The sequence below is a fragment of the Rhinoderma darwinii genome, chromosome 1 (genome assembly GCF_050947455.1).
Source record: "Rhinoderma darwinii isolate aRhiDar2 chromosome 1, aRhiDar2.hap1, whole genome shotgun sequence".
NCBI lineage: Eukaryota > Metazoa > Chordata > Amphibia > Anura > Rhinodermatidae > Rhinoderma > Rhinoderma darwinii.
In genome coordinates, this window is record NC_134687.1 from 464,828,077 (window position 1) to 465,981,509 (window position 1,153,433).

The 1,153,433-nt window shown below is 42.5% G+C and overlaps 3 protein-coding genes and 1 long non-coding RNA gene across 6 annotated transcripts; 2 read left to right on the plus strand and 2 right to left on the minus strand.

Moving 5' to 3' along the window:
* Nucleotides 1-56,197: 56,197 nt before the first annotated feature.
* Nucleotides 56,198-773,811, minus strand: ADGRD1 (adhesion G protein-coupled receptor D1). Its single transcript, XM_075854444.1, has 26 exons — nt 773,746-773,811; nt 765,354-765,390; nt 710,042-710,158; nt 680,398-680,520; nt 676,938-677,180; nt 673,730-673,984; nt 670,193-670,251; nt 665,730-665,885; nt 663,931-663,990; nt 660,022-660,142; nt 652,727-652,834; nt 648,097-648,172; nt 625,627-625,772; nt 581,215-581,232; nt 449,913-449,964; nt 436,474-436,597; nt 257,033-257,136; nt 231,054-231,165; nt 184,150-184,303; nt 164,340-164,406; nt 156,156-156,222; nt 141,161-141,252; nt 63,187-63,313; nt 61,427-61,468; nt 58,101-58,193; nt 56,198-57,000 (listed from the first exon to the last, which is right to left on the minus strand). The coding sequence occupies exons 1-26, from the start codon at nt 773,809-773,811 to the stop codon at nt 56,905-56,907; spliced, it is 2,715 nt and encodes a 904-aa protein (XP_075710559.1). The 3' UTR covers nt 56,198-56,904.
* On the plus strand, nt 382,253-414,535 carry LOC142743552 (uncharacterized). Its single transcript, XR_012881582.1, has 3 exons — nt 382,253-382,346; nt 412,363-412,510; nt 414,399-414,535. It is a non-coding gene; the product is annotated as an uncharacterized LOC142743552 (long non-coding RNA).
* A 143,386-nt stretch (nt 773,812-917,197) lies between the features above and the next one.
* Nucleotides 917,198-927,914, minus strand: RAN (RAN, member RAS oncogene family). 2 transcript variants are annotated; one of them, XM_075833168.1, is made up of 7 exons: nt 927,824-927,914; nt 926,477-926,521; nt 926,315-926,399; nt 923,500-923,625; nt 919,587-919,774; nt 917,772-917,942; nt 917,198-917,603 (listed from the first exon to the last, which is right to left on the minus strand). In XM_075833168.1, exons 2-7 carry the CDS (start codon nt 926,510-926,512, stop codon nt 917,559-917,561), a joined length of 651 nt encoding a protein of 216 aa, XP_075689283.1. In that variant the 5' UTR covers nt 926,513-926,521; nt 927,824-927,914; the 3' UTR covers nt 917,198-917,558. The 2 variants fall into 2 exon arrangements, with proteins under 2 accessions (XP_075689283.1, XP_075689290.1); XM_075833175.1 differs by lacking the exon at nt 927,824-927,914 and adding an exon at nt 927,670-927,817.
* A 61,531-nt stretch (nt 927,915-989,445) lies between these two features.
* Nucleotides 989,446-1,102,644, plus strand: STX2 (syntaxin 2). Of its 2 annotated transcripts, none has more exons than XM_075854455.1 (10): nt 989,446-989,562; nt 1,038,170-1,038,247; nt 1,046,948-1,047,047; nt 1,054,627-1,054,701; nt 1,057,279-1,057,352; nt 1,069,256-1,069,364; nt 1,080,125-1,080,198; nt 1,080,280-1,080,417; nt 1,096,946-1,097,056; nt 1,101,617-1,101,791. In XM_075854455.1, the coding sequence occupies exons 1-10, from the start codon at nt 989,455-989,457 to the stop codon at nt 1,101,692-1,101,694; spliced, it is 945 nt and encodes a 314-aa protein (XP_075710570.1). In that variant the 5' UTR covers nt 989,446-989,454; the 3' UTR covers nt 1,101,695-1,101,791. The 2 variants fall into 2 exon arrangements, with proteins under 2 accessions (XP_075710570.1, XP_075710579.1); XM_075854464.1 differs by lacking the exons at nt 1,096,946-1,097,056; nt 1,101,617-1,101,791 and adding exons at nt 1,081,112-1,081,124; nt 1,101,828-1,102,644 and having other exon boundaries at nt 989,482-989,636.
* The last annotated feature ends 50,789 nt before the right edge of the window (nt 1,102,645-1,153,433 follow it).

Genomic DNA, 1,153,433 nt, shown 5'->3' on the forward strand with positions numbered 1-1,153,433 from the left:
ACCGCCAATGTAGACAGGGTTAAAGTGCAAGATGACGTAATCACTGTGAACAGTTCAAATAAGACAGGTACACAAAGTAATCCAATAGTATATAATGCTAATTTAAACTAAAATCGGCAGAGTGGAAATAAAAATACGGTATGGGATCTTACAATAAGAAAAAAAGGGGGGGGGGAAATTGCAAACAATCTATAAAACATTAATATCCATATCAATGAATTTAAACAGTTGCTAAAACACAATAAAATATACAGAAGTTTAGCGATGTATCGTACTTGCAATATTTCGCGGTAATTCACCATTTAATTAGGATGAAAACGAATTAAAAGAAAATAAACTGAATAAGTGAAAATCATAAAAACTGCTATTGAACCCATATAGCTGGGAACTCAACTGGACATAGAAACCATAAAAATAGTGTATATTTCAGTGAAAAAACAACAATCAACCATTATGTTGATCTGAATGTCATTTATATTTTTGTTTCTATTAATTAACCTATGGAATAAAATAAGAACATTCCATCATATAAAGATGTAGGGGTCGAGTAATTAATTTGGATGAAAGGGAGGGCTATTTTGGACAATCTAAAATATGATTAAAGATAAAAGTTTAAAAGCTCAAGAAAAATACAGAAGTATATGCTGTATCAAAACAGCGATATTTTGCGGTAATTCAACAATTACTTGCAATCAAAACGAATTTGTAAAAAAATGGATTCAGGAGGAGAAAAAGATTGAATTTACTATAAACCCGTGGCAGCCAGACCCCAGAACAATCAGGGAAATCACTATTAATGAGCAATGGTTCTATTAATAGTGATTTCCCTGATTGTTCTGGGGTCTGGCTGCCACGGGTTTATAGTAAATTCAATCTTTTTCTCCTCCTGAATCCATTTTTTTACAAATTCGTTTTGATTGCAAGTAATTGTTGAATTACCGCAAAATATCGCTGTTTTGATACAGCATATACTTCTGTATTTTTCTTGAGCTTTTAAACTTTTATCTTTAATCATATTTTAGATTGTCCAAAATAGCCCTCCCTTTCATCCAAATTAATTACTCGACCCCTACATCTTTATATGATGGAATGTTCTTATTTTATTCCATAGGTTAATTAATAGAAACAAAAATATAAATGACATTCAGATCAACATAATGGTTGATTGTTGTTTTTTCACTGAAATATACACTATTTTTATGGTTTCTATGTCCAGTTGAGTTCCCAGCTATATGGGTTCAATAGCAGTTTTTATGATTTTCACTTATTCAGTTTATTTTCTTTTAATTCGTTTTCATCCTAATTAAATGGTGAATTACCGCGAAATATTGCAAGTACGATACATCGCTAAACTTCTGTATATTTTATTGTGTTTTAGCAACTGTTTAAATTCATTGATATGGATATTAATGTTTTATAGATTGTTTGCAATTTCCCCCCCCCCCCTTTTTTTCTTATTGTAAGATCCCATACCGTATTTTTATTTCCACTCTGCCGATTTTAGTTTAAATTAGCATTATATACTATTGGATTACTTTGTGTACCTGTCTTATTTGAACTGTTCACAGTGATTACGTCATCTTGCACTTTAACCCTGTCTACATTGGCGGTTTTTTTCTCCCGCGTGGTGTATTTAAGGGCTGTTGTTCAGACTACAATGTTCGTGGCCTGAGGAAGATGCCGGTGCGGCATTGAAACGCGTAGCCTACAATAAAGTATCAATTCTAAACTACTACTGTATTCGTTCCTGAGTAGCAGCGCCGTATGGGGTCCCGTTTTTTCAAACAAATTACTCATTCACATGATAAGATTAGATACAGTGGCTCAGCAGTAGAGTATCACACATGTTTGGATTAGATACAGTGGCTCAGCAGACAGTATCACACATGATTGGATTAGATACAGTAGCTCAGAAGACAGTATCACACATGATAGGATTAGATACAGTAGCTCAGCAGACAGTATCACACATGATAGGATTAGATACAGTGGCTCAGCAGGCAGTATCACACATGACTGGATTAGATATCGGGCCCAGCTCGCTGACATTGCGGCTCCAGTGCTGGACCCAGGAAAGGTAAGAATAATAATAATTCTGCTTCTTTATGTGTTACTAATTATTTTTCTGTGTTTGTGTTTTTTTACAAGTTCGGTTGTTGGACTATGTCGGATTCGAGGACCTCAATGACAGCGTTTTTTTATTCTCAATAAAATGGTTAATGGGGGTTGTGTTTTTTATTTCAATAAAATATTTTTTCTATGTGTTTGTATTTTTTTAAACTTTATTATTACTGCCTTAGTAATGGCCGCTGGCTGATTGACAACCTCCATTACTAAGGCGGGGCTTAATGTTAGCAGGTGCAGAGGCTGACACTAACCCCCTTTATTACCCCAGTACCCACCACCACCAGGGGTACTGGGAAGAGCCGGGTACAAACCAGTACCCGATCATCTGTAGTGACGGTCAGGGACCGGAGCGGCCGCAGGCTGGTATTATTAGGCTGGGATAGGCCAAAAACAGTGGCCCTTCCCACCCTGGTAATGCTGCCTGCTGCTGCTGTGTTGTATCTGGCTGGTTATGAAAATTGGGGGGGACCCCACATCGTTCTTTCCAATTATTTTATTTTATTTTTTTTTTAAATGACGTGGGCAGCAGGCAGCATTACCAGGATGGGAAGGGCCGCTGTTTCTGGCCTTTCCCAGCCTAATACTACCAGCCGCGGCTGCCCCATTGCCCGACCATCGCTACAGATGGTCAAGTACTGGATAGTACCCGGCTCTTCCCAGCAACCCTGGTGGCGGTGGGTACCGGGGTAATAATGGGGGTTAGTGTTAGCCTCTGCACCGGCTAACACTAAGCACCGCCTTAGCAATGGACGCTGTCAATCCGCCGGCGGCCATTACTAAGGCGGTAGTAATATAGTTTAAAAAAAACATAAAGACACAGAAAAAATATTTTATTGAAATAAAAAAAAACACACACAACCTTCATTAACCATTTTATTGATAATAAAAAAAAGGCGTCATTGAAGTAGTCCTGGAATCCGACGTAGTCCAACGACCGAACCTGTAACAAAACACACAAAAAACGATTAGTAGTAACACATGTGTTAGGCTTAGATACAGGGCCCATGTGTGATACTGTCTGTGGGACCCTGTATCTAAGCCTACCACAAGGTAGGCTTAGATACAGGGTCCAGCAGACAGTAATCTTATACAGTATAAGATTACTGTGTGCTGCGGCCCTGTATCTAAACCTACCATGTGATTGGCTTAGATACAGGGCCCAGCAGACAGCATCACACAATCTGTGATCCCTCTAAGCCTGCTACATCGTGGGCTTCAAGGAGTTGTCCAGTCCCTAAACATTGTTGGCCTATCCTCGGGATAGGCCATCAATAGCTGATGTGTCGAGGTCCGTCTCCCGGGAGCCCCGCCAACCAGCTGTTTTGAAGGGGCCGCAGCACTCATACGACAGCTGCTTCCCCTTCATTTCACTTACTCGCTCACACTGTGAATCGCCGACACCGATTCACAGTGTGACCGGAATGAAGTGACCGGAATGAAGGGGAAGCAGCTCTCGTACGAGTGCTTGCAGCCCCTTCAAAACAGCTGATTGGCCGGAGTCGGACCCCGCCAATCAGCTTCAGAAGACAGGGATATTAATCTTACCTCCTCTTCAGCCGCAGCAGACGTCCTGACTCTATCCGGGATCACAATGTTGTGCGCGGCGCATAGCGTTGTGACATCATGCGCTGCGCACAGCGTTGAGACGTCAGGACCTCTGCTGCGCTCCGGAACCAGGAAGGTAAGTACTGTCAGTTACTATAGTAACAGGGGCCCGTGACCCGAGTTACTATACTAACTTTTTATTGATGTGGTGCGGGGGGCCACGGGCAATTGCGACTGCTGTGACCCTTATAGCTACGCCACTGACACTCACCCAACCATGCCTTTATGGAATTTGCTTTATTCATTGGGGCACAGTCATGCACCCTAAACTGTTCCCATAAAGTTGGAAGCATACAATTGTCAATCTGACTGCCAAATAGAGAAGCGTGATTCGTCAAATTGTGGCGCAGATATTCGGGCAAAATCTCAACTGCGGAAAGCAGTGGTTTAAAAAATAACCCCCTGGCCATTGTCATATCAATGCGTCCCTTTTCTCTCCGTGCAGCCCAGCTGCCTTGAATGACACTGCAGCCCATGTAACCGCTGCAGCCTGTGATTGGCTACAGCAGTCACATCGGATGAAACGTCATCCGACGGGGCCGGCCTGGACGGAGAACAGAGGAATGCATTTCTATGGCAACGCCTATGAATAAGTATTAACTTTTTTTTGTAATTTTCAACAAAAAAATATGTTTTTTTCTGATTTGCGATTTTTGCTGTGGAATCGCATTGTTTCCACTGTAAAAGTTGCAACATATGCTATTTGTTGTGAGTTTTACCTCCCATTGAATTCAATGGGAAAAATCTGCAACAAAAGAGCAACAAATCCGCAGCATAAATTGACATGCTGCGGATTTAAAATCCATACCACAGGTCAATTTATAACCAGTTTCACTGCGGGTATTATCTGCAGTGTGTGCATGAAATTTGTTTAAATCTCATCCACTTTGCTGCTACTGTAAATGCTGCTGAATTTTAATCTCAGAAAAAACAAGTCTCATATAAAGCATATAGTCATTTCTTACCTCTTTAAAATATTCTGGTAGGCAGACAACTCACCATTATCTGTAGCTATATGTACACCCAGGGGTGTGTTATCTGCAATTATTGGTGCCAATCCCCTAGAGCTTAATTTGACTTCTACCTGTTGTTCAATTGACAATACACGGCACAGAGACTTGATGTGCATTAATTCCCCTTTGATTCTTGCATTTGTGATATGCTGACATAAAACTCTTGTTCGCCACAAATGGCATAGGCATTACAAAGATAAAGGAAAAAACTCCTTCCTCTTCTGTATGAAAAATGAACTTTGAACGGTGTTCATACCACATTGGGCATGAATAATAAAATAACACAGTACTCAGGAAGAAACTGTTCAAAGTTCCAGCTTTTTATCCACAAGAACCCATTTCCCTTCATTTGCACTTCAAACAAAGGCTCATGGGACATCATTAATTCTACATTTTAAATTCTAGATATTTTTGCCAGCGTACACCATGCTGAACATAAGTGAATTTTCAACAGGTATCTATTAGCATACAATTACAGGGTTAGATGTTTCTAATGGGATGACTTCAGCAATAGCATCTTTTGGGAAAAATGTCTGTTTAAAAACTAGAATATTTAGATATCAGTGCATTAACCTTTCAGCCATGCATGAAGAAGAACTGAGTAAAGAACTAGTATAGTGCCGGAACATAGACAATTTTAATATGATTCAATGTCCTATATATAAATGGTATATTTAATCAAGACGGAAAGTTCTCAATCACAGTAGATATACTGGTAGACAAAAATACCATATTTCAAAACAGCACTATTCATAACTGCCAAAATAGAGTGGGCTACTCTAAAACAATGTCTCTTTTTCCTAGCATTCAGTTGATAAATTGTACTCCAAAAGAGCAGCAATGAAGAGTATTGAGTTTTATTCATGCTGTTTCCTGTGAAAGGAAAAAGGAAAACTGGACAAATGGATACACTGTGTTATGTCTAGCCCAGGGCCTGAGGGGTAGAGGTGTAGCCAGGGCCAATTCTAGCTTTTCTGCTGCCTGAGGTGAAAATTGAAATGGCGTCCCCGCATCCGCAAAAAAATCATAAGAAATCCAAGTAGCCAACCTCTTTTGGATTATTCACACTTGTAAATTGAAACAAAAAAATTAAAACTATGTACAAAATTATTACCCCGGTACCCATCACCGTCAGGTGTACCTGGAAGAGCCGGGTACGATCCAGTACCATCTGAAGTCATGGTCGGGCACCAGGCTGGTATTATCAGGCTGACAAAAACCGTGGCCCTTCCCACCCCGGTAATGCTAGGCTACTTTATTGTTTCTGACTGGTTATGTAAAATGGGGGGACCCCACGTCGTTTTTTTGCATTTTTATTTTTTTTATTTTTTTAAATGATGTGGAGTCTCCACCCATTTTTATAACCAGTGAAATACAATAAAGCAGTCACAGCCTAACATTACCAGGGTGGGAAGGCCCACGGTTTTCATCCCTTCCCAGCCTGATAGTACCAGCCTGCGGCCGCCCCAGAGAGCAGCCATCAGTTCAGATGGTCAGGTACTGGATTGTACCCAGCTCTTGCCGATATCCCTGGTGGCGGTGGGTACTGGGGTAATAATAGAGGGTTAGTGCTAGCCTTTTTACTGGCTAACACTAAGCCCTGCCTTAGTAATGGACATAGTCAAACAGACAACTGCCGTTACTAAGGTGGTAATAAAGTATTAAAAAAAACAGAGGCATAGGAATTTTTTATTTATTGGAATAAAAATTCCTCCACACTATTTTATTACACTATTAAAAAAAAAAAAAAAAAATTGTAAATCATCGAAGTAGTCAAACAAATCTTCAACGTAATCCAAACCGTCCACCGGAACCTGCAAAACAAACATTTGCAATATGAAAAATAAAAAAAAACTTATACTCACATACAGCAGTCTTCTGTCTTCTTTCTTCTCCCCTGTGCTGCAATAGAAACTAGAGTTCAATGAACTCTAATTTCTATTGTGGAGCACAGGACCTAGAGATGAGCCTGAAATATTAATAGTTAAATAATCCGCCTGATAAAGAATGCTTAAAATATAATTTATTAATGTTATATTAACACTGGGCTAACCTAACCAAAGATTCTCTGCACAGAAAAGTAACAGGTTAGCCAGGCAAGCAACAACCAGGATAGAGTATTAACAGGAAGCACTAGCACATTACTAGGTAGCTACCTGTCCTAATGTAACAACTTCCCTATCATTAATCAACAGAGCAAATAAACCTCAGAGATGTACAGTGGAGGAAATAAGTATTTGATCCCTTGCTGATTTTGTAAGTTTGCCCACTGTCAAAGTCATGAACAGTCTAGAATTTTTAGGCTAGGTTAATTTTACCAGTGAGAGATAGATTATATAAAAAAAAAAAAAGAAAATCACATTGTCAAAATTATATATATTTATTTACATTGTGCACAGAGAAATAAGTATTTGATCCCCTACCAACCATTAAGAGTTCAGCCTCCTCCAGACCAGTTACACGCTCCAAATCCACTTGGTGCCTGCATTAAAGACAGCTGTCTTACATGGTCACCTGTATAAAAGACTCCTGTCCACAGACTCAATTAATCAGTCTGACTCTAACCTCTACAACATGGGCAAGACCAAAGAGCTTTCTAAGGATGTCAGGGACAAGATCATAGACCTGCACAAGGCTGGAATGGGCTACAAAACCAAGTAAGATGCTGGGTGAGAAGGAGACAACTGTTGGTGCAATAGTAAGAAAATGGAAGACATACAAAATGACTGTCAATCGACATCGATCTGGGGCTCCATGCAAAATCTCACCTCGTGGGGTATCCTTGATCCTGAGGAAGGTGAGAGCTCAGCCGAAAACTACACGGGGGGAACTTGTTAATGATCTCAAGGCAGCTGGGACCACAGTCACCAAGAAAACCATTGGTAACACATTACGCCGTAATGGATTAAAATCCTGCAGTGCCCGCAAGGTCCCCCTGCTCAAGAAGGCACATGTACAGGCCCGTCTGAAGTTTGCAAATGAACATCTGGATGATTCTGAGAGTGATTGGGAGAAGGTGCTTTGGTCAGATGAGACTAAAATTGAGCTCTTTGGCATTAACTCAACTAGCCGTTTTTGGAGGAAGAGAAATGCTGCCTATGACCCAAACAACACCGTCCCCACTGTCAAGCATGGAGGTGGAAACATTATGTTTTGGGGGTGTTTCTCTGCTAAGGGCACAGGACTACTTCACCGCATCAATGGGAGAATGGATAGAGCCATGTATCGTCAAATCCTGAGTGACAACCTCCTTCCCTCCACCATGACATTAAAAATGGCTCGTGGCTGGGTTTTCCAGCACGACAATTACCCGAAACATACAACCAAGGCAACAAAGGAGTGGCTCAAAAAGAAGCACATTAAGGTCATGGAGTGGCCTAGCCAGTCTCCAGACCTTAATCCCATCGAAAACTTATGGAGGGAGCTGAAGATCCGAGTTGCCAAGCGACAGCCTCGAAATCTTAATGATTTACAGATGATCTGCAAAGAGGAGTTGGCCAAAATTCCATCTAACATGTGTGCAAACCTCATCATCAACTACTAAAAATGTCTGACTGCTGTGCTTGCCAACAAGGGTTTTGCCACCAAGTATTAAGTCTTGTTTGCCAAAGGGATCAAATACTTATTTCTCTGTGCACAATGCAAATAAATATATATAATTTTGACAATGTGATATTTTTTATTTTTTTTTATATAATCTATCTCTCACTGGTAAAATTAACCTAGCCTAAAAATTCTAGACTGTTCATGTCTTTGACAGTGGGCAAACTTACAAAATCAGCAAGGGATCAAATACTTATTTCCTTCACTGTATATATACTAAAATTCAGTGACAGCACTGATATCTGACCATCCCTGAGATCTGCACAACAGTAAATTACATTTTAAGCCTTCTTTATCAGGCAGATTATTTAACATTCACTCAAGTAGGCGCAATATTGATTTATCTTGGATATTTACTCGGTTTAGAAATATTAGTAGATATTACTAATTCTGGCACATCTGGGAGTTCCTGTGCGCCAGAAAAAGCTAACACAGGGACTCCTAATAAAATGTATAACTCCTTTCCTTTAAAGAGTAACTAAGCTTTTAAAAAAACTTCTGAGATGTCATAGTGATATGTCAGAAGTTTTGGTCGGTGGGGTTCTGAGCACTGAGACCACCACCGAACGCTAAAACAAAGCTGCAGAAGTGCTCGGATGAGGGCAGTGCCGCTTTATTTCTGATCATCTTCTCTCGGATCAGTGTATTGGCCCAATAGAAAGTCTATGAGCCCGTACACCAACTGCTCGGCTTTCCGAGGAAAGCCAATCAGAAATAAAGCTGCACATCGCTCACCCAAGCACTTCTGCCGCTTCATTTTAGCGATCAATGAGGGTCTCAGTGCTTGGAACCCCACCGATGAAAACTTGTGACATGTCCCTATGACATCTCAGAAGTTTTTTAAAAGTTTTGTTACAGTTGAAGCAGTCAGACGCCCCCGCGTGCAGTATAACTACTAAGGACGCTATGGGGGAAATTATACTGCAAGGGGGTCTGAGCATTTGACTGTTGAGGGCTCTATTGGGAAGTATTATACTGTGCTCAGCCTCCTGCCACCACCAATTTAAAAGTTATTGGCTGACGCTGGGGGGAATTATACTACAAGGGAGTGGGTCTGAGCATCTTGCTGACAGCAGAGGGCTCTGTGGGGGAGAATAATCCCCCTCCCATAGAGACGTCAGTAGTTACTCTACTGCATGGGTGGGGTGTCTGAGCATCCAACTGACCTGACTGCTGAGGGCTCTATGGTGGGAAATTACCCCCCCCCCCATATAGCTCTCTGCAGTCAGTCAGATGGCCCCCCTTGCAGTATCGTAACTACTGAGGGCTCTATGGGGGGAGTTATTCTCCCCCACAGAGCGCTCTGATGTCAGCAAGATGCTCAGAACCCCCTGGCAGTATAAACCCCTTCCCCCTACCGTCGGCTGATCACTTTTAAATTGGTGGGGCCAGGAGTCTGAGTCCAGTAAGTGGTGCGGCTCAGCCACATCTTTCAAATCACAGGCCGCTCTGCTCCTTCTGCTGACCTGCTCCTGCTCCTCTCTGGCAGTGCATGCAGCATCAGAGAGAAGTGTTCTAACAGACGTGCACCTATTGTGCTGCATTTTTGTTAAATAAGTGCTACATTGCCCTGATCCCCTGTGCCTCGGGATAGGCCATCAATATCTGATTGGTTAGGGTCTGACTTTTGGCACTCCCGCCGATCAGCTATTTTTAAGGGGACGCAGCGCTCGTACGAGCACTGCTTCCCCTTCATTCCTAATCTGCTCGTTCTGTAAATCGCTGACACACTTGCAGTGGCGGTTTACAGTACTACAGCCTTCTCCCATTGAAGTGAATGGGAGAAGGCTGTAATATTGTTAACCGCCGCTACAAGCGTGTCGGAGATTTACAGTATGAGCAGATAAGGAATAAAGAGGAAGAAGCGCTCTTAAGAGCATGACGGCTCCTTCAAAACAGCTAAACGGCGTGAGTGGCAAAAGTCAGACCCGGACCGATCACACCTGAGGATAGGCCATCAATTTTTAGGGACTGGACAACCCCTTTAACCCCTTCCCGACATCCGCCGTATATATACGGCACATGCCGGGTGGAGGAATATGGAGCGGGCTCACGGGCTGAGACCGCTCCATAGAGCGAGTGTGTTGGCTGTGTGTTACAGATGACACATCCGGGTAACGAGCGGGATCCCGTTCGAGCGCAATCCCGCTTCTTTAACCCGTTTAATGCCGCTTTCAATAGCGATCGCACCATTTAAATGACTAAAAACAGGGGGGAGACCCCCTGTAACGTCCCAACGGCCCCCCGCAGCGAGATCGGGGGGAGCCGTTGGTTGGCACGGCTGCCTGGGGGCCTGACGAAGTCCCCCAGGTCCGCCATCTTTGTACTCCTATGAAGCTTCATAGGAGACTGTCAGAAACGCGATATACTGCAATACATTAGTATTGCAGTATATTGTGCAAGCAATCTAACGATCGCTGGTTAAAGTCTGCAGCAATTCCGCCATGTTTAACCATGTCCTAAGGCGGAGAAAGGCCTATGAAGAGTACAGTGTAAAGCATTTAAAATCTATAATCCATTGTAAAGTGTAATCGGTGTGAAAATGAATGCTGAAATTAGTATTAAGCAAGAACTGACTTGTTTTTCAATGCTCACCCTTGAACTCATTCCACTTGTACCAATGCTTTCCAATAAAACAGTTAACTAACTCTGTGTATACATGTCATAGGAACAATATCTGTGGTCACCAGTTGTGGTAGAGAGAATATTTTCAATACAAATTCCTGGGTGGCTCCGTTATATTGTCATTCTGCAATTCATTTGAAATATTTTCTGTGTTGACCCCCAAGTGGCTCATGAGAGCATTGCTCCATTGTCAGTGCCAGCTCTGGCTGGTGCCTAGTAAAGGACCGCAGGGAACTCCAGTTCAGGTAAATTACATTTTTGGGGCAGACAGCTCCATAAGACCATCTAATAGCTGCATTTTTTTGTTTTGCCTGGCGTAAAACGATAACATTACAATTGTTTTATTAAAAAGAGTAAAGTGTAAAGGATACATATTTTCTATTATAAAAGTTATTTGTATTCCAGCTAAAGTTGGGAAGTCTCAGGATATATTTATGCTATGTATAATTTTCAAGGAGCCATTAACTCAGAAGAGTGGGAATAATAGTCCTGATTTAAATACAATTAACTTCTAGTCATACACAATGCACAATAATATTTCATGGCAGAGTGACAAGATGTTATCAGGGGCTAATTCCATGATAGCACCAACATGTGTGTTGTTAAGTGCACGTCCTAATTACCATAAATTAACAGTTACTAATTTGTGAAGATTTTGATAAATAGGTCCTATACTCTGTGAACGGCTTTTGACAAGATGAAAGATGGATTCTCTCTGCAAGGAGCAGAAGGGATTACTGAGAGGGAAAATTCTGAGAGCAAGGGCAATTATAGTAATAAGTATCCATGAAGTAAACAGCAAGCAGATCACCCAAGCAGAGCCTGCAAATTAATGAAAATATTTAAAAGCTAAACATGCTGTAAATCACAAACCAAATAATATTGTTCATTATTGTAAGAGTCCCGATGCACGTAGAAAATAATGGACTGGGTGGCTGTGATAAGTGGGACTAGACATGTTTGTACAAATACTGCTATGTTTTGACTCACAGGCAATTTAATTTTAAGTCTTCCACATGATAGCCAGTAGATGAAAATTGTCCTCAATTGTAGATACCTTTTAAAGGATAACTGAAAAGATTATGAAAAATAGCACCCACGAGATCTGAAGAGCGCATTCATTAAAAGGGTTTTCCTATCTTGGACAAAAATTCAAGTTCTTCCCCATCATTCTGCACTCAATACCCCATAATGACAAAGTGAAAACTGAATTTTAGAGATATTTGCAAATTTATTAAAAATGAAAAACTCATATTTTGCATGGACATAAGTATTCAGACCCTTTGCTATGACACTTGAAATTTAGCTCTGGGGCCCTCCCATTTCTCTAGATAATCTTTGAAATGTTTCTACACCTTGATTGGAGTCCACCTGTGGTAAATTCATTTGATTGGACATGATTTGGAAAGACACACCAATGTCTATATGAGGTCTCAAAGCTGACAATGCATATCAGAGAAAAAACCAAGCCATAGGGAGGATAGAACTGCCTGTAGAGCTCAGAGACAGGATTGTGTGGAGGCACAAATCTGAAGAAGGGTACAAAAAAGTTTCTGCTGCACTGAAAGTTCCCAAGAGCACAGTGGCCTCCATAATTCTTAAATGGAAGAAGTTTGGAACAACCTGGACTCTTCCTAGAGCTGGTAGCCCCACAAAACTGCAGTCAATAATCAGGGGAGAAGGGCCTTAATAAGTGAGGTGACCAAGAACATAATGGTCACTGGCTGAGCTCCAAAGTTCCTATTTTCAGATGGGAGAAACTTACAGAAAGTCAACCATCACTGCAGCACTCCACCAATCTGGGTTTTATGACAGAGTGGCCAGAAATAAGCCTCTTCACACTAAAAGACACATGAAAGCCCGCCTGGAGTTTACAAAAAAAAACACCTAAAGGACTTTCAGCCTGTGAGAAACAAGAGACTGTGGTCTGATGAAACCGAGATTGAACTTTTTGTCCTCAATTCTAAGCGTCATGTCTGGAGGAAACCAGGAAGCATGGTGGTGGCAGCATCATGCCGTGGGGGTGTTTTTCAGTGGCTGGGACAGGGAGACTGGTCAGGGTTGAGGGAAAGATGAATGGAGCAAAGCACAGAGATATTCTTAATGAAAACCTGATCCAGAGTGCTCTGCACTTCAGACTGGGCCAAAGGTTCAAGACAATGACACAGCCAAGAGAACACAGGTGTGGCTTAAAGGGGTTTTCCCATGAGAGACATTTATGACATATCCACAGGCTATTTCATAAATGTCAGATAGATGCGGGTCCCACCTCTGGGTCCCGCACCTATCTCTAGAATGGGGCCCCCTAAACCCCGTTCTAGCTTTGTCTGATCTCGCTGACTCCCGGCCACTTCCTGGTTATATGGTCTGGCTGAGCTACGCTGTTTCCGTAGCTCCCATAGTAGTGAATGGCAGTTATGGAAACAGCGTAGCATGCGAACTACGCAGTTTCCGTAACTACCATTCAGTTCTATTGGACTTATGGAAACAGCGTAGCTCATTGACCATATAACCTTTTTCATAGTCGGAATTCACCTCATTCAGCCGCAACACAGTCTTGTTCTGGAGATAGGTGCGATTCCCAGACGTGGGACCCACATCTATCTGACATTTATGACATATCCAGTGGATATGTAATAAATGTCTCTCATGGGAAAACCCCTTTAAGGACAACTCCGTAAATGTCCTTCAGTGGCCCTTCCAGTGCCCTGACTTAAACCCAATCGAACATCTCTGGGAAGACCTGAAAATTGCTTTCCACCGATGGTCCTCATCCAACCTGACAGAGCTTGAGAGGATCTGCAGAGAAGAATGGCAGAAAATCCACAAATCCAGGTATGCAAACTGTGTGGCATTATACCCAAGAAGACTGAAGGCTGTTATCTCCGACAAAGGTGCTTCAACTAAGTACTGAGAAAAGGGTCTGAATACTTATGTCAATGCAATATTTTAGCTTTTCATTTTCAATGAATTAGCAAAGATTACTAACATTCTGTTTTCACTTTGTCATTATGAGATATCGAGTGCAGAATGATGGGGAAAATCTTGATTATTTTTTTCAATTTTAGAACAAGGCTTCAACATAACAAAATGTGAAAAAAAATTGAAAGGGTCTGAAGGCTTTCCGAATGCATTGTACAGAAGGAGCGTAGCACGGCAAGCAATGCTGTTTCTGGAACTCCGAAGCTACAGAAACAGCGCAGCTCAACATGCTACGCTGTTTCCGGAACTCTCATTCACTTCTGTAGGAGTTACGTAAACTGTGTAGCTCAGCAAACTATGCCAGAGAGGGGCCGGGAAGCAATGGGAGACGGACAAGGTAGGACTGGGGATTAGAGATAGGTGCAGGTCCCTGAGGTGGGACCCGCATTGATCGGACATTTATAGTATATCCTATTGACAGGGGCATAGCTAAAGGCTCATGAGCTCTGGAGCAAGAATTCAGCTTGGGCCCCCCTACCCCTCCCCAACACCACCAGACCCCTGAGCACGCCTATGCCCAGCAGTCTTACCCGACAGGCCCCATGGATGCCCATTGCTGCCCCCACACAGTATAATGCCCCATAGCTGCCCACACACAGTATAATACCCCCCATAGCTTCCCCCACACCGTATAATGCCCCATGTAGATTAATGGGAAGGTATCAACAACAAAAAAAACATAAGGCGTATATACTTAAAAATGCAAAAATGCTTTATTACAAAAGTCAGGTTGGAAAAATGCCCACAATTTAAAAGACACATATACACAAAACATAGGTAAAAATAGTAGCCCAATGAGGTTGATTTAAATGTCACACACACGACAGTATATACATATGGAAATAAGTACAATGTAAAGTATCTAGCACAAATGAAGAATGTGGAAAATGTGCAAATATAGAAAATATCCTGCAAAATCTACATAGGATCTATATTGCATTAATAAATAGTCACAAATTAAAATGAAAGGCATGAATAGAATACCAAAAAACAGGATACTGACCCATAGGTATGTGTGTGTGATGTCAAATAATCTCAAGGCTCCAGCAATGAACTGAACTGTATCTGTGTCCTGAGGAGGCAAATACAGTTGGAAGCGTGACTAGAGCTGTGTGCCAACGGGGGCCCTGCTTAGGGGCTCGGTCGCAACTGTGACTGTTGTGACCTCTATAGCTAGGTCATTGCCTGTGTATATGCCATAAATGTCCAAGATTGGAAAACCTCTTTAACCCCTTCATGACCAGCCCACGTAGATTAACAGGCTGCAGTGCTGGTCCTTTGTCCTGCAGCCCGTTAATCTACGTGGTGTCAGAACAGAGTGCACAGCGCTCTCCCTATGCCCTAAATCTCCCAGCACACTCTGCTACTAGCAGCCTTAGTGCTGAGAGAAGACATCAGGACCGGATTGGTGCCGGTCCCGATGACGTGATCACCATGATAAACTAATCATGGTATTCACAGCAAAGTTTGTTGCAGCAACAAACTTTCACGCTGTTTGTTACAATATTTCTCCTCCCTTCCTGTCAGATCGTTCTGAAACAGTGAGAGAGAAGAAGCACTGTATCGAGCAGCTGCTGTGTGTCTCGTATAAAGACACACCAACTATAAAAACACATTAAAAAAAACACCTCCACATAGATAATTTAGTGTAGGCAGCTAGTTATAGTTTAGGTAGTGTGTTAGGTAGATAGTTTAGATAGTACTCAGACGAGGGCAATTAATTAGTTAATTAATAATAAATTAGGGCTTATAATAAATGTGTATATATATATATATATATATATATATAAAATCATATAGATATATATATTTATATACTGTGTGTGTATATGTGTGTATATATATATATGTATATATATATATACACACATACATATACACACACACACACACGTCTATATATATATATATATATATATATATATATATATATATAAATAAATTACCCAACAATATTTGTAAAAATAGACAGAATACAATAAAAAATTTAATTAAAGGGGATACATATAGAAATACGGAGTCAAAATTAGACTCCAAAGAATTTTTTTTCTATAATATGCATAGAACACCAACTACACCAAAGAGGACGCAGACCGTTCAAAAAAAACCCCAGGTTCACGGGAAAGTTACCCCTCACTGTATTAGATATGTGGGCCACAGGGATACTCTATGTTCAACCCCTTGGGAGACATGGTATCTAACCTATAGATCCACTCCAGCTCTTTTCTTTTAAGAGCCAGACCTCTATCACCACCACGTCTCAACTGAGGCACAGAATCAATGATTCTGAATCTCAATTGCGAGAGACTATGACCCTTCTCTTAATTTTGTATGATTTTATAAATTGTTCACCATATCAGCATCAAACATGCAATCAATATATGTGGATCCTATGGCTTTCTTTGTCGTGACAGTTTCCTGTCCGATACACTTTACATCCCTGGGTGGGATGATGTTTATTCAACCAATTGGGGTCCCTTTAGACGTTTCCATGGTGACCATTGTCACATTAGATGAGGGGGGGTGCGAGATGTCCCCAAACTCGATTGATTGCAGTTGCATTGAGAACACTATAGATGGTCCGCTGTTTGTCATGAGTGCTGCTCTGCAAATGCCACCAATTTTGGTGGTGGATGCATTGCAGCACTCATTTAACTGTGTGAACGATACTTATTTATAGATACTATATACTGTCTTCATTTTTTTATCTATCTAGTATTCCCGTTGATACTGGCACCTGCGCATTGACACTGGAACGCAAGTTCCGTGTTCGTGCATGCGCAGTAGCAACTGCTCTGTCCGATGCGTTCCACCGGATTCAACATCCGGTTTGGACGCCATCTTGGAGCATGCACACTTGATGCGCGCGGAATCTACACGCCGGCTATGTGGACATTGCATACAGATTGCTAACTGTAAGTTTATTAACTTTCACCTGGATTTAATTGGCCACTGCCTCCTTCCATATCACTTTAATTATCCTCATTATCACTGTTTATGATATTTATACATGAACTCCTATATATATATACCACTATGTATTATTGGCTTTTTTTAAAACTTAAAGATATTCACTTGTATACCAAAGTTTATAATATTTTTGTATATTATTGCACATTTATAATGGGTATTGTACATTTAATAACTTGATTGCTAATTGATGTATGTTCCCTCTACTTATACTTGACACCATTGTTAGTTTGTGATGGCTTGAGAAAGGTTCCTGTTGAACCGAAACGTTGCTGTGTTTGAGGTGAATAAATCCACACTGTTTTTCATCTGCCTTGAAGTCCTGGTGCCGTTACTATATTCTATGCTGGTTTCTATCTAAAAAGAAGGGAAATTGATTCATCCCCTGGTGACGAGCACATGTCCTGATTGTCTGGATTCGTGGAGTGCTGTGTTTATTTGCTTTTGTTTCGTGTATATATATATATGTATATATATATATATATATATATATATATATATATGTATATACATATATATATATATGTATATATATATATATATATATATATATATATATATATAACAGGAGCAGAGAGCAAGTAACAGCACCAGGACTTCAGTGTTAGGGAGATGTTGGTTTATTCACCACCAGGTGGAAAAAATGAGCAACGTTTCGGTTCACACCTGAACCTTTCTCAAGCTGATTTCAAAAGTGCATAGTGCCACATATATATAGAGGGATACACAGGATAAACAATCAATAGTGCAATTAATAATACATATGTAAAAAATCTGTTAATACAAGAACATAATCATACAAAGGTAAACATATGTCGATCAATGTGACCATTCAATGTGTTAAGAAACAACATCTCTTAAAGAGGCTCTGTCACCAGATTTTGCAACCCCTATCTGCTATTGCAGCAGATAGGCGCTGCAATGTAGATTACAGTAACGTTTTTATTTTTAAAAAACGAGCATTTTTGGCCAAGTTATGACCATTTTTGTATTTATGCAAATGAGGCTTGCAAAAGTACAACTGGGCGTGTTGAAAAGTAAAAGTACAACTGGGCGTGTATTATGTGCGTACATCGGGGCGTGTTTACTACTTTTACTAGCTGGGCGTTCTGATGAGAAGTATCATCCACTTCTCTTCAGAACGTCCAGCTTCTGGCAGTGCAGATCTGTGACGTCACTCACAGGTCCTGCATCGTGTCAGCCACATCGGCACCAGAGGCTACAGATGATTCTGCAGCAGCATCAGCGTTTGCAGGTAAATCGATGTAGCTACTTACCTGCAAACGCTGATGCTGCTGCAGAATCAACTGTAGCCTCTGGTGCCGATGTGGCCGACACGATGCAGGACCTGTGAGTGACGTCACAGATCTGCACTGCCAGAAGCTGGGCGTTCTGAAGAGAAGTGGATGATACTTCTCATCAGAACGCCCAGCTAGTAAAAGTAGTAAACACGCCCCGATGTACGCACATAATACACGCCCAGTTGTACTTTTACTTTTCAACACGCCCAGTTGTACTTTTGCAAGCCTCATTTGCATAAATAAAAAAATGGCCATAACTTGCCAAAAATGCTCGTTTTTTAAAAATAAAAACGTTACTGTAATCTACATTGCAGCGCCTATCTGCTGCAATAGCAGATAGGGGTTGCAAAATCTGGTGACAGAGCCTCTTTAATATTAAATAAATGATACAAAGATAAATAAGGTAATATAATAATTGCCCTAATCAATGACATCAACTCATAATGAAGGGGAGGAGCAGAGGGAGTGTTCCAACACAATTGTAGTGGAAAAAAACAGGAATTATATCATAAAACTTACAGTGTCAGCTCTCTGTGATGCATGGAGCAAACCATGGCGTCCCGCGATCGATAGTGCGCATGAGCAAAATGGCGGACTGCCGGAAGTGCGTCATGTGAAACGCATCCCTGGAACGCAGTATGGCCGCGCATGCGCAGACAGTACATTCTGTCTCGACGTATGTTTTGACAATATGAAATAACACTCAAAAGAGTGTGTAGCCAGCAGTCTATATTTCTTTATGTAAATAGCCCACACTGAATATATATATGGGATATAATTATATGTCTATATCAAAAGACTCGTTCTGGAGTCTGAAAATATAATGGCCACTGACTGCAATATGAATGGGAAGAACGGCTGCACCTGGATAAATAGGTAGCCATATCCCCCATAAACAAAATAGTCTCAACCACCCACTCATATGTCTTTTTGTGTTAAGGACCATAATGTAGACATGAATTAAAAGACAATAAACTGATTCAAATGCTGATTACAATTTATTCCATACAGTTCCCACAGAGAGCATATAATAGACATAAAGAAATCTCTGATTTACATGAGAAAAAAAGAGGGTCTATATATATAATCCTAGGAACAAAATTAATTGAGAAACGTAACCTCTGCTCCCATGATGTACATCCCTTCTTATAAGTTGGTATCTGTAGATAGAAAGAAAATGTGTATAAAGTGAAAAAATATACATATATAAAAACTAAATAGAGATTATGATACAAATCTGTATTTATGTGAATTTAAAAACAATAATATAGACAAAATCCCACCTACACTCAAGAGAATGAATCGGATCTGGATGTTTCAGACTCTTGACAGATTATGTCAAATGTGCATGAATTTTCAAATATGTGGAAAATATGTATAGTCCACATTAAGTCCCTTTGGGGACATGGTTTCAAGAGTAAAGATCCACTCAAGTTCTTTACGTTTGAGGGCCAGCTCTCTATCACCTCCTCGTCTGTTTAGGGGTACAGAATCAATCATTTTAAAACGCATTTGGGATACATTATGTCTACAGTCTACAAAGTGTCTAGAAACTGGTAGATCTCGCCTCTTGGTGTTAATACTGGATTTGTGGTTCCTCATTCTAAGCGTTACTTCAGTAGTGGTCTCACCCACATAGTATAGGCTACACGGACAATTCTATAAGTAGATTGCAAAGGTGGTTTTACAGGTATAGAAGCCCTGGATTTTAAAAGTTTTACCTGTTTGTGGATGACAGAAACTATCTCCCTTAATCATGTGATTACACATATTGCATCCCAGGCACGGAAAGCATCCATGTTTTGGAGGGGCTAAAACACTTTGTGACATCTTGGTTTTAGATCCAATATCTGCCCTTACTAGCCTATTTCTAATAGTTCTACCTTTACGATATGCTAATAATGGTGGCTCTTGGAATTCCTTGATCAAGGGAAAAGCCCTAGTCAATAGGCGCCATTCTCTTCTTAAAATATTTCCAATTTCTGAACTAGATGTGGAGAAAGTTGAGACAAAAGGTATACGAACATTTCTCTCATGTCCCACTGTCTGTTTTTCTAGAAGTTGTTGTCTATCCATTGTTATTGTCTGTCTTTTATATATATATTGAGCATATCGATTGGATATCCCCTAATTCTAAATTTATTACACATCTCATCCACTATTTTGGACAACTGATCTTCATTACTGACAATTCTTCTAACTCTGAGAAGTTGGCTAAAAGGCAGTGATCTCACCATAGCCCTAGGATGTCCACTATTATAGTGCAACAGGCTATTCCTATCAGTTTTCTTAGAAAATATGTCTGTAGTCAGAGTGCCATCTTGTAAATAAATTTTAGTATCCAAAAATTCAACGGAAGAGTCAGAATGGATCATGGTGCATTTGATCCCCTGACACATATCATTTAGAAAGACATGAAATTGATTCAATTCATCCTCTGAGCCGGTCCAGATGAGGAAGACATTGTCTATGTATCGCCACCACCGCAATACATTTCTGAAGTGGTGGGACACATAGACAAGGTCCTCCTCAATCCGCAGCATGAAAATATTGGCATATGTCGGGGCCATATTAGACCCCATGGCCGTACCCCTTTTTTGAAGGTAAAATTTATCACCAACCATGGTTTGCTCAGAGAGCAGACACTGTAAGTTTTATGATATAATTCCTGTTTTTTTTCCACTACAATTGTGTTGGAACACTCCCTCTGCTCCTCCCCTTCATTATGAGTTGATGTAATTGATTAGGGCAATTATTATATTACCTTATTTATCTTTGTATCATTTATTTAATATTAAGAGATGTTGTTTCTTAACACATTGAATGGTCACATTGATCGACATATGTTTACCTTTGTATGATTATGTTTCTTGTATTAACAGATTTTTTACATATGTATTATTAATTGCACTATTGATTGTATATCCTGTGTATCCCTCTATATATATGTGGCACTATGCACTTTTGAAATCAGCTTGAGAAAGGTTCAGGTGTGAACCGAAAAGTTGATCATTTTTTCCACCTGGTGGTGAATAAACCAACATCTCCCTAACACTGAAGTCCTGGTGCTGTTACTTGCTCTCTGTTCCTGTTATCTCATTCCAAGGAGTTGATTCATCCTTCTATTGGTAACGTGCACATGGCCTGATTTTCAGTTTACCTTGAGTGCTGTGTTTCTTGCATCTATATATATATATACACACACACGTAATATATATTATAAATAGACTTATATTTGAAATTTGTTAATACTAAAAATTAATAATTAGGGATGTTATACATCTATAACATCATATGGATATATACGTACACTAATGTTCAAAAGTTTAGGGTCACTTAGAAATGTCCTTATTTTTGAAAGAAAAGCACAGTTTTTTTCAATGAAGATAACATTAAATTAATCAGAAATACACTTTATACATTGTTAATGTGCTAAATGACTATTCTAGCTGCAAACGTCTGGTTTTTAATGCAATATCAACTTAGGTGTATAGATGCCCATTTCCAGCAACGATCACTCCAGTGTTCTAATGGTACATTGTGTTTGCTAACTGTGTTAGAAGGCTAAAGGATGATTAGAAAACACTTGAAAACTCTTGTGCAATTATGTGAGCACCGCTGTAAATAGTTTTGCTGTTTAGAGGAGCTATAAAACTGACCTTCCTTTGAGCTAGTTGAGAATCTGGAGCATTACATTTGTGGGCTCGATTAAACTCTCAAAATGGCTAGAAAAAGAGAGCTTTCATGTGAAACTCGACAGTCTATTCTTGTTCTTAGAAATGAAGGCTATTCCATGCGAGAAATTGCCAAGAAACTGAAGATTTCCTACAACGTTGTGTACTACTCCCTTCAGAGGACAGCACACACAGGCTCTAACCAGAGTAGAAAGAGAAGTGGGAGGCCCCACTGCACAACTGAGCAACAAGACAAGTACATTAGTATCTCTAGTTTGAGAAATAGACACCTCACAGGTCCTCAACTGGCAGCTTCATTAAATAGTACCCGCAAAACGCCAGTGTCAAGGTCTACAGTGAAGAGGCGACTCCGGGATGCTGGCCTTCAGGGCAGAGTGGCAAAGAAAAAGCCATATCTGAGACTGGCTAATAAAAGGAAAAGATTAATATGGGCAAAAGCACACAGATATTGGACAGAGGAAGATTGGAAAAAAGTGTTATGGACAGACGAATCGAAGTTTGAGGTGTTTGGATCACAGAAGAACATTTGTGAGACACAGAACAACTGAAAAGATGCTGGAAGAGTGCCTGACGCCATCTGTCAAGCATGGTGGAGGTAATGTGATGGTCTGGGGTTGCTTTGGTGCTGGTAAAGTGGGAGATTTGTACAAGGTAAAAGGGATTTTGAATAAGGAAGGCTATCACTCCATTTTGCAACACCATGCCATACCCTGTGGACAGCGCTTGATTGGAGCCAATTTCATCCTACAACAGGACAATGACCCAAAGCAAAACTCCAAATTATGCAAGAACTATTTAGGGAAGAAGCAGGCAGCTGGTATTCTATCTGTAATGGAGTGGCCAGCGCAGTCACCAGATCTCAACCCCATAGAGCTGTTGTGGGAGCAGCTTGACCGTATGGTACGCAAGAAGTGCCCATCAAGCAAATCCAACTTGTTGGAGGGCCTTCTGGAAGCATGGGGGTGAAATTTCTCCCAATTACCTCAGCAAATTAACAGCTAGAATGCCAAAGGTCAAAAAAAATTACATTTGTAAATTACACCTCTACTTTGCTTTAATTCCTGCGAAACGCCTAAAGGGTTAAGAAACTTTCTGAATGCTGTTTTGAATACTTTGAGGGGGTGACGTTTTTAAAATGGGTTTATGGGGAGTTTCTAATATATAAGGCCCTCAAAGCCACTTCAGAAATGAACTGGTCCATGAAAAAATAGGTTTTGGAAATTTCTTGAAAATGTGAGAAATTGTTGCTAAAGTCCTCCTAAGCCTTGTAACGTCCTAGAAAAATAAAAGGACGTTCAAAAAACTATGCAAACATAAAGTAGACATATGGGAAATGTTAACTAGTAACTATTGTGTGTGGTATTAATATCTGTTTTGCAAGCAGATACATTAAAATTTAGAAAAATGAAATGTTTTGCAAATTTTCTCAAAATTTTGGTGTTTTTCACAAATAAATACTGAATTTATCGACCAAATTTTTTCACAGACGTAAAGTACAATATGTCATGAGAAAACAATCTCAGAATCGCTTGGATAGGTAAAAGAATTCCAAAGCTATTACCACATAAACTAACACATGTCAGATTTAAAAAAATCGCCTGCGTCCACAAGGCCAAAACAGGCTGTGTCCTGAAGAGGTTAAGTGATGTAGAATGACATACATGCATGAGACACATTTATTACTGTTCTGAGGGTGTCAAAGGTTGTTATGAGTTTGAACCCCAAAACTCTACTGCCTCTCTGAGATTTGAAATTTACTTTTCATATTAATATTTTCATATCTGGCACGATGTGGTCAGGGCCACTAAAATGTTTTTTTTCTTTTATTGTATGAAAACGAGAGCTCTTTTTTGTTCTTAGCTTCTGGCCTTTTCACTGTTACGGAGACATTTTATCCATATAATTAAATAGACCATATTTGGTGTAGTGCATTTGAAGATACCTAGAATCTTGTATATCAGCCACTGTGGAAAGAACTTATCAACCTTTCTATGCCTGTTTTCAAGGATAAAAAAAAGTTGTAAAAAAGCTGAAAAAAGTCGCAGTTTGCATTAGAAGTTGCGACTTTTGGCCACTTTTGTGAAAAGGTAGGGTGGCTTCCTAAAATGGGACGGTGCCACAGTGGCCTGACAAATTTATTATAATTTACACTGGAAAAATAGAGTGACAATCTACGCCAGCTCCAAACTGACAGGCCTCGTACCTTGACCCTCCGCTTTAGACTAGCCCCCGAACCTCCCCCATTCCATTGGAAAATTAAATAAAAAAATAAATAAATGAATGCTCACTTTACTGCTCCTCTTCTCCCCTTTGGGGTGACCTCGGGCTCCCTCAGCATGCTGCGGCTCATACAAGGTCCTGATACTGGGCAGTGTCAGGATGTTGTATGTAACCCAGCACAGATGACGTTGAGTGCTACGTCGCATAGAAGGCCCTGAAGCTGCTTAGCGTCAGAACCTTGTATGAGCCGCAGCATGCTAAGGTGACCCGCAGGTGAGAAGAGGATCGTGAGGGGAGTACAGTTGTTTTTTTATTTTATGTCCAATGGAAAGAGGAAAAAAGATAGTGCAAGGTCATGGTCGTTGTGCGCAGTCGGCCAAAATATGTTACACATTTATTAATAAATGTGTCGCATTTTACGCCAATTTTCTTTATATTAAGACTGGCATATGAAACGCCAGTCCTATTCAATTTCCACCATTATCTGTTGTTTGTCTCTTTGGCTGAGCAGTATTGCTAAGAAAAATAGCAAGTAGGTATTAATTACTATAATTCAAATTGTATAACATTATTCTAATGATGATTCTCATCGCTCGGTTTGCTGTCATCTTCACTTCTTTAAAACGTTAAAATTATAGTAATATACAACTTAAAAGTAAGTAAAGCAGGAATTGTATAAGAAAATAACAAAGCAGCCACACAGAACATGTAAATTTGTAAATAAATGATATGTAGAGATATAACCACATCAGGGTCTAAACAAATATCTATAATTTGGCTCCACAAACATTGTAGCACAGTAGGTTCTTCGTTTATATCCTGCGGCACTTTGAGGTTTTACCTATAAATTTATCATCTGCAAATGGCCACTTTTGTGATTTGGTTGTGGTGTTTTTATAAAGCCAAAGTTGACATTTGATTTAATAGGCAAAAATGATTTACTGTTTGTCAAAAAGGACAAACATATACTATAAAATGTCATGTTGACATGGTGGTCAAGGTTCATAGATAATGTACTTTAGTTTAAAAGAAAAACATGTCAGAACTATGTGATGTATAGAAAAGTTTTACATCTGTGAAGGGCTGAAGTAGGGCCATGAAGACAAAGCTAAAACATGATTTCTCAAACAACAAGAAAAGTGCTAGAGGGGTGTATATCTCACTTTGTTGAGATGAGTGAGCTAAAGGAATCCAGGAGAGCTGGATTTCCTCAGAAAACCTGGTTTGCTGAGGGTTTCGTTAAATGTGTGTTCTGGGGCTGGTTTTATAAGGAATGGTAGGTAGGATTGGTAGTGGTACCTGTCATTCCTTACCCCACTAAGGGCGTTTCCCTTTGCCCAGTCAGCTCAGGTGAAGATATTGGACTCACTACTAAGCTCTAATAGCTCTGCAGTTAGTGCAGAGAGGGCCAGAGCCCAGGAATCCACACAGGGATAGTGTGCAAAGCCTGATCCAAAGAATATTGTATTTATGGTATATAATAGGTGAGGAAACCTGCTGTTTAGTTAGTGCCCAGACTGGCCAGGTGTTAGTTTTTTATATGCTGCAAGTCCCTTATGTTGGGTAAGCACTTGTTTATTTTTGGACTGTAGTAAAGCCAAGCATGAACTTTAAACTTGAATGACCCTCAAGCTGCCTTGCGCTGATTGGTCAGCATCAGAGGCTAGCAAGCTAGCTCCACCCTGTTGGCTATCTACAGCAAATTATCATAAATGGATCCAACAGTGGGCCATATCTCTGGAATGGTGGGTCCAGGAAAAAAAATAGTGCTGGAATCAGGGAGACAGCAGTATTCAGGTCAGTTGACCAGTTCAACTTATATTGTCCTAAAGGTAAATTTTTATGGCATAAGGCTGTCTCCACAATACATCCATGGTACGCACCAAACCTGAACATGCGCTATGATAGATCAGTGCAAACTAATAATGAAATGTAGAGCTCCAGGTATATGAACAGTCAAATTCCGGTGCAATTAATTCCAAGATCACAACCCATTTAGCCAACAAAGCAATACAGATACTAAATTTAGCACCTGGGTTCACAGGTTGCGGTCAAAATGCAATTTTTTTAAAACCGTAGCAAGTTCGCATCATTTTGCCTTGATGTTGCAAAAATCACAGCAAAATGACAAGCATTGACCACAGTTTTACGAAGATTGTGGCAAATAACTGATTTTGACTGAGACGTGTGAACCCAGTCTAAAGGTGCTAGTATTTGTAAGGCCTCATTCACACACACTCCTTTTCCAGTTTTTTTTTCTGCTTCCTGTAAAATATTCAAGCATTTTTCATTGCGTTTTTGGAGGCGTTTTTCTCCTTCATTACATTTGTATTTTTTATGATAAAACATTAAAAATAAAATGCTATGGGCGTGGCTAGGCGCGCTGGAGAACGGACGTGTGTGAGGTGTGCTCCGCATAGGCCTCGGCTTCTAGGGGACAAACCGGCTAACTGATGGGGAAAACTCGTCCCAATAAGGCACCTAAGGATTCGCAGACGACAGCGGAGTCTGATATACCCATTTCAAACTTTTTCCTGCCGCTATACGACCAGCCATCTACGGGTGAGAGCAACTCGGGCTCGGACAGGCCCGCTTCGCCGCCATTACCAGACACTCCTGCACGGCCTCATACATTGAGTGCAGAGAAGACGCCTGCTCCCGGAGGTCAAGTCGAACAGAGTCACTCCGATCAGGCGACCGCTAATATGAGTGAGAGGTCTGGAAGCCGTACATTCCACTGTGCTAGAGAGTGCACGAGGCCATTGCAAATGGCGGATGACCAGAGTGGCGGTGTGAGGGAGAGGAGAGAAGCAAACCCTCATCTCCTGGCAGGACAATGTGAGGGCTCGGACGAACATTGTTATACCCCTGTGCCCGGGAGGCTGTTCTTGCATGATTCCTCCCAGATCCCAAGAGCCTCACACTGCACCATCGCGGAGGTGGAGGCTTCCTCATCAGATGAGGGTGGGGACCCCCCGCTGACATGTTTGCCTAATAGACTTAGGGATATCACCTCAGAGGTTTCTCCACAGAAACACCCTTTCCATGGGAGCCCTATTACTGCAGATCTCCCACCGCCGGAAATTGAGGCCCAAACACTTAGAGGCCATCTGGAGTTGCAAGCTCTGTTAGCTCTTCTCCCCTCAAAGCAAGACATGGACGTCTTGGCCACTGACTTGAAACTGGCATGGAGACATTGGAGTGTTGGATATACCGCCTTTCAGTTTTCATTGCCTTATATACCTGCTGTGGACTCTGGACTTCTCTTGGGATATCTTCGAGCAACATCATTATTCACAACGTGGTCTGGACAAACATATGGATTAACGCAGTGGAAACGCAGTGAGCGAACCCTTGTATATTTTTTCAGTTTTCTATAGTATCCATCTGGAATACCAATCCTGAACGGAGGGCCGGATACAAATCTCTGCTGCCACAGCGACAACGTTGGAGACAAAGACCATCACCTCCAGGACATCATGAACTTTGAAATATGCATTTTTCTTAACACTTCCATTATGCAGGTACCCATCAGTAATGTGACTATATTTGTTTTATTAGCCTAATGAGTCTAGGAGAGTCACCTATTGATACCTATTGGTTTGGGGAGAAAACCCTACCCATTCCAATTGTTGGTGTTCTAGCTTGTAGTATGCAGACGATTGCTTAATGTTGGTCTCTCCCATGTTCGACTTAGTCCCCAATGCATATAGTCTTGCTATTACAACGGTTTGTCCCCTATGACTGTAATTATATATTTTTTTCAGCTTTATGTGAATTGATAGGCCAAGGAGTGTTGTCTTGCATCCCTGAACGTGAAGGAATTTAATGTTCCAGAGAAGAGGTCACAGATCTTGTATTCCTCTCATAAACGTAAAATCCAGGTTCTCTGTTTACAGGAAACCCATTTTCATACGGATCATATGCCGATAATTAAAAATAAGTATTATCCAATAGGATAGCATTGCAGTAATCCGAATGGTAAAGCTCGAAGTGTTTCTATTTCTTTACACAAACCATTCCAAGGTGGGGTTGTGGATACATTTCTGGATCCGGAGGCGAGATATATTTTTCTTAAATGTGAGCTGGGTGATCGCATAATTACGTTAGCTAACATATACGCCCCTAATGTTAATCAAGTAACTTTTTTCCTCAAAGTACTTGATGAGTTGGGTACCTTCTCATCGGGATCTCCTATCTTATGTGGCGATTTTAATCTAGCCATTAATCCATTGATAGATACATCTTCGGGACGCACATCTTTAGCATATAATAAGCTTAACAAACTGAGGAAGAGGTTCCGAGACATGCAACTCTGTGATGTGTGGCGATTATCTCATCCAGACGTCAGGAATTCTTCTTTCTTTTCGTTTGCTCATAACTCTTATAGTAGGACAGATTATATTTTGTTACATCATAGCCTACTCTCCTAAGTAGTTGACACCTCCATAGGTAATGTGTTTCTCTCGGATCATGTACCGTTATATTGTACACTCCGATTTTCACTACAGCAACGTAGAGAATTTACATGGCGACTTAATGAGTCTTTACTGAATGATTCCTTGTGTATGTCAGAACTGATGAACTGAACGGTGTTTCTCTCGGATCACGCACCGGTATATTGTACGCTCCGATTTTCCCGACAGCAACGTGGACAATTTACATGGCAACTTAATGAGTCTTTACTGAATGATTCCTTGTGTATGTCAGAACTGAAGCAAACAATTGAGAATTTTAATACGGATCGTGCACATGATTCCTCTGCTCCAGCAATTAAGTGGGAAGCTCTTAAGTGTGTCCCTAGAGGTATTCTTATTAAACATGGTTCTCATATCAAGGAGGAAGAGGGTGCGAAGCTCAGTGCTCTTCTAACATCTTTACAGACCCTAGAAACCCAACACAAACAGACACTACAGGAGAACACACTTAGGGAGCTCCCTAGAACCCGTCATGACATCCAGCTTTTATTAGATAAAAAAAAGCACTCGTCTTCGCCAGGTCTGCTCTCGTTTTTATTACGAATGGGGCAATAAGGCTGGCAAGGCCCTGGCCAGAGCATTGCGGGATCGCGCTGCTCTTTCATATATCCCCTCCATAAGAAATGTGTTAGGCGACTTGGACTACATGACGGAAGATATAGCGTCCTCCTTTTGTGCTTATTATACCTCACTATATCATTTGCCCCAACCTAATACAGGTAATACCCCTCCCAACCCCTTGATAACCCTGTCGGAGTATATGCAAGACACTGCACTGCCAACACTTTCCCGAGAAGACGCTACATACTTAGATTCCCCGTTTACCACGGAGGAGATGGTACAGGTTATTAAAGCTTTGCCAGCAGGGAAGAGTCCTGGGCCCGATGGTTATACGGTGGGTTTTTTACAAATCATTGCTGGAGGAGTTGGTGCCCCCATTGTTGGAGTCATTTAACTCTATATCTGAACACACTCGATTCCCTGATTCGTTTTTGCAGGCTCATATTACGGTCATACCAAAGGACGGTACGGATCCACAACATTGTGCTAACTTTCGACCGAGCTCGCTCATCAATACCGATGCTAAGATGTATGCTAAAGTAATAGCAAATAGACTCGGCGGTTTCCTGGGCTTGTTAGTCCACCCAGATCAAGTGGGTTTTGTACCAAAACGAGAAGCGAGAGATACTTTAAAGACATAATCCCTGCTACATCACGTGAAGCAGACACACATTCCTTGTATGCTTCTGTACTTGGATGCTGAGAAGGCCTTTGATCGGGTGGACTGGGGGTTCCTGGAGGTGGCTCTGAGTCAGATTTGCGTGGGTCACTTGATGAAGATGTGTATAATCAGCCTGAAGCGCAAATTAGAATTAATGGCTCATTGTCTGCTCCGTTTATAAATTAGAATGGTACAAGGCAGGGATGTCTGCTCTCCCCCTTATTGATTGCCTTGGTTATGGAGCATCTCTTAGTGGCGGTTAGAAACAACAGTGACATAAGGGGAATTCGGGTGGGCGAAACCCAGTTTAAAGCTTTAGCTTTTGCTGATGATTTATTGTTTTATATCACACAACCGCACATATCTCTACCATCCCTGCTGAAATACATACAAACATATAGTTATTTTAGTAATTATACGATGAATCTCTCCAACAGCTAGGCCCTGAAAGTCACTTTGGAAGCTTCTGAAGTAAGACAATTACATAGTAATTACCCCTTTTTATGGAAGGTTGATTCTCTTAAATACCTCGGAGTTAAAATACCAGTAGACCTTGCGGATTCCTACTCTCTCAACTTCATACCTAGTCTTCAGTTACTTAGAACTGATTTGTCCAAATGGGAAAACAAGGACTTCTACTGGTTAGGCAGAATAAATGTAGTAAAAATTAATGTTCTTCCCCGACTGATGTATTTCTTCCAGACAATACCATGTACACTGCCTAGACAATTCTTCCGTTTGTTAAACAAAGCTCTAAATAGGTTTATCTGGCTTGCTAGACCTCCCAGAATTGCGAAGGCTACTCTTGGTAAGAGAAAGCGACAAGGTGGCTTGGGCTTACCTGATTGTCAATTCTACTATTTTGCGGTGGTGAGTGCTAGAATACTGGACTGGTTCAATCATAAGACATCCAAGTTGTGGATAAGTCTTTGAAGACTCTTTGGCGCCTTTTCCGCTAACCACCATCCCATGGCTTAGAACACAATATTACGCACCGGGTAAAAATGCCCAACTTCCATTTATTGCAGGTCAAGTAGTTAACACATATAAAAGATTTGGGGATCAGTCGATACTGATACCACCAGATGGTCCGCTAGTTCCGATCTCAAACAACAATGATTTCCCTCTGGGTCTACGCCCCAATTTTTTAGCTTACTCATCTAGACCATCTCCTTTGACATTCCATCGCCTATTAACGACTCGGGGTCTTAAACCCTTTGATATAATCATCCCAGAAACTGAACGACCGTTTATACGACATTGGTACTTTCTACGGTTGCAACACTTTTATAATGACAATAAAACAAAGCTGCATTTACATGGAGACTTGACACCATTAGAACAATTGTGTTTTGCACCCATACCTCCCACCAAAATGATCTCACTGATTTACAATTTAATACAAGACTTGAGCAATGATACACCTCCCTCCTTTGTAAAGGGGTGGGATAGGGAACTCATGACTCCCCCTTCGGTGGAAGACTGGTCTAAAGCGTTCACCTTGTGTAATAAGTTCTCCATTTCCTGTAAAGCACAGGAAACGAACTATAAAATATTGTTTCGGTGGTACTGAGTACCAACTATCACATAGGGTTCGTGGACCCACTGGGCTGTACCGCCTTGGCAGTATGGCAGCTTTCCAACAGGGCTCAGGTCAGAGTCTATAGTTCATATAGTCAGAAAAGGAATGCCTGCAGGCAAACAAAACCCTATTTCCTGACCACCCAATAGATAATAAGGATAAAGTTAGAATTTACAACTTTTATTAAGCTACGTGTAGCAAGAACAAACTATACACATAAATTTTAAAAATTTCACTGCCACAGACCGAAGTCAGTATAACAGCTGGAGAAACCCAGCAGAGTATCTGAGAGTTGCGTTGTATGCCGAGTGTCGGCAAACAGTCAGTGCAAGGGCACCAGTGCCTCTATTAGTGTGTAGACAAAGATCCGGCTGAGGCAGGGATTAAAAACTCAATACAGCCCCCCCGACATGTTTCGCTAACTAGTAGTGTCCTAATTAGCCCCGTGTACCCCTGAGGACGCTACTAGTTAGCGAAACATGTCGGGGGGCTGTATTGAGTTTTTAATCCCTGCCTCAGCCGGATCTTTGTCTACACACTAATAGAGGCACTGGTGCCCTTGCACTGACTGTTTGCCGACACTCGGCATACAACGCAACTCTCAGATACTCTGCTGGGTTTCTCCAGCTGTTATACTGACTTCGGTCTGTGGCAGTGAAATTTTTAAAATTTATGTGTATAGTTTGTTCTTGCTACACGTAGCTTAATAAAAGTTGTAAATTCTAACTTTATCCTTATTATCTATTGGGTGGTCAGGAAATAGGGTTTTGTTTGCCTGCAGGCATTCCTTTTCTGACTATATATTGCACCCGCTGACTACCCAGGGTCAAACTTGTGTTTTTTGTTATAGTTCATATAGGGTACCTGTGGCAGCTCGGACAGTAGTAAGGCAGGCTTGGCAGGAACTAGGCAGCAGGTAGACTTCAGGCGTGGAGAAGCAGGACAGGCGTGGTATACAGCACAGCACGGCTACAGCTCAGCACGGCACAAGAACAGGATACAGGTTACAGGATACAGGAACAGGGAACACTGGGAGAAGGAAACACTACGGGACCATTTGCAAGACAGACTTGGAATACGAAAACAACGCTCAGGCGTGGGAGGATGGGGCTCGGACCGTCTTATAGCCCAGGGTGCTCTGGGAGCAATTAGCTCAATCTCCAACATGCGTGCGCTCTGGCTTCTTAAATCTGGACTGAGCTAGTGAGCGCACCCTGGTGGTCACTGTGGAGCAGAACGGCCGTATGTGCAGAAATCTCTTGAAAGAAGGGCGTCGACTGGATGGAAGGAGTTCGTGGTCAGCGACCACGAACATTACACCAACGTTGTTACACTCATTTTACCCATCAATGCCAGACAAGTGTTGACGTTGTAACGACAAAGGTGGTACTATGTTACATATTTGATGGGGTTGCTCCTTAATACACACATTTTGGACTAAAGTAGTAGATCTTATTCAAAAGATCACAGGACATGTACTTCCCAATGCTCCAGATGTGTTACTTCTCTCAATGCTCCCTGGTCATATTAAGAAATATATACGAAAACAATAGTTAGTTTTCTTTTAATTGCACCTAGAACAGTTATTTCATGACTTTGGAAAACAGTTAGCGTTCCTACGATTACAGAGTGGGTTCTGGAGATACTTCACCTGCAGAGGATGAAAGAAGCGACAAAGCCTCATAATATTGCACCCAGGACTGCGAGTTTAGTCTGGCAGGATTGAAGGTTTTCTGCACTTCCGAGGAATACATGCCTTACGCACGAGTGACACTCCTGGGAGTAAGGGTTTAGCATACATTTGACTCAGGGAGGAGATTCCACCTAGTAGGAGCAAATGGGGAGGCTGCATTACCCCGCCATGGGTAGGGGTCTGTATTGTTACAAAGTATAAATCTTCAGGGAACACTGGGTTACTTTAGTCTTCTCTCTCTAATAAATGATATGTGTTTTATATGATTACAATTCTGAATGGGATTGGTCTTGGTCACCGTGGCACCTACATCTGTATTTTTGATCATCATACAGAGATATTTGTACGTCCTATGTTCTGCATGTACTTTCTGTTCACATTATGCTCTTGTACACAGCTGTGTCAGAGGTTTATTGTACACTGTGTATTGGAACATTGCACGCATAATACTTTATATTTCTTTACTGTTTGTTCTTTTGCGACTGCTTTATATATGGCTGTATAATTAATCTGATGAAAAATAAAAAGAATGTTAAAAAAAACGCTATACCTCTAGAGCATGCTGCATTTTTAAAAAACACCACTGACCCAAAAGATGCACCAAAAGGTCCAAAACACACCACAAACAGAAAAGCACTTTGTCTTATTTTTCACTATAGACTTTCAGCTAACATCTGCTTACAGCATTTTAATAAAAAAGAAATGCAGCAAAAAACGCAGCATTTTTCCCAAAAACTCTATTTGTGAAACCACCCTGTAAGCACAATGGTGGTAGTAGTAGTAGTAGTAGTAGTAGTAGTAGTAGTAGTTGTATTTTTGCAGATTTTAGCTTTTTGTAATAAAAATTAGTTTTTTTTAAATTAAATCACCATGACTCAAATAAGTCGAGTCGTGTACCCCCCTTTATTCCCCTTTTATAAAGCAGATACTGAAACAGAGTTGGAATTTAATGGCCACAGCAGCCGTTTATTATTATCATAAATAACCATAACTTTTTAATTAACCATATTACATAACTTTTTTGAATTCCCCTCCGAGGAATTCAACATAACATACTTAACCATATGGCCCTCTCCGGGTCAACAAAAGAATGACAGGGGCAAGTCCTTGAAGCCACCAATAATTTTGTATTTACAGGCCATCTGCCCACCAATACCTTACCCCCAGCCGTAACCCGGCACGGGGGCACCGATTACCTTTTTGCAGATGACCTCCACCATATATGTCACAGCCTTCAAAATGGGTAACACCCTAAGAAGCCGATTTCCAACAAAATTGTGGGGTGCATCCCGTGATGCATTCCTCCCCCACCACATTTTTCAACCTACTTCAAGGACTCCCCCCCGCCAAAGCGACATAGGCCTTGACCACCTCAAGCCTATGAGCTCCTCCACACGCCCACTGCTCTTTCAATCCCTTCAGATAGGTCCAGACTCCACATATCAATTCCCACATCATTCAAGTGCACTCCATCTTCCCTCCAGTAATTGCCTGTCCCAGCCTCCAAATCCCAATGCCGCACAGCAACCCCCCGACTCCGTGCCACCAAACCAGATATGGCCCTGTTGGCCTTAATACGAGCCTTATTGACCTTATCCACGGAGCGGGCCCACCGCCAGGTTTTTCTCGGGACGATCTCCGACTATACAGTCACCAGTTGGGGATGTGATGACCACAAGCACAACAGGTCATGTTTGACGTCCCGCACTAGTTCCAGAAAAGGGCGTAAGCCCAAATCATTCCCTCCCACATGCAAAACCAACACCCCCGGTACCCTGTCCAACAGTACAAAGGTGTTAAACTCCTGTAACACCCTGCCCCAGGTCATACCACGAAAACCCATCCATCGTAAAATCGCTGTGTCCCGCTGAATCCTGAGCTGTCTGCCGTCGGCCCGTACATCCGCCCGTATGGCACCCCAGTACACATACGAATGCCCCATGATCCACACCAAACAAGGAGGAAGGCCTGCAAAACAAAGGAAAACATACGCGCACACCATTCACCCTTGCACACAACACCACATCACAGGCGGGAACGCACACACCCAGATCAGTAATGCAGAAATACACAAATTACAGCATATGAGGACGAACATACGAGCGAAAGTGCGCTGACTCCCAGCGCCCGATACGCTGCACCCCGGCGTCGTCCAAACCCCACCTTACAGCTTCCGTCGCCGCTCCTAAAGGAATGAGACGAGTACTGTTCCGCCCGCACCTGACACACCACCAAACACTTTCTAAACACTGCCACAAACTGAAAACGTGACAGGAAAGTACCGTCCGAATGCCGAAGTAACGGGGAATCCGAAATAACTGCGCCCGCCAAGAACTCCCTGAGGCAGGAAACCGAACATACCGCCTTCCCTGGCAAAGCGAACAACACCAACCTCCTTCCCCTACCCATTTGATCAGTTTTGGAATAACGAAGCACTATCTCCACTCTATCCTCATACACATCCACATCATCCTGCCTCACACCTCCCGGCGTAGACGCACTAGGGGACACCAGCTCCCCCACCCGGAAAGCCCCGAAAAAGGCAAAGGAAAAGGCCAAACGAAACAGCTTACTCTGAGAAGGTGATTTACACACTTGCCACACCACCTCGCCCAACTCACAAAGCAACTGAAATGACACTGGACGCCTCCTGTCCCTTACCACCACACCCTTTCTCAAACCCCGCAATGCTTGGCTCACCAAGAAATGCTTTGTGACGTCCACCAATCCCCGGAGCTTCAAACCAAAAGCAATGGCCGCCATAAAGCGATTGACCTTGGCAACCGTGCAACCCGCAGAAAATGCTCCCCCAGCCAAAACAGCAACGCAAGAATCCTGTCCTTGTCAGACACCACATCCCCCAGTGACCTAATCCACTCTTCCCACTGACACCATCCAGCGGAATATGCTGCCCACGTCGATCTGGCTAGGGATCGTTCAATCAAGGCACCGGCTGCCCGTACACCAGCTCCCAAAGATGACTGGGACAGTCCATCCCAGTCAAGTCCGCGTCCGGCACCAGCTGACGAAAACGACCCCACTGTGAGCGGGAAAGTGCGTCAGCGATACAATTTTCCACCCCCGGTACATGCACCGCCACTATCCACGCATTCAACTGCAGACAAGTAAGAACCAACTTTCTTAACAAGCGAATAACCGGAGGAGACAATGCCGACACATTGTTTATTGCCATAACAACCCCCATATTGTCGCGAAAATGAAAATGAAAGCAAACTTTTTTGTCCCGGAACCTATCCCCCCAAATGGTGACTGCCACCATGATGGGAAATAGTTTGAGCAGGGCCAAGTTGCGCGTCAAACCCCCTCCACCCACGAGGCCGGCCACGTGCCCGCGCACCACTGACCTCTAAAGAACGCTCCGAAACCCACCGCCCCCGACGCATCAGTGAACAATTCCATATCGAAACTATCCAACGCCTGAGACATCCATAAGGAGCGCCCATTCTAGGTAGCCAGGAAATGAAGCCATACTTGCAAATCCTCTCGGTGATCAGCAACCAACCTAATAAAATAATGTGGCTCCTTAACCCCCGCCGTTGCAGCTGACAGCCGACGGCCAAACACCCTACCCATCGGCATGATGCGGCAGGCAAAATTTAACTTCCCCAACAGCGACTGCAACTCCCGTAACGTGATCTTTTTAAGACGACACACTCTGTCCACCTCCAACCGCAAAGCCACCAGCTTATCCTCCGGCAATCTACACTCCATTTCCACCGAATCTATAGCAATCCCCAAAAAACAAATGGATGACGTCGGACCTTCCGTCTTATCAGCCGCCAAAGGGACCCCGAATTCCCGGGACACCCACGTAACCGTCTCCAGCAAGTTCGCGCACATTCCCGAACCCGCCGGACCGACACACAAAAAGTCGTCAAGATAATGTATAACCGAATTCACTCCCGCAACACTCCTAACAACCCACTCTAAAAAGGAGCTAAAAACCTCGAAATACGCACACGACACAGAACAGCCCATTGGCAGGCAACAATCAACAAAATATCCCCCTTTCCAGTAACACCCCAAAAGCCGCTGGCTGTCAGGGTGCACCGGCAGCAAACGAAAAGCTGCCTCGATGTCAGTCTTTGCCATTAAAGCCCACCGTCCGTACCCGCGCACCAGCTCTACCGCCGCATCAAATGACGTATAGACGACCGAACACAAGTCAGGATCTATCCCATCGTTAACCGACAACCCTTTCGGAAATGACAAGTGGTGTATCAGACAGAAACTTGTTCGGTTCCCGTTTTGGCACCACGCCCAAGGGTGACACTACCAAATCCGGCACCGGAACCGACGTGAAAGGGCCCGCCATTCTGCCCAGCTCCACCTCTTTCTTAAGCTTTTCTGATACTACCCCTGCATGCTGATAAGCCGACCGCAAGTTGCGCTGCGTAAAAGGGACCGCGTGAGGCGGCGGAATAATAAAAACCCGAACTAAAACCTGAACTAAGCAGCAACGCACCTTCCTTGTCGGGGTATCTACTTAGATAGGGGGCCATCTTTCTGACCATCACTGGTGTCACCCCCATGACCAGAGGACCCACTTGCTCCCCCTTGTCGGCGCCCTTTTTTAAAGCATTTTGCCGCCCCATGGGACTGACCGCTACAATGGGAACAGACATGCTTAAACTTACATGTGGCTCCGAATTTACATTGGCCTTCATTGAATTGCCAACATGTTCCAAGCTTGGAGCCCGACGCCTGCCCTGCCTGAGCAGAGGTTCCCGCCCCGCTCCCGGGAAAGGACTGACCCTGCTTGTACAATGCAGTTACCTTCAACCACAAGGCTATGTCCTTGTGGTCCCACCGGATATTTGACCGCACTGCCTTTCACTGACAAAATTGTTCGTCGTACCGGAGCCACGCCTGACCCCCATAAACCCTGTGAGCCTCCCCTACCGCGTCTAAGTAGCAAAACAGCGCCGAGCAATTGTCCGGCGCCTTCTCCCCAATAACACTCGCCAATATCGCGAAAGCCTGCAACCAATTGACGAATGTTTTCAGGATTAACCGATACCATCTCTTCTCCTCCTCATCCTTCTTAGTTTCGTTGCGCTTAACCTTATCCAAATTAAACTTTTCCAAAGGCAGAAGGGAAAAAATGTCAACGTACTCGTCTTTCCAAATACGCTCTCAAACCTCCTGTTTCAAATGGGCTCCCAACGGGCCCTCGTAACACACATAAACCTCACCCAGTGCACGATCATCTAAACGCACCCTATCCACCTCCTTTGGCGACTCCGTCTGCACCGAGACCGCTACCGCATCCCCCACCTCCCCAGGTGATATAACTCCCGTACCCAGGATTGGGGCGCTAGTATGTTGACCCGTCCAAACCGCAACCGGGGATGCAACCGCCTGCCCGGGGGACGTGGCCCCCCTATCTGCCCCACTAACTCTTTTAAGCAACCCACTAAGTCCGCCAGATTATCCCTATCCCCACGCGCTTGCGACGCAGGAACCCCAGAACACCCTGCCCCAACTACGTCCGCCCCGACACCCGACATTAATAACGCAGGAAAAGGTAACGTAGGAGTCAACTCACCAGGCTGCCCAGGGGCTGTGTACCCGTCAGCCGGACCCGCATGTCCACGAGCAGAGGCCCGCCGCTCACCATCATCTAATGCTCCGGTCCCGCTGTGGCGTTGTCCGCATTGACAATGTGTGCACGGGGAATTCCAGCTCCTGGAAGGGACTTGACGAAGGGACATCGCATCATCCTGGCGGCACTCGACTCCTCTCTGCTGTGCTGAAGCACCGGCCCCCTGGTGCCCGTTGTCTGGCACGCACACCACTGACCGCAGACGTCGATCACCGACACCCTCGCCGACTGCCATCTCCTCGTCTGATCCAGCCGGCCCTCTGGCTGGAACCTCGCTATGCAGGGCCGCCGATAAACTTCTGCCCCGTCTGGACGAACGAGGAGGGGTGGCCGGAAGTGAAGGCCTCCATCTTGTGGATGTCGCCGCCGGGCGCAGCCGCGTTCTGGGATTCCTCCCAGGACCGGCCCGCGGAGCAGCAGGCGTCTGCACCGCAGCCCGGCCTGAAGGGTCCACAGAGGGGCTCCTCCTGCAGCTGCGTGCCGAAGGGTTCACCTCCGGACTCAGCCGAGCCGGAGGTCGCGAACGCCTCGTGGTGCGCTTCGCACCGGAAGTGCCGGCTGCATCCGGCGTCGTCGGGGAGACAGGCTCTCTTCGCCCGCTCCCTGTCCCCCGCGAGCGACGCGTTCTCACCTCCGGCAGCTCCTGCATCAAAGGAGCTGATGCTGCGGGGGAGCGCTCCCGGCCTGCGCCCTGAGCCTCTGATGAGTCCCAGACATCAGCTGACGCCGGGCCCGCGACCAGCGCCGCAATCTCCCGCTGCAGCCAACCCGGCTCCCTGGAAGCAGCAGCAGCCAGCAGCTGCTGCAGCACCTCAGCGTCAGACGCCATAGAAGCAAAGGAGGGGAAGGTCATGTTCCTGCTTCAGCATCCTGGCGAAGAGAGGGAGAGAAAGCACAGGAAAAGGTACATCCCCTTACTTCCCCCCACCCCTTTTCTTACTAGCCCTCCTACTAGCTTATCCCCAACCCCCATAGGCCAAACCAACTCGTTACCCCTCCCATCTATTTCAGTCATGGAGGCCTCCCCTTATTCTGTTTTTGTCTGCAGTACGGCCTCTTCTGTCTGAGTAGTTTTCTTAAATTCTCAATAACATATTCTGTGTTTTTCTAGATGTGCTTTATAGGAAATGTTTCATGTGTTTCATGTTAGTTTCTTTCTGTTTATTCTGTTTTTCTTAGGGTAGCCATATTATAGATACAAATTTACATCCTGTATTGTCTGTATTGACGGTGCAGCTGGGTGTATGTGTTTTAGGGCAGCTCAAATGAATGGAAGTCAATATGACATAGAAATGTCATAGACTGTTTTTTTGCAGGCACAAAAAATCTGCCTCAAAAATCCTTTAGGAATTTTGAGGCAGATTTTGACCTGCCTGCAATTTCTTGCCCCTAATTTTTGCGGCGTTTTTCACACACGGTCATTGAGAGCCATGGGCAAAAAATGCTGCGTAAAACGCTTTCTCTACCACCCATTGATTTCAATGGGAGGTCAGAGGCGTAACCGCATCAAGAAAGAACATGTCGCTTTTTTTTTTACCCCGAGCATCTAAAATCCCCTGCGAAAAAAAACGCCTCTGCCTCCCATTAAATAAATGGGGTGCGGTTTCGGAAGTTTTTCTCGCTGATTCCGACGCACTTTCCGCGTCAAATTCAGCTTAAAAAAAAACTCTGTATGAACCGCGCCTTACAGTATCCAGGAAGTGATGGGGTGCAGCCCCCTCCTTCAGAGGCCGTAGAGTGTCAGGAGAGATGCATCCAGAGCCTAGTCTAGTCTAGTCTAGTGTATAGATTATTACATTCATGCATTATTTAGGTCTTCAACCGGTTTCCGACCGCTGGCTGTGTATTTACGGCCGGCGGTCAGGGTCCTTAAAATCTGCGCCATAGACTATTTACGGCGTGGGTTTTAGCTTGCTGCCCGAGCTTTCGCTGCTTCTGTTGTCTCTGTTCTCTTGCACACAATGAGCGCTGCTGCCTCTATTGGTCTCGGTGATCATGTGACTGGTCACATGATCACCGGGATGCCATTAGTGACAGGCTGCTGCTGGGACCAACTAGACCCAGCACAGTCCTATTAGTGACAGTGCAGCCCCAGTTACATGGTGTAAAAGAAGAAAGACCTTTGAGGGACAGGCCATAGTAATAAAAAAAATAAAAGTAAAGTAAAGCGCAAAAAAAATTAACAATAAATACACTTAAAATATCCACCCCAAAAAAAATGTTTCCACACCCCCCCCCCCGCCAATCATTGTTGTAACGCTAGTCCTGACCCAATTACCCTAAAATAGACATGCAATATATTAACATTTACGGCAGACAAGGATAAAAGGTCTATTTTAGGGTAAACTATGTCATTACCAGAAAAAAATAGTTAAAAAGTTAAAAAGATTATTTTTTTTACTATTATTTTCAAAATTTAAGCAAAAAACTCTAAAATAGCATAAAAGGAAGTGTACAAAAATGATAAAGAAAGAAACCTGCATTGTCTACGGAAAAAAACATGGCAAAAATCACGTTGCTAGCCCAACAAATAAAAAAGTTATAGCCATTTAACTAACGCGTGCTAAAAAAGGGCTAAACGGTGCCTGGTCCTGAAGGCTCAAAATAGCCCTGTCCTGAACTGGTTAAGCTTTCATTTAAATGTCGAAAATTTCTTGCAATTGTGCCAATATCAATCTAAATTAGGGGTGTAAACGGTCTACTGATTTGATTGGTATCTGTCGCAACTGTAAGATTTTTTTTAACTGGTCTGGCAATTAGAGATAAGTCAATCAATTCTGAACAAATTGAATTTGGTCCAAATCTCCCAAAAGTATTGGATTTGGCGTAATCCAAAACGAATCGGCTGCCATTTTACAGATTAGAAATAGGAAGAGTGGAGCAGAGGTGATAAAAAAAAAAAGAATACCTGAGCTGACATCGTTTTAACCCATGTGACCACTGCTGCTAATCACAGGCAGCAGCGGTGACATGGGACAAAACAATGTAATCTCAGGAGGCCGACAGGGATGCATTGCTATGGGAGACCAGGGGAGGTAAGTTTGGTATTTTATTATTTTAAAGATAAAATCACATGTGCCCTGATTGCCCTGTTTGACTCTCTAATGTCTTCTAGGACGGGATCCAACTTGGAAACTGTCCTAGAAGACATTGGAGAGTCATAGTTACATAGTTACATAGTTACATAGTTAGTACGGCTGAAAAAAGACACATGTCCATCAAGTTCAACCAAGGGAAGGGAAAAGGGAAGGAAAAGTTTCTACACATAGGAGCTAATATTTTTTTGTTCTAGGAAATTATCTAACCCTTTTTTAAAGCCATCTACTGTCCCTGCTGTGACCAGCTCCTGCGGTAGGCTATTCCATAGATTCACAGTTCTCACTGTAAAGAAGCCTTGTCGCCTCTGCAGCTAGAACCTTTTTTTCTCCAGACGGAGGGAGTGCCCCCTTGTTTTTTGAGGGTGTTTTACAAGGAACAGGATTTCACCATATTTTTTGTATGTGCCATTAATATATTTATATAAGTTAATCATGTCCCCCCTTAGTCGTCTTTTTTCAAGGCTAAATAGGTTTAATTCTTTCAATCTTTCCTCATAACTTAAATTCTCCATGCCCCTAATTAGCTTCGTTGCTCTTCTTTGTATTTTTTCCAACTCCAGGGCATCCTTTCTATGAACTGGAGCCCAGAACTGAACTGCATATTCTAGATGAGGCCTCACTAATGCTTTGTAAAGTGGTAATATTACATCCCTGTCCCGCGAGTCCATGCCTCTTTTAATACACGACAATATCCTGCTGGCCTTTGAAGCAGCTGATTGACACTGCATGCTGTTATTGAGTTTATGATTTACAAGTACACCCAGATCCTTCTCAACAAGTGAATCCGCCAGTGTAGCTCCCCCTAGGACATATGATGCATGCAGGTTGTTGGTACCCAGATGCATAACTTTACATTTATCTACATTAAACTTCATCTGCCAAGTGGACGCCCAAACACTTAGTTTGTTTAAATCTGCCTGCAATTCAGGAACATCTTCCATAGACTGAACTATATTACATAGCTTGGTGTCATCTGCAAAAATAGAAATAGTGCTATTACTCCCATCCTCTATATCATTAATAAATAAGTTGAATAATAGTGGTCCCAGCACTGAACCCTGGGGTACACCACTTATAACCGGTGACCATTCAGAGAAGGAATCATTGACCACAACTCTCTGGATACGGTCCTTGAGCCAATTCTCAATCCAATTACAAACTATATTTTCTAAACCTATAGTCCTTAATTTACCCATTAGGCGTCTATGGGGGACAGTGTCAAATGCCTTTGCAAAGTCCAAAAACACTAAATCCACAGCGGCCCCTCTGTCTAGACTTCTGCTCACCTCTTCATAAAAACAGATTAGGTTAGTTTGACAACTTCTGCTCTTTGTAAAACCGTGCTGGCTGTCACTTATAATGCTATTTATTGTCACATAATCCTGTATATAGTCCCTCAATAGCCCCTCAAACATTTTCCCCACGATGGATGTTAAGCTTACTGGTCTATAATTACCTGGGGAAGACCTAGAGCCATTTTTGAAAATAGGCACCACATTTGCGCTGCGCCAATCCCTTGGCACTATACCAGTCACTAGAGATTCTCTGAATATTATGAAAAGGGGGACAGAAATGACTGAACTAAGCTCTTTAAGAATTCTAGGGTGTAACCCATCTGGTCCCGGGGCCTTGTGCACATTTATTTTATTTAATTTAGCTTGGACCATCTCTACATTCATCCAATTCAGTATATCAACTGATATATTAACAGCACTGGCACCGGCTACATCAGCTGCTCTTTCTTCAGTTGTATATACAGAACTATAGAACCCATTTAGTAACTCTGCCTTCTCTTGATCCCTTGTGATCAACTCCCCATTATCTAGGGGTCCTACATGTTCAGACCTTGGCTTTTTAGCATTTATATACTTGAAGAATTTTTTGGGATTTGTTTTACTATCCTTGGCCACCTGCCTTTCATTTTGTATTTTTGCTAATTTTATTACATTTTTACAGATTTTATTAAGCTCTTTATATTTTACAAAGGCTACAGCTGTACCCTCAGATTTGTATTTTTTAAATGCCCTTTTTTTGTCATGTATTGCCCCTTTCACAGAAGGTGTAAGCCATGTGGGGTTTAATTTGAGTCGTTTATACTTGTTACCTATAGGAATAAATTTTGCACTATAATAACTCAAAGTAGATTTGAAAATCTCCCATTTATCATTTGTTCCATTATTTGACATTAGTTCTTCCCAGTCCATATCCTGAATTGCAGCCCTCATCCTGGGGAAATTGGCTTTCTTAAAATTAAATGTTTTTGCCCTCCCAGCCTGCGTTTGTTTTTTACAGTATAGGTAAAATGTAACTATATTATGATCACTGTTACCGAGGTTTTCACGAACATTGACATTCCCAACAAGATCTGTATTATTAGAAATGACCAGATCCAACAGAGCTTCACCTCTAGTCGGGTCTTCCACAAACTGGCCCATAAAATTTTCCTGCAACAGGTTGAGGAAATGTCTCCCCTTTGCAGTTGAAGCCGAATCATGACACCAATTAATATCCCGGAAATTAAAATCTCCCATTATCACTACAGTACCCGCCTGTGCAGCCCGCTCCATCTGTTTATATAGCTGAACATCCATCTCCTCAGTTATATTGGGGGGTCTATAGATTACACCAAAAGTAATTTTTTCAGTGTTTACCTCCCTTTCTAGTTCCACCCACAAGGTTTCAACCTCCTCACAGTCTTCACCCACAATTGTCTCTTTCACACTCGCCTTCATATCATTTCTCACATACAGACATACACCACCACCTTTCCTATTTGTCCTGTCTTTCCGAAAAAGTGTAAAACCCTGTAGATTTACAGCCCAGTCATGTGAAGAGTCCAGCCATGTTTCAGCAACACCAACTATATCTATAATTTCTTCCAGTATCAAGGCCTCCAGCTCCCCCATTTTGCTTGCTAGACTTCTGGCATTTGTGAACATACACTTTAACTTGCCTGTCAGCTTTTCACTTTTATTATCAGAAATGTGATTTGACATTAATCGGGCCTTTTTATTTACACTGATGTTTTGTAACGAAAGGATCTCCTTATCTTGTTGTCTAGTCCTCTTCCCACATTCTGTTTCTCCCCCCACCAATATAGTCTGACCCCTCTCTAACCTGGCTACCCCTTTTTTTTCTACATTGACCTCCCTCCTCAGCCCTAGTTTAAATACTCCGCCACCCCAGCTAGAATTCTCTCCCCCAGCACAGCGGACCCCCTTCCATTTAGGTGCAAATCATCTGCAGAATACAGTTTGTACTCCACTGAAAAGTCAGCCCAGTGCTCTAGGAACCCAAATCCTTCTCCTCTACACCAAGACTTCAGCCATGCATTTAACTCCCTGAGCTCCCGCTGTCTTTCCTGTGATGCGCATGGCACAGGCAGTATTCCTGAGAATACTACTTTGGAGGTCCTTCCCTTCAGCTTGTAGCCTAGTTCTTTAAAATTATTCTTAAGGCTCCTCCACCTACCATTTATTCTGTCGTTGGTACCGACATGGACCACGACAGCTGGATCATCACCAGCCCCTCCCAGCAATTTGTCCACCCGTTCCACCACATGCCGAACCCTGGCACCAGGGAGACAGCAAACTATTCGGTTGAGGTGGTCTTGGCGACAAATTATTATATCCGTCTTCCTGATTATAGAATCCCCTACGACTATAAATTGTCTTGGCTTACCTGCATTACCATCAGTCAGGGAAATAAGAGCAATTGAATTTTGTGGCAAATTTATTCAAATCGAATTGGATAGCCAAGTCATCAGAATCGGCTCTGAAACAAATTTTGGGAAATGTGCTGATCTCTACTGGCAATCTATACTATCGCATCATGGAACACATAAGAATTTTATTTTGCTATGATAAGAAAAGATGGGAATCAACTTTTCCTGTAGAAATTTGTTCTAGCCTAAGAAAATATCTCTGCATGTAAACAGCCAATGGGGCTGATATTGATCCAATTTATCTTAAATCTGGAGGTAAAAAGCTGGCCACAGACGTAAACATTTGGGCATTTTTTTTACATTTGTATTTCCCACAATACAAACAATTTTCCCCAATCAAAATTAATTGTATCATGTGAAATATTGTGCAATTGCATTAACCCACATGTATTTTTCTCAAATGATAGCAAAATAAATTAGAATATTGTAGCGTTTAGCACTAATAAAAAAAGCAAAATTTGAAACAATAAGGGGTTGCAGACATTGGTGGCATACAGTAACATTGGGATATGCCACCAATGTCTGATTGGTGAGGCACCGAACGCTGTGACCCCCTACTACAAAGAAGTGGCAGCAGCCAACGGCGGATTAAGTAGACCATGGGCCCTGGGCTGTTACCCAAACTTGGGCCCCCCTTCTGCACCACCGCGCCGTAACTATTTTTAACACTACCTTTTTGGGCATTAACAAATGGGTGTAACGATTCCCCTTGTCACAGGGCTGTGTCCCTACATACTGACAGTATCACACTGTGCTGGGACACATCCTCCTGACAAGGGGCATTGTCTATCAGTCCTGGACTGCGGAAAGACTTTTTGTGAAATACAAGGATTTCCTATAATAAACATGTCATGATAGGTGACAGATTCTCTATAAATCTAGTGACTCACAGGTGACGACGTCTCAGATTCTAGTAGTTTTTTTCCTCTTTTCTTCTCCATCCGGTCCAGAGCTCATGACGACTTCTCCCGGCCATGACTCATTTCTGCAGAATTTGCCACTCAGATATCTTCAGCTCCTCACTTTTCCAACATTTCCACACCTATAAACGAAAATAAAATTATCATGGTGCCACATACTGTTCCCCTAAATATAATAGCACCAAACACTGCACGCCTGAATATAATAATACCACACACTGTAAAACACCGCATACACACAGCCCCCTGTACATAGTGCCACACACAGCCCCCTGTACATAGTGCCACACACAGCCCCTGTAGATATTAAACACCCCCATAGATAGTGCCACACACAGCTCCCTGTAGATATCACACAGCCCCCTATAGATAGTGCCATACAGCCCCCCTGTAGAGATCGCCACACAGCCTTCTCCCTCTTGTAAATAGCGCCAAAAAGCCCCCCCTATAAAGAGCGCCACACACATACCGCTGTGGATAGCGCTACACAGCCCCCCCTTGTATATAGTGCTACACAGCCCTCACACTTTGTATAGTGTCACACAGCGCTACCCCCTTTGTATATAATGTCACATAGCGCTCCCCTTTGTATATAGGGCCACACAGCGCTCTCCCCTTGCATATAGGGCCACATAGTGCTCCCCCTTTGTATATAGTGCCACACAGCACTCCCTTCCCTTGTATATAGTGTCACAGAGCACTCCCCCCCCCTTTGTATACAGGCCCACACAGCGCTGCCCTCCCCCTTGTATATAGGACCACCCAGCACTCCTCCTTGTATATAGTGTAACGGAGCAATCCCCCCCTCCTTGAATATATACACAGCGATAGTCCCCACCTAAAAAAATATATACAGTTTACTTACCTTACCCCGTGGTGGTCGCTCCAGCTGGACGTGTGTGAATCCTCCGGACTAGACGCATGTGCAGACCGGCGTGATGCAGTACCTCATCACGCCGGCCTGCGCAGGGAGTCTTCCCAGCTCCTTATAGGTGGCAAGCCGGACGTGACCGGCTGCAGCCTATAGTATTCATTTGTATCTAAGTCCTGAGATACAAATGAATGTGGCTGCCACTAGCACCGGGGGCCCCTCCGGTGCTAGCGACGCCACCGGGCATGAGGGGGCCCGTGCGATCATGTGCGGTTTGGCCGGCCATGGGCCCCCGGAGCCTTGGGCCCGAACCGCCCTAATGATAATCCGCCACTGACATCAGCACTAGGAAAGTGTCATGGTCAGGCCTCGGGACAAGAATGTGAACCCACTGTGTCACTATTAGATTTGACTAGGGCAAAACCAGGCATAGTCTAAGAGAATTTGCGATCTGCACCTTAAAACGTTTCACAGGTTGTGTCCCCAGAGATGTCTCCAATAGAAAATTGCAAATGGTACTTACATGCGAGTTGCTAGAATCCATAAACAGAAATGTGGTTGTAATGGCAGGAAGGAGGTGAAGGGAACAAGTGAGCCCTAATCTACCCACCGCCCTGTCCCTGCCTACTTGCAACGACCCGCCCTAGGCGATGGGGTACAACTTGGCGGCGGTCCCTACGCTGTCTAAGTGCAAGGGAGTACAAACAGGGAACACGCAAGGGAATACAGTAGCCCACGGAACGCCGCGAGGAAAGGGAGCGGTGAATGAGCCAGTCAGGATCAGGAAGTAGTGGAGTATACAAACGGGAGCACGGAGCAGAAGCAAGCCAGGGGCAGAGCAACGCAGGATAAACGGAACTGAAGCAAGGCAGAAGCACGGCAGAAGAAGGCTGGAGCAAGGCAGCAGTGGGGCCAGGAATCCAAGAAGAATAACAAGCAAGGAGGAAGAGAAAACGGCAGGTATAAATGGACAGGGGGCGGAGCTAACTCTGACTGACCAGGCCGCGATAGGCTCTCCCACTCCTGAGCCTGCCACCCTGATTGGTGGGAGCAGGTGTCAGTCTCAGAGGTCTGGCCTCAGGTGTCGACTGATTAATCCTGGGAGTATACACAGACATAGTGCCTAGCAGATCCTTTACAGTGGTCGTACAAATCTGATGTCAGAGCTGGAAGAGTTCATGTAACATGATAAAAAAAACAGATACAGGTCAGTGCAGGCAGATTCGGGAAACAGTCCAGGTCAAATCCAAAGTAGCAAACAATATTCACCTTCCCAAATGGACAGGATCCAAAGAACTCTGTTGCTCCGCAAAGCGTGGCAGGTTTAAATAATCAGAGGCGATCAGCCACAGATTAAGCACCGACAAGCTGACATAGGCTTGTCCCTTTAAAATGTAGCAGAGATCTCGCGCGCCGCTATGGAGTGGCATATCGTGCTGTTCCTGGCCGTATACCTAGTTAAATGACGCGGTCAATAGCGACTGCAGTATTTCAAACATTAGAAGGAGGGAGTGGCCCCTCTGACAGACCAACAACCCCCCCCCCCGCAACGCGATTGAGGGGCGCCGATGGTTGTCATGACAGCCCAGGGGCCTAATGAAGTCCCCCAAGTCTGCCTTCTATCTGCATCTGCTAAGCCCTGCCTCTGGCAAGTCTGTAAAAAAGACAGTATACTGCAATACATTAGTATTGCAGTGTATTGTACCAGAGATCTAATGATTGCTGGTTCAAGGCCCCTAGGGGGGGCTAATAAAATGTGCAAAAAAAGTTAAATACATTTTTCAGGTTAAAAAGGCACAATGGAAAAAAAAGTTAAATAAATAAAATTGGTATCCCCGCGTTCGTAAAAGTTCGAGCTATTACAATATACTGTTATTTTACTCGCACGGTGAAGGGCGTAAAAAAAAATATTTTAAAACACCAGTATCGTTGTTTTCTGGTCAACTTAGTGCTAATTTTTTTTTAATAAGAAGTGATTCAAAAATCGTATGTACAAAAAAATGGTACCAAGAAAAACTACAGCTCAAAATGAATAAAAAGTTTTTGTAAAAGTTGTAAAATATAAAAAAAAAACAACTGTATAAATTTGGTATCATCGTAATCGTATTAAAGTTAAGTTGTCATTTTTACCGCATGGTGAAAGCTGTAAAAATTAAACCCAAAAAACAATGGCGGAATTTAGATTTTTTCCAATAGCACCCCACAAAGAATTTTTTTTTCCATTTTCCAGTACATTATATGGTGGTTTAAATGCTGCCAATAGAAACTACAACTCCGCCCGCAAAAAAAATAAGCCCCCACACCACTCTATTGATGGAAAAATAAAAATGTTTTGGCTCTTGGAAGGCGAGGAGTGCAAAACGAAAACGTAAAAACGAAAAAATGTCTGGGTCTTTAAACAGTTAATTATTGAGGTTTTTTTTTTAACAGCTGAACAGAACAGAAGGCCATAACAACATAACTTTTACAATCATGAATGTCTTACTCCCTAGCAATCAAAGCGGGTGATTGAAAGGAACAGAAGGGTCATGGCACACACACACTTGGGTTTTGGACAGATAAACAGATGATAGATAGATAGATAGATAGATAGATAGATAGATAGATAGATAGATAGATAGATAGATGATAGATAGATAGATAAATAGATAGATAGATAGATAGATAGATAGATAGATAGATAGATAGATAGATAGATAGATAGATAGATACAGGGGCGTAACTAGGAAACACCGGGCCCCATAGCAAACTTTTGACTTGGCTAACCCACCCCTGGGTGCCACACACAGCCCGCCCTTGTAGATAGTGCCCCCTGTAAATAGTGACATACAGCCCCCTCCTGTAGACAGTGCTATACAGCCCACCCCCCATAGACAGTGCTATACAGCCCCCTGTAGACAGTGCTATACTTTCAAGTATCACAAAGAGGGACAATCAGCAATTTTTTTTCTTTTAAGCCACGCCTATAATCCCACCCAATCCTCTCCCATACACACCCGGTTTAGCCCACACAGTATCAAGCTCCCATATTGCCCCACACACAGTATGATGCCCCCATAGCTGCCACCATACAGTATAATGCCCCCATACAGTATACTGACCCATAGATGCCCCATACAGTATAATACCCACACAGATGACCCATATAGTATAATGCCCTCATAGCTACCCCATACAGTATAATGCCCCCCATACCTGCCCCCACAGTATAATCCCACCCATAGCTGTCCCCACAGTATAATGCCCCCCATAGCTGCCCCCACAATATAATACCCCCCATAGCTTCCCCAACAATACAATGCCCCCATCGTTGCCCCCACAGTATAATGCCCCCCATAGCTTCCCCCACAATATAATGCCCCCCATAATTGCCCCCACAGTATAATGTCCCCACAATATAATGTCCCCACAGTATAATGCCACCCATACAGTATGATGCCCCCCATATAGTAAAATGCTCCTATAACAGCCACCATATCAGCCCCCCTTCCCTACCCAGTATAATGCCCCATAGTGCCTAATAGAAAAATAATAACATAATTACTTACCTATCCCCATTCCCATTACGGGTGGAGGATCCTTCTCCTCCGGTCTGTGATGTGAGTGACTTGACGCAGACAAGCAATGACGTCACTACATTGCGCCTGCCTGCACCGAGCCGCTCATGGCAGAGTAAATGCTGGAGCAAGGAGCTCCTTGCTCCAGCATTTAGGAAGCGGGACCAGCGCGGTCAGCGCTGTGTGGCTATGGGGGCCCTGTAGGCCCCACAGGCTGAGGGGCCATGTCGCATTTGCGACCGTTGCGACCCCTAGTGCTATGCCACTAAGTACAGTAGCCGATGGCTGATCAGGGAAATACCTCACTGCTCTGTCATAGTGTTCAATAGCATTTGCGTCATTGACAAGCCATGAGGAAGGACGTGGTATACGTCTGAAATGCGTAGGCAATATCTTCGACATATCTTCAACACATTCCCTTGTATCTGGAAGCTATTTCTTGTTTTTAGATTTGGAATAAAATTTAAACTTACGTTTCATTTTAAACTCTAAAGTGCTGGATCATCGTTTCCGCTTCTTTCTTCTACTTTGAATGTTTTGTCGCAACTGCTGTAGCAGCCATAGCGGCTGCTAGCGGAGCCTCCGGGCATGCCGCGGGCCCCGTAGCAGCCGCAATGGCTGCTACAGCGGTAGTTACGTAGATAGATAGATAGATAGATAGATAGATAGATAGATAGATAGATAGATAGATAGATAGATAGATAGATAGATAGATAGATAGATAGATAGATAGATAGATAGATAGATGAGATATTACTGTGAAAACTGGCTGAAAACCAATATAGACTCCACTACAACTACATCCATCTTTTCCAGCCTCCTGAATGGCAAATCTGCATAGTTGTAGAGTAATACACCAAAATGTTCTACCTTTGCTGCCTAACTAAGCAGATTTTTTATTCAGGAGATCTGGGAACCTTGGTTACAAACCCCGTGGGAGTTATAATGGTGAAGAAAAAGACATAACTAAGAAACAGCTAAATGGAATTTTAACAATACAACTTACATTTACTCGTCATTCATTGTAAGGCAGGCAACAAAATGGAATGACAAAATGGGACAGCAATGCCACTTTTCTTTACACAAAATATAGGGCATACATTAAATAAATGTTGCCTCGTGTATTGCTATTACCAAGGCCGGCCTTAGGTTGGATGGCGCCCAGTGCGGGACTCTCTATTGCTGCCCTTCACAAATAAAAAATTAACCACAAGTATACTGTACATGAAGACATATTTAGACATGCAGGCAAATAAAAAACACATATTATATATATATATTGTCATGTCCGTGGCTGCGGGCTGTCCGCTCCAATCTCCCCCTGACAGCCGGAGCCACGAGTCGGCAAGCGCTGACCCCAGCCTCCTCCTCAGGAGACGCCAGCACTTGCTTCCACTCACCACAGCCGGATCCCGTAGGGTGCGCGCGCACGCTCGTGCCCGCTCTTAAAGGGGCAGCACGCTCAGCGGACTTTGATGAACATCAGGCCGTGAGTAACCTGTACTATAAGAGGGGTCCAGCCCCCTGCTTTGATGCCTGAGAATTGTTGTTGTTTCCTAAGTTTGTCTATGTGATGGCCTCCTAGTGTGTTCCTGTTCCCTGCATTCCGTACTACCCTGGTCAAGTACTGTGCTGAGCCAAAGTCGTGCCGTGCTATATACCACGCCTATCCTGCTTCACCACGCCTGACGTCTGCCTGCTGCCTAGTTCCAGCCGAGCCTGCCGGGGGTTAAATTATTTTTATGCATTTACACCTCAGCAATGTTCATTAACTTACTGATCTTAATAACACAGTCTACATGGACAAAAAGCCCCAAAATATAATTTGTAAAAGACAATTATTTATCTATGGTCTACAGAATCCCTGTGTGTTGCACTGGAACCAGTTAACAGGATCCATCATGTTGCTTAGAGGAGTTTTCCCTCTATTCACATTTATCACCTACCCAAAGAATAGGTCATAAATGTATGATTGATTAGGGCCTTACCACTGGGACCCTCACCAATCACAGCACGCATGCCACTATATTTAATCGTGCAGTGAGGAAGAACAGGGGTTGGCACTCCTGTTCTTGTGTTTGGTGGGAGTCCCAGTGGTGGGCTAACGAGCCATCATACATTTATCACCTATCGACAGGATAGGTGATAAATGTGATTAGTGGCAAAAACCCTTTGAAATGGGTTTTAAGGATTACTAAGACATGGTTGCTTTCTTCCAAAAACACTCATGTATGGGGGCTCTTCACTCTCCGTTGATGGCGAATGTCAGGAGAAATGAGGATTGGACTTCAACATGCTCGATCATTTTGTTCAGCTGGGAGATAAGATTCTGCCAGAGGGGTTTTCCTCTCCCCATTGAGAACATACTTGCTCAGCTGATCCAAGCGTATGTTTGGAGAAAACAGACAAACCAGTGAAGCTATAACACTATACAGTAAAAGGGCAATGACAGGAGGAAAAAAAAAGGATAATGAAAAAGGAATCATGGGAATGGAGGGAAGAAAGACAAGTACGGTAGAGGAAAGAAAAAAGGGCCATCATATTCTATATACCATTGAAACATCATTAAAATAGAAAAGCATAGTAGCTTGCACATCAGTAACCTGGATGAACTTCTGGATCAAACCTTTGTGTGCGTGTGGGTATATTTAACTGTTTTGGTATTTTATTTTGTTTCATTTTAAAATTTTAACTTATCATGTGTTATGATTAGCAATAAAAAAAAATAGATATACACACACATTAAGATTTTCTTTGTTACATATAGAATATATTGCATGCAAAATTGTACAGGTCGAAGTAAATACAAGGCAGCAGGTCATTTAAATCTCACTTAGTGCATCAATAATTTAATAATCCTTTGAATATGGCATCAAGTAAGTGACATAATTCAGATTAAGGAGGGCCTTGAAATGATTCATATTAGAAATAATTAAATCATACACTGATCTAATGCAAGGCTCTATAAAACACACACATATGCAATATCAAATGGTTTTGGCTTGGTTGTTATCACAATGTGCTAAATAAAATGTACAAACATTCTTGTTTTTTTAGACAATGAACTAGACACATGAGTGTCATACAGTAACATTAACTAAAAATTCACCTTTAGTAAACCTTCACTTGTGAATTAGGAAATTGTATTATCAGCAATTCCTTAGTATCCTATTACCTGCCTTAATCGCTACATTTACAACCATGAGAGATTTGGATAATAGGGGAGATAAGCGGCAAGGAAATTAACTAACAACCAAGTGTTTGTCTTGTGCCTCTACATGGTTCCCATTGAAATCCGGCATTATTTTTCTGCCTATATTCTATGAATGGAGACAGCGAGGGACTGCCATGTTGGCCTTCTGTCCTCTCTGCTGACAGAATGCAGGAGCCATCTATAGCAACTGTATTCTGCTGACATGCCTGGAAGCGCAGGTTCTGAGAATCTGGTTTTCCAAAGGTTGCTCTTCCCTATTACCGGAGATGCTTCCATTCCTATATCGATGACAATGTACAGTTGTTACTTGATATACAAGAAAAAGGTGAACTTTTGTTTTTATTTATTTTCCCCTTACTGTACTTTTTGCGTAATAGTTGTAGCATGGCAGCAAAATATGATACATGATTTATGAACATACATTTTCAGGTACATATATACTGTACACACTTATCACACTTCAGAGTTCATGATTTACAGATATTATAAGAATGGTTGGTGATATCAAAGCTACAATCTCCATTACTGAAGGTACGATGCATTTAGTTCCACTACAAGCAAGCCTGAATTTTGATGTAATTTGTCATATAAATATTCCAGGCCTTGGATCAGCAGTATGTGGCTGTCAGAAAAATTGCTTCTCTTAAATTATTATAGATGGATCCTCAGTCCAAAATGCTAATGTGTCTTGGGTTGTACAATAAATTACAATACAGTCATATGTAGGTTTAACTTTTTTTCCCCTATTAAAAGAGATAGCGGCTTCAGGGTTTTTATTTTCTTAGCTATTGAAATGTTAAAAGCAACAATACAGGGTTCTCAGATAAAATAGGAATTGATTATTGTTCCACAGTAATGTTTAATAGGTCTTTTCAGGATCTTTTCCCATTTTTCAGCAAAATGTAAAAAATCCATACTCCAAAGTTTTCTAAATAATATAACCGGCAGATAATTCTAATATATTTCACTGCTAGAAATTACGATATAGTTTTATAATGTGGCAAATCATTTGTTATCTAGAATTAGATTGAATTATGTTACTATAAAACTGCTCTATAAGTCCCACAGAGACAAATTTGTTTTTAATGAGATATTTAAAACTTAGGATGAAAATATTTTACTAGGAAATTTTGGTCATAACCAGGACTCTGTAAATAAGGAATGCTATTTTCAGCATTAGTCATTCAGCTCCAATGAAAATCTGTGTTACCAAACAAAATCTAATTCCACGGATTTGTCTATGGTCCTCAATGCTGCCCAAAATTAGGAAGCAGAACAGTAAAAATATAAGATGGAGCAATAGCTTTAAATAAATGAAGTACTGTATATAAATCCTATGACCCATGATTACATATGACACGGGAAGTCATTGACTAGATGGTGTGCCAAGTATGGCTTTTTAACGGGGTTCAGGAGTTTAAAGCTACTTCTCTGAGTACCAATCTATGTTAAATGGGTTGTCCATTTTGGACAATCCCTTATTGTTAGAAATAAAAAATATTGTTAGAAATTTTCGCAAAAATAAGATAATCACAGGGTGTCCTGCTGCTGGGAACCCCATTAATTAGTTGTAATCTGTGGGGGAATCAGCAGTAAATGTTCAATTTCCCTGTAGCACCTTAACAGAGAAAATTAAGCATTATATATTGCTCATCTAAATCAATGGGCTATCTAGGAAATGTACAGGCATGCCAGGTCCTCCACAGGGAGAGATGGTCTTTGTTGCCGCTTTTCACTCCGGCTAATTGATGGAGGTCCCAAATGATGGGCACTATTAACTTATAAATATATCATATATGTATATATTAACTTATATAATCTAATAGGGTATTTCACAACCCTTTTAAAGTATCTATGGTGCCCCACAGTACAGTCGTTCGGATGTGCGGTAACAGCGATTATCATGCTGTTCTGTTGTTGAAATCTCTAGTGCATTATGGCAACTTTATTACTACAATTAAAATGAACAAATTGCCAATAAATGAAATTATTACAAATCATCACAATTTACAACAAATGATATACATTTTTGGTCAGTTTAAATGCATTTCAGAATATAATTTTCCTCCAATACAAAGCAAGGCAGCAGTAATCGTCCATTCTTAGATGTATCTGACATATAATTGTTTTGAATCGGAAAACAGCAGATAAGAGGTCTAGTTTTTCAGTAAGATATCCTCTGTCGAGGTGTAAATGTTGGCCGTCCAGGTGCCATCTTAGTCACAGCAATCAAGTACAGAATGAATATATCTATTCAAGTTGCAATATAGCTCAATGTGTTACCTGTCCACCAATACGTGTTCCATAAATAAGACTGATGAAGACGAAAGTCAGCGGTGTGCAGATAAACAATACAACGCTTTCATTATAAAGTCTATAAAAACTGCTTTGTGTGTGAAGAATTTGTCAGGGAGGGCTCTAAATTGTCCTTCACTGTCACACAATAATCCTGCGGTAATTGGTTTAGTAATGCAGTCTCGTGTACAATATAACATTTACTTATTTCTTGATGTTTTGTAGATACTTAGCGGAAGATGGTCTCTAAGGCACTTACTGCCAACAGTGAACAGCATTTTATTTGGAGTTATGTCTTTGTAGTTGTGTGCTTGAAGACAAATTGGTTCCTTTAGGCTAAAACAAGACCATCCCTGTAGTAAAACATGGTGGAAACATCTTAGTATTGTTAAAGAGAAGGCACCTTCAGTTGAATTAGGGGAGACAAACTTATGTACACGAAGGCCTCCAGTAATTTCTTTGATGGCGGTAATACCCTAATAATTAGACGGCAGACAAGTCAATTCTGTTGGCTGAATTGCTGCTTTTGTCCCACGTATTCATCTTGGTTGGAGACGTATTGGCTCGATTCCCATTCAACTGGAAGGCAAAAGCAAAAGTTTGTAGGATTAAAATTTAGCTTTTTAACATTCACTTTCTATCAAGTGTAATAAATAAACAAACAATAAATGATGCGCTATTGATGATAAAAATATAAGGCTGGGTTCACCTCTGCGTTGTGCAGTTCCGTTGTTCTGTTCCATCAGAGGAGCAGAACAAGGGAATAACGGAACCAACGGTTCCGTTGCACAACTTACACTGCCGGTTGCCGATGGAACCCATTGACTTTAACGGGTTCCGTCTGCTTTCCGTCGGGGTGTCTGTGATTTTACCGGACACAATAGCGCAGCATATTGTGCTATTGTCTATGGTAAACCTTGCCGGATCTGCATCGGAGGCCCCAAACAGAGCCTTCGACGCAGATGTAAACAGAGCCTTATCTGTACTGTTTGTAACCTAGTAGATTTCAATTTTAAATGATTTACTAAGCAAAAAAGTAAAATTTAGAAAAAAAAGTTTAAAAAAAATGAAATAAAAAAATCTGCTGATTATAGCATATCACTTGCACTGAGTATTTCTACAATTCTGGACTAATGTAAAGGGCAAGCAGCATAATCCTGCTCCACATTAGTTTTGCTTTTGTTCTCATATTATTAAATATTGTGCTTGTTTTCCAGCTCACAGAAAGTTTTTCTTTGTTCACTCACTTTTCAAAGTCATCGTTGCTGTAAGCATACAAAATATTACAGCTCTCCAATGCTTGAAAAGTCACTTCACTGTGATTTGAATGCTTATGGGTATGTAGAGTACATTCTCTTCTCATCGGATTGCTAGTCCAGATAATAAGTCCAAAAGTATTGTAATATATCTTGTTTCTATTAGGTTTCAATCAAAACGGAAAAAATAGTTTTTCCCAGAATTTCTAATATTTTTTTTTTTTATTGAGTTTATTCTGTAATTATTAAAAAAGGAATTCTATACAATAGGAATTTAAAAGAAACATAATAATATTTTGTATTATTTGAGCCTAATAATTATTTAGAAAATGTGTGTGTTTTTGGAAACATCGAACCCACAAAACAAGACATATCGATTCTGGATAAAAAGTAGGTTTAATGAGATCTAATATTTGTACTTACTACATCAGAGTTGAAAGGCTTTACATTGATGTTGCGAATGGAGCTACTTGTCAGGGACCACACCTTTGTTTTATGCTTGAAAGCTGCTCGCACCTTAAGAAAAATATAAATCAAATCTATATTTCCTGGTGCAATACTACGGCATGTGAATACTATGCAAAGATTTGTTTCCTTTTGGACCATCATATGACTCTTAGGCTAAGTGCATATTATATCTGTGGAATATGTTTGGCACGACGGCTTGCAATGGTGGGCTAAACGTTATTCCCCAGACATATCTACCTGAATGCCTATTTAGATGCACATTTCCTCCATTGACTGCAATTAAAAACAAAAATCAACTTTTTTTTGCATACAGTTGCATTAAAAAGCGATTTCAATAAAGTTGAGACAGCTATTTTAGAAATTTTACTCTTGGCATACATTTGCCTATTATTGTCTAGGGGGCCTTAGACATATACATTAAGAGATTTTTCACGTAGTGTAAACTTATCTTTATTTTGTCAAAAGAACTAAGCACTTGAAACAAATAATTTTAGTTTTTCAATGTAACAATGATAGGATACCAAACAAATCAGGGGGCATAAGTAGCAAAGTGAGTATTTTGTGGTAGTTACTAAGCTGCTTTTGGCACGGTTTTGAAAATCACATAAAAATACAAAAACATATATTCAAAATTTTGTAAAAATTTGCATTGTAATTCCAGCAAAAGCATATAGTCCAACACAGCTATAAGCACATTAGTGAACTTAACCAACTGTATGCAGCATTTTCACTTAACCAACCATATGCCAGCTTAGTTTTTGGGTTGCCGTATTATAGTTTAAATATATGTATCAGATAAAAAATGGAGGAACCCTTCAAATCTTGCTTATTTTATGCCATAATCACAGAGGCAACTCTGCAGAGTATTGCTACAATGTCAGGCTGTTAGGAATATAGCCTTCATAGTCACCAAGAAAGCCAAAGTAATGTATTATCTATAAACCAGCTCACCAAAAAGCAATCAAATAGTTAAAATGACACAAAGCTGAAATAAAAATCCTATCTAATCCTATACAATCCTTAATCACTTGACAAAAACATCTTGGATAGTACTGTAGCGAGTACATACATATATTATATATATATACAGTGAAGGAAATAAGTATTTGATCCCTTGCTGATTTTGTAAGTTTGACCACTGTCAAAGACATGAACAGTCTAGAATTTTTAGGCTAGGTTAATTTTACCAGTGAGAGATAGATTATATAAAAAGAAAAAAAAAGAAAATCACATTGTCAAAATTATATATATTTATTTGCATTGTGCACAGAGAAATAAGTATTTGATCCCCTACCAACCATTAAGAGTTCAGCCTCCTCCAGACCAGTTACACGCTCCAAATCAACTTGGTGCCTGCATTAAAGACAGCTGTCTTACATGGTCACCTGTATAAAAGACTCCTGTCCACAGACTCAATTAATCAGTCTGACTCTAACCTCTACAACATGGGCAAGACCAAAGAGCTTTCTAAGGATGTCAGGGACAAGATCATAGACCTGCACAAGGCTGGAATGGGCTACAAAACCATAAGTAAGACGCTGGGTGAGAAGGAGACAACTGTTGGTGCAATAGTAAGAAAATGGAAGACATACAAAATGACTGTCAATCGACATCGATCTGGGGCTCCATGCAAAATCTCACCTCGTGGGTATCCTTGATCCTGAGGAAGGTGAGAGCTCAGCCGAAAACTACACAGGGGGAAGTTGTTAATGATCTCAAGGCAGTTGGGACCACAGTCACCAAGAAAACCATTGGTAACACATTACGCCGTAATGGATTAAAATCCTGCAGTGCCCGCAAGGTCCCCCTGCTCAAGAAGGCACATGTACAGGCTTGTCTGAAGTTTGCAAATGAACATCTGGATGATTCTGAGAGTGATTGGGAGAAGGTGCTGTGGTCAGATGAGACTAAAATTGAGCTATTTGCCATTAACTCAACTCGCCGTGTTTGGAGGAAGAGAAATGCTGCCTATGACCCAAAGAACACCGTCCCCACTGTCAAGCATGGAGGTGGAAACATTATGTTTTGGGGGTGTTTCTCTGCTAAGGGCACAGGACTACTTCACCGCATCAATGGGAGAATGGATGGAGCCATGTATTGTCAAATCCTGAGTGACAACCTCCTTCCCTCCACCAGGACATTAAAAATGGCTCGTGGCTGGGTCTTCCAGCACGACAATGACCCAAAACATACAGCCAAGGCAACAAAGGAGTGGCTCAAAAAGAAGCACATTAAGGTCATGGAGTGGCCTAGCCAGTCTCCAGACCTTAATCCCATCAAAAACTTATGGAGGGAGCTGAAGATCCGAGTTGCCAAGCGACAGCCTCGAAATCTTAATGATTTACAGATGATCTGCAAAGAGGAGTGGGCCAAAATTCCATCTAACATGTGTGCAAACCTCATCATCAACTACAAAAAACGTCTGACTGCTGTGCTTGCCAACAAGGGTTTTGCCGCCAAGTATTAAGTCTTGTTTGCCAAAGGGATCAAATACTTATTTCTCTGTGCACAATGCAAATAAATATATATAATTTTGACAATGTGATTTTCTGTTTTTTTTTAAATATAATCTATCGCTTACTGGTTAAATTAACCTAGCCTAAAAATTCTAGACTGTTCATGTCTTTGACAGTGGGCAAACTTACAAAATCAGCAAGGGATCAAATACTTATTTCCTTCACTGTATATATATACATATACATATATATATACATATATATATATATATATATATATATATATATATATATATATATATAAAAATCTCATATCTGCATTAATCCAGCAGTGAACTCTTATCTCCCTAGAGAACTCTTCTGATCTATTATCCTGGCATTATAACAAATTGAATATTTATGTAAGTGCTATAAATTTTCTGTAAAGGGAGGAAAGTACTATAAGAAAAGCTTTAGAGAACTATATGTTAAAGAAAGGACAATGTCACATTTTTGGCTAATACTTTCAGACGTTAATGATATGCAAACACATTAAGGCAGCTAGGGGTTAATTTCTAGTGATTTTAGTCTCGGCAAAATGACTGAGGTGTGGAAATGTATGGGCGCCATAAAATGAAGATATAAATCTCACTGCTACTTATGACAGCTGATTTCCTAAGAGTGATGAGGATTTTATAAATTAATGTGACATTGAAAATATTAAAGGCTTTGAATGTCTATTCATTTCCTCACGCAGATGTGACAAGGGCAACATGTGTTTCTTTTTATGATCTATGCATCTAGTACTTAGCTTGCTGTGCATATATATATATATATAAAACTTACCTCTGAATTGAGAAGGCAATGGAATAGAAAGATGAAGAATCCCTAAAACAATGAGATAATTGACACTCATTAAAACAGTTTTGTATACAATATCTGATTGAAAGTTTTTGTTAATACAGACCTTAGGGTAAAACTCCTGACAGTAGGGGTTCTTTATAAATTAAAAAAAATTAAAGCAAAGGAACATATCAGGTGTTGCCCATAGTAACAGTTGCTTCAGTTTTTCGAAGTGCACTACAAAAATGGGAACTGAAGTCTAGTTGGCCACTACGATTTATATTTGGTTGTTATCTATCTCCCCCATTATGTTGTTATCATTCTCTCTATTTTTTTTTAAACAAATGTGTCACTATGATAAACTTATTAAAACAAGGACATCAGAGTGATATGTGTATTAGGGGGTATGATTGCACCCATTAAATCAACCCCCAAAGTGCCTAGAGGGTGGCTGAAAAGAAAGCACTTCTTGGTTCTATGAAGTTGCATGGTTTAAAAAAATCCTTCTCAGCCAATTAGCAGCTCTAAAAAGAATCACGTGATATGCCATGTTACAGCACACAACCAAGTAATACTTTGTTTTCAGCGCCACTGTTTGGCACTTAGGGGGCTATTTTGCAGATGCACGTACACTCACTAGTATATAGTAGCTCTGTTAGGGCATCACACTGATGCCCTAAGAGGTTGTCATACTGCCAGGTTCTCTTTAAAGAAAATGTACCACCTGCACAATACCACAGAATAGAGTGGAATATGGGAAACCGATGTTCTTATTAAAGTGAGTAATGACGGTTTCCAGCAATTTAAAGTTAGCTTAAACACTTTTAACAACTTTATAGTTGTCAAAATCAAATTTAACACCTATCCCAAAAATATTCACCAGAATTGGCAGAACTCTTGTTTTAATCACCAAGACTAAGTTTTTATTAAATGCATATCAAAAAGTTTAAGGATGGCCATACATTCTAGATTGCTGCTCATTCGGCCGGAAGCTATTCCTTCTGACTCCCCCATACACATGCACACTTGAATCGGCCTATCTAATCTCGAACAAAAGGATCGGGCATTTTGAAATTCAACATACCCGACCCTTCTCTTCACCGACGTCTGCTGTCGGGGGAGAGTTGGGACACTGCCTTACCAATTAGATGATTTTTTCGGTCCCGCCGAAATTGGCAGGGTCAGCCGACATACATCTAATGTGCATGACCAGCCTAAATTTTCTTTTATATATTTACATAGTACAGTTAAAAAAAGACACATGTCCATCAAGTTCAACCAAGGGATTCTTTTAATCTTTCCTCATAACTTAGATTTTCCATGCCCCTTATTAGCTTCGTTGCTCTTCATATTGTATGGTTATAAGTGTATGAACACATGATCACATCTATGTGTGCTGGTTGTACATATCATTCCAAAAGTATGTGCATTAAATGATTTAATGAAATTGGAATTCGGTGGACTAGCCTAAATAGTGAAAAACAACAATAAAAAAAGAGGACACCCAAATTAAAGTCTTAGCAGCAATGGATACTTCCATCAAAAACTCTAGAGTTCCTGCTGATATTAGTAATACAGAGAAGAGAGGCAATACTTTGCTAACTGTTCTTTTCTCCCTATCTTGCTCTTGCCCAGAATACTGGGCGGAGAAGAGCAGGAAGGGTCATGTAGCGCACATCAGGAAAGTTGAATCACAGCTCTTGCTACATGCATCATTTTAGCTGACCACCTCCTCAGTTTGATAGTAAACCTACAAACCTTACCTGCAAAGAGTTGAAGATGGCAAACATATATTGAAACACAATTGACTGTTCATTGACAGCGAGGACTCCAAAGATCCAGGAGCTTCCCAGGATCGGCAAGAGCACTGCAACAGCTTTAGCTGTTAATCTGAAAGAAAATACCATAGATAAAAAAAATTGAATATTGATTTCACGATCTTACCCATCAAAAAATTACATCATGTTAAATAAGTTTATTTATTTTTACGTAAAAATATTTTGAAAATTTCAGAAAGGCTCCCAAGACTGCAATGAACTAGATTTTATGGCACTCACAAGAGTGTTTGTCCGCATTATTTATTATGCCAAACACCAGACACAGTCTAAAGAGCCATATCAAATGAGACTGGGGGAAAATAAAACCATAAAACACATCTAGACATTACTAAGAAGATGACAGTGGCACCAAATCAAAACTGTTGTGCAGTCCAAAACATGCCACTGGCGGTATCTGCTTGAATGACTGTGTTCATTCACTTTTGACATTTATGGCCAGAAGGCACCACCAATGTGGGACCAGTATTACATTCTCTTTTAAGATGGCTTATAAAAGAATTCAGAAGTTTTATTATAATTTGCTTTAAACTTTATTTCCACTGCTGAAACCATCAGCAATAGAGGAACCCTCATTTTTGTACATTATATGGTGCCATCTAGTGAACTGATCAGTATCATCAACAGTACATGATTAAACAAACTTTGTTACATAACACCCATGAGTAAAAGTTTAAAAAACAAACTTGTAAGCAACTGCAGTTTTACTAAAACACAAATTACATTTCCGTTGTCAGAACTGTTTTTGGTATCCTGAAGGAATTTGAACATTTATTCGGGCAACCATAAAAAATAAACTCTGTGAACAAGATGGCATAAAACTGCTTAGTGATTTCTACTTCTGCCTTAATGCACAGGAGCCATCATCCTACCCAAACAATATATTTGGTATGAGAATACCCGCTGGCACGACCTCCTAATAAGCTTGTATGCTTGGCCTGGCCCAACAAATATGTTTATTTTCATGAGTGAGACTAGCAGTTGCCAGGCATTTAAAAGGATATAACAGTTTCAGCATATAAAAGTGAATCATTGTATGATGATAACATTTTCTAATATACAACCCACTGAATGGCAGCAAGCAGAGTTCTTAAAATCTGGGAGGAATTAAAATAAACATTTTTATTGGAAAATTACACGTATTATTATAACTTATATAATTGTGGGTTTCCTCACAAACAAATTTTTGGGCAATGTAAAGTTACCTATTTTGTCAATTGAAAATAATTGAATAAAGTGTCGAGTTTCAGAGTTAGAAACATGCCATCTTTCTATCAGTAGTCCTATTGTGTCTCTCTGTTGCCCATGGATATGACCATGAGGCGCTCTTCTATCTAAGGTTGCGCATGTATAAATGGCAACCATGGATTGTCAGTGGCCCGATTCACCCTCTTGAGTGTGCTTTATCAGCGTATGCGCCGTTTCCCTGCCGCAACCCGTCGAAATGCTGCGCATGCACATTACAAAAAATGTGTGGGCACTCGTCAAACTCCTCCTGCCTAATTAGCACTACAAATGTGAGGGACCAATAAAAATTGTGCTTTATACAATATGCAGTAATGCAGAATTGACTAGGAATAATTCACTCCGCTTTATTATGAGAAGCAGGAGCAGTAACATAAAAGTAGAAGTTTGGGTGGTATACATTGGTATAACTTTTTTCACAGTATTGAAAGGCATCCGCAAACAAACATGTGCTGTGCAGTAGCCTTTTTTTTTACAATGGGACTCAGTGAGCATGTTATGAAATTGTATGGCATACAGTGGGCTATAACTTCAGTCCATACATCATGAGATTTTTACAGTGAATATGCACCACAAACTTATCATGAACAGAGTCGGGTCCTGTGAGTGGGAGTTGTAGTGAGAGGCTGAGCTCCAACTGTCAGAATTGTATATGCCCGACAGTCCTAGTTCTCTCATTTCAGAATTTTGCTATCAATACCTACCTGTTCCATGATGTACATATACAAACAGTTCTCATTAAATTACGTTAATGTACGGTATAGTGATGGCTGTCACTTGCGGGTGCTGGCTGTATTATACAGTCATCACACTGCTCTAACTCCAATCCCAGTCGTTTAACCCTTTTGATGTCGCGATCAATGCTGACTGTGGCATCCAAGTAGTAACACAGAGAGACGGTGCTCCGACTGTCATCCCAGCGCCCGACCACAATGATATCACAGGGTGCTGATGGGTTGTCACGGCAGCGGGCAGCCAATGAAGACCTTCAGGCCTGCCATCCTAGTAGACCTATTAGGCCTTGTTACAAAAAAAAAACCTTTTCAATAAAAAAATCTTTACTATGTCAAAAAATCTAAAGAAAAAATAAACGTCGGTACCAGCCTGAACTATAAAATGATCATGTTTTTTAAATATATAAAACAAAAGAAAGTCAATAGGTCGGCACTACTCAGTCCTCACTTTATCCTCGCTGGACTTTTTCGTTTTGTCTGTATGTCTCCGGGGGGATATCCACATACATACATATATATACATATATATATATATATATATATATATATATATATATATATATATATATATATATGTATATATTTACACAATAGAACAAGGGATAGGAGCAGCACTGTGTCAATGATCAAGAAACGGTTGGTGCTAGCTTCAAAAATCAAGGAGTGACGTGCTCCTCATACATGTATCCAAGAAAAGAGTCTGGAAGCAGCACTCAGCAAAAAAATGTGAATTTATTCACCCAACACAGCAACGTTTCACTTCCTCCATGGAAGCATTTTCAAGCGGCTTGAATGCTTCCATGGAGGAAGTGAAACGTTGCTGTGTTGGGTGAGTAAATTCACATTTTTTGCTGAGTGCTGCTTCCAGACTCTTTTCTTGGATATATATATATATATATATATATATATATATATATATATATATATATAACAGGTCACAGTGGTGCTCAGCTGAAGAGAAAGTATCTGGCCAACCATCAATCCAAAGCAAGGCGTAAAAGAAAAAGCGGCAACTCACCAGCCTGCGTAAAAATCTTTTTAATTACTGCTCATAAAATGTCCATAGACAAGGGGTGAGGGAGGATGATCTCGGCGGGCAACAGCCTGTTTAGTGTAACAACACTTCCTCTGGCCCGATCACATGACAACTACATTAACCTGCCCATAAATCACATTTTATAAAATGACAACTGTAAACATGAATCTTCTTTGAACTCTTATGATTAAGGACTAGGATCAACTCAACCTTTAAGCCATTAATGGACTTTTAACCAAGCTGCTAACATTTCAAAAGCATGGTATAATTTAAAAGTTGAAAGATGACCCCAAATTCACCAATATTACGTCTTATAAAGTCCAGATTACCTAACTGAAAACCTAAAGAACATACAAAACTATTGAAAATTATTAACAAGAATCGCAGCTACTCAATGTTGACATTTAATAAATACTTGAAGGCTGGTACCTTGTCATTCTAAGGGAGGTTCTAACAAAGGTTGAAGCAATCCTGTCAACAAGTCTTACAATATTATTTTAGTTTACCCCAAAATTCTTGAAAGAAAACTAAATTAACGACTTTCCCAATCCAGACTGACTTTGTTATACACAGTCGAGTCACATTATTATGACCACTAGTTAATATCCACAGTAACCGCCGTGTGCAGCACGGACAGCAGCTAGACGGGCTGGGAGTGACTCAATAAGGTGCTGGTAGGCTGTCTCAGGTATCTGGAGCCATGCTGACTGCAGTGCATCCCGCATTTGCTGAAGGTTGCGTGGGGGAGGATTCATAGAGTGAACAAGACGATCGAGATGGTCCCACAGATGCTCAATCGGGTTCAAGTCTGGTGAATTAGGGGGCGAAGGAAGTACTTGGAAGTCTTGGTCGTGCTCTTCCATCCACTGTTGGACTTTTCTAGTCGTGTGACATGTCGCATTGTCTTGCTGGAAGATTCCATCTGGACCCAGGGAAGACAAACAGCATGTACGGGTAGATGTGATCTGCAACGATGGATTCATACCCAAATCGGTTTAGAGTGTCTTCCACATGGATAAGTGGGCCCAGAGAGTGCCATGAAAAAATTCCCCAGACCATAATGCTGCTGTCACCAGCTTGTGTTCTTCCAGCAATGGTTGCAGGGTGTTTGTTTCTCTGATGTTTCTCGCCTGACTTGCCAACGTCCATCCATTCGATGAAACAGAAAACGTGACTCATCGGAGAAGGCAACCCTTTGACAATCATCAGTGGTCCAATTCTTATACTGCCGTGCAAATTGAAGCCTTTTTTTCCGATGCAACTTTGTTAGCAGAGGAGCAGTAGGGTTCACTGAACTGTTTTAGACACGTCTGGTAGCCCCCTGGTTGATTTTCACGGTGAGCTGCTCCACTGTAGCGTGTCGTTCGGCCCTCACGCACCTTCGTAGTCGACATTCACCTCTCACATCAATGGCAGGAGGTGCTCCACAGTTTCCATGTCATCTATTCCCAATGGTGCCCTTTGTCCACACTCACGATACACTTTCACCACAGCAGCACGCAAACAGTTCACAAACTGTGTTGTTTGAGAAATACTGCCAACCTTGGCCTGTAAGCCAATAATCATCCCTTTTTGCAACTCTGATAAATTGCCTCTTTTACTAATTGCAACAACGGGTGATATGTGTTCAGACAGCCTATCGCACACCTTATATACCCACCAAGCCAACCCACGACACATCACTTCCTCTATGGGCTACGCCCTGCCGACTTCAAAAGTATGAGGTGGTCATAATAATGTGACTCGACTGTGTATACAGCTGGCCTACAAAAGCGCAGTATAGTCTGCAGCCTTCAATTGGAGGAAAGTCATGGTTCCAGACTATAATTTTACTTTCAGGCAAGCTTCTTGTATACCACACGGCCATGTAGCATGGAAAATCCTGTGCTGAGAACACCTAGTATTCATTAAAAAAAATATCTCATATTCTGACAAAGGTGAAGGTCTGAGAAATCTGAATTTTTATTATAATATAAAATCCATTGTATTCTGCAGTACACTAAAAAATACACACGATTCCCATGATATTTTCCCCAGAGGATGATGACTCCATTCGAACGCTGAGATTAACTCTGTGTCTCGTGATCTTTCTCTAGGAAGCACAACTTCATACTACAGAAATAAACACAATTCCATTGACAGGCATAGAAAAACTTAAGAAAGAAGTTCTTGTAATATGCTTATCTCCCTTTAAGGCTTTAAAGAAAGCAACCAATTGCAGCAGAGACTTCCAGCATCCTCATGCCTGTTGCTATATTTCTCTCAGGAAGAGTCAGCATATTAGCACAAGAGAAAAATGGCCTGAGCTATTTATTAAGACATTCATTTTTTCCTTGCATCAGCTTCCATTATTCACTCTATGATCAAAGCAGAGGGAAAGTAAATAAAACAAGAAAAGAAACATCACCGTATTACTAAAGGAGAAAGTTTATAATGCCATAAAGCAAGCAGCACTGCTAAGTCAATACTTCCCGTTTTTTCTATTTTCCAATTTCTGTCTCCCCAGACAATCTGTCAGTCCCATGAAGCTAGAAAAGATTGAACGCACTCGAGGAAATTAGCCCTGGCTGCCATTACTCTATGAAAGTAAATTGTATTACTACTCAAAACAATGGCATAATTCACATTGGAGATTTGATGATGATATTGGTAAGTTAGATGCACACGATACGTCTGACCTCAAATGAACAACATCTGGGAGTTTTTCACCAGACACACAAAAAGATGTTCAGTGAGGATTCTTCCATGGATCTACCACGTGCCCTAATATCAAGGAGAACATACAACTTACACCAGTCATAAAATGCCCCTCTCCTGAACCTGGGTCCTTTGCCTGCTTTTTTCCAAAACATCTTACTGAATCTGCAGTCAGTCACACTGTAATGGTTGCATCTGGTGTGGCAGTCTTTCTACATGACCCTTTATGAACTGTGGGGAAGTAATATAAGTACTGATCATTGTATTCCAATACAAGTGTGGACTATACTGTCTTATAGGGTAAATTCTCTCTATAGTTCTTAAAACAGTTCATTATCTCAACCATACATATAATATACTCTATGATATAGCCAATTACGACTCTAACACCGATCTATGACCTGATGGAGATATTCATTTACAGTTTTTGATAATATGAAATCTACTGTGTAATCTTATTGGATGAACATTTTTAGTGATTAACTACATTGAGGCTCATTGCGTTAGGAAGGAACGTTATTTATGAGTTATTACCAAATCAGTGATAGTAAAGTTGTATTATTTCTTTATTTATTGCTTTTATTTATCAGTTAACTATTTAATGTTTCAATATTAAAATGTGGATGATTATTGATTATATACATTTTTATTTATGGGTCATCAGAGCAGCTTAAGCACCAGGGTATATTCTTAAACAAAAGGATATAAAATTAAAGAAGTTTGCTGTAACGGCAGCGGTCACGGACCGCCGACTCTCCTTACATCCCGATGGCCGCGACCGCAGACCTCTATCATCTTGCCATCATCTCCCTCCCAGGAAACACCAGCTCTGTTGTTTCCTCTAGGGTGCGCGCGCTTTCGTCCCCGTACTTAAAGCTCCAGTGTCCGCACATGCATCTAATTACCCAATTATCCCCAGATCCCCCTGGACTATAAAAAGGGCTCTGCCCTTCCAATCCTTGCCTGAGCGTTGTTGTTGTATTCCTATGTTAGTCTTAGCAAATGGTCCCTTAGTTGTATCCTGTTCCCAGTGTTCCCGTATCCTGTATCGCGTGCTGTGTTTGTTCCTGTGCCTTATCTAGTGTTGGGGTAGTGTTGTGTCATCTACCATGCCTGCTGTCATATACCACATCTGGTATCATCCGCCACGTCTGCTGTTGTCTGCCACGCCTGCTGTCATATACCACGTCTGGTATCATCCGCCACATCTGGCGTCATTTTCCACATCAAGTTCCATCCGTGCCAAAGCCTCTGCTACTGTCTGGACTCTTACAGTTAACTCTTGTGCTAAGGACTTCATAGACTTTATAGACTGTTGTTTGGCCAGCTGCTACTCCGCTAAGGCTGTGAGGGCCTAGTGGGTCCACAAACCCCAAGATCGTGACATTTGCCAATGATTCCCGCCAAACTGTGTACTAACAATTGGTTGGGGGATCAGTTAGTTTTTTCACAAGGGTAATATGTATATTGGGTAACTTTGTTCTTTAAAATTCAGTAATAATTCTAAACTATAATATGGGTTTAACCAGTTTCCAATGGTCTCCTTTTGTTTAAAGTTTGACAACTATACAATAAGGGGCATCTTTTTCAGTATTGTATTCTAATGATGTGAGAGTCACTGTGCCACTGTACTATATGATCAAGTGGATATTTGGCATTTCCTTAAAGCAAAAAAGAGGTGGTTCAGATCACCATGCATCATGGTAAAGAGACCCTTAAAAGTTTCTAAAACCCCACTTATAATTCTAAACTGCAGGTTGTACATTTTGAATTCATATAATTGTAATGGGACCACTGGTCTTATCAGGTATCAAAACAATCAGTACAAATCAAATCCCAGTCTTGTGAAAAATATACTATATTGGATATTGACATAAATGGGGAATTAAATAATTACAACCTATTTCAATGCATTTTTAAAGCTATCACAGCACTTTTTCCTCGGGAACATAGAGTAGCTTGGAAGGCTGGTGAGTGCATCGAGATTACACTTTTGTCCTGTGGCCAAATATAATGACTCGTCTTCCTGAAGCATCCTGACTTGTCACATTCTTGGCTCTTCATTGTTAATGGACAGATATAAAGATGGCTGACTCAGCCTCTGCCAGGACACAAATAAGTCTGACTTACCATTCCTTTCCAAATGTCACCGTGTTACTGTACATAGTCTATAAATCTAGCGTGCTCACAAAGCAGCCTTCTATCCTCCCCCACACACACTGCCAGCACTGTCTGATTATTTGGGATTATTACTGACATTTCATGAGCAAGAATGAAACGAACGTGAAAAAATCAACACAGCTCAAAATCCTCATTATGCCATGTATTGTAACTCACAGGAGCTGTATAAAGTTACAGCTCCAAAAGGTGTTTCTATTCAGTGATTATATCATTTACAGTACTCCGTATTCAGCCTAAGGTTATACATAAATTCAAGAACAGATGAAGGCCTGTATATTAAAATACAACCTTTGTGAAAGGTTCGATGATTAATGTAGTGTAGAATAAAACCCCACACATTCATCACATTGCAAAAGCCAACTAACCCCACAAAGCTTACCCTGCTCATGTAATTCCAAAACTAATGTTTGAAAATAATTCATTATTGAATTGTGTATGTTCTGTCAAGTTACCATAACACTTGTCAGAATTGAACAAATACATCTTGGACAGGTAAGTTATTATTAGAAAAACAGGAAGGTAATGTACACAATTATGAACACAATAGTCCACCAAAGATATTATAAACCACAAGTGGATATTATTTGTTAATCTGCTGGACCACCTGGGATATTATTAAACCACTAGACCAACAGGGATATTATTTATTTAGCCACTGGATTTTTAGGGATGATAAACATAATAATAATAATAATAATACTACTAATAATAATAATAATAATAATAATAGTACCATTTCTTAATATAATGGTAACATATTTTGAAACACTATACACTCAGAGAGCAATAAAAAAAAGTTTTAAGGACCCCTGTTGTTTAAGGAACACCCATAGCAAACGTTTTGCACTGTATTATGCCTAGTGCCGAGCCTGTTTCTCTCCTTTCAATCTCTGTGTCATGCACCTGCCCCTTCAGGCCCTGCACTAGGCATAACACTATGTAGTCGTTTGGACTAGAGTGTCACTTTAATCCAGTAAATATTAAACCTCTGAGATTTATACAAAACCTCCAGAGTAGCAGAAGAGGATGCAAAGCACTGCAGAAGAGTTCTCCAGCTACTGCACCCAAGGATTGGACCTTGCTGTAGCTAGTAGGGGCGTCGCTAGCAGCGGGCCTTCAGGGCCCAAGCCCCAGATCTTTGGCCCAGTGCCCCGGATCCCCGGCGACTGGCACATTCGGATCTCAATTGCAACCAGGTCGCAGCAATTGCGACCAGGCCGCGGCCGCCCACACCGCATATATAAAATTTACTATAATAACTGGGGCCTATGTAATAATATACGGAGTCGAAGAGGAAGGTAAGTGTAACATTACGGTTTGCTGGGGTCCCGTATCTAAGCCTGCCTTGTGGTAGGCTTTGATACAGGGTCTAACAGACAGTATCACACATGGACCCTGTATATAAGTCTACCACACGTTAAGCTTAGATACAGGGCCCCAGCAGACAGTAATCTTATACAGTATAGGAATACTGTCTGCTGAGGTCCTGTATCAAAGCCTACCTTGTGGTAGGCTTAGATTCAGGGTATAACAGACCATGTCACACATGAACCCTGTATCTAAGCCTACCACATGTGTTACTAATGGGGTTCTTTTGTGTTTGTGTTGGTGTTTTTTTACAGGTTCGGTCGTTGGAATACGTTGGATTTGAGGACTACTTTGATGAAGGCTTTTTTTATTTTCAAGAAAATGGTTAATGAGGGTGGTGTGGGGGTTTTTTATGTCAATAAAATATTTTTTTATCTATGTCTTTTTTATTTTCTTGTAAGCTTTATTACTACCGTTTTAGTAATGACCGCTGGCTGATTGACACTGTCCATTACTAAGGCGGGGCTTAGTGTTAGCTGGTGCAGAGGCTAACACTAAGCCCTATTATTACCCCGGTACCCACCACCACCACCAGGGGTACTGGGAAGAGCCGGGTACGATCCAGTAGCCGACCATCTGTAGTGATGGTTAGGCACTGGGGCGGCCGCAGGCTGGGAAAGGCCAAAAACAGTGGCCCTTCCCACCCCAGTAATGTTAGGCTGCTGCTGCTGTGCTGTCTCTGGCTGGTTATGAAAATTGGGGGGGAACCCACATAGGTTTTTTTATTAATTAATTTTTTTAATAAATAATTGGAAAAAACAACATGGCCCCCCACCCCATTTTTCAGAACCAGCTAGATACAAAACAGCAGCAGGCTAGCATTACCAGGGTGGGATGGGCCACTGTTTTAGGCCTTTCCCAGCCTAATAATACCCCACGGCCACCGCATTGCCCGTCCATACCTACAGATGATCGGGTACTGGATCGTACCCAGCTCTTCCCGGCACCTTTGGTGGCGTTGGGTACCGGGGTAATAATGGTGGTTAGTGTTAGCCTCTGCACCAGCTAACACTTAGCCTCGCCTTAGTAATGGACGCTGTCAATCAGCCAGCAGCTATTAATAAGGCAGTAGTAATAAAGGACATAAAAAAAATATTTTATTAAAATAACAAAAAAACACACAGCCCTCATTAACCATTTTTTTTTAGAATAAAAAAAGGCGTCATTGAAGTAGTCCCCAAAAACACAAACACCCAAAAAAATTAGTAACACATAAAAAAGCAAAACAATTATTATACTTACCTTTCCTGTGTCCAGTGTTGGAGCCACAATGTCAGCGAGCTGGGCCCTATAACTAATCCTATCATGTGTGATACTGTCTGCTGAGCCACTGTATTTAATCCCATCATGTGTGATACTGTCTGCTGAGCCACTGTATCTAATCCTATCCATAGATACAAAAATAGAATCCAGCAGCACAGGCTTAAATGAAAAGGGGGTGCAAACCTTAGGAAACTGACCACTGTCCCTCTAGACAAAAAGCAGTAAATATGCAGCACTCACAAAGGCTTATGGTGAAAATCGCTTGAGAAAGGCTCAGGTTGTGTGAGCCGAAACATCGCACTTTTGGGGTCAATAAAGCACCCACTTTTTTCACCATAAGCCTTTGTGAGTTCTGGCTATTTACTGCTTTTAATCCTATCCATAGCCATAGGGTCAGAGTGCTACAGATATGCTGTCTCATATATATATATATATATATATATATATATATATATATATATATATATACATATACATATACATATACATATATACACACATATACATACACACACACAAAAATTTTAGGGAAGTTGGACATATGTTGGTACAAGGATACTTACTGCTGGGGCCCTGTATCTAAGTCGATCATGTGTGATACTGTCTGCTGGGGCCATATATCTAAGCCTATCATGTATGATACTGTCTGCTGAGACAAGGTGGAAATGTGGAACTACCTACAGGGGACTGCATGGCACGGTCGAAAAGGGGGATGTATGGCAGGGGCATTGTGTGGGAAACTCTCTACAGGTGTCTTTGATTAGAGCCCCAAGACATAATTTTGCTTGGGGACCCAAAAATGCCAAATTTGCCACTGAGGTTTAGTACAAGGATACTTACTGCTGGGGCCCTGTATCTAAGGCTACATTCACACGAGCGTGACAGATTTATGCGCGCAAAAAATGCACGTAAATCTGTCAGTGTGCGTTGTGTTTTGAATCAGTGTGCTTTGTGTGTGGCATGTGTTTTTCACGCACTTGATGTCGTCTGGGTGCTGTCCGTGGTTTTCAAGCACCCATTGACTTCAATAGGCAAATAGGTGCGTGAAATACATTAATATAGGACATGCAGTGAGCTTCACCGAACGGACACTCGCTGGGTGAAAACTCACACATGTGTGAATAGCCCCATTGAAATCAACGGGTCCGTGAGCTGTGCGTTATTTAAACGCACAGCCCACGGACGAGATTCACGCTCGTCTGAATGAGCCCTAAGTCTATCATGTGTGATACTGTCTGCTGGGGCCATGTATCTAAGCCTATCATGTATGATATTGTATGCTAAGACAATGCATCCAATTCTATCCAGCGGTGTAGCTATAGGAGCCTTAGACTTAATATGCTATCTCCGATATATATGTAAAAAAAAAAATATATATATATATATATATATACACTACCGTTCAAAAGTTTAGGGTCACTTAGAAATTTCCTTATTTTTGAAAGAAAAGCACAGTTTTTTTCAATGAAGATAACATTAAATTAATCAGAAATACACTCTATACATTGTTAATGTGCTAAATGAGTATTCTAGCTGCAAACGTCTGGTTTTTAATGCAATATCTACATAGGTGTATAGAGGCCCATTTCCAGCAACCATCACTCCAGTGTTCTAATGGTACATTGTGTTTGCTAACTGTGTTAGAAGGCTAATGGATGATTAGAAAACACTTGAAAACCCTTGTGCAATTATGGTAGCACCGCTGTAAACAGTTTTGCTGTTTAGAGGAGCTCTAAAACTGACCTTCCTTTGAGCTAGTTGAGAATCTGGAGCATTACATTTGTGGGTTCGATTAAACTCTCCAAATGGCTAGAAAACGAGAGCTTTCATGTGAAACTCGACAGTCTATTCTTGTTCTTAGAAATGAAGGCTATTCCATGCGAGAAATTGCCAAGAAACTGAAGATTTCCTACAACGGTGTGTACTACTCCCTTCAGAGTACAGCACAAACAGGCTCTAACCAAAGTAGAAAGAGAAGTGGGAGGCCCCGCTGCAAACCTGAGCAACAAGACAAGTACATTAGAGTCTCTAGTTTGAGAAATAGACGCCTCACAGGTCCTCAACTGGCTGCTTCATTAAATAGTACTCGCTAAACGCCAGTGTCAACTTCTACAGTGAAGAGGCGACTCCGGGACGCTGGCTTTCAGGGCAGATTGGCAAAGAAAAAGCCATATCTGAGACTGGCTAATAAAAGGAAAAGATTAATATGGGCAAAAGCACACAGACATTGGACAGAGGAAGATTGGAAAACAATGTTATGGACAGACGAATCGAAGTTTGAGGTGTTTGAATCACACAGAAGAACATTTGTGAGATGCAGAACAACTGAAAAGATGCTGGAAGAGTGCCTGACGCCATCTGTCAAGCATGGTGGAGGTAATGTGATGGTCTGGGGTTGCTTTGGTGCTGGTAAAGTGGGAGATTTGTACAAGGTAAAAGGGATTTTGAATAAGGAAGGCTATCACTCCATTTTGCAACGCCATGCCATACCCTATGGACAGCGCTTGATTGGAGCCAATTTCATCCTACAACAGGACAATGACCCAAAGCACACCTCCAAATTATGCAAGAACTATTTAGGGAAGAAGCAGGCAGCTGGTATTCTATCTGTAATGGAGTGGCCAGCACAGTCACCAGATCTCAACCCCATAGAGCTGTTGTGGGAGCGGCTTGACCGTATGGTACGCAAGAAGTGCCCATCAAGCCAATCCAACTTGTGGGAGGGCCTTCTGGAAGCATGGGGTGAAATTTCTCCCGATTTCCTCAGCAAATTAACAGCTAGAATGCCAAAGGTCTGCAATGCTGTAATTGCTGCAAATGGAGCATTCTTTGACGAAAGCAAAGTTTGAAGGAGAAAATTATTATTTCAAATAAAAATCATTATTTCTAACCTTGTCAATGTCTTGACTATTTTCTAGTCATTTTGCAACTCATTTGATAAATATAAGTGTGAGTTTTCATGGAAAACACAAAATTGTCTGGGTGACCCCAAACTTTTGAACGGTAGTGTATATATATATTTTGGGGGAGGGGGTAAATATATGTCTCGGGGATTGTGCCCCTGATCTTTTAAGACCTTAGATAGCCCGGCATACATGACAGCATAGCACACAATATTACCACATCTGTAATATTAAATGGGAAGTTAAATTATTAAATGAACATTACAGTATATAAGTGAGGTGGCATTAGAAGATAATAATTTGACAACTGGTAATTGTGGGCAATGTTTACAGGAAGCAAGAAGTCACTTTAAAATAGTTATGAATTTTTTAGGAGCCTAAAATGCCCTGTTAAAAGTGTCAAGTTAGCCATAAACACAGATAATTCATTAAAAAAACCAACATCAAATAATCTGCTTCAGGAAATTAACGGATCATGCCTGAAATGATTAAATATTAAGTAATAACAATGTATTTATTATATGTTTATCTCCGAACATCATTACTATTTAGCCAGACTGTAATATTTTCAATTTCAAGTTCTTTCAATGTAATCCAATGTGCCAAGCAACATTATATCTACAGCTCATTATGCAAGTTGCACACACAGGCAGGGAACAGTGCTTGACACAACTTGACACAGCTGTGGCATCACGGAATGTAAGGGTCTGTTTACACTAGCATCAAGGCTCCTGCTATTAGGGCCGGCCTTAGTGGTGTGCGACCTGTGCCATTGCACAGGGCGCATCATTCCAGCAGGTGGAAGGGGGCGCTGAACTGGCTCCCTTCCCCTGCCTGTTTCAGAAGCCCGGCGACTCAGCAGCCACATTTTTGCCCGGCACTACCTAAAAAAGGGCTCTGTGGCACTACCTACAAGGGGGCTGTCTGGTACTACCTACAAGGGGGTTGTGTGGCACTACCTACCAGGGGGCTGTGTGGCACTACCTACAAGGGTGCTGTGTGGCACTACCTACAGGGTGCTGTGTGGCACTACCTACAGGGTGCTGTGTGCCACTACCTACAAGAGGACTGTGTGACACTATCTACAAGGGGCAGTGTGGCACTACCTACAAGAAAGCTGTGTGCCACTACCTACAAGGGGGCTGTGTGGCACTACCTACAATGGGACTGTATGGCACTACCTACAGGGGGCTGTGTGGCACTACTAAGTACAAGGGGGCTGTGTGGCACTTCTTACAAGGGGGCTGTGTGGCACTAACTACAAGGGGGCTTGTGTGGCACTACCTACAAGGGGCTGTGTGGCACTACCTACAAGGGGGCTGTGTGGCACTAACTACAGGGTACTGTAATGATGGGGGTAGGGAAACAGACAAGTGAGCCCTAATCTACCCGCCACTCAGTCCCTGCCTACTTGCAATGACCCGCCCTAGGCGACGGGGTACAACTGGGCGACGGTCCCTACGCTCAGTAAGTGCACGACAGACAAACAGACAAGGGTACACAAAGCTAAGGGAAATGGGGCAGTTGCCCACGGCAACACCGTGAGCAACAAGAGTGGTGAACGAGCCGAGTCAAACCAGGAGTGTACGAGGTACCAAACGCTGAGCAGGAGAGTAGTGAACAAGCCGAGTCAAACCAGGAGTGTACGAGGTACCAAACCCAGAGCAGGAGAGTAGTCAGTAAGCCAGGGTCAGTATGAAGCAGGGTCAAATAGTTCAGAAGCTGCAGCAGGGCCAGGAAACCACACGAGTAGAATCACAAGCAAGGAGGAACAGGAAAGGCAGGTATAAATAGACAGAGGGCGGGAGTTAGCTCCGTCTGGCCAGGCTGTGATAGGCTCTCCCACTCCTAAGCCTGCCATCCTGAGTGGTGGAAGATGGAGTCAGTCTCACAGACATAGAAGCAGGTGCAGACTGATTACCTATGGGCGTATACACAGAAGCTGTGCCTGGAAGATCCTTTACAGGTACTGTGTAGCACTACCTACAAGGGGGCTGTGTGGTACTACTTACAAGGGGCCTGTGTGGCACTACCTACAAGGAGGCTGTGTGGCACTACCTACAAGGGGGCTTTGTGGCACTACCTACAAGGGGGCTGTGTGGTACTACATACCGGGGGCTGTGTGACACTACCTACAAGGGGCTGTGTGGCACTACCTACAGGGGGCTGTGTGGTACTACCTACAAGGGTGCTGTGTGGCAGATACCTACGAGGGGGCTTGTGGCACTACCTACAAAGGGGCTTGTGTGGCACTACCTACAAGGGGCTGTGTGGCACTACCTACAAGGGGCTGTGTGGCACTATCTACAGGGGGCTGTGTGGCACTACCTACAAGGGGGCTGTGTGGCACTACCTACAAGGGGGCTTGTGTGGCACTACCTACAAGGGGCTGTGTGGCATTATCTACCGGGGCCTGTGTAGCACTACCTATAATGGGACTGTGTGGCACTACCTACAGGGGGCTGTGTGGCACTACCTACAAGGGGGCTGTGTGGCACTTCTTACAAGGGGGCTGTGTGGCACTAACTACAAGGGGGCTTGTGTGGCACTACCTACAAGGGGCTGTGTGGCACTACCTAAAAGGGGGCTGTGTGGCACTAACTACAGGGTGCTGTGTAGCACTACCTACAAGGGGGCTGTGTGGTACTACTTACAAGGGGCCTGTGTGGCACTACCTACAAGGCGGCTGTGTGGCACTACCTACAAGGTGGCTTTGTGGCACTACCTACAAGGGGGCGGTGTGGTACTACCTACCGGGGGCTGTGTGACCCTACCTACAAGGGGCTGTGTGGCACTACCTACAGGGGGCTGTGTGGTACTACCTACAAGGGTGCTGTGTTGCACTACCTACAATGGGGCTGTGTGGCACTACCTAGAAGGGGCTGTGTGGCACTATCTACAAAGGGGCTTGTGTGGCACTACCTACAAGGGGCTGTGTGGCACTACCTAACAGGGGGCTGTGTGGCACTAACTACAGGGTGCTGTGTAGCACTACCTACAAGGGGGCTGTGTGGTACTACTTACAAGGGGCCTGTGTGGCACTACCTACAAGGCGGCTGTGTGGCACTACCTACAAGGTGGCTTTGTGGCACTACCTACAAGGGGGCGGTGTGGTACTACCTACCGGGGGCTGTGTGACCCTACCTACAAGGGGCTGTGTGGCACTACCTACAGGGGGCTGTGTGGTACTACCTACAAGGGTGCTGTGTTGCACTACCTACAATGGGGCTGTGTGGCACTACCTAGAAGGGGCTGTGTGGCACTATCTACAAAGGGGCTTGTGTGGCACTACCTACAAGGGGCTGTGTGGCACTACCTACAGGGGGCTGTGTGGCACTACCTACAAGGGGGCTGTGTGGCACTACCTACAAGGGGGCTTGTGTGGCACTACCTACAAGGGGCTGTGTGGCATTATCTACCGGGTCTGTGTAGCACTACCTACAAGGGGGCTGTGTGGCACTATCTACAGGGGGAATCCGTAAGTAGCTGGCTGATGGTCATTTTACTGTGAGTGGGGGTTTGATGGTCATTTTACTGTGAGTGCTGGGCTGATGGTCATTTTACTGTGAGTGCTGGGCTGATGGTCATTTTACTATGAGTGGGGGGCTGATGGTCATTTTACTGTGAGTGAGGGTTAATGGTCATTTTACTGTGAGTGGCGGGCTGCTGGTTATTTTACTGTGAGTGGGGGGCTGATAGTCTTTAAGTGGTTTCCACCTCTGAGCTCCAATTGGAATTATTAGGAGGCAGATAATACCTGCGGCTATCGTTTGGTGCTTTTTTGACTGCGTAAAAAAAAAGGTCAAACAACGCTGTCAATTGAAAATCTGCTTCAAAATTCCTGAAGGAATTTTGAGGCAGATTTTTTTTGTCCTACAAAAAACGCTGTGTGAACATACCCTATGAGTGTAGTGTTTGTTTTTAGCCGTATTTTTCCAGTGGTGTCTCGAGTCCGAAAAGGTTGGGAAACTCTGTACTAGGCTTCAGGATTACACCGGCCTACGCAAGGATGCCGTCGAGGAGCAGCTCAGTTCATCGTGGGTACGGGGCCTAGGTGAGTAAAATATTTTTTTTTGTTTGGGGACACTGTCTACAAGGGGGAGGTGGGGGGCTGTATTGCACGATCTACAAGGAGGAGGTGGGGGATTATGGCACTGTCTACAGGGATGCTGTATGGCACAATCTACAGGGGGTATTATCTACAAGGGGGGACTGTGTGTGGCAGCGAGGGGAGGGGGGCATTATACTGTGTGGGGGCCACTAATTGGACATTATACTTTGTAGGGGTACAACAGGGGCAATATAATGTGTGTGGCACTTAAGGGGCATAATACTGTGTTGGCACAATTAGAGGACAAAATACTGTGTCCTTGAAGGGGTTATAATATATTATATTATTAACTATTATTATTAAACTGTAGAGGGGCAGTAAAGGGGCATTATACTGTGTTGGGTCACTACAAAGGGGTATTATACTGTGGGGGGCATTATACTTTTTTTATGGGGCATTTTTTTTTATGATGGGGGTGGGCGCCGAAAGATAATTTTGCACGGGGCGCCATCTATCCTAAGGCCGGCCCTGCCTGCTATTAACAGAGTCATGACAATTATGACTAATCCATTTTGAAACACATCCTGATTCACTTATAATGGGTCTGGGTCACAATTCATGCCGTCTAAAAAGCAACGGGTGGAACAAAGCATAATGGTAGAGGGAACAGAGTCTACAATCATACCATTATGCAACAAGCTAAATACAGAATTTTGAATTATATAGCAGTGAAAAGACCGTTGATAGGTTAAAAAAATGTTTGCTTTCTGATCATGTCAAGGGCACTCTGTGCTATCACTGACAGGTAGCTTGCATCTACAGTAGCATATATATATATATATATATATATATATATATAGGGTTAGAAGTTAGAACTCTTGTCTCACTTGTTTTATTATCATTGTAACAATATCCTTTTTACTATATGCAGAGAATCTTGTTTGTTATAGTTTTTCACAGAAATAAATTGCTGCTTGAAAAACAAGTATAATCAATGAAGCCCTACAACAAAACAGTGTCGGAGTTTGTGTTTATTATTTTGCAGTCGATTCGATCCAGATTTAGTCATGTGCAAAGAAGGAATATTGAATTGTAATTTTTAAAGTTGATAAAAAAAAAGTACATAATACCCCTGGGGCAGCATTGATGAGCATCGGCTCCGGCTCATGTAAGCAACAACACCTCTATTACTTGGAGCCGTAAATTTGTTTCTAACAGCAAGAAATAGAGAAAGGATAGATAGCACCTTGTATAACACATACTGTGTTCTGTGTAACCCCAAACTGTAGGCTGAGCATTGAGACGGATTCATGCTAACAGAATTACATCACTTTGGAAATCTGTGACTCTGGTAACACAGATACCCACTGACGCAGGAAACATTACAAGGTGAAATGCTTTTACCTTATTGCCATTTCACATTAAAACAGTGTCATTGCTGTCTGGCAGGGCTCATTGATAACTGCTGTTCTAATGCTCCATGGTGCGAGTTACATTTTGCATTGCCACATAGAGAACGGCTTTTAAAGTCGAGATGACTAGACTGCAGAAAATCAAAGGAAAGATCTGACTGTGACCATGAACTCAGAAATGTAAATTTAAAAAGGGAAACTTGGTGTTCCCCAGAGATCATGATTAAAGATTTGTCTGAGTGCATGAGCCTACACGGAGATGGCAAACACAGTACTATAGAAAGAGAGAAGAAACCACAGCACTCGTCCAATTTGCACAAAAGATGTATAGCTTTATTCATCGAATTGTGCGATGTTTCAACCCAACATGGGTTTTATTAAGCATGTTCTATGTTATGATTGCCCAAAATTCATACCCTACAGCGTTAGGGCATGACCACACATGGCGGAATTCCTCCGCAACTGTCCGCATCAATGCCGCACAGAATCTGCGTTGCAGATTCTGCAGCGGATCTGCACAAAATGTGCAGAAAATTGATGCGGACTGGCCGCTGCGGACTGCAGGAAAAGTGCTTCTCTTCTCCCTATTCAGTGCAGGATAGAGAGAAGGGACAGCACTTTCCCTAGTGAAAGTCAAAGAAATTCATACTTACCGGCCGTTGTCTTGGTGACGCGTCCCTCTTTCGGCATCCGGCCCGACCTCCCTGGATGACGCTCCAGTCCATGTGACCGCTGCAGCCTGTGCTTGGCCTGTGATTGGCTGCAGCCGTCACTTACACTGAAACGTCATCCTGGGAGGCCGGACTGGAGACAGACGCAGGGAGTTCTCGGTAAGTATGAACTTATATTTTTTTTTACAGATACATGTATATTGAGATCGGTAGTCACTGTCCCGGGTGCAGAAACAGTTACTGCCGATCGCGTAACTCTTTCAGCACCCTGGACAGTGACTATTTACAGACGTCTCCTAGCAACGCTCCCGTCATTACGGGAGCCCCATTGACTTCCTCAGTCTGGCTGTAGACCTAGAAATACATAGGTCCAGCCAGAATGAAGAAATGTCATGGTAGTAAAAACAATACGCTCCGCAGCACACATAAGATCTGCGGACTTCATTGCGGAATTTTGACTCTCCATTGAAGTCAATGGAGAAATTCCGCCATGAGTCCGCAACCAGTCCGCCACTGCTCCGCAACAGACAGAGCATGCAGCGGACACCAAATTCCGCTCCGCAGCCTATGCTCCGCAGCGGAATTGTACGCATCGTGTAAACGAACACTGCTAAATTAAAGTGAAAGTCAATGGAGAAACGGCTCCGCTGCGGATTAACGCTGCGGAGTGTCCGCAGCGGAATTTAAGTGAAATTCCGCCATGTGTGAACCCGCCCTAACAGTGCTGGGAATGTGGGTCCAATCTAAGGCCACTTTGACACGTCAGTATTCTGTCAGTATTTTGCTTCAGTATTTGGACGCTAAAACCAGGAGTGGGTCCAAAACACAGAAGAGGTGCAAATTTTTCCATTATAGGTATTCTCTGTTTATGTTCCACTACTGGATTTGGCTTAAAAATACTAATGCTAAATACTGACCAGAATACTGACGTGTGCAGGAGGCCTAAATTGTTAACACCTTGACAAAGGTTGGATGAGGTGAGCAGTTGTAGTTTTGTTTCATATAGTGTTACATGAGAAGGAATGAAGAATATGTCTCGTTCAAAACAAAGCGCACAGAGGTTCAGTTCCCCTCTAGTGTTACTTTGTGCCATATGTTCATATAACCAGTTTGGCCACAGTTGTGGTCAGCTTTTAGAGGTGGTTGTTAGATTTGGGTGCCACAAACAAAATAGGGTTATTTCCCACAATAAAGTGGATGAATAAGTTTTGTATGACTTCTGAAGATAAAGCTGCCCATACACGTGAGATTAAAGTCATCCGAACGATTGAGACTGAGGGTAGTGTGAAGGGTGTAATTTCATTCTTATACGGTCAAGTATTGACTTATGTGTTGAAATCACCTTTGGATCAGGTGAGAGAAAAATGGTCTCCTGATGTGGGTAATATATCTGAGGAGACTTGGAAAAGCATTCTGGCGGATGTCCCGTTGATTTCACTTAATGTGGCACACCGCAGATCTCAGTTATTTTTGCTTCATAGAGTTTATCGTACTCCGATGCGCTTAAAGAAAATGGGATTTCGGACTGATGCCGGGTGTCCAAGATGTCCAGAGGGACAGGCAGACCTTATTCATATGATGTGGGGGGTGTCCCATTTTGCAGAGGTATTGGGAAGAGATTTTTGAAATGATAGAGTATTTGGTCTTCGGGTGCCACGTAATCCGTTAGTAGGTATTCTGGGTTATGTGGAGGATCTTGAAGTCACTAATTTCCAAAAATTGGCAATCCAAAAAGTACTGTATCAGGCTCGTAAGTTGATAGCTATGAGGTGGTTGGACTGAACTGCACCTGCATATAGTGAATTGGCTAATCATATGAATGGTATTATACAGTTGGAGAGGGCAGTTTACCTCAAACGTGGTGCGTTTAAAAAGTTTGAAGGTCAATGGACAGAGTGGTTGATGTCACCAGGGTTGCCGTCAGCCTCTTTTCTGAACAGTGTATCTGTCAGGCTATTGGATTAGACTCACAACTATCTGGTGGGGGATGGCACGCAGGTAGGGAAGTGTTGTGAGGCTCGATGTAATTCAGTAGAGTAAGGGTATGTGCACACACACTAATTACGTCCGTAATTGACGGACGTATTTCGGCCGCAAGTAGTGGACCGAACACAGTGCAGGGAGCCGGGCTCCTAGCATCATACTTATGTACGATGCTAGGAGTCCCTGCCTCTCCGTGGAACTACAGTCCCGTACTGAAAACATGATTACAGTACGGGACAGTTGTCCGGCAGAGAGGCAGGGACTCCTAGCATTGTATATAACTATGATGCTAGGAGCCCGGCTCCCTGCACTGTGTTCGGTCCGGTACTTGCAGCCGAAATACGTCCTTCAATTACGGACGTAATTAGTGTGTGTGCACATACCCTAATACAGTGCATAGTACTCTTTGCAAGTGGGTGGGATCGGGTGGATGGGATGTTATTGTCTCATGTGTTATTTGTTTGTATATTATGAAAACATGTGTCGATAAAACAATTTGATTTAAAAGAAAAAAGTCATCGGAATGATAATTTGAAAAAAAAATGTACGCAAAAAATGTATGCAAAACATTCACGTACACTTCCATGTGACGCGCGTGATTCGCGCAACAGCAGTAAAAAGTATGAAACAGAGTGTCATAATGATGCCGGCTGCACGAAAATTACGCAGCCACGCATCATAAGCTGCTGACACACGGAGCTGTTATGGACCTTTTTCGTGCGCAAAACGCCACATTTTTTGCTCACGCAAATCGCACACGCTCATGTGAATCCGGCCTCACAGTGAGTTCCATACATCTGAATGGGGTTAATTGTGCAGTATGTACATGGATGGAAGTTCCATTCATGTGAAAATACCTTAAGGCTAAATGCAAACGTAGCAGAATTTGGTGCAGAAAATCTGCATCAAAACCGCAGGTATACGCAGGTAATTCCGCAGGTAAAATCTGCACCTATTAGTGCAGATTTTTACATTTTAATGTGAAAATATGCTGCAGATTTTGGTGCCTTTTTCTAAAACTAGTCAGATACAATGTGCAAGAGGAAACGCAAGATAAATTTACATTCTGCAGATTTTTAAATACGCACCGCAGGTTAATTTCCGTGCAGCAAAAAAAAACGCAACATGTAGATGAGATTTCTTGAAACCTCATTTACTGTGCTGGTACTGTATTACGCTGCAGAATTGCCACACGAAAATATGCGTGGCAAATCCGCATGTAATATGCATTGTGTGCATTTGGCCTAAAGGGTCAAATACTGGCTTACAGGGTTGCCTATTATAGGGGGCACTAGGGTGGAAGTTTTCTTCCTTTAGGTGGAGAACTTTAAGGCTGGGTTCACATGGAGTTTTTTGACGCGGAAACCGCGCCGCAAAACTCGCCAAAAACCGGCCGAAAATGCCTCCCATTGATTTCAATGGGAGGTGGAGGCGGTTTTCTCCCGCGAGCGGTAAAAACAGCTCGCGGGAGAAAGAAGGGACATGCCCTATCTTCGCACGGTTACACCTCTGACCTCCCATTGACATCAATGGGAGGCAGAGTAAGCGTATTTTGCGGCGTTTCATGCCTGCGGCGCTCAATGGCCGTGGGCGAAAAACGTCGGCGTGCAGACAGAGCAAAATCTGCCTCAAACTTCCAAATGGAAGTTTGAGGCAGATTTTCCACTTGCAAAAAAACTCAGTGTGAACCCAGCCTAATGCTGACAAATGTACATTGTGGTAATAGCATGCGGTGGCGTTTGTACTCCATTAGGATAATCCGCTATGTGTCCCTAGTGTGCAGCTTGGTATTAACAAAGGAAATGCCCACATTACTAGAATGCCCATTTCTGGGTGCTAATAAATACTGCCCAGAGAAGATGTTACTTTTATACCCCCACATCAGAATATTATTCCAGTGCAAGTAACATTCCCAGTGCACAATCTTTACTAACTTATTGTGAAGAATTTTAATCTATTCGCATTTGGAATTGCTTTTCCACTAAGTTGAAATTACCCGTATATTATAAGGAAAAAAGTAGCAATTGATTTTCCTTACATTCTTCTCTCCTAATAACCCGCCATTGGCTCATATATACTTAGATATAGCTTATGGGAATCGGTATGTCTAGAATAGATTTAAAGTACTTTAAAATTGTCCAACAGGAAAACCCATTTAAAGGTAGTAAAAGAAAACTTGCAAACTGCGTGCTGATGGAATAAAAAAAATCCATCCCCACATATAAAACTCAATTGCACATAATTTTAGTTCTTTACAATCAAGAAATATAGAAATACAGTACTTTATTACCTATATCTATGAATGAGAACAGTAAAGTCTCTGTGCAGTGTACGTACATCATACTTTTACTGTAACAGATTAGTTTAACACATATTTAGGCTTTAAGTCTATCCCACGAGTTCTTCATACTGTAATGCACATTTCCGTGAATATAATAAGTACAAATATAAGGTGTGTACTAGTTTGAAAATTACGTTTTTTAATAATGATATTAATAGTGTTAGGAAATGGTTAAAGATTGCACAATAATATACGATGCTTCGTAGATGCTTCACAGGTTTAATAGAATCTATTGATTTTTCTCCATTTGATCACATTATGCCCAGAGTTATCCACACTCTCATTACATTCAGTAGTGGGGATAATGTAGTTGAAGCGAAATTGATTCAATTAAGGATCAGTGGCAAGATGTAATGAAGAAATTGAACAGAATAAAAGCAAAACAAGGTGATAACACAACAGTAACATGGTAATAGGTCGACAATAGCTAATCGTTATGGTCCATTTCCAGTTCATCTTAGATGCAACTTTGGAGTTTCTTTATCCTTTAGGATTTCCATAGGAAATAAGAAAAGACCCATAAGACAAATTGTAAAAAGATGCAGCTTCATTATATGTTCAGTTGCTCTAAATTGTTTTGACAGCCAAAGATCCATCAAACATCCTTCAATGACAGCGGTCACACTACAACTTATCCATATATCTCACTCCTACAGAAATAAAATAATACTCATGTCCTAGCGTTAGTGTGGCACAATTATGAACATCAACTATGTGGAATGACAGTCTAAAGAATTAGTGCACCATATTCCCCACATATGTCTGTTCCCTGGGGAATACAGTGCTGTTATAAACAAACATGGAAGATCTAAACGCATGAGAAGCCTACGGCTGAGTATGTCTTATAGAAAGGAGAAAATCGGGGCATAAAAGATTTGAGACAACTCTAATAAGACAGAATTTTAACAATCAAGTTATGGGCACAAGACCGGGATTACCCAGTGGTTCTCCGGAACTCTTTGGAATTCCATGGAGATCTAAGTTTGGTTCAATAGAGCCACGTGGATGGGGGATGGGGAGTGTCTGTGAGTTGTGTTCGTATTGCAGCTGTCTGAAATCAGCCTCTCTCAGGTAAAAATACGAGAATAGACAAAACTCAGTATGGATGGCACAGTGGCACAACCAAATAAGAAATAACAACAACATTGATACATCTGGGTTATTTTTAAAAATCCAGTGACAACAATCCTCTTAACCGGAGTGGTAAACGCTGCAAATAATCCTTGCATTGAAATGTTATCATATGACCTAAACTAACATAAGACTAGAACTTCTGTCAAGGCCGTCGATTCTGATATTGTCATCCCTTCCCCATACCCTAATGTAAAAAAAAAAACCCTATAGAATGAATAAAAGTTATCCAGGTCAAACCACAGATGGTGAAGCACTTAGAATGTGACTCTAGGATGTTAAAAATAATGTTATGTAATATCATTCCCGTAAATAACTTTTTGTGCCCTGTGCTAAGAGAAAAAGAAAACTGCAGTTACAGGAACATTGTGACATTATGATTGATATCTAGAACAGCTACATCTTTTTATAACATCTATTGATTCACTTTCATTCTAATTTTGACAGAATGGACAGTGCAGATGAAAATGATATCTGCCTGGAAATCATAGGAAGTAGTTAGTACTGGGCATAGTACAAATACGTGTAGACACCTAGTAAGGATTGTTCAAAGTCAGAAAAAGAAAAAAAAGTCCTACCATTGTGCAACTCTACAATGTAGGCTATGTTCACACCTGCGTCGGTGTGTTCCGGTGTTCTTCTCCACCAGAGGAGCAGAACAAGGGAATAATGGAGGCAACTGTTCCGTTGCATGATGGATACCACTGGCGGCCGACAGAATACATTGGCTTTAATGGGTTTCGTTGGTTTTCTAACGGAATGTCTGAAGTTTTACCGGAGACAATAGCACAGAATTCTGCACGATTTTCTCCTGTAATCTGTACCGGAACTGCGATGGAAGCTGCTAATGTAGACTCCAAACCAGATGTGAACGAAGCCTGAGAAACTATGCAGACTGGCTTAATAGTGTAGGGGAAGTTGTGAGGACCTCTACTGTATATTTCCATAATTTGCGGTTTGTCACACATACAATCTGTGCTTGCTTACAGTATTGGAGACCCAAAGGAAAGCGTGTGTTACAAAAGTGTGTCATTAGCCCCAGTACCCCTGAGGATGCCACATATGTAGCGAAACATGTTGTGGGGGCTCTTTTGAATTTTAAAAACTTGCTTTGTTGCTAGATTCACCTTCACTCAGTGCGTAGAGTAGCTCAGCGTTCTGCAGCCGCTGGCTTCTCATTTACTCGTTATCCAGTGCTCTGCACTACTTACAATACAAGCCTAGCCTTATAGTGATACTATTCTAGCAGCACGCATGGTCATTTTAATCATTTATGTGGTTCGTTTAGTTGCTTTCATAGCCTAATAAAGATAGTAATCATTGTTATGGTAGTTGGGAAATAGGGTTATTCTGCCGGTTGGAATCCAGTCAGTATATGTAACAAACACCTAACACTTGTTTACAATACTGGCCTGGCGATCTACCCTCCTCTTCTGTCAATCTGCACGCCTCATCTGGGTTTGTTTAGCCAGATGGCTCTACCTTCTTCTGTTGCCATCTGATGGCCCAGGCACAACGGCAAGTTAAGGAATTCTTAACAATGTGGTATAAATTATATTTTGGTAAAAAAAACATCACACCACACGTTTTTATTAAAGCAGTCTTCAAAACTAATGCACGTGACCGTAAACCCACAGATCTGTTGTTGTGTGCATGGGGCCATATAAGTGAATGTGTCCGTGTGCTCTCCGCAATCATGGACATAAAACCACGGTCGTGTGCAATAGGCCTTAAAGTCCTATGTCATAAAACGGCTATATATAGTATAATTGGCTTAACATATTAGGACAGTAACGATGGGTAGGTGTATTAGATATACTATGACTTTGAGTTTATAGTTAGAATTTTTGTTTCAATTCAAGGACTAACATGTGGTCTGTCATATTCTCATAAGTGAAAGAACTACAGTAGAATTACCATTATAATTATTAAGTACAGTTTAGGTTCTTAAAAAGATTGGTTTGAACAATCTCTTTTCTGTTAAAAGGGTCCCCTGACAACAAGAATATTTCTCAGGGTGTCCTGTTGCATGGAGCCCCAATGATCTGCTGCAATCTCTGCGGGAATCTGGCAATAAGCGTTCAATTTGCCAGGCAGCACTACCACAGGAGAAATGAAGCATTACCCAGCTCCCATTAAAATCAATGATGGGCTGTCTGTGTAACGCATGGGTATACTTGACTGGATACTCTTAGCAGCCATTCTTCGCTGTGGATAATAAATGGGGGTTTCCCTCTATTAACATATACTATTTATTAGCAGGGTATTTAAAAAAAAATATTTTTTAAACCAAACAATCTCTTTAGGACACCCTAGTGAATAGATTTAGATGACAAGCCAGGTCAACAGTGTTAGCCATGCCGGGTCTCCGCACTCTTGTGGAGAGTAATGTGGTCTTCTTTAATACAACAGAAGAACACTACAAAGTATTGCTGACATGCCAGGAGCATTTCTGTTCCATGCATTTCGGAAAAAAAGGTAGCTGTCACCTTCTAGTGCTGAAGAAGGTAAACATCATTTTTTTTAATATTTTTTTTAAGGTGCGGTCATGGCAGTTTCCCGGGAGAAGGTATTCCATTCCATGCTTAGAACTTCACATCTCATACTGAAGCAGTTGAAAAGAGAAAGACATAAAGTATTAAACAACATTTTCCTCCAGCAATGTTCTAATAGCCTTGAATGAATAGACTGATACTAAGGATATGTGTAGCGTCCATGGCCGCGGACCGTCAGGTTTACTCACCTCCCGACACCCGCAGCCATGGATCCATGAGAGTTGGCCCCTATCTCCTTCTTAAGAGACGCCAGCGCTCACTTCCGCTCCAGTCTGCTGGTTCCCGTAGGGTGCACAAGGGAAGTCGTTATAATTATCAACTGCCACGATTTCCTGGTCTATAAGAAGGCCCCAGGCCTTCTGATCCTTGCCTGAGCGTTGTTAGTTTTCCAAGTCTGTCTTGCAAATGGTCCCTTAGTGTTTCCCATTCCAGTTGTTACCCGTTCCTGTTTCCCGTGCTGTGCCTTTAGTATGGAGTCTGCCACGTCCGGAGGAATCTGTCACGTCCTGTGTCATCTGCCACGTCCGGAGGAATCCGCTACGTCCTGTGTCATCTGCCACGCCTGGAGGCATCTGCCACGTCCTGTGTCATCTGCCACGTCCGGAGGAATCCACCACGTCCTGTGTCATCTGCCATGTCCGGTGGAATCCGCCACGTCTGGTGCAACCTGCGGCTCCTGTGTCATCCGCCGTTATCTGCTGCACCCATCTCCATCAGTGCCAGAGCTGCGGCCACCTTCTGGACTATCCATGTACCCTTGTGCGGGACATTGTATTACTGGGGTTTCCTGTTGTTTGGCCAGCTGCCTCCCCACTACGGTGGTACGGCCTAGTGGGTCCACTAACCCGCTCCGTGACAGTATGACTGTATATCTGACATTTAGCATAAGATATTCTATTTGCTTTTAGGTCCCATCTCTTATCACCATGTTGAGCACAAACAGCACTCATAGCCTATCACATTAATCCACTTGTTCTGAGTGACCTCCATACTTTCCTGCGCTTATCAATATTATAGTGACTTCAATTGGTTAGAAATTGGTCTAGTATTGATGACTTTATTGTGGTGACTGTAATCTTTTTTCTTAAATATTTTCTTGCATCCTGGAGGTTGCTGAAAAAAGGTGAATGTCAGTAAGGCCGGATTCACACACATCATTTTTTTTTTTTTTTGCAGTGATCTTTTCTGGCATTTTTTGCTGAGCATAAACAGGAAATGATTCATTTATATTCACATATTTGTTGGCCTGATTTATTAAAACTGTAAAACACATAAAACAAAATTTAACCACTGTGCTTTTTGCCTTTCCAGTGCATTTTTAGGAGCTGGTGGATTCATAAGCCAGTCTTAGATTAAAGCACACAGAAGTAAGATGCAACAAATTTATAAAGTGACGCCCACCTGCACCATAGACAGAAATCTATGTCAGCTATGACCTGACGTAGATTTCCATTATCGTTTATGCCAGTTTCTGGCAAAAAAAAATTGTACATCTGCAGGTCGCCATGCCTATCCCATTAAGTTCCATCCACTTTTTTTAAAAGTGGCTTGCGCCATAATTTGAAACTTTTTGACCCCCAGAGAACTGTCATAAAGCCATATTTTAATTCAGTATCTCTGCAACATAGTTGATTTATAGTGTTGCCCTAACTGAACCTAAGTGTATTGGAAGTACAACAAGCAATGTAACCTATTCATTACAATGGAGAGAAACTGTGCAAACTGCCTTGTTTGGGATAAACACTATCAGCGTTGGTGCTGGGAAGTTAGTTCACTGGATCAGCGTGGGTCCCAGCTGCTGGCTGTAGTGTTTTCTTTAAAACCCCCTTCAATCTATGGCTGTTGAGCCTCTTCAATGGTTACATTGTTCTGTTTGCTATTTGCTGCTATTATTATTTTTTATGATTATTAATAAAGTGACCTATTATCTAAAGCTCAGCTGGATTTACATTATGAAAAAGACAGAATTCTGTTTTTATAAACGTACTACCTTGTCCTAGCAATAGTTCCGCTCACGTCAGGACTAGTAACATATTCCCTAGAGAAAAGCGCTGACTACGAAAACTTATATACAAGGAAACGATTTACCGGGACAGGGAACAAACTCCACATTCTGTGCAGTGGGAAGATAGTAAATTGTAACTGAAAAGCTAGGAATGATTGAAGGTTTGTGAACCCTTATGTGTTGTTAGGTACAATGAAATGTGCTGCGCTAGGGAAAGATAACTCAATGCAGTTTTCTGTAAATACACAATGTGGGATAGAAATCAATGTGGTGTTATCTTGTGATGAGCGAAACTTTAAAAAGTGGCTTAATCTTTCTTTTGCTGGCTGGTGAATTTCCTATTATGAAGGTGGTGTTAATCCCTCATATTAGACAAAGGAGGTTAGCATGCTTTCATTCATATCCGTTTTCCACCTCCAATGTCTTCTATTAGGGAAGTACAATATGGCTTCTATCATATTGACACAGATTGGCTTATTTCTATTACTATGTAAAAGTATTATCTAGGACATGATAAATGAGTCTAGTCACGACGTAACTAGGAAAGACTGGGCCCCTCCTCTCCTGTGGGATAGTGCCACACAGCCATCTGTAGATAGTGCCACACAGCCCGCCTTGGACATAGTGCCACACACAACCCCTCTTGTAGATAGTGCCACACACAACCCCTCTTGTAGATAGTGCCACACACAACCCCACTTGTAGAAAGTGCCACATACCGCCCCCTTGTACAGAGTACCACATAGTGCCACATAGCCCACCCATGTACATAGTGCCACACAGTGCTGGGACCCCCCCCCCCCCCCATTGTAGATAGTGCCACCCCAAACAAATAAAAAAAATGTATACTCACCTAGTCCCGTTCCAGCGACGAATAGTGCTGCTCCACAGCCTCCTCTACAGCCTGAGACAGGAGCCATGCATAGTCCGGCGTGACGATCAGGGATCCTGTCCCTTATCTGCTACAGTAGCCAGTAGCCTAGTAAATGGCAGAGCAGGGAGCTAGCTCCCTGCTCTGCAATAGTGTTCAAGGACACAGATACAATTAAACGTGGCGGTCGCCCGGGCTGCGGGTGCCGTGTGCCAGCAACGCCACCAGAAATAAGGGTGCCCGTGACGCCCGGCCCAGCACATGTTATGTGCCAGCCCAGTTGGCACAGGCCCCCTCATGCCGCAGGCCCTGTAGCAGCCGCTATGGCTGCTACAGTGGTAGTTACACCACTGAGTCTAATGCAAACGACTGTTGTACACCAAACTCTGACCTGATGTAAGGTACTTGTGCTCCACTATGATATGATAAAATAATGTCTCTGTACATTGATAAATATGTCTCACGGCTGAGAATAACATGCTTAACCACATCCACATCCTTACTATGCCCATTTTGAAACAAAAAACCTAAAGGTGTTATGGGCAGCTTCACAAAATGGTCTCAGCTGTTAGACAAATATGGAGCAAGTCATTTGCAATAGGTTAAATAATCTTTTTACTTCAGTTTAAAGCAGTGTTCACACGATTTTGCCTCTTTTTTTTTTTGTAAAAATTACAATGTACAATATTTTCACACGTGAACATAAGCTAACAGCCGTGACACAATGCTAAATATGCCCCTCTGTCTTTATTAATATAAGATGGAAGGATTTATATAATGACCAAATTATTTTAAGGCCACGTCTATATTAGTCTTGTGTTTGCAGTGATCTTGCAGTAGTTTGTCTCATCGAATTATTTTTGGGCAAATTTAAAAAACAAACAAAAAAAAACAACACGCTTTTATTCCATCACATGTTGAGTTCGGAATCCTGAAGCTTTGACTCCTGCATTCATACATAGAAAAGTGCACAAATTACTACATAGAGTTATAAAGTATTATATAAGTTATTAAAAACCTGGTGTTTTCTTCACACTTAATTTTTTTATTTTTCTACTTTCTATTAATAAGTTGACCTCAGTGCTCACTGTGTATATTATACATGAACATTAGAAATGCCGTACGTTTCCTAAGTCAAACGTTTGAAACCTTTTCTAATCTTTAAAATCCTTTTTTGCGCCACGTTTCTGCAAGATAACTTCAGCAGCACTGCAACACCAGCCTTGTTTTCTGCCATTTTGAATTGACTTAATGGTGTAATCTGAATACTTAGCATATATTATGGTTAATTTGCACAGCATGAGAAAGAGAATGAGCCTGTACAGTAATATGACCTACACATATTTCAGCTACTTTTTCCTAGTTAGAGTAGCTATTCTTAGCAGCTAAGAAAAAGTTCTTATAATAAAAGCCTCATTAGCAGGTCTTGTACTTGTGCATCGGAATTAAATTGGAAGTTATAAGCATAATATAGCTGCCTTGAATTTAACCAAGAATGTTCTTACTTAAAGGGAAATTATCAATACAATTCATTAAAACATTAACTTAAATATTTCTGGTTTGTCTTAATTTATAAATGGTAATTGTTCAGAAATCATTTGCAGAGACAAAAGCTAGAAGAAAAAGCTAAAGCAAACGTTGATAGAACTAATACAATTTGTAGGTAGAAGTACTACTAAGGATATTAAAGGCTATGTACACATTAGACAAAGAAAAATGTTTTTTTTTAACACTAGTGGTTAATAAAAAGTTCCACTAATCTTCAGGCTGCAATATTTATTCAACCCATGAATGTACAGTTTACAACGTGCTCCTGGTTTCAGACTTTTGTCATGTGGGCATATTCCTTTCAGTAATATTTTCTGTATGTTACAAGGTTACATAGTTAGTATAGTCAAAAAAGACATGTCCATCAAGTTCAACTAAGAGATGGGAGAAAGGGAAGGGGTGGGAGAAATTATAGAACTTTGTTTTACCCCTATTGATCCAGAGAAACGTTTCAAATAAATGAATAAATATAAAAATGACCCATAGGCATTAACTAATCTTTACTAAAAAAGGAAAAAATCCCTCCTGCTCTCAAGTGGCAATCCGACTGGATCAACATTGAAACAAGAATTCTACACATTCACATAGGGGCTGATATGTTTTCGTTCTAGGAAATTCTCGAAGCCTTTTTTAAAGCCATCTACTGTTTATGCTGTGACCAGCTATGGGGCGATTGGCCATGTACTGCACCAGGAATTTTCCCGGTGGGCCGGCCGCTCCACTAAGCAAGGGTTGCTCTCCTGTACAGTACTTCATACATCTATGTATGTAGGTACTGAACCAGGAGAGGGCTGGGCCGGGGGGCAGTGAGGTCGCCCATAGCTGTAAAATGTGATAAAAAGCTGGGGCAGCGCAGGGGAGTGTTGGGGACAGGAGCGAGAGCTGTGTAATGTAATGCACGATGTTCTCCTGCACAGGTATAGCGTGTGTGATCCGGGCAACTGCATTATACATGACATTTGACATCATATAATGCAGCCGGCCATACACTCCACCTGTACAGGAGAGAAGCTTTGAAGTGTTCGGCCCCAGCTATTTACATAGCAGACAGGCAGGGGGGATGGAGGAAGAAAGAGCTGGAGAGGAGCAGTCTTTCACACAGCTCTCCTCCTGCCTGCAACATTCAACCCTCCACGGAGCTGAGGACTGGTAAGCATAGCTGTGTGTTCTGAGCAAGTAGGGGGAACTGTAAGTGTTGTGTGTGGGAGGGGGGACTTCACTGTAAATATGTGTGGGGGAGGGGATTTTTTAATAAATCGTTTTTGTGGGGGGCTTGACTATATATATTATGTGTGGGGTTAGGGTATTCTGTATTATTGTGGGGAGGGAGGATTTTACTGTAAATGCTATGTGTTGGGAGAGGGGGACTTCTTAATACATTGTTTTTTGGGGGGATGGGGGTGAACGCAATGACATAGTTATAAAGCAATTGCCGAAAAACTGCTGTTTGTGGCGTAAGAAGAAACCCTTATCGTTCATTTGTTTGGGGGTAAGGGGGCTTTGATGCAAATATTATGTGTAGAAGATTTTTCTTTCTAGTTTTCGTGTGGAGAGGGAGACTTGACTATTTTGTTCCCTTAGGGTATATTTACACGTAGCAGTTGAGGTGCAGTTAAGAAAACACAGTTTTTTACGATTTGTTGTGGTTTCGTGATGCAGTAATTGGCCACAGTTTTCATAGGTAAAACATATCAAATAAATGTTTCACCCAAAAAAAAAAACTTTCTGACAATTTAACGCATCGTAAAAGCGTATGTGTTTTTTCAAAAGTGGTTTTCAATCACACCTCAACCTCTATGTGTGAATTTACCCTAATGCTTTATGTGATAGTTTACGGTCAGAGACACCCAGGACTCGTGTCACTGAACCCATCAGGTCCGTGGGATATGACATATGACATATCCTGTGGATATGTCATAAATGTTCCTGATGGGAAAAGCCTTTAAGGCTCTATTCACACAACCTTCACGTGACATAATTGCGGTTGGGATAGTGCTGCAACACAGAGCCCAGTAAGAGGATGGACTGCCCTACCTTTTACCAGGTATACTGTACAAACGGAGGCCACAATAAAAAAAATTGCTGGCAGGTCTCTTTAATCATGTTCCTCCTTAGTCGTCTCTTTTCAAGGGTAAATAGGTTTAATTATTTTAATCTTTCCTCATAGAGATAAAGATTATCCTTGCCTCTTATTAGTTTAGTTGCTCTTTTTTTGTATTTTTTCCAACTCCAGGGCATCCTTTCTATAAATTTGAGACCAGAACTGAACTGCATATTCTAGATGAGGCCGCACTAATGCTTTGTAAAGTGGTAATATTATATCCCTGTCCCGTGAGTCAATGCCTCTTTTAATACACGACAATATCTTGCTGGGCTTAGAAGCATCTGATTGACATTGCATGCTGTTATTTAGTCTATGAGTTACAAATACACCCAGATTAGTTTATCTCTCTCTAAGACATATGATGCATGCAGATTGTTGGTACCCAGATGCATAACTTTACATGTATCTACATTAAACCTCATTTGCCAAGTGGATGCCCAAACACTCAGTGTGTCCAATTCGGCTTGTAATTTATGAATATCTTCCATAGACTGAACTATAATACATAGCTTGGTGTCATCTGTAAAAATAGAAATAGTGCTATTAATACCATCCCCTATATCAATAAATAAGTTGAATAATAGTGGTCCCAGCATGGAACCCTGGGGTACACCACTTATAACCGGGGACCATTCAGAGTAGGAATCATTGACCACAACTCTCTGGGTACGGTCCTTGTTCCAATTTTCAATCCAATTACAAACTATACTTTCTAATCCTATAGACCTTAATTTACCCATTAGGCATCTATGAGGGACAATGTCAAATGCCTTTGAATAGTCCAAAAACACTATATCCACAGCGGCCCCTCTGTCTAGGCTTCTACTCATCTCTTCATAAAAGCAAATCAGATTGGTTTGACAACTTCTGTCCTTAGTTCTGTGAATTCAGAAAGCTGCTGTAATGTCAGGGTAGGGAGACAGACAGGTGAGCCCTAATCTACCCGCCACTCAGTCCCTGCCTACTTGAACGGCCCGTCCTAGGCGACGGCGTACAACTGGGCGATGGTCCCTACGCTCAATAAGTGCACGACAGACAAACAGACAAGGGTACACAGAAGCTAAGGGAAATGGGGCAGTTGCCCACGGCAACACCGTGAGCAACAAGAGTAGTGAACGAGCCAAGTCAAACCAGGAGTGTATGAGGTACCAAATGCAGAGCAGGAGAGTAGTCAGTAAAGCCAGGGTCAATTTGACGCAGAGGTCAATAGTACTAGCAAGAACAGCAGAGCCAGGAAACCAGACAGAATCACAGGCAAAGGAAGAGCAGGAAATGAAGGTATAAATAGACCGAGGGCGGGAGCTAGCTCTATCTGGCCAGGCTGTGATAGGTTCTCCCACTCAGCCTACCAGCCTGAGTGGTAGCAGAGCGAGTCACTCTATCAGACCTAGGAGCAGATGCAGACTGATTAACCACGGGCGTCGACACAGAAGCTGTGTCTGGCAGATCCTTTACAGCTGCTGCCTTCACTAGCTTTCATGAATCAACACAGCTTTATTTCTGTCCTGCTTTCCATTTTTCAGACACTGATACAGCTCCGATATAATCGCCTCCCAACTGTGCAGACACGGATGCTGAGAAATATTTGATTCCCCTGTCCCCTGCAGACTCTGCTGTGCATGCTCTCCTCCCTCTTTACACTGATACAACCTGCTCTGCTGCTTACAACCTTCTCCCCTATCAGCTGGTATCTCCCACTGACCTTACACTGTGGGTAGAGCAGAGAGAGCAGGTTGTCATGCCCATGGCCGCGGGCCATCAGGTTCACTCACCTCCTGACGCCCGCAGCCATGGAACTGTGAGCGCTGGTCCCAATCTCCTCCTCAGGAGACGCCAGCGCTCACTTCCGCTTCTCCCGGCCGGGTCCCGTAGGGTGCGCACGCACGTGTCCGCTCTTATAGGGCCAGCGCCTGAAGTTAATGTCAAAATTATCCCATGAGTACACTGGACTATAAGAAGGGCTCAGCCCCTGCTTCCCATGCCTGAATGTTGTTGTTGTACCCAAAGTTTGTCTAAGCAAATGGTCTCCTAGTGTTTCCCAGTTCACAGTGTTCCCCATTACTATACTTGTTCCTGTATCCCATGCTATCCTGATTTAGTGCCATGCTGAGCTGAAGTCGTGCTGTGCTGTATACCACGCCTGTCCTGCTACACCACGACTGACGTCTGCTTGTTGCCTAGTGCCAGCTGCACCTGTCTCACTACTGTCCGAGCTGCCACTGGTACACTATACGAACTATAGACTGTGACCTGTGTTCTGTTGGCCAGCTGCCATACCGTCAAGGCAGTACGGCCCAGTGGGTCCACGTACCCAACGTGACACAGGTTCTCATTAAAGCAGGTAGATGACATCAATGCTGAGCAGACAGCAGTCAGTAGCTGTGTGGTGTAGGCAACTATGTTAGAAGCAGCACCACAGCCAGCTACCTAAAGGAGTTGTACAGACTATATTCTAAGGAAGTTCTTAAGAGGATCACGCTTTAGCGTGTTCAACATTTGTTTTATTACCATTTACAAACAAATTATTGCCACAAATGCTTATTAATATTTTAAAGGGGTTGTCCAGGTTTAAAAAATCACAACTACTTTCTTCCAGAAACACCGCCACACAAAGTCCTGTTTTTACTTCAGTATTGGTATTGATTAAAGCAGTCTCTCTCTCTCTCTCTCTCTCTATGCAGTGTGAGAAGAGTTAGGGGAGGCATTTCAAGTGTAATGTGAGAAAGCATGCGTGTTTCAACAGGGACCGTGACTGGGATTGCGGCTCCACTGCATCTGTAATATGGCAGACAAAATTATAACAACTTTCTGTTAGTGAATTAGTAAAAGGGAGAGATCTGTGGCACCAACAGCTGAGCTTTGAATGGAAAGGCTCCACAAATTTACTGTATGTGAGGATCTAAGTGCACTGTGAAGTATGCTTTAACATTTTTCCTACAGGTGATCGTTGAAGGGTACCTCCAATGCAAGACTACATTTGGCTGAAATATGGAAATATTACAGATTTGTATAAAAAATAATTCTTCATGAGATGGCTTAAAGCAGACCGAATTTTCCCCTAGCAGCACTGTCTTCATGATACGGCACCTCACACGGAACAAGATGGGCCGCAATATGTAATGGGTCAAAATGCACATGGTCACCTGCATGATTCCTAATTATCCACAACAGAATAAAAAAGCTGAATTAAAATGTATTATTTCCAATTGCAATTGATGTATAATCTATCAACTGCCTGGTGAAAGCTGACATTATATATAAGCAAAAGAAGAGTTGTGGGCAGGTCACCAAAGGAAACTTGTAACAATTAAAGGCTCTCTAGACACCTAAAATTCTGGGAAACGATAGATTAAAAAAATATTTATATACAGACTCGATGTTGACATCAGGCTTTGAGGGGGGCATATCATTGGCTGTATATTTGTGGTCGTTGCTGAAGAATAAATTTGGAGCCAATCTGTCTGTATTTCTTAGCATTGAGGGCACCATTAATCCTGACCAAATACCCAACTCCATTTGCTGCAATGCATCCCCAAACTTGCAAGAAACCTCCACCGTGCTTCACTGCTGCCTGCAGACACTCATTATTGTACCGCTTTCCAGACCTTCGGCAAACAAATTGCCTTCTTTTACAGCCAAGTATTTAAAATTTTGACTCCTCAGTCCAGAGCACCTGCTACCATTTTTATGAACATCAGTTCCTATGTTTTCATGCAGAGTTGAGTCGCTTGCTGTGCCTTGCCATGGTGGACCTGTCACCTGAAACTGTCTTCCAAAACCGCACCTTTGTAGCACAGTTTGTCTGTTCCTCACTCAGTTTTAAGCCTCCTACACAGATGTTTCTGTTACAGTTAATGACTATGTTCGAAACTACATATGAAAATTATATTCATTATTACCTGTTTGGTATAATTGTTTAATCATACACCTGACTATAATCCTATAAAATCCATGACTTTGTGCAAGTGTACCTAGAAGAATTGATGCTGTTTTGAAGGAAAAGGGTGGTTACACCAAATATTGATTTGTTTTAGATTTCTCTTCTGTTTATTCACTTTGCATTGTTAATAGATTAAAAAAAAGCTATTAACAATTCTATTTTTTAAAGCATTTTTACTTTGCAGCATTTTTCCACAACTGCCTAAAATGTTTGCACAGTACCGTATATATATTTAATTGCAGCGTAGCTACCTAAGAAAGTGTTCACAAAATTATGGTAGCAAGACCATAATACGCATTTTAATAAACATTTTTTTAAAACGTTGATATTAAATATGTAATATATGTACTATGTTTTTGGGTACTAATTTTGCCACCATCATATACAAACATTAGACATTATCTCCAAGTAGTTTCTAGGAAGAGGTGAAAAGTATTTAATAGATGTTGGCAGCTTATTGCAATGTCCTTATATGATTATATGAGTACTGTAAAAGCAGTATTTATTGGACAACTCTTAACTTGAACTTGGTCAAGTGAATTCTTTCATCTGTAGCACGAGATACTGTAGCAAGTGTCTCCTATGACTTTTATAGAATTGCCAACAGGAATGTTTATATACAATGCTTCATGGTGGTATCCAAATCCTTCTCATAAAGCTGGTTAGAAAAAGAAGCTAACGGGCCAATTTATATAAACTGTTTACATTATATACTTTCCTAATTTCCTTTATATTGAGCCTGCTTGTAATAGACTGTAGAAATACTGTAACAAAAGAAGCTGCACATAAGTAAAGTGATATATACAGCGGAAACAGAGATGGTTATTAAATGAACCTTGCAATAATAAAGCAAAGTTATATGTTAGCTTTTTGGCTTTAATATTTCCTATGACAGTGATGACATTGACATTTGTGTGCCTTTCTCAGAGCCAGCCTCAGGTAATATTCACCTTCCCTTTGATCCCTATACTCGATTAGCCAAGAACACTGGCACTTCCTACTGTACGAATAAAACACAGGAGGGAGACATTGAAGCTATTATGTGAACCTTTAATGTCAGGGAAGGCTGGCTGTGTCTCCCAGCTGTTTCCACAATAAATGGTTTGTTAAATAAAGGTGTTTCATCAGCAAGTCTGCAGCCTTTGGGAACAATGCTGAAATGAAAGAACAGGTTAGAGAAAAACTAAACAAGTTAGTGAAATAAAGTTATACTTGACAAGTAGCTCTGTAATATTCAGAAGGGAGGGAAGGAGCTGATCATGATAATTGACTTAAAGAACATATTTACCCAGATAATCCGGTAAAACAACATTTCAATATCAATATCAATTACCAAATTAGATTTTCTATTCAGTTTTTATTCTTTATATTTACATACCTCCCAACTGTCAAGTATCACAAAGAGGACAATCGATGCGGTGCGTGTAGCGCGTCTTTTTTTTCTTTTAAGTCACGCCTCTAACCCCGCCCAATCCCCAACCATCCACATTGGTTTAGCCCACACAGTATCATGCTCCCATAGTGCCTACCCACAGTACAATGCCCCCCTAGAACTCCCCACACAGTATAATGCCCCTATAGCTGCACCCCACAGTATAATGCCCCATAGTGCCTATCACACAGTATAATGCCAAATAGCTAACCCCTACACAGTAGATGCACCTGTAAAGGATCTGCCAGACACTGCTTCTGTGTCAACACCCGTGGTTAATCAGTCTGCACCTGCTCTTAGGTCTGATAGAGTGACTCGATCTGTTACCACTCAGGCTGGTAGGCTCAGGAGTGGGAGAACCTATCACAGCCTGGCCAGACGGTTCTAGCTCCCGCCCTCGGTCTATTTATACCTTCATTTCCTCTTGTCTTTGCCTGTGATTCTTTCCTGTTTCCTGGATCTGCTGCTCCTGCTATTATTATTGACCTTGCTTCATTTTGACCCTGGCTTTACGGACTACGCTCCTGCTCTGCGTTTGGTACCTCGTACACTCCTGGTTTGACTCGGCTCGTTCACTACTCCTGTTGCTCACGGTGTTGCCGTGGGCAACTGCCCCATTTCCCTCGCCGAATTTTCCCTTAATAACCGAGTCAGTAACTCGTCAGGGGCCTCCCCCTTTTTCTGTAATTCTGGGTTTAATCCACGGTTCTCTTCCGTTTCACCTGGTGGTTCCAACAATCCCGAGGTAGATGTCGTTCATCGGGAACTGTGCACAGTCTGGGCCCAGGTTCAGAAGAACCTAGAGGCGTCCCAGAGCATACAAAAGACAGGCAGATAGAAGACATTCTGCTAACTCCTTGTTTGTGGTCGGGGATCTGGTGTGGCTGTCTTCAAAAAAAATTTCGCCTTAAAGTTCCGTCCAAAAAATTAGCTCCCCGGTATATAGGGCCGTACAAGGTCATTGAGGTCCTTAACCCTGTCTCCTTCCGACTGGAGTTACCCCCGTCTTTTTGAATACTCGACGTGTTTTATGCCTCCCTCCTGAAACGCTGCTCCCCGTCCTTGGCTACCTCAAGGAAACCTCCGGTCCCTGTTCTCACCCCTGAAGGGGTAGAATTCGAGGTGGCCAAGATTGTGGACAGCATGATGGTCCAAGGCTTCCTCCAGTACCTGGTCCATTGGAGAGGATACGGGCCTGAGGAGAGGACTTGGGTACCCACCTGGGATGTTCACGCTGGGGTATTGCTCAGAAGGTTCCATCTTCGGTTCCCCAATAAGCCATGTCCACCTAGAAAGGGTCCAGTGGCCCCTCATAAAAGGGGGGTACTGTAAAGGATCTGACAGACACTGCTTCTGTGTCAACGCCCGTGGTTAATCAGTCTGCACCTGCTCCTAGGTCTGATAGAGTGACTCGATCTGCTACCACTCAGGCTGGTAGGCTCAGGAGTGGGAGAACCTATCACAGCCTGGCCAGACGGTTCTAGCTCCCACCCTCGGTCTATTTATACCTTAATTTCCTCTTGTCTTTGCCTGTGATTCTTTCCTGTTTCCTGGCTCTGCTGCTCCTGCTATTATTATTGACCTTGCTTCATTTTGACCATGGCTTTACTGACTACGCTCCTGCTCTGCGTTTGGTACCTCGTACACTCATGGTTTGACTCGGCTCATTCACTATTCCTGTTGCTCACGGTGTTGCCGTGGGCAACTGCCCCATTTCCCTTAGCTTCTGTGTACCCTTGTCTGTTTGTCTGTCGTACACATATTGAGCGTAGGGACCGTCGCCCAGTTGTACGCCGTCGCCTAGGACGGGCCGTGCAAGTAGGCAGGGACTGAGTGGTGGGTAGATTAGGGCTCACCTGTCTGTCTCCCTACCCCGTCATTACAGCACCCATACAGTTTAATGATAACACAGATGCCCCCATTAAGTATAATGCCCACACAGATTCCCCCATACAGTATAATGCCCCATATCTGCCCCATAAAGCACAATGGCCCCATAGCTGCCCCCATACAGTATAATGCCCCTATAGCTCCCCCAATACAGTATACTGACCCTATAGCTGGCCCCACACAGTATAATGCCAACACAAATGCCCACATACAGTATAATGCCCCCATACATTACTTTGCACCCACAGCTGCCTCCATACAGTATAATGCCCACACAGATGCCCCCATACAGTATGATACCCATACAGATGCCCCATACAGTATAATACCAAATAGCTAACCCCACACAGTATAATGCCACCGTAGATGCACCATACAGTTTAAAACTAACACAGATGACCCATACAGTATAATGCCAACACAGATTCCCCCAATGCTCATAATGCCCCATAGCTGCCCCTATACAGCATAATGTCCCCATAGCTGCCCTGATACAGTACAATGACCCCATAGCTGCCCCAATACAGTATAATGACCCTATAGCTGCCCCCACACAGTATAATACCCACACAAATGCCCACATACAGTATAATGCCCCCATACATTATTATGCCCCCATAGCTGCCCCCATACAGTATAATGCCACTATAGCTGCCTCCATACAGTATAAAGCCCCCATAGCTGCCCCATACAGTATAATTCCCACATAGCCGCCCCATACAGTATAATGCCCACAGAGATGCCCCCATACAGTATAATACCCATACAGATGTCCCATATATAATAATGCCCCATAGCTTCCCTCATATAGTATAATGCCCCCATACAGTATAACATCCCCTTAGCTGCACCCAATACAGTATAATGCCCCATTGCTGCCCCATACATTATAATGCCCCCATAGCTGTCCCTTACAGTATAATGCCCCACAGCTTCCGCATAGAGTACAATGCCCCCATAGTGGCCCCCATACAGTATAATACCCCCTTAACTGCCCACATACAGTATAAAGCCCCATAGCTGTCCCATACAGTATAATGCCCATAGCTGCCCCCATACAGTATAATACTACCTTAGCTGCTCCATACAGTATATTACTGCCGTAGCTGCCCCTGGTGCCAGTGCCCACGTAGATAGTGCTACAGTGCCCATGTAGATAGTGCCACGCACATTGCCCATGTAGATAGCGCCACAGTGTCCCCTGCAGATAGTGCCCATATAGTGCTACAGTGCAAAGTAGATATAGTGCAATATTCCCCCTTGAAGATAGCGCCACCCCCCGGCCACAGCACCATTAGGGCTCCTTCTCAGAGCAGAAGCCCCAGCCGAAGCATCCATCACGCTGTGGCCGGGGATTCCACTCCAGGTGGAGCTCCCGACGTCACTATGGACGGTGACATAAGGGGTTTCCTCTAGGAGGGGAATCTTCTGCCAGAGCGCAAGTAGGGGATTCCGCTCTAGGAGTAACCTGGAGCGGAATCCCTTTAGGGGCGGAATCCCTAAGGTAGCGGAATCCCTAAGGTAGGAGCCTCCACTTCCGGGGGTAGCTCCTGATGTCCCAGTTTATATGTGGATAGTGATGCCAGGGGCTTCTCCAGGAGCAGAAACCCCGGACAGTGCGTCGGCAATGCTCTTGCCGGGAATTCCGCTCCTGGAGGAGCCACTGTCTATATATTGTCAACGATATCAAGGGCTTTCCGAATACAGGAGTCCCCGACCAGCAAGCTTGCTTTGCTCTGGCCGGAGACTCCATAGTTGAAAGCCCAACATCACTGTCCATGTATGGACAGTGACTGCAAGGGCTTCCTCGGGCTCAAGGCTTAAAGTAGCGCTGTGCAAAGAATGGGGGAGCTCCCTCTGTTCCTCCACTCTGTACTAATGCTGAAGCAGGGAGATGATGGTTCCTTGCTTCAGAATTGGATTCAACTGTATCTCCGTCCTGAGGAGGCAGATATGTTGACACCGCGACATACCACTGGCCGCGCATGACACCGCCCGGAATCCAGGACTGTCCCGCTGAATCCGGGACAAATGGGAGGTATGCATTTATTTAGCGATAATTATACCCCAAAGAAAAAGGTTAATCTTACAATTACAAGACCAACTTCTACATGGGTAAAATGAACTATCACACCAACTTCAGAGAACTGATCTAAAAGCAGTGGTCAGCTTCAACTACTAGGGGGAAGAGCTGTGCTCTACAGGGTGGGTCATGAAAAATAAAACAGCTTCTCTTATGTGGTTTGTACAAGATAATGGATAATGACGGTCTGTTTCCAGAGGTTTATGGCAGCGACTATGCAAAGTTGTTGCAAGAAGGTAGAAAAAACTGCAGCACCCTCGTTATCCAGGTATCAAAAAATAGGTGTTTTTATTTTACCTTAAAAAGCGATGTTTCGACCCTAGTAAGGGAAAAAGACCCTCACTGGGGTCGAAACGTTGCTTTTAAAGGTGAAATTAAGACACCTCTTTTTTGATACCTGGATAACGAGTGTGCTGCAGATTTTTCTACCTTCTTGTGTCTACTTTGGAGTTGGAGAGGCTACAACTAGAAACTGCCTGCACCGATGGGGAAAATTTTCCCCTATTTGAAAGCTCCCTGTGAATGCTCTCTGGGACTGTGATGTGCTGCTGACCTTTTTCTATTGGATATGCAAAGTTGTGCCCATCTTATGTTCAGGGACACCTTCTGCAACACCACACATTCTATAATCCGAACATGAATTTCAATTTGCTGCTTTAGTCTAGAGATTAATTTCATTAATCCTACCTTTCAGGTAACCCAAAAGGTAGAAAGAAGCACACCATTAGTTCTGGTGACCAGGGAGATGTGAAAGTGATTAGAATATGTTTAAGAGATAACATTTTGCATGGACTCCATCTTGTATGGTAGGCGTCCATTTTGGATCGTTGGAATCCATCTTTTGGCCTGAAGGAGCCATCTTGAGATTAATAAGTAAAAAGTAAATGTCAGCAGTGTCCTGAAGCAATTTTGTTATGTGTTCTTGAATTGAATGTTTTATTACTCTTGTAAGGAGCAGATCAAATAGCCTTGGCCGAATGAACAATGACATTGTTTACCATGAGGGAAGGGGATTCAGCCCTCTGTTTAAATGATTTAAACTTATCTGCAGTCTCCATTCTCTGGTGAGATAAGAAGGAGACAAATTAACTTGTGTCTCTGAAATGTGTGTCTTCCCATGGGACAAGGTTCAGGCCACCTGGGGCTTGGAGGGTGAAGAATTATTATAATGCATTGAAATATTCTCATTGGCTGAATCAGAGTCATTATCATATTGTAGATGATTGGCTGAAACCAAAGCCTACACCTTTCCTGTCATTATACTTATATACTTGTTTGGATCAATAAACCGCAGAGAAGGATTTTGAGCATACAAGCATGGTCTCTTGTGTCGTCTTTTCTCTCAGATATATATATCTATCACCTATGATTTGGAAGCTGGATAAATCACTGGAGGGCGGGTATCGGTTGAGATACCCATTACAAATTTCAGTCTAATATATTTTGGCCCATGATTGCGTTAACAGTTTTTGGTGCCGAAAACGCGGGAGATTGCTCGTCTGATACGCTGTCGCTGGAGGCCTGACAGCATTTGCATCAGTGAATATAAAAAACCGGCCGGTACGTAAGAAGCTTATTCTTACAAACATGGTTCACTCATTCATTGCCGAGGCTGGAATTAGCGGTCATGACGTCACATCTCCTGATACGCAGTGTTTATCCAGCAGGTATGTTTAAAGCTTTTAGTGTGATGAATGATTGCAGATACGTACGTTATCTTGAGTTGTTGTACAGATGTGTGAATCTTGGAGGTTCATGGTATGGGAGAATTTTTGCTGGCATTGAACAATGAAATTGTTAAGATTGAGAACAGAAGCTGTGAGGAGTGAGTGCGTGACCCCCTCCTGTGAAATGTGATGACATGGAAGAAAAATAAAAAAAAGAGAGAAACTGGTGTAGAAGTAGTGTGAATTCATGGCGTACATCTGTCTGTGTAAGAGGAGGAAGCTGAATGCTGTGTAGTGAACCTGCAATGAACTGTGAATTGTTATAGGTCTGTTCAAAATTTTATTTTTTTATTATTTGGCTGTTGTGTAGAAACTGTTAAGGATCAAAGGGGAATGTTATCCTGTTGCCTGCTTGCTCTACGAAAGTCGAGTGACGGGGACGCCTGGCTCGGCGTGGTACTATGTGTCCGTAGGTGACACAATCTGTCCGTAGGTGGCAGAATTTGTCCGTAGGTGACAAAGGTTGGTTGGATATTCGTAGGTAATATCCTGTAGTACTTTTAGTACCACAAGGACTTCTGTGGTTAAGTCCTGATAATGGAGAACTTGGAGAGCAGAGCAACAGGGGAAGCTCCGTAGTGTGATGTACAGCCAAAGATTATTGTGACAAACATGGGAAGAAAACGCTATAACAACTAAAAGGGGTTCTGTAATAATAGGTTCTTTGTCAGGATTGTAGTAGTCAAATTAATATATATGAAAGTGCATGTGAGATGTGTGATAAGGGTGTATGTACCATTACCCAGTGCACTAGGGGAAACTTTTTGAATGTTGTTTTGAATAATCATTGATACACTTTTAGCACACACTGCCAGCTTGTAATATTATGTGTAAGGGTCCTTAACAACCAGTTGTATGCATTGTCAGACTGGCATAAGGTGGGGATCAGTACAGACTGATTTCTAGCACGCATTTGATAATCTGGTATGGACTTTTGATGTAGTATAACATCCAAGTCAGTCAGTCTGTATTAATATGAGACCGCTGGAAATGAATACCGTTGTAACATAACAATCTGTGTTCAAAGCAAAGAATGACCCACATGTGTCGTAGTAGTATAACTACCTACACAATTAAAGTGAAGGACATTGGTATTTGCGCACACCCGAGGCCCTTAAAGAAATAATCACCAACATACGTAGCAAATCCCCGGACTACAGCCCACAGAGTGAATGGCTGAGTGGGGAGGATGAGAAATGTGATCAAATGAGTTGATTTTTCAAAAATATAGGTGGATGTTAATAAATGGCTGTTTGTAAATAGACAGAGACAGAAAATGAATCCGGAGTGCTGCATATAAGGATGATGATGATGATGATGATGATGATGATGACAAATATTGATTGTGACGCAGAGGGGCTGTGTGATGTAACATGTGTGTGATATAACGTGTGCAGTGTGAAGTCTGAAAAGCAGACTGATATAATCTTATATATAGAGCATGGACTGATGAGACAAGTGATTACAATATTGCACTGATTTTAGATCTATATTGTATGTTCACATTTTTAATAGCAGTACTTCGTATTTTGTATATAGGGTTAAATTGGAGTCATTTTAGAAAAGCATTGGTCTGAAGGAAAGGGGGGTTATGTGTGTGAGACAGGAGAAGGCCGCTCGCTGGTTGCAGTGGTTAGGAATGTTTCTTATCTTTGCGCATGCGCTGTTGTCCGTAAGTGTCGAGTGTGTAAAATATTATGTCAGAATTTGTCTGCATAAAAGATAAAAGTTACGCTGCATATTTATGTGTTATGATGTGATAAGATTTAATGTCGTAATGTTTTGAACTTAATTCAAATGAATTAAAATACAGATATTGTGAGACACGTGGTCTTGAAAATATATGTATCCCTACTGTTCCCTACTCCCACATATAGTTTATTGGTTTGCAGTAATTAATATTAGCAGATATATTATTTTCTGTTTTATTGGATAAAGAATTATAGTTGTTATTTTTGTTTTTACATATGCATAGGAAGTGCTATAGTGCTGACTAAATGTCATTTTTGAAAATGTATGAGGTTTTAAAAGTAAATGTTTGCAAGGTATCTAAAAGAACATGCTGTTTTGTCAGGAGGAAGTCGTTTTTGTTTCAGGCTATTGTGTATTATAGGGGGCCAAACGAGTGCCGCACAGATAGAGTGTCGGACCTTATTATGTTGAGATGTAGTTTTGAACCCTGCTACATTACTTTCGCAGAGTCCAAAAAGGAGGGAGTAGTGAGGGGACTGATCAGGTACAATTTTATTTTGTTTGGAATTAATGAATTTGGTTTGAGGAGGTCTACAAAATGTATATGAGACCCCAATGAGTAATCCAGATTAAATGTGTATGAGAGTAACCTAAATTTTGAGTTTTTTTGTGTGTAGATTTTTCCAGAATGGTAAATATGGAACTGGGTATGCTGTGCTGTAGTCTCCACCCAATATGAGGTATTGTGTAAGAGACTATGAGTCTTTACAGATTTAGTTGGGAAGGAGGTGAAAATTATCTGAATATTGTTAATTTTATGCAAGATTTGAATAATTTTTATTTGTTTTTGTATTAATCAAGTATTTACAGAACCTGATAAAAGTGAGATTTACAAATATTCTGGATTATCAGATGAGTGTGGAGAAGTGTATAATATTTGGTTTTATTTTTGAGAATGAAGACGCCACCCCTTTGAGATGTTCTATCTATATGTGACATGGGTTTTTTTTTAATGTAAATTTGTAATGTAGAAATATTTGATCATATACAGTATGTACAAGACAGGATACGAGGCACCAGGTAAATTATCCAGAAACCACTCTCAACTTCTTGTTCATCTCAAGGAGCGGAGCTGGAGGTGCTCGCTGAGGCTTGTAACCTGGCAGAAGGTAAGACGGCCGACATTTACACTGACTCTAGGTACGCTTTTGGCATCGCCCACAATTATGGGCCCATTGGTAGTAGGAACTTTATTGGATCATCGGGTAAGCCCATTGAGAGAGCAAGAGATGACAGAACTGACAACAAGGGTATGTGCAGCCAGGTATCAGTAAATTGGCTTGTCCCTGGATACAATAATGCCACCAATAGGTTTGTAGCAGCCGGCATGATGTGCACACGGCGTGACATAGGTAAAACAGCAAAGGTACCTGTGAAAAATGCAGCCCGGCCAGATTACCCGTCCCAGCGACTGCAGAACATACAACTACCCGAGGTAGAAGTGTATGACAATGTGCTCGTATGTGTAGACCTGTTCTCAGTGGGGCTTGAAGCCCGGCCTGTATCTTCCCCACTGCAGACGTAGTGACAGGGGAACAGTGCTTATTCCAAGTATTGAACTGGTGTTTGTACAGTGATAAGATGTTAGCAGTTCTCCAGATGTTATTCCAAACTTTGTTTAATAACTGTATTCAAGAAGTGTTGTGGGAATATTAAATACTGAGGTTAAGTCTTATGTAAAGTTCTGGACCAGCCTTAGCATTGGACTATTGGAGGCATGTGTCAGTATTATGTTTGTGTAAATGATAACTTCTCAGTGCAAGTAGATTCCATTTGAAAATATTTTTGTTGTGCAAGGAAAATTTTAGAGCAGAGAATTCTGTGCAGTATATAGATATATAAATAAAAAGAAGAAGAATCAGTTTGTAGGTATCAGTTTTAGTTACTGCCCAGTGTGAACGTTTAACATAAATCTGCCATTGTTAATGATTTTCTTCAACTGAATTATCTGATTAAGATCAATTAATGATTATGTGATGAAAAAGATTGTTCTCCACAGGAAGAGTCCAACTGAGAGCGGAAGGAGTGAAAACCAGATTCTAACAGAATGTGGACGGATAAAGGAAGGTAAACTGGTACCACCCAAGGCATTCTTGATGGCACTTGTATTGATGGGGTATGACCTCACATATGCCCCAAGACTGCAAGGATCGATTTGGTGAGATCTAATTGGTATGTTTCAGGTTTTACAGCTGTTGCTGCTAAATTCTGTTAGAGCTGTTTGATTTGCCTACAGAACAGTCCTGGCAGACCGGTGCCAACCTTATCATACCCGCCTCCCACAAAGAGAACAGATCTTGAGAGGCCTTCCAAGGCAATACAAACCAGAGTAGGAAAAAATTGGTTTGAGACACTCGTCAGATAAAACGTATGGTATCTGTGAATATTTATGTGAGTAGGAGCTGTTAAAAGTAATCAGCTCAGAATATGGTACAATTCCTGCTGAAAAGTGTAAACACCAAGTGCAAATGAAATGTACCCAGTAATTACACATCTTCTAGGTAACTGTCCAGTGGAAGAGAGAAGTTTTTCTTATATAAAGGTGTTTGTTTGATGTAGTTTAAGGGCCTGACATTATTATTGTATGTACTTAGAACAACGTTTATAGTGTATGCGGATGATGTTATCACCAGATTAGCATTTATTTTAACAATTGACGAGGGTTGTGGGTCCCCGGCAAGTGCCAGTAAACATGAACTAGAAGACTTTTAATATGATGAACTCCATCACTGAGATGCGGCAGGTGCAGCCTGAGCCAATACAACGTGTTTGTCATGAACTGACGGCAGTGTCACAATTCTAAGCAGCCGCCCAGACAAGTAACTTGCCAGAGGAAGAGGACTGATATGGAGGGTTTGTGGTAGTCACAATAAAACTCCACTAATCCGTCTACGTGGGATCTCACCCCAGGCTCACAGCATGAGGTGCTATGTACAGCCCGGTGACTTATACTAAAAGAGACGGTGTCTGACAGATGAGAAGGACCAAACCAAGTCCTGATGACATCAGCAAAGATCAAAGTAAAGACCAAAGACCTGAGTGAATCCGTCAGCAGTAGCAGAAGACAGAAGAAGAAGAGGACGATGATGTACAAGACTGGCAATAAACTGATCGGACCCAAACCTAGAAGGGTGATAGTATGAGATTGGTGATAGCATTATTTTATAAGTTGAGGCCCTATTGTTTATATTGTCTGAGGTTTATAATTATAATGTATGTAAACATGCCACGGTACTGTGAATAACAACTTGAGGTGTTTTATGTGGAGGTGTGAGGTGAAGGTCACTGGTTGTTGTCACTCATATGTAAGAAGTACATGGCAGCAATGAGAGCCCGGAGGTTATGTTACTCGGGTGTCTTTAGGTTTGAGGAAGATGCTGCCCATGACTTGTTATATCTGCAGGGGTAAAAGTCCCATTAGGACAGTAAGTGACAGTGCGACAATTATTACCAATACAAGTACCGTAGAGGAGAAGTTTGGATTATTGCCAATATTAGTAGGTTTAACAGTAAAAAATGCTCATAATATAGAGAAAGTGGCCGACAGATGGGACACTTCACAGATTATGTGTTTGATGTTTTTAATGCTGCCCAAAGGGGGATGTGCATGTGCCAAGTAGTTGTCCCAGCCTGTTGCCATTATATAGACCCTACTGGCATTATGCAGGACAAGTATGACTGTAGATAAAGCTGAGAAAATAAAGGAAGAGTTCAGGAAAGACAATTCTAAAGATGATTGAACCTGGAGTGGCCGGATTGGTTGTCATGGCTTAATCCCTCTAACTGGTTTAAGGGTGTTAGGGGATGGGTAATGGGTCTGCTCTAGAGTGTCCTGCAGGTTTATTATGTATTGCATTATATTTGCTTCTGAGGCTCATATTTTGAGGCCTGACAAAACTTTGGCAATGCTTCGCAGCAAAGGTTAAAATGATTACCCGGCATACTGGATCAGATGTATCAAGTGTACCCTATGAGTGAAACAATTAGGGGAAGGAATTTTGTTGAAATGCCAGGGGTTGAGGTGAAATGGTTAGGTAAGTCCTCAAGGGGGGATTAGCCCCCCTTTAAGTACCTGGCGTGGATGCAAAATGTCCTCATATAAACAAAAGGTGGGAAATGTGAAAGTGATTAGAATATGTTTAAAAGATAACATTTTGCATGGACTCCATCTTGTATGGTAGGCGTCCATTTTGGATCGTTGGAATCCATCTTTTGGCCTGAAGGAGCCATCTTGAGATTAATAAGTAAAAAGTAAATGTCAGCAGCGTCCTGAAGCAATTTTGTTATGTGTTCTTGAATTGAATGTTTTATTACTCTTGTAAGGAGCAGATCAAATAGCCTTGGCCGAATGAACAATGACATTGTTTACCATGAGGGAAGGGGATTCAGCCCTCTGTTTAAATGATTTAAACTTATCTGCAGTCTCCATTCTCTGGTGAGATAAGAAGGAGACAAATTAACTTGTGTCTCTGAAATGTGTGTCTTCCCATGGGACAAGGTTCAGGCCACCTGGGGCTTGGAGGGTGAAGAATTATTATAATGCATTGAAATATTCTCATTGGCTGAATCAGAGTCATTATCATATTGTAGATGATTGGCTGAAACCAAAGCCTACACCTTTCCTGTCATTATACTTATATACTTGTTTGGATCAATAAACCGCAGAGAAGGATTTTGAGCATACAAGCATGGTCTCTTGTGTCGTCTTTTCTCTCAGATATATATATCTATCACCTATGATTTGGAAGCTGGATAAATCACTGGAGGGCGGGTATCGGTTGACATACCCATTACAAATTTCAGTCTAATATATTTTGGCCCATGATTGCGTTAACAGGAGATTACAATGAATACTGAGTATCTATGAATACTGCATGAACTCAGCACAGGGACGAGTGCGACGTATGACAAGTTGCCCCGTCTTGTTGAAAGAAACAACACTCACACTTGTGATGAGTTAAGTGCGCATAGAATTGCTCCAAGATGTTCATGTACATGGCTGTGTTAACATTTTCATCAAAGTATATTGGACCCACAATTCGCATTCCCATAATTGTGCGCCAAACGCCGATTTTTGGATCATGAAGTGGCTGTTGGTGCAGCTTGTGTCAATTTTCTTTATGCCAGTACCTATTTTTTGGTGAAATAGCAGACCTGGTTAGAAGTAATCCATACTTAATTGGACATAATGTATGGCAACGAGTCCAAATGGCAGTTTACAATCATATCCAGCAACCAATTGAAATACGCCACACGCTTTTGTTTATCTCCTTCCTTTATTTCTTGCACAACTAACACTAGTTATGGCTTTAGATGAAGCAATTTCAGTACACTTTGACATGTTGTTCTGCTGACGTGCTCCTGCTGGGATAATTTTTGCAGCAATTTCCTCGGGCTTCTCATAATGCTCTCTTGAATGTCTGCAACAATCACGGGTCTCTGAACCCATGGATATCTATTTTGCTGGCTTCTGCTATGGATGCCACTTCTTCACCAAACCATATATACTGCTTTTTGATGGAAAAAGAAGTTCTGAAAATTGACCAGCAAAATAGTCATGTGTTTCTTTGAATGCGCCCGTGCGAACATAAGACTACAGTGCTGCAATTCTTCATTGAATCAGATACTGCATGTTGGACACACTCATGCACAACACTACTGCCCTCCGGAAGAGTACCATATGGGCTTAATTTCTTAAACTGCTCTGGTAAAATGAAAGCTGAGCTTTGATTGGTTGCTATGGGCAACAAATACAGTTTTACTGTACGACAGTTTGATAAATGAAGACCTATAAGCATTATCTTGTACATACCACACAAGGGAAACAGGGTTTTCATGTGTCTATTATGGAGGAAAAGCTTTTTTCTGGCCATAAGGCCCAGATTGGTGGAGTGCTGCAGTGATGGTTGACCTTCGCGAAGTTGATGCCATCTGCACACGGGATCTGTGGAGCTCAGCTAGAGTGACCATTGGGTTCCTGATCACCTCTCTTACCAAGGCCCTTCTCCCCTGATTATGGGGCTAACAGCTCTAGGAAGAGTCCCGGTTGTTCCAAACTTATTCCATTTAAGAACTATGGAGGCCACTGTACTCTTGTGAACTTTTAGTGCAGCAGAATTTTTTTTTATAACCTTCTCTAGATCTGTCCACACAATCCTGTTTCTAAGCTCTACAGGCAGTTCTTTCCTCCTCATGGCTTGGTTTTTGCTCTGATATGCATTGTCAGCTGTGAGACCTTGTATAGACAGGGGTCTGTCTTTCCAAATCATGTCCAATCAAATGAATTTACCACAGGTGGACTCCAACCAAGGTGTAGAAACATTTCAAAGATGATCTAGAGAAATACGAGGCCCCAAAAGCTAAATTTCAAGTGGCATAGAAAAGGGTCTGAATATTTATATCCATGCAAAATTTTCATTTTGAATTTTTCCTAAATTTGCAAAAATGTCTAAAATTCTGCTTTGACTTTGTCATTATGGGGGATTGAGTGCAGAATCATGGAGAAAATTAGAATTGTTTTATTTTAGCAGAAGGCCCCAACATAACAAAATGTGAAATAAGTGAAAGAGTCTGAAGACTTTCCGAATGCATTGTATTAGCTGTACAGAAAAATCCTGTTCTGATGTTAAATCAAATCCAACCTGTTTTGCAGGTAATTCACATTTACGAGAAACATCAGGCTTTGTTATTTTTGTATTCTAGACAGTGTTCCGATGTGATTAAAAATCTTATTTAAATATTCAATAAAAACTTTTCCTTCCTATAGATAAATTTCTATAATTCGGCAACCAGTCCTGACTCCCTAATGGTCAAGTACCTGCCGAAATTAATCCAATACTCACTTTCATATACACAACCATATTATAGCTCCTTACAACCTTCAAGAATAGCACCCTATGGGCCCATACTGTACAAGTTTATGCTTACAATTTCATATGGAAACATAAAGAGGGGAATGTTTTCTGTTGGATTCCGTATGCATTAGAAAGAAAAAAAAATGGTGTCATGCCCAATCGGATGCCATATTAGAGATTGCTAGGAAAGAATATGGAATTGCAGGCCTATTTATATTTTACCTTTCAGTTATATTTTATATTTCTAAACAAATCATGTTGAGATACATTGTAGTTCAGCCCATCCAGCACTTACCTTTCATTACCATGTATCACGGTTTGTGTATATGTGGATCCACTAGGCTGCACCGCCGTAACGGGAAGGCAGCTGGCCAAACAACAGAGCACCCCAGTAATACAAAGTCCCACACTAGGGTATCTGGGTAGTCCAGACAGTGGCCGCAGCTCTGGAACGGATGGAGGTGGGTGCAGCAGGTAACGCCAGACGTGGCAGATGACAGCAAGTGCCGCAGGTTGCGCCAGACGTGGCGAATCACACCGGATGTGGAAGATGACACTGGACGTGGCAGATGACACAGGACGTAGTGGATGACACATGACGTGGAAAACGACAGCAGGTGCAGTAGACACGACTCCAACACTAGTAGGCACAGGAACAAGAACACAGCACAGGATACAGGAACAGGTAAAAGGGCACGGGTAACAACTGGAACGGGAAACACTAAGGGACCATTTGCAAGACAGACTTGGGATACACTAACAACACTCAGGCAAGGATCAGAAGGGCAGGGACCTTCTTATAGTCCAGGAAATCATGTGAGTTGATGACGATGATTGTCTTCATGTGCGCGCGCTGGCCCTTTAAGAGCGAGAACGAGTGTGCGCGCGCACCCTACGGGACACAGCGGGCCAGAGCGGAAGTGAGCGCTGGCGTCTCCTAGGAAGAAGATGGGGACCAGCGCTCACAGATCCATGGCTGCGGGCATCGGGAGGTGAGTAAACCCGGCGGGCTGCGGCCATGGACGCTACAGTATCCCCCCGCTTACGCCCCCTCTTCTTGGGGACAGAGCGAGAGAGGAATTTCTAAATGAGAACAGGAGCACTGAGGTTCTCCTCCGGCTCCCAGGACCTCTCCTCAGGACCAGACCCCCTCCAGTCCACCAAATAGAAAGTCCTTCCTCCTACCCTTTTGCAGTCCAGGATCTCCCTCACCTCAAACACATCAGAAAAACCGCTGGGAGCAACTGTGGAACTGGAAGTCTTGCTGTAAAGAGTTTGCCTGACACAGGATCTGTGTCGACGCCCGGGGGTTAATCAGCCCTCATCAGCTCCAAGGTCTGCTAGAGTGACGCGATCTGTTACCACTCAGGATTGCAGGCTGAGGAGAGGGAGAACCTATTTTAGCCTGGCCTGACGTGTCTAGCTCCCGCCCTTGGTCTATTTATACCCTCACTTTCAGCTTGTTCCTTGCCTGTGATTGTCCGGTTTCCTGGCTCTGCTATTCCTGCTATTTGCCTGATTGACCGCTGTACCTTTTGACCCTGGCTTGCCTGACTATTCTCCTGCTCTGTTTTGCTACTACGTACTCTCCTGGTTTGATTTGGCTCGTTCACCACTGCCTGTTGCTTACAGTTTTCCCTGGGCAACTGCCCTTACTCCCCTTTGCTTCTGGGTGCCCTTGTCTTGTGTTGTCTTGTGTTTGCACTTACTGAGCGTAGGGACCGTCGCCCAGTTGTACGCCGTCATTTAGGATGGGCCGTGCAAATAGGCAGGGACTGAGTTGCGGGTAGATTAGGGCTCACCTGTCATCTCCCCACCCCGTACCATTGAATAATCACAGGCCCCCCCACTGGACCCTTCCTAGGTGGGCCTGGCTTGTTGGGGAACCGAAGATGGAACTTCCTGAGCAATATACCGGAGTGAACATCCCGGGCGGGTACCCAAGTCCTCTCCTCAGGCCCGTATCCTCTCCAATGGACCAGGTACTGGAGGGAGCCTTGGACCATCCTGCTGTCCACAATCTTGGCTACCTCGAATTCTACTCCATCAGGAGTGAGAACAGGGACCGGAGGTTTCCTCGATGTAGCCAAGGATGGGGAGCAGCTTTTCAAGAGGGAGGCATGGAACACGTTGTGTATCTGAAAAGATGGGGGTAACTCCAGCCGGAAGGAGACAGGGTTGAGGACCTCAAGGATCTTGTACGGCCCTATATACCGGGGAGCAAATTTCTTGGACGGAACTTTAAGGCGCAAATTTTTAGAAGACAGCCACACCAGATTCCCGACCACAAATAGGGGGTTAGTTGAACGTCTTTTATCTGCCTGAGTCTTTTGGGTGCTCTGGGACGCCTCAAGGTTCTTCTGAACCTGGGCCCAGACTGTGCACAATTCCCGATGAACGACATCTACCTCGGGATTGTTGGAACCACCAGGTGTAACGGAAGAGAACCGTGGATTAAACCCAAAATTTAAGAAGAAGTGGGAGACCCCCGACGAGCTACTGACCCGGTTATTAAGTGAAAATTCAGCGAGGGGAATGAAGGAGACCCAATCATTTTGACAGTCTGAGATAAAACACCTTAAGTATTGTTCTAGAGACTGATTAGTCCTCTCCGTTTGGCCATTAGTTTCAGGATGGAAGGCCGAGGAAAAGGACAGATCAATCTCCAGCTTCTTACAGAGGGGAGAAGGACTTGGGTACCCGCCCGGAATGTTCACGCCGGTATATTGCTCAGGAAGTTCCATCTTCGGTTCCCCAACAAGCCAGGCCCACCTAGGAAGGGACCAGTGGCCCCTCATAAAAGGGGGGTACTGTAAAGGGTTTGCCTGACACAGGTTCTGTGTCGACGCCCGGGGTTAATCAGCCCTCATCAGCGCCAAGGTCTGCTAGAGTGACTCGATCTGTTACCACTCAGGCTTGCAGGCTGAGGAGAGGGAGAACCTATCACAGCCTTGGCTGACGTTTCTAGCTCCCGCCCTTGGTCTATTTATACCCTCACTTTCAGCTTGTTCCTGGCCTGTGATTGTCTGGTTTCCTGGCCCTGCTATTCCTGCTATTTACCTGATTGACCGCTGTACCTTTTGACCCTGGCTTGCCTGACTATTCTCCTGCTCTGTTTTGCTACTACGTACTCTCCTGGTTTGATTTGGCTCGTTCACCACTTCCTGTTGCTCACGGTTTTCCGTGGGCAACTGCCCTTACTCCCCTTTGCTTCTATGTGCCCTTGTCTTGTCTGTCTTTACACTTACTGAGTGTAGGGACCGTCGCCCAGTTGTACGCCGTCATTTAGGATGGGATGTGCAAGTAGGCAGGGACTGAGTTGCGGGTAGATTAGGGCTCACCTGTCGTGTCCCCACCCCGTACCATTATACTTGCTGTAGTGGTTCAGGACCACTGGTTTCAGGAGGGACACATGAAAGGAGTTGGGGATGCTGAGGGTAGGAGGCAGCCGCAGCTTATAGGAGACAGGGTTAATCTGTTGTAGAATCTCAAAAGGACCGAGGAACCTGGGAGCATATTTGTATGAAGGCACCTTCAAACGAATGTTCCGTGAGGACAGCCACACTTTGGTACCTGGAAGATACTGGGGCGGCTGTCTTCTTTTTGTATCCGCTTTTCACTTCACACGATCGACTGCCAGCAAAATAGAGGACCGGGTCAGTTGTCAGATTTGCAGAAAGTCCCCAAATGCAGAGTCAGCAGCGGGTACCTGAGATGTAGTCGACACTGGAAGAGGGACTCTAGAATGTTGACTGTAAAGAATGTAAAACGGAGTGGAAGTGGTGGACTCGCTTGTGTGGTTGTTTACGAGAACTCGGCCCATGGAAGAAGCTGTACCCAGTTATCATGCTGGGGGTGATAGGCTGAGGAAAAGTCCAATCTCACATCCAGGAGTTTACAGAGGGCTCTCCAGAACTTTGAGGTAAACTGAACCTGTCGATCGGATACAATGTGAAGGGGCAAGCCATGCAAGCGGAAGATGTGCTGAATAAAGAGACTTGCCAGTCGGGGAGCAGAAGGTAGGCCAGTCAGCGGGATAAAATGTGCCATCTTCGAGAATCGGTCCACCACCACCCAGACAGTGTTGCATCCTGCTGAGGAAGGAACATCTGTGACAATGTCCATCGCAATGTGCTGCCAGGGGGAATTGGGTACAGGCAGAGGTTGAAGCAGGCCGGCAGGCTTGGAGTAACCTTGTTAGAAGCACACACCATGCAAAAAGAGACAAAGTCCACAACATCATTGGTTAGCGTGGGCCACCAGAAGTGACGAGCAATCAGGTCTTGGGTTTTACGAACACCGGCGTGCCCAGCCAGTTTAGAACTGTGTCCCCAGCGGATAATTCTTCTCCTGTCTGCCAACCGAACAAAGGTCCTCCCCAGACGGATGTTTCTAACCTGCAAAGGATTGGCAGTGACAATACAGGTCTGGTCTATGATACTTTGAAGGGACTCCACCGTGTCATCCGTCTCAAACGCCCTGGATAGGACATCGGCCCTCACATTCTTGTCAGCGGAACGGTAGTGGAGGACAAGTTTGAAACGGGTGAAGAACAAAGTCCACCTGGCTTCACAGGGATTTAGTCATTGGGTGGACTGAAAGTAGGTGAGGTTCTTGTGTTCGGTGTAGATTAGGATGGTGTGAGCTGCGCCCTCTAGCAGATGTCTCCACTCCTCCAGAGCCAATTTGATGGCCAGTAGCTCCCGATCCCCAATAGAGTAATTGCACTCTGCAGAAGAAAAAAGTCTCGAGTAGTAGCCACATACTACTACTGCCTTTCCTTTGGAGCTCCTCTGGTACAGAAGTGCACCTGCACCAACAAAAGAAGCCTCCACCTCCAATGAAAACTTCCGAGATACGTCACGATGATGGAGGATCGAGGCTGAAGTGAAGGCTTTTTTGAGACTAATAAATGCGGACTCTGCCTCTGGAGTCCACACCTTGGCGTTCACACCCTTCTTGGTAAGGGTAGAGATGGGAGCTGTCAGTTATGAGAAGTTTGGGATAAACTGCCGGTAGAAATTGGTGAATCCCAGGAAACACTGTATAGACCTCAGGCATAGGCCTTAATCGTAATAGAACTTGACGGACATGCATCCGATGAGTCGTCGGATCTGGGGAGAAAATCAAAATATCATCGAGATAAACTACAACACAGATATAGAGGAGATCTCGGAAGATATCATTAATTAATTCTTGGAAGACCGCAGGAGCGTTACACAGTCAACGACCGAGGCACTTGGAGTCCCATTGGAGAACCTCTCCAGAACTCTAGTCCAGGACTGGGGCATGCAGTCGAAGCCAAGGCAGGCCCAGCAGAACAGGATTGATAGCCTTGGGCAAAACAAGGAAAGAAATTATTTCAGAATGAAGGACTCCAACCTGAAGCCTTTACGGCTTGGTTTTAGAAACGATCGGGTCAGGCAGAGGCAGTCCATTCACTGAGGCAATAGCCAAAGATGTCTCCAGGGGAACTGTGGGCAACTGGAGATGATCCACTAGCTCCTTTTGGATGAAGTTTGCCACGGACACGGAGTCTAGATAGGCAGAAACCTGGTGCGTCCTCTCGCCGGATACTAGGGTCACAGGAATAGTCAACTTGGAACAGAATGCTTTATTTGGTACCGTTCCACCTAGGCGTATCTCTCCAACCAATACTAGGCACTAGGGTCTCCCTGGCCTCTGGGGACACAGACGAACAATATGGCCTCCGAGGCCGCAATACAGACAAAGTCCAGAAGTGTGTCTGCCTTGTCTCTCCTGGGTAGACAATTTGACAAAGTTTATCTGCATGGGACAACTGAGGAGGATAGTAAAGATTGCTGGAAAGTACAATCCAGCCTAGGAAGTACTCTCTCCCGGAGGACCTCTTGGGAATGCTCCCTCATGTCAACCCGGGTGGCAAGTAGGATGAGATTGTCCAGGTTAGATGGCAGATCGCGAGTGGCCAGCTCGTCCTTAATCCCCGAAGACAGTCCCTGCCAGAATGTGGCCACCAAAGCCTCTTTGTTCCAGGTTAATTCAGCAGCCAGGGTACGGAACTGAATGGCATACTCGCCCATGGAGAGTCTCCCTGGTGTAAGGTCATCAGGGATGCAGCAGCCGAAGAAACTCTCCCAGGTTCCTCAAAGATCGAGCGGAAAGTCCGTAAGAAGCACTGCAAGTAACGAGTTTCTGGCCTCTGATGTTCCCACAGAGGATTTGCCCATGCCAGGGCTTTGCCAGAAAGGGGAGAGATGATAAAGGCGATCCTAACGTCATCAGAAGAGAAGGCCCTGGCATGTAGTCTGAAGTGGATCTGGCACGGATTCAAAAATCCCCTGCAGGTCCTCGGGTCTCTGTCAGAGCGTGAAGGTAGCGGCGAGAAGCACAGGGGATCGGCACTGGTACAGACAGGAACTGTAGCCGGAGGAGCAGCAGGAATGGGTGTGGTGACGACTGTGTTTGGAGAAACCAGCCGATGGACAATGGCGTTCACAGACAGGAGGAGTTGGTCATGCCGTGACTGGAGATCCTCCATCTCGGCCAGCATGGCTTGTGTCGTCAAGGTGTCAGGTTGACAAGCAGGGTCCATGGCCTGAGCGTACGGTCACGGTTTGTGGGTATGTGGACCCACTAGGCCGCAATGCCGTAGCGGGAAGGCAGCTGGCCAAACAACAGAGCAAACCAGTAATACAAAGTCCCGCATTAGGGTACCTGGGAAGTCCTGACAGTGGCCGCAGCTCTGGCACGGTTGGAGGTGGGTGCAGCAGGTAATGCCAGAGGTGGCGGATGACAGCAGGTGGCGCAGGTTGCGCCAGATGTGGCGAATCACACCGGACGTGGAAGATGATACTGGACGTGGCAGATGACACAGGACATGGCGGATGACACAGGATGTGGCAAATGACAACAGGTGCACTAGACACTACTCCAACACTAGTAGGCCAGGAACAAGCACACAGCACGGGATACAGGAACAGGTAACAAGGCATGGGTAACAACTGCAATGGGAAACAATAAGGGACCATTTGCAAGACGGACTTGGGATACACTAACAACGCTCAGGCAAGGATCAGAAGGGCAGGGGCCTTCTTATAGTCTAGGAAATCATGTGAGTTGATGATGATGATTGTCTTCATGTGCGCACGCTGGCCCTTTAAGAGCGGGCACGAGCGTGCGCGCGCACCCTATGAGACACAGCGGTCATGCATCTCCGTCTGTATCTTCTGGACTGCGGTCTTGGGCTGGCCAGCGGGTTCCATGGCCTGAGCGTACTGTCATGGTCACAGGGTATGTGGACCCACTAGGCCGTAACGGAGAGGCAGCTGACCAGGTCTCAGTCTATACAAAAGTCTATAGCAGTTCGTAACACTCAGGTACCTGAACTAGTCCAGACAGTGGCTGTGGCTTCAGCACGGATGAAGGTCGTTGCTGCAGGTTGCGCCAGACGTGGCGGACAGTACAAGATGTGGCAGAAGACACTGGACGTGGCAGAAGACACGACATGGCAAACGACAGCAGGTGCAGTAGGACATGACTCCAACACTAGTAGGCACAGGAACAAGAACACAGCACAGGATACAGGAACAGGTAACAGGGCACGGGTAACAACTGGAACGGTAAACACTGAGGGACCATTTGCAAGACAGACTTTGGATATACTAACATCTCTCAGGCAAGGGTCAGAAGGGCTGGGGCCTTCTTATAGTCCAGGAAATCTTGTGAGTTGATGATGATGATTGTTTACATGTGCGTGCGCTGGCCCTTTAACAGCGGCACGAGCGTGTGTGTGTGTGTGTGTGTGTGTGTGTGTGTGTGCACCCTACGGGACACAGCGGACCGGAGCGGAAGTGAGCACTGGCGTCTCCTAGGAAGGAGATGGGCACCAGCGCTCACAGATTCCTTGGCTGTGGGCGTCAGGCGGTGAGTAAACCCGACGGCCCGTGGCCATGGACGCTACACCATGCATGGTCTATTCTAAACCCCTAATTTACACAAAACATTTGTGTTTATCAAGTTTGTGAAACTGATTTTTTTTTTGGTCCATCATTCCCAATAATTGTTAATAGTAAATAAATATATTTTAGATTTTGGTTGAGTAACATGTAGCATGCTGGGACATTCATTTAAAAAAAGATTTTGTGGCTCCAGTTTATGATATTTGACATAATGGGTTTACTTGCTTTTTAAATAAAAGTTCAGCATTATAGATCAAGAAGCCTGCATTGTTTAAAAATATTAAATTGCAACAGACCAAAGTACCAGCTCTTGTGCTTCATAATGGACTACACTGAGATGTCGTAGAATGCTGAATTCACGCATCAATACAATACATCAGGTCCCTTTCACATCGGTATTTTTCTCTGAGTAAGTCAGAAACTGATGTCAAATAGATCACACCCCACAAATACTAGGCACTAGGTGTGCACATGGTTATATAATTGCAAACCTGTTCCAAATGTAGATCTTCATATGAAGTAATGAAATATAGGAATTTTCACAAATTTTGGATCATCACTGAATACTAAATTGTTACTTTAAATGCATTGTCCAATTTAGGAAACCCATTTTTATACACCCTATTTGGGAATACTGAATTAATAGAGAGGGTTCCTCTTTTCAGGATCCAGATCTCTTGGCCAGAGTGCAGAGTAGTTACAAAAAGTGTCTCTCACTCTGGAGGATTTCCCCTGTGGTGGCGCTGCAGGGAAATTGAACACTAATTGCCAATATTGCCTACAGATTACAGCTGATCACTGGGGTCCCAGCAGGGGGACATTTTGTAATCTTCCTTTTGCCAGGGGACCCTTTCTAACAAGTAGGTATTGTCCAGAGTGGAGAACTCTTTAAGTGCTAACAAGTACTGTATTACATACATCAAAGAAAGACAACCAGTGTGTAAAAATATTCCTGTGATTTCTATATGGCCAGTGAATCATTTCATAATTGCTTAGAATGAAAAAAGTATTCCGATCAGCCCACTATATTTACTCATGCTGTTCATCCCGACGCACGCAATAATTTTAGTTGCCAATTCACCTTACTAGTAGACAGGCTTATAACATTCCCTAATTTAACTCCTTTCCCTGGCCCCCCTTTTACATTAGTCATGAGGACTTCACCCCTTCATTCAGCAGTATCCCCCACTCCTTGCACCCTAATTCACTTCTTGTCTGTCATACACAGATACTTGCTGGTGACCGGCTCATGCAGCTTTATATGTACTACTCCATGTGTATAAAAGATGGCTGGACCATTGTACTTAACAAGCACTTATTACATTGTGTCCTCCCCTTTTTCCTCATAGATTGTAAGCTCTTGCGAGCAGGGTCCTCACTCCTCTTGTTTGAATTGTATAGTTTTGTCAATATGTGATGTCTGATATTGTCTGTTCATGAAACCTCTAAATTGTAAAGTGCTGTGGAATATGTTGGCGCTATGTAAATAAAGATTATTATTATTATTATTATTAATAAGATTACTACTGGTAAGGGGAGCATTGCTTATTGACGTATTATATGGAAATCTGATTAAATCTCAGGATCATATGTCCATATAATGAAATCTAATACTAGTAACTATTGAATTTGTTACAAGAAAGGTATCTGAAATCCTTTTAATTTAACCCCTTAACGACCGCCCACCGTCTTTTGACGTCAGGCGGTGCAGGTACTCAGTCTACAGCGACGCCTTTTGGCGTCGCTGTAGTAGAGGGGGTTTAACGGCACCCTGGTGAAATCTGCACTAAAAACCGGCTGTAAGTAACAGGTCCGGTTCTTAGTGCAGCCATCAGGACCTGCCGATTTCGTCGTAACAGCATGTGACCGCTGTGACAGCCAATCACAGCGGTCACATGCTGTTACTGCGTACAGAGCCGCCGGGAGTGTCTAAATGACAGCTCCTGCTCTAAGAACGAGCTGTTGCTAGCAGCTCTGTTCTTAGAGCAGTGATCAGGAGCCAATAGTATTGGTTCCTGATCTTTTGTGATCACTATGAGATCCAATCATAGTGATCACTACTGTAAAATAAAAGTAAAAACATGTATCTGTTTCTCCTCACTGTTCTAGCTGTGGAGAGAAACAGATACAAGTGTGTGAGTGTCCCCACACAAAATCACTTGTTCCTCACACACAGTTTATTAAAAAAAGAAACATTTTTTTCAGTATTTTATAGTATATAGTATATACATATATATATAAATATAAATATATTTACTGTATATACTAAGAATTGCGGCCGCAAAAACACGTTCGTGTGCATGGGGCCTTAGACGGCGTAGGGTGCTGTTCTGGGCTTGGGTTTATGGTTTGTGTTAGGCGTAGGGTTTAGGTTTAGGTTTGAAAAAAAAATAAATAAAAAAAAAACAATAAAAAAAAAAAAAAAGTTTCATTCTTTTAGTGTTCTTAGTTGATTAGTTGATAAAAAAAAAATGTAAACCGCTAGTTCCATTTATTATTTGCGGTTTAGACTGTATTATCATTATGGCTGCCAGAAGATACAGCGTTGAGGAAGCCTATCAGATGCTATGCTCAGATACGGATTCTGCATCTGAAGTTGAGCTTTTAGGGTATGTGCACACGTAGTGACCAAAAACGTCTGAAAATACGGAGCTGTTTTCAAGGGAAAACAGACCCTGATTTTCAGACGTTTTTTGAGCAACTCACGGTTTTCGCTGCGTTTTCGCTGCGTTTTTTACGTCCGTTTTTGGAGCTGTTTTCATTGGAGTCTATGAGAAAACAGCTCCCAAAACGTCCAAAGAAGTGTCCTGCACTTGTTTTGACGAGGCTGTATTTTTACGCGTCGTCGTTTGACAGCTGTCAAACGACGACGCGTAAATGACAGGTTGTCTGCACAGTACGTCGGCAAACCCATTCAAATGAATGGGCAGATGTTTGCCGACGTATTGTAGCCCTATTTTCAGGCGTAAATCGAGGCATAATACGCCTCGGTTACGTCTGAAAATAGGTCGTGTGAACCCAGCCTTACTTGAAAGCGACAGCGAAAGTGTCGCTTCAAGGGATTCTATGGATATGAGACCCTTCACCAGTGATATGGGAGACGGCGCAGTTGCCACAACGTCCGTTCAAAGTGCAGTCCCTGAAATTGCACAACCCCACCAAACCGATTTAGTTTGGGATTTAGTTTATTTTCTCCCACCATAAATGACTGTATTGCTACTCCTGGCATAAGTCCCATTGTCAGTAATTTTTCACCACTAAATTATTTTAATATTTTTATTACGGACCAAGTTTTGGAACATTTTGTGCAGGAAACAAATTTGTATGCCAGGCAGTACATTGCCAATAAGCCTTCGTCACCTAATGCCAGGTTGTGGAATCCCACAAATTTCAAAGGGCGTCTCTCATTCCGTCAATTCATACCCTCAAAAAGTGCAAAATACGGGGTAAAGATCTACAAGTTATGTGAAAGCACTACTGGCTACACATGTGCATTTAAAATCTATGAGGGTAAAGACAGTGATTTTTTATCCACCCGGGTGCCCTCCAAATATTGGTACCACTGGGAAGATTGTGTGGGATTTATTGGCCCTTTCCTACACAAGGGGTATCATGTATACACGGACAGTTTTTATACCAGTGTGCCATTGTTTAGCGCCCTTCATTGTGCCAACACCGGAGCCTGTGGCACAATACGCAGGAATCGCAAAGGTTTCCCACGTCAACTTGTGGATAAAAAACTACGAAAGGGGGAGTCATGCACTTTTCAAATTGAGAAGATGCTGGCTTTAAAATTTCGTGACCGCAAGGACGTCTACATGATCAGCACTGTCCATTCAAGTGCAACAGCAACTATTAGAGAACGTGGGGCCTCTGCAGATAGACAAAAGCCTGTGTGTGTCATCGGCTATAACAAATTCAGGTTGCGATGCAGAACGCATTTGTCATGTACAAAAAATACGCGGGCAGGGCGACATTCTTTGAATTTCAGGAGAAAGTGATTGAAGATCTCCTATTTCAATCTGCAGACCAGAGAGTAGTCCATGAGTCAGAGGATGTACACCGACTTGTTGAAAAACATTTTTTACACCCCATCCCTTCAACATCTAACCAAAAATACCACAAAAAACGGTGTCGGGTCTGCAGCAAACGAGGACAGCGAAGTCACGATATTATTGTTCCGCTTGTCCTTCCAACCCTGGTCTATGCATAAGTCCCTGTTTTGTCCTTATCAATACACTATGGGCTTTATTACAGTTTTGTTCAGGTTTTTGGTGGACCTCTTACACCCGACAATACTTCTAGAAATAGCGACATTAATTTGGGGAGTAGTGGTCCTTTACTGTATCTATACATACGGTGTGGGACACTGCCCCTTTATATATTCTACAGGTGATTGGTTGTTTTGTGCACATGGCGGTTCCTACCTTGCCGGGCAGGGGCTTGTTATGGTGTACCGCGTCACTTGGCACATTCGTCCCTTATATAGGGATTGATTGAGCTAAAGAGACGTTGTATGACCAGTCACTTTGAATAATAAAGTCATTACGGACCTACAAATTTTCTTTCATCCTGTGAACATGCTCTAGTTTTCCACATAGCTGGATACATTCTTCCTCCTTTTTTTTTGATATATTGCCTTTTTCCGCCAACAGTTTAATAAATTTTCCCACTCTAACTTACTATATATCAGAGCGGGTTGATATACATAATGTCTATGGACTGACATGATTTCAGGACAGCTGCTTTCTTAGCACGACATAGTCATAGGGTGTAGAAACTGTTAGGGACATCTATTTCTCAATCTAGAAAAGTAGAATCCTCCCATTTTCTAAGCAAAATGTGTGTCCTGAAAGCCTCCGGGTGCTCCCTTCCTTTTGGGTCCTGCCGTGTGTCCAGGAAATACATTAGGGCCACAATGGGGATATTTTTGAACACAGGAGAAACAGGGTGATACATTTTCTGGTGCATTTCCTTATTCTCATGTCCTCTGTACAAGAAATCTGACCTTAAAATGACACATTTGTGAAAAAAAGTGAAATCAAATTTTCTTTCCACCTGCTTTGCATTAATTCCTGCGAAAACTGTGGGGTCAAAATACTTAGTACACACCTAGATGAATACCTTAAGCGGTCTAGTTTTCAAAATGGGGTCATTCATGGGGAGTTTCTATCTTTTTGGCAGCTCAGTGCCTCTATAAATGTGTAATGGGACCTGAAACATTTTCAAGCAAAATGTGTGTCCTGAAAGTCTTCGGGTGTTACCTCCCTTTCGGGCCCTGCCGTGTGTCCAGGCAACGCATTAGGGTCACAATGGGGGCATTTTTGAAAACAGGAGAAACAGGGTGATAGATTTTGGGGTGTGTTTCTTCTTTCTCATGGTCGCTTTACAAAGAAATCGGTCTTCAAAGTGATACTTTTATATAAAAAGTTTTTTTTTTTTAAATTTCACCTGCTATGCATTCAATTTAGCAAGAAACTGTGGGGTCAAAATACTCACTACATCCCTAGATAAATACCTTAAGGGGTCTAGTTTTCTAAATGGGGTCGTTTATGGGGAGTTTCTATCGTTCTGGTAGTTCAAAACCTCTCCATATGTACAGTGGGGCCTAAAACATTTTCAAGCAAAATATGAGACCTGAATGCCTCCGGTTGCTCCCTTCCTTTCGGGCCCTGCCGTGTGTTCAGGCAACGCATTAGGGTCACAATGTGGGCATTTTTGAACACAGGAGAAACAGGGTGATAGATTTTGGGGTGTGTTTCTTCATTCTGATGGTCGCTTTACAAAGAAATCGGTCTTCAAAGTGATACTTTTATATAAAAAGTGTTTTTTTATTTTATTTCACCTGCTATACATTAAATTTAGCAAAAAACTGTGGGGTCAAAATACTCACTACACCCCTAGATAAATACCTTAAGGTGTCTAGTTTTCTAAATGGGGTCGTTTATGGGGAGTTTTTATCGTTCTGGTAGTTCAAATCTCTCCAAATGTACAGTGGGGCCTAAAACATTTTCAAGCAAAAATGAGACCTGAATGCCTCCGGTTGCTCCCTTCCTTTCGGGCCCTGCCGTGTGTCCAGGCAACGCATTAGGGTCACAATGTGGGCATTTTTGAAAACAGGAGAAACAGGGTGATAGATTTTGGGGTGTGTTTCTTCATTCTAATGGTCGCTTTACAAAGAAATCGGTCTTCAAAGTGATACTTTTATATAAAAAGTGTTTTTGTTTTTTTATTTCACCTGCTATGCATTAAATTTAGCAAAAAACTGTGGGGTCAAAATACTCACTACACCCCTATATAAATACCTTAAGGTGTCTAGTTTTCTAAATGGGGTCGTTTATGGGGAGTTTCTATCGTTCTGGCAGTTCAAAACCTCTCCAAATGTACAGTGGGGCCTAAAACATTTTCAAGCAAAAATGAGACCTGAATGCCTCCGGTTGCTCCCTTCCTTTCGGGCCCTGCCGTGTGTCCAGGCAACGCATTAGGGTCACAATGTGGGCATTTTTGAAAACAGGAGAAACAGGGTGATAGATTTTGGGGTGCATTTCTTCATTCTCATGGTCGCTTTACAAAGAAATCGGTCTTCAAAGTGATACTTTTATGAAAAAAGTTAAATTATATTTTTTTACGCCTGCTTTGCATGAATTCTTACAAAAAAACTGTGGGGTCAAAATACTTATAACACCCCTTAATAAATACCTTAAGGGGTGTAGTTTTCAAAATGGGGTCACTTGTGGGGGTTCCACCATTCTGACACCTATGAGCCTCTGAAAACCTGGCTTGGTGCAGGAAAACAAAACGTACTTCAAAATTTATAAAATCATTACTAAACTTGTAAGTCTTCTAAATTGCTCCCCAAAAATTTTTTTTTTTCAAAAGTGCTGCCAAAATAGAGTAAAGCGATGGAAATATATATTTAATAAAAAATATTGTACAGTATGTATGTACATATGTGACATATTGCAGTTAAAAATAGGGAAAAATGATAATTTTTACAAAATTTCTTCAATTTTTCTATTTTTTCATTAATTTCCGCAAATCGTATCAGTCTACTTTTACCACTAAAATAAAGTACAACATGTGACGAAAAAACAAGGTAAGAATTACTTGGATATTCAAAACTTTCGCAGAGTTATTCTCTGATAAATTCAGACATACCAGATTTAACAAATCTGGCTTGGTCATTAAGGTCTTTTCAGGCCCGGTCATTAAGGGGTTAAGTTAAATTTATGTTTTGGTTACTTAATTTTATTCATTATTCTAACTATAACTAAATTTACATATTTTTTGTATTGACTTTTACAGTTTTAAAAAAAAAAGATTTTCCCACATATACATGCAGACATTGTTTCCACAGTAGCGCTCTGGTTTAAGGTGCTGTACAGTGGGTGCTCTTCATGCCCACTGGTTTCCCTTTTATGAGCAACATTGTTGCTTTTATTTAAAGTGCCAGTGTGTCAAGACAGTGACACCCATTCAATAACTTCCATTAATTCCAATTGTACGTCTGTGGGATGCCCTGGATTGGTAGCCAAGAACAAAGCTAGTCCTTTTGACATGTTGTAGATCAATTCTACTGGGAAAAAAAGATACAGGAACAAATATTGTACTACAAAATACTTTAATCTTTGCAAAAAAGACATTCTCTACTGCTTCTTATTATACGCACAGTAATTATTATAATCTACACAGGAAAAAGGGGTGTAAGTATGTCCGCCTGTCTTAAGGGATTGTGCACACAATTTAATAGAATATTGTAGAGTCCTGACTAATAGAATTAATGACCATGACTTTCATTAATTACCATTCAATCTTTAACTGTTTAGCATAATTTACTGCTTGTCTGAGCCCTGTTATATAAAGGATATACGTACTGTAATTATTTATTCTGATACATATCTAAATTGATAGGTTTTATTACAATGTTATTTATATATATACAAACGTGAAGTCTGTCTGGGTAGAGACAAATTTGTCCCATTAACATAGACTGACGTCCAATTTATTACACTTATAGATATCTCTGACTTACAATTGTGTGTGCCAATCTAATAGGTTAAGTTCTCGCTAGTGCTAGAAAGAAATGTGCCTTAGGCCAGATTCACACGAACGAGTGCAAACTCGGACGTGAAAAACTAAAGACTTGAGTCTATCGAGGGATCTGTGAAAACTGAAGAAAATACGACATGTTCTATTCCCCCAATGGACCCTTCACACGTTCCATTGAAACAACAGCCGTGTGAATGGCCCGATTGAAATACAAGTGTAAGTGTCGTTGTTTTAACGGCCGTCACACGGACGTATACTAAGGCCGTCTGAATTCGGCCTTACACATATAACATAGAAGTTGGTGGCAGAGAAGAACCAGTAGGTCTATATCGTTTTCCCATAATTACAGACAAGCAATCCCTTTTTTAAATGTCATCACTTACCATCACAAGCCATTGCTATTACATTGTCTTTAAAATCACTGAACTCACACTACTGGGTCCTATCAGCTTTGATTGTATGGCATAAAGTGGTAGCAGCATTACAAAATTCAGTGCTGATTAATTCCATAATATATCTCTACAAGGGTTTCAGATCTCTTTTTTTTTTCTCTCTTCCCTTTACACAGCCATGGAGTAAAAGCTCATGTACATGATTGCATTTGGAAGCCTCATTGCATGGATCTTGAATATAGTGGTAATCCACCTGAATGGATGCATAGATACCCCTGTATAAAAAACACAGCATGCTCCATCAGATGCCATACATGGGATAAAGTCTCCTCTATACTGATATTATTCCTTCTAGAAGAAATCTTAGCCTGAGATATGGTACTCCACGTGGAACAATATGGTCTGAAATATGATATGTTAAATAGTACTATATTGCGCACCATATTATCAGGCATAAATAACAAAATTCTGTCTGCCTGTGGCCGCCATTACAGAATAGAGATTTATATATTCAGTTTCCACTGAACTAAATTATAAACTGGTATTCAGTAAACTGCTAAGCCTCCTCTAGCGGTGGCTGCAGAGATTAACTCAATGGCTGTTTCAAGGACAGTAGGGGATTTGCATCTCTCACCCCTATAAAAATATATTATGGAATAAATTAACGCAGAAATTGAGTTTACAGCCCCTTTAAACCACATTGGTAACAATTCTATATACAACAGATTTCATCGTTTGAAGAATTCATAATTTCACCAAGGGGAAAACACAAATCTAAACCCTACTGGTTACGTGTCCTAATAAAAAGAAAAAGTAAAGGAATTGTTGAATGAAATTATCTTGAACACTTCTATTTTTTAATAATCTTTCCATTTTACTGTTTCAGGAGACGTGAGGTTTAAAGTTGACAAATCACTGTTTTTAATGTTGTTTTTAGTATATAAATAAGACAACTCTTGAGAGTTAAAGTGTAGCTGAACGTTCGACAAACTTCTGACATGTCATAGAGATATGTCAGAAGTTTGGAATGGTGGGGGTCCGAGCACTGAGACCCCCACCAATCGCTAGAACGAAGCAGTTGAAGTGCTCGTGTGAGTGCTCAGCTGCTTCGTTTCTGTTCGGCTTTTTCCGGAAAGCCGATGTATCGGAGTACGGGCTCATAGACTTTGTATTGAGTCCGTACACAGATACATTTATTTCCAGAAAAAGCCGAACAGACACGAAGCAGCTGAGCGCTCACACGAACACTTCAGCTGCTTCATTCTAGAGCTTGGTGAGGGTCTCAGTGCTCGGACCCCCACCAATCCAAACTTCTGACATGTCACTATGACATGTCAGAAGTTTGTCAAACGTTTAGCTACACTTTAAAGGTCATCTCATTTACCTTTACAATGAATATTGTGAACACTATTATTGGTCCCACAATCCTGTAGGAGACTAGAAAATTCTGACGTGCCTTTTTATTCATGATATATTCCCACTACCAGAATTGGCCAATCGATTACTTTGAAACAAAATAAATAAAGTCAAACAGGTTAATTCGCTGAGGACATGCACATTTGGGATGCTCAATAGGTTTGGACGCAGTATAGATGGCGTTCACACTTCAAGTGTTAGAATGCAAAAAAAAAAAAAAATGTGACTTTCAACAAAAATATGCATCTGTGGATAGTATTACAGAATGAATGACAGACGTTCACTGATTTACATGATCATAGGAGCATAAGCTTCATTATACAGCATTCCACACAATGCAGTACACACTTTGCTACTCTTGTCATCAATTATAATGTCATCTATTAAGAAAGGAAATCATATTTCCCAGCATTATTCAAAAATATAGAGTACTATAGAAGGTATATGGTATCCTCCCCGCTTTTTCCGTTTTTTTTATTGTGCGCTGTGCCATTGTTCAGCTGTCACAGCAGATGCACGCTTTTATTCAACAGTTTGCTTTTCATCAACAAACCAAATAAAGCTACGACTGAATGAGACATTTCTTGATAGAGATTGAAGGCAAAGGTCAAGTGATAGCGTTCAGAGGCTGCCTACAAGGATTCAATTTTAGAAGAATCCATTTTCACAAATCTATTCCAGATCGCAAATCCAAGGTAAAATAAAAGACACCGCGTAACTATCTTCTTTAGAAAATAAAAGGCATCATAAGAACATTTTACGTTTTTTATGAGGATAATGAACCATCTAAACATAGGATGATATTCTTCTAATTTACATATCTAGGAAGCTGATATTCACTTCAGTAAAGGATAATGTCTGATACGAAAGACACAAAAATGAAGCATCTTTTGCAGTGATTACATCATAAAAGACTGTACACCCTACTGTACATGATCTGTTGTATATCTTTATGTTTAATGTCAGAGTTGTTGTTTTTTGCATTATATATTTATAGTATTTGAATGCAATAATTTATCGGTATATTCTTATTAAGTTAGTGATTCAATACAACGTATCTTTATACCATAAACAGTTTTCCTATATTTATGGGTCAATTTAAAGAGGCTCTGTCACCACATTATAAGTGCTTTATGCTAATGACTTTCTTAATGGACAACTGGGCGTGTTTTACTTTTTGACCAAGTGGGCGTTGTAAAGAAGTGTATGACGCTGACCAATCAATGACCAATCAGCGTCATACACTTCTCTCCATTCATTTACACAGCACATAGTGTTCTTACTAGATCACTATGTGCAGCCACATACACAAACATTAACGTTACTCAAGTGTCCTGACTGTGAATAGACATCACTACCAACCAGGACGTGATGTCTATTCAGAATCTGACACTGTCAGGACAATTCAGTAACGTTAATATGTGAGTAAGTGACTGCACATAGTGATCTAGCTAGATCACTATGTGCTGTGTAAATTAATGGAGAGAAGTGTATGACGCTGATTGGTCACTGATTGGTCAGCGTCATACACTTCTCTCCACAACGCCCACTTGGTTAAAAAGTAATAACACGCCCAGTTGGGCATTAAGAAACGAATTAGCATAAAGCTAATATAGGTCATAACTCCGTCAAAAATGATCATTTTTCTAAATAAAAAACACTGCTGTAATCTACATTACAGCGCAGATCACATTATGTACAAGATAGGGCACTTATAATTTGGTGACAGAGCCTCTTTAACGCAGACAATATTGAAAAAGTCTATTAATTATTACTCAATTATCTCTAAAATTACAGAAGTTTCTTTAAAAAAAAACAAACAACAAACTACATTTATTAGACTTCAATATGCTTCCTGTCAATACATATTCCTTGAGGTTTGATTCCATGGACCAAAGCTGCAATATCATTTATTTTTCTGTACTCTACCATAATCAAAGGTCAATGTTTGGAGATTAATGTACACGGCCCATCCATGTACACTGCTATTAGGACATAATGTCATTACTTATCTATTGGATACTGCTAGCAATTCATGGGTAGACATACTGGCTTGGTTTTAGTCAACCCTTTGTTTTGACTATGGTTTGTCTCTCTGCAATAACTTCCCAAGTAACAGAGTCTTTGATGGAAAAAGTTTGAGTTCCATCTGAGATGGGCACTTCCCTTAACCCCTTCCCCCCAATCACGTACAGTTACATAGTCAGCGCTAGTGTAATAGCGCCTTTTCACATAACTTTACGTGATGTGATGGAGCGGGCTCAGAATCTGTGCCAGCGCCATCACCAGCAGGTTTCAGCCCACAATTGTACCTATAAAAACTACAGCCCGTCCCGCAAAAAACATGCCCTCACAGCTTTTTTGATTGAAAAATAAAAAACGTATGGCTCTCAGAATATGGTGACGCAAAAAATAAATGATTTTAAAATAAAAGTAATTTTATTGTGCAAACGCTGTAAAATATAAAAAAAACTATATATCGTATCGACCCACAGAATAAAGTAAAACTGTCATGTATAGCGCACGGTGAACGCCGCAAAAAAAAACAAAACTAAAAAACATTGTCAGAATTGCTTGTTTTTGGTCATCTTGCTTGCCAAGAAATGGAATAAAAAGTGATAAAAAAAAATCACATGTACTCCAAAATAGTACCAATGAAAACTACAGATTGTTCCGCAACAAATAAGCCCTCACACAGCTCCGTTGGAGAAAAAATAAAAAAGTTCTGGCTTTATATATCTCAGAATATAGTGACGCAAAATGTACAGGGGTGTAGTTTCCAAAATGGGGTCTCTTTTGGGGGTTTCCACTCTTTTGGACCCTGTTGCAAACGCGACATGGCACCAAAAATCAGTACAGCAAAATCTGTGATCCAAAATCCAAATGGCGCTCCTTCTATTCTGAGCCCTGTTATGGGTTTAAACAGCTGTTTATTACCACATATGGGGTATTGCCGTAATCAGAAGAAATTGCTTTAAAAATGTTGGGGTGCCTTTTCTCCTTTATTCCTTGTAAAAATTAGAAATGTCTAGGTTTTTTCAGAAAATAAATTATTTTTCATTTTTACAAACCAATTCAAATAAATTTAGCAAAAAAACTGTGAGGTCAAAATGCTAACTATAGTCCTCGATTCATTCCTTGAGGGGTGTAGTATTCAAAATAGGGTCACTTTTTGGGGTTTCCACTGTTTTGGCAATATAAGACCTCTTCAAATCTGACATGGTGCCTAAAATATATTCTAAGAAAAAGATAGCCCCAAAATCCACTAGGTGCTCCTTTGCTTCGGGAGCCTGTGTTTTCGGTCCAGTAGAAAACTAGAGCCACATGTGGGATATAAAAACTGCAGCATCTTGGCAATAAATATTGAATTGCATTTCTTGCGTAAAACCTTCTGTGTTACAGATTTCTTTTTATTACCAATGAATTTTTGAAAAAAAAAATGAAACTTGTACATTTCAGCTCTACTTTGCTTTAATTCCTGACACCAGAATGGTTAAAACACTTTCTGAATGCCGTTTTGAATACTTTGAGGGGTGCAGTGTTTTATGGGGGTTTCAAATATATATGCCCCTCAAAGTCACTTCAGAACTGAACTTGTTGCTGAAAAAATAGCCTTTTGAAATTTTCTTGAATATGTAAGAAATTGCTGCTAAAGTTCTAAGCCTTGCAACGTCCTATAAAAATAAAAGGTGGTTCAAAAAAACTATGCAAACATAAAGTAGACATATGGGAAATGTTAATTAGCAACTATTTTGTGTGGTACTACTATCTGTTTTACAAGCAGATACATTTAAATTTAGAAAAATCATAATTTTTGCAAATTTTCTCTAAATTTTGGTGTTTTTCACAAATAAGCAATGAATTTATCGATCACCTTTTTCCACTAACAATCTCAGAATTGCTTGGATAGGTAACAGCATTCTAGAGTTATTACCACATAAAGTGACACGTCAGATTTAAAAAAATGGAGCTGGTCGTGAAAGCCAAAATGAGCTTGGTCCTGAAGGGGTTAAACACGAAATGGTTTTCTGTTTTGAGTATTCGACATGAATAACATCTACCACATGCTTTAAAGCCTGATCCTGTTACAAAGAAATTTTGTGCGGCAGCTGTCTAGTTAGTAAAACAATTCTTGAATTGTTGGTGCCACTTTGGGGTCAACGGTAAATATTGACCTATTTCCTTGACCTGTTTTAAAAATGGCCAATATTTTGTATCCAGTCTTTACCTGCTTGATTATGTTATTAAGTGATAATTGGGATTTTTGAAATTCCCTCCTCTATGGTTGGTGTATGTTTCTCCAGCGCTTCTTTATATATCAGTGTATGACGTGGATAGTTTTTCACTTCCCCCTTAGTGACTGTAAAGTAGTCTGTTCATATCACATATTAATAAATTGACTTTCAAAACTATCCTTTTAGGTATATTTGTTAGCCGGAAAAGGGATGCAAAAGCTACTCATAATGATGAAGCTGTTTGATTCAACCTGCTTGTGGAAGCTTTTAGTGGCAATTTTGTGTTCTGCTATATACTGTATAGTGAGATGTAGAAAAATGTTTTATCTACTTTAAGTTGGAATAAACTCCTTCATGTCCTTCCAGAAGAACTCTACGTCATCTATGAGGCATTTACATAGAACCAGGTGCCCCCGAAGCTCCCCGCCTGGAAATATGGTGGTACATTCCCAGCTCCCCATATAAAGTTTAGCATTGCTGTGTAGTATTCAACATTTTGATCATAGTTTATTATGAGGAGGTTATTTGCATTATGTGCAGGCAACTTTAATATCTCTACAGATTAAATAATCTTTATGTGCATAAGCCGGAGGGGAGTTGATAACATGTAAGAGCTTTTAAATAAATAAAATATAAAAAATGAGAGGCTGAAATGCTTGTCACTGAACGTATGTTGACGAAGGATCTATCATTTCGTTTTACTACTTCTATAGGTCTCTATATTTCTATTTTTATGTATTTTTGGCTATTTTTGTCAACATTGCCTTTATTTATTGCACACGTACGTGTAAGTGTGTTAGACATATTGTAAATAAAGTTGGTATTACTTTATCTTTTAGTATTTACACTTCTAAAAAGACTGTGGGAATCAGGTAGTTTTTTCTTATGAGTTATAAATTGGATATCTCCATATGTTTTGCTCTGTAATAGACATCTAAAGACAGCTACACCACGTAAGTTATTAAACAAGGCTATGTGCCAAAAATAAAAAGTCCCTGACAAAGAAAACAGAGATTTCAGACATGGTGAGTGATCACAGTCAAGTGGACACTTATCTGATTGTGCCTGTGTTTTTACTTACGTCTTCCTGAGATTCATATTAAAGATTTCTGCATTTCCTATCAATATCTATTACCACAGAAGAAGCACAATTAACCCCATGTGGACCACCGAGTTGCTACATCATAGGCAAGTAGTTACACTCCATACATTTGTTTAATAACACAGGTGTAGGGCTTTTTTGTGTGTGTTTCTATGTAGCTCTAGAGGTCCTGTATATTGGGATGTGCTATATAGTGTCCTGCATGGAGATTGCCATTTGTGCACGTATTGACGCTATTTCTTTTTAGTGTCTTAATGGTGTTACATACTTGGCTATGGTCTAGCAGTCCCTGTGTCCTAGTAGTGACCCGCAACTAGAAACTCTTCAGAGGAAGACCACCTAGAAATTCTAGTGCAGCAAAGGCCTTACCTCCTTTTTGGGGTTGAGTGAACATTATGTAATCCCTACCTCATTATAGCCTGTATTAATGCTACAGATAATTTATTATACAGGTCCTTACCATTGCTCTTCCGCATTTTAATAAGATAGTCTGACACTTCCCAAAATCCTGCCGTCTCATTGAGGACCCGGACAGATATCAGCTCAATGTAAAATGGCATGAATGTTTTGGAGCAGACCAGCATATGAACAGCATAAAAAAACGGTCTATTGGATACTGCTAATTGACTTGAATTTGGTTGTATCTCTATCCATTCAGAACTAGTCAATAAACTCTGTACAAATACTGTTCAAGGTCAGTTGCAAATTATTTTCTATGAAAAAAATGGGTATCAAGCTATTACAGTAGTAAAATACATAAGACTTGAATGGGCACATAATCAACATTTTAACATGGTAAACCAAGGAAAAATAAGCGATAGGGAAATAATATATTTCGGGTTCAGATACTTGAAGATGGTAAAGTAAAGGTGTTATTAATTTAAGAAGTTTACTTCAGGATCCAAACATCATGATCTATATTGTACTTCAGATATTTAGATATTCCAGAACAGGACTTATATTTTTTTTATCATTAATATCAAACACTTACTTGAAAGCATTGGCATCTCTGTGAACTTTGTAGTTATCAGCACTAATTCTAGAGATGATTCTGGTTACAGCAATGAGGATACCAATATTGACCTAATTGTAAAGTTAAGAGATATCGGTTACGCGATGCAACATTTTTGTGTAACATAATAAATAATAATTGAAAATAAAAATAATAATAACAAAATGTTAATAAAAAAGAAAAATTCAGAAAGCATACAAACCATTTTTTTTAACCAAACATTTAACTTTATTCACTTTCCGTTACACTTATTCTTACAAATATGCCTAAACAGTTGTGTTGCTCTTCATAGGTAAAACAGAAAAGGAAAAAAAAAACATGGACAATTAAAATTAGAAAGGAAGCATTGGGGGACATTCATAAACACTGGCACACTCTGCCAGTAGTGTGCCTGTATCTTGCGTCTATGCAGCATGCGCCCTGTTACTGTAGTGCAGGCAAAAAAAAAACTGTTATTATTTTCCACCACTTATTAGGAAAGTGTGAAAAAATATTCATAAATGAGAGGACAATCCTGTTCGACTTTTTCCAAAACTTTCGGATGTGTAAAGAAAAGGGGTGCAAGGGCTTTGTAAATATAACAATACGGCAAGGCGCCATATTTTTCTATGTATTTATGCCAGAAAATAGTTGTAATATAGGTTAAAAATTCCATCCTATTGAATGAAAATTCCACTTAAAGTTTAAAATTATAAAGGAACTGCACCCTGTTACAATGGTTTTCTAGGAATTTGACACATGAATATTCATGAATAAACAGTCATAAATCCAATTTTCTAAAAGTTTAATTAACCTATTTGATCCAAAACAGAATATTTAGCATAATGAGGATGATGGACATTCTATGTTCTTTTAATCCTAAAGAAACACAAGCATGCAGCCTTTTTCTACATCATTCTCCATTGAATATATAACCTAACTATATTTGAAGAAATGGTGCAGCTGAGAAGTCTCCGCAGACATATTTAGTGAAAGTTTCAGCTAAGTTTGTAGAAACAAATTATAACTCATTGAGATACACTCCTTAGAGGTACAACATTCAAAAGTATGTTCAAAATACACTTGTTCAACCAAGCATTTGGCACTAAATGTTTTTTCATCATATTGGATGAATCTTTATCACATCATTGCAGAATGCTGCTTCCAGAATACTAAGTAACCAGGCTCTTCATAGGCTTCTAACACATTTTTTTTTTAATGTCCGATACTGACTGTCTATACAGTAGAAAAGACTGGTCTGATACTTTAAAAGGGTTTGAATAAGAAACCATTGGCATCCAGCCAGCGTCTCCTTCCTAGGAGATGCCAGTACTCGCGGCCGCCAGCCCTGCTCTAAGTCTTAAAGTGGTCCCGGCCTTAAAGGGCCAGCGCGCACACATGTTAAAATTCCCTAATTAACCCCTGTTCAACCTGGACTATAAGAAGGGCTCCGCCCTTCCACTCCTTGCCTGAGCGTGTTTGTACTTTTCCCATGTCTGTATTGCAAATGGTCCCTTAGTGTTTCCCTGCTCACAGTGTTCCCGTTCCCTGCATCCTATCACCTTTATCCTGTGCTGTGTTTCATTCCTGAGCCTGCCTTGTATCGGAGTAGTGTTGTGCCTGCTGGATACACTACATCTAGTGACATCTGCCATCCCTGGAGCCATCCGCCACATCTGGCGCAACAGGCCACACCTAGACCCATCTGTGCCGGAGCCCTGCTGTTGTCTGGATTATCTCAGGTACCCTTGTGCTACGCATCTCTTCCACAAGATTGTGCATAGACTGTGAGTTGGCCAGCTGCCTCTTCGCTATGGCGGAGCCGCCTAGTGGGTCCACTTTCCCTAGATTGTGACAAAACTATGAAATAAATAGTGAGACTTATATATACTAACAGGCAATAATGCTTCTAAAATATGTGCTCTGGAAAGGAAAGAGTTAAATCAACCTTCCAATGCCAAATACAATTCTACTTTAACTGTATCATTTCCAGAATGGACAGGTTATAGATAAGAGTGCTAACAGGTATCCTTAATTAGCAGACAGAAAGAAACAGACTATTCCGGTCCTGAGGATAACCCTTAACTTCTATCTTCTGTTCTCTGTAAAATAATGGAGTTCTAAACGTAGATAAAGAAAGGCCTAAAAATAACAGCCTCTTAAAAGTGAGAAACCTGCACCAGATAACTAAGAACACTAACAATCATATTACTTTGTGAGTATGCTGTCAAGGAATTATGGAATTACTATAAAAGCGATTCCCTAAGTAGCAGGAAACTGTCTGGATCACAAGTAAATAGGAAACCTCAAATCTGTCACTACTCTGGTTAACAGAGTCTAAGGCACCCCAAGGTTTTCACCATAGCCCGTTGCAAGGCAGGTTGGATTTGGCCGATTGGGACCCAGGTTGCGGCTGCAGAGTAAGATTTGCACTAGCAGGCTATACCAAAACAGAAAATCTGACCAGACCAAGGGAGATATCAAACAAACAGAGTCGAGTAACCAGGAGATACAATATAAGACCATATACAAAAACAGAAGAGTACCAGGAAGAGTAGCAGAGGTTAATAACCAGCCGAGAGTAGAAAAACTAAATCAGTAAGTAATAAGATTTGCACAACATTGAGGAGGAATTTTGGCCCATTTCAGTTCATCAATATTTCTGGGATGCCTTGCATGCACAGCCGTCTTCAGGTCATGGCACAACATCTAGATCTAGGGGTTATATGGGTTCCTAAAAATGCTTCCTAATGGCCGTACTTCCAGTGCTCAGCGGTGACAAAACGTCTTTCTGCCAGAAATACAACACATGACTACTAAGCCTTATGATTGACTGCAGCAAACACATGCTGTCTGCATCTAAACAATCACAGGTTCACAGGTGGAAAGGAAAGGTGACTGATTGTTTTGGTAATTCATGTCATTTTAAGCCATTAGGGAAAAAAAGTAGGAATCCGGATAACTTCTTTAACCCCTTAATGACCGGGTCTGAAAGGGCTTTAATGAACTGCTAAATTTTTCTGTTTTTGCCTCTCTGCCTTTCAGCAGCCATAACTTTTTTATTTTTTCATTGACGTGGCTCTATGAGGCCTTGTTTTATGAGGGAGAAATAGACAAAATGTATTTTTATGACGTGAATATAGGAAAAGCGATTCTCTGCATTGTTTTTCTTGTTTATTTTTTATCCCGTTCACGTTTGGGGTGCCCACACATTCTCCTGTCAAACGTTTTGATACACCTTCAAATTATTTGATCCCTCAATCATCGCAAGGCGTACAGACACTGAGGCAACAAAGTCACCCCAAACTATGATGCTCCCTCCACCGTGCTTCACAATTAGGATGAGATTTTTGTGTTGGTGTGCATTGTTCTTTTTTCCTCCTAACATGGTTGTGCATTTGTGAGGAAAAAGTTTCGTTTTTGTCTCATTTGTCCATAGAACATTCAGGTGGTCTCAGGCAAACTTTATGTTCCAGCCCAGCTTCTTTCACTGCACAATCACACTGTAACAATGGGCTGTAACAATGAGAAGTGTATGACGCTGATTGGTCACTGATTGGTCAGCGTCATACACTTCTCTTAACAACACTCAGTTGGTAAAAAGTAAAAAAAACTCCCAGCTGTACATATACAAGCCTCCCTCAACATTATTGCCGATCAAATGAGTCGAAGTCTAACAGTCCCGGGAGCAATGTCTCTGAATCCAGAGATCTTCCAGCAGATCACCAGGATGTGGGGAGTGCCAGAGATCGATCTCATGGCGAACAGGTTCAGCACCAAGGTGGAAACATTTCTATAACTTTATCAGGGGGACAATCCTTTGGCACTGGATGCCCTATCCATCCCTAGGAGGTTCAGGCTGGGCTACGTTTTCCCTCCGGTTTCCTTGATACCCAGGGTATTGATGAAAATCAGGCAAGATCAGGCCATGATAAAAGCCATCATACCATTCTGGGCACAGAGGTCATGGTATTCCCAACTCATTCAGATGTACTAATGCAGTACTTGGTGTCTCAGAGCACTCAACTCGGCCAGGACCTGAAGAGTTTCAACCTGACAGCCTGAAGGTTGACCAGCCCCTTTTATAATTCAAAGGGCTCTCCAATGAATTTAGAAAGACCTGCTCACAGTCCAGGTTTGTATCTACCAAGAAGGCTTTTTGGGTAAGTTCCTTGTTCCCGAAACGGTCTGCTAGAATGAGACCTACTATCCTCAGACCTATGGCAAAATTAGATTTTGCTTTAGTTCTAAGAGGTTTATGCTCACCTACCTGTGAACTTCTGTAAGAGGTCCCACATAATTACCTATCCTATTCCTCCTGGTCATAATCAAGGGTGGACACAGGCGGTGGAGAGCCCCCATGTAGGTGGGCCCGACCCCATGCGCTTCAATAGCGCCCCCATGCGCTTCAATAGCGCCCCCATGCGCTTCAATAGTTTACCATGGCACGCTACGTTGTGTCTCTCCAACGGTGCACCAGTAACTGTGAGCCACGGTCTCAGTACCTTACATGCAATGTTCTGCGCTCCTGTACAGCTGCACGGTTTGCACATGGGTGTGTCCTCCCCTAACCATAACATCTGTGAAGAGAATAGGTGAAGCTACTGACAAACGTCACTCTAAAACTCCCCCATTTGTAAACTGAAATCAGGTCAGCTCCCTTCCAGTGTTCTGGCACGTATCTTCCTCTCATGATGAACCTAATCTCCATTCCTAGATCTATGCGGTTGTCTTGAGATCTATTTGGTTTAGAGTAAAAGATTAGGAAGATTGAGAATTTATTGATTCCTGAAAGAAACAGGGATTTAAAATCCACCAATCCTACCCTGGGTAGATGCAGTGTAGAAGCCAGTAGACTGGTTTACAGTGTTAGATCTCTGATCCACCTCATTTTTCTAGAACCTACTCTACTAGAGCAGTGTCCACCTCTTAGGCTGAATAAAGTCTGATCCCGCTGGATCAGATTTTCTCTGCAGCTTGGAGCTCGAACTTAATATTTATCAACCATTATAGCCTGAATTTTTGGTTCTCTGAGGAGATGGCCCTTGAGCGGTCAATTTTGAGTTCCAACAGTTAGGAGGGCCCTCCCTATAGAGTTACTTCCTGCTAAATCCCCATTATTGTGCTGCTGTAGGACATAAGGGAAGTCCTAACTGCAGCACAAGCTTCCCGTCCTAATTAAGGCTACTACTTTATAATAAACACATGGTATGAGGGGCTAGATGTCCTTATGTAGGGAGGAGACTCTAGTTAATTAATTTGATTGAATTAAAAATTCCATCTGTGCTACTAATACACAGGGACAGACATACCACCATTATTGAGCTGCTGTTAGGACTAAGGGAAAACAGATTAAGGTTAGAAATCTACACTTGTGCTCTTGCAATGATTGTAACAGAACACCTCCTCCTAGGGAGAGGGGCAACAGTCCATGGATTTATGTACACCCAAGTTTTTAACAGTGCTTTTGTAGCCTTTCCCAGCTTCATGTGTCTCTATAACACGTCTTCTGAATTTGTTTGCCTCGAGCCATGGTTCACACTAACCAATGTTTCTTGAGAAGAATAGATTTGTCAGTAACTATGCTTTGTGCACCTTTTTATGGGCAAAGCACCCGTGAAACCCACACTTCCAATCTCATCTGCTGAATTGAAACACCTTTTTGCCAATTAGCTCTTGGAAAAGTAATTAACACAGAGGTTTACTTACTTATTCTTCCTGCACTGTGGATATTTACTCAATGTACCTAAAAAAGGAGATGCACAGCACAACTTTTTGTGTGTTTTTAGTTTAGTTAGATTGTGTTTGTCTACAATTGTCTGATAACATAAACAACATTTTCTTAGTAATCAATGCAGAAATCCAGGTGATTCTTGCAACTGTAAGTATTACTTTTACTAGTAAAAGAGTTTCACATAAATGAAAGCCAGTGGTGTATATAAAAGAGTGACCCACAGCAAAGTCTCGTATGGTCCCACATTATGGTGCTGGGTTTTGAGTGCTAAAAATGTAGTTCTTACAGAGACGGTAGTCTTGCACAGGTTATTAACAACTAGTAGAAAAGGGGATGAGACCAACCAGTATCATATAGCAGTTGCATGGTCTGCCTATTTGATATGTACGCCCTTGAAGGGTCACCATGGAAGTCATCATATACATTCAAATGTCGTTGGAATGTAAGATTAGTTGTGGTTACATTTTGGGACATCTGTTGGCTCACATATTTAAAAGGAAGGCCAAATAAATTTTAGGATAATCATAGCTGTCGCAAGAGAATATATTCAGAAGCATTTTAAATAAATAGATTTTTTCAGAATACTGAATGAAGAGATAAGTGAAAAGAAATAATTACACAACTCTTGGTGGGGTAAAGAAAAGCTTATACATTGTTATTTTATGTCACTTGCAGTCAGGATAACCTTGAAAAGGAATTCCCATCAGAGACAGAGATATCTTCAAAACATCTCCATTCTTGGAGATACAAAGCAGCTTTCACGGTCTTCACTAGCTTTGAATCAGAGGTGAAATAGAAGTATGTTGGATTTCAATGAATACCAAGAAGTGATGCTGCCAGAAATATAAAGAAAACAAGTACAAAAGTCTAATCCTTCTACTATTTCTAGAAGAAAATATTCTTAATATGTGATTTTTATCTCTACTACAATGAATCCCTTCAAACCTGAAGGAGAGAAATTAGAAAGTACACTTCTTGGGGGTCACAATGTGTTTGTGATGTCTTATCACTTATATGACAAGCATGACCATCAAGCATTAAATATGACAGAAGACGCTTCAAAATTACATTTTTTCTTGTAGGGAGCTTATTTTATTAACCCCTTAAGCACACTGCCAATCTTTATTTTTTCATTTACCTTTTTTCCTCCCCGCTTTCCAAAAGCCATAACTTTTATATTTTTTTCATTGACATAGCCGTATGAGGGCTTGTTTTTTGCATGACAAGTTGTCATTATTCATAACACCATTTATTGTACAGCATAATGAACTGGGAAACTGAAAAAAAAATATTTGTGGGGTGAAATGGGCAAAAAACAGAGATTATGCAATTTTTTGTTGGACTTCGTTTTTATGGGGGTGTCCATCAGGCGGTAAAAACTACATGTGCACCTTTTTCTACGGCTTAAAATGATTATGGCGATACCAAATTTTTTTATTTTTTTTATGTTTTACCCCGTTCATTAAAAAAATTGTCTTGTGTCGCCATATTCTAAGAGCCATAACTTTTTTATTTTTCCATCGATTGAGCAATCTGAGCGCTTAATTTTTGCGGGGTGAGCTATAGTTTTTATCGATACCACTTTGGAGTGCATGCAACTTTTTAATCACTTTTAATTCCATCTTTTTTGAGAACTAAGATGACAAAAAAAGAGCAATTTGCATGTTTTGTACATAATTTTTTTCACTCTCCTTCATCAGCGTTTCTGACCTGTCTGTGTCCATTTGTAAGTATGGCCTTTTTCTGTGTTTTTGTGTGATATGTCCCCTTGTTTTTATCTGTTCGGTTTGTATCAGGAACATTTAGTTCCAGTTAAGGCGTTAGGGACTCGCAAGTCTGGGGATCCTTGTCGTGGATTGCGAGCTTGCGTCCTTTTGGCCAAAATGATTACTAATACCCCGGGTATTTTTCATGCATACTTTATTTGCTTCTTTTGGACACAGCCGGGTCTTTGATGCTGGGAGAGTATGATGTGTTGTCATTTGGCTTAGCAAGCAGGGTAGCCCACTCTATGCATTATCAAGGCATCACAAATAGGCTTTTACCTGGCTATACACATTGCGCCTCATGACCTACACACTATCCCTCCATGTTTCACACACTTGCACCCCATTATTAATTTATTTTTATTTAGGCACTTTACTCACTACTGCCCCCTATATTTCACTTATATTATTATCACTTGCACATACACTATTCATTTATTATTTTTCACTACACATCCCATGCACCACATGCCACTCCCCTCAACACTAGTGGGAGTGGCTATTATTATTTAAATGCACCTGTTCACTCTCCTTTATCAGAGTTTCTGACCTGTCTGTGTCCATTTGTAAGTATGGCCTTTTTCTGTGTTTTCGTGTTATATGTCCCATTGTTTTTATCTGTTCGGTTTGTATCAGTAACATTTAGTTCCAGTTAAGGAGTTAGGGACTCGCAGGTCTGGGGATCCTTGTCGTGGATTGCGAGCTTGCGTCCTTTTGGCCAAAATTATTACTAATACCCCGGGTATTTTTCATTATTACTTATATTTGCTTCTTTTGGACACAGCCGGGTCTTTGATGCTGGGAGAGCATGGTGTGTTGTTGTTTGGCTTAGCAAGCAGGGTAGCCCGCTCTATGAATTATCAAGGCATCACAAATAGGCTTCTACCTGGCTATACACGTTGCGCCTCATGACTTACACACTATCCCTCCATGTTTCACACACATGCACCCCATTATTCATTTATTTTCATTTAGGCACTTTACTCACTTCTGCGCCCTATATTTCACTTGTATTATTATCACTTGCACATACACTATTCATTTATTATTTTTTACTACTCATCCCATGCACCACACACCACTCCCCTCAAGACTAGTGGGAGTGGCTATTATTATTTAAATGCACCTGTTCACTCTCCTTCATCAGCGTGTCTGACCTGTCTGTGTCCATTTGTAAGTATGGCCTTTTTCGGTGTTTTTACATAATTTTTTTTGCGGCATTCACCGAGCGGGTTAAATAACACTATATTGTGATAGTTCAGACTTTTATGGATGTGGCGATACCAGTTATGTTAACTTTTATATTTTTTTAACATTGCTTTAGGCCCCATGCACACGACTGTAAAATCGTCCGTAATTGCGGACCGGAATTACGGTCCGCAATTACGGGCCCATTCACTACTATTGTCCACGGACACCTTCCTGTTTATTTACGGGAAAGTGTCCGGGCCTTAGAAAGCCGCTGCAAAAGATAGGACATGTCCTATCGTTTGCTTTTTACTGGCCATGCTCCCATACTTTGTATGGGAATACGGGCCGAAAATGCGGGTGGCTGTCTGTGGCCGTCGGTGGCCGGCCATGCCCGTAATTATGGGCATAGCCGTGTGCTTGGGGCCTTAGGGGAAAAATGGGAAAAGTGTTTTATTTCAAACTTTTAATATTTATTTTTTTGGAACATTGAAAAAAAACTTTATTTAACTGTATTTTACTTTTTTTTTTTTTAGTCCTCCTAGGGGACTTGAACCAGCGATTGCTTGCAGGATGTACTGCAATATTAATGTATTGCAGTTTATTGCTATACTAACAGTCTACTTTGAAGCCCTGGCAGAGCTTCAAAGGAGTGCAAAGTTGGCAGACATTGGGGCCTTCATTGCATGTATGGTATTAAAGATGTCACGGTTGGGTAGGTAAGGTTCAAGTATAGTGTAGATATAATATCTGGAGAATGTGTGTTACTCCTGCATATTTGTTCAAAGGAAGGTAAAGTGGGTGGAGTAGGGGTATTTTGGAGTAGAGACTTGAGAAAACTTTTGACCTGTAGGTAACGGAAAAGCTTGCTAGTAGAGAGGTTAAGTTATTTACATAGGTCAGAAAAGGCCTTAACTCACTTACTGAGAGCATCTGGAAGATCTTACGGAGATCTGTCAGTCTACAAGCCCTAAATTACTCAGGAGAGTCGTGGGCTGGGGAGGAAGAGTGAGTTTTCCAGCAGCAACGCTAAGGGTAGGCAGGGGAGATGAGACCCAATGAATACTTCACGCTATCGCATATAGCTAGGGAATGTTTAATTATTGGGTTTGGGAAAAAAAAAATTTACATTTTTGTTTTACACCTTCCGTTTTATATCTCAGAAAGCGTCAGAGATCCATTAAGGAAGGACACATCTGACTCCATACGTGTGCTGTGTATGTACTGTTTTTTGTCCCTAATCTACAGATTCATCAATGGGAGAAAATGTTGCTCTGATTACATATGGTACCCATATGGAACAAATACGATACATAGAAACATACAGAAAAAGATAAGTTACCACACAGAAATTCAGAGGTGCTGATTGGCTATCTGTAAAGATACCCATATGGTACCATTTATTGCCCTTACATAAAAAAAAAGGATAGGAAGTTCTCTTTGTGTATAGAGATTTTTCCAAAATAAATACATTATATCACATTTTCTGAGCTCTTGTGAGCTCTTTTAAGCCTGTACATGCATATCTGCAAATGTTATTGGTGCTGCAGTTCTTTTATATGTCAACTTGTATTTTAGACTTACTAGTCAATTAAAAATAACAAAGAACCTCTCTGGAGATAGATCTTCAAGAGGGATGCAGAGGAAGAACACACTTTCTTCAGTCATCCTCCACCAACAAAATAAAGAGATAAAAAACACCCGTATAATAAAGCTATAATGCATAAAACTAACATCACTAACATGTCTCTTCCTAAACTGTTTTCATTAGCTTTCTCCTGCAGATCTGCTCTGACAGTGCTGTGTTTTAGCTACAGGGTATATCATTGACTGATATATTTACGAGGGCGAACTCAAGATGAGGACTGAGTAGCACGCCAGTGACAGGGATAGAAATACGCTGGCAACTTTTATTAATTGGTTGGATACTGAGCTCAATAAAATGAAGCTAATTAATGAGGTTACAGCAGTCATAAACATGTCAGGCCGAGTATCAAAAACATGTCCCCGGGGACATCAAAACTATGTTGTGCTTTACTGAAACATGTATATAACTGGTTATTATAAAATCCATTGTTTATGCTGTGTAGTTAATTTCACTCTATCTGCTTACAGACTTCATGCATATCTGGGGCACTGAACAGATGACTGGCAGGAGTTCAATGCTACCATTCTAACACATTACAATAATTGAAAATAAAAATCTATTGGGGGTAATTTACTGGGATGATGGCGGTTATATACAGGCATGTTGGGTTAATACATACAGGGATGATGGGGGTTATATACGGAAATGATGGAGTTACATCATCCCTGTGTATTACCCCATCATCAATGCATATACCCTGTTATCCCTGTGTATTACCCCCAACATCCCTGTGTATTAGATTCATGTGTATAACCCCCCTCCCCCTGTGTGATTATTACTGGGTGTGTGTGACACAGGGAGCTGGGTGACTGGGTGACTGTAATTAGAGCAGGGAATGACCCTGTGAACATAGAGGGGCGTGGCAGTATGAAAATAGATGAGATGCTGTGGGGGGAGGAAGGGGGATGTAATCTGTCTGCTCAGATGCAGCAAGGGATCATGGGTATGGTGGGTTCTAAGACAGGAAACCGCCAAGACCAGTAGCAATGGATGTAAACAAACAGAAAGAGCAGCAGTGAAGATGGAGATCAAACAGAAACTGGTTAGAAAGTTTGTAGGGGGTTTTAGGGAAGGCAAACCAAGGCTGGGGGACACTTTTAGAAAATGTTTTTTTCCTGGCCAACCCCTTTAAGTATTTGTGAAGGTGTTTTGCTATTTTTGATTTGACCTGGACTGTTTGTATGTTCTTTCTGTGTTTCTGTAGGTTTTCCTACACATTCAGTAAGTCAATAATAGCTATACTCTTCATCCATTTATGATGTATCTTTCTCTTTTACGTGGGTAACTAATGCTCGGTGACAACCACTAAAGTTTAATTATACTAAGAGGATAATTAGCTTCCTATGAAATTTGCCCTAACAGGTGTCTGAAATAGGGAATTTAGATTGTGATCCTAATTGAGGACAGGGAGTGATGTAAATAATCATCATCTATATACAGCGCTGCAAAATATGTTGGTGCTATATAAGCAACAAGAAAGGAATAAATAAAAGCACATTTACACATTTATTTATTTTTCAATATTAAGATCTAAATATACTGTATCTTACAGCGTAAAGAAATTGGTTTTAACCTGTAGTGGTTACTCAAGATACAAAGGGATGTCGTTAAGTTGCTACCAATAGCATATTATTCCCAATGTCAATTGCAGATTCATGTCACTATAAACCCTGTTTTCGTTGAGAATGGCAGCAGACACCAGTCTTTCTTTCTATTTAACTGCTGTGTTTTTCACCAGGAATATTCTTTCATGAGCATCTCATAAAGTGAATCTACTTTGACGTCCTACTCCCAGAACACTTATATCTCTTCTTCAGGGTGCTATGATCCGGCAAGATTTCTTTCTAGAGCTGCAATCTTGTTTTCCTTATGAATAAAAAGCATCTGCCTGAGATTGTGTCTTCTGCTTCATGTTCCTCTTTATTTTCCACATAATTCAACTTGCTGATTTGTTGCATTAAAAATTATAAAAGAAATTCACATTCACTTTTCTGTACCGTAAACTGTTAAAGTATGAATCATACATTTAATTTCCACATCGGCGCTGCTTTCTGTGGGGGCTGATCAGTTAAAGCTTATTATATCAGCATATGGTGCCGAATCAAACCTATGGGGCAGAGTAGGTCATATTACATTTAATATCAAAGTAAAGGACAAGTGTGTCATTACTCTGTAATAATAGAAACCAGTGTGATAGGAGAGCAGTATCTGGGTATCCGTGTGTTACCATGGAATATCCAATTACTTGTCACTAGAGACTATCTGACGAGCGTTTCCATAGTAATCTGTGCACCGCTATTTCAATTAGTAAACAGCACAGCAAAATGACTTTTATAAACTAAAAAGATAATTCTACTCTTATATACATATGTACCAAAATTACTTTATATAGCTCCAACATAGGGGAAGCAACAGACATAAAAAATGACAAGTAATGAGAACAAGTGACTATGAACAAGACAGAAAACAATGAGGGATGGATGGATAGATGGATAGGTAGATAGATAGATTAGATGATAGATTAGATGATAGATAGATAGATAGATAGACAGACAGACAGACAGACAGACAGACAGACAGACAGACAGATAGATAGATAGATAGATAGATAGATAGATAGATAGATAGATAGATAGATAGATAGATAGATAGATAGATAGATAGATAGATAGATAGATAGATAGATAGATAGATAGATAGATAGATAAGATAGATAGATAAGATAGATAGATAGATAGATAGATAGATAGATAGATAGATAGATAGATAGATAGATAGATAGATAGATAGATAGATAGATAGATAGATACTGCTCTACCCACTTAAGCACCTGCCATTTTGGCTGTGTTTTCATATCACTGTCAATTTGTGGGTTTTTTTGCATTGATTTTCACAAAATCACAGCAAAAAATGCTAATTCACTGCAGTGCCTCCCTGTTCAAAAGCTGACGTTTGCCATCACCCCCACTAGCTGAGCGCTTTACTTTTTCTAACATACTCTCAATATGCTATATGGGTTTTATACTTGAAGCATGGAATATTTTTTTTTTATGATTTGTGTACATTGTGATCTTATTGGAGTAGGAATAAAGCATTGAAGTTTTAAAGTTTACGGCCGTGCTGGACCTTATCCCCAGCATTTCCTCTTCATGCTCCTAGAAGTTTCCACTTCACAATCTTATTGCAGACCAAAATCTTGTGTTGCAGACAGGGATGGATTTTCTATGAGGGACAGTAGACCCATGCATATGGGTAGCCATGAGAAAAAGGGCACCCCTCAGGATAATTGCTGGATTATAGTCCATGCATTGGAAGTTGGGGCAAAAGTCTCCATTTAAAACTTATATACATGTTATGTAGCTATATACTGCCCTGCACTTGGACATGTCTGTTAATATTTCAGGTATTTCTGAACTACTTTTACTGTAACAATCACTATGGCTGATCAGAGTATTGACAGATAGTAAGTAAAAAGTTACACCAGCACCACAGTATGCCATACTATAGCTGCATATTACAACGTGGCTGACATGCAAGTATTGACCAAGTCATATTTTTATTTTAATCGAAATCATGTTTATTTTTTATCTTAATTAGTCACCCTTTTGTTTTGTTTTTTTGTTTGTATTTTTATCTAAATACATTGGGTAAAAAAAAACTAAATTCCATAATATATCCTCATAAGGGTCAAATCTCTGTTTTTCTGCTACAGAGCTCCTCATCCCCTTTATAGCCTTATAAGTAAAAAAAAGAACTCGGTCACCCCCAAAAAAAAACATAAACTACAGTAATCAGTAAATAGCGTGAAAGATACTGATTCCGAATATATACGTTTTATTTTTATACTCACTTGCATTCCCCCATTGTAAGCCCACAAACAGGCCGTGCGCTGCATGCTGATGCATAGAGATGACTGCTAAGCTCGGCGATATAATAGAGGGGACTTCTTAGGCTCGTCATCAGCTGGCAGCACATAAGCTTTTTGCGGGCTGACAATGGGGGGAATGCCAAAGAGTGTAAATATAGAAAATGACAGATTCGGAATAAGCATCTATTAAGCTGTTTATAGATAACTGTAGTTTAGGGGGGTTTCAAAGGTGACAGGTTACCTTTAAATGATAAAATTCTGGCTGCCTGCAGCAACCACTGGAGGGAGCTCAGAATATGAGGTATGCCTTGAACTGAAAAATAAAGCAACATGCAGTAGGCACCTGATAGTGGTGGCTGCAGGCAGACAGAATTTTATCACTTAAAGAGTACCTGTCACCAGTTCTGGAAAGCTCAATCGCTGTCATGCTGATGATGATGAAGTGAAACTTGTATCCAAATCCGTGTTTTAATTTCCGAGTTATGAGCCATTTTCTTATTACGCTAATTAGGCTATAGTAGCCAAAGGGGCGGTAACGCTGATATTTCACTGGAGCGCTGTCTGTGTTGGCTTATCCCCTTCCCTACACAGCGTGATCTCGCGATAGAAGCTGAGAGCACCCATTGACAAGACTAGTGTTGTTTCTGCAAGAATACAGCCATGGTTTTCTAAACTTATGCAACCCCTTTGAGCAGAAATGGGTACCACCATTGCAATCTTGTTACTGTACATACACATCACTTAATTTAGTATATGTAGCATATAAATACAGGAACATTTATAATACATACCACTATGACAAACAATGCAGGCGCCACAAATGCCCATATAGCCCCTTTCTGAAGAGATAGCCAGCAACTGAAAAATAATATATGTATTTGTTAGATTAAAATGAAACTGTTTTCCCTATTAAAACATAATCTATGTTCTGTTCACACCTGTTACCATCTTGTAGACTTTTCTATCAGTGCCTTGTAAAGTATTTAAGTATCCTGGACTTGTTCAATATTTTAAGCATAATTATTCGGTGATTTATCATTTGCCCAATTGCTATAATGAGATTGTCATTTGTATGCAAACAGGAAGAATGAGAAGATTCATCAGCACTGTGCGATTGCTCCTACCATTGTTCTGTAGGAAAAGAAGACAATGGTGGCGGTAACCCTAAGTATCGGCACTGAGTTATTGGCATAGTGAAAAAATAATAATTAGCAAGTGCAGGAGGATAGTTTACAAGTGGCAATAAAAAGTATTCACCCCTTGGACGTTTTCATGTTTTGTTGTGTCACAACACTGAATCACAGTGGATTTCATTAGGATTCCTTGACAATGATGAACAGGAAAGACTTTAATCTCAAAGTAAAAAACAAATCTCTAAAAAATGCTTTGCATTCACTTCTTTTATTAAATCTAAAACAATTCACACAAGAATACATTCACATGTGGTGGTAATGGAGTGTCAGAAAGTGGTACCATTACATAGTGTTTTTTGTTTAGGTTTTGCCGCAAATGGGGTTATGGTAAAAAGTTCCTATTTTATTCAAAACCATAACAAAAAATTGCTGCAAAACCTCGAAAAACTAAAAACAAAAGCATGTATACATATGGCTTTCTGCCACACCGTTATAACCTTGTAAATGTACTCTTACTATTTATCCTCATTAAAGGGGTTGTCCGGGAATTTTTTATCTAGCCATTTTATTATTTAAAACAAGAATGCTTTGCAACAAATTAAAAAAATAAATAAATAATACTTTCTCAAGAGTTTAGGTCTGTGCACTGTCCTCCTCTCTCTCCATGCAATGTATGGGACACCAGTTTATTGCACAGAGAGTGTGTCCCTGCAAAGCCTTCTTATTCTATCTGAATAAAAGGGCAAGATTTAAAAAAAAAAAAAAATCCCAGACAACCTCTTAAAATTTCTTCAGGCCTTGTTTTTTCTTCACTTTTTTTCTAAATAGATGAGCCAAGTAGAGAAAAGTTCTCACCTGCCGTCACATCCCCAAGATTAATGAATAAGGGTCACATTTTAATACAGATGTGCTTTGTGAGATTAGATTAATTTACTACAAACTAAATTAAAAAAAAAATCATTTAAACAGCCGCTATTGGTATTTCTAGAAAAATAAATACAGAAAAGTGCTGACTTCATCATGAGCCCAAGGCATCAAACCAGAGTGCAGCCTGAGGCAATATTTTTAGAAATACAATAATAGTTGAAATAAACTTAGTTTCCTCTTTGCAAGGTTCTCAGTTTGCAGTTACGTATCTGTGGTGCCAACAAGATAAAATCCTTTTGCAATAAAGAAGGAAATTATTTAGTATATGAGTGAGAAAACAGCACTGAAAAGAAAACATGACACATATGGAGAATGCTTCATGTTTGTTCGTTGTTGATGCTCAAATATTTTACATACAAATATATATTTGTATCACTTTTAGGAAAAGCGCCTCTTGTGGCCATTTGATAAATGACCATGTTAATTTCGTGTTCATATTAACTTGAATCCAATAGATTGCAAGAGATGTATTCTTTGTGCAGTGATGGAGTCTAATCTTATGTTCCCTGGGTGCATATTCTGAGAATATGGATACGTGCTAGTCTGGCATGAAAAATGAATGCTTGGTACCAGTCAGCATCTCTAAATTACTTACTTTACGTTAGAGATGAGGGTCGTAACTAGGAAATACTGGGCACCATAGCAAACTTTTGACTGGGCCCCCCTCCCCTCCCCTGGGTGCTACATACAGCCCACCTTGGTAGATAGTACCACCCTGTAGATTGTGCCATACATCCCCCTGTAGAGTGTGCCATACAGCCCACCTGTAGACTGTGCCATACAGCGGCCCCTGTAGACAGCGCTATACAGCCCCGCTGTAGACAGTGCTATGCAGCCCCTGTAGACAGCGCTATACAGCCCCTGTAGACAGTGCTACGCAGCCCCCTGTAGACAGTGCTATGCAGCCCCTGTAGACAGCGCTACACAGCCCCCTGTAGACAGCGCTACTAAGCCCCCCTGTAGACAGCGCTACTCAGCCCCCCCTGTAGACAGCGCTACTCAGCCCCCCTGTAGACAGCGCTACTCAGACCCTCCTGTAGACTGTACTATAAAGCCCCCCTTGTAGACAGTGCTATACACCCCCCCTTGTAGATTGTGCCATACAGCCCCCCGTAAATAGTGCCATATATCGCCCCCCAAACAAATAAAACAAAAAAACTTTCTACTTACCTAGGCCCCGTTCCTGCGACAAATGGAGCTGCTCCTCAATTCCGACAGGATCCTTGCTTAGGCCGGGTTATCTAGTGACATCATCACGCCGACCTGCACAGGAATTCCTGTGCCTCATTGGCTGTAGGCCAAACGTGGCCTGTAGCCTATGAGTGAGCAGGGAGATACCTCCCTGAATGTGGCAATGCTACCGCTGTAGCAGCCGTAGCGGCCGCTAGCGGAGCCACCGGAACGGGTTGGCCGTGCCGGCAGGCGGCCGCGGGTTCCCTCATGCTGCTATGGCTGCTACAGCGGTAGTGACGCCACTGATTATCATACTTTACTATCTATTGAAGTTATCCGGTAAATAGATTTTGTTCAGCATTCATGCATTAATTAATTAATTTATTAAATTAATTTATAAGTACCAGGATATGCCTCTTTCTTGAAGCAGGTTCATTGATGCCTGAAGCACCTTCTCTCTGGTGTGAGGCTATATAAACGCTACATAATATGGTTGTGCCTATTATTTAGCAAAACTCATAAAGGTGAGCCTGCCCTTTTTCTAACTTTTGCTGACATTTCCTACTAGAACATACTCCCTCTATGTTGCGCTCTCTTCTTTTCTTTGAACCCTATCTAGATCCACATGTATTGTACAATACATTTCTGGCGATTTTCAGTGTTCAGTGAGTTTTAATATATTTTTTTATTGGTATTATTTATTTATTTATTTATGTATTTACTTTAATTTAGAGGTGACAGAATAAAATTTGGGGTTACACTATATGCAAGTTGCTTTTTATGGCAAGACTGGTATCGGTAAGAATCTGGTGGTTCATGAAAATACCATCAATTACCCCCACCGACCAATTGTTTTGAAGCGGCCGCAGCGCTCGTACGAGTGCTGCTTCCCCTTCATTTCTTCTTGCTTGCTGTGAGCCGTCAACACGCATTTATCGGCGATTCACAGGTATTGCAGCCTTTTCTCCCATTCACTTAAATGAGAAACCCCCTTTAATATGCCTATAGGTTTTGTCACCCAACACAGGGACAACCCATGTGAACACAGTAACACCTCTTGCACACAACCAGGTTCTGGCCATGAAAAACGGCCCATGTGTCGGACGTATTTCCAGGCCTGAACGCGGTACAGGGGAACAGGACTCCTGCTATCATACACATTTATGATGCTAGCAGTCTCAGCCTCCTCCGCGAACTGCTGTTTTGTACTAAACAAAATTATACAGGATGGAACAGCATTTTCGTGGGAATGCAGGGACTCCTAGAATTATAAAATGTCTATGATGCCAGAAGTCCCGTTCACCTGTACCGTGGTCAGGCCAGGAAATCCAGCCTTCATTCGGACCGTTTTCACGGCCCGATCTCGGTCGTGTGCAACTGCACTAAGGGTATGTTCAGACACAGCGTAAACACTGTAGATTTTCTGCAAAGAATCTTGTTGTGGAAAATCTGCAGCGTATTACAGCTGCAGCAGAGTAGCAGCACAGCGGATGTGGAAAACAAATCAGTCCAGAAACAATTCATAAATTGACCTGCAGTAAAAAATGTTAATCCGCAGCATGTCAATTTATACTGTGGAATTGTAGCTCCTTTGTTTCGGGTTTTCCTCATGGAATTCAACGGAGAAGCAAAATCTGCAACAAATACAAATGTTACTATTTTTGCAACGGAAAATCTGCGATCACACTGCAAAAATCGCAAACAAAAAAATCTTTTTCCGGTTTAAAAATAATAAAAAGATTAATACTTACTCCCCCGGGCATTGTCATAATGACGCCTTCCTCTGTTTTTCATCCAGGCCAGCCTCCTGGAATGACATTTCATCCCATGTGACTGCGGCAGCCAATCACAGTCTGCAGTGGCCACATGGGCTGCAGCGCGACCCCAGGCAGCTGGGCTGCACGGATATCAGAGGGACACATCGCTATGACAATGGTCGGGGGGTATTACCTTTATTTTCTATTTTTTAAAACACTGCTTTCCACAGCGGAGATTCTGCCCAAATATTTGCATCACAATGTGGTGCGGTTTTTCAGACCAAATTCCCTGCGGGTTCCACGACGGATACGCTATGTACTTTTCTGCAGCGTATCCGCCCTGTGTTAACATACCCTAATGGATAAAATTTGTGTTTGACACTCAGAATCTCTGTAAAAGACCATGGTGACCCAGAAGAGCCTTAATAGAATATTTCGATTTCATACAAGATCAAGAGCACAAGCCAATTCCAAAATCTATATATTTTTTGTCAGTTGGAATGGGGATTATAGAATGTTGTTAAAGAAAACATTCTCAACTATAAGGAACTGATTTGCATATTAAAAATGCTTTGACACGTAAGCAAGGTTTTCAATGAAAATAACTCACAGATGGCAGAAGTGATTTCACTGCTCAGACTTTATATTATAATAATAATTAGAAAGATGTCTTGTGTTTTGCATACGGTTTCTTTTAGTGTATGCTCACCTGCATGTGGAGAGGAACATCCAAATGTGTCTCCTGGGCTGGTGTGCTATTAAATCTGTGCTGATATTAAATAATAGAGCTAGAGTTCTTACATACTGCAGTCACATGACTAGTGTCACGTGACCGAGAAACATGACATTCCTATGGAGGGCACATCACACATGGTCACATTGTTTACATGCAACCAAGGGGTAAGGGGTATTCCATTGGGCCATAACAGAATATAATTTGCATTAAAAATCTTCTGTACTGAACAAGAAAGGAATCCTAGGAGATTTCAGCACTGAAGCCTCTGGAATTGTTACTGTAGTTCTATAGTTTAATACAGGCTGTAACTTACTGTAGCAATGTATTTACAAAGTTGATTTTTCCTGTATAATAATTCTATGTGTAAACTGTAAATTGGTGTTCAAAGGTGGACATTTATATTAAGTTAACCCCTTAATGACCAGCCTATTTTAGGATTTAATGACCAAGCCATTTTTTACGTTTTGCATCGTCTTATTCAAAGAGCTATAACTTTTTTATTTTTGCGTCAAAATAGCTGTATAAGGTCTTGTTTTTTACGGGACAAGTTGTATTTTTTAATAGCACCATTTTGGGGTACATATAATTTATTGATTAACTTTTATGAACTTTTTTTTGGGGGGGGAATAGAAAAAAACCTGAAATTTCACCACAATTTTTTTGCGTCCTAAATTTACGCCGTTTACCGTGTGGTAGAAATAACAATAACTTTATTCAGCGGGTTGTTACGATTGCAATAATACAAAATGTATATAGATTTTGTATGTTTTACTACTTTTACACAGTAAAAACACTTTTTTTCAAAATTATTTGTTTTTGTGCCTCAATATTTCAAGAGGCAAATGCAGCTATATGAGAGCTTTTTTTTTTTTTTTGCAGGACGACTCGTAGTTTTTATTGGTATCATTTTGGAGTAGATGCAGCTTTTTCATCACTTTTTATCACATTTATTATAACGCAGGATTTGCAGAAAACGGCAATTTTGGAAATTGTTTTTTATTTTATTTTTTACAGCGTTCACCGTGCAAGTTAAAAAATTTAACAACTTTATAGTTGGGGTTGTTACGGACGTGGCGATACTAAATATGTGTAACTTTTTTTATTTTCTTTTAATAATATAGCATTTTGTAAGGGGAAAAAGTGGGCTTTTCATTTTTTTTTCACATATTTTTTTTATTAATTTTATTAAACATTTTTTTTTACTTTTTTACGTGTCCCACTAGGGGACTTCACTATACGATCGTCCGATCGCTTTTATAATACACTGCAATATTTTTGTATTGCAGTGTATTAGTGCCTGTCCATGTAAAACGGACAGGAATCTGCTAGGCCATGCTTCTGGCATGGCCTAGCAGGCATAACTAGTGGCAGACCTGGGGGCCTTTATTAGGCCCCCCCCCTGCCTGCCATAGAAACCATCAACACCCTGCGATCTTACGTAGGATGCCGGTGGGGTGAGAGAGGTGTAGGTGGGTGCTGCGGTGGTGGGCAATAGATACGACACTGCGGTTGGTTTAACGGTTGTTTACTGTGTAAATTCAGAAACGGATCTCCTCCTGGTTAAAACATTTATCTTCGGGTGACAATTGTCCTCTGCAATGAACGCCAGAACACGGCCAGGAGGTAACCACGGGCAAAAGGTTGGGGGCGTTGAAGGGCGTGGCTCAATGGCTGTTCCGCCTCCTCCATGTGGGAAAGTCTCTGGTGCACTGTCGCGACTACAGGAGTCACGCTTACTCGTCCTCGCTTAGGGGGAAACAAGTCCAGTACCTGTGCTCCTCTGCGTCTTGTTTCTCGGCTTTGGGGTGGCGTCCCAGGGTCTGGCTACAGGACCTCTGCACGACGGGACCTCTGCGCGGCTGGACCTCTGCGCGGCTGGACCACTGCGCGGCTGGACCACTGCGCGGCTGGACCACTGCGCGGCTGGACCTCTGCGCGGCTGGACCTCTGCGCGGCTGGACCACTGCGCGGCTGGACCACTGCGCGGCTGGACCACTGCGCGGCTGGACCTCTGCGCGGCTGGGCCTCTGCGCGGCTGGACCACTGCGCGGCTGGATCACTGCACGGCTGGTGCTGCTGGGCGGCTAGGGCTGCTGGCTGTTGGGCGGCTAGTGCTGCTGGGCGGCTAGTGCTGCTGGCTGCTGGGCGGCTAGTACTGCTGGCTGCTGGGCGGCTAGTGCTGCTGGCTGCTGGGCGGCTAGTGCTGCTGGCTGCTGAGCGGCTAGTACTGCTGGGGGCTGGGTGGCTAGTGCTGCTGGGGGGGGTGCTTTGGTACTCACTGCTCCCCTTCCTTTACACTCGTCCGGCCTGTCTCTTCCTAGTCTGGCTCTTCTTCTCCTTTCCCCCTCACTCTACGGCTGCCTGCCTTGGTTCCTTGCTCCACCCAGTCTCCCTGCCACTTCTCTCTCTCTCCACCGCTTCTCTCTCTCTCTCCACCGCTTCTCTCTCTCTCTCCGCCGCTTCTCTCCCTTCTGCCACACTCCAAGGCTGCCTGCCTTGGTTCTCTGCTCCACCAGTCTCCCGGCCGCTTCTCTCTCTCTCCACCGCTTCTCTCTCTGCCACACTCCGCCGCTTTTCCTCACCTCCTTCTTCCCTTCTTACCGCCCTACTTCCTCTCCTCTTCGCGCCCGTTCCTCTCCTTCCGGTCTCTCGTCACCTTCCTTCTCCTCCGTTCTCTTCGCGCCCTTCTGCCCACTTCCGGTCGCGCGTCCCCTCACATCCGGCGCATGCGCGCGCCTCACTTCCGGCGCATCCGCGCGCCTCACAGCCGCCGACGCCATCTTGCTCCGGACAGGTAAGTCCTCGGGGGTATTGACCACCCTTACAGAGGGAGCTCCCTCACTCTCTCCAAAACCACTCAGATGCGGCGCTCCTTATTGATACGGATATCGATCTCGCCCGTTAGAGCAGGGCTGCTCCCTGTTCTCAGCTACCTCTGGTAGCTGAGAACAGGGAGATTTAATGGCTCCCTGCTCTATTTATTTATTCCGTAGAAAGGCTATTGTATCGGAATAAAGCCCGTTAGTGGCCGCCGTAAAAATACTAATAGATAGTCTGAATTAAAGCAAAACCAGAAAACCCATTTAATAAATATATTATATTGAACGTACCCAGTAAAAACATGTAGAAAATATAAACAGGTTTTTGATTAAGTAATCATATATATGGTAAAAACAAAAGTAGGAAAATTGCACGATTACTTTTGTCCCAAAGTATATCAGAAATTACTTGTTAGTACTATAAACTTACTTTTCCCCAACTCCATAGCTGTCCAGGGCAGATGTTGCAGACACGATGCAGATAACCAAGGGAGAACCTGAAATAAAAGGAATTGTCCTTTTATTTAAACTATAGCAATAAATAAATTTTGTTATACTATATTTTTCACTCTCAATAATTTAACAAGTGATTGAGAACATGCTGCTGAGGTCGAGAAGATTTACTAAAACTATCTAAGTTTTAGACAGTGTAAACTTAGACAAGATAGTAAGAAAATGTGCTAAAGGTATCACAGTATGGTGAATGTATGATACATTTGATGCATCTAGCTAGATATTCTAGACACTTTTATTTTCCTTATACCATCTCTTGGCTAGCTTAGTATTTTGCCGCCAACATTTTGGCTCAATTTTGGCGCATGCTGCCACATTTGAAACCACAGACATCATTCTGACATTGGAGCGTCTGGTAGACGCCGTTGCAGCTCTAAACCACATTACCATTATATTCAGCGATTGTGATAAAGGCCTAGGTTAGGCCGAAACGTCCAATAAAATCGCCACAAACCAGATGACGAATTCACGTATTGAACACAATAAAAAAAAAATTCTTTGAAATCGAGGAATACTAGAGTGCTTTCAGGTTATTTCTTGGATCTTCATTGTGGGTTTTCCAGCCCGAACCTCTATAGCACCAATATAGCGCAAATTTCAGGAGTGCATTCTTACATATTGATAAATATTAACATTTGAAATCACGGCCTGCTCTGATAGCCCACGACCTTTCCCACTAAGTCACACTCCTTGTAGTGCATTCAAAAAAAGTGTCTAAAACAGTTTAGAAAGGTGGCGTAAAAAATGTAGCATGTACGCCAGAATTCTGGCTTAATTTGCCCCAATATTTATTGGAAATTGTAAGAAAGACAGCTCTGTAGAAACAACTGCATTTAAAGCATTAACTTAATGCTTAAATATTATTTTTAGGCATAAAATATACATTGTTTCTTTTGTAAGGTGATGGCCCTTGTAGAATAAGCAAACAAAGGTAGTTTTATCAAGAGGCATGCAATGTCTGACGTGGCCGGCTTCACACACAACACGATTCTAGAATAGAGCTTTCTCCCTATAAAAAAAACATTTCTTGCTCACCTGGCATGGAAATAGGAAAAAGGTGAAAAATTTATAAAACCTGAACAGCCATGTTATAACCTTTACATCAATAATCACAATCAGTGACATATCTGTCTTTAAAGGGGTTGTCCACTACCGGACAACTGATGACCTATTCACCGGATGTTATTGCACAGTATGCAGTGTACGAAGCCAGAAGCAGTTGGCTCCGTACACTGCATATTGGCCGTGCTGCCAAACTGCTGTTCACTTGAAGAGGAGCAGAGCTGCAATACTACAGCTCGGCCACTATTCCGTGACCGGAGCCATTTGCTTCCGGCATGGACATCCGTGGCCCGGAGGCAGCCGAAGCATCTGATTGGTGCGGGGTATGGTAGTAGACAACCCCTTTAAGTCATTATACTTATAATATTGGAGAATTGCATTTTCAGGTGTCAAGCAGTTTAACCTTCTTTATCGTCATGGTACTAATGAACGATGAGGTTAATTTTATTCTTCACCCCAGAAACCTGGTTTAACCCAAAGTTCTCGCTGTAGAATATGGTGAAGAAAACTCAGACATTACTTTTTGATTTGCAATTGTTACTATTCAATACAGAAATTAACCTTGAGAGTATACAAATGGCGGTAGTGTTCTACTTGATGAAAACTCTTCTTGAGAGCTGTAATTTTTCATTTCCTGAGGTTATTAATGTTATTAATGCACTTTTACAAGGATATTCTCTAATCTATAAATTTTCTAGTTCTGTGCACCATTCATCTGGACCTAGAAATTTATATAAGCACTAAAGATTATGCCTTAAATTTTATCATAATTTTTTAATTCTATTTTATCAGCTGTCATAATTAAACGTATCTGCTAATAAATCATGTTTCTGTAATGGACTTCAGTAGCTTTTCTGATAAGGGCATACTTTTGAGTATCATGTTAATGTTAAATATTGAAAAATGCTTGTTATCTAGCGTAATAACATGCATACATGTTATATCCAAAACACAGGAGAATTTCAGTTGGCACCAGTGTTCCCTATAAGGTGCACGGCTGTGTGGCTGCGCGGCTGCGCACCTTCCACGGTCCGCCCGCTCACTAAAGTTTAAAGCCCGCGCACTGTCACGGGCATGGCGGGCGGATGCAGTGGTATCGCTAGCACCGGAAGGGGCTCCGGTGCTAGCGACAGCCACATTCACTTGTATGCCCGTCCTCAGGACACACATACAAATGAATATTATAGGCTGCAGGCCACGTTAGGCCTGCAGCCTATAAGGCGCTGGGAGTCGCGCAGGCCGGACGAAGAGGCAGTGTAGCGCTCCGTCTGTTGCGGGAACGGGGCAAGGTAAGTACAATTTTTTTTTAAGAAGCTGTGGGGGAGGGGGGCTGTGTAGCGCTGTATACAAGGGGAGGAGTGGGGCTGTGTAGCGCTATATACAAGGGGAGGAGGGGGGCTGTGTAGCACTATATACAAGGGGAGGAGGGGGGCTGTGTAGCCCTATATACAGGGGGGGAATTGCAGTGTAACACTATATACAGAAGGGGAGGAGGGGGGTGTGTAGCACTATATACAAGGGGAGAGGGCCGCTGTGTTGCATGATATACAAAGGGAGGAGGGGGGCTGTGTAGCCCTAAATACAGCGGGGGAATTGCTATGTAACACTATATACACAAGGGGAGGAGGGGGGCTGAGTAGCACTATATACAAGGGGAGAGGGCCGCTGTGTTGCACGACATACAAGTGGAGAGGGGGCTGTGTAGCACGATATACAAGGGGGGAGGGGGCTGTGTAGCACTATATACAAGGGGAGAGGGGGGCTGTGTAGCACTAAATACAAGGGGAGAGGGAGGCTGTGTAGCAGTGGCGTAATGATGGATTATTTCATTGATGCCTATAATTGATGTTTATAATGGTCTATTTTATTGGTGTTCTGTATTTTTCGGACTATAAGACGCACCTGACCATAAGACGCACCCAGGTTTTAGAAAACATAAAATAGGAAAGAAATGATTTGTTAAAAAATAATTTATTCTGTTTCACCACATTTTTTTTTTTTTTACACATTTTATTAGTCCCCCTAGGGGACTTGAACCAGCAGCCACTTGAGCTGAGCTACACTGTTTGTCTAACTCTCATAGTAGTGAATGGCAGTTACGGAAGCAGCGTAGCATGCGAGCTACGCTGTTCCCGTAACTACTACACCGCGTTCCAAATTATTATGCAAATGTTATTTTTCGCTGATTTTCCTAAATAGTCGATGCAAATTACAGTCAGTATAATCTTCAAGCCATCAACCATTGGAGTATATTGCGAATTTTATTGAACAAATCTCCTAATGATAACAGATTTTTTTTTAGAAGTAAAAAACTCAAAATGCACTGTTTCAAATTATTATGCACAACAGAGATGAAAACATTTTAAAGGTTGTAAAGAGAACTAAAATGGTCATTTGTTGAATTTGCAGCATCAGGAAGTCATATTTACAGAAATCAAAAGCACTTTCAATAAAAAAAAACTTAACAGGCAAAGTTACATGTTAACATAGGACCCCTTCTTTGATATCACCTTCACAATTCTTGCATCCATTGAATTTGTGAGTATTTGGACAGTTTCTGCTTGAATATCTTTTCAGGATGTCAGAATAACCTCCCAGAGCTTCTGTTTTGATGTGAACTGCCTCCCACCCTCATAGATATTTTGCTTGAGGATGCTCCAAAGGTTCTCAATAGGGTTGAGGTCAGGGGAACATGGGGGCCACACCATGAGTTTCTCTCCTTTTATGCCCATAGCAGCCAATGACACAGAGGTATTCTTTTCAGAATAAGATGGTGCATTGTCATGCATGAGGATAATTTTGCTACGGAAGGCACGGTTCTTCTTTTTGTACCACGGAAGAAAGTGGTTAGTCATAAACCCTACTTACTTTGCAGAGGTCATTTTCACACCGTCAGGGACCCCAAAGGGGCCTACCAGCTCTCTCCTCATGATTCCAGACCAAAACCTGACTCCTCCACCTCCTTGCTGACGTTGCAGCCTTGTTGGGACATGGCGACCATTCACCAACCATCCACTACTCCATCCATCTGGACCATCCAGGGTTGCACGGCACTTATCAGTAAACAAGACGGTTTGAAAATTAGTCTTCATGTATTTCTGAGCCCACTGCAACCGTTTCTGCTTGTGAGCATTATTTAGGGGTGGCCGAATAATAGCTTTATGCACACTTGCAAACCTCTGGAGGATCCTACACCTTGAAGTTCGCGGGACTCCAGAGGCACCAGCGGTTTCAAATACCTGTTTGCTGCTTTGCAATGGAATTTTAGCAGCTGCTCTCCTAATCCTATTAATTTGTCTGGCAGAAACCTTCCTCATTATGCCTTTATCTGAACGAACCCGTCTGTGCTCTGAATCAGCCACAAATTTTTTCACAGTACGATGATCACGCTTACGTTTTCTTGAAATATCCAATGTTTTCTTGTCCAAGGTATTGCACTATTTCACGCTTTTCGGCAGCAGAGAGATCCTTTTTCTTTCCCATATTGCTTAAAACCTGTGGCCTGCTTAATAATGTGGAACGTCCTTCTTAAGTCGTTTTCCTTTGATTGGGCACACCTGGCAAATTAATTATCACAGGTGTCTGAGATTGATTACAATGATCCAAAGAGCCCTAAGACACAATGCCATCCATGAGTTTAATTGAAAAACTAATAATTAAATGTTTATGACACTTAAATCCAATGTGCATAATAATTTGGAACACGGTGTATGGGAGAGTACAGAAAGCTAGAACGGGGTTTAGGGGCCCCGTTCTAGAGATAGGTGCGGGTCCCAGAGGTGGGACCTGCATCTATCTGACATTTATGACATATCCTGTGGCTATGTCAAATATCCTTCATAGAAAAACCCCTATAAATGCTGCGGTCGCTATTGACCGCAGCATTTAACTAGTTAAAGGGGTTTGCCATAAAACACATGTTTCCCCTATCCACAGGATAGAAGCTACATGTGGGATCACTGGGGGTCCGAGCACTGGGACCCCCAGCGATTAGGAGAACAGGGGACCGAAAGTCACCCAGAGCGCTACATGAGAAGCCTGGACTTCCGGGTTCTGTGTCCGGCTTATCTGTTCCGCAGCTCCATAGAGATCAATGGAGAGCCGCTCACGCATTCGCAGAAGAATCCCATTGATCTCTATGGAGCTGCCGGACAGAGAACGCGGAAGTCACATGTTCTCATGCAGCGCTCTTGGTAACTTTCGGTCCCCGTTCTCCTTATCGATCACACATGTATCCCGCTCCATACATCATCCCCCTCCAGCTCCATGATGTGCCGGCACGTCATGGGTCGGGAAGGGGTTAAGTAATGAAGCGGTCATATAGCCCGGCAATGCCGGGTACCTTGACTACGGACTAGAAGAGACAGGGACTTTTTAGCAAGATTTATTCTTGCTAAAAACTGTGTCTTATAGTCTGAAAAATACGGCAATTAAAACTAATTTAACATACGTTTTCTATTTTCTTATGTAGTATGATATATTAGCGTTTACTGGAGGTATTACTTTTGGTTATCAGATCGCCCACCATTGACAGGGACTCGCCCTGCTCCCTAACGGCTCTGCTAAGGAGCTGCCAAGACTTAGAGGGATCATTGGTTGGCACTCCTCCACGCCATGGCAATGATCTAGGATCTACGCGCTGTTGGGATCTATGCATACATGTTGCATACAGAAAAAAGCTACTGTGCCGAATAAGTAGGACTCTAGATTTAATGTAGAATCCGACATGCACACTAAGGGGAACAGGGAAGAATAGAGAATACCAAGAAATAGCTTTGGTGGTATTTAGCAGTCTCTGAGTTTTGCTATAGCACAACAAAACATGGAGAGGTGTGAGGACTAGAAGGCAAATGACATATACTCAGCACATCCATAGCCGTCCATAATTACGGAAGCGCCCATAGAGTACTATGGGAAGTCCGTGCCATAATTACGGAGAAGAATAAGACATGTTCTATATTTTACGGGTAATTTCTACGTAACGGACACCCATCCGTAAAAATGCGGAAAGGTATCTGTAGCCCACAAAAATGAATCGGTGCCATAATTACGGATGAAAAAAACGGTCGTGTGCATGGGGTCTAAGACAGTATACCCCGACCAGGGACTCGTGAGTGTCAGGTGAGCCCTTCCATGAGGCTTCCATGGTTGCCAACTGCAGACACTATTGTGAACATACAAAATGTCAACACAATATCATGTGCTTATATTACCTAAATATTATTATTACACTTTTATTAGTTTTAAATGGTCAATAAATTAAAAATCTACTTAACTTTGGTCACATCTCTTAGATACATTTTTCTTTTATGTCTAATGTGATTGACATGTTTGAATAAGACTCTTAAATAAAAAAAAAGGATGGAGAAATCTGCTGTAAGAGGTCCATCAACACTTCACATACACATGAGCTGAATCACATAACAAAGTGTGGAGCTGTGGAATGGACAATGCCTTCTATTCCACCTGCTTCACAGCAATCAGCAGCTTTCTCGTGATGTGCTATGGCTGCACCACAATACCCACATAGACTGCTACACCACTTCATAAGTTCATGTAGCACGTAGGGCGCTAACAAGAAGACTGGGCAATAGTGTGTGTGGCCTACGGGAAAACCCTGGGAAGCTGACATATTTTGTCCCTTATATTTAGCAAGGGTGAGTCAATAAACAATAGCAATGTTTTAGACATTACAAGCTATATGTATATATATATATACATACACACACACATATATATATATATATATATATATATATATATACATATATGTGTGTGTGTGTGTGTGTGTGTGTGTGTGTGTGTGTGTGTGTGTGTGTTTTTACATGAGTTTACAATATCTTCACCACAAATGAATGTACATTGTAGACTGTATGCATATAGCAACATTTAACCCATAAATCTCCCCTCCCCATACTAAAATTAACATCACACCGACACATAACTCTCTTTTAAAGTGGGGTTGACCCGGGGGTCGGCCACAGCTTTTTTAAAACAATAAATGTAAATAACAAATTTACCAAATAAAAAACGCAATGACCTTAACATAGGTCAATAACAACCTGTATGCCTGCCTAACCAAGGACATGTAGGTAAATCCCCTTCTACTACCGCCTGCTGTGACATAACACTGTAATACCACATATCTCACCCATACATCATTGTCCAAAACAAACCAATAACCACCGCATTGAGAACCATGTGAAACACATTGTTTCCTCCTTCTCCTTTTTCTTTTTTTTTTTAATTTTCAGAGAGAGGGGAGGGGAGCCAACTCCTCAGCCTCACTTAATCCCTTCCCTGCAACAGTCCCTGGCTCAGCGGCTAAATGCCTGTGAGCCCCCATAACAAATTTTCCCTAGGTTTGGCTCTGAACATGATATTTTGATATTTCTGATCTATCTATCTATCTATCTATCTATCCCATTCATCTTTTAAAATAATAATACTAATTAAGAAAAAAATAATAATTTATGAATAATAAAACAATACTAGAGGAACAGTATTTACCTTACTGATATTAAAGGGGGTTTTCCCATGAGGGACATTTATGACATATCCACAGGATAATAAGGAAGTGTCTGAGAGTCAGCGTGAGCACAAAAAGCTAGAACGGGGATTAGGGGGATCTAGAGATAGGTGCAGGTCCCAGAGGTGGGACCCGCATCTATCTGACATTTATGACATATCCTGTGGATATAAATGTCCCTCATGGGAAAACCCCTTTAATTCCATTTTATGGATTAAATGGGTAATCCATATTCTCTTTGCTCCACTGTTTTCTCCTATTATACAAATAGGACCTAAAGGCTAAGTATTTGATGGTCAGTCAATTATTTGGGACCAAGCTCACACAGTCTATGAATAAGGGATGTATACATTAATCATAGGGAACCATAGCCAAGCTCAGAAAGGGCCCAAAATTCATTGGAAGGACCATGAACTATACCACATATTTTTTGTAATAATTATTATTATTAATGTTGATGTCCGCCTTAAAATCATCATATATCTTTTTAAGGTTTGGAGCTGCATTTTCATACATAGATCAATGTGGAGCTAAGTGATGATTTATACAACTAGTATTGAACGCAATGGGCACTGCAAGAACATGTATACAGTAAACAGGGGCGTAGCTAGGGGGGCAGGCGGGGCATGTGCCCCGGGCGCAACTTAGAGGGGGGCGCCACCTCCTCCTGCACTATAATTGTACCTGTGTCTATAGGACACAGGTACAATTAGAAGCAATGAATGACCGGGTATGTTCCATGCCCGGCCATTCAGCTGTATCGCGCTTCCGTCGCTGAAAGGCGCTGACTGACAGGGAAAGTCATTCTGCCCAGCCAATCAGCGCCTTTCATAGACTCTTCGTTCAACCCCCAGGAGACCTGTGCAGAAGTGAGCAGGTCTCCATGGCTGCTGGACGGCGTGGGAGCGGGATTAAGGTGAGTTTGAATAGTTTGTTATTTTATTGTAATAAAAAAGTGTGTGGCTTTATCTACAAGAGGGGCTTTATCTACAAGGGGGGCTTTATCTGCGGGGGGGGCTTTATCTACGGGGGTCTTTATCTACAGGGGGGATTTATCTACAGGGGGTCTTTATCTACAAGGCGGGCTTTATCTACAGGGGGGCTTTATCTACAGGTGGGCTATATACAGTGGTGGGCTACCTGTGGAGCACTATAGGGGGAGCTATTTGTGGGACACTATATACAGGGGTGGGCTCTATGGGGGCACTATCTATGGGGGGCACTATCTACAGGGGGCTCTATGGCAGGCACTATCTACAGGGGGCACAGTGTGTGTGGGGGACACAGTGGTGCTATTATATTTAGGGGCATAGTGTGAGGTATAATGAGAACTTTATCTTTATTTATAGGTGTAGAAATGTTGGAAAAGTGATAAGCTGAGCGGCCAACTGCAGAAATGGGCTGTGACCGGGAGAAGTCATCATAGAGGTCTGGATCGGATGGAGAGAAAGAACTAGAATCTGAGACGTCACCGGTGAGTCAACTAATGTAAATGTTTATTCTGCCTCTAATCAGTAATGTAGTCACTGTGTGATCTGCAGCGAGATGATGGGTGGTATGATTATGATAGGATTTATTTTTTTGTGAAACAGCATCTCCCAGCATATCCTCACCATTGTTCGGGCCATGCTGAAAGCTGTAGTTTTACGCCGTACATACCTATATGGCAGGGGTTGCACTAAATTGAGCTGTATTTGTGCAGATCAAGCTTCAAGAAACAAAACAAAAAAAAGACACAAAGTGGCTACACAATGCTGGAACGAGTCAATTAGCAGTATGTGCAAGCAGATTATACTTGGAGCAGCTGGTGTGAAACAGTAGGCACTAAACATTCTAGAAAGTAGAAAGATTTACACAATAACAATAATGAGGAAAACTGCAAATAAGAATGTTTTGCTTTGCAATGAATATCTTCCTATAGCCAGGATTCCTCCGACTCCCTACACTTCCATTAAAGCTGTTGAATGTAGCAGACTGTTAGCTTTATACAACAGATGCCCCTCATTCACCAGCTACACAGTCATGTAATGCAGTGAGTACTTATGAGATGATATTACTATTCAACCTCCTTTTTCAAAAGCCCCCTTGAGTCTCCTTCATTGGTGGAGAGAAGAGCCAGATGAAAATTGCTTTAAAATAAACATGAAACAGCCGTGACTTAGCTGGTGCTCTGGAAACCAACAACTTACATCCTCTGTTACGCTGACATGCAGTGGTCAGAAACTGAAGCTAATATCAAAGTTGTACTGATGAACCTCTTTTCTGTGTTTAAAAAATTATTGACAGATGTTAATATGTTGAAAACCACAGTTTTTCCCTGGAACAGCAATGTCCTCCGAACCAGAGGGATATCACTTCTATGAGAAATCGCTGCGAGGCCCTTCCTTAGTGACAATACACAGGCAGTATTGCAGAGTTTCCTGGAGTGTGGAGTGATGAGGATGGAAAAGAAAGAGGTTAAATGATCCAAGCTACAAAGTGTGCTATAGGTCTTTCCGTCCACAGTGTATACTGTATAATGTCTGGCAAAATGGTTGGAAGTTTGTGAACTGTTGTTATTTTCCTGTTTGCACAATGTTATGGCTTTGTTCATTCAATCTCCTTACTCAAAAATCGAAATAATATAGATGTCATGTAATTTTACAATACGGTTACATCCTGTACGAAAGCAGTGTTCTTCTTTGTTTAGTAAGTTAAGGGGAGGAAAGTGGCTAGGATAAAATAAGACATTAGGTGTGTATGTGTGGGGGGGGGGGATTAGATGCAGAAGGATACTCTAGGCGCTCTTTATAAAAAATCTTGTTGCTTTTTGCGTCTAGGGATATCCAACCACCTAAAGGGGTTGTCTTAAGACAGACATTAATGGCATATTGCTAGGACATGACATCAACATCCGCTCAGTGGGGGTTCAACTGCTGTCACCCACAACAACTGCTAGAACAAAGTGGCAGGATTGCTAGGAAAGCACCAAGCCACTTCTGCTGTGTTCTCGGCTTTTTACAGAGGCCCATTATAATCCTATAATGAAGCACAAATTGAGTCGTGGGACCTAATACGCAAGATTATGATATTAAAGAAAGGAAAAAAGGGAAAAGGGAGCCTCATTTTCACAGTACATTAAATATGGTGCCTCCCAAGATAAGGTAATTCTCATATAGTAAGCCAAAAGGGTGAAACCAACTAAGTAATCAAGGCAAGGAATCCAGAGAAGCAGGACTCAAGAGAACCTAGACCATAGATTCAGAGGAGCTGAACTGGAGCTGTCCAGCATGTCAGCTGGCTCGATTAGAAGAGTAACTGTTGGGGACACAGGAAGTTCTGGGTTCACGTCCTGACCGGTGGCTTCCCAGTTTAATCTACCATGGACTTATAACACATAACGGGAGTTTAACAGCTGGAAAGCCACCAGTTGAAAAAAAAAAACACTGCAGTACAGAATAGTGTTGTACAGCATTTTTCTCAGTCTTCAGTATGACTCCCCTCTCCTCAGTCTTTAGGATAACTCTTTTCTTCTTGCCAGTCTGCAGAACGACTCAAAAATATTTTCAGGTCCGATTCTATCAAACCAAAAATCAGATTAAATTTGGACCGAATAAATTAATCACAAATTTAAAGTGCCCCCATTGCCCTAAAAAGTAGTGTAACACTGAGGACTTCTAGGACTGTATCCAACTCCTTTCAAGCTCTTTAACGCCTATCAGCACCAGGATTAATATTATTGTAGAAGATTTGTGAATGATGTGATGAAGATTGGTGATTCACAAATTAATGCAAGAATTGTATAGTTGCAGCAGCACTCACTCACAGCAATGGCTGCCTGTCCCTACCTAACTAACATAAACCTAAAAACGAACCAAAATGGGACATAGCCCTTAGAAAAGTAATGTACTCCAAAAATAAAAGTACAAAAAATCTTTATTGAATATAATAACAAATGACAAATGATGAAAAAGAGATATGATACAATAAATACGGAGACATATGCAACAGGGTCAGATGGAAATAGACCAAGACCAACAGAATCAACCGTCCACTGATGACCTATAACACGCTTGAGTATAAATAAGTCATCAGTAAGTCCAGGGGTATGGGGTGGTAGGTCCCATACATAGTGCCATGCTATCAGCTAAAATATCAACGTATGGAGAAATGTAGCCTGCACAGAATATGGTGCATACATATATGGTGGTAGTACGTACAAAACCTGCAAAGTATATATGGTAGTACGTAACGAATGCAGCTGTAAACGTATGCAAATGGTATAACGGCTCAAATGGCCAAGAAAAATATAGCTGACATAGCTGAATGACAAAGCACAATACTGTGGAGGCTACACAAAGCTGAAAAAACCTATGCACATACCCTGAGACATGATGAAAGGCGTGAAGGCTCAAAGGAGTGGATGGGTGAACAAGCGCCTCGACGCGCGTTTCGCCCTGTGACCGGCTACAAAATGGCCGACTTCAATATGGCCGCCATGGTCAACACCCAGCTTGAAAAGTTTCCCCCCTCCCATATACTAATGTGCCACAAACAGGAAGTTAATATCACCAACCATTCCCATTTTATTTAGGTGTATCCATATAAATGGCCCACCCTGTATTTCTGCAAGATGCCATTTTGCTCCTTCAGAGAGATCAGGAATTATCTTCTATTTTGGGTGTGCCCTCCCGGCAGTACTTGCTCACAGTCAGGAAGCTGCACTGAGCTAGAGAAAGATGAGGCTTTTGGGAGCCCCGAAAAGTATTTGGATGATAATGAATTCACACGCTACACTTTCAGTTCATTTGTAGATTGGCCTTCATTTCTTCAGTTCAGTTTGACAAGCAAATGGTAAAAAATAAAAAATGTAATTCTTTCCTATAAGGCTTTATTCTAAATCTTAACCAATATAAACCCAAGTATACACAAGTTTATATATTATTTAATATAGGCCAAACACAATCCTAAAATAACATACAATGTATTTAAAAAGGCTAAAAAAAAGAGTGGAAACAACATCCAAGCTGCAGAGACAATGTTGAAAGATATACATCAAGTATTGAATAAAGCATACATAGTCAAAAATAGAGCCAGTTATCCACAACCTATGTAAAAGGACTCAATGCATTAGTTAAGAGAATATCAAGGTCTCTATACCAAAGTGAGAGACAAATAAACCCCCCCCCCCGCATATCATGTACTGACGCAGGTTAAACATGTTCATACTGAGGTGAGCTGGTGGATGTACGAGCAAGTATTACATGATGTGTACCTTTCAACATTGTCTCTGGAGCTTGGATGTCATCCCTATTCTCTTTTTAGCCTTTTTAAATGTATTGTACATTGTATGTGATTTTAGGAATAATTGAATATATATACTTGTGTATACGTGGGGTTTATATTGGTTATGGTCTATGAAGTAAACCTGGAAGTTGAGTTATAGGATATTATTGTGAGAGGAATCCTTCTTTTTTAGGTTTAATACTTTATTCTAAGCCTTAGTCTAAACCAGTTCTGGTCCCAGATCCTCTCCATGGCTATGTGAAGGGAAGCAGAAGATTTGAAGCTCTAGAACAGAAAAATGATGTGCTGACCCCCTATAAAGATATGTTGAGAAATTATTAATCAACACAGAGTTTTTGATCTATTAGGATTTAACTTGAAAGGTCTTTATACTCACTTTTCTATAAATATGTTTATAACACGAGTGTATTAGTCATATATCTGAAAACGAGTTAATCTCTCTTGATTAGCAAATGAGCCAGCAAGCAGCGAGATGTAACTTCTCTTAACCTTTCTAGGAATAACATCACACTACTAGATGAAACTGAAGCGCAGATGTAGGAAACAAGATGATACCGGCTTAACCCTCCTTAAATCGCAAGTGTGACCTTTCTAGCTAAATATTTTATTACCATCTCATCAATTATCCTAGGCCACCAAAAAAGCATGCTGATCAATGTGAAACCCTAGAATCCAGCAGAACACTAGAAGAAATGTGTAGCATTTTGAACAGGAGCGTGATATGAGATGTTTTATAAGAAGCGTTGCCGGGGAAACTCTTGTCAAAGGAGCAACGATACAGACTTTTTTAGAAACTCTATAGGCATCCTTTTCTCTGTTACTGCAATGCCCTGATTTGGCTTGGTGGATTTTTCCATATAGTATATCTCGTGCTTGTATGTCGCTCTCGGCAGATACACATGTTCCATAAATCTGAAATCATACATTATGCCGCTCAAATATTCATCACCATCTTTAAGGATCTGAGGTTGAGTTAACAGTTAGAAAGCTTGAAGAATCACGGTATATAAGCTGAAATGAATATGGTAAAAATGTCGTATACGTAAATAGGAAATATCTTTATACTCAGAAAGAGAAGCTGAATTAAGTCCGTGAGACTGAATAGACAAGTAATTATATTTTATTTGCGGTTAAGAAATATCTGGTATGGGAATTGTTGGGTTATGATTTTCTTTCATTAAATACTAATCGTATTAGAGAAAAGTAAACAACAGACTGAGCATTAGAAGCAAATAACGAGATCCAAAGAAGTAATTAGATAATCCTTGTAAACTTTTTGAACAGACAGGTGACAATGGGGACATATTGATGCCAAAGATGGCTGTAATTTAAAAATTGTTTGCAGCCATGAAAAGCTTTTGTATAATATAACAAAGATTTGTTAGAAATTGAGAATGGAAAAACTGTACTTTATTTTTGTCTTTCTTATTATGTGGAATATGCTCTATATTTTTACTCTGAAAGTAAGGGGTTAACATCTTATTCCTATGAAAAATATGTTGTTTCATGGCTTTACCAATATATCAGTGCCAAAGTGATTTATGGGACTCATAACTGCCCACAAGACCTCTATGAGAGGCATAAAATACAATGCTATTTATCGCTAAACAAATAGAGGCTCCAATAAAAAAAACATAAAATTGCAATATTCTCTCCATAAAAACTTGTTATCTCTGCATACTTCATTAAAACGGCATTGTTTGCTATGGACGTGCAAATTTGGAAACCTGCACAACCCTCCTTGTGTCCTGCTGAAAAGGTGTCTTTTGTTACCTTCATTTTCCAATCACTAAAAGGCATTATACAATAGACATTGTAAAATGATATACAGCAATATGAGCTCTGAAGGACTCTATGCAATCATCTTACGCTGGAAATAAAAGTAAAGTGTTAAAGGGTTTGTCAGGTGAATACAACATCTTTTTTACTTGAAGCTGGTCCGGCTCCTCTATCCCCAGCAATCAGCCATTACTGTCGGGAGTGGCCGCTTCTGGCCAAACATATCCCATGCAGCAGCTCCTGCAGGGAAAATGCAGCATTGCATGGGGGCAATTCAAATGAATGGCTGTCCATGTAATGCATAGATGAGGCTGGTGGCTCCATAACATCTCTGGGCAATACATAGACAGCCCATTGATTTAAAAGGGTACCATGTAATGTTTTATTAGAGGCGTAGCTAGGTTCTCCAGCACCCAGGGCAAAGATTCAGTTTGGCACCCCAGATCTCTTTCCCGACATCTCCTTCCCCCTCGCCATGTCTGTTTTCTCTACTAGTCAATAAGGTGTCATTTTTTTTCCACATTTATTTTATTTAACTCAAGCATAAAGCCATTTGTACATTTTACAAGCAATATAGTTCTATATACAACACCAGAACCAAGCTCATTACATATATACAACACCAGAACCAAGGTCAGTACATATATACATATATACAGCCCCAGAACGAAGCTCAGTACATATATACATATATACAGCACCAGAACCAAGCTCAATACATATATACAGCACTAGAACCAGGCTCAGTACATAAATATAACACCAGCACAAATACATCTCAATTTAGTACAATCCCTGCCGTATAGGTTTGCACAAAATTGTATACAGCACCCAGCATGGCCCAAACAATGGTAAGAATATGCTGGGAGATGCGGTTTCACAAAAAAACCTATTCATACCACCATCATCTCGCTGTGGATTATACAGTGACTACACTGCTGATTAGAGGGAGAAACATTTTTTTACATAAAGTGACTCAAAGGTGACGATCTCAGATTCTAGTTGTTCTTTTTCTCTTTTCTTCTCCATCTGGTCAAGACCTCTATGATGATTTTTCCCGGCCACAGCTCATTTCTGCAGTTTACAATTTAAATGTCTTCAGCTTCTCACTTTTCAAACATTTCTACACCTATAAACAAAGATAAAGTTCTCATGGTGCCAGACAATGTACCCCTAAATTATAATAGCACCATACACTGTACCTCTAATTATAATAGCACCATACACTGTGTCCCTGATTACAATAGTGCCATACACTGCACCTCTAATTATAATAGCACCATACACTGTGTCCCACACACACCGTGCCCCCTGTAGATAGTGCCCCCCATAGAGCCCCCTGTAGATAGTGCCCTACATAGATCCCCCTGTAGATATAGCCTACCCCTGTTTATAGTGTCCAACATACAGTATAGCTCCCCCTATAGTGCTCCACATATAGCCCACCCCTGTATATAGTGCCTCACATATAGCTTCCTCTATAGTGCTCCACATATAGCCCACCCCTGTATATAGTCCACCCCTGTATATAGTGCCTCACATATAACTCCCCCTATAGTGCTTCACATATAGCCCACCCCTGTATATAGCCCCCCCGTGCAGATGGAACCGACCCCTGTAGATAGAGCCCCCTTGTAGATAATGTCACTCAAATTTTTATTAGGTTAAAAAAACAAAAAACTTTACATACTCACTTTAATCCCGTTCCCGCACCGTCCGGTGGCAATGCAGACCTGCTCTCTCAAATTCATCCTCCTGTTGCTACGGCTATTGTGTCTTCAGCTCCAGGGACGCTGAGGACAAAATGGAGCTGTGTGTGGGTGGTGTCTTTAGTTAGAGAATGTCCAGGAGTCTTCAGCCCCATGCACACGAACGTGACACTCCGTGGCCGTCCGAGCCGCAAATCACAGCTGTGCACACCACTACAGTCATGTGCATGAGGCCTTAGAACTCGTACATTGCACCAAGGGCACAGTGCAAGTGAAATTACATCCTGTCTTTACACAAGTACTGTGCACTCGTTATCTCACAGTAGATAGTCACACTACAGTTACTATAATTATACTTGCACTGTACACTCAATGCAATGCATTGAGTTCTAAGACTCCTCGTCATGATCTAACTAAAGCCATGATAGCCTTTGAGAGCGGTGGCGTGTGGTCAATGGAACATCTGTAGCTGGACCTCTGGATCATAGCCCAATGTCGTGCAAACGTCTTCTGTACGCAACATTCTTCCAATCAGACGATCCGTCCATGCAGAGGTTCACCTCCACTCACCTCTTGTTGTTCCCACTTGTTCCCACTCGTCATTGTTGTTTTCCCAACCTCCGGGACACGCAACGTTGAACAGTGCTGACATCTCGGCTTAGGCGTGTAGTGATCTGCCGGAGCGATAAACCAAGGTCTCAGTTCAAGGGTTTTGTCCCTCTCAGTTTGCGAAGAGTGGCGATAACTGCCATGTCGATAAACAGGAGGCATCGCACAATCATCCCACACCACGTCATCCGATTTTTGAGGTTTCATATGGCTAAAAAACTTTGCTTTCAATCTGGTTTTTATGTCCCTCCCACATGCCACAGATTGGAGCTAGGTGCTTGACAATGTGAGTGGAAATAGATGAATATTTTACAATAAAAGTGTGTACGTGAAACCAATTTTGCTAGTTACTGTATATCTTTTATACCATTTTGCAAAATGAGAAGAGGATTTGCTACTTTGGAATTTGTTTCTTAGCAACTCTCCCTTTATTATTTACATGGTGAGAATGTAGCACTTGTTGGTTTCACACAAAGCGTTTTTGGGGAAAATGCTGTGTATTTTTTCCCTTTTTTACTGTGTTATTTTTGGCCTGAAACGCTGTGGCCAGATGTTAGCGGAAAGTCTATAGTGAAATATAGAGATACTTTTTCTTGTCTCTTGTTGAGCTCGGGTTAGGTCAGTGGCATTTTTATAAAAAAATTTATCATGCTATAGGTATGGTGTTTTTTCTGTTGATCTTGAAGTTGTCTGATGAAGTCTATGAGCATGCTTCATTATAAATGTAATGAACAGAAGAAATGCATCAACAACAACAACAACAAAAAAAAGATTTTAAAAAATGCCACAAAAAACTATATGGGAGGGAAGTCTCAACTTCTGGGTGGAAATGCTTATTCAATTGAGCAGTGTATGGCCAAATGTGCACTATATTACATGGTATAAGACGTAGTGGAGAGTCAAATATAACAGCTAAAAAGCAAAAAACTGAAAATGGAATGCTATCCACAATGATTGTTAAATTGAGGAGGGAATTGATGCAGATGAGATGAAAAATACCAGTTCTTTTTTACTTTCAAGATGTTAGTAGACATGAAAAGAGACAGCTGCAAAAGCATGATCAAAGTAGGGAAATGAAGAAAGGGTGCTAATATTAAAAAATAAAATAACTGGGCGATTGCCTTTCATTCTGTTTCCAACCTCTAATATAAGCCGACATTGCATAATTCTGGATTTAGATAACTTTGTAGTGCCTTGCATGGTTTGTCATTTAATGGCTTGCCAGGATCCTTCAGTAAATGAAGAGCTGAATCAAACAATTTCCCCCAAAGAGCTCCCATTGCATAAGTGTGAATTTTGTAATTTTCATTTCCTGTAAGCACACAGCAGCTGAAAATATCAGCCGCCTCATGAGGTTGACCAGCTCGCGAATAACACTGTCTTAGTGATATACTGAAGGAAAGGTTACAGCTGAGATTAAAGCACACCGAGGATAAGGAAATAAAAGGTCAGCCAGGAATATCTAAATTGGATAGCAGTAGAAATGCATAGAAATTAGAGGCATTACCAAAATGACTTGCAGTATAATAGTGACTTTAAAGTATTCCAATTATGATTGTACAAAGTCTGTGTTATTTTTATAATTAGGTTTGATATAGCTTTCAGAAATGGGTCAGCTATAGTACAATGCTCATTGTAAGCCATTTGTTCAATTATTCACAATTACATACACATGCCCATTTTATTCACTCACTATTCCACTCTTGAAACTTCCGAAAAATCTTTAAAACTCATTTGTACAAAAAAGTCTTTGTAGAGTTCATGATCAGATTTTAAATTGGTGTCACATCTTGGCATAGCAGATATTGAGTAAGAGATACAGATCTGCAAGTAGGCACATTATTATTCTTGACTGAATTAATAAAGGAATAAATGAGAAAAGAGACTTGTATGAAAAGGTTAATGATAGGAAGGATAGGCAGGTGAGCTTGGTCAAGTTATCTTTTTTTTGGCTGGATGTCCTCTCCATTACCATCTTGGTGCCTACCTGTAGAAACCTCTACTAATGACCCCTTCCCAGCCCTCCAGCAATTATAAGGATTTTTTTTATACTCTACTCTTAAAGCTATATTGGTTCCCAATATAAATGTACTATGGAAAAGTTTCAACCAACCAGTGGCTCTGGCCTCTAGCATGTTACTCCCCAGCTATTGGCAGCAGCAACCAAAGATGTCATAGCATCATTTGACACTATTGTAAAATCTAAAGCAGTTTAGCGTAAGAAACAAAACACTCATATCTTTAATTTTAACTTTTAGTATTTCAAATATGACTTGACACCACCTGTTGGATTCGAAAGTGGCCTGCAAGCAATAAAAAATTGAGGACCCCTGTTATAGACCAGTAATACTATGGCGGAGGTACCGTATGCAAAATAAATTAATAATTATCATGCATCTTCACCAGCAAAAATTTCATGAATTGTACATGTGGCAAATGCACAAAAATGTTGCACAAGTATATGTTTAATTGGCACAAGTAGGGCCCCTTAGAAAACCCCCTTCCAATGTATGACTAATTGTTACAGGCAAGTGGTAAGTATAGAAGATTCTAGACCTTAATCTTACCCTTGATTGACTCATATCTATCCGAACGTACTGTGTATATATCTTTATATCTTTATGTAATGTAATTATACTTATTTTCCCGAATTAAACAATATATGGAATCATATGTAAATACAGATAAACAAATCACATATTTTGTTATCTTTCACTGTAATTTGTAGCTATTTGGCATAAGTGTGCACATACCCCATCCAATTCCATAATAGTAGAGGTGCTTGCTCTCTTCTGACCCAAACACTTTGATAACCATACTGTAGAGGTGCAGACCTTCTACAAGCATCCACGCAAATGCACTTAGGAAGAAGAAATGCAGCAGGATCGCTATGACTTTGCATGGTAGCTGCAAGATAATTCACAGGAGAGAAAACAAACATTAGACCAGACATTTTTATTATTAACCAAAAGCAACTATTCCATTACCCCATTAAATTGGTAACATTCACAGATGTAGTGTACAATATCCATAGACAACTTATTTTAGATGGCACATTACATGGCACATTGCCAATGAACACGTCTTTGTAGTACTCCTGTTTTCTTCTTCTTCAAAAAAAGGCTTTTGGGGGTATCTAAGCCCAGGCGTTCTCTGTTTTCTCTTCTCTTCAAAAAAGTTTATATACATGAATAAACAAACAAACAAAAAAACAAGCCCCATAAACATAAGCTTACGAACTGATACAGAAGGAGAGAGGGCTTGGCCAACAAGGGCTTAAAGAGGACCGGTCAGCTCTCCTGACATGTCTAAGTAAATAATTGTATTCCTCATTAAATAACATTTCTGGAGTATATTTTCTTAGAACTCTATATTCCTCTGTTATTCCTCCTAGAAATTTATGAATAAATTAATTACAAATTGTTACCAGTTGGGTGTGTATTTCTACACAGACTGACAATATCCAATCAGTCCTGACAGAGTGAGACTGTGTAGGGAAACACTCCTTTCACTAGGAGAATGGTAATACCCAGATGTCAATTTATGCATACAATCTAGGAGGAATAATGGACGAATGGCACAACTCAGAGTTCTAATAAAATATGTTCCAGATTTGTTATTTCATGGGGAATACAGGTATTAGCTAAAAAAAAAAAAAAAACAATGTAAGGAGAGTTAACAGATCCTTTTTCATTTCTATAAGGAAAGGGGGAAGGAGACAGTAGGAAAGGGTAAAAAATGTTTATACAGTTGCAATTATGTCTATACCTAGCAGGATTGGGTGTTACGACATTGATTAGAAATACTGTTAAAGAGTGAGATAAATTATTAACTAGACAGCCTATTTATTGCCATATATCCAACTGGTGACTTTGTTAGGTAGCCAGCTCAATGAATAGCTTGATAGCCCTATTGATACATTGTAGCCACCCATCCACTTGTTATCATAGATTTATATTTATGGGAAGGACAGTGTTACAGAGTTACATAAATATACACAACATATTAGAAGTCTTTAAATCCCAATAATACTAATGGTTTTCGAACTTGATTGAGTCAAAACCTAGCAGTTTAGCAAGGCACCAACATTTGACCCTCTTTATAACCCATATTGTTTGTTACCGACATTAAATAACGTGTGGATATATCAATAAGTATTTTATTGAATGTTGTTGCTGACTTCCTCACTTGTATTAAATGAAATATTCAAGGTTACGTTTTAGTTTATGATAACCTTAGTAAAATAGTTTTTTCAGTGAAGTTTATTCAACTGTGGGAAAATACACGTTACAATACTAGTTAGTAAAAGTGTGTAGTGAAGACAGGGTTATTGTACACTACCGTTCAAAAGTTTGGGGTCACCGAGACAATTTTGTGTTTTCCATGAAAACTCACACTTATATTAATCAAATGAGTTGCAAAATGACTAGAAAATATAGTCAAGACATTGACAAGGTTAGAAATAATGATTTTTATTTCAAATAATAATTTTCTCCTTCAAACTTTGCTTTCATCAAAGAATGCTCCATTTGCAGAAATTACAGCATTGCAGACCTTTGGCATTCTAGCTGTTAATTTGCTGAGGTAATCGGGAGAAATTTCACCCCATGCTTCCAGAAGGCCCTCCCACAATTTGGATTGGCTTGATGGGCACTTCTTGCGTACCATACGGTCAAGCTGCTCCCACAACAGCTCTATGGGTTGAGATCTGGTGACTGCACTGGCCACTCCATTACAGATAGAATACCAGCTGCCTGCTTCTACCCTAAATAGTTCTTGCATAATTTGGAGGTGTGCTTTGGGTCATTGTCCTGCTGTAGGATGAAATTGGCTCCAATCAAGCGCTGTCCACAGGGTATGGCATGGCGTTGCAAAATGGAGTGATAGACTTCCTTATTCAAAATCCCTTTTACCTTATACAAATCTTCCACTTTACCAGCACCAAAGCAACCCCAGACCACCACATTACCTCCACCATGCTTGACAGATGGTGTCAGGCACTCTTCCAGCATCTTTTCAGTTGTTCTGCGTCTCACAAATGCTCTTCTGTGTGATCCAAACACCACGATTCGTCTGTCCATAACACTTTTTTCCAATCTTCCTCTGTCCAATGTCTGTGTGCTTTTGCCCATATTAATCTTTTCCTTTTATTAGCCAGTCTCAGATATGGCTTTTTCTTTACCACTCTGCCCTGAAGGCCAGCATCCCGGAGTCGCCTCTTCACTGTAGACATTGAAACTGGCGTTCTGCGGGTACTATTTAATGAAGCTGCCAGTTGAGGACCTGTGAGGCGTCTATTTCTCAAACTAGAGACTCTAATGTACTTGTCTTGTTGCTCAGTTGTGCAGCGGGGCCTCCCACTTCTCTTTCTACTCTGGTTAGAGCCTGTTTGTGCTGTCCTCTGAAGAGAGTAGTACACACCGTTGTAGGAAATCTTCAGTTTCTTGGCAATTTCTCGCATGGAATAGACTTCATTTCTAAGAACAAGAATAGACTGTCGAGTTTCACATGAAAGCTCTCTTTTCTAGCCATTTTGAGAGTTTAATCGAACCCACAAATGTAATGCTCCAGATTCTCAACTAGCTCAAAGGAAGGTCAGTTTTATAGCTCCTCTAAACAGCAAAACTGTTTACAGCGGTGCTAACATAATTGCACAAGGGTTTTCAAGTGTTTTCTAATCATCCATTAGCCTTCTAACACAGTTAGCAAACACAATGTACCATTAGAACACTGGAGTGATGGTTGCTGGAAATGGGCCTCTATACACCTATGTAGATATTGCATTAAAAACCAGACGTTTGCAGCTAGAATAGTCATTTAGCACATTCACAATGTATAGAGTGTATTTCGGATTAATTTAATGTTATCTTCATTGAAAAAAACTGTGCTATTCTTTCAAAAATAAGGAAATTTCTAAGTGACCCTAAACTTTTGAACGGTAGTGTAGGTTTTCTGAAGAGGTGGGTTTTCAGGTTGCTTTTAAAAGTTTGGATGGTGGGATGGAATCTGATATGTTGGGGAAGGACGTGTGATGCACAGGAGAAATCTTAGAGACAATTATGGAAGGAACAGACAAGAGGAGAGCAGATAAGAAGATCTTGCAGGAAGATAATTTGGACTATAATTTGGGCAACATTTAGCGGGAGGGGTGCTCTTAAATTGGCACATTGCGGCTGAGGTTGGAGAGGAGGTGCTGAAATTGAAAGTAATATGGAGAATCTTCAAAGACCCCTTCCTATTGTTAATCTGTTACGCATATATTCAGGGGCGTAGCTAAAGGCTCATGGGCCCCGATGAAAAAATTCTTATTGCCCCCCCCCCGCAAACTTCTCATGGCCGACGGTCCGCAGCTTTCAGCTGCATCGCTGGGTCTCCTAAGTGACCCAACAATGCAGCACTAGCAGCCGCGACGTCACTAAGGCTGGGTTCACACACCCTATTTACGGACGTAATTCGGGCGTTTTAGCATTGAATTACGTCCGAAAATGCGGCTCAAAAGCGTTGGCAAACATCTGCCCATTCATTTGAATGGGTCTTACGATGTTCTGTGCCGACAGTCATTTTTTTTTACGCGCCGCTGTCAAAAGGCGGCGCGTAAAAAAGACGCCCGCGTCAAAGAAGTGCCTGTCACTTCTTCAGACGTAAATGGAGCCGTTTTCCATGGACTTCATAGAAAAAAAGCTCCAATTACGTTTGTAATGGACGCAGCGAAAGACGACTGCACATGCCATTACGGCTGAAATTACGGTGCTGTTTTCTCCTGAAAACAGCACCGTAATTTCAGCCGTAACAGACGCTGCCGTGTGAACATACCCTCAGGGCTTAAAATGTCAGGGGAAATAGCCCCAATGCATATGTGTCCGCCCAGGAGACAGCATTGCATATCTATAGCACTACGACCATATAAACTATGGATAGGATTAGATACAGTGGCTCAGCAGACAGTATCACACATGATAGAATTAGATACAATGACTCAGCAGACAGTATCACACATGATAGGATTATATACAGTGGCTCAGCAGACAGTATCACACATGATAGGATTAGATACAGTGGCTCAGCAGACAGTATCACACATGATAGGATTAGATACAGTGGCTCAGAATGCAGTATCACACATGATAGGATTAGATACAGTGGCCCAGCAGACAGTATCACACATGATAGAATTAGATACAATGACTCAGCAGACAGTATCACACATGATAGGATTATATACAGTGGCTCAGCAGACAGTATCACACATGATAGGATTAGATACAGTGGCTCAGCAGACAGTATCACACATGATAGGATTAGATACAGTGGCTCAGAATGCAGTATCACACATGATAGGATTAGATACAGTGGCCCAGCAGACAGTATCACACATGATAGGATTAGATACAGTGGCTCAGCAGACAGTACCACACATGATAGGATTAGATACAGTGGCTCAGCAGACAGTATCACACATGATAGGATTAGATACAGTGGCTCAGAAGGCAGTATCACACATGATAGGATTAGATACAGTGGCCCAGCAGACAGTATCACACATGATAGGATTAGATACAGTGGCCCAGCAGACAGTATCACACATGATAGGATTAGATACAGTGGCTCAGCAGACAGTACCACACATGATAGGATTAGATACAGTGGCTCAGCAGACAGTACCACACATGATCGGATTAGATATAGGGCCCAGCAGACAGTATCACACAAGATACGATTAGATACAGGGCCCAGCAGACAGTATCACACATGATTGGATTAGATACACAGCTCAGCAGACAGTATCACACATGATTGGATTAGATACAGGGCCCAGCTCGCTGACATTGCGTCTCCAGCGCTGGACCCAGGATAGGTAAGAATAATAATTTTGCTTCTTTATGTGTTACGGATTATTTTTGTGTGTTTGTGTTTTTTTTACAGGTTCGGTTGTTGGACTTCGGATTCGAGGACTTCAATGACGGCGTTTTTTTTATTCTCAATAAAATGGTTAATGAGGGTTGTGTTTTTTTATTTCAATAAAATATTTTTTCTATGTGCTTGTATCTTTTTAAACTTTATTATCACCGCCTTAGTAATAGCTGCTGGCTGATTGACAACCTCCATTACTAAGGCGAGGCTTAATGTTAGCCGGTGCAGAGGCCAACACTAACCCCCATTATTACCCCGGTACCCACCGCCACCAGGAGTACTGGGAAGAGCCGGGTACGAACCAGTACCCGTCCATCTGTAGTGACGGGCAGGCACCGGGGCGGCCGCAGGCTGGCAGTATTAGGCTGGGGAAGGCCAAAAACAGTGGCCCTTCCCACCCTTGTAATGCTGCCTGCTGCTGCTGTGTTGTATCTGGCTGGTTATGAAAATTGGGGGGGACCCCACATCGTTCTTTCCAATTATTTTTTTTAAAATGACGTGGGGTCCCCCCCATTTTTCATAACCAGCCAGATACAATAAAGCAGCAGCAGCCTAGCATCACCAGGGTAGGAAGGGCCACTGTATCTGGCCTTTCCCCTCCTGATAATACCAGCCTGCGGCCACCCCAGTGGCCGACCATCACTACAGATGGTCAGGTACTGGATCGTACCCGGCTCTTCCCAGCACCCCTGGTGGCGGTGGGTACCGGGGTAATAAAGGGGGTTAGTGTTAGCCTCTGCATCGGCTAACACTAAGCCCCGCCTTAGCAATGGATGCTGTCAATCAGCCGGCGGCCATTACTAAGGCGGTAGTAATATAGTTTTAAAAAAACCACAAAGACATAGAAAAAATATTTTATTGAAATAAAAAAAAAAAACACACAGCCCTCATTAACCATTTTATTGATAATAAAAAAAAAGCGGTCACCGAAGTAGTCCTGGAATCCGACGTAGTCCAACGACCGAACCTGTAAGAAAACACACAAAAAATTATTAGTAACACGTGTGTTAGGCTTAGATACAGGGCCCATGTGTGATACTGTCTGTGGGACCCTGTATCTAAGCCTACCACAACGTAGGCTTAGATACAGGGTCCAGCAGACAGTAATCTTATACAGTATAAGATTACTGTGTGCTGGGGCCCTGTATCTAAACCTACAGTGTGGTAGGCTTAGATACAGGGCCCAGCAGACAGGATCACGCATGGGCCATGTATCTAAGCCTACCATGTGATTGGCTTAGATACAGGGCCCAGCAGACAGGATCACGCATGGGCCATGTATCTAAGCCTACCATGTGATTGGCTTAGATACAGGGCCCAAGAGACAGGATCACGCATGGGCCATGTATCTAAGCCTACCATGTGATTGGCTTAGATACAGGGCCCAGCAGACAGGATCACGCATGGGCCATGTATCTAAGCCTACCATGTGATTGGCTTAGATACATGGCCCAGCAGACAGGATCACACATTCTGTGATCCTGTCTCATGGGCCCCCTAAGCCTGCTACATCGTAGGCTTAGGGGTTGTACAGTCCCTAAACATTGATGGCCTATCCACAGGATAGGCCATCAATAGCTGATGTGTCTCTCGGGACCCGCCAATCAGCTGTTTTGAAGGGGCCGCAGCACTCGTACGAGAGCTGCTTCCCCTTCATTTCACTACTCGCCCCCACTGTGAATCGCCGACACGGATTCACAGTGTGACCGGAATGAAGTGACAGGAATGAAGGGGAGCAGCTCTCGTACGAGTGCTGCGGCCCCTTCAAAACAGCTGATTGGCGGGTCCCGGGAGTCGGACCCCGCCAGTCAGGGTAACCTTACCTTCCTCTTCGGCCGCGGCGGTAGTTCTGTCGTCTCGATGCTGTGCGCGGCGTATAGCGCTGTGACGTCATGCGCTGCGCACAGCGCTTGACGTCAGGACCTCCGCTGCCATCCGGAACCAGGAAGGTAAGTAAAGTATGTATAGTAACAGGGGCCCGTGGCCCGAGTTACTATAGTAACTTTTTATTGATGTGGTGCGGGGGCCCGCGGGCCCCCCTGGCTTCGGGGCCCGGTCGCAATTGCGACCGCTGCGACCCCTATAGCTACGCCAGTGCATATATTGTATTATTTACATGGTGTTAAGTGAAACATGCACAGCTTAGGGTAGGGTCCACATTACTTCGGAGGGATGTTGATGTCCGGAATAGGTCTTGCTGTTTTATACAATTTTAGCAATAGTCGCTCACTGTCTCCTCGTTACTTTGTGACATTACAGAGGAATGTGACCAGCTGGAAAATTGCAGCGACAGAGAACAAATCCTTTTAGGCCGGTTTCACACGAGCATGTGCGTTTTGCGCGCGCAAAAGGTACTTAACAGCTCCGTGTGTCAGCTGCGTATGATGCGTGGCTGCGTGATTTTCGCGCAGCCGCCATCATTATGACACTCTGTTTGTATGTTTGTAAATTCATACTTTTTACTGCTGTTTCGCGAATCACACTTGTCACATGGAAGTGCTTCAGTGTGCTGCGCGTGATTTTCACGCACCCGTTGACTTCAATTGGTGCGTGATGCGCAAACAACGCACAAATATAGGACATGTCGTGAGTTTTACGCAGCGGACACACGCTGCGTGAAACTGACGGACAGTCTGCACAACCCCATAGACTAACATAGGTCCGTGCGAGGCGCGTGAAAATCATGCGCGTTGCACAGACGTATATCAAGTTTGTCTGAATAAGCCCTAAGGGGCACTGTATGGAATGATTAAGGGCACCAGCATCACATATTATCACAGCTCACAACAAATATTTTTTAGGTCATGTTTCCCTTTAATATTTGCTCAGCCTAATAAATATATTAACTCAGTTTCATTTTCATCTCTATGTGTTTTTTTCATATTTCATGTTTATTGAAGTTTTCCAGATTAAAGGCAGTCCTGATATCTTCAGAAGCAAATTGCTGGGGTGTAGAAAGTAAGAAATTGATGCTGGAAAGGTTTTTATACATCAGTGGTGACAAAAGAAACTCATTTATATAAGCCGACTACAGGATTAGATTACTGTTTACACTTGTTTGGGGTTCAGTTACTACAAATATTTTCCTCACTTTAATGGTTTTCTAGCTTTGGTTTATGTGTTAATCTTTTTGTAGAATGACATACAGTATATACAATACGTGATTTATATTTTGTAGCGTCTACTAATGTATCATGCTTATTTGTGCTGGTTTTGCTTTTGTATTTGAAGTAGATAAAAAAAGACATTTGAAAGTGTCAACAGAATATGCGTGACTAGCGCTAAGGGCACGATTAGTAAGTCTGCTCTTCTTTGATCAGGTTTTACATTAAGGGAGCTGAAGAAATATGATTAAAAGGCCGGCTCAATAGGACATGTTCTTGCTGGAATCCTATGACCGAGCACTCACGATTTTAAGATTATGCTTTTCAAGAATAGCACCATAAGTGTTTGCTTTTTAGAAATATTTGCATTAATTTATAAACTCTTAGCATATCTGACAAAATAAAGGTTTCAATATAGTGAGAAATTGAGTTTTCTTCTAAGTAAAGATATTGTTGGTGGCCAACACAGGGTCTTACTGCACACTACCCATAAACTGAGAGAATCTCCATACAGCTATTTGTTCTTCTATGGTATGGATAAGGTGAGACTTGCTAACAATTTATGAAAAACATGCAGGCCAATATAAAAAACAATTTGATTAGCTATATAAAAGAAACTTAGAAGGTATCCAGGAGTGTGCATAGAGGTGAGGGGGCCCCATAGCACGGATTAAAATGGGGATCATTTTGGTTCTTGTAAACAGTACCACTCCTTAAACCACCTTGGACAGAGAAACTCGGTGCTTGTTTGCCCCCATCTTCCTTCCATGATTTTTGTTAATCTGTACACCCTTCTTTGTAGGACCTGTGGAGGGGATCCCTGCACAGTTCTTCCCATCCACTACAATAAGGGATGCAGCCAACCTGGTTGGACCCCACTATACAGGCACCCATAGCAGCTTTATGGTTTGCCTCTATGGTAGGTTTCTTTTTTTTCTTGGTCCTACCTGTTTTAGATTTTCATTGAAACAGGAGGTAAGGGTTATTTCTCGCAAGCTGACTGTTCCCACTTATAGTAGAGAAACTCTAAAGGACAAAATGCTGCTCTAGTAAAATGCTGTAAAGACTAAATGACAAGTACAATTCATGAGAATATGTAACATTTTTTATATCTGGTCATAGATTCATTTATGTTTTCTATACAAAGAAAAAAGAGAGCAATGTGACAAATAGACCTCTTGAGTCAACTGGAATAGCTATGTGGTCGCATGGGATCAAGTCTAACTGGAATAGGAGTGTGATTTCCCCCAAAAGATATAACTTTATGGTCAAGAGTCTTGACCATAAAGTTATATCTTTTTGGGGAAATCACACTCCTATTCCAGTTAGACTTGATCCCATGCGACCACATAGCTACATTTTGCTGCAGTGATGGTAGTTATTTGTCCAGGAAAGATCAAGGTTTGCCATAGATGCTCTGTATGTAAAATTAATAAACTATAGCAAGGGATCTCCACAGAAGTTTCCTTTAAGACAGTTATATTATTTGTCAATCAAACTTTTGGTTGATAACGTTTCAAAGTATTTCTGTAGCTAATGTATTATTTATTTTGTGTTTCATATATTGCATTGAGTAAAGGACCGTTGACATGGAATACCTTTTCAAACTTACAACAAACAATGTGATAATTATCAGTCAAAGTGGACGATATTAACTGATTCCTCCGATCATCACCCGTGAATTGGTCACATTCCGTTGTCTAATAGACCAATTATTAAGAGCCCTTGAAGATATTTTTCAACTGGTTGGATGTTTTAGCCAATAATCTTATGTTTATGATATGGTGATTGCCAGCCAATCAGAAATTAAAATGTAGCATGGTTTTCACAATTGGGAATTCAAGAGCATGGATATCTGCTGTTGTCATCCATGGGCCACATCCTTTGTTGCTAAGCAACAGATAAAACACATTAAGGTCAGTGCTTTGCAAACTTGGAGTAAAAAATATTCATTAGGGAGTTTAAAAGATTCCCTATTGAAATCATATAATGGGAAATGTTAGAAGCTGAGTTTCCCTTTATTCACTTCAGAGGATTAATCATAAAGTAATACAGTTATAATGAAGAGGTTGGGAATTTAGTGAATCCAGCTCATTCTATACTTTCACTAGAAATAGCAATAGTGTAAGGGAAGAAATCATTAACATGAACCGTCAGTCCATTATAAGTGTGAAACAGGGTTTTCTATAAAATATTTAAACCTCCATCAGCCTAGAAAAGAATGACAGCATAGGAATAACAATATACAGTAGAATGACTGAATAGCATTAAGCAATTACCATACTTGCTACAAGGCTAGCAATAAATAGAATATATTCTAAAGAGGGTCACATCTTGGAGATTTGTGTTCCATGTTCTCCTGGCTGTACTGGTTATTGATGCTCATATATATATATATATATATATATATATATATATATATATATATATATATGCTGGATATTGGCTTATATATTGTGCTATATATTTTTCGGAATATTTGTTCTTTGTAAAATTGTTATAACGGCTGTTGTCTTTTAGGATTATTCACTTTATAGATTAAGGTTAGTTATAATACTACCTAAAAAACAGGTTACAAATTTATTTCAGGTAAAATAGCATACACTGCCTTTCCACAGGTGAATGAGGCCTTACTTTTACTATTGCTACAAACTACTACTTTGCTATTTTTCTATATAGCTTGTTTTTGTGCTTTTCAACATAGATTTCAAAGATCATTGTGAGCGAAACAAATACATATTAACCCCTTCAGGACAAAGCCATTTTTGATTTTAAATTTTTGTTTTTCACTAATTTCACGCATTCCAAGAGCCACAACTCTTTTCTTTTTCTGTCGATAGAGTGGTGTGAGGGATTATTTTTTGCAGTTGTAGTTCCTATTGGTAGCATTTAAAGTACCATATAATGTACTCGGTAACTGAAAAAAAAATCTTTGCGGGCTGAAATTGGGAAAAACTGAAATTCCTCAATAGTTTTTTGGGACAACTTAACTTTATTCTGTGGCTCAATACGATTACAGTGATACCAAATTTATATAGTTTTTTTTTTATATTTTACTACTTTTAAAGAAAAAAAATTGTGAATACAGGACTTTAATAAGCCCCTTTTCCCTAGGTGAGCCGCGACAAGTAACCTCATAAAATGTTAGATTGGAGTTTTGTGGTATAAATGTTAAGGAAGTGGTGTATTTGGAGGTAGCGATAATATTCCCTTAGTAGAATCTGAAGTTCTTGTTTTAGGGTCTCAAAGGGGAGGGGTCTACCTTCCCTGCATAACTTAAGTAAGGGGTTGAGTCCTGTTGCGGCCCACCAATGGAAATCTGCCAGTTGCAATCCAGGCGGGAAATCAGGGTTACGTAAAAGAGGTTGTAAAGTTGACGTGTTTGAGATAAGCTTAAACTTTTCGCGACACATAAGCCAAAGAATTTACAGAGTGCTTGACAATTTTATTGCCAATACTGGACATGTGAGAATTAAATTCTGGACACCACATCAGTGCCCGAAGGGAAGAGGGAGATGTAGTAAGAAATTCGAACAAAAGCCATTTTACCATAGTAGGTGTACAGTTCCAAGCGGCGATTTGTGAGGCATAGTAATACCGTATCATTTCAGATCTGGAAGAATAAGCAATGTAAAGTAGTTTTACCTACTCTCGGCCCACGGTTCGCCCAAATAAATTTATATCCACGATATATATGGTATCTAGACCATTCTTCAGGAAGTCTTCTGATGGATGCCTATTTTTTGGGGTAGTTGCTGAGATACAGATTATTGGGGTCTCTAGTGAGGGTTATTCCAAAGTATGTCATGCAGAAATGTTTCCATTTAAACCAAAGTTGAGTTTTATTAAATTAATTTGTTGAAGTGTCATGTTAATATGCATAGCAGTTGATTTAAGAGGGTTTACTACTAGTCCCGAATACGATCCAAAGCGAGTGAGAGATTCCATAAGATTTGGCAAAAAAACAAGCGGTGTTGTAATGAATAAAAGCATACAGTGAAGGAAATAAGTATTTGATCCATTACTGATTTTGTAAGTTTGCCCACTGTCAAAGTCATGAACAGTCTAGAATTTTTAGGCTAGGTTAATTTTACCAGTGAGAGATAGATTATATAAAAAAAAAAAAAAAAGAAAATCAAATAGTCAAAATGATATATATTTATTTGAATTGTGCACAGAGAAATAAGTATTTGATCCCCTACCAACCATTAAGAGTTCTGCCTCCTCCAGACCAGTTACACGCTCCAAATCAACTTGGTGCCTGTATTAAAGACAGCTGTCTTAAATGGTCCCCTGTATAAAAGACTCCGGTCCACAGACTCAATTAATCAGTCTGACTCTAACCTCTACAACATGGGCAAGACCAAAGAGCTTTCTAAGGATGTCAGGGACAAGAGCATAGACCTGCACAAGGCTGGAATGGGCTACAAAACCATAAGTAAGACGCTGGGTGAGAAGGAGACAACTGTTGGTGCAATAGTAAGAAAATGGAAGACATACAAAATGACTGTCAATCCACATCGATCTGGGGCTCCATGCAAAATCTCACATCGTGGGGTATCCTTGATCCTGAGGAAGGTGAGAGCTCAGCCGAAAACTACACGGGGGGAACTTGTTAATGATCTCAAGGCAGCTGGGACCACAGTCACCAAGAAAACCCGTAATGGATTAAAATCCTGCAGTGCCCGCAAGGTCCCCCTGCTCAAGAAGGCACATGTACAGGCCCGTCTGAAGTTTGCAAATGAACATCTGGATGATTCTGAGAGTGATTGGGAGAAGGTGCTGTGGTCAGATGAGACTAAAATTGACCTCTTTGGCATTAACTCAACTCGCCGTGTTTGGAGGAAGAGAATTGCTGCCTATGACCCAAAGAACACCGTCCCCACTGTCAAGCATGGAGGTGGAAACATTATGTTTTGGGGGTGTTTCTCTGCTAAGGGCACAGGACTACTTCACCGCATCAATGGGAGAATGGATGGAGCCATGTACCGTCAAATCCTGAGTGACAACCTCCTTCCCTCCACCAGGACATTAAAAATGGCTCGTGGCTGGGTCTTCCAGCACGACAATGACCCAAAACATACAGCCAAGGCAACAAAGGAGTGGCTCAAAAAGAAGCACATTAAGGTTATGGAGTGGCCTAGCCAGTCTCCAGACCTTAATCCCATCGAAAACTTATGGAGGGAGCTGAAGATCCGAGTTGCCAAGCTACAGCCTCGAAATCTTAATGATTTACAGATGATCTGCAAAGAGGAGTGGGCCAAAATTCCATCTAACATGTGTGCAAACCTCATCATCAACTACAAAAAAACATCTGACTGCTGTGCTTGCCAACAAGGGTTTTGCCACCAAGTATTAAGTCTTGTTTGCCAAAGGGATCAAATACTTATTTCTCTGTGCACAATGCAAATAAATATATATAATTTTGACAATGTGATTTTCTGTATTTTTTTTATATAATCTATCTCTCACTGGTAAAATTAACCTAGCCTAAAAATTCTAGACTGTTTATGTCTTTGACAGTGGGCAAACTTACAAAATCAGCAAGGGATCAAATACTTATTTCCTTCACTGTATCATCCGCATGTATGCTAAATTTGAAGTCATGTGTATCCAAACAGTATCCCTTAATGTTCTGATTAAGGCGAATGCTCTGTGTAAGAGGCTCAATGGCGAGTGCGAACAGGAGAGGAGATAGTGGACAACCCTGTTGTGTTCCATTATGTATCTTAAAGTAGGGAGAATATTGACCTAAAAACTGTACTCTGGCTTGAGGCAAATGATACAAAGCCCTGACAGCCGACAGGTAGGGACCCGCAATACCAAACTGGAGTAGTACGCTACATAAATAGTCCCAGCTAATGGAGTCAAATGCTTTCTGAATGTTGAGGCTCAATTTTAACCCCTTATTGACCAGCCCATTTTAGGCCCTAATGACCAAGCTGTTTTATTCGTTTTTCTATAGTCGCATTCAAAGAGCTATAACTTTTTTATTTTTTCGTCTACATAGCTGTATGAGGACTTGTTTTTTGTGGGATTAGTTGTACTTTTTAATAGCACCATTTTTGGGTACATATAATTTTTTTATTAACTTTTATTAACTTTTTTGGGGGGGATTATAAAAAAAACTGAAATTCCGCCATTGTTCTATGCGTTTTTAAATTGACGCCGTTCACTGTGCGACGTAAAAAACATGTTACCTTTATTCTATGGGTCGGTACGATTATGGCGATACCACATATGTAGAGTTTTTTTATGTTTTACGACTTTTGCACAATAAAAGCACTTTTGAACTAAAATTATTTGTTTTTGCATCGTTGCTTTCCAAGAGCCGTACCTTTTTTGTTTTTCCATCAATGTAGTGATTTTTTAAGCTTGTTTTCTGCTGGACGAGACATAGCTTTGATTGGTACTGTTTGGGGTGCATGACACTTATTGATTCATTTTTATTATGACTTTTTTGGGGGGCAATGGAAAAAAATTGCAATTTCGCCATTGTTTTGGGCGTTTTTTTTTTACTGTGTTCACCTTGCGGTTTAAATTACATATTAACTTTATTAATGGAGTCATTACGGTTGCGGCGATACCATATATGTGTACTTTTATTTATTTTTTACTAAATAAAACCACTTTTTATGGAAAAAAATGGTTTTAGTTATTTTTTTACTGTCATTTTTATTATTAATCTTTATTTCACATTTATTATTTATTTCACTAGTCCCACTAGGGGACTTTACTGTGTGATCTTCAGATCGCTGCTATAATGCTTTGGTATACTTCGTATACCAGAGCATTATTGCCTGTCAGTATAAATCTGACAGGCAATCTGTTAGGACGTGCCTCCGGCGCGTCCTAATTGGCATATGTCCAGGGCAGACCTGGGGGCTTTTATCAAGCCCCCGGCTGCCATGACAACCCGTCGGAGACCCGCGATTGCATTTGCGGGCCGCCGATGGGTGACAGAGGGAGCTCACTCCCTCTGTAAACAAAGTTAAATGCTGTGGTCTCTATTGACGGCGGCATTTAACGGGTTAAACGGCCGCGATCGAAGTAAACTTCGATCGCGAGCGTTGGAGCAGGAGCCCAGCTGTCATCAGACAGCAGAGCCCCGTCTCAAGCCTGCACGGGAGACCCGTGCAGGACTTAGACTAGGCTCACGTGAAAAGGCGTCAGCATAGCCCATGGCCCCTTAGTGACTCACGTGAAAAGGCGTATTGGTGGTCACTAAGGGGTTAATAACTGTTGTTTGTGTGGCATGAAGAATAACATTATTAGCTAATCTAATGTTGTCAGTCGTTTGGCGTGTTGGTATGAAACCCGTTTGATCTGGGGAAACCAATAATGTCATATATGGTGGAAGTCTAGTTGAGAGTTAGGGCACGGCCAGGCGTGGCAGAATTGCTGTGGAATTCCGCTGCGGGCAGTCCGCAGTGGAATTCTCCAGCGGCCGTTTTTTAAAGTTGTTTCAATACATTTTTAGGCAAGTTAGTTCAGACATTGCGGAAAACTCCACTGCGGACCATAGGCTGCAGTGCGGAATTATCCCTTCTCAGCATGCACTGTCTGTTGCGGAGAAGAAGCGGAATTTCACTGCGGATTTCAGCCTTTACAATGCAAAAACTGAAATCTGTGGCAAGTCTGCTGTGTTTTCTGCAACATCTGAATTACCTGTCAAATATGCAAATGTTGGTGAAGATTCGTTGCATAATTGCCCCAAATCTGCACCAACATTTGCAGCGGAAAAACTCGTCTGGCCGTGCCCTTATTAGCATGAGGAAATTCATGGGGTGGAATGTTGCCTTCTATAAGTGTTTCTAAAATATGTGGTTAAGTGAGGAGTCAGTATTTGGCAGAGTAGCCATCAGGGCCTGGTCTTTTAGAAGAGGCAAGAGTTTTTATGCATTCATTTACCTCTTCCGTCGTAATTGGAGTATTAAATTTCGACCGTGCCTCTTCTGTCACAGAGGGAAGTGATTGAGTGTAAAGCCATTCATGCCGGTTGTGGGTGTGCAAAGAGGGGGTCGCGCCATATAGCGTTTTACAGAATTTGCTCATGGTATGTAGAATATGGAGTGGATTTGTAGTGAGAGTTCCCTGGGTGTTATGAAGTTAGTATATATGTTTGCCTCTAATGTGAGAGTTCAGTTTTCGTGCGTACATGGAGGTAGCTTTATTAGAATATGCATATAACTTTGCTTTACCCCACCTGAGCGCTTTTTCAGCTTTACCTTCTTCCAATGCTCTGAGTGAGGAACGAGTTTCAATTATCTGAGCTTTTAATAGGGCAGTAGGAGTACTAATATATTTGCGTTCCAATCTTGTGAAGGTTAGCAACAATGTATTAAGGAGACACAGTTTTCCTTTTTTAAGCTTAGATACCTGATCTATTAAGAATCCTCGCATTACAGCTTTATGTGCCAAACATATATGAAAAATAATGCTATATTTTAATAGTTCAGACTTTTACGGATGCAGTGATACCAATTTTGTTAATTTTTATTTTTTACATGACTTGAAGAAAAATGGTAATTTTTTAAAATTCTTTTTTTTAAAACTTTATTTCACTTTTTTTTACACATTCATTAGTCCTGCTAGGGGACTTGAACCAGCAATTGTTCGATCGCTAGTACAATACACTGCAATACTAAAGTATTGCAGTATATTGTCATTTCTACAGGCTTCTGTTAAGCCCTATGCAGAGGCAGAGAGAAGGCAGTCCTGAGGGCCTTCATTAGGCCCCTGGGCTGCCATGACAACCATCGTCACCCCCCACAATGAGATCTCATTGTGGGGGGAGGGCGAGATGAGATGTCGTCCCCCTCTTTTCAACGCCTCAGATGCTGTGGTCGCGATTGACTGCAACATTTGAGGGGTTAAACAGCCAGGAACAACGCGATTGCTGTTCCTGGCCGTTAGTCCCAGGTGTCAGCTGTAAAACACAGTCGCTCAGCACGCTCCATACATTCCCCCCGCACTATGACGTACCACATAAAAACAGTTATTTCTCCTGACTCCCCCATAAACATGCACGCTCGTCTCATCCAAGCGTGCATGTGTATTTTAATGGGAATAGCAGAATAAACCACTGCCAGGCCCCTCAGGCAGCAGCCAATCACCCATAGGAGCAAAGAATCGGGTATGTTGAAATCTATCATGCCGATTCTTCTCTGCCCCAACATCTCTTTATTCAGGAGGACCCCATACACATTAGATCTTCGGAATATCCTGTTTTTCGTCTAATGTGTATGGGCATTTGTAATGCGTTATGTCTATAGAAGGAAGAAGGGGGAGTGGCAGCAGACAATGCCGGCTCCAACCATAGCCAGGGAAAGCAAAGCAGAGAATCAGCCAGAGGAATGAAACATGCAGTGCATTCAGAAAGTCTCTAGGCACTTTCACTTTTTTCACATGTTGTTATGTTGAGGCCTCGTACTAAGATAAAACAAAATTCAAGTTTTCCCCCATCATTCTGGACTCAATACCCCATAATGACAAGGTGAAAACAGAATTGTAGATTTTTTTGCAAATTTATTCATAATAAAAAATTCTAATTTCGCATGGACATAAGTATTCAGACCCTTTTTTATGACACTTAGCTTCGGGGCCTCCCATTTCTTTAGATCATCTTTAACAATTTTCTACACCTTGATTGGAGTCCACCTGTGGTAAATTCATTTGATTGGACATGATTGGAAAGACACACCCCTGTCTATATAAGGTCTCGCAGCTGACAATGCATATCAGAAAAAAAAACAAGCCATGAGGAGAAAAGAACTGCCTGTAGAGCTCAGCTTGTGTGGAGGCACAGACCTGGAGAAGGGTACAAAAAAATTCTGCTCCACTGAAAGTACCCAAGAGCACAGTGGCCTTTATAATATAATTCTTAAATGGAAGAAGTTTGGAACAACAAGGACTCTTCCTAGTGCTGGTAGCCCCACCAAACTAAGTAAACAGGGAAGAAGGGCCTTGGTGAGAGAGGTAACCAAGAACCCAATGATCTTTCTGGCTGAGATTCAAAGATCCTGTGTGCAGATGGGAGAAACTTCCAAAAGGTCAACCATCACTGCAGCACTCCACCAATCTGGGCTTTATGGCAGAGTGGCCAGAAAGAAGCCTCTCCTCAGTAAAAGACACATAAAAAGCCCACCTGTAGCTTGCAAAAAAGCACATAAAGGACTCTCAGACTGTGAGAAACAAGATTCTGTGGTCTGATGAACTCAAGATTGAACTTTTTGGCCTCAATTCTAAGCGTCCATTGTGGAGGAAACCAGGCACTGCTCATCACCTACCCAATCCCATCCCTACAATGAAGCATGGTGGTGGCAGCATCATGCCATGAGGGTATTTTTTAGTGGCTGGTACAGGGAGACTGGTCAGGGTTGAGGGAAAATAAATGGAGCAAAGTACAGAGATATTATGAATGAAAACCTGATCCAGAGTGCTCTGGACCTCAGACTGGGCCGAAGGTTCACATTCCAACAAGACAATGACCCTAAGCACACAGCCAAGACAACACAGGAGTGGCTTAGGGACAACTCTGTGAATGTCCTGGAGTGGCCCAGCCAGAGCCCTGACTTGAACCCAATCGAACATCTCTAGAGAGACCTGAATATGGCTGTCCACCGACGGTGCCCATCTAACCTGACAGAGCTTGAGAGGATCTGCAGAGAAGAATGGTAGAAAATCTCCAAATTCAGGTGTGCAAAACTTGTGGCTAGAGATGAGCGAACTTATGAAAAGTTTGGTTCGGCTAGTTCGCCGAATTTCACGAAAATGTTCGATTCGGACCGAACTAGTTCTGACCGAACGTGTAATTTCCGTGCGCCGAGCATGGTACTGTCCAGGGTGCTGAAAGAGTTAATGGGCTGCACTAACTCTTTCAGCAACCTTGACAGTACCATGCTCGACGCACGGAAAATATTATTTTAAATTTTAATGTAATAAAAAAAAATAAAAAATACGTTCATACTTACATTCCTCCTGTCCGGCCTCCAGCGATGACGTTTCATCCATGTCGCCGCTCGCTGCAGCCAATCACAGGCTGTAGTGGCACGTCATGTGACCATCTCTGCAGCCAATCACAGGCTGCCGCGGCCTCTGCAGCCAATCACAGGCTGCAGCGGCCTCTGCAGCCAATCACACGCTCCTTTCCTGAAATATGCTGTGCTGCTGTGAACTCTGCTCTTACCATTACGTAGCTCACAGTCTGTTACCTCTCCTCCACTCCTGTCCTCAATAACACCTTCACATGATTGGCAAGTCACCACCCCGCACAAGATCCGCACGCTCATCTCCTGAAATACTCTGTGCTGCCTTAAACTCTGTGGACAGGTCAGGATCCTTTTTCTTTTAAATGCTGCTGGGGAACCCGCTCGATCCACTATATAAGGCTGCGCCTCCATCCTTTTCTGCCCCAGTCACTTATTCCCAAGCACTGTAGCGCAGCCTTATATAGTGGATCGAGCGGGTTCCCCAGCAGCATTTAAAAGAAACAGGATCCTGACCTGTCCACAGAGTTTAAGGCAGCACAGAGTATTTCAGGAGATGAGCATGGCCGGGCACGGCCGGCCACGGGCAGCCGGTCGTTTTTCCGAGCCGTGCTCCCATTATAAAGTATAGGAGCACGGCCCGTAAAATAAAAAAATAGAACATGTTCTATCTTTTTAACGGCACGGCCACCTTCCCGTGAGAAAACGGGAAGTTACCCGTGGCTAACAGAAGTCTATGGGCCCGCTATTTCGGGTCGTAATTACGACCCGTAATAACGGGTGTTTTTACGGTCGTGTGCATGAGGCCCCGTAATGACGGGTGGCTACATGTGTGCACCCGTCATTACAGCAGCGTTGCTAGGCGACGTCAGTAAATAGTCACTGTCCAGTGTGCTGAAAGAGTTAACTGATCGGTAGTAACTGTTTCAGCACCCTGGACAGTGAATTCCGATCAGGATATAGAGTAACCTGTAAAAAAAAAAAGACGTTCATACTTACCGAGAACTTTCTGCTTCCTCCAGTCCGGTCTCCCGGCCGTTGCCTTGGTGACGCGTCCCTCTCGACATCCGGCCCGACATTCCTGGATGACGTTACAGCCCATGTGACCGCTGCAGCCAATCACAGACTGCCGCGGCCTCTGCAGCCAATCACTGGCGGCAGCGGCCTCTGCAGCCAATCACAGGCTGCCGCGTCAGGAAAGAAGGTCGGTCTGGAGGAAGAAGAGGGAATCGTCACCAAGACAACGACCGGGTACGTATGAAATGCTTTTTATTTTATTTTTAATCAGCAGCCTCTTTTCTCTATCAGTGATTGATAGAGACAAGTGGCTGCCGATTTGTATAATATTTTTGACCGGGTTCGGTCAAAACGTGTTCTCCCTGCAGTGTCTTCGGTCCGGTACTTGCGGCCGAAATACGTCCGTCAATTACAGACGTAATGCCCTTGTGTGAACATACCCTTAAGGCGTTTCATAGGAATTAAAGCAAAGTGGAGGTCAAATTTACAAATTTCATTTTTTTTTTGCCAAAATTCATTTGTAATACATTTTATTCTGTACCACAGAAGGTTTTACCCGAGAAATGCAACTCAATATTTATTGCCCAGATTCTGCAGTTTTTAGAAATATCCCACATGTGGCCCTAGTGGGCTAATAGACTGAAACACAGGCCTCAGAAGCAAAGGGTCACCTATATGATTTTGCGGCCTCCTTTTTTTAGAATATATTTTAGGCACCCTGTCATGTTTGAAGAGGTCTTGTAGGGCCAAAACAGTAAAGTGACCCTTATTTTGGAAACTACACCCCTCAAGGAATTTATCTAGGGGTATAGTTAGCATTTTGAACTCAGTTTTTTTGCTAAATTTATTTGAATTAGTATGTGAAGATGAAAATCTACTTTTTTTCTGAAAAAATTTAGACATTTTTACAAGGAATAAAGGAGAAAAAACACCCCAACATATGTAAAGCAATTTCTCCCGATTATAGCAATACCCCATATGTGGTAATAAACTGCTGTTTGGACCCACAGCAGGGCTCAGAAGGGAAGGAAGCACCATTTGGATTTTGGATTTCTGATTATGCTGGAATAGTTTTCAGTGCTGTGTCACGTTTGCAATGCACTGGAGGGCCAAAAATAGTGGAAACCCCCCAAAATGACCACATTTTGGAAACTACACCCCTCAAGGAATTTTCCTAGGGGTGAAGTTAGCATTTTGACCCCACAGTTGTTTTGCTGAATTCATTGGAATTAGTCTGTAAAGGTAAAAATCTACTTTTTTCCTGAAAAAACGTAGCCATTTTTAATTTTTACAAAGAATAAAGGAGAAAAAGCACCCCAACATTTGTAAAACAATTTCTCCCGATTACGTAAATACGCCATATGTGGTAAAAAAAATAAATGGCTGTTTGGACCCACAGAAGGGAAGGAGCGCTAATTTTGCTTTTGGAGCTCAAATTTAGCTGAAATAGTTTTCGGGTGCCATGTCGCATTTGCAAAGCCCCTGAGGGATCAAAGCAGTGGAAACCCCCAAAAGTGACCCCATTTGGGAAACTACACCACTTAAGGAATCTCTCTAGGGGTATAGTGAGCATTTAGACTCCACAGGTCTTTTACAGAATTTATTAGAATTAGGCAAATGAATATCAACATTATTTCCACTAAAATGTTGAATTTTTTCAATTTCACAAAGGATAAAGCAGGAAAAAGCCACCCAACATTTGTAAAGCAATTTTTCCACACATGTGGTCATAAATGTTTTTTTATTAGAAAGTAATAAACCCTTTCCGGACTGAACCATTTTTTGCTTTTTCTTTTTCGTTTTTCCCTCCCCGCTTTCCAAGAGCCATAACTTGTTTATTTTCCCATCAATAGAGTGGTGTGAGGGCTTATTCTTTGCGGGACGAGCTGTAATTTTTATTGGTACAATTTTTTGGTACTTACAACTTTTTGAGCACCTTTTATGAAATTTTTTGGTAGAGCCAAGGTGACCAAAAAAATAGCGATTTTGCCATTTTACATTCTTTATTTTTCGCGGTGTTCACCGTGCGAGTTAAATAATGCTATATTGTAATAGTTCTGACTTTTACGGATGCAGTGATACCAATTTTGTGTATTTTTGTAATTTTTTTTACATTACTTTAGAGAAAAAAAATGTAAAAGGTTTTTTTTGGGACTTTAAATATATATATTTTTTTTCCACTAATAATAACTATTTACTTTTGTTTTTACACATATTATTAGTCCCCCTAGGGGACTTGAACCAGCAATCAGTAGATTGCTGGTACAATACACTGCAATACTAATGTATTGCAGTATATTGTAATTTTTACAGGCTCCTGTAAAAGCGCGACCGCTGTTCCTGTCCGTTAGTCCTGGATGTCAGCTCTAATACACAGCTGACACCCGCAGCGTATGGCGCAGGCTCAGCACGAGAGCCCGCTCCATACATCACCCCCCACACCACGCTATGTCGTGGTGCGTGAAGGGATTAATGCGCAGCAGATGGTGCAGAGTGAAAATTTTAATTTTACACTGATATGCCATTTTAGTGCACTATATGTTATGCCCAGTTTGTGCCACTGAAGAAAAATATTAACCGGGTTCTCCCGGGTATGGCGATGCCATATCTGTGGACGTAAACTGCTGTTTAGGCACACTGTAGGGCTCAGAAGGGAGGGAGTGGCATTTGGCTTTTGGAGCGCAGATTTTGCTTGGTAGTAGTTCTGTCTGGCGTTTTACTGGTATTTCAGTTTATAATGTGGGGGAAAACGTAAGCTGTGTGGGGTACATCAGGGCATAATAAGAGGGAATAATGGGGTAAATAAATAATAATCCGCAGATATGTGGCCAGTGTCGCACTGATAAATGGCGCCCGATCTTTTCCGCTTTTAGAACACTCTGCATATTTTGCGTCGCCTTATTCTCAGAGCCAGAACTTCTTTATTTTTTCTTCATCGGAACTGTGTGAGGGCTTATTTGTTGCGGGACAATCTGTAGTTTTCAATGGTACCATTTTGGGGTACGTGCGATTTTTTTGATCACTTTTTATTTCATTTTTTGGCAAGCAAGGTGACCAAAACCCATCAATTCTGACAATGTTTTTTATTCTTTTTTTTATGCCATTCACCCTGGGCTATAAATGAACATTTGACTTTATTCTGCGGGTCGATATGATTACGGTGATACCATTTGTATGTCTTTTTTTTTTATGTTTTGCTGCGTTTGCACAATAAAATCACTTATTTATCAAATAATGTATTTTTTGTGTCACCATATTCTGAGAGCCATATTCTTCAGTCAAAAAAGCTGTGTAAGGGCTTGTTTTTTGTGGGATAGGTTGTAGTTTTTATTGGTACCATTTTGGGGTACATGCGACTTTTTGATCAGTTTTTATTGTATATTTTGGGAGGACTGGTGACCAAAAAATAGTGATTCTAGCGTTGTATTTTTTACTTATTTTTTTTTTGCAGCGTGTGGGAAAAATAATATTATAGTTTTATAATTGAGGTTGTTACGAATGCGGTGATACCAAATACGTGTACTTTTTTGACGTGTTCATTTTTATCCTATAATAAAAGTCTTATTATAGGATAAAAAGCAGTGTTTCTTATGTAACTTCTCAAACATTTTTATTATCTTTTTTTGACTTGTCCCACTAGGGGACATTTAGGGCACATTCACACGTGACGGAATTGCTGTGGAATTCCGCTGCGGACAGTCCGCAGTGGAATTCTCTAGCGGCCGTTTTTTACATTTGTTTCTATAAATTTTTAGGCAAGTTAGTTCCGACGTTGCGGAAAACTCCGCTGCGGACCATATGCTGCGGTGCAGAATTTTCAGTCCGCAGCATGCACTGTCTGTTGCAGAGAAAAAGCGGAATTTCACTGCGTATTTCAGCATTTGCAATGCAAACACTGAAATCTGTGGCAAGTCCGCTGTCTTTTCTGCAACGTCTGAATTACCTGTCAAATATGCAAATGTTGGTGCAGATTCGTTGCGTAATTGCCCCAAATCTGCACCAACATTTGCAGCGGAAAAACTCTGCCACGTCTGAACGTGCCCTAAGACGTGCAGCTCTGATTGCTGCTAGAGTACATTACACTACCTACGTAGTGTAATGTGTTCTAACTGTCATTGTGACTTGACAGTCACTCTGACAGGAAGCCTATGAGAACCAGCCTCCAGCTGGTCCTCATAGGTTTCCGTACATGGCAGCCATTGTCTGGCCTCCGGTTGCCGTGACAAGGATCGCCTGCGCCCGCAAATGCATGTGGGGGCTGCCGATCTGCTCTAAACCTCTTCAATGCGGCGATCACAATCGACCGCTGCATCGAAGGGGTTAATTACCGATTTCAGCGGTGATGGGCCGCTAATCGGCAATGGGGAGAACAGGGCAAACACCCTGCACAGTTAACCACCGCTGCCGTGTAGCGCCGCGCGGCGGTTAACTGTTAAAGCACGGACGTAACTGCACTCCCAGGTGCGCAAAGTTACTGCTCACCTGGACGTGCATGTACGCCAAGGTGTGGGAAGGGGTTAAACTATCAGCCACCGAACAGAGCTAAATTACATAGCACCTTCACAGCCTTTACTACTCATTATAACTAATTAATGGCATTTAGTATGATAATCTGTATTTAGAAACTATATGTAGCAAATCAGTAGAAAGAAAAAGTTGGCAGCGCCGACTCACACGTATTGTTTTTCTATAGTAAATAAACGTGTGCAAGAGCAATTTCTCCCATCTCCTGGATGTAAAGATTGGAAAAATTCCACTGCTCTTGATTTAGATCTCCTGCTGCTATCAATACAAAACTACTTTCTTTTTTTCGAATGGCTCACACATTATCACACTGATATCATTAAAACATGGGAACAGTTTGTATGCATTACATGTACAGGAGGCTGTTATGGCTGGACACTAAATTCGTATTGTAAACCTACGTTACAAGTTTGAGCAGTACGTTCTGACTATTTTATTGTATTCTAAGCCTTTGGCTGGTGAAGTTCAAAATAATAAACCTTTTTACAATAGTAATGAAGAACAGATGATAGAATAATATATTAAACTAGCTGTGCCCGCGACGTCGTACGTGCAGACCACAGAAAAACGTACCGATTACGTTTTTTATAAGTTTAACTCCTAGCCTTGAACCATACTCAAAACACACCCCTTGAGGAAGCAGACCGCGAAACGCGCGTTGGGGTACAACAAGCACACTCGACCGACACTCCCGGGCCATTCATTATGGGTAAGATGACCTCCTGAATAGAGGGGTAATATCTGAATTTTTCAGTCTGTGGACCTGACTTCAGGTGATTTATCTCCACTCTTTCACCCTGTCCTTAGTATGTGAAGGCTGCACTTTTTTCATTAGGATTCAACTATGCATCCGTACCACTAGATCTTGTGTCTTTGCCTTACACTTTGTACTGAGATTGGTTGTTTATCTTGCCCTGGACTACTTCTGGGAGTCTCTCCTGTTGTGTTGTTATTGAAACTACAGAGTCCTTTTGTATTTTTTAACTTTTTATGTGTATTTATGTGTTAATAAAGGTACTTATTTTTACTATATTTGGCTATCTAGCTCCTTGATCTCCTCTTGTTTATACATACTCAAAACAAAGTGAAAAAAACAAAGACAATAAACAAAACTGAATTGTATGAATGTAGATATGGTGCAAGCTAAATTAAATAAAATAAATGTACACAAGGCCCCGGGACCAGATGGTTTATACCCTAGAGTTCTTAAAGAGCTTAGTTCAGTTATTTCTGTCCCCCTCTTCATAATATTTAGAGATTCTCTAGTGACTGGTATAGTACCAAGGGACTGTGTGTCTCTCTTCATGTTTTTGTGGCCAAAAATAAGCGGTTAGCCGCCATACAGATGACAGCGCCAAGCAACAGGATAAGCAAACTACCAGTGGGAATAAGTGCCTAATGAAGGTCTCCTGACCGAAACGTTGCACGCACTAAACCTCTGGCATCGAATACAATAAATCTAAAGAATTTAAAACCTACATTTTGTGTGCCGAATACTTCTTCCAACAGAGGAAGGGTCCGCCTCTAAAGAAAACTGTAGGGACACAGAGTGGTGAAGTATAGAGGCTGACATGAAAGCTTTTTTCAGGGTCTCAAATGCGGCTTCAGCCTCCGAAGTCCACATTTTGGCATTCATACCCTTCTTTGTGAGGTAAGAGATGGGGGCTGTCAATGACGAGAAGTTGGGGATGAACAGCCGGTAGAAGTTGGCGAATACCAGGAAGCGTTGTATGACCCTTAAGCCTTGAGGTGTGGCCACTCCAGGACAGCATTACCTTCTCAGGGTCCATTTTGAGGCCCTGATCGGAGATGATGTAGACCAGGAAGGGAAGAGATCTTTTTTCAAACATGCACTTCACCAGCTTGGTGCAAAGATGATCCTCCCTTAAACTAAGCAACACCTGGCGGACATGACTCTGATGAGTTACTAGATCTGGGGAAAAAATCAAAATGTCATCGAGATACACCACAACACAGATATAGAGGAGATCACGAAAAATGTCATTGACAAAATCTTGAAACACCGCGGGGGCATTACACAGGCCGAAGGGCATCACTAGGTATTCATAGTGCCCGTCACGAGTATTAAATGCGGTCTTCCACTTATCACCCTGATGAATCCAAATCAGGTTGTAGGACCCCCGCAAGTCCAGTTTAGAAAAAAATAATTGCCCCCACGTATGCGATCGAACAGTTCCGAAATTAAAGGCAAAGGGTACCTGTTCTTCACCGTGATCCAACTGAGGCCTCGGTAGTCAATGCAGGGACGGAGGGATCCATCCTTCTTCTTGACAAAGAAGAATCCGGCTCCGGCCGGGCTTGAGGATTTACGAATGAAGACCCTCTCCAGATGCTCCTTAATATAGGTCTACATAGACTGAGTCTCTGGTAGGGAGAGAGTGGATGAATCAGGAACCAAGTCGATCGGACAATCATAGGTACGATGAGGCGGCAAGGTCTCTGCTTCCTTCTTGTCGATGACATCAGCAAACTGAGAGAAACATGTATGCAACTGTTAGGGATCTGCCAGGTACTTCATCTAGCTATACTCCTGGGATTAATCAATCCACACCTGAGGCCAGACCTGCTCGACTGACACCATCTCCCACCAACCAGGGTGGCAGGCTCAGGAGTGGGAGAGCCTATCGCGGCCTGGTCTCTCGGAGTTAGCTCCGCCCCCTGCCCTTTATTACCTGCCCTGTGCTCTCCCTCAGTGCTTGTAATTCTTTTGGATTCCTGGCCCCACTGCTGCTTGCTCCAGCCTGCTTCTGCCGTGCTTCTGCCTTGCTGCAGTTCTGCTTGACCTGCTTGCTTGCCCTGGCTTGCTTCTGTCTCCGTGCCTGCTCGGGTGTACTCACTTCGTCCTGGTCCTGACTGTTCGTTCGCCGCCCCGTTTCCTCGTGGCGTTCCGTGGCTACTGCCCCTTCCCTTGCGTGTTCCCTGTTTGTCTTCCTGTGCACTTAGCCAGCGTAGGGACCGCCGCCCAGTTGTACCTCGTCGCCTAGGGCGGGTCGTTGCAAGTAGGCAGGGACAGGGCGGTGGGTAGATTAGGGCTCACTTTCCCTTCACCTCCTTCCTGCCATTACATAATTACAAGCCCTTACCTAGTCTACCATTTCTCCTACGCTGACGCTATCATGGACCCCCTTGAGACCCTGACCCAGCAGATGCAGGGCCTCTCCCTACAGGTCCAGGCCCTGGCCCAAAGGGTCAATCAGGGTGACGCTGCTTTAGTAGTACCCCTCACCTCACCTCTAGAACCCGACCTCAAGTTACCTGACCGGTTTTCAGGGGACCGTAAGACGTTTCTCTCCTTCCGGGAGAGTTGCAGACTGTATTTCCGCCTAAAGCCCCACTCCTCAGGTTCCGAGAACCAGCGGGTGGGTATCATCATATCCCGACTCCAGGAAGGGCCCCAAGAGTGGGCCTTCTCCTTGGCTCCTGACGCCCCTGAACTTTCCTCTGTTGATCGTTTTTTCTCTGCCCTCGGACTCATTTACGACGAGACTGACAGGACTGCTTTAGCCGAGAGTCAGCTGGTGACCTTACGTCAGGGTAGGAGACCGGTTGAGGAATACTGTTCTGATTTTAGGAAGTGGTGCGTAGCTTCTCAGTGGAACGATCCGGCCCTAAGGTGCCAGTTTAGGTTAGGATTATCTGACGCCCTGAAGGATCTGCTGGTTAGCTACCCCTCGCCTGACTCCCTTGACCAGGTTATGGCCCTAGCAGTACGACTTGACCGACGTCTCAGGGAACGTCAGCTAGAACGCTTCAGTGTGCTCCCCTCTGACTTTTCTGCGATTCCCCCCGAGGTCCCGTCTCCTCGCCCCTCCACGGAGGACTCGGAGGTACCTATGCAACTCGGGGCCTCCATGTCCCCTCGACAACGTAGAGAGTTTCGCAGAATGAATGGTCTCTGCTTCTACTGTGGGGACGACAAGCATCTACTGAACACCTGCCCCAGGCGCAAGAATAAGAAGCCGGAAAACTTCCGCGCCTAAGTGATCATCGGGGAGGTCACTTGGGCGCACAGGTATTTCCCGTTAATGTGAAACGCAATAAAATTTTGCTTCCCTTTCAGGTCTCGTTTGCTGGCCGGTCTGCCACGGGCAGTGCTTTCGTGGATTCTGGCTCATCTGCTAATATCATGTCTGTGGATTTTGCTATGTCTCTAAAGATGCCTTGTATTGATTTACCTTATCCCATCCCTGTAGTAGGAATCGACTCAACCCCCCTTGCTAATGGTTATTTTACTCAGCATACTCCTGTTTTTGAACTCCTGGTTGGCTCCATGCATTTGGAGCAGTGCTCTGTACTGGTGATGCAGGGATTATCGTCTGATCTGGTATTAGGTCTTCCCTGGTTGCAGTTGCATAATCCCACATTTGATTGGAATACTGGGGATCTCACCAAATGGGGTAATGAATGTCTTATGTCATGTCTTTCTGTTAACTCTATTTCTCCCCGGGAGGAGGTAAACACGCTTCCTGAGTTTGTTCAGGACTTCGCCGATGTGTTTTCTAAGGAGGCCTCCGAGGTGTTGCCCCCCCATAGAGATTACGATTGCGCTATCGATTTGGTGCCTGGTGCCAAGCTTCCTAAGGGTAGGATATTTAATCTTTCATGTCCTGAACGTGAAGCGATGAGGGTGTATATCCAAGAATGCCTGGCCAAGGGTTTCATTCGCCCCTCGACTTCTCCTGTAGGTGCTGGCTTCTTCTTCGTGGGGAAGAAGGATGGTGGTCTTAGGCCGTGCATTGATTATCGTAACCTGAATAAGGTCACCGTAAGGAACCAGTTCCCACTTCCTTTGATTCCGGATCTTTTTAATCAGGTTCAGGGAGCCCAATGGTTTTCTAAGTTCGATCTACGGGGGGCATATAACCTTATCCGCATCAAAGAGGGGGATGAGTGGAAAACTGCGTTCAACACACCCGAGGGTCATTTCGAATACCTGGTCATGCCCTTTGGGTTGTGTAATGCCCCTGCTGTCTTCCAGAATTTTATTAATGAAATCCTGAGAGAGTACCTGGGTAATTTTCTTGTTGTGTACCTTGATGACATACTGGTGTTTTCCAAGGACTGGTCCTCCCACGTGGAGCATGTCAGGAAGGTGCTCCAGGTCCTTCGGGAGAATAATCTGTTTGCTAAGACTGAAAAATGTGTCTTTGGGGTACAGGAGATACCATTTTTAGGGCAAATCCTCACTCCTCATGAAGTCCGCATGGACCCTGCCAAGGTTCAAGCTGTGGCGGAATGGGTCCAACCTGCCTCCCTTAAGGCGTTACAGTGTTTTTTAGGGTTCGCCAACTATTACAGGAGATTTATTGCCAACTTCTCGGTCGTCGCTAAGCCTCTTACGGACCTTACCCGCAAGGGTGCCGATGTCCTCCATTGGCCCCCTGAGGCCGTCCAGGCCTTTGAGACTCTCAAGAAGTGCTTTATCTCGGCCCCCGTGCTGATTCAGCCCAACCAAGAGGAGCCATTTATTGTGGAGGTTGACGCTTCCGAGGTGGGAGTGGGGGCCGTCTTGTCCCAGGGTACCAGCTCCCTCACCCATCTCCGCCCCTGTGCTTACTTCTCTAGGAAGTTTTCGCCCACGGAGAGTAACTATGATATTGGTAACCGCGAACTTCTAGCCATTAAATGGGCTTTTGAGGAGTGGCGGCACTTCCTGGAGGGGGCCAGACACCAGGTAACGGTCCTTACGGATCACAAGAATCTGGTTTTCCTAGAATCGGCCTGGAGGCTTAATCCTAGACAAGCTCGGTGGGCACTATTCTTTACCAGATTTAATTTCTTGGTTACCTATAGGGCTGGGTCCAAGAATATTAAGGCTGACGCTCTGTCACGTAGTTTCATGGCCAATCCTCCTTCCGAGAAGGATCCCGCTTGTATTTTACCCCCTGGTATAATCGTCTCTGCCACGGATTCTGATTTAGCTTCTGATATCGCGGCTGATCAGGGTGCAGCTCCCGGGAACGTCCCTGGGGACAAACTGTTTGTTCCCCTGCAATACCGGCTGAGGGTACTCAGGGAAAACCATGACTCCGCTCTATCTGGTCATCCTGGCATCTTGGGCACCAAACACCTCATTACCAGAAACTATTGGTGGCCTGGGTTGCCTAAAGATGTTAGGGCTTACGTCGCCGCTTGTGAGGTTTGCGCTAGGTCCAAAACCCCTAGGTCCCGACCTGCGGGCCTACTACGTTCCTTGCCCATTCCCCAGAGACCTTGGACCCATATCTCCATGGATTTTATCACCGATTTGCCTCCATCTCAGGGCAAGTCGGTGGTGTGGGTGGTAGTCGACCGCTTCAGCAAGATGTGCCACTTTGTGCCCCTTAAGAAGCTACCTAACGCCAAGACGTTAGCTTCTTTGTTTGTGAAACACATCCTGCGTCTCCATGGGGCCCCAGTCAATATCGTTTCTGACAGAGGGGTACAATTTGTTTCCTTATTTTGGAGAGCTTTTTGTAAAAAGTTGGAGATTGATCTGTCCTTCTCCTCCGCCTTCCATCCCGAAACTAATGGCCAAACGGAAAGGACCAACCAATCCCTGGAACAATATTTAAGGTGTTTCATCTCTGACTGTCAATTCGATTGGGTCTCATTCCTTCCCCTTGCTGAATTTTCCCTGAATAACCGGGTCAGTAACTCGTCAGGGGTCTCCCCGTTTTTCTGTAATTTCGGGTTTAACCCAAGGTTCTCCTCAGTCTCCCCTGGTTGTTCCAATAATCCTGAGGTAGAGGAGGTTCATCGGGAACTGTGCACTGTCTGGGCCCAGGTTCAGAAGAACCTAGAGGCGTCCCAGAGTGCACAAAAGATTCAGGCGGATAGTAGACGTTCTGCTAACCCCCGGTTTGTCATCGGGGATTTGGTCTGGTTGTCGTCCAGGAACTTGCGCCTTAAGGTCCCGTCCAGGAAGTTTGCTCCCCGATTTATTGGACCTTATAAGATCATTGAAGTCCTCAACCCTGTATCCTTCCGTCTGGAGCTCCCCCCATCCTTTCGCATACATGACGTCTTCCATGCCTCCCTCCTTAAACGCTGCTCCCCGTCCTGGTCCCCCTCGAGGATACCTCCTGTTCCCGTTCTCACCCCTGAGGGGGTGGAATTCGAGGTGGCCAAGATTATGGACAGTAGGATGGTCCAGGGCTCCCTCCAGTACCTGGTCCATTGGAGAGGATACGGGCCGGAGGAGAGGACTTGGGTACCTGCCCGTGATGTTCACGCTGGGGTATTGATCAGGAGGTTCCACCTCCTCTTCCCCACTAAACCGGGTCCCCTTAGTAAGGGTCCGGTGGCCCCTCATAAAAGGGGGAGTACTGTTAGGGATCTGCCAGGTACTTCATCTAGCTATACTCCTGGGATTAATCAATCCACACCTGAGGCCAGACCTGCTCGACTGACACCATCTCCCACCAACCAGGGTGGCAGGCTCAGGAGTGGGAGAGCCTATCGCGGCCTGGTCTCTCGGAGTTAGCTCCGCCCCCTGCCCTTTATTACCTGCCCTGTGCTCTCCCTCAGTGCTTGTAATTCTTTTGGATTCCTGGCCCCACTGCTGCTTGCTCCAGCCTGCTTCTGCCGTGCTTCTGCCTTGCTGCAGTTCTGCTTGACCTGCTTGCTTGCCCTGGCTTGCTTCTGTCTCCGTGCCTGCTCGGGTGTACTCACTTCGTCCTGGTCCTGACTGTTCGTTCGCCGCCCCGTTTCCTCGTGGCGTTCCGTGGCTACTGCCCCTTCCTTTGCGTGTTCCCTGTTTGTCTTCCTGTGCACTTAGCCAGCGTAGGGACCGCCGCCCAGTTGTACCTCGTCGCCTAGGGCGGGTCGTTGCAAGTAGGCAGGGACAGGGCGGTGGGTAGATTAGGGCTCACTTTCCCTTCACCTCCTTCCTGCCATTACAGCAACCCTGCCAATGACTGATGAGGAGAAGGCTGCGGTGGATGGATATGACCCAGAGAGCGGTCGAGACACTTGGAACCCCACTGGAGAACCTCTCTGGAGTTCCAATCCAGGACTGAGGCGTGTAAACGGAGCCAAGGCAAACCCAGCAGTACGGGATTGACGGCCTTGGGCAGAACAAACAGGGAGATGAGCTCAGTGTGAAGAGCTCCCACTTGAATTCTTAATTGCTTGGTAACGGAAAAAACTGGATCAGGCAAAGGCAGTCCATCTACCGAGGCAACTATCAACGGCCTTTCCAGGCGGACAGTGAGCAACTGGAGAAGATCCACAAGGTTTTGATGGATGAAATTAGCTGCAGAGCCAAAGTCCAGGTAGGCAGAAACCAGATGGAGCCTCTCGCCAGCGACGATGGTAATGGTAATAAACAGTTTGGAAGAGAGTTCACGATTAAATGCAGTAGCGCCCAGGGTTGTCTCTCCAACCAAACGTAGGCGGTGGGGTTTTTTGGTTTCTGTGGACACAGACGCACGACATGGCCAGCGAGGCCGCAATACAGACAGAGACCAGATCTGCGCTTGCGCTTTTTCTCTTGTATAGACAATTTTAGGCGATCCACCTGTATCGGCAGCTCGGGCGTAGCAGTAGATGAAGGCAAGAGGGGTTGTTGAAAGTTGGGCGCCAATCTAGGAAGCCATCTCTCCTGTTGCAGCTCATGAGACCTCTCCCTGAGCCTTATATCTACCCGAGTAGCCAGCAGAATCAGGTCGTCCAAGGCAGGTGGTAGGTCTCGGGCAGCAAGTTCGTCCTTGATCCTGGGCGACAGGCCATGCCAGAAGGATGCCACCAAGGATTCATTGTTCCAGGACAGCTCTCCCACCAGGGTCTGGAACTGGATGGTGTATTCGCCCACGGAGGAGTCCTCTTGGTTAAGGTTGAAGACAGCCGTGGCTGCTGACGAAACACGTCCAGGCTCCTCAAAACCAGTACGGAACAACCGCACGAACCCCTGGAAGTCTCGAGCCTTGGGTCCCTGTCATTCCCAGATTGGGTTGGCCCATGCCAGGTCCTTGCCAGCAAGTAGGGACACGCTGAAGGCGATCTTGGTTCCGTCCGACGGAAATGCTTGGGCGTGCAGGGAAAAATGGATATAATATTGGTTCAGAAATCCCCTCAACGTACTTGCATCTCCATGGAACGAGAAGGTAATGGCAGCAAGAACCGGAAATCCAAACCGGAGCCGCCAGGTGAAGTAGCAGGAGGGTCGGTCGGAGGAGCTTGCATAGAGGAAATGGAAGCAGTTAGCAAAAAATCAATGTTGACAAATGTTGGAGCTGTTGTCCATAACAACCAATCAGATTACAGTTCTTTTTTTCTGAGGCAGCTTGGACAATGAAAGCAGAAACCTGATTGGTAGTTATATGTGCCTCCGATGCATTAAAAAAACACTATAGACGAAAGTTGCAGTTGTTGTCCTTAGCAACCAATCAGATCACAGCTGTAATTTGTCTGAGGCAGTTTGAAAAATTTGCAGCAATATGATTGATTGCAACCTCTCCCTTATAAAACAATCAGTATAGATTCAGTTTGGAGCAGTTGCCCATAGCAACCTACTGGTGTCTATTTTTACAAGACAATACAAAATGAAAGTAAAAATGTGATTGGTTGCCATGGTTTCCATGTGTTTGTTGTTGTTGCTGTACTAATGCAATTTAACCCCTTCAGGACTGAGCCTATTTTGGCCTTCAGGACGAAGCCGATTTTTCAAATCTGACGTGTCACTTTATGTAGTAATAACTCCGGAATGCTTTTACCTATCCAAGCGATTCTGAGACTGTTTTCTCGTGACATATTGTACTTTATGTTAGTGAAAAAATTTGGTTGATAAATTCAATATTTATTTGTAAAAAACACCAAGATTTGGAGAAAATTTGCAAAAATTAGCATTTTTCTAAATTTAAATGTATCTGCTTGTAAAACAGATAGTAATACCACACAAAATAGTTGCTAGTTAACATTTCCCATATGTTTACTTTAGTTTGGCATCGTTTTTTGAACATTCTTGTATTTTTCTAGGACGTTACAAGACTTAGAACTTTAGCAGCGATTTCTCATATTTTCAAGAAAATTTCAAAAGGCGATTTTTACAAGGACCAGTTCAGTTCTGAAGTGGCTTTGAGGGCCTTATATATTAGAAAGTCCCCATAAATCACCCCATTTTTAAAACTGCACCCCTCAAAGTATTCAAAACAGCATTCAGAAAGTGTAGGCTTTTCACAGGAATTAAAGCAAAGTAGAGGTGAAAGTTACAAATTTCATTTTTTTTTTACAAAATTCATTTGTAATAAATTTTTTTCTATACCACAGAAGGTTTTACCCGAGAAATGTAACTTAGTATTTATTGCCCAGATTCTGCAGTTTTTAGAAATACCCCACATGTGGCCCTAGTGTCCTAATTTACTGAAATACAGGCCTCAGAAGCAAAGGAGCACCTAGTGGATTTTGGGGCCTCCTTTTTTTTTAGCATATATTTTAGGTACCATGTCAGGTTTGAAGAGGTCTTGTGGAGCCAAAGCAATAAAGACCCCCAAAAGTGACCTCATTTTGGAAACTACACCCCTCAGGGAATTTATCTAGGGGTATAGTTAGCATTTTGAAACCACAGTTTTTTTGCTAAATTTATTTGAATTAGTTTGTGAAGATGAAAATCTACTTTTTTTCTGAAAAAACGTAGAAATTTTTAATTTTTTTCAAGGAATAAGAGAGAAAAAACACCCCAACATATGTAAAGCAATTTCTCCTGATTATAGCAATACCCCATATGTGGCAATAAACTGCTGTTTGGACCCACAGCAGGACTCAGAAGGGAAGGAGCACCATTTGGATTTTGAAATTCTGATTTTGCTGGAATAGTTTTCAGTGCCATGTCGCGTTTGAAATGCACTGGAGGGAACAAAATAGTGGAAACCCCCGGAAAGTGACCCCATTTTGGAAACTACACTCATCAAGGAATTTTTCTAGGGGTAAAGTTAGCATTTTGACCCCACGGTTGTTTTGCTGAATTCATTGGAATTATTCTGTAAAGGTAAAAATCAACTTTTTTTCTGAAAAAAGGTAGCCATTTTTAATTTTTACAAGGAAAAAAGGAGAAAAAGCACCCCAACATTTGTAAAACAATTTCTCCCGATTACGGAAATATGCCATATGTGGTAATAAACTGCTGTTTGGACCCACAGCAGGGCTTAGAAGGGAAGGAGCGCTATTAGGCTTTTGGGGCTCAAATTTAGCTGAAATGGTTTTTGGGTGCCATGTCGCATTTGCAAAGCCCCTGAGAGGCCAAAACAGTGGAAACCACCCAAAAGTGGAAATTACACCACTTAAAGAATCTATCTAGGGATATAGTGGGCATTTAGACCCCACAAGTCTTTTGCAGGATTTATTAGAATTAGGCCGTGAATATGAATATCAACATTTCTTCCACTAAAATGTTAAATTTTTTTCAATTTCACAAAGGATAAAGGGGGAAAAAGCTGCCCAACATTTGTAAAGCAATTTCTCCCGAGTACGGCAATACCCCACGTGTGGTCATAAATGGTTTTTCATTAGAAAGTAATTAAGCCTTTCTGGACTGATCCATTTTTTTCTTTTCCTTTTTAGTTTTTTCCTCCCCGCGTTCCAAGAGCCACAACTTTTTTATTTTTCAGTCAATAGAGCGGAGTGAGGGCTTATTTATTGAGGGACGAGCGGTCGTTTTTATTGGTACCATTTTTTGGTACATACAACTTTTTGAGCACTTTTTATTACATTTTTAGGTAGAGCCAAGGTGACCAAAAAAACAGCGATTTTGCCATTTTAAATTCTTTATTTTTCACGTGAGACGCTCCATACATCACTCCCCACACTACGACATGCTATGTCGTGGTGCGCGAAGGGGTTAATGCGCAGCGCATGGTGCGGAGTGAAAATTAAAATTTTCCACTCATATGCCATTTTAGTGCACTATATGTTATGCCCAGTTTGTGCCACTGAAGACAAATATCTCATAAAATATTAACCGGGTTCTCCCGGGTATGGCGATGCCATATCTGTGGACGTAAATTGGTGTTTAGGCACGCTGCAGGGCTCAGAAGGGAGGGACGTGGCTTTTGGGGCGCAGATGTAGCTTGGTGGTTGTTCTGTTTGGGGTTTTACCGGTGTTTCAGTTTATAATGTGGGGGCATATGTTATCTGTGCGGGGTACATCAGGGTACATGTTATCTGTGCGGAGTACATCAGGGTATAATAAGAGGGTATAATAATGCAGTAAATAAATAATAATCCGCAGATATGTGGCCGGTATCGCACTTATAAATGGCGCCCGATCTTATCTGCTTTTGGGCACTCTACACATTTTGCATCGCCATATTCTGGGAGCCAGAACTTTTTTATTTTTTCACCACCGAAGCTGAGTGAGGGCTTATGCGGGACAATCTGTAGGTTTTCATTGGTACCATTTTGGGGTACCAGAAATTTTTTTGATCACGTTTTATTCCATTTTTTGGCAAGCAAGGTGACCAAAAACCATAAATTCTGACAATGTTTTTTATTCTTTTTTTTTATGGCCTTCACCCTAGGCTATAAATGACCATTTTACGTTATTCTGCGGGTCGATACGATTACGGCGATACCAGATGTATATAATTTTTTTATGTTTTGCAGCGTTTGTGCAATAAAATCACTTATTTATAAAATAAATAATGTTTTGTGTCACCATATTCTGAGAGTCATAACTTTTTTAGTCAAAAAAGCGGTGTAAGGGCTTGTTTTTTGCAGGACGGGATGTAGTTTTTATTGGTACCATTTTGGCATACATGCGACTTTTTGATCACTTTTTATTGTATATTTTGGGAGGGTTGGTAACCAAAAAATTGTGATTCTGGCACTGTTTTTTGTTTATTTTTTTCGCTGTGTTCACCGTGCGGGAAAAATAATATTACAGTTTTATAGTTGGGGTCGTTACGAACGCGGTGATACCAAATATGTGTACTTTTTTTAACGTGTTAATTTTTTTCCTATAATAAAAGACTTATTATAGGAAAAAAAGCATTCTTTGTTTATGTCACTTCTAACTTTTATTTTTACACTTTTTAAAAACATTTTTATTATCTTTTTTTTACTTTTTTTACTTGTCCCACTAGGGGACACTTAGGCTGGGTTCACACGTGGCGGAATTTCACTTAAATTCCGCTGCGGACACTCCGCAGCGTTAATCCGCAGCGGAGCCGTTTGTCCATTGACTTACACTTTAATTTAGCAGTGTTCGTTTAGACGAGGCGTAAAATTCCGCTGCGGAGCATAGGCTGCGGAGCGGAATTTGGTGTCCGCAGCATGCTCTGTCTGTTGCGGAGCAGTGGCGGACTCATGGCGGAATTTCTCCATTGACTTCAATGGAGATTCAAAGTTCCGCAATGAAGTCCGCAGCTGTCATGCACATGTCATGTGTGCTGCGGATGCGTCTTGCTTTTTTAACTTGACATTTCTTCATTCTGGCTGGACCTATGTATTTCTAGGTCTACAGCCAGACTGAGGAAGTCAATGGGGCTCCCGTAATGACGGGAGCGTTGCTAGGAGACGTCAGTAAATAGTCACTGTCCAGGGTGCTGAAAGAGTTAAGCGATCGGCAGTAACTGTTTCTGCACCCGGGACAGTGACTACCGATCCCAATATACATGTATCTGTAAAAAAAAATGAAGTTCGTACTTACCGAGAACTCCCTGCTTCTGTCTCCAGTCCGGCCTCCCAGGATGACGTTTGAGTCTAAGTGACGGCTGCAGCCAATCACAGGCCAAGCACAGGCTGCAGCGGTCACATGGACTGGCGCGTCATCCAGGGAGGTCGGGCTGGATGCCGAAAGAGGGACGCGTCACCAAGACAACGGCCGGTAAGTATGAAATTTGTTTACTTTCACTAGGGAAAGTGCTGTCCCTTCTCTCTATCCTGCACTGATAGGGAGAAGGGAAGCACTTTTCCCGCAGTCCGCAGCAGCTAGTCCGCATCAATTTTCGGCACATTTTGTGCAGATCCGCAGCCGTAATCCGCAACCCGGATTAGGTGTGGCATTGATGCGGACAGTTGCGGAGGAAATCCGCCACGTGTGGTCATGCCCTTAGACTTGCAGCTCTGATCGCTGCTGGAACACATTACACTACACACGTAGTGTAATGTGTTCTAACTGTCATTGTGACGTAACTGTCACACTGACAGGAAGCATCGGAGGACCGGCCGGAGGCTGCTTCTCCGAGGCTACCGTACATGGCAACCCGGAGGTCATTGTCTGGCCTCTGGTTGCCATGATAAGGATTGCCAGCCCCCGCAAATGCATGTGGGGGGCTGCCGATACGCTGTAAACCTCTTCGATGTGGTGATCGCAATCGACCACCGCATCAAAGGGGTTAATTGCCGATTTCAGCGGCGAGAGGCCGCTGATCGGCAACGGGGAGAGCAGGGCTGACACCCTGCACAGTTAACCGCCGCTGCGGTGTAGCGCCACGTGGCGGTTAACTGTCAAAGCACGGACGTAACTGCACGCCCAGGTGCGAAGTTACTGCTCACCTGGACGTGCATTTACGCCAAGGTGCGGGAAGGGGGTTAAATGAATTTTTGAAACCATGAAATTTGCATATCTTTTGATTGAGTGAACCGATTGCGATGAAATAAAAACGAAATGTTACTTCAGGTTGACCCCTATGTTTTTCCATTCGAATTGGGTCAGTAGTTTTTACGTGATGCGTGCACAAACAAACAGACAAAAATTCCAAAAATTATCTTAATGCATTCTATCACTTATTCTTCATCCTCCCAATTATTTTTTTAAAAAATATTTTCAATGTACGGACAAGCAAAGTTTAGTTTTATTATATGTAGAGATAAAGAGAAACCTTTCCATAATTTTCAGAATTCATTTCTTCAAGGCAGCTTAACCCACTCTCGTCCAGTTTCTTTATAAATGCCTTGAAGAGTCTTTGCTTAGGCACTGTGTCCAAATATGTAATAGATAAAGCAATTTGCCCAGCACTTTAGTTGCAGCCTTTACGTCATTACAGGTAGCGCATTTTATACTCCTATAATCCTATACCTCAGAAAATCTTAGCATTTCAGATTTTCTCACCAGTTACAGGATTAAACAATCCTGCTAAATTGCGGGAAAGGCGATTACTTCATTTAAGATCTGTAAATGTTTTACTGGTTTGAGTAAAAATGCTCGTTCCTCATAATGGCTATTTACTAAAAATGTGTAAGGATCAGGCAATGCAAATTACTGCTGCTGACACACTGAGACGACTTAGTCCATAGAAATGCATTGATCTTGCTGCTACTTAAAGATCGGCAATATAAAACAATACATGGCTTGTCCTGGTCACATTACAGCATTGAAAAAGAAAAAAGAAAAAATGATCCAGGAATATAGCTAGGCACTCTTGGGTTGGATAAAATTCAACATAATATTTTATTTTTGAATCCAGATAATACCGGCAATATTAATTTATACAACAACAATTTAAAACAAAGAAAAATAATATTTTTCTCCTGGCCAGGAAAAGAGACATATAATAGCACCTCTATGCATCTATAATATCACCTCATGAGTATGCAACATATCATATATGCATAGAACAAATTTGAGAAGATAACAATTTTCAAAGCAAAATCGCTGGGTTGTGTTCACACTTGCGGTTTTCAACCATGTAGCCCTCGTAATCTTGAGCTTTAAAGCAGGGCACTTTTGTAACTCGTATAGGTTTTTACCTTGAACAGCATGACTGCCTCCATACAAGGATTCCTGGCACTCGCTGGCTGTTCAAGGTAAAAACCTATACGAGTTACAAAAGTGCCCTGCTTTAAAGCTCAAGATTACGAGGGCTACATATTGACCCCAAAGGTCTGTGAAAAGACTACCTATCACCACAAGGTTTATATCTTACATATTGACCTTAAAGGTCTGTGAAAGGACTATCTATCACCATAAGATTTATATAAAAATCAAGGATCCGCTTATGAGAGGGGAAAAAAATACGCTGCAAATTATATCCCCTTAACACACGGGGCTATCTTCCTATTTTGAGATTTACATTTTTTATAAAAAGAATTTCTTCAAAACACCATTACCAACCACTCTATATAGGAACTCTGGCCACTCTGTGATAAAAACAACATATATGGTTGAAAACCGCAAGTGTGAACACAACCCAGCGATTTTGCTTTGAAAATTGTTATCTTCTCAAATTTGTTCTATGCATATATGATATGTTGCATACTCATGAGGTGATATTATAGATGCATAGAGGTGCTATTATATGTCTCTTTTCCTGGCCAGGAGAAAAATATTATTTTTCTTTGTTTTAAATTGTTGTTGTATAAATTAATATTGCCGGTATTATCTGGATTCAAAAATAAAATATTATGTTGAATTTTATCCAACCCAAGAGTGCCTAGCTATATTCCTGGATCATTTTTTCTTTTTTCTTTTTCAATAATCTTTATCAGGAATGGCACCGTGCTATATTATATTGCAATTTTGGGTATGTTAGGTATGGTTTTGTATAACCACATCTTTTTTCCACATTACAGCATTACCTGTTGCCATTGGGCTATATGTGACTCAAGTTGGCATGTAGCCCTAGCCTAAATTTGAAGTAAACCCTACAAACAAAATGTAGTATAGTTAATTTGCTAAGGGAGCTGTTCTTAATTGGAGTCAATGAAAAACGGCTCCAATTACGTCCCAAGAAGTGTCCTGCACTTCTTTTGACGGGGCTGAAATTTTACGCGCCGTCTTTTGACAGCGGCGCGTAAAATGACAGGTCGTCGGCAAAGTACATCGTAAAGCCCATTGAAAGTAATGGGCAGATGTTTGTCGACGTATTGGAGCCGTTTTTTCAGACGTAATTCGAGGCATAAAACGTCTCCATTACGTCTGAAAATAGGTTGTGTGAACCCAGTCTTAGCATCATTGCATATCCCTACTTTTACTCTATGTACGGTTAATGGTGATATTGGTAAAAATTAGTGCATACACAAATCTGTGGTTGTGTAGATGGAACTGATGGTTTCCTTTATGTTAAAAGTTGACACCTACTAATTCGGCCCATATTGAGCATTTCCTGCAGCACATCAGATGGCAATGAGTTAATTTACTTTGCTGTGAACAAGTTGCATTAAGTTATGATAAGTTGTGTTTCAATACAAATGAGTTGCAATGAAATAAAAACAAATTTATTAGACAGGTGTCAGCTGTTGAGCTGGTGCTCAAAACAAATGTTGAAAAAATATCTTCACCCAAAATGAATTGGAGCAATATAAAATTGGTTGTAAAAGTGCAGTATGACAGTACTGGTGTGGCTTTAGTTTCCAGTAACTTACAGTATGTTTCCACTGTGGGCAGATGTTACACTGTAGTCAATACGGTATTATGAAATCCCATTGATACAGGGCAAATGAAAATTGTCTGGTTCTCAGAGAGGTTTTTAAAAACTGAAGTCTGTCCTATTGGTCATGGTTATTACTCATAGTTTTATCATCGTTTTTTTTTTTCAGGTTTCCCAATTGCCATTATTGTAGAAAATAGAAGTATTAAAACCGCATGTAAAAAGTACAGATTTTTTTGTGCTGTATCGCAATTCAGTTTCCGATAAATACAGTTCTAGTAACATTTCAAAAAGTCACAACTTTAAAGGAAACCGGCCATCAGTTTTGGGGTCTCAAAACTACTGACAGAGCAATAAAGTGGAGGAGGATGGCATGTCAAACTTTCCTTTTCCTCGGTCATGCAACTTCTAAACCGACGCTTGATGCACAAGTGACTCTCTCTGCTCTAGGTAACAGGGCGGGGCTTGCAGCATGCAATGCAAGAGTGCTTGCATATCAAGTCCCGCCTTAGTGGCACTTGGGAGCAGTGCGCCAGAGAATTAAACATTGTTTAATCAGTATTGCAACTTGCATGACCAAGAGAAAAGATATGTTTAAAATGCCCTCCCCTATTTCGCTCTGTCAGCAGTTATGAGACCTCAAAAATGCTGACAGGGTCACATTAATAATAGCTTATAATTGCGTATTTGCGTTCTGCTTTTTTACCTTAAAAAGCTCCATATGTAAGTATATTAGATCATGTGAATAAGTGAGCTGATGCTATCTGACATACTGTATAGTCATGTACATAATTGCTAAAATGTTAGATGTCCTTGTGTGGATGACTAAGCTGTCAGTTATATAAATGATTCTGAAAATATCTCGTTTTTGGACCAACTGAATCACATATCTTTTACACAGAACAACACCCACCAGTATCAACAAATAAAGCTTTGTGGGAGTAAGTAAGGCTTTGGGGACAACTACATAATCTACTTGGTAAATGGAGCTTATTGCCTCCCAGGTTTGGCAGATAAAGAAGATTACGACATACAAAACGTTGGCTACGGCTCTCAGAAGGTTTATTAAATCTCTTGGATCCTTGACACTTAGTTATGCTACATTTGGCCAGCTGACTACAAATACAATTGCTATGTGCAACAAACATTTATTTTGGCTTGTTTAGCCAGACAACTTCCAAGCTTGTATTTTCTTCACTTATTTGCCAGAGCATGCTTTGAAGAAAGAAGGAAAAGAAAACTTCAAGTTGTACAACCAAAAACTACATTTTGTAGAATTCAGCTTTCTGCTTCTGTTGTTTTAAATGTCAAATCTTAGAGTATTTCAGCTCCATGCTACTTTGACATTATGGGTAGGATTAAATAAACTTTAATTGCAAACTTCAAGACAATATAAGATTTGATCTAAAATCTGTCAAGCTGAGCTTATAAAATGAATATCCCTAAAACAAAATATACTCCTTTAAGACAATTTTATGTTTCTATTTTGCCATGATTCTGCTAATGCTTATATATAAGAAACCTTAGACTTTGTATCGCAGAACAAAAGCCATACTGAGGCTTTATTCAGACGAACGGGAAAAACGTCCGTGCAACGCGCGTGATTTGCACGCGTGTTGCACGGACCTATATGTGTCTATGGGGCCGTGCAGACATGTCCGTGATTTTTCCTCAGCGTGAGTCCGCTGAAAAAAAGTCACGACATGTCCGTTCTTTCTGCGTTTTGCACGCATCACGCACCCATTGAAGTCAATGGGTGCGTGAAAACCACGCATGCCGCACGGAAGAACTTCCGTGCGAACTGCGTAATTCGCGCAAGAGCTGTCAAAAGGATGAATGTAAACAGAAAAGCACCACGTGCTTTTCTATTTACAAACATCCAAACGGAGTGTCTTTGAGATGAGCGAACCCGGTCAACCGAACCGAACTTCACCGGGTTCGGCCGTACTCGTTTTGGCCGAACCCGGCAAAAAATTTCCGGTACGCGACGTCAGGAGATAGTCACTGTCCAGGGTGCTGAAAGAGTTAAACTCTTTCAGCCCCCTGAACAGTGACTTCCGATCCCAATATACATGAACATGTAAAAAAAAAAGAAGTTTTGACTTACCGATAACTCCCGGCTTCTTCCTCCAGTCTGACCTCCCGGGATGACAATTCAGTCCAAGTGACAGCTCCAGCCAATCACAGGCCAAGCACAGGCTGCAGCGGTCACATGGACTGCCATGTCATCCAGGGAGGTGGGGCCAGATGTCAAGAGAGGCGCGTCACCAAGGACGCGTCACCAAGGCAACGGCCGGGAGGGAAGTTCTCGGTAAGTACGAACGTCTTTTTTTTTTTTTAACAGGTTGCTCGATATGGTGATCGGAATTCACTGTCGAGGGTGCTGAAAGAGTTACTGCCGATCAGTTAACTCTTTCAGCACCCTGGACAGTGACTGACATCGACTAGCCTCATCTCTATGATGGCGGCTGCGCGAAAATCACGCAGCCGCGCATCAAACACGGATGACACACGGAGCTGTCAAGTGGTTTTTGCGCGCGCAAAACGCCACGTTCGTGTGAATCCAGCCTTACTGAGATACAAAGGCAGGTTAAAATACCGCTTCCCGGCAGGATGCAGATAAGCCACAATGTTATATGAGGAAGGTCGCACAGGTGTGGTTGGCACCTTACAGAAGCCTTATAGATGTGCATTTAGGCTGTGTTCACATGCCTTGGTCAATTTGCATTTGACAGCAATGTCTGTCACAGCCTTAGAATACTAAGCAGCCCCCCCCCCCCCCAAAGATGATAGGTGTGTGTGAGTGGCTGTTCATCAGTGTCTTGCACCTGTGCTACTTTCCTTAAATAACATTGTGGCTTGTCTGCATCCTATTTGGCTCTGGTATTTAGCCTGCCCTTGTACCAGTAAGTAGGGATTTTTTTCTGCTAAAAGTAATTTTAATACCATTTTCTGTGGAAACCTAGATTTTGCCATCAAAATATTATTGTTTCTTCATTTCCTTACGAATGATGGACCATGTCAGCTAAGTGTCTGACTATTCTCAAAGATGGAAAGGCAGTATAAGTTAGGAACATTTTTCTTTTGGAAGGCAACAAAAAAGTGTGTTTTTTTCTGTGAGGAGAGCAAGAGAGGAATTATAAACTTTCTTCTATACCATAAATAAAGACATCCACAGAGAAAATGAAGTTCGCATCAGACGCTTCCTACCAGCTATTTCAGGTAGTTATAGTATTGATCTCCTTTCTGGTTGGCCTGCCTTGCTTGTTTTTCCAAAGGATTGGCTTATTACTTAAATATTTAAAGGGGTTATCCAACCCCAGAGTAAGTTTAGCAAATGTAGAAAGTAGAACTAACTAATATACTTTAACTTTTAAAACTGCAGAAATGGCTAGATCTCAATTCACATTTCCTAGAACAGGAGCTTCCCCTTGTAGCTGTGAAGTAGCGTCACAGCCTTGGGTGACAGGGAGCTTCCTTTCTCTCCCAGACATGAGGGAGCTGCTCAACGGGTTGTGAGACAGTAACCTGCACATGCAACTGCAGCGGTGCTGGAGGGGATGGAGCGCTGGAGCTGTGCTATAGGTAAGACGTACGGCTCACATTGGAAAGAAATAGTACAAGGCTGAAACTCAACAGGGAAAGGGAGATAGCCCTGTGTAGTGCTAGTATCACTGCAAATCTAAGGAAAGCAAGAAGAGGAGCGACTCCTGCAGGCTAGACAAGGGGCTGCTGTCATCCAATCATAACAGAGAAGTAAACCGGGCAGCCAGCCCTTTCATCCCTTTACCGACACACAAGTAGAGGGGAGAAAACTCCCTCCCACTTGAGACTGTGACGACGCTTCACAGCTGACAGGAGAAGCTCCACTTCCGGGTCCGCACAAAATCTAGCCATCAGTGCAGTTTTGAAAATTAAAGTTTATTAGGGTTTTCTTTTTATTTTACATTTTCAAAATAATTAAAGAGGCTCTGTCATCAGTTTAAAACTGCCCTATCTTCTACCTAATCTATTAGGCGCTATAATGTACATAAGTAATGTATTGTTTTTGTAAAAAAACTTTTTTATGAGCATTTTAAGTGTTATGCAAAGTTGTTCTTAATGCCCAAGTGGACGTTTTTTTACTTTTCACCAAGTGGGCGTTGTACAGGAGTGTATGACGCTGTACAACGCATTACTTATCTACATTTATCTACATTAAAGCGCCTATTAGATTAGGTAGAAGATAGGGCAGTTATAAACTCGTGACAGAGCCACTTTAAGCTAATTTTTGGGCATTGAACAACCCCTTTAATTTCCATTTTACCAGTTTAAGGTGGTATGCCTCTTAATCTGTCCTTACACGTAATGGCCAAGAACAGCTTTGCAAAACTGCAAGCACTCTTACAGCAGTTTTGTAATGGTTTTTGGACCTGCAGATTGTAGTGGTGAAGCTTATGGTACACTCAGATGTACTGTTTGCAGGGTGGTTCATTTTGGGCCAGTTACAAATAAGACGTGTACATTGACAGTGGAATTATTAGTATGAGTTAGCAATTCTAACTTCAAGATGTGTTTTTGTTAGAATTAACTCTTTGTACTACCACTGGTTTACAGGTGCCCCAACTTTGGTGTTATTGCTATGAACAACACATCTCACTGATAATAGAATCAAGTGACTAAAGACAATGTGGCTCAATGCTCTCCAGATATGTAAAGTATATAAAATAGTAAACTTAGGATCCCTGTAATGTCTACGTCATCTTGAATAGAATAGAACAGAACAATCCATTTGCCATATTTACGTTTGAGTTAAATATTCACTCACCGTCCCAGGGACAAAGCGAAAGCTGATAAGGAGCAAAATCTGTGCAACCAGTATTGCAAATGAGAGGTTAGCGTGGATATGATATCGTTGGTTTCGGATTGTGCTTACTGAGCTATGAAATAAAACAGAGAGAAGGAATACCTTGGTCAGTACTAAAAGCACAACGTCCTATATATTTACATGAATTAAAAGCTTCTGGCCTTACAAAAAAATAAAACAAAATTATCTGAATGCAATTGTGAGATGTGATTACACTCTTCTTCCTAACTCCCTGTCGACAGCCAAAATAAAATGACTGTACAAGTAAGAGGGACATTCAGTATCTAGATGAAAAGTGCTTTCAGATCACATCTTTATCTATAAAATTAATTGCGCAATAAATATATTCGTCTTTATCTGTTAACTGCCTTCACTGAAAGCTCTGTACAGTTTTCTAAAAACAGTAAAACGATTTTGCTTTTTAGTAAGTCCATCCCCAAAAAAATAGTCAAAACAGAAAACAAAAATATTGTAGATTTAAATAATTGTGTTTGCTGAGTAGATGTATAATGCCATTGAGTCTCCTTGTGGAGATCCAGTTAATTGGCCTCTCACACAGCTAACAAGAATCCTACTCGATGAGGAGCAACAGCTCTGAAACAGGGCTGTCTACAGATGGATGCCTCAGGTTAGGCTCATAATCCAAATCATATTTGGAAGGCTATGGACACCATTGCACTGATTTTTTTTTTATTGTTCATTAATACATTTCCTAAATGCAAAATGTATCAACTTTCTTAATAGTTTATATAAAAAATATCCTACTATTTTACTGCTGTGGGGCTTGTGCAGCTCTTGTACATTGCTGGATGTGGTGCTACTTCTGACATAGATGACTACACTGCTCTTGGCTCAGGGCTGATGTCATCTACACTCTTTGCTCTCCCCCTCCCTTCTCTCAGTACTTGAGATATTAGTAAGGAGAGAAGGTTGTACACACCAGAGTAAACTGTATTAGAGACAGAGAGAGGAAATCACCCAGAGCCTGCAGGAGGGAAGGCATCAGTGTAGAGAGAGAGGAGCAATCACAAACAGGTAGCATCAGTGTAGAGGGAGAGGAGAGAACTCACAGCAGAATCTGCAGAGGGAGGACAGGCAGCATCCATGTAGTGAGAGGAGAGAACCCACAGCAGAATCTGCATTGGAAGGGGAGAAAGATCCCACACACAGGCAGCATTAGTGTAGAAAGGATAGAACCCATGGCAGAATATGCAGGGGAAAAGGAAAGAGATCACACAGGCAGAATCAGGGTCCGTTTCAGCACAGTTGAGAAAATATTATACAGGGTCTGTAGCAGTGCCCCTAGTAGGGGAAATGAGTACAGGAATTAAGCTGTGCTGATACATGAGATCTAGTTAACGCAGCATTATTCTGGACAGACAGACCTCACATGCAGGGACATGTCCACATTGAAACCAGCAGCAGGTTACAAATTGCATATCAGGGGGGTCTGAAAATGTATAATGGAATAGAGATTGCAGCCTGAAACTTTGTGCACATTTTTTAACACCAAGCAACTAGAGATGAGCGAACCGGGACAACCGAACTCGGTTTCGGTCCGAACATCGCGAAAAGTTCGGTTCGCGGCGAATCCGAACTTCACTGAGTTCGGCCGAACACGTTTTGACCGAACCCGGGCGGGCAGAAAAAAACATTACAAAAATATTATACTAATCGGCAGCCACATGTCTCTATCAATCACTGATAGAGAAAAGAGGCTGCTGATTAAAAATAAAATAAAAAGCATTTCATACGTACCCGGTCGTTGTCTTGGTGACGAGTCCCTCTTCTTCCTCCAGTCCGACCTTCTTTCCTGACGCGGCAGCCTGTGATTGGCTGCAGAGGCCGCGGCAGCCTGTGATTGGCTGCAGCGGCCGCGGCAGCCTGTGATTGGCTGCAGCGGCCGCGGCAGCCTGTGATTGGCTGCATCGGCCGCGGCAGCCTGTGATTGGCTGCAGCGGCCGCGGTAGCCTGTGATTGGCTGCAGAGGCGGTCATGTGACGTTCGTGACCGCCACTACAGCCTGTGATTGGCTGCAGCGGCGACATGGATGAAACGTCATCGCTGGAGGCCGGACAGGAGGAATGTAAGTATGAACGTATTATTTTTTTTTATTACGTTAAAATTGTTGTTTTCCGCGCACCGAGCATGGTACTGTCAAGGTTGCTGAAAGAGTTAGTGCAGCCCATTAACTCTTTCAGCACCCTGGACAGTACCATGCTCGGCGCATGGAAATTACAGGTTCGGTCAGAACTAGTTCGGTCCGAATCGAACTTTTTCGTGAAATTCGGCGAACCAGTCGAACCGAACTTTTCATTAGTTCGCTCATCTCTACAAGCAACCACTAACATATGTAAATAATATTTTTTTTCCAAATCAGTGCTGTACCTAGTCTGTAAGGCTCTTTAAAGGGGTTATCCCGGGACCAAAAATTGCATTGCAATAATATATTTATGTGCAACTAAGTAACTTACTAATATACTTTAATTAAAAATTCTGTACTAAATGGTGCAGTTCAAACCTCATGAAATATTCAGGAAGTGCTGGAGCTTTTCTTATAATGATGACGCTCTGACACGGCCCTACGTGACTGAGCACTTGCTTCATGTGCTGTTTATGAACATGACCGCAAGGGGTTGTCACATTGCCTATTGCTTTAGTCCCGAGCAGAGCATCAGCTAGCGCTTTCCTCGGGACTCCAGCACTGCTCCCGACGTCAATATTTGGTCAATTCAGGGGTCTCCTATCGCTGATGCTCTGCCTGGGGACTCCACAACTTCTGCCGACGTCACTGTCACTGTCCATCAGGGCCAGACTGGCCATCTGTCAGTTCTGGCAAATGCCAGATGGGCCGCTGAACAGTGGGCTGCCTGCTTGCCGACCAAACGATCAGTGTCGGATCAGGCGGCAGGGTACAGCATTTGTAACCGGCACAGCAGCTAAGAACTGCCGTCCGACTGTAAGAGCAGCCGTGGTCTGTGCTGCTATTACTAAAACACCCTGTGCTACGCTAAAATCTCCCCCTCCAGCCCCCCTTCCCTGTTCTGCACACAACCTCTACTCCTCCTCCTCCAGCTATTACCAGTCGGGACGTGAGGGAGGGGGAGGGGAGACTGTCGGCAGGCTCTGTATCAGGCTGTGAGCAGAAGTGCTGGAGTGAAGAATCTCACCCCATCAACCTGCCTTCACAAATATCCTACATAAAAGTAAGTGCATGTGTGTTTACAATGTATACTTTATATGTGTATAACACAGCAATTTACATACCATTTTCTGCCGCAAAGACCACAGGAAATGGTGCGTTTTTGCCACAGCGGAAAGCCTTTGACTTTCAAATGGAATTGCTGTAGAAATTTTCTGCAGCAATTCCGTTGTGTGTGAACAAGCCCTAAATCCGCAGCATAAGGGCTTCTCCACACGTATTGGAAGTGCTGCAGAAAATGGTGCGTATTTTGCTGCGTTTTTCTCAATATTGGGGGATGGTGACATCTCCTCTGAAAAACACAGGAATTCATTCCACTTTCAACAGCAGGAATTGAAAGGCTGCAGTACGAAAAATACGCACCGCAGGTCAATTTCTTGTCAGAATTTTTTTACGCAGTGTGTGGATAGGATTTGATAAATCTCACCCACGTTGCTGCTACTGTATTCTGCGTACTTTCCATCCGCAATTCCGGATAGAGAATACGCAGCAATTCCGTTACATTTGGACAAGCCCTAATGCAGTGGCAGCAGAGTGTGTGAGATTTGAACAAATCTCACCCACACGATGAGCGGGGAAAAAGGCTCAGGAATTGACCTGCGGTCCGTTTTTTTTTTTTTAATCCGCAGCATGTCAATCGTATTTGCATAAATGCTGCTTATTTGTTTCTGGTTTTCCCCATTTAATTCAATGGGGAGGTAAAACCCGCAACAAATAGCAGATGATGTGTTTTTTTGCGGCGGAAATGCTTTGATTTCGATGCAAAAAAAATCGCAACTCAGGAAAAATGTAAATCTTATACTTACCCAGAAGGACGTTCCACATTATTAAGCAGGTCACAGGTTTCAAGCAATATGGGAAAGGAAAAGGATCTCTCTGCTGCCGAAAAGCGTGAAATAGTGTAATACCTTGGACAAGGTATGAAAACATTGGATATTTCAAGAAAACTTAAGCGTGATCATCGTACTGTGAAAAGATTTGTGGCTGATTCAGAGCACAGACGGGTTTGTTCAGATAAAGGCATAATGAGGAAGGTTTCTGCCAGACAAATTAATAGGATTAGGAGAGCAGCTGCTAAAATGCATTGCAAAGCAGCAAACATGTATTTGAAGCCGCTGGTGCCTCTGGAGTTCCGCGAACCTCAAGGCGTAGGATCCTCCAGAGGTTTGCAAGTGTGCATAGAGCTATTATTTGGCCACCCCTAAACAATACTCACAAGCAGAAACGGTTGCAGTGGGCTCAGAAATACATGAAGACTAATATTCAAACCGTGTTGTTAACTGATGAGTGCCGTGCAACCCTGGATGGTCCAGATGGATGGAGTAGTGGATGGTTGGTGAATGGCCACCATGTCCCAACAAGGCTGTGACGTCAGCAAGGAGGTGGCGGAGTCATGTTTTGGGCTGGAATCATGGGGAGAGAGCAGGTAGGCCCCTTTAGGGTCCCTGATGGTGTGAAAATGACCTCTGAAATGTACCGAGAGTATATGACTAACCACTTTCTTCCGTGGTACAAAAAGAAGAACCGTGCCTTCCTTAGCAAAATTATCTTCATGCATGACAATGCACCATCTCATGCTGCAAAGAATACCTCTGTGTCATTGGCTGCTATGGGCATAAACAGAGAGAAACTCATGGTGTGGACCCCATGTTCCCCTGACCTCAACCCTATTGAGAACCTTTGGAGCATCCTCAAGCAAAATATCTATGTGGGTGGGAGGCAGTTCACATCAAAACAGAAGCTCTGGGAGGCTATTCTGACATCCTGCAAAGATATTCAAGCATAAACTGTCCAAATACTCACAAATTCAATGGATGCAAGAATTGTGAAGGTGATATCAAAGAAGGGGTCCTATGTTAACATGTAACTTGGCCTGTTAAGTTTTTTTTTGATTGAAAGAGCTTTTGATTTCTGTAAATATGACCTCCTGATGCTGCAAATTCAACAAATTACCATTTTAGTTCTCTTTACAGCCTTTAAAATGTTTTGATCTCTGTTGTGCATAATAATTTGAAACAGTGCATTTTTAGTTTTTTACTTCTAAAAAGAAATCTGTTATCATTAGGAGATTTGTTCAATAAAATTTGCATTATACTTCAACGGTTGATGGCTTGAAGATTATACTGACTGTCATTTGCATCGACTATTTAGGAAAATCAGCGAAAAATAACATTTGCATAATTATTTGGAACGCGGTGTAGTAGCTGCTGTCTTACAACGATACAGCTGCAAACCACGTCAACATGCTGCATTCCCACGAGTCAGGGCAGTTTTAAAATGATTATTAATGTCCCTGCAGTTTTTTACAGACATTAACAATTATTTCAAAACCGCACCGACTTTTGGTAAAACTGCATGTGCTACGTGTCGTACTGGACAACTTTTGTTGTTACGATCTAATTGTTTGCATTAAAGGCTATGTAACCCTTTGAAGGGGATTTATTTAATTTTTTTTAATAAAATGGCAGTCAGTGTGTTTTGTGCAACTTTCTAATTAGTTTTTATTAAAAAAATCTTTTTACTTTTTGAGATACAGCTGCTCTGTATCCTGTATACAGAGCAGCTGTATCTTACGCTGAATCCCGAACATGTCAGGTGCGTGGGACTGAGGGGTTTAGTGTCAGCGTGTCCTGTGTGTCTCTGACACACAGGTTCCACCTGTAATAGATCACATCTAAGTTACTTAAATGTGATAGATTACAGATGGATACAGTCGACTACTCTATTGATTCCGCCAAAAAAACTGAAACCTTGCGAAACGGAGACAAACGGAAACCATTAGCAACGGAAGTGTTACCATTGAAATCAATGATAATGGTAACGGAAAGCTATGGTTTCTGTTTGGTTTCCGTTCGTGGGTTCCCCTGACGGAAAGGTCTTACGGAACCCATGAACGGAACCCTGACGCAGGTGAGAATAAAGCTTAAAGGAACAGTGTCATCACAAATAATTTTTTTATATGTTAAAGATGTTAGTGCTTTAATAAAAACGTTTATATTCATTTGTGTGTTTGTGTTTTACTGTTTCTTATTTTTACACTTTTTCTTCCCTATGGGGGCTGCCATTTTTTGTTCCATTTCTGTGTGTGTCGATTAACGACACACACAGACATGGAATACGGCAGCCACAGTCCCATAGGGACTGCGAACGGCTCCCGTCCCATTGACTGCCGTGTACGGCGTCTGTGTGGGAACTGCGCATGCGCCGCTCCCACACAGTCCTATTCGAAATTGGCGCCGTCCGGCGCCATTTTCCTGTGGACCGGAAGTCGCGGCCGGACAGTAATATTACTACTTCCGGTCGCGGCTTCCGGACTTGTGCACATGGAACAGCGGCAGCAAACGGAGCGGACGGGCCGGAGGGAGCCGCGGCGGCAGGAGCAGGTAAGAGATTTCAATGTATGTTAGTGTTTGTGTGTGTTTACTACTGTATGTAAACCTACTACACTGTGGGTTACCTCAAAAAATGGCGACACACAGTGTAGGAGGTTAAACCTTTCAAACCCCTCGTTTATCCCGGCACTAGCCAGGATAAAGGAGGGGGGGATGCTGAGAGCTCACTAGAGCGAGGGCTTTTAACCCAATGTTGCAATGCTGCAATTTTGGGAACTAGCTCCATCTAGTGACCAAAAATGGGTAGTATTATAAATTAGAAAAAATTAATAATATTTCCTGACTCGCGAAAAAAATAAAAAAAATTTGAACAATGTTTAATCACCCACACACTAAATGTTTAATTTTTAAAAAAAAAACATGTTTTTCTGGCAACACATTCCCTTTAACTATTACTGTATGATCTTTACAGATGGTGGAGGGTACTATTTTTTTGGGTGTAAGCAACTCCCAGTATATCATTACCATTGTTCAGGTCATACTGGAAGCCTGACTTTGCAAATGATCTCTGTACTGAAATGTATTTGTACTGAGCTTGGATTTTGTGCTGTATATATGTACAGATCTTGGTTTTGGTGCTGTATAGATGTACTGAGCTTTGTTCTGGTGTTGTATATATGTATTGAGCTGTGTTCTGGAGCTGTATATATGTACTGAGCTTGGATTTTGTGCTGTATATATGTACTGAGCTTGGTTTTGGTGCTGTATAGATATACTGAGCTTGGTTCTGGTGTAGAGCAGATAGCATTGTTACAATGCTTATTTTCTCCTGGCCGCCCGGCTCCCATAGAAGTCTATGGGGCCGGGTAATACACGGCCATCACTGGAATGTGTTCCGAGTGACGGCCGTGTCTTCCATCGCTCGCTCTCTCCTCCTCCTCCTCGCAGTGCGAAGTGCATGGGAGGAGGAGGAAGAGGGTATTGTTTTGCTCCCTATAGGGACTTCTGTAGCAGAATCCCCGGCGCTGTGGCTTGTGTTTCCGCTCAAGGAGAAGTCCCTGACTTCACTGTCCACATATGGACACAGTGACGTTAGGAACTTCTGAAGTGGAATCCCCGGCTCTGTGGCCGGTGTTTCCGCTCAAGGAGAAGTTCCTGACTTCACTGTCCACATATGGACACAGTGACGTCAGGGACTTCTGAAGTGGAATCCCTGGCGCTGTGGCCAGTGTTTCCGCTCCAGGAGAAGTCCCTTACTTCACTGTCCATATATGGACACAGTGACGTCAGGGACTTCTGAAGCGGGATCCCCAGCGCTGTGTCCGGTGTTTCCGCTCCAGGAGAAGTCCCTGACTTCACTGTCCATATATGGACATTGAAGTCAGGGTCCTCTCCTGGAACGGTGGCGCTATCTACAGAAAGGTAGGGGGTTCCGTCTATAAGGGGGTGCTGTGTAGAACTACCTACAGGGGGCTGTGTGGCACTACTTACAGGGGGCTGTGTGGCACTACCCACAGGGTGCTGTGTGGCATTACCTACAGGGGGGCTGTGTGGCACTACCTACAGGGGGCTGTGTGGCACTACCTACAGGCGGCTGTGTGGCATTACCTACGGGGTGGCTGAGTGGCATTACCTACAGGGGGCTGTGTGGCATTACCTAAGGGGGGCTGTGTGGCATTACCTACGGGGGGCTGTGTGGCATTACCTAGAACAGGCTGTATAGCACTACCTAGAGGGGGCTGTGTGGCACTACCTACAAGGGGGGCTGTGTGGCACTACCTACAGGGTGCTGTGGCAGTATCTACAGAGGGAAGTGTGTGGCAAAAAATTTACAAATGAAATTAATTCGTTTTTAAAATGGACAGGGAAAAAAATGGATGCAAAACGGGTCAAAATCGGCCGTTAGAAACGGAAACACGGTCCGGAACAGAAATGGATGCAAAACGTCAGAGAAAAACGGACCAAAACGGACGTTTTTATCGGCCGACACTCGGACCCTGTAGTGTAAATAGAGTTGCACATAAATATATTATTGCAATGAAATTTTTAGTCCCCGGATAACCCCTTAAGGCCTCGTGAACACTTCCGACACATTTTTCACGGCCGTTTGTGACGGATCCGTGTGGCCGTTTCCGTGCGCCGAGCATGGTACTGTCCAGGGTGCTAAAAGAGTTAATGGGCTGCACTGATCAGCGGTAACTCTTTCAGCACCCTGGACAGTACCATGCTCGGCGCTCGGAAAATACAATTTTAATGTAATAAAAAAAAAAATATTTCATACTTACTTTCCTCCTGTCCAGCCTCCAGCGATGACGTTTCATCCATGTCGCCGCTGCAGCCAATCACAGGCTGTAGTGGCGGTCACGCACGTTAGGATGACGTCAGAAGGCCGGCCTCCAGGGATGACGCTTCATCCCACGTGACTGCCTCTGCAGCTAATCACAGGCTGCAGCGGCCTCTGCAGCCAATCACAGGCTGCCGCATCATTCTGGAAGGTCGGACTGGAGGAAGAAGAGGGACTCGTCACCAAGACAACGACCGGGTAAGTATGAACTGATTTTTATTTTTAATCAGCAGCCTCTTTTCTCTATCAGTGATTGATAGAGACAAGTGGCTGCCGATTAGTGTAATATTTCTGTTATGTTTTTCTGCCCGCCTGGCCGTTGCTGGGCAACGGCTCCGTCACACACGGACGGCACACGGATGGCACACGGATGCCTTCCGTGTGCCTTCAGTTTTTTTGACGGCCCCATTGACTTGCATGGGCCTCACGGTCACGGAATCCCGGACCAAAGTAGGACATGCTCCACTTTGGATCGGAACGGAGCAACTGAAGTGTGCATGGCCCCATTGAAATGAATGGGTCAGTGTGCTAGCCGTCAGAAAAACGGCTAGCACCCTGATGGAAAAAACTGAAGTGGGAATGGGGCCTTAAAGTGTTGGTCATTGGCTAATATGGTATCCCCCTATAGGTGGTATTAGAAAGACAGTTTTCTTCCCTTTGGAGGAGAGCTATTGTTCATAGTACAATTGATGAAATGCATACTGTAAGTGAATGAGTAACTACATTAACAATACTGTATGTAGATGAACAATCAAGTATATGGGCTGTTTCTATTCTAGCAAAATATCCCAGAGCTCAGATGGATGTTCTGATTATTTAAGGAGTTTTCTACTTTTTATAGACAAAGTTGTTTAAACAAAATAAAATTTTTAAAATTCACCGTAATTCGGGCGTTTTTGCCCCGAATTACGTCCGAAAATAGCGCCGAAAATAGCGTTGACAAACATCTGCCCATTGAAAGCAATGGGCAGACGTTTGTCTGTTCACACGAGGCGTAATTTACGCGCCGCTGTCAAATGACGGCGCGTAAATAGACGTCCGCGTCAAAGAAGTGACTCCAATGAATAGCAGCGCCAATTACGTCCGTAATGGACGCGGCGTTCAAGCGCCTGCACATGCCGTTACAGCTGAAATTACGGGGATGTTTTCAGGCTGAAACATCCCCGTAATTTCAGCCGTTACGGACGCCCTCGTGTGAACATACCCTAAACCTTATTTAGTGCTGAGTTTTCCAGTTCTCCCAATCCAGCCAGCGATATAAATAATGGGTGTTTTCATACTGGTTGTCTTGGTTATGAACATATAATTGTAAATAAGTACAGTATATGTGTTATGGCCCCTATGCACAGAACGATTTTAAACTATCCTAGCTGCAGATCTGATGGACATTTTCATTAGTATCATCCTCCAAGCCTGGTAGAGAGAGTTCTTATTGCCTAGTAAGTCTAGTCTTAATAAGATATTCTGATATACTAATTTATATTTGTGACATTTAGCAAGTTAGCATGTACAAAATTTGTTCCTAATAAAAATGTAACCCCTTCGGGAAGAAAGCCATTTTTTGATTTTCGTTCTTCACTCCCCGCATTCCAAGAACCATAACTTTTTATTTATCAGTCAATAGAGTGGTGTGAGGGCTTATTTTTTGCGGGAGGAGTTGCAGTTTCCTTTGGTGCCATTTATAGTTCCATATAATGTACTGGGAAACTGAAAAAAAATTATTTGCGGGCTGAAGTTGGAAAAAATGGAGATTCAGCGAAAGTTGTTTGAGTTACGTTTTTATGGCTTTCACCGTGCAGTAAAACTGACAACTTATCTTTATTCTGTGGCTCAACACGATTACGGTGATACCAAATTGATATAGGGTTTTTTTATATTTTACTACTTTTATTGATAATAAACTTTTCGTTAAAAAAAAAATGTTTTGTCGCCACATTCTGAGAGCCATAACTTTTATATTTCTTCACCGATTGAGCAGTGTGAGGGCTTATTTTTTGCGAGACTAGCTGTAGTTTTTATCGGTACCATTTTTGGTACGTACAACTTTTTGATCACTTTTTATTACATTTTGTTTTAGAGCTAAGTTGACCAAAAAACTGCAATTTGGGCGTTTTAAATTATTTTTTTGGGTGTTCACCGTGCGCATTAAATAACGCTATATTGTAATAGTTCAGACTTCTATGGACGCAGCCATACCAATTGTGTTGACTTTTGTTTTTTAGATTACTTTAGGGGGAAAATGGGAAAAGGTTTGTTTTTTTTTTACTTTTAATATTTTATTTTTTTTCACTACTAAAACTTTTTTTCCCTTTTATTTTACATACTTTATAAGCCATCCTAGGGGACTTGAACCAGCGATCGTTATGTATTGGACTATATTGTCATTTTTACAGGCTTCTATTAAGCAATGCCACAGGCAAATGGTATTGTTAAAAACGACACCTTATCCTGCAAAAAATAAGCCCTCATACCACTTAATCGACGGAAAAATAAAAAACTTATGGCTCTCGGAATTCGGCGACGCAAAATTAATTTTCTTTTTTACACTTAGGTTTTTACATGTAAAAGTAGTAAAATACATAAAAAAACTATATATATTTGGTATTGCCATAATCGTATTGACCCACAGAATAAAGTTAACATGTTGTTTTACTTGCACAGTGAATTCCGTAAAAACGGCGCGCAAAAAACCATGGGGGAATCGCTGTTTTTTTCATTTTCTACCCCACAAATAATTTTTTTCCCGTTTCCTAGTACAGTATACGGCAAAATAAATGGTGCTACGAAAAACTACAACTCGTCCTGCAAAAATCAAGCCCTCAGTACTATATCGACAGAAAAATAAAGATGTTATGGCTTCTGGAATGTGGGGAGGAAAAAACGAAAATGAAAATCTGAAAAAGGGCTGCGCCGGGAAGGGGATAAGCATCAGAAATTTTTGCTTGAATAGGAACGGCTAAAATGCATGGGGATTCTGTAATCACGCCACAAACGGTCAAATATCCTTTGTAAGAACAGATGGTTTATGTGCTGTCATCAATTCACACGCTGCTTATGTATAAGAACGCCAAAGTGAAACTTATACAAATCCATGCTCCATGGGAGTGCCAAAACTACAATGCCTAGCCCATGAATTTATCACCATCCTGCGGCACAATAGTGCCAGGGCTATTAACTTTCCACAGAAACAGACTGTCCCTTGTCCGTAAGGCAACACAAAATGGGTACGTATGGCAAAAGTCACAAGCCTCAGGAAAATTGTTTCAATGTCATGTATGGACAAGTTACCTTTAACCTCAATGCAGATCTGCAAGCTTTTAATTTCAAGGATGCTGCCGTCTCGTGATGTGTTAACATTTCTAATCTCCAGTGACAATGTAATGAAACTATTTAACCCTGGCAACGGAATGCTACGATGCAGATGGTATTCATAAACAATTCATCTACACTTCCAAAAGTCCGGTGGGTCAAAACCTTGTGCTAAATGTGTTAAATGTCCATGAATTAATCTAAAATGCTGTGGGCTTTTTTGCCTGAACGGTTTTCATTTTTTCCAGTTTGCACAATGTATGGATTCACTATGGTCTGTCTGCATAGGGAATATTAAATCTGATATCTTCCTTCAGCTGTCTCTAAAGAACAATTCTCCTTCTGTCTCATTCTAGCAAGTTAAAATCACTGTAAATAAATTGTAGGTTTAATGGCAATATGTGGCTGGTTGTAAACTTTTTTTAAACGTATTGTCTACTTTCTTCACTGGTATTCAAAATATCATGAAAAATTAACGGTGATTTAGAGAGATGTATGTTTTAATGACTAGACTAACTATTACCTATGGAAGGCAGGCTGATTAACTCTTAAAGGTGTTTATTCATTTTAAACGTGACTTAAAAAAAGCAAGTAAACATAAAAATAAACACATTTCTCATACATATTAAATAGCGCATGAGCCTTGTTCACTCCAGTGATTGGGTTGCTGCACAATAGCTTGTCTGTGTGTGCTGGGCCTACCCTTTTAACCGTAGTCTGGCGGTGTCATTTTAAACTTTCCTTATAACAGCAGTCTGGCTGTGTAATCTGGATCACCTCCATATAACAGCAGTCTGTCTGTGTAGTCTGTTCCACCCACTATAACATTAGTCTGTGTAGTCTGTTCTACTCACTATAACATTAGTCTGTGTTAGTCTGTTCAGCCCACTATAACACTAAGGGAAATGGGGCAGTTGACCACGGCAACACCGTGAGCAACAAGAGTAGTGAACGAGCCGAGTCAAACCAGGAGTGTACGAGGTACCAATCGCAGAGCAGGAGCGTAGTCAGTAAAGCCAGGGTCAAAATGAAGCAAGGTCAATAATAATAGCAGGAGCAGCAGAGCCAGGAAACAGGAAAGAATCACAGGCAAAGGAGGAGCAGGAAATGCAGGTATAAATAGACAGAGGGCGGGAGCTAGCTCCGTCTGGCCAGGCTGTGATAGGCTCTCCCACTCCTCAGCCTCCCAGCCTGACTGGTAGAAGATCGTGTCACTCTCTCAGACTTAGTAGCAGGTGCAGACTGATTACCCATGGGCGTCGACACAGAAGCTGTGTCAGGCAGATTCTTTACAACTATAACATTAGTCTGTCTGTGTAGTCTGTTCCACCCACTATAACATTAGTCTGTGTAGTCTGTTCCACCCACTATAACATTAGTCTGTTCTACCCACTATAACATTAGTCTGTCTGTCTAGTCTGTTCCACCCACTATAACATTAGTCTGTGTAGTCTGTTCCACCCACTATAACATTAGTCTGTTCTACCCACTATAACATTAATCTGTCTGTGTAGTCTGTTCCCCCACTATAACATTATTCTGCCTGTCTAGTCTGTCCCACCCACTATAACATTAGTCTGTCTGTGTAGTCTGTTCCATCCACTATAACATTAGTCTGTGTAGGCTGTTCTGTAATACCCATCGCCGCGGGCCGTCAGGTTTACTCACCTCCTGATGGCCGCAGCCATGGATCAGTGAGCGCTGGCCCGCATCTCCTCCTTAGGAGATGCCAGAACTCTCTTCCGCTTCACTCTGCTGTGTTCCTTAGGGTGCTCGCGCACGCTCGTGCCCGCTCTTAAAGGGCCAGCATGCGCACCTGAATTAAAGAACCAAATTAGCCCATGAGCACCCTGGACTATAAGAAGGGCCCTGCCCCTTCCTGCATTGCCTGAGCGTTGTTGTCGTTTACCTTTGTTCGTCTCTGCAAATGGTCCCCTAGTGTCTCCTAGTTCCCAGTGTTCCAGCTACCTGTATCCTGTGTCCTGTGCTATCCAGAATCAAGTGTCGTTTAGAGTTGGAGTCGATTCGTGCTGTGTACTACGCCTTACTGTTTACACAATGCCTCGTGTCCGCCTGCTGCCAAGGTCCCATCCGAGCCTGTCTTCGCTACTGTCACAGGTACCACAGGTACACCTATCTGAACTATTGACTTTGACTTGTTCCCTGTTGGCCAGCTGCTATACCGTCAAGGCGGTACAGCCCAGTGGGTCCACGCACCCAACGTGACATGTTCCACCCACTATAACATTAGTCTGTCTGTACAGTCTGTTCCACCCACTATAACATTAGTCTGTGTAGTCTGTTCCACCCACTATAACATTAGTCTGTGTAGTCTGTTCTACCCACTATAACATTAGTCTGTCTGTGTAGCCTGTTCTACCCACTATAACATTAGTCCAGCTGTCTAGTCTGTTCCACCCACTATAACATTAGTTTGTCTGTGTAGTCTGTTCCACCCACTATAACATTAGTCTGGCTGAGTAGTCTGTTTCTGTTTCACCCACTATAACATTAGTCTAGCTGTGTAGTCTGTTCCACCTACTGTAACATTAATCCATCGGTGTAGTCTGTTCTACCCACTATAACATTAGTCTGTCTGTGTAGTCTGTTCCACCCACTATAACATTAGTCTGTCTGTGTAGTCTGTTCCACTCACTATAACATTAGTCTGTCTGTCTAGTCTGTTCCACCCACTATAACATTAGTCTGGCTCTTTAGTCTGTTCCACCCATTATAACACCAATCTGGCTGTCTAGTCTTGGTCTCCCTGTATAAAACCAGTCTGTCTGTGCAGTGAAAAGGCTGCCATATAATATCAGTTTGATTATGTAGTTTGAAAAGCTCCCTTCAACATCAATCTAAATGTGAAGTCTTCACCTCCCCATATAAAAGCAGTCTTTCTATGTAGTCTGGACTGTCCCATATAGCAAACAGTCTGGCAAAGTTTAATAAGTACACTACCAATCTGTATAGAGTCAGTTTGCTATGTGTTAAAAGTTCTGTCTAAAGTAAACCAACTGCCAAAAAATACAACTAATTAGAGACAGCAAATTCACATTTTAATGGGCAAGTCTGTAAAAAACTTCAGAATGAGTCAGATTTTCTAAACAAAAAGATAATTCTATATGGACACATTTTGCCCAAGAATATTAATAAAGAACAATTCCATGTTTAGAGAACCGAAAACAAGAGTTGAGTGTTTCATGTTGCGCCTAATGATCTAGGTTGTAAAATTATTTTCTAAAGAATATCAGGATTTTCACAATTCTGGCCATTAGGGATTTTGCTAATATGTAATGTTTTTATTACAGTGGTTCACAGTAGATTCTTTGAGTACTAAAATAGTATAAACAGTAATGAAAGCATTTCTACCACTGCGATATTCACACATCCGAGTGTCAAATCGAAAAACGGACGTTTTTCGCAGCTCATTTGCACCCAATGCGGGACCCGTTTACATGGATCCCTCAGGCTACATTCACATGACAGTGAAAAAAAATGGCCATTAAAAACGGATCAACTGTCAGTTTTTCATGGCCATTTTGCATCAGTGTGTCTCCAAAATTTCATCCATTTCCAGTCCGTCTGTCCGTTTCTAATGGCCGTTTTAAAATCCGGTTTGCATCCGTTTTTCATGACCGTTAAAAAAACTGATGAATTTCACCAAAACCAGATGTAATGTCCATGGCTGCGGGCTGTCAGCTCCAACCTCCCCCTGACAGCTGCAGCCACAAGTCGGCAAGCGCTGGCCCCAGCCTCCTCCTCAGGAGACGCCAGCGCTCGCGTCCACTCACCTCAGCCGGACAGGGGCAGCGCGCACCGGACCTCGTGGATGAACTTTGACCCTTGAGTACCCTGGACTATAAGAGGGGTCCAGCCCCCTAGTTCTATGCCTGAGCGTTGTTGTGTTTCCTATAGTTTGTCTATGTGATGGCCTCCTAGTGTCTTTCCTGTTCCAGTTCCTGTCCCTGTACCTATACCAGTTTCCAGTTCCTGTTCCTAGCTATCCATACATTCCTGTCTAGCACTGAGCTGTGCCTAAGTCGTGCTGCGCTACATCCACTTCTGACCTGCTTCACCTCGCCTGACAGTACGCTCAGGCCATGGACCCCGCTGGTCGATTCAAGACTATGACGACGACACAGGAGATGCGAGCGGATATGCTGCACCTCCGGTCTCGACAGGACCAACTCCTCCAGGCGTTCAACATTCTTGCATGTCGGCAGGAGGCACAAGCTGCCATTCCTCCTACTACACCTCCTGGCAATGTGGATCCTCAGTCTACACCTCTTGGCAGTATTGACCCACGTGTTTCTTTGCCACTTCCTGACCTCTATGATGGAGAAGCAAGTACCTGTCGTGGCTTTCTTAATCAGTGTCAGATCCATTTCAGCCTGTACGCTAGGACTTTTTCTATCTTGGGGAGACAATGACCAGACAATGACCAGAGACCCGTGACTTCCCTGCCTTCCTCCGGAATTTTCGCATGGTATTTGTGGAGCCTGGACGGGTTTCATCTGCAGCGGCCTCTTTGATTAACCTGTGCCAAGGAGACACCTCCGTGAGTGAGTACACCATCCACTTCCGCACCCTGGCGGGAGACCTGTTGTGGAACAATGAGGCTCTGGTGGCCGCATTCTGGCATGGTCTATCTTTCAGAGTTAACGACGAACTTGCCGCCCGGGATCTGCCGTCTACCCTGGATGACCTCATCCTTCTGTCTGCCCGGATTAATATAAGGATCCGTGAACGTCTCCAAGAGGTTCAACGGGAGGGAGACCTTCATAGTCTGGTCCCTACTTTGCAGTAACCCCTGCTGTCCTCAGATGTCGATCCTCCTAAGAAGTCGGTAACAACGGACCAGTATAAATTATCTACCCAAGAGAGACAACGCAGACGCCAATCTGGACTCTGTCTTTATTGCGGTCTCGATGGTCATCTTGTGCGCCTGTGTCCCCAAAGATCCCAAAACCTAGGGTTGCTTGGAGTGACAACCTTGGGTAAAGATGGACTTCCGTCTAAATTGTCCATACCTGTGACCATAGTGTCCGGCGAGAAAACGCATCAGGTCTCTGCGTATCTGGACTCTGGATCCGCTGCTAATTTCATCCGCAGAGATCTGGTGGACCTTCTGCAATTACCCACCACCCCTCTGGAGAGCCCGTTGACCGTTGCCTCAGTGAATGGACTACCTCTGCCAGACCCAGTTATAGCTGTGACCATGCCGCTGAGGCTCCAAGTAGGAGCCCTTCACTCCGAACATCTGTCATTCTATGTCCTGCCCAAAGCTGTTAACCCTGTGTTGCTGGGTTTACCTTGGCTCCGACTGCATGCCCCAGTCCTGGACTGGAATTCTGGAGAGGTTCTCCAGTGGGGCCCTGAGTGTCAAGGTCGTTGCCTGGTGCGGATTTGTTCGGCTCAGCCTTCGCTGCCTCGGTCATTGGCAGGATTGCCAGGTCATTATGCTGCCTTTTCGGACGTCTTCAGCAAGAGGGAGGCGGAGACATTGCTCCCACATCGAGCGTATGACTGCCCTATTGAACTGATTCATGGTGCATCCCTTCCCCGAGGTAGGGTATATCCTCTCTCCTTGCCAGAGTCTCTGTCCATGTACTCCTATGTGAAAGAGAACTTAGAAAGGGCTTCATACGGATGTCTTCCTCCCCGGCAGGAGCCGGGTTCTTCTTTGTCCAAAAGAAAGATGTCTCTCTTTGTCCTTGCCACGACTACCGTGGTCTCAACCAGATCACGGTGAAGAATAAATATCCGTTGCCACTGATCTCCGAACTGTTTGATCGTATACGTGGTGCAATTTTTTTTTCTAAACTAGACCTGCATGGGGCTTACAACCTAGTCCGGATTCGCCAGGGTGATGAATGGAAGACTGCATTTAACACCCATGATGGACACTAGGAGTATCTAGTAATGCCCTTCGGCCTGTGTAATGCTCCCGCGGTCTTCCAGGAGTTTGTGAATGACATTTTCCGTGACCTCCTCTATGTTTGTGTTGTAGTCTACCTTGATGACATCTTGATTTTCTCCCCAGATCCTATTACGCACCAGAGACATGTCCGCCAGGTTCTGCTACGGTTATGGGAGAATCGTCTGTACGCCAAGTTGGAGAAGTGCGTATTTGACAAGGATGCTCTACCCTTCTTGGGCTGCATCGTCTCGAATCATGGTCTGGAGATGGATCCTGAAAAGGTAAAGTCTGTCCTGGAGTGGCCACGCTCTCACGGTTTGAGGGCCATACAGCGCTTTTTGGGATTTGCTAATTTTTACAGGCAGTGTATTCCAAACTTCTCTTCACTGACTTCTCCCATGTCTTACTAAGAAGGGTATGAATGCCAAGGTGTGGACTCCCGAGGCAGAGTCCGCATTCAATAGCCTGAAGAGTGCATTCAAGTCAGCCTCTATTCTCCATCATCCGGATGTCTCTCTGCAGTTCTTGTTGGAGGTGGACGCATCCTCTGTCGGTGCTGGTGCACTCCTGTTCCAGAGAGGTCCCAAGGGCAAGTCAAGGGTATGTGGATACTTTTCCAAGCTCTTCTCTTCCGAAGACCGTAACTACTCGATTGGGGAGCGGGAGTTACTGGCCATCAAATTGGCTCTGGAGGAGTGGAGACATCTACTAGAGGGTGCAGCTCATCCGATCTTGATTTTTACGGACGATAAGAACCTGACCTATCTCCAGATGGCCCAACGGCTGAACCCTCGTTAGGCCAGGTGGTCACTGTTGTTTGCAAGGTTTCAGTTTGAGCTTCATTATCGCCCAGCCGACAAGAATGTGAGGGCCGATGCCTTGTCCAGGTCTTTCGAGACAGAAGACACCATAGAGAGTCCACAGAACATTATCGATCCTTCTTGCATTGTCTCTGTCAATTTCCTGCAAATTGGGGACATTTCTCTAGGGAGGATTTTTGTGCGCCTGGCTGATTGTGGAAGAATCCTCCGCTGGGGACACTCCTCTAGACCGTCAGGTCACGCGCGGTTGCGTAGGACCCGGGATTTGATTGCTCGTCATTTCTGGTGGCCCACACTGCCCAAGGATATTGTGGACTTCGTTTCTTCCTGTGCTGTATGTGCAGCCAACAAGGCCACCCACTCCAAACCTGCTGGTCTGCTCCAGCCATTGCCTGTGCCCAATGCTCCCTGGCAGCATATAGCGATGGACTTTATCACGGACCTGCCTCTCTCTGCTGGTTGCAGTGCTGTCTGGGTGGTGGTGGACCGATTTTCTAAGATGGCCCACTTCGTTCCTCTGACCGGTCTTCCTTCTGCTCCTCAGTTGGCCAAGTTATTTATCCAACACATCTTCCGCCAGCATTGCTTGCCGCAGCATATTGTGTCTGATCAGTTTACCTCGAGGTTCTGGAGAGCCCTCTGTGGACTTCTTGGCGTGAAGTTGGACTTTTCCTCTGCCTACCATCCTCAGTCTAATGGTCAGGTTGAGAGGATCAACCAGATTTTGGAGAACTACCTACGCCACTTCATCTCCATGCAGCATGATGACTGGGTGCAGCTGCTCTCATGGGCGGAGTTCTCCTACAATAATCACACCAGCGAATACACCGTTCTGCATTGTCTACGGCCAGCACCCACGAATTCCTCTCCTGGTGCCTGATACTTCCGAGGTACCTGCAGCTGACTTCACGTTTAGAGACTTTTTGCAGATTTGGCAGCAGACTTGATCCTCCATCCTAATGGCAGTGGACCGCATGAAACGGAAGGCTGACACAAGGAGAAGAGAGCCTCCTCGGTTTCTTCCTGGCACTAAGGTCTGGCTGTCGTCCAGGAATATCCGACTGAGGGTGCCGTCATGTAAATTTTCCCCCAGGTTCCACGGACCATTCGAGGTCCTGCAGCAGATCAACCCTGTCGCCTACAAGCTTTGGCTGCCTCCTACCCTCAGGATTCCCAACTCCTTCCATGTCTCCCTCCTGAAACCAGTGATCCTGAACCGCTATTCCAAGACTCCCAGCCCTGCGGTTACCTCCAGCGGCCCTTCAGACATCTTTGGGGTCAAGGAGATCTTGGACACCAAGAGAGTGAGAGGAAAGACTTTTTATTTGGTGGATTGGAGGGGGTTTGGACCTGAAGAGAGGTCTTGGGAGCCAGAGGAGAACCTCAATGCCCCTACTCTTCTGAAGAAGTTTCTCTCTCGCTCTGGTCCCAAGAAGAGTGGGCGTAAGAGGGGGTATACTGTAATGTCCGTGGCTGCGGGCTGTCATATCCAACCTCCCCCTGACAGCCGCAGCAACGAGTCGGCAAGCGCTGGCCCCAGCCTCCTCCTCAGGAAATGCCAGCGCTCGCGTCCACTTACCTCTGCCGGATCCATCGTTTGTCTATGTGATGGCCTCCTAGTGTCTTTCCTGTTCCAGTCCCTGTCCCTGTACCTATACCTGTTTCCAGTTCCTGTTCCGAGCTACCCATACATTCCTGTCTAGCACTGAGCTGTGCCAAAGTCGGGCTGCGCTACATCCACGTGTGACCTGCTTCACCTTGCCTGACGTCCGCCTGCTGCCTAGTCCCAGCCGAGCCTGCCCCGCTGCTGTCTGAGCTGCCACAGGTACCTATAGAACTATAGACATTCACCTGCTCCCTGTTGGCCAGCTGCCTTACTGCCAAGGCGGTATGGCCCAGTGGGTCCACAGGCCCTTCGTGACACCTGAAGGCAAATTACCAATAATGAGACTCCTGACACAGACCCCCTGTATATGATGGCACACAGACCCCCTGTAGATGATGGCACACAGACCCACTGTAGATGATGGCACACAGCCCCCCTTTAGATGATGGCACACAGCCCCCCTGTAGATGATGGCACACAGCCCCCCTGTAGATGATGGCACACAGCCCCCTGTAGATGATGGCACACACCTCTCCGGAGAAAGCACCACACCTCACCCTCCCTGTAGTAATCTTCCGGGACTGTCTCTGTATATTCAGGGCAGTCCCGAAAAATTCTCTACAGTTGACAACAATGCACCCTCTACTAGCGCCACACTACCCTTGTAGTGAGCGCAACAATACCTGACATTTAATTCCGCCTGAATGCCCAACACACTCACCGATGCAGCACGTCTACTTCACGTGTGGCCTCTTGTCTTCACGGGTTCTGCGAAGGCGTCACGATGATGTCATCTCGCCACCTTTGCAGAACCCGTGAGACTAGAGACCACAACTGAAGAGGACGGCGCTGCATCGGTGAGTATGTGTCATCGCTCTGCCGACAGCCAGCAAGGGAACCAATAGTTCCTTTGCCTCTCGAACCTCCATGTCAATACATATAACAACCATTAAAAACGGATCCATTGACTTCCGTGGCGGCTGTCTGGCCGTGAAAACGGCCAAAAATAGGACACTGGCCGTTAAAAAAACGGCAGTGTGAATACACCCATAGAACATCATTGTTCTGAAAATGGGAGTATGACGGCAGTTCAAAAATCGTCCGTCACATGGCCGTTTTTTCACTGTCGTGTGAATGTAGCCTCATAGACTTGAGTCTATTGGGAGATCCGGGAAAACGGGCAAAAATAAGACATGTCCTAGTTTTTTTCCGGGCCGTTCACATGGTACGTTAAAAAAACGGCCGTGTGAATAGCTCCATAGACATTAATTTTAATGCAGCCGTGTGACGACAGTTAAAAAAAACGTTCGTCACACAGCCGACTTTTCCCATCATCTGAATAAGCCCTAAGAGGAAGCACACACATCTCCAACATGTAGTGACAGTGACTATTCCATAAATACTGTATGTGATATAAATTACAATATAAGTCTCTTCTGGACAGTACTCATTCAGAAATACTGAACTCCATATGTTTCCCACAGAATTCTATTAGTACATATAAGCCTATGCGAATACTCAAGCAAATACACTCCGTAGTGCATGCTGGGGTCAAGGATGACTCTTCCAGGTTAAACAATTACAGAATATTAGTTATATAAACATTACTTTTGTGGCATTGATTAATATCTTCCAGAAAATACATAACCAACTATTGCTGATTTCTATAGCAATCCAAACATAAAATATTAAATAACAGCAGCATTTTATCTTCCTCCTATATACACACCACAATATTAGGCTATTGCTTAAACAGCAACTCAGGGGGCATGACTATAGGGCATACAGAGATAGCAGTCGGGCGTGGTGCCTGATGGGCCCAAAGGCCCATTTGCCACATAATTAGAGACCAGAATTATAAATGTTGGTGTGTGCCCTGTTACCCTGTTTTGCATGGGGGCCCAGAAACATCAAGTTATGCTTCTGAACTCCTTAATATAGTACACAGTCGAGTCACATTATTATTACCACCAGCTAATATACAAAGTAAACGCCGTGTGCAACACGGACAGCAGCAAGACGGGCTGGGAGTGACTCAATAAGGTTCTGGTAGGTTGTCTCAGGTATCTGAAGCCATGCTGACTGGAGTACATCCCACATTTGCTGGAGGGTGAATGGGGGAGGATCCATAGAGCAAACAAGACTAATTACCTCCAGCCAGGACGTGATGTCTATTCAGAATCCTGACACTTCGCTAACGTCTCTGTGAGATTTACAGCAAGGCAAGTGTAATCTCACGAAATTACACTGTAACCTGTCATTTAAACGAGATTACGCTTGCCTTGCTGTAAATCTCACAGAAACGTTAGCGAAGTGTCAGGATTCTGAATAGACATCACGTCCTGACTGGAGGTAATGTATATTCATTGTCAGGACACTGCAGTAACGTTAGTGTTTGTGTATGTGGCTGCACATAGCGATATAGTTATTGTTGAGGATCTGCCAGGCACAGCTTCTGTATCTACGCCCATAGGTAATCAATCTGCACCTGCTTCTATGTTTGTGAGACTGACTCCATCTTCGACCACTCAGGATGGCAGGCTTAGGAGTGGGAGAGCCTATCACAGCCTGGCCAGACGGAGCTAGCTCCCGCCCTCTGTCTATTTATACCTGCCTTTCCTGTTCCTCCTTGCTTGTGATTCTTCTCGTTTGGTTTCCTGGCCCTGCTGCAGCTTCTTGAACTATTTGACCCTGCTTCATATTGACCCTGGCTTACTGACTACTCTCCTGCTCTGCGTTTGGTACCTCGTAAACTCCTGGTTTGACTCGGCTTGTTCACTAGGGACTGAGTGGCGGGTAGATTAGGGCTCACTTGTCTGTTTCCTTACCCCCATCATTACAGTTATATCGCTATGTGCTGTGTAAATGAATGGGGAGAAGTGTATGACGCTGATTGGTCGCTGATTGGTCAGACTCATACACTTCTTTACAATGCCCACTTGGCCAAAAAGTAAAACACGCCTAGTTGTCCATTAAGAAACTCATTAGCATAAAGCTAATATAGGTCATAACTCCATCAAAAATGATTGTTTTTCTAAATAAAAAACTCTCCTGTAATCTACATTACATTGCCGCTCACATTATGTACAATATAGGACACTTATAATGTGGTGACAGAGCCTCTTTAAGAAGCTATAGGGTAGATATAGCTTCTTAATCCTTGAAATGCAGCAGGAACTGAATGGGTTAAGAAGCTGCCCGGAGAACGGGACTCCATATAAAACAATCTCTGGTCTCACAGTATAACACAAACCCCAGTCCCCTCACTGCTGCTCCTGTTCATTGTCGGCGCACCTTGCAGCGTTTCTGCTTGTTAATAAAGCTTTTTTTTTCTCTCCTGCTATGGGGGCGGGGCATGTAACGATTTCACGATTCTGGGCAAATCCAGAATTGTGCCAACTTGAAATGGCAAATTAATTGAATTAATTTGATTAATCGCCCAGCCCTAGGTGGAAGTAATCTGCAACGATGGATTCATACCCAAATCTGTTCAGAGTGCCTTCTACATGGATGAGTGGGCTCAGAGAATGCCATGAGAAAATTCCCCAGACCATAATGCTGTCGCCACCAGCTTGTGTTCTTTCAGCAATGGTTGCAGGGTATTTGTTCTCGGATACTTCCTGCCTGACATACCAACGTCCATCCGTTCGATGAAGCAGAAAACGTGACTCATCAGAGAAGGCAACCCTTTGCCAATCTTGGTGGTCCAATTTGCGGTGCAAATTTAAGCCTTTTTTTCCGATGCACCTTTGTTACCATAGGAGCAGTGACCATCCGTCTGCTTCAGACCCCCATACGCAGTAGGGTTCGCTGAACTGTTGTTTTAGACACACCTCTGGTAGCCCCCTGGTTGATTTTCACGGTGAGCTTAAACACTGTAGTGTGCCATTCGGCCCTCGCGCACCTTTGTTGCCGAGGTTCACCTCTCACATCAATGGCACGTAGTGCCCCGCAGTTTCCACGTTGGTTATTACCAATGGTGCCATTTGTCCACTCACGATACACTTTCACCACAGCCGCATGTGAACAGTTCACAAACTGCGCTGTTTGAGAAATACTGCCTCCCTTGGCCTGAAAGCCAATAATTATCCCTTTTTGCAGCTCTGATAAATCGCCCCTTTTACTAATTGCAACAATGGGTGATATGTGTTCAGACAGCCTATCGCACACCTTATATACCCACCAAGCCACGACACATCCCACGACACATCACTTCCTTCATGGGCTACGCGCTGCCGATGTCGAAAGTAGGAGGTGGTCATAATAATGTGACTCGAAGTCTATATTATGGAGTTGCTTTGATGTTAATTGTCTAATATATTAACATTGGTTCCCACTGCTTTCTACTAGTTAAATATGAAAAAGTTCGAGCATGAAACTGGAAAATCTTTGTCACAATACCCTATGATGAAAAATCCACAGGGGCCTTGTGACTATTAAGTTTTAAACCAAATGATGTGATAGTTATATAGTCACTTTTCCCATAGGGTTGCATTGCAACTGCTATTTTCCAGTGATTCAAATGTGTAGCCCTTAAATTTGCACCCACCCCAAATATTCACAGGTGTCTTCTAGCAGGTTGATCTTGCACCCTGTCTGTACTCGGAGATCTCGAACAGTAGTCATCACTACCGGCCCCGGGAACCTGTATAAGGAATTACTTACTCTTATCTCCGAACATGCATGCTGAGTTATTCCTTATTCGAGTTCCCAGGAGGAGCATGAAAAACATTGCTCCGGACTGGTACTGTACATGCAGGCAGCATATAGGAGCTGCCTGCTAGAAGACACCCATGGTTCCCCCAATCGACTGGGACCCCATATGTGAGAATTCATATTATAACATTAGTCTGGAGTGATTGTCATTAGTCCAGGATTCTATGTCTATCTAGAATATTTTAGAATTGGGCACCTGTCGGGTCACATTGATTCAGATTGGGGTCATACAATTTTACTGTAGAGATTTATTTTTTCTAATTTGCCGAGTGCAGTATATGAGTAGATCTTGGTTTTTCACCTACAATGATTTGAAGGCCTTTTAGCCACTAGAATAGATTTAAAATGTCCTCTGTACAGCAAATGTTCTATCTTTTTAAAGCGGCTGAGCTGAGATAATAAACTGCATCTCTAGAACATGCAATGAAAGCAAATGGAAAACTTCTCTGATCAGGAAATTAAAGCAATTTGAGGAAAATCACCCAGCTGTTACAAATATATAGGCAAAATCCAATTAAAGGGTTGGTGAGAATTAATGGCATTTATGATTGAGAGAATCCGAACGTTATTGTGCACTGCTAGTCTGATATGTGATCACAAATAAATCTTAGATGGTCTTTAAACAGTAATATTTGCCCAGTAGAAAACGAAGGAAAAAATAATAATAAAATATAAGAAATTACTCACGACAGTATAGCAAATGTGACCAGTGTAATTGCCAGGCAGAAAATGGATAGAGAACAGCCAATGTAACTGATGGAAGACAGCGCCACCTTGTGGGAATTAGAGAGCTGTGCAATAGAAAAAGAAGAGAAAATACTCATTAATTTTTGTTTCGTTTAATTTGGAATTCTGACAAGTTTATCAATTTAACCTTAACACTCCAATCAACGCTAATTGTCTTCCTATGCATACATTATTACAGAGATGCTATGAAACAAATTCTTACTATGCACAAGGCTCCTAGTCATTTTCATGCTTTAGAAGATTGTAGAAAGCAGCCAAAACACATGCTGTATTTTTCTTTCAATTTCTCACCATAAAAAAAAAAGGAACCTTGACCATCAAGCGAAGACATGACTTGCATTAATATTCTGGATTATTGGTTTCAAACATCACAACTGCAACATTTTCCAAATTGATCTATTTTTATTCTCAAAATTCACAAAAATTCATTGTAGGAACGAGTGTCTGTGCTCAGTTGGAGGCTGCTTAGGTGCAGCAAGACCAATAGAACCAATACGGCAGAAAAGTCCTGAGGAGGGGCTCTATCTCATTGCTTTATTACGGCTCTGTACAAGCTCACAATTGTATGGAGCCGTAATAAGGCACCCATAGAAGTCTATGAAGCCATACCATATGCCTCCAATATCATATGGAACATACACAGGATATTTTCTGTTTACAAAACAAATCTTTTAGAGGAGAATATCTCTTCAATATGGCGCCATACAGGGGCCTCATATAGCGGTCACGGACTGCCTACGGCCCCATAAACACAGCTCTGCCATGCGTTCAAGCCCTAAGCAATGAATGAGAAAATTTGCTTTTTTACCTTTTGGAATCAAAATTGTTACCAGTTGGTAACCTGATATTAGGACCAGTCATTAACTATGATCATAAGATAGTAAATCGTAAATAAATCTCTTCCTCATTAATTCTCCAATATGGGAATCACTATTAACTGCAAATATGCTGAATTGATTCTATAGCTGCAAACAGGGCATCATGTGCAAAAAAATTTGGAAGGCCGGCCCCAGGCTACGCTTGTGCCTTCTGCGGATAAGCAACAGGAGACCAATAGATATCAAGGCTTTCTACATTGGAGATAAATATTGCCTTTGAGAACACAGCGATAAAACTGCAGACTCTTAACGTCTACAAATCTTCTGAGTGAAGGCAACAATTTGGTATTATTTAATGATTTATGTATTATTCAATATAGTGCTTACAGCCATCCAGTGAGCCATATTGATCTGGTAGAGCTCGTACATTGCAGAGAGAGAACATTTTATAGGCAGTTTAGCGTCTATTTCCGGTAGGGAACGCATTGTGCCTCAGCAAATGACTTTTAATATTTGATAGTTCCTTTAGCCTATAATAAGAGATTTTGTAGAAGCCCTTACATTATATTTCTATCTCCCCTAGACTGATACATTAAGTTCCCACAAGATTTTCCAGTTATTCTTTCATAACAATAAAATCCAAACATAGTGCAGCTTTTCAGTAAAATCAATGCATCGTACAATATTGAGCATTCTGATGACCGGCAGCATTATTGTTTCTCCATGTTTCCCTATATAACACTCACATATTGGGCAGCAATGTGCCTCACATTAATTCTTTTACACCGAGGGGCTCGCAGCTGAATTTCGCTATGCCTGGCATACACACACCATGCGTTATTTTATCGGAAGCCTAATAAGCCAACAGTATGTTTTTGGCATGTGGGAGCATACCAGAAGCAGAACATACAAACTCCATTACAGCAAAGCAACAATGTCAACCACCAAGATGCAATAGTATATTCAAAAAGATAGTCCAGCATGTAGTACAATCTTTTTGCATTTAAAGATGTTAAGTCAGAACAATCTCAATTTAGCTTGAGCCCCCCCCAGAGATGAAACTTGTAGCTCCTGGACCCCAATGCAAAATCTGTACCAAGGCCCTCATCCCCCACGTACCATTAATAATACTGGTGTCTTTGACCTTAGGGCCCCCTCTGCACCCCCTATAGATATACCTCTGGTGCCCTCAGAGTAAAACTTATCTCAAAAGGACTCACTGGTGAACCACCCCTTGATAAACCTGGGGAAAAGCCTTTTCCGGTGAACCCTAAAAAAAACTGAGCATTGCAGGACATCCACTGTAATCATTAAAGGGGTTTTTCAGCCGATAAAAATTGATGGCCTATCCTCAGGATAGGCCATCAATAGCTGATCGGTCGGGGTGTGACCCCTGGGACTCCCGCCGATCAGCTGTTTGGAAGGGGCCACAGCGCTCATACGAGTGCTGCTCCCCTAAATTTCTTTTTGCTCACTGTGAATCTTCCATACGCATTTAGCGACGATTCACAGGTATCCTGAGGATATGCCATCAATTTTTATTGGCTGGAAAACCCCTTTTAAATAGATGCCAGAGGTCCTCTGGGGTAGTTGTCAGACTAGACCCCTCCTCTAATAGCTCAGCATGCCCTAATAGGGTGTATATGGAAAAGTGATGTCTAAACCAGAGAATACCTTTAAGCAATTCTTCTCTTACCTCTTAGAATATCCCAGATTCTAGGATGAGAACATGCCTTATCTCGTGCATGAAACACAATAGAAAACCATAACATTTAAGGGCATTCACAATTGTATTTTGAGGCTGATACCTAATTCTTGTTTGCTCACATATTGTGAATATTAACCCCTTATTTTTGCAAATCTGACATGTCACTTTATGTGGTAATAACTCCAGAATGCTTTTGCCTATCCAAGCGATTCTGAGATTGTTTTCTTGTGACATGTTGTACTTTATGATACTGAAAAAATCTCGTCGTTAAATTCAATATTTATTTGTAAAAAACACCAACATTTTGAGAAAATGTGAAAAAATCAGAATTTTTCTAAATTGTAATGTATCTGCTTGTAAAACAGATCGTAATATCACACAAAATATTTACTAGTTAACATTTCCCATATGTCTACTTTATGTTTGCATAGTTTTTTTTGAACGTGCTTTTATTTTTCTATGACCTCACAAGGCTTAGAACATTAGCTGCAATTTCTCTCATTTTCAAGAAAATTTCAAAAGGCTATTTTTTCAGGGACCAGTTCAGTTCTGAAGTGGCTTTGAGGGCATTATATATTAGAAACCCCCTATAAAACACCTCATTTTAAAAACTGCACCCCTCAAAGTATTCAAAACCACATTCAGGAATTATTTTAACCCTTTAGGCGTTTCACAGGAAATAAAGCAAAGTAGAGGTGAAATTTACAAATTTCAATTTTATTTTTTTAACGAAATTCATTTGTAATACAGTTTTTTCTGTAACACAGAAGGTTTTACCAGAGAAATGCAACTCAATATTTATTGCCCAGATTCTGCAATTTTTAGTAATATCCCACATGTGGCCCTAGTGTGGTAATGGACCGAAATACCGGCCTCAGAAGCAAAGGAGCACCTGGTGGATTTTAGGGCCTCTATTTTATTAGAATATATTTTAGGCACCATGTCAGGTTTGAAGAGGTCTTGTGTTGCCAAAACAGTGGAAACCCCCAAAAGTGACCCCATTTTGGAAACTACACCCCTCAAGGAATTTTTCAAGAGGTATAGTTAGCATTTTTAGCCAACAGGTTTTTTGCTAAATTTATTGGAACTGGTCTGTGAAAATGAAAATCTACTTTTTTTTCTGAAAAAACATACGATGTTTTAGTTTTTACAAGGAATTAAGGAGAAAAAGCACCCCAACATTTGTAAAGCAAGGTCTCCCGATTACGGCAATACCCCATATGTGGTAATAAACTGCTGTTTGGACCCACGGCAGGGCTCAGAAGGGAACGAGGGCCATTTGGATTTTGGAGCGCAGATTTTGCTGGAATGGTTTTCGGTGCCATGTCGTGTTTGCAAAGCCCTGGAGGGACCAAAACAGTGGAAACTCCCCAAAAGTGACCCCATTTTGGAAACTACGCCCCTCAAGGAATTTTTCAAGAGGTATAGTTAGCATTTTTAGCCCACAGGTTTTTGGCTAAATTTATTGAAACTGGTCTGTGAAAATGAAAATCTACTTTTTTTCTGAAAAAACATACGATGTTTTAGATTTTACAGGGAATAAAGGAGAAAAAGCACCCCAACATTTGTAAAGCAATGTCCCCCGATTTCAGCAATACCCCATATGTGCTAATAAACTGCTGTTTGGACCCATGGCAGGGCTCAGAAGGGAACGAGGGCCATTTGGATTTTGCTGGATTGGTTTTCGGTGCCATGTCGTGTTTGCAAAGCCCTGGAGGGACCATAACAGTGGAAACTCCCCAAAAGTGACCCCATTTTGGAAACTACACCCCTCAAGGAATTTTTCTAGGGGTATAGTGTACATTTTGACGCTACACGGTTTTTGCTGAATTTATGGGAATTATGCCGTGAAATTGAAAATCTAAATTTTTTCTAATAAAATGTAGTTTTAGCTCAGATTTTTTAATTTTTACAACAGGAGAAAAAACACCCCAATATTTGTAAAGCAAACTCTTCTGAGCATAGCAATACCCCATATGTGGTAATAAACTGCTGTTTGGACACATGGCGGAAGTTAGAAAGGACGGAGCGCCATTTGACTTTTGGAGTTCGAGTTTTGCTGGAATGGTTTGCGGCCCCATGTCACATTTGCAAAGCCACTGAGGGGCCAAAATAGTGCAAACCCGGCAAAAGTGACCCTATTTGGGAAACTATACCCCTCGTGGAATTTATCTAGAGGTATAGTGAGCATTTTGACCCTACAGTTTTTTTGCTGAATTATTGGGATTATGCAGTGAAAATGAAAAATCTACATTCTTTCCACTAAAATGTTGAATTGTTTTCATTTTCACAAGGAATAAAGGAGAAAAAGCACCCCAACAATTGTAAAGCAATTTCTCCCGAGTACGGCAATACCCCATATGTGGTTATAAACTGCTGCTTGGATACACCGCAGGGCTCAGAATGGCAGGAGTGCTACTTGGCATGTAGATTTTGGTTGATTGTTTTTTGGGTGCCATGTCACATTTGCAGAGCCCCTGAGGTACCCGTACAGTAGAAACCCCTGAGAAGTGACTCCATTTTGGAAACTTTACCCCTCAGGGTAATCATCTAGGGGTGTACTGAGCATTTTGATCCCACAGGTGTTTCATAGATTGTATTAGAATGAGGCAGTAAAAATGAAAAATAATTTTTTTTTCCCAAAAATATGTAGTTTTGCACCCAATTTTTTTTTCCCACAAGGGGTAATAGGAGAAAAAACAACACATAATTTGTTACCCAATTTCTCTCGAGTACGGCAATACCCCATGTGTGGCCCTAAACTGCTGTTTGGGCACATGGCAGAGCTCAAAATGGAAGGAGTGCCATGTGGCTTTTAGAGCACAGATTTTGCTGGACTGGTGTATGGGCGCCATGTCGCATTTGCAGAGCGTTCTTAGGTACCAGAGTAGAGTGTAAAACCCTGAGAAGTGACCCCATTTTGTAAACTACACCCCTTAAGGCATTTATCATTTGCCTGGACATATGACAAGGCTTAGGAGTGAAAGGCGCATGCGAGACCTATTTTGGTGATTTTTGCAGCATTAGCCCACAACGGCAGGGCTCTGAGGTCAAATAGTAAAACAAACCCCCAAGTAGTGACCCCCATTTTGGAAACTGCACCCCTCAAGGCATTTTGACCACACAGGTTTTTTTTTTTCTATTAGAAATGAATGCTCAGTGAATGGTGCAAAGTGAAAATTGCAAATTTCCACAGGTATGTGCCATTTTAGTGCACAATATTTTGTGCCCAGTTCGTGTCACTGAAGACAAATACCTCAAACTGTTAAGCGGGTTCTCCCGGGTATGGCGATGCCATATATGTGGACCTACACATGCGCACCCTTTGGCTTTTGGAGCGTGGATTTTGCTCGCTAGTTGTTTTGTTTGGGGTTTTGCTGGTATTTCAGTTATGATGTGCGGGCATATGTAAGCTGTGCAGAGAACATCAGGGGTATAATAAGAGTATAATAATGGGGTAAATAAATAATTATCCACAGATGTGTGGCTAGTATCGCACTGATAAATGGCGCCCGATCTTATCCGCTTTTGGACACTTTGCACATTTTGCATTGCCATATTCTGAGATCCAAAACGTCTTTATTTTTTCTCCACCGGAGCTGTGTGAGGGCTTATTTGTTGCGGGACAATCTGTAGATTTCATTGGTACCATTTTGGGGTACATGCGATTTTTTGATCACTTTGTATTTCATTTTTTTGGCAAGCAATGTGACCAAAAACCTGCAATTCTGATGTTTTTTATTATTTATTTTTTTACGGCGTTCGCCATGCGCTATGAATGACAATTTTACGTTATTCTGCGGGTCGGTACAATTACGGTGATACCAGATGTATATAGTTTTTCTTATGTTTTGCAGCGTCTGCACGATAAAATCACTTTTGTTTCAAATAATTTATTTTTTGTGTCACCATATTCTGAGAGCCATAACTTTTTTATTTTTCCATCAAAAAAGCGGCGGGAGAGCTTGTTTTTTGCGGGACGGGCTGCGTTTTTTAATGGTATAATTTTGGGGTACATGCAACTTTTAGATCCCTTTTTTTATTCTGTTTTGCGAGGGGTAGTGACTAACAAACAGCGATTATGGAATAGTTTTTTATTAAAACATTTTACGGTGTTCACCGTACGGGTAAAATAGAGTGATATTTTTATAGTTTGGGTCGTTACGGACGCGGGGATACCACATATGTGTAATTTTTTTATGTTTTTTGGTTTTTCCTATAATAAAAGACTTATTATAGGAAAAAAGGCTGTTATAGTGTTTTTTAACATGAAACTTATTTTTTTTAACTTTTTTACAACATTTTTATTAACTTGTTTTAATTATTATTTTTTTGTCCCACTAGGGAACTTGAAGGCATTAAGCCCTGATCGCTATTCTAATACACTGCACTACCTACATAGTGCAGTGTATTAGAGCTGTCAGCTATTCACTGACAGCAAGCCTATTAGGCTTCGCCTCCCGGCGGGGCCTAATAGGCTTCCGTACTAGGAAGCGATTGTTAGGCTATGGTTGCCATAGCAACCATCGTAACACCCGCGGGTGCCGATGGTTGTCATTAGTAACCATAGGGTACGATCTAATCACTTAGATGCAGCGATAGCTGCATCTAAGGGGTTAATCGGCCGGATCGGAGCCTTGCTCTGGTCCTGGCCGTTAGGGCACGATGTCAGCTGTGACAAACAGCTGACACCCGCGCCCGTGGCAACCATCGTGGTTGCCGACAGGCTACAAGACACTTTGATGCATCGATCACGTTGATCAATGTATCGAAGGGGTTAATCGGCCGGATCGGAGCCTAGCTCCGGTCCTGGCCGTTGCAGAGGGGCGTCGGACAGCCGATTCCCAGCGGTGATAGCGCTGGCTCAGCTTCTGAGCCAGCGCCATCACATACACTACGTCATGGAGCTGTGATTGGTCAGTCTGCTTTGACTGACCAATCACAGCGATCGCCAGCAGGAGACCGCTGTGAATGGTCCCCTGCCGTCTTACTGTGTCGGTCAACTGTCATAAACAGTTGACGGCACAGTTCTGTCACCTTGTCCTTTGACAGGGTGACAGTTTTTAGCCAGGACGTCCCTGTGCCTTAGGGTATGTTCACACGGCCAAATTTCAGACGTATACGAGGCGTATTATGCCTCGTTTTACGTCTGAAAATAGGGCTGCAATACGTCGGCAAACATCTGCCCATTCATTTGAATGGGTTTGCCGACGTACTGTGCAGACGACCTGTTATTTACGAGTCGTCGTTTGACAGCTGTCAAACGACGACCCGTAAATTTACTGCCTCGGCAAAGAAGTGCAGGGCACTTCTTTGCCACGTAATTTGAGCCGTTCTTCATTGAAATCAATGAAGCACGGCTCAAGGTTTACGAGCGTCTCAGACGCCTCGTAAATTACGAGGAGGAGCTTTTACGTGTGAAACGAGGCAGCTGTTAACAGTCTGTCTTTTCACACGTAACTGCCTCTCAGCGTGTGAACATACCCTAAAAGCACTTCAATGCAGGACGTACCGGTGCGTCCTGGTGCGCTAAGGGGTTAATGTTGCCTCCAATATATCTCTCTGTTTACATACATTTGTTGACATGGAATACTTTCTCAAAAATCATTCTATTCTGCAAATAAATTCCATATTAATTATTAACAGTAAAACTAAAAAACAAGACATTTACTTCTTATCCTGCTCTCACGGACAAATGTGATTCTTTCCAAGGCTGGTAACGTATTCCATTGAGCAACAGATCTCTTTGAGCTATTTTATTATTCATGTAAATTGTCTCAAAGGGCTTTGTAAGCATTGTTCTTATTTGCATGAGAAATGGCACTGCACATGTGGAGAGATACCAGAGGAAAGCTTGACAGCGCAGCTGCCACACTTACATCTTTCACAAGGAAACAATGGCAAGAAATGAAGCCTATAAACTCAAGGTCCACATGCAAATTGTACACCTACTTTTATCTAAAGCCTCTTTCACACACTATTTTTTTAGCGTTTTTAAATGCTTTTCAAAAAATGCCATAAGTTTCAAAAAAAATTCATGGTGTATTTTTCAAGCATTTTTGGTGGCATTTTGATGTTTATTTATGGTGTTTTTCAAGTTTTATAGAAAAGCCTATGGGAAAAATGACAACAAACTGCCATACACAGAACATGCTGCGTTTTCAAAAAACTCAAAATCACTGCAAATCAAAACACTATGTATGTAGACTTTTTAATATTTCACTATAGACTTTAAAGTAACATCTAGCTACAGTGTTTTTGACCAAGAAAACAGCATGAAAACACCACAGCAAAACACTAAAAAAGCTTTGATTGACAGCTGTTCCTTTCCTATAAGTAATATACACCAATCAGCCATAATATTAAAACCACCTGCCTAATACGGTGTAGGTCCCTTTGTGCTGACAAAAGGCATGAACTCCACAAGAAAAGTACTCTGAAGGTGTCCTGTGGTATCTGGCACCCAGATGTTAGCAGCAGATCCTTTAAGTCCTGTAAGTTGTCAGGTGCGGCCTCCAAGGATCAGACTTGTTTTTCCAGCACATCCCACAGATGCTCGATGGGATTGAGATCTGGGGAATTTGGGAGACAAGTCAACACCTTGAACTCTTTCTCATGTTCCTGAACCGATTCCAGTCCTCTACACATCACAATTTGACCTTTGTGATAATTGCTCAGATTCTTACCCAAGACCATTTTTCCTGCTTCCAACACATCAACTTCAAGAACGGACTGTTCACTTGCTGCCTAATACATCTCAGCCCATGTTGGGTGACATGATAATGAGATAATCCATTTTTTTCAATTCACGTCAGTGGATTTATTGTTATGACTGATTGGTGTATGATCCATGTACCGGATACTCTATACCAAGAAGTGTCAAACACTGATTGACTGCAGGCAATGAAACATTGTAAAACTCTTTCTATTCTACTTGATGTCTTGTATAATATAATGCAATCAGTTCATTCTTTGTATGAGTTTGCTGGTTTAAAAAGTGTAGGCGTAATTTACACTTGTTATGTTTAATGCTGTTGGTAGTAGGTTTATTGGTGCAATGTATTTTATGTTTTGCTAAGCACTGGTTTAAAGAAGCCCTTAACAAGTGATGGAAGAATATGTATGTTTGTTGTGTCCTGTCCATTGAGCTGTCTGTATAAGCAAGTATGTAGGAGTAGTTTCCCCTAGATCTGTAAAGTTGAAGTGACGAAAAGCCAATCATTGGAAGTCCTGTGAGCTTCAGGTTTACAGAGGTGATGCCTGGCGTGCAGATGTCTGAAGCTGTCTGACCAATAAATGTCAGCATGTCTATGCACCTGAAGCTCCAGGTACTCTTCCAGCCAATCAGCTTTCAGCAAGAAAGAGGGGAATTACAAGTCTGGCACTTGTAATGGCCAGGATGGCTGTCAGTTATAGGGGTGTTGTGGCTGTCACTTATAGGGGTGTTGTAGCTGTCACTTATAGGGGTGGTGTGACTGGCATTTATAGGGCAAGGTAGAGCGCAATGATGGGGGCATTATGACAAGCATTTATGGCGCAGTTTGACTAGTGCTTATAGGGAAAAAGAGGCTGGCACTGTTCTGGGGCATAGAAATAAAATGTGAAAAAGTAAAAAAGGAGGACAATACTATAGAAGCATTTACTATTAGTAATAATAATTTACCCCTACATTAAAAAAAAAGTCCATGAGATGTCCTTATATGTCAAGTTTTTGCAAATTCTGGATGCTGGATGTCAACCAATACGGCTGCCATTACAGGTGCCACGAAAAAGCTCAGCTTTTCTACACTATTACATGGCTCATCTGTCGAACTTTACAGTTATATAGGAGTGTGGCATCTATTACTTCATTGCTGGTTATCAAGTCACCTGGGAACGCTGGGTGACAAGTACAACATCTGCGGGAGCTGTAATGGTGGCCATGAAATTGTTAATGGAAATCTAACAACATGAGAGAAGAGTATTTACCGGGATATTTTTTTATGGGTTAATACCCTTTACTATATCAAACATAAAATGTAATAAGGAATCAATGTTATTTTTATCAGAACATATTACATCACGGTTATATCCTTTTTCGAATCACTTCCTTACGTCTCCTTATTAAGTAAAAAGGACCATAGTATAAATGTTACAATATCATTGCAATGTTTCTCATAACAACAACATAGAGCAATAAGAACAAGGTATGTTCTTTTCACCCGCTAACATTGGTTGTATCCATGCCCGCATACTGCATAGAAAATAAGTTTCGACTTTCAAACCCATTCGCAGTCTCTAGATGTAAGCCTGGAGGTCATATGAACAATCAAATAAAACAAATTCAAAGTCAGCACCCGCAGCCAACAATACACATAACTGGGGCTGAAAAGGTTTTGCTTAACAACATAATATATTATATTCATTCTATTACATTCCTCTAAACCTTTTTTTTATAGTGGTTTTGTCAAGCGGCCTTGAAATCTAACATATGTTGTAGATATGCAGGAGATTAATATGTTTTGTGTAGTTATCCTTAGATTATATGTTTGTTACATTTTACAATGTTACAGCAGAGTTTAGGCGGTGCTAGGCTGTAATGGGGCAGGACTGTGACAATTGTTTATTCAATTTTGTGAACATGAGACCGTTATATACCATGAATACATGAAATAATATAATTAATACATGATTATTAACCGCTTCCTGTCACAGAACTGACTATTCACACGCCCTAATAGACGTGCCACTTTCCACAAGGACTTGAATCACTTCTTACATCGCTCCAGTGCTCCCGTCTCCCTGTCATTTTGTTGCTGATATCGGCCTGCGACCCTCCGGTCTAGGGACAACATTTTAAATATTATGACGTATATGGAGTAATATTACCTGGTGCCCCTCTACTGTGCATTCGCGATATTAGGGTCCCCTCTGTGCTATTCCAAAATGGCTGCAGTGCTTCATAGACTACGAGTCTGAGACACTCCCACTGTTCTCAGATTAGCCAAAGCTGCTCACGTGACCAGTTCTGTCCAATCCGTGAACAGAGGGAGTGTGTTAGACTCAGTCTGAGAAGTGTTGTGGCCATTTTGAGACCACAGAGAGGAGATGTTAAAACGGTGGATACAAGGCAGAGGGGGGCAACTGGAGAGCACCAGGTAATATTATTCCATATACCCCATCACATTTATATTTTTGTCCTGAGACCAGACGATCGCTTTAAGACTTGCTCAGTGATAGCCAAGCCAATAGATTCGGTTACTTGCATGTGTTCACCAAATTCAGCAAATGTATCATGTCAATCATGGTGAATGGTAATTCATAATAAAATGTAAAAAAAAACAATGCCGGAAGTGCTTTTTTCATGCATTTTGGCTCTTTAAAAAAAATAAATAATCTAAATATTTGAACGTGTGCAGTGACATTTTGTCACAAAAGGGAAGAGGAGTACTGCTCACAGTGCAGGAAGACTGAGATGATATATCAATACAAGCTGAATGTCCAGCAATGGGGAGGGAGATATGATCTCACAAAAGCGCTGCACTGGGAAGCAAGAAGTATCTTTATAAGTTATTTGCGTTTGGATGATAAATTGATTAAAGTAAAATTTTCAGTGCCCGGAAAACATAAAGGGGTTAAGGAGTTTCATGCGCAACTGTAAAAAATGTAACACTGGCAAAAAAAAAAAAGGGTTACATTTAAGGGCAATTATATGTTTTGGGTTGGCAGCACTTAAACCATTTGGAAACATACAATGTGGTAATCCTACACTATATGGCCAGTATGTAGACACCTGATGATCACATCTATATGAGCTTGTTAGACATCCCATTCTAAAACCATGGGTGTAATTATGGAGTTGGACCACTTTTGTGGCTACAACAACCTCCACTCTTCTGGGAATGCTTTCTACAAGATTTTGGAGTGTGTCTGTGGGACTTTCTGCCTATTCAGCCAAAAGAGCATTTGTGAGGTCAGACACTGATGTTGGACGAGAGGGCCTGGCTCGCAATTTATATTCCAATATATCCCAAAGGTTTTACATGGGGTTAAGGTCAGGGGTCTGTACAGGCCACTCACGTTCCTCCACTCCAAACTCATCGACTATGCCTTTATAGACCTCGCTTTGTGCACACGGGTACAGTCATACTGAAATAGGAAACGTACTTCCCCAAACTGTTGCGACAAAGTTGGAAACATACAATTGTCTAAAATGAATTTGTATACTGTAGCATTAAAATTACTCTTCAGTGAAAATAAGGGGCATAGCCCAAACCCTAAAAGACACCCAAGACCATTATTCCTCCTCCACCAAATTTTACAGTAGGCACTACACATTACGGTGGGTAACGTTCTCCTGGCATCCCCCAAACCCAGATTCATCTATCAGACTGCCAAATAGTGAAACAGAGTCCAGTGACGGTTTACATCACTACAGTTGGCACTTGGCATTGCGCATGGTGATCTTAGGCCTCATGCACACGACCGTAGCCATGTGCACAGCCGTGTTTTCGGGTCGAACGGCCGTGGAGTGTCACCCGCAGGCCACCCGCAAATCGCAGGCCGTGCACATGGTCGCGTGCATTAATTTCTAAGAGCCTGGACTGCAGAACACGGCCCTAATAAGACATGTCCGTTCTTTCTGCGGTCCAGGTTCCTGGGCCATGCATGGACCGTGGAAACCACGGTCGTGTGCATGGGCCCATAGAAATGAATGGCGCCGCAATTGTCCCGTGGATTTTCAGCCAACGCTGATGTGAACAGGTTTTTATCCACCCAATCTCTGTTCCTAAAGGGGTTGTCTCATAAAGACCATCCTTTTCCATATGCATTTTTAGGGCATATAGATGTCATAAAGGGGGCTATGAGCTACAGAAAAATTGGTTACCGCTTTGGCGGACCCAGCCCGTCCATGTATGAGATGGCCAGACATTCATTTGAATGACTGGTATGTAATACTAAATTTTCCCTCCAGCCACCCCTGCAGAGGAAATGTATGGGCAAATAAAACGCCCCCCTTCCAGGAGCAGGACCCGCAGTGATCAGTTGATTATCGGAGCGGCTGTCTTTAGAGAAGAGACATTCCTTTTAACCTACAGGGATGCTTTTGCAGTACTCTAAAATCAAGCATCTAGACAATTTGTTTTGAATACCTAAATAATTATTAGCAACCTCAGTGTAAAAGGTGTCATTTTAGGACACAGATAGAATATGCACATGACACTTTTCTCATTGCTTCTTTCATGTTTGGACCTTAGTGGTCTAACTGCATTCTGCATCTATTTACATGTACTGCATTACCATAGCAACATTTAACAAGTATGTTTTTCCTGTAAAACTCATTTTTTTTTTATATCAAGAAAAAATTCATAATTCTGCACAATTTAAAAAAAAAAAGGAATAAAGAAAAGGAATACATTTCTTGCAAGTGGGATGTGTGGGTCTCGGCATCTACATAAAAGTTATTAAATGCTGTATGCCCTTCATTCCACCTCTGCTCTTTACGTCAGGGCTCATAATGTGTATGTAAGTAGTAATAATTGGTGCTGACATGCTATAGAGAAGATGGGGCAGCAGTGGAGAGTGCCCAGTTCACAAAGCTTATTACATTGGAAAGCGTTCAACCGCAGTACACAAAGTGTGCTTTATAGGTGCAAGACTTCAAATCCCCCCCTGTACTGGCAGCCTGGCCTAGACCTGTACGTATAGGCCAGCTGGATACCATGCCCATTATTTATTCACATTAATAGGCAGCCTCCTTTTGTAACTCCTTCCCCCTCCCCTCTGACCTCTATTTCCATGCTGCAGCTTCCGCTCTCCATCAGCAAGGCTGCACGGTCCCCTCCCACTCCCCTCCGACCTCCGTCCCCAGCGATGTGCGCTGCCAAGCTGAAGAATCCTGGAAAATGCCCTATTTCAAAGCCTGCCCCTGAAACCAGCCTTCACATCAGCCCCAGGATAGGTGAGTCCTACTTCCACTGTGCATTTATCACAGGTTATGCTGGGACTTGTAGTACCTCAGTGTTGCATTGTGCATTTATTCACTTTTATGCTATGCTGGGACTGCACTGTGGTATTTGATTGGCGCTTTTAGGAAGGTATTTTGCGCTGCACTGTGGTATTTGTTTGGCGCTTTTAGGAAGGTATTTTGCGCTGCACTGTGGTATTTAGTGCTGCTAGGGGGTATTATGTACGCTGCACTGTGGTATTTATTTTGCACTTCAGGAGAGGTATTTTGTGTTGCATTGTGGAATTGGGTTCTGCTACGGGGTATAAGGTGTGCTGCATGTGATATTTGTTTGGTGCTGCTAGGAGAAATATGGGCGCTGCAAGGTGGTATTTATTTGGCGCTGCTATGGAGGTAATATGGGCACTTCACAATAGTATTTGTTCGCTGGTGAGTCAATTAAAAAAACTGTTACCTCTGCCTCTTTTATCTGGCAGGCAAAGCTGAACAGGTTAAAGAAGGGCCTCTACTCATGGGCCAGTGTTGTGTGCCTGACCCTCAGGCTAAAATTTGCCAGCCAGCATAGTCTGAATAGTACACCTTTGTGACAGCCAAATGACCATCATCTCTGTTCTTGGTCTCAGTTTAATTTGGTGGTCACTTTGCTAAGACGAGCCATGCTATGCCTATAAAATGATGTTGGTACAGATAGTTCTGCCTTCCTGTATCTCCCTGTGTGGGTAGTCATGCTGCAACATCTCATTTATTCATACAACACTAAGCAATGAAGGCAGGAACATCCTGAGAGAGAAAACTATGAGAAAAAGCTATGGCTGCTGGGCTCAGAAACTGGGATATTAATATTTCAGAAAGATATATTTTCTATAAATAGGAACTGGGGAATGTATATTAACCTGAAATTGTTAACTGGTAGAATTATGGGAGAAATTAAGGTTTTCATTCCTAAGTTATGAAGAAATGTGTATGGTAGTAGTGCTATATTCATAGATAACATGATCTTTGCTGTGGGTCAAAGGCTGAACATTCGGGCAATTGGTCACTGGCCAGACTTCCACCTAGGAATTGCATCATATATTTTTGTGAGAGGTTAGTGCACTGTTTATCGTGTACAGAGCCCAAATCCCCTGCTTGCCTTCCCACATGTGAAAAGAAAAGGACCAAGCTCATTTTGGCCTTCAGGACCATCCCCATTTTTTCCAATCTGACATGTGTCAATTTATGTGTTAATTACTTTGGAATGCTTTTACCTATCCAAGCGATTCTGAGATTGTTTTCTTGTGACATATTGGACTTTATGTTAGTGGAAAAATGTGGTCGTTAAATTCATTGCTTATTGGTGAAACACCAACGTTTTGAGAAAATTTGCAAACATTATGATTTTTCTAAATTTAAATGTAACTGCTTGTAAAGCAGATAGTAATACCACACAAAATAGTTACTAATTAACATTTCCCATATGTCTATTTTATGAATGCATAGTTTTTTTTTAACATCCTTTTATTCTTCTAGGACGTTACAAGACATAGAACTTTTCAAATTTTCAAGGAAATTTCAAAAGGCTATTTTTTCAGGGACCAGTTCAGTTCTGAAGTGGCTTTGAGGGGCCCATAAATTTTGAACCCCCATAAACACCCCATTTTTAAAACTGCACCCCTCAAAGTATTCAAAACAGCATTCGGAAAGGGGTTTTAACCCTTCAGGCATTTCACAGGAATTAAAGGAAAGAAGAGGTGAAATTTACAAATGTAATTTTTTGTTGCCGATATTCATTTGTAATAAAAAAAATTCTGTAACACAGAAAGTTTTACCAGACAAAACACACTCAATATTTATTGCCCAGATACTGCCGTTTTTAGAAATATCCCACATGTGGCCCTAGTGTGGTAATGGACTGAAGCACAGGCCTCAGAATCAAAGGAGCACCTAGTGGATTTTGGGGCCTCCTTTTTTTTAGAATATATTTTATGCACCATGTCAGGTTTGAAGAGGTCTTGTGGTGCCAACACAGTGGAAACCCCCCAAAAGTAACCCCATTTTGGAAACTACACCTCTCAATAAATTTTTCTAGGGGTATAGTTAGCATTTTGACCCAACTGTAATTTTTTGCTGAATTTATTGGAATTAGTCTGTGAAGATGAAAATCTACTTTTTACAAGGAATAAAGGCGAAAAAGCACCCTAACCTTTGTAAAGCAATTTCTCCGGAGTACGGCAATACCCCATATGTGGTAATAAGCTTCCGTTTGGACACACAGGAGGGCTTAGAATAGGCAGGGCGCTACTTGGCATGCAGACTTTGCTTGATTGTTTTTTAGGCACCATGTCGCATTTGCAGAGCCCCTGAGGTATCGGTACAGTAGTAACCCCTAAAAAGTGACTCCATTTGGGAAACGATACCACCCAGGGCATTTATCTAGGGGTGTAGTGAGCATTTTCACCCCACAGGTGTTTCATAGATTTTATTAGAATTAGGCAGTGAAAATGAAAAAATATATATTTTTTCCAAAAATATGTTGTTTTAGCTCCCAATTTTTTATTTTGCAAGGAGTAATAGGAGAAAAAACGACACAATTTTTTACTCAATTTCTCCTGAGTACAGCAATACCCCATGTGTGGCCCTAAACTGCTGTTTGGGCACATGGCAGAGCTCAAAATAGAATGAGCGCCATTTGGCTTTTAGAGCGCAGATCTTGCTGGTTTGGTGTACGGGCGCTATGTCGCGTTTGCAGAGCCCTGAGGTACTAGAGTACTTTAGAAACCCCTAAGAAGTAACCCTATTTCGGAAACTGCACCCCTAATGGCATTGATCATTTCCATGGACATATGACAGGGCTTAGGAGTGAAAGAGAACAGTGCGCATTTGAGGCCTATTTTGGTGATTTTCGCAGCATTGGCCGACAATGGCAGGGCTCTGAGGTCAATTAGTAAAACAAACCCCCAAGTAGTGAGCTCTATTTTGGAAACTGCACCCCTCAAGGCATTTAAGGGGTGTAGGGAGCATTTTGACCCCACAGGTTTTTTTTATATATTTATTAGAAATGAAGGCTCAGCGGATGGTGCAAAGTGAAAATTGCAATTTTCCACTGATATGCCATCTTAGTGCACAATATGTGGTGCCCAGTTTGTGCCACTGCAGACAAATACCTCATACACTGTTAAGCGGATCCTCCCGGGCATGGCGATGCCATATATGTGGACGTAAACTTCTGTTTGGGCACAATGTAGGGTTCAGAAAGGAGGGAGTTACATTTGGCTTTTGGAGCGCAGATTTAGCTTGGCAGTTGATCTGTTTGGGATATTACTGGTATTTCATTTTTTTATGTGGGGGGCATATGTAAGCGTGCGGAGTGTATCAGGGCATAATAAGAGGGTATAATAATGCAGTAAATAAATAATAATTCATAGGTGTGTGGCCAGTGTCGCACTGATAAATGGTGAGAAAAAAATGTGCCGAGGCACAGAGGTCCCAATTTCCCAGCCACCATAGAAATGGTGTCAATGGTAGCAGTTAAAATATAACTTTTATTAGTGGATCAAACAGACAGACAGCAACACAAAGTTAAAATTGTATCAAAAGACGGCTCATGTGTATCGTAAAGATCAATGTGCACGCACCCAGCACATCGCTGGATGCAATGAGAGAGACTGATTCGGCAGCTGCAGACTGCCGTTCGTGGGATCAGTCCCACACAATTAGAGCAAGTGACTGAGCCGTCAGTGATTATTAAGATGGCGATAGCCCCCCGACATGTTTCGTTACAGAAGTAACGTCCTCAGGGGATAACACGGGGCTAATGAGCATGTAGAATCCTGCTCCTTATATAAGCTCGTATGCCTGACGTATGTGTGACGTGTGTGGCAACGGCTCTACTATCTGCCAATCAGGCAGTCATAAATGACGAGCCCCCATGCCGAGGAGAGTGACACGGCTGGGAGCCAATAGAGCACCGTGACAATGTGTCAAATCATAACGGGAGCTGCGCGCATGCGCACAGCAGCCGAAACGGGTAATTGTTATCCGAGAATCTCTATATGCAGGAAGAGTGACAGAACGGGCAGCCAATAAAGAGTTCAGAACGGCACTCAAATGAGGCAAACGAATCAAACGAGTAGATAACGCCGGGATACCCAATAAGTGGTGGCAATAAATGTCACACAAAAATTAGCGTATAAATTACGCATCAATTACAATACGAACGTCACAATATCCGCATAGAGAGCTCAGATACAATCACGAGTGTCACACATAGGATAAATGTACACAGGTACATAATAAGAAATATTCCCAAAAGGGTCTAATAGGTATAACCAAATAGTAGGGAAGAGCAAGGAGCAAATGGAGTTGTCTGTTATGACAATGACAACAATCAATAGTAATATCTACTGAACATTAATGTAGTGAAACTAGATATGCATCAGGACTATATGAGTAGTAATCAGTGTGTCTCATAAACTGTCAGATCGACAGAGGTATCACACAAAAGAAAGAGTGATATTCAGCAAGAGTGGTATATACAGCAAAAAAAGGTTTACTACGAGGGAAAAAGATAGTTTAATATTCTCTACAGGAAGGCCATAAAGGTAAAACCCTCATTAAGGCCATTGGGGCTCAGAGAACCGAGCCTATGTATCCATCGAGCCTCCTCCTGTAATAGTCTCTTGTCTAGGTTGCCAGCCCTAGGGCCAAGTTTTAATTGCGTAATGCCCCAAAATTGAAGGATCTTAGAGTCGCCCCCATGAACAGATCTCACATGTCTCGAAATAGAGGTATCCTCTTTCATATTAACACTGCTGACATGTCTGGAGATCCTTCTCCTGAGTTGCTGAGTGGTTTTGCCAACATACAATTTGGGGCACGGGCATCTGGCAACATATACAACGTCGGTGGTTTGGCAATTGATAAAGTGTCTGATGGTAAATTGACAACCGTTTAGATGGTTAGTAAAACACTTGGTTTTGGGCATGTATATACAGAAGGAACATCTGCCACAGGGGAAGGATCCCACTGCGGGAGATGAAAGCCATGTATCACGAGGGATGAGTGGTCTGGAGTAATGACTCCGCGTTAAGAATTCTCGAAGATTTCTTCCACGTCTGAAGGTCACATTCGGAATGTCGGAAATAGCGTCCGCTAAATCTGGATCAGACCGTAAAATGGCCCAATGCTTCTTCAAAATCTCAGAGACCTGAGTTGAACAGGTGTCAAAATTACCAATACACCTGATGTTGGAGGTTTCAGATCTTTCCTCTGTTTTAGTTCTGCCATAAAGCAGTTCCTCTCTAGGGGTGGCCTTAGCTCTCGCATAAGCTCGATGTAGAGTTTTTTTGGGGTAACCTCTTGCCAAAAATTTATGGAAGAGGGTGTCACATTCTAATTTAAAAGTGTGTTCCTCGGAACAGTTCCTTCTGGCCCTGAGGTACTGACCAATGGGTATTCCCCTCTTAAGTGCTTGTGGATGAAAGCTGCCATATTGTAAAAAGCTATTGGTAGCGGTCTTTTTTCTAAAGACATTGGTGTGGACACCGCCACCAGAATCCAGAGAGATCTGAAGATCAAGGAAATCAATGGTGTTTTTATTTATGTGGTGAGTGAATTTCATGCCAATGTCATTGTGATTAAGTATATCCATAAAATCAAGAAAAAGTGTAGTGTCACCATCCCAGAAGATCAGTATATCATCAATATACCTCCCCCAGAATAGTATGTTACATGTGAAAAAAAGTAAATCTTCGTTAAAAATTAAAGTGTCTTCCCACCACCCTAGAAATAAATTTGCGTATGTGGGTGCGCAAACTGTGCCCATAGCTGTGCCTTTTACCTGATGGTAGAATTTGCCATCAAATAAAAAATAATTGTGGGTGAGTAAGAATTTGAGAAGAGAAAGTATCAAAGTGTTGTGTGCCTGAAATTGTATACCCTTGGTGTTCAAAAAATACTGTACCGCCTGTAGACCCAAATCATGCTTAATATTAGTATAAACATGAAAAGAACAGAGTCTATAGCCAATATATTCCAAAAGTATCAATACAAAACTTTATTAAATATACACAATGAACAAACATTTAAAAAACGGTATAAGAGTAGGAGAACTCAATCACAGAATGACATAGAGACAAGTCAGGAAAGCCAAGGTAAGTATAATAAACATATAAAGTATGGGTTTAGGGTAGAACTAACACCAGTATAACATAAGACTAGTTAGATATGTTTGCATACTTAGATGCTGTTTACAGGACATTAATGGTCCCAAAAGCAGACATCAGGAAATAAAGGTAGTGGGTCTGAACACGACCCTATGTGAAAGATTACTGGGGTAGTCTTACCCATAAAGAGTCCTTAGGCTGAGTCCTGGTGGTCACTGTGTGCGCCCCGACGCGCGTTTCGCGGAATGTCCGCTTCCTCAAGGGGATGTAGTGTGTTAGATCAGAGGGCACCCTATATACCCTACCTATCAGGTGTAAACTATCAGTATTCTGTCCCGGCCAGGCGCACTTGGCGCGCATCCGACGGCGAAACCGGAAGTGTGGCATGCCCCACTTCCGTCCTCCAGTGCTGCGGCGCACATCCGGTCTCTGGTCGCGTACCAGACGATCCGGACATGCGCACTGCACTCTAGGAGAGACGGGCGTGGCCTCACCCAGTCCCGGTCGCACACGTCAGAGGCGCGCACCCGATTGGACAGAACAGAACACTATATGCAGGTAAGTCAATTAGAGCATTTCATAACCCTTTTAATGTTGCATGATCTCTGTATCCTCACAATTTAATGGGAATACCCAGGAATTACAGATGAATACATCTGATTCATTTTAAACCAACAAGTGTTATTTGTACCATTAGGGGCCGATTTCAACAGAAACACTGCTCATATTGCATAATATTGAACAAAAGGGATACATTTATTTCTTGAAACGATGATGCCTAAAAATAACCTTATTAGATTGGATAAATAAATGATCAATGGTATATATTGGACTACAGGAGTACTATGGAGAGAGTGTATATGTATAAATTAATATGTGGATATGATATGTCAGTTAAAGACACAACTGTGCCACACATTCAGTAACATAGAAACCCTCCATATCAGAAATACATTAATTTTCAAACAACATATACCAAATAAACATCATAAACAGAAAAAAAAAAAAAATAAAAATAAAAAATTTGAAAAAGATATAATTTTTTATAGTAGAAAAGAATTATAAGATAAATAAGTGACTTAAAAGTGCAAAAAATAAATTAGAGACTGTTGCCTAGAGCAACAGTCATGTAGGGTTGTCTGTAAATAAGACAGGCAACTAAAGTGCTGATACAACTATAAAAATAAAAATGAAAAATATAAAAATAAAAAATGTGTAAGCAGATTACAAGTGAATTGCTTTCATATAAGAGACTGTTCCATAATAGACAGTCATATAGGGTTGTCTGTAAACAAACAGGCAGCAAAAGAGTGCTTATGCAAAAGTGAGAACAGGATCATACACAAGTTATACAGATCAGGTCCTGGGTGTTCGTTATCCTCTTCGGGATTCGCAACATAGTGGGTCGTCCAATTATACAGGGCTTTAGTCAAGGTACAGGGATGCCTTTGCTGGATACTGGTCAATATATCTCATACCTACTAAAAGAGTATATGCATTAAAAACTAAACACACAAACAATTCACATTTTAAAAGTCATAAAACAATGATCTGCTGGTAGTGTAGCGGTTACAGTTTCGTCATAAGAAAGGTGCAAAACTCAGCTGTTCGTTAAGTCCAGCCGGTGCCATAGATCCTAGTTGCACAATCCACCTACATTCTTTCTGTGCCAGGACCTTCTTCACATTACCCCCCCTGATGCCACAACGGATACGTTCGATTCCCCGGATTTTAAGGGACCTTGGGTTACACCCATGATACATTTTAAAATGTCTAGGAAGGGTCTTAAGTTCGATTGGGTCATCGGTCACTCCTGCTGCGATAATATCTCGCACATGTTCTCTTGTGCGTATGCGTAATTCCCTCGATGTCAGGCCTATGTAGACCTTGGGACACCCACACACAGCGTAATACACTATGTGTGTGGTACTGCACGATATATAGTCTCTGATCTCAAAAGACTTAGTACCGTCCACTGATTCAAACTTATCGGTTCTGCTGATGTTGGGACATGCAACACAATTGCCACATGGATAGCAGCCCTTTCTTTGTCCCTGGGTTCCGAAAAAGTTAATTTGTTTGGGGATATAGTGACTTTGGACCAGGATATCTCGAAGATTCCTACTCCGCCTAGCCGTCATTGTCGGTTTGTCACTCAGACATAGGGCCAGAGTGGGTTCAGACCTTAAAATTGGCCAATGTCGCCCTAAAATGGTCCTCACTTCATCCCATCTGCTGTTATAAGTGGAGATGAACCTAACGGCTGTTTTTCCCACTATAGGTGTCTTATTCCTCAACAGATTGGCACGAGGGGTCTTTTTTGCTCTCCGGTACCCTGCTTTAATTGACCTGTTACTGTACCCCCTGTCTTCAAATCTATATCTCAGATCTTGAGACTGATGTTCGAACAGATGGTCAGTAGAGCAGATCCGCCTCATCCTGAGGAATTGGCCAACTGGGATGGCTTTAATAGTGGAAGGAGTGTGAGAAGAGGATGCATGCAGCAATGAGTTAACGGATGTTGACTTGCGGTAGACATCCGTCTGTAGGAAGCCACTTGCATCCGTAAATATTGAGAGGTCCAAGAACTCAATCTTGGATGGATCAAATGAGTAAGTCAATTTAATATTCATCTGGTTAATATTAAGTTGCTGCATGAAATTCCTCAACTCACACTCCGAACCCTGCCACACAAACAGTATGTCGTCAATGTAGCGGAGCCAGCACTGCACATGGTCCGCGGCGTGAGCGCCATCCCCATGAAAAACCTGCCTCTCCCAAAAACCGAGAAACAGGTTTGCATAGGATGGCGCACACGCCGCGCCCATGGCAGTGCCTTGAATCTGTAAATAAAAGTTGTCCTTGAATACAAAGATGTTATGGCTCAGAACATACTGGAGTAGCTCCACAATGAGTTCGCATAATTCATCATCCCAGTTGCTAGTCCCCAGGAAGAAGCGGACCGCCTCCAGACCATCCCTGTGTCTAATACATGTATATAGACTCTCGACATCTGCCGTTACAAGGTACATGTCAGGTTCAATCTGAATCCCATCAATTCTTCCCAGGACATCAGTTGTGTCCTTTACATGTGACGGCAGTTCTGTTACCAACGGCTTTAAGTAATGATCTATAAATTTACATGTGGCTTCACACAAGCCTCCCATACCTGACACAATAGGACGTCCTGGGGGTTCCATCAGGTTTTTATGAATTTTGGGTAAAAAATAGATTGTAGGTATTTTGGGGTCCTCGGTCAGTAGTCCCTCACAGATCTTCTTAGTGATAATTCCCTTTTCCAGGGCCCTATTCAGGATCTCCCTCAATTCCAAGGAGAATCTAGATATGGGGTTAAACATGAGTTTGGCATAAGTCTGCTTATCTCTTAATTGCCTGAATGCCTCTTTTTCATATTTATCTGTCGGCCATACCACAATGTTACCCCCCTTGTCAGCGGCTTTGATAACTACGTCCTCATAGGATTGTAGTTCTCTAATAGCTTGTCTCTGAGGGGTTGAAAGATTGTCCCTGTGACCAAACTTGGGTATCTGTTTAAGATCATCTACTACCAATTTGGTAAATATTTCTACCTGAGGGCACAATGACAAGGGGGGAAACTTGGTCGATTTGGGCAGGGCCGACATGGGAAACTTACTTCTCACAGTGTTCTGTTCGCACAGTAGTTCTTCCAGTGCTGACAGGGCCTCCCTTTCCATCTCACTATCAATTGTGAGTGCACCATAACCCCTATTGTGCAGCTTTTGTAGAACAAGTTTTCTAGCGAACAAATGCAAATCTTTTAAAACTGTGAAGAAATCAAAAGGGGCAGTAGGGGAAAACGTTAACCCTTTGCTCAGAACCTCCCGTTGGGCATCAGAGAGGGAATGCGGAGATAGGTTAATTACCTCCAAGTTGTTACCGGATCTCTTCTCCTGTTGTGGAATCGTTGTTTTTTTGCGCTTGGCGTTCCTATCGTATTGTCTTCTTGGCATAAAGGTACCCGGATTACTGCCGGAACCACCAGCAGTCATCGCATCCCTTGTTCTAACCGATTCATCACCAGAGGTGCGTGAGGACATTGAGGAAGATCTTGAGCGTGATATAGGTCTTAATCTCTCATGGTTAGATCGCCATTTGTAGACTCTGTTTGATTTATAATCTTGCACATCTCTCTGAAATTTACCTGCTTTTACTGTGCATATCTCTTTTTCCCATTTTGCGTAATCATTATCCAAATCTTCCTGCCATTTGGCCAGAGTCTCAGTAGAGAACTCTTTTTTGAGATCCAGTTGCATCCCATCTATAGCTTTTTCCATTTCTAGTAGAGTATTACAATTTGATTGAATCAAAAGATTCATGAACCCTCTAGAGCAGGTATCTGCCAGCTCCTCCCATTTCTTTTTGAACGTGTCGTTCTCTATTTCAAAGGAGGGAAAAACCTGGACCCTTAAGCCCCTCGGTATCAGCCCTCTGGATATGTACTTTTCCAAGAAAGCCTTATTCCACCACAGCCTCGTTCTTTTATTGAGGAGTGATTTGAGTTTAGCACTGCGTTCTCTGATATTAACACTACCAGCATCTAAAAACAAGTTAGAGTCCTCCTTAAAAATCATGTCTAATTGTGCGAGCCATGACTGATCACGTGCTCGAAAATCCATATTGGGCTGGATGCCAGTCGCTGTGAAAAACACACAGAAAATTAATTATAACTAATGGTCTCCAAAAGCAAACAATATTATTGGGCTAGGTATTGTTCCAGGGAACATCCGCCCATATCCATTAACGAGGCAACTCTATAATACATATATAAACATGAAAAGAACAGAGTCTATAGCCAATATATTCCAAAAGTATCAATACAAAACTTTATTAAATATACACAATGAACAAACATTTAAAAAACGGTATAAGAGTAGGAGAACTCAATCACAGAATGACATAGAGACAAGTCAGGAAAGCCAAGGTAAGTATAATAAACATATAAAGTATGGGTTTAGGGTAGAACTAACACCAGTATAACATAAGACTAGTTAGATATGTTTGCATACTTAGATGCTGTTTACAGGACATTAATGGTCCCAAAAGCAGACATCAGGAAATAAAGGTAGTGGGTCTGAACACGACCCTATGTGAAAGATTACTGGGGTAGTCTTACCCATAAAGAGTCCTTAGGCTGAGTCCTGGTGGTCACTGTGTGCGCCCCGACGCGCGTTTCGCGGAATGTCCGCTTCCTCAAGGGGATGTAGTGTGTTAGATCAGAGGGCACCCTATATACCCTACCTATCAGGTGTAAACTATCAGTATTCTGTCCCGGCCAGGCGCACTTGGCGCGCATCCGACGGCGAAACCGGAAGTGTGGCATGCCCCACTTCCGTCCTCCAGTGCTGCGGCGCACATCCGGTCTCTGGTCGCGTACCAGACGATCCGGACATGCGCACTGCACTCTAGGAGAGACGGGCGTGGCCTCACCCAGTCCCGGTCGCACACGTCAGAGGCGCGCACCCGATTGGACAGAACAGAACACTATATGCAGGTAAGTCAATTAGAGCATTTCATAACCCTTTTAATGTTGCATGATCTCTGTATCCTCACAATTTAATGGGAATACCCAGGAATTACAGATGAATACATCTGATTCATTTTAAACCAACAAGTGTTATTTGTACCATTAGGGGCCGATTTCAACAGAAACACTGCTCATATTGCATAATATTGAACAAAAGGGATACATTTATTTCTTGAAACGATGATGCCTAAAAATAACCTTATTAGATTGGATAAATAAATGATCAATGGTATATATTGGACTACAGGAGTACTATGGAGAGAGTGTATATGTATAAATTAATATGTGGATATGATATGTCAGTTAAAGACACAACTGTGCCACACATTCAGTAACATAGAAACCCTCCATATCAGAAATACATTAATTTTCAAACAACATATACCAAATAAACATCATAAACAGAAAAAAAAAAAAAAAACATTTGAAAAAGATATAATTTTTTATAGTAGAAAAGAATTATAAGATAAATAAGTGACTTAAAAGTGCAAAAAATAAATTAGAGACTGTTGCCTAGAGCAACAGTCATGTAGGGTTGTCTGTAAATAAGACAGGCAACTAAAGTGCTGATACAACTATAAAAATAAAAATGAAAAATATAAAAATAAAAAATGTGTAAGCAGATTACAAGTGAATTGCTTTCATATAAGAGACTGTTCCATAATAGACAGTCATATAGGGTTGTCTGTAAACAAACAGGCAGCAAAAGAGTGCTTATGCAAAAGTGAGAACAGGATCATACACAAGTTATACAGATCAGGTCCTGGGTGTTCGTTATCCTCTTCGGGATTCGCAACATAGTGGGTCGTCCAATTATACAGGGCTTTAGTCAAGGTACAGGGATGCCTTTGCTGGATACTGGTCAATATATCTCATACCTACTAAAAGAGTATATGCATTAAAAACTAAACACACAAACAATTCACATTTTAAAAGTCATAAAACAATGATCTGCTGGTAGTGTAGCGGTTACAGTTTCGTCATAAGAAAGGTGCAAAACTCAGCTGTTCGTTAAGTCCAGCCGGTGCCATAGATCCTAGTTGCACAATCCACCTACATTCTTTCTGTGCCAGGACCTTCTTCACATTACCCCCCCTGATGCCACAACGGATACGTTCGATTCCCCGGATTTTAAGGGACCTTGGGTTACACCCATGATACATTTTAAAATGTCTAGGAAGGGTCTTAAGTTCGATTGGGTCATCGGTCACTCCTGCTGCGATAATATCTCGCACATGTTCTCTTGTGCGTATGCGTAATTCCCTCGATGTCAGGCCTATGTAGACCTTGGGACACCCACACACAGCGTAATACACTATGTGTGTGGTACTGCACGATATATAGTCTCTGATCTCAAAAGACTTAGTACCGTCCACTGATTCAAACTTATCGGTTCTGCTGATGTTGGGACATGCAACACAATTGCCACATGGATAGCAGCCCTTTCTTTGTCCCTGGGTTCCGAAAAAGTTAATTTGTTTGGGGATATAGTGACTTTGGACCAGGATATCTCGAAGATTCCTACTCCGCCTAGCCGTCATTGTCGGTTTGTCACTCAGACATAGGGCCAGAGTGGGTTCAGACCTTAAAATTGGCCAATGTCGCCCTAAAATGGTCCTCACTTCATCCCATCTGCTGTTATAAGTGGAGATGAACCTAACGGCTGTTTTTCCCACTATAGGTGTCTTATTCCTCAACAGATTGGCACGAGGGGTCTTTTTTGCTCTCCGGTACCCTGCTTTAATTGACCTGTTACTGTACCCCCTGTCTTCAAATCTATATCTCAGATCTTGAGACTGATGTTCGAACAGATGGTCAGTAGAGCAGATCCGCCTCATCCTGAGGAATTGGCCAACTGGGATGGCTTTAATAGTGGAAGGAGTGTGAGAAGAGGATGCATGCAGCAATGAGTTAACGGATGTTGACTTGCGGTAGACATCCGTCTGTAGGAAGCCACTTGCATCCGTAAATATTGAGAGGTCCAAGAACTCAATCTTGGATGGATCAAATGAGTAAGTCAATTTAATATTCATCTGGTTAATATTAAGTTGCTGCATGAAATTCCTCAACTCACACTCCGAACCCTGCCACACAAACAGTATGTCGTCAATGTAGCGGAGCCAGCACTGCACATGGTCCGCGGCGTGAGCGCCATCCCCATGAAAAACCTGCCTCTCCCAAAAACCGAGAAACAGGTTTGCATAGGATGGCGCACACGCCGCGCCCATGGCAGTGCCTTGAATCTGTAAATAAAAGTTGTCCTTGAATACAAAGATGTTATGGCTCAGAACATACTGGAGTAGCTCCACAATGAGTTCGCATAATTCATCATCCCAGTTGCTAGTCCCCAGGAAGAAGCGGACCGCCTCCAGACCATCCCTGTGTCTAATACATGTATATAGACTCTCGACATCTGCCGTTACAAGGTACATGTCAGGTTCAATCTGAATCCCATCAATTCTTCCCAGGACATCAGTTGTGTCCTTTACATGTGACGGCAGTTCTGTTACCAACGGCTTTAAGTAATGATCTATAAATTTACATGTGGCTTCACACAAGCCTCCCATACCTGACACAATAGGACGTCCTGGGGGTTCCATCAGGTTTTTATGAATTTTGGGTAAAAAATAGATTGTAGGTATTTTGGGGTCCTCGGTCAGTAGTCCCTCACAGATCTTCTTAGTGATAATTCCCTTTTCCAGGGCCCTATTCAGGATCTCCCTCAATTCCAAGGAGAATCTAGATATGGGGTTAAACATGAGTTTGGCATAAGTCTGCTTATCTCTTAATTGCCTGAATGCCTCTTTTTCATATTTATCTGTCGGCCATACCACAATGTTACCCCCCTTGTCAGCGGCTTTGATAACTACGTCCTCATAGGATTGTAGTTCTCTAATAGCTTGTCTCTGAGGGGTTGAAAGATTGTCCCTGTGACCAAACTTGGGTATCTGTTTAAGATCATCTACTACCAATTTGGTAAATATTTCTACCTGAGGGCACAATGACAAGGGGGGAAACTTGGTCGATTTGGGCAGGGCCGACATGGGAAACTTACTTCTCACAGTGTTCTGTTCGCACAGTAGTTCTTCCAGTGCTGACAGGGCCTCCCTTTCCATCTCACTATCAATTGTGAGTGCACCATAACCCCTATTGTGCAGCTTTTGTAGAACAAGTTTTCTAGCGAACAAATGCAAATCTTTTAAAACTGTGAAGAAATCAAAAGGGGCAGTAGGGGAAAACGTTAACCCTTTGCTCAGAACCTCCCGTTGGGCATCAGAGAGGGAATGCGGAGATAGGTTAATTACCTCCAAGTTGTTACCGGATCTCTTCTCCTGTTGTGGAATCGTTGTTTTTTTGCGCTTGGCGTTCCTATCGTATTGTCTTCTTGGCATAAAGGTACCCGGATTACTGCCGGAACCACCAGCAGTCATCGCATCCCTTGTTCTAACCGATTCATCACCAGAGGTGCGTGAGGACATTGAGGAAGATCTTGAGCGTGATATAGGTCTTAATCTCTCATGGTTAGATCGCCATTTGTAGACTCTGTTTGATTTATAATCTTGCACATCTCTCTGAAATTTACCTGCTTTTACTGTGCATATCTCTTTTTCCCATTTTGCGTAATCATTATCCAAATCTTCCTGCCATTTGGCCAGAGTCTCAGTAGAGAACTCTTTTTTGAGATCCAGTTGCATCCCATCTATAGCTTTTTCCATTTCTAGTAGAGTATTACAATTTGATTGAATCAAAAGATTCATGAACCCTCTAGAGCAGGTATCTGCCAGCTCCTCCCATTTCTTTTTGAACGTGTCGTTCTCTATTTCAAAGGAGGGAAAAACCTGGACCCTTAAGCCCCTCGGTATCAGCCCTCTGGATATGTACTTTTCCAAGAAAGCCTTATTCCACCACAGCCTCGTTCTTTTATTGAGGAGTGATTTGAGTTTAGCACTGCGTTCTCTGATATTAACACTACCAGCATCTAAAAACAAGTTAGAGTCCTCCTTAAAAATCATGTCTAATTGTGCGAGCCATGACTGATCACGTGCTCGAAAATCCATATTGGGCTGGATGCCAGTCGCTGTGAAAAACACACAGAAAATTAATTATAACTAATGGTCTCCAAAAGCAAACAATATTATTGGGCTAGGTATTGTTCCAGGGAACATCCCCCCATATCCATTAACGAGGCAACTCTATAATACATATATAAACATGAAAAGAACAGAGTCTATAGCCAATATATTCCAAAAGTATCAATACAAAACTTTATTAAATATACACAATGAACAAACATTTAAAAAACGGTATAAGAGTAGGAGAACTCAATCACAGAATGACATAGAGACAAGTCAGGAAAGCCAAGGTAAGTATAATAAACATATAAAGTATGGGTTTAGGGTAGAACTAACACCAGTATAACATAAGACTAGTTAGATATGTTTGCATACTTAGATGCTGTTTACAGGACATTAATGGTCCCAAAAGCAGACATCAGGAAATAAAGGTAGTGGGTCTGAACACGACCCTATGTGAAAGATTACTGGGGTAGTCTTACCCATAAAGAGTCCTTAGGCTGAGTCCTGGTGGTCACTGTGTGCGCCCCGACGCGCGTTTCGCGGAATGTCCGCTTCCTCAAGGGGATGTAGTGTGTTAGATCAGAGGGCACCCTATATACCCTACCTATCAGGTGTAAACTATCAGTATTCTGTCCCGGCCAGGCGCACTTGGCGCGCATCCGACGGCGAAACCGGAAGTGTGGCATGCCCCACTTCCGTCCTCCAGTGCTGCGGCGCACATCCGGTCTCTGGTCGCGTACCAGACGATCCGGACATGCGCACTGCACTCTAGGAGAGACGGGCGTGGCCTCACCCAGTCCCGGTCGCACACGTCAGAGGCGCGCACCCGATTGGACAGAACAGAACACTATATGCAGGTAAGTCAATTAGAGCATTTCATAACCCTTTTAATGTTGCATGATCTCTGTATCCTCACAATTTAATGGGAATACCCAGGAATTACAGATGAATACATCTGATTCATTTTAAACCAACAAGTGTTATTTGTACCATTAGGGGCCGATTTCAACAGAAACACTGCTCATATTGCATAATATTGAACAAAAGGGATACATTTATTTCTTGAAACGATGATGCCTAAAAATAACCTTATTAGATTGGATAAATAAATGATCAATGGTATATATTGGACTACAGGAGTACTATGGAGAGAGTGTATATGTATAAATTAATATGTGGATATGATATGTCAGTTAAAGACACAACTGTGCCACACATTCAGTAACATAGAAACCCTCCATATCAGAAATACATTAATTTTCAAACAACATATACCAAATAAACATCATAAACAGAAAAAAAAAAAAAAAAAAAAATAAAAAAAAAATTTGAAAAAGATATAATTTTTTATAGTAGAAAAGAATTATAAGATAAATAAGTGACTTAAAAGTGCAAAAAATAAATTAGAGACTGTTGCCTAGAGCAACAGTCATGTAGGGTTGTCTGTAAATAAGACAGGCAACTAAAGTGCTGATACAACTATAAAAATAAAAATGAAAAATATAAAAATAAAAAATGTGTAAGCAGATTACAAGTGAATTGCTTTCATATAAGAGACTGTTCCATAATAGACAGTCATATAGGGTTGTCTGTAAACAAACAGGCAGCAAAAGAGTGCTTATGCAAAAGTGAGAACAGGATCATACACAAGTTATACAGATCAGGTCCTGGGTGTTCGTTATCCTCTTCGGGATTCGCAACATAGTGGGTCGTCCAATTATACAGGGCTTTAGTCAAGGTACAGGGATGCCTTTGCTGGATACTGGTCAATATATCTCATACCTACTAAAAGAGTATATGCATTAAAAACTAAACACACAAACAATTCACATTTTAAAAGTCATAAAACAATGATCTGCTGGTAGTGTAGCGGTTACAGTTTCGTCATAAGAAAGGTGCAAAACTCAGCTGTTCGTTAAGTCCAGCCGGTGCCATAGATCCTAGTTGCACAATCCACCTACATTCTTTCTGTGCCAGGACCTTCTTCACATTACCCCCCCTGATGCCACAACGGATACGTTCGATTCCCCGGATTTTAAGGGACCTTGGGTTACACCCATGATACATTTTAAAATGTCTAGGAAGGGTCTTAAGTTCGATTGGGTCATCGGTCACTCCTGCTGCGATAATATCTCGCACATGTTCTCTTGTGCGTATGCGTAATTCCCTCGATGTCAGGCCTATGTAGACCTTGGGACACCCACACACAGCGTAATACACTGTGTGTGTGGTACTGCACGATATATAGTCTCTGATCTCAAAAGACTTAGTACCGTCCACTGATTCAAACTTATCGGTTCTGCTGATGTTGGGACATGCAACACAATTGCCACATGGATAGCAGCCCTTTCTTTGTCCCTGGGTTCCGAAAAAGTTAATTTGTTTGGGGATATAGTGACTTTGGACCAGGATATCTCGAAGATTCCTACTCCGCCTAGCCGTCATTGTCGGTTTGTCACTCAGACATAGGGCCAGAGTGGGTTCAGACCTTAAAATTGGCCAATGTCGCCCTAAAATGGTCCTCACTTCATCCCATCTGCTGTTATAAGTGGAGATGAACCTAACGGCTGTTTTTCCCACTATAGGTGTCTTATTCCTCAACAGATTGGCACGAGGGGTCTTTTTTGCTCTCCGGTACCCTGCTTTAATTGACCTGTTACTGTACCCCCTGTCTTCAAATCTATATCTCAGATCTTGAGACTGATGTTCGAACAGATGGTCAGTAGAGCAGATCCGCCTCATCCTGAGGAATTGGCCAACTGGGATGGCTTTAATAGTGGAAGGAGTGTGAGAAGAGGATGCATGCAGCAATGAGTTAACGGATGTTGACTTGCGGTAGACATCCGTCTGTAGGAAGCCACTTGCATCCGTAAATATTGAGAGGTCCAAGAACTCAATCTTGGATGGATCAAATGAGTAAGTCAATTTAATATTCATCTGGTTAATATTAAGTTGCTGCATGAAATTCCTCAACTCACACTCCGAACCCTGCCACACAAACAGTATGTCGTCAATGTAGCGGAGCCAGCACTGCACGTGGTCCGCGGCGTGAGCGCCATCCCCATGAAAAACCTGCCTCTCCCAAAAACCGTGAAACAGGTTTGCATAGGATGGCGCACACGCCGCGCCCATGGCAGTGCCTTGAATCTGTAAATAAAAGTTGTCCTTGAATACAAAGATGTTATGGCTCAGAACATACTGGAGTAGCTCCACAATGAGTTCGCATAATTCATCATCCCAGTTGCTAGTCCCCAGGAAGAAGCGGACCGCCTCCAGGCCATCCCTGTGTCTAATACATGTATATAGACTCTCGACATCTGCCGTTACAAGGTACATGTCAGGTTCAATCTGAATCCCATCAATTCTTCCCAGGACATCAGTTGTGTCCTTTACATGTGACGGCAGTTCTGTTACCAACGGCTTTAAGTAATGATCTATAAATTTACATGTGGCTTCACACAAGCCTCCCATACCTGACACAATAGGACGTCCTGGGGGTTCCATCAGGTTTTTATGAATTTTGGGTAAAAAATAGATTGTAGGTATTTTGGGGTCCTCGGTCAGTAGTCCCTCACAGATCTTCTTAGTGATAATTCCCTTTTCCAGGGCCCTATTCAGGATCTCCCTCAATTCCAAGGAGAATCTAGATATGGGGTTAAACATGAGTTTGGCATAAGTCTGCTTATCTCTTAATTGCCTGAATGCCTCTTTTTCATATTTATCTGTCGGCCATACCACAATGTTACCCCCCTTGTCAGCGGCTTTGATAACTACGTCCTCATAGGATTGTAGTTCTCTAATAGCTTGTCTCTGAGGGGTTGAAAGATTGTCCCTGTGACCAAACTTGGGTATCTGTTTAAGATCATCTACTACCAATTTGGTAAATATGTGCGCCATCCTATGCAAACCTGTTTCTCGGTTTTTGGGAGAGGCAGGTTTTTCATGGGGATGGCGCTCACGCCGCGGACCATGTGCAGTGCTGGCTCCGCTACATTGACGACATACTGTTTGTGTGGCAGGGTTCGGAGTGTGAGTTGAGGAATTTCATGCAGCAACTTAATATTAACCAGATGAATATTAAATTGACTTACTCATTTGATCCATCCAAGATTGAGTTCTTGGACCTCTCAATATTTACGGATGCAAGTGGCTTCCTACAGACGGATGTCTACCGCAAGTCAACATCCGTTAACTCATTGCTGCATGCATCCTCTTCTCACACTCCTTCCACTATTAAAGCCATCCCAGTTGGCCAATTCCTCAGGATGAGGCGGATCTGCTCTACTGACCATCTGTTCGAACATCAGTCTCAAGATCTGAGATATAGATTTGAAGACAGGGGGTACAGTAACAGGTCAATTAAAGCAGGGTACCGGAGAGCAAAAAAGACCCCTCGTGCCAATCTGTTGAGGAATAAGACACCTATAGTGGGAAAAACAGCCGTTAGGTTCATCTCCACTTATAACAGCAGATGGGATGAAGTGAGGACCATTTTAGGGCGACATTGGCCAATTTTAAGGTCTGAACCCACTCTGGCCCTATGTCTGAGTGACAAACCGACAATGACGGCTAGGCGGAGTAGGAATCTTCGAGATATCCTGGTCCAAAGTCACTATATCCCCAAACAAATTAACTTTTTCGGAACCCAGGGACAAAGAAAGGGCTGCTATCCATGTGGCAATTGTGTTGCATGTCCCAACATCAGCAGAACCGATAAGTTTGAATCAGTGGACGGTACTAAGTCTTTTGAGATCAGAGACTATATATCGTGCAGTACCACACACATAGTGTATTACGCTGTGTGTGGGTGTCCCAAGGTCTACATAGGCCTGACATCGAGGGAATTACGCATACGCACAAGAGAACATGTGCGAGATATTATCGCAGCAGGAGTGACCGATGACCCAATCGAACTTAAGACCCTTCCTAGACATTTTAAAATGTATCATGGGTGTAACCCAAGGTCCCTTAAAATCCGGGGAATCGAACGTATCCGTTGTGGCATCAGGGGGGGTAATGTGAAGAAGGTCCTGGCACAGAAAGAATGTAGGTGGATTGTGCAACTAGGATCTATGGCACCGGCTGGACTTAACGAACAGCTGAGTTTTGCACCTTTCTTATGACGAAACTGTAACCGCTACACTACCAGCAGATCATTGTTTTATGACTTTTAAAATGTGAATTGTTTGTGTGTTTAGTTTTTAATGCATATACTCTTTTAGTAGGTATGAGATATATTGACCAGTATCCAGCAAAGGCATCCCTGTACCTTGACTAAAGCCCTGTATAATTGGACGACCCACTATGTTGCGAATCCCGAAGAGGATAACGAACACCCAGGACCTGATCTGTATAACTTGTGTATGATCCTGTTCTCACTTTTGCATAAGCACTCTTTTGCTGCCTGTTTGTTTACAGACAACCCTATATGACTGTCTATTATGGAACAGTCTCTTATATGAAAGCAATTCACTTGTAATCTGCTTACACATTTTTTATTTTTATATTTTTCATTTTTATTTTTATAGTTGTATCAGCACTTTAGTTGCCTGTCTTATTTACAGACAACCCTACATGACTGTTGCTCTAGGCAACAGTCTCTAATTTATTTTTTGCACTTTTAAGTCACTTATTTATCTTATAATTCTTTTCTACTATAAAAAATTATATCTTTTTCAAATTTTTTTTTTTTTTTTTTTTTTTTTTTCTGTTTATGATGTTTATTTGGTATATGTTGTTTGAAAATTAATGTATTTCTGATATGGAGGGTTTCTATGTTACTGAATGTGTGGCACAGTTGTGTCTTTAACTGACATATCATATCCACATATTAATTTATACATATACACTCTCTCCATAGTACTCCTGTAGTCCAATATATACCATTGATCATTTATTTATCCAATCTAATAAGGTTATTTTTAGGCATCATCGTTTCAAGAAATAAATGTATCCCTTTTGTTCAATATTATGCAATATGAGCAGTGTTTCTGTTGAAATCGGCCCCTAATGGTACAAATAACACTTGTTGGTTTAAAATGAATCAGATGTATTCATCTGTAATTCCTGGGTATTCCCATTAAATTGTGAGGATACAGAGATCATGCAACATTAAAAGGGTTATGAAATGCTCTAATTGACTTACCTGCATATAGTGTTCTGTTCTGTCCAATCGGGTGCGCGCCTCTGACGTGTGCGACCGGGACTGGGTGAGGCCACGCCCGTCTCTCCTAGAGTGCAGTGCGCATGTCCGGATCGTCTGGTACGCGACCAGAGACCGGATGTGCGCCGCAGCACTGGAGGACGGAAGTGGGGCATGCCACACTTCCGGTTTCGCCGTCGGATGCGCGCCAAGTGCGCCTGGCCGGGACAGAATACTGATAGTTTACACCTGATAGGTAGGGTATATAGGGTGCCCTCTGATCTAACACACTACATCCCCTTGAGGAAGCGGACATTCCGCGAAACGCGCGTCGGGGCGCACACAGTGACCACCAGGACTCAGCCTAAGGACTCTTTATGGGTAAGACTACCCCAGTAATCTTTCACATAGGGTCGTGTTCAGACCCACTACCTTTATTTCCTGATGTCTGCTTTTGGGACCATTAATGTCCTGTAAACAGCATCTAAGTATGCAAACATATCTAACTAGTCTTATGTTATACTGGTGTTAGTTCTACCCTAAACCCATACTTTATATGTTTATTATACTTACCTTGGCTTTCCTGACTTGTCTCTATGTCATTCTGTGATTGAGTTCTCCTACTCTTATACCGTTTTTTAAATGTTTGTTCATTGTGTATATTTAATAAAGTTTTGTATTGATACTTTTGGAATATATTGGCTATAGACTCTGTTCTTTTCATGTTTATATATGTATTATAGAGTTGCCTCGTTAATGGATATGGGGGGATGTTCCCTGGAACAATACCTAGCCCAATAATATTGTTTGCTTTTGGAGACCATTAGTTATAATTAATTTTCTGTGTGTTTTTCACAGCGACTGGCATCCAGCCCAATATGGATTTTCGAGCACGTGATCAGTCATGGCTCGCACAATTAGACATGATTTTTAAGGAGGACTCTAACTTGTTTTTAGATGCTGGTAGTGTTAATATCAGAGAACGCAGTGCTAAACTCAAATCACTCCTCAATAAAAGAACGAGGCTGTGGTGGAATAAGGCTTTCTTGGAAAAGTACATATCCAGAGGGCTGATACCGAGGGGCTTAAGGGTCCAGGTTTTTCCCTCCTTTGAAATAGAGAACGACACGTTCAAAAAGAAATGGGAGGAGCTGGCAGATACCTGCTCTAGAGGGTTCATGAATCTTTTGATTCAATCAAATTGTAATACTCTACTAGAAATGGAAAAAGCTATAGATGGGATGCAACTGGATCTCAAAAAAGAGTTCTCTACTGAGACTCTGGCCAAATGGCAGGAAGATTTGGATAATGATTACGCAAAATGGGAAAAAGAGATATGCACAGTAAAAGCAGGTAAATTTCAGAGAGATGTGCAAGATTATAAATCAAACAGAGTCTACAAATGGCGATCTAACCATGAGAGATTAAGACCTATATCACGCTCAAGATCTTCCTCAATGTCCTCACGCACCTCTGGTGATGAATCGGTTAGAACAAGGGATGCGATGACTGCTGGTGGTTCCGGCAGTAATCCGGGTACCTTTATGCCAAGAAGACAATACGATAGGAACGCCAAGCGCAAAAAAACAACGATTCCACAACAGGAGAAGAGATCCGGTAACAACTTGGAGGTAATTAACCTATCTCCGCATTCCCTCTCTGATGCCCAACGGGAGGTTCTGAGCAAAGGGTTAACGTTTTCCCCTACTGCCCCTTTTGATTTCTTCACAGTTTTAAAAGATTTGCATTTGTTCGCTAGAAAACTTGTTCTACAAAAGCTGCACAATAGGGGTTATGGTGCACTCACAATTGATAGTGAGATGGAAAGGGAGGCCCTGTCAGCACTGGAAGAACTACTGTGCGAACAGAACACTGTGAGAAGTAAGTTTCCCATGTCGGCCCTGCCCAAATCGACCAAGTTTCCCCCCTTGTCATTGTGCCCTCAGGTAGAAATATTTACCAAATTGGTAGTAGATGATCTTAAACAGATACCCAAGTTTGGTCACAGGGACAATCTTTCAACCCCTCAGAGACAAGCTATTAGAGAACTACAATCCTATGAGGACGTAGTTATCAAAGCCGCTGACAAGGGGGGTAACATTGTGGTATGGCCGACAGATAAATATGAAAAAGAGGCATTCAGGCAATTAAGAGATAAGCAGACTTATGCCAAACTCATGTTTAACCCCATATCTAGATTCTCCTTGGAATTGAGGGAGATCCTGAATAGGGCCCTGGAAAAGGGAATTATCACTAAGAAGATCTGTGAGGGACTACTGACCGAGGACCCCAAAATACCTACAATCTATTTTTTACCCAAAATTCATAAAAACCTGATGGAACCCCCAGGACGTCCTATTGTGTCAGGTATGGGAGGCTTGTGTGAAGCCACATGTAAATTTATAGATCATTACTTAAAGCCGTTGGTAACAGAACTGCCGTCACATGTAAAGGACACAACTGATGTCCTGGGAAGAATTGATGGGATTCAGATTGAACCTGACATGTACCTTGTAACGGCAGATGTCGAGAGTCTATATACATGTATTAGACACAGGGATGGTCTGGAGGCGGTCCGCTTCTTCCTGGGGACTAGCAACTGGGATGATGAATTATGCGAACTCATTGTGGAGCTACTCCAGTATGTTCTGAGCCATAACATCTTTGTATTCAAGGACAACTTTTATTTACAGATTCAAGGCACTGCCATGGGCGCGGCGTGTGCGCCATCCTATGCAAACCTGTTTCTCGGTTTTTGGGAGAGGCAGGTTTTTCATGGGGATGGCGCTCACGCCGCGGACCATGTGCAGTGCTGGCTCCGCTACATTGACGACATACTGTTTGTGTGGCAGGGTTCGGAGTGTGAGTTGAGGAATTTCATGCAGCAACTTAATATTAACCAGATGAATATTAAATTGACTTACTCATTTGATCCATCCAAGATTGAGTTCTTGGACCTCTCAATATTTACGGATGCAAGTGGCTTCCTACAGACGGATGTCTACCGCAAGTCAACATCCGTTAACTCATTGCTGCATGCATCCTCTTCTCACACTCCTTCCACTATTAAAGCCATCCCAGTTGGCCAATTCCTCAGGATGAGGCGGATCTGCTCTACTGACCATCTGTTCGAACATCAGTCTCAAGATCTGAGATATAGATTTGAAGACAGGGGGTACAGTAACAGGTCAATTAAAGCAGGGTACCGGAGAGCAAAAAAGACCCCTCGTGCCAATCTGTTGAGGAATAAGACACCTATAGTGGGAAAAACAGCCGTTAGGTTCATCTCCACTTATAACAGCAGATGGGATGAAGTGAGGACCATTTTAGGGCGACATTGGCCAATTTTAAGGTCTGAACCCACTCTGGCCCTATGTCTGAGTGACAAACCGACAATGACGGCTAGGCGGAGTAGGAATCTTCGAGATATCCTGGTCCAAAGTCACTATATCCCCAAACAAATTAACTTTTTCGGAACCCAGGGACAAAGAAAGGGCTGCTATCCATGTGGCAATTGTGTTGCATGTCCCAACATCAGCAGAACCGATAAGTTTGAATCAGTGGACGGTACTAAGTCTTTTGAGATCAGAGACTATATATCGTGCAGTACCACACACATAGTGTATTACGCTGTGTGTGGGTGTCCCAAGGTCTACATAGGCCTGACATCGAGGGAATTACGCATACGCACAAGAGAACATGTGCGAGATATTATCGCAGCAGGAGTGACCGATGACCCAATCGAACTTAAGACCCTTCCTAGACATTTTAAAATGTATCATGGGTGTAACCCAAGGTCCCTTAAAATCCGGGGAATCGAACGTATCCGTTGTGGCATCAGGGGGGGTAATGTGAAGAAGGTCCTGGCACAGAAAGAATGTAGGTGGATTGTGCAACTAGGATCTATGGCACCGGCTGGACTTAACGAACAGCTGAGTTTTGCACCTTTCTTATGACGAAACTGTAACCGCTACACTACCAGCAGATCATTGTTTTATGACTTTTAAAATGTGAATTGTTTGTGTGTTTAGTTTTTAATGCATATACTCTTTTAGTAGGTATGAGATATATTGACCAGTATCCAGCAAAGGCATCCCTGTACCTTGACTAAAGCCCTGTATAATTGGACGACCCACTATGTTGCGAATCCCGAAGAGGATAACGAACACCCAGGACCTGATCTGTATAACTTGTGTATGATCCTGTTCTCACTTTTGCATAAGCACTCTTTTGCTGCCTGTTTGTTTACAGACAACCCTATATGACTGTCTATTATGGAACAGTCTCTTATATGAAAGCAATTCACTTGTAATCTGCTTACACATTTTTTATTTTTATATTTTTCATTTTTATTTTTATAGTTGTATCAGCACTTTAGTTGCCTGTCTTATTTACAGACAACCCTACATGACTGTTGCTCTAGGCAACAGTCTCTAATTTATTTTTTGCACTTTTAAGTCACTTATTTATCTTATAATTCTTTTCTACTATAAAAAATTATATCTTTTTCAAATTTTTTTTTTTTTTTTTTTTCTGTTTATGATGTTTATTTGGTATATGTTGTTTGAAAATTAATGTATTTCTGATATGGAGGGTTTCTATGTTACTGAATGTGTGGCACAGTTGTGTCTTTAACTGACATATCATATCCACATATTAATTTATACATATACACTCTCTCCATAGTACTCCTGTAGTCCAATATATACCATTGATCATTTATTTATCCAATCTAATAAGGTTATTTTTAGGCATCATCGTTTCAAGAAATAAATGTATCCCTTTTGTTCAATATTATGCAATATGAGCAGTGTTTCTGTTGAAATCGGCCCCTAATGGTACAAATAACACTTGTTGGTTTAAAATGAATCAGATGTATTCATCTGTAATTCCTGGGTATTCCCATTAAATTGTGAGGATACAGAGATCATGCAACATTAAAAGGGTTATGAAATGCTCTAATTGACTTACCTGCATATAGTGTTCTGTTCTGTCCAATCGGGTGCGCGCCTCTGACGTGTGCGACCGGGACTGGGTGAGGCCACGCCCGTCTCTCCTAGAGTGCAGTGCGCATGTCCGGATCGTCTGGTACGCGACCAGAGACCGGATGTGCGCCGCAGCACTGGAGGACGGAAGTGGGGCATGCCACACTTCCGGTTTCGCCGTCGGATGCGCGCCAAGTGCGCCTGGCCGGGACAGAATACTGATAGTTTACACCTGATAGGTAGGGTATATAGGGTGCCCTCTGATCTAACACACTACATCCCCTTGAGGAAGCGGACATTCCGCGAAACGCGCGTCGGGGCGCACACAGTGACCACCAGGACTCAGCCTAAGGACTCTTTATGGGTAAGACTACCCCAGTAATCTTTCACATAGGGTCGTGTTCAGACCCACTACCTTTATTTCCTGATGTCTGCTTTTGGGACCATTAATGTCCTGTAAACAGCATCTAAGTATGCAAACATATCTAACTAGTCTTATGTTATACTGGTGTTAGTTCTACCCTAAACCCATACTTTATATGTTTATTATACTTACCTTGGCTTTCCTGACTTGTCTCTATGTCATTCTGTGATTGAGTTCTCCTACTCTTATACCGTTTTTTAAATGTTTGTTCATTGTGTATATTTAATAAAGTTTTGTATTGATACTTTTGGAATATATTGGCTATAGACTCTGTTCTTTTCATGTTTATATATGTATTATAGAGTTGCCTCGTTAATGGATATGGGGGGATGTTCCCTGGAACAATACCTAGCCCAATAATATTGTTTGCTTTTGGAGACCATTAGTTATAATTAATTTTCTGTGTGTTTTTCACAGCGACTGGCATCCAGCCCAATATGGATTTTCGAGCACGTGATCAGTCATGGCTCGCACAATTAGACATGATTTTTAAGGAGGACTCTAACTTGTTTTTAGATGCTGGTAGTGTTAATATCAGAGAACGCAGTGCTAAACTCAAATCACTCCTCAATAAAAGAACGAGGCTGTGGTGGAATAAGGCTTTCTTGGAAAAGTACATATCCAGAGGGCTGATACCGAGGGGCTTAAGGGTCCAGGTTTTTCCCTCCTTTGAAATAGAGAACGACACGTTCAAAAAGAAATGGGAGGAGCTGGCAGATACCTGCTCTAGAGGGTTCATGAATCTTTTGATTCAATCAAATTGTAATACTCTACTAGAAATGGAAAAAGCTATAGATGGGATGCAACTGGATCTCAAAAAAGAGTTCTCTACTGAGACTCTGGCCAAATGGCAGGAAGATTTGGATAATGATTACGCAAAATGGGAAAAAGAGATATGCACAGTAAAAGCAGGTAAATTTCAGAGAGATGTGCAAGATTATAAATCAAACAGAGTCTACAAATGGCGATCTAACCATGAGAGATTAAGACCTATATCACGCTCAAGATCTTCCTCAATGTCCTCACGCACCTCTGGTGATGAATCGGTTAGAACAAGGGATGCGATGACTGCTGGTGGTTCCGGCAGTAATCCGGGTACCTTTATGCCAAGAAGACAATACGATAGGAACGCCAAGCGCAAAAAAACAACGATTCCACAACAGGAGAAGAGATCCGGTAACAACTTGGAGGTAATTAACCTATCTCCGCATTCCCTCTCTGATGCCCAACGGGAGGTTCTGAGCAAAGGGTTAACGTTTTCCCCTACTGCCCCTTTTGATTTCTTCACAGTTTTAAAAGATTTGCATTTGTTCGCTAGAAAACTTGTTCTACAAAAGCTGCACAATAGGGGTTATGGTGCACTCACAATTGATAGTGAGATGGAAAGGGAGGCCCTGTCAGCACTGGAAGAACTACTGTGCGAACAGAACACTGTGAGAAGTAAGTTTCCCATGTCGGCCCTGCCCAAATCGACCAAGTTTCCCCCCTTGTCATTGTGCCCTCAGGTAGAAATATTTACCAAATTGGTAGTAGATGATCTTAAACAGATACCCAAGTTTGGTCACAGGGACAATCTTTCAACCCCTCAGAGACAAGCTATTAGAGAACTACAATCCTATGAGGACGTAGTTATCAAAGCCGCTGACAAGGGGGGTAACATTGTGGTATGGCCGACAGATAAATATGAAAAAGAGGCATTCAGGCAATTAAGAGATAAGCAGACTTATGCCAAACTCATGTTTAACCCCATATCTAGATTCTCCTTGGAATTGAGGGAGATCCTGAATAGGGCCCTGGAAAAGGGAATTATCACTAAGAAGATCTGTGAGGGACTACTGACCGAGGACCCCAAAATACCTACAATCTATTTTTTACCCAAAATTCATAAAAACCTGATGGAACCCCCAGGACGTCCTATTGTGTCAGGTATGGGAGGCTTGTGTGAAGCCACATGTAAATTTATAGATCATTACTTAAAGCCGTTGGTAACAGAACTGCCGTCACATGTAAAGGACACAACTGATGTCCTGGGAAGAATTGATGGGATTCAGATTGAACCTGACATGTACCTTGTAACGGCAGATGTCGAGAGTCTATATACATGTATTAGACACAGGGATGGTCTGGAGGCGGTCCGCTTCTTCCTGGGGACTAGCAACTGGGATGATGAATTATGCGAACTCATTGTGGAGCTACTCCAGTATGTTCTGAGCCATAACATCTTTGTATTCAAGGACAACTTTTATTTACAGATTCAAGGCACTGCCATGGGCGCGGCGTGTGCGCCATCCTATGCAAACCTGTTTCTCGGTTTTTGGGAGAGGCAGGTTTTTCATGGGGATGGCGCTCACGCCGCGGACCATGTGCAGTGCTGGCTCCGCTACATTGACGACATACTGTTTGTGTGGCAGGGTTCGGAGTGTGAGTTGAGGAATTTCATGCAGCAACTTAATATTAACCAGATGAATATTAAATTGACTTACTCATTTGATCCATCCAAGATTGAGTTCTTGGACCTCTCAATATTTACGGATGCAAGTGGCTTCCTACAGACGGATGTCTACCGCAAGTCAACATCCGTTAACTCATTGCTGCATGCATCCTCTTCTCACACTCCTTCCACTATTAAAGCCATCCCAGTTGGCCAATTCCTCAGGATGAGGCGGATCTGCTCTACTGACCATCTGTTCGAACATCAGTCTCAAGATCTGAGATATAGATTTGAAGACAGGGGGTACAGTAACAGGTCAATTAAAGCAGGGTACCGGAGAGCAAAAAAGACCCCTCGTGCCAATCTGTTGAGGAATAAGACACCTATAGTGGGAAAAACAGCCGTTAGGTTCATCTCCACTTATAACAGCAGATGGGATGAAGTGAGGACCATTTTAGGGCGACATTGGCCAATTTTAAGGTCTGAACCCACTCTGGCCCTATGTCTGAGTGACAAACCGACAATGACGGCTAGGCGGAGTAGGAATCTTCGAGATATCCTGGTCCAAAGTCACTATATCCCCAAACAAATTAACTTTTTCGGAACCCAGGGACAAAGAAAGGGCTGCTATCCATGTGGCAATTGTGTTGCATGTCCCAACATCAGCAGAACCGATAAGTTTGAATCAGTGGACGGTACTAAGTCTTTTGAGATCAGAGACTATATATCGTGCAGTACCACACACATAGTGTATTACGCTGTGTGTGGGTGTCCCAAGGTCTACATAGGCCTGACATCGAGGGAATTACGCATACGCACAAGAGAACATGTGCGAGATATTATCGCAGCAGGAGTGACCGATGACCCAATCGAACTTAAGACCCTTCCTAGACATTTTAAAATGTATCATGGGTGTAACCCAAGGTCCCTTAAAATCCGGGGAATCGAACGTATCCGTTGTGGCATCAGGGGGGGTAATGTGAAGAAGGTCCTGGCACAGAAAGAATGTAGGTGGATTGTGCAACTAGGATCTATGGCACCGGCTGGACTTAACGAACAGCTGAGTTTTGCACCTTTCTTATGACGAAACTGTAACCGCTACACTACCAGCAGATCATTGTTTTATGACTTTTAAAATGTGAATTGTTTGTGTGTTTAGTTTTTAATGCATATACTCTTTTAGTAGGTATGAGATATATTGACCAGTATCCAGCAAAGGCATCCCTGTACCTTGACTAAAGCCCTGTATAATTGGACGACCCACTATGTTGCGAATCCCGAAGAGGATAACGAACACCCAGGACCTGATCTGTATAACTTGTGTATGATCCTGTTCTCACTTTTGCATAAGCACTCTTTTGCTGCCTGTTTGTTTACAGACAACCCTATATGACTGTCTATTATGGAACAGTCTCTTATATGAAAGCAATTCACTTGTAATCTGCTTACACATTTTTTATTTTTATATTTTTCATTTTTATTTTTATAGTTGTATCAGCACTTTAGTTGCCTGTCTTATTTACAGACAACCCTACATGACTGTTGCTCTAGGCAACAGTCTCTAATTTATTTTTTGCACTTTTAAGTCACTTATTTATCTTATAATTCTTTTCTACTATAAAAAATTATATCTTTTTCAAATTTTTTTTTTTTTTTTTCTGTTTATGATGTTTATTTGGTATATGTTGTTTGAAAATTAATGTATTTCTGATATGGAGGGTTTCTATGTTACTGAATGTGTGGCACAGTTGTGTCTTTAACTGACATATCATATCCACATATTAATTTATACATATACACTCTCTCCATAGTACTCCTGTAGTCCAATATATACCATTGATCATTTATTTATCCAATCTAATAAGGTTATTTTTAGGCATCATCGTTTCAAGAAATAAATGTATCCCTTTTGTTCAATATTATGCAATATGAGCAGTGTTTCTGTTGAAATCGGCCCCTAATGGTACAAATAACACTTGTTGGTTTAAAATGAATCAGATGTATTCATCTGTAATTCCTGGGTATTCCCATTAAATTGTGAGGATACAGAGATCATGCAACATTAAAAGGGTTATGAAATGCTCTAATTGACTTACCTGCATATAGTGTTCTGTTCTGTCCAATCGGGTGCGCGCCTCTGACGTGTGCGACCGGGACTGGGTGAGGCCACGCCCGTCTCTCCTAGAGTGCAGTGCGCATGTCCGGATCGTCTGGTACGCGACCAGAGACCGGATGTGCGCCGCAGCACTGGAGGACGGAAGTGGGGCATGCCACACTTCCGGTTTCGCCGTCGGATGCGCGCCAAGTGCGCCTGGCCGGGACAGAATACTGATAGTTTACACCTGATAGGTAGGGTATATAGGGTGCCCTCTGATCTAACACACTACATCCCCTTGAGGAAGCGGACATTCCGCGAAACGCGCGTCGGGGCGCACACAGTGACCACCAGGACTCAGCCTAAGGACTCTTTATGGGTAAGACTACCCCAGTAATCTTTCACATAGGGTCGTGTTCAGACCCACTACCTTTATTTCCTGATGTCTGCTTTTGGGACCATTAATGTCCTGTAAACAGCATCTAAGTATGCAAACATATCTAACTAGTCTTATGTTATACTGGTGTTAGTTCTACCCTAAACCCATACTTTATATGTTTATTATACTTACCTTGGCTTTCCTGACTTGTCTCTATGTCATTCTGTGATTGAGTTCTCCTACTCTTATACCGTTTTTTAAATGTTTGTTCATTGTGTATATTTAATAAAGTTTTGTATTGATACTTTTGGAATATATTGGCTATAGACTCTGTTCTTTTCATGTTTATATATGTATTATAGAGTTGCCTCGTTAATGGATATGGGGGGATGTTCCCTGGAACAATACCTAGCCCAATAATATTGTTTGCTTTTGGAGACCATTAGTTATAATTAATTTTCTGTGTGTTTTTCACAGCGACTGGCATCCAGCCCAATATGGATTTTCGAGCACGTGATCAGTCATGGCTCGCACAATTAGACATGATTTTTAAGGAGGACTCTAACTTGTTTTTAGATGCTGGTAGTGTTAATATCAGAGAACGCAGTGCTAAACTCAAATCACTCCTCAATAAAAGAACGAGGCTGTGGTGGAATAAGGCTTTCTTGGAAAAGTACATATCCAGAGGGCTGATACCGAGGGGCTTAAGGGTCCAGGTTTTTCCCTCCTTTGAAATAGAGAACGACACGTTCAAAAAGAAATGGGAGGAGCTGGCAGATACCTGCTCTAGAGGGTTCATGAATCTTTTGATTCAATCAAATTGTAATACTCTACTAGAAATGGAAAAAGCTATAGATGGGATGCAACTGTATCTCAAAAAAGAGTTCTCTACTGAGACTCTGGCCAAATGGCAGGAAGATTTGGATAATGATTACGCAAAATGGGAAAAAGAGATATGCACAGTAAAAGCAGGTAAATTTCAGAGAGATGTGCAAGATTATAAATCAAACAGAGTCTACAAATGGCGATCTAACCATGAGAGATTAAGACCTATATCACGCTCAAGATCTTCCTCAATGTCCTCACGCACCTCTGGTGATGAATCGGTTAGAACAAGGGATGCGATGACTGCTGGTGGTTCCGGCAGTAATCCGGGTACCTTTATGCCAAGAAGACAATACGATAGGAACGCCAAGCGCAAAAAAACAACGATTCCACAACAGGAGAAGAGATCCGGTAACAACTTGGAGGTAATTAACCTATCTCCGCATTCCCTCTCTGATGCCCAACGGGAGGTTCTGAGCAAAGGGTTAACGTTTTCCCCTACTGCCCCTTTTGATTTCTTCACAGTTTTAAAAGATTTGCATTTGTTCGCTAGAAAACTTGTTCTACAAAAGCTGCACAATAGGGGTTATGGTGCACTCACAATTGATAGTGAGATGGAAAGGGAGGCCCTGTCAGCACTGGAAGAACTACTGTGCGAACAGAACACTGTGAGAAGTAAGTTTCCCATGTCGGCCCTGCCCAAATCGACCAAGTTTCCCCCCTTGTCATTGTGCCCTCAGGTAGAAATATTTACCAAATTGGTAGTAGATGATCTTAAACAGATACCCAAGTTTGGTCACAGGGACAATCTTTCAACCCCTCAGAGACAAGCTATTAGAGAACTACAATCCTATGAGGACGTAGTTATCAAAGCCGCTGACAAGGGGGGTAACATTGTGGTATGGCCGACAGATAAATATGAAAAAGAGGCATTCAGGCAATTAAGAGATAAGCAGACTTATGCCAAACTCATGTTTAACCCCATATCTAGATTCTCCTTGGAATTGAGGGAGATCCTGAATAGGGCCCTGGAAAAGGGAATTATCACTAAGAAGATCTGTGAGGGACTACTGACCGAGGACCCCAAAATACCTACAATCTATTTTTTACCCAAAATTCATAAAAACCTGATGGAACCCCCAGGACGTCCTATTGTGTCAGGTATGGGAGGCTTGTGTGAAGCCACATGTAAATTTATAGATCATTACTTAAAGCCGTTGGTAACAGAACTGCCGTCACATGTAAAGGACACAACTGATGTCCTGGGAAGAATTGATGGGATTCAGATTGAACCTGACATGTACCTTGTAACGGCAGATGTCGAGAGTCTATATACATGTATTAGACACAGGGATGGTCTGGAGGCGGTCCGCTTCTTCCTGGGGACTAGCAACTGGGATGATGAATTATGCGAACTCATTGTGGAGCTACTCCAGTATGTTCTGAGCCATAACATCTTTGTATTCAAGGACAACTTTTATTTACAGATTCAAGGCACTGCCATGGGCGCGGCGTGTGCGCCATCCTATGCAAACCTGTTTCTCGGTTTTTGGGAGAGGCAGGTTTTTCATGGGGATGGCGCTCACGCCGCGGACCATGTGCAGTGCTGGCTCCGCTACATTGACGACATACTGTTTGTGTGGCAGGGTTCGGAGTGTGAGTTGAGGAATTTCATGCAGCAACTTAATATTAACCAGATGAATATTAAATTGACTTACTCATTTGATCCATCCAAGATTGAGTTCTTGGACCTCTCAATATTTACGGATGCAAGTGGCTTCCTACAGACGGATGTCTACCGCAAGTCAACATCCGTTAACTCATTGCTGCATGCATCCTCTTCTCACACTCCTTCCACTATTAAAGCCATCCCAGTTGGCCAATTCCTCAGGATGAGGCGGATCTGCTCTACTGACCATCTGTTCGAACATCAGTCTCAAGATCTGAGATATAGATTTGAAGACAGGGGGTACAGTAACAGGTCAATTAAAGCAGGGTACCGGAGAGCAAAAAAGACCCCTCGTGCCAATCTGTTGAGGAATAAGACACCTATAGTGGGAAAAACAGCCGTTAGGTTCATCTCCACTTATAACAGCAGATGGGATGAAGTGAGGACCATTTTAGGGCGACATTGGCCAATTTTAAGGTCTGAACCCACTCTGGCCCTATGTCTGAGTGACAAACCGACAATGACGGCTAGGCGGAGTAGGAATCTTCGAGATATCCTGGTCCAAAGTCACTATATCCCCAAACAAATTAACTTTTTCGGAACCCAGGGACAAAGAAAGGGCTGCTATCCATGTGGCAATTGTGTTGCATGTCCCAACATCAGCAGAACCGATAAGTTTGAATCAGTGGACGGTACTAAGTCTTTTGAGATCAGAGACTATATATCGTGCAGTACCACACACATAGTGTATTACGCTGTGTGTGGGTGTCCCAAGGTCTACATAGGCCTGACATCGAGGGAATTACGCATACGCACAAGAGAACATGTGCGAGATATTATCGCAGCAGGAGTGACCGATGACCCAATCGAACTTAAGACCCTTCCTAGACATTTTAAAATGTATCATGGGTGTAACCCAAGGTCCCTTAAAATCCGGGGAATCGAACGTATCCGTTGTGGCATCAGGGGGGGTAATGTGAAGAAGGTCCTGGCACAGAAAGAATGTAGGTGGATTGTGCAACTAGGATCTATGGCACCGGCTGGACTTAACGAACAGCTGAGTTTTGCACCTTTCTTATGACGAAACTGTAACCGCTACACTACCAGCAGATCATTGTTTTATGACTTTTAAAATGTGAATTGTTTGTGTGTTTAGTTTTTAATGCATATACTCTTTTAGTAGGTATGAGATATATTGACCAGTATCCAGCAAAGGCATCCCTGTACCTTGACTAAAGCCCTGTATAATTGGACGACCCACTATGTTGCGAATCCCGAAGAGGATAACGAACACCCAGGACCTGATCTGTATAACTTGTGTATGATCCTGTTCTCACTTTTGCATAAGCACTCTTTTGCTGCCTGTTTGTTTACAGACAACCCTATATGACTGTCTATTATGGAACAGTCTCTTATATGAAAGCAATTCACTTGTAATCTGCTTACACATTTTTTATTTTTATATTTTTCATTTTTATTTTTATAGTTGTATCAGCACTTTAGTTGCCTGTCTTATTTACAGACAACCCTACATGACTGTTGCTCTAGGCAACAGTCTCTAATTTATTTTTTGCACTTTTAAGTCACTTATTTATCTTATAATTCTTTTCTACTATAAAAAATTATATCTTTTTCAAATTTTTTTTTTTTTTTTTTTTTTTTTTTCTGTTTATGATGTTTATTTGGTATATGTTGTTTGAAAATTAATGTATTTCTGATATGGAGGGTTTCTATGTTACTGAATGTGTGGCACAGTTGTGTCTTTAACTGACATATCATATCCACATATTAATTTATACATATACACTCTCTCCATAGTACTCCTGTAGTCCAATATATACCATTGATCATTTATTTATCCAATCTAATAAGGTTATTTTTAGGCATCATCGTTTCAAGAAATAAATGTATCCCTTTTGTTCAATATTATGCAATATGAGCAGTGTTTCTGTTGAAATCGGCCCCTAATGGTACAAATAACACTTGTTGGTTTAAAATGAATCAGATGTATTCATCTGTAATTCCTGGGTATTCCCATTAAATTGTGAGGATACAGAGATCATGCAACATTAAAAGGGTTATGAAATGCTCTAATTGACTTACCTGCATATAGTGTTCTGTTCTGTCCAATCGGGTGCGCGCCTCTGACGTGTGCGACCGGGACTGGGTGAGGCCACGCCCGTCTCTCCTAGAGTGCAGTGCGCATGTCCGGATCGTCTGGTACGCGACCAGAGACCGGATGTGCGCCGCAGCACTGGAGGACGGAAGTGGGGCATGCCACACTTCCGGTTTCGCCGTCGGATGCGCGCCAAGTGCGCCTGGCCGGGACAGAATACTGATAGTTTACACCTGATAGGTAGGGTATATAGGGTGCCCTCTGATCTAACACACTACATCCCCTTGAGGAAGCGGACATTCCGCGAAACGCGCGTCGGGGCGCACACAGTGACCACCAGGACTCAGCCTAAGGACTCTTTATGGGTAAGACTACCCCAGTAATCTTTCACATAGGGTCGTGTTCAGACCCACTACCTTTATTTCCTGATGTCTGCTTTTGGGACCATTAATGTCCTGTAAACAGCATCTAAGTATGCAAACATATCTAACTAGTCTTATGTTATACTGGTGTTAGTTCTACCCTAAACCCATACTTTATATGTTTATTATACTTACCTTGGCTTTCCTGACTTGTCTCTATGTCATTCTGTGATTGAGTTCTCCTACTCTTATACCGTTTTTTAAATGTTTGTTCATTGTGTATATTTAATAAAGTTTTGTATTGATACTTTTGGAATATATTGGCTATAGACTCTGTTCTTTTCATGTTTATATATGTATTATAGAGTTGCCTCGTTAATGGATATGGGGGGATGTTCCCTGGAACAATACCTAGCCCAATAATATTGTTTGCTTTTGGAGACCATTAGTTATAATGCTTAATATTAGTGTAGAGTGATTCTACATCCACAGTGGCAATAAAAGTGGTGTCAGTGACATTGATCCCCTGGATTCTGGTGAGGGTGTCCTTAGTATCCCTCAAAAAAGAGGGTAAAGCTTTAACAAAAGGTGCCAACATTTCATCAACATATGTGCTAATGCCCTGTGTCAGGTTGTCATTTCCAGAGACAATAGGTCTCCCAGGAACTGGTCTAGTCTCCTTATGAATCTTTGGGAGTGCATAGAAAGTTGAAATAGTCGGAGTGGAATTGTACAAGAATTTGAATTCGTCCGGAGTGATAAGTTGCCTAGATTTAGCATCGTCCAATAAGGAGCGTAACTCAGATGTAAAAAGATTCGTAGGGTTCCTTTCCAAGATGACATATGTGGATCTGTCATCAAGTAATCTGTGTACCATGGATGCATAAAGATTGCGATCCATGATAACAATATTACCACCCTTATCTGAGGATTTTATAATAATTTCATTGTTATTACACAGAGTATCTAAAGCATCTTGTTCCATTTTATTCAAATTATTGGTGCCATGTTTGTTGGCTTTTAGTTTCCCCAATTCAGAGCTCACTAGTTTGACAAAAACGTCGATGTGTGCATATTGTGCAAAAGGAGGAGTCATCCTTGATCGAGGTTTTAACGAAGAAAAAGGGCCGGTGGCTGAACTAATGCGATGTTCGTTTTCATCAGACAGGTCCTCAAGGACCTGTAATGTCCTACGTTCATCAAGGTCCATGGGATGTTCATCACTGGTCTTGGTCTTAAAATATTTATGCAATGCCAATTTTCTGGCAAAAAGATGAACATCCTTAACCCAGGAGAACTCATCAAAAGCAAAGGTGGGAGTATAGGAAAGATCCCTCCGTAAAAGTGTCTCTTGGTGGGGACTTAACTGTACAGAGGAAAGATTACAGATCTGTAAATCGTCTGAGGTGTCATTAGCTGGAGTTATTTTGGTTGATTCCATGGAGTATGATGTGTCCCTAAAAAAGGGAAAGCATTCGGGGGACCACTCATCAGGGAACTGGTGGCAGATGTAGATATAGGGTTTCTCCCTAGGACGTCTACACTCGAAATTGTCCCCATAATATTTGGGGTCAATGGAATATTTGTAGTCGTGGTCGTAAAGGAGGGACGAGCCAGAGACTATTACAGGAGGAGGCTCGATGGATACATAGGCTCGGTTCTCTGAGCCCCAATGGCCTTAATGAGGGTTTTACCTTTATGGCCTTCCTGTAGAGAATATTAAACTATCTTTTTCCCTCGTAGTAAACCTTTTTTTGCTGTATATACCACTCTTGCTGAATATCACTCTTTCTTTTGTGTGATACCTCTGTCGATCTGACAGTTTATGAGACACACTGATTACTACTCATATAGTCCTGATGCATATCTAGTTTCACTACATTAATGTTCAGTAGATATTACTATTGATTGTTGTCATTGTCATAACAGACAACTCCATTTGCTCCTTGCTCTTCCCTACTATTTGGTTATACCTATTAGACCCTTTTGGGAATATTTCTTATTATGTACCTGTGTACATTTATCCTATGTGTGACACTCGTGATTGTATCTGAGCTCTCTATGCGGATATTGTGACGTTCGTATTGTAATTGATGCGTAATTTATACGCTAATTTTTGTGTGACATTTATTGCCACCACTTATTGGGTATCCCGGCGTTATCTACTCGTTTGATTCGTTTGCCTCATTTGAGTGCCGTTCTGAACTCTTTATTGGCTGCCCGTTCTGTCACTCTTCCTGCATATAGAGATTCTCGGATAACAATTACCCGTTTCGGCTGCTGTGCGCATGCGCGCAGCTCCCGTTATGATTTGACACATTGTCACGGTGCTCTATTGGCTCCCAGCCGTGTCACTCTCCTCGGCATGGGGGCTCGTCATTTATGACTGCCTGATTGGCAGATAGTAGAGCCGTTGCCACACACGTCACACATACGTCAGGCATACGAGCTTATATAAGGAGCAGGATTCTACATGCTCATTAGCCCCGTGTTATCCCCTGAGGACGTTACTTCTGTAACGAAACATGTCGGGGGGCTATCGCCATCTTAATAATCACTGACGGCTCAGTCACTTGCTCTAATTGTGTGGGACTGATCCCACGAACGGCAGTCTGCAGCTGCCGAATCAGTCTCTCTCATTGCATCCAGCGATGTGCTGGGTGCGTGCACATTGATCTTTACGATACACATGAGCCGTCTTTTGATACAATTTTAACTTTGTGTTGCTGTCTGTCTGTTTGATCCACTAATAAAAGTTATATTTTAACTGCTACCATTGACACCATTTCTATGGTGGCTGGGAAATTGGGACCTCTGTGCCTCGGCACATTTTTTTCTCATTGTTTATTTATCCCTGCCAGCCACTAGGGGTCTTCCTTTTGCTTTTCGCACTGATAAATGGTGCCCAATCTTATCCCCCTTTTGGAACGCTCTGCACATTTTGTGTCGCCATATTCTGAGAGCCAGAACTTTATTAATTTTTCTCCACCAGAGCGGTGTGAGGGCTTATTTGTTGCGGGACAATCTGTCGTTTTCATTGGTACCATTTTGGGGTATATGCGATTGTATTTTTTTTTTAACTTTTTATTCAATTTTTTGGCAAGTAAGATGACCAAAAACAAGCAATTCTGACAATGTTTTTTATCCTTTTTTTTTACGGCGCTCACCGTGCGCTATAAATGAAATTTTATTTTATTCTGCGGGTCAATACGATTACGGTGATACCATATGTATATATTTTTGTTATATTTTACAGTGTTTGCACAATAAAATTACTTTTTTAAAAAATTTTAAATCATTTATTTTTTGATCACCATATTCAGAAAGCCATACGTTTTTTATTTTTCCGTCAAAAAAATCTGTGGAAGGGCTTGTTTTTTGCGGGTCGGAGCTGTAGTTTTTACTGGTATAATTTTGGGGTGTATGCAACATTATGATCACTTTTTATTCTGTTTTGGGAGGGGTGGTGACCAAAAAACAGCAATTCTTGAATTGTTTTTTATTTTATTTTTTTACGGTGTTCACCGTGCGGGAAAAATAATGTGATATCTTTATAGTTTGGGTCGTTACGGATGCGGTGAAACCAAATATGTGTACTTTTTTTCTGTAATAAAAGACTTTTATTATAGTTAAAAAGGCAGTTATTGTTGTTTTAACTTGAAACTTTTTTACATTTTTATCAACTTTCTTTTAACTTTCTATTAACTTTTTTTTTCCCACAAGGGGACTTGAAGGCATGAAGCCCTGATCGCTATTCTAATACATTGCACTACCTACATAGTGAAGTGTATTAGAGCTGTCAGTAATTCACTGACAGCAAGCCTAATAGACTTCCGTACTAGGCAGGCCAGGAGGCCATTGTTAGGCCTTCAGTTGCCATATCAACCATCGGCACCTCCACGGGTGCCGAACGTTGCCATAGCAACCATCGGGTGCGATCTAACCACCTAGATGCAGCGATCGCTTTTGATCGCTGCATCTAAGGGGGTTAATTGGCCGGATCGGAGGCTAGCTCCCATCCTGGCCATTACATCAGGGTGTCAGATGTAACGAACAGCTGACACTCGTGGATGATGGTGCATGCTCAGCTTTTGAGCCTGCGCCATCTTCTTGGACATGATAGTAAGCCTTTTAGGCCCCGCCTCTGGGCAGGTCCTAAAAGGCTTCCGTGCTTGGCAGACAAGGAGGCCATTGTTAGTCCTCCGTTTGCCATAGCAACCACCGGCGACCGCAGCGCAGGGGTGCCGATAGGCTACAAAACACCCAAATGCGCCTAGCTCCGGTTCTGGCCATTACAGAGGGATGTCAGCTGTAATATACAACTGACACCTGCTTGTGATGGCGCTGGCTCCGCCTCTGAGCCTGCACCGTCACCATCACATACAGTTACGTGAGAAGACACTAACACATTAGCGCTGATGATGTAACTGTACATGATTGGGCGGGAAGGGGTTAAAGATGATTGATTAGGGGCATATAACTCCTACTGGCTGTGGACCCTGACAACTCTTAGCCTTTCCCAGTACAGACCTGAAAGCAAAAGGGGCTTCTAAAAAGGGCTATGGTTCCAGAGAAAGATAAGGGTGAAACATGCCAGATTGGTGTCTAGTGTAAATAGTTCAAGGCTCTATTTAAAAACCCCTGCATGACCTGAAATTTTTTGTCACTTGTTGCATATTTTCAGTTTCCGCACCCAAAATCCATTACAAATCCACCACGTTTGAATGTGGCCTTATGGTTTTCATAAATATAATAGGATGATTTATTGAAATCTTCATGTAAAAATCATTAATATTCACAAACTACGTGTACACTTATCAGTAACCTTTTATAAAATTAAGGCATAGTAGTAAACAAAAAAATATATACCGTATTTTTCGGACTATAAGATGCAGTTTTTAGCATGAATAAATCTTGGTAAAAAGTCCCTGAATCTTATAGTCGGCAGGACCGGGCCCCCTGACCGCTCCTTACTTAACCCCTTCCCCACCCGTGATGTGCCGGCACATCATGGAGCGGGGAGGGGATGATGTTTGAAGCAGGCTCACGCGCTGAGCCTGCTCCATACACTGCAGGTGTCAGCTTCTGACACGCTGCTCTAACGGCGAGGAACAGCAATAGCGCTGTCCCTGGCCGTTTAACTAGTTAATAGAGACCGCGGCATTTATAGTGGTTTTCCCATGAAGGACATTTATGTCATATCCACAGAATATGAAGCAAAGTAAAAAGATTTTGAAGCAACACAAGTCCCGAGTCTGGTGCGGTGCACGCTGTCAAGCCAGGCAAACCCACTCCGGCATAATGCTTGACAAAGACCCCACACTCACTATGGGTTGAAACGTTGCCTGTTTGCTGTGGATGTTTTGACAATAAAACCACATTGAAGATCTGGAGACGTATGCTGTTGTCCTACTACTTTTCTTGGAATATCCACAGGATATGTCACAAATGTCAGATAGATGCGGGTCCCACCCGTTCTATCTTACCCGGCTCCGCTGTCTTCCAGCCATTTCCTGGTCACATGGTTGAGTTACGGAAACAGCGTAACACGACACACGACAGTGAAAAACGGCCGTGTGATGGCTGTCCTTTTAACGGCCTTCACACAGCCGTTTTCAGAGCAATGATATTCTATGGGTGCATTCACACAGCCGTTTTTTTAACGGCCCGTGAATAATGGCCGTCAAAAAATAGGACGTGTCGTATTTTTGGGCCGTTTTAACGGCCTGACGGCCCCCATAGAAGTCAATGGATCAGTTTTTAACGGCTGTCAATACATGTAACAACCGTTAAAAACAGATCTGTTACATGGGGATTGGCAAGGGAACTACTAGTTCCCTTGCTGGCTATCGTTGTCATACTCACTGCTGCAGCGCTTCTTCAGGTGTGGTCACTCGTCTTCACGGGTTTGAAGGCGCCTCAATGGCATCATCGCCCCGTCGCGCTGCCTTGCCAGATCCCGTGCAGACGAGTGACCACTCCTGAAGAAGACAAGAGACGGCGCTGCACTCGTGAGTATGTGGCATCATCTACAGGGAGGCTGGTGTGGCATCTACAGGGAGGCTGGTGTAGCATCTACAGGGAGGCTGGTGTGGCACGGTCTACAGGGATGCTGGTGTGGCATCTACAGGGAGGCTGGTGTGGCATCTACAGGGAGGCTGGTGTGGCATCTACAGGGAGGCTGGTGTGGCACGATCTACAGGGAGGCTGGTGTGGCACGATCTACAGGGAGGCTGGTGTGGCATCATCTACAGGGAGGCTGGTGTGGCACAATCTACAGGGAGGCTGGTGTGGCATCTACAGGGAGGCTGGTGTGGCATCTACAGGGAGGCTGGTGAGGCACGATCTACAGGGAGGCTGGTGTGGCATCTACAGGGAGGCTGGTGTGGCATCTACAGGGAGGCTGGTGTGGCATCATCTACAGGGAGGCTGGTGTGGCATCATCTACAGGGAGGCTGGTGTGGCATCATCTACAGGGAGGCTGGTGTGGCACGATATACAGGGAGGCTGGTGTGGCATCTACAGGGAGGCTGGTGTGGCATCTACAGGGAGGCTGGTGTGGCATCTACAGGGAGGCTGGTGTGGCATCTACAGGGAGGCTGGTGTGGCATCATCTACAGGGAGGCTGGTGTGGCACAATCTACAGGGAGGCTGGTGTGGCACAATCTACAGGGAGGCTGGTGTGGCACGATCTACAGGGAGGCTGGTGTGGCACGATCTACAGGGAGGCTGGTGTGGCATCTACAGGGAGTGTAAAGGATCTGCCAGGCACAACTTCTGTGTAAACTCCCATAGGTAATCAGTCTGCACCTGAGTCTATGTCTCTGAGACTGACTCCATCTTCCACCACTCAGGATGGCAGGCTTAGGAGTGGGAGAGCCTATCGCAGCCTGGCCAGACGGAGGTAGCTCCCGCCCTCTGTCTATTTATACCTGCCTTTCCTGTTCCTCCTTTGCTTGTGATTCTTCTCGTGTGGTTTCCTGGCCCAGCTACAGCTTCTAACTATTTGATCCTTCTCCATACTGACCCTGGCTTACTGACTACTCTCCTGCTCTGCGTTTGATACCTCGTGCACTCCTGGTTTGACTCGGCTCGTTCACCACTCTTGTTGCTCTCGGTGTTGCCGTGGGCAACTGCCCCTTTCCCTTTGCTTTGTGTTCCCCTGTCTGTTTGTCTCGTGCACTTACTGAGCGTAGGGACCGCCGCCCAGTTGTACCCCGTCGCCTAGGGCGGGTTGTTGCAAGTAGGCAGGGACAGAGTGGCGGGTAGATTAGGGCTCACTTGTCCGTTTCCCTACCCCCGTCATTACAGGGAGGCTGGTGTGGTACGATCTACAGGGAGGCTGGTGTGGCATCTACAGGGAGGCTGGTGTGGTACGATCTACAGGGAGGCTGGTGTGGCATCTACAGGGAGGCTGGTGTGGCACGATCTTCAAGGAGGCTGGTGTGGCATCTACAGGGAGGCTGGTGTGGTACCATCTACAGGGAGGCTGGTGTGGCATCTACAGGGAGGCTGGTGTGGCATCTACAGGGAGGCTGCTGTGGCATCATCTACAGGGAGGCTGGTGTGGCATCATCTACAGGGAGGCTGGTGTGGCACGGTCTACAGGGAGGCAGGTGTGGCATCATCTACAGGGAGGCAGGTGTGGCATCATCTACAGGGAGGCTGGTGTGGCATCTACAGGGAGGCTGGTGTGGCACGATCTACAAGGAGGCTGGTGTGGCATCTACAGGGAGGCTGGTGTGGTACCATCTACAGGGAGGCTGGTGTGGCATCTACAGGGAGGCTGGTGTGGCATCTACAGGGAGGCTGCTGTGGCATCATCTACAGGGAGGCTGGTGTGGCATCATCTACAGGGAGGCTGGTGTGGCACGGTCTACAGGGAGGCAGGTGTGGCATCATCTACAAGGAGGCAGGTGTGGCATCATCTACAGGGAGGCAGGTGTGGCATGATCTATAGGGAGGCAGGTGTGGCATGATCTGCAGGGAGGCAGGTGTGGCATGATCTGCAGGGAGGCAGGTGTGGCATCATATACAGGGAGGCGTGTGGCATCATATACAGGGAGGCGTGTGGCATCATATACAGGGAGGCGTGTGGCATCATATACAGGGAGGTGTTGCATCATATACAGGGAGGCTGGTGTAGCATCATATACAGGGAGGCATGTGGCATCATATACAGGGAGGCATGTGGCATCATATACAGGGAGGCATGTGGCATCATATACAGGGAGGCTGGTGTGGCATCATCTACAGGGAGGCTGTAAATAGTGTCTAGGTGAACATGTGACCTTCCTTTGGGTGTTTTCAGGGGGCTGGGACATAAAAAGCCTGACCAATAAAATTCATCAGTTTTTTTAACGGCCATGAAAAACTGATGCAAAATGGATGTCAAACGGCCATTAAAAACGGACAGATGGACTGGAAATGGATGGAAATTTGGAGACAAACTGATGCAAAATGGTCATGAAAAACTGACAGTTGATCAGTTTTTAATGGACATTTTTTTTCACTGTCGTGTGAATAAGGCCTAACTCTCATAGAACTGAATAGTAATTCCGGAAACAGCGTAGCATGCTACGCTGCTTCTGTAACTGCCATTCACTACTATGGGAGTTACGGAAACCACGTAGCTCAGCGAGTTACATTGTTTCCGTAACTGATCCATGTATTGCAGTGTATTGTGCCAGCGATCTAATAAAACAGCAAGATATTTCAAAACAAACACGTTATGTGCAGTCAGAGATGTCACACACTTTATATTCCAAATATTCCCTACCATACTTGAAGGTTAGAAAATACCCAGGTTACTACACACTGGCTTAGAAATGCCGTACAGTGCTGAGTGTAAATCACAGCTATTTATGGATTCCTAAACAAATATGCTGGTTGATGGTAGCGCTGCACGGGGATGTATCTGGCAGACACACAGGGTCTGCTTGTTCAGCCAAATCAAACTGTGGCTCAAGGGAAATAAACAAAGAAAAAGGCAGATTGCTTGGTTATTGCAACTCATATGTCATCCTGATCAGCAGTCCAAATGTAAAGGAAATAACTCTTCCACTACCAAAGACTTCCCTGTCTAAGTTATTTACGGATGCAACACTCCCTAGTAGGACCACTTAAAGCATATTTATGTTTTTTCTGTTTAATGCTATCAATCCATACAACAAAAAAATGACTTCCCATATAGCCAGTCAACATCATAATATTAAACTACTAATACTAAATTACATTGGGCCTCATTTGTCAATATTATCCTTGTTGCTCATAGCAATCTATACGATCTAAGCTTTCATTACTTAAATGAACACTAACCTTTCAAACAACTTATGCTTATCTAATAGTATACCTGATTTTATATATATATATATATATATATAATCAACTGTGTAATTTACTTACTGTTAAAATTTAATTCTTTTATCCATGCAAATTCTTTGTGAAGTTACTGCCACTAGGTGTCTCCCTTCCTGTAATATGCTGTCCACCTCCTGTTTTCAAGCATTGTCCGTCCCTGGTTAGAGAGCAGAAGGGACAGCTGCAGAAGGTGGGTGTGTGTTACTGTACTGCCTCACTATACCTTTCTATGGAGAGGGGAGGGGGAGCAGGAGGAGAAAGCACTGGCCATTACTGCTCTATAATCTCTTATAATAATGTTGCTGCAGCTTTTATATATATATATATATATATATATATATATATATATATATATATATAGTATTTGCAGCAACCCGGGAGAAGGGGTACAGACAAGTGCAAAAATGTTAGGAGTAGTCACGGTGGCTAGTCCCCTATGCCAAGGCTCCCTGGTTTAAAGCAGTGGTAAATAAGATATATATGGCTGGATATTCACTTCTCTTTATGGTGTAGGATAACTTTTATGCCTTCTTGGCGTGGACTGGATAGAGGTATAATTCCTGGATGTTGAGGAAGATAGGAACTGGGCTTGAGGTCTATCTTAGTTATTCTCTGAGGAGATACTCAGGTGAAACAGCCTTCCTCTGGCTATGCCAAGTTGGATCTCACAAGTTCAACACGAGGAGATGGCAGTTTAAGCCAAGAGACTCCTTCCCCCGAAAGTTCCAGAAAATTCACCCAGAAGCCTCTCTGAGAGAATGTCATGTGACCAACTCCCTATTCATTTATACTTTACATACACATAAATCAACCAGTAGATGGCAGCAAAGGACAACCATCAAACCCCTAAACACTCACACCCTTCAGTATGCAAATGGAAGCAGTGTGAATTATAAAACACATGAAATTAACATAGATTCTCAGCCACCCGACAACCACAGCGGATGGGACATGGGCACTACAAACTCCCCTTCTTAAAATAAGCCGTCTTTGGCGATAATTTGGAGGGTGGCACCTGAATAGGTGGAAACAAAAATTTGCATACACAAGTGTAGGGTAAACATACATCAGGGACAATTATATACAAGGTAATACGGTAAAGGATATAGTCTTTGTAATACCCATGGCCGGTGGCCGTCAGGTTTACTCACATCCTGACGGCCGCAGCCATGAATCAATGAGCGCTGGCCCGCATCTCCTCCTCAGGAGACGCCAGCGCTCACTTCCGGTTCATTCGGCTGTGTCCCGTAGGGTGCGCGTGCCCGCTCTTAAAGGGCCAGCACGCACACCTGATTTAAAGAACCAAATTAGCCCATGAGCACCCTGGACTATAAGAAGGGCCCTGCCTCTTACTGCATTGCCTGAACGTTGTTGTCGTTTACCTATGTTCGTCTCTGGAAACTAGGAAACACTGAGGGACCATTTGCAGTGTTCCCGTTCCTGCTACCTGTCCCATGCTATTCAGAATCAAGTGTCGTTTAGAGTTGGAGTCGAGTCATGCTGTGTACTACGCCTTCCTGGTTACACCACGCCTGGTGTCCGCCTGTTGCCAAGGTCCTATCCAAGCCTGTCTTTGCTACTGTCAGAGGTACCACAGGTACACCTATCCGAACTATTGACTTTGACTTGTACCCTGTTGGCCAGCTGTTATAACGTCAAGGCGCTACAGCTCAGTGGGTCCACGCACCCAAAGTGACAGTCTTTAGTCTTGGTAGCGAACTGGAGGAACACCTATTGTGCTTCTCTCTGAACGCCTTAGCACTGTTCTTCTGCTGGTGCAGGTACTATGCAGACTCTAACTTCTGCTGGTGCTAGGGTTGGTGCAGCTGGAACAAGCTGGTAGTAACGAGGAACAATGAATTGGGAAGTGAACATGGATTCACCATGAGTAGGAAAATTCTCTGTTGGTTCAGCCACAGGTATTGGTAGAGGTGAAGATGTAATCCGAGGTGGAAGTGTTGACAATTCCTCAGTGGTGCATAACTTCATGCGGTTACGGTGAACAGTCTGTGGAGCCATTCCTGGTTTTTGAACTTCATAGACATCTGATTAAGGATATGGAATCGCTGTGATGGTATACAGGCCTGGTTCCCACAATGGATTCAATTTCATAGTTCTGTGAAACTTTTTCATACATACTTTATCTCCTTTTTTGCAATGGCTGTGCATGGGCTCTTCGGTTGTACTCTTCTTGTTGTCTGCGATGAGATTCTTCCATGCGATTATCTACAATTTCTTGTGCTTCCAGCTTTTTCCGCTGGTGTTCTGTTTTCGGCCAAGAGTTCATGACATCCGGCATTTTGATTCCCAATGCACGATCTTTTGGTAGCTGGCCTTGTCTTCCAAACTTGAGATAGAAGGGCGAGTAGTCTGTAGAACAGTTGGTGGTGTTGTTATAGATCTCCACTAACTCATCAAACAATTGAGGCCATTCAGCTTGTTTGGTGACTGATGTTGTTCTCAACATGTTTATGAACGTTTTATTCACCTTTTCACAAAGGCCATTCCCTTGGGGATGATATGCTGTCGTACGCAATTTTTACATTCATGAAACTAACAAAGTTCCTAGAACAACTGAGATTCAAAGGCTGGTCCACGATCTGTAAGGACAGCCTTTGAACATCAGTAATGTCTAACGTATTCTTGGTAGAACATGATAGTAGTGGTACGTGCGGTAAGATCTTTGACAGGCACGACTGTAACCCACTTGGAATAGTGGTCCACCATGGTAAGAGCATAAGTATAGTCCGAACGAGATGGTGCGAGTTTCACATGGTCCAGAACTACAAGTTCATTTGGCTTCTGAGTACGGATAGGATGAAGTGGTGCTTTTGCAACTTGCTTTCCGGCTTTGGCCAGATTACATGCTGGAGACTCATTACACCAATTTTCAATATCTCCTCGCATTCCGACACAATAGAAGCGTCAGCGAATAGTAGCCTCTGTCTTGTGCATACCTAAATGACCGGATGGATCATGGCAGGCATCAAGGATCTGATGTAATCTGTCACCAGATACAGGATCCAGGGTATTGCAAAGGATTAATCCCTTTTGGAAGATGAAACGTTTGCGCTGTCTCCATAGGCTGTTAAGTTCTCTATCAGGATGTTGGTTGGAATTCTTCCGGCAGTCAGGAAGTCACAAATTTCTCCTAAGACACGACTCTCAATCTGGATTGTCTTCCACATGGAATGGTCTTGGAGGGGTTCAGGCTTCTGTTGAGGAGCTTCCTCAGCCTCTGTGGTAGTAGTGATGGTATGCTGCTGTGCGAATTTCTGGTAAAAGGGAGGTATCTCAATGTCTTCACAAATATCATCCTGGGGTGATTCTTCTCCAATGGGCAGACGAGACAACTCGTCAGCGTTAACGTTGGTTTTCCCACTTCGGTACTTGATTGTGAAGCAGTAATTCGCCAGTCTGGAAGCCCATCGTTGCTCTAAGGCGCATAGCTGGGCAGTATCAAGATATGACAATGGATTATTGTCCGTGTACGCGGTGAATGGCATAGCTGCGAGGTAATCTTTGAATTTTTTAGTCACAGCCCACACAAGAGCCAGGAGCTCCAATTTGAATGAGCTATAGTTCCTGTCGTTCTTTTCGGCAGCTCGTAAGTTTCGGCTGGCATAGGCAATGGCTCGTTCCTTGTTATCCTGGACTGCACCTAGGCCTTGATAGCTGGAATCCGTATAGAGACAGAAGGGTTGACTGTAGTTGGGATATGCTAGGATTGGAGGTGAAGTCAGTAGAGCTTTCAATCGTTGGAACACTGCTTCTTGTTTTTCAGACCAATCAAGTTCTGTAAGCGGTTCAGCCTCTTGTGCAAAGTGGAGTATAAAGCGACGAGAATAGCCTGCAAAACCCAAGAAGCTTCGGACTTCCTTGATGGATCTTGGAGTCTGCCAGCTCAGTACGGCAGCAATCTTTTCTGGGTCAGGCTGGATGTCTTCTGTACTGACGACATGGCCCAGATAATTGACTCTTGGCTTCAGCAGGTGACATTTAGATGGTTTTATCTTCAGGCCATGCTGGGTGAGTACCTTAAACACTTTGGAAATTAACATGACCAAGACCTCTTTCCATGAGTTGCTAGAATGTGGCCGGGGCGTTGCACAACCCGAATGGCATACCATTGAATTCAAAGAGCCCCATTGGGGTGGTAAATGCAGTCTTCCCTCTATCCTCAGGAGCCATGGGGACTTGCCAGTAATATATATATATATATATATATATATATATATATATACCAGCAAAAAAGAAAGCAGCAGTCCAACACAGTCAAATTGATAGGTAAACGGGTGCCAGCAAGTAGTCCAGATCCAGAGACTATATCAATATCCCAAAGAAATAAATCTTGCTGCCTAATGTTGGACTGAAACGTCGCACTTTTTTTATGTTGGCTTGAATAAAAAAAACAGTTTTTCATCTATTCTATCAGAGTGCTGCAAGATTTATTTCTTTATATATATATATATATATATATATATATATATATATATACATGTGTGTGTGTGTGTGTGTGTGTGTGTGTGTGTGTGTGTGTGTGTGTGTGTGTGTGTGTGTGTGTGTAAATATATATGATAGAGATAGGAGAGCAGGATTCTCCTCTTCTGGGTGTGCTGTGTATTAAAGACATGACAGCCATTAGGCTCTGCCCACTAGCTTTGAAACAACAGAGAATTCTGAAGAGAGCCTCAGAGGGGAAAACTGCTAAATAATACAGAATACAAGTCATATGATGGTGAGAAATAGTGATATTCCTTATCTACACACATATGACAGCTTATTCTGAAAAGTTAGGTATGCTTTAACAGAGTGCCTTTACGTTGTATCCACTGTGCCCGGCTGTGATTGGTCACTGTGGTAATGTAACTTGACATCTCCATAGATACTAACACTTCTTGTACATAGTATACAACATTTATTCACTCGCCTTCAGTGCACAGATCTATTTACACGTTTTATAGACAATTCGTATCGCAATTCTCTTTTTTTCATTAGTTTCCATCCACTGTTCGAAAAATGCTAATTAATTATTTTCTCATAAAAATGGTCTGACACATTTTAGTGTGAATCTATCAAAGGCAGTGCGGTCTGATACCAAACATATACACTACCGTTCAAAAGTTTGGGGTCACCCAGACAATTTTGAGTTTTCCATGAAAACTCACACTTATATTTATCAAATGAGTTGCAAAATGACTAGAAAATATAGTCAAGACATTGACAAGGTTAGAAATAATGATTTTTATTTGAAATAATAATTTTCTCCTTCAAACTTTGCTTTCGTCAAAGAATGCTCCATTTGCAGCAATTACAGCATTGCAGACCTTTGGCATTCTAGCTGTTAATTTGCTGAGGTAATCATGAGAAATTTCACCCCATGCTTCCAGAAGGCCCTCCCACAAGTTGGATTGGCTTGATGGGCACTTCTTGCGTACCATACGGTCAAGCTGCTCCCACAACAGCTCTATGGGGTTGAGATCTGGTGACTGCGCTGGCCACTCCATTACAGATAGAATACCAGCTGCCTGCTTCTTCCCTAAATAGTTCTTGCATAATTTGGAGGTGTGCTTTGGGTCATTGTCCTGTTGTTGGATGAAATTGGCTCCAATCAAGCGCTGTCCACAGGGTATGGCATGGCGTTGCAAAATGGAGTGATAGCCTTCCTTATTCAAAATCCCTTTTACCTTGTACAAATCTCCCACTTTACCAGCACCAAAGCAACCCCAGACCATCACATTACCTCTACCATGCTTGACAGATGGTGTCAGGCACTCTTCCAGCATCTTTTCAGTTGTTCTGCGTCTCACAAATGTTCTTCTGTGTGATCCAAACACCTCAAACTTCGATTCGTCTGTCCATAACACTTTTTCCCAATCTTCCTCTGTCCAATGTGTGTGCTTTTGCCCATATTAATATTTTCCTTTTATTAGCCAGTCTCAGATATGGCATTTTCTTTGCCACTCTGCCCTGAAGGCCAGCATCCCGTAGTCGCCTCTTCACTGTAGACGTTGACACTGGCGTTTTGCGGGTACTATTTAATGAAGCTGCCAGTTGAGGACCTGTGAGGCGTCTATTTCTCAAACTAGAGACTCTAATGTACTTGCCTTGTTGCTCAGTTGTGCAGCGGGGCCTCCCACATCTCTTTCTACTCTGGTTAGAGCCTGTTTGTGCTGTACTCTGAAGGGAGTAGTACACACCGTTGTAGGAAATCTTCAGTTTCTTGGCAATTTCTCGAATGGAATAGCCTTCATTTCTAAGAAAAAGAATAAACTGTCGAGTTTCACATGAAAGCTCTCTTTTTCTAGCCATTTTGAGTGTTTAATCGAACCCACAAATGTAATGCTCCAGATTCTCAACTAGCTCAAAGGAAGGTCAGTTTTATAGCTCCTCTAAACAGCAAAACTGTTTACAGCGGTGCTAACATAATTGCACAAGGGTTTTAAAGTGTTTTCTAATCATCCATTAGCCTTCTAACACAGTTGGCAAACACAATGTACCATTAGAACACTGGAGTGATGGTTGCTGGAAATGGGCCTCTATACACCTATGTAGATATTGCATTAAAAACCAGACGTTTGCAGCTAGAATAGTAATTTAGCACATTAACAATGTATAGTGTGTATTTCTGATTAATTTAATGTTATCTTCATTGAAAAAAAACTGTGCTTTTCTTTAAAAAATAAGGACATTTCTAAGTGACCCTAAACTTTTGAACGGTAGTGTATTTCAGGTTCACAGTGACAGTCATAGACACTGGCTATTGTCTTTCTGTCCCAGACTGGGACTAATTAATTGGGCTACCAGGGACTATATATTTCTCTGGTTAAAAAAGGGCTGTCAACTAGGTAGAAAGGAAGTAAGCACTTGTCCAGTGGGTCACTATGGACTGAAAGTTATTGTACTTGTAGGAGACAAAAACTATGATATTCTTCCACTAAGTACTGGATGTTATCATACTGGGTTACCAAGATTACCCTGTTAGGAACCAGAAACTGGTTGCTTTGTCAATGCTCGGTTGGAAAGAATGCAATTTAGTAACCAGGGAAACACACTACACTAATGGCTTTCCAGGAATAGAACACCATGGCTTGCCAGGTATAGGACACCATGGCTTGCAAGTGATAGAACACCATGGCTTGCCAGGGATAGGACACCATGGCATACCAGGGATAGGACACCATGGCTTACCAGGGATAGGACACCATGGCTTGCCAGGGATAGGACACCATGGCTTGCCAGGGATAGGACACCATGGCTTGCCAGGGATAGGACACCATGACTTACCAAAGATAAGACACCATGGCTTGCCAGGGATAGGACACAGTGGGTAACCAAAATCTAAAGGCTTGATTGTTATAGCACCATGGACTAAATTATATGACACTGAACACAAATTCTATGTTATTCCAGTGGGTCAATGGGATCTGAAATATCTACTGGGTTATCAAATATAGGGTATTATCCTATTAGGTCACTATTATCTGAATTATATGCCACTAGAATGCCAGGGACATATAAAATCCAGAGGCTGGATACTCCCCTATATCAATTTATAAGACGCAACTGCTATATTTAAATATCCTTATTTAAATAGGGCAACATGTTCAAAATATCCTATGTGAAGGCAGCATGATGAATAGCAGGAGGAGATGAGCATAATAACATAGTTTTCTGGACTTATGAGTCGAGAGGGTGTTCACAATTTTTGATTGACAGCCTTCCCTGCATACATGCTCACGCAAGTAAGGCTGTCAATCATTGAATTAGACCGCCCTTTGGGCTCCTAAGCCCAGAATGAGAAGGGATTTAAAGCAATAAAATGACAAGTTATACTAGTAGTATTCCCATGAGACTTTATATCAGTATGCTCAGCTCCTCCTGCGCTATACTATTTTAGCTCCAACAGAGTAGCACGTTCAATTTTACAGACCCACTTTTATATTATTATGTTTTGTGATGTTAAAGAACCTTCTGAAATTTAAAATTTAAATAACTGAAATGCCTTCAAAATTCACTTATGTCTGGAGGCTAAATGCAGGAAAGCAACTAAAATATCCTTGTTCTATCATTCCTATCTATTTTATATTATGATATTGTTATGTAATGCATTCAATTTGTTCTAAATTACAAAGCATATTATGGTTGTATGTACTGATCTATTATTTTGTAGTTCTGGATTAACAGCCTGTGGCTTCTGGAGCCACAGGTTGCATATCACAGGCCTATTGCATATATCAGGGAAGCTTTAGCTATATGCCATAAAAACTAATGTAGAAGGACATTTCATAAACTTAAAATCAAAATCCCACTCAAAATTTGAAAATTCAGGAGTGACTAAGTTAAATCCAATTTGCTACTTCCCCATGTCATATCAGGAGCAGAGATATAGGGAACAGTTTAATGCTCTACTGGGGGTGGGGGGGCAACGACACTGTGGCCACTGGAAATTCTTTCATTTTAAGCGGCCCTGCACATTCAAAAATAATCTATTGACCCTTCATAGCTATTTGGTTGGTCATAAAAAGAAAATCACCAGTCACCATAGTGTTTCCACTATGTCATAGACAGGCACTGGTATATAATACCAATCAAACAACACACTATACCTCAGCATTTTGGGCCATTGTGAGTGTGACGGAAGGGGGTAATTTTAGTTTAATAAAACAGAGGAAGAAGAAACAATGAAGTCAGCATTCCAAAAAAGCAAATTTTTTTATATTTTTATTGTCCCATAGTACAGACACAAGCAATGTTTCGGCTGAAAGTGAGGCTTTTTCAAGCTTGAGTTTAATAAGGTCACATGTGAATTGTCAGGTTTTGAGTGGAGTTAGGTGTTTAAGCGGATATCCCAAGAGTCAGTGTCATACCAAAAGTCCAAAAATTTTGTTAATTCTTACAATTATTTGTTTATATCATAAAAATAATTTTTTCATCTTTTTTTTTTTTCTTTTGCTTCCCTGTGTCCCCCTTGGTGCTGCCTCTAATCTCTGCTGCTGGGGGCAGGCTCTAAGCAGAATCAGTCCCTTTTTCCCTCTGGCAGCTGACAATATTGTCCCTTCTTACTTTCCCTCCAAATAGGTAACATGGGATCCAGAGTAGTTAAGATATACTAGTATACACTGTGACATCCCCAATATGCTAAGTAGGGATGCAAGGAAAAAAAGACAGTGCACAGCAAAAAAGGTGGTCAATTATGCTGACCTGATTCGGTTATGCTGGGAGCACAACATCCAAAGCCGCGTATTCCAATGTACCCAGAAGGGTAATGGATAGATGATGGTCGCAGCCTGGGCTCCAGACTGGACCTGATCAGTTTAGATTGGTAGTGGATATAAAGGAAAAAAACGGAATGCTTGCCTTGGCGCAGCCTGATAGTAGTCCCTGATGTGTGTCCGGATCGGATAGACAAGAATAGATGATGTTAAGGTCCAAAATAATTTATTGTACAGATAAAACAACTGCCGAGTTATCTGATTGTGACCTTTAACCCTAACAGTCCTGATTATTCCTAATTCAGGCCCAATATATAAAACATGTTATTCCTGACCAATGCATCACTTGTACTTTAGCTGATGAAGAAGCTGGTGCGGCCTGGAAACACGTTGTTGTTTTAGCCGTACAATAAATTATTTTGGATCTTAACATCATCTATCCTTGTCTATCCGATCCGGAGACAGAGGGAGTACTATCAGGCTGTGCCAGGGCAAGCATTCCGTTTTCTTCCTTTATTTCCACATCCTCAATATGCACTCTTTTAGCAGCCAATGAAAATATGATGAAATAAAACAATAAAGACTGAGTGCGAATGTGCAGGGTTCATATCAGCTGTCAGGATGCAGAGCTTTAGGGTATGTTCACACAGAGTTTTTTGCAGACAGAACGGAATTTTGAGGCAGATTTTGATCTGCCTTCACGCCGTTTGCCGCGTTTTTAACGGCTTTTTTTGCTCACGCCCATTGAGCGTCACGGGCAAAAATGAAGTGATATATGCTTCTCTGCCTCCCATTGATGTCAATGGGAGGTCAGAGACGTAAACGCCCGAAGATAGGGCATGTTGCTTCTTTTTCCCGAAATCAATGGGAGGCATTTTTGGACGTTTTTTGGCGCGTTTTGCGATGCAGTTTCTGCGTCAAAAAACGTGTAAAGAAAACTCAGTATGAACTGGGCTTTACAGTCCTAACAGGCTGGGGAGGAGTCTCCTAAGCTATACTGCCGTGCTACTGCAGAGAAGCTGAACCTTCCCCGATAAACAGGGAAAAAAGATACCGCTATTGGCTGCTCTGAAGTGCAGGGTTGAACATGGGGCCCTGAAGGGAGGGGCCCAGACAGACAGCAGAAGCTGGACGTTTAGGGAGAGGAGGATCAGGTATAATTATATTTTCTGTTGTAGTACCAGCAGTGATGGGTGGAGCTTTGCGTGGTGAGGAGTGGAGCTTTGCATGACAAGGAGACGGGTCTAAAAAGGTAGGCGGCTGATGGTGGCAGAATTAGCTTTCTATATATGATCTGTTAGCTTAGGAAAATTTTAAATGATTCTTAGACTCACTTAAAAACTGCACATTAACCCCTACCTGCATGAACACGCAACTGTACGTCCTCGCGGGATGTTTCTTCCCGCACTAGGGCTTACAGTTACTGAGTCGTTCCCACTGCACACTGTCGGTGACAGTGTGCACCAGGAACCGGAAGGTCAGCTGTTGCCGGCCAGTGGTCCATAGCCGCTGATTTAGGCAATTAACCCCTTAAATGCAGCGATCAATTGTGATCGCCGTAATTAAGGCGTTTGTAGCACACCGGCACCCCCCATGACTTGGCATGGCAACCGGCGGACCAGCCTCAGGCTTTTCCTGATAGGCTTCCTGTCAGCATGACTGTCAGCGTCACACTGACAGTTATACATTACACAACGTAGGTAGTGTAATGTATTATAGCAACTATCAGTGCTGCAGGTCTTCAAGCCCCCTAGTGGGACACGTTTATTTTTTTTTAAAGTTAATAAAAAAAATTTTTTAAATAGTGTAAATATAAAAATAATACGTTAAAAAAACAAAAAATGCTTTTTTTCCTATAATAAGGCCTCATCGCATGACCGTGTTCGGTCCGTGATATACAGACTGCATGTCGGCTGCGTTTCCTGGACCGAACACAGTTCAGGGAGCCAGGCTCATAGCATCATAGTTATTATGTATGATGCTAGGTGTCCCTGCCTCCCTGTGGGAGTACTTTCCCATACTGAAAACATGTTTCAATATGGGACAGTATTCCCGCGGGGAGGCAGGGACACATAGCGTCATTCATAACTATGTTGCTAGGAGCCCAACTCCCTGAAATGTGTTCGGTCTGGGAAATGCGGCCGAAAAGCTGTCCGTATATCATGGACTGAACATGGTCGTGTGCATGAGGCATTAGTCTTTTATTATAAGAAAAAAATGAAAACGTTAAAAAAGTACACATATTTTTCCCGCAGGGTTAACACCGCAAAAAATAAAAAACATTTTTTGGTCACCTCCCCAAAATATAAAATAAAAAGTGTCTAAAATGGTACTAATAAAAACTACAACCCATCCTGCAAAAAACAAGCCCTTACACAGCTTTTTTTTTTACTAAAAAATAAAAAAGATATGGCTCTCAGAATATGGTGACACAAAAAAATAAGTTATTTAAAAAAAACAATTATTTTATTGTGCAAACGCTGCAAAACATAAAAAAGTATATACATATGGTATCGCCATAATTGTATCGACCCACAGAATAAAGTAAAATGTAATTTATAGCGCATGGTGAACGCCGTAAAAAATAAAGCAATTAAGATGCCAAAATCGCTGTTTTTGGGTCACCTTAGCTCTAAAAAATAATTAATAAATAGTGATCAAAACGTTGTATGTACCAAAAAGTAGTACCAATAAAAACTATAACTTGTCGCGCCAAAAATAAGCCCTCACACCTCTTAATCGACTAAAAAAAAAAAGTTATGGCTCTCGGAATGTGGTTGTAAGGATGGAGTGGGGAGACGGACAGGTGAGCCCTAATCTACCCGCCACTCAGTCCCTGCCTACTTGCACGGCCCGTCCTAGACGACGGCGTACAGCTGGGCGACAGTACCTATGCTAAATAAGTGCACAAAAGACAACACAAGACGAGGGTACACAGAAGCAAGGGAAGAGGGGCAGTTGCCCACGGCAACACCGTGAGCAACAGGAGTAGAGAACGAGCCGAGTCAAACCAGGAGAGTACGTGGTAGCAAAAGCAGAGCAGGAGAATAGTAGTCAAACAAGCCAGGGTCGATATGAAGCAGCGGTCGATGGAAAATATCAGGAACAGCAGAGCCAGGAAAACAAGACAATAACAGGCAAAGGACAAGCAGCAAATTAAGGTATAAATAGATCAAGGGCGGGAGCTAGAACCGTCTGGCCAGGCTGTGATAAGTTCTCCCACTCCTAAGCCTACCAGCCTGAGTGGTAGCAGATCGAGTCACTCTAAAAGACCTAGGCACAGATGCAGGCTGATTAACCACGGGCGTCGATACAGAAGCTGTGTCAGGCAAATCCTTTAGGGTATGTGCACACACACTAATTACGTCCGTAATTTACGGACGTATTTCGGCCGCAAGTTCCGGACCGAACTCAGTGCAGGGAGCCGGGCTCCTAGCATCATAGTTATGTACGACGCTAGGAGTCCCTGCCTCGCTGCCAGACAACTGTCCCGTACTGTAATCATGTTTTCAGTACAGGACAGTAGTTCCACGGAGAGGCAGGGACTCCTAGCATCGTACATAAGTATGATGCTAGGAGCCCGGCTCCCTGCACTGTGTTCGGTCCACTACTTGCAGCCGAAATACGTCCGTATATTACGGACGTAATTAGCGTGTGTGCACATACCCTTACAGTGGTTAAACGAAACAATTTGTTTTTTTAACAAATAGTTTTTTCTTTGTAAAAGTAGTAAAATATAAAAAAAAACTATATAAATTTAGTATCACCGTAATCGTATTGAGCTGTAAAATAAAGTTAAGTTGTTGCTTTTACTGCACGGTGAAAGACGTAAAAACGAAACCCATTAAACATTGGAGGAATCACAGTTTTTTCAGCCCGCAAATAATTTTATTTTCAGTTTCCCAGTACATTAAATGGTACTTTAAATGTTGTCAATAGAAACTAAAACTCCTCCTGCAAAAAATAAGCCCTCACACCACTCTATTGACGGAAAAATAAAAAAGTTAAAAACGAAAATGAAAAAAGCAAAAAAATCGATTAGTCCTGAAAGGGTTAATTAATTTTTACTCAAAAAAACAAAAAACATTTATGAGCACATGTGGGATATTGCCGTACTCGGGAGAAACTGCTTTACAAATGTTGGGGTGCCTTTTCTCCTAGTGGAAAAAATGTTGATATTCATTTTCATGGCCTAATTCTAATAAATTCTGCAAAAGACCTGTTGGGTTTTAATGCTCACTATACCCCTAGATAGATTCCTTAAAGGTTGTGGTTTCCCATATGGGCTCACTTTTGGGGGGGTTCCTACTGTTTTGGTCTCACAGGGGCTTTGCAAATGCGACATGACACCCGAAAACCATTCCAGCTAAATTTGAGCTCCAAAAGCCAAATAGCGCTCCTTCCATTCTAAGCCCTGCCGTGGGTCCAAACAGCAGTTGTTTACCACATATGGGGTATTGCCGTAATCGGGAGAAATTTCTTTACAAATGTTGGGGTTCTTTTTCTCCTTTATTCCTTTTAAAAATTAAAAATGTCTAAAAAAAAATTCTGAAAAAAATGTTGATTTTCATTTTCACGGCCTAATTCTACTAAACTCTGCAAAAAACCTGTGGGGTCAAAAAGCTAACTATACCCTTAAAAAAAATTCCTTGAGTTGTGTAGTTTCCAAAATGGGGTCACTTTTGGGGGTTTCCACTGTTTCGGCCCCACAAGACCTCTTCAAACCTGACATGGAACCTTAAATATATATTTTTAAAAAAAAAGGAGGCCCCAAAATCCCCTAGGTGCTCCTTTGCTTCTGAGGCCTGTGCTTCAGTCCATTACCACACTAGAGCCACATGTGGGATATTTAAAAAAACTGCAGAATCTGGGCAATAAATATTGAGTTGCGTTTTTCTGGTAAAACTTTCTGTGGTACAGAAACAAATGTATTAAAAAATTAATTTCGGCAAAAAAAAGTTTGTAAATTTCACCTCTACTTTGCTTTAATTCCTGTGAAATGCCTAAAGACTTTCTGAATGTGGTTTTGAATACTTTGAGGGTGCAGTTTTAAAATGGGGTGATTTATGGGGACTTTCTAATATATAAGGCCCTCAAAGCCACTTCAGAACTGAACTGGTCCCTAAAAAAATAGCCTTTTGGAGTTTTCTTGAAAATGTTAGAAATTGCTAAAGTTCTAAGCCTTTTAACTTCCTAGAAAAATAAGAAGATGTTCAAAGAACAATGCAAACATAGAGTAGACATATGGGAAATGTTAACTAGTAACTATTTTGTGTGGTATTACTATCTGTTTTACAAGCAGATACATTTACATTTTTAAAATAATGCAGATTTTTGCAAAGTTTCTCTAAATTTTGGTGTTTTTCGACCACATTTTTTTAAAAACTATCTCAGAATCGCTTGGATATGTAAAAGCATTCCAAAGTTATTACCACATAAATTAACCAATGTCAGATTTGAAAAATCGTCTGTGTCCACAAGGCAAAAATAGGCTGGGTCCCAAAGGGGTTAAAAGTCGTTTTAAACACTGATGACTCTACAAGCTGTCCTTAATTAATTACAACAGCCATGGTGACACCTGCTGTTACAACAGATTACCACCATTTGATCCTGACCACACACTCCGGGGGTAATTTATCAAGTTTTCTATGCCAGTGTTCTGGCATAAAAAAGTTGCAAAAGGACCCAAAAGTCGCAAATTGCGGTGTAAATATCGACTTTTAGCCTATTTGCACCACTTATGTCTTCAAAAAGGGGGGCATGGCCACAGTGGCCTGATAAATTAATTAGAATTTACGCCTGAAAGCTGGCGTATATTGTAGTAGAAATCTACACCATCTCCTAGTTGCCATGGGTTTCACTGTATGGGCATAATTGATTGGGGGGGGGGGGGAGGTGGCGCATGACATACAGACTTTTTAAATGTTCTAAATGTAACATTACCATGTACAAATGGCTATACTTACATTTTTGCCTAAAATTCTAAGAAACGTTACTATAGACAGGATATCTATTAATTGACAACTGAGTTTAACCATTCCCCTTGTTAATAGGGTGTGTCCCTACACAGTCGTACATTGTCAACACTGATTGGACAGTGTTAGAAAGTGTAGGGGCACACCTCAATGACAGTGGGTATGGCAACACTCAGATGTCAATTTGTTTATACATTTCCAGGAGGAATAAGCACAACACCAAGTTCCACGAAAAGTTGTTCCAGAATTTCTATTTTATGAAGAATTAAAGTATTTACTAAAATAGACATGTTAGACTAGCTGACATGTCCTCTATAATCGTAGGCTCTTTAGTGGCATAGTACATTGAAGTGAGCAGAGGTGACCCCTTAGATGTGTAGGTGGTTATAACAATAATCCGTATTATTATATTTTGCAGCTCTTCACAATACAGAGAAACAAGCTAACAATCCAAAGGACAGGAATAGGGGCCAGAAATTAAGTTTTGTTGTCACCATTTTGTGCTAAGTGCAAATGTACCTACAATCACCCTTCCTGTCAGCACAGTCACAGTTTTTAAGAGTAGTAATACCGCACTGTTAGGGTCAGTTCACACAGAGTTTTTTGGTGCTGATTTTGATGTGGAAACCGCGTCAGAATCAGCTCCAAAAAACTGCCTAAATGGCTCCCCATTGATTTCAATAGGACGCAATAGAATCGAGCTGTTACCGATCACATCTAAGTTCATAACTTAGATGTGATCGGTTACGGGTGGATCCTACGTCAGTGACACGCAGGACCCGCTGTCAGTGAACCCGTCAGTCCCGTGGAGCTGACGGATTCAGGTCTTAGCACAGGATACAGCTTCTCTGTATACATATTACATTGCAGCTGTATCTGAAAAATTAGAAATAATTTTTAATAAAAAGTATTTTAAAAGTTGCACCAATCACACTGATAGACATTTTTATAAAAAAACAAACAAACAAGAAAATTATTTCAAAAGGTTTACAAACTTCTATCAAGGCACCTTATTCTATGATTCATTTTCTATCCCCCTACTTTATTTCCTACATATTGGTTTACTAAAAGTGCTTTAAAGGGGTTTTCCCATCAGAGACATTTATGAAATTTCCACAGGATATGCCATAAATGTCAAATAGACATGGGTTCCATCTCTGGGACCCGCACCTATCTCTAGAATGGGGCCCCCTAAACCCTGTTCTACCTCTCTGTGCTCCGGCTGACTCATGTGATTCCCGACCATGAAGAAGAAAACAGCGTAGCTCGCTTAGCTATGTATCAATGGTATAGAGAAAATACCACAGGCAGGATAAACACTTACACCGGGGAGTTATGTGTTGGGCTGAATAGAACAACAATAGTGGCACTAATGCCAAGGTGCAGAACAGGATACCAGAGTCACATATTCCAGAGCAAATACAGAAGGATCTAATCAAGTTGTATATGGGAAAGTAACATGGGAATTATTACTTTACAAGACTTAAATGTAAGAAGCAATATAACAAAACAGTGGGGAAAGCTAGCAGAGCGTAGGCTAATCTAGAGGAAAGCATTAACTGCAAAGTGGATAGGGTTTTAAAGTGAAGCTCCACCAATATCATGTTATTTTCATTACTAATGAACATAACTCCATTTATTCTCAGGAGAATTCTGAAAATAGCATGCTGGGGAAATCTCAAATGTTCCTTTATTGTCCTATAGACCTGTCAGCAGTCTGTCAATGGTCTGTTGATGGACTCTGTAGTTTGTCATCAGACCTTAGGTTTTCCAGGAGATATCTCATCTTATCTAAGCTCTTCCATAGGCTTCTTAGTCTTCCATTCACTTCAATGGATAGTGACTGGCAGAGGTGGACTTAAATATGTGCAACGTGTGCAATTGTACAGAGGTCCAGTAGGTAAGGACTGCCACTGTCACCTTTAAAAATACAACGTAAATTAAAGTACTGTAAAACATATTTTCCTGGAGAACGTCTCCTAGGGAAGAAAAAGCGTTAAAGGCAGCACACTTAGGCCGGGTTTACACGAGCGTGTGCGTTTTGCGCATGCAAAAAACGCAGCGTTTTGCGTGCGCAAAAGGCACTTAACACCTCTGTGTGTCATCAGCGTATGATGCGCGGCTGCGTGATTTTCGTGCACCCGCCATCATTATAACACTCCGTTTGGATTTTTGTAAACAGAAAAGCACGTGGTGCTTTTCTGTTTGCAATCATAGTTTGCCTGCTGTTGCGCGAATCATGCTGTTCGCATGGAAGTGCTTCTGTGTGATATGTGTGGTTTTCACGCACCCATTGACTTCAATGGGTGCGTGATGCGCGAAATATAGAACGTTGTGAGTTTTACGCGGCGGACTCACGCTGCGCAAAACTCACGGACTTTCTGCACTGCCCCATAGACTTGTATAGGTCCGTGCGACCCGCGTGAAAAGCACGCGCGTCGCACGGATGAAAATTACACTCGTGTAAATGAGGCCTTAAAGACACAGTGCACAAATTAAACTGATCATTTGCTAGCATAAAGACAAATATACATTATGGACACTAAAGTCCCCATTAAAAATGGGGACTCGTTTTTCTACACTCTTACAACAGCAGAAGGATCTTAATAAATGAAAACCTATGACACATCATAAGATTTACAAAAACCGGAGATACAGATTGTTGTGTTTTCTACCTTTCTATTCAATTTTTTGGACAGTGACATCTTCTGTATTCGTATACCATTGCTACATTTTATAAATGTGCCTCTTGATACGTCTTGCCTGGTGATATGTTGCTATCTATTGTTTCATTAAGATCATGACTGTTTCTTTTAAGCTTTTTGTTGAATGATCATGCGGGTGCAGCAAGTGTATTTCGTGCCAATTTGTCTTGTGTTGCATGATTAAGAAGCTGTGTAAGGCTGGGTTCACACGACCATGTTACGTCCGTAATGTACGGAACGTATTTTGGCCGGAAGACCCGGACCGAACACAGTGCACAGTGCAGGGAGCCGGGCTCCTAGCATCATAGTGATGTACGATGCTAGGAGTCCCTGCCTCTGCGTGGAACTACTGTCCGATTACAGTACGGGACAGTTGTCCTGCAGCGAGGCAGGGACTCCTAGCGTCGTACATAACTATGATGCTAGGAGCCCGGCTCCCTGCACTGTGTTCGGTCCGGGTCTTCCGGCCAAAATACGTTCCGTACATTACGGACGTAACATGGTCGTGTGAACCCAGCCTTATCAGCATGTTCACACCATGCTGTAAAGACTAAACAGTCAACCTGTGCATCAATAAGAAGGGACGTCTGTAATGTAACAGCATTTGCATTAATATGCTGGTTTATGCAGCAGTTATGTAAATGTAATCAACATGGTCATCTTCAGGGGGAACAGAAATAAAGATGAAATCGATTTATTTGATCCCCAAAGTGTTTTCCCATGCAATGTTTTGAACACCTTTTTTTTATTTTCACAGGGATGAAACACCCACAGTAAAACGAAAAGAACATACATAGAGTAATGTTTGCATAACTGAAGTAATACTGCAATCTGACAACTAGAGGTTCACACACGTGATCTATCTCCTTTATTAATGATATATGTAAAGTGATCATTCTTATATAAGCATATGTCAGAGATTTGTCCATTTGTAGATATGGTCAATAAAATAATTTTTCATGTTCATGCTTATCATAAACACAAACGTATCTATTTTAGATACATTTATTTGTTGCTGCTTTTTCTTGACTAGACATGTGCATTATGATACTCCATGTTATTATTGACAGCTGGAAGCAGCTGTTAGAAGTCAGTCGGTCTTTTTTGCCATGCCTATACAGTGAAGGAAATAAGTATTTGATCCCTTGCTGATTTTGTAAGTTTGCCCACTGTCAAAGACATGAATAGTCTAGAATTTTTAGGCTAGGTTAATTTTACCAGTGAGAGATAGATTATATTTAAAAAAAAAAACAGAAAATCACATTGTCAAAATTATATATATTTATTTGCATTGTGCACAGAGAAATAAGTATTTGATCCCTTTGGCAAACAAGACTTAATACTTGGTGGCAAAACCCTTGTTGGCAAGCACAGCAGTCAGACGTTTTTTGTAGTTGATGATGAGGTTTGCACACATGTTAGATGGAATTTTGGCCCACTCCTCTTTGCAGATCATCTGTAAATCATTAAGATTTCGAGGCTGTCGCTTGGCAACTCGGATCTTCAGCTCCCTCCATAAGTTTTCGATGGGATTAAGGTCTGGAGACTGGCTAGGCCACTCCATGACCTTAATGTGCTTCTTTTTGAGCCACTCCTTTGTTGCCTTGGCTGTATGTTTCGGGTCATTGTCGTGCTGGAAGACCCAGCCACGAGCCATTTTTAATGTCCTTGTGGAGGGAAGGAGGTTGTCACTCAGGATTTGACGGTACATGGCTCCATCCATTCTCCCATTGATGCGGTGAAGTAGTTCTGTGCCCTTAGCAGAGAAACACCCCCAAAACATAATGTTTCCACCTCCATGCTTGACAGTGGGGACGGTGTTCTTTGGGTCATAGGCAGCATTTCTCTTCCTCCAAACACGGCGAGTTGAGCTAATGCCAAAGAGCTCAATTTTAGTCTCATCTGACCACAGCACCTTCTCCCAATCACTGTCAGAATCATCCAGATCTTCATTTGCAAACTTCAGACGGGCCTGTACATGTGCCTTCTTGAGCAGGGGGACCTTGCGGGCACTGCAGGATTTTAATCCATTACGGCGTAATGTGTTACCAATGGTTTTCTTGGTGACTGTGGTCCCAGCTGCCTTGAGATCATTAACAAGTTCCCCCCGTGTAGTTTTAGGCTGAGCTCTCACCTTCCTCAGGATCAAGGATACCCCACGAGGTGAGATTTTGCATGGAGCCCCAGATCGATGTCGATTGACAGTCATTTTGTATGTCTTCCATTTTCTTACTATTGCACCAACAGTTGTCTCCTTCTCACCCAGCGTCTTACTTATGGTTTTGTAGCCCATTCCAGCCTTGTGCAGGTCTATGATCTTGTCCCTGACATCCTTAGAAAGCTCTTTGGTCTTGCCCATGTTGTAGAGGTTAGAGTCAGACTGATTCATTGAGTCTGTGGACAGGAGTCTTTTATACAGGTGACCATGTAAGTCAGCTGTCTTTAATGCAGGCACCAAGTTGATTTGGAGCGTGTAACTGGTCTGGAGGAGGTTGAACTCTTAATGGTTGGTAGGGGATCAAATACTTATTTCTCTGTGCACAATGCAAATAAATATATATAATTTTGACAATGTGATTTTCTGTTTTTTTTTAAATATAATCTATCTTTCACAGGTAAAATTAACCTAGCCTAAAAATTCTAGACTGTTCATGTTTTTGACAGTGGGCAAACTTACAAAATCAGCAAGGGATCAAATACTTATTTCCTTCACTGTATAAGTTTTATGTTCTCTGTTTTACCTTTCCTTGAAAGACCTAAAAGAGAAATTGCTGCAGAAACTTTCATGTTATTAGTTTATAATAGAATGCTAACCTGTGGGCATTAATGAAGAAAGTTGGTTGCATCGATGCGTTCAATAAATAGGTTCATAAAAACTCTGTCACATGTTTCAAAGCCCTATAAAGGGTTAGACATTGACTTGGTAGTCACTTATAGGAGGCACTAGATAGACAGTTTTCTTTCTTCTGGAGGAGAGCAATTTTGCATACTTTACTCAGTTAACATTGCCCTTAAGCGTCCTTACAAACTGGTTCTCTGCAAGGAAAATCAGTACCTTCCTGGGGCATTACTAGGGTCTTAAAAGATCAGGGGCATAAGCAGGGACGGGGTCAGCACCTGATGAACCCGGGAAAGTGCCGGGGCCCACTACACTTGGGGGGGGGCACTCGGCCACCGGGTATTGACGCTGCCGTCATGGCTCCTCCAGGAGTGGTATCCCCGGCCAGAGCATTGCCGATGCTCTTGCCGGGGATTCTGCTTCTAGAGGAAGCTCCTGTCTAGAAGGCGGCGTAACTACCGCTGTAGCAGTAACGTTCCCCCCCCATGCACGGTGGCGCCACTATGGCTGCTACAGTGGTAGCGACGCCACATTTAAAAGTATCTGTCTCCTTAGGACACAGATACTATTGAACACTATGGCAGAGCAGGAAGGTATCTCCCTACTCTGCCATTTAATAACTGCAGGCCACGTTCGACCTGCAGACTATCATGCACAGGGATGGGAACCCTGCGCAGGCCGGCATGATGATGTCACTGGATCACGCTGGCCTATGCAAAGATCCCGTCTGCGTTGATTTGCTCCATTCGTCGCGGGAACTGGGCCGATGTGAGTATGATGTTTTATTTGTTTGGGGTCGCTATATGGGGCTATCTGCAGGAGAGGGGGGTTGCTATATGGCGCTATCTACAGGAGGGAGGTTCGCTATATGGCGCTATCTACAGGGGGGCTGTATGGTGCCATCTACAGGATTGTATGTCGTTATCTACAGGGGGCTGTATGGTGCTATCTAGCACTACCTGAGACAATGCATCACTAAAACAGTGAAGTCCATATACAAGGTTATGCTGGCACGCATCTGGACAGAACTGGACTACCACCTAGACATCTGCCGTGTCACCGTTGGAAATCACTTTGAACATTTGTAGTGTATATATAAAACTTGGATAGATAGTGTGTCTTTTCATGTTAATAAATTTGTGTAATGTTCACTCGGTTATGAATGCCAAGGCTATAATTTTGCACCATACTTTTTGAATCACACTGTATTGCCTTAAACACCAAAATAACTTCTCCTGCTGTTATGCCGCACTTATAGTAACATTTAGATAAAGGATGACAACATTTAATGTGAGATAATGACATATTAACCACAAACAGAAACGGACATCGAATATAAAATTCCTAATTTCATGTTATTATTGAGCAGTAAACTGAAAGTTAACAATATACACATTGTCTTCTACTCACCACACCATTAAAAATTTGCAGTAGCATTTTATATCTAAAACGAAAGAGTCTCATGCCTCCAGTGCAAACTGACTGTAATGTCCGTGGCTGCAGACTGCCAGCTCCAGCCTCCCGCTGACAACCGCAGCCACGAGTCGGCAAGCGCTGGCCCCAGCCTCCTCCTCAGGAGATGCCAGCGCTTGCATCCACTCACCTCCGCCGGAGCCCGCAGGGTGCGCGCGCACGCTCGTCCCCGCTCTTAAAGGGGCAGTGCGCGCACCGGACATCTTGAACGACCTTTGACCCGTGAGTACCCTGGGCTATAAGAGGGGTCCAGCCCCCTAGTTCGATGCCTGAGCGTTGTTAGGCTTTCCCAGTCTCGCAAATGGTTCCTTATTGTCTCCCGTTCCAGCTGTTACCCGTGCCCTGTTACCGTTACTGTATTCCGTATTGTTCCTGTGCCTACCAGCGTCAAGAGCCATGTGCCACGTCAAGTGCCATCTGCCACGTCAAGTGCCATCTGCCACGTCAAGTGTCTTCTGCCACGCCAAGTGCCATCTGCCACGTCTAGTGTCATCTGCCACGCCAAGTGTCTTCTGCCACGCCAAGTGTCTTCTGCCACGCCAAGTGTCATCTGCCACGTCAAGTGTCTACCACTTCATCGGATACTGCCCGCCACGTCTGGCACCACTTGCCGCACCTGCCTCCATCCGTGCTGAAGCAACAGCCACCGCCCGGACTATTTCAGGTACCCTAGCATTACTGTCTGCCATTTACTTCCGCATAGACTGTGACCTGGTCAGCTGCCTCCCCGCTACGGCGGAGCGGCCTAGTGGGTCCACATACCCTGTGCCCGTGACACTGACCAAAAGCTAGACACGTGTGGGGTTCCTCAGAGGCGTAGCTAGGTTCTCTAGAACCTGGGGCAAAGATTCAGTTTGGCGCCCCCCAACTTCTTTCCTGACATCTCCTTCCCCCTTGCCATGTTTTTTTTGTCTACCAATCAATAAGGTGTAATTTAATAAAATAAAAAAAATTCTGTAACTTTAGCATAAAACCATTTGTAAATTTCCAAGCAATATAGTTATATAAAGGTAGTTAACATAACAATCAATTAAACGAAAATAAATGAAAGAGGTCAGTGTGCCTAACTATAATCGATTGTATAACTGAGGCTAATGAGACCATATAGTGACATAATGAACAGCCTCCTCTTGTAGATCGTACCACACAGGCCCCCCTGTAGATAGTGCCACACACCCCCTGTAGATAGTGCCCCCCTAGTAGATAGTTCCACCCCCCAACTTGCAGATAGTTCCAAATACACCCCCTGTATATAGTGCCACACCCCCCTTGTAGATACTGCCATACTCCCCCAGTAGGAGATAGTACCACACTCCACCCTTGTAGGTAGCGCCAAACACACTCCCTTGTAGATACTGTCACACAGCCCGCCTTGTAGATAGTGCCACACAGCGACCACTGTAGATATTGCCACACTCCTGCTCTAGTAGATAGCGCCACACACACCCCCTTGTAGATACTGCCACACAGCCCCCCTTGTAGATAGTGCCACACAGCCACCCCTGTAGATATTGCCACACTCCTCCTCTAGGAGATAGCGCCACATACACCCCCTTGTAGATACTGTTACAACTAGAAGAAAAAGGGGATTAAAAACCGGCGCAACCATAGGGCATTACCTACATAAGGAGTAAAATAGATGATGTGGTGATAAATATGCTCACCTGGTGATGTCGTGCTAGGAGCACGACACCCCTGAAGATGTAGACTTTGAGTTTGTAGTTCGATCTCAGGGAACTGCAAGCCACGGGTTAACCGGAAACCAAATGATTGGACCGGTTCTAGGTAGGATAGTAGGATTGTAAGAATGACACCTGGGTAAGTGAAAAAACTCAAAAAAAAAAACCTTAAAGAGGCGCTGGTCCCTTGGAATGTAATCCACTATTGGTTGTTAGTGTCGCATGAAGAGGAAGCAGACACTGTGTAGGTCAATAAGTCTTTAATGGATACAGGCGACGCATTTCGAAGCCGAACCGGCTCCTTCATCAGGCAGTATCAGAATATAATGAGAGTAAAAGGCAGTTGTTTTTTTAGTTGTTTCACCTACCCAGGTGTCATTCTCACAATCCTACTATCCCCCCTTGTAGATACTGCTACACTCCCCCCTAAGAGATAGTGCCACCCCTCCCCTTTGTAGATAAACTCACAGCCCCCCTTTGTATAGTGCCACACACCCCCCTGTAGATAGTGCTACACCCTCCCCTCCCTGTACATAGCACCATTGGGGCTCCCTGGAGTAGCCCCTGACGTCACTGTCCATATATGGATAGTGACGTCAGGGGCTTCTCCAGGAGTGAAATCTCGGGCCAGAGCATCAGCAACGCTTTGGCCAGGGATTCTGCTCCAGGAGGAGCAGCTGACGTCAGTGTATCTGTAAATTTGGGACAGTCTCAGCAAATTCAGGATTGCAGGCAACTATACACGTGCCCCCCACTACCTTCCCTCTTAGTTGCGCCCGGGGCACATGCCCGGCCTGCCTCCCCCCAGCAACGTCCCCGGGGTACCTGATCTAGAGAATCATTCTCAGACTGCACAGCACAGCATTTTAAGGCTCCTGGGCCCCGATGCAAAATCTCTAACAGGGCCTCAAAACTATCATGTGCCATTTATAATACTGGTCTACACATATGGGGCAGAACCCATTTGAGCCCACTCAGGCTCCAGGGACTGGGTGCGACAACAACCTGTGCACTCACAAACCACCCCCACTTCCTGAGCACAGTGTCTAAAGACTGGTTTGCCAAAAAATGTTTTACAATGCTATACACTTGTCTTCCAGGTGGGAACAGTGGACCACTGTCTATTCTAAAATAAAAAAATTAATACAGATTAAACACATTAAAAATCTATTCAGAATTAAGCACTGGAAAAATAAAAAAAATCCCCAAAACCTATTACACTTTTTATTTCATGTGGTGTAGCCCAAGGACAAAAGAGGAATGAAATTATAGTCCCAATTTTTTAACTATGAATAATAATAATTTTTTTTTGCAGGTGGGGGGCTAAATTTTATAAATGTCACTAATGTTATATTTATATGTGGGTACTGATGGACTTTATATAAAATGCAAATTAGGTGGTAATAACACTACAGCAATACATGCTATATCTGTATATTTGCACTACTGTCATATTTTTTTATAAACTATTTTCATAACAGTGCTTTTGGTATTCAATAAGGCTATGAAGATAGAAAGATATAGATAGATGAAAGATAAAGTGAAAATATCAGATATCAGGAATATTCTATGTTGTGTATTTTATATTTGCGCTCACGGCATTGTATAAAGTGTTATTATTTTACAATAAATAAATGAAAAGCAAATAAACCATCTAATAAATATTAAATAGTGTTCTGGAATAAAGTGTTTGTTGACAACTTCCGTCTTAGCCAAGGGAAGATTCTTTATCCTACATCACTCTGTGGGCAATTCAGATTCTAACCTCAAACTGACTGCTTGCATGGCCCCTGGTTACAAAAATGACAAGATTGGTGGTTTTATTTTCACATGCTATTTCAGCACAGCCATAACTGACTTATTATAATTTGTCTTTACAGTTTATAGTCTTATATATACAGATGTGGCTTCAGTGCAGAAACAATAAATACAATACTTTTTGTTTTTATTAATACAAGGTATTTATAAGGATTTGCTGGCCCTTCATACAAGAGCTTATAATCTAAAATGAAGAAACATAAGGTGAGATACAAGTTAACATCACAGCTGTGCCTCCAATGATGAACTCATTTATGAATTGGCACTAGGTTTTCCTACTCCTGGGAACATAATTAGGGTACTAAGCATGGGAGCTGCTATAGGACCCAACAGCTAGGGGGGGCATCTATATTCAAAGGTGAGGTACAGTTAAAGGGGTCAACTCAAGATGACAACCCCTTACAGATGGTCACCAAGTCTACCACACTCTGGCTCATAGAGGGAGGTTCAGCGCGGGGAACCCCACTCTATGATGTCAAGCCCTAAAAAGACATATGGACTAGGGTTGTCATTGTAAGTCAACCTCTTTAATGATCGCTGTTCCTAGGATGGGAGAATGAACGGGCCAGTGGCAAAGACAAAAGGGATGTGGAGACCAAAATAATCTTAAAGTCCTGTACTCACCTGACCACTTTTAAAAAAAATGTAGGGGTCCGGTGGTTACCTGTTAGAACACTGCATATGAATAGCCCTATGTATATGTTGAAGAATAGGTTTGATTTAAAAAAAGGTAGGATGTGTTTGTTTTTATTGCTATACATGGTTTCTTATCAGCACAAAAATTTTAAGGACTCAAAACTTATCTTGTCCTGTTTCATTAAAGAGCAGCGATCATATCTACATAGAGCAGTGTAAAATACCACAGCCTGGACAATTCTTTGTTTTTACTAATACGTAATAACATTTGACAATCATAACTGCCAGATCATTTTCTCTTATTTGAAGAAGGAAGAAGGTGTAGCTACTGCTAAGGTTGGGTAATAGAGGTAATGGCAATGGTTGAAACTTGTTTAAAGGGAAGGTGTCACAAATTTTTTTTTTTTATATGTTTTGGATTTTAGTATGTTATTAAAATACATTTTATTTATTTGTGTTTTTGTGTTTTACTTTTTTCTTTTTTCTGACTTTTACTTCTCTATGGGGCTGCCATTTTTTTTTCATCTCTGTATATGTCGATTAATGACACATACAGAGATGGAATACGGCACATACATCCCCATAGTGAATGCGAACGGGAGCCGTTCCATTCACTATAGTGTACGCCGTCTGTGTGGGAACGGCGCATGTGCCGATCCCACACAGTCCAAATGGAAGGTCTTCGGCAGTGCAACATCCGGCGCCATTTTCATGTTGACCGGAAGCCGCGGCCGGACAGTAAGATGACCACTTCCGGTCGCGACTTCCGTCCATATGTTCAGAAGCAAGGACTAGGAGCGGAGGCAGAGTCAGGAGCAGGTAAGTCATGTTTGTGTATGTTCGTGTTATAACCACTGTATCTAATCCTCCTACACTGTGCATTCGCTCAAAAAATGGCGGCACACAGTGTAGGAGGTTTGAACATTCGACCCCCTCCTTTCTCCTGGCACTAGCCAGGATAAAGGAGGGGGCATTGTTTGAGCACACTAGAGCGAGTGTGTCTTCTCCAATTTTGCAGCATAAAGCAATGAGGTTGCTTTACCACATGCCAATGTTGCAATTTTGAGAATTGCTCCCTCTAGTGACCAGCACATGGAAATGTTATAAATTAGAATCGAATTTATAATATTTCCTGAAAAAATTTAAAAAATTATAACAATGTGTAATCATTTATATACAACCTGTTTAATTAAAAAATATATATATATTTCTAGCGACACATTCCCTTTAAGGGTTGCATAGAACATGATCACTTCTTTTTACTTAGCTCAAAAAAATGTTTTCATTGTGAAGTCTTCACATGCTAATTTCCAGCAAGGAACATTACGGAACATAAATACAGGCTGTATCATGGATTAATTCCATGTTAATTCGGTTTGACCTCCAGTGATTACATACTTTCTTTGGATGCTAAACACCTTCCATCGTCACTGCCTTGGAATTGAAAGCTGATCAGACCAGAGAATGATGTGAGTGAGATATGGAATATATGAATGTACAATTAGTTATAATAGTAATTCAGAGGTGCTTCTTGGGGCTTTAGATTACAAATAGTTTTCTCATGTGTACTATGCCGTTGTTACTTAAAATGAAAGCAATTTGAGATCCTACTTACACATGTAGCCATTTTTATCTTGACTTCTAAAGCATTAAATACATGAAATAAACTTTAATGTGACTTTTTCAATGGCTTTTGTTGTGTGACATCATGCTGCAGCAGGTTATCATAGTCAAGATAAAAGATGGCTACATCCATAGAATCAATTGTGCAGTTGACCAGTTAACTCTCTGTAATATATTTCTTAACCCATAAGCTTATTGCATTTGTTCATCTTTGATCATTTATATGTATTAAAATATTACTTTAAAGTAGTACAATAAATATTTGCGTAAGGTGTTAATTCATTGCTTTACATACAGTGGGGTAGATTTACTATTCAAATTGAGCCAGAATTCTGGCATACCTGCTGTGCCACACATTTATTGACTGTTTTAAACACTTTTTTGTGCCGTGTTTGACAACTGGGCAAGGCCTAGTAGAAAAGGGACATGACTAAAACTGTGGCACTGTGCAACAAAATTTCATTGAAATTTCAGCACAAAAAATGGCGTGAAATAAGCCAACCAAGAGGTGGCATAAAGAAGAGAAAAGTGTCTAGCCTATCAAGCTAGCTGCGCTAAAATTATCATACAGCATTCACCACTTTTATCAATTTGGCTCATCTTCTGACAGCCTGTATAGGTTTACACTGTCTAAAACGTAGACATTTTTAGTAACTTTGTCCCAGTATCTTTTGTACCTTCTTGAGTTACATTTTGTATTATAGTCTAGAGCTGCATTCACAATTCTGTGTTGTTTTTGCGATTCTCAAAAACAACACAGCTTTAAGACAATTTTCTATGTATGATAAAATATCTCTAAATTATACAGTCATAAATTTACCAAATATTACCACTATTCACGATACAAGGGATCAATATCACCATACTGTTACTGAACAAAACCTAGTATACCAAGGCCAATATTTCCAATGATACCACAATTCAAGGGACAAACAACACCGCCACATCGTGACCATATAATAATACCACATAAGTACTAAATAATACCAACATATTGTTACTGTATAACACCTCAAGACCATGACCACATATTACCACCATATAGTGACTGAATGTTACCATACTGTTATTGAATAACACCTCCACAACATGGCCACATATTACCACCACATAGTGATTAACCCCTTCCCGACATTTGACGTACATGTACGTCATGGAAAGCATTGACTTCCCGCAAAATGCCGTACATGTACGTCAAATGTTTGGCACCGGCTCAGAAACTGAGTCGGTGCCATCATCACCGGATCTCAGCTGTATCTTACAGCTGACATCCGACTGTAACGGCGGGGACCGAAATTAGCTTCGATCCCCGCCATTAACCCCTTAAGTGCAGCGCTCAAACGCGATCGCTGCACTTAAGGTGTTTGCAGCTCATCGGAGCCCCAGCAATGAAATTGCCGGGGTTCCGGTGGCTGCAATGGCAACCGGAGGCCTAATACTTGCCTCCCGGTCTGCCTAGCACCGAAGCCGGTCAAGATCCGCCCGGCGGCGGAGCCTGATCGGCTTCCGTAGCTGCCGGCAAGATGGCGCCGGGTCAGGAGCTGATCCGGCGTCATCAGCGGTGGATGTCAGCTGTACTGTACAGCTGACATCCACCTGTAACGGCAGGAACCGGAGCTAGCTCCGATCCCTGCCATTAACCCCTTCGATGCAGCAATCGAAAGCGATTGCTGCATCGTAGCGGTTACTAGCAGATCGCCAGCCCTGACAGGCAATCGGGACTGGCGACTGCTGTTAAGGCAACAGGAGACACAATGGTCTCCTGCTCTGCCATTACGGAAGCCTATTAGGCCCCGCCGGGAGGCGAAGCCTAATCGGCTTGCTGTCAGTGAATGACTGACAGATCTAATACATTGCATTACATAGGTAGTGCAATGTATTAGAAAAAAAAAAAATCTGACCGTTGGACCTTCAAGTCCCCTAGTGGGACTTGAAGAAAAGTGTAAAAAAAGTATAAAAAAGTGTAAAAAGAAGTGCAAAAAATAAAAGTTTGAAAACAATAAAAGTTTCAAGTAATCAAATAAAACACAATCCCCCTTTTACTCTTATCAAGTCCTTTATTATTGAGAAATAATAATAAACCATATGTATTTGGTATCGCCACGACCGTAACGACCTGAGGTATCAAAATATTGTATTATTTATTGCACGCGGTGAACAGCGTAAAAAAAACCGTAAAAAACGTTACCAGAGTTTCTGTTTTTCAGTCACTTTGCCCTACAAATATTAGAATAAAAAGTGATCAAAAAGTCGCACGTATCCAAAAATGGTACCTATAAAAACTATAGCTCGTCCCGCAAAAAACAAGCCCTCATACACCTCCGTCGACAAAAAAATTAAAACGTTATGGTTCTCACAACTTTGCGACAGAAAAAAAATACATTCTTTTTACAAAAGTAATTTTATTGTGAAAAAAGTTGTAAAACATAAAAAAATGCTATAAATTAGGTATCGCCAGAATCGTACTGACCCACAGAATAAAGTTAACATGTAGTTTATAACGCATGGTGAACGCTGTATAAAAAAAACGAAAAAAGCTGTGCCAGAATTGCATTTTTTTGTTTACCTGGCATCCCAAAAAATAGGATAAAAGGTGATCAAAAAGTCACATGTACCCCAAAATGGTACCAATAATAACTACAGCTCATCCCGCAACAAACCAGCCCTCATACCGCTACGTCTATGAAAAATAAAATTAGTTATGGCTCCAATAAGTCAGGAAATAAAAAAATATGCAGTTGTGCCCGAGGGGAACATTTCTTCTGTTTGAAGAGGCGATTTATCAAGGACCTAAAATTAGGGAACCAGGAAAGGGAGGGCCCAAACATATCCGCTGGAAGCGACGGTGCCCGTATTATACCAGGACAACACTTCCTAGCAAAATTCCCCAAACTACAAAGGTGCCGAGTGTGGACCAAAAGGGGGATAAGAAATTACACCATTTATCAGTGCGACACTGGCCTGTGCGGAAAGGATTGCTTCACAGCGTAACACACATCTATGGATTATTATTTTTTTTTCATACCACCTGACTATGCCCCTTATATACTCCGCCCCGCTTACATGTACCCTCACATTATAAAACACCAGCAATACTCAAAAAATTTAGTACCAAGCAAAATCCGCTCTCCAAAAGCCAAATGGTGCTCCCTCGGCTCTGAACCCTACAGCGTGCCCAAACAGCAGTTTCCTTCAACATATATGGCATCGTCATACCCGGGAGAACCCTTTTAACAATTTTTGGGGTGTGTGTCTCCAGTGTCATAAGCTTGGCATGACATATTTGCCACTGAATGGCATATCTAGGGAAAAATATAAATTTTTAATTTGCACCATCCGCAGTGCATTCATTTATGGAAAAGACCTGTTGGGTGAAAATCCTCACTACACCTCTTAATAAATGCCTTGAGGGGTGCAGTTTCCATAATGGGGTCACTTCTCAGGGGTTTCTTTTTATTATTTCACATCTGAGCCTCTGCAGTTGTGAACCAATACTTTGTAAATCGCCAAATTAGGCCTCCACTCCGCATGGTACTCTTCACTCCTGAGCCCTGTCATATGTCCAGGCAAAAGATTAGGGCCACATGTAGGGTGTTTCTAAAACCGGGAAACACTGCATAATAATTAGAGGGCTGTCTTGTTATGGTGGCACAAGCCGGGCACCACATATTGGCATATCTATGGAAGAAAATCCCATTTTCACTCTGCAACATCGAGTGAACACTAATTTCTACAAAACACCTGCAGGGTTAAAATGCTTACTACACCCCTTGGTAAATGCATTGAGGGGTGTCGTTTCCAAAATGGGGTCACTTCTGGGGGGTTTCCACTGTTTTGGGCCCACAGGCGCCCAGAAACCAATCCAGCAACATCTGCACTCCAAATGGCGGTCCTTTCCTTCTGAGCCCTGCCGTTTGCCCAAACAGCAGTTTATGATCACATATGGGGTATTGCCGTACTCGGGAGAAATTGCTTTACAAATTTTGGGTTCTTTTTTTCCTTTATTTGTTGAGAAAATGAAAAAATTTGCGCTAAAGCTACGTCTTATTGAAGAAAAAGGACTGTTTTTATTTTCACTGCCTAATTCTAATAAATTCTATGAAACGTCTGTGGGGTCAAAATGCTCACTACGCCCCTAGATGAATTCCTCAAGAGGTGTAGTTTCCTAAATGGAGTCCCTTTTTGGGCGTTTTCATTGTTTTGTCCCCTCAGGGGCTTTGCAAATGTGACATGGCCTCCGCAAACCATTCCTGCTAAATGTGATCTCAAAAAGCCAAATAGTGCTGTTTCCCTTCTAAGCCCTGCCGTGTGTCCAAACAGCCGTTTATTACCACATGTGGGGTATTGTTTTACTCGGGAGAAATTGCTTTACAAATTTTGTGGTGCTTTTTCTCCTTCAGTCCTTCTGGAAATGAGAAAAAATTAGCTAAACCTAGATTTTTTTTGAAAAAATGTAGATTATTATTTTCAGGGCCTACTTCCAATATTTTCTGCAAAAAAACTGTGGGGTCAAATCGCTCACTATACCCCTAGATAATTTCCTCAATGGGTGTAGTCTCCAAAATGGGGTCACTTGTGGGGGGTTTCCACTGTTTTGTCCCCTCAGGGGCTTCGTAAATGTGACATGGCCTCCGCAAACCATTCCTGCTAAATGTGAACTCCAAAAGCCAAATGGCGCTCTTTCCCTTCTAAGCCCTGCCGTGTGTCCAAACAACCGTTTATTACCACATGTGGGGTATTGTTTTACTCGGGAGAAATTGCTTTACAAATTTTACGGTGCTTTTTCTCCTTCAGTCCTTGTGGAAATGAGAATAAATTAGCTAAACCTACATTTTCTTTGAAAAAATTTAGATTATCATTTTCACAGCCTACTTCTAATAATTTATGCAAAAAACCTGTGGGGTCAAAACGCTCACTATACCCCTAGATAATTTCCTCAATGGGTGTAGTTTCCGAAATGGGGTCACTTGTGGGGGGTTTCCACTGTTTTGTCCCCTCAGGGGCTTTGTAAATGTGACATCGCCTCTCAAACCATTCCTGCTAAATTTGAGCTCCAAAAGCCAAACGGCGCTCTTTCCCTTCTAAGCCCTGCCGTGTGTCCAAATATCCATTTATTACCACATGTGGGGTAGTGTTTTACTCGGGAGAAATTGCTTTACAAATTTTGCGATGCTTTTTCTCCTTTAGTCCTTGTGGAAATGAGAAAAAAAATCGCTAAACCTACATTTTCTTTGAAGAAATGTTGATTTTAATTTTCACGGCCTACTTCCAATAATTTCTGTAAAAAACCTGTGTGGTCAAAATGCTCACTACACCCCTAGATAATTTCCTTGAGGTGTCTAGTTTCCCAGTTGGGGTCACTTTTGGTGGATTTTCACTGTTTTGGCACCGCAAGAGCCCTTCAAACCTGACATGGTGCCTAAAATATATTCTAACAAAAATAAGGCCCCAAAATCCACTAGGTGCTCCTTTGCTTCTGAGGCCGGTGCTTCAGTCCAGTAGCACGCTACGGCCACATGTGGGATATTTCCTAAAACTGCAGAAACTGGGCAACAAATATTGAGTTGAATTTCTCTGGTAAAACCTTCTGTGTTATAAAAAAAATTGTATTAAAAATTTATTTCTGCAAAAAAATATGAAATTTGTAAATTTCACCTCTACTTTGCTTTAATTCCTGTGAAATGTGTAAAGGGTTAAGACATTTTCTAAATGCTGTTTTGAATACTTTGAGGGGTGAAGTTTTTAAAATGGGGTGACTTTTTGGGGGTTTCTAACATATAAGGCCCTCAAAACCACTTCACAACTGAACTGGCCACTGTAAAAATAGCCTTTTGAAATTTTCTTGAAAATGTGAGAAATTGCTGCTAAAGTTCTAAGCCTTGTGAGGTCATAGAAAAATAAAAGGATGTTCAAAAAACGATCCCAATCTAAAGTAGACATATGGGGGATGTTAATTAGCAACAATTTTGTGTGGTATTACTGCCTGTCTTACAAGCAGATACATTTAAATTGAGAAAAATGCTAATTTTTGCAATTTTTCACTATATTTTCGTGTTTTTCACAATTAAATACTGAATGTATCGACCAAATTTTACCACTATCTTAAAGTCCAATGTGTCACGAGAAAACAATCTCAGAATCGCCCGGATAGGTGAAAGCATTTCAACGTTATTACCACATAAAGTGAAACATGTCAGATTTGAAAAATGAGGCTCTGTCAGGAAGGTCAAAAGTGGCTAAAGAGGGAAGGGGTTAAATAATACCACCATATTGTTACTGAATAATGCCACTACATCATGACCACATGTTACTGCCACATGGTCACTAAATAATATAACCGTACTGTTATTTAATAATACCTCCACACAATGACCACGTATTATCACCACATAAAGACTAAATAATACCACTATACTGTTTGTAAAGGATCTGCCAGGCACAGCTTCGGGGTTAACTCCCTTAATTAATCAGTCAGCACCTGAATCTACATCCTTGAGACTGACTCCAGCTTCCACCACTCAGGCTGGCAGGCTTAGGAGTGGGAGAGCCTATCGCAGCCTGGCCAGACTCAGCTAGCTCCCGCCCTCTGTCTATTTATACCTGCATTTCCTGTTCCTCCTTGCTTGTTATTCTTTTTCGTGTGGTTTCCTGGCCCAGCTACAGCTCCTTCTATTTTGTTCCTGCTCCATACAGACCCTGGCTTACTGACTACTCTTCTGCTCTTCGTTTGGTACCTCGCACACTCCTGGCTTGACTCGGCTCGTTCACCACTCTGGTTGCTCACGGTGTTGCTGTGGGCAACTGCCCCTTTCCCTTGCTTGTATTCCCTTGTATGTTTGTCGTGTTTGTCGTGCACTTACTGAGTGCAGGGACCGCCGCCCAGTTGTACCCCGTCGCCTAGGGCGGGTCGTTGCAAGTAGGCAGGGACAGAGTGGCGGGTAGATTAGGGCTCACTTGTCCGTTTCCCTACCCCCCGGTCATTACATAATAACAAGCCCTGGTCCCTGACACCACTATGGACCCCCGTGAGACCCTGGCTCAGCAAATGCAGGGTCTCTCCCTACAGGTCCAGGCCCTGGCTCAGAGGGTCAACCAGCCTGATGCTACCTTGGTAGTTCCCCTCACCGCACCTCTTGAACCCCACCTCAAGTTGCCCGACCGGTTCTCAGGGGACCGGAGGGCTTTTCTCTCCTTTCGGGAGAGTTGTAGGCTTTACTTTCGTTTAAAGCCTCATTTCTCAGGTTCTGAGAGCCAGCGGGTGGGTATAATTATGTCCCGGCTCCAGGAAGGGCCCCAAGAGTGGGCCTTCTCCTTGGCTCCTGACGCCCCTGAACTTTCCTCCGTTGATTGTTTATTTTCTGCTCTCGGACTTATTTATGACGAGACTGACAGGACTGCCTTTGCCGAGAGTCAGCTGGTGACCTTACGTCAGGGTAAGAGACCTGTTGAGGAGTATTGCTCTGACTTTAGGAAGTGGTGCATAGCTTCTCGGTGGAATGACCCTGCCTTAAGGTGCCAGTTTAGGTTGGGTCTGTCGAATGCCCTGAAAGACCTGCTAGTTAGCTATCCCTCTTCTGACTCCCTAGACCAGGCTATGGCTTTAGCGGTACGACTTGACCGACGTCTCAGGGAACGACAACATGAACGTTTATGTGTTTTCTCCTCCGACTCCCCCATGATGCCTCCCGAAGTTCCGTTGCTTCGTTCCTCCAGGAAAGACTCAGAGATACCTATGCAACTCGGGGCCTCAGTGTCCCCCCAACAACGTAGAGAATTCCGCAGGAAGAATGGTCTCTGCTTCTACTGTGGGGATGACAAGCATCAAGTGAACAACTGTCCTAAGCGTGAGACTGCAGTCAGAGAACTTCCGCGCCTAAGTGATCATCGGGGAGGTCACTTGGGCGCACAGGTATTTCCAGTAAATAGGAAACGTACTAAGATCTTGCTTCCCTTTCAGGTCTCTTTTGGTGGTAGGTCTGCTACCGGCAGTGCCTTCGTGGATTCAGGGTCCTCTACTAATATTATGTCTGTGGAATTTGCTATGTCTCTTGCTATGCCTCTGATTGATTTGCCTAAACTTGTCCCGGTAGTGGGTATCGACTCCACTCCTCTTGCTAATGGTTATTTTACACAGCATACCCCTGTTTTTGAACTCCTTGTTGGCTCCATGCATTTGGAGCACTGTTCTGTACTGTTGATGCAGGGATTATCGTACGATTTGGTTCTAGGCCTTCCCTGGTTGCAGTTGCATAATCCCACGTTTGACTGGAATACTGGGGAGCTAACCAAATGGGGTAATGAATGTTGTACGTCATGTTTTTCTGTTAATTCTATTTCTCCCCCTGAGGAGGCGAATACGCTACCCGAGTTTGTTCAGGACTTCGCTGATGTTTTCTCTAGGGAGGCCTCCGAAGTGTTACCTCCTCATAGAGAATACGATTGCGCTATCGAATTGGTACCAGGAGCTAAGCTTCCTAAGGGTAGGATATTTAATCTTTCTTGTCCCGAACGTGAAGCCATGAGAGAGTATATCCAGGAATCCCTGGCCAAGGGTTACATTCGTCCCTCTTCTTCTCCGGTAGGTGCAGGCTTCTTCTTCGTGGGGAAGAAGGATGGTGGTCTTAGGCCATGCATTGACTACCGTAGCCTGAATAAGGTCACGGTAAGGAACCAGTATCCCCTTCCTTTGATTCCTGATCTCTTTAATCAGGTTCAGGGGGCCCAATGGTTCTCTAAATTGGATCTACGAGGGGCGTATAACCTTATTCGCATCAAAGAGGGGGATGAGTGGAAGACTGCATTTAACACGCCCGAAGGCCATTTCGAATACCTCGTCATGCCCTTTGGGTTGTGTAATGCCCCTGCGGTCTTCCAGAATTTCATAAATGAGATTTTGAGAAATTACCTGGGGATATTTCTTGTAGTGTACCTTGATGATATACTGGTGTTTTCCAAGGACTGGTCCTCCCACATTGAGCATGTCAGGAAGGTGCTCCAGGTCCTTGGTTAATTCCACTGTCTGCGGTAGTTATTCCATTTTTTTACTAACATTTCTTCTATTTTGTATCACACTGATTTATTCAGCAGATATCATGCATCTATTACTGTAAATAATGATCGAGACAAAACGGAGGTGCGTTAATTTTGCTTCTTTGCTTTTGAAAAACTATGAGGTTCATTCATTTAGAACAACATTTTTTTATATATAAAGTTAACTCCATACCAATAATGATTGTTAATTGTTCTTGATGTTTGATGTTTTTTCATTCTTAACAGTATAATAGTATGGTAACAGTTTGTCATTTACGAACATATATCTACATTCTTGTAACCGCTTATAAGTAAAACACCCTACAATCATGTTTGACGTCAATGCACACCTGATATCTAATTAATTAGTCCACTAATATACCAGGCCTTTGTCAAGGAAATGTAACTAAGAGATGTATATACACTCGTTTGATATATGTATTTTTTCCTTCTTTTGTGACAGTCATTTATTCATGCGCTATCTGTGAGAATTTACACTACTCCTATAGTATAATTCTGTGATTTCAAACACCAAGAGAAAATTACGACACAAGTTTTGGTACTGACTGGACAGGGTTAAAATGTTTAAACCCAGCCCAAACTAACCACATGATAGATTTTCTTGACTATATATTTGTGAATTTTATCTGCTTAGAGCAAGCTATGATGAAGGACCCTAGTGGTCTGAAACGCGTAAGCGTGGTCCCGGGATTGAGTTTTATCCCCTTTTTTAACATGACCTAATAAAATTGAACTTTTTATCAATTGAGTGCTGGATCTGCCTTTCCTTCACACTATTTTTGTTACTACAACCTGCTGTCGACACAGGATTAAGCTCAGGAGGATCTACGAGCACCCACAGCTTCTTGGATTTTTATGCCTATTTAGGTATCAATCAAGCTTTACACAAAACGCATTGAAAAAAACGCATTGGAAAAACGCAACTTGGTTATGAGGTGAGCAAAACTTTAGGTACAATCTTTTTCAAAACAAACTGTTTGCCAAAACCGAAAAATGTGTGTTTGGGGTACAGGAGATACCATTTTTGGGTCAAATCCTCACTCCTCATGAATTCCGCATGGACCCCGCCAAGGTTCAGGCTGTGGCGGAATGGGTCCAACCTGCCTCCCTGAAGGCGTTACAGTGTTTTTTGGGGTTCGCTAATTATTACAGGAGATTTAGTGCTAACTTCTCGGTCATCGCTAAGCCTCTTACGGACCTCACTCGCAAAGGTGCTGATCTCCTCCACTGGCCTCCTGAGGCTGTCCAGGCTTTTGAGGTCCTTAAGAAGTGCTTTATCTCGGCCCCGGTGCTGGTTCAGCCCAACCAAATGGAGCCATTTATCGTGGAAGTTGACGCATCTGAGGTGGGAGTGGGGGCTGTCTTGTCCCAGGGTACCAGGTCCCTCACCCATCTCCGCCCCTGTGCCTACTTCTCCAGGAAGTTTTCGCCAACTGAGAGTAACTATGATATTGGCAACCGCGAACTCTTAGCCATTAAATGGGCATTTGAAGAGTGGCGCCACTTCCTGGAGGGGGCTAGACACCAGGTAATGGTCCTTACCGACCACAAGAATCTGGTTTTCCTAGAATCTGCCCGGAGGCTAAACCCGAGACAAGCTCGATGGGCATTATTTTTTACCAGATTCAATTTTTTGGTTACCTATAGGGCTGGGTCTAAAAATATTAAGGCTGATGCACTGTCGCGTAGCTTCATGGCCAGCCCTCCTTCGGAGGAGGATCCTGCTTGTATTTTGCCTCCAGGTATAATCATTTCCTCGATCGATTCTGATTTAGTCTCTGAAATTGCTGCTGCTCAAGGTTCAGCTCCCGGGAACCTTCCTGAGAACAAGCTGTTTGTTCCCCTGCAATTCCGGCTAAGGGTACTTAGGGAAAATCATGACTCCACACTATCTGGTAATCCAGGCATCCTGGGTACCAAACACCTCATTACCAGAAATTATCGGTGGCCTGGGTTGCCTAAAGACGTTAAGGCCTACGTCGCCGCTTGTGAGGTTTGTGCTAGGTCCAAGACTCCCAGGTCCCGACCAGCGGGCTTACTGCGTTCGTTGCCCATTCCCCAGAGACCTTGGACTCATATCTCCATGGATTTTATCACCGATTTGCCTCCATCCCAAGGCAAGTCGGTGGTGTGGGTGGTGGTAGACCGCTTCAGTAAGATGTGCCACTTTGTGCCGCTCAAGAAACTACCCAACGCCAAGACGTTGGCTACCTTGTTTGTCAAACACATCCTGCGTCTCCATGGGGTCCCTGTCAATATTGTTTCGGACAGAGGGGTACAATTTGTTTCATTGTTTTGGAGAGCCTTCTGTATGAAGTTGGGGATTGATCTGTCCTTCTCCTCTGCCTTCCATCCTGAAACCAATGGTCAAACGGAGAGGACTAATCAATCTCTAGAACAATACTTAAGGTGTTTTGTCTCTGACTGTCAATATGATTGGGTCTCATTCATTCCCCTCGCCGAATTTTCCCTTAATAACCGGGTCAGTAACTCGTCAGGGGTCTCTCCCTTTTTCTGTAATTTTGGGTTTAATCCACGGTTCTCCTCCGTTTCACCTGGTAGTTCCAACAATCCCGAGGTAGAGGTCGTTCATCGGGAACTGTGCACTGTCTGGGCCCAGGTTCAGAAGAACCTAGAGGCGTCCCAGAGCGTACAAAAAACTCAGGCTAATAGAAAACGTTCTGCTAACCCCCTGTTTATGGTCGGGGATCTGGTGTGGTTGTCGTCTAGGAACTTGCGTCTCAAGGTTCCGTCCAAGAAGTTTGCTCCCCGGTTTATTGGGCCGTATAAGGTCATTGAGGTCCTCAATCCTGTCTCCTTCCGGCTGGAGTTACCCCCGTCTTTTCGTATACTCGATGTGTTTCATGCCTCCCTCCTTAAACGCTGCTCCCCGTCCTTGGCTCCCTCGAGGAGACCTCCTGTTCCCGTCCTCACCCCTGAGGGGGTGGAATTCGAGGTGGCCAGGATTGTGGACAGCAAGATGGTCCAAGGCTCCCTCCAGTACCTGGTCCATTGGAGAGGTTACAGGCCCGAGGAGAGGACTTGGGTACCCGCCCGGGATGTTCACGCTGGGGTATTGGTCAGGAGGTTCCACCTGCGTTTCCCCAGTAAGCCAGGTCCACTTAGAAAGGGTCCGGTGGCCCCTCATAAAAGGGGGGGTACTGTAAAGGATCTGCCAGGCACAGCTTCGGGGTTAACTCCCTTAATTAATCAGTCAGCACCTGAATCTACATCCCTGAGACTGACTCCAGCTTCCACCACTCAGGCTGGCAGGCTTAGGAGTGGGAGAGCCTATCGCAGCCTGGCCAGACTCAGCTAGCTCCCGCCCTCTGTCTATTTATACCTGCATTTCCTGTTCCTCCTTGCTTGTTATTCTTTTTCGTGTGGTTTCCTGGCCCAGCTACAGCTCCTTCTATTTTGTTCCTGCTCCATACAGACCCAGGGCTTACTGACTACTCTTCTGCTCTTCGTTTGGTACCTCGCACACTCCTGGCTTGACTCGGCTCGTTCACCACTCTGGTTGCTCACGGTGTTGCTGTGGGCAACTGCCCCTTTCCCTTGCTTGTATTCCCTTGTATGTTTGTCGTGTTTGTCGTGCACTTACTGAGTGCAGGGACCGCCGCCCAGTTGTACCCCGTCGCCTAGGGCGGGTCGTTGCAAGTAGGCAGGGACAGAGTAGCGGGTAGATTAGGGCTCACTTGTCCGTTTCCCTACCCCCCGGTCATTACACTGTTACTGAATAACACCTCATCACCATGACCACATATTACTACTACATGTTGACTGAATAATACCAAAATACAGTTACTGAATACACCAGGACCACATATTACAACCACATATTACAACCACATATTGTCTGAATAATACCACCATACTGTTACTGAATCTTACCGCTACACCATGACCACTTATTAATACCACATAGTGACTGAATAATACTACCATATTGTTACAAAATAATACCACTACACCATGACCACAGCTTACTACCACATAATGACTGAATAATATTACTATACTTACTGAATAATACCACCACAACAACACCACATATTACCACCACATAGTGACTGAATATTACAACCAAACTGTTACTGAATAATACCTCCACATCATGACCCCATATTACCACCACACAGTAACTGAGTAATATCAACAAACTGTTACTGAATAATACCTCCAAATAATGACCACATATTACCACCACATAGTGACTGAATAATACCACCAAATTGTTATGGAACAAAATTCACTACACGAAGACCAATATTACGCCCATACAGTGACCAAATAGTCATAGATACCAGTCCTACACAGGGGTTCTGCAGACCACATAAGAGAATACAGTGCAGTTACATCCTGTGACTTAAAGGTGACGTCTTCTCAGATTGAGTCGTTCACTTTCTTTTTTCTTCTTCACCCGGGCCAGACCGCCGTGATATCTTCGTCCAGCATTGTATCTCCAGAATTTACAGCACAGACATCTTTGGCTCCTTGATTTTCCAGCATCCTCTCTACCTATTCTCAAACATTAATAGTTCCTTCATTAAGCCGCGCACTGTAAGGCTGGGTTCACATGATCTATTTTCAGGCGTAAACGAGGCATATTATGCCTCGATTTACGCCTGAAAATACCGCCCCAATACGTCGGCAAACATCTGCCCATTCATTTGAATGGGTTTGCCGACGTACTGTGCCGACAACCTGTAATTTACGCGTCGTCGTTTGACAGCTGTCAAACGACGACGCGTAAAATGACTGCCTCGTCAAAGAAGTGCAGGACACTTCTTTGGACGTAATTTGAGCCGTTTTCCAATGAATTCAATGAAGAACAGCTCAAATGTACGGCCGTCAAAGACGCCTCGCATAATGCGAGGAGGAGCAATTACGTCTGAAAGGAAGGAGCTATTTTCTCCTGAAAACAGTCTGTAATTTCAGACGTAAAAGGCAGCTATCGTGTGCACATACCCTAATAGTGCTCTTCTTAGTGCCCCGCAAAGTCATAGTGCCTCCCAAAAAGTAATAGTGCCACCACACAGTAGTAATGTCCCCCTTTGTGTCCCCTACACAGTAGTAGACTTCTTTTCTGCCCCATATAGTATTTATGTGTCGCATACAGTAAGTAGGCCCCATATAGTAGATAGGTGTCACCATATAGTAGAAAGGCACCCATACAGTAGATAGGTGTCCCCATATATTACATAGGTGCCCCCGTATAGTAGTTACATTACCCATATACTAGTTAGGGCCCCATATAGTAGATAGGTGCCCCCATATAGTAGATAGGCCTTCCTATAGAAGTAAGGTGCCCCCTTATAATAGTTAGGCCTCCCATACAGTAGATCGGTGCCCCATATAGTAGATAGGTACCCCCATATAGTAGATTGGCGTCCCCCCATATAGTAGATACATGTTCCCATATAGTAGATAGGTCCCTCTTATAGTAATATATGGGGGACTAAGTACTATATAGGGAATGTATCCAATATATGGGGGCCTAATTAGATAGATGTCCCCATGTAGTCAGTAGGGGAACCAATTAGAAGTTAGATAACCCCCATATAGGAGATAGGCCCCCTGCTCCATTTATAGTGCCCCCTTTTGCACCAATGAATTTTAAAAAAAAGTTAACTAATTTAACCCCATTTCCATGTCAAGGCACTGCATCTTCGGCCTGCAGCCCAGCACAGGTGATGCCATGCAGTGATGTCTACACACTGCCTGCACCGGGGCGTCAGGCTGATGTCAGTTAATGGCGAAGCAGGGAGCCTATGGCTCTCTGCTTTGCCATGGTAAATTAAGCGTCACTTGCACTGGGGCTGGGGCTGGGGCTGGTAAGCTTCCATCCCCTCTGTGACGAGTTGCACTGCGCCCCTAAGTAGGGAACCTGTTATTGAAAATTTGAATCCCACCCCGGATTGTTAGCCCCCGTTTATTGTACTTTCTTGTTTTTCTTGTTTATTAATGTATTTAAAATCCTCTGCATGCACAGCACCCTGGAGGTTAATGGCGCTATAAATAATAATTCTTACATTTGACTAAAAATTGTTTTTCATTATTTTAGATCAAAAAGACCAATCAGTATTATTTTAATTTGCTGTTACTTCACATTCAGCATTTGCTAGTAAATTTCTGGTAGAGACAAAGAATGTACTGTAAAATATCTATAAAGGGGTTAACTTGATTGTATAGTTTTCTAATGTTTTTGCTTCCAGTGTTTTTTATTTGGAGGCATTTCTAAACACTGAAGACTGGTCATTATTCTGAAAAGACAAAATAGGTAGATTTTCAATGTTTCTCTGCTTCTTACAAGGAACGCTCATTACCTTACACCATGCCTGAGTGATGCTCTTTCCCCAGCCAAACATGAGCATACCAAACAGCTACCAAAATATCATTAGAGTATCAGCAACTGCAAGAGCAACCAAATCAAAATCAATATTAAGCAGGCCATATATTATTAAATCAGTAAGTAAGACAATGATCAGAAGTGACATTTTTACCAAGTTTATTAAAAAATGACAACCACTTTGGCTACTTTTTCTGTTGTTTCTATTGCAAACAATGGCTGCTCCAATGGAAAAGAAAAATGCCAATATCTCTGTTCGTAAATAAAACACAATAAACAAACTTTGGGGGGCAATAAATGATAAAAAGAAAGCGTTCAAACTACTAAAGCAAGACGGTAGTGATGAGGCATTAAACAATTATAAAGAAAAAGATAAGTTGTGTAAAAGACAAATAAAGGCATCAAAGATTAAAACAGATAGACTCTTTGCCAAAGTAGAAATAACCCAAAAATATTTTTCAAATACATAAATAATAAGAAACTGAAAATTGGAAGTGTTGGCCCTCTCAAAAATAATGTGGGTATATGGTGGAGGAGGATGAGGAAAAGTCCAATCTATTAAATACCTTTTTCTCTACTGTATTTACACATGAAAATTACATGATTAGGAATAAAGTCAATTCTTCATTAAATATCACCAGCTTAAATCAAGAAGTTAAAAAAAACACGAAAAAAATACAAATTACCGGGTCCGGATGGTATACACCCCCCGCGTTCTGCAGGAATTAAGTACCGTGATAGACAGAACCTTATTTCTGATGTTTAAGAATTCTATCATGACTGGGTCTGTTCCACATGACCGGCGCATAGCAAATGTGGTGCTAATATTCAAAAAGGGGTCAAAAAGTGAGGCCGGAAACTATAGACCTGTAAGTTTAACCTCCATTGTGGGTAAAATATTTGAGGGTTTTCTCGAGTATCTCAATACAAATAAAGTGATAACGCAGCAACAGCATGGGTTTATGAGGGATCGGTCCTGTCAACCCAATCTGATTAGCTTCTTTGAGAAGGCAAGTTCTAGACTGGACCTGGGTAAGGCTGTGGATGTGGTGTATCTAGACTTTTCAAAGGCGTTTGATACTGTGCTGCATAAAAGGTTGGTATGTAGAATAAAAATACTGGGACTGAGGGAAAATATGTGTAATTTGGTCAACAACTGGCTCAGTGATAGAAAACAGAGGGTGGTTATTAATGGTACATCTTCACTGTATTAATTTGGATAGATATAATTGTGCTCCCACAATATAGGAATTTCAGTAAATTCACTGAAGTGACAATAGAGTAAAAAATACCTTTTATTTGTAACTCACTAAAAACAGGGGTAAATCACCACTGTGAAAAGCCCCACCGTGTGTATTAAAAACGTATTAAACATAAAACGCTGTTAAGTTTCATGAACATAGCACAGTGATATGCATTCGAGATCAGCATTAATATTGGGCACAACAATAGTTTGAATCCCAGGTACACACCAGAGTCCGAGATTGACACACCGGAAGCTCCCAGTGCTGGGTATAACACAATGCAATCGTTCCCTATGCAAAAAATCCCTTAATCAAAAAGACCCTACGCGTTTCAAATACTTATCCTCAGGGGTCTGTGTCTTGGTCACTCTGGCCCGATTGCCAGCGATATATATTTTCAGCAGCAGATATTCTGCTGTACATCACGGAAGGATGCTCGCATTGATGTCCGCGGCATACTTCGTAACGGGGCTATGAGTTGCTTTAAACACCTAGCTCCACCCCCTGTTCTCGGCAGCGCTAACCGAACCAGCCAATCACATGCGTCCCCCGAATTCGTGACGCCTGTCCATGTGACTCCCAGCCGTCAGCTGACAACCCGGAACCATCATCGACCGCATCAAGAAGAACACGCAGGCGCAGTGGAAGCCACGGACGTATCGCCCATGCTGCCAGAACCAGCGATAAAGGAAGGAGTATAACGATATGGGATATAGGATATTGGTTTTACGGATCAGTTCCAAACCGCAAAAAGACTGCCTTTAAAAACAACTCTTCCACTGTAAGTACATATTGAAAGGATAAGTGCGATGTCCCTCACATTGTAAAGTATTGATTACACACAAGATGACCCACTGGCCATATCAATTCGCTTGAAAGCCACCTTTCGAAGAAAAACAGCCATATGGACTTGGCTGCCCGATAATGGATGATATAACTGTATGTTCATATAAAGCACGTATAGTTTGTCTGTTCATTTAAACCCGCTGGTTGTGTACATGCCAATCTGTAAATCCATTGAGCTTCTTTGCGTAGAATGAGATTGTCCCAATCGCCTCCCCGTTTGGGAGGTCTTATAAGTTCAATTGCTTGAAACTTGAAACATTCTGCATGACCCTGGTGTTTGGCATGTACATGTTTAGATATCGGAGTATCCCTTGTATGGACAATATCTCCGACATGCTCCCTTATCCGGCGCCGAAATTGTCGCATCGTTTTGCCCACATAGTTTAAGGGGCATGGGCATGTGATCAGATAAACCACCCCTGCTGTTTTGCAGTTGACAAAATCACGAATGTCGTACTCCTCTTTTGTGACGACACTCCTGAACTTGTTTCCCCTTAAGATGAAGTCACAAGCCTTACAGCTACCGCATCTATATGTGCCTGGTATTTGTCTATCCAGCCATGTGCCCTTAGATGTGATAGGCTCAAAACAGCTGTGCATAACTCTATCCCTAATGTTTTTTCCTCTCCTAAACGTGACTGAAGGCCATGGTGTGATCTGATCTGCTAAGTCTGTGTCAGTGCTAAGGATACGCCAGTACCTTTTGAGGATTTGCATAATTTCGCCCTGTTTAGAGTCGTAAGTGCCTATGAGTCTCGTAACTTTTTCTTCTTTACGTTTTTTAGGGACAAGAAGACTCTGCCTATCCGCATCTCTCGCTCCCTCGTAGGCCTTCCTCACTACTCCCATGGGAAAACCCCTATCCTTCAATCTATTTTTGAGCTCCTTTGCTTGTCTCTCGAAATCATCCATGGAGCTACAATTACGGCGTATTCTCATGAACTGGCCTTTGGGAATACCACGTTTAAGGGGATAGGGATGGCAGCTGTTCCATTGTAGGAAACTGTTGGTTGCTGTTTCCTTTCGGTGTACTTTTGTACTAATTGTGCCCTCCATTGTTTTTGTGATTTTCAGATCTAGAAACGATAGTTCTTGGTCACTAATTTCGCTGGTGAACCTCAGCCCTAGATCATTTATGTTAAGGGCTGCTACAAAACTATTGAACTCCTCAACTGTTGAGTTCCAGAACAACAGCACGTCATCAATATATCTTATCCATATTCCTATTGATGAGGTCCATTTGGCAAACTTGTCCCCAAAGACAATTGTCTCTTCCCACCAGCCAAGATATAACTTTGCATAGGTGGGAGCAGTGGGACTCCCCATAGCTGTACCGCATTGCTGGTGAAAGATCGTGTCTTCGAAGATAAATATATTTTTTTCCAACACAAAATGTAATAACTGTAATACCAATTGGTTATGGGCCACAAACTGAGTACCTCTGGATCTAAGGAAGTACTCTACCACTTCACAACCAAGTTTATGTGGAATAGACGAGTACAATGCCTCTACGTCCAAACTAGCCAATAGTGTGTTATGCTCCAAAGTAATACCTTCAATTTGTTTCAGAACATCCATGGTGTCACGTACATATGATGTGAGACCCAGTACAAACGGACGCAGCACCTGATCTATATATGTACTCACATTCTGTGTTAAATTGTTGATGCCTGAAACAATCGGTCTGCCACGTAAGGGGGGATACCCTTTGTGGATTTTGGGCAGGCTATAGAAACATGCCATGATGGGAAACTGTGCATACAAAAAACCAAACTCACTAGCACTGATCAGGGATCTGCTCTTGGCATCACTCAGAATGCCCAAAAGCTCCTTTTTGAACCGTGCTGTGGGATTGTCTTTTAAAATGGTGTAACAGTCAGGATTGAGTAAAATGTCCTCACACATTTTCTTGTAGTCTTCCCTGCTCATAACTACGATGTTACCACCTTTGTCAGATGCTTTTAAAACAATATTTTGTTTTTTCTCCAAGGTGGTCAGAGCTAACCGTTCAGACCACGACAAATTGTTGTCAATACCCCTCATATCCTGACTCAAACCTTGTATCTCTATGATCGCTGGTTCTGGCAGCATGGGCGATACGTCTGTGGCTTCCACTGCGCCTGCGTGTTCTTCTTGATGCGGTCGATGATGGTTCCGGGTTGTCAGCTGACGGCCGGGAGTCACATGGACAGGCGTCACGAATTCGGGGGACGCATGTGATTGGCTGGTTCGGTTAGCGCTGCCGAGAACAGGGGGTGGAGCTAGGTGTTTAAAGCAGCTCATAGCCCCGGAACGAAGTATGCCGCGGACATCAATGCGAGCATCCTTCCGCGATGTACAGCAGAATATCTGCTGCTGAAAATATATATCGCTGGCAATCGGGCCAGAGTGACCAAGACACAGACCCCTGAGGATAAGTATTTGAAACGCGTAGGGTCTTTTTGATTAAGGGATTTTTTGCATAGGGAACGATAGCATTGTGTTATACCCAGCACTGGGAGCTTCCGGTGTGTCAATCTCGGACTCTGGTGTGTACCTGGGATTCAAACTATTGTTGTGCCCAATATTAATGCTGATCCCGAATGCATATCTGCAAAATCACTGTGCTATGGTCATGAAACTTAACAGTGTTTTATGTTTAATACGTTTTTAATACACACGGTGGGGCTTTTCACAGTGGTGATTTACCCCTGTTTTTAGTGAGTTACAAATAAAAGGTATTTTTTACTCTATTGTCACTTCAGTGAATTTATTAATGGTACATCCTAAGAATGGGTCACAGTTATCAATGGGGTTCCACAGGGGTCAGTATTAGGCCCTCTTCTTTTAAATATGTTTATTAATGACCTTGTAGAGGGTTATTATTATTAGTATAATTTATTATTATTAGTATAATTATTATTATTATTATTATTAGTAGTAGTAGTAGTAGTAGTAGTAGTATAATTTCAGTAATTGCAGATGATACTAAACTCTGTAAAGTAATCAACAAAGAGGAGGATAATGTAATACTACAGAGAGATTTGGTGAGGCTGGAGGTTTGGGCAGAGAAATGGCAAATTAAGTTTAATGTGGATAAATGTAAAGTTATGCACTTAGGCCGAGGAATTTTTTTTTACAATTACATATTCAATGGTAAAACACTGGGTAAAACTACTACTGCAAAAGATTTGGGGATAATGGTGGACAGTACATTTACCTTTAGCAACCAGTGTCAGGCAGCTGCTGCCAAGCTAAATAAAATCATGGGATGCATCAAAAGACACATAGCTGCTCATGACAAGAACATAGTTTTGCCTCTATACAAATCCCTATGGGCATCTGTGTATAAGAAGGACATGGCTGAACTAGAACCGCTGCAATGAAGGGCGACCAAGGTAATTAAGGTAGTGGGCAGATTGCAGTACCAAGAAGCAAACTTGGAACTATTCAGTTTATAAAAAAGACATCTTAGGGGTAATCTAATTACAATATACAAATATATGAATGGACAGTACAGAGATCTTTCTAATGATCCTTTTACACCCAGGTCTGTAACAAGGAGAAGGGGGCATCCTCTACACCTAAAGGAGAAAAGGTTTTACCACCATCGTGTAAAACGGACAGGCATCTGCTAGGCCATGCCTCTGGCAAGACCTAGCAGGCATACACTACAGGCCTACCTGGGGGCCTTTATTAGGCCGCACGGCTGCCATAGAAGACACAGACACTCGGTGATCTTATCGCCAGGTGTCGGTGGGAGAGAGAGGGAGCTCCCTCCCTCTCTACATAACCACTCAGATGCGGCGCTCGCTATTGAGCGCCGTATCTGAGGGGTTAAACGGGTGAAATCGATACTGATATCGATCTCACCCGTTAGAGCAGGGATGCCCTCAGCTACCTCTGGTAGCTAAGAGCAGGGAGATTTAACGGCTCCCTGCTCTGTTTATTTATTCCGATAAAGCGCCGTAAAAAGGCTATTGCATCGGAATAAAGCCTGTTAGTGGCCGCCGTACAAACACTATGGGGCGGTCACTAACGGGTTAATAGTAGTGGTAACAGTTTTACTAGTAGCAGTCGTGGTAACTGTAGAATTGTGACTGTTCAAAGGTGAAGAGCCAAGAGGTGGGCGCAATGGAAGAAAGATAAGTGGTTGGTTTGATAAAATTTTATCTGAACTAGTTTCTGAAACTTTTATTTACTTTGTTTGCATTTTAGGCAAAATAAAAATAACCAGTATGATAATTCCGAAAGTCTGATCATTTGGACCTTTCTCAGTCTTGGAATGAGAAAGATGGAATCTTTACTAACTTAAACCTCCTCTACACGATTAAATATGAGACATACATAGATTTATTTACAGAGCAATGAATAGGTAACCCAAAGGCCTTTACCTAATATTTTCAATGTTATTAAAAGAAAAGAAAGTAAGGTTGGGCCCTATGCAGCCAATTCCTTTATCTTAAAGGGGTTTTCCAGCCACTAAAAATTGATGGCCTATCCTCAGGATAGACCATCAATAGCTAATCGGTCGGAAGTCCGACTCCTGGAACCCCCGCCGATTAGCTGTTTTGAAGGGTCCACAGTGCTCGTACGAGCGCTGCTTCCCCTTCATTTTCTCTTGCTCACTGTGAGTCGTCGACACGTATTTAGCAGCGATTCACATGTATTGCAGCCTTTTCTCCCATACACTTCAATGGTAAAAAAGGTTGCAATACCTGTGAATCGCCACTAAATGCGTGTCGACGATTCACAGTGAGCAAGAAGAAATGAAGGGAAAGCAGCACTGATACGAGCACTCCTTCAAAACAGCTGATCGGCGGGGGTCCCGAAAGTCGGATCCCGACCCATCAGCTATTGATGGCCTATCCTGAGGATAGGCCATCAATTTTTAGTGCCTGGAAAACCCTGTTTACTTCTTCAAGATGTGTATATTCAACCCTGGGTTATATCAAAGTATTTATTCTCTTTCTCTGATACCATAACAAAGGTTGCATGTTAAATGAAAGTCCATTTAATGTTTATTTTTATTTATTGGTTAGTTAGAGCGTGAATTATTGCTGTCTTATACACAATGACATGTTATTATTGCCCATTATAAAATCCAATGCCAAGTTAATCACCAACATAAAAGAGAGAAAATTTATAGTATGTTTCATTATGACAGATAAAGTAGAGAAGAGGCAGTACTGACAATGCTACTAAATAGACAACAATTGCCCATTAGCAATTTGTACTGGCAGGCTGAAATACTAACTAAATTAATTAAAATATCACACTGTGAATTCATGTAAATATGATAGAAAATGCAGCCAATGTTATTGAACAATGATGGTCCTAAGTGAGCAATGCTGGGACTGAATTGGCTTGTACAGTACAATGCAAGTGTGAAGTGATACAAGGATAACATAAGGCTTCTTGCTAGTATACAATATTTGTCTTGGATTTTAGTGTAGAAAGAAACCCAGTGCATATTACTAGATATATAGATATCTTCAACTTATTGCATGAGATTTAAAGCATACCTAATTTTTCAGATGACTGTTCAGAAGAAGCTGTCATATGTATGTAAATGAGGAATAAACACTATTTCTGATCATTATGTGACTTGTATATGGCATTTTGTTCTTCAGTTTTCCCCTTTGCAGGCTCTATTTATAATTCTCAGTTGTCTTCTATACACTGCAGACATAGAAGAGGGGAGAATCCTGCTCTCTTAACTCTATCACACACATATATGTATATATATATATATATATATATATATATATATATATATATATATATATAAAAGCTACAGCAGCATGGAGGACATTATACATTAGTAATGAGTAGTGTAGCTGAATATTCAGCACTTGGGTGAAAAATAACACTTAAGGGTATATTCACATGCTGAGTCAAAAACGTCTAAATATACAGAGCTGTTTTCAAGGGAAAACAGCTTCTGATTTTCAGACGTTTTTTAAGCTACTCGCGATTTTTGTGACTTTTATGGCCGTTTTTGGAGCCGTTTTCAATAGAGTCTATGAAAAACAGCTCCAAAAAGTCCCAAAAAGTGACCTGCACTTCTTTTTCGCGGCCATTTTTTTACGTCGCGTAAAAAAACGGCCTATCGGAACAAAACACCATTTTTTCTATTGCAATCAATGGGCAGATGTTTGGAGGCGTTCTGCTTCCGATTTTTCGGACGTTTTTCGGGCGTTTACGGCCCGAAAAACGGGCGAAAATAGGCCGTGTGAACATACCCTAACAGGAAGCTGCAGCATATCTGTTTGTGTCTTTCTCACTCTGCTCCTTCTCTCTCTCCCCTCTCTATAGACTTGTATTTACAGCGTGTCTGTGTCTCTTTCTTTCTCTGCTCCCTCCTCCTGCTTCCCCTCTCCTCTCTATAGACTTGTATTGGCAGGCAGTAAAAAGACACCCCCCCCCCACACACCTTCTGCTGTCTGTCTGGCTGTAAGTAGAGACAGATTACAGGAATGGAGACACCTAGTGGCAGCAACTTCACACAAAATCAGTAAAACAGCTAAATTTTAAGAAAAAGTCAATTACAAAGTTGATCTAGACCAGGCATTCTATAAGATAAGCATAAGTTATTTGAAAAGTTAGTGTCCATTTAAGGAAGCATAGAAATTGACCTTCACATTTTATACAACAACATGTCGAGCTGATTGCAAGCATAAAAAAAAAACATAATAGTTAATATAATTAAAACCTATAATACCTTTAGGCAACAGTCTGTATGTTAGACATAATTCCAATAAAAACCAACCAATATACGTCTAAACTTGAAATAAACAGTCATATAGACCCATATAGTCCAAATAGTATATGTTATTATTACATAAATATAGACACCACACACACACATAAATATATCCAAAAGTCCATAAAAAATAATTAAAATGAAAAAAATATATAATCTATTACAATCTATAGTATGGCATACATGTACCCAGGCTAGCTTATCTGGAACACAGTCTTAACCCACATGTAGTATTACAGAAGCTATGAATAAAAGTAAGTAATCACTAGTACATAACCCCTATTGTGCAATAACTATTACACAAATTAATTGGTTGGGTTACATGTCGTTGGCATGATGGAAGCTGGATTGCTCATGGAAGAGACACCTTAACGCATGTTTTGCACCCTTCGTTACCCTGTCGTCGCATCATCGGCGTTCAGTGGCGTAACTACCGCTGTAGCAGCCGTGGTGGCTGCTACAGGGCACGCGGGATGAGGGGGCTCATGCCGCCTGCCGACACGCCCTCCTCGATGCCCGGTGGAGCTGCTAGCAGCCGCTATGGCTGCTACAGCGGTAGCGATGCCACTACGGCCTCTAACATTTATGGGCCGGGGGCACGGGCTCTCTTATGCCCTGGTGCTAGCGACAGCCACCCCCTCTTGCAGTAATTGTACCTGCGTTTATAGAACGCAGGTTCAAATACATGCATTAGCGCTGAACGACACCCGACCATTCAGCGCCTTACAATGACGCTGATTGGCGGGGCAAAATGACTTGCCCCGCCAAGCAGCGCCTTTCAACGACGCCAGCGGCGCGATGACGTCATTGCGCCATTTCCATTGTTGAAAGGAGCTGATTAACGAGGGCAAGTCATTCTGCCCTGCTAATCAGCGCCTTTCAATGACGCTAGTGGCGCGATAATGTCATCGCACAGCTTGCGTCGCTCAGCCCCAGCAGACCCGCTCAGAAGAGAGCAGGTCTGCATTGCCACCAGACGGCGTGGGAACGGGATCATGTGAGTATGTAAAGTTTTTTTTTATAATAAATCTGTGAGTGCCATTATCTACAGGGGGGGCTCTATCTACAAGGGGTCTATATGTGGGGATGTGGAACAGTATATACAGGGGGTAGCTATAATAGGGACACTATAAACAGGGGTGGGCTATATGTGGAGCACTATCTATAGGGGGAGCTATTTGTAGGGCACGGTAAATATTCTCTCCTGATTCTTCTGGATCTCTCTGCAGCCTTTGACACTGTAGACCACAAACTCCTACTTAACATGCTCCACTCTATTGGCCTCAATGACGATGCTCTCTCTTGCTTTTCCTCCTATCTGTCTGACCGCTCGTTCAGTGTGTCATTTGCTGGTTCTACTTCTTCTCCTCTTCCCCTTGCTATCAGGGATCAGTCCTAGGTCCGCTCCTCTTTTCTCTCTACACAGCCCCTATTGGACAAACCATCAGCAGATTTGGCTTCCAGTATCATCTCTACGCTGATGATACCCAATTATATGCCTCTTCCCATGACATCACCCCTGCTTTAATACAAAACACCAGTGATTGTCTGTCTGCTGTCTCTAACATCATGTCCTCTCTCTATCTGAAACTGAATCTTTCTAAAACTGAGCTCCTTGTGTTCCCACCATCTACTAACCTCCCTAAACCTGATGTTTCCATCTCTGTGTGTGGCACTATCATAACTCCTAAGCAGCACACCCGCTGTCTCGGGGTTATTTTTTACTCAGATCTTTCCTTTCACTTTCAATCACTTTCACACTCCTGTCATTTTCACCTCAATAACATCTCCAGAATCCGCCCTTTTCTTAAGGAGGAAACAGCCAAAACTCTCATTGTGGCTCTGATTCACTCTCGTCTTGACTACTGTAACTCATTACTAGTCGTCTTACCCTCACTAAAGTCTCCCCTCTCCAATCTATCCTTAATACAGCAGCCAGCCTTATATTTATGACAAACCGCTACACCACTGCCTCTAATCTTTGCCAGTTACTGCACTGGTTGCCCATCCCCTTCAGAATAAAATTCAAACTTATTACTCTTACCCACAAAGCTCTCCACAGTGCTGCACCTCCTTACATCTCTTCCCTCATCTCTGTCTACCACCCTACTAGTGCTCTACGTTCTGATAATGACCTTAGATTAAAATTCTCCATAATCCGAACCTCCCACTCCCGCCTCCAAGATTTTTCTCGTGCTGCACAAGTCCTCTGGAATGTGCTACCCCAGACAATCAGATTGATTCCCAATATCCACAGTTTTAAACGTGCCCTGAAAACACATCTATTTAGACAGGCCTGTAACATTCCCTAATCTGACACCTTTCCATGGCCCCCTTTTAGATTAGTCATCAGAATAAGATTCCCTCACACTCCTTCTCTTCATGTCCGTCATACACGGATACTGGCTGGTGACTGGCTCATGCAGCTTTATGTGTACGACCCATGTGTATAAAAAAAATGGCCGGACCATTGTACAGAACAAACACTGTTACACTTTGTGTCTCCCTTATTTCCTCATAGATTGTAGGCTCTTGCGAGCAGGGTCCTCACTCCTCTGGTTTGAATTGTAAAGAAACGTTGTCACTATGTAATGTCTGATATTGTTTGTTTCATATTCCCTCTAAATTGTAAAGTGCTGGGTAATATGTTGGCGCTATATAAATAAAGATTATTATTATTATTATCTATAGGGATGGCTATATGTGGGACACTATATACAGGGGGGGTTACCTGTGGGGCACTATATACAGGGTGAGCTATATGAGAGGCACCATCTACAGAGGTGGGCTGTATGTGGAGCACTATCTATAGAGGATGCTATATGTAGGGCAGCACGGTAGTTAGCACTATTGCCTGGCAGCTCTGAAGTCCATATGTGGGCACTATCTACCGGAGGGTGTTTGTGGGCCACTATCTACAGGGGCTTCTATGTAGGGCACTATCTACAGAGGCTCTATGGGGGTCACTATCTACAGGGGGCTATGGGGGCACTATCTAAGAGGGGCACGGTGTGTGTGTAGGACACAGTGTATGTTACTATTATAATCAGGGACACAGTGTATGGCGATATTATAATTAGAGGTGCAGTGTATGGCGCTAATAAATTTAGAGATGTTGAGAATTTTATGTTCGTTTATAGGTGCAGAAATGTTTTAAAAGTGAGCAGCTGAAGACATCTGAGCGGATAACTGCAGAAATGGAGAAAAATAACAACTAGAATCTGAGATGTTACCGGTGAGTCACTTAATGTTAATGTTTATTCTGCCTCTAATCAGTAATGTAGTCACTTTATGATCTGCAGCGAGTTGATGGGTAGTTTGATTTTATATGATTTCTTGGCACTATGTACAAGGGGAGGAGCAGTGTGGCACTATACACAAGGGGGAGCTGTGTGGCACTATATACAAGGGGCTGTGTGGCACTACTAAGGGGGGGGCTGTGTGACACTACTAAGGGGGGCTGTGTGGCACTACTAAGTGGGGGCTGTGTGGCACTACTAAGTGGGGGCTGTGTGGCACTATCTACTAAGGGGGCTGTATGGCACTATTTATAAGGGGGAGGGTAGTGGCGCTATCCACAGGGGGCTGTGTGTGGCGCAATCTACAGGGGTCTGTGTGTGGCACTATCTACTAAGGGGGGCTGTGTGCCACTATCTACGTAGGGGGGGTCTGTGTGGTACTATATACAAGGGAGAGGGGCTGTGTGGCGTTATATATAGGGGGGCTTTATGTCGACATCTACAGGGGAGCTGTATGTATGGCACTATCTACAAGGGGGTGGGGGGCGTTATCTACAAGTGGGTTGTGACACTGTCTACAGAGGGGCCGTATGGCACAATCTACAGGGGGCACTATCTATAAAGGGGGGCTGTGTGTGGCACTTGGAGGGGGTAGTCAAAAGTTTGCTATGGGGCCCAGTCTTTTCTAGTTACACCCCTGTCGGCGTTGTAACGTCGTCGCATCACTAGCGCCGTGACATCATCGCGTCACCGGAGCCAGGATGCTGACGTTCTCTAGAAGGCCACAGGCCTTAACCTGTTGCTTACCTGCACCGCAATAGTACGGCACACGCCGCTTATTGAAGCGGACCTGCGCCGTACTATTGCGGAGCAGGAATAAACTGCCACTATGTGAAATCACATAGTGATAATGAAGAGACGGCAGCTGTCGATAGCTGACCGCCTCTGTAGCCGGGCTCGGGACCAATCAGCATGCCCCCATGCTGGCAATTGCTGTGATAGGTCAGTCTTCAGAGACTTTAGTGCTCACCGTCAGCCCATTATAGTGCCCATCAGCCCTCAGTACATAGTTACATAGTTACATAGTTAGTACGGCTGAAAAAAGACACATGTCCATCAAGTTCAACCAAGGGAAGGGAAAAGGGAAGGAAACATTTCTACACATAGGAGCTAATATTTTTTTGTTCTAGGAAATTATCTAACCCTTTTTTAAAGCCATCTACTGTCCCTGCTGTGACCAGCTCCTGTGGTAGGCTATTCCATAGATTCACAGTTCTCACTGTAAAGAAGGCTTGTCGCCTCTGCAGCTTGAACCTTTTTTTCTCCAGACGGAGGGAGTGCCCCCTTGTTTTTTGAGGGGGTTTTACAAGGAACAGGATTTCACCATATTTTTTGTATGTGCCATTAATATATTTATATAAGTTAATCATGTCCCCCCTTAGTCGTCTTTTTTCAAGGCTAAATAGGTTTAATTCTTTCAATCTTTCCTCATAACTTAAATTCTCCATGCCCCTAATTAGCTTCGTTGCTCTTCTTTGTATTTTTTCCAACTCCAGGGCATCCTTTCTATGAACTGGAGCCCAGAACTGAACTGCATATTCTAGATGAGGCCTCACTAATGCTTTGTAAAGTGGTAATATTACATCCCTGTCCCGCGAGTCCATGCCTCTTTTAATACACGACAATATCCTGCTGGCCTATGAAGCAGCTGATTGACACTGCATGCTGTTATTGAGTTTATGATTTACAAGTACACCCAGATCCTTCTCAACAAGTGAATCCGCAAGTGTAGCTCCCCCTAGGACATATGATGCATGCAGGTTGTTGGTACCCAGATGCATAACTTTACATTTATCTACATTAAACTTCATCTGCCAAGTGGACGCCCAAACACTTAGTTTGTTTAAATCTGCCTGCAATTCATGAACATGTTCCATAGACTGAACTATATTACATAGCTTGGTGTCATCTGCAAAAATAGAAATAGTGCTATTAATCCCATCCTCTATATCATTAATAAATAAGTTGAATAATAGTGGTCCCAGCACTGAACCCTGGGGTACACCACTTATAACCGGTGACCATTCAGAGAAGGAATCATTGACCACAACTCTCTGGATACGGTCCTTGAGCCAATTCTCAATCCAATTACAAACTATATTTTCTAAACCTATAGTCCTTAATTTACCCATTAGGCGTCTATGGGGGACAGTGTCAAATGCCTTTGCAAAGTCCAAAAACACTAAATCCACAGCGGCCCCTCTGTCTAGACTTCTGCTCACCTCTTCATAAAAACAGATTAGGTTAGTTTGACAACTTCTGTCCTTAGTAAAACCATGCTGGCTGTCACTTATAATGCTATTTATTGTCACATAATCCTGTATATAGTCCCTCAATAGCCCCTCAAACATTTTCCCCACGATGGATGTTAAGCTTACTGGTCTATATTTACCTGGGGAAGACCTAGAGCCCTTTTTGAAAATAGGCACCACATTTGCGCTGCGCCAGTCCCTTGGCACTATACCAGTCACTAGAGATTCTCTGAATATTATGAAAAGGGGGACAGAAATAACTGAACTAAGCTCTTTAACCCCTTAAGAACGCAGCCTAGTTTTGGCCTTAAGGCTCAGAGCCCATTTTTCAAATCTGACATATTTCACTTTATGTGGTAATAACGTCGGAATGCTTAAACCTACCCAAGCGATTCTGAGATTGTTTTCTCGTGACACATTGGGCTTCATGTTCGTGGTAAAATTTGGTCGATATATTCAGTGTTTATAGGTGAAAAATTGCAAAATGTAGAGAAAATTTTGAAAAAATAGCATTTTTCAGAATTGAAATGCATCTGCTTGTAAAACAGACGGTTATACCACCCAAAATAGTTACTAGTTCACATTTCCCATATGTCTACTTTAGATTGGCATCGTTTTTTGAACATTCTTTTATTTTTCTTGGATGTTACAAGGCTTAGAACATAAACAGCAATTTCTCATATTTTTAAGAAAATTTTAAAAGCCTTTTTTTTAAGGTACCTCTTGAGTTCTGAAGTGGCTTTGTGGGGCCTATGTATTAGAAACCCTGATAAAACACCCCATTTTAAAAACTAGACCCCTCAAATTATTCAAAACAGCAGTTATAAAGTTTTTTAACCCTTCAGGCATTTCACAGGAATTAAAGCAAAGTGGAGATGAAATTTGCAAATTTCATTTTTCTTGCTGAATTTCAATTTTATTCATTTTTTTTTCTGTAACACAGAAGGTTTTACCAGAGAAACACTACTAAATATGTATTGTCCAGATTCTGCAGTTTTTAGAAATGTCCCACATGTGGCCCTACTGCGCTCGTGGACTAAAACACAAGCCCCAGAAGCAAAGAAGGACCTAGTGCATTTTGAGTCCTCTTTTTTTATTAGAATATATTTTAGGCAGCATGCCAGGTTTGAAGAGGTGTTGAGGTGTCAAAACAGTAGGAATCCCCCAATAGTGATCCCATTTTGGAAACTACACCCCTCAAGGAATTCATTTAGGGTTGTTGTTACCATTTTGACCGCACAGTTTTTTCACAGCACGTATTTGAATTGGGCTCTGAAATGAAAAAAATGTCATTTTTTCCAATAAAATGTCATTTGTGATCAAAATTTCTTATTTTCACAGGGAACAAAATACCCCATTTTGTTGCCCAATTTGTCCTTAGTGTGGCAATACCCCATTTGTGGTGATAAACTGCCGTTTGGGCCCATGGGAGGGCTCAGAAGGAAAGGAGCGCTATGTGTTTGTTGGAGTCCAGATTTTGTTGGATTGGTTTTCGGGTGCCATGTCGCATTTGCAGAGCCTCAGAGGTATCAAAGCAATGGAAACCCACCAAAAGTGACCCCATTTTGGAAACTACACCCCTCAAGGAATTCATTTATGGTTGTTGTTAGCATTTTGACCACACAGTTTTTTCACAGCACCTATTTCAATTGGGCTGTGACATTAAAAAAATGACATTTTTTCCAATAAGATGTAATTTTTTACCAAAATTTCTTATTTTCACAGGGAACAAAATACTCAATTTTGTTGCCCAATTTCTCCTGAGTGCATCAATATCCCATTTGTGGCAATAAACTGCCGTTTGGGCCCATGGGAGGCCTCAGAAGGGAAGGAGCGCTGTGTGTTCTTTGGAGTACAGATTTTGCTGGTTTGGTTTTCGGGTGCCATGTCGCATTTGCAGAGCCCCAGAGGTATCAAAGCAATGGAAACCCACCAGAAGTGACCCCATTTTGGAAACTACACCCCTCAAGGAATTCACTTATGGGTAATGTGACCATTTAGACTCCATAGTTTCTTCACAGAACTTATTTGAATTGGGCTGGGAATTAAAAAAATATATATTTTTTCCAATAATATGTCATTTTAGCTCAAAAATTCTTATTTTCACAAGAAATAAAATACTCCATTTTGTTGCCCAATTTGTCCTGAGTGCGGCAATACCCCATTTGTGGTGATAAACTGCCGTTTGGGCCCATGGGAAGGCTCAGAAGGAAAGGAGCGCTGTGTGTTCTTTGGAGTACAGATTTTGCTGGATTGGTTTTCGGGTGCCATGTCGCATTTGCAGAGCCCCAGAGGTATCAAAGCAATAGAAACCAACCACAAATGACCCCATTTTGGAAACTACACCCCTCAAGGAATTCATTTATGGGTGTTGTGACCATTTTGACCCCATAGTTTTTTCACAGAACTTATTTGAATTGGGCTGGGAATGAAAACAAAATTATTTTTTTCAAATAATATGTAGTTTTGGCTGAAAATTTCTTATTTTCACAAGAAACAAAATACCCCATTCTGTTGCGCAATTTGTTTTGAGTGCCGCAATACCCCATTTGTTGTGATAAACTGCCGTTTGGGCCCATGGGAGGGCTCAGAAGGAAAGGACCACCATTTGGCCTACTGGGGATTTTCTAGTGCGAAGTCATGTATGCAGAAGCCCATGAGGTACCAGTACAGTTGAAACCCGCAAGAAGTGACCCCGTTTTAAAAACTACACCCTTAAGGCATTCATCTAGAGGTGTAGTGAGCATTTTGACCGGAGACCTACACCCCATAAACTGTAATGTGGGTTCTCCCGGGTATGGCAATACCCTACATGTGGCTGTTATCAGCTGCCTGGACACACAGCAGGGCCCAGAGGGGAAAGACGAGGGGGGATAAGCTGTGTGGAGTGCATCAGGGTAAGTAAAATTGGGGTAAATTATAAACCAAGGGATGTATGATAAATTTCAAAACACTTTCATACAGAGCTCTGGTTATTCGGGACACGTGTCACATTGATATATTGTGTCATCCATTATCGCCCTCTTATAGCAGACTTTGCACCTCTTTTGACTTTTTCCCTTCTTGCCAGTTTGGGGAACTTCTCCTGGAAAGTGTTGCCCTGGTACGATGCGTGTGGGCTCGCTTCCAGAAGTACTGGGTGCCCCCCCTTCTTGGTCCCTAAAGATTAGGTTCTTGATAATCACCTCTTGAAATTCCAGGAAAGTTCCCGTCTGGCCTGCACATCGACGTAGCATGTACGCATTGTACAATGTCATCTGTATGATGTGCCCGGCCAGCTTCTTATACCACACTGCATGGCGCTGTAGGGCTTCAGGGCTTGATCTTACAAGTCCATCCCTCCCATGTACTTATTGTAGTCCAGGATGCAGTCTGGTTTGGGGGTGGCCTTTCCTTCATATATCCTAAACCTGTAGTTATACCCTGATGCACTCTCACAGCTTATACATCTTCACGCCATACCTTGCCCTCTTACCCGGCAGGTACTCGCGGAATTGAACCCTCCCTTTAAAATGTACCAGGGACTCATCAATAGAAATACACTTTTTGGGGGTGTATGCTTGGGAAAACCGGGCACTGGAACGGTCTAATAGGGGTCTCCGTTTATACAAACGGTCAAAACTGGGGTCATCTCGGGGTGGGCACGGCTCATTATCAGTATAATGTGAGAAGCGAAGTATTGCCTCATTTATTTATTTTTTTAGGTTCCAGTTCAGTTCTGAAGTTGCTTTGAGGGGCCCATATATTAGAAACCCCTATCAAATACCCCATTTTAGAAACTAGACCCCTCAAAGTATTCACAACAGCATTTAGAAAGGTTATGAACCCTTTAGGTCAGGGGTCGGGAACCTATGGCTCGCGAGCCAGATATGGCTCTTTTGATGGCCGTATCTGGCTCGCAGACAGGGCTCCTACCTGTCTATGGGAAGGATGCATGCACCGCGCTCCATCAGGCCGCGGTGCACGCTGATATAGGGATGCACGGTGCATCGAAACTTCGATACTGTTTCGATACTGTGCATCCCTAAACGGTTCGATACCGCTATTTCCTGTATTTCGATACTGAGCTGCGCAGCCGTACAGCTCAGTATAGTAATACATGAATGTATGGGAGCGCGGCTGCGGCTGTGTAATTCAGCCACTGCCCCGCTCCTGAGTCATGACATGTGCGCGGGGTCAGGATGATGCGATGCGGCCAGCGCTGCACTAATGAGCGGCGGCACTGAAGACAGAACATGGCGGTCGCACTGCAAAACACCCCCATGTTCTGTCCTCAGTGCCTGAACTGCCGCTCATTAGTGCAGCGCCGGCCGCACCTCCTCATGCTGACCGCGCGCGCACTTCCTGTCAGGAGCGGGGCAATGGCTGTATTACACAGCCGCAGCCCCGCTCTATAACGGCGGAGATCAGAGAAACCTCTCATCTCCGCCGCTATTCCCCTGAATGCTGCCATCACAGCTGACTGCAGCATTCAGGGGAAAGTGAGCAGGGGGGATGCCCCTGGATCGCGTCACAGGGAATTCCTGTGACGCGATCGAGGGCCATACCATATATGGGCAGACAGCCCAGGGTCTATTGACGGACCCCAGGGCTGTCTTACCATATTTCATGTTGTTAGGACATACCCAAGTATGTCCTAACAACTGCCTGTGTATTATCTGTCCACAGGCTAATGTACTGGCATATATCTGATATATGTCAGTACATTAAAGTTTAAAAATAAAGTAAAAACAAAGTATTGTTAAAATTTAAAAAAAAATACACATTCACCTTTTTTACAATAAACATTAAAATAAGTCTCAATACATAAAATCGACACATTCAGTAATGGCGCGCACAACAATTTTTTTTGCATCATTTATGATGTGTACGCTGTAAAAAAATGAAATAAACACGGCTTTCATTCACTTATTAATGTGAGGCACGAGGTGCGATGAATTTACCCTCCATGTTCCTCACATTAATAGTAATTAACCCCATCATGTACCTCGCACATTAACCCATTATGACTGAGAAACATGATGGGATTAATTACTATTAATGTGAGGCGCGTTCAAAATTCATCACACGTCGCGCCTCACATCAGAAAACTGAAGATTTTTCTTTTTTATTACTGTTGGCAAAAGTATCGAAATTGGTATCGAAATCGCAATACTAAACGAAGTATCGGTATCGAAGTCCAAATTCTGGTATCGTGACATCCCTACGCTGATATTGGTAGTTCTTTGATGGCCTGATAAGCATTGGCGGCAGTGGTGAGCGGCAGGGAGCATGACTACATTTCCCATAACTCCCTGCATAGCCGCGCCGTCTGCAAGCACGCACCTGCGTCCCCTAGTAATCATTCAAAGCGCGCTTTGGAGAATTTCGTGAGCACACTCGTCTTTTTAAGTTCATCACTCATCCACATGAGTGTGCACTGGACAGCACTGACCTGAGTTATATCCCTGGTGTCTCCATCAGAGATTTTGAGCTACAAGCTGCTGACCTGAAGGCTTCAGACATGTGGGTGAATAAGTTTAAATCACTTAATGAAGATTTGGAAAAACTTACACGACAGCAAGCAGAGTTGGCAAGCAAACACAAGTGGAGAGAAATGAAACAACTCCAACATGCAGACCAGCTGATTGTCAAAACTTGGAATGCACTTCCTGTCACATACCAAACACTGCAGCGTGTGGGTATTGCTGTACTGACAATGTTTGGCTCTACCTATGCATGCGAGCAGTCTTTCTCACATCTAAAGCACATCAAGACTAACATACGTTCACGTTTAACGGATGGAAGTCTCAACGCCTGCATGAAGCTAAACCTCACCACGTATGAACCAGATTACAAAGCCATCAGCAAATCCATGCAGCACCAGAAGTCACATTAATGGTAGGAAGTATTCTATTCATCGTTGGTTAGCAACAGCATTAAAACGTTATTATGTTATAAAAAAAAGAGTTTGGAGATTTGTTGTTCTTTAAAATTAAATACAAGTCAATGTGTGCACTTTATGTACAGTGAGACTATTTAATAAAGTTCAATTATTTATTACGCTGGGTGTGCCTGCTTGTATGTACCACTTTAAGTAGTAAATGCTTTAGTTCCCTATGGGTCTGAGCCTCTCTTTTTTGTTCATTTTCTGTAAGACCAACACTTTTAAAAGGGCCACTGACAGATACAATTGCTCCAGCGGTCACTTAGTACACAAAGGAGTGTTCCTCTCTGCTGCACTAAGCCACCGCTGGAACTAAACAATAATTCGCTGTAAAATAATAAAATAGATAATTGACATAACTGACAATGCGTTGTGTGACATGTCCAACATTCCAGCTTCTTTCTTCTGCGAATGCCTCAAAGCTGGTATTCTCTCAACATCAGGTGGGAAGAATGCCAGCTTCCAGTCATGCGCAGGAAAAAGAAGAAGCCAGACTGCTGGACTGATGTCATGCATCGCAAGCTCACAATGTAAGTTATTTATTTAATTTTTTACTGCTAATTACCATTGTTTCAGTCCAGTTGTGGCTTTATACAGCAGGGAGGAGCATTCCTTGCTGTACTAAGTGAACATTGGAGCGATTGATCTGTCAATGGCCCTTTAAACATATTGTACGGCTCTCGCGGAATTATATTTCAAAATATGTGGCGTTTACGGCTCTCTTAGCCAAAAAGGTTCCTGACCCCTGCTTTAGGTGTTTCACAAAAAATTAGAGCAAAGTAGAGGTGACATTTACATTTTTTTTTTTGTCAGAAAATCCTCTTTATACCATTTTTTTTATAACACAAAAGGATTTATCAGAGAAACGCAACTTAATACGTATTGCCGAGATTCTGCAGTTTTGAGAAATATCCCACATGTGGCCCTAGTGCGGTAATGGACTGAAGCGCCGGCCTCCGAAGCAAAGGAGCACTTAGTGGATTTTGAAGCCTCTTTTTTATTAGGCACCATGTCCGGTTTGAAGAGGTCTTGTGGTGCCAAAACAGTGGAAACCCCCCAAAAGTGACCCCAATTTGGAAACTAGACCCCTTGAGGAATCCATTGTAGTTTTCATGGGGTGCATGCTGCTTTTTGATCAGTTTTTATTCTATTTTTAGGTGGCGTGGTGACTAAAAAACAGCAATTGTACGATTGTTTTTTTTTTCGTTTTTTTTTACAGCGTTCACCGTGCGCTATAATTGACATGTTCACTTTATTCTGCGGGGCGATACGATTACGGCGATACCAGATGTTTATAGTTTTTTTTTATGTCTTATGGCGTTTGCACAATAAAATACGTTTTGTAAACAATCATTCACTTTTTGTGTTACCTTATTCTAAGAGCCAGAACTTTTTTATTTTTCAATCAATAAAGCCGTGCGAGGACTTATTTTTTGCGTAACGAACTGTAGTTTCGATCAGGACCATTTTTAGGTACATGCGACTTTTTGATCTCTTTTTATTCCATTTTTTGGGAGGTGAAGTGACCAAAGAATTGTGATTGTGGTTCGGTTTATTATTATTTTATTTTACGGCGTTCACCGTGCAGGATAAATAATGAAATAATTTTGTAGCTCAGGCCGTTACGGACGCGGCGATACCAATTATGTATAGTTTATTTGTTTGTTTATATATTTTTATTAATAATAAATGACTGATAAGGTAAAAAGGGGGATTTTTACTTTTAATACTTTTAAATCTTTTATTTTCTTATTTTTACACATCTTTTTTTAACTTTTTTTTTACTTTATTACTTTGTCCCACTAGGGGACATGAGGGCAGGAGGCCCTGATCGCTATTCTAATACACTGCACTACATGCGTAGTGCAGTGTATTAGAACTGTCAGCTACTCACTGACAGCAAGCATAGTGGGTCCTGACGTTGTCAGGACCCACTAGGCTTCCGTCTATGGCATAGCCGGACACCATTGTTTGGTGTCCGGTTGCCATAGTCACCATCGCCGGCCGCTGTCGCGTAGCAGGCCGGCGATGGCAGCTTAACCCCTAAAAAGCCGCGATCTCTATAGAACGCGGCTTTTAAGGGGTTAATCAGCAGGGACACAGCGATCGGTCCCCGCTGTAGGAGCTGTGACAGCTGCTGAACAAGACAGCAGCGTCACAGCTCCTGTATGTGTCGGGAGGACGGCCGAAACGGCCGTTACTCCCGAGACGTACTATTACGGCATGGAGCGCGAACGATACAGCTGCCATGACGTAATAGTACGTCAAGGAGCGGGAAGGGGTTAAGAATTCTAGGGTGTAACCCATCTGGTCCCGGGGCCTTGTGCACATTTATTTTATTTTATTTAGCTTGGACCATCTCTACATTCATCCAATTCAGTATATCAACTGATATATTAACAGCACTGGCATCGGCTACATCAGCTGCTCTTTCTTCAGTTGTATATACAGAGCTAAAGAACCCATTTAGTAACTCTGCCTTCTCTTGATCCCCTGTGATCAACTCCCCATTACCATTATCTAGGGGTCCTACATGTTCAGACCTTGGCTTTTTAGCATTTATATACTTGAAGAATTTTTTGGGATTTGTTTTACTATCCTTGGCCACCTGCCTTTCATTTTGTATTTTTGCTAATTTTATTACATTTTTACAGATTTTATTAAGCTCTTTATATTTTACAAAGGCTACAGCTGTACCCTCAGATTTGTATTTTTTAAATGCCCTTTTTTTGTCATGTATTGCCCCTTTCACAGAAGGTGTAAGCCATGTGGGTTTTAATTTGAGTCGTTTATACTTGTTACCTATAGGAATACATTTTGCACTATAATAACTCAAAGTAGATTTCAAAATCTCCCATTTATCATTTGTCCCATTATTTGACATTAGTTCTTCCCAGTCCATATCCTGAATTGCAGTCCTCATCCTGGGGAAATTGGCCTTCTTAAAATTAAATGTTTTTGCCCTCCCAGCCTGCGTTTGTTTTTTACAGTATAGGTAAAATGTAACTATATTATGATCACTGTTACCGATCAAATAGTAACAATCAAATATATCAAATCATTTTCTTTAGTGCCCATCAGTATATAAGCCCCCTTTAGGGCCCATTGGCCCTCTTTACTGCCCATCCTTTAGTGCTGCTACTGCAACTACCAGCACTTTTTATTGTCCACCAGCACCTTCTACTGCCCACCCTTTAGTGACGCTACAGTATCTGCCAGCATGCCTTAGCGTCCACCAGCACCCATTACTGCCCACCCTTTAGTGACGCTATAGTGTCTGCCAGCACCCTTTAGTGCCCACCAGCACTGTTTACTGCCCACCCTTTAGTGCCCAACAGCACTAGTTCAACCTTACCCACTACTACCATATATTTGAGTAGTAGTTTGTGGGGTTCTTTTTTTTTTTTTTTTCGTTTTATCTTCATAAAAAAAAAACAACAACGTTTTAGTAATAGAACAGCTTAGTAATTTAGTAGTAAATTTGTGTGCTACTTTTGCATGTCACAGTTTCCTTGCCAGGGTTCTAACTTTGTCTTAATAAAAAAAGACAATTTTTTTTTAATAGTAATTCAGGAATTTCGTTTTGCACGTCAGGGTTAGTTATTACACACCCAGAATGTCTCATCTATTTAGCATGGAGGAAGTATATTCCATTTTATGTTCGGATATCGAAAGCGCCAGTGAGGATGAATCTGAGTTTTTGTTATCCTCCTCTACTGATGACGAGGAACCCCCGCAGAAACAAAGCAAGGCTAGTGATCTGAATGAGCCCACCACAAGTGACCCCAGCACAAGTGACCCCATATGGCTACCACCTACCTCCTACACACCTAAAATACCTGAGTTTACCTCTGCCCCTGGCATAAAAATAAATGTAACTGGCTTTCAAGAAATTGATCATTTTAAATGTTTTTTTTCTGATACTTTAGTTAACCTCATGGTTGTGCAAACAATTTTATATGCGCAACAATTCTTAGCCAAAAATCCGACATCCCATTATGCCAGAACCCAAGCTGGGCATCCAACCAATCCAAACAAAATTGCCACCTTCTGGGGGGCTTTTGCTCAACATGGGCCTTTTAAAAAAAAAACAACCATAAAATCATATTGGTCCACAGATATGTTGTATGATACACCTACATTCCATGCTGTGATGCCTCAAAAACGTTTTGAGGCCCTTTTAAGGTTTTTACATTTTGCTTACAATGAGCAGTTCCCACTCCCGGATCATTCAAATTTTGATAGGCTGATCAAAATTAGGCCCCTCATCACATATTTTAATTTGTTTTTTGCAAAATTTTATGTTCCTGAAAAAAACATAGCCATTGACGAATCATTAGTCCATTTCAAGGGAAGGCTTCATTTCCGCCAATATTTGCCAAACAAGAGAGCCAGATATGGCATAGAAATATATAAACTGGCCGAGAGTCAGTCTCGATACACACACTCCTTTTGTGTTCGAGGGGAAAGACACACAAAATCATTATACCCCTAGATGAATACCACCATGGTGGCCCAAAATCACCCAAGCAAAAACTAAGCTTTGAAGAGACTCATGGTACACCTTCACTTCTGGGCCCCACCGTGTGCCTGTACAATAAAAAAAGGTCACATATAGGGTGTCCATGAACACAGGAAAAAAAACTGAATGAATTGTGAGTTCTTTTTTTCCCCATTGGTGCTTGATACATCCCCAAAATGTTTCATCAAACTCACAAGTCTGTAAAATAAATAAAAAATTAAATTCTACCAATTTTGTTTTAATTCCTAATCTGAAAAGTCAAATTTCTCACTATACCCCTAGAGGAATAACTTGAGGTCTTGTGGGGGTCACGTCTTGTGAGTTTCCACTGTATTGGTACCTCATGGACTCTGAAAACACAATATGGCACCTAAAAAAATATGCCAGCAGAATCTGTGATCAAAAACCAAATGGTGCTCCCTCCTTTCTGACCATTGCCATGTGCCCATATAGCAGTTTACAACCACATATGAGGTATTGCTGTAATCAGGAGAAATTGCGTAACAAGTTGAGCAGTGCTCTTTCTTCTATTACCCCTTGTATAAATGAAAAATGTTGGGCTAAATCGAAGTTTTATTGGAAAAAATTCAATTTTTCACTTTCACGGCCCAGTGTTTACGACTTCTATGATACACCCGTGGAGTCCAAATGCTCACTACACCACTAAATAAAAGCCTAAAGGGGTGTAGTTTCCAAACTAGGGTCACTTCTTGGGTGTTTCCACTGTACTAATACCTCAGGGGCTGTTCAAATGCAACATGGCGCCTGAAAACTATTCCAGCAAAATCTGTGCTCCAAAAGCCAAATGACGCTCCTTCCCCTCTGAGCTTTGCCATGTGCTCAAACAGCAGTTTATTACCACACATAAGGGTACTGCCATAATAAGGAGAAATTGCTTTACAAATGTAGGGGTGCTTTTTCTCCTTTATTCCTTGTAAAAATGAGGAGAATTCTATGTTTTTTCTGGGAAAAAAAGTAGATTTTCATCTTCACAGACTAATTCCAATAAATTCAGAAAAAAACCTGTGGGGTCAAAATGCTAACTATACCCCTAGAAAAAATCCTTAAGGGGTGTAATTTTCTAAATCGGGTCACTTTTGGGGGGTTTCCACTGTTTTGGTCCCTCTAGTACGTTGCAAACGTAAAATGCCACCGAAAAACATTTCTGCAAACTCTGCGCTCCAAAATCCAAATGGTGCTCCTTGACTTCTTTGCCGTGCGGTGGGTCTAAACAGAAGTTTATGACCACATATGGGGTACTGCTGTAATCTGGAGAAATTTCTTTACAAATGTTGGGGTGCTTTTTTTGCATTTTTAAAGACTAATTAAAATAAATTTTCCAAAACAACTGTGGGGTCAAAATGCTAAATACACCTCTAGAAAAATTCCTTGAGGGGTGTAGTTTCTAAAATGGGGTAATTTTTTGGGGGTTTCCACTGTTTTGGCACCACAAGACCTCTTCAAACCTGACATGGTGCCTAAAATATATTCTAAAAAAAGGAGGCCACAAAATACACTAGGTACACCTTGGCTTCTGATGCCTGTGTTTCAGTCCATAAGCAAGCTAGGGCCACATGTGTGATATTTTTAAAAACTGCAGAATCTGGGCAATAAATATTAAGTTGCATTTCTTGGGTAAAACATTCTGTGTTACAGAAGTTTTTTTATTACAAATGAATTTTGGCAAAAAAAAATTACATTTGTAAATTTCACCTCTATTTGGCTTTAATTCCTGTGAAACGCATAAAGGGTTAAAACACTTTCTGAATGCTGTTTTGAATACTATGAGGGGTGCAGTTTTTAAAATATAGCCTTTTGAAATTTTCTTGAAAATGTGACAAATTTCGGCATCTCAGAATCACTTGGATAGGTAAAAGCATTCCCAAGTTATTACCACATAAAGTGACACAAGTCAGATTTGAAAAAATGGGTCTGGTCCTGATGGCCAAAATGAGCTTGATCCTCAAGGGGTTAAACAGCCTGTGGCCTACAAGAAAAAGCGCAGGGTAGTGAGCCAATGGCTCTCTGCGCTGCAGCTTGAGAGAGGTCCAGCTCGGCGCCTGGGCCCACCGGAGGATTCTCCGGTCCTCCAGTGGGCCAGTCCGGCGTTGTATATATCCAACAACTACTCATTTATAAGTGGTATAATACCGGCTGCTTGGGTTTAGGGTGGAAAATAGGAAAACTGATGTCACAGAAATCTGTTTAATTCATTGACTAAAAATATATGATATATTGAATATAAATATATGATATATAAATATCTGACAGTTTTGTCTCCATGGTTACAGACTACATACAAACACTGTGTGTATTGTGACTCACAGTCATCTGTTAGTTTCTTATATTTAGTAGGCGCTGTATACACAAGATGGTAGGCTATTTTGAATGAATACTGCTTGTAAACACTAGCCTCACTAAATAGAATACCTAAATAATGAAATGCTTTCCTATCCTGTATGTCTTTATTATTAAACTCTATTTGGAAAAATGAAGGCTGTCCTAGAAAAGCAACTGACTAATAGTTATTAAGTACTAAAATAAACTGAAAATGCAGAAAGGTAAAGCTCTTATAAAAAAAAACAAACACCCTGGGAGAAACTTATTTCAATGGTTCACAATATGATGATTCCCTGGCTGTGATATACAACAACAAGCCAATAAATGTTTGGTAACTGTATGGGACAGAAATAGGTTTCAGAATAAGGTTTTTGAAAAGAGAATAAAATATAGCACCCCATGCTTCACAATGCACAAAAGCATCTGGACTCTTCCCGTATTGAAATACATACTCTCCCACACACCATCGTGAATTATGTCCTTGATTCAATACAATACAATATCCACTGTGCAATTCTGGACCCACCTTAACCCTTTAGTGACCGCCAATACGCCTTTTCACAGCGGCCACTAATGGGCTTTATTCTGATGCATACGCCTTTTCACGGCGCTGCATCAGAATAAATAAACAGATCAGGGAGCCGTTAAATCTCCCTGCTCTCAGCTACCAAAAGGTAGCTGAGGGCTGGGGGCATCCCTGCTCGAATTGGTGAGATCGATATCAGTATCGATCTCACCCATTTAAACCCTCAGATGTCGGCGCTCAATAGTGAGCACCGCATCTGAGTTGTTTTGGAGAGAGGGAGGGAGCTCCCTCTCATCCCACCGACACCCGGCGATAAGATCGCCGAGTGTCTGTGTCTCCAATGGCAGCCGGGGGCCTAATAAAGGCCCCAAAGTCTGCCTTTAGTAAATGCCTGCTAGGCCATGCCAGATTCATGGCCTAGCAGATGCCTGTCCGTTCTAAACAAACAGGCAGTAATACACTGCAATACAAAATTATTGCAGTGTATTATAAAAGAGATCGGAGGATCACATATTAAAGTCCCCTAGTGGGACTAGTAAAAAAAGTTACAAAAAAGTTTAATTAAAAAAAAATGTGGAAAAAAAGGAAAAACCCAGTTTTTCACCTTACAAAATGCTTTACTATTAAAAAACCAAAATAAAGTAAAAAAGTAACGCATATTTGGTATTGCTGCTCCGTAAGGACCCCGACTATAAAGCTATTACATTATTTAACCTGCACTGTGAATGCTGTAAAAAATAAAATAAAAATCAATGGAAAAATTGCTAGTTTTCTGTGAATCCGGCCTTAAATAAAATGTGATAAAAAGTGATCAAAAAGTTGCATCTACTCCAAAATGGTACCAACAAAACCTACAAGTCGTCCTGCAAAAAAAAGCCCTCCTACAGCTGCATCGGCGGAAAAATAAAAAAGTTATGGCTCTTCAAATATGGAGACACAAAAACAAATAATTTTGAAAAAAAAGTGGTTTTTACTGTGTAAAAGTAGTAAAACATACAAAATCTATACAAATTTGGTATCGTTGCAATCATAACAACCCGCTGAATAAAGTTATTATGTCATTTATACCACACGGTAAACGGCGTAGATTTAGGACGCAAAAAAGTGTGGTGAAATTTCTGGGTTTTTCTATTCCCCCCCCCAAAAAAAGTTCATAAAAGTTAATCAATAAATTATATGTACCCCAAAATGGTGCTATTAAAAAATACAACTTATACCACAAAAAAACAAGACCTTATACAGCTATGTCAACGCAAAAATAAAAAAGTTATAGCTCTTGGAATGCGACGATGAAAAAACGTAAAAAATAGCCTGGTCATTAAGGTTTAAAATTAGATGGTCTTTAAAGGGTCAATAATCAAATCTAACTGTATGCAACCCTTTGTCCCTTTGACTGATAGCAGTGGCAGCCAATGACAAATCAAATTGATCTAAGCTAATGTATAGAAATAAAATATATATAATCAAACTTTAAAGGGTTGTCCAGAATTAGAAAAAAGGGTTTGCTTAGCCCAATTCACTACAATTGGGCTAAGATGCAATCTCAGACACAACCCATCGACAAGAGGGGCGCTGTTTCCGCAAAAAAAGCCAATCACTCAAATTCTGTCCTGCCTAGATCTCACACAAATCTCATCTTAGTAGTTACCTAAGCAACTATAAGTTTTGTTTTAGCTATTAAAACTTTCAAGTAGTCATAGCTTCCTTAAAAGCAGAGTTCCTAAGCAGGAATACTTCATACTTCAGTTCCCACCAAAATGGAATAGTGTCACCGTGAGATTCCGTTATATACAGTTTAAAAGGTAAAAGCATTGAAAACATTTTGAAGCAATGTTTTCTAAGAAGAGAAGATCACTTCAACAATCCATACGCTCTCATAATAGAGTAGCTAATCTGAATAAAACCTACACTGGCAACAATAAGAAAATGCAATTTGGTCTCTAGTAGACAAACAGAAAGGTAATTTAGTTTTCAACTTTAAAAGAAAGCCTTCATGAAAATACCTATTTATCCATGTAAATAGAATGCATATATTCCTAAATGTCTTCAGCTTGTTTTTCTTTTTCTTTACATCTTTTATTTGCTTGTGTTTTTCTGTGGCATGATAATCTTTGTATCATAAGGCTTACAGCAAGCTCTGAATAATTTATGGTTACCAACATCTGAATATCATATTAGCGACTATTTCATATTTGCTGCTAAATAAAGAAGCATATCATAGTGCAGTAGATATTCATAAAACCTAATGGGAATACAATCAGCATGAGCCATGACATATCTAAAGGGTTATTCTCAAGTTGAGTAATTTTTTTTTTATAATGCATCCTTATCAGAAATTGAATTATAAATCTATTCTAGTTAAAAACGTTAAAAAAAATCCTTCCCTAACTAACTTTTTTTCTAACTTGGTAACTGAGCTAGTGCTGGTTATCTTTTATAAAAAGGGGAGTGAGCAACTCGATGTCAATTATCTAGCGCGCTCCCGACGTTGCAAGATAATGTAGTTCTAGCAGTATAGGGAGAACGATCATCTCAACCAGGCATGGTAAGCGTGGTTGAGACAAACCCCCCCCCTAAATTCCCTAGATAGTTTTATACTATACCTGGAGCCGACCACTGATATATCCAGATGAGCGGTGGCCGGGCCGGCATCTAATGCGCGGCCACCGTTATCTGAAAACAGCGGTGGCCGGATTCCTAGACAACGAGCAATAAACAAAGAGGGACTGACAGCGATATGGAGCACGGATAGCACGAAAACGACTTTGTTTTCATAAAGAAAGGTATTTGCAAAAATGGTTAAATTTAATGTGTTGATCTTAATAGCTACATTTATAAAGATAGGAATAACACTTTAAATATTTAGTGTGGATCTCCTGCCGAATAAAAGTGAGGGGAGTAAAACATGTATATTATATGATCAGTTTGCTGAACACGACTAAAGCCAAATACAACCGGGTTATGCTAGCGTGCAGCTCAGTAGAGTTTATGGCTGTTATCTCCAATCTACCACTCTCCAGCTGCTGAGAAACTAAAACTTTGGGGGCTTGCTGGGAGTTGTAAATATGCAACAGCTGGAGAGCCAAGGGTTGGAGACCACTGGCTTGGGGTTTAGTATATAGGTGGATCACTATCCTTTGTGAATCCATTTGTTGGTTAAAAGACTGTTGTTTCAGCCACACTAATTGCAAACAGGTGCAAAAAGTCAAGCAGGCGGCCCGCGGGAGACAGTCCCTTTTTTGATGCATTTTTTACGGCCGTTTTCTGAGCTGTTTTTCGATTGAAATGATGAAAAACGGCTCCAAAAACGGCTCAAGAAGTGACATGCACTTCTTTTTTACGGGGCATTTTTTTTTATGCGCCGTTTTTACACATGCCCGTGTGAAAAAACGTCCCATGGGAACGAAACTCAGTTTTTGACATTGAAATCAACGGCCAGAGGTTTGGAGGCGTTCAGCCTCCGTATTTTTAGAAGTTTTTTGGGGCGTTAATGCTCCGAAAAACGCCTGAAAATAGGCCGTGTGAACATACCCTAAGATCTCATACACTTGTCACCATATGTATGGAGCCTGTACAGATGAAATTGGAGGCATTTGAAGGAAAATTCAGGCTCCATATAAGTCTATCAGCGCTGTATTACGGCTCCATATAACTCAGACGTTGTACAGAGCCATAATATGGTAGTGTGCATTTTTTTTTAAATTTATAATCAATATGCGGGCCTCAAATAATTTCTGCTGTAAACACTTTATAAAGTTATGTGTTTGATGTTAATATTAGGATTGATTTTATGTAATAACTTATCTTATGTTTTAACCCCAAGTGGTGTAATAAAGAATAAGCAATATAACTTTTTACTCTAGCATTCCGTAATCTGTCAATCTAAACAGTCCAGTACATTTTCTGGCCCTCGGTGGTCTGATGATGTGGCTCTCAAAATTGGAAATATAAAGCAAAATATCCAATGTGAATACTGAAAAGATTAAAAGTCAATCTGACAGCAGCATATTTTATGTATCGTGCTACATACTATTCATATTCATTGAGCTGTATATATTTCATTGGAAGATCTTAAACATACTCAAACATATTCTTATCTAAACCCATCTAGTAATGGGTTCAAGAGATGCCATATTAATGAGATTTTACAGTCCATGTCAACACACAGAGAATTTATTTTTCTGACTCCAAAACTCAATAAAAGCTAATAAACATGTATTTAACAAGCAGACCACCCACACAAATGCAATCAATGCCCCCTTGTGATAACACAACAATGATATTTCTAAAAACGCATTGAACCTGAATATATCAGTCTAAAAAGATTTTACACTCATTTCAGGAATTGAAATGGGCCTATAAATCTCAGGAAGCCTTTGTCAGATGTCACCAACCAGTAGAAACGCTTCTTAAAAGTTCCTTTGCAGAATAGATTTTTCTCCTAAATAAAGTGGTTCAAAGGTTGATATAACATACTGCCAGAGACATCAATCTGCCATGGGTGACATGTATACGAAAATTCAGTGACTTACTATCCACAGCACTATAAAAGCTCGCATAGCAATGCAGTTGGATCTCAGAGACAACGAGGGACTAAACCTGTCCATTTAACAATTTGAAAGAGCCCTAGCATACATTAGTTATGGGGACAGTCACTTTCCCCTTCTAGCCCCTCTGACATAGCAACTGAATTAGCATATCATTGTAACAAGTCTTTAACCATACTGCTTTTGGTGCTATGTTAAAATTAACCTTCTGTAGGCCGTGTGGACAACTTTCATATATGATTTCGAGCTAAAAGTAAGTGAGGACAGCTTAGCTTCAAAGTCAGAGATGTGCTGTCATTCCTGGTACTCAATGAATATTGTTAGCAAATATTCCTTATTCCAGTATTCTCAAATCTAAATGTATATAAAACTATAATATTATTACTGCAATTTTTTGCAATCATTGTCTCTTTTCAATTATTCTCAGTTACACAATTGATTACTGAGAAACACATCACAACTTCACACAATCTCTGAGGTGCTGTAGAGCTTTGCCCTATATTGACCGTCCCAAGTTCACATCACTGTTCTTTGACGGTTCTACTTATCGTTCTAAAGCATGTAGTGTTGTACAGATCTAAACTTACATATATGTGTAAATGTATACTTTACATACTATGTGCAGCGTTGGTTTTTCAAAAACACTAGAGGCATCAATCTATGGTGGCCTTGTAGGCAGGGCACCTGCTGCTCTGCATCAGTGGTGGATTATACTGTATAGTGCTGTGAAAAAGTATTTGCCGATTTCTTCTGCCCATAGAAGTCTTTAAATAGGGGAATGGTAAACAGAGAGCAAGAGCAGAGTGAGAGAGCCAACGAGACACAGGCGATGCAGCAGCTCCCTAGTAAGTGTTATATCTCCCCCAGTGCTGCATTCACAGTTACACTGTTATCATGTCCCCCATGCTGCTGCTGCTTCTACATGTGATAGATGGAGATCAGGGTTCTCCTCTTCTCTGTGTGCAGTGTATAGAAGACATCACAGCAGTTAAGCTCCACCCACCAGCTCAGAGATAACGGAGAATTAGAGATGGAGGCTGCTAAAATATTCAGAATACAAGATACAAGTCATGTAATGTCCAAAAATAGTGTTTTTCCTCAAGTACACACATATGACAGCTTATTCTGAAAACTCACCAGGTTAAGTACACTTTAAATGTTTCAAATCACTCAAATAATTTTAATACAAGATAAAGACAACACTGGTAAACACAAAATACAGCTTTTAAATGATCATTCCATTTATTGAGGATAAAGATTTATTCAAAACCTATATCACCCATGTGAAAAGTAATTTTAAACCTAATAACTGTTTGTGCCACCCTTGCCAATAACTGCAATCCAACGTTTGCAATTACTTTTGATGAGTCATTTACTTTGCTGTGGAAGAATTTTGGCCCACTCTTCTTTGCAGAATTGTTTTCATTTGGCGACATTGGAGGGTTTTCGAGCATAAACTGCCCTTTTAGGATCTTGTCACAGCCTCTAAATGGGATTCAAGTCACAACTTTGAATCAGCCACTCCAAAACCTAAATTTTTCGGTTTTTGAGCCATTCAGAGGTGGACTTGCTTGGGTGCCTTTGGCTCATTGTCCTGTTGCATAACCCAACTGCGATTGAGCTTTAGGTCACGAACTGACGGGCACACATTCTCCTTCAGGATTTTCTGATAGAGAGAAGAATTCATGGTTCTATCAATTATGACAAGTCGTCCAAGTCGTCCAGGTCCTGCAGAAGCAAAGCAGCCCCAGACCATCACACTACCACCACCATGTTTGACTGTTGGTATGATTTTCTTATAGTGGAATGCAGTATTAGCTTTACTCCAGATGTACTGAGACCTATGCCTTCCAAGAAGTTACAATTTGATTCATTAGTCTAATAAATATTTTTCCAAAAGTCTTGGGGGTCATCTAGATGTTTTTTGGCAAATGCAAGACGAGTCTTTGTGTTTGTTTTTTTGGGTCAGCAGTGGTTTGCGCCTTGCAGCTCTCCCATGGATGCCATTTTTGACAACAGATCTGGCAGTAATCCTGCCTGGTTGTGGCTAGTGAAACTTAACCCAATTGTCGATTTAATTTGTTTTACTGGTTGTTTTGTAGATAAGGGGGCAATTACTTTTCACATAGGGCCAGGTAGGGCTGAACAGCATTTTTCCTTCAATAAATGAAATTATCATTTAAAAACAGCATTTTATGTTTCATTGGTTTATCTTTTTCTAATATTCAAAGTAGTTTAATTATCTAAAACATTGAAGAGTAACAAATATGCAAAAATAGAAGAAATTGGGAAGGGGCAAATACTTTTTCACAGCGCTGCAGTTGATACACTAAAAGTGGGTGCAACAGTCTCTATTCAATACATATATACAAGTGACGTCGCTATGTTTGTAGATACTATACAGGTTGAAATACTATAATATAAAGAAGAAGGGACCCCAAGGCATCTGAAATGTCAATCTGGTACGGGGGCATTGTGTATTAGTGTTATGTCAGCAATCTTTGGAATTATTTGAGCAACATTGTGTGAGTGTCCATTTAAATACTTCCATGAACAGTTGGTTAATCTGGAACAGGCTTCCATACAGTCCGGAGATTCAGGATCTCCAATGCTCTTATTAAACTGGAATTTAGTAAAACTGCTATGTACATACATTTTGTTATGTTTGGATATAACACATTTGAACTGATATTATATGTGGCTATTCTCTTTTTCATGTGAACTTGTGTATAAAATAATAAGAGATATGTTAAATAAAAACAAGATCTGCACATCAAGTACCAACTGTAAGTAAGGAAACACAGATGTGAAACTTCAGAGTCTTATCATGTACAGCAGAACAGTTTTGTAATTGTAAATACTTTTCTCAAGACTTGTTCCTTATCAAAGTAATTTGAATTTTCTGAAGCAGTGGAGGACACCATCCACAGATGTTTTATGTTTCAACTTATCAGAAAGTCCCAGCGGTGTCTGGATATAGTCACTCACTTATACAATGAAATTAAAGCACTCAATCATTCAATACATTATCTGCTAATATGATTTTTTTCGTTTCATGTCATATCAATTGTAAATCTATTTCATTTTTAGACAAGAAGAAATACAAATATTTAAGCCAAACCCTTATCTTAAGTGCTGTGCACACCATAAGTACTGTAGCCTGCCTCAGGTAGCATTTTAGGAAAAGTTCACAAGCTATCAAATTTCACTACCAAGCACTATATAGACAAAAGTATTACACCTACAGGAGATTTTATGACATTTCATTCTAAATTGATAGGTATTTATATAGAGTTAGTCCCCTCATTGCAGCTACAACAGCTTCCACTCTTCTGGGAAGGCTTTCGACAACATTTTGGAGTGTGTCTGTTGGAATTTTTGCCCATTCATCTAGAAAAGAGCATTTTTGAGGTCAGACACCGAAGTTGGATGAGAGGGCCTGGCTCGCAATCTCCGTTTTAGTCCCTCCTAAAGGTGTTCGTAGAGTTGACGTCATGGCTCTATGCGGGCCAGTCAAGTTCTTCTACACCAAACTCACCCAACTATGTCTTTATGGGCCTTACTTTGTGCACTGGGGCACAGTCATGTGGGAACAGAAAAGGGCATTCCCAAATCTTCCACAAAGTTGGAATAATACAATTGTTAAAAATGTCTTGGTATGCTGAAGCATTAGGCTGGGTTCACACGAGCACAATAACGTCCGTAATGGACGGACGTATTTCGGCCGGAAGTCCCGGACCGAACTCAGTGCAGGGAGCCGGGCTCCTAGCATCGAAGTTATGTACGACGCTAGGAGTCCCTGCCTCTCCGTGGAACTACTGTCCCGTACTGAAAACATGATTACAGTACGGGACAGTTGTCCTGCAGAGAGGCAGGGACTCCTAGCATCGTACATAACTATGATGCTAGGAGCCCGGCTCCCTGCACTGAGTTCGGTCCGGGACTTCCGGCCGAAATACGTCCGTCCATTACGGACGTTAATGTGCTCGTGTGAACCCAGCCTAAAGATTTCCCTTCATAGGAACTAAGGATCCCATGACAACTCCTGAAAAAAAAAAACATAGCATTATCCCTCCTCTACTAAACTTTACAGTTGGCACAATGCAGTCAGACAGGTAACGTTCTCAAGGCATTCGCCAAACCCAGACTTGTCCATCAGACTGCCAGATAGAGAAGCATGATTCATCACTCCACAGAACTTCAGAGCTACAATGGTGACGTACTTTACACCACTCCATCCCACGTTTGGCATTGTGCTTGGTGATGTAATTCTTGCATGGTAACCCATGCCATTAAAGAGGCTCTGTCACCAGATTTTGCAACCCCTATCTGCTATTGCAGCAGATAGGCGCTGCAATGTAGATTACAGTAACGTTTTTATTATTAAAAAACGAGCATTTTTGGCCAAGTTATGGCCATTTTTGTATTTATGCAAATGAGGCTTGCAAAAGTACAACTGGGCGTGTTGAAAAGTAAAAGTACAACTGGGCGTGTATTATGTGCGTACATCGGGGCGTGTTTACTACTTTTACTAGCTGGGCGTTCTGATGAGAAGTATCATCCACTTCTCTTCAGAACGCCCATCTTCTGGCAGATCACGCTGTGACGTCACTCACAGGTCCTGCATCGTGTCGGCCACATCGGCACCAGAGGCTACAGTTGATTCTGCAGCAGCATCAGCATTTGCAGGTAAGTAGCTACATCGATTTACCTGCAAACGCCGATGCTGCTGCAGAATCATCTGTAGCCTCTGGTGCCGATGTGTCCTCGCTCGTCTGACACGATGCAGGACCTGTGAGTGACGTCACAGCGTGATCTCTCGAGAACACGGCTGTGTCTGCACTGCCAGAAGCTGGGCGTTCTGAAGAGAAGTGGATGATACTTCTCATCAGAACGGCCAGCTAGTAAAAGTAGTAAACATGCCCCGATGTACGCACATAATACACGCCCAGTTGTACTTTTAGTTTAAACACGCCCAGTTGTACTTTTGCAAGCCTCATTTGCATAAATACAAAAATGGTCATAACTTGGCCAAAAATGCTCGTTTTTTAAAAATAAAAACTTTACTGTAATCTACATTGCAGCGCCTATCTGCTGCAATAGCAGATAGGGGTTGCAAAATCTGGTGACAGAGCCTCTTTAAGCTCCCGGGACACAGCTTTTGTGCGGATGTTAATGCCAGAGGAGGTTTGGAACTCTGCAGTTATTGAGTCAGCAAAGTGTTGGTGACTTTTATGCACTATGTGTCTCTGCATTCGGCAACCCCGCTCTAATTTAATGTGGTCTCCCACTTTGTGGCTGAGTACTGTGGTTCCTAAACAATTTCACTTTGCAACAATATCACACAGTTAATCGTGGAATATCTAGAAGGGAAGAAACTTCAGACTGTAGCAATGGGACTGATTGAAACACCTGAATTCAATGATTAACCCCTTTCCTCTTTAGCTACTTTTGACCTTCCTGACCGAGCCTCATTTTTCAAATCTGACATGTTACACTTTATGTGGTAATATCGTCGGAATGCTTGTACCTATCCAAGCGATTCTGAGATTGTTTTTTCGTGACACATTGGACTTTAAGATCGTGGTAAAATTTAGTCGATACATTCAGTATTTAATTGTGAAAAACACCAAAATATAGTGAAAAATTGCAAAAAATAACATTTTTATCAATTTAAATGTATCTGCTTGTAAGACAGGCAGTTATAACACACAAAATTGTTGCTAATTAACATCCCCCAAATGTCTACTTTAGTTTGGCTTCATTTTTTGAACTTCCTTTTATTTTTCTAGGACGTTACAAGGCTTAGAACTTTAGCAGCAACTTCTGACATTTTCAAGAAAATTTCAAAAGGCTATTTTTACAGGGGACAGTTCAGTTCTGAAGTGGCTTTGAGGGCCTTATATATTAGAAACCACCAAAAAGTCACCCCATTTTAAAAACTGCACCCCTCAATGTATTCAAAACAGCATTCAGAAAGTGTTTTAACCCTTTAGACGTTTCACAGGAATTAAAGCAATATAGAGGTGAAATTTACAAATTTCGTTTTTTTTTGCAGAAATTCATTTTGAATCCATTTTTTGTGTAACACAAAAAGTTTCACCAGAAAAACGCAACTCAATATTTATTGCCCAGATTCTGAAGTTTTTAGAAATATCCCACATGTAGCCCTAGCGTACTTATGGACTGAAGCACCGGCCTCAGAAGCAAAGGAGACCTAGAGGATTTTGGGGCCTTGTTTTTATTACAATATATTTTAGGCACCATATCAGGTTTGAAGGACTCTTGCGGTGCCAAAACAGTAGAAACCCCCCACAACTGACCCCATTTTGGAAACTATACCCCTTGAGGAAATTATCTAGGGGTATAGTGAGCATTTTGACCCCACAGATTTTTTGCAGAAATTATTGGAAGTAGGATGTGAAAATGAAAATCTACATTTTTCCCAATAAAACGTAGGTTTAGCTAATTTATTTTCATTCCCACAAGGACTAAAAGAGAAAAAGCACCACAAAATTTTTAGAGCAGTTTGTCCCGAGTAAAACAGTACCCCACATGTGGTCATAGGCTGCTGTTTGGACACACGGCAGGGCTTAGAAGGGAAGGAACACCATTTGGCTTTTGGAGCTCAAATTTAGCAGGAATGGTTTGCGGAGGCCATGTCGCATTTGCAAAGCCCCTGAGGGGTCAAAACAGTGGAAACCCCCCACAAGTGACCCAATTTTGGAAACTACACCCCTTGAGGAAATTATCTAGGGATATAGTGAGCATTTTGACCCCACAGGTTTTTTGCAGAAATTATTGGAAGTAGGATGTGAAAATGAAAATCTACATTTTTCCCAATAAAACATAGGTTTAGCTAAAAAAAAATTATTCCCACAAGGACTAAAAGAGAAATAGCACCACAACATTTTTAGAGCAGTTTGTCCCGAGTAAAACAGTACCCCACATGTGGTCATATACTTGTTTGGGCACACGGTAGGGCTTAGAAGGGAAGGAACGCCATTTGGCTTTTGGAGCTCAAATTTAGCAGGAATGGTTTGCGGAGGCCATGTCGCATTTGCAAAGCCCCTGAGTGGAAACCCCCCAAGAGTGACTCCATGTGGGAAACTACACCCCTCAAGGAATTTATCTAGGGGTATAGTGAGCATTTTGACCCCACAGGCTTTTTGCAGAATTTATTGGAAGTAGGCCGTGAAAATGAAAATTTTAATTTTAACCAATAAAACGTAGGTTTAGCTAATTTTTTTTTCATTCCCACAAGGACTAAAGGAGAAAAAGCACCACAACATTTGTAGAGCAGTTTCTCCCGAGTAAAACAGTACCCCGCATGTGGTCATAAACGGCTGTTTGGACACACGGCAGGGCTCAGAAGGGAAAGAACACCATTTGGAGTTCAAATGTAACTGGAATGGTTTGCGGTGGCCATGTCACATTTGCAAAGCCCCTGAGTGGTCAAAACAGTGGAAACCCCCCAAGAGTGACTCCATGTGGGAAACTACACCCCTCAAGGAATTTATCTAGGGGTATAGTGAGCATTTAAAAAAATGTTTCAATTCTAATCTATGGATGTGTGATAAACTTTGAAGCACTCTTTTATGCACAGGCCAGGTTTGTTGGGACAGGTTTCACAATGATAAGTTGTGTCTCGTCTTCTCCCTCTTTTGTAACACACTTTACACCTTTTTTGGCTCCTTCCCTTTTTACCAGTGGAGGGGATTTCGCCAGGAAAGTGTTGCCCTGGTACAATACGTGGACCATCGCATCTAGAAGTACTGGGGCCCTCCCCTTCCTGGTTCCCAAATACAAGGGCCTTGATAACCGCTTCTTGAAACTGAAGGAATGTCCCTGTCCGGCCTGCACATCGGTATAGCACGTAAGCGTTATACAATGCCATCTGTACCACGTGCACGGCCAGCTTTTTGTACCACGCCTTTGTTTTACGCATGGCACTGTACGGCTTCAGTACTTGATCAGAGAGATCAACATCTCCCATGTACTTATTGTAGCCAAGGATGCAGTCTGGCTTGGGGGTCATTGTGGTGCTACCTCGGACAGGGACAGGGGTGATGCCACTACCGTGTATTGTGGTCAACATAAGGACGTCCCTCTTGTCCTTATACTTGACCAGCAACAAGTTATCGCTGTGTAGTGCCCTGCTTTCTCCTTTTCTTGGTTGCCCAATCAGATTTTTAGAGAGGCCTCTCTGATTTTTGTGCACGGTGCCGCATGCTACAGTACTTCTGGTGGAGAGGCATTTAAATAGTGGGATGCTGTTATAGAAGTTATCCACGTAATGGTGGTAACCCTTATCCAGCAGTGGGTGCATCAAGTCCCACACTATTTTTCCACTAACTCCCAGGACAGGGGGGCATTCTGTTGGTTCTATCCTGGTGTCCTTCCCTTCATAAACCCGAAAACCTGTAGGTGTACCCTGAGCTGCTCTCGCACAGCTTGTACATTTTAATTCCATACCTCGCCCTCTTGCTTGGCAGGTATTGGCGGAATTTTAGTCTCCCCTTAAAATGTACAAGGGACTCGTCTATTGCTATGTTCTTTTCGAGGGTGTACACTTCCTGAAATTTGGTGCAGAAATAATCAATCATTGGCCTGATTTTGAATAGGCGGTCGTATGTGGGGTCATCACGGGGCGGGCGCTGTGCATTATCATTATAATGCAAAAATTTCTGAATAATTTCAAATCGTGCCCGGGTCATTGCCATGCGGTATAATGGGGTGCTGTATAAAATGTCCGCACTCCAGTATTGCCTAATCTGTTTTTTTTACTAGGCCCATATGTAGGACAAGGCCCCAAAATTTCATAATCTCCGCTGCCTCTATGGGGGTCCACCTAGCAAATGATGACGTGGGGTTTTGGGCTAAAAATTGTTGGGCATATAAATTTGTTTGGGCCGCCATTACATTAACAAAATCCTCAGTGAAAAAGAGCTTGAAATAGTGAATTTCTGCGAGGCCTACAGTCTCAAATCGAATTCCTGAGCTCCCTGTGAAATCTGGAATGTGAGGCTTATAATTATCAGGGGGTGGGTTCCACAGGGTATCACTCATTTGGGGGGTTGCCTCAGCTGATGTCCTGGGGCGTCTTTGCGGGGGTTCCTCATCACTGGATGAGGATGATGAGGTCAAGATGAATGGGGCAATTTCTTCTTCTCCCTCGCTGGCCGATTCAGTGTCAGAGGCCAGGATAGCGTATGCCTCCTCAACGGAGTAGAGCCTTTGAGATGATTGGGCCATTTTTATTAGGGGGGTATGTAGTGCTTCAACATGTGTAATACTCTTTATAGAGGTGGTTGTGTATGTTGTGCTTTTACAAGTGTAATATGAAATTTATAGGAAAAAAAAAGAAGAAAAAGAAGAGAAGAATAAGAAAAATGTAGGAGAAAGAAATTTATTGAACGTTCAATATAGAACTGTAAAAAAAATTGAGCTACAACTGTGTCGCTACGCTATCAAAAATTTAGTGAACAAATTTCAGTTAAAAAAACCTGAATGTATGTCACTAAACGGACGCTGACTATAACGCTATAAATTTATACTAACTGTCGCTACGCTATCAAAAATTTAGTGAATGAACTTCAGTTAAAAAAAAACCTGAATGTCCGTCACTAAACGGACGCTGACTATAACGCTATAAATTGATACTAAAACTGTCGCTACGCTATAAAAAATTTAGTGAACGAACTAAATGTCCGTCACTAAATGGACGCTAACTATAAGTAAATTGATTCAAACTGTATAAAAAAATATATAGCTAGAACTTCTGCTATATATCTTTTTTACAAAACGGACGTCAGTAAACGTTCGCTACTCTAATGCTACTCTTTTTTTTTTACAGTTTTATAAAATGAAGAAAAAAAGGCCAAAAAAAGGTGCAGTAATAAAAAAGGCCAAAAAATAAAAAAAACTTGCGGCAAAAAAAATTACCACGGATGCTGATCAGTGATGGCGGTCACTGATCAGCACTCAGTGGCCGCAGGGCGCACACAGGGAGGTGCAAAAATACAAAAAAAAGAAAGTCCTGTGCCAAAAATTGGCGGTCAGTGATGGCGGCACTCAGCGGCCGCAGGACGTAAAAAAGGAAAGAGGGGGAGGGTACAGGGATAAGTAGAAAGAACAAGTGCTGCTGCAAAAAAAAAAAAATCAGCAGCAGCACAGATGATGATGATGTCGGTTCACTCTTCTGCAGGAAGCAGTCGGATGAAGACGTTACAGCAGGATCGCAGCACAGAAGGCCTCAGATTCGGTAAGTTGGCTTTACAGACGGTCACACCAGCTCTGCTCACCGTTCCTAACCCGCCATGGCTGCGATTGGTCGGTCGGTGCTGACCGACCAACCATAGCGATCGGGGGGCTGGCATCACCGCCATTTTTTACATGGAACATGGTAGTCATTGGTGCTGTCCTAGACAGCACCAATCACCACCATATCACTGTGCCCTGTGGCACAGTGATTGGCAAAAGCCGCAAACAGCCGCAATTTGGCCGGTCTGAATTGACCTGCCAATGGCCATCGTGTACAGATGGCCTGCTGTTATGAACAGCAGCCATCTTTACTTTAAAACTTTTATTTTTGACACGGTAACCCCTTCTGCATTTGGCGTATGGGTACGGAAAAATGCGGGAAGTCAATGCTTTCCATGGTGTACCCATACGGCAAATGTCGGGAAGGGGTTAAATGGTGTGTCCAAATACTTTTATCCATATAGTGTAGATCCATTAGAGCTTTGTGTGACTATGCTATTAGAGGTATGTAAGCAAAATACATAGCATGTATGGTCATTGGCCAGTGTGATATACCTGATAGGCTAACAAAAATTTATTAAAATGCGTGACTCATATTATTATAAAAGATAATGGGATGAATTGAATAAGACTGGTGTTACGCCAGTCTTAATTTAAAGAGCACTGGAGTAAAATGTGCCCAATTTTTTAAGAGGCGCATGTCTTTTTATAATTTAGGCACATCATTGGCTGTTTGTGCTATTAGGCGCATTTCTGGAGTAATCGTAGTACGTTTCTCACGGGTGAATTTCAGAATTGGATTGTAAAGTTAGATAAGTATTGTTAATAGTATTCATATATACCATAGTGCTTTCAGTGTGCCTCTGCAATATAGTGTTGGTGGACATTATAAGTATGTATGTTACTAGGGCCCTACTCTGCTGAGCATATTCCCCCTACAATCCACTATTTAATGCTGCAATGAAGGCCGTCAAATACCTCATGTCAGTGATTTCACACCCTTTTTCTTGTACCACTTGTGCCCTCTTTGGGCTTCTGGCACTCTATAAGGTTAACGGACAGGTAGTTATGTTCAGGGGCGTAGCTAAAGGCTCATGGGCCCGGGTTCAAGAATTCAGCTTGGGCCCCCCTACCCCTCCCCAGCACCACCATCATCATCAGACCCCTGCGCGCTCCTATGCCCAGACGCCTTGCCCAACAGCCCCCATAGTATAATGCCCCCACACAGTTAATGCTCCCATAGCTGCCCCCACACAGTATAATGCCCCATAACGTATACTGCCCCCCCATAATAGCCCCATACCGTATAATGCTCCCCATATCAGCCCCCCATACAGTATAATGCCCCCCCCCGCAATATCAGCCCCCCCATACAGTATAATGCCCCCATATGTGCATAATTACTTACCTATCCCCGTTCCCACGTCGAGTGGAGAATCCTTCGCCTCCTCCGGTGTGTACTATGAGTGACTTGGCGCAGGAAGGCGCGATGATGTCGCTACATCCTGCGTCGAGCCGCTCACGGCACAGGGAATGCTGGATCAAGGAGATGTCAGCTCCTTGCTCCAGCATTGATTGGAACCGGGACCTCAGTGAGTGACTCACGAACCCCCAGGGGGACGCAACCCACAGTGTAGGGATGTCACGATACCAAAATTTGGACTTCGATACCGATACTTCGTTTACTTTGCCAACAGTAATAAAAATTTTAAAAAAAGTTCTTCCATTTTATGATGTGAGGCACGAGGTGTGATGATGAATTTTGAATGTGCCTCACATTAATAGTAATTAACCTCATCATGTTTCTCAGTCATAATGGGTTAATGTGTAAGGTACATGATGGGGTTAATTACCATTAATGTGAGGCACATGGAGGTTAAATTCATCATCGCACCTTGTGCCTCACAATTAGGCCCCATGCACACGACCGTAAATAACCTCCATTCACTTTCATTGAGCGCGGACACATTTCCGTAGCGCTACGGATGGGTGTCCGTGCCGTAGAAATGTTCCGAAAATTATGGAACATGTCCGTCCTTTTGCATTTTGCGGGCCGTTCTCCCATACTTTGTATGGGAGCACAGCCCGAAAATGCGGGTGGCAGTCGGCGGCCAGCCGTGCCCGCAATCGCGGGCCGTGATTGCGGGCACGGTCGTGTGAATGGGGCCTAAGTGATAGAAAGCAATTTTATTTTTTTTACAGAGTACACATCATAAATGATGCAAAAAAATTGTTGTGCAGGTTATTACGGCCGCGCCAATACCGATTATGTGTATGTTTTATGTATTGAGACTTATTTTAATGTTTATTATAAAAAAGGTGAATGTGTAATTTTTTTATTTAACATTACTTTGTTTTTATTTTATTTTTAAACTTCAATGTACTGGCCTATAGCTATATGCCAGTACATTAGCCTGTGTACGGATAGTACACAGGCAGTTGTTAAGACATACCTCAGTATGCCCTAACAGGAAATATGGTAGGACAGCCCTGGGGTCCTTCAACAGACCCTGGGCTGTCTGCCCATATATGGTATGTCCCTTAATCGCGTCACAGGAATTCCCCGTGACGCGATCCAGGGGCATCCCCCCTTCTCATTTTCCCCTGAATGCTGCAGTCAGCTTTGATCACAGCATTCAGGAGAATAACGGCGTAGATGAGAGGTTTCTCTGATCTCCGCCGTTATAGAGCGGGGCTGCAGCTGTGTAATACAGCCATTGCCCCGCTCCTGATATAAGTGCGCGCGCGGTCAGCATGAGGTGATGCGGCCGGCGCTGCACTAATGAGCGGCGGTTCAGGCCCTGGGGACAGAACATGGGGGTGTTTTGTAGCGCGCCCACCATGTTCTGTCTTCAGTGCCGACGCTCATTAGTGCAGCGCCAGCCGCATCACATCATCCTGACGGCGCGCACATGTCAGGACTCAGGAGCGGGGCAGTGACTGTATTACACAGCCGCAGCCCCGCTCTCATACACTCGTGTACTATACTGTATTGTGCAGTTTGCGGTGGAGGAGGGGGGGGGCTGTGATTTAACGCTCCCCCCCTCTCCACCGCATACAACACAATACATTTACAAGGCATCACACACATTACATTACAATACATAACGTTACAACGCAATACATTACACTGCAGCTTACCTGGAGTCCTCCGCACCGACTCTTCTGCTCTGTCTGGAAGCCGTGTCACGTGACAACACGGTCACATGGTACACTAAGTGTACCATGTGACCGTAACCCGGAAGTGCCGGCTTCACGGCACAGAAGATTTAGTTAGAAAACATGCTGTATGGCAACGGGGGCCCGTGGGCCCCCCAGGCTTATGGGCCCGGTCGCAACTGCGACCGCTGCGACCCCTATAGCTACGCCACTGGTTATGTTCATATAGCATGTGCTACAAATCCTGTCCCTTAGACAGGGTTGTGCAAATGTACCCACTAGTTATAAGTTTAAAGCAGAAGCCTGCCCTTTAAGTATATTGTTATAGTCAAAGAACCATAAAACCCAAAATATAGATCGACTTACAAAATGACTCCACATTATAAGCATTGATTTAATTAATAAAATATATTCAGTATTTCTAATCATTCCCTTAACAGATCATGTTTTATTTGTGCTCTATTTAGCATTATTACACATTTTCATTTTGTCTTCTCCCATTATGAGTTTTGCCTGTAAGCTAGAAATGGAATTTCTTTTTGCCTCGTTCTAATTCAAAGCAGGATACTAATCTTCAACAATAGCAATGCATGTTCCATCTCTGTTGCTTTATTAGAATTGTTAAAAATGCAAATTTCCAGCACGCCTGTAACAAATAGCTGACAAAAACATATTCAATATATCAATACATGTCTATGAGAACCATGTACAATCAAATACAGGAGTAATGTAATTACTTCTCACAGCTGAGAGTTTGCTACAGTAGTATTCAGTCAAAGCAATACACTGTGAGGTAAACAGCATGGACTCTCATCTAATACATTTTAGGCCACTTTCAAACTGCGTTTCCCCTGTGCGTTTGAAGTATGCATCAAGAACGCTCCTGGCATATACGTCAAACTTTCCCATAGGTTCCCATTATATTGACAGAGGCTAAAAGACAGTCCTTTTGACCTCTATTGAGTGGTATACATTGTGTGTACCGTTTTCTTTATGGTTAGCACTATTCTATCCAAAGGCATCCCGCCAAAAAACATATATCGTGTGTTATCATTTTTTTTTGTATGATAGCCTATGGGTGAAGGATACCTCTGTATGGCATCCGTTTAACATATATATCATGAGTTTTTCAATAGCTTTTCTTAATGTATCTGTTAAATTGATACCATATTAGCCTATGGGTGACGGATAAGCTAAACAGATACGTAATAGTGACATCCTCTACTTATACACTTTAATAGTATTGGTTTAAATGATACGTCATGAAAAGATCATCAGAGTTCATGACCTATCCATTAAATGTATCTCATAATAGTCTGTGGGTGACGCATGTTAGGCATCCATTACAGCCTCAAGCTGTGACGTCGATGTAGCGTTCTTTAACTTGACTTTTAACGTGTTACATACACAGAGGCAAGATAAATTATCACGCTGCAGTAAGTTATCAGAGTCAAGATAAGGATTGCTACATTCGTATTTGTCTGAGCTTTTCCGGGTGTATACATATGTGTATAATAACATGGTTTCGCGATACTGTACTCTGTCATGAGCTGTTTATGCTATATGTGTCTGTGTGGCCACTCAGTGGTTGTGATGGGGTTTGCAGCCGGTTACCTAGCATGTGGATGGCTAGCATGTTGCGATATTGAACTGACATGGTTTCATGAGAAATCTGAGTCCTTGACAAAGTCAAGAGAAGTAACGGTGGACACATCTGTATGTCAAATTGAGACCATAAACGCAGTGTGAAAGGGGCCTTACGTATACAGATATAATGTTACAAACTATTATGACAATATAGATTCGTGCTGCTGACATATTCAGCGCACTGGTGATTCGATTTTTACAGATTTGTAACCTCTGGATGTAAAAAAAGTTTGTTTACATTCACCAACAGCAAGCAGAAAAGTTGAAAATGGTAAGAGCTAATATAAAAACATATTATTTAAAAACTAGGACGCCCATTTAAATGTTTTCATCATTTTGGTAGTTTTTACTGGAAGGTTAAATTAATCTAATACTATATGCTAAGGCTGTGTTCACACTTGTGTCATGGTTTACACCCATAACGGAAACCACGTTGCATAGCTGGATTTGTTACACGACGGATTCCACCGATGCCCGACGGACCCCATTGACTTACAATGGGGTCCTTCAGGGTCTGTCGTGGTTTACATAGTGTTGCCGGGAATAGCAATGCACGTAGCTAATGTTTCCTGGCAAATTTGCTGGAACTGTGACGGAGGTTCTGAGCCTCTGACAGCAGTATAAAAATAGCTTTAGTAGTGATACTACTTCTGCTGCTATTTATGATGATAGTAATAAAAATGACAATATTAATATTACCAGGGCCGGCCTTACGATAGATGTCGCCCAGTGCATAATTTTCTTTCGGCGCCCCACCCCTTTATAAAAAAAATGCCCAAAAAAAACGTATAACGCCCTCCCACAGTATAATGGCTTTTTTAGTGCTCCCACACAGTATAATGCCCTTTATAGTTCCCTCCATACAGTATAATGCCCCCTTTAGTGCCCTCCATACAGTATAATGTCCCTAAGTGTCACACACAGTATATTGCCCCCTGTAGTGCCCCTACAAAGTATAATGTCCTGTTAGTACCCCCCACAAAGTATAATGCCCCCTTAGTGCCCCCCTTACAGTATAATGTCCCCCTCCCCTCCCCTGGGTGCCACACACAGCCCCCTTGTAGATAGTGCCCCCCTGTAGACTCTGCCATGCAGCCCCCTGTAGATTCTTCTATACAGCCCCCCCTGTAGATTTTGCCATACAGCCCCTACCTCTCCCTTGTAGACAGTGCCCCCACCTCCCCTTTGTAGATAGTGCGATACAGCTCCCCACTTCCCCCTTGTAAATAAGGCCATACCGCCCCTACCTCCCCTTGTAAACAGTGCCATACAGCCCCCACATGTAGATCGTGCCATACAGCCCCCCATCCCCCCTTTGTAGATAGTGCCACACAGCCCCCACCTCCCCCTTGTTAACAGTGTCATACAGCCCCCTACCTCACTCTTGTATACAGTGCTCCCCACCTTCCCTTTGTAGATTGAGCCATAAGGCCCCCCACTTCCCCCTTGTAAACAGTGCCCCCAAAACATAAATTTTACTCACCTAGGCCCTGTTCCTGCGACAAACTGACCTGCTCCACAACGCCAACGGGATCCTTGCGTAGGCCGGCATGATCCAGTGAGGTCATCACGCTGGCCTGTGCATGGATCCTGTCCTAGGCCTGTGGCCTGTAGCCTAGTAAATATCAGAGCAGGGAGATACCTTCCTGATCTGTCATAGGATTCAATAGTATCTGCGTCCTAAGGACACAGATACTATTGAATGTAGCGTAACTACCACTGCAGCAGACATAGTGGATGCTAGCGGCGCCACCGGGCATGGGGGGGCCCATCCCAACGGGCAGCACGGGCGCCCTCACGCCCGGTGGTACAGCTGGCAGCCTCTATGTTTGCTGCAGTGGTAGTTATGCCACTGAGCAGAGAAGGAGTACCAGGTCGGAGAGGCAGCTTCAGAGTCGCCGGGCCTATGGGTGTTAACAAACACAAGCAGGGGAAGGGAGCCAGCACAGCGCCCCCTTCCATCTGCTAGAGTTATGCGCCCTGTGCGATGGCACAAGTCGCACGCCCCAAAAGCCCTGAATATTACAAATAATGACATCATTATTGATTTATGGATGAAGACTGCATCTGAGTGCTCGTCTAGTCTGCTGATTTATTCCTTACTGTGAATTTGAAACTGGTTCACAGGGGCATTACCCAGCATTCCTAGCTTTTACTCTAAGGTAGAAAGAAAGGGGATGTAACCACGGCGCTGCTACTCAATAAGGATCCATAAATTGATAATAGTATTTATTGGTAAGGAGGCTACGCGTTTCAATGCCGCACCGGCATCTTCCTCAGGCCATAGGCCTGAGGAAGATGCCGGTGCGACATTGAAACGCGTAGCCTTCTTACCAATAAATACTATTATCAATTTCTGGATCCTTATTGAGTAGCAGCGCCGTGGTTACATCCCCTTTCTTTCTACCTTATAATTACCAATATTGCACGGTTACCCATTGGTGTTACCGTTTGGGATTTCGGCAGCAGCACTCTCCACGATCTACTTCTATTTCAAAGTGTTTTGACCTATCCAGCTGTGGTAAGCATCCATCTGTCATACTCTGACTGTCTGATTGGGCTTACTCACACTATGTGGCGCCGTGTTTGTTTCTTTATATCTAGCTTTTACTCTATGCCAAGATGCCTTTAAAAAGTTACAATAGGGGAGAGCCTCATCTGTTTCACTACATTTGCCTCCCTCCCAATATATAGAGAAATAGGAATAATATACAAAAGCTTTAAACGGGTATCCCCATATTAAACATTTATAGCATATCCACCAGCCACTCTCCTGATAAGCGTCAATGGGGAGGAGTCTGCGCTTGTGAATGGCCCTATCCATTGAAGTATATGGGACTTACAGAGAGAGCCCCTTCAAGTGGCCCTGTCACTTGGTCATATATGTAGGTTGAACTGGTAAATTGACTTGAATAGTGCTGTCTCCCTGATTCCAGCGCTGTTTTTCCTTTTTTCTTGGACCCTTCCATTTCAGAGCTATGACCCTCTCTATATACATGTTTTTTTTCCAAAGATGTTCATCTTGTGCCACTCATCACGGTATATGTTGAGCCAAGAGTAAAGTTAAGTAAGGAAACATATTTACAGATGTCCACCCATAACTTTTGCTTGAATTTGGTTAAGGATCAAGCAAATTCAAAACAATATTACGACATGCTAGCAAAACCCTTGACGAGCAGCAGTTCACATCACATCGACTGGGTGGCCACACATAGCATAGACATCTCGTGACAGAGTATCACAAAATCACGTTTGTTTGTTTGTTTGTTTGTTTGTTTTTTTCAAAGATGGTCTTCTCGCGCCGCACATCTTAGGATATATTCAGATATCCGGAAAGGCAATGAAGGACACATTTGTATGTGTCATACAGCTCAAGAAGAGCTGCAGGTCTCGAAGAGAAGGTACATGTGATTGTTGGGAATGTAGTCAGCTAAGGAGAGGGACATATTTTGATTTTCCGATGACACTTCCTCATTAGTGTGTGTTCCTACTTGAGCTGCATTTTTGTTAGCAGTAACTTTTTAATTTCTACAAATAAATAGATGTGTGGATACAGTACATATGATTCAGTCAGTGAGGAAGACCAGTAAAAACGTCTTGCAAAATGTAGCAGAGAATAACAGATAAATTAGAGAAGTTTATGTAGAAGTAGATTTCATATGTGAGATCATCCAGAGCATGAAAGGACAGGTGAGATCTGCACAGCACATTAGTTTTACTATTTATAATTCAATTTACAGTTTATAATTGGTTTACAATGCTCCATAGACCGATTCATGAATGAAAATGCTGCTCTTCCATGACAAAGATTATTGGAAATGCAATAAAGAATAAATACACTGAAATTTTTACCGCATCCACTGTTGTTTCCTAACATCTGCCTTCTAGTTTAAGACGTGTTTATTAGTTCAATAAATTAACACCATGAATACAAAGTAACATTGATTATATGTTACTGGATCTTCTGAACTGTGAGCTGCAAACGACTGCAGTGTTGTATCATCGCCAACTATAGGTCACACACACTGCAGTTTCATGCACTTTTATATACACAAAACCAGGAACATCTTAACCCTCTTAATGACCAGCCTATTTTAGACCTTAATGACCAAGCCATTTTTTACGTTTTTCCATCGTCTCATTCAAAGAGCTATAACTTTTTTATTTTTGCGTCAACATAGCTGTATAAGGTCTTGTTTTTTGTGGGACAAGTTGTAATTTTTAATAGCACCATTTTGGGGTACATAGAATTTATTGATTACATTTTATGAACTTTTTTGGGGGGGGAATAGAAAAAAAAAACGGTTTCTTGTATGTTTTACTACTTTTACACAGTGAAAACACTTTTTTTCCAAAATTATTTGTTTTTATGTCTCTATATTTAAAGAGCCATAACTTTATTTTTTCGCCGATGCAGTTGTATGAGGGTTTTTTTTTTGCGGGACGACTTGTAGTTTTTATCGGTACCATTTTGGAATAAATGCGACTTTTGATCACTTTTTATCAAATTTTTTTTTAAGGCAGGATTAAAAGAAAAAAGCAATTTTTGCATTGCTTTTTATTTTATTTTTTACGATGTTCAACATGCGGATTAAACGATGTAATAGCTTTATAGTTTGGGTCGTTATGGACGCGGCAATGCCAAATATGTGTACGTTTTTAACTTTATTTTGTTTTTTAATAATAAAGCAGTTTGTAAGGGGAAAAAGTGGGTTTTTCTTTATTTTTTTTCACTTTTTAGTAAACTTTTTTTTTTATAACTTTTTTACTAGCTCCACTAGGGGACTTCACTATGCGATCCTACGATCGCATTTGTAATACACTGCAATACTTCTGTATTATGCCTGTCTGTGTAAAACGGACAGGCATCTGCTAGGCCATGCCTCTGGCATGACCTAGCAGGCATTCACTACAGGCAGACATGGGGGCCTTTATTAGGCCCCATGCTGCCATCGAAGACACAGACACTAGGCGATCTTTTCACCGGGTGTTGGTGGGAGATTAGGGAGCTGCCTCCCTTTCTCCAAAACCACTCAGATGTGTCGCTCGCTATTGAGCGCCACATCTGAAGGGTTAAACGGGTGAGATCGATACTGATATCGATCTCACCCGTTCGAGCAGGGATGCCTTCAGCTACCTTGAGGGGTTTCTTACATCGGCCTCTCAAAGCCACCAAGAAAATACGTCTTGTAAACTTTGTTGAGGAATTAAAAAAATATGTTTTATAATGTTCTAAAACAATAAAATGAAAAAATAAAATAAGAAATAATGGCTACATAAAGAAAACATATGGTAAACCTTATTTATTTACTATTTTGTGTGATGAAGAAAATGAAGGAAAATGCAAATTTTTCCAAATATTTTCTACATTTTAGATTTTTTTTTATAAACAAAGAGTAAACATAACGACCAAAATTTACAACTAAGATAAAATATGTCACGAAAAAAACAAGTAAAAGTATTCCACATTCATTACCACATAAACTGACACATATCAGATTTGGGACTGCGTCCTGAAGGTCAAAATAGGCTTTGTCCTGAAGAGGTCAAATATCACTTGTATCACTTTTATCAACAGGAGTTAATGCAGTCATTCAAACGGGAGTCATGTACCTGGGAATCGGCCTACGACCATTTCATGTCCTCCAGATGCATTCTCAAGGCTTCAAGTAAAATTTTGCTACATCGGTACAGTATCAGAAAATCTAGAGCAAAAATGTTGCACATCTGGGTGAATAAATAGATGTTTTTTGTACTGAAAATTTGGAGTACTGTACCTCTTTGCATTTGGACCATATTTCAGATAGTGGATCAGATCCAGGAGACGTGCACCCATCACTAAAACACAGTGCTGGTTTATAATATACTAGCAATAAAGTCCATTGTGTGAAAAATACGACATGCTCTAGAAAATTCTGCCCACTCTTATGCCATTACTCTGCCACCTGTATGCCACCATTCGGTCTTCGGTATGCCTTCACTGTCCCCTGAGTATGCCAATACTCTGTCCCCTATATGCCCTCACTGTCCCCTGGGTATGCCAGTACTCTGTCCCCTGGGTATGCCCTCACTGTCCCCTGGGTATGCCACCACTCTGTTGCCTGTATGCTATTACTATCTCTTGTGTGCCACCACCCTACCCCCTGTATACCCATTGGGCAAAAAATACAATGGGCTCTAGAAAACTCTTGTTGGTCCTTTCTTTATTTTTTTCATGAAACCTTAAAATATAAAATGCGGAAGCATTGGTAGGATGATAATTCTCCCAAGGCAGAAGACGTGGATCCCTTCCGCGTGTTTCTTAATTTTTTTTATGGTTTTATATTTGTTTGCTCCCCCATATCTATTATACTGACTGTATCCACGCACTGACCTCCAGATAGTGATAGACCACCCTAGTCAACACCCTTCTCCTGACACATTGTAACCCGCTCCACACTTATGCCGGGAGAGTCCACTACTTATTACGCCTCTTCCTGTAGTGGAGGAGTGAAGTGGGAAGAGGGCTATTGAGTAGTGGATTCTCCCAGCGTGGTTGAAGAGTGGGATGCCTTGTGCCTCCTTCTTTAAAAAGTGAGTTGTTGGCAACACGGCCTTTTATATTATATTAGTATGTAATCATGATTCTTAACTGAATAGGAATAATGGTGGATTTATTCTTAGTATTACAACAGCTCATTCACTGTGGGTTTATGTATTTGTATTACATTGCTGTCTATCTTTAAGTGATGTTGTGATGCCCATAGCAACCAATCAGAGCTCAGCTTTTCTTTGATTAAAATACGCTGGAAAAATGAAAGCTGTGCTGTGATTGGTTGTTATGGGCAACAAACAGTTTCTCTTTTAGATAGTTTGGATAAATCTGCTCACTAAAACACAATTGTTAAGGCAACCTTTCGCCAGTATTTTCACCAGTAAACCCACCGCACCCTCAGGTAGAGTGCTGTTGGTTTAGTGGTGAAAATGCTGGTGACAGGTTCCCTTTAGAATAGTCCATGCAGGGATGTGAGAGACAGACTGAGAAGCCGAGCACCGGCAATTACAGTTAGCACTATATGTCTGCTTCAACCTGCCACTGATTGGCTGAAGTGGTTACACCATGTGACCGCTGCAGCGAATCAGAAAAGAAGTGAGTTGTTGGCAACATGGCTTGCCTTTTATATATTAGTATGATATTTGTTCTCTTCGATGAACCAGATATCAGAGGCTCAGATACAGTTCAATTGGTTATACAAATAAAATTAAAGGCAGAATATTGTTTTATGTTTTTCCTTTTAATCCATAAATTCTGCCCCCTTCCAATTGCGCCCTAAGCGATGACCTACTCTGGTCACCCAACGTCCTAGTTCTGATCATCTCATGGCATCACATAACGCATCTGCAATGTATGGGAAGTACTATGGGTAGTAAAATGTCACCACAATATGCTAACCTATTCATGGCCAAACTAGAGGAAGAGTTTTTATCAACCTGCACAACTAAACCTCTAGGCTATTTCCGGTACATTGATGACCTGTTGATAATCTGGACAGGCTCTGAACATGAACTGCTTTCTTTCCATAAAAACTTCAACAAGTTCCATCCTACTATCAAACTCACTCTCAACTACTCTACATCTCAAATACATTTCCTGGACATGAGCATATACATGAGAAACAATACCATACAAACAACAATCTACCATAAACCTACAGGCCGTCCAGCATATCTGAGATGGAACAGCTTCCATCCGATACACATAAAGAAATCCATCATCTACAGCCAGGCTCTGCGGTACATACGGACCGGTTCAGACAGTGAAGACAGAAAACAACACCTGTTATCACTGAGGAATACATTCTTACAACAGGGATACCATCCAAGGATTATAGATGATCAGATCTACAGAGCAACAAGAACTCCAAGGAGCAATCTTCTGGAGTACAAAAAGAAGGAAGACAACAGCAGGGTTCCCCTAGTGGTCATATACAACCCCCAAATGAACATCTTGAGGAAAATTGCTGCTGATCTCCAACCTATATTTAACAAAGACAATAAACTGAAGGAAATATTCCCGGATTTACCTCTCCTTGCATGAAAACAACCACCCAAACCTAAGGAATCTCCTGGTCAGAAGTGCCCTCTCATCACCATAAGACACTGGCACCTTTCCTTGCAACAGTAGAAAATGCAAGACCTGTACCAACATCTGGTCATCAAACACCATCTAGATACCAAACACGCAGCAGGACTATAAAATCACTGGCACGTTCTCCTGTACATCCTCCAATGTAGTGTACATGATCCTGCGGACAAGGTGCATCAATAAAGGAATCTACATTGGAGAAACCATACAAAAACTACAAACCAGGATGAATCTTCACAGACATACAATAAAACAGGAGGTGGATACACCCGTGGGAAAACACTTCTCTGGACCAGACCACAGTTTGGCAGATCTAAAGGTACTCATTCTGAAGGGTAATTTTAAAAACAACAGAGAGAGAAAAAATTGGCAATTCAAGCTGATGATAAAATTCCAGTCATTGACACAAGGCCTCAATCTAACACCTGGATTTCTGAGCCACTACATGGACACGTCACATCCCCCATCAGACTGACTCCCAGATGCCTTAACTCCTAAGTCATCACCCCTATAACCTCAGTTTTATTGCCCCGGCTTATCTTAATGATGTAGCACCTCATGTACTAATTTTCTTTGTGTAACATCTTAAATGTTGTGCTTTTTTCGAATACATTCATTTGTAAACTGCCTGAAGAAGAAGCCTGTGTTCTCTGAAAGCCGCATATAGAACTTTTATGGTTAGCCAATAAAGGTATCATACCTACTATACTTTTGTCTTTTTTTGACACAAAAGTATTTAACATTGCATAATTTCATGGGAAAAAATACAAGCTATTAATTCTTTATATGCATACTGCAATTGTTGAATAGGAGTAGCAGATGGAGACATGACCTTCTGTCCCAAAACAAAAATTATTTTGCTACAATAATATGAACTTTCGGCTACTCATTTAACTCTTTTATTACAGAATATGCTTAAGGGTATGCGCACACGTAGTGTTTTCAGCCGTTTCAATGGGAAATACGGCGTTCTGTTCTTTACGCTTCCTTTTTTCAAAACGGATGCGTAAAAAAAACGCCTGTGAAAAAGAAGTGCATGTCACTTCTTGAGACGTTTTGGAGCCATTTTTCAATGACTCTATAGACAAACAGCTCCAAAAACGGCCGTAAAAAACGCTGCGAAAAACGTGAGTTGCTAAAAAAAAACGGCTGAAAATCAGGAGCGGTTTTCCCTGGAAAACAGCTCCGTTTTTTATTTTGTGTGTGCACATACCCTAAGAATTATCCTTACAGAATATGCTTAAGAAGTATCCTTTCTTGATTTATCTTTTAAATATTGACATTTAATCATTTTTTGCCAGAAACGGTCTTCCGTTTTTAGATGCATTTCTACCTTCACCACTGGATATATGCTCCATAAATACGGAGTTGACTTTCCCAGGTATGACAGCCTTGTCTGATGTTCTGTACATACTATGACTTGGACAATATGTCAACAGCTGTCTGAAAGACCTTCCAAACGGACACAACTCTCACTGTCCAGGGACTGAGCTGTTGGCTGAGCCTGGATGTATATTATTTTTATTGGAAGCTTCTTTGGAAGGATGTTCATGATAAAGAACTGGCAGCCATGGCAGTAAAATGTACTGTAGTGTAATTTTTAGTTGTTTAATATTGCATATTCTCCCTTAGTGTGGACACTTTAATTATTTGTAGGCCTTTCACAGTCGCACCTGCATCAATGAACCTTGTTACTATCATCACCACTGGATATGCACGTAAGAAACATTCAAATAGTAAACAAAACAAATCAATTATTTTCTGCTCCCAGCAAGAACACTTCAAAAAACAGTAGCTCAGCTGTCAAACTTCCATCATGGTACCATATATCAGTACTGGGCACCAGGCATAGTACATTATTTCAGACAGTCTAGGCTTTTACAGCTCACTACTGGAAAATACATCTTTTTTTTGTACTATTTTGAACTTCATTCTAGGATCTTTTGAATAAAAAGCCATTTGTAAAATGTTGACATGCTGCAACAAAACACTGCTACATTTCTGATGGACACAATATGACAGGACCATGAAGCATTCCAATTTTTTTTTAGAGACGCATACATTATCACATAGCAGGAATTCTCACAATATTAAATTATTGTGCATTAATAATAATTTGGTACACAAAACATGAAACATTTTATTTTGCTGAGCAGTTTAATGTAATCTATTGCGCACTGTTTTAATTTTGGGATAGGGAGAAGCTGACCGTAGTGTTCAATTGGATAACAGAAAATGTCTGTGTGATAGCAAAGTCCGCATCACCTGCCATTACTAAAGAAGTCGCTGATGATCTCCAATATCTCCAGTTCTGTGACCTCCAGAAACATTTACATACAGATGTGTGCATTATAGAATGTAAGCTATGAAGTGTAGGTTTACTGTTACTTTAAATAGTCATTGGTATGTCCTAATGTGATACTTAAAGGGGGACTTCACTTTTAACAACATTTGCAGTATGAACATCTTGTATAAAGACCGATTTCTTAGCAACTCACGGTACTGAAGACTTTTTAATATCAGTAGGAAATGTTATTTCATGGGACCCAAGTAAAATAAATAATGAGGTATTGCATTTCAATTCTACAATTGCCAAACCCTATTATCACTAGTTTCCTACAGGGTACTATTCAATATAACATTATGCCATGACTGGAGTTTTCTTTTACGCATATTATTAACACATATTTGACAATGAACACAGATATTGTAGGACCGATTTGTAAGTGCAGCGAAAGTTTTTAGAACTGAAGATTAAAGACAATTTCTATTTCTATTATACTCCCTCCAAAGCCATGAAGAATCTCAGAATAGTTTTCCCACCACGGCACCATGAATTTCTTTTGTTATAAACAGTGACCTTTCTGACAGTTATTATCTTGATATTTTTCATGACTTTGTGAATAAACACCACCCACTGCTCTAATCTTAAAAACACGTACATGTATATTGTTGTAGCAATAGACGTAATATGGTCCTTTTTATCCCATTGCTCTGATTGTATCCAACAATAATTTAGAATAATTATAATAATTTTCATAGGCTATTTTTATATAATAAAGGAGGCAAAATGCACTGCAGATGTGACAAAATTCTCTAAAGATACATCATATATCTATTTCCTTTAATCCATCATCTATCAGAAATTCTGATAGTCTTGCACAGAAGACACAAATGGAATTTCACAACATCAGAATCAGAATAAGAAAACCACAATACACAAAAACATGATTAGAAAACAAAGTATGGGCATGACCAGACGTGGCGGAATTGCTCTGGAATTCCGCTGCGGACAGTCCGCTGCGGAAATCCGCAGCGTACAAGTTTCTCCATAGCTTTCCACACCTTTTTCGTTAGGTTCGTTTACACGTTGCGGACAATTCTGCTGCGGAGCATAGGCTGCGGTGCGGAATTTGGTGTCCGCAGCATACACTGGTTGTTGCGGACGTGTAGCGGACTTGTTGCGGACTCATTGCGGAATTTCTCCATTGACTTCAATGGAGAGTCAAAATTCCGCAATGAAGTCCGCATATGTTATGTTTGCTGCGTAGCGTATTTGTTTTACGTACAGGATATTTCTTCATTCTGGCTGGCTATGTATTTCTAGGTCTACAGCCAGACTGAAGCCCCATGCACACTAACGTAAAAACGCCCAAAATCACGGTCCGTTATTACGGCACGGGCAGGCCCATAGAAGTCTATGGGGCTCCCGTAATTACGGATGACTACGTGTGTGCACCCATAATTACGGGAGCGTTGCTAGGCGACGTCAGTAAATAGTCACTGTCCAGGGTGCTGAAAGAGTTAAACAATCGGCAGTAACTGTTTCAGCACCCTGGACAGTGACTTCCGATCACAATATAGATCAACGTGTAAAAAAAATAGAAGTTCATACTTACCGAGAACTCCCTGCTTCTTCCTCCAGTCCGGCCTCCCGGGATGATGTTTCATTCCAAGTGACGGCTGCAGCCAATCACAGGCTGCAGTGGTCACATGGACTGCCGGGTCATCCAGGGAGGTCGGGCTGGATGTCAAGAGAGGGACGCGTCACCAAGACAACGGCCGGGTAAGTATGAATTTCTTTTACTTTTACTAGGGAAAGGGCTGTCCCTTCTCTATATCCTGCACTGATAGAGAGAAGGGAAGTACTTTCACCTCAATACGCAACGGCTAGTCCGCATCAATTTACTGCACATTTTAGGCAGAGCCGCAACACAATCTGCAACGCAGATTATGTGCGGCATTGATGCGGACAGTGGCGGAAAAAATACGCATCAATGGGTGCGTGATGCGCGAACAACGCACAAATATCGGACATGTCGTGAGTTTTACACGGCGGACACACGCTGCGTGAAACTCACGGACAGTCTGCACGGCCCCATTGAGTTACATAGGTCCGTGCGAGGCGCGTGAAAATCACGCTCGTTGCACGGACGTATAGCACGTTCGTCTGAATAAGCCCTAACAGGGATTTTTTTTTCTCGATATTTTACTTTATTTGATGATGATAATAATAATAATATATTTATTATAGTAAGAAAACTATTAACAATAATATTAATACATTTGTTATTAGATTATAACAGAATCATAATCAGCAGTGTTCAGTATACATTTTATATATAGCAAAGCCCAGAACCATAGTCATGCAAGGTGCAATACCATTTTTAGGTCCCTACTACACAAACATTTTTTAAATCCGATCATTCGCTGTGGCACTATTCTTTTATCAGCGCTCCACATTACTATTAATATTTCTATACAAAGTGAAATACGTAGATTTGACAGATAATCTTTCTCCATGAGCTCACCTTAAAAGTTGTAACTATACTATCAAGACTAAATAAGGGAGTACTGGGCCCCGGTTTCTATGACATTCTACCACTAACTGCAATACGTGGACTTTAGATCCTGCTCACTTTGTGACCATTACTACCTTTGTAACATCACAGGACAATGTGTAAATTGGAAGTAGCATGCAAGGATGTCATCTGTGAGATCCAGACATTCTCAATATGACCTATAACTAACAATGATAAAGAAGTGTGTATAGAAAATGAACCTTGAATGATCTTTATAAAATATACCAATATAAATACTGAAGTACTGTATACAAGAAATACTGTTTATACAGTAAAATTCCATTAAGGCTGTTATGCGGATCCATGTTATATAACTCCATAATATGGCACCCATTATCTGCTATGGGGTCATGCCTTACCTTCATTTGTCTCCGATGCATGATGTAGTACAGAGACATTATTACAGGGTGCCTACAGCATAGAATGCCTAAAGATCTGTAATGGATCCATAGTGACTCCATGTGCTGACATATAAGGTCCATGCATTTTAATCAGAGACGTCTGGTAATCTCTGTTCAGTCTTAGGGCGCATCAACATGTATGCATTAAGTTTCCATACAACCTATGAGTAGTACAGAGCCGTAATACATCACTCATAGAAATCTATGTAGCCACATTGTACTCCTGTATGCCTCTCATTTCATACACATAAATAAGATAGGGAAATAAAATTGCTCCATTGGACACCATATTAACGTAGGTGTTCTACCCCAGAAGCAATGCCGTACAGAGACACAATATGGCAGTTATGGAGTGTCTACATCTCTCTTTTAACAATCCACATGCATACAGGTCTGGCATGTACATGAGGCCGGATATGTCTGGTCCTGTAAGAGACCATCCTGTAGATCTGTGCTAGAAACAAGTGAAGTATCAGAATTTCTGGACTATTGGATGGTCGAGTAAACAAACTTTACTGTACAATATGAACGGTAGGGATGGTGATATTTTTGCTGACCATTAATATACATGTAAACATAAAAATATAGAGAAAATATATAAAACCAAATCTGCAATATAGAGAATGGACAGTACTGTATAATTTACATTTCACATTTTCAGGTGGGAGACATTTATAAAGGTACGTAAAACTAGACTAATGATTGTTACTTGGTAACCTGAAATGAGACAGTAGAGCGCTTTAGAAAAATGACAGAAGCCAATGTCACTAAAGGTGATGTTTCTAATGACAAGTAGGAATCATCAGCGATAGCTGTTAATCTGCAATACAACATGGTCGAAGAGCCATACAAGTTAAAATGTCATCTACCATAGTTAAAAAATTAGAGGTGTTGACTTTAAATTGCTTTCTATTCTTCTTTTAATGACTTCCATAAAATCTCGATCTAGTTGATGGAAATACCATATTCTTATTTACGAATTCGCTCATACCTACAGGTTTTCTTTACTCCACATCTAGCGCACATTTAAAAATGATAATGTCAGAGAAATGAAATTCCAAATGAGCTGCAAGTTCACTGCCACATGGGAAAGGATAATTTTACAAGACAAATGTATGAGAAGGAGCAAAGTGAATTCCAGCTTAGAAATGGACTCTCATGGGTGATCACATAATTAGTTAATGGAAGTTGCCTTGGTACCATTGCAATATTTCTGATATATATATATATATATATATATATATATATATATATATATATATATTTATTTTGTTTCTGCAAAATAAAAGTGGCAGATCTGAGATGTTCACTGGGGAAATCTTTGCACATCTGTAATAGACATTACACAGTAAATATCCAAATATCCTCCATGGGATATAAGGACCAAAATGGAAGGATCTCTATGTTTACATAAAAGAATATGTAAATGCCAGGGTAATGGTCAACATGCTTATTTATGGTTGTTTTAACAGTGTTACTAATATTAACCCCTTCGCAAACACATAAGTATATCTACATCCATATTGCCCATGTACCAGGCTGTGCCCAGCTACAACATAAACGTATATTCACAACTTTACTGCCAGACCATGCTGTATAGGGCTCTACCAATAAAAAGATTTGCCAACACTGTCAGTCCGATCCTACTGAAGCGTCACAAAAAATGCTAAATACAGGGCTCTTTAGTCTATATTCCTGCTAATGGCAGTACACAGACCAGAATCAAAATGTGACCTTTGTTATTGGGTATTACAGCAACGATGACAGTTAAGCAAAGAACACATATTTAGCATTGTTATACACTGGTTGGTCAGATGATTATTTTTTAGTAAAAATTGGTTTGATTAAAGAAAGAAAAAATTCTGCCTATTTTTCACTAATAACACTTAAAGGGGTATCCCCAATTCACACATTTATAACATATTTATGCCATAAATGTGTGATTGATATGGGTCCCACCTCTTGTTCCTGCACCAATGTGAAGAATCGTGGTCTAACCCCTATCCTGCCTGGTAAGAAGGCCATCACATCCAGGCAGGCATAGAATGAATAGAAAGGAGAACGGCTCTCTATTAGGTTTTACATAAACAGCAGAACAAGCGAGTCGGGGTTGTGGGACCCCTGTTCTCTACATAGGTGCGGATCCCAAAAGCAGGACCCGCACCTATCACAGATTTATAAAAATGCAAATCAGCTAATCGGAGACTTCTGCTTTTAGCTATGCTGTGCTAGTTCTTAAGAAAGACAATGCTGATGACTTTGGCAGTAGTATTTGAATTTTAATGGAGAACTTAAAGTAAACAGCTCTGAACAAAGTCCCCCAAATAACTCATCATTAAACATGAAGGTGAATATATAGTGTAATAACTTCATAATTCCCAAGATTAAATACAAGTCTGCCAACTATGGGAAGGGCAGCCAGAATCTCTCGAAGTGTATTCCCAGTGCTAAACAATCTGCCATGGAGTAAAGACTGGCGTGAAATTGGCAATGCTACCACATTATCTCATCAATAAAAGAAAAGCAACAGAAAAGATGATTTTGGATTAGTTAAATATGTGTAATTGTTTTCTTTTAGTTTTCATTTTATCAAAGGGAACAAAAACAAAATATGTTTAATCCAAAAATATTCTACAGTGATGTCGTCACATATTTCTATGATTATTGTTTCCAGTTTTATATAACTGTACAAATGATTAGGCATGCATGGGACATGCGTAATGAAATGGAACAAATCAGGGGAATCGAGGTTCAGTGATATTAAAAAAAAAAAGGAAATATAATCATTTTGGAACAAAAAACTATTTTAGGTCTGGATATTTTAGACTCTTATGTGTGTAATTTTTTTTTGTGCAGCTCATATAACAAGTCACCCTGTCTATGAAATATATTAGTTATAATAGTTGGCAAGGTAACGCTAATGAGAAAACTTTACTAATGGCTTCTTGGAATTGTGCACTGTATATTGGATTTATATGGGGGTATTTGTCAATTTAATTGTTCCTAGTTTTATAAGAGCAATATAAAACCTACATAAAAAAACAGATCAGTTATGCTAGATATTAGAAAATAAGTCAAGAGCATGGGCAAATATTCATCATGTGGAAATTACATTTTCTAACTCTATTGTTTTTACAGGTCTACTATCAGCTTATTTTTCCCATCAGGATCAGTCTTTATAGCTACCTTATATTTAGATTGTAAGTTGGGCTGTGAGAATGAAATGATTATATGCCAGTTCTCACAGTGTGGTGATATTTTAAAATATCTATTTTTATTCCTGTTGTTCAACCTCCTGCCCAAGAAATAGAGCTGTATCTTGACACAAATGAGACCTCCAGTAACATATGTCTACTGAAGCCAATCACTGTGACCTTTCTGGGAAAAAGATCTTACCTATCAAAAATCAGTCATCATGGATGCACAACATACATATTACAAGATGATCAAAAGGCCTCTACAACATTCTGCATTTCCCTAGACCCGAACAACCCTGCCAGCCTAGAATTATGGGGGAGTTCTGTTTGATGACAAGACATCCGTATTTCACAGTGAACATTCAAACATTATGCCTTTAACATATCTCAACTGAACATATTTCTAATACTAGAGAAAACGTTAAGGTAAATGACTGGCATCTCCATGGAAACCTGTCAATCTTATTGTGTAGGTTCAGGAACATATATTTAAGACAGTGACCTTCTTCCCAAAAAAAAAAAAAAAAGACAGTAGGGGGATGTGAGGGCCCAGCTACTTGAAATTTTACCCAAAAGAAAGAAAAGTTAATCTCTCATTAGACTACTTGAAAATAAAAGGCAGAAAAGCTTTACAAAAGATCATATGTCAAGACAACGGGAAGAAAAGGAAAAGGGATTCTAGACAAGAAACTTAAATCAAGGTTGATTTTGTTCTCTACTGTTCTGTTTTCCTCAAATTTTAGGCTAAAAAAGCTCTTAAGGCATTAGATAAACCTTAATAAAAGAACTCCAGTCGCATCTTCTACTATACAATGAATGCAAAAATCCCTAAAGAAAACACACACACTATATATACATATATATATATATATATATATATATATATATATATATATATATATAGCAAACAAGAAAGCAGCAGCACTCACACGGAATCAATCGATCAGGTGCCCAGCAAAATGTCCCGATCCTCGGACGTGTATTCATATATAAAGAAAGAAGATTTGCAGCACTCCAATGTGAAAAAAGTGGTGGTTTATTCAATCCAATAGGATTTATTCAATCCAATCAAGCCTGATTAAGATCCTATTGTAGGATTGAAACGTTGCTGTTGTTCTTGGATTGAATAAACCACCACTTTTTTCACATTGGAGTGCTGCAAATCTTCTTTCTTTTTATATATATATATATATATATATATATATATATATATATATATATATATATATATATAAAGCTCTCAAAAGAATCAACAGAACTCCATGCAAGTTACAGTGAAGCACTTATGTGGGTGAATAAACTGTGACTTGTTCACTGGAACTTGCATTAGGTGCTGCCTATTCTTCTGAGAGCTGTATATCTAAGAGGGCTGGAGGTCAAGGTCCTGAGGCGTGCACCCGTTTATCTACAGCTGTGTACACACAGATTTTGAAGGAACTCGGCAGGGAGGTTTTTCCAAACATCTTGGAGAACTATCTACAGATTTTCTGTAGATGTAGACTTCCTCAAATCCTTCTGTCTCTTCATTTAATCCCAGACAAACTCGATGATGTTGAGATCAGGGCCATATCATCACTTCTAGGGCTTCTTGTTCTTCTTTACGCTGAAGATAGTTTTTAATAATATTGACTGTATGTTTTGGGTTGTTGTCCCGCTGCAGAATACATTTGGAGCCAATCAAACGCCTCCCTGATAGTATTACATGATGTATAAGTATCTGCCTGTATTTCTCAGCATTGATGACACCATTAATCCTGGCCAAATACCCAACTCCATTTGCTGAAATGAATCCCCTTGCAAGGAACCTCCCCAATGCATCACTGTTGCCTGCAGACTCTAATTAATGTACCACTCTCCAGTCCAGAGCACCTTCTGCCATTTTTCTACACCCCAGTTTATGTTTTCGTGCATAATGGAGTTGCTTGGCCTTGTTTCCACGTTGACGTTTTGGGGTTTTTGCCGCAATTCCTTCATGAAGACCACTTCTGGTCAGCCTTCTCTGAACAGTAGAAGGGTGTGCCTGGGTTCCACTTATTTCGGCCAGTTCTGAGCTGATGGAACTGCTGGACATCTTCCAATTTTGAAGGGAAGTAAGCATGCTGTGTCTTTGAACTGCTGTGCCAAACATCCTTGTCCGACCACTGCGTCTACGGTTCTCAATGTGGCCCGTTTTTTTGTGTTTCTTCAAAAGAGCTTGAACAGCACATCATGAAACCCTAGTCTGTTTTGAAATCTTTGCCTGGGAGAGACTTTCCTGAGGCAGTATAACTACCTTGTGTCTTGTTGCTGTGCTCAGTCTTACCATAGTGGACCTGTGACATAAACTGTCCTGCACAACCTCACCTTTGTAGCAGAGTTTGGCTGTTCCTCATCTAGCTTCATACACTTTGTATTTTGTTAATTGATTTAAAAAAACTATTAACACTTCAAGTTTTGAAAGCATTCTTAATTTGCAGCCTTTTTCTAAACTGCCTAAAACTTTTGCACAGTATAATATAGTTTGCCCACTGTCAAAGACATGAACAGTCTAGAATTTTTAGGCTAGGCTAATTTTACCAGTGAGAGATAGCTTATATAAAAATAAAAAAAAATAAAAACACATAGTCACAAATATATATATATTTATTTGCATTGTGCACAGAGAAATAAGTATTTGATCCCCTACCAACCATTAAGAGTTCAGCCTCCTCCAGACCAGTTACACGCTCCAAATCAACTTGGTGCCTGCATTAAAGACAGCTGTCTTAAATGGTCACCTGTATAAAAGACTCCTGTCCACAGACTCAATTAATCAGTCTGACTCTAACCTCTACAACATGGGCAAGACCAAAGAGCTTTCTAAGGATGTCCGGGACAAGATCATAGACCTGCACAAGGCTGGAATGGGCTACAAAACCATAAGTAAGACGCTGGGTGAGAAGGAGACAACTGTTGGTGCAATAGTATGAAAATGGAAGACATACAAAATGACTGTCAATCGACATCGATCTGGGGCTCCATGCAAAATCTCACCTCGTGGGGTATCCTTGATCCTGAGGAAGGTGAGAGCTCAGCCGAAAACTACACGGGGGGGACTTGTTAATGATCTCAAAGCAGCTGGGACCACAGTCATAAAAAAAAACATTGGTAACACATTACGCCGTAATGGATTAATATCCTGCAGTGCCCGCAAGGTCCCCCTGCTCAAGAAGGCACATGTACAGGCCGTCTGAAGTTTGCAAATGAACATCTGGATGATTCTGAGAGTGATTGGGAGAAGGTGCTGTGGTCAGATGAGACTAAAATTGAGCTCTTTGGCATTAACTCAACTCGCCGTGTTTGGGTGAAGAGAAATGCTGCCTATGACCCAAAGAACACCATCCCCACTGTCAAGCATGGAGGTGGAAACATTATGTTTTGGGGGTGTTTCTCTGCTAAGGGCACAGGACTACTTCACCGTATCAATGGGAGAATGGATGGAGCCGTGTACCGTCAAATCCTGAGTGACAACCTCCTTCCCTCCACCAGGACATTAAAAATGGCTCGTGGCTGGGTCTTCCAGCACGACAATGACCCGAAACATACAGCCAAGGCAACAAAGGAGTGGCTCAAAAAGAAGCACATTAAGGTCATGGAGTGTCTTAGCCAGTCTCCAGACCTTAATCCCATTGAAAACTTATGGAGGGAGCTGAAGATCCGAGTTGCCAAGCGACAGCCTCGAAATCTTAATGATTTACAGATGATCTGCAAAGAGGAGTGGGCCAAAATTCCATCTAACATGTGTGCAGACCTCATCATCAACTACAAAAAACATCTGACTGCTGTGCTTGCCAACAAGGGTTTTGCCACCAAGTATTAAGTCTTGTTTGCCAAAGGGATCAAATACTTATTTCTCTGTGCACAATGCAAATAAATATATATAATTTTGACAATGTGATTTTCTTTTTTTTTTTTTATATAATCTATCTCTCACTGGTAAAATTAACCTAGCCTAAAAAATCGAGACTGTTCATGTCTTTGACAGTGGGCAAACTTACAAAATCAGCAAGGGATCAAATACTTATTTCCTTCACTGTATATGGGAGGGTTCAGAAGAAAAGGAGTGGTATTTGACTTTTGGAGCGTGGATTTTGCTGGAATGGTTTGCGGACGCAATGTTGCATTTGCAAAACCCCTGATATACAAAAAAAAGTGACCCCATTTTAGAAACTACATCCTAAAGGCATTTATCAAGGGGTGTAGTGAGAATTTAGACCCAACAGGTGTTTTTCAGAAATTAATACGCAGTGGATGATGCAAAGTGAAAATTGCAATTTTTCCACTGATCTGCCTATTCACAGCACAATATGTTGTGCCCAGCTTCTGCCACTGGAGAATCTTACCCCATAAATTGTGAAGTGGGTTCTCCCGGGTATGTTAATGCCTTACTTGTGGACGTAAACTGCTGTTTGGGCACACTGCAGGGCTAAGAAGGGAAAGACCGCCATTTGGAGCATGGATTTTGCTTGGTAGTAGTAGTGTGTTTGGAGTTTTACTGGTACTTCAGTTTATAATGTGAGGCATATGTAATCTGTGCGGAGTACATCAGGGCATAAAAAGAGAGCATAATAATGAGGTAAATAATACAATTATCCATAGATGTGTGGTACGCCGTGAAGCAATCCGTTGTGCGCAGGCCTGTGTCGCACTAATAAACGGTTTTATTTCTTATCCCCCTTTTGTAACACTCTGCACCTTTTGGGGACTTTTTCTCCTTTGTAGTTTGGGAAATTTTGCTGGGAAAGTGTTGCGCTGTTATAATATGGGCGCCCTCACTTCCAGCAGATGTGCTATGTCCCTTCCCTTCCTAAATACTATAGCCCTGAAACTGGAGGAATGTTCCCCTCCGGCCTGAGCATCGGGATGTTTTTTCATCACTGCATTAATAGTGCTAAAACTTTTTTATTTTTCGGTTGATGTTGCTGTGTGTGGGCTCGTTTTTTGCATAACAAGCTGTGGATTTTATTGGTATAATTTTGGGAGACATACAAATATTTGATCACTCTTTTTTCTTTCATTTTTTGGAATAGGAAATTACAAAAAACAAGCCATTCTGGGATCATTTTTTTTTCCTGCATTCACTGTGAGCAATAAATTACATGTTAACTTTATTCTGTGGGTCGATATGATTACGGCGATACCAAATTTATATACTGTTTTGTGTATGGCAGCTTTTGCACAATAAAATCACTTTTTTTTTAAATAATTAGTTTTTTGTGTCGCCATATTTTAAGACCCATAACTTTTTTATTTTTGCGTGGACAAAGCTGTGTCAGGGATTATTTTTTGTGGGACGGGTTGTCGTTTTTATTGGTACTATTTTGGAGTAAATGTGACTTTTTGATCACTATTTATACCATTTTTTGGGAGATGTGCCCTAAAAACAAAGATTCTGGCATTGTTTTTCATTTTATTTTTTTACGGCGTTCATCATGCCGGATAAGTTACATAATAGTTTTATAGTTTGGGTTGTTACGGACGCGGCGATACCAATTATGTATAGTTTTTTCTCTTTTTTAAGTTTTTCCAGTAATAGAAGACTTATGAGAAAAAAGGCAGTTTGGCTTTTTTTTACTTGAAACTTGTGTGTGTTTATATTATTTACAACATTTTTATTAACTATTTTAAACTTTTTTTGAAGGCCTGATGCTCCGATCGCTATTCTAATACACTGCACTACATACGTAGTGCAGTGTATTAGAGCGGTCAGTTATTCACTGACAGCAAGCCTATGAGGACCCGCCATAGCAACCCAGAGATTGCGTCGCTGGGTTGCCGGTCAGGTAAAAACCTCTCAGATGCTGCGCTCTCTATTGAGCGTAGCATCTGAGGGGTTAATCGGTCGGATCAGAGAATAGCTCCGGTTCTGGCTGTTACAGGAGGGTGCCAGTTGTATAATTCAGCTGTCACCCCGCGGTGATGGTGCGGGCTCCGCTTCTGATCCTGCACCATCACCGCGACGTAACTGTACTGCGGTTTGCGGGAACACCTTTTCCAACAGCGCGGTATATATACGGCGGATGTCGGGAAGGGGTTAGAAAAGGAGTCCTGCACAGAGCCCCAAAATGGGCAACAATTAAGGTGCATCTCCGGGGCTCTGTGCGAAAAAAAACCCACAGGGATTACAAGAGTTCATTGGCCTACGTTTGAAAGTAGGCCAATGAACTCTAGTAACCTGGGTCATATGATGTAAACCAGCCAATAAGAAGTCATTTTGCTGGTTTACTCTGCCAGGGAAGCAACTCTGGAGAGGTAAGTATAATGACTGTATTGTTTTTTTTTTGTTGTTTGTGATTTGTTTAAAGGTTCCCTAGGGACGCTTTGGACTACGTCGGGGCCAGTGTATCAGAGCCGTGCATGCGTCTGGAGGCTATTAATCAGCACACGAACAGTGCTATCCAGTGCTCTAACATTGCAACTATATAATCACTTTAAAATGTAACAAAAATTTAACAACAATTAAACAATTCATATCTATGAATCCCTGAGGAAGCATCACCTGGAGTGTGATGATGAAACGCGTAGGATATAGATAGATAGTAATTTAATGGCAAGAAGATAGCTGAATTTATACCATAAGCAGGAGAGTTGGTATGTGGGTGTGAGAGAGACTTGATTCACTCTATACCACTTTTCTTTCTCGCAAATCACTTGCTTATGCCTGGTCTGGTATCAGTGGCTAGTTGAGCCACAATTTTATTTATATAAACAATAAACTACTTTTAATCGTTCTTTCAGGCGGTGAATCATATATTAGAATAATAATATTGGAACGACATTTATCATCATATTTCAGTGAATTTACGTCGGATTTGGTGGACTATTTCGATGCCCAGCATTTTAAAAAAAAAATAGTTAAATAAGATGGTCAACAAGGGTTGTGAGTGGGCTTTTTATTTCTATAATTTTTTTAAAAATATCTGTGTCTTTTTTTTAAAATGTAAATACTGCTGCCTTATAATGGTCGCTGTCTGATTGATAGCGTTCATTACTAAGGCAGGGCTTATTGTTAGCCTCTGAAAAGCCTAACACTAACCACTAATTATTACCCTAGTACCCATCACCCCCAGGGGTACCGGGACTAGCCAGTACCATCCCATCTAGTATTGGACGGGCACTGGGGCGGCCACAGGCCAGTATTATTAGGCTGGGAAATGCCCAAAAAAGTGGCTCCTTCCACCCTGGTAATGCTAGCCTGCTGCTGCAATGTTGCATCTGGCTGGTTATGAATAATAGAGGGGACCCCAAATAATTTTTTAAAAATTATTACAAATTTTTATTTTTTTTAAAGGACATAGGGTCCCCACTTTTTTGAAAACCAGACAAATACAACATAGCAGTAGCAGGCTAGCATTACCAGGATGGGAAGGGGCACAGGTTTTGAGCAATCCCAGCCTAATAGTAGCCTGTGGCCGCCCCAGTGCCCGCCTACAGACGGTTGGGTACTAAATTGTACCCGGCTCTTCCCAGTACCCCTGGCGGTGGTGGGTACCAGGGTAATAAAGGGGTGTTAGCCATTTTTGCCCTGCCTTAGTAATGGACGCTGTCAGACAGCGGCCATTACTAAGGCAGTAGAATTTAAAGGGGTTTTCCCATCAGAGACATTTATGACATATCCATAGGATATGTCATAAATGTAATATAAATGCAGGTCCCACCTCTGGGACCCGCACCTATCCCTAGAACGGGGTCCTCTAAACCCTGTTGTAGCTTTTTGTGCTTACGCTGCCTTCTGGCCACTTACCGATTACATGGTCGGGAGTTACGGAAACAGTCTAACTTGCTGAGAAGTCCAGAATTCAGAGATAAAGGGTGTAGGTAAGTAGCTTGATGAAAACACATGCAGACAGGAAAATCACAAGCAAAGAAAAGGTGGAGGAAGTCAGGTATAAATACTAACCCTACACCTGATAGGCAGAAGGACAGAGAAAAGAGATAGTCTCAAAGTAAAACCAGAACCGTCCAGAAGCTAGAACAGTAGTCATGGTGATCTTAAGTGAACAGGCATTTTCCTAACACATTATTTGGTAGGGGTGCCCTGAGAAAGTTTTTCTTTCCAGGGGTATCTCAAGCCTATAAAGATTGGGAAACTCTGGTCTATACTATCTGTATGTGCTGTGTGCAGAACCTGCAGTATATTTCAATGAGATGCTGCTCCTCACTGCCTCCTGCTTTAAGGGTTGACATGATAAAACCTATCACAAACAGGAGGCAGGGGAGACAGGCTGAAGCTTCATAGGGACACACTGAGACTCTGCAGTGTGAGGACAGAAGTTTTATGTCAGTGATCTATCACTTGTTGAACTTAGAGCAAGGGCAATGTGATGAGACTCACCGCCTCTGCAAACCCAGTAGCATCATGAAAAATATAGGCTGCATTATGGGAACCATATCAGAGCTGAAGAAGGAACCAAGATGGCTGAAACCCCATAAATGACACATTAACTAAAACACATATACACAAGGCATACACAAAAGCCTCTACATTATTCTTTGACAGCCTATGATGCACTACATAGGCGGAAAATAAATAGCTGGAGTACTTCTTTAAAGTCTACTCAGAAGTGTTGGACCTATTGGAAAAGGTGCCACTGTCATCTAAAGTTCATATTCATGTGACTAATGATACTAATACCTAAGATAAAACACAAGAGTTGTTTCCCGTTTTTTATAGAGGTTGCTGAGTAGCGATATAAAAGATATAACAGCCATAAAATCTTTGTTATATGGGTGATTAATAAATCAAAATCATCATAATTAAGGAAGCAGGAATTTTGTTGCTTCACATTAAATCACCTTTCAAAAAAACAAAAAACATACAATGAGAACTATCCAAGGTAAACACATTGTACTTTGATATTTTTTTTCTTCCCTTTTGAGTGAGTTATTCCATCACATTTAGATCATATTTAGAGGGGTTATCCAGGGTCAGAAAAAAGTTCTGCTTCTTTTTTTTAGAAACAGCATCATGGCTGTCCATGGTCTGTGTCTGGTATGGCAGCTTAGTCTCATTCACCTGAATGGGTGTAATGATTAGCTCTCCTGCCAAGAGCACAAACTGCAGTCAGCCTAGCGCTGGGTAAACTGGGAGACTGAAGTCTAAGGGATCCCTGTTCTTCACCTTTTAACCTCTATACAGGTATCTGGACTTCGCTACAGGGTCGCAGTACCGAGACTAGTCGCTGACTGGCAGTTCAAGCAGGTAAAGCAATGAGGCATCACAGGAAAGACCGGTAAGAGTCCTAGGACGCGATAAATAATGGGGACAGCAACAGGGTCAGAGCAAACAGGAGAAGAGTCAGACAGTCCGGGGTCAGTAACCAGTAGCAATGGCAAAAAAAGCAGAGAAATCCAAGGGGTGTAGTCAAAGCAGTCCGGTATCAGTAAACAGTAGCAATGGCAAATGCAAAGGGGAAATCCATTTAGAATAGTCAAAGAGTCCGGGTTCTGTAAACAGTAGCAACGGCAATAGTAGAGGGGAAATCCAATTAGAATAGTCAAACAGCCTGAGGTCGCTAACCAGTAGCCACAGCAATAGCAGAGGGAAAATCCAAGCGGTTAGTCAAGTCAAGACAGGTTCAGTAACTAGTAGTATAAATAGCAGGTTCAATAATAACTGTTTAACAACCTGAGTAGAAAACTATTAACTGGCACAAAAAACAGAAAGAGGGAGATTCAACTAGAACGCCAAGCGCTGATTGGCCGCAAAAGAGGCTCTCTAATTTACTTGTCGGCCAAGCCCCCTGATTTACTAAACAGCCCTAACTCTGTCAATGATCAGGCCCAACGACGCAAACAGTCCTGCCACTAGTCACCCGGCAGAAGAGGACGACACATGAGCGGGGCAAGGTGAATACTTAAGAATGGGGATGAGCTGCAATACCTGGCACAGCCCATAGACCGACATGATGCGGTTTATGGAAAAAAGAATAGATAGACTAAGTGGAAGTGGACAATGAATAACCTTAATAGTTTTGGTTCAGTTTATATGGCAGTTTAATTTAGGAAGCCACATCATTAAAGGGAACTTGTCAGTAGGTTTGTGTTCCAAATCTGCCTACCTCAAAAACATTGAGGGATTTGTTAGTAAAGTAAGGGTATGTTCACACGGCAGCGTCCATTACGGCTGAAATCACTGAGCTGTTTTCCGGAGAAAACAGCTCCTGAATTTCAGACGTAATGGCATGTTGCCGGCGTTTTTCGCTGCGTCCATTACGGACGTAATTGGAGCTGTTTTTCTATGGTGCCAATGGAAAACGGCTCGAATTATCGTCTTTTTTACGCGCCATCTTTTGACAGCAGCGCGTAAAAAAAATGACCGTCGGCACAGAAGATCTTAAAGCCCATTCAAATGAATGGGCAGATCTTTGCCGGCGCATTGGAGCCGTATTTTCGGACGTAATTGGAGGTTAAAACGCCCGAATTACGTCCGTAAATAGGGTGTGTAAACCCAGCCTTAGGAGTCCGGCAGAATCAGGCGTGTGTGCATTGCACACATGGAGCAAAGGACAGTACACCTCACTTCACTTCGCATGGCCAGCGTACTGTCCTCTACTTCATGTGCGCAATGGACATGCATCCATGACACTGCGGTTCTAAACACGGTAAGTTGTAATTTACTTTACCTATTTCTTAAACATCTGTTTTTGAGGCAAGTTTGGAACACTAAACCCCAGCTGCATAACAGCCTACTGACAGGTTCCCTTTAATCCTTTTTTTTTTTCTTTTACTAATCTTTCACCAGCACATTTGACAGGGCTTTCTTTTGAGATGTAATTCTTATATTAATTTATCCAAATAAGTAAATAAAAATGCTTTTTCTGATAGTTGACCTGGTAACTTTCACATCATGTACTCAGAGTATAACATATACCCCTGTAATTGCTGCCAATCTCGAGGAAACTGAATAGGAGTATTTAACAGGAAGCCTGGATCATAGGAAAACTGCAACTTCAAAGGAGAAAGATACTCAGCCTCCATTAACGTCCAAAGCATTGTTATTTTTGTGGGAAATAATATACCATTTTGAAATAATCTCATGTGTTCTTACCGTGACTGGAACAACCTGCATTAGAATGGCAAAGTTAGTGAGATGATTGCAGCGACAAACACTGTAATTCAAGTTTCCTTCTACACGAATACATCCTTCATTGGACCAAATACCTGAGCCAGAGCTACAATAAAAAAAAGAAAGTGTTTATTGGAATCTAATATATCTGTTTTCAAGAAAAGAACTTGAAAGTAAAGGGGTTTTCTGAGAAATTTAAAAAATTGGCCACGGTTGGAGGGATAAAAAAAAAAAAAAAAGCCATTGCTCACTTTACAGATGCCTGTCATTCCAGCGGTGCTGCTTCCGTTCCTCCCCGCCGCTGTGTGTTGACATAGCTGCAGCGGTGATGTGCTTGTATAGCAACATGATCGCTGCAGCCAATCACTGGTCTGAGTGGGTATATGGCACATATAATGTCTCTTTTTTTTTTTGCATCGCTCCTACCGTGGCCAGTTTTTTAAATGACTTGAAAAAACCCTTTAAGCGATATTTGATATGGATTAATGTTTTACAGTCATGTGACATATGTATTATAGCTACAGTCTGGGAGACAACAAAGATAAAAATAGACAATAAAAATGGAAAACACTAAAACAATGTACACACGGTGCAGATTTTTCTCATCTGCAGCTGACACTTGCAGTTCTGTTACAGATTGGTCAGTGGTTCCGCATGTGGGTAATCCTAAGGGTATGTTCACACGGCCGTAAAATCTCAAAGAACGGCCGAAAAATTGGAAGCGGAACGCCTTCAAACATCTGCCCATTGATTTCAATGGGAAAAACATTTTCGGAAACGGCCGCGCAAAAAACGGCAGCGAAAAAAAAGTGCAGGTCACTTCTTGGGACGTTTTTGGAGCCGTTTTTCATTGACTCTATAGAAAACAGCTTAAAAAACGGCTGTAAAAAACACTGTTAAAAACGCCGCGAAAATCGCGAGTGGCTTAAAAAACGGCTGAAAATCAGCTCCGTATTTTCAGACGTTTTTGACTCAGCATGTGAACATACCCAAAGGGCATGACCAGACGTGGTGGAATTGCTCTGGAATTCCGTTGCGGACAGTCCGCAGCGGAAATCCGCAGTGTAAACGTTTCTCCATTGCTTTCCACAGCTTTTTAGTTGGGTTCGTTTACACGTTGCAGACGAGCATAGGCTGCGGTGCGGAATTTGCTGTCCACAGCATACACTGACTGTTGCGGACTTGTTGCGGACTCATTGCAAAATTTCTCCATTGACTTCAATGGAGAGTCAAAATTCCGCAATGAAGTCCGCAGATGTTATGTGTGCTGCGGAGCGTATTGGTTTTACTAACATGACATTTCTTCATTCTGGCTGAACCTATGTATTTCTAGGTGTACAGCCAGACTGAGGAAGTCAATGGGGCTCCCGTAATTACGGGTGACTACGTGTGTGCACCCGTAATTACGGGAGCGTTGCTAGGCGACGTCAGTAAATAGTCACTGTCAAGGGTGCTGAAAGAGTTAAACGATCGGCAGTAACTGTTTCAGCACCCTGGACAGTGACTTCCGATCACAATATACATCAACCTGTAAAAAAAAATAGAAGTTCATACTTACCGAGAACTCCCTGCTTCTTCCTCCAGTCCGGCCTCCCGTGATGACGTTTCAGTCCAAGTGACGGCTGCAGCCAATCACAGGCCAATCACAGGCTGCAGCGGTCACTTGGACTGCCGCGTCATTCAGGGAGGTCGGGCTGGATGTCGTAAGAGGGACGCGTCACCAAGACAACGGCCGGGTAAGTATGAATTTCTTTTTCTTTTACTAGGGAAAGGGCTGTCCCTTCTCTCTATCCTGCACTGATAGAGAGAAGGGAAGTACTTTCACCTCAATACGCAACAGCTAGTCCGCATCAATTTACTGCACATTTTAGGCAAAGCCGCAACAGAATCTGAAATGCAGATTCTGTGCGGCATTGATGCGGACAGTGTATGCAGAACTCTGCCACGTCTGGGAATACCCTAATTGTAATTTAATGGAGCTAATCTGTGGCTTTTCAGCATGGAACCCGCTGCAATAATGAACATGTTGAAGATTTTAAAATCTATGGCGCTTTTTTATTCCGTGCAGATTTTTTTGGGTGTGTTGAATGAGGTAAAAATACCACATTCAAATGCATTGCCGTCAAAGATTGTCAGGATTCAAATCCTTTTTTAGAAGATATACTCAAGGACTTCTTTGTTGAATATGCAAAAAAATTATTTATTCGGATAAGGCAATATTAAGAGATAAGTAAAGTTTCGGCCACAATCTGGCCTTTGCCAAACTCTGCAAACAAATGCAGAATATACATATTAAATCAAACAGAAATTACTTGTAAATTACAAGACAATCGTATATACGAACAAAAATGTATATCGCATAAATATTGTAATATATGACAAACATGAAATCATACAGGAAAATAGAAGGGCCAAGTATGTTCCTATAGTTAAAGATTTATATGGTCCGAATATAGGCCAACATAGGACCGTGTAATAGAAAAGCCGAATAGCTTGCTGGAGTGGAACCGGCAGCTTCAGCGAAGTGTTGCAAAACCAAGAATGTTTCTACATGTTGTGTAACTTAGATTGTGGGGTCTCCCTTCTAGCGTTAAAGACAAAAATGTATTCTATATCTATATATGCAGGTTAAGCAAATATAATCTAATATAATCAAGCATAATGTAAGGAACAGTCAAAAAACAGCAGAGTGCAATCTACATAGCAATCTAGAAATTATCCAGAAATAACATAGGTGAAAAGTAAATGTAAACCATGTCCTAGATGTACTAGATCAGTATCTAGATTCCCCCACAGTTGGGGCATTATGTGTACTCACCTATCGCCGCTGTTTAATAGAAAAAGGTCCTCAGAGAGATAGCGCTGTAGGATAGGGTAACTAGTACCATGGGTATGCATATCCTGAGGTGAGGTAAGCTATCTACCTAAATAGGGTGTTAAATTATGTGCCAAGGGGAGATTCCTAATGTTGCGGGCATCACAAGTGCGCGAGCGCGCCAACACCGTGTACAGCAATAGGTTGCAACTATGGTTGGCCCGAGGTTCGCGCATGCGCATATGTGGCTCATACGCCGTGTACTGCAATTGGTTGCAACTCTCTGGTCGATTTGTATCCTATTGCTGTAGACGACGCTGGCACACTCGCTCACTTGTGACGCCCACAATCCGCAGCAGCCTTTTTTTCCTATGTTTTCTATATCTTTTTAGGTAACTTAGTTTAGACTTTGCGGAAAATAACAGTGTGGAATTTAGGCTGTGTTGCGGAATTTTCTCTCTGCAGCATGGCCAGTCTGTTGCGGAGAAGCAGCGGATTTTCACTGCGGATTTCAGCCTTTGCAATGCAAAGGCTGAAATCCGCGGCACCTCTGCTGTGATATCCGCCACATCTAAATTAACAGTCATATATACAGGTGAAATTTTCCGTTAAGTCTGAACGTGGCCTTATAGGGGTTGCCTAGTTTAGAGAACTCTGCGTTAAAGGGAACCTGTGACCAGCATTTCACCTATTGAACTTTACTTATCCCTCACTGGCCGCTGCTATCAAAAGTTCATTGCCGTTATCCCCTCTCCTAAACTCCTCATCCAACTGTAAATAACGGTCTGCAAACATTTAGTGCTTTTTATCGTAATAATCCGGTGTCCCTTTGTGTGCACACACCAGAAAAGGACATCAATGCACAAGCGCGGGATTTTGTGTGCTGGGGAAGGTGAGGAGCTGTCAATCAAAAGTAAGGAGGCCGGAAAAACTCGGCAAGTCTCGAGGAATGAAGATTTGACTCTTTTCAAACGAAGATTTGGCTCTTTTCTGCTCATTAGCATACGGTGTGGGAACACTAAAAAACTGAATACTAAAGCTACAGAGCCGACTAAGAAGACAATTATAGGTTATATGGAAATGATTTTTCACCCACTACCACCAGGTATTGCTGGTTTAATAGGTGAAATGCAGATGACAGGTTCCCTTAGTGACCACTAATACGCCTTTTTACATTGGTCACTAATGGGCTTTAGGCTAGGCTGACGCCTTTTCACGTCAGCCTAGTCTAAGTCCTACACGGGTCTCCCGTGCAGGCAGGAGCCGGGGCTCTGCTGTCTGATGACAGCTGAGCTCCTGCTCCAGCGCCCGCGATCGAAGTTTACTTCGATCGCGGCCGTTTAACCCGTTAAATGCCGCCGTCAATAGCGACCGCGGCATTTAACTTTGTTTACAGAGGGAGTGCGCTCCCTCTGTCACCCATCGGCGGCCCGCGAATGCAATCGCGGGTCTCCGATGGGGTGTCATGGCAGCCGAGGGCCTGATAAAAGCCCCCAGGTCTGCCTTGGACATATGCCTGTTAGGACGCACCGGAGGCACGTCCTAACAGATTGCCTGTCAGATTTACACTGACAGGCAATAATGCTCTGGTATACGAAGTATACCAGAGCATTATAGCAGCGATCGGAATATCGCACAGTAAAGTCCCCTAGTGGGACTAATAAAATAAGTCATCAAAGTGAAATAAAGATTATTAATAAAAAGTACAGTAAAAAAATAAATAAAACCATTTTTTTCCATAAAAAGTGGTTTTATTTAGAAAAAGTGTAAAAAAAAAAAAAAAAGTACACATATGTGGTATCGCCGCGACCGTAATGACTCCATTAATAAAGTTAATATGTAATTTAAACCGAAAAGTGAACACCGTAAAAAAAAAACGCAAAAAACCATGGCGAAATTGCAATTTTTTTCCATTGCCCCCCAAAAAAGTCATAATAAAAATGAATCAATAAGTCCCATGCACCCCAAAACAGTACCATTCAAAACTACGTCTTGTCCCGCAGAAAACAAGCCCAAAAAATCACTACATTGATGGAAAAATAAAAAAATTACGGCTCTTGGAAAGCAACGATGCAAAAGCAAATAATTTTAGTTCAAAAGTGTTTTTATTGTGCAAAAGTCGTAAAACATAAAAAAACCTCTACATATGTGGTATCACCGTAATCGTACCGACCCATAGAATAAAGGAAACATGTTATTTACGTCGCATAGTGAACGGCGTCAATTTAAAAACGCATAGAACAATGGCGGAATTTAATTTTTTTTTTATAATCCCCCCCTAAAAGGTTAATAAAAGTTAATATAAAAATTATATGTACCCAAAAATGGTGCTATTAAAAAGCACAACTAATCCCGCAAAAAACAAGTCCTCATACAGCTATGTAGACGAAAAAATAAAAAAATTATAGCTCTATGAATGCGACTATAGAAAAACGAATAAAATATCTTGGTCATTAGGGCCTAAAATGGGCTGGTCACTAAGGGGTTAATAGAGAGAAGTCCTTTGGGATCTCCTCCATTTAGTTGGAGAGAAAAACAGCTACAGTACAATGATGTTCACACAGAGTTTTTTGACGAGTTTTTTGACAAGTTTTTTGACGCGTAAACCGCTCCCCAAAACGCGTCAAAAACTGCCCGAAAATACCTCCCATTGGTTTCAATGGGAGGCGGAAGAGTTTTTTTTACCGCGAGCAAAAAAAACGCGTCGCGGTAAAAAGAAGCGACATGACCTATCTTGAGGCGGTTTCGCCTCCAAAACCACCATTTCAATCAGTCAGAAACAGGGAAAAAACGCCTCGACGAGTGTTTTGATGAGTTTTTGTCAAACCACTGTGCAAAAAACGTCTGGAGCAGTTTTTGCAGGAGGAGTTTTCCTCCTGCAAAAAACTCTGTCTGCAAAGCCTGAGTGTTTGCTCTATTTTTAAACACAGTTCCTGTTATTTTAAAATATTTACAAACTTAAAGGGGTTGTCCTGGATTAGAAAAACATGGCTGCTTTTTTACAGAAACAGGATTACACGTTGTGTGTGACATTGCAGTTTAGCTCCATTGAATAAAATATTATTCAGTGTTTTCAGTACGGGACAGTAGTTCCACGGAGAGGAAGGGACTCCTAGCGTCATACATAACTATGATGCTAGGAGCCCGACTTCCTGCAGTGTGTTCGATCCGGGACTCGTGGCCGAAATACGTTTCCGTCCTTTACGGACCAAACATGCTCGTGTGAATCCAGCCTTATAGGGCATTTTGGTGGCCTTATTTTTATGAAAAAAAGCATGTGTTGCAAAAGAGGAATCGGCATTACATGATCTTTGAATTATATGATTTGCAATATAAAAAACGACACCTATAAAAACACACTATTAGCAAAAAAAACACCAAAACGTGAGTTTTTTATATGCGTTTTTTTTTGCCAAAAACATATACACAAAAAGTGTGTGTGAAGGAGGCCTAAAGGTTTGTTTTCACTCAAAATGAAGGCTGGGTTCCCATGTAGCGTAAGCACTGCGGAATTTCCGCAACGGAATTGTGTGCGGACATTCCGCAGCATTTACAGTAGCAGCAAAGTGGATGAAATTTTGTAAATCTCATGCCCATGCTGCGGAAAAAAACCACAGCGTAAGCGTTAATAAATTGACCTGCGGTGCAGAATTTAATTTCGCAGCATGTAAATTTATACTGTTTTTGTTGATTTTCTGTTGCCAGTTTTCCCCATTGAATTCAATGGGGATGCAAAACCCGCAACAGAAGGCCAAGTGTTGCGAATTTTACGGCGTATTCGCAGTGATTACACCGCAAAAATCAAAACTCCGGAAGAAAAAAAAAAATCATACTTACCCAGAACGCCCTCGTTCTTCCTGCAGTCCGGCCTACTGGGATGACGTTTCATCCCATGTGGCCGCTGCAGGCAATCACAGGCTGCCGCGTCACATGGCCTGCAACATTATTGTAGGAGGCCAGAGCGGACGTCAAAGGAGGGAGTGGTAAGTATGAGCGCTTTTTTACGCAGCAGAAATTCCGTCCAAAAAAAAGCAACACAATGTGGTGCAATTTTTCGGATGGAATGCAAGAATTGTGAAGGTGATATCAAAGAAGGGGTCCTATGCAGTGGTGTAACTACCGCCGTAACAGCCGTAGCAGCTGTTACGGGGCCCGCGACATGAGGGGGCACGTGTCGCCCGCTGGCACGGGCCCCCACCATGGCCGGAGGTACCGCTAGCAGCCGCTACGGCTGCTACAGCGGGACGCCACTGAACACTACGGCAGAGCAGGGAGGTATCTCCCCGCTCTGCCATTAAACAAAAGACATGTATCCGCTATCCACAGGACAGGGGATACATGTGTGATCGCTGGCATTGATAGGGAGAACGGGGGACCGAACGTCCCCTGAAGTTCTCCATCACAAACCTCGGACTTCCGGGGTCTGTGTCGGCACCTCCGTAGAAATGAATGGAGCGCCGGTCGCGCTTGTGCGCATGCGTGACCAAGGCTCCTTTCATTTTTATTGAGCTGCGCAGACGCCGGAAGTCAGAGGTTAGTCATGGAGAACTTCAGGGGACTTTCAGTCCTCTGTTCTCCGTATCGCTGCCAGCGATCACACATGTATCCCCTATCCTGTGGATAGGGGATACATGTCTTTTGTAGGACACACTGTAGGTCGCATTTTTTTGGGTCGTTGGGGACGCTGTATGGCGTTCCCTACAAGGGGGGGGCTGTATGGCGTTCCCTACAGGGGGGGGCTGTATGGCGTTCCCTACAGGGGGGGGGCTGTATGGCGTTCCCTACAGGGGGGGCTGTATGGCGTTCCCTACAGGGGGGGCTGTATGGCGTTCCCTACAGGGGGGGCTGTATGGCGTTCCCTACAGGGGGGGGCTGTATGGCGTTCCCTACAGGGGGGGCTGTATGGCGTTCACTACAGGGGGGCTGTATGGTGTTCCCTACAGGGGGGGGCTGTAGGGTGTTCCCTACAGGGGGGGCTATATGGCGTTCCCTACAGGGGGGGGCTGTATGGTGTTCCCTACAGGGGGGCTGTATGGCGTTCCCTACAGGAGGGGGCTGTATGGCGTTCCCTACAGGAGGGGGCTGTATGGCGTTCCCTACAGGGGGGCTGTATGGCGTTCTCTACAGTGGGGGCTGTATGGCGTTCTCTACAGTGGGGGCTGTATGGCGTTCTCTACAGTGGGGGCTGTATGGCGTTCTCTACAGTGGGGGCTGTATGGCGTTCTCTACAGTGGGGACTGTATGGCGTTCTCTACAGTGGGGGCTGTATGGCGTTAGCGCCATACAGCCCCCTCTGTAGATAACGCCATACAGTCCCCCCTGTAGATAACGCCATAAAGTCCCCCCTGTAGATAACGCCATACAGCCCCCTCTGTAGATATCTACATACAGCCCCCTCTGTAGATATCTACATACAGCCCCCTCTGTAGATATCTACAAAGGGGGCTGTATGGAGTTATCTACAGGGGGGCTTATGGCGTTATCTACAGAGGGGGCTGTATGGCGCTATCTACAGAGGGGGCTGTATGGCGCTATCTACAGAGGGGGCTGTATAGCGTTATCTACAGGGGGCTATATGGCGTTATCTACAGAGGGGGCTGTATGGCGTTATCTACAGGGGGGCTGTATGGTGTTATCTACAGAGGGGGCTGTATGGCGCTATCTACAGGGGGGCTGTATGGCGCTAGCTACAGGGGTGCTGTATGGCGCTATCTACATGGGAGGCTGTATGGCGCTATCTACAGGGGGGCTGTATGGCGCTATCTACAGGGGGGCTGTATGGCACTATCTACAGGGGGCTGTATGGCGTTATCTACAGGGGGGCTGTATGGCGTTATCTACAGGGGGGCTGTATGGCGTTATCTACAGGGGGGCTGTAAAAAAGGCACTATCTACAAGGGGCGGGGTTGTGTGACACCCAGGGGAGGGGGGCCCCAGTCAAAAGTTTGCTATGGGGCCCAGTCTTTCCTAGTTACGCCCCTGGTTCTATGTTAACATGTAACTTGGCCTGCTAAGTTTTTTTTTATTGAAAGAGCTTTTGATTTCTGTAAATATGATCTCCTGATGCTGCAAATTCAACAAATTACCATTTTAGTTCTCTTTACAACCTTTAAAATGTTTTGATCTCTGTTATGCATAATAATTTGAAACAGTGCATTTTGAGTTTTTTACTTCTAAAAAAACAAACTGTTATCATTAGGAGATTTGTTCAATTAAATTTGCATTATACTCCAACGGTTGATGGCTTGAAGATTATACTGACTTTCATTTCCATCGACTATTTAGGAAAATCAGCGAAAAATAACATTTGCATAATAATTTGGAACGCGGTGTAGAGTGACAATGGGACTGAATGAAACACGTGATTTCAATGATTTGTGTCACAATATTTTTTATAGTGTAGATATTCAGCCCTGACATCATATCCAAGCTAAATGACTAGACAGTCACTTTAATTTTTCATTGAGGTTTAACCCCTTCCCGCAAATGGGCATTACTGTACGTCCCTTTTTAGTGGTACGTAACGCCCTGAGGATGAAGCAAGCACAGGAGCTGTGCGCGGTTCAGCTTCAGCGGGTGTTAGCCAGCCAGCCAGCCAACATTCCACTGCAATGGCGGCGATCACTGTTATCTCCGATCGCCGCCGTTTAACCCCTTAAATGCCGCTGTCAACAGCGACAGCGACATTTCAGAGATTGACACATAGGGAGGTGGCTACCTCTGTAACCTGTTGGCCCCCCCCCCGTGAAAAATCAGAACCCGCTTAACAATTTATGGGGTGTGTCTCAAGTGGCACAATCTGAGCACCACACATTGGGCATTGAAATAGCATATCTGTGGAAAATGGCAATTTTCAAATTGGCAACATCCACTGTGCACTAATTTCTACATAACCTTTGGGGTCAAAATGCTCACTACACTTCTAGATGAATTCCTTGATAGGTGTAGTTTACTAAATGGGGTCACTTCTCGGGGGTTTTCACTGTACTAGTATCTCAGCGCAATGCAACATGGCACCAAAAAACGATTTTGTAAAATCTCCACTCCAAAAACTAAATTGGGCCTTTTCCCTTTAGACCCTTGTCGTGTGTCCAAATAGCAGTTTACAACCACATATGGGGTATTTCCCTACTCAGGAGAAATTGTGTAACAAATTCTGGGGTGTCTTTTCTCCTGTATTCCTTGTGGAAATGAAAAATGATGTTGTAATTTTCACGGCCGAATTCTAATAAAATCTGTAAAACACCTGAGGGATCAAAATGCTCAATACACCTACAATTTAATTATTTGAGGGGTATAGTCTCCAAATTGGGATCACACCTGGGGAATTTCTACTGTACTGATACTTCAGGGTCTCTGCAAATGTGACATGGCCCCCAGAAAAAATTCAGCAAAATCTGAGCTGCAAAATCCAAATGTTGCGATTCTCCTATATTCCTTACAAAAATTCTGTTTTTCCAGAAAAAAAGGAAATTTTCATTTTCACAGACTAATTCAAATAAATTTAGTAAAAAAACCTGTGGGGTCAAAATGCTAACTATACCCCTAGATAAATTCCCTGATGGTGAAGTTTCAAAAATGGGGTATCTTTTGAGGGTTTTCCCTATGTTTTGGCACCACAAGACCTCTTCAAACCTGACAGGGTGCCTAAAATATACTCTAATAAAAGGAGGCCCAAAAATCCACTAGGTGCTCCATTGCTTCTGAGGCCGGCGTTTCAGTCCATTATCATACTAGGACCACATGTGGGATATAGCTAAAAACTTCAGAATCTGGGCAATAAATATGGAGTTGCATTTCTCGTGAAAAACCTTCTGCGTTACAGAATTTTTTTTATTACAAATGAACTTTGACAAAAAAAAATTAATTTGTAAATTTCACCTCTACTTTGCTTCAATTCCTGTGAAACGCCTAAAGGGTTAAAACACTTTCTGAATGCTGTTTTTAATACTTTGAGGGGTGCAGCTTTCAAAATGGGGTGTTTATGGGGGTTTCTACTATATGGGCCGCTCAAAGCCACTTCAGATCTGAACTCGTCCCTGAAAATATAGCCTTTTGAATTTTTCTTAAAAATGTGAGAAATTGCTGCTAAAGTTCTAAGCCTTGTAACATCCTAGAAAATTTAAAGGACGTTCAAAAAACAATGCAAACATAAAGTAGACACATGGTAAATGTTAAATAGTAACTATTTTGTGTGGTATTACTATCTGTTTTACAAGCAGATACATTAAAAATGAGAAAAATCATAATTTCTTCAAATTTTCGCAAAAAATGTTGGTGTTTTTCACAAATAATCAATGAATTTATCGACCACATTTTTCCACTAACATAAAGTACAATATATCACGAGAAAACAATTTCCAAATTGCTTGGATAGGTAAAAGCATTCCAAGCATCACCACATAAAGTGACACATGTCAGACTTGAAAAAAATAGGGCTGTTCCTGAAGGGGTAAGGCTGGATTCACACGAGCATGTTCGGTCCGTAAAGGACGGAACGTATTTCGGCCGCAAGTCCCGGACCGAACACACTGCAGTGAGCCGGGCTCCTAGCATCATAGTTATGTATGACACTAGGAGTCCCTGCCTCGCTGCGGAATAACTGTTCCGTACTGTAATCATGTTTTCAGTATGGGACAGTAGTTTCACGGAGAGGCAGGGACTCCTAGCATCGTACATAAGTATGATGCTAGGATCCCGGCTCCCTGCACTGTGTTCGGTCCGGTACTTGTGGCCGAAATACGTCCGTCAATTACGGACGTAATTAGTGTGTGTGCACATACCCTAAATGTCGCTTGATTTTTCTGAACCAGAGCATTTTCAGTAATATCTGGTGGTTTGATGTCTTCAAATCACTAAACGGTTCTTATGAGAAACCATATTATTAACTGAATACTCATGAGGTCCATCATGTCATATATTTGTTAGGGTATGTTCACACGCCCTATTTATGGACGTAATTCAGGCGTTTTACACCTCGAATTACGGCCGAAAAAACGGCTCCAAACATCTGCCCATTGAATTCAATGGGTCTTACGGTGTTCTGTGCAGACGGGCTTTTTGTTTTACACGCCGCTGTCAAAAGACGGTGCGTAAAAAGACGCCCGCCTCAAAGAAGTGCATGTCACTTCTTGGGACGTAATTGGAGACGTTTTTCATTGACTCCAATGAAAACCAGCTCCAATTACGTCCGTAAACGACGCAGCGAAAAAAGCGTGCACTTGTCAAAATGTCTGAAATTCAGGAGCTGTTTTTGCCTGAAAACAGCGCCGCAATTTCAGACGTAATTGGCGTTGCCGTGTGAACATACCTTTAACACTGATTTATCTAGACACATTTTTAGCATCTTCTCACTTCTATGATATGAATGTAAGGGTACGTTCACACGGCCTATTTTCGGCCGTTTTTCGGGCCGTAAACGGCCGAAAAACAGCCCAAAAATCGGAAGGAGAACGCCTCCAAACATCTGCCCATTGATTTCAATGGGAAAACGGCGTTCTGTTCCGATGGAGCATTTTTCGCTGCGTTTTTTTACGCGTAAAAAAACGGCCACGAAAAAGAAGTGCAAGAACTTCTTGGGACGTTTTTGGAGCAGTTTTCAATAGACTATTGAAAAAAGCTCCAAAAACGGCCGTAAAAAACGCAGCGAAAGATGCAGCGAAAATCGCGAGTGGCTTAAAAAACGTCTGTAAATCAGGAGCTGTTTTCCCTTGAAAACAGCTTCGTATTTTGAGACGTTTTCAAGTTTGTGTGTAAACATACCCTAATCTGTATTTTAATATTTGGGAATAGAGATCTTTATGAGATCACTCTCCACTATGACAGGAGGAAATGTCAGTGACATCATTACTTGCATTTCCTAGGTAAGGTAAAGGACCAGTGTCTGGTAAGGCTTAGGTGGTGATGGTGATACACAGAGTCCCTACTGGTCTGTATTATGGACCGGTAAGCACTTTATGTACCGCCATATTTTGCCTTCGTAAAGCATAGTACTATCCCCTAGAATTATTGCTTCTAGGAGAGAATACTTCCATAAAATGGCATACAATGCTGCATGGCACAATCTTTTCTCGAATCAATTCTTACGTAATTTGTAAGAAAATAAACTCTGTGTGTGCTGGTATAAAATCAGAGGCACAAGAAGGTACAATATGGGCCAATAACAGGCTAATGGTGGTGTATTACAGGAATGTACAACAAGCATCCGTAATACTGCCGTGTATATATATCTTAAGTGTTTTCCCCAGTACAGATATCACAATACGTAAGTAGAATTTATGTACATGGAATGTGTCCATAGACAATGAGTGTACAGTATAGTAGAAGTAGATGTTCTTTTTACAAGGTTTCATTTGGAAATTAATAGTAAAATCAAGTAAGGCTGGATTCACACACACACAGTTTTTGATTCAGTTTTTAATGCAGTTTTTTTTAGCCAATGCCAGTTGAGTATCCAACAAGAAGTAAGTCTATTAGTCCTTCCTTTTTTTTTTTTGCTTTCCTTTCCTTTTGGATTCACTTCCAGTCTTGGTCGAAAAACTTCACCAAAAACTGCATGTGTGATTCCAGTCTGATGTAGAATAAGAATGACTGACTTATGACTAACCTGAAGTCCAGAAATGCACAATACAGGTGTACATGGTTACTATTGTTGACAGCTTGAACCTGCAAAATAAAGACCAACATGTTTAAGAAACAAAGCAGGCAAATAAGTCTATATATGGTCAGGATTTTACATTATTATTATTATTATGATATATTTTTTCACCACGTGTTTGTGTTATACATACAGTAACCCATACCGTCCGATTGAAGCTTTTTTTACTTGTATTTTTGGTGGCGTTTTTTAATTTGGGTCATTTTGTGCATGCAGCTTTTTTTGCTGAATTTTAAGTTCTATAGAGAAGCCAATGGGGAAAATGGCAGAGAAAAACACAATACCAAGAGCATGCTGATTTAATAACCAACGCCACTGACCCCAAAAATGGTATTCAGATGCCACAAACAAAAAGGCTGTATATGTAACCATTTCATATTTAATTATAGACTTATTACTAATATCTGGCTGCAACGTTTTAGCCCAAAAAGTATAAAAAAGTGCTGCGAAAAACGCCACCAAAAGCTGCTAAACTGTGTGTAAAATCGAACTATAGTATATATAAATATTTCTCTTAACTCAGCAATTTCAATTAAAAGTATGTAATTTAGGGAGCTGTATCAAAACTGGTGAAAAAGAAAAAGTGGGGTACAGTAGTTACCCATAGCTGATTGGGCAACTACTCCATGGACAACTACTCCACTTTCCATTTTTAATACATCTCCCCCATTTGTATAGTGACGGAGAAGAGACTATTTCAGTTCATAATATCATCCCCCACAAAGTCATCTAGCACAGTTAGGCTGGGTTCACACGTGGCGGAATTTCACTAGAATTCCGCTGCGGACACTCCGCAGCGTTAATCCGCAGCGGAGCCGTTTCTGCATTGACTTACACTTCTATTTAGAAGTGTTCGTTTAGACGATGCGTAAAATTCCGCTGCGGAGCATAGGCTGCGGAGCGGAATTTGGTGTCCGCAGCATGCTCTGTCTGTTGCGGAGCAGTGGCGGACTCATGGCGGAATTTCTCCATTGACTTCAATGGAGATTCTAATTTCCGCAATGAAGTCCGCAGCTGTCATGCACATGTTATGTGTGCTGCGGATGCGTCTTGCTTTTTTAACTTGACATTTCTTCATTCTGGCTGGACCTATGTATTTCTAGGTCTACAGCCAGACTGAGGAAGTTAATGGGGCTCCCGTAATGACGGGAGCGTTGCTAGGAGACGTCTGTAAATAGTCACTGTCCAGGGTGCTGAAAGAGTTAAGCGATCGGCAGTAACTGTTTCTGCACCCGGGACAGTGACTACCGATCCCAATATACAGCAACCTGTAAAAAAATATAAGTTCATACTTACCGAGAACTCCCTGCTTCTGTCTCCAGTCCGGCCTCCCAGGATGACGTTTCAGTCTAAGTGACGGCTGCAGCCAATCACAGGCCAAGCACAGGCTGCAGCGGTCACATGGACTGGCGCGTCATCCAGGGAGGTCGGGCTGGATGCCGAAAGAGGGACGCGTCACCAAGACAACGGCCGGTAAGTATGAAATTCTTTTACTTTCACTAGGGAAAGTGCTGTCCCTTCTCTCTATCCTGCACTGATAGGGAGAAGGGAAGCACTTTTCCCGCAGTCAACAGCAGCTAGTCCGCATCAATTTTCTGCACATTTTGTGCAGATCCGCAGCAGAATCTGCAACGCAGATTCTGTGCGGCATTGATGCGGACAGTTGCGGAGGAAATCCGCCACGTGTGGTCATGCCCTTAGAATGAGACAAGTTGGCAGAGTAGTTGGCATGGCTCCCTCGAAAAACTGAGCTCACAAATTCAGTTCTGACCAGGGTGCTTTGTTACATTACTTGCACAGTCTTGTTTTGTCATTTAGTGTCACTGCAGTGTTAGTCGGGACCACTGATTACAAAACAATAAAAACTCTTTACGTTTTCCAAACAATTAATTAAGAAGCCATTCAGACAAAACCTTTTTTATTCCACAAACAAATTTGTCAGCGAGTTGCCATTATACAGAGAGGAATTGTAGGAAGTGTGGCAGAAGAATAAATCTAGAGATGGATAAAGCAAGGGAGAACTTTTTCATTTAAAAACATTGATCTGCGATCGTTTTCTATTAAGAGCATCTACGAGCGGCCTCTCCATGGAGAGCAAATTGGCTTTTGTTTAAAATAATATGTTTCTCTGGTTTAACTGAGCATGAAAGTTCATCTGCGAGCTACTTCTGATTATGTTCCTTTTCATTGATTTAATGAAAACTACACCGGTAAGCTTTATATAATGCCTTGCACTTGCTGTCATGCTAAGAAAAACTTGTTTTAGTACATTGAAACTATTCAGATGTATGGGAAGGAGTACAACTTCAAGTCTCATACATTGGTCATGGTCATCATATGCAATGAATTTCGTGCCCGCTTTATTTATAGTTGGCTTTCACATACTGTACATTTCAGGAAATGTTTACGCATCGGCGGGTTGAGAAGATTTCCAAGTTTCTTTATTTACAGACCCATGGCTGCAGAATACTATAATAAGTATTTTCTCATATTACTGTCACGAGTAACCTGAAGATAGTCTCTGCTTTACTTTAGGTAATAGTTGAATTATTTTGTTAAAGGCTATATCCACCTTTGCCACAATTTTTTTTATTGTTGAAATGCATCTAAATGAAGCAACTTTTAAGATGGATCTGCTTAGGAGCTGTAGACAAAACAATGGCAGGATATTTGTAATCAAGACTATGTGTATCCATGGTAACAGACTACTAAGAAACCATGTGTAGTCTGATCCTGCAGTTATGCTTCCATCTGTCCCCAACTTCTTCTTAACATACTTTCAGGAAGTTAGAGACAAGAAATAAGAAGGAAGATCCAACAGTATGACAAGCCTCATCTACCTATTCAGTCAAGAAAAATATATCACTGACCATCGGAAGCCACAAGGTAGTAGTATGTAAATTTTGTATTGACATATGGCTAAATGGTCATATAGGTTATATGGAGATATGGTGGACATATGTTATTATGTGATTGGTATTATTGAAAGCCTAAATTAGGGGTGCGCAACTACTAGCCTGTGTGCCCCATGAGCCCCCCTATGACATTCTGTACAGCCCGCAACGATAGAAATTTTTGCTTGTGTCTCAATGGTACAGAACGATGCGGTGGTTGTTAAACAGCCATATCTATTTGATCATTTGACAGCAGTCTTCATTCTTTCTTCCCTACACTGCAGGACCTTAAAGATGTATATGCACTTTTGTTCATCTTCCAGGTCCTGCAATTCCTTAGTTAAAAGAGTAGTGCAGAAGCAAGGAAAGATAATTATTATAGGAGGGCATTGTGCCTGGTAGTGTTAATGAGGGGAATGTGGCTTATGGCACTGCTGACACTGTAGCGGGTGTCACTCATTGAGGGCACTGTGGTTGGCATTAATGGAGGCACTGTGACTTATCACTGATATGGGGCATTGTAGTTGTCATTGCTATTGCAGCACAATGGCTGTCACTAATATGGGGACACATAGCTGTCACTGCTATATGGGGCACTGTGACTGTCAGTGTTCTATTCTATACATGTAGTACATGATAGATCATAATAGAGACCATACATTTGTAAATTCTGAAATTGTGGTACTGTAGTGTTATACAGTGATGACATTGGCGGTCTCATGAGTCTGTTGTAAGGTGCAGATGCAGAAAAATTAAACATGGTGTTACACTTTGGGGAATATATTCCCCAAATCCAGTCCATGATGGGATGTTGATGTTTTCTCTCACTGGATAACTGAATAATTTCCCTTTCCTTCTCTCCTTTAGGATATACTCTAGCTTATTTCAAGGAGGGCAAGGTTTTATTAGTGTGGAAAAAATAGCTCTTCGGGGACTGCTTACAAATGTTATATTTTCTTTGCTTTACTATATAATGTTCTAGTACCAAATTACTAGTGTATTACGTGAAACATAGAAACTACATATGATAAAGGGCAAAGCAAAAAAAGTAGATTCTTACTAGCATAACATGCAGGCAAACAGGATATAAATATTAACTAGAAACAATATACTGAAAAAAATATTGCTGAGTAAGGTTTTGCCGTTTGGGAATGTGACAATTGTAAAGCATAAAACACATTGGAAAAAGAGAGGCAGTATCAGAAGATCTTGTAACAAAATTGGAGATAAGGTTGATTTCCTAAAATCCCTTGCCTAGGGATAGTGAAAAGTCAACACATTACAAAGACACAGAAAAAGCTCTCATAAAATATTAGACAAGCATCCTTTCCTCTTAGTCCTTTGCTTTGGGCATCTGCTGTATTAAGACAAGATGTGAGAAGCTGATAAAAGTATGAGGAACATTACTTCACACGGGGTCACACTAGGCTGTATTTCTGTGCTAAACTAACTGTCTGCTGTGAGGCATAATTTTAGGAAAATACCAAACAAATATTTACTAGGGTTATTGCCTTTATCTTGAGAGATGGCTATAGCCTTTGCAAGCAGTCTGCTAGAGGTTCACTGCACTACTGGTAAATAATGCATTTTAATCACTAGATCTTATTGTAAAGTCAAACTCTTCAAGTTAACATCAATTTTTCTTCCCCTTAGATGCTTCTCATTTTATCATACTGGTGTAGTAAATAAATGTATGTAAATATTAATATATAACAATTTAACATTATTTATCGCAATACCTTAAAAGTCATATACCAATTATCAGACACATATACTGTAACTAATATTCCTACTTAGCTATAATGGTGCTATTAAGTGCCCCAACACTGTTGCTCTCCCAGTTCCCTGGCTCGTCTGTGGTGTATACAAACCGGTGTAATAATGTCATGTGACTATGGCAGCCAATCATCTCCCATCATAGTGACATCATCTGTCATCATATTACAGATTTATAAACAATGATGCGACGTGGGACCTAGATAGTGGTAAAGCAAAGGAAAATTGTAAGGCTGCATTCATGCGCAGCAGATTTTGTTGCTGAATATTCTGAATTTGGTTGTTTCCGCAGCAGGTGTTTGGATTTCTGCAAGTTGCATTAAGGAAGAAATGGAACTGATTTTCAGTCGCAGAAATTTCTGATACAAAATCTGCCGTGTAGGAATCCACCTTATGGTAAGCATTGGGAAAAGTTATTGGGGCAGATTTACTAAGCCGTCTAAGATTTAGACCATGCAGTCTGAAAATGCGCTACTGTTATTAATCACAGTGGTGCAAGCTGTATAATATATTTAACATGCTAGACAGGTATTTCTTTACTATACCAAGGCATATGGCATCGTTTTTGTTTGGTGCATTTTGGCGCATTGTAAGCCTCGCACCTTCCCTCTTAGCCATGCCCCCTTTTCTAGACACTTTTTTTTTTAAAGTGTCTAGTAAGGTGTAAACATCTGTTCTTAAATTAGTCTAAAATAAAATGTTCCAAAATGTACCAATTTTTTTTTACACATTCTGATGCAGACGTAGTAAATCTGCCCCATTGGTTTTCTACTTTAGGCCATTTGCCATACTAGCAATACTTCTTTTTAGTTTAATCTTTTTTTTAAATCTTTATTTTCTTTCATGTCACTCTGACATCTAAATTTTAGGAGGGCTTCATAGAAAAATTCGAAATTAGAGCCAAGTGGGGATTCCTGTTCTGTGATATGTGCCGCAGACACCCCCTTCACTCCCGCTGTCTGATAACTGTCACAGTACAGTACACTGTATAGCGGCACAGACCAAACACTCTTCACCTCCCCTTGCTCTGTGTTAGATTCTTCTCTCCTACACTGGGGCAGCCCACTTTTTGATACCCTCTCTAACTACTCTAGGGTATAATTTCTCCTCAGTTCTCTATTTCTCCTTGTCTGAGATGGTTCTTCTCAGTTACTGCAGCCTGCTGTGACATCTGAGAGAGGAAGCAGGTGCAGGATCAATCGCTTGATAGAAGAATCTGTGTGTTGGGTCTCCTAAAGATAGCTTCTACTGATAGAACCAGACAACAGGGGAGACTGTTTGTAGTCTGAATCCACTAGTCAGCCAAAAAATTCTGTACACTAGTAGTAAGTACACCCAGCAGTGAAATAAGACTAAGAAGGAAAAATAAGTAATTAACAAATCTTACAAAGTGGTATATTTTTATATTTGGCCCCAACTTTTCTATAGGTGGGCTTGCTCCTTAAAGAGGTTCTTTCACCACATTATAAGTGCCCTATCTCCTACAGTAATGAGCAATTTGAGATTTATGCTAATTACTTTCCTAACGCCAAAATGTGTGTTTTTTAACTTTTGACCAAGTGGGCATTGTAAAGAGGAGTTTATGACGCTGACCAATCAGTGTCATACACTTCTCTCCATTCATGTCCATTTGTACTCAGCATATCGTGATCTCGCGAGATAATGCTGTGCTGTCACATACACCCACATTAACTTTACTGAAGTTTTGGGTTATGATACTATAAAGGCCCATTCAGACTTGGTCAATAAGAGTGGTGTGCAGTAATGCATGTAAAAATAACATGGATATTGGTTTGTTTTTTTACTGAAGTCAATAAACATGTGCATATAAACAATCTCATATTGCATTCTGGAAAATGGATCTGTTTATCTGATTATGCGTCTCCATTTAGTATTTTCAGTATTTCAAATGGTGGCCTATTGATCTATTGGTTTGATTACTTCATTAAAGGGGTATTCCTTTATGACATATTGACATGATATGCCATAACAATATGATTGGTGGGGTTCTGATCTCGGGGCCCATATATATTTTAATAAAAGAGGTCCTGTTGGCTTTTCTCAAGTGAATGGGACTGTGTTCCAGTTCCTGTGTTTCCCTGCACAGCGGCGCTCCCGGCAACTCGCTACGCAGGAAAGCACTGTGAAAAAGCCCTGGTTTAGCTAGTACAGCGGCCCCTTCATTCTTAGGAAGTCCCGGCAGAAGGACTCCCGCGATCAGTAAGGAATGGCATATTCTAGCGATATGTCATTATTAACTATGGAGGGAAAACTCCATTAATGAATAATAGCAATCTAAGCTCTGTTGAAGAATTAGATATTCATATGTTAACATGTGGGACATTTTCAGTTAGCAACAGATTTGTTTTATACACTGCACAACGTTAAAAGGAATAGAATAATGAATCAAAAAAACACCAAAAATAACATGTGAACTAGACATGCCAGAGCAGCGTGATATGTGGATCTTCAGGTGTACAGCCTCCAACTATCTGGAGACTATATTCTGAACAGGACAATAATACAGATAAATTATGTTTCTCAGCAGTTTTCCTTTGAAGCCAGAATGTTACCGTCAAAAGTGCTACAATGAAAAAGTCTAATTTTCAATGAAAGTATTTAATACACTGCAAGTCAATGCAAGACTCTTATGTATTCTACGCTTGTAATCAAAGCTGTCACCCCCTTAGATGTACATCAAAGATAATTTATTCATAACTTTTTAAATTTTTATGTGTTGATTCTCCCTTTAAGGGCGGGTTCACACATGGCGGAATTTCACTTAAATTCCGCTGCGGACACTCCGCAGCGTTAATCCGCAGCGGAGCCGTTTCTCCATTGACTTTCACTTTAATTTAGCAGTGTTCGTTTACACGATGCGTACAATTCCGCTGCGGAGCATAGGCTGCGGAGCGGAATTTGGTGTCCGCAGCATGCTCTGTCTGTTGCGGAGCAGTGGCGGACTCATGGCGGAATTTCTCCATTGACTTCAATGGAGATTCAAAGTTCCGCAATGAAGTCCGCAGCTGTCATGCACATGTCATGTGTGCTGCGGATGCGTCTTGCTTTTTTAACTTGACATTTCTTCATTCTGGCTGGACCTATGTATTTCTAGGTCTACAGCCAGACTGAGGAAGTCAATGGGGCTCCCGTAATGACGGGAGCGTTGCTAGGAGACGTCAGTAAATAGTCACTGTCCAGGGTGCTGAAAGAGTTAAGCGATCGGCAGTAACTGTTTCTGCACCCGGGACAGTGACTACCGATCTCAATATACATGTATCTGTAAAAAAATATATAAGTTCATACTTACCGAGAACTCCCTGGGTCTGTCTCCAGTCCGGCCTCCCAGGATGACGATTCAGTGTAAGTGACGGCTGCAGCCAATCACAGGCCAAGCACAGGCTGCAGCGGTCACATGGACTGGCGCGTCATCCAGGGAGGTCGGGCTGGATGCCGAAAGAGGGACGCGTCACCAAGACAACGGCCGGTAAGTATGAAAGTCGTTTACTTTCACTAGGGAAAGTGCTGTCCCTTCTCTCTATCCTGCACTGATAGGGAGAAGGGAAGCACTTTTCCCGCAGTCCGCAGCAGCTAGTCCGCATCAATGTACTGCACATTTTGTGCAGATCCGCAGCAGAATCTGCAACGCAGATTCTGTGCGGCATGGATGCGGACAGTTGCGGAGGAATTCCGCCATGTGTGGTCATGCCCTAATAAGTTGGTCTCTTATGTGTTTCAAACAGTGTTTATAAAGTACCTCTCACAACTGACGTTTCATTACCAATGCATGGTTCATGTGGTTCATGTCTTTCATGCGTTGTTAATGGTAATATTGTTACATTCGATTTCAAACCTCTCACTAAGTGACCAAAGGCCACCCAAGGAGTAATGACATATTCCCGTGACACATTCCAATGTGGCTGCTGGAGGTAAGCTTCTAGAAGCATTTTTAAATGCCTGTCTTATGAAAACTTTATTGTCATTTAGCCTTGCAGTAAGTCTTAATGTCTCTGGAGATTGGGTGGACAATCCACACAAGCCAAGGGTAAGAACATTCTTCAGAATCATGCATAACATTTTAATAAATTATGCTAAATCTGAATTGCCACATTATAAGCGACATTTCAGTTTAACCAACAACTCAATACTAAAACTCAAGTCCAAGACAAATGTTAAGGAATTAAATTGAATAATAAACAGGCAGATAGATCTAAAACGTTTAGAATTATCTAAAGCAATTTTTTATTTTTATCTAAATCTAAATTGGTTCAAAATACTGTACTGTAAATTTTTCACCTTATCTTGATACAGAAGTCCAGATCCTTTGCCTAGAGATGTATTTAAAACATAAAATGTTTACCGCATGCAGCCACCACTAGAGGGAGCTTAGGAGCTAACTGCATACATTGAACTCAATGATAACACAGTATGCTGTAAGCTGCTATACTCCCTTTAATGGCAGCTACAAGACAGCTCGTTTTAAAGTGGATCTGTCACATACGGCATTCATGCTGCCCTGTTTGAGGGCGCATAAAGAAGTGACATATATTTTGAGCGTCCTATCACCTAGTAATGTTCTGTAGTTTATAAATATTAGATCTTATACTTATGGCGCACGGCCAGCGATACAGAGCTTAAATCCAAGTATATTCATATATCCACGCCTCCAACGCCCCCCCCCCCACCCGCCCTCCAGTTGCTGATTGACACTTTTCCCCCTATTACTATGCATAGTGAGAAAAGTGTCAATAAGCGTCTGTGGGGCATGGGGAGCGTGGATATATGAATATACTTGGACTAAAGCCCTGCATCACTGGCCGCGCGAGATAAGTATAAAATGTAAATGCTCAAACTACAGTACATTATTAAATAACTGATAGCACGCTGAAATCAGTTAGTATGTCACTTCTTTATGCTGCCTCAGACAGGGCAGCATAAATATGAGACAGGTCCGCTTTAAATCTAATGCCTATGCAAGAGAATTGGAGGCCTTTATCAGAAAAAAATGGAGCTCTGATCGCTATCCAGATATATTAAGATTAACCAGCACAGAATTATGAACAATATGGTGGAAAAAGGTGGCCATTCCTTAAACTGGCCATACACATTAGATAAATCAATGGGAAGAAGGAAAGAGGCTGGCACTGCCAAAACCGCCTAATCGGAATGGGAGTTGAAATATGGCTTGCTTACTGTTGGATAATTGCAGGTAAATTGCCACGGAGTTGCTCATCGAAAGAGTAGCACAATCGGCTGAATATATTTGTAGGGCCTTGAGAAAGCGTGTACGCACGTGAAACGGCCGTAGGCAATTCCACATCCTGACCAAGATCTTTTTGTAATAAAGAAATTGTTTGCCAGCTTCGGTGAGTGCCTCGATCATTCCTCTACAAATACATTAGATAAATGTCATCATGATCAAATGTGCATGGGGCAGTCTGCTTGCCCACAAAAAGAAAGGTTGGATTTCAGTCCAATCATTTGTCCCCCCAGGAGAGGTGTTTGGCAGTAGTTTATCCCCCTCTCCCTGAGGAAATAAACATGCGAACTCCAAGTTCAAATGTGTTTTTTGCTTTAAAGTGGGTCTGTAAAATGCACCTCCAATATACTCACGTTGTAAAAATGTGTAATTTAGTATTTGTAGAAAGTTGACAAAGAATGGACTGGTTAGTAATAATATTCATAGAAATATCACTAATAGTATTCCTGGTGTTTAGGGTGGTAAAGGGGTTTATATCCAAAATCCCATGGTGATTCATTTCAAAATACAGTATACAGCAGAATTTCCCAACGTTTTCAGGCTCGAGGTACCCCAGGAAAAAAAAAAAATTTCTCAGGGCACCCCTACTAAAAATTGTTTACAAAATGACAAAAAATGGCTAAAAACAAGCACTACACTCTTAGGGTATGTTCACACAGCGTTTTTTTATAAGGCAGAAAAAAAAAATCTACCTTCAAATTCATTTAGGAATTTTGAGGCCGATTTTGAATTAACAGCGTTGTTTGACTTTTTTTCTTGCTGTGTTTTTTTGCCCACAGTTTTTTTAAGCCGTTGAAGCAAATGCAAAAACCGCAGACAAAAAAGCACCAAACGAGCGCCACAGGTTTTTTCTGCCTCCTATTAATTTCAATGGGAGGTCAGAGGCGGAAACCACTGGGAGACCATCAGCCCCCCACTCAAAGTAAAATGACCATCAGCCCCCCACTCACAGTAATGACCATCAGCCCTCAACTCACAGTAAAATGACTATCAGCCACCCACTCACAGTAAAATGACCATCAGCCCCCCACTCACAGTAATGACCATCATATATATAATAAGGAGGTATAAGAACAACAACTCCCAGCATGTCCAAGCTGTTATTAACGGATATAAGAGGACATTACAGTGAGGGGGTATAAGAGGAGAGAACTACAACTTCCAGCATGTCCAGGATGTTATGTGATATCAGAGAAAGTTTACAGGAGGAGGAGGAGGAGGTAGAAGAGGAGAGAACTACAACTCCCAGCATGTCCAAGCTGTTATTAAGGGATATAAGAGGACATTACAGGGAGGGGCTATAAGAGGAGAGAACTACAACTCCCAGCATGTCCAGGATGTTATGTGATATCAGAGAAAGTTTACAGGAGGAGGAGGTAGAAGAGGAGAGAACTACAACTCCCAGCATGTCCAGGATGTTATGTGATATCAGAGAAAGTTTACAGGAGGAGGAGGTATAAGAACAACAACTCCCAGCATGTCCAGGTTGTTATTAAGGGATATAAGAGAACATTACAGGGAGGGGGTATAAGAGGAGAGAACTACAACTCCCAGCATGTCCAGGCTGTTAATATGGGATATCAGAGAACATTACAGGGAGGATGTATAAGAGTAGAGAACTACAACTCCCAGCTTGTCCAGGCTGTTAATATGGGATATCAAAGGACATTACAGGGAGAAGGTATAAGAGGAGAGGACTACAACTTCCGGCATTCCCCTGGCTCCATTTCTCACACAAATGGTAACAAACTAAAGAAAAAAAAAAGACTTACCCTGCACAGCATGGCTCCTCTCCCTCAGTCAGGCTTCTAGTGGGAAGCGGTGGGCGGTACTCGTAACACGTGCACGCGTCACGTCTGCTACAACGTCAGGGGCGGAGCTTGTAGCAAAAAAAATATATATTTTTTTGCAGTGTCGCAGCACCCCTGGACGGTTCTCCCGGCACCCCGGATGGGAACCACTGGTATACGCTATCTTTAAAATGGTTGGAGCTGTTTTTCTGTTAGGCTGGGTTCACACGAGCACATTAACTTCCGTAATGGACGGACGTATTTCGGCCGGAAGTCCTGGACCGAACTCAGTGCAGGGAGCCGGGCTCCTAGCATCATAGTTATGTACGATGCTAGGAGTCCCTGCCTCTCCGTGGTACTACTGTCCCGTACTGAAAACATGATTACAGTACGGGACAGTAGTCCTGCAGAGAGGCAGGGACTCCTAGCATCGTACATAACTATGATGCTAGGAGCCCGGCTCCCTGCACTGTGTTCGGTCCGGAACTTCCGGCCGAAATACGTCCGTCCATTACGGACGTTAATGTGCTCGTGTGAACCCAGCCTTACAGAGCCCCAAACCTCCTGTTTCCCGTAGCCACCACTAGGTGGGGCTCACTACATACAGATTTACACATTGAACACAATACCAACTGTATAAATCTAAATCTGTAAGGAGCGCCCAATAGTGGTGGCTGCAGAAAGGAAAAGTTTCATTACATGGCTGCGGTGCTTCCTTTTACGAGCTGCAGGGTTTCTGGGTACTGGAACCCTCTCCCCCAGGTACACCCCTGCGCTTGGCACAAGTGTGCATGATACAGGAGAAAGTGGGAGACTTTGGCCAACCGCTATCTGTTGTATATGGCCAGCATTCCTCTTAAAACCCCTGAGACACTACACCCAAACTTGAGAAATCTGGACTGCTAAATCACTCATATCATTATAAATAAAGCTTACTTGTAGATATCAGGATAAATAATGCTTACTTGTAGATATCAGGATAAATAATGCTTACTAGTAGATATCAGGATAAATAATGCTCACTAGTAGCTATCAGGATAAATAAAGCTTACTTGTAGATATCAGGATAAATAAAGCTTACTTGTAATATTAGGATAAATAAAGCTTACTAGTAGCTATCAGCATAAATAAAGCTTACTAGTAGATATCAGGATAAATAAAGCTTACTTGTAATATCAGGATAAATAAAGCTTACTAGTAGCTATCAGCATAAATAAAGCTTACTAGTGGATATCAGGATAAATAAAGCTTACTTGTAGATATCAGGATAAATAATGCTTACTTGTAGATATCAGGATAAATAAAGCTTACTTGTAGATATCAGGATAAATAAAGCTTACTATTAGATATCAGGATAAATAAAGCTTACTTGTAGATATCAGGATAAATAATGCTTATTTGTAGATATCAGGATAAATAAAGCTTACTTGTAGATATCAGGATAAATAAAGCTTACTTGTAGATATCAGGATAAATAATGCTTATTTGTAGATATCAGGATAAATAAAGCTTACTTGTAGATATCAGGATAAATAAAGCTTACTAGTAGATATCAGGATAAATAAAGCTTACTTGTAGATATCAGGATAAATAAAGCTTACTTGTAGATATCATGATAAATAAAGCTTACTTGTAGATATCAGGATAAATAATGCTTATTTGTAGATATCAGGATAAATAAAGCTTACTTGTAGATATCAGGATAAATAAAGCTTACTTGTAGATATCAGGATAAATAAAGCTTACTTGTAGATATCAGGATAAATAATGCTTACTTGTAGATATCAGGATAAATAAAGCTTACTTGTAGATATCAGGATAAATAATGCTTACTTGTAGATATCAGGATAAATAAAGCTTACTTGTAGATATCAGGATAAATAAAGCTTACTTTTAGATATCAGGATAAATAATGCTTACTTGTAGATATCAGGATAAATAAAGCTTACTTATAGATAACAGGATAAATAAAGCTTACTTGTAGATATCAGGATAAATAATGCTTACTTGTAGATATCAGGATAAATAAAGCTTACTTGTAGATATCAGGATAAATAAAGCTTACTTGTAGATATAAGGATAAATAAAGCTTACTAGTAGATATCAGGATAAATAATGCTTACTTATGTTTATAATGATTTATAACGTTTATTTGTGATACGTAAAACTTGGGCTTTGTTCACTTCTGGATTGGGACACCATTCATGGGCTCCGTCAGAGCTTTCTATCAGGGAAATCCATGAACGGAATCCAAACGAAAACAATAGGGTTCTGTTTGCATCACCATTGCATCAAAACGACGGAACCCTTACCCAACCGTGACAAACGGAAAACGTGTGCACTGGATCCGTCACCATTGAAATCAATGGTGATGCAAACTGAACCCTATGGTTTCAGTTTGGATTCCGTTCATGGGTTCCCGTGACGGAAGCTCAGACTGAACCCATGAACGGAGTGCAGATGTGAACGAAGCCTTACTTGTGATTATGATAAATAATGCTTACTTGTGAATATCATGAAATAAAGTCTACTTGTGAATATCATGATAAATAATGCTTACTTGAGAATATCATGATAAATAATGAATACATGTGAATATCATGATAAATAATGCTTACTTGTGCTTATCATGATACATAAAGCTTACTTACATGATACACAATGCTTAGGTCCTGTTCACATCAGCATTGTTCTTCCGTTCATGGGTTCCGTTCAACCTTTCCGTTGGAGGAACCAATGAACGGAAAGCCAAACGGAAACCATAGCTTCCGTTTGCATTACCATTGATTTCAATGGTAATGCTTCTGTTGCAGATGGTTTCCGTTATGTAAGGTTTCTGTTTTTAGCTGAAACAATAGCGTAGTCTACGCTGATGTGAAGAGGCCCTTACTTGTGATTATCATGATAAATAAAGCTTACTTGTGATTATTATGATAAATAATGCTTACTTGAGAATATCATGATAAATAATGAAGACATGTGAATATCATGATAAATAATGCTTACATGTGATTATCATGATGAATAATGCTTACTTGTGATCATGATAAATAATGCATGTGATTATCATGATAAATAATGCTTACTTGTGATTATCATGATAAATAATGCATGTGATTATCATGCTAAATAATGCATGTGATTATCATGATAAATAATGCTTACTTGTGATTATCATGATAAATAATGCATGTGATTATCATGATAAATAATGCATGTGATTATCATGATAAATAATTCTTACTTGTGACTATCATGATAAATAATGCTTACTTGTGATTATCATGATAAATAATGCATGTGATTATCATGATAACTAATGCATGTGATTATCATGATAAATAATTCTTACTTGTGACTATCATGATAAATAATGCTTACTTGTGATTATCATGATAAATAATTCATGTGATTATCATGATACATAATGCATGTGATTATCATGATAAATAATGCTTACTTGTGACTATCATGATAAATAATGCTTACTTGTGATTATCATGATAAATAATGCATGTGATTATCATGATAAATAATGCATGTGATTATCATGATAAATAATGCTTACTTGTGACAATCATGATAAATAATGCTTACTTGTGATTTTCATGATAAATAATGCTTGCTTGTGATTATCATAATAAATAATGCATGTGATTATCATGATAAATAATGCTTACTTGTGATTATCATGATAAATAATTCATGTGATTATCATGATAAATAATGCATGTGATTATCATGATAAATAATGCTTACTTGTGACTATCATGATAAATAATGCTTACTTGTGATTATCATGATAAATAATGCATGTGATTATCATGATAAATAATGCATGTGATTATCATGATAAATAATGCTTACTTGTGACTATCATGATAAATAATGCTTACTTGTGATTTTCATGATAAATAATGCTTGCATGTGATTATCATAATAAATAATGCATGTGATTATCATGATAAATAATGCTTACTTGTGATTATCATGATAAATAATGCATGTGATTATCATGATAAATAATGCATGTGATTATCATGATAAATAATTCTTACTTGTGACTATCATGATAAATAATGCTTGCATGTGATTATCATAATAAATAATGCATGTGATTATCATGATAAATAATGCTTACTTTTGATAATGATTCCTAAGTTCAAAAGTAAATAGCGAGGTGTTCTCTGGGGGCAACAGTGACTGACTCCTAAAGATGATGACTGAAGGTAGAGATGTTTTCCTGGATACTACCCCCTGTAATAGGTTTAGTAAAAAAAAAGTGACAGGGGACACTTTTTAACCTGGCAGAGCCGGACAGTCTTTTTAATAAAATCAATCAGAGGAAACATGTTCAGGATGATAGAGAGAAAAAACAGTGACATGTGCTGTTGCGCTTCACACCTTTTTGTTTGTCTTCTCTCATCCATCAGTTAAAGAGGGTCTGTCACCAGATTATCAAATCCCTATCTCATATTGCATGTGATGGGCGCTGCAATGTAGATAACAGTAACGTGTTTTTTTTAAATGTTCATTTTTGGCCAAGTTATGAGCTATTTTATATATATGCAAATGAGCTTTGAAATGGACAACTGGGCGTTTTTTTTTTTTTTTTTTTGTATTTCCAACTGGGCGTGTATTGTGTTTTTAACTGGGCGTGTTTACTTGTTTTACTAACTGGGCGTTGTGAATAGAAGTGTATGATGCTGACGAATCAGCATCATCCACTTCTCATCGTTCCCACCCAGCTTCTGGCAGTGCACAGACACACAGCGTGTTCTCGCGAGAACACGCTGTTGATAGGTCATCAGTTGTCCGGTCGTAGACAACCCCTTAAATAATGCACTCTATGAGAGAAGCATGAAGTAGTGACAGAAATGCTGATTTCAGCAGTTTGTCATTTGTGTGTAAATATGCAGTCGTTTTGGTGAACTAATATCCTACCAGCTGCAGTACGCTGCAAGCCCTGTGAACTTGTATTCAGACGTAACCGTGAGCTTCAGGCTCCCCCGCTGCTGATTGACAGCTTTCTCTCTGCACAGTAAAAGCTATGAATCAGTGGTGGTTGTGCAGCTATCCCTCAGCTCATGAATACGCCAGGCTCACAGCGCGCTGCAACTAATAAACCATAAGTTTAACAAAACTACTGCATAGTTCATAGAAATGACACATAGCTGAAATAATGGCTGTCAGCACTGCATGACGCCGTTCTTAGGAAAATGTTCACAAATGGTAAAATAGACGTCTGTGCACTGTCAGAAGCTGGGTGGGAACGATGAGAAGTGGATGATGCTGATTTGTCTGCGTCATACACTGCTATTCACAACGCCCAGTTAGTAAAACAAGTAAAAACGCCCAGATGTACATACACAATACACGCCCAGTTGGAAATACAAAAAAAAAACACGCCCAGTTGTCCATTTCAAAGCTCATTTGCATATATATATATAAAATAGCTCATAACTTGGCCAAAAATGAACGTTTTAAAAAAAACAAAAAAAAACGTTACTGTTATCTACATTGCAGCGCCGATCACATGCAATAGGAGATAGGGATTTGAGAATCTGGTGACAGTACTTAGCCTTTAAAACTATGATGAAAAGTTCCTGTTGTAATATGCTGCAAGTTTACCATGTATACTTTTCATTAAAGGCAAAATCTTCTATAACATACTGCTCACGGTAAAGTTCTTTCTTAATGAAAGAATGTACATTATATTTTTTCCCCTATTTTAAAACTATGCAACCATATGCAAACTAAAATGGTACATACATCATCAACAAATAAACAAAATCTCCTCACGAAATAAGAAAAATTGTAAAAAAAAAAAGCCTTCTGTGCTTACTCTTCCATTACGAAACCAAACAACCTAAATATTAACTTCATACCCACTGAAAATTGAAGATTCACTAGTCCAGTTTGCCCACCTTGTAGCTGCATTGTAAGGGCAAAGCCACACGTGGCGGAATTGCTCTTGAATTCTGCTGCGGACAGTCCGCAGCGTTAATCCGCAGCGGAGCCGTTTCTCCATTGACTTCCACTTCTATTTAGTAGGCTTCGTTTAGACGAAGCGGAAAATTCCGCTGCGGAGCATAGGCTGCGGAGCGGTATTTGGTGTCCGCAGCATGCACTGGATGTTGCGGAGTTGTGGCGGACTGGTTGCGGACTCATGGCGGAATTTCTCCATTGACTTCAATGGAGATTCTAATTTCCGCAATGAAGTCTGCAGCTGTCATGCACATGTTATATGTGCTGCGGATGCGTCTTGCTTTTTTGACATGACATTTCTTCATTCTGGCTGGACCTATGTATTTCTAGGTCTACAGCCAGACTGAGGAAGTCAATGGGGCTCCCGTAATTACGGGAGCGTTGCTAGGAGACGTCAGTAAATAGTCACTGTCCAGGGTGCTGAAAGAGTTAAGCGATCGGCAGTAACTGTTTCTGCACCCTGGACAGTGACTACCGATCCCAATATACAGCAACCTGTCAAAAAAATAGAAGTTCATACTTACCGAGAACTCCCTGCTTCTGTCTCCAGTCCGGCTTCCCAGGATGACGTTTCAGTCTAAGTGACGGCTGCAGCCAATCACAGGCTGCAGCGGTCACATGGACTGCCGCGTCATCCAGAAAGGTCGGGCTGGATGCCGAAAGAGGGACGCGTCACCAAGACAACGGCCGGTAAGTATGAAATTTGTTTGCTTTCACTAGGGAAAGTGCTGGCCCTTCTCTCTATCCTGCACTGATAGGGAGAAGGGAAGTACTTTTACCGCAGTCCGCAGCAGCTAGTCCGCATCAATTTACTGCACATTTTGGGCAGATCCGCCGCAGAATCTGCAACGCAGATTCTGTGCGGCATTGATGCGGACAGTTGCGGAGGAAATCCGCCACGTGTGGGCATGCCCTAAGGGGGTCTAGTATTACCTTCAAACCAAAATCAATATAAATAAAAAATATTTACTATATTTATCTCCTCTATGGACCTCATACCTCTACTCTCTTAACAAATTCATGGAAATTAATAGTCTTGTAGCAGTTAAGATTCGACACCACCCATCTTGCTTTTAAGGGCATTTATTTTTTGGGATTCATTATGAATGGCGTTCATCACTCGCTATAAGTGACATGTTACGTTCACCCTATGGGTCGTTACAATTATGGCAATACCAAATATGTATAGTTTTTTTATGTTTTACTACTTTTGTACAATAAAAGCACTTTTTATTGAAAATAATTTGTATTTAATTCGCCACATTCTGAAAGCCATAACTTCAATTTTTTTCGTCAATGTAACTGTATGAATGCTTTTGCACAAATTTTCTATTAACCATTTATTTAGGGGGGCACAGCAAAAAGCAATTCTGACATTGAAAATCAACCTAAATACTATGTCTTTAAATTACCTGTTTATTTTATTGGGTCATAAAGATTGTAGCGATACCATACATTATTTTCAAGTGTTTTTATAATACATTGCAATATTCCTGTAGGTCCCCAGCTGCCATGGCCAATATCAGCTATTGCAGCGAAACATCAGCTGTATGTTAAATCTCGCCAGTGTTCACGCCATCCCCATGCAGTACAAACTGAATATACAGAGCGGTGCAGGAAGCTTAAAAGGTTGTCTAAACTAGGCGACCCCATGTAAAATGCCATATCTGATTATCTGAACAAGACCCCCCTCACTCTAGAGGACTAGATTATTACTGTATCGGCCATGCTCACCAACAGAGCGGTGGAGATGTTTGTCTACATAAACCTACTCTATGGATGCGATGTGTACAATGCTACCTATGGATGTATACCATGGTCAGAGCAGCCTTAAAAGTAATGTTGGAGATTAGATTTATGTTACAGACACTGCGCCAAATTTGTCCATGTCTACGTAATGTCTGGCCTTGCAGCTTAGCCGCATTCACGCGAGGTAAGACATACTATCTCCTCCTTTCCCCTGCCCTATTCAGGTACAATTCCCAAGGTCATTTCTCAGGTTAGAGAAATGAATAGAGTCAGAAGTGTGATCATATCAAGTGCATTATTTTATCCACATTTATATATTTTTAGAGAAACTCATTTAATAATAAAAAGTCAGTTGAGCTTTTACAATTTGTGCCGTTACTTTTAAGTTTATTGCCTTAAGAATTTTTATAAATATCCCCTATTATGTGTAATGGACAGGCCTATTAGAGGGACACATGGAGAGACACAGATTTTCACATTAGTGATAAAAAACAATGGCACTAATGGTATACTAGTCCATGTCAGCTGAGGCCTAGTAGAATATAAGCTCATGGTGTTATCTGAGGTACTGCAATGAAATAAGCCCTTTGAACAAATTTGGAGCATATTACCATTACTTTTATTAATATTTTATGTATAAGTATTTATAAGCAACATTGTTATAAATGTTCCTTTTCTTTTATAATTGCTTCAAGCCTTCCCATGATTAAACAAGAGATTGAAAGCTTTCGAGTCAAGCTGAATTGTGTAGGTTAAAATAACACAGAAATGAACATATGGTATAGAGCAATGGGTTTCATCTGATGAAATTATCTTGTGAACTTTTGTCATTACTGCAGTGATAAGAAAGGAGAAGCAGAAAATGGGGAAAACTGCACATAAAATTAGAACAGACCTGGTCAATATTTCATGGCTGACAGGATGACAAAATGCTATTTATTTGATTAATGTTTTTAATGTGCTACCTCACTTCAAAGGAGTCATGTTCTAAACAGTATCAATCAGGTCAGCAATGTAATTATATTTAGGTATAAAATAATTATATATATATATATATATATATATATATATATATACACATACATATGTATATATATATATATATATATATATATATACACACACACACACACACACACATACACGTATATATCAGATGGCTTTAGAACTAATCTATTAGCAAACTTATGCACCAAGTATTGCAGATGTAGCAAAGCCGAATTTGTCATCTGGCATCTGATGTGTTATCTGTGGTTTCACATAGGATTGTGGGTAAACCTGCTCTATTACCTTTAGCTTGAATGTGATCATGATGCTCAAATAATGTAGTCTCAAAAAGGCTCAGTGGTTAACTCTGTTGACTTGCATCACTTTAGTCTTGGGCTTAAATCTAACCAGGTACAACATCTGCCGAAAGGAGGTTTTCTCTTTTCAAAAAGAAGCTGGCAGAAAGGTAGCATTACATACCAGTTATTGTAAAAAAAAAAAAAATGGCCATCCATGTAATGCAAGTGTGAACTGGATCTACCAGAGCGGGAGCGGCTCTTACGTTCTGGCGCATAGACCCTAGAAGGTCATATGGACAGGGGTTGTCCTGATGGGAACACCCATCTTACTTTGTATGTTCTCCTTGTGTTTGTGTGGACTTTCTCCAGGTACCTTGACTTACTGGTTTCCTATGAAATTGGCCAAAGTGTTTATGTGTGTGCTTGAGGTAAACTCATGTAAATTGTAACAATGTCTGTACATCACTGTGGTTGGTGTTCTACAGTATAAGAACAAGGAAAAAATAAAATCATAAACATGACTTCACTACTTCTCCATCTGTACTTGGCCTGTACCATATCACACAATTCAATTGAATGTATTTATTGCTATATGGATACATTTCTGTTTGAGAAATATCTTAAGAAAAAAAAATGATGATTAAATGAAATGTTGGCAATGTAGTTTGTTGTTTTGGCAGCCAGTAGCATGTTCCAAGAAGGTAGTAAGGCAAACCCACATGCTGCATTGATCTGTACCATATAAGAAAGAATAGAATGTACCAAAGGACTGGCTAGTTTTTCTCTTATGACTGATTTCTAAATTAGCCAATAAGAATAAAGTGTTCCAGATAAATGCAACTTGAGAATGAGGAACTTAGTACTGTGATGGAAAGAACATGAATGTAAATTCAAACTGTAATGGCATTCTCATTGAATATATTAACCCCTTAATGACTGGGCCTGAAAAGGACTTGATGACCAGCTACATTTTTTTAGTTTTTACTTCTCTGCATTTCAGCAGCCATAAGTTTTTTCATTTTTCATTGACATGGCCGTATGAGGCCTTGTTTTATGCGGGAGAAATTGTATATTTATTTCCATAGTCTGGAGGTAGAAAAAAAAATATTTTTACGGTGTGAATATAAGAAAAAGCGGTTCTCGGCATCGTTTTTCTTGTTTATTTTTTATCCCGTTCAAGTTTTATGCTAACTAACCCATTAGGTTAATTATTCAGGTTATTACGGTCGTTTAGATACCTAATATGTGTAGGTTGTTTGTTTTTATTTAGTGTAGGGCAAATAAAATATATTTTATGCAAAATGATGACTTTTTTTGTCTTTTTTTATTAATCCCATTAAGGGATAACTTTATTTATAACTTTATTTTTTACTTGTAATGTATTAGCATACTCCTGTATATACATCATACTGTGTCACTATGACACAGGCTGCTGTTAGGGCAGCACATAGTGTACCCGAACAGCAGGCTTACTTTACAGACAGCCCTGGGGTCCTTTGTAGGTCCCCAGGGCTGACAGCAGAGGGATTCTCCGGTGTTTGATCACGTCACCGGGTTTCCGATGTCGAGATCAAAGCAGGGATTTCCCTTTGATCTTGCCGCGGCCACAGACTCATCTACAGCGACGCCAAAAGACGTCGCTGTAGACGGTGGGCGGTTGTTAAGGTTTTAAATTCCGTAATTTATGTGAGGATATATTAGATAGTACCTACAAATACAAAAAATAAGGTGGAAACATACTAAAACTATAAAGGGTCTGTGGTGGGAGCGCAACTCCTATGTTCCCATGTAATATGGGAATGCCAGCGCCACCAGTCGGTGTAGGATAAGCGAGAAAAGATTAATTTTGCTAGTCCTCTAACTATTTGGGTTCAGTCAAACTGTGTATGTTTGCACATGGTGCCAAAAGACTGACATTTTACAGCTCAGAATAGCAGTAAGCAAGGGCATACGTACCATAAAGGAACACACATGCGGCTGGGGCCCTAGGAGAGAGGGAGACTAGCCCTAGTTGGCTGCGTCCCTTATTTTAATGGACGATGAGAACCTGGGCAGGGGTTCCCTCTTCACAGGTCCTAACATTTTGTAATATGTTACAGTATGGCAAATTAACCAAGGATTATGGAAAGATGAGAAGGAGCAAGCAGACATCATGTCCTCCTGCCCAGGTTTTTAGGGGTGTCATAGTGTAAACCAGCAGCAATTGTTATGGGTCCCTCACACCTCTATGTTTGCTATTGGTAGTAGCACTGTTGCTTATCCAGTGCCAACAGATACTTGGATTATTTTGTCACTCAGAGTGACACTGGTACCAGTGGTGTGATCTAAGATTACAGCATGACAGGTGAAGATTGTCCAGCAAAAATTGGTAATCTGGTATTTTGCTGATTCTAAAAGTAATGGATTATCAAATATAATACAAAGGTCCATCTGTAGAGTGATATAAAATATGTACCATACATTGTGGGTCTTCTGATAAAGTAAACTTTCTGGGCTGTTTGCAACTTGCAGAGGGCAGTCTAGTATTAGGATGAATACACAGTGATGGTATTGTATTAGGGCATTTCTATTTTATATCGCATAGCAGACTTATCATCCTCCCTCACAAATCTGTCTTTTCTGTTTTTTAGGTTGTAGTCCCTTTGGGGACTGGGTGGGTAAGTGAATGCTTAATACCCAGAATTAATAGAACACATTATCTTCCAGACAGAAAATGTCACCAGAAATGTTACTTGTCTTACAAATAATTGCACACGATTATTGCTGAAAGCGTCTTGTTTATGTGGCATTCTATTTACCATGTAGATTGGTTCCAGAAATTAAATAACCCACACAGCAGCAAATGTAAAAGTGTACACCACACCACAAATCTCTAGGAAAAGAAAACTACACAAAATTAAGGAAAAAGACAATAGTGTGGTATGTTTAGTTACAGAATGTTTGAGAAGACTGTTTCTTAAAGATACAGTATGTCAGAAGCGTAAAAGCAAACAATTCTATATATAAAGTAATTGTACTTTAGACACACAGATTTAAAAATGTAATTCTTTACAAAAACTGAAAATTCAGCTTTTGCCCAAATTTATCATTGTCCTTTGTTCAAAGTCTTTCTTATCTAGAGTCCTACACTGAGGAGATCGATGGTATTCTCCTAGCAGGCTACTTCCAACATATGAATGTTTGACAACATTGTCATCAACCTCCGGGAGTCTGCATAGGAAACACTCCACATGGGATTACTTATGACAGTGGCTCATGTCCCAGAAAAACAAAGCATCGATCCTTCTTCACCCTGACTTTTGCCCTCATACACATTAGACTAATCCCACCAAAATAGTCAGGTTTGGTAAAAATATATATAATGTGTATGGCCGGATTGACCTTGGTGGTTGTTAAATTCATATCACCAATTCTTGTATGATAATTGTCCTACATGTGGAATGACGTGCCCCCCCCCCCACAAGTTATTTGCAGTGCTCACGGGTCATTACATCCTTTATTCTTAGGACACGTTCAGACGTGGTGGAATTGCTGTGGAATTCCGCTGTGGACAGTCCGCAGTGTAATTCTGCAGTGTCGTTTTTTTCATTTGTTTCTATACATTTTTAGGAAAGTTAGTTCAGAAAATTACTTTGCGGAAATTAGGCTGTGGTGCAGATTTTTCCCTCCGCAGCATGCTCATTACATTGCGGAGAAGAAGCAGAATTTCACTGCGTATTTCAGCCTTTGCAATGCAAAAACTGAAATCCGTGGGAAGTCCGCTGTGATATCTGCAACGTCTGAATTACCTGTCAAATATGCAAATGCTGGTGCAGATTCATTGCGTAATTGCCCCAAATCTGCACCAACATTTGCAGCGGAAAAATTCTGCCACGTCTGAACGTGCCCTTATATATGTGCACTTTATTAGAAGGTGGGGTTAAGTTGTAGTTGGGGCTCTGTGCCGGGGGGAGCAACAAGCCACTCTGCCTTGGGCAGAATATTTAGATTAGCGGCAATGAACTGAATACTTGCCCCAAGTGAAGACTAAGTTGAAGAGTTGCTCAGTCAATGAGTCAAAAAGTATTATTGGGCTCAATCTTATGGCCGAGCCATCAGTTATCGCTGTAACTGCCTTTAGTAGCTACTTATTAGGGCTCATTCAGATGAGCGTAAAACTCGTCCGTGTGTTGTGTGTGAAAATCACGCACTGCACACGGCCCCATTGATTTCAATAGGGCCATTCACACATGCAGGAGGAGTTTTTACGCAGCGTGTGTCCTATATTGGTGCGTTATTCACGCACCTATCACCTATTGAAGTCATCCGTGTGCAGTGCGTGATTTACGCATCAATTCAATTGAAGTAAATTTACTTTAAAAAAATGTGCTTTGCGAGTGCGTGAGAAACGCATGCCCCTCGCAAAGCACACTGATACATAACGGACCAGATTCACGCAGATTTTTCACGCATGTGAATCTGATACGCTTGTGTGAATGTAGCCTTATTGTTTTTAAATTCTCCTTAAATAGAATAAGCCATAGCCCATTATTTTTTCACGTATTTTCTGAGCCATGTCATTATTTATAAGCTTTAATTGGAGTTATTTGCTAAGAGGGTATTTTGTATAATAATCTCATGTGCCATCTCAAAGATTTCCTATGGAGATTCAGTCATATGCTGGAGGCTATATCTTAGAAGTTCTCAGCCTAAATTCATTTTTTTACATTTGATTAATTCTGAGCCTAAGGGGAATGGAACATCTTTATTGTGGTCATATTGCGTTCCCTTTCTCTAGTATCATCATAGAGCTAATCCTGTTTTTATTTAAACAGTCATATCTGGTTGCCAGGATTATTATTACTAATTAATTAATTAATTAATTAATTAATTACTTTATTTATTTATTTATTTATTTTAAAGGGCTATTTATATCAGGCCACTCTACATATGAAAAAGGTTTAAATACATAACATAAAAAAATAAAAACAAGTACAATACACATGAACTTAATGAATGCCAGACTGGTACAGAAGGGGAGAGGACCTTAGTTGTAATGTATGTGCTATTTAATACTGTATTGTGTCTATAAATGAAACTTTTTAACTTTAGCTCTATGAAAATATTACAGCTCCACTGTGGATGGGCAATATTGCATTTATTATTCAAATTCTGCCTGATATCCCAGCACACATAAGTTCCATCTAAGCATGCATAGATCAGTCTTCCAGCAAATATAGAGTTACAGTTTTTGATGTTTGACTTTGTATTTATCTGTAGTCATAATCCAAATTTACCAAGAAAGTTTAAACTTTTCAGAACATTGATTAAAGTACCTCACACAGAGCCGTTGCAAGATATATAGATAGACCTGTCAAACAGAATTATGAGACAACTCTTTCATTTATCTGACTTGCCCTGATGCTGGATTTAAATATCCCAGTGTAGTCTGCCTGGCGAGCCCTGCTCCCTGAGGATTGTGAGCTAACACTTTGAGAAATGTATACGTGTTGCCATGGCAATTAAGTCTTGGCTACAGCACTTCAGATTTTCCAAACCAGAAACAGCAATTTAGTACAGACAAAGCCTGAAAAGCTTTCTGCTCTCTCACAATTGGAAAAGTGTGTGACCTCTGATATCATGGGACTAAAATGAATACCATTCTTTTATAATTAATAATGTCTGAATAGTGTCTAGTTGATTACTTTGGATAATTCATTCTTTCAGTGCTTGTTGCTTTGGTATCTATAAACAGTCACAAAACACTCTTGTCCAAATATAATAACTTTCACCTTAAAGGAGTCCTCTACATTTAACAAACATTTTCTATTACATTTTACTATTGCGGTTACAGCCAGTCTATCACACGTACCATTCACCCAAGCAAGATAGTTGTAAGCACTCACTGAAGTATCGAAATTGCCTGGTAGGAAAGATGCATGCTATCGTACCAAACACTGGGTTGGGGGTTGTGACACATGAAAAATGCAGGGTCCAGTAGAAGAGGGACATCATCCAAACAACAAATCAAGACAAAGAAAATGTACATCTACAATATATGAATTTACAATATTAGATTAATGTATTATATTTCTTAGAAAATTCTACTATAAAACAGCGGGGTGGGTAAGTAATCAGGTGAGTGACTAAATGAGCAGATGAGTGAGCAAGTGCCTCAGCTACATGAGGAAGTACCTGAATGAATGAATGAATGACAGTCCCTTGGTTGGCGATTATGATTGTGCCGAAAACAGGTGAGTAAAATAATATTTATAGTTTGAAAACTGGGCTAGGGGTGCTCTTAGTTTTTTTGCCACCTGACACAAAAAGTTAAATGGTGCCATTCCATCTTCAAATGAGTTGGCAATAGTGTATGGGTTGATAGCCAAAATGCTGCCCCTTGCAGTCAAATGAAAGGACCAACTGAGATGATGTTCTGACTGTTTATGAATGAGGCAAAAAAAAAAAAACTAGTGTAGGCCATGATTATTCACAAGAACATTAGTCCCTTTGATCTGTCAGATTCTTACTTTCATTATGAGACATCTTTGTGGCCCTACATGAGTTATGAGCCAGTATTGTATAATGCTTTGGTCTGGGCTATTCAGCTGGTCTATGTAAAGGACCTGAGAAAAGTGTACTCCACAAAATAAGTCGTTCCCTATAGAAATCGGAAATGAGGATGTGCAGACCTAAAGACCTGGTACAGGCAGTCACACGGTCCATAAGCAGCAGGCAGGATCATAGATGGAGAGCAGGCAACTAGTCATCAACAACCAAATCCAACAAAAAGTCACACAAGAAAGCAGGAATGGGGCAGAGAAGTAGACAGGCTGCTCAGAATAAAACAAGGTCAATAAAAAGGCTGTACAAGCCGGGGTTGTATCGACCTTCCTTAACTAGCACCATAGTGGTGCCAGACAAGGACCTACAGTATATAACGGACACCGCGTTTTGAATGGTTGGGCTGGTTGGTACCCAGCCTGCCGTGTCCTCTAAGCATAAAGGCCAGTCTTTCCTATATAGTACTGCTGGTATGAAACCAGGAAGTTTATCACAGGTTAACGACACTTCAGCATCTTTAGTCGAAGATGTATAGGATTTAGTTAATCATTTCTCAATATTTAAAATAATGCCTTATTAACTACTATTATTTTGTATTAAACATAGTTTATTATATCAAAATGCAGGCTGTTGAAATGGAAACACTCATTTTCAGCTGCACTGTGATTTATAGTACATATTAATATATACTATATATTTGCACTTTTTTTTTATGTGCTGTGATTGTGAGTACAAACTAAATGCCTTTCACCGATATTAAATCTTTGTCAGCTGCTAAATATATATCTAGAAAAAACCTCTGTATTGTATTTATTAATTCATACATGTAGTGGATTAAAAACCAAATGTACTATGTCTGGTTCTATGCCATTGTATGTATCATAAAATTACATATTATTTGAATACGTTTTTTATTGTTAACATATATATTTAACTTTCAGGGTTTTTTGTAATTGTATATTATGTCCATATATATATATATATATATATATATATATATATAAATAAATCAAACAAAAATCACACTGGCCACTAGAGCAGACAAAGCAGGCTGACTCTTCCTATTTTCTGCAACTTACTTGTCAGTTTTAGGGTCGATGCACACGATGCGTATTATGTGCGGTTTTTCAGCGCGTTTTTTCACGTATCGAAAAACCGCAGCGTAATACAGTACCAGTATAGGCAATGAGATTTTGTAATGTCCTTGGCTGCGGGCTGTCAGCTCCGTTCCCCCCCTGACAGCTGCAGCCACGAGGCGGCAAGCGCTGGCCCCAGCCGCCTCTTCAGGAGATGCCAGCGGTCGCGTCCACTCAGCCGGATCCCGTAGGGTGCGCGCGCATGCTCGTGCCCGCTCTTAAAGGGGCAACGCGCGCAGCAGACCTTGTTGATGAACTTTGACCCGTGAGTACCCTGGAATATAAGAGGGGTCCAGCCCCCTAGTTCTCTGCCTGAGCGTTGTTGTGTTCCCTAGTTTGTCTATTTGATGGCCTCCTAGTGTGTTTCCTGCTCCTGCACCCGTCCCAGTTCCTGTTCCTGTTCTTTGCATTTCCATACCATCCTGATCTAGTGCCGTGCGTCATCTTGTGACGTGCTGTGCTGTATACCATGTCTGTCCTGCTTCTCCATGTCTGACGTCTACCTACTGCCTAGTCCCAGCCAAGCCTACCTTGCTACTGTCCGAGCTGCCACAGGTACCCTATATGAACTATAGACTTTCACCTGTTCCCTGTTGGCCAGCTGCCCTACCGCCAAGGCGGTATGGCCCAGTGGGTCCACAGTCCCTTCGTGACAGATTTCAGGGAATCTCATGTCCACGTTGCGCTATTTTCCCACACGTAAATTTACCCTATTGCCTATTTTCAAAACCGCAGCATGTAAATTTATCCTGCGATTCCGCTTGTAAATTCTATCTCCCTAGTTCTACAGAAATACACAGCAAAACCAACAGCATGAAAACGCAGCGATTTATGCAGCAAAACGTAAAAACCGCACTGAAAAGCGCATTAAAAAAAAGTACATTCAGAAGCGTTTTTTTCCTGCGAATTTCTTTCGGTTTCCTGCGGTTTTGCTGTGTAAATTTCTGCAGCAATTCCGCAGAAACTAGCAGAAATTCCACTGCGGAAAAACTGCACCATTTCCTGTGTTTTTTACTGTGGAAAATGGTGCGGATTTTGCTGCGTTTTTTTCAATGCTGGGAGATGTCCAATTTAGTCCACTTTCTGCAGCAGGAATTTCTGCTCGGAAATTTTACGTAGCGTGTGGATGAGAATTGTTAAATCTCACCCATTTTGCTGCTACAGTATTCTGCTTCGTATTTTCCAGCCGCAATTCCGGACAGAAAACACGCAGCAATTACGTTACGTGAGGACAAGCCCTTAGGCCAGATTCACACGAGCACGTCCATTTTGCCAGTGTAAAAAACACAGCATTTTTCATGCGTTGCAGTTCTGTCTGCCATCAGTGTGTGTTCCATGTGGCATCAGTTTTTGACGTCAGTGTTGGTGCACATTTTCTTATTTATTAATTTTTTCTCTGCATTTCTTCAGCAACTGGTGCGTGAATAACAGACAGCACACGGAAGACGTCCCTGTGCTTTCTGTGATTTTCATGCACCCATTGACTTCAATGGGTGCGTGGTGTGCAAAAACGCACGAAAGTAGGACATGCAGTGAGTTTCACGCAACGGACACTTGCTGCGTGAAAAACAACGCATGTCTGAAAAGCCCCATTAAATTTCATAAGTCCGTGGGGTGTCCGTGAAAAAAAACGGACAGCACATGGATGTGAAATACGCTCGTGTATATAAGGCCTTAGGCCTCGTGCACACTTCCGACACATTTTTCACGGCCGTTTGTGACGGATCCGTGTGGCCGTTTTAGCGGCCGTGTGCACTCCCGTGTGCACTCCATGTTTCCGTTTCTGTGCGCCAAGCATGGTACTGTCCAGGGTGCTGAAAGAGTTAATGGGCTGCACTGATCGTCGGTAACTCTTTCAGCACCCTGGACAGTACCATGCTCGGCGCTCAGAAAATAAAATTTTAATGTAATAAAAGTAAAAAATAAATAAAATTTCATACTTACTTTCCTCCTGTTCGGCCTCCAGCGATCACGTTTCATCCATGTCGACGCTGCAGCCAATCACAGGCTGTAGTGGCCGTCACGCATGTCATGATGACGTCAGAAGGCCAGCCTCCAGGGATGACGCTTCATCCCACGTGACCGCCCCTGCAGCCAATCACAGGCTGCAGCGGCCTCTGCAGCCAATCACAGGCTGCAGCGGCCTCTGCAGCCAATCACAGGCTGCCGCGTCATTCTGGAAGGTCGGACTGGAGGAAGAAGAGGGACTCATCACCAAGACAACAAGTAAGTATGAACTGATTTTTATTTTATTTTTAATCAGCAGCCTCTTTTTTCTATCAGTGATTGATAGAGGCAAGTGGCTGCCGATTAGTGTAATATTTCTGTTATGTTTTTCTGCCCGCCCGGCCATTGCTAGGCAATGGCTCCGTCACACACTGACGGCACACGGATGCCTTCCGTGTGCCTTCAGTTTTTTTTGACGGCCCCATTGACTTGCATGGGCCTCACGGTCACGGAATCTCAGATCAAAGTAGGACATGCTCTACTTTGGATCGGAACGGAGCAACGGGACCGTCAAAAAAACTGAAGTGTGCATGGCCCCATTTAAATGAATGGGTCAGTGTGCTAGCTGTCAGAAAAACGGCTAGCACCCTGAAGGAAAAAACTGAAGTGGGCATGGGGCCTTACTGTGTAGACTGGGACAAATTGAGCCTTCCTCGCATTATTATTAATTAGAGGGTAGTAGCTTTGGGGACTATAGTTCTACTGGATGCCTAGATAAGGCAAGATAGCATCAATATACACAAAGATAAGACTATAAAGGCACCTTAACAGGGAGAAATAATTGGCTGAACAAGCGTTCATATAAACACTCATTCCCGATTACTGACCTCTGTAAACAGGGCAGAAATCAGCCAACAAACAAGCGATCGTTGGACGGATGATCACACCATTTATGTAGTCTAGTGGCGTCACTAGCTCTGGGTTTTCTGGGTCCAAGCCCCGGATCTTTGGCTCGGTGCCCCAGATCCCCGGCCGACTGCCACATAATGGCAGAGCTATAGGCCTCGCAGCGGTCCCAATTGTGACCAAGCCCCGAAGCCAGGGGGACCCGCGGCCGCCCGCACCGCGTTTATAAACAGTTACTATAGTAACTGGGGCCTATTTAATAAACAACAAAGGCATATTTTACTATAGTAACTGACATTATTCTTCTCCTCCTTGTTCCGTAGCGCAGTGGTGGTCCTGATGTCTTCCCATGTCATGACGCTGGTAGGCGTATATACATGACTCATAAGGCAGGATCACACATAGTGTGATCCTCTCTGCTGGGCCCTGTATCTATGCCTACCACATGGTAAGTGTAGATACAGGGCCCATGTGTGATCCTGTCTGATGGGCCCTGTATCTAAGCCTACCACATAGTAGGCTTAGATACAGGGCCTCAGCAGACATTAATCTTATACTGTATAAGATTACTGTCTTCTGGGGCCCCATATCTAAGCCTACTTTGTGGTAGGCTTACATAGGGGTCTAAGTTATGATGTGATGAGCGGTGGAGAAGCTGATACAACTGCACGGTTTGTCCTATGCATAAAGCAGTTCTAGGTTTGTGGTAGTTTAGGGAATAGCCAAGTGGAACGACCAATACACTTTTCAATATGAACAACATCTTTATAGGGCTAAAAATAACATTTTAATTTAAAAATGAGATATGAGCTCCAAATTGTAGAAACAATGTCGTCCAGAGAAATACAATAAGCAACAGGAATGCAAAAATAAGCTCTAAATGTCAGACTTAAAACATCAATGTTGGCATTATTCACAAATGGGACATACTGTACTTTAACTACCCAGTAAATGTTTGCATTTTGAAGCTACATTGCCTTATAAAAAAAGACCTTTATAATCACTCACTGCAGAATAAACCCTGAAAATCCCCATTATCAATTCATATTGAAATATATTGTTTAATTTAGTTCATCACAGTTTAACGCAAAACATTTTCCCTGTCATTTGATTATTGTTCCAAAGAATGAATCAGAAAATCTGAATGCCTTCTGTTAACTATAAGAATCGATCAAAAGAATGAGCAAGCTAAATAGTTTGAAAATATTCATGTGCTTGTGTTTGTTTGTGAAACATACATATTTTTGCCATTACGACTGGAATGCCTGCGAAGCTTTTCCTCCCAACAGATTGTCAGATGCAATAAGTGCAAATCTTCTGCTATTAACTATTTATCATCACATGAGATTAAAAACTTGGCATGATGCAAAAGAAAGGAAGTGTAGTGGAAGATAAAAGGAAAAGGAATATTGAGGAAAGAAAATATAATATGCAAAGAAAAGAGAGAAAAAGTGAATATTATAAGGAACATAAAAAATCTCCATGTATATTATTACCTCCATCTCTGCTGTGGGATAGTCCTAGGCTACTCTTATACGGTATTTTTTGGACTATAAGACGCACCTGACTATAGGACGCACCCAGGTTTTAGACAACAGAAAATAGGGGAAAAAAAAAATATTTTACTTCTTTTACAAAGAAAAAGCTATTGGGTTAAAAAAAATAATTTGTTCAGTTTCACCATATTCTGAGAGCCATAACTTATATTTTTCCATCGTTTCAGCGGTGTGAGGGCTTATTTTTTGCGGGACGAGCTGTAGTTTTTATTAGGACCATTTTTTGGTACATACGATTTCTTTATCACTTTTTATTTCATTCTTTTAAGCGCTATGGTGACCAAAAGACAACGATTCTGGGGTTTTATATTGTTTTTTTTACACCGTTCACTGTGTGAGTCAAATAATGCTATAATGTAATAGTTTCGGACTTTTACGGATGCAGCGATACCAATTTTTTTATTTTTACATTGTGCTTGGGGAAAAATGGGAAATGTTTTAAACTTTAATTTTATTATTTACACACCTGAAAAATAATGTAACTTTTTTTTTTACACACATTTTATTGCAATACATGGATGAGTTATGGAAACAGCGTAAAATAGCTACGCTATTTCCGTAACTCCCATAGTAGTGAATGGCAGTTACAGAAGCAGCGTATCATGCTACTGTTTCTGTAACTACTATTCAGTTCTATGGGAGTTGCGGAATTAGCGTAGTTCAGCGAGTTACGCTGTTTGGGTAACTCGACCATGTAACCAGGAAGTGAAGTGGCCGGAAGACAGCGGAGCCGGGTAAGATAGAACGGGGTTTAGGGGGCCCCATTCTAGAGATAGGTGCGGGTCCCAGAGGTGAGACCCGCATCTATCTGACATTTATGACATATTCTATGGACGAGAAATACTTCTATGTAACTAGAGCCTAAGAACTAAGTAAGCTTGAAACACGGAAGCAGCTGTCTTTTAGTGTACTAATGACTCAATAAAGCTGTGTATGATGAAATAAAGCTGTTCTGTTAAATAGGAAAAAAAAAACGAAAACTCTGCACGTGTTACGTGCGTATTTTGCGCGGATTTCACCCCGTCTACATTAGAAAGGGTGAAACCCGCAGTAATCATCCAGAACAAAATTAGCATACTGTGTATTTCAAAATCCCCAGCATGCTCTGAATTCTGCATGAAAAATGTTCAGCGGCATGTGGATGAGATTTTTAAAAATTTTATCCACATGGGTGGGACTGTAATCCGCTGCAAATTTTTCACATGGAAAATCTGCAGCGTTTTCATCCCGTGTGAATCCAGATTTAAAGTAGTTTAGGGGCGTCAAAAGTAATGTCAGGTTCCATTTAACTTTATGTCCATGCACGTGATTTAGAGCTTTGCATTAGGAAAAAAAGAACTTTGACTGGCATAAGGATGTATTAGGTAAATGTATCAGCCCAGAATTTTAGACATTTAATAACGAAATTGGGACAGAATTACTAATGTGATTGCGCCTAGACCTTGTCATTAAACGTGGTGCATTTTTGGCGCATTATGTCGCATCAAGTTTTAGTCCTATTTATGAAGCCAAAAAGAACAGATGTGTGTGCCTTAGCAGACACTTTGCAAAGTGCCTCAAAAAAGGAGAGCTTGTGTTTACACTGTCTAAACTGAAGATAGTATTAGTAAATCTGCCCAATTGTGTTACAAAATAGACCAACACTGTAAGGTTTTGGAATGGCCTCAGACAAAAATATGTGTTGTGGTTATATCTCCAACATGCTTCCTGAACTAATAGAGTTCTTCAAGGGAAAGATGGGAGAAACTCTTAAAAAAAAATACGAAGGTGTACATTTACCATTGGCAGTATCCCATTATTATGTATCCAGTACTCACTATAGTTTACAATAGAAACTGGCATAAACTATAGCGGAAATCTATGCCAATTTGTAGCTGGCATAGATTTCCCTTTCTAGCGCATGGAGAGCCAGAGGTGCACCTAATTAATTAAGAGACGTGCGTTTCATATTAAATAAAACACATTTTACTCCAGCGCTCTTCATATTAACCGCTTCACACACCTGCGCGTAAATGCACGTCCAGGAGAGCAGTAACTTCACGCACATGGGCGTGCAGTTACGTCGGCGCTTTAACAGTTTACCGCACAGCGGCGATACACCGCACCGGCGGTTAACTGTGCTGGGTGTCTGCCCTGCTCTCCGTGGTGCCGATCAGCGGCCCATTGCCGCTGATTTAGCCAATTAACACCTTAGATGCAGCGATCGATTGCAATCGCCGCATTTAAGAGGTTTAGAGCAGATCGGTAGACCCCACATGCATTTGCGGGGCCGCCGACAAATGTCACGAAAACCGGAGGCCAGACAATGGCCTCCGGGCTGCCATGTGCGGAAGCCTATGAGAACCAGCCAGAGGTTGGTCCTCCGAGGCTTCCTGTCAGAGTGACTGTCATGTCACAAAGACAGAATACATTACACTACGTAGGTAGTGTAATGTATTCCAGCAGCGATCAGAGCTGCGAGTCTAAGTGTCCCCTAGTGGGACAAGTAAAAAAAAACACAATAAAAATGTTTTAAAAAAGTGTAAAAATAAAACTTACATAAACAAAAAATTATTTTTTCCTATAATAAGTCTTTTATTATAGGGAAAAAAATAACACATTAAAAAAGTACACATATCTGGTATCACCGCGTTCGTAACGACCCAATCTATAAAACTATAATATTTTTTTTCCCCACAGTGAACACTGCAAAAAAATAAGTAAAAAAACAATGCTAGAATCACTATTTTTTGGTCACCACCCCTCCAAAAATATAGAATAAAAAGTGATCAAAAAGTCGCATGTACACCAAAATAGTACCAATAAAATCTACAACCCGTCCTGCAAATAATAAGCCCTCACACAGCATTTTGGACTGAAAAATAAAAAGTTATGGCTCTCAGACACAAAAAATATATATTTTTTATAAATAAATGATTTTATTGTGCAGACGCTGCAAAACATAAAAAAAACGATATGCATTTGGTATCGCTGTAATCATATCGACCAACAGAATAAAGTAAAATTGTCATTTATAGCTCAGGGTGAACACCGTAAAAAATATTAATAAAAAACATTGTCGGAAGTGATGGTTTTTGGTCGCCCTGCTTGCCAAAAAATGTAATAAAAAGTGATCAAAAAAATCGCATGTACCACAAAATGGTACCAATGAAAACTACAGATTTGCCTGCAACAAATAAGCCCTCACGCAGCTCCGGTGGAGAAAAAATAAAGAAGTTCTAACTCTCAGAATATGGTGATGCAAAATGTGCAGAGTGTCCCAAAAACAGATAAGATCGGGCACCTTTTATCAGTGCGACACTGGCCACATATCTGCGGATTATTATTTATTTACCCCATACTCTATTATTATGCCCTGATGTTCTCCGCACAGCTTACATATGCCCCCACATTATAAACTGAAATACCAGTAAAACGCCAAACAGAACTACTACCAAGCAAAATCTGTGCTCCAAAAGCCAAATGTCGCTCCCTCCCTTCTGAGCCCTACAGCGTGCCCAAACAGACGTTTACGTCCACATATATGGTATCACCATACCCGGGAGAACCCGTTTAACATTTTATAAGGTATTAGTCTTCAGTGGCACAAACTGGGCACAATATATAGTGCACTAAAATGGCATATCAGTGGAAAATTGTCATTTACACTCTGCCCCATCCGCTGTTCAATAACCCCTTCGCACACCACGACTTAATAGCATGTCATGGTGTGGGGGGTGATGTATGGAGCGGGCTCACGTGCTGAGCCTGCGCCATACGCTGCGGGTGTCAGCTGTGTATTATAGCTGATACCCGGGACTAACAGACAGGAACAGCGATCGCGCTGTTACAGGAGCCTGTAAAAATGACATTATACTGCAATACATTAGTAGCGATCTAATGAGTAATAAAATGTGTAAAAACAATAGTAAATAGTTATTATTAGTGAAAAAAATGTAATAAATATTTAAAGTAAAAAAAACAAAACCTTTTCCCATTTTTTTATGTAAAAAAATTCCAAAATACACTAAATTTGTATCGTTGTGTCTGTAAAAGTCCGAAATATTACAATATTCCATTATTTAACTTGCACGGTGAACGCCATGAAAAATAAAGAATTTAAAACGGCAAAATCGCTGTTTTTCGGTCACCTTGGCTCTACAAAAAAATGTAATAAAAAGTGCTCAAAGATTGTTACCAATAAAAACTACAAGTGGTCCCGCAAAAAAAAAAGCCCTCACACCGCTCAATTGACCAAAAAAAAAAAAAAAAGTTATGCCACTCAGAATATGGTGAAACAAAACAATTTATTTTAACAAATAGACTTTGCTTTGTAAAAGTAGTAAAATATTTTAAAAAAAACTATATACATTTGGTATTAACATAATAGTATTGAGTCGCAGAAACAATTTAAGTTGCTGTTTTTACTGCACGGTAAAAGCAGTAAAAACAAAACGGTGTCAATTGAAACTACAACTTCTCCCACAATAAACAAGCCCTAACACGACTCTATTGACGGGAAAATAAACAAGTTATGGCTCTTGGATAGTGGGGAGGGAAGAACGAAAAAATGGATCAGTCCGGAAAGGGTTAATTCATTTCTAATGAAAAAAACATTTATGACCACATATGGGGTATTGCTGTACTGGGGGATAATTGCTTTACAAATGTTGGGCGGCTTTTTCCTCCCTTATCCTTTGTGAGAATGAAAAAATTCAACATTTTTGTGGAAATAACGTCAATATTTATTTTCACTAATTCTAATAAATTCTGCAAAAGACCTGTGTGGTCTAAATGCTCACTATACCCCTAGATAGATTTCTTAAGAGGTGTAGTTTCCCAAATGGGGTCACTTTTTGGGGGTTTCCACTGTTTTGGCCTCTCAGGGGCTTTGCAAATGCAACATGGCACCCGAAAACCATTTCAGCTAAATTTGAGCTCCAAAAGCCAAATAGCGCTCCTTCCCTTCTAAGCCCTGCTGTGTGTCCAATCAGCAGTTTATTACCACATTTGGCGTATTTCCGTAATCGGGCAAAATTGTTTTACAAATATTGGGGTGCTTTTTCTCCTTTATTTCTTGTAAAAATTAAAAATGTCTGAGTTTTTTCAGAAAAAAAGTAGATTTTCACCTTTACAGACTACTTCCAATGAATTCAGCAGACAACTGTGGGGTCAAAATGCTAACTATACCATTAGAACAATTCCTTGAGGGGTGCAGTTTCCAAAATGGGGTCACTTTTGGGGGGTTTCCATTGTTTTGGTCCCTCCAGTGATTGCAAACGCGACATGGCACTGAAAACTATTCCAGCAAAATCAGAAATCCAAAATCCAAATGGTGCTCCTTCTTCTTTGAGCCCTGCTGTGGGTCCAAACAGCAGGTTATTACCACATATGGGGGTTTGCTGTCATCGGGAGAAATAGTTTTTCAAATGTTGGGGTGTTTTTTGTGCTTTATTTCTTGTAAAAATTCAAAATTTCACATACTAATTTCACATACTAATTCAAATAAATGTAACAAAAAAACTGGGTTCAAAATGCTAACTATACCCCTAGATAAATTCCTTGAGGGGTGTAGTTTCCAAAATGGGGTCACTTTTGGGGGGTCTTTACTGTTTTGGCCCCACAAGACCTCTTCAAATCTGACATGGTGCCTAAAATATATTCTTAAAAAAGGAGGCCCCAAAAGCCACCAGGTGCTCCTTTGCTTCTGAGGCACCTGTATTTTGCTTTACTTCCTGTGAAACTCCTAAAGGGTTAAAACAATTTCTGTATGCTGTTTTGAATACCTTGAGGGGCTGAGTTTTCAAAATGGGATTATTTATGGGGACTTTCTAATATATAAGACCCTCAAAGCCACTTCAGAACTGAACTGGTCCCAAATGGCCTTTTGAAATTTTCTTGAAAATATGAAAAATTGCTGCTAAAGTTCTAAGCCTTGTAACGTCCCAGAAAAATAAAAGAATGTTCAAAAAACGAAGCAGACATAAAGTAGACATTTGGGAAATGTAAACTAGTAACTATTTTGCTTAGTATTATTATCTGTTTTACAAGCAGATACATTTAAATTTACAAAAATGCTAATTTTTTCAAATTTTTTCTAAATCTTGGTGTTTTTCACAAATAAATATTGAATTTATCGACCATATTTTTTCACTAACATAAAGTACAATATGTCACGAGAAAACAATCTCAGAATCACTTGGATAAATAAAAGCATTCCAAGGTTATTTCCACATAAAGTAACACATGTCAGATTTGAAAAAATCGGCTTTGTCCTGAAGGCCAAAACAGGCTCAGTCCTGAAGGGGTTAAGGCTGGTGTATGAAACTCTAGCCTTAATAAATTCCCCCTAATGATTGTAAATTGGCTACAAGAAATATTCGTAATCTGTGATTTCTACTAAAGGACTAACTGACAGGGTGCCTAACCATATGCATATCCCATGCCCCATGGTGCCCCATGGTGCATTAAAATTTCAGAATCATGTAATATCTAACTTTGTCCCCTGTAGAGTCTAAGGTAAATTAGTGGACATTTCCATTTTCAATTTGCAATAACTATCAGCAGCAGGGACCTACAGCATCTAAAGTCTCATTTATAACAGTGTATTTTCTACTGTAACAGACATCAGGGAAAATCATAAAGCTTTGTCCAAACATTTAAAAACCACAGAAGAGACATTTATAGAACATCAATCGCCTACACACTCTGAAGGCAGAAGTTTTGTGGCTGTTTTTATAGTTTACACAATTTCAATTGAAAACCCAGAAGTTACATTTGATTTGAACCTTGAATGGTTCATACAAATCCACATTATACTTTGACTCTAATAGAAACTAGATTTCTCCATCTTTCCAACTTCTTTTAAATGTCTGAAAGGGTAGTTAAGGATAGATAGATAGATAGATAGATAGATAGATAGATAGATAGATAGATAGATAGATAGATAGATAGATAGATAGATAGATAGATAGATAGATAGATAGATAGATAGATAGATAGATAGATAGATAGATAGATAGATAGATAGATAGATATTAGATACATAGGTGCTAGATAGATAGATAGATAGATAGATAGATAGATAGATAGATAGATAGATAGATAGATAGATAGATAGATAGATAGATAGATAGATAGATAGATAGATAGATAGATAGATAGACTTACTATCACATCTCTGCTTAACATAAGTAAAATGTTAACTTTATCCATATAAAAATCTGCCTTGGTCATGCAGTGATCACTCAGTTTCATGGCTTGTTACAAGATACCTGTAATGGTACTGACAAAAAATAACCAGTCCAGCAAAAGCGCACCCACTACCAGACTGGGCTCTAGCTGCTAGATTCAGCAAAACGTGGTGAATTCGCCCTTCGACGCCCCTGAACTAAGGCCCTGTCTGAAGTAGATAGACCACCCTGATAAGGGCAAACCAACTATCATGAACCTAGATAACAGCCCCTTAGTGAATCCTGTTGGTTGAAAATATATCTTGCTTTCACCCCGCAGCTGCCGGCATGTGAAGTGGACAGAAGTCAGACTAGCCAAGGTCAGCAACAGAGCAATAATGCAGTAAAAGTCAGCATGTAAAAGAGAAATCAAGCACAGTTACCAAACACAGCTACCAAATCAGCAAGCAAAGAAATGTCAATCTGGGTAATACCTAGTAGCAATAAGGGAGAATGCAAAGCAGGGTAACGTGGAATACTCACAAGCACTGAGCTAAAGAACCAGGAAGAAACTCAATAACTGGCAAGGAGCCCAGAGTCAAGAGGATTTATATAGAACCGATCCGATTGATTGATTGATTGATTGATTAGGAGAAGAGAGGAGCTAAGTAAAAACAGCTCAGAGATTTAGGCTATGTTCACACGGAGTATTTTGCCGAGTTTTTTGACGCGGAAACCGCGTCGCAAAACTCGGCAAAAACGGCCCGAGAACGCCTCCCATTGATTTCAATGGGAGGCGTCGGCGTCTTTTTCCCGCGAGCAGTAAAACTGGCTCGCGGGAAAAAGAAGCGACATGCCCTATCTTCGGGCGCTTCCGCCTCTGACCTCCCATTGACTTCAATGGGAGGCAGAGAAAGCGTATTTCGCGCTGTTTTATGCCCGCGGGCGAAAAACGGCGCGAAAATCGCCGCGAAAATCGGCGTGCAGGGAGAGGAATATCTGCCTCAAACTTCCAAATGGAATTTTGAGGCAGATATTCCTCCTGCAAAATACCCCGTGTGAACATAGCCTTAACCCTTGCCTACATTTCTGTCTAGCTTCAGGAGCTGAAAATGTGAAAATACCTCTCTGATAACTGTACTGTAAGAGCAGTGCACCTGTATGATCATCACATAACCAGGAGGAAAAAAATGTTATCCCCTGAAACGAAAAAATAAAGGTTCCAATTTAATGACTGCAAGCAGAGTTTTGAAAGTTGTAAGCACTAAGGATAAATTCACATGTTGGTAGTGGTGCGCTAGGACAGCTTCAATAGCAATTGCCTTGTGACTTATTACCACTGATGACGATGATAATAAAAATAAAAATGTAAGGAATGGATAATTATACACTGTAATAATTTTCTCCCTTATTCGCAAATAAGATAATACAAGTCATATAGAAATTAGGCACTTTTCACTTTTTTTGCAATTGACCAACCACAAAATAGACCAGGGGTCTCAAGCACGCGGCCCCTGGGGCTGTCATCTGCGGCCCGCGGGACACAGAGCCGCTATTATCGGCTCTGCTCCGAGACTCTGGAATTCCCTGACATCGCTGTCCACATATGAATAGCGATGTCTGGGGCTTCCCCAGAGCCGGAGTCCCGGGCAGAGCGCTAGTATAGGCTCTGCTCCGGGACTCTGTGGAATTCCCTGACATCGCTGCCCATATATGGACAGTGTGTTAGGGTCTTCCCCAGAGCGGAGTCCCAAGCAGAGCGCTAGTATCGGCTCTGCTCCGGGACTCTGTGGAATTCCCTGACATCGGTGCCCATATATGGACAGTGTGTCAGGGTCTTCCCCAGAGAGGAGTCCCGGGCAGAGCGCTAGTATCGGCTCTGCTCCGGGACTCTGTGGAATTCCCTGACATCGCTGCCCATATATGGACAGTGTGTTAGGGTCTTCCCCAGAGCGGAGTCCCGGGCAGAGCGCTAGTATCGGCTCTGCTCCGGGACTCTGTGGAATTCCCTGACATCGGTGCCCATATATGGACAGTGTGTCAGGGTCTTCCCCAGAGAGGAGTCCCGGGCAGAGCGCTAGTATCGGCTCTGCTCTGGGGAAGCCTCTGACATCGCTGTCCATATATCGACAATGATGTCAGGGGCTTCCCCAGAGCAGCAGTCCCAGTGATGTCAGGAGCACAGCTGGAGTCCCAGGACGAGCCTACTAGCGCTCATATATGGACAGTGATGTCAGGAGCAGAGCTGGAATCCCAGGCTGCACTCACAACTCTACTATTATATCATGTACTTTACTCCAGTCACATCCAGAGCTGCAGTCACCACTCGATTGTAACATGTTATACTCCAGTCACATCCAGAGCTGCACTCACAACTCTACTGTAACATCATGTACTATACTCCAGAGACATCCACAGCTACACTCACAACTCTACTGCAAGATCAGTAGATGCAGATGCAAACATCTTGTCTTATACTCCAAACAAATCTGGAGCTCCAGTCACAACTCTACTATTATATAATGTGCTATACTCCAGTCACATCCAGAGCTGCAGTCAAAACTCTACTGTAACATCATGTCTTATACTCCATCCACATCCAGAGCTGCAGTCATAACTCTACTGTAACATCATGTCCTGTACTCCAGTCACATCCAGTGCTGCAGTCACAACTGTACTGTAACATCAGGTCCCATACTCCAAACAAATCCAGAGCTGCAGTCACAAATCTACTGTAGTTCGAGTGCTAGAAGCGGCTCTGCTCCGGGACTCCAGCTATGGGCAAGACTCTGACATCACTGTGGTAGCATCTGCGGAGGGCACTGTGGCCTTATCTAGGAGTGTGTTGCATTATCTACAGAGGGCACTGCAGCAGCATCTACAGAGGGCACTGCGACAGCATCCACCGAGCGCACTGCGGCAGCATCCACCGAGGGCACTGCGGCAGCATCCACCGAGGGAACTGCGGCAGCATCCACCGAGGGCACTGCGGCAGCATCCACCGAGGGCACTGCGGCAGCATCCACCGAGGGCACTGCGGCAGCATCCACCGAGGGCACTGCGGCAGCATCTACAGAGGGCACTGTGGCAGCATCTACAGAGGGCACTGCGGCAGCATCTACAGAGGACACTGCGGCAGCATCTACAGAGGGCACTGTGGCAGCATCTACAGAGGGCACTGTGGCAGCATCTACCGAGGGCACTGCGGCAGCATCCACCGAGGACACTGCGGCAGCATCCACCGAGGGCACTGTGGCACTATCTAAAAAGGGGCTGCCCAATCTTGACATGTGTGTCTGCCAAACGCTGCTAACTGAGCCTCTGGACTGCATTTAGCTACACTTAAACTGGAAAACTGGATTGTTGAAATAAGCACGTGGAGAAATATCTCAAATTTTAAACCTAGCGGTATTATTATAGTAATGTAGTATTATTATTATAGTAATATAGTGTAATAGTAGTTCAAATAACTAATTGATTAATAATAATTTTGTATTGTATCAAATTTGAAAGTAATGCGGCCCGTCAACTTCCCATTTTTTCTATATGCGGCCCACTTACCCGGCCGAGTTTGAGACCCCTGAAATAGACTATACAGACACATAAAACACATGAAAAACACTTTAGTGCCATTACTATGAAGCTACATTTCCCAAGTGTTCATTTTATAATCATCAGATGAAAGAATTATTATTAATGGAAATTGGAATTAAAACAAACACAAAGTACATCCTTGCCAACTCATCACTGGCATACACACATAACACAATCTGTGTGGATTATGAGCCAAACGTTTCCCAGCAAATGAGCCGCAAAAGGCAGACAACACTGTGGGGAATAGACTCAATCCTTTTACAGCCCCTTTTATCACAGCAGACTTGATTTGCTATGTCTAGTTTTGAAATATTCTATTTCTCCTAAATACACAAAATACTGGATAATACCAAATAATAGCTGAAACAGAAGCCATTAAAACGCTGATCCTATACATTTTCATGTTTGGTTTCAATACTTTTTCCTCTTCCTCTTCCCATTAAATTGCACTTTAAGGCCCTGTTCACACAGAGTTTCTTGGTGCTGATTTTAACGCGGAAACTGCGTCGGAATCAGCACCAAAATATGGCTGAAACTGCCCCACATTGATTTCAATGGGAGGCAGAGGCGTTTTTTTCCCTGGGCGGCTTTTAGCTGCTCGCGGAAAAGAAAGCGACATGTCCTTTCTTGCCATGGTTCCGCCTCTAACCTCCCATTGAAATCAATAGGCAGCACAAAATACCTGCAGCGCTCGTTTCCAAGCATTTGTTCGCTGCGTTTTTTGCCCGCGGTCCTTGCATTCACGCCGTGAAAACCGCGGTAAAAAAGCGCAGGCAGTTCAAAATCTGCCTCAAAATTCCTGAAGGAATTCTGAGGCAAATTTCTTCTGCCTACAAAAAAAACTCTGTGTGAATAGTTCCTTATACTGGTAGGCTTGTTTGTGTTTTTTACTTTTTTCTCAGGATAAGGAATAGATGTATAGAAGAATAATGTTGATATTTCTATTACTCAGTGTATTGTATTATTATCGTTCGTTACACAACAGGATTTCAAAAAAGCATTTAGATGTATCATTCTTTTTAATTAGAGTCTGTATACCCCTGGGCAGATCTATACAAAATTTGCAGCAATTTAATATAAATAATTCAGTCCAATTAATAGCTTACCATTTTGGACATTAGCATCTGTGACTGTCTTGTACTGTGTTCAAAAGTACACTTTAAAAATCATGGTGCTCGTATCTATATAAGCCTGTCAATCTACTCCAATATGAGAAGCAGGTATTCTCAAAATGGTGAAGATTTGGTTTTCCTTATCAAGATTCAAGAGAGGGGTGAAATATAAATACAAAACCCTCTCCTCTGCTTGGATACATCCTTAATTTCACAAGCGAAAAAGAATAATCACCCTCATTGCAGCCATTAAAAACAAACATTTTATTGAAAAAGTTTGCTATGATTTGAATGAAATGTTGCAACATGGAGCAGTGTGAGCAAATATCAGCATAAATATATTCAAAAAAGTATAAAAATTAAGTTCACATGACTATTTCCTAAGCTCCTATTCACTATACTACAGTGATTGGGTATGTGCCGAAACCTCTTTTCTGAGAACATAGGATCGAGCACCCTCTGTTTTTGGAATTGGTTGGGATCCCATTGGTAGGACCCCTACCGATCATCCATTTATGGCATATCCAATCGCTATGTTATAAATGTCATGAGAAACCCTTATATATTTATTGCACTAAGTATTACACATTATGTCTTAGTGATCCAGTAAGTCAGTCCTACAACATTGCAATGTCCTAGGAACAAGTAATAGCTGACCTAAGTGAAGAAACCTTTTGGCATGATAAAGTAAAGGTGGCAGCCGATCTTACCATTTTCCAGTGTTTTTGAGAGTGTTGCTGAACTAAAATCTATGCACCTTTGCCCACTAACCTTAATATGATCTGGGTATGACTTGATGCGTGGCGTACATAGGGGCAGATTTTCTACTGTGTCTGGGTCTAGAAAGTGTGGAAAAATGCGCCAGATTTTGTCCCAAATTGTTTCAGCTTGGTGCAATTTTGATGTTTGCACCCTACTAGACACTTTTCTAAAGTGTTCTGATGTCTAACTACTAAACAGAATTAGTAAATGTGAGCCATAATGTGCTCCCCAAATCAAAGATCATAATGACTCTCCATTATGGTGCCAGGTTTTACCACCTAGTACAGGAGAGTGTGCAGTTTGTTTCTACCTCCATGGCCATTGGAACAATTGCATACCCCCTTGTTTGCTAACAATGCAGTTCTTCTTTATAGGGGAGTCCTGCACAGGTTTCCATCAAACAAGGCTGTATCAATTCTCTCCTAAGGCCTAACAGCAACTGAACGGTCTGCCTCAATGGTATATATGACCATGGCTCTGATCATCCAATTCTAATAGTGTAGAGATTACATTAATTTCCATATAGATAGTCTGGCTTTGTCAGTATACATAATCGACTTTATTCCTCTGAAACCGCAGGTTACTGTGAATGGAACATCATGTGACCGAACAATAACGCTAAGATCTGTAAATCAGCCATATTTTAGTAAACTATTTATTATCAAAATAAAATGAGTTTTCTCATAAGTTGCAACTTTCTGCTTATCATCCTTAGATACAATTTATCTTTCTTTTTCTGTTGCTGTATTAAATGATTTTATCTCTCTTCGTCATTTTGTTTCAAACTGTTTTCACTTATCTCATTTTGTTAGTTAACATCCACTTTTTCAGTGTTATCACAGAGTTTCCATGTTGCTATAATCACCTACTGTATGTAGATACAGAATGTCTTATCTCTGTCTTATCTCTGCTGCCATGTGCGTAGAATGCAAGCATATTTCATAACCCTCCCTTTATAGACTATGGAATTATGATGCCCCTGCTTGCATGTCTTCCATAATTTACTATCCCTAGTTATTTTTTCCACCACCAGCCCAAAACATTGTGTTCTGCCCTGCATCATCATACATAGAAAATTTACAGCCTGTAGCAGATGAAATATGAAGAGATTAAGGCAGCATAGAATTATTTCTCCATTCTGAACTGGCCCTGTTGACTTCTGATTTAATCTGTTCTCATTTACCCTTGGCTAATTTACAATGCTGGTAAGGAGACCTTGATGGTCATAAAATCAATGAAGAATAACTTGCATTTGTCTTCTATAAAGTTTGAACATTCTAATCCTTTGCAGGTTATCGTACAATGTGGTTCACTGTTGCTCTTTCTAATGAAGTTAATGGATGCATGGATGGATGGATGGATGGATGGATGGACAGATGAATGGAAGTACGGACGGACGCATGGAAGGATGGAGGGATGGACAGACAGACAGGCAGGCAGACAAATAATTAGATAGATAGATGTCACGATCACGGGGTATGTGTACCCACTAGGCCGCTCCGCCGTAGCGGAGAGGCAGCTGGCAAGTCACAGTCTATGCAAGAGTCTATACAAGGTCATAGCACAAGGGTACCTGAAATAGTCAAGATGGTGGCTGGGGCTCTGACACGGATGGTAGTAGTTGCAGCAGGTTGCGCCAGACGTGGCGGTAGACAGCCGTTGCAGTAGGTTGCGCCAGACGTGGCTGGTAACAATGGGTGCAGTAGGTTGCGCCAGACGTGGCTGGTAACAATGGGTGCAGTAGGTTGCGCCAGACGTGGCGGATGACAACTGGTGTAGCCGGACACGACTGCAGTCACTAGACAGGCTCAGGAACAATAACACAGCACGGGATACAGGATACAGGTAGCAGGGCACGAGAAACAACGGGAACAGGATAACACTAAGGGACCATTTGTAAAGATTAACATGGGATAAACTAACAACACTCAGGCAAGGATCAGAAGGGCAGGGCCCTTTTTATAGTTCAGGGTGATCAGGGAATAACTAATTAATTATTTACAGCGGCCGTAACAATAGATAGATAGATAGATAGATAGATAGATAGATAGATAGATAGATAGATAGATAGATAGATAGATAGATAGATAGATAGATAGATAGATAGATAGATAGATAGATAGATAGATAGATAATCCAAGAGTCCAGCAGCACAGCCAGCTTGTGGGTGCAGGCATTGGGGAACAGACCCTCGTCCCGTATATGTACACAGCAAAAAGTAGATATCACTCCGTAGATCAAGTGAAAGAGATGGGGTACTTTATTACCCTCTGTGCAACGTTTCAGCTCCTTACAATGGAGCCTTTCTCAAGCAACAACATAGTGAATACACAGGGTATTTATCACCGTGTAAAAATCACATCATTAAGTGTATTAAAGTAAAAAGCAGTCAATGTGCAATGGCTCTGTATTATTCAAAGACATGTGGTCAAATATATGCATTATGTGTCTGTGTACAATTATATCACACAATCCATATATAATAGACTATGCAAACAGTGTATGAAAAACGTTAAATACATTAACAACATGGGTTAGATACAATGGTGGTGTGAATGCATAGCAGGTGTGCCAAAACGTGATATTTAAAAGCATAATCAAGGACATCACCATCAGGGATCCAGTGAACCATTCTGGCGTCTCCGCCAATGTATTGCGCACGCGCACAGTGTCAGCAGAATAGATAGCCAGGTACCTATGGTGCTTGTCCGCGCATTCGCCGTAACAAATTTAGAGTGACAGTGGCTGAACGGGAACTACAGAAAATGAGCGTCTAGGGAGAAATATCATATTAAATACTGGAAAATGGGCTGTAAAAACAGGGAAACTTTAGTGGTAGAAGTATAGAAGGGGAATGGACCGCACATAGCTCTTCAGTATATCAGGGTTCACTGCAAACGGAGCATAGTGGAAGGAGACAAATGACAAATGGCCCTCAGATCGAAAGCCAGCGTCAAAATCCCAGACGTAAGGAGAAGCACCGTTGATCTGTGGTACAGAACAATGTGCCATAACTCCTCAAGGCAGCCACCGACCAATTACAAAGTTGAGATCCCTATTACACATGTGTATGTCACACCGTGCAAAATGTACAGATAAATTGAATGAACATAATTAGAGCAACTAGAAGATCACTGCCATGATTATTGGGGTATGCACAAACATTATGACTCTTCAATAGTGGTACCCACAGTATGAGATGATATTACGATAATCAATTGTTATACATAAATTATGTGAGTAAGTAATCATCCTGGACCCCTTGTGGTGATATGCGTTTGAGAAATGGCAATCTAAAAAAGATGAAAAAAAGAGGTTATTTGAGTAAACAGTAAATTAATATTTAACTTTATTAAAACATCTATGACATGATGCCGACAGTGAGCAGAACATACTCCACAGGGACCTAGAGGTAAGCTAGTCCTATATCAGGCCACTCACCACAAACTCGACATTGAGGCCATTGGGTCTCAGTGTATTGAGCTTATCAATCCACTGAAGTTCTTTTAACTTAAGTATCATAGTTCTGTTGCCACCCCTGCGCTGCAAGGGGATATGATCAAGGATCCAGAATCATGTGCTTCATGTCTCATATCGGTGAAGAGTTTTGACAGTAAAGGTCCAAACGCTTTTTCCAAATGGTGTATCTATGTTGGTTAATTCTGCTTTTTAGATCTAATGTAGTCTCACCTACATAGAGTAGCCCACATGGGCACTGTAAGACGTAAATCACATGGTCATCATTACACGTCAGGTAGTGTCTAATTTGGTTGACTTTCCAGTACTAGGGTGTTTAAGGGTGGGTTCCTTGTGCATCAGTTTATAGTTAATGCAGCTAAGGCAGGGATAACAACCCAATTTAGGTTGTTTCAGATATGTCTGTTTGGAAGTTTTTTGAGGGCTTTAACGAATCTGTTCTTCAAATTAGTCGATCTACGATAGGAGAACAGGAGTGGTTTGTTGAAGTTCAGAGATATGGCTAAGGCAGTGGCCCAGCATTGACCAATGTCTACGGATGATGGTAGCTATTGAATTACTATTCTCGGTATATTGTGAGACAAAGGGTATACGGTCAGATCTGGGTCTAAACTCTCTAGGCGTAAGGAGTGTTTCCCTTTTGGTATTTGTAATGTCAGTTTGTTTTCTCAAAAGTGCTTTAGGGTAGCCACGGGCAGAGAATTTTTTGACCATATTATCAACGGTCACATCTAGTGGGTTAGTATCACTCACTATTCTCTTTGTGCATAAAAGCTGACTGATTGGTGGACTCCTGACCATTTTTCTAGGCTGATTACTATCGAAAAGCAATAGATTGTTACGATCGGTTGGTTTTGTATATCGTTCAGTACTGAACTGTCCATCACTAATTTTGACCAGCACATCCTGAAATTGTATCTCAGAAGAGGAATATACAACTATGAATTTCACAAACCAATGGAGTTTACAAAATTATGGAAATCAAGCAACGATGGTAGGTCACATGTCCAAATGAGGAACACGTCATCTATGTACCTCCACCATCTCAACACATGGGCAAAGTGGTGGGATACATAGACGAATGTCTCCTCAAGCATACGCATATATATGTTAGCGTAAGTCGGTGGGATGTAAGAACCCATCGCGGTACCCTGTAACTGAAAATAAAAATCATCACCAAAAAGAAAATAGTTTTGTCTTAGAATGACATTGAGCAGCTGTAGGAGAAAAGAGCAACAATTGTTAGTATAGTCAGTCAGAACTAAAGATTTTTCAACAACCTGGGTACCCCTATTGTGATCAATCACTGTATAAAGGCTAGTGACATCAAAAAATGCCATAATGACGTCTTTTGAAGAAGTTACTGTGACATCATTGAGTTTATTGAGAAAATCAGTGGTATCCCTAATATAAGAGTTGACTTGTGTCGCATGTATCCTTAGTACCTTACCCAAAAAGATGGTCATATGGCAGAAGATAAAGTCTGTCCTAGATACAATGGTTCAGCCTGGTGGGTTGGATAACGATTTGTGTATCTTAGGTAACACATATATTATAGGAGTTTTAGATTGTTCCACCGTTAGATAAGTGCATAAATCATCATCAATAATTCCTCCACCTTTAGCCTCAGTTAGAATACTTTTAATCTCTCTTCCTATTTCAATCTTGGGGTCATAGTTAATCAATCTATAGACCTGGGTATTGCTTAGTTGTTTCCTGATTTCACCAAGATATAGGGGGTATCCGTCACTACAATCACCCCTCCCTTATCAGCGGGTTTAATTGTTAAGCTGGTGTCACAGGACAAACTTCTGAGGGCCTCTATATCAGCTTTAGTCATATTGGGATGAGAGAATTTGTTGTGGGTGGAATCATTTCTAAGTTGTTCCATATCTCCCTTAACTGCTAAAATAAATGCATCTATGACTAGTATGCTAGAGGCGGGTACCCTGAGGCATAGCTTAGCGGATCTCAGGTTTTCATTGGTGGAGCGTTGTGAGAACCGCCATTTTAGTTTAATCAACCTAAAGAAATGGAATAAGTCGGTTTCTAGTTGAAACCAGTCAGTATAAGCTGATGGGCAAAAAGATAAGCCCTTACTGAGTAAAGAGACTTGTGTAGTAGTCAAAGTTTTAGAGGAGATATTTACCACTAGCAACTCTTCATGTGGCGTGTCATCGGTGGGTGGGACCTGTCATGCAACCGAGGAACGGTACCAGCGGTGTATCTTTCCCCCTCTTCTGGTGCGCTTCGTGCCGGAGTTGAAGTGCCTGGGGTCTTGGCCAAAAAAGAAAAAGAGGAGGCAGCATGATTTCCTGTAGTTGTCCAAGAGTGTGGAATGGATGTCTTCCGTCTACTGTTGTCTCGGTTTGTGCCTCCATCCCTGGGGTCATCATTCTGCCAGTTGTAGATCTGGCCTCTGGAATAGTCATCTGCATCTCTGTTCTATTTCCTCCATTTAATTTCCTCCTGTTCGCCTTTGAGTCTCTGCGTCTGTACTGTTAGGTATTCAGAGAATCTATCGAAGTCCTGCGTGTCGACTGTGGATTTCAGAGAGGTTTCAATGATTTGTATTTCGTCTTGAATCTATAGTATTTCTTGTTGAAAAAACTCTTGGTTCAGAAGGATAATATCGAATGCGTCATAAGACTAAACTATTTTCTATTGGTGATGATTTTTATTTTCAGTTACAGGGTACCGCGATGGGTTCTAACATCGCACTGAATTACACTAACATATATATGCATATGCTTGAGGAGACATTCATCTATGTATCCCACTACTTTGCACGTGTTGAGATGGTGGAGGTACAGAGATGACGTGCTCCTCATTTGGACAAGTGACCTACCATCATTGCTTGATTTACATAATTTTGTAAACTCCATTGATGAAACTGTGAAATTCAGAGTTGTACATTCCTCTTCTGAGATACAATTTCTGCATGTGCTGGTCAAAATTAGTGAGAGACAGTTCAGTACTGAACAATATACAAAACCAACTGATTGTAACAATCTTTTGCTTTTTGATTGTAATCACCCTAGAAAAATGGTCAGGAGTCTACCAATCAGTGAGCTATTACGCACAAAGAGAATAGTGAGTGATACTAACACACTAGATGTGACCGTTGATAATATGGTCAAAAAATTCTCTGCCCTAAAGCACTTTTGAGAAAACAACAAACTAATATTACGAATTCAAAAAGGGAAAACTTCTTATGCCTAGGGAGTTTAGACTCAGATCTGACCGTATACCCTTTATCTCACAATATACTGAGAATAGTAATTCAATTGCCAGCGTCATCCGTAGACATTGGTCGATGCTGGGTCACTGCCTTAGCCATTCCACTCCTGTTCTCCTATAGTAGATCGACTAATTTGAAGAACAGATTAGTTAAAGCCGATATTGGCCCTCAAAAAACGTCCAGACATATCTGAAACAACCTAAATTGGGTTGTTATCCCTGCCATAGCTGCATTAACTGTAAATTGATGCACAAGGGACCCACCCTTAAACACCCTACTACCGGAAGTGATATAAAATTAGACACTACCTGACGTGTAATACTGACCATGTGATTTGCGCCTTACAATGCCCAATACCATAGTATATGTAGGTGAGACTACATTAGATCTAAAAATGTGAATTAACCAACATAGATACATGATTTGTAAAAAGCGTTTGGACCTACCGGGGTCCAAACACTTCACCGATATGGGACATGAAGCACATGAATTGAGATTCTGGATCCTTGATCATATCCCCTTGCAGCGCAGGAGTGGCAACAGGACTAAGATACTTAAGTTAAAAGAACTTCAGTGGATTGATAAGCTCAATACACTGAGACCCAATGGCCTCAATGTCGAGTTTGTGGTGAGTGGCCTGATATAGGACTAGCTTACTTCTAGGTCCCTGTAGAGTATGTTCTGTTCTGCTCACTGTCTGTATCATGTCATAGATGTTTTAACAAAGTTAAATATTAATTTACTGTTTACTCTAATAACCTCTTTTTTTCATCTTTTTTAGATTGCCATTTCTCAAACGCATATCACCACAAGGGGTCCAGGATGATTACTTACTCACGTAATTTATGTATAACAATTGATTATCGTAATATCATCTCATACTGTGGGTACCACTATTGTAGAGTCATAATGTTTGTGCATATCCCAATAATCATGACTGGTTGGCAGGGATCATCTAGTTGCTCTAATTCTGTTCATTCAATTTATCTGTACATTTTGCACGGTGTGACATACACATGTGTAATAGGGATCTCAACTTTGTAATTGGTTGGTGGCTGCCTATGAGGAGTTATGGCACATAGATCTGTACCACAGATATACGGTGCTTCTCCTTACGTCTGGGATTTTGACGCTGACTTTCGATCTGAGGGTCAGTTGTCATTTGTCTCCTTCCACTATGCTCCGTTTACAGTGAACACTGATATACTGAAGAGCTATGTACGGTTCATTCTCCTTCTATACTTCTACAACTAAAGTTTCCCTGTTTTTACAACCCATTTTCCAGTATTTAATATGATATTTCTCCCATGTTGGAAGACAAATACGGCCGTGTATGTACTAGGTGTGCACGCGCGAACATGCGCACTAGACGCTCATTATCTGTAGTACCCGTTCAGCCACTGTCACTCTAAATTTGTCACGGCGCATGCGTGGACATGTGCCATAGGTACCTGGCTATTTATTTATCTGACACTGTGCGCACGCACAATACAATGGCGGAGATGCCAGAATGGTTCACTGGATCTGTAAAGGATCTGCCAGGCACAACTTCTGTGTATACTCCCATAGGTAATCAGTCTGCACCTGAGTCTATGTCTCTGAGACTGACTCCATCTTCCACCACTCAGGATGGCAGGCTTAGGAGTGGGAGAGCCTATCGCAGCCTGGCCAGACGGAGCTAGCTCCCGCCCTCTGTCTATTTATACCTGCCTTTCCTGTTCCTCCTTTGTTTCTGATTCTTCTCGTGTGGTTTCCTGGCCCAGCTACAGCTTCTGACTATTTGATCCTGCTCCATTCTGACCCTGGCTTACTGACTACTCTCCTGCTCTGCGTTTGGTACCTCGTGGACTCCTGGTTTGACTCGGCTCGTTCACCACTCTTGTTGCTCACAGTGTTGCCGTGGGCAACCGCCCCTTTCCCTTTGCTTTGTGTTCCCTTGTCTGTTTGTCTCGTGCACTTACTGAGCGTAGGGACCGCCGCCCAGTTGTACCCCGTCGCCTAGGGCGGGTCGTTGCAAGTAGGCAGGGACAGAGTGGCGGGTAGATTAGGGCTCACTTGTCCGTATCCCTACCCCCGTCATTACAGGATCCTTATAGATGATGTCCTTGATTATGTTTTTAAATATCACGTTTTGGCACACCTGCTATGCATTCACACCACCATTGTATCTAACCCATGTTGTTAATATATTTAACGTTTTTCATACACTGTTTGCATAGTCTATTATACATGGATTGTGTGATATAATTGTACACAGTCACGTGATGCATATATTTGACCACATGTCTTTGAATAATACAGATCCATTGCACATTGACTGCTTTTTACTTTAATACACTTAATGATGTGATTTTTACACTGTGATAAATACCCTGTGTATTCACTATGTTGTTGCTTGAGAAAGGCTCCATTGTAAGGAGTAGAAACGTTGCACGGAGGGTAATTACATACCCCATCTCTTTCACTTGATCTACAGAGTGCTGCCTATTTTTTACAGTGTAAGATAGATAGATAGATCTAAATTAATTAGTATACCTTTGATAAAGAAGGAAACTAGATTTATTTAGGACAAAGCAAAAGGAAACAAAATGATCTTGCTGTTTTACTGCAGGTATTGCTTGTATTAGACATATTTGGAATAATATATTTTCAATAGTTTATTGTATGGAACGATTACTTAAGATCAATATTAATTCCGGGGATTAATAATTTTTTATACAAATTAGGGTAGTATACATTAAGCTGCATGAGCCAGTCACCCAGCCAGTATCTGTGTATGCATGGATATGAAGTGAAAAAGGGTGCAAGGAGAGTGGGGATACTGTTGAATGAAGGGGGAATACTGTTGACTGGAGGGTTCAAGTATTGAGGAATAATATAGAAGGTGATGCTAAAAGGAAAATAGTAATAAGAGTCAAACTAGAGAATATGACAGACCGCTCTGATAAGTGTTTTTAGGGCACACTTAATAATGTGGATACTGGAAACTAATCGAATTGTCTGGATTAGGGCGTTTCAGAGAACTGGTGCAGAACAAAAAAAATTCTGGGGACGTGAGTGGGAACTTCAGATTCTCAAAGATGTTAATCGTAGATAGTTGCCAGAATATAAAGCATGTGTAAGGCAAAAGACAGAAATGAGGAAAGAGACATATAAATTTGAATTAAAGAGGACCTGTCATTATGTCTTATAAGTTGAACTGGTTAACTGAACTGAATAGTGCAGCTTGCCCTGCAAAAAATAAGCCCTCATACTGCTAAATCAACGGAAAAATAAAAAAGTTAAGGCTCACAGAATATGGTGACAAAACACAAATTTATGTAGATTTAGTATGGCTGTAATCCTATTGATCCGTAGAATAAAGTTAACATGCCGTTTTTACCGCACGGTGAACGCTGTAAAAATAAAACCATCCAAAATATTGAGGAATCGCTTTTGGAAGGTGGGGAGGAAAAAACGAATGTGAAAATCCGAAAAATGGCTGTGGCGGGAAGGGGTTAAATATAGGCTAGGATCTACTTTTGACCGGGAATTTTGTTTGGTACCCCCCACTACCGTACTTAGCCCAGTTTTGTCTGACGTATGTCAACATCATTTGTAGCTAGATGCCGGTGCCAGCTCCATTCTAAAACTAAGTACCTGCAACATCGGAAACAACAATAATTGTTTGGAATGGGGAGGGGGCGGACTCAAGGTATCCTCCTGCTGTGTGTCGCTGAGGCCAGACTATGGGACCCCGACCGGTCCATCAGTGGCCATCAGAGGCGTAGCTGGGGTTTAGCTTAGGGGGTGTGAAAGACATATGAGTGGACCCCAACCCAGTATGCCCCACACACATTATAATGACCCCTTAGTGGTCCCCACACAGTATAATGCCCCTATAGCTGCATCCACACAGGATAATGCGCCTATAGCTGCCCCCACACAGGAAAATGACCCTAAAGCTGCCACACACACACAGGATAATGCCACTATAGCTGCCCCCACATAGAATAATGCCCCTATAGCTGCCCACACACAGAATAATGTCCCTATAGCAGCCCCACACAGTATAATTCCCCCATAGTGCCTCCCCACACAGTATAATGCCCATAAAGCTGCCCCACACACAGAATAATTGTTAGGGATCTGCCAGGTACTTCATCTAGGTATACTCCTGGGATTAATCAATCCACACCTGAGGCCAGACCTGTTCGACTGACACCATCTCCCACCAACCAGGGTGGCAGGCTCAGGAGTGGGAGAGCCTATCGCGGCCTGGTCTGTCGGAGTTAGCTCCGCCCCCTGTCCTTTATTACCTGCCCTGTTCTCTCCCTCAGTGCTTGTAATTCTTTTGGATTCCTGGCCCCACTGCTGCTTGCTCCAGCCTGCTTCTGCCGTGCTTCTGCCTTGCTGCAGTTCTGCTTGACCTGCTTTGCTTGCCCCTGGCTTGCTTCTGTCTCCTTGCCCGCTTGTGTGTACTCACTTCGTCCTGGTCCTGACTGTCCGTTCGCCGCTCCGTTTCCTCGTGGCGTTCCGTGGCTACTGCCCCTTCCCTTGCATGTTCCCTGTTTGTTTTCCTGTGCACTTAGACAGCGTAGGGACCGCCGCCCAGTAGTACCTCGTCGCCTAGGGCGGGTCGTTGCAAGTAGGCAGGGACAGGGCGGTGGGTAGATTAGGGCGCACTTTCCCTTCACCTCCTTCCGGCCATTACATAATTACAAGCCCTTACCTAGTCTACCATTTCTCCTACGCTGACGCTATCATGGACCCCCTTGAGACCCTGGCCCAGCAGATGCAGGGCCTCTCCCTACAGGTCCAGGCCCTGGCCCAAAGGGTCAATCAGGGTGACGCTGCTTTAGTAGTACCCCTCACCTCACCTCTAGAACCCGACCTCAAGTTACCTGACCGGTTCTCAGGGGACCGTAAGACGTTTCTCTCCTTCCGGGAGAGTTGCAGACTGTATTTCCGCCTAAAGCCCCACTCCTCAGGTTCCGAGAACCAGCGGGTGGGTATCATCATATCCCGACTCCAGGAAGGGCCCCAAGAGTGGGCCTTCTCCTTGGCTCCTGACGCCCCTGAACTTTCCTCTGTTGATCGTTTTTTCTCTGCCCTCGGACTCATTTACGACGAGACTGACAGGACTGCCTTAGCCGAGAGTCAGCTGGTGACCTTACGTCAGGGTAGGAGACCGGTTGAGGAATACTGTTCTGATTTTAGGAAGTGGTGCGTAGCTTCTCAGTGGAACGATCCGGCCCTAAAGTGCCAGTTTAGGTTAGGATTATCTGACGCCCTGAAGGATCTGCTGGTTAGCTACCCCTCGTCTGACTCCCTTGACCAGGTTATGGCCCTAGCAGTACGACTTGACCGACGTCTCAGGGAACGTCAGCTAGAACGCTTCAGTGTGCTCCCCTCTGACTTTTCTGCGAGCCCCCCCGAGGTCCCGTCTCCTCGCCCCTCCACGGAGGACTCGGAGGTACCTATGCAACTCGGGGCCTCCATGTCCCCTCGACATCGTAGGGAGTTTCGCAGAATGAATGGTCTCTGCTTCTACTGTGGGGACGACAAGCATCTACTGAACACCTGTCCCAGGCGCAAGAATAAGAAGCCGGAAAACTTCCGCGCCTAAGTGATCATCGGGGAGGTCACTTGGGCGCACAGGTATTTCCCGTTAATGTGAAACGCAATAAAATTTTGCTTCCCTTTCAGGTCTCGTTTGCTGGCCGGGCTGCCACGGGCAGTGCTTTCGTGGATTCAGGGTCATCTGCTAATATCATGTCTGCGGAATTTGCTATGTCTCTAAAGATGCCTTGTATTGATTTACCTTATCCTATCCCTGTAGTAGGAATCGACTCAACTCCTCTTGCTAATGGTTATTTTACTCAGCATACTCCTGTTTTTGAACTCCTTGTTGGCTCCATGCATTTGGAGCAGTGCTCTGTACTGGTGATGCAGGGATTATCGTCTGATCTGGTATTAGGTCTTCCCTGGTTGCAGTTGCATAATCCCACGTTTGATTGGAATACTGGGGATCTCACCAAATGGGGTAATGAATGTCTTATGTCATGTCTTTCTGTTAACTCTATTTCTCCCCGGGAGGAGGTAAACACGCTTCCGGAGTTTGTTCAGGACTTCGCCGATGTGTTTTCTAAGGAGGCCTCCGAGGTGTTGCCCCCCCATAGAGATTACGATTGCGCTATCGATTTGGTGCCTGGTGCCAAGCTTCCTAAGGGTAGGATATTTAATCTTTCATGTCCTGAACGTGAAGCCATGAGGGTGTATATCCAAGAATGCCTGGCCAAGGGTTTCATTCGCCCCTCGACTTCTCCTGTAGGTGCTGGCTTCTTCTTCGTGGGGAAGAAGGATGGTGGTCTTAGGCCGTGCATTGATTATCGTAACCTGAATAAGGTCACCGTAAGGAACCAGTACCCACTTCCTTTGATTCCGGATCTTTTTAATCAGGTTCAGGGAGCCCAATGGTTTTCTAAGTTCGATCTACGGGGGGCATATAACCTTATCCGCATCAAAGAGGGGGATGAGTGGAAAACTGCGTTCAACACACCCGAGGGTCATTTCGAATACCTGGTCATGCCCTTTGGGTTGTGTAATGCCCCTGCTGTCTTCCAGAATTTTATTAATGAAATCCTGAGAGAGTACCTGGGTAATTTTCTTGTTGTGTACCTTGATGACATACTGGTGTTTTCCAAGGACTGGTCCTCCCACGTGGAGCATGTCAGGAAGGTGCTCCAGGTCCTTCGGGACAATAATCTGTTTGCTAAGACTGAAAAATGTGTCTTTGGGGTACAGGAGATACCATTTTTAGGGCAAATCCTCACTCCTCATGAATTCCGCATGGACCCTGCCAAGGTTCAGGCTGTGGCGGAATGGGTCCAACCTGCCTCCCTTAAGGCGTTACAGTGTTTTTTAGGGTTCGCCAACTATTACAGGAGATTTATTGCCAACTTCTCGGTCGTCGCTAAGCCTCTTACGGACCTTACCCGCAAGGGTGCTGATGTCCTCCATTGGCCCCCTGAGGCCGTCCAGGCATTTGAGACCCTCAAGAAGTGCTTTATCTCGGCCCCCGTGCTGATTCAGCCCAACCAAGAGGAGCCATTTATTGTGGAGGTTGACGCTTCCGAGGTGGGAGTGGGGGCCGTCTTGTCCCAGGGTACCAGCTCCCTCACCCATCTCCGCCCCTGTGCTTACTTCTCTAGGAAGTTTTCGCCCACGGAGAGTAACTATGATATTGGCAACCGCGAACTTCTAGCCATTAAATGGGCTTTTGAGGAGTGGCGGCACTTCCTGGAGGGGGCCAGACACCAGGTAACGGTCCTTACGGATCACAAGAATCTGGTTTTCCTAGAATCGGCCCGGAGGCTTAATCCTAGACAAGCTCGGTGGGCACTATTCTTTACCAGATTTAATTTCTTGGTTACCTATAGGGCTGGGTCCAAGAATATTAAGGCTGATGCTCTGTCACGTAGTTTCATGGCCAATCCTCCTTCTGAGAAGGATCCTGCTTGTATTTTACCCCCTGGTATAATCGTCTCTGCCACGGATTCTGATTTAGCTTCTGATATCGCGGCTGATCAGGGTGCAGCTCCCGGGAACGTCCCTGGGGACAAACTGTTTGTTCCCCTGCAATACCGGCTGAGGGTACTCAGGGAAAACCATGACTCCGCTCTATCTGGTCATCCTGGCATCTTGGGCACCAAACACCTCATTACCAGAAACTATTGGTGGCCTGGGTTGCCTAAAGACGTTAGGGCTTACGTCGCCGCTTGTGAGGTTTGCGCTAGGTCCAAAACCCCTAGGTCCCGACCTGCGGGCCTACTACGTTCCTTGCCCATTCCCCAGAGACCTTGGACCCATATCTCCATGGATTTTATCACCGATTTGCCTCCATCTCAGGGCAAGTCGGTGGTGTGGGTGGTAGTCGACCGCTTCAGCAAGATGTGCCACTTTGTGCCCCTTAAGAAGCTACCTAACGCCAAGACGTTAGCTTCTTTGTTTGTGAAACACATCCTGCGTCTCCATGGGGCCCCAGTCAATATCGTTTCTGACAGAGGGGTACAATTTGTTTCCTTATTTTGGAGAGCTTTTTGTAAAAAGTTGGAGATTGATCTGTCCTTCTCCTCCGCCTTCCATCCCGAAACTAATGGCCAAACGGAAAGGACCAACCAATCCCTGGAACAATATTTAAGGTGTTTCATCTCTGACTGTCAATTCGATTGGGTCTCATTCCTTCCCCTTGCTGAATTTTCCTTGAATAACCGGGTCAGTAACTCGTCAGGGGTCTCCCCGTTTTTCTGTAATTTCGGGTTTAACCCAAGATTCTCCTCCGTCTCCCCTGGTTGTTCCAATAATCCTGAGGTAGAGGATGTTCATCGGGAACTGTGCACTGTCTGGGCCCAGGTTCAGAAGAACCTAGAGGCGTCCCAGAGCGCACAAAAGATTCAGGCGGATAGTAGACGTTCTGCTAACCCCCGGTTTGTCGTCGGGGATTTGGTCTGGTTGTCGTCCAGGAACTTGCGCCTTAAGGTCCCGTCCAGGAAGTTTGCTCCCCGATTTATTGGACCTTATAAGATTATTGAAGTCCTCAACCCTGTATCCTTCCGTCTGGAGCTCCCCCCATCATTTCGCATACATGACGTCTTCCATGCCTCCCTCCTTAAACGCTGCTCCCCGTCCTGGTCCCCCTCGAGGATACCTCCTGTTCCCGTTCTCACCCCTGAGGGGGTGGAATTCGAGGTGGCCAAGATTATGGACAGTAGGATGGTCCAGGGCTCCCTCCAGTACCTGGTCCATTGGAGAGGATACGGGCCGGAGGAGAGGACTTGGGTACCTGCCCGTGATGTTCACGCTGGGGTATTGATCAGGAGGTTCCACCTTCTCTTCCCCACTAAACCGGGTCCCCTTAGTAAGGGTCCGGTGGCCCCTCATAAAAGGGGGAGTACTGTTAGGGATCTGCCAGGTACTTCATCTAGGTATACTCCTGGGATTAATCAATCCACACCTGAGGCCAGACCTGTTCGACTGACACCATCTCCCACCAACCAGGGTGGCAGGCTCAGGAGTGGGAGAGCCTATCGCGGCCTGGTCTGTCGGAGTTAGCTCCGCCCCCTGTCCTTTATTACCTGCCCTGTTCTCTCCCTCAGTGCTTGTAATTCTTTTGGATTCCTGGCCCCACTGCTGCTTGCTCCAGCCTGCTTCTGCCGTGCTTCTGCCTTGCTGCAGTTCTGCTTGACCTGCTTTGCTTGCCCCTGGCTTGCTTCTGTCTCCTTGCCCGCTTGGGTGTACTCACTTCGTCCTGGTCCTGACTGTCCGTTCGCCGCTCCGTTTCCTCGTGGCGTTCCGTGGCTACTGCCCCTTCCCTTGCATGTTCCCTGTTTGTTTTCCTGTGCACTTAGACAGCGTAGGGACCGCCGCCCAGTTGTACCTCGTCGCCTAGGGCGGGTCGTTGCAAGTAGGCAGGGACAGGGCGGTGGGTAGATTAGGGCGCACTTTCCCTTCACCTCCTTCCGGCCATTACAATAATGCCCCCAAAGCTGCTCCCACACAGTATAATGCCCCCATAGCTGCCCCATACAGTATATTGCCCTATAATTGCCTTCCATACGCAGTATAATGCCCCCATAGTGCCTAATAAAAAATAATAAAATAAATGCTCACCTATCCCCGTTTCCATGGCGAGTGCAGGAGATCCTTCTGCTCCTCCAGTCTGTGCAGTGTGCAGTTCGCCACAGACAAGCGCGATGATGTCAATACATCGCACCTGTCTGTGCCAAGCAGCTCATGGCCAGCATTACATAGTAAATGACCGAAAAAGGAGCCATCAGCTCCCTGCTCTAGAATTGGATTCAACAGTATCTGCGTCCTGAAGATACAGGTACAGTTGAAACCGGGACATTGGTGAGTGGCTCACGAACCCCCGGAGGTCTTCCCATGACACCATTAAGGGGGTCGCGACCCACAGTTTGGGAAACACTGCTATTGGCCAATAGAGTAAAGTATACTTATAAGTAGTCTTTGGTCCACAGAGTTAAACACAGCAGATAAATCCAGGAGAACCAATAGAAAATAGTTGCCGTTTGGTCCTTGACACCCCAGGCAATAACAAAAACTGCTGCATGCTACTGGGCAATACAGGAGAAGTTGCCAAAGCAGACCCCTTCTCTGACATTACTCAGTGCTCTTCTGCAATTGGCTGAAGCTGCACCACACAGACTACCTGTTCTGCCCCTTGCATGTATTTTGCACGTAATACTGTTAATACTAAGAACTGTTTGCTCCCTTTTAGCTACTTCTTAAAGCATTCTGATCCAGAATTCAGAAAGACGCAGCTAAAATGGAAAAGAGATTTATGATAAATTCCTCTAATTGCTCTATTTTACTAATTATTTACATTTTACTTTGGAAATGTTACAATGCCTTATGTAACTAGTTTTTCCATACAGATGTTCAGTATACCTTATAAACTAAAAGAATAATGATCACAATTTTTGCCAAAAATGCTTAGCATAGTTTAAAGGGTAACTAAACTTTCAGAAAACTTCTGATATGTCATAGTGACATGTCAGAAGTTTTGAACGGCGGGGGTCCAAGCACTGAGAACCCCACTGATCGCTAGAATGAAGCGGCAGAAGGGCTCGGGTGAGCGCTGAGCCACTTGGTTTCTGATCAGCTTTTCTCGGACAGCAGATGTAACGGTCTACAGACTCAATAGAAAATCTATGGGCCCGTACACCAACTGCTCGCCTTTCAGAGAAAAGCTGATCAGAAATGAAGCGGCTCACCCGAGCGCTTCTGCCGCTTCGTACTAGCCATCGGAGGGGGTCTCAGCGCTCGGACCCCCACTAATCAAAACTTCTGTCACTATGATATGTCAGATGTTTTCTGAAAGTTTAGTGACCCTTTAATGCGTGAGGTTAAATACATTCTATATAAAATGTTAAAGAGTTTTGTTAATGTCTGGAGCAAATGAAGAAAAGTTTACATCCCAGTTCATATAAATCTGCAAGTGGAAAATCTTGATAAGGCCTAACATATTTCATCATCATGCTTTATATGTGACTGGGTTGGGACATTGTCAAACAACCCTTCTTATATAAAAAAAAAAATGTAACAGACCAAAATCATGCTCACACCCTACTTAGGAATTAGGTCATTACACAACATCTATTAAGTCCATTATATTGGAAGGATATTGCAACTTGTCACCTCAGTTGCTATTCTACTTCAATCACAAAATCAATAGAATAACTTTTAGCAGTAAGTGTTATTTTCTCTATAGACAATCAATGAGATTGCTTTAAAGTCGAATCTTTTGCAGGAACCATTTAAAATAAATCACCGTTTGAAAGGAAAATAATTCAATCTGAACACGCCTGGTGTAGCAGTGATACCACTGGGGGCCTGTAAACTTTAACTTGTAGTGCCGGCTCCAAGTCACAATTGGAAGGAAATAATTCCTCAACTTTATTGAATCCACAAATTCCATGAACAATCACAAAAAGTGAGAAACAAACCCAGCAGAATTCTTGGATGAACTCCAGTACCTCATGCTTCGCTAGGTATCATTTCTCACTTTACGGAGTATTAATGACAGGGAATCAATGGTCCTCTTAAGCCATTTAGTACCACAGACAAATAAATACTTACATCTGGTTTAGGTCAAATCTGTAAGTAAGCTGCAATAACACACTATGTTTTGGAGTTTACATCGGGAAAGCTCCCAACGTACAGGCTAAACGTGTCCATAGGGCTCCACAAGCCCGGCATAGGCCAAAACAGTGTTCTTTTGGCCTTTTTCATACTGGTATATGTCAATATACCTTTTTTCAGGTATGGAATAGCGTAGTAGACTATATTTTTCCATTATGAGGGATCCCGCATAAAATCTTATAATGAGCGGTATACACTTTTTTAACATGGGAGTCTATGGTGCGTGGCATATGTCACAGGTATACCTTGAACGTACACGTCATGTCCTTTCAATAGCCGTCATGACGTAAACATTAAAAGGATACCACTATAGTCTATGCATATGTGTAAAAGGGATGCCTATAGTGCCATCCGTCTCCCATATAAAGGTATTCGTTTTATGTATACGTGATGTACAGGGTTATGAGAGCTTATGAAATATACTTTTAATGTATACCATTAAACTCTATGGTGACAGATGCCACTTTTAAGGCATCCATCACAGCTTATGTTTAATGTATACGTTAGAAGGTTTTCCCTGCGTATACATTAACCCCTTGCAGTCACAGCCATTTTTTTGTTTGATTGTTTTAGTTTTTCACTCCTCGTCTTCCAAGAGCCATAACTTTTATACTTTTCTGTCAATGGAGTGGTGTGAAGGCTTATTGTTTGCAGGAGGAGTTGTCATTTCTATTGACTCTATTTAAAGTACCATATAATGTACTGGGAAACTGCAAAAAAATTCTTTGTGGGATAGAATTGCAAAAAAAACATGATTCCTACATTTCTTTTTGGGTTTTAAAGAGGCTCTGTCACCAGATTTTGCAACCCATATCTGCTATTGCAGCAGATAGGCACTGCAATGTAGATTGCAGTAACGTTTTTATTTTTAAAAAACGAGCATTTTTGGCCAAGTTATGACCATTTTTGTATTTATGCAAATGAGGCTTGCAAAAGTCCAAGTGGGTGTGTTTAAAAGTAAAAGTCCAAGTGGGCGTGTATTATGTGCGTACATCGGGGCGTTTTTAATACTTTTACTAGCTGGGCGTTCTGATGAGAAGTATCATCCACTACTCTTCAGAACGCCCAGCTTCTGGCAGTGCAGACACAGCCGTGTTCTCGAGAGATCACGCTGTGTCATCACTCACAGGTCCTGCATCGTGTCAGACGAGCGAGGACACCGGCACCAGAGGCTACAGTTGATTCTGCAGCAGCATCAGCGTTTGCAGGTAAGTAGCTACATCGACTTACCTGCTAACGCCGATGCTGCTGCAGAATCAACTGAAGCCTCTGGTGCCGGTGTCCTCGCTCGTCTGACACGATGCAGGACCTGTGAGTGACGACACAGCGTGATCTCTCGAGAACACGCTGTGTCTGCACTGCCAGAAGCTGGGCGTTCTGAAGAGAAGTGGATGATACTTCTCATCAGAACGCCCAGCTAGTAAAAGTATTAAAAACGCCCCGATGTACGCACATAATACACGCCCAGTTGGACTTTTACTTTTAAACACACCCACTTGGACTTTTGCAAGCCTCATTTGCATAACTACAAAAATGGTCATAACTTGGCCAAAAATGCTCGTTTTTTTAAAATAAAAACGTTACTGTAATCTACATTGCAGCGCCTATCTGCTGCTAAAGCAGATAGGGGTTGCAAAATCTGGTGACAGAGCCTCTTTAACGTCTATCACTGTGTGGTAAAAATGATAACTTAACTTTATTCTGCTGGTTAATACGATTACGGTGATACAAAATGTATATAGTCTTTTAATGTTTTACTACTTTTACAAAGAAAAAACTATTTGTTAAAAAAAAAAATTGTTTTGTGTCGCCACATTCTGAAAGCCATAACTTTTTTATGTATTACAGTGTATTTGAATTTTTACAGGATCCTGTTAAGCCCTGCCTAACAGGAGCAAAAATAAGGCAGACCTGGGAGTTCTTCATTAGGCCCCAGGTCTGCTAAGGCAACCATTGGCAGCCCGGCGATCGCGTCGTGGGGGGGGGGGTGCGATGGTCGGTCAGAGGGGGTTGTTACCCACTTTCTAACAGCTTTGATGCCACGGTCGATATTGACCGCACCCTCTAAGTGGTTAAACGGCCAGGATCAGAGTGATCTCGGTTTCTGGCTGTTAGTGCGAGGTGTCAGCTGTAATCAGGGCCGGCCTTAGGGTAGATGGCGCCCCGTGCGAAATTATCTTTCGGTGCCCCACGCCATTATAAAAAATGCCCCATAAAAAAGCATAATTCCTCCCCACAGTATAATGCCCTATATAGTGCCCCCACACAGTGTAATGCCCCTTTAGTGCCCCACACACAGTATAATAATAATATTTAATAATGTAATATATTATTACGCCTTCAAGGACACAGTATTTTGTCCTCTAATTGTGCCCACACAGTGTTATGCCCCCTAAGCGCCACACACATTATATTGCCCCCTGTAGTGCCCCTACACAGTATGATGTCCTCCACAGAGTATAATGCCCCCACAGCCCCCCTAGTAGAAAGTTCCCCCTGTAGATTGTGCCGTACAGCCTCCCTGTAGACAGTGCCATAATCCCCCACCTCCTCCTTGTAGACAGTAACATACAGCCCCCATCTGCCTCTTGTAGTGTCATACAGCCCCCATCTGCCCCTTGTAGTGTCATACAGCCCCCATCTGCCCCTTGTAGTGCCATACAGCCCCCCATCTGCCCCTTGTAGTGTCATACAGCCCCACCTCCCTCTTGTACACAGTGCCCCCCACCGCCCCCTTGTAGAAAGTGACATACAGCCCCCACCTCCCCCTTGTAGACAGTGCCATACTGCCCCCCACCTCCACCTGACAGGATCCTTGCGTAGGCCGGCTTGATCCAGAGATGTCATCACGCCGACTGCGCAGGGATCCTGTCCCTGCGCCTCACAGGCTGCAGGCGCCTCTGTAGCCTGTTACAGAGTTTCCCAACCTTTTCGGACTTGAGCCACCCCTGGAAAAAAAAAATCCTCAGGGTCCCCCTACCAAAAATTGTTTAGAGAAAGACAGAAAATAGCTAAAAATAAGCACTATATTCTTAGGGTATGTTCACACAGCATTTTTTGGAAGGCAGAAAAAATCTGCTTTTGAATTGACAGCGTTATTTGATGGGGTTTTTTTAGCGTTTTTTTTAAAGCCGTTGAAGCGAATGCAAAAGACGCAGCAAAAAAAGCTACAAAAGAGCGCCAAAGCTATTTTCTTCCTACTATTAATTTCAATTGGAGGTCAGAGGTGGAAACCACTTGAAGACCATCAGCCCCCCCCCCCACCACTCACAGTAAAATGACCATCAGCCCCCCACTCACGGTAAGGCTGGGTTCACACACACTATTTACGGACGTAATTCGGGCGTTTTAGCCCCGAATTACGTCCGAAAATGCGGCTCAAAAGCGTCGGCAAACATCTGCCCATTCATTTGAATGGGTCTTACGATATTCTGTGCCGACGGTCATTTTTGCGCCCCCGCGTCAAAGAAAAGCCTGTCACTTCTTGAGACGTAATTGGAGCCGTTTTCCCTTGACTCCATAGAAAAACAGCTCCAATTACGTCCGTAATGGACGCAGCGAAAAGCGGCTGCACATGCCATTACGTCTGAAATTCCGGAGCCGTTTTCTCCTGAAAACAGCTCCGTAATTTCAGCCGTAATGGACGCTGCCGTGTGAACATACCCTAAAATGACCATCAGCACGTCCACTCACAGTAAAACGACCATTAGCCCCCCACTCACAGTAAAACGACCATCAGCCCGTCCACTCACAGTAAAATGACCATCAGCCCGCCACTCACAGTAAAACTACCATCAGCCCCCACTCACAGTAAAACTACCATCAGCCCCCACTCACAGTAAAACGACCATCAGCCCCCCACTCACAGTAAAATGACCATCAGCCCCCCACTCACAGTAAAACTACCATCAGCCCCCCACTCACAGTAAAATGACCATCAGCCCCCCACTCACAGATGCCCCCTGTAGGTCATGCCACACAGCCCCTTTGTAGGTAGTAGGGATGTCACGATACCTGAATTTGGACTTCGATACCGATACTTCGTGTATTATTGCAATTTCGATACCAAAACGATACTTTGCCAACAGTAATAAAAAAAAGTTCTTCCATTTTCTGATGTGAGGCGCGAGGTGTGATGCTGAATTTAACCTCCATTTGCCTCACATTAATAGTAATTAACCCCATCATGTTTCTCAGTCATAATGGGTTAATGTGTGAGGTACATGATGGGGTTAATTACTATTAATGTGAGGCACGTGAAGGTTAAATTCATCATCGCACCTCGTGCCTCACATTAATAAGTGAAAGCAGTTTTTTATTTTATTTTTACAGCGTACACATCATAAATGACGCAAAAAAATTGTTGTGCAGGTTATTACGGCCGCGCCAATACCGAATGTGTATATTTTATATATTGAGACTTATTTTAAGGTTTATTGTAAAAAAAAGGTGAATGTGAATTTTTTTAAATTTAACATTACTTTATGTTTTTACTTTATTTTTAAACTTTAATGTACTGGCATATATCTATATCACAGTACATTAGCCTGTGCACTGATAGTACACAGGCAGTTGTTAGGACATACCTAAGTATGCCCTAACAACAGGAAATATGGTAAGACAGCCCTGGGGTCCTTCAATAGACCCTGGGCTGTCTGCCCATATATGGTATGGCCCTCAATCGCGTCACAGGAATTCCCTGTGACGCGATCCAAGGGGCATCCCCCTCCTCACTTTCCCCTGAATGCTGCAGTCAGTTTTGATCGCAGCATTGAGGAGAATAGCGGCGGAGATGAGCGGTTTCTCTGATCTCCGCCGTTATAGAGCGGGGCTGCGGCTGTGTAATAGTCATTGCCCCGCTCCTGACAGAAGTGCGTGCGCGGTCAGCATGAGGTAATGCGGCCGGCGCTGCACTAATGAGCGGCGGCGCAGACACCGAAGACAGAACATGGGGGTGTTTTGCAGTGCGGCCGCCATGTTCTGTTTTCAGTGCCGCCGCTCATTAGTGCAGCGCTGGCCGCATCGCATCATCCTCGCGGCGCGCTCTTGTCAGGACTCAGGAGCGGGGCAATGGCTGTATTACACAGCCGCAGCCCCGCTCTCATTCATCATGTATTACTATACTTTCCGGTGTGGCTCGAACCATATGGGGATGCACAGTATCGAAGTTTCGATGCAGTGTGCATCCCTAGTAAGTAGTGCCACAAATCCCCCCCTTGCCGCACAGCCCCCTTGTAGGTAGTGCCACACACACCCTTGTAGGTAGCACTCCCTTCCTGTAGATAACGCCACTGTAGCTCCCTGTGGCTGGGGATTCCGCTCCTTGACGGAGTGCTTGATGTTCATATATGAACAGTGACATCGGGCAACTAACTCCTGAAGCGGAATCCCTGTCCACAGCGTTGCCGACGCTGTGACCGGGGATTCCACTCCAGGAGAAGCCCCTGACGTCTCTGTCCATTTAGTCGGGGGTGCCATCTACAGGGTTCTGCAAAAAAATCTCCTCCTCCTCACATCCACTTCGCGCTATGAGGAGGAGGAGAGAAAGCACGTCCGTGGCAGATGTCCAGAAGAGTGTCGCGGCCCCCCTGGAGGGTTCTCATGGGAACCTCATGCTGGGAACCACCAGCCTAGTAGATCGCAGAGCAGGGAGATACCTCCCTGCTCTGCTATAGTGTTGAATAGTATCTGTGTCTTTAGCAGGGCCGTATTTACAACCCACGCTGCCCTAGGCACTAAGCCTGAATATACCCCCATTAAAGGCCTATTTAGTTTAGCCAATTATCATCATGATTCGCCAGTTTCTGACCAATTATAATGATATTTGGTCAGTGTTAACAAAGGGGAAGATCAATGATAAAAACTTTGCTTATCGTTAATCTCTAATGAGAAAAAAAAAGATAATACACCCGGCCGTAGTCATAGCGATGCGTATTCTGTTCTGAGCGTAGCCCGGCCTCCAGGGATGACGATGCGTCCCATGTGACAGCTGCAGCCAATCAAAGGCTGCAGCGGTCACATGGACTACAGCGTCATCGCAGGAGGCCGGGCTACGCTCAGAGAGAGAGAGGGACTACGGCTGGGAGTATTAGCTTTTTTTAAAATTTATTTCTGCAGTTTTTCCGCCCAAAAAACTGCACCAAAATTTGGTGCCGTTTTTCAGGTGAAATTCCCTGCGGTTCTCAGGACGTATACACTGTGTGGTTTTACGTATCCACCCTGTGTGTTCCTACCCTTATAATCAAGTTGCTCTCCCCCACAAATATTATCTCTAAGGGCTTATTTAGACAAACGGGATATACGTCCGTGCAACGCGCGTGATTTTCATGCGCGTTGTACGGACCTATATTAGTCTATGGGGCCGTGCAGACATGTGTGTGATTTTTATGCTGCGTGAGTCCGCTGCGTAAAAGTCATGACATGTCCGTTCTTTGAGCGTTTTTTGCGCATCACGCACCCATTGAAGTCAATGGGTGCGTGAAAACCACGCATGCCGCACGGAAGCACTTCCATGCGAACAGCGTGATTCACGCACCAGCTGTCAAAAGGATGAATGAAAACAGAAAAGCACCACGTGCTTTTCTGTTTACAAACATCCAAATGGAGTGTCATAATGATGGCGGCTGCGCGAAAAGCACACAGCCGCGCATCATATGCTGCTGCCGCACGGAGCTGTCAGATGCATTTTGCGCAGGCAAAACGCCGTGTTTTTTGCGTGCGCAAAAGGCACGCGCTCGTGTGAATCCAGCCTAAGGGTAAGGCCACACAGAGCGGCCCTGACACGGTTGCAACGCAGCTAACAACCACGCCGGCACCATGTTCAGTGCGGCTGTCAAACAGCCTGTTAGTGGCCGCACGTATTCCGGTTACATTCACACGCGCACTGCCGCTCCATTCATTCTCTATGGGAGCGCCGGAGATAGCCGAGTGCAGTGTTCTGCTTTTTCCGGCGCTCCCATAGAGAATGAATAGGGGGTAAGTTGTTGTAATTTGCAAAATCGTGCGTCCATAAAGGGTATATTAATTCATGGCCGCACAATTTTGCAGATAAAGGCACGGTTTACCAGCATTTACGTGCGGCCATGAATTAATACACCCTTTATGGCCGCACGATTTTGCAAATGACAACAACTTACCTCCTATTCATTCTCTATGGGAGCGCCGGAAAAAGCTGAACACCGCACTCGGCTATCTCCGGCGCTCCCATAGAGAATGAATGGAGCGGCAGTGCGCATGCGAATGTAACCGGAATACCCCTTAACGAGTTATTTGACAGCCGCTCCTACACAGTGCCAGCGCGGTTGTTGGCCGCGTTGCGACAGTGTGAGGGCCGCTCCGTGTGGCCGTACCCTAAAGAATCCTTTCTCTCCATACATAACGCTAAGTTCCCCTCCCCCATGATTCATAATAAGCTCCTACACCACAAAATAAACTACACAGAAGTCCCCCTCCTCACAAAATACATTTATCAAGAATCCCCCCACTCCTATAGCATTTAGGGCAATGTCCCCTCACCCTCAAAATCGATCTGTAAAAAATACACTCAAAGTACCTCTAACCTAGTTTCCCCTCCCCCACAAAATCGATCTGTAAAAAATACACTCAAAGTACCTATAACCTAGTCTCCCCTCCCCCACAAAATCGATCTTTAAAAAAAAACAAAAAAAAAAAAAACATCCTGTTACACATCACATAAAGCCCCCTCTCTTCCCCTCCCTCACACTGCACATAAATAGAAATAGATTAAGCTAAAGCTGCTGCTCTTCTTACCTGACTCTGGAGCTCCGTGGAGGAGTCTTCACTGGGGCAGCAGCACAGCAGGAAGGAGCTGCGTGAGGTGCTGAGTGTCTGTGACACTGCAGTACAGGCTGTGCTGATTGTTGGAGCAGACAGAAGCACCTGCTGCTCCTCCAATCAGCGCTCACTTCACGCAGCAGTGCAGAGGGAGGAACATTTCTCCTCTATTCTGCTCGTACCCACTGGCGCCCCCCTTGCAGCATGGCGGCCGGCGCCCTGTGCGACCGCACATGTCGCACATAGCTAAGGCCGGCCATGGCTGTAATACATAGCTGAAACCCGCAGCGTATGTGGCGTGCTCAAAGTGTGAACCCGCTCCATACTTCAACCCCCTACACCAGGGCGTACAAGCACGTCCTGTTGCGTCAAGGGGTTAAACATTGGCAAAACATGTTATGTGCGCAGAGAATAAGAGAATAAATACAGCATAATGGGGAAATGTTAAAGTCTGTGTCCGCATATAAATACTATTTTAAATAATTTTTATACACTGTAAATAGAATCTACAAAGAAAATCGAGTTACTTTGTAAATACATTGTATTACTTATCTTGTTCTGATCCTGAACTACAGCTTGTGTTATAGTCCAAAGCTACATTCATAATTCTGATGGTTCCTATTGGAAACAGTCAACAAGCTTGTCATCAGAAACATCCCTAAAGGGTCATTTCCATCTTAGACATTTATGGTATGTCCGCAGGATCCTAGTGGGTCCTAGCTCTGGTGAGACTCTATGTGGAGAGGAAACCATGCATGCTCGCTGCTCTCTCCATTCTGCATAATGGGAGTTATGGAAACAGCTAAGCAGCACTTGCTCGTATGTTTCCGTAACTCCCATAGGATATAATGGATAGAGCTGCATTTATGCCTGGCCCCCTCCCCATATAGTCCCCTCCTAGAATCGGCAGCCACCTCACCAGGTGACCAAATTCTTAAAATAAGTGCAGGTCCCAAGGTTGCCATAAATGTCTGAGATGGGAATAACTCGTTAAACAAAGGTTTGTTAAATACATACATTACTGAAGCACAAGGATACCACTAGGGGAGGAAAATTGAAGACAGCTTTATTTAGGCTCTTTGAACTTAATACTAACAGAATTCTATGTATGTATTTATAGTGGCAGCATGTTATAGATATAGATTTGCTCTGATAGGGGCAAAACTTTTTACCCAAATATTTGTGATCAAATAAGTGTAAAAGAAAAAAAAACACTGTAAAAGCTCAGGTGTGCGTCCTTCCTTGGGTGCATGATCTGAAATAAGTGTGGCATATTCATGGGCCCGCTCGTTATCCCCAACGTCTTGTACCTGACTGGCAGAAGTCTCTGTACTAGTATATTTTTTGTTACTTCGACTAGGGCTCATGCACATGACCGTTATTCTCTTTAGTGTCCTATCCAGGGTTTTTTTTCCGGATAGTACACTGAACCATTAATTTCTAAGGGGCCATGCACACAATTGTTAGTTTCTTGGCGGGTCCTTGTGTCCGTTCTGTAAATTATAAACCATGTCATATTCTAGTCCGTATTTGCAGTCCGTCTCACACATTCTAGTGTATGTGTTTGCAACAAAAACAGACATCACATGGTAGCCACTAGGATCTGTAAACTGAAACGGTCATGTGCATGATGCATAACAAAGCAAGGCAAAACCACAAATAATGCATTGTGACATCACAGTGATCAATGACAAAGTCAGCTACGTAAGATCTGACATCAGCTCTGCTCAATCTGCATATCTATGTAAAATTTGTATATAAAATATTTTTACCATTTATTTCTATTATTGTTACAACATTTTACTGTTCTCAAATGCTGTTTGAATACCAATAATTTTGAGACATATAAGACTGCTTTGCAAAAACAGACCCCAACCAGTCACTATCACTTTAGTTAGTCTATATTATAGAGGGTTTGTTAATGAATAAATGCAACATGCTGATAGGAATGTCTATTTCTGTTGTTACATCCCTGCTAAATATAGACCTGAGCTAAAAGTTCCATATTCTCATTAATATCCCCCATGAGTCATTTCATATACTGGCAGTCACGAGCTTTACATTTATAGCAACACTGCTTATTAGATGTCTTACAGGGAATAATGATAAGTTCAATTTACCAATTTGCTGTGGACACATTTGGGGTGCTCCTATAGATACAGCATAAGCTCATTAACATTTAAGGTTCTGTTCACGTCTGCATCGTGGTTTCCATTTATAACAGAAGCCACAACGCGGTGCCAGATTCGGTGTATAAAGTGTAACAGCTGCGCCTGATGGACCCCATTGACTTACAATGGGGTCCATCGTGTTCCACCGAGGTGTCCATCGTTTATAAAAAAAATGCTGCATGCAGCGCAATTGTTACTGTTAAACTTGATGGAATCTGCGTCAGAGCATTCGACGCAGATGTGAACATAGTCAAACTGAAATGTGTTAATTTTCCTTTTATTTATATTTATATGTTTAATTTATTCTTCATTGTAGTAAGCACGGTGCAGCGTGCACGTAACTCATGATGTAAGGGCTCCTAAAGAGGTTGTAATAGAAGTCTGCTATAATTTTTTTTTTTTTAAGCAGCACCACTCTTGTCTATGAGTTGTGTCTGGTATTGTGGCTCATGCCCATTCACTCTATGCAAAGATCATGTAGCATGCCTGCAGTCCAGTTTAAAAGCAACGATATCCCAATGAGTTGACACATGATGCAGAAAATACATGAGTACCCAGGGGCAAACTCAATTCTGCTGTACCTGTATATAAAATACACTATATGGACAAAAGTACCTAGCATGCAGTCTGCCATTATAAACATTTGTGAAAGAATGGGTCGTTATTTAGTTCTCACTGAATTCCAGCATGGTACTGTAATAGGATGTCACCGTTGCAACAAATCAGTTTGTGAAAAATATATTCCCTCCTAGATCTTCAATGATCAACTCTGAGTTGTGTTATTAAAAAGTGGAAGCGTTTAGGAACCACAGAAACTCAGCCACGAAGTGGCAGACCACGTAAGGATACAGAGCGGGGTTACAGAGTGCTGAGGCACATAATACATAAAAGTCGCCAACATTTTACTGACCTCAGATTTCCAAACCTCCTTCGACATTAACATCCGTACAAAAACTGTGCCCCGGGAGCCTTGGCACAGGTTTCTATGGCCGAGAAGCTGCATGCAAGCCCTACATCGCCAATCAGAATGCCAAGCGTCAGATGAAGTGGTGTAAAGCAGGTCATCACTGGACTCTGGAGCAGTGGAAAGGTGTTCTGTGGAGTGATGACTCACTTTTCTCTATCTGGCAGTCTGATGGATGAGTCTGGATTTGGCGAATGCCAGGAGAACGTTACCAGTCTGACTGCATTGTGCCAACTGTAAAGTTTGGTGGAGGAGGGATAATGCTATGGGGTTGTTTTTCAGGAGTTTGCCCAGGCACCTTAGTTCCAGTGAAGGGAAATCTTAATGCTTCAGCATACCAAGACATATTGGACAATTGTATGCTTCCAACTTGGTGGGAAGAGTTTGGGGGTCCTTTTCTGTTCCCATGTGACTGTGCCCCAGTGCACAAAGCAAGGTACATAAAGGCATGGTTGGGTGAGTTTGGTGTAGAAGAACTTGACTGGCCTGCACAGAGCCCTGACCTCAACCCCATCGAACACCTTTGAGATGAACTAGAACAGAGAGTGCGAGCAGGCCCTCTTGTCGAATATCAGTGTCTGACTTTTTCTGGATGAATGGTCAAAAATTCCCACAGAAAGACTCCAACATCTTGGAGAAAGCCTTCCCAGAATAGTGGAAGCTGTTTTAGCTGCAAAGGGGACCAACTCCATATTAAAGCCTGTATTCAGAATGTGATGTCATAAAAGCTCCTGTAGGTATAATGTGTAGGTGTTCCAATACTTTATCCATATAGTGTATTTTAATAATAACAAATTGTGCACCAGATAATGTGTGTCAGCCTTAAAAGATAGGATTCTCTGAGTATTCAGTGTTTCACAATCTTCACTGTTTCTTCAGTTCAGAACGTATTGCCAATTTATTGAATTAGTCAGATGTTATACCATAGAATTATATGATTACGTCATAACTCACATGTACTGCCTCCAGGCTCAAGCAGAATAGTTGTTTGAATCAAAATGTCCTCATTTAAAGGCATATCCAACTTAAATGTCACTGCTAACTTAAGCTCTTTCTACATAGCACATTTCTGGTAAGAATTTCCCTACAATAACTTGTAGCATAATTTTCTGTAGAGACAAGAACTTATCTCATTTCTGTGTTCCTGCCCTACTATAACAGCAGAAGAATTCTCCAGATAAACACCAGAGTATAGATAACATTCCATATTTATTGTGCTTTTTCCTCTTATTTAATATACAGTATATGATCTGTAGCAACAGTCATAAAAGCCAAGCATAATTCTGTCACTAACCACTAATAAAGCACAGCTGTTACTATAAATTAAGATTTTTCTTTTATATAACAGTATATTTAAGAAAAAAATAAAAGCTGTAGCCATGACTGCGGCCTTCTTGTTCTGCACATAATCTCACAAAACCAAGAACAGAGGGATAAATGGGAAGTAAAGGATTGTATATGTAGTGTAGGAAGAATTCAACTAGCCCTGACGTGTTTGTCTTGATTTTGTACTTTATGTGTATCTAAGCCTAGCTATGCAAAAAAAATTATTAATAGTGTTTTAAAGAAATGTTATTTTATAAAGACTATCCCTTTCCATATACCCTAACAGGGCATGTCGATGTAAAAAAAAGGAGGGTCACGCACTTGGGTCCCTCCCCCCCTCTATTAGCCAAAGCAGGGAGCCACTGCAAACATCGTCTCTGACTCTGGCCTATCCACATCTTACATGAATGCTGTAGCGTCCATGGCCGCGGGCCATCGAGTTTACTCACCCCTCGACGGCCGCAGCCATGGATCTGTGAGCGCACCCTCCTGGGAGACGCCAGCGCTCACTTCCGCTCCGGTCCGCTGTGTCCCGAGCTCGTGCACGGTCTTAAAGTACCAGCGCGCGCACATTTGGAAATCCTCATTATGAACTACACATGATTTCCTGGACTGTAAGAAGGCCCCTGCCCTTCTGATCCTTGCCTGAGCGTTGTTAGTGTATCCCATGTCAGTCTTGCTAACGGTCCCTCAGTGTTTTTCCGTTCCAGTTGTTATCCGTGCCATGTTACCTGTATCCTGTATCCAGTGCTGTGTTCTTGTTCCTGAGCCTATTAGTGTTGGAGTTGTGTCCTATTGCACCTGCAGTTGTTTGCCCTGTCCAGTATCGTTTGCTACATCCAGTGTCTACTGCCATGTCCGGTGTCGTCTGCTACGTCCAGTGTTGTCTGCCATGTCTAGTATTATCCGCCACATCTGGCGCAACCTGCTGCACCCACCTCCATCCGTGCTGAAGCCTCGACCACTGTCTGGACTAGTTGAGGTACCTGTGTGTTACGAACCACTATAGACTCTTGTATAGACTGTGACTAGGCCAACTGCCTCTCCGCTACGGCGGAGCAGCCTAGTGGGTCCACATACCCTGTAATCATGACAAATGCCCATTTATTTGAATGGCTGGCATGTAATAGATCAGAGTGGTGTTGCTTCCAGAAAAAATATATATATACTTTTTTGTACTCTCAGACAACTCCTTTAATGTATTCTGGACTGATAGTCTCCAAAGAAGTCCTGTCTACTGGATCTGTAGCTGGTCTAGTGGTGCTGGGAAGCTCAAAGTGGAATATTACTGCTGTGGCCACCAATGGCTTTAATATACATTACCCACGGTGCCTGACTTCTTTGTAAGCTATCCAGCAGTTAACAAACTATTTGCCCCATAAACTCAACATATAAATTCTGTGTGAGTTTCTCACGTTGTAAGTCACATTCCTTGGTCCCTGTTCCCTAGATGTTGTTGTTACATTGTATAGCAAGATATGTCCTTTCTATAACAATATGCTTAATACTTATTTATTTCTGATACTTGTATAGCGCCAACATATTCCGCTGCACTGTACAGAGGTCCTTACTTACTGTCCCCATTGGTGCTCACAATCTAAATTCCCTATCGTTATGTTTTTGGGGTGTGGGAGGAAACCGGAGTACTCAGAGGAAACCCACGCAAACACAGGGAGAATATACAAACTCCATGCAGATGTTGTCCTTGGTGGGATTTGAACCCAGGACTGCTGCAAGGCACTAGTGCTAACCACTGAGCCACAGCTCTGCTTTACTTTAATTTACATGCACAAAACAATTTACAATTCAATCAGAATAAAGTTACTATTTAACTTTACTTATGTAGCATAAAGCAAGACAAAACATCTCCCATAAGATCCAGTAAAACAGTGCCCCTGGTGGCCAAATGGCTTAATAAGAAAGCGCAAAGCATTGGGATCTTGGAAAGCTGATACAGGGTTGACTGTTATAAAAGTTAGAAAAGTATATATTTTGTCAATTACTAATATTATTTACTGCACTGATTTTCATGTTCTCTACCTTTCTTTTTACACTTGGTCTTACAAATAAATCATTTATCTATAGAAGGAGCTGTAAACTAGAAAGGTCAAAGTGTCAGCCCCCTACAAAGATTTGCTAGACATGTCAATGATCTTAATTTATTGCATGTCTCTAAAACCAAAGAAACAAAAGGCAAAAGTAGAATGGGGCATTAAATTAATAAATTGGTACTGCCAGATAAATTGTTTAGATGAATAACAAAATATTTCTTCTAGCAATACAATAAAAATTGAAAGCAAAATTAATAGCTATAAGTTTGGTGAAAAGGAATATTTTTTTACAATATAAACAACAGGTTGATAGAAAAAATATCACATACTGTTAAGTAAGTCTATATCCAATACTTACATATTCACAAACTTCCAGCAAATGTCAACCAGCACATCTTGGAAAACAAAAGCAATGCTCTAACTTAAAATAGGCACAAGACTAAAGTTTACAGCAAGTGTCACTCAAATACCACATTCCGTCCTGCTTAGGTTTTATTAGGAGTCAATGATATGTTCCAATGTATGGAGAAATGTTGTTACTGATTGTCCTTTCATTAAGTATGTGATTTTGTCCTTTTGTTGATGACATTGTATAGAGACCATTATTTGTTTAGTACCTAGGGTGCACTGGAACATACACAAAAATCTTAAAATACTTCCCTTATTAGCATGGTTGCTTAGAGCTAGAATAAACAGAACCATGAAAGCACCGATCTATAGCGTGCTTCACACTCCGCATCCCCTGCCTTCTTACATTATGAGCTGCTGCTTACTTTGAGATTTCAAAAAATTCCATCCTCAAGTTGTCTTTTAACTCTTTGGGATCTCGATTTACATTAGTCCGGAATTTTGTTAGCTCCTTAAAGAGGCTCTGTCACCACATTATAAGTGGCCTATCTTGTACATGATGTGATCGGCGCTGTAATGTAGATAACAGCAGTGTTTTTTATTTAGAAAAACGATCATTTTTGACGGAGTTATGACCTATATTAGCTTTATGCTAATGAGTTTCTTAATGACCAACTGGGCGTGTTTTACTATATGACCAAGTGGGGTTGTACAGAGGAGTGTATGACGCTGACCAATCAGCGTCATGCACTTCTCTCCATTCATTTATACAGCACATAGCGATATAGCTATATCGCTATGTGCAGCCACATACACAAACACTAATATTACTGCAGTGTCCTGATAATGAATATACATCACTGCCAGCCAGGACGTGATATGTATTCAGAATCCTGTCACTTCTCTATATCGCTATATCGCTATGTGCAGTGTAAATGAATGGAGAGAAGTGTATGATGCTGATTGGTCACTGATTGGTCAGCATCATACATTTCTCTGTACAACGCCCACTTGGCCATATAGTAAAACACGCCCAGTTGTCCATTGAGAAACTCATTAGCATAAAGCTAATATAGGTCATAACTCCATCAAAAATGATCATTTATCAAAATAAAAAACACTGCTGTAATCTACATTACAGCGCCGATCACATCAGATCCCTATATATAAGCCTACCACCTGTGTTACTAATAGGTTTTTTTGTGTTTGTGTTTTTTTACAGGTTCGTTTGTTGGACTACGGCAGATTCGAGGACTACTTCGATGACAGCTTTTTTTATTTTCAATAATATGGTTAATGAGGGTTGTATGTTTTTTTTTAAATTCAATAAAATATTTCTTCTATGTCTTTGTATTTTCTTTTAAACTTCATTTCTACCACCATAGTAATGACCGCTGGATGATTGACAGCGTCCATTACTAAGACGGGGCTTAATGTTAGCCAGCGAAAAGGCTAACACTAACCCCCATTATTACCACGCTACCCACCGCCACCAGGGGTACCAGGAAGAGCCGGCTACGATCCAGTACCCGACCACCTGTAGTGATGTACGAGTACTGGGGTGGCCGCAGGCTGGTATTATTAACCCCTTAGTGACCACCAATACGTCTATTCACGGCGGTCACTAAGGGGCCTTAGTCTAGGCCGCTGCCTTTTCATGGTGGCCCAGTCTAAGTCCTGCACGGGTGTCCAGTGCAGGCTGGAGCCGGGGCTCTGCTGTCTGATGACAGCTGGGCTCCTGCTCCAACGCCCGTGATCGAAGTTTACTTTGATCGCGGCAGTTTAACCCATTAAATGCCACCGTCAATAGCGACCGTGGCATTTAACTTGTTTACAGTAGGAGTGAGATCCCTCTTTCACCCATCGGCGGCCCGCAAATGCAATCGCGGGTCTCCGATAGGGTGTCATGGCAGCCGGTGGCCTGATAAAGACCCCCAGGCCTGCCCTGGGCATATGCCTATTAAGATGTGCCGGAGGCATGTCCTAATAGATTGCCTGTCAGGCAATAATGCTCTGGTATACAAAGTATACCAAAGCATTATAGCAGCGATCTGAAGATCGCATAGTAAAGTCCCCTAGTGGGACTAAAAAAAATAAGTAATTAATGTGAAATAAAGATTATTAATAAAAATTAAAGTAAAAAAATAAATCAAATCATTTTTTTCCATAAAAAGTGGTTTTATGGGAGCGGCAGACGGGGTAAGCAAACCCAGGCTCAGAGGTCCGTGTCAGACATGCTGATGGCGGCGCCGAACATGGCGGAGCAAGGCCTGCTGCAGCAGCAGCAGGAGACACAGATACAGCCCAGCACATCGGTGTTATCACAGGACTATCCTGTGCTCCTGCGGGAGCATGGCAGTGCATCACCATCGCAGGCACAGGTGGATTTACAGGCAGAGGGCCCGATCCCAGACCTGGGACTGCCTCAGCCAGCGCCCGTTCACGTGCCACAGCACTCGCCCATGCCGCCGGCCATTACTTCCGGATTGACAGAGGACGCCATCTTTTCCTGCATATCAAGAGCTATGCAAGCTCAGATGGGGGAAATAAGCTTTCAAGATCGCCGCTGTACACCATAAACTACATAAAGTGGGGGCTCATATGCAGGCTATTGAAACCAAAATGACCTCCATCACTGCAAGAGTTAATCAGAATACCAGATTTATGGAGGACCTGCAGGAGCAATTGGAGGAGGCGAACACCAGAATTGAGGACCTGGAAAACAGATCCCGACGCTATAATTTCAGGATCAGAGGGGTCCCGGAATCTCAGACGGAGGTACCGGCGGTGGTTCGTATGCTACTCACTACCTTGATACCTGATATATCGGAATCACATATGGAAATTGACCGGGCCCATAGAGCATTGACGGCCATGCGACGGGATGGACTTCCCAGAGATATTATAGTGAAACTCCACTATTACTCGATTAAGGAGAAAGTGATGGAAAGAGCTAGGAAGCTTCCGGTGATCACCATTTGTAATACAGTGGTGCAGATATTTGCTGATCTGGCTCCCCAAACCATTCAAAAAAGGCGGATGCTTCGTCCTATCTTGCAGACCCTCAAACACCATGCTATCCCATACCGGTGGGCATTCCCATTTCGTCTCCTTTTCATGCGCAATAACAGGCAATATGGCTTCTCTACGCTACAGGACGGGGAGGATCTGCTGAGGGACTTGCATATTCTACCATCCCAGGATAAGTCCAGCTCCCCCCGACTCCCTATACAGGATCCCCCGTTGTCACCACTATGGCGCACCCAAGGAGGCCGTCCAGAGGTGCCTCGGGAACAGAGGGTGGACTCTCGTCCGCAACAATTGAATCCTCAATGACGGATAGAGGGTCGAAGATAGAAGCAGTTATTTTCTTTTTCTTTATTCTTCATATCGGCCGGAGATGTCTTCAAACAACACTGATGTTGAGTTTCAGCCTGATACCGCCAGTTGCAGTTCTCAGCGGACTGGGAGCCGTGGCTCCATACGCTGGGGTAGTTATGGGGATTTTTTGATTCCCACTTATAGTAATGAAAGTTTGTTTATAAGCTGGCCTGAACAAGGCGAGGAAGGTTCTTGATGTGTCAAGGTCGCAGTGAGTTGGTATCCCGGTTACAGATATGTTCGTTTAAAAATGTGAAGTTTGCTTTACCTTATTATTAACATGTGAATGCCTATTACACTCAGGGATGATATGGGTTAAGGGGTTGAATGTCTGGGTATATATTTACGGAAATGCTGTGCCTTCATGACGGTCTGCTGCCCCCTTTTTGCAGGCTTTCCTTGACTGCCTAGTCGGTAGACTATGTTCGGTACTATTGATATTTTGTGTCTGTCCTATTTTCGTTCTGTCTCTTACTCCCTTCCCTTTCCCTTCTTTCCTATTTTTGACCTTTGTCTCTATGGCTGGATCCCAATCAGCACATGGTTCTACCCCCTGCTCTATGATGGCGGTCCTGGAATCTGCTAAGATCTATAGTTTACTCACACATAATGTGCAGGGCCTTAATTCCCCGATCAAGCGTCGAAAAGCTTTCTTGTACTATAAATCCTCTCATGTTGATATACTATTTCTACAGGAAACGCATTTCTCTACCTCCTCTGCTCCATCATACTTTCATAGACACTACAAATTTTTTTGTCTAGTGCCTCTACTAAGCACAGGGGAGTGGGCATATGGCTGTCTCGGTCGGTCCCGTTTACATCTCACAAAACGATCTCTGATCCGGATGGCAGGTACATCTTGGTCACGGGTCTGTTACACGAATCTCCAATAACCTTTATTAACTACTATGCCCCGAACTCCAATCAACCGGCATTCTTCCAAGGCATGTGGCGCAAGCTCCACTCATCGATAGAGGGCCCGATAATTATGGGTGGGGATTCTAATATCGCCTTGGACGCGTCCATGGATAAATCCCACGCATCCAGGGTGCGACTTATTCCTCCTACGTCAACCAGCATACAAGTAGCACGTTTCTTCCATTCGGTGGATGTCATAGATGTCTGGCGGGATTTTAATCCCACAGCAAGGGATTATACTTATTTCTCCTCAGCCCATAATATTCACACCCGCATTGATCATGTTATGTTGTCAACTAGCTTACTCCCTAAGGTCACGGACGCTAGGATTTTGGCTACACCCTGGTCTGACCATGACCCGATTGTGGTTCGGCTGTCAGATTTATGTGGGAGACCGCCTATCTTCTCTTGGAGATTGAATGAGTCACTACTATCGGATCAGGAGATAGTTAAAGAAATCCAAAGGGAATTGGACACATATTTCCTACTTAATAAGGCACCAGACACTTCAATTATGTCCAATTGGGCGGCTCAAAAAGCAGTGATTAGGGGAAAATTCATTCAGATAGCCTCGCGTAATAAGAAACGGTCGAAAGAGGTACTGGCGTTAAAGGAAAGGAAGTTTGCGGATCTTTCCAAGCAATTTAAAACAGACCCATCGGCAGATATTAAAGCAAAATTAGCGGAAGCTAGAACAGAATTAAATTTATTATGAATAAATGTCCCACAGGAGAAAGTGAGTGGTTAGGTACGACCAGCACATATGTACAAAGTACCCCCAAATTATCTAATCAGAGAATAGCAGGACTCTACTATATCAGATAACAGAATTGAGAACCAAGAGTCACAAGGCTATACATATTGTAAAAAATCCATTTTATTGCATATAAATATAACATACATAATAAAAAACAAACAAAGCGAGGTTTCTAAAAAGAGAAAAAAGTTATGTATGAACCACTCCAAACTAATGTTGAATCGCAGGGATGGTATAAAGACAACACCAAACCACAGGGGTATGGTATACAAAAACACCTTAACACAGGGACATAACTGCGGTAGACAAAAGTATTATATGAAAGATCATGAGGTCAGCATGTAAATTGCAATAGTGCATAATTCATATCATCTGCTGTCCATTACACAAACACAATATCGTGTCACCGCATAAGCTAAATATGTCAAATAGCAATCTGCAAACAGGTGCTCCGAGGGGAAAACCTTGTTGCCATGTATCCAGAGGGAATATACCCTAAATGCGCCCAAAGGTGAAGAAGACTTCCAATCTGGCTAACAACCAGAAGGAGCCAATCTATCAAGTCTTACCCATAGATGTGGTGGTGAACCTGCGATCCCCGTGGTCCATGTGACAGAGAATATCACCCCAACGCGCGTTTCGCTGCTCTAGCTTCCTCAGGGGGTAATATATAAGGTAAATATTTGACATATTTAGCTTATGCGGTGACACGATATTGTGTTTGTGTAATGGACAGCAGATGATATGAATTATGCACTATTGCAATTTACATGCTGACCTCATGATCTTTCATATAATACTTTTGTCTACCGCAGTTATGTCCCTGTGTTAAGGTGTTTTTGTATACCATACCCCTGTGGTTTGGTGTTGTCTTTATACCATCCCTGCGATTCAACATTAGTTTGGAGTGGTTCATACATAACTTTTTTCTCTTTTTAGAAACCTCGCTTTGTTTGTTTTTTATTATGTATGTTATATTTATATGCAATAAAATTGATTTTTTACAATATGTATAGCCTTGTGACTCTTGGTTCTCAATTCTGTTATCAGAATTAAATTTATGTCTGACAAGCTGGGCGGAAAAAAGCCTGCGATGGTCACAACATACGTTTTTTTCACAAGGGGACAAACCGGGAACATTACTCTCCAGACGCCTCACGCCCCGATTTAACACCTCAACACCACCGAAATTGCGCTTGACGGATGGATCTTTATCACAGAACCCCACAAAAGTTTTAAAGGCCTTTCATGATTTTCATTCAGCTTTGTACTCGGCACCACATCAGTTTGATAAAAATAAGGCTAAGTTCTTGCTGGAAACAACATTCCCTACTAAACTTTCCCAAGGGGATAGAGAAACACTGGATGCTGAATTTAGCTTGGAAGAGGTAATGGATGTTATTAAAAATCTGAAGGCTCACAAAGCCCCGGGGCCAGATGGGTTTTCCTCAGGTTATTACAAACACTTTAGGGAGATCTTGGCCCCGCACATAGTTGAACTGTTCAATGCCTATCGGGAGGGTAATAACTTGCCTCCTTTTTAGAATTTAGCTTACATACATCTCATTCTCAAGCCTCATAAGGATCATACACCATACATCAATTACCGCCCGATATCCCTTCTCGATGTGGATCTTAAGATTATGACAAAAATTCTGGCGGTTAGATTGAATTCGTTCCTCGCCACATATATACATAAGGACCAGGCGGGATTTATACCCTTCTGCCAGGCGGAGGACCAGACGAGACGGGCTGTGGACATTATTTCAGCAGTCCGGTCGGGGTGGGATGGTACTTTCGGACGTCAAAGTATGTTATTAAGCCTTGACCTTCAGAAAGCCTTTGACTCGCTATCCTGGGAATATTTGTTTTATGTCCTTGAAAGGATGGGCTTTGGTTCCAGCTTTTTGTCTATTCTTAAGATCTTATACTGTCTCCCTACAGCAAAAATAAACTCTAGGGGATTTATGTCGGGAGCCTTTCCAATATGCAGAGGAACGCGACAGGGGTGCCCGCTATCGCCTTCCCTGTTTGCGCTGGCTATTGAGCCGCTGGCCAATCTCATACGAAATTCTCCCGACATTAGGGGAGTGAAGGTGGGAGGAGTAGAACATAAATGTGCATTGTTTGCGGATGACATTCTGCTTTTCATATCGACACCTCTCACATCCTTGCCGAATCTCTTTCATATTCTTGATCAGTTTGGCAAGCTGTCTGGGCTTAAGGTCAACCACTCCAAGTCGGTGGCAATGAATCTTACATTGCCAATTGGGGTAGTAAAGCTCCTAAAACTTAACTTTGATTTTCATTGGGATGCACGTAGATTGACGTATTTAGGTATCAAATTGACATCCACCATAGAGTCCCTCTACAAGGACAACTTCCCTCCACTTTTTCAACAAATAGCTACAGATCTCACTAGATGGTCCCCTCTTAACCTCTCATGGTTTGGTCGCATTGCCTCCATCAAAATGACGATTTTGCCCAGATTGCTCTACTATTTTCGCACGCTCCCTATTGTGGTCCCTCAGAAGGCGCTTAGACAAATCCAAGGGCTCATTATGTCGTTTATTTGGGGTTCTAAAAGACCGAGAATACAGAGACAAACATTATTTACCCCTAAAACTGCGGGGGGTCTGGGGGTTCCCAATATCCAACATTACTACCATGCAGCACGTCTGGCGCAGCTTACAGATATGTATGTGAGACCATACTGCCCCCAGTGGACACAAATTGAAACGGCCGCATGTACCCGTTTCCCGCTGGAAACGCTACTGTGGATGGTGTCCTCGGACAGACCTCCGGTTCTCTCCCCTGTGCTTTCTCAGATGTTACAGCTATGGGACTCGCTTAGAAAGAGATTCCATATAAAATCACCCCATAATCCACTTATGACTATCACGGGTAATTCTGCCTTTCCTCCGGGTCTGCGTAGAATGGAATTTCGGTGGTGGCTCAATAAGGGGTTTTACAGGATTAAGGACTTCTTTATAGGGGGGGACATTAGAACTTTGGATTACTTTAAGGACTCACACTCGATGTCCCCATCGGAGCATTTTAGATACATCCAGATACACCATTTCTTGTTGGACTGGAAATCCAGGCAGTGGGACGTCAGTAAATTGACCACTTTTGAAAGGCTGTGCTGGCTCTCTGGCCTACGACGTAAAATATCCACGATATACTCCGATCTGGTTACTCCGGAAGGTAAACTCCCTTACATGACTCGATGGGAACACGATTTAGGTACGGGGGTGGAATTGGAGCAGTGGCGGGAGATGGCATGTATGACCTCGAAACTATCTATCAATACATTCTTGGTGGAAGCGGGTTATAAGGTATTAATGAGATGGTATATGGTCCCCACTCGTATAGCTCAATTTAATCCATCTGTGGATATTCACTGCTTTAGGCAATGTGGCGCGGAGGGCACGCTAATGCATATTCTATGGGAGTGCCCAGTGGTTGCTGCCTTTTGGAACCAGGTATACCAGCTTATTAACACAGTGATCCAAGTCAAACCCCCCAATGATGTGATTACGGCACTGCTATGCGGTCCTATTCCGGAGGTTCGGGCCCCCGCACGTAAATTTCTCTGATATGTGTTCCTGGCAGCTAAAATAACTATTGCTAGGGCCTGGCGAGCACCTACGTTGTCTATGGATATGTTGATCGCTAAGATCTCATGGATAATGGTCAATGACCGCCTAACACATCTGATGGCTGGTACATTAGACAAATTTGATGCCATTTGGGACCCATGGAGGAATCGCACACTTTCGTGAATACATAGAGATGGTTACGAAACCCTTCTACCCTACACCTTTCCTTCCCCCCCTCCCTATCCTTCTTTTGGTTATTGTGTGTTTGTTTTTTTCTTTCTCTTTTCTCTCTCCCATAGAGGCCACGTTATGGTACTCTATAAAGCAATGTGATGTCAAGGATAGTTACCTATGTTAGCAATGAATACATTTATATACTATATATTTTGCAGGAGTTTTGACATCATGACAGATATGTAATGTGAGATTTATTGGAGGCCATGTTGGTCTAATACTTTGTTTAATTGTATTACTGAAATGCAAGAAAAAAAAAAAAAAAAAAAAAGTGGTTTTATTTAGTAAAAGTGTAAAAAATAAATAAAAGTACACATATATGGTATCGCTGCAATCGTAATGACTCAATTAATAAAGTTAATATGTAATTTAAACCGCAAGGTGAACACCGTAAAAAAAAAAAACCGCAAAAAACAATGGCGAAATTGCTATTTTTTTCCTTGCCCCCCAAAAAAGTCATAATAAAAATCGATCAATAAGTCCCATGTACCCCAAAACAGTACTAATCCAAACTACGTCGCGTCCCGCAAAAAACAATCCCAAAACATCACTACATTGCGGGAAAAATAAAAAAATTACAAAAGTTGTGCAAAAATTTTAAAACATAAAAAACCTCTACATATGTGGTATCGTCGTAATTGTACCGACCCATAGAATAAAGGTAATGTGTTATTTACGCCGCACAGTGAACGACATCAATTTAAACGGTATAGAACAATGGTGGAATTTCAGGTTTTTTTTCGAATACCCCCAAAAAAATGTTAATAAAAGTTAATCAAAAAATTATATATACCCTAAAATGGTGCTATAAAAAGTACAACTAATCCCGCAAAAAACAAGTCCTCATACAGCTGTGTCGACGGAAAAATAAAAAAGTTATAGCTCTTTGAATGCGACTATAGAAAAACAAATAAAATAGCATAGTCATTAGAACCTAAAATAGGCTGGTCACTCAGGGGTTAAGCTAGGGAAACCCCAAAACAGTGGCCCTTCCCACCCTGGTAATGCTAGACTGCTCCTGCTATGTTATATCTGGCTGGTTATGAAAAATGGGAGGGACCCCATGTCGTTTTAAAAAAATAGTTGGAAAAAACTATGTGGGGTCCCTTTATTTTTCATAATAAGCCAGATACAACATAGCAGCAGCAGTGATATTCTTGATATTAATAGTACTTGTGATTTGTGTATATTCACATCCATATGAAGGTCCATGGTGTTGAGAGTTCTCTTCTAGTGACACTCGGCTTTTTGTTTAGAGGCTCTATCCCCAGATTATAAGTGCCCTATCTCCTACATAATGTGATCGGCACTGTAATGTAGATAACAACAGTGGTTTTTATTTTGAAAAACTATCAATTTTGAGCAAGTTATGAACAATTTTAGATTTATGCTAATTCGTTTCTTAATAGACAACTGGGCGTTTTTGACCTATTTACCAAGTGGATTTCACTGTATTTATTTAGATAAATATAATTGTGCTCCCACAATATAGGAATTTCAGTAAATTCACTGAAGTGACAATCGAGTAAAAAATACCTTTTATTGTAACTCACTAAAAACAGGGGTAAATCACCACTGTGAAAAGCCCCACCGTGTGTATTAAAAACGTATTAAACATTAAACACTGTTAAATTTCATGAACATAACACAGTGTTTGTACAGATATACATTCGGGATCAGCATTAGTATTGGGCACAACAATAGTTTGAATCCCAAGTACACACCAGAGTCCGAAATTGACACACCGGAAACTCCCAGTGCTGGGTATAATACAATGCTATCGTTCCCTATGCAAAAAATCCCTAAATCAAAAAGACCCTACGCGTTTCAAATACTTATCCTCAGGGGTCTGTGTCTTGGTCACTCTGGCCAGATTGCCAGCGATATATATTTTCAGCAGCAGGTATTCTGCTGTACATCACGGAAGGATGCTCACATTGATGTCCGCGGCATGCTTCGTAACGGGGCTATGAGTTGCTTTAAACACCTAGCTCCACCCCCTGTTTTCGGCAGCGCTACCCGAACCAGCCAATCACATGCGTCCCCCGAATTCGTGACGCCTGTCCATGTGACTCCCGGCCGTCAGCTGACAACCTGGAACCATCATCGACCACATCAAGAAGAACACGCAGGCGCAGTGGAAGCCACGGACGTATTGCCCATGCTGCCAAAACCAGCGATAATGGAAGGAGTGTAACGATATGGGATATAGGATATAAGTTTTACGGATCAGTTCAAAACCGCAAAAAGACTGCCTTTAAAACAACTCTTCCACTGTAAGTACATATTGAAAAGATAAGTACGATGTCCCTCACATTATAAAGTATTGATTACACACAAGCTGACCCACTGGCCATATCAATTTGCTTGAAAGCCACCTTTCGAAGAAAAACAAACAGCCATATGGACTTGGCTGCCCGATAATGGATGATATAAATGTATGTTCATATAAAACACGTATGGTTTGTCTGTTCATTTAAACCCGCTGGTTGTGTACATGCCAATCTGTAAATCCACTGGGCTTCTTTGCGTAAAATGAGATTGTCCCAATCGCCTCCCCGTTTGGGAGGTCTTATCAGTTCAATTGCTTGAAACTTTAAACATTCTGCATGACCCTGGTGTTTGGCATGTACATGTTTAGATATCGGAGTATCCCTAGTATGGACAATATCTCCAACATGCTCCCTTATCCGTCGCCGAAATTGTCGCATCGTTTTGCCCACATAGTTTAAGGGGCATGGGCATGTGATCAGATAAACCACCCCTGCTGTTTTACAATTAACATAATTACGAATGTCGTACTCCTCTTTTGTAACGACACTCCTGAACTTGTTTCCCCTTAGGATGAAGTCACAAGCCTTACAACTACCACATCTATATGTGCCTGGTATTTGTCTATCCAACCATGTGCCCTTTGGTGTGATAGGGTCAAAACAGCTATGCATAACTCTATCCCTAATGTTTTTTCCTCTCCGAAACGTGACTGAAGGCCATGATGTGATCTGATCTGCTAAGTCTGTGTCAGTGCTAAGGATACGCCAGTACCTTTTGAGGATTTGCATAATTTCACCCTGTTTAGAGTCATAAGTGCCTATGAGTCTCGTAACTTTTTCTTCTTTACGTTTTTTAGGGACAAGAAGACTCTGCCTATCTGCATCTCTCGCTCCCTCGTAGGCCTTTCTAACTACTCCCATGGGAAAACCTCTATCCTTCAATCTATTTTTGAGCTCCTGTGCTTGTCTCTCAAAATCATCCATGGAGCTGCAATTACGGCGTATTCTCATGAACTGGCCTTCGATAAAGATTCTTTGGGACTTATTCACAGCACAGCGTGATCTTGCGAGATCACGCTGTGAATGACAGCACAGCGTGATCTCGCGAGATCACGCTGTGCTGTGTGATTAATTCCCACAGAAACTTTACCGACGTGTCGGGAGTGTGAATAGACATCGCATCCTGGCTGGAGGCAATGTCTATTCACTCTCAAGACACTTCAGTAAAGTTAATGTGGAAGTAAGTGACAGCACAGCATGATCTCGCGAGATCACGCTGTGCTGCGAGTACTGCTAAAAATGAATGGAGAGAAGTGTATGACACTGATTGGTTAGCGTCATACACTTCTCTTTACAACGCCCAGTTGTCTATTTAGAAACTAACTAGCATAAATCTAAAATTGTTCATAACTTGCTCAAAATTGATATTTTTTCTAAATAAAAAACACTGTTGTTATCTACATTACAGCGCCAATCAGATTATGTAGGAGATAGGGCACTTATAATCTGGTGACAGAGCCTCTTTAGTATCCATCTATGTTATTTATCTTGTATTTTAACCCTTTCATGACCACGTGTCCAGGTCAAATTTTCCATTTCTGATGTGCACTTCTTTAAACGATAATATTTTTGCAACCGCTTTGAATATCCAAACTATTTTTACTTTGTTTTTTTAAAAGACTAATGAGGCTTTCATTTTCAGTTTTAGTTTAATTAATTCCATGTATTAAAATTTTTATTATGAGCAGACAAATCACAAAAAATTTGGAAAAAAACACTTTTGTAATTTTTTTAAATATATTTATGTTATTTATGTGTGTGTGTGTGTGTGTGTGTGTGTGTGTGTGTGTATACATACATACATATATATATATATATATATATATATATATATATATATATACATACACTAGTCCTTCTCAATGAATTAGAATATCATCAAAGTTAATTAATTTCAGTAATTCAATTCAAAAAGGGAAACTCCTATATTATATATAATCATTACACACAGAGTGATCTATTTCCAGCATTTTTTTATTTTATTGTTGATGATTATTGCTAAGGCTCTATTCACACGACAGGGTCCAAGTGTCGGCCAATAAAAACGGCCGTTTTGGTCAGTTTTTCTCGGCTATTTTGCATCCGTCCCTTTTACGTTCCGGTCCGTGTTTCTGTTTTTAACGACCGATTTTATCCCATTTTGCATCCGTTTTTTTCCCTGTCCGTTTTAAAAACGGATGAATTTCATTTGTGAATTTTTTGCCCCACACTTCCTTCTGTAGATAACGCCACACACTGCCCTCTATAGATACTGCCACAGCCCCCCTGTAGGTAGTGCCACACAGCCCCCCTTGTAGGTAGTGCCACCCAGCCCCCCTGTAAGTAGTGCCACACAGCCCCCTGTAGGTAATGCCCCACAGCCCCCCTGTAGGTAATGCCACACAGCCCCGCTGTAGGTAATGCCACACAGCCCCCTGTAGGTAGTGCCACACAGCCCCCCTTAGGTAATGCCACACAGCCCCCCGTAGGTAATGCCACACAGCCCCTTGTAGGTAGTGCCACACAGTCCCCCTTAGGTAATGCCACACAATATGGACAGTGACGCCTTCTGTGCATCCCAATAAGCTGAATAGTTTTAGTCACAATCAAATTTTCTTGGGCATAAATTTGCAGCTGGTTTGGGATACGATTCTGTTGAGTGAATTGCGTCAACCAAAATTAGTGTATTTTTCTACTCGGGAAATGGTCCCTTCTCTGTTCCAATGTTATGCAAGCTAATATAGTTGAGTGAAAACGTGCGAGGCAGGTGTTCAATAGAAAGCAGCATGGAGCATGCTTTCACATTGCCACAGATATAGTTAATGCGGGATAATGAGTTTCTACCCGGCGTATAACAAGTGTACTCCAAGACATCAGGCCAGAGGTGTCTCCAAAGATCATGGCAGCCAACTTCATCCAAAAATAAGGTTAGGGAGGAAGGTCTGGATGGTGTAGGGGTTACGTCCGCCCCTACCGGTCTAAATTTATCTAGAGTAGGAATAGCTATCGTATTATAATCTCCCTTACATAGCATCGTGGCATGAGAGTATGCTGATGCAAAATTGGCTGCTTCACATAGAACAGCTAGAGATTGCGTAGGAGGTACATATAAGCCCAGCAGGACATGGGGTTGACAGTCAATCCAGGCCTGTACAAAAATATAACTATGTTCCATGTCTTTTTTCAACATACCCGGTTCCCACCATAGGGATCTGTGAATTAGAAGGGAAACACCTCTGGAGTAAGATGTATGGGTAGCAAGTGCTGACCCTTGTAGCAATAGTTTTTGTATAAATCTGTTCTCTTCTTTGTTTACAAGTGTGTTTCTTGGAGACATATCACCTGTGGGCTATGTTTATGAATGTGGTAAAAGACCTGATTACGTTTGTGGAAATCTTTCATGCCCTCACATTCCTCGACAATACACTATTGCGCACCGTTAAACAGTATTTGGTAAATAAGACAGTAAAACAAATTAAATTCAATAAAAAGAGAACCTAAAAGTAACTTCAGAGACAAGACATTGTATCTATCTGAAGTAGATTTGTGGCTAGTTGTAAACACAGGGGTAGTCTGTGATAAAACTGAGAAACTGTCCAAAGACTATTCCTCCAGTCTAGCCATTATCCAGCTTCCCAAAACCTGTATAGTACAGCACTGGCGTAGCTATAGGGGTCGCAGCGGTCGCAATTGCGACCGGGCCCCGAAGCCAGGGGGGCACACGGCCCCCCGCACCACATCAATAAAAAGTTACTATAGTAACTCGGGCCGCGGGCCCCTGTTACTATAGTAACATACTTTACTTACCTTCCTGGTTCCGGATCGCAGCGGAGGTCCTGACGTCAAGCGCTGTGCGCAGCGCATGACGTCACAGCGCTATGCGCCGCGCACAGCATCGAGACTACAGAACTCCCGCCGCGGCCGAAGAGGAAGGTAAGGTTAGCCCTGACTGGCGGGGTCCGACTCCCGGGACCCGCCAATCAGCTGTTTTGAAGGGACCGCAGCACTCGTACGAGAGCTGCTTCCCTTCATTCCTGTCACTTCATTCCGGTCACACTGTGAATCCGTGTCGGCGATTCACAGTGTGGGCAAGTAGTGAAATGAAGGGGAAGCAGCTCTCGTACGAGTGCTGCGGCCCCTTCAAAAAAGCTGATTTGTGGGTCCCGAGAGACACATCAGCTATTGATGGCCTATCCTGTGGATAGGCCATCAATGTTTAGGGACTGCACAACCCCTAAGCCTACGATGTAGCAGGCTTAGGGGGCCCATGAGACAGGATCACAGATTGTGTGATCCTGTCTGCTGGGCCCTGTGTCTAAGCCAATCACATGGTAGGCTTAGATACATGGCCCATGCGTGATCCTGTCTGCTGGGCCCTGTATCTAAGCCAATCACATGGTAGGCTTAGATACATGGCCCATGCGTGATCCTGTCTGCTGGGCCCTGTATCTAAGCCAATCACATGGTAGGCTTAGATACATGGCCCATGCGTGATCCTGTCTGCTGGGCCCTGTATCTAAGCCAATCACATGGTAGGCTTAGATACATGGCCCATGTGTGATCCTGTCTGATGGGCCCTGTATATAAGCCTACCACACTGTAGGTTTAGATACAGGGCCCCAGCACACAGTAATCTTATACTGTATAAGATTACTGTCTGCTGGACCCTGTATCTAAGCCTACGTTGTGATAGGCTCAGATACAGGGTCCCACAGACAGTATCACACATGGGCCCTGTATCTAAGCGTAACACATGTGTTAGTAATCGTTTTTTTTGTGTGTTTTCTTACAGGTTCGGTCGTTGGACTACGTCGGATTCCAGGACTACTTCGATGACAGCTTTTTTTAAATTATCAATAAAATGGTTAATGAGGGCTGTGGGTTTTTTTTTTATTTCAATAAAATATTTTTTCTATGTCTTTGTGTTTTTTTTTTTAATATATTATTACCGCCTTAGTAATGGCCGCCGGCTGATTGACAGCATCCATTGCTAAGGCGGGGCTTAGTGTTAGCCGATGCAGAGGCTAACACTAACCCCCTTTATTACCCCGGTGCCCACCGCCACCAGGGGTGCTTGCTGGGAAGAGCCGGGTACGATCCAGTACCTGACCATCTGTAGTGATGGTCAGCCACTGGGGTGGCCGCAGGCTGGTATTATCAGGAGGAGAAAGGCCAAAAACAGTGGCCCTTCCTACCCTGGTGATGCTAGGCTGCTGCTGCTTTATTGTATCTGGCTGGTTATGAACAGCAGCAGCAGGCAGCATTACCAGGGTGGGAAGGGCCACTGTTTTTGGCCTTCCCCAGCCTAATACTACCAGCCTGCGGCCACCCCGGTGCCTGCCCGTCACTACAGATGGTCGGGTACTGGTTCGTACCCGGCTCTTCCCAGTACCCCTGGTGGAGGTGGGTACCGGGGTAATAATGGGGGGTTAGTGTTGGCCTCTGCACCGGCTAACATTAAGCCCCGCCTTAGTAATGGAGGTTGTCAATCAGCCAGCGGCCATTACTAAGGCGGTGATAATAAAGTTTCAAAAGATACAAGCACATAGAAAAAATATTTTATTGAAATAAAAAAACACAACCCTCATTAACCATTTTTGAGAATAAAAAAAACGCCGTCATTGAAGTCCTCGAATCCGAAGTCCAACAACTGAACCTGTAAAAAAACAAACACACAAAAATAATCAGTAACACATAAAGAAGCAAAATTATTATTCTTACCTATCCTGGGTCCAACGCTGGAGCTGCAATGTCAGCGAGCTGAGCCCTGTATCTAATCCAATCATGTGTGATACTGTCTGCTGGGCCCTGTATCTAATCGTATCATGTGTGATACTGTCTGCTGGGCCCTATATCTAATCCTATCATGTGTGATACTGTCTGCTGACCCACTGTATCTAATCCTATCATGTGTGATACTGTCTGCTGAGACACTGTATCTAATCCTATCATGTGTGATACTGTCTGCTCAGCCACTGTATCTAATCCTATCATGTGTGATACTGCCTTCTGAGCCACTGTATCTAATCCTATCATGTGTGGTACTGTCTGCTGAGCCACTGTATCTAATCCTATCATGTGTGATACTGTCTGCTGGGCCACTGTATCTAATCCTATCATGTGTGATACTGTCTGCTCAGCCACTGTATCTAATCCTATCCATAGTTTATAGGGTCGTAGTGCTATAGATATGCTGTCTCATATACACACATTTTTTTGGGCGGACACATATGTATTGGGGCTATTTCCCCTGAAATTTTAAGCCCTGAGGGTATGTTCACACGGCAGCGTCTGTTACGGCTGAAATTACGGTGCTGTTTTCAGGAGAAAACAGCACCGTAATTTCAGCCGTAATGGCATGTGCAGGCGTCTTTCGCTGCGTCCATTACGGACGTAATTGGAGCTGTTTTTCTATGGAGTCCATGGAAAACGGCTCCATTTACGTCTGAAGTAGTGAAAGGGACTTCTTTGACGCGGGCGTCTTTTTTACGCACTGCCTTTTGACAGCGGCGTGTAAAAAAAAATGATCGTCGGCACAAAAACATCGTAAGACCCATTCAAGTGAATGGGCAGATGTTTGCCAACGCTTTTGAGCCGCATTTTCGGACGTAATTCAATGCTAAAACGCCCGAATTACGTCCGTAAATAGGGTGTGCGAACCCAGCCTTAGTGACGCCCCCGGCTGCTAGTGCTGCATTGTTGGGTCACTTAGGAGACCCAGCGATGCAGCTGAAAGCTGCGGACCGTCGGCCATGAGAAGTTTGCGGGGGGGGGCCAGTAAGAATTTTTGCATCGGGGCCCATGAGCCTTTAGCTACGCCCCTGTAGTACAGGTATACAATATAGAATAATGGAAAACCGCAAGTAAGAAGGAGTACAATTGTTAGCGATAGTGGGGTAGATTTTTAGTATTACAGGACCAATCTCAAACTAGAATAGCAGGACGTGGCAGCGACATGCTTTCCCAGGTTGGTTCCTCCCTCACCGACCGGAGACGACACATAGCCCCACACCAAATGCAATAAAGACATAATGTATACACATCCCTTATATATCAGTAGTAAGAACCTCTAGAAGTACTTATGCTCAGAGAATAACATGGGTCAGGAAGTTCATCCTCCACAGTAGTAATGTAACAGGTACTACTCATGCTATTGAAGAGCCGTTATACGGCAAACCTGAGATCAGTATGTCCAGAGAGACATGGAACTCTATAGTGTGGTCATAATTGGGGCTTGCTCATCTGTCATCCGGTAGTCATGCGAAGACATATGATGTGAGAAGTGTAGAGATGGAATGTGAAAGCATGTAGTTAGCATAGATTGCTATAGCTGTTTTCGAAAAGCAATTTACACCGGACACATAATAAGGTCACTAAATCGACCCAGTTAACTGGTATACTCAGCTCTGGAAGTCTCTTTGCAAGTCCAAGTAGAAGATCCTCAGTCAACGGTAGGAGAGATGCTGTAAATGCAAGGTATAGCGTTATGGCGCTCTATCATTCCGGTCATTCAGCCACTCCTCAGCTCCTGCCGGGGTGTTAAACAAAATGGATTTCTCGTTATGAACAATTCGTAGCCTCGCTGGAAAAACCATAGAGTACTGGATATGGCCTTTTTGGCGTGCAGCTCTCAAAATGGTGTCTCTGTCTTTACTGCTGAGCAGCCTAACCAACATGGGGCGCGGTGTTGCGCCTGTTGGATGTGGTCGAGCTGGAACTCGATGCACTCGTTCGACAACGTAAGCTGGGGATAGTTTGGCAAAGTGTCTTTGAGTTATTGCTCCATAAAAGTTGCGGAGTCCGTCCCCTCAGTACGTTCCGATAGACCAAGTATACGTAGATTGTTCTGGCGTAGCCGGTTATCAAGGTAATCAGACTATTGTGTCCGCAAATCTGCAGCCTTTTCAAACGTCACTATATGTCTCGTGACCGGCGCAGAATAATCCTCTATCTGAGAGATGTGGGCTTCAGTGTTTCTTACCCGATCTTGTAGCTTACGGAGGTTTTGGCGTAATAGGCTAAGGTCCACCTTAACTTCAACAATTTTGAAAGTGAGGGATGTAGTAGACTCACGGATAGCAGTTAGAAGATAAGAAGTAACTTGCTTCAGTGTGAACTCCGTCCACTCCACTGTAACGTCACCTTGCTCAGGCGGGGATGGCGGCGAAGCAGCGTCATGTTGGTTCGCAGGCCACGCAAATTCTTTAAGCCGGTCCGCTGCGGCCGAATGGTGTGTTTCGCTCATCTTATGGCCACCATGGCTTTTCCTTCGAGATGACCTGGTCCAAGATCCAGTGTATAGATGGATAGAATGGATCTTGGACGGAGCACTTACAATGTGCGACCGCTCATGCCGTAAGTCAGCACAACCCCCAGAAAAAATTGTAATATTAATCGTGGGTCAACCCCTTTAATGAGCCATGACATGGCAAATACACAACAGTAATCCATAATTTGTCTAAACCTTTAGGCCAGGTTCATACATTGCTGTTAAATTGACTTACAAATCCATACCAAAACCTGTCAAGAAAAATGCAGATTTCGTGGATTTTTGATTTGGATATAGCAGAAAATCTATAGAATGTCTAAAATCAGTTCCAGAATTTTGTAAATACTCCATTCACTTACATTGTATTGTAGTTTGTTGCGGAAATGCGGAAATATCTACATCTCATTTACCTGGTTTCCCACTTTCCCACTCTGTGCAGCACATTTCATTGTGCAGTATATCTCACCTTCCCCATTATTATTATCCTCAGTATCCTGCTGCAAGCCAATGTCATGCAAGCACCCAGCAAATGCTTTACTCTAAATCAGTGGTTCACAAATCTTAGGAGGCCGGGACACACTTTTGGCAAGACTTTTGTTTGGACCCCCCACCCCCCCACTACCGTACTTAGCCCCATTTCGTCTTATGTATGTCAACATCATTCGTAGTTAGATGCCGGTACTTACGGTAGCTCCATTAAAAAAAAAAGTCCCAACATCGAAAATAATGGCAATTGTGCAGGCAGGGGATGGGGCGGGCTCAAGGTATCCTGCTGCTCTGCGTCGCTGAGGCCCGACTATGGCTGCTCATGGTTGGTCATTTGAGCCCACCCTTCCATTAGTGGTCATCAGAGGCATAGGTAGGGGTTTAGCACAGGGGGTGAAACAAATCTGAGTGGGCCCCCAACACACTATAATGACCCCTTAGTGGCCCCACACAGTCTTATGCCCCTATAGCTGCCCCATACACAGTATAATGCCCCAATAGCTGCCCTCACACAGTATTATAACTTAGTGGCCCCCACACAGTATAATGCCCTTATAGCTGCCCCCAGACAGTATAATGCCCCTGTAGCTGCCCCCACACAGTCTAATGCCCCTATAGCTGCCCACACACAGTAAAATACCCCCATAGCGGTCCCCACACAGTAATATGCCCCCATAACTGCCCCCATAGCTGCCCTCCACACAGTATAAAGCTCCCCATAGCTGCCACCTCGCAGTATAATGCCCCACAGCTGCCCCACACAGTATAATGCCCCCATAGGTGCCTCCACACATCCCCAATAGTGCCTAATAAAAATAATAAAATTTATACTCATCTACGCCCGTTCCCACAATGGGTGGAGGAGATCCTTTTGCTCCTCCGGTCTGTGGGGTGTGTGGCTCTGCGCAGACAGGCGCGATTACGTCACTACATTGTGCCTGTTTGCTCCGAGACGCTCACGGATCAGCGCTCATGGCAAAGTGAATGCTGGAGCAAGAAGCCGTCAGCTTCTTGCTCCATCATTGATTTCAACTGTATATGCATCCTAGGGACGCAGATACAGTTGAAACCGGGACATCAGTAAGTTGCTCGTGACCCCCCGGAGGTCTTCACACGACGCGCCAGGGGGTCGCAACTCACAGTTTGGGAAACTATGCTCTAAATCAAAGTCAATCAAATTTCTCTCCATCAGTTAGAGTGGTCAGGCTTCTGGTGTATTAAAATGAGGAAACTTCTCTTTTAGTGTCTATCCACTCTATCGATTCTGATCAGAACATAACCTAAGACACGAAGCAAGGATGGCAGTTTTCTACCCAGACCTCTAAGATACTGGGCAGGAGACCTGGGCCTATTGTTGCCATTGCTCCTCGCACCATAACCTTGTCACATGTAGCTCTTTCTTTCCAAATCCAACCATTTGACTGTCATTGTCTTGCATGCGCATCACACATCATGTATGTAATGACGGGGGTAGGGAAACGGACAAGTGAGCCCTAATCTACCCGCCACTCTGTCCCTGCCTACTTGCAACGACCCGCCCTAGGCGATGGGGTACAACTGGGCGGCGGTCCCTACGCTCAGTAAGTGCACGAGACAAACAGACAAGGGAACACAAAGCAAAGGGAAAGGGGCAGTGGCCCACGGCAACACCGAGAGCAACAAGAGTGGTGAACGAGCCGAGTCAAACCAGGAGTGCACGAGGTACCAAACGCAGAGCAGGAGAGTAGTCAGTAAGCCAGGGTCAGTATGGAGCAGGATCAAATAGTTAGGAGCTGTAGCTGGGCCAGGAAACCACACGAGAAGAATCACAAGCAAAGGAGGAACAGGAAAGGCAGGTATAAATAGACAGAGGGCGGGAGCTAGCTCCGTCTGGCCAGGCTGCGATAGGCTCTCCCACTCCTAAGCTTGCCATCCTGAGTGGTGGAATATGGAGTCAGTCTCAGAGACATAGACTCAGGTGCAGACTGATTACCTATGGGAGTATACACAGAAGTTGTGCCTCGCAGATCCTTTACAATGTACAGGACCAGAGGTAAACAATGAATACTAAACATGTAGCAAAGAAATTCAAGTCCTAGACCGCAAAACCGCCGCGTAATACAGTACCAGCATAGTCAATGAGATTACAGAAAAATCTCATGTACACGCTGCTGTATTTTTCCGCACGTAAATTGACCTACGGTGCAGATTTTAAAATCTGCATCATTTCAATTTATCTTGCGTTTCCACTTGCAAATTGTATCTGCCTAGTGCTGAGGAAAATTGCACCAAAACCCGCAGCATGAAAAGGCGCCGAAAAATGCATCAAAACGTAAAATCTGCACCAAAAAACACATCAAATCACCTGCAAATTTCCTGCGCATTTCTGATGTTTTGGTGCGTGTACATGTAGCCTTATACTTCATACGTGAAAAGTATTTTACAAGGTAATTCCTCCAATGTCTTGGAGGAATTGTTGGAAGAACAAGATCTTGATCCGTCAGGTAAAGTCCCTATATCCCTAAGAGTTGAATCCAAGCGTTTTCCAGCACTAACCATGTGTCCAGCGTTTGATTTGTTCGTGAAATCTGTTAGCCAAGAATTTAAGAAAATACCTAACAATATTAAATGTGATGATTTGACACAATCACAACGACATAGTCTTCACATATTAACTAAGATGGATGATGTTGTTTTCAAAGCGGCTGATAAGGGCTGAAACGTCATCATTTGGCCATGTACTATGTATGAAGCAGAAGCATACAGACAATTGCATGATAAAAACTGTTATAAAAAATTTCCGTACAATCCTTTATCTGCTTAGAGATCTGATCTACAAAAGATATTAACTAAAGCTCTATTTGACAATATAATTGCAAAATAATTGTATGAAGCACTCATCTCTCTAGAACCTACGATATCAACACTTTATCTACTCCCTAAGGTCCACAAAAATCCTGAAATTCCCCCGGAAGACCCATCATATCAGGTAGGGGCAACATGACCGAGAAAGTTTGCAAATTCATTGATTTCAATCTGAAAGGGTTCGTTGAGTGTTTGCCATCGTATATACGCGACACGGCGGATGTTCTACAGAAGGTAGATGGGATTAGCATGGAGGTAGATATGCTGCTAGTCACTTGTGACTTTGAGTCACTGTACACTTGTATTCGTCATGTGGATGGACTTAAGGCGGCTGCCTTTTTTCTAGCCACAGGGAATATGGAAACATCATTCTCTAATTCGTTCTCTAGTTCGTTCTCACAAATAATTTTTTTGTTTTAACGGATCCTTCTACCTGCAGCTCCAAGGAACAGTAATGGGGGCTGCATGTGCACCCTCATATGCAAATTTTTTTCTGGGGCTGTGGGAGAAAGATGTGTTCCAGGGTGGTCAGGATGTCTTGATGGACCAGGTCATTTTTTGGGCTAGGTACATCGATACATCCTGATCATATCGAAAGGTACGGCAATGTCACTAGAGACATTTATGAACAATTTGAATAGGAACAACCTTAACCCCTTCCCGCTCCTGGACGTACTATTAGGTCATGGTAGCTGTATCGCTCGCGCTCCATGACCTAATAGTACGTCTCGGGAGTAACGGCCATTTCGGCCGTCCTCCTGACACATACAGGAGCTGTGACAGCTGCTGTCTCGTACAGCAGCTGTCACAGCTCCTACAGCGGGGACCGATCGCTGGGTCCCCGCTGATTAAATCCTTAAAAGCCGCGTTCTATAGAGATCGCAGCTTTTTAGGGGTTAAACTGCCATCGCCGGCCTGCTACACGATAGCGGCCGGCGATGGTGACTATGGCAACCGGACACCAAACAATGGCGTCCGGCTATGCCATAGACGAAGCCTAGTGGGTCCTGACAACGTCAGGACCCACTATGCTTGCTGTCAGTGAGTAGCTGACAGTTCTAATACACTGCACTACGCATGTAGTGCAGTGTATTAGAATAGCGATCAGGGCCTCCTGCCCTCAAGTCCCCTAGTGGGGCAAAGTAATAAAGTAAAAAAAAAGTAAAAAAAAGATGTGTACAAATAAGAAAATAAACGTTTTAAAAGTATTCAAAGTAAAAATCCCCCTTTTAACCTTATCAGTCATTTATTATTAATAAAAATATATAAACAAACAAATAAACTATACATAATTGGTATCCCCGCGTCCGTAACGGCCTGAACTACAAAATTATTTCGTTATTTATCCCGCACGGTGAACGCCGTAAAAGAAATTAATAATAAACCGTACCACAATCACAATTGTTTGGTCACTTCACCTCCCAAAAAATGGAATAAAAAGAGATCAAAAAGTCGCATGTACCTAAAAATGGTACTGATCGAAACTACAGTTCGTTACGCAAAAAATAAGTCCTCGCACAGCTTTATTGATTGAAAAATAAAAAGTTTTGGCGCTTAGGATAAGGTAACACAAAAAGTGAATGATTTTTTACAAAACGTATTTTATTGTGCAAACGCCATAAGACATAAAAAAAAACTATAAACATAGGGTATCGCCGTAATCGTATCGCTCCGCAGAATAAAGTGAATAAGTCATTTATAGCGCACGGTGAACGCTGTAAAAAAAATAGAATAAAAAAACAATAGTAGAATTGCTGTTTTTTAGTCACCACGCCACCTAAAAATAGAATAAAAACTGATCAAAAAGCCGCATGCACCCCAAGAAAACTACAATGAATTCCTCAAGGGGTCTAGTTTCCAAATTGGGGGGTTACAATGTTTTGGCACCACAAGACCTCTTCAAACCGGACATGGTGCCTAATAAAAAAGAGGCCTCAAAATCCACTAGGTGCTCCTTTGCTTCGGAGGCCGGTGCTTCAGTCCATTACCGCACTAGGGCCACATGTGGGATATTTCTCAAAACTGCAGAATCTGGGCAATACGTATTAAGTTGCGTTTCTCTGATAAATCCTTTTGTGTTATAAAAAAAATGGTATAAAGAGGATTTTCTGACAAAAAATTTTTTTTTAATTTCACCTCTACTTTGCTCTAAATTTCTGTGAAACACCTAAAGGGTTCATAAACTTTCTAAATGCTGTTGTGAATACTTTGAGGGGTCTAGTTTCTAAAATGGGGTGTTTGATAGGGGTTTCTAATATATGGGCCCCTCAAAGCAACTTCAGAACTGAACTGTAACCTAAAAAAATAAATAAATTAGGCAATACTTCGCTTCTTACATTATAATGATAATGAGCCGTGCCCACCCCGAGATGACCCCAGTTTTGACCGTTTGTATAAACGGAGACCCCTATTAGACAGTTTCAGTGCCCGGTTTTCCCAAGCATACACCCCCGAGAAGTGTATTTCTATTGATGAGTCCCTGGTACATTTTAAAGGGAGGGTTCAATTCCGCAAGTACCTGCCGGGTAAGAGGGCAAGGTATGGCGTGAAGCTGTATAAGCTGTGCGAGAGTGTATCAGGGTATACCTACAGGTTTAGGATATATGAAGGAAAGGCCACCCCCAAACCAGACTGCATCCTGGACTACAATAGGTACATGGGAGGGATGGACTTGTCAGATCAAATCCTGAAGCCCTACAGCGCCATGCGGTGTGGTATAAGAAGCTGGCCGTGCACATCATACAGATGGCATTGTACAATGCGTACGTGCTACATCGATGTGCAGGCCAGAGGGGAACTTTCCTGTAATTTCAAGAGGTGATTATCAAGAACCTAATCTTTAGGGACAAAGAAAGGGGGGCACTCAGTACTTCTGGAAGCGGGCCACACGCATCGTACCAGGGCAACACTTTCCAGGAGAAGTTCCCCAAACTGGCAAGAAGGGAAAAATTAAAAAGAGGTGCAAAGTCTGCTATAAGAGGGGGATAAGGGAGGACACAATATATCAATGTGACACGTGTCCCGAAAAACCAGAGCTCTGTATGAAAGAGTGTTTTAAAATTTATCATACATCCCTTGGTTTATAATTTACCCCAATTTTACTTACCCTGATGTACTCCGCACAGCTTATCCCCCCTCGTCTTTCCCCTCTGGGCCCTGCTGTGTGCCTAGGCAGCGGATAACAGCCACATGTAGGGTATTGCCGTACCCAGGAGAACCCACATTACAGTTTATGGGGTGCATGTCTCCGGTCAAAATGCTCACTACACCTCTAGATGAATGCCTTAAGGGTGTCGTTTTTAAAACGGGGTCACTTCTTGCGGGTTTCAACTGTACTGGTACCTCAGGGGCTTCTGCATACATGACTTCGCACTAGAAAATCCCCAGTAGGCCAAATGGTGGTCCTTTCCTTCTGAGCCCTCCCATGGGCCCAAACGGCAGTTTATCACCACAAATGGGGTATTGCGGCACTCAGAACAAATTGCGCAACAGAATGGGGTATTTTGTTTCTTGTGAAAATAAGAAATTTTCAGCCAAAACTACATATTTGAAAAAAAATTTTTTTTTTTAAATTCCCAGCCCAATTCAAATAAGTTCTGTGAAAAAACTATGGGGTCAAAATGGTCACAACACCCATAAATGAATTTCTTGAGGGGTGTAGTTTCCAAAATGGGGTCATTTGTGGTTGGTTTCTATTGCTTTGATACCTCTGGGGCTCTGCAAATGCGACATGGCACCCGAAAACCAATCCAGCAAAATCTGGACTCCAAAGAACAAATAGCGCTCCTTTCCTTCTGAGCCCTCCCATGGGCCCAAACAGCAGTTTATCACCACAAATGGGGTATTGCCGCATTAAGGACAAATTGGGCAACAAAATGGGGTATTTTGTTCCCTGTGAAAAAAAGAAATTTTGATCACAAATGACATTTTATTGGAAAAAATGACATTTTTTTCATTTCACAGCCCAATTCAAATACGTGCTGTGAAAAAACTGTGCGGTCAAAATGGTAACAACAACCATAAATGAATTCCTTGAGGGATGTAGTTTCCAAAATGGGGTCACTATTGGGGGATTCCTACTGTTTTGGCACCTCAACACCTTTTCAAACCTGGCATGCTGCCTAAAATATATTCTAATAAAAAAGAGGCCTCAAAATGCACTAGGTGCTTCTTTGCTTCTCGGGCTTGTGTTTTATTCCACGAGCGCAGTAGAGCCACATGTGGGACATTTCTAAAAACTGCAGAATCTGGACAATACATATTTAGTAGTGTTTCTCTGGTAAAACCTTCTGTGTTACAAATTTTTTTTAAATAAAATTGAAATTCAGCAAGAAAAATTTCACCTCCACTTTGCTTTAATTCCTGTGAAATGCCTGAAGGGTTAAAAAACTTTCTAAATGCTGTTTTAAATACTTTGAGGGGTCTAGTTTTTAAAATGGGGTGTTTTATCAGGGTTTCTAATACATAGGCCCCTCAAAGCCACTTTAGAACTCAAGAGGTACCTTCAAAAAAAGGCTTTTGAAATTAAACACTGAATATATCGACCAAATTTTACCACGAACATGAAGCCCAATGTGTCACGAGAAAACAATCTCAGAATCGCTTGGATAGGTTTAAACATTCTGACGTTATTACCACATAAAGTGAAATATGTCAGATTTGAAAAATGGGCTCTGAGCCTTAAGGCCAAAACTAGGCTGTGTCCTTAAGGGGATAATATCAAATTGACGTATCACTACGATAAATGTCAGGCTTCTTGGATGTTAAACTTTCCAACCGACGGTTTTCGGAAAACCACTGCAGTAAATTTGTTTCTCCACGCTTCTTCCTCTCACCCTATACAGACCATACGAGCAGTACCGACGGGTCAATTTCTGAGTATTAGAAGGATCTATTCATCAACTGAAGTGTTTGATAAGCAAGCATACGTCCTTACAAATAGTTTTTTAGCTCTATAAAAAAAAAGCATATCATCGTGGCAAAAATAGAGAAAATCTTCTTTTTGTAAAATCAAAAAATAAGATCGAAACGCAGGTAAGATTTACAACTAACTATCATTCTCACTGGTTTTAGATGAGACAATTTTGGCTGATTTTACTTCCATTAAAAAATACATTACAAAATATCCAAGTATTTCTGCTCGACGGTCGCGAAACCACACAGATCATCTTGTTTGGAGCTATTACCAACGCAACAGTCTGAAATTTCCGTTCAACACCAATGTAACGTCTATGGCCACGGTCTGTCGTTCTGCCTTAATCCCTGACGGCCGTGGCCATGGACATCTTACCTGCTTGCAGCGTCGTCCTCCTGTGAGGCGCCGGCACTCACTTCCGGACATCGACACTATCTCCGGCGAGCGCGCGCGCTCATTCGTGCATGGTCCTAAAGGGCCAGTGTGCACATTTTGCAGGAAGTCTGCAATCTCGCCCAGGATGCCCTGGGCTATAAAAAAAGGCTCTGCGCTCTTGCTCTTTGCCAGCGCGTTGTTTGTTACCCATAGTTTGTCATGCTAATGGTCTCCCAGTGTCTTCCAAGTTTCCCAGTGTAGCTTGTTCCTGTATCCCGTATCCTGTGTCCGTGCCATGCTATTGCCGCGCTATTGCCGTGCTGTGCTACAGTCTCGCTTGATTTGCTACGCCTCTCCTGACGTGTTGAATCACCTGTTCCTGGACGTGCCTGCCTCGCTACTGTCTACGATTGCCTCTGGTATCCTCGCTGAACTATAGAACTCTGTACTTACCAGTTTGGCCAGCTGCCATCCCGCTACCCAGTACGGCCCAGTGGGTCCACACCCCGCATCGTGACAACCAAGCTGTAAACCTTGTGGACGATGTATAGCGTGTCCCAACATTGAAATTGCAACTTCCTTTGCTGATTTGGAGGGGAAGAAAACCTTTGCTATTACTCATTCAATTACTTGTTCCACAGAGGCAGTTGTTTATTATGCTACATGCCCTTGCCCCAAGATATATGTTGGCCTTGCCTCTAGAGTGTTTAAAGTGTGGGTTAGAGAATGCATACGAGACAAAGTGGGAGCAGCAGAGGTAAACATTTTGGAAAATTTAAAACCCATAGCCCAGCATATCAAGAGTCATCATTCATGCGACCCAACGAAATTGAAGGTCGTTTTACGCTATTGACTACGCTATTGCTTCCGGCAAAACAACGGGTCCGGTGCACAAAAGAGACAAACGGAAACCACGGACACCGGCTCTATCACCATTGAAATCAATGGTGATGGAATCGGAAACACCTGGTTTGTGTCTGCTCAGGGTCCCGTTCTGACGGAAACCTCTGACGGAACGTCAGAACGGGACCCCAACTTAGATGTGAACAGAGCCTAACCTGTTTAGGCTCTTATGACACTACAGAAGAATACACATCTTTGAGTACTGTTTTTATAACACACGTTCATTTTTTATCTTGGGTTCACCCTTACCTAGGGTACTCCTTGGCCTTGCAGACATATTGATACTTTTGTTTGCCACCATCTGTTGTCTCTCATGCCTTTGTCATATTATTCTTTGTAAGTGCTTTTTGCATAGACAGACGCCTTTTTCATGCTTTGCATGACTCATCTTTTAAATCTGTTTGTATATGTTCAAATAAAGCATTTTTTGTATTTTTTAAATACCCCATGTGTTAATTGTACCTCCTTTTTTAGGTTATATATATATTATTGCAGGTCAATGAACCAAGTAATACTTGGTTAGAAATATGTTCTTGCCACTAAATGATACATGGTTGATACTACAATTACGTTACTGTGGCAAGATTTATTCCTGAATGTACCAATAGGTCATGCAAGGTCATTTGTATGTAGTTGGTGCACGTAAGATATTAGTACACGGAACTTGATTGCCAAAGCACAAAATGTCCTTTACATATAGGGAGCGTGGGAGGCATATTGGTGATCACTATAGAAACAGGCTGTGTGCAGCACTACAAATAAAATAACAGATCTTCAAAGCTTAACATTTTACAAACAAGTAATTATATCCAAAGGGGCAAGATGTGCCTTTTGATAAATGACGGGATTAGAAATGTATTTTTCCCAGAGCAGATACTTGTGACTATGATTCCCATGTAAACCAAGGAGTTAAGCTGACCAGGGTCATGACCACAGCTGTTACCTTTAAAAATGTGCTTGAAAAATAAAAAACAAAAAACCCAAACTGACTATTAAAAAGTGAACATCTGTTGTTAGTAAGCAAATTACTGTTATTAAAAGAAATGGTGTTAACAGGGAGTGTGCATCAATGGCTATTTCTGCTAGAGCACATTGTCTTGGCAGATTGATTTTGTTGGAAAGATAGATAGATAGATAGATAGATAGATAGATAGATAGATAGATAGATAGATAGATAGATAGATAGATAGATAGATAGATAGATAGATAGATAGATAGATAGATAGATAGATAGATAGATAGATAGATAGATCTGCCTCTCCATAATGCCACAGCTACAAAGCAACTTCAACTGTGCAAGCTAGCACTACAGCAGCTTAGTAAGATTAGTCATTGGTGCAGAAATGCTGGGCAAAATATGTATATGTGTTTTGGATAGACAAAAATACTAAGTAGAACTGCCATAATAGCTCCCAAATAATTGCATCATACTCTGCCTAAATAATACCACCATTCAGTGCCAAATAAAAGTACACAAACAGTTGCCCACATAATATGAACATATAATGCCTACATAATAATGGCATACAATTACCATACAAATAACAGTGCCATATAGTACCAAATTAAAAGGACTCAAATAATACTACAGCCAGCACCTTGGCTTAAATTTGATATGGCATAGGATGGAAGTGCAGAGAAGACTGTTTGAGGTGGCAACAGGGCGTATAAATAGAAAAGGCGTCAGGGCAAATTCTCCTTTTGCCCATACTATAATGCAGCCCTGACTTTTATGCACCCTTAATGTATTACAATATCACAATATTCAGCCGTAATGCAACATTTATTAAGTAGTGTCAGCTAACTGCCCAATGATCGAAGCAAAAGTTGTTTTCAAATTGTTTCAAATTAAAGACAGGGACGTTTTTGATGCAGAGAGGGGCCCTGAGATCCCCTTTATGCATGTGTACTATGTATACTATCCTCACATAGGTTTTGTTTTGAAAGCTTCTATAAATCATGGCCCGAGCATTACATTGGCACTTTTCTCTGTATATGAGTAGATAGTGTTGAATGTGAGATAGATCATACTCCTAATATAATATTAGAAAATGCATTTCCTTTATTGATTGTCAGAAAATGATGTGTTCTTTTATCTTATTAGTTCTGTAATAGAATTTCTGACACTACACAGATATATGAATAACAACTGATAAGCAATACAGTTGAGTATTAGTCTCAGTTTTTATTAGTCTTATAGGAACTTTTGCAGGAATGTGTTTTGATATATTACACCAATGCTTTGGTATGCCACGGCTACTTTGTGTCTGCTCTGTGTAACTTTGGATCAGTACTTGTCGTCACTCTTCTATATGGGCAGCTTTCAAACCAAAGCGTCCTACAGAACAAGAGCGCCCATTTGGCTTCCATCCACTCGAGTCCTGATGAAGTAATGCTGTCCAGAGGCCAGTATAGTGCTACAGATGTGTTCTTTATTACAAACAAATGAATAAGGTGCCCTGGGAACAGTTGCCTTAATGCACTAAACAGATTGCACATTTCTCGGCCATAAGCCGGAGACTGGCTGAAGAAACTGCATCTCTTTCTGTACAGATTTCTCCCTGCTCTTCTCCTAACTTCCCATTGACAGAGACAGTTCCAGTACAGATGGGTCTGAGCTGAGGGACTAATTTCAACTCTTCATTAATAACTTAGTTACAAAACACATTTCCTGTGTGGAGGAGGCAGAGGACAAACATATTTCTCAATTGTAAAACTGAACTATTATTATATTGCTAAGCCCTTCAGCCTCTCAATAAAATAGTGAACACACAATAATATGCGCCTTGTTTCTCTAGATTTTAACCAGCAGACGAAGTAATAATAAAAAACCTTAAAGCGTAGGTTTACCTTTAGTGAACCTTCCAGTATAAATTAGGGAATTGATTAAATAGAAAGTCCCTTATGCAGTGTTATTATCCAGAGCCATAAGTTAAAGCTCCAAGGCCCCTATGTAAAACCTGTAATGGGGCCCAACTATGACATGTCAGTGATAGTGTTGATGTCCTTTTTATGGGGTAGGGGGCAATTATTATTTTCTGAATCACTTGATCTAGCCCTGAAAACACAAGATCAATCTGCTGAAATCCACCAAATCCACCCATTTATTTTCAAACATTGTTTTTTCTAGGTAGCTACCAACTTGCAACATAATTTACAGTTAGCGGATGACTACACTAGATATCGATGCCCCTTTGAAGATCAGAATTCCCAATCCAAAAACTGCAGAAGCCCTGGAGGCATGTATTGATGATGCCCCCTAGTACTTCCACCCCCAGAATTTCTACTGCGACAATTGCCACTAGACACAAGTGCTAGTCAGAAGAAACTCCATTTCTTACTGTCAATATATGTCAACATATATAACATATCAGTTATGTCTTTTTATACATATGCTTTCCAAAATATTTGAACCAATTAAAGTCAGATTCTACAATTCTAAATGTTGAGTCTTATTTTTGATTTCTTGTTTTTTTTTTTTCATTTTGAAGCTTTTTAAAAAACAAAACAAAACAAAAACAAACAACTCTCAATTTTCAAACATGATTAACACTAGCAGAGGGCAACATCACCACTCAATATCTCTTAATGCTTCTATGCCATGCCAAGTGATACCTACCTTTCTTATGAAAATAATTTTCTCTAAAATGAAATTTAAAAAAAATATATAAGTGGCATTCAGTCTTGTTGGATTTTCAAAGGTGACAGCCACTAGTGGCAGCCATTTCAGTGCCAAAAAGAGCTCTTATATTTCCAAAGACCCAAAACTGAATACAAATGCAGGCTTATATGTTTGGTTACATTTCTCCTTGCTCATTCTCACACAGTGAAGTAAATAGTGCATTTATTTTAACCAAAATCAAGGTTGGATACAAGAAAAGACAAGTATAAGGTCAGGTTTACACAGCGTGTTTTTTTTACATCCAAAGTCAGAAGTGGGTCCTAAAACTAGGAGAAACAATTTATTGTTATCTTCTTTATATCCACTCCTTGTATTGGCTAAAAAAAAAAGACATGTTAAAAATGCATCAAACTGCACTAAGTAAATAAGGCCTTACTGCTCTACTTATATGTTATGGTAAGGGCCTGTTTACATCACCGTTGTGGGGTTCCTTTGGAGGTTTCCGTTGAGTTCACCCCTCAACGAAAAGGCAAACGGAAACCTAAGCTTCCGTTTCCCTCACAATTGATATCCATGGTGATGGAAACCTAGCTAATGGTTTCCATCTGTAACCATTGTGACAGGGTTCCGTTGCTCTTGACGGAACCAATAGGGCAGTCAACTGCCATTAGCTAGGTTTCCGTCACCATTGAGTTCAATGGTGAGGGAAACGGAAGCTGAGGTTTCCGTTTGCATTTCCACTGAGGGGTTAACCCGATGGAAACCTCTGACGGAACCCCTCAACGGAACACAGCCAAATTCGGTCAGTTCTGAATAACTCAAGTAAGCAGGGAGGACAACATTTCTAATCTAAAATAAAAAAAATGTGTGATCTATGCTGTTAAGTAGCTTCATTCACTTGTAGGCTGCACACTCCATTCAATTCAACAAGGGGAAGGGAGAAGGTAGCAGTACATTAATAGTTAACCGCTCCCCGACCACCCACAGTAAATTCACGTCGGCGCTTGCTGGGCTCTGTGAATTCACGGTGGCTGTTAAAAGCGCGATCCGGGTGTCTCAGAGTAGCGCTGACACCCGGATCGCGCTGTTATCCCATGCCTCTGGTCCCGGAGACATGATCGGGACCTAATTGGTTCAGGTCCCGGTCATGTGATCGCAGGGAAAGTTTGTTGTAGCAACGAACTGGAAAGTTTGTTACTATAACAAACTGGAAAGTTTGTTGCTACAACAAACTTTCCCGAGGACCGATTGCGGGTGCTGCAGTCTGTTATAAGGCAAAACCGGAGGCCATACAACAGCCCCCGGGTCTGCCATGCACGGCAGCCTATGAGAACCAGCCGGAGGTCGGTCCTCATAAGCTTTCTGTCAGTGTGACTCTCAGGGAATGTTCACACACACTAATTACGGACGTAAATCGGGCGTATTAACCCCAGAATTACGTCCGAAATGACGGCTTGAATGCGTTGACAAACATCTGCCCATTGAAAGCAATGGGCTGACGGTTGTCTGTTCACACGAGGCGTATATTTACGCGCCGCTGTCAAAAGACGGCGCGTAAATAGATGCCCGCGCCAAAGAAGTGTCATGTCACTTCTTCAGACGTAAATGGAGCCGTTTTCCATGGACTCCATGGAAAACCAGCTCCAGCTACGTCCGTAATGGACGCGGCGTTCAAGTGCCTGCACATGCCGCTACGGCTGAAATGACGGGGCTGTTTTCTCCTGAAAACAGCCCCGTAATTTCAGCCGTTACGGACGCTGCCGTGTGAACATACCCTCAGCGTCACACTGACAGTTTATAATACGTTACACTACCTAGGTAGTGTAATGTATTATAGCGGCCATCAGTGCTGCAGATCTTCAAGTAAAACAAGTAAAAAGTAAGAAAAAAAAAGTAATAAAAATGTTTTAGAAAAGTGTAAAAACAAGTAATAAGTTCCAAAAACAAAAAATGCTTTTTTTCCTATAATAAGTCTTTTATTATAGGAAAAAAAGGAAAATGTTAAAATAAGTACACATATTTGGTATCACCGCGTTCGTAACGACCCAAACTATAAAACTATAATATTATTTTTCCCGCACTTTGAACACCGCAAAAAAAATAATTAAAAAACAATGTCCGAATCACTATTTTTTGGTCATCAACCCTCCCAAAATATAGAATAAAAAGTGATCAAAAAGTCGCACGTACCCCAAAATAGTACCAATAAAAACTACAACCCGTCCTGCAAAAAACAAGCCCTTACACAGCTTTTTTGACTTAAAAATAAAAAAGTTATGGCTCTCAGAATATGGTGACACAAAAAATTAATAATTTTATCGAAGAGATTTTATTGCGCAAACGCCACAAAACATAAAAAAAAGATATACATATGTTATCGCCATAATCGTATCGACCCGCAGAATAAAGTAAAATGTCATTTATAGCGCACGGTGAACACTGTTAAAAAAAAATAAAATAAAAATTGTCAGAACTTATGTTTTTTTGTCACTTTGCTTGCCAAAAAAATCGAATAAAAAGTGATAAAAAAATCACATGTACCCTAAAAGGGTACCAATGAAAACTAAATACTGTTCCGCAACAAATAAGCCCTCGCACGGCTCCGGTGGAGAAAAAATAAAAAATGTTCTGGCTCTCAGAATATAGCGACAGAAATTGTGCAGTGTCCAAAAGCGGATAAGATCGGGCGCCATTTATCAGTGCGACATCGGCCACATATCTGCGAATTATTTATTTACCGAATTATTATACCCTCTTATTATGTCCTGATGTACTCCGCACAGATTACATATGCCCGCACATTATAAACCGAAATACCAGCAAAACCCCAAACAGAACTATTACCAAGCAAAATCTGCGCTCCAAAAGCCAAATGGCGTTCCCTCCCTTCTGAGCCCTACAGCGTGCTCAAACACCAGTTTACGTCCATGTATATGATATTTTATATCCGGGAGAACCCGCTCAACATTGTACGAGGTATTTGTCTTCAGTGGCACAAACTGGGCACAACATATTGTGCATTAAAATGGCATATCAGTGGAAAATTTTAATTTTCACTTTGCACCACGACTTAATAGCATGTCGTGCTCGGGGGGTTATATATGGAGCGGGCTCATGCGCTGCATATTCTGCAGGTGTCTGCTGTGTATTACAGCTGACACCCGGGACTAATGGAGAGGAACAGCGATCGCACTGTTACAGGAGCCTGTAAAAATGATATTATACTGCAATACACTAGTATTGCAGTGTATTGTACCAGCAACCTAATGATCACTCGTTCCAGTCCCCTAAATGGACTTTTGGGAGGTTTCTACTGTTTTGGTACCTCAGGGGCTTTGCAAATGTGACATGACACCCGAAAACCATTCCAGCTAAATTTGAGCTCCAAAAGCCAAATATTGTTCCTTCCCTTCTGAGTCCTGCCGTGGGTCCAAACAGCAGTTTATTACCACATATGGCATATTGCTGTAAGCAGGACAAATTGCTTTACAAATTTTGGGGTCATTTTTCTCCTTTATTCATTGTAAAAATCAAACATTTCTATGTTTTTTCAGAAAAAAGTAGATTTTCATTTTCACTGCCTAATTCCACTAAATTCAGCAAAAAAAAACTGTTGTGTCAAAATTCTAACTATACCCCTAGAAAAATTCCTTGAGGGGTGTAGACTTCAAAATGGGGTCACTTTTGGGAGGTTTCTACCGTTTTGGTCCTTCCAGGGCTTTGCAAACGCGACAAGGCACTGAAAACCAATCCAGCAAAATCTGCGCTTCAAAATCCAAATGGCGCTCCTTCCCTTCTGAGCTCTGCCGTGGGTCCAAACAGCAGTTTAGTACCACATATGGGGTATTGCCATAATCGGGAGAAGTATCTTTACAAGGTTTGGGGTGCTTTTTATTCTTTATTTCTTGCAAATATTATTTTTTTTATATTTTTTCAGAAAAAAAGTAGATTTTCACTTTCACAGACAAACTCCAATAAATATAGCAAAAGACCTGTGGGGTCAAGATGCTATCTGTACCCCTAGATAAATTCCTTGAGGTGTGTAGTTTCTAAAACCGTGTCACTTTTGGGCGATTTACACTGTTTTGGCACTACAAGACCTCTTCAAATCTGACATGGTGCCTAAAATATATTCTAAAAAAGGAGGCCCCAAAATCCACTAAGTGCTTCTTAGCTTCTGAGGCCGGTGTTTCAGTCCATTAGGGCACTAGGGCCACATGTGGGATATTTCTAAAAATTACAGAATCTGGGCAATAAATATTGTGTTGCGTTTCTCTGGTAAAACCTTCTGTGTTACAGATTTTTTTTTATTACAAATGAATTTCAGCAAAAAAATTTTTTTCAGTTTCCCCTCTACTTTGCTTTAATTTCTGTGAAGCGCCTAAAGAGTATGTTCACACGCAAACGTAATATACGTCTGAAATTACGGAGCTGTTTTCAGGCGAAAACAGCTCCTGAATTTCAGACGTAATTGCTTGTACTCGCATTTTTCACGGCGTCCATTACGGACGTAATTGGAGCTGTTTTTCAATGGAGTCAATGAAAAACGGCTCCAATTACCTCCCAAGAAGTGACATGCACTTCTTTGAGGCGGCCGTCTTTTTACACGCCGTCTTTTGACAGTGGTGCGTAAAAAAAAGGTCGTCTGCACAGAACACCGTAAGACCCATTGAATTCAATGGGCAGATGTTTGCAGACGGTTTGGAGACGCCTGAATTACGTCCGTAAATAGGGAGTGTGAACATACACAAAGGGTTAAGAAACTTTATGAATGCTGTTTTAAATACTTTGAGGGGTGCAGTTTTTAATATGGGGTGATTTATGGGGTCTATCTAGTACATAAGGTCCTCAAAGCCGCTTTAGAACTGAACTGATCCCTGTAAAAATAGCCTTTTGAAATTTTCTTGAAAATAGGAGAAATTTCTGCTAAAGTTCTAAGCCTTGTAACGTCCCAGAAAAATAAAATAATGTTCAAAAATCGATGCAAATATAAAGTATACATATGGAATATGTGAAATAGTAACTATTTTGTGTGGTATTACTATCTGTTTTACAAGCAGATACATTTAAAATTAGAAAAATCATAATTTTTGCAAATTTTCTCTAAATTTTGGTGTTTTTCACAAATAAGCTATGAATTTATTGACCAAATTTTTCCACTAACATAAAGTACAATATGTCACGAGAAAACAATCTCAGAATCGCTTGGATAGGCAAAAGCATTCCAGAGTTATTACCACATAAATTGACACATGTCAGATTTAAAAATAATGGGGCTGGTCCTGAAGGCCAAAATGAGCTCGGTCCTGAAAGGGTTAATAAAGTCCTATGATTACAGCAGTACTGATTAAAGCAAAGTCTTTCTCTCTGCTGTGAGAGGGATTGGACCACAGAAGTGTATTAACAGAGTAGAGGAAAGGTGGTAGAAGTAATAAGTATAATGTAAACTAAGCTAGCAGACTTGTAGAAACAGTGACCATGACCTGCTGCAGCTCCACTGTATGGCTATGTTCACACGGGGTCTTTTGCCGAGTTTTTTGACGCGGAAACCGCGTCGCAAAACTCGGCAGAAGCGGCCCGAGAACGCCTCCCATTGATTTCAATGGGAGGCGTCGGCGTCTTTTTCCCGCGAGCAGTAAAACTGCCTCGCGGGAAAAAGAAGCGACATGCCCTATCTTCGGGCGCTTCCGCCTCCGACCTCCCATTGACTTCAATGGGAGGCAGGAGAAAGCGTGTTTTCTGCCCGCGGCGCTCAATGGCCGCGGGCGAAAAACGGCGCGATCATTGCTATTCACACGGAGTATTTTGGGGGAGGAATATCTGCCTCAAAATTCCGTTTGGAGCTTTGAGGCAGATATTCCTCCCCCAAAATACTCCGTGTGAACATAGCCATATTTGTAACTTGGAAGTCAATAACAACAACTTCCGGTTAGTGAATTAGGAATGAGAGGTCTTCAGCACAAAGTGCTGAGCTTTGTAAGGGGAAGTCTACACAAAGGTTCTGTATATGAGGATCTTCTAAGAGCACTGTGAAGTTTTGCTTTTATACTGGAGGTACGCTTTAAACCAGGTTTACAAATTTAGTTTATAAATTGTTCTAATCCAGATATCTGATGCTGAATGAGTGCTATATATTTTATGAGTCACTGTAAAGCATTTCATCCCCATAATGATTAGACGTTTTGTTATAGATTTTCATTGCTTTCAGTATCAAGTTTTGTTTCCCTGCACTTTCTCAAATACAGCCTGTTACTTTGTTGGCACCTGAAGTAGTGAGTGTGGTAGTACAATGAGTCAGTTCCTTGAAAGTTTTAAATGGTTAAGTAATACAGAAAATAATTTCAGCAATTATTATCCATTGTCTTCTTTTTTGCAGCTCTGAAATTTACATCATTAGAATGCACTGAAAATTGAGATGCCCTTTAACCCTTTATTATACACAGAATTTTTGGAATAAATTATAATGTATATGTAATTTGTATTAAATCACATTTAGTTATTTATTAACGCTTAAGTGAGATATTTTATATTATGTTCACAGTAGTATGTTTTTTTTCCAATATCTCAGACTTAGACAAGCCTTGGATAAGAATATAATCCATTGCTAGAATCTTGCAATGATTTATCACTGCAAAAATGTTAAAGCTAAGTTCTATTTGTTGTTATTTTATAGTTATAAGCGTTACTTAACGGGGTAAAAGCAACATGCCATCAGTGACTGACAGGTGGGATCCCCACTCTGACACCCACCTATTAAAAGAACCGGAATCCTGTGACCCTATGTAGCTGTAGAAGCTGGTTGGCGATGACCACATGGAGAGGTAGCTTCTACAACTAAACAAGTGGCCCACCGGAAAGGTAGGGATGCCAACAGTAGGATCCCTATCCTATAATTCCAAAGTAAAGGACTCGCACGTGTCCTTTTTTTTTACCCCATGTCCACGTGTTTGTGGCAAAACCTAAGAGCTCTAACTAGTAGCACATAGGGTTATTATGATGATTATTATTATTACTTTATAGCTTCCTGCAGAGTTCTTTAAGTTGATCAACAAATGATTTGATCCTACCCAGTTCTTTTCTGTATACATCATAAAATAGTATTGCCAATGTGTTCATGGTGATGAACCAGATAACAGAGATGCTTTTATTATCCCATGTGTTCATTAAAGAGCATTAGCCTAATTTCTTTATCCTTCTAAACCCCTCAGATAGCCATCACTTTATGGTACCAGTAAGTAGCCAACTAGCAGCAATGTTGCTGAGTACTTCAACACTATTGTCTGCATAGAAACAAAACGACAGAGGTAATATTATATAAGTCGGGATATTTCAATGGAAAGAGGCAATTACTTGCCTTCAGGGATATATTTGGCTTGCAAACAATGTTAAGTGTTGGCTATTATACAGGGTGGGCCATTTATATGGATACACCTAAATAAAATGGGAATGGTTGGTGATATTAACTTCCTGTTTGTGGCACATTAGTATATGGGAGGGGGGAAACTTTTCAAGCTGGGTGTTGAACATGGCAGCCATTTTGAAGTCGGCCATTTTGTATCCAACTTTAGTTTTTTCAATGGGAAGAGGGTCATGTAACACATCCAACTTATTGAGAATTTCACAAGAAAAACAATGGTGTGCTTGGTTTTAACGTTACTTTATTCTTTCATGAGTTATTTACAAGTTTCTGACTACTTATAAAATGTGTTCAAAGTGCTGCCCATTGTGTTGGATTGTCAATGCAACCCTCTTCTCCCACTCTTCACACACTGATAGCAACACTGCAGAAGAAATGCTAGCACAGGCTTCCAGTATCCGTAGTTTCAGTTGCTGCACATCTCGTATCTTCACAGCATAGACAATTGCCTTCAGATGACCCCAAAGATAAAAGTCTAAGGGGGTCAGATCGGGAGGCATTTCTTCTTCGGTGTTGCTATCAGTGTGTGAAGAGTGGGAGAAGAGGGTTGCATTGACAATCCAACACAATGGGCAGCACTTTGAACACATTTTATAAGTGGTCAAAAACGTGTAAATAACTCATCAAAGAATAAAGTAACGTTAAAACCAAGCACACCATTGTTTTTCTTGTGAAATTCTCGATAAGTTTGATGTATCACATGACCCTCTTCCCATTGAAAAAACGAAAGTTGGATACAAAATGGCCGACTTCAAAATGGCCGCCATGGTCAACACCCAGCTTGAAAAGTTTCCCCCTCCCATATACTAATGTGCCACAAACAGGAAGTTAATATCACCAACCATTCCCATTTTATTTAGGTGTATCCATATAAATGGCCCACCCTGTACTTAACATATAAAAGTGTATCACATTATAATTCAGCTGATTTGAAACTATCTTGGTCTCTTGCGTGGGTAACAGATGCTGGGTGACCACTAATGGTAGACATGACATTGTCAATCGAGGTTATCATCAGTTTGTACAGACAGTGAGTGTCATTCTATTTACAAACCAGGAAGCTCAGTAAAAAAAAGCTAAGGGTATATTCACACGGTGCAGTAAAGTCATAGCTTTTGCCCAAAAATGTGATTTAACCGCTGTTTGACTAGACCCTATGGTACAATACAGAAGTCAGAAAAATGCTAGAGTGAATTCACATAACAGCTTTTGTGCATATTGCATTATTTAAATCACTGTGCACAAGTTTGACACAATGGTCCACATTTTCTTCAATATATGCCTGATTTCCATTCAGTTTTTGCCTAATTTTTGACAGATATTGCATAGGTTAAAAAGTTGCATATAAAATTGCACTAAATTTGCACACAAAAATTGGGAAAGTTGTCTTCTCACTCCCAAAAAGCAAACAGGAAAGAAAAGTGAGACTGGTAAAGCCCCATGCACACGGACGTGCCCGTAATCATGGTCTGTGATTGCGGGAACGGATGACCGCAGACAGCCACACGCATTTGCGGGCCATGCTCCCATATAAAGTATAGGAGCACGGTCAGTGAAAAGCAAAAGATAGGATATGTCCTATCTTTTGCGGAGGATTTCTACGACTCGGACACCTTCCCAAAATATACAGAACGGTGTCCGTGTTCAATAGAAATGAATGAGTACGTAATTGCGGACCCTAATTACGGTCTGCAAATAGGGACGAATTCTATGGTCGTGTCCATGGAGCCTAAATCTGTAAATGCACATTTAGACTCACTTATCAAAGGCAAAGGTTAGCAAAAGGTACAAATTATTTGCACAAATGTACATCTGGTCATAGCAGGAGTAAAAAGAAATGTAAAACAGACAATTCCATGCACCAGATTTATTAAGAGGTGAGTGCCTTAAAATAAATTAGGTGGAAAATTTTCGCCAATTACGCTCTCTAATATAATTTGTGCAAAATACACCATTATTAATAAATATGGCTGCTGTATTCTCTAATGTTTGGAACAAATAATGGGTATATGCTACAGCATGTAGTATTAGCTATATTTCCGCATTATTTTAATGGGGAGATATAGAGACAATCCGTTGCCAGGCAGAGACTACCCTTTTACACTGGCCGATTATAGGGCAAACAAGCGATCATTGCGATTATTCCCGATCATTGCCCTGTGCAAACGCTTATTCATTGGCTTATCGTATCGTTTCTGCACCAGAAAATATTATCGTTGTCGGCAGCAAATATCCGAGCGATTGTAGTAACGAGCGCTCATCCACGTACATTACTGCCCATAGCTTCTTGTGAAAGGAACTGTAGCAACTCATTGCTCTTACAATTTAAATTGTGTTAAAACAATGATTTCATATGGATAAAAAATGCCAACTCTGCAAACGGATTCTGAGGAGAAAGCAAAACCAAAGACCTTTTAAGTATTTTCATTCAATGCTAAATTTAGGCATAGGCCTTCTCTATTTATACTTGCCCTCTTTACTCAGACTCTCAGAACTGAACAAGATTGACATTTGAAAGTTATCATTTCTGTGCCCACACTGAGAAAAATGTATTCCTTCAAGATGTTATAGCACTAAGGAAGATATAATAAGATGTTGGCAATGTGGCCTATCATTTTGAATCCACTTTAAATTATTACCTATATTTCTAAACTATGAGCTACATTAAAGAGCAGGGATAGTTTGATCTCGAGTACATATAAAGCACCGGTAAACTTACATGACACGTTACCTAACCATGTTTTATGGTCTTCCGTATTCAAGTTAATCTACAAAACCAGCTGACTTTTCATTTTAAAGTCATCATTTATAATACTGTGTTCCTGCTAAGGAAGTTATAGTCCAAAGAATTTGCAAGTGTATAAACATCATCATTCAGAAAGTAGATGGTCTAACAGTCACCATACTAACATAACTCATTAGTGACTGAGCTAAAACATGGAGATTTTAGGACTAAATATAGATTAGTATTAGATTTCAAAATTCCATTTAAAGGGGAAGTTCAGTCAAATTGTAGTCATAGATCCATGTAAGAAGATCACATATGTAAAGTCATATAATCAAGAAGTACTGATTTCCAGAATTAAAGGGCTGCATTGGGCATTTATACTCCATAGGCGCTGCTCATAGATTTCTCTTATGATTTGAATGTCCATTAGCTTAGAATGTTGATTTTCAGTTACAGAAATCTCTGTGCAGTGCCAAAGGGATTTAAAGGGGTTGTCCATGTTTAATTTGTTTAATTTATTTCTTTATATAATAGAAAATCAGACAGTTTTCTAATATACATTTACTTAAAATTCTACTCACAAAAAATGGTAGAGCCCACACACTAGTCTATAGTAAGGCATCCATTGGTTACCTCTCCATGTATCTAACAGGTGAATAATAGTTTATGGAGGAGCATAACTATTTATACTTACAGCAACATCTCAGTGTCATTTCTGTCAGTGTCTGTGTAGGAACATTCTCTTACATTCTTTTCCCTGTCTCCTCTGTGTGTGTTTTGTGTGCTTTTTTTTAACAGTTAACTTTAGTAACAACATCACCTAGAGACAGGCAGCCATTTTATAAATCACCTAGAGACAGGCAGCCATTTTATAAATCACTTAGAGACAGGCAGCCATTTTATAAATCACCTAGAGACAGACAGACATTTTATACATCACCTAGAGACAGTCAGCCATTGCATGTATTATTTCACCATTAGACCTATTAATTTAGCTTATGGGTGTGTCCTATGTGTTTGCCCAACACATGTATGTCATGTAATGTTGTTTCTATCTGAATGCTAAGTCTGTGTGTGTGTGTGTGTGTGTGTGTGTGTGTGTGTGTGTGTGCGTGTGCGTGTGTGTGTGCGTGTGCGTGTGCGTGTGCGTGTGCGTGTGCGTGTGCGTGTGCCTGTGCGTGTGCGTGTGTGAGGGGGTGACTAAGAACTTATTTAGTCCCATTCAGTTAGCCTATGGACGCATTACACAGGACTAATCTGTGGGTTACACTATGCTACTTTGAAGAGACAGGGGGCTAGTGTATTGATATAAGAAAGGTATGTGAGCAGAATTTCCAATACATGTACAATACACATACATTAGAAAAACTGTTCCTCTAAATAAAAAATAAAATAAAATACAATAAATAAAAAACAGACAAACTGTAACGATGCTGGCACTTGTGTCTAGAATTCATTAGATGAAGTATTGACACAGTTCACAATAAAAGTCAGCTGTACTTAAAAGTTCGCAGCACTTTTAGTCCCCAACAGACGTCAAGACTGCAGTCGAAGAAGTACAATGGAGAGAAGGAACAGCCGGGGTCAGACGTATGCAAAAGTTCAGTACACAGGGATGAGAGATCAGCCATAGTCATACATATGCAGAGCTCAGTACACAGGAGATCAATAGTGGTAAAGCACAAGAAAACTGGATAACTGGCAAGGCAAGCCAGAATGATCGGGCACAGGAAGTACAAAGTGACAATTCGCATATATATATATATATATATATATATATATATATATATATATATAGACAAAAGTATTGGGACACACCTCTCTATCATTGAATTCAAGTGTTTCATTCATACATTCCCATTGCCACAGGTGTATAATATCCAGCACTTAGCCATGCAGTCACGTTTATATAAAATTTGTGAAAGAATGGGTCGATCTAAAGAGCTCACTGAATTCCAGAGTGGTACTGTAATTGGATGCTAACGTCGCAACAAGTCAGTTTGTGAAATTTCTTCCCTCATAGATATTCCACGTTCGACTGTGAGTGGTATTATTACAAAGTGGAAGCGTTTAGGAACCACAGCAACTCCATATAAAGTAACAGAGTGGGGTCGCAGTGTGCAGAGGCGCATAGTGCATAAAAGTCACCAACGCTCTGCTCACTCCATAACTGCAGAGTTCCAGACCTCCTCTGGCATTAACATCCGCATAAAAACTGCACCAGGAGCTTCATGGCATGGGTTTCTATTACCAAGCAGCTGCATGCAAGCCTTACATCACCAAGCAAAATGCCAAGCGTCGGATGGAGTGGTGTAAAGCATGCGGCCACTGGTCTCTGGAGCAGTGGAAACGTGTTCTGTGGAGTGACCAATCACGCTTCTCTATCTGGCAGTGGGTTTGGCGAATGCCAGGAGAACGTTACCTGTCTGACTGAATGGTGCCAAATGTAAAGTTTGGTGGGGAGGGATAATGCTAGTGGGTTATTTTTCAGGGGTTGGCCTAGGCACCTTAGTTCCTGTGAAGGGAAATCTTAATGCTTCAGCAAACCAAGACATTTTGGATAATTGTATGCTGCCAACTTTGTGGACACAGTTTTATATATATATATATATATATATATATATATATATATATATATATATATATATATATACATAAATATATATATATATATATATATAAATATATATATAGATATATATAGATATATATATTTATTTATATATATATATATATATGCTGTATATATAATGATATATACACATACACACACATACATATCTGGAACTAAGATAACTATACACTAATAACATGGTAAAAACAAGGAAGGATAAAGAGCAGCATACAGAAATAAATAGAGTAAAACTTTTTTTATTTTGAAAGATAAAGGATGACATAAACAAGTTATATATATATATATATATATATATATATATATATATATATATATATATATAGGAGCAAACAAGTGGCATGTTACCCACATCCAATTGCCAATTACTTATTCAAGGTGGCTAGCAGGGCACGCTATTCTATACTAACAGAAACCTGCATTAGGAGTGCACATGCTTCCTGTGTGGCTCCCAAGATGCATCTGTTCTCCCTAAAATCCATATCCAGCGTCTGTTAGAGCTGACAACGGATTCCAGTTTTCGAGAATGCAGAACTTAAGTAACAGCGGGCAAACCAGAAAAAAGTAAATCCATAGGATATAGGTAATAAATATTCATTATGAATATCATACCTCCCAACCATCCCGGATCCGGCGGGACAGTCCCGGTTTCTCGCCGGGGGGCCCCCCGTCCCAGGCAGTCTGCGAAATGTCCCACTGGGCGCTGCAGCTGTATCAAAACAGCTGATCGCTGCTGACAGGCGCCCTGCATGCCAGACGACTGCAGCAGCGATCAGAAGAAGGCAGGAGTCTTGCGGCGGTGTTCTCACTGGGATTGATGCCGGCCCGGGAGTGGTCCAGTCATCTGATCTGTCATCTGACCTTACTGGTCAGGTGACAGGTCAGGTGACTGAACTGGTCCACTCCCGGGCCGGCATTGACACCAGTGAGAACGCCGCTGCAAGACTCCTGCCTTCTTCTGACGGTGAGAGACGTCAAAGCAGAGCGGAGAGTGGTAGCAGTAGGCTACCTCTACCGCTCTCCGCTCTGGCGGCATTGTGGCACAAAGTATAAGGGGGTTGTATTGCGCTACCTACAGGGGGGCTGTGTGTGGAGCTATGTACAGGGGGGCTGTGTGTGGAGCTATGTACAGGGGGGCTGTGTGTGGCGCTATCTACAGGGGGGCTGTGTCTGGCGCTATCTATAGGGGGGCTGTGTGTGGTGCTATCTACAGGGGGCTGTGTGTGGAGCTATGTACAGGGGGGCTATATCTGGAGCTATCTACAGGGGGGCTGTGTCTGGCGCTATGTACAGGGGGGCTGTGTGTGTAGCAATCTACAGGGGGGCTCTGGTGGATGATTTTTCCATTGACCGGTAGCAGAGTTACACAACTGGAAAAACAAAATCCCCATCATGTAATTCTGCTACCTGTTAATAGAAAAGTCATCAACCACAGGTTCTCCCTCTTGACTTTCATTGTTCTCAGCCTTTTGGTTTGTCCTGCAGCTGCTGCCGTGATGAGCAAATGTTATACCCAAGATAGGAAAAGTAACATAAAGACGACATAACCGGATCCATAATATCTGTGATATCCAGACAGTCTAGAGATCCGCAGTGAGAACGTGCGCTTGTTATTTGCAGAAGGATCTGGCCGTGATTTGATGTGTTTATGACGGATATTGGGCGTGGTTAGGGGGCGTGGCTTAAAAATGGCCCTGTTTTCCAAACTCAAAAGTTGGGAGGTATGTGAATATGCTTATATTTTCTATTAGAAGACAGAAATGAAAAGTTGGAAAACCTTTTGTAACCACTTATTCTGAAATTATAATATATTTGATCCTGCTCAAATCCTTAAATCACGTTGATTAAAAAAACCTATTTAAAATCCCTGCCATTAGGGGTCTCCCTTCTTTAAAATTTGCTGTCCACTTACTGTTGCTAAGGCAAACCCGTCTTTACCAGCAAGGATGCCGAACTGCAGGCTCATTGAAGCTGGACAGAAGCTGAGGCTGGACTGAGGCTGGACAGAAGAGCTGGATGCTCACTTCAAATAGCCATATCTCGGCCTGAACAGTGGTATATATGAGATGAGATTCTTATCTTTCATATGCCACCAGGATCGCAGATCTAGCTGTGACACAACCGGAGATATCATCAGTTAAAGACGCAGTCGGGAATGGGAACTGTATATGCATATAGTATACAGCTTCCATTCCAGAGTGTGTTTTCAACTGGTGATATCTCAGATTCTGTCAAGATAAGATAAGAATCTCAGCTTTCATATGCCATCAGAATCGCAGTTCTAGGTGGTACACAGCCCGATATATGGCTATTTGAAGTGACCCCCGCACCCGCGATTAGTGAGGCATTAGTCTGTAGCAATGTGTTACTGGAAGATTTGTACGTTTGGTCCACGGCCGCACCCGCAGAGAATAACACAAGTTGGAGTGCAGACAGAACAGAGCGAATTTTACCAGAATAAACAAAGATACAGCGCTCATAAAGGGTTACACATGTACAAAATGACCTCCCAATGAGGTCTCTGCATAATTTTACTGAACTCATCAACACTCAAGTACCCTTTAGGCATCGGCAAACCAAACACTGTTTGCTAAGAACAATACTACAATAAATCACTATTTATAAGTTTATAAAATGCCATGATAGTCAGTACTTTTTTTTTCCATTTCTTATGAATGAGGACTGGAAACATTAGAAAGACCTGGAAACATTAGAAAGACCATTTAACGTCACCTTAACCAGATGGTAGATGAACAATTGACTGGGAAAAGGCACACCTGATACAAATGTCTGTCAATATAAATCTAGAAATGCATAATAATACTAATACTACACAACTGGAACTGGAAATTTAGGTGGAATGGTAGGAAAATATAAGCTATCCTATATGCCAGGGCTAAACTAAAGTGTTACGTCCATGGCCGGGGGTCGTCGTTCTGACTTACCCCTTGACGATCCCGGCCATGGACGCCTCTCTTCTCGGCGTGTGCTCCCTCCAGGGAGACGCCAGCACTCTCTTCCGGGTCCTCGGACTGTGTCCCGCAGGCCTTAAAGGGCTATAATAAGGGGCCCTGCCCACTGGTTACTTGACTGAGCGTTGTTGTATACCCTAGTTTGTCTTGCTAAAGGTCTCCCAGTGTTTTCCAGTTCCCAGTGTTACCCGTTCCTGCTGCCTGTACCCTGTATCCGTGCTATCGTTACCTGCTGTGAAAGTCAAGTTGAGTCTTCCCGCTGCATCCGCGGCGTCACCCGCTGTGAAAGTCAAGTCGTGCCCCTGCCACTGTCTACATTGCCTCAGCTACCCGTTCTGAACTATAGACATTGTTTTGTACCTTGTTGGCCAGCTGCTACCTTGCTACGCGGTACGGCCCAGTGGGTCCACACCCCGCGCCGTGACATTAAGTATACTGTACACCCAGGGCCGATTCTAGCTTTTCTGCAGCCTGAGGTGAAAATTTAAATGGCGCCCCCCAGATTTTGATTGACATCCCCCTGGCTGTTCTACATCACTAGCAGCCTCCTCCAACTCTTGCGGATGCGCCGTTGCATTGTACTGACATGCGCGGTGCAGTGATGAAGCCGGGCAGAGTACACCTCGCTGCACGGTGTGTGCCCAAGTAGTACAAGGCAATGGCGCATTCGAGAAACTTGGAGGAGACTTGTAGTGATGTATATCAAACATGGAAAGGTAGGTTTGGACGCAGGACTATGTGACTCTATAGGATAACGGCGCCATCCCAAGACACTTTAATGAGTAATTAGCATATAGCGTGCACCATTTTAAAAGTTGATTTTATAGATTTTGCTGCTTCTGAAAAAAGCATATGGTGATTATAATAGCACCATATACTGTGTCCCTGATTATAATAGCGCCATACACTGTGCCCCTAATTATAATAGCACCATACACTGTGTCCCTGATTACAGTAGCACCATACACTGTGTCCCACACACACAGTGCTCCCTTTAGATAGTGCCCCCATAGAGCCTGCTGTAGATAGTGCCCTCATAGAGCCCCCTGTAGATAGTGCCCTACAAAGATCCCGCTGTAGATAGCTCCCCACATATAGCAACCCCTGTATATAGTGCCCCACATATAGCCCCCTGTAGATAGTTCCCCACATATAGCCCACCCCTGTAGATAACGCCCCACATATAGCGCCCTGTATATAGTGCCCAAATACATAGCCCCCTCTGTAGATAGTGTCCCACATATAGCCTCCCCTGTACATTGTGGCCCGCATATAGCGCCCCCTGTATATAGACCACACATATAGCCCCCTGTAGATAGTGTCCCACATATAGCTCCCCCTGTATATACACCGTGTTCCAAATTATTATGTACATTGGATTTAAGTGTCATAAACATTTAATTATTAGTTTTTCAATTAAACTCATGGATGGTATTGTGTCTTAGGGCTCTTTGGATCACTGTAATCAATCTCAGACACCTGTGATAATTAATTTGCCAGGTGTGCCCAATCAAAGGAAAACTACTTAAGAAGGACGTTCCACATTATTAAGCAGGCCACAGGTTTCAAGCAATATGGGAAAGAAAAAGGATCTTTCTGCTGCCGAAAAGCGTGAAATAGTGCAATACCTTGGACAAGGTATGAAAACATTGGATATTTCAAGAAAACTTAAGCGTGATCATCGTCCTTGAAAAGATTTGTGGCTGATTCAGAGCACAGACGGGTTCGTTCAGATAAAGGCATAATGAGGAAGGTTTCTGCCAGACAAATTAATAGGATTAGGAGAGCAGCTGCTAAAATGCCATTGCAAAGCAGCAAACAGGTATTTGAAGCCGCTGGTGCCTCTGGAGTCCTGCGAACCTCAAGGTGTAGGATCCTCCAGAGGTTTGCAGGTGTGCATAAAGCTATTATTCGGCCACCCCTAAACAATTCTCACAAGCAGAAACGGTTGCAGTGGGCTCAGAAATACATGAAGACTCATTTTCAAACCGTGTTGTTTACTGATGAGTGCCGTGCAACCCTGGATGGTCCAGATGGATGGAGTAGTGGATGGTTGGTGAATGGCCACCATGTCCCAACAAGGCTGCGACGTCAGCAAGGAGGTGGCGGAGTCATGTTTTGGGCTGGAATCATGGGGAGAGAGCTGGTAGGCCCCTTTAGGGTCCCTGACGGTGTGAAAATGACCTCTGCAAAGTACGTAGAGTTTATGACTGACCACTTTCTTCCGTGGTACAAAAAGAAGAACCGTGCCTTCTATAGCAAAATTATATTCATGCATGACAATGCACGATCTCATGCTGCAAAGAATACCTCTGTGTCATTGGCTGCTATGGGCATAAAAGGAGGGAAACTCATGGTGTGGTCCCCATGTTCCCCTGACCTCAACCCTATTGAGAACATTTGGAGCATCCTCAAGCAAAATATCTATGAGGGTGGGAGACAGTTCACATCAAAACAGAAGCTCTGGGAGGCTATTCTGACATCCTGCAAAGATATTCAAGCAGAAACTGTCCAAATACTCACAAATTCAATGGATGCAAGAAATGTGAAGGTGATATCAAAGAAGGGGTCCTATGTTAACATGTAACTTGGCCTGTTAAGTTTTTTTTGGTTGAAAGAGCTTTTGATTTCTGTAAATATGACCTCCTGATGCTGCAAATTCAACAAATTACCATTTTAGTTCTCTTTACAATCTTTAAAATGTTTTGATCTCTGTTGTGCATAATAATTTGAAACAGTGCATTTTGAGTTTTTTACTTCTAAAAAAAAATCTGTTATCATTAGGAGATTTGTTCAATAAAATTCGCATTATACTCCAACGGTTGATGGCTTGAAGACTTTCTAACTATCATTTGCATCGACTATTTAGGAAAATCAGCGAAAAATAACATTTGCATAATAATTTGGAACGTGGTGTAGTGCCCCACACATAGCCCCTTTGTATATAGCGTCCAACATATAGTAGCCTCCCCTGTAGATTGTGCCTTACATATCTCCCCCCTGTCGATAGTGCTCCACATACAGCTCTCCCTGTAGATAGTGTCCCTCATATAGCCTCCCCTGTATATTGTGCCCCATATATAGCTTTCCTCCCCCCGTAGATAATGCCACTCACAATTTTAAGTGGAAAAAAACTTGACATACGTTGATCACGTTCCCACACCGCCCTGTCTCAATGCAGGCCTGCTCTCTTCTGAGCGGGTCTGCTGGGGCTGAACGACAGCACTGATTGGCAGGGCAGAATGACTTGCCCCGCCAATCAGCGCCTTTCAACAATGGAAGCGGCGCGATGATGTCATCGTGCCGATAGCGTCGTTGAAAGGTGCCGATTGGCGGGGCAAGTCATTCAGCGCTTATGCATGAAATTGTATCTGCGTCCTATAGACGCAGGTACAATTAGTGCAGGCGGGGTGGTGGCGGCTGGTTTTACTGGCGCTTCCGCCGCCCCCTCAGAGAGGCAGCTGGACAGTGCTGCCCTATGTACACCATAGATTTTCTCTGCAATATTTGCACTTAGCAGAAAAAACTGCAAGGAGCCAGCAGTTTCAAAGGAGATGATGGTTTAAAATGAACCTTTATACTTATATGTTCCGGTACTGTTTTAAAGTGAGTAACCTTATTACATGACTGCATATAGTTATATTTTCCTAAAGAAATCTTTTATACTTGAACCAATGTTATTTACATGAATACTTCTTTCACATTGTCTTGACACTAGCATTCAGCTTTTGGCCATGGAAATAAGTTTCACAGACAAGAAATTAATCTTATTTAACTCCCAAAGCATTAGGTAAGCCTCAAGCCAAAACCTCTTAGAAAATAATAATTACCTTTCACTTAACCCGTTAGTGACCGGCCCATCGTGTTTCTACGTCGGTCACTAACGGGCTTTATTCCGATGCCATAGACTTTTTACGTCGCGGCATCGGAATAAAATAGCGCCGCCGGGGGGAGATTTAGCTCCCTGCTCTCAGCTGCCGGAGGTAGCTGAGGCCTTGGAGTAGTGACTGGGGACCGCTGTTTGCGGTCCCCATACCGGCGATCGCCGGTATTCAACGAATACCGGCGACCGCCGTTACAATAAATGTGCCGATGCAAATGATGATTTTATCTCCTCTCACCATGTATGTTTGGTGAGAGGAGATAAAAAAAACTGCTTCTTAGGCCCCCTGCTGCCACCGATCGTGTCCCCCGTCCCTAACTGCCGGGAAAAAAAAGAAAAATGGCGCACGCATGTGCTGTGAGTCTAAGGCAGCTATTCTGCCTGTAAATAGAAACTGATCAGGGACCCTGATAATTGGTCCCTGATCAGATGGTCACTGTGATATACCATAGTCCCATATTTACACAATACAGCACAGGATTTGTGCTCTTTCCCTCCCTCCTCTCACTGTAGTTGATCTGTGAGAGGAGAGAGAGAAATACTATAGAAATCTTGTGCTGTATTATACTGTAAAATACACCACATACTTACTCGCCAGTGTTCCGATATTGTCCGTAATTACCCCAGATTACCCGTAATAACCCCAGATTACCCGTAATCACGCCAGATTACCGGTAATTACTTGTTATCTCCGTAATTCTTTTTTTTTTTCGCTGAATTAGTTTTAGTTGCTGTAATTAACTGCGGTTTACTGTATTTTTTTATTTTTTTTGTTAGTGTTGTGTCTATATTATATATAAAAAAAAAAAATACAAAAAAAATTTAAAATACAAAAAAAAAAAAAATTACTTGTTAGTTTAGTGTTAGAAAATAATGAACCGCAGAAGACGCAGAATGTTCTCTGCAGAGCAGGCATATGCCATGCTATGCTCTAGCGGTTCCGGCAGTGATACGGACACTGCGTCAGAAGCAGAACTTGGCTCAGAAAGCGACACAAGTTCTGCTTCTGCCACTGGACCCCCCAGCCCTATGGTGGTGGACGCAGCGGTCACCGGTGAAGCGTCAGGAGCCGGGCCCAGTACTGCAGTCCCTCCCGCAATGTGGGATCCTGCAGTTTCTTTCTCCCCCCAAATTCCGCCATTTACAGCGACTCCAGGCATCAACTCTGATGTCACAAATTTTACCCCCTATAATTTTTTTAATTTGTTTATAGGCGATCAGGTCCTGGAACTAATCGTCAAGCAGACGAATTTATACGCCAGGCAATTTGTCACCCAAAATCCCAGTTCTTACTATTCCAGAGGATGGATCCCCACAACCGTCTGTGAATTAAAAAATTTTTGGGGAATTACACTAAATATGGGGATAGTAAAAAAACCTTCTATCCGCTCTTACTGGGCTACTAGCGCTATCCATAGCACCCCTGTATTTGCTGCTGTCATGACCCGAACGCGCTATGAGACGCTAATGCGCTTCATGCACTTCTCGGACAACTCCCAAATCCCCCCAAGAAGTAACCCAGGCCATGATCGCCTCAACAAGTTGAGACCCCTCATCTCCCTCCTATCTGAGTCTTTTCTAAATTTGTACACCCCAGGCCAAAAAATAGCGGTAGGAGAGTCCCTTATGTCCTTTAAGGGCCGTCTATCATTTCGCCAATACATCCCCTCCAAAAGAGCCTGATACGGAGTGAAACTCTATAAGGTGTGCGAGAGCACAACGGGCTACACCTGTGCCTTTTTTATATATGAGGGCAGGGACCGCCACCTTAATCCCCCAGGATGCCCAGAGGATATTGGCATTAGTGGGAAAATTGTCTGGGAACTCATGGTGCCATTCCTACAGAAAGGGTACCATGTGTACACCGACAATTAATACACCAGTGTCCCCCTGTATAAGTCCCTCCATGCTGCGAGTACAGGGGCCTGTGGGACGGTACGAAAAAATAAAGTCGGCTTCCCTCAACAACTGGTGTCCAGGCGACTAGTAAGGGGTGCGTCACTCTCATTCACCAGTGACCAGTTGCTCGCAATCAAATGGAGTGACAAAAAGGACGTGTACATGCTCTCCACCGTGCACGAGGACACCACAGTGGCAGTGAGAGAGAGGGGCGCTACCTCTGATAAGAGGAAACCGGTCTGCGTGGTGGACTATAACAAGTTCATGGGGGAAGTCGATCTATCTGACCAGGTCCTACAACCGTACCTGGTCAAACGCAAAACTAGGGCCTGGTATAAAAAGGTAGCGATCTACCTTATCCAGATGGCCACTTACAACAGCTATGTGCTGTACAAGACCCAGGGAACGCTCAGTTTCCTCCAGTATCAGGAGAAAATTATAGAACACCTCCTGTTTGACTCCCCCGCACCTGGAGACTCCTTTGAGTCAGATAATGTCAAAAGGCTCACTGAGCGCCACTTCCTTCACCCCGTCCCTGCCACTGAGAGTAAGGAATACCCCCAAAGGAGATGCCGGGTGTGCAGTAAACACGGAAGGAGGAGGGATACCCGGTTTTACTGCCCCATGTGCCCTTCAAATCCAGGCCTGTGCAACTACCCCTGTTTTGAGACCTACCACACCGTTTCTAATTATTAATTTTATCTATAATTTAGGGAACACCAAAAAGGGTGGGGTGGGGGGGGGATTCTTTTTAGGGAGTCAATTTCATTTATTCATATTTTATTTTTCGTTTCTGAGCTTTCCAAGGGAGGGAGGGATTCTCACGGGGAGGTAGTAAATTATTTATTTCAGACTGTAAAACTAATTTTCCCCTTTTTTGATTTTTTTTATACATTTCTTGGACAATTAAATCCAGGACTTGATCACTCACAAATTAATACTGTTTATTGTGCAGGAGCCAACATCTGTCTATTCAGAACATGGACCCCACAAGTGTTCTTGAAATTAAAAATAAATGTGGGCATTGCATTTATTAGTAGATAAATCCAACACCTGTGGCCCGTGCTGCCCCTGAATTAGTGGAAGTCGTGCATTTTAGCAATGGTTACAAGAATAAATTGGGGATGTATTTCCTTTTTCTTATCACTGTGTCCTGCCACATACAGCTGTTACATTCCTAATTCTGTACCGTGATACGGGCATGATATTTTTTTTTTGGAGGATCTCTAATAATCGAGCTGTTCCTTATCAATACACCATGGGCTTTGTTACGGTTCTTCTGGAAATACTGACATCATTTTGGGGATTAGTGATCCTTTACTGTTCCTATAGATGGTTTTGGACATTGTCCCTTTATATATTCTGTAGGTGATTGGTTGTTTTGTGCACATAGCGGTTTCTACCTTGCCGGGCAGGGGCCTGTTATGGCGTACCGCGTCACTTGGCACATTCGTCCCTCATAAGGATTGATGGAGCTAAAGAGACGTTGTACAACCAGTCACTGAAAAAAAAAAACCTTGTCATGACTCGAGTTTGCAACATAGTTGGATACATTTTCCTCCATTTGTTTGAAGATATTGCCCGTCACTCCAGTACAGTTTCTTTTTTCCTCTCTAACTGATTTTATATTAGGACAGAATTCTGTCCACAATGACATCATAATGGCACCAACTGCTTCTTCAGCAAGACATAGTCATAAGTACAGGCAAATACGTCTATAGCGACATGTATCCGTTATGAATACACGGCTTCACTTCTCTTCTGTATGCCGCACAAATTTATTAATGTGGCATATTTCTAACAAAATAACCTTCTACCACGTCTCCTCTATTTTATCTGGAAACGAAATAAGAATTTGAAGAAAACATTATATACCCATAGTGTCTGAAATGATACCCATTATTTCCTCCTTTAAAAATTTTTTGGTCCGCATGCCCACTACACCACTAGATGAATACCTTTAGGGGTTTCATTTTTAAAATGGGGTCATTTCTGCGTGGTTTTTTTTTTTGCTCAGGCTGCTCAATGCCTCTAAATGCATGATATGGGGCCTAGAATTTATTCAATTGTGCCCTGAAAGCCAAAGGGTGCTCCCTCTCTTTTTGGCCCAGCCACACGTCTAATAAGCAGATTGGGGCAACAATGAGAGTATTTTTGAAAACAGGAGAAACCGGGTGATAGATTTTGGGGTGTGTTTCTTCATTTTCATGTTCGCTTTACAAAGAAATCGGTCTTCAAACTGATACTTTTATGAAAAAAGTGAAGTTTAATTTTTTTTCACCTGCTATGCATTAAATTTAGCAAAAAACTGTGGGGTAAAAATACTTACTATACCCCTAGATAAATACCTTAAGGGGTCTAGTTTTCTAAATGGGGTCATTTATAGGGAGTTTCTATCATTCTGGTAGTTCAAAACCTCTCCAAATATACAGTGGGGCTTAAAACATTTTCAAGCAAAATAGGAGTCCTGAAAGCCTCCGGGTGCTCCCTTTCTTTCGGGGCCCTGCTGTGTGTCCAGGCAACACATTAGGGTCACAATGGGGGCATTTTTGAAAACAGGAGAAACAGGGTGATAGATTTTGGCGTGTGCTTCTTCATTCTTATGGTCGCTTTACACAGAAATCGGTACTCAAAGTGATACTTTTATGGAAGAAGTGATTTTTTATTTTTTTTCACCTGCTATGCATTAAATTTAGCAAAAAACGGTGGGGTAAAAATACTCACTACACCCCTAGATAAATACCTTAAGGGGGTCTAGTTTTCTAAATGGGGTCGTTTATGGGTAGTTTCTATCGTTCTGGTAGTTCAAAACCTCTCCAAATATACAGTGGGGCCTAAAACATTTTCAAGCAAAATATGAGTCCTGAAAGCCTCCGGGTGCTCCCTTCCTTTCAAGCCCTGCTGTGTGTCCAAGCAATGCATTAGAGTCACAATGGGGGCATTTTTGAAAACAGGAGAAACAGGGTGATTGATTTTGGGGTGTGTTTCTTCATTCTTATGGTCGCTTTACACAGAAATCGGTCTTCAAAGTGATACTTTTATGGAAAAAGTGATTTTTTATTTTTTTTCACCTGCTATGCATTAAATTTAGCAAAAAACTGTGGGGTCAAAATACTCAGTACACCCCTAGATAAATACCTTAAGTGGTCTAGTTTTCCAAATGGGGTCGTTTATGGGGAGTTTCTATCGTTCTGGTAGTTCAAAACCTCTCCAAATATACAGTGGGGCCTAAAACATTTTCAAGCAAAATATGAGTCCTGAAAGCCTCCGGGTGCTCCCTTCCTTTCGGGCCCTGCCGTGTGTCCAGGCAATGCAATAGGGTCACAATGTGGGCATTTTTGAAAACAGGAGAAACAGGGTGATAGATTTTGGGGTGTTTTTCTTCATTCTCATGGTCGCTTTACAAAGAAATCGGTCTTCAAAGTGATACTTTTATGAAAAAAGTGAGATTATATTTTTTTACGCCTGCTTTGCATGAATTCTTACAAAAAAACTGTGGGGTCAAAATACTTACAACACCCCTTAATAAATACCTTAAGGGGTGTAGTTTGCAAAATGGGGTCACTTGTGGGGGTTTCCACCATTCTGACACCTATGAGCCTCTGGAAACCTGACTTGGTGCAGGAAAACCAAATGTACTTCAAAATGTATAAAATGAATACTAAACTTGTAAGTCTTCTAAATTGCTCAAAAAAAATATTTTTTTTTCAAAAGTGCTGCCAAAATAGAGTAAAGAGATGGAAATATATATTTAATTAAAAAAATTGTGCTATATGTACGTACATATGTGACATATTGCCGTTAAAAATAGGGAAAAATGATAATTTTTACAAAATTTCTTCATTTTTTCTATTTTTTTTATTGATTTCCGCAAATCGTATCAGTCTACTTTTACCACTAAAATAAAGTACAACATGTGATGAAAAAACAATGCCAGAATTACTTGGATATTCAAAACTTTCGCAGAGTTATTCTCTGATAAAGTCACACATACCAGATTTAACAAATCTGGCTTGGTCATTAAGGCCCAAACAGGCCCGGTCATTAAGGGGTTAAAATTTCAAAAACTTGTATTTTTCTTGAACACTTCGAACAGTCCAGAGACTACACAGCCACAAAGAGTCATACAATGTAGTATTTATTATGCAAAGAGGATAAATGAGTAGACGTGGTAAAGGAGCCATTGAAGGTGAATAATTTCATTGGTAATTTCTACACCTTGTAAATTCCAAATTGTGGGGCTAGTTAATCACAACTGTCTCAGACAGAGACATACTGGCGTTGTTGAAGTCCATGTGTAATTTTCCAGTGCGATTTAGAAAAGAAAGCTCTGAGGAAAGCATGATAACCACAATAGTGGATATTTATTTAACAAAAGTAGTGCAGAAGAAAAATGGAGGGGGTCCAAAGCAACCAACCAGGTCACTGCTTTCATTTTCCAAAGGACCTCTTAACAATGAGAACTGGAATCTGATTGGTTGCTATAGATAACTCCTTCACTTTTCCCTTGCACTAGCTTTGATAAATTTCCCCCAATGCTTTTAAATAATATCACTATTTGATGAAATAGTATTACAATAAAGAGCAAGCTTTTTTTTTTTATATAAATTTGATTATTTCATATGTAATCTTTGTGTATTAGCAACAGCTCAGACAATTGCTTTCTGTTTCACCTTGAAAAACCTAATGTTCTAGTCCTCTAAAATGTGCCGTAGAAAAACTTTCTACTTTATGTTCTAACAGTCGCTAATGTTCATTTCTTCAATTCCTGCTAGAACACTTATACTTTGCATGTCTTTGTAAAACATTTTCAAATAGGAAAACAGTGGTAGGTCATTCAAGCTCATTAAATATTTTTATTTATTGAGCAATTCCATCATGGTCACATCATAGTTTTAAGATACCATGGAAAATGTCCCTCACATCATGGCTAATAAACACTAGTTTTATATTGACCCCACGCATAAACTTTCAAGTAGTAATCGCCGCAAATGCCATCTAACACTCATAATACAATTATTTTGTCATCCTTATCTCCATAATGAACAAGATTAATTGCCCAAGAATTTCATTCAATACAGATACCTGAATTGTATTACTCACAGGTAGGCACACTACTAAATCTTGGTTAAGGATAAGGGACTTTTTTATTATCTCCTTTTGAGAGCTAAAGACAGGGCATGGGCAGACAAAAGTCAGAAAAAAACTGGTATATTTTTAAGTGATAATGTAGAAAGCAGCAAAGCAGCAAAAAATAAATTTCATTTTGATCATGGTTGTAGAGCCTTTTTTCCCCCTCTAATCTTTTGATTTCTAGTAATATAATTTGCCGTACATTAAAAGACTCTTCAAAGCATTTCATATACAATAACTAGAGTTCACAAATAATGGGCTGAAATCTTCATAGGTTTTATGGTATGCTTTTTTAATTCTAATACCTTTAAGGGTATGTTCACACGTAGCATAAGCACTGCAGAATTTCCAAACAAATTTTTGCAAGTCAAATTGACATGCTGTAGATTGAGAATCCACACTTCTTTTCTGCAAATTTTGTACGCATCGTGTGGCTGAGATTTGTTCAAATCTCATCCACTTTGCTGTTTCTGTAATACTCTGGAAATGTTGCAGTGTATACGCTTTGTGCGAACATACCCTGAATGTCTAATATCCACAATGGACAGATGATTGATTTCATTGTTCATCTGTCAACATCTGTTTCAAACAACTTTAAAACTGCATCGTCATCTGCTATTTTTTGTTATTTATACATGATCGTTTACTGTCACTATAGCCAAATATTCAGAATATTCATCCTGGGTAGGCCTTTATTTCAGACATGTTGTAAAACAGGTCACCAGAATTGTCACACTACCAGAAGAAAAGGTTAAGGTGTGTGAAGTAGTGATTTACACACCCGTGCGGCTGGTCAAACGGTGTGTTCCTTCTGGAAAACCCTTTTCATATGCCCTACAACAACTTACGGACGTTAATAAGGGCATTCCAACTGAGTATTAGTGCAGTATTAGTACAAATGGATGGGCACCATGAAATAATACATAGAGCTTAAAGTGAGGGTATACTTTTACAGATCGTTTGACCTCTTATTGGAAGATGACAAGATGTCATCAGTGGAAGCGGAAGTCTAAGAGCTGAGACCCCTGCGATCACTAGAATGAAGGGGTCGTCTGCACTTATTTATGAACATTAAAAAGACCCAATAATTTAATTGGACAATCCATCAATGCTTTTTAGAGACCTGAAGGCAACTGAGCTATAATCCAAAGAGTAATGAAGTGCTGAAGGTCCTTCATTCAAGCAATCAGTGCACTTCCCAGCTCTCAATGACATTTCAGATGTATAAAAGTGAGCTAAAAATTTAAATTGGATAATTCATTCTATTCGTGTGTGTTTTATTCAGAATATATAAAAAAATAAAAAAAATAAAAGATGTCTGTTCAGTCAGTTACACATGTTACGTTTAATAAATCGATATTCTTAGTACAGCAGAGGTTTGCAAACATTTCTCTTTACACTGATTTAAAAAAGGTTTACATGCAGCAACATTGTTCAAGTGCAAATAAATATTCTTCAGAAATTGTAATCAATAATTTTTCCAACTTCAATTGCTCAGTCAAGTTACAACTTCTTGTCTATTTAAAGAAATGCATAATTTATGTCCCTGACTACTAACGATGATGGGATGAAAATGTTAACATGGAGTAAAAGTTACATTATTATATAAATCATGCTATTATTTGGAAGAATTTTGACATTTCTACTACTTTCTCCCCAAAAAAACAAAACCTGGAGTTCTTTCAAACACAGCAAGTATATTTTCTCATGGTTTTATAGGATAATCCTGCAAAGTCAATGTTTTAAATAAACATACTAAACCAATAACCAACATCCTAAATTATTGTCCTTTTATGTTATCTACATAGGAGGAATAAAAAAGACAATAGTTGCACGAGTAGTAAAGGGCATTGTTTAAAGACTATTTAAAGGGACACCTTTGCACTGAAGTTTTTTTTTTAATTGTTCATTTGCTTCCTAAATGCAAAGTTAAGCAACTTTCTAAATAATCTTTCTAAAAAATGTCCTACCATTTTGCTACTGTAGAGTTTGAGCAGCTCCTTTAGATAACTGGCCGTGCTACTCCTTCTAACTCAAATCCGTCAGTCACTTCTCCTGATGGGCTGATGCAATCTGCTCTCCCAGAAAGTGGGAGGAAGTTGTAAGTGGCAGATCAGAGAGTGGATGGGGGTAAGCATCTAAGTCTTTAGGGAGGGCAGATCACACAAGCTGTCAGTATCAGAGTGCAGATAGGGAGGAGAGCAGAGGCTAGTGTAGATAGAAAGCTGTAGGGATACATGAGAGCGAGTGAACGCAGCAGCCAGGGCCGGCTCCAGGTTTATGTGGACCCTTGGGCGACACAGACTTAGAAGGTCCATTTGCGAAGGAACTCACGACAACAGTAAAATGGCCGAAAACGTCACTTTGTGCCCCCATATAGATGTTAGGCACTTTTATGCCCCCATATAGAAGTTAGGCCCCCAGTTTAGTAACCTTTGTAGATAGTGTCACACAGCCCCCCTCCCTTGTAGTGCCACACAGCCCCCTCCAAAGTAGTGGCACACAGTCCCCCCCCCCCCCTTCCAGGTAGTGCCTATACAGCCTCCACTTCCCAGGTAGTGCCACAAAGCCCCCACCTCCCAGGTAGTGCCACACAGCCCCCATCCCAGGTAGTGCCACACAGCCTCCTCCTCCCTGATAGTGCCACACAGGCCCCCCTCCTGTAGGTAGCGATTTGGTGTTCCCTCTAGGAGTGGAATCCCCATCCAGAGCATCGGAAATTCCACTTCAGGAGAAGCCCCAGACGTCACTGTCCATATATGGACAGTGTTGTCAGGGGCAACCCCGAAGCCATAGTCCCATGCAGATCACTACTAGCACTCTGCCTGGGACTCCTGCTCTGCTCCTGACATCACTGTCCATATATGGATAGTGATGTCCGGAGCAGAGCTGAAGTCCTGGGCAGAGTGTTAGTAAAGGCTCTGCCTGGTACTCCAGCTCTGGGAAAGCCCCTGACATCACTGTCCATATACGGCTAGTGATGTCAGGGGTAAGCCCAGAACCAAAGGACAGGGCAGAGTGCTACTACACTGCTCTGCTCCTGACAACACTGTCCATATATTGACAGGAATGTCAGGGGCTTCCCCAGAGACGGAGTCCCAGGGCAGAGCCGCTAGCACTTTGTCTGGGACTCCTCTCCTCCTGACATCACTGTCCATATACGGACAGTGATGTCAGGGGCCTCCCCAGAAACGGAGACCCGGAGCAGAGCCTCTTGTAGCGCCCTGCCTGGGACTCCTTCTCTCCCTCTGACATCACTGTCCATATATGAACCGTGATGTCAGGGGCTTCTGCAGAGACTGAGTCCCGAAGCAGAGCCACTAGCGCTCTGGCTGGGACTCCTTCCCTCCTCCTGACGTCACTGTCCATATATGGACAGTGTTGATGTGACGACGGCAGTGACAGCACCCGGCGGCCGAGTGGGCCCCCCCAAGGGTAGTGGGCCCTGGCACTTGCCCGGGTTTGCGGGTGCTGACGCCGGCCCAGGCAGCAGCATACTTGACACATAGACCTCACATCCAGTGTGTATTACTGGAAGGGACATGCTGACAGAAGAAAAGTATGAAACTAAGAGCAGGTTGTAAACTGAATATCAGGGCATCTGAAAATGAATGAAGGAATAAAGATTGCAGCTGGAAACTTTTTAAACTCCAGACAACCACTAACATATAAGTGTTCCAAAACCTTTAAACGGTAGATCAAAAACTCACATCTACAGGCTAAAAGTAGAAATTACTCTCTACTTTACTACTTTTTATATATATATATACATACTGTACATTTATAATTATATCATTCGATTATATAATTCTCTTCACGTCCAGTAAAATGACAAAGACACATATTCAGATTCGCCTCTAGCTTTCCCAGGTCTAGATAATGGATTATGGACTTTGTGTCCGGAGTTTCATCTGGGAGCAACCAAAAAAGGGCTCTATTAATAACATTTCTATAGCCTTCTACAGGCCCATACCATACCTTTGTGAGCTTCCGATTTTATAGAGGCACACAGAGGTTTTCTCTTATGGGTTCCGTACAAATCATATGAATATAATATTATGAATATTGAAAGCATTCTTCTCTAGGAGAATACAGAGCCTCAGAGAGGCACCATATGGAGGCCCACTCCTCTGTAATATGTACCTGTAGGGATTCTCTGTGAAGCCTACAGGGCTCGTGCACACAGCTTTGCTTATTTATAAGAAAAGGTTTTTACATAGTGCACCATTATCACATATCCCTGGGAAAAAAACAAGGGGGTGAGCCCTTATTTTAGAATAGTGGGCAGAGACTTGCAAGTTGTAACTGTATGCCCCAGTGGCCAACTATGCACATTTAAGTGCTCGTGTATAGCATATATGGCAGCCTATAAGAACAGAGCCACTTATTCCAACTTCATACAGCTATTTCGCACTTTATGGAATAGCATCACAGGTTAAGGGCTTGTTTACACGAACGTGTATTACGTCCGTGCAACGCGCGTGATTTTCACGCGTGTTGTATGGACCTATGTTAGTCTATGGGGCAGTGCAGACAGTCCGTGAGTTTTGCGCAGCGTGAGTCCGCTGCGAAAAACTCACTACATGTCCTATATTTGTCCGTTGTTCACGAATCACGCACCCATTGAAGTCAATGGGTGCGTGAAAACCACGCATGTCACACGGAAGCAGTTCCGTGGGACAAGTGTGATTCGCGCAACAGCACTGAAAAGGATGAATGAAAACAGAGAAGCACCACGTGCTTTTCTGTTTACAAACATCCAAACGGAGTGTCATAATGTTGGCGGCTGCGCGAAAATCACGCAGCCGCGCATCATATGGTGATGACACACGAGCTGTTAAGTGCCTTTTGTGCACGCAAAATGCAGCGTTTTTTGCGTGCGCAAAACGCACACGCTCGTGTAAACCAGGCCTTAGTAATACTTGCTCTGTCCCTGCTTTTATCTAAGTTGCCCCAACTGCCTCCTTTGCACAAACGTACCTGACAAAATAAGTTCATTGCTGTTAAATACTTCCAGTGGTTTTACAGAATTAAACATTAGATTTGTGTTGCACACTAACAGAGCATGATCCTAAGGCGACCCCGCAGTGATTTATCATTAGAACATTCGGATGACTTTTACAAGCTCCTTCTTCTGTAAACAGCTATGTTTAAATTGTCCCTGAATGATTCAAGCCTCTGCTGTCAGTGTGAAATGTGAAGGCTTTGTACCTGGCCCTGACGGCTGATAAATCCAACTAGTGTGCGTTCCCACTCACATGGATTTTACATGTCTCTTTGCTTTAGTGGTGTAAGTATGGAAATAATTCTCAACACAGAAATGTCTAGACTGGTCCGTGCTAACCAGAAAAGTAGCTGCAGTGAAAGTGCTAGTTGGTTCAGCCACTCATCGAAATAATAGCACGTCGGTACACTGGAGGAACACATGTATGCCATTAATGAAGTGCAGAGTCTGTGTTGTTACCATGCGGCTGTGACTCATACCGCTGCTGTTACAACACACCTTCCTATTCAGTAAAGAATGGTCCCACTTGGCTGTCATTGTTGTGGCAGATGGGGTTATAGCTATTAACGTGTCTAGCTTACACTATGTAATGCCTTAAAACAATAATGAAATATGAATTTCCCTTTCTGAGTTAGCTAGCGGTGAAAGCTCTTCTCATGGGCTTACAGTGAGTGTCCACCCTTTTTGCGTCACCCTCGTCACATTTGTGGCCTTGGGAAAGAGGTGAGGCCACAGCGGCCCGACAAATTTATTATAATGTACAACAGAAAACTGGCAAAAATTACAATGGAGATCTATGCCAACTTCTAGCTGGCATAGATTTCATTCTACGGGGCATAGCAAATTAGAGGGCCGCACTGGGCCCCCACCTTACCCCCCCCACCCATTGAATAGTTAATTTGTTTTTTTAATGAAATAAAAAATATATATTCTCCCCTTTTCTCCCCTCAGTCTTCCCCATCACTCTAGCCGGGCTAGAAGAAGTTGTGCCACATTTATTAAGGGACTTTTGGCTTCTAATAAATGTGTCGCAATTTACTCCAACTTTTCTTACTATTAAAACTGCCGTATAAAACAACAGTCTTTATAAATTGCCCCCATAGAGTTAAATGATTCAATTCTGTCCAATGCAGACACTACTATGGAAAAATTATGAGATTTTTCAATTTAATATTTTAATTACAAATCTGCTAGATACATCTATGACCAGGAAGTAACAAGTCTGTGCTGGAGGGAGTGAAGAGCTGTCACAAGATGCAGTGTTGCTGGAGATAATAGCAGTGACATGCTGCTGCTGGTGGCAATAGAGGCAGAAAAGGGAGGCTGTCGTTGCTTCAGTGGACCTAAGGAGAGAGGTGTTGTGACAAAGAGAAAGGGACTGGAAATAATGATCTTTGGAGAGACTGGTTAGAACCAGGCTAGGCTGCTTCCATTGTTGGGCCTGTAGTGGCAGCAGAGCCCTGAAGAGGTAGCTGTGGGTGGGGGCCTCTTTCAATTACATTGACATAAAGGGTATGTACTCATACTGTATATTAATTTTTTTTAAATGAAGCAACTTTGCAAAAAGCCCTAATTAAAATATCCTACTGTTTTGTGACTACACTTCCTATGCAGATATACGTGCCTCCATAGTAACAGACTACAAACAAACCTTGTGTAGTCTGATACTGGAATCATACTGTCCTCTATGTTTCTCGTACTCCTTTGTAGGCACAAAACAGTCTGATATTTTTAGGAAAGACTATTTACAAAGTTGTTTCATTTTTTATTTTAGATGCATTGGAGCAATATAAAAATAATGTGGCCATATAATTTACACTAATCACTGACTGGTAAAAAAAAATGATGGAAAATCTGTGCCAATAGTTAGAACAGTCACCATCTTGTTTTTTCTTTAGCTAGTGTTAAATTTAAAAATCGTATTGGGTAGTTCAAGGGTACAATATTTCTTCCTGTGAAAAATAATTTGTATTGAGGTCAATTTTTGCTCAGTGGAACTTCTATGGATACTCAGTATGTTGTTATTGTCAAACAGTCACTAAATATGTATTAACCCGTTAGTGACCGCCAATACGCCTTTTAACGGCGGCCACTAACGGGCTTTATTCTGATGCATGTGCCTTTTTACGGCACTGCATCAGGATAAAGTAAACAGAGCAGGGAGTGTCAAATCTCCCCGCTCTCAGCTGCTAGAGGCAGCTGAGGGCTGGGAGCGTCCCTGCTCTGCCGGGTGAGATCGATATTAGTATCGATCTCACCCGTTTAACCCTTCAGATGCGGTGCGCAATAGCGTGCACCGCATCTGAGTGGTTTTGGAGAGAGGGAGGGAGCTCCCTCTCTCCCCCACCGACACCCGGCGATACGATCGCCGAGTGTCTGTGTCTCTAATGGCAGCCGGGGGCCTAATAAAGGCCCCCAGGTCTGCCTGGAGTGAATGCCTGCTAGATCATGCCGGAGGCATGACCTAGCAGATGCCTGGCCGTTTTAAACGGACAGGCAGTAATACACTGCAATACAAAAGTATTGCAGTGTATTACAATAGCGATCGGAGAATCGCATATTATAGTCCCCTAGTGGGACAAGTAAAAAAGTAAAAAAAAAGTTTAATAAAGTTAATGAAAAAAAAAATTTGAAAAAAAATGAAAAACCCAGCTTTTCCCCTTACACAATGCTTTACTATTAAAAAAACAAAATAAAGTAAAAAAGTTACACATATTTGGTATCGCCGCGTCCGTAACGACCCCGACTATAAATCTATAACATTATTTAACCCGCACGGTGAACGCCGTAAAAAATTGAATAAAAAACTATGGAAAAATTGCTGTTTTTTGTGAATCCTGACTTTAAAAAAATGTTATAAAAAGTGATCAAAAAGTCGCATCTACTCAAAAATGGTACCAATAAAAACTACAAGTCTTCCCGCAAAAAAAAAGCCCTCATACAACCGCATCGGCGAAAAAATGAAACGTTACGGCTCTTCAAATATGGAGACACAAAAACAAATAATTTTGAAAAAAAAGCGTTTTTACTGTGTAAAAGTAGTAAAACATACAAAAACTATACAAATTTGGTATTGTTGCAATCGTAACAACCCGCTGAATAAAGTTATGGTGTTATTTATATCACAGCCGTTGATTTAAGACGCGAAAAAGAGTGGCGAAATTTCAGGTTTTTTTCTATTCCCCCCCAAAAAAAAGTTCATAAAAGTTAATCAATAAATAATATGTCCCCCAAAATGGTGCTATTAAAAAGTACAACTTGTCCCGCAAAAAACAAGACCTTATACAGCTATGTCGACGCAAAAATAAAAAAGTTATAGCTCTTGGAATGCGACGATGGAAAAACGTAAAAAATGGCTTGGTCATTAAGGTCTAAAATAGGCTGGTCATTAAGGGGTTAATGTACATTGTATGATTCTTAAACACCAGCAAGAATTCGATATGGAGGTTGGGAGCTTTATAAGCCCTCTCTCCCATTTATAAAGGGTTGTATTTGAACAATAAATATTATGTATTAAAATACTGTGCTGTACTATAAGCAAAGCTCAGATTGTACAAATATGTGACATTTGAATGTTAATGTTCAAATGGAAATGTTTTATATACAAAATGAAATGAAATGTAAAAAAAAGATTCATTGACAAAATTGCTATCATTTGAAGCTAAAACAAAAATCATTGAAAGTCTGTTTGGTAACATTTTCTAATCACAACATTAGGTTTCTTGTTGATTTCATAAATAGCAAAATAATTCAATACTCCCACAAAAATAAATCACTATAATAAAAGTGGAATAACTAAACTCCACTTTTAAATGAGAGGTCTCTGGTATTCTCATCTTCTCAAACAGGAATGAGTAAATTTATGCTAATGTTGGCATGTGCACAGTTGCTATTAGTGCTAAATCACTTAAAAGCTTTAACTTATTACATGTCCCTCTCTGAAAGGCTTCCCTTTTAATCCCAGTCGTACTGTTTTACAGGCAGTCAGAGACTTGTTTTGTATTCGCTTTCTCAATTCTTAATTCATTCGTCGCCAATTTCTGGAGCTCTATATAATACCATTTTTACATGGTCTTTAAATCAAGGGAGGAATGATGGTGGACATTACAAACTTGCCCTTGTATTGATACCTGCTACTGCTACAATATATTATTGCATGTAAGAATATTGTAGATTTATTCTACAAATGATTACAGGGGAAAAAAAGACATAAAAATTGTTGAAAAACCGAAAACCTATAGTCAGAGACGTGATAGAGATAAAAGTGCTGAAGGCTGTGTTATACAGTGATACCACCTGCAGTATATAGCAAATCTTGGGGGGAAACTGCAGCCAAGAGCAATTGGCAAGTCACAGCAGAATTAAGCCATACCCGATGGCCAACTAATGTAGTCTTATTGTCTGGGCTTTATGTATCAGCATCACAAAATCACTGCACAGTCCTTAAACAAAAGGAAAACTAAAAACAAAGGATGTGACCAGTAGGTAAGGGTTAGGCCAACAAATGTTGATTAAAATTTTAACAATATGTACGACTTTGTAACCATATATTTACTGCTTTATTGTAAATAATTTTGAAAATAGTCTTGTCTACAAATGTCCTACTATTTTGTGTATACAACGACTGTGCAGAACCATGTGTCTCCATGGTTACAGACAACAAACTAGCCCTTTGTAGTCTGATCTCACAGGCATTTTATATGTTCCCTGCTTCTTGCTATCCTATCGAATATAGATTAGCAAAACGCAGGGAATAAACAGAAGGGAATGTGACTTCAGGAACAGGCAACATAAGATCCAACATTGAATAAAATGTATGCATAGCCATTTACAAATGTAAAAAAAAAAAATAACTAGACCTGTAAATTACAGATGAGGCTGATGAAGATGATGAAAGAATCACATTTTAATCTGCAAAAAATATTAATTGCAAATATCCTTCGTCTTTGGCATCAACCTGCATGTGAGGATGCCAGTGGCAAGTCCATCTCTAGGAAAACAGTGATTGGTATGTGCAACTGGGCATACAGAACTCAGGTACATGAATTCTGCAACTTAGCCCCAAGTTTTTTGTCGGATACAGGCCTTTGAGGCTCTCTCACTTAGAGTATGGCAGAAGTATGCTGGATTTTAAACTGTCTAAGAGCTCTATGAATACTTTTAATAAACTGATTTGGAGTATTTTATGAACATATAATATGAGCAATTTTCACGCTTGGTTACATCTAAATGAGAAAAGCACTTTATGAGAAAATTGCTTCTCATTTCACTATACCTCCATTTAAATCCATGTAGAAATTATGTCAGTCTCACCATTTGCTGATGATGTGCTAAAACTATCTTTCCCCGATGATTACAAGAGAACATTATGTTTTATTTAAGAAACATGCCATGTATATAGGATTATTCAATGCACCAAACTATCACCATGCAGATAGCTTTTCTTACTAACTCCCTTTAGAAGCTTTATTGAAAACTTTACATTGAAGGTTTAAAGGAATCCATAGGGAAGGCTGGGATTCAAAATTAAGTCTTGGGATTGTTTGTACCATTCAGATTTAGGAACAGTACATTATTCATGTTCACAGTGTTGGATTTAGCAAGTACTTGGGCCATTATTATTGTAACTGAAGCCAGGCAGCAAGAAGTTTGTGATATATATTCATCTAACGATTCTGAATAGAATACATGTGGTTTGTGTTAGAGATTTCGGATTACAGTGCAATGAATACAGAATATACAATTCGTCCTTGCTCAGAAGCCCAGTATCAGTGAGGCACAATCCCTGAGGCAACATTAGAACATCACCTCAGGACCATATATGATGATTGGTGTCAGAAGTGGAAATTAGGAAGAGATGCCATCTCATCTGCAGTGAATAAACATTATTTCCCACAGACTATCAAACTATAAGGAGGCCGGGGATAGCAGCATTTACAGCTTTCCTCTTTATATCAATAACAACACTATTACTTCTTGTTGATATCATTGATGGTACTGAGCCTACAACTTTTTACGTTTTAAAGGGGGATTGATTAGGACGCTAACTCTGCCACCAACACAGGCACAAGGAAGGCTGTCAAAGAGGCATACAGAAGGATGTCAAAACCTATCCAACTACTCCAATATGTATGAAACTGACAAACTTCGAACGTCACAGCTCAGCAAAGATCAATCGCAGGATATTTGATCGACTGTGCGCATGCCACCATCCTCCAAAGGCCAGGGGGGAGGGGGTTTACCATCACCCTTAAATAATTAGACCGACACCAATTTCCTTTTAACGTGGGTTGACTCGAGGGTCGGCCACAGCTTTATTTATTATTTCTTTATTATCCAATTTCCACATAACTTATTAACCGTTTCATACCCGTATGCCAGCCTGCCTAGGGCAGGGCATGTAGGTCACTTTCCTTATAACAAAATAACGCCTGCTGTGACATATGAACACCCCAACCTTTATCATGTTCACCACCACTTAGCCAGAACCATATCATCCCCATCACACGCATTACAAAATTCCAAAATAACACCAATCGCCCTAACCGCTCATGAAACTAACCGTTTAACTTGTCCTAAGCCCTTCCTTCCCCCCCCACCCTTTTTTTTTTTTTTTTTTTTTAAATTAAGATGATTTTTTTTTTTTTTTTATTTAATCGATCCCATGAGGCCCTCACAACCCAAACATAGGGAGGGAGGGTGGGACACGCAAACGGCCAGAAGAGAAAGATGGCCGCCCTCCGCTGCCTTAAGAAACCTCTGCCCTGCCGGGAGGGTCCCCCGCCCACAGCCCGCCTCCGGAACGCCCATAGAGGCGGGTACCTATACCATTACGATTCCTTACACACGCTACCTGCTCCCTGCTCTACCCCCCCTGTCCTGCCTGTTAGCCCCCTTTTAACCCCCGCTGTGCCGCACAGTCATGAGCCCAGCGGCTATACGCCTGAGGGCTTCCAGGACTGTGCGCATGCCACCATCCTCCAAAGGCCAGGGGGGAGGGGGTTTACCATCACCCTTAAATAATTAGACCGACACCAATTTCCTTTTAACGTGGGTTGACTCGAGGGTCGGCCACAGCTTTATTTATTATTTCTTTATTATCCAATTTCCACATAACTTATTAACCGTTTCATACCCGTATGCCAGCCTGCCTAGGGCAGGGCATGTAGGTCACTTTCCTTATAACAAAATAACGCCACGAGGAGGATGCGCACTCTCAACTGCGCACCCCTCCTCCCCCACGACCCCCGGTCAACCTGAACAAAGCCTCCTCCATGCCATCCTGAATACCGGACAAAAAGATGTCCAGCCCAATCTCCGTGAGGTGCACCCCATCCGGCAACAGCAAACATCTATTATCCCCTTCCAGCTGCCTATGCCGAATAACCACCCCCCCACCAGCTCTGACATACCTCGAGACCCTGGTGTTCAACAGGCGCCTCCCCCTTTCGATAGCGTTAAGGTCACGTGCTCCCGCCCATTCCGCCCGCGGAATCACCTCAGACCATACCAAAACCAACTGGGAGAAGAATGACGTAAACCTTTCTAAATCAGACTGAATCAACGCTATCAGCTCGCCCAACCGCACCGAACACAGGTCATTCCCTCCCACGTGTATCACCAACACAGTAGGAGCCGCCCGCTGCCTACTAATCGTTACCACTTCCGGTAAGACCTCCAACCATCTTAGTCCCCGAATTCCTCTCCAGTGCACATCAGCTCCCAGGATCCCCAACGAAAGACCTCCTGGCCGTATCGAAGCCCGCCGTTCAGCCCAAAAAACATAGGAATGGCCGATAATCCAAACAACCGGACGAGGACCTGCAATAAACATAGTATTAATGTAAAATCAAATCCGGGCGAATATAACCAGCAAAACACTCAGAACGCCAGCGCCCTATGCGCCGCACCTCCCCATCGGGCAAACCCAACTCGCTGGCCGTAGTAGCAGCACCTATCCGAAATGAGTGAGTACCAAACTCCATAGGGGGAAAACCAGCCCTGGATAAGGCGGACCTGAACACCGCCGTGAACTGGAACCTGGTAAGAGGTTTGCCATCTGCGTGGGCTAGGAACTGGGCCCCGGGCACCCTGGCCCGCGCGTATTGTGAAATGGCTTGAACCGGGCAGGCCGGCCCAGGTACCGGCCGCAGAGAAATCCAACAACCCTTCCCAAACGTATCTGTCTTGGACCTACGTATGCGAACACGGACGCCGGCACTAGCCACCACCACGTCGTCAGCCAACAGGCCCCCCGGGCGGGTGGCCGCCATGGCTACCAATTCGGAAATGCGTAGGGCACCGAAAAAGGCCAATATAAACGCCGCAGTGAGCAACTTAACTTCAAAGGGAGAAGAACAAACGACAGGCAACTCCTGTAACAGTTTTATTAAAATTGGGTAAGAGACCGGGCGCCTCGACTCGCGCCTGACCGCGGACTTCTTCCATCCCTTTAACGCCTGTGTTATGAAAAAGAACTTGGTAACATCCGGCCACTCGCGCAATTTAAAAAAGAAGGCCAAACCCGAGAGTCGCCGCTGCGCTATCGCACCCGAAACCCCTTGCTGAAATAATTTATTCAAGTACGACAACACATAAGACTTAAGATTAGCCGCGTCCGGCCCCAAGGGCCGCTCCCCCACCACCTCCAGCCACTCGTTCCACGCCTTACCATATGCCGCCCAAGTGGATGGTGCGAGCGATGCTCTCACAAGGGGGGTCAACTGAAGTCCATCATCTTCCACAACGAGTCCGGGCAGGTGGCCCCTGCCGAGTCCGCCTGTGGGCAAAGTGAACGGAACGCCTGCCAATTAAAACGCGACAAAGCATCAGCAACCTTATTACAAACACCGGGAATATGCCTGGACCTGAAATTGATGTTGTGTTGGAGGCATCTTAAAACAAGACGCCTGAGCAACACAACCACAGGGGGAGAAGAAGAGGTTAAGTGATTTACAGCATGAACCACACTAGCATTATCTGACCAAAATACCACTGATGAATTAGACAGTCTTCCTCCCCACAGCTCAACCGCAACTATGATAGGAAATAATTCGAGGAGCGTCAAATTCCTGCACCAGCCCCGATCCCGCCACGCTGGAGGCCAGGGAGAAGCACACCAAGATGAACCGAGAATAGCGCCAAAACCAGCACCCCCAGCGGCGTCAGTAAACAACTGAATCTCGTGGCTGGACACCGGAGGGGTACGCCAGCACGTACGCCCGTTATACTCAGCTATGAAATTAACCCACACCTGTAAGTCACTCCTCAGCCCTGCAGTAATGCGCACATGGTGTGTAGGGGACCGAGCCCCAACCGTGGCTAACGACAACCGACGCGAGAAAATACGGCCCATGGGCATGACCCTGCTTGCAAACACCAACAAACCCAATAGTGACTGAACCTGCTTTAGCTGCAACTTTTTGGCCGCTATAGCCGCGGACAGGTGAGACCTCAATTTCGAGACCTTGTCCGCTGGCAAACGAAACACCATCTGCACCGAATCAATCTCGATTCCCAGAAAAGACAAAACCGTAGTAGGTCCCTCAGTTTTTTCTTCCGAAAGGGGAACACCGAATCGCCCCGCTATACTGCGAAACGAATCAAGCAACGATTGGCAACGTGTCGAACTGGCGGGGCCTACGAAAAGAAAATCGTCTAAGTAGTGTGTAGTGTACCTACAACCCGTAACGTCTCTCAGAACCCACTCTAGGAAAGAACTAAAAACCTCGAAATAATAACAGGAAATGGAGCATCCCATAGGTAGGCACATATCATAAAACACTTGCCCTTGCAACTGGCAGCCGAGTAAGTGATAACAATCAGGGTGGACCGGCAGCAATCTGAACGCGGATTCCACATCGGATTTAGCCATGAGAGCACCCTGGCCCGCCTGGCATACTAATTCAACTGCCCTGTCAAAAGATACATAGGATACTGCCGCCAGGTCCTTATCTATACCGTCGTTCACCGAACGCCCCTTGGGGTATGACAAGTGGTGTATTAAACGAAATTTTCCTGGCTCCTTCTTGGGAACTACGCCTAAAGGGGACACCCGTAAGTTAGTGAACGGTAAGACCGAGAAGGGGCCAGCCATCCGGCCCAACTCCACCTCCTTTTCCACCTTGGCCCTGACGACCTCAGGGAACTCAGACGCCGATTTTAAATTTCCCGAAAAAAGGGGCGCCGAGTTGAAAACGAAAGGGATAAAGAAACCGAACGAAAAGCCCGTCCTAAGCAAGGCGGCTTCCCCCATCTTGGGGTACCGGTCTAGCCATGGCAACATCTCTAACACGCGAACTGGGGTCCTCGATCCTACCCGTACTATTGGGACGGGGGCCTTGGGTGCTGCGCCGACTACACCGCACGGCTGGGTGGGCGGCGCCACAGGATGAGCATTCATGCTTGAACTTGCAGGAAGCGTAAAATTTACAGTGTCCCTCATTGAAAAGCCAGCAGGACCCGTTGCGCTTACTATTGAGGGCCCCAGCCCCCGCGGCTGGAAATGTAGGTGGGGAAGGGGCCCCGGGCTGAAAGGGGCGTTGCGACATCATAAGTCTGAGCCACACATCCGTTGCCTTAGTGTCCCAACCCACCTCCGGTTTTTGTGACATGCGCCTGCGAAACTCCTCATCATACCGCCACCAAGCCGTGCCCCCATGAGACTTATAAGCACTAAAAACCGTATCTAAATACACAAAAAGTTGGAATGATTTTTCCGGGTTACTCTGGGAAACTACACATCCTAACACCGCAAACGCTTGCACCCAATTATTAAAAGTTCTCGCTACCTTGGGCTTGGTCGGAACCCCTCTTTCAAAACGACGTTCCCTGTCGACGGTAGCCGAGTCCACAGACACCAAGGACCAAATATCCACATACTCATTACGCGCTATTTTTTCCCGGGTATCATCCGATAAATGAGCCCCAAGAGGGGGGATCCCACAAAAATACGTATCCCTGAAGGCGGGTAAGGAAGGGCCGGTCATAGACGTAGATGCTTCCACTAGCGTTTTTGGTACCTCCATCGGTGCCGGGGTGGGGAGGGCCGTCACCCCACCCGCCAACAGGGATCGTAATACATTCAAAATTTCAACATCAGATGTGCCCCCCGAACCCCAAGCCCGAAGGCAATCATACTCACTGCGTCCAGAAGCTGGCGCTGGAACCAGAGCCGTTGAAGGCGGCGGTGGGGGAGGAGCAGGTGCAGAGGATGCTACAGGCACCTCTCCCATCCTTACGCTCGCGGACCTTCGGCGACCGGACGCCCGTGTGCTATGGCGACGCCCGTCATGGCTGCGGCGCCTGCCGTGATGGGACGACCCAGTGCAAGAGCTCGATGATCCAGAACTTGAGGATGAAGGAGTGCGTCTACGTCGCGATCGCCGCCTGCTGCGCCTGGAGGAGCGGCGTCTGGAAGACCGCCGTGAGCGGGATCGCCGAGTCCTGTTGGTGCCCCTTGAGCTGACTGACGACGCCCGCTCAATACCATCCGTAGCCGCAAGACTAGGACCCCCGGCAGTAGGAACGACCAGTGCCTCCACAGCAGTCGCGGGAAGTGGTAGTGGTGCCGGTTGCGTCACTCCTGGCGGATCCTGTCCGCAGTGAAAGAAATCCTCCTCACTGTCACCCACTGAATCGCTGTCCGCCACATCCAATGGGGGGGGTGACGTTTCATGCCACCCTCCCGTAGCAGCGCTCGGTGGGATGTGCTGTGGGACTGACCCTCTGGTGCTGCTTCTAGTTCCCATCCCACGACCTGTTGGAAGGAGAGTCGCTGCCGGATTAGCCTGTGTACACCCCAGCGGTGGCCGTACTGCTGCCCTAGGCCGAGCCCTTCCTAGTCCAGTGGAAGTAGCCGGGCCTGGAGACGGGGGGATCACGTCCTCCTGCCGGTCTTGCGATATCTGCTGCGCGGGACCTAACTGTGCCTGCGCCACCCGATTAGGGGCCTCTGCCCGAACTCGCTGGGTACCGGAGGGAGACAACCGCACCGGCGGCCTAGATCGACGCCCCGAACGCCTCGCGGGGAGCTGACTGCTTCCAGGAAGTTCGGGTGCCCCAGTCTCGTCTAACAGAGACCGCAGCCATACCGAACCCTCATTATGCAGGCGAAAGCGGATAAGTTCCTCTAACTCTTGCCGGTTCATGTTCCCGAGGTAAGTTTACTCACCACCGTGGACACGCAAACGGCCAGAAGAGAAAGATGGCCGCCCTCCGCTGCCTTAAGAAACCTCTGCCCTGCCGGGAGGGTCCCCCGCCCACAGCCCGCCTCCGGAACGCCCATAGAGGCGGGTACCTATACCATTACGATTCCTTACACACGCTACCTGCTCCCTGCTCTACCCCCCCTGTCCTGCCTGTTAGCCCCCTTTTAACCCCCGCTGTGCCGCACAGTCATGAGCCCAGCGGCTATACGCCTGAGGGCTTCCAGGGATAGGAAATAGCACAGGGGAAGTAAGATGAGCAGGTTGTCACTATGGAGAAGCAGGAAATACTTAATAGTAAATACTGACAGCTGAGTTTTGGAGTCTTTCTATTGCTAATGCAATGCGTGTTACTGCCTTGTGCTGTGTAATGTGCAGTTTATATGTTGATTCATGCAACATAAACCACCATAAAGCAAGGGCAGAATATTAAATATCACATAACTTCCCTGTTATCCCAAACTTTAGCCCCGCTTATCAGATTCTTAATATATTGGATTGTTAATTATAGCATGGAGTTCGCTGTTAGTGATTTCGCACTGTTATCTATCCACTGTGGCATACACCAATTCTCAGTGTACCTATTAGACACAAATTTGCTCAGGCATTAATGTAAATAGGTAGGGGAATAAACACAAGGTCCCAACTTCAGGTAAAATTACAAGGCATATGGAGACGGCAATGTTCTTATTATTGTAATAATCCCTCTAAGCCTCAGCAAATACCGACAGCTGTACATATAGTCACCCGTGTAAAAACATTACTGAAAGGAAGTAGCACGCAGCTTCATAGCATTGATGCCTTTTGATACCTGAAAATATTCACAGGGGGCAAAATTTGGTATAATACCACAAAACATGAGCATGTACTATATATCATCAGTCTTTTTACTTGCACCAACTTTTTACTTGTATATTCTCTTAGTCCCTATTTTATACTTTTATCTGATGTGTGTCACGATCCGTGGGTATGTGAACCCACTAGGCCGCACTGCAGTAGCCAAACATTGGCCAAACAACAGTCCTAGTACAATAGTACCTTAAATAATCCAGACAGTAATGGAGGCTTGGCACAGATGAATTTGTAGACACCAGACGTGGTGTATATCAGCAGGCGTGACCGGAGGCACAACACGACTCCAACAGGTTAAGGCACAAGAACAGATACAGCACGGGATACAGGCTACAGGTAGCAGGGCACGGGAAAAACGGAAACAGGATAACACTAAATCGACCATTTGCCAGGACTAACATGGGTAAATACAACAACGCTCAGGCAATGAGTGGAAGGGCAGAGCCCTTTTTATAGTCCAGGGTGATCATGGGCTAATACAGATCTTACTCACGTGTGCGCACACCCTATGGGAACCAGTGCAGCGATGTGGGTGCCGTAAAAGTGGCTAGGAATACTTGAATCCATTGACTTCTACAGATCCAAGTTGGTATAGATGCCGGAGTTACATGTGATAATATCATCAATTTGGCCCCTGACTACCTAGGTGATACTATCCAAACAGGTAAGGTTGTCAGACAAGACTATGGCCCTATCTAACACTGGTAGACATTCTCTCTGGCTTAAACTCTGAGTCGCAGTTGAGCTGATTAAAATTGGGGACAGCTTCTCTGACAAAAATGGGTAATCATTACCGCAGTCACTTGAGGTAGACATAAACCCTTCAGTCGTGGAAAAATATCTTCTGACGTCACAGAAATCAATACCAAGGCAGACCAAGGTTACCAAGAAGGGTATTAACAAAGTCAATCAGGATGACCTAGCAGTCTAGGGCTCTGCGTTAAGGTTGCAGTTCCCCCTGTAAGCGGTGATTCAGGTTCCATTTCTGACAGCAGAAAGCCCAAACTCTGACACCAGATCCCTTCCTGTAGGGGGCGCCTCCAACTGTCTTCTCAAGCTGGCACAGTATAAACTTTCCTACGGTTGAAGTCCGACTATTCAATAGATTTTCATTCGCTTCCTCTGGGAAGATTTCCCGTACTGCTCCTTTACATAAGGTCATCCTGGATGTCTCCTTTCTACAATTCCTAGAAAGAAAGATCCTAAAAGAGGTCCCTACTCCTAGGAGAGGAATCAGAGTGTATTCTCCTGTAATCATAGCTCTTAAGCCTTTGGACAAATAAACGAAAGGTATCGACCTCCGATTCTTCAGAAAGAAAAAATTCAAATAGGAGACAATCAGATCCATGAAAAGAATTTAATGGCCTCCCTGGACTTGAAGGATGAATACCTTTACATTGCCATTTTCTGCCTCTCAGAAAATATCTAAGAACAGCTGTGCAGATAAGAGACAATGTCAAGCAACCTGCAATTCACAGCTCTTCTATTCAGGATCTCTTTGGCTCCTCACACCTTTTCTAAGGTGGTGACCGCTATAGCTGCCTGTGAGAACACAGGAGATATCTGTGGTTCCATACCTGCATGATTCATCTGATGCTCCATATTCAAACTACTGTCCAGTAATTCCAACGCTGTTGGATAATAAATTGGGAAAGCCAGACATTGTTTCATCAAGAACAAAGATGTTCTTAGGCTTTGTCATAAATTGCCAGGAGATATTCTCTCCCTTCTGCCTACTTGGCATCAGAGGGTCTTATGTTCATGTCAGCATCTGCAGAGGCAGTTCTTTTGGTCTAAGGGATTTTGCGACCATCCAGAGAGAGATCCAGAACCTAAGGTAATACAACCCGGAGTGGTCGAACAATAGATGCACCCTGTCATTTCAAACTCATGAATCCGTCAGATGTGGAATCATCTTAAGGACAGGAGGTCCCTCGTCCAGAGAATCTGGATCTTGTTACTGACAGATGCATCTCAACTAAGTTGGGAGTACACCTGGAGTGGTATATAGTCCTCATAGAGTCCCCTCTAGAGCTCTATGTCCTTGATCCTAAAGGAACTCAAAGCCATATTATATACTCTTCAAGTACAGAGGATAGCAGTCCGTGTAAAGTCAGATATTATAGCATCAGGCAGGGTGGCACCCAATCAGAACCCCTTCTCAAGGAGGTGGGAAAGTTCTAGATATGGACAGAGTTGAACCTACCCATCGTCTGCTGTACATATTCAAGGCTCACTCAACATTATTGCCGACCGACTGAGTCGAAGTCTAACAGCCTGGGAGCAAAGTCTCTGAACCTAGAGAACTTCAAGCAGATCACCAGAATGTGGGAAGTGCCAGAGATCGATCTCATAGCGAACAGGTTCAGTGCCAAGGTGGAAATATTTCTCTCCCTTTATCAGGGAAACAGTCAGTGGTTGCCCTGTCCATCCCTAGGAGGTTCAGGATGGCCTACATTTTCCCTCCGGTTTCCGTGATACCCAGTTTATTGATGAAAATCAGGCAAGACCAGGCCACGGTAAAAGCCATTGTACCATTCTGGCCACAGAGGTTAAGGTATTCCTAACTCATTCAGATGAGTCGAGGATGTTACTGGAGACTTCCCCAGTGCAGAACTTGGTGTCTCAGAGCACTCAACTCTGCCAGAACCTGAGGAGTTTTAACCTGACAGCCTGAAAGTTGACCAGCCCCTTTTATAATCTAAAGGGCTCTTTATTGAATTTATGAAGACCTGCTCACAGTCCAGATTTGGATCTACCAAGAAGGATTACACAAGGGTCGAATGGATTTATTCAGCTTCGTATTCCACTCAAGGAGTGGATAGTTCCAACCTGCAGAATAACAACATCCTACACTTCCAGCAGGAAGGATTCTGAAAAGGACTGAGTCTATCGACCTGAAAGGTCCAAAATTAGTCCAGGTACACATTTTTGGGTGAGATTCTTGTGACAAAAGCCCTTGGTGAAAAAGTTCATGAAATGTTCTGCTAGAATGAGGCCTACTATCCTCAGACCTATGGCAAAATGAGACTTTGCTTTAGTCCTAAGAAGGTTATGCTCACCTAACTCTGAACCTCTGGAAGAGGTCCCACATAAGTACCTATCATAAAAGGCTATTTCCTCCTGGTCATAATCAAGGGTGTACACAGGCGGTGGCGAGTCCCCGTGTAGGGGGTGTGTGGGTCCCCATGCTCTCCAATAGTTTACCATGGCAAACTACGTTGTGTCTCCCCAACGGAGCGGTGCACCAGTAACTGTGAGCCACTGTCTCAGTTCCTTACATGCAATGTACTGCGCTCATGTACAGCTGCACGGTTTGCACATGTGGTGTGTCCGCCCCTAACCATAACATCTGTCAAGAGAATAGGGGAGCTTCAAGCCTTGTCATTAGTGGATCCATTCATCAGATTCCTCCATTACATGGTCTTGCTAAGACTACTGCCATACTTCACTCCAAAGCTCCCTAGTTTGTAACCTGAAATCAGAGAGCATGGTGTGTTGTTGTTTGGCATAGCAAGCAGGGTAGCCCGCTCTATGAATTATCAAGGCGTCACAAATAGGCTTCTACCTGGCTATACACGTTGTGCCTCATGACGTACACACTATCCCTCCATGTTTCACTCACTTGCACCCCATTATCCATTTATTTCTATTGAGGCACTTCATTTATTACTGCCCCCTATATTTCACTTATAGTATTACACTTGCACACACACTATTCATTTATTATTTCTTACTACACATCCCATGCACCACACACCACTCCCCTCAAGACTAGTGGGAGTGGCTATTATTATTTAAAGCACCTGCTCACCCTTTCATCAGCATTTCTGGCCTGGCTGTGTCCATTTGTAAGTATGGCCTTTGTCTGGGTTTTTTAACCTGAAATCAGGTCAACGTCAACTCCCTTCCAGTGTTCTGGCAGGTGTATTCCTCTCATGAGGAACACAATCTCCATTCCTAGATCTGTGCTGTTGTATTCAGATCTATTTGGCTGGAGTAAGGGATTATTAAGATTGCGAATTTATTGTTTCCTGTAAAAAACAAAGACTTAAAATCCACCAAATCTACCCTAGTTAGATGAAGTGTAGAGGCCAGTAGACTGGCTTACATTGTTAGAGCTCTGATTCACCTAATTTTTCTAGAACCTACTCTACTAGAGCAGTGTCCACCTCTTAGGCTGAATAAAGTTTGATCCCGCTGGATCAGATTTGCTGTGCAGATTGGAGCTTGCACTTAATATTTATCAACCACTATAAGCTGAATTTTTGGTTCTCCGGGGAGACGGCTCTTGAGTGGTCGATTTTGAGTTCCACCAGTCAAGGGGCCCTCCCTATGGGGTTACTTCTTGCTAAATCCCCATTATTGGGCTGCTGTAGAACGTAAGGGAAGTGTCGATTTCTAACGTTAATCTGTTTTCCCTTTGTCCTAACTGCAGCACAAGATTCCCGTCCTAATTAACCCGTTAGTGACCGCCAATACGCCTTTTAACGGCGGCCACTAACGGGCTTTATTCTGATGCATATGCCTTTTTACGGCACTGCATCAGGATAAAGTAAACAGAGCAGGGAGCCGTCAAATCTCCCTGCTCTCAGCTACCAGAAATTTCAGGTTTTTTTCTATTCCCCCACAAAAAAAGTTAATAAAAGTTAATCAATAAATAATATGTCCCCCAAAATGGTGCTATTAAAAAATGCAACTTGTCCCGCAAAAAACAAGACCTTATACAGCTATGTCGACGCAAAAATAAAAAGGTTATAGCTCTTGGAATGCAACGATGGAAAACGTAAAAAATGGCTTGGTCATTAAGGTTTAAAATAGGCTGGTCATTAAGGTGTTAAGGCTACTGCTTTATAATAAACACATGGTAGGAGGGGCTAGATGTGCTTATGTAGGGAGGAGTCTCTAGTTAATTAGTTTGATTAAATAAAAAATGCCATCTTTCCTACAAGTTCACAGGGGCAAAAATACCCCCATTATTGTGCTGCTGTTGGGACTAAGGGAAAACAAATTAACGTCAGAAATCTGCACGTACATACAGTTTCAGCTTTTTCATATCTCCATTCCTTTTACTGGAGAGTGACTGCGTATGTAAAATTAAAAAGGCTCTGCCACCAGTTTAATACTTCTCTATCTCCTATCTAATCTAATAATCGATTTGATGCTGATAACTACTGTGTTGTTGTTTTTTTAAAAACTTTTATTATTGACAAAGGTCTGATCATTTTTAGATTTATGCTGATTGTTTTCTAAATGCCCAACTGGGCGTTTTTATTTCATTTAAACAAGTGGCCGTTGTAAAGAAAGTGTATGACGCTGACAAATCAGCATCACACACTTCTCTTCATTCATGCCCAGCTTTATTCACAGCACAGCGTGATCTCGGGAGATCACCCTGTGATGTGACTTCCCCCCGCAGTTCCTTTCCTGGAGCGACAGGAGAATGACCAGACATTGGCTCCAGCCATGCCAGGACTGCTGCTGTGGAGGATAATCGTCCTGGCATGGCTGGAGGCGATATCTGGTCATTCTCCTGTCGCTCCGTTGAAGGAACTGCGGCAGGAAGTCATGTCACAGCGTGATCTCCCGAGGTCACGCTGTGCTGTGAATAAAGCTGGGCATGAATGAAGAGAAGTCTATGACACTTTTCTTTACAACGCCCACTTTGTTAAACGAAAAAAAAAGCCCATAAATCTAGAAATGATCAGAACTTTGTCAATAATAAAGGTTTCTAAAAAAAAAAACAACAACATAGTAGTTATCAGCATCAAAGTGTTTATTAGATTAGGTAGGAGATAGAGAAGTATTAAACTGGTGACAGAGCCTCTTTAACTAGTTATATCTGTATTGGGCAAGGACTGGCAGCTGTGTGAATATTGTAAATCTGTAGATAAAATGTGAATGCTTTGACACAGTTGCATTATTGAAACAGAGCCTTTACATTAATTAAAATAATGAATTTCTTACAAAAAAGTTCAATAACAACATAGAGCTTCACTTATATGCCTCCTACCAGAGCTTGTCTTGTGTTTGGAGGTCTGATGGGAACTGCATTACATCTTAAAAGGATGTGGCTACTTACAGCTAGAAATCTTATAAGAGAAGGTAAAAGGTAGCAGTAACACAATTTTGGTGTAGAATATTTTTTTCTAATTCATTAATGGAGACAGATGTGCACGTGTCAATAGAACAGGTTTCTTTAAGTAAGAGAATCTTAAAGATATTCTCAACTATTTCGACATGCTAATAGTTGGAATTTGAGCTAACTAGGACACTAGTTCTACTCAATAACAGTGACCCGTTAAAACGTCTGCTCAGGGCTGGTACTGAAAACTGGGCAATCCCATATAGCTCCACAGTGCCTCAAGTTGACAGAAGAACAGAATCACTGAACATCTGGTTACGCTATGGCATGTACCTGCAGGTACGTAACTTAAAAAGAATGTACAGAAAAGGAAGGGCATAAGGTCAGGCTTTTTTTTTTTATTATGTCTGTTCCTCTTCATACCCCAAAATGATCCCTTTTGGCAATGCTTAATAAAGGTGACAAGGTGTCTCAAATTGTTATCTCTTATGTTCTACGTTGTCTTATAAAATAACGTTATTGTGTATAAATGTGATCTCTTTCAGCATAACAAAGATTACAAACTTCCGACTACCGGGTCTAGAACGGACCAGTGACTATGACTACCAAGTACCACTGATCTGGGTGTTATACCTACGTGACACTGACTACTCATCAACACCAGGTGTTAAACAGAGTGCTGAATAAACCACTGACCAACAAGTATGCAGCACCATAAGCACTGCCAATCACCAAGCACTGGGCATACCAGTGCACACTAGTTGATGGATGCTACCTCTCACCCACCACTGCCATGTGCTGAATGTACTGATTCAACTATCAGACACCGATATATGGTTTATGTTGAAATATTATTTTGGATTTATTTTATTGATATGTATTTGTTGAAACATAAAGCAATGGATTAGTAGGATGAGCCACATATCAAATTTATTTTAATGGATTTGAATCTAGTGAAGAATGTTCTTTTTTGGCATCAGATTCAATAGTCACTCCTTGAGTGTAGCATTACCAATATTTTTCTTTCATTCTACATAAAGAACCAATGCATATAGAGAGACAATCCTACAGTGCTTTAGGTGTTTACACCACTGACTATTATTAAATCTCTGTAAACATTAATAAATATTAGTTGGTGGAAATATATATATATTTTCTTTCAAGGTTATATTGGTCAGTCCAAATATTTCACTTAAGTAATGGTCGATTCTAAGATTTTTAAATAACCTGCCAACATTTGAAATTTCTGCCATGGGGAAATAACAGTCCTTGCTTCATTGCCCTTGCAGTACAAATCCACTGTCAGTCATTTTGCTTTCTGTTTTCTAATCGCTCCCAGGAAAGGTTTAACTTCCACTGATGCCTTTTAGAGAAGTTGGGCATTGAGCACAACAAAGAGGCTAAACGTCAGAAGGATATTTACAACTGGAGTCATCTAGGAGATCCTGGATGGAATATTTAATGTATTTTTATCTCTCTGTACCACCGGTTGCTGACAGAAAGAGGCTGACCTGATAGTACAGTCTATGAACTAAGCATAAAACAAGGTTAAAAACATGCTGAGGACGTCAACAATAATTTGTGTCTTACACATAAAGGCACATATACATTTTTATGAATCCAACCAATAAATGTTTTTTGCCTTACTTCACCCAAAGCTTCAGATTTTAAGGCAGTTAACCCCTATCTACCAATCACGTCCTAAGCAATTCCCCCTTCCTCTTCCAAATCATACTGATCGGGGTCATGGAAGCTGTTATCTATGATACTCCATACCTCTGTTGGTTTGACAGTCCCATCTTGTAAAACACAGGCCTATGTCCCTCTTTGCTCTTTATATGTCCCTCTCTTTGACCTGATAACTAGATGAATATTATTAAATGGGTTCTCCAGTCATGTTATATTGATGGCCCATCCTTAGGATAGGTCAAAAATATCAGATTGACGAGGGTCCGACTCCCGGCACCCCTGCCAATCAACAGACTGAAGGTGCCACAGCGACAAATACCGAGCTTGAAAAGTTTCCCCCCTCCCATATACTAATGTGCCACAAACAGGAAGTTAATATCACCAACCATTCCCATTTTATTTAGGTGTATCCATATAAATGGCCCACCCTGTATATTAATTCTGTAGGCACGAGGACAATGAATGCTGCCTTTCCAATGTGAGTTTTCAGTTTTTGGAATCCTGCGATCGTGTCTTGGAGGGGATTTTGGCTGTAAGAAAATAAATAAAGAATATTTTTTCTATAACATGCTTTATCTCAATGCGCAGTAATCCGAGATGCTCTTTAAATGAAATTGTAAACTGCGCTCCTTAAACAAACCAATGACAGTTTTGTAGTCATCTTATGATTTGACTGACTAATGTCTTATTTTACCATCTTGTTATCATATTATTATTATTCAGGTCACACTTTCGCATTTCCATTTGGATCACTGTGCATCTGGCATTTCGAAATGGCAACATTTGTATAGTTCCCAATCCTAGGAAACGTCAACAAGGTTTAGAAATACGTCTGACAGCCAGTCACAAGTATGTGTTATTCCTATCTTATACTTTATTGTAATACCATTTTATGCCATTAAGTCCTTAGTTTATAAAGCATCTGTCTCTATTACACATCCCTGAAATGGTTGCATAGTATATTTTATGAGCCAATTAAATTTTTAATAACCGAATAGCAGGAAAGTGATTTTTATGTATATATGCATTCCTTAACATTTCTACTTTCAAAGATTTCTCTTATTCTATTAAACACACTCATGGAGTCTGAGAAGTAATGCTTACAGACATGTCATATATGTAGGTAATTTCCTTAAATCCCTCTCCCTCTCTCATTTTAATCTGTCTAGAGTCCCATGTTGGATTTTGTCTATAGGTCATAGGTAGATCACACATATGCAACGATAGGATGTCCCATCACTGCGGAAAGCTGTTAATACATGAAACCCGACATCATAAAACAGGCACATTCATATTATATGCAGTCTGTGTGCACAACTACATTCAACGAGAGCAATACTCCATTAGGATCAACTCAACAATCATGCAATATTTTCTATTACTCTCTATTCTAACGCCTTTCGAGGGGGGAAGTTGCATAACTTGAACTGTTAAAATGTATCATTACATGAAGCCATACCTTTTAGATAAATTGTGCATTGTAAATGACCAGGTCCAATATATTCTATAATCATCAAGAAATAAATAGTGTTTCAACATAACCTTTAGTAATTGAAACATCTAGGCCCACATTTATCCAATGTGGCGCCATTTTAGCCAATTTCTAAGTTAAAGTTCAGCTACTTTACTGACATGCATTGCGCTAAATGTATGACTGCATCTGCCCACTTTGATAACTCTGTCACAACATACATCACTGCCATTAACTTTCACACTGGATCAACTCACGGGACATTTTCTACGTAAGGGTCTGTGTGGAGAAGAGATGCAAATTTTATTTTTTAATTAATTAGCAACTTTTTTTACGCCCACTTAATTATCCATTTTTACAAACTGATGTGCATGGAGCAAATGGCTTTAAAATATAATGCAAATTGTTACTAAATAGGTCACACAACAGATTAGACACTATTTTGGAGTGAAATGCACCAAATACATTGATAAATGTGGGCCATAGGCTTGATCCTTTCACCTTAGTGCATTATAAAATGTGTGTCACATAAACAACACTGTGCACCCTTACCAGTGCCAGGCACTATGTCCATAGGTGACAGAGGATTAAACCTATTTTGCCTTATTGGCTAAAAGAGAGGAATTGATGTTTGGCTTAAGACATGCTAATATTAATGATATATTCTAGTACAATTTATGTTACCCAATACATCATAGAAAATATTAAAAATGCTGAATATAAAAGGACGTGGCAATAAGAGTCCCATAAACCATGGCTTTTCAACTGTTTCTACTCGGGCCCCAGAACCAAAACATGATAATGCCAGGGCCTCACCACTGGTTGAAATCCATGCCAAAATTATTTTTCAATTTATCCTTTATTTCATCTACTGTGCCCAGTATAACGTTAAAATAAGCACATACAGTGTCAACTATGTTTAGAGAGAAAGGCCTGTGAAGAATACAGTATGATGACTTCAGTTTAAAGCTACCTCTCCAGATATATACGTGTGCATACAGGCTTCACCACTGTTAATACGGTCTTACTCTACATTATCGGTGTATTTGCATGATCATTGCTTAACATTCTGGAAATGGAAGGGGTTAAGAGATAAAAAAGTATAATATAAAATCAGTATAGTGAAAGTGCCACAGCTTTGCTTCTTACAGATCATAGTTCTGGTAATGGAGCAGTCATATAATGAACATGATAATAACAGTATATCTTGTTATAATTAGAGTGATAAATCACTACTGAGACTTGTTTATTAGGTGTCTCGCTAAGCCCATAACTAACATAAATACCTTCAAAAGACTCCATAAGGCTTCTATTATATATATATAATTTATTCTGTTCTTTTGACTTTGCTTAACCGATTTACCTGTCCAGCTACGTCAAACAAGACTTTTATTATAATCTACTTGCCTGGTCACATTTGTGGCTTGACCGGGAGCTGCTGAAAGCATGTTGAGTTTATATTGATTGATATTGTAAAAAAAAATGGAAGGGTAAAATATTTTTTTTTAAATGGTCTCTCAATTCTATTTGCAAAAAAAGGAAGATTTCCTAGCTCGCGTTAAATTGGCATCAGATATAACATGCACCGTAGCAACACTATAAAACACAATATTCAGTAGAGGTGTACTTACTACGGACTCATCTGATTTAATTTTTTTAGTGACTGGCACTTTATCGTGGGCATTGTTAGGGATTGAAATTTTTATCATTTTCATGATTTGGGTGTATCTGTAAAGGATCTGCCAGGCACTGCTTCAGGGTTAACTCCCAGAATTAATCAGTCAACACCTGAGTGTACATCCCTGAGACAGACACCAGCTTCCTCCACTCAGGCTGGCAGGCTTAGGAGTGGGAGAGCCTATCGCAACCTGGCCAGACTCAGCTAGCTCCCGCCCTCGGTCTATTTAAGCCTGCTCTTCCTGTCCATCTGTGCTTGTGAATTCTTTCCCTGAGGTTTCCTGGCCCAGCTACAGCTACTGCTACTTTTTGATCCTGCTCCATACAGACCCCGGCTTACCGACTACTCTTCTGCTTTTCGCTTTGTACCTCGCACTCTCCTGGCTTGACTCGGCTCGTTCACTACTCTGTTGCTCACGGTGTTTCCGCGAGCAACTGCCCATTTCCCTTGCTTGTGTTCCCTTGTTTGTTTGTCGTGTTTGTCATGCACTTACTGAGCGCAGGGACCGCCGCCCAGTTGTACCCCGTCGTCTAGGGCGGGTCGTTGCAAGTAGGCAGGGACAGAGTGGCGGGTAGATTAGGGCTCACTTGTCCGTTTCCCTACCCCCCCCCCCACCATTACAAATTCACAAGCCCTATACCTAGTCTACCCTGGTCCCTGACACCATTATGGAACCCCGTGAAACCCTGGCTCAGCAAATGCAGGGTCTCTCCCTACAGGTCCAGGCCCTGGCTCAGAGGGTCAACCAGCCTGATGCTACCTTGGTAGTTCCCCTCACCGCACCCCTTGAACCCCACCTCAAGTTGCCCGACCGGTTCTCAGGTGACCGGAGGGCTTTTCTCTCCTTTCGGGAGAGTTGTAAGCTTTACTTTCGCTTAAAGCCTCACTCCTCAGGTTCTGAGAGCCAGCGGGTGGGTATAATTATGTCCCGGCTCCAGGAAGGGCCCCAAGAGTGGGCCTTCTCCTTGGCTCCTGGCGCCCCTGAACTTTCCTCCGTTGATTGTTTCTTTTCTGCCCTCGGACTTATTTATGACGAGACTGACAGAACTGCCTTTGCCGAGAGTCAGCTGGTGACCTTACGTCAGGGTAAGAGACCTGTTGAGGAGTATTGCTCTGACTTTCAGAAGTGGTGCGTAGCTTCTCGGTGGAATGACCCTGCCTTAAGGTGCCAGTTTAGGTTGGGTCTGTCGAACGCCCTGAAAGACCTGCTAGTTAGTTATCCCTCTTCTGACTCCTTAGACCAGGTTATGGCTTTAGTGGTACGACTTGACCGACGTCTCAGGGAACGACAACGTGAACGTTTATGTGTTTTTTCCTCCGACTCCCCCATGATGCCTCCCGAAGTCCCGTTGCTTCGTTTCTCCCCTAAAGACTCAGAAATACCTATGCAACTCGGGGCCTCCGTGTCCCCTCAACAACGTAGAGAATTCCGCAGGAAGAATGGTCTCTGCTTCTACTGTGGGGATGTCAAGCATCAAGTAAACAACTGTCCCAAGCGTAAGAATGCTGCCAGAGAGCTCCCGCGTCTAAGTGATCATCGGGGAGGTCACTTGGGCGCACAGGTATTTCCCGTAAATATGAAACGTACTAAGATATTGCTTCCCTTTCAGGTCTCGTTTGGTGGTAGGTCTGCTACCGGCAGTGCCTTCGTGGATTCAGGGTCCTCTACTAATATCATGTCTGTGGAATTTGCTATGTCTCTCGCTATGCCTCTGATTGATTTGCCTAAACCTGTTCCGGTAGTGGGTATCGACTCCACTCCTCTTGCTAATGGTTATTTTACACAGCATACCCCTGTTTTTGAACTCCTTGTTGGCTCCATGCATTTGGAGCAATGCTCTGTACTATTGATGCAGGGATTATCGTACGATTTGGTTCTAGGTCTTCCCTGGTTGCAGTTGCATAATCCTACGTTTGACTGGAATACTGGGGAGCTAACCAAATGGGGTAATGAATGTTGTACGTCATGTTTTTCTGTTAATTCTATTTCTCCCCCTAAGGAGGTGAATACGCTACCCGAGTTTGTTCAGGACTTCGCTGATGTTTTCTCTAAAGAGGCCTCCGAAGTATTACCGCCTCATAGAGAATACGATTGCGCTATCGAATTGGTACCAGGAGCTAAGCTTCCTAAGGGTAGGATATTTAACCTTTCTTGTCCCGAACGTGAAGCCATGAGGGAGTATATCCAGGAATCCCTGGCCAAGGGTTACATTCGTCCCTCTTCTTCTCCGGTAGGTGCTGGCTTCTTCTTCGTAGGGAAGAAGGATGGGGGTCTTAGGCCATGCATTGACTACCGTGGCCTGAATAAGGTCACGGTAAGGAACCAGTATCCCCTTCCTTTGATTCCTGATCTCTTTAATCAGGTTCAGGGGGCCCAATGGTTCTCTAAATTGGATCTACGGGGGGCGTATAACCTTATTCGCATCAAAGAGGGGGATGAGTGGAAGACTGCGTTTAACACGCCCGAAGGCCATTTCGAATACCTCGTCATGCCCTTTGGGTTGTGCAATGCCCCTGCGGTCTTCCAGAACTTCATAAATGAGATTTTGAGAAATTACCTGGGGATATTTCTTGTAGTGTACCTTGATGACATATTGGTGTTTTCCAGGGACTGGTCCTCCCACATAGAGCATGTCAGGAAAGTGCTCCAGGTCCTTCGAGAAAACAAACTGTTTGCCAAAATCGAAAAATGTGTATTTGGGGTACAGGAGATACCATTTTTAGGTCAAATCCTCACTCCTCATGAATTCCGCATGGACCCTGCCAAGGTTCAGGCTGTGGCTGAATGGGTCCAACCTGCCTCCCTGAAAGCGCTACAGTGTTTTTTGGGGTTCGCTAACTATTACAGGAGATTTATTGCTAACTTCTCGGTCGTCGCTAAGCCTCTTACGGACCTCACTCGCAAGGGTGCTGATGTCCTCCATTGGCCCCCTGAGGCCGTCCAGGCTTTTGAGACCCTCAAGAAGTGCTTTATCTCGGCCCCCGTGCTGGTTCAGCCCAACCAAAGGGAGCCATTTATTGTGGAGGTTGACGCGTCCGAGGTGGGAGTGGGGGCCGTCTTGTCCCAGGGTACCAGCTCCCTCACCCATCTCTGCCCCTGTGCTTACTTTTCTAGGAAGTTTTCGCCCACGGAGTGTAACTATGATATTGGCAACCGCGAACTTTTAGCCATTAAATGGGCATTTGAAGAGTGGCGCCACTTCCTGGAGGGGGCTAGGCACCAGGTAACGGTCCTTACCGACCACAAGAATCTGGTTTTCCTAGAATCTGCCCGGAGGCTAAACCCGAGACAAGCTCGATGGGCGTTGTTTTTTACCAGATTCAATTTTTTGGTTACCTATAGGGCCGGGTCTAAAAATATTAAGGCGGATGCACTGTCGCGTAGCTTCATGGCCAGCCCTCCTTCGGAGGAAGATCCTGTTTGTATTTTGCCTCCAGGTATAGTCATTTCCTCTATCGAGTCCGATTTAGTCTCTGAAATTGCTGCTGATCAAGGTTCAGCTCCTGGGAACCTTCCTGAGAACAAGCTGTTTGTTCCCCTGCAATTCCGGCTAAGGGTACTTAGGGAAAATCACGACTCCGCACTATCTGGCCATCCAGGCATCCTGGGTACCAAACACCTCATTACCAGAAATTATTGGTGGCCTGGTTTGCCTAAAGACGTTAAGGCCTACGTCGCCGCCTGTGAGGTTTGTGCCAGGTCCAAGACTCCCAGGTCCCGACCAGCGGGCTTACTGCGTTCGTTGCCCATTCCCCAGAGACCTTGGACACATATCTCCATGGATTTTATCACCGATTTGCCTCCATCCCAAGGCAAGTCGGTGGTGTGGGTGGTGGTAGACCGCTTCAGTAAAATGTGCCACTTTGTGCCCCTCAAGAAACTACCCAACGCCAAGACGTTGGCTACCTTGTTTATCAAACACATCCTGCGTCTCCATGGGGTCCCCGTCAATATTGTTTCTGACAGAGGGGTACAATTTGTTTCATTGTTTTGGAGAGCCTTCTGTAATAAGTTGGGGATTGATCTGTCCTTCTCCTCTGCCTTCCATCCTGAAACCAATGGCCAAACGGAGAGGACTAATCAGTCTCTAGAACAATACTTAAGATGTTTTGTCGCTGACTGTCAATTTGATTGGGTTTCTTTCATTCCCCTCGCCGAATTTTCCCTTAATAACCGGGTCAGTAACTCGTCAGGGGTCTCTCCCTTTTTCTGTAATTTTGGGTTTAATCCACGGTTCTCCTCCGTTTCACCTGGTTGTTCCAACAATCCCGAGGTGGAGGTCGTTCATCGGGATCTGTGCACAGTCTGGGCCCAGGTTCAGAAGAACCTAGAGGCGTCCCAGAGCATACAGAAGGCTCAGGCCGATAGAAGACGTTCTGCTAACCCCCTGTTTGTGGTCGGGGATCTGGTGTGGTTGTCATCCAGGAACTTGCGTCTCAAGGTTCCGTCCAAAAAGTTTGCTCCCCGGTTTATTGGGCCGTATAAGGTCATTGAGGTCCTCAGTCCTGTCTCTTTCCGGCTGGAGTTACCCCCGTCTTTTCGTATACACAACGTGTTTCATGCCTCCCTCCTGAAACGCTGCTCCCCGTCCTTGGCCCCCTCGAGGAAACCTCCTGTTCCCGTCCTCACCCCTGAGGGGGTGGAATTTGAGGTGGCCAGGATCGTGGACAGCAAGATGGTCCAAGGCTCCCTCCAGTACCTGGTCCATTGGAGAGGATACGGGCCCGAGGAGAGGACTTGGGTACCCGCCCGGGATGTTCACGCTGGGGTATTGGTCAGGAGGTTCCACCTGCGTTTCCCCAGTAAGCCAGGTCCACTTAGAAAGGGTCCGGTGGCCCCTCATAAAAGGGGGGGTACTGTAAAGGATCTGCCAGGCACTGCTTCAGGGTTAACTCCCAGAATTAATCAGTCAACACCTGAGTGTACATCCCTGAGACAGACACCAGCTTCCTCCACTCAGGCTGGCAGGCTTAGGAGTGGGAGAGCCTATCGCAACCTGGCCAGACTCAGCTAGCTCCCGCCCTCGGTCTATTTAAGCCTGCTCTTCCTGTCCATCTGTGCTTGTGAATTCTTTCCCTGAGGTTTCCTGGCCCAGCTACAGCTACTGCTACTTTTTGATCCTGCTCCATACAGACCCCGGCTTACCGACTACTCTTCTGCTTTTCGCTTTGTACCTCGCACTCTCCTGGCTTGACTCGGCTCGTTCACTACTCTGTTGCTCACGGTGTTTCCGCGAGCAACTGCCCATTTCCCTTGCTTGTGTTCCCTTGTTTGTTTGTCGTGTTTGTCATGCACTTACTGAGCGCAGGGACCGCCGCCCAGTTGTACCCCGTCGTCTAGGGCGGGTCGTTGCAAGTAGGCAGGGACAGAGTGGCGGGTAGATTAGGGCTCACTTGTCCGTTTCCCTACCCCCCCCCCACCATTACAGTATCCAGTTATTTTACTTTTTTTGTTATAACACTACTCTCGGTTTTGGATTGACATCTTTTGCTTTATTGTTGCATTTATTGTTGTTATTAAGTGTTTAAAAATAATTAATAAATCACTCTTTTCTTCAGATTGTCAGGCTATCAGATACGTGAAATTTCCATTGGTTCTTTGTCAATACAGACTTGCTTTCAACAACCTTGTGGTTAAACAGATATGACTGGGAAAGGGTATCCATTAATAATAAGATATATTTTTATTTAGTATACATTAAAAAAACAAAGTCGTAACTTAATTTTATCAAAAATAATTCATTAGTTTTGTCCCAGACAAATGGAGTTATGCTAAATTTAAAATTTCCCAAAGGTATGGGTTGGTTAGGTGAAGGTGACAGTTTTGTGTGAACTGATACTCTAAGGCTATAATTACACAACAGGTTTCTAATGGCCCGTGAAAACTGGGCGTAAAAAAAATGTTCACATCCCAACGTCCCCCATAGAAGTCAATGGATCAGTTTTGATGGACGTTTTTCAGAAAGCCAACCATGTGGCGGCTGTAAAAACTTATTCTGGCCCTCACAAGGTTTAGGGGGAGCCCCTGATGTCACTGTCCATATAATATGGACAGTGACGTTAGGGACTTTTAAAAGCCGGCCCTGGCCAGAGCATCATAGAGTGGGCACTGGCACTTTATATGTGGGCACTATCTACATTGTGCACTGTGGCACTATCTAAGTGGGCACTATCTACAGTGTGCGCTGTGGCACTATCAACAGGTGCATTGTGGCACTATCTACATGGGCACTGTGGTGTTTTCAGGTGGTTGGGGTAAAAAACGACCCTGCTGAATGAAATTCATCAGTTTTTTAACGGTGAAAAACAGATGGCAAATGGATGACAAACGGCCATTAAAAATGGTCAGACGGCCAGGAAATGGATGAAAATTTGGAGAAACACTGCAAAACGTCAATGAAAAACTGATAATTGATCCATATTTAATGGCCGTTTTTTTTCACTGTTGTGTCAATATAGCCTCAGTGCACCATTGTAGATGAATAATGCATGCTCCTAATTAAATGCATCCAGTCCTACCTCCTGTCTCTTTAATGCAGCCTAAAAAAACAGTCTCACTCTCAAAAGAGTATTCCAGTGCCGCTAGCTAACCCTAGTGAGTCCCTGCACATATTATTTATCTATAAGTCACAGTCTCTCCTACATGTTTCACCCTGCATTCAGGGTTCATCAGGGAGAGTTAGGTTGTGTCCTTATTTTTTGATGCAGGTATACAGTGTAAAGCAGTGGCCCCATGCGCTTAGATACGACGAGCTTATAAATCCTTAGGACCTCCTACAGATGGGATATCTCTTGAGCATGCAGCCAATCAGTAGAGGGGCTCAGAGTAGATTTTTACAATAATGGCTAGGTATCTATATAGAGGATCGCTTAAATCCTCTTTGTACTTGTCATATAGCGTTTACCGAGTGCTAGCTATAGAGGTGATTTCCATTCTCCTCCATTGGATTTCATCATGTTCATTATATGTGGTAATTCTATCTACTCCGTCCTTATTTATATCAAACAGGTCCCTGTATGACAACTAGAAAGACTTGACTATAACCTCATATATGGATGTCATATATAGTACTTCGCTACTGTGATGTCCCTACATATGGGAGTATTCAGATGGCAATATTGCCTAAATATACTCCTAGTTCGATTGTGCCAGGTTTAGACCCCATATTGGTCTGGGGTGTAGAGAATGTGTAGTCTTGCACCATTTCTTTAAGGTATTTGAGTACCCATACTGGTCTAGTATGTATGATATACCATAACTCGATAGCGCCCTGATTTATATTTCAAATAAAGCATGTAAAGCTGTTGTGTTCATTTATGCCTAAAGGGAATAGGGTCCTCAAGTCTTTACATCCACATGCATTCTTTCTGCAGGATGCGTTTGTTGAGATCACCCTACCTCATACTCATGTATTTTCTCGATACCAATGAATGAGATGCTCTTGGGGTCACCATTGTGGCATGAATTTACATGGTGTGCCACTGGAATTTCTCTCTTATGTCTAATATCTCCAAGGTGTTCGCTATAGAAGACATGATGATCACTGATTGTTTACTCCATTTACATGGAGCAATGATGGTGGATGTATGGGGACGAACAAACGTTAATATGAACACTCATCCCCATACAGTTTCCATATTGTCGCCAGCACGTCTCCTTTTTACACCGAGAGATGTGCTGCCAATAAACGATCATTTTTATGGCAGCATAAAAGATCCGATCTGCCGACAAATTAGCGTTTGCTCGCTCTGATCGCTGCCATGTTTATACGAACCGATGATCGAGAACGAACATTCTTATAAGCGCTCGTTCACCCGAATATCAGCCCGTGCTGTAGGGCTTTTAGGCTCAAAAGCCTCAGTTTATGTGTGGGAGATATGTGATAATCTTCCATTTTTAAATAAGGGTTTAGTTACCGGATAATACTTATTACTAAAATATATATCTATGCTATAATAGAAATCAATATTCTATGCAATGGTTAACTGTTTGGTGTGTTTGAGATGTTGGGCAGAGGTGCAACAGTGAAACAGGGTGCTGCACGTGTGAAATACAGAGGGGATTAAATACATGACTTAACAACACGTAATAGAAACAAGCAAATACAATAGATGACATGAGTTTCCAAGAGTAACAGATTGGCTCAGAATCGAGGACCCTGCGCACAAGGGCTTACAATCTATGAGGGAAAGGGGAGAGACAGAAGGCAAGGCAAGAAGTGGATTTATAACTCAAGCAAACTACACTCAGCATTGTGGAGCAGAGCTAAATTGTAGCTAAGAAGCCAACACTGAAGAAAGTAAAAAAACTGGTAAATGTGACTAAGAATGTATCGATGTGACTTGTATACAGTATCATGTTGAGACCACAACAATTTGAGCACCTTCAAGGATAACTGTTCTTCAATTGGAAAATATATTCATGTTTATCTGTTTTTCCCCTTTGTAATGAGTTCTAAATTTAGTTAGTGAAGAGTGAATGAAGAGATTATTGGCTTTTTCTAGAGCGCAGGGATTACATTACGAATGATAATAAATCATAAACAGTTTCTCAAACAAAGAAATCTGGAATTTCTATAACCAGGGTAGAAGTTTAGATGTTGGATTGTGCGAAACTGAAATTTCAAGCCTGAACCTCTCCCAACATAAATAAAATGTTATTTCACAGTCCTTCCCAAAATCGTATTAAATCCTTAATGAGAAATTCCTACAATTTAACCCCTGCTTACATACAGCTATGGTCATTTACTATATGTTACAACAGCGGTCACCAACCCGTGGCTCTCCAGTTGTTGTGAAACTTCAACTCCCAGCATCAAATTTTAGCCATCATATTACAACTTTTTTACATTTTAGAATGAATTCATTACTTACCAGGATGTGTGTTAGCTGAATTGTTATGAGAGGTGACCCAGACAGGTTTGGACAGAGATATGGAGGTGGCTCTACCTTCAGAGAGATGAGGTAACTTGCTGCAGAGATCATATGATCCTTGAACTGATTTGCCCCTGAGATTCTTAAAGAAAAAAACAAAAACGTTATTCTAGGTCCCGGAAAGTGAAAAGAGAGGGGCTGAATTTGTGGTTATATTATTTTCTACACAAACGAACAAAAACAACTGTATACAAGATGAATGCACTTTCTTATTCTTTTGCATTACTGATGTACCAATAACGAATTATCACTTGTTTACACATTGGGCATTTTAACATATTCATATATATTTTTGCCCTGAAAGTCATTTAAGCCCTTAATGACTGGGCCTAAAAAGGCCTTAATGACCAGCTAAATTTTTCCGTTTTTGCCTCTCTGTCTTTCAGCAAGCATAACTGTTTTATTTTTTCATAGAGATGGCTGTATGAGGTCTTGTTTGATATGGAAGATTTCATTTTTTTTACGCAGTTTGGGGTTCGAAAAAAAATCACTGTGTAAGTTATGGAATTTATTTTTATGGCGTAATTATAGGAAAAAGCGATTTGTGCCACTGTTTTTTAACCTGTTAAATTAGTTTGTCAGGTTATAACGGTCGAGTAGATACCTAATATGTGTAGGTTTTTTGTTTTTATGTATTGTATGGGCAATAAAATTTATTTTATGCAAAATAATTACTTTTTTTGGGACTTTTTTTATTCATTTATTTTTTGTTACATTTTTAATTGCATTAAGGGATAACTTTATTTACAACTTTCTTTTTTACTTAAAATGTATTAGCATACTCTTGGGGCTGGGGTCAGAATGGGGTCAGCTCGGGTCAGAATGTTTTTGTTAGGGATCTGCCAGGTACTACGTCTAGGTATACTCCTGGGATTAATCAATCCACACCTGAGGCCAGACCTGTTCGACTGACACCATCTCCCACCAACCAGGGTGGCAGGCTCAGGAGTGGGAGAGCCTATCGCGGCCTGGTCTGTCGGAGTTAGCTCCGCCCTCTGTCCTTTATTACCTGCCCTGTTCTCTTCCACAGTGCTTGTAATTCTTTTGGATTCCTGGCCCCACTGCTGCTTGCTCCAGCCTGCTCCTGCCGTGCTTCTGCCTTGCTGCAGTTCTCTTGACCTGCTTTGCTTTGCCCCTGGCTTGCTTCTGTCTCCGTGCCCGCCTGGGTGTACTCACTTCATCCTGGTCCTGACTGTTCGTTCTCCGCTCCGTTTCCTCGTGGCGTTCCGTGGCTACTGCCCCTTCCCTTGCGTGTTCCCTGTTTGTTTTCCCCGTGCACTTAGACAGCGTAGGGACCGCCGCCCAGTTGTACCTCGTCGCCTAGGGCGGGTCGTTGCAAGTAGGCAGGGACAGGGCGGTGGGTAGATTAGGGCTCACTTTCCCTTCACCTCCTGCCGGCCATTACATAATTACAAGCCCTTACCTAGTCTACCATTTCTCCTACGCTGACGCTATCATGGACCCCCTTGAGACCCTGGCCCAGCAGATGCAGGGCCTCTCCCTACAGGTCCAGGCCCTGGCCCAAAGGGTCAATCAGGGTGACGCTGCTTTAGTAGTACCCCTCACCTCACCTCTAGAACCCGACCTCAAGTTACCTGACCGGTTCTCAGGGGACCGTAAGACGTTTCTCTCCTTCCGGGAGAGTTGCAGACTGTATTTCCGCCTAAAGCCCCACTCCTCAGGTTCCGAGAACCAGCGGGTGGGTATCATCATATCCCGACTCCAGGAAGGGCCCCAAGAGTGGGCCTTCTCCTTGGCTCCTGACGCCCCTGAACTTTCCTCTGTTGATCGTTTTTTCTCTGCCCTCGGACTCATTTACGACGAGACTGACAGGACTGCCTTAGCCGAGAGTCAGCTGGTGACCTTACGTCAGGGTAGGAGACCGGTTGAGGAATACTGTTCTGATTTTAGGAAGTGGTGCGTAGCTTCTCAGTGGAACGATCCGGCCCTAAGGTGCCAGTTTAGGTTAGGATTATCTGACGCCCTGAAGGATCTGCTGGTTAGCTACCCCTCGTCTGACTCCCTTGACCAGGTTATGGCCCTAGCAGTACGACTTGACCGACGTCTCAGGGAACGTCAGCTAGAACGCTTCAGTGTGCTCCCCTCTGACTTTTCTGCGATCCCCCCCGAGGTCCCGTCTCCTCGCCCCTCCACGGAGGACTCGGAGGTACCTATGCAACTCGGGGCCTCCATGTCCCCTCGACAACGTAGGGAGTTTCGCAGAATGAATGGTCTCTGCTTCTACTGTGGGGACGACAAGCATCTACTGAACACCTGTCCCAGGCGCAAGAATAAGAAGCCGGAAAACTTCCGCGCCTAAGTGATCATCGGGGAGGTCACTTGGGCGCACAGGTATTTCCCGTTAATGTGAAACGCAATAAAATTTTGCTTCCCTTTCAGGTCTCGTTTGCTGGCCGGGCTGCCACGGGCAGTGCTTTCGTGGATTCAGGGTCATCTGCTAATATCATGTCTGCGGATTTTGCTATGTCTCTAAAGATGCCTTGTATTGATTTACCTTATCCTATCCCTGTAGTAGGAATCGACTCAATTCCCCTTGCTAATGGTTATTTTACTCAGCATACTCCTGTTTTTGAACTCCTTGTTGGCTCCATGCATTTGGAGCAGTGCTCTGTACTGGTGATGCAGGGATTATCGTCTGGTCTGGTTTTAGGCCTTCCCTGGTTGCAGTTGCATAATCCCACGTTTGATTGGAATACTGGGGATCTCACCAAATGGGGTAATGAATGTCTTATGTCATGTCTTTCTGTTAACTCTATTTCTCCCCGGGAGGAGGTAAACACGCTTCCTGAGTTTGTTCAGGACTTCGCCGATGTGTTTTCTAAGGAGGCCTCCGAGGTGTTGCCCCCCCATAGAGATTACGATTGCGCCATCGATTTGGTGCCTGGTGCCAAGCTTCCTAAGGGTAGGATATTTAATCTTTCATGTCCTGAACGTGAAGCCATGAGGGTGTATATCCAAGAATGCCTGGCCAAGGGTTTCATTCGCCCCTCGACTTCTCCTGTAGGTGCTGGCTTCTTCTTCGTGGGGAAGAAGGATGGTGGTCTTAGGTCGTGCATTGATTATCGTAACCTGAATAAGGTCACCGTAAGGAACCAGTACCCACTTCCTTTGATTCCGGATCTTTTTAATCAGGTTCAGGGAGCCCAATGGTTTTCTAAGTTCGATCTATGGGGGGCATATAACCTTATCCGCATCAAAGAGGGGGATGAGTGGAAAACTGCGTTCAACACACCCGAGGGTCATTTAGAATACCTGGTCATGCCCTTTGGGTTGTGTAATGCCCCTGCTGTCTTCCAGAATTTTATTAATGAAATCCTGAGAGAGTACCTGGGTAATTTTCTTGTTGTGTACCTTGATGACATACTGGTGTTTTCCAAGGACTGGTCCTCCCACGTGGAGCATGTCAGGAAGGTGCTCCAGGTCCTTCGGGAGAATAATCTGTTTCCTAAGACTGAAAAATGTGTCTTTGGGGTACAGGAGATACCATTTTTAGGGCAAATCCTTACTCCTCATGAATTCCGCATGGACCCTGCCAAGGTTCAGGCTGTGGCGGAATGGGTCCAACCTGCCTCCCTTAAGGCGTTACAGTGTTTTTTAGGGTTCGCCAACTATTACAGGAGATTTATTGCCAACTTCTCGGTCGTCGCTAAGCCTCTTACGGACCTTACCCGCAAGGGTGCTGATGTCCTCCATTGGCCCCCTGAGGCCGTCCAGGCCTTTGAGACCCTCAAGAAGTGCTTTATCTCGGCCCCCGTGCTGATTCAGCCCAACCAAGAGGAGCCATTTATTGTGGAGGTTGACGCTTCCGAGGTGGGAGTGGGGGCCGTCTTGTCCCAGGGTACCAGCTCCCTCACCCATCTCCGCCCCTGTGCTTACTTCTCTAGGAAGTTTTCGCCCACGGAGAGTAACTATGATATTGGCAACCGCAAACTTCTAGCCATTAAATGGGCTTTTGAGGAGTGGCGGCACTTCCTGGAGGGGGCCAGACACCAGGTAACGGTCCTTACGGATCACAAGAATCTGGTTTTCCTAGAATCGGCCCGGAGGCTTAATCCTAGACAAGCTCGGTGGGCACTATTCTTTACCAGATTTAATTTCTTGGTTACCTATAGGGCTGGGTCCAAGAATATTAAGGCTGATGCTTTGTCACGTAGTTTCATGGCCAATCCTCCTTCCGAGAAGGATCCTGCTTGTATTTTACCCCCTGGTATAATCGTCTCTGCCACGGATTCTGATTTAGCTTCTGATATCGCGGCGGATCAGGGTGCAGCTCCCGGGAACGTCCCTGTGGACAAACTGTTTGTTCCCCTGCAATACCGGCTGAGGGTACTCAGGGAAAACCATGACTCCGCTCTATCTGGTCATCCTGGCATCTTGGGCACCAAACACCTCATTACCAGAAACTATTGGTGGCCTGGGTTGCCTAAAGACGTTAGGGCTTACGTCGCCGCTTGTGAGGTTTGCGCTAGGTCCAAAACCCCTAGGTCCCGACCTGCGGGCCTACTACGTTCCTTGCCCATTCCCCAGAGACCTTGGACCCATATCTCCATGGATTTTATCACGGATTTGCCTCCATCTCAGGGCAAGTCGGTGGTGTGGGTGGTAGTCGACCGCTTCAGCAAGATGTGCCACTTTGTGCCCCTTAAGAAGCTACCTAACGCCAAGACGTTAGCTTCTTTGTTTGTGAAACACATCCTGCGTCTCCATGGGGCCCCAGTCAATATCATTTCTGACAGAGGGGTGCAATTTGTTTCCTTATTTTGGAGAGCTTTTTGTAAAAAGTTGGAGATTGATCTGTCCTTCTCCTCCGCCTTTCATCCCGAAACTAATGGCCAAACGGAAAGGACTAACCAATCCCTGGAACAATATTTAAGGTGTTTCATCTCCGACTGTCAATTCGATTGGGTCTCATTCCTTCCCCTTGCTGAATTTTCCCTGAATAACCGGGTCAGTAACTCGTCAGGGGTCTCCCCGTTTTTCTGTAATTTCGGGTTTAACCCAAGGTTCTCCTCCGTCTCCCCTGGTTGTTCCAATAATCCTGAGGCAGAGGATGTTCATCGGGAACTGTGCACTGTCTGGGCCCAGGTTCAGAGGAACCTAGAGGCGTCCCAGAGCGCACAAAAGATTCAGGCGGATAGTAGACGTTCTGCTAACCCCCGGTTTGTCGTCGGGGATTTGGTCTGGTTGTCGTCCAGGAACTTGCGCCTTAAGGTCCCGTCCAGGAAGTTTGCTCCCCGATTTATTGGACCTTATAAAATCATTGAAGTCCTCAACCCTGTATCCTTCCGTCTGGAGCTCCCCCCATCCTTTCGCATACATGACGTCTTCCATGCCTCCCTCCTTAAACGCTGCTCCCCGTCCTGGTCCCCCTCGAGGATACCTCCTGTTCCCGTTCTCACCCCTGAGGGGGTGGAATTCGAGGTGGCCAAGATTATGGACAGTAGGATGGTCCAGGGCTCCCTCCAGTACCTGGTCCATTGGAGAGGATACGGGCCGGAGGAGAGGACTTGGGTACCTGCCCGTGATGTTCACGCTGGGGTATTGATCAGGAGGTTCCACCTTCTCTTCCCCACTAAACCGGGTCCTCTTAGTAAGGGTCCGGTGGCCCCTCATAAAAGGGGGAGTACTGTTAGGGATCTGCCAGGTACTACGTCTAGGTATACTCCTGGGATTAATCAATCCACACCTGAGGCCAGACCTGTTCGACTGACACCATCTCCCACCAACCAGGGTGGCAGGCTCAGGAGTGGGAGAGCCTATCGCGGCCTGGTCTGTCGGAGTTAGCTCCGCCCTCTGTCCTTTATTACCTGCCCTGTTCTCTTCCACAGTGCTTGTAATTCTTTTGGATTCCTGGCCCCACTGCTGCTTGCTCCAGCCTGCTCCTGCCGTGCTTCTGCCTTGCTGCAGTTCTCTTGACCTGCTTTGCTTTGCCCCTGGCTTGCTTCTGTCTCCGTGCCCGCCTGGGTGTACTCACTTCATCCTGGTCCTGACTGTTCGTTCTCCGCTCCGTTTCCTCGTGGCGTTCCGTGGCTACTGCCCCTTCCCTTGCGTGTTCCCTGTTTGTTTTCCCCGTGCACTTAGACAGCGTAGGGACCGCCGCCCAGTTGTACCTCGTCGCCTAGGGCGGGTCGTTGCAAGTAGGCAGGGACAGGGCGGTGGGTAGATTAGGGCTCACTTTCCCTTCACCTCCTGCCGGCCATTACAGTTTTCTGTTAGTTCAATCTCCTGCTTAGAGGAAGAGCGCTCACAGGAGTGCGCATCAGCCTCTTCTACAGTGACGCCAAAAGACGTTGCTGTAGACAAAAGACCTGCACCGCCTGCCGTCAAAAGACGGTGGGTGGTCATTAAGGAGTTAAAGATGGTCCTCTATGGGCTAACAAGGTTGATAGTGGTGCAGCAGTCATAGTTATTGGCTTTCCATCAGGTATTAGGGCATGACCACACGTGGCGGATTTCCTCCGCAACTGTCCGGATGCTGCGGATCTGCACAAAATGTGCAGTACATTGATGCGGACTAGCTGCTGCGGACTGCGGGAAAAGTGCTTCCCTTCTCCCTATCAGTGCAGGATAGAGAGAAGGGACAGCCCTTTCCCTAGTGAAAGTAAACGATTTTCATACTTACCGGCCGTTGTCTTGGTGACGCGTCCCTCTTTCGGCATCCAGCCCGACCTCCCTGGATGACGCGCCAGTCCATGTGACCGCTGCAGCCTGTGCTTGGCCTCTGATTGGCTGCAGCCGTCACTTACACTGAAACGTCATCCTGGGAGGCCGGACTGGAGACAGACGCAGGGAGTTCTCGGTAAGTATGAACTTATATGTTTTTTTACAGATACATGTATATTGGGATCGGTAGTCACTGTCCCGGGTGCAGAAACAGTTACTGCCGATCGCTTAACTCTTTCAGCACCCTGGACAGTGACTATTTACAGACGTCTCCTAGCAACGCTCCCGTCATTACGGGAGCCCCATTGACTTCCTCAGTCTGGCTGTAGACCTAGAAATACATAGGTCCAGCCAGAATGAAGAAATGTCATGGTAGTAAAACCAATACGCTCCGCAGCACACATAATATCTGCGGACTTCATTGCGGAATTTTGACTCTCCATTGAAGTCAATGGAGAAATTCCGCCATGAGTCCGCCACTGCTCCGCAACAGACAGAGCATGCTGCAGACACCAAATTCCGCTCCGCAGCCTATGCTCCGCAGCGGAATTTTACGCCTCGTCTAAACGAACACTGCTAAATTAAAGTGTAAGTCAATGGACAAACGGCTCCGCTGCGGATTAACGCTGCGGAGTGTCCGCAGCGGAATTTAAGTGAAATTCCGCCACGTGTGAACCCGCCCTTAAAGTATGCAGGCTATAGTGCTTTTCTTGCCATCAAAAAGACCGCAACCCCACCAGAACTTATTAGAGTCAATGAGGTCCACTAAAGTTTGCCGATATATGATTGAAAATGGATCCGGCATAATTTCACACCACATTTGCCTACGTCTGTCATACACTGGCACTGAAAAAACAAATACAGTTTTTGTTTTTTTTTGTAATAGTTGCACTTAATAATAATAATAATAATAATAATAATAATAATAATAATAGACTACACTTTTAAATTCAGTTATGCGTGCTGGGACCGACATATAACCACCAAACTTAAAAGGATACCCTTTTCACACACAAAAATCTATGGGCACTTCGACATATACAGATTTTCCCCAGCATATAAACCGACAGTAATCCACAAACATGGTATGATTTTAGCCTAAATCAGGTAAGGTAAAGCACCGTAGTTGACAGGAGGGCAAAGGATATCTGGATAAAAAGTGTGAATGTACAGCAAATCAGATCATGTGTTAAAAGCACAACATGAATAAATGCATGGGTCAGGGCCTGTACTAATGTCCTAATGCCCAGTCCTGCTGCTTTTTTGCTGTTTGTTTCACATATCACTTGCCCCTATATGAACCCAGCCTTTGAAAGCTGCTTGCCAGCAGGTGCTTAGCACAGACCAATGTTTCAGCTTGTAACAGTGCACAAATAAAATAGTTTCAAACTAGTGTTGTCCCGTCGCTATTACATTTTGTATGGCACTGTATTTCCTTTGATAAGATGGATGATGAATTGCTTCTTGTAGCTCAGGGCCGGATCATACAATGATTCCATTTTTGGTCTCTGGATCTGTCATATGCCCACTAAAGGCAGTAGAGCATGAACTCTCAGATCTGCAATCTCATCAACAGGGAATAAAATGCAAACAAGCAAAGCCGCTGCTCTGTCATATATATTTGTCACTAAGCATGCATATAAACACACACACACTAGGGAACACGAATGAGAATGTTATGCAGGCCTCGGAAAATGAAATAATGATAAGCAAGTAATTGAAGTGTCTGAAAAACAAATTATGGATTCCCCATGCTGTAAAGTTAGTGTTCCTGCATTGAAGAATGATATGAATAGGTTAGATCTGTTTTGCATGGTGCTGGATTATATATTATAATGGGACTTCAGAAAATGCTTTCTTCATGAACTACAGAGACAAACATCACTTGATAAATAAAAGTATAGGGTTGCAATCTATCAGAAGAAAATACTTAATCAATTCATTGTCACAGTTGAAAAATGGATATACAAATATATATTGGACAACAGCCTGCCTTGTGAATAGGAAACTGTCAAAAAATGATATTCTGCAGAAAGCCAGAACATTGCAGAACGTAGAAATCTTACATTCCAGTATTCCAGAGAGGAGCACAGAACGAGGATTGACAATGTTTCTATTTCCAACTACTGTTAGAAAGTCATTTCATGTTACACTTTGTTTTTTGTAGTTACTTTGTTGTTGCCAGTAACTTATGGTCACTGTGGTCAAGGTTGGAAGAAGGATTTTGTAGTACGCATGTATGGATACCTTTACATCCTTTAATGTTGGCACAAGAAGTGACAGGATGGCAAAAACGGATTATGAGTGTTAAAACTCCAATCCCTCTCCATACATTATCATCATGTCGGCAGCGTGTCTCCCTGTTTACACAGGGAGATGTGCTGCCGACAACGATAATATTTAACTTTTTTTAAATTATACGATCAGCAGATGCATGAGCTCGTTCATCTACTGATTGCTGCCCTGTTACACAGGACAATTATCGCCAACGAGTGTTATATGAACGCTTGTCTGCCCGATAATCGCCTAGTGTAAAAACCCCTTTACTATCCTGCCTTATCTAGGCCTCCAGCACGTAGAGCTGTAATTAAATTCTCCTCCCTTTGCTGACCATCTCCCAGTCTACACAGAAAAGCTGACAAGTGAGCTGCAGAAAACAGGAATGTGTCAGCCTATTGTGACTTCTCTAATGGCTAGTGTGAATAATAATAATAATGTATTAAGATTTCTCTAGGTGGAAAATTATGAAAAACAAAGTTAGCAACAACTATGTTTACATAAAAAAAAGTATTGAAATAATATGTCATTTTCTGTTGATACGTTACCTTTAATATATATATTTAGTAGTTATGGTACATTTACGTTTCAATGTTCATAAACAAACAACAACTATCTATCTCCATATTTGTAAATTTCTCTCTTGAAATCCAGAGTTAAAGAGGCTCTGTCACCAGATTATTAAATCCATTTCACCTATTGCATGTGATCGGCGCTGCAATGTAAATAACAGTAACGGTTGTTGTTTTTTTTTAAAAAAACAATCATTTTTGGCTAAGTTATGAGCAATTTTATATTTATGCAAATGAGGCTTTCTAATGGACAACTGGGCGTGTTTTCTCCTATTTCCAACTGGGCGTGTATTGTGTTTTTAGCAACTGGGCGTGTTTACTTCTTTCACTGCACAATCACACTGTGCTGTGGATCATGCTGGGCTGGAAAAATGAGAAGTGCAGGACACTGATTGGTCACTGATTGGTCAGCCTCATACACTTCTCTGTACAACACCCAGTTGGTAAAAAGTAAAAACACGCCCAGTTGTCCATTGGGAAACTCATTAGCATAAATCTAAACTAGCTCATAACTTGCTCAAAAATGATCGTTTTTCAAAATAAAAACCACTGCGGTTATCTACATTACAGCGCCAATCAGATTATGTAGGAGATAGGGCATTTATAATCTGGTGACAGAGCCTCTTTAAGGTCCTTTCAGGCCATGTTAAGATGTGGCAGAATTTTTCCGCTACAAATGTTGGTGCAGATTCGGGCCAATTACGCTACGAATCTGCCCCAACAGTTGCATATTTGACAGGTAATCCAGACGTTGCAGATATCACAGCGGACTTGCCACAGATTTCAGTTTTTGCTTTGCAAAGGCTGAAATCCGCAGCGAAATTCCGTTTTTTCGACACAACATAATGTGCATGCTGCGGAGGGGAAATTCTGCAGCGCAGCCTAAATTCTGCACAGCTATTTTCCGCATGAACTAAGTTTCCTAAAAATGTATAGAAACAAATGTAAAAAACGGCTGCTGCAGAATTCCACTGCGGACTGTCCGCAACAGAATTCAAGAGCAATTCTGCCACGTCTCAATGTGCTCTTACACCGGTCAATTTTGGCCGGTGCAACGAGCGCTGATCAATGAGACAGCTCGTTGATTGGCGCTTGTTTGCTCCAGTCACAAGGAGCTATGTATGGGGACGAGCGGTCGTTACTCCGATTGCTCTTCCCCATACATTATTATCATGTCGGCAACCTGCACAGGTTTACACAGGTAGATGTGCTGCGGACAACGATAATATTTTAGTTTTTTAAAACTATACGATCAGCAGGTAAACAAGCATTTGCTCATTCATCTGCTGATCGCTGCCCTGTTTTCTGGGCAATTACCGGCAACGAGCATTCTATTAAACAATATGGTAAAAAGATAACCTCCGTTTATCAACAAAAAAGGAAAAATCATTCTTGGAAACCTTCCTCCCCTGAGTTTCCCTGTATCATCAGCATATTTAACCCCTTCCCGACATTTGACGTATCCATACGCCAAAGTCCGGTAGGGGAAGTATGGAGCGGACTCACGGAGTGAACCCGCTCCATACGATGCTGGTGTCGGCTGTTTGTTACAGCCAACACTTCAGAGAAACGAGCGGCATCGTGCTCGAGCGCGATCCCGCTCGTTTAACTCGTTAAATGCTGCAGTTAATACCGACCGCAGCATTTAAATCGTCAGAAAGAGGGGGCGACTCCCTCTAACAGCTCATTGCGCCCCCAGCAACGCAATCGCAGGGGGGCGATGGTTGCTATGGCTGCCTGGGGGCTTAATGAAGGCCCCCAGGTCCGCCATCTTTGTACACCTGTTAAGCCTTGCCTCCGGCAGGGATTAATAGGTGCCTATCAGAATCACGATATACTGCAATACATTAGTATTGCAGTATATCGTGCAAGCGATCTGACGATCGCTGGTTGAAGTCCCCTAGGGGGACTAATAAAAAAAGTAAAAATGAGTTAAATAAAGTTGTTTTTTTGTGTGAAAAAAAAATATATATATATATATTAAAAGTTCAAAAAAATCCCCTTTTTCCATTTTCCCCCTAGAGCATAATAAAAATATAAATAAATAAACATAATTGGTATCACCGTATTCGTAAAAGTCTGAACTATTACAATATATCATTATTTAACCCGCACGGTGAATGCCGTAAAATCCAAAAATTGTAAACCCCAGAATCTCTATTTTTTGGTCACCTAATCTCCCACAAAAAATGAACTAAAAATTGATCAAACTGTCGCATGTACACCAAAATTGTATTATTAAAAACTACAGCTTATCCCACAAAAAATAAGCCCTCATACCACTTAATCGGCGGAAAAATAAAAAAGTTATGGCTCTCGGAATTTGGCGACACAAAATAAATTTTATTTTTTACACTTAGGTTTTTACTTGTAAAAGTAGTAAAATATAAAAAAAACTATAAATATTTGGTATTGCCATAATGGTATTGACCCACAGAATAAAGTTAACATGTTGTTTTAATTGCACAGTGAATTACGTAAAAAGGGTGCGCAAAAAAACATGGATGAATCTCTGTTTTTTTCATTTTCTATCCCACAAATAATTATTTTCCCGTTTCCTAGTACATTATATGGCAAAATAAATGGTGCTACGAAAAACTACAACTCATCTCGCAAAAATCAAGCCCTCAGTACTATATCGACGGAAAAATAAAGATGTTATGGCTTTTGGAAGGTGGGGAGGAAAAAACGAAAATTAAAATCTGAAAAAGGGCTGCGGCGGGAAGGGGTTAATGCAATGAGCAGAATATTCTTTGGTGGAGCTCCATTTATAATCCATTGTGACATAATGAACCTCTTTGCTGCCAAAAATATTACATGAGAAATTAAAGGGTCATAATAAGTAGAATAATGAAATAACAGAAACCACTCATGGATAGGAAATCTTACACCTATATTTTCATTCAAAAGAATTACCACCACTCACGACTATTGCAGGGCATTGACACTAACAGTCAAATAACTGAGAACTTAGTAGTCTACATTTAGGACACTTCCAATTAGATTGAGAAGTATGATTTTGAAGAGGGAGGTTAAATGCACAATATGCTCTGCGTATAATTCAAAAGGGAACTTTCCTCCATCGTTCTGATAACAGCACCTTCATAGTCAGTACTGAACCCTTTAAAATCCTGGCCTGAATTTCTTCAATAGATAGAGTAGTATTAAGGTCCTTTTTCTATCTCACATACTGTGCTGTCATTCAAGGAGTAGAGAAAAGGTTAGAGAAAATAGTTAGGTTCTTATCAAACTACAGGGAATAAAAATGTGACTAATCTCGTTCTGTGGTTTGTTTGTCGGCGTTTTGCCTAGGCCAGGGGGTAAAGCATTTTTGATTAAAACCAATTTGAAATCGTTTTGTTTTGTTTTCTTCATTTGTACATGGATTGCAATAAAAAAAATTGGTTAACATGTATATACATATATATATATAAATATATATATATATATATATATATATATATATATATATATATATATATATATATATATATATGTGACTAACTGAATATAGTGTATGTGAAATTATGAGAGAACAGTAAGGTTAGGTTCACATAATGTTTTGCCTCTGCCTCAATGGCAGACATATGGAGCTGTATACGCATACTGCTGCATACGTCTGTGGCATTTGTCAGATGGAAGTTGCAAATAACCCTTCGTAGGCAATGCCTTAATGTGATGTAAACCTAGCCTAACCGAAGTCTCTGCTCTAAATGATTAAACGAGACTGGAACCCCTGACACTAGGTCAAATAGGTTTATAGCCATGTTATTTATGGGGAAAATTAACAATTATCGCTGGGTTTGCATTGAAAAATAGATACTTAGAGAAATAAACTGGGAGTTCAAAACAGTGTCTGCTAAGTTGCTAAAATCTCTAATAAGTCAGATGGTATATACCTGTAGAGAAGTTTTTCACTCTGGAATGCATAAGAAACAAGTCCCAATATTGTCGTGTTCAGATCCAAATTAGTAAATTTGTCATATTCTCCAAGTTGACAATATACCACATATTGAATGGTCAGATAAGGATGTGATTTTCTGTTTTTTTTTCTCTATATAATCTATCTCTCACTGGTAAAATTAACCTAGCCTAAAATTTCTAGACTGTTCATGTCTTTGGCAGTGGGCAAACTTACAAAATCAGCAAGGGATCAAATTCTTATTTCCTTCACTGTAGATAGAGCCTCCTGTAGAATGTGCCATACAGCCTCTCTGTAGACAGTGCTATACAGCCTCGCCCATAGACAGTGTCACACCCCACTTGTAGCTAGCGCCCTCCACCTCCCCCTTGTTGATAGTGCCATACAGCCCCCCTGTAGATATCGCCATAAAGCCCCCCCTGTATATAACGCTATACAGCTCCCACTGTATATAGTGCTACACAGCCCCCTTCCTTGTATATAGTGCCACACAGCCCCCCTTAGTAGATAGTGCCGCACAGTCCCCATTAGTAGATAGTGCCACACAGACCCCTGTAAATTGTGCCACACACAGTCCCCTGTAGATAGAGCCACAACCCTCCCCCTTGTAAATAGTGCCATACAGCTCCCCTAGTAGGTAGTGCCACACAGCCCCCCCCCTTAGTAGTGCCACACAGCCCCTTGTAAATAAGTGCCACACTGCTCCCCCATATGTATAGTGCCACACACCTCCCCCTTGTGTATAGTGCCACACAGCTCCCCCTTGTGTATAGTGCCACACAGCTCCCCCTTGTGTATAGTGCCACACAGCCCCCCCCCCTTGTGTGTAGGGCCATACAGCCCCCTTGTATATAGTGCCAAAAGAGGCAATGGCAATGTCCCCTCATCCCCTCTCTGATTATCACGGGATTATGCTGCTTCCAGCAAATGGTTTGATGCAATATTTTTTACAGACTCATGCTTATACAATAGAAATGCATGTTTAGGGGAATTGGTGGAAGTGTGGGGATATTTGTTTGTTGGCCACTTGTCAGGGTGGCAACTCACCCCCCCCCCCCCCCCCCCAAGATTTTGTAGAGCATGTCTATGCTTTTTTAACTGTTTTTATCATTTATGAGGTGTATTTACTGTAAATAGCATTTATACTTTTGTGATATACATAGTGATTCTATAGTTTTTTTTCTTTTTTGCCTTATATGCATACCCTATTGTGCTTTGTTGTATATACTGTTGTTTATAGGGTATGTGGCAATATTTATGCAGTGTCTGCCAGAGATAGAAAAAGATTCAACCTTGATTTTACCTATCTAACTTCAATGATCTCTATCAACATTGTGAATATCAGATATCTTTCCAACAGCTCAATAGATATGTTAAAAAGAAGTAGAGAAGGGGAATCTTTAAAGGTTACTCCTTTATAGAGTATTAGGTTCAGATAGATGTCTTGGTGTATGATTGTACAAAGATGTAATTATGTTAGATGAAACCTCAAAATACAAAAAAAATCTCTTTCATATTTATATTGTATATCAAGTTTAATCATTCATTTTGGTTTTGCACATTTGTCCCATTAAAAGCAAAAATTTTATAAAAACTAAATTTGATATGCAGAAAGACAATTTTTAAAGCATAAGGGTAAGGCTAAGTTAACCTCTGAATGTCTCAAAAGAAACTAAATTAAGGCTTTGACGTAGTCCTGACTTAAATGGACTATCATTTTTTAAATAGATTATGCTAATCTAATATTATAGCTGATATAAATAAACTTTGTAATTTACTTAGTTAAAATGTAGTTGCAAATTCTGTGCAAAGTTACTGCCACTAGGTGTCTCCCATCCTGTAATCTGCTGTCAGCCCCTGTTGTCAAGCAAAGTCCAACCCTGATTACAGAGCGGGGGGGGGGTGCCACTACACTGCCTGTCTATACAAGTCTATGGAGAGGGGAGGGGAAGCAGGAGGAGGGGGCAGAGAGAGTGAGTCAGACACACTGCTTATACAAGTCTATGGAGGTGAGAGGGGGAGTAGTAGCAGAGTGAGAAAGACAGATGTGCTGCAGCTGCAGGTAAGATTTCTATGTCTCCCAAGTGCTGGATTATCAGCTACACTGCTCATTACTGCTGTACAATGTCCTCCATGCTGCTGCAGCTTCTATGTATATGTGATACATAGAAGAGGAGAACCTGGCTCGCCTTTCTCTATGTATGCAGTGTATTGAAGACATGATAGCCGTTCGGCTCACCCTCCTAGCTCAGAGACAACTGATCATTAGAGATAGAATCTGCAGAGGGGAAAATTTCAGAATACAAGCCATATAATGGCCAGAAATTTGGTTATTCCTAATGTACACACATATGACAGCTTATTCTGAAAAGTCCCCTGAAAAGTTTGTTATGCTTTAAACCCCACTGAGATGCTGTGGCAGGACCTTAAATATTAAGTGTATGCGCAAAACCCCTTCAATGGGGCTCAATGTAAGTAATCTCTGCTAAGAGAGGGACAGTATGCCTCGCGAGTAATGGAAATGACACATTTTATGTTTTGGAAGTGTTTGGCTTCAGTTATTGCCAATGATAGCATAGCCACATATTAAGTTTGGAGGAGAAACTTACCTTTTCATATGAGTGATATAGAAGGTAAATAACTTTTTCCTTTTACCTTCCCTTTTCCCATCCCTTGGTTGAACTTGATGGACATGTGTCTTTTTTCAACCGTACTAACTATGTAACCCCTTTACCACATCCGCCATATTTATACGGTGGAGGTCAGGTGGAGGAGTATAAAGAGGGGCTCACAGGCTGTGTCCGCTCCATGGAACGAGCATCTTGGCTGTGTGTAACTAATGGAATCCCACTCGTATAAGCCCTTAGATGCCACGATCAAAAGCGACCGTGGCATCTAATCGGTTAGAAACAGGGTGCAGCCCCCTGTGATGTTGCATTGCCCCCCAGAAACGCGATTGCGGGGTGCCGATGGTTGGCATGGCAGCCTGGTGGGCTAATGAAGGCATGTGCCATATGTGTGTACATTAGGAATAACAATATTTCTGCCTTCTTTGTACTTCTATGAAGCCCTGCCTTTGGGAGGGCTTCATAGGAGACTGTCGGTATAAGGACATACTGCAATATATTAGTACTGCAGTCTATCAGGCAAGCGATAAAACGATCGCTGGTTCAAGGTCCCAAGGGAGACTAGTAAAAAAAAAATTAAATACAGTTAAAGTTTTTTTTAAATATATAACAAAGATATTAAAAGTTTAAAAAAAAATCCTTTTCCAATTTACCCCCAAGCGCAATGAAAAAAAAAATTGTTAAAAATTATCATAACTGGTATCGCCACGTTTGTAAAAGTCTGAACTATTGCAATATAACATTATTTAACCCGCAAGGTGAATGCTTATTTTGAGTCACTTCAACTCCCACATAAAATGGAATAAAAAGTGATCAAAAAGTCTCATGTACCCCAAAATGGTACCAATAGAAACTACAGCTCGCCCTGCAAAAACGAAGCCATCATATTACTAAATCGACTAAAAAAAAGTTATGGATCTCAGATTATGGCGACAAAACACAAATTTTATTTTTAACAAATAGTTCTTCCTTGTAAAACCAGTAAATCATAGAAAATGATATCAATTTGGTATCGCTGTAATCGTATTGACCCGCAGAATAAAGTTAACATGCTGTTTTGACCAAACGATTAACGTCGTAAAAACGAAACCCCCCAAAAATATGGAGTAATCCCTGTTTTTTTCCCATTCCACCCCACAAAGAAACTTTTTTTTAGTTTCCCACTACATTATATGGTACAATAAATAGTGCAGGGAAAATCTACAACTCGTCCTACAAAAAATAAGCCCGTGCAGCAATATAAACAAAAATATAAAAAAGTTATGGATTTTGGAAGGTGGGGAAGAAAAAACTGAAGTCCGAGAAATCCGATAAATGGCTGCAGCGGGAAGGGGTTAATAAAATAAATTATAATTTAAACTGTATTTTCGTTTACTTAGGCTTCTGAAGGAATAAAGTGTGACAAATATGGAGAAAAAATAAGAAATTAGGAAGGAGGCAAATAACTTTTCACGGCACTGTAGGTATATAGTGTGATGACATTTTTGGAAGTAATTAGCAATTAGGTGTTGGGCCCAGGTAAAGCTTTTGCATCCAGAAGTCCCAGATGATCCAAGCAACACATCTCTCTTAAAACTTTTCCAGAATAGATGTTAGCAGCATCGGTAACGCTCACACACAGAGCTTAGTGAAATTAATTTACACATTCTATTCACAGCAGAAAATCCAGGAATAGTTGTTTTAAGTTGCAGACAGTGAACACTGAAAGTTGTGATGAGTTTTACATAATAGAGTGGTTGTTATATACTAGATATGGATTTATATAATCTTTATTATATAGCAAAAATCATTTGTAAAGGATACAAATACCTGACCAAACATGCTACAAAATAAAAATCCTTGCAAGAAAAAAATATTCTTGTATGTCTCTTGCAACAACATTTCAGTAAAAGATACATTTTTAGTTTGCCCACTTCCACAGTGGTTTGTAATGCAATGTTTTGGCATAAGATCTAATCTGAGTGATACATAGGCATGCCATGAAAATAACCTTATTTTTTCTAATTATACTGCAGCCTGGTGTAAATTCTTGAAATTAAATGGGCTTCCAGTCCTAAGAAATTGATGACCTATCCTCCGGATAGGCCATTAATATCTCATCGGTCGGGGTCAGAGTCTCAGCACCTTTGCCAATCAGCAATTTTGAAGGGGCCACGTCGATCGTATGAGCACTGCTTCCCCTTCATTTCCTTTACTGCTCACACTGTGAATCGCCGGCAGACTTGTATTGGCGGTTCACATTATTACATCCTTCTCCCAGTGAAGTGAATGATAGAAAACTGTAATACTGTGAACTGCTACTACAAGTGTGTCGGTGACTCACAGTGTGAGCATGAAAAGAAATTAAGGGGAAGCAGTGCTCGTCCGATCTTACGAGCGCTGCGGCCCCATCAAAACAGCTGATCGGCGGGGGAGCTGGAAGTTGGATCCCGAACGAGAGAGATATTGATGGCCTATCCTGAGAATAGGCCATCAATTTCTTAGGACTGGAAAAACCCTTTAAGCTTAGAAACCTTAAAACGCACACAATCTCAAAGATGTATGTTACAATGGCATTCAGGCTTGTCTCCACATTTATCAAGCCCTCTACCACTCTCACTGAAACATTTACCTTTCTGTGTTGGAAACATGTTGGTGAGTTACATCAAGTATAATCGGCTAGAGCTCAACATCTGTGCCGTACTCCTCAATGGTCATGTGCTGAATACAGTACATACTACAATAAAATTCCATATTGGCAGCACATCAGTACTAGTAAATGTGTCCCAATGTGTGGATCTACATCCTAAATGGTACTTTTCAAGTCAGTTAGTATATGAACATTGATATAGCTGGTGTTTTAGATCCACAGAAGGTGCCAATGGCAACACTGAAATACTTGGACACAGGGAAGAAAGTGTTGTCATGGGTATAATGGCAGACAAGCTCTTCTCAAACACAGCCTGTAACTTCAAAGCACTTGGCTTAACCCACTTGGCTTATTGTCTTCAAGTCACATATTTATGCCATACATATTGTATTTTATCTGTTTGTAATTGTATATTGGCACAATGAATGGCTAAATGTGTAGGGTCTGTCAAAAATCTTATCAAATTTAATAAAGTCAGTGTTCCCCAACCAGTGACACATTAATCTTATGTAGTTCTTGGCCCCCCTGCATGAGGCATCCAGCATTCCTGACACCAAGGATGCCATCACTACTAAAACGTGGAACCAGGGTCAGGAGGACTATTTAATTGTAAGTTGACATGAGGATAGAAACAATGTCATAGTCATTTGGCTCCTGGTCAAAAAGACCATATAACAGGCAAAACTGGCCTTAAACTGGCTTAGACTTTGCACCAACACAATAGATCACTGCCACATGGATTATGTTTTGTTTGTTCTTATTAGTAATCGGTTGCAAATTGTTAACCAACCATAACAAACATTTATTTGGTTTTGGTCATAGAATTTTTTTAAACCTAATGTGTTTTTTCTAAACAATGATTTGTATATTGATAGGCTGCATTCACAAAATAATAATACCGTCTATGCTAAAGCATAAGGGCACGTGGCAGAATTTTTCCGCTGCAAATGTTGGTGCAGATTTGGGGCAATTACGCAATGAATCTGCACCAACATTTGCATATTTGACAGGTAATTCAGACGTTGCAGATATCACAGCGGACTTGCCACAGATTTCAGTTTTTGCAATGCAAAGGCTGAAATCCGCAGTGAAATTCTGCTTCTTCTCCGCAATGGAATGAGCATGTGGCGGAGGGAAAATTCTGCACCACAGCCTGATTTCCGCACAGTTATTTTCTGCAACGTCTGAACTAAGTTTCCTAAAAATGTATAGAAACAAATGTAAAAAACAGTCGCTGGAGAATTCCACTGCGGACTGTCCGCGGCGGAATTCAACAGCAATTCTGCCACGTCTGAATGCGCCCTAAACCAGTGTCTATGCACAATAATGTATTCTTCCTTACAGTAGTAATATGCTACATACCTGTTAAACTCAGACAAATGCATAAATGCAAATGTATATAAATTTGAACAATAGAAAAGGATTTCTATGTGTATAGATGTAAACCCAACAAACGTATGAAATGGGAAATAATTTGGACTTTAAAGTAAAAATAATTCTAAATCTAAAAATGATAGCTTGAATGCATTTATCACATCTATATCGTGTAATGGATAGAAAGAGGACCTTACAGCAGACACAGTAATTTCAATCTTTTATAGAACACAAATTACTATGTATATATTTGTCTAATTTAAATATTAGATTAAGAAGACCTACCTTCTGGGGTGGTCATGTTACCTTCTATCTTCAACTTGGACCCAGATACAAGCCCAATAATTCAGCCTTGACCTATATTATGTGGTCACTGCCTTTATGGTTGACTGATCATAGAAAATAATCCGCTACCAAGCAAAAGTGGGTGAATGGATTGTGCAACTAAAATGAACTTTGGTACATGAGTCTGAAGGAACTGGATAGTACTTATATGTTACAAGTGTAATTTCAGCCAAAAGTTGCATGCTGCACTAGGAATTTTGAAATTAGTATATGAGGGAGTTAGTATTGTATCACCTCAGCCAAATGACCCACCGGAGCATGAGCAAGTATAATACAAATATATTTAATAGAGATAAGCCATGTTCAAACAAGTATTTTCCTATACGTAAACACAAACGAATCCATCGACAGATCACATGGATTTCAATGGGAAGTTCCTATATTGCTCAGAACAGCACTACTTAGACATGGCCTTAGATAGCACTGATGGGAATCTCCAAAATGTCCCCATTCTGGTAAGTGAAACTTTGTCGACATGTAGAGCTACAGAGTTCTAGCCAAAGACTGAATTTTCCATTTTGTTTTTGTACAGTGCAGCATACCACTTCTTTTTTAAATTATAATCAATGAATCAACTGATCACAATGGATGTCAGTAATTGTAATCTATCGCCATTGTAAAGGGAAGTGTTTTATATATTTATATCTATGTACATGTAGTGTAGATAAATATATATATGTATTTGTCCCTCCAGAAAGGTGTCATCTACTCAGACACCCTGGGGGGTGTAAAACAATGAACTAATCCAGGTAGAAGGAAGTTCCAACTGCCCTTCCATCCCCCTACTAGATACCATGAGGCCCAGGTCCCTCTCTTTCACGTGCATGAGCCTGTGAGGTCACACAGGTGTGCACGGGGAGGTTTAAAAGGACAAACGTTCCCAAAGCTCTTTCTCTTTTGTTCCTGCTACCTGGCTCCACTAAGGGTCTCCTCTTCCCTCCTGGCCTGCTCTTGGCTCATGGCCCTTCCTGAGAGACCACATGGACTGCTAAGTATCCACGTGTAGCAGCAGCTACACGTTATGATCTCCCCCTCCTTACTTCAACCCTTGTAGCCCTGAGTCCCTGTTTACCCTTGCTGCCCTGAGTAACTTGCTAGTCCTGCTGTACCTGTTTAACCCTTTCCCACCATTTACACAGCAACCCATTCCCCTTGATAACCCATTGCTGAACCCTTAGAGTATAGGGAAAGTGATATTAGGTAGCGTGTATTGGATTGTAACGTAACTGTATTCATATGTATGTTTAGGTATGTGGGTGGAGGCATAACATAGGATACCGTGTTTATACTGTACTACGTATAGTGTGAGTATACTCAGTATATATTAACGTGTTATGTGTATTGGGGTATACTGATACTATTTTGTGATCAGTTACTGTGTTCTGTGTTTTATTTACTATACAATTGTATTTATTGTACGGCCTTATTCCGTAGAAGCAAAGCAAAGCAAAAATAGACGTTAGTATAAGGAAAAGGTAGGGGAACTAGGCATAACCCTAGTGACCCTGATTAGAAAGGGGGTAGTAATAGTGGGCGACCAAATAGGTGAAACCCAGCTATTATACCAGCCCTTGTACACACGTGGGTGAGTGTGTAGTGAGTATTCATTATATATATATATATATATATATATATATATATATATATATATATATATATATATATTATATATTGAGCCCTTTTACAGCCATTCTTTTTTTTATTGTTTTAATTATTATTTTATATCCAATCTGTATGTACTAATTTCTGAAAGGAAACTAAGAAAGATAGTATCCAAAAATGGATTGAAAGTTGGATTGCAACTGAAACCAACTGGTAGTAATATATTTGTTTTATTGTATTCCTTTGTTTCAGTGGGAGACAAATAGGAGAAACCCCGATACAATTTGTACTTAAAAATAATCCCCAAAACCTCCCCTAGGACTTTACAACTCCATAAATGAAGAAAAAAATGTGTGTAAGAATTGTACACATACCTGGTATCACTCGGTTTAATCTGCCTGTAGTGTCGATGCATAGTATGGTACAGCAATCCAACAATGGTCGTTCGAGCTTAAATGACAAAAAGGTATAAAACGCAAATTACACAAGTCTCACCCAGCAAAGAAATATTCTGCTCATTTAGGAACATTCCCTTCACATGCCCTTCATAATTGATGCCACTTCATCGTGAAATGTAGGTTTCCTGCATTCCTGGCATTTTAGTAGCATTACTCGTGTTGCATCTCTGCCAGCATTCCTCAATAAGAAATCCTAAGTCAGACTGAAGGATGTTACTAGCACCTAAACCTTACCAAGAAGAAAAATATCAGGACAAGATGCATTCTTTAAATCTACAAAATGGAATCTGTAAACAAGTGGGAATGGTTTAAAACATGACATGAAATTGCTTTCCACAGAGTCTAATGAGACAGAAAAGCGATGGGGACAGATGTTTATTTTTCGGTAGCGAATGTGAATACTTTGTATGAACTCGGAAGTTGAGGCAAAAAAAGAGAAATGATTTATAAACGACATGGGGCAGCGATAAGTGTTTTTCACCCTGACTAGAACAGATATTGACAGGAGGAAAAGCTCAGAGCAATTTGTTAACCCTTTATTAGCTGCAGGCCTGAATTCTCATTGCTGTAAACAATGTAATACTGCTTTAGAGTAAAGGCGTCTCAAGTCAGCAAATGCTTTAGAAAAGCTACCCATACACATTGGTCCACATGTATCAAGCTCCGGGTCCCACTTTTTTGGCTTTTATGGTGTATACTGTGGACTCGTGATTTATAAAAGTTTGCGGCAAAAATAATTACTATGTGCACGACCCAGTGATTCATGTTGGGCGTTGTTATGGGCGAGTTACTTTTAGCCATATTAGGACTTTCAATAATATGGTTTACAATGAAGATGTAGATATTCAAATGAAAAGGCACTTGGTCAATATAGAACATGTTTTTGTATTCCCTGAACTGTAAGATTACTATAATCGGACATATCTGTACAATACAACATTACTCATGATCACATCATGCTGGAAACAATATGATCCATTTTTTAAATTTAATAAATGTGTTAACTAACAGAACCACAAATGACTCTATGCCTTTCCATGTATTTCAAGAATAATTTTCCTCATTCCCAACAGACACATCCATCAATTTTTTTCTTTCCCTGCTTGCTCTTTCTGGTAGCTTTGAACCCAGTGCACTGCTTAAATGGGCACGGTCATTTCAACAATCTTTGCATAAATTAATAGTACAAGTGATTATAAGAAACTTTGTAATATATCTTAACAAGTAACAAGCCTCTTTCTGCTCTTATCTGGCTGTTTTCCTGCTCCCCCTTCCTCTGTTAAACTGACTTTCACTCAGAAAATTTAGCTCTACCCGTCTCGAGTCGGACTGCAGCTCACATGTATCAGATTACACATGTCTATGGAAGTCTATGGAGAGGGGAGGGGGAAGAGTGAGCTGAAAGTGCAGGAGATAAGAGCAGAAATACAGGAATAGTGACTTGCTATCACAACCAAAACACTTTATTCATCAGCACAGTCAGTACATCTCTATATATGTCCTGCATGATCCTGGGGCTGTTTCTGAGTGAGAGAGAAGGTTATGGAGCAGATTCTCCTCTGTTTACTGTGTGTAGTGTATGGCTGCTCGTCTCTACCCCCCAGCTCAGAGAGAAATGCAAACTACAGATATAGCATGCAAAGGGGAAAATTGCTAAAAATTGTAAAATGAAAGTCATTTCATGGCCAGAAATAGTGCTGCTCCTCACACATGGTAGCTTATCCTGAAAAGTCAAATGAAATGAGAAGTACCCTTTAAAGTTCACTGTTGCTCATTCTGGATAAATATATACACTCTCTCGGTGCCTACTGCTGTATTTAATCGTTCTTCTTGCTCTTCTGGCTAACCAAGCCACCCCTGTTCAGTATGCTAGGTCTGAAGTTCTTGTTGCCTGTTTCCCTAACTTACAGGTCATAACTTGAATTGGTTCAATAATATCTACAGTATCATGTGTATACTGACCCTTGTTGTTTGATATCATGCTTTATGCTGAAATAAAAAGTACCAGCCTCTATATTTAACCATATACAATTCTCATGTCTTTTAATCCTTTTTAAACTGCAAACTCATATGGGCAGCATGCTTATTATCTTCTGTTTATTATACAGTTTTTTATCCTGTTTCCGTCCCTACTTTTACTGCTCTGGTTAACACATTAGCATACTGGAGGATAAAGAACAGTGCATAGATTTGATCGGCCATTAAATATGCTCTCATTCAAATCTACATATGTATCGCTATGTAAGTTCATAGTACAACTGAATAGGGGCTATGCTTCATTTTTCCAATTGCACCACTAACTAATTTATCCACTCGCTTTTGATTTTGGGATGAGAGACATTAAGGTCACATAAAATGTGAGGAAACCATCATGAATGAGGGACAGATAACACAAAATGCAAACATAATGGCAGCTTATTTTAAATACATCACTCACTGCTACAGTGCGAAGCATGGTGATTTAAAGGAAAGTAGAAAAAGAGAGTCAACTTTTCCCTCAACAAATTCATTGTCCTTCTGATGAAGAAAATGTTAGGTTTGAAAGAGATATATCAAGTTCTAAGACACAAGAAGATATAAATTATTTAAATAGCTTTTTCTCTGCTGGGAAGTACCACATCATCACATAATGTACTGTATTGTGACATGGAGTAGTACAATTTTTTAAGCTACTAGATTTATCATTTCTATTTTACTGAAAATATACAGAATACATAGAATAAAATAATAGAATAGAATAAGAAAAATTAAAAACATTACTTAGAGAACTATTTTATTCTTATTGCCACTAAAAATGAGGTTCACATTTAAAGAAGGAATACTGCCTATAAAAAGAAGCAATTTCTTAACACTTGAAAAAAAATATTTTTAAGGTTTAGGTGCAACAATTGGCAGTTGACCGGAATGTGTCACTATCAGAGAAAAGTGGCATCTCATCCATGCCTGCTGTATATAGAGTACTTGGCATTATCTCAGTACTTTTCAAAACTACTTATATGAAGTCCCGACTTAATCTCAAATTTAGCTTTCGATGTGTTCGAAGTTTTTTTCTTGCTACCCTTACAACAACTATATTTTAGGTTTAGGTAATCTGTGGCATAGAGGAGATTTAGAGTATTAGGGACATGTCACAGAGTATATAAAATTACTAGAACCTGTCACTGACTGATAATAACCATATGTTACTGTGTTCCAGATCCACAGAAACAGTAGAGTCAGAGACAGTACAACTTGATTCTTTTTGGCCAGTCAGCAGCACTGACGGAGATGATATAATTCGTCCCGTGACTACAAGAAACCAGACGTTTGTTACTTTGAGTGGCTTACTAGTGGGTGCAACTATATCCAATAGTATAAATATATTAAGTCATCATGCTATTGTCCTTATTAGAAGAGGTCTGTCATGGTGGCAGGTTCTCTTAAAACATACATTGATACATAAATGACTTGACTTTTGTTTCTACATTTCTCGTTTAAATATGTTTAGAAGTGAAAATGGATAGTGTTTATTATGAAGAACACTGGCCACTAGGCAGGGCTAGATAATGAATGCAGCAAATGCTAAAATAATAATGAGACCCCTGTTTAAGGACTCATGCACATGACCGGATAAATTGCGGATCGGTTCATTTCTATGGCCCCATGCACACGACCGTGGTTTTCACGGATCCGTGCTTCGGTTGTGAATCCGGACCTAAAAAACTCACCGCAAGTCATTTTATGGTCCAGATTTGTGGCTTCACAAACTGGCGAAATAATTTTTTTGTTGCGTATCTGTGAATCCTAATGACACATGGATACACAACAAATGTTTTTTGGCGGACAAATGGACCACAGCGGATCTGTGTTTTTTCGTCCCACAAAACCACTACGGTCGAGTGCATTAGGCTTAAGTTTGAGGTCCCTAGTGTGGAGCTACTTGGGCTACCTGTTTAGTTCCACTGCACTGAAATGCTTTACTGTGATGTATTAATTTGAGCTTGACTTTTGCAATCCGATAAACAAAAAAGGTGAAGCCAGTGAAAATATTTACCTGATTGTTTGTCATGGAATGCACCATTGTCTCCCTTACAATCATTTTTATACATGATTCCAACTGTCTACAATTTGATCTCTGAATGACAGACACTGTCTGCTATTCCTCCTATAAACTTGGTCAGCTGAAGTTTATTTTCATACAGTAAACACAGGTTCTCTATGTAGGTTGATTAGATACAAAGCATGTCCATCGCATAGATCTTTATGTTCAATAAGTACACAGGCCTAAACAATGGAGGCCATGACGGCTACCCATGTAATGAGGTAATGGGTACTATAGCATGCTTGGCATTGAAGATGTACTATAAAATTGCCAATACGTTGATTGGAATAAACTCTAAATATAATAAGCAAAATCTTTGACATGTCAAAAGGCTCATGAAGGAAAATCACTCCCCTGAAAGCAGATCATAGTTCCTGCAAACAGATTCCCATTTACTATTTAGATATTTTTTCTAGCAGTTAGAATACATTCTTATAAAAAGGTCCCGGGGGAGCCTGAACTTACATTTGCTCATAAATGCTTCTCCCGGAACAGAGATGTACGACTGCCCTTCAGATGGAAAACGGTAGTGGGGTAAGCTCAACGTCTGAGGTACCTTCACCATGGCATAATCTAAAAGGATCACAAAAAAAGTGACTATAAATCACCATGTTTAAATATAGAGAAAATGTTTTGAAACACGTCTTGACATTACAGACTTAACTTTATTATTTAGAACAATTATTGACATGCAGTAAAGCTTTGCCTATCTATCCTGATGTAAGAACATTTTTTATTATCTTAAACCAGTGTTCTAACCTAGAAAGAATTCTCTCAGCAGAAAAGAATAAAAAAAAAATGTGTGTCTGTCAGCATCACACACATGTACCTAAGAGCAACAAGTAAAATAGGACAATAGCACAATATCCAACAAAGCTTTCTTCAATTCATTTTGTGGGACAAGCATTTTTAAGTTTTGTAGAAAATAAAAAGACATTGTTCTAGTTCTGCAGATATAATACATTAGTACAAACTGTTTTAGTTCTGTGTATTTTTTTTCTGTCTGTCTTCAGGAGGTCAGACTTTGGCCCATTTACTAATGCTGTGAAATAGTTAGACAGCGTGAACTTAGAGCAGGTGTGGTAATTTTGGTGAATCTTTTATGGCCTGTTCGACAATTTTTGCTTCCTTATACCACTTTTGATTTAGTTTACTTTGCGACAGAATTTTGTGCCTTTTTTGCCAAATTTTTGACGCACGTTGATGAATTTAAGCCACACCTCCTTTCCGACACACACCCGGCCACCCACATGATAAAAAATGAAATGTAATTCAGCAGACCAGGCCACGTTCTTCCATTGCTCCATGGTACCGATGTAATGCTCATGTGCCGATTGTAGGCACTTCGGTGGTGGACAAAGGTCAGCATGGGCACTCTAACTGGCCTGCAACTTCACAGATCTAAATACAGCAAGCAGTGATGAGGAGTGTGTTCTGGCACCTTTCTATCAGAGGCAGCATTGTTTTTTTTAGCAATTTGTACTACAGTCGATTTTTTGTGGAATTGGATCAGAAGGGCTATTTTACACTTCCCACACGCATCAATGTGCTATGGGTGCTTATGACCCCACCACCGGTTCACTAGTTGTCCTTCCTTGGGTAACTTTTGATATGTAGTTACTAAGCATTGCAAATCGGGAATACTCCACAAGGTCTGCCATTTTGAAGATGTTTTGACCCAGTCATCTGGTCATCACAATTTGCTCCTTGTCAAAGTCGCTCATATCCTTACGCTTGCTAATTTTTCCTGCTTCTAACACATCAACTTCAAGAACTGACTGTTCACTTGCTGCCTACTATATCTCACCCCATGACAGTTGCTATTGTAATAGGATAATCAAAGTTATCCACTTCACTTGTCAGTGGTTTAAATGTTATGGCTGATCGGTGTAAAAGGCACATGGTAGATGGGCGGCCGTGTAGCATATTTTGCATTGGGCCCTGTCACCAGCATTTCACCTTTAATACCAGCAATACCTGCTGGAAGTGGGTGAATTTTTTTTTTAATGTAGCCTATAATTATTTTCTAAGCAGGCTTTGTACTTTTAGTATATAGTTTTTTTTAGTGTTCCTGCACCATATGCTAATGAGCATATAAGGGTCATATCTTCATTCCTGAAACCTTTTCGAGTTAACTCCGCCTCCTTACTTTTGATTGACAGTTCCTCGTCTCCCCCCAGCACACATGAAATCCCACGCTTGCGCATCGATTTCTTGTTCTGGTGTGTGCGCACAACGGGACACAATGCGCAGCAACTAAATTTAAGTCTCGGACGAAGCAGGGAAGGGTGTCGGAAAATACATGACGGGCGCATGTGTGCTATCTCAGAAGAGATTTCGTCATTCAGCGCGGGACAATTTCGACGGTGGGCAGGCATATGAAGAGGAACGAACGAGACTGCCGGATTATTACCATAAAAGGCACAAAATGTTTGCAGACCTTTATTTACGGCCGGAGGAGGAGTTTAGGAGAGGGGATAACGGCAATGAACTTTTGACAGCAGCGGCCAGCGAGGGGTGAGTAGAGTTTAACAGGTGAAATGCTGGTGACAGGTTCCCTTTAAGTTATGAATCTGCTGTGAGGTAATATTTTCACTTTAAAAATTCAGAATTTTCCTTTAAATTCCTACAGTGTGAAAACAAATGAAAAATGAATGTACCACAAAGCGATTTAAAAAGAAATAAAAATAACAGTTCCATTACTACCATAAATAATTTCACCATGTTATACATAAAAGTGAAAATAGTTCTTCTTCTACTAATGTAACTTTCATATTATTGGACAGTCCATAGCAGCACAGAGCCTATTTTTCATCCATTTTTGTAATCAATGGGAGAAACAGCAACAAAGTCCATTTTATCTCCCAGCTTCTGTATTTTCCCACACAACGGCAGAAATGATACAGACAGGCATGCCTCTTGTCTGTACATCAAACATCACTTTGACTATATATTAGACTTCAAAGAAAATGTTTGTATACTTATAACCAGCGCTGGAATATTTCTATATATAACTTCTTATGAAACATTAATTTCAATTAAATAATGATAATGGAAATTCTTGTGGTAAAACAGGATCAAATGCTAACACTTTAGAAAGTTTATACAGCAGCTTTCTCCGTTTCTTGTTTATAAGTTAGATATTTTTCTTTGGTTTCTGGTATCCGCACTGTAGAATCATATCATCAAAAAGTTAATTTATTTCAGTAATTCAATTCAAAAAGTGAAACTCATATTATATAGATTCATTACCCACAAAGTGATCTATTTCCAGCATATTTTTCTTTTAATGTTGATGATTATGGCTAACAGTTAATGAAAACCCTAAATTTAGTCTCTCAGAAAATTTGAATATTCTATAATACCAATTTTAAAAAATGATTTTTAATACCGAAATGTTGGCCTACTGAGAAGTATGTACAGTATATGCACTCAATACTTGGTTGGGCTCCTTTTGCATGAATTACTGTATCAATGCGGCGTGGCATGGAGGTGATCAGCCTGTGGCACTGCTGAGGTGTTATGGAAGCTCAGGTTGCTTTGATAGCGGCCTTCAGCTCGTCTGTGTTGAGTCTGGTTCTCTCATCTTCCTCTTGACAATACCCCATAGATTCTCTATGAGGTTTAGGTCAGGGGAGCTTGCCGGCCAATGAAGCTCAGTGATACTGTGGTTATTAAACCAGGTATTGGTACTTTTGGCAGTGTGGGCAGGTGCCAAGTCCTGCTGGAAAATGAAATCAGCATCTCCATAAAGCTTGTCAGCAGATGGAAGCCTGAAGTGCTCTAAAATTTCCTGGTAGATGGCTGCGTTGACTCTGGACTTGGTATAACACAGAGCAAAAAATCTTGTTGGTTGATACATCCCTGAGGGTATGTTCACACGCTGAGCCAAAAACGTCTGAAAATACGGAGCTGTTTTCAAGGGAAAACAGCACCTGATTTTCAGACGTTTTTTGAGCAACTCACGTTTTTCACAGCGTTTTTCGCGGCGTTTTCGCGCCGTTTTTTCAGCCGTTTTTGGAGCTGTTTTCAATAGAGTCTATGAGAAAACGGCTCCAAAAACGTCCCAAGAAGTGTCCTGCACTTCTTTTGACGAGGCTGTAATTTTACGCGTCGTCTTTTGACAGCTGTCAAACGACGACGCGTAAATTACAGGTCGTTGGCACAGTACGTCGGCAAACCCATTCAAATGAATGGGCAGATGTTTGCCGATGTATTGGAGCCGTATTTTCAGGCGTAAATCAAGGCATAATACGCCTCGTTTACGCCTGAAAATAGGTCGTGTGAACCCAGCCTAAGAGCTTGGCTGATTGGATTTCCTACATCAGATTACTGTACAATGTCTGAGCAGACATTTTGCCAGCAAGGATTGCTGGTGATTTTAGCTCTGAAGGATGCAGAATTGTGAATGTAGCTCTGGACTATAGTACAGGATGAAAATCAGGATCAGTACAAAAATAAGTAATGCTAATTATTTTGGCTTGCAGCATGTAGAAAATACCACAAACAAAATTGCTTCTAGGGCAGAATACGGTGCCTCACACAGTCCATGAGGCATGATACGGCACAGACCCATAGGAACTCTGTGTGCCACTGTATAGGGCCGTGCAAATGGCATTGACCTTAAAGAGAACCTTTTACCTACCCATACATGTGCAGCTGAGTGCAGCATGTAATGGGCAGGGCTTCACAAACACTGTCTCACTTGAAATTATTTTTTTATTATTTTTCAGAGAGCTCTCTGCAGAACCGCCAGTCCAGTTCTCGCAGAAGGGAACACGGTGCAAGCTGCCCTGACACTGTCCGTAGCTGATTGGACAATGTCAGAGCGTAGACATCACGCCCCCTTGACAGTTCAGGGGCTTATTTACATATTGGGCGCCAAATATAACGGCACCGATATGTAAATAACGGAGGAAGACAGGAAAATTATTTCAAGTGAGACAGTGTTTGTGAAGCCCTGCCCATTACATGCTGCACTTAGCTACACATGTATGGGCAGGTGAAAGGTTCTCTTTAAAAAGCAGTTTATATTTAGTATACCTTTATAATGTAAATAGCATTTATCCAAATAAAAATATCACTTTTCATTTTACCTGAAGGTAACAGAATTAGGGTAAGGCCACATGGTGGGGGTCACGGTGCGTTTATGTTGCGTTTTTAAACTGCTGCATGTCATTTTTCAATAGAAGTCAATGGTGAAATTGTTTTTACGGACAGTCTGCTGCTATTATATTACAATGTGTTTTTTGTGCAGTTAACTTCATCTTCACAATGTCCGACTGCAAGCAGGTAATGACTGCACTGTCAATGTTGTTGCTGATCTGCTTGCGTTTTTGCTAAGGCTATGTTCACACGGGGTATTTTGCCGAGTTTTTTGACGCGGAGACCGCGTCGCAAAACTCGGCAAAAACGGCCCGAAAATGCCTCCCATTGATTTCAATGGGAGACGTCGGCGTCTTTTTCCCGCGAGCAGTAAAACTGCCTCGCGGGAAAAAGAAGCGACATGCCCTATCTTCGGGCACTTCCGCCTCTGACCTCCCATTGACTTCAATGGGAGGCAGAGAAAGCGTATTTCGCGCTGTTTTATGCCCGCGGCGCTCAATGGCCGCGGGTGAAAAACGGCGCGAAAATCGCCGCAAAAATCGGCGTGCAGGGAGAGGAAAATCTGCCTCAAAGTTCCAAACGGAATTTTGAGGCAGATATTCCTCCCCCAAAATACTCCGTGTGAACATAGCCTTACAGTTCTGCAATGCATTGTAATGAACTATATACAGGAAGCACCTAACAAACTTCAACACGGGTGAAAACTATTCCCATCAATTATTTCCATTAAAAACGCAACAGAACTGCAGCATTACAGAGACAAAAAACGCATGCAGTTGACCGCATGCGGTTTTCAAACGCGACAAAACCGCAACAAAACCGCGTCAACGACGCACCGTGTGGCCTTACCCTTAAATTATTTTTATATCATCTTTGTAAATTAGTACCTAATTAAGTTAATTAAATATTTTGTTGCACTTACATTTTTATAGGCAAAAATTTTTTAAACATTTTAAAATAAAATAATACCCTCTAAATAGCTCAATAACTCATTTTTAGAAAAGTGTGTCCTGTATTCCTCTGGCGCCTAAGGCATTGTTCACCCCGCATTCGGTGTGTACTCCAGGAAAATCTCCTGACGTAAAGTACTGTGCAAAAGTTTTAGGCAGTTGTAGAAAAATGCTGTAAAGTAAGAATGCTTTTAAAAATAAAAAGTGTAAATAGTTTTATATTTATCAGTTAACAAAATACAAAATGAATAAACAGAAGATAAATCTAAATCAAATCAATATTTGGTGTGACTACCCTTTACCTTCAAAACAGCATAAATTCTTCTAGGTACACTTCACAAAGTCATGGATTTTCTAGGATTATGGTCAGGTATATGATTAACCAAACAGGTGATAATGATCATCATTTTCATATGTAGGTTGAAACACAGTCATTAACTGTAACAGAAACAGCTGTGTAGGAGGCTTAAAACTGGGTGAAGAACAGCTAAACTCTGCTACAATGGTGAGGTCGTGGAAGACAGTTTCATGTCATAGGTCCACCATCACAAGACTGAGCACAGCAACAAGACACAATATAGTTATACTGCATCAGCAAGGTTTCTCCCAGGCAAAGATTTGAAAGCAGACTGGGATTTTAAGATGTGCTGTTCGAGCACTTTTAAAGAAGCACAAATAAACGGACAATGCTGAGGACCGTAGATGCAGTGGTTGGCCTAGGAAACTTAGTGCAGTACATCAAAGACATCTAACTTCCCTTCGAAATTGCAAGATTTCCTGCAGTGCCATCAGCTCAGAACTGGCAGAAACCAGTGGGACCCTGAGAAATACAGACTGATACTTATCGATCATGCAATACCATCAGGGAGGCATCTGATTGGCTTCAAATTTATTCTGCAGCAGGACAACGACCCCAAACATGCATTTAATGTTATTAAGAACTATCTTCAGCGTAAAGAAGAACAAGGAGCCCTGGAAGTAATAATATGGCCCCCACAGAGCCCTCATCTCAACATCATTGAGTCTACCTGGGATGACGAGACAGAAGGATTTGAGGAAGCCTACATCCACAGAAGATCTGTGGTTAATTCTCCAAGATGTTTGGAACAACCACCCTGACGAGTTTCTTCAAAAACTGTGTGCAAGTGTACCTAGAGAATCTGTGCTGTTTTGAAGGCAAAGGATGGACACACCAAATATTGATTTGATTTAGATTTCTCTTCTGTTCATTCACTTTAATATTGTTAATTAATAATAAAACATTAGTAGTTCTAGTTTTTTTAAATCATGCTTACTTTGCAGCTTTTTCCCACAACTTTTGCACAGTACTGTATATTACAGACCTACAGACCAAACACATGGAGCTGTATACCATACATACCTATTGTAAAAACAAAAACGGTTACCACGTGGCATATGTTCAGGTTTTTTTTTTAGGAGATACTCTTGTATTGCAAAGCATACTCAACTAGGCTTTCCAATACAGTTAAAAAAAATATGATGATGCATACTCCTCAGACATTTACCAAAAAGACACTCTATTAGTATAAATCTGGCCCATTGTAGGCAATGGGTACTTACGGTGTATACATCGGGAGCATTTCTCGACGCATACACTGAATGTACACACCAAACACAGTGTGAACAGAGCTTGAGAGGCCTCATAATATACTGTTATTTAGTTCCATAGAAACAAACAATAACCTGCTACTGAGGATCTGCCTTCCAGTGTAACAATCATAGATGGGTTTTCCAAGAGATTTATTGCCATATGCCCCATAACTTTATCAACAGTATCAATAAGTCCTCCAACATCAGGCTGAACCTGCAAAAATAAAACAATTATACTTAAAAATTTATTTTTCAGCTCTATTTTATTTTTAAATTGACACTTTTAACAATTTCAGAAAGGCATGCTCTGTAAAGCTATAAAGTCCATTTACACACTGTACAGGTCAGAATATCAGTAAAAGTGAAGGGCTGAAATTCATAGAGTAGCGGGCGGAATATGTCAATGAAACAGTAATATGATCTTTTTCTACAGCAACCATCCTGATAACAATATGAAAGATCTAAGATGATTCAACCCTAAACTGACACCCTTGCAAAATTCCTTAAATGTTTTAGACATTTCAAAGCTGGAAGCAATTTTAGCACATCGTAACTTCACATTGCTGCACATTATCATCAGTTCGGGGTAAACCTGACCCGAGCCTTATGTTTTGTTACTATAATGTAGTAGTTATTAGACAGGCCTGATAGACATGTTTTATACATTTAGCCCTTTTGCCTATGCTATCCATACCTTCAACTATGCCTTTGATAAGAGAGGTCATACTATTACAAGTTGCTATACCATTTAATGTAAAATTTTGAGTATGGAACAATTTATATTTTTCATTTGCATTTGGCTGGACTACAAGAATCTCGATAATGTTGATGACAACCATATTTCTGAACTCATCTGTTACAAATGGGCTTCAATATTCTATCTAATGATGGGAAAACCGTACTGTAAAATTTCACTCAATCCTTTGTATTCACAACCTTGAGCCTGGACATTTACCAAAAAAAGTTACTGTTAAAAAGTGTTGTTGTTGTTGTACACAGATGGATCCATTGTTGCATTAGGCCTACCTACCACACCCAAAATATTAAAGAGGGAGATGTTCAACCCATCTGTAATAACACTACCAAAACTTTCTTGTGGGTGGGCTCAAACAGAGTGGGAGAGCAAGTCTGGATACAGTTTAAGCTGCTAAAATGGATAAAATATGATCTATACACAAGTGTAATGGAAGTGAAGATGACATTTGTAATGGCACAGCAGAACAATGCACCACTCGCTTATGTTTTATATATGTATGTATATATATATATATATATATATATATATATAGATAGATAGATAGATAGATAGATAGATAGATAGATAGATAGATAGATAGATAGATAGATAGATAGATATCTCTATATATCTCTATATATATATATATATATATGTATATATATATATACAGTGAAGGAAATAAGTATTTGATCCCTTGCTGATTTTGTAAGTTTGTCCACTGTCAAAGACATGAACAGTCTAGAATTTTTAGGATAGGTTAATTTTACCAGTGAGAGATAGATTATATATAAAAATAAAAAATAAATAGAAAATCACATTGTCAAAATGATATATATTTATTTGCATTGTGCACAGAGAAATAAGTATTTGATCCCCTACCAACCATTAAGAGTTCAGCCTCCTCCAGACCAGTTACACGCTCCAAATCAACTTGGTGCCTGCATTAAAGACAGCTGTCTTACATGGTCACCTGTATAAAAGACTCCTGTCCACAGACTCAATTAATCAGTCTGACTCTAACCTCTACAACATGGGCAAGACCAAAGAGCTTTCTAAGGATGTCAAGGACAAGATCATAGACCTGCACAAGGCTGGAATGGGCTACAAAACCATAAGTAAGACGCTGGGTGAGAAGGAGACAACTGTTGGTGCAATAGTAAGAAAATGGAAGACATACAAAATGACTGTCAATCGACATCGATCTGGGGCTCCATCCAAAATCTCACCTCGTGGGGTATCCTTGATCCTGAGGAAGGTGAGAGCTCAGCCGAAAACTACACGGGGGGAACTTGTTAATGATCTCAAGGCAGCTGGGACGACAGTCACCAAGAAAACCATTGGTAACACATTACGCCGTAATGGATTAAAATCCTGCAGTGCCCGCAAGGTCCCCCTGCTCAAGAAGGCACATGTACAGGCCCGTCTGAAGTCTGCAAATGAACATCTGGATGATTTTGAGAGTGATTTGGAGAAGGTGCTGTGGTCAGTTGAGACTAAAATTTAGCTCTTTGGCATTAACTCAACTCGCCGTGTTTGGAGGAAGAGAAATGCTGCCTATGACCCAAAGAACACCATCCCCACTGTCAAGCATGGAGGTGGAAACATTATGTTTTGGGGGTGTTGCTCTGCTAAGGGCACAGGACTACTTCACCGCATCAATGGGAAAATGGATGGAGCCATGTACCGTCAAATCCTGAGTGACAACCTCCTTCCCTCCACCAGGACATTAAAAATGGCTCATGGCTGGGTCTTCCAGCACGACAATGACCCGAAACATACAGCCAAGGCAACAAAGGAGTGGCTCAAAAAGAAGCACATTAAGGTCATGGAGTGGCCTAGCCAGTCTCCAGACCTTAATCCCATCGAAAACTTATGGAGGGAGCTGAAGATCCGAGTTGCCAAGTGACAGCCTCGAAATCTTAATGATTTACAGATGATCTGCAAAGAGGAGTGGGCCAAAATTCCATCTAACATGTGTGCAAACCTCATCATCAACTACAAAAAATGTCTGATTGCTGTGCTTGCCAACAAGGGTTTTGCCACCAAGTATTAAGTCTGGTTTGCCAAAGGGATCAAATACTTATTTCTCTGTGCACAATGCAAATAAATATATATAATTTTGACAATGTGACTTTTTTTTTTTTTTATATATATATATAATCTATCTCTCACTGGTAAAATTAACCTAGCCTAAAAATTCTAGACTGTTCATGTCTTTGACAGTGGGCAAACTTACAAAATCAGCAAGGGATCAAATACTTATTTCCTTCACTGTATATATATATGTATATATATATATATATATATATATATATATATATATATATATATATATACAAACTGTACAAAACATTTTGTTCAATATGGTTTGTTTTTTTAAGAAGGGTCAATATATTGTTCTTTCATGATCCATTTCTGCTGTTCCATACACTTTTCAGGCACTTGACGGTGCACTGAGCAGGTTTTCAACATCAAGGGTAGTTGTGATGTAGATACACACAGTTGTGAACATTTCTGCTATTTCAGCCATACATTCAGTAAGTACTCTTTTGTTTGGGGGGAATAATTTGTTACTTTACAGGTTTAATACAATGAGGAATACCAATATAAGAGAAAATCTAGTTATAAGAATATTAGGGGTTTTATTGTCATGATTTTGTCATCAAAAGGGATGTATGATTCTCCAGATGATTCAAATGCATATTATACAATGCAAATCTTTATTTTTCTGCATTAGTTTTGTCGTGTGTACATACCTTTCTATCTTCCTTATAATTTCACTCATGCTATTCACCACTTTTTAGATGTTCGCACCATCAAATCCACTCTAAAAATGCATCAGGTCTAAAATCTTCTCTTTGTCTGGAAATCCACTAACAAAGCACCTAACGCTCCTTCTCTAAACCAAGCTTACTTATTCCTTCATTTTGTATTCATTTCTTACTCCATATAGACTGTAAGGCCTTTCTCTCCTAAGTCTAGTTTGGGCCATGGACATAATACCAGGGTAGCAGGCATAGTAGCTGCTATGGGGCTCAGCTTCTAAGGCGTGCCACCTTACCTGTAAAATGGACCCTCTGAGGCAAGGGAAAGTTAGCGATCACTGTGGATTTAAGTAGGGGAAGAGATAACTTGAGTGGGCATTAAAAGTAGAGGAAAGACAATGGATAATGGAGAGTAGTGGACTAAAAAGTACAGCATCATAGTGACTTAACTATAATGTTAAATGATAACTCTAAATGATACGACTCTACTATACTCACTGATGGCACATCACTCCAGGTCGGTAAGGAAAGGAGTTCTTCCACATTTTTGAGGAATGCCTACAAGTGTACAATGCAATTCATATTTATGACAAATGTTTCCCAGCAAACTTATTCTCAAGCAAAACATACGCCTTGCCGGAAATACATGCATCCTCAGCATTAAAGTTCTTATTTTATGCCGACTTAGTTTATAGGTATATATATTACTTAACCGATTAATTATAATGGAAATATACATGGGGATGATACAGTGCTTCAATTAGGCTATAACATAGGCCAATGAATCTGGTATTAGATGTAGCGGCATTTTAGTGCAGTTCTGCAGAATCATCTGTGCTCACAGATAAATCTTTTACAAAAGCAAATGCACAACACTGCAAAATGTAGCAACTCATTTTTTTATGTAGCATTAAAGCTTCTGTAGCTTTTTAATACCAAGAGAAGTGTCTTCGGAATTTGCAATCTCTTGACTGGAAATTGGAAGATTATTCCATTTTGTTAAATGGAGAAGCTGAAAAAATGGTAACAATGAGCCCACATTGTTTATATCAGCTTCTGAGTCATGTTTTTGAGGGGGCTTCACAACTGGCCAATGGACCACAACAGAGCTGCAAGTTACATTTTAATATCATTGTACAAAACTTTTTCTTTAAATACTAGAACTGTACTCTTTTAGACTGTGGTTGCTTTAAAGAGGCTCTGTCACCAGATTTTGCAACCCCTATCTGCTATTGCAGCAGATCGGCGCTGCAATGTAGATTACAGTAACGTTTTTATTTTTAAAAAACGAGCATTTTTGGCCAAGTTATGACCATTTTCGTATTTATGCAAATGAGGCTTGCAAAAGTACAACTGGGCGTGTTGAAAAGTAAAAGTACAACTGGGCGTGTATTATGTGCGTACATCGGGGCGTGTTTACTACTTTTACTAGCTGGGCGCTCTGATGAGAAGTATCATCCACTTCTCTTCAGAACGCCCAGCTTCTGGCAGTGCAGTTCTGTGACGTCACTCACAGGTCCTGCATCGTGTCGGCACCAGAGGCTACAGTTGATTCTGCAGCAGCATCAGCGTTTGCAGGTAAGTAGCTACATCGACTTACCTGCAAACGCCGATGCTGCTGCAGAATCATCTGTAGCCTCTGGTGTCGATGTGTCCTCGCTCGTCTGACACGATGCAGGACCTGTGAGTGACGACACAGCGTGATCTCTGGAGAACACGCTGTGTCTGCACTGCCAGAAGCTGGGCGTTCTGAAGAGAAGTGGATGATACTTCTATGCACAACGCCCAGCTAGTAAAAGTAGTAAACACGCCCCAATGTACGCACATAATACACGCCCAGTTGTACTTTTGCAAGCCTCATTTGCATAAATACGAAAATGGTCATAACTTGGCCAAAAATGCTCGTTTTTTAAAAATAAAAACGTTACTGTAATCTACATTGCAGCGCCGATCTGCTGCAATAGCAGATAGTGGTTGCTAAATCTGGTGACAGAGCCTCTTTAACCAAGAACATACCCATAAAACACTTCACCCAATAATCACCTCCAATTCAATTATACCACAAGTTTCCATTTACAGCTTGTGGTTAAATAATCTATAGTACTCAATTTCCAAACTTGAAACCTATTCCCCAATCCACCCTGACATGCCCACATTTTCACAGGCCCTCATTTCTTTCTAGGTAGGTCTTGCCCCTTGCACACTGCTGAGAATTCAGAGTACTGCAGAAAGTGGCACTGTAGAGGGGAATATATTTAGAGATCTCTTATTCAGCACTATAGAATAAGAAGGGTTACCTGGGTCAAGTTTCCTGCTGTGTCCTTCGACAAGGATTTATTTGGCAGGATCTGCGGGAAAACTTCCAAGTAGCCCAAGACAAGCTGTGAGTGGAAAGATCTCCCTCTGTCTTGGGTCAGATTTGTTATAATGGGAACATAGGCATCTGTGGAGACCTAGTAAAATTAAATAAAGAAAGTTTGTATTAAAATGTCAACGATTCATGATCTGGAACAGGGTGTTACATTTACTGAAATGTGCAGCACAATGTGACTTTCCCCTGGTCATTGTTTTCACATAGAAAAATGCAGTAATTAAGAAATTGAATAAGACGTAATAAACAAAATGTTGGTCAATCTGTCTAGCAATTGCCTTATGGTTGCTATTGCTACAATGGCCCACATTTACTAATGCAGTCTAATAGTTAGAACTTAAACAGGCAGGCACAAAATGCACCAAATTTATCACAGTGGGGCAAACAGCATGATTATTTTGGCGCATCTTGCATGACCTGACACATTTCTCTTCCTTACACATCTGTTGATTTGGCTTATATTGGCTTATTTTGCAACAGAATTTTGTGCCAGTTTTTTGGCACATTTTTGGCGTATATTGACACATTTTAAGACACACTCCTTTCCAGCAAGTCACGCCCCTTTCCCTCTAAACCACGTGCCATTTTTTGAACAATTTTAAAAGTGTCTAGTGAGGTGAAAATATAAAAATTGCGCCAAACTGACCCAATATGTGCCACAATTTTGTGAATTTTTCGACACTTTCTAGACACAGTAGTAAATCTGCTCTTAGCTACCGATGGCCAATTTGGGCAGAATCTGGTACCAGTATACCTGTGTATGGGTTCTATAGAACAACCCTAACCAGGTGATATTGGGGGAACCAGAGATTGCCTGTCTGCATTTTTATCAGATTTCTAGTGTTTCCTCTTTGTTCTGACTTCATTGACATAACCAGACAAGCTCGGACATATGAATCTGCATGTTATGGGAAGATTTTTCTACCAACAGTTGGAATATATGACTTCTATAGCTAGTTTCATGTAAATTATACAAAATAACACAATACAGTAAACACCACTTGTACAGAAACAATTACTGATAATGGTATATGGATGTAGCCATCTTTATCTTGACTCTGATAACTTGCTGCAGCATGATATCACATAACAAACGTCATTGAAAACTCATTGAAAAAGTCAAGATAAAGCATCTCTCCACTATGTATTTAATGCGTTAAAAGTCAAGCTAAAGACGGGTACATCTGTAGTGCATACAATTCCATAACTGTCTAATGCTGAACTGGGTGTTGTAACACATTTCAAAAAACTGCAATTTGACTGCACCATGTGAATAGACCCTAAGGGTATGTGCACACGATAACTGCATTTACGTCTGAAATTACGGTGCTGCTTTCAGGAGAAAACCGCTCCTGAATTTCAGACGTTTTTGCATGAACTCGCGCTTTGCGGGGCGTCCATTACGGACGTAATTTGGAGCTGTTCTTCATTGGATTCAATTAAAAACGGCTCCAATTACGTCCCAAGAAGTGTCCTGCACTTCTTTGACGAGGCTGTTATTTTACGCGCCGTCTTTTGACACCGACACGTAAAATGACAGGTCGTCGGCACAGTACATCGGCAAACCCATTGAAATGAATGGACAGATGTTTGCCGACGTATTGGAGCCATGTTTTCAGGCGTAATGTGAGGCGTAAAACGCCTCCATTACGCCTGAAAATAGGTTGTGTGAACCCAGCCTTAGGGTTAACAAGTAAGCATATGCTGTAACAGAATAGGTCATTTTAAGAAATCTCCAACCCTTACCAACTAGGGATGCACGATGCATCGAAACTTTGATACTGTTTCGATACCGTGCACCATCAAATTGTTCAATACTGTTATTTCATGTATTTCGATACTAACCTGTGCCACCGCACAGCTTAGCATTGTAACACATGAACGTTGTTAGAGCGGGGTTGCGGCTCTGTGATACAGTCATTGCCCCGCTCCTGAGTCCTGACAAGTGTGCGTGCAGTCAGCATAAGGTGATGCGACCAGCGCTGCACTAATGAGCGGCGGCACTGAAGACAGAACATGGCAGGCGCACTGCAAAACACCCCCATGTTCTGTCTTTAGCATCACCTCATGCTGACTGCACGCACACACTTGTTGTCAGGAGCAGGGCAATGGCTGTATTACACAGCATCAGGCCCGCTCTAACGGTGGAAATCTGTGAAACCGCTAATTTCCGCCGCTATTCCCCTGAATGCTGCATTCAAACCTGACCGCAGCATTCAAGGGAAAAATGCAAAGAGAGATGCCCCTTGGATCACGTCACAGGGAATGAGGGACATACCATATATGGGCAGACAGCCCAGGGTCCATTGAAGGAGCCCAGGACTGTCTGACCATATTTCTTGTTGTTAGGGCATACTTAGATACATATGTCCTAACAACTGCCTGTGTATCATCAGTATACAGGCTAATGTACTGGCATTTAGATGTATGACGGTACATTAACCCTTTAATGACCGCCGATAAGCCTTTTCACGGTGGTCATTAATGGGCTTTATTCTACAGCGCCGCCATTCCATGGCGCTGCATTAGAATAAAGTAAACAGAGCAGCGAGCCGTGAAATCTCCCTGCTCTCAGCTGCCAGAGGTAGCTGAGGGCTGGGGGCGTCCCTGCTCGACCGGCTGAGATTGATATTAGTATCGATCTCAGACGTTTAACCCCTCAGATGCGGTGCTCAATAGCGTGCACCACATCTGAGTGGTTTTGGAGAGAGGGAGGGAGCTCCCTCTCATCCCACTGACACCCGGCGATAAAATCGCTGACTGTCTGTGTCTCTGATGGCAGCCGGGGGCCTACTAAAGGCCCCCAAGTCTGCCTGTAGTAAATGCCTGAGGCATGACCTAGCAGATGCCTGTCCGTTTTAAACGGACAGGCAGTAATACACTGCAATACAAAAGTATTGCAGTGTATTATAATAGCGATCAGACGATCGCATAGTGAAGTCCCCTAGTGGGACTAGTATAAAAGTAAAAAAAAGTTGATTAAAGTTAATAAAAAATAAATAAATTAAAAACCCACTTTTTCCCCTTGCAAAATGCTTTACTATTAAAAAAAATCCACAATAAAGCAAAAAATGTACACATATTAGGTATCGCCGCGTCCGTAACGACCCCAACTATAAGGGTATGTTCACACGTAGTCAACCAAAACGTCTGAAAATCCAGAGCTGTTTTCAAGGGAAAACAGACCCTGCTTTTCAGACGTTTTTTTACCAACTCACATTTTTCGCTGCGTTTTTCGCGCCGTTTTCGCGGCGTTTTTTACGTCCGTTTTTGGAGCTGTTTTAATTGGAGTCTATGAGAAAACAGCTCCAAAAACGTCTGAAAGAAGTGTCCTGCACTTCTTTTGACGAGGCTGTATTTTTACGCGTCGTCGTTTGACAGCTGTCAAACGACGATGCGTAAATAACAGGTCGTCTGCACAGTACGTCGGCAAACCCATTCAAATGAATGGGCAGATGTTTGCCGACGTATTGGAGCCGTATTTTCAGACGTAAAACGAGGCATAATACGCCTCGTATACGTCTGAAATTTGGCCGTGTGAACATACCCTAAAGCATTACATTATTTAACACGCACTGTGAACGCCATAAAAAATAAAATAATAAACAATGGAAAAATTGCTGTTTTCTGTTAATCCTGACTTTAAAAAAAATTGATAAAAAGTGATCAAAAAGTCGCATCAAATGGTACCAATAAAAACTACAAGTCGTCCCGCAAAAAACAAGACCTTACACAGCTATGTCGACGCAAAAATATAAAAGTTATAGCTCTTCAAATGTGACAATGGAAAAATGTAAAAAATGGCTTGGCCATTAGGGCCCAGAATGCAAGCAAAGGGAAGGGGTTAAAGATTAAAAATAAAAAAGTAAAAACATAAAGTAATGTTAAATAAAAAAAATATACATACACATTTTTTACAATAAACATTAAAATAAGTCTCAATACATAATATATACACATATTCGGTATTGGCGCGGCCATAATAACCTGCACAACTAATTTTTTGCATCATTTATGATGTGTACGCTATAAAAAAATTAAATAAAAACTTCTTTCACTTATTATTTTAAGGCACGAGGTATTATGAATTTAACCTCCATGTGCCTCACATTAATAGTAATTAACCCCATCATGTACCCCACACATTAACCCAATGTTGTCCATTATGACTGAGGATCATGATGGGGTTAATTACTATTAATGTGAGGCACATACAAAATTCATCATCTCACCACGTGCCTCACATAAGAAAATGGAAGAACTTTTTTTTTTTTTTTTGTTGGCAAAGTATCGTTTTGGTATCGAAAATCACAATACTGCACAAAGTATCGGTATCGAAGTCCAAATTCTGGTATCGTGACAACCCTATTACAAACAGACTACTCTTACCGTCAGGTGTGATTTGCCCGGGGCACTGGATATTGTTGCAGTAGCAAAAGTTTCTTCCCCTGAGAAGAAATGAACAATTAATATGGTTTATTCAGGGCAAAGAGGCTAACTAGACAGGTGTTAAAGGATTTAGCATGAGGGGCATGAGCTTCATAAATGGCACGCATTAACACATTATTATTTGCTATTCTCGCATGCACTTCCATGTCATAATTGTGTTACAACATGGTCATACTTTAAATTATATGTGTTGCTTTAAAACTCAATTTACTCCCATTATGCACTACTGTAACTTCACCATGTCAGAAAGACTAGTGTACATAAGTCCATTATTACCATCCTCCTTTTTTATATTAGAGATCTGCAGAAACAGTCATTCCATAATAAATAAGTATTATTAGTATTGCTCCCTGTACAGGCATGAAGGTTCAGATAGTAAAGCAGGAGAGCTGAAAGTAGGTGCAATACATTGTAGATTTCCTGTCAGCAGACACAAAATGTTTTATGGTAGCCTGCCTCAGACAGAATACAAGCCACAGATGGCAGCCTTTATTCTGGTGCAACAGGAAGGGAATGGGATTCCCAACTGCTGTACATATCTTTTATCAGCCAATTGATTTCAATGACAACTGTGAAATGCTTCATTTGTCATGGGGTGAAATCAAGGAATCTTACCCCACAGATTACTGCTGATCACTGGGGATCCGAGCAGCAGATCACCCTGTTATCATCGTATCACACAGGGATTGTCTAAAGCGGGCAACATTTTTAATATCGTTCAACCTTGTCATACGTGTGCATGAGTGAGAACAATGTAGAAATACATACACATTGGCAAAAATACTACTTGTTTACAGTCAGGTTAACTTTTGTCTAGAATGAATTAAAGGGGTTGTCCCAAGATCAACATTTATCACATATCTACAGGATCGGTGATAAATGTCTAATCTCTGAGACCTCCACTGATCTCTAGATCGGAGGTCTTGAGCCCAGCATTCCTTCTTACTGCACCTGCCGCAGTGAGGAGGAGCTTCAATGGAGCGGCGGACAAGTATGTGCCCTGCCGCTCCATTTAATGTCTACGGGGCTGACAGAAACAGCCGAGTGCTTTACTCCTTTAAATAGGCATGTCATGTAATATTCTCTGCTATTCTGTGTCATAAAATTGCTGGTGCTAGAAAGGTTAATATTAGCACTGAGAACAATCGTTCTTGTGCATGTTTAATAAGTGCCAACAGGAGAGCAGTGCGGAAATTCCTGAATCCTGCGCTGGCTGAACAGTTATCCAGCTGCAAGGAGACATCTGCAGAAGTGCAGCAACTACGACTTCTATACTAAAGGGGAAATTCTAAGACTTTTATAACTATCATATAGTTTCCTTTAAAATATATTTTCCCATTGAGTGCTGACTATTGTATAGACAGAAACATTTTTGAAGTCTATACAAGCCTCCATTACGTCTGAAAAGAGGTCGTGTACACATACCCTTAGGCGTTTTACGCCTCAAATTACGCCTGAAAAGACGGCTCCAATACGTCGGCAAACATCTGCCCATTGCTTGCAATGGGTCTTACGATGTTCTGTGTAGACGAGCTGTCATTTTACGCGTCGCTGTCAAAATACGGCGCGTAAAATGACGGCTTGTCAAAAGAAGTGCAGGACACTTCTTGGGACGTTTTTGGAGCCGTTTTCTCATAGACTCTATTAAAACAGCTCCAAAAACGGCCGTAAAAAAACGCAGCGAAAAACGCTGCGAAAAACGCGAGTTGCCCAAAAAACTTCTGAAAATCAGGAGCTGTTTTCCCTTGAAAACAGCTCCGTAATTTCAGACGTATTTTGTTAATCGTGTGAACATACCCTTAGCCTTTATTGTAACTAGAGTGTAAGCACTACCATCATCCATAATCATTACAGAGAGTGCTTGAAACCATCCCGACAGGTACCCCTTAAATGAGAACATATATACAAAATGTTATCAAAGCTGCAAAAGTGGACATTTAATGGTCTGGAATATGACATTAAAGAGGGAAAAAGAAGCAGGTCCCACTTGCTGACTATATAGTACCAGCACTTTCTATCTCCCAGTTTTGGCAGGAACCTGTCAAGTGACCCCCCAGACTCTGAGATTACTCACAAGGGAAGTGGCATATATGCAAGCTCCCTGATGGGCAGTGTAAGAGATCATTAAGTGGGTGTAATCCTGCCCTCTAGTTTAGCATTATTAGGGCATCAATACAATGTAAAGCATCTAGCCCTGGTGACTGGTTCCCTTTAAGGACAAAAATCTAATTCATTAATAGTATTTACACTTGCAAAATTTCACATGCTATTTTTAGGCAAAATACAAAAAAATATAATAATGTTGAGAGAAATTTTATGCAATTAGAATATAGGCAATATATTGTGTTGACTTTAACTCAGCAGGAGTCCTCTCTATATTAGTGTACCTTGTATTCCAGCTACATTATTTACAAACCACTATCACATGCTAACATTGGATTTGCAATAAATGTGTTTTCCCACCATTGTAAGTGATGGCAAATTGCTAGGATATGCCATCACTTACTGATCAGTAGCGGTGACTGCAAGACCCCAACAGATCCTTAGAATGCTGCAGCTCATCCATAATGTTTTACTGCACAGCGATGTCTATGAAACTGCAACAACCAATGAATGGGGCTGTGTTGCTATTCCCTGTACGTAAAATCCAATGGGACCTCGATTCCTTCGTTCTCAGGTTTGGCAGAGTCTCGGAGTTGGGACCCCTACCAATGAGAATGTTTTGTGATATCCTAGCGATTTGCTATAACATTCTATGATGGGAATACCCCTTTAATACATATTTGGTTATTGTTGAAAGCAACCCTCCAGTGACTATACACTGAAAACGTATAGTCAATTTACCTACTGGCCCGCTCCTGAATGATCTGGCCTTCGTTCCTGGATTCTGGTGCCCCATTTTCCTCTCTCCACAGTTTAAAACTTTGCTATAGAGATCTTCTTTGGAAGTCTGAGACAGGCCCTCACCTCCTCCACTGCCTTCCGATAGGCGAGCGCTGATCACACAATGGCCGACATCATAAACGCTCAATCATCGCAGGGCAAAGGAGGGGGTGGGAGCATGCCTCAGATTTCCAAAGAAGTTTTTCATAGCAAAGTCTAAGATTGGGGTGGCTATCTTGGAGAGCAGAAGTCAGGGGTCCGAAACCCAGGAATGGAGGCTAGAACCATCAGTAGCAGGGCAGCGGGTAATGTATAGTCAATTCTTTTTTTGGACTGGAGGGTCGCTGATAAATCAGTTTTATCTCTCTCAGAATCAGATGAAGGCTACTTAGTTTTCATATTATTATGATGCCCCAAACAGATCAATTATAGATAATGTCATATAAAAAAAAAATCATTTAAAATCAGTGAGTAAATGTTTTTCATAGACATGTCAGTAGTAAGGCCTATGTTAGCATAAGTAATCTTTTATGTATAAATATACATGAAATCAAGAAGCGACATACACTGATGTTGCTTACCAAAATAACATACCAATGGCAGCTGTAAAATAGTGGTGAATCTCAAATGTATTGAGCGCTCTCTCCCAAATGATGAACTCATCGAAAACTCCGTTCACATAATGCTTGGAAGGATCACTGTTTGTTCCCACAACCAAGCTGTCATTGTTATCCCCATAACTTTGGGAAACTTGACCCCTGGAATCACTGGCATTGAATGTGCCATTTACATAAACCTTCAAGCCCTCGCTGGAAGTCCAGGTAAAAAGAACGTGTGTCCAATAGAGACCTTAAAGCCAAGTGAGAAAACATAAATGTACCTTAGGAATGCTGTGAATTATAATATTGGGCAACAAAACGGCATTCGTTACAATGTTTTATTCTGTATTTTGACAAAATTTGACATACTATTTATTATAGATGACACGTGATTTATATAAAAATGAATGTCAATGATTTTTACCTGTGTAAATAGAATTAAGTATGTAAGTTAAATATACCCATTGACATTAACATTGTCTATAAAGCAATATAAATGAAAGGTATATAAAAACTACAAACACCACCACTTATACATGCATTTGTACCTATGGTGCAAGACAGAATTAATATTGGAGAAAATTATTAATTTAGTGCATACGAAGATATAGAGGTGTAGTAAACTAGGGTTTATTAATTACAGCCGACATTGTCATTTGCCACAACTCATTCAGATATCAAAATGTGGTGTTTTTTTTGCATAGGACTCCAGGTAAAGCTATTGCATTATTTATTTAGACCTTGGGCACAGAGTACGTACATCATCGTACATATGCTGCTCGATGGTGCCTCCGTACAGCACTGAAATACAGACATGCTTCTAGCAGTAAATACCTACATACTACAGGGTCCGTTTGAGCATGCCACGATTATCTATCACAGTCAATATGAATAGTATTTTGTACAGAGCCAAAACATGAGCCCTTAATTATAAATGGCCAATGCGGATTTTACCCTGGTCGATAAAAATCAATGTCCCCAATGCTGCAAGGCAGACATCCTATCACACCAAGGTTGACATATTTTACAGTTATTTACCCAGTTATTTGCATGCAATAAGTATTTTACACTAGTTAAGCCCATTGCCACACAACCTATAGTACAGTAGTAAGCCTCCTCCTACTACTAGAAACCACTAGAAGAAAGGACTCTCTTAGGGAACTCCACACTATTTCATACGTTTTTTACTGCGTAAAATAGTGCGGATTTTTGCTCTGATTTTTTGATGCGTTTTTTTCAAGGGCTGTGTGATGGTGATTTATTCTTCCTGTGATTTCATTTACACCCCCTGTAAGAAATTCTGCAGCGTTTCCGCAGCAAATTACGCAGTACATCAGAAAAATACAGGAAAAAAGTCAATTTTCCGCAGCAATAATTGACACGCTGCAGGAATAAAATTACGAACCGCAGGTGAATTTCTGGATGGAATTTTTCCACAACATGTAAATAACATTTGTTAAATCACACCCACTTTGCGGTTACTGTATTCCGCTGCGTATTTTACGTCCGCAATTCCGGATGAAAAATTCGCTGCAATTCCTTTACGTGTAGACAAGCCCTTAATTTCTGTAGCAATAGGCACTGGCCTTCGGTATTTTATGATAATCCCAGCCCTATTCCCACTATTCATGCAATAATGTGCTAAAATAAAATGTAAACTTCTCAGTATTATCTTCTAATTCTAATCATCCAGCTTCATCTTGACTATAAATGACAAGAATTCAGAGCAACTGGGACATGACTGACAACTAGGGAGAAACCACTATAAATATACCCATGCGCTGTGAAATCTGTTATTACCTTTATTATATTGATATATACAGACGTGGTAAATATATAAAGCGTTGAGCGTCGCATTCTGGTTCACTGCACACAAATCTTCTTTTATTAAAATAGAGAGTACATTTCATTTAATTGCCCATTGAACCCTTATATACAATGCCAAATACTAGTCCTTCAGCATTACTTCAGGAATGACAGCTTACGTGATTTTATTTCTTTTTTTAAATGTCAAGTCTTTCAGAGTAATAAAGAAAAGAATATAGTACTATTTCCAGACTTGGAAACTGTTCATGAGCAGTCACAATGACTACTCACGATTCATAAGTTACTGTATTTTTCTGACTATAAGATTCACTTTTTGGCTGGAAAAACTGTGCTGAAAGGTTTGTCTGTCTAATAGATTTAATGGGATGGCAAGAGTAAAAAAGTCATATATTCCTGAAAAACATCTTAGATCTCCATTATGTTAATAAACATATAAATGTATGTAAGTGATAATAAATAATTATGGTAACACTGACAATTTACAGGAGGATCGGGGTGTAGCTATAGGGGGTGCAGATGTAGCAGTGGCACCCGAGCCCTGGTGTCTGAGGGGACTTAAAGATCCCCCTTCCACATAAGAAAACACCAATATTATATATCATCTATACAGTGTTTGCATCATGGCCCTGTAGCTTCACGTTACACCTCTGAGGAGGATTACAGTTAGGTACAATAACCAAAAAAAGCTATAACATTTATTCACACACACATATATATATATATATATATATATATATATATATATATATATATATATAGTGTAAAGAAGAGGTGGCCTACAGCAATAGTTAAAACGGGGCATAATCTGCTACTGGTAAATATCATCACACACCTAACTACCTTCCACAGTAGCAATTGGTGCCTGTTTGCTCCCAATTACCATTCCCCGATCCTTAGGATGATTATACACCTTTTTTTTCCAATGTTGTACACTCTCTGTGGAGTGAGGATCTCTGTACAGGTTCTTACCACACATTGAAATATGTGACAAATATGTGGGACACTTGTTATCCCCTTGGGCTGCCTATAAGGTGCATATGCCAATGCACAGATATTGTATCTGGTATAAACCTGATGACTTTGTATTTACATGTTCAACAGAACTACCGCTAACCATAAGTGGGCCGATTCTTTTATTTTGTCTAAGCACAGGGTCTCTCTCCAGTTTTATCAGATTTGTATGGAAAGTGTAAACTGTGGACAGGCTTTCGTAGTTCATTTAAGGCTAGCAAAATGGAAATAATTAATTGATAAATAAGATCAATTCTTCAACTAGATCATTCACTGGATCACATGTATATTAGTAAATTGCCCTAAATCATTGATAAACCAGCTTCCAACATATAATCTAGCATAAGACTGAATGTGACAGGTACCTGGGGCTTTAATGCTTGCTCTCCACAGTTTTGAGTCACTACGAGTGTAAACTTCCACATAACCATCATGTTCGTCTGAGTAGATTTCAAATCCATGAGAAGTGACTTTTTTCCCAAAAGCCTGTGCTTGTCGGGCCTTATGGCCTCCGTTTTGAGACGGTTCATGCTGGTAAGAGTGGGTATAGGTATTCTGTTTCTTATCTTGTTGGTCCTGGATTTTCCAAAAAAATGAGAACGAGACACCTGGTTTTGGAGGAAAAAGGAACATTTATACAACACATACTAAAAGAAGGTAGAAATTATAGAAGAATAGTAAAATTTTAAAAGATCAATCATATTAAAAAGGTTGTCCGCTTTTTATATTTTTTCATTTATTTATATACTTATTTGTAGAATAGGAGGATATAAAGTTTTCTGATATACATGTATTAGAAATTCTGCTCACCTGCCTTTCTTATAACCTTGCACTAGATCCCTGTATCTGCACAGTAAAGGCAAAGCCCCAGGTGGCGGAATTACTCTGGAATTCCGCTGCGGACACTCCGCAGCGTTAATCCGCAGCGGACCCGTTTCCCCATTGCCTTCCACTTCTTTTTAGTAGGCTTCGTTTAGACGAGGTGGAAAATTCCGCTGCGGAGCATAGGCTGCGGTGCGGAATTTAGTGTCCGCAGCATACAATGGATGTTGCGGACCAGTGGCGGACTGGTTGCGGACTCATTGCGGAAGTTCTCCATTGACTTCAATGGAGATTCTAAATTCCGCAATGAAGTCCGCAGATGTCATGTACATGTTATGTGTGCTGCGGATGCGTATTGCTTTTTTAACATGACATTTCTTCATTCTGGCTGGACCTATGTATTTCTAGGTCTACAGCCAGACTGAGGAAGTCAATGGGGCTCCCGTAATTACGGGTGACTATGTGCGTGCACCCGTAATTACGGGAGCGTTGCTAGGCGACGTCAGTAAATAGTCACTGTCCAGGGTGCTGAAAGAGTTAAGCGATCGGCAGTAACTGTTTCAGCACCCTGGACAGTGACTACCGATCCCAATCTACAGCAACCTGTAAAAAAAATAGAAGTTCATACTTACCGAGAACTCCCTGCTTCTTTCTCCAGTCCGGCTTCCCAGGATGACGTTTCAGTCTAAGTGACGGCTGCAGCCAATCACAGGCTGCAGCGTTCACATGGACTGCCGCGTCATTCAGGGAGGTCGGGCTGGATGCCGAAAGAGGGACGCGTCACCAAGACAATGGCCGGTAAGTATGAAATTCTTTTACTTTCACTAGGGAAAGTGCTGTCCCTTCTCTCTATCCTGCACTGATAGAGAGAAGGGAAGTACTTTCACCTCAATACGCAGCAGCTAGTCCGCATCAATTTACTGCACATTTTGGGCAGATCCGCCACAGAATCTGCAACGCAGATTCTGTGCGGCATTGATGCGGACAGTTGCGGAAGAAAACCGCTACGTGGGGCCATGCCCTAAAGGTATAGCCCACAGATTAGTCCTGTATAATGCATCCATGATCAAACTGAATAGGACTAAACATAGCATGAGTTATGGGACTACTTCACCGGTATAAGAAAGGTATATGAGCAGAATTTTAAATACAATATATTAGAAATCTGTATAACTTAAAATGTTATAAATAATTTTAATAAAACCTGGACAACCTATTCAAAAGGGATGTCCAGTCTTATGTAAACAGGAGCTGTCCTGTTTGGAAACCCCTTCCTGTGTTACAGGTCCCCCGAAAATGAGGGAAAATTAAATCAATGGACCGTCCACGTAATGAAGAGATAAGACAGGTCCTCCACAGGAAATTCCGCTCTTTGTAGGGCACCCCTCTCTCTTACACACATATGCCCTAAAAGGGCATATAAATAGGGATTACCTTAAAAAAACAACACCCCTTTAATTACTATATACCAAAAAGTTATACTACTTCCTAATGTACTTTTTAAGTTTAATTCATCAACTTTGCTCACTTGCTGCCAAGAATAGAAACAATCTTATTTACATTCAGAGGCTGAAAACCCATCCTGACCCTGCTCACAAATCTAAATGCTTGTTACAGCGTATCAATATAGATAGAGAAATCCATCAGTAGTCCAGGACATTGCAGGAGAAAGATTTGTGCTGCTTATGTGTTTTTCTCTAAGACGATTGCCTACATTGACAAATTGTAACAAACCCTCATGGGTGTGAGCAGTACTAGTTTAGGATGAGTTTTCAGCTTGTAAATTAAACAAAAATGTTTCAATTCCCAAACAGCAAGCACAGATCTTGAACATGCCAAAGAATTTAGACAAAAGGAATGTCTAAGGGCACGGCCAGACGTGGAGGAATTGCTGTGGAATTTCGCTGCGGACAGTCCGCAGTGGAATTCTCCTGCGGTCGTTTTTTACATTTGTTTCTATACATTTTTAGGTAAGTTAGTTCAGACGTTGCGGAAAACTCCGCTGCGGACCATAGACTGCGGTGCGGAATTTTCCCTCTGCAGCATGCACTCTGTTGCGGAGAAGAAGCAGAATTTAACTGCGGATTTCAGCCTTTGCAATGCAAAAACTGAAATCTGTGGCAAGTCCGCTGTCTTTTCTGCAACGTCTGAATTACCTGTCAAATATGCAAAGGTTGGTGCAGATTCGTTGCGTAATTGCCTCAAATCTGCACCAACATTTGCAGCGGAAAAACTCTGCCACGTCTGGCCGTGCCCTAAATGTTATATAACTTTTTCATTATATAAAGTTTGAACTTTAGACAATCCCTTTAAGATGGGAATGTGATATGTGGGGTCTGCATTACAAGACCCAGATAAATCTTAAATGTTAAAGAGGCTCTGTCACCAGATTATCAAATCCCTATCTCCTTTTCCATGTGATCGGCGCTGCAATGTAGATAACAGTAAAGTTTTTTGTTTTTTTTTAAACGATCATTTTTGGCTAAGTTATGAGCAATTTTATATTTATGCAAATGAGCCTTTCTAATGGACAACTGGGCGTGTTTTCTCTTATTTCCAGCTGGGCGTGTATTGTGTTTGTAACATCTGGGCATGTTTACTTCTTTCACTGCACAATCACACTGTGCTGTGGATCATGCTGGGCTGGAAGAATGAGAAGTGTATGACGCTGATTGGTCACTGATTGGTCAGCCTCATACACTCCTCTGTACAACACCCAGTTGGTAAAAAGTAAAAACACGCCCAGTTGTCCATTGAGAAACTCATTAGCATAAATCTAAACTAGCTCATAACTTGCTCAAAAATGATCGTTTTTCAAAATAAAAACCACTGCTGTTATCTACATTACAACGCCAATCAGATTATGTAGGAGACAGGGCATTTATAATCTGGTGACAGAGCCTCTTTAATTTCAAATCGTCAGTAAAAAAAAAATTATATATATATATATATATATATATATATATATATATATATATATATATATAATATCCAAGCACTAACCTTCTGGCCCACATGTACTTGGATCACTAATACAAGAGGTTTTGGAACTTCCAAAGTATAGCAGAGTAACTCCTTTCTGCTCATTAAGGACTATGCCATGATTGACAGTTCCTTCTACAATATCTAAGGAGAGAGCAGATACATTTTGACATTAGCCAACCTTATACTATCACAGCAGTCAGATAATATGCACTGCTATGTGTAATACTGAGCAGGCACATTTACACAACACACACACACGCGCACATATGCACACACACACACACACACGCGCGCGCGCGCGCGCGCGCGCGCGCGTGCACACACATAAAATTTGAATTATATCTCTCACTGCACCAATAAATTACAATATTCTAATAAATAATGTGCACATCTTTCACAACTTACATAAAATAAGACACAATACAAGGCTGCAAATCTAGACAGCAACAAGGTCTGGTGTGCTTCACATGTGCAATGCATTAATATTCATCCATATTTATTGACTTTTTTTTTTATCTGTTTGCCAATAAAGTCATCCATCTGTTCTCCCTTCAGGTTGTGCAAATGCAAATACTCCACCTCTGGCATTTCTAATATCCGTTTCCTATTATGCTATTTGTTTGTAGCTGTAGATGCTTAGAAGACAAACTTCAACTCATGCAAATTATTTGTGGAATCAAAAAGAACTGTCTTTCGATCTTAGGAAAAATTATGAATTAAATACAAGTTGCTTTATATGAAAATTATATTTTACATGAATCTTAAAGCTCCTGTCTAGAAAAATATATAATAAAGACATTTTATCACGGAATACTGTATAACAATTCCTTTTAAAAAAAAAAATCATATTTATTACATCTCGTACCTGCTTCAGTATTTTTTCAGATAACATTTTGTCTTTCCTACATTAATGTCTGAAACGTCTTTCTTCCACACGTAATGAATGTCCCATGCTCCTTAGTAGAGTCCTTGGAAAGAACAGATTATGGGCTAGTTCTTTGAATTGATCACACACAGGGGCGTAACTTGGAAGCTCTGGGCCCCATAGCAAACTTTTGGCTGGGCCCCCCTCCCCTCCTCTGGGTGCCACACACAGCCCCCACTTGTAGATAGTGCCCCCCTGTAGATTGTGCCATACAACCCCCCCTGTAGATTCTGCCAAGCAGCCCCTGTAGATAGTGCCATACAGCCCCCTTGTAGATAGTGCCATACAGCCCCCTGTAGATTATGCCAAACAGCGCACCTGTAAATTGTGCTATACAGCCCCCCTGTAGATTCTGCCATATAGCCCCCCTGTAGGCAGTGCTATGCTATACAGTCCCCCTGTAGATAGTGTCACATCCCCCTTGTAGATAGTGCCACACAGCCCCCTGCAGATAGTGCCTCCATTTCCCTTGTAGATAGTGCCCCCCCTTGTAAATAGTGCCACCCACCTCCTTTTAGATATACAGTCCCCACCTCCCACTTGTACACAGTACCCGCACCTTCCGTCTGTAGACAGTGCACGCCACCTCACCCTTGTAGTCAGTGCCATGCTGCCTCCACCTCCCCCTTGTAGATAGTGCTATACAGCCCACACCTCCCAATTGTAGACAATGCCATACATCCCCCCACCTCCCGTTTGTAGACAGTGCCATACAGCCTCCCACCTCCCCCTTGTAGATAGTGCCTTACAGCCCCCCCACTTCCCCCTTGTAGATAGTGCCATACAGCCCCCCACCACCCCCTTATAGACAGTGCCTCCCAAACAAATAAAACAAAAAAAATTATACTCACCTTGGCCCCATTCCGGTGATGAATGCAGCTGCTCCACAATGGCGACGGGATCCCTGCATAGGCCGGCATGATCCTGTCCCTGCGCCTGATAGGCTGCAGAATGAACAGCCTATAGCCTAGTAAATGGCATAGCAGGGAGCAACCACCCTGCTCTGCCATAGTGTACAATAGTATCTGCATCCTAAGGATGCAGATACTATTGAATGTAGCATTGCTAATGCTGTAGCAGCCATTTCGGCTGCTAGTGGCGCCACCGGACATGGGGGGGCCTGTGCCGGTGGGCGGCACGGGTCCCCTCATGCCGCGGGCAACGTAGCAGCCGCTATGGCTGCTACAGTGTTAGGTACGCCACTGACCACACATATACTTATACTTGTTAATAAATCACCTCTAAGGTGTCTTTTTTCCAAGCCCATCATGGCAAGCGACACCTCCCATCCCATTTAATAATCTAGTTGACAAATGAAAAGATCAATTTTACGGGATTGCCATTTAATGCCACAGACTTACTAGGAAAGTAACAACATGGTAACTAGGTCACGAGGATGACATCACTACTACTAATTACTATATCTGCATCACCATAGATTGGGCACACTAACACTGTTCTGCAGAGATAATGCACAATGCTACTGTGACTTCTGCGATTTGATCACCATGGATAGGGGAATTGTTTTATATTTGTTCTAGAATCTGATGCATGCCTGGACTCTGAAAATACAACTACCATTACAGTATAAGCATCAAGCCTAGAAATTCTGTAGACCATGTATCAAAAGTGTGTTGTAGAAAAAGTGGTCCTTTTGCCAACAGCAACCAATTAGAGCTCAGCTTTTAATTGTACTTGAAAAATTATACTTGGACTCTGATTAGTTCCTATGGGCAACAAGGCAGTATGATACACTTATGTCTATATGTGTCTATAAGTCCTGAGCAATCAATTCGGCTCGATTTCTGACAGTAAGCATGGCGGGAACAAGAAGTGAAATAATTTTATGAACATTTAAACTTGCATCCTCCCATCACATTTATTTCCATGAGAATTTCCGTTGTAATATACATAAAACTGTATGGCACACGTTATATGTTTGTGTGGCAGTCGTGACTGAGCCTTATGCCAAATACAAGCAGAAGTTTTCTGTATGAACGGTCATGTAACTCATAAATATGTTACGCTGAACCCAGCATTTCAAACACATAACCCCTTTCGTCTTGATATTTTCATAAAATAACAAATGAAAATCTGTCCTTCGGGTCAGTGTTTATTCTTTCCCCTTTGTTCTCTCTCGCCAGTTCCCTCAGTGATTTAGATCATAGTTACTTTGGCAAACGTTTCCTCTTATTGAGCCACGATTTATCTGAGGAAGGTCTGGGAGGACGGAAATGTAATTGATTGATTGTACTAAATCTACAAGTGATATTTTCAAGTGAATTAAAAGACTGTGGGTTTACAAGTCAGTGTTTGTCATGAATATTTTACCTGAAGGCTTGATATCATTTCATTGTGAATGTTGTCTGTCTACATAACCTATTTCTGTTGTTTTTGTCTTGTAGACACCTTGATGTAGTCATATTACCATCCTCGAAGGAATATTGTTTCAGAGTGGTATATTGTGGCGCTTCAAAATGGGATGACATTAGACATGGGGATCAATACACTGTACACTTCCCCATCGCCAGTAACGCCACTAGTTAAAAATAAATTCTAAAAGTTGTTACGTTAGACATTTCATGACATGTTTAAAAAGTGTATTTTACAATTTTGTACAAATAAAGCTTATTCATTGCACAGTATAATGAAACGTTATACAACTTTCTAATATACTTTGTGTTTCAATTCCACACCATTTTCAATGTCTCTGCTTGCTGTCAGTCAGTGAAGACATTATTATGTCCTGGACAGTTTGCTATAATGTATCAGTGAATAAAATGTAACATCCTGGAGTCCAGACTTTTTCACTCACGCAGAATTGCCTAGACTGGATACAGTTATGGCCGCTATCTCACAGCAGTATTTTGATTAGTATTTGCATCGTATTTATAAGCCAAAACCAGGAGCGGAATCCTCAGAGAAAAATTATAATGGAAAGATTGTAACTTCTTTCATGTTTTGCACCCACTTCTAGTTTTGGCTTATAAATACTGATGGAAAATACTTCCCAAAATACTGCCATGTGGAAGTGGCCTGTAACAAATTCTCAGTACTAGGCCTGTACAAATTTTCAACTTCTGGATGTAAACAAACATATTCCCATTCATGGACAAATGGAAATATTGATAATGATGAGGAATTTATACTCAAAGTATGTTAGAAAGCTGTTTAAGGGCATGGCCAGACGTGGCATGTTTCTGCCGACACTGTCCGCATCAATGCCGCACATAATCTGCGTTACAGATTCTGTTGCGGCTTTGCCTAAAATGTGCAGGAAATTGATGCGGATTAGCCGTTGCGTATTCAGGTGAAGAGGGCTTCCCTTCTCTCTATCAGTGCAGGATAGAGAGAAGGGACAGCCCTTTCCCTAGTAAAAGAAATTCATACTTACCCGGCCGTTGCCTTGGTGACGCGTCCCTCTTTCGACATCCAGCCCGACCTCCCTGGATGCAGTCCATGTGACCGCTGCAGCCTGTCATTGGCCTGTGATTGGCTGCAGCCGTCACTTGGACTGAAACGTCATCCCGCGAGGCCGGACTGAAGGAAGAAGCAGGGAGTTCTCGGTAAGTATAAACTTCTATTTTTTTTACACGTTGATCTATATTGTGATCGATAGTCACTGTCCAGGGTGCTGAAACAGTTACTGCCGATCGTTTAACTCTTTCAGCACCCTGGACAGTGACTATCTCCTGACGTCGCCTAGCAACGCTACCGAAATTACGAGTGCACACACGTAGTCACCCGTAATTACGGGAGCCCCATAGACTTCTATGGGCCTGCCCGTGCCGTAATTACGGGCGTTTTTACGTTTGTGTGGATGGGGCCTCAGTCTGGCTATAGACCTAGAAATACATAGGTCCAGGCAGAATGAAGTAATATCCTGTTTATCGTTTGCCCGATAATTGACCAGTGTAAAAGGGCCTTAACTTTATAATGATTTAAGAGATTGTCTCATAACAGACATTTATAGCATATCCAAGGATATGCCATCAATGTCCGAACTGCTGTGACTACCACAACTATGGCTAGAACACGATGGCAGCGGTACCAGGAAAGCACAGTGCCACTTCATCAGCTGTTGGCACTGCTCAATTTTTTTTCTGTGGCTGCATGGTCAGCCATTGACTAGCAATATACCATCAATGTCTGACATAAAAAAGCTCCTTTTATTCTAAGCTTCTGAGGATCTGTGAAACATAAATCTTAAAAAGACAATGCATTACTTAAAGACAGTCTCCTTTTTGCAGCAGCTTTCCACTCTGGCTCATAGAGGGGGGTTCAAGCAATAGTGCATATGGAAAAGACTTGTCCAGATGGCACAACCCTTTCAAGCTCCAACCCTTATAAAAATTAAAAAAAAGGAACCCAGGGAACAAATTACTAAACTTTTTTGTTACTCCTCCATATTTATAAACTAATTTGTATAAAGTTTAGACAAGCTCAGGGGTCGGTTCTGGCCAGTTCTTACACCACACTGTTCCCCACCCTTCTCATTGTGCAAATATAGGTCTATACATAATGGGTGAGTTTAATATAACAGGTGTGTGTAGGTATGTATGCTTTCGTAATTATATCACACTACGCATGTAATCCAGTTAAACATTCTGGATAGAATGTCCACACAAGCTTGGAAAGTTTCTAGGATATTACTGATACATATAAATTATTTATTGTAATGTATCGTAATGTATTTGGAATATTGTAATTTGATTATTAGAGTCGGAATAATTTTTCTATGGCGCGACATACCGCAACACCCTCCCTTCCCAATCATCCCGGGCAAATTAGAGGACCTCTGGTTAAAAATCACTTGTATCTTGCATTAAAAGTCTGAGAACTTAGTGAACAGTGGATGATGTCATCTCCAATATGCCAGAGGGTTAAGCAAAACTGTCGCCTACAAAGTTTTAAACCGTCTTCTAGTAAAGTCTGATTTGTAAACGTGCGGAACATCAATCCAGATGAGTGAAGTTCATCTGATCCATACATGTCGGCTCGGAATTATGTCCAGGGAAGCTGTAAGCTAGGCCGATGGTTTTCTATTCAGTAAATAAATATTTTACTTTGTTCTCAGTTGTCAGTGTAGGAAAACTGTTTGACAGAGTGGACACATGCTGAAGTGTGCTGTTTAATACCTACACTGCCTGTCTCAAAATGTCACAACAAAGCATTACTTGAATAAAAACAAACTTTTTTTGTTTTTTCAATCACCCTAGATTTCTTTTGACTACAGCTCAAAATGATGTATTTTTTCTTTTCTTTTTTAGGTTCTTAACCACTTCATGATCAGAGGATTCATGTACACATTTTGCCAAAAATGTAGACATGACTGTGATTTCTTAGATTTAGTAATTGTGCCCTGTCCTATAATTGTAAGCCCAGCTGTTAAAGGGACTATCCCTACTTGTTATAAGGGTCACTTGGCAATAAGCTGATCACAAAGTGTTCTCCAGCTGGGACCACCAGAGACCAGATGTAATCTGTGGGGAAACCTGGCACTAAGTGTTCAATTTCCCTATAGCGCCACCACGGGGGAAATTAATAAATTCACAGGATTGTCTGTATAATGCAGGACAGGACAGGTCCTTTAGAGTGACAGATGCTCTTTGCAGCTGCTCTCAACTCTGGCCAAGAGATGAGAATCCTGAACAGAAGATCTCCGTCTATGGGGTTATTAAATTGATTTCCTAAACTAGACAACCCCTTTTAAAGAAGAAGCAACTTCTTATCAACTAAATTATATCAATGAGACTAACATCTCTGTCAGGCCTACATGTACAGGGCCTACAGGTCTCGGTATGAAATCATGGCTTTTCCTTCCGAAACCTTTGTCAGCTCTCCCTAGCAGCCAATTACTATGAAGCAACCTACCCATCTCTCTCATTGTGGAGAGTCAAAGCAGATTGACTCTATGTCTGTAACTTCTGATGTGCTGTCTAACCATTATATAGGTAAGATATTGAACTTTGTCTCTGTGTTACCTCAGTTGTGAACACATGAAGAGCATGAGCCAATGTATACCATATACAAGCATTAATAGGAATATATTATACATATATACCTAGGCTGCAACTGATGAGGAGGAGCATGTGAGCATGTGGCGTCACGCAGCGTGGGTCGCTGCCCCATTTGCCTAACAAGATTATTCCTCGTAAGATATTGAACTTTGTCTGTGTGTTGCCTCAGTTGTGTGCACATCAAGAGCATGAGCCAATGTAAGATACCATATAGAAGCGTGCACAGGAATCCATTATACATTTATATAAAGGCTGCAACTGATGGAGGAGGAGCATGTGAACGTGTGACGCCACGCAGCATGGGTTACCGCCACATCCGCCTAAAGAGATGACTATTCCTCGTGCTTACTGACGTTCTTCCTCCATCCCTTTTTTTACCCTGCCTGCTTGTGGGATCTGGACAGACCTATGAAAGCTGGAGCTCTGAGGCAGCTTTCTGTTGCAAATGGTCTACGTTCCTGCCGTTCTGAAACTTGACGTTTGCACCAGCTTGGATGGAGAGTCTCTCGCCGTGGTTGGCGGGACCACGTGGGTGGAGTAGCATGTACTCGGGTGACCAGTCGTTGTGGTCAAGTGGACTTTGTTTGCCCATGTTTGTCTCCCCTGTTGGCTGCATCCTGTTGGCATGCCTATTAAAGATCTGGGTGGGGTTTTGAAAGTTGCAGCAGTTCCCTTTTTCAAGGGGGCTTCGCAGGGGCAATTCACAGCAAAGAGGTCCCGGAGAATGTCTGGGTAATCCAGATGTGCAGCTACTGTTGGTCCATGAACACCAGGAAGGGATACAGAGTTATACAGAGTTATACAACGACAGCAGCAAAATCTTTAATTCTGGCTGTATGTGTGATGCTGCTGTGGGTCCAAAGAAAGCAGGAGGGCTAAAAGACCAGAAAAGCCATCTCCATTACTGTCAGTTTATGCTAAATCGTGGCGCGGTGAGAATGTTCCTACTACCTTATGTTCCTACTACCCTGGTGTTTATGCTGAGAGACGTGCGGTGGAAGGAAAAGGTAAGGATTGAAAAGTACTCTACTCTATGTCCTTCTGAAGCTTCGGTTTCTCCTATTTTTTTTTCTTAAAGAGGCTCTGTCACCAGATTATAAGTGCCCGATCTCCTACATAATCTGATGGTGCTGTAGTGTAGATAACAGTGGTTTTTATTTTGAAAAACGATCATTTTTGAGCAAGTTATGAACAATTTTAGATTTATGCTAATTAGTTTCTTAATAGACAACTGGGCGTGTTTTTACTTTTGATTACTTGGGTGTTGTACAGAGGAGTGTATGATGCTGACCAATCAGTGACCAATCAGCATCATACACTTCTCATCGTTCCAGCCCATTGTTACATTGTGATTGTGAAGTGAAAGAAGCTGGGCTGGAACGATGAGAAGTGTATGACGCTGACTGGTCACTGATTGGTCAGCGTCATACACTTCTCTCCACAGCGCCCACTTGGTCAAAAGTAAAAACACGCCCAGTTGTCTATTAGGAAACTAACTAGCATAAATCTAAAATTGTTTATAACTTGGTCAAAAATGATCGTTTTTCAAAATAAAAACCACTGTTGTTATCTACATTACAGCGCCGAACAGATTATGTAGGAGATAGGGCATTTATAATCTGGTGACAGAGCCTCTTTAACTAAAACAATGCCATGGCAAGTAATTGTGGTTGGAGGTGGTATACGATATCTTGCAGCAGGAGTCGGTGGGAGGATAACTCTGTACACCCTCAAGTGTATTGAAGCCTAATGGTGGAAGTGGTTAAACTATAACTTTGAAGGATTCTCCCCATGTCAATACGAAGGGTGTAACACAATCCTTATGGGGTGCATGTGCTGACTTGTATCTGTGTTGGGTTTGATTTCCCCTGAAAAGGATACCAGACTGTGGCTGACTATAATCTATATAGGGTCTATAACTTTTCTATTGTAAGCGGGTACAATCTTATATTACCTGTATATCCAGGATGGTTAACTGCTTCTTAAATATCTATCTGTTGGAGCTTCTCTTTTCGGTCCAAAGGAGGTATTTGAGATGGAAGTAGACAACTATACTACACGCTATCTTCAGTCTGGGCTAAAAGTTAACTTTTTCAGAGCCTAAATAATCGGCTAAAAAACACGTGGTTACAATATACCTTGGTATAGACAGGTGTACGTACTTCTATATTCCCTGTATATCTAAGATGGTTAAATGTTACATTAATATGAATGTGTTGGAGCTTTACTTTTTGTACACAGGAGTTATATGAGATGGTGTATACTACACATGTCATTGCCAGGTTGAGTTAAATTCTACCATTATAGAGTTTATAACTAATGTTTTTAAAAAAAATACTATAAGGTATATTTTTATGTAAGGGGAGGAGGAAACTATGACTAACAGAAAGGCAAACAGAACAGGATTGTCAGATGCTATGGCATCTCAGTCAGACAAGCAAAGAATGGAGAAGAAAAGAATGGATAAATACTTGAATAAAGCTGTAGCTGCCTGTAGGGGGGATTTTGAAAGTGGAGACCTTGATGAGGAAAGGCAGGAAATTGTTGTGGGGGAAAACGTGGAAGGAAAAGCACATATAGGAGATCCATCCTTGAAGGATATGTAAGCATAGATTTTGAAGTGTTTTGAAGCAGTAAATGGAATTGTGTCAGAGCTTGGCGGGATTAAGAGTGACTTGGCTCTAATAAGGTGCGATATAAATGAATTTAAGGGAAGGTTAGATGAGGCTGAAAATAGAATAAGCGCAGTAGAGGACACAACAGAGAATCTTTGAAAAGTGTTGAAAGACTCTCAAAAACTAAATAAAGCCTTATCTGACAAGCTGCTTGACCTGGAAAATAGAGCCAGGAGAAGCAATCTTTTTTTTAATAAATTCTTTTATTTGTCATTTTGTTATTTTATATCACAAATCGTACAAATAATATACACAACATAGTGCGAAAATGGCAGTGAAAAACATGCAACAGATCACAGGTCAGTTATCAGCCTCACATCAACACATGGCGTCACCTGAGAGTACCATGTCGCTGAAAACACTTATTTAGGGAATCTCCGATATGCACCCTGAACCCGCAGCCGTGCATGGTATGTCCTAAGTGTGCATAAGAGCATTAAAGAGAGAAACAGACAGAGAGAAGGAGAGGCAAATTAGCAAGGAAAGAAAGAAAAGAAAAATGGGGAAGGAGAAAACAAGAAGGGAGGTGGGGGGGGGAGCTGACATGACATACCGGATCTAGACAGGAATTCACGAGGCCATGAAGATTTTATATTCCTCGGTCATTTGGAAACGAATCCATTCACGCCATGTTTTTAGGAAGGTGGCATGAGTCCCCTTCATTGATGCCGTGAGGTCCTCCATTCTCATGATTTCCTGGATCGTGCCGAACCACATGCCCACCGTCGGAGGACAGGACTGTCTGCACAGTGCAGGAACACATGCCCTAGCCTCGTTTACCAGGTGTCGAACTACCGAACGTCTATACGAGGGCAGTGGGATCTCACACAAATGAAGCAGGAAGAGGCCCGGGGATCTCGGGAGAAGGTAATCCGTAAACTTTGAGGAAATGCGCCACACCTCGGACCAGAACCCAGTCAGGCGTGGGCAGTCCCAGAAAATATGCAGGATTGTACCCACATGGTCCCCACATCTCCAGCATAATGGCGAGGGCGCCGGGATCATAGCATGCAATCTGTAAGGCACCCTGTACCAACGGGACAATATCTTAAACCCTGCCTCTTGGAATCTACTGGCCATGGAGGACTTATGCGTCATGGTGAACAGGCGGTCTTGTTGTTCAGGTGTAAATGTTTCACCCAAATCCCTCTCCCAACTGAGCAAGTACGGAGGTGGCGGCAAATTGGAGGGCGAGATCAAAAACGCATAGATTCTGGATAAAGCATGTCGGATCGTGCCTGTGCCTGTACACAGGAGTTCAAACGCGGAGCAGTCTCGTAGTTGCGCTCCAGGATGTTCTAGGGACGCCAGGAAATGTCGCAACTGGGTAACCTGCCATGTCGAGAAAGGGACAGGGTCCGACAGAGCTTGTATTTGATCGCTCGTCATCCACCTCCCCCCCTGCTGAAATTGTAGGGCCTGCCCCTTACCCGCCCGCAACCATACTTGAAATGGACCACTATCCAGTCCCGGTGGAAAGGCAGGGTTGCCCAAGATCGGAAATAGCGGGGAGAGGGACGGCGAGAACTCTGCCCGAGGGAACACCCGCGCTGTGACTGCCAGAGTGGGGCCGATTGTCGGGTGTAACCGCGCGACCCTGGGAACATGTATGCCCAACCACGGCAGAGCCTGCAATGGGATAGACATAAACGCCTGTTCCATAGACACCCATTCTTTCATCCCGCCGTGCCGGAACAAGTCTAAGAGTCTTGTCAAGTGGGAGGCATGATGATAGGAGACAAAGTCCGGAAGACCAATGCCCCCCTCCCCCTTTACACGAAAGAGCAAAGATCGGGCGATACGTGCTGGTTTCCCTGCCCATATGAATTTGTGTACCAGGGACAGCAGGGACTGAAAAAACGGGCGTGGGATATGGATCGGTAGGGCCTGTAGGAGATACAGAATCCATGGTAAGATGTTCATTTTAAAAATCGCACGCCTACCGAACCAGGTGAAAGTGCCCGACGTCCAAGAGTCCAGGTCCGCCTTTATACGTTGAAGAAGCAAAGGGAAGTTCACCACATAAAGGCGAGAAAGATCAATGGGAAGTCGGACTCCCAGGTATTTAAGCGAGTCCCTTGCCCACTTGAAGGAAAAAGCCCCCGACAGGTCAGCGACCAAAGTCTGTGGTAACGAGATATTAAGGGCCTCTGACTTCTAGTAGTTTATTTTGAAGTTGGATAATCTCGAGTATCTACTCAGCTCCACCATCAGGTTAGGCAAGGAAATTCTAGGGGCTGTGAGGAAGAACAGCAGGTCATCCGCGCAAGCGGCAAGCTTATGGGATCTGCCTCCCAGGTCCACGCCTGTAATGTCCGGGTTGGAGCGGACGTGACACAACAAGGGCTCCAGGCATAAGATAAAGATCAGAGGCGATATGGGGCAGCCTTGGCGTGTTCCGTTAGTAATCGTAAAGGAGGATGAGAGGTGCCCATTGACCTTGACCTGAGCTGACGGGGAGGAGTAGAGACCAGAGATCCAGGACATTATATGAGTCCCTATTCCTATATGTCGTAGGGTGGCCAACATAAAGTCCCAACTGACCCTGTCGAAGGCCTTTTCCACGTCCGTTGACAAAAAACAAGTGGGGAGTGACGTGACTGCCGCCTGGTACATTAAATTAATTGCCCGTGTGATGTTATCTCTTGCTTCCCGTAAGGGCATGAAATCCACTTGGTCAGTATGTATCACGGTTTTAAGGAGCGGAGACAACCGATATGCCAGAATCTTTGCAAAGAGTTTCAAATCTACATCCAGTAGGGAAATAGGACGGTAACTCTGGCATAGGGATGGGTCCTTCCCTTCCTTGGGTATGACCGTAATATGAGCCCTCAGCGTATCCCTGGGAATGGAACCCACTTCGGTGAGTGAATTAAAGGCCTGGATGAAGTGAGGTGCCAGCACTTCTGAATAGGTTTTATAGTACGGCAGAGACAGGCCATCCGGTCCCGGGGCCTTCCCCGTAGGGGAGTCTTTCAGTGCCCATGACCACTCCTCTGGGGAGATGGGGGCCTCTAAGGCCGCAAGATCGTCAAGTGGGATGGATTTCATCCCAGAGGATCGAAGGTACTCCTCGATCCTCTCCAGATGGCTACTGCCGTCCTGTGAGGAGGGTGCCTTTGGGAGATTGTAGAGAGAGTGGTAATAGGCACAGAAGGTCTCAGAGATGTCATGTGGAAGTTGCAGTTGTTTATTATGGGTACCTATGATGTGCGGGACGTATGTACGCGATCTGGTTTTCCGGAGGGCGCGGGCCAAGGTCCTACTGGGTTTATTACTGAATTCATAAAAATGTCTTCTACATTTGACTAGTGTGGCCTTCGCCTTGGCCAGACAGAGTGAACGCACCTGCTCCCTCAATTGTCCCAATTCTGCCCCTAATAACCGGTCCTGTGATACTTTATTGGACTGTTCCAGTCGGTGGATGCGTGACAGTAGGTCTCTGAGATGTGCCGTTTGCTCCTTTTTGAGTTTGGCTCCCAGTCGTATAAGGGAACCGCGCACCACACATTTATGAGCCTCCCATATACAAAACGGGTCCATGCCTGGTGTGTCATTTCTATCAAAGTATTCCACCAGGTCACGACTTACTTCAGAGACCACTGACGTATCCTGTAGGAGCAACTCATTCAGTCGCCACTGCCAGGAGGGAGGATGGGCCAATGGGAGCGCTAGAGTGAGGGTAATAAGGGCATGGTCAGATATCGTTATGTTATCTATTGAGTATGATGTAAGGCTAGGGAGATGTGCGTGGCGCAGGAAAAAATAGTCCAACCTGGAATAGGAGTTGTGAGGCGCCGAGTAGAACGTGTAGTCTTTGACTGAAGGATGCATAACTCGCCACGCGTCAACAAGTTGATGGTCGTGCAGCAATTGCCGTACACGATGATGTGCTGCCCTGGGTAGGGAGGAGTGCCCTCGTGATGTGTCTAAGACGGGGTCTAGGGTGACATTTAAATCCCCCCCCATGACTAAGGTACCTTCCAGAAAGCCATCCAGAGCCCTCAAAACTCTGTCCAGGTAGGCCACCTGACCAGAGTTAGGGAGATAGTATGAGGCCAGTGTGTACAGTGCATTATCTAACTTACCCTTTACGAAAAGGTACCGTCCCGCTACATCTGCGCAGGTGTCCACGTGTTCCCAGTGTAGGGAAGGAGAAGTAATCTAAGGATTTTAGGTCTACCTGAAAATGTGGAAGGAGGAGATACTGTCAAATTAATTTCTGAATGGTAAAAAGCGGTTGTGGGGCAGGAAAACCTGACAGAAGTGTTCCATGTGGAACGTGCCCATCGGGTCCCGGCGAACCCCCGACCATCAGGATCTCCTCCACAAACAGTACTTGTGAAACTTTTATCAGTTAAAGACAAGGAAATTATTATTCAAAGAACTAGAAATAGGGATTATCCAATGTAGATAGATTCTAAGGTTATGTTCTTTCCAGACTATGCTGTGGAAATTCAAAAAAAGGGGTAAAATTTCATAGAGGTGAAAAAAAGGTTAAGAACAAAAGGAATGAAGTATTCGCTTCTCTATCCCGCCAGGCAGCGTATTGTGTTTGAGGGGGTTACTCTATTTTTTGAGGAAGTAAGCTATAAAATGGATGGAAACTAATGTTCAAAATTGAGAGGAGTAAGGGGTTGATTTAAGTAATTATAGGATGGTTGGTGGCACCCAATAAGCTATGCTAGATAAGGATCTGTAGTGTAGCGGATGAATGGGGGGGGTAGGTTTTTTTTTGTTTGGGGGAGTTGGAGGCTGGGGGTCAGGGGTAACCCCCCTTATTTCCCCCCTCCTTTTTTTCTTCTCTCTCTTTTCTCTCTCAGCTCTCGATTGGGATCAGATATGGTTTCTTTCTCTTTTAAATATTTCTAAATAAATTAGGATGACTTTGTATGAGGTGAAAATAATATCCTGGAATGTTAGGGGATTGGCTGATAAATTGAAGAGGTTGCCAGTATTTAATCTAATCCAAAATTAATTGGCAGCTGTGGTTTGTTTAGAGGAAACCCATTTCATTAAAAATATGGTGCAAACTATAGCAAAAGGGTGGGTAGGAAAGATTTTTCCCTCACTTCATTCTACATATTCTAGTGGGGTCTTTATATTCATACATAAAGCAATACCAAAGTAGGGTATCTCAGAAAAAGTAGATGATGAGGGAAGATATTTGTTTTGCTCTATAGAAGAAATGAAATGTGTGATTGTTTCAGTCTATATACTTCCCCCTCTTTAATGCGGAGGTGCTATACAGACTATATGAGTTTCTCACAGATAAAAAAGAGGAAATCTTTCTTATAATTGGCGACTTTCATAACAATAGGGAAGTACGTTTGGATATGAGGAAGGGGATAAATAGGGAGATAAGGAAAGGAAATGTAAAATTTCAAGTTATGATTCATGAATTTTGGTGGTTGGATCTCTGGAAGGAGAGGAATCCAGGGAAGATTGAGTATTCATGTTTTTCAAAATCTATTTTCATGTATAGATTTTGGGATAAGATAAGTTTTTGGAACTTTTCAGCTTTTGAGGCTGTCAGAAAGATAAAGTAAAACAAAAGGAATTTCTGACCATGCACCTTTGGTGGTTTGGTGTAATTTTGGGAGAACCTCTATAAAGAAAGTGTTTAGGATTAATCCATTTAAATTTTTTTACCAATCAGTGACCAATCAGCGTCATACACTTCTCATTGTTCCAGCTCAGCTTCTTTCACTGCACAATCACACTGTGCTGTGGATCATGCTGGGCTGGAACAATGAGAAGTGTATGACACTAAAAGGTGCATGGTCAGAAATTCCTTTTGTTTTACTTTATCTTTCTGACAGCCTCAAAAACTTATCTTATCCCAAAATCTATACATGATTGGTCAGTGTCATACACTCCTCTGTACAACGCCCACTTCGTCAAAAGTAAAAACACGCCAAGTTGGTCATTAAGAAACTATATAGCATAAATCTAAAATTGCTCATAACTTGCTCAAAAATGATAGTTTTTCAAAATAAAAACCACTGCTGTTATCTACATTACAGCGCCGATCAGATTATGTATTAGATAGGGCACTTATAGTGTGGTGACAGAGCCTCTTTAAGTACTTCCAAAATATTCAAAGCTTCAGCTGGTTTCCATATCTGCTCAATGTGATACCTGGTGGCAAACAAAATATGTCCTAACGGACATCTCAAATCCATTGGAATATTACCTAAGTTCATACCCAGAAAAGCTAAATCAGGATCGGGAGCAAGAGTCATGCCCATAAGGTCAGAAATATATTTGAAAATACTCTGCCAGAGCGGATATACTGTGTGGCAGGACCACGAAAGGTGAAACAATGTACCTCTATTCCCACAGTTTCTCCAGCACAGAGGTGACGCACCATATGTCTTTTGAGGAATTTGTACAGTTATTCCGGAGTGCAGATTCACTGGGGTAAGTCTACCATTACGCATATGGATAAAGGGAGAGGTTAAGAAAGGCGAGTGCTTTAAAGGGAATGTGTCGCTAGAAATTTTTTATTTTTTTTAGTTAAACAGTTAGTATATAAATGATTACACATTGTTCTAATTTTTTTAATTTTTTCACAAGTCAGGAAATATTATAAATTAGATTCAAATTTATAACATTTCCATGTGCTGGTCACTAGAGGGAGCAATTCCCAAAATTGCATTGGCATGCGGTAAAGCAACCTCATTGCTTTATGCTGCAAATTTGGAGAAGACACACTCACTCTAGTGTGCTCAAACAATCCCCCCTCCTTTAACCTCGCTAGTGCCAGGAGAAAGGAGGGGGTTGAATGTTCAAACCTCCTACACTGTGTGCCGCCATTTTTTGAGCGACTACACAGTGTAGGAGGATTAGATACAGTGGTAATCAAACAGTATCACACGAACATACACACACATCACATACACAAACATAACTTACCTGCTCCTGCCGCTGCCTCCGCTCCCTGTCCTTGCTTCTGAACATATGGACGGAAGCCGCGACCGGAAGTCGTCATCTTACTGTCCGGCCGCAGCTTCCAGTCCACATGAAAATGGCGCCGGATGTCGCTCTGCCGAAGACCTTCCTTTTGGACTGTGTGGGAGTCACACAGACGGCGTACACTATAGTGAATGGAACGGCTCCCGTTCGCATTCTCTATGGGGATGTATGTGCCGTATTCCATCTCTGTATGTGTCGTTAATCGACACATACAGAGATGAAAAAAAAATGGCAGCCCCCATAGAGAAGTAAAAGAAAGAAAAAAGAAAAAAGTAAAACACAAAAACACAAATAAATAAAACACGCCCAGTTGTCTATTAGGAAACTAACTAGCATAAATAAAATGTATTTTAATAACATACTAAAAGCAATAACCTAAAAAAAATTTTTTTATTTAGGAATGGCAGCAAGGGCTGCCCTGATAAAAATGATTCCGTTACCAAAGATTTTGTATATAGTTAGCAACAGCCCATTTTGGATAGAGGAGAAGGTATATAGGACAATTGATGGTCTATTTATTGATTTCATGTGGAGAGGGAACCATGCTAGATTTAAACTAGAGCAAATGAAGATGTTTATTTGGATGGGTGGCTTTAAATTAAAGAATTGTTTTGGCTGCACAGGTAAAGAAAATATCTGAAATTAAGGATAGATTTATTTTAGAATTAGCTCTGGGGGAAAAAATATCCTATGTGGCAGAATTTTACCATTTATGAAATAATGGAATCTGCATGAAGAGCTGTGAGGGTATGTTCACACGCACTATTTACGGACGTAATTCAGCCGTTTTACACCTCAAATTACGTCCGAAAATACTGCTTGAAAGCGTCGGCAAACATCTGCCCATTCATTTGAATGGGTTTTACTATGTACTGTGCAGACGGTCATTTTTTTTACGCGTCGCTGTCAAAAGACGGTGTGTAAAATAACAGCCGCGTCAAAGAAGTGCATGTCACTTCTTGGGATGTAATTGGAGCCGTTTTCCATTGACTCCATAGAAAAACAGCTCCAATTACGTCCGTAATGGACGCAGCGAAAAGCGCCTGCACTTGCCATTACGTCTGAAATTCAGGAGCTGTTTTCGCCTATAAACAGCTCCGTAATTTCAGCCGTAACGGACGTGCACGTGTGAACATACCCTCAGAGAGAGTTTCCTTTGTTATATATGTCTACATCAGTGTGGCACGCCTTGTTTAACCTGTATGAGGTAGGAGTGTACTATGAGAGCACACCACTATTGGGGAAAGTACAACTAAATGATGTTTTCCTATAGGAGTTTAAGTTTTGACAATTGGTTGGGATTAATGTATTGGGTCAAATAAGTAGGGGGGACCATTGTAAGCAATTCTCAGAGCTTGTGGAAGAATTTGGAATAATACAGGAAGGAGGGGGAGTATTTTTCTGTGTATTGCAATGTGTATTTGTATGTATTTGGATTGTATGTACAATTTAGTAATCACTTTTTGTATTGTATATTTTGAAAACTAATAAAAGAAGATTTGATACCAAGACTGCAACTTTTACAAGCTGTTTTTAAATAATAAGGCCCAGCATGACATAAATGCTGCAGACTATCAAACGTCAACCCATAAACATCAATAGATAGATAGATAGATAGATAGATAGATAGATAGATAGATAGATAGATAGATAGATAGATAGATAGATAGATAGATAGATAGATAGATAGATAGATAGATAGATAGATAGATAGATAGATAGATAGATAGATAGATAGATAGATATTCTAGATAGATAGATAGATAGACAGATATATAGATAGATAGATAGATAGATAGATAGATAGATAGATAGATAGATAGATAGATAGATAGATAGATAGATAGATAGATAGATAGATACAGTGGAGGAAATAAGTATTTGATCCCTTGCTGATTTTGTAAGTTTGCCCACTGTCAAAGTCATGAACAGTCTAGAATTTTTAGGCTAGGTTAATTTTACCAGTGAGAGATAGATTATATAAAAAAATTTAAAAAAAATCACATTGTCAAAATTATATATATTTATTTGCATTGTGCACAGAGAAACAAGTATTTGATCCCCTACCAACCATTAAGAGTTCAGCCTCCTCCAGACCAGTTACACGCTCCAAATCAACTTGGTGCCTGCATTAAAGACAGCTGTCTTACATGGTCACCTGTATAAAAGCCTCCTGTCCACAGACTCCATTAATCAGTCTGACTCTAACCTCTACAACATGGGTAAGACCAAAGAGCTTTCTAAGGATGTCAGGGACAAGATCATAGACCTGCACAAGGCTGGAATTGGCTACAAAACCATAAGTAAGACGCTGGGTGAGAAGGAGACAACTGTTGGTGCAATAGTAAGAAAATGGAAGACATACAAAATGACTGTCAATTGACATCGATCTGGGGCTCCATGCAAAATCTCACCTCGTGGGGTATCCTTGATCCTGAGGAAGGTGAGAGCTCAGCCGAAAACTACACGGGGGGAACTTGTTAATGATCTCAAGGCAGCTGGGACCACAGTCACCAAGAAAACCATTGGTAACACATTACGCCGTAATGGATTAAAATCCTGCAGTGCCCGCAAGGTCCCCCTGCTCAAGAAGGCACATGTACAGGCCCGTCTGAAGTTTGCAAATGAACATCTGGATGATTCTGAGAGTGATTGGGAGAAGGTGCTGTGATCAGATGACACTAAAATTGAGCTCTTTGGCATTAACTCAACTCGCCGTTTTTGGAGGAAGAGAAATGCTGCCTATGACCCAAAGAACACCGTCCCCACTGTCAAGCATGGAGTTGGAAACATTATGTTTTTGGGGTGTTTCTCTGCTAAGGGCACAGGACTACTTCACCTCATCAATGGGAGAATGGATGGAGCCATGTACCGTCAAATCCTGAGTGACAACCTCCTTCCCTCCACCAGGACATTAAAAATGGCTCGTGGCTGGGTCTTCCAGCACGACAATTACCCGAAACATACAGCCAAGGCAACAAAGGAGTGGCTCAAAAAGAAGCACATTAAGGTCATGGAGCGGCCTAGCCAGTCTCCAGACCTTAATCCCATCGAAAACTTATGGAGGGAGCTGAAGATGCCAAGCGACAGCCTCGAAATCTTAATGATTTACAGATGATCTGCAAAGAGGAGTGGGCCAAAATTCCATCTAACATGTGTGCAAACCTCATCATCAACTACTAAAAATGTCTGACTGCTGTGCGTGTCAACAAGGGTTTTGCCACCAAGTATTAAGTCTTGTTTGCCAAAGGGATCAAATACTTATTTCTCTGTGTACAATGCAAATAAATATATATAATTTTGACAATGTGATTTTCTGTTTTTTTTTTTTTATATAATCTATCTCTCACTGGTAAAATTAACCTAGCCTAAAAATTCTAGACTGTTCATGACTTTGACAGTGGGCAAACTTACAAAATCAGCAAGGGATCAAATACTTATTTCCTTCACTGTAGATAGATAGATAGATAGGTAGATTAGATGATAGATTAGATGATAGATAGATAGATAGATAGATAGATAGATAGATAGATAGATAGATAGATAGATAGATAGATAGATAGATAGATAGATAGATAGCCAATATAAGTCACATAAGTCAATTTATTGTGCATGTACATTACAGTACATTAAAACAAGAAATAAAAAAAAAAACAATAGAAATGTTATAGTGGACCATATAACACAGACCAATGTAAGGCTATGTTCACATGGAGGAATTTTTGCGGCGGAATCCAAAATTCCAAACTCCATTCATTACAATGGGAGGCGAACACTTTTTTTCCCCACTAGCTGAATTTTTCAGCTAGCTGACAAAAGAAGCGTCCTGCCCGATCTTCGGGCGGATTCCACCCAAACCTCCCATTGAAGTGAATGTGAGTAGGAATCTTCCTGCTGACGGCAGGAATAATTCTGAGGCAGCTTTTGCGGCGGAACCCGCCAAGCAAAATCCACCATGTGAACATAGCCTAAATGTGCTTTAATTCCACTTCATAACCAAGCATATTAAATGTAAGGGGTCTTTAATTGATAAACACTTTACATTATAAGACAATGTGATATTTTGGACAGTTATGAGCTCTATCTAGAAGGAATTCATCTAGCTAATTCAATTTCATAAATAAATGCATTTCCATCAGCAAAATATTCAGAGGTTTATATAAATAAAGCAGCATTCCTAAATTGTCACTTTGTAAGGCATACATAGGCCCTGTTAACATCTGAGTTGGAGGCTCCCCTGCACTATTGTATCCGGTAAAATCACGGACACCCCAATGAAAAGCTGACGGAACCCATTTAAATCAATGAGTTCCGTCGGCCGCCGGCGGTGTCCATTGTGCAACTGAACCATTTCTCCAATTATTCCCTTGTTCTGCTCCTCTGGTGGAGCAGAACAACAGCACACACCGACACAGATGTGAACATAGCCTTAGCTGGTTTATTTATGTGTATATTCCAGTTTCTGGTTGTACAAGTAGTAAATACTTTCATTCATTTGTTACTTTTAAATGTCAATTTTCCTTTTGTAAACCAATGCTTGTTTATTAGGAAGTTTTTATTTTATCGAAATGGCTCTCTTCACAAGTAGGAGTTATCTAAATACAAAGCTAGGCAGCAGTGGGGAAATTCAATTCTCGGCTGTTAACTTGCAAATAATAATTACTAAGTATATTACAGAGCTACTTGTAGGTAATCACCTAATGCACAAGTGTAGGTTCACTGTGTTTGTTATTATAGCTCATCCCTATTCATGGTATTAATGGTATTAATGAATACTACAAAAATAAGCCCTCATTACGGCTCTGGGAATGTGGCGACACAAAAAGCCCTGATACAGCTCTCAGAATGCAGTGGGAAAAAAAAAAAAAGGCTGTGTCCTTAAAGGGGTTGCTAAGGCAGGGTGTAGTTTTTCATACTGATGACCTATCCACAGGATAGGTCATCAGTATATAATTGGTGGGGGTCTAACACCCGAACCCTCACCGATTAGCCGTTCTGGCTGCCTTTGGCTGCCGGAAGCTAGGCAGTGGTGGTGCCGAAAGCAGAGGGCTCTGCACACTGTATAGTGTCCGTGCGGCAGTACTGCAGCTCTGCTCCTATTCACTGGAATAGGAGCAGAGCTGCAGTACTGCCGCACGGACACTATTCTGTGACCATCTGCTTCCGGCACTCACCACTGCAAAACTTCCGGAGCCGTAATAGCTGATCAGTGTAGGGTCTGGGTGGCGGATCCCCACAGATCATATACTGATGACTTATCCTGTGTGAAAAACTGCCACATGTCTGAACAACCCCTTTCTGGCCCAAAGTAGCTGTGTCCTTAACGGGTAAAGTAAATGCTACAAACACTAAATATCTTACTACAAACACTGCAGACCTCCAATCAATAGCAAACTTTGTACGGTATTTATAGCCTTTGGCATTTGTGATATTAAAAACGTTAAGGCTGACCAGACTGAAGGAGATGAACCTATTAGCTTACATATCACTGTATTAATATGATACTAAGCAGTGTGTAGTGACATCTTGGCTTAGAAATGACAGCCTGGGCTTCATCACCTTTGATCAGGAGGATCTGTACTTGTCAAATGTTAGTATAGTCAGTGCGCTACGATTAATATTAGAAGTTTTGTAAATGCAACTTTTTGTCAGGCTGCGTAAGGTTATGCAGGGATCTAAGTAAGTAATTTTGACTCTTTAGAGACCAGTACCGGATCCTGTATAAAGGAATGCCAGTGTGTCTGGTTATGGGAGAGGGTTTAGGGGAAATTTTTTTTTGCTTCTTGCAATATTTGTAATGTAACACAGCCCCCAGTGCCCCCAAATTCAGAGATCATGCTTAGCGTCCCACAATAAAGTATTTTAGTTTGGAATAAGAGTCATCCATCTGAGTGCACACACTGGGTCAGTAACTGTTGACCCATGCAGTCCAATAAGGGCTTGAATGTGGCAGCCAAATATAGAGAAGGCATTCACATTAGGCCTTATAAAACTATGTCCTACTGATAATCCACCTTGTTACACATAGTTCATCACTTTACAATATTGACCTCTTCCTCTAGTATTTGTAAATTGTTAAAATTTTATTTTTAAAGAGATAACGTTCGAGTTCAAATATGGTAGTGTATAGAAATCTCTTTTACCATGAATTTAATCTGGAATCCTCCCATAGCTACTCTGTTCTCCTGAAAGGACCATATAACTTATATTACTGGCCATACTGCCACCTGTCTTCATATAATGACAATACCCCTGTAAGTGAAAACTTCCCCTCGCCATATTACTGCACCTTTATTGCCATATTACTGCACCGAAATTCTGTATATGCATAATTGTCTACATACCTTTAAAGAGTGTTCATAATATATCTCTACGTATAACTCATTCTAGATGCATTGTATACCAACAAACAGTATTCAGCACTCTCTTTGTAGCTAAAGTCCCCAAAACATACTCACATAGACCAAAAATATTAAGCACCTATTAAAGGGGTTGTCCATTATCAGCATTGCTTTTTGCACAGAAGGGTCACCAATGATAAACTGCTCACAGGATATTCCGCTGCTGTTTAGCTGTAATCCTAATTGGAAATTGGCAACATGTGTTTAATTCCCCAGCAGCACCCTCGCAGGAGAAATTAAGCATTACACAGTCCTCATTTAAATCAATAGGCTGTCTAATGTATGAATGTACTAGATCCTCCAAAGCGTGAGTTGGTCTTTGTAGCCGTTCTTCACGGTCCAAAACATGAGGCCAGACAATTTATGAACTGAAAATTCCTTAGTGGGGCATTTGAAAATAGGTTTTCTAAACCAGGCAACCGTTGTGAAGACTTCATATGCTCATTTCACTAATGTTTATTTTTACAAACTAGACAACCCCCTGAAGATATTTTTTAACATTGTTTATATCACGTCATATTAAGCAACTTGTATTTCAGATGCAGTTTATATAATTAAATCTACTATTATAAAGAATGAACATCGTAGTAAATTCAGAACTGGTGTGAAACACATTGGCAGTGCTGAATACATGAGAATTCCTTTGGGAAAACCTAATGCTTTAAAATAGAGTTGCAGATCTGGACCCATGATTGTAATTCTTACTATGTATAGCGGGCAGGAAAGAAGATTTTACTTATTAGAGGTTTATCATTTACAAAAACAGTAACATTCACACTCAAAACACATAACATATACTGTATATATGCAGTACATGTATATATGCACACATTGATTTACATGCTGCATATACATACTTAATTCTCACCTACAGTTGCAGACAAGTTAGAGTAGGCAGAGTCATTGCTAGTGACTAAGGACGCATTATGGTAAGGAAGCACAATGTAGTTTTGGATGATGACTGCTGGAATGGATAAAACACAAGCAAAATGACATATGATAAACAAACATGACAAACACTTTGTATCTCTCAAAAAATGGCAAGGTTTCATTTTGGTTGGTTTATAAGAAGGTAAAAAAAATGTTTTGAGTGCATTAGTTACTTTCTAATATAACTAAAAAAAAATGTTAAATCACAAAAAGAAATTTTTAAGGAGTTTTTACAGAGAAAAACTATATTAAGAGAATAAGTTGTAAACAGGATCTGAGGACAATCTAATGTGTATGGGGCAGCCCTACTGACTAATGATTGGCACGTTGGATTTTATCATGCCTGATCTTTTCTTCCAACTAAGATGAGCAGAACCAGAGGCATATGGTGGTTGCTTATTCTCTTCTCCCTATGTCAATAAACATGTAAGCTTAACCACTGGACTTTTTCTAATTAACAGAATGTAACTTTGACCCTTGTAACAAATATCCGTAAAAGCAGCATTATCCTCTTTTCTGTCACATAATAAACGTTTTATATTGTTGAAGGTATGTTTTAACTCTTTCCAAACTCCTAGGTCAGAGAAGGACTGAAGAGAACTTATGGGTGGAAGCCATAGATGGTAGAGGACACTGAGCAATTGTCCCTTTTGCCCTCCTAATAATACGGCCATATAGAGTAGTGTCACGGAAATTATGGATAATTCATTTTGCAGCTGTTGTAGTTTCCCTGTTTTCCTGATTTGTAAGCTTATAGAATAAATATTAAATTGCTGAAATTGCCAACCAACTATAAAGGCGGCATTCACAGTAGACCATTCTAAACTGTGCCTTATAACATCTTGAGTGAGTAATGACCATTGTTTTATGGGATAGTTTACATCCTTCAAAGGCCAACTGAGTTCAATTATGCTAGTGCCTCTTCTAAGTTACATTTAAATTGGCCAATTCCCATCACCATTCTGTTCTGGGGAAGACAGACACATATCACTGGGCACATAGTATTACTGCCAACAGGCCATGTCCACTAACAATACTACATTTTCTTGTGTACTAGTTCAAATTTCTTGGAAGCTTACCGAATCCTACAAAAAAAATCACCTAGAGGAAGTATTTAAATGCTATGTAAACATTTGAACACTTTAAAAAATATATATACTTTTTGAAATACAGCTTCTATGTATACTGGATACATAAAAGCTGTATCTTGTGCTCAAACCCTAATCCATCAGGTCTGCAGGACTGACGGTTTTGGTGACGACGGGTTAGGATCCAGCTGTTATCGATCACATTTAAATTCTAAAAAAAAAAATTGGAATAGTAACCAATTAAAAAGTTGTTTAAAATAATATGATACATTGTTTCATTTAAAAAAAAAGTGTTCAAAGGTTTACATAGCCTTTAACTCTTATAAGGAAACTTCTGTTGAGAGATATAAAGTGCAATAGCAGTTGTATACAACAAAGCAATGATAACAGATTTACTGAAACATGATGATTACATATAATAATGGAAGACTTATGGAAGCAGATGTCATGAAGAAAACTGACAATGATACATGAAATTGGGAACATAAACAGCCCAGAATGTCATTATTATTTATTTCTGTTGCTTACATGGCGCCAGCATATTCCGCATAGCTGTACAGAAGTTGCCATTACTCACTATTCCCAGTGAGGCTCACAATCTAAATTCTCTGTCTATATGTTTTTGGAGTTTGGGAGGAAACCTGAGTACCCGAAAGACAGTTACGCAAACACAGGGAGGACATACAGACTCCATGTAGATGTTGCTCTTGGTCGAATTTGAGCCACCGTGCTGCCTATTCTATGGATTAGATTTACATGTTCACTGCGTATTTATATATGAATTAGCACTTATCAATACTTTCTACAATAAATCACAATATCAGTAAGGCTATTAAAGAGAACTTCCCCCTAGAATTGGGAGATCACCAATGTATAAAAGTCCATCTGTCAAGTTGTTATAGTTCTATTTCCTAGGCTAGGTTTACACCACATTTCAGATGAACATTTGGCGTATACATCTCATGTGCCCATAGACTTTCATTCAAACCTTGACAACACTTTCAATGCAACTGTATGCAAAATGAATGGCAGTCAATGGCAGGTGTTAGAAACTGTATAGGCATACAATTGCCAAATCTGGGCCATACTTTCAGTAGACTATTTCTAATGGTGACTAGAGAGGACAATATAAGGACCTATATTTATTGTTTTGTTTCTATTTTAAGGTAAATACTCTTTAATATTCATCGTCCATAAAATGGGGACTGGAAGAAAAAACAAATTTATCTTTGTTATTGTTCTTTTCAAAGGGGTTGTTCAGAATTAGAAAGGCAACCCCTTTAAGTTATGGAAATGCCTTCACATACCTTACCAGTTGTCACTCAATTTTCCTATAGTTCGGCTGAAGAGAAGAACTATAGTTACCCACGTGGGTTTTTATATTTAGGGGAATTGCTCTTTTTTGAATTGGAAAGACAAATACAAAAGTAGTTTCTATACACATATTACTGTAACTCTGTTGCATAAAGCTCTGCATGTAAAATATTATTTCTAGAGACTTTATATCTACTATCAAAAACAGCTGAGCTAATAGTGTTACTTTATGTAACAATTTAGAAGAAATGCAGAGCAGAGAGAGTCTGTACCGAGAACAGAGGAAACAGCTTGACTAATACCAAGAGCATCTTGAGATCAGCTGTGAGTTTTTCTTCTCATGATATTGTCAGGGCATCTGTGTAGTGTTAAGTCAAACACCAGCGCTATAATGGCCCATGTAATGTTTCTTATGCAATGATTTCTCATAAAAAGCGTGCAAAATCTTATGTTTTATTAGCAATGCTCTTTATAATATGTCCATCAGATATCTGTCTTGGAATAAATTTGTGGTTCCATAGGAGCCAAAAAAACAAACAAGATCAAAGGTTTATTAATTTGCATGACTCCAGGCTGCAGGGATAAAGACAGATAAAAGGAATGAAAAGGACTTGGAATCTCAGAAGAAGAATCATCTTTGTAAACTGTTAACAAGATGTTTAGGAGGAGCTGAAAAAAGTTATGAAATGACGCGTCCTACAGAAACGATATACTATGAGCGATAGGGCCAACTGAATTATGTAATATCCTGTAATGTGTTCATACAGAACAAGTTGTCAAAATAAATTATATAGCATCTAGACTGTATAGAATTTCCTATCATTCTGTAGAATAAGCAGGTGATAAGGTCACTGACTCAAATACATTTTACTCTACAAGCTCCGCGTTTATAGCCATATTTTCTACTTTCATTTAAAAATAGAAAACCTTGTATCTACTTTATTCTCTTCCCATTTTCTACAGAAAGTGTTCCATTAGAGGATGGCCAATCTGAGAAACTTTCAAAGAATGAAGTAGCTTCTGAGTTGATCAATATGGGTCTGGCATCTCTAACCCCTGGTGGTCAGTGGGAAGCTCTACGTGGCCTCTCATTTTCTCTGCAGCGACCTCTGCATGGGGAAAGTAGTTTTACATGGCACCCATTCAAATAAATTGGCACCTAATCAAATAAATAGAGCATATGTAAATAGGTTGTCCAGATGAGATAACCTGTTTAATAGCCCCATTGATTTCAATGTGTTTTTTTATGGAGGCTAACATCAGTGAGCCGCCAAATCAATGAAAAAAAAAGTTTGAGAAATAAAGAATTCTTTTTCAACCATTATTATCTGTTATTATCACTTATGCTTTCCATTTCAATCTGTTACAAATGGATCTATTAAAAGTAGAAATAATATTGGTATCCATCAAAATCTCCACTAGATAAGTGAAATATCTCTTGGGGGTTCAACGTATTAGGATGAATTCACACGCGGCAGATTTGTTGCCGAAATTTCTGCGACTGCCCTATTTATTTGTCTATCTATGCACAGGCTGCAGAAACAATCCCATTCAGAGGTATGGAAAAGATTTTTTAGTCATAGAAATCTCTCCAAAAAATCTGTTGCGTGTGATGATTGTTGTGATGCTTAAAGAGTAACTGCACTTTCAAAAAGAACCTTTCAAAAAATGTTTGACATGTCAGAGACATAGAGGTTTTGATCCGTGGGGGTCCAGGTGCTGAGATCTCCGCCGTTGCTGAAACAAATGTGCACAAGCGCTCAACTGGGCGTCCTGCACCTTTGGCTGTGATCGTCGCTCTTTGTCAAGCTGAAGATGGGCTCACGTAGAACGTCTACGAGCCCGTCTCCAGCCTAATGAGGAGCGCCAATCACAGCTGAAGGTGCAAAGTGCTCAGTTAAGCAGTTCTGCACCTTTGTTTCACAAACAAGGGGGGGTCTCAGCACCCAGACCACCACCGTTTAAAACTTCTGACATGTCTCTATGACATATTAAAAGTTTTTTGAAAGTGCAGAAACTCTTTAACAATAAGAATTGCTAATGGTATTAGGGTAATAAAAAGGAATCTTATTTCATTTTAGACTGAAAAAAGCCTTTAAAACAAGTTATAAAATGTATGTTTTGTTGATTTGCAGAGATATCATCATGTGATTCAAGTCCTATATCCATATGGCAATTATGAGTCCTGACATTAAATCCGACCAGAGAAACATTTGCATGGAGTGCTCTCCCCCTTACACTCCAAAAAAACAGTTGTAGGCAAACTGGCTTGTATTCATATGTGTAAACCTAAACTAGAGATAATCGATTGTGGGGCTGCAATCTGTGTACATCACTATGGAATATGTTGGCGCCATGTAAAAACGAGGGGCAATAATGGGACTTTATTACAGTTTAGATACTATAAATAGACAATTTACAGCATGGACATAATTGCCATGTGGTTCTGTAAAATCAATGGTCACTATATAGCAATATAGTATTATAGGGCCTTATAGAGTTGTCTCTAACCCCTTATGCTCATGACCGTTGTGCCACTGGGGCTGTTTTTAACAGCATCCGAGTGGCATCCGATAGTCTTCATTGACTAATTCACTTTATGAATGTTCTATCTTTCCTCGGATCACTGATGGCACTCAGGCGGCGCACACGGTCGCGTGCATTAGGCATTAGACTATCACACATTCAGTTTTCAATGCAGTATTTGGTGCAGTTTTTGATGCACTATTTTGAGTCATACACGGGAGTGTGTATTAAATAGAAATGTATCAGTTTTTTATTTATATTTTGCCTTCTATTTGAATCCACTTCTGGCTTTGGCTAAAAAAAACTGCATAAAAAAACGGCATGTGTGATTCTAGCCTTAAAACAGCTGGCTTAGGTTGGCTTATATTAGATAAAATGTTCTGAAAGTTGGAGTATTGAATAGCTATTGTAGGGGAACAATTGGTCCACAATGACATTTATAAAAACTTCTTCCACATGGGTAGCCTGAAAATAATATCTTAATAGAACTTTATTTCCAGGCTAGGTGAACGCATGCATTATATTCGCCTGTCTGCAAAATCAATCTACATCAGTTGGGATTCTTTGTGGCTTGTAATTCAATAAAAATGCCATCATTTTCACTGTGACTTTCATGACATAGTCCTGTCACTGCAGGAGTACGCATTGCATAAGATTGTATAAGATTGAAAGTATCATTATTGAATTTTGTAATACAAATACCAGCAAATTAAACCACAACGTAAAAAATAGAATACTGCATCTAGCATATATGATGTGATATCTTCAACACAAAAAAATATATCTGCCCTTTGACAATACATACTTTTATCACTTTCATTACCAGAACCGCTCCTGTCATCATACGCCCTAGGTAACTCACGGATCCCATTCACCACTTCTAAGGGCCAGTAGTGTGATGCTGATTTTAGGACCTGAAAGCCTGAGAAAAGAAAGAAAGGTAAAAAAGAATTCAGGAACCTAACATCTTAAAAGAATGGGCATTATATGGCTTATGAGTCAGACATAAACATGTACCAGACCATGTTAAAAGAGTATTCTACTTACACTGCCCCCTTTTTTCATATACTCAAAAGGAATATATATATATATATATATATATATATATATATAATGCAAGGGACTCTTGCTTGGGACCAGGCCATTACCAAATGGGCCCTGGAGAATAGAGAAAACGCCACTGTAAGCAATATACAGTATGGATGTTTATGGATGGGAACCCGCACACATCCTGAAAATTGGTCGCCCTTTCTAAAAGGAGAGGGTTGAGTTAACACACTTAGCTGGTTCCTTAGTTGAAATACACTTTTACGGCTTGTCCACATATAACGGATTTGCTGCAGAAAATTTCTGGCAGCATTTCCGCTTAAACTAGCAGTCAATCCACTGAAAAAGCGCAACATTTCCTGTGCTTTTTACTGCAGAAAATGGTGCCGATTTTGCTGTTTTTTTTTTCAAGTCTGTGAGATGGTGACATCTCCCCTGAAAAATGCAGGAATTTAGTCCACTTTCTGCAGCAGGAACTGACATGCTGCAGTACAAAAAATACGCACTGCAGGTGAATTTCTGGGCAAATTTTCCGTAGCGTGTCGATGACATTTGTTCGTTCACATCCACTTTGCTGCTACTGTATTCCGCTGCGTATTTTCCATCCGCAATTCTGGACGGAAAATACGCAGCAATTCAATTAAGTGTGGACAAGCCCGTACCTGCCTACGTTTTACATGAAAGATGTTTATGTTCATGTTAATTGTTTATTTTAAAATGTCAATAGGAATACTAAACACCTTTAAAGGGTAACTAAACTTCCTTTTTCCGGAAAGCCGATGTATTGGAGTACGGGCTCATAGACTTTCTATTGAGTCTGTACTCCGCTACATTGATTTCTGGAAAAAACCGCACAGACACGAAGCGGCTGAGCGCTCACACGAGCGCTTCAGCTGCTTCGTTCTAGCAATTGGTGGGGGTCTCCGTGCTCAGACCTCCACCAATCAAAACTTCTGACATGTCACTATGATATGTTAGAATTTTTTTGAATGTTTAGTTACCCTTTAAGGACCACATTGTATAATAGTGCCATAGTATACAGGATAATAAATGAACAGACTGTCGCATCAGTTTACAGCAATATAAATCCAAAGCTAACAGTAATGTCCTATTTTATTGTCAATAGGCATGACCACAACTACTGAAATACATTAGTAATCCCTCACTCATAAACATAGGAGGGTTGTATAGTGGGAACTTTGTGCCTGAGGATATTCCCTAATGTTTTATGGTTTAGTCACTGAAAGGCTTTGCTGAAGTCAAGGATCACATGTTGAGCTATTTCTCATATTGACTTGACTTGGTAAACACTTCGATTTTTTTGTGTAGTTGCTTATATAAAGTATATTATTTATGTTGTGTTGCTTTTGTTTATGGAAAGGATCTCAATATTAATATGAGTATGCGTGTTTATGTCAGTAAGAAAAAGGGGAAATTGTGGCTGGCAGCAACCTATAGTGTACAAAAAAAAAAAGAGAAATACGGATCAGGCAGTGCGAAATTCAACCTGTCCTTTACCTTACTGCCATGTGTTGTACCTATATACATTCGATTTTTGGAGTTAATATTAGAAAGATCTGATGTAACCATATACATTAGATTTTTTCTTCCAGAAGATTCTTTGTGATGACTGATATAATAAAAATGTCTTGGCTGTTTATGTCTTCTCTGTACTGGATTTCTGTGTATTGCTTACATCTCTCCTTCTCTGATCCTTGTTTCATCTGCCTTAATTTGCCCATGACTGTCAATATATACTTTCTAGGCTGAGATTTTGTGACCTTGTGGATCTTCTGGAAAACTAGTTTTTCAATTTTTTTCCCATTATCATTATGTTTTGAGATGTAGTAATATTAGTATTTGCACTTCTCAGAGGCTTTCTGGTATTTATGATTCATTTCCTTTAAAACATCTTTATCCTGCTTGATATGATTTTGGCTTCTCTACTTTTTTGCAGTAACTGTCTTTGCTCTTTTGTATATAAGGGGCAGCTCAGGGTACACTATTTTATTAAAACACAACATTGCATTCTACCAAACAAAAAAAGCATTTTATAGTGATTCCATATAAGTAGAATACAAAGTTTCTAAATTATAATTGCTTTGAAAGTATTCCATGTTCTCTAATATGATTGACATTGTACTTGTGAAGAGGAAAAATCACATTACTGCAATAACAATCTGTGAAACTATTACATTTGATAGAAACATTATTATTTGACTGTAACTTCTGATTCTGTTCTCTTTTTAAGGAAAGTAAATGTAATATTACATGATCAAGTCAGAATAGAATACTGACCAGCTAGTTACAATCTGTTTTCTGTTGTGTTCTTCTTTCCTCTTTCGCTAGTGTTAAAATATTGTGGTCAAATAAATATTATAAAATGACAATGCAAAAATTTTTTTTAAAGGGTTCTCCAGTTTTGATTTGTTCAATTTATTTCTTTATACGAAGCCTACAAAATAGGACACTGAGCAAAGTTTAAAAAAAATAATCAATGTATCTTTATTACGGTATATTTCATTGAAATTAAAAGCTTAAAAATTTAGGAGCATCACATACAGGAATGTAGGCCACTAGATCTGCGTGTTATACATTGCAGGAGTAAATAGTACTAGGGAGCACTATGTAGACATAGCATGCATAGCAAAATGTGCTGACCCAGAAAACCAGATACAAAGACAGTTAAATATTCAGGAAACCCTACCAAACTATATTAAGTATATCTAAGAACAACCATGAATAAAAAAAGCAATGTAATACAGACCAGGATGACAAGGATGGGTTACCAGATCTTTATATCTGGTTATCTGGGTCAGCACTTCTTTGATCTCCATGTTTTATTTTTTTAGGGGGAGATGGGGTTCATAGAAAAAAATAGCAATTAAGGCATTGTTTGTGTGTTTGCTTGTCTGTTTATTTTTCACATCGCTTACCAGGCGGTATAAATAAATTGAATTTAACAATGCAGCGATACCAAATATGTGTCTATTTTAAAATGTTACTAGTTTTGCCTTATAAGTGGATTTTAAATGGTAAAATTTTTTGTTGTTTTTTTTAAACATTTTTTAAATAAAATGTATTCAATAACTTATTTTTTTAATCCCACTAAGGAACTTGACTCTGTGATCCTTTGATTGCTTCCAAAATACACTGCAATACCTCTGTATTGCAGTGTATTATTGTCTGTCAGTGTTTTACTAACATGCAACCTATTAGTCCCTGCCTAATGCTGTTAAACTCCAGTGGCTGTTGCAGTGGCTTTTATGCGGCATCTAAGGAGTTAAATGGCTGGGATCAGAAGTTATCTCAAAGTTATTCCAGCCACTACAGCGGGCTGTTGGCTGTAAGTTACAGCCAGGCCCTGCCTGTATTGCCGCCGTCGCAAATCCTGTGCCCCGCCATCACCAAGACATACCAGTATGGAGGTTAAGCAACATTTAGCTGATTTGTAGCCAATCACTTACCACTAGGATAATTTCTTATTACATTTATTCACAAATAACCTATTCAAATGTATTAAAAATATGACCTGTGTGCCCAGCAAAATCTAGGAGGTACTGGTAATTAAAAATAGATGTACACATGAACTGTACACATTGACAGAAGACCGTCAAAACATTTCCTCTGGTGGGCACAAAGCACACCAGCCCAACACTGCATTCAAGCAGCTATAATATTTTTCAGATTTGGTATATGATGCCCAGGGACTGACACATCGACACAAAATGTGTATCTAAAGGCCCTTTTACACTGGCCAATTATCGGGCAAAACAGCGTTCAAAGAATGCTCGTTCCCAATAATTGCCCTGTGTAAACAGTGCAGCGATCAGCAGATGAACGAGCAAATGTTTCTTCATCTGCTGATTGTATCATTTTTAAAGTGTAAAATATTATCACTGTCGGCAGCACATTGTTAGGAAACACCCGTCACTTTTAAGTTATCTTGACTACTAGCCAAGCTTCTAAATGGCCCTAGTTTGAGATGCAGAGCCAATCTTATCTCTCTGTCTGCAACCTATCAGGACCAAGGGTGGAGCATTTGAGTCTGTTCAGTTTTCTCATTGTTGCTTGTGATTTTCTTGTGAATACATGTTACTGATCAAGCTCCTGGTTACACCCTGAATTACCTTGTCTACTTTGACTCTTTGAACTGGACTTCAGCTTTGTATTTTGATTTGGATATTCTGCCCACGCCTGGTTTTGACCTCTGCAACTCCTGGTATTCTTCAGTTTTGCGATTTGTACTTTTAGTCTCTCCTCATTTGAACTCTGCATGTTGATCCCCTCTGGCTCATCTGGTTATCCGTTCTGGTAATGCCTGCAAGTGCACCTCTTGTCCAACACCTTATTCTGTAAAAGCAACATGGGTTCTATATGGCCAAATCCATCCTGCCTTGTGGCAGGCTCTGGTGAAAACCATAAAGTAGCCTTAGACTCTGCTGAGCAACATGTAGATATGAAAAATGGTTGGCACTGCCTTAGCTTGCAATGTCACAGACTCTGTGCTTCAGCTCGCTGGGACCTGTGGTACGACAGCCTTTGTCTGGCGGTGCTCAGTGCGTGTTGAAGTTAGTTTCAGCAAATGATAACATGTAGAAAAGAAGACAGCACGGCACTCACCATTTTCAAAAGGTTTATTTTTATTCCAAGATTGAGGCAGGCAACACAGGATTCAAAAGACAACAGAGCCGACTGTTTCACGTCCTTCAGACGCTTTATCAAGGCATACTGGGATTCAGTGCACACACACTTAAATAACCACACCTTGTCTCATCATAGCACTTCCTCTTCTCACAGTAATACAAATAAAAATATCAAATATTTATAGAAACACATACATGTTACTTGTATCAGATCGATAAACTAAGTACAATGTATCAAGCATACCTATTTCAAGGTTCTATTTTGTTTTAAAAAAGCTGATAGGTCATTCCTATCATTCAAACCCAGGGGTCCTAGTGCCTCTGTTTTAATTATCCAATTTGCTTCACAGCGGAGTAGCTTGACATGTCGGTCCCCACCCTCACATGGGGCGAACACACGTTGTATTCCAGCAAAAGATAAACATTTTGGATTTCCTCCATGTACTTCCCGTATATGGGATATCAATTTTGGGGAACCCTTTCCTGTCCCAATGGAATACATATGTTCACAAACGCGTTTGAATAATGGGCGAATAGTTTTCCCTATATAGAAAAATTGACAAGGACAGAACACGGCATATACCAGGTAATTCGATTTACACGTGATCAGGCTGCTAACATAATGTTTTACTGCACCCATTTAAACATTTGTCCCTATTTTCATCTGTCCACAAAATGAACAATCACCACATTTGTGGTTACCTATTGGGGCTATATCTTTGAGCCAGTTATTTTTTTTACTTTGAGTTGCCGAAAAACGACCTGTAACTAATTAGTCTTTCAGGTTTTTGCATCGTCTGAATGAGACCACAGGGGGATGACATGCTTTCTCGGCTAAATCCACATCTGCCTCTATAATGTGCCAATGTTTCCTAATGGCACTAGTTATGCGATCTGCAACTGGGCTATACTGAAAAGAGAACACAAATCCTATATTTCTATTTTTCTTTTGAAAAGTAATGTATTACGATCGCACCGAAGTGCTCTAGAGAAAGATTCTGACAGTAATATATCATTATATCCTCTAGCTCTCAATCTCTTTGAACTGGACTTCAGCTTTGTCTTTTGATTTGGATATTCTGCCCACGGCTGGTTTTGACCTCTGCAACTCCTGGTATTCTTCAGTTTTGCGATTTGTACTTTTAGTCTCTCCTCGTTTGAACTCTGCATGTTGATCCCCTCTGGCTCATCTGGTTATCTGTTCTGGTATTGCCTGCAAGTGCACCTCCTGTCAAGCATCTTATTCTGTAAAAGCAACCTGGATTCTATATGGCCAAATTCATCCTGCCTTGCGGCAGGCTCTGGTGTAAACCATAGAGTAGCCTTAGACTCTGCTGACCAGAGTGGTGACGGACTTCATGTAGCTGATTTGCTTGTACTCTTGATTCAGACAGTCTCCAGCTGCCTTTGGGGAATTGCTTGTGTAGCAATTACGTAAACTTTCACTCTGGGGAATTGCTCAAGTAGTGATTCCTTGACAAACATCCCCCTGTGTAAACAGGGTGACACGCTGCCGACATGGTAATAATGTATGGGGACGAGCGATCGGAGTAACGAGCACTCGTCCCCATACTAGCTCCTTGGGAAAGGAGCAAACGAGCGCCGATCAACGAGCTGTCTTGTTGACGGGCCGTGTAAGAGGACCATTATACATACAAAGCAAATTGGACAATTGATCCTATAGGCCTCCCCTGCAACTGCATTTCCTCAGCTAAAACCATGTTTTTGCCAAAAATATTACTTTCCAAATAGAATACATGTCTCAGAAAGATAGATTGTGAAGTTACTAGAATGTGTTAAAATTTGTTTTGACTTTACTTCTGGAAATAATGTTGGAAGGTAAATCTGATTCCACCAAGGGAATAAAAATGTACTGCCACAAAAATATAGAAAGATTTATTGTGAAAGAAAGCAAAATTTATCCAATTTTACAGTAAATACATTTAAAAAAGAAATCAAATTGAGAGTGTTGGCCCTCTCAGAAACCATCCAATTGGATTGGCTAAGGGACCTGAGAAGTTAGTTAATCTATTGTATGATATTTACAGTGGAGTATATGGGGTCAGGCGAAATTCTCAGTAATAAAATCGTTCTTAGTAATAAAATCGTTGTAAAATGTCACCTTCCTAATACAAATAGTAGTGCAGACCCATTCTAAAAAGAAGAAAACAGAAACATATGCCATGGGTGTGGCATACACCCATGTGTACTGTGGAAATTAAATACTGTGATAAACAGAATTCTATTTCCTATATTTAAGGACTTATTTATGAAAATGTTATTTTCAACATAACGATCATACCTGAGGCCAATATTTAAAAAGGAGATAAATTATAGACCTGAAAGTTTAGCCTCCAATGTGGTTAAAATGTTTGAAGCGTTTTTTGTAATCTATACTAATTTCAGAACACAATATCAGCATTGGTGTATCGAGGGGGTTGGTCTTTCCAACTAATCTGATGAGATTTTACAATGAGGTAAGATTTTGGCTTCTGATATTGTACATCAGGGCAGCTTACTCTAATGGTAGGCCCATAGGGCTATTATAGCAAACGACACAAAAAAAATAATGTTATACTAAAACAGAATACAGCAGACTTGTAGTTATGAGGATAGTGCTCCCTCTGTCTCCCCCTGTAAGACGGGTTACCCTTATGTTTTTCCCTCCCTTACGGTATTTATGTGTCCCCACTGCTGCCCCTACTTTTATTGTATGCCTGTTTGCCCTTTTGTCTTGTGGTGTCTGGCCAGCCACCAAACTCTGCCGGGAACACTGGCCACCTGAAGACATAGAGGGGAATTTAAAAGCACAGGGTTTTGCTTGACACTACTACACCTCCGTGGCAATACCTCTGGAATGTATTCACTGCTGGGTTCTGTAGTACTTCAGCTGCATGTAGAGGTGGTTCTCTGTGCATGTAAAGTGTCACTTCCAAAACTATATTAAGAGATCATTCGAAGCAATTTATTTTCAAAAGTTAAAATGCAGGTATTTGAACAGGAGACATGCAAAATGTTATGAACGTGGTCACGGACTGCTAACGCTCACCCCCACGCGAACGGCCGTGACCGCAATTTCCCTGCTGTGTGCCGGCGTCTCCCTCCTAAGAGATGCCCGCTGGCATGGCGTCCCCATCCTGATAGGGTGAATGCTCGCTCTCGTCCTCGGTCTTAAAGGGCCAGCGCGCACTTCCTAAAAGTTCCCTACCCTATCCCCAGTGCACTCTGGACCATAAAAAGAGCTCTGCCCTCTCACCCCTTGCCTGAGTGTTGTTAGTAATCCCATGTTAGTCTTTGCAAATGGTCCCTTGGTGTTGTCCTTTTCCCGTTGGTACCCGTGCCCTGCTACCTGTATCCTGTATCCCGTGCTGTGTTATTGTTCCTGAGCCTGTTCAGTGATTGGAGTCGTGTCCTGCTACACCCGTTGTCTAACGCCACGTCTAGCGCAACCTGCTGCACCTACTACCATCCGTGCCAGAGCCCCTGCACCATCTGGACTATTTCAGGTACCCTTGTGCTACGAACCTGTATAGACTCTTGCATAAACTGTGACTTTGCCAGCTGCCTCTCTGCTACGGCGGAGCGGCCTAGTGGGTCCACATACCCCGTGATCGTGACCCAAAATAGTAGTGTTTTTATTTCTACATTTGTATTAAATAGGGGGACTATAACAACCCAAAAGGCCCAATGGTCATTTTACGCTGCCCTTGCCACTTTTTGAAAAAAAGGAGGTGGTTTACAAAGGGGGCAGTGTCAACAGGGCCTGATAAATTTATTACAATTTACACCAGAAAAGTAACGTAAATTATAACGTAAATATACACCAGCTGCTTCCCCTATTGGACAATAAATAAAATAAATATGCTTACTCACCTCACTGCCCTCAGGCTCTCACTGCAGGCCACGACTCATAAAACGCACTGACACCGGGCAGCGTCATGACATTATCTGTAACACAGCACTCGGTAACTATTTTTGCACACAGCACCCCACTGAAACACCAATGTTTAAATGGAGGGTGCAATAAAAAAATAAAGTGGAGTGCTTCTTTAATGTTAACTTTGGGGGCAATGTGATGTACAGCCGTGATTAGACAAGCCAGTAGACGTGGTGAGAGAGACTGAACAGCCTCCATGAGACAAGCTGGTGGGCTGATGGTAGAGACTGAAAGAATTTTGGGAGTCATTGCCTAATCAAGCGTGGGCTGTGGTAGTGCTAGCCCAGTTGGAGAATATAGCATACAGAAAGATTCTGGCTGTGTAATGACCAGTAGGTGTGTGGACCCACTCGAATACTCTGCCGGAATGCAGTAGTGCCACCTCTAAGGGCATTGTCTAAGCAGCCTCCCCGGTCTTCACCCTTTAACCCCTCTACAGGGATCTGGACTTTGCTGCGGGGAGACTGCCAGGTCGCTACACCTTGAAGCTAGGCAGAGACAGGCAGTTGGTACCTTGGCAGTACACAGGAACTCGATTACTGGAAGCAGGCTGGTGCCGGATTACTGGAAGCAGTCTGGTGCCAGATTACTGGAAGCAGGCTAGTGCCAGATTGCTGGAAGCACACTGGTGCCGGATTCCTGGAAGCATGCTGGTGCCGGATTGCTAGAAGCACCCGACAGGTAACAGACTCAGGATACAGGATGCCAATAGGTAACAGACTCAGGATGTAGGATACCAATAGGTAACAGACTCAGAATACATGATATGGAAGCTTCGCAGTATAACACTAGGTTTGTCCAACTTTGCTTAGGCACCGGGGAAAGGGGCAGGGTCACATAAGGACCAGGGTGTGCATCAATAGGCTGGGGACAATTTTACTGGTGCGCACACTGGCCCTTTAAGAACTGACAAGCGAGTGAGCGCGCACCTTACAAAACAGTCAGGGAGAGGAGGCTGAGAGCACAGCGTGCCGGTATCACTGGGAAAGGAAACGCCAGCGTTGATGCACAGTACTGCGGTCGCGGCTGCCGGTAAGAGGGAGTTGCCGGTGGTCAGTGGCCGCAGGCATTACAGGCTGCACTAACGCCTACTGAAGGGCCTATTCCTCCAAGTTTAGTAGAAGGACTGGTCTGGTGGGGCAAAGAGGGACAAGATTAAGTCAAGTCAAGTGAGTTATTGCTCATCCTGTGTACTAGAGTGGATGTTCAAGTGTTCTGCAAATGATAAGTATTCTGTGTTAAAGTTACTGTTAAACTGTTGTTGAAATCCAAATCATTTAAAAAGACATTACTCTTTCAAAAAAAGGACTTAGACAGGGACTGTATTTACCACTCTATGGCCAGGGGACCGTATTCCAGTGTTGCGCAGAGTATTATGCAACATCCATGATGCACACCCGTCACCAAGGGTAGCAGGTGTTCCGCAAAAGGTAGTGGCATAGCGGCTGCGAGGACCAGCAAAAGTGCAGAGTAACTCCCACACAAAGTGACTGATGCAAACCTGCAAATTTCCTATAGAAACTATAGGCTGTGGTAGAGAGTAGTCACTCAGAGATTCATAGTGGCACAGTAGGTCGTGCTAGAACCCGGCTTCATGGAGCCTCAAGCGAAGAGTGGGGTCCCCAAACCAGGTTTAAGGACCACTTATAAAGATCGTGTCACTGTTACGAAAATAAAGTTCTGTTAGACTGCAATTGTACCGACTATCGTTCATATGGATTATTTAATATTTTGATTCTTATCCACTACTGCTTTCAAAAGCATTACAAATGTTGCTGGTTTCCGTCGTTGTTTTGACGGAATCAAGTGCGCAGTCGACTACGGTATTGATTCCATCAAAACAACAGAACCCTTACACAACGATGACAAACGGAAACCATTTTCACTGGATCCATCACCATTGAAATCAATGGTGATGCAAACATATGGTTTCTGTTTGTTTTAGTTTGGATTACGTTCATGGGTTCCCCTGACGGAAAGGTCCGACGGAACCCATGAACGGAGTCGTGATGCAGATGTGAACGAAGCCTTAGCTCCATATGAGACATGTCATGTAACACAGGAACTGTCATCTTGGTTCCCACATTCCATGGTCACAGCTGTCCAGAAAAATTATAAATGCAGATTTGTATGTGAACGGCCCACAAAACATCTTGTAAGTAAAAAGAAGTACAAGATAAGGAAAGAAAATAATGCACAAAGATACTAAACTTTTCATGTATGCAATATTATAAAATAAAAATAAAAAATGTGCCTTCAAGGACAGAAATCAGAAGGAAGTCATTAAATTGTCTGTTAAATTTTCATATTTGCAGATGATATGAAACTGTGGGTAATTGATTCAATAGAGGATTATATTATATTGCAAAGGGATTTGAATAAATTAGAAGGTTGGACTTAGAAAAGGGCAAATTACATTTAATGTGGAAGTTAAAGTTTATGCACTAAGGGCACAAGAAAATATGTCATTAACATTAAGTGAAATTAAATTAGGTAAAACAGACAAAAAAAAAGTGGGGATATTTTTTAAATAATAACTTATGATTATTACAAATTAACATAGGTTAAAATATTTTTATCAGTAGTGGGCTATCACCCCATCCGTCCGTGCCACCTGGAAATTCAAAAACCCTGTAGCCTTCTTTTTCTTTTTTTCTAAAATGCCTAATGCAAATGAATGTTATGTATGGTTTTACTGATGTCCTGTTATAAGCTGGTGTATAATTTAGGACAATTAAAAGTGTACTCAGTCGATATGAAGTAATGACATATCACTATCATTTAAAGAGTATGTACACCTTTGCGACCTATGCAATTCTCCAATGCATCTAAAATATATAATGGAGAACTTTGAAAATAGTCTTGATTAACTATATTAGCCACTGGGAAAGGGGGAATTATACACTGGTATTCTGGACCTGACTCTAGGGGTGGGGGGAGGAGGGCAGTCAGTACTTTTAATGAATCTGTGTTGTGTATATATATATATATATATATATATATATATATATATATATATATACATATATATATATATATACACAAATATATGTGTGTGAATATTAACCTGTATGCATGTGTGTTTATGTTTGCATTCTTGTGTATCTGTGTAAGTGCATCTGCACGTTTGTGTGTACATATAAGTATGTATAATGTTTTTGTGCATAAATACGTGTTTCTCTGTATGTATATTTATGTGTTTTGTGTATATATGTGCCCTTGTGTATAAGTATCCGTGTATGTTCTTTATACTTGAGTATGTGCTCTGCTTCTAAGAAGGGCTCCATTCAAATTTTGCTACGGTGCCCCATGACCACTAGTTACGCCACTGATAGGAGTACTAAGATGGCCAACCGTCATTAGGCTCCTGGCTGCCATGTCAACTAATTGGCACCCTGCAATCATGTTGCAGGGAGGAGATGGGGTGACAGAGGGGGCCCCCCTTTGTCTAACTGCTTAGTGTTATGGAATTGCTAGGAGAGCGACTCCCCAAAGGCTGCTGGAGACTTCTGGGAGAGAGCATGCATATAAATCCGCAACCTCAAATCCACCACAACTTTGATCAACAGGGTCTAAGGCTACTCTATGGTATTCGCCCAAGCCCACCGCAAGATGGATGGATGATTTTTGCTGCATAGAACCCAGGTTGTTTTAGCAGAGTTCAATGTGGGATAAGAGATGCAATGCAGGCATACCTAAACAGGAGGATAACTAGACAGCCAGAGGTTAAAAAGAAAGTCCAAATCAATAAGCAAGTGGATAGCAGGTAAAGCATAGGTCAGAGCCAGCCTGGAGCAGATAATTCAAATTAGCAAACAAGGGGTTAACTAAAGACCAGTCGAGGTCAGTATTGCAAGAAGTCCAAATATCAGAGGTATGGGGTTTCGTCAGAAGTTTGATCAAGACACCTGAAGGTAAGGAAAATCACAAGCAAAGACTGAGTGAGAAGGACAGGTATAAATACTAAACTAAATCTGATAGGCAGAAAGATAGAGAAAAGCGATAGGCTCAAGGAAAAACAAGATCCACCCAGAAGCCAGAACAGTAGTCATGGAGATCATTAAAGGAATAGGCATTTCCTAACAGTACCACCCTTTCAGCCTAGGTTTTAAAGGAAATGTTAAATGAAAGATCTTAACCAACCGATTAGCATGCACTGAATGGGCCAGAACCCACGTTCCATTCTGGCCCATACCCTTCTAGAAACCACAATCCACTGAACCTCAAGCTCCATAATTTTCTTCTACCTGAACTGTCGGAGGAGGTTTCTTGTGTAGATTAGATGGCGGAAAAAAATATTTAAGGAGAGATTTGCGAAAAAAATCATGAATTTTAAAAGACGGACGAAGAGCCAGATGAAAAGATACAGGGGTAATGACATCAACAATTTCATATGGACCAATAAACCTAGGGGCAAAATCACGAGAGGGGACTTTGAGTCGAAGATTTTTAGTAGAAAGCCACACCTTATGACCCACACTAAACAGAGGCCCCACCGTACGTTTTTTGTCAGCATTTTTCATTTGAATAACTTGGGAGTTATTTAGGTTCAATTGAACCTGAGCCCAAACTGTGCACAGTTTATTTGATTCAACATGTACCTCAGGGTTAACACTAGAAGAGGTGGAAAATTAACCAAAACGAGGATGAAAACCATAATTACCGAAAAACGGCGAGGTATCAAGAGAAACATGGTGGCGATTATTTATCACAAATTCCACTAAAGGAAGATATGAGACCCATTCAACCTGGTTATCAGCAATATAAAACCTAAGATACTGTTCTAAGGTTTGATTAAACTGCTCAGTTTGACCATTAATCTCTGTGAAATGCAGAAGAGAACGATAACTGTACACCAAGTTTCTTACAGAAAGCTCTCCAGAAACTAGCCACAAATTGTACACCTCTATCCGAGACAATATTTTCCGGAATACCATGCAGACGAACCACTTGATCAATAAATAATTTAGACACAGTTTTGGAATCAGGGAGTTGAGGCAAAGGGACGAAAGGACACATTTTACTGAAACGGTCCACCACAACCCAAATGACAGTTTTCCCTTCAGAGGGAGGCAAATCGGTGATAAAATCCATGTACAGATGAGACCAAGGTTTCTGTAGGGAACACACAATGGCAGCAGTTCACAGATAGGACGAGTTCGAGGAGCCTTAGCGTGAGCGCAGACATCACAAGCAGAGACATAGGAACTCACATCTCGAGACAAAGACGGCCACAAATAGAACCGTGAGGCAAATTTTGTAGTACCCGTTATCGCAGGATGGCCACACAAAACAGAATTATGTAACTCATTGAGCAAACGTAATCTGAACTGAGGAGGTACAAACAACTTCCCAGCAGGAATGGTTTGCGGAGCGAGTTGCAAGATCAGGTGATATTGCAGAAACCACTATCCCCTTAAATAAAATAGGTTCAGGATGAATGTCGGAGACCTGTAAGGAACAGAAGCTTAGAGATAATGCGTCGGCCCTGACATTTTTAGACCCGGGTCTGTAGGTTACAATAAAGTTGAACCTGGTAAAAAACAAGGCCAGCCTAGCCTGTCTGGGATTGAGTCTTTTGGCTTATTCTAAAAAGGTCAGGTTTTTATGGTCAGTAAGTACAGTAATTTGATGTCTCGCTCCATCTAGAAAGTGGTGCCACTCTTCAAACACCCACTTAATAGCAAGAAGCTCCCGATTACCTATACCATAATTTTTTCCAGTGGTAGAAAATTGGCAAGAAAAAAATGCACAGGGACGCAAATTAGTTCATATAGAAGATCCTTGAAACAACGCAGCCCCTACAACCTATTTCTGAGGCATCAACCTCAACAATAAAGGGACTAGAAAGGTCAGGTTGAACAAGTACAGGTGCTTCCATAAAACACTGTTTTAAGATTTCAAAAGTGGAGACCGCACTAGGTTTCCAATTTACAAGATCAGAACCCACTTTCGTAAGTTCCGTCAAAGGTTTGGCAATGGAGGAAAAATTATAAATATATTTTCGTTAATAATTAGAAAAACCCAAAAACCTCTACAGAGCTTTTAGCGAAGTGGGTTGGACCCAATCAAGAATTGCATGAACCTTTGCGGAGTCCATATAAAAATCATGAGGAGACAGCACATAACCCAATAAATTAACTTCCTGAACTTCAAAAAGGCATTTTTCAGATTTCGCATAAAGACAATTTTCCCTCAGTACTTGAAGGACGGATCTTAAATATTGAACATGAGAGGACCAATCGAAAGAAAACACAAGAAAAGCGTCCAGATACAAATCCACAAAGCGTCCGATAACATTTCTGAAAATATCGTTACCCAGGTTTTGGAAAACCGCTGGAGCATTACTTAAACCAAAAGGCATGACCAAATACTCATAATGACGATCTGGAATATTAATGCTGTCTTCCACTCATCCCCTTTGTGGATCCGAACCAAATTGTGGGTCCTGCGTAAATCTAGTTTAGAGAACCACCTGGCTCCTGAGATCTGATTAAACAGGTCCGGGATAAGTGGAATAGGATATTGATTTTGAATGGTAATTTTATTTAATTCACGATAGTCGATACAGAGTCTTAATAAACCTCCATCTTTCTTTTAACAAAAACCTGCATCCTCCAGAGAAGTAGATGAACGAATATGACCCTTACGGAGACTGTAACTTTCAACCCCCATACATGTGCAGCTGAGTGCAGCATGTAATGGGGAGGGCTGCACAAACTCTGGGGCACTTTACTTTTTTTTTCTACCTCCCTCCGTTATTTAGATATCGGTGCCATTTGGCGCACGATATTTAAATAACCCCCTGGGGCGTGTACTGTCAAGTACGGGGCGTGTTACTATGGCTGTGACACTGCCCAATCAGATATGGACAGTGTTACAGCAAAAGCGAGGAGAGAGTGTGTGCGTGTGTGTGTGTCTGTGTGTGTGTGTGTGTGTGTGTGTGTGTGTGTGTGTGTGTGCGTGCGTGCGTGCGTGCGTGCGTGCGTGCGCTCACCCTCACTCTTCAGCTTTGAAGATCAGTCTTCTGCCAAACTGGCAAGGGGGCGTGTCACTGCTATGGACAGTGTAAAGAACTGTGGAGAGTTCTTGTGGGGTTCCGTGGTGGTGGTCTGGTGTTATATGGGACTCATTATGCAGCACAGTGGTTGATATTCAACCTTGGTAGTATCTATGTTTTGAATGGCACTTTGTCTTTGAGACAGCACTGACATACAGTGTAAAGGGAAGTGTTTTATATATTTATATCTATATACATGTGAGTGTAGATATATATAGATTTGTCCCTCCAGAAAGGTGTATACCCATTCACCTACTATATAATGGTATTCCATGAGGCCCAGGCCCCTCCCTTTCACGTGCATGAGCCTGTGAGGTCACACAGGTGTGCACGGGGATGTTTAAAAGGACAAATGTTCCCAAAGCTCGCTCTCTTTTGTTCCTGCTACCTGGCTCCACTAAGGGTCTCCTCTTCCCTCCTGGCCTGCTCTTGGCTCTTGGCCCTTCCTCGGACCACATGGACTACTAAGTATCCACGTGTAGCAGCAGCTACACGTTATGTTCTCCCCCTCCTTACTTTAACCCTTTCCTAAGTTAACCCTTTATCCTCCTGCTGTCCCTGGTATTAACCCTTAGAGTATAGGGAAAGTTATGTTAGGAGGGAGCGAGCAGAAATAGTGAGCGTGTATTGGATTGTATTTTAACGTAACTGTATTCATATGTATGTTTAGGTATATGGGTGGAGGCATAACATAGGATACTGTACTACGTATAGTGTGAGTATACTCAATATATATTAACGTGTTATATGTATTGGGATATACTGATACTATACGGTGATCGGTTAATGTGTTCTGTGTTTGGTGTATTTTATATGTAAGTGTGATTATTGTTAGTAATAAATATTACCCTTTATTTACTATACAATTGTATTTATTGTACGGTCCTATTCCGTAGAAGCAAAGCAAAGCAAGTAGACGTTAGTATAAGGAAAAGGTAGGGGAACTAGGCATAACCCTAGTGACCCCGATTATAAAGGAGGTAGTAATAGTGGGCGACCAAGTAGGTGAAACCCAGCTATTATACCAGCCCTTGTACACACGTGGGTGAGTGTGTAGTAAGTGAGTATTCATTATATATTTATATATTATATATGAGCCCTTTTACATTTGGCGAGCCAAGGCCCGAACTGTTTTCAATTTATTTCTGTGTTTTGTACAATAAAATTGTGTTAAAACTTGAACTAAGATAGGCAGAGAGGCGTGGACAGGTAACGTACGTACACGGTGTAGTGTCGTGTTATGCTGTGCGCCTAGTCCTTTTTGAAGTTCAGACGAGTAACACAATTTTATTTAAGGCTTGGTACAGGATACAATTGATCAGCGAACCTATTGTTTTTTGTTTTGTTTTTCTAAGGTATTAACGTTTTTATTTTGCTTTGCGGCGTGCTGATCTACGCCGACAAATCGTCGTGCGATTGAGCAACACATTAGAGTCTTCTGCAGTAACCAAGAGGACTTCTGATAAAGTAAGTATGGATTTCTCCACACTTAAAAAACTTTCTAAACATAGTTCATTCAACCCAGTACCCCCCACTACATACAAGTCAGCAGGAATGCTGTGGTCCACTCTGCTGGATGAGGCTTATGCGCATGATAAGATGTGCATAAGCAAGAGGAGTGTTTTTATCAAAACCTCCAAAAGGCTCCACATGCTCGCTAAACTGATATGTATTTATGAAGAGACGTGGAAGCCTGATCACTCAGAAAAGAGTGATTCCCCAAATCTTCCCTGCCAATGTTGTGTCAACAATGTGAAGCAGGTTTCTGCTTTGCAGACACAACTGGCAGAGAATGCACAATGTAACATTGATAGAGATAAGCAAATTTGCATGCTGGAATCACAGGTGATAGTTTTGAAAAATCGTGGTGATGATATTGATGCACAGCTGACTGGGTCTTATGCTGTGATCAATGCGTTTAAGAATAAGGCGGCATATACGGATGCCATCATTGCCAAGTTGAAAGATGAGCTTGCTGCTAGGTCACAATTGGTTGCCAGTATGCAAAACATCATAAAAGATTTCTCAAAAAGGTTACCGGCCTTGTCTTTTTCAAGGCCTGATTCTGCTGTAAGTTTGCCCTCTACAGGGCAAAAAGGGGGGAGTAGAAAGAGTGATGGATCAGATGTCCCAAATCGTGATCCCATCCGGAATCCTGAAGGTAACATTGTTACGAAAGTGTTACGCAAATGTAAGCGTACGATAGTCAGAAGTGCGGCCCTAGCCATGCAGAACTTTAAGAGATCATGCACTGGTGACTGCCCTAAGTCCAGCAGAGCATGTACTGTTAAATGTTTTGCATGTGCCGGCTCAGGCCATATTGCAAAGTACTGCAAGTCTTTGGGTACTAAGCAATGTGGTCCTGTTAAATGTTTTAAATGTGGTCAGATGGGACATATTGCTAGAAACTGCCATGGTATGAGCAACCGTGGAAAGCCTAGTAATGAAACAATAGAAAATGGCCACATTACATCAAATTGTGAATGTAGGAAAGGACAAAATGGCTACATGAGAATCTCCTCCACATATTTGCTAAACCATGTGTTCAAAGAACTGAATAACGAACCACAACTGGTTTGGAATTCAGCTGTGAATTTTAAGTAGGCCATAATTTACATGTCCATAGTTAAGTGTTATCTCTTTGTCTGTAAGGTGTGTTTATGGTCTCCCTTTTCCTGTATGCTCTGTTCACAGTTCTTTTGTTGTCATTGTGTTTTCTTTTGTGGCTCCTTCACAGATTCTATTGTGGTATATTCCTTGTTATCAGTAGTTATGTAGTTATACTATATGGGTGTTGCCTGTATTTATAATGCATATTTAGAAAACCACTCCAGGAATACAACTGAAGAACCAGCCAATGAATAGTGATGTATTTGCTTGTTCTGTGAACTTCTATTAGGTATGGAGGTACGGACAGGTAACTTAAGTTCACTTGTAGTGTTTTATGTTATTCTGTGCACCTAGACCTGGGGGGTTCAGACAGGTAACACAACTTAATCTGAGTCCTAATGTGAGTGCAATTAAATACAGCGAATTACAGCATGGCTGATTCTTTTGTGTTTAACTGGAGTGGTCCTTTAGGAAAGGCTGACAGGGGGAGGTTACCCTGGCATTACACCCATATCTTGATTTTAAGATAATGGGTTTGGTAAGATGGGGATATAGTTCCACAAATATGAGAATTGTGAAGATCCACAAAATGGTACATCATCTACAGCTCCCCTCAGATATCCTAACCTGTAAGGGCAGCCATCCATATCTGTCTGTACAGATGGATGTTGAAAGGAGGAGGATGCGATCCTCTGCCAAGGTAGTTAGGATCGGGTGCTTAGACACCAGTGTTGAGATACTGAGGGGACCTGTGAGATGAAGGTCAACCCAATACCCTCTTCAAGCTTAAGATACATGGGTCAAGGGTATTGGAGTTGGTACCGAGTGCAATATGTTTACCACACCATCTGTGCGACTAATTGCACCGGAAGAGGAATACTCCTCCAAGGAGCATTGTACCTTTTTGATTTATCACAGGTATCGATGTAGCAGAACAGAAGAACTCCAGTCACCCCTGAGTAGAGGCTCGATATCCGCTCAGATGCTCCTATAAGACTCCAGATGATCCTGAGTTCAGTGAGGAAGAGGATATCGTGGAGGAGCTTAAAGAGTCTGAGAATCGAGCCTCCATCCCATTCCCTGAAAAGAGACTCAGAGGTGTCCTGATGGGAGAGCCTGTTTGGCTACAACCCCAAAGCAATTTTCTTCTTCAACCTGCTCATCCACCCTGTGATAGTACTGATGGGTGAAAGGACTTGCCGACCAAGTAAATTAGGTCAGGCGTAAAAGCATGAACTTGGACTAAGGACATAACAGCAATACTGTCCTGCGACCCGTAATCGTGAAGTTTATGTATATATATATTTTTGTAATGTAATATGTATCAATGTGTCGTACAAAAACTTTCAAGGTGTACGTATAGACATTCTAGGTGTAGATATGTGTCCGCAACATAGGTATACTCAGTGAGGACGTGCCCGTCCCACAGCGAGTGAGTATGTATGTGTAGGTGGACATATATTTACAGCCTGTAGTCACCCCATTTACATGTGTACCTTTCACGTGTTTATGGAGGAGTAGTGAGAGATGCTGGTTGAGCATGAATCTCTATATGTACATATACCTATGGTTTGGGGCGGAATATTTTTGTATGTTTGATTATTTTACATTTTGTATGTATGAGTGGGTAGTGTGTAGGAACCATTAGGGACAGGTAAGGTACACACACACCCTGGTAGGTATTTGCTACCTCAACCTGAGAACTGGTATGGTCAATACGATGATGGATTGAATGTTAGAGGGGAAATGGAAGGCGATGATCCACCCCACAGTAGATTCCTGGGTACTAAGACATCATCTCCTCCTCGGGGATGATAACCTGCCATGATAGAGACATGGATATCGGCCCACAAAGATTGTTTTGTCTTCAATCAAGATACTGAAAATATTTGGAAAGATAACGGATTGCGTACAAAGGTTGTCGAAAGGCGGGCTAAGCCATTCCAAGGCTGACCGTGTGAAGGCACAAGTAGCCTTACACGGGTTGGCATGCTCAAATGGGATCGGCCGCTAAAAGACCTGCTGACGCCGCTAAAGTGGAAAAGATTTATAAGAAAGATCAAGATCCAAGAAAGAAGAAGATCAAGGATAGAGACTTGGAGTTTCAATCGACTTTGAGACTGAGTTCTATGGACTGTGAAGGTTTTGTTTCAACCTCGTTCTATGGACCTTGAGGCTTCGTTCTATGGACTAAGAGATTTCATTTCAACTTCATTCTATGAACTGTGAGGTTTCTTTTATTTTGACACTAGACTTCAGAGTCGGAGGATTGGCGGGAAGGTGTCCTTGAGGAGATAGTTGATGTCACGTATCTAGGTCCAATAGTATACTTCATTCCATCTCCGACCATTACCAGTAACAAGGTTGAGGGGGTAATACAGAACAAACACTTCCACAAATTTCATTGTCGTGTTCCCGACAACAGGGGGATTGTAAAGGGAAGTGTTTTATATATTTATATCTATATACATGTGAGTGTAGATATATATAGATTTGTCCCTCCAGAAAGGTGTATACCCATTCACCTACTAGATAATGGTATTCCATGAGGCCCAGGCCCCTCCCTTTCACGTGCATGAACCTGTGAGGTCACACAGGTATGCACGGGGATGTTTAAAAGGACAAATGTTCCCAAAGCTCGCTCTCTTTTGTTCCTGCTACCTGGCTCCACTAAGGGTCTCCTCTTCCCTCCTGGCCTGCTCTTGGCTCTTGGCCCTTCCTCGGACCACATGGACTACTAAGTATCCACGTGTAGCAGAAGCTACACGTTATGTTCTCCCCCTCCTTACTTTAACCCTTTCCTAAGTTAACCCTTTATCCTCCTGCTGTCCCTGGTATTAACCCTTAGAGTATAGGGAAAGTTATGTTAGGAGGGAGCGAGCAGAAATAGTGAGCGTGTATTGGATTGTATTTTAACGTAACTGTATTCATATGTATGTTTAGGTATATGGGTAGAGGCATAACATAGGATACTGTACTACGTATAGTGTGAGTATACTCAATATATATTAACGTGTTATATGTATTGGGATATACTGATACTATACGGTGATCGGTTAATGTGTTCTGTGTTTGGTGTATTTTATATGTAAGTGTGATTATTGTTAGTAATAAATATTACCCTTTATTTACTATACAATTGTATTTATTGTACGGTCCTATTCCGTAGAAGCAAAGCAAAGCAAGTAGACGTTAGTATAAGGAAAAGGTAGGGGAACTAGGCATAACCCTAGTGACCCTGATTATAAAGGGGGTATAATAGTGGGCGACCAAGTAGGTGAAACCCAGCTATTATACCAGCCCTTGTACACACGTGAGTGTGTAGTAAGTGAGCATATTAGATATATATTATATTTATATATTATATATAGCCCTTTTACATACAGTATTGTACTGAGTGTATATTTTTTGTCTCTTGAAACAGTGTCTATTGTTATAACATGTGATATTTTATAATATATATATTACTAGTGCTTCCTTGTCATATTACTGGTGTGATATGCTGTTTTGTATATTGTAGTCCCTCCCACCACCACCATGCTGTGATATTTTACTAGTGCTTCCTTGTCATATTACTGGTGTGATATGCTGTTTTGTATATTGTAGTCCCTCCCACCACCACCATGCTGTTTTAACCTGTGTGCCATTTTAGGTTTTGATGGCCATTTTTTTTAACATTTGATTAAATATAATAAAAGTCTTTCGTATGGTACCTATGGTGTGCTATTATGTTATTTCAGTCTCAACATGGTAGTATCTACATATATATTATAGGGATTGTGTCTTGTGAGAGATCAGTCTTGTACTTTGTCTGCCGAACTGGCAAGGGGGCGTGTCACTGCTATGGACAGTGTTAAAAGAGCTGGGGAGAGCTTACATTGTCCGTAGCGGAGACACGCCCCCTTGCCAGTTCAGCAGAACACTGATCTTCAAAGCTGAAGAGTGAGAGAGCGTGTGCGCAGGCGCGCACGCTCTCTCTCTCCTCGCTTTTAATGTAACACTGTCCATATCTGATTGGACAGTGTCACAGCCATAGTAACACACCCCTTTGCCAGTACACGCGCCGTTGACTGTTCAGGGGGTTATTTAAACATCGGGCGCCAAATATAATGGCACCGATATCTAAATAACGGAGGTAGAATTTTTTTTTAAAGTGTCCCTGAGTTGGTGCAACACTCCCCATTACATGCTGCACTCAGCTGCACATGTATGGGGAGGTGAAAGGTTCTCTTTAAAGAGGCTCTATCACCAGTTTATAACTGCCCTATCTTCTACCTAATCTAATAGGCGCTTTAATGTAGATAAGTTATGTGTTGTTTTTTTTTAAATAAAAAATTTGACAAAGTTATGAGCATTTTAAGTGTTATGCAAATTTGTTCTTAACCCCTTCCCTCTTTAGCCACTTTTGACCTTCCTGACAGAGCCTCATTTTTCAAATCTGACATATTTCACTTTATGTGGTAATAACTTCGGAATGCTTTTACCTATCCATTCTGAGATTGTTTTCTCGTGACACATTGGACTTTATGTTACTGGCAAAATTTGCTCGATACATTCAGTATTTAAATGTGAAAAACACCAAAATTTAGCGAAAAATTTCAAAAATTTGAATTTTTCTAAATTTAAATGTATCTGCTTGTAAGACAGGCAGTTATACAACACATAATAGTCGCTAATTAACATCCTCCACATGTCTACTTTAGATTGGCATCGTTTTTTGAACATCCTTTTATTTTCTAGGACGTTACGAGGCTTAGAACTTTAGCAGCAATTTCTCACATTTTCAAGAAATTTTCAAAAGGCTATTTTTACATGGGCCAGTTCAGTTGTGAAGTGGCTTTTAGGGCCTTATATATTTGAAACCTCCAAAAACTCACCCCATTTTAAAAACTTCACCCCTCAAAGTATTCAAACAGCATTTAGAAAGTTTCTTAACCCTTTAGACGTTTCATAGGAATTAAACCAAACTAGAGATGAAATTTACAAATTTCATTTTTTGTTGTTGCAGAAATTCATTTTTAATCCATTTTTTTTTAACATAAAGTTTTACCACAGAAATGCAACTCAATATTTATTGTCCAGGTTCTGCAGTTTTAGGAAATATCCCACATGTGGCTCTAGTGGGCTTATGGACTGAAACACAGGCCTCAGAAGTAAAGGAGCACCTAAAGGATTTTGGACACTCCTTTCTATTAGAATATATTTTAGGCACCATGTCAGCTTTGAAGAGCTCTTGTGGTATCAAAACAGTGGAAACCCCCCAAAAGTGACCCCATTTGGGAAACTACACCCCTCGAGGGATTTATTTAGGGGTATAGTAAGCATTTTGACAAGACAGTTTTTTTGCAGATATTTTTGGAAGTAGGCCATGAAAATGAAAATCTACATTCTTTCAAATAAAATGTAGGTTTAGCTAATTTTTTTTAATTTCCAAAAGGACTAAAAGAGAAAAAGAACCACAACATTTGTAGAGCAATTTCTCCCGAGTAAAACAATACCCCACATGTGGTCATAAACGGCTGTTTGGACACACGGCAGGGCTTAGAAGGGAAAGAGCGCCATTTGGCTTTTGGAGCTCAAACTTAGCAGGAATGGTTTTCGGAGGCCATGTCGCATTCGCAAAGCCCCTGAGGGACCAAAACAGTGGAAACTTCCCCCCCCCCACAAGTGGCCCCATTTTGGAAACTGCACCCCTTGAGGAAATGATCTAGGGGCATAGTGAGCATTTTGACTCCGCAGGTTTTTTGCAGAAATTATTGGAAGTAGGCCGTGAAAATGAAAATCTACATTCTTTCAAAGAAAATGTAGGTTTAGCTAATTTTTTTCTCATTTCCACAAGGACTAAAGGAGAAAAAGCACCAGAAAATTTGTAAAACAATTTCTCCTGAATAAAATAGTACCCCATATGTGGTAATAAACGGCTGTTTGGACACACGGCAGGGCCGAGAAGGGAAAGAGCGCCATTTGGCTTTTGGAGCTCAAATTTAGCAGGAATGGTTTGCGGAGGCCATGTCACATTTGCAGAGCCCCTGAGGGGACAAAACAATTAAAACGCCCAAAAAATGACCCCTTTTTGGAAACTACACCCCTTGAAGAATTCATCTACGGATGTAGTGATCATTTTGACCCCACAGGTGTGTCATAGAATTTATTATAATTGGGCAGTGAAAATAAAAACAATCCTTTTTCTTCAATAAGATGTAGCTTTAGCTCAAAATATTTAATTTTCTCAACAAATAAAGGAAAAAAAGAACCCCAAAATTTGTAAAGCAACTTCTCCCGAGTACGGCAATAGCCCATATGTGGTCATAAACTGCTGTTTGGGCACACGGCATGGCTCAGAAGAGAAGGAGCGGCATTTGGCTTTTGGAGCACAGATTTTGCTGGATTGGTTTCTTGACACCATGTCGCTTTTGCAAAGCCCCTAAGGTACCAGAACAGTGAAAACTACCCAAAAGGGACTCCATTTGTGATACTACACCCCTTGAGGAATTAATCTAGGGGTGTAGTGAGCATTTTGACTCCACAGCTGTTTCATAGATTTTATTTGAATTGGGCAGCGAAAATAAAAATTACATTTTTTTCCAATAAGACGTAGCTTTAGTGCAAAATTTTTCATTTTCTCAAAAAATAAAGCAGAAGAAGAACCCCAACATTTGTTAAGCAATTTTTCCCGAGTAGGGCAATACCCCATATGTGGTTATAAACTAATTTTTGGGCACACGGCAGGGCTCAGAAGGGAAGGAGTGCCATTTGGCTTTCGAACTACAGATTTTGCTGGATTGGTTTCTGGTCGCTATTTAGCATTTGCAAAGCCCCTGTGGGACCAAAACAGTGGAAATCCCCCAAAAGTGAGCCCCATTTTGGAAACTACACCCCTGAAGGTGTTTACCTAGGGGTGTAGTGAGCATGTTAACCCTGCAGGTGTTTTGCATAAATTAGTGTGCACTCGATATTGCAGAGTAAAAATGGGATTTTTCAATAGATATGCCAATATGTGGTGCCAAGCTTGTGCCACCATAACAAGACAGTTCTCTAATTATTATGCTGTGTTTCCCGGTTTTAGAATCACCCTACATGGGGCCCTAATCTTTTGCCTGGATATTTGACAGGGCTCAGGAGTGAGAGAGCATCATGCGAAATTGAGGCCTAATTTGGCAATTTACACAGAATTGGTTCGGAAATGGTTGGAGCAGAGGCTCAGATGGGAAATAATAAAAGAAACTCCCCAAAAGTGACCCCATTTTAGAAACTACATCCTCAAGGCATTTATTAAGGGGTGTAGTGAGCATTTTCACCCCACAGGTCTTTTCCATAATTGCGGATGGTGCAAAGTAAAAATTAACATTTTTCCCCAGAATTGCCAATTCAGTGGCAAGTATGTCGTGCCCAGCTTATGCCACTGGAGACACACATCCCAAAAATTGTTAAAAGGGTTCTCCAGGCTATGGCGGTGCCATATATGTGGAAGTAAACTGCCGTTTGGGCACGCTGTAGGGCTCAGATGGGTGGGAGCGCCATTTGGCTTTTGGAGAGTGGATTTTCAGTTTATAATGTGGGGCATATGTAAGCTGGGCAGAGTACATCAGGGGCATAGTCAGGGGGTATAATAATGGGGTAAACAATAAACTAATCTATAGATGTGTGTTACGCTGTGAAGGAATCATTTCTGCACAGGCCGGTGTCGCACTGATAAATGGTATCTTTACTTATCCCTCTTTTGGTCCACAATCCACACCTTTGCAGTTTGGGGAATTTTGCTAGGAAGTGTTGTCTATATGGGCACCCTCACTTCTAGCAGATATGTTTGGGCCCCCCCTTCCTGGTTCCCTAATTTTAGGGCCCCGATAAATCGCCTCTTGAAACAGACTAAATGTTCCCCTCTGATCTGCACAACTGCATATTTTTTATTTCCTGACTTATGGAAGCCTTAACTAATTTTATTTTTTCATAGACGTAGTGGTATGAGGGCTGTTTTTGTGCAGGGACGAGCTGTAGTTATTATTGGTACCATTTTGGGGTACATGTGACTTTTTGATCACTTTTTATCCTATTTTTTGAGAGGCAAGGTGACCAAAAACTGCAAATCTGTCATTGTTTTTTAGGGTTTTTTTATACAGCGTACACCATGCGTTATAAATTACATGTTAACTTTATTCTGCGGGTCCGTACAATTCTGGCGATACATAATTTATGGCACTTTTTTATGTTTTACAACTTTTTGCACAATAAAATTACTTTTGTAAAAAGAATGTATTTTTTCTGTCATCGTGTTGTGAGAACCATAACTTTTACATTTTTTCGTCGACGGAGCTGTGTGAGGGCTTGTTTTTTGCGAGACGAGCTATAGTTTTTATAGGCACCATTTTTGGTTACATGCGACTTTTTGATCACTTTTTATATACATTTTTGTAGGGCAAGGTGACCAAAAAACAGAAATTCTAGCATCATTTTTTACGTTTTTTTTTACGCCGTTCACCGCGTGGAATAAATAACATAATACTTTAGGCGGTTACGGTCGCGGTGATATCAAATATGTATGGTTTATTTTGTTTTTTTCAATAATAAAGGACTTGATAAGGGAAAAAGGGTGATTGTGTTTTATTTTATTACTTAAAATTGTTATTATATTTTTTTACAACTTTTTTTCAAATTTTTTTTCACTTTTTTTTACACTTTACTTTAGTCCCACTAGGTGACTTGCAGGTCCAACTGTCATATTTTTTTTTCTAATACATTGCACTACCTACGCTGTGCTATGAGTATAGCTGAACATGAATGAAGAGAAGTGTATGATGCTGATTGGTCAGCGTCATACACTTCTCTTTACAACGCCCACTTGGTGAAAAGTAAAAAAACGCCCACTTGGCCATTAAGAACAAATTTGCATAACACTTAAAATAGTAATAAATAGTTATAAACTGTTGATAGAGCCTCTTTAATATAATCTTTCATGGCTTATCTCTCCGGAGCAGAAAGAATATAAATCCATCCCTTAGGCAGCTTAGCATTAGGGAGAAGTATAATGGGACTGTCGTACTGCCTATGAGGAGGGAGTGATTCACAACCGATTGTCACGTTGGGTACGTGGACCCACTGGACCATACCGCCTTGACAGTATGGCAGCAGGCCAACAGGACACAGGTCACAGTCTATAGTTCATATAGTGTACCTGTGGTAACTCAGACAGTAGCAAGACAGGCTCGGCTGGGACTAGGCAGCAGGCAGGCTCCAGGCATGGTGTAGCAGGACAGGCGTGGTACACAGCACAACACGACTTCAGCTCAACGCGGTACTTGACCAGGATAGCACGGGATACAGGTTACAGGTGGCAGGAATGGGAAACACTGGGAACTGGGAAACACTAGGAGAACATTTGCTTAGACAGACTAGGGTAGACAAAAAGGCTCAGGCATTGCAGGGAGGGGTACAGCCTTCTTATAGCCCAGGGTGCTCTGGGAGCATTCAGCTCAATCTCCCACCTGTGTGCGCTTTGGCTCCTTAAGTCTGGAGTGAGCTCGCGAGCGCACCCTGGTGGTCACTGTGGAATAGGATGGCCGCATGTGCAGACATCTCTGGAGAGAAAGGTGTCGACTGGATGGAAGGAGTTCGTGGTCAGCGACCACGGATGTTAGAGTATCCCCCTCTTATGCCCCCTCCTCTTGGGAACAGAACGAGAGATAAACCTCTTAATGAGGGTAGGAGCATTGAGATTATCTTCCGGCTCCCAGGACCTCTCTTCTGGACCAAACCCCTTCCAATCTACTAAATAAAAGGATCTTCCTCTTACTTTTTTAGTGTCCAGGATCTCCAGAACCTCAAAAGTCTCTGATGAACCGCTGGGAGCCAACTGCAGGAAGTATTGGAGTAGCAGTTCAAGATCACTGGCTTCAGCAGGGAGACATGGAAGGAGTTGGGGATCTTGAGGGTAGGAGGCAGCCGAAGCTTGTAGGAAACAGGGTTGACTTGTTGCAAAATCTCGAAGGGTCCAAGGAACATGGGAGCAAACTTGTACGAAGGCACCCTCAGCCGGATATTCCTAGGGGACAGCCAGACCTTAGTACCTGGAAGGAACTAGGGAGGCCCTCGTCTTCTTGTGTCTGCCTTTCTCTTCATGCGGTCGACCACCAGCAGAATAGAAGATCAAGTCTGCTGTCAGATCGGTAGAAAGTCCCTGAATGCAGAAAAAGCTGCAGGCACCTGGGACGTAGTGGAAAAAGGAAGAGGTATACGAGGGTGTTGTCCATAGGGTCTTAGTCCATTAAAAGGAAGACCCATTGTTTCTGGGATTGATAGTGTGTCTCAGAACGCTAGCATCTATTTGGACAGGATTTTGAGGCCCTTCGTGACGGCACTTCCGTCCTATGTGCGTGACACAATGGAGGTCCTCAGGAAGCTTGAAGGGATCAAAGTTGAATCCAATGTCCATTTGGCAAGTCTTGATGTAGAGGCCCTTTACAGCTCCATCCCCCATTCTTTGGGATGTGGTGCTGTTGAATACTTCCTCAATGAGAGAGGGGCTCAGTTTGGTGCGCATAATCAGTTTGTGCTCATCCTGTTGCGTTTTGTGTTGGAGCACAACTTCTTCATCTTTGAACAGAAGTTCTTTCACCAGCTCAGAGGAGTTGCCATGGGTAGTCCCTGTGCTCCCACCTATGCCAATCTCTATCTGGGCTGGTGGGAGAGAGAATTTGTGTTTTGTGACAGAATGGAGAAATATGTCTCTTCCATTGTGTTATGGTTAAGATTCATTGATGACATTTTGATACTGTGGTCAGGTACAACAGCAGAATTTGGAGAATTTGTCTCTATTCTGAACATCAATGACCTGGGTCTTTACTTTACCTCTGAAATCAAGGATAATCATATCACATTCCTTGACATCCAAATAGAGAAGACTGACCAGGGACATATCCAGACACAAATCTTTAGGAAAAGCACGGCCACCAATAGCCTTCTCAGATGGGATAGTTGTCACCCTAAACCCCTGAAGATGGGCATCCCAAAGGGTCAGTATATTAGAGCGAGGCGGAACTGTACCACACTGTCAGACTTTCAAATGTCGGCCAATGGTCTGAGAAAGAGATTTGAGCACAAAGGGTATCCCAGTGGTGTCTTGAAATCGGCATACCAACATGCTATTACATCAAATAGGGAGTCCCTACTGAACCCTAAAGTATCTCCAGAGAAGGACAACGTTATGAGGATAATTGGTACCTACGATGTTGCGCACGCTGAGGTTAGAAATATTCTTACCTCATACTGGGACATCCTTAAAGCGGACCCGGACGTAGGTGGTTTAGTTGGGGACCGTCCTCAGATCACTTTCCGGAGGGGCCGTAATCTTAAGGACAGATTGGTGCACAGCCATCTGAAGACACCTGCTGTCACCACTTGGCTTTCGACTAATGTCACTGGGTCATTCCAGTGTGGTAGATGCAAAGCTTGCAGCTCTGTTTGGAAAAGCAAAACATTCAAAAGTACTGTGACAGGAGTCACGTTTTCCAATAGGTCGTTTATCAACTGCCTCACCAAGGGGGTGGTGTACCTGATTACGTGTCAATGTGGCATGCAGTATGTCGGTAAGACAATAAGGGAGTTCAGACGCAGGATTCGGGACCATATTTGTGACATTCAGAATAAAGCTGACACTTCTATTTCTCGACATGTATGGGACCACCACAAGGGAGACCCCTCTTCTATTAAGTTCCAAGGTATAGAACATGTCAGTATTCCTGCCAGGGGAGGTAATTGGGATAGACGTGTTCTACAGAAGGAGGCCCAGTGGATTTTCAGGATGCAAACCATCAAGCCACTGGGCCTCAATGAGTCTATATCCTACCTTCCGTTCTTATAATTTGCCTTGCCCAATTACTGTTTTTCTGCATTTACCTTTCATTGATATGCTATGGGATTGTTTAAGAGCTCATTCCTGTACTGTTTTCAGCTTTCATTCCTGTACTGCTTACCTATATTGGATCTGATGATCCATAGTCTGTCTGATCCTGGCTATTGATACACTACTTTGTTGGATTTTGTGCATTGTTTTGCTCACTAGATCCCTTGTTTTGCATACATAGCGCTTATTCCAGCCTTGGTATCGGCGCTGTATGTTCTGGCCACCTTTAGCTCCCCCTTGTTACCACTGATGCTCTATGCATCTCTTTCATAGGCTGCGTGGTTACTATGGAACCGCCCCCTGTAGGGGCGTGTGTTTTCACACGCCTTATTCCTTCATTGGACGGCCCGATACTACGCAACGCCCCTATGGGTGGGGCTTGGGTGAATAAAACTTCCGAGTTTCCACGGCGCGCGTCAGACCACCATCAGATGTCTCATATGCGCCGTTACACTAAAACGAACAGCTGAATATCAGCTGACAGGCAACTGTACGTTAATAAATTCAGGCAACTCGTACCCCTGAGGACGCTCCCCTACAAGGTGCAGAAACGCGTTGGGAGTGTGCCTGTTAACTAATCTGTGGCAATCAGATCTCATCAATATTTGCCAAGCACTCTGAGTCAGTTTATATGTGATCACTTCACCTTTGATACAATCAGGCATCCATGAATGGGTGCGTGCTGATTCTCTATCTTTTTGTCACATACATCTCAGTCTGCGCTCTTGATCTGGTTGCCAACGCCTGTACCTGGATCTTTTGGCACTCTGTGCCCTACCTATTTTAATAATTTTGATAATAAACAATTATTTTAAACGTTTATACAGGCAGAATAATTGTTGTCCATAGACAATGAAGACTGGAATCTTAGCGGTGGACTCACTAGTGTGGTTGTTGTAGGAGAACTCAGCCCAAGGAAGTAGCTGCACCCAGTCATCATGCTGCCTGGAGATAAAGTATCGAGGATAGTTCTCCATAATATGGTTTATTCTCTCGACTTGACCATTGGACTGGGGATGGTAGGCAGAGGAAAAGTCCAACTTCACACCGAGGATTATGCAGAGGGCTCTCCAGAACTTATAGGTGAACTGAACCCCCCAATCCGACACAATATGTAGAGGCAAGCCGTGCAGACGGAAGATGTGTTGGACGAAGAGATTGGCCAGTCAGGAAGCGGACGGTAGGCCACTCAGTGGAACGAAATTAGCCATTTTGGAGAATCGGTCCACCACCACCCAGACCATACTGCAACCAGCAGAGAGAGGCAAGTCCGTGACAAAGTCCATAGCAATATGTTGCCAGGGGGCATCGGGTACAGGCTACGGCTGGAGCAGGCCCGCCGGTTTGGAGTGGGCAACCTTATTTGCTGTGCACACCGTGCAGGATGAGATAAAGTCCATAATGTCTTTGGGCAGCGTGGGCCACCAGAACTGACGAGCAAAAAGGTCTCGGGTCCTACGGGCGCCCGCGTGACCTGCCAATTTGGAACTGTGTCCCCAGCAGAGAATTCTTCTTCTGTCTGCCAGACGCACAAAAGTCCTCCCCGGGGGAATGTCTCTAACTTGCAGAGGGTTGACAGGGATGATGCAGGATGCGTTAATGATACTCTGTGGAGACTCCATAGTGTCCTCTGTCTCAAATGACCTGGACAAGGCATCGGCCCTCACATTCTTGTCGGCCGGACGGTAGTGGAGCTCAAACTGGAACCGGGCAAAGAACAGCGACCACCTGGCCTGACAAGGATTCAGTCGTTCGGCCATCTGGAGATAAGTGAGGTTCTTGTGGTCCATAGATATCAAGATAGGATGAACCAATTTGATGGCCAGTAACTCCCGATCCCCAATCGAGTAGTTGCGTTCTGCGGAAAAGAAGAGCTTAGAGTAATAGCCGCATACCATTGACTTGCCCTTGGAACCTTTCTGGAACAGGAGTGCACCAGCACTGACAGAGGATGCGTCCACCTCCAACGAGAACTGTCAAGAAACATCTGGATGATGGAGGATACAGGCTGACGTGAAGGCACTCTTCAGGCTATTAAATGCGGACTCTGCTTCTGGAGTCCACACCTTGGCGTTCATGCCTTTCTTGGTGAAGTTAGAGATAGGAGATGTCAGTGAGGAGAAGTTTGGAATGAACTGTCTGTAAAAATTGGCAAATCCCAGGATGCGCTGTATGGCCCTCAAGACTTGAGGGCGTGGCCATTACAGGACGGACTTTACCTTTTCAGGATCCATCTTGAGACCTTGATTCGAGATGATGTAGCCCAGGAAGGGTAGAGCATCTTTCTCAAACACGCACTTCTCCAACTTGGCGTCCAGGCGATTCTCCCTCAACTGCAGCAAAACTTGACAGACATGTCTCTGATGAGTCATTGGATCTGGAGAAAAAATCAAGATGTCATCAAGATAGACCACAACACAAGCATAGAGGAGGTCGCGGAAGATGTAATTAACGAACTCCTGGAAGACCGCGGGAGCATTACACAGCCCAGGGTGCTCTGGGAGCATTCAGCTCAATCTCCCACCTGTGTGCGCTTTGGCTCCTTAAGTCTGGAGTGAGCTCGCGAGCGCACCCTGGTGGTCACTGTGAAAGAGGACGGCCGCATGTGCAGACATCTCTGGAGAGAAGGGCGTCGACTGGATGAAAGGAGTTCGTGTTTAGCGACCACGGACGTTACACCGATTTTAGAAAATACATCCTCAAAATCTTGAATACACTCAGGCAACGATGGTGCGTAGCACGAGACATCAGTAGTAGACAAAGATATGCCAGAATCATAACATTTAGAATTCCACTTAATCAAATCTGCTTTTACCCAGTCAATAACAGGATTATGTGTCTGCAACCATGGAATACCCAATATTACCTCAGAAGGCAAATTTTCTAGAATAAAGAAGGTGATCTGTTCAGTATGCAAAGTACCCACTTCCAAAGTAATAGGCAGAGTAGGGAACTTGACCGACCCCTGAGAGAGGGGGGTATTATCCATAGCAGAGACTTTAACTGGGGTACTCAACTGAACAAGGCGGATAGCCAATCTCTTTGCAACCTGAAAATCTAATAAATTAGCCGCAGAACGACAATCATCAAAAACTTGACCAGAAACACAAATATTATTAAACAGACAAAGAGACTTTTTAAAAAAATGTTGGGAAAACCTGACTGCTCAGATGGCATTCCCGGGGACCATCTAGGCTCTGAAGTTTTTCCGGAGCTGGATGTTCTGGACACTTGGAACAGTTCTTGAGTGTATGACCACTGTCCCTGCAATAGAAACACAGCCCCTTGCGTTTCCGAAAAAGTCTCAGTTCTTGAGAAGACATAGTGGAGCCCAAGTTTATGGGCTCTTGTGCATCAGATGAAGGGCTCTCAGCACAGGGAAGGGGAGCGGCCATCACAGATCTTTCATTTATGCGCTCTTGTAGTGGATGGTCCAGATGCACTACACGGCTCATGGTATCCTCTAGAGTCAGGGGTGGAGGGTAATTTATTAAAAGATCTTTCAAGGTTTCTGAAAGGCCTCTGCGGAATTGACAACGGAGTGCAGCATCATTCCACTGTGAAGAAATGGACCATCGCCTAAACTCTGAACAATAATCCTCGACAGGACGCAGTCCTTGCTGGAGAGATAACAGCTTGGCCTCAGCCACTGCAGTGGCATCTGGTTCTCCATAAATTAAACCTAGAGCCATAAAGAAGTTCTCCACAGGAAAAAAGTTCAGGGGAAACAGGTTCCAATGAAAAGGCCTAGGTCTGAGGGTCACCCTGAAAAAGTGAAATGACAACACCCACTCGCTGTTGTTCAGTTCCAGAGGAGATATGTCTCAGTCGAAAATACAATTTACAAGTCTCTCGAAAATTTGCAAAAGATTTACGGTCACCAGAGAAACGATCAGGTAAGTTCACTTTAGGTTCCACCGGAGATGTGGCTGGGATGACTGCTTGGGCCTGCGCAGTTTCATGCTGTTGAATCCTAAAAACCAGACCTTGTACCAGCTGAGCCAGATCGTGCATCCGTTCCCCCAGGGCCTTCATAGGTTCCATCATGAAAAAATAATATAAATGGGCTTGTGACTATGTTATGGAATTGCTAATAGAGCTACTCCCCAAAGGCTGCTGGAGACTTCTGGGAGAGGGCATGCATATAAATCCGCAACCTCAAATCCGCCACAACTTTGATCAACAGAGTTTAAGGCTACTCTATGGTATTCGCCAGAGTCCACCACAAGGCAGGATGTTTTTCTTCTGCATAGAACCTAGATTGTTTTAGAGGAGTTCAATGTTGGATAAGCAGTGCAATGCTGGAAAACCTAAACAGGATAACCAGACAGCCAGAGGTTAAGCAGAAAGTTCAAATCAATAAGCAAGTGGATACCAGGTAAAGCATAGTTCAGAGCCAGCCGGGAGCAGATAATCCAAATCAGCAAACAAGGGGTTAACGACAGACAAGCCGAGGTCAGTATTCTAAGAAATCCAAAAGTCAGAGGTATGGGGTTTACTCAGAAGCTTGATCAAGACACCTGAAGTTAAGGAAAATCACAAGCAAAGACTGAGTGAGAAGGACAGGTATAAAGACTAAACCAAATTTGAAAAAAGAAACCAGAACCGCCCAGAAGCCAGAACAGTAGTCGTGGAGATCATTAAAGGAATAGGCGTTACCTAACACTTAGATGCCATGGTCGCTATTGACTGAACATTCTATGTGGTTAAACAGCCGAGATCAGAGTATTTTTCCAATCTCTGCGATTATAGCAGTGTATCAGCTGAGACCCACTACATATGGAGCGGGCTCAGCTCCAGAGCCTCCTCTAAATATACACCGGCATACATGTACATCGGATGTCTCCAAGGCATTGAAGAGTGCTGTCCTAGAAGCAACACAGCTGGGAAACAGAGGTAGAAATCCAAAAAGACACATCAAAACTGATTATAAAGGTAACATTGTTTCCAAAAAGATAAACAATCTGATCAACATAAACTTTATGTGGCAAAAACGAAACTATTAGTTATAACAAAGCAAAGGGCCTATGGCTAGAAAATGTGACTCCCCTATATGTTAGCCAATGTACTTTCAAACTCGAAGTATGTTTAAGTGTATGATGATTCCAAATCTATAGATCTTTATAAAAAATTTGAGCAACCTCGAAAAATGCTTGTCCATGTAGCTCTACTCTAGATCTATATTCTACTAACAGACAATGAAATCAAAAATATATTTTACACATTCTGATCATCCTAGTATCCTGGCACACACTGTACATTAATCCTTGCCATATAGGACTTTCTGCAACCAGTTCTACCAGACAGTGTTGCTGACAGAAAAGAGACATCAGTAACTTTAGTTAGTTCAGACCTCTGTTAATGGGTGAAATTAGAGCGCCAGAGTACAAGACATAGCAGGGACTATGGGACCCATGTCTACTCAGAGGTAAAAGGCAGTTAATGTGGTGACCATTGAGGCTATGTTCACACGGTTAACAAAATACGTCTGAAAATACGGAGCTGTTTTCAAGGGAAAACAGCCACTGATTTTCATCCGTTTTTATAGTGCGTCTCTTTACGCGCCGTTTTTTAAAAATGAGGCGTAAAAAAATGCCCCGTCGGAACAGAACGCCGGATTTCCCATTGAAATCGATGGGCAGATGTTTGTAGGCGTTCTGCTTTTGATTTTTCAGCCATTTATCAGGGCGTTTACGGGCAGAAAAATGGCTCAAAATAGCCCGTGTGACCTTACCCTAGTGTTGAAGGGGGCGTGGAAAAATGAATGTGTTCTATGAAGCTCTGTTGTTGCTTGTTACACCCCTGCTGTGTGCATTATCCCTCTACTGCAGCATCACTATACGTATTATCCCTGCACTGTGACATAATTATTTGTTTTTTCCTATGCTGATATGTCACAGTGTACAGGATGACATTCTCAGAGACCAAAATAATCATAAGCTTTTCATGTTCTGAATTTGTTGCTGACGGTAAATATGGGGGAGTGGAGCCTAATTCCAAGTAATGCTATAGGGTGTCATCATTACATATTTTGCCGCTACCTTTGTTAGTAGAAACGGCCAAGTTTCAATAATCTGATCATAATGCACTCTCTTACATTCAGCCCATCATGACAGCACCTCACACCATAGCTCCCAACCCTCCCGGATCCGGCGGGACAGTCCCGGGCGGTCTGAGCAATGCCCTGCCCTGCCCCCGACCCTCCCTGTTGCCAGCCACACCCCCCTGCAACGATGCTGCCTGCGCAGCAGTCCGCCTGGAGCGAGGGAGCAGAGTTTAGCAGACACAGCGGAGCACTGCAGAGGAAAAGAAGCCACAGGACAGTGGTGAGTACACAGTTTAAACAATTTAGTGCCTGGGAACACATGACATTATTTTATGATTTTAGAAACTCGTGTCTCTAGGCACATTCTTTTTGCAGCTCCTGCCCCCCCCCCCCTTGCGACCACCCTCTCGCAAACCCCCCCCCCCCCACGACACCCTCCGCCCCCCCCCTCGCGGCCCCCCACACCCCTGCTCATGGGACTGCTGTAACTTCTCCCTAACTTCTCGCCGAGGGTTCTCCGGGCACTGTGATACTTTATGCGCTGTGCTCGGGGAAGCCCTTGACGGTACTGTCCATTTATGAGCGCAATCACCGGCTAGAGTCGGCAACGGGGATTCCGCTCAAGTATTAGCCACTGACGTCACTGTCCATATATGGACAGTACCATCAAGGGCTTCCCTGAACACAGCGCTTAAAGTGGCGCTGTGCCGGGGGAGTCCTCGGTGAGCGGAGGAGCTTCCTCTGCTCTCTCCGCTCTGAACTAATTCTAAAGCAGGGAGCTGATAGTTCCCTGCTTCAGAATTAGTGACTACTCCTTGAGCGGAATTCCCATTGCCGATGATCTATCCATATATGAACATTGACATCAGTGGCTCCTCCTGGAGCGGAATCCCCGGCCAGTGCCGGCAACGGGGATTTGCTCAAGGAGTAGCCACTGATGTCACTGTCCATATATGGACAGTGACATCAGGGCTTCCCTCTAGGAACGGAATCCCCGGCCTATGATCTGGCTGGGGATTCCGCTCCTAGAGGGAGTCCCAATGACGCTATCTACAGGGCGGGGGTAGCGCTATCTACAGGGGGGTGGCACTATCAACATGGAAACTGTGGCTCTATATGGGGCTCTATCTACATGGGCACTGGCACTTTATATATGGGCACTGGCACTAGGGGCTGCTTTGGGGGTATTATACTATATAAGGGCAGCTATGGGGCATGTACTGCATGGTGGCCATTAGAGGGCATTATACTGTGTAGGGGCAGCTATTTGGTATTATACTGTGTGAGAGACACTATGGGAGGTTAATACTGTGTGGGCTGAATCGGGTGTGTATGGGCGGGGATTAGGTGGGATTAGAGGCGTGGCTTAAAAGAAAAAAAATTGTCCCTCTTTGTGATACTTGAAAGTTGGGAGCTATGCTCACATTGTAATACACTAGATTAGAAATAACATAAAACTGTTCGGTAGCTGGGACTGTATATCAGTTTAATGTAGTTATAGAAGCTTTTCTCTTTAAAATTTGTTGATTTTATATAGATAGTGAACAAAAAAAAATACATAAAACTAATGACATAATACCAGCATTGGAAAAACGGAAAAATCTAGTCTGTGTGGAATCTAGTGAGGAACAATGTGCCCTCAGATTCATAGAAGTATGGTAGTTCGCAAGCAACATGGAAACTACTGATGTGATTGTGTTCTCTGAGGTCAGGAACAGTTGGTCACTCTTGGATTATGACATCACACATCACTGTGTTATTTGCATACATGAAGATTCATTAGTAACCAGGACACAAATGGATATTGATCAGTTGGTCACTCTTGGATTATGACATCACACATCACTGTGTTATTTGTATACATGAAGATTCATTAGTAACCAGGACACAAATGGATATTGATCTATGTGCTATGATAAGATAAATTGTATCACACTCTTTGTAAAAAGCTGGAAAATGTCTATTAATATGAACATCTCTTCATGCTAAATATATGTCATGCTATAACAACCACTGTGATATGGCATTACCCTTAGGGTATGTTCACACAACAGCGTCCGTAACGGCTGAAATTACGGGGATGTTTTCAGGAGGAAACATCCCCGTAATTTCAGCCGTAACGGCATGGCAGGCGCTAGAACGCCGCGTCAGTTACGGACGTAATTGGCGCTGCTAATCATTGGAGTCAATGAATAATGGCTCTAATTACGCCCCAAGAAGTGACAGGTCACTTCTTTGACGCGGGCGTCTATTTACGAGCCGTCATTTGACAGCGGCGCGTAAATATACGCCTCGTGTGAACAGACAAACGTCAGCCCATTGCTTTCAATGGGCAGATGTTTGTCAACGCTATCGAGGCGAATTTTTCGGACGTAATTCGAGGCAAAAACGCCCGAATTACGTCCGTAATTAGTGCGTGTGAACATACCCTTAACAATAATATGCAGGATTGTAATTTCATTCTAATGCTGGGTTCACACAGAGTTTTTTGCAGGCGGAAAATCTGCATCAAAATTCACACAGCGTTTTTCGCTGCCTTTTTCGCCCGCGGCCATTGAGCGCCGCGGGCATAAAACACCTCGAAATATACGCTTTCTCTGCCTCCCATTGATGTCAATGGGAGGTCAGAGACGTAATCGCGCAAAGATAGGGCATGTCCCTTCTTTCTCCTGCGAGCCGGTTTTACCGCTCGCGGAAGAAAACCGCCTCCACCTCCCATTGAAATCAATGGGAGACATTTTCGGCCGGTTTTTGGCGAGTTTTGCGGCGCGGTTTCCGCGTCAAAAAACTTGTCAAAAAACTCTGTGTGAACCCAGCCAACTCTAATGTTCAATTTATGATTGTCAACACAAAAAAAAAAACGTAACAGCAAATAAAATAACAAAATATAAATTATATAACTGCACTGCATTTTGGCATTGACATGTCCTACATGTAGTCTTGAAATTCCAAGCAGACAATAGCGATATAAAATAATAATGTATGAGTAAAGTAATAAAACATTACATATTTAACGCCCTAATTATCAGAGTATTTTGGTACTATAGACTCTAACTTTGTAATTTTTGGGCTACCTAAATAATTTATAAGGCTATTTTTTATACACACATATTTGTATTGTAGTCTGTAGCCATTGGGTGATATGCATTTGAGCAATAAAAAAAAATTGTGCACAAGGCCAGGGTCACATACACAGTTTTGATGCAGATTTTGGTGCAGAAATTGGCTCTGTTTTTTTAGCCAAACGTAGTAGTGGACTCAAAACAAAAGGAGATGCATTAGTCTTTTCTTTATACTGTTCCTTCCTTTTGGATCCGTTTCTGGCTTTGGCTCAAGAAACTGAACCAAAAACTGCATCAAAATTTTGTGTGATCCTGACCTAAAGGAGTTTTATACTTTTTCACAGCTTAAACTTGAAACAGTTTTATACTTTTTCACGGCTTAAACTTGAAACAGCTTTCCTAAGGCTGGGTTCCAACAGTGCAGGTTTGCTGCAGATTTTGCCTGCATTTTGTAAATTTCTTCTATTTAGGTTCCGTTCCTGGTTTTGGCTTAAAAAATACATGCAGAATCTGCAGCAAATCTGCACTGCGGGAACCCAGCCTTAGGGTCCTTGGACACAGCATTGTTAAATGCACTGACCCTGTACGATGACAAAATCAAGTTGCAGATCAACTCAAATATTTAACATGCATACCTTCCAACCATCCCGGATTCAGCGGGACAGTCCCTGACTTTGGGCGGTTTCCCACTGTCCTGGGGTGGCCGGTGGTATTTTCCCGAACTCCGGGTGTCAACTGTATCTGCGTCCTCAGGACGCAAATACAGTTGAACTCAATGCTGAAGCAGGGAAAATTCAGCTCCTTGCTTCAGCATTAGTACAGAGGACTATCCAGGCACAGCTCTTCTTTAAGCGCTGAGCACGGGGAAGCCCTTGATGTCACTGTCCATTTATAGACAGTGATGTCAGTAGCTCCTCCTGGAGCTGAATCCCCTGCCAGGGTATTGCCGACGCTCTGGCCAGGGATTCCGATCATAGAGGGAATTCCTGACGTCACTGTCCATATATGGACAGTGAAGTCAGAGGCTCCTCCTGGAGCGGAATCCCCTGCTAGAGCGTAGGTAATGCTCTGGCCGGGGATTCCGCTCCAGGAGGAGCCACTGATGAACAGTGAACATATGAACAGTGATGTCAGGGGCTCCCCCTGGAGTGGAATCCCCGGACACAGCATGGCTGTTGCTCTGGCTGGGGATTCCGCCCCTAGAGGGAGTCATTATGATTAGGGGGAGTAGCGCTATCTACATGGGGGTTAAACTATCTTTAAGGGGGTTTGGCACTTTCTACATGGGCACTGTGGCACTATCTATGTGGGCACTGACACTTTATTTGTGGGCACTGACACTAGGGGCAGCTAAGGGGGCATTATACTGTATGGTGGTAGCTAAGGTGGCATTATACTGTATGGGGCAACAATCGGGACATTACACTGTATGGGGGAAGCTATAGGGGCATTATACTGTATGGGCAGCAGAGGGGGCATTATAGTGTATGGTGGCAGCTGAGGGGGCATTATACTGTATGGGGCAGCTAAGGGGGCATTATACTGTATGGGGGGCTATAGGGGCATTATACTGTATGGGCAGCTGTGGGGGCATTAAAGTGTATGGTTGCAGCTAAGGGGGCATCATACTCTATGGGGCAGCTATGGGGGCATTATACTGTATGGGGGAAGCTATAGGGGCATTATACTTTATGGACAGCTGTGGGGAATTATAGTGTATGGTGGCAGCTAAGGGTGCATTATACTCTATGGGGGCAGCTATGGGGACATTATACTGTATGGAGCAGCTATGGGGCATTATTCTGTATAAGAACAGCTATAGAGGCATTATACTGTATGAGGGCAGCTATGGGGCATTATACTGTATGTGTCAGCTATGGGTGCATTATGCTGTATGGGGCATTATACTGTATCCGGGCAGCTATGTGGGCATTATACTGTATAGGGACATCTGTGTGGGCATTATGCTGTATGGGGGCAGCTATGGGGAATTGTGCTGTATGGGGGAAATAGTTTGGGCAATATACTACATGGGGACATCTGTGTGGGCATTGTACTGTATGGGACATTTGTGTGGGCATTACACTGCATGGGGGCATCTGTGTGGGCATTAAACTGTATAGGGGAATCTGTGTTGGCTTTATACTGTATGGGTGCATCTATGGGGGCATTATACTGTATGATCGCTGCTGTGGGGGCATTATACTGTATGGGGGCAGCTATGGGGCTTTATACTCTATGGGGCAGCTATTTGGAATTATATGTGGGAGGCACTATGTGAGCATGATACTGTGTGGGCTGATCCAGGTGTGTATGGGCAGGGATTTGGCGGGATTAGAGGCATGGCTTAAAATAAAACAACTATCCCTCCTTACGTTACTTGAAAGTTGGGAGGTATGATCATGGCAGTGTGCATGAAACCTTACGTGTAAAATAATGTATGCAGTTTTAAAGATGATCCTAAGATCATCTGTCACCAGATGATCCCTTTAAGAAAACGCATATCTTTCTAAATCAGCAGCAGATGCTATTACAAGTGTACAATTTCTGCAAATAAAGACATGTAATTGCAGCCACTTTAGTGCCAAAAATAGTTATGGCATCAACCACTTTCATTGGCATACATTGTTACATTGTGAACTTTATATCGACGCCCCAGTATTTTGCAATAGAACCCACTGGTGTGACTTAAAAAAAAAGATGCTTTCTCAAGGTGACAAACTCCTTTTAATAAGCAGTCATTGCAGGAATGAGTTACAAGTATGTAATAACCTTGTTCACACTAGCATGTTTATTAATTTGTTTGCATTGTTTGACATACATTATATTTAGGTTGCAAAGTGCAAATATGGATATTTTGTTTCTGTTTGCATCTATACCATCAATACTGTTTTGTTTATGTTTTGTAAGCTGGTTATTTTTTTTTTACAATAATTTATGTAAAAAAATCGAAGTTCTTCTAGGTCCAGGAAATCCTCTTGAAGCTTATTGGATAATGGATCAGACAAGTGATGAGCAATGTTCCCAAAATTTAATTCTCATTAACTTTAATGGGTAAAAAGAGATAGAAAAAGCCTTTTAAAAGTGGATTGAAAGACTGAGGCATTTTTTCGATTTCTAATCTTTTTGGATCCATTGTATAAAAAATCATCCCAGAAGAATGTGAGTGTGCTCCTAGCCTTTGGATACGCAGGGCACGATAATGATGACATTGTTAGCAATTCTGCTTGTAACCAGCTCATTGTAACTTTGTCCTGAAACACCCTGAAAAAAGTCGTTTTTTCTTTTTGTTACTAACGTTAGAAGCAGCTGCTCTTAAATGTGCTGATACACTTCTCTGTGGAAATCATATTTCATTTAATCATAAGGTTTCATGTTACTGCAGCCATGAATAAAACACAGCAAGCTCTGCATAGCAGGGCTGTAATTAAATGTGCAGGATTTTGTTCGAGATATAGTCTCCTTCATTCCGCACACCGAATCATTCATAATAAAATAAATGCGGGTACTGAGAACGACACATTTGGATAGCTGTCTGCTTTGTTTAGTTACAATTATTTAGATAAAATGTTTTTCTTTTACAATAAAGGGGCTCCAAGGCTACCATTATTATGAATTATTTGAGATGGGGTTATCAAACGTATGAATATATTCCTGTAAAAATCAAATAATAACAATGTATTTTCAGCTGGTGATGTTTATATGAATACGTATCAAATGTGAAACAAATACAACACAGAATGAGCTTATCTAAAATGAACTATGGCAAAGTAAACATTAACGTAAAAATAATGCATGGCGTAATAGTGTATAGAATGCGGCGCAATTCTTCACTATAAAAATCCTAGAAGCCAGTGCTTGCTGGTGATCCTGACTTTTTACCATTGTCCTGCATGAAAGACAGGTATTATTCATACTCTTTGGTGCATCAGCAGGTTTTTCAATGATAGTGTGAGCATGAATAGCTCTAAGTAAACCCCTTCTGAAGTGCCATTCACATGGTTGCACTGTATCTCAATAGACAGAGTACCATAGAGATTATATACCATTTAACATTTTTGGTTTAGTGCATGCCATAGCCCCTACCAAAGTGCTCTCGAATTAGGAATAGGGAGCATGATAAAAGAACGCCTTGTTGTACCCAGAATTATTCACTTACACTTTTTTTGTGGCAGAGAATCAGTCATTCTTAGTTTGACTAAAAAGCCATTCCCCCAGTGACAAATGACAATAACACTAGAAAAATTGTATACTAGTTACATTTATAAATCTTCCAATTTTCTCATTACAGAAGAAATTTTAAAGACCTGTAAATTTCCTAACCAGAAATAAACATTTGTGCCTCTACTTTGGGCCTCATCATAAAAGAAAACTGATGCTAAAGGACCATTAACATTGCTACTCTGTAGGTCAGTGTCATTCATGAAAGTGTTAAAGGGGTTGTCTTATAAAGTTCCTTTAAAAACAGCCACCCCAGGACTGGCTCCGGGAATCCCTCAGTGATAAGCCATTATTCCTATGGAAAGATTCGTCCAGCATGTAGTTTTACATACCACCATCCGTTCACCGTAGCAGATCTTCACTCTGACTCTTGCTCATGGAAGGGAAACCCCTCTATGATGTTTATATACCCTAAAATGGCATATGGAAAGAGTTTGTCTTAGTGAGACTACCCCTTTAAAATATGGCTATACTATTTTCTCCTGAAATATTTCCCTCAGTGAAAAGATCTATTCCAGCCTTTTATAGTCTCATTAGTGCAGAACAAAGTGATTTGGTTAGCAATCTGAAATACTATAGTAAAATCATGAGATATAGTGAAGCTGTATATAATGGCAGCTATCAAATGCTCATAAGGGGTTAAACCAACAGGCACAAAGAGCACTCACTGTACAGCCCCCCCCCCCCCCCAATCAAAATTGCAGGTAATGTATCAAGAAAAGAGTCCTGTCAGTCAGCACCTCACCTCCAATCAGTGCTTTGAATCCGCAGAAGTAGTGTACCCCTGAACTCCGATCTGGGGGTCATACACTACTTGTCTGCTGGTTCAACCCTCCATAGACATATTATATATACCCTTATATAAAGCATCCCTTTCTCACGACACTGGTATTTTCAAGGACAGCTATCACATATATATATATATATATATATATATATATATATATATATATATCTTCTAAGCCTTGTATAAAAAAGAATTTTCAATAAAGTCAGGATTCCCAACATAAAATGAAAATAACATGTTGTTAAAAAAAATGTTGCTATATAAGCCTCTATTGCCGACATAACTTGTCCTGGAATTCTCAGTGGGCTGTTTACAGATCCAGATCTTATAATAACTGGTATCAGTGAAAGGCACAGCCAGAATCTTAAAACAGATGCAATGAGAGTATGAGGCTTTTATATTAACCATTATAGAGATGACATAATGCCCAAATAAAACTGTACTATTTTGTCTTAAAAAAGGAAATACTTTTCTTCAGTAATTGTTACGGTAGTTGTCCTTGATGTACATATGGAAGGCCATTACAACCCTGGATGCTGCTAGTCACATTTTGTCAATAGACAAGATCCTTATCTCCTTAGCAGATTCTCATGTTAGAAGTTTTGTTAGTTACCTTAGATAATGTTTCTTATAACTGCGGCAGGATCCGCACCGTATAATATAGTATCTCTTGTTCTAACACTTACTGGCCGTAAACAGACACAGATGTTATTAAGCATAGGATAACTTCCTCTTGGAAGACATGAAATGCTGCTTATAATAAACGAACAAATACTGCAAGATTTTTATACAACTTTTTTTTTTTTTGTAATGTATTGATTTTATTTCGCCTACTTTCTGAGCATTTTCAGGAAGTTGTTGCCTAGCAACCCATAATTTCTCAAGACCTACATCTGTAGATAAAGAGCTGGAGTCAAAATAGTGCACATCTTCCAAAGTCCTTTGTATGATTTTAAAGACCATACAACTTCATATCTATTATTAACAGAAATCTGATAACATAAATCTAGAACTTAATTGCAGAGGGCATCCAGCTTTGATGGTCTGCTAGCACAGATGTCGCTAGGCTCATGGCTTTTCTCCCTGTCTGGGAGAGGGGCTTGTGTGCCTATTGTCTCACCTGGATATGTGTTAGGTAGGGGAGTAATGGTTGGAAAAAAGGAATAGGTGGGATTTATAGTCCAGAGTTTAGCAAGTGTCTTGAAAGAATACTTAAAGTCCATGTACACCCTTGAAAGTGATTTTTATTTTTTTTATTTTTTTAATAAAAAGGTCAGTAGTGTGATTGGTGCAACTTTCAAATTAGTTTTTATTAAAAATTATTTTTACTTTTTGAGTTACAGCTGCTTTGTATTCTGTATACAGAGCAGCTGTATTGTTCGCTGAATCCTGTACCCGTCAGGTCCACGGGACTGACGGGTTCAATAAAAGCGGGTCCACCTGTAATATATCACATGTAAAGGCCCTTTTACACTGGCCAATTATCGGTCAAACACAGAGAACGCTCATTCCCGATAATTGCACTGTGTAAACTGGGCAACTATCAGTCGATGAACGAGCAAATGCTCGTTCATCGGCTGATTGCATCGTTTTAGATGCATAAACTTTTATTGATGTCGGCCCTGTGTGTAAACAGGGAGATGTGCTGCTAACACGATAGAACTGTATGAGGACGAGCGATCGGAGTAACAACTGCTCGTACCCATACTAGCTCCTTGTGAAAGGAGCAAACAAGCGCCAATCAATGAGGTGTATCGTTGATCGGTGCTCGTTTACACAGCCCACATCAGACCGTGTAATACTACCTTAAAGAGGCTCTGTCACCAGATTTTCAAACCCCTATCTCGTATTGCAGCAGATCGGCGCTGCAATGTAGATTACAGTAACGTTTTGCTTTTTTCAAAAATGAGCATTTTTGGCCAAGTTATGACCATTTTTATATTTTTGCAATTTTCGTCAGCATCATACAATTCTATTCACAACGCCCAGCTAGTAAAACAAGTAAAAACGCCCAGCTGTACACACACAATACACGCCCACTTGTACATAACTTTAAACACGCCCAGTTGTACTTAAGAAAGGCTAATTTGCATAAATATAAAAATGGTCATAACTTGGCCAAAAATGCTCGTTTTTAAAAAAAAAACAAAAACGTTACTGTAATCTACATTGCAGCGCCGATCTGCTGCAATACGAGATAGGGGTTTGAAAATCTGGTGACAGAGCCTCTTTAAGTTCATAACTTAAGGGGTTCTCGTGAAGAGAAGGAGAACGTCCATATTGTCTCACCCCTTTAGTAAATTAAATTTGGTTAAGGGAAAATAGGACTAGTTTGCATACTATTCTCCTGCTAAGGGAAACAGTGGAGCACCATAGAAAGTGAGACACAACATCCACTGCAGGATAAGCTGGCATGTGTGGGGGACACAAGCTTTAAGGCTGGTCCTTAGAATGGGTTGGCCTGGAGAGTTATGAAGAGGGACCAACAACGAGGCGGGGAGCCAGTTCTGGCAGGCAGGAACGATCGGCCTATTGCAAGGCTGGGAGCTGGGAAGGATGAGCTACAGCTGAGGGAGTATGGTTTTCAATTCATTCATCAGTCTTGCACGTATCACTTACATGCCCTACACACATTTAGCACATTACAGGTAACAGTCTCTATATGGTCTGGAACCAGAAGTTAATCTTGCAAACATAAGAGGAAGAATTGGCACTTATTTGATGGGCCACTACATATGCAACGTGCGCCAGAACAAAATGTTACAGTTGCAGCTGACCTGGCTGTGAAGGATTCACCATATGCTTACAAATGTTTAACTCTTTATTAAGGTCTACAAGTGAATAAGCACCAGGGATTAAGGTGGCCGCAAACAATAGATCATGGTTTCTAGAAATCAGCAATTTCAAGTGTGTTGGCCAATTACCAGGATACATTATTCCTTGAAAAGCATTTCCATTGGGAACAAGTGGATTTTTTATTTTATTTACCTTGTTCATCAACAACTTTCACCTGATTGCCAAAGATAAGGGCCTGCTTGTAACAAAGATTATGTGCCACTTTTTAGATTAATTTGTTTATGTATGCACGCACTGATGCACTATAAGGCTACATTCACATGAATGTAGCCCACCTCGGACGTGGAAAAACTGCCGTTTTCCACGTCCGAGATGGACCCGTGTGGGACACGTTGTCACGGATCCCCCACAGACTACAGTCTATGGAGTGATGCGTGACACGCAGTAAAATAGGTGATGCCCCAAAGTGATGCCCCTTGAAAAAGCTACACGCGAAACGCGCGTCGGGGCATCACTTTATCCGCTGGGTCACACTACCACGCTACTGAACATGGGTAAGAACATTTTTATGGTTCTGTCAGGTCCTATATATAGTTGTTAACTGGCTATGTTTACTAGGTGTAAGCCCTTACTTAAGCTCTTCACCTTCTTCTTTTTTCTGTCCTGACATACATTTACCTACATGGATATATCCCTGATTTGGGGTACAAATAAATCAGTGACTTCTCATGCCGTAATTTGTTTGTACGTAATTTTGATCTAGTGTTCATCTATTTTTTGACCCAGTAATTGATGTGTTTTAGATTCTCATGTTTGATTATTAATAAAGATTTTCTATTTTTTCAATATTTGATATCTCTGACTCGTTTTCTCTTGTTTATATATCTTATATTTAGTTAGCAGTTTTGGTTACATAATCATCTAAAGGACTAAAGAATCAGATAATGTTGTATTATACAATGAATCCATTTTTTTCATATATATACCAGAACCACAAAACACCTTTATAGAGGATCCGTCCCTAGTTTAGTAATACCCTATCTCCTAGCTAATCCAATAGGCGCTGTCACATTGATAATGCTGGTGAAAATTGTGTCCCAAAACGTTCATTATTTATGAATAAGTTATGAGCTTTTTTCTAAAAATGTAAATGAGCCTTTATTAGTCAAGTGAGAGGTGACAGCAGGGATTCTCCTGAGGAGGAGCTACCACACATCCGCTGAGGATGTCCTATCAGTATCAAGCTGCTTCACACAGTGTGAGGGACTGGGGCTGGAGGGAGGGGGGTCACTTTAAACAGCCATATCTCGGGCTGTAGATGACCAAGAACAGCGGAAATATCACCAGTTGAAAACACAGTCGGGAATGGAATCTGTATACCATATGTTCACACTGTGTTGCTGGGTAGGGAAGGGGGAGAAGCTGTGTGACGATTGGACAGCGTCATACAGAAAACATTACACCGTCCAGAGTGAAAATAAAGTGTCACCTCCTTTTTGGCTATTATAGCCATATTAGCATATTTAGAAAAATGCTCAACTTTTAAAATAATAAAAGTTTTTAAAAACAAATCACACTGTAGTTATCAGCAGCAAAGTGCCTATTAGATTAGTTAGGAGATAGGGAATTAATAAACTGGTGACAGAGTCTCTTTAAGAAACTTAGTTCTCTAAATAAGTCCTGTTCTCCAATAAAGTCATTCCCACAGGCAGTCCCATACTAAATATGTATGAAATACAACCATAATGTTTGTCACGGAAAGGGTTACACCACTGTCTATTTATACAGTACCAACAGAATCAGTTCTGATAGAAATATAAGAAATATAATCAAAACAGCTCTGACCCGTCGAGGCATGGACTCCACAAGTCCTGTGAAGATGTCCTGTGGTATCTGGCACCAGGGCGTTAGCAGCAGATACTTTAAAAGTAAGTTCACACGTGGCGTAAATACTGCAGATTTTCCACAACGGATTTTGTTGGCAGCAAAGTGGATGAGTGGATTTACGCTGCGTAAATGATGAGCAGAAAAAACGTTCAGAAATTGACCTGCTGTTTTTTTAGTCCGCAGCATGTCAATTGTATTTGCATAAATTCTGCTTATTTGTTGCGGGTTTTCCCCATTCAATTCAATTGGGAGGTGAAACCCGAAACAAATATTAGATGTTGGTTTTTTTGCGGCGGAAAGGCTGCGATTCCACTGAAAAACGCAACTTTGTGTTTCCTCGTCTAGGCCGGCCTGCTGGGATGACGTTTCGTCCCATGTGACCACTGCAGCCAATCACAGACTGCAGTGGTCACATTTGATGAAGCGTTATCCCAGGGCTGCAGAATGACATGACGCCAGGACATCGAAGGGAGGCATCGCCATGGTACGTATCCATTTTTTTTTCTGTGCAGCACACATTGCGGCCGAAAAACTGCACCACAATTTGGTGCATTTTTTTCCGGCTGGAATTCCCTGCGGTGAACAGGACGAATACGCTGTGTACTTTTACGCAACGTATCCACCCTGTGTGAACATACCCTAATTCCTATAAGTTGTGAGGTGGGGCCTCCATGGATCCGACGTGTTTTGTAGTACATCCCACAGATGCTCGATCAGATTGAGATCTGGGGAATTTGGAGGCCAAGTCAACACTTTGAACTCTTTGTTATGTTCCTTAAGGGTATGTTCACACGACAGTGTCCGTAACGGCTGAAATTACGGGGATGTTTTCAGGAGGAAACATCCCCGTAATTTCAGCCGTAACGGCATGTGCAGGCGCTTGAACGCCGCGTCAGTTACGGACGTAATTGGCGCTGCTAATCATTGGAGTCAATGAGTAACGGCTCCAACTACGCCCAAAGAAGTGACAGGTCACTTCTTTGACGCGGGCGTCTATTTACGCGCCGTCATTTGACAGCGGCACGTAAATATACGCCTCGTGTGAACAGACAAACGTCAGCCCATTGCTCTCAATGGGCAGATGTTTGTCAACGCTATCGAGGCGCTTTTTTCGGACGTAATTCGGGGGAAAAACGCCCAAATTACGTCCATAATTAGTGCGTGTTAACATACCCTAAACCGTTCCTGGACAATTTGTTCAGTCTGGCAGGGAGCTGCTGAAATAGGCCACATTCATCAGGGAATTCCACTGCCATGAAGGGGTGTACTTGGTCTGTAACAATGTTCAGGTAGGTGGTACATGTCAAAGTAACATCCACATGAATGCCAGGACCCAAACTTTGCTAGAAGAACCTGCCCAGAGCATCGCACTTCCTCAGTAGGCTTCTCATATTGCATCCTGGTGCCATCTCTACCCCAAGTAAGCAATATACAAATACCCGGCCATCCACATAAGGTGATTCATCAGGCCAGGCAACATTGTTCGTTGGTCTAGTTCTGAAGCTTACTTACCCATTATAGGCGCTTTCAGTGGTGGGCAGGGATCAGCATAGGCACTCTGACCTGTCTGTGGCTACACAGCCCCAAACACAGCAAGCTCTGATGCATTTTCTGACACATTTATATCATAGTTAGGCCTCATTTACACGAGCGTATTATACGCGCGTGCGACGCGCGTGCTTTTCACGCGTGTCGTACGCACCTATGATAGTCTATGGGGCTGTTTAGACGATGCGTGAATTTTGCGCTGCGTGAGTGCGTTGCGTAAAACTCACGACATGTTCTATATTCTTGCGTTTTTCACGCAACACGCACCCATTGACTTCAATGGGTGCGTGAAAACAACGCATGCTACACGGACGGTCCTGCGTTGCATGCGCGAAAAACACGCAAGAGCTGTTATGTCCATTGTAATTAGTCTATAAAGCTACACAAAGCTACTCCAAATCAGGAAGTGCCTGCCTTTCAAGTGCGAGGGGGCAAGTCTAGCCAGTGCCAGGAGAGTTGTATGCGGATAGTTTTGAGCGTTTCACAGCCATACTACAGCCATGCCGCGCGGGATGGATGTGGAGCGCCTCATCCTTTTTGTCCAGGAGCATCCAGCGATATGGGATACCAGATGTGAGGAGTATCATAACAGGACGGTGAAGGAGGACGCATGGGAGTTGGTGGCCAAAAACCTCTTTGGGCAAGAGTGGGAGACTGGCCGAACCCGGGACCGCACTCGGTTGGGTGAGTACCTGGCATTTTCTGTCAATGCCTGTCATGCCTATAGAAAACCTGGGCCCTGTATGTGTATTGCGCTCATTAGCACGAGAAACTTTGGTGGAGCAGGTGCTTCCCCACGTCCCACCGCATTGCCATTGCAGGGCCCTTCATTTTGAAGTGAGAGGTGATAGTTCTGATGGCGTGTTATGTTTTTGTTACATCCAACAGTCCAAGATATCAAGACACGGTGGCGGAGCTGCCGTGATCAATTCAGGCGAGAGATGGGTGACAAGGGATGCAGCGGAGATGGGGCATCTCGCAAACGGCCCTACATATATACTAAGCAGCTGATGTTCCTGAAGGACATCATGGATATGCGCACGTAAGCGTTTATGCCGTTGCATGAGTGTAATGTGTGTTTGCCAAGGTCCTGTCTGCCAACGTGTTGTTGTGGGCAATGTTAGATATTGTAGTCATACTTTTTTTGCTCCTTGTAGAACCACCGACAATTTGGAGGACACAGCAGAGGAGACTGACGTGGGGGAGTCTGTGGCCGAACCCCCTGCTCCCAATATCGTGCCACCCAGCCCCGAGCCGACACCCCAGGAGCCAGCACCAGGCCAGTCAGAACGGCCGGTTGCCTCTCCAGCCCAGGAGCGGCCCGTGCGAGCCCGCAGTCGGCGTGTTCGTGCCCCACAGCCCTCCACAGCTGCCCAGGTGGATACGCGGGTACTGGACTATCTCAGGCGAGCCGCAGAGGAGGATGGGAATGATGCCTTCGGCCGCAGCATTGTCCCCCTCCTACGCCTGGTGCCGATGGACCTTATGGGCCGTATGCAGGCGTCGATCGTCACATTGATCGACGCTTGCAGACCGCCACACAATCCCCATATGTGTTTCACGGCAATAGAGCAGTGGCGAAATAATTACATGCTGCCACCCACGGCCCAGGTGCCTGGGCAATTCCACCCTGTTCCCCAGATGGTACGGCCGTATCCCTACATGCGCCCTATGGCTCACCAGCTGCCAGGGCACACATTCCACCCACCACATCAGCACCACTATGCTGGCGAGGGACAACCTACCCAGCTCCAGGTCCAGCATAGTGGTGCTGATATGCAGGAATATGCCTCCCCAGGACAAAGATACCAACACCTGTGAGTGTGTTGGTGGGAATATCTTTGGACGGCAATGTTGTGTGTGGTGCAAGGCTGCCCACGTTTGTTGTGTGCACACATTGTTGTTTTTTTGTTCGTTACACCATGTTCTTCGTGTGTATGTTCAGGTGCAAAACGTTTTAGTTGGCTCCAAAGCCATCAAGAAAAATAATCATGGTTAATGGTTTGCTTTCATGTTATTATTCATTTAGACCACACAACACAAGGTTTGCCACAATGTTCCTTTGCCTACACTCTCACACACCTCTGGCCTTTTGGACCAATGCATGGCCATGTGATATAAGGTTTTAGTTCATCTGTCGGGGTTTGACATAGCTTGAAAGCGATTGCAAAGTTTAGGTCCTGCCATGGGCCCCGAGGCAAACGAACTACACTTGCACTTGGACGGTCCTAAAGTGTAGTCGGCACAACAGGATATATGGGGAAAGTAACTCAGCAACTGTATAAAGTCCTGCTGAACCCCTGAGAGATGTAAGCTCGCAACGCGCGTCAAGGGTCCTCTGGTTTTGCGCGTCCCTAACCCAACCCCAAACCCACAAATACACACAATAGTTACATGGTCACATGACACGTGGGTAGTGAAGCCGCCAAAGAACATACACCCCTTCAAAGGTCTTCTGGCCCCCACGGTGCTGGTCCAGATGGGCACGCAAAATATGCTGCCAACGTATCACGCACGCGAAGGTCAGAAGAGACAGAACGCCCTTGAGGATTCACCGGGACATTGTCAGTGGTGCCTGCATGTGTCAGGATATATTCTGCATCAAAGTTAGCATCATTAATGCGGCAGAAGTTATGCAGAACTACACCCGCTTGTATAACACGTGTGACATTCGGCATGGACAATTGCATGGTTGAGAGAAATACACGCCACCTGTTTGACATAATGCCAAAGGCACATTCCACACAGCGCCGAGTTCGTCCCAGGCGGAGATTGAACATGCGCCGACGGTCATCCAAGCCCCTTCTTGCAAAGGGACGCATGACTTGCCTAGTGAGTGCAAAGCCCTCATCCGCAACGATAACATACGGGATAGGGGGGCCACTGGAGCCCGGGAGGATGGAAGGTTCCGGCACCGCCAGTCGCCTATTGAGGAGTCGTTTTCCCATTCTTGAAGAACGGAATATGCGTGCATCAGCGGAGCTTCCATACGAGCCAATGTCAACAATAGTGAAACTATAATTGGTGTCCGCCAAGGCTAACAAGACCATAGAAGAAAACTGCTTGTAGTTAAAGTATTGGGAGCCACTGCGTGGGGGCTTTCTCACACGAATGTGTTTGCCGTCTAAGGCACCAATGCAATTCGGAAATTCTGTCGCTCTAAGAAATCCCTCCGAAATACTTAGCCACTGTTCTGTCGTGGGCTGCGGCATGACCGTGCTCTTTAACCTCTGCCACAACACGACACAGGTGGATGTGATAATGAACGAAATGGTGGTCACTCCCAAAAGAAATTCAAAATGCAACGAATGATAGCTATTGCCTGTGGCCAGAAATCTAAGAAAAAACGAGAAAGAAATACAAAGGCAGAACATATGTTAGTGGAGGGCTGGATAAGCAGACAGCGGCATGGTCTAAGTGCAATCCGTTTCACACATACCTCAAGGTCACAAGCAGCCGTTCTTCGGCCGAAATGCAGCGTCTCATGTTGGTATTCTGGTAGGTGAGACCAGAGCGAGTTTGCGCAAGAAGAAGGTCAAACGCGGCCACAGACATGCGGCAGAAGGCACAAAATTTTTCGGGATGCCGCCCTAACTCCTCATACAGGGTATGGAAATGGCCTTTTATAGTACGTTGCGCCACAAGTGGATGAACCCAAATGCGAGTTCTTACAGACGTCCGGTGCTGCAGCATGTGTCGCCGCTCGCCAAACCGACGTGAGATCATCCAGAGAAGAAGCACACGTGCCAGCGATGGCGAAGCCATAATAGTTCGATGTCAAGGCAATTGCAACGTAAAGGGAAAAACACACGCTTGTTTCTGCAGAGGCGGAAAGAAGGTTCAAAACTGGGTTCTACCAGCAAGCAGGGGTTGGGCCAGCTGGCCTATTTGTAGGCAGGCGTCCCAATAATCCCCTCTGCGTTTTTTATGCGCGATGCAAACGCTAGTCCTGCGCGCGTAAAAAACGCAACAAGCCTGCGTATACGCAGACCATACGCAATACAAACGCGCGAAAAACGCAGCGTTTTTTGCGCGCGCAAAACGCACACGCTCGTGTAAATGAGGCCTTAGCGTTAACTTTTTCAGCAATATGTGCTACAGTAGCTCCTCTGTGGAATTGGACAGGATAGGCTAACCGTCGCTACCCACGCACATCAATGAGCCATGGATGCCCATGACCCTGTAGTCCTTTGAGCCAATTTTAGAAGGTTGTCTTTCCTTGGGCAATTTTTGGTATGTTCTAACCAATGCATACTGGGAACACTCCACAGGACTTGCCATTTTGGAGACGTTCGGACCCAGTTACCAGGCTATCACAAGTTTACCCTCATCAAAATCTCTGAGATCCGTACAAATGCCCATTTTTCCTGCTTCCAACACATCTAATTCAAGAACTGACTGTTCACTTGCTGCCTAATATATCCCACCACTTGACATGCGCCATTGTAAGGATATAATCAATGTTATTCAGTGTTTTTTATGTTATGGCTGATCAGTGTATAACTTCTGCAACTCTTCACTTAATAATCAGCAGTGATAACCATAAGCAGAAAAAAAAAAAGAATGCTCACCTGGGTGGTTCTGTGGCTTGGTGTAATTCCCATGAACCTGTAATAGAGACAATACATCAATAACGAAAAAATAAAATTGCAAGAGTAGAAGATCCCTATACAGTTATTGATTCTAACAATTGGGCATGAAGTACAAGAAAATGACACTGCCTATATCCACTATATCTATCCTGATTATTTAGGAATCTAAATTGCTAAATATTTGAAATAACGAACAGCACATAGCCACAGCGTCAAATATATATATATATATATATATATATATATATATATATATATATATATATACAAATAGAAATGAGCAGCACTCAACGTCAAATTCCAAAACGGTAGTGGGTGCAAGCAGGCAATCCCGATCCGTGGATTATAAAATATAAATATAAGAAATCCCACAGCACTCCGATGTGTCAAAAAAAGGTGACGTTTTATTCAGTCAACAAAAGCTGCAACGTTTCCGTCCTGCTATAGGACCTTTTTGAATTTTTCAATTTTTTATTAAAAATTATTTTTACTGTTTTAGATACAGCTGCTTTGTATTCTGTATACAGAGCAGCTGTATCTTGCGCTGAATTCTGTACCTCTCAGGTCAGCAGCACTTATGGGTTCAGTGTCATCGGGTCCTGCAAGTCTCAGATACACAGGATCGATTAGATAACTTAGATGTGATCGATTACAGGTGGATCCTCCGTGTCAGAGACACGCAGGACCTGCTGTCACTATGGGAACTAATAAAAAAATAAAAAACAGGGGTGTTTTTTTCTATATAAATGCCAGAATTGAAGTTTTTTGGCCACCTCATCTCCCACAAAAATTTTTATAAAAAGTGATCAAAAATCTTATGTACTTCAAAATGGTACCAATAAAAACTACAGCTCGTCCTGCAAAAAAACAAGTGACACCGCTAAATCGATGGAAAAATAAAAATGTTATGGCTTTCAGAATGTGGTGACACAAAACAATACATTTTTTTGCCAATTAGTTTTTTCTTTGTAAGGCTGGGTTCCCACAGTGCAGATTTGCTGCAGATTTTGCATGCGTTGTTTTTAGCCAAAACCAGAATTGGATCCAGGTGAGCAGACCTATAAAGCCTTACTTTATATATTTCTTCTGTTTAGGTTCCTTCCGTTCCTGGTTTTGGCAAAAAAACGCAAAATCTGCGTATCTACACTGTGGGAACCCAGTCTAAAAGTGGTAAAACATAAAAAAAAACTATATAAATTTGGTATCGCTGTAATCGTAGACTCACAGAATAGAGTTCACATGTCATTTTTATTGCCCAGTGAACGCAGTAAAAACGTAACTCAAGAAACAATTGAGGAATAGCAATTTTTTTCCCATTCCACCCCACAAAGATTATTATATACATTATTTTCCAGTTTCCCAGTACATTATATGGTACAACAACTACAACTCGTCCCGCAAAAAACAAGCCCTCATACGACTTTATCGACAGAAAAACAAAAAAGTTATGGCTTTTGGAAGCTGGGGAGGAAAAAACAAATATGAAAAACCGAAAAATGGATATAAAGTCTATTGTCAGTTTTAGTCTAGTTTAGTCTAGTTTAGTCTAGTTTCGATGTATATAAGGTGCACTTAATACTCCATTTGGCTAATGACTATGGTCTTCTAGAAAGTGATCAGTTGGTCATGTGTTTGCTTTAAATAACATGGAGAGATCTAGTTTTATCTATCTAGATCTAGCTTTGTAAAACCATATATTGGTCCAAATTATGCACAGAACATTCACTAATAAACTGATTTTTATTATTTTTGGGTATGACTGATTACTTTCTTAAAGGGTAACTAAACTTTCAGAAAACTTCTGACGTCATAATGACATGTCAGAAGTTTTTAACGGTGGGGGTCCGAGCAATGAGACCCCTTCCAATCACTAAAACGAAGCTGCAAAAGCGCTCAGGTGAGCGCAGGCAAAACGCCGCGTTTTTTGCGTGCGCAAAACGCACACGCTCGTGTAAATCAGGCCTAATGAACATGCTGCCGAGGGGGAATTCTGCTCCGCAGCCTAAATTCCGCACAGTTATTTTCCGCAACGTCTGAACTAAGTTTCCTAAAAATGTATAGAAACAAATGTAAAAACCGGCTGCACCAGAATTCCACTGCGGACTGTCCGCAGCGGAATTCAACAGCAATTCCGCCACGTCTGAATGTGGCCTAAGGCTGTGTTCACACAGGGTTTTTTGCAGGAGGAAAATCTGCCACAAAATTCCATTTGGAATTATGAGACAGATTTTCCTCTGCCTGCATGCCGATTTTCGCTGCGTTTTCCGACGTGGTTTCCGCGTCAAAAAATGTGTCAAAAAAACTCTGTGTGAACTGGCTCTTACTGTAATTTATATGGTACTGCATTTCCAGTGAAGGTACAGATAGTACCTCCGCACTCCCGGTAAGCCAGCACCAGGTCAGCTATAGCATACATTGTAGAAGTGTTACCCAAAGGGGTTAAATCTTGCACAATTGCATCGTAAGATATGACATTTAAGTTATTGTGCAGTAAACAAGTATAGTATGCTAGGTGTATTTTCCACTGACATGGGTGTGAATGAAACATACCAGTCATACATTCTGGAAAATGCTCATAGTGTTGCAATGGTCCTAAATTTCAGTAATTAATTTTTGCAGGCATAAACCAATATATGGTGGTTGTGCCAAATACTTCTATGTCCTTATGTCATTTCTGAGAATATGGCACATGTATGATAAAAAATGTTGCTGATGTAAACACAAATCCATAATAATTATTTCTTAGGGTGCGCTCACATGTGGCGTACTTATATTGTTTTATAACTACAACTACAATGTATGCCTATGGGAAAACTATTCTGCAACGCAGTCAGATTTCTCTGGTTCCTGAATTGCTGAATATTTTTCCCGTAGGCATACATTGTACAGTTTTCTGAAGCATATGTTTACGCTGTGGAAATACAATGCAAATCGCCACGTGTGAGCGCCCCCTTATGTGTCATCAAACCTTATGCAATAACTTAATTACTTCTTCGCTATTCTCTAAGAGACGGATGAATTTATTGCAACCCTATTAGCAAACTGAATATGTATGTATAATACTGTAATTCCAAGCAAACACCGCTCCCAGACATTTCCATTTGTAGTTTACTTGTTAATCCGTGTCAGTCTAATTGTAAACACAGCTTCGTCCGAGAACCTCTGCTTCGCAGTGTTAAACTGTAGCTCCACATTTGTAGAGATTTCCTGCAAGGCTATATATAGTTCTGTCAGATGTATTTTAGCAACTGACTACAAACTGTTAATCTGTCAGTGTGTACTATGACTACAGACGTAGTTAGTTAAAAGTCTTAACAGCCATTTTTACTAACACCTGACTCTCTCCTATAGTGGCTATAACACAGCTTTCTCAGAATCCTGACCGGTAGACCTGCCCAATTATTCAGTGACATGTAGTAGGGGACGTATAACTGTATTACCCGGCAGATTTGCCATTTCGGAGTCTATGTAAGCTGGATGACAACCCCTCTGCCTTGTTCCCACAGTGCAGATTTGCTGCAGATTTTGCATGTATTTTTTAAGTCAAAATCCAGGAATGGGACCTAAACAGAGCTATATAAAGGAAGGGCTTATAGGTCTGTTCTGGATCCAATTCTGGTTTTGGCTTAAAAAAATTTATGCAAAATCTGCAGCAAATCTGGACTGGAACATACCCTAAGGCATCATGCACACGACCGTGTTTTTGCGTCCGCAATTTATCCTCATTTTTGCAGATAAATTTCAGACCCATTCTTTTCTATGGCCCCCTGCACTTGACTGTGATTTACACGGATCGCTGCGGGCGCTGCAATTGCGGACCGCAAAAACTCAGGACAAGTCATTTTACAGTCCACAGTTGCGGATTCACCAATACTAGTGAACTGTTGTGGATCCATGAGTTCGGATAAAACACGAATGCAAAGCAACAGTTTCTTGCGGTCCCAAGGACCTGCAACGGACCCTGTGGATTTGCGGCTGTGGATTTGCAGACTGTGAAAACAATGCGGTCCTGTGCATGAGGCGTAAGGGTGGATTCACACGGGCCAATTTTATTGCAGAAATTTCTACGAGTAAAAATCTGTTCCATTTATCTGAATAGGGTTGTTTCTGCAGGTTCCATTCAGATGATTGAAACTGATTTTCAGTTGCAGAAAACTTCTGCAACAAAATCTGCAGAGTGTGACTACACCCATAGGCATACATTGCAAAGTTTTCTGCTGCATATCTTTACGCTGCAGAGATACAATGCAAGTATGCCACGTGTGAGTGCCCGCTCAAGAGTAAATACACATGTATGGTAAATATTGCAGAATTTCCATTCAGATTTTCTGCGTGGAAATTCTGCAACATAAATTGACATGCTGCAGATTGAAAATCCATACAGCAAGTCATGTTTTTTGTGCAGATTTTTTCTGCAGCGTGTGGATGTGATTTGTCGAAATCTCATCCATTTTGCTGCTACTGTAAACTCTGCAGAATTTCTGCACAGAAAATCCGGATGGAAATTCTGCAGTGTTTACGCTACGTGTGGATATGGTCTAGAAGTGACATTATTGGCCGTCATCCAGCTTTCCCTGAAAGAGATATAACTAAGAAATGGTTGACTGGAATAACAAAGGGCTGGAATCACACGTGCAGTTTTTGGCTTAGGGACTACATTTTAACAAATTGTAAAATACTTACAGCTAATCTTAATTTATAGAAACTGGAAAATCTTTTTAACAATAAAAGAGGCTTGTTTCACATAGTTAGAAAACAGATGAATTTTAGGGTCACAACACCCAGACCTCCTGCGATTGAATTAACCCAAACTTAGTTTACCACAGAACCCCTAAGCGCATGGCCCCACGTGGTGTATTTCTTCCGCAACTGTCCGCATCAATGGTGCACAGAATCTGTGTTGCAGATTCTGTGGCGGATCTGCCCAAAATGTGCAGTAAATTGATGCGGACTAGCCGCTGCGTATTGAGGTGAAAGTACTTCCCTTCTCTCTATCAGTGCAGGATAGAGAGAAGGGACAGCACTTTCCCTAGTGAAAGTAAAAAAATGTCATACTTACTGGCCGTTGTCTTGGTGACGCGTCCCTCTTTCGGCATCCAGCCCGACCTCCCTGGATGACGCGGCAGTCCATGTGACCGCTCCAGCCTGTGATTGGCTGCAGCCGTCACTTAGACTGAAACGTCATCCTGGGAATCCGGACTGGAGGAAGAAGCAGGGAGTTCTCGGTAAGTATGAACTTCTATTTTTTTTACAGGTTGATGTATATTGTGATCGGTAGTCACTGTCCAGGGTGCTGAAACAGTTACTGCCGATCGCTTAACTCTTTCAGCACCCTGGACAGTGACTATTTACTGACGTCGCCTAGCAACGCTCCCATAATTACGGGTGCACACACATAGTCACCCGTAATTACGGGAGCCCCATTGACTTCCTCAGTCTGGCTGTAGACCTAGAAATACATAGGTCCAGCCAGAATGAAGAAATGTCATGTTAGTAAAACCAATACGCTCCGCAGCACACATAACATGTACATGGCATCTGCGGACTTCATTGCGGAATTTAGAATCTCCATTGAAGTCAATGGAGAACTTCCGCAATGAGTCTGCAACCAGTCCGCCACACGTCCGCAACAATCAGTGTATGCTGCGGACACCAAATTCCGCACTGCAGCCTATGCTCCGCAGCGGAATTTTCTGCATCGTCTAAACGAACCCTACTAAAAAGCAGTGGAAGTCAATAGAGAACTTCCGCAATGAGTCCGCAAGCAGTCCGCCACACGTCCGCAACATCCATTGTATGCTGCGGACACCAAATTCCGCAGCGCAGCCCATGCTCTGCGTCTAAATGAACCCTACTAAAAAGCAGTGGAAGGCAATGGAGAAACGGGTCCGCTGCGGATTAACGCTGCGGAGTGTCCGCAGCGGAATTCCAGAGCAATTCCGCCATGTGGGGCTTTGCCCTAAGTGCGATTCTATGGGGGGGGTCTGGTTGTGACGACTGTAATACGTAAGTTAAAATGAAGGTTTCTAACCTGTTAGTATAGGCTAACCTACTTAATATTACAAAAAACTTTAATCATTTTGAAATTAGACTCTGTTCACACTAGCATTTGTGTTACAATTTACAATTCCGTCAACAAATTCTATTCTTTTAAGTGCATCAGTAATAATAATAAAAAAAAAAAGGAAATGAGATGAAAAAAAACACTAGTGTGGAGAGCGCCTAACTGTTTTGTTCTTGGCAGTGACAGGATTTACCCAGCCCTGATGCACAGTAGGGTGTATAATAAATCACATCGCATGCATTAAGTTACCACCACATAATTCACACAAATAATGATGGGCCATTAAAATAGTTAATGCTTAATATGTCATTTAAGCTTTATGTTTGCTTTGCTGATCCTGTCACCAGATATTTATCTAGGGGAAGAAAGGATCTATAAAAAGAAACCTTGCGGATTTCACCCTGGTGCTGACCAGTTGACAAGGAGAATGTGCTCGGCTGCTGAATAGATGTAAAATATGGCACGCAGACATGACTTCTGCCTTTAGAACGTCCCAGCTAGGAAAGAATGGAAGCTGGGGAAACTCGAGTTTGCCTCTAAACCCTTCAGTGGCGGAGTGTGAATCACACATTACTCCTCTCAAGTGTGATGTTCAATTGTTTCGTTTTTTGATTTTTGTTTCCAATCAGTATCATAGACAATTCTTGACTCCTGTATCAGTGGTTTATTGGTTGAACGAATTGTCAGAAAGGAAAGCTGAAATGATGTACACCCTGTAAAGTACTGAGGTTAGTTAGGCTTCGTTCAAATCTGCGTCAGGGCATCTAGTCAACTACGGTATTGCTTCCATCAAAGCGACGGAACCCTTGCACAACGGAGACAAACGGAAACCATTTGCACCGGATCCTTCACCATTGAAATCGATGGTGATGCAAATGGAAACATATGGCTTCTGTTTGTTTCAGTCAGGGTTCCATTCATGGATTCCCTTGACGGAAAGCTCTGACGGAAGCCATGAACGGAGCCCTGACGCAGATGTGAATGAAGCCTCAGAGTTGTGCAGACTGCGATTTATTCAGAAATGTTTTTGCAACTCTTTAAAGTATGGAAAATAGCAAAATGTACAACAGTTATCACAAGAGGTCTCCAAAGAGACATCGTCTTCATAATAATGACTGCTTTTCCAAATTTGGGGGTATAAGACCCTAAGGCCACAATCACACGTGGCGGAATTGCTGTTGAATTCCGCTGCGGCCAGTCCGCAGTGGAATTCTGCAGCAGCCGTTTTTTACATTTGTTTCTATACATTTTTAGGAAACTTAGTTCAGCCGTTGCGGAAAACAACTGTGCGGAAATCAGGCTTCGGTGCAGAATTTCAAAGCGTTTTTATTTTTGCAAGTGTTATTGAAGAGTATTTTGAAGCGTTTTTGAAGAATATTTTGAGGTGTATTTTTTAAGCGTTTTTAGCATTGCAATGGAAAATCAGCTTGTTAAACATTTCAAGAAGCGTATTTTTACTTGGAGTTTTTCGATTCAGCGGTGTAAAAATACGCCTCATATGAATTACACAGTATATTTCCCATTTAAATGACTGGGAAGCTGTTTGCAGGCATATTTTAAGTGTATTTCAGAGCATAATATGAACATTTTACGTTCCAAAATACGCCTGAAAATAAGCCGTGTGAACATGAACTATATTGCATGTCTCAGAATATGGCACCCATAGACTCCCATGGGCATATACTGTACATCCATTTGCCTTCAATTTTAAACAGAAATACATAGTTTTTTCTCTCACAAATTCATATGGAACGGTATCATGCTCCAACATGGACGTACGAAAATACTGTGCCATCCCACTGTATGCACCATGCTGTGTGTTCGAATTTACTTAGTATGTACAGTAAAAAAAAATGGAATTTGTAAAATTGACTAGATTTATTAACGATAAACCATTTAATTGGACTGTTATTATAATTAAAGGGACATATTTATCAATGCACTTTGCCAGCTTTTCACCCTAAAAATATGGGTCACACCTACGACATGGTAGATCTTTAGAACAGTTTTCACTTATCTCTATTAAACCGTCAGCAAATGTAATAATTGCTGTACGTTACTGTCTAACAAATATGTCGCAGAAATCGACGTTTTCACCAAGTTCGTAGCAACTAAGAAATGATGCACAGATGACAGCAATGATAGGTGAAGTCTCTTGTGTAAAATAAAGGACAAGAAGAGACTATCAAAAAGTGAAGAAACTGCACCAAAGTGCTTAGAGATATTCTGTCTGTGGCTTTTATCTGTAAGAGAACTACAAGTCACAGCATACCCTGTCTGATAGAGGTTCTAGATCCAGATATTTACCTGATTTCCACATGGTCTCAACACCAGAAAAGCAATCCAAGAGAAGAAGTGCAGTGAGCTCCCCATAGCTGAATCCTTGTGACAACTAAGGTGTCAGGTCTTCAGAACTAATGTCCCCCAGATGTGAAGCCGCTTTGTGAACTAGTCCTTAACTGCTTCCAAAGTGAACAGACTGAGGAGTCATTGACCTCTAGGAGATACAGGGACCTCGGGCTGGTACATGTGTGCGATAAAAGAGTCCACTTCTCACTTCTGTGAGTGACTGCAGGTAAATACAGAAGAACCCAGCACTTAACCTTCAATACATGTCCTGTGCATCCTGTCACCACTGAGGAATGTCCAGACCCTGACAATTCACCTCCATCCCACCAAATCCAGGGTGGGGAGAAGCCCTCAGTGATGTCATGTTCACTCCTCAAACTTTGTCCTACTCCACAACACTATTTATAACCTCACATTACGAGCTCTATTCTGGGTCCTAACACCAGCCTGCTCCAGACAATAGGAACTAGAACACAGGCATATAACCACTTTATATTAGTGGATTGTAGACGTCTAAAAGTTTATAGTTGTAAAAAACACAAGTCTCTGAACGCTGCATCGGTAGGAGCAGCAACTTGAAACTTTGAAGTTTAGAGAAATGCATAAACAACAAATCAAGAAAATGTTATTATTGGAATTGCTCTCTTTTCTTGGAAGAACCATATAATAGTAACCTGCAGGAGGACAAAATATCACCAGAACATAGACTGCAGTGACAGAAACCTACAATTTCTCTATACATTGCATACGCAGGCTAAGGCTATGTTCACATCACATTTTTTGCCCTCGTTTAACATATACGTTGTATAGCTCCTGACAAACATTAAGGGCGGGTTCACACATGGCGGAATTTCACTTAAATTCCGCTGCGGACACTCCGCAGCGTTAATCCGCAGCGGAGCCGTTTCTCCATTGACTTTCACTTTAATTTAGCAGTGTTCGTTTACACGATGCGTACAATTCCGCTGCGGAGCATAGGCTGCGGAGCGGAATTTGGTGTCCGCAGCATGCTCTGTCTGTTGCGGAGCAGTGGCGGACTCATGGCGGAATTTCTCCATTGACTTCAATGGAGATTCTAAGTTCCGCAATGAAGTCCGCAGCTGTCATGCACATGTTATGTGTGCTGCGGATGCGTCTTGCTTTTTTGCCATGACATTTCTTCATTCTGGCTGGACCTATGTATTTCTAGGTCTACAGCCAGACTGAGAAAGTCAATGGGGCTCCCGTAATGACGGGAGCGTTGCTAGGAGACGTCTGTAAATAGTCACTGTCCAGGGTGCTGAAAGAGTTACGCGATCGGCAGTAACTGTTTCTGCACCCGGGACAGTGACTACCGATCTCAATATACATGTATCTGTAAAAAAAAATATAAGTTCATACTTACCGAGAACTCCCTGCGTCTGTCTCCAGTCCGGCCTCCCAGGATGACGTTTCAGTGTAAGTGACGGCTGCAGCCAATCACAGGCCAAGCACAGGCTGCAGCGGTCACATGGACTGGAGCGTCATCCAGGGAGGTCGGGCCGGATGCCGAAAGAGGGACGCGTCACCAAGACAACGGGCGGTAAGTATGAATTTCTTTGACTTTCACTAGGGAAAGTGCTGTCCCTTCTCTCTATCCTGCACTGAATAGGGAGAAGAGAAGCACTTTTCCTGCAGTCCGCAGCGGCCAGTCCGCATCAATTTTCTGCACATTTTGTGCAGATCCGCTGCAGAATCTGCAACGCAGATTCTGTGCGGCATTGATGCGGACAGTTGCGGAGGAATTCCGCCATGTGTGGTCATGCCCTAAATGTAAGCCGTGACGAATGCCTAGCAGTGTGATCCGTCACCATAGAATTTAATGGTATCTGTCAAACGGATATGTCGTGAACAGGGGTCAAAGAGAGTTAAAGGCTATGGACACCTTTGAGGGCATTTTTTTTTTTAATAAATAGATTAGTCTGTGTGTTTAGTGTAACTTTGCAATTAGTCTTTATTAAAAAAAAAAATCTTATTACTTTTGGAGATACAGTTGTTCTGTATTCTCTATACAGAACAGCTGTATCACTAGTTTTACAGTGAATCCGTCAGTCCCGCGGACCTGACGGGTTTAGTGTCGGCGGGTCCTGCAAGTCTGTGACACGCTGGATCCACCTGTAAACGATCTAAGTTCATAACCATTATAGTCTATGGGTGACAGATGCCACTATTAGGCATTCGTTTAACGTATCTGTCGCCCATAGACTTTAAGGTATCCGTTTAACTGATACGTATGTCATAAAAAGGCTATTGGAAAGCCTTTGATGTATCCGTTAAACGGATGCCTATGACATCTGCCATACAGTAGCATACGTCGCTCATAGGCACGCATGTTAAAAAAGAAACATATACCGTGCAGTATACATTTTTTTGCAGGATCTAGCAGGATGAAATAGCGTAGTCTATCACTCTATTCCATCCTTCAAAAAAAAGGTATGCTGACATATGTATACTAGCCCAACGGGGGCCAAAAGGACACCATTTTGGCCTCTGTAAGACTAATAAAGCCCTATGGACACATTTAGCATGTACGTCAGGAGCTCTTGTGAAGTACACAATATACGGACATCATGATGTGAACAGGGCCTAATGCAAATCCCATTATAAAACCGGCAGCAGGTGTCAACTGCAACTTTCATTCTGCTGATGTCTCCTGCAGGGCAAGCACATGGAATATGAAACGCTCAATAAGCCTTATTATTTGATGGCTCCTGCTTATAAGGGAAGCAAGTCTGCTAAAAACATTGTATTAGAGAATTGTTCATGGAAAGAAGCGACCGCGGCAGGAAAAAAAATTAGCATTAGAGCTAGATTCAGTGTTAGCAGCTTGTCACTCTAGCTGATAGAGGGGTCACATTATCATTGAGGGCACGTTCAGACGTGGCAGAATTTTTCCGCTGAAAATGTTGCTGCAGATTCTTTTTTCGAATTTGCAGCAACATTTTCATATTTGACAGGTAATTCAGACGTTGTGGATATCACAGCAGATTTCAGCCTTTCAAATGCAAATGCTGAGATCCGCAGTGAAAGTCCGCTTCTTCTCCGCAACATAATGTGCATGCTGTCCGCAGCGGAATTCAACAGCAATTCCGCCACATGTGACTTTGCCCTTAGGGCACGGCCAGACGTGGCGGAATTGCTCTGGAATTCCACTGCGGCCAGTCCGCTGCGGAAATCTGCAGCGGACATTTTCTCCGTTGGTTTCCACACCATTTTAGTTAGGTTCGTGCACACATGGCGGAAAACTCCGCTGCGGACCATAGGCTGCTGTGCGGAATTTGGTGTCCACAGCATACACTGGCTGTTGCGGACGTGTAGCGGACTTGTTGCGGACTTATTGCAGAATTTCTCCATTGACTTCAATGGAGTTTCAAAATTCTGCAATGAAATCTGCAGATGTTATGTGTGTTGTGTTGCGTTGTGTATTGGTTTTATGTGTTGGACCTATGTGTTTCGAGGTCTATAGCCAGACTGAGATGAAATGTTTTAAAAGACAGCAGGAAGTACTCTTCACCTGAATACGCAACGGCTAATCCGCATCAATTTACTGCACATTTTAGGCATAGCCACAACAGAATCTGCAACGCAGATTATGTGCGGCATTGATGCGGACAGTGTCGGCAGAATTACGCCACGTCTGGCCATGCCCTTAGAGTGTAACTACACTTTCATCAAACTTTTGATATGTCATAGAGACATATCAAAAGTTTGGATCGGTGGTGGTCCGGGTGCTGAGACCCCAACCATTGCTGAAACTAAGGTGCAGAGAGCTTTGCTCCTTCGGATTTAATCAGCGCTCCTCGTCAGGCTGAGGACGGCTTACATAGAACGTATATGAGAGCCATTTACAGTTGACAGTGAGTGCGGATCACAGCCGAAGGTGCAGGGTGCTCAGCTGAGCGCTTCTGCACCTTAGTTTCAGCAATGGTGGGGTCTCAGCACCCAGACCACCACCGATCCAAACTTTTGATATGTCTCTATGACATATCAAAAATTTGATGAAAGTGTAGTTCCTATTTACGTGTATTGGTCCTTATTTTGGTGAACTAAAGTATTTCTTAAAGAGTACTGAAAGTAAAGTTTATTTCACAAAGGACAGGAAATCAACGGATAAAATATGTGACTGCCTATAGGAGGAAAGTGGGCACACAGACACATCCCAAGAGTAACACAGACTGAACTACATTCTATATTGCGAAGTCTGAGTACATCCAAAGCAATATTATAAACTATATTTACCTTCTATTAGAGGACCCCTTAAAGTTTAATTTACCTCACCAAAAGTTCAGATCAGTCACACAGTCGAATGTAGAACTGTACGTCATTTATTATCCAGACCAATGCAAAAGATAGAAAATAGCAATTTTGCATCAAAATTGGAACTTGCCCATCACATTGTTTTTTTTTACGTCCCCTTTTAATAAATATGGGAAGTTATTACATCACTTTTCAATTAATATAGTTTATTAGAATTTTTCAGAACAATAACATTTATCAGAGTGTCCCAATCTTACAGGCAATATAAGAACTAATTCTTACTGTTCAGTTGTGCCTGTAGCTTTATAGCACAATATAGATAAGCGGTGTTTTCTTTTTATTAACAGGAAGTTGTGTGTGTAATACTTGTTGTATTCTGAAGTAATTTATGATTTATTGATTGACGTAATGACAATGAGTTCTGAATTTCCCAGGGCAGTTCTTTTCAGTCTGAGAAAACAAAACAGTTATTTTCCTGCAATTCAAATGTGTCCTAAATTAAAACGACCCTCCACATCACAGCAAAAATTTCACTCTACATGCAGAATATATAGTTAACAAATACCTCCCAACTTACAATTATCACAAAGAGGGACAACGCGGTGCAGCAATTTTTTCCCATTTAAGCCACGCCCAAAAGTCCACCCAGTCACACCCGATTCAGCCCACACAGTATCATGCTCCCATAGTCCCTCCCACACCGTATAATGCCAAATAGCTTCCCCTATACAGTATAATGCCCCCATAGCTGCCACCATAGAGTATAATGCTCCCATTATGCACCCATACAGTATAATGCCCACACTGTGCCCCAATGCAGTATAATGTCCACACAGATGCCCCCATATAGCATAATGCCCAAACAGATGCCCCTATACAGTATAATGCCCAAATTCCCCCATACTGCATAATGCTCCATAGATGCCCCATGCAGTATAATGCCCCATAGATGCCCAAGTATAGTATATTGCCACCAAAAATGCCCCCATACAGTATACTGCCTCCATAGCTGACCCATACATTATAATGCCCCCACAGATGTCCCCATACAGTATAAATGCCCACACAGATGCCCCCATACAGTATAATGCCCACACAGATGTCCCCATACAGTATAATGCCCACACAGATGCTCCCATACAGAATAATGCCCCCTAGCTGCCACCATACAGCATAATGCCCCCATAGCTGCCCCCATACAGAATAATGCCCACATAGATGCTCCTATGCAGTATAATGCCCACACAGATGCTCCCATACATAATAATGCCCACACAGATGCTCCCATTCAACATAATGCCGCCATAGCTGCCCCATACAGTGTAATGCCCCCTTAGCTACCCCTAGTGCCAGTGCCCACGTAGATAGTGCAACAGTACTCATGTAGATAGTGCCACATACATTGCCCATGTCAACAGCGCAACAGTGTCCCGTGGAGATAGTGCCCCTATATAGCGCCTCAGTGCCCATGTAGATAGTACCACACCCCCTGTAGATCACTCTATCACACCCCCCCCCCATGTATATAGAGCAATTGGGGCTCACTCTAGGAGCGGAAACCCTGGCCAGAGCATCGGCCACGCTATGGCCGGGGATTCTGCTCCAGGAGGGGCCCCTGATATCACTGTCCATACATAGACCTTGATGTCAGGGGTTCCCTCTAGGAGGGGAATCCCCGGCCAGAGCATCAACAATACTCTGGCAGGAAATAACGCTCCAGGAGAAGCCCCTGACATCACTGTCCATATATGGATAGTAACGCCAGGTGCTTCTCCTGCCGGAGTCACTGACCTCACTGTCCATATATGAACAGTAACATGAGTGCCTCCTCTAGGAGCAGAATCCCTGGCCAGAGCATGCTCTGGCCAGGGATTCCGCTCCAGGAGAAGCCCCTGACACCACTGTTAATATATGGACAGTGACCTCAGGGGTTCCCTCTAGGAGCGGAAATCGCTGCCAGAGCGTCGGCAACACTCTGACAGGAGATTCTGCTCCAAAAGTAGCCCCTGACATCACTGTCCATATATGGACAGTGATGTCAAGGGTTTCCCAAAGGCGCAGCTCTTAAAGTAGAGACAGAGTCCCTCTGCTCCTCCGCTCTGTACTAATGCTGAAGCATGTGTCACGATTTGTGGGTATGTGGACCCACTAGGCCGCACCGCCATAGCAGAGTAGCAGCTGGCCAAACAACAGTGTACCAAGTCTATACAAAGTCCAAGCACAAGGGTGCCTCCAATAGTCAAGACAGTAGCAGCAGCTTAGGCACAGACGCACATGACAGCTGATGCAAAACGTGGCAGGAGGAACCAAGCATGGCAGATGACACCAGACGTTGTGTAAGACAGCAGGCGTAGCATACCACACAACGCGACTCCAAATCTGGATAGGGCACAAGAACACATATAGCATGGGATACAGGATACAGGTAGCAGGGCACGGGAACACTGGAAACAGGATACGACTAAGGGACCCTTTGCAAGACTAACATAGGAATACATACAACGCTCAAGCAAGGAGTGAAACGGCAGGGCCCTTTTTATCTTTTTATAGTCAAGGGTGATCTGGGGATAATTAATCAATTCTTTACATGTGCGCGCGCTGGCCCTAGTGGTCATTGTAGGGCAGGATGGCCGCATGTGCTGTGGTCTCCAGGGAGGAGGACGTCACCAGGCTGAGAGGGGTCTGCGGTCCACGACCATGGGCGTTACAGCAGGGAGCTGACGGTTCCTTGCTTCAGCATTGGGTTCAACTGTATCTGCATCCTGAGGACGCTAATACAGTTAACTCCATGACATACCCCCGGCCGCCCGGGACAGTGGGACAGCGCCAGGACTCTGAGAATGTCCCGCTGATTCCGGGACGGTTGGGAGGAATGTTTAACATACCTGTGCCCTCTTTTCAATGTTTCTGCAATCCCACTCCCTTTTTCTTGTATGTAGAATGGCTTCTCAGATTTTCTTATGCACAGTGTGCTTTACTAGTCTGAGACGCATCCCCCTGCAATTATAGTGCTAATAATGACCATCAGCGCTGGTCCATCAAAGAGCAGGGTGGCATGCGTCAGACTAGTCTCAAATATAGGTCTCAAGATGACCAAATATAGTGTTTGTGTATGCAGTCTGTTCTTTCCTTTTGATATAGTAAAATCATTTTATATGTATATATATATATATATATATATATATGTATACTACATATGGTATTTGATATTTTATGGTACAATATGTATGCACGACTGGAGGAGGAGTTCCAGGGTGAATACCTCTGTGACAGATGTGAGCATGTTGTTCATTTGAAAGCTGGCATTACAGATCTTGAGAAGCAAAATGCAACACTGTGGGCGATTGACAATCTTGATTGGAGCATGCTGCTCACTGAGCACAAAGTTAGTGGGATAGATCTGGAGGGTGAAGACATGGGTCGGCCGGACCAGGCAAGTAGCTGGGTTAATGTAATTATGGGCAGTCGAAAGGGGTCCAAGAAAAGGAAGCCAATCATGTTTCTGTTATTGCCTAGTTGGGTGATGATGCAAGGGTGTCAGTCTCAGAAATGGCAGCCCTAGTGGATACTGCTCTCAGTAACAACAATATTGCAGGTAGGGCAAGACAATTAGTAGTTGTAGGGGATTCTATAATCAGATAGACGTATAGAATAATTTGTTGTCAAGTCTGTGTAACGTCTTTGGTCGCTGACCACGAACTCCTCCCATCCTGCGGATGCCTTTCTCTCAAGAGATGCCAGCACATGCGGCCGTCCTGTTCCGCAGTGACCACTAGGTTGCGCTCCCAAGCTCAGTCCAGCCTTAAAGAGTCAGAGCGCACACATGTGTGAGATTGAGCTGATTGCTCCCAGAGCACCCTGGACTATAAGAAGGGCCCTGCCTCTTCCTTCATTGCCTGAGCGTTGTTTGTACCTACATGTGTCTGTCTTTTCAAATGGTCCCTTGAATGTTTTCCAGTTTCAGTGTTCCCGTTCCTGCTACCTGTATCCTGTATCCCGTGCTACCGTGTTCCTGTGCTGTACAGTGTTGGAGTTGTATGTGTCGCCTACTACACCCGCTGTGTTTCACCGCACCTGTTGTCTGCCTGCTGCCAGAGTTCCATCTGAGCCTAAACCATCGCTACTGTCTGAACTGTCACAGGTACCTTATCCGAACTATAGACATTGACTTTGTAACCTGTTTGGCCAGCCCAGTGGGTCCACACCCCCATCGTGACTGTCTGCCTCAACTAAATGGTTTGCTGTCTCCCTGGTGCCAGGTTTCGGCATGTGCTAGAACGGGTGGATAAATTACTGGGAGCAGTGGTGGATTAAGTAGACCATAGGCCCTGGGCTGTTACCCAAAGTTGGGTCCCCCTTCTCCACCGCCGCCCTGTAACTATTGTTAACACTACCTTTTTGTCCAGACATTAACAAATGGGTGATACTACTCCCCTTGTCAAAAGGCTGTATCCCCACATACTGACAGTCTCCAACCATCGCTGACAGTATCGCACCATGTAGGGACACAATCTCCTGACAAGGGGAATAGTAACACTTATTTGTCTATCAGTCCTGGACTGCACAAAGACTTTTTGTGAAATACAAGGATTTCCTATAATAAACATGTGAGGAGAGATGACAGATTGTCTATAAATCTAGTGACTCACAAGTGACGATGTAGTTTGTTTCCTCTTTTCTTCTCCATCCGGTCAAAACTTCATGACGACTTTTCCCGGCCATGACCCATTTCTGCAGAATTTGCCACTCAGATGTCTTTGGCTCCTCACTTTTCCAACATTTCCACACCTATAAACAAAGATAAAATTATCATGGTGCCACACACTGTGCCCCTTAATAAAATAGCACCAAACACTGCGCCCCTGAATAAAATAGTACCAAATGCTGGGCCCCTAAATATTATAGCACCATAGACTGCGCCCCTGAATATAAATGTGTCAAACACTGTAGAGTAAAGCACCACATACACACAGCCCCCTGTAGATTGCTCCACACACAGCCCCCTGTAGATTGCTCCACACACAGCCCCCTGTAGATTGCTCCACACACAGCCACCTGTAGATTGCTCCACACACAGCCCCCTGTAGATTGCTCCACACACACAGCCCCCTGTAGATAGCTCCACACACACAGCCCCCCTGTAGATAGCGCCACACACAGCTCCCCTGTAGATAGCTCCACACACTGCCCCCCTGTAGATAGCGCTATACACAGACCCCTGTAGATAGCTCCACACACAGCCCCCCTGTAGATAGCTCCACACACAGCCCCCTGTAGATAGCACCACACACAACTCCCTGTAGATAGAGCCACACACTGACCCCTGTAAATAGCGCTACACAGCCCTCCCCCTCTGTAAATAGCGTCACATAGCCCTCCCCCTCCTGTATATAGTACTACACAGCAAACCCCCTTAGATATAGTGATATACCGCGCTCCCCCATTCTATGTAGTGCTATACAGCAATCCCCCCTTGTATATAGTGGCACATAGTGCCAACCCCCTTGTATACACCAAACACTTCGCCCCTGAATAAAATAGTACCGAACGCTGGGCCCCTAAATATTATAGCACCATAGACTGCGCCCCCGAATATAATTGTGTCAAACACTGTAGAGTAAAGTACCACATACACACAGATTGCTCCACACACAGCCCCCTGTAGATTGCTCCACACACAGCCCCCTGTAGATTGCTCCACACACAGCCCCCTGTAGATAGCTCCACACACAGCCCCCCTGTAGATAGCGCCACACACAGCTCCCCTGTAGATAGCTCCACACACAGCCCCCCTGTAGATAGCGCTATACACAGACCCCTGTAGATAGCGCCACACACAGCCCCCTGTAGATAGCTCCACACACAGTCCCCCTGTAGATAGCGCCACACACAGCTCCCCTGTAGATAGCTCCACACACAGCCCCCCTGTAGATAGCGCCACACACAGACCCCTGTAGATAGCGCCACACACAGCCCCCTGTAGATAGCTCCACACACAGCCCCCCTTTAGATAGCACCACACACAACTCTCTGTAGATAGAGCCACACACTGATCCCTGTAAATAGCGCTACACAGCCCTCCCCCTCTGTAAATAGCGGCACATAGCCCTCCCCCTCTTGTATATAGTGCTACACAGCAATCCCCCTTAGATATAGTGATACACAGCGCTCCCCCCTTCTATATAGTGCTATACAGCAATCCCCCTTGTATATAGTGCCACATAGTGCCACCCCCCTTGTATATTGTGCTACACAGCGCCTCCCCCTTGGACCTGCAGCTCTTGTAATTGCTCAGTATAATGTCCCCCATAGCTGCCCCCACAGTATATTGCCACCCATAGCTGCCCCATACAGTACAATGCCCTCCATAGCTGCCCCTACACCGTATAATTTTCCCCTTAGCTGTCCTATACAGTATAATGCCCCCATAGATGCCTCTACACAGTATAATTTTCCCCTTAGCTGTCCTATACAGTATAATGCCCCCATAGCTGCCTCTACACAGTATAATTTTCCCCTTAACTGTCCTATACAGTTTAATGCCCCCATAGCTGCTACACAGTATAATGCCCTCCATAGCTGCCTCTACACAGTATAATGTTCCTCTTAGCTGTCCTATGCAGTATAATGCAACCATATGTACGTACCTAATAAAAAAAATAACATAATTACTTACCTATCCCCACGACGGTGGGGGATGCTTCTCCTCCTCTGCACTGTCCCGTGAGTAACTTGGTGCAGACAGGTGCGATGACGTCACTACATCGTGCCTGCCTGCGCCGAGCCGCTCACGGCAGAGTCAATGCTGGAGCGAGGCTCCAGCATTCAACCCAATTAAATCTGCGTCCTGCGGACGCAGGTTCAGTTGGAAGCGGGACCAGTGCGGTCCACAGCGGGAGTTAGTAGCGCTATAGCACTGCATAGTTTTTTAAGATTATGTGCGGTTCGGGTGGCCATGGGCCCCCTGGGAGCCCCGGGCGGCCGCCCGAACCGCCCATATGATAATCCGCCATTGACTGGGAGGGGGTGGTGATGTTCGAGGTGTCGTGATCCATGTGAGAACCAACGACAGAATACATGGTAGGTAGAGGAGCCTTAAGAATAATTTTAAATAACTAGGCTACAAGCTGAAGGGAAGGACCTCCAAGGTAGTATTTTCAGGAATACTGCCTGTGCCATGCGCATCACAGGAAACACAGCGGAAGCTCAGGGATTTAAATGCATGGCTTAAGGGCTCTTTCAGACCAGCGTAATACTCGTCCGTGTTCTGTGCATTGAAAAAACGCACAGCACACAAACCTATTGATTTCAATGGGGATATTCAGGCATGCATGAATTTTCATGCAGCGAGTGTCCGTTGCGTGAAACTCACTGCATGTCCTATATTGGTGCGTCTTCACGACATCCGTGTGCTGTCCGTGTTTCACGCATCAAATACATAGAAAAGCAGAGAAATAAATGTAAATGCAAAGCACACTGATGCCAACACGCAATGCACACAAACAAAAAATGTAGCAAAACGCTAGGTTTTTACGCATGCAAATCAGACCCGCTCGTCTGAATGTAGCCTAAGTCTTGGTTTAGAGGAGAAGGCTTTGGGTTCCTAGAGCACTGGGCTGAATTTTTATTGGGGTACAAACTGTATTCTGCAGATGAGTTGCACCTAAATGGAAGGGGGACCGCTGTGCTGGGGGACAGAATTCTAGCTGGGGTGGCAGAGTATTTAAACTAGGGTTGAGGAGGGAGGTCAATGTAGAAAATAAAGGGGTAGTTAGGTTAGAGAGGGGTCAGACTATATTGGTGGGGGGAGAAATAGACTGTGGGGAGAGGATTAGGCAATAGGATAAGGAGATCCTTTTGTTACAAAACAACATTGAAGATTAAAATACCCAAATAATGTCAAATAATTACATTTATGATACTGAATGTGAAAAATTGAAAGGCAAGTTAAAGTGTATGTTCACATATGCCAGAAGTCTAGCAAGTAAAATTGGGGAGCTGGAGGCCTTGGTACTGGAGGAACATGTTGATATAGTTGGTGTTGCTGAAACATGTCTGGACTCTTCACATGACTGGGCTGTAAATCTACAGGGTTTTAAACTGTTTAAAAAAGACAGGGCAAATAGGAAAGGCAGTGTTGTATGTCTGTATGTGAGAAGTGATTTATTAAGGTGAGGGTGAAAAAGGCAATAGTGGGTGAAGATTGTGAGGAGGTTGAAACCTTGTGGGTGGAATTACAAAGAGAGGTAAACACTGAAAAAATTATTTTTGGTGTAATCTACAGTATAGACCCCCAATATATCTGAGGAGATGGAAGGTCAGCTATATAAACAGAAGGAGCGGTCTGCACAGGCGGGTACTGTAGTGATAATGGGAGATTTTAATTACCCAGATATTAATTTGGATCATGGTTCTGCTACAACTGCGAAAGGGAGAAATTTCCTCAACCTGTTGCAGAAAAATGTTATGGCCCAGTTTGTGGAAGACCCGACTAGAGGTGAAGCTCTGTTGGATCTGGTCATTTCAAACAATGCAGAGCTTGTTGGGAATGTCACTATTCGTGAAAACCTTGGTAACAGTGATCACAATATAGTTATATTTTACTTCTACTGTAAAAAACAAACACAGGCTGGGAGGGCAAAAACACCAGATTGTAAGAAGGCCAATTTCCCCAGGATGAGGGCTGCAATTCAGGACATTGACTGGGAAAAACGAATGTCACATATTGGTACAAATGATAAATGGGAGATCTTAAAATCTACTTTGTATAATTATAGTGCAAAATGTATTCCTATAGGTAGTATAAATAACTAAAATGAAACCCCACATGTCTTACACCTTCTGTAAAAAGGGAAATATATGTTAAAAAAAAAAAAAAGGGCAAATACAAATCTGAGGGTACAGCTCTAGCCTTTGTAAGTAACAAAGAGCTTAATAAGATTCTTCAAGTATATAACTGCAAAGAACAAAGGTCTGAACATGTAGGACTCCTAAATAGTGGCAATGGGGAGTTACAGGGGATCAAGAGAAGGCAGAGTTACTAAATGGGTTCTTTAGCTCTATATATGCAACAGAGGAAAGAGCAGCTGATGTAGCCGGTGCCAGTGCTGTTAATACAACAACTAATATAGTTAATTGGCTGAATTTAGAAATGGTCCAAGCCAAGTTAAATAAAATAAATGTGCACAAGGCTCTCGGACCAAATGAGTTACACCCAAGTGTTCTTAAAGAATTTAGTTCAGTTATTTCTGAGGAAAATCAAAAAAGAAAAGCAACTGCAGAAACATCTTCAGGCACTCTTTGGGACAAGAAATGTTAACATTTATTAAATACTAAATTTATTGCAAATTGTTTTTATGAAAAACTAGTTGGAAAAGGAGAAAATACTTTTCCAAACATGGTAGAAACCTAATAAATTACCAAACACATCACCTGGCCGGTTTTGATAATATTTTCATAAATTAAATTTCCCTTAAAGTATGTAATTAGATCCCATTCTTCCCTCCCCCTCCCTTATACGTGAAACATACATGAAATAGAACATATCAATGTGCAGGAATGTCCTTAATGATTAAGCCCTCCAATGGGATTCAAGAGGTTACACTGAGGGGAAAAAGGGGAAATGATGTTCTTTCTGTTATTTCTGTCCCCCTCTTCATAATATTTAGAGATTCTCTAGTGACTGGTATAGTGCCAAGGGCGTAGGGAAAATGTCATGCCTATTTCCAAAAAGGGCTCTAGGTCTTCGCGGGGAATTATAGACCAGTAAGCTTAACATCCATTGTGGGAAAAATGTTTGAGGGGCTATTGAGGGACTATATACAGGAGTATGTGACAAAAAATAGTATTAGAAGTGACAGCCAGCATGGTTTTACTAAGGGCAGAAGTTGTCAAAACAACCTGACTTGTTTTTATTAGGAGGTGAGTAGAAGCCTAGTCAGAGGGGCCGCTGTGGATATAGTGTTTTTGGACTTTTCAAAGGCATTTAACACTGTCCCTCATAGACGCCTAATGGTTAAATTAAGCTCTATAGGTTTAGATAGTATAGTTTTTAATTGGATTGAAAATTGGCTCAAGGACCGTATACAGAGAGTGTCCCTGGTTATAAGTGGTGTACCCCAGGATTAAGTGCTGGGACCACTAATATTCAACTTATTTATTAATAATATAGAGGTTGGGATTAATAGCACTGTTTCTATTTTCTCAGATGACACCAAGCTATGTAGTATAGTTCAATCTATGGAAGATGTTCATAAATTACAAGCCGATTTGGAAACAATGGGTATTTGTTCATTCACTTGGCAAATTAGGTTTAATGTGGATAAATGTAAAGTTATGCATCTGGGTACCAACAACCTGCATGCATCATATGTCCTAGAGAGAGCTATACTGGGAGTGTCACTTGTTGAGAAGAATCTGGATGTACTCGTAAATTATAGACTAAGAAAGGATGCCCTGGAGTTGGACAAAATACAAAGAAGAGCAACTGAACTATTAAGGGGAATGGAGTATCTAAGTTATAAGGAAAGATTAAAAAGAAAAGAAAAGAGAAGGCTAAGGTGGGACATGATTAACATATAAATATATGAATGGCCCATACAAGAAATATAGTAAAAACCTGTTCCATGTAAAAACCCCCTCAAAAGAAAAGGAGCACTCCCTCTGTCTGGAGAAAAAAAAAGGTACAATCTCCAGAGGTGACAAGCCTTCTTTACTGTGAGAACTATGAATCTGTGGAATAGCCGACCACAGCAGGAACAGTAGATGGCTTTAAAAAAAAGGCATAGATAATTCTCCTAGAATGAAAAAATATCACCTCCTATGTCAATGTGTAGAATTTTTGTTTCATCCCTTTCTTTTTTCCCATCCCTTTGAACTTGATGGACATATGTCTTTTTTCAACCGTATTAACTATGTAATTCTGGTATTTTGTATACGATTTGTAACGTGGGTTTGCTAAAATGTCTATAGGACGCAGATACAATTACATGGATAACTAGGCAGGGCAAGGAACATTAGTTCCCTGTCTTACCTTTCAATGACGCAAGCTGTGCGATGACGTCATTGTGCCACTTGCATTGTTCCGCAACAGCAAGCTTGGTCAGAAGAGACCATGCCTGCGTTGCTAGAGGACGGTGTGGGAACGGGATTAGGTAAGTATGTAAAGTTTTGGGGTTTTTCTCAGTTACCAGTGCCACTACCTACAGGGGGACCCTATCTACTGCCTACAGGGGGACCCTATCTTCTGCTTACAGGGGGAACCTATCTACTGCCTACAAGAGGACCCTATCTACTGCTTACAGGGGGCTATCTACTGCCTTCAGGGGGACCCTATCTACTACCTACAGGGGGATCCTATCTACAGGGGGTCTCTATAATGGCATTATCTACAGGTGCCTCTATGAGGGGCTCTATTTACAAGGGGCACTTGTTTATAGGTGTGGAAATGTTTGAAAATTCAGAAGCTGAAGACATCTGAGCAGCAAACTGCAGAAATGGGCCATGGCCAGGAGTAGTCGTCATGAGGTCTGGACCGAATGGAGAAGAATAGGGAAAAGGAATGATTCCATTCTGAGAAGACGTCACCTGTGAGTCACTCAATGTAAATGTTTTTCTGCCTCTTATCAGTACTGTAGTTACTGCAGCAAGATAATGGGTGGTATGATTATTATTTTTTCTGTGAAACAGCAACTCCTAGCTTATCCTTACCATTGTTTGAGCCTTGCTGGAAGCTCTAGTTTTATGCCGTTCAAACCTGTTGGGCAGGGGTTACACTGAATTTGCAAATGATCACTGTACTGAGCTGTATATATGTACTGAGTTTTGTTCTGGTGCTGTATATGTGTACCGAGCTTGGTTCTGTGGCTGTATATATGTACTGAGCTTGGTTCTGGGGTAGTATATATGTCAGAGCTTGATTCTGGGGCTATATATATATATATGTACGTAGCCTGGTTCTAATGTTGTATTTATGTACTGAGCTTTGTTCTGGTGCTGTATATATGTATTGAGCTTTGTTCTGGTGTTGTATATATGTACTGAGCTTGGTTCTGGTGTTGTATTTATGTACTGAGCTTTGTTCTGGTACTGTATTTATGTACATAGCTTGGTTCTGGTGCTGTAATTTATATAGGATATAATTATAATAACAACAAAATGGGAACCTGTCAGGTAGTTTTAACCCCTTTAACCGCTACCATACGGTAATACATGACCTGACAATATTTCCAAACTCAACTTTTAAAAACAGTGCACACTATATGCTAATTACTCTTTAAAGGGTCAGGCCGCTATCCTGACTCCTAACCCACCTTTCCATGCTTGATGGACATCTTTCTGGCTGTTCTACATGACTACTAGTCTCCTTCAGCTATCTCTGATGCGCCATTGCTTTGTACTCTATATGCACGCACCGTGTAGCGAAGTGTACTCTGCAACGGTGCATCCGCAAGAGTTGGAGGCGGCTGGTAGTAATGTAGAACAGCCAGGAGGATGTCAATCAAGATCTGGAGGGTGCCATTTAAATTTTTTCCTCAGGCAGCAGAAAAGCTAGAATCTGCGCTGGTTCCCTTTTAATAGAGAATAATTGCAGACCAAATAAAGTTTTCACTTCTCAACATTACTGAATACAACTGTCAGTACAGTGGCACACAGGCATAATGGTTAATATCTCTTTAAGAGGCAGAGCAGGCTTAATAGTAATAACAATAAAAAGAAGCAACAAATCAGCCTTCCCTCTAGGGCCCAACTCTCAAGGGCTCTGGGCAAGCCACCCCTCCCACTGACTACTCCATCCAGTCTAGTCTAGTTTAAGACGGTACTTCTAGGCCACGTTTAGGCCGACAGGGCAAACAGTCCCCGCTGCAGTAGTCCAAGCAGGCCACTAAGACATGGATCCATACTAGATTCTAACTAGATAAATTTCACTACAGGTTCCCACACCGGACTGACTATGTCTACAGCCCCAGCACACTTCCCAGAGCTAACCGCTCTAGGCTGATAGTGCTCTTTAGCAACCCATGATTTAGTTCTAGTCTATGCAGTAAATCTACAGGCTTGTTCCATCCATGGTTTGTTCGCATAAGCCTTCAGACCACTAGTGGTCACTTAGCTAGCTCATTGTCCGCTCCGTGACACAGGCTCAGGACCTTGCTGGGTAAAGCAGCCATACTGCTCCCCAATTAGAGAACTGCTCACACTTGGCATGCAATCTCTCTCCACAGCTCCAGACAGGCCCTCCGTTACGTCATCCAATCTCTGATCTGCCATTTCCCCTTTCACGGCCTCTAAAGTCACCTGTCTCTCCACAGAGGAACAAGCCTGCTTTGGATGCCTACCAGATCCCAGTCCACAGTTATCCCGACTGTCCGCACCTCAATCTAGCTCCACACATGGTTAGCCTGCAGTCTAGACTTAATAGCGCCAAACCTTCCTACTCTAAGGGATCTCACTGCCCTGCATAACTGTATGGTCACAAGGCATTAGCATCACCAAGCTCCAATCTCAGCCAACACCAGGCTCCTCCTGGGCATAACCAAATTCTTTGCCTCTCTCCTGTCACTCCTGTGCTGTAACTGTCATTTGGAAGCCTCTTATTCCTTTGTACAACACCGCACCTCCAACAGCGCTGCATGGCATCGCTGCCTGCCTCCAGCAAACCTGCTGAACACTATGTACAGTGCAACACAACATGCATACAATTTTTATCCACAGTGAACTCCTGAATGGTACATTGAAGGAGACAGGGAAACCAATTATATATACACTATAGACTGTATATATATATATATATATATATATATATATATATGCAGTCTATAGGCTGCATATGTAGATTATACCGTTCACCCCAGTTATAGATTGTCCTTTCTATTTCATTTTAGAATGGTAGTATGGTCAGATGTCACACTTATGTGCAATATCTGACCATGTTGCATGACCACTTTGGCGATGCCCCTCAAGCTGATGTATGAGCCACTCTTGCGCATGGACTGTTTCTAGAATTGAAACTCTATACCATACAGAGCCCACAGACTTGATGCCATTTTGAAGAAAAAAAAAAAAAGAAAAGAAAGACCTGGTTTTCTAATCTAAGATAGCTCTTATAAGCCAAACGTATTATGTAGTAGGTTAATACCATTCTCTTCGCCATCAGGTCATAATGTGACAGAATGGTCATTCCATTATAATATGACCCTTACCTTGCAATCTGTTGGCAATGCAGACATATTTTGAGCTTATAAATAAGCTGTAATAGAGCCTATAACATTGACCGATCCGGCCATATGAAAAATGTTGCAAATAGTTCATATCTACAGAATCCTCAGTTGATACGTTTATAACAAAAAACATAGTATAAGCTCTCAAGCACACTTTAGTGAAATGCTTCATTCTGCTATCCTTTTTATGCCATCTGTGTGCGGTCCGTGTTTCATGGATACGTGATTTCCGGCCATACAAATAGCGGCCTAAGGAACTCCTTTTGTATTAGTAAAAAACAACAGTTTTTACTTTTAACACCTTCCCGACCGCCCACTGTCTTTTGAAGTCAGGCGGTGCGGGTGCTTAGTCTACAGAGACGTCTTTTGGCGTCGCTGTAGATTAGGCTGATGAGCGCTCGTGAGAGCACTCATCCTCTAAGCAGGAGCTGTTACTAACAGCTCCTGATCTTAGAGCAGCCTCCTGAACACAGCTGGGGTCGGCACACATTCGGACCCCAGCTGTTTAACACTTTGATTACCGCGGTCCGTGACCGCGGCAAGATCAAAGGGAATTCCCCTCTTTGATCGCATCACCGGGATTCCAGTGATGCAATCAAACACCGGGGAATCCCTCTGCAGTCAGCCCTGGGGACCTACAAAGGACCCCAGGGCTGTCTGTTCCATGTGCCTGCTGTTCGGGCACACTATGTGCTGCCCGATCAGCAGCCTGTGTCATAGTGACACAGTGTAATGTATTAGCGTACAGAAGTATGCTAATACATTACAAGTAAAAAATAAATTTATCCCCCGATGGGATTAAAAAAAAAAAAAGGACAAAACAAATAAATAAATAAAAAAAGTCACAAAAAGAGTCTTTATTTTGCATTAAATACATTTTATTGCCCCTACACTAAATAAAAACAAAAAACCTATGCATTTTAGGTATCTACACGACCGTAATAACCTGAAGAATTAATCTAATGGGTTATTTAGCGTGAAACGTGAACGGGATAAAAAATAAACCAAAAAAACGATTCCGAGAATCGCTTTTTCCTAATATTCACGGCGTAAAAAATTTTTTTTCTACCCCCAAACTGTGGGAAAAAAAAAATACTATTTCTCTCGCATAAAACAAGGCCTCATACAGCCATGTCAATGAAAAAATAATAAACGTTATGGCTGCTGAAACGCAGAGAGGCAAAAACAGAAAAATTTAGCTGGTCATTAAGGTCTTTTCAGGCCCGGTCATTAAGGGGTTAATGATGAAGCTATTAGGAAATTCCCTGGCGCATTTAACTAGGTTCATACAAATGGTTAAATAGTATGTGCTGTAAGTTGATCTTCTGCATTTTAATGGAAAACAAAGAGTGATAATGGATTGAGAGTAGGAATCATTGATCCCCATGGAGCTACATGAACAGAAAATAGAAGCAGGAGACACTGAGAGCACAATAAAGAACACCGCTCATGCAACTTTAATATATGATCTGAATCGAATTATGTCAACCTCATCAACCTCCCTTCTCACTTGAAGGAAGGGTCTGAGACACACCTTCCATTAGCTGCTGAAGGCAGGTGACAACCTGTAAAGACGGGTAATTTAATACTGAACTCATTTGCATGCTATGGGTGTCATACATAAAACATGGGGTTGTGATGTGCTGACAGTACTAATTCCACAGAAACGTCTTCATGCATTAAATGTTAAGTATTCCTCCATTTCGCTTCAGTAAGTGATGCAGCCATTGGCACCACTCATTTATCTCTATGTACCTCTGCACATATTAGCTTGTTAGGTAAGAGTAATTGAAACAAATGAATTCTTGAAGGCCCACTGTGTCAAAGATAAAACAGTCCTGTTGTCTCTACACAGGGAGGCACTGAACGCTGGTAAGTTGTAACAAGCATGACAGCAGGAAATCTACATTCATCATATATATCCTTCAACTGCCCAATTTTACACTTTATGCTTTACAAGACATTATAAATGGTTTCAATGAATATTAAATCAAGCCTATGTTAAAGGTTGAATTACTTTTTTCACATGTAATATGAATTCTGCCTGGCTCTAGTGAGGATATTGCCAATCTTTGTAGGGTTATTATAGCCTTACCTCTTATGCTTGACATAAATTACTATATATATTTTAATAGATCAGGTTGTTTTGTAAAACTAAAGTTTTAAAACAGTGATCCACGAATGACGTCTGTATTAGTAGTGCTGCCGATAAATTGCCTAAATAACAATCGCCTAATGTAACGTTATAAACAGAATCATTTGTGTTAACAGTACGAACGCTTTGAAAGTGCGATTCAGATGCCTGGAGAAATGTAAATTGGTAATCTTCTCTCACCGAACAGATTGCCATCATTTAGAGACCCGGCCTCATCTGAAATCAGTAATTACACAAAGATGCAAAGGATATTACAAGATAGAGTCCATTTGTTGCTCATTTGCATATGCTTAGCATTAAGATGGCCATAAACAGCCTTATTACTTGGCACAATATACAGCACTAAACAATCTCATACATTTTCTAAACTGTTGCAAAATCTTTTTGTGCTGAACACCATGGATTTTCCACTGGTGAATTCTGTAAGACCTTGTCTTAGGGCTCAGGCACATGGATTTGTAATAAGGCACCTATAGAATTCTGTGGGCCCATACTGTAGCTCCATATGAAATAAATAAATGGCATGCTTCACGATATGCCTCACAAAGCCACCATACTGCAGCACTAATATGATACCTGTAGCCACTCCATGTGCCACTGTACAGGGCTCCTGTGCAGAGGGGAATGACATATGCATAAGCCCTTAGGCATATACATTTAAAAGATACCCCCAACACCAACTCCTTGGTTTCAGTGATATATCTTCCTATCTTTATCTGCCCTGAGACATCATTTATCTATGTTAAAAATCACATATTTGCCTGTTTCCCCAAAAATTGCACACAAATATTTATTAAAGTGGTATTCCAGCCATTCACATTTATCACTTATCAAAAAGCGCTATCTACAGTGGGCACTGTTGCACTATGTGGGCACTATCTACAGTGGTATTGTGACACTATCTACAGGGGCATTGCAGCACTATCTGCATGGGAACTGTGGTGTGTCTTCACAGGGTTGGGACAAAAAAAAAACTGAAAAATTAAATTCATCAATCTTTTTGACGGTCGTTAAAACTGGTGAAACGGCCAGGAAATGGATACAAATTTGGAGACGCAATGAAGCAAAATGGCCATGAAAAACTGACAGTTGATCCGTTTATAACAGACGTTTTTTTTTACTGTTGTGTGAATATTGCCTTAGATGTCATGGTTCCCAGATTAATGGAAGCCATGACGCTAGTGTGAACAGAGTCCTATCTACATGTTAACTGTGTATTTATTTATAAATAGCTGTGGAGTGATAAAGCCATTTCAGTGGCTCACACACATATATTAGTACGAATGCAATCATTATAGGTATTCTGTTCTTTCATGTTCTATAATATCTTTACATTCCCAAACCTTTCTGTAATTGTTCTTTACGCATACACGAAAACACTAAATGGCCTTGCATACATCAGTTATTTTATAGGTATCCTGCATGAAGCAAGGACCCAACTTGTGTCACGGTGCAGGGTGTGGACCCACTGGGCTGTACCACGTAGCGGATAGGCAGCTGACCAACCAGGTACAATACAATGTCTATAGTCCAGGAAGGGTACCTGAGGCAATGCAGACAGTAGCAGTGATTCAGGCTTGAGATAAGGCTCCGGCAGCAGACAGATACTCGGTGGGTGTAACACAGCAGATGCAGCGGAAGACACAACTCGACTTCAACTCTAGACGGCACAGAGGCACGGTAGCACAGGATACAGGGTACAGGCATACAGGCAGCAGGAACGGGTAACACTGGGAACTGGAAAACACTGGGAGACCATTTACAAGACAAACTTTAGGTATACAACAACGCTCAGACAAAGACCGAGAGGGCAGAGCCCTTTTTATAGTCCAGCAGCATTCTGGACTGATTGCAGATTAGCTTCAATTGTGCCCACACACTGGCCCTTCAAGGCCGTGCACGCGCGGGCGCCCGCGCCCTGCGGGAAACAGTCTCTGAAGCAGGAAGTGAGTGCCGGCGTCTCCCTGGAGGGAGATTCCTCCAAGAACTCACATGTCCATGGTGGCGGCCATCAGAGGGTAAGTCAGAACGACGCGCCGCGGCCATAGACGTTACAACTTGAAGATACTAATCAGTACATAACAGGCAATTACCTCAATTAAATCTCCCTAATATAATTTTATTAACATGATCACTCCTAGTCCTTGTGGTTGTCCTAAGTATTCATTCATTGACATGTTAGTGTTCATAATATTTAGACATTCTCTAGTGACTGGCACGGTTTTACTAAGGACAGAAGTTGTGAAACCAACCTGATTTGTTTTTATGAAGAGGTGAGTAGAAGCCTAGACAGAGGGGCCGCTGTGGATGTAGTGTTTTTGAACTTTAAAAAGGCATTTGACACTGTCCCCCATAGACGTCTAATGAGTAAAGTAGAAAGTTTAGAAAGTAAGGTTTGTATTTGGATTGAAAATTGGCTCAAGTATTGTATTCAGAGAGTTGTGGTCAATGATTCCTACTCTGGTACCGGTTATAAGTGGTATAAATAAGTTGAATAATAGTGGTCCAGCACTGAACCTTGGTGTACACCGTGTACCCCAAGATTTAGAACTGGGACCACTAGTATTCAACTTATTTGTTAATGATATATAGGATGGGATTAAGAGCACTGTTTCTAGTGTTTGGGCATCCACTTGGCAAATGAGGCTTAATGTGGATAAATATAAAGTTATGCATCTGGGTAACAACAATCTGCATGCATCATATGTCCTAGGGGGAGCTACACTGGAAGAGTCACTGGTTGAGAAGGATCTGTGTGTACTTGTAGATCATAGACTAAAAACCAGCATGCAATGTCAATGAGCTGCTTCTAAGGCCAGCAAGATATTGTTGTGTATTAAAAGAGGCATGGACTTGCGGGACAGGGATATAATATTACCACTTTACAAAGCATTAGTGAGGCCTGATCTAGAATATGCAGTTCAGTTCTGGGCTCCAGTTCATAGAAAGGATGCAATGGAGTTGGAAAAAATACAAAGAAGAGCAACTAAACTAATATGGGGCATGGAGAATCTAAGTTATGAGGAAAGATTAAAAGAATTACATTTATTATAGCCATACAATCAGTATTTTTTTCAACCGTACTAACTATGCACTTATATTGTAGTCGCTTACTAGATTGGGGGAAATTAAAACTTCCATGAGAGCACGACTGTTTTTTAAATTTTGGATTAATCCTATGCAAGCTGGTAAATTGTAAATACTTAAATACATATATTTAAATTGATCAATTCATATACAGTGAAGGAAATAAGTATTTGATCCCTTGCTGATTTTGTAAGTTTGCGCACTGTCAAAGACATGAACAGTCTAGAATTTTTAGGCTAGGTTAATTTTACCAGTGAGAGATAGATTATATAAAAAAAAAAAAAAACTGAAAATCACATTGTCAAAATTATATATATTTATTTGCATTGTGCACAGAGAAATACGTATTTGATCCCTTTGGCAAACAAGACTTAATACTTGGTGGCAAAACCCTTGTTGGCAAGCACAGCAGTCAGACGTTTTTTGTAGTTGATGATGAGGTTTGCACACATGTTAGATGGAATTTTGGCCCACTCCTCTTTGCAGATCATCTGTAAATCATTACGATTTTGAGGCTGTCGCTTGGCAACTCGGATCTTCAGCTCCCTCCATAAGTTTTCGATGGGATTAAGGTCTGGAGACTGGCTAGGCCACTCCATGACCTTAATGTGCTTCTTTTTGAGCCACTCCTTTGTTGCCTTGGCTGTATGTTTCGGGTCATTGTCGTGCTGGAAGACCCAGCCACGAGCCATTTTAAATGTCCTGGTGGAGGGAAGGAGGTTGTCACTCAGGATTTGACGGTGCATGGCTCCATCCATTCTCCCATTGATGCAGTGAAGTAGTCCTGTGCCCTTAGCAGAGAAACACCCCCAAAACATAATGTTTCCACCTCCATGCTTAACAGTGGGGACGGTGTTCTTTGGGTCAGAGGCAGCATTTGTCTTCCTCCAAACACGGCGAGTAGAGTTAATGCCAAAGAGCTCAATTTTAGTTTCATCTGACCACAGCACCTTCTCCCAATCACTCTCAGAATCATCCAGATGTTCATTTGCAAACTTCAGACGGGCCTGTACATGTGCCTTCTTGAGCAGAGGGACCTTGCGGGCACTGCAGGATTTTAATCCATTACGGCGTAATGTGTTACCAATGGTTTTCTTGGTGACTGTGGTCCCAGCTGCCTTGAGATCATTAACAAGTTCCCCCCGTGTAGTTTTCGGCTGAGCTCTCCCCTGTCGATTGACAGTCATTTTGTATGTCTTCCATTTTCTTACTATTGCACCAACATTTGTCTCCTTCTCACCCAGCGTCTTACTTATGGTTTTGTAGCCCATTCCAGCCTTGTGCAGGTCTATGATCTTGTCCCTGACATCCTTAGAAAGCTCTTTGGTCTTGCCCATGTGGTAGAGGTTAGAGTCAGACTGATTAATTGAGTCTGTGGACAGGAGTCTTTTATACAGGTGACCATGTAAGACAGCTGTCTTTAATGCAGGCACCAAGTTGATTTGGAGCGTGTAACTGGTCTGGAGGAGGCTGAACTCTCAATGGTTGGTAGGGGATCAAATACTTATTTCTCTGTGCACAATGCAAATAAATATATATAATTTTGACAATGTGATTTTCTTTTTATATATATATATATATATATATATATATATATATAATCTATCCCTCACTGGTAAAATTAACCTAGCCTAAAAATTCTAGACTGTTCAAGTCTTTGACAGTGGGCAAACTCAGCAAGGGATCAAATACTTATTTCCTTCACTGTATATATATATATATATTCAAAAAGGGAAATTATATATTTTTCAGAAATACTATTTTGTCAATTGTTGCTGTATATGTTAATTTCTCTATCCAATTAGAAATAATAATTGTTGAAACATTAGCAAATTCTCTATTCCAAGGCTGTATACTAAGATGAATATATAGTCTATGCTTAAATGAAGAGAAGTGTTCCCAGTGACTAAGGGCACAGCCATTCACAGAAACAATGCTACATGTCAGGTGTGCTGCGCGATTGTTTAAATAGCCACCATCTGCACTAAGATTATACCTTTACTGTTATCACCTTCCTGGAGCAAAGAGATGAGTTAAAACTGTATTTTTCTACATTGGAATTTTCTACCCAGCTAATGTGCCTTTAGTGCCACCATGTGTTTGTATGGTATAATGCAAAACCATATCACATTTGTACATTTATAGAACCAATAATCAGGCTAGGACTTTTCCATTGACAAAAAGTAGGATCAGACTGAAGTTGCGCTTGTTGTTCAGAGTTACATCTTAAAAAAAAAGAAAAAAGTTGTTTTGAGGTGACAGTGGGCCCCCTTACTTACTGGGCTCCTGTGCAACTGCACAGGTTGCACCAATGGTATATCCGCCCCTGACCTTGAGAAAGTAAACCATAATTTCCCTTTTTCTCGGTATAAAGGAAGCAGAAGTAACTAACCTATACTTCTTTAGAACTAAGCATCTGTGAGTGTAGGGGACCCCCTATGTTATCTCTCACTAGCCCGTTGTACACCACTTGAAGAAGCTCTCTGGCAATTTTTATTTTTTTTGCTTATATAGTGCAGCATAGGCTATTATTAAAGAATAATGTAGAGGCTCCTCTGTATGTCTTGTGTATACCTGTTTATACCTGTGCATACCTGTTTAGTTGATGTCATTTATGGGTTGTCTTCCATCTTGACTCCTTCTTTACCTCTGATATGGTTCCCCTAATGCAGACTACATTTCCCATGATGCTTCTGGCTTTGTAGAGGTGGCAGAGTCTCATCACACTGCACCTGCTCTGCTCTGCTCTGAGTCCTATCTAAGGGCAGCAAGTGACATAGAACTTCTGTATTCCTATGTGTTGCAGCCTGTATTTATCATAGCAGTATTACTCTCCATTTTCCTTCTTTGTGCCTCCACAAACGTTTTGCCCAGAAGCCTCCACAGTCCATTATGTAGTCTGTTAGATACTTTGCTTACATTTTGCTATTTTTCCATTTCAAATAACTGAACTGAATTAACTAGTTGAGGCCTCATGCACACAACCGTATTTTTTCCCACCCGTAAATACTGGCGTAAATACGGGTCCGGTGTCACACGTATTCGACCCGTTTTGCACCAGTATTTACGAACCCGTGCCCGTAAATATGGGTCCGGTGTCACCCGTATTCCACCCGTATTTACAGGCACGTTTTTGGCGGCAAAATAGCACTGCACTAATCGGCAGCCCCTTCTCTCTATCAGTGCAGGATAGAGAGAAGGGACAACCCTTTCTGTAATAAAAGTTAAAGAAATTCATACTTACCCGGCCGTTGTCTTGTTGACGCGTCCCTCTCTTGACATCCAGCCCGACATCCCTGGATGACGCGGCAGTCCATGTGACCGCTGCAGCCTGTGATTGACCTGTGATTGGCTGCAGCGGTCACATGGCCTGAAACGTCATCCAGGACGTTGGGCCGGATGTCGAGAGGGACGCGTCACCAAGGCAACGGGCGGGAGGCCGGACTGGAGGAAGCAGGAAGTTCTCGGTAAGTATGAATGTCTTTTATTTTTATTTTTTACAGGTTTATACTGATCGGTAGTCACTGTCCAGGGTGCTGAAAGAGTTACTGCCGATCAGTTAACTCTTTCAGCTCCCTGGACAGTGACTATTTACTGACGTCGCTTAGCAACGCTGCCGTAATGACGGGTGCACACATGTAGCCACCCGTCATTACGAGAGCTCCATAGACTTCTATGGACTGTCCGTGCCGTTATTACGGCCTGAAATAGGACATGTTCTATCTTTTTCAACGGCACGGGCACCTTCCCGTGAGAAAACAGGAAGGCACCCGTCGCCAATAGAAGTCTATGAGCCCGTTATTACGGGTCGTAATTACGACCCGTAATAACAGGAGTTTTTACGGTCGTGTGCATGAGGCCTTAGAATGCAATATCCAATTATGACGAACTAAATGCACAGGTGTATAGGATTATAATATTTTTATTAAGTTACTGTTATGATAAAATTATGCAAACATTAATAAATTCAAAAAATTGCACAATAAAAAGATAACAACATGAAATATTCTTGTATGGAATATTATACATCATCTTTGGGAATAGTAATCAGATCTGCATTTCAGACACTATATCTGTGTACGGCCTTATTTACACAAGCAAGTCGAATTTGCGTCCGCAAAAAAAGGCTACTTTTCATGCATATGCAGTGATTGTGGTTTCCGAGGGGCAGCCTTTTTTCTCATCCAAGAAAAAAGGAAATCCCACTTATCGGCGCTGCTCCTCCCCAGTGATCAATACTTGACAAGTTACGCCGATGAACAGCCACTGGCGGTGATCCATATAAACTCAGGTATGACCCAAAATGGATATATGGTCTGTTTATTGTTGTGTTTTAAAAAAAGTTAAAATATAGAAGGCTTTTTGTACATCCGGAACACCTCTTTTGTTTAAGTTTTCAAGGCTATTGTTCATTGCAGGGTCTATGTGATCTATAGGAGTAATCGTATAGCAGTTGAAATCTTCACTGTGATGTAAAACACAGTATCTAGATACTATGTGTCGTATAAAACCTTTCAAACAGTTTGATCTATGCTTATTGAGCCTGCAATGTATAGTTCTCCATATATATTTAAACACAAGAGTCTCACAGGACACATGAATAGTTTGGTGGGAAGAGGTCTCAACCACCTACATTAATTGCTAGAGATAAGAACTCCAACACTGATAAATTTAAACTAGAGAAAAAGAGTCCATAACTAGCACTTTCAGCGAAAATAGAAAATATCTTTATTGTAAACAACATTAAGAGAATCTAAAAAGCAAGTCAGGATCAAGCTTTACATGTACAGTATTAAAGACATGCACCAACAGTAAACATAGCATGAGAAATCATAGGGTTACTACGTACAAGTAAAAAATATATGTCCACTCAAATAGGTACATGTCAGGAGAGAGAGGGTGGGAAGCTCAAAGTAAGAGTTTAAGTATACTAATAAGTATAATAGGTATATATGAAACCCAACAGAGCCTAAATGGTGCACTTACCCATGCTAAATAGCGGGGTTAATTTAGCCAAACGGTAAGGTAACGCCCTGACGCGCGTTTCGCCCGTAGCTTTCTTAACCCCTTGAGAAAGCTACGGGCGAAACACGCGTTGGGGCGTTACCTTACCGTCTGGGTCAATTAACCACGCTATTTAGCATGGGTAAGTGCACCATTTAGGCTCCGTTGGGTTTCATATATATCAGCATTGTGAGAAACTAGACATGGACCGCACAATCCACAGTATATACGTTGATCTGAGCCGCTAGGCATAATTTAGAAACATGAACATGAGGTTCTTTGTAAACATTTTGATCAAACTGTATAAGCCCACTTGCCACTTCACGGCGACCTCTTTAAAGTGGGTCCCTACTCTAGCGGTTGCAGCACCGCATGGCGGCTACCGCCACCGCAGCACCGCTCCAGCAGAGGGAGCAACCCAGAGGTCCAAAAGCACCCATGCCTTCAGACCGTGCCAAGCCTCCTTGGCTCTGGGCCACGTCCCCCCACAAGTGCAGCACTACAGCAACAGACACCACCATACAGCACCACAACATGTGAACAGATGGAAAGAGCTCACCTTGCCATGCGCCCCCAGTGGCCAAACTGAGAGCACAAGCAAGAGCAGGAACACTTATGAGGTCATTCTGGAATTAAAATCAGCTGGGTATTTTTTCAAATGCGTGGAGTGCTGGTACCAAGTAAAACAAAGGAAATGAGGAGGATAGACTATACAATATCAGCATTGTGAGAAACTAGACATGGACCGCACAATCCACAGTATATACGTTGATCTGAGCCGCTAGGCATAATTTAGAAACATGAACATGAGGTTCTTTGTAAACATTTTGATCAAACTGTATAAGCCCACTTGCCACTTCACGGCGACCTCTTTAAAGTGGGTCCCTACTCTAGCGGTTGCAGCACCGCATGGCGGTTACCGCCACCGCAGCACCGCTCCTGCAGAGGGAGCAACCCAGGGGCCCAAAAGCACCCATGCCTTCAGACCGTGCCAAGCCTCTTTGGCTCTGGGCCACGTCCCCCCACAAGTGCAGCACTACAGCAACAGACACCACCATACGGCACCACAACAAGTGAACAGATGGAATGAGCTCACCTTGCCATGCGCCCCCAGGTCGCCGTGAAGTGGCAAGTGGGCTTATACAGTTTGATCAAAATGTTTACAAAGAACCTCATGTTCATGTTTCTAAATTATGCCTAGCGGCTCAGATCAACGTATATACTGTGGATTGTGCGGTCCATGTCTAGTTTCTCACAATGCGGGTTTCATATATACCTATTATACTTATTAGTATACTTAAACTCTTACTTTGAGCTTCCCACCCTCTCTCTACTGACATGTACCTATTTGAGTGGACATATATTTTTTACTTGTACGTAGTAACCATATGATTTCTCATGCTATGTTTACTGTTGGTGCATGTCTTTAATACTGTACATGTAAATGTTGATCCTGACTTGCTTTTTAGATTCTCTTAATGTTGTTTACAATAAAGATATTTTCTATTTTCGCTGAAAGTGCTAGTTATGGACTCTTTTTCTCTAGTTTAAATTCTCCATATATATTGTAGCGGGCAGGAACATTGTAATAAATAAATTACTGATTTGGACTTGTATGTAAGCTCATACTGAATGTCAAAAGTGTTCCCTGAATGAATGGATGAGAATGGATGGAAACCACAATTTTATCTGTATTCACACCTATTTTACATATATTTATTTATGGTTTTATTGGAATCACTAAAATGTGAGTTCATTTATATTTATATTTACTCTATTGTACATATTGAAGTGCTAACGGTGGGAATGGCTATTTTTTATCAATAGCAATGTCGCCTTACATCTATTGTGCCTATACCTAATACGAGAATTGTTTTTAAGGATGGTCAGCTATAAAACAACTGTCAGGGCGGGTCATTGTATGTTTTTTTTAGCCTGATGGAGAGACTGGTCCGGTCTCAAAACGCGTAGCCTTCTATATTTTAACTTTTTTTAAAAACACAACAATAAACAGACCATATATCCATTTTGGGTCATACCCGAGTTTATATGGATCACCGCCAGTGACTGTTCACTGGCGTAACTTGCCAAGTAATCATCACTAGGGAGGAACAGCGCCGATAAGTGGGATTTCCTTTTTCTTGAACTCTACACATCCTGCCAAACGGAACCCTACGTGTCACCGGTTGAATCCTGGCCTGTGGACCTCCAGATTATAAACTGCATTCAAGGACATTGTACTCCCAGCACAACGCTATCAGGTGAGAACCATTCCTCTTCCCTGACCTCACACGTACAAAACCTTGGGATGATGCACCATGTGCGCCCTGTATTTTTTATATTTTTTATCATATCGTTTTTTCTCGTCCGTCTTTCTCCTCTGCAAGCACTTCCTGGTTTTACTTCCTGTATTTTTTTTCTGCATCTCTTAGTAATTGATACGTGAAACATGGACAGCACACAGTTGTCGTCCGTGTGCTGTCCATTGTTTTCATGCATCCATTAGTTTTAATGAGCGACGTGGTCCGCAAAAATGGACTAGAATAGGACATGCAGTGAGTTTTACGCAACAAACACACGCTCCGTGAAAACACATGGACGTGTGAATAGCCCCATTGAATTGCATATGTCAGTGTGCTGTCAGTTATTTAAACGGACAGCACACAGATGGGAAATACGCTTATGTGAATAAGACCTAATGCTGTGGCTGTAATAATTGCTAGATACATTTACTTTAAATACTATAAAAAGGATTTGTGCAATGTGATGCTTACCAGCAATAAATGAGCTTTAAATAAACAAAAGATTGTGCAATAAAAAGGTAACAACATGAAATATTCCTGTAGTTAATTTTATACATGATCTTTGGGAATAGTAATCAGATCTGTATTTCAGACCCTGTTTCTGTGTAATACTCTGACGTTGATAACTGCTAGCTCCATTTACATTAAATACTATGAAAAGTCTTTGCGCAATGTGATGCTTACCAGCAGTAAATGAGCTTTCAGTAAACAACTTAAAGTTATAAAAAATATCACATTATTCTTTATTCAGTACATTATCATTAGTGTCATGTTCAAGTCTAGGTTGTTACCAGTGCTTCACACTATATATATGAAAAAGCACGGAGTGCCCCCTTGTGATAAAAAAAATAGAGCAGGGAAAGTTCAATATTAGGGACAGCACAGGGTTTTGAGAATCAGTTTTATGCAGGAGATTTAGGCCCTGTTCACACAGAGGTTTTTTTGCCGCTGATATTAATGCGGAAACCGCATTGGAATCAGCGCCAAAAAACGCCCAAAATTGCCCCCCATTGATTTTAATTCAGCTCATTCATCTGCGGTGACAGTCAGTCATTAGCTACACTTGTAACAATTTTTGCAACATCACAATTGTGTTTTATAGAGGTGAAGCTGAAACAATACGGTACGTCATAAGGGTCTTTACCACATTTAACCTGTATCAGCTAACTCACAGTATGTTTTTATGTCTAATTAAAACTATAAAATGGACTGTATTTTCAGCGAACTAGTCTAAATGTAACAAACCTGAGATAACTGTCCCTTAACCCCGTGTAAGTGGACATTTTTAATAGTCCCAAATCAACTAAACAGGCTGGATATATATTAATAGAAAGAAAGGGGAATTGGGAATACATTAATTTAGAAAGGGTGGTCATAAATAAGGGGACCACTCACCCTATATATTCCCAACAGGCATTACATGCCACCTTTTCCCGGAATTTTGTATTTTTTTAATTTCAAATATTTTAAAGATATATAAAATAAAAGTCAATTTTTAATTTTCTCTGCACTCTATTTCATACTTTACCCTTTCCCTATACATATAGGAATGAAAGTAAGGGTTCCCCAGGAGTGAGAAAAGTTTTCATGGTTTCTACTATGGTAAGAAGGTTGGAAATCACTGTATTAATATATGAATTTAAAGATTATGTAAACCTTTGAACACTGTTTTTTTTTTTGTTTTTCTTTTTTTTTTAAATAAAACAATGTATCATGGTGTTCCACACGACTTTTTAATTATTTTTTATTTAAAAAAAATTACTTTTTAATATACAGCTTCTATGTATCTTGGATACATAGATGCTGTGTCTTACACTTAAACCCGAATCCGCCGTCTGGTCAGCAGTATTGACGGCTTCGGTGACAGCGGGTCCTGCATGTCCTCACTGCAAACGGGCGGAATCAAAGATCACTTTGATTCCGCCCGTTTAACCCCCCTTTTCCAATTTTTTTTCTAAAGTGATGTTAAAAAAAAAAAAGTTCACATAACTGTTATCGCCGCGTCCGTAATAGTCTGGACTATTACAATATAACATTATTCAACCCGCACGGTAAACGCAGTTAATGCAAATATTAAAAAAGCCCAAATTGCTGTTTTTTGGTCATCCTAGCTTCCCAAGAAAAGGAATAAAAAGTGATCAAAAAGTCACAAGTACCCCAAAATGGCACCAATAAAAAAATACCTCGCCATGCAAAAATAAGCTATCACGCTGCTAAGTCAACAGAAAAGTAAAAAAGTTATCGCTCAGATTTTGGCAACAGAAATATTAAAGTGCTAAAACATAAAAATAACTATATTAATTTGGTATGGTCGTAAATGTATCAACCCATAAAATAAACTTAGCATGTCGTTTTTACTGCACGATGAATGCCGTAAAAATTAAACCCAAAATACAATGGTGGAATCGCAGTTTTTTTCCCTTTTCACCCCACTAATAAGTTTTTTCAGTTTCCCGGGTAAATTATATGACATATTTAATGGTGCTGTAAATATCTACAAATTGTCTTGCAAAGAACAAGTCCTCGTACGGCTTTGTCGATGAAAAAATAAAAACGTTATGCCTTTGGCATGTGGGAAAAAACAAGAAATAAAAAACAAAAATTGGCTACGTTATTAAGGGGGCTAAAATCTCATCCACTTTGCTGCTACTCTAATACGTTGCAGATTTTCAGCTCGCAAATCCGTACGGAAAATCACATGGAATAAACTGCATGTGAACATACCCTTAAAATCCGATTTTGCGGCAGATTTGCTATGGACAAATGTACAGAGGTAAGGGGGAAGAAAAGTGTGACAGGGGTTAAAGAAGTACTAAACCTACAAAATAGGACTTATTTTAATAATCAATTCATCTTTATTAGAATCTATTTTATTAACATTTTATTCTTAAAAAGAGAAGCATCACATACCGAAGTGTAAGCCACTAGGTCCATATATTATACATTACAGCAGTGAGTAGTACTAGGGAACACTATATAAACATAACATGTATAGCAAATATGTAGTGACCCAACTAATCATGTACAAGTAAAATATACAGGACATTCTAGAAAACATTTTTTTAAGAAGTACCAAAGAACATCCATAAATAAAAAAAAAAGCACTGTAATGCAGACCAGGATGACAATCGCATCCAACGTGTGTTTTACCATCGGGGTGCCCCCAGAAGAAGCAAGGGCAAAAGGTGTGTTGGGGCGTGGTGGTGAGTGTGGACAATACCTCCTGGATACTGAATACTGCTGTAGCGAGAAGGACAGCTAATGATTGTTTTTGTGGTAACTATTAGCCGGGTTCAAGGGGGATAGTATTGTCTAACAGTTGGCCATAAACATTGTGTTTCAGTCTAAATGTCATAGGGTGGGGCTTATGTATGAAAAAATTAGACACACTCCTTTTGCACCGCTCTACCTGTCTGCACAGTTTGGAATTTTTGACTATAACATTTCAGAGCACACAACTTAGAGGGAACAGTGGGGAAAACATGTATGTAACACATCGTATTCTGTAGGTAACCAGCAGAAACAACTCAATATGCTTCCATATAAAATTGGAATCATATGGAAGGATATGGAGGTATAGATGGCCCCATAGACTTCAACTACGATCATGTGCATGAGGCCTTAGGGCCAATTACACAAGTGTATTTCATATCTGTCTTCCCTTCCTTATTTTCCTGCCAAAAAAGGGTTAGATCCCAGCAGAGGGAAGAAATTTAAAATGAGATTAGAAAAATCAGATAAGTAGAAGCCTTAATATATATAAAATGTATAATGATCCCTTTCATTTCCCTTCCATTATATTCTTTGTAGATTCTGAATTGTTCCACATGTTAATTTTTCTTGCAGGGTTTTGTAGACCGTCACTTAATTCACCAATGATCTGTACACTCATTTATATTCTGGCGTATTGCCAGTGCTGAGAAGTTTGATCTCATAGCCAGTTTTGAACTACATGGGTCCTACAGTGAAAATGAAGGATGGATCCATATCAAAGAACATAAGCACATCTGACTGAGTAATTTCGTATCGTAACAAACTTAAATACAGTAATTTTATTCATTTCCATTTAATCATGTGCAGAATTAGCTAACTAAATATAGATATTGCGAAATAGCACATCACATTTTCTTTGAACTGAGACTGCACAGAGATGTTACCCGTTTCGACCATGAAAAGAACAATGGCCCCACAATGTATGTGAACAGCAAAGATTACAAACAATCAGTCTGTAGCGATTCTGGTTCTCAGATTTTGGAATCTAACAAGAGGGGCAAACGACACAGTTCTCAATTATAGTCAGATGTAATTTAGAGTTCGGTACACAAGTAAAGAGATCAGCCATGATCAGATGTAATGCAGAGTTCAGTGCACAAGTAGGGAGATCAACAGTGGTCAGATCTAATGTAGTGGACCTCCATGTTAAACGACATATATCATATTCATATCTACTCCCATATATATGAAAGAATCTTGATAAGACTGTCCTCTTTTTTAGTGTCTGCGAACTGTTTTTATCTATGTATTTAATACTTACTAATATAGATTATTTAATATTTTTGATATTCTAAAATTGCTATTTGCATCCTTTTTTTTGTTTTTGGTTTCTATAACTTGGTACGATGCAGGCAATATATATCTGTCCCTTGATCATCCCCTAAAAAAAATTATTTATACATATTGTAGCCATTATTTTGGTGGGCGATCACTACCATATTTGTTGGTTATACTAATGCAGGGATCAGTTCACAAATAAAGACTTAGGGCTTATTTAGACAAACGTATAATACGTCCATGCAACGCACGTGATTTTCACGCACCTCGCACGGACCTATGTTAGTCAATGGGGACGTGCAGACTGTCCGTGATTTTCATGCAGCGTATGTCCGCTGTGTAAAACTCACGACATGTCCTATATTTGCCCGTTTTTCGCGCATCACGCACCCATTGAAGTCAATGGGTGCGTGAAAACCGCGGACGGCACACGGACGCACTTCCGTGTGCCGCGCGTGATGCGCGTTACAGTAGTCAAAAATATGAATGAAAACAGAAAAGCACCACGTGCTTTTCTGTTTACAAACATACAAACAGAGTGTCATAATGATGGCGGCTGCGCGAAAATCACGCAGCCGCGCATCATATGCTGCTGAAACACGGAGCTGTTATGGACCTTTTGCGTACGCAAACGCCTAATGGTGTATAAGCACAGGAAAGTTGGATCACTGACAAGCCTGAATAATCAGGCACAGGAAGTACTAGGCTGTTGATTAATATAGGGCAGCAATTACTGTGATTGGCCACAAGGCAAGTGCAATCCAATAACTAATCACTTGGAGATAACACATGGCTGAGAACAGCTAGAACAAGCAAGGACTCTTCCTACCATAGTGGTTAACAGAAAAAAGATATCACCAGCACAGCCAGCAACCAAACCATATGCTTGACAAAGACCCTGTGAGGGTTGAAACGTTGTCGGTGATGTTTTGGTGATTAAAAATAATATTTTTCTATTGGCATGCTGCGTTTTTCTCCTCCTTACCTTAGTGGTTAAGGCTGCAAGGTATGATAGGGGAGTACGCTTAGGTACGCTTTAACCCCTTAACGCTATGTGGCGTGATAGTCCGTCACAGGTGTTGTCCTGTTAATGCAAACTGACAGACTTTTACGTCATGGCATTATCAGGAACACAGGTTTAGAGCACTGATAGCTGCTGTCCTGGACAGCAGACTATCACTGCTTAATGCTGAGGGACTCATCGCAGCGGTCCCTCAGCGGTGATCATCGCGACAGGTTAGTCATTACTGACTGACCGTCGCCATGTTGGAGGCAGCGATCGGGCCTCGTAAGGAGTGAAGACAACTGATTGGCTACTGTCATGGACAGCAGCCAATCACTGTACATCACCGAGGGACCAATCAGACTGGTCCCTTTTTGGCGATTGCTATGATTGGTCTGTCCGTCTCGACAGATCAATCATATTACACTGGTGGCCATTTTCATTATGATCCCGCTTTGTAGTTGTTGAGAGGGAGCAGAGCGGTTGTGTCATAGAGAGCTGTGTGCATATATATACTAATATATCTATACTACATACCACTACCCCCATCTTGTGCTATACCCCAAAGTGGTATTGTGCTCAGTATGGGGCTTCTGAAAAAGCCATCCATAAGAACATACTGGAGCACAGATATACTGTACCACACCCCCATGTACCGCATAGCCATGGCCAGGACTCGTTTTGAGATAATTCTCAGATTTTTGCATTACTGCGATTATGCACAGTGGCCACCCCAAGGTGACCCCAGCTTTGACTGCCTATTTAAAAATAGACCCCTACTAGACCATTTCAGTGCCAAATTTGCAATTTGCCCAAGTATACACCCCCAAGAAGTGCATTGCTGTTGACGAATCCCTAGTTCATTTTAAAGGGAGGCTTCAATTCCGCCAGTACCTGCCAAATAAGAGGGAAAGGTATGGCATAAAGATGTACAAGCTGTGCGAAAGTACATCAGGGTACACCTACACATTTAAAATATATGAAGGGAAGGACACCAGTATTCAGCCCCCAGAATGCCCCCCCTTCATGGGAGTTAACGGCAAGATAGTGTGGGATTTGGTGCATTCACTGCTGGACAAGGGCTACCACCTCCACATGGATAATTATTATACCAGCATACTACTTTTCACGAGCGTCACTTCCAGAAGTACAGTGGCATGCGGCACAGTTCGCAAGAACCAGAGGAGCCTCCCTATGTTGCTGCTCTGGCAAAAGAAGAGGTGAGAATAGGGCACAATGCAGCGACAACCTATTGTGTGTCAAGTATAAGGACAAGAGGGATGTCCATATATTGACAACAATACATGGCAATGGCAGCACCCCGTCCATGTACGAGGTACCAGTACAGAGACCCTCAAACCCAATTGCATTCTTGACTACAATAAATACATGGGAGGGGTTGATCTCTCAGATCAAAAGCTGCAGCCATACAATGCCATGCGGAAATCAAGGGTGTGGTACAAGAAGCTGGCCGTGCACATCATGCCAATAGCATTGTATAATGCTTACATGCTATTCAGATCTTTATGCCAGCGGGGAACTTTCCTGGAATTTCAAGAGGTGGTAATAAAGTCCCTTATATTTGGAGATCAACAAGGGGAGGGCACCAGTACTTCTGTAAACGAGGCCACACGCATTATGCTAGCGCAACATATCCCCAGTGAAGTTCCCCAAACTGGCAAGAAGGGAAAGAGCCAAAAACGGTGTAAAAACTGTGTTTAAAAACAGCATAAGAAAGGATACCATCTATCAGTGCAACACGTGCCCTGAAAAGCCAGGACTGTGCAGGAGTGTTTTAAAATATACCATACGTCGCTGAAATTCTGATCTTGTTGTTGAACCGCCTTTTATATTTATCCTGATGTACTTCGCATAGCTACAGTAATATTATGCCGCATGCCACTCTTTCCCGTCTTAGCACTGCCGTGTGCTCAAGCTGTATCCGAAAAGACCAGCTGAACACAGCTGCACATATATCGGTCCTGCAACCCTCTGGCTAATCAGTGACGTTGCCATGACTGTTTTTTAATCCAGGACTTTCTCTACAAAATTTTATCCAAACTTTCTAATAAAATTTCTTCTTAGCCCTGCCGTGTGCCCAGGCCATACCCGGAAAGACCAGCTGAACACAGCTGCACATATTTTAGTCCTGTATCCAAACTTTATCCAAACTATCCAGATTTCCAACCTTATCTAAATTTTATGCAAACTTATACAAAGTTAGATAAACTTTTCTCTATACATTCTATACAAATTTTTATACTAAAAACCATTCCAGCAAAACCTAAGCTCCAAAAGCTAAATGCCTTTCCTTCCGTTCTGAGCCCTGCCATGTGCCAAGCAAGCAGATTATGGCCACATGTGGGTTATTGCCGTACCCAGGAGAACCTGCGTAACGATTTATGGTGGGAGCATCTCTGATAACACAAGCTGGGCACAACATATTGGGCACTGAAATGGCATAATTGTGAAACATTTGTACTTTTTCATTCTTTGCATCAAATTCTGGAAAACTCCTGTGGGGTCAAAATGCTCACTACACCCCTAGATAATTCCTTGAGGGGTGTAGTTTCCAAAATTGGGTCACTTCTTGGGGGTTTCCACTGTACTTGTACCTCAGGGGCTCTGCAAACACAACATGGCGTTTGAAATATATTCCAGCAAAAGCAGTGCTCAAAAGCCAAATGGTGCTCCTTCCATTCTGAACCCTGCCATGTGCCCAAACAGCATTTTAGAACCACATATGGGGTATTTCTGTACTCTGGAGAAGTTGCTTTACAAATGTTGGGGAGCTTTTTTCTTATTCCTTGTGGAAATTATTTGTTTGTTTTTTAGCTAAAACGACATCTTATTGGAAAAAATTTAAATTTTTCATTTTCACGTCAAAATTCTAAAAAAAACTATGACACACCTGTCACATAGGGTTCGTGGACTCACTGGGCCATACCGGCTTGGCGTTATTGCAGCTGGCCAACTAGGCGCAGGTCAGAGTCTATATTTATATAGGGTACCTGTGGCAGCTCAGACAGTAGCAAGGCAGGCTTGGCAGGAACTAGGCAGCAGGTAGATGTCAGGCGTGGAGAAGCAGGACAGGCGTGGTATACAGCATGGCTACAGCTAGATCAGGATACAGGTTACAGGAAACAGGAAGATGGAACACTGGGAGCAGGAAACACTAGGGGACCATTTGCAAGACAGACTTGGAATACGACAACAAAGCTCAGACGTGGGAGGATGGGGCTGGGACCTTCTTATAGCCCAGGGTGCTCTGGAGCAATTAGCTCAATCACCAACATGCGTGTGCTCTGCTTTCTTAAGTCTGGACTGCGCTCCTGAGCACACCCTGGTGGTCACTGTGAAGCAGGACGGCCGTATGTGCAGACATCTCTTGAGAGAAGGGCGTCGACTGGATGAAAGGAGTTTGTGTTCAATGACCACGGATGTTACAGTATCCCCCCTCTTACGCCCCCTCCTCTTGGGACCAGAACGAGAGAGAAACCTCTTAATGAGGGTAGGAGCATTGAGATTCTCCTCTGGCTCCCAGGACCTCTCTTCTGGACAAAACCCCTTCCAATGTACTTAATAAAAGGCTCTTCCTCTTACTTTTTTAATGTCCAAGATCTACTTAACTTCGAATGTGTCTGAAGGGCCGCTGGAGGCAACCGCAGGGCTTGGAGTCTTGGTAAAGCGGTTCAGAACCACTGACTTCAGGAGAGAAACATGAAAGGAGTTGGGGATCTTGAGGGTAAGAGGCAGCCGAAGCTTGTAGGCGACAGGGTTGATCTGCTGCAGGATCTCAAAGGGACCGAGGAACCTGGGAGCAAATTTGTACAACGGCACTTTTCCAGTCTAATATTCCAGGAGGACAGCCAGACCTTTGTGCCAGGAAGAAACTGAGGGGGTTCTCTTCTCCTTGTGTCCGCCTTCCGCTTCATGCGGTCGACCGCCAGCAGGATGGAGAATCGAGTCTGCTGCCAGATCTGCAGAAAGTCCCCAAAGGCTGTGTCAGCAGCTGGCACCTCGGACGTAACAGGGACCAGAAGAGGAATTTGTGGGTACTGGCCATAGACAGTAAGGAACGGTGTCTTCTGTGTGGACTCGCTGGTATGACTGTTGTAAGAGAACTCAGCCCACGGAAGCAACTGCACCCAGTCATCATGCTGCTTGGCGATGAAGTGGCGTAGGTAGTTCTCCAACATCTGATTGATCCTCTCGACCTGACCATTGGACTGAGGATGGTAGGCCGAGGAAGAGTCCAACTTTATACATAGGAGTCCGCAGAGGGCTCTCCAGAACTTCGAGGTGAACTGAATCAGACACAATATGCTGCGGCAAGCCATGCAGGCAGAAGATGTGTTGAATGAACAGCTTGGCCAGCAGAGGAGCAGAAGGAAGAGCGGTCAGAGGAACAAAGTGGGCCATCTTTGAAAATCTATCCACCACCACCCAGGCAGTACTGCATCCGGCAGAGAGAGGCAGGTCCATAATAAAGTCCATAGCTATATGCTGCCAGGGGGCATTGGGCACAGGCAATGGCTGGAGCAGACCAGCAGGTCTGGAGTGAGCGACCTTGTTGGCTGCACACACTGAACAGGAAGAAACAAAGTACATAATGTCCTTGGGCAGCGTGGGCCACCAGAAATGACGAGCAATCAGATCCTGAGTCATACGGATCCCCGCGTGACCTGCCAGTCTAGAGGAGTGTCCCCAGCAGACGATTTTTCCACGGTCAGCCAGGCGCACAAAAGTCCTCCCTGGAGGAATGTCCCCAACCTGAAGGGGATTGACAGAGACAATGCAAGACGGATTAATGATGTTCTGGGGAATGTCCATGGTGTTTTCTGTCTCTAAAGACCTGGACAAGGCATCGGCCCTCACATTCTTGTCGGCCGGGCGATAATGGAGCTCAAACTGGAACCTGGTAAAGAACAGTGACCACCTGGCCTGACGAGGATTCAGCCGTTGGGCCGTCTGAAGATTGGTGAGGTTCTTATTGTCCGTAAAAATCAGGATGGGATGAGCTGCGCCCTCTAGTAGATGTCTCCACTCCTCCAGAGCCAATTTGATGGCCAGTAGCTCCCGATCCCCAATCGAGTAGTTGCGTTCTGCGGAAGAGCAGAGCTTAAAAAAATATCCACATACCATTGACTTGCCCTTGGAGCCTCTCTGGAACAGGAGTGCACCAGCACTGACAGAGAATGCGTCCACCTCCAACGAGAGCTGTAGAGAGCCATCTGGATAATGGAGGATAGAGGCTTATGTGAAGGCACTCTTCAGGCTTTTGAATGCGGACTCTGCCTCAGGAGTCCACGCCTTGGCGTTCATGCCCTTCTTAGTGAGGTTAGAGATAGGAGAAGTCAGTGAGGAGAAGTTTGGAATAAACTGTCTGTAAAAATTGGCGAATCCCAGAAAGCGCTGTATGGCCCTCAAGCCTTGAGGGCGTGGCCATTCCAGGACAGACTTTACCTTTTCAGGATCCATCTCGAGACGTCGATTCGAGATAATATAGCCCAGGAAGGGTAAAGCATCTTTTTCAAACACGCACTTTTCCAACTTAGCGTACAGACTATTCTCCCTTAACCGCAGCAGAACTTGACGGACAGGTCTCTAAAGCGTCATAGGATCTGGAGAAAAAATCAAAATATCATCAAGGTAGACTACTACACAAAAATAGAGGAAGTCACGGAAAATGTCATTAACAAACTCCTGGAAGACCGCGGGAGCATTACACAGGCCGAAAGGCATTACTAGATACTCATAGTGTCCATCACGAGTGTTAAATGCAATCTTCCATTCATCACCCTGGCGAATCCGGACAAGGTTGTAAGCCCCACGCAGGTCTAGTTTGGAAAACATCTTGGCACCACGTATACGATCAAACAGTTCTGAGATCAGTGGCAATGGATATTTATTTTTCGCCGTGATCTGGTTGAGACCTCGGTAGTCAATACAAGGACGAAGAACCATCCTTCTTTTTGACGAAGAAGAACCCGGCTCCTGCCGGGGAGGAAGACTTCTGTATGAAGCCCCTCTCCAAGTTCTCTTTCACATAGGCGGACATGGACAGAGTCTCTGGTAAGGAGAGAGGATATACCCTACCACGGGGAAGGGATGCACCAGGTGTCAGCTCGATAGGGCAGTCATACGCCTGGTGTGGTGGCAATGTCTCCGCCTCCCTCTTGCAGAAGACGTCCGAAAATGCAGCATAATGACCCGGCAATCCTGCCAATGACCAAGGCAGTGAAGGCTGAGCCGAACGAATCTGCACCAGGCATCGGCTTTGACACTCAGGGCACCACTGGAGAACCTCTCCAGAATTCCAGTCCAGGACTGGGGCATGTAGTCGGAGCCAAGGCAGGCCCAGCAACACAGGGTTAACAGCTTTGGATAGGACATGGAACAACAGGAGTTCGGAGTGAAGAGCTCCCACTTAGAGCCTCAGCGGCTTGGTCACAGCTATAACTGGGTCTGGCAGAGGTAGTCCATTCACTGATGCAACCGTCAACGGCCTCTCCAGGGGGTGGTGGGTAATTGAAGAAGATCCACCAGGTCCCTATGGATGAAATTAGCAGTAGATCCAAAGTCCAGATACGCAGAGACCTAATGCGTTCTCTCGCCGGACACTATGGTCACTGGTATGAACGATTTTGACAGAAGTCCTTTCTTACCCAAGGTTGCCTCTCCTAGCAACCCTAGGCTTTGGGATTTTTGGGGACACAGGCGCACAAGATGGCCACCAAGGCTGCAATATAGACAGAGTCCGGAAGTGCGTGTGCGTTGTCTCTCCTGGGTGGATAGCTTACACTGGTCCATCATCACAGACTCTTTAGGAGGATCGACATCTGAGGACAGCAGGGGTTGCTGCAAAGTAGGGAACAGACTAGGAAGGCCTCCCTCCCGACGAACCTCTTGGAGGCGTTCTCGGATCCGCATATCAATCCGGGAGGACAGAAGGATGAGGTCATCTAGAGTAGATGGCAGGTCTCGAGCGGCAATTTTGTCCTTAATTTTAAGAGACAGTCCATGCCAGAATGCAGCCACCAGGGCCTCATTGTTCCATAAGAGTTTTCCTGCCAGGGTGTGGAAGTGGATGACATACTCACTCACGGAGGTGTCTCCTTGGCGTAGGTTAATCAAGGAAGCCGCTGCAGATGAGACCCATCCAGGCTCCTCAAACACCATGCGAAAAGTCCAGAGGAAGCCCTAGAAGTCACTGGTCTCTGGTCCTTTTCTCTCCCAGATAGAGTTCGCCCATGCAAGAGCCTTGCCAGTGAGGAGAGAGATGATGAATGCGACCCTTGCGCCGTCAGACGAAAATGTCCTAGTATACAGGCTGAAGTGGATCTGGCACTGGTTCAAAAATCCATGACAGGTACCTGCGTCTCCATCATAGCGGTCCGGAAGTGGCAAACAATAACGCGGGTCGACACTGCCAGGAGGTATAGTAGGAGGAACAGTAGCTCGTGCCTCCTGCCGACGTGCCAGAATGTTCAAAGCCTGGAGGAGTTGTTCCTGTCGAGACCGGAGGTCTTGCATAGCCACCCGCATCTCTTGTGACGTCGTCATGGTCTTGGATCGACCAGCGGGGTACATGGCCTGAGCTTACTATCACGTAGGGTTCGTGGACCCACTGGGCCGTACCGCCTTAGAGGTATGCCATCTGGCCAACAAGGCGCAGGTCAGAGACTATAGTTTATATAGGGTACCTGTGGCAGCTCGGCGAGTAGAATGGCAGGATTGGCAGAAACTAGGCAGCAGGTAGACGTCAGGCGTGGAGAAGTAGGACAGGCGTGGTATACAGCACGGCTACAGCTAAGCACGGCACTAGATCAGGATACAGGTTACAGGAAACAGGAACAGGGAACACTGGGAGAAGGAAACACTAGGGGACCATTTGCAAGACAGACTTGGAATACGACAAAAATGCTCAGGCGTGGGAGGATGGGGCTGGGACCTTCTTATAGTTTCAAGGTGCTCTGGAGCAATTAGCTCAATCACCAACATGCATGCCCTCTGGCTTCTTAAGTCTGGACTGAGCTCGTGAGCGCACCCTGGTGGTCACTGTGGAGCAGGACGCCGTATGTGCAGACATCTCTTGAGTGAAGGGGGTCGACCGGATGGAAGGAGTTTGTGGTCAGCGACCATGGACGTTTCAACACCTGTGGGGTCAAAATGCCCACTACACCCCTAGATTAATTCCTCAAGGGGTGTAGTTTCCAAAATGGGGTCTTTTTTGGGGTGTTTCCTTTGTTTTGGTTCCACAAGACTGCTTCAAACCTGACATGGTGCCTAAAATAGAATCTAATAAAAAGGAGTCCACAAAATCCACTTTATATATTTGTAAAAACTGCAGAATCTGGGCAATAAATATTGAGTTGTGTTTCTCTGGTAAAACCTTCTATGTTACAGGAAAAAAAAGTATTAAAAATGAATTTCTGCAAAAAAAATTACATTTGTAAATTTCAGCCCTACATTGCTTTAATTCTTGTGAAACGCCTAAATGGTTAAGAAACATTATAAATGCTGTTTTGAATACTTTGAGGGGTGCCATTTTTAAAATGGGGTGACTTATGGAGATTTGTATTGTATGGGCCTCTCAAAGCTACTTCAGAACTGAACTGGTCCTTATAAAAATAGCCTTTTGAAATTTTCTTGAAAATGTGAGAAATTGCTGCCAAAGTTCTAAGCCTTGTAACGTCCTAGAAAAATAAAAGGATGTTCAAAAAACTATGTGTTTTTCACAATTAAATTCTGAATGTATCAACCAAATTTTACCTGTAACATAAAGTCCAATTTGTCATGAGAAAACAATCTCAGAATCGCTTGGATTGGTAAAAGCATTTCAAAGTTATTACCACATAAATTGACACATGTCAGATTTGAAAAATGGGGCTGCGTCCTGAACGTGCCAACTAGTCCACGTCCTTAAGGGGTTAAACAAAAACCTATAGGATTAATTTAGGCCACAATTGCAGCACTCAAAGATGACTTAAATGGGATTCCTTTCTGGGAAATTTGCGTTGTTGGACAACTACTTCTTGAGAAGTTGCTAATAAATTTTTGATAAAGCTTTTTGGTAGAAGTTTGCAATACCTACAAGTCTTTTAAACTTCTTCACATTCTTGGGAGTAGGCTAGTCTAATATATCTTTGATCTTACCAGGGTCCATGTGTAACCCATCAAGAGAAATGATGTATCCCAGAAACTGAATCTTTGTCTTCTCAAATTCACACTTTTCCAGTTTAATGTACAGTTGATTTTCTCTCAGGTGGCATAAAACCATGCAAACTTACTTACAATGTTTTTCAAGATTCTCCGAGAAAATTAATTTGTCGTCCAAATAGGCCACCAGAGATTGATCCACAAGGTTTCAAAAGACATAAAGTGTTGAAACGTATCTGTCATGCCTGTGGGGTATGTGGACCCACTCGGCCGCTCTGCCGTATCGGAGAAGCAGCTGGCCGCTGTTATGACAGTCTATGACAGTCTCTAGGGCAAGAGTACCTGGGAAGATGATCTGGCAGATACTCGGACTAGCAGACACGTGGCATAGCAGACACTTGGCACAGATGATGCTTGGCATTTCAGATGACACTGGACGTAGAAGATGACACTGGACGTGGCAGATGAGACACACACAACGATAATGGAAGCAGGATACAACTAAGGGACCATTTGCTTAGACGATATTGGGAATACAACAACAATGCTCAGGCAAGGGGTGAAAGGACAGATTCCTTTTTATAGTCCAGGGTGATCTGGGGATTGGTTAGGGAACTTTTTACCGATGCACTCCCTGGCCCTTTAAGGCTGTGGATGAGCTCTCGCGTGCGCAGTACGGTTGTCTGTGTGCTGACGTCTCCCGGGAGAGAGACACCGGCACGAGCTCAGAGGTCTGCGGTTGCGGCTGCCGGGAGGTGAGAGAAGGCAGTGGTCCGCGACCGTGGCTGTTACAAAACACCCCTGTTTAGTCTTTCCTCCTACTCTCTTGTAGTCCAGAATCTCCTTCACCATGAAGACGTCAGAAGAACCCCTGGGAGCAACTGCACAACTGCACAACTAGGAGATTTACTGTAGCGGTTCAGAACCACAGACTTTAGGTGGGACACATGGAACGAGTTGGGAATCTTGAGAGTGGGAGGCAGCTGAAGCTTATAGGACACAGTATTTATCAGTTGCAAGACTTTGAAAAGGCCGAGGAATTTGGGAGCGAATTTGTGAGAGGGCATCTTGAGACTAATGTTTCTTGAGTATAGCCAGACCTTGACTCCAGGAGAAAATTGAGGAGGAACTTTTCTTTTTCTATTGACATGCATTTTCATGCGATCAACTGCCTGAAGGATGACAGACTTGGTTTGCTGCCAGATGTGAAGGAAAGTCCCAAAAGAAGAAGCTACCGATACTTGAGTCATGGCTGGCACAGGAAGAGGGACTTGTGGATGCTGACTGCACACAATGTAGGAAGAAGAAGAGGCAGTAGACTTACTTCTATGGTTATTGTAAGAGAATTCTGCCCAAGGCAGAAGTTGTACCGAATTGTCATTTTAGGCAGAAACAAAATGATGAAGGTAATTCTCTAATATTTGATTGACTCTCTCCACTTGACCATTAGACTGTGCGTGATAGGCAGAAGAGAAGTCCAGCTTCACATCTAGCATATTGCACAGGGCTCTTCGGAATTCGGACGTGAACTGTATACCCTGGCCCGAGACAATACGGAGAGGTAGTCCATGCAGACAAGAGATGTGCAGAATGAACAGATTTGCCAGATAAGAAGCAGAAAGAAGGCCAGTCAAAATAACGAAATATGCCATTTTAGAGAAACAGTCCCCCACTACCCAGACAGTAGTACATCCAGCTGAAGGAGGAAGGTCTGTAATAAAGTCCATAGAGATATGTTGCCAAGGGGCATCAGGCACTGGCAGGAGTAAGAGCAAACCAGAAGGTTTGGAAGGGGTAGACTTGTTTAAGGCACAATTTGTAAAGAAGGAAACATAGTCCACAACATCTCTAGGCAGTGTGGGCCACCAGTAGTGACGAGATATCAAATTCCATGTTTTACGGACACCAGAGTGCCCAGCCAATTTGGAATTGTCCTCAGAGGAGAATTCTCTTCCTGTCTGCAAGACGTACAAAAGTCTTTCTGGGGGGAATGTCTCTAATTTGCAGAGGGTTAGCGGCAATAATCCTGGAAGGATCTATGTTATATTGAGGAATTTACTCAGAGTCATCAGCTTCAAATGACCAAGAAAGGGCATCAGCCTTCACATTTTTGTTTGCAGGATGGAAGTGGAGCAGGAATTGGAATCGGGCGAAAAAAACAGCGACCATCTGGCTCAACAAAGATTTAGTCGTTATGCAGACTGTAGTTACGTGAGGTTCTTGTGATCCGTATAAATGATGATAGGATGAATGGTGCCCTCCAGCAAGTATCTCCACTTCTCCAAGGCCAACTTGACGGCCAGTAACTCCCGATCCACGATGGAGTAGTTGCGTTCTGCAGGAGAGAATAGTTTGGAGAAGAAGCCACTGTCTTACCCCCTCCAGCACCAACGGAAGACACATCAACCTCTAGATAGAACCTATACGGCAGGGGTTGCACTAAATTGAGCTGTATTTGTTCTGGTGTTGTATATGTGTACTGAGCTTGGTTCTGGGGCTGTATATATGTACTGAGCTTGGTTCTAGTGCTGTATTTATGTACTGAGGTTGGTTCTGGTGCTGTATATATGTATTTAGCTTGGCTCTCGTGCCGTATATATGTATGAGCTTGGCCCAGCATTCCCTGAGTGCACTGCGGCGTGTCTGATAGAAATTCTCATTCATTGCCATTTGCCAAGCCAGTGTCAGTGTGTGAATACGCTTTTAGAAGGGGCTCTGAAATATCTGGGAAAAAAAAGATTGTGAAAGGACGGGGTAGAGGAAAAAACACCCATGCCGTCTCCTCTTCCAGTCCAAATGTTGGATCTGTTGATGCCAGACCCAGTACCAGCATTTGTGGCACAAGACATGTGTCCAGTTCCACTAGTAGCAGCTGCCATGTGCCTGCTGGTAGTAGTATCAGCAAGCCAGACTTGTCCATCTCCTCCGGTGGGCGGGTTACTTTAGACAATATGGCCATTGTGGACTGGTTGGCTGGCTCGCGGTCATCTCAGCAGGAAGACTCTGACGATCTGGCTTCAAGCCAGGTTTCGTTGGATTCCAGATCCTCTACAGTTCCTTGGCACAGTGACAGTTGTAATATAGGTATTTCTAGCGTTTTCATTCCATCATCTATGTCTTCACTCCCCCTTCCTAGCGGGAAGCCATCTTTCCTGAGAGTCCTAAGAGACATCTCCTCGGGTGCGAAGCAAGATACTGAACAACATAGTGATGATGATGATGATGATTTGTTTTCCGCGAGTCAGCCAACGGAGTGTGTTGCGGCGGTGGTGGAGGTGGAAGCGGTGTCCGAGACGCATAGCTGCGGTAGTGGGGGTGTTGGTGGTGGTAGCCGTGGTGGCAGACGCAGTAATGAGGGGGGGCATGGAGCCCGCCATGATGTCACATCACATTCACAACACAGTGACAGAAGTGGCCGGGATGATGAGGAAGGCTATGATGATGATGTTGTTTTAGACAGGACGTGGGAACCAGATGACGGCGTCAGAGGAGGAGGGTAGTAGTGGCGGCACTGGACGTGATAAACAGCCAAGCCGAGGTAGGGGCAGAAGTCAATCTGCAAAACGTTGCAGCGGTAGGGTCAGCTCAGGAGCCGGTGACGGCGACACAGATGCTGGTGTAGGCTCCCGAAAAAAGCCTGCCAGACAAGGGGCAAGCTCGGGTGGTTGTGGTGGTGGTGGTGGTGGTGGACGTGGTACTACCTCTTTACGGTACTCTGCCGTGTGGCAATTTTTCTGTACCTTCCCGGAGGACGAAAACATGGCACAGTGCCGTATCTGCAAGCAGAAAGTAAGGCATGGGCAGGGCAGCAATGTAGGAACTACCGCTCTACGTAAATACATGGAGCGGCATCACAAGGCCATGTGGGACAATCGACATGCCCCACCATCATCAAGTACATCTAATGAAGACCCCTCTTCCGCTGCTGCTGCTGCTCCGAGTCCCTGTCATCTAAGTAGTAGCCAGGCCTTATCCACCATGTCGTTGTTATCATCATCATCACTGTCATCTAGTGCTCCTCCTACGTCCCGTCAGTTATCCATTACGGAATCGTTGTCCAATAAGCAACAATATATACCCAGTCATCCACTTGTCGTGCGGCTTAATTCACACCTGGCTAAGTTGTTGGTGGTGCAGTCGCTGCCGTACCACCTGGTCGACTCCGCCGGCTTCAAGCAATTGAAGGCGTGCGCTCAGCCTAGGTGGCGAATACCTAGCCGACATTACTTCTCCAAAACAGCTGTCCCTGCCTTGCACAAGCATGTGGAGGAAAAGGTGTGCCAGTCCTTGCAATTATCCGTGTGCAGCAGGGTACATGCCACCGTCGACACGTGGAGCAGCAACTATGGGCAGGGACAGTACATGTCTTTCACGGCCCACTGGGTCAATATTTTGCAGTCCGATGCACCACCGCAGCAATGCCAGGCATTACCACCTCCACGCTTGTATCTTTCTGGTTCAACTCCGGACACCAGGCGCCTACCATCCGCCTACCATCCACCTCCTCCTACTCCTCCTCCTCCTCCTTGCCTTCCTCCTTGGAGGTCTTCCCATCCCCGACAGGACACAGCGTATCTTCCACTCCTCCTCTTTTCATAGGTGCAAGGTGAAGCGCCACAACGCTGTCTTACACCTGCTGAGCCTGGGCGAGAAAAGCCACACAGGGCAGGAGCTGCTGCTGTGCATCAAGGAGGAAATCGCACGCTGGCTGTCTCCTCTGAAACTCACACTGGGCAATTGTGTCTCTGATAACGGCAAGAACGTTGTGGCTGCACTGCGTCTAGGTCACCTGACACACGCTCCTTGCATGGCACATGTGATCAATCTGGTCATAACACGCTTCTTAAAGTCATATGTTGGTTTGAAGGGTGTGCTGGCCATGTCCAGGAGGGTTTGCGTTCGCTTTAGACGTTCGTATGCATTTAAGCACGCCCTCCTGTACTTGCAGCGTCAAAACAATCTCCCAGAACACAGCCTGATTTGCGACGTTCCAACACGCTGGAATTCCACCCTGCACATGTTGGACCATCTGTACGAACAGCGGTAAGCCGTGAATGATTTCCAGATGCAGCAGACGGGCAGCGTTTGGAGCCAGTGTAATTTCGAGCTCAGGCACTGGCAGCTGGTTAGAGACGCATGTCGCGTTTTGAGGCCCTTTGAAGAGGCCACACGATTTGTGAGCCGTGACGCTAGCGGCATGAACGATGTTATGCCGCTGATATTCATTATGGAACAAATGCTCACAGCGATGATTCAGCAAAGGATGGAGGAAGGATCACATCTGCTTATGGATGTTGAGGAGGAGGAGGAGGATGAGGATGAGGAAACAGGACCTGAAGAGGAGCTGGATTTGGAGATAGAATCACAGGAAGGGATAGGGGACGAGGCAGCCGCACAACATGACAGTGATGGTGGTGATGACGAGTCTGACGACGACCTTGATGATGGACAACCATGGCAGTATGGGGCGGAGATGGAACCAACCGGGCCCTCTGAAACGCTGGCCAGGATGGCGAGCTGTATGCTTCGTTACTTGCGCGCTGACAGTCGTATTGTTAGCATGAAGCAAAGAGATGAGTACTGGATAGCCACACTTTTAGACCCTCGGTATAAAGCCAGAATGGGGGAGTTTTTTGCGCCTTCCGAGAGGGAGGCAAAATTGGCTTATTATCGAGAGAAGCTATGCAGCCAGCTTGTCACGGCTTTCAAACGGCAAACACCTGCTGCAAGCATGTCTGACCGGGGGGCCACTCTCCACTCCCCACTGTCTCATCGTTCCACCGCCTCTGGCAGAGCTACCTCTGCAATAGGCGGCAGCCATGGCAGCAGCGGCGGCAGCAGCAGCAGCAGCAGCCAATTCAGTTTGGAAAATATGATGACAACATTTTTACATCCAATACCCCGACCTGACACACATCGTAGTCACCAAAGGGATGTTCACCATCACCAGGTGCAGCACCTAAACAACCAGGTTCACTCGTACCTGGACTGTGCCCTTTCTCCATCAGAAATGCTGATCCCAGACCCCATGGACTTCTGGGTCAGCAGATTGGATCATTGACAAGAACTGGCCCAGTTTGCCATGGGTGTACTGTCTTGTCCACCCTCCAGTGTAGCGTCAGAGAGGGTATTCAGCGCGGCAGGGGGCTTCGTCACCCCTAAGCGAACAAGATTGTCCGCCAACAGCTTGGAAAATCTCACGTTTCTGAAAATGAATCAAGCGTGGATCGGTGAGGATTTTAAAACCCCTGTGCCTGATGCCACTGATTAGATCTGACATTGCTGCTGCTGCTGCTGCCGCTGCCGCCTGCTACTGCCGCCTGCTACTACGGGATTCTGTCCTGTCCACTCTTTTTTTAATGTGCCGCTGTTGGTGCTGCTACTACTTCTACCACCAATCCACCCCAGTGCCGTCTGCTACAAGCAGGCCTGCCCCACCACAGGGCTTTGTCCTGTGATTGTCCAGTCTCTTTTTTTAATGTGCTGCTGCTACTACTACTACCACCCTTGCTGTCCGTTGGCTACCTCTACTACCACCAATACACCTCCACTGCCGTCTGCTACAAGCAGGCTTGAGGCCTGCCCCACCAGAGGGCTTTGTCCTGTGACTGTCCAGTCTCTTTTTTTAATGTGCTGCTACTGCTACTACTACTACCACCCTTGCTGTCCGTTGGCTACCTCTACTACCACCAATACACCTCCACTGCCGTCTGCTACAAGCAGGCCTGAGGCATGCCCCACCAGAGGGCTTTGTCCTGTGACTGTCCAGTCTCTTTTTTTAATGTGCTGCTACTACTACTACCACCCTTGCTGTCTGTGTTGGCTACCTCTACCACCAATACACCTCCACTGCCGTCTGCTACAAGCAGGCCTGAGGCCTGCCCCACCAGAGGGCTTTGTCCTGTGACTGTCCAGTCTCTTTTTTTAATGTGCTGCTACTGCTACTACTACTACTACCACCCTTGCTGTCCGTTGGCTACCTCTACTACCACCAATACACCTCCACTGCCGTCTGCTACAAGCAGGCCTGAGGCATGCCCCACCAGAGGGCTTTGTCCTGTGACTGTCCAGTCTCTTTTTTTAATGTGCTGCTACTACTACTACCACCCTTGCTGTCTGTGTTGGCTACCTCTACCACCAATACACCTCCACTGCCGTCTGCTACAAGCAGGCCTGAGGCCTGCCCCACCACAGGGCTTTGTCCTGTGACTGTCCAGTCTCTTTTTTTAATGTGCTGCTACTACTACTACCACCCTTGCTGTCTGTGTTGGCTACCTCTACCACCAATACACCTCCACTGCCGTCTGCTACAAGCAGGCCTAAGGCCTGCCCCACCAGAGGGCTTTGTCCTGTGACTGTCCAGTCTCTTTTTTTAATGTGCTGCTACTACTACTTCCACTCTTGCTGTCTGTGTTGGCTACCTCTACTACCACCAATACACCTCCACTGCCGCCCGTCTGCTACAAGCAGGCCTACCCCACCACAGGGCTTTGTCCTGTGACTGTCGTCCAGTCTCTTTTTTTAATGTGCTGCTTCTACTACCAGTCTACCACCCTTACTGTCTGTGTTGGCTACCTCTACTACCACCAATACACCTCCACTGCCACCCGTCTGCTACAAGCAGGCCTGCCCCACCACAGGGCTTTGTCCTGTGACTGTCGTCCAGTCTCTTTTTTTAATGTGCTGCTGCTACTACCAGTCTACCACCCTTGCTGTCTGTGTTGGCTACCTCTACTACCACCAATACACCTCCACTGCCGCCCGTCTGCTACAAGCAGGCCTGCCCCACCACAGGGCTTTGTCCTGTGACTGTCGTCCAGTGTCTTTTAATGTGCTGCTACTACTCACCCTTGTCAATAAAAAGGGTCAATTTTTGGAGGACTTGTCAAAAGCCATTGCTTGTTGCTTTAATGCTTTTACATCTATGTATGGAAGAACCCCGGCAGGCATCTGCCAAAAAAAAGGGTCAATTTTTGGAGGGCTTGTCAAAAGCCATTGCTTGTTGCTTTTACATCCATGTATGGAAGAACCCCGACAGGCATCTGCCAAAAAAAAGGGTCAATTTTTGGAGGGCTTGTGAAAAGCCATTGCTTGTTGCTTTTACATCCATGTATGGAAGAACCCCGGCAGGCATCTGCCACCATAAAGGGTAAATTTTTTGAGGGCTTGTCAAAAGCCATTGCTTCTTCTTTTACCACCTTATATGTATGAACCCTGGCAGGCATCTGCCGCCAAAAATGGTTAATTTTTGTACCTTTTTTAACAATGCATTAAGCATACAACATGCACAAGTGCAGTGGTTTCTGTTAGTTATCACCGTGTCCCATCCGTTTTCCTATAGCTATACATGTTGGCGTAACTTTGACACTAACTTTGCCTTAAAGACAGCTCAAAAGTATTTGGATACACTCATGGGTGACCTAAGAGTGTTATACAGGGCTTCTAGGGCTTTTAAACACTGTTATACACGATTTTTAGGGGCTTTCTTGTATTACAGGTTCGGTTAGAACTAGTTCGGTCCGAATCGAACTTTTTCATGAAATTCGGCGAACCTGCCGAACCGAACTTTTCATAAGTTCGCTCATCTCTACATAGGAGCATTTTTTTTTTTATATGATTCCAATTAAAAAATTGTTTTGTTGTACATGATCTAGCAAAGAATTTTAATATTTCATCGTGGAACAACCTCTTTAAATCAGTAGCTTTATTTAGACTTTTTTTATATACTGTTCTACATTAATTACAATTATTAAACCTAAAATAACAAAATGAGTAACTATTCACCATATCAAGAGAGTATTCTTGTAGAGGTACATCTGGCTAGAGATAGAGCCTTGAGTCTGTGTGTGTATAGGGCTTTATGAGTTTTGAAGATAAAGTAAAAAATGTTCTCATTCTTTGATGAAATGTTCAAGCTGTTGCCCAGTTGCATTGAGACTTTGAATGAATGACTATTTTCTTGTCCAGCCGCAAATTATAAACCTCACAAGAAGATGCTCTACGAACAGATTTTAAGTCACACATGTATCAATGTGTCTCTTTTGCAGTTTTTGCAACATATTTAAAAAAATGTTGCACAATGTTCTGTAATTTTTGTGAAATTTCAAATATACAGAATAACATATGGGGTAATCTCCATTCATAAAAGTAAAAACTATGGGAAATTTGAAGTGAATTCATAAATATTTCTTATTTAAGGATCAATGCACACGATGCGTATTACGTGCGGTTTTGCCGCGCGTATTTGCATGCGGCAAAACCGCAGTCTACAGTACCAGCATAGACAATGAGATTCCAGGAAATCTCACGTACACGCTGCAGTATTATCCCGCACGTAAATTGACCTGCGGTGTGCATTTTAAAATCTGCAGCATGTCAATTTATCTTGCGTTTCCGCTTGCGAAATCTACCTGCCTATTGCAGAGGAAAATCACACCAAAACATGCAGCATGAAAACGCAGTGATTTACGCATTAAAACGTAAAACCCAGACTGAAAAACACATCAAAAATGAGTTTTTTTCCTGCAAATTTCTCGCGGTTTGCTGCAGTTTACTTGAAAGTTGAAATAAAATCACGGAACCACCATGAAAGCGGTAGCCCTGCTGTTTTAGTGCAACATACAGTCGCGAGCCTAACTATGATTAGCAAGCCATGCCACTTTCATTATATAAAATAGGGCCAGTCAAACAGCAAGCTGGCTCAACTTTTTCCAAATCTAGCATCCTACTAGGTAGCGAAACATGTCGGGGGGGGGGGCTCTATGTGTTTTAATTTCCTGCCTTAGCCGAATATATCTTTCTATCAAGCCATATGGTGTTTACTGCCTGATAACTGACCCTTTGTGTGTCGGTCAGTATTTACTTTTGGTTGTCTCAATACTCCGCTGATTCCTCCAGCAAACCACTCCTAATTCGGCTTCTGGCAGTGATAGTTTTAAACTTATATATGTGGTCTGTCTTTTGCTATACGTAGCTTAATAAAAATGTAAACATTTAAACAATTATTCTTTACTACTATTGGGTGGTCAGGAAAAAGGGTTCCGTTTGCCTGCAGGCATTCCTCCTATTGATCCCACACTGTATAATGCCCCTTTAATGCCCCCATACAGTATAATAATAATATTTTATCATATAATATATTATAACCATTTCAAGGACACAGTAATTTGTCCTCTAATTGTGCCCACACATTATTATGCCCCCTAAGTGCCACACACAGTATATTGCCCCCTGTAATACACCTACACAGTCTAATGTGCGCTCAGTGGCTTCCACGCAGTATAATGCCCCCCTCCCCTGGCTGCCACACACAGCCCCCACTTGCAGATAGTGCCCCCTGTAGATTGTGCCATTCAGCCTTCCTGTAGACACTGCCATAATCTCCCACCTCCTCCTTGTAGATCATGCCATCTGCCCCCACCTCCCCCTTGTAGACAGTGCCATACAGCCCCCCACTTCCCCCTTATAGACAGTGCCCCCCAAAAAAATAATTGTACTCACTTAAGCCCCATTCCCACGATGAACTGAGCTGCTCCATAACAGGACCCTGACGTAGGCCGGCGTGATCCTGTAGCCTAGTACAGAGTTTCCCAACCTTTTCGGACTCGAGGCACCATTGGATAAATTAAATTTCCTCAGGGCACCCCTACAAAAAATAGTTTCAAGAAAGACAGAAAACGGCTAAAAACAAGCAGATTCCTTCAGGAATTTTGAAGCAGATTTTGAATTGACAGCGTTGTTTGACCGTTTTTTTTTTGCTTTTTGTTTTAAGCCGTTGAAGCAAATGCAAAAGACGCAGCCAAAAAAGCTTCAAACGAGCACCGCAGGTATTTTCTGCCTCCTATTAATTTCCATTGGAGTTCAGAGGTTGAAGACTATCAGCCCGCCACTCACAGTAAAATGACCATCAGCCCAGGACTCACAGTAAAATGACCATCAGACCGCCACTCACAGATTCCCCCTGTAGATAGTGCCAAACAGCCCCCTTGTAGGTAGTACCACACAGTCCCCGTAGATAGTGCCACACAGCCCCTTGTAGGTGGTGACACACAGCCCCTGTAGGTAGTGCCACACAGCCCCCTGTAGGTAGTGCCACACAGCCCTCTTGTAGGTAGTGCCACACAGCCCCATTGTAGGTAGTGCCATACAGCCCCCTTGTCGGTAGTGCCACACAGCCTCCTTGTAGTCAGTGCCACACAGTACACTTTAGGTAGTGCCACACAGCCCCCTGTAAATAGTGCCACACAGCCCCTTGTAGGTAGTGCCACACCGCACCCTGTAGGTAGTGCCACACAGCCCCCTTGTATGTAGTGCCACACAGCACCCTGTAGGTAGTTCCACACAGTCCCCTGGTAGGTAGTGCCACACAGCCCCTTTGTATATAGCACCCCCACCTTCCTGTAGATAGAACCACTGTAGCTCCCTCAAGGAGCGGAATCTCCCTGTAACTGGGGATTCTTGATGTCTCTGTCCATATATGGACAGTGACATTAGGGGCAACTCCTGAAGCAGAATCCACTCCATGAGAAGCCCCTGTCGTCTGTGTCCATTTATGGACAGTGACGTCAAGGGCTTCTCCTGGAGTAGAATCCCCGGTCACAGAGTCGGCAATGCTGTGGACGGGGATTCCGCTTTAGGAGTTGCCCCTGTTGTAACTGTCCATATATGGACAGAGACATCAAGCGCTCCTTCCAGGAGCGGAATCGCTGGCCACATGGGGATTGCGCTCCTTCAGGGAGCTACAGTGGCACTAATAGATAGCAGAGCAGGGAGATACCTCTCTGGTCTGCTATAGTGGCGTCGGGTGGCTATGGCTGCTACAGCTGTAGCAATGTCACTGAGTGAAGAAGCGCCCGGGCGGAAAGGCGGCTGCTAAGTTGCCGGGCCTGGGCACTTCTGAAACAAGCAGGGGAAGGGGGCCAGCGCAGCGCCCCCTTCCACCTGCTTGAGTGATGCGCCCTCTGCAATGGCACAGGTCGCACATCCCTAAGGCCTGCCCTGGATGTCATGGTCACTATTGACCGCGGCATCTAAGGGGTCAAATGGCCTTGATCGGGAGTAACTCCAATCCCGGCAGTTAGAGCAGGACCACGTTTGTCTTTACAGTCTGCTACCTGCTCTAGCAGGCACTAGACACCACTGCTGGGCTTATGACACAGCATCGTGAAAAGGCTGCATTTTGATTAAAACATCACTTACCCCATGAAAGGCTACAAAAACATTTCATACTAAATCACTATGTATGTAGCCATTTACATATTCTACCATAGACTTTAAGCTAACATCTGGCATTTGACTGTTAATGTCAGGGATGCACTTCTGGGACAAGATCCCTATTGAATGGGCCGGGGTCAATTGTTGGTGAATAAAAAGCTATTCCAAAGGCCAAACTTGTAGAATCAGAGCCATACTGGTTGTAGGGAATGGGGATGGCAGTCCTGAATACAACAGCTAGGGCCAGCCAGATCTCAATTCAAGTAGGTGAAATGAAATGTCATGAGTGGCCAAGTCAACTATACATAAATATGTTGAATCATAGATAAATAATAAAGTGTAGTTTCCCTAAACCAAAACACAGGTTTGTGTTTTCAGTATATACCTATTATTCTTGGGGGGCTTACCAAGAATAATTAGGTGCCCACTCTATTTGCATTACTTTTTTCTCTTGCATTGTTTTTATTTGCATTTTTGTAAGTTTTGAATTTTTGTAAGTTTTTCTGCACATCTATACCTCTCTGAAGATTCAGGACTGCCACTTTGATCTCAGTTCTATGCTGCTCAGCTTTATCACATTTTGATCTTGAGACTCTGTTTGACATTGGCCTCTAGTGTTACACGTGCAGCTGTCATATATGATATTTGTAGGCATATCTATAGAGTTAAAACCGCAGAAAATAATTTTAAAATTCCCATTAATAATATGCGGTTTCACTGCAGTTTCAACGTGATCACAAATGTGGTTTATGTTTAAAGAAAAAGTTTTAGGAAATGCTGCTATGGAAAAACTAGATAGCAGTACCACAAGCAAAGTATACACTATATCGACACAAGTATTGGGAGACACCTCTTATTCAACGAATTCAGGTGTTTCATTCAGTCCCATTGCCACAGGTATATAAAATGAAGTCCCTAGCCATGCAGTCACCTTTACAAATATTTGTGAATGAATGTGTCGTTCTAAAGAGCTCACTGAATTCCAGCGTGGTACTGTAATAGGATGCCATCGTTACAACAAGTCAGCCTGTAATATTTCTACCCTTCTAGATATTGCACGATCAACTGTGAGTGGTATTATATCAAAGTGGAAGCGTTTAGGAACCACAGCAACTCAGCCACAAAGTGGCAGACCACATAAAATTACAGAGCAGGGTCACCAAGTGCTGAGGCACATAGTGCATAAAAGTCGCCAATGCCCTGCTGATTCAATAATTGCAGGGTTCCAAACCTGCTCTGGCATTAATATCCACATGAAAACTATGCGCCGGGAGCTCCATGGCATTGATTTTTTTATGGCCGAGCAGCTGCATGCCATCCTTACATCATTAAGCACAATACCAAGCATCGAATGGAGTGGTGTATAGCACGACGCCACTGGACTCTGGAGTAGTGGGAACGTGTTCTGTGGAGTGATGAATCACGCTTCTCTCTCTGATGGATGAGTCTGGGTTTGGCAAATGCCACAAAAACATTACCTGCCTGACTACATTGTGCAAACTGTAAAGTTTGGTGGAGGAGGGATAATGCTATGATGTTGTTTTTCAGGGGTTGGCCTAGGCCTCTTGGTTTTAGTGAAGAGAAATCTTAATACTTCAGCATGCCAAGACATTTTGGACAATTGTATGCTTCCGTCTTTCTGGGAACAGTTTGGGTAAGGCTCTTTTCTGTTCCAGCATCCCTGTTCAGCAGTGCACAAAGCAAGGTCCATAAAAGCATGGTTGGGTGAGTTTGGTGTGTAAGAACTTGACTGGCCTGCACAAAGTCCTGACCTGAACCCCATTGAACACCTTTGGGATGAACTAAAACGGAGGTTATGAGCCAGGCCCTAGAGGTGTTCCCAAGGTTTTATAAGATCAGCTGCATAAGCCCCGAAACATATATTTACACCCCCCCCCCCCCAAATGTACATATATATCAGAGATTGCATATGTATAAGACTAAGGCTCCCATATCTACACCGCTGGATAGAATTGGATGTATTGTCTCAGCATACACTATCATACATAATGGTCTTAGATACATGGCCCCAGCAGACAGTATCACACATGATAGACTTAGATACAGGGCCCCAGCAGTAAGGATCCTTGTACTAACATATGTTCACACCCCCAAAAAAAAAATGTGTGTGCGTGTATGTATGTATGTATGAGTATGTATGTATATATATATATATATATATATATATATATATAAAAGACAGTATATCTATAGCACTACGACCCTATAGCTATGGATAGGATTAGATACATTGGCTCAGCAGACAGTATCACACATTATAGGATTAGATATAGGGCCCAGCTCGCTGAAATTGCGGCTCCAGCGCTGGACCCAGGAAAGGTAAGTATAAGAATTGCTTTGCTTTTGTATGTGTTACTAATTTTTGGGGTGTATTTGTGTTTTTTTACAGGTTTGGATGTTGTACTACGTTGGATTCGAGGACTACTTCGATTACGGCTCTTTTATTCTCAATAAAAAGGTTAATGAGGGTTGTGTGGGTTTTTTATTTCAATAAAATATTTTTTCTATGTCCTTGTATTTTTTTGAATTTTATTACTACTGCCTTAGTAATGGCCGCTGGCTGATTGACAATGTCCATTCCTAAGGCGGGGCTTAATGTTAGCCACTGAAAATGCTAGCACTAACCCCCCATTATTACCCCTGTACCCACCGCCACCAGTAGCCAACCATCCGCAGGTTGGTTATTATTAGGCTGGGAAAGGCCAAAAACAGTGGCCCTTCCCACTCTGGTAATGCTAGCCTGCTGCTGCTATGTTGTATATGGCTGGTTATGAAAAATGGGGGGGAACGCACATTTTTTCAATTTAAACATAAATGACGTAGGGCCCCGCCCCCCTGTATTTGGTATCCACCCAGATACAACATAGCAGCAGCCTAGCATTACCATGGTGTGAAGGCCCACTATTTTTGGCCTTTCCCAGCCTAATAATACAAGCTTGCGGCCGCCCCAGTGCCCGACCATCTCTACAGATGTCAGGTACCGGATCATACCCGGCTCTTCCCGGACCCCTGGTGGCGGTGGGTACTGGGGTAATATTGGAGGGTTAGTTATATACATATATTTTTTGTAAATTTATGGGGCAGCACTTTGTACTATGAAAAAAATATTATTATAATTCTGTCCACAAAGTCACAAAACTGTTTTACATACCTGGTGGCAGTAAGTAAGGGGAAGGGCGTGTTTCTTGATTGGCATATCAATACTTTGTAATGTACTTTCTAAATGTAGAGCAGGACCCCGCTAGGCAGCTATATCACAGATCTGCCTGTTTACTATGGACTGCTGAAGTGTGATGTCCTCAATTGTAAAGCACTGTGGAATATGTTGGTGCTATATAAAGATTATTATTTTTCACTGGATGTTTACCATCGGGAATTTATTTGTGTAACAACGTAACCCTCAGTATAAGATTATTTTTATTATTTAGCAATTTATAGTTATGATACAGTTGTATCTTTACTAGTGCTTACGCACTTTACATTGACACATATACAAGAAAAAGTAGTTCAGATAGATATGGAAATGTAATTAACTTTTAATAGTTAATGCCAACACTATAAAATGTTTATTTATTTCACTCAATATGGTTTTTTGAAAAAAAGTGTCGGTCCTTTTGAGCATAAATATTCCCATCTTAGACATTTATGGCATATCCATATATGTCTGATAATTGTGGGTCCCAGCTCTGGGACCCACACATATCTCCAGAACAGGGGTCCCTGGACCCTGTACCGGCCTGATGAGGTGGTCCTGCGTGATGAGGCGGCCACTGGCCGCCGCATCATCAGGCAGGGATTCAGTGGAGAGGTGATTATTAGGTATTATTGAGGCAGCCAGCATCGCTGTGCTATGCAGTTTTTGTTACTCCCATAGAAGTGACTCCCGAAAACCTCTCCACTTATTTCTCACCTTGATGTGGCAGCCAGCAGCAATCTCACCAGGAAGGACGGAGTAAAGGACCGCCATTCTCAAGATAGGCGCGGGAAGAGCTGGGTCCCACAGACTCCCACACCTATCAGACATTTATGGCATATTCACAGGATATGCCATAAATGTCTAAGATGGGAATACCCCTTTAAGATTCTGCTGCACCCAGGGCCTAGGGGATTAAACCCCTGAAACTAGAGAATTTGACTGTGCCCCTCTTTTTATCCCAAATGCTGAGGCGCTAAAGAAGTTCTGCTGCTTCCTTTGCTCTAAGTCACCTACCCTAGATTGTAATACAAAATCCACTCCTTGGAGCAATACTTCACAGCAGAGCAGTAGCCAATCAGCAGAGCCTGAAAAGGATAAGTGTGGATGCGGTACAGAGAGATCAGCAAAGCCTGAAAAGGATAAGTGTGGATGCAGTACAGAGAGATCAGCAGAGCCTGAAAAGGATGTGTGGATGCAGTACAAAGAGATCAGCAAAGCCTGGAAAGGATAAATGTGGATGCGGTACAGAGAGATAAGCAGAGCCTGAAAAGGATAAATGTGGAAGCGGTACAGAGAGATCAGCAGAGCCTGAAAAGGATAAATGTGGATGCGGTACCAAGAGATCAGCAGGGCCTGAAAAGGATAAATGTGGATGTGGTACAGAGAGATCAGCAGAGCCTGAAAAGGATCAATGTGGATGCAGTACAGAGAGATCAGCAGAGCCTAAAAAGGATAAGTGTGGATGCGGTACCGAGAGATCAGCAAAGCCTGAAAAGGATACGTTTGGATGCGGTACAGAGAGATCAGCAAAGCCTGTAAAGGATAAGTGTGGATGCGGTACAGAGAGATCAGCAGAGTCTGAAAAGGATAAGTGTGGATGCGGTATCAAGAGATCAGCAGGGCCTGAAAAGGATAAATGTGGACGTGGTACAGAGAGAGCAGCAGAGCCTGAAAAGGATCAATGTGGATGCGGTACAGAGAGATCAGCAGAGCCTGAAAAGGATCACTGTGGATGCGGTACAGAGAGATCAGCAGAGCCTGAAAAGGATAAGCGAGGATCTGGTACAGAGATAGAGCCTGACAGGAGTGAGTACGGCCGATTTGGGCACTGTGCACAAGTTTCCCTCCTTCTCAGCCTTAACATTTTATCAGAGAAGATGAAGAGGGACCGTGGCTGCCAGCGCTGGCCACCAAATTGGACAGAGAAGGACTGGTTAACAGCTGGACATAGACTGAAACCGAAAAATCTCACCAGTTATCGCAAGATCACACGGCTGTAACGAAAAGTGTGCTAATAAATTTAAATTATAGCGCAATAAGTCAAATTTGCCAGCGCTTCTTCAGGGTATGGTCTCAAGTGGCAACATCCGCATGTGGTGACGAATGGCCAAACAATCTTACCGGTAATACCTGACAAAATCATGATGTCATTGGCCACCGCAAGTCAGCGTGGTTTTTGCTGCATTCGGACGTCGCTACATAGGACCGTACACTAGAGCGCTACTTAATTCTAATTATTATGCTTTAATTCAAATTTATCAGATTCATGGGCACTTAACCCCTTTATGACCAAGCTTGTTTGGACCTTAATGACCAAGCCAGATTTTTAAAATCTGGTATGTCTGACTTTATCAGACGATAACTCTGCAATAGTTTCGTTTTGCATATCCAAGTGATTCTGACACCGTTTTTTTGTCACATGTTGTCCTTTATTTAGGTGGTAAAAGTAAACCAATACGATTTGCGTAAATTAATTAAAAAATACAAAAATGTATGACATTTTGTAAAAATTAATATCTTTCACTATTTTGAGCATTTAGGAAACTTACACTACCGTTCAAAAGTTTAGGGTCACTTAGAAATTTCCTTATTTTTGAAAGAAAAGCACAGTTTTTCAATGAAGATAACATTAAATTAATCAGAAATACACTCTATACATTGTTAATGTGCTAAATGACTATTCTAGCTGCAAACGTCTGGTTTTTTATGCAATATCTACATAGGTGTATAGAGGCCCATTTCCAGCAACCGTCACTCCAGTGTTCTAATGGTACATTGTGTTTGCTAAGGCCTCATGCACACGACCGTAAAAACTCCCGTTATTACGGGTCGTAATTACGACCCGTAATAACGGGCTCATAGACTTCTATTGGCGACGGGTGCCTTCACGTTTTCTCACGGGAAGGTGCCCGTGCCGTTGAAAAAGATAGAACATGTCCTATTTCAGGCCGTAATAACGGCACGGACAGTCCATAGAAGTCTATGGAGCTCTCGTAATGACGGGTGGCTACATGTGTGCACCCGTCATTACGGCAGCGTTGCTAAGCGACGTCAGTAAATAGTCACTGTCCAGGGAGCTGAAAGAGTTAACTGATCGGCAGTAACTCTTTCAGCACCCTGGACAGTGACTACCGATCAGAATAAATCTGTAAAAAATAAAAATAAAAGACGTTCATACTTACCGAGAACTTCCTGCTTCCTCCAGTCCGGTCTCCCGCCCGTTGCCTTGGTGACGCGTCCCTCTCGACATCCGGCCCGACGTCCTAGATGACGTTTCAGGCCATGTGACCGCTGCAGCCAATCACAGGTCAATCACAGGCTGCAGCGGTCACATGGACTGCCGCGTCATCCAGGGATGTCGGGCTGGATGTGAAGAGAGGGACGCGTCACCAAGACAACGGCCGGTAAGTATGAATTTCTTTAACTTTTATTACAGAAAGGGCTGTCCCTTCTCTCTATCCTGCACTGATAGAGAGAAGGGGCTGCCGATTAGTGCAGTGCTATTTTGCCGCCGAAAACGTGCCCGTAAATACGGGTGGAATACGGGTGACACCGGACCCATATTTACGGGCACGGGTTCGTAAATACTGGTGCAAAATGGGTCGAATACGTGTGACACCGGACCCGTATTTACGCCAGTATTTACGGGTGGGAAAAAATACGGTCGTGTGAATGAGGCCTAACTGTGTTACATAGTTACATAGTTACATAGTTAGTACGGCTGAAAAAAGACACATGTCCATCAAGTTCAACCAAGGGAAGGGAAAAGGGAAGGAAAAATTTCTACACATAGGAGCTAATACTTTTTTGTTCTAGGAAATTATCTAACCCTTTTTTAAAGCCATCTACTGTCCCTGCTGTGACCAGCTCCTGCGGTAGGCTATTCCATAAATTCACAGTTCTCACTGTAAAGAAGCCTTGTCGCCTCTGCAGCTTGAACCTTTTTTTCTCCAGACGGAGGGAGTGCCCCCTTGTTTTTTGAGGGGGTTTTACAAGGAACAGGATTTCACCATATTTTTTGTATGTGCCATTAATATATTTATATAAGTTAATCATGTCCCCCCTTAGTCTTCTTTTTTCAAGGCTAAATAGGTTTAATTCTTTCAATCTTTCCTCATAACTTAAATTCTCCATGCCCCTTATTAGCTTCGTTGCTCTTCTTTGTATTTTTTCCAACTCCAGGGCATCCTTTCTATGAACTGGAGCCCAGAACTGAACTGCATATTCTAGATGAGGCCTCACTAATGCTTTGTAAAGTGGCATTATTACATCCCTGTCCCGCGAGTCCATGCCTCTTTTAATACACGACAATATCCTGCTGGCCTTTGAAGCAGCTGATTGACACTGCATGCTGTTATTGAGTTTATGATTTACAAGTACACCCAGATCCTTCTCAACAAGTGAATCCGCCAGTGTAGCGCCCCCTAGGACATATGATGCATGCAGGTTGTTGGTACCAAGATGCATAACTTTACATTTATCTACATTAAACTTCATTTGCCAAGTGGACGCCCAAACACTTAGTTTGTTTAAATCTGCCTGTAATTCATGAACATCTTCCATAGTCTGAACTATATTACATAGCTTGGTGTCATCTGCAAAAATAGAAACAGTGCTATTAATCCCTTCCTCTATATCATTAATAAATAAGTTGAATAATAGTGGTCCCAGCACTGAACCCTGGGGTACACCACTTATAACCGGTGACCATTCAGAGAAGGAATCATTGACCACAACCCTCTGGATACGGTCCTTGAGCCAATTCTCAATCCAATTACAAACTATATTTTCTAAACCTATAGTCCTTAATTTACCCATTAGGCGTCTATGGGGGACAGTGTCAAATGCCTTTGCAAAGTCCAAAAACACTAAATCCACAGCGGCCCCTCTGTCTAGACTTCTGCTCACCTCTTCATAAAAACAGATTAGGTTAGTTTGACAACTTCTGTCCTTAGTAAAACCGTGCTGGCTGTCACTTATAATGCTATTTATTGTCACATAATCCTGTATATAGTCCCTCAATAGCCCCTCAAACATTTTCCCCACGATGGATGTTAAGCTTACTGGTCTATAATTACCCGGGGAAGACCTAGAGCCCTTTTTGAAAATAGGCACCACATTTGCCCTGCGCCAGTCCCTTGGCACTATACCAGTCACTAGAGATTCTCTGAATATTATGAAAAGGGGGACAGAAATAACTGAACTAAGCTCTTTAAGAATTCTAGGGTGTAACCCATCTGGTCCCGGAGCCTTGTGCACATTTATTTTATTTAATTTAGCTTGGACCATATCTACATTCATCCAATTCAGTATATCAACTGATATATTAACAGCACTGGCACCGGCTACATCAGCTGCTCTTTCTTCTGTTGTATATACAGAGCTAAAGAACCCATTTAGTAACTCTGCCTTCTCTTGATCCCCTGTGACCAACTCCCCATTACCATTATCTAGGGGTCCTACATGTTCAGACCTTGGCTTTTTTGCATTTATATGCTTGAAGAATTTTTTAGGATTTGTTTTACTATCCTTGGCCACCTGCCTTTCATTTTGTATTTTTGCTAATTTTATTACATTTTTACAGATTTTATTAAGCTCTTTATATTTTACAAAGGCTACAGCTGTACCCTCAGATTTGTATTTTTTAAATGCCCTTTTTTTGTCATGTATTGCCCCTTTCACAGAAGGTGTAAGCCATGTGGGGTTAGAAGGCTAATGGATGATTAGAAAACACTTGAAAACCCTTGTGCAATTATGTTAGCACCGCTGTAAACAGTTTTTCTGTTTAGAGGAGCTATAAAACTGACCTTCCTTTGAGCTAGTTGAGAATCTGGAGCATTACATTTGTGGGTTCGATTAAACTCTCAAAATGGCTGGAAAAAGAGAGCTTTCATGTGAAACTCGACAGTCTATTCTTGTTCTTAGAAATGAAGGCTATTCCATGCGAGAAATTGCCAAGAAACTGAAGATTTCCAACAACGGTGTGTACTACTCCCTTCAGAGGACAGCACACACAGGCTCTAACCAGAGTAGAAAGAGAAGTGGGAGGCCCCGCTGCACAACTGAGCAACAAGACAAGTACATTAGAGTCTCTAGTTTGAGAAATAGACGCCTCACAGGTCCTCAACTGGCAGCTTCATTAAATAGTACCCGCAAAACGCCAGTGTCAACGTCTACAGTGAAGAGGCGACTCCGGGATGCTAGCCTTCAGGGCAGAGTGGCAAAGAAAAAGCCATATCTGAGACTGGCTAATAAAAGGAAAAGATTAATAAGGGCGAAAGCACACAGACATTGGACAGAGGAAGATTGGAAAAAAGTGTTATGGACAGACAAATCGAAGTTTGAGGTGTTTGGATCACACAGAAGAACAATTGGTGAGACGCAGAACAACTGAAAAGATGTTGGAAGAGTGCCTAACGCCATCTGTAAAGCATGGTGGAGGTAATGTGATGGTCTGGGGTTGCTTTAGTGCTGGTAATGTAAAGGATTTGCCAGACACAGGTTCTGTGTCGACGCCCATGGGCAATCAGTCTGCACCTGCTCCTATGTCTGTGAGACTGACTCCATCTTCCACCACTCAGGATGGCAGGCTTAGGAGTGGGAGAGCCTATCACAGCCTGGCCAGACGGAGCTAGTTCCCGCCCACTGTCTATTTATACCTGCCTTTCCTGTTCCTCCTTTGCCTGTGATTCTTCTATGCTTGTTTCCTGGCTTGCTGCTGCTGCTGCTGCTTGTACAACTGATCCTCTGCTTGTTATTGACCTTGGCTTTCTGACCACTCTCCTGCTCAGCGTTTTGTACCTCGCTCTCTCCTGGTTTGACTCGGCTCGTTCACCACTCTTGTTGCTCACGGTGTCTCCGTGGGCAGCTGCCCCGTTTCCCTGCTTCTGTGTACCCTGTCTGTTTTGTCTGTCTTGCACTTACTGAGCGTAGGGACCGTCGCCCAGTTGTACCCCGTCGCTTAGGACGGGTCGTTGCAAGTAGGCAGGGACTGAGTGGCGGGTACATTAGGGCTCACCTGTCTGTCTCCCTACCCTGTCATTACATAATCACAGGCCCATATACCTAGTCTACCCTGGTCCCTGACACATCTAAGGACCCCCTTGAGACCCTGGCTCAGCAGATGCAGGGCCTCTCCCTACAGGTCCAGGCCCTGGCTCAGAGGGAAAATCTGCGTGATGCTTCCCTGGTAGTGCCCCCCACCTCAAGTTGCCTGACCGGTTCTCAGGGGACCGGAAGACTTTTTTCTCCTTTCGGGAGAGTTGTAGACTCTATTTTCGCTTAAAGCCCCACTCCTCAGGTTCTGAGATCCAGCGGGTGGGTATAATTATGTCCCGGCTCCAGGACGGGCCCCACGAATGGGCCTTCTCCTTGGCTCCTGACGCCCTTGAACTTTCCTCCGTTGATCTTTTCTTTTCTTTTCTCGGGCTCATTTATGACGAGACTGACAAGACTGCCTTTGCCGAGAGTCAGCTGGTGACCTTACGTCAGGGTAAGAGACCTGTAGAGGAGTATTGTTCTGACTTTAGGAAGTGGTGTGTAGCTTCTCGGTGGAATGACCCTGCCTTGATGTGCCAGTTTAGATTGGGTCTGTCGAACGCCCTGAGAGACCTGCTAGTTAGCTATCCCTCTTCTGACTCCCTAGATCAGGTTATGGCTTTAGCGGTACGACTTGACCGACGTCTCAGGGAACGACGACTTGAACGTTTTTGTGCCTTCTCCTCTGACTCCCCCATGATGGCTCCCGAGGTTCCGTTGCTTCATTCTTCCACGGAAAACTTGGATGAACCTATGCAACTCGGGGCCTCCGTGTCCCCCCAACAATGTAGAGAATTCCGCAGGAAGAATGGTCTCTGCTTCTACTGTGGGGATGACAAGCATCAAGTGAACAACTGTCCTGGGCATAAGAATAAGCAGCCGGAAGAACTTCCGCGCCTAAGTGATCATCGGGGAGGTCACTTGGGCGCACAGGTATTTCCCGTAAAGATGAAACCTAATAAAATCTTGCTTCCCTTTCAGGTCCCTTTTGGTGGTAGGTCTGCTACCGGCAGTGCCTTCGTGGATTCAGGGTCTTCTGCTAATATTATGTCTGTGGAATTTGCTAAGTCTCTAGCTATGCCATTGATTGATTTGCCTAAACCTGTCCCGAGAGTGGGTATCGACTCCACTCCTCTTGCTAATGGTTATTTTACACAGCATACCCCTGTTTTTGAACTCCTTGTTGGCTCCATGCATTTGGAGCAGTGCTCTGTACTGGTGATGCAGGGATTATTGTCCGATTTGGTTTTAGGCCTTCCCTGGCTGCAGTTGCATAGTCCCACGTTTAACTGGAATACTGGGGATCTTAACAAATGGGGTAATGAATGCATGACGTCATGTTTTTCTGTTAATTCTATTTCTCTCCCTGAGGAGGTGAACACTCTACCTGAGTTTGTTCAGGACTTTGCTGATATTTTCTCTAAAGAGGCCTCCGAAGTGTTACCTCCTCATAGAGAATACGATTACGCAATCGATTTGGTACCAGGAGCTAAGCTCCGTAAGGGTAGGATATTCAATCTCTCTTGTCCCGAACGTGAAGCCATGAGAGAGTATATCCAGGAATGCCTGGCCAAGGGTTACATTCGCCTCTCTACTTCTCCGGTAGGTGCTGGCTTCTTCTTCGTAGGGAAGAAGGATGGTGGTCTTAGGCCGTGCATTGACTACCGGAACTTGAATTAGGTCACTGTAAGGAACCAGTACCCCCTTCCTTTGATTCCTGATCTCTTCAATCAGGTTCAGGGGGCCCAATGGTTCTCTAAGTTTGATCTACGGGGGGCTTATAACCTTATCCGCATCAAAGAGGGGGATGAGTGGAAGACTGCGTTTAACACGCCCGAAGGTCATTTTGAATACCTCGTCATGCCCTTTGGGTTGTGTAATGCTCCCGCGGTCTTCCAGAATTTCATAAATTAGATATTAAGAGACTATCTGGGGGTATTTCTTGTAGTGTACCTTGATGACATACTTGTGTTTTCCAAGGACTGGTCCTCCCACATTGAGCATGTCAGGAAGGTGCTCCAGGTCCTTCTGGAAAACAAACTGTTTGCTAAGACCGAAAAATGTGTGTTTGGGGTGCAAGAGATACCATTTTTGGGTCAAATCCTCACTCCTCATGAATTCCGCATGGACCCCGCCAAGGTCCAGGCTGTAGCGGAATGGGTCCAACCTGCCTCCCTGAAGGCGTTACAGTGCTTCCTGGGATTCGCTAATTACTACAGGAGATTTATTGCTAACTTCTCAGTCATCGCTAAGCCTCTTACGGATCTCACTCGCAAAGGTGCTGATCTCCACTGGCCTCCTGAGGCTGTCCAGGCTTTTGAGGTCCTTAAGAAGTGCTTTATCTCGGCCCCAGTGCTGGTTCAGCCCAACCAAATGGAGCCATTCATCGTGGAGGTTGACGCCTCCGAGGTGGGAGTGGGTGCTGTCTTGTCCCAGGGTACCAGGTCCCTCACCCATCTCCGTCCCTGTGCCTACTTCTCCAGGAAGTTTTCGCCCACTGAGAGTAACTATGATATTGGCAACCGCAAACTCTTAGCCATTAAATGGGCATTTGAAGAGTGGCGCCACTTCCTGGAGGGGGCTAGGCACCAGGTAACGGTCCTTACCGACCACAAGAATCTGGTTTTCTTAGAATCTGCCCGGCGGCTAAACTCGAGACAAGCTCGATGGGCGTTATTTTTTACCAGATTCAACTTTTTGGTCACCTATAGGGCTGGGTCTAAAAATATTAAGGCTGACGCACTGTCGCGTAGCTTCATGGCCAGCCCTCCTTCGGAGGAGGATCCTGCTTGTGTTTTGCCTCCAGGTATAATCATTTCCTCTATTGATTCTGATTTAGTCTCCGAAATTGCGGCTGATCAAGGTTCAGCTCCCGGGAACCTTCCTGAGAACAAGCTGTTTGTTCCCCTGCAACTCCAGCTAAGGGTACTTAGGGAAAATCATGATTCTGCACTATCTGGCCATCCAGGCATCCTGGGTACCAAGCACCCCATTGCCAGAAACTATTGGTGGCCTGGGTTGCTCAAAGACGTTAAGGCCTACGTCGCCGCTTGTGAAGTTTGTGCTAGGTCCAAGACTCCCAGGTCCCGACCAGCGGGCTTACTATGTTCTTTGCCCATTCCCCAGAGACCTTGGACCCATATCTCCATGGATTTTATCACCGATTTACCTCCATCTCAAGGCAAGTCGGTGGTGTGGGTTGTAGTAGACCGCTTCAGTAAGATGTGCCACTTTGTGCCCCTCAAGAAACTACTCAATGCTAAAACGTTACCTACCTTGTTTATCAAACACATCCTGCGTCTCCATGGGGTTCCTGTTAATATTGTTTCTGGCAGAGGGGTACAATTTGTTTCATTGTTTTGGAGAGCCTTCTGTAAAAAGTTGGAGATTGATCTGTCCTTCTCCTCGGCTTTCCATCCTGAAACTAATGGCCAAACGGAGGGGACTAATCAGTCTCTAGAACAATATTTAAGGTGTTTTATCTCTGACTGTCAACATGATTGGGTCTCATTCATTCCCCTCGCCGAATTTTCCCTTAATAACCGGGTCAGTAACTCATCAGGGGTCTCCCCCTTTTTCTGTAATTTTGGGTTCAATCCACGGTTCTCCTCCGTTTCACCTGGTAGTTCAAACAATCCCGAGGTAGATGTCGTTCATCAGGAACTGTGCACAGTCTGGGCCCAGGTTCAGAAGAACCTAGAGGCGTCCCAGACCATACAAAAGACTCAGGCAGATAGAAGACGTGCTGCTAACCCCTTGTTTGTGGTCGGGGATCTGGTGTGGCTATCTTCTAAAAATTTGCGCCTTAAAGTCCCGTCTAAGAAATTTTCTCCCCGGTTTATAGGGCCGTACAAGGTCATTGAAGTCCTTAACCCTGTCTCCTTCCGACTGGAATTTCCCCCGTCTTTTCGAGTGCAGGACGTCTTTCATGCCTCCCTCCTTAAACGCTGCTCCCCGTCCTTGGCTCCCTCGAGGAAACCTCCGGTCCCTGTTCTCACCCCTGAGGGGGTAGAATTCGAGGTGGCCAAGATTGTGGACAGCAGGATGGTCCAAGGCTCCCTCCAGTGCCTGGTCCATTGGAGAGGATACGGGCCTGAGGAGAGGACTTGGGTACCCGCCCGGGATGTTCACGCTGGGGTATTGCTCAGGAGGTTCCACCTTCGTTTCCCCAATAAACCAGGTCCACCTAGAAAGGGTCCGGTGGCCCCTCATAAAAGGGGGGGGTACTGTAAAGGATTTGCCAGACACAGGTTCTGTGTCGACGCCCGTGGGCAATCAGTCTGCATCTGCTCCTATGTCTGTGAGACTGACTCCATCTTCCACCACTCAGGATGGCAGGCTTAGGAGTGGGAGAGCCTATCACAGCCTGGCCAGATGGAGCTAGTTCCCGCCCACTGTCTATTTATACCTGCCTTTCCTGTTCCTCCTTTGCCTGTGATCCTTCTATGCTTGTTTATTGGCTTGCTGCTGCTGCTGCTGCTTGTACTACTGATCCTCTGCTTGTTATTGACCTTGGCTTTCTCACCACTCTCCTGCTCAGCGTTTTGTACCTCGCTCTCTCCTGGTTTGACTCGGCTCGTTCACCACTCTTGTTGCTCACGGTGTCTCCGTGGGTAGCTGCCCCGTTTCCCTGCTTCTGTGTACCCCTGTCTGTTTTGTCTGTCTTGCACTTACTGAGCGTAGGGACCGTCGCCAAGTTGTTCCCCGTCGCTTAGGACGGGTCGTTGCAAGTAGGCAGGGACTGAGTGGCGGGTAGATTAGGGCTCACCTGTCTGTCTCCCTACCCTGTCATTACAGGTAAAATGGGAGATTTGTACAAGGTAAAAGGGATTTTGAATAAGGAAGGCTATCACTCCATTTTGCAACGCCATGCCATACCCTGTGGACAGCGCTTGATTGGGGCCAATTTAATCTTACAACAGGACATTGACCCAAAGCACACCTCCAAATTATGCAAGAACTATTTAGGGAAGAAGCAGGCATTCTATCTGTAATGGAGTGGCCAGCGCAGTCACCAGATCTCAACCCCATAGAGCTGTTGTGGGAGCAGCTTGACCGTATGGTACGCAAGAAGTGCCCATCAAGCCAATCCAACTTGTGGGAGGGCCTTCTGGAAGCATGGGGTGAAATTTCTCCCGATTACCTAAGAAAATGAACAGCTAGAATGCCAAAGGTTTGCAATGCTGTAATTGCTGCAAATGGAGCATTCTTTGACAAAAGCAAAGTTTGAAGGAGAAAATTATTATTTCAAATAAAAATCATTATTTCTAACCTTGTCAATGTCTTGACTATATTTTCTAGTCATTTTGCCACTCATTTGATAAATATAAGTGTGAGTTTTCATGGAAAACACAAAATTGTCTGGGTGACCCCAAACTTTTGAACGGTAGTGTACATATTTGATAAAAATGTTATAAATTTTGAAGTACATTTTGTTTTCCTGCACAAATCCAAGTTTGCAGAAGCTCATAGGGGTCAGAATGATGGAAACCCCCATAACTTACCCCACTTTGAAAACTACACCCCTTAAAGAGGCTCTGTCACCAGATTATAAGTGCTCTATCTCCTACATAATCTGATCAGCGCTGTAATGTAGATAACAGCAGTGGTTTTTATTTTGAAAAACGATCATTTTTTAGCAAGTTATGAGCAATTTTAGATTTATGCTAATTAGCTTCTTAATAGACAACTGGGCGTGTTTTTAATTTTTACCAATTGGGTGTTGTACAGAGGAGTGTATGACGCTGACCAATCAGTGACCAATCAGCGTCATACACTTCTCATTGTTCCAGCCCATTGTTACAGCGTGATTGTGCAGTGAAAGAAGCTGGGCTGGAACAATGAGAAGTGTATGACGCTGATTGGTCACTGATTGGTCAGCGTCATACACTCCTCTGTACAACACCCAATTGGTAAAAATTAAAAACACGCCCAGTTGTCTATTAAGAAGCTAATTAGCATAAATCTAAAATTGCTCATAACTTGCTCAAAAATGATCGTTTTTCAAAATAAAAAACACTGTTGTTATCTACATTACAGCGCCGATCACATTATGCAGGAGATAGGGCACTTATAATGTGGTGACAGAGCCTCTTTTGGTATCTATTAAGGGTGTTGTGAGTATCTTGACCCACAGTTTTTTTTAAAGAATTCATGCAAAGCAGGTGGAAACATTTCTTTTACATTTTTTCACAAATGTGTCATTTTAAAGACAGATTTCTTTGTAAAGCGAATGTGAAAAAGAAAAACACCCCAAAATCGATCACACTGTTTCTCCTGTGTTCAAAAATACTGCCATTGTGGCCATAATGCGCTACCTAGACACATGGCAGGGCCCAAAACTTAGGGAGAACCTGGGGGCTTTCAGAAGACATATTTTGCTTGAAAATGTTTTAGGCCCCACTGCACATTTGGAGAGGTATTGAACTGCCAGAACTATAGAAATCCCCCATAAATGACCCCATTTAGAAAACTAGACCCCGCAAGGTATTAATTTAGGGATATAGCGAGTATTTTGCAGGAATTAATGCAAAGCAGAAGAAAAAAATAACATTTTAATTATTTACACAAATATTATTATTAATTTAAAGACAAGTTTTTTGCACAGCGCACATAAAAATGAAGAAACACACCCTCAAATGTATTACCCTGTTTCTCCAGTGTTCAGAAATATCCCCATTGTGGCCCTAATCTTATGTTTGGACACACGGCAGGGCCCAAAAGGAAGGGAGCACCCAGTGGCTTTCAAGACACAAATTTTGCCTGAAAATGTTTCAGGCCCCATTGAACACTTGAAGAGGCATTGAGGTGCCAATACGATAAAAAAACAAAACATAAATTACCCAATTTTAAAAGCCCATGGTGTATTGATAAGGAACAGCTCGATTATTAAAGATCCTCCAAAAAAATATATATCATGCCCATATCGTAGTACAGAAATAGGAATATAACAGCTGTATGTGACAGGATATAGTCATAAAAAAATGAAATATATTCTTTATACAATTTATTCTTGTAATCATTGCTAAAATGCATGACTTCCACTAATTCAGGGGTGGCATGGGCCACACGTGTTAGATTTATCTACTAATAAATGCAATGTCAACATTTATTTTTTATTTCAAGAACACGTGTGGGGTCCATGTTCTGAATAGACAGATGTGGGCTCCTGCACAATAACCAGTCTTAATAAAAATAATATTATTTTGTGAATGATCAAGTCCAGGATTTTATTGTCCAAGAATTATATAATAGAAATCAATTTGTGAGTGATCAAGTACTGGAATTAATTGCCCAAGAATTTTAGAATAATAAAAATGAATTTGTGAGTGATATGTCTCAAAACAGGGAAAGTTGCACAGGTATGAGGTAGATCGCTACCTTTTTACACCAGGCCCTAGTCGTACGTTTGACTAAGTAAGGTTGTATGACCTGGTCATATAGATCGACTCCACTCATGAATTTATTGTAATACACTACACAGACCCTTTTCCTCTTAACAGTGGTAGCTCCCCCTTTCCTTTACTGCCACTGTGGTGTCCTCATGCACGGTGGTGAGCATGTAAACATTTTTTTTGCCACTCCACTTGACTGCAAGCAACTGGTCACTTACAAATGGGAGTGACGCGCCCCTTGTTATTCGCCTAGACATCAGTTGTGGAAAGCCGGCTCTATTTTTTCGTACTGTCCCACAGACCCCTGTACTTGCAGCATGGAGGAACTTATACAGGGGGACACTAGTATAATAGTTGTCTGTGTACACATGGTACCCTTATTGTAGGAATGGCACCATGAGTTTCCAGACAGTTTTACCACTAATGCCAATATCCCCTGGGCAGCCAGATTAAGGTGGTGGTCCCTGCCTTATAAATAAAAATACCAAATGTGTAGCCCGTTGTGCTCTCACACACCTTATACAATTCTACACCGTATCGGGCTCTTTTGGAGGAATTTATTGGCGAAAGGATAGATGGCCCTTGAAACTCATAAGGGATTTGTCTACAGATAATTTTTGGTCAGGGGTATATAAATAAAAAAATGACTCTCTTAGGACGGCGATAAGGAGTCTCAATTTGTTAAGCCTATCATAGCATGGGTCACTTCTTGGGGTGATTTTGGAATTATCCGAAAAATGCATGAAACACATTATGGTTTCATAACGCGCTTGGGCCATAATGACAGTAAATACAGGGATGCTGTGGATAGCACTGGTAGCCCAGTAGGACAGGATTGATGTTAGTTAGTTTTTTTTTTTTACCAACCCCATGTTTAGGGTAATTCCCAATTTTTTTTTTATTTCACAGACAGTTGTGGGGATCTATGCTCTGGCATAGCAAGACCAGGGATTTTTTGTAAGAAATTGCTTGACATATAAATTTGTCTGCTGGACAATTAATTCCAGGACCTGATCTCATATGAACAACTTAAAAAAAATGATAGGGGGTAAAATGTAGGACCTCTGTGTTGATGATGTGTTGAGTCGCTATAAATGCTAAAATTTGGAGGGAGACAGAAACTGCAGGATCCCACTTTGGTGTGACTGTAAATGCTTCTTCACAATATTACAGGTGGCACTAGAGTGTAACAGCTGTAACACGCCAGATGAAGGAGGTGTTTGTAGACTTAGTCAGTCATACAAAGGGAAATGCAGACAGTGACACTTAGGGTATGTGCACACGACCTATTTTTTAGACGTAATTCAGGCGTTTTACGCCTCGGATTATGCCTGAAAAGACGGCTCCAATATGTCAGCAAACATCTGCCCATTGCTTGCAATGGGTCTTACGATGTTCTGTTCAGACGAGGTGTAATTTTACGCGTCGCTGTCAAAAGACGGCGCGTAAAAAGACGCCCGCGTCAAAGAAGTGCAGGACACTTCTTGGTACATTTTTGGAGCCGTTTTTCATTGACTCCAATGAAGAACAGCTCCAATTACGTTGGTAAAAGACACAGCGAAAAACGCGAGTACATGCAAAAACGTCTGAAATTCAGGAGCTGTTTTCGCCTGAAAACAGCTTCGTAATTTCAGACTTATTTTGCGTTTGCGTGTGAACATACCCTAAAAATGACAGGATCGAACCAGGTAACAGTGACCTTTATTAACAAGAACAGAGCGCCTGTGTGGGAACTAAGAGGAAGGGGCAAAGGTACGGAGAGGCTAATTTCAGAAGATATTAGGAACAACCAGACTGCAACATTAGTGAGCCAAGGAACACATTGCTCATAGTTACATAAAACTGAGTCCTCCTTACCTTGGTTGAACCTTATATATATATTTTTTTTTCTACCATTCAAACTTTGTAACTCTGTAACCATCATAGTCAATTACACTGTATATTATTTAGCCTTGCTGGGATGCATAGTGCCTCAGCAGCAGTGTGATAAGAGACAGCAGGGGGAGAACAGCTGCTTGTGTCAGTCTGCAACAGTCAAGGACACTCTGTACACTTAAAGATTTACATCATGCAGAGTACATTTTATTACAGAAAAAAGCTACACCAACACTAAGTTTATCTAGTTATGGCAAACTTTTCTCTATGTGTGTCTAAGATTAATGGTCATTAAATATGTACCCCAATGGCAATAGGGAAAACAGTGATAACGTTTGTGGTAGTGTACTATTCTGCACTGTTAGATAGATGATTCTTTACAGACTCAGATGGGAAGGAGGTGATTATTACTTGAACATAGTTTTATTCCAGATGTTAGTAACTACATTTTTTCGTTTTTGGTATTAATCAGACATTTACAGGACCTGATGGGGGTAGGATTATCGAATGTTCTGGATTATCAGATAAGCATGGAGAAGTATGTAAAATTTAGTTTTCTATTCTTTAAAAAAAACAACAGTCCATCCATATGCAGGATGGTTTCCAAATGCTAACTGGTAGCGCAGAGATACTTAATCAAATAGAGTATGTACAAGACGGGTACATTCCTAGTCTCTTATGGTTATCTGTAAGGGAAACATGAAGTTTATATAAAAAGAAGAAAAATCCGTTTGCATATATCACATTTAGCATACTGCTCAATGATAATGTTTAAAATAAAGTTGTCATTTTTTAATATTTACCATCAATTGAACTACCTGATTAAATTAAATTAATGATTATGCGGCAAAAAGATTATTCTCCACAGGAAGTGTCCAACTGGGAACAGAAGGCGTGTAACCAGATTCTAATGGAATGTGGACGGACAAGGAAGGTAAACCGGTTGCACCCAAAGCACTTTTGATGCCATTTGTATTGATGGTGTATGACCTCACATATGCCTCCAAGACTGCACATATCGATTTGGTAAGATCTAATTTGTTACCCAGGTTTTACAGTTGTTGCTGTTAAATTCTGCTAGAGCTGTCTGATTTGCCTACAGAACAGTCCTGGCAGACCGGTGCCAACCTTACCAACACATTTATCTCCCACGGAGAGGCCTTCCCAGGTAAAACAAATTGTTTTCATTCTACTAACACATATATAGTATCTGTGAATATTACTGTGGGTAGGGACTGTCACAGGTAATCAGCTCAGATCAAGGTACAAATACCACTCAAAAATATTACAACACAAGTGCAAAATACAATGTACCCAATACTTGCACGATTCCTAGTTACCCTGTCCAGGGGAGCAGAGATCATTATATGATAAACATTTTTATAAAGGGGTTTGACTTTGTCCAAGTGTTTGTCCCTTTTATCCCATGCACTTAGAACAACTCTTGTAGGGCATGTTGTTGTTATCCCTATATGAACATGTATTTGAAAAATGAACAAAGGTTGGGTTCCCAGCAAGTGACATGAAACTTACACCAAAGTCTTCAACTTCAGATCAACTTAATCTCCGAGACGCACAGGGCCATGAAGCAGGCACAGCCTGAACCAATACAACGTGCCTGTCATTAACTGAAGGCAGCCTCACAAATCCAAGCAAGGTTGCAGACAAGCAATTTGCCAGAGTAAGAGCACATAGATGTGGAGGGTTTGTGTCAGTCATAATAAAACTACACTAATCTTCCTACAAGGGAACTCACCCAAGGCTCACAGTACAAAGTGCTGTGTACAGCCCGGTGACATATATTAACAAGCTACACTGTTTAGCAGGTCAGAAGGACCATACCAAGTCCTGCTGACATCAACCTCCATTAAGGTAACGAGAAATCCACCTGGATCCATATCTCACACTGCAAAAAGGTCAGAGACCCGAGTGAAAAGTGTGAGGAGCCAGGCAGCCAAGACGAACCAGTCAGCAGCATCCAAGTGTTGTTCACAGCGGGAGACAAGTAAGTGGCTAGGTAGTGGGTAATAATAAATCCTCCACTGGTTACCACCATACAGTCTGACTCCACAGTTGAGTGGGTTACCCTAAGTTTGACAGTCAGTGAAGCACAGAAGATAGAAGGGGATAAAGATGTACAGAACTTGTCTATGGCACTGATGGGACTCAGACCTGGGGGGATACTGGGATTAGTGGTAGAAGGTTTTATTTTATTACTTGTGGCCCTATTGTTCTTATTGTTTGAAGTTTATAATCATAATGTATGTAAATATCTTAGAATACAGCAAACTGTAACGTTATCAAAAGTGTTTTATTGTTGTGGAGTTATGAGGTGAAGTTCACTAATTGTTGTCACTCATAAGCAAGAAGTACATGGCAACTATGAAACCCTAAAGTTATGTTATGTAACATTACTCCTGGTTATTTTGAAAAAAAAGGCTTCCCACAATCTGTTGTATCCCTAGTGGTACATTTTCTTTTAATAATATCCCATAGTATATATACAGCCCTGGCCAAGAGTTTTGAGACTGACACAAATTTTGGTTTTCACAAAGTTTGCAGCTTCAGTGATTTTAGATCTTTTAGTGAGATGTTTCTATGATATACTGAAGTACAAGTATAAGCATTTCATAAGTTTTTAAACTTTTATTGACAAATATATCAAGTCTATGCAAAGACTCAATATTTACAATGTTGACCTTTCTTTTTCAAGACTTCTACAATTCACCCTGGCATGCTGGATATCAGCTTCTGGGCCAAATCCGGACTGATGGCAACCCATTCTTGTTTAATCAGTGCTTGGAGTTTCTGTGTGTTTGTTTGTCCACCCGCTTTTTGCGGAATGACCACAGGTTCTCAATGGGATTGAGATCTGGGGAGTTTCCTGGGTATGGACCCAAAATGTCAATGTTTTTTTTCACTAAGCCACCTAGTTATCACTTTTGCTTTGTGACATGGTGCTCCATCATGCTGGAAAAAGCATTGCTCATCACCAAATGGCTCCTGGATCAGTGGGAGAAGTTGCTCATGAAGGAGGTTTATATACCATTCTTTATTCATGGAAGTGTTCTTAGGCAAAATTGTGAGTGAGCCCACTCCCTTGGATGAAAATCAACCCCACACATGAATGATCTCAGGATGCTTTACTGTTGGCATGACACAGGACTCATGTAGCGCTCAACTTTTCTTCTCCAGACAATCATTCTACCAGATGTCCAAACAGTCTGAAGGGGGCTTTATCAGAGAAAACAACGTTACCCCAGATCTCTGCAGTCTAATCCCTGTACTTCTTTCAGAATGTCAGTCTGTCCTTCATGTTTTTCTTGGAAAGAAGTGGCTTCTTTGCTCTCTATAGTGCATGTGGTCTTCCTGAGATGGCCATTTACACTAATACTGTAAAGATATTGTAGAACTAATATATCTGTGATGAAGCCATTTTAATGTGACAGATTGCATGGGACAGTGACGGATTAAGTAGAGCATAGGCCCTGAGATGTTCCACAAACTTGGGCCCCCCTTCCCCACCGTCGCTCTGCCATGTCTATAGTGAACACCACCTTTTTGTGCGAGCATTGACAAATGAGTGTTCCGAGTCCCCTTGTCAAAGGGCTGTGTCCCTACATACTGACAGTCTCCAACCATTGCTGACAGTATCACACTGTGTTGGGACACATCCTCTTGACAATAGGAATGGTAACACACATTTGTGTATTAGTCGTGGGTACACAAAGACTTTATGTGGAATACAAGGATTTCCTACAACAGACATGTCAGGAGAGGTGACAGATCCCATAACTCACAAGTGATGTCTGGCACAGACCATTATGGCGACTTCCCCAGATGACTGTAGAGTTTCCTGATGAGACATCTTTACCCCTCACATCTGCAGATATTTCCAGACTATAGAAACACAAAAATTCAGAAGCCAAGGACCAGGCCCATACATTAAAGTTTTTCTCTGGGCAATACTGATGACCTATCCACGTGCCAAGACAAGCCCTTTTACTCAGACTAATAAATTCGGACCCCAGACCAGATCCTAGAATACATACAGACCCCAGACCTTTTAAACTATTGAGGTCCCCAGACCAGACCCCCTAAACAAATACAGACCCCAGAACAAGCACCCTAAATAAATACAGACCCCAGAACAAGCACCCTAAATACAGACCCTAGACCAGACCCCCTAAATAAAGACCTTGGAACAGACCACAGAACAAGTACCCTAAATACAGACCCCAGACCTGACCCCGTAAACTAATAATGACCCCAGACCAGACCCAGTGAACAAATAGAGTCTCCTAAACTAATACAGACCCCCAGATCAGGCCCCCTAAATACAGGCGCCATACCAGATCCCCTAAATACAGATCCCAGTTCTCTTAAACTAATACAGACCCCAGACCAGACGCTCTAAATACAGACCCCCAAACCAGACCCCTAAATACAGACCCCTAACCCCTTAAGCCATACCTCACAACTTTCAAGTATCGTAAAGAGGGACAACTGATGCGTTGCGGCAATTATTTTCCTTTTAAGCCACAATTCTAGCCCCGCCCAATCACACCCGGTTCAGCCCACACAGTATCATGCTCCCATAGTGCCTCCCCACAGTATACTGCACCCATAGAACCCCCCACACAGTATAATGCCAAAAAGCTGCCCCCTCACAGTATAACGCCCACATACAGTATAATGCCAATACAGTATAAAGCCAACACTGATGTCCCCAAACAGTAAAATGCCTATACAGATGCCCCCATACAGCATAATGCCCTCATAGCTGCCTCCATACAGTATAACGCCCACACAGATGCCCCAGTACAGCATAATGCTCCATAGTGCCACAACGACCTGTAGATAGTGCCAAAGTGCCCAATTTAAATAGTGCCCACATACCACCACAGTGCCCACATAGTACCACAGACCACATAGTGCCACAGGGCCCACATAGTGCCACAGTGCCCACATATAAAGTGCCAGTTCCCACATATAAAGTGTCAGTGCCCATATATTGCCAAAGTTGATGGTGCCACAGTGCCCACATAGTTCCAAAGTACCCACATATTAAGTGCCAGTGCCCATATATAAAGTGCCAGTGCCCACAGTGCCAATGTAGATGGTGCCCATATAGTGCCACAGTGCCCATGTAGATAGTGGCACACCCCTAAAAGATAAGGCCACCCAGCCTGTAGATAGCGCTAACCCCCCTGTCAATAGCTCCACCATGCCCTTAGATAGCACTAACACCCCGTGTTGATAGCTCCATTGGGGCTCCCTCTAGGAGCGCAATCCCCAGCCAGAGCATCGGCTACGCTGTGGCCAAGGGATTTTTACTCCAGGAGGAGCCCCTGACGTCCCTGTCCATATATGGATAGTGATGTCAGAGGCTTCTCCAGGAGAGGAATACCCGGCCAGAGCGTCGGCCACACTCTGGCCGGGGATTCCATTTTAGGAAGAGCCCCTGACGCCCCTGTCCCTGGGGGTTTGTGTGATGACCTCCGGGGGTCGCGAGACACTCACTGATGTCCCTGTTTAAACTGTACTAGTGTCCTCAGAATGCAGATACAGTTGAAGGCAGTTGGGGGCAGTTATAGGGGCATTATACTGTGTGGGGCAGCTATAGGGGCATTACACTGTGGGGAGGGCAGCTATAGGGGCCTTATACTGTGTGGGGAAGATATAGGGCAGTATACAGTGTAAGGGCTGCTATGGGGGCATTATACTGTCTTGGGGCAGGGCATTATACTGTGGGGATGGCAGCTATAGGGGCCTTATCCTCTCTGGGGGCAGCTATAGGGGCATTATACTGTGCGGCGGCATTATATTGTGTGGGGGCACTAAGGGGTCATTATACCGTGTGGGGAGGCACTAATGTGGCATTATACTGTGTGAGGAGGCACTATAGGGGTATTATCCATTGTGGGGGCAGCTATAGGGGCATTATACAGTGTGGGGGCACTAAGGGGTCATTATACTGTGTGGGGGGCCCACTCAGATGATTTTCACACCCTGTGCTAAACCCCTAGCTATGCCTCTGATGGCCACTGATGGACGGTTCAGGTCACATGACCCACCATCAGCAGCCATAGTCCAGCTTCAGCGACGCACAGCAGCAGGATACCTTGAGCCCTTCATATCCCCCGCCGGCACAATTGTCATTGTTATCGATGTTACAGGGACTTATTTTTTAAATGGAGCCAAGTACCGGCATCTAACTATGAATGATGTTTACATATGTCAGACAAAATGGGGCTAAGTACGGTAGTGGGGGTCCCAAACAAAAGTCTTGGCCAAAAGTGGGTCCCAGCCTCAGAAAGTTTGGGAACCACTGCGATAAATGGTTGATTTAGGGATAATCTTACAAGCAGCAATGTCATTGCCTGTAAAGCCATTTTGATGTAAAGCAATGATCACTGCACGTGTTTACTTGGAGGTAACCATGGTTAACAGAAGAAGGATTTCAAGCACCATCCTCCTTTTTAAAGCAACCAGTCTGCACTTATAATTCAATCAGCATGACAGAGTGACATCAGCTGCCTTATCCTTGTTAACACTTTCTCCTGGGCTAACTAGAATATCACTGAAATTATGTTAGCGGGTCATTTTGTGGCAGGGCTGAAATGCAGTGGAAATGGGGTTTATGTGATTAAGTTAATTTTCATGGCAAAGAATGACTTTGCAATTTTTTGCAATTCATCTGATCACTCTTCATAACAATCTAGAGTTAATGCAAATTGCCACTACAAAAACTGGAGTAGCAGACTTTGTGAAAACCAAACTTTGTGTCAGTCTCAAAACTTTTGACCAGGACTGTAGTCATATGTGGTGCAATTCTAAAAAGTTACTTATGGTTTACTTTTTTCCCCACGATGCACTTACACTAAAATGCCTCCAAATTGATATTATGTTTGTGGCAAAGTTTACACTGCGGATTTTGCCTGGTGGGTCCCGCAGCAAAAATTTTCTTGCCATCAGCAGGAAGATTCCTACTTCCATGGGAGGTTTGGGCAGAAATCGCCCAAAGATCGGGCAGGATGCTTTTTTTTGTCCGCTAGCTGAACAAAACAGCTATCGGTAAAAAGAAGCGTCCGCCTCCCATTGAAATTAATGGGAGGCAGAATTTTGAAAATACAGATCACAAACTAAACCTGGATCTTGTCTCTTGTGTGTACAATATTATTTTGTTTTGCTGAGGAGTCAACCAGCGGTTTGATGAGAAAATTATGTGACATTTAGGCCGGGTTCCCACGTAGCGTAAACGCTGCAAAATTTTCACAACAGAATTGTGTGCGGAAATTCCACGGCATTTACAGTAGAGGGAAAGTGGATGAAATTAAGAAAATCTCATGCCTAAGCTGCAAAAAAAAATTAACCTACGATGCAGAATTTCATTCAGCAGCATGTCAATTTATGCTGCGTTTTTGTAGATTTTCTGTTGCGGGTTTTCCCCATTGAATTCAATGCAGATGCAAAACATGCAACAGAAAGTGTTACGACTTTTGGAGCATAATCGAAGCGATTATGCCGCAAAAATTGTAACTCCGGAAAATAACAAAAATCATACTTACACAGAACGCCCTCCTTCTTCCTGTACTCCGGCCTCCTGGGATGACATTTTATCCCATGTGACCGCTGCAGCCAATCACAGGCTGCAGCGTCACATGGCCTGCAACATCATCATAGAAGGCCGGAGCGGACTTCAAAGGAGGGAGGGGGTAAGTATGAGCGGTTTGTTACGCAGCGGAAGTTCCGTCAGAAAAACTGCACCATAATGTGTTGCGGTTTTTCGGATGGAAGGTGCTGCGGGTTCCAGGTTGGATACGCTGTGTGATTTCTACGCAACGTATCCAACCCGTGGGAACCCGGCCTTATGATGCCGTGACTTGGAACAGAAAGCCGTCTGAACACCATGGTATGGGGTAAACGCTTATGCCTATACTTATCCTCTCCCTTTTCCTATTGCTCAGGTTTGGCATGGTCTAAGTCAGGGGTCTCAAGCACGCGGCCCGCGGGCCGCATGCGGCCCCTGGGGCTGTCATCTGCAGCCAGCAGGACACAGAGCCGCTAGTATCGGCTCTGCTCCGGGACTCTGTGGAATTCCCTGACATCGATGTCCATATATGAACAGTGTGTCAGGGTCTTCCCCAGAGCGGAGTCCCGGGCAGAGCGCTACTATCGGCTCTGCTCCGGGATGCTGCGGAATTCCCTGACATCGCTGCCCACATATGGACAGTGTGTCAGGGTCTTCCCCAGAGCGGATTTACCGGGCAAAGCGCTAATATCGGCTCTGCTCCGGGACGCTGTGGAATTCCCTGACATCTCTGCCCATATATGGACAGTGTGTCAGGGTCTTCCCCAGAGCGGAGTCCCGGGCAGAGCGCTAGTATCGGCTCTGCTCCGGGACGCTGTGGAATTCCCTGACATCGCTGCCTACATATGGACAGTGTGTCAGGGTCTTCCCCAGAGCGGAGTCCCGGGCAGAGCGCTAGTATTGGCTCTGCTCCGGGACTCTGTGGAATTCACTGACATCACTGCCCATATATGGACAGTGTGTCACCCAGAGCGGAGTCTCAGGCAGAGCGCTAGTACAGGCTCTGCTCCGGGACTCTGTGGAATTCCCTGACATCGCTGTCCATATATGGACAGTGTGTCAGGGTTTTTCCCAGAGCGAAGTCCCGGGCAGAACGCTATTATCGGCTCTTCTCCGGGACCCTGGGGAAGCCTCTGACATCGCTGTCCATACATCGACAATGAGGTCAGGGGCTTCACCAGAGCAGGAGACCCAGTGATGTCAGGAGCACAGCTGGAGTCCCAGGAAGAGCCTACTAGCACTCTGCTTGGGACTCCATCTCTGGGGTTGCCCCTGACATCTCTGTCCATAAATGGACAGTGATCTCAGGAGCAGAGCTGGAATCCCAGGCAGAGTGCCAGAAGCGGCTCTGCTCCGGGACTCCAGCTCTGGGCAAGCCCCTGACATCACTGTGGTAGCATCTGCGGAGGGCACTGTGGCAGCATCTACGGAGGGCACTGATGTGGCAGCATCTACAGAGGGCACTGCTGTGGCAGCATCTACAGAGGGCACTGCTGTGGCAGCATCTACAGAGGGCACCGCTGTGGCAGCGTCTACAGAGGGCACCGCTGTGGCAGCATCTACAGAGGGCACCGCTGTGGCAGCATCTACAGAGGGCACCGCTGTGGCAGCACCTACAGAGGGCACCGCTGTGGCAGCACCTACAGAGGGCACCGCTGTGGCAGCACCTACAGAGGTCACCGCTGTGGCAGCATCTACAGAGGGCACCGCTGTGGCAGCATCTACAGAGGGCACCGTGGCAGCATCTACAGAGGGCACCGTGGCATCTACAGAGGGCAATGTGGCAGCATCTACAGAGGACTCTGTGGCAGCATCTACAGAGGACTCTGTGGCAGCATCTACAGAGGACTCTGTGGCAGCATCTACAGAGGACTCTGTGGCAGCATCTACAGGGGACTCTGTGGCAGCGGCAGCATCCACAGAGGGCACAGCAGCAGCATCCACAGAGGGCACAGCGGCAGCATCCAATGAGGGCACAGCGGCAGCATCCACAGAGGGCACAGCGGCAGCATCCACAGAGGGCACAGCGGCAGCATCCACAGAGGGCACTGCGGCAGCATCCACCGAGGGCACTGCGGCACCATCCACCGAGGGCACTGCGGCACCATCCACCGAGGGCACTGTGGCACTATCTAAAAAGGGGCTGCCCAATCTTGACATGTGTGCTAACTGAGCCGCCGGACTGCATTTAGCGACACTTAAACCGGAAAGCTGGATTGTTGAAATAAGCACGTGGAGAAATCTCTAAAATTTTAAACCTAGCGGTATTATTATAGTAATGTAGTATTATTATTATTATTATTATTATAGTAATATAGTATTATTATAGTAATGTACAGGGTGGGCCATTTATATGGATACGCCTAAATAAAATGGGAATGGTTGGTGATATTAACTTCCTGTTTGTGGCACATTAGTATATGGGAGGGGGGAAACTTTTCAAGCTGGGTGTTGACCATGGCGGCCATTTTGAAGTTGGCCATTTTGTATCCAACTTTAGTTTTTTCAATGGGAAGAGGGTCATGTGACACATCAAACTTATCGAGAATTTCACAAGAAAAAGAATGGTGTGCTTGGTTTTAATGTTACTTTATTCTTTCATGAGTTATTTACAAGTTTCTGACCACTTATAAATGTGTTCAAAGTGCTGCCCATTGTGTTGGATTGTCAATGCAACCCTCTTCTCCCACTCTTCACACACTGATAGCAACACCGCAGAAGAAATGCCTCCCGATCTGACCCCCTTAGACTTTTATCTTTGGGGTCATCTGAAGGCAATTGTCTATGCTGTGAAGATACGAGATGTGCAGCAACTGAAACTACGGATACTGGAAGCCTGTGCTAGCATTTCTTCTGCGGTGTTGCTATCAGTGTGTGAAGAGTGGGAGAAGAGGGTTGCATTGACAATCCAACACAATGGGCAGCACTTTGAACACATTTTATAAGTGGTCAGAAACTTGTAAATAACTCATGAAATAATAAAGTAACGTTAAAACCAAGCACACCATTGTTTTTTTTGTGAAATTCTCGATAAGTTTGATGTGTCACATGACCCTCTTCCCATTGAAAAAACTAAAGTTTGATACAAAATGGCCAACTTCAAAATGGCCGCCATGGTCAACACCCAGCTTGAAAAGTTTCCCCCCTCCCATATACTAATGTGCCACAAACAGGAAGTTAATATCACCAACCATTCCCATTTTATTTAGGTGTATCCATATAAATGGCCCACCCTGTAGTATTAGTATTATAGTAATATAGTGTTATAGTAGTTCAAATAACTAATTGATTAACAATAATTTTGTATTGTATCAAATTTGAAAGTAATGCGGCCCGACCTCTTCACATTTTTTCTATAAGCGGCCCACTTACCCGGCCGAGTTTGAGACCCCTGGTCTAAGTCGTCATCTGTATCCATGAAGCTGTTTTTACTCTCAAAATTAATTCAGTGTTTAAATTGAGTAATCAGGAAAGATTTGAGAAGGTTCCAGTCTGAGACTTGATTTTATTACTTCTGTGCTTTCTATCTCATCACGCGATGATTCACGCGAGAAACGCCCCGACAAGCTAAGACCTACTGACAACTGGTGGCAACTGGTTTGAACCAGTTCTGTGAACTGTGTCTGTGGGCTCTGGGAGACACAGATTTTAGCACAATGAGGCAAAGTGGGTCACTTGCAGTTTTATCATTTGTAAGACAGGGGCGTAGCTAGTGGAGCAGGCGAGGCATGTGCCCCAGGCGTAACTTAGAGGGGGCGCCAGGGCCACACCATCCATGAACGTGGCCTGCTGCCTCTGAGGGGTCGGCGGCGCCACTGAAACCAGCCTCCGCCACCCCCTCCTGCACTACACTGTGTTCCAAATTATTATGCACATTGGATTTAAGTGTCATAAACATTTAATTATTCGTTTTTCAATTAAACTCATGGATGATATTGTGTCTTAGGGCTCTTTGGATAATTGCAATCAATCTCAGACACCTATGATAATTAGTTTGCCAGGTGTGCCCAATCAAAGAAAAACTACTTAAGAAGGACGTTCCACATTATTAAGCAGGCCACAGGTTTCAAGCAATATGGGAAAGGAAAAGGATCTCTCTGCTGCCGAAAAGCGTGAAATAGTGTAATACCTTGGACAAGGTATGAAAACATTGGATATTTCAAGATAACTAAAGCATGATCATCGTACTGTGAAAAGATTTGTGGCTGATTCAGAGCACAGACGGGTTCGTTCAGATAAAGACATAATGAGGAAGGTTTCGGCCAGACAAATTAATAGGATTAGGAGAGCAGCTGCTAAAATGCCATTGCAAAGCAGCAAACATGTATTTGAAGCCGCTGGTGCCTCTGGAGTTCCGCGAACCTCAAGGTGTAGGATCCTCCAGAGGTTTGCAAGTGTGCATAGAGCTATTATTCGGCCACCCCTAAACAATGCTCACAAGCAGAAACGGTTGCAGTGGGCTCAGAAATACATGAAGACTAATTTTCAAACCGTGTTGTTTACTGATGAGTGCCGTGCAACCCTGGATGGTTCAGATGGATGGAGTAGTAGATGGTTGGTGAATGGCCACCATGTCCCAACAAGGCTGCGACGTCAGCAAGGAGGTGGCGGAGTCATGTTTTGGGCTGGAATCATGGGGAGAGAGCTGGTAGGTCCCTTTAGGGTCCCTGATGGTGTGAAAATGACCTCTGCAAAGTACGTAGAGTTTATGACTGACCACTTTCTTCCGTGGTACAAAAAGAAGAACCGTGCCTTCCGTAGCAAAATTATCTTCATGCATGACAATGCACCATCTCATGCTGCAAAGAATACCTCTGTGTCATTGGCTGCTATGGACATAAAAGGAGAGAAACTCATGGTGTGGCCCCCATGTTTCCCTGTCCTCAACCCTATTGAGAACCTTTGGAGCATCCTCAAGCAAAATATCTATGAGGGTGGGAGGCAGTTCACATCAAAACAGAAGCTCTGGGAGGCTATTCTGACATCCTGCAAAGATATTCAAGCAGAAACTGTCCAAATACTCACAAATTCAATGGATGCAAGAATTGTGAAGGTGATATCAAAGAAGGGGTCCTATGTTAACATATAACTTTGCCTGTTAGGTTTTTTTTTATTGAAAGAGCTTTTGATTTCTGTAAATATAACCTCCTGATGCTGCAAATTCAACAAATTACCATTTTAGTTCTCTTTACAACCTTTAAAATGTTTTGATCTCTGTTGTGCATAATAATTTGAAACAGTGCATTTTGAGTTTTTTACTTCTAAAAAAAAATCTGTTATCATTAGATTTGTTCAATAAAATTTGCATTATACTCCAACGGTTGATGGCTTGAAGATTATACTGACTGTCATTTGCATCGACTATTTAGGAAAATCAGCGAAAAATAACATTTGCATAATAATTTGGAACGTGGTGTAGATGGTGTTGCTGAAACATGGCTAGACTCTTCACATGACCGGGCTGTAAATTTACAGTGTTTTCTACTGTTTCGGAAAGACAGGACAAATAGGAAAGGCGGTGGTGTATGTCTGTATGTAAGAAGTAATATGAAGGCGAGTGTGAAAGAGACATTAGAGGGTGAAGACTGCGAGGAGATTGAAACCTTGTGGGTGGAATTACAAAGGGAGGTAAAGACTGAAAAAAATACATTTGGTGTAATCTATAGACCCCCCCAATATAACTGAGGAGATAGAAGGTCAAATATATAAACAAATGGAGCGGGCTGCTCAGGCTGGTACTGTAGTGATAATGGGAGATTTTAATTACCGGGATATTAACCGCTTCCCGACCGCCCACTGTAAATCCACGTCAGCGCTTGCTAGGCTCTGTGCAGCGCCAACGTGAATTCAAGGTGGGTGTTAAAAGCGCAATCAGGTGTCTCAGAGTAGCACTGACTCCCGGATAGCGCTGTTAACCCCTGCCTCTGCTCCATTGTCGGGACCTGATTGGTTCAGGTGCCGATCATGTGATCCCAGGGAAAGTTTGTTGTAGCAACAAACTGGAAAGTTTCAGTGATTCAGGTCTTCAAATAAAAAAAGTAAAAAGTAAACAAAAAAGGAATAAAAATGATTTATAAAAATTTTAAAATAAGGTGTAAGTTCCAAAAATAAAAATGCTTTTTTTCCTATATATCTTTTGTTATTGGAAAAAAATTAAAACATTAAAAAAAGTACACATATTTGGTATCACCACGTTAGTAACGACCCAAACTATAAAAATGTAATATTGTTTTTCCCGCACGGTGAACACCGCAAAAAAAATAATTAAAAAACAATTCCAGAATCACTATTTTTTTCGTCACCTCCCAAAATATAGAACAAAAAGTGATCAAAAAGTGGCATGTACCACAAAATAGTACCAATAAAAACTACAACCCGTCCCACAAAAAACAAGCCCTTACAAAGTTTATTTGACTGAAAAATAAAAAAGTTATGGCTCTCAGAATATGGTGACACAAATTTTTTTTTTTTTTTATAGAAAAGTGATTTTATTGCGCAAACGCCACAAAACATAAAAAAAAACTATATACATATGGTATCGCCGTAATAATATCGACCCACAGAATAAAGTAAAATGTAATTTATAGCGCATGGTGAAGACTGTAAAAAAAAAAAAAAAAGGACAAAAAACATTGTCAGAATTTATGGTTTTTTTGTCGCTTTGCCAAAAAAATCTAATAAAAAGTGATCAAAAAGTTGTATGTACCAAAAAATGGTACCACTAAAAACTACAGCTCGTCCCGCAAAAAATAAGCTCTCACACCACTCAATCGACCAAAAAATAAAAATGTGATGCCTCCCGGAATATGGTGAAACAAAACATTGTTTTTTTTTAACAAATAGTTTTTACTTTGTAAAAGTAGTAAAATATAAAAAAATATATATCAATTTGATATCACCGTAATTGTATTGAGTCTCAGAAAAAATTGAAGTTGTAATTTTTACCGCACGGTGAAAGCTGTAAAAACGAAACCCAAAGAACAATGGCGGAATCACAGTTTTTTTCCAATTTCAGCCTGCAAAGAATTTTATTTTCAGTTTCTCGGTACACTAAATGGTATTTTAAATGATGCCACTAGAAACTACAACTCCTCCCACAAAAAATAAGCCCTCACACCACTCTACTGACGGAAAAATAAAAAAGTTATGGCTCTTGGAAAGCGGGAGAGGGAAAAACTAAAATGAAAAAGCAAAAAATGGATCATTCCTGAAAGGGCTAATTAATTTCTAAAGAAAAAACATTTATGACCTCGTGGGGTATTGTCGGGAGAAATTGCTTTACAAATGTTGGGGTTGCTTTTTCTCCTTTATCCTTTGTGAAAATGAAAAAATGCTATATTTTTGTGGAAAAAATGTTGATATTCATTTTCACAAGCCTAATTCTAATAAATTTTGCAAAAGACCTGTGGGGTCTAAATGCTCACTATACCCCTAGATAGATTCCTTAAGGGGTGTAGTTTCCCAAATGGGGTCAGTTTTGAAGTGTTTCCACTATTTTGGTACCTCAGGGGCTTTGCAAATGTGACATGACACCCAAAAACTATTCCAGCTAAATTTGAGCTCCAAAAGCCAAATATTGTTCCTTCCCTTCTGAGTCCTGCCGTGGATCCAAACAGCAGTTTATTACCACATATGGAGTGGAGTATTAGGCTATGTTCACATGGAGTATTTTGCAGAGTTTTTTTACGCAAAACTCGGCAAAAACGGCCCGAGAACGCCTTCCATTGATTTCAATGGGAGGCGTCGGCGTCTTTTTCCCGCGAGCAGTAAAACTGGCTCGCGGGAAAAAGAAGCGACATGCCCTATCTTCGGGCGCTTCCGCCTCTGACCTCCCATTGACTTCATTGGGAGGCAGAGAAAGCGTATTTCGCGCTGTTTTATGCCCGCGGCGCTCAATGGCGTGCAGGGAGAGGAAAATCTGCCTCAAAGTTCCAAACGGAATTTTGAGGCAGATATTCCTCCCCCAAAATACTCCGTGTGAACATAGCCTTACCGTAATCAGGAGAAATTGCTTTACAAATTTTGTGGTTGGTTTCCTCTTTATTCATTGTAAAAATGAAACATTTCTATGTTTTTTCAGAAAAAAAGTAGATTTTAATTTTCATGGTCTAATTCCACTAAATTCAGAAAAAAAATGGTGGGCTCAAAATGCTAACTATACCCCTAGAAAAATTCCTTGAGGGGTGTAGTTTCCAAAATGGGGTCACTTTTGGGGGGTTTCCACTGTTTTGGTCCCTCCAGGGCATTGCAAACGCGACAAGGCACTGAAAGCCAATCCAGTAAAATCTGCGCTCCAAAATCCAAATGGCGCTCCTTCCCTTTCTAGCTCTGCCATGGGTCCACATGCGACATGACACCCAAAAACTATTCCTGCTAAATTTGAGCTCAAAAAGCCAAACATTGTTCCTTCCCTTCTGAGTGCTGCCGTGGGTCCAAACAGAAGATTATTACCACATATGGTGTATTGCCGTAATGGGGTGCTTTTTATTCTTTATAAAAAATGTTACATTTTTATATTTTTTCAGAAAAAAAACTTAGATTTTCATCTTCACAGACAAACTCCAATAAATATAGAAAAAGACCTGTGGGGTCAAGATGCTAACTATACCCCTAGATACATTTCTTGAGGTGTGTAGTTTCCAAAACCGTGTCACTTTTGGGGAATTTCCACTGTTTTGGCACCTTCAAACCTGACATGGTGCCTAAAATATATTTTAAAAAAAGGACGCCCCAAAATCCTCTAGGTGCTTCTTTGGCCTGTGTTTCAGCCCATTACCACACTAGAGCCACATTGGGATATTTCTAAAAAAAAAATGCAGAATCTGGGCAATAAATAGGAGAAAACAGCTGCATCGTTTCAGACGTAAATGCTGCTCCTCGTATTATGCGAGGCGTCTTTGACGCCTGTAATCTTGAGCTGCTTTTCATTGACTTCAATGAAGAACGGCTCAAACTACGTTGCAAAGAAGTGTCCTGCACTTCTTTGCCGAGGCAGTCAATTTACGCGTCAAAACGACGACGCGTAAATGACAGGTTGTCTGCACAGTACGTCGGCAAACCCATTCAAATGAATGGGCAGATGTTTGCCGACGTATTGTAGCCCTATTTTCAGACGTAAAACGAGGCATAATACGCCTCGTTTACGTCTGAAAATAGGTCGTGTGAACCCAGCCTTAACCCCTTGCGTACCTTCGACGTAATAGTACGTCGCTGGCCACTTATTCCAGCGTACCTTCGACGTACTATTACGGCGCAGGAATAAACTGTCACTATGTGAAATCACATAGTGACAGAACAGCGGCGGCAGCTGTCATTGACAGCTAACCGTCTCTGCTACCGGCCTGGGGACCAATTAGCAGTCCCCAATGCCGGCGATTGCTGTGATTGGTCAGTCTCTGAAGACTGACCAATCACAGCCGTCTGTGACGTCGTCTGCAGGAGAAAGCTCCTGTCACTTTCTCTGATCTCCTCACTTCTGTGAGATACGTGAGGAGATCAGAGAAAGCGGTGTAAAAAAAAACCCACTATTTTTATTAACCCCTTCCCGAAAATGGGCGTATAGTAACGCCCTGAGGATGAAGCGGGCACAGGAGCTGTGCTCGCTCCATCTTCATCGGATGTCGGCTGTAATATACAGCCGACATCCCACTGCAACTACAGCGATCACTGTCCTCTCCGATTGCTGTAGTTTAACCCCTTAAATGCCACTGTCAATAGCGACAGCGGCATTTAAGTGATTGATACAGAGGGAGGGGGCTCCCTCTGCACCCCATTGCCCCCCCGCGAAAAATCGCGGGGTTCTGATGGTTGCAATGGCAACCAGGAAGCCTAGCAACGGCTTCCTGGTTTCCAGGTACGGGAGCCTATTAGGTCCTGCCCAAGGCAGGACGTAATAGGCTCAACTGTCAGTTGTAAAGTGACAGTTACAATACACTGCACTACATCAGTACATACAGAAGTAGTGCAGTGTATTGTGCAGGGGATCAGAAGATCAGATCTTCCAGTCCCCTAGTATGTGTAAAATAAAAAGTGAAAAAAAAGTAAAAAAAAAGTTTTAGATAAATAAATAAATACAAGTTTTACGTAATAAAAACAATAATCGCCTTGTTTCCCTGACCAAGCCCTTTATAATTAGAAAAAAAATGGAAAAAAAGACAAAAACTAGACATAATAGGTATCGCCGCGTTCGTATCGGCCTGACCTAAAAAAATATCATATTATTTATCCCGCACGGTGAACACCGTAAAAAAAATACCATAAAAAACAATGGCAGAATTTCCTTTTTTGGTCACGTTGTTTCCAAAAAAATTGAATAAAAAGTGATCAAAAAGTTGCGCGTAGCCAAACATGGTACCAATAAAAACGACAGTGTGTCACGCAAAAAATGTATGTACTCCGCACAGATTACATATGCCCCCACATTATAAACAAACACCAGTAAAACACTAAACAAAACTACTACCAAGCAAAATCTGCGCTCCAAAAGCCAAATGGCGCTCCTTCTGGGCCTGGCAGTGTGCCTAAACAGCGGTTTATGACCACATATGGGGTATTACCGTACTCTGGAGAACCGCTTAACAATTTATGGGGCGTATGTCTCCAGTGGTACAAGCTGGGCCCAACGCATTGGGCACTGAAATAGCATATATGTGGAAAATGTCAATTTTCAATCTGCAACATCCACTGTGCACTAATTTCTGCAAAACCTTTGGGGGTCAAAATGCTCACTACACTTCTAGATGAATTCCTCGAGGGGTGTAGTTTCCTAAATGGGGTCACTTCTCGGGAGTTTTCACTGTACTGGTACCTCAGCGCAATGCAACATGGCGTCAAAAACAAATTTTGTAAAATCTCCACTCCAAAAACGAAATTGCACTTTTTCCGTTTAGACTCTTGCCGTATGTCCAAATAGCCGTTTACAACCACATATGGGGTATTTCCGTAATCAGGAGAAATTGTGTAACACATTTTGGGGTGTCTTTTCTCCTGTATTCCTTGTGGAAATGAAAAATTCTGAGCTAAAGCTACAGGTTATTGGAAAAAAAAAATGTTTTCATTTTCACGGACCAATTCTAATAAAATCTATAAAACACCTGAGGGCTCAAAATGCTCACTACACCTCTAATTTAATTCTTTCAGGGGTATAGTCTCCAAATTGGGATCACATCTGGGGAATTTCTACTGTACTGGTACTTCAGGGACTCTGCAAATGCGACATGGCCCCCAGAAACCAATTCAGCAAAATCTGAGCTGCAAAATCCAAATGGTGCTCCGTCCCTTCTGAGCCCTGCCATGGGTCCAAACAGCAGTTTATTACCACATAATGGGGTATTTCCGTAATCAGGAGAAATTGCTTTACAAATTTTGAGGTGCTTTTTCTCCTTTATTCCTTATAAAAATTAGAAAATTCTGTGTTTTTTCCAAAAAAAAGTCTCTTTTCATCTTCACAGACTAATTCCAATAAATTCAGCAAAAAACCTGTGGGGTCAAAATGATAACTATACCACTAGAAAAATTCCTTGAGGGGTATAGTTTCCAAAATGTGGTCACTTTTGGGGGGATTCCACTGTTTAGGTCCCTCCAGGGCGTTGCAAACGTGACACGGCACTGAAAACCATTCCAGTAAAATCAGAGCTCCAAAATCCAAATGGGGGTCCTTCCCTTCTGAGCCCTGCTGTGGGTCCAAACAGCAGTTTATTACCACATATGGGGTATTTCCGTAATCGCGAGAAATTGCTTTACAAATTTTGGGGTGCTTTCTCTCCTTTATTTCTTGCAAAAATTAGAAATTTTTACGTTTTTCCAGAAAAAAAGTAGATTTTCATTTTCACAGACTAACTCCAGAAAATATAGCAAAATACCTGTGGGGTCAAAATGCTAACTATACCCCTAGATAAATTCCCTGAGGGGTGTAGTTTAAAAAATGGGGGTCACTTTTGGGGGTTTCCACTGTTTTGCCACCACAAGACCTCTTCAAACCTGACATGGTGCCTAAAATATATTCTGAAAAAAGGAGGCCCCAAAATCCAAGAGGTGCTCCTTTGCTTCTGAGGCCTGTGTTTCAGTCCATTAGCGCACTAGGGCCACGTGTGGGATATTTCTAAAAACTGCAGAATCTGAGCAATAAATATTGAGTTGCGTTTCTCAGGTAAAACCTTCTGTGGTACAGAAGAAAATGTATTACATATGAATTTTGTAAAAAAAAATGAAATTTGAAAATTTCAGCTCTACTTTCCTTCAATTCCTGTAAAACGCCTAAAGGGTTGAAACACTTTCTGAATGCTGTTTTGGATACTTTGAGGGGTACAGTTTTCAAAATGGGGTGTTTTATGGGGGTTTCTAATATATAGGGCACTCAAAACCACTTCAGAACTGAACTCGTCCCTGAAAAAATCGCTTTTTTAAATTTTCTTAAAAATATGAGAAATTGCTGCTAAAGTTCTAAGCCTTGTGAGGTCATAGAAAAATAAAAGGATGTTCAAAAAACGATGCAAACATAAAGTAGACATATGGGAGATGTTAATTGGTAACTATTTTGTGTGGTATTACCATCTGTTTTACAAGCAGATGCATTTAAAATTGGAAAAATCATAATTTCTTCATATTTTCGCTAAATGTTGGTGTTTTTCACAAATAAGCAATGAATTTATCGACCAAATTTTTGCACTAAACTAAAGTACAATATGTCACGAGAAAACAATCTCAGAATCAATTGGATAGGTAAAAGCATTCCGGAGTTATTACCACATAAAGTGATACATGTCAGATTTGAAAAAATGGGTCTGGTCCTCAAGGCCAAAATGAGCTGGGTACTCAAGGGGTTAAGGACGCAGCCTAGTTTGTGCCTTAAGGCTCAGAGCCCATTTTTCAAATCTGACATTTCACTTTATGTGGTAATAACTTCGGAATGCTTAAACCTATCCAAGCGATTCTGAGATTGTTTTCTTGTGAGACATTGGGCTTAATGTCAGTGGTAAAATTTGGTCGATATATTCAGTGTTTATTTGTGAAAAATAGCAAAATTTAGAGAAAATGTGAAAAAAATAGCATTTTTCTGAATTTAAATGCATCTGCTTGTAAGACAGAGGGTTATACCACCCAAAATAGTTACTAGTTCGCATTTCCCATATGTCTACTATATGTTGGCATCATTCTTTGAACATTCTTTTTTTTTCCTACGACGTTACAAGGCTTAGAACATAAGCAGCAATTTCTCATATTTTGAATACAATTTCAAAAGCCTCTTTTTTTTTTAGGTACTAGTTCAGTTCTGAAGTGGCTTTGAGGGGCCTATATATTACAACCAGGGGCGGATTATAATGAGGGCAATCTGGGCCCGAGGCTGGAAGGGGGCCCAGTTCGCCCCGGTTTTCCCGTACCGGCTGTTAAATTTACAGCTGGTTCAGAGAACCAGAGTGAAGCGGGACCTCTCACCCAAATATATCCGCATCCTTAGGATGCGGATACAATTGCTTACTGTGCTGGCGATACAGGAAACTATTCGTTCCCTTCCTCCCATTCGGCGCTTTACTAATGACATAGTCATCGCGATTATGTCATCACACCGACTGCACCATTACACTGGATGACACCCTCTGGTCTCTGACCAGTCCTGTGGCACTGGAAGAAGAAGTGAGAACGGGGACAGGTGAGAAAGTTGATTTTTTGTTCTGGGCAGCGTTTGGGGTAAAAGATGCAGGGGTCATTATCTACAGAGGACATTGTAAGTGGCGCTATCTACAGGGGTCATTAGCTACTTAAGGCATTGTAACTGGCCCTAGCTACATGGGTCATTATCTACTTAGGGCATTGTAACTGGCACAATCTACAGGAGACATTATCTACATAGGGCATTGTAACTGGCACTATCTACAGGGGACGTTATCTACAGAGGGCATTGTAACTAGCACTATCTACAGGGGTAATTATCTACTTAGGGCATTCTAACTGGCACAATCTACAGGGGACGTTATCTACATAGGGCATTGTAACTGGCACTATCTACGGGAGACGTTATCTACAGAGGGCATTGTAACTAGCACTATGTACAGGGGTCATTATCTACTTAGGGCATTGTAACTGGCACAATCTACAGGGGACGATATCTACATAGGGCACTGTAACTGGCACTATCTACAGGGGACGTTATCTACAGAGGGCATTGTAACTAGCACTATCTACAGGGGGCATTGTAACTAGCGTTATCTACGGGGAACATTATCTAAAAAGGGCATTGTAACTGCCGCTATCTACAGGGGGCATTTTCTACAGAGGGCATTGTAACTGGCACTATCTACAGGGGGCATTATTACTGTCGCTATCTACAGGGGGTATTGTGACTGTCGCTATCAACAGGGGCCATTGTTAGTGTGTGTGGTGTTTTACTTAACAGTGTTTGACACAATTGAATTCAGGGGCACAGTGTATAGTACTATTATATTGAGGGGCGCAGTGTATGGTACTATTATATTCAGGGGCGCAGTGTATGGTAGTATATTCAGGGGCACAGTGTATAGTACTATTATATTCAGGGGCGCAGTGTATTGTGCTAATATATTCAGGAGTACATTGTATAGTACTAGTATATTCAGGAGTACAGTGTATAGTATTATTATATTCAGGAGTACAGTGTATAGTACTATAATATTCAGGAGTACAGTGTATAGTACTATTATATTCAGGGGTGCAGTGTAAGGTAGTATTATATTCAGGGGCGCAGTGTATAGTGCTATTATATTCAGGAGCACAGTTTATAGTGCTATTATATTTAGGAGCACAGTGTATAGTACTTTTATATTCAGGAGCACAGTGTATAGTACTATTATATTCAGGAGCACAGTGTATAGTACTATTATATTCAGGAGCACAGTTTATGATACTATTATATTTAGAAGCATAGAGTGTGGCATCATGAGAAATTTCATCTTCATTTATAGGTGGATGTTGGAAAAGTGAGGAGCTGAGGAAATGGGCCGTGCCCGGAAGAACTCTGGACCAGATGGGGAAAAAAGGAGAAAAAGAACGAAAAATAATCTAAGACATCACCTGTGAGTCACTCAATGTAAATGTTTATTCTCCCTGTGACTGATCAGTACTGTAGTCACTGTATGATCTGCAGCGAGATGATGGATGGTAGCATTCTTTTATTACTTTTAAAACTTTTTTGTTTTTATCAACTTTTTTTTACTTTATTACTTTGTCCCACTAAGGGACTTGGAGGCAGGAGGCCCTGATCGCTATTCTAATATACTGCACTACATGCGTTGTGCAGTGTATTAAAGCTGTCAGCTACTCGCTGACAGCAAGCATAGTGGGTCCTGACTTTGTCAGGACCCACTAGGCTTCTGTAGATGGCATAGCCGGACGCCATTATTAGGCCTCTGGTTGCCATAGCCACCCGCTATCATGTAGTGGACCATCTATGATAGTTTAACCCCTAAGAAGCCGCAATCGCTATTGAACGCGGCTTCTAAGGGGTTAATCAGCGGGGACACCGTAATCGGTCCCCGGTGAAGGTGCTGCGGCAACTGCTGTACGAGACAGAAGCTGTCACAGCTCCAGTATGTGTTGGGAGGACGACCGAAACGACCGTTCCTCCCGCGACGTACTATTCCGTCACTCAGCGCGACGGAATAGTACGTCGCGGAGCATGAAGGGGTTAATTCCTGTGAAACTCCTAAAGGGTTAAGAAACTTTCTGATTGCTGTTTCGAATACTTTGAGGGGTGCAGTTTTTAAAATGGGGTGATTTATGGGGTCTATCTAGTACATAAGGCCCTCAAAGCCACTTCAGAACTGAACTGGTCCTTGAAAAATAGCCTTTTGAAATTTTCTACTAAAGTTCTAAGCCTTGTAACGTCCCAGAAAAATAAAATAATTTTCAAAAAACGATGCAAATATAAAGTAGACATATGGAATATGTAAAATAGTAATACCGCACAAAATAGATACTATCTGTTTTACAAGCAGATACATTTAAAATTAGAAAAATCATAATTTTTGCAATTTATTTTGAAATTTTGGTGTTTTTCACAAATAAGCAATGAACTTTTTGATCAATTTTTTCCACTAACATAAAGTACAATATGTCACGAGAAAACAGTCTCAGAATCGCTTGGATTGGCAAAAGCATTCTAGAGTTATTACCACATAAAATAACATGTCAGATTTGAAAAAATGGGGCTGGTCCTGAAGGCCAAAATGAGCTTGGTCCTAAAAGGGTTAATTGGTGTCATGGTTGAGCTTCAACTGCAACTGCAAAGGGGAGAAATTTCGTCAACCTGTTGCAGGAAAACTTTATGGGCCAGTTTGTGGAAGACCCGACTAGAGGTGAAGCTCTGTTGATCTGGTCATTTTTAATAATGCAGAGCTTGTTGGGAATGTCAATGTTTGTGAAAACCTTGGTAACAGTGATTACAATATAGTTATATTTTACCTATACTGTAAAAAACAAACACAGGCTGGGAGGGCAAAAACACTTAATTTTGAGAAGGCCAAGTTCCCCAGGACGAGGGCTGCAATTCAGGATATAGACTGAGATCCACTAATGTTAAATAATGGTACAAATTATAAATGGGAGATTTTAAAATCTACTTTGGGTAATCATAGTGCAAATTTTATTCCTATAGGTAACAAGTATAAACAACTAAAATTAAACCCCACATGGCTTACACCTTCAGTAAAAAGGGCAATATATGACAAAAAAAGGGCATTTGAAAAATAAAAATCTGAGAGTACAGCTGTAGCCTTTGGAAATTATAAAGAGCTTAATAAAATCTGTAAAAAGGGAATAAAATCAGCAAAAATACAAAATGAAAGGCAGGTGGCCAAGGATAGTAAAACAAATCCCCAAAAAATCTTGAACCCTTAGATAGTGGTAATGGGGAGTTGGTCACAGGGGATCAAGAAAAGGCTGAGTTACTAAATGGGTTCTTTAGCTCTGTATATACAACAGAAGAAAGAGCAGCTGATGTAGCCAGTGCCTGTGCTGTTAATTTATCAGTTGATATACTGAATTGGCTGAATGTAGATATGGTCCAAGCCAAGTTAACCCGTTAGTGACCGACCCATCGTGTCTCTACGTCGGTCACTAACGGGCTTTATTCCGATGCCATAGACTTTTTACGTTGCGGCATCGGAATAAAATAGCGCCGCCGGGGGGAGGTTTAGCTCCCTGCTCTCAGCTGCCGGAGGTAGCTGAGGGCTTGGAGCAGTGACTGGGGACCGCTGTTTGCGGTCCCCATACCGGCGATCGCCGGTATTCAACGAATACCGGCGACCGCCGTTACAATAAATGTGCCTCAGCAAGTTATGATTTTATCTCCTCTCACCATGTATGTTTGGTGAGAGGAGATAAAAAAAAAACTGCTGCTTAGGCCCCCTGCTGCCTCCGATCGTGTCCCCCGTCGTCGTCCCCCCCGTCCCTAACTGCCGGGGAAAAAAAGAAAATGGCGCACGCATGCGCTGTGTGTCTAAGGCAGCTATTCTGCCTGTACATAGAAACTGATCAGGGACTGATCAGGGACCCTGATAATTGGTTCCTCATCATATGGGCCATAGTCCCATATTTACACAATACAGCACAAGATTTGTGCTCTTTCCCTCCCTCCTCTCACTGTAGTTGATCTGTGAGAGGAGAGAGAGAAATACTATAGAAATCTTGTGCTGTATTATACTGTGAAATACACCACATACTTACTTGCCAGTGTTCCGATATTGTCCGTAATCACCCCAGATTACCCGTAATCACGCCAGATTACCCGTAATTACTTGTTATCTCCGTAATTCTTTTTTTTTTCCGCTGATTTAGTTTTAGTTGCTGTAATTAACTGCGGTTTACCATATTTTTTTATTTTTTTACGTTAGTGTTGTGTCTATATTATATTAAAAAAAAATATCCCCAAAAAATTGAAAATACAAAAAAAAAAAAAATTTACTTGTTAGTTTAGTGTTAGAAAATAATGAACCGCAGAAGCCGCAGAATGTTCTCTGCAGAGCAGGCATACGCCATGCTATGCTCTAGCGGTTCCGGCAGTGATACGGACACTGCGTCAGAAGCAGAACTTGGCTCAGAAAGTGACACAAGTTCTGCTTCTGCCACTGGACCCCCCAGCCCTATGGTGGTGGACGCAGCGGTCACCGGTGAAGCGTCAGGAGACGGGCCTAGTACTGCAGTCCCTTCCGAAATGTGGGATCCTGCAGTTTCTTTCTCCCCCCAAATTCCGCCATTTACAGCGACTTCAGGCATCAACTCTGATGTCACAAATTTTACCCCCTATAATTTTTTTAATTTGTTTATAGGCGATCAGGTCCTGGAACTAATCGTCAAGCAGACGAATTTATACGCCAGGCAATTTGTCACCCAAAATCCCAGTTCTTACTATTCCAGAGGATGGATCCCCACAACCGTCTGTGAAATGAAAAATTTTTTGGGAATGACCCTAAATATGGGGATAGTAAAAAAACAATTCACTGTATTTTAATGATATATATTGTGCTCCCACAAATATGAACATTTGAAAATTCACTGAAGTGATAAATGAGTAAAATGTATAATTTTTATTTCATAGCTATCTAAAAACAGGGGTACAATCACCACTGTGAAAAGCCCAACCGTGTATTTAAAAACGTATTAAACACAATACTCCCAGTCCTAGTTCGTTTGCGAACCCTTTGTGACAGGGTATGTAAACAGAGATATCAAAATATGGAATCAGCGTATAACATTGGTAAAGCAGTGGTTTGGACCCTCGTTCACACAGGAGCCTGCGTTAACCGCACCAGATTCTCCCAATGTACAGATGCACAACAATACCACTGCCCCCTACGCAAAATTCCCTCACTTCACCCGACCCTACGCGTTTCTATACTTATCATCAGGGGTCTGTCAGTCTGGCCAGGATGCCAGCGATATATCTTCAGCAGCAGGTATTCTACTGCACAAAGCTTTGAGTCAGGATATGAGGGGCATTGATAACAATCTGTCTTGGTCTGAACGTGTAGCTCTTACCACTTTGGAAAAAAGACGTAATATCATTCTAAAAGCATCCGATAAGGGTGGGAACATTGTGGTTATGAGTCGAGAAGACTATAAGAAAATGTGTGAGGACATATTGCTCAATCCTGACTGTTACACCATTCTAAAAGATAACCCCACAGCAGTGTTCAAGAAGGAGCTTTTAGGTATCCTGCGGGATGCAAAGAGCAGGTCTTTGATCAGTGCTAGCGAATTCAACTTTCTATTTCCTCAATTTCCTATTATGGCATGCTTTTATAGCCTGCCAAAAATCCACAAGGGCTATCCTCCCCTACGTGGTAGACCCATTGTATCAGGTATTAATAATCTAACCCAGAATGTGAGTACATATATAGACCAGGTGCTGCGTCCGTTTGTGCTAGGTCTCACATCATATGTATGTGATACCATGGATGTTTTAAAACAAATTGAGGGTATCACTTTGGAACAAAATACATTTCTGGCGAGTTTGGATGTGGAGGCTTTGTACTCCTCCATTCCATATAGACTTGGCTGTGAAGCAGTGGAATACTTTCTAAAATCCAGGGGTACTCAATATGTGGCTCATAACCAGCTTGTTTTGCAATTATTACACTTTGTGTTAGAAAAGAATGTTTTTATCTTTGAAGACCGTATTTTTCATCAGCAACGTGGTACAGCAATGGGGAGTCCCACTGCTCCCACGTATGCAAACTTGTTTCTTGGTTGGTGGGAAGAGACAGTGGTCTTTGGGGATAAATTTGTCAAGTGGACTTCATCAATAGGTATCTGGATTAGATATATTGATGACGTGTTGTTGCTCTGGAATTCCACAGTGGAGGAATTCAATAATTTTGTGGCAGCCCTTAATACAAACGATTTAGGGCTCAGATTCACATGTGAAATCAGTGATCAGGAATTATCTTTTTTAGATCTTAAGATAATTAAAACTAAGGAAGGCACAATACGTACTAAAGTACACCGAAAGGAGACAGCAACCAATAGTTTCCTACAATGGAACAGTTGTCACCCTTATCCCCTCAAACGTGGGATTCCCAGAGGCCAATTCATGAGAGTACGCCGAAACTGTAGTTCAATGGACGATTTTGAGTCACAGGCACATGACCTCACAAACAGATTGAAGGAGAGGGGCTTCCCTAAGGGGGTAATTAGAAAGGCCTATGAGGGAGCGAGGGATGCAGATAGGCAGAGCCTTTTAGTCCCTAGAAAACGTCAAGAGGAAAGGGTCACTAGGCTCATAGGTACTTTTGACTCCAAACAATCTGAGATCATGGAAATCCTCAAGAGGTATTGGCATATCCTAGGAGCCGATGCGGACTTGGCGGATCAGATAACACAATGGCCTTCAGTCACGTAGAGGTAAAAACATCAGGGATAGGGTGATGCAGAGTTGTTTTGATCCAATAATCCAAAAAGGTACTTGGTTAGACAGGCAGATACCGGGTACACACAGATGTGGTAGTTGTAGAGCCTGTGATTTCATTCAAAGTGGAAAAAAATTCAAAAGTGTTACCACCAAGGTTGAGTATGATATCCGAGATTTTGTGAACTGCAAAACGGCTGGAGTTGTCTATTTAATCACATGTCCGTGCCCACTGAATTACGTGGGCAAGACGATACGGCAGTTTCGGCGCCGGATTAGGGAACATGTTGGAGATGTTGCAAATGAAAGAGATACTTCCATATCAAAACATGTGCATGCAAAACATCAAGGCAGGGCAGAATGTTTAAAATTTCAGGCAATTGAATTGGTACGTCCTCCTAAACGGGGAGGGGATTGGGATAACCTCATTCTGCGTAAAGAGGCCCAATGGATCTACAGACTGGCTTGCGTACATCCTGAAGGTTTAAACGAGCAAACAAATTATACCTGTTTTATTTAATATACAATCCATATCAAGTCATAGGGCTTTTTTGGTCCTCTGGGTGGGGTTATGGTAATGCATTCCTAGTCCCAGTGTAGTCACTTGTAATATATCAATCAATAAGTAGCAGGTATGGCAATTGAGTCCAGGAGTGTGTCATATGTTTTATGTGAGGTTTACAATTACGTCGTTCTTCCATCCATATATTATGTATTTTCAGGGTAGGTGCTCCTATCGTGGTAGTCCAATTGCGGTCCTGAGCTGATCCGCAACATATATCCAACCTAATAGTGTTATACTCCATCCTTGAATAGCATGAGGCTTTGTGTAGCAAACAGATACTTCTACAGCCTCCCATTGAGTCAGCATGCTCTGTGTTGTTTACATTGTTACTTCCGGGTATGTCAGCTGATAGCCGGCAGTCACATGGTTGAGCACCATGGATGTGCTGGGCCAGTGTGATTGGCTGCTTGATGTATGCTGCCGGAGCCAGGGGGCGGAGTATTCAGTTCATAGTGACTCAGAGTCCCAGAGTGAAGCATGCCGCTGACATCTATGCGTGCATGCTTCCGTGTTGTGCAGTAGAATACCTGCTGCTGAAGATATATCGCTGGCATCCTGGCCAGACTGACAGACCCCTGATGATAAGTATAGAAACGCGTAGGGTCGGGTGAAGTGAGGGAATTTTGCGTAGGGGGCAGTGGCATTGTTGTGCATCTGTACATTGGGAGAATCTGGTGCGGTTAACGCAGGCTCCTGTGTGAACGAGGGTCCAAACCACTGCTTTACCAATGTTATACGCTGATTCCATATTTTGATATCTCTGTTTACATACCCAGTCACAAAGGGTTCGCAAACTAACTAGGACTGGGAGTATTGTGTTTAAAAAAGATAGTAAAAAAACCTTCTATCCGCTCTTACTGGGCTACTAGCGCTATCCATAGCACCCCTGTATTTGCTGCTGTCATGACCCGAACGCGCTATGAGACGCTAATTCGCTTCATGCACTTCTCGGACAACTCCCAAATCCCCCCAAGAAGTGACCCAGGCCATGATCGCCTCAACAAGTTGAGACCCCTCATCTCCCTCCTATCTGAGTCTTTTCTAAATTTGTACACCCCAGGCCAAAAAATAGCAGTAGACGAGTCCCTTATGGCCTTCAAGGGCCGTCTATCGTTTCGCCAATATATCCCCTCCAAAAGAGCCCGATACGGAGTGAAACTCTATAAGGTGTGCGAGAGCACAACGGGCTACACCTGTGGCTTTTTCATTTATGAGGGCAGGGACCGCCACCTTAATCCCCCAGGATGCCCAGAGGATATTGGCATTAGTGGGAAAATTGTCTGGGAACTCATGGTGCCATTCCTACAAAAAGGGTACCATGTGTACACCGACAATTACTACACCAGTGTCCCCCTGTATAAGTCCCTCCATGCTGCGAATACAGGGGCCTGTGGGACGGTACGAAAAAATAGAGTCGGCTTCCCTCAACGACTGGTGTCCAGGCGACTAGTAAGGAGTGCGTCACTCTCATTTGCAAGTGACCAGTTGCTCGCTGTCAAATGGAGTGACAAAAAGGACGTGTTCATGCTCTCCACCGTGCACGAGGACACCACAGTGGCAGTAAGAGAGAGGGGCGCTACCTCTGATAAGAGGAAACCGGTCTGCGTGGTGGACTATAACACATTCATGGGGGGAGTCGATCTATCTGACCAGGTCCTACAACCGTACCTGGTCAAGCGCAAAACTAGGGCCTGGTATAAAAAGGTAGTGATCTACCTTATCCAGATGGCCACTTACAATAGTTATGTGCTCTATAAGACCCAGGGAACGCTCAGTTTCCTCCAGTATCAGGAAAATTATAGAGCACCTCCTGTTTGACTCCCCCGCACCTGGAGACTCCTTTGAGTCGGAAAATGTCAAAAGGCTCACTGAGCGCCACTTCCTTCACCCCGTCCCTGCCACTGAGAGTAAGGAATACCCCTAAAGGAGATGCCGGGTGTGCAGTAAACACGGAAGGAGGAGGGATACCCGGTTTTACTGCCCCATGTGCCCTTCAAATCCAGGCCTGTGCAACTAACCCTGTTTTGAGACCTACCACACCGTTTCTGATTATTAATTTTATCTATAATTTAGGGAACACCAAAAAGGGTGGGGTGGGGGGATTCTTTTTAGGGAGTCAATTTCATTTATTCATATTTTATTTTTCGTTTCTGAGCTTTCCAAGGGAGGGAGGGATTCTCACAGGGAGGTAGTAAAGTATTTATTTCAGACTGTAAAACTAATTTTCCCCTTTTTTGTTTTTTTTTTATACATTTCTTGGACAATTAAATCCAGGACTTGATCACTCACAAATGAATACTGTTTATTGTGCAGGAGCCCACATCTGTCTATTCAGAACATGGACCCCACAAGTGTTCTTGAAATAAAAAATAAATGTGGGCATTGCATTTATTAGTAGATAAATCCAACACCTGCGGCCCGTGCCGCCCCTGAATTAGTGGAAGTCGTGCACTTTAGCAATGGTTACAAGAATAAATTGGGGATGTATTTCCTTTTTCTTATGACTATGTCCTGCCACATACAGCGGTTACATTCCTAATTCTGTACCGTGATACGGGCATGATATTTTTTTTTTGGAGGATCTCTAATAATCGAGCTGTTCCTTATCAATACACCATGGGCTTTGTTACGGTTCTTCTGGAAATACTGACATAATTTTGGGGATTAGTGATCCTTTACTGTTCCTATAGATGGTTTTGGACACTGTCCCTTTATATATTCTGTAGGTGATTGGTTGTTTTGTGCACATAGCGGTTCCTACCTTGCCGGGCAGGGGCCTGTTATGGTGTACCGCGTCACTTGGCACATTCGTCCCTCATAAGGATTGATGGAGCTAAAGAGACGTTGTACAACCAGTCACTGAAAAAAAACAAACCTTGTCATGACAGCCCTACAGGTGTTCTTCTATCTAGTGAACAGACTCGAGTTTGCAACATAGTTGGATACATTTTCCTCCATTTGTTTGAAGATATTGCCCGTTACTCCAGTACAGTTTATTTTTTCCTCTCTGACTGATTTTATATTAGGACAGAATTCTGTCCACAATGACATCATAATGGCACCAACTGCTTCTTCAGCAAGACATAGTCATAAGTACAGGCAAATACGTCCATAGCAACATGTATCCATTATGAATACACGGCTTCACTTCTCTTCTGTATGCTGCACAAATTTATTAATGTGGCATATTTCTAACAAAATAACCTTCTACCACGTCTCCTCTATTTCATGTGGAAACGTAATAAGAGTTTGAAGAAAACATTATATACCCATAGTGTCTGAAATGATACCCATTATTTCCTCCTTTAAAAAATTTTTGGTCCGCATGCCCACTACACCACTAGATGAATACCTTTAGGGGTTTCGTTTTTAAAATGGGGTCATTTCTGCGTGTTTTTTTTTTTTGTTCAGACAGCTCAATGCCTCTAAATGCATGATATGGGGCCTAGAATTTATTCAATTGTGCCCTGAAAGCCAAAGGGTGCTCCCTCTCTTTTTGGCCCAGCCACACGTCTAATAAGCAGATTGGGGCAACAATGAGAGTATTTTTGAAAACAGGAGAAACAGGGTGATAGATTTTGGGGTGTGTTTCTTCATTCTTATGGTCGCTTTACACAGAAATCTGTCTTCAAAGTGATACTTTTATGAAAAAAGTGATTTATTTTTTTCCACCTGCTATGCATTAAATTTAGCAAAAAACTGTGGAGTCAAAATACTCACTACACCCCTAGATAAATACCTTAAGGGGTCTAGTTTTCTAAATGGGGTCGTTTATGGGGAGTTTCTATCGTTCTGGTAGCTCAAAACCTCTCCAAATATACAGTGGGGCCTAACACATTTTCAAGCAAAATAGGAGTCCTGAAAGCCTCTGGGTGCTCCCTTTCTTTCGGGCCCTGCTGTGTGTCCAGGCAACACATTAGGGTCACAATAGGGGCATTTTTGAAAACAGGAGAAAGAGGGTGATAGATTTTGGCGTGTGTTTCTTCATTCTTATGGTCACTTTACACAGAAATCGGTCTTCAAAGTGATACTTTTATGAAAAAAGTGATTTTTTTTTTTTTTTCACCTACTATGCATTAAATGTAGCAAAAAACTGTGGGGTCAAAATATTCACTACACCCCTAGATAAATACCTTAAGGGGTCTAGTTTTCTAAATGGGGTCGTTTATGGGGAGTTTCTATCGTTCTGATAGCTCAAAACCTCTCCAAATATACAGTGGGGCCTAAAACATATTCAAGCAAAATATGAGACCTGAAAGTCTCCGGGTGTTCCCTTCCTTTCGGGCCCTGCCGTGTGTCCAGGCAATGCATTAGAGTCACAATGGGGGCATTTTTGAAAACAGGAGAAACAGGGTGATAGATTTTGGGGTGTGTTTCTTCATTCTCATGGTCGCTTTACAAAGAAATCGGTCTTCAAAGTTATACTTTTATGAAAAAAGTGAGATTATATTTTTTTACGCCTGCTTTGCATGAATTCTTACAAAAAAACTGTGGCGTCAAAATACTTACAACACCCCTTAATAAATACCTTAAGGGGTGTAGTTTGCAAAATGGGGTCACTTGTGGGGGTTTCCACCATTCTGACACCTATGAGCCTCTGAAAACCTGGCTTGGTGCAGGAAAACCAAATGTACTTCAAAATTTATAAAATTATTACTAAACTTGTAAGTCTTCTAAATTGCTCAAAAAAAATATTATTTTTTCAAAAGTGCTGCCAAAATAGAGTAAAGAGATGGAAATATATATTTAATCAAAAAAAATTGTACTGTATGTATGTACATATGTGACATATTGCCGTTAAAAATAGGGAAAAATGATAATTTTTAACAAAAAATCTTCATTTTTTTCTATTTTTTTATTCATTTCCGTAAATCGTATCAGTCTACTTTTACCACTAAAATAAAGTACAACATGTGACGAAAAAACAATGTCAGAATTACTTGGATATTCAAAACTTTCGCTGAGTTATTCTCTGATAAAGTCACACATACCAGATTTAACAAATCTGGCTTGGTCATTAAGGCCCAAACAGGCCCGATCATTAAGGGGTTAAATAAACTAAATGTACACAAGGCCCCGGGACCAGATGAATTACACCCTAGAGTTCTTAACCCCTTAATGACCACCGATAAGCCTTTTCACGGCGGTCATTAATGGGCTTTATTCTACAGCGCTGCCATTCCACGGCGCTGCATTAGAATAAAGTAAACAGAGCAGGGAGCTGTCAAATCTCCCTGCTCTCAGCTGCCAGAGGCAGCTGAGGGCTGTGGGCGTCCCTGCTCTGCCGGGTGAGATTGATATTCGTATCACTCTCACCCGTTTAACCCCTCAGATGCGGTGCACAATAGCGAACACCGCATCTGAGTGGTTTTGGAGAGAGGGAGGGAGCTCCCTCTCATCCCACTTATACCTGGCGATAAAATCGCTGAGTGTCTGTGTCTCCGATGGCAGCCGGGGGCCTAATAAAGGCCTAATGAATGCCTGCTAGGTCATGCCGGAGGCATGACCTAGCAGATGCCTGTCCGTTTTAAACGGACAGGCAGTAATACACTGCAATACAAAAGTATTGCAGTGTATTATAATAGCGATCGGTGGATCGCATAGTGAAGTCCCCTAGTGGGACTAGTATAAAAGTAAAAAAAGGTTGAATAAAGTTAATTTAAAAAATGTGAAAAAAAAAAAAAATGAAAAACCCACTTTTTCCCCTTACAAACTGCTTTACTATTAAAAAAAACCCACAATAAAGCAAAAAAGTTGCACATAATTGGTATCGCCACGTCCGTAACGACGCCGACTATAAATCGATTACATTATTTAACCCGCACTGTGAACTCCGTAAAAAATAAAATAAAAAACTATGGAAGAATTGCTGTTTTCTGTTAATCCTGACTTTAAAAAAATGTGATAAAAAGTGATCAAAAAGTCGCATCTACTCTCAAATGGTACCAATAAAAACTACAAGTCGTCCCTCAAAAAACAAGACCTTATACAGCTATGTCGACACAAATATAAAAGAGTTATAGCTCTTCGAATGTGATAATGGAAAAATGTAGAAAATGGCTTGGCCATTAGGGCCCAGAATGCAAGCAGGGGGAAGGGGTTAAAGAGCTTAGTTCAGTTATTTCTTTCCCCCTCTTCATAATATTTAGAGATTACCTAGTTACTGGTATAGTGCCAAGGTACTGGCGCAGGGCAAATGTGGTGCCTATTTTCAAAAAGGGCTCTAGGTTCTAATTATAGACCAGTAAACTTAACATCCATCGTGGGGAAAAAGTTTGAGGGGCTTTTGAGGGACTATATACAGGATTATGTGACAAAAAATAGTATTACAAGTGACTGCCAGCACGGTTTTACTAAGGACAGAAGTTGTCAAACCAACCTGATTTGTTTTTATGAAAAAGTGAGCAGAAGCTTAGACAGAGGGGCCGCTGTGAATATAGTATTTTTGGACTTTGCAAAGGCATTTGACATTGTCCCTCATAGACGTCTAATGAGTAAATTAAGGACTATAGGTTTAGAAATTATAGTTTGTAATTGGATTGAGAATTGTCTCAAGGACCGTATCCGGAGTTGTGGTCAATGATTCCTACTCTGAATGGTCCCAGGTTATAAGTGGTGTACCACAGGGTTCCATGCTGGGACCACTATTATTCAACTTATTTATTAACCCCATCCCAACTTCCGCCGTATATATACGGCGCTGTCGGGCAGGGCTTCCCGCAAAAACATCGAAAAAGGCCATACTTACAAATGGACACAGCCAGGTCAGAAACGCTGATGAAGGCGAGTGAGCAGGTGCTTTAAATAATAATAGCCACTCCCACTAGTCTTGAGGGGAGTGGTGTGTGGTGCATGGGATGTGTAGTAAGAAATAATAAATGAATAGTGTATGTGCAAGTGTAATAATGTAAGTGAAATATAGGGGGCAGTAATGAGTAAAGTGCCTAAAAAATAAATGAATAATGGGATGCAAGTGTGTGAAACATGGAGGGATAGTGTGTAAGTCATGAGGCGCAACGTGTGTAGCCAGGTAGAAGCCTATTTGTGACACCTTGATAATTCATAGAGCGGGCTACCCTGCTTGCTAGGCCAAACAACAACACACCATGCTCTCCCAGCATCAAAGACCCGGCTGTGTCCAAAAGAAGCGAATATAAGTAATAATGAAAAATACCTGGGGTATTGGTGATCATTTTGGCCAAAAGGACGCACGCTCGCAATCCACAACAAGGATCCCCAGACTTGCGAGTCCCTAACTCCCTAACTGGAGCGAAAAGCTCCTGATGTACAGACAAAACAGATAAAAACAAGGACATTTATACAAAAACACCGAAAAAGGCCATACTTACAAATGGACACAGCCAGGTCAGAAACGCTGATGAAGGCGAGTGAGCAGGTGCTTTAAATAATAATAGCCACTCCCACTAGTCTTGAGGGGAGTGGTGTGGTGCATGGGATGTGTAGTAAGAAATAATAAATGAATAGTGTATGTGCAAGTGTAATAATGTAAGTGAAATATAGGGGGCAGTAATGAGTAAAGTGCCTAAAAAATAAATGAATAATGGGATGCAAGTGTGTGAAACATGGAGGGATAGTGTGTAAGTCATGAGGCGCAACGAGTGTAGCCAGGTAGCACAGTACCATTACGTTGCGGTAATAGTGCATGCTCAAGAGCTGAGCCCGCACCATCACCGCCGGGTGCCAGCTGCATGTTACAGCTGGCACCCTGAGGTATCGGCCAGGACCGGAGCTAGCATCCGATCCGGCCGATTAACCCCTCAGATGCTGCGTTCAATAGAGATCACAGCATGTAAGGAGTTTTTAGCCACCATCACACCAGCAACGTGATCGCTAGGTTGCCGGTGGCTGCAAAGGCAATCAGAGGCCTAAAACTTACCTCCCGGTCTGCCAGCAACGGAAGCCTCCTATGCCCCACTCGGCGGCGGGGCCAAAAAGGCTTCCGGTACCATAGACAAGATGACGCCGGCTCAGCTTCCAGCTCATAAGCTGAGCTGGCATCATAAGCAGTGGGTGTCCACTGTATGTTACAGTGGACACCCCGATGTATCGTCAGGAACCGGAGCTAGCTCCGATTCCTGCCATTAACCCCTTCGATGCAGCGATCCAATGCGATCGCTACATCAAAGTGGTTTGTAGCAAATCGGCAGCCTGCCATGCGATGGCAAGGCTGCCAACTGCTACTATGCAAACAGGACGCCTAACAATGGCCTCCTGTCTGCCAATATGGAAGCCGATTAGGATCAGACCAGAGCCGGAGCCTGATCGGTTTGCTGTCAGTGAATAACTGACAGTTCTAATACATTGCACTACATAGGTAGTGCAATGTATTAGAACATCAATCAAACAATTGGACCTTCAAGTCCCCTAGTGGGACTAAAGAAAAGTGTAAAAAAAAAAAGTGTAAAAAAGGTCAAAATAAAAGTTGTCAAAAATAAATAAAAGTTTCAAGTAATAACATAAAATACGATCGCCCTTTTTCCCTTATCAAGTCATTTATTATTTAAAAAAAATAATAAAACCATACATATTTGGTATCGCTGCGTCCGTAACGACCTTTATGAATATTATGTTATTTGTCCCTCGCAGTGAACGCTGTAAAAAACAACCTAAAATATAATGCCAGAATTGCTTTTTTTTTGGTCACTTTGTTTTCTAAAAATTGAAATAAAAAGTGATCAAAAAGTCGCATGTATCCAAAAATGGTACCTATAAAAACTATAGCTCGTCTCGCAAAAAACAAGCCCTCATACAGCTCCGTCGATTAAAAAATTAAAAAGTTATGGCTCTTACAACTTGGCGACAGAAAAAATACATACTTTTTACAAATGTAATTTTATTGTGCAAAAGCTTGTAAAACATAAAAAAGTTCTATAAATTAGGTATCGCCAGAATCGTACTGACCCGCAGAATGAAGGTAACATGTAATTTATGATGCGTGGTGAACGCTGTATAAAAAAAAATTATGGCAGAATTGCTATTTATTACCTTGCCTCCTAAAAAAAAGGATAACAAGTGTTTAAAAAGTCGCATGTATCCCAAAATGTTACCAATAACAATAGCAAAGAAACAGCCCTCATACCACTACATCTATGAAAAAATAAAATTAGTTAAGGCTCCAAAAAGTCAGGAAAGAAAAATATGCAGTTGTACCGGCCCGAGGGGAACATTTCTTTTGTTTCAAGTGGTGATTTATCAAGGCCCTAAAATTAGGGAACCAGGAAGGGGAGGACTCAAATATATCTGCTGGAAGCAAGGGTGCCCGTATTATACCAGGATAACACTTCCCAGCAAAATGCCTCAAACTGCAAAGGTGCGGAGTGTGGACCAAATGGGAGATAAGTAATGACACCATTTATCAGTGCGACACCGGCCTGTGCAGAAAGGATTGCTTCACAGCGTAAGAAATATTTATGGATTATTTTATTATTTACCACATTATTATACCACCTGTCTATGTCCCTAATATACTCTGCCCAGCTTACATGTACCCCCACCTTTTAAAATTAAATACCAGTAAAGCTCCAAACAAAACTACTACCAAGCAAAATCCACGCTCCAAAATGGCGCTCTTTCCCTTCTGAGCCCTCCAGCGTGCCCAAACAGCAGTTTACTTCCACATATATGGCATCGCCATACCTGAGAGAATCCTTTTAACAATTTTTGGGGTGTGTGTCTCCAGTGGCACAAGCTGGGCACGACATATTTCCCACTGAAATGTCACATCTAGGAAAAAATTTTAATTTTTACTTTGCACCATCCGCAGCGCAATCATTTATGGAAAAGACCTGTGGGGTGAGAATGCTCACTACACCCCTTAATAAATGCCTTGAGGGGTGTAGTTTCCAAAAAGGGATTCACTTTGCAGCGGTTTCTTTTATTATTTCACATCAGAGCCTCTGCAATTGTGAACCAGTACTGTGTAAATTGCCAAACTAGGCCTCAATTTCGCATGGAACTCTCTCATTCCTGAGCCTTGTCGATAGTCCAGGCAAAAGATTAGGGCCACATGTAGGGTGTTTCTAAAACTGGGAAACACAGCATAATAATTAGAGAGCTGTCTTGTTATGGTGGCACAAGCTGGGCACCACATATTGGCATACCTATGGAAAAAATAAAATTTTCACTCTGCAACATCGAGTGCACACTAATTTCTGCAAAACACTTGCGGGGTTAAAATGCTCGCTACACCCCTTTGCTTTACAAACAATGTGGTTCTTTTTTTCCTTTATTTATTGAGAAAATGAAAAAATTTGAGCTAAAGCTACGTCTTCTTGAAAAAAAAGGATTTTTGTTTATTTTCACTGCCCAATCCTAATAAAATCTATGAAACATCTGTGGGGTCAAAATGCTCACTACACCCCTAGGTGAATACCTTGAGGGTGTAGTTTCCAAAATGGGGTCACTTGTGGGGGGTTTCCACTGTTTTAGTCCCACAGGGGCTTTTCAAATGTGACATAGCAACCAGAAACCAATCCAGCAAAATCTGTACTCCAAAAGCCAAATGGCACTCCTTTCCTTCTAAGCCCTACTGTGTGCCCAAACAGCAGTTTATGACCACATATCAGGTATTGCCTTACTCAGGAGAAATTGCTTTACAAACATGGTGGTTCCTTTTTTCCTTTATTTATTGAGAAAATTAAACATTTTGAGCTAAAGCTACGTCTTATTGAAGAAAAAGGATTTTTGTCTATTTTCACTGCCCAATCCTAATAAAATCTATGAAACATCTGTGGGGTCAAAATGCTCCCTATACCCCTAGGTGAATACGTTGAGGGGTGTAGTTTCCAAAATGGGGTCACTTGTGGGGGGTTTCCACTGTTTTAGTTCCACAGGGGCTTTGCAAATGCGACATAGCAACCAGATACTAATCCAGCAAAATCTGTACTCCAAAAGCCAAATGGCACTCCTTCCCTTCTGAGTCCTGCTGTGGGTCCAAACAGCAGTTTATAACCACATATTGGGTATTGCCGTACTCAGAACAAATTGCCCCACAGGGGCGTTGCAAATGTGACATGGCCTCCGCAAACCATTCCTGTTAAATTTGAGCTCCAAAAGCCAAATGGCTCTCTTTCCATTCTAAGCCCTGCCATGTGTCCAAACAGCCATTTAGGACTACATGTGGGGAGTTGTTTTAATTGGGAGAAATTGCTTTACAAATGTGGCGGTGCTTTTTCTCCTTTAGTCCTTGTGGAAATGAGAAAAAATTAGCTAAACCTACATTTTCTTTGAAAGAATGTAGATTTTCATTTTCACGGCCTACTTCCAATAATTTCTGCAATAAACCTGTGGGATCAAAATGCTCACTATACCTCTAGATAATTTCCTTGAGGGGTTTAGTTTCCCAAATGGGGTCACTTTTGGGGGATTTAAACTGTTTTGGCACCGCAAGACCCCTTCAAACCCGACAAGGTGCCTAAAATATATTCTAATAAAAAGGAGGCCCAAAATCCACTAGGTGCTCCTTTGCTTCTGAGGCCGGTGCTTCAGTCCATTAGCACACTAGGGCCACATGTGGGATATTTCTAAAAACTGCAGACTCTGGGCAATAAATATTGAGTTGCATTTCTCTGGTAAATCCTTCTGTGTTACAAAAAAAAAAAAATGGATTAAAATGAATTTCTGCAAAAAAAAAATGTGTACCTTTCACCTCTACTTTGCTTTAATTCCTGTGAAACGTCTAAAGGGTTAAGAAACTTTCTAAATGCGGTTTTGAATAATTTGAGGGGTGAAGTTTTTAAAATGGGGTGACTTATTCGGGGTTTCTAATATATAAGGCCCTCAAAGCCACTTCACAACTGAACTAGCCCCTGTAAAAATAGCCTTTTGAAATTTTCTTAAAAATGTGAGAAATTGCAGCTAAAGTTCTAAGCCTTGTAACGTCCTAGAAAAATAAAACTATATTCAAAAAACGATGACATATGGGGGATGTTAATTAGCAACAATTTTGTGTAGTATAACTGCCTGTCTTACAAGCAGATACATTTACATTTAGAAAAATTCAAATTTTTGCATTTTTCACTATATTTTGGTGCTTTTCACAATTAAATACTGAATGTATAGAGCAAATTTTGCTAGTAACATAAAGTCCAATGTGTCACCAGAAAACATTCTCAGAATCGCTTGGATAGGTGAAAGCATTCCGAAGTTATTACCACATAAAGTGACAGATGTCAGATTTGAAAAATGAGGCTCTGTCTGGAAGGTCAAAAGTGGCCAAAGCGGGAAGGAGTTAATATAGAGGATGGGATTAATAGCACTGTTTCTATTTTTGCAGATGACACCAAGCTATGTAGTATTGTTCAGTCTATGTGTGGTACCCCACAAAGTGGAGTCTTCAGAAAGCAGGAATACACTGTATGTTGTATATGTGATGTGTTTTACGACTGTAATCTGTGTAAAGTGATTGCAGGCAGTGCTCAAAGGGTTACATTCTTTACAAGGTTTGTTAATAATTATACTTACTCAGGGTACAAGTCTCTGGAAGCATTATAAGTCTTTTGGAGAAGCAAACAGCCAATGACAGAGCTCCTAACTAATGAGCCTGTGAGGGAGGAGTGAGATAGTGGAGAGAGAAAGGAAAATGCAGGCTGTGCTAGTCTCTGCAGAGGGAGACATCTAATTCCTAAAGAGCCCTGTGTACAGAGACATATTGTCCAGGGAGTAAAGAAATCTAACAGAGAGAGAGAAAGAGTTACAGCTGAACTTCTAGAGAAGAAAAGACCTGTTGGCTGAACACTAATCTGAGCAAAGAAGAAAGGAACCTCATGAGCCTGCCTGTACTCCATGCTACATCCAGCCTGCCTGTACTGCATGCTACATCCAGCCTGCCTGTACTCCATGCTACATCCAGCCTGCCTGTACTGCATGCTACATCCAGCCTGCCTGTACTGCATGCTACATCCAGCCTGCCTGTACTGCATGCTACATCCAGCCTGCCTGTACTCCATGCTACATCCAGCCTGCCTGTACGCCATGCTACATCCAGCCTGCCTGTACTCCATGCTACATCCAGCCTGCCTGTACTCCATGCTACATCCAGCCTGCCTGTACTCCATGCTACATCCAGCCTGCCTGTACTCCATGCTACATGCAGCCTGCCTGTACTCCATGCTACATGCAGCCTGCCTGTACTCCATGCTACATCCAGCCTGCCTGTACTCCATGCTACATCCAGCCTGCCTGTACTCCATGCTACATCCAGCCTGCCTGTACTCCATGCTACATCCAGCCTGCCTGTACTCCATGCTACATCCAGCCTGCCTGTACAATACCTTCACTGCAAGTTCATCTAAGTAAAGTAAGTTGGATTTTCTAAGTTACCCCCTTGTTTCCCTGGATTCATTTACTGGGGAGGAAAGAGATCAGCTTCTGTGCATTAACCCCTGCACCTCTCCATATCTGTGGACTTTGTTATATTCTGTCCTGGGTTATCACCACAACCCTGCATCCACACAGGACCTCATCCCCAGGATATATATATCCCAGTCTGGTACAGGGTAAGGAGGTCAAAGGGAAATAGAACTTGGATAGATTTGTTGTGACGCCAGAGATATATATATATATATCTCTGGCGTCACAACAAATCTATCCAAGTTCTATTTCCCTTTGACCTCCTTACCCTGCACCAGACTGGGGAGCAGTATCTGAAGTGGCCACCGTGGAGGGGGGTACAGCCGCCAGCCCATCACGGTGACAACTGTGTCGGCTGATCCTCACTCCTTACTTCCAGTTCTGGGATACTGCATATGGAAGATGTTCATAAATTGCAGGCTGATTTGAACACACTAAGTGTTTGGGCATCCACTTGGCAAATGGAAGTTTAATGTAGATAAATATAAAGTCATGCATGTGGATACCAACAATCTGCATGCATCATATGTCCTAGGGGGAGTCTATACTGGAGGAGTCAAGATCTGGGTTTACTTGTAGATCATAGACTAAATAACAGCATGCAATGTCAATCAGCTGCTTCTAAGGCCAGCAAGATATTGTCGTGTATTAAAAGAGGTATGGAATCGTGGGACAGGGGTGTAATATTATCACTTTACAAAGCATTAGTGAGGCCTCATCTAGAATATGCAGTTCAGTGCTGGGCTCCAGTTCATAGAAAGGATGCCCTGGAGTTAGAAAAAATACAAAGAAGAGCAACTAAACTAATAAGGGGCATGGAGAATCTAAGTTAGGGTATGTGCACACACACTAATTACGTCCGTAATTGACGGACGTATTTCGGCCGCAAGTCCCGGACCGAACACACTGCAGGGAGCCGGGCTCCTAGCATCATACTTATGTACAATGCTAGGAGTCCCTGCCTCGCTGCAGGACAACTGTCCCGTACTGTAATCATGTTTTCAGTACGGGACAGTTGTCCTGCAGCGAGGCAGGGACTCCTAGCATCGTACATCACTATGATGCTAGGAGCCCGGCTCCCTGCACTGTGTTCGGTCCGTGTCTTCCGGCCGAAATACGTTCCGTACATTACGGACGTAACATGGTCGTATGAACCCAGCCTTATGAGGAAAGATTAAAATAATGAAACCTATTTAGCCTTGAAAAAAGACAACTAAGGGGGGACATGATTAACTTACATAAATATATGAATGGCACATACAAAAAATATGGTGAAATCCTGTTCCATGTAAAACCCCCTCAAAAAACAAGGGGGCACTCCCTCTGTATGGAGGAAAAAAAACGTTTAATCTGCAGAGGTGACAAGCCTTCTTTACTGTGAGAACTGTGAATCTATTGAATAGTCTACCGCAGGAGCTGGTCACAGTTGATGGCTTTAAATAAAAGGCTTAATTTCCCTTCCCTTCTCTTGGTTGTACTTGACGGACACGTGTCTTTTCTTCAAACGTACTAACTACGTATGGAGCGGGCTCAGCCCATGAGCCCGCTCCATACTTCCCCCACTCGGCTATGATGTATGGATACGTCAAATGTCAGGAAGGTGTTAAATTGTGAGCACATGATAGCAAACCTGTGCTAATGTTAATGAATGGCATAGAGCTGATTTTTAAGGCCCCGTGCACACATCCGTAGTCTTCATCCATAATCATTCATGAAATTGCGGTCCCATTAATTTCAATTAACCACGGACACCTTTTGTACGCCATAGAACTGAGCAACAAAACATAGACCACACCCTATTCTTGTCCGCAATTGTGGCACAGACTCACTCACAGAAGCCTATGGGAGACAATTGCAGACGGCTAGGGTCGTGTATCCATAGCTGTCAGTTCCGTATTTGCGGACAGTAAAAACCCTTAGCTGTGCGCTTGAGGCCTCAGGCAGCCCGTGTAAAGGGGTTTTAACACTGGACAATTATCAGGCAGATGAGCGTTCACAGAACAATCGTTGCCAATAATTGCCCATTGTGAACAGGGGACTGATCTGCGTATGAACGAGCAAACGCTCGATCTGCTGGTCGTAGTTTTAAAAAAGTTAAATTTTTTCAGTCAGCAGAACATTTCCCTGTGTAAACAGAGAGATGCGCTGCCGACCTGATAATGTACGGGGACGAGCAATCGGAGTAACAACTGCTCATCCCAAGCCATAGCGCCGCGTGATAGGAGTATAAGAGCGCCAATCAACAATTTCTCGTTGATCAGCTTCTGCTGCACCGGCCACGGTAAAAGGACCTTAACCCATTAGTAACCGCTAATACACATTTTCACGGCAGCCACTAATGGGCTTTATTCCCGATGCATACACCTTGTGCACAGCGCTCCATCGGAACAGAGCAGGGAGCCGTTAAATCTCGCTGCTCTCAGCTACCGCAGATAGCTGAGGGCCGGGAGCACCACTGCTCGAACGGGGGGAGATCGATATTAGCATAGATCTCACCAATTTAACCCCTCAGATGCGGCACTCAATAGCAATCACCGCATCGGAGTGGCTTTGGAGAGAGGGAGCGAGCTCCCTCACCCCACCAGTACCCTGAGTAAGATTGCACGGTGTTGGTGGTTTCTATAGCAGCTGGGGGGCCCAATAAAGACCCCCAGGTATTCCACTAGTTATGCCTGCTAGTATCAGATGCCTGTCTGTTTTACACTACAATCCAAAATGATTCCCTTGTATTATAAAAGCGATCGGAGGATGGCAGTGAAAGTCCCCTAGTGAGACTAGTAAAAAAGTAAAATAAAGTTTAACTCCTTAAGGACACAGCCTAGTTTGGGCCTTAAGGCTCAGAGCCCATTTTTCAAATCTGACATATTTCACTTTATGTGGTAATAACGTCGGAATTCTTAAACCTATCCAAGCGATTCTGAGATTGTTTTCTCGTGACACATTGGGCTTTATGTTAGCGGTAAAATTTGGTGGATATATTCAGTGTTTATTTGTGAAAAATTGCAAAATTTTGAGAACATTTTTAAAAAATATTATTTTTCTGAATTTAAATGCATCTGCTTGCAAAACAAATCGTTATACCACCCAAAATAATTACTAGTTCACATTTCCCATAAGTCTACTTTAGATTGGCATCATTTTTTGAACATTATTTTATTTTTCTTGGACGTTATAAGGCTTAGAACACAAACAGCAATTTCTCATATTTTTAAGAAAATTTCAAAAGCCTTTTTTTTTTAAGGTACCTGTTCAGTTCTGAAGTGGCTTTGAGGGGCCTATGTATTAAAAACCCCCATAAAACACCCCATTTTAAAAACTAGACCCCTCAAAGTATTCAAAACAGCATTTAGAACGTTTTTTAACCCTTTACGCATTTCACAGGATTTAAAGCAAAGTGGAGGTGAAATTAGCAAATTAAATTTTTCTTTCTGAATTTCAATAATATTCTATTTTTTTTCTGTAACACAGAAGGTTTTACCAGAGAAACAATACTAAATATGTATTGTCCAGATTCTACATATTTTATAAATGTCCCACATCTGGCTCTAGTTTGCTCGTGGACTAAAACACAAGCCCCAGAAGCAAAGAAGCACCTAGTGCATTTTGGGGCCTCTTTTTTATTAGAATATATTTTAGGCAGCAGCCAGGTTTGAAGAGGTTTTGAGGTGCCAAAACAGTAGGAATCCCCCAAAAGTGACCCCATTTTGGAAACTGCACCCCTCCATGAATTCATTTATGGTTATTGTTACCATTTTGACCCCACAGTTTTTTCACAGAATTTATTTGAATTGGGCTGTGAATTAAAAAATGAAATTTTTTCCAATAAGATGTCGTTTTGGCTCAAAATTTCTTATTTTCACAAGGAATAAAATACCCCATTTTGTTGCCCAATTTTTTCCTGAGTGGGGCAATACCCCATTTGTGGTGATAAACGGCCATTTGGGCCCATGGGAGGGCTCAGAAGGAAAGGACCACCATTTGGCCTACTGGGGATTTTCTGGTTCTAAGCCATGTATGCAGAAGCCCCTGAGGTACCAGTACAGTTGAAACCCCAGAGAAGTGACCCCGTTTCAAAAACTACACTCCTTAAGGCATTCATCTAGAGGTGTAGTGAGCATTTTGACCCCACAGGTATTGTGTAAAAGATAATGCGCAGCAGATGGTGCAGTGAGATTGTAATTTTCTATACATATATGCCATTTCAGTGTCCGATATATTGTGCCCAGCATGTGCCACCGGAGACATACATCCTATAAACTGTAATGTGGGTTCTCCAGGGTATGGCAATACACTACATGTGGCTGTTAACAGCTGCCTGGGCATACAGCAGGGCCCAGAAGGGAAAGATGAGGGGGGAAAGCTGTGTGGAGTGCATCAGGGTAAGTAAAACTGGGGTAGAATGAAAATCAAGGGATGTATGATACATTTTAAAACACTTTCATACAGAGCCCTGGTTTTTCGGGACACGTGTCACATTGATATATTGTGTCTTACCTTATCCCCCTCTTATAGCAGACTTTGCACATCTTTTGACTTTTTCCCTTCTTGCCAGTCTGGGGATCTTCTCCTGGAAAGTGTTGCCCTGGTACGATGCGTGTGGCCTGGCTTCCGGAAGTACTGGGTGCCCCCCTTCTTGGTCCCTAAAGATTAGGTTCTTGATAACCACCTCTTGAAATTCCAGGAAAGTTCTCGTTTGGCCTGCACATCGATGTAGCACGTACACATTTTACAATGCCACCTGTATGATGTGCATGGCCAGCTTCTTATACCACACCGCATGGCACTGTAGGGCTTCAGGACTTGATCTGACAAGTCCACCCCTCCCATGTACCTATTGTAGTCCAGGATGCAGTCTGGTTTGGGGGGGGTCTCTGTACTGGTACCTCCTACAGGTACGTGGGTACTGGTGTGGCCATTTATTGTTGTCAATACAAGGGCATCTCTCTTGTCCTTGTACTTGATACACAATATGTTGCTGCTGGATTGTGCCTAGTTCTCACCCCTTCTGAGTGTTTACCCAAGCAGAGTCTTAGGCTATGTTCACACGGGGTATTTTGCCGAGTTTTTTGACGCGGAAACCGCGTCGCAAAACTCGGCAAAAACGGCCCGAAAATGCCTCCCATTGATTTCAATGGGAGGCGTCGGCGTCTTTTTCCCGCGAGCAGTAAAACTGCCTCGCGGGAAAAAGAAGCGACATGCCCTATCTTCGGGCGCTTCCGCCTCTGACCTCCCATTGACTTCAATGGGAGGTAGAGAAAGCGTATTTCGCGCTGTTTTATGCCCGCGGCGCTCAATGGCCGCGGGTGAAAAACGGCGCGAAGAACTCCGCGAAAATCGGCGTGCAGGGAGAGGAATATCTGCCTCAAACTTCCAAACTGAATTTTGAGGCAGATATTCCTCCTGCAAAATACCCCGTGTGAACATAGCCTAAGGGAGGCCTCTCAGATTTCTTCTAGCAGTGCCGCATGCCGCAGTACTTCTGGAAGCGAAACACTTGGAGTGGGACGCTGGTATAAAAATTATCCAGATAGAGGTGGTAACCCTGGTCCAGCAGTGGGTGCACCAAATCTCACACAATTGTTGCGTTAATTCGCAGTAAGGGGGCATTCTGGGGGCTGAATACTGGTGTCCTTCCCTTCATATATCCTAAATTTGTAGGTATACCCTGATGAACTCTCGCACAGCTTATACATCTTCACGAAATACCTTGCCCTCTTACTCGGCAGGTAATGGCGGAATTGAAGCCTCCCTTTAAAATGTACCAAGGACTCATCAATAGAAATACAATTCTCGGGGGTGTATGCTTTGGAAAACTGGGCACTGAAATTGTCTAATAGGGGTCTCCGTTTTCCGGAATTTAAAGCAAAGTAGAGGTGAAATTTACATATTTAATTTTTTTGTCAGAAAATCCTTTTTATTCCATTTTTTTCTGTAAGGCCCTGTTCACACTGAGTTTTTTTACACGTTTTTTGAAGCGGAAACCGCGCCAAAAAACATCCGAAAATGCCTCCCATTGATTTCAATGGGAGGCGGAGGCGTTTTTTATTGCGAGCAGAAAAACCGTCTCGTGGTACAAAGAAGCGTCATGTCCTACCTTCGGGCGTTTACGCCTCTGACCTCCCATTGACATAAATTTGCCCGTAGCACTCAATGGGCGCGGGCGAAAAACGCAGTGAAAATCGCTGCAAACGGCGGGCAGGCAGGTCAAAATCTGCCTCAAATTCCCAAACGGAATTTTGAGGCAGAATTTTCCTCCTGCAAAAAACTCTGTGTAAACAGGGCCTAAAACAGAAAGTTTTACCCGAGAAACGCAACTCAATACTTATTGCCCAGATTCTGCAGTTTTGAGAAATATCCCAAATGTGGCCCTAGTGCGGTAATGGACTGAAACACCGGCCTCCGAAGAAAAGGCGCACCTAGAGGATTTTGAGGCCTCCTTTTTATTAGGCACCACTTCCAGTTTGAAGAGGTCTTGTGGTGCCAAAACAGTGGAAACCCCCCCCCAAAAGTGACCCCATTTTGGAAACTAGACCCCTTGAGGAATTCATTGTAGTTTTCATGGGGTGCATGCAACTTTTTGATCAGTTTTTGTTCTATTTTTAAGAGTCGTGGTGACTAAAAAACAGCAATTCTACTATTGTTTTTTTATTCTATTTTTTTTTTTTACAGCGTTCACCGTGCGCTATAAATTACATATTCACTTTATTCTGCAGGGCGAAACGAATACGGCGATACCATATGTTTATCTTTTTTTATGTCCATTTTTTGGGAAGTGAAGTAACCAAAAAATTGTTATTCTGGTATGGTTTATTATTATTTTCTTTTACAGCGTTCACCGCACGGGATAAATAACAAAATACTTTTGTAGTTCAGGCCGTTACGGACATAGCGATACCAATTATGTATAGTTTATTTGTTTATTTACTTTTATTAATAATAAAGGACTGATAAGGGAAATGGGGGGATTTTTACTTTTGTTACTTTTAAAACTTTTATTTTCTTATTTTTACACAACTTTTTTTTAACTTTATTACTTTGTCCCACTAGTGTACTTGAGGGCAGGAGGCCCTGATCGCTATTCTAATACACTGCACTACGTGCGTAGTGCAGTGTATTAGAGCTGTCAGCTACTCACTGACAGCAAGTATAGTGGGTCCTGACCAGGCTTCCCTAGGTTGCAACAGACCCCATCGCCGGCCGCTATCATGTAGCAGGCCGACGATGGTAGCTTAACCCCTAAGAAGCCGCGATCGCTATTGAACGCGGCTTCCAAGGGGTTAATCAGCGGGGACACAGCGATCGGTCCCTGCTGAAGGAGCTGCGGCAACTGCTGTATGAGACAGCAGCTGTCACAGCTCCTGTATGTTTCGGGAAGACGGCCGAAATGGCCATTCCTCCCGCGACGTACTATTCCGGCGCTGAGCGCGAACGATGCCTTTAGCACGACGGAATAGTACGCCGCTGAGCGCGAAGGTGTTAATATAGTTAATTTTAAAAAAAGTGTCCGCCTTACAAAATGCTTTATTAAAAGACCAAATAGTAAAAAAAATTTACATGTTTGGAATTGCCGCGTTCATAACAATCAACTATAAAGTTATTACATTTTTCACGATGAACGACGTAAAAAACGGCTGTTTTTTATGAATCCTGCCTAAAAAAAAAAAAAAAAAAAAAAGGGACCAAAAAGTAGCATCTACTCCAAAATGGTACCAATAAAAATGACAAGTCGTCCTGCGGAAAAAAAAAACCCCATACAACTGCATCGGCGGAGAGAAAAAAAAAAGTTATGGCTCTTCAAATATGCACAAAAACAAAAAATTTTGAAAAAAAAATGAAAAAGCGCTTTCTGTATAATAAAACATACAGAACCTATATAAATTTGGTATCGTTGCAATCGTAACACGCTGAATAAAGTTAGTGTTCTTTATACCACACGGTATACAGTGTAAGGCCTCATGCACACAAACGTATTTTTTTCCTCCCGTAAATACTGGCGTAAATACGGGTCCTTGGTCACACGTATTCGACCCGTATTGCACCAGTATTTACGGACCCGTGCCCGTAAATACGGGTCCGGTGTCACCCGTATTTACGGGCACGTTTTCGCTGCAAAATTACACTGCAGTAATCGGCAGCTCTTCTCTCTATCAGTGCAGGATAAAGAGAAGGGACAGCCCTTTCCGCAGTAAAAGTAAAAGAAATACATACTTACCCGGCCGTTGTCTTGGTGACGCGTCCCTCTTTCGACATCCAGCCCGACCTCCATGGATGACACGGCAGTCCATGTGACCGCTGCAGCCTGTGATTGGCTGCAGAGGTCACATGGGCTGAATTGTCATCCCGGGAGGCCGGACTGGAGGAAGAAGCAGGGAGTTCTGGGTAAGTATGAACCTCTATTTTTTTTACACGTTGATCTATATTGTGATCGGTAGTCACTGTTCCGGGTGCCTTCAAAAAGGCTTCTCCCCTCAGCGGCATAGATTTGTACAGCACTCCTCACAACCCAGAGGTAGGCACACATAAAGCGTTCCCCCGAGCACTATGAGCCTTTGGCTGCAATTGACACCTAGACAGAAAACTGCACAAATAAGGCTGGGTTCACACTACCATGTTACGTCTGTAATGTACGGAACGTATTTCGGCCGGAAGACCCGGACCGAACACAGTGCTAGGAGTGATAGGAGTCCCTGCCTCTGCGTGGAACTACTGTCCCGTACTGTAATCATGATTACAGTACGGGACAGTTGTCCTGCAGCGAGGGGGAAGAGAATTTAAAAAAAAACCGCTATTCCTGCATTGTTTTTTGCTTTTTAAATTTACGCCATTCAATATGCGGCATAAATACCCGGTTACCTTTATTCTATGGGTCGGTACGATTATGATGATACCACATATGTTTAGGCTTTTTATGTTTTACTACATTTGCACAATAAAAAAAACTTTTAAACAAAAAATAATAAATTTTGGCATAACCGCATTCCAAGAGCCGTAACTGTATTATTTTTCCGTTGATATCGCCATATGAAGGCTTGTTTTCTGCGGGACAAGGTGTCGTTTTCATCGTTACTATTTTGGGGTGCATGGGACTTCTTTATTAATTTTAATTATATTTTTTTGGTGGGGGAATGCAGAAAAAAAGCGATTTAAGGCCTCGTGCACACTTACGTCACGGTTTTCACGGCCACTTTTGACGGGTCCGTGAACCCGTTTTAGCGGCCGTGTGGTTTCCATGTGCACTCCGTGTTTCCGTTTCCGTGCGCCGAGCATGGTACTGTCCAGGGTGCTGAAAGAGTTAATGGGCTGCACTGATGGGCGGTAACTCTTTCAGCACCCTGGACAGTACCATGCTCGGCGCGCAGAAAATACAATTTTAATGTAATAAAAAAAATTAAAAAACTAAGTTCATACTTACATTCCTCCTGTCCGGCCTCCAGCGATGACGTTCAATCCATGTCGCCGCTGCAGCCAATCACAGGTAGCCGGGGCCTCTGCAGCCAATCACAGGCTGCCGCGGCCTCTGCAGCCAATCACAGGCTGCCGCGTCACCAAAGAAGGTCGGACTGGAGGAAGAAGAGGGACTCGTCACCAAGACAACGACCTGGTACGTATGAAAGGATTTTTATTTTATTTTTAATCAGCAGCCTCTTTTCTCTATCAGTTATTTTTTTTTTAAATCTTAAATTTTTATTGAAAGATTTTTATACATTACAACCAAACAAAAATACACATAAGTAACAAACACACAATACTGTTCTATTAGAATGACACTCCATATAAGTGAAACACATCTCAAATTAGCCATTTAAGATCATAATTAAATATAGTATTTTGAATGAGAATTCCATCTCTTAACATTCCGACCATAAAGAACTAAATCAGAAACTAAATAAGTTTCATGATAACATTGGCTATTAACTCTTCTAATGACCTCCTGGATAGAGGGGGAAATCGGAGATTTCCAAGATTGTGCGATGGCCATTCTAGTGGCTATAAGAATATGATGAATAATTAATCTATCTAGCGGATCTATTTCCTCCAGATTAATATCCAAAATTGCTATGGCAGGGGATAACGGCACAGGAACCTGTACGAATTCCGAAATAAGTGTGAATACCCGAACCCAAAGGCCAGACACTGATGGACACGACCACCACATATGTAAAGGGGATCTTATTTGTCCACAACCTCTCCAACAAAGTTTAGAAGAACCCGAGATGATATGCGCTAGTCTAGAAGGTGTTAAATACCACCGCAGGTGAATTTTCCGCATTAATTCAGTATGGTTTACACATTTAGAGTGTTTTGCGGCCCAATTTGAAGCTTTAATCCAGGTATCTTCAGGAAAAACTGAACCCAGTTCCCTTTCCCATTTTAACATGTAACTTGCTTTACCCTTATTATCCAAAGCAAGGATCAAATCATAAAACTGTGGTAAACCCTTTGAATATCCCTGCCCTTTATTTAAGAATTTGTGGAATGAAGTGAGATTAGTAGGTGATTGGGGAAGTTTCATGGATTGGATACAATGTCTGATTTGCAGATATTGGTAAAAAAGGTTATGGGAGAGTTGATAAACCTTCTGTAAGTCTTCAAACGTCTGAAAAGTGTCAGAGTCATAAAAATCAGAAATAACCTTCATACCTGCGGCAACCCAAGGAGACATGGAAATATGAGGAATAAAGAACTCAAGAACAGAAAGTGGAATACAATCTTTCGACACATGAACCCACTTATTTTTGCAAACATATCGTACCCACACCTGTAAAGAATCGGTCATAGAAGTCAAAGTAAATTTTGGTATCTTAGCTCCTAATAAAGTCGCTATGAGTAGATTTAAATGAAACGTTAGGGTGACTATTCTCTTCCAAGACAGCCCACAGAAAGGGGGTCGTATCATTCCAAAAGGGATATAGTTGGTCTGCAATAGCCGCTACGTTATAGGCTACAACATTTGGTACACCCATCCCTCCATTTTTTATTTTGCGATAAAGGAGATTCTTAGCTACTCTAGCTCTCTTCTTATTCCAAATAAAATTAAGAAATAAAGATTGGAGTGGTGCTGTAATAGAACCAGGAAGGTTATATGGAATAGTTCTGCATAGATATAAAAATTTGGGGAGCAAAAACATCTTAACTAATTGAATTCTAGCGAACCATGAAAGATGAAGATTTTCAAATTGTATACAATCCTGTTTAAGAGCCTCAATAAGAGATGAAAAATTAGTAGAGATTACCTGAGAAGGGTTGGGAGTGAGCGTAATCCCCAGATATTTCAGACCCGATTCCGCCCAAGTAAATTTAGAGATAGACGCTCTCATTTGTGGGGAAATATGAATAGGCATCATGGAGGATTTAGCAACATTCAATTTATAAAAGGAGACTGCTGAATAAGATTTTATAACTTTAAGAATTGCGGGAATCGTTGTTAGAGGCGATTTACAAAATAAGAGGACGTCATCCGCATACAACCCGATTTTGTGCTCAATAGGGCCGACCTGAAGGCCCTGGATATCAGGGGAACTACGTATAAGTTCAGCAAATGGTTCCATGCATAGGGTAAAAATTAAGGCGGACAACGGACACCCTTGACGAGTGCCATTACTGATTTGAATATGTTTTGAAAATAAACCAGACGTAAAGATCTGGGCCGATGGGGAGGTATATAAAGAAAGGATTGCATCCTTAATAAAGGCTTGAAAACCAAATTTGTCCAGGACCGCTTCTAGAAAATACCAATTAACCCTGTCAAAGGCTTTTTCCGCATCCAATGAAATCAGCACCGCAGGGACCCTCAGGGAATGCGCAATTTGAATTAGATCAAGACTCCTCCTAGTTCCGTCTCTGGCCTGACGGCCTGTAATAAAGTCCACCTGGTCTGAAGCAATCAGAGAAGCTAGGCACCTGTTAAGTCTCCAATCGAGTAATTTAGCAAAGAGTTTTATATCATTATTTAACAGTGAAATCGGCCTAAAATTAGCCAGAGAATCAGGGGGTTTACCAGGTTTAGGGATAGTAACAATTATGGCTTTCAACATTTCCGCGGGAGGAGAGCCATTACGTGCTATATTATTTACCAAACCCATAAAGTACGGGGACAGAACGTTAATAAAAGTTTTATAATACTCATTGGGAAGACCATCTGGGCCTGGGGTCTTATTTTGTTTCGAGGATCTAATAAGTTTCCTGACTTCCTGCTCTGAAATAGGGTTGTTTAGGCAGTTCAATTGCTGATCAGATAGTTTTGGTAAGTTCAGGGCTAACAAAAATTCCTGAGCCTTTTCTAAAATTACTTGTGGAAGAGAAGGATCTTCCTTCAAATTATATAAATCACTATAGTAGTCTGCGAACGCATCTGCTATTTTTTGAGGATCATAAGTATCAACGCCATCTTTCGCTTTGAGGTGAGAAATTTTAGCTTTAGCGGATTTCTTTTTTACTCTATTCGCCAATAATTTGCTAGGCCTATCGCCCTGAGTGTAGAAATTCCATTTCATTCGTTTCAAATTAGTTTCATAATAGCCCAAATTCAAGGATTTCAACTTATTTCGTAAATTTTTCAATATATCAATATACCCTGGTAAAGGACTTTGTTTCATTAAACCCTCATATTGTTGGATTTTATGTAAGAGATCATCTATTTCTCGGGTTCTTTCTTTTTTGGCCCTAGACGCTACTTGTATAAATAAACCTCTCACAAAGGCTTTATGGGTACACCATAATAATTCCGGAGAAGAAGCAGAGGGAGCATTAATTTAAAAAAACTCAGATAAGCCCTTTTCAATGTACGTTTGAACCTTTGGGGACTTCAAAAGGTGAGTTCCAAGTCTCGAAGGGGAACTAGGGGGTAAGTCATATTTGTCAGAATTTACTAGCTCAATAGGGGCATGGTCAGACCAAGTTATAGTTCCAATTTCTGAAGATATAGAATTTATCCACCAAAAACTTGTCTATCCTTGAATAAATCTGATGAGGAGAGGAAAAGAAGGAATAGTCTCTCTCTGAAGCATGCTGGTATCTCCAAACATCATGGAGGTTTTCCTCTAATAAAATATCCCCTATATCACGAGACCCTCTAGCAGAGGGTACAGATCTATCCAACCGAGCATGCGTAACTATATTAAAATCTCCACAGAAGACCAGCCCCCCTTGTTGGATAGCTTTAGCTTTTTTAATCACTTTTCTGATAAAGGAGTTGTCTAGAATTAGGAGCATACACCGATACAATAGTGAAAGTAATGGCATTAAGTTCACAAATCAGGATCACGTATCTACCCTTTGGATCAATGAAATTTTTCACATGTTTAAACGCAACTGTGTTTTTAACAGCTATGGATACTCCCACCTTCTTCTTATCAATGGAAGCGGAAAAAACATGAGGAAATCTAGAATGTTTCTCTATCAGTTATTGATAGAGACAAGTGGCTGCCAATTAGTATAATATTTTTCTAATGTTTTTCTGCCCGCCTGGCGGTTGCTAGGCAACGACTCCGTCTCACACGGACGGCACACGGATGCCTTCCGTGTGCCTTCAGTTTTTTTGACGGCCCCATTGACTTGCATGGGTCTCACGGTCACGGAATCCCGGACCAAAGTAGGACATGCTCTACTTTGGATCGGAAAGGAGCAACGGACCGTCAAAAAAACTGATGTGTGCATGGCCCCATTGAAATGAATGGGTTCAGGGTGCTATCAGTGACAAAAACGGATAGCACCCTGAAGGAAAAAACGGAAGTGTGCATGAGGCCTTAACATGGCTTTTAGCGGGTTTTTTGTACGGCGTTCAGTATACCGTTGAATTAATGTGTTAACTTTATTCTTTGTGTTGTTACGATCGCAGCGATACCATATATGTGTACTTTCATGTTTGTGTTTACACTTTTATTAAATAAAACCACTTTTTATGGAAAAAAAATGATTTTATTTTTACTGTTCACGTTTTTTTTTTATATTTTCAAAAACGTTATTTGACTGTTTTTAATTATTTAAGTTCCACTAGTGGACATCACCATGCGATCTTCTGATCACAGATATAATGCTTTGGTATACTTAGTACACCAAACATTATTGCCTGTTAGTGTCAAACTGACAGGCAATCTATTATGCCATGCTTCTGGCACAGCATAATAGGCATACAGCCAGGGCAGGTCTGGGGGTCTTTGTTAGAGACCTGGCTGCCATGGCAACCCGTTGGCGGCCTCAGATCGCATTCACGGGCTGCCGATGGGTGACAGAGGGAGCTCCCTCCCTCTGTCAATAGATTTAAATGCCGCGGTCGCTATTGACTGCGGCATTTAACGGGTTAAACGGCTGAGATTGAAGGTTTCTTCAATCTCGGCAGTTGCAGCGGGAGCCCGGCTGTCAGTCATAGCCGGGCCCACACGATCTCCATCACGTGAAAATGCGGGAAGGGGTTAAAGGAGAATATCCAACTTAGACATTTATGGCCTATCCTGTAACGCCAATAGAACAGCATGGAGAGAGCCATGGTCCAATGGAACCTGCGTCCATGCCACCAGGAGAAACGAGGGGGTAAAGTGACTTAGGCTGGGTTCACACGACCTATTTTCAGACGTAAACGAGGCGTATTATGCCTCGTTTTACGTCTGAAAATAGGGCTACAATACGTCGGCAAACAACTGCCCATTCATTTGAATGGGTTTGCCGACGTACTGTGCAGACGACCTGTTATTTACGCGTCGTCGTTTGACAGCTGTCAAACGACGACCCGTAAAAATACAGCCTCGTCAAAAGAAGTGCAGGACACTTCTTTGGACGTTTTTGGAGCTGTTTTCTCATAGACTCCAATGAAAACAGCTCCAAAAACGGACGTAAAAAACGGCGCGAAAAACGCCGCGAAAAATGCGAGTTGGTCAAAAAACGTCTGAAAAGCAGGGTCTGTTTTCCCTTGAAAACAGCTCTGGATTTTCAGACGTTTTTGGTCACTACGTGTACACATACCCTTATTCTCAATAGCTTAAAGAGGCTCTGTCACCAGATTTTGCAACCCCTATCTGCTATTGCAGCAGATAGGCGCTGCAATGTAGATTACAGTAACGTTTTTATTTTTAAAAAACGAGCATTTTTGGCCAAGTTATGACCATTTTTGTAGTTATGCAAATGAGGCTTGCAAAAGTCCAAGTGGGTGTGTTTAAAAGTAAAAGTCCAAGTGGGCGTGTATTATGTGCGTACATCGGGGCGTTTTTAATACTTTTACTAGCTGGGCGCTCTGATGAGAAGTATCATCCACTTCTCTTCGGAACGCCCAGCTTCTGGCAGTGCAGACACAGCCGTGTTCTCGAGAGATCACGCTGTGACGTCACTCACAGGTCCTGCATCGTGTCAGACGAGCGAGGACACCGGCACCAGAGGCTTCAGTTGATGTAGCTACTTACCTGCAAACGCTGATGCTGCTGCAGAATCAACTGTAGCCTCTGGTGCCGATGTGTCCTCGCTCGTCTGACACGATGCAGGACCTGTGAGTGACGTCACAGCGTGATCTCTCGAGAACACGGCTGTGTCTGCACTGCCAGAAGCTGGGCGTTCTGAAGAGAAGTGGATGATACTTCTCATCAGAGCGCCCAGCTAGTAAAAGTATTAAAAACGCCCCGATGTACGCACCTAATACACGCCCACTTGGACTTTTACTTTTAAACACACCCACTTGGACTTTTGCAAGCCTCATTTGCATAACTACAAAAATGGTCATAACTTGGCCAAAAATGCTCGTTTTTTAAATATAAAAACGTTACTGTAATCTACATTGCAGCGCCTATCTGCTGCAATAGCAGATAGGGGTTGCAAAATCTGGTGACAGAGCCTCTTTAAAGTCCCAAAGCTGGGACCCGAATCACATTTATAGTATATCCTATGGACATACCATAAAGGTCAAAGTTGGGAGCACCCCTTTAAAGGGAATGTGTCACTAGAATTTTTTTTTTTTATTTTTTTTTTTTGTTAAACAGTTAGTGTATACATGATTAGACAGTTATAATTTTTTTTTAATTTTTACACAAGTCAGGAAATATTATAAATTATATTCTAATTTATAACATTTCCCTGTGCTGGTCACTAGAGGGAGCAATTCCCAAAATTGCAGCATTGGCATGTGGTAAAGCAACCACATTGCTTTATGCTGCAAATTTGGTGTAAACACACACGCTCTAGTGTCCTCACACAATACCCCCTCCCTTATCTTGGCTAGTGGCAGGAGAAGGAGGTGGTTGAATGTTCAAGCCGCCTACACTGTGTGCCGACATTTTTTGAGCGAATACAGTGTAGTAGGCTTACATACAGTGGTAATCACACACTAAAACACGAACATACACAGACATAACTTACCTGCCCCTGCTGCCGCCGCTCCCTCCGCTCCTAGTGCTTGCTTCAGAACACATGTCCGGAAGCCGCGACCAGAAGTAGTCATCTTACTGTCCACAAGAAAATGGCGCCGGATGTCGCTCGGCTGAAGACCTTCCATTTGGACTGTGTGGGAGCGGCGCATGCGCCGTTCCCACACAGACGGCGTACACCATAGTGATAATAAAAATTTTTTTCAATAAAACACTAAAAGCAAATTGATCTAAAAAAAATTGTTTTTCGCGACACCCGTCCTTTAACCCCTTCCCGACATTTGACGTACATGTACGTCATGGAAAGTACTGACTTCCCGCATCTTGCCGTACATGTACGTCAAACGTTTGGCACCGGCTCAGAAGCTGAGCCGGTCCCATCATCACCGGATCTCAGCTGTATCTTACAGCTGACATCCGACTGTAACGGCGGGGACCGAAATTAGCTTCGATCCCCGCCATTAACCCCTTAAGTGCAGCGCTCAAACGCGATCGCTGCACTTAAGGTGTTTGCAGCTCATCGGAACCCCAGTAATGAAATTGCCGGGGTTCCGGTGGCTGCAATGGCAACCGGAGGCCTAATACTGGCCTCCCGGTCTGCCTAGCACCGAAGCCGGTCAAGATCCGCCCGGCGGCGGAGCCTGATCGGCTTCCGTAGCTGCCGGCAAGATGGCGCCGGGTCAGGTGCTGATCCGGCGTCATCAGCGGTGGAAGTCAGCTGTACTGTACAGCTGACATCCACCTGTAACGGCAGGAACCGGAGCTAGCTCCGATCCCTGCCATTAACCCCTTCGATGCAGCAATCGAAAGCGATTGCTGCATCGTAGCGGTTACAAGCAGATCGCCAGCCCTGACAGGCAATCGGGACTGGCGACTGCTGTTATGGCAACAGGAGACACAATGGTCTCCTGCTCTGCCATTACGGAAGCCGATTTAGGCCCCGCCGGGAGGCGAAGCCTAAACGGCTTGCTGTCAGTGAATGACTGACAGATCTAATACATTGCACTACATAGGTAGTGCAATGTATTAGAAAAAAAAAAATCTGACCGTTGGACCTTCAAGTCCCCTAGTGGGACTTGAGAAAAAGTGTAAAAAAAGTATAAAAAAGTGTAAAAAAAAGTGCAAAAAATAAAAGTTTGAAAACAATAAAAGTTTCAAGTAATCAAATAACACACAATCCCCCTTTTACTCTTATCAAGTCCTTTATTATTGAAAAATAATAATAAACCATATGTATTTGGTATCGCCACGACCGTAACGACCGGAGGTATCAAAATATTATATTATTTATTGCACGCGGTGAACAGCGTAAAAAAAACCCGTAAAAAACGTTACCAGAGTTTCTGTTTTTTAGTCACTTTGCCCTACAAATATTACAATAAAAAGTGATCAAAAAGTCGCACGTATCCAAAAATGGTACCTATAAAAACTATAGCTCGTCCCGCAAAAAACAAGCCCTCATACAACTCCGTCGACAAAAAAATTAAAACGTTATGGTTCTCACAACTTGGCGACAGAAAAAATACATTCTTTTTACAAAAGTAATTTTATTGTGCAAAAAGTTGTAAAACATAAAAAAGTTCTATAAATGAGGTATCGCCGGAATCGTACTGACCCGCAGAATAAAGGTAACATGTAGTTTATAATGCGTGGTGAACTCTGTATAAAAAAAAACCAAAAAAAGCTGTGCCAGAATTGCGTTTTTTGGTTTACCTGGCATCCCAAAAAATAGGATAAAAGGTGATCAAAAAGTCACATGTACCCCAAAATGGTACCAATAATAACTACAGCTCGTCCCGCAACAAACCAGCCCTCATACCGCTACGTCTATGAAAAATAAAATTAGTTATGGCTCCAATAAGTCAGGAAATAAAAAAATATGCAGTTGTGCCCGAGGAGAACATTTCTTCTGTTTCAAGAGGCGATTTATCAAGGACCTAAAATTAGGGAACCAGGAAGGGAGGGCCCAATCATATCCGATGGAAGCGACGGTGCCCGTATTATACCAGGATAATACTTTCCCAGCAAAATTCCCCAAACTACAAAGGCGCGGAGTGTGGACCAAAAGGGGGATAAGAAATGACACCATTTATCAGTGCGACACCGGCCTGTGCAGAAAGGATTGCTTCACAGCGTAACACACATCTATGGATTATTTTTATTTTTTTATACCACCTGACTATGCCCCTTATATACTCCGCCCCGCTTACATGTACCCCCACATTATAAAACACCAGCAATACTCAAACAAATATAGTACCAAGCAAAATCCGCTCTCCAAAAGCCAAATGGTGCTCCCTCGGCCCTGAACCCTACAGCGTGCCCAAACAGCAGTTTCCTTCAACATATATGGCACCGTCATACCCGTGAGAACCCTTTTAACAATTTTTGTGGTGTGTGTCTCCAGCGTCATAAGCTGGGCATGACATATTTGCCACTGAATGGCATATCTAGGGAAAAATATAAATTTTTAATTTGCACCATCCGCAGCGCATTCATTTATGGAAAAGACCTGTGGGGTGAAAATGCTCACTACACCCCTTAATAAATGCCTTGAGGGGTGCAGTTCCATAATGGGGTCACTTATCAGGGGTTTCTTTTTATTATTTCACATCTGAGCCTCTGCAGTTGTGAACCAATACTTTGTAAATCGCCAAATTAGGCCTCCACTCCGCATGGTACTCTTCACTTCTGAGCCCTGTCATATGTCCAGACAAAAGATTAGGGCCACATGTAGGGTGTTTCTAAAACCGGGAAACACCGCATAATAATTAGAGAGCTGTCTTGTTATGGTGGCACAAGCCGGGCACCACATATTGGCATATCTATGGAAAAAAATCCCATTTTCACTCTGCAACATTGAGCGCACACTAATTTCTACAAAACACCTGCAGGGTTAAAATGCTTACTACACCCCTTGGTAAATGCATTGAGGGGTGTAGTTTACAAAATGGGGTCACTTCTGGGGGGTTTCCACTGTTTTGGGCCCACAGGTGCCCAGAAACCAATCCAGCAACATCTGCACTCCAAATGGCGGTCCTTCCCTTCTGAGCCCTGCCGTTTGCCCAAACAGCAGTTTATGACCACATATGGGGTATTGCCGTACTCGGGAGAAATAGCTTTACAAATGTTGGGTTCTTTTTTTCCTTTATTTGTTGAGAAAATGAAAAAATTTGCGCTAAAGCTACGTCTTATTGAAGAAAAAGGATTGTTTTTATTTTCACTGCCTAATTCTAATAAATTCTATGAAACATCTGTGGGGTCAAAATGCTCACTACACCCCTAGATGCATTCTTCAAGAGGTGTAGTTTCCTAAATGGAGTCCCTTTTTGGGCGTTTTCATTGTTTTGTCCCCTCAGGGGCTTTGCAAATGTGACCTGGCCTCCGCAAATCATTCCTGCTAAATGTGATCTCAAAAAGTCAAATAGTGCTCTTTCCCTTCTAAGCCCTGCCGTGTGTCCAAACAGCCGTTTATTACCACATGTGGGGTATTGTTTTACTCGGGAGAAATTGCTTTACAAATTTTGTGGTGCTTTTTCTCCTTTAGTCCTTCTGGAAATGAGAAAAAATTAGCTAAACCTACATTTTCTTTGAAAAAATGTAGATTATTATTTTCAGGGCCTACTTCCAATAATTTCTGCAAAAAAACTGTGGTGTCAAATCGCTCACTATACCCCTAGATAATTTCCTCAATGGGTGTTGTTTCCAAAATGGGGTCACTTGTGGGGGGTTTCCACTGTTTTGTCCCCTCAGGGGCTTTGTAAATGTAACATGGCCTCCGCAAACCATTCCTGCTAAATTTGAGTTCCAAAAGCCAAATGGCGCTCTTTCCCTTCTCAGCCTCGCCGTGTGTCCAAACAGCCGTTTATTACCACATGTGGGGTACTGTTTTACTCGGGAGAAATTTCTTTACAAATTTTATGGTGATTTTTCTCCTTTAGTCCTTGTGGAAATGAAAAAAAATTAGCTAAACCTACATTTTATTTGAAAAAATGTAGATTTTCATTTTCACAGCCTACTTGCAAAAATTTCTGCAAAAAACCTGTGGGGTCAAAATGCTCACTATACCCCTAGATAATTTCCTCAAGGGGTATAGTTTCCAAAATGGGGTCACTTGTTTGGGGTTTTCACTGTTTTGTCCCCTCAGGGGCTTTGTAAATGTGACATGGCCTCCGCAAACCATTCCTGCTAAATGTGAACTCCAAAAGCCAAATGGCGCTCTTTCCCTTCTCAGCCACGCCGTGTCTCCAAACAACCGTTTATTACCACATGTGAGGTATTGTTTTACTCGGGAGAAATTGCTTTACAAATTTTGCGGTGCTTTTTCTCCTTTAGTCCTTGTGGAAATGAGAAAAAAAATCGCTAAACCTACATTTTCTTTGAAGAAATGTTGATTTTAATTTTCACGGCCTACTTCCAATAATTTCTGTAAAAAACCTGTGCGGTGAAAATGCTCACTATACCCCTAGATAATTTCCTTGAGGTGTCTAGTTTCCCAGATGGGGTCACTTTTGGGGGATTTTGACTGTTTTGGCACCGCAAGAGCCCTTCAAACCTGACATGGTGCCTAAAATATATTCTAACAAAAATAAGGCCCCAAAATCCACTAGGTGCTCCTTTGCTTCTGAGGCCGGTGTTTCAGTCCAGTAGCACGCTACGGCCACATGTGGGATATTTCCTAAAACTGCAAAAACTGGGCAACAAATATTGAGTTGCATTTCTCTGGTAAAACCTTCTGTGTTATAAAAAAAATTGTATTAAAAATGTATTTCTGCAGAAAAATATGAAATTTGTAAATTTCACCTCTACTTTGCTTTAATTCCTGTGAAATGTTTAAAGGGTTAAGACATTTTCTAAATGCTGTTTTGAATACTTTGAGGGGTGAAGTTTTTAAAATGGGGTGACTTTTTTGGGGTTTCTAATATATAAGGCCCTCAAAACCACTTCACAACTGAACTGGCCCCTGTAAAAATAGCCTTTTGAAATTTTCTTGAAAATGTGAGAAATTGCTGCTAAAGTTCTAAGCCTTGTGAGGTCATAGAAAAATAAAAGGATGTTCAAAAAACGATGCCAATCTAAAGTAGACATATGGGGGATGTTAATTAGCAACAATTTTGTGTATTATAACTGCCTGTCTTACAAGCAGATACATTTAAATTGAGAAAAATGCTAATTTTTGCAATTTTTCGCTACATTTTGGTGTTTTTCACAATTAAATACTGAACATATCGAGCAAATTTTGCCAGTAACATAAAGTCCAATGTGTCACGAGAAAACAATCTCAGAATCGCTTGGATAGGTGAAAGCATTCCGGAGTTATTACCACATAAAGTGACACATGTCAGATTTGAAAAATGAGGCTCTGTCAGGAAGGTCAAAAGTGGCTAAAGAGGGAAGGGGTTAAAGTTTATACAGATGCACTTTGGATGTTTCATTGCTATGCAAATTCAACTGTCACAATTGTTACTTTTTTCATGTCTAAGGCTGGGTTCACACGACCTATTTTCAGATGCAAACGAGGCGTATTATGCCTCGTTTTACGTCTGAAAATAGGGCTACAATACGTCGGCAAACATCTGCCCATTCATTTGAATGGGTTTGCCGACGTACTGTGCAGACGACCTGTAATTTACGCGTCGTCGTTTGACAGCTGTCAAACGACGACGCGTAAATTGACTCTATCTCTTTGAATCCCGACGCTCATAACTCTAGTTTTTGTACATCGTTGTATGAGAGGTTTTTTTGCGTGACGAGTTGCGCTTTATGTAGGTACCATTTTGGTACAAATACAATGTTTACTGTCTATAGCTTCTTATTTTGTCAAAAATGAAGACCAAAAAAAAAAAAAAACACAATTCCGCTGCAGTTTTAATTTTTTATACCATACGTTACCATAAATAATTTTCTACATTTGTTGTACAGGTTGATACGGTTGTGGTGATACCAAATATGTCTGTATTTCATGTTTTGGGATTTATATTTTAAAAAGTTTATTATAAAAATAGTGTTTTTTTTACATTCATTTAACTTTTTTGTAATCCCATAAAAGGGATTTATCATTTTAATTTCTATTTTTTAACTGCAATGTACTGGCATAGATCTATACACTGCACTGATTGTACACAGGCAGTTAGGGCATACCTCAGCATGCCCTAAAAGGAATTATGTTCAGGCAACCCTGGGGTCCTTCAATGGACCCTCGGCTGTCCGGCCATACAAGTTTTGGGTTTTGATCGCGTCAGTTATCTTCTGTGACGCAATCAAAGTGCAGTCCCCTCTCCTTGAACAACGATCAGCTTTCATCATGGCATTCAAAGGGTTAACAGCAGAGACTGTTTCTCTTCTCTGCTGTCAGTGCAGGGCCGTGGCTGTGTTTTAGAGCCATTGCCCCACTCTCGATCACGCGCAGACGGCTGTCACACAGGACGAGAATGCTCGCCCTAATGCGCCAAGTACCCGCCGCTCAGGACGAGCATTCTCGTCCTGTGTCGGCAACCAGTTAGGTTAGAAAAAAATTAATTAAAATATAGCTAGTGTGATGATGGTGCATGAGGTAAATGCTGACTAGTTATGCAGCAAAATAACTAATCTGCAAAAGTCATTCAGGCAACTCAGACAGCGGAAAATAGGAAGTACTATGCAAGTGCAAACTAAAACTAATGTTTCAGAAGCAGACTATAAATGGAGTTGTACCAAACCAAATCCTAGTAAAAAAATAAAAATCTCACCCATGCCAATTAACCATGGAGAACAGTTTCCTTACCCCTTCGTGACCGTGAAGACAGATCTTTGAACTACCTAAATGGATGTTCTTTTATGTTGCAACTACTTGTCACCATCTGAAACCCTTGTTATGGATAATGCATGTATGACCATCAGCTGAAACCAGCTTTAAATTGTCCAATATTATGAGTAAACTTCATTTTTAGCACTTTCGAATGTTTTGTACTTCAAGGAATTTGAAGCTACTCAAGGACAATTTCTTCCTTGGTTAAGCAGTTAGGCTGGGTTCACAGAGTTTATTGCAGGAGGAAAATCTGCCTCAAAATTCCATTTGGAATATGGAGGCAGATTTTCCTCTGCCAGCACACCGATTTTCACCCACTCCCATTAAGTGCCGCAGGCATAAAACACTGCGAAATACGCTTTATCTGCCTCCCGCTGATGTCAATGGGAGGTCAGAGGCGTAAACGCCCAAACATAAGGCATGTCCTTTTCCCATGTCCTTTTCCTCGCAGGAAAAAAAAAATGCCTCCGCCTCCCATTGAAATCAATGGGAGGCATATTTGGCCCGGTTTCCGTGTCAAAAAACTCTGAACTACACCTTATAAAAACTAGCTCAAAACAGAACATTTATGTTAAATATAACTTAAACCAGAAACGGGGGAAAAAAAAAAAAGTCTGCCGCTATACACTGCTGAAAATGCAGTTTATTGATCTGACAGACATTAAGAACATGGCAAAGTGCACCCTGTGATTGCTATGAAAAATTAAGTCTTGAAACAAAAAGTGTACATTGTGACATTTCATTTTTAACCAAATAGATAAAGCCAAGTGTTTTACAGCATACACAAAAATGTTACTAGTCATTAGGCTGAAGAACCTACTGTAAACAATTAAAAAGTCAGTGCAATTGTCATTGATGTCACGGAACTAGGGTATTTGAAATACAACTTTATTAGGATCTAAACGAAAAAGGTATGGGAATGACAGTAACAAGATTCACCACTGAATATTGTGAGGTGACTGTAGCAGTCTTAACTTAATATTGGAGATCTTAGGGAATATTTGCAGTCCCAAACAGCTAAATATGCAGGTCCAAAATACGAAGGATTTATTTAGTTCCTGTTTAACTGCCACATTCACTCCGAAGCCCATTCATCTCCTTCAGCATCCCAAAAAGATTAAGCATATGTTCTGCTCCGCTAGATAATAAAGTGGCAAACACGCTGCACCACTGACATCACAGGACAGTTGCCTATAAAACTAGACTTCTGACTCTGGGCTCCCACTTCATTCACCTCACAGATCATCATCTTCATCTGGCAGTGCTGTGGTCTGGGCAACCTAGAGGCAAGTGAAAAAAGAAATTTAACTTACGGTCTTGCCCAAGCAGTGGCATAACACTGGGGTAAAGTTCACTTCACATTAGTGAGCTACACTTATAGGTTTACCAAGATTCTTCATTTAAACTTCACGGATTTAACAGGATAGAGGTCACCTGATCAAGCTTACCTGTAGATCGATCTCATATTGTGCTGCAAGTGCAGGATCCATAACCACTTCTGGGGGTGCAAGAGCAGGCATGGCTACAAATTCAAGGTTAGGATCACCTATGAGTTTTCTGGCAAGCCAAAGGAATGGCTTTTCAAAGTTGTAGTTACTCTTTGCAGAGATATCATAGTACTAAGAAAAAAAAAAAAAAAAGAAAAAACATTCCATATTTGAGCATAGAGTATATAGCATAAACACTACTTCAAGGGACTGTCACCAACAACTCCTCCCAATCTGCAATAATCATTTAACAGCTAAACATAAACACTGATTTCGGATCTAAGTTTTATCTTTCTACTCACTTACATTCCCTCGCTAGAAGCCCAAACAGGCCATGTACTGCATGCCGGAGAGAAGCACTGAGCTTGAGTCTCTACGCTAGGATTGTTACGATACCAGAATTTGGACTTGAAATCGCCATACTACACAAAGTATCGGCATCCAATACCAAAACGATACTTTGTCAAAAGTAATAAAAAAATAAAAAGTTCTTCCATTGTAATATGAGGAGTGATGCTGAATTTAACCACCACGTGCCTCACATTAATAGTAATTAACCCCATCATGTTTCTCAGCCATAATGGGTTAGTGTGAGGTACATGATGGGGTTAATTACTATTAATATAAGGCACATGGAGGTTAAATTCATCACACCACGTACCTTACATTAAGTGAAAGAAGTTTATTTTGGGTTTTTTACAGCGTACACAAATGCAAAAATATTGTTGTGCAGATTATGGCCGTGCCAATACCAAATATGTTTATATTTTATGTATTGACTTATTTTAATGTTTATTGTAAAAAAAAAAAAAAAGGTGTATGTGTATTTTTTTTAAATTTAATATTACTTTGTGTTTACTTTATTTTTAAACTTAATGTACTGGCATATCAGATATATGCCAGTACTTTGCCTGTGTACTATATGTACACAGGCTAGTTAGGACATACCATATCTTCTATTAGGGCATACTTGGGTAAGACAGCCCAGGGTCTATTGAAGTACCCCAGTGCTGTCTGGCCATATATGTTATTTCCCTCGATCACGTCACAGGAATTACCTGTGATGCGATCCAGGGGCACCCCCCCCCCCTCATTTTCTCTGGAATGCTGCAGTCAGCTATGATCACAGAATTCAGGGAATAGCGGCCGAGATGAGGCTTCTCTGATCTCCGCCGTTAGAGCAGTGCTGCGGCTGTGTAATAGTCACTGCCCCGCTCCTAACAACTGCACGTGCAGTCAGCCCGACGAGATGCAGCTGGCGCTGCACTAATAAGCGGCAGCGCAGGCACTGAAGACAGAACATGGGTGTTTTGCACAGCGCCCGCCATGTTCTGTCTTCAGTGCTGCCGCTCAGTAGTGCAGCGCTGGCCGCATGACATCCTGACAGCACGCACTTGTCAGGACTCAGGAGCACGCAATTACTATTACACAGCCGCAGCCCCGCTCTCATACATTCATGTGTTACTATACTGAGCTGTGCGGCCGCACAGCTTAATATCGAAATACATGAAATAGAGGTATCGAACAGTTTGAGGATGCACTGTATCAAAACCGTATCGAAGTTTCAATGCATCCGTACTTTACACATCAGCATGCAGCGCTCGGCCTGTTTGCAGGTTTACAAAAGGGAATGTGAGTAGAAGGTTAGAACTTTAACTACAAGAGATGCAGATTTCGAATTTAGGAGTGTTTAGAAATGAGTCTAGTTAAATAGATTTAGTCCAAATTAGAAATGCCAATATTGCAAAAAAAAAACAAAAAAAAAAAAACAACAACCTGAAGATTCTTCTTCCTATGGAACACAATGGATTTTGCTTTAACTTTCCTGTCCTTAATGTCCACTTTGTTGCCACATAAGACTATGGGGATATTTTCACATACTCGTACAAGATCTCTATGCCAGTTGGGTACATTCTTGTATGTGACTCTTGATGTAACATCAAACATGATAATGGCACACTGAGCTAGAATGGAGAGAAAAAAAAAAAAAGTCAAAGTATTGTCAGCTAGTGTCCATTTCTATCAAAATGCAAAATCTAAACCCAATAGTAATATAAGCATTTCCAGCACATGCTCAAGTGGTGTTGCAAACAATTGCACCTTTAGGCCTCATGCCCACTTCAGGTTTTTTCTTTTGTCCAGGGTGCAATCAGTTTAACGGATAGCACCCAGACATTCATTTTAATGGAGCCACGCAAACTTTGTTGTTTTAACGGAATGGTGTGGCCATTCCTCCAGAATTAGGACAGGTCCTACTCCTGTATGTTTGAGAGACCAGACTGGCCTTTTAATTGATTTGGGCCGCAAAACAGACCGCACACGGATGGCTTCACGGATCAGTCATTAACAGCTGTACGATGGCCAACAAAAGTGTGCATGAGGCCTTAAGCAAAACTGCTTGTTAAAGGGGGTTGAGTTATTTAAAAAAAATTGGCCAAGTTAGGAGGGTTTAAAAATAAATAAACCATTCCTCACCAATCTCAGCGCTGCCATCTTGCAGCTGTTTGTTGACATAGCTGCAGCTATGATGTGCCCATATACCAATGTGATCGCTGCAGTAAAGTGCTGACAGTGATTGTGCCATATTACCCACCGAGACCAGTGTTTGGCTGCAGCGATCAGGTGGGTATACAAGCACATCGCCGCTTGAGTTCTGTCAATACACAGCAGAGGCTCTGCAACGACTGGGGATGTGAGCAATGTTTTTTTTTTATTGCATACCTCCTTCCATGGCCAATTTTTTAAACTGAAAGAAAGATCACAATAAAGCGGTTTAAAAATTAACATGCCCAATAGACATTTTAAGCCTATTTTACTGTCCCCCACTGGTCTTGGTTTATATGCTACCAGCAATGTGCTGTACCAGCAATAACTACAGCAGTCAGATGTTGCACATACTCTTAAAACATCACACCTTGTGTAAATGAAGACTAGCAAGGGCTAGAAGAGGAGAGTACTAATAGCTTTGTTATTTTAGAACATTTGCTGCTCTTGTCTCGCCTCTGAACTCCAACAACCCTTTTGTCTGATCACCACAATGTAACCTATGGCTAATATAGTGGATAAAATACAACAGCCAAAACGAAAATGCTTCATGTGAACAGGGGTTATCCAGTCTTAAAAATTGATGGCCTACTGTCAAGTTAGTTTGGGGTCCAACTCCCAGGACCCCCCACTCTGATCAGCTGTTTTGGAGGTGCTGCAGGTCTTGTACGAGCGTGGCTTTCTGTTCATGCTCACTGAATTATCGCACTTGTAGCAGTGGTTCACAGTCTTACAGCCTTCTACTCTTCTATGGGAGAAAGCCATCTACAAGTGTGTCAGCAATTCAGTGAGTGTAGAAATGAAGCAGCCCTTGTATGAGGGCCTTTCCTTGGGATAGGCCATCAACTTTAGATCGTGAGGGCTTAACTCTTGGCAGCTCCACCAATAAGTTGTTTAATGGGTTGCAACACTTGTAATGGTAAAGGAAACCATGCAAACATTTGTAGCGACTGCAAGTTATTGCACCACTGTCCAATCCTACCTTGCACAGCCACTACAAACCTGAGGGTATGTGCACACAAAATAAAAAAAAAAAAAAAAGGTCTGAAAATAAAGAGCTGTTTAAAGTCTGGAAATCCGGAGCTGGTTTCCCTTAGCCTCTCACGATTTTTGCTGCGTTTTGGGAGCGGTTTATCTAAAGACTCAATGAAAAACTGCTCTAAAAACATCCCAAGAAGTGACATGCACTTTCACAGGTGTCTTTACGTGCAATTTTTGGGAAAAAAGTTTAAAAAAAACGCCATCTGAACAGAAAGCTGTATTTCCCATTGAAATCAATAGGCAGATGCTTTGAGGTGTAAACACCCAGGAATACTCTTGAAAACACTCAGTGTGAACAAACTCTAACAGCAAAGTACGAACGAAAAAAATAAAGTAAATAATGAAGAGGCATGAGTGATGCGGGCCCCTTCAAAAGGCTGATCGGCAGGAGGAGGTGCTTATCCTATGGAAAGGTAGTCCGTTTTAGAAGCCCAGATCCCTTTGGCATGAAAAGCAGTAGCTTTTCTCCTATGTTAAAGGGGATGGTGTCATGATTTTTATTATACTGCTTTTAATAAAACAAAAATTGTATTTATTAGTGTTGCCACGTTCTAATTTTTACGGTGTTCAAACTTTACTTCTCTAAGGGGGCTGCCATTTTTTTTCATCTCCGTGTCGATTAAGGACACATACAGAGATGGAATACGGCACATACAACCCCATAGGGAATGCGAACGGGAGCCGCTCCATTCTCAGAAGCGTACGCCGTCTGTGTGGGAACGGCGTATGCGCTGCTCCCACAGTCTAAAACTAAGCTTGTTCGCAGAGAGAAATCCGGCACCATTTTCATGTGGACCGGAAGCCGCTGCCGGAGAGTAAGAAGACTCCCGGCCATATGTGCAGGCGCAAGGAATAGGAGCGTAGAACAGCAGAGGCTGCGGCAGGTAATTTATGTTAGTGTATGTGGTGTGTATTATGTCCGTGTGATACTGTCTGCTGAGCCCTGTATCTAATCCTCCTACACTGAGCAGTCACTCAGAAAATGGCAGTGCACAGTGTAGGAGGTTTGAAGATTCAAGCCCTTCCTTCTCTGGGCACTAGCCAGAAGAAGGGGGGGGGGGGATTGTGTGAGGACACGAGAGTGTCCACCCCAAAATTGCAGCATAAGTCAATGAGGTTGCTTTACCACAGTGACCATGCTGCAATTTTGGGAACTGCTCCCTCTAGTGCTCAGCACAAGGAATTATTATAAATTAGGAAATATTATAAATTAGATTCTGACTTGTGAAAAAATTAACAATGTGTAATCACTCAAATACTAATTGTTTAAAGGGAATGTGTCACTAAAATGTTTATTTTTTTTTTTTCAGTTAGAGGGCAAGAATTATCTGGGCCACTACCTAGATTGCCTGTAATGCTAATTATTAATGTTGCAGCTTTTTACAGAACCACTCAAGCTCATGTGACAAGCTTCCCTGGAGCTTATAGCTTTACGTTGGGTAGACCGTGGAAAAAATAGCAGCAAAATACACATGTAACAGTTTTATCACTTACATTGAAAGACGTAAAACCCACATCAGAAGTGGACATGCTGCAGATTTTAATTTGCAATGTAGGTCCATTTCAGCAGGTGGATAAGATTTGTTAAAATCTCATCTACATCGATGAAACTAATTCACTGGATTTTGTGCCCATAGCCAAGTATTTCCACTAAGTGTGTACCCAGACTTCGTGCTAATAGACTACTGAATTTAAGGGGTTGTACGGTTTCCAATTAGTCATTTATTTGCATAATTAATTTGAGGCATTAAAACAAAGTATATTGGGAGGTCGTATATCTTAATTATACAAAAATAACTTGAAGCCGGACAGCCCATTTAATGCATCACAATGACTCAGAATACAGCACCCACAGTATCTGGATCACGGGATATTCCCTTCAGACGGGATAAAAATTGTGGCATGCTCCAACACCACATTAGAGTATTCTGTACTAGTGGAGGTACAATGACAGCAAGACAGATGTGCTTTGTGATCTGGAAATGCCATAAATGCCTCTTGCCTGAATAATTATTAAACAATCTTGTTCTAAGACGTAAAGTCTGGTTACATCAAAAGAGTCACTCTACCTTATTAAATATTAATAGGACTGTTAAATGCATACCCTGAATGTAGTAACCATCACGAAGACCGCCAAACTTCTCCTGTCCAGCAGTATCCCATACGTTGAATTTAATAGGACCTCTGTTGGTATGGAACACCAGTGGGTGAACTTCAACACCAAGCGTGGCTAGAGAAGAAAGGAGGAAGAAGATAAGTATTTTATTATAAAAAGGGGCACTGAATGTTACTCTTGTACCAGGGGAGTGGTTGAAAATTACACTTACACTACAAATATTGTAGAGCTAATCTAGCTGTGCAAACAGTACTTTCAATCTGTAGGCATGTAACGTAAAAAAAAAGCTCCCGTGTAAGGCTACAGAACTAATTTATTTAAGAACTATACAATTACCACATACTAAAGCATTCATCACCTATACACTGGTTAGGTGATAGACCCCTTAATCTAACATTTGACCACAGGTACCCATACCCCCAGTCAAATAACAGCAAGGAGTATTAAAGGGGCTGCGTGGCAAAACTTAGCGGCATCTTCACTGCAGTACGAGATTACACGTGCTAATATACAGTTCGGTCTCCTGTGCTGATTCGGAGATTGTCATCGGTTTCTATAGCGCTGCCGGGTGACCAGAAGTCTAGTTGCACAGACTTCTATGATGACTACACGACTCACATGACCATCCTCGCTGTACTCTATGTACAAGCAGTAGCGCATAGAGTATGGAGAACCTCGGTATCAAAAAAAAAAAATCGCAATACTAAACAAAGTATCGGTATCGAAGTCCAAATTCTGCTATCGTGGCAACCCTACTGCATGGCTAAAGGCTTTTAGATGAGATGCCTTGTTTCCTAGGCCTCGGTTCTCACATAAAGAATGAGTCTATGCTAGCGTGTACAGTAAACCAGCCTACTTAGCACCCAATTCTAGGAAGAATAATTACAATGTATGGCTATATTCACACTGAGTTTGGTGCAGGAGGAAAATTCCTCCTGCAAAAACTGCTCCAGACGGTTTTTGCACAGTGGTTTGACAAAAACTCGTCAAAACACTAGTCGGGGCGTTTTTTCCCCCCTCTTTCTGACTAATTGAAATGGGTTTTTTGAGGCTGAAACCGCCTCAAGATGGGTCATGACGCTTTACCGCGACACTTTTTTTACTCGCGGTAAAAAAAAAAAAACTCGTCCAACTCCCATTGAAATCAATGGGAGGCATTTTCGGGCGGTTTGACGTTTTGCGGCGCTGTTTCCGCGTCAAAAAACTCAGTGTGAACAGGGCCTATCTGGCACCGACAACCAAATAGCGGCACAGTACTGCAATGAAGATGCTGCAAAGAGACTTCCATTAGAAAATGCAAGATGGTATAAAGCTTAGAGAACCTAGTTCTTATTTAGAAAATACTTATACATGAGTTTATACATCAAATTGTGATCTAAGATTTAGTGCCATATAATGCTTTTCCTCTACAGAAACAATGAATGAGGTCTCCCTTCACGCAAGATCAGTCTGATCTCCCTTCACGCAAGATCAGTCTGATCTCCCTTCACGCAAGATCAGTCTGATCTCCCTTCACGCAAGATCAGTCTGATCTCCCTTCACGCAAGATCAGTCTGATCTCCCTTCACGCAAGATCAGTCTGATCTCCCTTCACGCTGCTCCATATTGTCAACCACCATCACTCAGCAGTTCACAGTACTGCAGCCTTCTCCCATTCAAATGAATGGAAGAAAACACTCTGTACCGCTACTATGAGTGACGGCGTTCGACAGTATGGAGCATTAAAAGGAATGAAGGGGTGCATATTAGCACTTCCAAATAACTGATAAGCGGGGCGCAGAGTTAGAACCCACCGATCGGAAGTGTTACAGCCTATCCTCAGGAAAGGCCATCAATTGTATCTCTCCGTCTATATTCCCTTCAGGTTTTAGTTGTATGTAGGCCAGAATAGCACAACTACTACGCTATTCGCACCTGTGGAAAGAACTGACAGATCCATTACAATACAACATGACATGTCACGTCTGATCTGTCATGGCTGCTCGAATAACCAGTTTTTTCCTGTGTTAAAAAATACCAACATTTACACGAATGTAGGACAGATCTCATGTTAAAGGGGTAATCCCAGAAACGACTATCACCTATATAGAGGAAAGGTAATATGTCTGATCGCTGGGATTCTCTGATCACTAAAAGAGTAACCCTGAGCCACAATTCATGAATGCAGTTAAAGGGGTTGTCCAACTTCTGAGCTAACAACCAGATAGGTCATCGGTATATCATCGGTGCGGAACCAACACCCGGACCGATAAGTCGTTCCAGTGGCCTGCGGGCACTGGATTTTGTGGCACAATGCATGTACAGAGCCCGGAAGCAGTTTGCTCCGTGCATAGCGGCAGTGCTGCTCATTCACTTGAATAGGAGCAGAGCTGCAGTACTGCGGTTCGGCCGCCAATCCGTGGCCAGAGCAAACTGCTTCAGACTTGTACGTCTGGTGCACGGAGGCACCGGACCAGCTGATCTGTGCAGGGCCCGGGTGTTAGACCCCCACAGATCATGTACTGATAGTTGTCAGAAGCTGGAAAACCCCTTTAAGAGAACTTTGAAATGTCTGAGTGCTTTCTGCCGCTCTACTCAGTCAGACCCATAGACATTGACTGGAACAGTAGGGTGCATGCTTGCCTTCTACTCCATTCAAGCTCCTCCTCATTGCAAGGAGTGAGCAACAGATTCGTTTTTAATCACATGGCGAAAAAGTTTTATGTAAATGCACACAGTGCATCTGCCATGCTATTGAGCCACAGCAACCGTAGATGTTTAAGATCACTCTAGTTAGAACTCAAGAAAAAGCAGTTCAGCTTACCTACGTATTTCTTCTCAAATTCACCAGTCAAGTGACGTTTTACAAAGGTTGTTTTGCCAGTACCACCATCACCAACCAAAACAAGCTGTAACATGAAACAGACTAAGTTAATACAGGCACTGGGCAGTTTAATCAAAATAATAAAACGAACATTACTTTTACCTTAAACTGGACCTGAGGCTCTCCTTGGGCTGCCATGGTTTATTTCTGGAAAAGAAAACAAGTGCATGACATTCAGGTTGATTGAGTCAGCAACATGAGAAGCAGCATTGAGACCTTTATAATGGGCCACTCATCCCCCAAAGCAGACAGCCTGAGGCCTCATTCATAAAAACAGAGGGTGTTCATCACACCACCCCCTAACATACACCCACTGCCATGTGGATGGCAAAAAAAAGAAGCTTTATGCAAAGGTCTTATGCTGTCCCCATTTCTATGGCAGGTCCCATTGAGTCTAATCAGAAAATTAAAAGGACCAGATACATTTAGACCGTAATCACCCACGCAGAATTTTACAGCCAGACATCAAAATCCTCTCCTCACTTCATCTCCAGTTATAAAAGCTTTTAACACTGCAAACGTCCGTCCGATACACCCGGCTGTTTATCTAGACCTAAAAAGTACATATAAAGCTGAACAGACGAGCGCCAACGTGATACTGACAACTTCAATCGGACAAAAAAACCGACCCACGTGACCACACGCCGCAGAGCTCCACGTTTATAAAGGCGGAAATGAAGACTAGTCGGAGATACAGAGGAAAGTAGAAGTATCCGACACAAAGAACAAACCGAAAGTTATAGAAATAACGCCCAAATGCAGAGATCAATACGGAAGAGCTACAAGGAGGCTTCATCCCGCGGCCAGACAAGCGGTCTACTGGGAGGAACACTCCCGCAATGCAATGAAACATGTGGAAGACAAGCGAGCACTAATGGCGGATGCGCGCTTCCTGTTCACTTCCCCGTCCCAGGCCTAAACACCCCGGTCTGCCCATATTACACGTTCCTATTGTTCCTCTCGGTACACATGGTAAGACTAGTGCAAACTAAGCGCCCACACATAGGAGCGGTGTCGGAAGATACAGGCAGGCGGCTGCCAGATAATGCAGAGTCACGGGCAGAGGAGGCGGTAGGGAAACGAGGGGAGGCGAACCGTGTGCGGCGAGGCCTGTAATATTCGTGGATCCCAAACAACGGGCCTGGCAACCTCCTAGTACATAACCCATCTCAGAGACCACCACAACACCGGCCACAGTATAAGAGAAGTACCATGAAGGAAAAAGCGCGCCAACCGTACTCTTTCCCGCCCCCTATCAGGGACCATACGCCGCCACCCGGTCCCGTTTAACTCACCAAAGGGGATCCCTCCCAGATCTATGCCAATTAAATAGATAAAGATTAGACCGCTACTTCACGTAACGGGCTAACTGTAAGGCAAAGGATGGCAGGGATAAGCGGCGGATGGAGCAGCGAGGCTGTGTGATGTCTCCAGCAGTACAGCTCTCACCTTCCAGAAGCGTCTGTGAGGCAGCGAAAGAAAATGGCGGAAGCGGGATTCAAATAGCAGGGCGCGCACTAGGAGGGAGGGACAATCACGTGGGAGGGGGGTTGACGTCACTGCAGCCAGCACTGCGGCGCGCTGGATACAAAAGGGCGGGAAAGTTTTGTTCGAAACACAAGAGGCTGTAATTTGTAAGTTCCAGAAAGAACCGACGAAGAACGTCTGTATGTCCATGATGTACTGCTTAGGGTTCATAGCTTTACAGTTGAGTTCTAGTTTTACTACAGTCCTTGAACAATTATTGTGTCTCATATGCCCAGCTGATAAATAAAATTCCATAAGCATTATAAAGGCCCTTTTACACTGGACAATTATCGGGCAAATGAGCGTTCACAATAATTGCCCTGTGTAAACAGCAACGATCAACCTGTGAACGAGGAAACGCTCGTTCATCAGCTGATCGGAATGTTTTAAATACTGAAACCTATCGTTGTCGGCAGGGCATCTCCCTGTGTAAACAGGGAGACGTGCTGCCAACATAATAATGTATGGTGATGAGTAACGACCGCTCGTCCCCATCCATAGCTCCTTGATACTGTCTCCTTGATCGTTGCTCGTTTACATGGCCTACGTCGGGCCGTGTAAGAGGACCTTTAGGCTGTGTTTACCTCGGAGGCTCCATTAGGGTGCAGTCACATGAGGCAGATGTTGCTGAAATTTCTGTGACTGAATACCAGTTCCATTCATCTGAATAAATCTATGCACCTGCTGCAGAAACAACCCCAGTCAGATAAAATTTCTGCAATCTGTCGCGTATAATTGCACCCAAAGGAGCCTCCGTTACAGATTCGGTGAGAAATAGCGGACACCATGACAGGAACCTGACCGAACCTATTTACCCCTTGCCAACATTTGATGTAACTACCTAATGGGCGGCAAGGGGATCCCACAGTTTGACATACAGTTACGGCAAGCTGATGGCGCTGGCTCAGTAGCTGAGTCCGCACCATCAGCTGCCGGTGTTAATTGTACAGTCTGGGCCAAAAGTTTTTAGACTGAGGCAAATTTAGTTTTTCACCAAGTCTGCTGCATCAGTTTTTATAGTGGCAATTTGCAGTAACTCTAGATTGTTATGAAGATTAATCAGATGAATTGCAAAGTTATTCCTTGCCAAGAAAATTAACTTAATCACAAAAACCCATTTTCCACTGCAATTCAGCTATGCCACATAATGACCTGCTAACATAATTTCAGTGATATTCTCGTTAGCCCAGGAGAAACTGTTAACAAGGTCAAGGCAGCTCATATCACTCTGTCATGCTGATTGAATTATAAGAGCAGACTGGTTGCTTTAAAAGGGGGATGGTGCTTAATATCATTGTCTCCTTCTGTTAACCATGGTTACCTCCAAAGTAGGGATGCACGATGCATCGAAACTTCGATACTCTGCATCCCCAAACGGTTCGATACCGTTATTTCATGTATTTCGATACTTGCTGTGCGACCGCACAGCTAAGTATACTAACACATGAATGTATGAGAGTGGGGCTGCGGCTATGTGATACAGTCATTGCTGCGCTCCGGAGTCCTGATAACAAGTGCGCGGAGTCAGGATGATGCAATGCGACCGGCACTGCACTAATGAGCGGCGGCACTGAAAACAGAACATGGCGGACGCACTGCAAAACACCCCCATGTTCTGCCTTCAGTGCCTGAACTGCCGCTCATTAGTGCAGCGCCGGCCGCATCTCCTCATGCTGACCGCGCACGCACTTCCTGTCAGCAGCTGGGAAATGACTGTATTACACAGCCGCAGCCCCGCTGGCGGAGATCAGAGAAACATCTTATCTACGCTGTTATTCCCGTGAATGCTGCGATCACAGCGGACTGCAGCATTCAGGGGAAAATGAGAAGGGAGAATGCCCCTTGGATCGCGTCACAAGGAATTCCTGTGGCGCGATTGAGGGACATACCATATATGGGCAGACAGCCCAGGGTCCATTGAAGGACCCCAGGGCTGTCCTACCATATTTCCTGTTGTTAGGGCATACTTAGGTATGCCCTAACAACTGCCTGTGTACTATCAGTGCACAGGCTAATGTACTGTGATATAGATATATGCCAGTACATTAAAGTTTAAAAAATAAAGTAAAAACATAAAGTAATGTTAAATAAAAATAAATACACATACACCTTTTTTACAATATACATTAAAATAAGTCTCAATACATAAAATATACACATTCAGTATTGGCGCGGCCGTAATAACCTGCACAACTATTTTTTTGCATCATTTATGATGTGTACGCTGTAAAAAAATAAAATAAAAACTGCTTTCTATCACTTATTGTGGGGCACAAGGTGTGATGAATTTAACCTCCATGTTCCTCACATTAATAGTAATTAACCCCATCATATACCTTACATATTAACCCATTATGACTGAGAAACATGATGGGGTTAATTACAATTAATGTGAGGCACATTCAAAATTCATCATCACACCTCGCGCCTCACATCAGAAAATGGAAGAACTTTTTTTTTTATTACTGTTGGCAAAGTATTGAATTGGTATCGAAATTGCAATACTAAATGAAGTATCGGTATCGAAGTCCAAATTCTGGTATCGTGACATCCCTACTCCAAAGAAACACGTGCAGTCATCATTGCTTTGCATCAAAAGGGCTTTACAGGCAAGGACATTGCTGCTTGTAAGATTGTCTCTAAATCAACCATTTATCGGAATATCAATAACTTTAAGGCGAGAGCTTCAATTGCAGAGAAGAAGGCTTCAGGGCGCCCAAGAATGTCCAGCAAGTGCCAGGACCGTCTCCTAAAAAGTATTCTGCTACGGGATCGGTTCAACACCAGTACAGAGCTTGTTCAGGAATGGCAGCAGGCAGGTGTCAGTTCATCTGCACGCAAAGTGAGGCGAAAGCTTTTGGAGGGTGGACTGGTGTCAAGAAGGGCATCAAAGAAGCCACTCCTCTCCAAGGACAGACTGACATTCAAAAAGTATAGGGATTGGACTATAGAGGAATGGAGTATAGTTATTTTGACTGATGAAGATTGTTTGGGACATCTGGAAGAATGATTGTCCGGAGAAGAAAAGGTGAGTGGTACCATGAGTCCTGTGTCATTCCAACAGTAAATCTATATATACTTGGTATCGCTGCATGAGTAACGACGATCTATAACAATTTCACGTTGTATATCCCGCGCAGTAAACATGGGAATAAAATGAATAAAAAAAACAGCGCCAGGATTTCTTCTTTTTAGTCATCCCGCCAAAAAAAAAATAGAATAAAAAGTGCCAAAGAAGTTGCATGTACCCCATAATAGTACCAATAAAAACGAAAACTTGTCCCGCAAAAAGCAAGTAGTTACACAGCTCAGTTGACGGAAAAATAAAAAGTTATGGCTCTCAGAATGACCGCCGATTAGCCTTTTCACGGCGGTCATTAATGGGCTTTATTCTACAGCGCCGCTATTCCACGGCGCTGCATTAGAATAAAGTAAACAGAGCAGGGAGCCGTCAAATCTCCCTGCTTTCAGCTGCCAGAGGCAGTTGAGGGCTGGGGGCGTCCCTGCTCGACTGGGTGAGATCGATATAAGTATCGATCTCACCCGTTTAACCCTTCAGATGCGGTGCTCAATAGCGTGCACCGCATCTGAGTGGTTATGGAGAGAGGGAGGGAGCTCCCTCTCATCCCACTGACACCTGGCGATAAGATCGCCGAGTGTCTGTGTCTGTGATGGCAGCCGGGGGCCTAATAAAGGCCCCCTGGTCTGCCTGTAGTGTATGCCTGCTAGGCTATGCCAGAGGCATGACCTAGCAGATGCCTGTCCGTTTTAAACGGACAGGCAGTGATACACTGCAATACAAAAGTATTGCAGTGTATTATAAAAGAGATCGGATGATCGCATATGAAAGTCCCCTAGTAGGACAAGTAAAAAAAAAAAGTTGAATAAAGTTAATAAAAAAAAAATGTGATAAAAAGATAAAAAAAAACCACTTTTTCCCTTTACAAAATGCTTTACTATTAAAAAAACACAATTTGGTATCGCCGCGTCCGTAACGACCCCGACTATAAAGCTGTTACATTATTTAACCCGCACGGTAAACGCTGTAAAAAATAAAATAAAAAACAGTTGTTCTTAGAGACCTTTAAAAAACCGGGATAACCGTCTTCTGCCGCTGCTTCGCTTCTGACTCTCCGCAAAGGGGAATCGACAGTAGGAGAGTATGCCATGCAGTTCCGTACTTTGGCAGCGGAGCTTGCCTGCAATACCGAGGCCTTGGTTGCAATCTTCTTGCAGGGATTAACCCCTCAAATCCAACATGAACTGGCGGGTCGTGATCTCCCATCTTCCTTGGATGCTCTGATTCTTCTGGCTGCACGGACCTACATGAGGTTCCAAAAACGCGCCCAGGAAGTTCGTCAAGAAAGAAGGTCCTACAGACTGGTGCCTAATCTCCAGAGACCTCTGCTACCCCCTTCGGTTGTTGTCCCTGAAAAACCTATGCAGGTGCACAGAGTTAGACTGTCTGACCAGGAGCGACAGAGCAGATGTTCTTCTGGCCTATCTTTGTACTGTGGCCACAAGGGTCATTTTGTGCTTCAATGTCCCCTGAAGCCGGGAAACTCCAGCACCTAGGGTTGATAGGATAGACTACCCTTAGGTGGACCGACGCCTTCTGCAAAATTCTCTCCCAAATTATCGATTCCTGTGACAATCTCCTCAGGTGAAGAATCACACTCTGTTTCCACTTATCTGGACTCTGGAGCGGCTGCGAACTTCATCCATCAGGCTTTAATATACCGTCTCCACTTGCCCACGACTCCTCTGGAGAAACCTTTAGCAATTTCTTCTGTGAATTGTCAACCTCTGCGATATCCAATCTTGTCCATCACAGAGCTTTTGAAGTTGCAAGTGGGTGTTCTACACTCAGAACAAATAGCTTTTTATGTTTTGCCTAAAGCTATTAAGCCTATTCAGCTGGGCTTACCATGGCTTCGCCAACAAACTCCTGTCCTCGACTGAAATTCCGGAGAGGTTCTCCAGTGGGGATCTCGATGTTAACACTGCTGCCTTCCTCAGGTTCGTTCTGTCTAGATTCCTCAGTCACTCTCTGGTCTGCTTTCACAGTATGCCTGTTTTGCGGATGTCTTCAGCAAGAAGGAGGTCCTGTCTCCCCATTGTCCCTACGATTGTCCAATTTAATTGCTCCCTGAAGCTTCACCCACACGTGGACGAGTTTATCCTCTTCTTGCTCGAAACCCAAGCCATGTCAGCATACATCAAGGAGAACCTCAAGTGGGGGTTTATCATGATATCTACTTCTCCAGCCGGAGCCAGATTCTTCTTCGTAGAAAAGAAAGTTGAATCTCTCCGGCCTTGTATTGACTATTGTGGTTTAAACCAAATCACTGTCAAGAACAAGTACCCCTTGCCGCTAATCTCTGAGCTCTTCAACAGAATTTGTGGGACTAAGATTTTCACAAAGCTGGATCTACACGGGGCTTATAACTTGATCTGTATCCGCAAAGGTGACAATGGAAAACCGCATTTAACACCCGGGGCGCTCACTACGAATATCTTGTGATGCCCTTTGGATGGTGTAACGCACTAGCTGTGTTCCAGGAATTTGTAAGCGACATCTTCCGGAATCTACTGTATGTCTGTGTGGTGGTATATCTAGACAATATCTTGACTTTTTCACCAATATCTGAAGACTCACCGGAAGCATGTTGGCCAAGTCCTGACACGGTTAAGGGGTAACAACCTCTACGCCAAACTTGAAAGTGCGTATTTGAAAGGAAATCCTTGCCCTTTTTGGGCTATATAATCTCAGATCGTGGACTCCAGATGGATCCAGAGAAAGTGAAGTACATCTTAGAGCGGCCACGTCCTCAAGGTCTCCGTCATACAGAGATTTCTTGGCTTCGCAAATTTCTATCGCCAGTTCATCCCAAACTTCACTTCACTTCTTGCTCCTATCACTGCTCTCACCAAGATGGGAGTGAACGTTAAAGTCTTGACCCCTGAGGCAGAGTCGGAATTCTCCAACCTCAATAGAGCATTCACTTCTGCCTCCGTTCTTCACCATCTTAAAGTGTGTCCTGGCAATTCTCATTGGAGGTTGACGCTTTTTCCATTGTGCTTCAGCGCTTCTCTTGAATCTCCAAGGGTAAGGCGGTATCCTGTGGCTTTTTCTCAAAACGTTTTTCTCCTGTAGAACAAAGCTACTCCATTGGGGACTGTGAGTTACTGGCCGTCAAATTAGCCTTATAAGAGTGGAGGCGTTTGCTAATGAGGGCTGCTCACCCTATTGTCATCTACAGGGGTGGGGAACCTTTTTTCGGCCAAGGGCCATTTGGATATTTATAACATCATTCGCAGGCCATACAAAATTATCAACTTAAAAATGAGTCTGCTATATTTGGTCAAACATTTAATTAACTTACCCCTAATGTGATGGCTGGAACTGCTTCTCTTTGGTGAGGTTTGCGACTCACACCTATCTCTAGAACGGGGCCCTCTAAACGCCGCTCAACCTGTCTGGGTTATGGCTGATTTCCAACCATGAAGAAGAAAACAGCGTAGCTCGCTGGGCTATGCTATTTCCGTAATCCTATAGTAGCAAATAGCAGTTACGGAAGCAGCGTAGCATGCGAGTTATGCTGTTTCCGTAACTACTATTCAGTTCCATGGGACCTACAGAAATAGCGTAGCTCAGCAAGCTACGTTGTTTTCTTCTTCATGGTCGGAAATCACACTAGTCAGCCACAACACAAAGAGGTAGAATGGGGTTTAGGGGGCCCCGTTCTAGAGATAGATCTGGCAACCAGAGGACCTCCATCGATCTGACATTTATCACATATCCTGTGGATATATCATAAATGTCCTTGATGGAAAAGTCACCTGACATCACTTCATGCTTTTAGGATAGGTCCTATCCTATATCTACACTACAGCTAAATTTCTACATTTAGGCCTCCGCTATGTTTTGAAATTTTAGGTCAGGAGGTGGGCAGATGGAGCCAAGTACCGTCATTTACTACTAGTGAATGAGGATGCGGCTTTCTGAGTGAGGAGGTCAGTGCGAACCCGCTCGGGAGTGGACCAGTCAGGTGACTCAGGTCAGGAGACTGCACTGGTCCACTCCTGGGCCGGGACGCACTGGCCTCACTCAGACCACCACCATACTTTGCTCAGACCGCCGCCCTCTTCCTGCTCCAAAATGTGAGTGAGTAGTCCAGACGGAGTCAAAGAGGGAATGACACGGTGGCAGCGGCGGTCAGAGTGAGGTCGGTGCGTGCTGTGACCGGAGTGGACCAGTCCAGTCATCCGACCTCACGTCACTGACGTGAGGTCAGGTGACTCAGGTCAGGTGACTGGACTGTGCCGGCCCGGGAGTGGACCAGTCTGGTCACCTGACCTCTTGTCACTGACTCAGGTCAGGTCAGCGCACTGGTCCACTCTTGGGCCGGCATGCACCGACCCCACTCAGACCGCCTCCGCCATACTTGGCTCCATCAACAGTTCTCCTGGTCCTAAATGTGAGTGAGTAGGGTGGACTGAGCCAAGTAGCGAATGACATGGCGGCAGCGTGGTTTGAGTGATGTCGGGCCGGACTAAATGATCTCACAGGCCTTATACGGCCCACGGGTCGGACGTTCCCCACCCCTGATCTACACTGACCACAAGAACCTCACTTATTTACAGTCTGCACAACGACTGAAACCTCGTCAAGCCACATGGTCGCTATTCTTTGGCAAGTTTCAATTCGTACTCCATTTCCTTCCTGCTGATAAAAATCTAAAGGCCGATGCACTGTCTCAGTTGTTTGAGACAGATGACTGAAGAGGATCCTCAGCATATCATTGACCCTTCTAGGATTATTACTGTTACCCTCTACAGACTAAAGATATTCCTCTTGGAAAATTTTTTGTTCGTCCTACTGACAGGAAGAAAATTCTCATTTGGCGTCAAAATGCAATTTTGGCAGGGCATTCTGGTATTCGTAGGACTCGGGACTTTATCTCTCGTCACTACTGGTGGCCCACGCTGCCCAAAGATGTTGTGGACTATATCTCCTCGTGCACCAACTATGCCCAAAACAAAGCTGCCCATTCCAAGCTTGCAGGTCTACTCCAACCTCTGCCTGTTCCTGATGGTCCGTGGAAAAATATTGCCATGGATTTTATTACAGATCTTCCTCCTTCTGTTGGTTATACCACTGTCTGGGTTGTGGTGGATTATTTTTCCAAGATGGCATATTTTGCTCCTCTGTCTGGCCCTCCCTCAGCTCCTCGCCTGGCAAATTTATTTATTCAACATATTTTTTGTTTGCATTGATTGCCCTTCCATATTGTGTCTGATTGGGGTGTACAATTGACGTCTAAGTTGTGGAGAGCCCTGTGTAAACTTTTTGATGTGAAATTGGACTTTTCTTCTGCATATCACCCACAATACATCGGCGATGTTGAAAGGATTAATAAAGTGCTAGAAAATTATCTTTGTCATTTTATATCTGTTCAACATGACAATTGGTTGCATCTTCTTCCATGGGCCGAATTCTCTTACAATAATCACACATCTTCATTTTTTTTATTGTTTACAGCCAACATCCATGTGTTCCTCTTCCTGTATCGGCTACATCTCAAGTGCCTGCAGCTAATTCTTCTTTCGGAAACTTTCTTCAGGTCTGGCAGCAAACCAAGTCTGCGATCCTACAGGCAGTGAATCGCATGAAGAAGTATGCCGATAGGAAGAGAAGGCTTCCTCCTCAATTTCTTCCCAGAGTTAAAATCTGGTTGTCTTCTAAAAATATTCTTCTAAAAATTCCCTCCTACAAATTCGCTCCCAGATTTCTTGGTCCCTTTGAAATCCTGCAACAGATCGACCCTGTGTCTTACAAATTGCATCTGCCCCCTGCTCTCAAGATTCCCAATTCCTTCCATGTGTCCCTCCTGAAGCCTGTGGTCCTCAACCGGTACAGTAAATCTTCTGGCTCTGCAATTGCTCCCAGCATTTCTTCTGATGTCTTCGAGGTCAAGGAGAACCTGGACTACAAGAAGGTAGGAGGGATGATCTTTTCCCTGTTGGATTGGAAGGGTTTTGGTCCTGAGGGGAGGTCTTGGGATCCTGAAGAACATGTGTATGCCCCAGCTCTCATTAAAAAGTTTCTCCTACGCTCTGGACCTATGAAGAGGATGTGTAAGGGGGGGTACTGACCGCCGGCATTTCCCACTTACCGGCAGTCACGACAGCAGGACTCTAAAACCTGGCCGGCATCTCCTTCCACAGAGACGCTGGCGCACCCCCACTCTTCCCCAGTCTTAAAGGTCCAGCGTGCACCAGGAGATTCGTCCCTGACTAATCCCAGCACAACCGGGACTTTAAGAAGATCTATGCCCACTTCTACATTGGCTGTGCAATATTGTGTCTAACCCTGTGTTAATCTGCAAAGGTTCCCTAGCGTTATCCTGTATCCGTATTCAGTGTCAAGTCCAGTGTCCGTGACGACTTCAGTATTCGTGTCAGTGTCAAGTCCAGTGTCTGTGACAACTTCAGTATCTGTGTCCAGTGTCTGTGCCAAGTTCAGTGTCTGTGACGACTTCAGTATCTGTGTCCAGTGTCCGGACCAAGTTCAGTGTCCGAGATGACTTCAGTATCCTTGTCCGGTGGCCGAGCCGAGTACAGTGTTCAAGACGACTACAGTTCCCGTGTCCTGTATCCGAGACAAGTCAAATTATCCATCACAAGTCTACTTCCTATTATCCAGCACAATCCAGCTTCCGATAGTCCGGCACAAGCCATCTTATGATAGTCCGGTACAAGCCAGCTTCCGATGGTTCGGCACAAGCCAGCTTCTGATTATCCAGCACAATATTATCTCCGCAAATTGAGACACATCAACTAATCTAATGAGCAAATGGGAGAAGGAGGCAACAGTACAGTAAGCTCCCTTAGCTTTTACGGTCCTTCTGTTTGAAGAGGAAAAAGCAAATCTTGGACAGAAATCACGCAAGTTATATGAATTTAGAGAGTAAGCTCTGAAACTTAAGTCTGATCCCCAATTTCAAAAAAAGGAGGCATTCCTACAAAGTACTATAGAGGGGTTTCAATATCAGGTACGATAGTGAAAACACCAACAATTCGTTAAAGACCTACAAGAATTTCGAGAGAATCAAGCATATCTATTCCTTAGTGAGAATTACCAGAAGGAATCTGATATTGACGTATCATCATCAGAGGCAGACCTCTCTGATTCAGATAAGTTTGATTAAATACAGGGGAGATTTAACAAATGACCCTTAGAACTTGGGGAAATAGAGCTAGTAGGAGAGGACAATATAGAGGTGTGAGATACCAACAGACTAGTGGAACTATACATGAAGCTGATTTTTTAGGGGTACCAGTATCAATGCCGTACCAAGTGAGGAACAAGCGGTCCCCACAGGACCAGTGTCAAGGAATCACTACTTGAGCAATTCCCCAGAGTGAAAGTTTATGGAATTGCTATACGAGCAATTCCCCAAAGGCAGCTGGAGAATGTCTGGATCAAGCATACAAGTAAATCAGCTAGCGCAAGTCTGTCACCACTCTGGTCAGCAGAGTCTAAGGCTACTCTATGTCTTCACCAGAGCCTGCAGGTTGGCCAGATAGAACCCAGGTTGCTTTTACAGAATAAGGTGTTGGACAGGAGGTGCACTTGCAGGCAATACCAGAACGGATAACCAGAAAGCCAGAGGGGTGGTCAACAGTCAGAGTTCAAACTAGGAGAGACTAAAAGTCTAAAAGACTAAAAGTCCAAATCGCAAAACAAGAATACTAGTAGTTGCAGAGGTTGAAATCAGCCGTGAGCAGAATATCCAAAGTCGAAATCCAGTTCAGACAAGAAAATCACAAGCAACAAAGAGAAAACGGAATAGACTCAAATACTCCACTCTTGGCCCTTATAGGTTGCAGACAGAGAAATAAGATTGGCTCTGCATCTCAAACCAGGGCCACCCAGAAGCTTGGCTAGTAGTCATGACAACCTAAAAGTGATGGACGTTTCCTAACAACCAGGGCCCAATCCTGGGAAATCCGCCTCAGATTCCCAGGTCTTGAATTTCTCATCTAGACACCTAACAGATAGTGAATTGACACTTTTAAGTAACGGATTATCTATTGCACCCACCACTAGATTTACTTCATTTGACTGGGTTACATAGTTACATAGTACGGTTGAAAAAAGACACATGTCTATCAAGTTCAACCAAGTGCCCCCTTGTTTTTTGAGGGGGTTTTACATGGAACAGGATTTCACCATATTTTTTGTATGGTCCATTCATATATTTATATAAGTTAATCATGTCACCCCTTAGTCGTCTTTTTTCAAGGCTAAATAGGTTTAATTATTTTAATCTTTCCTCATAACTTAGATTAGATTCTCCATGCTCCATATCAGCTTCGTTGCTCTTCTTTGTATTTTTTACAACTCCAGGGCATCCTTTCTATGAACTGGAGCCCAGAACTGAACTGCATATTCTAGATGAGGCCTCACTAATGCTTTGTAAAGTGGTAATATTATATATCTGTCCCACGAGTCCATGCCTCTTTTAATACACGATAATATCTTGCTGGCCTTTGAAGCAGCTGATTGACATTGCATGCTGTTATTTAGTTTATGATTTACAAGTACACCCAGATCCTTCTCAACAAGTGACTCCCCCAGTGCAGCTCCCCCTAGGACATATGTTTCATGCAGGTTGTTGGTACCCAGAGGCATAACTTTACATTTATCTACATTAAACTTAATTTGCCAAGCGGATTCCCAAACACTTAGTTTGTTTAAATCCACTTGCAATTTACAAACATCTTCCATAGACTGAACATTACTACATAGCTTGGTGTCATCTGCAAAAATAGAAATAGTGCTATTAACCCCTTAAGGACGCAGCCTAGTTTTGGCCTTAAGGCTCAGAGCCCATTTTTCAAATCTGACATATTTCACTTTATGTGGTAATAACGTGGGAATTCTTAAACCTACCCAAGCGATTCTGAGATTGTTTTCTCGTGACACATTGGGCTTCATGTTCGTGGTAAAATTTGGTCGATATATTCAGTGTTTATTGGTGAAAAATTGCAAAATTTAGAGAAAATTTTGAAAAAATTGCATTTTTCAGAATTTAAATGCATCTGCTTGTAAAACAGACGGTTATACCACCCACAATAGTCACTAGTTCACATTTCCCATATGTCTACTTTAGATTGGCATCATTTTTTGAACATTCTTTTATTTTTCTTGGACGTTACAAGGCTTAGAACATAAACAGCAATTTCTCATATTTTTAAGAAAATGTCAAATGCCTTTTATTTAAGGTACCTGTTCAGTTCTGAAGTGGCTTTGAGGGGCCTATGTATTAGAAACCCTGATAAAACACCCCATTTTAAAAACTAGACCCCTCAAAGTATTCAAAACAGCATTTAGAAAGTTTTTAACCCTTCAGGCATTTCACAGGAATTAAAGCAAAGTGGAGGTGAACTTTGCAAATTTCATTTTTCTTGCGGAATTTCAATTTTATTCATTTTTTTTTCTGTAACAAAGAAGGTTTTACCAGAGAAACACTACTAAATATGTATTGTCCAGATTATGCAGTTTTTAGAAATGTCCCACATGTGGCCCTACTGCGCTCGTGGACTAAAACACAAGCCCTAGAAGCAAAGAAGCACCTAGTGCATTTTGAGTCCTCTTTTTTATTAGAATATATTTTAGGCAGCATGCCGGGTTTGAAGAGGTGTTGAGGTGCCAAAACAGTAGGAATCCCCCAATAGTGACCCCATTTTGGAAACTACACCCCTCAAGGAATTCATTTATGGTTGTTGTTACCATTTTGACCGCACAGTTTTTTCACAGCACGTATTTGAATTGGGCTGTGAAATGAAAAAAATGTCATTTTTTCCAATAAAATGTCATTTGTGATCAAAATTTCTTATTTTCACAGGAAACAAAATACCCCATTTGGTTGCCCAATTTGTCCTTAGTGTGGCAATACCCCATTTGTGGTGATAAACTGCCGTTTGGGCCCATGGGAGGGCTCAGAAGGAAAGGAGCGCTATATGTTTGTTGGAGTCCAGATTTTGCTGGATTGGTTTTCGGGTGCCATGTCGCATTTGCAGAGCCTCAGGGGTATCAAAGCAATGGAAACCCACCAAAAGTGACCCCATTTTGGAAACTACACCCCTCAAGGAATTCATTTATGGTTGTTGTTAGCATTTTGAGCACACAGTTTTTTCACAGCACCTATTTCAATTGGGCTGTGACATTAAAAAAATGACATTTTTTCCAATAAGATGTAATTTTTTATCAAAATTTCTTATTTTCACAGGGAACAAAATGCTCAATTTTGTTGCCCAATTTCTCCTGAGTGCAGCAATACCCCATTTGTGGCAATAAACTGCCGTTTGGGCCCATGGGAGGCCTCAGAAGGGAAGGAGCGCTGTGTGTTCTTTGGAGTCCAGATTTTGCTGGATTGGTTTTCGGCTGCCATGTCGCATTTGCAGAGCCCCAGAGGTATCAAAGCAATGGAAACCCACCAGAAGTGACCCCATTTTGGAAACTACACCCCTCAAGGAATTCATTTATGGGTAATGTGACCATTTAGACCCCATAGTTTCTTCACAGAACTTATTTGAATTGGGCTGGGAATTAAATAAATATATATTTTTTCCAGCAATGTCATTTTAGCTCAAAAATTCTTATTTTCACAAGAAACAAAATACCCATTCTGTTGCGCAATTTGTTCTGAGTGCCGCAATACCCCATTTGTTGTGATAAACTGCCGTTTGGGCCCATGGGAGGGCTCAGAAGGAAAGGACCACCATTTGGCCTACTGGGGATTTTCTAGTGTGAAGTCATGTATGCAGAAGCACCTGAGGTACCAGTACAGTTGAAACCCGCAAGAAGTGACCCCGTTTTAAAAACTACACCCTTAAGGCATTCATCTAGAGGTGTAGTGAGCATTTTGACCGGAGACCTACACCCCATAAACTGTAATGTGGGTTCTCCCGGGTATGGCAATACCCTACATGTGGCTGTTATCAGCTGCCTGGGCACACAGCAGGGCTCAGAGGGGAAAGACGAGGGGGGATAAGCTGTGCGGAGTGCATCAGGGTAAGTAAAATTGGGGTAAATTATAAACCAAGGGATGTATGATAAATTTTAAAACACTCTTTCATACAGAGCTCTGGTTATTCGGGACACGTGTCACATTGATATATTGTGTCATCCCTTATCGCCCTCTTATAGCAGACTTTGCACCTCTTTTGACTTTTTCCCTTCTTGCCAGTTTGGGGAACTTCCCCTGGAAAGTGTTGCCACCCTGGTACGATGCGTGTGGCCCCGCTTCCAGAAGTACTGGGTGCCCCCCCTTCTTGGTCCCTAAAGATTAGGTTCTTGATAATCACCTCTTGAAATTCCAGGAAAGTTCCCATCTGGCCTGCACATCGACGTAGCACGTACGCATTGTACAAAGCCATCTGTATGATGTGCACGGCCAGCTTCTTATACCACACCGCATAGCGCTGTAGGGCTTCAGGGCTTGACCTTACAAGTCCATCCCTCCCATGTACCTATTGTAGTCCAGGATGCAGTCTGGTTTGGGGGTGGCCATTCCGTCATATATCCTAAACCTGTAGGTATACCCTGATGCACTCTCGCAGCTTATACATCTTCACGCCATACCTTGCCCTCTTACCCGGCAGGTACTCGCGGAATTGAACCCTCCCTTTAAAATGTACCAGGGACTCATCAATAGAAATACACTTCTCGGGGTGTATGCTGGGGAAAACCGGGCACTGGAACGGTCTAATAGGGGTCTCCGTTTATGCAAACGGTCAAAACTGGGGTCATCTCGGGGTGGGCACGGCTCATTATCAGTATAATGTAAGAAGCGAAGTATTGCCTCATTTATTTATTTTTTTAGGTTCCAGTTCAGTTCTGAAGTTGCTTTGAGGGGCCCATATATTAGAAACCCCTATCAAATACCCCATTTTAGAAACTAGACCCCTCAAAGTATTCACAACAGCATTTAGAAAGTTTATGAACCCTTTAGGTGTTTCACAAAAATTTAGAGCAAAGTAGAGGTGAAATTTAAATTTTTTTTTTTGTCAGAAAATCCTCTTTATACCATTTTTTTTATAACACAAAAGGATTTATCAGAGAAACGCAAATTAATACGTATTGCCCAGATTCTGCAGTTTTTAGAAATATCCCACATGTGGCCCTAGTGCGGTAATGGACTGAAGCACCGGCCTCCGAAGCAAAGGAGCACCTAGTGGATTTTGAGGCCTCTTTTTTATTAGGCACTATGTCCGGTTTGAAGAGGTCTTGTGGTGCCAAAACATTGGGAACATCCCAAAAGTGACCCCAATTTGAAAACTAGACCCCTTGAGGAATCCATTGTAGTTTTCTTGGGGTGCATGCGGCTTTTTGATCAGTTTTTATTCTATTTTTAGGTGGCGTGGTGACTAAAAAACAGCAATTCTACTATTGTTTTTTTATTCTTTTTTTTTTACAGCGTTCACCGTGCGCTATAAATAAAATATTCACTTTATTCTGCGGGGCGAAACGATTACGGCGATACCATATGTTTATAGTTTTTTTTTAATGTCTTATGGCGTTTGCACAATAAAATACGTTTTGTAAACAATCATTCACTTTTTGTGTTACCTTATTCTAAGAGCCAGAACTTTTTTATTTTTCAATCAATAAAGCCGTGCGAGGACTTATTTTTTGCGTAACGAACTGTAGTTTCAATGAGTACCATTTTTAGGTACATGCGACTTTTTGATCTCTTTTTATTCCATTTTTTGGGAGGTGAAGTGACCAAAGAATTGTGATTGTGGTACGGTTTATTATTATTTTATTTTACGGCGTTCATCGTGCGGGATAAATAATGAAATAATTTTGTAGTTCAGGCCGTTACGGACGCGGTGATACCAATTATGTATAGTTTATTTGTTTGTTTATATATTTTTATTAATAATAAAGGACTGATAAGGGAAAAGGGGGGATTTTTACTTTTATTACTTTTAAATCTTTTATTTTCTTATTTTTACACATCTTTTTTTTACTTTATTACTTTGTCCCACTAGGGGACTTGAGGGCAGGAGGTCCTGATCGCTATTCTAATACATATATATTCTATAATATGCGTAGTGCAGTGTATTAGAACTGTCAGCTACTCACTGACAGCAAGCATAGTGGGTCCTGACGTTGTCAGGACCCACTAGGCTTCCGTCTATGGCATAGCCGGACGCCATTGTTTGGTGTCCGGTTGCCATAGTCACCATCGCCGGCCGCTATCGTGTAGCAGGCCGGCGATGGCAGCTTAACCCCTAAAAAGCCGCGATGTCTATAGAACGCAGCTTTTAAGGGGTTAATCAGCGGGGACACAGCGATCGGTCCCCGCTGTAGGAGCTGTGACAGCTGCTGAACAAGACAGCAGCGTCACAGCTCCTGTATGTGTCGGGAGGACGGCCGAAACGGCCGTTACTCCCGTGACGTACTATTACGGCATGGAGCGCGAACGATACAGCTGCCATGACGTAATAGTACGTCAAGGAGTGGGAAGGGGTTAATCCCATCCTCTATATCATTAATAAATAAGTTGAATAATAGTGGTCCCAGCACGGAACCCTGGGGTAAACCACTTATAACCGAGGACCATTCAGAGTAGGAATCATTGACCACAACTCTCTGGATACGGTCCTTTCTAAACCTATAGTCCTTAATTTACCCATTAGACGTCTATGAGGGACAGTGTCAAATGTCTTTGCAAAGTCCAAAAACACTATATCCACAGCGGCCCCTCTGTCTAGGCTTCTGCTCACCTCTTCATAAAAAAAAAATCAGGTTGGTTTGACAACTTCTATTCTTAGTAAAACCGTGCTGGCTGTCACTTATAATACAATTTTTTGTCATATAATCCTGTATATAGTCCCTCAATAGCCCCTCAAACATTTTTCCCACGATGGATGTTAAGCTTACTGGTCTATAATTACCCGGCAAAGACATAGAGCTCTTTTTGAAAATAGGCACCACATTTGCCCTGCGCCAGTGCCTTGGCACTATACCAGTCACTAGAGAATCTCTAAATATTATGAAGAAGGGGACAGAAATAACTGAACTAAGCTCCTTAAGAACTCTAGGGTGTAATCCATCTGGTCCTGGGGCCTTGTGTACATTTATTTAATTTAAGTTAGCTTGAACCATATCTACATTTATCCAATTCAGTACATCTACTGATATATTAACAACACTGGCTCCGGCTACATCAGCAGCTCTTTCTTCTGTTGTATATACAGAGCTAAAGAACCCATTTAGTAACTCTGCCTTCTCAAGATCCCCTGTTACCAACTCCCCATTACCACTATCTAGGGTTCCTACATGTTCATACCTTGGCTTTTTTGCATTTATATACTTGAAGAATTTTTGGGGATTTGTTTTACTATCCTTGGCCACCCGCCTTTCATTTTGTATTTTTGCTGATTTTATTACCTTTTTACCGTTTTTATTAAGGTCTTTATAACTTAAAAAGGATACAGCTGTACCCTGAGATTTGTATTTTTCATATGCCCTTTTTTTGTCATGTATTGCCCTTTTTACAGAATGTGTAAGCCATGTGGGGTTTAATTTTAGTCATTTATACTTGTTACCTATAGGAATAAATTTTGCACTATAATTACCCAAAGTAGATTTGAAAATCTCCCATTTATCATTTGTACCATTATTTGACATTAGTTCTTCTCAGTTTATGTGCTTAATTGCAGCTCTCATCCTGGGGAAATTGGCCTTCTTAAAATTAAGTTTTTTTGCCCTCCCAGTGTAAAGGATCTGCCAGACAAAACTTCTGTGTCGACGCCCATAGGTAATCAGTCTGCACCTGCTTCTATGTCTGTGAGACTGACTCCATCTTCCACGACCCAGGATGGCAGGCTTAGGAGTGGGAGAGCCTATTACAGCCTGGCCAGACGGAGCTAGCTCCCGCCCTCTGTCTATTTATACCTGCCTTTCCTGTTCCTCCTTTGCTTGTGATTCTTCTCTGTTGGTTTCCTGGCCCTGCTGCAGCTTCTTGAACTACTGATCCTCTGCTTGTGATTGACCTTGGCTTTACTGACCATTCTTCTGCTCTGCGTTTTTGTACCTCGCTCATCTCCTGGTTTGACTCGGCTCGTTCACCTCGCTTGTTGCTCACGGTGTTCCCGTGGGCAACTTCCCCATTTCCCTGGCTTCTTTGTACCTTTGTCTGTTTGTCTGTCGTGCACCTATTGAGTGTAGGGACCGTTGCCCAGTTGTACCCCGTCGCCTAGGGCGGGTCGTTGCAAGTAGGCAGGGTAGATTAGGGCTCACTTGTCTGTTTCCCTACCCCGACATTACATAATCACAAGCCCATATACCTAGTCTACCCTGGTCCCTGACTCTACTATGGACCCCCTTGAGACCCTGGCTCATCAAATGCAGGGCCTCTCCCTACAGGTCCAGGTCTTGGCTCAGAGGGACAACCAGCCTGATGCTACCCTGGTAGTGCCCCTCACCTCACCTCTTGAACCCCACCTCAAGTTGCCTGACCGGTTCTCAGGGGACCGGAAGACTTTTTTCTCTTTTCGGGAGAGTTGTAGGCTCTATTTTCGCTTAAAGCCCCACTCCTCTGGTTCTGAGAGCCAGCGGGTGGGTATAATTATGTCCCGGCTCCAGGACGGGCCCCAAGAATGGGCCTTCTCCTTGGCTCCTGACGCCCCTGAACTTTCCTCCGTTGATCTTTTCTTTTCTGCTCTCGGGCTCATTTATGACGAGACTGACAAGACTGCCTTTGCCGAGAGTCAGCTGGTGACCTTACGTCAGGGTAAGAGACCTGTTGAGGAGTATTGCTCTGACTTTAGGAAGTGGTGCGTAGCTTCTCGGTGGAATGACCCTGCCTTAAGGTGCCAGTTTAGATTGGGTCTGTCGAACGCCCTGAAAGACCTGCTAGTTAGCTATCCCTCTTCTGACTCCCTAGATCAGGTTATGGCTTTAGCGGTACGACTTGACCGACGTCTCAGGGCACGACGACTTGAACGTGTTTGTGTTTTCTCCTCTGACTCCCCCATGATGCCTCCCGAGGTTCCGTTGCTTCGTTCTTCCACGGAAGACTTGGAGGTACCTATGCAACTCGGGGCCTCCGTGTCCCTCCAACAACGTAGAGAGTTCCGCAGGAAGAATGGTCTCTGCTTCTACTGTGGGGATGACAAGCATCAAGTGAACAACTGTCCTAGGCGTAAGAATAAGCAGCCGGAAGAACTTCCGCGCCTAAGTGACCATCGGGGAGGTCTCTTGGGCGCACAGGTATTTCCCGTAAATATGAAACGTAATAAAATCTTGCTTCCCTTTCAGGTCTCTTTTGGTGGTAGGTCTGCTACCGGCAGTGCCTTCATGGATTCAGGGTCTTCTGCTAATATTATGTCTGTGGAATTTGCTATGTCTCCAGCTATGCCATTGATTGATTTGCCTAAACCTGTCCCGGTAGTGGGTATCGACTCCACTCCTCTTGCTAATGGTTATTTTACACAGCATACCCCTGTTTTTGAACTCCTTGTGGGCTCCATGCATTTGGAGCAGTGCTCTGTACTGGTGATGCAGGGATTATCGTCTGATTTGGTTTTAGGCCTTCCCTGGTTGCAGTTGCATAATCCCACTTTTGACTGGAATACTGGGGATCTTACCAAATGGGGTAATGAATGCATGACGTCATGTATTCCTGTTAATTCTATTTCTCTCCCTGAGGAGGTGAACACTCTACCTGAGTTTGTTCAGGACTTTGCTGATATTTTCTCTAAAGAGGCCTCCGAAGTGTTACCACCTCATAGAGAATACGATTGCGCAATTGATTTGGTACCAGGAGCTAAGCTCCCTATGTAAAGGATCTGCCAGGCACAGCTTCGGGGTTAACTCCCTTAATTAATCAGTCAGCACCTGAATCTACATCCCTGAGACTGACTCCAGCTTCCACCACTCAGGCTGGCAGGCTTAGGAGTGGGAGAGCCTATCGCAGCCTGGCCAGACTCAGCTAGCTCCCGCCCTCTGTCTATTTATACCTGCATTTCCTGTTCCTCCTTGCTTGTTATTCTTTTTCGTGTGGTTTCCTGGCCCAGCTACAGCTCCTTCTATTTTGTTCCTGCTCCATACAGACCCTGGCTTACTGACTACTCTTCTGCTCTTCGTTTGGTACCTCGCACACTCCTGGCTTGACTCGGCTCGTTCACCACTCTGGTTGCTCACGGTGTTGCCGTGGGCAACTGCCCCTTTCCCTTGCTTGTATTCCCTTGTATGTTTGTCGTGCACTTACTGAGTGCAGGGCCCGCCGCCCAGTTGTACCCCGTCGCCTAGGGCGGGTCGTTGCAAGTAGGCAGGGACAGAGTGGCGGGTAGATTAGGGCTCACTTGTCCGTTTCCCTACCCCCCGGTCATTACATAATAACAAGCCTACATAATAACAAGCCCATACCTAGTCTACCCTGGTCCCTGACACCACTATGGACCCCCGTGAGACCCTGGCTCAGCAAATGCAGGGTCTCTCCCTACAGGTCCAGGCCCTGGCTCAGAGGGTCAACCAGCCTGATGCTACCTTGGTAGTTCCCCTCACCGCACCTCTTGAACCCCACCTCAAGTTGCCCGACCGGTTCTCAGGGGACCGGAGGGCTTTTCTCTCCTTTCGGGAGAGTTGTAGGCTTTACTTTCGTTTAAAGCCTCATTCCTCAGGTTCTGAGAGCCAGCGGGTGGGTATAATTATGTCCCGGCTCCAGGAAGGGCCCCAAGAGTGGGCCTTCTCCTTGGCTCCTGACGCCTCTGAACTTTCCTCCGTTGATTGTTTATTTTCTGCTCTCGGACTTATTTATGACGAGACTGACAGGACTGCCTTTGCCGAGAGTCAGCTGTTGACCTTACATCAGGGTAAGAGACCTGTTGAGGAGTATTGCTCTGACTTTAGGAAGTGGTGCGTAGCTTCTCGGTGGAATGACCCTGCCTTAAGGTGCCAGTTTAGGTTGGGTCTGTCGAATGCCCTGAAAGACCTGCTAGTTAGCTATCCCTCTTCTGACTCCCTAGACCAGGCTATGGCTTTAGCGGTATGACTTGACCGACGTCTCAGGGAACGACAACATGAACGTTTATGTGTTTTCTCCTCCGACTCCCCCATGATGCCTCCCGAAGTTCCGTTGCTTCATTCCTCCAGGAAAGACTCAGAGATACCTATGCAACTCTGGGCCTCCGTGTCCCCCCAACAACGTAGAGAATTCCGCAGGAAGAATGGTCTCTGCTTCTACTGTGGGGATGACAAGCATCAAGTGAACAACTGTCCTAAGCGTAAGAATGCAGCCAGAGAACTTCCGCGCCTAAGTGATCATCGGGGAGGTCACTTGGGCGCACAGGTATTTCCAGTAAATAGGAAACGTACTAAGATCTTGCTTCCCTTTCAGGTCTCTTTTGGGGGTAGGTCTGCTACCGGCAGTGCCTTCGTGGATTCAGGGTCCTCTACTAATATCATGTCTGTGGAATTTGCTATGTCTCTTGCTATGCCTCTGATTGATTTGCCTAAACTTGTCCCGGTAGTGGGTATCGACTCCACTCCTCTTGCTAATTGTTATTTTACACAGCATACCCCTGTTTTTGAACTCCTTGTGGGCTCCATGCATTTGGAGCAGTGCTCTGTACTGGTGATGCAGGGATTATCGTCTGATTTGGTTTTAGGCCTTCCCTGGTTGCAGTTGCATAATCCCACTTTTGACTGGAATACTGGGGATCTTACCAAATGGGGTAATGAATGCATGACGTCATGTATTCCTGTTAATTCTATTTCTCTCCCTGAGGAGGTGAACACTCTACCTGAGTTTGTTCAGGACTTTGCTGATATTTTCTCTAAAGAGGCCTCCGAAGTGTTACCACCTCATAGAGAATACGATTGCGCAATTGATTTGGTACCAGGAGCTAAGCTCCCTATGTAAAGGATCTGCCAGGCACAGCTTCGGGGTTAACTCCCTTAATTAATCAGTCAGCACCTGAATCTACATCCCTGAGACTGACTCCAGCTTCCACCACTCAGGCTGGCAGGCTTAGGAGTGGGAGAGCCTATCGCAGCCTGGCCAGACTCAGCTAGCTCCCGCCCTCTGTCTATTTATACCTGCATTTCCTGTTCCTCCTTGCTTGTTATTCTTTTTCGTGTGGTTTCCTGGCCCAGCTACAGCTCCTTCTATTTTGTTCCTGCTCCATACAGACCCTGGCTTACTGACTACTCTTCTGCTCTTCGTTTGGTACCTCGCACACTCCTGGCTTGACTCGGCTCGTTCACCACTCTGGTTGCTCACGGTGTTGCCGTGGGCAACTGCCCCTTTCCCTTGCTTGTATTCCCTTGTATGTTTGTCGTGCACTTACTGAGTGCAGGGCCCGCCGCCCAGTTGTACCCCGTCGCCTAGGGCGGGTCGTTGCAAGTAGGCAGGGACAGAGTGGCGGGTAGATTAGGGCTCACTTGTCCGTTTCCCTACCCCCCGGTCATTACATAATAACAAGCCTACATAATAACAAGCCCATACCTAGTCTACCCTGGTCCCTGACACCACTATGGACCCCCGTGAGACCCTGGCTCAGCAAATGCAGGGTCTCTCCCTACAGGTCCAGGCCCTGGCTCAGAGGGTCAACCAGCCTGATGCTACCTTGGTAGTTCCCCTCACCGCACCTCTTGAACCCCACCTCAAGTTGCCCGACCGGTTCTCAGGGGACCGGAGGGCTTTTCTCTCCTTTCGGGAGAGTTGTAGGCTTTACTTTCGTTTAAAGCCTCATTCCTCAGGTTCTGAGAGCCAGCGGGTGGGTATAATTATGTCCCGGCTCCAGGAAGGGCCCCAAGAGTGGGCCTTCTCCTTGGCTCCTGACGCCTCTGAACTTTCCTCCGTTGATTGTTTATTTTCTGCTCTCGGACTTATTTATGACGAGACTGACAGGACTGCCTTTGCCGAGAGTCAGCTGGTGACCTTACATCAGGGTAAGAGACCTGTTGAGGAGTATTGCTCTGACTTTAGGAAGTGGTGCGTAGCTTCTCGGTGGAATGACCCTGCCTTAAGGTGCCAGTTTAGGTTGGGTCTGTCGAATGCCCTGAAAGACCTGCTAGTTAGCTATCCCTCTTCTGACTCCCTAGACCAGGCTATGGCTTTAGCGGTATGACTTGACCGACGTCTCAGGGAACGACAACATGAACGTTTATGTGTTTTCTCCTCCGACTCCCCCATGATGCCTCCCGAAGTTCCGTTGCTTCATTCCTCCAGGAAAGACTCAGAGATACCTATGCAACTCTGGGCCTCCGTGTCCCCCCAACAACGTAGAGAATTCCGCAGGAAGAATGGTCTCTGCTTCTACTGTGGGGATGACAAGCATCAAGTGAACAACTGTCCTAAGCGTAAGAATGCAGCCAGAGAACTTCCGCGCCTAAGTGATCATCGGGGAGGTCACTTGGGCGCACAGGTATTTCCAGTAAATAGGAAACGTACTAAGATCTTGCTTCCCTTTCAGGTCTCTTTTGGGGGTAGGTCTGCTACCGGCAGTGCCTTCGTGGATTCAGGGTCCTCTACTAATATCATGTCTGTGGAATTTGCTATGTCTCTTGCTATGCCTCTGATTGATTTGCCTAAACTTGTCCCGGTAGTGGGTATCGACTCCACTCCTCTTGCTAATGGTTATTTTACACAGCATACCCCTGTTTTTGAACTCCTTGTTGGCTCCATGCATTTGGAGCAATGCTCTGTACTGTTGATGCAGGGATTATCGTACGATTTGGTTCTAGGCCTTCCCTGGTTGCAGTTGCATAATCCCACGTTTGACTGGAATACTGGGGAGCTAACCAAATGGGGTAATGAATGTTGTACGTCATGTTTTTCTGTTAATTCTATCTCTCCCCCTGAGGAGGCGAATACGCTACCCGAGTTTGTTCAGGACTTCGCTGATGTTTTCTCTAGGGAGGCCTCCGAAGTGTTACCTCCTCATAGAGAATACGATTGCGCTATCGAATTGGTACCAGGAGCTAAGCTTCCTAAGGGTAGGATATTTAATCTTTCTTGTCCCGAACGTGAAGCCATGAGAGAGTATATCCAGGAATGCCTGGCCAAGGGTTACATTCGCCCCTCTACTTCTCCGGTAGGTGCTGGCTTCTTCTTCGTAGGGAAGAAGGATGGTGGTCTTAGGCCATGCATTGACTACCGAAGCTTGAATAAGGTCACTGTAAGGAACCAGTATCCCCCTTCCTCTGATTCCTGATCTCTTTAATCAGGTTCAGGGGGCCCAATGGTTCTCTAAGTTTGATCTACGGGGGGCTTATAACCTTATCCGCATCAAAGAGGGGGATGAGTGGAAGACTGCGTTTAACACGCCCGAAGGTCATTTCGATTACCTCGTCATGCCCTTTGGGTTGTGTAATGCTCCCGCGGTCTTCCAGAATTTTATAAATGAGGTTTTAAGAGACTACCTGGGGGTACTTCTTGTAGTGTACCTTGATGACATACTTGTGTTTTCCAAGGACTGGTCCTCCCACATTGAGCATGTCAGGAAGGTGCTCCAGGTCCTTCGAGAAAACAAACTGTTTGCGAAGACCGAAAAATGTGTGTTTGGGGTGCAGGAGATACCATTTTTGGGCCAAATCCTCACTCCTCATGAATTCCGCATGGACCCTGCCAAGGTCCAGGCTGTGTCGGAATGGGTCCAACCTGCCTGCCTGAAGGCGTTACAGTGCTTCCTGGGGTTCGCTAATTATTACAGGCGGTTTATTGCTAACTTCTCGGTCATCGCTAAGCCTCTTACGGATCTCACTCGCAAAGGTGCTGATCTCCTCCACTGGCCTCCTGAGGCTGTCCAGGCTTTTGAGGTCCTTAAGAAGTGCTTTATCTCGGCCCCGGTGCTGGTTCAGCCCAACCAAATGGAGCCATTTATCGTGGAGGTTGACGCTTCCGAGGTGGGAGTGCGGGCTGTCTTGTCCCAGGGTACCAGATCCCTCACCCATCTCCGTCCCTGTGCCTACTTCTCCAGGAAGTTTTCACCCACTGAGAGTAACTATGATATTGGCAACCGCGAACTCTTAGCCATTAATTTGGAATTTGAAGAGTGGCGCCACTTCTTGGAGGGGGCTAGGCACCAGGTAACGGTCCTTACCGACCACAAGAATCTGGTTTTCCTAGAATCTGCCCGGAGGCTAAACCCGAGACAAGCTCGATGGGCATTATTTTTTACAAGATTCAACTTTGTGGCTACCTATAGGGCTGGGTCTAAAAATGTTAAGGCTGCTGCACTGTCACGTAGCTTCATGGCCAGCCCTCCTTTGGAGGAAGATCCTGCTTGTATTTTGCCTCCAGGTATAATCATTTCCGCTATTGATTCTGATTTAGTCTCTGAAATTTCGGCTGATCAAGGTTCAGCTCCCGGGAGCCTTCCTGAGAACAAGCTGTTTGTTCCCCTGCAATTCCGGCTAAGGGTACTTAGGGAAAATCATGACTCTGCACTATCTGGCCATCCAGGCATCCTGGGTACCAAGCACCTCATTGCCAGAAACTATTGGTGGCCTGGGTTGCCTAAAGACGTTAAGGCCTACGTTGCCGCTTGTGAAGTTTGTGCTAGGTCCAAGACTCCCAGGTCCCGACCAGCGGGATTACTATGTTCTTTGCCCATTCCCCAGAGACCTTGGACCCATATCTCCATGGATTTTATCACCGATTTGCCTCCATCTCAAGGCAAGTCGGTGGTGTGGGTTGTAGTAGACCGCTTCAGTAAGATGTGCCATTTTGTGCCCCTCAAGAAACTACCCAATGCTAAGACGTTAGCTACCTTGTTTGTCAAACACATCCTGCATCTCCATGGGGTCCCTGTCAATATTGTTTCTGATAGAGGGGTACAATTTGTTTCATTGTTTTGGAGAGCCTTCTGTAAAAAGTTGGAGATTGATCTGTCCTTCTCCTCTGCCTTCCATCCTGAAACTAATGGCCAAACTGAGAGGACTAATCAGTCTCTAGAACAATATTTAAGGTGTTTTATCTCTGACTGTCAATATGATTGGGTCTCATTCATTCCCCTCGCCGAATTTTCCCTTAATAACCGGGTCAGTAACTCGTCAGGGCTCTCCCCCTTTTTCTGTAATTTTGGGTTTAATCCACGGTTCTCTTCCGTTTCACCTGGTAGTTCCAACAATCCCGAGGTAGAGGTCGTTCATCGAGAACTGTGCACAGTCTGGCCTTTAGGTTCAGAAGAACCTAGAGGCGTCCCAGAGCATACAAAAAACTCAGGCAGATAGAAAACGTTCTGCTAACCCCTTGTTTATGGTCGTGGATCTGGTGTGGCTATCGTCTAAAAATTTGCGCCTTAAGGTCCCATCCAAGAAGTTTGCTCCTCGGTTTATAGGGCCGTACAAGGTCATTGAAGTCCTCAATCCTGTCTCCTTCCGACTGGAGTTGCCCCCATCTTTTCGAGTACACGACTTGTTCCATGCCTCCCTCCTTAAACGCTGCTCCCCGTCCTTGGCTCCCTCGAGGAAACCTCCGGTCCCTGTTCTCACCTCTGAGGGGGCAGAATTCGAGGTGGCCAAGATTGTGGACAGCAGGATGGTCCAAGGCTCCCTCCAGTACCTGGTCCATTGGAGAGGATACGGGCCTGAGGAGAGGACTTGGGTACCCGCTCGGGATGTTCACGCTGGGATATTGGTCAGGAGGTTTCACCTTCGTTTCCCCAGTAAACCAGGTCCACTTAGAAAGGGTCCGGTGGCCCCTCATAAAAGGGGGGTACTGTAATGGATCTGCCAGGCACAGCTTCGGGGTTAACGCCCATAGATAATCAGTCTGCACCTGCTTCTATGTCTGTGAGACTGACTCCATCTTCCACCACTCAGGGTGGCAGGCTTAGGAGGGGGAGAACCTATCACAGCCTGGCCAGACGGAGCTAGCTCCCGCCCTCTGTCTATTTATACCTGCCTTTCCTGTTCCTCCTTGCTTGTGATTTCTTCTCGTTTGGTTTCCTGACCCTGCTGCAGCTTCTTGTTCTATTGTCCTTGCTTCATATTGACCCCGGCTTGCTGACTACTCTCCTGCTCTGCGTTTGGTACCTCGTACACTCTTGGTTTGACTTGGCTTGTTCACTACTCTCCTGCTCTGCGTTTGGCACCTCGTACTCTCCTGGTTTGACTCGGCTTGTTCACTTCTCTTGTCGCTCACTTCTCCCCCTAGCTCTGTGTACCCTTGCCTGTTTGTCTGTCGTGCACTTATTGAGCGTAGGGACCGTTGCCCAGTTGTACCCCGTCGCCTAGGGCGGGTCGTTGCAAGTAGGCAGGGACTGAGTGGCGGGTAGATTAGGGCTCACTAGTCTGTCTCCCCACCCCCGTTATTACAATGGGATAAACTGCGCCCTCTAATAGATGTGTCCACTCCTCCAGAGGCAATTTGATGGCCAGTAACTCCCGATCCCCAATCGAGTAGTGGCATTCTGCGGAAAAGAAGAGATTGGAGTAATAGCTACATACCATTGACTTGCCCTTGGAACCTCTCTGGAACAGGAGTGCACCAGCACCGACAAATGAGGCGTCCACCTCCAACGAGAACTCTTGAGAAACATCTGGATGATGGAAGATAGAGGCTGACGTGAAGGCACTCTTCATGCTGTTAAATGCGTACTCTGCTTTTGGAGTCCACACCTTGGCGTTCATGCCTTTCTTGGTGAGGTTAGAGATAGGAGATGCCAGTGAGGAGAAGTTTGAAATTAAATGTCTGTGGAAATTGGCGAATCCCAGAAAGCGCTGTATGGCCCTCAAGCCTTGAGGGCGTGGCCATTCCAGGAACGACTTTACCTTTTCAGGATCCATCTTGAGACCTTGATTCGAGATTATGTAGCCCAGGAAGGGTAGAGCATCTTTCTCAAACACACACTTCTCCAAGTTGGCGCACAGGCGATTCTCTCTTAACCGCAGAAAAACTTGACGGACATGTCTCCGATGAGTCATTGAATCTGGAGAAAAAATCAATATGTCATCAAGATAGACCACAACACAAACATAGAGGCGGTCACGGAAGATGTCATTAACGAACTCGTGGATGACCGCTGGAGCATTACACAGGCCGAAGGGCATTACTAGATATTCATAGTGTCCGTCACGGGTGTTAAATGCAGTCTTCCATTCGTCACCCTGGCGAATCCGGATTAGGTTGTAAGCCCCACGCAGGTCTAGTTTAGGAAAAATCTTGGCACCGCATATACAGTGAAGGAAATAAGTTTTTGATCCCTTGCTGATTTTGTACGTTTGCCCACTGTCAAAGTCATGAACAGTCTAGAATTTTTAGGCTAGGTTAATTTTACCAGTGAGAGACAGATTATATTTAAAAAAAAACAGAAACTCATAGTCAAAATGATATATATTTATTTGCATTGTGCACAGAGAAATAAGTATTTGATCCCCTACCAACCATTATGAGTTCAGCCTCCTTAAGACCAGTTACACGCTCCAAATCAACTTGGTGCCTGCATTAAACACAGCTGTCTTAAATGGTCACCTGTATAAAAGACTCCTGTCCACAGACTCAATTAATCAGTCTGACTCTAACCTCTACAACATGGGCAAGACCAAAGAGCTTTCTAAGAATGTCAGGGACAAGATCATAGACCTGCACAAGGCTGGAATGGGCTACAAAACCATAAGTAAGACGCTGGGTGAGAAGGAGACAACTGTTGGTGCAATAGTAAGAAAATGGAAGACATACAAAATGACTGTCAATCGACATCGATCTGGGGCTCCATGCAAAATCTCACCTCGTGGGGTATCCTTGATCCTGAGGAAGGTGAGAGCTCAGCCGAAAACTACACGGGGGGAACTTGTTAATGATCTCAAGGCAGCTGGGACCACAGTCACCAAGAAAACCATTGGTAACACATTACGCCGTAATGGATTAAAATCCTGCAGTGCCCGCAAGGTCCCCCTGCTCAAGAAGGCACATGTACAGGCCTGTCTGAAGTTTGCAAATGAACATCTGGATGATTCTGAGAGTGATTGGGAGAAGGTGCTGTGGTCAGATGAGACTAAAATTGAGCTCTTTGGCATTAACTCAACTCGCCGTGTTTGGAGGAAGAGAAATGCTACCTATGACCCAAAGAACACCGTCCCCACTTGCAAGCATGGAAGTGGAAACATTATGTTTTGGGGGTGTTTCTCTGCTAAGGGCACAGGACTACTTCATCGCATCAATGGGAGAATGGATGGAGCCATGTACCGTCAAATCCTGAGTGACAACCTCCTTCCCTCCACCAGGACATTAAAAATGGCTCGTGGCTGGGTCTTCCAGCACGACAATGACCCGAAACATACAGCCAAGGCAACAAAGGAGTGGCTCAAAAAGAAGCACATTAAGGTCATGGAGTGGCCTAGCCAGTCTCCAGACCATAATCCCATCGAAAATTTATGGAGGGAGCTGAAGATCCGAGTTGCCAAGCGACAGCCTCGAAATCTTAATGATTTACAGATGATCTGCAAAGAGGAGTGGGCCAAAATTCCATCTAACATGTGTGCAAACCTCATCATCAACTACAGAATACGTCTGACTGCTGTGCTTGCCAACAAGGGTTTTGCCACCAAGTATTAAGTCTTGTTTGCCAAAGGGATCAAATACTTATTTCTCTGTGCACAATGCAAATAAATATATATAATTTTGACTATGTGATTTTCAGTTTTTTTTTTAAATATAATCTATCTCTCACTGGTAAAATTAACCTAGCCTAAAAATTCTAGACTGTTCAAGTCTTTGACAGTGGGCAAACTTACAAAATCAGCAAGGGATCAAATGCTAATTTCCTTCACTGTATACGATTAAACAGTTCAGAGATCAATGGCAACGGATACCTATTTTTCACCGTGATCTGGTTGAAACCCCGATAGTCGATGCAAGGACGCAGGGAACTATCCTTTTTCTTGACGAAGAAGAACCGGCTACTGCCAGGGAGAAAGACTTCCGTATGAAGTCCCTCTCCAAATTCTCTTTAACATAGGCGGACATGGACAGAGTCTCTGACAAGGAGAGAGGATATACACAACCACGGGGAAGGGAAGCTCCAGGAACTAGGTTGATAGGACAGTCATACGCCAGGTGTGGGGCCAGCGTCTCCGCCTCTTTCTTGCTAAAGACGTCCGAAAATGCCCAATAATGACCAGGCAATCCTGCCAAGGAAGAGGCAGAGGAGGCTGAGCTGAACGAATCTGTACCTGGCAATGGTTGAGACACTCAGGGCCCCACTGGAGCAGAATTTCAGTCCAGGACTGGGGCATGTAGTCAGAGCCAAGGCAGACCCAGCAGCACGGGGTTGACGGCCTTGGGCAGGACAAAGAAGCTCGGAGTGGAGGGCTCCCACTTGGAGCCTCAGCGGCTTGGTCACAGCTATAATTGGGTCTGGCAGAAGTAGTCCATTTACAGATGCAACCATCAATGGCCTCTCCAGAGGGGTAGTGGGCAATTGGAGAAGATCCACCAGGTCTCTATGAATGAAATTAGCAGCGGATCCAGAGTCCTGATAAGCAGAAACCCAATGCGTTTTCTCGCGGGACACTATGGTCACGGGAATGGACAATTTAGACGAAATTCCTTCTTTACCCAAGGTTGTCTCTCCCACCAACCCTAGGCTCTGGTGCTTTTGGGGACACAGATGCACAAGATGGCCTCCGAGGCCGCAATATAGACAGAGTCCCGAGATGCGTCTGCGTTGTTTCTCCTGGGTAGATAGCTTAAACTGATCCATCCTCACCGACTTCTTAGGAGGAACGGCATCTGAGGACAGCAGGGGTTGCTGCAAAGTAGGGACCGGACTAGGGAGTCCTTTCTCCCAACGAGCTTCTTGGAGCCGTTCTCGGATCCTTATATCAATCCGGGCGGCCAGAAGAATGAGGTCATCCAGGGTAGACGGTAGATCTTGGGCAACAAGCTCGTCCTTAATCTTAGGAGACAGTCCCTGCCAGAATGTAGCAACCAGGGCCTCATTGCTCCACAACAGTTCTCCCGCCAGGGTGCGGAAGTGGATGGCGTACTCGCCCAAGGAGGTGTCTCCCTGGTGTTGGTTCAGCAAGGAGACGGCTACAGACGAAACTCGGCCAGTGGCAAGACAGGCTCGGCTGGGACTAGGCAGCAGGCAGACGTCAGGCGTGGTGTAGCAGGACTGGCGTGGGATACAGCACATCACGACTTCAGCTCAGCACGGCACTTGACCAGGATAGCACGGGATACTGGTACAGGAACAGGGAACACTGGGAACTGGAAAACACTAGGAGACCATTTGCTTAGACAAACTTTGGGTATGACAACAACGTTCAGGCATTGCAGGAAGGGTCTGGGCTCTTCTTATTGTCCAGGGTTCTCATGGGCTAATTTAGTACTAATTTCAGGTGCGCGAGCTGGCCCTTTATGAGCGGGCACGAGCGTGCGCGCGCACCCTATGGGAGACGGCCGGGAGAAGCGGAAGTGAGCGCTGGCGTCTCCTGAGGAGGAGATGGGGACCAGTGCTCACAGTTTCATCGCTGCGGGCGTCAGGAGGTGAGTGAACCTGATGGCCCATGGGCATGACAGACAGTGACGCCAGGATCTCCTCCAGGAGCGGAATCCCCGGCCAGGAGCCCCTGACGTCACTGTCCATGGGGAGGTTGGCGCTATCTTCAGGGGGGGGGGTATGGCATTAACTACATGGACACTGTGACACTATCTATAGGGAACACTTACTTTTATGTAGGATTTGCAGTCACAACACTGGAAGAACGGGAGGTTGAAACTCGGCTAGACACACCTCTAGCTGTCTCTCCCCTGTAAGCGGCATAGTGGGACTTGTAGGAAGGAGATACTTGCTTGGGGACGCAAGTTTGACGCTGCAGCAGCTATATTCTGACCATAGGGAAGGAGAAAATAACAGATAAAGATGGTGGCGGAGCAGTAAGAACGGGAAGATGACATTTCTATTGTCAGCAATAGAAAACATAAGACTGTAACATTACTGTACTCATTGTAAGATGACCGGCAGCCTTAGCACAAAAAAAAGCTTGAGAGTACTTCTTTAAACCCTGCCTCTGACAGGGCTTAACAGAAGCCTTTAAAAATGACAATATACTGCAATACAGTAGTATTGCAATGTATTGTACTAGTGATCTAATGATCGCTGGTTTAAATCCCCTAGGTGGACTGATAAAAAGTGTAAAAAAAAATCTAACAAAAGTTTTCAGTAAGGAAAAAAAGATAAGATTAAAATTCCCATTTTTCCTCCAAAGTAATGTAACAAATAAACAAAATGTATATTGCCGCATCCATAAAAGTCTGCACTATTACAATATAACATTATTTAACTCACACGGTGAATGCCGTAAAAAAAATAAACCTGTAAAACACCAAAATCTCTGTTTTTTGTTCACCTTAGCGCTCAAACAAATGTAGTAAAAAGTGATCAAAAAGTTATATGTTCCAAAAATTACAATTACAATTGTACCAATAAAAACTACAGCTCGTCCCACAAATAATAAGCCCTTACACCGCTCAATCGACGAAAAAATAAAAAAAGTTATGGCTTTCAGAATGTGGTGAAACAAAACTAATATTTTTTTTTAACAAATTGTATTTTCTTTGTAAAAGTAGTAAAATAGAAAAAACCTCTATAAATTTGGTATCACCGCCGGGAGGCGGGGAGTGAAAAACAGAAAAGCAAAAAATGGCTTCGTCCTGAAGGGGTTAATGAGACTGTTAGCCTTCCTCTCCCAATAGGTCTTCTGGATCAAAGAGCAGCATGTTCTTGAACTCACTGGAAATCACAAGGCACTTCTCTGCATCTTCCCACTCGTCCAAGATCAATTTTTTGAGATTGTCATTTACAGAAAATACATGCTTGCTACGGCCGCGGTCACGGACCACAACCTCCACTTACCTTCCTCTTCTTGCTGATGTCTCCCTCCCCGGACACGCCAGCACATGCGTCTGCTCTGTCCCGTAGTGTTCACTAGAGGGTGCACGCTGGTTCCCGACCTTAAATGGCCAACGTGCGCATATGTAATTAATTAATTATGCTCAGATCACCTTGAACTATAAAAAGGGCACTACCCTTTTAAACCTTGCATAAGCGTTGTTTTTAATTCCCATGTTAGTCTTGCAAATGGTTCCTTAGTGTTGTCCTGTTCCCGTGCCCTGCTATCTGTATTGTAGAGCCAATAAAAAAAGTGAAAAACTGTTAAAGGGGTTCTCCAGGCATGGGGCGTTTCTTCAAGTGAATAGGAGCAGAGCTGCAATACTGCATCACGGCCGCTATACAGTCTACGGAGCCAACTGCTTCCAACACCGACCACTGCAAAACTTCCGGTGCTCGGAGGCAGCCGGAACAGCTGATTGGTGCAATTTCCGGTTGTCGGACCCCCACCGATCATATACTGATGACCTATTCTGTGGACAAACACTTTTAAATAAAAAAATATATATAGAAAAAAATATGAAAAGTTCAAAGAAAACCCTTTTCTCATTTTTCCTCTAAAAGAAATGTCAAAAAAATAAACATAATTGGTATTGCTGTGTCCATAAAAGTCCAAACTATTAACATGTAACATTATTTAAACCTCACGATGAACGCTGTAAAAAAATAAAATAATAATAATTAAAACCACCAGAATCACTGTTTTTTGGTCGCCTTGCCACCCGCAAATAATGGAATAAAAAGTGATCAAAAAGTTGAATGCACCACAAAATGGTACCAATAAAAACTACAGCACATCCCGCAAAAAAAAACCCAAAAAAACCAAGCCCTCACACTGCTCAATCAACCGAAAAAATAAAAAAGTTATGGGTCTCAGAATATGGCGACAATTTTTTTTTTTGTAAAAGTACTATAACATAAAAAAATATATACATTTAGTATCACCGTAATTGTATTGACCAGCAGAATAAAGATAACATGTCATTTTTACTGCATGGTGAATGCCGTAAAAACTAAACAAAAAAAAACAAACAAACAATGGAGGAATCACTGTTTTGTTCCCATTCCACCCCACAAAGATTTTTTTCATTTCCTAGTACACTGTATGGTACAATAAATGGTGTCGGGAAAAATCAACAACTCCTCCTGCAGAAAACAAGCCCTCATACGGCTATATTATTGGAAAAATAAATATATGGCATTTGGAACGCGGAGAGGAAAAAAAACTAAATGAAAAAACAGAAAATTGCTGTGCGATAAAGAATCGCCACAAAATGGGATAAAAATTTCTACAAGTCCTACATAAAACAAAGCCACTGGCTGGGCCTACATGGCAACTTTAAAGGAGTATTAGAATTTGGAACATTTATGGCATATCAACAGGATCCACAGCGATCTTCGCTGTTTCTGAAGCTCCTGAGTTCCGGATAAAAAGCGTAGCTCGCTGTGATATGCGGTTTCCCTTACTCTCAACAAGTTCAGCTGTTTACATGCTCCCAGCCACCTTGCAACTCAGTGGTCAGAGCCCAGCGACAGTGGGAAAAGGTAAGACAGGGTTCAGGGGACCCGTTCTAGAAATAGGTGCAGGTCCCATAGGTGGGACCCACATCTTTTGTACATTTATGGCATATCCTGTGGATAAATGTCAGGGTGAGAATATCTGGCTGGGGCACAACTTTTGGAAGTATGCAGTAATGTTAGGCTCTTTATGTTGTACATTAACCCCTTGTATCCTATAATCTGTAGCCCCAACTTCGGCCTCATGCACATGACCGTAATGGTTTTTACTGTCTGCAAATACGGATCTGTGGTTATCTGCAAGTCATCCGCATATACGGCACGGTGTCCACAAATATGGTCCGTAGTGCATCCGTATATACGGATCCGCAAAAAAATAGGGAGGCTGCAAATGATGTCACCAACATATCCCAACCCCTTAACCCCTTAGTGACCAGTCCATTTTAGGCCCTAATGACCAAGCTATTTTATTCGTTTTTCTATAGTCGCATTCAAAGAGCTATAACTTTTTTATTTTTTTGTCTACATAGCTGTATGAGGACTTGTTTTTTGCGGGATTAGTTGTACTTTTTAATAGCACCATTTTTGGGTACATATAATTTTTTTATTAACTTTTATTAACTTTTTTTGGGGGGAGTATAAAAAAAACCTGAAATTCCCCCATTTTTCTATGCGTTTTTAAATTGACGCCGTTCACTGTGCGATGTAAATAACATGTTACCTTTATTCTATGGGTCGGTACGATTACGGCGATACCACATATGTAGAGGTTTTTTATGTTTTACGACTTTTGCACAATAAAAACACTTTTGAACTAAAATTATTTGTTTTTGCATCGTCGCTTTCCAAGAGCCGTAAGTTTTTTATTTTTCCATCAATATATTGATTCTTTGGGCTTGTTTTCTGCGGGACGAGACGGAATTTTGATTGGTACTGTTTTGGGGTGCATGGCACTTATTAATTCATTTTTATTATGACTTTTTTGGGGGGCAATGGAAAAAAATTGCAATTTCGCTATTGTTTTTTGCGTTTTTTTTATCGGTGTTTACCTTGCGGTTTAAATTACATATTAACTTTATTAATGGAGTCATTACGGTCGTGGCGATACCATATATGTGTACTTTTATTTATTTTTTACACTTTTACTAAATAATTTATTTTTTTACTGTAATTTTATTATTAATCTTTATTTCACTTTTATTATTTATTTCACTAGTCCCACTAGGGGACTTTACTATGCGATCTTCAGATCGCTGCTATAATACTTTGGTATACTTCGTATACCAGAGCATTATTGCCTGTCAGTGTAAATCTGACAGGCAATCTGTTAGGACGTGCCTCCGGCGCGTCCTAACAGGCATATGTCCAGGGCAGACCTGGGGACTTTTATCAAGCCCCCGGCTGCCATGACACCCCATCGGAGACCCGCGATTGCATTTGCAGGCCGCCGATGGGTGACAGAGGGAGCGCACTCCCTCTGTAAACAAAGTTAAATGCCGCGGTCACTATTGACGGCAGCATTTAACGGGTTAAACGGCCGCATTCGAAGTAAACTTCGATCGTGGGCGTTGGAGCAGGAGCTCAGCTGTGATCAGACAGCTGAGCCCCGGCTCCAGCCTGCACGGGAGACCCGTGCAGGACTTAGACTAGGCTCACGGTGAAAAGGCGTCAGCCTAGCCTAAGGCCCCTTAGTGACTCACGTGAAAAGGCGTATTGGTGGTCACTAAGGGGTTAAAAAGGTCACATGATCGCTCTGGTGCCATTTTCTCTGGTATTTGTGCTTTGTGAGAGCTTTGTTGGATTCCTCGGCTGATATAGCTTTGGTTTCTGGTGTTTCTCTCGTTGCAAGGATGCCCTACACAGGTGCGAATCATGCTCTTCTGGACTGGCTCGTCTCCCGGCGATTTGGACAGCAAGCTATGCTGGAAGAAGGACCAAAGAGGAGGAGAAGGAGCTAATTGGTTCACCCCATTGTCTCCCAATGGCCCAGGAAGGGGCATTTCCCCACCCTGTATGCTGACCTGCGGCAGCACCCTGACAAGTTTCACAAATTCTGCTACATGTTAATTTCAAGCTTTGACTGTCTGCTGTCGGACCTACGTCCAAAAATCACCTTTCATGACAGCAACATGCGACGGTCCATCTCACCGGAGGAACGGCTTATTGTCACCCTCAGGTAAGAACACCGAATATATGGCCCCTTTGTCAATTGCCGCCATATCACCCTGCTAGAAGTAGTATAACTGTAGTTGTCCACTGTGCCCATTGCTGTCATTTCAACCTGCTACATGTAGTATAACCATAGTTGTCCCCTGTGCCCATTGCCGCCATGTCCCCATTGTACTGCTAGCACAATTTTTTTTTACCTTTTTTTTCACAGTTCCTGGCAACAGGGGACTCATTTGCATCCCTGCATTTTGAGTTTCTGCTGGGTTGCTCTACCATTTCTCCGATCATCCGTCTGAAATGCAAAGTTATCTGGGAGCGTCTGAGAGTGGCGGTGATGCCAGAGTCCAAGGCATAAGACTGGCTTCGGATTGCCGAGGGCTTCTACCACCAAGAACAGTTTCCCAACTGTGTGGGCGCGCTCAATGGGAAACACATTAGTGTGAAGAAGTCGTCTTACTCAGGGTCCCTATACTCCAATTACAAACAGTATTTCTCGGTGGTGCTATTGGCCTTGGCTGAGAGCGACCACCAGTTTGTAATTGAAGATATAGGGGCCGATGGGAGCTCTTCGGATGCTGGCATCTTCGGGGCTTCCAGAATGAGTGAACGGCTTCAGTCCAACCAGCTCGCCCTTCCAGAACCAGACAACTGCCTGGGTCTCTAGCCCTATTCGTCATCATGCCAGATGAAGGATTTGTACTTTCCTCCAATGTGTTGCAGCCATTCCCCTGACGCAGTTTGGATGAAAGGAGGCATATTTTTACATTTTGGCTCACCCATGCGAGATGGTATGTGGAGTGTGCCTTCAGGATTCTGAGCAGAAAGTGGCTTCTACCATCCCTGTGGACAGCAAGATACATGGAAGACCTGGAGCAGCCGGACTGTGTTGTGTCCACGGTCGCTGACCGCCGGCACGCCATACTTACCGGCGACCGCGGGACACTAACAGCTTGTCGGCCTCTCCCTCCCAGGAGGTGCCAACCCACATGGCTTCACTGTCCCGCCTCTAGTGCACGCTCGCGCTGGTCCCCAGCCTTAAAGGTCCAGCGTGCACACAAACGAAATCTTCCCTAACCTATCCCCTTACATTCTGGACTATATAAAGGGCTCTGCCCTTCCACTCCTTACCTGAGCGTTGTTGTTGTATTCCCATGTTAGTCTTGCAAATGGTCCCTTAGTTATCCTGCTCCCAGTGTTCCCGTATCCTACTACCTGTAACCCGTAACTGTGCTTGTTCCTGAGCTGTGTCTAGTGTTGGAGTTGTGTTGTCATCTGCCATGTTCCGTGTCATCTGCCACATCTGGTGTCATCTGCCACGTCTGGTATCATCTGGCACGCCAAGCTGTTATTGACTGTACTTTGGTCAGTTGCTACTCCACTACAGCAGAGCGGCCTAGTGGGTCTACATACCCCACAGGCCTGACAGTACACTCAGGCCATGGATCCCGCTGGTCAACTTAAGATGGCAATTCAGGTGATGCAAACAAACATGTGTGATTTGCGAGCACACCAGGAACAGCTCCTACAGGCAGTAAATTCAATCATCACCCATTTGGATCATCCTACTGCGCCTCCTCTTGAAGCTGTTGCTGTTCCATTACCTGTTACCCCTCCTGCCTGCCCTGGATCTACAATTTCACTGCCTCTACCGCCTCGCTATGACGGGGACCCTAGGGCCTGTAGAGGCTTCATCAATCAATGTGCGATGCACTTTAGGTTACTTGCCCATCTTTTCCCCTCGGATGAGGCCAAGGTAGCATTAATTATTTCTCTCCTTGCTGGCAAAGCCCTGGCATGGATGAACCCCATCTTGGAACGAGAGGGCCCGAAATTCTCTGATCTATCCCTGCTTCTTGAAAGTTTCCGTACAGTGTTCAAGGTACCGGGCCGAACATTCTCTGCAGCTGCCTCACTGCTAATCCTCAAACAGCGGGAGTCAATCGTAGGGGAGTATGCTATCTCCTTCCGTACACTGGCGACGTAGAAGGCTTGAAATAATGTAGCCCTGGTGGTGACCTTTTGGCAGGGTCTTGCTTCTCATATTAAGGATGAACTGGTGGCTCGAGAACTTCCTGAAATCCTTAGATACTTTAAAACTTCTGGCTTCCTGGATTGCTATGCAGGTCCAACAGTGCACTCTGGAAGTCCTTCAGGAGAAGAGACCTTGTCGACTGGCACCGAAATTTCAAAGGCTGCTACTACACCTTCGGAGGAGCCTATGCAGGTAGATAGACTCCGATTTTCCGACCAGGAACGGCAACGCAGACGATCGACTGGATTGTGTCCGTAATGTGGCCACAAGGGCCATTTCGTGCGCCAATGCCCTCAAAGGCCGGAGAATTCCAGCACCTGGGTTTGATTGGAGAGACTAACCTAGGTGAATCACTCTCTACCACTTAATTCTCTCCCAAATTGTCTATTCCCGTGTCTATTGTCACCAGTGAAGGATCGCACTGTGTGCCTGCATACTTGGATTCCGAAGCGGCTGCAAATTTCATCCAACAAGACATAGTTGAACGTCTCCATTTGACCACAGTTACGGTACGTCCTGTTCAAAGCGATCAACCCCATCCTATTGGGATTACCATGGCTTCGCCAGCATGTTCCAGTCCTAGATTGGAATTCCGAAAAGGTCCTCCAGTGGGGACCACGATTTCTGCACCGCTGCCTGCCTCAGGTTCGTCCTGTTCGGTCTCCACTGCCTCAGCCTCTCTCTGGATTACCCCCACAATATGCCTGCTATGCGGATGTCTTTAGCAAGAAGGAGGCAGATAACTTCATCATCCACAATATGACTGTCCTATAGAGTTGCTTCTTGAAGCCTCTCTCCCCCATGGACGAGTCTACCCACTTTCCTTGCCTGAAACCCAGGTCATGTCACAGTATGTCAAGGAGAACCTGGTCAGAGGGTTCATCAGAAAGTCTACTTCACCAGCCGGAGCTGGATTCTTCTTCATGGAGAAAAAGGATGGGTCACTCGGACCGTGCATTGACTACCGTGGATTGAACCAGTAAAAAATAAGTACCCCTTGCCGCTTATCCCTGAGCTCTTCTACAGGATTCGTGGAGCTAAGGATCATGAAGCTGGATCTATGTGTGGCCTATAACTTGATTTGTATACGCAAGGGTGACTAATGGAAAACCGCATTTAACACACGGGACGATCACTACGAGTATCTTGTCATGCACTTTGGACTGTGTAACGCTCCTGCGGTGTTCCAGGAGTTTGTGAACGTTATCTTTCGGAATCTGCTGTATGTCCGTGTGGTGGTGTATCTGGACAACATCTTGATCTACTCACCTGATCTGACAATGCATCGGAAGCATGTATGCCAAGTCTTGTAGCGGCTTGATGCGGCTAAGGAGGAGTAAATTGTACGCAAAACTGGAGAAGTGCGTATTTGAAAAGAGGTCCTTGCCCTTCCTGGGCTATATTGTCTCCAATCGTGGTCTTCAAATGAACCCGGGGAAGGTGAAGGCCTTCTTGGAGTGGCCACGTCCTCAGGGTCTCCGAGCTATACAAAGATTCTTGGATTCGCAAAAATTTTTCGCCAGTTCCAAATTTCTTGTTCCTTGCTGCTCCCATCTCAGCTCTCACCAGAAAGAGAGTGAACGCTAAGGACTGGACTCCTGAGGCAGGGTCGGCATTTTTAACCTCATGCACTGTTATAAACGCGGTCACGGACCGCTGCCTCTCAGCCCCGGCAAACGGCCGTGACCGCAACTTCCCTGCCGTGTGCCAGCGTCTCCCTCCTCGGAGATGCCAGCTGGCGTGGCCTCCCTGTCCTGAACTTCCTGATAGGGTGTGCGCGCTCGGCCTTAAAGGGCCAACGCGTGCATATCCTAAAAGTTCCCTACCCTATCCCCAGTGCACGCAGCCATGGATCTGTGAGTCCTGGCTTGCATATCCTTCCCAGGAGATTCCAGCCAGCACTCACTTCCGGTCCGCTGTGTCCCGTAGGAGGGCCAGCGCGCACACATGGGAATCATCATCAATTAGCCCATGATTCCCCTGGTCTATAAGAAAGTCCCTTCCCCTTTGCTCAGTGCCTTAGCATTGTTAGTATTCCCATGTCAATCTTGCAAATGGTCCCTTAGTGTTATCCTCTTCCCGTTGTTTCCCATTCCCTGCTACCTGTATCCCATGCTGTGTCCTTGTTTCTGAGCCTGTTAGTGTTGGAGTTGTGTCCTACTGCACCTGCTGCTTTCTGCATGTCCAGTGTCATCTGCCACGTCCAGTGTCATCAGCCACATCCAGTGTTATCAGCCACGTACAGTCTCATATGCCACGTCCAGTGTCACCTACCACATCCAGTGTCATCCGCCACGTCTGGCGCAACCTGCTGCACCCACCTCCATCCGTGCAAAAGCCTCGGCCACTGTCTGGACTATTCAAGTACCCTAGTGCGGTACTTTGTATTTCATTGGGTGCTCTGTTGCTTGGCCAGCTGTCTCCCCGCTACGGCGGTGCGGCTACGGCGGTGCGGCCTAGTGGGTCCACATACCCACAGACCGTGACAACATGGACTACCTCTGCAAATGGTTTCTGACCAGGGTGTACAGTTCACGTCCAAATTCTGGAGAGCCCTGTGTAATCATTTAGATGAAAAGCTGGATTTCTCTTCTGCCTTTGACCCACAGTCTAACGGTCAATTGGAGAGGATCAACCAGATACTAGAGAATTATCTCCGTCATTATGTCTCTGTCCAACATGACAATTGGGTACGGCCGGAATTGGGCGGAATTCTCATACAATAACCATACTAGCGAGTCTACTACTTCCTCTCCGTTCTATATTGTATACAGTCAGCACCCACAAGTTCCTCTTCCTGTGCCAACTCTGTCTCAAGTGCATGCAGCCAATTCTTCATTCGGGTCGTTACTTCACATCTGGCAGCAGACCAAGTCTGCAATTCTTCAGGCAGTGAATCACATGAAAACATATGCCGATAAGAAAAGTCAAGGTCTGGCTTTTGTATAAAAACACTCATCTAAAGATCCCTTTCCCAAGTTCGCTCCCAGGTTCCTCGGTCCCTTTGAGGTGTTACAACAGATCAACTAAGTGTCCTATAAAGTTCCTATAAACTTAGACTGCCTCCTACTCTCAAAATCCCCAATTTGTTCCATGTTTCCCTCCAAAAGCCTGTAGTCCTGAACCGCTACAGTAAATCAAGAGATCCTCCTACGCCCTGGACCTAAAAAGAGGGGGCGTAAGGGGGGTACTCATGTCGCTGACCGGCAACACGCTGTACGTACCGGCAGCTGCAACCGCGGGACACTTAGACCTTGTCGGCATCTCCCTCCCACGGAAACGTCAACTCACGAGGATGAACTCTCCTGCCTCTAGGGTGCACGCGCTCGTCCCCGTTCTTAAAGGGCCAGCACATGCACCTACTAAACGTTCCCTTACTTATCCCCTTACTTCCTGGAATATATAAAAGGCTCTGCCCTTTCCACTCCTTGAATGAGTTTGGAAAATTGTATTCCCATGTTAGTCTTGCAAATGGTCCCTTAGTTGTTATCCTGCTCCCAGTGTTCCCGTATTCTACTAAATGTATCCTGTAACTGTGCTTGTTCCTGAGCTGTATCTAGTGTTGGAGTCGTACTGTCATCTGCCATGTTCCGTGTCATCTGCCACGTCTGGTATCATCTACCAAGGCTGGTGTTGTCCACCATGTCTGGTGTCGTCTGCCACGTTTGGTATCATCTGCCTCGCATCACCTGTGCCACGTGTCTGCTACGCCAAGCATCTGCCTGAACATTCTCCCAGGTACTCTTACCCCAGTGACTGTTATTGACTGTACTTTGGCCAACTGCTACTCTGTTATGGCAGAGCGGCCTAGTGGGTTCACATACCCCACAGGTGTGACAGACTGTTGACCCAGGAATTCTATGTGGACTACTTTGTGTCCTCTGCTGGGGCAGTTCCTTGAAAGATGGATGCAATCCACGGCGGTAGATAGTTTGATATGGACAGTTGTCATTCGTGTGTTGGTTCTGGCCTGTTTATTTTGTTATCTAGTTAGTTGCTCCTGGTTTTAGTTATTAGTTAGGGACTCGCAAGAGAATGAGGACCGTTGACGTGGGTTGCGAGCTCATGTATTTCTACCAAAATATATATTTTTTATTTTCTTCTTTGTTCTTAACTTTATGCTTTGTTTTTTGCTAAAGGTATTGTGTGCAGAAATACATACCAATACCTCATGACATAAGTGATACGAGAGCTTTTATTATATAAAAAATTTGGAACACAATAAAAGATGCAAGAAGAGATGATCAAATAAACTGTAAATAAAATGCACGTACACTATGATTATTTTTTTTTACTGCGTAGTGTAATTTTCATGTCTACATACATTCGGCATACAGTACACAACCATACATTCCATGTAAAACGCACGTACCCATACAGTCCACATAAAGCATACATAGTGTCACGATGGGTGTGTGGACCCACTGGGTCGTACTGCTGCAGCAGGATAGCAGCTGGCCAACGGGATAACAAGTCAATGTCTATAGTTCGAATAAGGGTACCTGTGGAATTCCAGAGAGTAGCGATGGTTAGGCTCGGATGGGACCTTGGCAGCAGGCAGACACCAGGCGTGGTGTAACACAGCAGGCGTAGTATACAGCACAGCACAACTCCAACTCTCTAAGGCACAAGAACAAGGTAGCACGGGATACAGGATACAGGTAGCAGGTACAGGAACACTGGGAACCGGAAAAAACTAAGGGACTATTTACAAAGACTTACATGGGTAAACACAAAAACGCTGAGGCAATGAAGGAAGGAGCAGGGCCCTTCTTATAGTTCAGGGTGATCATGGGCTAATTTCACATACTGTTCAGGTGCGCGCGCTGGCCCTTTAAGGCTGGGCACGAGCGTGCGCGCGCACCCTACGGGACACAGCAGAGTGAAGTGGAAGTGAGCGCTGGCGTCTCCTGAGCAGATGCGGACCAGCGCTCACAGATCCATGCCTGCGGCCGTCGGAAGGCGAGTAATCTCGACGGTCCGTGGCCATGGGCGCTACAGTATCCCCCCTCTTCTTGGGGCCAGAGCGGGAGAGAAACTTCTTCACGAGAGTAGAAGCATTGAGGTTCTCCTTCGGCTCCCAGGACCTCTCTTCTGGACCAAACCCCCTCCAATCCACCAAGTAAAAGGCTTTTCCTCTTATCCTCTTAAAGTCCAAGATCTCCTTGACCTCAAATACATCGGCAGGACCACAGGCTTCAGAAGAGACACGTGAAAGGATTTGGGGATTCGGAGTGTAGCAGGCAACCTAAGCTTATAAGAGACCAGGTTGATCTGCTGGAGGATCTCAAAGGGTCAGAGGAACCTGGGAGCAAACTTGTATGACGGCACCCTCAGCCGGATATTTCTTGAGGACAGCTAGACCTTGGTACCCGGAAGAAACTGAGGCGGCTCTCTTCTCCTCGTGTCTGCCTTTCGCTTCATGCGATTGACCGCCAGCAGAATAGAAGACCGGGTTTGCTGCCAGATCTGTAGAAAGTCCCGGAATGCAGAGTCAGCTGCAGGCACCTGGGACATAGCAGAAACATGGAGTGGAATTTGTGGATTGGCCGTAAACAATAAATAATGGTTTGGAGGCGGTGGACTCACTTGTGTGGTTGTTGTAGGAGAACTCAGCCCAGGGAAGAAGCTGTACTGTCATGTCCATGGCTGCGGGCCGTCAGGTTTACTCACCTCCTGACGGCTGCAGCCATGGGTCTGCGAGTGCTGGCCCCAGTCTCCTCCTCAGGAGACGCAATCGCTCACTTCCACTCACCTTGGCCGTGTCCCGTAGGGTGTGATCGTGCCCGCTCTTAAAGGGGCAGCGTGCACACCGGACTTTAATATGAAATTAGCCCACGAGTGCCCTGGACTATAAGAAGGGCCCAGCCCCTTGCTTCCATGCCTGAGCGTTGTTTGTCGTAGCCTAGTTTTTCTAAGCAAATGGTCTCCTAGTGTTTTCCAGTTCCCATGGTTTCCTGTATCCGTGCTATCCTGGTCAAGTGCCAAGCTGAGCTGTAGTCGTGCTGTGCTGTATTCCACGCCTGTCCTACTACTCCACGCCTGATGTCTACCTGTTGCCTTGTCCCAGCCGAGCCTGTCTTACTACTGTCCGAGCTGCCACAGGTACCCTATAAGAACTATAGACTTTGACCTGCACGCTGTTGGCCAGCTGCCACACCGCCAAGGCGGTACGCCCCAGTGGGGCCACGGACTCTATGTGACAGTACGCTCAAGCCATGTACCCCGCTGGTAGATCCAAGACAAAGATGGCGTCACAAGAGATGCGGACGGATATGCTAGACCTCCGGTCTTGACAGGACCAACTCCTCCAGGCCTTGAACATTCTCGCACGTTGGCAGGAGGCACAAGCTGCTGTTCCTCCTACTACACCTCCTGACAGAGTTTATCCTCAGACTAAACTTACTGGCAGTGTTGATCCTCGTTCGGCCTGTATTCAAGGGCATTTTCGTCTGATGGTGCAAGGGTCACTTTCATCATCTCTCTTCTTACTGGCAATGCCCTTGCATGGACGAATCCTATCTGGGAGAGACAAGGACCAGAGACCCGTGACTTCCAGGTGTTCCTACGGAGATTTTCCACGGTGTTTGTGTTAGGGATCTGCCAGGTACTTCATCTAGCTATACTCCTGGGATTAATCAATCCACACCTGAGGCCAGACCTGCTCGACTGACACCATCTCCCACCAACCAGGGTGGCAGGCTCAGGAGTGGGAGAGCCTATCGCGGCCTGGTCTCTCGGAGTTAGCTCCGCCCCCTGCCCTTTATTACCTGCCCTGTGCTCTCCCTCAGTGCTTGTAATTCTTTTGGATTCCTGGCCCCCTGCTGCTTGCTCCAGCCTGCTTCTGCCGTGCTTCTGCCTTGCTGCAGTTCTGCTTGACCTGCTTGCTTGCCCTGGCTTGCTTCTGTCTCCGTGCCTGCTCGGGTGTACTCACTTCGTCCTGGTCCTGACTGTTCGTTCGCCGCCCCGTTTCCTCGTGGCGTTCCGTGGCTACTGCCCCTTCCCTTGCGTGTTCCCTGTTTGTCTTCCTGTGCACTTAGCCAGCGTAGGGACCGCCGCCCAGTTGTACCTCGTCGCCTAGGGCGGGTCGTTGCAAGTAGGCAGGGACAGGGCGGTGGGTAGATTAGGGCTCACTTTCCCTTCACCTCCTTCCTGCCATTACATAATTACAAGCCGTTACCTAGTCTACCATTTCTCCTACGCTGACGCTATCATGGACCCCCTTGAGACCCTGACCCAGCAGATGCAGGGCCTCTCCCTACAGGTCCAGGCCCTGGCCCAAAGGGTCAATCAGGGTGACGCTGCTTTAGTAGTACCCCTCACCTCACCTCTAGAACCCGACCTCAAGTTACCTGACCGGTTTTCAGGGGACCGTAAGACGTTTCTCTCCTTCCGGGAGAGTTGCAGACTGTATTTCCGCCTAAAGCCCCACTCTTCAGGTTCCGAGAACCAGCGGGTGGGTATCATCATATCCCGACTCCAGGAAGGGCCCCAAGAGTGGGCCTTCTCCTTGGCTCCTGACGCCCCTGAACTTTCCTCTGTTGATCGTTTTTTCTCTGCCCTCGGACTCATTTACGACGAGACTGACAGGACTGCTTTAGCCGAGAGTCAGCTGGTGACCTTACGTCAGGGTAGGAAACCGGTTGAGGAATACTGTTCTGATTTTAGGAAGTGGTGCGTAGCTTCTCAGTGGAACGATCCGGCCCTAAGGTGCCAGTTTAGGTTAGGATTATCTGACGCCCTGAAGGATCTGCTGGTTAGCTACCCCTCGCCTGACTCCCTTGACCAGGTTATGGCCCTAGCAGTACGACTTGACCGACGTCTCAGGGAACGTCAGCTAGAACGCTTCAGTGTGCTCCCCTCTGACTTTTCTGCGATTCCCCCCGAGGTCCCGTCTCCTCGCCCCTCCACGGAGGACTCGGAGGTACCTATGCAACTCGGGGCCTCCATGTCCCCTCGACAACGTAGAGAGTTTCGCAGAATGAATGGTCTCTGCTTCTACTGTGGGGACGACAAGCATCTACTGAACACCTGTCCCAGGCGCAAGAATAAGAAGTCGGAAAACTTCCGCGCCTAAGTGATCATCGGGGAGGTCACTTGGGCGCACAGGTATTTCCCGTTAATGTGAAACGCAATAAAATTTTGCTTCCCTTTCAGGTCTCGTTTGCTGGCCGGTCTGCCACGGGCAGTGCTTTCGTGGATTCTGGCTCATCTGCTAATATCATGTCTGTGGATTTTGCTATGTCTCTAAAGATGCCTTGTATTGATTTACCTTATCCCATCCCTGTAGTAGGAATCGACTCAACCCCCCTTGCTAATGGTTATTTTACTCAGCATACTCCTGTTTTTGAACTCCTGGTTGGCTCCATGCATTTGGAGCAGTGCTCTGTACTGGTGATGCAGGGATTATCGTCTGATCTGGTATTAGGTCTTCCCTGGTTGCAGTTGCATAATCCCACATTTGATTGGAATACTGGGGATCTCACCAAATGGGGTAATGAATGTCTTATGTCATGTCTTTCTGTTAACTCTATTTCTCCCCGGGAGGAGGTAAACACGCTTCCTGAGTTTGTTCAGGACTTCGCCGATGTGTTTTCTAAGGAGGCCTCCGAGGTGTTGCCCCCCCATAGAGATTACGATTGCGCTATCGATTTGGTGCCTGGTGCCAAGCTTCCTAAGGGTAGGATATTTAATCTTTCATGTCCTGAACGTGAAGCGATGAGGGTGTATATCCAAGAATGCCTGGCCAAGGGTTTCATTCGCCCCTCGACTTCTCCTGTAGGTGCTGGCTTCTTCTTCGTGGGGAAGAAGGATGGTGGTCTTAGGCCGTGCATTGATTATCGTAACCTGAATAAGGTCACCGTAAGGAACCAGTACCCACTTCCTTTGATTCCGGATCTTTTTAATCAGGTTCAGGGAGCCCAATGGTTTTCTAAGTTCGATCTACGGGGGGCATATAACCTTATCCGCATCAAAGAGGGGGATGAGTGGAAAACTGCGTTCAACACACCCGAGGGTCATTTCGAATACCTGGTCATGCCCTTTGGGTTGTGTAATGCCCCTGCTGTCTTCCAGAATTTTATTAATGAAATCCTGAGAGAGTACCTGGGTAATTTTCTTGTTGTGTACCTTGATGACATACTGGTGTTTTCCAAGGACTGGTCCTCCCACGTGGAGCATGTCAGGAAGGTGCTCCAGGTCCTTCGGGAGAATAATCTGTTTGCTAAGACTGAAAAATGTGTCTTTGGGGTACAGGAGATACCATTTTTAGGGCAAATCCTCACTCCTCATGAATTCCGCATGGACCCTGCCAAGGTTCAAGCTGTGGCGGAATGGGTCCAACCTGCCTCCCTTAAGGCGTTACAGTGTTTTTTAGGGTTCGCCAACTATTACAGGAGATTTATTGCCAACTTCTCGGTCGTCGCTAAGCCTCTTACGGACCTTACCCGCAAGGGTGCCGATGTCCTCCATTGGCCCCCTGAGGCCGTCCAGGCCTTTGAGACTCTCAAGAAGTGCTTTATCTCGGCCCCCGTGCTGATTCAGCCCAACCAAGAGGAGCCATTTATTGTGGAGGTTGACGCTTCCGAGGTGGGAGTGGGGGCCGTCTTGTCCCAGGGTACCAGCTCCCTCACCCATCTCCGCCCCTGTGCTTACTTCTCTAGGAAGTTTTCGCCCACGGAGAGTAACTATGATATTGGTAACCGCGAACTTCTAGCCATTAAATGGGCTTTTGAGGAGTGGCGGCACTTCCTGGAGGGGGCCAGACACCAGGTAACGGTCCTTACGGATCACAAGAATCTGGTTTTCCTAGAATCGGCCCGGAGGCTTAATCCTAGACAAGCTCGGTGGGCACTATTCTTTACCAGATTTAATTTCTTGGTTACCTATAGGGCTGGGTCCAAGAATATTAAGGCTGACGCTCTGTCACGTAGTTTCATGGCCAATCCTCCTTCCGAGAAGGATCCCGCTTGTATTTTACCCCCTGGTATAATCGTCTCTGCCACGGATTCTGATTTAGCTTCTGATATCGCGGCTGATCAGGGTGCAGCTCCCGGGAACGTCCCTGGGGACAAACTGTTTGTTCCCCTGCAATACCGGCTGAGGGTACTCAGGGAAAACCATGACTCCGCTCTATCTGGTCATCCTGGCATCTTGGGCACCAAACACCTCATTACCAGAAACTATTGGTGGCCTGGGTTGCCTAAAGATGTTAGGGCTTACGTCGCCGCTTGTGAGGTTTGCGCTAGGTCCAAAACCCCTAGGTCCCGACCTGCGGGCCTACTACGTTCCTTGCCCATTCCCCAGAGACCTTGGACCCATATCTCCATGGATTTTATCACCGATTTGCCTCCATCTCAGGGCAAGTCGGTGGTGTGGGTGGTAGTCGACCGCTTCAGCAAGATGTGCCACTTTGTGCCCCTTAAGAAGCTACCTAACGCCAAGACGTTAGCTTCTTTGTTTGTGAAACACATCCTGCGTCTCCATGGGGCCCCAGTCAATATCGTTTCTGACAGAGGGGTACAATTTGTTTCCTTATTTTGGAGAGCTTTTTGTAAAAAGTTGGAGATTGATCTGTCCTTCTCCTCCGCCTTCCATCCCGAAACTAATGGCCAAACGGAAAGGACCAACCAATCCCTGGAACAATATTTAAGGTGTTTCATCTCTGACTGTCAATTCGATTGGGTCTCATTCCTTCCCCTTGCTGAATTTTCCCTGAATAACCGGGTCAGTAACTCGTCAGGGGTCTCCCCGTTTTTCTGTAATTTCGGGTTTAACCCAAGGTTCTCCTCCGTCTCCCCTGGTTGTTCCAATAATCCTGAGGTAGAGGAGGTTCATCGGGAACTGTGCACTGTCTGGGCCCAGGTTCAGAAGAGCCTAGAGGCGTCCCAGAGCGCACAAAAGATTCAGGCGGATAGTAGACGTTCTGCTAACCCCCGGTTTGTCGTCGGGGATTTGGTCTGGTTGTCGTCCAGGAACTTGCGCCTTAAGGTCCCGTCCAGGAAGTTTGCTCCCCGATTTATTGGACCTTATAAGATCATTGAAGTCCTCAACCCTGTATCCTTCCGTCTGGAGCTCCCCCCATCCTTTCGCATACATGACGTCTTCCATGCCTCCCTCCTTAAACGCTGCTCCCCGTCCTGGTCCCCCTCGAGGATACCTCCTGTTCCCGTTCTCACCCCTGAGGGGGTGGAATTCGAGGTGGCCAAGATTATGGACAGTAGGATGGTCCAGGGCTCCCTCCAGTACCTGGTCCATTGGAGAGGATACGGGCCGGAGGAGAGGACTTGGGTACCTGCCCGAGATGTTCACGCTGGGGTATTGATCAGGAGGTTCCACCTCCTCTTCCCCACTAAACCGGGTCCCCTTAGTAAGGGTCCGGTGGCCCCTCATAAAAGGGGGAGTACTGTTAGGGATCTGCCAGGTACTTCATCTAGCTATACTCCTGGGATTAATCAATCCACACCTGAGGCCAGACCTGCTCGACTGACACCATCTCCCACCAACCAGGGTGGCAGGCTCAGGAGTGGGAGAGCCTATCGCGGCCTGGTCTCTCGGAGTTAGCTCCGCCCCCTGCCCTTTATTACCTGCCCTGTGCTCTCCCTCAGTGCTTGTAATTCTTTTGGATTCCTGGCCCCCTGCTGCTTGCTCCAGCCTGCTTCTGCCGTGCTTCTGCCTTGCTGCAGTTCTGCTTGACCTGCTTGCTTGCCCTGGCTTGCTTCTGTCTCCGTGCCTGCTCGGGTGTACTCACTTCGTCCTGGTCCTGACTGTTCGTTCGCCGCCCCGTTTCCTCGTGGCGTTCCGTGGCTACTGCCCCTTCCCTTGCGTGTTCCCTGTTTGTCTTCCTGTGCACTTAGCCAGCGTAGGGACCGCCGCCCAGTTGTACCTCGTCGCCTAGGGCGGGTCGTTGCAAGTAGGCAGGGACAGGGCGGTGGGTAGATTAGGGCTCACTTTCCCTTCACCTCCTTCCTGCCATTACAGTTTGAGGAGCCTGGACGAGTCTCCTATGCAGCGGCTTCCTTGATGACCCTAGGCCAATGAGAGATCTCCGTGGGTGAGTACGCCATCCACTTCCGCACCCTGGCGGGAGAACTGTTGTGGAGCAATGAGGCCCTGGTGGCTAAATTCTGGCATGGACTGTCTCCTAAAATTAAGGACGAACTTGCCACTCAAGACCTGCCGTCTACCCTGGATGACCTCATCCTTCTGGCCGCCCGGATTGATAGAAGGCTCCGAGAACGGCTCCAAGAGGTTCGTCGGGAGGCAGGTCTTCCTAGTCCAGTCCCTACCTTGCTGCAACCCCTGCTTTCCTCAGATGCCGATCCTCCTAAGGAGTCTGTGAGGATGGACCAATGTAAGCTATCTACCCAGGAGAGACAATGCAGACGCACTTCGGGACTGTCTTTATTGCGGCCTCGGAGGCCATCTTGTGCATCTGTGTCCCCAAAGCCTAGAGTTGGTAGGGGAGACAACCTTGGGCAAAGAAGGACTCCCGTCTAAATTGTCCATACCCGTGACCATAGTTTCTGGTGAGAAAACGCATCACGTCTCTGCGTATCTGGATCCGCTGCTAATTTCATTTGTAGAGACCCGGTGGACCGTTTTCAATTACCTACTACCCCTCTGGTGAGACCATTGGTGGTTGCATCGGTAAATGGACTACCTCTGCCAGACCCAGTTATAGCTGTGACCAAGCCACTGAGGCTCCAAGTAGGGGCCCTCCACTCTGAACTTCTATCGTTTTATGTCCTATCCAAGGCCGTTAACCCCGTGCTGCTGGGCCTGCCTTGGCTCCGACTACATGGCCCAGTCCTGGACTGGAACTTTGGAGAGGTTCTCCAGTGGGGCCCCCGAGTGTCACAGCCATTGCCTGGTGCAGATTAGTTAGGCTCAGCCTCCTCTGTCTCAGTTATTGTCAGGATTGCCTGGTCATTATGCTGCATTTTCGACGTCTTCAGCAAAAGGGAGGCGGAGACACTGCCCGCACACCGGGTGTATGACTGTCCCATCGAGCTGGTTTCTGGTGCATCCCTTCCCCGTGGTAGGGTATATCCTCTCTCCTTGCCAGAGAGTCTGTCCATGTCCGCCTATGTTAAAGATATCTTGGAGAGGGGCTTCATACGGAAGTCTTCCTCCCCGGCAGGCGTCGGGTTCTTCTTCGTCAAAAAGAAGGATGGCGCCCTGCGTCCTTGTATTGACTACCGAGATCTCAACCAGATCACGGTGAAAAATAAGTATCCACTGCCATTGATCTCAGAGCTGTTTGATCGTATACGTGGTGCCAAGATTTTTTCCAAACTAGACCTGCGTGTGGCTTACAACCTAATCTGGATTCGCCGGGGTGACGAATGGAAGACTGCATTTAACACCCGTGATGGACACTATGAATATCTAGTAATGCCCTTCGGCCTCTGTAATGCTCCCGCGGACTTCTAGGAGTTTGTTAATTACATTTTCCGTGACCTCCTCTATGTTTGTGTTGTGGTCTATCTTGATGACATCTTGATTTTGTTCTCCAGATCCTATGACGCATCAGAGACATGTCCGTCAAGTTTTGCGTGGGTAAAGGGAAAATCGTCTATACGCCAAGTTGGAGAAGTGCATGTTTTCTCTACCCTTCCTGGGTTACATTGTCTCGAATAGAGGTCTCAAGATGGATCCTGAAAAGGTAAAGTCCTTCCGGGAATGGCCACGCCCTCAAGGCTTGAAGGCCATACAGCGCTTTCTGGGATTCGCCTATTTTTACAGATAGTTTATTCCAAACTTCTCCTCACTGACATCTCCTATCTCTAACCTAAGAAGGGCATGAACGCCAAGGTGTGGACTCCAATAGCCTCAAGAGTGCCTTCACGTCAGCCTCTATCCTCCATCACCCAGATGTTTCTCTACAGTTCTCGTTGGAGGTGGACGCATCCTCTGTCGGTGCTGGTGCACTCCTGTTCCAGAGAGGTTCCAAGGGCAAGTCAATGGGATGTGGATATTTCTCCAAGTTCTTCTCTTCCGCAGAACGCAACTGCTCGATTGGGTATCGGGCGTTACTGGCCATCAAATTGGCCCTGGAGGAGTGGAGACATCTATTAGAGGGTGCAGCTCACCCCATCCTGATTTTTACGGACTGCAAGAACCTCTTCTACCTTCAGACGACCCAACGGCTGAACGCTCGTCAGGCCAGGTGGCCGCTGTTCTTTACCAGGTTCCAGTTTGAGCTCCATTATCGCCCGACTGACAAGAATGTGAGGGCCGATGCCTTGTCCAGGTCTTTCGAGACACCATGGAAATTCCACAGAACATTTTTGATCCGTCTTGCATGGTCTCTGTCAATCCCCTGCAAGTTGGGGACATTCCCACAGGGAGGACTTTTGTGCGCCTGGCTGACAGAGGGAGAATCCTCCACTGGGAACACTCCTCTAGACTGGCAGGTCATGCGGGGACCAGTAAGACCCGGAATCTGATTGCCCGTCATTTCTGGTGGCCCACACTGCCCAAGGACATTATGGACTTTGTTTCTTCCTGCTCAGTGTGTGCAGCTAACAAGGTCGCTCATTCCAGACCTGCTGGCCTGCTCCAGCCATTGCCTGTGCCTGATGCTCTCTGCCAGCATATAGTTATTGACTTTATCACTGACCTGCCTCTCTCTGCTGAATGCAGTACTGTCTGGGTGGTGGTGGATCGATTTTCAAAGATGGCCCACTTCGTTCCTCTTACCCGTCTTCCTTCTGCTCCTCAACTGGCCAAGCTTTTCATCCAACACATCTTCCGCCTGCACGGCTTGCCGCAGCATATTGTATCTGATTGGGGGGTTCAGTTCACCTTGAGTTCTGAGAGCCCTCTGCGGACTCCTAGGTGTAACGTTGGACTTTTCTTTGGCCTACCATCCTCAGTCCAATGGTCAGGTCAAGAGGATCAATCAGATCTTGGAGAACCACTTACGCCCCTTCATCTCCAAGCAGCATGATGACTGGGTGCAGTTGCTCCCGTGGGCTGAATTCTCTTACAATAATCACACCAGCGAGTCCAAACAGAAGACACCGTTCTTTATTGTATATGGCCAACACCCACGAACTCCTCTCCTGGTGCCTGATACGTCTGAGGTTCCAGCTGCTGACCAGGAATATTCGACTGAGGGTGCCGTCGTACAAATTTGCTCCCAGGTTCCTCGGCCCCTTCGAGATCCTGCAGCAGATTAACCCTGTCGCCTACAAGCTTCGGCTGCCTCCTACCCTACCAACTCCTTCCATGTCTCTCTCCTGAAACCAGTGGTTCTGAATCGCTTTACCAAGACTCCTAGTCCTGCGGTTGCCTCCAGTGGCCCTTCAGACACCTTCGAGGTTAAGGAGATCTTGGACACCAAGAGAGTGAGAGGAAATACTTTTTATTTGGTGGAATGGAGGGGGTTTGGTCCTGAAGAGAGGTCCTGGGAGCCAGAGGAGAACTTCAATACTCCTACCCTTCTGAAGAAGTTTCTCTCCCGCTCTGGCCCCAAGTAGAGGGGGTGTAAGAGGGGGCATACTGTCATGTCCATGGCTGCGGGCCATCAGGTTCACTCACCTCCTGACAGCCGCAGCCACGGGTCTGCGAGCGCTGGCCACAGTCTCCTCAAGAGACGCCAGCGCTCACTTCCACTCACCACGGCCGGGTCCCGTAGGGTGCGCGCGTACCTGCTCTTAAAGGGGCAGCACGCACTGGACTTTAATATGAAATCAGCCTATGAGTGCCCTGGACTATAAGAAGGCCCCAGCCCCTTGCTTCCATGCCTGAGCGTCGTTTGTCGTATCCTAGGTTTGTCTAAGCAAATGGTCTCCTAGTGTTTTCTAGTTCCCAGTGTTCCCTGTATCCTGTATCTGTGCTATCCTTGTCAAGTGCCGTACTGAGCTGTAGTCGTGCTGTGCTGTATTCCACGCTTGTCCTACTACTCCACGCCTGACGTCTACCTGCTGCCTAGTCCCAGCCGAGCCTGTTTTACTACTGTCCGAGCTGCCACAGGTACCCTATACGAACTATAGACTGTGACCTGCGCTCTGTTGGCCAGCTGCATTACCACCAAGGCGGTCCGGTACGGCCCAGTAGATCCACGAACCCTACGTGACATGAACCCAGTCATCCTTCTGCCTGGAGATGAAATATCATAGATAGTTCTAAATGATCTGATTGATCCTCTTGACTTGGCCATTGGACTGAGGATGGTAGGCTGAGGAAAAGTCCAACGTTACACCTAGGAGTCCGCAGAGGGCTCTCCAGAACTCAAGGTGAACTGAACCCCCCGATCAGACACAATATGCTGTGGCAAGCCGTGCAGGCGGAAGATGTGTTGGATGAAAAGCTTGGCCAGTTGAGGAGCAGAAGGAAGACGGGTAAGAGGAACGAAGTGGGCCATCTTCGAAAATCGATCCACCACCACCCAGACAGTACTGCATTCAGCAGAGAGAGGCATGTCAGTGATAAAGTCCATAACTATATGCTGCCAGAGAGCATCGGACACAGGCAATGGCTGGAGCAGGCCAGCAGGTCTGGAGTGGGCGACCTTGTTAGCTGCACACACTGAGCAGGAAAAAACAAAGTCCATAATGTCCTTGGGTCGTGTGGGCCACCAGAAATGACGGGCAATCAGATTCCGGGTCCCCGCATGACCTGCCAGTCTAGAGGAGTGTCCCCAGTGGAGGATTCTCCCTCTGTCAGCCAGGCGCACAAAAGGCCTCCCTGGAGGAATGTCCCCAACTTGCAGGGGATTGACAGAGACCATGCAAGACGGATCAACAATGTTCTGTGGAATTTCCATGGTGTCTCAAAAGACCTGGACAAGGCATCGGCCCTCACATTCTTGTTGGTCGGGCGATAATGGAGCTCAAACTGGAACCTGGTAAAGAACAGCGACCACCTGGCCTGACGAGCGTTCAGCCATTGGGCCGTCTGAAGATAGGTGAGGTTCTTGCGGTCCGTAAAAATCAGGATGGGGTGAGCTGCGCCCTCTAATAGATGTCTCCACTCCTCCAGGGCCAATTTGATGGCCAGTAACGCCCGATCCCCAATCGAGTAGTTGCGTTCTGCGGAAGAGAAGAGTTTGGAGAAATATCCACATACCATTGACTTGCCCTTGGAACCTCTCTGGAGTTTATAGAGGGCTCTTCTTAGAATTTTGAGGTAAACTGAACCCCCCGATACGACACGATATGCAGAGGTAAGCTATGCAGGCGGAAGAGGTGTTGGATGTAGAGGTTGGCTAGTTGAGAAGCTGGAGGTAGGCCCGTCAGTGGAACAAAGTGAGCCATTTTCGAGAAGCGGTCCACCACCACCCAGACCATATTGCATCCAGCAGAGGACGGAAGGTCTGTGACAAAGGCCATTGCTATATGCTGCCAGGGCGCGTTGGGCACAGTCAGAGGTTGGAGCAGATCGGCAGGCTTGGAGTGAGCAACTTTATTAGCAGCGCACACCATGCAGGACGAGACAAAGTCCACAATGTCTTTGGACAGCGTGGGGCACCAGAAATGATGGACAAACAAATTTCGGGTCTTACGGGCAACCGCGTGCCCCGCAAGTTTGGAACTGTGTCCCCAACGAACGATTCTCCTCCTGTCTGTCAGGCGTACAAAAGTCCTCCCAGAGGGATGTCTCTAACTTGCAGAGGATTAACAGAGATGATACAGGAAGGATCAATGATTTTGTGGAGAGTCCACGGTGTCCTCGGTCTTGAACGACCTGGACAAGGCATCAGCCCACACATCGGTAGTGGTGCACAAACTCGAACTGAGCAAAGAACAGCGACCACCTGGCTTGACGGGAGTTCAGTCATTGGGCCGACTGGAGATAGGGGAGGTTCTTGTGGTCCGTATATATCAGGATGCGGTGAGCTGCGCCCTCTAATAGATTTCTCCACTCCTCCAGAGCCAACTTGATGGCCAGTAATTCCCGATCTCCAATCGAGTAAATGCGTTCTGCGGACGAAAAAAGTCTGGAATAATAGCCACATACCACTGCCTTCCCTTTAGAACCTCTCTGGAACAGAAGTGCACCTGCACCAACAGAGAAGGCGTCCACCTCCAACGAAAACTGTAGCGATACATCAGGATGATGGAGGGTTGAGGCTGACGTGAAGGCACTCTTAAGGCTATTACATGCAGCTTCTGCCTCTGGAGTCCACACCTTGGCGTTCATACCTTTCTTGGTGAGGGTAGAGATGGGGGCCGTCAGTGAAGAGAAGTGTGGGATAAACTGCCGGTAAAAGTTGGCAAATCCAAAAAAAACGTAGTATGGATCTCAAGCCTTGAGGACGTGGCCATTCCAGGATGGCCTTTACATTCTCAGGGTCCATCTTGAGGCCTTGATGATGTAGCCCAGGAAGGGGAGATAATACTTCTTAAACACGCACTTCACCAGCTGGGCATACAGGCGATTCTCTCTTAGTCGCAGCAGAACTTGACGGACATGCCTCTGATGAGACGTCGGATCTGGGGAAAAAATCAAAATGTCATCGAGGTGGACCACAACACAGACATAGAGATCTCGGAAGATGTAATTGACGAATTCCTGGAAGACCGCGGGAGCGTTACAGAGACTCGAAGGGCATCACCAGGTATTCGTAGTGCCCGTCTCGAGTGTTAAACGCGATCTTCCACTCATCACGTTGATAAATTCAAATTAAATTGTAAGCCCCACGCAAGTCTAGTTTGGAGAAGATCTTGGCTTCTTGTATGCGGTCAAACAGTTCAGAAAGAAGTGGCAACGGATATTTATTTTTGACCGTGACTTGATTGAGGCCACGGTAATCAATGCAAGGTCGAAGAGATCCTGTAAAGGATCTGCCAGGCACAACTTCTGTGGATACACCTATAGGTAATCAGTCTGCACCTGAGTCTCAGTCTCTGAGACTGACTCCATCTTCCACCACTCAGGATGGCAGGCTTAGGAGTGGGAGAGCCTATCGCAGCCTGGCCAGACGGAGCTAGCTCCTGCCCTCTGTCTATTTATACCTGCCTTTCCTGTTCCTCCTGTGATTCTTCTCGTGTGGTTTCCTGGCCCAGCTACAGCTTCTAACTATTTGATCCTGCTCCATACTGACCCTGGCTTACTGACTACTCCCCTGCTCTGCGTTTGGTACCTCGTGCACTCCTGGTTTGACTCGGCTCGTTCACCACTCTTGTTGCTCACGGTGTTGCGGTGGGCAACTGCCCCATTTCCCTTAGCTTTGTGTACCCTTGTCTGTTTGTCTCGTGCACTTACTGAGCGTAGGGACTGACGCCCAGTTGTACCCCGTCGCTTAGGGCGGGTCGTTGCAAGTAGGCAGGGACAGAGTGGCGGGTAGATTAGGGCTCACTTGTCCGTTTCCCTACCCCTATCATTACATAATCACAAGCCCATATACCTAGTCTACCCTGGTTCTGACTCTACTATGGACCCCCTTGAGACCCTGGCCCAGCAAATGCAGGGTCTCTCCCTACAGGTCCAGGCCCTGGCTCAGAGGGTCAACCAGCCTGACGCTACCATGGTAGTGCCCCTCACCTCACCTCTTGAACCCCACCTCAAGTTGCCTGACCGATTCCCAGGGGACCGGAGGACTTTTCTCTCCTTTCGGGAGAGTTGTAGGCTCTACTTCCGCTTAAAGCCTCACTCCTCAGGTTCTGAGAGCCAGCGGGTGGGTATAATTATGTCCCGGCTCCAGGAAGGGCCCCAAGAGTGGGCCTTCTCCTTGGCTCCTGACGCCCCTGAACTTTCCTCCGTTGATCGTTTCTTTTCTGCTCTCGGACTCATTTATGACGAGACTGACAGGACTGCCTTTGCCGAGAGTCAGCTGGTGACCTTACGTCAGGGTAAGAGACCTGTTGAGGAGTATTGTTCTGACTTTAGGAAGTGGTGCGTAGCTTCTCAGTGGAATGACCCTGCCTTAAGGTGCCAGTTTAGGTTGGGTCTGTCGAACGCCCTGAAAGACCTGCTAGTTAGCTATCCCTCTTCTGACTCCCTAGACCAGGTTATGGCTTTAGCGGTACGACTTGACCGACGTCTCAGGGAACGACAACTTGAAAGTTTTTGTGTTTTCCCCTCTGACTCCCCCATGATGCCTCCCGAGGTCCCGTTGCTTCGGAGGTACCTATGCAACTCGGGGCCTCCGTGTCCCCCCGACAACGTAGAGAGTTCCGCAGGAAGAATGGTCTCTGCTTCTATTGTGGGGATGACAAGCATCAAGTGAACACCTGTCCTAGGCGTAAGAATAAGCAGCCGGAAAACTTCCGCGCCTAAGTGATCATCGGGGAGGTCACTTGGGCGCACAGGTATTTCCCGTAAATATGAAACGTAATAAAATCTTGCTTCCCTTTCAGGTCTCTTTTGGTGGTAGGTCTGCTACCGGCAGTGCCTTCGTGGATTCAGGGTCTTCTGCTAATATCATGTCTGTGGAATTTGCTATGTCTCTAGCTATGCCTTTGATTGATTTGCCTAAACCTGTCCCGGTAGTGGGTATCGACTCCACTCCTCTTGCTAATGGTTAGCTACCTGAGTTTGTTCAGGACTTCGCTGATGTTTTCTCTAAGGAGGCCTCCGAAGTGTTACCTCCTCATAGAGAGTACGATTGCGCTATCGAATTGGTTCCAGGAGCTAAGCTCCCTAAGGGTAGGATATTTAATCTTTCCTGTCCCGAACATGAAGCCATGAGAGAGTATATCCAGGCCAAGGGTTACATTCGCCCCTCTACTTCTCCGGTAGGTGCTGGCTTCTTCTTCGTAGGGAAGAAGGACGGTGGTCTTAGGCCATGCAGGGACAGAGTGGCGGGTAGATTAGGGCTCACTTGTCCGTTTCCCTACCCCTATCATTACAGATCCATCTTTTTTCTTGACAAAAAAGAACCCGGCCCCGGCCAGGGGAGGAGGACTTTTGTATGAAACCCCTCTCCAGATTCTCCTTGATGTAGGTCAACATGGACTGAGTCTCTGGCAAGGAGAAAGGGTATACCCGACCACGGAAACAGGGCGATTTTTGTTACATAAAACGTTTATTTATTTTTCTAAATCATTTTTTTTTTACATTTACTTGGGGACTTGAAGATCTGATCTTCTGATCCCTTATACAATACACTGTACTACTTATGTAGTACAGTTCATTTTTCAACTGACAGTTAGCCTATTAGGTCCTTCCTTTGGGCAGGTCCTAATAGGCTTCCGTACATGGCCGACCAGGAAGCCATCTGATCTTCTGATTCCCGGTACAATACACTGCACTAGCCATTCCTAGGCTTCCTGGTTGCCATAGCATCAATCGTCACTCCTCGATTGCTCGTGGGGGACCGACTGGGTACAGAGGGAGCCCCAAATTAGGCCTAGCAACATCATATTGTGTGACGGTTGGAGGTATGCTATGTCCCACAGGTATCTGGGGGACGTAACATAGCCCCATCTGTCTAAATTAGGCCTAGCAACATCAAATTGTGTGACGGATGGAGGTATGCTATGTCCCACAGCTATGTGGGGGACATAGCTTAGCCCCATGTGTCTAAATTATCCCTAGCTACACCCCTACCACAATTGTGTGATGGTTGGAAATATGCTATGTCCCACAGGTATCTGGATGACATAGCAAATGTTTTAAAATATTACAAAGTGATATACTTACGGCCCAATCTCCATCACATCACTTAGGAACCGAAGGTGCTTAGTGTACATGTAGGGCTTCTTCTTGGATCGCCCATCGCTGCTCCGACCCTTCACCATTAGTTCCCGTCTGTACTGTATCTTCCTTTTACGTCTGAAAAGACAGACTGTTTTCAGGAGAAAACAGCTGCGTCGTTTCAGACGTAAAAGCTCCTCCTCGCATTTTGCGAGGCGTCTTTGACGCCTGTAATCTTGAGCTGCTCTTCATTGACTTCAATGAAGAACGGCTCAAATTACGTTGCAAAGAAGTGTCCTGCACTTCTTTGCCGAGGCAGTCATTTTACGTGTCGTCGTTTGACAGCTGTCAAACGACGACGCGTAAATGACAGGTCGTCTGCACAGTACGTCGGCAAACCCATTCAAATGATACGCCTCGTTTATGTCTGAAAATAGGTCATGTGAACCCAGCCTTAGGATCGTGTCCTTGTAGTCCTCCCTTCGCTTGTCCCATATTGCTGGTTGGTGTTGGATACTCTGGATGAGGGTCTCTACCTGTAATCTCGTCAAAGACATCTTTCCTGCTCTCGTTTGAATAATCTGGCTCTGGTCTGCACCTTGGGGAATCCCCTGACGTTGCAACGGTTCCTTAATTACGGATGCACCTCCGTAGCTGTCCGCAATTGCGGAAGCGCCCATAGACTTCTATAAAGAGTCTGTGCCGCAATTGCAGACAAAAATAGGACATGTTCTATCATTTGTGGATCATTTCTATGGCACGGACACACATCCGTAAATATATGGAAAGGTGTCCATGGCCCATAGAAATTAATTTGTTCGCAATTTCATGCGTAATTATGGATGAAAACTACGGTTGTGTGCATGGGGCCTTAGTCGATTGTGGTAAAATCTTAAAAAAATAGACCACAACTTCAATGGCAAAGTCATAAGTAACCGATGTTTCTGATCAATGTTTTCCGAACAAGCTGATACTGCTGCGTCAGCGTGACAGGAAAGAATAAGATATGGGAGTTGGAATTTTGGAATGATAAAAAGAAGGAAATATCCCTCTAGTACTGCATTATGCTGACTATAGCTTTTCTGTATGTTTACGGCTAAAACTGACAGGACACATCCCTATTAGCTGCACAGGAGACCAGTGACTTCTAGCTGGGTGATAAAAGACGTCCATTCTCTCCTCACACGAGCCTGGTTAAAGTGCAATCCGGCCCAACAGCGCCCTCCATCTGTTACAGATCGCACTTACATGACCACGCCCACCCCTTCTCCCTTGCGCAGCTCCGGCATGGCAAGAAAAGGAGTGGACAACACGCATGCGTAATTGCTTGTGTTTTCCCCCCTCCTGCTGCTACTCCCAACAGCGGTGGTTGCTGTGGTACCGGGCGGAGGGAAGTAGGCGGAAACCCTCCGGAAAGACACCGGTAAACAAACTCCCTGGCGCAGGGGGTGAGCGGCACGTACGGGCATGAGGGACCGGCTGACCGAGTTGTCAGCGGTAAGTTTTGGAGTGAAGCCCGCTATGAAGTAACGGTTCTGGGAGTGCTGTGTAATGGAAGTGCCTGGGAGACATTTGTTGATATTGTCGCTATTATGTCCGCGCACTGGGTTCCGTGCTATATTGACTAGTGCGGCTATGCAGCTTGTATGTGGTGTTATCTTTTACAGCAATAAGTAGACCCCCTCCCTGTACAATGGGGGGGGGGGGGTGTCACCTCTATAATGTGACTTTATAACTGAACTAGTCTGCACCCGGTTGTCTCAGGTCTCCGCTGCTCTGGCACGTTGTTGGGAGACTTGTTTGATATTCTGCATTTACATATACAAAGTCCATGTGTAGCCCGATGTGTGTGACGTAGATGTGACTGTCCCAGGATCTTCTTATCGGAGATCTGAACAGGGCGGAGGAGGCAGCGGTTATGTGATGGATTTCTAGTCTTATTATATTCCAGATGACGTGACTGGAATAGCTTCACATGGATCTGGGAGAACGCTCCATGTTCCAGCATCTGCCGAAAATGAGGTGTGGCTGGTGCTACATTTCCCAAACCTAGTCTAATAGTGGAATGTGCTGCTTGTGAACATGCAGGGGTTTGGGATTCTCTTCAGTCAGCTGTGGACTATTACTAATAATATGTAGTTTTTATTATTTCATCCTCATTACTTCCATCCTATGTATATCTGCAGCTTGCTGCAGGAAAGTCTTCTGACGTTCTAGAGCGGTGGTATTATTGGGGGTTTGGGCACTGAGACCACAACCATTCGCTGTTCCTGTACCCTCTTCTGCTGCCATTCTAGTCTTTGGCCTGACCTCATCTCCTACCAGTAATGCAGATGGGAACCAAAGTGGCACAGCGCTGTCCGTAACACTACAACCCCATTATTTCTATAGCATTGTGGGAGTGAGCGCTCGGACCTCCACTAATGCTATCTTCTGACATGTCCATATGATAACTTAGAAGATTATTACCAACGTTCACTTATATTGTGTTTACAGATGAGAGAAAAACATAAAGTAAGATAAAAATATATATATATATTTTACACACACACTCTAGTATGTATCCAGGCAATTTTCATTTTTTTCTTTGACAGAAATGGAAACTGACCTGAGTTGAGTAAAGAAGGAAATATTTTGCTAGAGGAAATTGTTTCCTTCTTCCCTCTTGTAGGAACCAAACCTTTTTTTTGGCGGGAGATGGAGAAAGGAGTTACTTGTCGAAAGCGGTCTGCTGACAATCTAATGTTCATGGCGACCGCTGACAGTGGATGTGAATGAGGATTGGGCATATAGACTTTCAACATGCCTGATCCTTTCTTGTGTCGGGCAGTGGCTTGTCTCCCTATAAACATGCATGCTGAGCTGCATGTTTAGGCCAGGGCTATAGCTAGACTTTGTAGAGCTACTGATTTTGGTTTTAGCTATTAAGTTGCAGTCAAAATCAATACATTGAGTTACATGCAGTCTTGGACTGCAGCTGTCACTCAATAGTTAAAATCAATCAATAGCACTACAAAATATCTCGGTGTAGCACTGGCTTTGTGGGAGGTCAGGGGAGACAGCTATATTATGTGTATAGCCGCATATTTTTTGTATAAACCAATCAGCCATAACACAAAAAAAAACCCGCTGATAGGCGAAGTAGATAACGTTAATTTTCTCGTTACAATGGCACCTGTCAAGGGGAGGGATATATTGAGATTCAGACGTTGCAATTGAAACCACGTTAAAAAACTGCATACGGTTTACTGTGTTTTTACTGGTGAAACATGTTAAATAAACGTTTTCACCTTTAAAAAAACGTTATTATGTTAATACATATTGACTTTACCGCACTGCATGAATAAGCTGTGCAAATCTTCTTTCTACCCCACCCCTCCCAATAGACTTCTATGGACAGTTGTAATCTGATCTCTAGGTGAAGCTTAGAATTCGTCTCCTCTCTGCTCTAGGGATTCTATGAGTGAATTCTTAGTGAGTGAACAGTTAGGGTATGTTCACACAGGTCGGATATACTGCATAAAATACACAGCGTATTCAACCTAGAACCTGCAGGGAATTCCGGATGAAAAACCGCACCGATTTGTGGTTCAGGTTTTCGTCCGGAGCAACCGTTGCAGAAAACAGAGCTCAAATAATAATAATAAAAAAAAAAAAAGCAGATACTTAACTTTGCTTGCGTTGCCATAGCGATGCATCCCTCTGTTTTCCGTTCATCCCAGAAGGCCCGGCTGCACAGAAAACAGGAGCCATCACTACAGTGAATCCAAAGGGGGGGGGGGGTAGGCCTAGAATTTGTTTTTATTAAATTGAAAAAAAATAGAAGGGTTTTCTATTACATTTGCAATTTTTTGCGGCGGAATTGCAGCTTTTCTACGGCAAAGATCTCAACACTTGCTATTTCTTGCGGCTTTTACCTCCCTTTTGAATTAAATTGGTAAAAACTGCAACAAAAGTCCAACGATTCTACAACATAAATTCTCAGCAGATTTTTTTGCTGAGAAAATCTGTAGCGGAAAATCCGCAGCTAATCCGCTCAGTGTGAACATACCCTTCATAAAACGGGGGTACGACGACTCATAATTGGAATTAGAGGCATCTTTCTCTAATAAAGCCTCGTTCACATCTGCGTGGAGGCTCGATTAGGGGCCTCCGATGCAGATCTGGCCAAGATTACCGGAGACTATAGCGCGGCGTGCTGTTCTATCGTCTCTGGTAAAATCACGGACTTGCCAACGCACAACGAAACACTGACGCAGGTGTGAACATAGGCTTATATAGATTACAAAGTTTATCTTCGCTTGTACTATTGGTTTATGGAGAGTTGTTTTATAATCAGTACAGGGTAGTGCAGCTTCCTATTGCTATGCCTGCACTGTCACTGGTTCCTGCATTTGTGCTGTTTCTGGGTAGCTGCAGCCTACCAGCACCTATTACTAACTAGAATTGCTGATAATTAATTTTAAATTATCTGTAATTCTAGTTAATAATAGTTGCTGGTTAACACTCAGCCTCCCTGACGTGATTCACTGACTAGAGGCGTTGTCGACTGTTTAGGGGCTAATGGCTTGATGAAAGACTCATTAATGTGCGTGTGGAGCAAAAGCTACTGTAACACCAATTGCTGAAAAAGTTAATGCTGTCTATGATAGAAAGCTGTCCGAACACCCCATGCATCGCAGTTTGGGGCTTCTTAGCCGCAGACTGGCCAAACTATCCATGCTGACCCCTATCTGCCGTCTAAAGTGCATACAATGTGCCCAGGACCATCAGAACGGTACCATGGCAAAATGAAAAAAGGTTTCCCTGTTTTAACTGGTTCCCGACCGCTGGCTGTGTTTTTACGGGTTCTACAAGCCATAGACTTAGACTTTTTACGGCTCGGGTTTTAACTTGCTGCCCGCGCGATCGGGCAGCTGATTGTTGGGTCTCCGGCTGTCAGTGACTGCTGGGGACCCTGAGGAGAGGATAGAAGCAGCTTTCGCTGCTTCTGCCTTCTCCAATGTCTTTACAAATGAGCGCTGTGTATAGGAATAGAGACAGCAGCAGCGGCGCTGTCTCTATTCCTCCCGGTGATCATGTGACTGGTCACATAATCGCCGGGTGCCAGTAGTGGCAGACTGTTGCTGGGTCTTACAAGACCCAGCACAGCCCTATTAGTGACAATCGTCACTATGAGAGGGCTGATTTCCCCTGTAACAGGGGATGCTGTGTAGCTCCAGTTACAGTGGAAAAAGATGGTGTAAAAAGAAAAAAAAAATATATATAAAGTTCCCCAAAGGTCTTTTTTGACCTTTGAGGGACAGACCATAGTAATAAAAAAATAAAAGTAAAGTGCAAACAAAATTAATAATAAATACACATAAAATACCCACCCCAAAAAAAAACGTTCCCCCCCGCCAATCATTGTTGTAACGCTAGCCCGGACCCAATTACCCTAATATAGACATGTAATATATTAAAATTTACGGTAAACAATGACTATCACAAATAAAAGCTCTATTTTAGGGTAAAACTATGTTATTACCCCAAAAAATAGCTGAAACATAAAAAATCTTATTTTTTTACTATTTTCAAACTTTATGAATAAAAATTCTAAAATGGCGAAAAAGGTGTGTATAAAAACGATAAAAAAAGAAACCTGCATTGTCTACGGAAAAAAATGTCGCAAAAATCACGTCGTTAGCCCAACAAATAAAAAAGTTATAGCCATTTAACTAACACGTGCTAAAAATGGCTAAACGGTGTCTGGTCCTGAAGGCGCAAAATAGCCCGGTCCTGAACTGGTTAATAGATAAGACATCATTTTACAACATATGGACAGCCTGTGTGTGTCTCGTTTACCTGGGGAAGAGATGGCACCAGGATGCACTGGGTAAGCTGGCGGAGGCAGTGTAATGCTTCTGGCTATGATCTTCTGGGAATCCTAGGGTCTTGGCGTTCATCTAGATGTTGTTTTGACGTGTACCACCTACCTAAACATTATTGCAGAAGTACACCCAGTCATGGCAACGGTATAGCCTAATCGCAGTGTCCTCTTTCAGAAGGATAATGCTCCCTGCCACACAGCAAAAATTGTTCAGTAAGGGTATGTTAACATGGCCTAATTTCAGCCGTTTTTCGGCCTGTAAACGCCCAGAAAAACGGATAAAAATACGGAAAAATGGCGATTATTTTCCACTGGGTGTTTCCTTACGCGCCGTTTGTAAAACGCCCCGCAAAAAAAAAAAAAGTGCATGTCACTTCTTGAGCCGTTTTTGGAGCAGTTTTTCATTCTCAATAGAAAAACGGGCGCAAAAAAATGCATCAAAAAACGCTTGATGCATAATAAAAAAAAAGCTGAAAATCAGAGGCTGTTTTCCCTTGAAAACGGCTCCGCATTTACAGCCGCTTTTAGTTTGCCGTGTGAACATACCCTAATGGTTTGAGGAACATGAGAGAGATTTCAAGGTGTTGAACACAATATTAGGCCTTATTTAGACGAACGTTGAATATGTCCGGGTGACGGCCGTTCATTTAATGGCCGTCACACGGACATATTCAACGTTCGTCTAAGTAAGGCCTAATATTGTACGCATGTATTTCAATGGGGCCGTTTACACGGCCGTTGTTTCAACGGGCCATGTGAAGGGTCCGTTGAAAAATACAACATGTCTTATTTTCTTCCATTTTCACAGGTCCCTCCATAGACTCCAGTCTATGGGGACCCGTGAAAATGGGACCCGCGCAACGTGGAAGTGAAAAACTGCTGTTTTTTTATGTCTGCGTTTCCCCACATTCATCTGAATAAGGCCTTAGGGTATGTTCACACGCAGAGTTTTCAGGTGTATTTCGAGGCATAAACGCCTGAAAACACTGCATGTGAACATACCATAAGGCCGGGTTCCCACGTAGCGTAAACGCTTTGGAATTTCCACAACAGAGTTTTGTGTGGAAATTCCGCAGCATTTACAGGAGCAGCAAAGTGGAAGAGATTAAGAAAATCTCATGCACACGCTGCGGGGAAAAACTGCAGCATAAACGTTAATAAATTGGCCTGCAGTGCGGAATTTAAAGAGGCTCTGTCACCAGATTTTGCAACCCCGATCTGCTATTGCAGCAGATCGGCGCTGCAATGGATATTACAGTAACGTTTTTATTTTTAAAAAACGAGCATTTTTGGCCAAGTTATGACCATTTTTGTAGTTATGCAAATGAGGCTTGCAAAAGTCCAAGTGGGTGTGTTTAAAAGTAAAAGTCCAAGTGGGTGTGTATTATGTGCGTACATCGGGGCGTTTTTACTACTTTTACTAGCTGGGCGTTCTGACGAGAAGTAAAAACGCCCCGATGTACGCACATAATACACGCCCAGTTGGACTTTTACTGTAAACACGCCCAGTTGTACTTTTGCAAGCCTCATTTGCATAAATTCAAAAATGGTCATAACTTGGCCAAAAATGCTCGTTTTTTAAAAATAAAAACGTTACTGTAATCTACATTGCAGCGCCGATCTGCTGCAATAGCAGATAGGGGTTGCAAAATCTGGTGACAGAGCCTCATTAATTCCACAGAATGTCTATTTATGCTGCTTTTCTGTTGCGGGCTTTCCCCTTTGAATTCAATGGGGACTTTTGCGGCATATTCGCAGCAATTAGGCCGCAAAAATTGCAACCACGGAAAATAAAAATCATACTTACCCAGAACGCCTTCCTGCAGTCTTGCCTCCAAAGATGACGTTGCATCCCATGAGACCACTGCAGCGAATCGCAGACTGCAGCGGTAGTCACATGGGATGATACATCATCCCAGAAGACCGGCCTGGATGATGTCAGAGGCCGGCCTCCTGGGTTGGTGTTGCATCCCATGTGACGGCAGCTGCCACCAATCACAGGCTGCAGGGGTCACATGGGCTGCAGCGTCATCCTGTGAGGCTAGACCGGACTGCGATGGAGGGACGCGTCGCCTTAACAACAACCTACGTGAGTATTAGCATTTTTTACCGCTGCTTTCCGCAGAGAAAACTCCACCTGAAGAAACGCACCACAATGTAGTGCGGTTTTCGGACGAAATGTACTGCGGGTTCCAGGTCGTACGCTGCATGATTTTTACGCAGCGTATGTCCTAAAATCTCCACTCCAAAAACCAAATTTCGCCCTTGCCTCAGGAGAAATTACGTAACCAATTTTGGGGTGCCTTTTCTCCTGTAATCCTCGTAAAAATAAAAAATGTTGAGCTAAAACTTCATCTTATTAGAAAAAATGTAGTTTAAAATGTTCACGGCACAATTCTATTGAAATCTATAGAACAGTTGTGGGGTCAAAATACACCCTTAATTTTATTCCTAAAGGTATGTTCACACGGCCAAATTTCAGACGTAAACGAGGCGTATTATGCCTTGTTTTACGTCTGAAAATAGGGCTACAATACGTCGGCAAACATCTGCCCATTCATTTGAATGGGTTTGCCGACGTACTGTGCAGACGACCTGTTATTTACGAGTCGTCGTTTGACAGCTGTCAAACGACGACGCGTAAAAATACAGCCTCGGCAAAAGAAGTTCAGGACACTTCTTTGGACGTTTTTGGAGCTGTTTTCTCATAGACTCCAATGAAAACAGCTCCAAAAACGGACGTAAAAAACGCCGCGAAAACGGCGTGAAAACGCCGCGAAAAATGTGAGTTGGTAAAAAAAACGTCTGAAAAGCAGGGTCTGTTTTCCCTTGAAAACCGCTTTGGATTTTCAGACGTTTTTGTTGACTACGTGTGAACATACCCTTAGGGGTAAAGTTTCGAAAATGAGGTCACATCTGGGGAATTTCTACTGTACTGGTACCTCAGGATGCTCTGCAAATGCGACATCGCTCCCAAAAACCAATTCAGCAAAATATGCGCTTTAAAATACCAAATGGCGCGTCTTCCGTTCTGAGCCCTGTACTGTGTCAAAACCACACATGAGGTATTCACGTACTCCGGAGAAAGTGCTTTACAGATGTTGGGGTGCTTTTTCTCTATTTGTTGAGAAAATTAAAAATTTTGAGCTAAAGCTACTTCTTATTAGGAAAAATTTTAATTTTTCTTTTTCACTGCCCAATTCTAATAAAATCTATAGAACTGTGGGGTCAAAATGCTCACTACACCCCTAGATGAATTCCTCGTGAGGTGTAGTTTCCAAAATGGGGTATGTTTTAAGGTGTTTCCTTTTTTTTTGGCACCACAAGACCTAACACGGTGCCTAAAATATATTCTAATAATAAGGGTATGTTCACACGCCCTATTTACGGATGTAATTCTGGCGCTTTACACCTCGAATTACGTCCGAAAATACGGCTCCAAACCGCCTGCAAACATCTGCCCATTGAAATCAATGGGGTTACGATGTTCTGTGCACATAGGCTTCTTTTTTAACGCGCCGCTGTCAAAAGACGGCGCGTAAAAAGACGGCCGCCTCAAAGTAGTGCATGTCACTTCTTGGGACGTAATTGGAGCCGTTTTTCATGGACTCCATTGAAAAACAGCTCCAATTATGTCCGTAATGGACGCCGCGAAAAACTTGAGTATGAGCAATTACATCTGAAATTCAGGAGCTGTTTTCGCCTGAAAACAGCTCCGTAATTTCAGACGTATATTAAAGAGGCTCTGTCACCAGATTTTGCAACCCCTAGCTGCTATTGCAGCAGATCGGCGCTGCAATGTAGATTACAGTAACGTTTTTATTTTTAAAAAAACGAGCATTTTTGGGCAAGTTATGACCATTTTTGTATTTATGCAAATGAGGCTTGCAAAAGTACAACTGGGCGTGTTGAAAAGTAAAAGTACAACTGGGCGTGTATTATGTGCGTACATCGGGGCGTGTTTACTACTTTTACTAGCTGGGCGCTCTGATGAGAAGTATCATCCACTTCTCTTCAGAACGCCCAGCTTCTGGCAGTGCAGATCTGTGACGTCACTCACAGGTCCTGCATCGTGTCAGACGAGCCGGCACCAGAGGCTTCAGTTGATTCTGCAGCAGCATCGGCGTTAGCAGGTAAGTCGATGTAGCTACTTACCTGCAAATGCTGATGCTGCTGCAGAATCATCTGTAGCCTCTGGTGCCGACACGATGCAGGACCTGTGAGTGACGTCACAGATCTGCACTGCCAGAAGCTGGGCGTTCTGAAGAGAAGTGGATGATACTTCTCATCAGAATGCCCAGCTAGTAAAAGTAGTAAACACGCCCCGATGTACGCACATAATACACGCCCACTTGGACTTTTACTTTTCAACACGCCCAGTTGGACTTTTGCAAGCCTCATTTGCATAAATACGAAAATGGTCATAACTTGGCCAAAAATGCTCGTTTTTTAAAAATAAAAACGTTACTGTAATCTACATTGCAGCGCCTATCACATGCAATAGCAGGGGTTGCAAAATCTGGTGACAGAGCCTCTTTAAGTTTGCGTGTGAACATACCCTAAGAAGGCCCCAAAATCCATGAGGGGCTCCTTTTGCTTCTGAGGCCTGTGTTTCAGTCCATTATCACACTAAGGCCACATGTGGGAGGTTTCTAAAAACTGCAAAATCTGGGCAATAAGTACTGAGTTGCGTTTTTCTGGTAGCACTTGAGGTGTTATAGAAAGAAATGAATTCAAATTGAATATCTGCCAAAAAAACCAACATTTTTTAAATTTCTTCAATTTGCTTCCATTCCTGTGGAACGCCTAAAGGGTTAAGAAACTTTGTAAATGCTGTTTTGTACGCTTTGAGGGGTGCCGTTTTTAAAATGGGGTATCCCAAAATAAAGGCCCCTTAAAACCAATTCAGAACTGAACTGTACTCTGTAAAAATAGCCTTTTGAATTTTTCTTGAAAATGTGAGAAATTGCTGCTGAAGTTCTAAGCCTTGTAACGTCCTAGAAAAATAAAAATACTTTTAAAAAACGATGGAAACATAAAGTAGACATATGGAAAATATTAACTATTTTGTGTGGTATTACTATCTGTCTTACAAGCCAAAACATTTAGGCCTCATGCACACGACCGTGACTCATCCAGACGAGTGACACCCACGAGCCGCCCGCAAATCGCGGGCCGTGCACATGGCAGCGTCCATTCTTTCCTATGAGCCTGGACCGCAGAACGCGGCCGTAATAAGACATGTCCGTTCTTTCTGCGGTCCAGGCTCATGGGCCATGCAAGGACTGTGAGAACCACGGTCGTGTTCATGGGCCCATAGGAATGAATGGGGCCGCAATTCTCCCGTGGATTTTCGGGGGAACTGCGGCCGCAAAAGCACTTTTGTGTACGTGGGGCCTTACATTTTTTTTTTTTTTTTTTTTTACAAATAAGCCATGAATTTATCGACCAAATTTTACCCCTGATGCAAAGTACAATTTGTCACAAGCCAACAGTCTCAGAATCGCTTGGATAGGTAAAAGCATTCCCAGTTATTACCACATAAAGTGACACGTCAGATTTGAAGAATGGGGCTCTGTCATTTAGCCCAAAAGTGGCTACGGCGGGAAAGGGTTAAACATAAGCCATGTGAACATACCCTGAAACATATGCCCAGTAAACCTACCAGGCTAAGGCCGCCTTCGCACTTTTTCTTTTTTTTTTTTCTCTTCTGCGCTTTTAAATGCATTAAAAGAATCTCATGCGCTTCAAGCGATTTTAATGGCGTTTTTTTTACAGGCGTTTTTGGTGTTGCTATTCTCTTTTTCTTCTGTGCCTGTTTTTTTTTTTTTTTTTTTTTTTTGTCCGGTTTCAAATCTTAGAGAAGTCTATGGAAAAAAAGCCACTAACCCCAAAACCGCTACAAACTGGAAACTTGTGTATGTAGGCTTTCTCATTTGTTACCATAGGCTTCAAAATAACATCAGGACGCAGTATATTTGGGCAAAAGGAAAAAAAACTAGCAAAGAAACACAACTGAAAACACACGTTAATGCTTTGTGTGAATCCAGCGTTAAAATGACAGCACTTGCTAAGGCCTCATGCACACGACCGTAAAAACTCCCGTTATTACGGGTCGTAATTACGACCCGTAATAACGGGCTCATAGACTTCTATTGGCCACGGGTACCTTCCCGTTTTCTTGCGGGAAGGTGCCCGTGCCGTTGAAAAAGATAGAACATGTCCTATTTCAGGCCGTAATAACGGCACGGACAGTCCATAGAAGTCTATGGAGCTCCTGTAATGACGGGTGGCTACATGTGTGCACCCGTCATTACGGCAGCGTTGCTAAGCGACGTCCGTAAATAGTCACTGTCCAGGGAGCTGAAAGAGTTAACTGAACGGCAGTAACTCTTTCAGCACCCTGGACAGTGACTACCGATCAGAATAAAGAGCAACCTGTAAAAAATAAAAATAAAAGACGTTCATACTTAGCGAGAACTTCCTGCTTCCTCTAGTCCGGTCTCCCGGCCGTTGCCTTGGTGACACGTCCCTCTCGACATCCGGCCCGACGTCCTGGCCGTCCCTGGATGACGTTTCAGCCCATGTGACCGCTGCAGCCAATCACAGGTCAATCACAGGCTGCAGCGGTCACATGGACTGCCGCGTCATCCAGGGATGTCGGGCTGGATGTGAAGAGAGGGACGCGTCACCAAGACAACGGCCGGGTAAGTATGAATTTCTTTAACTTTTATTACAGAAAGGGCTGTCCCTTCTCTTTATCCTGCACTGATAGAGAGAAGGGGCTGCCGATTAGTGCAGTGCTATTTTGCTGCCAAAAACGTGCCCGTAAATACGGGTGGAATACGGGTGACACCGGACCCATATTTACGGGCACGGGTCCGTAAATACTGGTGCAAAACGGGTCGAATACGTGTGACCAAGGACCCGTATTTACGGGTGGGAAAAAATACGGTCGTGTGCATGAGGCCTAATGCCTAGTTCTGAGGAACCCCTGAGCGAGGCTTTAATGCACACAGAACAATAGTGACAAGACAAGTTTTCCTGGACTCTGCAGTGTTAGTCTCTGCCCAGAACAAACCTTGGAGTAATTTGTACCATGAGCGATGGAAATAATAGCCTAATACTGTTATTTGATTGTACGGTAATTCTTTGCTGTAGTTTCCAGCTGTATAAATTTTGAATGCTGCAGATTGTGGAAGAAAATGTTTTACGGCTCAGACACTTATCTACCAAGACTCCTCTGCCTGCTGGAGAACAAAGTTCTGTCTCTCTGTTCCCAGAGTGTGGGGGGAAGGGCAGTAATCGATCCTGTTTCACTCCTAGACTGTAGGATTCCTCTTTGGGAGGCACTGATCTCTCTTCAGATGTCACTGAATGTAGCATGTGGTGTAACGTGTGAATCAAAAAAGTGTAAATATACAATGCACCTTTTTTTTTTTTTGTCTTTGCCTTGTCCTTTATTTTTACAAAAATATTGTTTTATACGCCTGTAAGAAATATAGACACTGTTTTAAAGGGGCGTTATAATAGCTGAGCTGCAGTACTAGACACAGCTGCATGAAGTGGTTGCTGAACTGCAGTGAAAGGGCGATGGAGCTTCAGCAAGCATTGAGGCCCTTTCATTCTGCTAAAGACCTAAATTACTCAGCAAAATATTACATAGTTAGGCCTAGTTCACATCTGCATTGGGGACCCCAACGCAGATGTGGACGAGGCTTAACATATATAGTTACTAGTACGGTTGAAAAAAGACAAATATCCATCAAGTCCAACCAAGGGATGGGAAAAGGGAAGGAAAAATTTCTACACATAGGAGGATATTATCTAAGCCTTTTTTAACCCCTTAAAGAGGCTCTGTCACCACATTATAAGTGCCCTATCTCCTACATAAGGAGATGGGCGCTATAATGTAGGTGACAGCAGTGTTTTTTATTTTATAAAACAATCTGTTTTCACCACTTTATTAGCGATTTTTGATTTATGCTAATGAGTTTCCTAATGCCCAAGTGGGCGTATTTTTACTTTAGACCAAGTGGCGTTGTACAGAGGAGTGTATGACGCTGACCAATCGGCGTCATGCACTCCTCTCCATTCATTTAGGCAGCGCATAGGGATCCTTTTAGATCAGTATGTGCTGTCTTATACTAACACATTAGCCGCTTCCCGACCGCCCACTGTATATTCACGTCGGCAGTTGCTGGGCTCTGTGCAGCGCCGACGTGAATTCACGGTGGGTGTTAAAAGCACGATCCGGGTGTCTCAGAGTAGCGCTGACACCCTGATCGCGCTGTTAACCCCTCCCTCTGGTCCCGGAGACTCGACCGGGACCTAATTGGTTCAGGTCCCGGTCATGTGATCGCAGGGAAAGCTTGTTGTAGCAACGAACTGGAAAGTTTGTTACTACAACAAACTGGAAAGTTTGTTGCTACAACAAACTTTCCCGGGGACCGATTGCGGGTGCTGCAGTTGGTTATAAGGCAGAACCGGGGGCCACACAACGGCCCCCGAGTCTGCCATGCACGGCAGCCTATGAGAACCAGCCGGAGGCCGGTCCTCATAAGCTTCCTGTCAGTGTGACTCTCAGCGTCACACTGACCGTTTATAATACGTTACACTACCTAGGTAGTGTAATGTATTATAGCAGCGATCAGTGCTGCAGGTATTAAAGTAAAAATTTAAAAATAAAGTAAGAAAAATGTCTTATAAAAGTGTAAAAAAAAGTTACAAAAACAAAAAATGCTTTTTTTCCTATAATAAGTCTTTTATTATAGGAAAAAAATTAAAATTGTTAAAAAAAAAAAGTACACATATTTTGTATCACCGTGGTCGTAACGACCCAAACTATAAAACTATAAAATTATTTTTCCCGCACGGTGAACAGCGCAAAAAAAATAATTAAAAAACAATGTCCGAATCACTTTTTTTGGTCAACCCTCCAAAAATATAGAATAAAAAGTGATCAAAGAGCAAAATCTGCGCTCCAAAAGCCAAATGGCGCTCCCTCCCTTCTGAGCCCCACAGCGTGCCCAAACACTAGCTTACGTCCACATGTGATATTTTATATCCGGGAGAACCCGCTCAACATTGTATGAGGTATTTGTCTTCAGTGGCACAAACTGGGCACAACATATTGTGCGTTAAAATGGCATATCAGTGGAAAATTGTAATTTTCACTTTGCACCATCCGCTGCGCATTAACGCCTTCGCGCACCACGACTTAATAGCATGTCGTGGTGCGGGGGGTTATATATGGAGCGGGCTCATGCGCTGCGCCCGCTCCATATTCTGCAGGTGTTTGCTGTGTATTACAGCTGACACCCGGGACTAATGGACAGGAACAGCGATCGCGCTGTTACAGGAGCCTGTAAAAATGATATACTGCAATACATTAGTACTGCAGTGTATTGTACCAGCGACCTAATGATCGCTCGTTCCAGTCCCCTAAAGGGACTTTTGGGAGGTTTCCACTGTTTTGGTACCTCAGGGGCTTTGCAAATGCGACATGACACCCGAAAACCATTCCAGCTAAATTTGAGCTTCAAAAGCCAAATATTGGTCCTTCCCTTCTGAGTCTTGCCGTGGGTCCAAACAGCAGTTTATTACCAAATATGGCGTATTGCTGTAATCAGGACAAATTGCTTTACAAATTTTGGGGTGATTTTTCTCCTTTATTCATTGTAAAAATTAAACATTTCCATGTTCTAGATTTTCATTTTCACGGCCTAATTCCACTAGATTCAGCAAAAAAACTGTGGGGTCAAAATGCTAACTATACCGCTAGAAACATTCCTTGAGGGGTGTAGTCTACAAAATGGGGTCACTTTTGGGGGGTTTCCACCATTTTGCTCCCTCCAGGGCGTTGCAAACGCGACATGGCACTGAAAACCAATCCAGCAAAATCTGCGCTTCAAAATCCAAATGGCGCTCCCTCCCTTCTGAGCTCTGCCGTGGGTCCAAACAGCAGTTTAGTACCACATATGGGGTATTGCTGTAATCGGGAGAAGTAGCTTTACAAGTTTTGGGGTGTTTTTTTATTCTTTATTCCTTGCAAATATCTTCTTTTTTTCTGAAAAAAATATAAAAAAAAAAAAAAGATTTTCACTTTCACAGACATACTCCAATAAATATAGCAGAAGACCTGTGGGGTCAAGATGCTAACTATAAACCTAGAAAAAATCCTTGAGGGGTGCAGTTTCCAAAACCATGTCACTTTTGGGGGATTTCCACTGTTTTGGCACTTCAAAACCTCTTCAAACCCGACATGGTGCCTAAAATATATTCTAAAAAAAGGAGGCCACAAAATCCACTAGGTGCTCCTTTGCTTCTGAGGCCTGTATTTCAGTGCATTTTCACATTAGGGCCACATGTGGGATATTTCTAAAAAGTGCAGAATCTGGGCAATAAATATTGAGTTGCATTTCTCTGATAAATCCTTCTGTGTTACAGAAAAAAATGTATTACAAATGAATTGCAGCAAAAAAAAAAATGTGTCAATTTCCCCTCTACATTGCTTTAATTCCTGTGAAATGCCTAAAGGGTTAAGAAACTTTCTGAATGCTGTTTTGAATACTTTGAGGGGTGCAGTTTTTAATATGGGGTGATTTATGGGGTCTATCTAGTACATAAGGCCCTCAAAGCCGCTTTAGAACAGAACTGGTCCCTGTAAAAATCGCCTTTTGAAAATGTGAGTAATTGCTGGTAAAGTACTAAGGCCTCATGCACACGACCGTAGCCGTGTGCACGGCCGTGATTTTCGGGTCGACCGGCTGCGGACTGTCAGCCGCAGGCTGCCCGCACATGCACATGGCCGCGGCTATTGTTTTCAATGAGCCCGGACCGCAGAACCGGGCCGTAATAAGACATTCCCGTTCTTTCTGCGGTCCGGGCTCCCGGGCCGTGCACGGACCGCAAAATCTACGGTCGTGTGCACGGCCCCATAGAAAAGAATGGGGCCGCAATTCTCCCGTGGATTTTCGGGGGAATTGCGGCCGCAAAAACACGGTCGTGTGCATGAGGCCTAAGCCTTGTAACGTCCTAGAAAAATAAAATGTTCAAAAAACTATGCAAATATAAAGTAGACATATGGCATATGTGAAATAGTAACTATTTTGTGTGGTATTACTATCTGTTTTACAAGCGGATACATTTAAAATTAGAAAAATCATAATTTTTGCAAATTTTCTCTAAATTTTGGTGTTTTTCACAAATAAGCAATGAATTTATTGACCAAATTTTTCCACTAATATAAAGTACAATATGTCACGAGAAAACAATCTCAGAATCGCTTGGATAGGCAAAAGCATTCCGCAGTTATTACCACATAAAGTAACACATGTCAGATTTGAAAAAATGGGGCTGGTCCTGAAGGCCAAAATGAGCTCGGTCTTGAAAGGGTTAAGGCTGGGTTCACACGACCTATTTTCAGACGTAATGGAGGCGTTTTACGCCTCGCACTACGTCTGAAAAAACGGCTCCAATACGTCAGCAAACATCTGCCCATTACTTTCAATGTGCTTTACGATGTACTGTGCCGACGACCTGTCATTTTACGCGTCTCTGTCAAAAGACGGCACGTAAAAATACAGCCTTGTCAAAAGAAGTGCAGGACTTCTTGGGACGTAATTGGAGCTGTTTTTCATTGACTATTGAAAACCGCTCCAAAAACGCCTGAAAAGAAGCCTCAAAAGAAGCTCCAAATTTCATTTTCCGCTTCAAAAACGCCTGAAAATCAGAGGCTGTTTTCTCTGAAATCCGCTCCGTATTTTCAGACGTTTTTTGTTAAGCGTGTGAACGTACCCTTACAATAGTGAAGTGTTAAGACAGTGAATAGACATTCCACGGGATGTCTATTCACAATCCCTGCACTTCGTTACTCTGTCTGTGGTAGTTACAGCAGAGGAAGCGTAAATAAAAAGCATTACTGTCACCTAGATCATAGCACCCATCTCCTTCTGTAGGAGATAGGGCACTTATAATGTGGTGACGCAGCCTGTTTTGGCCTTCAGGACACAGACAATTTTTCAAATCTGACATGTTTCACTTTGTTTGGTAATAACTTCGGAATGCTTTTACCTATCCAAGCGATTAGGAGATTGTTTTCTCGTGAGACATTGGACTTTATGTTACTGCCAAAATTTGCTCGATACATTAAGTATTTAATTGTGAAAAACACCAGAATTTAGCGAAAAAATTGCCAAAATTAGCACTTTTCTAAATTTAAATGTGTCTGCTTGTAAGACAGATAGTAATACGACACAAAATTGTTGCTAATTAACATATCCCATATGTCTACTTTAGATTGGCATTGTTTTTTTGAACATCCTTTTATTTTTCTAGGACGTTACAAGGCTTAGAACTTTAGCAGCAATTTCTCACATTTTCAAGAAAATTTCAAAAGGCTATTTTTACAAGGACCAGTTCAGTTGTGATGCAGATTTTTGGGCTTTATATATTAGAAACCCCCGATAAGTCACCCCATTTAAAAAACTTTACCCCTCAAAGTATTCAAAACAGCATTTAGAAAGTTTCTTAACCCTTTAGACCTTCTACAGGAATTAAGCCAAAGTAGATGTGAAATGTTAGAAATTTTTTTTTTTTTTATTTTTTTTTTGCAGAAATTCATTTTTCATCTATTTTTATTTTTTATTTTTTTGTAACACAAAGTTTTACCAGAGAAACGCAACTCAATATCTATTGCCCAGATTCTGCAGTTTTTAGAAATACCCCACATGTGGCCCTAGTGTGATAATGGACTGAAGCACAGGCCTCAGAAGCAAAGGAGCACCCAGAGGATTTTGGGGCGTCCTTTTTATTAGAAAATATTTTAGGCACCATGTCAGGTTTGAAAGGCTCTTGCGGTGCCAAAACAGTGTAAATCCCCCAAAAGTGACCCCATTTTGGAAACATTGAGGAAATTATCTAGGGGTATAATGAGCATTTTGACCCCGCAGGTCTTTTGCAGAAATTATTGGAAGTAGGCCGTGAAAATGAAAATGAAAATCTACATTCTTTCAAAGAAAATGTGGGTTTAGCTAATTTTTTCTAATTTCTACAAGAACTACATTTGTAAAGCAATTTCTCCCGAGTAAAGCAATACCCCGCATGTGGTCATAAACTGCTGTTTGGACACACGGCAGGGCTTAGAAGGGGAAGAGCGCCATTTGGCTTTTGGAGCTCAAGTTTAGCAGGAATGGTTTGCGGAGACCACGTCGCAGTTGCAAAGCCCCTAAGGGACCAAAATAGTGAAAACGCCAAAAAAGTGACTCCATTTAGGAAACTACACCCCTTGAAGAATCCATCTAGGGGTGTAGTGAGCATTTTGACCCCACGGGTTTCATAGATTTTATTAAAATTGGGCAGTGAAAATAAAAAAAATCCTTTTTTTCCAATAAGACGTAGCTTTAGCTCAATTTTTCATTTTCTCAATAAATATAGGAATAAAAACCCCAACATTTGTAAAGCAACTTCTCTGGAGTACGGCAATACCCCATTTGTGGTCATAAACTGCTGTTTGGGCCCATGGCAAGGATCAGAAGGGAAGGTGCGCCATTTGGCTTTTGGAGCACAGATTTTGCTGGATTGGTTTCTTGACACCATGTCACTTTTGCAAAGCTCCTAAGGTACCAGTACAGTGGAAACTCCCCAAATGTGACTCGATTCACGAAACTACACCCCTTGAGGAATTCATTTAGGGGTGTAGTGAGCATTTTGACCCCACAGGTGTTTCATAGATTTTATTAGAATTGGGCAGTGAAAATAAAAAAAATCCTTTTTCTTCAATAAGATGTAGATTTAGCTGAAAATGTTTCGTTTTCTCAACAAATAAATGAAAAAAAGCACCCCAACGCTTGTAAAGCAACTTCTCCTGTGTACGGCAATACCCCATATGTTGACATAAACTGCTGTTTGGGCACAGAGTAGGGCTCAGAAGGGAAGTAGCGCCATTTGTCTTTTGGAGTACACATTTTGCTGGATTGGTTTCTGGGCGCTATGTCGCATTTGCAAAGTCCCTGTGGGACCAAAACAGTGGATCCCCCCCCCCCCCCCCCAGAAGTGACCCCATTTTGGAAACTACACCCCTCAAGGTATTCACCTAGGGTTGTAGTGAGCATATTAACCTCACAGGTGATTGGCAGAAATTGGTATGCACTCGATGTTGCAGAGTGAAAATGGGATTTTTTCCATAGATATGCCGATATCTTGTGCCCAGCTTGTGCCACCATTGGCTTGTGCCAACAAGACCGCTCTTTAATTATTATGCCGTTTCCCGGTTTTAGAAACACCCTACATGTGGCCCTAATCTGTTGCCTGGACATTCGACCAGGCTCAGGAGTGAAAGAGTAAAATTAAGGCCTAATTTGGCAATTTACAAAGTATTGGATCACAATTGCAGAGGCTCTGATGTGAAATTATAAAAAACTGCTAAGTGACCCCATTTTGGAAACTGCACTCCTCAAGGCATTTATTAAAGAGGCTCTGTCACCAGATTTTGCAACCCCTATCTGCTATTGCAGCAGATAGGCGCTGCAATGTAGATTACAGTAACGTTTTTATTTTTAAAAAACGAGCATTTTTGGCCAAGTTATGACCATTTTTGTATTTATGCAAATGAGGCTTGCAAAAGTCCAAGTGGGCGTGTATTATGTGCGTACATCGGGGCGTTTTTACTACTCTTACTAGCTGGGCGTTCTGACGAGAAGTATCATCCACTTCTCTTCAGAACGCCCAGCTTCTGGCAGTGCAGATCTGTGACGTCACTCACTTCCTGCCCCAGGTCCTGCATCGTGTCGATGTGTCCTCGCTGGTGCCGATGTGTCCTCGCTGGTCCGACACGATGCAGGACCTGTGAGTGACGTCACAGCGTGATCTCTCGAGAACACGGCTGTGTCTGCACTGCCAGAAGCTGGGCGTTCTGAAGAGCAGTGGATGATACTTCTCGTCAGAACGCCCAGCTAGTAAAAGAAGTAAAAACGCCCCGATGTACGCACATAATACACGCCCAGTTGGACTTTTACTTTAAACACACCCACTTGGACTTTTGCAAGCCTCATTTGCATAAATACAAAAATGGTCATAACTTGGCCAAAAATGCTCGTTTTTTAAAAATAAAAACGTTACTGTAATCTACATTGCAGCGCCTATCTGCTGCAATAGCAGATAGGGGTTGCAAAATCTGGTGACAGAGCCTCTTTAAGGGGTGTAGTGAGCATTTTCACCCCACAGGTCTTTTCCATGAATGATTGCGCTACGGAAGGTGCAAAGTAAAAATTTTAATTTTTTTTCCCCCTAGATATGCTATTTCAGTGGCAAATATGTCGTGCCCAGCTTATGTCACTGGAGAGAAACACCCCGAAAATTGTTAAAAGGGTTCTCCCGGGTATGGTGATGCCATTTATGTGGAAGTAAACAGCTGTTTGGGCACACTGTAGGGTTCAGAAGGGATGTAGCGCCATTTGGCTTTTGGAGCGTGGATTTTGCTTGGTAGTAGTATTGTTTGGCGTCTTACTGGTGTTTCCGTTTATAATGTGGGGGTACATGTAAGCCGGGCGGAGTATATAAGGGGCATAGTCATGTGGTATAATAATGGGGTAAAAAAAACAATAAAATAATCCATAGATGTGTGTTACGCTGTGACACAATCCTTTCTGCACAGGCCGGAGTCTCACTAATAAATGGTCCTTACTTATTCCCCTTTTGGTCCACACTCTGCATCTTTGCAGTTTTTGGGAATTTTGCTGGGAAAGTGTTGTCCTGGTATAATACGGGCGCCCTCGCTTCCAGCAGATATGTTTGGGCCCTCCGCTTCCGGGTTCCCTAATTTTAGGGGCCTTGATAATTTGCCACTTTAAACAGAAGAAATGTTCCCCTCGGGTCGGCACATCTGCATATTTTTTCTTTCCTGATTTATTGGAGCCTTCACTAATTTTATTTTTTCATAGACTTAGTGGTATGAGGGCTGGTTTTTTTTGCGGGACGAGCTGTAGTTTTTATTGGTAGCATTTTGGGGTACATGCGACTTTTTGATCATTTGTTATCTTTTTTTTTTTTTTTTTTTTTGGAAGGCAAGCTGACCAAAAAACAGCAATTCTGGCATATTTTTTTAGTTCTTTTTATACAGCGTTCACCACACATTATAAATTACATGTTACCTTTATTCTGCGGGTCAGTCCGATTCTGGCGATACCTAATTTATAGAACTTTTTTATGTTTTATAACTTTTTGCACAATAAAATAACTTTTGTGAAGAGAATGGATTTTCTGTCGCCAAGTTGTGAGAGCCATAACGGTTTTCATTTTTTCGTCGACGGAGCTGTATGAGGGCTTGTTTTTTGTGAGACTAGTTATAGTTTTTATAGGTACCATTTTTGGGTACATGTGACTTTTTGATCACTTTTTATTTAGATTTTTGGAGGACAAAGTGACCAAAAAAATAGCAATTATGTCCGTATCTTTTAGATTGTTTTTTTTTTTACGGTGTTCACTGTGCGGAATAAATAACATAATATTTTTATAGTTCAGGTCGTTACGGTTGCAGCGATACCAAATATGTATGGCTTTATTATTTTTTCCAATAATGACTTGATAAGGGAAAAAGGGCGATTGTGTTTTATGTTATTACTTATGTAATTACTTATTACAACTTTTATTGTATTTTTTACAACTTTTTATTTTTTACTTTTTTTACACTTTTCTTTAGTCCCACTAGGGGACTTGAAGGTCCAACTGTTTGTTTGATGTTCTAATACATTGCACTACATATGTAGTGGAATGTATTAGAACTGTCAGTTGTTCACTGACTGCAAGCCGATCAGGACGGGGCCTAATCTGCTTCCGTAATGGCAGATAGGAAGCCATTGTTAGGCCTTCTGTTGCCATAGTAGCAGTTGCCATCGCATGGCAGGCTGCCGATTTCATACAAACCACTTTGATGCAGCGATTGCATTAAAGGGGTTAATGGCAGAAATCTGAGCTCACTCCGGTTCCTGCGTTTACAGTGGGATGTCTGCTGTAACATACAGCGGACACCCACTGCTGATGACGCCGGCTCCGCTTCTGATCCGGAAGCTGAGCCGGCGCCATCTTGCCGATGGTACTGGAAGCCTTTTGGGCCCCGCCGACGACGGGGCATAGGAGGATTTCGTTGCTGGCAAACCGGGAGGTAAGTATTAGGCCTCTGATCGCCTTTGCAGCCACCGGCAACCCAGCGATGACGTTGCTGGGGTGCCGGTGGCTATAAACTCCTCACATGCTGCGATCTCTATTGAATGCTGCATGTGAGGGGTTAATCGGTCGAATCGAAGGCTAGCTCCGGTCCTGGCTGATACCTCAGGGTGCCAGCTGTAACATACAGCTGTCACCCGGCGGTGATGTCGCTGGCTCAGCTCCATCTCCTTCGCGTACAGTTACGTGGAATTGCGGAAAAACACCAGCTCCCATCACGTAACTGTACGTGAAAATGCGGGAAGGGGTTAAAGGGTTAAAGCCATCTACTGTCCCTGCTTTGACCAGCTCCTGCGGTAGACTATTTCATAGATTCACAGTAAAGAAGGCTTGTCGCCTCTGCAGATGGAACCTTTTTTTCTCCAGACGGATGGAGTGCCCACTTTTTTAAGGGGGTTTATCACCATATTTTTTTGTATGTGCCATTAATATATTTATATAAGTTAATCATGTCCGTCCGTCCCCGTCCCCCCCCCCCCCCCTTAGTTGCCTTTTTTTTTTCAGGGCTTTATAGGTTTAATTATTTTAATCTTTCCTCATAACTTACATTCTCCATGCCCCTTATTAGCTTTGTTGCTCTTCTATATTGCTGCCTGACCTCTTCATTGAAAAGACACTCACTGTTGGTTTAGGGGATATCCCTAGTCAGACATGACTAATTCAACTCAAAGCTGGGCTAGCAGTATGATGGCCGCAGGGAAAGGGGGAGAGTAGCCTTCCAACAGTCAAATTATGTTATCAGCATGGCTTAAAGAGGCTCTGTCACCAGATTTTGCAACCCCTATCTGCTATTGCAGCAGATCGGCGCTGCAATGTAGATTACAGTAACGTTTTTATTTTTAAAAAACGAGCATTTTTGGCCAAGTTATGACCATTTTCGTATTTATGCAAATGAGGCTTGCAAAAGTCCAAGTGGGTGTGTTTAAAAGTCCAAGTACAACTGGGCGTGTATTATGTGCGTACATCGGGGCGTTTTTAATACTTTTACTAGCTGGGCGTTCTGATGAGAAGTATCATCCACTTCTCTTCACAACGCCCAGCTTCTGGCAGATCACGCTGTGACGTCACTCACAGGTCCTGCATCGTGTCAGACGAGCGAGGACACATCGGCACCAGAGGCTACAGTTGATTCTGCAGCAGCATCAGCTTTTGCAGGTAAGTAGCTACATCGACTTACCTGCTAACGCCGATGCTGCTGCAGAATCAACTGAAGCCTCTGGTGCCGATGTGTCCTCGCTCGTCTGACACGATGCAGGACCTGTGAGTGACGTCACAGCGTGATCTGGCAGAAGCTGGGCGTTCTGAAGAGAAGTGGATGATACTTCTCGTCAGAACGCCCAGCTAGTAAAAGTATTAAAAACGCCCCGATGTACGCACATAATACACGCCCACTTGGACTTTTACTTTTAAACACACCCACTTGGACTTTTGCAAGCCTCATTTGCAGAACTACAAAAATGGTCATAACTTGGCCAAAAATGCTCGTTTTTTAAAAATAAAAACGTTACTGTAATCTACATTGCAGCGCCTATCTGCTGCAATAGCAGATAGGGGTTGCAAAATCTGGTGACAGAGCCTCTTTAAGTAAGGATCTATGGTATATCCTACTCGACCCTCGTTGATTCGGAGAATGAGTATCTAAACACTTGTCATTTATCAGCCACTGAATACTCCATACACTTCAACGGAGAGGTGTGTGCAGCTGTCTCACTGGAAGTCTGTGGGAATTAAAGAATTAGCCGAATGTGGCCACCTCTTAGTTTAAAATTCATGGAGAATGCGGCATCTGTAAATTGGCGAACGGGGGTCACTTGACTTCAGTTCATCTAAAGGCATCCACGGTGTACCCCTTTAAAGGGAATCTCATTAGAGAATAACCTATTGGTTAAATCAAGTTTTTATGTTCATATTTCAAGAAATTTTGGTGTTTGAAGTTTTTTGTTTTTTTTTTAAGTTTCCATGTGATTTATATTAAAAAATAATCCTAAATTCTTGCAGTATTCACTCTGGCCACTGAGCCTTACAATAGACCAGGGGTTAGCAATCTTTGGCACTCCAGCTGTTGTGGAACAATTCCCAGCATGCCCTGTCAGCGTTTCTTGCAATAGACTGACACTTCTTGTTCTATAGAGATCACTTCTCAGCAGTCCTCTAATTATCATCACAGGCAGGATTACAATAAAAGGTAAGGCTAAGTTCACATTAGCGTTTTCTGCCATTTAGGTCACTTCTGTCAGAGGAAGAGATGATAATTCCAAACGGGAAGCATCGCTTCTGTTTGGAATTACTATTGACCTCAATGGTAATTCTTTTGTTTCAGTTGGATTCTATTTGCGTCCGTTCCGCTAGATTTCAGGTTTTTTTCACGGAAACAAAGGTTCTGCAGACTTCACTTTTGCTTCCATGAAAAAAAATCGGACCTAGCGGAACGGAGGCAAACAGAATCCAACTGAAGCAAAAGAATATCCATTTGAAATCAATGGTGAATCAAACGGAAGCGATGCTTTCCATTTGGATTTTCGTCATCTGACAGAAAAGACCTAAACTGGAGACAATGGTAGTGTGAACCTTGCCTAACACCTATATAGATGACACCGAATCCACCATTGACAATAGATGATGGACATAGCTCCACTCCTTTCCTGCACAATGTCCTCTGCACAGGTCACAGAGCATGCCTAGAAAACTCTTCTATAGAAATCAATGGACCCCCTCCTGTTCACCGATTCCTATGGTCCATGTGGCTGCTGTAAACATATCTCTAAATGCTGTTAAGGCTTCATGCACACGACCATATTTTTTTTTATCCGTAATTGCGGATAAAAGTATTGATCCATTAATTTCTGTCGACCACAGACACCTTTCCGTGTATTTATGGTTGTGTGTCCCGACCGTAGAAATGAACTGCAAAAAATAGGACATGTTTACGGACCGTGCTCCTATACTTTTTAATGTGAGCACGACCCGCAAATGCGGATGATAGTCCGCGGCCCAGCTGTGCAGCATTTACTGACCGTAAATACTGCACGGCCGTGCGCATGAGGCCTAACTGTTGCTCAGGCAAAACGGCTGCTCTTGTGATCCTGTACAGAGAATAAAATAAGATCTACAATTAGAAAAGAAAAATACACAAAAAAATAAATGTCTCACTAGCTGGTTTTAATTAGTAAAAAAAAATGATTGATAGGCGATACATTCCCTTTTAACTCGCACAAATAAGAAAAAGGGGAATTTACTTTTTATAGGTTTTGCTGATTTAACACGATTCACTAACACACTTTGGAACGCTCACTTATCTATATCAGGTGTTTTGTTTTTGGTTTTTGTTAAATTTTAACCATACCTCAACTGCAACATGTGAATGCTACAATGTCAATTTGCGGTTTTTGCAAAAACCGCAAGTTGACTGGTGTGTGAACACAGCCGAAGGCTGGATTTACACGAGTGTGTGCGTTTTGCGCGCGCAAAGGGGACTTAACAGCTCCGTGTGTCAGACGTGTATTATACGTGGCTGCGTGATTTTCGCGCAGCTGCCATCATTATGAGGGCGGATTTATATCAACGCGATATACGTCTGTGCCACCCGCGTCTTTTTCACGCGGACCTATGCAAGTCTATGGGGCAGTGCAGACTGTCAGTGATTTTTTGCGCAGCGTAAGTCCGCTGCGTAAAACTCACGACAGGTCCTAAATTTCTGCGTTTTTCGCGCATCACGCACCTATTGAAGTCAATGGGTGCGTGAAAATCACGCGCACCACACGGAAGCACTTCCGTGGGACGCGCGTTATTCGCACAACAGCAGTAAGAAGTATGATTGAAAACAGAAAAACACCACGTGCTTTTCTGTTTACAAACATCCAAACGGAGTGTCATATTGATGGCGGCTGCGCGAAAATCACGCAGCCGCACATCCTATCTGATGACACACGGAGCTGTTAAGTGCCTTTTGCGCACGCAAAACGCTGCTTTTTTTGCGTGCGCAAAAACGCACACGCTCGTGTAAATCCACCCTAACATTCTGTTTGTATGTTTGTAAACAGAAAAGCATGTCTGTTTTCATTCATACTTTTTACTTCTGATGCATGATTTTCACGCACCCATTGACTTCAATGGGTGTGTGATGCGCGAACAACGCACAAATATCGGACATGTCGTGAGTTTTACGCAGCGGATGCACGCTGCGTGAAACTCACGGACCATCTGCATGGCCCCATAGGCTAGCCTAGGTCCGTGCGAGGCGCGTGAAAATCACGCACGTTGCACGGACGTATTACACGTTCGTCTAAATAAGCCCTAATGAATATAGTTTTTTTTGCATGTGCAGCAATATCTTCGCTGCTCATTGTGGGGGTTCTACCTATTGGTCCTCCACCAACCATACATTTATGGCATAAGCTAGGCCATAAAAGACGGTGAAAACATTGAAAATGTTCACTGCAGAATAAAACCATTGTCTGTGATTATTCATGAATTCCAATGTATGACATACTAGTCCTCAATTAATTAGAATATCATCAAAAAATTTATTTATTTCAGTAATTCAATTGAAAAAGTGAAACTCCTATATTATATAGATTCATTACACACATAGTGATTTATTTCCAGCATTTTTTACTTTTAATGTTGATGATTATGGAACAGTTAATGAAAACCCAAAATTTTCTCTCAGAAAATTTTAATATTGGGTAAAAGTTGAAGATTGTAGACTCATGGTGTCACTCTAATGAGCTGATCAACACAAAACACCTGCAAAGGTTTCCTAAGCCTTTAACCCCTTCCCTCTTTAGCTACTTTTGACCTTCCTGACCGAGCCTCATTTTTCAAATCTGACATGTTTCACTTTATGTGGTAATAACGTCGGAATGCTTGTACCTATCCAAGCGATTCTGAGATTGTTTTCTCGTGACACATTGGACTTTAAGATAGTGGTAAAATTTGGTGGATACATTCAGTATTTAAAGAGGCTCTGTCACCAGATTTTGCAACCCCTATCTGCTATTGCAGCAGATAGGCGCTGCAATGTAGATTACAGTAACGTTTTTATTTTTAAAAAACAAGCATTTTTGGCCAAGTTATGACCATTTTTGTAGTTATGCAAATGAGGCTTGCAAAAGTCCAAGTGGGTGTGTTTAAAAGTAAAAGTCCAAGTGGGCGTGTATTGTGTGCGTACATCGGGGCGTTTTTAATACTTTTACTAGCTGGGCGTTCTGATGAGAAGTATCATCCACTTCTCTTCAGAACGCCCAGCTTCTGACAGTGCAAATCTGTGACGTCACTCACAGGTCCTGCATCGTGTCGGCCACATCGGCACCAGAGGCTACAGTTGATTCTGCATCAGCGTTTGCAGGTAAGATCGATTTACCTGCAAACGCTGATGCTGCTGCAGAATCAACTGTAGCCTCTGGTGCCGATGTGGCCGACACGATGCAGGACCTGTGAGTGACGTCACAGATCTGCACTGTCAGAAGCTGGGCGTTCTGAAGAGAAGTGGATGATACTTCTCTTCAGAGCGTCCAGCTAGTAAAAGTATTAAAAACGCCCCGATGTACGCACATAATACACGCCCACTTGGACTTTTGCAAGCCTCATTTGCATAACTACAAAAATGGTCATAACTTGGCCAAAAATGCTCGTTTTTTAAAAATAAAAACGTTACTGTAATCTACATTGCAGCGCCTATCTGCTGCAATAGCAGATAGGGGTTGCAAAATCTGGTGACAGAGCCTCTTTAATTGTGAAAAACACCAAAATATAGTGAAAAATTGCAAAAAATAGAATTTTTATCAATTTTAATGTATCTGCTTGTAAGACAGGCAGTTATAACACACAAAATTGTTGCTAATTAACATCCCCCATGTGTCTACTTTAGTTTGCCATCGTTTTTTGAACATCCTTTTATTTTTCTAGGACGTTACAAGGCTTAGAACTTTAGCAGCAATTTCTCACATTTTCAAGAAAATTTCAAAAGGCTATTTTTAAAGGGGCCAGTTCAGTTCTGAAGTGGCTTTGAGGGCCTTATATATTAGAAACCCCCAAAAAGTCACCCCATTTTAAAAACTGCACCCCTCAAAGTATTCAAAACAGCATTCAGTAAGTGTTTTAACCCTTTAGACGTTTCACAGGAATGAAAGCAATATAGAGGTGAAATGTACAAATTTCATTTTTTTTTTTTTTTGCAGAAATTCATTTTGAATCCATTTTTTGTGTAACACAAAGTTTCACCAGAAAAACGCAACTCAATATTTATTGCCCAGATTCTGCAGTTTTTAGAAATATCCCACATGTCGCCCTAGCGTGCTTATGGACTGAAACACAGGCCTCCGAAGCAAAGGAGCACCTAGAGGATTTTGGGGCCTTGTTTTTATTACAATATATTTTAGGCACCATATCCGGTTTGAAGGACTCTTGCGGTGCCAAAACAGTGGAAACCGCCCAAAAGTGACCCCATTTTGGAAACTACACCCCTTGAGGAAATTATCTAGGGGTATAGTGAGCATTTTGACCCCACAGGTTTTTTGCAGAAATTATTGGAAGTAGGATGTGAAAATGAAAATCTACATTTTTCCCAATAAAACGTACGTTTAGCTAATTTTTTTTCATTTCCACAAGGACTAAAAGAGAAAAAGCACCACAACATTTGTAGAGCAGTTTGTCCCGAGTAAAACAGTACCCCACATTTGATCATAGACTGCTGTTTGGACACACGGCAGGGCTCAGAAGGGAAAGAACACCATTTGGAGTTCAAATGTAACTGGAATGGTTTGCGGTGGCCATGTCGCATTTGCAAAGCCCCTGAGGGGTCAAAACAGTGGAAACCCCCCACAAGTGACCCCATTTTGGAAACTACACCCCTCAAGGAATTTATCTAGGGGTATAGTGAGCATTTAAAAAAAAAATTCAATTAAAATCCATGGATGTGTGAAACTTTGAAGCACTCTTTTATGCACATGCCAGGTTTGTCGGGACAGGTTTCACAATGATAAGTTATGTCTCGTCTTCTCCCTCTGTTGTAACACACTTTACACCTTTTTTGGCTCATTCCCTTTTTACCAGTGGAGGGGATTTCGCCAGTAAAGTGTTGCCCTGGTACAATACGTGGACCATCGCTTCTGGAAGTACTGGGGCTCTCCCCTTCCTGGTCCCCAAATACAAGGGCCTTGATAACCGCTTCTTGAAACTGAAGGAATGTCCCTGTCCGGCCTGCACATTGGTATAGCATGTAAGAGTTATACAATGCCATCTGTACCACGTGCACGGCCAGCTTTTTGTACCACGCCTTTGTTTTACGCATGGCACTGTACGGCTTCAGTACTTGATCCGAGAGATCAACACCTCCCATGTACTTATTGTAGCCGAGGATGCAGTCTGGCTTGGGGGTCATTGTGGTGCTACCTCGGACAGGGACAGGGGTGCTGCCACTACCGTGTATTGTGGTAGACATAAGGACGTCCCTCTTGTCCTTATACTTGACCAGCAACAAGTTATCGCTGTGTAGTGCCCTGCTTTCTCCTTTTCTTAGGGGTTGCCCAATCAGATTTTTAGAGAGGCCTCTCTGATTTTTGTGCACGGTGCCGCATGCTACAGTACTTCTGGTGGAGAGGCATTTAAATAGTGGGATGCTGGTATAGAAGTTATCCACGTAAAGGTGATAACCCTGGTCCAGCAGTGGGTGCATCAAGTCCCACACTATTTTTCCACTAACTCCCAGGACACGGGGGCATTCTGGAGGTTCTATCCTGGTGTCCTTCCCTTCATAGACCCGAAACCTGTAGGTGTACCCTGAGCTGCTCTCGCACAGCTTGTACATTTTAATTCCATACCTCGCCCTCTTGCTTGGCAGGTATTGGCGGAATTTTAGTCTCCCCTTAAAATGTACAAGGGACTCGTCTATTGCTATGTTCTTTTCGGGGGTGTACACTTCCTGAAATTTGGTGCAGAAATAATCAATCATTGGCCTGATTTTGAATAGGCGGTCGTATGTGGGGTCATCACGGGGCGTGCACTGTGCATTATCCTTATAATGCAAAAATTTCAGAATAATTTCAAATCGTGCCCGGGTCATTGCCATGCGGTATAATGGGGTGCTGTATAAAATGTCCGCACTCCAGTATTGCCTAATCTCTGTTTTTTTTACTAGGCCCATATGTAGGACAAGGCCCCAAAATTTCATCATCTCCGCTGCCTCTATGGGGGTCCACCTAGCAAATGATGACGTGGGGTTTTGGGCTAAAAATTGTTGGGCATATAAATTTGTTTGGGCCGCCATTACATGAACAAAATCCTCAGTGAAAAAGAGCTTGAAATAGTGAATTTCTGCGAGGCCTACAGTCTCAAATAGAATTCCTGAGCTCCCTGTGAAATCTGGAATGTGAGGCTCCTAATTATCAGGGGGTGGGTTCCACAGGGTATCGCTCATTTGGGGGGTTGCCTCAGCTGATGTCCTGGGGCGTCTTTACTGGGGGTTCCTCATCACTGGATGAGGATGATGTCAAGATGAATGGGGCAATTTCCTCTTCTCCCTCCCTGGCCGATTCAGTGTCAGAGGCCAGGATGGCGTATGCCTCCTCAGCGGAGTAGAGCCTTTGAGATGATTGGGCCATTTTTATTAGGGGGGTATGTAGTGCTTCAACACGTGTAATACTCTTTAGAGAGGTGGTTTTGTATGTTGTGCTTTTACACGTGTAATATGAAATTTATAGGAAAAAAAAAAAGAAAAAGAAGAGAAGAATAAGAAAAATGTAGGAGAGAGAAATTTATTGAACGTTCAATATAGAACTGTAAAAAAACTGAGCTACAACTGTGTCGCTACGCTATCAAAAATTTAGTGAACAAATTTCAGTAAAAAAAACTGAATGTCCGTCACTAAACGGACGCTGACTATAACGCTATAAATTTATACTAACTGTCGCTACGCTATCAAAAATTTAGTGAACGAACTAAATGTCGTCACTAAATGGACGCTTACTATAAGAAGTAAATTTATTCAAACTGTATAAAAAAATATATAGCTAGAACTTCTGCTATATATCTTTTTTACAAAACGGACGTCGGTAAACGTCCGCTACTCTAATGCTACTCTTTTTTTTTTTTTTTTTTTTTACAGTTTTATAAAATGAAGAAAAAAAGGCCAAAAAAAAAACCTGCTTAAACAAATTACCACTGAGGCTGATTATTAGACTCAGCACTCAGTAGCCGCAGGGCGCACGCAAAAAAAAGGTGCAATAATAAAAAAGGCCAAAAAATTAAAAAAATTACCTCGGATGCTTGCTGATCAGTGATGGCGGTCACTGATCAGCACTCAGTGGCCGCAGGGCGCACACAGGGAGGTGCAAAAATACAAAAAAAAAAAAGTCCTGTGCCAAAAATTGGCGGTACTGATCCGCACTCAGTGGCCGCAGGACGTAAAAAGGGAAAGAGGGGGAGGGGAGGGATGGCGGGGAGGGTACAGGGATAAGAAGTTTAGGAAAAAAAACAAGTGCTGCTGCTAAAAAAAAAAAAAATATCAGCAGCAGCACAGTTGATGATGATGACGGTTCACTCTTCTGCAGGAAGCAGTCGGATGAAGATGTCACAGCAGGATCGCAGCACAGAAGGCCTCAGATTCGGTAAGTTGGCTTCACAGACGGTCACACCAGCTCTGCTCACCGTTCCTAACCGGAATGAGGTGGGCAGGGCTGGTGTAGGGTGTTTCAAACACCCGCCATGGCTGCGATTGGTCGGTCGGTGCTAACCGACCAACCATAGCGATCTGGGGGCTGGCATCACCGCCATTTTTTATATGGAACATGGTAGTCATTGGTGCTGTCCTAGACAGCACCAATCACCACCATATCACTGTGCCACATTGGCAAAAGCCGCAAACAGCCGCAATTGGCCGGTCTGAATTGAACGGCCAATGGCGGCGATCGCCGATGCGGGGGGGAGGCGACACCCCCCTGGGCATCGTGTACAGATGTCCTGCTGTTATGAACAGCAGCCATCTTTACTTTAAAACTTTTATTTTTGATACGGTAACCCCTTCTGCATTTGGCGTACATGTACGGCAAGATGCGGGAAGTCAATGCTTTCCATGACGTACATGTACGGCAAATGTCGGGAAGGGGTTAAATGGCCCAACAGTCTGGTTCAGTAGGCTACTCAATCATGGGGAAGACTGCTGACTTGACAGTTGTCCAGAAGACAGTCATTGACACCCTCCACAAGGAGCGTATACCACAAAAGGATATTGCTAAAGAAACTGGCTGTTCAGAGTGCTGTATCCAAGCATATTAATGGAAGGTTGAGAGGAAGGAAAAAGTGTGGTAGAAAAAGGTGCACAAGCAACAGGGATGACCGCAGCCTTGAAAGGATTGTCAAGAAAAGGCCATTCAAGAATCTGGAGGAGATTCACAATGAGTGAACTGTGGCTGGTGTCAGTGCTTCAAGAGCCACCACCCACAGACGTATCCAGGACATGGGCTACAACTGTTGCATTCCTTGTGTGAAGTCACTCATGACCCAGAGACCACATCAGAAGCATCTTACATGGGCTAAGGAGAAAAAGGACTGGTCTGCTGTTCAGTGGTCCAAAGTCCTGTTTTCAGATGAAAGTAAATTTTGCATTTCATTTGGAAATCAAGGTCTCGGAGTCTGGAGGAAGAGTGGAGAGGCATCAATCCAAGTTGCTTGCGGTCCAGTGTGAAGTTTCCACAGTCAGTGATGGTTTGGGGAGCCATGTTATCTGCTGGTGTTGGTCCACTGTGTTATATCAAGTCCAGAGTCAATGCAGCCGTCTAACAGGAAATTTTCGAGCACTTCATTCTTTCATCTGCTAACAAGCTTTATGGAAATGCTGATTTCATTTTCCAGCAGGACTTGGCACCTGCCCACACTGCCAAATTACCAATACCTGGTTTAATAACCACAGTATCACTGTGCTTGATTGGCCAGCAAACTCGCCCGACCTAAACCCCATAGAGAAACTATGGTGTATTGTCAAGAGGAAGATGAGACACCAGACCCAACAATGCAGACGAGCTGAAGGGCGCTACCAAAGCAACCTGGGCTTCCATAACACCTCAGCAGTGCCACAGGCTGATCGCCTCCATGCCACGCCGCATTGATGCAGTAATTCATGCAAAAGGAGCCCCGACCAAGTACTGTACATACTCTTCTGTAGGCCAACATTTCGGTGTTAATTTTTTTTTGGAAATAGGTCTTATTTAATATTCTAATTTTCTGAGTCACTAAATTTGGGGTTTTCATTAACTGTTAGGCTGGGTTCACACGACCATGTTACGTCCGTAATGGACGGAAGGTATTTTGGCCGCAAGTCCCGGACCGAACACAGTGCAGGGAGCCGGGCTCCTAGCATCATAGTTATGTACGATGCTAGGAGTCCCTGCCTTTCCATGGAACTAATGTCCCATACTGAAAACATGATTACAGTACGGGACAGTTGTTCGGCAGCGAGGCAGAGACTCCTAGCATCGTATGTAACTATGATGCTAGGAGCCGGCTCCCTGCACTGTGTTCGGTCCGGGACTTGCGGCCGAAATACGTTCCGTCCTTTACGGACGTAACATGCTCGTGTGAATCCAGCCTTAGCCATAATCATCAACATTAAAAGAGAAAAATTCTGGAAATAGATCACGGTGTGTAATGAATCTCTGTAATATAGGAGTTTCACTTTTTTAATTGAATTACTGAAATTAACTTTTTTATTTAATTCATTGAGAAGGACTAGTATATTTTCTTATCTCTGTGTGAGCTAGAGTTCCTTCACATTCTGATGTCCTTTTTATATTAACTTAAATTACATGCAGTATCTAGTTTCATCTTTGTGATTTCTGGCACATGAGTAAAATATAGGCAGTTATCGCCCGTGTTTACCACCTTTAAAATGGTCACCGATCGACACTACATCTTGACGATCAGCGCTCGTTTGCTCTCTTCAAGTGGAGCAATGATTGTTAGTATGGGAATGAACGATTGTTACTATGATGGTTGGTCCCCATGCATTTGCATCATATCGGCAGCACATCTCCCTGGTGATCGGTATGAATGCTCGTTCACCCAATCATTGGCCTGTGTTTAACCCCTTAAGGACGCAGCCTAGTTTGGGCCTTAAGGCTCAGAGCCCATTTTTTAAATCTGACATATTTCACTTTATGTGGTAATAACGTCGGAATGCTTAAACCTATCCAAGCGATTCTGAGATTGTTTTCTCGTGAGACATTGGGCTTTATGTTAGTGGTAAAATTTGGTAGATATATTCAGTGTTTATTTGTGAAAAATTGCAAAATGTAGAGAAAAATTTGAAAAAATAGCATTTTTCCGAATTTAAATGCATGTGCTTGTAAAACAGACGGTTATACCACCCAAAATAGTTACTAGTTCACATTTCCCATAAGTCTACTTTAGATCTGCATAGTTTTTAGAGCATTATTTTATTTTTCTTGGACGTTACAAGGCTTAGAACATTTATTAAGGTACCTGTTCAGTTCTGAAGGGGCTTTGAGGGGCCTATGTATTAGAAACCCCCATAAAACACCCCATTTTAAAAACTAGACCCCTCAAAGTATTCAAAATAGCATTTAGAAAGTTTTTTAACCCTTCAGGCATTTCACAGGAATTAAAGCAAAGTGCAGGTGAAATTTGCAAATTTCATTTTTCTTGCTGAATTTCAATTTTATTCTATTTTTTTTCTGTAACAAAGAAGGTTTTACCAGAGAAACACTACTAAATATGTATTGTCCAGATTCTGCAGTTTTTAGAAATGTCCCACATGTGGCTCTAGTGCGCTCGTGGACTAAAACACAAGCCCTAGAAGCAAAGAAGCACCTAGTGCATTTTGGTGCTTCTTTTTTATTAGCATATTTTAGGCAGCATGCCAGGTTTGGAGAGGTGTTGAGGTGCCAAAACAGTAGGAATCCCCCAAAAGTGACCCCATTTTGGAAACTGCACCCCTCAAGGAATTCACTTATGGTTATTGTTACCATTTTGACCCCGTAGTTTTTTCACAGCGCGTATTTGAATTGGGCTGTGAAATTAAAAGCGTGACAATTTTTCCAATAAGATGTCATTTTTGATCAGAATTTCTTATTTTCACAGGGAACAAAATGCCCCATTTTTTTGCACCAATTTGTCCAGAGTGCTTTGTGGTGATAAACTGCCGTTTGGGCCCATGGGAGGACTCAGAAGGAAAGGAGCGCTATGTGTTCTTAGGAGTCCAGATTTTGCTGGATTGGTTTTCGGGTGCCATGTCGCATTTGCAGAGCCTCAGAGGTATCAAAGCAATGGAAACCCACCAAAAGTGACCCCATTTTGGAAACAAAACCCCTCAAGGAATTTATTTATGGGTGTTGTGACCATTTAGACCCCACAGTTTTTTCACAGAACTTATTTGAATTGGGCTGTGAATTAAAAAAAACCAACTTTTTTCCAATAAGATGTAGTTTTGGCTCAAAATGTCTTATTTTCACAATGAATAAAATACCACATTTTGTTGCCCAATTTGTCCTGAGTGTGGCAATACCCTATTTGTGGTGATAAACTGCCGTTTTGGCCCATGGGAGGGCTCAGAAGGAAAAGACCACCATGTGGCCTACTGGGAATTTTCTGGTGCTAAGTCATGTGTGCAGAAGCCCCTGAGGTATCAGTACAGTTGAAACCCCTGAGAAGTGACCCTGTTTTAAAAACGACACCCCTTAAGGAATTAATCTAGAGGTGTAGTGAGCATTTTGACCCCACAGGTATTGTGTAAAAGATAATGCGCAACAGATGGCCGAGTGAGATTTGCAATTTTCTATATATATGCCATGTCAGTGTCCGATATATTGTGCCCAGCATGTGCCACCGGAGACATACACCCCATAAATTCTCCCGGGTACGGCAATACCCTACATGTGGCTGTTAACTGCCTGGGCACACGGCAGGGCTCAGAAGGAAAGGACCCCCATTTGGCCTACTGGAGCTTTTCTGGTGTTAAGTCTTGTACGCAGAAGCCCCTAAGGTACCGGTACAGTTGAAACCCCCGAGAAGTGACCATGTTTTAAAATCTACACCCCTTAAGGCATTCATCTAGAGGTGTAGTGAGCATTTTGACCCCACAGGTATTGTGTAAAAGATAATGTGCAGCAATTGGTGCAGAGTGAAATTTGCAATTTCCTATACATATATGCCAATTCAGTGTCCGATATATTGTGCCCAGCATGCGCCACCGGAGATATACACCTCATAAACTGTAATGTTGGTTCTCCCGGGTACGGCAATACCCTACATGTGGCTGTTATCAGCTTCCTGGGCACGCAGCAGGGCTTAGAGGGGAAAGATGAGGAGGGGTAAGCTGTGCGAAGTGGATCAGAGCGAGTAAAACTGGGGTAAATTAAAAATAAAGGGATGGATGATAAATTTTAAGACACTTTCATACAGAGCTCTGTTTTTTCGGGACACGCCTCACATTGATATATTGTGTCCTTCCTTATCCCCCTCTTATAGCAGACTTTGCACCTCTTTTGACTTTTTCCCTTCTTGCCAGTTTGGGGAACTTCTCCTAAAAAGTGTTGCCCTGGTACGATGTGTGGCCTCGCTTCCAGAAGTACTGTAGGGCTTCAGGACTTGATCTGACAAGTCCACCCCTCCCATGTACCTATTGTAGTCCAGGATGCAGTCTGGTTTGGGGGTCTCTGTACTGGTACCTCGTACAGGTACATGGGTACTGGTGTGGCATCTCCCTTGTCTTGTACTTAACACACAATATGTTGCTGCTAGAATGTGCCCTGCTCTCACCCCTTCTTGTTTGCCCAAGCAGAGTCTTAGGGAGGCCTGTCAGATTTCTTCTAGCAGTGCCGCATGCCGCAGTACTTCAGGAAGCGAGGCACTTGAAGAGTGGGACGCTGGTATAAAAAGTATCCAGGTAGAGGTGGTAACCCTGGTCCAGCAGTGGGTGCACCAAATCCCACACAATTTTTGTATTAACTCCCAGTAAGGGGAGGCATTCTGGGGGCTGAATACTGGTGTCCTTCCCTTCATATATCCTAAATTTATCGGTATACCCTGATGCACTCTCGCACAGCTTATACATCTTCACGCCATACCTTGCCCTCCTACCCGGCAGGTACTGGTGGAATTGAACCCTCCCTTTAAAATGTACCAAGGACTCATCAATAGAAATACACTTCTCTGGGGTGTATGCTTGGGAAAACCGGGCACTGAAACGGTCTAATAGGGGTCTCCGTTTATACAAACGGTCAAAACTGGGGTCATCTCGGGGTGGGCACGGCTCATTATGAGTATAATGTAAGAAGTGAAGTATTGCCTCATTTTTATTTTCTTTTTTAGTTTCCAGCTCCGTTCTGAAGTTGCTTTGAGGGGCCCATATATTAGACACCCTTATCAAACACCCCATTTCAGAAACTAGACCCCTCAAAGTATTCACAACAGCATTTAGAAAGTTTATTAACCCTTTAGGTGTTTCACAGGAATTTAGAGCAATGTAGAGGTGACATTTAATTTATTAGGCACCATGTCAGGTTTGAAAAGGTCTTGTGGTGCTAAAACAGTGGAAACCCCCCAAAAGTGACCCCTTTTTGGAAACTAGAGACCTTGAGGAATTCATTGTAGTTTTCATGGGGTGCATGCGACTTTTTGATCAGTTTTTATTCTATTTTTAAGAGGCGTGGTGACTAAAAAACAGCAATTTTAGTATTGTTTTTTTATTCTATTTTTTTTCACAGCGTTCACCGTGCGCTATAAATGACATATTCACTTTATTCTGCGGGGCGATACGATTACGGCGATACCCTATGTTTATAGTTTTATTTTATGTCTTATGGCGTTTGCACAATAAAATACATTTTGAAAGTATAATTTATTTTTTGTTTTACCTTATTCTATGAGCCATAACGTTTTTATTTTTCAATCAATAAAGCCGTGCGAGGACTTATTTTTTGCGTAACGAACTGTAGTTTCGATCAGTACCATTTTTAGGTACATGCGACTTTTTGATCTCTTTTTATTCCATTTTTTGCGAGATGAAGTGACCAAACAATTGTGATTGTGGTACGGTTTATTATTTTCCTTTACGACGTTCACCGCGCGGGATAAATAACGACATAGTTTTGTAGTTCAGGACGTTACGGACACGGCGATACCAATTATGTATCGTTTATTTGTTTATATATTTTTAATAATAATAAAGGACTGATAAGGGAAAAGGGGGGATTTTTACTTTTAGCACTTTTAAAACTTATTTTCTTATTTTTACACAACTTTTTTTTTTTACTTTGTCCCACTAGGGGACATGAGGGCAGGAGGCTCTGATCGCTATTCTAATACACTGCACTACATACGTAGTGCAGTGTATTCGAGCTGTCAGCTGTTCGCTGACAGCAAGCATAGTGGGTCCTGACTTTGTCAGGACCCACTAGGCTTCCGTCGATGGCGTAGCCAGAGTCCATTGTTAGGATTCTGGTTGCCACAGTAGCCATCGCGGCCCGCTATTGTGTAGCAGGCCGGCGATGGCAGCTTAACCCCTAAGAAGCCGCGATCGCTATTGAACGCAGCTTCTAAGGGGTTAATCGGCGGGGACCACTGCGATCGGTCCTTGCACACTAAGCTGTGATAGCCTGCTGTCGGAAACAGCAGGTATCACAGCTCAAACACGCGCCGGGGGAAAGATAGCGCCGTCAGTACTATTACTGAGCTGAGCGCGAACGATGCGCTCAGCACGACGTAATAGTACTGACCTGAGCGCGAAGGGGTTAAGGGCTTTAATATAGTGGGTGTATTGGTAAGAGGGCAAAAGGTATGAGATAACAGGGATAAGACATGACAGGGAGCCAGGGCTGCTTGTACTGAGCTAATTTAGTAATACTCCTGACTCCCCTATACACATGCAAGCTGGGCCGAGTCTGCATGTGTTTTCAATAAGCTGCTGTCAGATACCTGTGGGAACAAAGGATCGGGCATGTTTCAGTCCAACATGCCCTATCCTTTCCCCTTCTGTCGGAGGAGAATTCGGACACACCCATATACAATATATAGTCGACCGGTCCATCTAGGGATATGCTATCGCTTTATAAGCTGACAATACCCTTTTAATTAAAAAGTTTCATGAGGAAGGAATAAAGCCACTAGGTCAAATTTTTCAAGTGTTTTTTTTTACTTTTTTTTTTTTTTTTATAAATAGGACCGATGTTATCGCACCTGCGCGATGTTAAATATTGTGAAATTAATTGAGAGTTTGAATTAACACTATATATTGGCATAAACCCACCCCTTTTGAGTTATAGGACAAGAGGCATTGCAGTTTTGGCCCACAGCAGTGTGTGTGGAGGTGTCTGTGTGTGTGTGTGTGTGTGTGTGTGGAGGGGTGTGTGTGTGTGTGGAGGGGTGTGTGTGTGGAGGGGTGTGTGTGTGGAGGGGTGTGTGTGTGGAGGGGTGTGTGTGTGTGGAGGGGTGTGTGTGTGTGGAGGGGTGTGTGTGTGTGTGGAGGGGTGTGTGTGTGTGTGGAGGGTTGTGTGTGGAGGGTTGTGTGTGTGTGTGGAGGGGTGTGTGTGTGTGTGGAGGGGTGTGTGTGTGGAGGGGTGTGTGTGTGTGGAGGGGTGTGTGTGTGTGTGTGTGGAGGGGTGTGTGTGTGTGTGTGTGTGGAGGGGTGTGTGTGTGTGTGTGTGGAGGGGTGTGTGTGTGTGTGTGGAGGGGTGTGTGTGTGTGTGGAGGGGTGTGTGTGTGTGTGGAGGGGTGTGTGGAGGGGGGTGTGTGTGTGTGGAGGGGGGTGTGTGTGTGTGTGTGGAGGGGTGTGTGTGTGTGTGGAGGGGGGTGTGTGTGTGTGGAGGGGGGTGTGTGTGTGTGGAGGGGGGTGTGTGTGTGTGGAGGGGGGTGTGTGTGTGTGGAGGGGGGTGTGGGTGGAGGGGTGTGTGGCTTTGTGATTTTTATTTTTTTTGCTTTGGCAACCATTCTCTACAACTGTTTATTTGGTTTAAAAATCTTTAAACCCTAAGGGCCTGTTCACACGTATTTTGTCTAGCTTTTTGGAGCGGAAACCGCTCCGCAAAAAGTCAAAAACCGTCCGAAAATGCCACCCGTTGATTTCAATGGCAGGCGGGGGCGGTTTTCTCCTGCGAGCGGTAAAACCACCTCGCGGGAGAAATAAGGGACATGCCATATCTTCGCGCGTTTACGCCTCTGACCTCCCATTGACATCAATGGGAGGCAGAGAGAGCGTATTTCGCTGAGTTTTTTGCCTGTAGCACTCAATGGGCGTGAGCGAAAATCGCTGCAAACGACGTGCAGGAAGGACAAAATCTGCCTCAAAATCCCAAACTGAATTTTGAGGCAGAATTTTCCTCCTGCAAAAAACACAGCCTAAGGCCTCAGGCACACAAACGTATTTTTTTCCTCCTGTAAATACGGGTGCTTTGTCACTCGTATTAGACCCGTATTCCACCAGTATTTACGGACCCGTGCCCATTGTCACCAGTATTTATGGACCTGTTTTCTCTACAAAATTGCATTGCACTAATCGGCAGCCCCTTCTCTATCAGTGGTGGATAGAGAGAAGGGGCAGCTATTTCGGGCAGAGTTTCCGCAGCGGAACGCAGCGATTGTAAGTAAAAGAAGTTCATACGTACCCCGGCCGTTGTCTTGGTGACGCGTCCCTCTTTTGACATCCAGTCCGACATCCCTGGATGACGCGGTAGTCCATGTGACCGCTGCAGCCTGTGATTGGCTGCAGCGGTCACATGGGATGAAACGTCATCCCGGTAGGCCGGACTGGAGGAAGAAGCAGGTAAGTTAACTTTTAATACTTTTAACTCCAGCGGTAGTCACTGTCCCGGGTGCTGAAAGAGTTACTGCCGATCAGTTAACTCTTTCAGCACCCTGGACAATGAATATCCCTGATGTCGCCTAGCAACGCTCCCGTAATTACGGGTGCACACACGTAGCCACCCATAATTTTTTTTTTTTTTTTTTTTTGTTTTTGTTCTATTTTTTTTTTTGACAAGAAGTCACCAAAAACTATCATTACTGTCCATTTTTATTTTTTTTAATTCATTTTTTTGTCACCATATTCTGAGAGCCATAAGTTATTTTTTTTCAGTCAGATGCTCTGTTAGGCCCCGTGCACACGACTGTAAAAACAACTCTGTAATTGCGGACCGCAATACGGTCTGCAATTACGGACTCGCCCGGTTCTATTGGCCGCTGACACCTTTCTGTAGCACTACGGATAGTTGTCTGTGCCGGGAATTATGGAGCATGTCCTACTTTTCGATTTTTACGGGCTGTGCTCCCATAGTTTGTATGGGAGCACGGCCCGAAAATGCTGCCGGCTGTGCTCACAATCGCGGGCCGTGATTACGGGTACGGCCATGTGCATGAGGCCTAAGGGCTTATTTTTTGCGGGATCGGTTGTAGTTTTTATATGATTTAGGCTGGATTCACACGAACGTGTATTGCGTCAGTGCGGGCCGCGTGGTTTTCACGCGCCACGCACAGACCAATACAAGTCTATGGGGCAGTACAGACAGTCCGTGCTTTTTGCGCATCGTTTGTCTGCTGCGCAAAAAGCGCGACACGGTCAATATCTCCGCGTATTTTGCGCATCACGCACCCATTGAAGTCAATGGGTGCGTGAAAACCATGCTTGCCGCACGGAAGCACTTCCGTGCGAACTGCCTGTTTCGCGCACCAGCTGTCAAAAGGATGAATGTAAACCGAAAAGCACCACGTGCTTTTCTGTTTACAAACATCCGAATGGCGTGTCATAATGATGGCGGCTGCGTGAAAAGCACGCAGCCGCGCTTCATATGATGCTGCCTCACGGAGCAGGTATGTGGCTTTTGCGCAGGCAAAAACGCCACGCACGTCTGAATCGGCCCTTATAGTTTGGGTCGTTACGGACGCGGCGATACCAAATATGTGGGTTGTGTTTTTTTGTTTTTTTAACGGTTTTATTTTTTTCCTATAATAAAAGCCTTATTATAGGAAAAAAAGGTGGTGTTTGTTTTTATTAACTTTGAAACTTCTTTTCATTTTGCTTTTTTTCTTTTTTTTTTTTTTTTTTTTTTTAATACAACTTATTTATTACTTTTTTAACTTTTTCTTTTTTTTGTCCTACTAGGGGACTCGAAGGCCTGCATTTCTGATCTTTACTCGAATTCCTTTCACTACCCACGTAGTTGGTCAGTCATTCACTGACAGCAAGCCTATTAGTTCTCTGCCTCCGGTTGCCATGGTAACGATCGGCATCCTCACGATCGCATCATGTTAATGCCGATCACCACAAACCACTGAGATGCCATGATCGCTTTTGATTGTGGCATTTAAGGGGTTAATGGCAGAGATCGGAGCTAGCTACGTTACCTGCCGTTACTGCATGAGGTAATCTGCATCTGACACCCGCTGGCGATGGTGCGGACTCGGCTTCTGAGCCCGCATCAGCAACACAACGTACCAGTACGTTGTGTTGTGCAAAGTACTAGTATGTTGGATGTTAAGGGGTTAATAAAGATTTCCCTTAATAGCAGCCTTTGGAGGACTGTTGCCATAAACACAAAATTGTTGTTGTTTTTCACCGACTAATTTCACATTGTCAGAATTTTTATTTTTTTTGCTTGACAAAAAAATCGAATAAAAAGTGATGAAAAAACACATGTACCCTAAAATTGTACCAATGAAAATGACAGATTGTAACTCGACGAATAAGCCCTCACAAAGCTCCGGTGAAGAAAAAAAGTTCTGGCTCTCAGAATATAGCGACAGAAATTGTGCAGAGCGTTCTAAAAGCGGATAAGATTGGGCAAAATTTATCAGTGCCACACTGGCCACATATCTATGAATATTTTTTTTTTTACCACATTATTATACCCTCTTATGCCCAGCTTACATCCACTAGGTGCTCCTTTGCTTCTGAGGCCGGTGTTTCAGTCCATTACCACACTAGGGCTACATGTGGGATGTTTCTAAAAACTGCAGAATCTGGGCAATAAATATGGAGTTGTGTTTCTCTGGTAAATTCTTCTGTGTTACAGAAAAAAATGTATTACAAATGAATTTAGCCCAAAAAATAAAATTTGTAAATTTCCCTTCCTACTTTGCTTTAATTCCTGTGAAATGCCTAAAGGGTTAAAAAACTTTCTGAATGTGGTTTTGAATACTTTGAGGGGTGCAGTTTTTAAAATGTTGTTTTTATGGGGGTTTGTATTTGTATGGACCCCTCAAAGCCACTGCAGAACTGAACTGGCCCTTGAAAAATAGCCTTTTGAAATTTTCTTGAAAATGTGAGAAATTGCTGCTAAAGTCCTGAGCCTTGTAACGTCCTAGAAAAATAAAATATTGTTAAAAGAATTATGCAAATATGAAGTAGACATATGGAATATGTGAAATAGTAACTATTTTGCATGGTATTACTATCTGTTTTACAAGCAGCTACATTTAAAGTTAGAAAAATCATAATTTTTGCAAATGTTCTTTTACATTTTGGTGTTTTTCACAAATAAGCAATGAATTTATTGACAAAATTTTTCCGCTAACAAAGTACAATATGTCATGAGAAAACAATCTCCGAATCGCTTGGATAGGCAAAAGCATTATAGAGTTATTACCACTTAACATGACGCCTGTCAGATTTGAAAAAATGCGGCTGCTCCTGAAGGCCAAAATGAGCTTGGTCCTGAAAGGGTTAAGAAACTTTCTGAATGCGGTTTTGAATACTTTGAGGGGTGCAGTTTTTAAAATTGGGTGGTTCATTGGGACTTTCTAATATATAAGGCCTTCAAAGCCACTTCAGAACTGAACTGGTCCATAACAAAAAATATTTTTTTTTTAATACATTTTCTTGAAAATGTGAAAAATGCTGCTAAAGTTTTAATGTCCTAAAAAAATTAAAGGATGTTCAAAAAATGATGCAAACATAAAGTAGACCTATGGGAAATGTGAATGGTTTTTACTATCTGTCTTACAAGCAGATACATTTAAATTTAGAAAAATGCTAATTTTTGCAAACTTTTCTCTATTTTTTTTTTTTCACAATAAAAAAAAATACTGAATTTATCGACCACATTTTTCCACTAACATAAAGTACAATATGTCACAAGAAAACAATCTCTGACTCTGATAGGTAATAGCATTCCAAAGTTATTACGACATATTGTAACACATGTCAGATTTGCAAAAATCGTGGGTGCCCTCAAGGCCAAAACGGGCTTAGTTCTGAAGGGATCAAGCGGGCTTACAGGCTGTGCCTGCTCCGTACTCTGTGGTTGTCAACTGTTTATTATAGCTGACACCCTTGTCAAATGGCTAGGATTGGACATAACTCTGATCCCACATGTTTAACCACTTAGATGCTTAAGTCAATAGTAACATCTAAGCCATTTGACAGGGGGGGATGACAATGGGTTTCATGGCAGCCGAAGTCAGGGCTTAATAGGAAACCGTTGAAAATACCATACACTGCAATACATAGGTATTGCAGTGTATGGTATCAGCAACCTAAAGATCGCATGTTCAAGTCCCCCTAGGGGGAATAATTTATTTTTATTTTTTTCAAATAAACTTGAAAATGTATTTTTTTTTTACCAGTTTATGGTGACGCCAAACTTTTTTTTTTGCAACAAATTGTTTTTATTTTTAAAAAGTAGTAAAACAGAAACATAACTATATAAATTTGATATCACCGTAATCACATTGAACTGCAGAATAAGGGTATGTTCACATGGGCTATTTTCAGCCGTTTTTCGGGCCGTAAACGTCCTGAAAACAGGACCTACAGGCCTACAAACATCTGCCCATTGATTTCAATGGGAAATATGGCGTTCTGTTCCGACGGGGCCTTTTTTTACGCCTTACTTTCAGAAAATGGTGCGTAAGAAGACGCCCCGCAAAAAAGTGCATGTCACTTCTTGAGCTGGTTTTAGCATTGTTTTTCATTGACTCAATAGAATGACCGCTTCAAAAAACGGCCGTAAAAAATGCAGCGAAAAACGTTAGTTTGATTAAAAAACGTCTTAAAATCAGGAGCCGTTTTCCCTTGAAAACAGCTCTGTATTTTTAGCCGTGTTTTGTTAACCATGTGAACATACCCAAAAGGTTAATATGTCATTTTTAGCACGCAGTAAAAGCAAACCCCCCCCCCCTTAAAAAAAAAAACAATTAAGAAATTTGTCCATTTCACCCCATAAAATAATTTAAAAAAGTTTCTCAGTACATTATATGGAACATTAAATTCTCCCATTAGAGAATACAACTCCTCTTGCAAAAAAACAAGCCTTCATATGACTGTTGACAAAAAGATAGAAAAGCTATGGCTCCTGGAAGACTGGCAGGGAAAAAGTAAAAAAACGAAAATAGGCTTTTGTAGTCAAGTGGTTAAGGAACGAGCTTTTTTTTTTTTTTTTTTTTTAACCACTTGCATTCTGGGCCCTAATGACCAAGCCATTTTTTTTTACGTTTTTCCATTGTCACATTCGAAGAGCTCTAACTTTTTTTTTGCGTCGACATAGCTGTATAAGGACTTGTCCCGCAAAAAACAAGATGTACATTTTAATAGCACCATTTTGGGTTACATATAACTTATTGATTAAGTTTTATTAACTATTTTGGGGGGGGATAGAAGAAAACCTGAAATTTCACCACTCTGCGCCCTAAATCTACGTCGTTTACCATGTGGTATAAATAACGCTAACTTTATTCAACGGGTTGTTACGATTGCAACAATACTCAATTTGTATAGATTTTGTATGTTTTACTACTTACACAGTAAACACTTTTTTTCAAAATTATTTGTTCTTGTGTCTCCATATTTGAAGAGCCATAACTGTTTTATTGTTCCGCCGATGCAGTTGTATGAGAGCTTTTTTTTTTTGCGGGACGACTTGTAGTTTTTATTGGTACCATTTGAGAGTAGATTCGACTTTTTGATCACTTTTTATCACTTTTTTTTTAAGTCCGGATTAACAGAAAGCAGCAATTTTTCCATTGTTTTTTATTTTATTTTTTACGGCGTTCACCGTGTGGGTTAAATAATGTAACCGCTTTATAGTCGGGGTCGTTACAGACGCGGCGATACCAAATATGTGTAAATTTTTTGCTTTATTGTGGGTTTTTTTTTTAATAGTAAAGCATTTTGTAAGGGGAAAAAGTGGGTTTTTTATTTTTTCACTTTTTTTTAAATTAACTTTATTCAACTTTTTTTTACTTTTATACTAGTCACACTAGGGGACTTCACTATGCGATCATACGATCGCTATTATAATGCACTGCAATACTTTTGTATTGCAGTGTATTACTGCCTGTCCGTTTAAAACGGACAGGCATCTGCTAGGACATGCCTCTGGCATGACCTAGCAGGCATTCACTACAGGCAGACCTGGGGGCCTTTATTAGGCCCCCGGCTGCCATCGGAGACACAGACACTCGGCGATTTTATCACCGGCTGTCTGTGGGGGAGAGAGGGAACTCCCTCCCTCCCTCTCTCCATAACCACTCAGACGCGGTGCTCGCTATTCAGCACCGCATCTGAGGGGTTGAACGGGTGAGATTAAAACTTATTTCGATCTCACCCGGTCGAGCAGGGATCCCCCCAGCCCTCAGCTACTTCTGGCAGCTGAGAGCAGGGAGATTTCAGGGCTCCCTGCTCTGTTTACTTTATTCTAATGCAGCGCCGTGGAATGGCGGCGCTGTAGAATAAAGCCCATTAGTGGCCGCTGTGAAAAGGCTTATAGGCGGTCATTAAGGGGTTAATCTTTTCACTACAAATGACATAACATTTATTTTTTATTTTTTTCACTGAAGTAGCCATATAATGCCTTGCACCATTTATAAATATAAGTTATTGATTAACTGGGTACCCAGAGTTGACCATTATCACCTATCCACGGGATGGGGTGTAATTGTCTGATTGCTGGGACCTCCAGCGAGAATGGGGGTCCTGAACACCCCCCTCGTTCCATTCAATCGCAGTGAGGAGAACTTTGAATGAAGCAACGGTCGAGCATGCGCGCCGTCGCTCGATTTAAAGTTTATGGGACTAGCGGAATCAGCGGAGTATAGTACTCGGGTGTCTCAGTCAGTCCCATAGACATTAGATGAAGCGGAGGTCGAATTTGCGCCTGCCGCTCAATTAAATCTCCACATTAAGGGAGTGCAGTAAGGAAGAACTGGGGGTTTGGGTCCCCATTTGCTGTGATAGGTAAGGGTCCCAGCAGCGGAGCCCCCAGCAATCAGACCATTCTCGCCTATGGTGCTTCATGAAGGCTCCATTCGGTGGCATTAAAGGCCTTGGCCATGAAAAAGAATAAATAGGATGTCGAGTTGCCACCACCCACATCGATATTAACACATACCTTACATGCACATATCTGCTATTAGTTAAGCCAGGTATGATGGAGCTATTGATGCCCACATGAGATTTCCATAATGCCTGCATCTAACTAAAATCTGTATAGGAAATGTTTTCCAAACATTTCAAAATCTCAGTACTGCTTTGGGCCTTTAACTTCAATTGCATAGATGAGGTTAGAGTTGTTGTTCAACGTTTTTGTGTATGATAATTTGACTTTATACAGTCTGATTTTCTTCGGGTTGGTCTCATGTAATATCTGCATAAGGTGTTAAAAAAGACCAGGTTTTTTTTTTGTACTTCGCTAGTTCTACAACAAACCTGGTGTAGGATTTAGAAGTAAAAATAACAGTACAAACCTAGTATAAGACAAAATATTTAAATTTTTTCAGAAAATTTTGGGTCATTAAAGGGTTAATGTTTTATGAAAATCTACATTGTGTTTTATATGCCATCTTCTGAGAGATTTTTTTCCATTTTGGCGTTCTCTGTTCCTCATGGAATAAATCACCACCTCAGCAATTGTGACGGTATAAGATTTTCCATGTTTTCTTATCTTTTCATACACCAATACTCAAAGGTATTTTCTTTGTCATGATTTCCACTTTGCTGACTAAGTTAGATTCAGTATTTAGCTTGCACAGACACGACTTGCATCTGTATTTCCTAGTGACACATTTAGATGAGGCCTTGGGGGTGGGGGGAGGGTACGTTCCATTTAGTAGTGTGTGTGTTTGTGTGTGTGTGTGTGTGTGTGTTTATGTGTGTTTATATGTGTGTGTATGTGTATATATATATATATATATATATATATATATATATATATATATATATATATATATATATATATACACACACACACACACTACCGTTCAAAAGTTTGGGGTCACCCAGACAATTTTGTGTTTTCCATGAAAACTCACACTTATATTTATCAAATGAGTTGCAAAATGACTAGAAAATATAGTCAAGACATTGACAAGGTTAGAAATAATGATTTTTATTTGAAATAATAATTTTCTCCTTCGAACTTTGCTTTCGTCAAAGAATACTCCATTTGCAGCAATTACAGCATTGCAGACCTTTGGCATTCTAGCTGTTAATTTGCTGAGGTAATAAGGAGAAATTTCACCCCATGCTTCCAGAAGCCCCTCCCACAAGTTGGATTGGCTTGATGGGCACTTCTTGCGTACCATACGGTCAAGCTGCTCCCACAACAGCTCTATGGGGTTGAGATCTGGTGACTGCGCTGGCCACTCCATTACAGATAGAATACCAGCTGCCTGCTTCTTCCCTAAATAGTTCTTGCATAATTTGGAGGTGTGCTTTGGGTCATTGACTGTTGTAGGATGAAATTGGCTCCAATCAAGCGCTGTCCACAGGGTATGGCATTGCGTTGCAAAATGGAGTGATAGCCTTCCTTATTCAAAATCCCTTTTACCTTGTACAAATCTTCCACTTTTACCAGTCTCAGGATAAGAGGACACAAGTGGCAAGCTTATGAACAATTAGGTTCATGCTGGAATTTTATGTACTATAGTCACTTGAGACACAGCCTTTATAGTGCCTCGGTATGATGTTTTCAGCTTTTTTATGTTTTGTTTTTTTACACAGGCTAAAGCATCTGAAGAAGATGGGGACTCAGTTGTTGTTATTGAGAAGGAACAGTTTATGGATGACTTTTTCCATCAGGTAAGAAGAGCTTTTATCTTTAATCCTATGGTTGTATTAAAAATTGTTTCAATATATTTGCCAATGGTAATACTTCCTGTGCATGGATCAATTCATGCTGCTGTATATTGGTGGGGGACCAGGCAAGCATCGCCACAGGAGCGCCAGGGGATTAGTAAGGTGAGTACACTGTTTTTTTTTTTTCTTTTGTTATGTTTTTTTAACAATTATCCACAACACAAGATTTCATTTAGGATTTCTTCTTTCTCATTGAATTTTATGAACAGTGCCTGCAACAAGTCCGTGCTTATTCGGTGTCAGAAATTAACGTGCAGCGAATTAACGTGCAGCGGATTTTACATTTTTGTGAATGAGATTTGTTAAAATCTGATCCACATGACTGGTACTGTAATCTGCTGAGAATGTTCCATGCGCAAATCCACACGGAAAATCTGCTTAATTTCTTCTATGTGTGATTTACCTGTATTGCTGGGCTTCCAGTTTTTCTTGACCGCATGTATGGCGTGGTCTGCATCCCATATATATGATTAGGATCCACTTCACAACGGATATGTCAGGACTGTCACGGCTCTGGTAATAGCGCTAGCCGTGACACTGTCAACGGAACCTTAACCCTTTCGCTGTTGCGACAGAGTTCATTCTTTTGACATATGCAAATTAAAATTAGTATACCCCATACATTTTATAAAAATAGACGCCTTACTCGTACAAAATATGTACCAGATTGTAAAATAATTCTTGTCTTTATTCCATTAAAATTTGCCAATACCGTCAAGCCTGTATTGGTAACTTTTGATAGAATAAAGACGAGGGTTGTTTTACAATCTGGTGCAGTAAATATACATTTTGTGGACTTTGAGCCAATTTTGCACAGAAAAAAACCACGAGGGGTGCTGAGGATTATTTTCTAATTGTCTTCAAACGTGCACATTGTAAAAATGCCACCCAGCACTTTACACTCATGAGTGACTTTATGCAATTTTGCATCAAGACATAACATTTTGTGGAAAATGCTCAAAAGAAGTCATGTTTGTGGCTAAAAGTTTGACCCAAGTAGAGCCTGAGATGCACAATACCTTATACTAGGGCTGAGCGATAATCAAAATCACTATTAATTGAACATGTTAACTCTATTACAATTCATTTTTAGGCTAAATGGTATTTACCTATGATGCAGGTTGTATACAGGGATCATGGCCTTGTATATACGGGGATAATGGGGGCCCCTGCATATTACCCCCATCATCCCGGAAACCGGAAAAAAACGAAATGCATATGATGACCTCTTATCTGCGCTGAATTTCGTTTTTTTTTAATATTAATTGTCCAGTCCTACCTCCTACCACTAAAAAGTACTCTTCCCCGGGTAAGCAACGCACCTGCACCCAGCCAGTCCACATGATGTAAAAGAAAACGTAATTAATCAGATCAGGCTCTTTCATTGCTATATTGACCAGTTCTTATGCTCACTGTATGATGCCCATTGTAGGCGATTTCGGCAGATGACAGGGTTCAGCATGGGCACTCTGACACGTCTGCGATTATGCAGGCCCAAACGCAGCAAGCTGCAATACTGTGTTCTGATACCTGTCTATTTTAGCCAGCATTAACTTTTTCAGTTTTTTTTTTTTTTCTTTCCAACAGTAGATCTTCTGTGAGATCAGACCAGATGGGCTAGCCTTCGCTCCCCACGCACATCAATAAGCCTGTGGTGCCCCTCAATCCTGTTGACCACTTGCCCTTCCTTGCACCACTTTTGGTAGGGCAGGGCGATTATGATCAAAATCACGATTAATTGAACATGTAACCTCTATTACGATTAATAAACAGTTTTTAGGCCACATAGCTTTTTGCGTTCCACGCCATTTAATTAATATAGATCCCCCTGAGCCTGCTGTATATTACTGTATATGATATCTCCGACACGGCCCCTCACACAGTATAATGTCCCTATAGCTGCCCTCAGCGCAGTATAATGCCCCAATAGTGCCTACTAAAAATAATAAAATACATATTCACCTAACTCCGTTCCAATGACGAGTGGTCGGAGATCCCTCTGCACCTCCGGTCTTTATGGCTCGGCACATCTTTTCAGGTTCCGCTGCACTTTTGGCATATACAGGCGTTTCAGGAATCCTTTTGGTCCACAGTGTCCTCAATACCCACCCCATTTACTTTTTGTTTAGTCTCAATGCCCATCCGCCAAGGCGAGTGGACACTGCCTGCGCCAATGGTATATACAGGGCCGATGGGGGTTATATGGAGGGCTGGTGTATACAGGGCCGATGGCGGGCTGGTGTATACAGGGCAGGGATGAGGAGGGTTCTATACAGGGCAGGGATGAGGAGGGTTCTATACAGGGCAGGGATGAGGAGGGTTCTATACAGGGCAGGGATGAGGAGGGTTCTATACAGGGCAGGGATGAGGAGGGTTCTATACAGGGATGATGGGAGTCCCTGTATATAACGTCCATCGTCCCTGTTTATACCATTGGGGCGGGCATTGTGGCTAAACGGAATGAATGGGGAGAGCATTGCCTAAAACGCCGGCATATGGCAGAAGTGCAGCAGACTCTGAATACATGCTCACGGCTCAGCACAGATAGGCGCGAGACAGTTACGTAATTGCGCCTGTCTGCACTAAGCCGTAAGTGGCCAACGTTATACATTGAATGGTAGAGCAGGGAACTGACGGTTACCTTCTCTACTATGGGGTTCAACTGTATTTGCATCATGAGGACACAGATACTGTTGACTATGGGAGAAAAAAACAAACCGAATTGCGCAAAATGTCCTCGATTATCTGCGCTGAATCTCGGGTTGTTTGTTTTTTATCCTATTAATTGTCCAGCCCTAGTACTAACCATTGAATACTGGTAACACCCGACAAAACCTGCCCCTTTGGAGATACGCTGACCCGCTAATTTAGCCATCACAGTTTGACACTTGTCAAAGTTGCTCAGATCATTCGGCTTAGTTTAACCGGTGGATTTTGCGTGGCGGGTCCTGCTGCAAAATCCACCGCGGAATTATTTCTACCGTCGGCAAGAAGATTCCTCTTCCCATTGTCTTCAATGGGAGTTGCTGCCGAAATCCGCCCAAAGATCGAGCAGGACGTTTCTTTTTCGCCTGACTACCATTGAAATGATAGAGAGGCAGAATTTTGCGGCGTGTTTCGCCGCTAAAATTCCGCCGTGTGAACAGGGCCTTTAGGCTTGCCCATTTTTCCTGCATCCAACACAGACTTCAAGAACTGACTGTTCACTTCCTGCTTAATATATCTCACCCAGTGGCGGATTATCAGGGGGCCCATGGCTGCCCGAACCGCACATCATTTTAAAAATCACTTAAGATACTCTAGGATCTCTCGGCATGCTAGCACTGCTAATGGCTGCTGCTGAGAGGGAGGGAAGGGAGGGGCGCACTGGAACGGAATAGAGCCGCCAGCGCAGTACTGATGGGGAGGAAGGGGAGAGATAGTAATAGCAGGGACTGGATAGGACTAGCAGACGTGCGTCAGCTAGGTGGAGAACACTCCCCTCTTTGACACTGCACGTACCGCCAGTGAGGAACAGAAGAGAAGGGCGATGGTTGAGCGGTGGGGAAGAACGTTAGTCTGCTGTTCGCCTCCTGCCCCAAGCAATAATCGGCAGACGCTAAGGGGGGATTAATTATACTGCAGGGGGGGGGGGCATTTCCATCTGACTCATTGCAGTGGACTCTATGAAGGGGGGGGGAATAATCCCCCCCCCCCACCCATCGAGCCCTCAGTATTTCACTATTTATTATACAGCAGGGGGTGAGAGATTTCCATCTAACTCGCTGCAGAGGTATCCAAGGAGGGATAACCGTTTCCCCCCCATTGACACTCCGCAGTCAGTTGCACACCCAACCCCCCCCTCCACTGCTGTATAATAAATACTGAGGGCTCTATGGGGGATGAGGGGGATTATTCCCCCCTTCATAGAGTCCTCTGGAGTCACTTAGATGGTCAGACCCCCCCTTTCCCATAGAGCCCTCACTAGTTACTAATATATTGCATGGGGAAGTCAAATTGTCTGACTGCTGGGGGGTCTGAGCGGCGGGCTCAGTCCCCATGCAATATAATCCCCCCCCCCCATACAGCCCTCCGTTTTCCCATAAGGGAAATGTATGACCCATCCACCTGTTTTTGCTCTCGCGGTCTCCTGGCCACATCCTGATTACATGGTCGGGAGTTAAGGAAACAGCGTAGCTTGCTGAGCTACGCTGTTTCTATAAGGCCGGATTCACACGAGCGTGTGCGTTTTGCAAAAAGCACTTAACAGCTCCGTGTGTCCGCCCTGTATGATGCGTGGCTGCGTGATTTTCGCGCAGCTGCCATCATTATGACACTCCGTTTGGATGTTTGTAAACAGAAAAGCACGTGGTGCTTTTCTCTTTACATTCATAGTTTTACTGCTGTTGCGCGAATCACATACGTCCCAAGGAAGTGCTTCCGTGTGGTGCGCGTGATTTTCACGCACCCATTTTCACCCCAAAAGTGACCCCATTTTGGAAACTGCACACCGAGGAAATTATCTAGAGGTGTAGTGAGCATTTTGACCGCACAGGTTTTTTACAGAAATTATTGGAAGTAGGCCGTGAAAATTTAATATCTACATTTTTTAAAAGAAAATGTAGGTTTAGCATTTTTTTTTTCTCATTTCCACAAGGACTAAGGGCGAAAAAGCACCACCAAATTTGTAAAGCAACTTCTCCCGAGTAAAACAATACCCCACATGTGGTAATAAATGGCTGTTTGGACACACGGCAGGGCTTAGAAGGGATGGAGCACCATTTGGCTTTTGGAGTTCAAATTTAGCAGGAATGGTTTGCGGAGGCCATGTCACATTTGCAAAGCCCCTGAGGGGACAAAACAATGAAAATGCCCAAAAAGTGATTCCATTTAGGAAACTACACCCCTTGAGGAATTCATCTAGGGTATAGTAAGCATTTAGACCCCATAGATGTTTCATAGAATTTATTAGAATTAGGCAGTGAAAATAAAAACAATCCTTTTTCTTCAATAAGACGTAGCTTTAGCGCAAAATTTTAAATTTTCTCCACAAATAAAGGAAAAAAAAGAACACAACATTTGTAAAGCAATTTCTCCCGAGTATGGCAATACCCCATATGTGGTCAGAAACTGCTATTTGGGCACTTGGCAGGGCTCAGAAGGGAAGGAGCGTCATTTGGAGTGCAGATTTTGCTGGATTGGTTTCTGGGCGCCTGTGGGACCAAAACAGTGAAAACCCCCCAGAAGTGACCCCATTTTGGAAACTACACCCCTCAATGCATTTACCTAGTGGTGTAGTGAGCATGTTAACCCCGCAGGTGTTTTGTAGAAATTAGTGTGCACTCCATGTTGCAGAGTGAAAATGGGATTTTTTCCATAGATATGCCAATATGTGGTGCCCGGCTTGTGCCACCATAACAAGACAGCCCTCTAATTATTATGCTGTGTTTCCCAGTTTTAGAAACACCCTACATGTGAGCCTAATCTTTTTCCTGGACATTTGACCAGGCTCAGGAGTGAGAGAATACCATGCGAAATTGAGGCCTAATTTGGCGATTTACAAAGTATTGGTTCACAATTGCAGAGGCTCAGATGTGAAATAATAAAAAGAAACCCCTGAGAAGTGACCCCATTTGGAAACTGCACCTCTCAAGGCATTTATTAAGGGGTGTAGTGAGCATTTCACCCCACAGGTCTTTTCCATAAATGAATGCGCTGCTGATGGTGAAAATTAAAAATTTATATTTTTCCCTAGATATACCATTCAGTGGCAAATATGTCATGCCCAGTTTATGACACTGGAGACACACACCCCAACAATTGTTAAAAGGGTTCTCCCGGGTATGACGGTGCCATATATGTGGAAGGAAACTGCTGTTTGGGCACGCTGTAGGGTTTAGAGCGGAGGGAGCGCCATTTGGATTTTGGAGAGCGGATTTTGCTTGGTAGTAGTTTTGTTTGAGTATTGCTGGTGTTTCCGTTTATAATGTGGGGGTACATGTAAGCTGGGCAGAGTACATCAGGGGCGTAGTCAGGTGGTATAATAATGGGGTAAAAAAAAAAACAATAAAATGATCCATAGATGTGTGTTACGCTGATCCTTTCTGCACAGGCCCGTGTCGCACTGATATATGGCGTCCTTTCTTATCCCCCTTTTGGTCCAACTCCGCACCTTTGCAGTTTCTGGAATTTTGCTGGGAAAGTGTTGTCCTGGTATAATACGGGCACCGTCGCTTCCAGCGGATATGTTTGGGCCCTCCCTTTCCTGGTTCCCTAATTTTAGGTCCTTGATAAATCGTCTCTTCAAACAGAAGAAATGTTCCCCTCGGGGACAACTGCATATTTTTTGATTTCCTGACTTATTGGAGCCATAACTAATTTTATTTTTCATAGACGTAGCGGTATGAGGGCTGGTTTGTTGCGGGACGAGCTGTAGTTATTATTGGTACCATTTTGGGGTACATGTGACTTTTTGATCACCTTTTATCCTATTTTTTGGGATGCCAGGTAAACAAAAAAACGCAATTCTGGCATAGTTTTATTTCGGTTTTTTTTATACAGCGTTCACTAAGCATTATAAATTACATGTTAACGTTATTCTGCGGGTCAGTACGATTCCTGCTATACCTACTTTATAGCACTTTTTTATGTTTTGCAACTTTTTGCACAATAAAACTACTTTTGTAAATGTATTTTTTCTGTCGCCAAGTTGTGAGAACCATAACTTTTTAATTTTTTTGTCGACGCAGCTGTATGAGGGTTTGTTTTTTACGAGACGAGCTATAGTTTTTATAGGTACCATTTTTTGAATACGTGTGACTTTGATAATTTTTTTATTCCTTTATTTATAGGGCAAAGTGACCAAAAAACAAACTCTGGTATAGTTTTTTACGTTCTTTTTTTTATGCGGTTCACCCCGCGTGCAATAAATATAATATTTTGATACCTCAGGTCGTTACGGTCGCGGCGATACCAAATACGTATGGTTTATTTTTTTTCAATAATAAAGGACTTGATAAAACACAATCCCCCTTTTACTACTTGCAACTTTTATTGTTTTAAAAAATTTTATTTTTTTTATGCTTTTTTTTTTTTTACACTTTTTGTCAAGTCCCACTAGGGGACTTGAAGGTCCAGCTGTCAGATTTATTTTTTTTCTAATACATTGCACTACCTACGTAGTGCAATGTATTAGATCTGTCAGTTATTCTCTGACAGCAAGCCGATTAGGCTTCGCCTCCCGGCGGGGCCTGCTCGGCTTCCGTAATGGCAGAGCAGGAGACCATTGTGTCTCCTGTTGCCATAGCAGCAGTCACCAGTCCCGATTGCCTGTCAGGGCTGGCAATCTGCTAGTAACCACTACGATGCAGCAATCGCTTTCGATTGCTGCATCGAAGGGGTTAATCGCAGGGATCGGAGCTAGCACCGGTTCCTGCCGTTACAAGTGGATGTCAGCTGTAACATACAGCTGACTTCCACCGCTGATGACGCCGGATAAGCTCCTGACCCGGCGCCATCTTGCCGGCGGCTACGGAAGCCGATCAGGCTCCGCCGCCGGGCGGATCTTGACCGGTTTCCGTGCTGGGGTTCCGATTAGCTGCAAACACCTTAAGTGCAGCACTCGCGTTTGAGCGCTGCACTTAAGGGGTTAATGGCGGGGATCGAAGCTAATTTCGGCTCCCGCCGTTACAGTTGGATGTCAGCTGTAAGATACGGCGACGATGGCACCGGCTCAGCTTCTGAGCTGGTGCCAAACATTTGGCGTATGGGTACGGCAATTTGAGGGAAGTCCATGCTTTCCATGGCGTACCCATACGGCAAATGTCGGCAAGGGGTTAAAAAGAGGTGTTACAATTTGTATTTATTTGATGTGTTAAAGGCTATGTAAACCTTTTCCAAAAATTTTTTTTTCGTTTTTTTTAAAATAAAAGTGTATGGTGTTTGGTGCAACCTTTCTAAATACTTATTAAAAATTATTTTTACTTTTTGAGATACAGCTGCTTTTATATCCTGAATACAGAGCAGCTGTATCTAGTGCTAAAACCTATATCAGTCAGGTCAGTGTCAGTGGGTTTCGGGGGTTGAATTGCGTGTGAGGGGGAAGGAGGGGGCCCAAGTTGTGTGAACAGCCCATGGTACACTTCACCACTGATCTCACCCCTTGTCAGATGCCATTGTAACAAGATAATCACTGGTATTCCCTTCACCCGTCAGCGATAGGTGTGTATGAATAGGCGTAACTATAGCCATAGCAGCTGCTATGGGGCCCATAGGTTGAGAGGGACAATTCAGATGCACGAACATTGTTCCTTTTTGTGGGGGGGAATAAAAACTGGAGGCTTTCTGCTATCTAGCACTTATGTGGATTCTCTGATATATGGGGCTGTTATCCACACCTTTTTATTCATTGCTACTTCCATTTCGGTTTCATTTTCCTGTCGCTAGATAGTAGGGGCCCTATGGGTTGTATTTATTCCTGTATGTATGTATATGTACTATGTTATATACATATGATTTCAAGTCATTTGTGTTTTTATTTGATTCAAATTTTGAAATGGCTTTCTTCCCGATAAATGTGGCAAATCAATCAATGACTCCCCTGCTGAATGTCAAAAGCAGTACAGCATAATTTATTTTGGGTTATTCTCTTTTTTTTTTCCTTAGGTAGAAGAAATAAGGAACTACATTGCTAAAATATCAGAAAATGTTGACGAGGTGAAAAAGAAGCACAGCACTATTTTGTCGGCACCAAACCCAGAAGAAAGTAAGCTTATTTATATATATATATATATATATATTTCTCGTGTTTGAAAAAGAAACTTCACCTTTTATTAGGATAATGTCTTTAGGTCCAAATTTCCCTGTTGATTTCTTATATATTGTGGTTGGATTTCCTTTTTCTAATACAGAGCTCCAAATTCCTTGTATTTACAAAGAATTATAAGAACACACTGTCCGCCTGCAGCTGCCACTAGAGGGAACCTGGGTCTTACTGCATTCTGTGTTTTTATTTTATTTTTTATGGAGTTCAATGTGTGGCCGTCGCCAGTTAGCATCTAAGCTCCCTTTCACTCGTGGCTGTAGGCAGGCAGTCCCCCTTTTACATGGGCAGATATCCTGCATGGTAAACAAGCAGCGATCAGGAAATACAGAATTAAGCGGAGCAGCGAGTGGGGATGAACGATTGTTAAAGAAGCCCATATGCCATAATATTTGTTAAACAACCCCTCTAATAGTGGCTCCAATCGCTACTTTCACTTCAATGCCTAGGGAAATTTTGTACAAATAAAGATAAAGAACAAAGAGAATTTGAAAGTGGGACCTTGACCGAAAAAGGAAATTGCTGAATAAAGCCTTGAAGAATATCTGTAACCAGATTGTCTGCTTTTGTCACTTTTACTAGTTCTCCAGGATCCAGAATGTCCCTGCAACAACTTTTACCTTGTGTGGCTTAGTTGCTTGAAGTCTTATGTTTGTTTATATAGAGCGGCCCAACTGCACAAACAAAGCAATAGTTTTAACCCCTTCCCTCTTTAGCCACTTTTGACCTTCCTGACCGAGCCTCATTTTTCAAATCTGACATGTCACTTTATGTGGTAATAACTCTGGAATGCTTTCACCTATCCAAGCGATTCTGAGATTGTTTTCTCGTGACACATTGGACTTAAAGTTACTGGCAAAATTTGCTCGATATGTTCAGTATTTAATTGTGAAAAACACCAAAATTTAGCGAAAAATTGCAAAAATTAACATTTTTCTCAATTTAAATGTATCTGCTTGTAAGACAGGCAGATATACCACACAAAATTGTTGCTAATTAACATCCCCCATATGTCTACTTTAGTTTGGCATCGTTTTTTGAACATCCTTTTATTTTTCTATGACGTTACAAGGCTTAGAACTTTAGCAGCAATTTCTCACATTTTCAAGAAAATTTCAAAAGGCTATTTTTACAGGAGCCAGTTCAGTTGTGAAGTGGCTTTGAGGGCCTTATATATTAGAAACCCCCAAAAAGTCACCCCATTTTAAAAACTTCACCCCTCAAAGTATTCAAAAAAACATTTAGAAAATGTCTTAACCCTTTACACATGTCACAGGAATTAAAGCAAAGTAGAGGTGAAATGTACAAATTTCATATTTTTTTGCAGAAATAAATTTTTAGTACAATTTTTTTTATAACACAGAAGGTTTTACCAGAGAAATGCAACTCAATATTTGTTGCCCAGTTTCTGCAGTTTTAGGAAATATCCCACATGTGGCCGTAGCGTGCTACTGGACTGAAGCACCGGCCTCAGAAGCAAAGGAGCACCTAGAAGATTTTGGGGCCTTATTTTTGTTAGAATATATTTTAGGCACCATGTCAGGTTTGAAGGGCTCTTGCGGTGCCAAAACAGTCAAAATCCCCCAAAAGTGACCCCATTTGGGAAACGACACACTTCAAGGAAATTATCTAGGGGTATAGTGAGCATTTTGACCGCACAGGTTTTTTACAGAAATTATTGGAAGTAGGCCGTGAAAATTGAAATCAACATTTCTTCAAAGAAAATGTAGGTTTAGCGATTTTTTTTTTTCTCATTTCCACAAGGACTAAAGGAGAAAAAGCACCGTAAAATTTGTAAAGCAATTTCTCCCAAGTAAAACAATACCCCACATGTGGTAATAAACGGTTGTTTGGAGACACGGCAGGGCTGAGAAGGGAAAGAGCGCCATTTGGCTTTTGGAGCTCAAGTTTAGCAGGAATGGTTTGCGGAGGCCATGTCACATTTGCGAAGTCCCTGAGGGGACAAAACAGTGGAAACCCCCCACAAGTGACCCCATTTTGGAAACTACACCCATTGAGGAAATTATCTAGGGGTATAGTGAGCGTTTTGACCCAACAGGTTTTTTGCATAAATTATTGGAAATAGGCCCTGAAAATGACAATCTAAATTTTTTCAAAGAAAATGTAGGTTTAGCTAATTTTTTCTCATTTCCACAAGGACTGAAGGAGAAAAAGCACCACAAAATTTGTAAAGCAATTTCTCCCGAGTAAAACAATACCCCACATGTGGTAATAAACGGCTGTTTGGAGACACGGCTTGGCTTAGAAGGGAAAGAGCGCTATTTGGCTTTTGGAGATCACATTGAGCAGGAATGGTTTGCGGCGGCCATGTCACATTTGCAAAGCCCCTGAGGGGAAAAAACAATGAAAACGCCCAAAAAGTGACACCATTTAGGAAACTACACCTCTTGAGGAATTCATCTAGGGGCGTAGTGAGCATTTTGACCCCACAGATGTTTCATAGAATTTATTAGAATTGGGCAGTGAAAATAAAAACAATCCTTTTTCTTCAATAAGACGTAGCTTTAGCGCAAATTTTTTCATTTTCGCAACAAATAAAGGAAAACAAAAGAACCCAACATTTGTAAAGCAATTTCTACCGAGTACGCCAATACCCCATATGTGGTCATAAACTGCTGTTTGGGCACACGGCAGGGCTCAGAAGGGAAGGACCGCCATTTGGAGTGCAGATGTTGCTGGATTGATTTCTGGGCGCCTGTGGGCACAAAACAGTGGAAACCCCCCAGAAGTGAACCAATTTTGGAAACTACACCCCTCAATGCATTTACCTAGGGGTGTAGTGAGCATGTTAACCCTGCAGGTGTTTTGTAGAAATTAGTGTGAACTCGATGTTGCAGAGTCAAAATGGGATTTTTTTCCATAGATATGCCAATATGTGGTGCCCAGCTTGTGCCACCATAACAAGAGAGCTCTCTAATTATTATGCTGGGTTTCCTGGTTTTTTTAGAAACACCCTACATGTGGCCCTAATCTCTTGCCTGGACAGTCGACCAGGCTCAGGAGTGAAAGCGTACCATGTAAAATTGAGGCCTAATTTGGCGATTTACAAAGTATTGGTTCACAACTGCAGAGGCTCAGATGTGAAATAATAAAAATAAACCCCTGGGAAGTGACCCCATTATGGAAACTGCACCCCTCAAGGCATTTATTAAGGGGTGTAGTGAGCATTTTCACCCCACAGGTCTTTTCCATAAATGAATGCGCTGTGGATGGTGCAAATTAAAAATTTATATTTTTCCCTAGATATGCCATTCAGTGGCAAATATGTCGTGCCCAGCTTATGCCACTGGAGACACACACCCCAAAAATTGCTAAAAGGGTTCTCCCGGGTATGACGGTGCCATATATGTGGAAGGAAACTGCTGTTTGGGCACACTGTAGGGTTCAGATGGGAGGAAATGCCATTTGGCTTTTGGAGCGTGGATTTTGCTTGGTAGTAGTTTTGTTTGGAGTCTTACTGGTGATTCCGTTTATAATGTAGGGCATATGTAAGCCGGGCGGAGTATATAAGGGGCATAGTCAGGTGGTATAATAATGGGGTAAAAAAAAAACAATAAAATAATCCATAGATGTGTGTTACGCTGTGACACAATCATTTCTGCACAGGCCGGTGTCGCACTGATATATGGCGACCTTTATTATCCCCCTTTTGATCCACACTCCGCGCCTTTGTAGTTTGGGGAATTTTGCTAGGAAGTGTTGTCCTGGTATAATACGGGCACCGTCGCTTCCAGCGGATATGTTTGGGCCCTCCCTTTCCTGGTTCCCTAATTTTAGGTCCTTGATAAATCGCCTCTTCAAACAGAAGAAATGTTCCCCTCGGGCACAACTGCATATTTTTTGATTTCCTGACTTATTGGAGCCATAACTAATTTTATTTTTCATAGACGTAGCGGTATGAGGGCTGGTTTGTTGCGGGACGAGCTGTAGTTATTATTGGTACCATTTTGGGGTACATGTGACTTTTTGATCACCTTTTATCCTATTTTTTGGGATGCTAGGTAAACAAAAAAACGCAATTCTAGCACAGCTTTTTTCGTTTTTTTATACAGCGTTCACCATGCATTATAAATTACATGTTAACTTTATTCTGTGGGTCAGTACGATTCTGGCGATACCTAATTTATAGCACTTTTTCATGTTTTACAACTTTTTGCACAATAAAATTTCTTTTGTAAAAAGAATGTATTTTTTCTGTCGCCAAGTTGTGAGAACCATAACTTTTTAATTTTTTTGTCGACGGAGTTGTATGAGGGCTTGTTTTTTGCGGGACGAGCTATAGTTTCTATAGGTACCATTTTTGGATACATGCGACTTTTTGATCACTTTTTATTCTAATATTTCTAGGGCAAAGTGACCAAAAAACAGAAACTCTGGTAAAGTTTTTTACGTTTTTTTTTTACGCTGTTCACCGCGTGCAATAAATAATATAATATTTTGATACCTCCGGTCGTTACGGTCGTGGCGATACCAAATACATATGGTTTATTATTTTTCAATAATAAAGGACTTGATAAGAGTAAAAGGGGGATTGTGTTTTATTTGATTACTTGAAACTTTTACTGTTTTCAAACTTTTATTTTTTGCACTTTTTTTACACTTTTCTTCAAGTCCCACTAGGGGACTTGAAGGTCCAACGGTCAGATTTTTTTTTTTCTAATACATTGCACTACCTATGTAGTGCAATGTATTAGATCTGTCAGTCATTCACTGACAGCAAGCCGATTAGGCTTCGCCTCCCGGCGGGGCCTAAATCGGCTTCCGTAATGGCAGAGCAGGAGACCATTGTGTCTCCTGTTGCCATAACAGCAGTCGCCAGTCCCGATTGCCTATCAGGGCTGGCGATCTGCTAGTAACCGCTACGATGCAGCAATCGCTTTCGATTGCTGCATCGAAGGGGTTAATGGCAGGGATCGGAGCTAGCTCCGGTTCCTGCCGTTACAGGTGGATGTCAGCTGTACAGTACAGCTGACTTCCACCTCTGATGACGCCGGATCAGCTCCTGACCCGGCGCCATCTTGCCGGCAGCTACAGAAGCCGATCAGGCTCCGCCGCCGGGCGGATCTTGACCGGCTTCGGTGCTAGGCAGACCGGGAGGCCAGTATTAGGCCTCCAGTTGCCATTGCAGCCACCGGAACCCCGGCAATTTCATTACTGGGGTTCCGATGAGCTGCAAACACCTTAAGTGCAGCGATCGCGTTTGAGCGCTGCACTTAAGGGGTTAATGGCGGGGATCGAAGCTAATTTCGGTCCCCGCCGTTACAGCCGGATGTCAGCTGTAAGATACAGCTGAGATCCGGTAATGGCACCGGCTCAGCTTCTGAGCCGGTCCCAAACATTCGGCGTACATGTACGGCAAGATGCGGGAAGTCAATGCTTTCCATGACGTACATGTACGGCAAATGTCGGGAAGGGGTTAAAGCATGGTGGATATTGCAGTAGCCTGGGCCTTTGATGAGACAGGAGGAGTATTTCAGGCTGCCTCAAACTCCAATAAGACCAAGTAGCTAAGCTGCAGTTGCAGATCAAGTGTGCCTTTTAAAGAGGACCTGTCATCTCTCCGGACACGGGGAATACAAGCATTTAGGCCTCATGCACACGACCGTAAGGGCTTTTACTGTCTGCAATTACGGATGCACATCTGTAGCCGTCCACTATTGCAGAAGCGCCCATAGAGTTTCTATGGGCGAGTCTGTGCCACGATTGTGGACAAGAATAGGACATAATTTCTAAGACCCGGACACACATCCGCAAATATACTGAAAGGTGTCCGTGGGGAATATACTTAATCGGTCCGTAATTTCATCCGTTATTACCTGATCAGTAATTACGGATGACTACTATGATCGTGTGATGGGGTTTTACTAAAATGTACAGTTCTAAAGCACCTTGTCTTACAATTCTTCATTGTGCTGTTCCTCTGTTATACCTCCTGGAAGTTTTTGAATAAATTGACAACTGGGCGTTTCCATTTCATCTATCAATAGGGAGCGTTCCTACATACACACAAACTGTCAGCGTTGACAATTCCAGACTGTGTAGGGACACTCACTATTGACTAGGGGAATGGTAACATCCAGATCTCAATTTGTTCATACGTTTGGCGGAATAACAGAGGAAGAAAACCGAGTCCTAAGAAAAGATGATTCTGAATTGTTATTTTAGGGGAAATACAAATATTTATTAAAACAGACGTGTCAGGAGAGATGACGGCTACTCTTTTTAACGCAGAAGATAAATAACAGGTAAACATTACCTACTGAACATTATATATATTCCCATGCATCTACGACAGAAATGGTAGTTTCCCTTTACTTCCATATAGTGTAAGTTTACAAATTTTATTTTTTTCCCTGTATCTTGCATCCTAGAAGTAAAAGTGCAGACATGGCAAATTTAACTCGTGGTGTAAAACTAATGCTGTTGCTGTTTTTGTTTGTCTGTTTTGAAATGACTGAAGCAGGAATTTTTCTGTTCTAGAGTTTGGAGCGTTTTTTTTTTTGTTTGTTTTTTTTCTGCACATATATATTTTGGTATTTGTGTGTCTGTGTTTGACACTATGCAGATCACGTTTTGGCCCTACGTTTAACGTGTCCATAGGGCTTAATCGTACTGGTATACGTTTTTTTTAATATGGGAGCTTATGGGTGACTTATGACACTGTGGCATGCGTCACAGGTTTACGTTTAAGCTCATGACATATAAGTCATGAGCTTTTCAATTGTCTTTCATGACTTATTCGTTACTGATACCAGTAAAGCTTATGGGCATCATATGCGTTAAACTGTTGCCTAATAATGACAATCTAACAGACTATAATATACGTACTAAACAGGGTCTTGAGAGTACATGACTTATATGTTTAACATATACCTTTAAACTCTGTTGACGGATGCTACTGTTAAGTCATTTGTCACAGCTTACATTTAATGTACGTGTCGAGAGCTTTTCCCGACGTATTTGTAACATAGGCCAAAAACGTGATGTGCACATAGCCTAAGAATTAAAGGCGTTTTTCCATGATTATTTATCACCCATAGACAGGATAGGTGATAATCTGATCGATGGGGGACCGACCGCTGGGACCCCACCGATCACGATCACCTTACCTTGCCGTTCCTGGGAGCCCCATAGGAATGAAGCTGTATTTCACTTACTCGGCCACTGTGCCATTCATTTCTATGGGACTGCTAAGTGCTATCTTCGGCAGCCCCAGAGAAATGAATGGAGCGGTGGCCGAGCACGTGCACTACCGCTTCATTCCTATGGCGCTTCCAGGAGCGCTAAGGTAAGTCGGTTTTCGTGATCAGTGAGGGTGTCAGCGGTCGGACCCCCCCACCGATCAGATATTTATCACCCATCCTATCTATGGGTGATAAATATTGATAATGGGGAAACCACTTTAAGAGAATTTGGTTTATTTCATGGTGCACAACATATTGCCAGTTCTGCAGCTCCTTAGAGTGATATTACTAATATTATTCATCTTCTGTTATTTCAGGAACAAAGGATGAACTTGAAAGTCTTAACAAAGAAATAAAGAGTATTGCCAATAAAGTACGAACAAAGTTAAAGTGTAAGTGTGACAATCTGTATATTGTTCCTTCAATCCATCTAATAATCCTGCTCAGATCGAAGGATGAGTAAATTCTATACTGTCAGTCTTAATTTCTATCAGGCTAAAAAATAAATAAAAAAAAATACTTTGTGGTTTGGTATGATAAAACGCTCTCCCCTGGCAACCGCCCTCGAACCGCTAGCCCTGAACCAATTGCCCCAAATTGGACATGCAATATATCAAAATTAACTGTAGACAATCCGAAAAATAAATATAAAGTCTATCTCAGGGTAACACTATATTATGAAAAAAAAAAATTAACTAGAACGTCAAAAAGCTTTTTTTATACTATAAGCTTAAAAATTCAAAAAAAAGTATAGAAATATGATTAAAAAAACACAGCAAAAATCACGTAGATGATAATCGTTGTTTTTAATTACATTAGGCGTATGTGCCGGGAGCTGTTACGCTAAACATATTCACAGGGCCCCATGCAACAATAAAAAAGTCCTTTTAGCGTAGGCTGGGCGTTAATGTGCGGCATACCTTTTTTATTTTATTTTTTCACTGTATGGGAAAGCTTAGTCTTCTGTATATCGGTATAGGTTTTTATTTTTTTTAAATGGAGGCCTATTGACATTTGGCAAAAATGAAGTGTGCACAGAGCTTTATAACCGTTAAACTGATGCGTTCTAAAAATTTAGGATTCCTCATTAATATTTGACGTTACTTTGCGCCTGCCATCTTGTGCTGAATGAATTGTTAGAACAGGAGCAATGCAAACATGGTATAAATAAAAACATTTTGGGTCTCATATAAAAAGTCAGTGTTGCCCATAGCAACCAGTAAGACTCCATCTGTAAAGCGTACCTGCACTTTCACAAAACGTATGATCTCTCATAGAGACCTATCAGCGGGTCAAAGCACTCAAATCCCCGCCATCGGTGAAACTAAGGGGCAGAATTGCTCAGCCTGACGAGGAGAGCCAAGAAGGTGCAGAGAAACTTCCAGTTTCTGCCCCTTCGTTGTAGCCATGGTTTCGTCGCCCTGACCCTCCACTGATCAAAACTTCTGATCTCTGACCTATCAAAAGTTTTGTTAAAGTGCAGTTCTGCTCCTACTGGAAAAAGTGACCTGATTGGTTATATGGACAATGCTGACACAATTTGTTGTTTTGTTTCATGCTGGGGTATTTCCTGTAAAGTTTACGTTGCGTCTTATTTCTCTACTCTGAGCATTATAGACTTAAAATAAAAAATTTATTTAAGGAGTTGAACTGACTTCATAAGGATAAATAAATCACAAAAATGTTGCCATACAGATTCTATAAAAAAAACAAAAACGTAGTGCATCTCCAATTTCGTATTGTTACGCCTCTTCTAATTGGGTGAAACTGTTGCCAAGGTAACCATACATCAGTTGCCGCTCATAAAAAGCTCCCATGTTTTATTCTAAGAGTTCTCAGTGAAGCTTCTATTCAGTATAATAGGAGCTCTTGCAGGAAAGGCTTTTGGCTTTGACTTGGCAATAGTACCGTCCTATCAGCTGGCTTCATCCCACCCTTAAAGGGGTTTTCCGAGTTCAAACTTGTGTGTCAGTGCTTTTAACCTCGGCATATGATTACATTTGTAACGCACTTACTGCATCAAAATTTACCCCGTTTCCCGATGCTGCCATGGGGCACATGGCCAGTGACGTCACTCTCTTTGCCTGCTGTGTTTACCAGCCGTATACATATCACGTGGTCAAACCGTAAAGTTTCTGCCTGGTATACGGCACATCACTATTGACGTGCCGCGTATGAGCTGTTCTGTTATACAGCCAGGAATGCGCAAGTGCAGTCCCTGCTGTTCTCTCACTTGTCCGCTTGTCAAGCGAGAGAACAGCAGGGTCCACGCATGCGCGTTCCTGGCTCTAGAACAGAATAGCCCATACGCGGAACGTCACTAGCCGTGTACATACCGTATACCAGGCAGAAACTTTAAACACCTTGACCACGTGATAGGTAAACACAGCTGGCAAAGAGTAACGTCACCAGTCATGTTCCCCATGGCAGCTTTGGGTAACGGGGCCAATTTTGATACAGTAAGTGCATTACAAATGTAATGACATTCTGAGGTAAAAAGCACTGACATAAGTTTTAACTAGGAAAACCACTTTTGGTTTTTAATTTCTTGGTGGTACATGGCCATGGTTACATTATCCCAGTGGTCTCCTAACTGTAGCGCTCTAACCGCTGCGAAACTTCGAATCCCAACTTAAAACTGTCAAGGCATGCTGGAAATTGTAGTTTTGCAACAGTTGGAGATCACTGCCCTGCATATTTAGGGAAGACTTCAAACTTCTTAATTTGAAGAAATTATTTGAAAACCTATTTAGAAATACAAATTGTGTTAATGTAATGTATATCTTAAATTAAGAACATTTATTGTCCTGTTTAAGGCAATGGACAGTGTTCCCTGTGTTCTTATAGCCTATACAAATCCTGCATGAAGTGTTTGCTTAGTAGTGGAGACACCGTGTAGTATCTTTTTTTTTTTTTTTAAAGTTTTGATTTCTGAATGAATAACCTTCATATGTATAATTTTGTTGTAGCTATTGAGCAAACAATTGACCAAGATGAGCATGCCAACAGATCTTCTGTGAATTTAAGAATAAGAAAATCTCAGGTAATGTTAATACTTAATTTGTATTAGTCTCTGTTTTGGAGTTTTCCATTAACCTCATTTACATTTAATGAGCAGTTTGAAAATGTAACGTTTGGGGCAGATCTACTGCTACTGTCTAAGGCCCCATGCACCTAACCGTGCCTGTAATTACAGTCCGTGATTACGGGCTCGGCCGGCTGCAGACAGTCATCCTCATTTGCGGACCATGCTCCCATTATAAAGTATGGGAGAACGGTCCGTAAAATAAAAAAAATAAGTACATGTCCTATTTTTTACGGATTGTTTCTACAGCACAGACACCTTCCTGTAATTCAGGGGTGGCGAACTTTTTTTTCTGCCAAGGGCCATTTGGATATTTATAACCTCATTCGTGGGCTGTACAGAATTATCAACTTAAAAAATTAGCCTGTTATATTTGGTCAAACAAATTTTATTGAGTTTTTAAAGCTGTATTACAAAATAGAAAATGGAACATATCAAAAGAGATACATGTGAAAAGAGAATGTACAATAGCTGGTCAAACATTTTAATTGACTCACCCATGATGTGTTGGCTGGAACTGCTTCTCTTTGGTGAGGCGTGTGATGTTAGGCCCCATGCACACGAACGTAAAAACGGCCGTAATTACGGGCCCATAGACTTCTATTGGCCACGGGTACCTTCCCGTATTCTTACGGGAAGATGCCCGGGCCGTTGAAAAATATAGAACATGTCCTATTTTAGGCCGTAATTACGGCACGAGCAGGCCCATAGAAGTCTATGGGGCTCCCGTAATTACGGGTGACTACGTGTGTGCACCCGTAATTATGGGAGCGTTGCTAGGCGATGTCAGTGGATAGTCACTGTCCAGGGTGCTGAAAGAGTTAACTGATCGGCAGTAACTCTTTCAGCACCCTGGACAGAAACTACCGATCACAATATGGATCAAACTGTAAAAAAAAATATAGGCTCATACTTACCCAGAACTCCCTGCTTCTTCCTCCAGTCCGGCCTCCCGGGATGATGTTTCAGCTCATGTGACCGCTGCCGCCAATCACAGGCCAATAACAGGCTGCAGCGGTCACATGGACTGCCGCGTCATCTAGGGAGGTCGGGCTGGATGTCAAAAGAGGGACGCGTCACCAAGACGACGGCCGGGTAAGTATGAATTTCTTATACTTTTACCTCGGAAAGGGCTGCCCCTTCTCTCTATCCTGCACTGATAGGGAGAAGGGGCTGCCGATTTAGTGCAGTGCAATTTTGCAGCGAAAGCGTGCCCGTAAATACGGGTGGAATACTGGTGACACCGGACCCATATTTACAGGCACGGGTCCGTAAATACGGGTCGAATACGTGTGACCAAGGACCCGTATTTACGCCAGTATTTACGGGAGGGAAAAAATACGTTCGTGTGCGTGAGGCCTTAGCCGGTAGTGGTGATGTGTCGGTCAGTCTGGAGTGCAGTCGACTCTTTGGTAAGTTTTTTGAAAAGCACTCGCAGCAGTAAGTTGTTCTGTCTTAAAGGGAAATTTCCATCAGGGACATTTGACATATCCACAGGACACATCCCACCTTTGGCCTCCTAAACCCCGTTCTACCTCTGTGTTCCTGCTGATTTCGGACCATGAAGAAGAAAACCGCGTAGCTCGCTGAGCTGCACTGTTTACGGAACTCCCATAGTAGTGAATGGCCGTTGTGGAAGCAGCGCAGCATGCGAGTTGCGCTGTTTCCGTAACTACTACTCAGATCTATGGGACTTAAGGAAACTGCGTAGCTCAACGAGCTACGCGCTTTCCTTCTTTATGTTCTGAACTCCCCTGCTTCAGCATAATACAAAGAGGTAGAACAGTGTTTAGGCGCCCCGTTCTAGAGATAGATGCGGGTCCCACCTCTGGGTCCCAGATCTATCGGACATTTGACATATCCTATGGATATATCATAAATGTCCTTGGTGAGAAAAAAAATATATAACTTTTTAAGTCACTCGGACCTCACTTTGAGTAAGATGGGCGCACGAACAGAGCCAACGAGGGAATGACGTGGCGGTCCGAGTGAGGTCAGGGTGTGCTGTGACGGGAGTGGACCAGTCCAGTCACCTGACCTCACGTCACTGACCCGGGTCAGGTGACCGGACTGATCCACTCTTGGGCCGGCACACACAGACCTCACTCAAACCACCACTGACGGAGCCAAGTAGCAGCGCTGTCTGAGTGAGGCAAGGCCGGACCAAATGATCCCGCCGGCCTGACATTTCCCATCCCTGCTGTAAATATACGGGAAGGTGTCCATAGGCCATAGCAATGAATGGGTCTGTAATTATAGACAATATCTATGGTCGTGTGCGTGGGGCCTAAGTGTTTGCCATATCGAAGCTTACACTGTCTGTCAGAACATGTATCATACAGCATGCAACACTGATAAGTTTGGCACATTTTGAGAAACTAGCTAGACATTTTAGACACTTTTCTCTTCATTATACCACCTATTGGTTGGCTTAGTTTACCGCAGGTTATTTGGCGCCAAAACTTTGACAATTTTTCTCCACAGCGTAACATTTTAAACCACGCCTCTTTCCCGCTAAGCCAAGTCCCCTTGTAGAGCGGGGTACAAAAAGTGTCTAAGACCATTAATAAATGTGGCGCACAGCATGTACCTCAACTCCATTAGAGCCAGAAATCTGGGGGTTTTAAATAGCAGATCTATGAGTATAGTTTGGATTTGCTGTATTGGTTTGCCGAATCCGATATGGATCCAAGATATGCATCTTATTAATAGTCTGATTTCAATATTCTTACAAACATATCCCAGTTTAAAGCAGCTCTGTCACCAGATTATAAGTGCTCTGTCTCCTACATAATCTGATTGGCGCTGTAATGTAGATAACAGCAGTGGTTTTTATTTTGAAAAACGATCATTTTTTAGCAAGTTATGAGCTAGATTATTTATGCTAATGAGTTTCTCAATGGACAACTGGGCGTGTTTTTACTTTTACTTTTTACCAACTGGGTGTTGTACAGAGGAGTGTATGAGGCTGACCAATCAGTGTCCTACACTTCTCATTGTTCCAGCCCAGCTTCTTTCACTGCACAATCACACTGTGCTGTGGATCACGCTGGGCTGGAACAATGAGAAGTGTATGATGCTGATTGGTCACTGATTGGTCAGCCTCATACACTCCTCTTTACTTTTTACCAACTGGGTGTTGTACAAACACGCCCAGTTGTCCATTGAGAAACTCATTAGCATAAATCTAAACTAGCTCATAACTTGCTCAAAAATGATTGTTTTTCAAAATAAAAACCACTGTTATCTACATTACAGCGCCGATCAGATTATGTAGGAGATGGGGCATTTATAATCTGGTGACAGAGCCTCTTTAAACAGGGGCTGGTAACTTCTTACATGGGACTGACTAACTCATTCCTCATTTTCCTTCCAGCACCATTTTCACAGCAGACAGAAAAAGTTGGCGACACACGTTCATATTACTACTGAGATGATGAACAATATTGTGATTCCTAATTAGAATTCTTTTCTAGGTTTAGTGTTCCTTTAAAAAAAACTAACTGTAAATCGAAGATAACTTTGCTTACAGTATTTGTCAGTCTGTTTCAGGAACATGCAGAAGATCCAGCAGTCTTGTAAAATACGTGCATAGAAAACGCACGCACGCACCTTTCCTGACATTTTTTTGGCTGGTGAACGGCTGAGGGGGCGTAGCTTAACATTCTCTCGCACTGCAGGCAGGTCAGGTGGGAGACTTGTGCTGCAGCCAATTGTCTAAAGGTGCTCATACCACATCAAATGTCAGTCAAACGAAGCAGAGACCGACCAATGATGGGGTTGTCTCGACTTTGCCCTTATGGCAGGAAAGAAGGATCGAGCATGTTGGATTTCAACATGCCGATCCTTTGTTCCCGCAGGAGATAAGTTGCAGCCAGACGTGTCAGCCAAAGGACATCTATCTTCAGTTTATGGGCAGCTTTGTAGCCAGACAGAGGATTATTAGTAAAATGAGATTAAGGGGGGGGGGGGGATGATTGATCTCCTGGAACACATATAGAAGCAATATGAAACAAAGGATTAAAGGTTTTACATATTCTAACCACCTCCTGCCATAGCAGTTTTTTTCTGAATTTTCATTTTTTCCTCCCCACCTTTCAAAAGCCATAACTTTTATTGTATTTTTTTTATTTTTTAGAATAGTCCTTTTGAGGGCATTATTTTTGCGGGACGAGTTGGTTTTTTATGGCACCTTTTATTGTACTGTATAATGTACTAGGAAAGGGGAAAGAGATTATTTGTGGGGTAGAAAATAAAAAATAAAGATTCCACCATTCTTTTTTGCTCTCCGTTTTTGCGGCAGTCACCATGCAATGAAAACAACATGTTAACTCTATTCTGTGGGTCAATACAATTACGGCGATACCAAATTTTATATTTTGTATTATTTATATATATATATATATATATATATATATATATATATATATATATATATATAATATTTTACAAGGAAAAATACTAACTGTAAAAAATAAAATATTCTGAGCCATAGCTTTTTTTTTTTTTTGTCGATTGGGTGGCATGAGGGCATATTTTTTTGCGGGACAAGCTGTGGTTTTTAATAGTACCATTTTGGGGTACATGCGAGATTTTGATCACTTTTTATTGCATTTTTTTGAGGGAGATGAGGTGACGAAAAAAACCGCGATTCTGGTGTTTTGTGTTTTTTTTACGGCATACACCGTGAGGGGTAAATAATTATATATTGTAATAGTTCAGGCTTTTACGGACATGGCGATACCAATTATGTCTTTGTGGGTTTTTCTTTTTTACAAATCTTTAAGGGGCAAAAGGGTTTCTTGAATCCTTTTTTTTTTATTTTTTTTGTACATAATTTTTTTTAATATAACAGATTTTTACGTGTTAGTCCCCCTAGGGGACTTGAACCAGCGATCGTTGGATCGCTTGCACTATATACAGCAATATTAATGTATTTCTGTCTTTCCGATAGGCTAGGCAGGGCTTAAGGAGCACAAAGATGGCAGACCTGGGGACCTTCATTATGCCCCCACGCTGTCAAAACAACCATCGGCACCCTGCTATCGCGTTGTGGAGGGGCGATAGGAAGTTTGTCTAAGCTTGTTCGGTAGCTCAGTTTTCACAGCTTTTCTAGAACTGGCAGCCACAGCCCTTCTATATCCAACTAATAACTATCCAAGTTATGAACTTGGATGTGATCGTTATTAGCTGGATCCTGTGGGTCAAAGACACGCGTGGAACAACTTTCCGCAGAATCTTCAGTTCAGCTGAACTGAGTAAATGGCTTTGACTGAACAATACAGATTCTGTGTATACAGGATACATGGTAGCTGCATCTTTACAAGTATTATTATTATTATTTATTATTATTATTATTATTATTAATAATAGAGTAAATGTAAAAGTTCTTTTAACCCCTTCCCTCTTTAGCCACTTTTGACCTTCCTGACAGAGCCTCATTTTTCAAATCTGACATGTGTCACTTTATGTGGTAATAACTCCGGAATGCTTTCACCTATCCAAGCGATTCTGAGATTGTTTTCTCGTGACACATTGGACTTTATGTTACTGGCAAAATTTGCTCGATATGTTCAGTATTTAATTGTGAAAAACACCAAAATTTAGCGAAAAATTGCAAAAATTAGCATTTTTCTCAATTTAAATGTATCTGCTTGTAAGACAGGCAGTTATAATACACAAAATTGTTGCTAATTAACATCCCCCATATGTCTACTTTAGATTGGCATCGTTTTTTGAACATCCTTTTATTTTTCTATGACCTCACAAGGCTTAGAACTTTAGCAGCAATTTCTCACATTTTCAAGAAAATTTCAAAAGGCTATTTTTACAGGGGCCAGTTCAGTTGTGAAGTGGTTTTGAGGGCCTTATATATTAGAAACCCCAAAAAAGTCACCCCATTTTAAAAACTTCACCCCTCAAAGTATTCAAAACAGCATTTAGAAAATGTCTTAACCCTTTAAACATTTCACAGGAATTAAAGCAAAGTAGAGGTGAAATTTACAAATTTCATATTTTTCTGCAGAAATACATTTTTAATACAATTTTTTTTATAACACAGAAGGTTTTACCAGAGAAATGCAACTCAATATTTGTTGCCCAGTTTTTGCAGTTTTAGGAAATATCCCACATGTGGCCGTAGAGTGCTACTGGACTGAAGCACCGGCCTCAGAAGCAAAGGAACACCTAGTGGATTTTGGGGCCTTATTTTTGTTAGAATATATTTTAGGCACCATGTCAGGTTTGAAGGGCTCTTGCGGTGCCAAAACAGTCAAAATCCCCCAAAAGTGACCCCATCTGGGAAACTAGACACCTCAAGGAAATTATCTAGGGGTGTAGTGAGCATTTTCACCGCACAGGTTTTTTACAGAAATTATTGGAAGTAGGCCGTGAAAATTAAAATCAACATTTCTTCAAAGAAAATGTAGGTTTAGCGATTTTTTTTCTCATTTCCACAAGGACTAAAGGAGAAAAAGCACCGCAAAATTTGTAAAGCAATTTCTCCCGAGTAAAACAATACCTCACATGTGGTAATAAACGGTTGTTTGGAGACACGGCGTGGCTGAGAAGGGAAAGAGCGCCATTTGGCTTTTGGAGTTCACATTTAGCAGGAATGGTTTGCGGAGGCCATGTCACATTTACAAAGCCCCTGAGGGGACAAAACAGTGAAAACCCCAAACAAGTGACCCCATTTTGGAAACTATACCCCTTGAGGAAATTATCTAGGGGTATAGTGAGCATTTTGACCCCACAGGTTTTTTGCAGAAATTTTTGCAAGTAGGCTGTGAAAATGAAAATCTACATTTTTTCAAATAAAATGTAGGTTTAGCTAATTTTTTTTCATTTCCACAAGGACTAAAGGAGAAAAATCACCATAAAATTTGTAAAGAAATTTCTCCCGAGTAAAACAGTACCCCACATGTGGTAATAAACGGCTGTTTGGACACACGGCGAGGCTGAGAAGGGAAAGAGCGCCATTTGGCTTTTGGAACTCAAATTTAGCAGGAATGGTTTGCGGAGGCCATGTTACATTTACAAAGCCCCTGAGGGGACAAAACAGTGGAAACCCCCCACAAGTGACCCCATTTTGGAAACAACACCCATTGAGGAAATTATCTAGGGGTATAGTGAGCGATTTGACACCACAGTTTTTTTGCAGAAATTATTGGAAGTAGGCCCTGAAAATAATAATCTACATTTTTTCAAAGAAAATGTAGGTTTAGCTAATTTTTTCTCATTTCCAGAAGGACTAAAGGAGAAAAAGCACCACAAAATTTGTAAAGCAATTTCTCCCGAGTAAAACAATACCCCACATGTGGTAATAAACGGCTGTTTGGACACACGGCAGGGCTTAGAAGGGAAAGAGCACTATTTGACTTTTTGAGATCACATTTAGCAGGAATGATTTGCGGAGGCCAGGTCACATTTGCAAAGCCCCTGAGGGGACAAAACAATGAAAACGCCCAAAAAGGGACTCCATTTAGGAAACTACACCTCTTGAAGAATGCATCTAGGGGTGTAGTGAGCATTTTGACCCCACAGATGTTTCATAGAATTTATTAGAATTAGGCAGTGAAAATAAAAACAGTCCTTTTTCTTCAATAAGACGTAGCTTTAGCGCAAATTTTTTCATTTTCTCAACAAATAAAGGAAAAAAAGAACCCAACATTTGTAAAGCTATTTCTCCCGAGTACGGCAATACCCCATATGTGGTCATAAACTGCTGTTTGGGCAAACGGCAGGGCTCAGAAGGGAAGGACCGCCATTTGGAGTGCAGATGTTGCTGGATTGGTTTCTGGGCACCTGTGGGCCCAAAACAGTGGAAACCCCCCAGAAGTGACCCCATTTTGTAAACTACACCCCTCAATGCATTTACCAAGGGGTGTAGTAAGCATTTTAACCCTGCAGGTGTTTTGTAGAAATTAGTGTGCGCTCAATGTTGCAGAGTGAAAATGGGATTTTTTTCCATAGATATGCCAATATGTGGTGCCCGGCTTGTGCCACCATAACAAGACAGCTCTCTAATTATTATGCGGTGTTTCCCGGTTTTAGAAACACCCTACATGTGGCCCTAATCTTTTGTCTGGACATATGACAGGGCTCAGAAGTGAAGAGTACCATGCGGAGTGGAGGCCTAATTTGGCGATTTACAAAGTATTGGTTCACAACTGCAGAGGCTCAGATGTGAAATAATAAAAAGAAACCCCTGATAAGTGACCCCATTATGGAACTGCACCCCTCAAGGCATTTATTAAGGGGTGTAGTGAGCATTTTCACCCCACAGGTCTTTTCCATAAATGAATGCGCTGCGGATGGTGCAAATTAAAAATTTATATTTTTCCCTAGATATGCCATTCAGTGGCAAATATGTCATGCCCAGCTTATGACGCTGGAGACACACACCACAAAAATTGTTAAAAGGGTTCTCACGGGTATGACGGTGCCATATATGTTGAAGGAAACTGCTGTTTGGGCACGCTGTAGGGTTCAGGGCCGAGGGAGCACCATTTGGCTTTTGGAGAGCGGATTTTGCTTGGTACTATATTTGTTTGAGTATTGCTGGTGTTTTATAATGTGGGGGTACATGTAAGCGGGGCGGAGTATATAAGGGGCATAGTCAGGTGGTATAAAAAAATAAAAATAATCCATAGATGTGTGTTACGCTGTGAAGCAATCCTTTCTGCACAGGCCGGTGTCGCACTGATAAATGGTGTCATTTCTTATCCCCCTTTTGGTCCACACTCCGCGCCTTTGTAGTTTGGGGAATTTTGCTGGGAAAGTATTATCCTGGTATAATACGGGCACCGTCGCTTCCATCGGATATGATTGGGCCCTCCCTTTCCTGGTTCCCTAATTTTAGGTCCTTGATAAATCGCCTCTTGAAACAGAAGAAATGTTCTCCTCGGGCACAACTGCATATTTTTTTATTTCCTGACTTATTGGAGCCATAACTAATTTTATTTTTCATAGACGTAGCGGTATGAGGGCTGGTTTGTTGCGGGACGAGCTGTAGTTATTATTGGTACCATTTTGGGGTACATGTGACTTTTTGATCACCTTTTATCCTATTTTTTGGGATGCCAGGTAAACCAAAAAACGCAATTCTGGCACAGCTTTTTTTGGTTTTTTTTTATACAGAGTTCACCACGCATTATAAACTACATGTTACCTTTATTCTGCGGGTCAGTACGATTCCGGCGATACCTCATTTATAGAACTTTTTTATGTTTTACAACTTTTTGCACAATAAAATTACTTTTGTAAAAAGAATGTATTTTTTCTGTCGCCAAGTTGTGAGAACCATAACGTTTTAATTTTTTTGTCGACGGAGGTGTATGAGGGCTTGTTTTTTGCGGGACGAGCTATAGTTTTTATAGGTACCATTTTTGGATACGTGCGACTTTTTGATCACTTTTTATTGTAATATTTGTAGGGCAAAGTGACTAAAAAACAGAAACTCTGGTAACGTTTTTTACGGGTTTTTTTTACGCTGTTCACCGCGTGCAATAAATAATATAATATTTTGATACCTCCGGTCGTTACGGTCGTGGCGATACCAAATACATATGGTTTATTATTATTTTTCAATAATAAAGGACTTGATAAGAGTAAAAGGGGGATTGTGTGTTATTTGATTACTTGAAACTTTTATTGTTTTCAAACTTTTATTTTTTGCACTTTTTTTTACACTTTTTTATACTTTTTTTACACTTTTTCTCAAGTCCCACTAGGGGACTTGAAGGTCCAACGGTCAGTTTTTTTTTTTTCTAATACATTGCACTACCTATGTAGTGCAATGTATTAGATCTGTCAGTCATTCACTGACAGCAAGCCGTTTAGGCTTCGCCTCCCGGCGGGGCCTAAATCGGCTTCCGTAATGGCAGAGCAGGAGACCATTGTGTCTCCTGTTGCCATAACAGCAGTCGCCAGTCCCGATTGCCTGTCAGGGCTGGCGATCTGCTTGTAACCGCTACGATGCAGCAATCGCTTTCGATTGCTGCATCGAAGGGGTTAATGGCAGGGATCGGAGCTAGCTCCGGTTCCTGCCGTTACAGGTGGATGTCAGCTGTACAGTACAGCTGACTTCCACCGCTGATGATGCCGGATCAGCTCCTGACCCGGCGCCATCTTGCCGGCAGCTACGGAAGCCGATCAGGCTCCGCCGCCGGGCGGATCTTGACCGGCTTCGGTGCTAGGCAGACCGGGAGGCCAGTATTAGGCCTCCGGTTGCCATTGCAGCCACCGGAACCCCGGCAATTTCATTACTGGGGTTCCGATGAGCTGCAAACACCTTAAGTGCAGCGATCGCGTTTGAGCGCTGCACTTAAGGGGTTAATGGCGGGGATCGAAGCTAATTTCGGTCCCCGCCGTTACAGTCGGATGTCAGCTGTAAGATACAGCTGAGATCCGGTGATGATGGGACCGGCTCAGCTTCTGAGCCGGTGCCAAACGTTTGACGTACATGTACGGCAAGATGCGGGAAGTCAGTACTTTCCATGACGTACATGTACGTCAAATGTCGGGAAGGGGTTAAATTACTGAAAAAAAAAAAACAACAATTTTTGGGTTCAAAGGTGTACACCGCCTTTACGGGGTGAATAGAAAATAAATTATTTGTGTAGTAAAATGCTAGATTTTACTTAGTGTAATTGTTAAATTCAAGACTTGGCAAATGTTTTTCCTGTCCACTGTAATATAATTACAGAAAATTATTTAGCAAAAACAGTGTTCAGGCTGGAGGGGACATATGCAGATCTGCCTTCCCTTTTGTGGAGGGGGTAGGCTGGTGATTTAGGAGTGGATGAGAGTTCTCACTGCCATGGTTTTTCGTTTAAGCTCAAACAATAGTTCAGTCCCAGAAAACAGAATTTCCCTCCTACAGTATAAAGGATTAATGGAAAAAAGTTAGAGGTCCAGCACACGATAGGATATGAAAAAATAAAAAACGGTTTATTTAAGTCCAAATTAAAACAAGAAATTAAAAAATCCCAGGAGAGCGCCTACGCGTTTCAAACTTTTCAGTTAATCATAGCTATGATTAAGAACTGAAAAGTTCAAAACGCGTAGGCGTTCTCTCCCGGGATTTTTTAATTTCTTGTTTTAATTTTGATTTAAATAAACCGTTTTTTATTTTTTCATATCCTATCGTGTGCTGGACCTCTAACTTTTTTTTCATTGGATTTCTACCTACTCATGACGTAGCTCTCTTGCCCGTGCACCGAATAATCATGGTATGTTGCATCCCTACTTCAAATGAGTGGTGAGCGGATTAATTTTTCTTGTATATTTTCTACATAAATGATTTACACCGTAACTTAAAACATAATTGTATTGGTCAAAGTCTCCAGTCTTGTAAAGAAAATACTTGTTTCTTTAAAGGTATTATGTGGGGACCGAGAAGTTTTAGCAGTGTACTCGCTGGTATGTGAGAACACAAGCTAATATACATTCCGGTCCCACATCGCGCAGACTGAGATTTGAATAGATTTTTATAGTGCTGGCGGGGGACCGGAAGTCTAGTTGCACAACTCTTCGTCATGTGACAGGCCCCGCTGTACTCTATGTACAAGCAGTAGAAGTAGTACAGCGAGTACATTGTGTACAGCGGCCTCTGTCACATGACGAAGATCTGTGTTGTCATGAAGGAAGACTGTGCAACTAGACTTCCTGTCCCCCGCCAGCACTATAAAAATCTATCAAAATCTCATAATCCGCGCGATGGGGGACCGGACTGAATGTTGGCAAGTGTACTCTCATACTGTAATGATACACTGCTTATACTTTTTGGACACCACATAACCGCTTTTAACCTAATCATTTTGAGCTACACCATGAAAAGTGTTTTTTTGTTTGTTTTTCAGCATACAGTCTTGTCCAGAAAATTTGGGGAAGTTATGATTGCATATAATGAAACCCAGATTCAGTTTCGAGAACGAAGTAAAGGACGAATACAACGTCAGCTGGAAATAAGTATGATGCAACCTAACCCTTTATCAAAATGCTCATAAAATGGTTAAAAATAAAGCAAAAGGATTGGTTAAGCTTATATTTGGGCAGTAGATGATTGTCCCATCCAATTTGACATTACAATACTACTTTTTTGTAAAACTTATTTTTGATTGCAGTTAAATAGTCACTGTGGTTTCAACAAGAAAATGCCTCTCTCCCAAACACACACACACACACACACACCCTCTGCTTCCTGCAGCACTGGTCATTGACTCTCAATTCACTGCTAAACTCCTTGAGAGATGAGATGCATTATAAGCTCACTTAGGGATCAGGTTACATGATACCCATAGAAGTCTATGGGGAGGGGGGGGGGTGCTGGAAGAAGCGGGAGGCAAAGGTACACATAGACCCTGCTGCAGCTTCTAGTAAGTGTTCTATCGCACCCCAGCGTTGGATTCGCAGCTACACTGCTCAGTACCGCTGTATAATGTCTTCCATGCAACTGCTGCCTCTGAGCATGTGCTGCAGAGCAAATCTCCTTTTCTCTGTGTGCAGTGTATGGAAGACAATAGAGCAGCCAGTCTCCACCTCATCTGTAGCTGAGCTCGGGAAAACTGACAAATAGGGTGAAGTCGCACACGACAGATTTTGTTGCAGAAATTTCTGCGACTGAAAATCGGTTCAATACTTCGTATGCACCTTCTGCAGAAACCACCCCATACAGGAGTGGAAAACTGGTGAAAAATCCTATATACAAGTCATATAATCTCCAGAATTATTGTTAATGCGTAACTAAATGTTCGATCAACTTTTTATTTACTAGCAGCATGTGTAATATAAATATATTTTGTAATATACTTTATTAATGAATTTGGGCTCCTTTTTGTGTTATATTAGTTTTAAATGGCCACTCTGACTCTCTTTTTTTACTTCATTTTATTTCTTGTATTTCTCCTGTTGCTAGCAGAAATCCGTACACCGTTTGAATGTATCGGTGTACGGGTGGGTGGTGGCCCCATCCTGACGTCAGATGTGCACGCCCCTATCGTGACGTCAGGAAGGTCTCTCTGCCTCTATACACTACACAGTTCTCTTTAGTGTAACCTGCAGCAGCAGAGCGCATGGAAGAGACTGTGATGAGCTCTGCTGCTGTCTGGACTATAGTGGGTATGAGAGGCGCTCCAGTAGCAGAAGCGCATGTCTGGCCCCCCCTCCATGTCCCCTCTTCCCCCTGTGCACTGTACTGTAACCGCCAGTAGCAGAGCGCAGGGAGAAGAATGACCGCTCTGCTACTGTCGGGTCTCTGGTATGTGTGAGTGGCGCTTCTGTAGCTGAAGCGCAGGTCTAGCGGCGGCTCCCTCGCTAGACCTGCACTTCTGCTACGGAAGAATGTCAGAAGCAAAAGACAACTGTGCTGCAAATGGACCTTTGGTTTTCCTGATTGGCTTGCTGTTTAGGTGCATGATGGGAACTATGGGCAGATAGAATATTGCATACAGTACTGGCAGACCTCACACACGGTAAGACATGCCCCTAGCAACTGGCCAGAATCCGGAAGTGTGAGAAAATAAATGTAGACTGTTTCACAAGAAAAAAAAGCTGAAAAAAGGTACTTTTGAAGTGAAAAAAATTGCTAGGAGTAATGTATTCACCAGTTAAAATGTATTTATTTATTTTTTTTTCGAAAGTTTAGCTAGGCTTTAATCTACATTAACCCCTTCAGGACTGTTCCTGTTTTGGCTTTCAGAACGAAGCCGATTTTTATTTTTTTTTTAAATCTGACGTGTTACTTTATGTGGTAATAACTTGGGAATGCTTTTGCCTTTCCAAGTAATTCTGAGACTGTTTTCTCATGACATATTGTACTTTATGTTAGTGAAAAAATTTGGTTGATAAATTCAATATTTATTGGTAAAAAAAAACAAGATTTAGAGAAAATTTGCAAAAATTAGCATTTTTCAAAATTTAAATGTATCTGCTTGCAGGACAGATAGTTATAACACACAAAATAGTTACTAGTTTACATTTCCCATATGTCTACTTTATATTCATCGATTTTTGAACATTCTTTTCGTTTTCTAAGACGTTACAAGGCTTAGAACTTTAGCAGCAATTTCTCACATTTTCAAGAAAAAATACGAAAGGTTATTTTTTTCAGGGACCGGTTCAGTTGTGAAGTTATTTTGAGGGCCTTATATATTAGAAAGTCCCCATTAATCACCCCATTTTGAAAACTGCACCCCTAAAAGTATTCAAAACAAAATTCAGAAAGTGTTTTAACCCTTTAGGCGTTTCCCAGGAATTAAAGCGAAGTAGAGGTGAGATTTACAAATGTTCAATTTTTTATTTTATTTTATTTTTTTACAAAATTCATTTGTAATACTTTTTTTTTTTTTTTCTGTACCACAGAAGGTTTTACCCAAGAAATGCAACTCCATATTTATTGCCCAGATTCTGCAGTTTTTAGAAATATCCCACAAGTGGCCTTAGTGTGCTAATGGACTGAAACACAGGCCTCAGAAGCAAAGGAGCACCTGGCGGATATTGGGGCCTTCTTTTTTATTTTTTATTTTTTTTAAGAATATTTTCTAGGCACCATGTCAGGTTTGAAGAGAACTTGTGGTGCCAAAACAGTAAAGACACCCCCCCCCCCCCCAAAGTGGCCCCATTTTGGAAACTACACCCCTCGAGGAAATTATCTAGGGGTATAGTTAGCATTTTGAACCCAGTTTGTTTGTTTTTTTTTGCTAAATTTATTTGAATTAGTATGTGAAGATGAAAATCGACTTTTTTTTTCTGAAAAAAACGTAGAAATTTTTACAAGGAATGAAGGACAAAAAACAGCCCAACATATATGTAAAGCAATTTCTCCCTATTATAGGAAAAACCCATATGTGGTATTAAACTGCTGTTTGGACCCCCAGCAGGGCTCAGAAGAGAAGGAGCAACATTAGGATTTCTGCCGTGCCGTGTCGCGTTTGCAATGCACTGGAGGGACCAAAACAGTGGAAACCCCCCAAAAGTGACCCCATTTTGGAAACTACACCCCTCAAGGAATTTTTCTAGGGATAAAGTTAGCATTTTGATCCCACAGTTGTTTTGCTCAATTCATTGGAATTAGTCTGTAAAGGTGAAAAACACCTCAACATTAGTAAAACAATTTCTCTCGATTACGGGAATACGCCATGTGTGGTAATTGTTTTTTGGACCCACAGCGGGGCTTAGAAGGGAGGCAGTGCTAACTTGCTTTTGGGTGCCATGTCGAATTTGCAAAGCCCCTGAGAGGCCAAAACAGTGGAAACCCCCCCCCCCCATTTTGGAAACTACACCACTTAAGGGAACTATCTAGGGGTATAGTGAGCATTTAGACCCCACAGGTCTTTTGCAGAATTGATTAGAATTAGGCCGTGAAAATGAATATCAACATTATTTCCACTAAAATGTTGCATTTTTTCAATTTCATAAAGGAGGAAAAAGCACCCCAATATTTGTAAAGCAATTTCTCCCGAGTACAGCAATACCCCACGTGGTCAAAAATTTTCTTTTTCGTTTTTCCTTCCCCGTTTCCAAGAGCCATAAGTTTTTTTTATTTTTCCGTCAATAGAGTGGTGTGAGGGCTTATTATATGCGGGACTAGCTGTAGTTTTTATTAATACCATTTTTTGGTACATACAACTTTTTGAGCACTTTATTACATTTTTTGGTAGAGGCAAGGTGACCAGAAAACAGCGATTTTGCAGTTTTAAATTATTTATTTTTCATTGCGTTCACCATGCGAGTTAAATAATGGTATATTGTAATAGTTCAGACTTTTACAGACACAGTGATGCCAATTTTGTGTATTTTTTTACATTGCTTTAGAGAAAAAAAATGGGAAAGTTGTTTTTTTTTTTTTGTACTTTAAATATTTATTTCATTTTTTTTCTCTAATAACTATTTACTTTTTGCTTTTACACATTTTATTAGTCCCCCTAGGGGACTTGAACCAGCAATCCGTAGATAGCTGGTACAATACACTGCAATACTAATGTATTGCAGTATATTGTAATTTTTACAGGCTCCTGTAACAGCGCGATTGCTGTTCCTGTCCCATTAGTCCCGGGTGTCAGCTGTAATACACAGCTGACACCCGCAGCGTATGGCGCGGGCTCAGCGCGTGAGCTTGCTCCATACTTCACCCCCCACACCACGACATGCTATTAAGTCGTGGTGCGCAAAGGGGTTAATGCGCAGTGGATGGTGCAGAGTGAAAATTACAATTTTCCACTGAGATGCCATTTTAGTGCACTATATGTTATGCCCAGCTTGTGCCACTGAAGACTAATACCTCGTAAAATATTAATCGGGTTCTCCTTGGTATGGCGATGCCATATCTGTGGACGTAAACTGCTGTTTGGGCACGCTGTAGGGCTGAGAATGGAGGGAGCGCCATTTGGTTTTTAGAGCGCAGATTTTACTTGGTAGTAGTTCTGTTTGCCGTTTTACTGGTATTTCAGTTTATATCTTGGGGGCACATCTAATCTGTGAGGAATTTATCAGGGCATAATAAGAGGGTATAATAATGGGGTAAATAAATAATAATCTGCAGATATGTGGTCAGTGTCGCACTGATAAATGGTGCCAGATGTTATCCGCTTTTGGGACACTTTGCCCATTTTGCATTGTCCTATTCTGGGAGCCAGAACTTTTTTAATTTTTCTCCACCGGAGCTGTCTGAGGGCATATTTGTTGCAGGACAATCTGTTGTTTTCATTGGTACCATTTTGGGGTGCATGCGTTTTTTTTTTTATCACTACTTTTTTTATTCTATTTTTTTGTCAAGCAAGGTGGCCAAAAACCATAAATGTTTTTTTTTTTTTTTTTTTTAAACATCCTTTTATTTTTCTAGGACGATACAAGGCTTAGAACTTTAGCAGCAATTTCTCACATTTTCAAGATAATTTCCAAAACCTATCTTTATAGGTACCAGTTCAGTTCTGAAGTGGCTTTGAGGGCCTTATATATTAGAAAACCCCACAAGTCACCCAATTTTAAAAACTAGACACCTCAAAGTATCCAAAACAGCATTTAGAAAGTTTCTTAACCCTTTAGGTGTTTCACAGGAATTAAAGCAAAGTATCAATTTTTTTCTGTAACACAAAAGGTTTTACCAGAGAAACGCAACTCAATATATATTGCCCAGTTTTTAGAAATATCCCTCATGTGGCCCTAGTGTGCTAATGGACTGAAGCACCGGCCTCAGAAGCAAAGGCGCACCTAGAGGGTTTTGGGGCCTCCTTTTTATTAGAATATATTTTAGGCATTTTAACCCCCACAGGGTTTTTGCTGAATTTAGTGGAATTAGGCCTCATGCACACGACCGTAAAAACTCCTGTTATTACGGGTCGTAATTACGACCCGTAATAACGGGCTCATAGACTTCTATTGGCCACAGGTACCTTCCCGTTTTCTTACGGGAAGGTGCCCGTGCCGTTAAAAAAGATAGAACATGTCCTATTTCAGGCCGTAATAACGGCACGGACAGTCCATAGAAGTCTATGGAGCTCCCTTAATGACGGGTGGCTACATGTGTGCACCCGTCATTACGGCAGCGTTGCTAAGCGACGTCAGTAAATAGTCACTGTCCAGGGAGCTGAAAGAGTTAACTGATCGGCAGTAACTCTTTCAGCACCCTGGACAGTGACTACCGATCAGAATAAAGAGCAACCTGTAAAAAATAAAAATAAAAGACGTTCATACTTACCGAGAACTTCCTGCTTCCTCCAGTCCGGTCTCCCGGCCGTTGCCTTGGTGACGTGTCCCTCTCGACATCCGGCCCGACGTCCTGGCCGTCCCTGGATGACGTTTCAGCCCATGTGACCGCTGCAGCCAAACACAGGTCAATCACAGGCTGCAGCGGTCACATGGACTGCCGCGTCATCCAGGGATGTCAGGCTGGATGTGAAGAGAGGGATGCGTCACCAAGACAACGGCCGGGTAAGTATGAATTTCTTTAACTTTTATTACAGAAAGGGCTGTCCCTTCTCTCTATCCTGCACTGATAGAGAGAAGGGGCTGCCGATTAGTGCAGTGCTATTTTGCCGACAAAAACGTGCCCGTAAATACGGGTGACACCGGACCCATATTTACGGGCACGGGTCCGTAAATACTGGTGCAAAACGGGTCGAATACGTGTGACACCGGACCCGTGTTTACGCCAGTATTTACGGGTGGGAAAAAATACGGTTGTGTGCATGAGGCCTTAGTCTATAAAAATGAAAATCTCAATTTTTTTCCAATAAAACTTAGAAATTATAAATTTTTACAAGGAATAAAGAAAAGAGCGCCCCAAGATTTGTAAAGCAATTTCTCCTGATTACGGCATTACCCCATATGTGGTAATAAACGGCTGTTTGGACACACGGCAGGGCTCAGAAGGGAAGGAGCACTATTTGGCTTTTGGAGCTCAAGTTTACTCAATTGGTTTTCGGGTGTCATGTCGCATTTGCAAAGCCCCTGAGGGACCAAAACAGTGGACTCCCCCCAGAAGTGACCCCATTTGGGAAACTACAGCCCTAAAAAGAATTTGTCTAGGGGTATAGTGAGCATTTTGATCCCATAGGTTTTTTGCTGAATTTAGTGTCATTAGGCTGTCAAAACTTTTTTTTTTTTACCGGCGTTCACCATGTGCTATAAAGAGGCTCTGTCACCAGATTTTGCAACCCCTATCTGCTATTGCAGCAGATCGGCGCTGCAATGTAGATTACAGTAACGTTTTTATTTTTAAAAAATGAGCATTTTTGGCCAAGTTATGACCATTTTTGTATTTATGCAAATGAGGCTTGCAAAAGTACAACTGGGCGTGTATTATGTGCGTACATCGGGGCGTGTTTACTACTTTTACTAGCTGGGCGTTCTGATGAGAAGTATCATCCGCTTCTCTTCAGAACGCCCAGCTTCTGGCAGTGCAGATCTGTGACGTCACTCACTTCCTGCCCCAGGTCCTGCATCGTGTCGGCACCAGAGGCTACAGTTGATTCTGCAGCAGCATCAGCGTTTGCAGGTAAGTAGCTACATCGACTTACCTGCTGATGCTGCTGCAGAATCAACTGTAGCCTCTGGTGCCGATGTGTCCTCGCTCGTCCGACACGATGCAGGACCTGTGAGTGACGTCACAGCGTGATCTCTCGAACACGCTGTGTGTCTGCACTGCCAGAAGCTGGGCGTTCTGAAGAGAAGTGGATGATACTTCTCGTCAGAACGCCCAGCTAGTAAAAGTAGTAAAAACGCCCGATGTACGCACATAATACACGCCCACTTGGACTTTTACTTTTAAACACGGCCACTTGGACTTTAGCAAGCCTCATTTGCATAAATACAAAAATGGTCATTACTTGGCCAAAAATGCTCGTTTTTTTAAAATAAAAACGTTACTCTTATCTACATTGCAGCGCCGATCTGCTGCAATAGCAGATAGGGGTTGCAAAATCTGTTGACAGAGCCTCTTTAAATGACACATATTTAATTTATTCTGTGGGTCTATGCGATTACGGCGATACCATATGTATATAGGTTTTTTTTTTTATGTTTTACAGTGTTTGCACAATAAAATCACTGTTTTAAAAAAAAATATTTCGTTTTTGTGTCGCCATATTCTAAGAGACACAACTTTTTGAGGGCTTGTTTTTTGTGGAACAAACTGTAGTTTTTATTGGTACAATTTTTGGGTTCATGCGACTTTTTGATCCCTATTTATGCAATTTTTTGGGAGCTGAAGTGACTAAAAATAGTTTTTTTGTTTTTTTTTATGGCGGTCCCCGTGTGGGATAAATTACATTATATTTTTATAGCTCAGGCCGTTACGGACGCGGCGATACCAATTTTATGCATAGTTTGTTTTATTTTTTTCTAATAAAGGACTTTATAAGGGAAAAAGGTTTTTTTTTTTTTTTTGTATTTTATTTTATTTTAGTCCCACTAAGGACTTGAAGATCCAATTGTTGGATCGTTGTTATAATACCCTGCAATACATGTCAGTTACACACTGACAGGAGGCATATTAGGTCCTGCCTCTGGACCTAATCACCTTCCATAGATGGCAGACCGGAAGCCTTTGATAGGCTTCCGGTTGCCATAGCAATCACCCCCGCAAAAACAATCGCCCCCCACAATCGCGTAGCGGCATGCCGATGTTGCTATAACAAATTAAATGCGGCAGTCGCTATTGACTGCCGCTATTATGGGGTTAATCGGTTCGTATCACCGCTGTGATCCGACCCTATGTTTTCCCCCACTACTAAGGCTGCTAGTAGCAGCCCTTACTGGGAGATGCCGGGCTGCGGGGAACGCCTGTGTGCTCTGTTAGGCTGGGTTCACACGTGGCGGAATTTCACTTAAATTCCGCTGCGGACACTCCGCAGCGTTAATCCGCAGCGGAGCCGTTTGTCCATTGACTTACACTTTAATTTAGCAGTGTTCGTTTAGACGAGGCGTAAAATTCCGCTGCGGAGCATAGGCTGCGGAGCGGAATTTGGTGTCCGCAGCATGCTCTGTCTGTTGCGGAGCAGTGGCGGACTCATGGCGGAATTTCTCCATTGACTTCAATGGAGATTCTAATTTCCGCAATGAAGTCCGCAGCTGTCATGCACATGTTGTGTGCTGCGGATCCGTCTTGCTTTTTTAACTTGACATTTCTTCATTCTGGCTGGACCTATGTATTTCTAGGTCTACAGCCAGACTGAGGAAGTCAATGGGGCTCCCGTAATGACGGGAGCGTTGCTAGGAGACGTCAGTAAATAGTCACTGTCCAGGGTGCTGAAAGAGTTAAGCGATCGGCAGTAACTGTTTCTGCACCCGGGACAGTGACTACCGATCCCAATATACATGTATCTGTAAAAAAAAATGAAGTTCATACTTACCGAGAACTCCCTGCTTCTGTCTCCAGTCCGGCCTCCCAGGATGACGTTTCAGTCTAAGTGACGGCTGCAGCCAATCACAGGCTAATAACAGGCTGCAGCGGTCACATGGACTGCCGCGTCATCCAGGGAGATCGGGCTGGATGCCGAAGGAGGGACGCGTCACCAAGACAACGGGCGGTAAGTATGAATTTCTTTGACTTTCACAAGGGAAAGTGCTGTCCCTTCTCTCTATCCTGCACTGATAGGGAGAAGGGAAGTACTTTTACCGCAGTCCGCAGCAGCTAGTCCGCATCAATTTACTGCACATTTTGTGCAGATCCGCAGCAGAATCTGCAACGCAGATTCTGTGCGGCATTGATGCGGACAGTTGCGGAGGAAATCCGCCATGTGTGGTCATGCCCTTAGGAGCACACGCAGATTAACGGCTGCAGGCACAGTGACCACATTGACCCGTTAATCTACGTGGGGTGGTCGGGATAGGGGTTCAACGTGTTCATTTTTTTTCCTATAATAAAAGACTTCTAGGAAAAAAATAATTTTTTGTTTATGCAAGGGGGGGTATGTTCACACGGGCTATTTTCGGCCGTTTTTCCGGCTATAAACAACCAAAGTACGGCCAAAAAATCGGAAGCAGAACGCCTCCAAACATCTGCCCATTGATTTCAATGGGAAAAACGGCGTTCCGTTTGCGTCAGGCCTTTGTTTTTTACGTGGCTGTTTTGAAGAACGGGCGCGTAAAAAATAAAATCGCGCTGAAAAAGTGCATGTCACTTCTTGAGCTGTTTTTGGAGCCGTTTTTCATTGACTCTATAGAAAAACCACTCCAAAAACAGCTGTAGAAAATGCGAGTTTGATAAAAAAAAAATGGCTGAAAATGAGGAGCTGGTTTCCCATGAAAACAGCTCCGTATTTTCAGACGTTTTTTAGTAAGTGTGTGAACATAGCCTAACTTGACTCTTATTTTTACACTGTTCTAAAACATTTTTATTCACTTTTTTTACTTTTACTACTAGGGGACTACAAGACTTGCAGCTCTGATCGCTGCTGGAATACATTACACTACCTACGTAGTGTAATGTATTTTAACTGTCCTTGTGACGTTAGAACGTCTGGTCCTCATAGGCTTCTGTACATGGCAGCCCGAAAGCCGTTGCCTGGCTTCCGATTGCATGGCAACCATCGCCAGCCCCAGTGGTTTCATGTGGGGTTGGACTATCTGCTCTAAACGCCTTAAATGCGGCGATCGCAATCGACCTCCGCATTTAAGGGGTTAACTGCCAAAATCAGCGGCGATAGGCTGCTGATCGGCAACAGGGAATGCAGGGCAGACACCCTGCACAGTTAACCGCTGTGGTGTAGCGCCGCGCGGCGGTTAACTGTCAAAGTACAGACTTAACTGCACGTCAAGGTGTGCAAAGTTAGCATTAATGGCAAGGTGCGGGAAGGGGTTCAATATCTCGTGGATACCTTTTTGTATTTTTTAGAAGCTTCTATATGCATCTTTTCAGTATTATCCTGGGTTCACACTGAGTTTTTTGCAGGCAGAAAATCTGCCTCAAAATTCAGTTTAGAATTTTGAGGCAGATTTTGCTTTGATGCACCCCAATTTTCGTGGCGTTTTTCGTCTGCGGGCAAAAACCACTGCGAAATATGCTTTCTCTGCCTCCCATTGATGTCAATGGGAGGTCAGACGTAAATGCCTGAAGATAAGGCATGTCCCTTTTTCCCGCGAGCCGTTTTTTCCGCTCGCGGGATAAAAAAAGACTCCGCCTCCCATTAAAATCAATGGGAGGCATTTTCGGCCATTTTTTTACGCGGTTTCCACGTCAAACGTGTCAAAAAACTCAGTGTGAACTGACCATTAGATGTTTGTATTTGCAGCTGGAAAAACAACCACAGATGATGAACTGGAAGAGATGCTGGAGAGTGGGAACCCCTCAATCTTCACATCAGATGTAAGTATTATGACTGTGAAACACAATCCGTATAACAAGGAAGGGTACAAGTTTGTCTTCTACTACCGCTTCTCTGTTTAGATTATTTTGGATTCCCAGATCACGAGGCAGGCTTTGAATGAGATTGAAGCAAGACACAAGGACATCATTAAGTTGGAATCGAGCATACGGGAGTTACATGACATGTTTATGGACATTGCAACGTTGGTGGAGACTCAGGTGACTCTATTATATTTTAGCTTATGATATTCCTCTATGCATTCAGAGCAATGAAGAAGAGGAGTTGCCCATGGCAACTATTCAGGTTGCTGTTTTTTAATTTATGCCCCTAAAAAATAAGAGCTAGAAACTTACTGGTTGCTCGGAGCAGCTCCATTTTTTCCCCCATGCGTTCGCTTTGACAAATCTTCCCCACGATGATATGTATATTTATGAGGCACATGCTTTTTATGTAGTTAGAAATATACAGATTGAATGTAAATGTACAGTGTGTCATCTTTGTCATTCAATGCTCTTTATACTTGGGGGAGGGGGGTATAGTGTAAAGACTTGATTATAGATGATATTGCTAAGATGTTGGACACATTTTACAATTCAGTGGAAGACTTTTCCAGGATAAATATAAAATGTATTTTTAATTAGTGTCATATTTGCCTGTTTTCACACACGTGCTTATTGTTCCTATGCTAGATTATGGAATTAGTCACTCTCTTCCCCCTTTAGCACGTTGTTGTTTTTTTTTTACTTCACTTTTGAAGACAAAAACCTCTTGTACATACAAAAGAGTGATATAGAATTTGTTAGCGCTATATAATAATAGAAAGCATTACCAGAAAAATAGCTGGCTTTCCATAACCAATCTTAACAAGTTGTTTAATGCTCTATTATTTGCTGCTGGTTTTATCTCCTGAAGGACCGAAATCGAGGTAAAAGATTCACGTTGTCATCTGTCGGCATTTGCATTTTCATTCCAGCACGTCCAAGTTACATAAAGTGTTTCTACTTATATTTGGTTGATACGGTCACTGCCATTTCTATGCATGTATCAATTCTATTCAAGCTCTTTACATACCGGTCATCCATAACATGAAGTTCTGAAGGTTCAAAGCCCAATTCAGACACGTTGTTGTTTTATTTTTTTTGCCCGCTGCTTTTGAGTTATGTCATGTATGTTGTGGTGGTAGTGCTGGACCTTTCTACCATTTTGACACTGAGATTAATCCCCATCACTCTTGAGTTCCTTTTCTCCATAACAGAATTTGTCCAGGATTCATTCATATTTACAAAAACGACCGATCAGGAGAGATTGCACATACAATGGTTTGATGTACAGAAATATAAAATGGCTGTGGACGGAGCCTTTTATTTATAGGTTCATGCTTTCACTTAACACACATTAACCAATCAGATGATGCCAAGTACATATAGGTATACACCCAACAATACTTCCATATAAGGTAATGACTTTCTTCCTAATATATATGAATCCTGGTACTCATCAGGAATCAGATGGAATCAGATGATTTAAGAGACTATTAAAAACATATCTAATACATATCTCAAACAATATAATGCAGTCATTTTGATAATATTTATACATTATAAATCTAACAGTTATTAGATTTATAGAATTACTCTGACAACACCATCACAAGGTGTAGGGAACATCGCCTTAATACCACATTTTATTGCAACTGTTAGGAGCTATTACGGAAAATGCAGCAATAACCAGAATATGACCACAACTTGCCAATATATCCTTTTTTTGTGCTTGCTTTAGATAATGTTTATTTGTATGTGAATTATTTTTTTATTTATTTTTTAACGCTGAGCTAATGGACAATGATGACAGGCGTATACATGAGTGAGAATGGGGTTGGTTCTGTTGCTCATTGCAATCAGACCTCTACTGGGAGTTTCGAATGAACGTTATAAAATTATAGCAAGCCTATGGGAAAAATAATCGTCATGTTAGTAATGCCTTGTAGTCAAATTTGCACAAGTTTGAATAGAACAAAAGCTGTATTAAGATTTAGTCCGGAGGCCCGTTTACGGTTAGTCAATTTGGTCTAAGGCTGCTTTTACAGGTGTCATTTTGATGTAGTTTTGTAAGGCACCAACGGGTGGATTCCAAGAAAGGTGAAATAGAATCTTTCTGCTTTTCCTCCATTTACAATCCACTCCTTGCATTGACTTAAAGAACTACATAAACTGTATCAAAATGGCACGTGTGCAATCGCCCTAAGGCAGGACTCGCACACAACGTTTTGCTACATTTTTAATGTCGTTTTAATTGGTGTTTTGCTGCGTTTTTTTTAGTAAGGGCAGATGGTTTGTAGAATTTGAGGCAATTTTGTGGTCCGTGGCGGTTTTTCTAAACGCAGCATTTTCTGGGTATGATGCTTTTTCAGGCATTTTCACCACAGGCTTCTCTATAGGACTTCAAGAACACCAGAAAAAAAAAAAGCACGTAGAGAATTACATCAAATTAAAAACTCCTTAACCCCTTAGTGACCAGCCTATTTTAAACCTTAACCCCTTAAGGACGCAGCCTAGTTTGGGCCTTAAGGCTCAGAGCCCATTTTTTTTAAATCTGACATTTTTCACTTTATGTGGTAATAACTTTGGAGTGCTTTGACCTATCCAAGCGATTCTGAGATTGTTTTCTTGGGACACATTGGGCTTTATGTTATGTTTGGTCAATACATTGAGTGTTTTTGTGAAAAATATCAAAAAATGTAAAAAATTTGCATATTAATTTAAATGTATCTGCTTGTAAGGCAGACGGTTATACCACACAAATAGTCACCAATTAACATTTCCCATATGTCTACTTTAGATTGGCATCATTTTTTGAACATTATTTTATTTTTGTAGGACGTTATAAGGCTTTGAACACAATTTTCTTGAAAATATGAGAAATTTTCAAAAGCCTTTTTTTTTTTTTTTTTTTCTTCACCTACCAGTTCAGTTCTGAAGTGGCTTTGAGGGACCTATGTATTATAAACCACCATAAAACACCCCATTTTTAAAAATCTGAACATTTTTCTTTTCTGTAACACAGAAGGTTTTACCAGAGAAACACAACTAAATATGTATTGGCCGGATTCTGCAGTTTTTAGAAATGTCCCACATGTGGCTCTAGTGTGCTCGTGGACTGAAACAAGCCCCAGAAGCAAAGAAGCACCTAGTGCATTTTGGGGCCTGTTTTTTATTAGAATATATTTTAGGCACCATGCTAGGTTTGAAGAGGTCTTGTGGTGCCAAAATAGTAGAAATACCCCAAAACTGACCCCGTTTTGGAAACTAAACACCTCAAGGAATTTATTTATGGGTGTTTTGACCATTTAGACCCCACAGTTTTTTCACAGAACTTATTTGAATTGGGCTGTGAATTAAAAAAAATTTTATTTTTTCCAATAATATCTAGTTTTGGCTCAAAATTTCTTAGTTTCACAAGAAATAAAATACACCATTTTGTTGCCCAATTTGTCCTGAGTGCGGCAAAACCCATTTGTGGTGATAAACTGCTGTTTGGGCCCATGGGAGGGCTCAGAAGGAAAGGAGCGCTATGTGTTCTTCGGAGTCCAGATTTTGCTGGATTGGTTTTCGGGTGTCATGTCACATTTGCAGAGCCCCAGAGGTATCAAAGCAATGGAAACCCCCAAGAAGCGACCCTATTTTAAAATCTACATCCCTTATGGCATTAATCTAGAGGTGTAGTGAGCATTTTGACCCCACAGGTATTGTCTAAAAGGTAATGCGCAGCAGATGGTGCAGTGGAGCAGAGATTTGCCATTTTCTATATATGTATGCCATTTCATTGTCCAATATATTGTGCCCAGCATGCGCCACCGGAGATATACACCCTATAAACTGTAATGTGGGTTCTCCTGGGTACGGCAATACCCTACATCTGGCTGTCATCAGCTTCCTGGGCACACAGCAGGGCTCAGAAGGGAAAGATGAGGGGGATAAGCTGTGCGGAGTGCATCAGGGTAAGTAAAACGGGTAGATTAAAAATCAAGGCATGTATGATCAATTTTAAAACACTTTCATACAGAGCCCTGGTTTTTCGGGATACATGTCACATTGATATATTGTGTCCTTATCTCCTTTTTATAGCAGACTTTGCACCTCTTTTTGACTTTTTTCCCTTTTTGGGGAACTTCTCCTGGAAAGTGTTGCCCTGGTACGATGCGTGTGGCCCCGCTTCCAGAAGTACTGGGTGCCCCCCCTTCTTGGTCTTTAAAGATTAGGTTCTTGATAATCACCTCTTGAAATTCCAGGAAAGTTCCCGTCTGGCCTGCACATCGACGTAGCACGTACGCATTGTACAATGCCATCTGTATGATGTGCACGGCCAGCTTCTTATACCACACCCTCGATTTCCGCATGGCGCTGTAGGGCTTCAGGACTTGATCTGACAAGTCCACCCCTCCCATGTACCTATTGTAGTCCAGGAAGCAGTCTGGTTTGGGAGTCTCTGTACTGGTACCTCGTACAGGTACATGGGTACTGGTGTGGCATCTCTCGTCTTGTATTTGACGCACAATATGTTGCTGCTAGATTGTGCCCTGCTCTCACCCCTTCTGAGTGTTTGCCCAAGCAGTGTCTTAGGGAGGCCTCTCAGATTTCTTCTATCCGTGCCGTATGCCGCAGTACTACCGGAAGCGAGGCACTTGGAGTGGGACGCTGGTATAAAAATTATCCAGGTAGCGGTGGTAACCCTGGTCCAGCAGTGGGTGCACCAAATCCCACACAATTTTTGCATAACTCCCAGTAAGGGTGGGCATTCTGGGGGCTGAATACTGCTGTCCTTCCCTTCATATATCCTAAATTTGTAGGTATACCCTGATGAACTCTCGCACAGCTTATACATCTTCACGCCATACCTTGCCCTCTTACTCGGCAGGTACTGGCAGAATTGAAGCCTCCCTTTAAAATGTACCAAGGACCATGTAGTTTTGATCAGTACCATTTTTAGGTACATGCGACTTTTTGATCTTTTTTTTTATTTCATTTTTTGGGAAGTAAAGTGACAAATATTGTGATTCTGGTAAGGTTTATTATTTTTTTACGGCGTTCACCGTGCGGAATAAATAACGAAATACTTTGGTATTTCGGGCCGTTACGGACGCGCCGATACCAATTATGTATAGTTTATTATTAATAAAAAAAATAAAAATAATGGAGTGATGAGGGGAAAAAGTGGGATTTTTACTTTTATTACTTTGAAAACTTTTTTTTTTGTATTTTTTACACAACACTTTTTTTGTAACTTTTTTTTTTTTTTTTTTTTACTTACTTTGTTCCACTAGGGAACTTGAGGGCAGAAGGCTCTGATAGCTATTCTTATAAACTGCACTACATGCGTAGTGCAGTGTATTAGCGCTGTCAGTTACTCGCTGACAGCAAGCATAGTGGGTCCTGACTTAGTCAGAACCCACTAGGCTCCGTAGATGGCATAGCCATTATTAGGCGTCTGGTTGCCATAGCAACCATCGCCGCCCGCCATCATGTAGCGGGCCGACGATGGTAGTTTAACCCCTAAGAAGCCGTGATCGCTATTGAACGCGGCTTCCAAGGGGTTAATCAGCGGGACACCGCGATCGGTCCCCGCTGAAGGTGCTGTATGAGACCGCAGCTGAGCACGAACGATGTACTTAACACGACGCAATAGTACGTCGCTGAGTGCGAAGGGGTTAATGACCAAGCTATTTCTTTGTTTTTCCAGCTTCGCATTTAAAGAGCTATAGCTTTTTTTTTTTTTTGCTTCGAAACAGCTGTATAAGGACTTGTTTTTTTGCGGGACAAGTTTCTATTTTTTTTAATAGCACCATTTTGAGGTACGTATAATTAACTTTATTAAAAAATTTTGTGGGGAAATAGCAAAAAAAAAAAAAAACAGCAATTTCGCCACACTTTTTTTGCGTCCTTATTTTACGCTGCTTACAATGTGATTTGGGTTATGATTGCGACAATACCAAATTTATATAGATTTTATATGTTTTAATACTTTTACACACAAAGATGTCAAAATTATTACCGTATGTTTCGCGATCACACTGTTCCTGGTCGTTTAGTTAAATGCCACGGTCAATAGCGACCGCGGCATTTTAAGTGTTTTTCCCATTAAGGACATTTATGACATATCCACAGGATATGTCATAAATGTCAGATAGATGCGGGACCCGCATCAATCTTACCCGGCTCCGCTGTCTTCCGGCCACTTCACTACCTGGTTACATGGTCGAGTTACGCAGTTTCCGTAACTCCCATACAACTGAATGGTAGTTACGGAAACAGCGTAGCATACTACGCTGCTTATGTAACTGCTATTCACTACTATGGGAGTTACGGAAACCGCGTAGCTCCGAGTTACGCTGTTTCCGTAACTCATCCATGTATTGCAGTGTATTGTACCAGCGATCTAATGATCGCTGGTTAAAGTCCCCTAGGGGAACTAATAAAATGTCTAAAAAATAAAAATAAAAAAATTAGATCAATTTTCAGGAGTGTAAAAAAAATGTAACATTTAAAAAAAAAAAAAACCTTTTCCCATTTTTCCCCAAGCACACTGTAAAAATAAAAAATTTGGTATCGCTGCGTCCGTAAGTGTCTGAAACTATTACAATATAGCATTATTTGACTCTCACAGTGAACAGCGTAAAAAAATTAATTAAAAACCCCAGAATCGTTATCTTTTGGTCACTATAGCGCTAAAAAGAAGGAAATAAAAAGTGATAAAAAAAAATTGTATGTATCAAACTAATAAAAACTACAGCGCGTCTGGCAAAAAATCAGCCCTCACACCGCTCAAACGATGGAAAAATAGAAGTTATGGCTCTCAGAATGCGGTGAAACTGAACAAATTATTTTTTTTCACCAATAGTATTTTCTTTGTAAAATTTCTATTGCTGAGAGCAGGGAGTTTTAACTGCTCCCGGTGAAAATTTATTCTTATGCAGCACCGTGAAAAGGAGTATGCATCAGGATAAAGCCCGTTAGTGGCCGCTGTGAAAAGGCGTATTGGCTGTCGCTAACTGGTTAAACGCATGTTACATTTTAACCGGTTAAGGACTAGGCTGTTTTACAGCTAAATGACCAGAGCAAATTTCACAATTTTGCTATGCGCTTGTTTAGATGACTATAACTCTGCAGGTGAATAAAGTTAATCTTTGAATTTTACACTCTTTTTAAAGGACAGATAGGACTTTGTTTTAGTGGCATTTGTCAGTATATATCATTTTTATTTTTTTCTCTAAAGTGGGCAAAATTGGAAAAAAATGCAAGAATTTAGCAATTGTGTCAGTTTATGCTAGCATTTTTCACACACAGTATGGACCACGGACAAAATTAATCTCTTTTCACATTCTTCCACTTCTCCCGTGCATGGGGATACCAAATATGTGTGCTTTATTCACTGTACGGGCATGTGCCAGGGCTTGGCATAAAAGGAGGGTTTTTGGTCCAGGAATTCTGCACTTGATTTTATAGCAGCATATGGTTTTCTGGGGGGCCTAATGCTGCTGAAAGATTAGAATCACCCCATAAATGACTTAATTCACACAAGTAGACCCGACAAGGTTTCCTTCAAGGGGTTTATCATATTTTTAGACAGTCCAGTTTTCTTCTGAAAGTTTCTTGAATAAGATGGATCAAAATAAAATTAGCAATTTTTTAACAAATGCGTCAGTTTATACCAGCATTTTTCACACACAGTATAGACCACGGACAAAATTAATCTCCGTTCACATTCTGCCACTTCTCCCGTGCATGGGGATACCAAATATGTGGGCCTTATTATCACATAGAGATGTAGGAGGGCGGACGGTAGAAGAAGCTTATTTCACAAATCTCCTTTTTTTCAAAGCTGGTTTTAGAAAACTCAACAGAGTTTCTATAACACTTCCAAAATATCTGCTCTTGAAGCAGAAATCCCATAATATTCATCTAGGGGTATAATGGGAATTTATTTTTCTGGGTTTTCTAAAATAAGAAATTGCAGGTTTATGCAAATGGAGCTCTCCAGCAGATGAACTTTAGAGAATATGCAAACATGACATCCACCCCCCACTCATTCCCTCCCTCACACTTGGAGTAAAATCAGGGGAAAAATAAAGTAATGTAGGGCAAATATATTTTCAACTAATTAACTAAAATCTAATAATGCAGAACAGTGTGGTATTTTTTAAAACATGGCTCAATGCACAGGCCTGGTTGTGAGGGACATGATGGACAGAAATATCGGGAATCTTTGCGGTGCCCGTCTTTTCTGCAGACGCGGCACTTTTTCTGGGGGTTGCTTCTGGTTGGTGTTGGGGGAATCCGACTGATGAAGTGTCTTTCAGTCAGTCGCGTGACATCCTCAGACTGGGGGCATTCTCGGGTGTCCTGAACATCAAAAATGAGGCCTTCAATAATTTTCTCCTGGAAATCCAGGTATGTGTCTCTGCCTCTGTTTTTTTTTTTTTGTAGAGCACGAATGAGTTGTGGATGGCCACCTGTAACAAATAAATGGGCACTTTTTTGTACCAGGTTTATGTTTTTCGCTTCACTAAATAAGGCTGTAAAACCTGGTCACTTAAATCCACCCCCCCCCCCCCCTGGGTACTTGTTATATTCGGACACGCTCACTGGTTTGTGCTTGTCCGATGTTGCCCCTCTTTCCCTCACTGCCACTGTTCCTGCGGTATGAATCGTGCTTAGCACATACACATCTTTGCGATCCCTGAACTTGACCGCCAGCAATTCCTCAGATGCATAAGCACAGGAGTCCCCCTTTACCATGCGCTTCCCCACTAATTGCTGTGGAAAACCAATTCTGTTTTTGCGCATGGTACCACATGCCCCAGTCCTTGCAGCATGCAAATGCCTAAACAGGGGCACACTAGAATAAAAATTGTCGCAGTACAGGTGGAACCCCTTGTGAAGCAGAGGCTGCATTATCTCCCACACAATTTTGCTGCTGGTGGAAAGATCAGGGGGGCATCCAGGAACATTTCTTGAGCGGTCCCGCCCTTCATAAATCCTGAAGGCGGTGGTATATCCTGACCCGCTTTCACACAATTTGTAGAGCTTAACGCCATATCTTGCCCTTTTGGAAGGTAGATATTGGCGAAAGCTAAGTCTGCCATGAAAGTTGAGGAGGGATTCGTCCACACTTACATTCTGCTCAGGGGTGTAGAGTTGCAGAAATAAATTATTCAGGGAATTTATTAGCGGTCTTATTTTGAACAACCGGTCCCGGTTTGCATCGGTACTTGGGGGTGCCTGTGCGTTGTCGTTGAAGTGGAGGAACCTCATTATTGTCTCACAACGAGACCTGGGCATTACTGCAGAATATACTGGGGTGGCTTGGACGGGTCTTGTTGACCAGTAAGACCTAATGGAGGGCTTTTTGACAATACCCATATTTAGGGTGAGCCCCAAATTTTTTTTAAATTCCTGCAAATTGGTGGGCATCCAATCTCTTGCATGGGTGGATGAAGGTTTCTGCCTTATATATTGAGTGGCATATAAATTTGTTTCGTGGACAATCTGATTTAGGATGTCGTCCGTTATAAATAAATGGAAGTAATCCATTTGGACAAAATTTGTATTGTCCACGGTTATGCCAGGAGTGACAGGAAATCCGTGGATTCTAGGCCCAAAAGATGGGGCAGGTGCCCATACAAGAGCCTGGACTGGAGGGACCAGGCTGTCCCGTGCTACAGCGCTACTAGGCCCTGCGCTTTCATGTTCTGCAGTTTCAACTGCATCAGGGACAACGTCCCCTGAAGATGAACCTGAAGTGACGCCGTCATCGTCACTGCCCAAAACAGGTTCCATCTCTGACGCCATCTCTGATGCGGTCTCCGACTCAGACTACAGCATGGCGTATGCCTCCTCGGCGCTGAACAACTTCCTCGCCATAACGTCACTAACACTAACTAAACAAATATTTTTATTTTTTTTTTATAAAACACACAAACTAACTGGTATATATATCTACACTACCGCTAACAAAAAAATAAACCGCTATTGCTATATATATTATATATATGTGGATATATATATAATTATATACTCCCTACCTGCCTATTCTAATAGAATGAAAGAAAGGTAGATAGAAAAAAAGATAGATGGATAGATAGTATAGATAGATAGATAGATAGAAAGAAATCGATCTATACAGAGAATGTTTTACAGTGTAACACTTTTTTTTTTTTTCACAGTATTCTTCTGGCAGCAATTCTCTCGAGTCTCTTCTTCTCCTCAAACTGAAACAATGTTTGAGGAGAAGAAAAGAGGCAGGAGATTTACTGCCAGAAAAGTCAAAATAAAACAAATGTGGTCGCTGTGATAGGTTTTCACAGCGACCACATGTTCAGGGACCATCAGATTGGTCCCTGATACTCTGCCCAGTGCCCAGAGCTGTTGGTAACAGCGTGGGCACAGGGCTGTTTGCACGTGATCGCGTGCACACTGTTTTATACGCAGAAATGCATGTGATAGCTGTGATTGGTTGTCCCTGACATTCTGCCCAGTGCCCATGGCTGTTAGCAACAGCCAGGGCATAGAGCTGTGTGCACGCGATCGCGCGTGCACAGTCTCTGAAGTTCCGCCGTAATTAGTCTATATCGCGGACTTCAGAGACCCTGACCGCTGGCCGTATAAATACAGCCAGCGGTCGGGAACCTGTTAATAACGCTAGCGTTTTTAGATTTGGTTTTTCATAGAGTTAAAATTCACAGAAAATTATTTGTGATAAGGAGGCCTTATGCTGACTTAGTAAAAAAAATAGTCATATCATTGCCCTGTTTGATGTCCACATTTCTTTAACCACTTCAGGACACAGCCTGTTTTGGCCTTCAGGACACAGCCGATTTTTTTCAAATCTGACGTGTTACTTTTTGTAGTAATAACTCTGGAATGCTTTTACCTATCCAAGCGTTTGAGATTGTTTTCTCGTGACGTGCTGTACTTTGTTAGTAAATTTGGTATTTATTTCTGAAACACAAATTTAGAGCATTTTAAATTTGCATTTTGCTAAATTTAAGCTCTTCACACGCTGCGCCGCAACTACGTCCTGCAGAGGGCTTGCTTCCCGCATCAGGACGTACAGTTGCGGAGTAGTTCCCGGCGCACACTGCCTAAACGAACAGTGTCCGGGAACCGGGAGGTCAGCTGTCGCCGACAGCTGAAACTCCAGCCTTGCCGGTCAGCGGACCATCGCCGCTGATTTCGGCAATTAACCCCATAAATGCGGCGACAGATTGCCTTCGCCGCATTTAAGGGGTTTGAAGCACATCAGCAGCCCCCACGAAGTGATTGTTGGGGCTGCCGATGCTTGTCGTGGCAATCGGAGGCCAGACAATGACCTCCGGGTTGCCGTGTACGGAAGCCTCAGAGGAGCAGCCTCCGCCGGTCCTCCGAGGCTTCCTGTCAGTGTGACTGTCAGGTCACAATGACAGTTAGAACACATTACACTACCTGTGTAGTGTAATGTACTCTAGCAGCGATCAAAGCTGCAAGTCTAAATGTCCCCTAAAAAATAAAAAAGTTACGGCTCTCCGAATATGGTGACACAGAAAATAAATTATTTTATAAAAAAAAAGTGATTTTGTTGTGCAAACGCTGCAAAACATAAAAAAACCTATATACATATGGTATCGCCGTAATCGTACCGACCCGCAAAATAAAGTAAAACTGTCATTTATAGCACACGGTGAACGCTGCAAAAAAATAAACTAAAAAACATTGTCAGAATTGATGGTTTTTGGTCACCCGGCTTGCAAAAAAATTGAATAAAAAGTGATAAAAAAAAATTGCATGTACCCCAAAATGGTACCAATGAAAACTACAGATTGTCCCGCAACAAAGAAGCCCTCACACAGCTCCAGTGGAGAAAAAATAAAAAAGTTCTGACTCTCAGAATATGGCGATGCAAAATGTGCAGAGTGTTCCAAAATCTGATAAGATCGGGCGCCATTTATCAGTGCGACACCGGCCACATCTATGAATTATTTATTTACTGCATTATTATACCCTCTTATGTACTCCGTTCATATTACATATGCCCCCATATTATAAACTGAAATACCAGCAAAACCCCAAACAGAACTACTACCAAGCAAAATGGCGCTCCCTCCCTTCTGAGTCCTGCAGCGTGCCCAAACAGCAGTTTGCGCCCACATATATGGCATTGCCATACCCGAGAGAACCCGCTTAACGTTTTATGAGGTATTTGTCTTCAGTGGCACAAACTGGGCACGACATTATGCACTAAAATGGCATACCGGTGGAAAATTGCAATATTTACACCCTTTGCGCACTAAGACTTAATAGCACGTCATGGTGCGGGGGTTGATGTATGGAGCGGGCTCACGTGCTGAGCCCGCTCCATACGCTGCAGGTGTCAGCTGTGTATTACAGCTGACACCCAGGACTAACGGACAGTTACTGCGATCGTGCGGTTACAGAAGCCTGTAAAAATAACAATATACTGCAATACATTAGTATTGCTGAATATTGTACCATCGATCCAATGATCGCTGGTTCAAGTCCCCTAAGGGAACTAATAAAATGTGTAGAAGAATTAAACTTCTTAGTAGTGAGAGGGCAAAATAAGGGCACTTATAATCTGGTGACAGAGCCTCTTTAGAGTTAATAAAAGTAATGTAAAAAAATAAACAAAACTGGTATCGCTACGTCCGTAAAAGGCTGAACTATTACAATATACCATTATTTAACTCGCGCGGCGAACACCGTAAAAAACGTAAATAATTTAAACCGCCAAAATCGCTGTTTTTTGTCACCTTCGCTCTCAAAAAAAAAAAATACAACTTTTGGATCTTTTTTTATGTACCATAAAATGGTACCAATAAAAACTACGGCTCGTCCCGCAAAAAATAAGGCCTCCAACCACTCAATCAACCGAAAAATAAAAAAGTTACGGCTCTCGGAATGTGGTGAAACAAAACCATTTAGATTTTTCTTTGTAAAAGTAGTATAATATAAAAAAAACTATAGAAATTTGGTATCACCGTAATTGTATTGAGCCGCAGAATAAAGTTAACTTTTTGTTCCGCACGGTGAAAGCTGTAAAAACGAAAACCCCAAAAAGTATAATCAGATTTTTTTCCTATGTCAGCCCGCTAATATTTTTTTTTCCGTTTCCCAGTACATTTTATGGCACTTTAAATCGTGTCAATAGAAACTACAACTCTTTCCGCAAGAAATAAGCCCTCAGACCGCTCTATTGACGGAAAAAGAAAAAAGTTATGGCTCTTGGAAGGCGGGGCGTGAAAAACGAAAATAAGAAAGCAAAAAATGGATCAGTCATGAAAGGGTTAATTCATTTCTAATGAAAAACCTGTATGACCCCCCCCCCCCCCATGTGGGGTATTTCCGTACTCAGGAGAAATTGCTTTATTTTTTTTTTCTCCTTTCTCCCTTGTGAAAATGAGAGAATTCAAAATTTTCGCGGCCTAATTCTAATAAAGTCTGCAAAAGACCCGTAGGGTCTAAATGCTCACTATACCCCTAGAAAAATTCCTTGAGGGGAAAGCCTTTAGGCGTTTCACAGGAGTTAAAGAGGCTCTGTCACCAGATTTTGCAACCCCTATCTGCTATTGCAGCAGATAGGCGCTGCAATGTAGATTACAGTAAAGTTTTTATTTTTAAAAAACGAGCATTTTTGGCCAAGTTATGACCATTTTTGTAGTTATGCAAATGAGGCTTGCAAAAATCCAAGTGGGTGTGTTTAAAAGTAAAAGTCCAAGTGGGCGTGTATTATGTGCGTACATCGGGGCGTTTTTAATACTTTTACTAGCTGGGCGCTCTGATGAGAAGTAACATCCTCTTCTCTTCAGAACGCCCAGCTTCTGACAGTGCAGACCTGTGACGTCACTCACAGGTCCTGCATCGTGACGGCCACATCGGCACCAGAGGCTACAGTTGATTCTGCAGCAGCCTCGGCGTTAGCAGGTAAGTCGATCTTACCTGCAAACGCTGATGCTGCTGCAGAATCAACTGTAGCCTCTGGTGCCGATGTGGCCGTCACGATGCAGGACCTGTGAGTGACGTCACAGATCTGCACTGTCAGAAGCTGGGCGTTCTGAAGAGAAGAGGATGTTACTTCTCTTCAGAGCGCCCAGCTAGTAAAAGTATTAAAAACGCCCCGATGTACGCACATAATACACGCCCACTTGGACTTTTACTTTTAAACACACCCACTTGCATTTTTGCAAGCCTCATTTGCATAATTACAAAAATGGTCATAACTTGGCCAAAAATGCTCGTTTTTTAAAAATAAAAACTTTACTGTAATCTACATTGCAGCGCCTATCTGCTGCTATAGCAGATAGGGGTTGCAAAATCTGGTGACAGAGCCTCTTTAAAGTAGAGGTGAAATGTACAAATTATTTTCTTTTTGCCAAAATTCATTTCTAATAAAAAAAATTTGTAACACAGAAGGTTTTACCAGAGAAATGCAACTCCATATTTTATTGCCCAGATTCTGCAGTTTTTAGAAATATCCCACATGTGGCCCTAGTGCGCTAATGGACTGAGGCACCGGCCTCGAAAGCAAAGCAGCACCTAGTGGATTTTGGGCCTCCTTTTTTTGAGAGTATATTTTAGGCACCTTGTCAGGTTTGAAGAGGTCTTGTGGTGCCAAAACAGTGGAAACACCCCAAAAGTTACCCCATTTTGGAAACTACACCTCTCAATAAATTTATCTAAGGTATAGTTAGCACTTTGACCACACAGGTTTTTCGTTAAATATATTGGAATTCGTCTGTAAAAATGAAAATCTATTTTTTTTTTCTGAAAAAAACATGGGAAATTTTTACAAGGTATAAAGGCAGATAAGAACCACAACATTTGTAATGCATTTTCTCCTGATTACGGAAATACCCTATATGTGGTAATAAACTGCTGATTAGACCCATGGCAGCGCTCAGAAGGGAAGGAGCACCATTTGGATTTTGCTGGAATGGTTTTCGGTGCCATGTCATGTTTGCAACGCCCTGGAAGGAACAAAACAGTGGAAATCCCCCAAAAGTTACCCGATTTTGGAAACTACACCATTCAAGGAATTTTTCACACTACTAATAAGTTTAATTCTTCTGCACATTTTATTAGTCCCCTTAGGGGTCTTGATCCAGTGATCATTGGATCGCTGGTACAATATACTGCAATACTAATGTATTGCAGTATATTGTCATTTTTACATGCTTCTGTACCCGCATGATCGCAGTTCCTGTCTGTTAGTCCCGGGTGTCAGCTGTAATACACAGCTGACACCCGCAGCGTTTGGAGCAGGCTCAGCACGTGAGCCCGCTCCATACATCAACCCCCGCTCTATGACGTTCTATTTTTTTTTTTTTTTTTTTTTTAATTTTAAATTAATTAATTAATTTAGTTTGTTTTTTTTGCAAGCTGGGTGACCAAAAACAAGCCATTCTGACAAAGTTTTTTTAGTTTTTGATTTTTTTGCGGCGTTCACCGTGTGCTATGAATGACAATTTTACTTTTATTTTGCGGGTCGGTGCGATTACGGCGATACCATATGTATATAGTTTTGTGTTTTGCAGCGTTTGTGCAATCAATCACTTTTTTATAAAAATAATTTATTTTCTGTGTCACCATATTCTGAGAGCCATAACTTTTTTTTTTTTTTTTTTTTTTTTTTTTTTTAAGTAAAAAAAGCGGTGTAAGGGCTTGTTTTTTGCGGGACGGGTTGTAGTTTTTATCGGTACTATTTTTGGTTACATGTGACTTTTTTTCATCACTTTTTATTTACTTTGGGAGGGTTGGTAACCAAAAAATAGCGAATATTATTTTTTTTTGGGGTGTTCATTGTTCGGGAAAAATAACATTATAGCTTTGTAGTTGGTGATACCAGATGTGTACTTTTCTTTAACGTGTTCATTTTTTTCCTATAATGAAAGTCTTATAGGAAAAAATTCATTTTTGGTTTATATAACGTAACTTTTATTTTGACACTTTTTATTTTTATTTTTTTTAAACATTTTTATTACCTTTTTTTTTTCACTTATCCCACTAGGGGACATTTAGACTTGCAGCTTTGATCGCTGCTAGAGTACATTACACTACACAGGTAGTGTAATGTGTTCACACTGTCATTGTGACGTGACAATCACACTGACAGGAAGCCTCGGAGGACCGGCGGAGGCTGCTCCTCTGAGGCTTCCGTACATGGCAACCTGGAGGTCATTGATGGCCTCCGATTGCCACGACAAGCATCGGCAGCCCCCACAATCACTTAGTGGGGGCTGCTGATGTGCTTCAAACCCTTTAAATGCGGCGAAGGTAATCTGTCGCCGCATTTATGGGCTTAATTGCAGAAATCAGCGTCGATGGTCCGCTGACCGGCAAGACTGGAATGTCTGCTGTCGGGGACAGTGGACCTCCCGGTTCCCGGACACTGTCCGTTAAGACGGTGTGCGGTGCGGCGCAGCGCGTGAAGAGGTTAAATAAATTTTAGTTTCAGGTTGTAAGATTAGAAAAAAAAATTATTCCCACCCCCTCCCCCAGAAACGGTACCATGGTGAATAGGGCCAGACTGTAATAGCAAACACAACCTATGGGCAAGAGTGGCACTTTTTCTGGGGGAAATAAATAAAACCGCTTTTTTTTCTAATCTTCTTTTTTTTTTTTTTTTATGGAATACTTTGTCATATTGGTTTGACATTTTATTAATCTCTTTAAATTTGGACATTGACTCTTGTCATAGGGTGAAATGATTAACAATATCGAGAAGAATGTTGAAAATGCTACTGATTACATTGAACATGCCAAAGAAGAAACCAAGAAGGCTATAAAATATCAAAGCAAATCACGCAGGGTAAGCGTTCTAAAAAATATTGCATAGAACATTGGCTGCACTGATTTTTAACAAAAGAAGTGCAAACAGTGGAAATTTTATCCATTTCAAGCAGTCAGATTCTAGATTTAATATTTGTTTTTTTTCTTTTTATGTGAAGATTAGAAATAATAAAAGCATGCTTACATGTTAATAAAGAAATCTCCTGACTGGGCTGTTATAAACGTTATATTAATTCACTTTTTTATTTTTGGTTACAGAAAGGATGGATCGTTGCCATTTTAGTGTTGGTGGTGATTGGCATAATTGCCTTGATCATAGGTTTATCAGTTGGCCTTAAATAAGCCTTTGGTTATCTTTTTTTAATTCGTCATCTGCCCATGAGGCAGTAAGTAACCCATATTTACTTTTTGTGTTCTCTTGTTATACCATCAACTTGGAAGTGGGTTTGTCAGTTTGCTGACCAATAGTATTATGGTTTACTTCGAGGGGTGTCCTTACTAAATTTATGTAATCGAGTCAATTTAAAGTTTTTGTTTTTTTTGGGTAAACCAGGTTGATTGTATAAAGAGTGAACATTATAGGTGCTGGGCACACTATGTAAATGTCAGCACTGCTTGTACACCGTGGGTTGGGACAAATAAGTGCACATCCTTCAGGTTAGAACTACATTTAAGGACCTTTTACATGGGCCAATTATCGGGATAACGAGCGTTCAGAGAACGCTCGTTCCCAATCCTTGCTCCGTGTGAACAGGGCAACAATCAGCAGATAAACGAGCAAATGCTCGTTAATTGGCCGATCGTATAGTTTCTACAGCAGAAATTATTCTCGTTGTTGGCAGCACATCTACCTGTGTAAACAGGGAGATGTACTGCCGACCTGATAGAAATGTATGGGGATGAGCGTAATAACGAGCGCTCGTCCCCATACATTATTGATAATAGTTTATTGTGAAAGGAGCAAACTAGCACCCATCAACAAGCTGTCTCGTTGATTGGGGCTCGTTGCTACGGCCGAAATGAGCCGGTGTAAAAGGAGTGTCTCTTTTTTTTTTTTTTTTTTTTTTTTTAAAACACATACTTTACGATGTTACATTAGTCTGACACTGCAAATTCCCTCTTTGGTAATCTAACTTAACACATAAGGCCCTTTTTACATGTGAACGCTCGTTCCAGTTCATTGCCCTGTGTAAACAGGTCAGCTGCAAGAAATATCGTTGTCGGCACACATCTCCTGCCGATGTGATAGAAATGTATGAGGACGAGCGATCGTAGTAATGATCACTTGTCCCCAAACATAGCTCCTTGTGAACTAAGCAAATTTGTTTACATTGTCCATGACGGGCTGTGTAAGAGGAGCCTACAAGGACACTGATCGTAAGGTTTATCTGATCTCCTTTCGCTGTACAATTGAAAAAAATGTTCCCTGTTATCAGGCTTAAAGTGGTTAGCTATAGGTTCCTGAATGACCTTACAGGCAGGAAGTCTAGAACAGTGTTTGCTCCTGTGATCATGATTTTATCTTTAATATTTCTAGTCCTGAGAACCTCCAGAAACACTTGGGGTACGGACAGACACAGGGTAAACACTGCAGATAATTTCGGAAAATCCTTAGCGTTTTACAGTAGTATGTTGGATTTCGACATGCCCCATCCTTTGGTTTCGCAGTAGATAAGCTGGCAGTGGCTTATTCCTCTCTCCCTACTAAACTACATAGGCGTGCTCGGCCGATCATGCGTGTTTAAAGAGGCTCTGTCACCAGATTTTGCAACCCCTATCTGCTATTGCAGCAGATAGGCGCTGCAATGTAGATTACAGTAACGTTTTTATTTAAAAAAAACGAGCATTTTTGGCCAAGTTATGACCATTTTTGTAGTTATGCAAATGAGGCTTGCAAAAGTCCAAGTGGGTGTGTTTAAAAGTAAAAGTCCAAGTGGGCGTGTATTATGTGCGTACATCGGGGCGTTTTTAATACTTTCACTAGCTGGGCGCTCTGATGAGAAGTAACATCCTCTTCTCTTCAGAACGCCCAGCTTGTGACAGTGCAGATCTGTGACGTCACTCACAGGTCCTGCATCGTGACGGCCACATCGGCACCAGAGGCTACAGTTGATTCTGCAGCAGCATCAGCGTTTGCAGGTAAGTCGATCTTACCTGCAAACGCTGATGCTGCTGCAGAATCAACTGTAGCCTCTGCTGCCGATGTGGCCGTCACGATGCAGGACTTGTGAGTGACGTCACAGATCTGCACTGTCACAAGCTGGGCGTTCTGAAGAGAAGAGGATGTTACTGCTCATCAGAGCGCCCAGCTAGTGAAAGTATTAAAAACGCCCCGATGTATGCACATAATACACGCCCACTTGGACTTTTACTTTTAAACACACCCACTTGGACTTTTGCAAGCCTCATTTGCATAACTACAAAAATGGTCATAACTTGGCCAAAAATGCTCGTTTTTTAAAAATAAAAACGTTACTGTAATCTACATTGCAGCGCCTATCTGCTGCAATAGCAGATAGGGGTTGCAAAATCTGGTGACAGAGCCTCTTTAATGGGAATGGGGAGGACATGCTGTCTTTGCCCAGCCTAAGAAAATATCATTACACTTTAGTAGACCTAGATTGCTAGACACAAATGCATCTATACACAAAGCTACTTGCCTATGTTACTGGTGAATGGTTCTATGAGTGCTATACTACTGGTGAAGGTTCCACGTGGCTACATAAACTTACACCGTAAATCTAAGAATTATATCTTTTCACTGTCTGCTTTTCCATTTTCACGTTGTGCAAGGTAAAAATCTCCTATTAATGAGCTGATTGCTCTTTTATGCAGCCAGCAAGCTGTGGTAAATTGAAGTTTTGGGGTGTGTGTGTGTGTGTGTGTGTGTGTGTGTGTGTGTGTGTGTATGTGTATGTATATATATATATATTATATATATATATATATACACATACATACGCACGCACACCTGAAACCAACAACATAAAAAGGTAAATGCTTCCCACTTTCTAAAACCAGAAAGATTACTATTTAAGAACTGGCTGGCCTGTGAAGATGTGAAAGCAGTTTCTTCGAATCAGATAATGGGGCAGATTTATTAATACGGTCTAACTTCTAGCCGGCATAAACTTTCATAAATTCAGTGCATTTTTTGACTGTCTTGTCTAAGTATTGCATACCATATGATAAATTTGCCGCATCTTGCTAGACACTTTGATGTCTTCTTTATACCACCTTTTAGTTGCCTTAGTTGTTGGTAGTTTTTAGTGGCAACATTTTGGCACAGTTACATTTAAGGAGACCCCACCCTTTTCCTCACTAAGCCACACCCTTGTTGAGAGCTGGTTAAAAATTGTCCAAGACTGTTAATATGTGTTTGCCAGGGTGTATGTCAGAATTCTGGCTCAATTTTGAATAGTAAATCTGCCCCATGTCTTTACACTCTTGAGTTAGATTAAGGCTGTCCAACATTGAAAAAGCATCACGTTTTCATGTCTCCTCTGTTTTCCCCCCACCAGCCTCCTTGAATTCCCACCACTCTGCTTTTTTCTTCCTGGTGCGATGATGTCTTTCAACCTCTGTGGTTCGCATTGATGTTTCGTCCATAGTGATGTAATATTCCATGGCGCCATCCCGGTTATGTAATGTTGTAGAGTACAGGTCATCGCATTAAAGTGTAAACATTAGAGTGGTGGGAAACCACTGAGGCCCACAGAAGTGGAACAAAAGAGAAGTTGAAGGGCGAGTATATTACAGTTTATTTTTCAATGGGGTGCAGCTATTGTTCGACAGCCTTTAAAAGACTCTTATGATAAATGCTCCCTACCTGTGTGCTTGAACCAAATATTTTAGGATGATCTAATAAATCTATTTTGCACTGTTAGGCCTCATGCACACGACCGTAAGGGTTTTTACTGTCTGAACACGGATACGCAAATACAGATGCAATTCCGTAGCCGTCTGCAATTGGGCAAGCCCCATAGAGTTCTATGGGCGATACCGCGCCGCAATTGCGAACAATTATAGGACATGTTCTATATTTTCGGATCATTTTTACGGCCCGGCCACATATCTGAAAAGGTGTCCGTGGCCTATAGAAATGAATGGTTCTGCAATGTCATCCGTAATTACCTGATCCGTTAAAAACAACGGTCGTGTGCGTGGGGCCCTAATGTGTTTTTTTGGGGGTTTTTTTCATTGCGATTTTTGTTTTTTAAATCAAATGGTTGCTTGTGAATATTCATTAGGGGTTCTGTCCCTATCCAGGATGAAACCTTTTACTCCCTGGTTTTGTGTCTGTTAGAGAGGGATGGGAGGGGGAAAGTTGCAAGTGACAGCAGAAGGAAGATCAAAGCCTGCGACTGTCTTCTCTTTTTTTGTTTTTTTTGTTGTGTATGTTAAAAGCGTGAAAATTGCCATTGCAGCGAAAGGGTTAATGGCAATGTAATTTCGGTATTAAAAAGAAGCCAAAAGTATTTTAACATAATCTTGTTGGAAGTTTAACCAACATTTTTTCCCATTTTCACTTTTGTGCTAATGTGTGTGTGTATATATTCATTTTGTTTTTCCTTTCCAGAAAATGATCTTCATTATCATCTGTGTAGCCATCTTGCTGCTAATTCTTGTAATCATCCTGGCTACAACATTATCATAATGACTCCACCAAGAAAAGCATCTGCCATATCACCTCGTCGCTTCAGCTTTGACCAGAGCCCATATTTAGATACTTGGCTGCCTTAGTAACAAAACACCTGTAGTTTTCTTTGTATTTTCTATGCGGTATATAGGTCTTCTCCCCAAAACCGGAGTGGAGTACATGGCTGGAGACCGAAACAAATGTGAGCCTTTCATTATGAGAGAAATTGAATTCAGGGTGCAAAACCGGAACGTCCTCTGTATGGAAGCAGCGCAGGATATTCTCACCAGTTCACCTACTAAAGAAAGTTTTGGCTTAATCCTTACTACATCTTTATGATTAAATATTTTTTTATTTTTTTTTACTTGCTGCTAATCTTCCATGTAATGTTTTGTTATTTTACACTTTACAGTCTATTGCAACTGCAAACCTCAAATGCACCCAGTGTTAATTTTGTGTCTCTCACAGTACTGTATGTTAAGGAATAATTATGCGCTTATGTGCCCTCCCAAACTGTGTTTTGGTGGAAAGGCAGACATTGGAGTATGTTTGTTTTTTAAAATTTCTTGAAATGAGGATAGTTTTTGCTCATGCAGCGATTCCCAAGAGCAGATCTTCGCTGTGCTACCGCTCTGGTTAAAAATACAATCTGCTCAGAGCTTGTATGTATGCCATATCCATGCATATACTGGATGTAAACATAGAGATGTATTGCCAGTATCCTATGGATTTGTAGGTCTCTACCAGGGACTGATTCATTTCACTTAGTAAAATGAAAACATTTTAACAAGCTATTTTGAACTATGACACTGCTCATTTTTGTTTTTCCCCTTTGGAATACATTTCAGTCCATGGTTTTTCAAGGTCTTAAATGATTGAATTGATACTACATCTGTACTCCACTTATCAATGCTTTTTATTGTTTGCCTATGGTATGAGCAGATATATGGTAACTAAACGTTCTACAAACTTCTGACATGTCATAGTGACATGTCAGAAGCCTTGATTGGAGGGGGACCGAGCATTGAAACCCCCACCAATCGCTAAAATGAAACGGCAGAAGCGCTCGTGTGAGCGCTGAGCCGCTTAGTTTCTGTTGGCTTCTTCCGGAAATCGATGTAGCGATGTACAGGACCGTAGACTTTCTATTGAGCCCATATACCACTACATCGATTTCCGGAAAAAGCTCAACAGAAACGAAGCGGCACAGCGCTCACACGAGTGCTACTGCTGCTTCGTTTTAGCGATTGGTGGGGGTCTCAGTGCTCGGACCCCCACCAATCAAGACTTCTGACATGTTACTATGACATGTCAGAAGTTTGTTTGAACGTTTAGTTACCCTTTAAAGGGAGTCTAGCACCAGATGTCCGTATTCAACTACCCACAGGCTATTATAGATTAGGCTTACTGGATTCTGACATGTATTATGTCTTTCCACAGAGTGCCTCCTTTGAAGAGAAAAAGCTTTTATTACATTTATGCAAATGAGCATTTTGGAGCAACGAGGACGTCACCATTGCTCCAAACTGCTCTCTCGGCGTTCCCCAGTTCAACCCCCTCCCTGCTTTCTTTGATTATTGGGCCAGGCAGCGAACTAGGCGAGTTCACGCCCGGCCCCGTAGTGTAGAGAATGCGCGCGCGTCCCTACTTCCTAATTGGCGCATACGCAGTGTTGTCTTTATGCTCATCGTACTACTGCCAATCAAAGGAAGCAGGGAGGGGTTGAACTGGGGAATAACGAGAGGATTTTGAAGCAACGGTGACACCCTCGTTGCTCCAAAATGCTCATTTGCATAAATGTAATAAAAGCTTTTTCTCTTCAAAGGAGTCGCTCCCTGGAAAGACATAATACATGTCAGAATCCGGTAAGCCTAATCTATAATAGCCTGTGGGTAGTTCAATACGGACATCTGGTGACAGACTCCCTTTAAATGCTTCTAGGACTGCTTTAAACTACATTATAACTTTCAGTGTTAACATTATTTGTTCATTTGTACTCTTTTCTATTTCTCTGCTGTAGGTAGATTGTTGTTGCTTTTGTTTTCATATTTGATTGTGCAGCCAAAAGGCTCCTGTGAAAAAAATGCGTTGCAAGACTCTTCTCAGTAATTGATGGTTTTAGCACCAGGATATATTAACCACCGTCCTTGCGTTGTATCATAGGCCTGTCGCTACCTTGTTTTTTCAGCTGCTGCCTCGGTCGAACCAGTCTAGCTGTATGGTTGCACTACAGATTTATATTCTATATCCTTACATCTTAGTCTAAGTTGGTGTACAGTCTCGGTGTCTGCTGCTGGGGGGGCATAAACAAAACCGGTTGATTTTATTAGTTTGAGCTCATTGCAGTACCTGGAGCCAGATACTATAAAGATTGTATGCTTAACCAAGCGTCCAATGTTAATTAGGTAGATTTAAGGCCTGGTAGCGGCTTTGCCATAATGTCTATAACCTGCTTTACTGACCGAGACCTATGGTCCTTTACAATTCTATGTAAGTACATTTGGTAGTGTAGCAGTAGAGATTATCCTGTGGTTTATCTACTATTCTGCGTTCTGGCAATGGAAACTATAATGCATCATGCTTGGTAATGACCTCGGCAGGTGTTTAATGTATAACCTACCATGGACAATTTGTGTCTGTGACGTAAAAGTAGACAATTTGCATCTGCGCTATTGAAATTGCAATATTTCCATAACTAGCTTCCAACTTTTGTAAACTAATTGCCGTGTGTGTGTGTGTGTGTGTGTGTGTGTGTGTGTATAATATACATACACATACATGCATGCGCTGGATTTCTAGCTTTCCACACTGAGACAGAATGGCTGATAGAGAAATGGGCCTGACATTAATGTCTTTATGTCTGATGGTACATGACCATAATATTAAGTCAAAGAGCCAGATTCATCCGTAATGTCTCCTGGGCAGGGCCTGGTGCTATTAAAATAAAATTCAAAAAGTTTAATATGTGCAAGATCTAGTGTTATTATTATGTAAATATTGCGTGGGTGGTGATAATGGCATGATTACACGTGGCCGAGTTTCTGCAGACATCTGTGTGACCGTTACATATGTCTGAATGAGGTTTGTAAGAATCCATGCACATACTGCGGAAACAAGCCCTTTCACCTTGATGGAACAGACTTTGTCACCGAGATTTCTGCAACAAATGACCACATGTGAATACTGTCTCTAATGCTACAGACCGATCTAAAATGGGCACAAGCTCTGCACCAGGTCTGAGCTGACATACGTTTGCTTCTATGTTGCAAGACAAAATCTTTAGACATTAAGAAATGTATCACAGCTGAGATTAATAAACCACACACGCGTAAAGTTACTCGCACATATCGGAAGCGTACCACAGTTTTGTGATGTGATTTTTTTTTTTGCTGCGTGGTTTCAAGAACCACGTGGTACGCTACCACTATGTGTACAGGCAGCCTAACACCCATGTCACAACCCTTTTGAAAAAGGAAAGTAAAAAATGGTCTGTGCCAGCCACTACATATTGATAGAACTGCCTCAACCAGATTAACGCTAACTAACTTTTATTTGTGGCAAGTTTTATTTTTTTATTTTTAAAAATCCATTCGGATTTGTTTTTCTTTTTATAATGCACATATGATATTGTGTAAAGTAACTTTAGTTTGTTTTTTTTATGAGATATTTGATATGAAATGAAGTTTAGCTTAAATACTGCAGACCTGATGTCCAGGCAATTGACAGGTTACCCCTTTACCAGTATGAGATTTCCTTGGGTCAGCCGTGTAGTTTGCACCTTTTTTCTAAGCACTGCCTTTCTTACTCTAAAACCCTCTAAAGGCGCATAAACTGCAGTTGTAATTTAAAGTTTTTTTCCTTTTATTTAAAGTTATTCTTCTAGAGTTCAGTAAGATATATTTAAAATGTGAACGCAGTTGCATTCCTGTTTTTAATGAAGGATTATTCCAATGTTGAATGAAACCAAATCTACGTGCAATCCACTTATGGATGATGTTCATTTTAACTGGTCTCCTAAGGCTCTGTTCACATCTGCGCTTTTGAGTTTTTTCCATTCTACTGTTCCATCATAGGAACAAAAGAACGGCAGTGCCGGAGCCACCGCATCACCGGCCCTAACGGTGCATGGAGAAACCCATTGACTTTAATAGGTTCCATTGGGTTTCTATTAGGGGTGGCCGTCGTTTTACCGGAAGAAGAACGGAGACCGAGGCCACTGACGCAGCTGTGAACAGAGCCGAAGTGATATTTATTTACTGCATTAAAAAAGCGTGGAAATTAGGGTGATTTTAACACTAAAATAAAGTCTACATGTCTGATAATTGCCATGCCAAATTTTTTTAATTAATTTTTTTTCAGATCTGGGTGTCACCAATGTCATTGAGCATGCTTAAGTGTACTGTTTGATTTTATATTCTTGTGCCTTGCTAAGTAACACGAAGGTGCACAATTCCTATGTATTTCTGTAAGTACAGGCGTAATACATCTTAACCAATGTCACAAATACACTAAGCCTTATTCGCCACAAGTGTTTTATAGATCTGATGACAGGACCTATAGCCTTGTGCCTCATGTAAATGGTGCCGCTACCAGCACTCAGAATGAATGTACACCAGAATCTTTCCAATGGCCTCAGAGCTTTACCTCCCTTGCATTAAATGGATGAGAAAATAGATTTCCGGTTTGTAATACAACATTCTCCTCACATTGAATGTGTCAGTTCTTCATGACATTCCAATATTATAAATAATTGTGCATTGACCTATTTAAAGTGAACCTATTACATAATGGTGTAGTGACCTCTCCGAGGTTCACTGTGAGACAAGTTGGTAATCTGCCTTGTCACGAGCTCTGGCTCGGCCTATCATTCAGCGGGTCCTTGTATATACAAATCATTTTAATCTTTCTTCATTTTATGAATACTTCCTGGGAACAATTGCCACATTCATGTACATAGATTGGTAGCTGTATTTGTAAAGGGCACGTGTGATCATGAGGAATTTATCGGTTTCACATGTAGTCCAGCCATTCATTGTCTGTGTATAATCTATCCCTGTTCTGGCTGTATTTTGCAGTGGCACCATGTTTTAAAATATTGTACACATTTAGTAATTGCCTAATTCTGTGACACGTGATGCTTTATAAACTGTGAGTTTTAGGGGATTAATACAATCGATTTATGTACTAATACGTTTTCCTAATAAAAATGCACTTTACTTGCAAACAAAGCGTGTTCTGTTTACTTCAAAATGAAACACTTCTTTAAGTGACTACAATTATGGCACCTTGTTTTAAAATGTGCCAGCGTGTGGCATAAAGTTATAGACCTATTTTATGAAGAAAATGAGCCAAAAAGAACCGATTGTGCCATATGAGACACCCATTCAAAAGGGGCGTGGCTAAGCAAAAATGGGCGTATAAACCGGGACTCTTGTTGCGAGACGGCCCTTTAATTTGTCACTTTAATTAGTTGTCACTTTTCTCTTAAATGTTAGCGTTATAATGTTTTAAGTGTCCTGATCCAGTCAACCATTGCCTTTTCAGCGGATTAATGCAAGTTAGACTGAAAAGCATCTGATTGGTCGGTTTTTTTTTTTTGTTTTAATTTTGAAAGCTTTATTAAAATCTTAACTAATTGTAATAGATGGGCTATTCCATTCCTTTCCTGGGACACATCTGTGAGTTTGCATTGGATCAGTATTCCCGGACTCCTATATTTACAAGCCTCATAAGCCAGTGCTAAAATTAGAACTGGCAAGTTGTCACCTACAAAGGCAGCGGGTCAAACCTTGCACCTGTGATGTAGCTCAACCCTATGTCATTTACACTGGACCTGAAGTCCGACAGCACTTAACCACTGTTCTAACAGACTCCTGGTTTGACGTGGTGGTCTACATATCTGGACTCCTGGGATACTGTATTCGAACATTACACAACTTGGATTAAGGGAGGTCAACAAAACAAAATTTTATTTTCAGCAATGGACAGCAAGACAGAAGATCTGGTAAGTACTGGCAGTAAATGTCTAGTAAATAGCCTGGTGTTGTGGCCACATGCTTTAACAATGTGAAGACCCAGGCAGTTTTTGCTTGAGGATCTAAAGAATTGTATTTATTTTTTCCCTCTTGCCCTCTGGCAGCCATAACTTACGTAATAAAGCTGTGTGAGGCCTTTTTTTGAATGAAGACTTGTAAGGCCCCGCACAGCTTTATTATGCAAGTTCTAAATATAAGTGGTTTTGTTTGCTGTACACAGATCATTATCTTATCAATAACTTATACTTGAGGTTGCAGTTATGGGGATACCAAATATGTTTAATAAGCTAGTATTGTGACCGGTTTTTGTATTTTTTTTTTTTATCAAGTATATTTCATACAGTACTATTGCACTCTGGAATAAAAAAATTTAATAATACTGAATCATTTTCAGCAGATGATCATTTCTAGTGCTGAGTTATTGCAGAGAATGAAGGCAAGTGTTTCTATTCAGCAACGCCGGGAAATGACTTTGTATACCTGGATGGAGATAATCTGTATTAGCTGATGAAAGGGCACAGCTGAATCTTTTCTAATACGCGACTCCACCCCTTGGTAGGGATAATACCATACTGCAAGCTCTGATTTCATTCTGCATGTAACACTATGCAACATCTCCGGTTTAGGAATGGGTCATTAGATTACCTTCCTATAGAGCTTCCTTTGCTATAATGGTGGAAGCTAAAAGGAAAAAAAAAAGTTAAATCCTCAGCATCTGTACAGAGTCTCTTACCAGCAGAATAAGATGCATTGTACATCACAACTGTGAGTATTAGAAACCAGCAAAAGTATTTTGTGCAGTTAATATACATTACAAGGTGGATTAATTCCATTATGACCTCTATAGGTATTTTGTACAGTGGATTTTTTTTAATTAATATTCTTTATGTCATGTGGTACTTGATCAGTTAACTGGTACATTGGTTTACACTATATTTTAGTGTTTGTGCTATTTACAATTGACCGTGATTTTCTTTTTACTATTTTAGAAGTAATCGAATACTCCTAGCAGTTAGGGCTTGTCCACACGTAGCGGAACTGCTGTGTATTTTCTGTATCAAATTGTGGACGGAAAATATGCAGCAGAATACAGTAGCAGCAAAGTAGGTGAGATTCAACAAATCTCATCCACACGCTGCGTAAAATTTCCGACAAGAAATTGACATGCAGTGTGTATTTTACATACCACAACAGTGTCCATTCCTGCTGCGGAAAGTGGCCTGTTTTTCAGCGGAGATGTCACTATCTCCCAGCATTGAAGAAAACGCAGGAAGTTCGAAATTTCCAGGTAGACGGCGGCGTTGACCCTGGACTTCATATAACACACTGGACCAACACTGTTGCTCCGTGGTCCAAAGTCCTGTTTTCAGGTGAAAGTCAATTTTGCATTTCATTTGGAAATCTCGGTCCCAGAGTCTGGAGGAAGTCTCGAGGGGCACTCAATCCAAGTTGCTTGCGGTCCAGTGTGAAGTTTCCAGTCAGTGATCGTTTGGGGAGCCGTGTCATCTGCTGGTATTGGTCCACTGTGTTATATCAAGTCCAGAGTCAACGCAGCGTCTACCAGGAAATTTTCGAGCACTTCATGCTTCCTCTGCTGACAAGCTTTATAGAGATGCTGATTTCATTTTCCAGCAGTACTTGGCACCTGCCCACACTGCCAAAAGTACCAATACCTGGTTTAATAACCACAGTATCACTGAGCTTGATTGGCCAGCAAACTCGCCTGACCTAAACCCTATAGAGAATCTATGGGGTATTGTCAAGAGGAAGATGAGAGACACCAGACCCAACAATGCAGACGAGCTGAAGGCCGCTATCAAAACAACCTGGGCTTCCATAACACCTCAGCAGTGCCACAGGCTGATCGCCTCCATGCCACGCCGCATTGATACAGTAATTCATGCAGAAGGAGCCACGACCAAGTATTGAGGGCATATACTGTACATGCTTTCCAGTAGGCCAACATTTCAGTATTAAAAATCATTTTTGAAATTGGGCTTATATAATCTAGTTTTCTGAGACACAAAATTTTGGGTTTTCAAAAACTGTTAGCCATAATCATCAGCATTAAAAGAAAAAAATGATGGAAAAAGATCACTCTGTGTAATGAATCTATATAATGAGTTTCAGTTTTTTAATTGAATTACGCCTCAAGCACATGACTGAGTGTGCCGTTCGAGTCACTTCAGTGATCCGAGGAAAGATAGGACATGTTCTATCTTTCTTCGGATCGGAGTCTCGGACCATTTTTCACAGACCCGATTCACCCATCAAAGTGAGTGGGTCTGTGAAGACTATCGGGTGCCACTCGGGACGATTTTGACAGCATCCAAGTGGCACAACGGTCGTGTGCAAGAGGCATAGCTGAAATAAATTTTACTTTTTTATGTCCGTGTGTGTCCTTTTATATAACCTTAGTGCTTTCAGGAATCCATAGTCTTTTTTTTTTTTTTTTCTCTTTCTCTAAACCACTCAATTTTTTACATGACCGTTCTGATAATCCACTACATGACTTGGTAATTAAATTTTTTATTTCTATATATGTGTTTTGGGTTTTTTAAGAACACATTGTTCCAGTCCACTATATCTGCAGTATATAGAATGTCTTTTTTAGTTCTATTAAACAAATCCTTGGACTACACCAGTTTTCTCACATGACTGGATAGTTCTTAGGAATACAAGATATGCTGTCAGATTCCCTTTATTTGTTGACGCAGCGAGTTTTTCTGAAATTTGGAAAAACTTTACAACTTGATATCGTCATCTCACCACGGTCATAAATTGCATTTCTAAGAGAAAAAGGATGAGTGGAAAAATAAATGCTGAATATTTTGTAACAAAGTTGGCGTAGGTCCATAAAGCCTCTTCTATACCCCTGAATGACTCAGGCAGGCAGTGGTTTTTTGTCTGTCGGATTCTGTACAAATTTGGAAACCATTATTAAATCATGCCATGCTCCAAAGGACTACCTGTGTACAGAAGTATAGAAGCACTGCTTCTAGGAGAGAATATTGCTGTACAAACTAAGTCTAAGGGAGGCCCTTTGGCTTCATACTAAGGCCTTATTCACACGAACGTGTCCGTTTTGCACGTACAAAAAAAACGACGTTTTGAGCGCGCAAAACTTCCGTCTGGCATGAGTATTTGGTGCGTGCCTGCGTGATTTCCACGCACATGGCAGCATGATGACACTGTTTTTATGTTTACAAACCTAAAAGCACTAGGTGCTTTTCTTTGTTCATTCATTTATTTTCCTACTGTAGCGTGAATCACGCGCGTCATACGGAAGTGCTTCCGTGGGCCATGCGCGATTTTCACACACCCATTGACTTCAATGATTGCATGATGCGCGAAAACCGGCCAAGTATAGGACATGTCATGAGTTTTACGCAGCGCACATATGCTGCATGAAAATCACGGACTGTCTGAATGGCCCCATTCACTAACATAGGGCCATGCGATGCGCGGGATTTTCACGCACATAATACACGTTCGTGTGAATAAGGCCTAAGAAGACGTACAGGCTCTGCCATGTGCATGAGCACGGAAAATCACACACAAGTTACTTGCATTATGTCACTACAATGATTAGTGTAGAACAGTCAAGGAAATGTAACATATGATTAAATAATACACTTTATATTATTCAGAGTATAAGGGCTTATTTACACAAGCGTGTTAAACATTCGTGGGGCGGCCGTCCCACGGACCTATGTAATTCAATGTGGCCGTTCACACAGCCGTTGTTTCAACGGACCGTGTGAAGGGTCCGTGCGAAAATAGGACATGTCCGTTCTTTTCGCGCATCCCTTCATAGCCTCTCAACTATGGGGGATGCGTGACCTCGCATCCCGCAGCGCTGAGCATGGATGCACCTCGGACATGAAAATCGGCAGTTTTTCACGTCCGAGATGCGCAGCGCTCGTGTAAATGAGGCCTAACTGCAACTGGAAATACAGTGCCCTGCAACGGTTCTCGCCCCCATTGGTGTTTTTCCTGTTTTTGATGCATTACAACTTGGAATGAAATTGATTTTTTTTTATTTATTTTTTTTTTATTTTTTATTTTTTTTGTAATGGACCTGCCAAGGTAGTCCAAATTTTTACAGCCCTTTTCCTATGACACCTCTTAGGGTAAGGCTACACAGTGTGTTGTTAACACGGTTTTGTTGCGGTTGAAAACTGCATGCGTTTTTTTTTTTGGTCTCTGTAATGTTGCAGTTCTGTTGCGTTTTTAAGGAAAATAATTGATGGATATAGTTTTCACCCGTGTTGAAGTTTGTTAGGTGCTTCCTGTACGTATATAGTTCATTACAATGCATTGCAGAACTGTTTTTTTCAAGAACGCAAGCAGTTCAGCAACAACATTGGCAGCGCGGTCATTAACCGCATGTGGTCGGACATTATGAAGATGCGTTTAACCACATAAAAACATATTGTAATATAATAGCAGCAGTCTGTCCATAACACAAATATCACCATTGACTTCTATTGAAAAAAACCTGCTGCGGATTAAAAACCCAACGTAGCCGCACCGTGTGGCCTTACCCTTAACCCCTACCTGCACGAGTAAGTAACTGTACGTCGTTGCATGAGGACATACAGTTACTGAGTTTTTTCTGGTGCACGCTGTCGGCGAAACTGAACAGCTGACACTCCACTCTTGCCGGCTAGCGGTCATTTGCCGCTGATTTCGGTGAATTAACCCCTTAAATTCGGCGATCGGTTGCAATCGCCAAATTTTAAGGGTTTCTAGCATATCGGCAGACCCCGGTCCGAAATCGCGGGGTTTGCCGAGAGTTAGTATGCCATGGATGGAAGCCCATCAGGACCAACCTTCGGCTGGTCCTGATAGGCTTCCTGTCAGAGTGACAGGAAGTCACTGTGTCGTTCCCGATGCACACTGTCGGCGACAAGGTGTGCATCAGGAACTGGGAGATCAGCTGTCCCCGACAGCTGACACTCCAGTGTTGCCGATCAGCGGCTCATCGCCGCTGATTTCGGTAATTAACCCGATAAATGTGGTGCTCGATTGCGATCACCACATTCAGGAGGTTTGTAGCACAACCGCAGCCCCCATGAAATTGTGGGGGCTGCTGTTGCTTGTGATGGCATCCGGAGGCCAGGCAGCCGCCATCATTATGACACTCCATTTGGATGTTTGTAAACGGAAAAGCACGTGGTGCTTTTCTGTTTTCATTCATCCTTTTCACAGCTGTTGCGCAAATCATGCTTGTCCCACGGAAGTGCTTCCGTGTGGCATGCATGATTTTCACGCACCCATTGACTTCAATGGGTGCGTGAGGCGTGAAATACGCCCAAAGAACGGACATGTCGTGACCTTTTCGCAGCGGACTCACGCTGCGGAAAAATCACGCAACTGTCTGCACTGCCCCATAGACTAATATAGGTCTGTGCGACGCGCGTGATTTGCACGGACGTATATCCCGTTCGTCTGAATAAGCCCTTACTGTCATAGTGACCGTGACGTCACACTGACAATTGGAATACGTTACACTACCTAGGTAGTGTAATATATTCTAGCCGCGATCAGAGCTGCAGGTAAAAAAATGAAAGTGTAATAAGTTAATAAAAATGTTTTATAAAAGTGTAAAAATAAAAGTTTTTGTTTTCCTATAAGTCATTTATTATAGGGAAAAAAATGAAACCGTTAAAAAAAGTACACATGTTTAGTATCAGTGTTCGTAACGACCCAAACTATGAAACTGTAATGTTATTTTTTCCGCATAGTGAACGCCGCAAACAAAATAAACAGAAAACTATGTCAGCATCGCTATTCTTTGGTCACCACCCCTCCCAATATATAGAATAAAGTGATTAAAAAGTCGCATTTACCGCAAAATAGTACCAATAAAAACTACAACCCGTCCCGCAAAAAACAAGACCTCCCACAGCTTTTTTGACGAAAAAATAAAGTTACTGCTCAGAATATAGTGTCTCAGAAAATAAATTATTTTATAGAAACGTAATTTTATCGTGCAAACGCTGCAAAACGTTAAAAAAAACTATATACATATGGTATCGCCGTAATCGTACCGACCCGCAGAATAAAGTAAAACGTTATTTTTTGCGCACGGTGAATGCTGTAAGAAATAAAGAACCTTCGCTCTAAAAAAAAGATCCTGTGGGGTCAAAACGCTCACTATAGCCCTAGAAAAATTCCTTGAGGGGTGTAGTTCCCAAAATGGGGTCACTTTTGGGGGGTTTCCACTGTTTTGGTCCCTCCGGGGCGTTGCAAACCCGACATGGCACTGAAAACCAATACAGCAAAATCTACACTCCAGAATCCAAAAGGCGCTCCTTCCTTCCTGAGCCCTGCTGCGGGTCCAAACATCAGTTTATGACCACATATGGGGTATTGCCGTAATCGGTAGAAATTGCTTTACAAATGTTGGGGTGCTTTTTTTTATCTTATGTAAAAATGAAAAAAATTCTATGTTTCCAAAGAAAAAAAAGGTGATTTTCATCTTCACAGACTAATTCCGCAAAAAAACTGTGGGGTCAAAATGCTAACTATACCCCTAGAAAAATGTCTTGAGGGGTGTCGTTTCCAAAATGGGGTCACTTTTGGGAGGTTTCGACTGTTTAGGTAACCACAAGACCTCTTCAAACCTGATATGGTGCCTAAAATATATTCCTAAAAAAAGGAGGCCCCAAAATCCACTAGGTACTCCTTTTGCTTCTGAGGCCTGTGTTTCAGTCCATGACCGCACTAGGGCCACATGTGGGGTATTTCTAAAATCTGCAGCATCTGGGCTATAAATATTGAGTTGTGTTTCTCTGGTAAAACCTTCTGTGTTACAGATTTTTTTTTTTTATTACAAATTAATTTCGTCCAAAAAAATGAAATGTGTAAATTTCACCTCTACTTTGCCTTAATTCCTGTGAAACGCCTGAAGGGTGAAAATACTTTCTGAATGTGGCTTTTGAATACCTTGAGGGGTGCAAAATGGGGTGATTTATGGGGACTTTCTAATATAGAAGGCCCTCAAAGCCACTTCAGAACTGAGCTGGTCCCTGAAACAATGGCCTATTGAAATTTTCTTGAAAATATGAGAAATTGCTGCTAAAGTTCTAAGCCTCGTAACGTCCTGGAAAAATAAAAGGACGTGAAAATAAATGATGCAAACATATGGGGGATGTTAACTAGTAACTATTTTGGGTGGTATTACGATCTGTTTTACAAGCAAATACATTTAAATTTAGAAAAATGCTAATTTTTGCACAGTTTTTCACAAATAAATATTGAATTTATCGACAACATTTTTTCACTAACATAGTACAATAGGTCACGAAAAAACAATCTCCGAATCACTTGGATAGGCAAAAGCATTCAAGAGTTATTACCACATCAGGTTTGCAAAACAGGCTGTGTCCTAAAGGTGTTAACCCGTTAGTGACCGGCCCATCGTCTTTTTACGTTGGTCACTAACGGGCCTTATTCCGATGCCATAGACTTTTTACGTCGCGGCATCGGAATAAGTAAACAGAGCAGGGAGCTGTTAAATCTCCCTGCTCTCAGCTGCCAGAGGCAGCTGAGGGCTGCTGGGCGTCTCTGCTCTGCCGGGTGAGATCGATATTCGTATCGATCTCACCCATTAAACCCCTCAGATGCGGTGCACAATAGCGTGCACCGCATCTGAGTGGTTTTGGAGAGAGGGAGGGAGCTCCCTCTCTCTCCCACCGACACCCGGCGATACGATCGCCGAGTGTCTGTGTCTCCCACGGCAGCCGTGGTGAATGCCTGCTAGATCATGCCGCAGGCATGACCTAGCAGATGCCTGTCCGTTTTAAACGGACAGGCAGTAATACACTGCAATGCAAAAGTATTGCAGTGTATTATAAATGCGATCGCAGAATCGCATATTATAGTCCCCTACTGGGACTAGTAAAAAAGTGAAAAAAAAAGTTTAATAAAGTTAATTTTAAAAAAAATGTAAAAAAAAAATGAAAAACCCAGCTTTTCCCCTTACAAAATACTTTACTATTAAAAAAAACAAAATAAAGTTAAGTTACACATATTTGGTATCGCCGCGTCCGTAACGACCCCGACTATAAATCTGTTACATTATTTAACCCGCACGGTGAACGCCGTAAAAAATGTAATAGAAAACTATGGAAAAATTGCGGTTTTCTGTGAATCCTGACTTTAAAAAAATGTGATAAAAAGTAATCAAAAAGTCGCATCTACTCCAAAATGGTACCAATAAAAACTACAAGTCTTCCCGCAAAAAAAAAGCCCTCATACAACTGCATTGGCAGGACAATAAAAATGTTACGGCTCTACAAATATGGAGACACAAAAACAAATATTTTTGAAAAAAAAGCGTTTTTACTGTGTAAAAGTAGTAAAACATACAAAAACTATACAAATTTGGTATCGTTGCAATCGTAACAACCCGCTGAATAAAGTTATTGTGTTATTTATATCACACGGTAAACGGCGTAGATTTAAGACGCGAAAGAGTGGCAATTTCAGTTTTTTTTCTATTTCCCCCCAAATAAAAGTTAATCAATAAATAATATGTCCCCCAAAATGGTGCTATTAAAAAATACAACTTGTCCCGCAAAAAACAAGACCTTATACAGCTATGTCGACGCAAAAATAAAAAGGTTATAGCTCTTGGAATGCGACAATGGAAAAGCTTAAAAAATGGCTTGGTCATTAAAGGGAATGTGACGCTAGAAAAATTTTATTTTTTTAGTTAAACAATTAGTGTATAGGTGATTAAACATTGTTCTAATTTTTTTAATTTTTTTCACGTGTCAGGAAATATTATAAATTAGATTATAATTTATAATATTTCCCAGTGCTGGTCACTAGATGGAGCAATTCCCAAAATTGCAGCATTGCATGTGGTAAAGCAACCACTTTGCTTTATGCTGCAAAATTTGGGAAAAATCACTCGCTCTAGTGAGCTCTCCGAATCCCCCCCTCCTTTATCCTGGCTAGTGCCGGGAGAAACGAGGGGATTGAACGGTCAAACCTCCTACACTGTGTCGCCATTTTTTGGGCTAACACAGTGTAGTAGGTTAACATACACTAGTAAACACACAGTAAAACACGAACATACATAGAAATAACTTACCTGCTCCAGTCGCCGCCGCTCCCTCCGGTCCATCCGCTCCGTCTGCTACCGCCGCTCCAAGTGCACAAGTCCGGAAGCCGCGACCGGAAGTAGTAATCTTACTGTCCGGCCGCGACTTCCGGTCTACAGGAAAATGGGGCCGGACGGCGCCAAGGTTAAACTTGGACTGTGTGGGAGCGGCGCATGCGCCGTTCCCACACAGACGGCGTACAGCATAGTGAATGGAACGGGCCCCGTTCGCGTTCACTATGGGACTGTAGCTGCCGTATTGCATGTCTGTATGTGTCAATCGACACATACAGAAATGGGGAAAAAAATGGCAGCCCCCATAGGGAAAAAAAAGTTCCAAAATAAAAAAAAGTAAAACACAAACACACAAATATAAAAGTTTTTAATAAAACACTAAAATCAAACTGATGTAAAAAAAAAAATTTTTCGTGACACTGTTCCTTTAACCCCTTAAGGACGCAGCCTAGTTTTGGCCTTAAAGAGGCTCTGTCACCAGATTTTGCAACCCCTATCTGCTATTGCAGCAGATCGGCGCTGCAATGTAGATTACAGTAACGTTTTTATTTTTAAAAAACGAGCATTTTTGGCCAAGTTATGACCATTTTTGTATTTATGCAAATGAGGCTTGCTAAAGTCCAAGTGGGTGTGTTTAAAGTAAAAGTCCAACTGAGCGTGTATTATGTGTGTTACATCTGGGCGTGTTTACTTCTTTTACTAGCTGGGCGTTCTGACGAGAAGTATCATCCACTTCTCTTCAGAAAGCCCAGCTTCTGGCAGTGCACAGACACACAGCGTGTTCTCAAGAGATCACGCTGTGACGTCACTCACTTCCTGCCCCAGGTCCTGCATCGTGTCGGACGAGCGAGGACACATCGGCACCAGATGCTACAGTTGATTCTGCAGCAGCATCGGCGTTTGCAGGTAAGTCGATGTAGCTACTTACCTGCAAACGCTGATGCTGCAGAATCAACTGTAGCCTCTGGTGCCGATGTGGCCGACACGATGCAGGACCTGGGGCAGGAAGTGAGTGACGTCACAGCGTGATCTCTCGAGAACACGCTGTGTGTCTGCACTGCCAGAAGCTGGGCGTTAACGAACAGAAGTGGATGATGCTGATTGGTCACTGATTCGTCTGCATCATACACTCCCATTCCTAACACCCAGCTAGTAAAAAAAGTAAAAACGCCCAGATGTACATACACAATACACGCCCACATAACTTTAAACACGCCCAGTTGTACTTTAGAAAGCCTCATTTGCATAAATATAAAAATGGTCATAACTTGGCCAAAAATGCTGGTTTTTTAAAAAATAAAAACGTTACTGTAATCTACATTGCAGCGCCTATCTGCTGCAATAGCAGATAGGGGTTGCAAAATCTGGTGACAGAGCCTCTTTAAAGAGGCTCTGTCACCAGATTTTGCAACCCCTATCTCCTATTGCAGCAGATCGGCGCTGCAATGTAGATAAGAGTAACGTTTTTGTTTTTTTTTAAAACAAGCATTTTTGGCCAAGTTATGACCATTTTTATATTTATGCAAATGAGGCTTTCTAAAGTACAACTGGGCGTGTTTAAAGTTATGTGGGCGTGTATTGTGTATGTACATCTGGGCGTTTTTACTTCTTTTACATATGGGCGTTGTGACTAGAAGTGTATGATGCTGACGAATCGGCTTCATTCACTTCTCTTCACAACGCCCAGCTTCTGGCAGTGCACAGACACACAGCGTGTTCTCGAGAGATCACGCTGTGACGTCACTCACTTCCTGCCCCAGGTCCTGCATCGTGTCGGACGAGCGAGGACACATCGGCACCAGAGGCTACAGTTGATTCAGCAGCAGCATCAGCGTTTGCAGGTATGTAGCTACATCGACTTACCTGCAAACGCTGATGCTGCTGCAGAATCAAATGTAGCCTCTGGTGCCGATGTGTCCTCGCTCGTCCGACACGATGCAGGACCTGGGGAAGTGACGTCACAGCGTGATCTCTCGAGAACACGCTGTGTCTGCACTGCCAGAAGCTGGGCGTTGTGAAGAGAAGTGGATGATGCTGATTTGTCAGCATCATACACTTCTATTCACAACGCCCAGCTAGTAAAAGAAGTAAAAACGCCCAGATGTACATACACAATACACGCCCACTTGTACATAACTTTAAACACACCCAGTTGTACTTTAGAAAGCCTAATTTGCATAAATATAAAAATGGTCATAACTTGGCCAAAAATGCTCGTTTTTTTTTTTTTAAAAACGTTACTCTTATCTACATTGCAGCGCCGATCTGCTGCAATAGGAGATCGGGGTTGCAAAATCTGGTGACAGAGCCTCTAAGGCTCAGAGCCCATTTTTCAAATCTGACATATTTCACTTTATGTGGTAATAATGTCGGAATGCTTAAACCTACCCAAGCGATTCTGAGATTGTTTTCTCGTGACACATTGGGCTTCATGTTCGTGGTAAAATTTGGTCAATATATTCCGTGTTTATTGGTGAAAATTCGCAAAATTTAGAGAAAATTTTGAAAAAATTAGCATTTTTCAGACTTTAAAAGCATCTGCTTGTAAAACAGACGGTTATACCACCCAAAATAGTTGGCATAGTTTTTTGAACATTCTTTTATTTTTCTTGGACGTTACAAGGCTTAGAACATAAACAGCAATTTCTCATATTTTTAAGAAAATTTCAAAAGCCTTTTTTTTAAGGTACCTCTTGAGTTCTGAAGTGGCTTTGAGGGGCCTATGTATTAGAAACCCTGATAAAACACCATTTTAAAAACTAGACCCCTCAAAGTATTTAAAACAGCATTTAGAAAGTTTTTTAACCCTTCAGGAATTAAAGCAAAGTGGAGGTGAAATTTGCAAATTTCATTTTTTTTGCTGAATTTCAATATTATTCATGTTTTTTTTCTGTAACACAGAAGGTTTTACCAGAGAAACACTACTAAATATGTATTGTCCAGATTCTGCAGTTTTTAGAAATGTCCCACATGTGGCTCTACTGCGCTCGTAGAATAAAACACAAGCCCTAGAAGCAAAGAAGCACCTAGTGCATTTTGAGGCCTCTTTTTTTATTAGAATATATTTTAGGCAGCATGCCAGGTTTGAAGAGGTGTTGAGGTGCCAAAACAGTAGGAATCCCCCAATAGTGACCCCATTTTGGAAACTACACCCCTCAAGGAATTCATTTATGGTTGTTGTTACCATTTTGAGCGCACAGTTTTTTCACAGCACGTATTTGAATTGGGCTGTGAAATGAAAAAAAATGTAATTTTTTCCAATAAGATGTAATTTTTTTATCAAAATTTCTTATTTTCACAGGGAACAAAATACTCCATTTTGTTGCCCAATTTCTCCTGAGTGCAGCAATACCCCATTTGTGGCGATAAACTGCCGTTTGGGCCCATGGGAGGCCTCAGAAGGGAAGGAGCGCTGTGTGTTCTTTGGAGTACAGATTTTGCTGGTTTTGGTTTTCGGGTGCCATGTCACATTTGCAGAGCCCCAGAGGTATCAAAGCAATAGAAACCAACCACAAATGACCCCATTTTGGAAACGACACCCCTCAAGGAATTCATTTATGGGTGTTGTGACCATTTTGACCCCATAGTTTTTTCACAGAACTTATTTGAATTGGGCTGGTAATGAAAACAAAATTTTTTTTTCAAATATGTAGTTTTGGCTGAAAATTTCTTATTTTCACAAGAAACCAAATACCCCATTCTGTTGCGAAATTTTTTCTGAGTGCCGCAATACCCCATTTAAGGTGATAAACTGCCGTTTGGGCCCATGGGAGGGCTCAGGAGTAAAGGACCACTATTTGGCCTACTGGGGATTTTCTAGTGCGAAGTCATGTATGCAGAAGCACCTGAGGTACCAGTACAGTTGAAACCCGCAAGAAGTGACCCCGTTTTAAAAACTACACCCTTAAGGCATTCATCTAGAGGTGTAGTGAGCATTTTGACCGGAGACCTACACCCCATAAACTGTAATGTGGGTTCTCCCGGGTATGGCAATACCCTACATGTGGCTGTTATCACCTGCCTGGGCGCACAGCAGGGCTCAGAGGGGAAAGACGAGGGGGGATAAGCTGTGCGGAGTGCATCAGGGTAAGTAAAATTGTGGTAAATTATAAACCAAGGGATGTATGATGAATTTTAAAACACTCTTTCATACAGAGCTCTGGTTATTCGGGACACGTGTCACATTGATATATTGTGTCATCCCTTATCGCCCTCTTATAGCAGACTTTGCACTTCTTTTGACTTTTTCCCTTCTTGCCAGTTTGGGGAACTTCTCCTGGAAAGTGTTGCCGCCCTGGTACGATGCGTGTGGCCTCGCTTCCAGAAATACTGGGTGCCCCCCCCCCCTTCTTGGTCCCTAAAGATTAGGTTCTTGATAATCACCTCTTGAAATTCCAGGAAAGTTCCCGTCTGGCCTGCAGATCGACGTTGCACGTACGCATTGTACAAAGCCATCTGCATGATGTGCCCGGCCAGCTTCTTATACCACACCGCATCGCGCTGTAGAGCTTCAGGATTTGATCTGACATGTCCATCCCTCCCATGTACCTATTGTAGTCCAGGATGCCATCTGGTTTGGGGGTGGCCTTTCCTTCATATATCCTAAACCTGTAGGTATACACTGATGCACTCTCGCACAGCTTATACATCTTCACGCCATACCTTGCCTTCTTACCCGGCAGGTACTCGCAGAATTGAACCCTCCCTTTAAAATGTACCAGGGACTCCTCAATAGAAGTACACTTCTCGGGGGTGTATGCTTGGGAAAACCGGGCACTGAAACGGTCTAATAGGGGTGTCCGTTTATACAAACGGTCAAAACTGGGGTCATCTCGGGGTGGGCACGGCTCATTATCATCAGTATAATGTAAGAAGCGAAGTATTGCCTCATTTTTTTTTTTTTTTTTAGGTTACAGTTCAGTTCTGAAGTTGCTTTGAGGGGCCCATATATTAGAAACCCCTATCAAACACCCCATTTTAGAAACTAGACCCCTCAAAGTATTCACAACAGCATTTAGAAAGTTTATGAACCCTTAAGGTGTTTCACAGAAATTTAGAGCAAAGTAGAGGTGAAATTTACATTTATTTTTTTGTCAGAAAATCCTCTTTATACTATTTTTTTTATAACACAAAAGGATTTATCAGAGAAACGCAACTTAATACGTATTGCCCAGATTCTGCAGTTTAGAGAAATATCCCACATGTGGCCCTCGGGCGGTAATGGACTGAAGCACCGGCCTCCGAAGCAAAGGAGCACCTAGTGGATTTTGAGGCCTCTTTTTTTATTAGGCACCATGTCCGGTTTGAAGAGGTCTTGTGGTGCCAAAACATTGGAAACCCCCCAAAAGTGACCCCAATTTGGAAACTAGACCCCTTGAGGAATCCATTGTAGTTTTCTTGGGGTGCATGCAGCTTTTTGATCAGTTTTGATTATATTTTTAGGTGGCGTGGTGACTAAAAAACAGCAATTCTACTATTGTTTTTCTATTCTATTTTTTTTACAGCGTTCTATTCACTTTATTCTGCAGGGTGATACGATTACGGCGATACCATATGTTTCTAGTTTTTTTTATGTCTTATGGCGTTTGCACAATAAAATACGTTTTGTAAAAAATCATTCACTTTTTGTGTTACCTTATTCTAAGAGCCAGAATTTTTTTATTTTTCCATCAATAAAGCCGTGCGAGGACTTATTTTTTGCGTAACGAACTGTAGTTTCGATCAGTACCATTTTTAGGTACATGCGACTTTTTGATCTTTTTATTCCATTTTTTGGGAGGTGAAGTGACCAAACAATTGTGATTGTGGTACGGTTTATTATTATTTTCTTTTACGGCGTTCACCGTGCGGGATAAATAACGAAATAATTTTGTAGTTCAGGCCGTTACGGACGCGGCGATACCAATTATGTATAGGCTATTTGTTTGTTTATATATTTTTATTAATAAATGACTGATAAGGTAAAAAGGGGGATTTTTACTTTTAATACTTTTAAAACTTTTATTTTCTTATTTTTACACTTTTTTTTTTAACTTTTTTTTTTACTGTATTACTTTGTCCCACTAGGGGACTTGAGGGCAGGAGGCCCTGATCGCTATTCTAATACACTGCACTACATGCGTAGTGCAGTGTATTAGAACTGTCAGCTACTCACTGACAGCAAGCATAATGGGCTTCCGTCTATGGCATAGCCGGACGACATTGTTTGGTGTCTGGTTGCCATAGTCACCATCGCCGGCCGCTATCGTGTAGCAGGCCGGCGATGGCAGCTTAACCCCCTAAAAAGCCGCAATCTCTATAGAACGCGGCTTTTAAGGGGTTAATCAACGGGGATACAGCGATTGGTCCCCGCTATAGGAGCTGTGACAGCTGCTGTACGAGACAGCAGCTGTCACAGCTCCTGTATGTGTCGGGAGGATGGCCGAAATGGCCGTTACTCCCGAGATGTACTATTAGGCCATGGAGCGCGAACGATACAGCTGCCATGACCTAATAGTACGTCCATATGCGGGAAGGGGTTAAGGTTTAAAATAGGCTGGTCATTAAGAGGTTAATAGTCTGGTCAAACTAAATAACTATAGAAGTCGTATAATTTAGTTGAATAAGGTTCCTCTGTGTGGAATCAAAATGTCACATGATGACAGTATCAACATGCCTGTTCTGAAAGGCCCCTGAGTCTGCGAGTACCATGAAGACCAAGGAGCATTCCAAACCGGGCAGAGACAAAGTTGTGGAGAAAAATAGGTCAAGTTTGGGCTATAAAAAAAAATAATATACCGAACTTTGAGAATCCCATGGTGAATTATCAAATCCATTATAACAAAATGGGAAGAATATGGCAGAACTGCAAGCCTGATAAGAGAAGGCCTCCTACCTGACTGGGTCAGGTGGGCATCCGATTCAACAAAGAAACCATCGATAACACTAAACGAGCTTCAAAGATCAACAGCAGAGTTGAAAGTATCTGTCTACAGGACCACTATAAGCCACACACTTGCATTACAAGCCGTAAAAAAGCCATTGCTTAACCTCTTCGCGCACCCAGACATGCTATTACGTTCGGGTGCTGGGGGTGATGTTCTGAACACGCTCCATATGCTGCGGGTGTCGGCTGTATTGTACAGCGGACACCCGGGACTAACAGCCAGGAGCAGCGATCGCGCTGGTCCTAGCTGTTTAACCCCTCAAATGCTGCGTTGGAAAGGGGGGCGGGCCACTCCGACAGCTCACCCCCCCCTCGCAACGAGATCGGGGGTGACCACGGTTGTCATGGCAGCCCAGGGGCCCAATGAAGGCTCCCAGAGCTGCCTTCACTCTGCCTTTGCTAAACCCTGCCTGTGGCAGAAGCCTGTAAAAATGACTATATACTACAATATGTTAGTATTGCAGTGTATTGTACCAGCGATCTAATGATCACTGGTTAAAGGGAACCTGTCACCAGCATTTCACCTATTGAACTTTACTTATACCTCACTGGCCGCTGCTATCAAAAGTTAATTGCCGTTATCCCCTCTCCTAAACTCCTCCTCCGACTGTAAATAACGGTCTGCAAACATTTTGCGCCTTTTATCGTAATAATCGAGTGTCCCGTTGTACACACACACCAGAAGAGGACATCAATGCACAAGCGCGGGGTTTTGTGTGCTGGGGGAAGTGGTGGAGCTGTCAATCAAAAGTAAGGAGGCGGGGTAAACTCAGAAAGACTTGAAGAATGAAGATATGACTCTTTTCAAATGAAGATATGACTCTTTTATTGCTATTAGCATACGGTGTGGGAACACTAAAACACTGAATACTAAAGCTACAGAGCCGACTAAGAAGACAATTAGGCTGGGTTCACACGACCTATTTTCAGGTGTAAACAAGGCGTATTACACCTGAAAAGATGGCTTCAATACGTCGGAAAACATCTGCCCATTGCTTTCAATGAGTTTGCCGACGTACTGTGCCGACGACCTTTAATTTCACGCGTCGCTGTCAAAAGACGGCACGTAAATTTACTGGCTCGGCAAACAAGTGCAGGACACTTCTTGGGACGTAATTTGAGCCGTTTTACATTGAATCCAATTATGAACAGCTCCAAATTACGCCCGTAATTGACACCTCGCAAAACGTGAGTACGAGCAATTACGTCTGAAATGCAGGAGCTGTTTTCTCCTGAAAACAGCTCCATAATTTCAGCCGTAATTGTCGATCTCGTGTGCACATACCCCCACTACCACCAGGTATTGCTGGTTAAATACGTGAAATGCTGGTGACAGGTTCCCTTTAAAGTCCCCTAGGGGGACTAATAAAGTGTGTGAAACGTTTTCAGTAGTGAAAAAAAAAACCTTTTCAAATTTTTCCCCTAATTTAATGTAAAAAAGTAAACAAAATTGGTATCATTGCGTCCGTAAAAGTCTGAACTGTTAGGGTATGTGCACACACACTAATTACGTCCGTAATTGACGGACGTATTTCGGCCGCAAGTACCGGACCGAACACAGTGCAGGGAGCCGGGCTCCTAGCATCATACTTATGTACGATGCTAGGAGTCTCTGCCTCGCTGCAGGACAACTGTCCCTTACTGTAATCATGTTTTCAGTACGTGACAGTGGTCCTGCAGCGAGGCAGGGACTCCTAGCATCGTACATAAGTATGATGGTAGGAGCCCGGCTCCCTGCACTGTGTTCGGTCCGGGACTTGCGGCCGAAATACGTCCGTGAATTACGGACGTAATTAGTGTGTGTGCACATACCCTTACAATATAGCCTTATTTAATGCGCACGGTAAACGCCGTAAAAAATAAACATTTTAAAACGCCAAAAAAAGTAATAAAAAGCAATCCAAAATTTCTACGCACCAAAAAATGGTACCGATAAAAACTATAGCTCATCCCACAAAAAATAAGCCCTCACTCCGCTCTATCGAATGTGTCTCAGAATGTGAGACACAAAATCATATTTTATTTTTTTTAACAAGTTTTTTTTATTAATAAAAATGAAAAAAAACATAAATTTGGTATCATCGTAATCGTATTGACTAGAGATGAGCGAACTTATGAAAAGTTCGGTTCGGCTGGTTCGCCGAATTTCATGAAAAAGTTTGATTCGGACCGAACTAGTTCTGACCGAACCTGTAATTCAAGAAATCCCCTAAAAATCGTGTATAACACTGTTTAAAAGCCCTAGAAGCCCTGTATAACACTCTTAGGTCACCCATGAGTGTATCCAAGTACTTTTGAGCTGTCTTTAAGGCAAAGTTAGTGTCAAAGTTACGCCAACATGTATGGCTATAGGAAAACGGATGGGACACGGTGATAGCTAACAGAAACCACTGCACTTGTGCATGTTGTATGCTAAATGCATTGTTAAAAAAGGTACAAGAATTAACCATTTTTGGCGGCAGATGCCTGCCAGGGTTCATACATATAAGGTGGTAAAAGAAGAAGCAATGGCCTTTGACAAGCCCTCAAAAAATGTACCCTTTTTATTGGCAGATGCCTGCCGGGGTTCATCCATACATGGATGTAAAAGCAACAAGCAATGGCTTTTCACAAGCCCTCCAAAAATGTACCCTTTTTATTGGCAGATGCCTGCCGGGGTTCATCCATACATGGATGTAAAAGCAACAAGCAATGGCTTTTCACAAGCCCTCCAAAAATTTACCCTTTTTATTGGCAGATGCCTGCCGGGGTTCATCCATACATGGATGTAATGTAAAAGCAACAAGCAATGGCTTTTGATAAGCCCTCCAAAAATTTACACTTTTTATTGGCAGATGCCTGCCGGGGTTCATTCATACATGGATGTAATGTAAAAGCAACAAGCAATGGCTTTTGATAAGCCCTCCAAAAATTTACACTTTTTATTGGCAGATGCCTGCCGGGGTTCATTCATACATGGATGTAATGTAAAAGCAACAAGCAATGGCTTTTGACAAGCCCTCCAAAAATGTACCCTTTTTATTGGAAGATGCCTGCTGGGGGTTCATCCATACAGATACATGGATGTAAACGCAACAAGCAATGACTTTTCACAAGCCCTCCAAAAATGTACCCTTTTTATTGGCAGATGCCTGCCGGGGTTCATCCATACATCGATGTAAAAGCAACAAGCAATGGCTTTTCACAAGCCCTCCAAAAATGTACCCTTTTTATTGGTAGATGCCTGCCGGGGTTCATCCATACATGGATGTAATGTAAAAGCAACAAGCAATGGCTTTTGAAAAGCCCTCCAAAAATGTACCCTTTTTATTGGCAGATGCCTGCCGGGGTTCATCCATACAGATACATGGATGTAAAAGCAACAAGCTATGGCTTTTCACAAGCCCTCCAAAAATGTACCCTTTTTATTGGCAGATGCCTACCGGGTTTCAGCCATACAGATACATGGATGTAAAAGCAACAAGCAATGGCTTTTCACAAGCCCTCCAAAAATTTACCCTTTTTATTGGCAGATGCCTGCCGGGGTTCATCCATACAGATACATGGATGTAAAAGCAACAAGCAATGGCTTTTCACAAGCCCTCCAAAAATTTACCCTTTTTATTGGCAGATGCCTGCCGGGGTTCATCCACACAGATACATGGATGTAAAAGCAATTAGCAATGGCTTTTCACAAGCCCTCCAGGCCTGCTTGTAGCAGACGGCAGTGGAGGTGTATTGGTGGTAGTAGAGGTAGCCAACGGACAGCACGGGTGCTGGTAGTAGTAGTAGTAGTAGTAGTAGTAGCAGCAGCAGCACATTAAAACAGACTGGACAGTCACAGGACAAAGCCCTGTGGTGGGGCTGGCCTCAGGCCTGCTTGTAGCAGACGGCAGTGGAGGTGTATTGGTGGTAGTAGAAGTAGCCAACGGACAGCACGGGTGCTGGTAGTAGTAGTAGCAGCACATTAAAACAGACTGGACAGTCACAGACAAAGCCCTGTGGTGGGGCAGGCCTGCTTGTAGCAGACGGCACTGGGGGTGGATTGGTGGTAGAAGTAGTAGCAGCAGCACCAACAGCGGCACATAAAAAAAAGAGTGGACAGGACAGAATCGCGCAGTAGCAGGCGGCAGCAGCAGCAGCAGCAATGTCAGATCTAATCAGTGGCATCAGGCACAGGGGTTTTAAAATCCTCACCGATCCACGCTTGATTCATTTTCAGAAACGTGAGATTTTCCAAGCTGTTGGCGGACAATCTTATTCGCTTAGGGGTGACTAAGCCCCCTGCAGCGCTGAATACCCTCTCTGACGCTACACTGGAGAGTGGACAAGACAGTACACCCATGGCATACTGGGCCAGTTCTTGCCAATGATCCAATCTGCTGACCCAGAAGTCCATGGGGTCTGGGATCAGGATTTCTGATGGAGAAAGGGCACAGTCCAGGTACGAGTGAACCTGGTTGTTTAGGTGCTGGTGATGGTGAACATCCTTTTGGTGACTACGATGTGTGTCACATCAGGGTATTGGATGTAAAAATGTTGTCATCATATTTTCCAAACTGAATTGGCTGCTGCTGCCGCCTATTGCAGAGGTAGCTCTGCCAGAGGCGGTGGAACGATGAGACAGTGGGGAGCGGAGAGTGGCCCCCCGGTCAGACATGCTTGCAGCAGGTGTTTGCCGTTTGAAAGCCGTGACAAGCTGGCTGCATAGCTTCTCTCGATAATAAGCCAATTTTGCCTCCCTCTCGGAAGGCGCAAAAAACTCCCCCATTCTGGCTTTATACCGAGGGTCTAAAAGTGTGGCTATCCAGTACTCATCTCTTTGCTTCATGCTAACAATACGACAGTCAGCGCGCAAGTAACGAAGCATACAGCTCGCCATCCTTTCAGAGGGCCCGGTTGGTTCCATCTCCGCCCCATACTGCCATGGTTGTCCATCATCAAGGTCGTCGTCAGACTCGTCATCACCACCATCACTGTCATATTGTGCGGCTGCCTCGTCCCCTATCCCTTCCTGTGATTCCATCTCCAAATCCAGCTCCTCTTCAGGTCCTGTTTCCTCATCCTCCTCCTCCTCCTCCTCCTCCTCCTCCTCCTCCTCAACATCCATAGCCAGATGTGATCCTTCCTCCATCCTTTGCTGAATCATCGCTGTTAGCGTTTGCTCCAGAATGAATATCAGCGGCTTAACATCGTTCATTCCGCTAGCGTCACGGCTCACAAAACGTGTGGCCTCTTCAAAGGGCCTCAAAATGCGACATGCGTCTCTAACCAGCTGCCAGTGCCTGAGCTCGAAATGACACTGGCTCCAAACGCTGCCCGTCTGCTGCATCAGGAAATCATTCACGGCTTTCCGCTGTTCGTACAGACGGTCCAACATGTGCAGGGTGGAATTCCAGCGTGTTGGAACGTCGCAAATCAGGCTGTGTTCTGGGAGATTGTTTTGACGCTGCAAGTCCAGGAGGGCGTGCTTAAATGCATACGAACGTCTAAAGCGAACGCAAACCCTCCTGGACATGGCCAGCACACCCTTCAAACCAACATATGACTTTAAGAAGCGTGTTATGACCAGATTGATCACATGGGCCATGCAAGGAGCGTGTGTCAGGTGACCTAGACGCAGTGCAGCCACAACGTTCTTCCCGTTATCAGAGACAACATTGGCCAGTGTGAGTTTCAGAGGAGACAGCCAGCGTGCGATTTCCTCCTTGATGCACAGCAGCAGCTCCTGCCCTGTGTGGCTTTTCTCGCCCAGGCTCAGCAGGTGTAAGACAGTGTTGTGGCGCTTCACCTTACACCTATGAAAAGAGGAGGGAGGAGGAGTGGAAGATACGCTGTGTCCTGTCGGGGACGGGAAGACCTCCATTGAGGAGGGCAAGGAGGAGGAGGAGGATGGTAGGCGCTTGGTGTCCGGAGTTGAACCAGAAAGATACAAGCGTGGAGGTGGTAATGCCTGGCATTGCTGCGGTGGTGCATCGGACTTCAAAATATTGACCCACACGGATAATTTCAAGGACTGGCCCACCTTTTCCTCCATGTGCTTGTGCAAGGCAGGGACAGCTGTTTTGGAGAAGTAATGGTGGCTAGGTATTCGCCACCCAGGCTGAGCGCACGCCATCAATTGCTTGAAGCCGGCGGAGTCGACCAGGTGGTACGGCAGCGACTGCACCACCAACAATTTAGCCAGGTGTGAATTAAGCCACACGACAAGTGGATGACTGGGTATATATTGTTGCTTATTGGACAACGATTCCGTAATGGATAACTGACGGGACGTAGGAGGAGTACTAGATGACCGTGATGATGATGATGACCACGACATGGTGGATAAGGCCTGGCTACTACTTAGATGACAGGGACTTGGAGCAGCAGCGGCAGAGGGGTCTTCATTAGATGTACGTGATGGTGGGGCATGTCGATTGTCCAACATAGCCTTGTGATGCCGCTCCATGTGTTTACGTAGAGCGGTAGTTCCTACATTGCTGCCCTGCCCACGCCCACGCCTTACTTTCTGCTTGCAGATACGGCACTGTGCCATGTTTTAGTCTTCCGGGAATGTACAGAAAAATTGCCACACGGCAGAGTACCGTAAAGAGGTAGTACCACGTCCACCACCACCACCACCACCCGAGCTTGCCCCTCGTCTGGCAGGATTTTTTCGGGAGCCTACACCAGTAGCAGCAGTGTCGCCGTCACCAGCTCCTGAGCTGACCCTACCGCTGCAACGTTTTGCAGATTTACTTCTGCCCCTACCTCGGCTTGGCTGTTTATCACTGCCAGTGCCGCCACTACTACCCTCCTCCTCTGACGCCATCATCACCTAGTGACCTGTTTCCCACGTCCTGTCTAAAACAACATCATCATCATAGCCCTCCTCATCATCCCTGCCACTTCTGTCACTGTGTTGTGAATGTGATGTGACATCATGGCGGGCTCCATGCCCCCCCTCATTACTTCGTCTGCCACCACGGCTACCACCAACACCCCCACTGCCACAGCTATGCATCTCGGACACCGCTTCCACCTCCACCGCCACAACACACTCCATTGGCTGACTCGCGGAAAACAAATCATCACTATGTTGTTCAGTATCTTCCTTCGCACCCGAGGAGATGTCTCTTAGGACTCTCCGGAAAGATGGCTTCCCGCTAGGAAGGGGGAGTGAAGACATCGATGATAGAATGGAAACGCTAGAAATACCCATATTACTACTGTCACTGTGCCAAGGAACTGTAGAGGATCTGGAATCCAACGAAACCTGGCTTGAAGCCAGATCGTTAGTCTTCCTGCTGAGATGACCGCGAGCCAGCCAACCAGTCCACAATGGCCGTATTGTCTAAAATAACCCGCCCACCGGAGGAGATGGACAAGTCTGGCTTGCTGATACTGCTACTACTACCAGCAGCCACATGGCTGCTGCTACTAGTGGAACTGGGCACATGTCTTGTGCCACAAATGCTGGTACTGGGTCTGGCACCAACAGATCCAACATTTGGACTGGAAGAGGACATGGCATGGGTGTTTTTTCCTCTACCCCGTCCTTTCACAACCTTTTTTTTTACCAGACATTTCACTGCTGGAGTGCAGCAAGTGAATCAAAACCCCTTCCCCTACTAGAGGAATGAGGCCCTTGTAAAATATTATTTGGACTGGCTGAAAATGAGTGACTGTGAATAGGTGGCAGTCAGTGTATGCTGTGACTTGTATAATAGCACCAAAGGCACCGGCTGTACTTAATTAGCACGTTGAATTAAACCCTTAGACAGAAATGAGGCCCTTTTAAATTGTTATTCGGACTGGCGGAAAATCAGTGACTCATAAGGTGCCAGTCAGTCGGGGAATGCTGGGCGTTGTAGTACTACAAAGGCTGCCTGTATTGCAAGTTGGATGTTAACCCATGCAACGGGGATGAGCCCCTTCTAAAAGCTTATTCACACACTGGCTTTGTTAAATGGCAATGAATGAGAATTTCTATCAGCCACTGTGCACTCAGGGAATGCTGGGCGTTGTAGTACACAGCTGCCTGCCTGGATTGCAAGTTGGATGTTAACCCATGCAACGGGAATGAGCCCCTTATAAAAGCTTATTCACACACTGGCTTGGCAAATGGCAATGAAGAATGGCAAATGGAGAATTTGTATTGCAATTTGGATGTTGAGAGTAGAGTAGACTCCCGCTGTAGTGGATGAGCACCTTCGATTGCTGGATTCCTGGCTTTTAGATTCCTAAAGCTTTCCCTTACTTCACAGAGATGCTATCCCTACAGCTCCTGTCTCTAAAATGGCCGCTGAGCTCCGTGCATAGACTTTTATTGCAGGCTTGAGCCCGCCCCTATGCTGCCTCCCGATTGGCTGGGAGAGCCGTTTGCAAGGCATTATGGGGTAGCCTGATGTCAGGTGATATTTTGAAATCCTCCATTTTAGATCTAAGATGTGGCAGGCGCCAAAATGTAGCCGGGTTCGGTCAAAACGGGTTCGGCCGAACCTGGTGAAGTTCGGATTCGCTGCGAACAGAACTTTTCACGATGTTCGGACCGAAACCGGGTTTGGTTGACCCGGTTCGCTCATCTCTAGTATTGACACAGAATAAAGATAAGTTGTCATTTTTACCGGACGGCGAAAGCCGTAAAAAGTAAACCCAAAAAACAATTGAGGAATCGCAGTTTTTTCCAACTTCAGCTCGCAAAGAATTTTTTTTGTTTCTTAGTACGTTTTATAGAACTATAAATGGTACCACAAGAAACTAAAACTCCTACCACAAAAAATAAGCCCTCACACCACTCTACAGACAGAAAAATAAAAAAGTTATGGCTCTTGGAATGAGGGGAATGAAAAACGAAAATGAAATATCAAAAAATGGATTAGTCCCGAAGGGGTTAAAGAAAAGCATAAGAAAACATGTTTTGAGTTCACCAAACAGCATGTGCCAGACTCCTCAAGCACATGGTACAAGGTTCTCTGGTCCGATGAGACTGAAATTGAAATTTTCTGCCATCGTGGGAAACCATGTGTGGCGCAAACTCCGTTCCTACAGTAACGCATGGTGGTTGCAGAATCCTGCTGGGAAAATGATTTTCATCGGCAGGGACTGGTAAACTGGAGAATTGGAGGATAGATGGATGGCCGTAAATACAGGGCAATTCTTGAGGAAGACCTATTTCAGTCTGCCAGAGATTTGAGACTAGGACAGAGGTTAACCCCTTAACCCCTTCAGGACCCAGCCTGTTTTGGCCTTCAGGACCCAGATGATTTTTTTTCAAATCTGACGTGTTACTTTGTGGTAATAACGTTGGAATGCTTTTACCTATCCAAGCGATTCTGAGATTGTTTTCTCGTGACATGTTGTATTTTATGTTAGTGAAAAAATGTTGGCGAGAATTTTGGTATTTATTTCTGAAAAAAACCACAATTTAGAAAAAATTTGCAAAAATTAGCATTTTTCTAAATTTAAACGTATCTGCTTGTAAAAGAGATAGTAATACCACACAAAATACGTACTAGTTAACATTTCCCATGTGTTTACTTTGTTTGCATCGTTTTTTGAACGTCCTTTTATTTTTATAGGACGTTACAAGGCTTAGAACTTTAGCAGCAATTTCTCATATTTTAAAGAAAATTTCAAAAGGCTATTTTTACAGGAAGCAGTTAAGATCTGAAGTGGATTTGAGGGCCTTATATATTAGAAAATCCCCAGAAGTCACCCCATTTTGAAAACTGCACCCCTCAAGGTATTCGAATCCGCATTCACAAAGTGTTTTAACCCTTTAGGCGTTTCACAGGAATTAAAGCAAAGTAGAGGCGAAATGTACACATTTTATTTTTTTTTGCCGAAATTCTAATACATTTTTTTTTGTAACACAGAAGGTTTTACCAGAGAAATGCAACTCCAATATTTATTTGCTAGATTCTGCAGTTTTTAGAAATATCCCACATGTGGCCCTAGTGTGGTAATGGACTGATGAAACACCGACCTCAGAAGCAAAGAATCACCCAGTGGATTTTGGGCCTCCTTTTTTTTTTTTTAGAATATATTTTAGGCACCTTGTCAGGTTTGAAGAGGTCTTGTGGTGCCAAAACAGTGGAAACACCCCAAAAGTTACCCCATTTTGGAAACTACACCCCTCAAGGAATTTATCTAGGTGTATAGTTAGCATTTTAACCACACAGGTTTTTCACTAAATTTATTGAAATTAGACTGTAAAAATGAAAATCTACTTTTTTTTCTGAAAAAACATAGAAATTTTTAATATTTACAAGGAATAATAAAGAAAATGCACCCCAAAATTTGTAAAGCAATGTCTCCCGATTACGGTAATATCCCATATGAGGTGATAAACTGCTGATTGGACCCACAGCAATGCTCAGAATGGAAGGAGTGCCATTTGGATTTTGTGCACGGATTTTGCTGGATTGGTTTTCGGTGCAATGCCGCGTTTGCAACGCCCTGGAGGGACCAAAACAGGGGAAACCCCCAAAAAGTGACCCCATTTTGGAAACTACACCTCTCAAGGAATTTATCTAGTGGTATAGTTAGCATTTTGACCACACAGATTTTTTGCAGAATTTAGTGGAATTAGGCAGTGAAAATGAAAATCGACTTTTTTTCTGAAAAAGCATAGAAATTTTAAATTTTTACAAGGAATAAAAGAACCACACCATTTGTAAAGAATTTTCTTCTGATTACGACAATACCCCATATGTGGTAATAAACTGCTGATTGGACCCACAGCAGGGCTCAGAAGGGAAGGAGCGCCATTTGGATTTTGGAGCACGGATTTTGCTGGATTGTTTTTCGGTGCCATGCCGCGTTTGCAGCGCCCTGGAGGGACCAAAACAGTGGAATTGCAGTTTCTATTGACACAATTTAAACTACCATAAAAGTACTGGGAAACTGAAAAAAAAATAGGAAAACATAGTAATATAGGAAAAAATTCTGATTAGATTTTTTTTGGGGGAGTATTCGGTTTTTACAGCTTTTGCCGTGCAGTAAAAACGAAAACGACAGCGATTTTGGCGGTTTAAAATATTTAAGTTTTTTACAGTGTTCACCGTGCAAGTTCAAAAATGGTATATTGTAAGGCTGGGTTCACACGAGCATGTTACGTCCGGAATGCACGGAACGTATTTCGGCCGCAAGTCCCGGACCGAACACACTGCAGGGAGCCGGGCTCCTAGCATCATAGTTATGTACGATGCTAGGAGTCCCTGCCTCGCTGAAGGACAACTGTCCCGTACTGTAATCATGTTTTCAGTACGGGACAGTAGTTCCACGGAGAGGCAGGGACACCTAGCATCGTACATAACTATGATGCTAGGAGCCCGGCTCCCTGCAGTGTGTTCGGTCCGGGACTTGCGGCCAAAATACGTTCCGTCCATTACGGACATAACATGCTCGTGTGAGCCCAGCCTAATAGTTTGGCCTTTTACGGGCGTAGCGATACCAATTTTGTGTATTTTTTTTTACATTACTTTAGAAGAAAAATGGGAAAAGGTTTTTTTTTTAAACTTTTTTTCTTTCTCACTACTAATAACTTTAATTCTTCTACACATTTTGTTAGTCCCCTTAGGGGAGTTGAACCAGCGATCATTGGATCGCTGGTACAATATACTGCAATACTAATGTATTTCAAGATGTTATTTTTACAGGCTTCTATAACCACACGATCGCTGTTCCTGTCCGTTAGTCCTGGGTGTCAGCTGTAATACACAGCCGACACCCGCAGCGTATGGAGCGGGCTCAGCATGTGAGCCTGTTCCATACATCAACCTCCGCACCATGACGTGCTATTAAGTCAAAGTGCGCAAAGGGGTTAATGCACAACGGATGGTGTGAATATTGCAATTTTGCACTGATATGCCATTTTAGTGCATAATATGTTGTGCCCAGTTTGTGCCACTGAAGACAAATACCTCATAAAACGTTAAACAGGTTCTCCTGGGTATGGCGATGCCATATATGTGGGCGCAAATTGCTGTTTGGGCACGCTGCAGGGCTCAGATGGAGGGACGCCATTTTGCTTTTGGAGCGCAGATTTGCTTGGTAGTTTTTCTGTTTGGGGTTTTGCTGGTATTTCAGTTTATAATGTGGGGGAGTATGTCATCTGTGCGGAGAACATCAGGGCATAATAAGAGGGTATAATAATGGGGTAAATAAATAATAATTCATAGATATGTGGCCGGTGTCACACTGATAAATGGTGTCGGATGTTACCCGCTTTTAGAAAACACTGCACATTTTGAATCGCTATATTCTGAGAGCCAGAACTTTTTTATTTTTTCACCACCGGAGCTGTGTGAGGGCTTATTTGTTGCGGGACAATCTTTACTTTTCATTGGTACCATTTTGGGGTACATACAAAATAATTTAATAAAAAGTGATCAAAAAAATTAGCAAGCCGGGTGACCAAAAACAAGCAATTCTGACAATGTTTTTTAGTTTCTTTTTTGCGGCCTTCACCGTGCACTATAAATGACTATTTTACTTTATTCTGCGGGTTGGTACGATTACGGCGATACCATATGTATATAGGTTTTTTTATGTTTTGCAGCGTTTGCGCAATAAAATCACTTTTTTATAAAATTTATTTTCTGTGTCACCATATTCGGAGAGGCGTAAGTTTTTTATTTTTCAGTCAAAAAAAGCTGTGTAAGGGATTGTTTTTTGCGGGACGGGTTGTAGTTTTTATCGGTACTATTTTCGGGTACATGCGACTTTTTGATCACTTTTTATTCTCTATTTTGGGAGGGGTGGTGACCAAAAAATAGCGATTCTGGTGTCGTTTTTTTATTTATTTATTTTTTGGGGTGTGCAACGTGCGGGATAAAATAACATTACAGTTTTATAGTTTGAGTCGTTACGAACGCGGTGATACCAAATATGTGTACTTTTTTTAACGTGTTTATTTTTTTCCTATAATGAAAGTCTTATTATAGGAAAAAAATGCAGTGTTTGTTTATATAACTTAGGCCTCGTTTATACGAGCGTGTGCGTTTTGCGCATGCAAAAAATGCGGCATTTTTCGTGCGCAAAAGGCACTTAACAGCTTCGTGTGTCAGCCCGGTATGATGCGCGGCTGCGGGATTTTCGCGCAGCCGCCATCATTAGGACACTCCGTTTGTATGTTTGTAAACAGAAAAGCACGTGGTTCATTCATCCTTTTCACTGCTGTTGCACGAATCACGCTGTTCGCACGGAAGTACTTCCGTGTGACATGCGTGGTTTTCACACACCCGTTGATTTCAATGGGTGCGTGATGCGCAAACAGCGCACAAATATAGAACAGGTCGTGAGTTTTTTGCAACGGATTCACGTTGCACAGAATTCACGGACTGTCTGCACGCCCCATAGAGTATTATAGGTCCGTATGACACGTGAAAATCACGCGCGTCGCACGGACAAATAACATGCTCGTGTAAACGAGGCCTAATAACTTTTATTTTTACACTTTTTTTAAAAAAAAACATTTTTAGCACTTTTTTTTACTTTTTTCACTTGACCCACTAGGGGACACTTAGACTTGCAGCTTTGATCACTGCTAGAGTAGTGTAATGTGTTCTAACTGTCATTGTGACGTGACCGTCACACTGACAGGAAGACTCGGAGGACCGGCCGGACGCTGCTCCTCCAAGGCTTCCATACATGGCAACCCGGAGGTCATTGTCTGGCCTCCGATTGCCACAACAAGCATCGGCAGCCCCTACAATCACTTAGTGGGGGCTGCCGATGTGCTTCAAACCCCTTAAATGTGGCGAACGCAATCTGTCGCCGCATTTATGGGGTTAATTGCTGAAATCAGCGGCGATGGTCTGCTGACCGGCAAGACTGGAGTGTCCGCTGACGGGGACAGCTGACCTCCCGGTTCCCGGACACAGTGTGCACCCGGAACTACTCCGCAACTGTACGTCCTGATGCGGGAAGCAAGCCCTCTGCAGGACGTACAGTTGCGGAGCAGCGCGTGAAGAGGTTAAGGACGCAGCCTAGTTTTGGCCTTAAAGAGGCTCTGTCACCAGATTTTCAAACCCCTATCTCCTATTGCAGCAGATCGGCGCTGCAATGTAGATAACAGTAACGTTTTGTTTTTTTCAAAAACGAGCATTTTTGGCCAAGTTATGACCATTTTTATATTTATGCAAATGAGCCTTTCTTAAGTACAACTGGACGTGTTTAAAGTTATGTCCAAGTGGGCGTGTATTGTGTGTGTACATCTGGGCGTTTTTACTTGTTTTACTAGCTGGGCGTTGTGAATAGAAGTGTATGATGCTGACGAATCAGCATCATCCACTTCTCTTCGTTACCACCCAGCTTCTGGCAGTGCACAGACACACAGCGTGTCCTCGCGAGATCACGCTGTGACGTCACTCACTTCCTCCCACAGGAACTTCATCGCGTCGGATGAGCGAGGACACGCTGTGTGTCTGTGCACTGCCAGAAGCTGGGTGGTAACGAAGAGAAGTGGATGATGGTGATTCGTCAGCATCATACACTTCTATTCACAACGCCCAGCTAGTAAAACAAGTAAAAACGCCCAGATGTACACACAATACACGCCCACTTGGACATAACTTTAAACATGCCCAGTTGTACTTAAAGAGGCTCTGTCACCAGATTTTGCAACCCCTATCTGCTATTGCAGCAGATAGGCGCTGCAATGTAGATTACAGTAACGTTTTTATTTTTAAAAAACGAGCATTTTTGGCCAAGTTATGACCATTTTTGTAGTTATGCAAATGAGGCTTGCAAAAGTCCAAGTGGGTGTGTTTAAAAGTAAAAGTCCAAGTGGGCGTGTATTATGTGCGTACATCGGGGCGTTTTTAATACTTTTACTAGCTGGGCGCTCTGAAGAGAAGTAACATCCTCTTCTCTTCAGAACGCCCAGCTTCTGACAGTGCAGATCTGTGACGTCACTCACAGGTCCTGCATCGTGACGGCCACATCGGCACCAGAGGCTACAGTTGATTCTGCAGCAGCATCAGCGTTTGCAGGTAAGATCGACTTACCTGCTAACGCCGAGGCTGCTGCAGAATCAACTGTAGCCTCTGGTGCCGATGTGGCCGTCACGATGCAGGACCTGTGAGTGACGTCACAGATCTGCACTGTCAGAAGCTGGGCGTTCTGAAGAGAAGAGGATGTTACTTCTCTTCAGAGCGCCCAGCTAGTAAAAGTATTAAAAACGCCCCGATGTACGCACATAATACACGCCCACTTGGACTTTTACTTTTAAACACACCCACTTGGACTTTTGCAAGCCTCATTTGCATAACTACAAAAATGGTCATAACTTGGCCAAAATGCTAGTTTTTTAAAAATAAAAACGTTACTGTAATCTACATTGCAGCGCCTATCTGCTGCAATAGCAGATAGGGGTTGCAAAATCTGGTGACAGAGCCTCTTTAAGAAAGGCTCATTTGCATAAATATAAAAATGGTCATAACTTGGCCAAAAATGCTTGTTTTTAAAAAAATAAAAAAAACGTTACTGTAATCTACATTGCAGCGCCGATCTGCTGCAATAGATAGGGGTTTAAAAATATGGTGACAGAGCCTCTTTAACCCCTTCCCGCTCCTTGACGTACTATTACGTCATGGCAGCTGTATCGTTCGCGCTCCATGCCGTAATAGTACGTCTCGGGAGTAACGGCCGTTTCGGCCGTCCTCCCGACACATACAGGAGCTGTGACGCTGCTGTCTTGTTCAGCAGCTGTCACAGCTCCTACAGCGGGGACCGATCGCTGTGTCCCCGCTGATTAACCCCTTAAAAGCCGCGTTCTATAGAGATCGCGGCTTTTTAGGGGTTAAGCTGCCATCGCCGGCCTGCTACGCGATAGCGGCCGGCGATGGTGACTATGGCAACCGGACACCAAACAATGGCGTCCGGCTATGCCATAGACGGAAGCCTAGTGGGTCCTGACAACGTCAGGACCCACTATGCTTGCTGTCAGTGAGTAGCTGACAGTTCTAATACACTGCACTACGCATGTAGTGCAGTGTATTAGAATAGCGATCAGGGCCTCCTGCCCTCATGTCCCCTAGTGGGACAAAGTAATAAAGTAAAAAAAAAGTTAAAAAAAGATGTGTAAAAATAAGAAAATAAAAGATTTAAAAGTATTAAAAGTAAAAATCCCACTTTTTCCCTTATCAGTCCTTTATTATTAATAAAAATATATAAACAAACAAATAAACTATACATAATTGGTATCGCCACGTCCGTAACGGCCTGAACTACAAAATTATTTCATTATTTATCCCGCACGGTGAACGCCGTAAAATAATAATAAACCGTACCAAAATCACAATTGTTTGGTCACTTCACCTCCCAAAAAATGGAATAAAAAGAGATCAAAAAGTCGCATGTACCTAAAAATGGTATTGATGGAAACTACAGTTCGTTACGCAAAAAATAAGTCCTCGCACGGCTTTATTGATTGAAAAATAAAAACGTTCTGGCTCTTAGAATAAGGTAACACAAAAAGTGAATGATTGTTTACAAAACGTATTTTATTGTGCAAACGCCATAAGACATAAAAAAAAACTATAAACATCTGGTATCGCCGTAATCGTATCGCCCCGCAGAATAAAGTGAATATGTCATTTATAGCGCACGGTGAACGCTGTAAAAAAAAACGAAAAAAAAAACAATCGTACAATTGCTGTTTTTTAGTCACCACGCCACCTAAAAATAGAATAAAAACTGATCAAAAAGCCGCATGCACCCCAAGAAAACTACAATGGATTCCTCAAGGGGTCTAGTTTCCAAATTGGGGTCACTTTTGGGGGGTTCCCAATGTTTTGGCACCACAAGACCTCTTCAAACCGGACATGGTGCCTAATAAAAAAGAGGCTTCAAAATCCACTAAGTGCTCCTTTGCTTCGGAGGCCGGCGCTTCAGTCCATTACCGCACTAGGGCCACATGTGGGATATTTCTCAAAACTGCAGAATCTGGGCAATACGTATTAAGTTGCGTTTCTCTGATAAATCCTTTTGTGTTATAAAAAAAATGGTATAGAGAGGATTTTCTGACAAAAAAAAAATGTAAATTTCACCTCTACTTTGCTCTAAATTTTTGTGAAACACCTTAAGGGTTCATAAACTTTCTAAATGCTGTTGTGAATATTTTGAGGGGTCTAGTTTCTAAAATGGGGTATTTGATAGGGGTTTCTAATATATGGGCCCCTCAAAGCAACTTCAGAACTGAACTGGAACCTAAAAAAATAAATAAATGAGGCAATACTTTGCTTCTTACATTATACTGATAATGAGCCGTGCCCACCCCGAGATGACCCCAGTTTTGACCGTTTGTATAAACGGAGACCCCTATTAGACCGTTCCAGTGCCCGGTTTTCCCAAGCATACACCCCGAGAAGTGTATTTCTATTGATGAGTCCCTGGTACATTTTAAAGGGAGGGTTCAATTCCGCGAGTACCTGCTGGGTAAGAGGGCAAGGTATGGCGTGAAGATGTATAAGCTGTGAGAGTGCATCAGGGTATACCTACAGGTTTAGGATATATGAAGGAAAGGACACCCCCAAACCAGACTGCATCCTGGACTACAATAGGTACATGGGAGGGATGGACTTGTAAGATCAAGCCCTGAAGCCCTACAGCGCCATGCGGTGTGGTATAAGAAGCTGGCCGGGCACATCATACAGATGGCATTGTACAATGCGTACATGCTACGTCGATGCAGGCCAGACGGGAACTTTCCTGGAATTTCAAGAGGTGATTATCAAGAACCTAATCTTTAGGGACCAAGAAGGGGGGGCACCCAGTACTTCTGGAAGCGAGCCCACACGCATCGTACCAGGGCAACACTTTCCAGGAGAAGTTCCCCAAACTGGCAAGAAGGGAAAAAGTCAAAAGAGGTGCAAAGTCTGCTATAAGAGGGGGATAAGGGATGACACAATATATCAATGTGACACGTGTCCCGAATAACCAGAGCTCTGTATGAAAGTGTTTTAAAATTTATCATACATCCCTTGGTTTATAATTTACCCCAATTTTACTTACCCTGATGCACTCCACACAGCTTATCCCCCCTCGTCTTTCCCCTCTGAGCCCTGCTGTGTGTCCAGGCAGCTGATAACAGCCACATGTAGGGTATTGCCATACCCGGGAGAACCCACATTACAGTTTATGGGGTGTAGGTCTCCGGTCAAAATGCTCACTACACCTCTAGATGAATGCCTTAAGGGTGTAGTTTTTAAAACGGGATCACTTCTTGCGGGTTTCAACTGTACTGGTACCTCAGGGGCTTCTGCATACATGACTTCGCACTAGAAAATCCCCAGTAGGCCAAATGGTGGTCCTTTCCCTCTGAGCCCTCCCATGGGCCCAAACGGCAGTTTATCACAACAAATGGGGTATTGCGGCACTCAGAACAAATTGCGCAACAGAATGGGGTATTTTGTTTCTTGTGAAAATAAGAAATTTTCAGCCAAAACTACATATTATTTGAAAAAAATAATTTTGTTTTCATTCCCAGCCCAATTCAAATAAGTTCTGTGAAAAAACTATGGGGTCAAAATGGTCACAACACCCATAAATGAATTCCTTGAGGGGTGTAGTTTCCTAAATGGGGTCACTTCTGGTGGGTTTCCATTGCTTTGATACCTCTGGGGCTCTGCAAATGCGACATGGCACCCGAAAACCAATCCAGCAAAATCTGTACTCCAAAGAACACACAGCGCTCCTTTCCTTCTGAGCCCTCCCATGGGCCCAAACGGCAGTTTATCACCACAAATGGGGTATTGCCGCACTAAGGACAAATTGGGCAACAAAATGGAGTATTTTATTTCTTGTGAAAATAAGAATTTTTGAGCTAAAATGACATATTATTGGAAAAAATATATTTTTTTTTAATTCCCAGCCCAATTCAAATAAGAACTGTGAAGAAACTATGGAGTCTAAATGGTCACATTACCCATAAATGAATTCCTTGAGGGGTGTAGTTTCCTAAATGGGGTCACTTCTGGTGGGTTTCTATTGCTTTGATACCTCTGGGGCTCTGCAAATGCGACATGGCACCCGAAAACCAAACCAGCAAAATCTGTACTCCAAAGAACACACAGCGCTCCTTCCCTTCTGAGGCCTCCCATTGGCCCAAACGGCAGTTTATTGCCACAAATGGGGTATTGATGCACTCAGGACAAATTGGGCAACAAAATGGGGTATTTTGTTCCCTGTGAAAATAAGAAATTTTGATCACAAATGACATTTTATTGGAAAAAATGACATTTTTTTCATTTCAGAGCCCAATTCAAATACGTGCTGTGAAAAAACTGTGCGGTCAAAATGGTAACAACAACCCTAAATGAATTCCTTGAGGGGTGTAGTTTCCAAAATGGGGTAACTTCTGGTGGATTTCCATTGTTTTGACACCTCAACACCTCTTCAAACCTGGCATGCTGCCTAAAATATATTCTAATAAAAAAGAGGACTCCAAATGCACTAGGTGCTTCTTTGCTTCTAGGGCTTGTGTTTTAGTCCACGAGCGCACTAGACCCACATGTGGGACATTTCTAAAAACTGCAGAATCTGGACAATACATATTTAGTAGTGTTTCTCTGGTAAAACCTTCTATGTTACAGAAAAAAAAATGAATAAAATTGAAATTCAGCAAGAAAAATGAAATGTGCAAATTTCACCTCCACTTTGCTTTAATTCTTGTGAAATGCCTGAAGGGTTAAAAAACTTTCTAACTGCTGTTTTGAATACTTTGAGGGGTCTAGTTTTTAAAATGGGGTGTTTTATCAGGGTTTCTAATACATAGGGCCCACAAAGCCACTTCATAACTCAAGAGGTACCTTAAAAAAAAGGCTTTTGAAATTTTCTTAAAAATATGAGAAATTGCTGTTTATGTTCTAAGCCTTGTAACGTCCAAGAAAAATAAAAGAATGTTCAAAAAACGATGCCAATCTAAAGTAGACATATGGGAAATGTGAAATAGTAACTATTTTAGGTGGTATAGCCGTCTGTTTTACAAGCAGATGCATTTAAATTCTGAAAAATGCAATTTTTTCAAAATTTTCTCTACATTTTGCAATTTTTCACCAATAAACACTGAATATATCGACCAAATTTTACCACGAACATGAAGCCCAATGTGTCACGAGAAAACAATCTCAGAATCGCTTGGGTAGGTTTAAGCATTATTACCACATAAAGTGAAATATGTCAGATTTGAAAAATGGGCTCTGAGCCTTAAGGCCAAAACTAGGCTGCGTCCTTAAGGGGTTAAGGCTCAGAGCCCATTTTTCAAATCTGACATATATTTCACTTTATGTGGTAATAACTTCAAAATGCTTTTACCTATCCAGGTGATTCGGAGGTGGTTTTTCATGAGACGTTGGGCTTTATGTTAGTGGTAAAATTTGGTCGATACATTGTGTTTTATTTGTGAAAAATAGCAAAATGTAAAGAAAATTTGAAAGAAATTGCATTTTTCTGAATTTAAATGTATCGGTTTGTAAGACCGAGGGTTATACCACCCAAAATAGTTACTAGTTCACATTTCCCATATGTCTACTATATGTTGGCATCATTTTTTGAACATTCTTTTATTTTTCAAGGACGTTACAAGACTTAGAACATAAGCAGCAAATTCTTCTATTTTGAATACAATTTCAAAAGCCTCTTATTTTAGGTGCCAAATCAATACTTATTACCTAGATTCTGCTGTTTTTAGAAATATCCCACATGTGGCCCTAGTGTGCTAATAGACTGAAGCACAGGCCTCATAAGCAAAGGTGCACCTAGAGGATTTTGAGGCCTCCTTTTTATCATTTTATGTCCGGTTTGAAAAGGTCTTGTGGTGCCAAAACTGTGGAAACCCCCCAAAAGTGACCTTATTTGGCAAACTGCACCCCTCAAGGAACTTATCGAGGGGTATAGTGGGCATTTAGACCCCACAGGTTTTTTGCTGCGTTTTGTGGAAATAGGCTGTGCAATTGAACATCAAATTCTTCCGATTAAAAGGTACAAATTTTAAATTTTGACAAGGAATAAAGGAGAAAAAACACCCCAACATTTGTAAAGCAATTTCTCCTTATTACAGCAATACCCCATATGTGGTCAAACTTCTGGTTGGACAAACGTCAGGGCTCAGAAAAGCAGGAGCGCTATTTGGCATGTTGATTTTGCTGAATTGGTTTCTGGGGGCCATGTCGCATTTGTAGAGCTTCTGAGGTACCAGTATAGGGGGAAACCCCTTAAAAGTGACCCCATTTTGGAAACTAGACCCCTTGAGGAATTCATTGTAATTTTCATCGGGTGCACGCAATTTTTTCATGAGTTTTTATTCTATTTTTTAAGAAGCCTGGTGACTAAAAAAACAGCAATTCTACTATTGATTTTTATTCCTTTTTTTTTTACAGCGTTCACCGTGCAGTATAAATGACATATTCACTTTATTATGTGGGGCGATACGATTACGGCGATTACCATATATTTATATTTTTGTTTTTTTTATGTTTTATGGCGTTTGCACAATAACTTTTTTTATTAAAAAACTTTTACTTTTTGTGTTGCCATTTTCTTAAAGCCATAATTTTTATTTTTTTTCCATTAAGAACTAGATTTTTGCGTAACGAACTGTAGTTTCTATCAGTACCATTGCTAGGTACATGCAAATTTTTGATCTCTTTTTATTCCATTTTATTGAATGTGAAGTGACCAAAAAATGTAGATTTTGGTATTGTTTATTTTTTATTTTATTTTATGGCGTTCACCATGCGGGATAAATAATGAAATACTTTTCTAGATCAGGCTGTTACGGATGCGGCGATACCAATTATGTATAGTTTCTTTGTTTGTTTATTTTTTAATAATAAAGGACTGATAAGGGAAAAGGGGATTTTTACTCTTATTACTTTTCAACTTTTTTTTTTCTTTATTTTGATACAACTTCTATTTTTACTTATTTTATTCTGGAAGCCCTAATCGCAATTCTAATACACTGCACTACATGCGTAGTGCAGTGTATTAGAGCTGTCCGCATCTTGCTGACAGCAGGCATAGTGGGTCCTGACTTTGCCAGGACCCACTAGGCTTCCGTAGATGGCATAGCCGGAGGCCATTATTAGGCCTCCGGTTGCCATAGCAACTATCGCCGCCCGCTATCATGTAGCGGGCCGTCAATGGTGGTTTAACCCCTAAGAAGCCGCGATTGCTATTGAATGCGGCTTCTAAGGGGTTAATCAGCGGGGACACCGCGATCGGTCCCCGCTGAAGGAGCTGCGGCAATTGCTGTACGAGACAGACCTGTATGTGCCAGGAGGACAGACGAAATGGCCAATCCTCCCGTGACGTACTATTCAGTCATGGAGCGCGAATGATGTGCTTACCATGATGGAATAGTACGTCAAGGAGCGGGAAGGGGTTAACCTTCGGGTAGGACAATGACCCTAAAAATACTGCTAAAGCTATACTAAGGTGGGGTAAGGGGAAACACGTAAATGTCTTGGAATGGCTTACTTAAAGCTTAGACCTCAATCTAGTTGAGAATTTGTGGCGTGAATTGAAGGCTATGCACCTGTGTTTAATGCAACTTTCTACTAGTTTTTTTTCTGGAAATTTTTTTTTTGCTTTTTTTAGATACACCTTCTATGTATCCTGGAAACATAGTTTGAACAGAAGATAGTTTCTATGTATGCTGGATATATAGAAGCTGTATCTTGCACTCAAACCCAAATCCGTAATTTCCGTGGGACTGACGGCTTTGGTGACAGCGGGTCCTGCGTAACACGCAGGATCCACCTATGATAGATCACACCGGAGTTCATAACTTAGATGTGATCGATAACAGGTGGATTCTGTGTGTCAGAGACAGGCAGGACCCACTGTCACTGAAACAGTCAGTCCTGCTGACCCGATGTCTTCGGATCTGAGTGCAAAGGTACAGCTTCTATGTATCCAGGATACATAGAAGCTGTGTCTCAAAGTAAAAACATTAATAAAAAAACTATTAAAAAGTTGCATTAAACACCATAATACTGTACATTGTCTTATTAAAAAAAAAAGTGTTTAACCCCTTAATGACCAGCCTATTTTAAACCTTAATGACCAAGCCATTTTTTACGTTTTTCCATCGTCGCATTCCAAGAGCTATAACTCTCTTTTATTTTTGCGTCGACATAGCTGTATAAGGTCTTGTTTTTTGCGGGACAAGTTGTATTTTTTAATAGCACCATTTTGAGGTACATATTATTTATTGATTAACTTTTATTAACTTTGTTTTGGGGGGGAATAGAAAAAAACCTGAAATTTCGCCACTCTTTTTCACGTCTTAAATCTACGCCGTTTACCGTGTGATATAAATAACACAATAAATTTATTCAGCGGGTTGTTACGATTGCAACGATACCAAATTTGTATAGTTTTTGGATGTTTTACTACTTTTACACAGTAAAAACGCTTTTTTTCCAAAATTATTTGTTTTTGTGTCTCCATGTTTGAAGAGCCGTAACGTTTTTATTGTTCCGTCGATGCAGTTGTATGAGGGGTTTTTTTTTGCGGGAAGACTTGTCGTTTTTATTGGTACCATTTTGGAGTAGATGTGACTTTTTGATCACTTTTTATAACATTTTTTTTAAGTCAGGATTCACAGAAAACAGCAATTTTTCCATAGTTTTTTATTACATTTTTTACGGCGTTCACCGTGCGGGTTAAATAATGTAATAGATTTATAGTCGGGGTCGTTACGGACGCGGCGATACCAAATATGTGTAACTTTTTTACTTTTATTTTGGTTTTTTAATAGTAAAGCATTTTGTAAGGGGAAAAGGTGGGTTTTTCATTTTTTTCACATTTTTTTTTGAATTAACTTTATTAAACTTTTTTTTTTTACTTTTTTACTAGTCCCACTAGGGGACTTTAATATGCGATTCTCCTATCGCTATTATAATACACTGCAATACTTTTGTATTGCAGTGTATTACTGCCTGTCCGTTTAAAACGGACAGGCATCTGCTAGGTCATGCCAGAGGCATGATCTAGCAGGCATTCATGACAGGCAGACCTGGGGGCCTTTATTAGGCCCCCGGCTGCCATAGAAGACACAGACACTCGGCGATCGTATCGCCGGGTGTCGGTGGGAGAGAGAGGGAGCTCCCTCCCCCCTCCCTCCCTCCAAAACCACTCAGATGCATCTGAGGGGTTAAACGGGTGAGATCGATACTGATATCGATCTCACACGGCAGAGCAGGGACGCCCCAGCCCTCAGCTGCCTCTGATGAGAGCAGGGAGATTTGACAGCTCCCTGCTCTGTTTACTTTATCCTGATGCAGTGCCGTAAAAAGGCATATGCATCAGAATAAAGCCCGTTAGTGGCCGCCGTTAAAAGGCGTATTGGTGGTCACTAACGGGGTTAAAGGTTTATATAACCCCTTCCTGACATCCGCCATATACAGCGCCGTCTGGAAGGGGTTTTTATTTTACGGCATTCGTCGCACAATTAAAACGACATGTAACTTTCTTACACTTATTTTGAGGTACATGCAAGTTTTTGAACACTTTTCTTTTTTTTTTTTTTTTATTCCTTTTCTTGTGGGAGATGAGGTGACCAAAAACAGCAATACTCCCGTCTTTGTTTTTTTTTTGTTTTTTACGCCATTCACCGTTCATGTTAAATCATTAACTCCAAAAAACGTTTTTTTTTTTTGTTTTTTTAACTGGTCTCCTTAGGGGACTTGCTTGCACTATATACTGCAATACTAATGTCTGACCGGCTCCTATAAAGCCCTACCAGAGGCAGGGCTTAATAGGAGTACAAAGATTACAGGCATGGGGACCTTCATTGGGCCCCCAAGGAGCCATGCCAACCATCGGCACCCTGCAGTCGTGTCACGGGCAGGGCGAAGGGCTGTCAGAGGGGGTCGCACCCCTCTTTCTGGCACTTTAGATGCTGCAATCGGTATTCACTGCGGCATCTAAGGGGTTAAACAAGCGGGATCGCGCTCATTACAGTGAAGTGTCGGCTGTAACACCTGTGTTGCATGGCATGGGCTCAGCCCGTGAGCCCGCTCCATACTTCCCCACCTGGCTATGACGTAAGTATACGTCATACGTCGGGTAGGGGTTAAAGATGCAAATCCTAACAGGAGTTTGCATCCTTGGCTCCCTGGGTGGACGCGAAGCGGTCATGGTAGTGTTCCTACGGTAAAACACAGTTCCTTCCCTTTGTGTACTGAGCCAAATGGACACCAAGGCATGACTGTAGAAAATTCTTTTTACTTTTTGATATACAGCTGCTTTGTATTCTGTATACAGAGAAGCTGAATCCTGTACCTGTGAGGGCCGCGGGGCTGACTTGTTTTTTACAGGAGAATTTGTATTTTGTAATAGCACCATTTTTGGGAACACATAATTTTATTTAACTTTTATGAACTTTTTTGGGGGGAATAGAAAGAAAACCCAGCAAGTTCACTATTTTGCTTCTTAAATTTACGCTATTTACGTGTGGTATAAATAACATAATAACTTTATTCAACGGATCATTACGACTGAGACGATACCAAATTTATATTGTTTTTTTTGTTTTACTACTTTTACACAGTAAACACTTTTTTTTCAAAATTATTTGTTTTTGTGTCGCCATATTTTAAAAGCCATAACTTTTTTTTATTTTTCCGCAAATGTAGCTCTGAGGGTTGTTTTTTTTTGCGGGACCAATTTAAGTTTTTATTGGTACCATTTTGGAGTACGTACGACTTTTTGATCACTTTTTATAAAATTTTTAACAAAACCGCAATTCTGCCATTGTTTGTATTCTATTTTATTTTTTACGGTGTTCACCGTGCGGGTTAAATGTAATCGTTTTATAGTTGGGGTCGTTACTGTAGTGGTGATACCAAATATGTGTAACTTTAGCATTTTGTCAAGGGAAAAAGTAGGTTTTTAAATTTTTTTATTTGTGATTTTTATTTATTATAAACTTTATTAAACTTTAATGTTGTTTTTTTTTTTTTGTTTTTTTTAGGGGGACTTTACTCTGAGATCATTTAATTGATTTTGTAATACACTACAATACTTCTGTATTGCAGTGTATTATTGCCTGTCCGTGTAAAACTGACAGGCATCTGTTAGGCCATGCCTCTGGTGTTCACTAAAGGCCTTTGTTAGGCCCCCGGCTGGCAGAAAAATATTGGCACCCCGTGATCGCATCGTGGGTGTGCCGATGGTCTGAGAGGGATCCCCCTCTCTCTAAAACAACTGTAAAAAGGCTACTGCACCAGAATAAAACCTTTTAGTGACTGCTGTAAAAACAACTATGGGCAATCACTAACAGGTTAAGTACAGTGGTCCAGCAGACATCTTTTATACACACAGGGTGGTACACATAAAGCTGTATGAGCCGGTCACCAGCCAGTATCTGTGTATGACAGATATACAGTGCATTCGGAAAGTCTTCAGACCCTTTCACTTTTTTTACATTTTATGTTGAAGCCTTGTGTTAAAATAAAAAAATTCAAGTTTTTCCCAAACGTTCTGCACTCAATACCCATAATGACATGGTGAAAGCAGAATTTTAGAAATTTTGGCAAATTTATTAAAAATGAGAAACTCAAATTTCGCATGGACATAAGTATTTAGACCCTTTGCTATGACACTTGGAATTTGCCTCTGGAGGCCTCCCATTTCCCTAGGTCATCTTTGAAATGTTTCTACACCCTGATTGGGACTCCTCCTGTGGTAAATTAATTTGATTGGACATGTTTTGGAAAGACACATCCCTGTCTATATAAGTTCTCACAGCTGACAATGTATATCAGAGCAAAAACCAAGCCATGAGGGGGAAAGAACTGCCTGTATAGCTCAGACAGGATTGTGTGGAGGCACAGATTTGGAGAAGGGTACAGAAAAGTTTCTGCTGCACTGAAAACTCCCAAGAGCACAGTGGCCTCCATAATTCTTAAATGGAAGAAGTTTGGAATAACCAGGACTCTTCCTAGAGCTGGTCGCCCCAGCACACTAACTAATTGGGGGGGAAAGGGCCTTGGTAAGGGAGGTGACCAATAACCCAATGGTCACTCTGGTTCAGTTCCAAAGATCCTGTGTGCAGATGGGAGAAACTTCCAGAAGGTCACTGCAGCACCACCTATCTGGGCTTTATGGCAGAGTGGCCAGAAAGAAGTCTCTCTAAAAGACTCATGAAAACCCACTCATGAAACCCACTCATGAAAAACGCTTGGAGTTTGCAAAATAGCACCTAAAGGACTCTCAGACTGTGAGAGACAAAATTCTTTGGTCTGATGAAACCGAGATTGAACTTTTTTACCTCAATTCTGGTGGAAACCAGGCACTGCTCATCACCTGCCAATACTATCCCTACAGTGAAGCATGGTGGTTGTAGCATCATGCTGTGGGGGTGTTTTTCAGTGGCTGGGACATGGAGACTGGTCAGGGTTGAGGGAAAGATGAATGGAGCAAAGTCCAAAGATATTCTTAATGAAAACCTGATCCAGAGTTCTCTGGACCTCAGACTGTGCTGAGGGTTCACCTTCAAACAAGACAGTGACCCTAAGCACATAGCCAAAACAACACAGGAGTGGCTTAGGGACAACTCTGTGAATGTCCTTGAGTGGACCAGCCAGAGCTCTGACTTGAACCCAATCGAACATCTCTGGAGAGGCCTGAAAATGGCTGTCCACCGACGGTCCTCATCCAACCTGACAGAGCTTGAGAGGATCTGCAGAGAAGAATGGCAGAAAATCCCCAAATCCAGGTGTGCAAAACTTGTGGAATCATACCAAAGAAGACTGGAGGCTGTTATCGCTGCCAAAGGTGCTACAACTAAGTGCTGAGTAAAGGGTCTGAATACTTATGTCAATGCAATATTTTAGTTTTTCCTTTTCAATAAATTAGCAAAGATTACTAACATTCTCTTTTTTTCTTCTTGTCATTGTGGGGTATTGAGTGCAGAATGATGGGGAAAAACTAGATTTTTTTTACATTTTAGCACAAGGCCTCAACATAATAAAATGTGAAAAAATTAAAAGGGTCTGAAGACTATCTGAATGCATTATACAGTGCATCATGGTGCAAGGAGTGTGGGGGATATTCCTGAATGGGGGGCAGGTTCTGATGACTAATGTAAAAAGGGACCAGGGAAAGGAGTCAGAATATGCAATGTTATAGACCTGTCTAAAAATTTGTTTTCAAGGCATGCTTAAAACTGTGAATATTGGGAACTTATTGGATTGTCTGGGGTAACGCATTCAAGAGGACCGATGCAGCACAAGAAAAATCTTGGAGACGCGAGTGGGAGGTTTGGATAATGGGGAAAGTTAATCTAAGGTAGTTGGCAGAACGTAGCTCATGGGTAGAATGGTAGACAGAGATGAGGGAGTAGATGTAAGAAGGTGCAGCACGGTGGAGAGCTTTAAAAAAACGCAGTGAATATCGCGAGTGGCTTAAAAAACATCTGAAAAAAAGGAGCTGTTTTCCCTTGAAAACCGCTCCGTATTTTCAGACGTTTTTGAGTTTGCGTGTGAACATACCCTTTTCAAGGGAAACTCGCTCCTGATTTCCAGAAGTTTTTTAAGCCACTCACGATTTTCGCTGTGTTTTTCTCTGCATTTTTTACGGCCGTTTTAGGAGCAGTTTTCAATAGTCTATGAAAAACGTCCCAAGAAGTGACCTGTACTTCTTTTTCGCAGCCGTTTTGTTTACGCGGCAGTTTTGACAAAAACGGTCCATCGGAACAGAATGCCGTTTTTTCCCATTGAAATCAATGGGCAAATGTTTGGAGGCGTTCTGCTTCTGATTTTTCGGTCGTATTTCGGGCATTTACGGCCCAAAAAACGGGCGAAAATAGGCCGTGTGAACATACCTTTAGACTCTTCACATCTGCATTGGGGTCCTATTCTACGTTCCGGGGTTTCCGTTTCCATCACCATTGATTTCAATGGTGACGGAACTGGTGTTTGACTCTGTTGTGCACCGGATCTGTCGTTTTGCCGGAAGCAATAGCGTAGTCTACTATGGGACCCCAACGCAGATGTGAACAGAGCCTTACTGTGAAAAAGAATTACTTTGTGTCAAGCACAATCACACACACATATACATACCTACCTACAATGCAAATATATATGTGTGTCTGTGTGTGTGTATATATGTATGTGTGTGTGTGTGTGTATATATATATATATATATATATATATATAGATAGATAGATATATCCTATGGATTTTCACTGAATCATGCTATAGGAAATTTTTTTCTTTCAGATCTGCCCTCTCACTTTTGATGGTATTCCTAACTTTGTATTATCATCCTACTAATATTAATGTTCGAATTTTATTATTTTTTCTTTGAGTCAAGGGAGACCGTAGCTCGAACCCTGAGCCTCAATGGACAGTTTCCCCCTTTTTCATTTAACTTCTCCTCCAGTACCATCTCAATGATACAAATAGCTTCTTGATGAAATAGCCCCAGGATATGTATTACATGTCTCACTCATTAACTAAGTGCTTGACCACACGTATGTATTAAAATCCTACACTTAGATTCCTATCTTCTTTTATTATGGATATTCTCTTCTCAGAGACTGGGTCTCTGGGCATGTGCAATACACTTAGCTCCTTAGATGACTAAGTATCCTAGCTATTTCCCAAATAGACGTTGGATACTATTCTCACTTAGATCTAACCTCTACTCTGCACTTGTTATACATTTTCTTCTCTGGGACTAAGT

What these genes read in the sequence shown, in the direction of transcription:
- STX2 (XM_075854455.1), top strand. Translation starts at nt 989,455, where the DNA reads ATGCGTAATTGCTTGTGTTTTCCCCCCTCCTGCTGCTACTCCCAACAG. An exon ending in GGCACCAAACCCAGAAGAAA is followed by an intron (nt 1,047,048 to 1,054,626) that starts GTAAGCTTATTT and finishes CTGTTATTTCAG; the next exon opens with GAACAAAGGATGAACTTGAA. An exon ending in ACAACGTCAGCTGGAAATAA is followed by an intron (nt 1,069,365 to 1,080,124) that starts GTATGATGCAAC and finishes TTGTATTTGCAG; the next exon opens with CTGGAAAAACAACCACAGAT.
- RAN (XM_075833168.1), bottom strand. Translation starts at nt 926,512, where the DNA reads ATGGCAGCCCAAGGAGAGCCTCAGGTCCAGTTTAAG. An exon ending in TGATGGTTACTACATTCAGG is followed by an intron (nt 919,775 to 923,499) that starts GTATGCATTTAA and finishes TCTCCATTCTAG; the next exon opens with CTCAGTGTGCCATTATCATG. An exon ending in AATATGAGATCGATCTACAG is followed by an intron (nt 917,604 to 917,771) that starts GTAAGCTTGATC and finishes ACTTGCCTCTAG; the next exon opens with GTTGCCCAGACCACAGCACT.
- ADGRD1 (XM_075854444.1), bottom strand. Translation starts at nt 773,811, where the DNA reads ATGGGGAGCTCACTGCACTTCTTCTCTTGGATTGCTTTTCTGGTGTTG. An exon ending in ATTAAACCGAGTGATACCAG is followed by an intron (nt 625,773 to 648,096) that starts GTATGTGTACAA and finishes TTTTTCTTTAAG; the next exon opens with AATCTCAGGGGCAAATCAGT. An exon ending in CTATTATGGAATTGGATGGG is followed by an intron (nt 164,407 to 184,149) that starts GTATGTGCACAC and finishes CTTTTATTTCAG; the next exon opens with GTTCTCCCTTGGTTATCTGC.